This window comes from Elgaria multicarinata, chromosome 3 (genome assembly GCF_023053635.1).
Source record: "Elgaria multicarinata webbii isolate HBS135686 ecotype San Diego chromosome 3, rElgMul1.1.pri, whole genome shotgun sequence".
Lineage (NCBI taxonomy): Eukaryota > Metazoa > Chordata > Lepidosauria > Squamata > Anguidae > Elgaria > Elgaria multicarinata.
Genome location: NC_086173.1, coordinates 97,843,609 through 98,997,041, shown reverse-complemented (window position 1 = coordinate 98,997,041; position 1,153,433 = coordinate 97,843,609). Strand labels below are relative to the sequence as shown.

Here is a 1,153,433-nt window from a genome sequence, read left to right as displayed (position 1 = left end):
AAGCCGGCTCCTTCCTTCCGTTTCAAGATAGTCAACATAAATTCCTACAAATGTATTTCATTGGTGATGGCAATGATGAATTGAATGCACGCTGCGGAATTTATACCGGCATAAAAAGGTCCATCGTTTCAAAACTGCAACAGCTACTTCACGAAAAAAACAATTTAGTACATTTGTTCAAAACAGCAATTGACATGATGCCATCTGATACACACAAGATTGTTATTCATGCTGACAAAACGCCTGCTGGAGAACATGTGCGAAGATTCAATGCTCCAACTATAGACGAAGTGACAATTGTTATAGTCGGAGATCAATCTTGACAGGACCTTTCAAAGGTGAAGATGTCCTCATTCCTCGCATTCCTATGATTCCAACAGATATGCCATTTCAATTTAAGAGATTGCAATTCCCAGTTCGATTGGCATTTGCAATCACCATCAACAAAGCTCAGGGCCAATCTTTAGAATTGTGCGGTTTAGATCTAGACACAGATTGCTTCTCACATGGACAATTACATGTTGCGTGTTCTAGAGTCGGCAAATCAGACAATCTCTATATCTACACAGACAATGCAGAGCATTGTTTTGCCACGGGCAGCCAAATAGCTTGTGAGAGGCACATTTATTTCATGGGCCGGCCACATTGTTGGACAGGCTTTCTGACAGCTCTGTCTTGTGAGGTGGATCACACAGAGCTTGATGGGGAGATGATTATTTATTTATTTATTTATTTATTTATTTATTTATTTATTACATTTGTATACCGCTCCATAGCCAAAGCTTTCTGGGCAGTTTACGTAAGATTAAAACACTTAAAAACAATATACAAAATTTAAAACTTCAAAAACACACAACATACACGGAAACATACATTTAAAATAACTATAAACAGCTTTAAAAACAAATCTAAGATCAGTAAAGCTCATCACGTATTGCTAAATGCCTCAGAAAAGAGAAACATTTTAATGTGACACCAAAAAGATATCAATGTTGGCACCAGGTGGATCTCATTGGAGGGATCATTCCATAATCGGGGGGCCACCACAGAAAAGACCCTCTCCCTTGTTGCCATCTTCTGAGCTTCTCTCAGACTAAGCACCTGGAGAAGGATCTTAGATTTGGAATGTAGTGTGCAAGTAGGTTCCTGTCTGGAAAGGCGTTCCATCAGGTATTGTGGTCCCGAGCTATGTTTTAACACTCCCTGCTTTGTTAGGGAAAAAGAAATGCAGCTGCCTGTGTCCCATCTTTTCACTATCGCGTCTATGGCCAGGTCTACCCTACTGCTTTAGAGCGCTTTATAACAGTTTTGACAATGGTATATGGAGTGTATCCTGGGCCCAAGCAGTTGTCAAAACTGTTATAAAGTGCTTTAAAGAACTTTAAAGCAGTAGTGTAGATCCTGCCTAGAATTCTGCCCTCAAGTTATCTATCAGCTCTGCTTTCTGATAGCTGGGTCCCCTCAGGTATCAAATGGACTCAGTAATTTTTAAATCAACTATTGGCTTTATGCTTAAGTACAGATTCTTATGGAGCTGCCTCAGACAGTGGCCTTTCTCCTTCCAGGGCAAAGAAAGTGTGTCCCATACTATTAAACTGTTCCTTCTCCGCACTTTTTCTGTATTGTTATATGGTCAAAGCCTCTTACGATAGGTCTTTATTGCTGACGAAGGTTGGGGCATTTAAATATCCAGCCCTTCTTAGAATTTATGCCTTTGATTAAATTGGTTTATTAATACCTATGAAGCCAACATTCATTGAATAAGATGCAAAAATCTTCCTTTCCTAATGAACGTTGGCTTCAGACACCATCCTGTAACTGACTTCTTCAAACAGCCCAATTCAGCCTGTTTCCCACTATATGATGATATCAACACACAATGGGGTGTGTTTATTTTCAGCACTGATTATTCAGCAAGAATTCTAACCAACATCATGAGAGACCTACAGCCCAATCCCATGCAGAATCAGTTGTGCCAAAGCCCATTGAAATGAATGGGTTTATAGAGGTGCTCTTTAAGTCAGCATAGAATCAGGCAGTTCCATGTAGATTCAGACCAGTTGAAAAGCTGCAGTATTGCTTCTGGTGGCTGTCCTGGAAAAGTAGGCACCTCTCTACTCCAGGCCTGCTCAGAGGGAACAGGGCACTTCACTTAGAGCCAGCGGCAAGTTCCCCTCCTTAAGATAACAAGTTAATGATGCTGAAGAAACCCATTATGGCTTCCTGAGGGAGCCCGTGAAAGCTTTGGAGTGTGTCCTGTCTCTTTTAGCTGAAAAAAGCCAACCAGCAGCCTACTTGCTACCAGATGCAAAATCACAGCCATTGAGGAAAGGGGAAGGTGGAAAACACACACACACACACACACACACACACACACACACTAAGAAGGCACATAATCCAGCAATGAGAAGGAGGCTGACAATGCTGCTTTTGTATATCCCAAATTAAAAGTGAATTTGACTCTGGCTTTCCCCTGGGACAAATCCTGTTGGTGTTAATCTCTACATTTTCCACGTGCTACAGCTGTTGGTGTGGCATCTAACTATTATTATGTTGCAATTTCCAGGGCTGTTGTACCTGAGTGACTCTGGAATTCCCTCCCAAGATGGGTTTAATTTGTCCCCTCATTATTTTAGGCAGGTGTTTCGGTTTGTTGGTTTGTTGGTTTTGAATTCCTCTGGGCTCTTGACCTATTTAAATTACTGCCTGCTTGGGGATTTGTTTTTCTGGGCTTATTTCAATGCTCCCTGAGTGTCATAACTGCTCAAATGTTATTGTCATGTTTTAAGCCACCTTGGCGGAACATGGGTGGGTCGGTGGGTTAGGATTTAGAGGGCCAAAAGGCTATCATTGCTTTTATATATAAATAAAAGAAAATATCAAAGAAGGAGCAATAGGGACTTTTACCCACCCTGAACTACAATATGAAAAGGTTGCGTTGCCAGCAGTTTGGCTTTTATCCCAACTTGTATGTCTTAGCAAAGTATTTGATCCTTGAGGTTCAGCCAAAGGGCAACTTTTAAAAGCAGACCAGGAAGCAATTGATTAATTATAACCCTGTCTCTAAACTCTTAGCTTACATGTGATCTCCTACCTATTGAACTACCAAACATCCAACTACTTAGGAATTGTTGGAATGAGCAAATAGGAGTAACCTTGGTGTAACACAACCTTCCCCAACCTAGTGTTCTTTAGGTGTGTTGGATCACAACTCCCATGATTCCAACCCATCTGCGAGAGCAGAGCATATGCGTGAGTGAATATTTGGAGCCCATTGTTCACCTCAGGGCTTCGCTTCTCCTAGTGTGAAGCGCTTCACTAGGGCCAGATCTACACCAAGCAGGATATGACACTTTGAAAATGACTTGAAAACTGTTTATGGTGTGTGTCCTGGGCCCTAAGAGCTGTCACTACTGTTATAAACTATTCTAAAGCAGTGGTGTAGATCCTGCCTAGGGCAAGTAGCAATGGTGGCAAATGCTAGCCTGAATGGGATGTCCGTGCTCCAAGGCGGGCCCAAAGATCATGTCTTTTGCCTAGTCTCATCCATTTCTTTCCTTGGTGGTTAAAGACTGGTTCTTTCAGCTGCTCTGCTTGCTGATTGCTGAAAAGGCAGTTGGAGGAGGAGGAGGAGGAGGAAAAGGAAGCAGGTTGGAGTAGCCTTTTTTCTCTCTGAGGTTCTTTTTTTTAACCTCCTCCCCAGTAAACAGGTCAATGCTTACATGTAACAAATGGGATTTCAAGGAGATGTGCAATATGTTTCTTTTTAATTGCATGGCAATGGAAAAGGGAGTTTTGCTTTTAGATGGAGCTGTCTTGTTAAATTCCATTTTCTCTCTCTCTCGTGAAGGTAGAACAAGTAGATGGCTTGAGACTGCATTTGAAACATAAGAGTAAAATAAACCTCAAGAAGACTCACAAGAGCTTTTTGCCTCAAGGAAGTGGAATCCTGGTAAGGATGGGACAGGACAATCTAAGCAGGCAGTGGACAAGTGGTTCAAACCATTAAAATTTGTATCTCCTCCAGCTCTGATTCTACTTCTGCTCATTACAAGGACTCTTTGCTCCGAAGTTTGGTCAATAAGCACATTTGTTTAAATTTGATTGGTTTAATGAATTAAAATCCAGTTGATTAGTCAACTGTAGTATTTTTTAAAAAATGGTTTTATTTGAGTTTGAAGAGAACATTTATTTTTATCCTAGCTTAATGACTTCATTAGAGTTACACATAGACTCAACTATTAGTAAGAGTATCAATATAAAATTATTTACATTTGAAAAGAACAAAAACACCTGAATGTTCCAAGTACTGTTGTTATACCTGGCAGCACTTCTTCACAATGTCTAAAGCCACTGTGAGAACCAGTGTTGACTCAGCTTCTGTTGCCTATGCTGCACCAAGCCAAGTACCACGCATGAAGCTCCTTGGTTTCCAGGGAGTACCAGCTCCCTCCATTTTGTGTTCTCTCAGGGTTATCGTGGCTCAAAAGATTCCATTTTGTCTGGAAAAGAAGGCTGGAGAGTTCAAGCAAACCAGGACAAACTGTCCTTGAAGGTTTTCCATCCAAAACCTTCTGTTGAAATGGGCAAGATATCTTCCAGATCAGCAATGTTGAACCTCAAGTCCATGAGTAAATTAGATCACCCAGGCTATCAATCTAGTTCTTGATGGTTCCCCATGGCCTTGCCTCCTTCCCGTGGCCCTGCATGTTCTTGCACCTTGGAACCTCTACCACTAGAATGCTATTCCAGTGTTTGGGAGCCATGGGTACTGAAAACATGAAGTGGCCAGCAAGAAGGGAGGGGCTGTAACTCAGTGGTTAAAGCACATGCTTTGCATGCAGAAGGTCCCAGGTTCGGTCCCCAGTATCTCCAGGTAGGGCTGGGAAGGAATCCTGTCTGAATCCCTGGAAAGCCATTTCCAGTCAGTGTTGATGACAATACTGGGCTAGATAGACCTGTGGTCTCGCTCAATATAAGGCAGGTTCCTATGTTCTTATGTTCCTGTGAATGCATCAGGGCTAGTCCCAACCTCTTGATGATGACATGCACACCAGCCACACACCGTAGCTGATACATGATTGACATCAGTTTGAAATGGCCTGCTCTGACACCAACAAAGTTACCTCCAATGGGACAAGACCCCTGATTGACCTGGATGATCCCAGGATAAACCTTAGGTCTAGCTGTGGCCTCAGTCCCAGTTTTGAGTGCTCCCCCCTCCCACTTGATAAATCCTTGCTACAGCCAAAGACAGTATCCTCTTTTCCCCTACTTTTTGGATTTATCTGATGCTAAAGATCCCCACTTATCCTCCTTGTGTTTTAGACATAGCACAGGAAAGAAAGTTATAATTCATTCATTCTCATTCTCTCTCTCTCTCTCTCTCTCTCTCTCTCTCTCTCTCTCTCTCTCTCTCTCTCTCTTTCCAGTTCCCACTGCAGCTTCCCCCTCTCCTCTGTGTCCACCCCACAAGCCAAAGCAATCACTGTGCAGCCTCCCTGCCTGAAAACTCCATCACTCTTCATCCACCTCTCTGTCCTTCATTTCTGCCATGTACAATTAACTATTAAAAGTGTTTTATTCAACGTTCTTCATAAAACTCCATTTCTGATCTCATCTTTATTGCTCCTCAGAGTATCTTATGAGGGCACTCCACCATCTAGGTTTTTACCCAGACATATGTGTTTTGTGCTCTTCTGCATTTCAGTAAGAATGTTAGTTTGGGGACCAGCTCTATGAGACAGACAGCAGTCTGTCCTCCAACAGAATAGAGCTAGGGTTGCTGAAGGAAATCATTCCCTTAGCACAGCAGTGGGCAGAAAGCAGATTGAGATCTCCTGTCAATGATCTGCAGCAGATCAGTGAGGTTTCCCAACTCTGAACTGTTTAACAAGTGCTACAACAAAATGACTTTGTCCACCTAAATTGGGCTGCTGAAATGAAGGTAGTTTGATGTAACCTAGAGTGGACTTTTGTGTGAAAGCTCAGCTCATTTCTGGTACTGAAAAACAAAGTCTAGAGTCAGCATGTGCTCAGAGGCAGCCTTTTCTTTTATTCTAAGTGTCTGTCTTTTGCACCCAGCTCCACTTTGCAGATCTTGGGGTTCTAGTAAAACAGTAAAATAGATCTGATAAACCTGAAGTCTGCCCACCCCTGCCTTAGCATATTTGAGCTGAATCCCACTCCACTCCAGTCATTCCTGTCCCAGAAGGACTGATTCCCTGAACACATAGTGGTAGTTTGCAGGCGTGTACAGAGTCACGTATCCCAGCACATCTGGTTCTTCCAAGTCCTGATCAGTAATCTGGAAGAATGATCCTCACCCCCACCCCTCTTGGAAGCCTAATTCTGTTGCCATGGTAATGGCCATGATGTGGTGAGCAGATGCTTTGGTTTCAGATGGGAAGTAGCAACATCCAAACTCATAGAAACAAAAGCCCATCTTCATACAAATATATTAAAGACCAAGGCAATGCAAGACAGTGAAAGGAAGCAGCCAGTCATGAGAAAAAGTTCCCTCGGGACTAATGTTACCACTTAGGTAGCTCAGGCCTGGCCAATTTTAAATTCAAAAACCATCAAAAGGAAATTCAGTCCATTATATTGGTTGCACAGTCTGGGTGGTTTTTTGGGGTGGGGGATTATGTTGCAAGCAGCAGACCAAACTGATTAGATTTGTGGGTATGATGAGCTGTGGAAGGGATCATGCAAGAGTCCATATATCATAAGTAAACTGAAAATATGCAAGTCATTCTAGGAGTCTTTTTATTTTCTTCTAAAGAAAATGTCAGTCCGCTTAAGTTAAACTGTCCCTCATCGGTCCTTTGCTTCTGCTTGAACTCCCTCCTCTGTCCCATCTCGCTCTCTTGCAAGTCTGCTCTTGCTTCTCGAGGGCACTGTGGTGCCATGGCAGAATGTAGCTTTGCAGGTCTCCCTAAAACACTCACCTCCTCGTGCTGTGTGATGATTACATAACTTGATTGCGTTGTGTAACAAAAACAGCAGACGTTCAAGGAGTGGGTACAAAATCAATGTTATGAGACTCTCTTTCAGTTGCCTTCATCTCCACTCCCTGGAACCTGCCATCACTCCCTGGACCTCCCTCTCGATATCTGTGTTATGTGGAGTTGGTACAGGCCTGACCTCCTTATACGTGTGTAAATAAGGGGGGAGATCTGAAGTCTGCAATGCTAAAGTCCTTGGAACTTCGCACCCAACAATGTATCTGAACGTGTATATGTCAACGCTAAATGAGAGCACTGGGACCCACAATATGTAAGTCCACTGTAAAGATTCATAGCTGATTTATTTGTATGGAGGACAGACAGACAGACAGACAGACAACATCAGCACAAGGTCCAGACTTGAGTCTTCTTCCACTGTGATGCATCTTGGTTTTAACACAAGCCCCAGGGGCCAAAGGAAGTAACAGCCAAATACAAATACTACTGCACAGTGTTGGAGCAATATTATTCCCTTCCTGTCACAGTCCAGAGAGAGAGGCTTTTGTGAAACACTTGACTTGCTCACATCTGCCAGTACATTAGCAGCAACAGCTCACAGCTCACCCCTGCTGACACCCAGCAGCTGCTTTTTAAAACTTCATTTTGTACTCTGGCCTTCAAAATGCCACCTGCTGTGACAGATCCCCGCATTATAAATGTTTCACAAGCCACCTCTGGAGAGTGACAAGAAGGTGCGAACAATCAAGACATTCATGCAAAACAAAACACCTTCCTGAGCCTTTGATCTTCTTGATGCACATCCTGCAGGTTCCAATGAAATACTTCTGGTCTTTGAAGACATCCAGCGCTGATCATGAAGGGTATACTCTCCCGGCTTTGGAAGACCAGGGCAGGTTAAATATTGTACTGGTGGTGTTCCATCCTCCTGAGATGGTGTTGAGGACACTCAAGAGTTTTAGTCCTGAGCCACTTCTAATCAGTATATAGACCAGAAGTCCAGAACCTCTGGACTTCCAAATGTTGTTGGGCTACATCATCATCATCATCATCATCATCATCATCATCATCATCATCATCATCCCTGACCATTGCCCATGCTAGCAAGGGCATAGATAATACTGAGCAAGATGGACAAATGGTCTGACTCAATGGGGCTGTTCACATAACATGCTAACTGACATTCAGTGGTTGAGTGAGGGTTGTTGTTGAACTATGGATTGTTTGTTAAACTGTGGTTTAGTGTGTTGTCTGAACCCAGGACATTTTCTGGAGGGTGACTTGTTAACCATGCAGTGTAGCTTGTTAACTACCCTGAACAACCCACCAACAAACCATTGGTTCTCAAGGTGATTTGCTGGAGAAAAATAAGACACACTGCATGGTTAACAAGCCACCCTTTGAAAATGTCCTGGGTTCAGACAACATGGTTCAACAAATAACCTACTGTTGAACAACAACCCACACTCAACCACCAAGTGTGGGTTAGCATGTTGTGCAAACCTGGTCATTATAAGGCAGCTTCCTATGTTAACCTTGTGAAGCTTATTATATAAATATTTGCCATTTGATGTCTTTTATTTTTTTGATATCCAGCCAATTACAGTAGAATAAAATGTAAAGACTGAGAAGTTTAATCAAATATAATTATTAGTTAACTTTCAGGACATTACTGTTAACAGGAGAATATATTTATTGGTTAACACTGAATTAGATTCAGCACAGACTGGATTAGATAAAATATAGTGGCTCAGAATAAAATATAGTGGCTCCCACTGTGTTTTCCCCTCATTAAAGCCCACAAAAAGAAGTTATATGAATTAATGGGACTCTTGATGATTTCCAAAGGGGAAAAAATGAACTAGAGGTTTTCAAAGGAAAACCTGAGGGTCACCAAAAAAAATAATGTTGATATATGAAGCAATAGGGAAATAAGGCTTCCATTTCCAGACCATCCAATGGACCTGTCAAGGTGGAGTACTGAGCTAGATGAACCTTTTGTAAATACACCAGGAAAAAAATTGATGTGAAAGTAAATAAAAGAACATGCCTGACATGAGTTCACCCAGGCAAGCAAAAGCTGCTCTCCATGGTGCTGATGTGTTTAAAAGGGGATTAGACAAGTTTGTGAAGATAAGGCTATCACTGGCTACTAGTTATGAAGGCCGTATGCTACCTTCAGGATCAGAGGTATTATGCCTATGTACACCAGTTGCTATGGAACAATGGTGGAAGAGAACTATTGCCCTCATGTCCTGCTTGGGTGCTTCCCATAGGTTGGCCTCCAGCAGGGCTCTTCTGATGTTCTTCAACAGGCTGCAAATCCGAACCCCCAGTCATACCAAAGAACTTTGGCAGCCCTCTGAGAAGCCACTTCTTTTGCTCTCTTGACACATGAATGTTTAGAAAGATTTGGAGATTGAGCTGGAAGATCTGCTCTTAAGGGAACTCTTTTTTCTTTCTTTTTTGAAGCCCTGCAGAGATGGTACACATACATGATGCTGATTCACAGACCATACCATGACCCAGGTGGTAGTAAACCATTTATTTGGCAGTGACACTCCTGAGGATTCCCAGGCTGAATCTGTAATCACCCTTTTTCTGTATGCCATACATACTGCAGGGGTCTTTGCCTAAAAGTCGCGACTTGCTTAGAGCAGGTTTTATGATCCAACTATGTAGCATTCATGGAATACTCTAGGGCAAAGAAAGCACATAGTCTCTCCTTTTGTGTTTGAGCGCCACAAAGATATTGTCGTTTCTGAGCCACAAGAGACCAAGGAAGTCATCGTTTTTGTTCCTGGTGCCTTTAATGATTATATAAATCTTGCTGCATTTATTTATATGTTGCCCTTTTCTCTCTGCTTTGAGCTTTCTTTCTTTCTTTCTTTCTTTCTTTTTCTTTCTTTCTATCTATCTACCTCTCTCCTCTCTCTCTCTCCTTATTTTAAAGGGATTTAAAAGGCTTCCCTCCTTTTTTCTCAGTGTTTCTTCTATCTTTCCCACCTCCCTTCAGGAAAATGTGGAGTAATTAGCTTGGAGAAGCAGAAGGGGCTCCATAGGCCATTACTGGGTTAGGAAGAATTTTATTAGCATTTCTTAGCATGGAGATTTGTCGTTGTCCCCCCAGTGCCAGCTGTGATGCTATGGGATTTTCAATTAATGAGGAGCAAAGTTACACTGTGAAGACGTCTCCCAAGGATCCATCCACTCCACCATTCTGTTCACACAATGGCCCACGAGCTGCCCACGGGAAACCCACAAGCAGGACATGAGTGCAAGAGCACCCTCCCACCCATGTTCCCCAGCAATTGGTGTACTTAGGCTTACTGCCATTTTAATTCCTGCAATGCCTTTAGTTGATTGTACTTGACAGTTTGCTGCGATGCTGTTTTACATCTCCAGCTGTAGTGCAATCTTTTGGAAGTTACTTGGTGAGCCCTTTTCTGTACTCTCCTGTATGTCCCACCTCTTTTCCCATGCTACCTCCCTGCCTTCTCTCTCTCTGCCTGTTTTTGCAGATGATCAAGTCCTTGACCAGACACAAGTACACATATCATTGCAGTGTAGAGTGATCACAGTGTGAAGAATCCCACAGGCCACAAGAGTAAATTAGAATGATTAAAAAATGGGAACGAAAACTGATAGAGATGAACCTGTTGCTCAGTTCCCATTCCTTTCCATCTGGTATTCTAGCCTATTCTGATCCTTCTGTGGCAATCGGTAGTAACAAAAGGCACAATCCTGTGCATGTTTAGACAGAAAAAAGTCCTACAATTCCCAATATGCCCCTGCCATAGGATTATGATTGCTTGCTTGCTTGCTTGCTTGCTTGCTTGCTTGCTTGCTTGCATAGGTTGCACCTTAAATGTCTGAGTTAAAGCAATGCTTCTCTCAAGGCACCCCTGCTAATTCCTCCTCCTAAGGTACATAGATTCTCACTATCTGAAATTGGGCTACCTGTTGCCCCTTCCCCAAGGCACACTGAGACCATAGCTGCTAGGGCATCTACTCCAGAATGTGACTCACATCCCTCATGGACAACTCCTTTAGAGTTCTGGCTGGTTCTGACCAAAACTTGAAGATGGATTCACCAAAATCCCACTGAAATCAGAATTACCAGACTCCCACCACTGGTTTCATCTATGCACTGGACCACCCTATTGCCAAGATGTGGAAGAGTGTGATGGGATGAACTTCTATTGGAACAGACACACGAGCCTAATGATATCCAGGATTTATTGGGAGTAGGGTGTGTATGGCTACACTACCCAGGTACCGTAGAAGGTAGAAACAGCCTGGTGGTGTTTTATTTCTTTGTTTAATGTAAGCCACCTTGGGGATCCTTCAGGACCAAAGGGCAGGACAGAACTCAAATAAATGTTTCCCACATCCAAATGAACCAGGGTGTTATCAGATTCTAGTTAGACTCCTAATTCCCCATCACACACACACATATACCCCTCCTGATTTGTAGACTCTGTTCCTTCTCTGCAGCTTGTTGGCACATTGACAGCATTGTTTATACATAGAAATAACAGCTGTGCTTGTGAACAAGATGTTTTTGGAGGGATGGGTAGGCCTTAAAGGGGTACTGCTCCTCCCTTGAATTTCTGGGTGATCTCCTTGCCCAGCAACTCAGTCCTCCACTGTTCCTGATGTTGCTCCCCCTTAAACACCTTCTTTCTACTTGTTCTTGTTCTCACCCGCCCTCCCCTACTGAGGCAGGACCTCTTCCCTGCAGTAAGTATGTTTACCTGCTGAGAAGCTATTCTGGGTTATTCACATTGGGGATGGAGTTCTGTATGCTGCAGCTGGCTGCATTATTTCCACCAACCATTCCACAATATTGCCAAACTTAAATATTGTGAGGGGTGTGTGTGTGGGGTGTGTGTGTTAAAGCAATTAGCATTTAATCAGATTTTAAACTTGGGCTTAAATCCATATGATGTGGTAAGACCAGTAGACTGCCCAATTCTTTCTATTTGCTTCCTAGATTCTGAAAATGTGGTCTAATTAATTAATTAAGTAATTATCCATGGCACCATAAATGGGAAGGTGAGGCAAGGGTACCATGAGAAATAGTGGGTATGAAAAACAGATGAGGCAAAAGGCATTTCTGGGGAAGGAGTCAGCTCTGTTCCACATGTTAGGCTAGATCTACACTACTGTTTTATAGCACTATTGAAATGCACTGATCACTGTTGGGGCACATTACACATTCCATGAACTACTTCCATAGTGCTATTTCCTGCTTTTTATTCCACATTATCCAAAATACTGCAACAAATGTCATTATGTGTCCTCCTAGGAATAAATGTGCAAGAGGGATACAGCATTATCATGATGTGATCATAATGATTTGAGACAAGGTGTAGATCTAGCCTTAGACTTATGAAGGAGAAATAATGGTCTAATTTCAAATGAACCCATACCCTCCCCCCTATGGGGAGGGGCTGTCCCATGCTGTTGGTGGTCTCTTCTTGAGCTCCCTGCCAGGGCTTCTCAAATGTTTCCCCAACATCTGAGACAGGTCCCAGAGAGGAAGGCTCAGAGAAATGAGCACATGTGAGTCTTGTGCGGGGGGGGGGGGGTATTTATACACCTTCAAAGACCTGTGGTGGATGCAAATTGATGCTGTGTCAGTCATATGCAAAAGCAACAGCAACCCAGTGCCATCTAGGGAATCCACTCCCTAGATAGAAGCAAGGGCTTGGCAGAGTTATGGTAGCCACACTTTTGAAAGATATTCATTTCACTTACAAAAACTATTTAGATCAGCCTTCCCCATCTGAGGGCCGCCAGATGTGTTTGGACTACAAGTCCCATCATCCCAGGAAAATTACCCTGGCTGCTGTGGCTGATGGAAGTTGTAGTTCAAAACACCTGGGGGAGGGGAATTACCACATTTCTACTGACAGCAGGCTTTTGAAATATCCTCAAATTATGCAACTGGCTATTTATTAATTTATTTTTTTAAAAAAATGGCAATGGTGACTCCAGGCCAGGAAGCAAGTGGGTGAGGCCGAGCTTCAACATTTCCCTTTTTCTGTGGAAATTGTCAGCATGGAAGGAATCCAACATTTTATGCAGGGTCAAAGGCAGGAAGTGATCCTGGAACATCCCTGCTTTAATGCGCTTTTTTTCTTCCCGTCCCTACTCACCACAGTCCCTTTGCCAAGTCAAGCTCCTGGCTGTCTGTACTCTGGAGGTCACATCTTACGGAGTAACATTCACAGTCCTGCGTAAGGGGCTCAAATTCCTGGGACTGTTTTCCACTTGTTCCCCTCTGGGACCCTTTATTTGGCAGTCTATCGTCTTCCTCCTCCCAGCAGCTCCCGGCTTCATTTTCCACACTTCCAGCTTCTCCTGGTCACTTAGTGTTCTGCTTAACCTCACAAAATGTCCATTATTGGGCAATCTTTTTAAAAACAACTCTATGTTAGAAATAACTCCTTCTAGGGGTTCTGTGCACTTGTGTAAACAAATCCAGGGAACCCAGCTTCTGGATTTGCACACATACACAAAAAAAGAGAGAATCTGGCTCTCGAACAGTGTAGCTTGCCTTTACCACTAGGGGTCGTCCTAAGGCCTAGTATAGTCTTAGAAGCCATATTCTGTTTACTTGGGAATTATTGCCCAAATGTTCTGCTGTAACTGACTTCCTAGGTATCCAACATTTCCCTTTCGTACTTCTGGGTGCAGCAGCAAACCTATATCTGGGCAGTACCACTTCCAGACTGAAGGCAAAGAAAGGTTGCTCCCAAGATTTAATGTTCCTCCATACAAAGCATAATTCTCTTCAGAAAAGTATATATTAGGGAGAAGAGTTCTTCTAGAAGTTAACCCCCCAACATGCTAACTTTCTTTGTGCAGGGATATTTGGGAGGACCATTCAGTTGCATGAATCCCCCTCCACACACACACACACACCAATTGGCTATCTGACACAAGTTTAAAATCTCAGAGCATTATCACACGGGGGGAAATCGCGTTTCCTTACCATCGCTTCTCTGCCCGCACGTTTGTCCCTCATTACTTCCTCTTTCGAAAGAGGAAGTGAACAACGTGCACGTGGCCCATTTAGTGGGCCGTTTTGATCATGCTGCTTCTCCTGCACATGTCTATAAAAATAAGTTTGATTTACTGGAGTGGTTTTTTTGTGGCGCGAAGAAGGCTAGGAGTGGTGGGAGGCACGCAGGAGGTGAGAGAGACCTGCAAAAATCCTTGGGTGTCCAGCAATGAGCGTGCAATAAAATGCTCATCTGACAGAGCTCTCAGTGAAAACTGGGTCGACTTCTGGCTCTAAAGTTTAAAAACTCCCCCATACACCTCCACCCAGTTCTTGATCATCTGGACTGAAGCTCAAAGCAGCATTAATACTAACACAAAGTGTCCTGTTATTGTAGTCCTCAATATCTTCTCCAAACCACCTCTTTAGGACTACAAACAGAATAAGGTACTCTTGGAACGTTTTACTGCCTGAGGCAGAGCAGCAAATGGTGCCCCCTTTTACTATGCAAGTCAAAGTGCATAATAACCAAGGCCAGACACATTTATTTTGGCATCTGGGGCAGAAAATCTCACAAGCACCTCTCCCTGGCAGTAAAACACACACACAATAATCATCCATTAAATAACTATCCATTTGCTGTCCTTTCATTGCATCCCAAATCAGCTGCCTGAGACAGTGGCCTCACTCTGCTTAACAGTAGGGCTGTGTCCCATGCCTATCACACTTTCTCTTGCTTGCTAATAACCTGCCATGCTAGAACTGCAGCCTATAAACTAGTGGCTGAAGACAACAGGCAAAATCTCTCTGTGCTTCTCCATCCAAATGTTTCTTTGCACCATAGACTCTTTGAGAGGAGGAGCTAAGAGGAGCACCCTGATTGAAAAGCAGATAGGGAGCTTGGGGTGGGTGGGGAGGATGGGCTCTGGTGAACCCCAAACAATGCAGCTGAAAACGAAGGAGCTCCGAGAGGCCAGCTTTTTCAGAAGCAGAGAAGTGTTTTGGAACATGTTTTCCTTTCCCTTGCAAGGATGAACGTCCTTTGCCAACATCGAACAAAACAATGTGATTTCAGAGTGGGTTAAGCTGTCAAGGACTATTAGGGTTGCCGTAGCAACCTGTACCCAACCCTCGCACCACACATTCATTAAGTTCTGAATCAGAAATAGGAGGCAACTGCATGTATAGTTTCCTAGCAATGATTTCAAAATAATAGGGGGAGGGGGTGCAAAAAAAAAAAGAAAAAAAAGTGCAACATGGATGTGCAGAGCCGCCCTATGTGCAGGTGCTGTGCTCCAAAGAGGAAATGACACGGAAGAAGTCAAGTCTGTCAAGTTGGGGGATGAAGCCAGGTGGAAATGTTTTCGGAACTGCAGAGCACAGAAATGGGTAAAGATCTAGGAGGAGGAGGTGGAGGTAGGTTGAACTATCAGCGCAATGGGCTGGAGGCACATCAAAACAGGCAGCTTCAGCCCTGCCTCCTCAGTCCTTGTGGCTTTCTTGGCAGTTTCCACCAGAATGCCAGTGACCACCCAAATTAAAAAAAATAAAAAAGGTGGGGAACATGGATGTGGGTCATGCAGAACAGAGAGAGTTTTACAGATCAAACACAGTGCGAGCTTATCAAGGCATAATTAGTTACACTCAAATTTCACTGCAGATTTGATCATAGGCGGCATTTGCTCTGATTCATATCTGGGTGTGCTTGTTGCTCGTTTACTTGTATCCAGATCTTCCCCCCCCCCCCCCCCGTAAAGTAGCCAGGTTATTTGGACAGGTTTAAGTGGCAATGAGGGCCAAACTGAATCAGGTCTCTCCTGATCATCTAAATGCAGGGGGCATACACAATTTGGAAGATAGAAGCAAAGGGTAAGGTGGGGGGGGGGGTGAGAGAGGGAATGAAAGTGCTTTATTCTCCTGCCACTTCATCCCTTCAGTCCCACCCCCCAGTGGCTTTTCTCCCAGTGTAAGAAGCAGAGTGAGGAACCTCAGCATCAGACAGGCAGTGGGGGACAACCCAAACCTTATTACAATCTGCAAAAGGGACACACCTGAACTCATAATTTGGCATCCGGTGAGAGAACGGATTCAAATGTCAGATTTTTGAAAATCCAAGTTTTCATAAATAAATAAACAAACAAGAGTCAGGGTAAGTAAATTAGAAAAGGAGGTAGCTGTATGTGCTACAGCTCCCTTCCCCAATCTGGCACCCTCCAGATTTATTTATTTATTTATTTATTTATTTATTTATTTATTTATTTATTTTTGCATTTATATCCCACCTTTTTTTCCTCCAATGAACCCAAGGCAGTGTACATCCTCCTCCTCCTCTCCATTTTATCCTCCAACAACCCTGTGAGGTAGGTTGGGCTGAGAGTTTGTGACTGGCCAAAGTCACCCAGTGGGTTTCTATGGCTGAGTAGGGACTAGAACCTGGATCTCCTGACTCCCAGACCAACACCTTAGCCTCTACACCACACTGTGTTTGGACTACAGCTCCCATCATCTACATTCAGTATTAGAGGTTCAGATGATTAGGTAGAAACATAAAACAGCTACTCAGGGCCAGGAGGGACCTTTTACTTTTTCAAAGTCCCAGCTCAGCCCTTCCTCCCCAGGCTCATTTTGTTGCCTGTCAATGTTAAATAGGTCCTGTTCTTCCTTCTCCTCTGCTATTACACCCACCTGCAGTACCATCTTGAGTGAGCTGTTTGTTCCTTTTCTGCTGATGCTGAACATGTTTATGTTTTGACTCGTCCGAGTTGATCAAATCCTCCAAACTGCTGTTTCCCATTTGTGTGGAATTTGAGTGATTTCCTTACCTTACAAGGGAGCCAATTGTTATTAAGCCCTCTCTCCACTTACTTGAATGGTGAGAAGGCCAGACACGGTGCTGCAGCAGGCTTTTGTTTCCTTCGGATGAAAGCAAACACTGTTGGGGACTTTCGGGAATCTTTTTGGCATTTCTTTTAATTTTAATTATACAAGCAGAGCTTAGCAGAAGCAAACGGATTCCTAAAAGCAGGCAGCAAAATGTATCCTCCCTCAGATTCCCACAGAAGAACTGTGTAGAGCCCTGAATTTCTGAAAGCTGATCCCAGTCCAGATAATTCCAGCTACAAAATCTCTGTTTGCATCCAGATTTGAAGTAGAAACAGCTTTCTTTTCACACACACACAAACACATCATCATCATCATCATCATCAGTGTACTAGTCGCAAACAAAAAAATACCCATTCAGGAAAGACATCTCCTAGCCACTGAGGAAATATCCTGGGCTATTAGCAAAGAATGGTCATCCAGCCATCTTAATGGCTTTCTCCTTCATAGAAGAAGGTTGGATTCACAAATAGCTGATAGCTCATCCTGGCAAAAGAAGATAAATGGACAAGTTAACAAAATTAAAAACATGATGATGGTTATAATGGTTATTTGCATACTTACAAAGTTATTTCTCTCTCCTGGAATAAACTGTTTCCCCATCATCATTAAAAGGGATTTTCCCCCTCCAGTCAAAAGGGCATCACTATTAACAGAAGTAAAATACAATGTTTATTCTGCCACACAAAGCTATTCTCAGGTACGGGTTTGGTGACATGGAAAGAGGCATTTCTTCAGGTCCTCATGGAGCAATCTTATGCCTACTGAGACAGAAAGGTCTCCTTCAACTCCCAGCATGCCCCAGTTAGCCATGTTGGCTGGGGAATGCTGGGAGTTCTGACATTTTCCTGTCTAAACATACATAGGATTGTGCCCTTGCTATTCTTTCTTACTGCAGTCCTTAAGGACCACCAGCTCAACTCTGTCCTCCATTACTTCTGAATGGAGTTTCAGGGTAAGCTGAGGTCTAGACAGAGGCCCTTTCTACACCTAAGGATTATCCCAGGCAAATGGAGGGATCATCCCTGCCTGCTCCCAGGATCCCCTGTGTATCATTTGGATGCACAGGGATAATCCCGGGATGATTCCGGGATATAGGCATGGTGTAGACATGCCCTAAGAGAAATCCAGGAGTTTATCCAAGACAAGGGTTGGGGATCCTGTGGCCTGTCAGATGTTGTTGGACTTCCAATTTTACTTGCATCTGTTGAAAGATTGGGAGTCAGGAATATTTACTGCAAATCACTAGAGATCTACTAGAAGATCCTGATCAATCTCTTGCCCACTCCTGTTCTACAGTCCAGGCTTCTCAACTACGTTGTGGGCCGCCTCAGCTGGCACTGGATGGAGTCTCTGCAGCTTTGGCTTCTTGTAGCTGCTGATCAAATGAAGCTCTCACCTCCTTGTGTGCAGCCAGACCAGACTCTCCTTCATGGTTGCTTGAGGGTCCTTGTTGAGCTGCCACTGTAAAGCTCCCATTTGCTGCTGGTGGTGCCATGGTGAAGGCTCCATTTTCTGCAAGGTTTGCTATCAAAAAGATTTGATTTCTGTTAGGAGTGTTGCTGCCGCTGCCTCCATTCTGCCCATTCTGCCTCCACCACACCATCTTCCTTTGCTGGTACTGGTGATGCTTGATTGTTGCAGGCCCGGGCTGTCTGTCTGTCTTACCTAGGCAGGATTTACACTACTGCTTTATAATGGTTTATAACAATTTTGACAACTGTTCAGGCACAGCACACATTAAATACACTGTTTTCCAAATGTTTTCAAAGTGTTATGTCCTGCTTGAGGTAGATCTGGCCAGAAACCTCCTCCCCTTGTATCACAGACAGTGCCACTGGGAAAGGCCCCTGACCAAGTGAGCAAATACGAAGGCTGCTAGCCCTGGCCACACACTCCTGCAGGCCGGCACCAGACAGGCCGGCACCAGACAGGAGCGGTGAGCGATTGGTAGGAAGGTGTTGCAAGAGAGCTGTGGGTGCCACACATTATTATTATTATTATTATTATTTATTTATTTATTTATTTATTTATATAGCACCATCAATGTACATGGTGCTGTACAGAGTAAAACAGTAAATAGCAAGACCCTGCCGCATAGGCTTACATTCTAATAAAATCATAATAAAACAATAAGGAGGGGAAGAGAATGCACCAAACAGGCACAGGGTAGGGTAAAACTAGCAGTATAAAGTCAGAACAAAATCAAGTTTTAAAAGCTTTAGGAAAAAGAAAAGTTTTTAGCTGAGCTTTAAAAGCTGCGATTGAACTTGTAGTTCTCAAATGTTCTGGAAAAGCGTTCCAGGCGTAAGGGGCAGCAGAAGAAAATGGACGAAGCCGAGCGAGGGAAGTAGAGGCCCTTGGGCAGGTGAGAAACATGGCATCAGAGGAGCGAAGAGCACGAGCGGGGGAATAGTGTGAGATTAGAGAGGAAAGATAAGAAGGAGCTAGACAGTGAAAAGCTACCTTGCTGTCCTCAGGCACAGTGAAGGATGCTGTCCTTTCACCGTGTTGAAGTACAGTTCGAAGGCCATGTGGAATCAAGGCCAGAATAAATAGCCCCCTGGGAGAAGAGTGCCTTTGGTGACCCCTCCCCCCGTGGCCACCTTTGCCAGGCCACCCAGGAGGTTTGTGGGGCCTGGTGCAGGTGTGATGTGGCACCCCCCCATCTCAGCTTGGCCCCCTTCCTCTCTGCTTGGCACACCCTTAAGCTTTTCTGGGCGTCCCCCTCAGCTCAGCACCTCAGGTGACCGCCCAGTTCGCCCACCCCTAAGGCCGGCCCTGTGTGGAATAGAGAGGGAAGAGGACCTTGTTCCTTTGCTTCCGGCAGCAAAATTTGGTGAGCTGAGCCCATGGATTTGGCCAACTGTTAGCAAGCTTAAGAAAGGCTGTGGCACCCTGCAGCCATAACAGTGTGGAAGTCTTCCATCATGGCCACCCAGTGTCACTGAGCACTGTCGTCTGTGCTTACTTTGCCCATCCTGCTACTGGACAGTCAGAACAACTGTGCACCTAGAAGAAATAGACAGAAACAGGAACCTTGCCTGTGGCTGAAGACATCAGATTCTAGCCAGGCAGTGTTGCTTCCCTTGCTGATATCTCTAGCGGGTACAAAGTATCTGAACTCCTCTGGAGCCAAGGGGAGTCTTGTCAGATTGACTAGAGCTGGGAGCCGGGGCCGAGGTAGCTAACTGCGAAGTCTGCAATTGTCTGCTACCGAAGCTCAGGAGACTGCTTGTTGCCCTTTCTCCAAGGTTGGTAATAATAATCTGCTTAAATGACACAAAGATGGGTCTCTTTTGCTACCGGCACGCTACACATTTTGTTAATTGAGCTTTTGCCTGGCCTACTTTATAGTCAGAAAATAACAACTAAGAACCGCAACTCATTTGCTACAGTTCTCTAGGGGAGCTCATAGCCAGATGACTGTCTACCATTCATGAGCTGTTCATTTCTAATTTGACATTAATGTAGCAGTTACTGGTGAGCAAAGGTTTGGTGCCTCAGTGTAATTAAACAACCAGTACGTTTAAAAAATGTTTGTGTGCATCTGGGAGAATATTGAATTTAACCATTCAGAGGAGGATCCTAAAACTGGAGAATGAGGTTCTATCACCTGAAAATAGGGACTATGCTTTTTGAGGGTTGTGTTTCCTCCAGCCACTTGGGGGCTGTCTTCATGGGGGATTTCCTGTGGCTTGGGTGTGTTATGAGGTCCTTTGTGACACATGACGTCATGGCCAGTGCGCATGCCAACCAGCTGCTTCCGCCTCACAAATTTGCAGAGTTGTTTTACCACATTCTTTTTAGTTAAAACAGCTCCTGTGTGCTTGCTCTGCAATGTGCCCCCGTTCCCCTGCATTAAATCCTTGCTTGCCTATGACCTGGCTGTGATGTGGTCATGGGTGTGGCTGCCCCTTCTCCCCCATTACTCCTTTTCCTAGCCCGTTCTTCCCTACCCCACCCCCACCTGGAACCATGCTTTTCCTAGCATTGAAAAGCTGGGTTTTAGGGACAGCTGGCTCTGCCTTGTAACACTGAAGGAGTAGAGCCAATTGCCTAATACTTTGGAGAATAACGGCAATGCATTTTCCTCCCCTGCTTGTGATGATGGGGCCTAGGTAGTGCTACCAAATTTGGCTTCTGTTGGCTTTTTACCTCACAAAACAGAAGAGAAAAGAAGTTCTCAGGTGCCTGAACGAAATATTTTATTCTGTCCAATGGGTTTCGGAAGAAATTTCCTTCTTCAGGGCTTTCTTTAGATATATCAAAAAGAATCGTGCTTGAGTGTTTCAAGATAGAAGATACATAGAAAGAATATAGAGTCCCTGAAGATGAAAAGTTCTTCCAAAATGCATCGGGTAGAATAAAATATTTCGTTCAGGCACCTGAGAATTTCTTTTCTTGTCTGTTTTGTGATATATTGATGCCCTCCCCTCTTGCTATTTCTTTGATGCCTTTTTACCTCACACACCACCTAAAATTAACCTCCAGCTTTGCTAAGATAAAAAAATGTCATATTCCTCTGTTTCTCTATTCTCTGCATAACAAGGAGCCTGTAGTGCTGGCTTTAGGCTAGAGACGGGTAACTGATGGATTTTATAGTTTTCAACTATTTTTATTCCTACGTGGAGTCTGAAACCTGCATAGCACCTAGGAAAGCCTATCCTCTATGTGTCTACACAGAAGTAAGCCATGTTGAATTCAATGGGACTTATTCCAGGTAAGTGAGCATAGGCTTTCAGCCTAAGGCTGTCTCCTCCCACACTCCATCTAAACACCTGGCTTCTACAGGCACAGACTGCAGAACCTCCCCAGCAATAGTGAATATAGCTTGGCCCCAAGGGCTGCTTGATTACATCTTCTGTTTCTGCAGCCAGTTGTCTGTGAGGCTCTTGTTCTGTAATTTGTGGGGGGCCTCCTCTCCAGATTACCGCAAATAGGCATTAAATTAGCAAAACTACAGATTTGGAAATACTTTGGCCCAAACATTACAAGACGCTTTCCAGGTTTCAACATGACTTTATTGATAGAAAGGGAATGTACATTGCAACAGAGAAAGATGCACCTCTCTGCCCCTTGCTGGGTGTGCCGTTTTATTAGCAAGTTCTAGTCACGTAGACATAAAACAACTGAGCATGAGCAAAGTATGCTGTTGACTCAATAGGAAACTTAGGCCATGGCTAGACAACAGGGTTGGAGGGTGACGATCTCGTGATTTTATTATCGCGAGATTGTCGCTTTCATCTACATGTGGTGCACAACATCCCAGGAGGAAAAAGACATCGCACCTGCCTTTTTTTAAAAAAAGGAAAGGGCGCGCACGAGTGCTTGATCGCAAAACGTGAGGGTTTTTTTTAAAACAAAAAATTTCCCCACTCACCCCACCTCACGGCTCCTTGCGGTTACTCGCGAGGAGCCGGGACAACCCGCGACGCCCAGCCACACATTCCATGGTCTTGGAATCATCCCAAGACTGCAGAAAAAGTGGGCTAAAAGGGTAGGGCTATATCCCTGGCCAAGGCAGGGATCATCCCTTCCTGATCCCGGGATGCCCTATGCATCATGTGGATGCACAGGGATAATTTCGAGGTGATCACTGGGATATCACCTGGTCTAGCCATGGCTGTAGCCGACCACTAGTTCCTATAGTTTCTGTGGTTAGGCTAGCTCCTTCCTATCTGTCCTGTAAGAGGAACTTGCTTAACAGTGAGCCATTTCAAAGTTCACCCAGAGTGAATGTTATTTCTACACTGGGCACAAGATTTTTTTTTATGAACAGTTCAACTCCAGTACCAACATGGCTTCTCTTATGCCAAGATATTCCTATGGCCACCATTACAGCCAGCCAAAAGACTGCAAAAAATGTACAAGCTTTGAAGATCTCCAGACTTCTTTATCAGGCAAGAGGCAACAAAAAGGAGATTTGGGAATTTATTAATTAAAGATCTGCTTTGCGCTAACTCCAACCCCTCCAGGGTAGGTAACAATCTGTACTTTGAGGCAGCATAAGCTAAAAGGCTGCTTGCCTCAGAGCCCTTGCTGGAAAGTTTGGTGTAACTTGCAGTGACTTGTCTTATATAAAGAAAGTGTGGTAACAGAGCATTTGATATTGGAGGAAATAAACGCAGACTAGAGCTAGTTTAGAAGTGGTTCAAATCAGCTTGTTTCATTAGTGCTTTTATACACATCATTGAAGAAGGTTATCTAACACTGTTCAACTACAAGCATTCCCTAAATCTGGGTGCATACGTGTAAGTTAACAAAGGCATGAGATATAATTACTTGCTTCCCTCAGGCGGGGAGAGCACATGTTGCCTGATGCAGAGTCCAAGAAGAAGAGGAAGAGGAGGGAGTAAGAGAAAGGAACCAATCAAGTTACAGGACAACAAGAGGGATGAACAAGACAAGCAGCTGTTGATACAATATGTTCTTTATCGCCCCCTTTGTCGGAACATGCAGACTTGTTCCTATTATCCAGCACAAAATTTCTGCTGAAAACTCACGCGCTGGAATTTGTGCTAGGACTAATAGCGGGATTTCCAGTCCCATTTAAAGAATGAGGAGGTAGTCTTTCTGCCTAGGTGGTGAGGGTGAGGGGTGCAGAAGGAGGCATGCCACACTGCACAAAAAGGTCACAATCTCATGGTGGTGTTCATTTTTAAGTCAGAGACGAGTGCTGCAGTAGGAGAATTTTAAGTCAGTAGGTTGAGTGGAAAGAAACCCCCCATAAAACTAAAATATCCACCCCAAAGGACAAAAAGGGTGAGGAAATAGGAGGGCAGCATGGGAGCACTTAAAAACTAATCTAATGCCCTTTGTAGAGGGACAGGGGGACACACACCATAGGGGTGCTCTATTTTCCCACTGTTTGAAAAACCTAAAACAGTGCCTGGGGAACCTTTTCTCAGCCCAAGGGCTGAATTCCTTCCAGGTAAGCAGGGGCCCCATGACAGCAGTGGGTGCCAGGGGGAGGATTGGTAGCAACGGAGGCTTTTAAAAAGCTTGATTGCAGTCAAAGAGAGGTGCCCCCACACACCAGCTCAGCAATTAGTGTTTTTTTAAAACACCTCCTTTGGCACCAATGATTCCTGCAGGGATGGGTGCCATTTGAGGCACCTCTGCTGCTGCAAATGGCAAGGCCAGCCCTGCTCAGTATGTTCTTGGCCTTGAATCATGCTGCTCCTCCTAATCCTGGCATGAAAGACAAGAGAACAACTTAATTAAGCAATAAAAGTGATGGCCTCTGTAATGCAATCAAAGGCAAGTCATTAGCTTCATCTCCAGACCATTCAGCAGCACCCAGCTACAGCTGACCTCATTAGGCAAAGGCTACACTTTACTCGGCAGGCTACAAGGGTGGCGGAGCCAAGGGAGAGGAGGGCCCAGGAGACAGAGAACCACCGACATCAACAACATTTTATTAAGCAGTTCAGAGTTACACAGTTTCAAAGGAAAAACTCCCAACTTCCAAACAGATGGAATAGAAGCAGCAGCAAAACGGTGCACTTGGCTAGGAAATACGTACAAAGAAGAGAGTAGGGTGACCAACTGTCAGGATTTCCCTGGATTTGTCCTGGTTTTTGTTCTTTCCATAGTGTCAGGGGGGATTTTCTATAATTTTCAATAACGTCCCGGAATGACACACCTTCCCCTTTAAGGCTGCCATTAGCATGGCAGGAGGGAATGACATGCTTTCTTGAGGCACATCATTCCCCCACCGCGAGCTCTAGTTGAGGTCTTAAAGGGGAAAGTGGGTCATTCGTGGACATTATAGAAAAGGCCCCCATTGGAGTGGATGGTGGTGGTGCAGAATGAAATCCTTTCCCCTCCTCCACTCCAATCGGGTTCTTTAAGGTGGCGGGGGAATAACGTACTTTCTGCAGGACTCAGAAAGCTGCTTCCCCCCCACACACACTAGGTGTCCTCTTTTTTGGTTTCCTAAATATGGTCACCCTAGAAGAGAGTCATTCATCAAAGTCTAGTTCAGGGTCTCCAACCTCTTTGGGGTCCATGGGGCCATTTGCCTTTTTGAAAAAGTGCCCTGGGCACCACCGCAAATTGACCGCAGTAGGCGCTTGGGGGGCAATCGCAATCTTTATTTTCCTTCCTTGCTTGCTTCCTTCCATCTTTCTCTCTCTGGCTCACCTTCCTTCCTCTGGCTGTGTGTGTGAGTGTAAAGTCCAAGGGGCTTTGGCCAGGGGTGCACTTGTCCATCCATCCTCCCTGCCAATTTTCAGCAAGGGGGGCTTTTTTGCTCCCTATAAAAGCTGATGGAGTGATGTCCATTGTCTTCTATAGGGTGCAAGCTCCCCTGCCGAAAATCAGCTGGACAGGGGTATGCTTACCCCCCACCAAGGATCTGCTGCCTCAAGAATCTTTGGGAATGGAATTGCCCCCCCCCTCCAGCTGATTTTCATCCGGGGTCTTTTTTGCCACCTATACAAGCCAATGGAGGGGGGGGGGAATCGCAGAAAGAATTCAAACAGGAGTAAGTTGGAACAGACCTTCCAAGGTTAATACCTGGTCTTTCCAGCTCCCCTGTGCTATTTCGTTTTTAGCTGATAGTGCTGTAGTGTAAGGCTAAATGATAAGGCTAAATGATAAGTCATGGGAAGCAGTGGACAAGAGTCGGCCCAGGCAGAAGAAGTATATGTTTAAATCAAAACAAAAAAATTATTCCAAGGAAATCAGGGCAACATAAATATATTCCAGTGTTATATGGGTGGATGGAAGGAAGGCCTAGAACTAGTGGAGTTCATGGGGTCACACAGTGATCCCATTAATCAGACGGTTGTGCTGGCTCTCTCTCCCACTATGACAAACATGTTTAAGGTTTGTATTTTATGGTTTTAATTGTGAACTGCCTTGGCTCTTGGGCAGTATAAAAATGAAATTAATAAGTAAATAAATAAATAATATATATTTACTTTCTCCTCAGAAACCAGGATTAAAAGGACTGAGCTCAGTGAGCTATCAGACCATTTAGCTCTATCTAGAAACAGTGTTTATATAGCGTGCACAAAAAGGTCTTCAGGGGAGGCCTTGCTGGTCATTCCACAAGCATCAGAACGGCAATATGTAACACCTCAGAAGTGGGCTTCCTCAGTAGTGGTGCCTATTCCCTGAAACATCCTCCTCCATGCAGTTTGGAAAGCCGAAAATGTGGTATATATTAAATGCCTCCTCAAAACACAGTTGTTTAAGCAAGCTTTCTCTGGCTTGTAATTTATGATAACAAATCATGGTGCTGCTCTATTTTATTCTTTTTGCGTTGCTTTTATTGTTATCGTAGCTGAAATTGTTCTTAATAATGTATTTTAGGCTGTGATTTGTAATAGTGAAGCAGAAAACGTGGTATTTTTTAAACACCTCCTCAAAGCGCACTTGTTTAAGCCAGCTTTCTCTGGCTTGTAATTAATCATAATTAATCATGACGCTGCTCCATGTTATTGTTTCTGTATTGCTTTTATTGTTATCATAGCTGAAATGGTTCTTAATAGTGCATTTTAAGCCGTGGTTTTTAACAGAGTCTTTTCAGCTGTCATTTTAATATTGTTGTATGCAAACTGCTTAGGGATTTTATTATATTAAGCAGTATATAAATGTTACTAATAAGTAGATAAAAGATAAAGGAATCTTCCCATTTCTGAGTTCCAAAGAAGAATGAGGGATTAACAGCCTGTCTGGCTAATCGTAATGCTATCCTTAGAAAGTGTTGTGCGAAACTGATCTGAAGGTACAAATAGGGCAACAGAGTTGGGAGGGAATATGGAGACAAAGAGTGTTGAGAAACATGTCAGTGAGAATAAAAGAGAGTTAAAGCAATGGTATTCCCCGTAGTAACCTATGGCTGCGAGAGCTGGACCATAAGGAAAGCTGAGTGAAGGAAGATAGATGCTTTTGAACTGTGGTGTTGGAGGAAAATTCTGAGAGTGCCGTGGACTGCAAGAAGATCAAACCAGTCCATACTCCAGGAAATAAAGCCAGACTGCTCACTTGAGGGAATGGTACTAAAGGCAAAACTGAAGTACTTTGGCCACATAATGAGAAGACAGGATACCCTGGAGAAGAGGCTGATGCTAGGGAAAGTGGAAGGCAAAAGGAAGAGGGGCCAACCAAGGGCAAGATGGATGGATGATAGTCTGGAGCTGACAGGCTTGACCTTGGGGGAGCTAAGGGTGGCAACAGCCAACAGAAAGCTCTGGCGTGGGCTGGTCCATGAAGTCACGAAGAGTCGGAAGCGACTGAATGAATAAACAACAAAAATAAAATTATATGGAGGTGGTATCTAACCCCGGTGAGATTAAATAAAATGAACAAGCTGAACTGAGCAAATTGTTGGTGAGGATGTCAAAAAAAAGGAACGTATTTACATATGTGGTGGGAATGTGAATTTCTTCAAAAATTGTGGAAAATGGTGTTTAAAGAGATAAAATGGTGTTTAAAGAGATAAAATTCCAACAATCTCCATTGTTGGAATGGAGATTGAAGAGTCACCTATGGTGACATTGCTATCATTATATGGAGAATTAAAGTGTAATAAAGAAACAAAAGAACTGATAACGAATTTGCTGACAGCAGCAAAGTTGATCATATCTAGGAACTGGAAGGTACAAGGAGATTATCATGTCAAAAATTGGTATAAAGAGATTTGAGATATTGCTATAAATGATAAATTGACATGTAATATAAAAGTAAGAAGAGGGATAATAAAAATGAATGATTTTGAGGGAATTTGGAATCAGTTCCTAGAATATGCATTATCTTAGGGGAGTGGAAAACCACCTCCAGAAGAAACAATGAGATTTTGGAAACAGGAATAGATCCCGGGGTGGGGGGGGTGCACTTTATGTTATGAGATGATGTCAAAATATTAAACTAGAAATGTTATAAGGTTATGCAATTCTATGTATTATGTTTTTAATTTCTAAAATTTTGTTTTGTTTGTTACTGTATTGATGTATGTTTAAGTTTAATAAAAATATTTTTTTTAAAAAGAAAGTGTTGTGCAACTGAAGAGAATTAAAAACAAAAACCATACCACTGGCTCTCAACTTTTACGACATATAGATGGGAATTATAGACAAGAAAATGGCACCATTGTGGAATATGCCAGCTGGGCTGCTTCCAATCATGAAACGTTAGGTTAGTCCAGGCTAATAGTGCAAAGTGACTTCAGCAAGCAACTTGTCTCCTCCCACCTGCCTCTTTTAAAATGGATATTATATCCTATAATGGTTGGACACTGGTTTCAAAAGCAATATAAACAGCAGAGGGCCCCTTTCTCCATAATTTGTAGACATTTTTCTTCAACAAGCCAAATTTCTGCAACTTCCAGAAAGTATTATGGCTACTGGGAGCCTTAAAAATGGAATACTATGGGGTGTGCTAGATCAGTGATACCTCTGTGATAGAGGCCCTGCTTCACATGCAGAAGGTCCCAGGTTCAATCCCTGCCACTTCCAGGTAAGACTGGAAAAACTCTTACCTGAAACTCTGGATAGCCACTGCTGCCAGTCAGTGTTGACAATACTAGGCTAGATGGACCCATGGTCTGACTCAGGCCTTAGCTAGACGGGGCAAAATCCCAGGGCGATCCCTGGATCAGGGACTGTGGAACATGTGGGCGGGCATCACGGGTTGTCACGGTTCCTCATGAGGAGCCGGGACCCGCGCATGGGGGGCAGAGCTTCTGTGCCCCTGACCTGAAGTCATGCCATGGTTGTGCCCAGGTAGAAGGAGAACAGTGGCTGCTCTTTTAGGAACCGCCTGGCTGTGTAATGCAAATAGATGAACACGCTAAACTGCCACACGTATCTCTGCTCAGAACAATTCCACCAGCATGCTAAATGAACACAGTGAGCCTCAATAAAAACAGAACGAGTGATGACAGATATGAGAGTAATATAAGCAGCAACCTTGCCAAAATCAAATAACTTTTTGTGCAGCACCTAATTGTTTTAGGTTGTTGTAACAATCTCAGATATGCAGATGACACCACTTTGATGGCTGAAAGCGAGGAGGAGCTGAGGAGCCTTTTGACAAAGGTAAAAGAAGAAAGTGCAAAAGCTGGGTTGCAGTTAAACCTCAAAAAAACCAAGATTATGGCAACCAGCCTGATTGGAGGCAGTGACAGACTTTGTATTTCTGGGCGCAAAGATTACTGCAGACGCTGACTGCAGCCAGGAAATCAGAAGACGTTTACTTCTTGGGAGGATAGCAATGACAAATCTTGATAAAATAATTAAGAGCAGAGACACCACACTGACAACAAAGGTCCGCATAGTTAAAGCAATGGTATTCCCCGTAGTAACCTATGGCTGCGAGAGCTGGACCATAAGGAAAGCTGAGCGAAGGAAGATAGATGCTTTTGAACTGTGGTGTTGGAGGAAAATCCTGAGAGTGCCTTGGACTGCAAGAAGATCAAACCAGTTCTTACTCCAGGAAATAAAGCCAGACTGCTCACTTGAGGGAATGGTATTAAAGGCAAAACTGAAGTACTTTAGCCACATAATGAGAAGACAGGATACCCTGGAGAAGAGGCTGATGCTAGGGAAAGTGGAAGGCAAAAGGAAGAGGGGCCGACCAAGGGCAAGATGGATGGATGATAGTCTGGAGGTGACAGGCTTGACCTTGGGGGAGCTAAGGGTGGCAACAGCCAACAGAAAGCTCTGGCGTGGGCTGGTCCATGAAGTCACGAAGAGTCGGAAGCGACTGAATGAATAAACAACAAAAATAAAATTATATGAAGGTGGTATCTAACCCCGGTGAGATTAAATAAAATTCGTTCAGTCGGAGGCGACTGAACGAATAAACAACAAAACAACTATGGTTAGACAAGGGACTGTAGCTCGGTTATAAAGAGTATGCCTTACATTGCTCATGCCTTCACATTCCTTCGCATTGCTGTGAGTTGGGCTATGGGAAAACTCCTGAAATATTGAATAAGGCTGTGAGAATATCTGATTGTAAAACCTGTAGGAAGCTATACTGTGGCTCAATAGTCTTCAAGCTCCATCCGACGAGCGTTTTACTGCACGCTCGTTACTGGGCACTCCTGAATTACTTGCAAGATATCGTCTGCCTCTTCCGCCTCTTCTGGTCATTATTGTACTGCAAAAAAAAAAAAAAAAAAACCTCATTAAGTCCGCTTGCTGCTTTCTCCTACCGGACTGAATGGGGCTAATTACTTCCTGTTTTCAGGAAGCAACTTCGGAGCGGTGACAGAAGAAGCAACAGGAGCCACGCATTTGACTAGATGTGATGAAGCTTTTCCTGTAGGCATCATGCCTGAAACCCTTGATTCAACATTTCAGTCAAGTAAAGAACAGGAAATGTTGGCAGGACTAGGATGGAGGCCTCATCAATTTACCAGGAAAAGATTATAAAGATCCCAGTGGTATCACAGATACCATAGACAACAAAACTGACCCAAACAGGGGGTGGCTGGTGCAATCATTTCCTATGATTTATGTGTAACTTTATTTATGTAGCATTTTCTTTCCAGAGCAGTGTAACCATAGCCTTCTCCTCTTCCAAGCAAAGCAGAATGTTGTGGAGAAGAGAATGAGTTGTAAGCTAGCAAGTTCCTAGTTCAAATTTTAGCCTAATTAGCTAGATGGGGCGAAATCCCGGGGCTGTCCCCAGGATCATCCCTGTGCATTCACATGACGCACAAGGGATCCCAGGATCAGGGAGAGATGATCCCTCCCTTGCCCCGTTATCTCACCGTACCCTTTGAGCCCAGTTTTTCCATGGTCCCGGGCTGAGCCTGAGACCACAGAATGTGTGGCCAGGTGTCACTGTTTGTCCTAGTTCCTTGCGGTTCCTTGCGAGGAGCCAGGACCTGCGCATGGGGCAGCTCCTCAGGAGCACTGCACCCATCGAGGGTGGGAGCGGGGAAAATATTTAAAAAAACAACAACAACACCTTACTTTTTGTGCACGAGCACTTGTGCGCATCTTCTCCTTTCAGAAAAAAACACAAAATGGTGGGCACGATGCCTCTCCCTCTGAGGTTGTCGCGTGCCGTGTGTGAACAGAGGGGGAGATCACGTGATAAAAATATTGCGAGATCTTCACCCCTCTGTCCTGCCAGACCGGTAGGTCTAGCTAAGGCCTTGATCTCATATGTATGCTCACTAGGGAAGCTAAAGTCAATGGTGGTGCTAGGGAAGGCCTTTGGGGCAGACGCCCATGGCACCACTCAGCAAAATAAACTGGGCAGGCCTGAAATGCAGTAGGTGATTGAAATCATACTCGTCACTCTCGAAAGCAGGGGTGAGCAACTTGTGACCCTCCAGATGTTGTTGGAATCACTCAAGAGTCATCATCACAGCCATTGGACTTTTCTTTCTTCTGTCACAAGGGGGGAGTGACTTACTGGAAACACTATGTCTATTCTGTTTCTTCCTCTAGATATTTCAGCTTCTCTTACTGCTGCTAACCTTCCTTAAGTAATGCTTTTGTGTTTGAAGTACACAGGAACCTCATTCTGTTATTGTTCTAGTTAATTACCTCCAGGGGAACAATCTGTCTCTTAGATGGCTTCTGTTACTGTTGAAGGCAAGATCTATTATGTAGGGTTACAGATCCAGACAGTAAGTACCTTGTGGATAGAAGGGGGCTGAGGGAAGAGAGCAGACCGTAGACTTAATATGAAACCCAACTAAATCTAAGTTGTTCTTTAGCTAGGGACTCTGAGCCTCCAACTGGAAACCTCATGGACTAAGGCTGGGATTTCACCTATGAGCTACCTAGGAATAGGGATATGCAACATCAGCTCCTGTAATTTGAAGTCTCTGGATTGATCAGGCTGGTCAACAGAGCATTATCTTCTGCTTATTAAAGCTTGTTGCTGTTATTGCAACAGATGAACATGGCCACCCTTTTGGAAATAGTCTTATAACCTGTTATATATAGTAGGGATCCTGACCGAAACCTAGATCTGGATTTGAGCATGACTTCTCATGGCCCCAGGGCTGACCCTGTCAATAGGTAGAGTAAGGCTATAGCTAGACTGGGCGATATCCTGGAGTGATCCCCGGGATCACCCCTGTGCATTCACATGACACACAGGGAATCCCAGGAGCAGGGATCTCGCCCTGCCCTTTGAGCCCAGTTTTTCCGCGGTCCCAGGCTGATCCGAAGATCACAGAACATGTGGCCGGGCATCGCGGTTTGTCCTGGCTCCTCATGGTTACTTGCAAGGAGCCAGGAACCGCACATGGTCCGCAGAGGTCCACATCTTCTGTTTGTTTTTGTTTTTAAAAGAAAATGGCAGCCACAACGTCCTCTCTCTCCGAGGTCGTCGCACTTCACATTTAAACAGAGGGCGGATCTCACGATAAAAAATATCGCAAGATCTTCACCCCTCCGTCACGCAATACCAGGTTGGTCTAGCTGAGGCCTAAGATACCATCTCAAGCCGCAGATTGAGTTTCATGCAAGGTTTTTGGGTGGGACCTATTTAGCTATTTAATTTGTTGTTATTGTACTTTAGGGATGGGGGAGATGCTGGTGGGATTTTCTGCCTCAAATGCCAAAATAACATGGCTGGCTTAGGCTACTCTAAATGGGGGCACTATTTCCTGCTCATTCTCATGCATCAAAATGTCTTGGGCTAGTGCAGTATTTCCCTAGCCCAGCCCTGTCAGACAGGAAGGTTAGATAGAAGAGGCACTGATCTCATGTGCCACAGAACTAAATTGAAGATGGGGTGGACTCTGGGAACTTGAAGGATGTTGAATATAACTAATGAAGTGAGTGTTTGGATTTTAGGAATGAGGAAGGAGTGCTTGACGCACCAGATGTCCCTGGAAGTGGAAGTGTGGCTCCCCAGTTACAGACACCTGGTTGCTCAAGGCAGGCAGGGCCATTCAGGGTGCTGATTGCTGACTGCAAACAAATCCACTGGCATGAAGAACAATCCATTAGAACTGGAAAGCCTAGTTTGTCACTGTAGGATACAAGATCTACTAGCGTAGAAGCCGCGAAAGCATCTATTATGCATGTCTGTTGTGGCATCATTGCTTACCTAGCAAGAGCAATGTCAAACCCCACAGAGGCAATGCCAGGGAAGAGCATTTTGCAATGGCTTAGTCTAGAATGGAGAGTGCTATCCTTTTGCTACTACCTAGTAAAGAAGAGTAAGTATGCAAGTAAGCCATCACTGTTTATTATCAATATATGGCATCTGTGGGATGGATGAAGCTGAAAAATGTGTGTGGTTTGTTGGGAGTTTGCGGTTGCCACCCAATTTGGACTGGGTATTTCCTGGTTCTCAGGTTTCTCTGAGCCACACTCAGTCATGTCATGCAGGCTACTTACGAAGGCTTTTTCCAGGTTGTTCTCTGCATTATGGTGCTCCACCACACTTCACTCCCATCCCTAGAAGTTGATGTTGCCCACGTGACTTTAACATCTATCTCATTCTGTGGCCACTCACTGTGTGAACCATCTTCTGAGGCTAATTAGTTCTGGGTCTTTGATCTTTTCTGAGCTGGACAGAGGTGCTAGCCAAGGCATGTGTGATCTCTTTTAATGTTCATTTGCAGAGCATTAATCTGCTGGGTTCCTAATTATTTCAAGATGGATCAAGCAATTACGATGACGTGCATTATCAGCTCCTCTGCTTTTGACTTCCCTTTCTTTCCCCCCTGTAAATTTCGCTTGCAAAAAATGATGGATTTCATTCTAATATAAATTTATCGTGCCCTAATTACACTGGTAACGACACGAAGCAGGCAACCTAGATTTTAAAGCAATAGGCCAGCTATAATATGAAGTTCAATTTCTTGGTTATCTCATCTGCTGTCACATTTCTCCATGCTCAAGGCTGACATGGGGGAATTCCTTGACAGTGTGGCCTTACTTGGCATTTTACCTTGACAGGCAGCCACTTCTAGGGTAGCCTGCAGCACCTGGGTATCAGACAGCACATTGTGAGGTTGTGCAAGAAGAGATGGAGTGGGAAGAGCCTACAGGTGGGAACTTAAGCCATGTGAACTCATGGTTTTTCCCATTAGGATTCAGGTGTGCTCATCCAACCCTGTAAGATCACATCTGTGGCCCATCCTCCCACCTCTCTGCAGAACTGATGTGGAAAATTGGAGGGTGTGCATGCACATAACAGTCTACACAAGGAGGTGTTATTTATTCATTTAAGAGCATCAGGAGAGCTATGCTGCATGAGATCAAGGTTATTGAGTCCAGCATTCTGTGTACACCGTGGCCATTGAGGTGTCTGTGTGAAATCCAAAAGTAGGACATGACTTCAATAGCACACTCCTGCTTACGTTCCGCAGCAACTGTTGTTCATGTGCATACTGCCTCTGATGCAGGAAGTAGCGTATAACCATCAGGACTAGTAGCTGTTGACAGCCTTATCTGTCATGAATTTGCCTAATCCTTTTTTAAAACCATCCAAACTGGTGGCCATCCTGTCCTGTGGAAGTGAATTCCATAGTTTAACTATGTGTTTTGTGAAGAAGCACTTCCTTTTATGTGTCCTGAATCTCTCACCAAACCACTTCATGGGATGACCCCAGGTTCTAGTACTATGAGAGAGGGAGAAAAATGTCTCCCTATCTACATTCTTCCACATTATGCACAATTTTATACACCACGATCATGTTTCCCCTTACTCATCTTTTCTTTAAGCTAAACAGTTCCAGATGTTGTAACCTTTCTTCTTAGGGGAGTTGCTCCAGCCCCTTGATTGCTTTAGTTGCCCTATTCTGCACTCCCCCCCCCCAACTTTGCAATATCCTTTTCAGATGTGGTGAACAGAACTCTACACAGTATTCCAAATTTGGTCGCAGCATAAATTTTGTAGAAGGGCAGTATGATAGTTTAATCAATCAATTTATAGGTTGCTTGACTTACTATATCTAGCAATTTACAATACAAACTTAAAATACAAAACAGTTAATGTGTGATGTTGGTGAACCAAACCTAACTCCTCTGTCATTCAGGATTGATATTAAAGTATCAAACCAAGATTGTGGGCAGTGCCTATGTAGCATGACATTAGAGTAACCTACCACCACCTGGTGCTATCTAGAAGTTTTGGACTTCAACTCCCATCAGCCCCAGCAAGTGTGAACCATGGTCGGGAATGCTGGGATATGTAGTCCAAAACATCTGGGGGGCACCAGGTTGGGGAAGGGTGCCTTAGAGAGTAATCTGTCTTGAAGGCCATGTCTACACGGGGAATCTGGGAATGCTTCTGGTGCTACCAAAGCTCCACCTAGTCCAGCATCCTGTTTCTAACAGTGGCCAGCCAGATGCCTCTTGGTAGGTCACAAGTTGGATGTCAAGGAAGTAGAGACATTTCCAAAGCTAATAGTCCTTGCTCCCCCTTCAGCCAATACATGGAGTTTACTGGTACTTTCATGCCAGGTCTGAAGTCCAATAAGCAGTACTTGCTTGTGATAGGTTCAGCAGCCTTCTGTTTTTGTTTGAATTCCGGGGTTGGTTATGGCAGATGTTACTAAGGGGCATTTCCACAGAGACATCCTTTGTTTCCCCTGCCATGTGCGAGCTAATGGAAAAGCGATGTCGTTTAGTCAACCTTTTCAACTCTGCTTCAGCTTGGGCCACATCACACAGTTTTTCCAACAAGGATGTCACTTACATCTTAGGAACAGCATGTGCAACGAATATATACTGTATGAAGAATGTGCACATGTCTTCTGTGCATATATTGGGAACTTGCAGCCAATACCAACTTTCCATTCTGTGCCCCTGTAGTGAAATAGATGTAAGTGTGCTCTTCGCCTTTGGCAGCGCCCATCTGTTGAACATGCATTCCCTTACAAATAATTGACGTCATAGGAGGTATGTCATGTGGACCTTGGATGTCATACATATTACTTTTTTCATCACAGAGATCAATCCTTGTGTTGAAAACAGTGTGTATCCTCACAATGTGTGAAAGGCAATACAAATGAAGTTTGCGCAGAGCAACAAAAAGGATCAGGGAAAAACACTTGCACAGTCTTTCACACATTTCATTTCATTTATCTAGGGTGCAATCCTATGCATGGTTAGGCAGAAAAAGGTCCTGCTTCTCCTTCTCCCCCCCCCCATCTAAACATGCATAGGATTACACCCTTATCCACTTATTTTAGGGATTTCACAACCACACCTTCAACAGAAAGCTCCCAGGGCAGTTTATAAATCATGCACTTTTTGTTTGTTAGTCCTTTTGGTTCTATTTTTATATGATCGTGTTGTGTTTAATTGTTGAAAGCTGCCCTGAGCAATCCAAATTTATTTATTCATAATATCGCTCCACCTCTAAGTGAACCCTTGAGGTCATTTACAATAAAACCATGCAGCAATTTTAAAACGATGCTAACCATCAATAAAAACTTGGTGGAACTGCACAAGTTTTACCAGCCACCCAAAGGCCACTAATGAGGGAGCTAACCTAACCTCCCTGCATTGGAAAGTCAGGATATACGTTTTCATAAATAAAGCATACACACACACACACACACACACACACACACACACACACACACACACATACACACACACTACTAAGACTAATCTTCCAACTAAAAAAAATAATCTGTGAAACAACCATAACTTTCAGAGCTGAGGTTCTATAGTTCCATTCAGCAGTTGGAACTAAGTGGAAATCCCCACAAGGAATAATTGTCTTCCAAGCTTTTTAAATTAGGGCTGTGCTCCGCTCCGTTTCAGGTCGTAGAAGCGACATCGGAGCGGCCTGACTTGCCTCCATTAAAGGTGGAGGAGAAGCGAGTCAGGGGGTTAGCGAAGCATAATGAAGTGGAGTGCCCACAAGCAGAGTGCTCCGCTCATAGCAGAATGACCCACCTGCCATTTTGGAACTTTTTCCTCATAGGATTGCATTGCGCAAAATAAGCGCATATAAGTTTTTTGTTTTTCAAGCTACATCCTTGAAACTTACTGTGCTTAGAGAGTGATCATTGGGGGTCATTTGTGTCGATTTTCAGAATTTTTTGTCATGCGGTTTGCTTGCTATTAATTTTTATAGAATCGGTAAAAGCGGGAGGGGGTAACTTTTTTTGAAGTGATGAGAGGCAGATTCAACTCCCAGTCGTGATGAGAAGTGATCACCTCATGTGAAGCATCCTCCAATCCCAATGTTGGAGGGGGGGGACTAAGGCAGACCCACCAAGAGATACTTCTCCTTTCTCTCTCTTTGTGGGTTCAGAGTTCGTAGAGATAGGAATTAGTTAGTTCTGTGCTACAGCTGTGTTTGTTTGGAAGAGATAGGATTTAGCTTGGGGGGGTGTTTGTTTCTGACTGTTTGCTTAACTTTCATTTCCTCTGTGTTTTGCCTTAGTTTGGTTATATAAATTTATAATTGTTCATTTTTGGAGTGTTGGTTGGTTGGTTTCCCAACACACACACACACACACACACACCTTCCCCCTCTCTTTTAAACCCTGTGTTCTGTGACTGTGTTTCATTTTCCTTATTTCTTCTATACAAAAAAAGATAAAAATTACAAAAAGAAATTCTATCATCTCTTTCTCTCTCTCTTTCTCTCTCTTACTCTGTGTGTGTGTGTGTGTGTTTGTTGGGACTGTGAGTGGTTGTGTTACTGTGTTTGCTGTGCACTGCCTGTTAAGTGCAAAAAGCAAATAAAGTTTGACCATTCAAAGTTTGGGCAAAGCATACACACTTGTCCCATTTCCACAAATAATAAATACTTGCTCCCAGTGCTACAAGGGCATAGCCACCTGCTGCCTCTCCTCCTCTGTGCCTGCCTCACAGGGATGGTTTGTGCCTGTCTTGCTTTGACTCAGGGGATTAGTCCTCCCTGGTGATGAAAAGGCAGCTGCATTGCTGCTGTGCTCACCCTGTTGAAGTTCCAAGTTAATTTTTGAAGTGTTGAAGATTCTTATTTAGGTTTACCTTTAAATATTCCCCACAATTCATGGCATGTTGGGATGTCCTTTGAAATGGCCATGAATATTTAGGTCCATTTAGCTGCCTGCAGCTTACAAAATCTCTGAGATAGATGCATTTCTGAAACTAAGGTGGGGAATATTATTTTTAAATATTCCCCCAAAATCAGGGGATGATCAGATTTGCTTCAAAATGGGCATGAATAACTATCTAGGTGGAAGCTTTCATGGTGCCCACTTACAGGTCTGTATCTGGAAAAATCCCTGAGATAGTTGCATTTATGTAAATGGGGTGGGGGAATATTTTTTTAAATTCCCCAAAAATCAACAGGGCATGCTCGGATTTGCTTTAAACTTGGCATGAATCAGTATCTAGGTGGAAGCTGTGATGGTGCCCATTTTCAGGTTTCTATCTTGACAAATGATGGAGATATTTGCATTTCTGAAAATGGAGTGTTTTTTTTAAATATTCACCAAAAATCAGTGGATGCTCAGATTTTCTTCAAACTGGGCACAAATGTGGATACATTTAGAATCTCTCATGGTGTCAATTTTAATGTTTCTAACGTTAAAAGTGATGGAGATGTAGAAAGGTTTGTTAATTGGTGTTAGGGTTGAGAGTTAAAAAGTTTGAAAAATCGTTAAAACTCAGAGCATGTTTGGATTTGCTTCAAACTTGGCATGAATGTGGATCTAGGTGGAAGCTGTGATGGTGCCCATTTACAAGTTTCTATCTTGAAAAATGACAAAGATATTTGCATTTCTGAAAATGGGGTGAGGGATTTTTAAATATTCGCCAAAAATCAGTAGATGCTCAGATTTGCTTCAAACTGGGCATAAATGTGGATATATGTATAAACTCTCATGGTGCCAATTTTGAGGTTTCTAACGTTAAAAGTAAAAAAGTTATCAGCATTTGATTTTTAATACAAATCTATGGGAGAAACATGGAGCTCCGATCCAGATCCGGAGCCCCGCAGCGGAGCGGACCATAGGCAGAGCAACACGGGGTGGAGCAGATCCAATCCAGAAGTTGTGGATCAGGGGGTCCGTGCACAGCCCTATTTTAAATCACTTTTGTGTTCTAACACCATAGTACAACTATTTAGTGCAAAACTACAACCACTTGGCTTCAAAAGGCAGACCTTTGATATATGCAACAGCACCCATTGTTACAAGAACAATATTTTAATGCTATGAAAATATTTGATGGTGAAATTAGCTGAACTGATTCCTCTTGTCAAATGTGTATAAAAAAGTCTCCCAATCCCACACATACAGTCTTTAAGTTGTGGCTTTAGGGATGGAAGCTCAATGACCCTGATTCAGGCCCTAAAGCCAGCCCAGAATTCTGCAGACTCAGCAGAATGCAGCATACATCTAAGTGGCAACACTAAGACTCCCCCCTTTTTTTCCTATGTTATGTAGCCTGAAATCAGGGCCAGATCTACACCAAGCAGTCTATGACACTTTGAAAACAGTTTGAAAACTGTATATGGAGTGTGTCCTGGGCCCCAACAGTTGTCACTACTGTTATAAACCGTTTTAAAGCAGTAGTGTAGATCCTGCCCAGATCTAGACAAACGCTAGCCTTTATCTGGATTTGCACATTACCTCCTAGGATAACTCTCACTAAGACAAAATGAGAAGGGGCAAACGTTTATAATTCCATTGCCACTTAATGGAAAATAAATGGGCAAGAGATCAAAGATCACACCAAATCCAAAAGTCTAGTCCAAGATGAGAAAGAAGATATCCTATAAATACAAAAGGGAAACTTAGTAGATGCTGCCTCTTAGTTTACAAGGCAATGCTTGCTGTGCAGTTATGATGATTCTCATAAATCTCAGGGCAAAAGAAAGTCTTAAAGAAGGGTTTGCGGGAAGGTATAGAAATGACAGCTTACGTGTCAAGAGGGAATTTTAACCGTGCGTGAGGGCTGGCATTGTAGGGCATCAAAGGGTGCTCTCAGGAAAACTGGACTAATGGGCAATAAAGACTGGCGTGGTTGATGGCTTGGTGGCATATGAGAAGTGACAGGTAGCACAAAGACGGGCTCAGAAGACTCTTCAGAGTGACAGCTGACCATTTGTATATGATGTGCCCATGAGGCAGACGTGGTAAAAGCAACAAGCCCAACGTAGTGGCTTTTGCTGCAGTCTGTTTGAGCGGGGATGTCAGGCTGTGTCTTACAGCTTTCCCTTGGTTCTGGAAAAATCACAGCAGCCTCATACATCAACGTTAACACAGGCAGATTTGGGGAAATGCAAAAGTAGGAAAGGCAACAAATGGTTGGCATTTGAACTCCAAACGGCCACCCTGAACCTGCCTCCATTCTGACTCTATGACCAGTTCACAAGACTACTTTTTATATGACCTGCCTATCCTCATGGGACAAGAGTTAGGCTAGATCTATACTACTGCTTTATAGAGGTATTGAAGTGCACTGATAACTGTTGGGTCACAGTCCACATTCCATACACTGCTTTCATTGTGTTATTTCCTGGTTTTTAATCCACATTCATAACGTGGATTAGATCTGGCCTTAGATGCATATCCAGGCACAGAGGTGGGGGAAATCTCTTGCTCTGAAGCTATGCCAGTTTCACCAAGCAAGGGCATGAAATTGGTATAGATCTTCTTTAAAATTAAGAGGAGAGATGCTGCTGCAGAAGAAAGCCCAAGCACAGCCTGGTTCGGTGACCTTCCAAGAGGTCCCTTTACCTGCCACTCTCATTTCAATTCATTTCCTTCCTTCATTGACTTATAGCTTCATCACACCAGGGTTATACTGTGCAATCACTGCAAATTGCGTGCAAAGGATTCTGAAGTTTTCCAGTGTATAATCTGCTTTGACTGCGAAGTACTCCCATGCATCCTGCTTTAATTGTGCTATAAAGCCAAAAGAATCAACCTGTTTTGCTACCTGTTTAGGAGCGAATCATTTGTTGTTTTCCGAGCGGCCGCTGGGGGCGCAGGAGCCGGATTTGATATGTTTAAAGTAAAAATTAAACAAATGCTTACATCTGCGTAAGTTTTAAAGATAAAGACATCAAAATTGGCACAGTAATAGATATTAAGTAGAGTTTTAAGCATACCAAATTTGAATCAGATTGAGTCATCTGTTGATTTTTTATGATTTTTTACATTCCCCCCCCCTTAAACCCTTTTCCTGGTATGCAAAGGATCTTAGGAGCGCTGCTGCCCTAAGCTAGCAACAGCAACAACAGTTTTACACTGTAGGGGATAATTCGAGGGAAACAGGTACATGGAATGAAGCCTTTATATAGCAAGAAGGTCTAATATCAGTTATGGCAATGGGCCTTTTTGCTGTGTTGTCTATCGCTAACGCCGTTGACTGCCTGCCAACAAATCCACAAGTGTTACGTGATCCATTTGTAAGGGCTGATCCACAGCACATATAGCATCCCATCCCACACCCTTTTCTGAAGCAAGCCCTTTTACTCGCTGCTCTCATCGTTTGAGTTCTATCCCTCCTTAGGATGAAGGCCTGCCACTTTTACTCTGAAGGGTTTTTCTCTTCTCCTTAAAATGGATTTAATGGGATTATGAATATTTGACAGCAGCCTAAGCCCTTCATGGCGCTAGATCTTTGAAGCATATCCTTCTGGGAGCTGCCCAGGGAATTCCAGGCCTCTCTGGAGCTGAGAAAAGTACAGCCAATGAGGGAGATACAGGGCAAGGCAACAGAGAGTGAGGAGATTCTACTGCCATTGAGAATGGCCATGCTGGATCAAACCAGGGCCAGATCTACACCAAGCAGGATATATAACATTCTGAAAACAGTATATGGAGTGTGTCCTGGGTCCGAACAGTTGTCAAAACTGTTACAAACTATTAGTTGTAGTGTAGATCCTGCCCAGATCAATTTTGTACACCAGCAATGGCCAATAGATGACCTGGTGAAGCTTATAAGTGAGATGGGAGAGAGATGCCAGTACCTGCTCATTCTCAGCCTCTGGTAATCAAAGGTCGATTGTCCCTGAACACCAAAGTGTTGTCTGTAGCTATTATGGCTAACAGCCTCTGGTGGAATCCCTTTTAAGAGCTCACAGTGCTCATGGCCTTCACAACAACCTTGGCAATGGATTCCGTAAGTGAATTATGTGCCTTGTGAATGGGGAACTTTGGGATATTTGTCCTTGCACTCCCATCCATCATGTTAAATGACTCATAGCTCAGAGGTAGAGCACATGCTTGGCATAGAGGAGGTCCCAGGTTCAACCTTCACCATCTCCAAGGAGGGCTACAAAAATGCCTGCCTGAATCCCTGGAGAGCCATTGCTGCCAGTCAGTGTTGACAACACTGGGTTAGATGGACCCGTATAAGGCAGTTCCTGTGTTCCTAGGCTCATTTCTCTCGGTCTCTTTCTCTCTCGTCACTTCTAATACCATAATTTTACCATTCTTTACCATGCCCTCATCCGTTTTCATTTTTCTAAACTAAAATGCCCCATTCTGGAATGGAAGCCAGTGCACGTTGAAGGCTCTGCCCCTCGGCACCCGTTCCCCACTCCCCACCCCATACCACCTTGGTATTTGGTTTTCAGTGTCATGACACCAGGAGTGCTTCCAGCCAGAGGGCTCCTGGTCCGAGCCCTCACACTCAAAAGGCATTGTGAAGCTGTTCCACCTTTCCTTCCTTAGCAGATTTCCAGTGGCAAGAAAAGAAGATGGAAGTGGTGGGGGAAACCCCAGAGGATCCAAAGGCAAGTCATCTATGTCTGGAGCCGCTGCAAAATCCTGTGATGAGGCAGGACGCTTGCAGAATAAAATCCTCACCCAGAGGCATCCCAATATGGTTTTAGGAACAGACCCTATACAGTGTCAGAGCACCTGACTCAGTACTGTGTGTGTTGAAGTCCTCCAGGGTTTCAGACAGGAGTGTTTCTCCGCCCTACTTGGAGATGCCAGGAATTGCAGCAAAGACCTTCTGCAGGCAAAGTGTGTGCTCCGACCCTGAGCTACAGCCCATCTCAGAATGAAGAACCACAGTGGTAAAATTCAAAGTGCGGACCCTCATCATGACAGTCCCCCTAGCCATGCCCCTAAGGAGAGTCCAAAAATCCAGGCAGTCATGTGGATCCATACCAAGAAACCAGTTCTAGACGTTTCTATGCCCACTAGGATCAAGGATGTCAGAGACATTTGCAAACAATGCAAATGAGTTTGGAATTTGATGTATCCAACCTGCAGATTCTGCAATGGACCAGCTGTTTCTGAGTCAAGTGGCTCCCATGGACTTGCGGACTGGGCTTTTTACTTTATGGGGGGGGGGTTGCACAAATGCACACTTGAACTAATGCAAATGGAATACATTTCTTGTACATCCCTGGTATGCAAAATAAAAAAATCTGATTCTGTCAATGATCAGACAATGGGAATGAGAGACACCTGACGATCTGTGAAACACAGATGGGAGAGATTAATCAAATCTGTACATCCCTAGGCCAGGTCTACACTTAGTGTGAAATTATTATGATCCCATCAGGGTAATGCTATATCTCTTTTGCGCATTTATACCTTGTAAATATTTCTTGCAGCAAAATGCAGGAAATTATACTATGAAAGTATGAAATTATACTATTATGTGTAATGTGCCCCAATGGTTATCAGTGCACTTCAATGCCCCTATAAAGCAGTAGTGTAGATCTAGCCCAGGAAGAGGTCTTTTGTAAAGCGAATGGGGTTTTAATGGCCCATCCAAAACCAAGCCACCCAAATAAACTTTGCATCACAACAGGAAACAATATATTTTTTCTGGGAAGATCCGTTCCCCCATGCGTGAACTGGACGGTGAAAAGCAGAATCTAAATAAAATAAACATAAACTTTAAAAAGGTCTTCTGCTCAGCCAGTCTCCTGAAGAGCATCTCTTTTATGCAGTGGGCGGTAAATGTTTTACTTGGAGAAAGTACTGTGGTTAGAGAGGCTGAATTTTTAAACAACTAAGTGTTCCATAAACCATAATGGATCTCACCCACCAATCTCTGCAGCACTTAGTGCAGATAGGGGCAGACATGAAGCCTGCCGCAGTTTGGAATAAAGAATTCCAAGAACCCGAGGAGCCATCTCCTCTGACATGTTTCCTTGAGTCAGTCCAGCTGCCCAAACTCGGACTGCTACATGGGGATCTGAATTGGGGGATATATGCAGGACTGCACAAGTCACTTTGTTGCTGAAAGTGAGCCCCTCGCAGCAGCTTATAGCTCTGTTATGGCAGTTCCATGCAGAAATTGCTTTCACTGGGGGCTTGGGTCAAGGGTGTTCATATCATCCAGATTAACCATCACCAACGAAAGTTGGCCAAGAAGCATTGCCACATCACTCCCCAGATGCTGTCAGGACAGAAAGGAGCCAGGTTGATTCTGTGGCATTCCCCACACACACACCTCGGTCCCTTCTTCTACATATAAAATCCATGATCTACATCAGAATGAATGCAGGAACTATGATCCAGGAGTAAGGATCATGCAGGAAACCGATTTCCTGCTTGTGAATTTTCCTTGAAAATCCATGCAATCCTTATATTCCAAAGAAACATTTCTCATGGCCCATTCCTCTACATTAAGAGCAATCTTGGGTAGAGGGGAAACATTGTGTCAGAATTCACACTTTGGTGGATCCCTAACAGTCCCACAGATGCAGATCAGCACTGGCATCCATTAGGGCTGTGCACCACCTCGGGCTGAATCCCTGAATCTCTCTCTTGGGGGAGAGAGTGCCATGTTCTGCACCAGCCGAAGCCTCAAAAACATTGGCACAAAGAGCCTGGTGTACAGTAATGTAGTGTTATTATTATAAAGCCTGAATGACGACCGCCAGATCTGAATCTGAAATAAGGGGGCGTTCACCTTTTAACATGTGAGATGCCACGCGAAAACAGAAAAAAGTGATTTTTCTGCCAACATTACCTGAAGCTTCAGGTGCAATGATGCACTCAAAAGTACCCCAAAGCTGCACACCTGTGATACCACAGTAAGTGAAGCCCTATCAGTTGAGTTCTTTGTGGACATTCTTTAGAGCAAGAATCCAGTCTGTTTGCCATGGGGCTGCATTGCTCATGGCTTTCTGGAAGCGTTACAATGCAGCGGGCCAAATGAGAGGCAAACGGACCATTCTGGAAATGCTGTGGCATCACCAGTGCCAATACACTGTTTTTCTAACATGCCTCTGTAAAGACTTGGAATCCCTCCTCCATTTAGAGTGTAGAGAGGGGCAAACATTGTGGAAAACCCAAGCTGGGAGCCAAGTTTTGGAAATGGGAAGTGGAGAAAACCCAGCGCAAAGCTGCCTGAACAATTAAGCACTGGAGAGGATATGGGGAGGAGGTTACCAGGATTGGCCTAGAGGAGGAGAACTTGGCCCTTCTCTTTTGAGGACATTGTTGTTTTGGAGGACATCTCTGTGTCTTGCAAAAGGCCCTGCTGGCAGGTGCCAATGAAGACCACAAGCTGCATTAGGACCCAGAGTAAAGGCCAAAACAAACACTAGTGTGTCTAAGAGCTACATCTATTTTCATTTTTACTGTAGAATAGCAGCAGGGTCCCAGATCTGGATCAAGAGACTCTAGTCTGGAAGGTAAGGGGCTTTCAAAACTGCATCTATTCTAGAATAATAATAAAAAACAGATGGGGTTGGGGGAAAGGACATCACTGCTAGACACAGATTTAAGGTATGTCTGTTTTGCCCCTAAGAAGGACTCCAGGCACCCAAGGCCAGTACAAGACCAAGTGTTGTGTCCTCCAAGGCACTGCCTGTGGACCCACCAGAAACACCAGATTAAGATTTAATAATCATATAATGTGGCTGGTGACCAATTACTTCCCAGCTCTCAAACAATTTAACAGCAAAGAAGTGCTGTTAAAACTGTTCCTATGTAGGTGGCTTGCGTCCATGTTCTTCTGACCAAGAGAGATACTTCTCGCCTCAATCGTGGCTCAGTTCACAAAGGCAAAGACTTCAGCAGGATGTTTTTTGATAAAAGCACCTTCCTCCAACAGCTCTCTGTAGATTTGCATTTGTACATTTTTCTGAACTCTTCCCCCCCTCCCCATCTTCCCCTTTGCTTTATCAGAAAGCAGCTGCCTGGGACTAAATCTAAGGACACATTCACGGAGCAAATCCTTTGGTTTGCAGCTCTTGAGCGGGTGGGCACATGAAATACAATTGTGACTGGAATACTCGAATTGACCCAGTTTCACCTAAAGTAAAATCCCCCACTGAGCGAGGAGGGAAAAGCTGAATCAGACTCTTGTCAAATGGTTCCTATTAAAAGGTGCTAATTCAGCAGCACAGCAATGTAGCCAGTCCCCTGGAGACAGGCATTTTCAAAACACACACACACATGAGTGAGCTGCCCACAGGTGGGTGGGTGGGTGAGAGAGAGAGAGACATTCAAAGGAGGATCCATTTTGGGCCCTACTCAAGATCTTCTTGGAACAAAGATTAGCAGGGCCACCCATCTGAGAGCAGGAGGCCAGTGCAGGCACATTTTCAGACAATATTCTGAGAAAAAGGCAGCACCAGCACATGACAACCAAAGGAACATTGGAGACTTTGGTGTTTGTTTGCTTTTGAGGGTGGCTCTGGGCTCGCACTACAAGCTAAACCTAAGAACTGCCTACCCACACTAAAGCAACATCCCATCTTCCCTCACGGTCCTGATGGTGGCCAGCCCTGGACACATGGAGCATTTAGGAGTCCATCTCTTATAATCTACTCACACATGCACACACTACAAGTTTTACAGAGGACCATCGTCTATTTGAAGGACTGTCCTATCCAAGTGCAGTTTAAAGATAAGAAACCAGAAGAATTGTTGCCCATCACCAGTTAGTACCTGGACAGTGGACTGAGCAGATAGGCACATGGGTCACCTAGTCATGATCTTCCACACTATGATGAGACGTCTTCTTGTTCTATTAATGTTAAAATAATCATTTCTAATTTTGCATCTATACATATAAATTAGCATATGGAAATGTGTGTCTTCTTTTGTACTCTTATCTTTTGTGATGCATTTCCTCTCTTGGGGCGATTCACAAGGGGTCAACCCAGCTATGTTTGGCCATGCCTATAGCCTGAGCTTGGCAGATTTACAAGTAGCCATGGAAAGCCCTAACTTAAGCTCCAGCCCCTCTCCTTGTTTTGGTCCATGAACAGTCTGCTGTTCCCACCGAGAGAAGCTGTATAGGTCAATCATGCACTATATTAGGGGTGGGTGGGGGTGGAGCAAATTGTTTGTTTTAAAGTGAAGCTGTGCCCAATTTGAATCCGCAAAGGGGTCTTTGTCTTTTACGAACGTAAGAACATAAAAAAGAGCCATGCTGGATCAGACCGAGGGTCCATTTAGTCTAGGAGTCTGTTCACACAGTGGCCAACCAGCTGTCAACCAGTGACATAGTGCAACAACACCTTCCCACCCATCTTCCCTAGCAACCTGTGTACATAGGCTTACTGCCTCTGGTCCTAGAGGTAGCACATTGCCATCAGGACTAGTAGCCATTGATAGCCTTCTCCTCCAGGAATTTATCCAACCCCTTTTAAAGCCATCCAAATTGGTGGCCCTCACTACATATTGCGGTAGTGAGTTCCATAATTTAAATATACGCTGTGTGAAGAAATACTTCCTTTTATTTGTCCTGAATCTCCCACCAATCAGCTTCATGGGATGACCCCAATGGGTTCTAGTATTTTGGGAGAGGGAGAAAAATGTCTCCCTATCCACATTCTCCACACCATACATTATTTTGTACATCTCTATCATGTCTTCCCTTAGCCTCCTTTTTTCCAAGTTAAATGATCCCAGTTGTTGTAACCTTCCCTCATAGGGGAGATGCTCCAGCCCTTAATCATTCTAGTTGCCCTTTTCTGCACTTTTCCCAGCTCTGTAATATCCTTTTTTAGGTGCGGTGACCAAAACTGTACACAGTATTCTAAGTGTAGTCACACCACTGATTTGTATAAAGGCAGTATGACACTGGCAGTTTTATTCTCAATTTTTTTCTTATAATGCCTAACATGGAGTTTGCTTTCTTTACACTGGCCGCACACTGGGTTGACATTTTCATAAAGTTGTCCTTCACAACCCCAAGATCTCTTTCATGTTCGGTCACCGCTGAATGTCAGTGATGAGTCAGAAACCTAGGAAATGGCCTTATATCGGGTCAGACCATTGGTTCATCTTTCCCAGAATGGACTACTTTGACTACCAATGTCTCCCCTGGTGGAGATCTTCTTGCTCACCACCAACTACTTGCTCACCACTCGGGGGGCCTTCTGCACGCAAAGCCTACCATCTACCACTGAACAATGGTCCCCTCTCTCCAATGACTCATGGGAGCTTTGTAAGTGGGCCACCATGCTTCCAGCAGCAGGGTGTTGTAAAGGGTGATAGAAACTAGCCCCAGGGCAATGTGGCAATGGATAGTTATTGGGTTGGATCCTGACTTAGTCATGCTTAAGGTAGACCCATTGAAATCAGTGAGACTCTGCTTAGTCATACCTAACTTAGGTGCCATTGATTTGAATGGCTCTACTCTAGAACTGTGTGGACCCAATCCTTTGATTGTAATCTGTAGCAAGCACTGGTATAGATAATGATGCAATGCACAATGGCAAGTGAATTAAAAGCTCATCTCCCTCGGGTAGGCCAGGGAGCCTTCCTGAATCCATCTGAGTATCCAGTAGGGGTGCGGTTAGGGAGCAGTTTTAAAACCATCAGAAACCCATGGTGCGGTTAGAAGATCATTCAGAACCCTGAATGGATCCGTAGGTATCCCAAGGTGTTTTAGGCGACCTGAGAGCTTGTTTCATGTTGATGGACAACTAACTGAACACTTCCATATTAGGAAGACACTGTCGCTAAAGGGTGAGGGAAGGGTAGGTTTGAGATTGACATCTGTGGCTAACCAATAGCCACAGTCTCCTCCCTGTCCCCCCCTCCAATCACAGTTCTTAGGGGGAGGGATTGCAAATGATATAACCCATTCCCCCCCCCTGCCTTGGAACTCATTCATTTGCTAACCCGTGGAGTGAGAAAGAGTCCAAGTTCCACAAAAATCTAAGCCCACCCATGTGTGTCGACTTGGAACCATATACCATATTTTTAAATTATGGGAGCAGTGTTTGAACTAGAATGAAACTACAACCAATTTTCTTCACTTCTTGAAAAAAATATGTTGGCTGAAAGAAAGGATTTAGGAAAAATGACTCACATTATGCAAATAATGAAAACCATTCCATGTAAATGAATTGTCCCAGGAAGTGATGATGACTGGCAGGCAGTGTAGATCCATGCAGTCTCACAAGCCAATATTAGGATATGGAAAAGAATCTTGTGCCAAAGGCTGATCTGTGTACCGCAACTGTGGGCATAAAGTCAAGAGAACTCTATTTTTATAAACTGAAAATGCACAACTGTGCATCATCAAAATAAAGGATAAAAGGTCCTGTGCAGTTTCGGATGTGTGTGTATGGGAGGGAATGGTCGGGGGGGGGGGCAGATTTTAATAAATTCCTAAAATTTATCTCTTTATCTTTAAAAATGACAGCAGTTTTTTTAAAAAAATAATTTGAAAAACGTCAAACTTTTAAAAAAATTCCTAAAAATCAAGAGATAAAGGGATAAGCTTTAAACTTGGCGTAGCAAAATCCCTACTTAAGAGCTCTCACCATGCCAAGTTTCATCTCTTTAGCTTTAAAAATGACAGAGCTGTAAGCAGTTAGGCTTCCCATAAGCTATAATAGGGCATTTATCCGAAAACAAACGGTTTTCCGACGGGTAATCCGACAGGGTGGAGAGACAGAGCCACTCCAGAAATCGGAGCGGAGAATCACGTCATCAGAGCACCATTCCAATTTTAGGAGTGGAGCAGATCCGCTCTGCACACCCCTAGTATCCTGGAGGTTCGTATTGCTGACCTCAGCAGCTGCCAACATGCCTCTGATCCCAGGACTGCTGCCATGTGAGTGGTACCCATCTCCCAGAGAGTCTCTGCCAAGAGACCTCAGCTTCCGGCTCTGACTCCAGACAAGAATGGATGTTGATGGCTGATATCAAGCAACTGGGCTGAAGATACCAAAGCACTGAAGTACATGTGCAGGCAGACCTCCGTGTGGAGCCATCAATGTCATTGTCTTCAGCAATACCTGAGCATGGAACAAACTCTGCTCAAGGCTTTATACCTGGTTTAATACCTGACTCTAAACGACACAAGGAACAACCGCCGTACTCAGATGACCTGTTTCATCCTGATTTCCCACAACTCATCCTCCTTGTTCCTTTGTCTCTAGGCCAATTCCGTGCCTCTCCTAAAAAAACGTTAGAGCTCAGCTTCCAATAAGGAATAATTCAATTCAGCTGACTTGCACCAGACTGCATGGGTCACATGGCTTTCTATTGTTGCTGCAGCAATTGGGGGAGAAATAAGGGGAAGGCCTTTAGCTTACTGGTAGAGCACATGAGTTGCATGCAAAAAGTCCTAGGTTCAATCCTCAGCGTCTCCAATTAGGGCTGAGAGTTGGAAGGGCCCTGTCCAAAACCCCACAGAGTTCTAATGTGTCCTGCTTGTGGGTCCCTGGCTGACAGCTGGTTGGCCACTGTCTGAACAGAAAGCTGGACTAGATGGACCCTGGGTCTGATCCAGCAGGGCTCTTCTTAAGTTCTTATGCTGCCACTCCGTGTTGACAATACTGATAGAGGCCTAATCTATACCAAGCAGGATATTTCATTATGAAAGTGGTATGAACGCAGTATATAAAAGGCATGAGTCACACCAAACAGGGTATAGTGGTATGAAAGCGGTATATGGTATGCGTTAGGGGTGTGCACGGACCCCCCGATCCACCCCACGGGCCGATCAGAAAATTTCAGATCAGCCCGCTCCACTCCGCGCCGCTCCTCCCATAGTCCACTCCTCTTCGCCGCGGAGCTCCAGCTCCGAATCGGAGCTCCGCAGGTAGGGCCCCCCTCCCTCCTCTCCCTTACCTGCAGAGACCAAGGGGGAGGGGGGCCTTACCTCTGTCCGTCCGCGGTCCCTTGGCTTCTTCAATTGAGCCCGTGGCTCAACCAGGAAGTCTGGGCCACAAGTGCGGCCTAGATTTCCTGGTTGAGCCGCGAGCTCAATTGAAGAAGCTGAGGGACCGCAGACGGACACAGGTATTCTCCGTTCTTATTCTCCTTGATCTAACTGCAGCCTTTGACACGGTTGATCATGATCTTCTCTTAGATTCCCTTCATGACCTTGGATTTTGTGGCTCTGTCTATAACTGGTTTGCCTCCTATCTAGCGGGTCGCTCTTTCAGCGTGTTGACTAATGGCAGCTCGTCTTCCTCCTTTCCCCTTTCAGTAGGGGTTCCGCAAGGCTCGGTGCTTGGCCCGTTGTTGTTTTCCTTATACATGTTGCCCTTGGGCAAGCTTATTCAATCTCATGGTCTCCAATATCATCTGTACGCCGATGATACACAACTATATCTGTCATCTCCGGAACTTTCTCCTGATGTTCACGATCGTATCTCGGCATGTCTTTCAGATATCTCAGCTTGGCTGCTTCATCGTCGCTTGAAGCTTAACATGGCAAAGACTGAATTGCTTGTTTTTCCTCCTAAACCTTCTCCTCATCTCTCATTCTCTCTTACTGTCAATGATGTTACGCTTACTCCGGTCAAGGAAGCTCGTAGCCTTGGCTTTATCTTCGACTCCTCGCTCTCCTTTATTCCTCATATTGAGGCAGTAGCTAAATCTTGTCGATTTTTCCTGTATAATATTGCCAGGATTCGATCATTTTTGTCTGTCTCTTCTGCCAAGACGCTTGTTCATGCACTGGTTATTTCACGGTTGGACTACTGCAACCTTCTTCTCTCTGGCCTTCCTTCTTCTCACATCAGCCCGTTGGTTTCTGTTCACCACTCTGCCGCAAAGATCATCTTCTTAGCACGCCGCTCCGACCATGTTACTCCGCTTCTGAAATCTCTTCATTGGCTTCCAATTCACTTCAGAATCCAATATAAACTTCTCCTGTTAACCTTCAAAGCTTTTCACGGTCTAGCTCCTTCCTATCTCTCCTCTCTCATCTCACACTATTGCCCCGCTCGTGCTCTTCGCTCCTCTGATGCCATGTTTCTCGCCTGCCCAAGGGCCTCTACTTCCCTTGCTCGGCTTCGTCCATTTTCGTCTGCTGCCCCTTACGCCTGGAACGCTCTTCCAGAACATTTGAGAACTACAAGTTCAACCACAGCTTTTAAAGCTCAACTAAAAACTTTTCTTTTCCCTAAAGCTTTTAAAACTTGATGTTGTGCAGACTTCTACTGTTACTTTCTACTGTTAGTTTTTCCCTACCCTGTGCCTGCTTACCCTTCCCTGTACCTGTTGGCATTCTCTTCCCCTCCTTATTGTTTTACTATGATTTTATTAGATTGTAAGCCTATGCGGCAGGGTCTTGCTATTTACTGTTTTACTCTGTACAGCACCATGTACATTGATGGTGCTATATAAATAAATAAATAATAATAATAATAATAATAATAATAATAATAGTAAGGGAGAGGAGGGAGGGTGGGTTTACTGGGCCCTGACGCTGTCGCCGCCCATGCGGCGACGGCGGCAGAGCCCGGTAAGGGACCAAGGGGGAGGGGGGCCTTACCTGCGTCCGTCCGTGGTCCCTCAGCTTCTTCAATTGAGCCTGTGGCCGCGGGCTCAAATGAAGAAGCCAAGGGACCGCGAACGGACGCAGGTAAGGGAGAGGAGGGAGGGGGGTTTACCTGGCCCTGCCGCCGTCGCGGCAGGGCCAAGTAAACCCCACTTACCTTTTTGGCGGAGCTCCAGATCGAGGCGAAGTATCCGCCTTCACCTCGATCCGCTCCGCAACACTCCGCCAGCCACCCAATCCTCTTCGCCTCCGCCTTAAGGGTAGGCGAAGCCCCCCGCTCCGCTCCTGCTTCTCCGGTTCAAGGAGAAGCGGAGCACATCCCTAGTATGTGTCAATGGGCCCCAACAGTTGTCAGTGCACTTCAATACTGCTATAAAGCAGTAGTGTGGCTCCTGCCTTTTATATACTGCTTTCATACCACTTTCATAATGCAATACTCTGCTTGGTGTAGATTAGGTCTTAGAAGGACCAATAGTGTGACTTGGGATACAGCAGCTTGCTGCATCCTAATAATGTCTAAGCACCCTCATTCATTCTCATTCTCAGTGGAGGCTTGTGGCTCTGATTTCAGGGGGCTGTGAATCCACATTGGGCTTCAGTCAGAACTCTAAAGGAGCAATCCAAAGTGCTGAACTCATAAACTTCAGCATTTTGGATATCTCCTTTAGAGTTCTGGGTGGTTCTGACTAAAACCCAAAATGGATTCCTGGCCCCACCGAAATAGGAGCCACCAGCCTCTACTGGTATCACATTGAATATGAAACTTGCTGCATTTGTTTGGCTGGGTGTAGATTGGAAGAACTAGAAAGCAGACTGCAGGCTGCAGTTTGTTTCAGTGGAAAAGTAAAGACTTCTTCACAGTCTAACATCTTTCATGTAGGGGTGTACATATGGGTGTAAGAAAAAAAACCATGTACAATCCAGACATGGTAGAGCAGATGTAATGCATATCTAAGGAATGTGTCTGCACAATCAGGTCTTTTGGAATCAAATGTTGGAAACTGAAATTGCGAGAAAATATTCCATTTGATCATGGTAGAGTTTTAATTGCTCAATATTGGAAGGAAGTTGAGGTTCCATCAAGAAAACTATAGGAAGTGAAATGCTGAGCAGTAATGAGATGCTTATAATTAACACCTACATTATGCTATAGAGAGGGAAGAGTGAAATATCTGAGTAATATGAGATATTTAGAATGTGGGGGGGGGTTCAATATCGAGGAAGGAAGTATTGCCTGGGTAGAAGTTATAATGTATTGAGAGTAATTGTTGAATATGTGACATGTATAATGGAAATATTTAAAATGGTTGTGTACTGTTTGTGTTCAAGTTATCACTTTTGAATGAATTTTTGTGAACATGTGCTTCTATGCTAATTATGATAAATAGTGTATGATTGACTTTTATGTATTTTGTTACAACAATAACATTTGTTTTCTATTGTTTTTTTAATATAGCATCACAAACTCTTAGAATATACATATATTCCTTAACAATGTCTTAGAATTTTAAGTACCATAATTATACCAGAGCATATTTCAAGTATTTCCTTGTGTGTATCATAATAAAATGGATTTGTTTAAAAGGGGAGGGAGACACATGTGTAAACCATCATGAGTGAAAAATTACACCTCTCTTGTTACCACATTAACACCTTTAATGTTTTTGCTTCTGTCTCAGTTGAGGTTCAGTAGATAGGGCAAAATTACAGCAGTGGCTTGGATGCAGTTTGAATAAAAATTCAACTTCCCAATAATAATAATAATAATGATAAATTTATTTATTACCCGCCTCTTCCTTTGGATCGAGGCAGGGAACAACACTAAATAAAATATAATATAAATGAAAATTAAAAATATATAAAATAATATAATATTATAATATAATATAATATAATATAATATAATATAATATAATATAATATAAGATACTTCTCTGACTTGAGCAGGATCTACACCGGTGCTTTATAATGGCTTATAACATTATTGACAACTGTTGGGGCCCAGGACACATTCCATGTACCGTTTTCAAACCGCTTTCAAAGTGTTATATCCTGCTAGGTATAGATCTCTGTTTCAGCTTGCTGAGGAGAAAAGGGATGTGGAGATTTCTTCCTTTTTGTCTTGGCAAACTGCTGGGCAACAAGAGCAGGTTGCCAAGCCAAAAGGGGGGGGGAGTCCTGAAGTGCTTTCTACATTTCTTCTACTTGTTCCCCTACACTGCGCTATTTCATACAACAACATGCCTCTTTTCTTTGGCTTTTAATTACGTTTTAGTGCACTTGCTGCTGCAACATAACTGTACTGTATCATACTGTGAAGTAACTGGCTTATGTTTAAAATGTTTAAATTTAAGATGGTTTTATAATTTGTTGAAACTAAATTGTACTGTTTTATATTCTAAGCCATCTTGGGAAGATTATGATCTTAAAGGGTGTGTGGGTGTGGGTGTGATCGTCATCATCATTACCACCATCATTAATAGTGAACTGGCATAAAGAATATGGTTCCCTACAGAGGATGGCATCTGGTAAAGCAGTTAGATTATGAGATTGCTTCATCACAAACACATACTGAAAGAATAGAACTGTCCTCCATTTTTGTATTTAGTTTGATTTGGAGATATTACGAGGTTAAATCTTTTCTTGTGTGTGTGTGCTTGTCAGTTTCAGCCAAATGTTTAATAGGTTAGAGGTCAAAGGTTTAGCTAGAAGTCAGGATGTTTACTCAGGAAGAAGGTCAGAGGAAAGGAGAAAATAGTTTTCCCCATCCTTAGGAAATATAAACTTAGGGCTCATCTAACACCTGCAGCCCTTTGGGGAGTGAATGAATTAATGAATACCTCTATTGAATAAGTCCTCCTCACTCTTTGGGGAGTGAGGAGGGACAATCACGGAGTTTTCCACTTCCGTGATTGTCCCTCAGGGGCCAAACGCAGCGAGTTGTCCCGGAAGCGAAGTGGGTGCCATTTTTAAAAAAGAAGAAGAAGAAAGAAGCAATTGCGTGGGTGCTATCCTGCACAAAGGAGAGATTTTTAAAAACACACACACACACACACACACACACACACACACACACCCCAAACTCGGTGCTGGAAGACAGCAAGCGCCATCCCAAAAATGGCGAAAATGCTCTCCCCCTCACCCCCGATTCCCACGGACTACCACTGCACAGCTTTCTAACGGTTTCCTGAGCCCTGCTACTCGTGAGGAAGAGGGAGGACCCTGGGAGGGAGAGCCACACAGCCTGCAGAGCTCAGAATGGTCCTGAGACAGCAGGGGGGAAATGGGGGGTGGGGGTGGGAAGCAGTCCCAGTTATCCCAGGAGAAGTGAGTGTTTGTCCCTGGTTCACCCCAGGATCAGCTGTGCGTCATTTGGACACGCAGAGACAACCTCATGACCACCCCGGGATAAATGGCAGGTGTAGATTAGGCCATAGTTTGTAGATATGAACAAGAAACTACCCTCTTGATTGGTTGGAGTTGGGGAGGGGAAAAAACTAATTTTAAGAGATAAAGCCTAAGGCAAAAAGGCAAAGAGGTAAGAAAAAAGATGTAAAATCCTGGAAAAAAACAGCAGGGTTACAAGTGGAAGATGACATTATTGTCTGAACCCCCCCTAAAATCCTGTGAATGAAGCAGGGCAGGGGCATGCTAAAGCCTCATGTGGTAGTACCCTTGTGATTATATGGCAGAAGTTACATTTCATAGAATCATAGAATAGTAGGGATGGAAGGGGCCTATAAGGCCATTTGAAGCCTGGGCTTCCCAGTTCTTAGCCACCGTGCTACACTAACAAGCAGTGCAAACATTGAATTATCGCATACAAAACCTATGTGAATTGGTCCACAATTTTCTCATTCTTTTGCTTTGTAAACAAACTGTTCCTTAATATATATTTTTTTAAAAAAGCTGTAGGTGAGATCTGGATTACATCTGTATCCCACATGGAGGTGTTTGAACACTTTGCTGTGTGTTCCAGGAATAGATATTTCATTTTTCTATGAATTCAATTTGTTCTCATTTGCCTTAGACAAACTGTGACTGAACTGAGACTTTATGGCTTGAAGGATGGTGGAGTGGGGTGGGGGGAGTGATGGAGCAAATTTCAGAGTCATATGCATGAACAGAAATGACATTTTAAGTTCACACATCCTGATAATGCTAGCACACTCGCCCAACCAGAGAACAAGAGACAAACGTTTTGGCATCTCAAACCAGTCAAAGCAGAGAACACATTTCACACACAAGCAGTCAAGGTCCCTATGATTCAAAGGGTTATTCCCTGAATAAATGAGAGCAGGGGACAGATGTCAGGAAAATGTCACTGGCCATCAAAAGACACCAGGGGCAGAGATACACCAAGGAAGGTATTTCTGAAGCCTTCTTTTCTCTCTCAGTTGTGCATATCAACAAAGCACAAACAAAACACATCAGAAAGCTGCTATACCTACAGTGAGTAGTGCCCTTCATGGGTTGACACCACATTTTTCTTAGTTTTAGAATAATAAGATCAGTTGTGCTTTGTTTAAAGGAGTCCCTACATTTCATAACCTTGTAGGTGTAAAGCACAGAACAGAAACTGATCCATACACAAAATGCTATTAAGCTGGGCTGCATCATTTCAATGCTGACCATTAAACAGAATTCAGCAGCTCCATAGATTCCTCATTGAGTGGATGCCACCTTTCTATAAGGCCCAATTGAAGAAGGAGGAGGACAAGGAGGAGGAGGAGAAAGCAATGATGTGAATCAAAATGATGCACCCACACTTTTCCTCAGCCTTTCAGGCCCAAATCCAGATGGGGAGGATGGAGTGCCTGGGACCAGCAAAGATGCCCCACAATGTCTTGATCCTGTATTGCCTTGTGAAACATCTGAGCCTTACAATACTGGTAGCGGAACTCTCCTGTGAGTTGACCCAGGCCTGTTTCCTGTTGTAAGCAAGCACTATTTGTTCAACTTCAGGTCCTTGGGAGAAGTCCAGCCCCCGTGGGCCCCCATATGGCCCTTCTCGATTCTCCTAATAGTCCACAGCTTCCCCCTGCCCCCACCTCTTTCACCCAACCACCAATCATTTAGCATTGGGGGGGTATTACATCTCTCCCCGCATTCTAAAAGGTTGAAATGCCCTACCTAACCTTTACTTATTGGATGTAACAGCATTATGCTAAAATATGCGGGTATTGTTAGTAATTCTGGGATTCTTGGCCCCGTCCCCTTTGGCCCCACCCACCACTGGAATGCAGCTGTGGCGTTACACCCCACAAGTCAATTCCAAATGTATGTCTGCAGTTGGTAAGTCTGTGGTTTTTAGAATGTTGGCCTGAGTGGGCGGAGTTAGAATGTCTTGGGAGGGGGGAGGAGTGATATATAAGGGAATGACTGAGGGGATTGAGAGTTCTTGTTCTTGTTCTTTTCAGGAAACCTTTTCAGGGGGACTTGTTAGGTACTCTTAGAGTCTGTAGTGCTCTCTGTATTTATGGTACTTAAGTTCTGGGAAATTTGAGAGTCAGTGTAGTGAATGGTGTCTTTAGAGTGTGGTGTGCACGTAGTGGAAGTATATTAATCAATACTGATAATAAAGAAAGTTCAAGAGTGATTGTGTGAGAAAAAGGAAAGCGCGAATGTGAATGAGTGATCGGATTGTATGAAAGGTTTCAAAAAGGTTTTTAAATGTTGTTATTTGAAACAAAGGTTATGAACTTTTAAAAATAAATTTTGATTGTTTTGTTTTTAAACTACCACAAAAAGCCCATGTGTCTGTTTGGCATTTATCATCTTAAGTTTACACATTTAACACCCACTCTGACAATCATTCACCTAAGCAGATATAACTCACAGCGCATTATTATATATAATAAAATCCTTCTCCGTTTTAAACCCCTTTCTCCACATAGTTTGGAGGAAGGTGGGCTTTATCCCTTGCCTCAGGCGTATCAAGTGGTGGTGCTTGGCTTAAGCAGGGAGTAGCCTCGGCCGGGTCTGGTGTTCAGAGCCTGTGTCGCCCCATAAGAAGTGGTGGCAGACGTGAGGTCTGTTGTTCAGAGCCTGTGTCGTGGCAGCGGCCCAGAGAATTTCTCCAGAACTCAATTCGGTCCTGAATTGAGGCCTCAATTCGGCCTCAATTGGGCTGAAAAAGGTTCAACATCCCTGCTATAGTGGGTGTGGGTCAGGCTGAGATGGGAGTGGGAGGGATAGAAAGACTGGATACCACTGTGTAATCTGTACAGGTTGCTCCCCAAACTGGTTCCAATTCTGATCCCCTCCATTCCCATCTACTGAGGATGAAATGCCCTGAAATGTACCATGATCAAGCCTTGGTGTCTGCTGCTCATCTGGGTAACCTCTGACTAGCAAAAATAACAACTGGTAAGAGTTTGATCAACCACTAAGCATCAGAAGCACATGGCTGCCTGCTTCACAACAGACCTCCCAGGCTCACCCTCAGGCACTGGAATTAGGTGCATTAATGACAATGCTGGCAGAATGCAAGGAGAAGAGTGTCGCTTCTCTGCCAGTCAGAGGGAATTAAGCAGACATAGGGAGCACACATGCACACGCACACCAATTCCCTGTGGGCAGAAGAGGAAAGGCTAGAGAGAGTCATTCCGAGACCTCACCTATGCCTCAAGGAGCTGAACACAGAGACTGTGCCCTTGGGACAAGCATGAAGCCATATCCCTTAAACAGGGGATAATACTGTGGGGAATGGGACTATCCCAAGCCAAAGACCCAAGTCTTCCTCAGAGATTTCTGGGGGAAAGAGGGCAAATACAGCTGACATTTCAGCATGGAAGCACATACACAGCTCTGACTTCTGAAAGTTTCCCCTAGACGTGACCAGCAGGGGGGTTACAACAAGTAAAATCTGAGCTGGGAGTAAGGATGAATGGGATGCAGAGCACCAGAGAAGCTTCCTGACATTGCACTTGGGATGATGGACAGCTTAGTCTATTCTGGTCTCTGTCAGTTTTGTGCAGTGGAGGCTGGTGGCTCCAATGTCAATGGGGCGGTGAATCCGCTCTGGGTTTTGGTCAGAACCAGTCAGAACGTGGCAGCTTCTTTAAAGTTTTGATCAGTTCTGACTGAAACCTGGAGTGGATTCACTACCCCACTGACATTGGAGCCATCAGCCTATGCTGGTTTTGCATGTGTTTTATCATAAACCCGTTCCGTCCCATTTTCTGTGATACTTAAAAAAAAAAAAAAACAGGAACATTTGCATTTAGATTGTCCACATTTCTCCCCCTAAAATTTGCATTTTGAATGCATTCTCCCCACCCCCCACCCCCACTATGTTTTTGTACACATTTGTGAGCAGAAGACTGTGTTGCAACATTTGGGGAACTACGCAATCCGAAAGAGAGCTGCCTTCCGATCCGTGCTTTAGTCTGGGTAGTGCAAATTAGTTCTGGTCGGTTCACTTAAAAATGCAGACCAAACAAAATCCTCCAGTTGCACCAGAGACAACCCCGAACAGAACCACGTGACTTTCTGTGAAGAATTCATGCCCTAATAATTAGGGCCTAATTGGACTAATTGAACAATGTGACTCAGTCTTACAGGAATATAAATAGAAAATGATGGTTAGCCCAAACCAGCCTTCCCCAACCTGGCACCCTCAAGATTTGTTGGAACACTACTCCCATCATCCCCATCCAGCACATCCAATGTCTGTGCTGTCTGGGGGATGATGGAAGTTGTAGTCCAACATGCTTGGAGGGCACCAGGTTGGAAAAGGCTATCCCAGACCCTCAGTTGGTGACGCTCAATCCTCCACCCTACCACACATGACCTGTGATCCTCAAGAGGAATTGTATTCTAGGCAAAACAGTATGCTTTGCATCACTTTTACACCTCCCTGCACTAGCTAATGTGAAAGAATCATGTCCCATGCTGAGCAATCTGCTAGAAACTGTTGAGCCAGCAGCTTGGATGCGATGTGCATTTCTCCAGCTTGTAAAAGCATCTGTGCCCTGGACAGTCACGGCATTGAGAAAGTCTCTCTCTCTCTCTCTCTCTCTCTCTCACACACACACACACACACACACACACACACACACAGAGAGAGAGAGAGAGAGAGAGAGAGAGAGAGAGAGAGAGAGAGAGAGAGAGAGAGAGAGAGAGAGAGAGACTACATATGGTCATCTGCTGTGCACAAAAACATAACATTCTTGAGAAATGGCAGGGCGGGTGGCACAGAGGATCCAGGAGAAAGATCATTTATTTATTTATTTAATTTTATTTTGCAAGACAAGTTCAAGCAGAGATGGTGATAGCGCATTCTGGAATGCAGTGTTGTTATTGCTTCATGTCGCTTTGCTCAGCAGACACCTGTGCTTGTCGTACAGTGTTGCAGGCCTGCAAGATAGTTGTGCTGTGAGACAAGATGGCACCAGCCGTCTCTCACCTAAAATATGCACCCAAAGGGTCACATCCAAAACTCCAGGTGCAGAAAAGGCCCAACGAAAGCAGCTAGTACTAACTTGGCATTGAGAAGATCCTGGGCTGTATTGCCGGCTCTGCCACAAAATCTATAGGACCAGTGGATTTAACTTTGGGCCATGTTCATCTGGTTACAATGGATACTTTTCAATTCGTACAGCCCAAGGATGTGGGCAACATCATTTGATAGGTGAGGACTACCATTTGTATGCTGGACCCTTGCCCTTCCTGGCTTATAAAAGCAGCCAGTGGGGAAGGGGTTGACTTGGGTGGAGGGAGGAATGACTAGCTGAGTGGATAAAGGTATTGGTGAACATCTCTTTACGGCAAGGTGTGATTCTGTCTTGCCTAAAAAAGGTGGTAGTAAGACCCCCTGAAGCCCACTGTATTGGATAATTTCCAGCAAGTTTACCATATCCCATTCTTGGGCAAGGTGCTGGAGAGTGTGGTGAGTTCTCAGCTCCAGGCATTTCTGGATGAAGCAGATTATCTAAATCCATTTTAATATGCCTTCAAGCCTACTTATGGGACCGAGGCTCCTTTGGTCATCTTGGTGGATGACCTCTGCTGGGAACTGGACAGGGGGAGTGCATCCCTGTTAGTTCTGCTGGACCTCTCAGTGGCTTTTAATACCATGGACTATGTACCATCTGAGGCATCTGTCTGAGATGGGACTGGGAAACACAGTTCTACGGTGGCTGCAGTCCTTCTTGGAGGATCAATTTCACCACAGGCCATTAGCCTGTGGTGTCCCTCAGAGTTCCATCTTATCCCCCACCCCCATGCTATTTAACGTATACATGAAACTGCTGGGAGAATTTGCCGGGGGTCTGGGAGTTCGGTACCACCAGTAAGTACACTGATAGCACAATTTTAGGGCAAAAGTGTGAAGTGGGACGTAAGCCCCAACCCCAACATCCCTGTGCTAGCAGCCTTATCAGGGTTTCTGCTCACAGAATCTCTGTAACCATACTCAGTTGTATGTGCTTACAGAGCCCTTTACAGACCTTCATACTAAATGCATGAAGATCTAACGGACAGCCAGGACCATGGGGACATTGGGCGTGGGGCTTACACTTCTGCTCTACATATGAGCAGGTGAATTCCTACAGAAGGCTTGTTTTTCCATCTAAATCCAAGGAAGTTGTTCTAGTTCTAAATCGGTGTCTGGTGTTGGTGAACAAATTGAAGCTGAACCCAGAGAAGACAGAGGTTCTGAGTGGGGTTACATTCTCCCTGAAGACTCTGGCTCACAGGTTGTGTGTAGTCCTGAACTCAGCCCTGAACCTGGATGCTCAGGTTTTGGTGGTGGCCAGGAGGGCTTTTGTGCATCTGAGGGTTACATGCTCTGCGTCGGACTGCCTTTGAAAACTGTTTGGAAACTGCAGCTGGTCCATTTACAGGGATCACGTGACTCCCTCACTACAGCAGCTTCACTGGCTACAGGTCTGTTCCAGCACAATTCAAAGTGCTGGTTATAAACTATCAAGTCCTATATGGCTTGGGACCAATCTATGTGAAAAACCACCTTATATGAGCCTGTCTTGGTTTAAAGATCTTCAGAGGAGGCCCTTCTCCTAGTTCTGCTGCCTTCAAAGGAATGTTTAGTGATGACCCAACTGGGCCTTCTAGCAACTGGCTCCAGATTGTGGAACTCCCTACTGGGGGAGGCTAGATTGGCTCCCTCTCTGCTGTCCCAACCTCGGAGAGGCAGCTGGCCCCAATTTATTTATTTATTTATTTATTTATTTATTTATTTATTTATTACATTTTTATACTGCCCAATAGCCGAAGCCCAATCTTTCCACGTCAGAAGATTGGGAGGAGGAAACGGAGGGGGTTGGAGCTCTGATTCCCAGCTCTGCAGTTGAAGCAATGTCTCCAACCTCAGAACTGGGAATCGGACCTGTGCTGTCTAGGAGCCATAGGGTTATTCCCATAATATAATATATTGGTTTCCTTATTGTTTCAACCAATTTTTTTTAAAAAAAATATTTCCTATGATTACTTAGCTTTCTTGTGACTCATTTATTTCTTCCAGGAAGAGAAGACCACCTTCATCCATATCGGCTCGCTGGCCCTTTAAGCTCAGCAACAGAGGTCCATCTCACTTACCTACCATTGAGGACCATTAGGTAGGCAAGTACAAAAGAGAGGCCTTTTTCTGCAATGGCCCCACACCTCTGGAATGCTTTGCCATCAGAGAGCCATCAGGCTCTATCATTGCAGGTTTTCAGGAAGGCCCTGAAAACTACTTATTTACTCTAGCTTTCCCCTGACTACATTTTACTGGACTGTCCTGCTGTGTAGTTGCAAGTATTCTCTAGGGAGTTAGTAATGTTTTATTTCTTGTTTTATGAATGCTTCTTTATTATTGTATCATTTAAAAATTATTATTATTATTATTATTATTATTATTATTATTATTATTATTATTTGCCAGTTGCCTTGGTTGGACTTCTGCCCTGAAAGGCAGCCTAGAATTATTTTAAATAATTACATGAGAGTAGTGAATTCATCTCCCCTACCCTGTCCCTCAGCCTTAGAATGACAAAAGGATAAATCCACAGAAGACTAGAAGGTGTCCAGATAGCACAGTGATCACCAAGACTGTCATCATCCAGGGTTTGGAGGCTCAGCATCATCCAAAGAGGAATCCAAGCTCAGGATCCTGATCACCCCTCTCTAGGGAAGATCCTCATGGAACCTTGATGCATCCCCCAAACCCAAGGACTTGGCCCACCTATCAATCTCAGCCTCCAAGAATGGCTGTCCCACAGCCTCTTGGGTCCTCAGCTGAAGAGTAGCTTAAGGCTACAGAAAGGAGCATGAGCCCTGTAAGGCTGCAGTCAGAACCAAATGGGAGGTGGAGTTTCTGAGGCCCATGAGTTGACTGGCCTACTTGAGTCCTCAGTTACTGTTAGTCCCTTGCTGGAACAACAGCTTCTTCCATTGGGAACCACCACCACCCCAGTCTAGGAGATCCTTCAAAACAATGTCTGAGGCATTATTAGTCTTGTCTTGCTGTGCTCTTGTTTACCCAGCTTAGCTGCCAAGTGAACCCTTGCCTTGCCTGTCATAGCTTCCTTGCACCAGAGCCTATCCAAGCCCCCAAGCCAGGACAGGGACCATAAAAGTATCACAATAAGGCCTCATTCAGTTTCATTTCCACATCTATCTTAGAATGAGAACTTTCCCATCTTGTCCCTCCACTATTATGATGTCATTCTGCTCTGCCTGTGTCAGAGGCAGTTGCTATGGTAACTATGTACCTCCCTTCTATACCGTTACGATGACTCTTCCTTTTACTTAGACGGTCCTGGCCTGGTGTCTGGTCTTGTGACTGTGTCAGGGCGAAGCGAGAGAGCCTCTAAAAGATCTCACCACAATGAACTACCACAAGAAGCCCAAGAGCCCTGGTCCTGCAAGCCATAAACCAGGTTCAAGGGGCCCTGCCTCAGCCTCCACATCAGCCACATCAGAGAAATACAAGGACTATGCTGCTGTGGTAATAGACACGGGAACTGGCTACACCAAGAGTGGCCTTGCTGGGGACGAGAAGCCAAGATCCATTGTGCCAAGTGTCGTAGGTGTGCCCAGGTACAGGACAAAGGAAAGCCCTCTGTACTACATTGGGAAGAGCATCCCACAACGGCGTGCCGAGGTGAGCACACATGTGTTAATGACTCATGGCGTGGTAACAGATTGGGATGCCCTAGAGATGCTGTGGCATCATATCTTCTACACAGAGCTCAGCGTGTGCCCAGAAGAGCTGCCAGTGCTGGTCACAGATGCCCCCATGTCCCCAACCACCAACCGTGAGAAAATGGCTGAGCTGCTCTTTGAGAACTTCGAAGTCCCAGCCATGTTTGTAGCCCATCAGTCCCTTCTGTCAGTGTATTCCTATGGGCGTACGAGTGGGCTAGTGATTGGTTCTGGCTATGGGACATCCTACACAGCTCCTGTGCAAGATGGATATATCTTACCTCATGCGACCTACCGACTGGACATAGCAGGCAAAGCCCTGACAGACTACCTGGCCAAGCTGATGGGGGAATCTGGGAACCCTTTTCAAAATGAGGAAATGGAGGTGGTGTGTCAGATCAAGGAGAGGTGCTGTTATATCTCCGAGGAGTACGAATTGGAACTGAATGCAGATGAGAAGAAATACCTCATGGACTACACTCTTCCCGACAAGCAGGTCATCTCCATCGGCAGTGAGCGCTTTCGCTGCCCAGAGGTCCTCTTCAATCCAACCATGCTGGGCTTCCCAGAGGTGGGGCTTCATGTCCAAGCCATCAACAGTGTCAGGAAATGCAAGCCGGAGCAACAGGGGAAGTTGCTTTCCAACGTCCTGCTGGCCGGTGGCACCGCCATGCTTCGTGGTTTCTCAGAAAGGATTAAAAAGGAACTGCAGAAAATGGAGCCAACAAGAAAAGTGGACATCCTGGCATCTCCCAACCGCACCTTCTCTGCCTGGTTGGGGGGCTCCATTGTGGCCTCCCTGAATTCTTTCCAGAATGTGTGGATCAACCGGGAGGCCTACAACGAGAAGGGGCCTTTCATTGTCCACAGGCACTGCTTCTGACCTCAGTGGCCCCAGCCAAGCTTGGTGAGGCATGTTGAAGGAAGAAAAGGTGTCAATCTCCTCCACAACATGCTCATTTTGAGTGCTCAGCTTTTGAGTCAGTTTTGTCATAAATTCTGGAGATGGGCAAGAGCAAGGGGAGTCACTTAGGGATTTGCCCAAATCCCTTTTGCATGAAGGAAATGTTTAACAGGGGTCACAGCTATTAAAAACATGGTTGCTACTGGCAAAAACTATCTTTTCATTATAGTCCAAGGGTGTTAGACAGGGAGGGAGGGACCCCTGCATCTGATTCGTCAGACACCTGGTCGTGGTACAGCACCACTTGTGGTGCCGTACCAGCTTTTTTTGAGGCACGGCAAGCATCTGACATTGAGAGCCCATCCACTCTCATCCGGAGCTTCCACTATGCACAACGATGAAGGCTCTGAAAATTGTGTATTTCTTCTGTTGTGTAAATGAGGCCTTCACAACAGTTGCCACCCACTGTGGCTGAAAAAATGTAAATTCCAGAGCCTTCATTGTTGTGCACCTTGCAGGCCCCAGATGTGGGTGGATGGCTGCCAGACACTCTTGGGCCACTCAGATGCTCGAAGCGCAGGCCTGTGAATGTGCCGGGGGTGCCTGACTGGGTCCAGGGAGGGGTGAACACAGAGCAGTCCGTCAGACCCAGTCAGATGCCCATGACATCCCTAGTTTGATTTCTCACAGACACAAATGTGAAGACAGTCTCACACGTGCACTGACTCACCCAGTCAGAACCTATCTCCCACAGACTGCTTGTGCTCTGTTGTCTCTCATAGCAGTAGAACTCACCCATTCCCATTTGCGGTTCTCACTACATCTTTCCACTCAGTCAGGAGTGGGCAACCTCCAGACATTGTTGGACCTCAACTCCCATCATGCCTAGCAGCATGCCAATGGTGAGGCATGATAGGAGTTGCAGTCTAAGAACACTAGGAAGGCCACATGTTGCCCACCCCTCTCTTAAATCCATGACACATCCTCAACCCTGTTCTGAATATGTTCTGCCTCACCACTGCTTTTTCTCAATAGTCTTGCGCAAAGGCTATGGGGTCAGGGCCCTCTGGCTGAGGGGGTTTTCAGGGGAGTAACCATGCCAACTCTACCACAACAAAAGCAGCCAAGAGCCTTGTAGGGGGCTCTGCCAAGACTTGAAGGTTCTACGCAGCTCCTTTTTTCTCTTGGGCTGAGAAGAGTTTGACATCAAAGGTAGCAAAAGGTGTCAGGAGTGGATTTTGAATATGGAGAGAGAGAGAGAGAGATGAAAACAAAGCCATTGTGGACAGTATGCAGCTCCTATTGACCGAACATCACGACTACCTTACACAAACCCTGTGTATGAATGCCACTGAAGTGGATGTAAGAATAGGAGACTAAGGCATATACCAAGGTCAGCCCAAATTGGTGTATGAGCAAAGCACATGAATACAGAAACACCAACAACCATACACTTCTATGTGACAAAGGGTGGAATTCTCCCAGTATGTGCATATCAGCAAGTCATAGGAGGAGAGGCCACAGGGTTGGTGCCATGGTGGGGCAGAGAGAAGCGGAGGCCCACTCTCTACCCTTTATAACCCCCCCCTTTCAGGCATCCCTCTTCTTTATCCTTGCATGGCCTAAACACTGCTTAAGATGGGATGGTCCATCTATAGCCTCCTCATAACCAGAGACTCCGGCTGAGAGCATCCTTTTAGGGCTGGGGGTAACACAGTCTCTTCTCTCGTGTTCCTGGGGATGATAGCTAGGAACATCAGAGATGGTCTTTCTCCCCCAAAGAACTGGAAACTCATCCTGCTTCTTTTGCCCTGTCTCCATGACGATCTGTGTAATTACCGCTGGTGGACTATTTGTTGCCATGGCAAATTTAAATGCACACTGATCCTTGTGTGTTCTGCTATGAGTCACGGGCTGAGCTGCCAGTCAGCCAGCTGGGTCAGAGCCTACTCTCTTGTTTAGCTCCACGGGAAAGAGGCCGATCAGCTGCGGCTAATCACATGGGGCTGCCTTGTTCTAAAGGAGGGCCGGGCAACCTGGTGGCCTCCTGATGCTTTCGACTACAACTCCCAGCATTCCTGACCATTGGCCATGCTGGAGCTTATAGGAGTTGTAGTCCAAAACATCTGGAGAGCACCAAGTTGCCTAGCCCTGTTCTAATGTAATGTGGAGACACCTCAGTGCACTGAATCTCTTATACAGGGCCCTTCTAGAATGAGGCCATGTATCAGCTGACAGAGCTGCCACTACTAGGGTTGGGGGAGAAATTCATTTGGTTCACACCTAATTTTGCACTTTCAAACCAATTTGCAAAACAAAACCCAGTTACCTGTCAAAGTTCGCCCTTCTCCGAATTTTGTAACACACTGATATTGCACATGTGCAAAACCTTGCTCCCATGGAATGAGAGTTCGCTTTGAGGGAGAACACTTGTCTGAGCCTACATGGGTGAGTTCGTTAGTTTCTGAGTAAATAACGTACTCACTTGGAACATGTTCGCCCATCACTAGGTTTAAAAATGCATCACATTAAGAAATATATGTATATTAGGCAAAATTGAGTATTAAAATGCACATATTAGGACGCTTGCAAGCAGGAATGTATTTGGATTTTTACCCACATTTTTAACAAAAACTGTCAATGCTCAGGATAAATCAATCCTAATGTTGGAAAAATTCTTAAAGTTTGGGATGATCCAAATTTAAGTTTAGGGGAAAAAAATGAAGACCTTTGAGAAACAGAGATTGACAGATCTATCCATCCCTATCAGCCATTCTCTTGCCCACATCCCTGCCATGACAGTTCCTGGCAGTTCAAAAGGATCTACAGACTCATCCATTCCAGCCCTGAGAGGGGTGGACTAAGAAAAATTGCCCACCCATCCCTTTTCCCTTCGGTGGTAGATTCTAGCGAGTGTCAGAAAAGAATAGAAGTCCAAAAATGGATAGTTCATATCTGGCAGCAAAGGCACTGGGGAAGAAAGGCTGCCAGGAACACTCTGTCATGTCGGAAAGGAGGGATGGTTCTGGTGTCAAAAATGTTCCATAAAAAATCTCACTGCCCCTTCGGAAAGAAATCACGATTTCCAAACTGGAGCACAAGTGCATGAGAAAACTCCTGCCATGAAATCACCAATTCATTGCAGACACTCACACCCCTAAACTCCCATTTTCATACAGCAGCCCTGCTTCCTTTTCCAGCCCAGATGGGTAGAAGGGACAGGGCAGGAGGAAGAGACAGAGGGGAAACAGAGGCAGCGCCAGGCAGTAGTTATCCCAAGAGGAGTCTGTGTCCTGCTTGGTGCCTGCACGTTCTCAGCTCAAATGCCCAGAAGAGTATAAGTTGAGTTGTCTCTCATACCAATATCAGGGAGCAGCAGATGTGCCATTCTGTACATATGCCAAATAAATGCAACTCAGGGTACAATCCTATGCATGTTTAGAGAGAGAAAAGTCCTACAACTCCCAGGCTGGAGAATGCTGGGAGTTGTAGGACATTTTTCACACTACTAGTTGGGGGATGTTGGGAGTTGTAGGACGTTTTTCTAAACATGCATAGGATTGCACCCTTAGTTGATGTGTCTAGATATTATTATTTATTATAGTTTGGCTTATTGCTCAGAGTTAATCTTTGTAAATCTGTGGGCAATTTATAAAGATAAAAAGCTTTAATTTTAAAAGATTGAAACACACACAAAACGGACAATGGACACAGAGGCAACATACATCTAAAAACAACTTTGAGCAATCAGCCAAACCGTAAAAAAAATCTACAATCGATGAAAACTCATCACGTGCTGCCAAATGCCTGAGAGAAGATAAACGTCTTGACCTGGTGCCAAAAAGATAGCAATGTTGGCACGAGGCAGGCCTTGGAGAGGCCAAAGAATCTGAACCATTAACGTCTGTGTTGCATTATACTTTGCTGGAGGACCACGTGCTTGCTGGATTTCCCCACCCCCTCACACACACACAAAATCCTGTTCCCAATGGACCAGTGGCTGTCTTGAAAGTGGCCTGGAGTTCACATGAATTTCCTGGCTTCCCTTGATCCAGAGGGGCAAGGCCTGAGTCCACTTCTTCACACAGCACATAGTTCAACTATGGAATTCACTTCTACAAGAGGCCACCAATTTGGATGGCTTAAACAGGGAATTGGACAAATTCATGGGAGAGAAAGCTATGGATGGCTACTCGTCCTGATGGCTATATTCTACCTCCAGCGCCAGAGGCAGTAAGCCTATGTACACCAGTTGCTGGGGAACATGGGTGGGAGGGTGCTGATGCACTCGTGTCCTGCTTGTGAGGTTCCTGTGGGCAAGATGGTGAACAGAATGCTGGACTAGATGGACTCATGGTCTGGTCCAGCACAGCTTATCGTCATTTTCAGCTATACCAAAGTTGGCACACGTGCCACTTGTGTCCAGCATGCTCACAGCTATTTGGATACAATCAGATCTATGCAAGGGTTTTGGAACTCTTCCCAGGCCAGGGTTGAATTCTCTTTTAGAAAAGTTCTTGGGGAGGCACTGCAGTCCAGTGGTGGGTGGAGCCAAAAAGTCAAAAAATACCTGCCTATTTTTGCCTAAAGCCATTACTGCCAGTGACTGTGCCTGAGGAGAGGCATTTTTCAACCTTTTAGAATGGGGTGGGGTGGGGGGAGGTTGAACTGCACAAAAGCCAGGAGAATATCAAATGATCAGTGGTTAGAGGGGAAAGGGTGTGTATAGGGTGACCCTATGAAAAGGAGGACAGGGCTCCTGTATCTTTAATGGTTGTATTGAAAGGGGAATTTCAGCAGGTGCCATTCTATTCAGAAATGAGGAAAGCTGAATTGCATTACATGTGGCAGGAGTAGAGATGTGAAGGCCTGGGACAAAAGGGGGCTGGGTGGCAGGAAATTTAAGGGAAAATGTTTTCCCCAAAAAAACAGATGATGATGATGATGATGATGATGATGATGATGATGATGATGATATCATCATCTCTTTTCTCACTCGTGGTAGGTTTTTTAGACAGAAATGACAGGCTTTGCCAGGTCATTCTGTCTTTTACTGATTCAGGAACTTCCTGACTATTGAGCATGTTTTAAGTGTGGCCCTTTCTACACCTCCTGGCCTTCCGGGAGGGAGTGGGGAGGATCTCAGGATATCCTGTTTCCGAGATCCTCCCCCTGGGTCCACACGTGGCGCGTGACGTGCCAGGAGGAAAGAGGCACATCACAGTCACCATGAGTGGGGACCATCATGCAAGATCAAAGCACCGCTCCAGTGAAAAAGTAAGTGTGTGTGTGTGGGGGGGGAATACCCGACCATGCAACCCTTAACCCCCTTCCCTTGCCATCTCAGGGATGGCGGAATTGCTGTCACCCACTCCCCTGATGGGCATGGAGCCGCGCAGCATGGCTGGTGCCGTGCTTACTCACTCGAGTAAGCACGGGCACCTACACCTCCTGTGGTCTCAATGCGGTCCCGAGACCATGGGAAGAATCAAGTTTTCCCAGGTTTTCTTTATCTCCCCACCCCCTGCCCCCAGGAGTCCCTGTGGACTATCAGGCTGGTGTAGACATGACCTATGACTGTTTTCTGGATGTTGGTGTGGATATATTTTGGTAGGCCCGGTTTCTGAAGGTTTTCGGTCTAGTTTTTTGATGTAATGCCAATGATGATAATGATGATGATGATGATGATGATGATTAATCCCCTGCTCCCCATTTTTTCTGTTTTTATCCAGGTTTCCCCATCTCTAGGTGGGAGCATCATGTAGCCTAGTTCTTCTTTCGTCTGTTCTCTGGGAGAGTTCTGCGCTGGGCATTCTCAGAAACTGCAGAGACGGAGCAAACTGGGATTGTTTCAGGTGCTCAGGTTATATGTCGTGCGAGGGCCCCTCACAAACAGAACCATCACAAGAGGCAAGCAGATGGTCTGATGAATACAGTCCCAGGCTGAGCTCAGCTGACCCCCATCGCTACAGAAGTGATGCCCCTCTATAATCACATTAACTCTATAAATTAGACATCTTGTAAATATTGAGCCCTGTCTGCCTCCCGCTGATTAATTGGGAATTATACTTGAGGTTACTACACAGTGCAAAGATTAATAACTGTGTGCCTTGCTGTTTTCAGGCTGTATGATTAAACTCTTGATTAGAAGCCGAGTCTACAGCACAGCGCTAATTCCCCCATGCTCACCCAGCAGTTAATTACTGACGGAGGTGGTCGGCAGTCAGTGTGATCATAGCTCTCGCCTGCGCGGAGTGCAGCCCCTCTCAGCATTGGCTGAAATGCACCCAGCCATTTAGCCAGAGGAGTCTGGCACCCGTTTTGCTGTGTAGCAGAGCATAGGATCTGATGGCCTACTCTATCGAGGCAGTCTGGGGCCAGAACCTTCCCTGGGGAGCCACCCTAGATTTGGGTCTGCTCGGGCCTCGGGCCTCTCTTTCAGTGCAGGACAGAACTGACATGCGCACCACTGGCCCCTGCAACTGGAACACAGGAACATAAGAAGCAGCTTTATATCCAGTCAGACTCTTCGCTCATTTAGCCCAGCATTGCTGACACTGACTGGCAGCGGCTCTCCGGGTTTCAGGCTGGATTCCTTCCCAGCCCAACCTGGAGATGCCGGGGGTGGGATTGAACCTGGGACCTTCGGCATGCCAAGCAGCTGCTCTACCACTGAGCAATAGCTCCGCCCCATCAGTGAACACCCCAAAGCTGAGAATCTGATCCTTCAAGGGGAGGGCAAGCCCTATCTAGAACTGATTGGACGTCACCTTCTGCTCAATAACACCACCTCTGTCTTGTTAGGGTTTCTTGGCCTTCACCCAGTACATTCCTGAGTGCTTTATTATGCGCTACTTGTCTTTGATGACTTTCTTCTTGGAACTGGTATTAGTATTTAAAGCTTTAAGAAGTCTTCTTTGTGTCACAATCAAGAAAGCATATTATTCTAAATATCCCTCAAAAATCCATGTCAACACGTATAATTCAACATATCCAAACTGAGCAGAGAGGTGTGGGCTGTACCATGCCTATGAAATGGATCCCACTGACAGCAAATGTGCTAAAATGGGAGCAAAAGAAGACATGGTCCCGTCACGTTGCCAGGTTATGTCCAATGAACCTCCCACACTTTAGGTTTGATTGTCCCTGTATGCATTTCTCATTGCCCTCCACTCCTGATCCAACCACAGTTTGATCTGTAGAGCACAAGAACATTTCTGATGTCGCTCTCTTTTCCCCCAGGGTCAGGCAGAGTTTTTCCTTCCTGACTTTCCTGAGGTACCTTTTATGATCCTTGTTAGCCCAAGGAAAGTGGGTGGTGGTGTCATTCCCCACCCACCCCCACTGCCCTTGTTCTTCTGAATAAATGAAGTACTGGAGTAGAAAGCATCTTCGCCACCGTTCTTTGAGCATGATGGACACAGAGAGCCGGCTTCTGGGCTCGGAAATAGGGTTGCCATATTCTGAATCCACAAACCCAGGACAATTTTTGTGGAGGGAGGGCTAGGATTTTTTAAAAAACTGAACAATATGTAAAGATCTAGAGAAAGCCCAATTTTTCAATTAAAACATCAACTACTGTAAAACCAAACATCTTAAATTCACTGCAATTTACTTCCAAGTAACAGATTAGAGGCTTGCAACCCAAATCCAAGTAGGTGGATTTTTGAAGGGTGATTTTTTGGGGAGTGACTTTTCTTTCCTTTCCCCCCTCTCTCCTTTCCTCTCCTTCACCCCCTCGTCCCCCACTCGCTTGCTCCCTCCTGTCCCCCACAAAACTCTCTTCCTTCTCCCACAAATAACCCAGCAGCTCCGCCCCATGCTTACCAGCCAAGCTCACCAAACTCCTTTGCATTGTATGGGACTCAGGTAGCCTGAGAGCACGTGCGCCTTTCCTTGCTGTTGTTTCTCTTCTACGCAGCCGCAGACACAACAAGGTGAGTCTCAGTGAGTGACTCAGATGAGCCTGTGGAGGAGCGGTGATGCTCTAGAAAAAGCGCCAGATTGATGCGTCTTTTTCTCTGCTGCTGCCGCTTCGCTGAACAGGCTCAAGGCACCCTTTTGGAGGTCAGAATTTCTCCAGCCAGCTGGACCAGGAATCTGGAAATTCTTGCCCAGCCGGTCGGGACATTTCAGAATCTCCTGGAAATCGGGACATTCCCAGTTTTCTGTGATGTATGGCAACCCTACTTGGAAGGGGCCAGTTGGTTGTCCCCCTTGCTTCCTGTCTCTAGCCTGCCCCACAAATTGTCATCAAGAGGACAAGCCATGTCGTCTTTGCACAGGCAGCTACAAGGCAGGATCTGCTGAAGTGACATATTTATGCAGTGGGCTGCAGCAGCTCATATTATGGCTGATTCCAATCGAGCCATGCACTCATGGATAAAGGTAAGGTACCTCTTCTTCCTAAGTTACTAAAAAGCCACAAAAGGATCCATTCCCCCCTCCCATCACCTGCCTCCAAACTGTAGAGCAGGTGTTGGCAACCTGGTGGCCTCCAGAAGTGGTTGAACCTTAATTCCCATCAGCCCTTACCTTTGGCCATGCTGACTGGCCATTGGAGCTGTAGTCCCAAACATCTGCAGGCCAGCAATACAGCAGGGGTGGGGAATGTGTGGCCTTCCAGATGCTATTTGACTCCAACTCCCATTGGCCCCAGCCTTCTTGACCAATGATCTGGGATGTTGTCAGCAACATCTAGAACAGCCTTCCCCTACTTAGTCCTTTCCAGAGGCATTGGACTACAACTCCCATAATCCCCCAGCCAGCTATGCCAATGGTAAGGGTGATGATGGCTGGAAGATTATAGAAATTGGAGGACACCTTTGGAGGGCACCAGGTTGGGAAGGCTGCTCTAGAGGGCCCCAGGTTCTCCACCCCTGATTTAGAGAACCGAAGGATCTCAAGCACACTTCAGAAGAGAGCGACACAGTCTGAAATACCAGATCTTGACTACAGGAAGAGGGGTTCCAAACTAGGAATGCCTTTGGACCTTGGATCCTCATATGATCATAGGACTGGAGAGCAGTTCTACAGCTGTGCCACCTTCCCATGGTATTTGTTTGTCAGCTTCTGGCATTCTATGAAAACTTAAGTGCTTAGAAAGAGCCCTGCTGGATCAGACCAAAGGTCCATCTAGTCCAGCACTCTCTTCACACAGTGGCCAATCCGCTAGATCAGTTTCCCTCCTTCCTATGCCATTCTGCAGTGACTGCTGTCAGTCCAGAGAAGCCAGACTGTCAATAACCTTACAGGACGGATGCCAGAGAATTCAGGATGGGTTGAATTCCATCAGTCTGGCAAAATGAACTGATTCAGGAGGGGCAAGCATGATCAGTCCCTGAGGGGATCATACCACTTCATAGAGGTTAAGGCTATCAGTGCTTCTGGTGGTTCCACATAGACCAATGGACCAATTGGAGTCCATCCAGAGAAGAGTCTTCAGCATGGTGACCCCCTTTCTTTGGAACTCCCTGCCCCTGGAGATCAGGCAGACACCAACAAAATGTTGCTTCCAGCACCTGCTGAAAACAGCTCTATTCCAGGAAGTATTCCTTAACTGACCAGCCACCATTTTTATTGGCGTTGTTGTTCTTAAAAAAGAAACATTTTAATATGGCGTTTTAATCTTTTTCTTTTCTTTTTTTTTACTATTTTACCTCTTATGTTCACTGCTCCAGAATCTGTTTTAGATGTGGAGTGGCACAAAAATGTTGTAAATAAATAAATGGCTATTAGCCCTGATAGCTATATAATACCTCTAGCATTGGAAACAGTATGCCTCTCAATACCAGTTGCCGGGAAACACAAGCAGGTGCTCATGTCATGCTTGTGGGGTTCCATTGAGACATCTGGCTGGCCACTGTACACACTGAATGCTGGACTAGACAGGCCTTTGGTTCTGGCTCTTCTTATGTTCTTAGCCATCCCTTCACACCCTTCTTCCAGCCATCCCTTCACACTTGATCACACCCTCCCATGGCTGCTTCTCTTAAAATGCACGCAAGCATGCATGCACACACACACACACACACACCATCAGAAGATGTTTACATGTGTCTCCTTCTCCCATATAACACCTGTTTGGGGTCCATCAGATGGTGTTCAATAGTGAAACTTCCAGTTCTCAAAAATGCCTTAGAAGTCATGGCAGTTGTCTAAACTCTCATTTAAGTGGTTTGTCTTGATGAGTGGATTTCAAGTAATGTTCTGGGAAATCCTGAGATTTCTTGGAAGCTTATCAGGGGTTTCCAATAAGAAGATGGCAAAGAACCATAGTTTATTGCCAGAGCACACGTTTTGCATACACAAAGGCCCTTTCTACACCTAAGGATTATCCCAGGAAAATGGAGAGATCATCCCTGCCTGCTTCCCAGGATCCCCTGTGTGTCATTTGGATGCACAGGGATGATCCCAGGACGATCTCAGGGGAAAAGGCAATTATAGAAACAGCCAAAGTCTACAAGGTCCATGCCTTTATCCATATTCACTGACACTTGTTTTTTGAACCATCCAACTTTAGGGAACATCTTTGTGATCAATGCATCTGCCACAGAACTCCTGCGCTGTATAGAACACTCTAGGACATGTTCTAGCATGCATTCATAATTGACAGGACAATTGGGCCTGGCCATTGCCCTGCATGAACTGAGAATGTACGATTCATGAAAGGCACAGGTGCAAAATGGCTGGCATACCATTCTGCAGTTTGCTTGTCAGTACCTACTGAATACATCCCACTTTTTCTTGTGCTATTAACCATTGGTGTGGATTTCCCTTTGTCTTAGAGGGGATGAAGGGAGGTGTACCCACTATAATCTCCTTTCACCCTAACACTCTAAGGAACAATAGTGGTGAAAAATAATTGCACCGAAGCATTAAAAGTGAAATTACAGACCATGGATAAGCATAAGGCCTCCTGGTCAAAGGCCTGCATGGGGAGAGAGCTAAGTGGATCTGCCATTCACAGGCATGCACTCGCTTGCCTACATATTAAAACATATTATAATAAACAATATACATTATGGAACACATATTATGGGGACAGAACTATATTGGAGCAATACCTGTGGATCCAAACAAAGAGCCTGGAAACTTCCATTCATGTGACTTGCCCAACCAGCGAGACCACATACGAATCACTGAAAAAGAGGACAAAAGATGTCACCAATTTGCATAAAATCTGCATATGCTAATTTATACATATTGCTGCCCATTTAGAAATTATCATTATGATTTCAATAGAAATACACCACAGTGTGGAAGACTGTTGGACCAGGTGACCTGTGTGCCTTGCTTAGGATGCTGCCCAGGAGCTGACGATGGGCAACTCCATGGCCCATTGGCCCAGCTCTTCCTCCTGATGGTTCTTCCTCTTTAAACCAGCCTTGGGCTGGACCGTCCAAAGAGAAGCCACCTTCAAAATAGGCAACAGCCCTCCGGCTGCCCTTCAAACGGTGGATGTTCTTCTGCAAAAGAGGACACATGGCCACCATACGCCCAGCACATCTCCATGTTCTTCCTCTGCTGGCACCTTTCAGAAAATGCAAACACTAAAGGATGTGATCAGCCTTCCTTAGGAGCAAGCTCTAGAATAGACCATGGTTCACAGTATTTATTGCAGCCAAGCTAGCTCACTAGCTGAATTTTTTTTTTGGGGGGGGGGTCACAACTTAGCTATTCCAGCTCTCTTCTCTCTCTCTCTCTCTCTCTCTCTCTCTCTCTCTCTCTCTCTCTCTCTCTCTCTCCCCAAGTCAGAAAAAAGAAGCTCTGCACTTTACACCATCTCCAGCCTCCAGCAGACTCCTGAGTTGCTGGGACAGATTATTTTAATGAGCTGGGATGTCTGCTTCCCTGCTGCGGGCCCAGCCTGTCCCAGGCAGAGGGGATTGCCGCAGCAGCTATTGACCAGCCACACATGGGCAAACAAGGCTGTCAGTGGCAAACAAGCAGGGCTTGTTCGGGGAAGGCTTTCTGCAAACCACTTAATTTCCTGATTCCCCCTTTGAACCAGACAGTGATGCAAAAGGACCGCGCGGGGTGCCTTGGGCTCCCACCCTCCACAGCTTTGCTTTCCTAGGAAATAGGATAAATTTAGCAAGGCTAATTCGCATTGATCAAGGAAGTTGTGTCACACGCTGTGGAGGAACACAATGAAGAAGCATCACAGCAACCTGCTCATCAGACTGGGGGGACAGCAGACTTCCTGACCACAGTTTTCAAAGAATTACTTTTGATATATTACCAGCAGTACCAACAGAGGCAGTGCACCTCTCTGCTGGGGAATGCAACCGCAATGGTGCGACTGGACTCACGCCCTTCTTGTGGGGGGCCCACAGGCAGTTGGTTGGCCACTGCGGGAACAGAATGCTGGACCCAGGGAGGGCAGAGTAAGCTGCAAAAAGTGTCAAAGGAGTTCAGATTTCTATGCATCCGACCTGTGGATTCCGCAGCAGACCGGCTTTTCCTGGATCATGTGGGTTCCTTGGGCTTGCGCACCAGGTTTTGGTGTGGGGGGGTACTTTTCCTTTGGGGAGTGATTTGGGCAAATTAGCACAAGTGTAACTAAATTCTTACATATGCCTAAAAAAATCAAATTCCATCCATGAGCGGAAAGCAGAACGAAAGACGTCTGACAATCCCCGAAACACAGACAGAACAGATTTCACAAAATCTGTACATCCCTACCCAGACTTTTGGTCTGATCCAGCATGGCTTTTCTTATGTTCCTAATTGGCTGAGAATCATTCTCGTTTTTTAAAAAATAAAACCTTATAAAATCTGGTATCTGAAGACAATTAATGTTGGCTTCATTCTCTTTCACAAATCCAATTACATACAGGAGGCGCAAGGAATTACAAGTGAATATATTTGCCCTAGTCCTGCTTCAGGCCAGGGTGCCAAAGGTGTCCAGGGAGCCCTGACCATTGGCCATGCTGTCTAGGACTGATGGGAGTTAGAGTCCGACAATATCACCAAGGCCTCAGGTTCCCCACCCCTGCTACAGATCAGCCTTCCCCAACCTGGTTGCCCCCAGTGTTCCTGACCTTTGGCCATGCTGGTTGGGGGTAGCTAGGAGTTGAAGTCACAACATCTGGAGGGAGCCAGGCTGGAGAAGTCTGCTGAGGATGGTTAGAATGCTGGAGAGAAGGGTTATATCTTAACTTTCTCCCTGATGTGCTAGTTTTCTATGTGTAGGGAATGCTTCATGTGGGGGTTAGTCGGCAAAGCAATCCCACCCCTATCTTCTGAAGTGGTCCAAGTGGTTCAATTACAGGAGGGCTGTACCATGTGATTCTTCTAATTGTGTAGATCTAGCCTGACACAGCAACCCTCCTGTGATTCCAGTTTGCGCAGTACACTTCGATTGCTGTAAGGTGTTCTACTTCATCCTGCATGGCAGTCCAATTTTGCTATTAGCATAACGCTGGACCTTAATTAAATAGATTAAAGGTAAATTAATTATTACATCTCGAGATGTACTTGTTAATGAGGAAGTGTGTGTGTGTGTGTGTGTGTGTGTGTGTGTGTGTGTGTGTTTCTATCAGCATCCATCAGGGATCAGCTCTCAAATCCAGAGCTAATTATTATGTTTAACAGGGATCTGAAAGAAAAAGAAAGTCGCAGCACATAAAATGTCTATGGGATAAATATTGGTGGATGGTAGATAGCTATAAGGGCAAGTCATTGATGCTTGCAGAGCCCTCTGGTATAGTGGAAGTACTGACCATTTTGGTACTAGTAGGCTGTGTCTACACCTGCCATTTATCCCGGGGTCAGCTTGAGGTCATCCCTGTGCATCCAAATGGCACACAGCTGATCCCGGGGTCAACCAGGGACAACTTCTCTGTTGCCCCAGAATAAATGGCACTGCCCTTAACCTGATTTTTTCAGCGGTCCCAGGATAACCCTGAGGTCCGCAGACGGTGTGCTGCTTGCTCCCAGGTCCTCCCTCCTCCCTGCAAGTAGTGGGGCTGAGCAACCAGGCACAGAGCTCTGCAGGGGGAGTCCGTACCCATCAGGGGTGAGGGGGGAGCATTTTTGCCATCCCTGGGATGGTCTCTGGTGTTTTCAGGGTGTGTGGTGTGTGGTTTTTCTTTTTAAAAAAAAAAAAAAACACCTTACTTTTGGCGCAGGATTGCACCTGCGCAATTGTGCAACTTCTCTGGAACATCCCTCTTCAGTTCTGGGATGATGCATTGGCGTTTGGACCCTGGGGGATGATCCCAGAAGCTGGAAAGCCCAAGACCCTCCCCCCCCACCACTCATCCTGAAAGGCCTGCAGGTGTAGATTTAGCCCGAGTCTATAGATTTTGCTTTGTCTAATTTATCATTATTTATTTGTGGTATTTAAATACCACTAAATACCCAGGAGCATTGCTAAACGTGGCCAATAGGGCGTAGGGCCCAAATCTTTTTTTGACAGCACCAGATCTATTCCCCAGAGTCCTGAGTGTCTATTATTGCCAATGGAAGTTTTTTTCTCTCAGCTTAATTGCCATGCAGGGGCAATTTTCAAGGGGGATTGCAGCTGGAGAGAGAACAGTTAACCCCACATGCTGTAATTTCTGCCCCTATGCCACAGCATAGAAATTAAGATTTCAGGGGGAAACCTTCCATTGATGCCAATGGAAAGATTGAGCCCCAGGCTTTACATGCCTACAACACCTTTGTTCTGCCCACTCTGAACTCCTCCCAGTGCTTAAGAACATAAAAAGAGCCCCGCTGGATCAGACCGACCAGCAGTCGACCAGGGACCCACAAGCAGGCAACAGCACCCTCCCACCCATGTTCCCCAGCAACTAATGTATATAGGCTACTGCCGTGCTGGGTCCATCTAGACTGGTATCCTTTCCCCCCACAATGGTCAGATGCCTCCAGGAAGCCCAGAAGCAGAGTAGGAAAGCAATAGCACTTCTCCCAGCCACTAGTATTCAGTGACTCGCTGCCTGGGAACATGGAGATCCCACTGTGCTCCCATGGTGGATAGACCTATCTTCCCTAACCTCGTTGAATCCCCGTTTAATGCCGTCTGAGCCAAGGGTTATCACCAAATGTTCCAGCAGCGAATTCCAGGTGTTGTGTTAAGACATACTTCCCTTGGTCTGCTCTGAATTTATTGCCACTCAGTTTCATTGGATAACCTCCAAGATCTGGTATGGATGGAGAAGTGTGCATGGCTGTCAAGGACTGCATAGTCTCAATGGCCAATGTTTTGTGACAGTGGGCAGGGGGCTTCCATCAAAAGGAAGCCCATTTAATTTAGCAGATGCTCCTGGTGGTGTGCTATAGCAGAGGGCAGCAGGCCACCAAGCAAACCTCTCTAGCAGACAAGAGGTAATTATTAGTTTACTATGAGCATTTCCCAATATTACAATGAAGCTAAGCTGAATGTACCTACCATTTATGAATGGGTAAATCAGAGGTATTGAATCTCAGACCTGTGGGCTAAATCTGGCCTTCCCCAGATACAAAAGAGGGCAGGGCTCCTGCAGCTTTAACCATTGGGTTGAAGTGGGGATTTCTCCAGGTGCTGCATGCATACAAGTGACAGCTGCTGAAATCCCCTTTTCTATACAACTGTTAAAGCTACCGAAGCCCTGTCCTCCTTTTCATATGGTTACCCTAGTCACAGAACAGTGTGACAAAGGGAACCAAGGAGCCAAGTTTTCCGATTTGTGGCAACAACTCCTACAACATTTCCGTGCTTGATCTGCTAGACTGCAAAAGGGCAGAATCCGTATAGGCAGGGCCAGCGCTACCATTAGGCCGACTAGGCAGCCGACCAGGGCGCAGACCTCAGAGGGGGGCAGTACTGACCTTTAAGGGTCACAGTTTTATACAAATTAGTTGTTTTAAGAAAAAAACATAATAAATTTAGCAGTTTCAAGTTTTGTGCTTTTTATTTTTTCTACAAAACATCTGTTTTTAAAAAACCAAAGTTGGCAATTTTTTTTGGGGGGGGTGCAAGTAGCTTGCCTTGCTTAGGGCGCAAAATAGCCTGGCACCGGCTCTCCGTATAGGTGAATCAAGAGATCAAGGTGTCTGGAAGCATCCCCAGGCTCCTCCCTCTCCTGCTTCCCTGCCCCCGCCTTTCCCCTTGCACACTCACAGCGACACCGGCCAGCTGCAGGCTGACTCCTCTTTTCCTGCCTTTCACACCCCGGCTGCAGTTGCTTCCTGGCTCTTACAGAGAGTGTGATTTTCACAGCAGGGAGTTATCACCCAGTTATTTACAGAGTGCAAGACGTTACTGGCAGTTCCTCCTTTCCACTCGGCACTGCGCTGCTGCAAGTTGCAGCAAGCACAACTATTTATACCATGGGATCTGTGTGTGTGTGTGCGTGCGTGCGTGTGCGCGTGCGGAAAGGCAGAAGGGAGGCAGAAGGAAACCAGGGTAGAGGAGCAAAGGGGCTCCTTCGCTCATCCGCCCTTTGCTCAGAGAACAGCTGCACCCAGAGGCTTGGGGATGCTTCCAGAGAAGGCGCTGCTTGTGCATTCACCTTGCCTCATTTGCGGTGTTGTACGAGGGGGCGCAGGCATTGCCGTTGCCTTCCATTTGTAACCTCATTTTTTCTCCCACGGCTTATTCTGCCTTTGTCTTACAGGAGAGAGACAGAGAGAGATCTGTTGAAAATTTGGAACGGCTGCTCAGCGCCTTTTGATTGGCAGCTGTGGGAGCCCCCCATCTGGAAGCCCTCCTTAGTAAGGGGATGACCAACAGGCATCCTGTTCAGGAGGATGCCAAAGGTGTGGGCACCATCCTCTCCTTCCCAAGATGTCTTTATAAGCCACTTTGGTGCAGGATAAATAGAGAGAAACTTTCACTAGTGTTTGGCCCCCTTAGCATTCATCTTTTGCCCTTGTTTTCTCTTACTCGTAGAGCCCTTCTTATTATCTACCACACTTTAATACATAGGTCTTTCTTATTTCTTCAGGGTTTTTTGTACGTTTCCCTAACTAAAATGCACCATGGTAGTCCTGTTGACTTTGCTCATGACCTTCCTTCAGTTCCAGCAGCGGAAGCATACTTCTTAAGGTATTTCTTTGCAACCTTTGTTCTTTTCCAGAACGAAGATTCGTGGGAGTGGGAAGCAGACAATTCATGAACTCCTGAGAGGTATGTAATCTTCAGTGAGGCGAGGGTGGGTGGAAGCAACACCATCAATTAACTTCTGAAAAGGGGATGATCTACGCCAGCCTTCTCCAATTTGGGTCCTCCAAATGTGCTGGACTACAACTCCTATTATCCCTAGCTAGCATGTCAATTCATTCAGAGGTGTTGGACCACAGGGCCAATCATCCCCACTGAGCGTGGCCTGGCTGTGTTGGCTGGGGTTGATGGGAGTTGTAGTCCAACACATCTGGCAGAGCAGAGGGCTAGGGGAAGGTTGAAGCGTACCAACCACATTGGAGGTCATGATGCCAGCACACGCATTCTGTTCTCAGTGTCACCTTGCCTTGCTCCAGCTCTAGGGTCGTAGCTAGACCTAAGGTTTATCCCAGGATTGTCCTGGGGTCAAACCTGTTCATCTAAGTGCCACACAGGGCATCCAGTGCTCAGGCAGGGACGAACCCGGGATGATCCTGGGATAAACCTTAGGTCTAGCTATGGCCTAGCTGAATTAGTGCAAAGATGTGCTCTTAGGCCACAGAAATGAAGCAACAGCCGAGGATGTTGCGTGTGCTTTTGATTCATAGGCTTTGTCAAACCACTTGATCATCCCCTTGGGTCATAGGAATCATAAGAACATAAGAAGAGCTCTGCTGGATTAGACCGAGGGTCCATCTAATCCAGCACTCTGTTCACACAGTGGCCAGCCAACTGTTAACCAGAGACCCACAAGCAGGACACGATGCAACAACACACCCTCTCACCCATGTTCCCCAGCAGCTAATGTATACAAGCTTACTGTCTCTGATACTGGAGGTAGCACTTAGTCACTAGGGCTAGTAGCCATTGATAGCCTTCTCCTCCAGGAATTTATCCAACTGCCTTTTAAAGCCATCCAAATTGGTGGCCATCACTCCATCCTGTTTAGTGAACTCCATAGTTTAACTATGCGCTGGGCACTAATCAGATGCACTATTTCCAAAGAAGAAAACCTGAGTCTGCATTGAGCACAAACTCTTGACATAACCAGTGAAGGATATATTGGCACAGAGCAGGAGCTGGGGTCCAAGCCTTATCCTAGCGTAAGGCACTAGAATCGCAGTTTGGGGACTAACAGGGGATCTGGTGAAAGCAAAGGAGATGCGTCTCCACGGACAGGAAGTAGTCCCAACATGTTGGAGCAAGGCACATAACAAATTAAATTAATCACTTTCATAGAGGAGCAACCCATGGGAAATTGTTATTACATATTTTTCCCCACTGGCAACACTTGTGCACACTACTCATTTATGCATATTCCTTCAGCTGCTAATGTAACCTACACCACTGCACGACTTTGTCGCGAAGGAATTAAAGGAAGCCCTTGCAAACCTAAACGGAGAAGCAATAAAATGAAATTGAATGTTTGATCAATGCAACCTCATTCTAAAAGAAATTCCTCTCCTAAATAGTTGCTGGCAGTAACAGTTTTCAGCTAAATATGCTGGTATTTGGGGTATTTTGCCCCCGACCCTTTTGCTGTCCACCCCACCCACCACAGGAATGTGGCACCCAAGGGCTTCTCTGAAATGGAATTCCATCCTCAGGCTGAGAAGTTCTGTAATGATTGCAGCTTCCAGTCATGTCAGAGTGCTTGCATTCCGATGGAGCATTTTAAAGTGTTAAAAAAGAAATTACCTGTTTCCACTCAGGAGAAAGACTTTGACAGCAGTCCAAAAGGCAGGCCGTGTTAGAAACAATCAGGAATGGCATGGAACATAACGACAAAGATAACCTGCCTCTATGGCGATTTATGGTTGTGACCATATCTTGAGAGCTAAGGACTGTTTTCATCACCCGAATCTCAAAAGGGATACAATAAATGCAACAGGTGCAGAGAACAGCAGTAACCTTATCAGAGGGATTGAACGGCTTCCCTATAAAGATCAAACTACACATGATGGTGGAAGAACTAGGGGTGAACAAACAGTAGCTTGTACAATGGGTCATCTTTCCCTTCCCTACTCCATCTACCCCTGGAGCCGCCTATACTCCTTGAGAGAGAAAAAGCCTAGAAGGTGTAGTGTTTTTATAGGCCCATTCCTTGAGCCAGGCCAAGATTTCTGAATGCCCTGGACTAAGCATAGACAAGCTACTCATCTCCTAAGCCTTGTATGGAACCAGATTCTTACTTCCAAGAGTCCCAGGCCCCTGGGCACAACGTAGGGGGTGAGATACCAAACATTATGCTGTGTCTTATGGGGCTGCAGTGGGAGGAGCAATCACCTGAAATTAGGCAGAGGAAGCTTGCATCACACACACAAAGTTCCCTCTTTGGGCAATGGTCCCTTCCCACTGCAGCCCCATAAGAGACATCCCACTGTTTGGTCTGTCCCTGTTCTCTGAAGGAGGTTTGAGGGGAGTACAGGGAGCTACTGGGGGCGGGGGGAGGAAAGAACAATTGCATGAACTTGCCTTCCACTCACATAACATAGCATTTCACCCTATTTGTTTAAACTCGGGTCTGCCCCCAATTGTAGATGAATTTGGGCTGAACTGTTTTTAAGAAGAAAGAGACACATAGGGGGAGGGGAATCTTCCCACTCCAAATGGCTTCTCTCCCCACCATCCATCACCCAAACTCCTCCCCCAAGTCAAGCTCCGGAGGATCACGTCTGGGAGAGAGGATGCACAAGGGTGGAAGCTTCAGCACCCCTCCCCGGAGCACTCTTCTGCTCCTAAAATCACCCCCCAATCTCCCTTTATATGTGAATGGTCTCTGGGGCAGTGGGTTTCTGGTTCTGCCTGACACCATTCTGCCTCAGTTAACTCTTATGATGTCTGAAGCTCCCCATCCAAACATCTATGTGATACCATCTCTCTCTCTCTTCCCCATCAAATCCCCACCCCTCAAGCCAATTGTTCCCATGAAGCCTTTGGCCTAACCTCTTAGTCCTCTTCCTCAGTTGTAATCAGCCTTAAATCCATATAGTTACATTGCTCCCATGGGGAGCAGTCCAGTCTTTCCATCTCATTGTTGTCCTTGGTTCTCTTGTCCCGCCTCTCCACTCCCTCTGTTTTCTTCGTGCAGTGTCAACATTGATAGTTGCAGCCAATTATGTCCTTCTACCAGCAGAATGGACATTACTGGTGAATCAAATATCCCTCTCTACTGCAACCCCCTCTCCACCTCCATGCACATGTGCCGAAGAGAGCTTTGGCTATTGGGCGGTATAAAAATGTAATAAATAAATAAATAAATAAATAAAAATCAACTCCAGAGCAACCCGCCCACCCCCGGGAGCAGATTTGAGGGCCTTGTGGAGCGGCTGCAAAGGAGAAGAAGAAACAGAAGACCCTGTTAGGCTTGCCTAAGATTCAGTTAGCCCCCACTGAGATTATAACGTCTTTGGGGCCAGTGCCTGCCCTTTTGACTTATGTCACTTAGACGGGCACCACGGACATCGATGGCGCTGGCACTGGCACTCTAGATGCCATGCCACCAAGAACACAACAATTACCCCATTTCAAGGAGGAATCAGAAGTTAGCCATATGGAGGAATCAGAAGCTAGCCAGATTTATTTATTTGCACTTTTAAACTGCCCAATAGCCAGTAATGTACATACATTTTTTTTTTTTTAAAAAAAAACCAATAGAGTGCTGAATAAATATCAGGATTAATGCTTTTTTCTTTTTAATGTTGCAAACCCATCTTTCCAGGCAAGAGCCGTTCTCTGATGATTAGTGCTAAGGGAATGTTATTTTTAATCCTACACCTGCGCACTGTGTAGCTTTTCCCCCTTTCTCCCTAAGCCTTAGGGCAGAAGTCATCAGTGAGGAGTTCCCCTGCCCTTGCAGGTAGAAATTAAGAAAGTGGGGTGAGGGGGAGGGATTCGTGATGCATTGATGTTATGCTACAGTTTTTGTTCTACTTGCTGTTACTGGGGCTTTCAGCAGCCTTCTTCTGTCTTTAGATGGTTGTCAGACAAAGAAAACTGGGCTAGAATGTTCACGAATGGGTACTGATCCAGTCTTTTTCTAGGCCCACTTCACTTAAGAAAGAAAGAAAAAGATCACAAAAGAACAAGAGAGGTATCAAAGTAATCTGAGTCAGAAAGTATTTCATTCTTTGCCATTGGAAGCATACCAGAACCTTGTACTTTCACAGTCAAAAGAGCAGAGGGCGGGGGGGAGGGCGGGGACATGAAATAAAATGAATTGCCAAGCCTTTCCTTAGAGACGCCAATAAGAAGTGAGGAGATAGATATGGCTGGTTGCCAAGGTGATGTTTTCCTTTTAAAATGTAGTGGGGGCTCGCAGTTTATTTAAAACGAAAACTCACACATTGCGTGAAAAGCTTTCCAGATGTAAAGCCAGGGGAGGGAATTATAGGGGGGAAAGCATCCGAGCATAAATAAGAAACGGGGACCTCTGTGTATGAGATTCAGGGTTCATGAGCTTGCTGCCCCCCTCCTCCGCGTCACACTCCCAATGCATGTGTGATGATGTGTGCTGTTCTAACATACTCCAAGCCCCGGAGCATTTTGAGCTCTTCTGTTTATTTCAGGAAAAATTGTGTTGCACCTGTAGAGAAAACTGCAACATTGCCACCTTTGTAGTTATGTTTCATAATAATGTACCAAGTCTTCTTTCACTTCCTATCCTGAGGCACAGCCACCCAGGAAAGCAGTTAAGAGACATCACTGGTGCAAATATTTGTTTATGTTTTAGATTGCTAAACTAAAAAAATTAATTAATTAAAACTCACGCTTCTCTACACAACTAAGGAATTCAAGAGTGCTTCTGCCAAATGCCTTTATAGCAGAAATGCTGAACCACTTTCAGCCCAAGGACCATTTTGGAAAAGCACTCAAGGGCTACGTTCCAGTGGTGGGTGGGGCCAAGGGGTCGTGGCCAAATTCCAGCATCTCTTAGTTTAAAGCCATTAGTGCTAGTAGCTAAGCCTTAGGAGAGGCATTTCAACCTTTTTAGAACGGGGGCGGGGGAACGGCACAAAAGCTGAAAACCACCCAATCACCAGTGGTTGGGGTAAAGGGGGAGGGGCCAAGGAAAGAGGGCATGGCCATCTGGGGGGCTGGATGGTGACCCCAGGCTGGCTGGATTTGGCCCCCAAGCCCGAGCTTCTGCAACCCTGCTTTACAAGCTATCTTGAGATACCATCAATATTAATATGGTGCCTCCCTTATGCAGTGCCCCTGGAAAACTCATACCCATGTTGGTAGTCCTTGAAGGTTCTGCAGTATTACAGTGCTGAGCCCTCCATGGGCCCCTAGGCAAGTAGCACCTTCACACCAGTGCAGCTGCATATGTGTGGGCCACCTCATGGGCCAGGAACCTCTGAGGCTGATTTTTTATTATTATTTTATTTCATTTATTATTACAATTCTATCCGTTGTGGAACTCAGGGTGGCTACATGTGGTTCCCAGGTGGTCGCCCCTCCAAGTACTGGCTAGACACAGACCTGCAAGGTGGTTGCCTCACGTGCCTTCAGACCATGGCCTCATTCCATGTGCTGGGAAATCCTACATACATTTTCTTGGGAGTAAGCCCCATTGAACAGTGGGCCTGAGTAAAGATGCATAGGATAGCATTGTTAAACATGAAGGCAAATGCATGTTGTGATGCTACAGGACAGGGCTTTTGAGCACAACCATGTACAGAATGCATCATATTAAATCCGTAGTGGAAAGAGTATTTAATATGATGCATTCTGTACATGGTTGTGCTCAAAAGCCCTGTCCTGTAACCCTTATTCTACCTATTTTATATAAATATCTGGGTAGAACTGCAAAATTTTATATTTCCTTATTACTCTTGGATAAGATTCCTTATATTACTAATAAAGTAGCTAAATTTTGTGCAATTGCAATAACATGCCGTACCTTTTTAGCCCCTGAGTGTACTCTGTGATTTTAGATGGATTTGTTGATATAACTGTTATGAACTCTGACTCTCTAGAAGTTGGTAGTTTTAATGTGTTAACGTACTTTGTATAGAGTGTTTGTTAAATGTACTGTTGGTATTGGTCAATGACCATAATAAAATATATTCATTCATTCATTCATTTATCATATTAAATCTGTAGTGGAAAGAGTATTGGATTTGGACTGGGATGGCCTGGTTCCAAATCCCCATTTTCCAACGGTGTGCCCAGCCCTGATGTCTTAGGACTCTCATACAGCCTCTTCCCCACTGCCTTGTCAGAGGTGACCAAAGGCCTCTCTTCGTCAGGAGGCTTATGGCAATCAATGCAGCGGCCTTCAGCTCAGTTTGGTATCATGTGCTGGTTTAGATCTTGGGGCTCTGTTAGTTGTGATTGCTTTATCATTTTCATCTCCTTTATTGTAGATACTGTCCTTTAGCTTGTACATGAGAATGGTTTTATTTATGAACAGCAGTATAGAAATTCAATAAATAAAGAAATAAAAGAAATAAATGAGTCATATTTAGGGATTGATATGCCTGGGTAAATGATTGTATAAAGAGGTCCTTAAGAGTAAATTAACTTTAAAAAACTTCTAAGAAGCCAGTCATCAGCACACCCACCAGATTAAAGGTCTCACTGACGGTTGGTCTGCAACTTGAAAGGACTAGATCCCCTTTTGGTGAGTCATGTATAGAATTCTCTGGAAGGGTGCTGCTGTATTCATGAACATCTAACCTCAGTCTCTGATGGCGGGTCGATTTCTGCTTATCTGCTCAATGCCTTGGGGCACTCACTGCTTTGGTGTATCAGCTAAGGTGTATCAGCAAGCTGGGACTGCATGTTCTCTAATTTCAATTCATCCTTAAAGCTCCAACTAGAACACAACTATACAGACCTACTTTTGAAACTCCATGGAGCATTCCTTCACTCTCAAACTGGTGCCAATACTGATTTTATTTCGACACCAAGTAAAAAAATGGCTTTTTAACAAAGCCTTTGATGGTTAAATCCACCAAGATGGCACATTGTTTTAACTGTTTTAACTGCTTTTAAATTATATATTGTTTTAACTTGGTTCATGGTTTAATTTATTTTTAACTGTGCATATTTATTGTTTTATATTGTATGCTGTTATCTGGATGCCGCTCTGAGATCTTAATGATATAGGGTGGGATATAAATGTTTTAAACTAATAAATAAATGAATAATGCAAGCATATAATAGATAGATCCATTTTATTCTGATTATAGATCAGCATGCAAGCATGTGAATATATATTCTGGCCTATGGCAAGGGTTTGTGCCCATGGAAACATTGATATCTGAAACCAGGATGATAGTTTATAAGCACCGTAACATTGGTTCTTCTTCTACTATCCCATGTTTCTAATTATTAATTAGCTTCCATTCATGTCAGAGGCCTTAGCTAGACCTAAGGTTTATCCTGGGATGACCCAGGGTCATCCTTGCCTGCTCCCGGGATATCCTGTGTGTCATTTACATGAACAGGGATGACCCCGGGACAATCCCAGGATAAACCTTAGGTCTAGCTAAGGCCAGAATCTCAGTTTTGACACTGCTCATGTCCAGTGTTACCTTGAAGCACATTCCAACAGCCCTTCTAACATTTTAAAAATAATTTTTTTATCATGGAATGAGCTCATATTTATATCTAAAACTAAACCCCAAATCACTGTCGTCTTTCTTTCTCTTTTTACTGTTCATTAATTATCAGTAAATGAATGACAACGTTAACAGATGTGCTTGTTATTTAAAGCTATTTTCAAACATTGTAATCAGATCACTCGTTGACATTCATGCTGTGTTGGCTGACCTCAGAAACCGTTTGGGCTTTTAGCGTGTTCCATAGGAATGCTTCACCAGCCTGAATGGGTAAAGTTCAGCCCCACTTCCCTGAAAGTCCCCAGGCAACAACAACAAGCATTTCCTTAAGGGGGAGGGGGTAGCAAGTGGTAGGAGAGTCACTACCTCACAGGAGGGAACCTGAAAAGACTTTCCACATCTGGAGATTACTCATGGGTTGCAAGGAGCCTACCCTGAGTAGCTCAGGCCCCAACTCTGTCCCAAAGGAGGAGCTGACAGATCAGCTGGAACCAGCAACACTGACTGGAGGCTAACTTGCAGGAAGAAACCCGGGGGCTGTCTTCAGGAGGCCAAGTTAACGCTGCTCTGCCACCAAACCCCATGGTATAGTTGGTGCAGGATGGCAGCAAGTTATGTACATGGAGAGAGGCAGCATGGGCTTTCTGGTGGTCATTAGGCTTGCTTGCGGGGGGCTCCCCCTCCCCTGGCGACCAATGAGAGATTGCCTTCTGCTCGGGAATGCCCCCCCTTTCCCCAACACAATGGCCGAGCGAGGGCAGATGGGGAACAGCCACGCTGACCTTGTTTGGGCAGGAAAAAACAGGGTAAGTCCCCAACTTTTCTGCTGTGGTTCTTCAGTTCTTTGTCCCAGGGTGGCTCTGAAAGGGTGGCTGCATCATTTAACCAATGCAGTGCACATTCGGAGCTACCCAAGTGCTTCCAGACCATATTGACAGCCCTCCATGCACCAGTGGAAAAGAAAAGAGATGGCCGTTAACCCTCCTGCTCCTCACAGCCCCAAACAGGATTTCAATGTCACAATTCCAGACTCTCTAGACCCCTGAATTTGAGCTTTCCTGTTAGGGGCTGCTGGGGATATGCCACAACATTTTGTTGCTGACATCCACCTGTCTATACCTTGTTTCTAAACTGAATGGGTGGGCCAATGACGTAGCTGATGTTAGTGAGGGCCATTAATTCAAGGCTTGGTGGAGGAAATGCAGACCAGGAAATGGGGGAGCCACACAGCAGCTTTTATTATTATTATTATTATTATTATTATTATTATTATTATTATTATTATTTATTTATATAGCACCATCAATGTACATGGTGCTGTACAGAGCTTGAATGTAGAGAGGGTGGAGCCAGCTTCAGTGATTGGCTCAGTGGAGGCTGGTGGCACTGATGGCAGTGGGGCAATAAATCTGCTATGGGTTTCAGTCAGAACTCGAAAGGAGCTATCCAAGGTGCTATCCTGAGCTATTCAGCCCCTTGGACAAGTCAATTAGGCCCTTTCTACACCATACAGGTGTAGAGGGAGGGGAGGCGATCCCGAACTTACCTCCTTCCGGAAATGTGCCCCGTGTCCAAATGGCCAGCACAACATCCAGTACGGGAGGAGGAACATCGCACTAGTAGAGGCGGCCAATTTTTTTTAAAAAAGGTACAGGTGCTGGAGTGCCCTTGCGCTCCAGTAAAAGGTAAGTGGGGAAAAGAAAAAGAAAAAACGCTCCCCCACCTACCCCCAATTCCTCCCGGTCTGGCTCCTTCCCTCTACTGATCCCTGCTACTCGTGGGGAAGGGGGAAGAAGCCAGAATGGGCAGCTTCCCCCTGTAATTAATAGTTTGTGTGTACTCATTGTGGGTGACGTGGTTCGGGCCACCCATAGGTATGTTTGGGAACACCATCTTCTACATGGTGAACCGCCCAGAGAGCTTCGGCTATTGGGCGGTATAAAAATGTAATAAATAAATAAATAAATAAACAAAATACATTATTCTCATTGGGGCAAAAAGTCAGTTTAGGGGGCATAGTTAACCTTCCCCTTATCCGACCTGCCTCTAATTTTGCACATAGATAGCTATGTTAATTTGCTACCAGATTAGCTAGGTTTGGTGCCCAACAAAGCTTATTATAGGATGTTAAAGGGGGAAAGGATTCACCCCTCATGTAGGGCCACATGGGTGGACGTTAGCGTTGCCCTTTGAGATCCATGCGGAATTCTTCTAGTGCGTAGGCTATGCAGAACTTTTTCTTTGTGTGTGTGTGTGTGTGTGTGTGTGTGTGTGTGTGTGTGAAAATTCAAGAAAAAAGAGTGAAAAACCATGACCAACCACCTGTCTCGTGAAACATTTGCAAGGCTGGCAGAGAATGGGCCAACTAGCAGTGAGTTCGAAATCCAGCAAGATCAGTCAAAGATTGGGGGAGATATGAGCATCCCACCACACACACAAAAAACATAACCCATTGTTTGTATTGAGGGAAGTCAGCTGGAGGCTTCGGAATGTGTGTGCCAGGCTGTGTGGCATGCAACCAGAGGGGGAGGAATTGAAAGGGCCCTCTGGAGCCCATGGAAGAGCTGCTTGGTCCAGATCAATCAATCAAGGTTTAAGGCAGGGAGAAAGAATTAAAGGGGCTGTGCCCTGCCCCTGCACAAGGGCAGTTGGTTTGCACTTTTTGTTTACTGAAGTCAAACCGCATTGCTGGCTTTCCATCAGCTGTTTTCATTCAGGCATGAGAAGCCAACTCTGACTTCACATGCATAATATTTCCCAGGTCTGAGCACTCAGGCAGTCAGGTGTGCATCCCAATGGGCTCCTGCCCTTTGTCACTTGTTACCCATGTGCTGGTCCCTTTGCCCAAGGCACATTGTGGTTTGAAAGGGGACAGGCATTATGGTTAATTTCCCAGCTTTTGTGTGTTCAGTTCAACCATAACTCAAGAATCACAATTGGTTTTGCCACTGATATATATAAGCAGGGCAGCTGGGTGGTAAAGTATGGTATGCAATGTCTACAAAAAGTATATTTGAGAACATTCTTGGAATGATTTGCCTTGAACTGGTGGCTACAATTCAAAAATGATGTCAAAAAAAGAAAGAAAAAGAATGTAGGTAATTGATGTAGATCTATAAGACGTGCTCAAAGTGAGAGACCTGAGGCACTCTCTAATAAATCAGTTTATTAAAAGAAAAACTGAGTTAATACATAAAGTGCTGGGAAAATGGTTTGGGAGACTGATTTGAAGACACAAATAGGACAACAGAGGTGGGATGGACTATGGAGACAGAGAGTGTTGAGAAATATGTCAGTAAGAATAAAGGAGAATTACTATAAACTTGTATGGAGGTGGTATTTAACTCCGGTTAGATTAAATAAGATTAATAAACAGCTTTCAGCAGATTGTTGGAGGGGTTGTGGTGAAAAGGGAACGTATTTACATATGTGGTGGGATTGTATACATGTGCAAAAGTTGTGGAAGATGGTGTTTTATGAGATTGAACAGATTGTGGGATTTAAAGTAGAAGTTACACCAAGGATTGCATTACTCTCACTGCATGATGATCTTAAATGTAATAAAGAAATGAAAGAATTGATAACGAACCTGCTGACAGCTGCGAGGTTGATAGTAACTAGGAATTGGAAAATTACAGGAGATTATTGTATTGAAGAATGGTATAAAGAAGTGTGGGACATTGCTATAAACGATAAATTGACATGTAATATAAAAATGAAAAGAGGCATAGTAAAAACGAATGATTTTGAGAGTATATGGAAAAAGTTCCTGGAGTTTGTATTTTCTAAAGGAAGGGGAGATCCACCAACAGATGAAACTATGAGTTTTTGGAAACAAGAATGAGATCCCGAGGTGGGGGGAGCACTGTTATGTTTATTATATTATGTTTAATAGGTTAACATCGAATATATGATAGTAAGGTATTATAATGTTTTTGTATTAAGTGATTTTGATTTGTGTTTGTTGTTTCAATAATATATATTAAAAAAAACACATAAATATAGTACATCACAAAGAAGAACATCAGATTCATGTAAAAACATAGCATACATTAAAACATCCTAAAAACATCCTAAAAACATTCTAAAATTTCACTGGATAGGCCTGCTGGAATAGATCAGTCTTTATTGCTTTTTTAAATTCTAAAAGACCTTATAGGCCCCTTCCAACTCTACGATTCCATGATTCTATGAATTCCATCTTTTTTCCTTAATAAGTTTTCTGTAGTAAGAAAAAAAGATGGAAGAAGTGATAGGAAAAACATGGGAGGCCTGTGAGAGGAAGATGACGACATCTGGAACCCCAGGGAAATTCCATGGATAAAGAAAGGCGGTGGCATCATAAAAGCTTCATCTGGAACACCCCCTGAAAGGGTCTTTCCAACTCTTCTGAGCTCAGGGCCTCTGAATGGAAAAACAGAAGTACCTGGAAGATGGATCTTTTCCAATGCAGGGTCTGTGCAAAGAACAAAATGTAATCATAGGTCGGAGGGGCAATCTGAAGGCAACCCTCAAGGGCAGTCTATGCAAAGGAAGGGTTGCCAACCAAATTGTCTGGTCAGTTTTATTTTGTTTCATTTTGTTTTGTTCTTCACTTCTGGGCCAATTGCTAGGAAAGCAAGGGCAAGTCACTGGTGATGGATCACATGCCCCACAGCCATTTGTTTTGCTTTCTTTTGTAGCTGTACACTTGAATTGAATCAGGGTCAGCTCCAGGTTTGAGTGAGCATTGGGCAAAGCGCCCTCAGTTCACCCTCTTCTCTGCTGATAGGCAATGGTGAGCAGTGCAGAATGATACATTCTGAAGTGCTGACCCTGATAGTCCTCAGAGCCACGACCACCAAGATCCAAAAATTCAAGCAGCTCTGTTGATCTACAGAAACAAACCAGTTCTAGGAGTTTTAGGCTCCACTAGGAGGTCTTCTGTAAAGCTAATGGTAATGGGGTCTTCCTGGCCCATCCAAGACCAAGTGACCCCAAAAGACTTTGCTTTAGAGAACAATATATTGTTGCTGGCAAGATTCATTCCCCCACTCCTACCCCACATGCACACTGTGAGAATAGCAGCTCAGCTCAGACGAACAGGGGATTCTGGAGGGTAGGGGGTCGCAGATGATGTCAGAGTCCCTGCTAATAAAAAAAAGTGGGCGGTGCTGCATCCCCATGAACCCTGGCATCACTACACCACTGAAGAACTGAAACTTGTTCCTCAAACATCTGGCTGATCAATGTGGAAGGCGGGGGGGGGAAGACTGAGGGGAGACATATTTGCAGTGTTCAGGTACATCAAAGGGTGCCACAGGGAAGACAGTCAAGAGCTATTTTTCACTCCCACAGAAATTAGGACCCAAAATAATGGATATAAGTTACAGCTATCTAGATTTTGATTAAATATAAGGGGGGGAAATTCCTGACAGTAAGATCTACACAACAGTGGAACAGTCTACCCACGGAGGTTGTGGGATCTCCATCTCTGGAGGTTTTTAAGAAGAGGCTGGACAGCCACCTCTCGTGGATGGTTTAACTGGTTTTCCTGCACATTGCAGAGGGTTGAACTAGATGATCCTTGTGGTCCCCTCCAACTCCACAATTCTATGTTTTTATGGGGTTCATCAGACGAGCATTTTATAACATGCTCGCTATTGCCCACTCATGTTTTTGTGTGTGTCCTTTAGATGACGATGTCCGCCTCCCATGCACCTCCTGCTCCTTCTTGCCTTTTTTCTATCACAAAATGGAGCCCTTTTAATCCAACTTTTTTTTTAAGAAACGGAATGTACCACTATTTCCTGCTGCATGCAGGAAAAGTGGCATGATAAAAGCAGCCCCTGAATGGGCCATGTGGCCTTTGTTTACTTCCTTTTCCTTCTCCAGGAAGAAAGAGGAAGTAATGAGGGACAGGAGTGGGGGCGGAGAAGCAACAGTAAGGAACCGGATTTTCCCCCCATCTGTCTATGCTTTATGATTCTATGAGGCTGGACTAGATGGACCCTTGGATTGGTCCAGCAGAGCTCTTCTTCTCCACTTATTTATTATGTATGATTGCCAGGTTTCAATGAAATGAAATCTAATATATTGCCTGCAATTTTTTTCTTGTGGCTCTATTCCTTTTCTCTCTCTCTCTCTCTCTCTCTCTCTCTCTCTCTCGCTTTCTCTCTCCTTTTTTTACTATGTAAATTGGAAAACTGATGAATTGAACATAAAAACAGAACACACTGTGACCATTATTTATTTAATAAGCTCCCCTGAGCAGCAAGCATCAACAATAACAAGGCTACAGAGTGCAGAAAGTCTGCCATAGCATAGGAAGCTATAATGCAATTTCAAGGAAATGTCAGGCATGACATTTCCTTATTTTTAGGGGGGGGGGTATTTTTGCATTAGCAAGTGTATATGTATTCCTAGCAATTCAAGTTCAAAATTTTCTGCTCTGTGTCCATTCATTTCCGTGCTGTAGGCTTTCGGAGTCTATACCTTTCCTGCTGTGCACTGTTGACACTTTATCTGTTTGCATTTCATTATTGTATTTGCATTGCTCTGCAGAAAGGAAGAGTTGCATTTTTCCCCAAAGTGAATTTTGGAAGAGCTCAGATTTTATCACCGAAGCCAACCTTATTTCAAGTTTGAAGAAGACGAAAACGATGAAGTCATTGCAAATTATTATTATTTCAAAGCAAACCAGGCCTGGGTCATGTTTCTTTGCTGCCCTGGGCAAATTAAAATTTTGCCCTCCCCCACTCTGTTGTATCTTCCTCAACGCTGAGCAGCCTAGCCATAACATACAAAGTAGTTGGATGTTGACCAGGACGTTATTTTCTCATTTCATTTTTAATATCACGTAATTTCCTTCCCTTTACAAGTACACCTTGGGCAGCCAGTAAAATTCGAGAGGCTCATGATCACCTTCCCAGGACCAATGTCATGGCTAGGCATGGTTGGGCACTTGCTGAAGGCCTACAGCCCAACAGAGGCCCACTGACAAAAGCCCCCTGGAGTTGCCCCTCCTCTTCACCATTGCAATCTATTTGTTCCTCTCGCCCTTGCCCAGACTACGGTGATGTGGTAAGGAGGATCAGTCGGTGCCTGTTGCTCACTGATTCTCTTTCTGCCAAGCAAGCAAGTGATACCAGCCATGCCAAAAAGGATGAGGAGCAATAGCAGCTGGTGACCGTGGTGGTGAGATGGTAGACTCTCAGGGAGAGAGGCCCCTTGAGGGTGTCTTTCCCAAGGCCCCTCAAAAACCTGGAGCCAGGACTGCCTAGAATGTAAGCCAAGAGTGGGAAGAAACTAGATCTCCCAATGTTTTGGACTTCAACTCCCATAAGCCCCTGCCACCATGGCAAATACTCAGGATTGCTGGGTAATCTGGAGATCTACCTTCTGCGGCCCATCCCTGATGTAAGCAATAACAACCAGCTGATAAGTTGCTATGTATGGCACAGCCCTCAGAAGTGTAGGCAGTGGCTTCCTCCCTAAGTCATTTACATTTGTCAGCTGGAATTTTGACACCCAGGCACTTGCCTAGTTCGTCTCGGTGAGTTGTCCTGCCCGGATCAAACTTCCCCTTGTATTTCTAAACTGAAATGTTGTAGACGTTTGTGTATAATAGGGGTGGGCAACCTCCGACTGAGGGGGGCAAATCCAGACCTCATTGGATCCCAGTCTAGCTCCATTTGTTCTCCAGATGGCCCCACCCCCTTTCTCTCAACTACCAATTGTCTGGTGGTTTTCTGGCTTTAGTGCAGGTTTTTTTTAACCCATTCTAAAATGTTGAAATGCCTCTCCTAAGACTTAATTATGAAACACATTTGTGTGTATATTTGTGTATATATTCACACATACACATACTTAATTAACTGTGCAATTGTGTACTTATCTACTCTGAAGTAGGCTTCACGTCTACTCAAAACAATTTGAGTAGACATAGTCATATACAGTATTTATTCTATACCAACCTTCAGGTTGATCTCTTTAGCATAAGGAGAAAGACTAGTGGACTTGTAGGTATCTTACAATGCAGTCCTAGGCACATCTACTCAGAAATAAGTCCCACTGAGTTCAGTAAGACTTAGGATGCAATCATATGCATGTTTAAAAAGAAAAAAGTCCTACACTCACAGCAGGCCCAGTCAGCCATGCAGACTGCAGATGGTGGGAGCTGTAGGATTTTTTTCTGTCTAAACATGCATAGGATTGCATCCTTACTCCCAGGACTGGAGTCTTATTCTCTGTCATTTCACTTATGGCCTTTACCATCATCAGCAAATTGTATTTGAAGCATCTCCGCCACAAATGATAAGTCCTGCTTTAAATCATGAAGAAACCGTTTCCATGGCATATTCCAGTAATTTCATAAACCTTCCAAGCAGAAGGTTGGAAACTGAAGCATCAATTCTCTCTTCTAGTAAAACAAAGACTTACTTTGGAACATAATTCCCCACAATGAGGGAAGTGGAGAAATTAAAGAGGCATAAATTGAGGTATATTCCTTGTATGTGACAAACTCACTTTTTATGATCCATGTAGCTTTTTAAATAGCATAACTGAAGAAATCTGTCTGCTTGCAACATATGGAGCTAGATTTCAGCAGATACCATGGACTGTTAATTGACACAGAACTCAGAAAAGTAAGAGAGAGAGAGAGAGAGAAAGTGTGTGTGTGTGTGTGTGATCCTAATCTGGTTGTCTCCCTCCTGCCGCAATTAGGGAGCTCTAACAAACTAGGTCTTATGTTTGAAGGTAAATGTAACAGTAAGCCATTTTAGAGTAAGCCTAAACCTACGCCCGTGCATGACAATTGGCTCCCATATTATTAGTTGCAGGCACACTACAATATCCTGTTACATCTGATTTATGCAAATTTCAAGGAGAAGTATGTTCAAAAGATTTGCTGCAGCAATTTGTATGACCTTTCATAATTATAAATGGATTTATTTTTAACTGGGTCAGTATATTCTTATGTGCATTTAATTGAAGAAGAGGCTGTTGGAGCTAAAAAAAATTCATAGAGGAGGACCAATATCTTTGGTTATTAGGAATAATAAAAAAGTAACCACAAATCTTCTTCTTCACTTTTTACAATTAAATCTTGAATTAATTTTAAAAAATACCTACTGTGTGAACACTCCCCCCTACCTAAACCTAAAATAGTGATGCTTCAGAGTTGGGAAGTCTGAGTTTCTGTAGGGGCGAGATCATTAAAAGCTTCATCACACTGGGGTTAACACGCTCCCTACCTTTGCTTCTCCATCCGTGTTTTCGTTCCTTAGTTACTTCCTCTTTCAAAAGAGGAAGTACACAATGAGCACGAGGCCCATTGAGTCCACTGCTCTAATGGTGCTGCTTCTCCTGCACACAGCAGGAGAGAGTAGCAATTCCAAGTTTAATAAAACATCGGACTTAATTAGGGTTTTGTTTTGTCGCGCAAGGAAGGCCAGAAGGGGCGGAAGGCGCGCAGGAGGCAGACGACGTCATGTGAGAGACCTGAGCAAAACTCTGTGAGTGCCCAGTAGCGAGCGTGCAATAAAACACTTGTCGGGTGGAGCTTTATGTGGCAAAATAGGAAATGGTTCTGATGGTGCCACTTGCTGACAGAAAATGGCCACAAATAATGAACCAAAAAACCCTAAATTGGTGCCAGGTACAATTTGCTTGGCAAAAGGACTGTCAGTCAAGAACACTGACAGTCAGGAGCACCACCATACTTCTAAGAACACCATTTGTAAGCCTCCTCCCTCCTTTGCTGTCATTTAAACAATTTCTGTGGTTCAAACTTCTTTTGATACACCAATCTGAAGCTTAAATCCTTTTGAAAATGACAGTGTCTGACAGACAGAGACACTATTAGAATGTAAGCCTATGCGGCAGGGTCTTGCTATTTACTGTTTTACTCTGTACAGCACCATGTACATTGATGGTGCTATATAAATAAATAATAATAATAACTAGGCATTCCAGTGCTTTCTAACGGATACAGCACCAAGTCTAAGAACAAACAGAAATAAACCTTTCCTCTGGGAAGTACTAAACCGAAGGACACCGAATGGCCATTGAAATGCATTGTGTCATTCCGAACGGCCATAGGAAACCATTGTAGGAGTTTAGGGATCATCTACAAATTAAAATACTTAAAGGAGTTAAACATTTAGTTTTCATAGAAAACCATACAGAATCAAAATGCAAACTAACAAAGTGGTTTTGGGGAACAATTCCTATGACCCCCCAACACAGTGGTTTCTAGGGATCATCTCCAAACATAAAAAGAAAACAGAATACAATAAAGAGAAGGTGACTGCAGTTTCATGCAATGCTTCATAGGCACCAGTTCAAAAAGACCAAAATAAGTGGAGGAGGGGTTGCCAAAAACTGCCACACCCCTCCTCCACTTATTATGGTCTTTTTGAACTGGTGCCTTTGAAGCATTGCATGAAACTGCAGTCACCTTCTCTTTATTGTATTCTGTTTTCTTTTTATGTTTGGAGATGATCCCTAGAAACCACTGTGTTGGGGGTCATAGGAATTGTTCCCCAAAACCACTTTGTTAGTTTGTATTTTGATTCTGTCTGGTTTTCTATGAAAACTAAATGTTTCACTCCTTTAAGTATTTTAATTTGTAGATGATCCCTAAACTCCTACAATGGTTTCCTATTGCCATTCGGAATGACACAATGCATTTCAATGGCCATTCGGTGTCCTTCGCTTTAGTACGTCCCCTTTCTTCTGACAGCTTGTCTCCAACAGTTCATCTTGGAGAAGCGCTAACATGGCGGCAGGCTCAGCAGTTAAATTGTAGGCCCTTGTTCACTGTAGAAAAGCAGGCATCTTGATCATGGCATCAAACAATCCAGCCATTAGCTCAAGCACCTCTCTGGTACGAACCACCTATGCAAGTGTTTATGGATTAGTAGTTTTCATTTCTCCCAACTACAAAATGGCCACCTAGAAGGGATGGGATTTTTGTTTGTGTGTCCCCGCCCCACTCCCCTTCCAGACAACAGCGGGCCACAAAACTACTGTCTGCCTTACCCCAAATCCAGTTTCAAAGGCTGTCTCTGCAGCTAAGGTGGTTCCAACAGGACACAGAGCATCAAAGGAACAACCTTGCAGTCAGCAAGCTCTGTCTGTATCAGTTTGGAAAGCCGGGGGGGATCTACACTATTGCTTTTAAAGCGCTTTAAATAGGGTGACCATATAGAAAGGAGGACAGGACTCCTGTATCTTTAATAGTAGTACAGGAAAGGGCATTTCAGCAGGTGTCATTTGTATGCATCAGCACCTGGTGGAATTCCCTCTTCCTCACAACAGTTAAAGCTGCAGGAACCCTGCCCTCTTTTCTAGAGTGACCAGATACAAAATAGGGCAGGGCTCCTCCAGCTTTAACTGTTGTAATGAAGAGGGAATTTCACCAGGCGCTGCAGGCATACAAATGACACCTGCTGAAATGCCCTTTCCTGTACAACTATTAAAGATACAGGAGCCCTGTCCTCCTTTCCATATGGTCACCCTACTTTAAAGCACTTTGAAAACATTTTGAAACCTGTATTTGCAGTGTGGCCTGGGCCCCAACAGTTGTCAAAACTGTTATAAAGCGCTTTAAATCACTTTAAAGCAGTAGTGTAGATTCCAACCCCCCCAGGTTAAAATGTTTGTTCATTTTTTAAATGGAATATGGTGGATCTGGGAATGGATAGTTGGGAAGAAGTGTCTTTCTTGGATTCTGTAGAGTGAGTGGTCAGGGGCAGGGGGTTGGAAAGAGGACTCCTTTTGCAAATAATGTTGACCCTTTGATCATTCTTGGCCATGGCTAGACCAGGTGTATATCCTGGGATCATCCCGGGATCATCCCTGTGCATCCAAATGACACACAGGGGATCACTGGAGCAGGCAGGGACGACCCCTCCATTTGCCTAGATTAATCCTTACATCTAGCTAAGGTAGGGTGACCAACTGTCAGGATTTCCCCAGATTTGTCCTGGTTTTTGTTCTTTCCATGGTGTAAGAATTTACACCATGGGGGTGTAAATCCCAGGGGGGATTTTCTATAATTTTCAATAATGTCCTGGAATGACACACCTTCCTCTTTAAGGCTGCCATTAGCATGGCAGGAGGGAATGACATGCTTTCTTGAGGCACATCATTCCCCCACCCCGAGCTCCAATTGAGGTCTTAAAGGGGAAAGTGGGTCATTCGTGGACATTATAGAAAAGGCCCCAATTGGAGTGGATGGTGGTGGTGCAGAATGAAATCCTTTCCCCTCCACTCCAATCAGGTTCTTTAAGGTGGCAGGGGAATAACGTACTTTCTGCAGGACTCAGAAAGCTGCTTCCCCCCACACACATACTAGGTGTCCTCTTTTTTGGTTTCCCAAATATGGTCACCCTAAGCTAAGGCCCTTGTGTGAGATAAGGTTTTGGGTGTGCTGCAGATTAGAACTACCTAATTTTAAAACTACAGGTTTGCAATGAATATTAAATTGTGTAAAGCTGCCAGCCTATACATGCTTACCTGAGAGCAAGTCTCTTTGAACTTAGTGGGACTTACTTCTGAATACACATGCATAAGACTGCATGGTAAAACAAAAAACTTATCCAAAGGGAATGAAGGGCATGTATACATATAGGTGTATCACCATAGTTTTGCTTTAGTTTTGCCTAACAAACTTGATGAATGTTCAAGAGAAATAAGAGGGAGTAACTAGCTGTAGTTGTTGGACTAAATTGTTATGTTCGCATTAAGTCCATATTTTCTCTACTATCCCTAGCTGAATGAAAAGAGTGATTGGTTTGGGGAAACTGATTTAGGTTGCTTGTTCTTTTAGAGTCTGCATTCTTTCAATAGGGTCTGTTTGAATATTTGTAAATAAAATATTACAAATATACCTTAAGTTCTCTCATTTCAAGAAATTAAACCCTTTAGTGCTGTTCTTGGACTTGCCACAGGGGTGGGTCGGTGTGGGGGTGGGTGTATTCCCACATACATTTTTATTCTCCTGTTAAGTAACATTTAATATAGAATACAGGTGAAGAAATTCTCATTTAGATGTTAATAATTTGCACAACTCCAAGACAGACTTTACTTAAATACTCATTTGCTTGTATAACTTAAAAAAAAAAGAAGGAAGGAAGGAAGGAAGGAAGGAAGGAAGGAAGGAAAGAAAGAAAGAAAGAAAGAAAGAAAGAAAGAAAGAGGCAATAAATATTCTGCACCAAAATAACTGCTGTGTAATTTACTTGAAAATTGCACTTTTTGCAGCCCTAATGATTAATGGTTGTTGTTGTTTTGTTTAATGTAAAAAGGATCAGTATTCATCCATTCCAAATACAGTTCATTGATGAATGTATTTTAACTGAGAACTGGAGCACAAAACCTTTTGCAAATTTGGAGAGAGGTGTTTGTTATAAAGTGTGTGTGTGTGTGTGTGTGTGTGTTATTATGCATATTTAGAAAGAAAAGGTTGGATCCAGAAAGAGCTTTCCATGAGAGGAAGGGCTCCACACATGGAAGGTTCCTCTGTTCAATTTTTGGGGATCTCCCTCCCCATCCCACAGTTTACCCCATTCAGCAGTATCCCCTGACTTTCTGTGTAGCATTTTCAGGGAGCTGGAGGAATTGCCCTGGGAAGAAGAGGAGTTCCAACAGTGCAGTTTATCAGGCTTAAATCTGGATCTAACTCTTTGTATGTGTATGCATTCTGACCTTTATACACAGCTTCTCTCTATAATAGGAAAAAATGAAGTGATCGGTTATAAAGGATGTCACAGCACTCACTTATACTTTTCCTCATTGGTTTCTGTTTCCCTGGTTCTTTGTTCCTAACTTTACCTGCATAACCAATACAAACAATATTGATTGTATTTTCTATACAATTTCCTAACAATGCTGGACTTTGACACCTTAACCATAAGGCTCCAAAAGATATCCCTTCCTTGCCCTTTTTTTAAAAAATTAACATGTCTAGAGACAGTGGTGAAGGGAAAGGGTACCGAAAATATCTGTTTCATGCTGCTTCATGGCAAGGCCAGCCCTTTTCTCCACCTAATTCATCACACAGTAATTGTTTTGAATGTATATATAACAGAGCAGCTGGAATATAAGCACTCCCAATGTTCTGTGTGTTCCTTCTATGCCTGCTTTCAGCCTCTGATGTTGATCAACACTAGCACCAGCTCCTTCAGAGAATCACAGCATGAAGCCACCATGAGGGATCTGAAGATATCTGGCCTGTTGGTTTTCAACTTGTGTTCTGAGAAACCTTGAGGTTCCTCAAAAGCTTATATCCAGAGGGGGAAATACTAATGGCAGTGAAGCTTTCCTGAAAGATAGCCTACCAATCACCATCTTACGTTCCTCTTCAATGTTCAGGCACAGGAGAGTATTTTGTGGGTTCTACTGTAAGTCTCATTCTCCCTTCACCCCAATTCTTACAGGTAAAAATCATGAAGCTCAGAAGCTGCCTCCAGTCTTCTACAAAATGTCGGCGGTTCTGTGCATACTTGTAGAGGTTCCTCAGCAGCTCAGTTGATGTGGAATGGGTTCCTTGAGGACAAATAGTTTGACAATCACAGATGCCAGCAAATTAAGCACTGATTTTAAGTCTTGGCACTAGTTTGATATCTTCATCAGAACAGAATGGAAGAAAGCACACTTGGGCTCACCAGACAGGGCACGCAGCACTACACATCGCCCACCAAGCCAAATGCACCCCACCAGCCATGAATGGTAACCCACTAGGAGCTTGATGAGCCTCCAGTTTTTGCTGCCTGTCTGATATTACTTTTAAAAAGTGTCATATCGAATCATTTTTGCAGTACATGGCTGCTGATGAGGTGTGTTTGACTTGGAGGATTACACGTTGTACAGAAGGGAGGCAGTTTTGGTAAAACACGCCTTGATGCTAGAATGACACCCACCCCCACCAATTACAGCCTTAAAACATGGTGGAATGCTATATGTACTCTTCATAGGATTCTAGAATGACCCCCGCCCCCAATTACGGCCTTAAAAGATGGTGGAATGCTGTATGTACTCTTCATCCTTAAACACAGTGAACACTATTGTATTCACTGTAATAAATGAGAGGCTTCAAGGAGATTTATTATCCATTTATAATATTTTATTTATTTATTAATCCCCCCACTTGCCCTCTTTCCGTCGAGGGAGGAGGGGGAAAGGGGGTCTCTCTGTGCCATCCATCCAGCACCGCCGCTGCCTTTTTCGCTTCAGCCCTCCGCTGGGGCTCCTGCTCCTGCTCCTCAGGGCTCCTGAAAGGCAGAAACACACGTTAAGCAGGGTGCTCGGCTGGGTACTCCTCCTTGGGCCTACCACTCCCACAGTCCATCTACTTTGCCCCGACGAGCTGAGTGGCCGAGGCTCCGTCTGCCCCCTGACGGAATGTTGTGGCCATGAATGCCAAGGCATTCATGGCTTAGGCGTTAGCTAGCTTCGTTGTGGGGTTGGGTAGGCCAGGAGTTTCCCCCCACCCTGCTTAGCAAGTCGGACTAGAAAGTCAGACTTGCCTTCTAGCTGCAGCTGCCTCTGGACTCCCCAGCTGAAGTGAGCCCCAGGTGAGCCCCCAGCCCCATTTTATAGTTTGCCTGACTGACAGGTGGTCTATGACATCACAAAGCCCCCCTGGGGCAGCCCTCCCCACGTCACAAAGCCCCCCATCCCCCCATCCCTTGAATGGGGGGGGGGCTTTTGACTTCCATTTATTTATTTATTTATTTATTTATTGCATTTTTATACTGCCCAATAGCCGGAGCTATGTGCCTGGGCAAAGAGGAAGGTCTTGACCTGGCGCCAGAAAGATAGAAGTGTTCATTAGTACTGGTCTTGGAAAACTCCCCTCCCCCGCCCCGTGTCTCACTGGCTGTAGGGCTAGGATGCTTATTATGAAGTCTAAATGGTGCTGTCCATCTTGAAAAAGGCAATAGGTCATAGAATCATAGAATAGTAGAGTTGGAAGGGGCCTGTAAGGCCATCAAGTCCAACCCCTCGCTCAGTGCAGGAATCCACCCTAAACTGTATCTTTAACAGTTTTGGGGTAACAAATGGAGCTCCAAGCTACTGAACTGTTAGGAACACCTGAACTGTAAGGAACCTCTTTGGTTCTGCCAGTTTGTGAAGAGCAGGCAAAAAAACAATTTTAAAAAACAACAGAAGAAAACACCAACATTAGTAACAAAGTGTCCTCCATTGTCAAGACATAAAGCCCCCATTCCCATAAAAAGAAATGAGAAAAAGGGGGACACCAAGATTCAACGAACATGCATGACATTTAATCAGACTCATTTTCTGACCTATAGCTATCACTATTAGTTTTTGGTGGGCATGTTGGGGTGGCCATACACCCTTGAGGGCAGCCATATTGTCCTCCTTTTTGGTTTCCAAAATATGGTCACCCTACATTTAAGCAAACAATCATCTCCAGTCCTCAAAGAATGGGCCAACCAAGGTGGAAGGATCTAATGGGACCATTCCTTCCTGCTTCTAAACACAGCTATCAGGACTGTTGTATTGTCTGATACTGCAAGCAAAACCTTATTCATCAAAAAGAAAATATTCAAGGATTACCCTGATTGTTGGCTTGTCTGCAATGGTGGCCATCTTTGATGCTTCAAAAGCAATCAAAAATAGAACACAGCATCTTAGACTAGTGCTGACTCATCAAATTAAAGCACAACCTCAGGCAATATCTCTCACATTTATCCAGCTATGTTAAAGAGACAGGATGGATGAGTGGATGGATGTAGATGGATAGATAGATAGATAGATAGATAGATAGATAGATAGGATAGACTGATAGATAGAAAGTCAATGAATACTGTACAGTCGATACCTTAGAGAAAAGCTGTTCCCAGAGTGATGGTTCTTCTTTTGCCCCTCCATCTGTTGCACCTTCTTCTTTTGCATCTCACCTATCCCCTGGCACAGGTAAGATTATCATTCTTCCAAGCGCAAGCCATGATAGAGACTAGGGCTGTTTGCTGCCTACAACAGCCTTCCCCATAGAATCATAGAATAGCAGAGTTGGAAGGGGCCTACAAGGCCATCGAGTCCTACCACCTGCTCAATGCAGGAATGCCTCTAGTTTGGGAGAGCCCACAACCTCCCTAGGTAACTGGTTCCATTGTCGTACTGCTCTAACAGTCAGGAAGTTTTTCCTGATGTCCAGCCGGAATCTGGCTTCCTGTAACTTCAGCCCGTTATTCAGTGTCCTGCACTCTGGGAGGATCGAGAAGAGATCCTGGCCCTCCTCTGTGTGACAACCTTTTAAGTACTTGAAGAGTGCTATCATGTCTCCCCTCAATCTTTTCTTCTCCAGGCTAAACATGCCCAGTTGTTTCAGTCTCTCTTCATAGGACTTTGTTGCCAGACCCCTGATCATCCTGGTTGCCCTCCTCTGAACACGCTCCAGCTTGTCTGCGTCCTTCTTGAATTGTGGAGCCCAGAACTGGACGCAATACTCTAGATGAGGCCTAACCAGGGCTGAATAGAGAGGAACCAGTACTTCACGTGATTTGGAAGCTATACTTCTATTAAAGCAGCCCAAAATAGCATTGGCCTTTCTTGCAGCCATATCACACTGTTGGCTCATATTCAGCTTGTGATCTACAACAATTCCAAGATCCTTCTTGTTTGTAGTATTGCTGAGCCGAGTATCCCCCATCTTGTAACTGTGCCTTTGGTTTCTATTTCCTAAATGTAGAACTTGGCATTTATCCCTATTAAATTTCATCCTGTTGTTTTCAGCCCAGCACTCCAGCCTATCAAGATCACTTTGAAGTTTGTTTCTGTCTTCCAGGGTATTAGCTATCCCACCCAATTTTGTGTCATCTGCAAATTTGATAAGCGTTCCCTGCACCTCCTTGTCCAAATCATTAATAAAAATGTTGAAGAGCACTGGGCCCAGGACTGAACTCTGCGGTACCCCATTTGTTACCTCTCCCAGTTTGAGAAGGTTCCATTGATAAGCACTCTTTGAGTCCGATTCTGTAGCCAACTGTGAATCCACCTAAAAGCTTTGCTGAAGATCACTGCCTATAAAGGCCCCTTCCCCATCTTGGTACCCTCCATATGTTTTAGACTACACCACCCAGTATTCCTGGCCATTGGCCATGTTGGCTGGGGCTGATGGGAGTTGACATGCAAAACATCTGGAGAGGACCAGGATGGGAAAGGCTGATAAACAAAAGATGGACTTTTTTAAAAGGGGGGAGAGAAATACGTGTGCAACTCTTTTAAACTGCAGCCTGAGGAGCTGTGAGCCATCATCTTTTCAATGATTCTTAAACTAATTAGTTTCTCCTCTACATGTAAAAGAGCAAGAGAGATATTACCAAAATGTGGCACCTTATTTGGAGGAGGTGTTTTGGACTTATCCAAAGCAAATTTGCCCTCAGGCTCAGGGGCACAGATCACGAGAACAGTTGTTTCTGGAATGTGGCCAGCAGGGTGATAGCTGCAGTATTACTAACGTAGGCCATGGCTAGACGAGGGCTTATCCTGGGGGTAGGGAGGGATTATCCCTCCATTTCTCTAGGATTTTGCCCTTCCTTTTTTCAATGGTCCCGGGCTGATCCCGAGACCACAGAATGTGTGGCCAGGCATCACGGTTTGTCCGGCTCCATGCGAGTAACCGCGAGGAGCCGGAATGCGAGCATGGGGCACGGAGCTCCTTAGGAGCTCCGTGCCCATTGAAGGTAGGATGGGGAAGCGGGAAAGGGTTTTTTTTTTTAAGTTTGCGCAGGAGCGCTCCTGCACTCCTCTCCGATGGAAAAAATAAAACACAAAATGGCGGGCACAACATCCTCTTCCTCCTAGGACATCACGTGCCACGTGTAGATGAGGGGAGTGATCTCGCAATCATAAAATCACGAGATCATCGCCCTCAACTCCCCTCATGTAGCCGTGGCCGTAGATTTCCCCAACCTGGCCTGCTCCAGATGTTCTTGACTACAACTCCCATCACTTCCATTAGGATCTTGTAGTCTAGCACATCTGGAGCAGGCCAGGCTGGGAAAGGCTGTACAAATGGGATGTCTTTTATATGAATGGTGCCCCTCCCTCTCACTGTGAATGAATTCCTGAGTCAGATCATTAGTCCATCTAGCCCAATAATGTCGGCACTGCTTGGCAGCAACACTTCAGGATTTCAGGCAGGATTCTTTCCTAACCTTTCCTGGAGATCCCAGGGATTGAATCTGGGACTGTCTGCATGCAAAGCAGGTGCTCTATCACTGAGGCATGGCCATTATGACCAAACAGGCCATTCTGTGTTCGATGGCCAGTTAAATATTAGTAAAGCCATACCCCTTCCCAGTCTGGAGATGGAGCAATGGAGAAAACAACACTTGCTCTTCTGCTGTCTGTGACTGGCCAATAGCAGGTTCCCTTGTTTTACAGCTCTGTCTCTTGCATGGTGGTGATGATGGGTATTCAGTGCTCCATTCAGTGCATCAGTGTTCCTTTCCCAATGCACATGTACAGAAAATGGCAGCTATGGTAATGTTCAGAGTATGAAAGTGTTAATTTTACTGCTAATCAGATTTGGCCTTGGTGTCTTATTCCTAGGTCTCTTAACACAAATAGCTGAATGGATTGCTTAATGTGGATATAATGTCACAGCTATTGGTATTCAATATTATTAATTGACTTTCTGGTTTATGCTCATTTAAACTTTGGTTCTCCTTTAAATTAACTGTCAAATGTTGAACTGTCAATGTTATACTGTAGTTCATTATAATTTTATTAAGTATTGTGGCTATGGTTCTATGAGTGCATTTAAATGCACTATTTTCAGAGATCCACATTGAGCACAATGCATTTGTGGACAAATGTGGTGTATAAATAAATAGATTATGCCTAGGAAGCCTGCAGTCATTTGGTAGGATGCTCCATACATAGCAATGTTTGACATCATGATGCAAGTGAATGGCGCTCGCTCCCAGCCCTTTATGGCACTTAGCCCCATAATAAAGGAACATAGGAAGCTGCATTATGCTGAGCCAGATCCTTGGTCCATCTGGCCCAGTATTGTTAACAGTAGGGCTGTGCATGGACACACCCCCTCCCCGATTTGCTCCACACCCGATCCACAAATTCCAGATTGGGTCCGCTCCACCCCGCGTCGATCCACCTATGGTCTGCTCCGCTCCGCTGCAGAGCTCCGGATCCGAATTGGAGATCCGCAGCAGCGGCGGCAGCTGTGGCGGCAGTGGCAGGTAAGGCCCCCTCCCTCCTCCCCCCTTACCTGCATCCGTCATGGTCCAGCAGCTGCTTCAACTGAGCCCAAGGACTCAGAAAGGAAGACCAGTCTTCTGGTTTGAGTGCTTGGGTTCAGTTGAAGCCGCTGCCAGAACGTGACGGACTCAGGTAAGACCCTGCCCCACTGCCCCCTTACCTGGCTCCACCGCCATCGCTGCATGGACTGCGGTGGTGGCACTGGCACCAGGTAAGGCCCTCCCTCCCTCCTCCCCCCTTGCCTGCATCCATCGCATTCCAGCAGTGGCTTCACCTGAGCCCGAGGACTCAAAGCGTAAGGGCAGGCCACGTTTGCAGCCTGGTCTTTTGGTTTGAGTCCTCGGGCTCAGGTGAAGCCACTGCCAGAATGCAATGGACTCAGGTAAGACCCTTCCCCCCACCCCCTTACCTGGCTCTGCCACCATCACCACACGTACTGCAGCAGCACCAGGTAAGCCCCCACTTACCTTTTTTTTTTTGGAGCTTCGGATCAAGGTGAAGGATCCGCTTGGTCTCAATCCTCTTCGCCTCAATCCGCGGCCTACTTCCAACCCACTTCATCTCCGCCTTTGTCGGAGGCGAATCAGGCCATCTGGCTATTGCTTCTATGCTCCAAAGTGAAGCAGAGCACAGCCCTAGTTAACAGTGGCTCTCCAGGGTTTCAAGCAGGAGTTTTCCCAGCCCTACCTGGAGATGCTGGAGATTGTACCTGGGACCTTCTGCATGCAAAGCAGGGGCTCTGCCACTGAGCCAAGGCCCCACATCTCATTCAATGAGTGAGAGTAGTTGCATACAATGCTATAATAGCACATGGGGTAAGAAGCAGAAAAGACCGTGGCAGCACCTTCCCAAATCATAGTCATAAATATCAAGCATCATCCCTGACTACCAATGACACCCCACTTTTTTCCCCCAAGGAGGAGTGCTTTGATTGCCTTTATCATGCCAGTTCATAGTCCACACTACAAATAAAAGCTGTCCAAAATGCCCCTTGTAGAAAAGGATTCTGCTGTGACTAGCAACACAGAGCTGGAATCACTGTATATATTTTAATTTGCTGGGAATAGAAAATCTATTATACAGACAAGCATATTCCTTTGACAGACATCCATTTATGGTGTATGCAAGCAGGCCACATCTACCCAGTAAATCCCTGAGTGCTACTGAAGCAAACGTCTTAACAAAATGCCCTTTACTGAGAGTTGCAAGATGTGATTCCATGACAGCCCCTGATTTAAGAGCAAAGTAATAGTGTAATTTTGTAATTGGCTCACAAGCACTTCCAGATACCATTCCATCTCTGATCATAAATCAAAATTCTTAATATGATTCATGCCACCCTTTATGCCTTGACTTCCTCCTTTGAAATATATAGCTAACAGGGCTGCATCTTGTGGACTTTCTGCAATCATCTACTAAGGCCCTATTTCTAATGTTTCTTTTTCTTGTAATGCTCACTTTCCATTATAAAGCTGCTGCCTAGTCCCAGTCCTATAAACACATATAGTATAGCAATCCTAGGCATGAGCTGATGTCAGTGTGGTGAGTCATCAGAGCCATGCACAATAATAATACAAAATGTGTGCATCCCATATTAACAGGGTTGGGAAAAACTTAGTGACGTAAATGAAATAAAAAAAACCCAAAGAATGTGTAACCTGCACACACAAATGTGAGCAATCCCATAATATCCTATCTGGAAATACCTGCAAATGTCAGGGCTGTGAACTGATTGGCAGATAATGTCATCTCCCCAGGCTTGAAGGCTCAGTAGCATGGCAAGAACTCCTCAAGAGTCTGATGAGCCACTGGTCAGGATTTAGTCCTCCCCTCAGTCTCAGATTCTGAGCATCTCCTGTCCCTCAGCCATATAAGAGCATGAGGCTAAGGAATAACTGTGGGCACTTTTAGGGCTACCACTTGCATCCAGCCTTCCTATGGCCTCTGTTGCATGCTGCTACAACTCTCCCCGTGGGGAAATGCTCCAGTCAGTATTCCTGGTAGTATGCTGTCCAGGGTCCTGATAGTTCCTGACGTTGCTGTGTCTCTGCTTTACCAGACTTGACCCCTCTGTGCCAGACAATGAACCATCCCTGAGTGTATGTTCTATGGGCCCCGTCCCCTGGTCATCAAGCCAAGCCAGTGGGGATTTAATCAAGCAGCTCTCCAGGGTTTCAGAGAGGAGTTATTTCCAGCCCTACCTGGAGTTGCCAAGGAATAAACATGTGCTCTGCTCTACTACTGAGCTACAACCCTTTGACATATATAGTGAATCATGGCTTTATAGACAAACTTAGTATTTCAGGCCATGGCAATGTAGTGAATTTCATCATGTGTCCGCACATTCAGGATACTGACCATAGTACTGTTTACACAGGCAATGACTTCAAATGAGAGGAAAACTCCCGACTAGCGAGGAATCTCTTTTCCTTACCTTAGCCTCAAATTTACTCCTTGGTTATGTAAATACCTCAGCAATGGAAAAGAATTGATCTATTGTCAGAAATTAGGATACCCTTTGTAGGGCATGGTGTCGGGTGTGTGGCATGCTCACATTTCGCATGTTAATGGGCATCTTTCTCTTGGAACCTACCACATTTATTGTAGGTGACACAGGGAAGGGAAGGCTTTAGACAGCTGGCCACCTGCTTGTCTCCAGCACAAAGATTGACTCTCAGCAGGACAAATGTTATCTTTTCCTCCTTCCCTTGACTATACTATGTTTTATGATGATTTTAATTTTTGTGAACCGCCCAGAGAGCTTCGGCTATTGGGCGGTATAAAAATGTAATAAATAAATAAATAAAAATAAAATACTATGGCCTTGTTCACAGTAAGTCTATACTACATGTTTTCACAGTGGTGTTCAAGAAAAGGAGGAAGGAGATCTTCTACTTTTTCTTACTGGGCAAGAGGTGTTTTTCACATGATTCTTTTTCATATGAGTTGTAATTAGCCCCTCATGAAAGGGTTTTGGTTTTTTTAGTGTGTTCAGAAGTATTTTGGGTTATAAGTTGTTAATTGCTTATTTAAACTAACGTAGATATGACCACAGGTAGCACACCCAGGAGCCATGCAACAGAACTGTATGCTATTATAGCTCATAGTACTAAACATTAGCATCTTGTGTGGCGTTAGAGCAAATAGCAGGGAAATGACAAAGAACACTGAGAGTCTAGAAGCAGGCCCGACTAAGCCTGGGACAAATCAGGTTGGCCAGAAATATGATGTGGACCTTTTCCAGCGCTCCTTTTCCTTAAACCAGGTGGTGGTCTGCCTATCATATGTCCGGGAGATCTTTCTGTCCAGGACCTGGAAAAGGTAACCTGGGCAGGGCACCGGCATCAATTTTCAAAAGCAGTAGGCGGGGCTTAAAGTTTCCGGGTGACGTCAGTTGGTCGTGGCCCCACCCTTCCTGGGCGGGTCCTTGTCAGTTTCATCCTTCGTAACTTTCCCACTTGGAACTCAACTGAGATGCTCAACTTGAGAGGAACCGCGGAGCACCGAGCGCTCTCGCTTCCATTTTCCCTCGGCAGGATTCTACGGCGGATTCGGACGCCGCACCTCCCCTCGCAAGCCCGCAGCGCCCCTCGCAAGCCCGGGAGCAGCCGGGCGGGCTATTGAGGACTTCTGATCGCCGCTGGGGAGGGCTCCAGAGCCGGAGGGAGGGCGCCAAGGACCCGCGGCGAGCCATCCCGCGAGGAGAGCTCGGGACAAGAGCGCCCCGACGCTTGCAGCCCTCTGATCTCCTTCCAGCGGCCGGCGCATCTTGGCAGGTGAGTCCCTGGCGCGCCGCGGGGAGCACCTGCTTGCTGCAGCCAGGCGAGGCAGGGCAGGGCGGCGGGGCATCGGCCGGTGCGCCTCGGCCTCGGAAACGGTCTCTGTCGCTCAGAGAGAGCAGGCGGTGGCTGCTTATTCTGGGGTGGGGATGGCGGTTGGATTTCGCGAAGCAGCCGCCTGCTCCGCGGAGCCTTTGGAGAAAGTGGCGTTCCGGCTGCGATCCAACCGGTGGGTTGGCCGGCGTGTGCGTGTTTTCTCACTTGGCTTGGGGGTGCAACGGCTCGCCGCCGCGCGTGTTTCTCCGCTGCGTCCGCACTTTGGGAAAGTGAGCGGAAGAATCGCGAGTTATCACGCACACGCCGCTAATTAGGGATCCACGCGCGAAGGGAAAGCGGGTGTATGGGGGGCGCTCGCTTTTTCGGAGTGGAAGGAGGCTCCGAGGCGCACGGAGCGCGGCGAAGGGCGCCTGGGGGGGTCAGTTGGGCGGCGTGGAGTGAAGCGGGAGTGCCGGCTCGCCGGGCCCACGTGCGATCCCCCCCCCCGGCCGCCCTCTGCAGAAGAGACTGATCCTGGCACCTTGGCTGCGACGTGCGCGCAGAAATCCTAGGGAGGAGGGAGGACCCAGCCCCTTCTCTGGTCCAATTCGAGCGCCGGTCCGGCGACCAACATCTCGGGCAATTTGCCAAGGAGCGCCTCTCTTGGGCTGGGGCAGCGAGCGGCACGTTGCTCCCTGCTGGACGGTGGGAGGGGCGGGCGGGGCTGGGGGTCTCTCGGCTACGCCTCCTTGGGATGAGAGGTTTGTTTGTTCCCCTGGCGGCGCTGGGTTCCCAGCCTTGGGCAGAGAAAGATGCTGCGCGCTGGAGGGATTGGACTGGGGGGGGGGAGCTCCGATTGAGACCGCCTGGTGCTCCCATGGTAACATGGCCAGTGCTAGTGGGGTGGGGGCGCTCTCCAGCCCTCCCCACACCTTCCATTCAGGCATCTCCCCCCCCCGCCCCCCGCCCCGCTTGGCACGCCTTCAGGGCCCATCTAGCGTCCATCACCGCCCTCCACCCCGGCTCCAGCCCTAGCCCAGTGGCAAAGCAGAAGAAGCGTCCCCGGGCTCCACTTTTCCCACATCAAGGCGATGCATGCGCACACATCTCGCTGGCGCATGCAACGGACGGGCTGCACACCTACGCGCTTGCTTCCTAATATATTCGGCCCAGAAGGGAGCGGGGGAAGTTACCCGTGGCTGCTCCGGATGGGACGAGCGGTTGAGCCTCAACCAGCATTAGCAAGGGCGAACTATCCATGCACCCACAGTCAACTGTCTCGCCAGCTCCCCCCCCCCCCTCCACGCGCAGCAGCTCCAGCTATTTTGATTTCCTCCCCCCACCTCGCCCTTCAACTCGCACTCATTTCCATGACAACAACGAATGTCACAACTAAAGATTCTGTCTTAATTGCGGGTTTGGTGTGTGCGCGGGGGGGGGGGGAGGTGTTTGAGAACAGGAGGTTTTTTCATGCTTCAGTTCAGATCCAGCCTCAGGGTTCTGGATTTCACAGCCTGAGATGGAGCCCCACCCCTCCGCTCCACGCAAGTCAAGGTGCATCGTGCCCAAGGCTAGTCAAGGGATTTGGACACCAGGGGCAGAAAGTCCCGCACACTCATCTCCTCTTCCCTAAACATTTTGCTAACTAACCATTTGCTGCCCTTCCATGACATCCCAAATCGGCTGCCTGAGGCAGCTGCCTCACTCTCCCCAATGCTAGAGCTGGATCCAGGCTAAACACTTCCCTAAAGAGAGGGATGGCCACAGATGCTTTAGTAGCACTGGAGAAGGTGTGCGTGTGTGCAGTGGCGGCGGGGGAATTGTAAGTGTCCTGCTTGTGGGCTTCCTGTGGACAGCTGGTTGGCCACTGTGTGAACAGAGTGCTGGACTAGATGGACCCTTGGTCTGATCCAGCAGGACTCCTCTTATGTTCTTAAGTTTTGTCATGGTCCAGTACCTAGGTGGAGTAGCAATCCCGTTGCCTTGCCTTGTGGCTGCTGTTGGCCGTGTGGGTGGGAGCCTCAACCTGCACTTCCTTGCCATGTGTGTGTTCCTCCGCCTGCTGCTGCATGCACCTCTCCTGTCCCTGGTCACAGAGACTCCTGGGGATGAAGTGCGCCAGCACCACGAGCTCCACTGTGCCTAGCAAAAGAGCGCCTGCAGGGTTGCTTTAACAACTGGAACTCAGCTGCAAATGAGGGTTTTAATAACGCGCCTGGATCTTCTCTGTTTTCCGTAAATCATCTGATAAACTGAGATGAGAGAGGATGCTAGCTGAGCCCAGGCTAAAATATCTCAGGATCATCTGATCCAGTTAACACTCTTAAGATATGCACAGGACAGACATTCCATATTGGGTAGCCTTTAAAATATATATATATTCAGGCCATCTCCATAAATCTGCCCATTCCACAATAATAAATGTGGCTAGCCAAGACAAAATATCCTCCCCGCCCCACAATCCTCAGTGACATTAACTTTATTTAAAGATCAATTCAAAGTCAGGCAACCAACGTTTAAAAGGGACTTTAATTGGTTCGTGGGCCTACAGCCGACCTGGGCTTTTTGAGTACCTGTTGACATATGCTGAAATTATGCCCTTCTTCAATTCATGTATTACTTGCTATGGATACAATGCTGGGCCAGTGGAGAGGGGGGTTCAAAATTCCTATGAGATTAATTGGCGCATACAGAAGAAGTGGAATAGTGCCTATTAGCTCCCTGGAAGAGGAAATTATATTATCCGAAACAGAAAATTCCTTTCCTGTCTCCTACCAATTCATATTGGGTTCTTGCAGTAATGTTAGCATCTTTTGATCAGGATGGGGATGATGAGAGGGAAGAGAGAACTTCCTATGAAGAGGAATAAGTCCATCTGGGTGCCGCCCCCATATGCCCAAGAGTGCAGAACGTGTCGCCCTCCAAATGTTGGACTACAACTTTGTCACCCCTGACCATGGGTCATGCTGTCTGGAGCTGATGGGAGTTGGAGTCCAACAACATTTGGAGGGGCACAGGGGCACTTTTGCTATAAACTGATGTACGATCACTTCATTCGGGCTCACTTGGGCATCAGGACTTTGGATCTCAAGAGCTGCAAATGACAAATTTGCAGCTGCTCTCATTATCTGTAGAGCTGTGAACTGTTTTTGTTTTTTTAAAAAAAAAAAAGCTAGATTGATCATGTGCCTTTTTAATTAGCAGATTAATCAGTTAAATGTAAATACATTTGCATATTATCAAAACATTGTAATAGGTATATTTTTAGCGATCATTTCTTATTTAATAAGCAAAAGAGCTACTGCTCTTCCTTAAATGGAGAAGCCAGCTTTAATATTTGCTTTTCTATTCCCTGTTACAGTTGTACATTGTAACAGTTGACCAAAGTATTCTTTTTAAAACAAAAAACAAAAAAAAGTAGACATGTGTGCCCTTAACATTGACCCTTGCTGATTACAAGGGTCTCCTCAAAGCTTTAGTTGATTGATCTATTCATTACACTGGTTAAAGGACATGGCTCTTGTAGCCATATTTCGGTTTCCACAGAACTGAACACTGAGCCCATTGTTCATTGAAATGTTTTGGGTTTATTGCCTCCACTGTGACCATACCCCAAGAGATACTTCAGCCCAGCTCAGTATTCCTTAGACATTTTTCTCCCTCTCTCATAGTACTAGAACATGTGGCTGATTAGTGGGAGATTCAGGACAAATAAAAGAAAGTACTTCTTCACCAGGGCATAAAATTATGGAATTCTCTACCACAAGATGTAGTGATGACCACCTATTTGGATGGCTTAAAAAGGGGGTTGGATAAATTCCTGGAGGAGAAGGCTATCAATGGCTACTAGCCCTGATGCTTTTGTGCTACCTCCAGTATCTGTGGTAGTAAGCCTGAGTTGCTTGGGAACATGGGTGGGAGGGTGCTGTTGCACCATGTCATGCTTTGTTGGTCCATGGCCGACGGGTGGTTGGCCACTGTGTGAACAGAGTGCTGGACTAGATGGACTCTTGGTCTGATCCAGCACAGCACTTCTTATGTTCTTATGTTCAAAATGTGTTAAATGTTTTTTTAAAAAAATATGCATTTATTAAGGACCAAGCTTAGAAAATTAAAAATGGTTACACAGCAATGGCAAGTATATTGAAATATATTGTGCCCAATCCTAGGCATGCTTACTGAGAAGTTAATCTCATTGTGTTCAGTGAAATTGACTCCCAAATCAGTGTGACTAGGATTGCAGCCTCAAAATACTGACCTTGGAACATTAGCATGGGTGTGGATATGCTTCTGCAGTTAGAACTCTTGCTGAAGAACCTTTCTCATCACCACGCTCCCTATGAATCCCCCCTTTCATGGGCTTGATATTGGCAGTTCCTCCCCAAGGATGTCCCTTGTGGCTTATTACATTGCTAGAAATGATGGAAGGCTCCTGAGAACAAGCTCTTCTTTGGGACAGAAGTACATGACATCTGTTTCCTTTCCCTTACGTTGTGAAAGAGAAGAGGACTTACATTCATATCCAGGTTAATTAAAAGTTGGGTGCAAATGGACCCCAGACAGGCTGGGGTCAAATACAATGGCCTTGTGTCAGATGGAGTTCAATCACAACGAAAGTACAATGTTAGGTGTGATACCTTATGGTGAGAGGTGGTGAACCCTTGAGCCAGCGAATGCACTCACATCATATGCATGCGCACACACAGAGAGAGAGAGAGAGAGAGAGAGAGAGAGAGAGAGAGAGTCCGTTTCTACACCTGCCTTTTCCCCCCAGGATCGTCACTGGATCATTGCTGTGCATCCAAATGCCACACAGGGGATCCCGGGAGCAGGGAGGGATGATCCCTCCATTTTCCTGGGATAACCCTTAGGTGTAGAAAGGGCCAGAGTCACAAATATCCCTGGAACGCACTGCAGTGTGCTCAACCTTTTCCTTGGCCTCCTTCAACCAGCATCTTGAAGGAGGTAGAGAGGCCACAAATCCACCTCCAAGCCTAGGAGCTCCAATTCCAACATGCGTGAAAAAATAGGCTGGAATGCAAGTGGGAAAACATAACATTATATACTTCAAAATCCACATGAACTTTAAAGGAAAGAATCAAGATCAAGAATGGGCCATTCTCTTGGTTATGTGTCTTCCTTGAAAAAATCAAACAGATCCTTCAAGTGGTGTTAACATTAAACATTTCTTGAGGTTGGGGTGGGGGTGGGGGAGGGATATTACATTGGAATTGATCCTCAGCGAAACCATGTACAGTCTCCTTGGGCAGAATCAACTGGCCTAATAGAAGCATGGAGCGGGGGGGGGGAGGGGACAGTCACTGCCTGGGGGTACAGGTATAGAGTTTGTTTCTGTCCTTTTTGCACCAAATGAAAGGTGCATGAATCTATAATTTCAGCCTCATCTTTTTCCTAGACCAAACATCTCAAATGACCTCTAACATCAGTTTTTATTGGATTTGGCATCAGCATTGTTCAGCTGCACATTAATTTATGCCCACTGCCTTGAACCATCCCAGTATATTCCTTTGCTCCATCATCCTACATGGTGTCTAGGGATGAGCTGATCAATCTGTTTCTGATCTATGTCAATTCCTCATAAGTCTGTTCCATTTTTGCATCAGATTGTGATTATTTTTGTTTTTAAAAATAGCATGAACATCTACATTTAAACTGAATTTATATTTTCCCTAAAATATCCTTTTGAATGCATTTTTCCTAAAGTAAACATGTTTGGAGTCAAGAACTGCATCTCAACATTAGAGAAGTGCACTGTCCGAAGGAAAACTGCATCCCAATCTGTATCTTAGTCCAGGAACTGTGAAGCAGTTCAATTTAAAATGCGGACCAAATGAAATCCTGGAGCATCCTAACTGTAGGTGGCAATTGAGTTGCATTTGGGTAGCTGGATTGTGCCATCAGCACGTTAAGGACACAATCCTATGCATGCTTAGACAGAAAAAAGTATGAAAACTCCCAAACTCCCAGCAGGAATAGGACATTTTCTGGGTAAATGTGCATAGGAATGCGCCCTAAATGAAGCCACCTTGGCTTAAAGCATGCTTCCTGTGTGCAATGATCTTCTATTGCAGAGCCGGGGCAGAAGGGTGAGGGAGGGAGACTTGCTCTCCATCCCATTTCCTTTTAAAATTCAAATCTATACCTCAGCTTCACAAATCTTGATGTATTTTCCATGGTGCTGGGGCGTCTTCCCTCAAGGCACTTAAAGATAAATACTGCATGCGGGAGTCTTGACGCATCCACACAGTTCCTTGTTGTTACAGTTCAGGAGGAGTTTCTAGCTAGGAAACAGAAAATAGTCTTTTTCAGACCATTGAAAGTGGTTTGAAATAGAGATTTCTGCTTGTCATAAATACATCATTCTACTTCGGTTTTTGCTAAACAAGCTTTCAAGGTTCTTGCATTATTTCATAAACCTGCGCAACACATTTGACCTGAGAAGAGAGTGGCTCAGAAGCAATCTGCCTACAGTGTACACCAGAAGTAGGCAGGCTGATGCCCTCCATATCTTTTTGCCTACAACTCCCATAATCCCTGTCTGTTCGCCACATTGGCTGGGGCTTATGGGAGTTGTAGTCCAAAACATCTGGAGGGCACCAGCTTGCCTCCATGCCTGAAATAGACTATGGGTAGCAATGTCTCTCTAAAACCACTCTAAACTCTTGACAACCATTTCCTGTCTCCAGGCTCTGTCAGTGGGGGATTAGAAAGATCCTGTTTGGGGACAGTTTTTGGTATCCCTTGTGGGGAAGAGAGATGCTCCGTCAGGGAGAGACATTTTGTCTATGTAAAATGCCAACAGTTCAAGTTGTGGGGCATGGGGGGACAACCCTGGTCTCTATGCTCTTCTTAGAATCATAGAACAGAAGAGTTGGAAGGGGTCTATAAGACCATCGAGTCCAACCCCCTGCTCAATGCAGGGATCCACCTTAAAGAATTGTTCAGCTCCACATTGTTTTATGCCCACTGCCTTGAACATCCCAGTATATTTCCTTGCTCCATCATCCTACACGGAGTCTAAAGATGAGCAGATCAATCTGTTTCTGATCTATGTCAGTTTCTCATAAGTCTGTTCCATTTTTGCATAAGATTGTGATTATTTTTGTTTTTAAAAATAGCATGAACATTTACATTTAAATTGAATTTATATTTTCCCTAAAATATCCTTTTGAATGCATTTTTCCTAAAGTAAACATGTTTACTTTCTCATACATGTTTACTTCTCATAAGAGTCTGGGGAGGAATGTAAAACACTTTAAGATCAGAAGAAAGAAGCTGCATGGCATGAGCTAGGAAAGAAATAAAAATATTGATCCAGTGGTAGAAGTCATTCATTTCTAATGATAGTGGATAATTACACATCCATCGATGGAGGGGGAGCGGCTTTTGCTTCATACTAGCTCAAAACCTGGCTATTTGTGGCTCCCGATTTCAGGTGCCACAACCTTTCTTCATTAGCATCTACATTAGCAGCTGGACAAGCATCTGTCAGGGATGCTTTAGGGTGGATTCCTGCATTGAGCAGGGGGTTGGACTTGATAGCCTTGTAGGCCCCTTCCAACGCTGCTATTCTATGATTCTATGATTCTACATTTCCCTTGTGCTCTCACTCCTTTACATGTCCCATCCTCAGGCCAGTGACCACTTCATAAGTGTACCATTAGCTTTTGGGTGAGTCCTCACTTGGAAACTATGGTAAAAACTAGAAGTGTGCTTCAGACATATTTTCTACCTGGGGCCACCCCAACTATGAAGAGGCAAGTTGACACAGCTCACCAATTTGCGATGGGGTGGGGACTTTTAAAGAAAAGCAACAGGTCAATAATTTATTCTGGCCCTTTCTACACCTAAGGATTATCCCAGGAAAATGGAGGGATCGTCCCTGCCTGCACCCGGGATCCTGTGTGTCATTTGGATGCACAGGGACAATCTCGGGACAATCTTGGGGGGAAAGGCAGGTGTAGACATGCCCTCTGTTATATTTCTGAGCAACATTAGGAGATATCATTCGGATTTTCTGCTATGCAGAAGTCAGTCTTGAGCTTGTCGCTTCTTATGATGACTCACAGCCAGCTTGTGCAGGCGCTCCTTATGGAATTGTGGAATCATATACTTTTAGTATTGGAAGGGACCTTGGAGATAATCTTGGCCAAGACCAAAATTGGTTCATCACCTTGAATAGCTCCTTTAGAGTTCTGACTGGTTCTGACTGAAATCCACAGCAGATTCACAGCTCCACCAAAACTGGAGCAACCAACCTACACTGGCTCTTTCTCAGTGCAAGAATTTTGCAACTACAGCACCCTGACTTGGTGACTCCAAAGTGTGTAATCCTAAAATCTACATCACCCTTCCCCAGTCTGGCGCCCTCCAGATGCAACCCCATGCTGGCTGGGGATGATGGAAATAACTAGTCCAAACACATTTGAAGGGCACCAGGTTAGGGAAGGCTGGCTTACATGAAAGCCCCTGGGCTTTCTTGTAAGGGGGGGTGCCTTGTTCCCTCTAGATGACAATAAAACATTTTTGCGTAACACTCTCATCCATATCTTATAAAGGTGAAAAATGTTCTCTTTCAAAGGTTCCAGTGGAGACAGCTGTATTTGTCTGTTCTGACAAAATCAAACATAGCATACTAAATAATAATAAAAAACCAAAGTGTCACCATCTTTTTGGAGTGGATGTTTCTAGTTCAATAAGTAATCCACAAATCACGAGCATAATCCATGAATGGATTAGTTTCCCATGCATTCCAGGATGCAGATCAGAAAGCTTGTGGTAGTTCAAGACAGGAAAGCTCTGTTTGGTTGCTCACCACCCTGTAAAATATCATCATCTCTGCTACAGATTCCATGCTTATTTGGGACAGCTGCTGTTAAAGGGGTTCAAGGGAAGCTGCATTTGCAAATCTAAGGGTGAACTGCTGTTTTGGAAGAGAGACAGTCAAAGTTATAGTGACTTCCCTCTCAGGCACAGATATTGACCAACATTACTGAAGAGATCAAACATGCCAACCAGCATCTGATCTTAAAGAAAATATCCCGCTTTCATGAAGTACTCAGTTATTTAAATCAAAGACAATATATTGGCATAATGAGTGGTACAAATGAGTGGTACAAAGTATGGCAGACAGCTACAGTCCTGAAAGAAGTCTGTGCCAGAGGAGCAGGAAGTAGATAGGCACTACCTGTACACAATCGATCCAAAACCGTTTGCTGGCATCTGAATCCCTTGTGTGTGCACTTCAGGGAGGATGGCCTCTCTAATATATTCCATAGTGTTGCTTGCTTTACTGATATACTAAACTGATTCTTTGAAAACTGAGAATCAGATGTCTTTTAAGGTCTTTGATGTTTAAGCAATAAATGTCAATTACTCTCTTCAAACTCATTTATCCATCTGATGTACATGATCCAGATATGTCCTGCTACAGGAAATATGCTAGCTTGTCCACTGGCTGCCATTACTTGTTACTAATATTCTGCTCTGTGTAATACATTGATATATATTTTCCCATTATCTTGCTCTTCTATGAATATCTATGTTCAGTGTTACTGAGAGTCAGTATGAAGTAGTGGAAAGAGTGCTGGATTTGGAATTGGAAGATGAGGTTCAAATCCCTGATGAACTGTGAAGCTCACTGGCTGACCTAGAACTAATCACTGTGGCTGTAACTATAGCAGATAGTTATATCACTTTCACTATCATGGCTTTTTTTGAAAGAAATCTGGAAATTGTAGATTGAGGAGAGGATTATGAATTCTGTGTGCCACCTTGAGCTTCTTGGAGGGGAAAAGTGGAAGATAGATGTTCATTCTGAATCATTACTATTTATTTTATGTATTTTACTTTATTTTATTTTTGTTTATATCCTGCCTTTCCACCAAAAATGGTGCTCAAGGCAGCTAACAATAAAAACAATAAAAACAACAATAACAACAGAGAATTAAAATCAAAATCTTAATTAAAACGTAACATAAAACCGATAAATGCAAAATACAACAACAACAAGAAATAAAACTCCCTACCAATTAAAAAACCCTTTAGCAACAGACCAGCTTACATACCAAAGGCTTGTTTTAATAAAAGTGTATTTGCCTGCCAGCAAAAGGCAACATAGAGAGGGCCAATGTAGCCTCCCTCAGTAGAAAGTTCCAGAGTCTGGAAGTATCCACTGAGAAAGTCCTCTCTCTCATCCCCACCAAACGTGCCTCCAATTTTGGCAGGACTGAAAGAAGGACCTCCCTGCCACAAGATCTTAAGACCTGGGCACTAGGACATTTCCTGGATCTTCTGCCATTCAAATGCAGGGGTACCCCATTCAGGGTATAGGCTCGAGTGGAAGAACACGGACTAAATGTTACACTCACCTCATGAGGTTTGGAGTTCTTACATTGTTTCTTCGTTCATTTGCAATGTGTATCACATGTAGGTGAGATGTTGAGTCTCCTGCTTTCCATCTCAGCAATTCTATGAATTCATGGAATTCATCTAGAGTATTGCGTCCAGTTCTGGGCTCCGCAATTCAAGAAGGACGCAGACAAGCTGGAGCGTGTTCAGAGGAGGGCAACCAGGATGATCAGGGGTCTGGAAACAAAGCCCTATGAAGAGAGACTGAAAGAACTGGGCATGTTTAGCCTGGAGAAGAGAAGATTGAGGGGAGACATGATAGCACTCTTCAAATACTTAAAAGGTTGTCACACAGAGGAGGGCCAGGATCTCTTCTCGATCCTCCCAGAGTGCAGGACACGGAATAATGGGCTCAAGTTAAAGGAAGCCAGATTCCAGCTGGACATCAGGAAAAACTTCCTGACTGTTAGAGCAATGCGACAATGGAATCAGTTACCTAGAGAGGTTGTGGGCTCTCCCACACTAGAGGCCTTCAAGAGGCAGCTGGACAAGCATCTGTCGGGGATGCTTTAGGGTGGATTCCTGCATTGAGCAGGGGGTTGGACTCGATGGCCTTGTAGGCCCCTTCCAACTCTGCTATTCTATGATTCTATGATTCTATGGTGTGGAATTCTGTGTGGTAAGTGTAACATTTTCATTCATTTCACATGAGCCTCAGCAGAGGAGGAAGTTATTTGTCTGCCAGTGCAATTGGGGAGGTGGCTGGAGTGGTCAGTCTTGCAGAGATAGTCTAGGCCTCTTCTTAACTATGGTTATCAGTCAAAGCACTGCCATGAAGGGAGGAAGTCACTAACTGGCCTGAGCCAAGCGGCTCTAATAGTTATGGAAAACAAAAAGCAAAACTTCCATTTTAATACTATCTATACCTCCCGGGGTATGTTCCCACAACTCTGCGGGTTTTGGGGGAAGGTTTTACTGGGGAGGAGAAGTGCCACACTTCACACAAGACTCAGTTAGAGCAAATGCCACATGTGGCAACATTACATTTTACTTTCCACACCAGCACAACATGGTAGGTGTAACTTTTAAGCCTGGCTGAAGACAATTGAAAGAACATAGGCAGGGTATACATTTCTGTCTTGAACTTCCAACTGCTAGGCTTAGACTATGGAAATGCGACACTGAGGAGCCAGGGCTACTTCTTAACCAGTTGTTGCCGTGTGCATCGTTTTCCTAAACCTTGCATCATGGCAGTGATGGAGAAGGTGGTAGAAGGAAAGGGAAAGTCTGGAGAGACTTCTCCTAGAAACTGTGAGCTTATGAAGATGCTACCACCACCACGATTTGAGTTTAGAAATGGTATGAGACAGGGTCTGTGGCTATCAGTCATATACTGGGAGAAAATCTAACTCTGGTGAGGTTGCTAATTAGGGATGTATGAGAAATTCATTTCAGTTTGTTTTTAATGAGAATTTACCCAATTCACACTTCCCCAATGCAATCTGCAATCAAAGTGCGTACATTTCTGAGCTTGGGGTGAGATTCGTGGAATCAAAAGAAGCATTCAAGTGCATTCAATTTGAAATACGCACTGATCTTTCTCGCAGTGGGAGAAAAATGCATATATTTTAAAAACGTACCCAAACATGCACACAAATTTTCATGTGAAAAAGCAACAACCAAAGCTCACAATCTGATGAGGACACAAGTCAGGGTGGGCTTTGTTGAGGTGGAATTCTCAGAGCTGTGATGTGCTAATTCACACAACTCTACTGCTAATGCAATGCCTCCATGCAATGGAAAAGGGGGGCTCATTTTTGTCTACGATGTTGTGGTGGCAAAATAGCTTGAGCAGTGGTCCTCCTCCTCCTCCTCTTCTTCTTCGTCTTCTTCGTCTTCTTCTTCCTCCTGTATATAATCATCTTTACCCACATTGCTCTGATGAGTCTCAGAACTCCTGCTGCCTTTTCGCAGCCTGTTCTCTCGCTGCTAAGCCCAAGAGAACAGCAACTGAATGTAGTATTTGAAGTAAGAACAAGCTACTGATTTATGGAATAGCATCTTTTCTGTTATCTTTCTCTCTAATACTGCCCAGCATCCTGGTTCATTTTTCTGTTGATGCTGCTGTGATTGATGTTAGCAATGCCATTAGGTTCAGTACAGGCTATTTTGGAAGGGTTTGTGTGCCTTTTGCTGCTGTCTCTTGCTATTTTCCTCTGATCTCTCAAGAAAAGCAGAGTTAGCATCATGTGGATGGAAGACAATGACCAGCAAGGAGCATCTGTTCAAAGAGCACAGTGGGGAAATTGTAGTACAGGGCCTATGCTGATCCATACACTGAGCCTTGTGCTTCTCTCTTTCCCTCCGATTGATGTGCCAAACTCATGGCTTCTGTGCGTGCAAACAATGTACATCTTCCCATGTGAGCAGATTTGGGGGCAATAAAGTCACACTTCTTTCTCATTTCTTGCACACTGTCTGCATGTCTTCCCTCAATTAGCCACTCTCAGTCATATTTCATTTTCTCAGCGTTCAAGCAGTATTTTGGATCAGAAGGGAAAATGCAACCCTTTCCCCGGTAGAGCATTCATTGCTATTGCAATGGTTTTGCCGTAGGCACCTACTGGATATTTCTTACAATGTGGTTAGAGTTGAGCAGGAAAACCACTCTTCTTCCCCTGCCCCTCCGCATGCTGGTACATTTTTGTGAACTTTAGAAACTGTTCTAAGGTTCTTTTGAGACTGTGTGCGTCCCTTAGCAATTTAATAAGAGAATACGTCAACATTTTGTACACCCACTGTTTAATATAGCAATTCTTGTACACTATGTATACATGCACACATTGTACATCTTTCTTACACAGTTGTGCATTCTCCCATTCCTCTGGTGGAGCATATATCTAACCACTTTTGTGAGGAGATTAGTGGGAGGGCAATGTAATGAGCATGTGGGATCCCTCACTATTGGCATTAAAAAGAGACAGCCGGGAGAGTTGCCATATATACCCCTGTTCCCAGGGTGTGCTTTTCCCATTTGTTTTGGCAGTGGCAGATACTGGGTCTCATGGGGCCACCGGACAGGAGTGGAAGTGGGGCGGGGTCTGTGACCTGCAGCCTGCACTTTTTCCACCCCTGCCTTCGATGTTCTCTCTCAATCCTGCATAAGTGCCTTTCTTCCCAGTGGAGGCTGGTGGGCTCCGATTTTGATGGGGCTGTGAATCCATTCTGGGTTTCAGTCAGAACCAGACAAAACTTTAAAGGAGCTATCCATGCTGGACTTGTTTTGGGGGTAGGGTTCAGTACCTTGGTTAGCTCCTTGAGAGTTCTAGGTGGTTCTGGCTGAAACCCAGAATGGATTCACAGCCCCACTGAAATCAGAGCCACCAGCCTCCACTGTTTCCTCTTTTTCACCATTTCTCATGAGCCTGTGAACAATGTGTTCCACCTGCAACCCTCATACATTTTCCACAGCTTCTTTCCTCTTTTTTTTTCTTTCACATTTTTTTAAAAAGGGGGGATCTTAAAGGAAGAAAGATGGAATAGCTGCACAATGTCCTTTGAAATTAAACACCCCCAAAGCACTCTATAAATTGCTAGGAGCTGTGGTAAGCACAAAGTGGGCATAACAAGAGATTTACTGCTTGGTGTGCCTAGTGCGAATTACACTTAACGTTTTGCTCTTGTGTATTGTCATTGTCGTTGTTGTTATTATTATTATATGGACATGTTGCAATACAGAGTACAGGAGGCCTGAGGCATTTATGATCTCAAGTTTGCCACAAGAGAAACCAAGAAAGGAGAGGGAAATGGAAGCCATAGTAAAAGGGAAAAGAATATACCGTCATTTCAGTTGGATGCGCATAGGCTTGTAACTGACAAGGCTCAGGGCTTGTAGGCTCAAGGGCCATGGCTCAGTGGTAGAGCACCTGCTTTGCATGCAGAAGGTCCCAGGTTCAATCCCCAGCATCTCCAGGTAGAACTGGGAAAACCCCTGTCTGAAACCTTGGAGAGCCACTGCCAGTCAGTGTCGACATTGCTGGGCTACCTGGACCAAGGGTCTGTCTCAGTCTAAGGCAGCTTCTTGTGTTCCTCTGTATGTTCCTAGCCTTCATTATAATATGCCATGGGAACTAGCAGGTTATGCCAAAAGCTTCACAAAAATGGTGGATTTTGGAAGAGCGGAGAGGTGGCTCCCCACAAGTGTTCAGGAAGGCAGTTCCGGGCATATGGGGGCCACAAGGGTGAAAGACTTTGAGGGAGCAGGAGGAGACCTTCAAAAAGATGAGGGGGTGGAGGAGAAAAGGGGTGCTTATGGTCAGGGATGTGTCAGGATATAAGAGGTGGAAGGGGAAAAAGCCATGAAATCCTTTGAAGGTGGGGAGGGGGAGGGGTGGATCCAGATGCAGAGAGAAAGCCAAGATAGGGATGGGATCAGTGGAGGCTGATGGCTCTGATGTTAGTGGGGCAGTGAATCCGCTCCGGGCTTGAGTCAGAGTCAAGCAGAACTATTATTTGTTTGTTTGTTTGTTACCCGCCTCTCCCTCCAGATCAAGGCAGGGTACAACACAAATCCAAGTACCACAAAATACATATAATTAAAACATTCAAAATTAATACAGCATTAAAAGCAGCACATTATTAAAAGGCATCCTAAAATTCAACTGGGTAGGCCTGCCGGAAGAGATCAGCCTTTATAGCTTTCTTAAAATCTGGAAGACTGTTAAGTTGACGAATCTCTCCCAGCAGGTCATTCCATGATCTGGGAGTGGCAGAAGAAAAGGTCCTCTGGGTAGAATCATAGAACCATAGAATAGTAGAGTTGAAAGGGGCCTATAAGGCCATTGAGTCCAACCCCCTGCTCAATGCAGGAATCCACCCTAAAGCATACCTATAGAATCATAGAATAGTAGAGTTGGAAGGGGTAATAGTTGTCAGCCTTATTTTTATTGACTGGAGTAAATTCTTCCCAGAGCACCTGAGTGTGCGGGTTGGATTGTATGGGAGAAGGTGATCCCGTAGATAGCCTGGACCCAAACCCTGTAGGGCTTTAAAGGTGATAACCAATTATTATTATTATTATTATTATTATTATTATTATTTATTTATTTATATAGCACCATTAATGTACATGGTGCTGTACAGAGTAAAACAATAAATAGCAAGACCCTGCCGCATAGGCTTACATTCTAATAAAATCATAATAAAGCAATAAGGAGGGTAACCAACACTTTATACTTTGCCCAGAAACTAATTGGCAGCCAGTGAAGAGATTTTAAAACTGGTGTAATGTGGTCACCCCTAGGTGTACCGGTGACCAGCCTTGGATAGTTCCTTTAGAGTTCTGCTTGACTGTGACTGAAACCCGGAGCAGATTCACTGCCCCACTGACATCAGAGCCATCAGCCTCCACTGGATGGAATCCTATTCCCTGGGTATTCAGCCCCATGATACATCCCAGGCTACTGGTCAGGCTTCCAATGTACAAAGATTGAGATTAGATTTTCACCAACACAGATCATTTTTACTGCTCCGTCCCTTGATAGATCAGCGTCTTTCAGCTCAGGCGAGACTATAGCTCAGCTCAGCGCAGGATCCCTGGTGCAACAGCAGCCGTGCTGCGGACAGCGGGGCTGCGGCATCTCACATTCTTGGCGGAATGGTTCTGAGTTAGCGAAATTACACAGGCTGTTACTTTTTTCTTTTCCAGTCATTTTTCATCCTTGGAAATGCAAACAGGGGATTTTTTATTATTATTATTATTAAGAAAAGGATTCTAAGCAGTGTCGGGCAATTATTAGCACACCACCACTACCTGCAGGGTGTTGGGGGCATGACTGAAGCAGCAGAATTCAGGTTTCCAAAGAAAAATAAAACAGTGCTAACTGTATAAATTTCCCGCAAGCAACAGTTAAGGGCAGGCAAACTGACCTCTGTCTTGTGTGATCTACTTCTTCTTTTTTTACTGATACTTTATTATTTTTACTACTGGTCGACCATTTATTTTTAAATATTCACAGCAAGTGTGCATGCTCAGGATCTCTTAACAGTTAAGGCTTAACTCCGTTGTGTTGACTGCTCCAAAATATGCACTCTTGCTTAAGAATAAAGTATGTTGCTGGATCAGACCACCTGGCCTAGTGTTCTTTGCAAGATTCCCAGCAAGCACCAGTGGTCCAGCAGAAATTGACCATTCGCCCATTGCATGCCTGTGGATTTAGGATACTAATGTTAAAAGCTGACTTCAGAGTGTTAAACATTCTACCTTAGATTTGTTGATTTGTTGATATCCCCATGAGACTGTTTATGTAGAGCCAGAATCCCAGGCTGCGAACCGTCATAGCTCTGCATCATTCTTGCCAGGGATAACCATCTCTCCCATTTCTTTTGCCATTGTCTGCCCCACCTCCTCATGAAGACCGATGCTGCATGTGTGCATGCATGCACGTAGGCAGAGCAGCCCATCAAGGATGTCCAGAGCTTTTTATTCTGGCCCACTGTAGCAGCACTGCTACAGGGCTGGCGCTACCATTAAGGCCAACTGGGCGCAGACGTCAGAGGGGCGCAGACTGCCCCCTCTCCCCACTCCTGGGGTCGGAGGTTTTGCTTCTGTGGGCCCCCATGTGGCCAGCCTTTTCCTGCAGCTGCCATCAGAGGCCCCAGAGAGGCGCCACTCATTTCTGCTGTCCACGATGTGTGTGTGTACGGGAGGGCGTGTAGCTTGTTGCAAAACCCTCAGAGACGATGCGGAGGAGATGGAAGAGGAGCAGGCCAGGGGACAGCCGAAGGCTCTGTGGGCCAGGGAGGTGAGCGAGGAGGACACAGAGACAGGCAGCCCCCGTGGAGCAGCAGCAGGCCCCGTGGAGCAGCAGCAGCCCCAGTGTGCTGCATGACTGTTCAAATAAGCTTTCACTCCTGCTAGTCCTCGTACCTGGTCTCTTTGCCACTAGTGTGCCACTTATTCCTGCTTTCAGATACCTAATGATGATATTAATGAGGCTGGACCTAACCCTGATGACAAATACAGTTCCTTTTCTTTAGTCTGAAGGCATCAGTCGTAATCATTATCCTGTAACCTTGGGGCTGTCCTTGCAGGCACGTCTTGAGTTCAATGGAAACAGAAAGCATTAACCTCTCATCAGAAACTGTTCTAGATACCAGGCTGCATTTGGAGGAGACATTATCCAAGCCAAAAGAATCAAACCCTACAAAGAAAGCTCACTTTGGATGCGCTCAAAATGCTGTAGTAAAATTCTGGTCTATTACACCGTCTAGCTTCTACTTGGCCACTAATTCTGTAATTACAGAAAAATAAAAGCTGTCAAATTCCCCCGGCAAGATTTATTCCCGCTAATCCCCCTTGTGCTAGTTCTGGCTTAAGATTCCATTATCCTCTAACAGTTCAGAGCTCGTTTCTTGTCTCTGTATGTATTTGGTAGGGTTAATACATGAGATTTGCAGGGCAGTAATGGTCAAGGATCAGTGTCTATCCCTAGCTTGAAAATCAATACTGTACTTGCTTAGATCTGATCTTGTGATCCTTGAATAGCTCTTGCTGGGATAGAAAAAAATCCTGAAGAATACGTCAAAGCTATAATGCATATGATCAACTGTTTTACTCTTGGTACCCAGGTAGGTGCTAACATGTCACTGAGGTCAAGGGATGTCACTTTGAGTGTACACTCTGCTAGTGTCCTGGGTGGAGGAACAGGGAAATACCATTTGGTCACTTGTCTCTGGTGATTCATTTTAATATTGGCTAATGTAGGGGCTACCAGGACAAGAGCCAGGCATGCAGTGCACTGCCTTACCTATACTTGGATGCTGAAACCATTTAGGATCACTTCATTTATCATGCACTTTAAGTGCACACGTAAGAGGCTTTCAATGTACAATTAAAAAATTAAAGGTGTGAATGTGATAAATGTGTGTCTGCAAACTCATATAATTATGGGCACACTTGTGCTGTGTGCAGTGTGTGAAATGGTCATTACGCCAAGGGAATGTCTTCACAGGAACCCTTTCATTGCCGAGGCACTGCTGTGATGATACTTCTTCCGCTTGCAATTGCCGCCCTGTGGCCATGCTGTGTTTACAATGCGATCAAGTGCCGCACGCCAGTGCATCATGCTGTAATTGCAGAAGACAGAGGAGGAGTTTGAAAGGTCACTGATGCTTTATCACTTGTGCTTATGGGACTGGCACAGGCCACAGTAGGATGCTGCAACTGCAGCACAAGGGGAACGTCATGTGGCCATTTCAGAGACTGAAAGAACTGGGCATGTTTAGCCTGGAGAAGAGAAGATTGAGGGGAGACATGATAGCACTCTTCAAATACTTGAAAGGTTGTCACACAGAGGAGGGCCAGGATCTCTTCTCGATCATCCCACACTGCAGGACACGGAATAATAGGCTCAAGGAAGAAAGATTCCGACTGGACATCAGGAAAAACTTCCAGACTGTAAAAGCAGTATGACAATGGAACCAGTTACCTAGGGAAGTTGTGGGCTCTCCCACACTAGAGGCCTTCAAGAGGCAGCTGGACAACTAACTGTCAGGTATGCTTTAAGGTAGATTCCTGCATTGAGCGGGGGGGGGGGTGTTGGACTCAATGGCCTTAGAGGCCCATTCCAACTCTACTATTCTATGATTCTAAATTCATTTAAAACAAATGAAAGAAGTATGATAAATGCATAGAATCATAGAATAGCAGAGTTGAAAGGGACCTACAAAGCCATCGAGTCCAACCCCCTGCTCAATGCAGGAATCCACCCTAAAGCATCCATGACAGATGGTTGTCCAGCTGCCTCTTGAAGGCCTCTATTGTGGGAGAGTCCACAACCTTCCTAGGTAACTGATTCCATTGTTGTACTGCTCTAAAAGTCAGGAAGTTTTTCCTGATGTCCAGTTGGAATCTTTCTTCCTTTAACTTCAGCCCATTTTTCCATGTGCAGGGATGCAGGTTTTCAAAGAAAGAGCACAGCTGTGGGGGGGGGTGAATTTGAAAATTAGCCTCCCAAAAAGGGGGGGGGCTCACCAACTACCACTACCCCAGAACAACCATGAATTTCCTAGCCACAGATCCCTTGTCCCACCTGCCAAAATTGAAGATTAAGGAAAATGTTGCAAAACAGGCAATACGCCTCTATGCTACCTCCAGTATCAGAGGCAGTAAACCTATGTACACCAGTTGCTGGGGAACATGGGCAGGAGGGTGCTGTTGCACTCATGAACTGCTTGTGGGTCTCCTCTCAATAGCTGGTTGGCCACTGTAGGAACAGAATGCTGGACTAGATGGCCCCTTGCTCTGATCCACCACGGCTCTTCTTATGTTAATTGAAGCTGCCCCACTGGTTAGAGTTATAATGCCACTAGACTGGAACATAGCTCCTCAGTGGCACACAAAAATCGGAATCACTGGGGGGGGGGGGAGCGGTGAAAACATTGTCTGAGGAAAAACCGAATATGCAGGGAGAAATAACATCAGGACAACAGGTTGGGGAGAGTGCCAGGTGCCATATAAGTGAGCAAAACATTGCGGTACTGGGTTTTTTTGGGGGGGGGAGGAAACTTAGTATAGATTGAGCTTCAGTCTGCAGAAATCCTAAGCAATACTATTTCTCTGCTGTATATTGGAAATATTTAAGTCACCTTCATAACACCCACACAAATTGAGTGGGGTTCTTTCTATGAGATTTCAAACCAAACTGCCTTATTCATGGTCAAACATTCATATTTGTGCATTCTTAGAGAAATCAGATGAGTGAGGGATGCCACACCACCACCATGGAGGAAAGCTTGGGTGCATTTTCCCCATACATCGCCTGTTATGTATTCCTATGCAGAATCTCTTCCCTCTCTGGGTTTTCATTGTGATTTTAAAATTCTGAATGGGACTTTGGGGGAACATAGAATATTTCCTAGAGATCCAGGAACAAAAGTGACAGGTTCTGATCTAAAGAGTATGTCGTTCACCTTTCCCTACAGTAAAGATGACTTCAAAAAAACAAACAAACAAAAAAACCAATGTGTCTGAAACAGCTTGTGCATATGGCTTTTGTCCCCAATCTAGCAAAAGTTAGTTGTACCCAAGTTAGTTGTACCCAAGTTTTCTTTTCTTTCATTGAAAAAGGAATTTAAGAAAGTTGAATCAGACTTGTCCCTTTGATTTCAACAATTGCGCACAACTGACATTCTCTGGGATGGAGCCCACTTGCCAGCTTCTAGTAAACACAGGAAGTCTGAGAAATAATTACAATCAGAAAGCCTTTGTGTGTGCTCATGTATTCTAATATATGGATTCTTCTAGGTTTTGACTTGATGCAACTATTGTTTATACCCATGATTAAAGGTGTTGATGGGACCAAAGGTGATGAGCAGGGCTGGGCTTCCCATGAAGCACAGTGAGGCCTCCACTTCAGGCAGTGGAGGAAGGAGAGGCACATTGCCCCACTCTCCCCACCTCTACCAGAAGAGCCCACCACCACCTCCAGCAGGTGCTCTGAAGAGGCCTGCAAGGCCTACTATGGCATTTGTGCCATGAGAGAGCAGCTGCCCTCTACAGAACTGTGTTGGCCAAGGAAACAGCTGGCATGGCTCTTCAGGGAGCCTGCCCAGCCATAATACCTGGCTCTGAGGAGTGTCCCAGAAGGAAAGGGGAAGGGGTGGGGAGTGTGGTGTGGCGGGGAGGAGAACATGGAGGGGGATGTGGTAAAAGGAAGGGGTTTGGGGGGAGTCACAACATAGCAGCACAATGCTTTCTCACCTCAGGCAGCGGGAGAGCTTGCATCAGAATTGGTGCTGAGCAAGTGGAAAGTATGGTGTTCAAGGGCTTAATTTATGGATTGAACCTTCTTCAATCCAGCAGGGGTGCTTCCAGATGGAGAGATTTTAGCTTTACCAATCAAAAGGCACTGTGGAGCTATACTGTCTTTTCTGCCTTAATTGTTTTTTTCTGGTAAGAAAAAAAAGATGTAAGGAGCAGTGGGAAAACATGGGAAAGATGGAAGATGATACTTGGATGGACACAAACAGTAAAATTCTATGAATGAGGCGGGGCGATGGCATAATAAAAGCTCCATCTCGAAGCCCCCCCTTGTGCTTGGTCACGCTAGAGTGTAACAAAGAGATGGATCCCAAGGACTTTCTTGTATGTGATGATAGTCTAAGGCCATGTCTACACCAGCCCGAGAGTCCAGGCTGGTCACGGCTGAGTCCCTGTGCATCTAAATGATGCACAAGGACTCCCAGGGACAGGGGGGGATGGAGACAGGTTTTCCCAGGGATAACATAGGGTTGGGCCTTTTTTTAACTTACCTTTTGCTGGAGTGCAAGTGTTGTCCGGCTCCTTTTCCTTTTAAAAAAACAGCAGCCGCAACACACATGACGTCCCTCCTCCCTTCCAGGATGTTGCACTTCCATTTAGACACTATGGAACGATCCTGGAAGCGGGTAAGTCTGGGATCACCCCCCCTCCCTCCCTCCCTGTACACTGTATGGTGAAGAAAGGGCCTAAGTCTTCCCCTGGAGTGGAGGGTTACCTGGCCAGCTGAATACAAGCATCTTAGTTAGTTCAGCTGTAGTTATCATTTGGGCTGTAGTCACTGCTTGAGGTAATAAAGCTGCTGCAGGTGTGATCGGGCCCATGCGCTGTCTATTTTGACATCTCTTCTCTAAAAGCTCCAAACAAAGCCTGCAGTTTATTTTCGGTCTCCTCCCGAGACTAACATCCTTCCAGTTATTCTCGGGGATTCTTGATCTTTGAAAGGGATCTCTGGACCATTGTAATGTACAATGATGATTAAAAATCCTCCATGGTATTTTACTCATTCCCTTTTCTAGTAAATTCCATAGTCCATCAAACCTTCTGTTCTCACCGACCCATGTAACAGCCTCAGTGCTTTCTTCTAACATTAGCTTCTCTCTGCTGGAGATGCTGCCAGGGCTTTTGCTTGCTCCTTGCTCCTGACTCCCCATATCACCTTTTGGTGTCTCTTTCTAAGCCTGGCTGTATTCCCAGCCCCCCGTGGAACCATCCAAGCTGCCTGTCTTGGTTTTCCCCTTTGGAAGAACTTCAGAGAGCTGTGCCATAAAGAGGCTACTCCCTAGAATGAACAGACTGCCTTTTAGCACATCCTCCCACTGTTCTTTTTTATTCACACTGTCTCTTCCCAACACTTCCCCAAGTTCTGGCTCCCTTACCAAATTACTTTATGCCTGCCTTCCTTGACCCGCTGCCCTGCAGGTGCATTGGACTCCAACCCCATCATCCCCAGCCAGCACGATGCCATACTGGCTGGGGCTGATAGGCACTATAATCCAAGCCATCTGGAGGGCACCAGGTCAAGGACAGCTGCTGTATACAAAGCCCTCCAGCCCTGTGGGACCTCTGGAGAAGCTTCAAGTCAAGAGAAGAAACCCTTCCTCACCCCTCCCAATCATTGTCTCTTGCATCTTCTCTCCTCACCCCCCCACCCTCTCTCTCACACGCAGCCTGATCAATGAGCAAAAATAAAGAGATTCAATACAAATGTTAAAGCAGACCAGGGTTGGCCAGATGTGAAGCTGGTGAACAGGACTCCTGTACTATCCATAGTTGAATAGAAGAGGGGACTTTAGCAGGTACCACTTATCATGCAAGAGGGAGCAAAGTCATTGAAAAGTACCAGGTCTGCACAGCTAATGATGGTACAGGAGCCCTGTCCCCACTTTGCATCTGGCCCATCTACTATAGAATAAGAAAAAGCAAAACCGCCACCATATGGTTCACTTTCACCTGTTGACCAAGAGAGGCTCAGCTGGACCTTCTCAAGATATGGAGAGACAATGCCTGATGGTATCCTATAGGGTCATCAATACTTCTCATGAATTGTGTATGTTCTGGAAAAACAGCCTGCCTCATGCTGTGGTTCACATAATGTCACCTTCCCCAACCTGGGGTTCTCCCGATGTCTTGGACCACAACTTCCACAATCCCCAGCCACCATGGCCATTGGCACCAGGTTGAGGAAGGCTGTTCTAAAGCCTCTTTGCCCTTCGTACAGATCACCATTCTCTCCTTGCCTGCCACTGCTCTTCTCCTAATATCCAACACTGCTGCTAGTCTATGGTGCCACCCACTGGCCATTGCATCTTTGCACTCCTGCTTTCTGGCTGGCTGTCCTCTTCACAAACTGACTGGCATGCTAGCATCTTCCTGTCTTGTCCACGGGACACATGAATAAATCAGCAGGACTCTCCCCCCCCCCACCTCCTTGTGACCTCTAGCATTCTGTACTTTCTCTTGACTTCAGAGCTGCCAATAATACTCTGTTCTAGGTCACATCCTAGCAGTGGGCATTGCATCCCCAATATAAAAGTGAGACAGTTATTTTTGCTAGCAATTGAAGGCAGCAGGCAGAACCCCCCCCCAACTCTGTTTCTGAGGGCTAGAGAACCTGCTGTGCTTTCTTGTAGATTTTGGGCTAAGAAGCACACAGCAGAAACATGTGTGAGCTTCTCAGGCAGGAGAGATCTGTTGTTCTTGCTACACAGAGAATTTTCTGTACCCATCAATCAAGCAGGTTGGGTACCACAAGCCTCTTCCAAAATCCTAAGCACATGATCAGGGTTTCATATATTCGGTGCATGGACCACACATCACAATATTAAAACTCTCTCCCCAAGTTTCTAGTCTTTGTGGTTATAATGAACCCCCTTGGAAATGTATCTTCAAACTACTGAATGTGGGATGGGTCCAAGAACTGGTTTCCATGAGAGAAAGGGCTCTGATCATGGAAGGTCCCTCCATTCAATTTCAGGAGATTCCCACTCCCCTCCACCACCACCCCACACACACCACAGCTCACCCCATTCAGCAAGGTCTGCTGGCTCTCTGTGTAGCATTTTCAGGGGAGCGGCTTGGGAAGGAGAGGGTTTGGCCAACACTGCTGATCCAGCTTAAATCTTGATCCAACCCAATGTGTGTACTGTTTTATGGAAGCAAAGATGTAGAAATCAGCTGGAAGGGGCAATAATATGGGATAATAGGGCTTTTGAGCCAGACTTTACCAGGGCCGGTCTTCATTGCCAAGACTCATCCCCAAAATATGTGAACTAATAATCAAGAGAACAGAAGGATTTTTGAGCCATGCAGCATAACCCATGTGCCATAATCCTATCTAACCAGGGTATGGTTAAGATGGAGAGTCTGCCCTGGTTGCTGTTTATTGGGTGAGACCCACAGAGTTTGCACTTCGCCCATTTTTCAGCCCGAATCTGAGACTGGAAGTTAAGAACTGAGTGCCAAAGGCAATATGATGAAAACTATCACAAACAGCCCAACCCAGCTAGGAAAACATGAAACTCCTTTTTGTAGGCTAGGAAGTAAATCAAGGGAATCACAGTGCGAGGAAATATTGCTTGCAATTGTAGAATGGCCTTTTCTGACCTTTCAATTTATTATTCCTCAGCCTGGCTTTTACTTGATTTTTTTTTCTCCCCCAACAAACCATCTGTCTATAGTCAGTCAAATAGTAAAGACCCACCTTAATTAACAGGGCTGGGAGCATTTACCATAACTGGACATTTCAAAAGACAGGATCGTAAAGACCTTGGGCAGTATCCCAAGCTGTTAGTCCACCAGCAGTCCTGAGTTTGTGTTAGCAGGAATTACCGCTAGTGCTTCCTAGACCAACTCAGGAGATGAGCTGAAACTAGTGTTTCCAGAAAGGGACAGGTCAGTGGAGTTTCCTTTCCTTGGCTCCGGTGATTTGTTCCATTTTGGAAATGTTGGTTTAGCTGCTCTAGGAAGTGCTAGCTTCATTGCACTATGGGTCATTCCCGCTACTGCATGGGCAGCTTTAGAAGCTGCCCTATGTAACTCCTTTGTAAGTGGATCAAGAAAACAATCCAAAGCACACTTAGGAAGAAGCAAAGCCCAGCCTCCTATAAATACAGCAAAATCACATGGAAAGTCAAACCTGTCACGAAGCTCCATCACACCTTGGAAGAAACGCTGGCTAATGCTGGCTACCGTCGCTTCTCCGTGGACACTCAGTTACTTCCTGTTTTGAAACAGGAAGTAAACAAGGTGCACAAGGGCCATTCAGTCACTTGTTGGGAATACGATGCTTCTCCCACACACAGCAGGAGAGAGCAGCAACTTCGGTTTAAAACATATTTCGCAGTTTTTCTGGATTTTCTTGCAATGCAAGGAAGACCAGAAGGGGTGGAAGGCATGCGAGAGGCAAACGATGTCATGTGAGCTACCTCCGAGGAATCCATGAGTGCCCAGTAATGAGCATGCAATAAAACACTCGTCAGATGGAGCTTTTAGACTCTACCACTTCCGGCTGCAGGCGAGGAGTTGTACATTTGAAAACTCTCCTAGCACCCCACCCACCCAAATCTTGCATGTAGAAAAGTAGTGTGTCAGGGAGTGAAGCTCTCAGCCTAGCCTTCTCCCCAGCATGCTATTTTTCTATGTGCAGGGAGGATTTTTCACCTCCATAGGGCAACATTCTAACATGTTAACCCCAGCTGCAAGCCAAAGTGCTACAATCCAGAAAAACTTCACTATTTGTTTCTGCTGCATGAATTAAACCAGTGGTTCCCAAAGTGGGTGGTACTGCCCCCTTGGGGGCGGTGGGATTGCATAGGGGGGCATTAAGAGGCAAAGGGGCGGGCAAAGGGGGTGGCAAAGGGGGCGCTCAAGGTGGTCTTTTCCATACCAGGAGTTTTGGTTACAGGAGGAAATTTCTGGTCGCTATCCTGCACTATGGAGAGTGATTCAGAAGCTCCTGGTTGCATTTCCAACATCATATTTGGTGGAATGTGATTTTAGTGTGGTCTGCCTACTTCTCTCCAAGCAAAGAAATCGACTCCAGATTACTAAACGTGGTGATTTAAGACTCATGTTAAGTGACTTTAAACCAGACATTGGGAAACTGGTATCACTTCATCAAGCCCATCCATCACATTAAGAATTTACAGAATAGTGAGTTACTCTACCCTAGTTACTAAATGTGATATCTATTATTCTTGTTAAATGACTATCAGACTTTGAAAAGATGATATCACGGGGTCAAGTTCATCAATTATGTTTAATTGAATAAACTAAAAAAATGTAATTGAATTTTGAATAAATATTCAATTAATTGTTAGTTTTGAATTTTATTGTTATTGTCTTCCTTAGTGGGTCATTGAAAACCACTATTCTGAATAATGATTTTTATAGTGTAGGGTAGGGGGCACTGGGCATGAGTTTGTGGAACCAAGGGGGCAGTTACCTGAAAAAGTTTGGGAATCACTGAATTAAACTGAGCCTGAGTCACACTGAATTCAGTGAAGGAACATATGTAACAAAGCGCCTCCTCCATTAGCCTCTAGAAGAGAGAGCAGGCTTTCAACAACAACAACAATAATAAATTTATTTATATAGCGCTTTCTAATAAAGCACAGTACACGAAATAAAATTAATCAAGAGTTCAAAAAAAATGAATAAATACAATAATTCTAATAAAATACCTTAACTGGATTTAAAAATATATAACAATAAAACTTAAAAACCCATATAAAATGTGTTGTGGCCTCCACAAGAACCATCAGAATGCTCTATCTCAGGAACATTGTTGGTCAGCTTCTACAGGTGGAGAGGGCTGGGGAGCTCCCTGCCCAGCGACCCCTTTTCTCTTGTCCTGAATTCCTGGCAAGGCAAGGGTGTTGTTGTTGTTTTCATTCAAGTCTTGAAACCTGCAGATGAGCTGCTGTGGGGATTTATTTGCAGTCCCAGCAATTAGTGATTGGTAAGGAGGTAGCTGTGAATTTCTATGGCATATACACACCCCATCAGGACCCTGGACAGCAAACTGCGGGAGCTGGCAAAGAAGCTCACAAGAGATATGAAGTTCCCAATAGTGGGAGACGGCTGTTGCCCTTGAGTCCTGTTTATGGGCTTCTGGTATCAAAGTTAAGGATGTTTGGGCACCTACCAAGGGCCCACACCCCAGCAGGGGCCCACTGGCAAATGCCTCCTGGGCTTGCTCCTCCTCTTCATCCTTGCAACTTGCTTTTTCACCTGCCTCTCACTCTGGCCCAGACAATGGCGGTGGTGGGAAGGGGTTGCCAAAGCCTATTTGCTCACTGGTTCTCTGACTATCAAGCAAGCAAGTAGTAGCAATGCTGAGAAAGAAGATGAGGAGCAAAAGCAGCTGGTAGCAATGGTGTTGAGAAGGTAGACTCACAGAGGGAGAGGGCTCATTGGAGGTATCTTGCCCAAGGGCCCTCAAAAACCTGGAGCTGACACTGGGCTTCCCAGAGGCATGTAGCTGGCCCTGGGGAAAACAAGAAGCTGGACTCAAGGGGCCTTTGGTCAGATCCAGCAGGGCTCTTTGGATGTCCACAGTGGGGGGAGATGCTGCCCCTGGCAAAGAGAGTTGGGCTTGCAGTGAGTCTTCCCTGGCCACATGTCTCCTCGCCAGGAGCAAAGCAAGGGGGTGGCAAGAAAGTGCTCTCAGAAGGCTCACCAGCTCTATCAAGTGCTGGAATAAAGGCAATGTGTGAATCAATCCTCAATGTCCAGTGGTGGTGGCGGCATTGGGCCAAGGGCAGCGCTGCATCTGCTGATCCTGGAGACTGCATTCGAGAGGTGGAAGAAAGGCTGCTTGGCCAAACTATCAGTGGCAGGGTCTCAGAGCACGGTCTATTTGCTACAGTTCCCAGGTCAGCATGCCCAGCTGAGGAGCTAATTCTGGCTTGCTTGCCTCCTTCTTCGGCCCATAAACTAGCAGAGCATTTCATTAAGGGGATGCTAATGGCAGCCAACATACTTCAAGCTTATCATGCAACAGCACCTGTGGGATGCATAACAACCTGCCGTTGAAACGCAGAAATGCTCAGGCATCTGTCAGGAAACTCGAGGCTGGTCTAGTTCAACTAACACATTTCTCGCCTTCAGTAACAGCCTGGGGGTGACTTGGAACATGAGAGAATAAGGCATGGGACAGAAAACCATTCAAATGGGAATGGAAAGCAGTATGAGAGGCATAACTTCCCAGAGTGTGCTGTGGTCCTGTTGACTTTGGTCTAGCAGGTTTCAAAACTATACCCCCAAAACCTGCAAAACCTGTTAACTAAAGGGGGAGGGGAGGAATATGCTTGACACAAACAGTGAAGCTTCTTTCAAACAGCCTTCTGCTCACTGGGAGGAAAAAAGAAAAAGATGCAGATGGATCATTGCATTGTTCGTTCCAAACCACAACAATTGACCCATTCTCAGTACATTTGTCTGCCTTCATGACAACAAGTATTATTAACATGTTTTGGCATCACCACTTCTGGCTCAGATTCTGAAATTACTCATCATACATACATGGAGTTTTTCATCTCCAGTAAGATGCAATACTTCAGCAGCAGCACATGGAAGGCAGTAAATACATTCTAATCCACTGTTTTCAGCAATCCCCTTTCGATAACTAAATAGCACAAGAACTGGTCTGGTGCAGCATAGCAGCAAAGAAACTGAGCTAAGGAAAAGCCCAGCGTGAGTCTTGCATCTCCCACAAGCTGACAAGGGAGCCTTTGCCAAGTCACCGAAATATGGGGATAACCACTCTCTATCTACCCTCTATCGTATAGCATAGGAGCCTAGCATAGAAGAAATGGCTTGCTAGTAAGCAAATCCAGGGCAAAAGGGGTAGCCCTAAATTAAAAAAAACCATTTGTTCTTTTGGGAATACGAAGTAGAATATATCTACTTTCCGCTCGTGCTCTTCACTCCTCTAATGCCATGTTTCTCACCTGCCCAAGGGTCTCTACTTCCCTGGATTGGCTTCGTCCATTTTCTTCTGCTGCCCCTTACGCCTGGAACGCTCTTCCAGAACATTTGAGAACTACAAGTTCAATCGCAGTTTTTAAAGCTCAGCTAAAAACTTTTCTTTTTTCTAAAGCTTTTAAAACTTGATTTTGTTCTGACTTTTATACTGTTAGTTTTACTCTACCCTGTGCCTGTTTGGTGCATTCTCTTCCCCTTCTTATTGTTTTATTATGATTTTATTAGAATGTAAGCCTATGCGGCAGGGTTTTGCTATTTTATTGTTTTACTCTGTACAGCACCATGTACATTGGTGGTGCTATATAAATAATAATAATAATAATAATAATAATAATAATAATAATAATAATATGCAAGAAAACACAGTGCTAGTGCTAGTGCTGCCACTTTGACTTAGATGAAAAGAGAACATGCTATATTGGGGCACAGAGTTATGATTACATCCATCATCTAATTAAATAAATCTTTACCTGTTCATCAAACTAGTTGTAATTATCAAAGTTTGCATATGACTTTAACAGTTGTTTTGAACAAAAGAAGTGTACTTCTTTGTTTTTAGGTGGTAGGTGTATCTGTCACAGTGGCACTATTTCAGGAGAGGCATTCCCTCCTATTTGAAAGAGTGAAGGGAGAATGCCTCTAAGGCCTTAGTTAGACCTAAGGTTTATCCTGGGATCGTCTCGGGGTCATCCCTGCCTGCTCCTGGGATCCTCTGTGTATCATTTATATGAACAGGGATGACCCCGGGATGATTAAACCTTAGTCTAAGGCCCAAGATGGCATCTGTCATTTGCTGTTTTATAAGTACTTAGTTTTTAAATCATACCTTTTTTAAAAATGGTGCCTGGGTATTTGAAGATGCCCTTTAATCCAGTGGAGGGGGACCTGTGGTCCTCCAGATATTGTTTTTTATTTATTTATTTATTTATTTAATACTTCAACATACATCAATACAATAAAAAACAATACTACATAATACATAATTTGTTAGATAACATTTGATAACATATATTCTAACTTATTCTATTAACATAATCATACTTAACATAAAAGTGCACCCACCACCACGGGATCTTATTCCTGTTTCCAAAATCTCATTGTTTCTTCTGGAGGTGCTTTCCCACTCCCCTTAGATAAGACAAATTCTAGGAACTGTTTCCATATTCCCTCAAAATCATTTGTTTTTATCATTCCTCATCTAACTTTTATATTACATGTTAATTTGTCATTGATAGCAATGTCCCATATTTCTTTATACCAATCTTCTATATGATAATCCCCTTGAACCTTCCAATTCCTAGATATCATTAGCCTTGCTGCAGTTAACAAATTTGTTATCAATTCTTTTGTCTCTTTGCTACAATTTAATTCTCCATATAATGATAACAATGCCACTATAGGTGTCTCTTCAATCTCCATTCCTAAAATTTCTTTTATCTCATTAAATACCATTTTCCACAATTTTTGTACAAATTCACATTCCCACCACATATGTAAATACGTTCCTTTTTCTTTTTTTTTTTTTACAACCTCTCCAGCAATTTGCTAAGTTCAACTTATTTATTTTATTTAATCTCACCGGGGTTAGATACCACCTCCATATAATCTTATAATAATTTTCTTTTATCCTCACAGACATACTTCTCAACACTCTTTGTTTCCATATTCCTTCCCAGCTCTGTTGCCCTATTTGTTCCTTCAAGTCAGTTTCCCAAACCATCTTGCCAATACTTTGTCTCCCCCTTTTCAACTAATATTCTATATATTTCACTCGTTAACCCTTTTATTAATTTATTTTTCCCTTTCTCAATCTCTTTTTTTAAGATCAGCTCCTCAAATTTCATAGTCACTCTACACTCTCCATTATCCTTTATCCATTTCTTCGTCCATTGTTCTAATTGAAAATAATTTAACCACTTTAAGTTTCTCTCTTTTAATCTCTCCATTAGTTTTTCTTGAGTTCTCATCTTTCCTAGCCAATCTTTTAACTTCATTACTTTCCTCTCTATTAAACTTTTCCCCAACTTTTCTTTTAAGTTTCCTGGAAAATTCCGCAACATTATCACTGGTGATATTGAGGAAATAATTGGAAGTAGATCCCTTTTGTATACTCGCCATATTTCCCAGTGATTTTTTAAAAGGGGGTTCTTCCCCCCATTTCTTTGTATATTCTCTAAAAAATATATTTTCTAATTTCCAATCTGTATGTTCTCTCTTTCTATCTTCCAACCAACTTAAATCTCCTAATCCTATCATACTTTCAACCACATGTCTCAACCTATTAGCTACATAATATAATTTTAAGTTTGGGAGTCCTAGCCCTCCTTTTTTTTTTTGCGTTACATACCAACTTTTTTTATTTATTCTCGCTTTCCTGTCACCATTACAAAAATTATTTAATATACTTTGCCAACTTTTTAATTCTTTTTCTGATATTCTTATTGGTAACATTCTAAATAAAAAATTTACCTTTGGTAAAATCCTCATTTTTATTAGGGCTATTCTTCCAAACCAAGATAAATTTAGCCGTTTATATTTTTCTAGTTTGCTCATAACTTCTTTTTTCAAACTATCTAAATTTTCCTTTTCTAAATCCTCTAAATTCTTTGTAAGTTTAATTCCCAAATATTTCATTATTTCTTTAACTTTCATATTCTTCTCTTTACTTTCCCAATCTTTTTCCTCCTTTTTACTATAATTAAAAAGCATCATCTCTGATTATGTCCAATTTATTTTTAATCCCGTCACTTCCTCAAACTCCTTATCCGGCTTTGGAATTAATATAATTAGTGATTGTTCCCATGATGGTGGTATCCTATCTCCTTCTATTATCCCATTATACAATTCCATTAATTTCGGTACTATTATTTTTTAAAACGTTTTATAGTACTCCGATCCCAATCCATCTATACCGGGGGATTTTCCCCCTTTTAATTTATCTATAGCTTCTTCTATTTCACTTTGAGAAATATATCTTTCCATTAAATCTTTATCTTCCCCTATCAGACCTGTCTTTATATGTTTATCTATATAGCTTCCCATCCTTGTATTCAGTGTGTCCTTTTCCTTATATAATTCTTGATAAAATTCTTGAAAAATCTTTATTTTCCCTTTTATAATACTACATGGCTTTCCTAATTTGCGTTTAACTATCCCTATCAAATTCCTCCTTTCACGGGTGGTGGGGTTTGACTTATCTAACTTATTATCCATTACCATATTAAAATCTCCAGCCAATATAACATATCTTTTTTTTATTTCCTCCATTTCCCTAAATACTTCTCTATAAAACTCTCTTTGTCTCTCATTAGGGGCATAAATATTAATTAAAGTGTAATACTCGCCTGCCATTTGCCCCTGTATCATAACATATCTCCCTTTCCCATCTTTTTTACTCTTTAATACGCTAAATCCACTTTTCTTCGAAACAATTATAGCCACACCATTTTTTTTAGGCCCCCATGGACTTCTCATACAACACTGACCAATTTAAGCGTAACTCATTTATACCTTCTTTAGCTTGATGAGTTTCTTGTAGAAAGATAAAATCGGCCCCATCTTTATTTAACAATTGTTCAATCCTCTTCCTCTTAACAACTGCCCCCAACCCTTTGACATTGAGTGTTGAGATTCGTATTTTCTTATCCATAATGTTTTTGTTTTATTTTTTGTAGATCCCTTGTGCACACCCACATTATCACCAACACTACAAAATTAAACTTACAACAACTAACAATCACAATTTTTATTCCCAACCCTCAGCTTCTCCCCCCTAGTTCCCCTCCCTCCCCTCCCTTCTCCCCCCTCTTCTGTTCCCCCCTTTACTTCTCCGTTGGTGAAACACCCCGGTCATGGCTATTTAACCTTTAAGGGGGGGGAGATAGAACCCACAGTCCTGATGCAGCAAGCCTCTAACTCATTAATTATTATTTTTATCTCCTTCCACTTTTTTTGTCCTTTTAATTAAATCTTTAAGTCCCACTAGGGCCAGGACGTTCTTCATCTTCTCCTTCCGGCTGGGTTGATGACTCTTCCTCCATCCCTAGTTGTCTCAGCAATGACATTCCCTGTTCCAGAGATGGTATTCTATGTTGTCTTCCTTCACGCATAAATCTCAGGAACACCAGATATCCCCATGAATAAGCAATCCCCTCCCTCTTAAGCTTTGCTATAATTGGTCTAACACTTCTCCTCCATTCAATGGTTTGTGGACACAGATCATTGTAGATTTGAACTGGCATTTCTTGAAACTTCAACGTAGTTATTAGCCTTAATTTTTTCATAAACTGCTCCTTTTTATAATAATTTGCAAATCTAACCAAGATATCTCTGGGCATAGCCCTAGCTCTGTTACCAGCCATTCGATGAATTCTCTCAACAGGTCCTCCAGATATTGTTGTGCTACAAATCCCATCATCTCTGGCCACTGGACTTGCTGGCTAGGGCCAATAGGAATCAGAGTCCTACACATTCCCTGCTCCTGCTTTAATCCATTCAGACTACATCTGACTGATCAGTTAAAGATTGAAGCCCCTAGTTAGTGTAGGTCTTTAGGAAGCTACCATTCTACCTCAAATGCCAGCCCTGTCCACGTGCTCGCTTCCACCCATTCCCAGAATGCATGGAAGGCAAATCAGCAGCTGCCTCCCACATCCTCACTGGCTGTAAGCTCAGAACTTCAAGCATTGAGTGGAAGGGCTGAAAGGGACCTTTTGTGGGTTGAACTGAACATGCGTAGAAACCTTCACTCAGCTGGAAACCCCAATTGCTGAGGGTTCTGGATTGTGTGGCGCAATCCAATCCATGCAAATATTCCCCCTCCAGACTTCCTGCTGAATATGTGTAGGTTTGAGGCTGAAGCCAATGAGGATGGGGGTGTCAGATCTGAGCCAGTATGCACAGCCTGCTCCTCCCTGCATGCTTTCTGAGAACACCAGCCAGGGCTACCACCAAAGAGAAAAAACAAACTCCACTGCTGCATCTGGCAAGCTGCATTCCAAACTGGCATAATTCCACCTTGCTGTTCTCCAAGAAACAAACGACCCACTTTTACTGGAGAAAAGCTTCTCGTTTTAGAGCCAGGTGGCATTAAGCCAATCCAAGTGGTTGGGTGCTATCTCCAGTATTTGAGGCAGTCAGCCCGTGTGCATCAGTTGCTGGTGAACATGGGTGGGAGGGTGCTGTTGCACCATGTCCTGCTTTGTCGGTCCCTGGCCAATGACTGGTTCACCACTGTGTGAACAGAGTGCTGGACTAGATGGAGCCTTGGTCTGATCCAACATGTTCAAGTGGATTTTACTGCCCAATCCTCAGCAGGTTAACTCAGATGTTAGGTCCCATTTAGTTCAATGGGACTTGTTCCCAGGTAAGGATATATCAGGGCTGGACTGTGGGCATCTGGGACCCAGTAGCCATGGGACAAGCCAATTATTATTATTATTATTATTATTATTATTATTATTATTATTATTTATTTATATAGCACCATCAATGTACATGGTGCTGTACAGAGTAAAACAGTAAATAGCAAGACTCTGCCACATAGGCTTACAATCTAATAAAATCCTAGTAAAACAATAAGGAGGGGAAGAGAATGCAAACAGGCACAGGGTAGGGTAAGCAGGCACAGGGTAGGGTAAAACTAACAGTATAAAGTCTGCACAACATCAAGTTTTAAAAGCTTTAGGAAAAAGAAAAGTTTTTAGATGAGCTTTAAAAGCTGCGATTGAAGTTGTAGTTCTCAAATGTTCTGGAAGAGCGTTCCAGGCATAAGGGGCCGGGGCCAGGACCAAAGAGTGTACGGATGATTCAGGAGGCAGGAGCAAGCCCAAAGTCAGGCCCAAAGAACAACCAAGCATACATGAAGATACCAGAGCTGAAGAAGACGCTGTTGTTCAAGCAAGGCTCATTTGGAACAGGAAGCCCTCTTATATTACTTCCTATATAGGAGGAGTCAGTGGCCATCCTGGGTGTGCAGAATCAATCGAGGGCCTGCAGGTACTTCACTGAGAAGGTGCCACCTGCAGTTCACCACATGGAGAGGCCACACAGTGATCCAGCAGTTCCTGACAGGCTATAACATGATTAATGATGTTTCAATTGATGAATCTCATGAAGTTTAGTTGATTTAATCTATTAATTAAATTTGCCCATGGTATGCCATCTTATATAAGCATGTTTTTAAAAAAACAAAAAAAACACCTACTGTTTTATTAATTAGGAACACCTGTTTAGTTGAACTGATTAAAAAAATAGGCTACAATCCTCTCCACCCTTAACTCTGAGCAAGTCCATTGAACTCTACACTTCTGAGTAAGCATGTGTAGAGTGACACTGTAAATTGGCTAAATATTGCAGCCTTACTCCCATGGAACTGTGTCTAAAGTTGTGGGCTCAGTTGCATTTTAAATGGGACCCAAACCTAATTTACCATGTGACTTGATCCTAGCTGGGAGTCAGGCAAGTTAAAACAGGTGAAATCCACAAGATTCCCAGGGTTGTCTGTCTATAGCAGGGTCCGTGGCTCAGTGGCGGAGCAATAGAGCACCTGCTTTGCATGCAGAAGGTCCCAGGTTCAATCCCAGGCATCTCCAGGCAGGGCTGGGAAGGAGTGCTGCCTGCATCCCTGGAAAGCCACTGCCAGTCAGTGTCAACAATACTGGGCTAGATGGGCCAAGGGTCTGACTCTATAAGGTGGGTTCCTGTGATCCTATGTCCAAAAATAGAAAATTGAATCAAATTGTCATCAAAGGGGGTAGTTTGTATCTATCCATCCATCTATCATTCTAAAATATTCATACCCATCCTTCTTCCAATCCCCAACCCAGTTTACAGCATAAAACAGCAATAAATTCAGTGTTAACAGTAATGTAAAAAAAATCAAATATCTCTGTGAATAGCTCTCACCCACACATATTCCAGGGTGATTGTCTTCTTCTGGCAGCTTAACCTTTTACTATAAGAAGCTCAACGTTACTTGAAATCGCTGTTCTTGATTCATGAGAAATGCCGGAATCACTATACAGACCATCATGTGTCATATCTCCTTGACAGTCTAATTTTAGACTGAGCTTGTAAAAAAAAAAACTATTTAGTGTCTTATGATTTGCACCTAATTAGTTCATTCAAACTTACCTTAGCACCAGCCTAAGACAAGACACAGATTTATTTATTTTAATTTCTGTCATTTCATATATCACCATCAGTGTCCATGGCAGACTTGCCTGTAATGGCAAAGAGTAAGAAACATGGGGATCACAGTGTGTGTGATGGAGAAAACATGCATCCACACACACACACACACACACACACTCCCCACCCCACCCCACTTCCTTCGTGTATACTTAGTAGGAAAATCTGTACTGGCTACAATCCAATGCTCTCCAGCTCTTGATATTTGCTGGATGAGTCACTTTGAATGACAAATATGCTAACAGCATCTCTTAACCCTGCTTTCCAATCATCCTTCCATTGTCCAAAATAGAGCGTTGTATAGTCGCAGCAGCTGTGGCATCGTTTGTACTACACAAATCAATTGTAGATTAAGCTCTTCTCTAAAACATCATGGGTCCAAGCCAGAACACTCCCTGGAACAACGTTACTGTCCTGTCCTCACAACTTCCTTCCAATGCAGACTGCACACTTGCGCCTATGATAAATGATATTGAGCATCTTCAGAAGAACGTTTTATCACATGCTCGTGACTGGCCACTCATGGATCTCCGTGGTTCATTGTGACTTTACAGTGATTCTCCTGCTTCTTTTGTTTTTTTCTGCTACAAAATAAGACCCAGAAAATCCGTTTCTTCTTAGCCTTGACAATAATTGCCACCTTTCCTGCAGTGTGCAGGAGAAGCTGCTCTACAAAACTGGCCACTGAATGGGCCACATGGTTGCTACTTGCTTCCTCTTTCTTCCCCACATGAAGAAAGAGGAAGCTGATCATCCCTATTGTGGGAGAGAAGGAGGCAAATCGATGGTAAGGAAATGCAATTCCACCCCACCCAACCTCCATTTGAAAATGCTCTTTGTGAGAGGTGTTTTTGTCCCCACTGCCCCATCAAAGATGATCAATGCAGAGCTGTTTTATTTGTCCCAATTTCTTGGCTCTACTGCAAGCTTCCTTAACCTGGTGCCTTCCAGATGTTTTGAACCAATTCCCATGAGATCTAGACCGCAAGGCCAATGGTCAAGAATGTTGGGAGTTGTAGTCCAAAACATCTGGCAGGCACCAGGTTAAGGAGAGCTCTAGAATCTACAGGATGCTTTCTTATTTTATTTTTAGTGGCAAAGAGACCTTTCCCTAGACAGGTAACAGACTAAAGACTGAAATGCAGCACCAGTGGAATTGGCCAGAGCACAACTTTTGTAATAAGCAAGAAGGTAGATACTAGACTAGAGTGATGTATTGGTTTTCGAATGTGTCAGACTGCATAATCTCCAGGGTATATATCTGAGAGAAAGAAAATCTGGACTAAACTGATTAACCACGACAGACCTTGAATAAACACAAAGGCATCATTCCACTATAAGTTAATAGGGTCGGGCTCCTTGATCCAAATGGGAATATATGTAGTTATTGCACTACTGGTGTGAAAAAAAGAAGGGAAAGAAAGAAAGAAAAATGGCAGGGGGTGCATAATAACACACTACAGCCCCTCATCAACTGTGAGTCTCATGCTATTCACTGGGAGTGAAATGGCTGCAGAGTGTTTTGCAAATTCCTACCAGCCTCCCTTTTTTTCTTGCATAACAACTGTGAAGTGGAAGACTCTGCCATGTGGTAGAAGCCCATCAAAGGATATTTAGCACAAGCTTTTCTCACCCTGCTCCCCATCCTTTAGGGCCTAAGCAGCGTTAGTGTCTTTTTCAATTCCATTCTTTTATCTATCTCCTGCTACCAGAAATAAAAGATGCACTTTTTTCTAGATCAGGGTGAGGGGGAGTGAGCAACTTTTGGCCCTGCAGACATTTGGGGCTACAATTCTGATCTGCCCTTGCCAAAGATAGCCAATTGTGAGGAATGATGGGAGCCGCGCAACAATTAAAACTGCAAAAAAGAACAACCCACACAATATAAAACACAATATAAACATTTAAAGCAATGGTGTAAAATAAAATAAAAGCCAAAATAAAACCTAGCAGCAGTGAAAGAATAAAAATACAGTAAGATTTTAAACAACGGAAGCTGAAAGACTGAAATACGTGGGAAAGTAAGGTCTTTATCTGATGCTGAAAAGAATACAACACAAGGCTTAACTGGCAGTAAGAGCTTTAAGCTGAAACATCCTGGTATGTGCGGTATTTTAGTACCACCCCTTTTCCTCTAGCTCCACCCACCACAGGGAAAATGTCCCCTGACTGCTTCTTCAAAATTGAATTTGGCCCTCGGGCTGAAAGAGATTCAGCACCCCTGACCTAGGTAAACTGAAAGGGGGCAGTAGTCAGCAACATGAGAAAGACGTACAAAACAAACTAATTTCATGAGCTACAATGTGCCAGTAAGCTGTGGTCTTCTCCAGCTTACATTGCACTTCCAGTGCAGCTGCTTTATGCTAAATAAGTGACCCATTCTTAGGGTGACCATATGGAAAGGAGGACAGGGCCCCTGTATCTTTAAAAGTTGTATAGAAAGGAGAATTCCTGCGGGTACCTTTTTATGCATGCAGCACCTGATGAAACTCCCTCTTCATCACAACAGTTAAAGCCCTGCCTAGCATCACCAGATACAAAACAGGGCAGAGCTCCTGCAGCTTTAACTGTTGTAATGAAAAGGGAATTTTACCAGGTGCACAAGCTGAGTTTAGAAAAGGTAGAGGAACTAGAGACCAAATTGCCAATATCCGCTGGATAATGGAGAAAGCCAGGGAGTTCCAGAAAAACATCTATTTCTGTTTTATTGACTATTCTAAAGCCTTTGACTGTGTGGATCATAACAAACTGTGGCAAGTTCTTGGTGGTATGGGGATACCAAGTCATCTTGTCTGCCTCCTGAGGAATCTGTATAACGAACAAGTAGCAACGGTAAGAACAGACCACAGAACAACGGACTGGTTTAAGATTGGGAAAGGAGTACAGCAGGGTTGTATACTCTCACCTTACCTATTCAACTTGTATGCAGAACACATCATGCAACATGCTGGGCTTGACGAATCCAAGGCTGGAGTTAAAATCGCAGGAAGAAACATTAACAATCTCAGATATGCAGATGACACCACTTTGATGGCTGAAAGCGAGAAGGAGCTGAGGAGCCTTATGACAAAGGTGAAAGAAGAAAGTGCAAAAGCTGGGTTGCAGTTAAACCTCAAAAAAACCAAGATTATGGCAACCAGCTTGATTGATAACTGGCAAATAGAGGGAGAAAACGTTGAGGCAGTGACAGACTTTGTATTTCTGGGCGCAAAGATTACTGCAGACGCTGACTGCAGCCAGGAAATCAGACGACGTTTACTTCTTGGGAGGAGAGCAATGACAAATCTTGATAAAATAGTTAAGAGCAGAGACACCACACTGACAACAAAGGTCCGCATAGTTAAAGCAATGGTATTCCCCGTAGTAACCTATGGCTGCGAGAGCTGGACCATAAGGAAAGCTGAGCGAAGGAAGATAGATGCTTTTGAACTGTGGTGTTGGAGGAAAATTCTGAGAGTGCCGTGGACTGCAAGAAGATCAAACCAGTCCATACTCCAGGAAATAAAGCCAGACTGCTCACTTGAGGGAATGGTATTAAAGGCAAAACTGAAGTACTTTGGCTACATAATGAGAAGACAGGATACCCTGGAGAAGAGGCTGATGTTAGGGAAAGTGGAAGGCAAAAGGAAGAGGGGCCGACCAAGGGCAAGATGGATGGAGGATATTCTGGAGGTGACAGACTTGACCTTGGGGGAGCTAGGGGTGGCGACAGCCGACAGAAAGCTCTGGCGTGGGCTGGTCCATGAAGTCACGAAGAGTCGGAAGCGACTGAACGAATAAACAACAATACAATTGTAAAAGATACAGCAGCCCTGTCTTCCTTTTCATATAGTTACCCTTCCCACTGTTGCTCTACATTGCTAAAATTCAAACTTTTTCTAATGAAAAGATGTACAGTTGTTGACACAGGCCTGGCATTCATAGACTGTTAAAGCATGCAAGAAGCTGTTGGCTTTTATTTTTGCCTGCATTTCTGGCAGAACATTAACGTAAATTTCTTTGCTCCCCAAGCCTAAGCTGATGTGAATAGTCACCCTTTCCTACACAGCAACGCTATTTCCACAAGCTAGGAGGTTTGTCATCACGATGACATCTCATGGTTGGCTGCTTTTTAAAAAAGGCATTGCAGTAATAAAGCAATCGCCGAAAGGCACAAAAAATCTTTCATATGCCTGTTTAAATAGCTAGTTGGCTCTCAAGCCTGATTGCCACAGCAGGTGCAGAGACAGCCCCCTCCCCAGACAGTATGAGAAGCAGCAGGGAAAGAGAGAGTAAAAGCTTTAAACTCAGGGCCAGGCCAGAGTCAATGGCAGCCATAGAGGGCTGGCCCTACCATTAGGAAGTGTGAGGCATCCACGTCAGGGGGCAGATTTTTGGTGTCATGAAAAGGCAGCAAGTTGTTGGTTATTTCCGTTATTGCTATTTGGCTGGATCCAGACATGCTGATAGTTAGAAAAGACCCATTGAAATCAATGGAGCTTAAGTCATGACAAACTTAAGCCCTATTGATGTCCATTGATTTCAATGGGTCAACACATCCCAATCCAAGTGTGCATCCAATCCATTATATTTTTAGTGCCAAGGACAGGGAGAGGTGTTTGTGGAATGTTCTGCCTCAAGGGCCAAAATGGCTTGGGTGGCCTTGTGTTCTACACTGCATGCCATCTGCAGCTCCCCCTCAGGCTGCACAATATTTTGGGCTGGCCTACAGCCATACCTCAGAGTTGACCAGGATCAAGGGTGCTGAGGGCCCACATGCCAGTAGGGGCATACTGAAAACAACAACCCCTTGGACTTGCTCCTCCTCTTCACCATTGCAACTTATTTGTTCACCTGCCTCTTGCTCTGGCCCAGACAATGGTGTTGGTGGTGGTGATGGCGAGAAGGGGGAGCAGTAGATGCCACTGCCTGCTCGCTCATTGGCTCCATGCAGCCAAGCAAGCATGTGGTCATGATGATGCGAAAGAAGATGAGGAGCAATAGTAGTTAATGTCAATGGCAGTGAGACGGTAGGCTCATGGAGGGAGGGGGCCCATTGAGGGTGTCTTGCACAAGGGACCTCCAAAACCTGGACCTTGCATTGATGCTGACCATCTTAGATGGTGTGTTCTTCAACAGGATCCCTGGCACCAATGACTCAAGCTAGACCCTGGAAAAAATACCAGGAAGGAAGTACTTGTTTTGATCAGGAAAGAGCAGTACGTAAGAAAAAAGCAGAGCCCTGCTGGATAAAATTGAAGGCTGATCCAGCATTCTGTTCCCACAGAGGCCAACCAGATGCCCCAATGGGAAGCCCATAAGCAGGACATGAATGCAACAGCACCCTCCTGCTCATGTTCCCAGCAACTGACATAACACAGAAAAAGTCCATGGTAGCCCAAACATCTAGGACCCTGCTTCAGACTCTCAGGTTTCTGTTTTAAAACTATTTTGACAGGTATGCCGAAATAGGAGATCCCCATCCTGCACCAATACAGAAAAGTCATCAATCAATACCTCCCCCATAAAAGTACCATGCTGCACACGTTTTGGCAAAACCTCCCTCGGACTGTGCATGCCCCCCCCCATCTCCTTCTTCTCTGGCCCAACCACATTTATAGTTAATGATACACTAAATTCATTTCATCTTCAAAGTTCTCTGCAAACATTAGCTAATTAATCCTCACAACTTGTCTGTGAGTCACTATTATTCCTACATGCATTTCCAGCATCTGCCTGATTTGCTGTCCACTCTGAGCCTTCCCTGCAGTTCAGCTTCCCAGGGACTCTCTGTGGATTACTTCCTTCGCAGATATATTTGCTGCCAGCGCCAGTTGTCATCTTCTGCCAGCATTTCTCCATCCATATCCCTACGTCTAATTTCTCTGCGGTGGCTGAAGCTCACAGCTCCTTCCATTAAAGAAGTCTCCAGGGTGGAAGAGTTATTAGTCTTGGCAAAAATGGGGTGGGGAGAGAAGAAACCAAACATGAGGGGGGGGAGGGAATTTCCTATAGTGTTAATAAGCTCTCACTGGGATTTGAACTCAGGACCCTCAATATTACAACTCAGATCACATCAGCTTAAAGAGCACTTCCCTTAGCAGGCCTGAATAGTTCCAGTTCCTAAGTAACATTTTCTTTTTTTTAATTCCCCACTATGTTTGCTTCACCCTCCTTAACATCCCTGGGGCTGACAACTCCTACTTCAGTGAATTAGGCAAACTGACTCGGTTGACGTAAGGATTACTTCTGAGATACTTACATTATTCCCTTCTCGGAGTGATCTAAACTGAACTAGGCAGGACTAGCTTAGTCCTCAGAGGAAAATCAGTTCTTCTTAGCATACTATGATGCTTTTTCCTTAATACCAAACTTTTTAAAACTCTGTTGATATTCAGACATTATTATATGTACATGTTGAACACATTTGCCCTGGTACCATATCTGATATTTCCTCATCTGCCCTAGTCTTTTCATGAACTGAGCAGCTACAACAAAGCATAAGGCTTTACTAACATAATGTGCTTTCAACATGGGAGATGCTGCATACAAGTAGGAGGAAACAAGATTTTTAATTCCACCCTGCAAGTTATAATGCTGCTCTAGGATATAAAGCTAGAATTAACTGCATTGTCCCCATGAATGTGTAGCGCTTGTGGATGCCTTGAGAGATTCCCAATCCCAGCAATTTTATTTTGTTTTTAGTCCTCACTGGGTTAATGCATGCCTTGCAGATGCATTTAGATGGGACAAGAAACAACACAATCCAGGCACCCAGGGCTCATTTAGAGTAAAGTACATGTGTTTATCTCATTTTCTCACAATCAAGTTGCGAGGTAGGTTGATATGGGAGATAATGACTTGTCTATAGCTCCTCAGTAAGCTTCACAAATCTAGATTTCCCACCCACATCCAAATCCAACACTCTATGCATGGCATCATATGGGATTTCTCCCTAAGGCACACCAGGAACTTCTAGATCTACCATCCTCAAAGAGATGTTATTCCACTGTCTTGTTCAATCAGCCTTTAGAAAAATTCGTGGTGTACAATTGATAGCTTTTCAGAGAGTTGAAGTTGAGCATTGTAGGTCTCACACTTTCTTTCGTACAGCCCCTCCACAGTTTATGATCAGACTAAGTTGCACACTTTGATTAATACCCAAGAAAAAAACAATACTGAGTTTTTCTACATGAGGTATTGACTGTGCTCTCGTCATTCTTTACGCACAGCTGTTTATGGGTTCTTTAGAAGACATCGTGATCCTCCAGTTTCACGTCTGTTTTTTAAAGAGGGCTTTCCCAGGTGGTTGTTTTTAGAACAGGGGAAATGAAGTATTATTTCTGAAAGGAAAAGAAAGTGTATTTTCCTACACCTGTAATTGTGAATGTCTGCTATAGCACAGCGCCACCTAAAGGTTATGTAGTGGAAAAGCCAGGTGGAAAAAGCTCAGGTCTCAATTCTGCAACAAAAAACAAAAGTACACGCAGTGGATTAACAGCCTCCTGTAGAAAAGTTCACTATTTCTCAGCAGAGCAACTAGCACTGCTGCAATTAATGTGCATTCATTTTGGTATAACTGTTGCAGGCACGTCTTCAGCAGTGCCACGATGAGTAGTAGGCACTGCCCCATGTGTCTGGGGGAGTTTTAAAACAGCTTTTCTTTATTAAAAACACACAACATTTTTTAAAATGTACTCAAAAGGGTATACATTAAAGTACATAATTAAGTGCATAAAAGCATGAGCAGCAGTTTTCTCTCTCAGCAGTGCCCCAGAATTCGAGTTCTTTCCTTTTTACTTTGTCTAAAAAGTAAAATTGACTAAAACAATAGCTTGCTTGTGATCTGATCTAGTTAATTTCAACATTCCGTTGAATGTGGGAACATGGGGAAGCAGCTGCAATCAGGAATTAAGCTAAGAATTAGCAGGCTTCTTCCTTGCACAGTGGAGCTCTCATCCCAATTATTATGGGTTGGATCCAGGATCTGCCTTCCACAAGAAGAAGGGCTCTACTCACAAAAAGTCCCTTCAGCTGTTTTGGGCGGGATCCACACCCACCACAGCTCAACCGACTCAGCAGGGTCCTCTGTGTAGCATTTTCAGGGGGCTGGAGGGGGGGCTGCCCTGGGAAGGAGGAGCTGGAGAAATCCCCTTCCACCAATTCAGCTGGTCCAGATTAAATCTGGATCCAGCCCCATACTTGTACAGCATGTACATAGCCATACATATTTCACTTCAGTTGTGGTAAGAATGCAACCGCATGGTTACGGCTCCATGAGCATGCACATGCACACTCTCCCATGCAGGCGGGCTTTTGTGCTTTTGGCTGTCTCTATCACACCAACCTAATCCCTCTCATTGGCAGTCACTTGTGCCAACGTGGTTAAAATTGCATTCATACAAATTGCCTTGCCACATCGAGCTGCCTCTGTGCATTTGTTTCAAGTGGCTGCCCATGTGACCGCTTCCATGTACGAATCACTGCTACATTATTTAGTGGTCAGGGATAAGCAAGAGTTTAGTTTACTGGTGTATTTTTAAGATGTGAATTGTTGATTGAAATATTTCAGTCTCTTATATCCTTCATATCGAATTATTTTACAATATTTTACAATATTGTTAGGTGTGTTGGATATCTCACCAGTTTGTTTTTAATAATGGTCTGAGCATGTGACGGGCTGAGCTCTGAATAAGTCAGCATCCACAGCCATGATGCCTTCTGAACCCTTCATTCTGAAATTTATTTCCATTTTGCAGTGTGAACATGTGTGTGAAAGAGAGAGGGGGAGAAAGAAAGAGGGAGAGGGAAATCTCTAGGAGAAATTCTAAGTATAAAGCCAGAGATGTCTGACTCTCCAGCAAAATTCCATTTGACATGCTAGGAGGAAGCTAAACAGTAAAAAGTTAGGAATGTTGGAGACATCCATAACAGAATCAACTGAGTTCAAATTTCTATGTATTTGACCCACAGATTCCACAGGAGACTAAGGCCGTTTCTACACCTGCCTTTTTTCCCAGGATCGTCCCGGGATCATCCCTGTGCATGCAAATGACCAAAAAGGGGAGATCCCTCCATTTGCCTGGGATAATCCTTAGGTGTAGAAAGGGCCTGAGATGTAAGGACTTGCAGACCAGGGTTTTTTTTCCTGGAATTTTAACCAAATTTATTCATTAAAAGTATGTATAATAATAATAATTAATTAATTAATAATAAAAAACACCAGCTGAAAATGTGTATTTCTCACCCAAGGCTTAAAGCAAGAAAATACACATTTTGGCGAGGATTTGTGCGGGGGGGGGGGGGAGTTTGTGAATTTTCATGAGTGCAAATTTGCACAAATTCAGTACATTGAAAAAAAACCTGATTCTGCCAATGAGTGAACAATAGAATGAAAGACATTTGACAATCCATGAAGCACAAGTAGATTTTATAAAATCGTATATCTGTAGTTGCTGCTTCCAGAGCTTCCCCCAGAGGCCTCATGAAGTGCCTAGATACCAGAAGAGCCTTTAGAATCCATCAGAGGGTTGGCAACTTACTCTGCAATCCTCAAATGCAGCCCAAATTCCATTTCTATTTCAGGGGGAAAATACTCATCTGATATATATTTTTCCTCCTGGGGTATACACACTTAAAGGTGATGACTTTTGCCAAAGAACCCTGATAGAATGAAAATAAAATATACCATTTCCTTGATTTGTTCGTTCTCTCTCTCTCTCTCTCTCTCTCTCACACACACACACACACACACACACCAAATCAACTTGCATATTTTATCGCTCCCTATTACCTGCAGGATATCTTCCTTGGGGTCACAAAATGCACAATCATTCTTCCTTCTTCTCTGGCAGATACACAGGTGAGGAATCCCACCTGGACATTGTTGGGTAGAAAACTAGTTTGTATCAGAGAGAGTTCTCTGATCTCTGCCTCAAACTGAATAGAAAAAGCTTTTTGTTCGCAGCAACAACAGAAGACAGGTATTGCATTCATGCTCTTGTAGTCTTCCCAGGGGTACCTGATTGTAAGGTGTGGGATTGTGGGAACAGGATGCTGAAGTAGATGGACCTGTGTTCTGATTCAGCAGGGCTCTTACATTCTCTTCCAAGCCTTGGTTCAACAGACTTTGAGCTGTGCACACCAATGGCATTTGGGTAGCTAAGGTTGTGATTATTCATCAGGATACATTAGACATATTGGTGTGTTTTTATAGGGCTAGTTCACCAGAGAAGAAAAATGTTTTACCATATGGGTGGTAGATAGTAAATATTGTTCTATTATTAGGCCAACATTAGCATAATTTAAGCTTCTGCCAAGTCAATGAATAGTGATGAACTGCTGACAAATTGTTTTTGGATTGTAAGCACAGGTCCTTTCAAGCACAAATTATCAAAATAAAGATGAACGTGACTCAAAGTTTCGGTCGGATTCGTCTGTCCATGGATTTTCTAGTGATGTAAATAAGCAACACTAATGAAAGCTGCAATCCTATACACAATGTACCTGGGAGTAAGCCCAATTCAACTCAGTGGGGATTAACTTCTGAGTAGAGATACGCAGGATTGCACTGTTAGCTCTTATGCAGTTTTATATGTTCATTTAAATTGGGGTTGGCAACTTGTGTTGCTCCAGATGTATTGCCTACACTCCCATCAGCCCTTAGCCAGCATAGCCAAAGGTGAGGGATGATGGGAGTTGTAGGCCAAAACATCTGGAGAGACACAAGTTGCCCAACCTGATTTAAATATTTATAAACTGCCTTTCTGGACTATCCAAGGGGAACAAATGCAATAAAAAAGTTTTTTTTTTAAAGCTACGATAATATAATATTATAATACAAGAAGTGCCCCCCAAAAAGAGCAAAAGTAATAAAACTAATAAAACATATCAATTAAAAAACATTCAAAATAGGATTGCACTCACCCTAAAGGAGCAGGTTCGTAGCTTAGGGGTTCTTTTAGATCCATCATTGTCACTTGAGGCTCAGGTGACCTCAGTGGCATGGAGTGCCTTCTACAAACTCCAGTTGGTGGCCCAGCCAGTAAGTTAGATTACTGCTATGCACTTTACGTAGGGCTGCCTTTGAAGACGGTTCGGAAGCTGCAGCTCATGCAAAATGCAGCGGCCAGATTGATTTCGGGAACCAGAAGGTTTGACCATATAACACCTGCTCTGGTCCGCTTGCACTGGCTGCCTGTATGTTTCTGAGCCCAATTCAAGGTGCTGGTTTTGACCTATAAAGCCTTACACGGCTTGGGACCACAATACCTGACGGAATGCATCTCCCGATGTGAATATACCTGGTCGCTACGTTCAACATCTAAGGTCCTCCTCCGGGTGCCTACTCCAAGAGAGGCTCAGAGAGTGGCAATGAGGGACAGGGCCTTTTCGGTGGTAGCCCCCAGACTATGGAACGATCTCCCTGACGAGGCTTGCCTGGCACCAATGCTGCTATCTTTCCAGCACCAGGTTAAGACTTTCCTCTTTGCCCAGGCATATGGCGGCAAATCTTAATCACCCACATGTTTAGTTTTTTTAACAGTTTTTAATGCTTTATGTGTGAATGTTCTGTGTTTTAGAATTTTAAATTTTGTATACTCGTTTTTATCTCAATTTTATAATTTCTGTAAACCGCCCAGAAAGCCCTGGCTATGGGAGCGGTATATAAGTGCAATAAATAAATAAATAGGTGAGTTTTCAAAGCATTTTCAGCTGCCACAGCTGAGAGGGCCAACCATTCATCCCCTGGGAAATGTACTGTAGGGGCCACTATTGAGAAGGCCCTGTCCCTAGTTCCCGCCAATCTGACTGATCTTAAAGCAGAGATAGCTTCATGGGGGTGCAGACAGTCCTTTGAATAACCTGGCCCCAAACAGTTTGGATCTTTAAAGGCAAAAACATGCATTTTGAATTGGGTCCAGAAATGTACCAGTAAGCATTGCCATTGGTAAAAACATTATTTTTTAAAAAATAGCACAATGTGTTCTAACCATCTGGCCCCAATGCGCACTTGAGTGGGTGCATTCTGCACCATCTGACATTTCCTGGTCACATCTTCAAAGGCAGCCCAATGTAGATAGCATTACCGCAGTCTAGCACAGTGGTGTGTTTATCGTAAGCCGCCCAGAGAACTTAATGTTATGGGGCAGCATACAAATGTCATCAATAAATAATAGTGGATGCATAACCAAGGCTAGATCCTCTAGCTAGGGTCACAGACAGCTGGCATACCAACCTAAGCTGGTAAAATATATTCCTGGCCTCTGCTGCCACCTGTGCTTTCATCAGTCCTGCTGAATTCAGAACAACCCCCAAATTGTAAACCTGGTCCTTCAGGGGCAGTGCAACCTCATCCATAACTCGTTATATCCCTCTGCCCACATTAGCTGATTTCCTAGCCAGCTGATTTTCCTACCCACAGCACTTCCATCTTGTCTGGATTGAGCTTCAGTTTCTTCATCCTCATCCATCCCAAAATCACTTCCAGATACCTGCTCAACAGTTCCACAGCTTCTCGGTGGATTGGATGGTGGAAAACAAAGGTAAAGCTGTGTGTTATCAACATATCACTGAGATCACAGTCCAAACCTGTAGGTGACTTCCCACAGGGATTTTACATAGCCATTAAAAGCCATGGGAGACAAAATCAAGCCCTGCCGGGCACTCCATATGCCAAAGGGCATGGGGCAGAACAGAAGCCCCCCAACACCACCTTCTAAGACTACTCCTCCAGGAAAGAAAGCCCTCCTCCTGGATAGTGAGTTAGAATCGCTGCACAACATCATTGGCTTGGTAGTGCTAGGAGCTGTCCATCTGGAAGCACCCACCACTGGCCTTTTGGATGGCCCCAATTCAGGGGCCCAGTCCCAGTTATCTCGTATCTCCTTCTCAAATGCTCAGCGCTAATTTAGAACCCAGTAAACTGGAAGGCTAATTGAGCTTCAGTTTTTTTAAAAGTGTGCATCACTTTGCATTTACCAACCTTTAATTTCATCTGCCATTTCATTGCCCTTTCTCTTGACACCGCTAGATCCTTCTGTAAATCCTCACAGTCTGCTTGAGACTTAACTGTGTTGAATAATTTAGTCATCTGAAAATTTAGTCACTTCACTGTTCATTCCTTTATCCAGGTCATTAATACGGTTGCTGTAAACAACAAGGATCACACTGATTTGGGGGCACCCTCGTCATCTTTCGGTCTTTAAGCAGTTGCTAATGCCCAGAAAAGGATGCCATTGCTTATGAACCTCTAAGCTTACCTGATGCAATTTGGTTATCAATATATGTCTATTAATAAAGTCAAAGGCAGCTTTGCTTTAGGCCATTTTTGGGCCAACTAAATATGTCATGGGAGTTCTGTGCACGCACGCACACACATGTGGACGATTGCAGTGGGGAGTTCAGGAAGGGAAATTCGTGTTGCACGAGCAGATGTTGGGCTGAGTGCACTGTTTGTATGTGCATCACAAAAGACAGGATTGATCCACAATTCACCATTCTGGGAAGCATAGCTTTCTACCGCAGCATGGCTCCAATGAACGCCTTATGTCACTTTAGTACAGGGATGAGGAACCTCCAGCCTGGGGGATTGATAAGGCCTGCAAGGGTTTCCCATCTAGCCCAGCTGCTTCTTTCTCTAGTCCCAGCCCCTCTGCCACAGAGGGGAAAGCTAGTTAAACTATGAAATTTGCTTGCGTAGGATGTCGTGATGGCCACCAGCCTGGACGGCTTTAAAAGGGGACATGACAAAGTCCTGGAGAAGGCTGTGAATGGCTGCTAGTCCTGATGGCTATATTCTATCCAGTATCAGAGGCAGTAGAACAAGTTGTCCTGCTAGTGGGTTTCCTGTGGGCAGCTGCTTGGCCAGTGTGTGAAGAGGATGCTGGTCTAGATGGACCCTTGGTCTGATTTAGCACAGCTCTTCTTATGTTCTTAGTGCTTTCCCCTGCTTAGCACTGAAACGGGTTTCCTTTCTCAGTGCTTTACAGGGGAAAGCAAGTGTTGCCAAAAGGGCTTTCCCCCATAGGGTGCAGAGGCCAGAGCCAGAGGAGGAAGCTGCTGAGCGATTTAGCCCTGCTACTGTGTCTGAGCCTTGCCCTGCAGTGGCTTGTCCTGCTTACCTCTGAGGAGACATGCAGAGGCTTGGGGCTTTTCTACAGGAGGCTGTTAATCCACTGCATTTACTTTCAGTTTCATTGCTCAATTGAGAACCATGCACTACACAAGGAGGGCTTCCTTTTCATGCTTTCCCACTACATAACCTCTAGGCCGCACTGTGATATAGTGGATTCATGCAAATACTCAAGTAGAATAAGCATTTTCTTTCAGTTTCACAAATTCCACATTTCCCCTGCTCTAAAAAAAAACCTCACCCAAAAAAGAGAAGCAAAACTGGAGGATTACTATGACATCTAAAGAACCTGTAAACAACCGTGAGTAGGCAGTGCACAATAATTGCCTCATATATAAAAGCTTCCCAGCGTGTGGGCTGCTGTTTGAAAGACCTGCTGAGCGATTCAGTCTGGCTTACTTCTGAGTAGACATGCAAAGGCTTGCTCTGCTTGTTGCAAGTAGACTACTTAATCCAATTCTTTGTAGATATGTTTCCTCCTATAAATTGGTAACAATGAAATTTGCAGGGTGGTGGTGGGCTTTTTAGTCTACCCACCTTTGTCTGTGGCCCTACCCACTGCTGGAATGCAGCCTCTGAGAGAGCCTCCAAAAATTGAATCTGGCCATAGGGCTGAAAAAGGTCTTTGTAGAATCTTAATTTTGCCTCTTGTCTTCAAGAGATATCCAGTCTATGGCCATACTACCCTGAACACGCCCGATCTCGTCTGATCTCGGAAGCTAAGCAGGGGCAGGCCTGGTTAGTACTTCAACCTTAACTTTGCCTCTTGTCTACAAGAGATATCCAGTTCCATAAATCGAGCCCATATTCCCTGTTTTTGGAAGAGCAGGAAACTATATTATCTTAGACACAGTGGCTAAAGTGTTGGACTGGGAGTCGGGAGATCCAGGTTCTAGTACCCACTTGGCCATGGAAACCCACTGAATGACTTTGGGACAGTCATAGCTTTTCAGCCCAACATACCTCACAGGGTTGTTGTTGTGAGGGTAAAATGGAAAGGAGGAGGATTATGTACACCGCCTTGGGTTCCTTGGAGGAAAAAAGGTGGGATATAAATACAATAATAAAAATTTGCCAGTTCATTTTGCTCTCTTCCCTGCAGCTCATGTAACATCAACTTCCTTCTATCACCACTGTTTCTTTCTAGCCCCACCCCCATCAACCCCCTCATGAAGCCCATCTGATAAAACCACCAGTCAGATGTAGCAATGAAGTATCTGTAAGATGCTTCCAAGGACACATTTGGTGTTGGAATGTTGGCCATTTCCAAGCAATCTCTTCAGTTCCGTTTTTTAAAACATAAGGTAGTGCAGAACAACCTTGCCTCATGCAGCCCTCACAGCCCTTACTGGAACTGCTATAATTGTTTCATAACTTTCACTGGCATGTGACCAGCCTGGGCTTAGCTTAGGGATGCATGCTTCTCATCGCCAGAAAGTGCCCCCCTCAAATATGGAAGCACCCTAAGATTTGACTGGGAGTTGAATGGTAGAAAGAAAAGGAGATCAGAAAAAAGTGTTTACATGTTCCTGGTTGGTAGAATTTTGAAATCCTTTCCTCTGCATCTGGATAGTGTGACATAGTATCAGAAGAGGTCCCCAGGAGAGTCAGCAGGACTAGTAGGGGGCATAGCTTAGATGGAACAGACATGCCTACACCCACACAAACACAGACACACACAGAAAACAATGTCTTGGAACTGGTGCTGGGGTCTCTGCCCAGGACACAACCACTACTAGTTATGGCTACGGTAATCGCACAGTGAAGATGCTGGTCAAAACAGAATTTTGCAATGGAACTAGCTGGAAAAACAATGCTCAAAAATACCCAGAGTTTAAATTCAGCGTTACTGAAGAGCAGAAAAGACTCCATTTCCTGTCCTTCCGCAGAATGTGATACAAAAACCTAGTTTGTGAATTCTGCCTGTGAGTGTGTGAGTGTAGGCAGCATATAAATAAATATTTTTGACAAGCTGGAGCTTCAAATCTTTTGCAGAAAGCTGGCTTTTCCTCATATTGCACTGGAATATTTGTTTTGGGAGTTTGTTTTGTTGTTTTTTGCCGATGAATGCCATTGTGGTGCCCAGGATTGTCAGGACTAAAATATACATTCTTTGACTATTGCTTCCTGGGTTGTAAATGTTTCATTATTTTGGAGCTAATTTTCCTCTCCGTACAACTTTTTATGCTTAGTGTAATCGGAATAATGTCTCGTGTCCACGGCGATCCATTTGAAAGGCTTCTCACACTTCAGAAATCGTGGCTTATGCATATTAAAATCATTTTACATTCCAACTAATACTTCAGCATCTGGAATAATCTTTATCCTTCCCTTCTGTTGCTAGAGATGTAGCTTTATATAGTGTACAGAAACTGTTTTCTGCACTCCTATCGGAGTGGCCCATGTATCTCTGGGAGTGTTACATTAAAAGTGATTATTTCTATCCTTTTTGTCCTTACTGCCACAGCCCCCACAGTTCCCAAAGGTGGTCCCAGATGGTAATGGTTCTCATTTATTCCCTAGCCAGGCAGCACAAATCACACATACACACAACACACACACACAGCTAAGCCCTTTACAGTTGCTACTTGGTTTTCCAACCTGGCCAATAATTTGCATTGCAGCGCCCTCTGGTGTTCAAGGTCTCTCTTTGTTCCTGGGCTGTACCTGGAGTCACTATTCTACAGGCTAAACTAGAAATGATAAAGGGCTGCATGTAACTTTCCCTGGACATTATATTTTAGGGGGGGGGGGAATTCTAAAATAAGCTTTCAAGATAGAGAGGATGGGACTCTTTCACCATTTCCCCTCTGTCCATATTTCTTCTAAAAAAAAAACCTCTTCCTCCTTCCCCCCCCCCCCCCGTTTTTCATGTATCTTTTTCCTAATGGGTGGGAAAGCACCTGGGACGTGGAGAAATGGCAGGCAGAGCAAGGGTTACGTGCCTCCTCTCCATATGCCATTGCTAATTTTTATATTGGTTTTAAAATAAAATAAATAGTCCAGGGAAAGTTACACACCAACGCATGTAGTATGTAATTGGGCCCTTTGTCCTAGCAAATAATTGTCTGCTTAGCAACAGCCACAGATCTCACAAAGTGACTTGCCTGAGTCACAGTGACTATATGCCAATCTCCTTTGCTTTCATTTGATATTTATTTTATTTCAATGCTACTATTTATATGATAAAGGAAGGTATGGTAAAGGGGTTTGGGGATGAGTGTTTGAATACCATTTTAGCCAAAGCGGCACTTCAAAAGTTAAAATACGACAAACAATATAAAATGCTGCAGCATCCCTTATTAGCAAAGATCAGCTAAAGTCAATTATCATATCAAAAATAGAAAATACACAGAATCGGGGTGAGACTAACAAATTAAAAACTCATCAAAAGCTTGATCTTCACCATTTGTTGAAATGAGATGGGGAGGCAATTTATTTTATTTTATTCATTTATCTATTGCATTTATATACCACCCCATAGCCGAAGCTCTCTGGGCAGTTTAGAGGGAAAGAGGTCCCCAGGTGCCACAATCGAGAAGGCCCTGTCCCACATATTCACTGGCCTGACATCCGACAATGGTAGGCTTCTTAACAAAATGTGTAAACTTTCACCATCCTTGCAACAATCTTGTAAGACTGACTGGCACAATTCAAATCCTGGACATCCTTAGGCAAGAAGGAGATCTGAAACCACATCCTCCTTGTTCAAGCCCACGAATATCCATTTCTGTTTCAAAACATGTTCTTTCACAAGCCAGCGAAGATTAAAAAAAACACGTTTCAATGTGTTTTACATGGGGCTGCTTGTGAAGTTGGTCCAGAAGCTGCAGCTAGTGCAAAATGCTGCAGCTAGGTTGCAGAGTGGGACAGCCTACTGGGAAGGTATTACACCAATTCTGAAGGGGTTGCACTGGATGCCAGTCAGCTACCAAGCTACATTCAGGTGGCTTGTGCTGAAATATAAAGTCCTCCATGGCTTAGGGCCTGGATTCCTGATGGAGCTGGAACACCTGGGCAGGATCTACACTACTGCTTATAATGGTTTATAATGGCTTTGACAACTGTTCAGGCCCAGGACACATTACATATACAGTTTTCAAACTGTTTTTAAAATGTTGTATCCTGCTTAGTGTAGATCTGGCCCTGGATATTAACATCGAGTGAGGATGCTGTCTTGACGGTGCCGCATTTGCCTGGAATTTGATATGTGCAACCCGAGAGAGGGCTTTCTCCATACAGGCACCTAACTGTGGAACTCCCTGCCCACTCAAATATGGCTGGTACTGAGCCTTACATGATTTTTGGTACTAGCTAAAGACTGGTTTGTTTACCCAGGCTATTGAATTTGTTTTGCTGCATCACGGACACTCTTTTTTAAAATCTGTGTTACTGTTCTCCTGTTTGATTTTGCGGGGAGATCAAAATTGTATGATTTTAAAGTGTTTTGTTGGTTATAACCTGTTTTGGGATTATTTTATAATGCAAAGCGGGTAATAGATTTCATAAACAAATAAGCTAAGCCTTCACATTGGTCCTACTATGCATGATGGAGAGAGAATATCACCATCACCCAGGTCATTGGGCCAACACTTCCTGGCTACATTAGCTGCAATGTGAAACCATGGACTGTCATTAGAAACCCCTGCAATCCTCAGTCTTGGGTGCTCCCTTTTCTCCTTCGTTCACATGTGAGAGGAGATTAGATTTTTGCTTCTAATTGCAGCAAATGAAACTCATGATTTAGATTTTAAAAAAGAAAAAAATGCAGCAAATGCAGCAAATAATAGCTTGCAACGAAATCGGGATCACAAACCAGTTTGTTTCTGGTTTGGATCGTCATTTTTCTAATACTTACGTCCTTCCCTCTGGTATTGTGGGGAGGGCCTGCAAAGTTCAAAACCTACCTGGAGTCTCTTGGGAGTATTCTCCCCTATTTCCAGCTATACAGGGCTCTCTGCTTCGGCAAAGGAATGGTTAGAAATTAATCCCTCTCCTGTATACAACTAGCGTGGCTAAGGGTCTTTAGGAGGAGGGTTAGAATTGCCTTCCCCTATGGCAGGGTGTTTTATTACTTACCTTTGCTTAAACACATCATGTTGAGACATCTCTTCCCCAATAACCTCTTGCAGTGCACCAGTTCTCTAGCTGGTCCACATGGTCTTCTGGATTGGATTTTCTGATCTCTATGCCCATTCTCTGACTGAAGCTTTGCCAGCTGTTTAGGGATTGGCTCTAGTTTACAGCTGATGGGGCATAGAAGGCAACGTACTCTCAAAGACCTTGTGGCAAGTGAGAAGATCTGGAGGTGGAGCTCTGGGCACCCCCACTGTGCAGTCATTTTTGGTTTGGTTTGCAGTGTTTCAGTTGGTGATCCTGGGGACCGTGACATACTGCTGGCCAACAGCACTTCCATCACTTCCTTCCCTTTTTAGACCAATTGTGGGGAAAGTCGCAAGTCCAAATGTAGTATTTTAGGGTGTTTCCAAAGCGTTTATAGTGCCATCGGCTTGCCTTCTTCATGGAATTGACAGGGTGATCCAAACAAACATTGTTGTCCACTTGTAACCCTCCCCTGTTTTCCCACACGTTCTTCCATCTTTTTTCTTACTGCAGAGATTCAGATGAGAAAGAAAAGACTGAATAGGGGCATAATAGCTTCTGATGGTTAACACTAGGGCTCCTCCATCTGGAAGTACCCCCTCCCTCCCTCTAAGATTATTTCTAAGCCACCTTTAAGGGTAGAATCCATTCAGTCATGAGATTTTCTGCTTGCTTTGCTTTCCTTGGCTGAGTGTTGGACTTTTCAGCCTTTCTGTACTACTGGCCTAGAAAGGGTCTGCTTCTGGTGTCCTTTCAGAACTGAGAGCCTTATTATTATTATTATTATTATTATTATTATTTATTTATTTATTTATTTATTTATTTATTTATTTATATAGCACCATCAATGTACATGGTGCTGTACAGAGTAAAACAGTAAATAGCGAGACCCTGCCGCATAGGCTTACATTCTAATAAAACCATGATAAAACAATAAGGAGGGGAAGAGAATGCAAACAGGCACAGGGTAGGGTAAACAGGCACTGGGTAGGGTAAAACTAACAGTATAAAGTCAGAACAAAATCAAGTTTTAAAAGCTTTAGGAAAAAGAAAAATTTTTAGCTGAGCTTTAAAAGCTGCAGTTGAACTTGTAGTTCTCAAATGTTCTGGAAGAGCGTTCCAGGCATAAGGGGCAGCAGAAGAAAATGGACGAAGCCCAACATGGCAATCTAAAATTTGTGACAGAGGGGAGTATGATCACTGGCATTTCTGCCCTGAGTTTATGGCACTGCAGTTCAATGCACTTGCAGCTAATTACACTTGCTGGAAATGTGTTAATGATCTACCTGTCACTATCACTGTGTGACAACTGAGAATCAAGGAGCTGCACGATGAGTCATCGCAGCCTTGACCCGGGTCTATCATCCTGTGGTTAGTTGTTGTTTTTTGACAGACTAAATTTCAAAAATTCCTAGACTCATACCCAAGAATTGTCCTCCCACATCACTGGTGAGGAGAAAGAAAGCCTAGCAACTGTTGCTCCTCTACTGTGTGTAGGATGAGAAGTATCAAGTTGAGAAACATTTTTTCTCCAGGGCTGCTTCAAACAAGGCAAGCATAGGAAAGCCAATATAACGTATGTCAAAGATAAACACGTATATATGTATACAGATGGTGGGATACTGCCACTGGCAACAGTGTGTGCGTGCCTTGAGTTTTCCCCATTGTTATGACAAATGAGTGTACAGCCATTGTCATACTGAATCGCTACTTGGTTTTTGTTTTGTTTTTAATGGCTTCCCACATGAGAAATAAGGCCATACTTAGATCTGCAGATGTGTGATTACATATTTGCAAATATATAGATGAGCAAACAGGACACAATACTGGCATTCTGCTCTCTTCTCCTGTAGAGACTGTACGCATTGGACTGGATCCTGACTAACTTAGGCTGCAGTCTTTTACTTGGGCTGTGCAAGCCTTAGCCCCAGATTCATCACCACAAGACATGACACCGCAGTCCCTGGAGGGGTTGCCGCATGTTCCACAAGCGCCCTGCAGACGCCTGCTTCCCCCGACAGCCGCCCACTGGGCTACAGAAGTGGGCAGCTCTAGAGGGAAGCAGGCGGCTGTGGGGTGCTTGCAGAATGTGTGGAGACCCCTCCAGGGAGTGGGCCATCATGGATCGCGGCGGTGTCAGGACAATCACGGTGGCGGCTAGGCAATTGCAGTGGCAAGGCGAGTGCCTGCTATTCCTGGGTCCTGGTAAGGCCAGCTCTCCCAGGCAGTGCATGCTGGGAGTTGTATGCTGTTTCCCCATTACAGAGGCCTAGGGCTGTGCTTTAAAATGGCGGTTCCATCATAAAAGGGCCACCAAGGCCTCAGATTTTTGAATCCAAGGCTGAGGCTTGCACAACCCTATCTTTTACCCATTTATCTGGAAATAAATCCAACCTAGATTGGACCGCACACACTTATCTAAGAATAAAAAAGAGTCAGCTGCACACTGTATATTTAATGTCATGTAGTTTGCCCATTAGTTCCCATATCATAAAGTCATGTATAAATTGTCTCAGCTAAGTTCAATTAAGTTAGTCTAGATCCAGCCTATTAGGTTTGATTATCTAAAGCAAAGGTGGTGAGAAAGTAAATATCCAGATGTTTTGAACTTCAACTTCGAGCATTCCTGACTATTCACCAAAGCTGGCAGAGGCTTCTGAAAGTTGAAGTCCAAAACATCTGGAGATCTTCCTTCTACCCATACCTGATCTAAAGGACTATGAGCAGAAGGAAAGTAGTTGCTAGCCCAAGTGGCTGCCCTAAAGTTATATAGAACTGCAACTGCCATCATCCCTGCTGGGAATGATGGCCTTGCTGGGAGTTGTAGTACATACAATACAAGGGAACTAGGTTACAGAAGGCTGCTCTGGTGCGAGGTGTAAAAAAAACACCAGCCCTTCCGTGAGTGGGAGATTCCTTCTGCATGCAGAGTACTCCTAAAGTTTCTCTTAACAAATGATATATAGCATGTTCATGACTGGCCACTCACGGATGTTTGCGGGTCGATTTCATGACAGCGTCAACAGCCTGGACATCTCCTGCAGTTTTCTCCCAGTAATCCTGTTTTGTTTTGTTTTCCATAACAGAAATAATACAGTATCTATTTATGACAGGATTTACTCCACCACTAGATGGCAATGTTTCATTGCAACCTATTCTTTTCAATGGCATCCCATTTTCAATTCAAAATCACATAGTCACTGTTGGTCACTGTCTAAAGGAGCCTGTTTTTTTGAACGTAAGATCAGACACCTGGTATGGATGCTGGTGTGTGTCTAATGTAGAGAACCCCCTAAATACATGCCTGCAGTACTTTTGAGAACTGAGACTGATATTCTACCTGTAAAAGAGTAAGTACATCCATTATACATGTCAGGAAACATTTGTTTAATGGAGCAATGCCAATTTAGTTTGTCTGATCAACTATCATAGATGCAGACAGTCAGATGGTTGTGTCTGTCATATGGTTTCCCACAGGAATATTTTTCTGGCTCTTGGCCAGTCAAAGAAAAACTTAAATTTGCAAGAAGGGTAAGAGACATTCTTAGTTAGCAAAATATTCAGGAAATTTTTACTCCTTTTAGTGACTATTGGGCTGCTGTTGGTGTATGTTTAAGATTCAACACTGTCTAGTCCCCAGATAGCAATACTTTTTCAGAGTTCTATAGCCTTTAAACATACCTTTTTTGTGAAATTCTGGGGTGTGGTGCATATTTCTTTGTAATGGAAAGCTGCAGAATGTTAATTGTTGAACCATATCCCACTGCCAGGTAATATGGATTGCAGGACTCTGAAATGTAGTGATGAAAATCTTCTGAAACAGGTTAAGGCCTGTGAATTTCTAGAGCAGCCTCTCCCAATTTGGTGTCCTCCAGTTGGGGTGGATTCCAACTCCCATCACCCCAGCCAGCAAATCCCATTTGGGCTGGCTGGCTGGGGATGATGGGAGTTGGACCACCGCAGTTGAAAATCCTGTGCAATTCACTGCTCCTCCCACTCTGCAGCCTGAAGTAGCGCCTTACCCTGCTTCATGAGAGGGCCAGCCCTGAGAGTGAGTAGAAAATTCCAACGTTTAACACAGATTTTAGGAAACATCAAAATAAAATGTGTTTAATTTCAAACTACCTCACACTACCAAATGCTATTTTTAAGTAGAAAATCTGTTTCCATTTCTAGAAAATGCTTTGACATTTGACATCTTTTTAATGGAAAACTCATTTTAACGGACAGGGGAAAAGACACAGAACCACTCTTATGTTCTGATTTGTTTGTCTGTTGTTTGTTTGAACTTGGTTCATGAACGCACACCACTCCTTTCCCCAGATTTTGTGAAGATACAAAATGCAATTCCAGATTCATTTAGAGAGCAAATGACAAGAACCACATCACAGCCTTGAATCAAAACTGCTGAATGAATACTACATCAAAGAGAAGAGACTTCACTTACAGTAGAATCAGAGATGCCATAGCATAGAATGGGGGAATATTGTCTTCTAGCAATATCTCAGCGGCATCTCACCATTTTCCCAGGGAAATGCTTTTGATTTGGTCTTGAAAACAGCATGCCCCAAATGAACACTCCCAAATACACAAGGCCTCTGGCCCTGCTCTGACAGTCCCAACAAAAGGCATGCCATCTAAAGTGAGGTGCCAGAGCATTTACATGGGGCGGGGCACTACCACTTTTCCCCCTATCAGACCTCACGTTTCCTCTTTCTGTGCCACATGCCTCCAACCATTTCCCCCCAGTCCCGCATATATTTGAGGGTGGTTAACATCTTTCCTTTATCTGTATGTGTATACTTAGTTCATTTGCCGGGGGAAGGCACAGGAGGTTGCCAACGTCTTCAAAAGGACCCACAAACTTCTGTGAGTGATGCTTTTGATGAGCATCAGGTAATAACTCTAGGTAGTGCAACTAGGGCAAAGTAAACTGCAGTTCGGAGTTTAGCAGTTGATAGTACATGGGTTGTAGTCTGTTCCTGTCTGTTCCTGCTAACCTTCATCCTGATCAGTAGTCAATATGTCTGTCTAGATCCCTGATCAATATCCCACAGTACCTGTAGTAATTTGAGGGTGCTTCCAGATGGATGGTTCTTAGTGCTAGCAATCAAAAGACAGGGTGCACCTATTCTGTCCTTCCTTCCTTGGTGGTGGTGATTATTTTGGTGGAAAGGAAAAACATGGAAGGATCAGTGGAAAAATACGTATGAGCCCCTAGTAAAATTCCTTGGATGAGGCAGGGTGATTGCACAATCTAAGCCTAGTCTTGAAGTACCCTGAATCCCAGGGGCAATAACCTGGAGCCTTTTCTTCTCTTGCTTTTCAGTACCAGGTTTGGCAATGCCGTTTGGATGTGTTACCCTGGGAGATAAGAAGGACTATAACCAGCCATCTGAGGTGACTGACAGATATGACCTGGGGCAGGTCATCAAAACGTAAGTGTTCTGCTACTTCCTAACTACTTATTAAATTTGTCAAGCAGGAAGAGAGAGTTCCACCTATATGTTATGCCAGTACTGCCAAGTGGGTATTAGGGGGTGTCTTTACAACGCTGCATTGGAAGGTGATTCACTCAAAAGCCTGCAGCATTGCTGCTGCGAGGTGAAAACAAAACTGCGAGATGGTATCCGGCCAGGAGAAACTGCCGCACCGGCAGCTATTCCCTTGTCAAGCCTGCCCCCTGCCCTATGTAGCCAGGAAACAACATGGTGACCTCAGAGCAAAGGTAAAAACCATGGTAAATTGAGACTTTTAAAACATGCAGTTTCAGGGGAAAAGCCTGATGTGGCTGCAAGTTGGCGGCTGCGTCATATAAACAATGCAGCGCCACTGCACAGTCATTATGGGGTTAATAGAGCGTATGGACACCCCTAGGTCTTCTGCAGAAGGTATCCAAATGACAGCTTATGGCTGACATGGGGTGGCTGACAAAAATAGCTTTCCCAGCTATGCTTTCTCCTGTGCCCCAGTAAAGAGGGCTTTCCTTTAGTCATGCTGTGTGAGATCACTTTAGGCATGTCCCCACCCCCTGCTCCACATTTTTAGTTGCTGTTGGCGGGGAATTCACAACATGATGAGATCACATATTGAGTAAATGCAGCTTCCTGGCTCTTAACTCACACTCTCCACCCCACATGTGTGTGCGTGCGTGTGTGCGTGCATGCACGCACACGCGCACACACACACACACACACACACTCCACCCCCAGTCAATATTCTATATGACCAACTTTCACTGAGATAATATCTTTGGGAACTGAAAGCTCCCTCCACTGAAAATCAGTGGAAACAAAATGAGAAGAAGTGTTAACATTTTGGCCCAATTTCTCTATATCAGTATAGACTGAATGTTTTAAGATAAGACAATCGTTCCACCTCTGCTTTCTCCCAGGCCCCATTTCTCCAAGAGCGCTCCTGGTTCAGTGTGCTTGAACTTGGCAAGAATTCATTGGAGGAACGTATGATGTAAAGCAGGAATCAGGAACCTCAAGCCTGGGGGGCCAAATCCAGACCTTCAGGGTTCCCTAAATGGCTATGCCCCTTTCCCCTGGCCCCCATCCGTTTTCCCCAGCCACCAAACATTTGGTAGTTTCCTGCTTTTGTGCAGTTTTTCCCCTTTCTAAAAGATTGGAAAAATGCCTCTCCTGGGGCTTAATTCGTGGCAGTAGGGCTTTAAGCTAAAATATGGTGGTATTTTGGCCCCACCCCTTTTCCTTGTGGCCACAATGGAGTTCGGATGTTGAGTGAAAGACGTTCGACATCCCCGATGCAAAGGGATGTCTGCATGTCTGCATCTCTCTTGGGAGGGAGCAGTTGGGGGGGGGGGACTCACGAAGCGGAGTTATTCACAGTCTCAGCTGCACAGCTGGTCTCCTCCAGGCCTTGGACATGATCTGCTTAAATCTGAAAGCAGTTGCTGTTCTTTCCCCAGAGAGGAGTTCTGCGAGATATTCCGTGCCAAGGAGAAATCAACAGGGAAGCTGTATACGTGCAAGAAGTTTCTGAAAAGAGATGGGCGCAAAGTGCGGAAGGCAGCCAAGAATGAGATCATCATCCTGAAGATGTGAGTTGTGAACGGCTGCAAAGGCAAATCCCCCGGGCCCTGCTTCTTAAACTGCTCTACCTCTATCTTGGCCTTTTACCAAGAGTGGTACATAGTGCAGCCACATCTGCTGCACAAAGAAATGATCTGGACTTCCTCTAGTTATCCTGTTTCAATCTGGAATGACAAACTCCCACACTGAGCCAGACATTATCAACAACTAATGTAGGGCAACCCAGATGTGGCTATGCAGTTTGTGTATACAGTGAACATTTCTAGGCAGAATGAGCCTGTAGACTAGGGACTTTCAGAGTCAGCTTTAAATTACACAGAAGTAGGTTTAGGTTAGCAATTTCCTAATTTTAGAAGCAATAAAGGAAAGGAAGAAGTGACCCACAGTGACTTGACTGCCATTAGATGTTTTCCAGGAAAAGTTCGACAGACATTTGACAAAAAATACTTCTGGCTACAGGACTCTGTTTTAAGGAAGACATTTGGACTGGATGGGCCAGTTGGTCTCTCCCAGCTCTTAGCTCAGCTTTTCTCTTCCGTTCCTTTCTCTGCAGGGTGAAACACCCCAACATTCTGCAGCTGGTGGATGTCTACGTTACCCGGAAAGAGTACTTCCTCTTCTTGGAGCTGTAAGTAGGTGTTGCCCAGAACTCCTAAGTTGCCACATAGATTGTGAATTCTCCCCTTGGCACTGCCAGCACCCGGCGTTGCTCTGCCGAACCTGCTCAGCTGTGAATGAACTTGTTGCCACTTCACAGGATGCCCTTCCCAAATATTTATCAGAAGCTCCTTTGATCTTTATGACCTCCATCAAGAGAGCGCACATAAATATTTCTTTTCATTTCCTCTTCACACCATTCATGAATTTGTATTCTCTTGAGGGAAAGCTCAGGGCTCAGGGGTAGAGCACATGTTTTACAGCAAAAGTTCCAACCTACTACTGGCACCTTCAGGTAGGGCTGGGGAAAATAATAATAATAATAATAATAATAATAATAATAATAATAATAATTTGTTACCTGCAGAGTACAACACAAATGCAAACACCATAAAATACATATAATTGATTAAAACATATAAAACTAATACATTATTAAAAGCAGCACATTATTAAAAGGCATCTTAAAATTCAGCTGGATAGGCCTGCCGGATTCCTCTCTGAAGCCCTGGAGAGACAGTGTAAGTCAGTGCAGATCAGGATTCCCCAACCAGGCACCGTCCAGATGTGCTGGACAACAACTCCCATCATCCCCACCCAATGTAGAGAACCCCTATACTGACTGTGGGTGATCAGACTCAACTTCCAACACATCTGGAGGGTGCCAGGTTGAGGAAGGCTGCTGTACGTAACCCTGGGCTACATGGACCGATGGTCTAACACAGTAAAAGGTAGCTTCTTACATCCCACTTGATGCTCCATTTACCATTTGTGCTGATCTCTGACTAGCATGATAATGATGAAGAAGCTGCTTTTCTGCCGTTCCGCATGTGGCAGTGCTTCCATTGCAGGACCCGGGCGCCAGCGATGCAGTGTTGGATAATACTCAGTTTCCTTTCTTTCCCTTTGTTCCTTCGCTCCTCTGCAGGGCCACTGGTCGGGAGGTATTTGACTGGATCTTGGACCAGGGTTACTACTCTGAGCGTGACACCAGTAATGTCATCAGGCAGGTGCTGGAGGCTGTGGCATACCTGCATTCACTGAAGATTGTGCATAGGAACCTCAAGGCAAGTCGGTCGACACCTCTGCTAGGCTGGGCTGCACAAACACCTGAGCCAGTCACCTGCTACCCACCTCAGCCTCAGGCTTTCTTGTTTCTATTTAAAACCAGACAACAGCAACCTTCTTTCCCACTATGGTTCAAATAGAAATTCCATCCAGGTTTTTATCAACATGGGGAGGAAGGGAGGGAAGGAAAGGGGGTGCATCTTGCTCTGCCCAGAAGCATGACATATCTTTGTGGATGGAGAAAGTCATCTTCCCAGTCATCACTTTTCCTGGAGGACTGGGTTCCTCTCCCCTGCCTTCTTTCGTGCATATCTTACCTGCCCCCTTCTTTCCTGCTATGTTCCTGCAGCTAGAGAATTTAGTGTATTTCAACCGCCTGAAGAATTCCAAGATTGTGATCAGTGACTTTCACCTGGCCAAGCTGGAGAACGGGCTTATCAAAGAACCCTGTGGAACCCCTGAGTACTTAGGTGAGAAATGGCACAGTGAGCATAATCATGGTGATGTTTTAGGACACCAACAGGGTGGAAAGAGGAAATACTCATAAGACAAGCCCGCTGGATCAGACCAAAGGCCTATCTCAGGCAGCCTGTGGCTCTCCGGATGTTGTTGGACTGCACTTCCCATCATCTCTCATCACTGTCTGTACTGGCTAGTGTTAATGGGAAGTGCCGTCCATAAGTTCTCCATCCGTTTCAGCATCCAGTTTCCCATAGTGGCCAACCAGATGCCCCCAGGCAGCCCACCAGCAACAGGTGATGAGGGCAGCAGCCCTCTCTTGCTGTGCCTCCCCAATAACTCATGTATTATACACCGTCTTCCACCTTGCTTCTTGGCCATAGCTTTCCCACCTCAGACCCAATATCTTGTGCAGGTAGATGAAAAGCACTAGGCACTGCTTTCTGCAGGAAATCCCACAATGTTGGGCTCTGTTTGTGAGGTTTTGTGATGTAGAAGGCTGTACCAGGCACACTTTGGAACTCCAGCGCAAACCGTATTTTTGCTCTCCCCAGTTCGCACTCACCTGTACAGAGCCTTTGCTGCTGTTCCCACCCTCTTGTTAGCTACCCCACTCTTTTCCATTCTGTCTGATGAGGTACCCGGGGCAATTCTCTTTGGCTGTGGGGACAGGAAAGAAGAGCCAGCATGTTGGATTAAGGCTGGAGAGACAGGTTCAGATTCCGACATAGACATGGAGCTCACTGGGGTAGCCTTGGCCAAATCACTCTCTTAACCTAACCTCCCCCACAGGTTGACACAGCTTTTAGCTTCTCAGTGAAAAGGCATGATAAATATGTAATAAACAATACTCTGTAATTAACAATATTCTCAAAAGAGATGCTGGAGCACAGCTCGTGAAACTGAACACCCGGTTGCCTGGTATTATAGACAGCTGGTCAGCCCTGTATATACCAAATATAGGTCAATGCAGGTGACAGTTCCTACATGGGGAACAGGATTGTGCTCCCTGGCACCACCCAACCTCCACATATGCAAGGTCCCATTGGCACAGGTCCCTATGCATGCAATATGCCCCAACATGCGTAGGCTCTGAGAGGAGGCTCCAGTGAAGATGTCTCATAGCATGGGTGCTAAATGCTTCACCTCTGTATTACAAATCTAGCTCTGTCCCTCTTTCAAATTTCCTGCACATGGAAAACTAGTGTGCCAGGGAGAAAGGTTATAACCTAGTCCTTTTCCTGATTTGCTAGTTATCTGTTTGCAAGGAAATTATAAATATTCAAATATGTAAATTCTTACACCTGCCTTTGGAAGTGGCATAGTCCTAAAATGACTGCACCATGTGAGATTTCTGTCTAGCTATGGTCAAGGCAAACGTCTGAAATTGTAAGTGCTGGGATATTGTTGTTGTTGCTGCTGCTGCAATATATATATATTCAGGGGAACATAGCTTGTCCTTGGAATAGCACTCACCCTCTACTTTTGTCCTTGTAGCTCCTGAAGTTGTAGGGCGCCAGCGATATGGGCGGCCCGTCGACTGCTGGGCTATCGGTGTGATCATGTATATTCTGTAAGTAAGGAGGGACAAAGGCAAAGGCATCCTATCATATGTTGAAGACTGCGGGAGGAAGGGAGGAAGGTCAGAAAATGAAACAAAACCTACATGGGGAGAGTGATAGCAAGAGGAAAAGAACTAGAAGGTGATCCTAGGAGAAGGGCCAGCATAAGCCCTTGGAACTGAAAAGGGGAGCTGAAGGCTTCATCCAGTAGCAATAACCCACTGCTATCTCTTGCAGCTGAACTCCTTCCTATAGCTAATCTTCCCTCCTATCTCTGCACTACAGCTTGTCAGGGAACCCCCCCTTCTATGAGGAAATGGATGAGGATGATTATGAGAACCACGACAAGAACCTGTTCCGTAAGATCTTGGCTGGTGATTATGAGTTTGATCCTCCCTATTGGGATGACATCTCACAGGCAGGTAAGGCTCCATCAGTGGTCAGGGGGAACTGCATATTATGACTTGTAGGAAGCCCAGCCTCACATTAATAAGGGCAAATACAGCATCAGTGGTTCCCTTATCCAAGGGACAGGTTCCCACCTGGCAGCTGCCCCACAGCCATCAGCTCCCACTCGCTCATGGTGGTGATGGAAGCATAAACAGTAGCTGGTGCCATTCTCGGGCAGGCAACTTTGAGAAGCCTCTGCCATGACCAAGAACCTCCCTCATACAGGGACATGTGAGGTATTACACAAGAAACGCATTTAATCGTCTTCTAATAAAATAAATAAATAAATATCATGGGAAAGATACAGTGCTTGCCACTCATGAGTGAAACTGGCTCCCCATCCTTCATTTTGAGTTGAGAAAAGCCACAGGGGGTGCGGGGGGAGGTTAAGCAGCCGCTCTCCCTGCCATTCCTTAAGTCCAAGTTGCCGCCTCCCAGGGCTGCTTTTCATTTGAAGCAGCAGTGCAGGAGACTGTTACGCATGACTCCTGCAGATCTGGCCTGGCCCAAAGCAATCGCAACTAAATTGCCTCATTAGTAGGTAGGTAGCCCCTTCATATCCCCTATACTGCAGAGCCAGAATATCATTTGCTGTGACTAGGGATGGGAGAATGAGCAGTGGTCAAAATCCACAGGATTCTCTGAACATATTTTCACTGCTCATCTCATGCCTGATTCTGCTAGCTCCATGTGAAGGGGGAACTTGTACAAAGCGAGCAGCACGCGAACGAGCGATTTGCAACAGTTTCCTCCGTCGACAAAAGCAGGCCTACTTCAGTCCATGGAGGAAATTTGCACAAATTAGGACATTTGTGTGAATCAAACTGGGATTTACGAATATTTCTGGTGGATGCATGCTCTCCCTCAGAACTTCGAACAGGGGGTGCTCACATGTTTTGCAAACAAAACAAAATTCTCATATATCCCTAGCTGTGAACCTTATCTCCATCCCAGGTAATTGACAGTAGCTTTCCTTCTTTCTTTCTCCAGCCAAGGACCTGGTGGGCCGTCTGATGGAGGTGGACCAGGACCAGAGGATTACAGCAGAAGAGGCTATCTCCCATGAGTGGTAAGAGCTCTGTAGCTGCTTTTGATAAAGGATGAGCTTACAAACCTGGTAGAGCGGGATGAAGCACAGTAAAGATGAGAAAGGTCTTGTTTTACAGTAATTCCTCTTAATGCCAGAGGAAAGCCAGAGGACATCCTAGCATACAGAATGAAATGAGCAGGGGGGGAGATGGTGAAGGGGCAACAATCAAGGCTTTCCAAGCTTTATAGCAGCCTTCCCCAAGCTAGTGCTCTTCAGATGTTTTGGACTTCAACTCCCATCAGCCCCATCCAGCATAACCAATGATCAAGAATATTGGGAGTTGTAGTCCAAAACATCTGGAGGTCACCAGATTGGAGAAGACTTTTACAGCATTCAAAATATGCATTGGCTTGAGTGGAGGACAGAGCATCATGATCATTGCTAGCTGTGGCCTTCCCATTTAGGCCTCAACAGGCTGAGCCGCTGAACAAAGCTAAGAAACAAAGTGAGGCTGAGGAGGAGTTCTTGTCCAGTGGCCCGACTCATTGTCCTATTTTCTGTCCCCAGGATTTCTGGCAATGCAGCTTCAGACAAGAACATAAAGGATGGAGTATGTGCTCAGATTGAGAAAAACTTTGCCAGAGCAAAATGGAAGGTAATATGGTGCTGGCAAGGTCTTCCTTGCATTTGAGAAAGTTTGCGATAGCCCCCGGCTTCAGGAGACACATTCCAAACCTTCTCAGTCTTCCCTGCTCTCCCATCATCTGTCGGTGTTTTGTTTTATTCCTAGAAGGCTAAAAGGATACATTAGGCCTAGCTTCACTGCAAATGGGTAGGAGATGAAATTGCCATTGTCCATACTGCACAACACTTAAAGAACCTGGTCGATAGTGTGGAATATTGACTAGAGCAGCCTTCTCCAACCCGGTGTTGGAATGCAACTCCCATCATTCCCAGCCAGCATGTCCAATGGCACACCAGGTTGGGGAAGGCTGAACTAGCGTTGGGATTGGCTGGAGTGATTGCATATGGGAAACCCAAGCTCAAATCTACTCAGTCATGACACTTGCCAATTGCCCTTGAATGGGGTTGTGCACTACTTCATTTCCGGATCTGAATTCTGAAACAAAGCAGGATGATTTGGACCAATTAGTCTGAATCTAAATCAAGTCAGGATCAGTCTGAAGCAGGTCAGATCAATCTGTGTCACTTCGGATCACTTCAAACTTCTTCGGACTGCTATGAAAAATTCTGAAGCCCAGAAAGCCTGTCTGGGAAATGTAACAACTTGTTTAAGAGTAGGGAAGGGGAGAGGAGAAGTTCGGAGGGGGGAACAGAGCCTTGGCAAGTGACATCTCTAGGTGCCAAGAGGGCTGAACTTAAGAACATAAGAAATGCCATGCTGGATCAGACCAAGGGTCCATCTAGTCCAGCACTCTGTTCACACAGTGGCCAACCAGCCATTGGCTAGGGATGAACAAGCAGGACATGGTGCAACAGCACCCTCCCACCCATGTTCCCCAGCAACTGGTGCACACAGGCTTACTGCCTCGAATACTGGAGATAGCACACAACCATCAGGGCTAGTAGCCATTGATAGCCTTTGCCTCCAGGAATTTATCCAACCCCCTTTTAAAGCCATCTAAACTGGCGGCCATCACTACATCCTGTGGTAGTGAGTTCCATAATTTAACTATGTGCTGTGTGAAGAAGTACTTCCTTTTATTTGTCCTGGATCTCCCACCAATCAGCTTCCTGGGATGACCCTGGGTTGTAGTATTTTGAGAGAGGGAGAAAAATGTCTCCCTATCCACATTCTCCATACCATGCATAATTTTGTACACCTCTATCATGTCCCCCTTAGCCTCCTTTTTTCCAAGCTAAACTATCCCAGTTGATGTAACATTCCCTCATAGGGGAGATGCTCCAGCCCTTAATCATTCTAGTTGCCCTTTTCTGCACTTTTTCCAGTTCTATTCCTTTTTGAGGTGTGGTGACCAGAACTGTACATATAGTATTCTAAGTGTGGTTGCACCATAGATTTGTATAAGAGCAGTATGATACTGGCCGTTTTATTCTCAGTTCCTTTTCTTATAATACCTAACATGGAGTTTGCCTTCTTTACAGCAAACTTGCACACTGGGTGGACATTTTCATTGAGCTGTCCATCATAATCCCAAGATCTCTTTCTTGTTCGGTCACCACCTGCTCAGATCCCATTAGGTTATACTTGAAGTTGGGTTTTTTTGCCCCAATATGCATCACCTTACTCTTGCTTACACTGAACTGCATCTGCCATTTGGATGCCCTGCCCACTCTCCCAGCTTAGAGAGATCCCTTTGGAGCTCTGCACAATCCCTTTGTGTTTTAACAACCTTAAATAATTTGGTGTCATTGGCAAACTTGGCCACTTCACTTCTCACTCCTAATTCCAGATCACTTGTAACCCAGCAGTCTACCTTACTGGATAATTGATGCTATATTGCCATGCTGAGCTCCTTAGAGGAATGTTGGGAAATAATAAATAGAAAATAGAAAATTCCAGGTTTAAATGACAAAAGGGATGTATGTGAAAGGGGTTTTACTAGACAATTGGCTTGAAAAACTTGGAGTACTCTTCACTTAGTTAAATAAGTTTAAAAATACATTGTTAGATCTGGAAGGTCCTTATTGATAATATTGTTAAAATATTAATATTTATAGTAACTTTAATATTATATGTTTGGGCCACAATCCTAGACACACTTGCCTGGGAGTAACAGCCACTGAACTCAAAGAGGCTTACTTCTGAATACACTTGGATAGGGCTGGACTGTTAAAAAAAAATTATATTAAACTGTATGTCCCATGTTTCAATTTTATGTATTACTGTGCCTTAACTAATTTTATTAACTTTATAAATTCTACAACCTTCTATGAAATGTTGCCTTTAAACCCTCTATTAACATTTATTTTCTATCTTTTCTGCATCTATATTCCATATCTATATTCTATTGTTTTCTCCTTTTGTAAATTACTTCTTTAATAAAAATGTTAAAACAAAGGGGGAAATCCTTCCAGGATTGGGATGAAATAGATTCTGTGCAATCCCACTTGGTGTCATCTACTTGACAAAGGCTCAGTTTCCCACTGGCGATTCTGAGATTTACAGTCCAGTGGACAATGGGAAAAGATGCTCCAATGGGGACTGGGAGCGCCCACCACCTATGCCTTTCCCTGCCCAGGTAAGTTTTGGGGGCTTGGGCAGAGGAAAGCAAATTTCACAGCAGTTGATAGAATGCCTGCTCTGAAGCGTTGAACTGGAAAACTCAAAAAGCCTTGGTCCCCTTTGAGGCCATCCCTATGGAAAATCTAATCATAGCTTTCAATAAAAAATGGTGTCTTCCCTTGCCCCAATGTATGGTGTGTGTGTGTGTGGGTGTGTGTGTGTGTATGTGTGTGCTTTTCTTTTTTTTTCTTTTTTTGAGGCAGTAGAAGGGGAGAAGTGGGGTTCAAGCTATGCCCTTATAACAAGGGAGAATTGATCATCCCAAATTTGATACGAAAACATTGCAGATGCTCTGTCCAGCTAGCCATGAGCAGCAGCTTTTTGTTTATTAAAGTCTAATAAAGTGTTTCTTACAATTAACATAAGTTGTCCTTAATAGATGTTGCCCTCACAAGGGCACTTCAGGGCTTCAAAACATTCAAATATATTTAAATATAATTAACTGATTTTAAAAAGCCAGATGATTAAGTGACTTGAAACATCTAAATTGGCTGACAACCCCAGATTTCAGTTTTTGAAGGCTGTTGATCTTCAGTAATATGCTCCAGAATTCCTACAGTTGGATTAATCATCATGAGATGTAATATCACAATACATTTGGGGGGGGCAGGGGGGCTAGTTGCTAGCTTTCCAATGCCTTAGCCTTGAGGTTCTATTCTACACGGCCTCTTTTCTCAAGTGTTTCTCTGTAGTCACAAGCACTGAAAGCGCACTTAAAAATAAAGCTGCGATTCTCCAGTGCAAACACATCAAGGTAATTAAAACAAGGAAAATGCCAAAGAGATTTCGTAGGGTTCTGAGTTGGCCGTATCAGATTGTGGAGGAGGGAGAGGGAGCAGAATGGATGTGTCATGCTTATTCCTTGACCCCATAAAGAACCAGTGAACGGACATGAGATCTCTTTCTGATGAGCAACCACCTTTCTCTCGCCAACTTGCAGAAAGCCGTCCGAGTGACTACAATGATGAAGAGGCTCCGAGCACCAGAGCACACAGACGCGGCAAAGCCAACCACCACCGCCACAACAGATGGTGCAGCAGCCACGACAGAGACCACTGGCGCCCCGTCGGCTAAAGCAGAAGCGGACGGCACAGCTCCGGCAGCCCCCGAAGCAGCCCCAGCTACAGCAATGGCAGCCCCATCAACCGCAGCAGCAAACCCAGAGGAAACAACATCGACAGCTCCAGCAAGCGCTGCAGAAACTCCGGCTCCAACATCGGCAGCCCCAGCCACGTGCAACGGAGCAGAAACAGCCGCTCCTAGTGCCACCCCAGAGTCCTGGAATGAGGAGACTGGCTGAGCCCAAGGGGAGCAGAGGGAAAGGGCAGGGCAGGGCTGTGCTTCTCTTTGTTGTATCTCTCTTTGTAAATAGTCACTGGCATGGTACCCCCAAACTGTCCTGGCTTCCCAACCAACCCCTCTGCGTGTGGCTGTCGGTTTGTCTGACTCTATGTGTCTCCAGCTAGGTGCCAGCAGAGTTTCTATTTTTTATGTGACAGTCCAGAGTGACCCGGATGGGCTCAGGTAAACAGATGGCTGCAGAGGCCCAGCCCATGGCATGAAATTCTCTTTCTCTCTCTCTCTCTCTTCCCCCCTCCCCACTGCTTTTCCTCCCCACTGCTTTCCTTTTCTGAGTCTCATTTGATGATTTCCAGTGATTTATTTTCTTACTACCAGCTGCCCCCAAAGGCATCTTATTCATTTAATGCCTTTCTTAGCCACCTTTCAAGACTGCAGTCTTGCCAGGCATTCTCTCAGTCAATCATTCCCTTGCTTGCCACCCAGCATCTGGGCATGCATGGGAGAAGCTGAGCAACCAGATCAAGCACAGCAACCCTCCCCTTCCGCTGACCATACTGTGATCCCATGGAGGTACAGGGAACGGAAGAAAGGTTCAAATGAGGCTTTTGGGGTCTTATTATCCACTGCCACAGTGGAGCTAACAAATCAGACATACATGTATAGGATGTGTGTGGAATTCATACAGTCAGCTGCTGATGAAAACTTATGCAGCAGATTACCTCCATGTCCACCATTGGACTGTGTACGAATGAGGGTAATGCAAATCCACATGCAATATGTGTGTGTGAGAGAGAGACCTTTCCTAGAACTTTCAATATATTGACACAATGGGGGTGTGGATACAATCCTCCCTTTGGATAGAGGAAAGCTCTGTAAACTGGAAAGCAAGTCAGCTGTAAGCAGGATGGGCAAGGAAGATTAAAGGCAGGTGGGAGGCATTATTATTATCTCTCCTTTCTTGCTCGTTATTATTTTAGACTTACCACATTCTCCTAAAAACTCAGGACAGATATGGTGTTGTACAGCTGGGGTTTATGGAAGCCTGGAAGGATTTCCAGATTATCAGCAGTACTTGCTCGGAGACAATGCAGCAGAAGAGGCTAGTACATGGGTGCTTTCCAGATCAGCACTGCAGCATGGATAGGTGGCTCCTGTTGGTAGATTCTTCTGCTGTTTTACCAGTGAAGATCTGTACAAGCCTTGTTTGAACCATGGGAGGGTCAAATTTAGTTCCAGGTATTTGCAATCCTGTAGCTAGAAAAGTCTCTGTTGGGTAAGGTGACCAGATGCAAAGAAGGATGGGCTCCTGTATTTTTAATGCATAGAAGAGGGGATTTCTTCAGATACAGTTTTTCTCACCTCTATACCATCTGCACCTGCGCAAACTCCCTCTGGGACACAATGAAAAGGTATTCAATTGGGAGGAACCTGGCATTAGGTGGAAGAGATTTCAAAAGCTAGTAGCAGTGGAAAGAAAGGGGCTACAAAAGCAAACATCGGGGACAGGATCTGTAGAAAGAAAAGATTTGCAGAAGTCAATGGGTATAGGAAAGGGAGACACAATAGCTTTTTATAAAAAGAAGAGAAGCTTTATGCATTAACCCAGCTTCCCCTAGCTGCACTCCAGATGTGCTAGATTACAACTCCCATCACCCATAACTAGCGTGGCTTGGCTGGGGGTGGCGGGAATTGTAGTCAAACCCATATGGAGGGACAGGCTGGTTGGGACAAGCTGCACTAACCACTCGATCCCACATCTCCTCTAGAACTACAGTAGGCAAGGAACCATGTGCCAGTAGATGACAAGAACATAGTGTTCCCCTTCATCCTGGAAGAGGTACACTGTGTTTCAAAAGCTAGCGTTCTTCAGCCTGTGTAATAAACACTGCAATAATTATTTGTTATTATTCTGTATTGCTGTTTCCCCATCTATAAAATAGACATGAAGATGTGCCTCTGCCTCCAAAGAGATTGTGAAGATAGATGCACTTTACACATCAGGAAATGTAGTAGTTCTACATTTCTTGCAGGATTTGATAAACATGCTATAAAAGAGATATAGAGCCACATAGGAAAAGTTAATGAGTCATGTTTCAGAGCCTATGTCAGTGAAAGATATCCATCCAGTTTGTGAGCAAAGAGATAATCAAGAGCTGTGTCACAGCACATGTAATGGGAGACAAATAGTATAATCCTGGGCTTATTTGTTCATAACCAAGTACCATTGAGTTCAATAGTATTTACTTTCAAGAAAGCAACCCCCCTAGGAAAAACAACAGATAGATCTGGGAACTGGATCAATCTAAAACATCTGAAAAGCCATAGAGAGAGGATGTGATTTGGAGGAGAGACACTAAGGAGATGTGCTACCCTCTTCCCCAACTCATGGAGTCTGTACACTGGCCCCATCTCTGCTTCTACCAGCTGCAAATATCTTCTTGGGGACAGCCTGCCCAAATATGGTCTATGCATTTAAGATTTTATAAATGCTGACCTCATTCAGTAGGGCATTCCCCAAGTTGATGGTGAAGGCATTGCTGGTGGACCAACTCCACACATATGGCCAAACTGGGCCTTTCAAAATACCATCCATACTGGCCGTTTGATGGAAGAGACAAGATAGTGGCTGTGTTCAGGCAACATAATAGCCAATGATGAGTTAATAATCAACTCTACAGTTGATTATTGAGGGGGGTACTCCCCACACGACATGATTATAATCAACCGTGGTGTGGATTAAGGCCAGCATCAAGTTGACTATTAGTCAATGGTGTGTTTGATTGACACATCCCCTCCCTCAGTCCTCCTGTTGATATACCATTAGCCATTGTGAATTCTGCTGGCAAGACAAGAGCGGCAGCCACCTCTTTGGTTGCTCTTGCCAGAGGACTCTGTAGTCACTGAAAATAACCATGTTTGATGAAATAGTCAATGGTCCAGACACGCTACACAATAACCAAGTTGTTCAAATAACCAACTCTGCACAGTGTTGGTTATTTGCATCGGCTATTTCAGGCAAATAACCAATAGTGGTGTGAAAAAGTCCCAACAGACGTCACAATAACCCACCATTGACTGTTTAACCCACCGTTGGTTAGCGTGTTGTCCAAACCAGTAGCTCCTGTTGCATGGCAGAACTTGGCCAAGTCCTCATATTCCTTTTTGATGTGTCAGAAGTCACCATCTGACTTTACTATATCTATTTTGCACAGCAAATTTTGCTTGAATTTGCTCTTATGTGATAAGAGTAGGTATTAACCACAGCCAGGCAACTGAGGTTCCAGAGATTTCCTCTGCTGTAAGCTTTGGATGATTCACACATGTAGTAAGGGTGTGAGAAATGCCATCGCAATCCTTGTTGTTATTGTCACTAATGATCACATGGCAAATATAATCACCAAAACCAGGCCGGAAGACTCATGTCATGCAAGCCATTTGCTGCATGGAACACCTTCTGCAGGGTTGTTTTGACGCAGTAGCAGGCTCCTGATTGCACAACCCATGTGCTCCCTAGTTTCATCCAGTTCTCTACATTATATAGTGAAGAATATCTTTTATGTCAATTACTTTGGCTTTTGGGAGCCAGAGGCTCCAATCCCTACGAGTAAGAGAAATATTAGCACCCATATCTTATTCAAATGCTTAACTCCTGAGTGATATTCTTCATCACACTGCAGCCTCCTGTTGATACAGTTGAGTAACAAAAAAGGGCCTGCTGAGAACAGCAGGGGTCAATGTGATGGAAGGAAGAGCCTCAAGCAGAGATGTCTTGTTGGTTTCCATCTATTAAACTTTCCAGCTGTCATCGCCCAGCCTAATCGCCAAGGAGTGGAAACATTTGTTCCTGCTTCAAGTTGGTTCCTGAGCCACCTCTTGGGGGATGTTTTCTTTCCCCCTCCCCAGGAGAATGTGAGCCCCACAGATGTTGGTGTGAGCAGCTCAGTAATATAACACCGTTGCTGTGAGAAAGAAAATGTTGTGTGGAATGGATGCATTTCGTGTGGGTGTGATTCATGCAGTAAGCAGGTATGTGTGAGATTAATACGTCACCCCATGTATGTTTTGTGGTATATGTGCATGATAAACAGAAGGCAGTCTATGGATTGTAGTATGCGTACATGCTGCACGTCTTGGTCTGCACATCCATACCTTGCATTAAAGCTCAGGACAAGCACCAAGCTCTTGTGGTATTCACAGTTTGTTCTAAGATGGCTTGTTATGATTGGGTTGTTAGAAAGAGCAGCTGTGCGATGCTGTTGTGTGCACCTCTTGGTCCTTCAACAGGGTAGTCCAACAGTACCAGGCCTCCCAACCCTGGCCCGCTCTGGACACTAACGATCACAACCATCAGTACTGAGAACGGCACCTAACCAGACATGCTCTTAATTTGCCTTGTGTGTGGCCATTTTGAAGATTAAAATGGTGGAGTCAGATGTTTATTTCAGCTGCTGGTGAAACACAGACCTCCTTTTTTTAAGGTTAGAGTAAGTTTCTCTTCTTTTCTGACGCTTTACCATATGAGTGTTTTCCCCCCTCACTATAGTTTTGCACTGCCATTCAAGAAAATTCTAGATCACTCTCAAGGCTGAGAGTTAGATTTGTATGTATGTATATTTACTTTATTTTTTTAATTATTCAAAAATGTGTATCTATCTTAGTCATTATTTTTAAATGGCATCACAAAAATAGAACAAATAAGAATGCTCCAGACTGTGGCCTGGCCAGTACCTAGATTACCACAAGTGCATAGATTCATCTCTCAGACTGCAACACTATACTCATTTCCGTTAGAGTAAGGGCTGACTTACTCTACAAGGCTGGCTTCTGAAGACACATGTGCAGGATTGTACCTATCAACTACTAGGATTTTAGCTTTATTTTTTAAAACAGAAATTATGGCATCTGAGCAGGCTAGACTGAGCAGGTAGCTATTTCCTAGTATGTGCTTTGGCCATAAATTGGTTACTGTTCATTTCAGAACAGGGAACATGAGACAAGTGGCTGAACATCTTCAGAAGCATGAACAGCTATTAATTCTCATGATGGAAAGAGCTGTAAGCCCCCATATACACTCCTCCGCATAGCTTGGGGAAAGGGGCTCTCCTTAGCTATCTCAAAGGCCATATGTGACTCAGGTTGTCATTTCCTTTCCTGATAAAGGCCCAGAGCCTTTTAACAACAACTCAATACACAGAAATCCAAAAGATATATTTTCCTCATCTCAGAAGTGGTACCTCTTAAGTTCAACTGTCACACATTTCTTAAAGACAGAGCCTCTCTCAGGAAAATAGGTGGCAGCCCTCCGCATGAACCATAAACACCCTCTCTCCCCATCACTGGGTCTTGCTATCCTGGGCTTAGTCCCACACAAACTACATGAAAGGAAGCCTGGCTCTTGTGAACAGCCTACACAGCAAACCACCCGCCTGCCTCAGTTCCTGCCTCCAGCATTTCTTTCCCTTTCTCTTCCCTCACAAGCAGCTGCATGTTCGTAAGTTTGAGTTCAGTCTATGAAATTGTTTTATTTCAACTACAGCCACCCAGAAATTCCTGTGTAATTGCCGCACTGTACCACTGAAAAAATAAAGTCCCTTCTAAGGTTAAACTGAGAGAGCACCTGCTCTTGCATTGTCTGTCTCTGTCTGTATCTCTACTGTACTCATCACCCTCTTAAAGGCTGCCTTTTTCCAATTAATGCCAGGGCAGAGAACAGTGTTCATCAATATATATAATCTATCTATATGCACAGAGAGAGAGAGAGACAGAGAGAGAGAGATAAGATGAGATGAAAAGATCACATTTATACCTTCTGCCTTTAAGACTGGAAAGAAATCCTGTCAGTGAAACAGGTTTGAAGCCAAAACTCATTCTTTAGAGTTAACAAGTACTAATTGCCAAACACAACCCTTTTTTATTCCAATCTTGGTGTTCCCAAGATACAAAATTTAGGATTGGATCCAGATTTAAGCCGAAGAAAGTGGACTTCCCCACTCCCTCCTTCCTATGGCAGCCCATCCAGCTACCTGAAAATGCTACACAGTTTCAGGAGACCCTGCTGAGTGCAGCCCTTCCTCTTGGATCCAGTGCCCATGGCCACCTATATACATGTCCAGAGACTACACATTCCAATGGATCCCTCCTGTCATCCTCTATTGCTTTGTACAAGTCAGGAGTGCAGTTGAGTACATTTCTGGGGGAAAGACCAAGCACCCACTCAGTGGCAGCCCTCTCAACCAGAGTATTTGCTGTTCTTGCTTTACAATAGACTTCCTTGCTTCCATCATGATTTGTGGCACTACAAGAGGAACAAAAAGCTTTTCTACATGAGGCATTTATCATGCGCTCATCATTCCCTACTCACAGTTGTTTACAAGTTCTTTAGAAAATGTTGTGACCCTCCAGTTTCGCTTCTACTTGCAAACAGCAATTTCAGTGAATTTTTTTAGAGTGGGGAAGATGGGGTATTATTTCTGATGGCAGAAAGAAAACCGTTTCTACCAGTGTATTTGTGCTATTCTGCTATACCACAGTGCCATCTAGAGGTTATGAAATGGAAAAGCAGGAAATATAATGCTCTACCTGTAGAGCTCAGAACTCTCAATTCTGCGACAAAACCCAAGTAGATGCGGTGGATTAACAGGCTTGTGTAGAAAATTGCAGGGAGATGCAAATTCATGCCCCCAATAACAACTTGGGAGACTCTCTGCTATGAAATCCTGCTACAATGGATAGGAAGGAAACAACCTTCTAAATTAAGGAAAATAGGAACATTGAAGAGGGAACAAGCCAATTAGGGAAAGCAAAGGACAAGCTTTAATGATCACCTAGAACCCCCCCTCCCCGGTTCGGTTAATATACATCAAACTTCTAGCTTTTCCTGCATTCAATGTTACTACATTGACTAATGCAGAAGCCATTTCTCCATTTGCCTGTCCAAGATGCAGACCCACACAAGCCTGTGACCAGAAGTAATGCTATGACTCAGACATGATTGGCAACAGTCTGACTGTCTACCCTCCTTTCTATATTGATAAATCTGTTAGCCATTCTAGCTATATGGAACAACAGAGGGAATATGCTTCTGAATACCCATTGCTGGGGACAAAGAATAAAGGATTCCTTCTTGAGGGGTTCCTGGGATCATTTGCTTGGCTGCTGTGCAAAACAGAACACTAAACTAGATGGACCTTGTCTGATTCGGCAGGGCTCTTTTTAGTTCAAAGAAACACTTCTGATTCAGCAAGGTTAGTAAACAGTGACCCAAGATATGCTTCTATGCAAATAGGAGAGGTTCAAATATAAAACAGCCATTCCCAAATATTGAGTTGAGAACTAAAAAGACACTTCAGACAGAATGCATCTGTTTATAGGTGATACAGAAGATGCAAGGTTACAATGCAATTGCAAATCCACCATCAGGGCCATTAATCAATTTTCAAAATGTGATACAAGTGCATTTAAAACTACATTTCCGTCTTTCACAACAAGAGCAGGAGAGATGCTCAAAAGCAGAGTGGTACATCTGAAAACTGTCCAAGATTATATCAACCAATTTTACAACTGCGGGTCAGTTATGGAAGTGTGCTGCCAGACCCATCCTGTCATCCAGTTGTGAAGACTGGTAAATATTTTTACACTCACCTGCAAAGCTGTGCTAGTCTCTTTATTCTGCACATAACAGAAGGCTGGAAAGAATCCATTTACAGTGTCTGCATCTACCGCATTCAAATGTCACTACAAAAGTCTGTTTCTTTTCTAGGTTTCACACTCAAAATGCCAAACTTTACAGGCTTTTATGCAATTAGTGACAGTTTGCTACTGCATTTGATGAAGTGCAAAACATGTTGAATTCCCACAGGAATGACATGCGTTAGAGAGACTAGAGAACAATATTTCAGGAATAAAACCACTGCAATATTATATTATTATTAACCCCTTAAGGCGCAGAACACGTCCTGAGCAGAACAGCCACTTCAAATCAACCAAACTCGCCAGTCACACATAACTACAAGGGACTGATACATTCAGCCAGAAAATGTCCAAGAAACCACCCGTCTCAATACCCGTTCCAGATAACTATCGGTATTCAAGAAAAATGGCCCAGAACGGCAACTTTCAAGTGAGCCATTAATTCTTTTCAAGGGTTCCCGTCCTAAAACAGTGTTCTCAAGTGTCACTAACACGTGTCATAGTGTTTGACATGTTTTGTTTTCAAATAAAGGAGCCGTTTCGGCCTTTAAACTGTCCTTTATTTGTTTATGTGTTTATCTTAATATAATATAACGTAATATAAAAGCTCACTACCTATTCGCGAGCATTAAAAACTAACTTTTCCTAAGCAAAAAAGATATAATATTAAAAAGGCTATCCGGACCGCTCGCTCCCCTTCTCGTCTTTCTAATATGCACAGCAGTAGCCGGCTCGGCCAAAAAACAAATGGGGGACGCACGCACGATTAGGCTGCTTACGCCTCTGATTCCCATCAGCCGCGCCTCTAGTACCGCCCCTCTCGAAGTGGAAGCCTCCGCCCCCGCCCCCACCTCCGACCAATAAAAAGAAGGGCGAAAGCTTTCCTGTTTTTGCTTTTCATTAAGTTTCCGCGGCTTTCCTGGAAACGTCACTTCCGCTCCCTTCCGGAAAAAGCTGAGAAAGGGACCAAATTTGAATCCCGTAGCCTAGCGAGGCTGGATCTGGACGTCAACAGGTGAATTGTTCTTTCTGTTGGTGGACCTGACTCCAGCCGCGAAGCGGGCGGGGAGAAGTTTTGGGCAGGCGCGCGGGCTCTGTGTGTGGCGTCGAGGGGACTTTCCTCCTTCCCTTCCTACCTCCCTCGCTTTGTGGAGCCAGGCGAGTAGGCCCCTCTGTGGAATTCTCCTGACTCTTCCCCGCGCCCGCCACTGTCTTACAGACAGAGGCTGTGTGCTTTGGAGAGCTGCCTGACAGAGGGTGACCATATGAAAAGGAGGACAGGGCTCGTGTAGCTTTAACAGTTGTATTGAAAAGGGAATTTCAGCAGGTGTCATTTGTATACATGGAGAACCTGGTGAAATTTCCTCTTCATCACAACAGTTAAAGCTGCAGGAGCCCTGCCCTCTTTTAAATCTGGTCACTCTAGTATAGCCCCTGCAGCTTTAACTGCTGTTGTGAAGAGGGAATTTCACAAGGTTCTCCATATACAAATGACACCTGGTGAAATTCCTTTTCAATATAAATGTTAAAGATACAGGAGCCCTGTCCTCCTTTTCCTATGGTCACCCTAGCCTGACAGGCAAATATTTTATTGTGCTTCTGTTGCGTACTTCCTCCAAAGAGTCCAGGTGCGTTTTCCCACCGCCTCCCCCCACTTGCCTCTTTTCCGTGTATCCTTGTTAAGGACTGCCTGAGGGAGCCTTCGAGCCCAGCTCCCTCCGGTCTTAAGTCCAACACTCTCACCTCAACAACCCAATGGCTCTCGTCCTCCTGCTGATATGCTTGATGATGTACCCAGTCCTGGTGCTTAGTGAATACTTTGTGTGTCACGAGTATGCCAATGGCAGTGGTGGTCGTGTTATTGACTATCCCGTATTGTATACTGCATTTGGTGCTGCCCAGTTGGATGGTGACTGGCTGTGGCAGTGAAAGAGTGCCGAAGGGGAATGTGACTACCAGATTTTACTCCCTATTAGGGGCTTTCAAGCAAAATTAGAAATTCAGGAAACAAGTCTCTCTCCCCCGCCCCCCTTGGGGATTTGGTGAGAAGAGCTACCATGTTTTGGAAGGATTTGCATGGCTTTCTCCTCCTGGGGACTCTACCACCTCTTGGGTTTCTAGCCGCTTAGTCTGCTGCGCACTTGAAGATCAGCATGGGGTGTATTGTTTGCAGTTAGGGCTTGACCTTGCAGTCCAGAGGGCTTCTGAATTACCACCTAGAGAGCAGCAGGTGCTGAGGACTTCAGAAACAAGCTACCATTCTATTTCTATAGTCATGGCTGGTACTGTGATTTAAATGAGTTCAAAATGCAAAACTGCATGTGCTCAAGAGTTGTTTGCTTTATTTTAAATCAGGGTTGGCAAACAGTTTTGTTTCTTTTTTCTAACATAGGAATGTAGATGCACTTTGGAAGCATGGAATGGCAGTTGGAGGGCTGTGGGGGGGAGAAATGTTAACTGTGTGCTTCATAACTGAAGTAATTCACATGGCCATCTAAAGGGAGCCCCTTAAGCCAAATAAATCCAGGGTCTGAAATTACCTAGCTGCACGTTCATGAATACTGGATGTGCAAATTAGTACATCGGAGTATAGGTGGGAGAGGGAATCAGCGTATATATGACTTTGTAATTATGCTCTTATTGCATAGGACCTTTTAAGGTTGGTGTTTCCTTTTACAGAGAGTGGGTCCGTGCTTGAACCTTGGTGTCTTTTTCTTAATGATGCAGTTATAGAGAATGCCAATCCGTGCCCACTGTACCATCTGTTCTGACTTTTTTGACAATGAGAGGGATGTTGCAGCTATTCACTGTGGACACACGTTCCACTACTTGTGGTGAGTATAAATGAATGGTGAAAATAATGGAGGAAGGTTCTTGGAGAACCAGAGTAACTGTCTGTATTCTGTTCTCTTTCCCACCCATCCCCAGCATTTGTCTACATCTTATTTGTGAGATAATACTTGGCAGCATTTAAGTTTTTCAGCTCACTTGTCTTGTCCCATACAAATCTTGCTCTTTAGTAGAGCTGTAGTTACTGATGACATAAGACACATTTTCGGAGTAACTGATGTTTTGGGGCTTTAAGAGGGGAGATTGATAACTTGGCAAGTAATAATCAATAAAGTAAAGGTATAAAAACAAGGCTGTACCCTCTTAGGATTAGGACAAAAAGATCAGGGACATAGAGAAAAATGTTTGTGGGTTCCTGGTCAACAGCTCGTTGGCCACTGTTTGAACAGAATGCTGGACAAGCTGGATCCTTGGTCTAATCCAACATGGCTCTTCTTTTGTTCTTATCACCACTTTTCCATATTATAGTCATTGTCATTGCTTGATAATTGCCTTTTCTCTGCCAGGTTGTGACCTTTGTTTTTCCTTCTGCTGTCTCAGGGATGCTTATGTTGGCCCCGGTCAAGTTGTTTGAGACCCTGGCAGAACCAGTATCAAAGTGGTGCTGAGCCATTTCTAGGCTAATGCACTGATTGACACATTCATGAAAGATTTTTTAAATGCAAGCACTATTCCTAAGATATGTATATATCCTATTCATAGCTCATATCAAAATGTTGATTTTTTTAAAAAATTAAAAATCAGAAGCAAGACAAGCTAATGCTACCTCCATGGCAATGTTAGCACAGAGCACCAGCAATAATGTTAAAAATGGTCAGCATTGTGATGTTTTTTATGCTTTTAAATTTTGTATATCTGTTTTAATGTTCAGTGTTTTAATCTTTGTAAACTGCCCAGAGAGCTTCAGCATATAGCTTCAGTATATAAACATAATAAATAAATAATAATAATGCAAATTGAAAACTATGTGAAACCCTGCTTCTCTGTTCTGAATCACAGCTAAAATATGGTATGAAGTGCGTTATGGTGCATTTGTACGCATTCTTTATTTTAACTTAGTGGGACTTAACATGAAGGTCAATGCGTAGGATTGCAGTCCTATGTATTACATAATGAAGTTTGTCCTGTGGCTTAGTTAATCTTAAAAATGTGGCTGTCTCTGCAAACAAGGAATTGTATATTTGATGAATTTGCTTGCCTTTCCTACTCGATATTCCCTCTGTGGCTCGTGTTAAGATGCTCCAATAGTTTACAGCATCTATTTATTAACATTTACTGAGTCTGTTTTCCCCCTAGCCTCATTCAATGGTTTGACACAGCACCAAGTCGGACTTGTCCACAATGCAGAATCCAGGTAAGTTTACAGCCTGTACTAACCGAATGAATCTGTCACTGTCGTTGCTTTATGGCTTACAAATTATGTTACAGTCGTTCTCATGAGAGTGCTGCACTGCAGCTGCAGTGTTGTATTTCCAAAGTAGCTGAATGAGCTGGAACCATTGCTGATTCTGGGTATACATCCCACTTCAACCATGAATCCCCTGTGTGGCTTTGTGGAGCTAAAGCTGTAGCCTGTGTAAATATCTCTAGCGAAGGAGAACTCACCCACTTCCTAAGAGTGAGAGCTGTCCCACTGCTGAATAGCTGTCACTGTTCAGAAGTTTCTCCTAATGTTTCACTGAAATCTGTTTCCCTGTAATTTTACCCATTAGTTCTAGCCCTGCCTTCTGCAGCAACAGAGAACAGGTCTTCTCCACCTTGAAGAGCAGCCTTTTGATATTTGAAGACTATCATGTCTCCCCTTAGTCTTCTCTTCTTGTGTCCAGCTATTTCAAATGTCCCTCATAGGACCTGGTTTCCAGACTTCTCAGCATGTTGGTCACTTTTCTCTGGATGCACTCTAGTTTGTCAAAGTCCTTTATTGCTTTTACTCTGGCACAGCTTCAGTACCGTGAAATGTAGAGTTTAGCTTTAATTGACAGATAACCTTTGATTGCCAGGGCACAGAGAACCAAATCTGGCAAAAGTTTAAATCCCACTAAAATCAATAGAACAAGTTAGTTGTGACTAATTTTGTGTTCCGTTAGTTTCAATAGGACTTAGGCTGGCAAGCTTCCTTAGTATTTGGGCCAGAATTTTTTTAGAGCCCTGCCCCTATTGTCATGACCAAACTTAAACCCTCAATGCATCTTGGACATCAGCTGGAAATAAACAGTCCTACTGCACACACACAAGTCCTTAGTTACATCTGGATGAGCTCTTAGGATGGCAGCTATAGTGTGGTGTACCCAGTTACCGTGCTGGTAATTACCAGAGTCGGGGTCTTTGGTGTTGGTTCTGCAGTTTTATTTGCCATATAAAGTTTTGAGGGAACATCAGTTTGCAGGTGCCAAGCTGTGTGTGGCTGCCTTAATGTGTTTCTGTCTTTTTCAGCCCTTACCAGGTCTTGGACCTTTTTGCTCTTCTGACTTTTTGATTCCCTCTGTTCTTCACCGCCTCTTGCATCTCTGGGTTACCATGGAGCTATCACGAAATAACATCTTATGTAGCAGTAACTATGCAATTAGCTGGTGTCATGACTGAATATAATACTTAAAACACAAAGCTGTAGCGGCATGGGGGAGGTGGGGAGAGCTATCAAATTCAATTTCAGTGATTTTTTTTCCGTAAAGCAACAGCGCATACTTGGATTTGGCACAGCATGAGCTCAGCCTCAGCTGCTGAGCTGAAGCTGCCAGAGAACAAATTGCTCTCTGTTCCAAGGTGCTTGGATTATTTTGTCGAAATTCCAGAACTTTTTGCTGGAATGATGGCTGCAAATTTGGAAAGTCTGTTACTGGAATTATGAGCCAAAGGATTTCATAGTGACAGTAACCATGTGAAGTGTGTCATATGCTACCCTATGTCACTGCAACATGCTAGACAGGTCATCTTCTGCTGTGTCTAATCTCCAAAATGACCATTTTCCCTCCAAAGCAATTACTATAGTATCTGACTAGTAAATAATAATAATAAATTTATTTCTTACCCGCCTCTCCATTCTGATCGAGGTGAGGAACAACAGTAAATATAAAATACATAAAACTGAATTAAAACATAATATACGTTGTTAAAACATCCTAAAATCATTTTAAAACATCCTAAAATTACACTAGATAGGACTGCCAGAAGAGATCAGTCTTAATAGGTTTCTTAAATGCTGATAGACTGTTAAGTTGACGAGTCTCCTCCGGCAGGCCATTCCACAGTCTGGGAGCAGCAGAAGAGAAGGTCCTCTGGGTAACAGTTATCAATCTAGTTTTTGCTGACTGAAGTAGATTCTTCCCAGAGGACCTGAGTGTGCGGGGCAGATTGTACTGGAGAAGGAGATCCCGCAGGTAGCCTGGACCCAAACCATGTAGGGCTTTAAAGGTGATAACCAACACTTTATACTTCACCCGGAAACTAATTGGCAGCCAGTGAAGAGATATTAAGACTGTGATGTGGTCACCTCTAGGTGCAGTGGTGACCTGCCTGGCTGCCATATTTTGAACTAGTTGAAGTTTCCGGACTAGGCACAAAGGTAGCCCTATGTAGAGCGCATTGCATAAGTCAAGCCTTGAAGTTACCAGCACATGCACTACCGTCTTTAAGTCTTCTATCTCTAGGAAGGGGCGCAGCTGGCGTATCAGCCGAAGCTGATAGTAGGCACTCCTGGCCATCGCATCTACCTGGGCTATGATTTGGAGCGACAGATCCAAAAGCACCCCCAAGCTGCGAACACAGTCTTTCAGGGGGAGTGTAACCCCATCCAGAATTGGTTGACACACCTCCAAACCCAGGTTGTGGCCTTTGACAGTGAGCACCTCCGTCTTGTCTGGATTCAGCTTCAGATTGTTTTTCCTCATCCAGCCCATTACCGCCTCTAAGCATTCAGAGGAGACACACTATCCTTAGCTGACGCTGTTGTCGAAGGCATAGAGAAATATATTTGGGTGTCATCAGCTGTCATCAGCATACTGATAGCACCCTGCTTCATGCCTCTGGATGATCTCTCAATAGCATTGGGGAAAGGATGGCACCTTGTGTACGCCACACAGCAGATCCTTCTTTGAGGAGCAGCTATCCCCAAGCATCACCATCTGAACCTGCCCGAGAGGTAGGACCAGAACCACTGAAGCACAGTGCCAACGATTCCCAATCCCCTCAGGCAATCCAGAAAGATATCATGGTCGATGGTATCGAAAGCCACTGAGAGGTCCAAAAGCACCAGCAGGGACACACTCCCCCTGTCAATACTCAGGCGTAGATCAACCGCTAAGGCAACCATAGTGGTCTCAACAACGTATCCCGCTCTGAAGCCGGTTTGAAATGGGTCCAAAAAATCTGTGTCATCCAAAACTGCTTGGAGTTGGTTTGCAACCACCGTCTCGATCAACTTGCCCAAAAATGGGAGATTTGATATTGGTCTGTGGTTATTAAAGTCCAGGGGATCCAGGGAGGGCTTTTTTAGAAATGGCTGTACCACCGCTTCTTTTAAACATGATGGAAAACTCCTCTCCCTGAGAGATGCATTAATAATACATTGTAATTGTAATATAACTGCATCTCCTCCCTGGGTGAGGATCCTTTTTCAAGGTCTGGGTAAACGTTATTTTTGATCTTGTATTTTTTGAGACGTTAATATTTGCATTGTCTTACAATAAAATGAGAAATACTGTGTTAAATCCAACATCGTGCAAACAGACCTTCCTTTGCAGTCCCCTAAATCCTCTCTGGAGGAACCCTAGCCCTCCAGAGCATATTTGGAGAGGGGAGGCTGTAAGAGGAGGGAAAATCCATTGCACCACTGGTTTTTGGTTTACTGGTGGACAAGGAACATTGCTTCCAACCTACTACTTCAGCATCTATTTTTCCACAGTGCTACCCTTGTTCTTTCCCATGTTGCATGTAGGTTGGCAAAAGACACATCATCAGCAAACTGTTCTTTGATGTTGCCCTGGAGGAGCAGCCGACACTGGATGCAGAAAGTCTACAGGTATGCAAATTGGGCTTCTATGCAGCAGCTTGCACCCATTATCTGAGTTAATAAAAACATACTTCCTAGTAAATGCTTGATGTTATCTGTTGTAGGATCAAAGCTGATTCTGTTTCTGAATTTGTCTGTTTCTGTGGGCCCACCTCTGTTCAACCCTGTATGACCTGCTCCATGTTTTCAGTTTTTAAAATTCTTTCATTTTACAGGCATACTGAAATGTTAGAAATAGTATCCATTTCCTCCACATTCCAGACTCCGAGCAAAGAACATCGCCTTTTCCTTTGCAATTGCCATTGTCTTTTGAGCCTCTTCTTAATATCCTCAAATATTCGCATATCAGAGTAATTTAGCTATTAAATTCTGGTGGTTGAGAGAAATGACTGCTATTCAAGTTGTCTGTTGACATGTGCAAAGAGGAAGGTAATTCTCAGTCGTTGGAACCTGTTAAAGGAGTATTGTCAGATTATACTCTGCATTTGACATTTCTTGGCACATAGTTACGTTTTTACAGTTACTCAATATAATCAGTCTGCTTCCATTGTAGGCCCTTTTGCACCACACCAGGAGAAAGAAGCATTTAAAACACACACACACACACACTTGTTAGTACCATGGTGACAATGAGAAACTTTGAATGCAAAATGGTATTATAGCACTGCAATTTTATACAATAATTTAGCCCTAACAAAATTGTAATCATTAAAAAAAAAAACATTGACCTTGATATAATAGGATTCTTCTACCCTCTTGTGTTTAGAGTTAGCATGTGCAGTGGTCATCATAATTGTCATTGCCATGACAATAGGCAGATTGGGGGGGGGGGTGCATGCAAATATATGCTTAATTCCCTGATGTGGATAACAGTTCCATGAGAAATAAAGCTGTAATATTCACACAGAAGAGATTAAAAGCATTCTGCTATATGTGCTGAATAATCAAGGTAGCTGTATGGTTTCAAAAATAGCTTGAAGCACATAAAAGCTGCCTTTACATTTGTAAGGATTTGTGTAAGCATGCTGTTCCAGTAGGTGAACCACTCTGCAAAGGAAAGCTATTACAGATAAGGGTGCTTGAGAGTTAAATGTATACTTATTGCAGTAGCATCATGCCTTTGCTTCTCTTGCGTACCTTGCTAAAAATTGGGACAAAATGAGTACTGAAATGCTTTTTACAAGTGAATGGCTCATGCTAACTTGCCTACAGAGCCACAGAGTGTATTAATTGACATTGAACAAAGGCGCTGTAGGCTGCAAAGCATTGCTTTAACCTGTCAAACCTTGAAAAGCAAGTTTTTCTGAATAGGTGGCGTGAGGACTTATCAAAGCACTTTATGTGCTTTTGCAGGGTGGTAAAACATCATTCTTCTATGGCAGCAGCTAGTAATTTCCTTTTGCATATAGCACTACATTAATTTTATATTGTGGTAGCTACAAGTTGTCAGGGATGAGAGAAATCCAGTGTCTTGCCTCAGCATCAGCATTGGTAAGAAATTATTTTTAACAATTAAGTGTACATAGAAACATGCTTTTTATTAAGGCTCCTCCTACTAGCCCTGCATAACTGTGCGGCGTCAACATTGTGTTGGCAGAAGGGAGTTCCAGAAAACTTCCCCTACTAGCCTCAGGGGATCAGGGGACCAACCTGAATGGGGTTGGTTGAGGTGCAGGAGGCGGAGCGGGGGTGGGGGAATCCCTGAAAATAAGGTGACTCAACCCAATATGGCCAGAGCTTTTGTTCCTGTAAGGTGCTCCCACCCAATCTTTGGGGAACTTCCATACCCACCCACCCCAATTCAGAGGGAGTTCTCTGTCCCTTTGTGCAACATTTGGAGTAAGAACTTGGCTTTCTGGAACTCTCTTCTGCTAGTGTGACATTTGATGTTGTCCTGTGTTCCTTTGCTCCCTGTTCCCAAATATTCCCATGTAGCCTTCTTTCATATAGCTCCCAAATGTTTCCATTATAGCCGTCTTCCATTTTCCTATTATGCTTCCTGAACTCAAACAGAACCTTGGGCTGCCTCTGTTACTGCAGTGTCTGGATCTGGATTGACTTGGCAGAGACCTCATTCCCTCTCAGCTGTAGATTCAGACACTTTTACTTTTCCAGATTTTATTGTAGGATCAGCCCTTCCAATCCTCCCACTTCATTTATTTATATGCCCTTTTATATGCTGCCTTTTAGCATATAAGCACATACTAAATGCTTAAAATGTAAGATACACAGTAAAACACAAAATCGCACAAACAAATTCAACAAGGCAGGCATTTTTAAAAATCACATTACAAGGATGTAAATAATACAGTGATGTGATACTTGGAACAAATGGACACAAATGGAAGATAAGCACGAGCCTGCTTCAACTCTTTCCTGAGCATCCCTTACCATAAAAACAATGAGCTACATTGTTGGGATTCCTTTAAAGCCCATGTGAACTGCCCAGAGAGCTTCGGCTATTGGGTGGCATAAAAATGTAATAAATGTCTTCTTTCTTTCTCTTCAGTTGAAGGAAAACATAGGGTGTATCTACTTGGTATTGCTCTCAAATAAGGGAAGGGGGATCCAGGATGCCCCAGTGTGCACACAGAACCACTTTGCACAGCACTTTGGCTTCCTCCCTAGAGTATATATAAAACATGCACAAGCTGTGTCTATACAATCAAGTTTTCACTCTTTCTCGTTATGCATTCAGCTTGTATTCTTTATTGCCCATAAAACATCCCTGGTTTATTCATAAATATCATTTATTCAACTGAAATATTTATACTCTCCTTTCCTTGTATCGTTCAACACAGCTTACAAAAATGGTAAAATTAAATACAATTAAAAATATATAAAAGAAAAAAATAAGTCAACAATAAAACAGTTTAAAGGCAACTGCAGTATATCTTTATGGCAATAAGATTCCAGAAATCTCCACACTGCTCTAGGTTTCTCCGTGAATGACAGGCTATTAGCTCAGTGACATGATATCTTTGCACAAACAATTTCAATGATATGTTGGCTTTTTTCCTTCTTTTTTTGCTGTCACATTATATTTCAGCTAATGTCCAGCTTACTATCCGCTATCCCCTGCAGCCTTGATGATTTCCAGATTTTGGGGGTGGGGGAGATGCATCCATTAGATGCATCCATTTATTTATTTCATTTTTATACCGCCCAATAGCCGAAGCTCTCTGGGCAGTTCACAAAAATCCATTTGAAAAAATAAGAATATGGGCAGGAGAAATAAAAATATAGGCAGGAAATAGATCCATGTTAATGTCAAGTACTGTAGATTCTGATAGGCTGCTGTGTATTTCCTTTTTATGATATTAAATATTGGCAAAGATCCCTTAGAAGATCCCGTGACAGCTTCTGCCCAAACTGGGGCAAAGTGGTTCATTTTTGCCCTTTCATCTAGCTGCTGTTTTGTGTCGATATCAACATTTGAACGGGTATTAAACAAGGCTTTGATTCCCTATATCTCTGTCCAGATATGTTTGCAAATTGCTCATTGGACTTAATTCAAACACTAGTTTTGTATCACTGTTGTACTTCAATGTATTATGCACGGGTTACAAATATTAGCTAAAAATATTTGGTAATCAAATTCTGTCTGGCAGGATCTCTGTCTTATAGCCTTGTTAAGCTAAAATAGTGTGGAAATTATTCCTCTGTTTTTCCTGTGACACTTTTGAAGTTGTTCAACAAATGCAAAATGACAGTGTGAAAAACAGGCTGATAAGGGTAGACAAGACTGGGAGACTATTTTCTTTCTTGTAATCTCATTAGTTCTTGAAATTTTGTCAGATTTAAAGTAATACAATTATAGATTATGGATAATAAAGTTTTATAAATTGTGACTGCTTTCAGCCAGTCTGGTGTGAAGAATATTTGGATATGATAGCATAAAAGCATTTTATGATGCACCTTTTTAAACTGTGATGAAGGCTTGTACATTGTGCTGCAATGTAATCTGATTCTTTTATGGGCTATATTTCAGAATGAATTGGACAAGGTGAAAGCCCAATTATCCATGAAAGGTGAGTTGAAAATCTGAAGTGGACCGACTTTTAAATATAAGAGGAAAATACGGCTGACAAGATTTGCATGATGCTTCCTGGGCTTTAAGACTGTGTTTAAAACTGAGGAGTGACGTGACTTCTGTGACTAAAAGTATCTGAAACGCTTTGAGTCACTTGATGACCACGGTCAAAAGGTTATGCTTTCCTATAGAGATTTTGTGTGACAGACATGCACTTGATAAATGTCTTAGGCGAGATTATTCCATCTGCTTAGAATAAATGCCTCTTAGTTGGGAAGCTCATACCTGCTTATCTATAGTTCTGTAGTGAAAAATCTGAGAAGGCTTGCCTATAATCAAGATACCAAATAGAAGTAGTAAACTAGGGAAGAAGATTTAGTTAGCTCTCTGAATGATGACTACTCATGCACTTCCATTTTCCCACTGCTTTAAAGAGCATGATAACTTTAATTTTAGAAATGTTTTATGGAGATAGGTAAGTGAAAGCCCTAGAGACTTTGTTGATGGCTTTAAAGCATTGTCTGTAGGCAGCTGTGAATCATAGGCAGTGAAAGGAAAATGTCACTCAGTTTGAATGACAAGAAATCCTAAAACATGAGAGTGCAGTAAGTGAAAATATTTGAGAGGAGCAACCAGGGAGGGTTCTTCTGTTTCCAACTCTCTCTTCCGTTGGATGGTTTGCTTTCCCCTACATGTACAAATTAAGGAGCCAAAAATAAGCTAGATCTCTCTCCCTGGGACAGGTATGGGTTTGAACAACTTGCCCCATGGTTTTTATGCTGAGACGGTAGCAACTAAAGTATCGGATGTGAGGATGACGTGTAGCATTGTGGTTTGCAATACTGAGCAATGCTTTAAAGCTCTTGCTCTTTTTAGGTGGTTCTTAAAAGATTTAAAAGGCAACGTATCTGCAGATCTGTCTTTTCTCTGATATAAATTTACCTTTTATGAAGTCTTGATGGTAGTGTATGTTTTGCAGATATACGAGCTGGGAAGTATGTTTTTCCTGGAATTAAAGTATGTTTGGATTTCTTGCTAAACAGCACAAGCTGTGGTGAAAGTGAGTTTCAAAAATAGAAACATGACACTGCAGCAACATAATTGTTCTGTATGTCAGCCCTGTCTCACTGATCACAGCAGCACCTGACAATCTTATCTAAGCATGTACCCAGCACACAAGGATTCACACCGAGAGAACAATACAGCAACCCCCAAAGCTGAACATCAAAACTTCATGATTTTCTAAACGTTAGGTATCAGATACTGCTGACTCCCTGCACAGCACTTTCATTGTGCCTGAGCTTGTTAGAGGAAGAGGAGCTTGTGTATTGGTATTTGTACTGCTAACAGAACATGTTCTGAAGAAATCATATTTTTACCCTTGTTCTAAAGAGAGCTTTGCTTAGTAGAGATTGTAACAAGGATTATTCAATGGGGCAGGTATTTTCTAGCTCATCAGACTCAGTAGTGTCAATTCAATCACTTTGACAGATTTCTACGCAGTTTCTAGCCCAGGGCCAGGGAACCCTTTTCTTGTGGAAGGCGTTGAGCCATCCTAAAAGCAGTAGGGGGCTACAGCAGATGTTGGGCAACTCCCCTTCAGATGGTGGGTGATGCCAGCATCGAACATGGGTGGAATTTGCAACACTGTATAGCTTTCTATGTGTGCCATCCCAACCCCATCTCCATGTGCATAGTAAAAGGTGAAGCAGTTCCCAAAAAGAGGGTCAAAAAGAACAAAAGTGGCCCTGCAGTGTCCAGAGAGCTGGATGGTGCTAAAGCTCATAGGTTCCCCACCCCAATCTAGACCTTCTGCCTGCATTAGTGCAGAAATAAATCTAGAGGCCTTCAGAATTCAGACAGTTGGATTCTTAGTGCTAAAATAGTACTTTGTTTCAGAGAAGGAGAAAAGGGATTGCCAATCTATTGTGAATTCACTCAGGGAGACTTTGGATGTACGTAATGCCACCATTGAATCACTCCAGAAAGCTGCATCTGAAATGGAGATGTTGTGTTCTACTCTCAAGGTATGGTCAAAATGGTCTAGATTTGTACTTTGTACATATAAAGGTAATATTTCTTTATACCACTAGAGATGTTCTGTGATTTCCTTATCTCCAATTGAAAAAGTGAGATATGCTATGATTATTTATAAATTGGATAGATCCCGTGGTATGACTTTCAAGTTCAGTTGCACATCATCCAGAATCCTAGGGTAAAAGGCCTATTGAGGCATGGCAATGAAGACAAAGGATAAAAACATTGTAAACCAGGCAGTGATTCTTCTAACTTAAAATTATTGGATGACTCCAAAATACTGCATTTGCTCCCCTTTTACACACTTATTTGAAAAACCCAGGATATGAGCTGTATTACTGTCACAGTTTTTGCTAGGTACTCACTATTTCCAAAAAAAAGTCCCTTTGCAATGATATTGATGATTATCAAGGGGCTGGAATGGGATGAAAGTATGTGCCTCTCCAATGTTTTACATCATGCTCATGTAGCTGAAGTTACAACTCCCATCATCCCTGGCCATGCTGTCTGAGGCTGATGGAAGTTAACAGTCCATCACCATCAGGAGAGCCAGCAGATTCCCCACCCTGTTGCAGTGAGTTGGCTGTATTTTGACAATATATTCCATATTTCTTGAGAGAATCCTTTTGCATTGCATAGAAATATGACCCTTATGCCTGCTAAAGGCCAAGAGTGATGTCCTCCATTTAAACTTTTTTTAAAAAAATGGATAAATACTGATCACATCCACCCCATTCCCCTTAAAATTAACAGAAATGCCTAAATAAACTGAATTCAATCGTAACTCATATTTATTGGGGGGGGGGGGGAGGTTCCACACATGACCTGTGAATGAAAGGACTCCTTTGGTTCTCAGCTCTGATCCAGCATGGGCTCCCACTGGAAGAAGATGGGGAGGAGCAATTTTTCAGCAGTTTCTCCTGCAGCCCCCATGAAGCTGCTCCAGAGGGTTGTGAGACCTTCCAGAACGTTGTGAGATTTGGAGCAGGGGGCTACAGAAGGAATTGGCGAAAATTGCCTCCTCTGCCCATGCCTTCCTCCAGCGGAGCATTCTGTGAACGGGACTCTGCTCATAGGAAATCTGGGTCACATGCATCGTGTCAAATTGACCTTCTAGGGAAGCAAGCAATATGTCCACAGATAAAATCTTACTACTTAAACTGAGCTCAAAATATAATTTGACTATATGACAGTTGAAGACATTTAAGTGAAAACTTCCATGTCAAGATGCCTTTTTGGAAATGATTTAGATTGGTTGTAACTACTTGTTTCTGCTTTTTAGATCTGTTGTTATGAATGCTGTTTTATGAGTTGGCAAACTGTAGGGGTTTGTTTCTGTGATGGTGCTTGACAGATGTGGCATTTTAAGATGCATTTTAACATACATGTTCAGCGGGAAGCTGAAAGACTGAAATTATTCATGTTTTTTAAATAGTTTTTCCGTATTCTAAATTCTTCCAGGCTATTAGATATTGTAGTGAAACATACTTAATTGGTGTGTGTTTTTCTAATCAGGCAAACACTAGCTAAACTGCTTAATTATTTAATTTGAGACAGTTAAACACGCACACGTGTCGTCGTCGTCGTCGTCCCCCACCCGGCAAAAAAGCCTTTTTGGCTTATGACAGCTTTCAAGCTTTGTATGCATCTTCTGTCTTGAGCTTAAAATCCTGTCCCATGTCTGAAATGTAGAATTGCAATTCAAGCTGTCTCCAAAACTGTTGTTAATCTTGTGCATGTACCAGACAGAAATGGTTTTGTTTCTTGCCATGTTGTAACAAGCATGCCAAACAACAGCAGGAGTTAAATTCACTATGCCCAAGGATGGGGAACGTATGGCCCTCCAGATGTTGTTGGACTGCAGTTTTTATCATCCCACACCATTGGCTATGCTGGTTGGCGCTTATGAGAGTTTCAGTCTAACATCATCAAGATGACCCCTGCACTACACCCTTTCTGATCAGGCACTACATGTTTTGGGGATAAACGTAGCAGTTAGGTACTGCTGAGGTGTTTCTAGCTGCAAATCGCCCCTTGATATTAAGCAAGTACTAAAATAGAAACGTTGAAAAGCGCTGTATATGCTGGGCATGAAGAGAGTTGGGGAGCCGTCATTGCAAGGCAAAGCACACCCTCATCCATAAGGGCATTATTTTCAGGCATTCAGTTCTATAAGGAGATGAAGTGTTACGTTGGCAAATACATCTTAGAATACTTCACCTACTGCACAGCATAGAGCTTAATATCATCTTGTGGATATTCTAGTCTTTGACCAGTTTCTTTCTGAAGTCTGATCAAACAGCATTGCTCCTCTCCTAGTTTTCAGTACAGAGGGAAAGTAGGCAGGAGCCTTTGAAGTTTGTGCTAAGCTGACCAACCCAATCAAAGCCTAGAAATCACAAGTGTATTGAAGAGTTTTATCCCCCTTTTAAATCTGCTAAGTAAGCTCTCTAAACACACATTTCATTGATCTTGTGCAGGTCACTATTTAGTCAAGGAAATTGGATTTTTTTTAATATAAGCCTGGAAGCTGTTTGATAGAGAAAGGGTTTAGATTTTCAGTAGCAGTCTACTCATGTAAGCAGAGTAAAGTGGAAGGAACGAACTTGCGCAAGACATTTTCCTGATCACAAAAGAGGTGTCATATTGTATATTCAAGGATTTGCGGTACAATTGGAAATAGCAAGTGGTTTTTTCTACAGGTGGGGTGGTGGTGAAACGAAGTGCTTCTCTAAGATTTAGCTTGGGGGTTATTGAGATAGCAAGAACCCTGGAGATGGCTTCAGTTAAATCATGCTTCCATGGAGCTGTCTCCTTCACACTAATGACATTTCCCTTCTCAGAAACAAATGAAGTACCTGGAACAGGAACAAGAGGATGCAAAGAGTGCAAAAGAGGAGGCCCGAAGACTGAGAAATAAACTGAAAACTATGGAGAGGTTAGAGAATGTGTGTTCCCTCCAACCATATAGATAAATAGATAAATAGATAGATAGATGTAGTTACAAACACATCATTCATACATATTCTAGAAATGTAAGGTTGCAGTCCTCTGTATACTTATCTGGAGGTAAATTCTGTTGAATGTAATGGGATTCAGAACTTGCATAAGATGACTCCTTTAAACTGGTATTTGAATTTCCTGTGTCTGTAAACGTAAATGAAGATTGAAAATGGCTATGCCTCAGTATCTTGGAGGATTATTTAAGAAAGAGTCTTGTGAATCTCTTAACTAGGGTTTCATTGGCATACTAAGAACTTTACACTGACAACTAAGAGATGTTTTGTAATCTTATGCCTTTCTATACTAGTGTGAAGCCCATGTCGCCATAGGTGCTAGGAGCCTTGTTCCTTTCCCACTTTTTTGCCCCTTAGTCCCCTCACCAAAGGAACTAATAAATAATGTAAATATGACATGCTTAGTGAATTTCCCTCTCCAAACAGGCAGGGTAGCCCCACCCCCTCCCTCACATCCCCCGATTGGCCAGCTCCGTTCCATTCCCCCCTCCTCTGGCTGGCAATAGCCTAAAGGGCTGGGCCATCGCCTGCCTTCACACCATACTGATTGGCCAAGCAGACCTGTCTGTCATCCCTCTGGTGGAGGGGCTACCCTGCCTGTTTAGTGCAAAAGAAATTAATTGCTATTATAGCTCAAGCTTTGAACTTTTCAAAGTTTCAAATTTTTCTGCATGTCTATGTTACTCAAACTTCAGTTTAAAATAAAAAATGATCAAAATCAGTCTGGTAGATCTCAAGTAGAGCCTTACACTACTGTATTTTTTTATAAGATAATGGAATATTTATCTGTGTTATTGCCCCCACCAAAAGAGGGTCTAGTAGTTTAATAAAGCCTTCAGAGTTGCTAAAAAGGACATTGATCCTTTTATACATGGAACTCATTGATCTTTTTATACATGGAACTCAGCTCCTATTCAAACCTTCCTGGGACACCTTACATGGTTAGGTAGTAAAACTCAAAACTTAATTTGATAAAAAGAGGATAAGCAAGAAGACACTGGTGCAATTTAGAAAGCATTTCTAGAATGCTTTTGTGAAATCAGTCACCACTAAATGTCCTGCTTGATACTACCCAAACAATGGGAAAGGATATGTTTTGCATTAGGTGTCCTAGTCTCCTGGATAAATATTTAATCTAAGACTACATTTTAAAAGGCATGAAATACATTGACAAAGAACAAATATGAAATAAAAGATTGCAGCTTTCCCCACAAAATAGTAATGACAAAAGTGGTTCTTAGTCACTGCCATAGCACCTGAATTTGGTCTCCCCTTAAAGAATGCATTTAAAATCACTGTTATACCTGGAATTTTGAACCCAGCCCACTGAAGAACATATGAAGACCAAAATCAGGTTTAATTGATAACAACCTACCTTTCAGAGTGCTGGGCTGAAAACAACAGAATGAAATTTAATAGGGATAAATGCCAAGTTCTACATTTAGGAAATAGAAACCAAATGCAGTTACAAGATGGGGGATACTTGGCTCAGCAATACTACCAACGAGAAGGATCTTGGAATTGTTGTAGATCACAAGCTGAATATGAGCCAACAGTGCAATAAGGCTGCAAAAAAAGGCAAATGCTATTTTGGGCTGCATTAGTAGAAGTATAGCTTCCAAATCGTGTGAGGTACTGGTTCCTCTCTATTCGGCCCTGGTTAGGCCTCCTCTAGAGTATTGCATCCAGTTCTGGGCACCACACTTCAAGAAGGACGCAGACAAGTTAGAGCGTGTTCAGAGGAGGGCAACCAGGATAATCAGGGGTCTGGAAATAAAGCCCTATGAGGAGAGACTGGAAGAACTGGGCATGTTTAGCCTAGAGAAGAGAACATGGAGGGGAGACATGATAGCACTCTTCAAATACTTAAAAGGTTGCCACACAGATTACGGCCAGGATCTCTTCTCGATCATCCCAAAGTGCAGGCCGTGGAATAATGGGCTCAAGTTACAGGAAGTCAGATTCTGGCTGCACATCAGGAAAAACTTCCTTACTGTTAGAGCAGTATGACAATGGAACCAGTTACCTAGGGCGGTTGTGGGCTCTCCCACACTAGAGGCATTTAAGAGGAAGCTGGACAACCATCTGTCAGGGATGCTTTAGGATGGATTCCTGCATTGAGCAGGGGGTTGGATTTGATGGCCTTTTAAACCCCTTCCAACTCTACTTTTCGATGATTCTATGATCCTTAGGACCCACTGTCTGTCATAATTTTGTTCTTAATATAACCCCTAATGGACTCATGCATATCCAGTCCTTGCCCACACTAGGCATTTGAATACTTTCTTGATATGCAGGACCTTTTGTAGACAAAATAGAAAAATAAATCCAGATAACATCTCCATGCTATCAGGACCCCATTCTAAACTTCACCAATGAACCCTGGTCTGGGTCCAACTCTCTGGTCACTTAAAACAATTGTTCAAAAGCACTGCCCTCATATTTCCCCTGACATCACAATAGGGGCTTTATCTATTTATTGAAAACAATTTTACATACAAATAAAATATTGAAAAATCATAATTATCCTAACAGATTTAAATATTCATAAGTGGTTTTTGAAATAGAGTTCCAGATGTTCATAGCAAACTGGTTTCCAACTCTCTTACAGAGGTTCTTATAAGAATTTACATTCTAATCTGTCAAAAGCTTTTGCAGCTGCTAAAAAGATGAGAGCATTTGCTATTTTTGTTTTAACATATTCAAGGACGCTTACTGTCTTACAGATACTATGGGTAAGTGTTTGCTTAAGAATAAAGTCTTGTCTAATCCATATTAACATGTTTGGATATAATCTTGTTGCTAATATAATTGCCAGAATTGTATAGTTGTCTGTGGGAGAACACCGGTTTGCATGCAAGAAGTCCCATGTTCAGTCTTTGGCATTTCCAGTTAAAAAGATCGGGTAGCAGGTGATGTGAAGGATCTCTGCCTGAGGAGGTCCTGGAGTGCCACTACCAATCAGAGTGGACAATACTGGGCTAGATGAACAAATAGTCTGCCCTGGTAATTTTCCTAGCCTAGCAAGTACTTTGGTCAATTAATTTTTTTGTTTTCCTGGATCACTCGTTTACATCTCTCCAGGCACTGTACCTGTTTCCATTCATGAATACGCATGACTGCAAATGATCCAAATTAATGGAATAAGGCTGAGCCCTGGTGTGTCGCAGCCTTTGACATTTAACTCTGTCCTCAAACTGAACGTAAACCATTTCTGTACATAGAAAATGGCAAGCTAACTGTATTAGTTGTCCTAGATTCTCAACCCAATGCTGTAACCCTTTATGTAACCCTTTCTATCCTTTTCTTACAAAATAACTGTTCCTAAAATGTATCACAGTGGACCTTATTTCTTTCTCTTTGTTTGTGTGTGCGTGCGCGTGTTATAGGAAATGTAACTCAATATCTATACATTCTAATCATAGAATAGCAGAGTTGGAAGGGGCCTACAAGGCCATCAAGTACAAACCCCTGCTCAATGAAGGAATCCACCCTAAAGCATCCCTGACAGATGCTTGTCCAGCTGCCTCTTGAAGGCCTCTAGTATGGGAGAGCCCACAACCTCCCTAGGTAACTGATTCCATTGTCGCGTTGCTCTAACAGTCAGGAAGTTTTTCCTGATGTCCAGCTGGAATCTGGCTTCCATTATTCTGTGTCCTGCACTCTGGGAGGATCGAGAAGAGATCCTGGCCCTCCTCTGTGTGACAACCTTTTAAGTATTTGAAGAGTGCTATCATGTCTCCCCTCAATCTTCTCTTCTCCAGGCTAAACATGCCCAGTTCTTTCACTACTGTGCAACTATGTTGGCTTGGGGAGTGGGGCGGAATCCTTGCCAGTCCGAAATACAAGATGTCTCTCTCCCAGTATTAACTATTCCTGTGTTTGTGTAACATGACCTTGCTGTGCCACTAAACCAGGAAACCTCTAATCTTTCAGGATTGAGACATTGTTACATCGTCAGCGTCCCGAGGTGGAAGAGATGATCCGTGAAATGGGAGCAGGGCAGGCAGCAGTGGAACAACTTGCAGTCTACTGCATCTCACTGAAAAAGTAAGTGTGCTAAATAGGATAGTTTATTGACTTAGGTGCTGTATGTATACACATGGTACCCTATAAAGGAAACAGTTAATCATGTAGGTGCTCTGGCAGGATGCTAGGTACAACAGCGAGATTTGGTGATTATAATCGAGGTGGCATAGATGGAAGATTTCAGCACAGCAAGTATACTATTGTTGCATTAGTGACACATCCATTGCTATGGAAACAGCCTTCAGAGCTTTGCCAGAGTGCTTAGAAGGTGATAGTCTGATGGGAATGGAGGGGATGTCTGGTTGTCATGATTCTGAGCAGGGCAGCATGGCCCCTGAATATCTCCCCTGTGCAGAGCAGAGTACTCTATGCAGCTGCGGCAATAAATATGGTGTATTTGCCAGCCCCTACCGTGTGTGTTAGAGGTTTTTCTATTTATACCATGTATAATTCACAGCTTCTGCAGGGATCATTGGTTAGCAAATGGGTAATCACGACTTTTAATAATGAGCTACAGAATGCAGTACCTGTATTGTAATCAGTAACTTCAACACTGTTTTATAATAGCATTAAAATGCTTTTAGAACCTTAATCTTTTTAAAAAAACCTGTCACCTATCATTTCAGTAAGGTGGATATAAAGTGCTGCATATTACTAAAGCTTCTTAAATGCCATTCATATTCCTAATATGGCATACACTTTCCTGTCATTTTAGTGCCTGCCCCAAACCAAACAATGCTATTTCCTGAAAGCATGTTTTCTCACCTACTCTGTAGTGTCAGTGTTTTGACACTGTAGAAATTAATGTTGGCTTGCTCAGCACTTATTCTCTCAATGTGTCTGTGTATACAACAGAAACTTCTGCAACTCCTTGAGTTATAAATTTCCTATTTTTGGTCTAATTTTGATTGCTGGCTTGGAAGCGTATTCCACAGATTGACTAATTTGGGCCTTTTCCAGAGAATATGAGAATCTGAAGGAGTCTCGAAAAGCATCAAATGATACAAAGGAGAAGTTAAGAAAGGAGTTGTTTTCTGCTAATCACAAGGTAAAGGGCACATGGAAACAACTGCAGAAATATCTATGTACAACTGTTTCTCTGTACCACCAAAATTTCTATTGCTTGTCCATACAGTTGCAGAAGCCATGTTGGTGGCTACCTATTAACAGGGAGGTTCAGCTACAGCTTCCCTGAATTTACTTGTCTTCATAACATTCATCAGTCTTCTGACGTAGCCAAGTAATTCTCCTTATTCTGCCTTGAATCAAAATGCATGTCTTGAATATTCTTCTGCATTAGTATCAGGAAAGTGCTAAATTTATACTGTGAATACAGGAAACTTTAGGGTGTAGGAAGGAAGGGTGGGAAAGTTGCTTTTTAAAAGTTGATTGTACCCTTATAATTTTCTAAATGCTTACAAACACATTGAATTATTCTGGGTAAATGAATGCTGCAGAATCTCTTTTCATAGACATTTGTCTTTTCATAGACATTTGAAGAGAGAGCCACCTTGGAGCTCCCTCTGCCGGTGATTTGACAGAACAAGGAACGCTATAAAATCTTCACAAAGAAGCTATTCCCACCTTAAGATGCCTGCTACAGATTTATGTTAAAATGTGCAGAATTCTGAAGTGAAGTCTAAAAATATGCTTTTGTTAACATAGCCGTTGTAAATATTTGGGTGTTTTGTACTGAAATTCTGATGCATAGTTCTTAATCTATAGCTACAGAAAACTGTTCTGGAGTTGGAGAAAACAGTAGAGGAATTGAGAAGCACCCAGACAGACCTGAGAAATGCAGATAAAGAGATCATGGTGAGAACCTTCCTGTAACCTACAGTCAATACTATGTTGGTGACCCTAGAGCTATACTTCCTTGCCTTCGTAGTGTACAGTCCAGACTCCTTCCTAACCTATCACGTTGAAGGGAGGCTGGCATGCAGAGTGTAAACTTTCTTCCTGAGTGTGAGCAAATCTGTATCTATGAAAGTGGGGGTGTAGGAATCTTGGCTTTGATAGATTTTTTCTTGTAAACTTCTGCTCTTTCTTTTCAAAGAGTTTGAAAAAGAAGATAGGAGTCCTGCAAGATACCTTAAAAGTGCCATCATTAACGAGTGAAGCACTCAGCCGGCTTGTCTCTGAAAGGTTGGTTTTAAGGGAATTCACTGGAATTTGATACAACCAATAATGTACAAAGGCTGTGTACAATATAAGCAAACAACAGAAGAATGTTGAATGCACCTTCTTGATTTGTCCCAAAACACATAAGCTGCCTTTTTTTCAACCAGGTCAAACTACTTGTTCATCTAGCCCAGTACGGTCTGGCTTCCAGTGGCTCCCAGGCTCTTGGGCAGAGGCCTTCCCCATCACCTGCTTCCTAATCTATATCCACTGAACAACTGTAGTGCGAGATCTCAATTTTTGCTACTATCTTATAAAACAATAGTTTTCCATAAGAATGAATTTCCTATAGAAATGTGGGGCATCGTAAAGCAGGCCAATTTTACTAGAATACTAAGACTGGGTTATGAAAATCCCAAGCAGCCTGGCAGTCATTTCAGTAATCTAAATTCTCAACACATGTTAGATATTGGAGGGGGGGGTTCTCTCTGAATTTAATTTTATTCTGTCTGTTTATAAGGCTATCTTCTTCTACAATCAGTGCCACTATGGCACTGGAAACCGCATGCACCCCTTCGGGACGTTCTCAAAAGTGTTCTGATCCTCTGTTGTCACAAAATTTCCTCCCCCAGCAATCCAGATTGCTCCTTCATTGCTGGAAAGAGCAATTTGTGTTGGGATTGCTAAGGGATGTAGTGGAGAGAAGGCTCCTTTTGTATGTGGCTCCTGATCCCTCAGCCAACTTCATATGTGGCCCTCAGAGTTGGAAAAAGTTGTGCGTCCCTGCCCTACAGTATGTGGGATGGACTGGAAGGCACCTGTCCAACTATCCAACTGACAGAGTGAAACTTGTATAATTTGGCTTTGCAGCCCTGCTCCTCTGGAATTGCTGAACCCAAAGCTCCATCGGCCAGCTCACAGTGATGAAATAGACCTGAACGCTACCTTTGATGTGGAAACACCAAAGCATCAGCCTCATAAGACAGCCTTTGCTCCTGCCAAAAAAATCAAACTTGATAAAAAGTTGTAAGTCTTTTACTTTCATTGGCCTTGTGTGTGCTCCACTTCCACATATGCTGGAAGCAATTATCTAGTCATGTTATATTTTCTGCTTATTGCTTTAGACTAAAATGTCTCGTTTAGAAGCTTTTAATTGCTGTAGAAGGATGTCACAACAAATATACCCTCCTTGCTGTGGGTACAACTAGACCATCTCCAAGCAGGGTTGCTCATTTCATTGCCCATCATAGTAATCAAAATGCCTTATTTATAAAGGGCAATAAATTTCTAGTTCACATACAATTAAAGCAGCAATTCCTGACCTGCAAACTGGCTGATACGGTCAAAGGAGTGGACAGGGAAGACGAACCATAAATCCACACTGCCTAATTTGCATACTAAGTAAATGATGACTTGCAGATTTGATATGCTAAGTTTGCATACTCACTTGTGTTATTTGTAGCAAGTGTTTTATCTCTGTTCCAGCTGAACACCAGAAGAGGTAAAGGAGGGACTTTTCTACCCCATATTAAGGTCAGGGTTAGGGCTTCAACAAATGGATCAAGAGTTGCAGTGAAGCAAAAGAAATGAAAGCTCTGCTTCCTTTGCTTGTTGGTCAGACCAGAGGTTTTTCTCTTCCTGACGAACAGAATGTGGGAGGAGAGAATTCACATCCCACACGCTCATGGTTTCTCCACAACTAATGTTATTTTGAGTGAATCAGCTGCAGTGAGTTTATACCTTTATGTCTTCTTTGCTAAGTGTAAGCCACTCTGAGAGCCTTTTTTGGCTGAGGAGCGGGGTATTAATATGATAAATAATAATAATAAATATCTGAATTTTTATAAACTGGATCCATCACCAAAGGACAGATGGGGTGACTACTGTTTTGTGGTATGTGTTTTTCAGGGCACCTGTGACAAATGTATCAAGAGTTTTGAAAGAAGCAATGGAGGTATCATAACTGATAATCTGACTAGTATTTACAGCCTTTCTCAATCAGGTGTAGGCCACAGCGTATGAGTAGGCACCAATATGCCCCCATATATCTTCTTTAGTGCCCACAGAGACACTCTATTTCTCCTTATTTTTATTTTAAAATATTTATATATTTTCTTACTGGCAGCTGGATTTCTTCAAAGTCAAATGGAAGCTTTTAGCTGCTGCTATTTTCGTTTCCTTTGAACACCTCTGTGCAAGTTATTTGAGTTTGACTAGCCCTGCCCCACTCATGGAAGCCATTTTATAGTTGTGCCTAGGACAGTTTCTCAAATTTCCAAATGTGCCCATGGATCCAAAAGCTTGCCTACTCCTTCCTTAAAGTCCTTTCAATCTTTTTAGAAGCCATGTTGAAACTGACAGCTTTTCTCATCTTAACCAAATCCTGCGTTGTCAATGCAACAGATATTTCAGATATTCTGCTTAGGAAACCTTAATGCTATAAGCCCTGAAGGGGTAATTGGGAGACAACTTTCTCACTGTTGTATGTTCTGAATTCTTTGAAGTTTTCCATTGCTGTTCTCTATTGATCCACCTGCTAGTATCAGAGCCAATGACTTCTTGTTCTCCCTAGAAATGGCAAAAAAAAAAGTTGCATTTGCAGAATCTGCCTTTTCCTTTTGCACAAAAATGAATTTGGTGTATACCAGCAGGCTATTTTTGTGTTGCTTGTGTTTGGAAGTATGTAAATTTTAGTTCTAACTCTTCTATTTCTTTAAAAAAAAAATGGCCCAGAATGCAGGTGACACAGAGGATGAACATCTAGAAGACCTTTTACCTGCTTTCATCCGAAACTCAGTTCTGTCAAAGAGGCCACCTGTAAACGGCATGCTCATGCCACAGAGGAACTCAGGAATAGTAAGTGCAAGTGGAATATACAACAAAATGCTTTCGTTCAGTGTGCTAGGAAACCTATTTCCACTCCCCCATTCTTGTTTTTCTCTGTAAAAATTCTATTTAAAAAATACTGTTTTTCTCAAAAAAAACCCACATAGTTACAATTACATTGCATCATAAACATATGGAACCCACACTTAGCCATAAAAATGAAATCACCTACCAGATAAATATGGGCATTCATTTGAATTTTTCATCTCATGAAAATGGCTCTATCCAGGCTAAGAGTTCTTACTTCTTTCAAGTTCTGGACTTTCAGTTTCCCTGACTTAAAGTCGCATGTGCAAAAGACATACAGTAGGCTAGATAGAATTGTTGTATGGTGACTATGTGGTGGGCCGAACAAGGCAGAGGAGTTAGTTAAGACAGAAAGACATAGAGTATATAAAAATGTCTGCTTTAAAAAAAATGCCACCAAAATCTGGGATTTTGAACTTTACGTGAATGTTTATCAGCCGAGTAACTATCAACTGATAGGTCAAACTATTGCTTTGACCTATCAGTTATGGGCATTTTGTTTTTCTTTGCTACTTCATTTATTGTGAATGCAGGGCTGGACAAAGACAGAGTGACGCAACACTGGAAAGAAAAAGAAAACAGACAAAATATTTCAGTGTGCATCTCTTCCTGCTAACTTCAAACTGTTGTGGGTGATGGTGATGAGAATGACCCTATATGGAAAATACTTTAAAGACATACCATGTATAGATAAATAAAGGAAAACGTGCAGTATGCATACAGTAAGACAAAGATGCAAAATCTGCTTGTAAGAATGAAAAATGTAGTTGTAAATTTATTTATTTATTTATTTATACATTCATTTCATTTCTATGCCACCCAATAGCTGAAGCTCTCTGGATGGTTCACAAAAATTAAAACCATAAAGTACAGCTTAAAGTATAAAATATGGAAACTTAAACCACAATATAAAAGTAAGACCACAATAAAACCAAGCAGCAATGCAGAGATATAAGATTTAAACTACAGATTTAAAACAGCAGAGTTAAAAGACTAGGATGGTAAAATGCTAAGGGTGGGGGACTTCACCTGGCACCTGAAAAGAGTACAACTTAGGTACCAGGTGAACCTCTCTTGGGAGCTCATGCCACAGTTGGGGTGCCACAGCATGCCTTCTCCCTGCCCTCTCCTTTGGCAGGGGCTCCTGGACAAGAACCCCTGAAGATGATCTTAGGGTCCAGGCAGGTGCGTATAGGAGGAGGTGACCCTTCAGATAACCTGTCCCCAAGCCATTTAGGGCTTTCAGTGTTAATACCAGCACTTTGAATCGGGCCTGGGCATGGACTGGCAGCCAATGTGCTGGGAAAGTACCGGCAGAATGTATTGGTTTAGTAGTCAGATTTGCACCATTATTCAGGAAACGTATGAAAAAGATTCAGTGGGAAACATGATTGAAATCAACATTTTTCTTGTTGATCAACCCACCCTAATTTTTTAAGCTCTTACTGCCAGCAACTAAGCCTTAGAGAAATTTCAGCATGAGGTGGTTGGATCTGGGAAGCCACCAATCGATCAGTGGTTGGGGATAGGGGATGGGGACATGGTCATCTGAGGAATGCTGGAGGACTGGATTTGGCCCCCCGACTTGAAGCGCTGCACCCCTGCTCTAGTGATTTAATGTGTGTGCCTAAATCAGCCACTCGTGCACTCTAATTAATGTTCTCTTCCCTAATAAAAATAGAGGAAAATGCTTATGTATTAATAAATACTGAATTTTCTCTTATAGGTGAGAACTGGATATGATGGCTTAGGAGGCAGAACCAAGTTCATTCAGCCTGTATCCTTTTATAAATACTATTCCACTGAAGCTAACCTGATTTCCAGCTGCAGTTTTTAGAGTTGTTGAATCTAGGATCATCAATGAAACCAAAGGGAAAGGACAAATGGTAGCATCAGCATTCCAATTTGAGCAAAGTAGTCTTTCATTTGCAGTTAATTCAAAGTGAGGACCAAATGGAGAAATGAGTGTACTTGGGGAAATGATCCCTTAGAATACACCACTTCAGAACTGTTCTAATATGAGGTCCTGCTGCAAAGCTTCTGCCGTTTCTAGGAGAAGATTCAGTCCCAGGAAACTTGGATCACGATTCTTTCAAGTGTCGCTTATGAATCTATTGAGTTTTCTCCTACTGTGGAGATGGTTTGAAATGTACTGTTTTCATTAGGTAACTGTATCCATTTGTGTTTCCTGCTTGTTCGAAAACCTGCATAGGCTTCTGAAGCAAGTAGAATTGGAAGCAAATTCTGCAGCAGATTCTAAAAATTCCTCAGAGATTCATATGAGTGCAGGCACGCTTCAAGAGCAATGGTGATTCTAGCCAAGAATCAAATATTTGCTATCAAAAGCCTGTCTTCCCATAATGAGCTGTGTTGGCCATAACTATTTTAAAGCCCTGTGAAATTTGCAAGTGCAGTGTGACATTGAAATGTGACAATTGTTAGTGTATTGCCTCAGGCTTGTAGAAATAATGGTAGGAGAGGGACCTGCTCACTTGCATCTCTGTGAGCTTCTGGCTAGACAGTAGGAATGAGGAGTACTTGATTAGATGAGTGGCTGAAGCTTGACCTCTCTTCTCTGAACTGGGATGTTTGAACACATATTGAACTCGGTGGTGGGACTAGGGGGAAGACAGTCTGGCCAGCCCCCATATATTGATCATAGTTTGCACGTGTGAAATATCTTAGGGAAAACCAGATTACTTTTCTACATTGGCTTTTCCTTTAAATCAGAGTTGGGCAACTTGTGGCCCTCCAGATTTTGGACTATAACTCCCATTATCCCTCACTATTGGCTATGCTGGATAGGGCTGATGGGAGTTGCAATCCAGCAGCATCTTCAGGGCCACATGTTGGCCACCCCTGCTTTAAATACTTGGCCACCATTTTCCTTGACTTGCCTCATTTCAGAGTATCCTGGCAGAGATTCGACCCCTTGCTGTGAAGACCAAGAAAAGAAGTGCTTCTAAGCAAGCTATGACAACATCTTCTGCTTCTGGCATCAGTCAGACTAAACTAGACAACTTCCTTAAGTAAGCATAGATCTCTCAAGATTAGACACAAATCATTGGAGGCCTGAGATCATCTTGTACATCAGACAGATGACATGGTGACCCCCAAGGACATGTCCACAGTGGATGGCAGGGCTGCTGAGTTCCCTGTGGCTTTGTGTTCACCTGACTCTACATGGAGAACTGGCTTTACTGAGCTGCTAGCTTTTAAGGGCGGAAGGATTGAAAAGTATTGGTTCTAGAATACCTTCGGATTTTGCTTCATTGTAGGCTACTGCTCTGTATTCTAGGCATGATAAATTATGGGTGTCTCAGCTCCTGAAACTTCGGTAATAGCATGGGCTGAAAAGTAACACCATCTGAGGACCATGGATAGTTTGGAAATACCCTAGCACTAAAGTGCACCTGCAACTATTTTAGTATCCACTGACACTTCTATATTAGGAGAGTATTCTGTCTGCAACTCTCAGGTTGCGTTGGCCTGCATTTTCCATTTGATTCTTGTCCTAAATTATTCTTATCCTACATTTTTCTACCTAAAACTGTAGCTATAAGATAGGTTCCATTATCCCAGAATATTTTCTTTCTTGCCTTCAATAAGGGCTTATGGAGCATAAAGACAGACGTATTTCAGAGTGATTTAGGATTTCCTTAGAAAATAGAAACATTTCAGATATCATTCAGGAGTTGGAAGTATTAAGCTCTTAGTAGTCATTGCCATATCTTTGCTTAAACTTTGGGGCAAACTCACTTGTAAGCATAATGTTTGCAGTTAAATCTCTCCATAACATGCAGTTCTTTTCTATGTGAGGAAATACTGCTTATCTGAAGTAATTCTTAACTACTTAATTCTTCTTTGCATTAAGAGACTAGCATAAGAGTCTCTTAGCTTAGTTAGTCCAATATTTCAAATCTTAGGGAAATTTTGCACACACAAAAAAAGGATTTTGCTCAGCATGTCCCACCTTAACCCAAACTTAAATTGCAGGCCGAGCTGTGGCACAGACTTACCAGAACCATAAAGGAAAGGTTTAACAGAACTTGTGCTTGGAGCTCCTACCTGACCACGTGTACCTCATATTGAATAAATGTTGTATATACCTCATTCGTTAAACTAAAGTTACACACACTTAACAATTACAAGCCACTGTGTTGTTGTAATGACAGGCTATACAACTAAAAAATACTGGCTGTACATCAGAGAGTCACAACCTTTTCCCAAGAAATAGATTTCCTTTCCCTATTCCCCCCTTCACAGGCCCTGCTGTCCAGCATTACTGAATTTCCCATAAGCTTGGCTGTATTTAGCCCACAAACATACCAAGGCATTGAGTAAGCACCAAAACCAGCCTTACGTTTAAGCACTGGCCTCATGGCTGTAGGCAACAAAGGACTGCATGCAGTGTAGGCTGGTGGAGGAGGAGGTACCCAGCATAGAAACAAAGCAGGCTGCCAAAGAAGGGGAGCCCTGTCTGTGCCCAACACAGAAATCTAGCAGCCTGCTGTAGGAGTAGTAGAGTGCTTTGCCCCTTCTCTGCTAGACCCCCACAGGCTAGGAAAAATGATTTGCAGGCATGTAACCTTTGTGTGCTTATTTATAAGGCTAATCAAAACTGTAGGCCAGGTTCCTTGGAGAACAAGAGTACTGTATTATCAGCACATCAAACTATTTTTTCTTGCATCAACTGGCCTTGTATTTGCTCCCTCCTGGAACCTACAGGAGAGCGAATCTTGCAAAGAAGTCTACAAAAGTCAATTGATCACAAACGTTTACTAGTCTGTCTCCTCCATGCATAACACTTGTGGCACAGTGACAGCCTGAAGCAAAATAGAGCCAAGTCTCTTCCAGTTGACAATCTTCTTTACTGGCAGGTGACAAGATAATTCTTACCAACACAATGACTACATTTTATTGGATCCAGTTTTAGTCATACTTGAAGTAGCCCTATTGAAATCTAGGGCTGATTTCAATGGGGATATGCTTAAATATGATTGCATATCGAGCCAACCTATTAGCATTAATTTATCATATTTATACCCTACTCTTCCTCAGAAAACCTCAGAGCAGGTCACATAGACATTATCCCATAATTCCATATTGGGAAAGGAACTGAAAATAAATTTGCCAATACCATAATGCTTTCAAACAAATACATGGTGCAACCACACTTGGAAAAGTATGTTACAGTTTTGGTCACTGCACTTCAAAAAGGCATTATAGATCTGGAGAAGCTGCAGAAAAGGGCAAAATGAGCACCCCTATGGGGAAAACTGTACAACGTTTTTTTTTTGGGGGGGGGGTTGGCTTAGAAAAAAAGGGATGTGATAAAGGGGTGTACAAGTATGCATGATATGGAGAAAGATAGGAATAAGTATTATCCTTATCTCATAATACTAGAACATAAGGTCCAATCGAGGTAAATGGTGGAAGATCCAGGTCACACAAAAGGATGGTAAACTGGAATTCACATCCACAAGATGTAATGATGGCCACCAACATGGAAAGCCTTAAAAGGGAATTAGGCAAATTCAAGGAAGATGAAGCTATCAATAGTTCCTAGTCATGACAGCTACATAGCAGCCTTCCCCAACTTGATGCCCTCCAGATGTGCTGGAGTACAGCTCCCACCGTAATCCAGCATGGCCTTAGATAATGGGAACATAGGCTGCTACGTATTAGCTCCAGTATCAGAGGCAACACTTGCTTGTGAGCGTCCCAGAAGTTGGTCACTGTGGTCAGGAGGATGCTAGTTGAGGTAGGCCTTTGGTCGGATCAACTAATACCTTGTCCAAGCACCTAGGCTCTGTCTCCTGCAACCTGCTACCTTCCAAATGGTAGACTGCACCTCCCTTCATTGCCAGCCAGCAGTATTAGTTGTAGTCAAACATGTCTGAGGGCACCAGGTTGGACAAGATTGACCTAACTGTAGCAAAGCCATTGATAAGCAGCCTTCAAGGTCAGTGTGAATATCCTGAAGAATGTTCTAGATTTCAATTAATTATTATTATTATTATTATATTTATTTGTATCCCGCCTTTTGCCCAATGCTGGGCCTCAAGGCGGCCTTACAAAGTTTAAAATATACATGGGAGGGGGAAGGGAAACAAAACCATAAACAATTAAAAAATACACAACAAAATTATAAAACATTAACATAGATGGAGGGCTGGATTATTCTCCAAAGGCCTGCTTGAACAAAAAAGTTTTAGCCTGCTTCCGAAAGCCCATCAAGGAGGGAGCCAGCCTAGCTTCCCCAGGAAGAGAGTTCCAGAGCACCGGAGCAGCCATCGAGAAGGCCCTCTCCCATGTTCCCACCAAGCGTGCCTGTGAAGAAGGTGGGACTGAAAGAAGGGCCTCTCCAGAAGATCTCAAAGCACGGGCAGGCTCATAAGGGAGAATACGTTCTTTCAAATAACCTGGACTCGAACCATATAGAGCTTTATAGGTCATAACCAGCACTTGGAATTGTGCCCGGAAACAGACTGGAAGCCAGTGGAGCTGTTTTAACAGGGGAGTTGTATGCTCCCTGTAACCAGCCCCGGTCAACAATCTGGCTGCAGCCCTTTGAACCAGCTGGAGTTTCCGAACACTCTTCAAAGGCAGCCCCACGTAGAGCGCGTTACAGTAATCCAATCGGGATGTAACTAAGGCATGTGTCACCGTGGCCAGGTCCGACATCTCTAGGAACGGGTGCAGCTGGCGCACTAGCTTTAACTGTGCAAATGAACTCCTGGCCACCGCCGAAACCTGGGCATCCAGGCTCAGGGCTGAATCCAGAAGTACACCCAAGCTGCGGACCTGCGTCTTCAGGGGGAGTGTAACCCCATCCAACACAAGCTGAATCCCTATTCCCTGATCTGTCTTTCGACTGACCAGGAGCACCTCTGTCTTATCTGGATTAAGCTTCAATTTGTTCGCCCTCATCCAATCCATTACTGCCAACAAACAGCGGTTTAGCACAGAAACTGCTTCCTTGGAATTGGGTGGAAAGGAGTAGTAGAGTTGGGTGTCATCAGCGTACTGGTGGAACCGCAACCCACAACTCCGGATAACCTCTCCCAACGGTTTCATGTATATGTTAAATAGCATGGGAGACAAAACAGAGCCCTGAGGGACTCCACAGGCCAATGGCCAAGGAGTCGAACAGGAGTCCCCCAGTACCACCTTCTGGGTCCGTCCATCCAGGAAGGAATGGAGCCACTGTAAAACAGTGCCTCCAAGACCCATCCCAGCAAGGCGGCCCAGAAGGATACCATGGTCGATGGTATCGAACGCCGCTGAGAGGTCCAGCAGAACCAGCAGGGACACACTCCCCCTGTCCAGTTCCCGGCGAAGATCATCCACCAAGGCGACCAAAGCTGTTTCTGTCCCATAACCAGGCCTGAAGCCAGATTGAAATGGATCTAGATAATCCGTCTCATCCAGGAATCCCTGGAGTTGGGAGGCCACCACACGCTCCAATACCTTGCCCAAAAATGGGATGTTGGAGACTGGCCGGTAGTTATCCAATACAGTGGGGGCCAAGGAGGGATTTTTCAGTGTGGGTCTTACCACTGCCTCCTTCAAACAGGCTGGGACCCTTCCTTGGTGAAGGGAGGCATTGACCACTCCGCTTATTGAAATTAACTCCATGTATTTCCCCAAGGTAGATCAGAGCAGGCGCCAGTGCCTTCAGAAAGCATTGGTCTGGGCCTCTGGCCATAAGAATGGTGTGTGCATGTATGTGTTATGTATTAGAGCTGCTGAATTTTTCAATCTATTTTCGACCATATGTTGGGTGTGTGAAAAGAAATTGCACCTGAAAGTAGTGAGAATTTTGGAGAATGTTTTTCCAGCTGGAAGGCTTCAGTGCTTCCCTTAATGTATCATGGGGGGAGGGGGGAGGAGAGAGAGAGCATGCCTACTCTTCTTTTACCATTTTTAACCCACTCTGCCCTTTCAGCTTCTCCAGCTGATTGAGCTGGTGAAATCCTTTAGAGGACTTCTCAGAAAGCTCAAGCTGCCAGAGAGGCTGCAAGAACAGAACAGGATAAAAATTGCAAATAAAAATTGCACACAAACCCCTCAGCCACCTCCTTACAGTAAGGAAAACTCTGGAGCCCTGCACATTTCTCTGAAATTCTTAAAAGCCCTACAAAAGAGGCAGAAAAAAATGACCACCTCTTGCAGTGAAACGAAGTGGCTGTGAAAGGGCAGGTGGGGTTTTGGTGCAATACATCTATATGTATCATCTCTCAAGAATAACATCTGATTATCATATCGGTGATATATAGGCTTGTTGTTTTGACACCTCACTTCTCCAAAAGCTGTCTTCTGAATCTTAAATACTTCCCTGTTCTGGTTTTGTTTATTTTGTGCAATAACACTTGCCAGTTCAGGCCTGCCTGTTCAATAAACTATAGGCCACTTCCTCTTCCTTATAGTTCATGGCTGATGGCATAGGATTGCTTTTGGGAGGCGCCTTATCTCCACCTTGTTGATCATGCATATCAGCTGTAATGTTTCTTTTCTGCACACATCCCCCTGTTTTTCTCCAGCTGTTGGGCAGTAAGGAGGCATTGTACCATAAAGGTGAATTGAGATAAAACGATCATGAGTGAAATGGGATATTCAGAATGTGCTGCAGTTTCTTAAATCAATGACCAGAGGCATTTTCTATTGCAATGAAATTACTGAGACAAGGGCAGGCCCAGTTTTCACTTCCAATAAAATTTCATTACCCTTTTTTCCAAGGCTTGCATGTTTTTCTCTGTATTGACTCATCTCTCCTAAGGGGAAAACTGTCAACTCCCATTTGGCCTCAATGCTTAAGCTTTGTAAAAAATAATAATAAACCCAATTTTTACAAAGCTGAGAGAAATCATAGTTTGGGTGGGGGGGCACTAATGCTGTTTACCCAAGCATTTGCCTGTGGTGTTTGCAACTAAATCTTTGAGGCTTTAGAGGGCAAGAAGATAAAACTGATCAATTATTTTACCAAAACAAGATGAATTACATAGTTGCTAGGTACATCATTTTTACTTTTAGTTGTTAAGAGTAAATACAAAGTTCATAAAAAGTCAAGCTGACGTATTGCTTTACTGCAAGCTGCCCTTCATTTGGTACTTTCAAATATAACTACAAAAAATAACCTAGAGAGGTGAAGGCCTGGGGGATAAAATGTTATTTTTTGTTTTTTTCTGAAGCTTTTTTTTTCCTGAAAAATTGAAAAAAATGAAAAATGGAGTATGAGATGTTTTACTTTAACATGATGAATAAAATGTTTAAGACAAGGTGTTCAGATATTTACTTTTCCAAATGATTTCTAAAAACTATGTACAGTATCAGATTATCACAATTTCTGTGCATCGAGGACAAGCAAGTCCTAGGTTGCAAATTGAGACTACAACTCCCAAATGCAAGAGCAAGATCCATTTCTGCCTCTAGGGGGCACTGCCATGGAAGCAGAGACTGAAACTGATAGTGATAGCTATAGCTCAGAAAATGAGTCTGATTAAATTTCATGCATATTCATTGAATCTTTGTTCCATCTTTTTCTCAGTGCTTTATGGGAATGAGTGCTTTATGTCCACTTGACACTGTGGAGGACTAGCAGAGACATAATTTTCTTTGTTACTAATGTTGATGGTTTCCTCTGTTGTTGTTTTAAATTATTTTGCCTGCTCCTCAAAAACTGGCAAAACCAAAGAGGTTCCTTAAAGTTCAGGTGTTCCCAACAGTTCAGGAGCTTGTAGCTCCATTTGTTACCAAAAAAGTATATATATAAAAAAAGTAAATTCAGTTTGTAATAATTGTTTGAATACACTGTACTTTTAATATACCAAATGTAATAATTTTATGCCAAACCACCTTTGATATAATTACATTTTATGTTCCTAAAGTAACAAAGTGACTTTCAATCTGTAAAAAGTGCAAATACTGCATTATTTCAATTTTTCCAAAAATTTCGGCTTTCCCCCAGAAAAAAACAGGGGGAAACTTTTTTCCCCAAGGATTCAGAATTTCCAGAAATTTTATATCTCTAGTAGAACCCAAAAAATAATTTATCTGCATTTCTATATTGTGTTCCATATATCTTATGCATGAGCAACAGTTGGACTCGGCTATTCTATTATCTACCTGCCTTCTCTTGAATCTCTTCACTGGCCTACTTAAGAGTGGAAGTTAGAAAACTCATACAGAAAAATTAATATAGTAGTGTTCAGTTTCTGGTGACTTAGAGCTTTAGAGCAGCCTTTCCCAAAGCCTGGTGCCCTCCAGATGTGTTTGACTACAATTCCCATAATATCCAGACTTACTGGCTGAGGATCATGGGACCTGTAGCTCAACACATTTAGAGGTCATCAAACTGCTTTTGAGAGATTCCTTCAAATGTCTCCTGTCTCACCCCAATTCGCTGGACGTTCAAAGGTTAGTGCCCGTGTCTTTATTACCCCATGTATATTTTTATTGCCCTTTTAATCTTTACTACTCTGCACGGAGCACAGGGCAACATACCTGATCCTGGTTAGAGATCTTCCTATGAGGAAAGGTTAAAGAATTTGGGGTGGGGATTCATACAATTTGGGTTTATAGAATTATGAGAGGAATGAAGGCAGCAGAGAACCAAACAAAGGGAAATGATTTCAAAAAATAAATGTTTAGGGAACAGGCCATTGTAACTTAGTATACTTTTGCTAAAATTATGAAATGTAAAGTGACTTCCTGGGTTTTCAAGTCCAACCCTTTGGCAAAATCTAGAATCCTACTTAATATTATCTCTGTCAAAGAAAGGTTGTGATTGCACCATCATCTTAAAATGTGGGCACTATCAGATGTCCAGTAGAAGGTGACCTTAATTCTCCTGAATCCATCTGAATAATCCAGTTAAATTGCCTAATCCACTCTTTAAATACCTGAGGGAATCTCCACCCATACCAGCCTGCCCACGCATTAAGATCTTTAAATAATCCCCTTGGATTATTCACTAGGAGGGGTGTGTTCTGCATATATAAAGGAGAGGGACTTTTCTGTGTTGCTGCCCCAATTTTAAAACACCTTCCCCAATGAAGTTTGACTGGCACTAATATTACAATCCTTTTGGCACCTGGTTAAGATATTTTTATTTGCTTAGTTGTTTTAATTTGTTATGTAGCTTTATAGTTTTGTTGCCTCTGTTGTATTGTTTGTATGATATTTTTTCTTGAATTGTATTTATATAATTCAGAGGTAGGCAAACTGTGGCCCTCAAATTAATTTCATGCAGCCCTGGGCCTAGTTTCAAAAGTGCTTCTGCATGTGGTCAGTGTAGTATACTAGCAAAAGTGATTTGTATCTTTCCTGACCACCTGCTCCATGGGAAGGAAAGTGTGTGTGTGTGTGTGTGTGTGTGTGTGTGTGTGTGTGTGAGAGAGAGAGAGAGAGAGAGAGAGAGAGAGAGAGAGAGAGAGAGAGAGAAGCCACCTGCTTTTCGTCTGGCTCTGTCCACTATCTACATGTGACCCCTGGCAGATTACCCAGGAAGGAATGTGGCATTTGACAGAAAAAAGTTGCGCAAACTGATATATATTTTTATGTCTTTATACTCCGTCTTGGAATCTGTCTGAATCAAGCATGAATCAAACATTTGGGGTGGGGGGAAAATCTCCACTGATGTAAATGGATGAGGGGCCTTCCAGATAATGGCCTACAACTCCCATCTTCCTGATCATTGGCCATGCTGATGAGGGATGGAGTTCAATATCTGGAGGACCCCAGGTTCCCACCCCCTGTTCTACCACATCACTATGCAACCTATTTCTTTTCCTGGTGGCCAATAACTAAGAATAGACAGAGTCCTGCTGGATAAGACCAAGTTTCCATCTAGTTCAGCATCCAGTGTCCAAGAAACTCACAGAGGGCTTCAGAGCAGGGAGTGAATAGAAGGTAGTTCCTCCTTCTTGCCATCAGGTATTGAGAGTTGTGCCTCAGAACATGGTGATTCCTTACGATCTCCATGGTGAATAGCTATTGATAGACCTATCCTCCATTTATCTATCTAATTCCCTTTTATACCTATTTTAAGGTCATGCCCATCACTAAATCTTGTGTCAGTCAATTCCATAAGCTAACTGTGCACTGTGTGAAGAAGTATATTTGTCTTCTGAATATATCAATTTAACCAGGTGAACCATAGTGTGTTTGGAAGAGGGTGAAAAATTATCTGCCAATTCCCTCTATGCCAGAGCTCCTAGGTTTGTGATCCATCCATGGGTCCACTGAAAAGGTATACTTGTACTTAGCCCTGCTCTTGATTTCTGATAATGGGAGATAAAGCCAGTGTTGATGTGAGCCAGATTATCAAACAGCCTAACAAGGCCCTGATTTAGGGCCTGTGGTTTTCATAATACACCCCTGGAGCAGGCTAATTTTTCCTTTACAAATGACAGATTAAAGGGGCTCTTTCTAGAGGCTGTGATTTTTCATAATACAAAACTGATTTTATCTATGCCTTCACTGAAGAAAAACAGGTTTTTCTTAAGACTGGGTCTGTCCTGAAGTCCAAATACAAAAGCAGGACGAATACTGAGGCTAAAACTGGCAAACATTACTCCTGACTTCACAGAACTTGACTCACAAAAACAGAAACATCCATCATGTTAGGAAGGCACAAATGCAGTTATTAAAATAAAAGTATTTTATATGCTTTGATTGGCAGAATGAGTCAGCTGAGCTCTCTAGCAAGGTTCAAGCCGTTCATGAAAATAAAGTTTGAAAACTGCTACTCTACATCTTTCATAATTCTATAAACCCAAATTGCATGAAACTAAAGACCCCACCCCAATTCTTTAACCTTTCCTCATAGGAAGAGCTCTAACCATTTTGTTGCTGCCATTTACTGTACATTTCCTTTTTAAGATAGGATGATCAGAACTACTACAAATAAAGCTTATGGATCTACCCCTTATCTTCAGTCCCTTTCCCAATAATCCCTACTGGGGAATTTGTCTCTTGCACTGCAACTGCAAACCAAGTTGACATTTTCATAGGGCTCTCCACCATGATCTTAATACCTCAATCTGACATTGGCTTTCTATATACCTCTTGCTTGAATATTCCATACTTTGAATCTAACAGCTTTGGATCTGCATTACAGAACCAGAATATGCTTACTGTTTATTTGGTTGACGTCTGTATTTTATATCTGTGATGGACATGACCAGTGTCCTCATCCTGTGGCTAGCGGGTCCCATGAGGTCATCAAAAAGGCTCTGGAAAAGAGTCCTAAGAATGTCCTGAATGACAGAATGCCTGGCTTCCTTTCAATCATCCTTTTGGGGTGGGAGGAAGGAGATATTGCATGACAGATGGCTTTTTAACTGATGTATTGGTGCCATCCAGTGGCCTATTTAGGAAGTATATATCTAAATACTGTATAACAGATGTTCCCATGCGGGCAGTTAATAAGAATATTAGAAGAGCCACGCTGGGTCAGACCAAGGGTCAATCTAGTCCAGCACTCTGTTCACACATTGGCCAACAAGTTGTTGACCAGGGACCCACAAGCATGACACAGGTGCAACAGCATCCTCCCACCCATGTTCCCCAGCAACTAGTGTATACAAGCTTACCCAGGGGGTTGCTCGATGACCTTATAGGCCCCTTCCAACTCTACTATTCTATGATTCTATGATACTGGAGGTAGCACATAGCCATTATTATTATTATTATTATTATTTATTTATATAGCATAAGGGCTAGTCGCCATTATTATTTATTACATTTATATATTGCCCCATAGCCGAAACTCTCTGGTGGTTTACAGAAGTTAAAAATACAAACAAAAACAGACAATATCCATTTAAAAACAACTATTCTGGGGTCAGCTAAAAAACTCAGCATAAGCTGTTAAATGCCTGTGAGAAGAGAAAAGTCTTGACCTGGCGCTGAAAGAATAACAACGTTGGTGCCAGGCGAGCCTCGTCAGGGAGATCATTCCATAATTGAGGGGCCACCACTGAAAAGGCCCTCATTCTCCGAGCTTCCCTCAGGGTAGGCACCCGGAGGAGGACCTTAGATGTTGAGCATAGTGTACGGGTAGGTTCATGTCGGGAGAGGCGTTCCGTCAGGTATTGTGGTCCCAAGCCGTGTAAGGCTTTATAGGTTAAAACCAGCACCTTGAATTGGGCTCAGAAACATATAGGCAGCCAATGCAAGTGGGCCAGAGTCGGACTTATATGCTCGAACCTTCTGGTTCCAGTTATCAATCTGGCCACTGCATTTTGCACAAGCTGCAGCTTCCAAACCGTCTTCAAAGGCAGCCCCACGTAGAGGGCATTGCAGTAATCTAATTTGGAGGTTACCAGAGCATAGACAACTGAAGCTAGGTTATTCCTGTCCAGATAGGGGCATAGCTGGGCCACCAGCCGAAGCCGGCAGAAGGCTCTCCGTGCCACCAAGGCCACCTGGGCCTCAAGTGACGGAGATGGTTCTAGGAAAAAACCCAAGCTATGAACCTGCTCCTTCAGGGGGAGTGCAACCCCATCCAGAACAGGTTGAACACTCGCTGTCCGGTCAGAGGAACCACCTTCTCCAAGAATTTATCTAACTCCCTTTTTCAGCCATCCAAATTGGTGGCCATTACTAGGGGTGTGCACGGACCCCCCCACTCCGCCCCGCCCCACGGGCCGATCCAAAAATTTCGGATTGGCCCACTCCGCTCCGCCCATACTCCGCTCCTTTTCGCCACGGAGCTCCGCAGTGGAGGGGAGTGGTGCCAGGTAAGGCCAGGAGAGGAGGGCGGGAGGTTTACTGGGCCCTGCCGCCATCGCCGCCTGTGCGGTGACGGCGGCAGAGCCCGGTAAGGGACCAAGGGGGAGGGGGGCCTTACCTGCCTCCGTCCGCAGTCCGTCGGCGTCTTCAATTGAGCCCGCGGTTCAACCAGGAAGTCTGGGCCGCAAGCGGCCCAGACTTCCTGGTTGAACCATGGGCTCAATTGAAGATACCGACGGACCGCGGACGGAGGCAGGTAAGGGAGAGGAGGGCGGGGGGGGGGTTACCAGGCCCTGCCGCTGTGGCAGCATGGGCGACAGCAGCAGGGCCCGGTAAAACCCACTTACCTTTCCGGCAGAGCTCCGGATCGAGGCGAAGGATCCGCCTTCACCTCGATCCTCTTCGCCACGCTCTGCTGGACCCCTAATCCTCTTCGCCTCCGCCTTAAGGGCAGGCGAAGCCCCCCGCTCCACTTCTAATTCGCCAGTCCGATTAGAAGCGGAGCACATCCCTAGCCATTACCACATCTAGTCATGGTGAATTCCACAGTTTAACTATGCGCTGTGTGAAGAAGTATTTCCTTTTATCTGTCCTGAATCGCCCACCAATTAGTTTCATGGGATGACCCCGGGTTCTAATATTATGGGAGAGGGAGAAAAACGTCTCCCTATCCACATTCTCTACACCATGCATAATTTTGTAGACCTTTATCACGTCTCGTTAGCCTCCTTTTTTCCAAGCTGAACAAACCCAGCTGTTGTAACTTTCCCTCATAGGGAAGATGCTCAAGAGTGTGTCTATGGACTACAAGAACTACTTATGAAGAACATGGTATCAAAATACAAGAGCGCCAATGTCCTACCACCATTCTCCTTATACAAAATCTATGGTATGACCACATTTGGAATACTGTGTATAGTTCTGGTTGCTTTATTTTTAAAAGGATATTAGAGTTGGGAAAAGTGAAGAAAAGGGCAACTAAAATTATCAAGGGGTTGGAGCAAACTCCCTAATGAGGAAAGTTGACAAAGGCTGGGACAGCTTAGCTTAGAGAAAAAGTGAGTGAGGGGAGACATGGCAGAGGTGTACAAAATGTGGTGTGGAGAAAGTGATCACGGAACCATTTTTCTCCCTTTATCATAGTAGTAGAACATGTGGCCATCCCATGAAGCTCATTGGTAGGAGATTCAGGACAAAAGGAAGTACTTCTTCACACAACGCATAGTTAAACTACAGGATTCACTTCCACAAGATGTACTGATGTCCACCAATTAGGATGGCTTTAAAAGGGGATTAGACAGATTCGGGGGGGGGGAGGCTAAAAATGGATACTAGTCCCAGGATTGGGGAAAAGGTGGGATACAATCATCATCATCCTGATGGCTATATGCTACCTCCGATATTAGAGGCAGTATGCCTGTGAACAGCAGTTGTGGATGAATATGAGCAGGAAGGTGTTATTGCACTCATGTCCTACTTGTGGGTCCCAGCTTTTGTGTAATTTTTTTTCCCCCATTCTAAATGGTTGAAATGCCTCTTCTAAGGCTTAGGTACTAGGATCTAAAAAAAATGCTGGTATTTTGGCTCTGCCGCTTTTGCCTTCTCATCACTGGAATGCAGCCCCCCAGAGCATCTTCAAAATGGAATTTGACCCACAAGCTGATACCCCTGCCTTACAGCAATCCTGTTAAATGGATTATTACTGCCACCATACTGCAGCTGAGACACATACTGTTGATCATGCAGTAAAGTCACCCTAAAGCAACTTTGAATCATGTCAGTTTTAGGGCTGTGCTCTGCTTCGCTTAGGGTCGTAGAAGCAGCATCGGAGCAACCTGATTCGCCTCCGGTAAAGGCAGAGGAGAAGCAAGTCAGGGGGGCAGCGGAGCAACATGGGGGGGTCGCTGATTTGCAGAGCGCTCAGCTTGTTTTTGGTGCTCCGCCTGCCATTTTGGTTTTTTCTCAATAGGATTGCATTGGCCGAAAATACGACTATAACTTTTTTTTCAAGCCCTGAAACTTACTGTGCGTAGACATTGATGATTGGGGGTCATTTGTGTGGATTTTCAGAAGTTTTCATCATGCGGTTTGCTTGCTATAATTTTTATGGAATGGCTAAAACAGGAGGTTGGAAGCGCTTTTTTCCCACCTTGAGGATTGACAGATTCAACGCCCAACTGTGATAAGTGATCACCTGATGTGAAACATCCTCCAATCCCAATGTTGGAGGTGGGGGGGAATAAGCAAAACGGAATACTTAGTAACTTGGGATACTAGTAACTTTGATTTCTTTGTCTTTCGATCAGACTTTTTTCAGTGTTTTGAAGCAGTAGCCCAGTAAACTCACACACACAACCTTAAATCCAGGGCCGGAGCTACCATTAGGCCAACTAGGCAGCCACCTAGGGCACAGTACTGACCTTTAAGAGTCACCGTTTTATACAAATCAGCTGTTTTAAGAAAAACATAATAAAAGGAAGATATTATAGTTCAGAATCTCTTCTTGAACAGCTCAATCAAAGTTGGCAATTTGTGTGGGGGGGATGCAAGTAGCTCGCCTTGCCTAGGGCACAAAACAGTCTGGCACCAGCCCTGCTTAAATCATATACTAAGTAAAATAACAGATAGGCAACAAACCTCTGCAAGGTACCCACCATAACCTTGGAGAACAACTGAATAGATGTAGTGCAAGGGGATGATGTCCACATGGCATGTGGACGTGCCCAGTGCACACTGCCCTGCCTTGGGGGGTCATCAGAACCCTCCAAAGGTTAGCCAATGGAGAAGCCAATGACTTGCAAGAGCTGAAGTGTGATGTCGCTTCTCAAAGGCATGTACCTAGACAGGACCGGCCAAATGACTGGAATCCCGTCCTGCTGGGCATGTCCACTTTCCCCTTACTGGTAATAAAGTCAGACAAAGCCTTTTTTTTAATTCTTGATGTTATTATTCCTAGATTCAGCAACACTGCTGCTTTTAATTCCACCCTTCCTTTGTTTGTTTATTTATACCACCCCATGGCTAAAGCTCTCCTGGCTTTCCCTCTTCAGTGAAGTCAGGCAGGCTTTCATTGTGGTTCAAGTTCTTATGGTTGTTGTGATTATTATTAGTATTAATATTACTAGTACTGCTATTATTAACATTATTGCTGTTTACTAATGGCTGTGTGATTCACAGTGCAGTCAATCAACTCTCAAGCAAGGAAGACGAAGGTTTACTCTTATCCTCCTAGCCCCCTATTAGTTACAGGATGCAAAAGGCATCTCTCTGTGCTGTTCCCGCCTCACAGGGCTGGTTTGCATTATTGGCTTTGATGGCCTGGAAAGTGGAAACAATCCTTGGCTCACTTACTTGTGCCCCCAGTAATGTCTGCTGCATGCCCGCCTTCCCGCCTCTGCCTGGGTGCTGTTGTTGTGGGGTATTGGGATCTGCTGCCTGGGACTTACTTCCCCATAGATCTATGGGACATTGTGTGTGTGTAGCACCTCTCCGCCTTCCTCTCTGCCCTCCTGGTGCCTGGGAAATGTAGATAGGCTGTGTGTGTCAACCCCACAACCCTTTTGCATGCTTGCTCCCAGTGCTTCAGGGGCACAGCCACCTGCTGCCTCTCCTCCTCTGTGCCCGCCTCACAGGGCCGGTTTGTGCGTGTCTTGGTTTGACTCAGGGCATTAGTCCTTCCTGATGATGAAAAGGCAGCTGCATTGCTGCTGCGCTCACCCTGTTGAAGTTCCTTGTTAATTTTTGAAGTGTTGAAGATTCTTATTTAGGTTTACCTTTAAATATTCCCCACAATTCATGGCATGTTGGGATGTCCTTTCAAATGGCCAAGAATAGGGATCTATTTATTTAGAAACCCATTTAGCTGTCTGCAGCTTACAAAATCCCTGAGATAGATGCATTTCTGAAAATGGGGTGGAGAGATATTATTTTTAAATGTTCACCAAAAATCAGGGGATGCTCAGATTTCCTTCAAATTGGCCATGAATAACGATCTTGGTGGAAGCTCTGAGGGTGCCCACTTACAGGTCTGTATCTGGAAAAGTCCCTGAGATATTTGCATTTCTGTAAATGGGGTGGGGAAATATTTTTAAATATTCCTCAAAAAATCATCAGGACATGCCCGGATTTGCTTCAAACTTGGCATGAACGTGGATCTAGGTGGACGCTGGGATGGTGCCCATTTTCAAATTTGTATCTTGAAAAATGACAGAGATATTTGCATTTCTGAAAATGGGGTGGGGGATTTTTACATATTCGCCAAAAATCGCTAGATGCTCAGATTTGCTTCAAACTGGCCATGAATGAGGATACATGGATAAGCTCTCGTGGTGCCAATTTTGAGGGTTATAACATTAAAAGTGACAGATGTAGAAAGGTTTGTTAATTTGAGTTAGGGTTGAGGGTTAAAAAGTTTTTTAAATCACTAAAAATCAGGGCATGCTCGGATTTGCTTCAAACTTGGCATGAATGTGGATACATGGATACGCTCTCATGGTGCCGATTTTGAGGTTTCTAACATTAAAAGTAAAAAAGTTATAGGCATTTGATTTTCAATGCAAGTCTATGGGGGGAACACGGGGGGGGGGTCCGTGCACAACCCTAGTCAGTTTCATGTAGTGAATGTTTTATTCACTCATTTCCCATTTTTTCTTCACATGGTAAATATCAGTTTTTACCAAATTGTGCTCCCGAATGAAAAATGGGAAACTGATGTTGGAAAAACACTACATTGTCATATTATGAAGCAATAAAAGAATGTGAGAACTGGTATCACTATCCAGGTGCACTCTAGAACTATGTATGGGAGACTGCGGTTTTAGAAATCTGTGAGTTGTGGAGCATAGGAATTTCAGTTTCCCCCAGTGCCTCACACTGACAGAGTTTGGATGTTTCTACAGCCGCCTCTTTATATGGAAATCTGCAATGGATCTTCCTACCAGGGGACGCCAAGTTTGTTTCTTCTCTGTTGTCTTTCTGCCAGCAGGCAGATATTTCTATTTAAGGAGGCCTTTGGCATGCAAACTGCCCTGTGCTATTTTTATTCTTTTGTTGTTTTTTAAAATTGTATTTTTATGTATTTTTTATGGTTTAATTAAATTTATTTTAAAGGTTGGTTTTTATTCTTGTTAGTTGCCTTGAGCACCATTTCCTGGATAGAAAGGATGGTATAAAATAAATAAATCAGTATGTTAGTTGCCAAGAGTGTTTTCCACCAGTTTCTTTTCTGATTTGAACCTGGTGACAGTAGTGTAGGTTTAATATTGCACTACTGCCGTTAGGCAAGATATCCCAACTCTTTCATAATGTTATTTGCCTTTTTCCCCTCCTTACCTTTATTCTAGTATTGATCAAGGATACTTTTGCAAAGTCTGTGGATCTGAGTTGATGCCAGCAATTGCACCATATCATCCTGGTGGCTAAGGCCCATGATGAGGAAAACCTGGTGCAACCCTTTACCCAGTTTCTCTTCTAGTAAACCAGTAGCAACTTCTCCAACGCAGTTGTCTCTCACAGACAACTCTGCTTACCCAGTGCCACTGGGTGTCAGCATTTCATTTGAGAGCCTAAAATAGCCAGGAGCCCCTCTTTTCAATTCAGTTTTGGAAGCACTCCCCACAGTAACATCACTGGCCATGCATGTGTTAAAAGCAGGTCCTCTGTCATCTTGGGACAGTCTATCACCCAGCATTAATCACCAGTAGACAAGTAGCAGTCTTACATCACAAGCCCATCCTTTCTCTCCCCATTTCTACCACTAAGACAACTGTTGCTCTGTAATGTCTTGGAAGTCAGGAGTAGCAGATCACTCCCCAGTGCAAGTTACAGCAATGTCAATTTAACTCTTTTAAAATTACCCCAATATCTGTTGGGAGACAAATTCTGCCAAAAGTGGCCCTTCCAAGAAATTCCTGACAGGTATGGCTGATAACTTTCTCTTACAGAAAGTGGAGGAAGGAACTAGAGGATCAGCTATCCTTGACTTGATACTGACTAATAGGGATGTCTTAGTGGATAAAATGGCAATTATGGGAACTCTGGGGGAAAGTGACATACTTGAGTTCTTGATTTTAAAGGAAGCAAAAGCTGAGTGGAGCCATACGCATACTCTGGATTTTAGGAAAGCCAATTTTAATAAACCGAGAACTATAAGGTCCAATTTAAATTTGTAATTTTGCATTGCTGCTGTTTTTATCTGGTTGAGCTTTTATATTGTATTTTATAGTATGGTTTTATACTGTTGTTTTATACTTTGAATGGTTTTTAATTTTTGTGAACCGCCCAGAGAGCTCCGGCTATTGGGTGGTATAGAAATGTAATAAATAAATAAATAAATGGCAAGTGACCCTAATGAGAAAAGGAGTCCAAGATGGGTGGGAGATTTTAAAAAAGGAAATTTTAAAGGCACAATTACAAACAAATCAAGATAGAAGACAATAGAAGAAACTAATGTGGCTCCACAGAAATTACCTGAAAACAAAAAAGGACACAGATAGGAAGTGGAAGGAAGGCCAGGCTTCAAAAGAATACACAGGTAGCACAGCAGTGCAGGCATGGTATCAAGAATAATAAGGTTAAAGCTGAGAATGAACTGAGGCTAGTGAGGAAGGCTAAAAGCAACAAAAAAGCGATCTTCAGGTATGTGCATAGTAAAAGACAGAGGAAAGAAATGGTGGCAAATTGATAACAAATGACAAAGAAAAGGCCGAAATGCTGAATTCCTACTTTGGCTCAGTCTTCTCCCAAAAGCAGGTCTATGAACCCCCTGGCAAAAGTGAAGTACAAGCTGAAGGGGGAGGATTGTAGTTTGAGATTAATAAACAAATGGTCAAGGAACACCTAATTTCTTTGAACGAATTCAGATCTCCAGGGTCCAATGAACTGCATCCTAGTGTAATAAAAGAACTAGCAGAAGATCTCTCAGAACCAATGTCTATTATCTTTACAAAATCATGGAAGGTGGATGTAGTTCCAGACGACCGGAGGGCTAATGTTGTCCCGATCTTCAAAAATGAGGCACCTGAGAACTACAGACCAGTTAATCGGACATCAATCCCTGGGAAAATTTTGGAGCAGATTATAAAGAAGTCAATCTGTAAGCACCTTGAAAACAATGCAGTGATTACAGGAAGCCAGCATGGATTTGTCAAGAACAAATCCTGCCAGACTAATCTGATCTCATTCTTTGATCAGGTAACCTCCCTTGTGGACTATGGGAATGCTGTGGACATAATATATCTTGACTTCAGCAAAGCTTCTGACAAAGTACCACATGACATTCTGATCAGCAAGATCCTTAAAAGTGGGCTAGATGGAACAACTATTAGGTGAATCCACAGTTGGCCACAGAATTGGACTCAAGAGTGCTAATCAATGGTACCTTCTCAAACTGAGGGGAGGTAACAAGCAGGGTACCGCAGTGCTCAATCCTGGGCCCAATGCTCTTCAACATTTTTATTAATGACTTGGATGAGGAGGTGCAGGGAATGCTGTCAACTTTGCAGATGACACAAAATTGGGTGGGACAGAAACAAACTTCAAAGTGATTTTGATAGGCTGAAGCGCTGGGCTGAAAACAGAATGAAATTTAGTAGAGATAAATGCCAAGTTCTACACCTAGGAAAAAGAAACCAAATGCAGAGTTACAAGATGAGGTATACTTGGCTCAGCAATACTATAAACGAGAAGGATCTTGGAACTGTTGTAGATCACAAGCTGAATATGAGCCAACAGTGTGATGAAGCTGCAAAAAATGCCAATGCTATTTTGGGATGCATTAATAAAAGCATAGCTTTCAAATTGCGCAAGGTACTGGTACCCCTCTAGTCAGCACTGCTTAGGCTTCATCTTGAGTATTGTGTCCAGTTCTGGGCACCACACTTCAAGAAGGATGCAGACAAGCTGGAGCATGTTCAGAGAAGGGCAACGAGGATAATCAGGAGTCTGGAAACAAACCCCTATGAGGAGAGACTGAAAGAACTGGGCATGTTTAGCTTGGAGAAGAGAAGGCTGAGGTGAGACATGATAGCACTCTTCAAATACTTGAAAGGTTGCCACACAGAGGGCCAGGATCTCTTCTGGACAGCTATTTGTCAGGGATGCTTTAAGGTAGATTCCTGCATTGAGGAGGGGGTTGGACTTGATGGCCTTATAGGCACCTTCCAACTCTACTATTCCATGATTCTAAGTCAGGGGTAACAAGTTCAGGCCCTCCAGATGTTTTGGCCTACAGCTCTCATCCGCCCTAACCAGCATACCCAATAGTGAAGGTTGAAGGCAAAACATCTGAAGAGCCAAAAGTCACTCACCCCTGCTTTAAATAAGAGATGCCATGGGAGTCTGAGAATCCTTTAAATAGTTTTCAGACCCTTCAGAACTTTGAAAATCTGCAGGGAAGGCTGTTCTTCACATCCCAATGGGTGTAGGCATTGTTGGTCAGGAAAGGGTCTTCTCTGTGATTGCAGCGAGGCTACGGAATTCCCAGCAACAGGCTGACCAATTAGCATCCTATTTCTCTTGGATTTTCACCACTCAGACAAGACACTTTTATTCCAGCAACAGGCATTCAACTTGCAGGGTTAAATAGTTTGAATGATCTGATCTCCTAAGTTAGAAGTTGTTTTTACCTGTTACAAAATGTTTCCTATGCAAAGTGCTTTTAATAAATCAAGAAAACACACACCAATAGGATTTCTTCACTCTTATAAAATATTTCAAAATTGAGGGCATTGTTTTGCTATATTTTCTGACAAAGTAGGTTTTGTTAAAAGTCAACAACCAATTTTAGCTCCATATAATTATTTCTGGTTTCACCATTTAAAACTTATCTACTAATGACTCAAAATAAATAAAACATGACTTGACAGGAAAGTGCCAAATAGTGGTCACAGAGAGAGACGGGGTGGGGGGATCTAATTCCCATACCTAATCTTATTTTTATACACAAATCCTAACCAGCTTGGTCTCAAATGTTTTGTGCACAATAGTGCTGCAACCAAAACACACATATGCACAGAAAACATTTAATGGAATGTACAAAATATCCACAACCCACAGCTGATGTCAACATTCCTATGACACACATAAAACTTAGTTACAGATACCATATCCTGCTATATTTCTTTTATAGTAACCTTTAGTCCAGTAATGGGCACATGATAAATCATGTTTTGAACTTCAGTTCCAGAAGCCCTTGCCAGCAGGTAAATGGTCAGGAATACTGGGAACTGAATACTGGGAGTTGAAGTACATTTAGAGATCTACTTTCTGCCCTGCTGTCTGCTACCTAATAATTGTTTCCAGCAAATATTTTATAGATCTCAGCTTTGCAACCTATGTATACTCAACAGCAGTGTATCATTTTGGCATGAAATATTAGAGATGAAAGTATTCCAGTTTATAGGGTGGCTGAAAGAGATCTTAGAACACACCAGAGCTTAGTAGTAGACTACATACAAATCTGTAGTAGATATGGCTGGGAAGGACCACTATCTGAAATTCTGGAAAGCCACTATCAATCAGCATAGTAGATAATACTGAGCTAATGGGACTAATGGTTTGAGCTGGTATAAGGCATCTTCCTATGGCTTTGCCAGTGAGTTTGATGGAGTCTACTCAGTTGAACTCATTAAGGGTATTCGAGTGGCCCCTGACTGTGGCGTCTGTGGGGGTAGGGAGGAGTCGTAATTAGAAGACTACTACGCGGTTATTTTCTTGAGCTGAAGACAGGAGCGTTTTTTCCAAAGTCGGGGTGCGGGGAGATAATAGGATAGAGCCACCACCACTGCTTGTGATATGCATCAATTACTCAGTTTTATGTATTTTATATTTACTGTTGTGCCCCGCCTCGATCAAAATGGAGAGGCGGGTAAGAAATAAATATTATCATCGGTCAAATTCTTTTCTGGGCTTCTGCGGGGCTTAAGATCTGCTCGACTAGAAACGAGAAGGAAACAAGAGGCGGGCCAACAGGACGCACAACACCTTTAAGAAATATCTTCAACCTCCCACTGCGGCAGCAACAACCCGCTGCTTCTGCCCTGCCGGTAGACGTTGTAGAAAACGCAAGGACGGGATCTTGAAGGTAGCCATGGGCCCACCTGCCGACTCCTCGCTTCCTTTAGGCACAGCTGGCAGGTGCCTGGCCTACGCCCTGCCCCGTCCCACCCCGCAGCGTATTTTTCTTGAACATCTTCCCGCTTGAGCGGCTCAACCCAAACAAGGACTCCTCAGGACACATCAAGATCCGAGCCAACCCGGCCTTGACTCGTGCTTCGCCTCCGCCACACGTAAACATGCACACGCATACAAACACTCCACCCTTCCTCGCTTAGCACAACCGGGAAAGTTACACAGCCTGTTCACAAATAGACTGCGGGCTTTTATAGCGCCCTTTCCCGGCAGCCTCCGCGCCGCGGGCGCGGATTGGCTGCCCGGACGCGAGGGGCGGGGACGCGCACGTCGCGTTTTGTATGAGAGCGTGAACGCGCTTTCCTCTCAACCCGCCCCGCCGGTTTCCGTTCTTTAGCCGCTGCCGGAGTTTGGGCCCGTAGAAGGATAAGGAAGCAGCGCCGGGGAGACGCAGGGGAGCCCCTCAGGTAGCGCGCGGGAAGGGCCGCGGAGCTTCCCCCGTGCGGCGAGGGCGCGCTGGGGTGCGGCGGGGGAAGGCGGGACCCGGGAGCCCAGCAAGGCAGGATCTGGCCCTGTGCGGCCGCTCCCTGTGCGGCCTGCCCCACCCGCCAGCCAGTGGCCGCTGAGGGAGCGGGGACCCCGCCGCCCTTCCTGGTGAGGCTGGTGGAATAGGAAGTCCCGTCCCGTCCCCCACACGGCTGCACCCACACACACACACGCTCTTTGAGGTGGGGAGGGGCGTTCATAACCCCTAAGCAAAGGGAGGGAGAGCTGAGCCTTCCTCAGCCGCCGTTCTGTGTGTGAGTGGCGGGGCCCGGACAAGGGCTCTATTTTTTCTGCCCGGCGTGAGATGACTCTGCCACCGCCTTCCTACTTTGGGTGGAGTTCAGGAGCTTCCCCTTTAAGGTGAAGGCCGGTCTCCAGGTGGGCCCAAGGAGTGTCAGGGGTTGCTTTCTGTGGTAATCTTTTTTCATCTTCAAATATACTTTCCCCCCCTCCCCTTGAATTCGGGTGGTGGTTTCAACTCTTTGGTTGAGCTATCCTCCCTGCCCCTTTTCTTAATGTTTTTTTTTTTTTTTTTGGAAGACAAAATAAGTTTTAAAATCATATGGCGGTGCATGAGTGCTAGCTTCTAGATTTCACAAAACTCCTGGAGCTGAAAAGTGGTGCGTCCTCCATACTGAATCCCTGTACAACTTCCTTTTGGTTTTGGTTTGTGCCTAGTGTTTCAGGTAGATTGACCTGTTTTTGGGATTTTGGAAAGTGTCACATTCTCTATAGTCCCTGGAAGTAATAATTTGTTTTCTAGGCCCACAATAATGGAGGAAAAAACATATGGTTTGTGACTGAATGGTGTTATGTTCTATTAAGCCAGTTTTCCATAACCCAGTGTCCACAAGATGTGGTCAGCTACATGCATGACACATCTGGAGATCACCAAGTTGGAGGAGGTTGTACTAAGTAATATACTGCAGTCATACTGTTAACTTCCAAAATTACTACTGATTTAGATTTAATTTCAGCATTTTTTCATATAACTGGGTTTTTTTATAGAGATTTCTTTACATTAATAAGAGAATAATTGTCTTGAAATGAGGTCTGATGTATGTTCTGATGAAGTAGTCAGTTGAACTAAAAAGTGCGTGGAAGTCATTGTACTATCTAATGAAAACAGGTTGTCACTGAAGGCTTTCTGCAAGGTAACTGAAGTAAAAACATGAATAGGTAATGTATAGATGGATAGACCACAGGCTTATGAAGTCTACTTTGGTTTTTACTAGAACTGAATAGAGCTGGGGATGCTGCCAAAACCCTTGTTTCATTTTGGGTCAGTGAGATGAAACAGGCCATTGATATTTTCACTCCTGATTGCGCACCATAGTGCTGTTGCTGGAGAAGGCAATCAGCTATCATTCTCAACAGTGAAACAGGCTGGATGATGGCTAGAGCACAGGTGGCAGAAGTATGTTTGTGATGTCAACTGATCATGAGTAAGAGCACTTAATCATGCCTTCTGCATGGCAGTGAGGGCAGTGAAAAGGGCTTATTTCACTGCCTCCATCACATCCTTGAGTAGCCATCCAGTGAGACTTTTTAAGTTTGAGGCCAGCTAACATTGTTTCTGGTAAACGGAGCCCTAGCCCCTTTAGGATTTTGCTGTGATTGTTTTTCTAGGCACTTTGCTGCCAAGAAGGCCAATTTTATCCTCAATCTTGACACTGTGCTTACTGCAGTTTCAGCTGAGGCAACCAAGGCTACGTCTTGCCAAATGTTATGGTATCACTTTCAATTTTTATGACCTGAGAGTATAGACAGAGTGTTTGTATGTACATGGTCAACCACATGCTCTCTTGATCTTTGCCCTTCATAGCTGATTAAAGCTAACCAAGTAGGTTTGACCAGGTACATCTTGGGTGTGGTGAATGCATCCTTGAGAGAGGGGGTAGTACCTGCTGCCTTGAAAGAAGCACTGTTGCAACCACTCTTCAAGAAGTCCACTCTGGACTCTATGGTAATTGGCAACTACACCCCCCTCAGTCACAAATACTCCTTTTTGAGAAACGGTCTTAAGAGAGTTGTAGTGCGGCAATTGCAGACATACCAATTACCTTGACTCATTTCAATCTGGGTTCAGATCTGATTTGGGGACTGAATTGATCTTGGTCGTCTTAGTGGATCACCTTTACCCAGGAGAGGGATGAGGGGAGTGCTTCCCTATTGCTTTTACTTGATTGCTTATCTTTTAATACCATTGACCATGATATCCTCCTGAACTGACTTTATGAGATGGATGTTGGAAGCACCTGTCCTATCTACAGGGTCGTTCTCAGAGTAGTTTCAGTAGGGTGCTCACTGGCCCTCTGGCATTTTGGCTATGGGGTGCTGCAGGGTACTATTTTCTCCCTAATGCTATTTAATATTTACATGAAGGTCTTGGCAGTAGTCATTGGGGGATTTGAAGCAAGGTGCTATTGCTACACTGATGACACCTATCTCCATTTCTTTGTAATGTCTGAATCAGTGGAGGCTGTGCAAACCTTGGGCCGATGTCTGAATGCAGTGGTGGGCTGGATGAGGCCCAATAAACTGAGTCTGAATTTTGGCAAGGCAGAGGTTCTGTAGGTGGTTGGCTCCAGTGCCAAGGAACTCAGTCAGTTGCCTTCTCTAGAAGGGCTTACATTCCCACTGAAGGAGCAGTTGTGTAGTCTGGGAGTGCTTATTTATCCAGCACTTTGACTGTAGGCATAGGTATCTTCAATGGGTAGGAGTGCCTTTTGCCTACTCCAGTGTGTAAGACAGTTAAAGCCATTCCAGGACATAGATAGCCTGAACACTGTGGTCCATGCATTGATAATCTCAAAATTTGATTACTGCATTGTACTTTATGTGGCGGTGCCCTTAAACCTTTGTGTAAAAGCTGCAGTTAGTGCAGAATGCCACAGCCAGGCTGGTAATGAGAGCAGCTTATTATCACCAGTACATTGCACCTATGCTGAGGGAGCTGCCCAGGCTGTCTGTTGACTGCCAAGCCAGGTTTAAGGTGTTGGTATTACAAAGCCTAAACATTTCAGGACCAGGATACTTAAGGTATTGTCTGAGCCCCAATGGTCTTCACTTTGATGTGCTTATAAGCAAACACCCTCCTGGTTGTACCCATGATTCCAGAGGTCCAGAGCAAATACCCTCCTGGTTGTAACCATGATTCCAGAGATCCAGACCATCATGGCTTAGAATAGGGCCTTTTTTATTATAGTGTCCACTGTCTGGAATTCCTTACTACTACAAACTAGGCAGGTGACAACTCTTTGAAGCCTAGTGAAGAGTGTCTTCGAATAGTCACTAATCAGATCCATACAATCCTTCATAATTACATGTTTTGAAATACTTTCTTACCTGGGTACTTAAACATTCCTAGCGTATATCTTGAGTGGTTAAAAGACCGCATATACATTATTTGAGTAATCATTGCAATAGCACTGATCCTCAGATTGCAGATGGGGGCCTGAAGCTGAAAAAACAAACTTGCCTCAGGCCTCCTACTGAGCTTGTGGCTGAGGTGAGATCTGAATCTGTGACGTCTCAAATTCTCAGCTGCTTGTTTATTTTATATAGACCCAGTGTGGTATAAAGGACACAGTGTTGCACCCTGGGGAGTCCTGGGTTCAGTTTTCGCTGGATGACATATCTTTCAGTCCATAGGTTGTCTATGAGGAAAAAATGAGGGAACCTTATCTTGGAGGAAGGGTGGCATATAGATGTAATAAAATTATAATATCTGATTGTTAATTTAGTCTCTGAAAGTTCTAGGGAGTGATTTTACTGCAAAAAAGAGAAGTTAAACTGCATTTTAAATATATAGCTCTTTGGTCTAGTTGACTGTTTAACATTGTAACATATCCAGCAGGAATTTTGTATCTTACCTAGTGTAACATCTTTATCTTGAGTAATAAGACTGCTTGGTGGTGGGGCTTAGGTCCAAACCATAGAACACTCTAATGCTTTTGTGAGTAAATAACTGGGTAATAGCAGGAGGATGTAATGCTTTCTGTAGCCACACTTACTCTAGAACCAGCAGGCAATTACTGATAAACATTGGCGTATCAAGATAGCCCACTCAGCATCCAGTTAATGTCTGCTTAAAGTCAATAGGCTTTTCTTGATATCCACCTGTCAAATAATATCAAAGGGCTAGAAAGATACTGTTGTGACTGGGGTTGCTATGACAATGTTGTGTGTTTAACACTGCAGTAGGATGAGAGGGCTGTGTAATCATTGATTGGAAAAGGAAGCATTTATACAGTATTCTGCATTTAAATGTTTCAAAGGATAGGAAAGATAGAGAAGCCATTTTAAATAATCTGAAAATTTGCTTTTGTGTTTTGAGATGATCGCACTGACATAATCTGGAATTTCTGTCTGGTGGTTTGAAAATTAATGATTAGGCCTTTGCCCATCTTGTCTATTAATAACAAGTCAGTGTTGGGAGAATCGACTGAGCAAGGGGGACTATTTTGCTTGAAAATAGTCCCTTTTTGCCACTGTCTCACTGCCAAATTTCAGTGACACCACACTTTAGCCTTTTAAAAGCAGGGTATTTTTTTCCTCACTGATATTGCTGTGTCATCAGATTTTGCTGTGCCATCAGGTTCAGCAAAGTGACAGTGTGGGACTTCCAAAAGACCAGGGGGCTGCATGTGGCCCACCGCTGTTTCTTTGGGTTGTATCCGACTATGTTCATCTCCAAGTGGAACAGACACCACTGGTGGAACAGATTCCCCATTGCAAGCCTTCCAGATCTTTTCCAGAGGGTTGGGGGACCCTCCGAAGAAGATTTTAAGCACCTTGGTATCCACAAGGATGAATGCTTTTAATAAATAAGTGCAGTTACTCAGCAAATGTATCTTTTCATAAATATTATAATTGTGTGCTTTACATATGTGTGTGGTGCCATTTTTGAATTGATAAATGTTTTTAAGTATTTGTAATCAAAACAATAGTTGACAAAGACGTGCTCCTTGCACAGCAGCAGCACCAGTGAAAAAACTAGGACAAAGTATCCTCACTCTTTTATTACCACATTTTAATTCCCTGGGATTGAGTACTGCAGCCTTTCTACTTGACCTTTCCTATTTTCCTGAATAATAGCCAATAAGCCGATCTAATTGCTTTGACTTCAACACTTTTGCCCAAAGGTTCTCTTTATCACCCACACACCCCATTTCACATATAATATCCCTTTTATTTTTTATTATTCATGTGATCTTAAGGTTTTTGTTCTCCTGCACTGGATTTTTGGGCATATCTGTTTTTCACCCAACTTGGGCTTTAATCTAGAGTCCCGTGGTATTAACAATGCTTATCTTCATAAATTAGAGTAGCTGAGTAAAATCTTTGTTAGAATGGAAAATAACGTTGGTGCATTCTCTGAACATGTATTCTTCTCAGATGGTCAATCTTAAAGTCCTAGTGCACTCTAGGTCACTCTATCCACATTCTCCACACCATGCATAAATTTGTACACCTCAATCATGTCTCACCTTAACCTTCTTTTTTCCAAGCTAAACAATCCCAGCTGTTGTAAGCTTTCCTCATGGAAGAGATGCTCCAGCCCCTTAATCATTTTAGTTGCCCTTTTCTGCACCTTTTCCAGCTCTTTAATATCTTTTTTTTTTAGGTGTGGTGACCAGAACTGTACACTGTATTCTCTGTGTGGTTGCACCATAGATTTGTATAAAGGCAGTATGATACTGGTAATTTTATTCTCAATTCCTTTTCTTATAATGCCTAACATGGAGTTTGCCTTCTTTACAGCGGTCGCACACTGGGTTGACATTTTCATCAAGCTGTCCACTGCAGCCCCAAGATCTCTTTCTTCTTTAGTCGCTGCCAGCTCAGCTCCCATCAGGTTATACTTGAAGTTGGGTTTTTTTGCCCCAACGTGCATCACTTTACACTTGCTTACATAGTCTATAGTTATCATGGCTGGTAGCCATTGATAGCCTTATTCTCCATTAATTTGTCTAATCTCCTTATACAGCTTTCCAAATCACTGGCCACTGCTACATTTTTGTGGATCACATTCGTTTATTTAATTATGCACTGTGTGAAGAACATTTTCTTTTGTCTGTCCTGAATCTCCCACTGTTCAGTTTCACTGGATGACTCTAGATTCTAGTATTATATGAGAGGGAGAAATACTTAGCCCTGCCCATTTTCTCCACACCATGCATATTTTTATGTAGCTCTGTCATGACACCCCCACCCCATTGCTTGCCTTTTTATAAGCTAAAAAGCTCCAAATATGGTGACCTTTCTTCATAGGGAAGTTGCCCCTGTTCCTTGATTATTTAGTTGCCCTTTTCTACACCTTTTCCTGTTCAACAAAATCCCTTTTGAGCTATAACCAGAAAGCTATGCATTGTTGCAAGTGGATTTGCACCTGAGATTTATATAAAAGCGTTATGGTATTGACAGTTTTATTTTTCAATTATGCCTGAAATAGAATCTGCCTTTTTCACAGCAACTATACACTGGCTCAACATTTTAATTGCAATATCCACCACAACACCAAGATCCTTTCACTGGTTAGACACCATCAACATATCTGTGGAGTTGGAATGTTTTGCCCCACTGTGTATCACTTTACACTTGCTTCCACTGACCACATTTGCCAATTTAATATCCATTCCCCCAGCTTGGTGAGATTCTTTTGGAGATTTTCACAATCAGATTTTTTTTTAACCAGCCAAAATAATTTGGAGGCATTGGATTGAACAGTTCCAATTTGAAATAGTTGTCCTAGTGATACAGCTACAAAGCTGAAGGAAAAGAGAGTTAGAAAATGAAATAGTTCTCTGGGGGGGAAAGTCTGCAGGTGTGAAAGTAACTGTATTTTGCAAATTTCCTCCCTGATTGATCCATGTAGCACTCTACTGCTGGTTGCATTTCAGGCACAGCCAGAAAAGGCACATTACATTCAACATTGAAGGCTGTGATCTGGGACTTCTCCTCTCAGAGCCCACTTGTCCTACCTTCCATAGAAATATTCCTTGTCCAGTTAGTGAGTGAGAGGTCCCTTTTCTCATTTGTCATTTCAGATGTTTTGAGGTAATGTAAAACAATCCCTGCTGGAAACATCTTTATAAGGAAAGTATATTCTGTTGGAATTACCATAGAAATCTTCTCAAAGGTTAACTTTTCTGACCTGCCAAAACATGGGGTAGTTAGTGGTGTTATTAATTCCAAATCTGTATCAGTATTACCAGGCATTTAAAAGTAATATGCAGGACATCCTTGCTTTATATAATTCCTTGCCTCTTCCTATCAGCAAAACATATTATGCAAAATTGTATTTTACACAGAATACACTTTTCCTTGGCAAAGAATTTGGGTTACTATGCTGCAGCGTTCTTTTGAAGTGTAGAGTATACATAGCCTTGGGTATGTCCCTATCAGCGCGTCATTCTGGATAGCACTCACATACAAGTTTAACAGTGATCTTTGAAAACAGTAACCTGTTTTCTACACATTCCCCTTTCTTATGCTGCTTCCACCCACTCCAATTCATTTCTGATTCTTTAATCCATCTATTTCATTCAGCAACTCTACCTCACTTTCATGCAGATTTTTTCATCCTTGAATGTTAAGTCAGGAGTCATCAAATTCATGGATCTGTATATAAACTCTGCTGTGACTAGATTTGTGTATGGGTGAGAAAATGCGTTGCTTCTTAAATGATGAGGATACTGCTCTTTTTCCAGGAAGGCTGAAATGGTTACACATTACTCCAAACCACTTTAAAGTGGTTATCTTTATTAGTGTACCTTTCAGTGTGCCAGGACTGCCCCTATAAATTGGCAGATCTGTACAAGTAGTCAACAACATCTACACAGGTCCAAGACTGTGGGTAGGGAGAGTCTCGCATTCTCCAAACATTATTGTAGTGCCAGTGTTGTCCAACAAATGTGTTGGCTCTAGGAAACTTGGGTTTACTCCCTGCGATGGACTCATTGTTAAATTCCTGGTCTGTAACATCTGATATTTTTATTTTGGTTAATGGCAAGGCAGATATTTAAAGTTTCTAGATGCCTGAACAAGTTGGAAGTTAAGACATGTTTTTCATCTCTACATCATAATTATATTAAGTCCACAAAAACTGCTGATACAGATTTTTCCTCAAGTATTCCAGGAAAGTTTATCTGTAAATTAACCTTACTTCCACTTTAAGGAAAGCTAAGATTTTAATCTATGAGTGTTGAGGTGTGTCAAAGTTCCTTCCTGTAGCCTCTCTAGGACAGGGATAGGGAACCTCAGCCTATGTGCCAGTTTGGCCCACCAGGCTGACCCATTTGGCTTGAGGGGGCCCTCAAGTGATGTCCCACACTCAACCTATGAAGGTTAGTGGGGAGGGAAATCTCTGCTGTTGTCTTTGACAGTGATTGGAGATAATAGCAGCAGGTTTGATCTAATTGTGGCCTGCCGTAGTGTAGTGCTTCTGGGAGCAAGCAGAGAAATGAGTGGAAACAAGTTTCTTGAAGGGGCATGTTTTGCTGCTTTCTCCAGAAGTGCTCCATCATGGCTGCCACCACTGGTGGGATTGGGCATGCTGTGGAAGAGCACAGTTGGATATTGCCCAGGGATTCCCCTGCATGCCACTTCCTCTCCTAATAAATAGGGCAAGCGGTATGCAGAGATAACAGCAGGGATTCTTCTCTCCACTAGCTTTACTGGCCCAACATCCTCACCAGTGGGGAAGGCATGGGGCAGGCAAAGCTTCCTGACTGAGATGCCAGTTAGAGAAGCGCTCCTCCAGCCCACACCTCAGTTGGAACCAGGAGTCAATGTGTTCAAGCTTTCCCTGTCTGGCAAAATATGCACACAGCGAAACCATGTCCCTGGCAAAAGTACCAGCTGGAGGAGCTCCAACTAACCCAGCAAGGCTGCCCCCCCCTCACACAAAAACAATTCCCAACCTCTGTTCTAGGAGTAACATTGTAATAGATGGGGCTTTAAAAAGACCTATGGTACAAAAGCTTATTAGGAAGCATGTTTCCAACATAAAAATGTGATTCTCTGGTATCTGGTTCAGTCTATAAATCTGTGCAGTTTAGTATCTAGATTTGACATTTGCTGGCCATACAGTTCTAGCACTAGAACACAACGTTCTTTTAGAATGGTTTTGTGAATATCTGTAGACATTGAGGCAAATATAACTTAAAACAGCGTTCCCCAATGTGGTTCCCTCCACTCAGCATAACCAATGGTGATATTGATGTGAGTTGTAGCCAAAATATTTAAGGGAAGGCAGTCTTAAAGTCTGAATTGGTTTAATAAGGTAAATTGAACTCAGTGCTTTCATTGGCATTTTTACATTTTATAATTTGGATGTGGCACTGATGGAATAGATATGAACTAAATGGAAACTGAAGTAACAAACCTTAAAATGGTAAGGAAAAATATCTTTCATAAAATACATTGTTAAGCATGTTTTCACAAATCTGCTTGGTGGAGCATGAGGCTCTAAGTTCAGTGTGATTCAGGACCCTTCATCTTCTCTCCTGAGCAGAGTTCTATGTACTGAACTTTGAAGGAAGCAAATCATGATTGGCTAGTAAGCCAACTAAATATCAAAGATCTGAGACACTATCATCCAGTAACATTATTCTACAAATGTTATTATCCTTAAAATAAAAACCACAAAAATTATTTCATTGAAATTACTTGTATTATGGCCATTCAGTATATTATTTTTTAATTGGGCCACACCCATTTGCAGAATTGGTTTTGTTCTTTGCTGTTTTTCTTTTAATGTTTGCATTTTATGTTTTTAATGTAAAAACATAACTTTGGGCTTTTACAAGAAAAATAAATAAATAGTCCTAAATCTTTTCCAACATTTTTCCTTAAAACTTCATTAAGGCAATACTTAACTCGAAAATACTATGTTCATACCTTAGCAAGTTAGTTCAAACATGGCCTTTTCTTTTAGAATCAATATGGATTGATTTAAATAAACATATTTACTTCAGTGATACAAATCTGACCACTTATCCATGTTAACATACAAGTATTATTTACACTGTTCCATTCTTACAGCCAGGCCTTACAGCTGTCACACTGCATATATTTTGTATGCTTTCTTACTGATAGAGGGCAATATTTATAGGGTCAAGGGCACCTTTCCTTGGGAAAGTAGTTGGGGGGGCCACACTTGTGGTGATCAAGGACAAAAGTTGGTGGTTTCTGTCACTTTAATTTTTCCATCGTCCAGTCATTTCCCCATTCATTCTCTTGTGCACGCACTCGTATACATTGATTTACACACAAAAAACACAAGCATCCCAGTCCATCCGTCTTGGGGAGTTAGAGCAATATAGCCTCAAACACCATCACCTCTTCTTCCCCTGCCCAATTTGGTGGCGGCAGGTTTGGGTGCCAGCTATGAGATACACTGAAGGCTTCCAAAGGTTTCATGCAGCCTCCAGAGCCCTGGTGGGCCATCTCTGCATATAAGGTCTTTCTTAGGACTAGCAGCCATAACAGTTTATGAACTGGACAATTTTTTGGTTATCTTTCCAATGTTGTCCTTTCTGCTTCACTCTGCTTGGTTCAGCCTTACCCTCACAAAACAAAGTAGCAAACAAAAACAAAATGTTCACAATGGATGGGACGAAGCTAGGTCTGATAGTTATTGGGCAGATTAGAGCAGTTTATTTTCATTAGACAAGAGTTTGAAGAAATTATCAAATTAATTCTTCATTTACATAAAAAACTTTAATTCATTGTATCTAGTAATTCATTGAATTTAGAAATTAACATTCTTAAATTTGTGGTGTTTCATGTTAACCAAGTTATTTGCTTAGTATTTACACTTTTTTAGAAAACATTTTTTAAAACAGTTTTGTGGCTTACAAGAGCCACATTAGATGAAGGAGTTGTAGAACTGACAGCAGTATTTTAATAGCTATATTTATGAATTACATATGCAAAATACTTTAATGTGTTCTTGTTGGGAGTGTTAGTATATTGCTTGATCTGCACTTGTGCATGGAAAAATGATGCTGGTACAAAATTTGGTTGTCATCTTATATGTGTGTATGTGGAACATATTGAGCTGCATTGTGCCAAGTCAGACTATTGGTCTAACTTGGTTAGGATTGTCTAAACCTGGAGTAGGTAATCTACTAGATGTTTTGGACTACTCCTAGGGCAATGGTCAGAGATTAGTCAGTGCCTGCAAAAGATTCCAGTTCAAGGGAGTGGTGGTTGGTGTCTTGAATAACTGCAAGTCTCTCCTTCATAGCCTCTAATTACACTTCCCTTGCTGTGACATTCCTCAGTGTCTGTAAATCATTGACAAGGTTTTGCACTATCACCATGGCTTGAATGGGTTGTGGCATGTGCCAGGCAATTTTTTTAATTTTTTTAACCGTAAACTTGTATGGTGGTAGTCTTGCTGTTGGAGCCGGTATTAGGCCAAGCTATAACCTTGTAGTTAGTCTTCAACCCACCAGTTGAAGACCAATGGAATAATGAACTGGATGGATAAATAGACTGACCTGATTTTTTTAAAAAAATCATCATAGAGTTAGAGGGTTCAGGCTGGGGATTGCCAGCCTTCAACTCGAGCATTTTATTATTATATTGTGTGTGTCAAATCCTCTCCTACCTCCAGTTGTCTCCTCTCTACTGACTCAACATTCTGTAGCTCCTGTGAAGTTCTTTGGTCTTGCCAGTGTGCTTTGGGATTTTTTTAAAGCAATCCTGTTAACCTAAACACTTCTATAGTTCTTCACTTCCTTATTTTTGGGTAACCTTGTTTATGTAAAGAGGAGAACTTCCACTTTCCCTTAAAGCTCCTTTTCCATCTTCATACTGTTAACTTCTGTCTGTACACTGTTCGTATTCATAGTTTGTAGTTTCCATTTACAAAGCTAGTTTAAATGTATTCTGTCATTTCCCCCCTCTTAGTATCACCAGATGTTTAGTGTGGGGTATAATTCTCCTGTCTCTAATGCTTGTAAATTAATATTGTGTGGAAATATATTTTTGTCAAACATTAAAATGAATCTGCTTTATAGGAGGCATAACATAACTTTATAATTTAGGTACATTTACTGCACTTAAATAAAATGGCTTATGGTGGGGATTGTATTTGTGTTTTCATCTCCATTTCCTGGATCTTGTGTTCCTCCCCCCCCCCCCCCCACATACACCTAATGTATATGATCTATATCTAGGAAGCTTTTATTCAGACCAAACTGAAAGCCTGCAAGCAAGCTAAAGGGGGAGAAGCAATAAATGTACTTCCTTCCTTAAGTATAAACATCAAGCAAATGACTCATAGTCACAACAGCCTTTTGTTTGCTGTAGTGTTTTGTTCTTCTGCATCAGGGTGGTGAGAAGATAGATCTGGATCTACTAGAAGATCTCTGGGGAACTTGGAATAGCTAGGCAAGGATTCTTGACTCCTAATAGTTCAGCATTAGCAACAAAATGACACCCATGCCCTAAATTATATTGGTGAAATGATGGGAGTTAGAGATAACCAAGGTGGGATTTCTGTGTGGAAGGACTTTGATTTTAGTTCTTAATACTAAACAAAAAACAAAAAAGCTGAAAGATTAAAATTCTTTAATTTGTAAGTGTATGTCTTTTTGCACCAGGCTTCAGTTGGTGAATCTCAGGGCTGTAGTAAAAAATAAAGAAGAACATGGAAGCCTGAAGTCTGCCCTCTCCTGCTGTACACAAATTTTCTAAAGTCTACTTTTGCATGTAATTGCTTTGAGATATTCAACTGGGAGTAAAGCATGATTTATTGGAATTCAGTAGCCACAGTGCACTTCATGGTCTTTCTTCTGCTGCTCTGCAATTTGGCTCATGGTTCAGGAGAGATTGCTCCTTGTCTTATAGCCAGAAATCTTCCTTGGCTCTTCTGCTATGACAGCTACTGAGGTGTTCATAGCACCTACTCCACAAAGAACTCTGTCTCTTAGGTAGGTGGAAGTGGCAAGCTAGAACATATACCAGAATATGGGGTGTGTTTGTATATTTAGTCAATTTCTATGGCATCTTTAATATACATATTCTTAGGACTGCTCAGAACAATCAAGTGGAACTTTATATAGGTTATTCTTAGTGGATTCAGATGGCCTGCTTCTTGGCTCTTGTTAACATAGCTCAATGTAATATTTAAAGAAATGCAGATATATGAATTCTCACTCAAAACCAGTTAAGTCTACAGTGTTTGTGTTGAGTAAGTATTTTTTATAGAAATGCTGTTAAAAGATTTGCTTAGTTGTCAAATATGGAGTGAATTAGTCAGATTGGGTAAGAGGGAAAAGATGTGATTTATGTGGGGCTGGCCTTAGGGCTGGTTTGGGAGCTGCAATTAGTTCAGAATGCAGCAATGAAGTTATTGAGTTGTTTATCTTACTGCACACACATTACATCTGTGCTAAATGATCTACACTGGCTCCCAGTCTGCTACAAGCTAGGTTTAAAATGTTGGTATTAATGTATAAAGACCTGTACAACTCAGGGCCAAGATACCTCAAGTATCCCCCTGTAACAACCTCACAGGCCATTACAATCTTCAGTTGAACCCCTGTTATCTGTGCCACAGCCTACAGATTTCTGTTTGGTGATGACCTAGAGACAGGCCTTCTCTGCAGTGGTGCCCACTCTGTGGAATGATCTCTCCTTTAAAGTATGTCAGGCCTCAACACTGGCATGCGTTACACAGTTATTGAAAATCTATTTCTTTGTTTTGTTATTCCCCCAGCCTAGAGATGTAAAGGCCCAGAAAAAAAATGGGGAAATTCAGTTGGGGGGGGGTCTGTTTTTTCTGAAAAATTGAATAACTTTGGATTATGAAATATTTTAATTTCTTATTGAAATTATTGATTTAAAGTATATTTTACTGATAGGCATTTATGCTCAGTTTCCCAACATGTGTGTAAAGTTACCATTGTGCATTCTTGACAGTAAACGTGCATTCTTGACAGTTTGGGCTTGTGTTTCTGATGCGGTAGCAGTCATTTAATGTAGTTCTAATCTATTCAGACAATCATTACAACTTTAACAGAGTTTACTCTTAAAAGTTTTAAAATGTGATAATTTTATTATCTCGACATCAAAATCCATCAAACAATATTTCTTTTACAAGTAAACAAAGCTTGCAATACAATCTGGCTCTCTTTTCTATCTATCCCCCACCTTAGCGTAGGTAACAGTGAATTCATCTTCTGCAGAGCTGTTGCACTCTAAAATCCTAGTCAACATACATAGGAAGTATCCTTGCCTCCCATTTTGTCAAAATTAAAGCTGTTTATGCTGAAATTGAAACTGCTCAACACAAGAGTAGGAAATATAATTTACAGCACTAATTGCAGTGGAGTCCCAGTCCCTATTAAAGCAGCTTCTCAGTACATACACAGCCAAATAACCACTCAACTAGTTCTGCATGTCTAATGGGGTTTTGAACTTGAGGAGCCACCCTATGCTGAACAAAACTCTCAAAACTCATGGTATTCCTAAACACCATTTGTGTTGTGGCATGAGAGGCTGACCTTTCTTCTCTCTAGTCGTGTATGAACATGGATAGATTGACCCTGGTTATTGCTCCTATCAGATCATGTCCTAACCCCGCTGAAATCTTAACTGTTCTGGCTGTGTTGATGCAAATGCAAATTATCTTTCCTTTTCCGTGTAAATGTATTTTTCAAGGCTCAGATATTGAAATTGTGAACAATTATGAGATAATCAAACTATGGCAAATTTTTAACATAAGATTTTCCTAATTTTATAAAGTATTAAAACAGATTTGTTTAATTTACACAAGTGAGGAAAACAGTGACTTAGTTAAGGCTACAGAAACCATTTTAAAACAACTCTGATACATGATGCGCATATGGGCAGAATGTAAAGCTGCATTGGGTAGCTGTCATTAATGTCAGAGCTCTATACTTTGGTATTCAACTTGAAAAGAAGGAATGATTTATAAACTCTAAGTCACTGTATTCATTGTAATTGAAAATCTGACATAAGTCACCAAAATAACACACTGAAAGCAAGTTTTGTTCTGTCCTAAGTCTTTAATTTAGAAAGCTAACGTAGCATTTGGCAACTAGCAACAGCTTACCTCATGCACTTAATTTAACTGCAGGAAGCAGCTTTTAACTCTCACAAACCATCTCTTTTCGGGTTCATCATATCACCCAGTGGATAATAGAGACTGTATTCTGCAAAGCCAGCAGAATGTGAATATATATTATTTTAGACTGTTAATGTTAGTTTATTTGGCCCTGGTTTGCAAAATGCTACGAATCTTCTTGAAGCCTACCCTGTTTTTAAAGTCCTTAACAGATGCATTCAAAAGAAAAAAAAGAGAGAGCATTAATAGAATGAAATTAAGGGAAGAAGTTGAGCACATTCATACTTCCCTTGTATTGCCTGCATATAGGTGTATTTCTATTACATGCACCATGAATTCTCAGGAACCCCTTCATATAGCACGGCAAGCAAAATTGCGATATTTATTTTTGAAAGTGCCACTGTCAAATATGTAATCATATTTCATAATCTTATGTTCCAACTTGTATTTCTTTCTGCACATTCCTCTTAGGCCTAGAGATGTGAAAGTCTTAAGAAATCTGGGGGAAACGTTTGACTTCCAGTTTTTCCCACAGAATAATAGGAAATGTTGAGTAACATTGGAAAAAGGGCTATGAAATATTTCCTCTTTTGGAATGAGTGAGATGATTTTTAAGACAAGCTTTTAGTCACTCAGAGACTGGGTTCGGACGTCACAATAGTCAACGGTTGCTTAAATAGTCATCCATTGCTTAATAGTCAACCGTTGACTATTGTGTTGTCTGGTGAGCCTTTTCCACACCATGGTTGGTTATTTCCCAGAAATAACCAATGCAAATAATCAATGGTATACAGGGTTGACTATTTGCACAACTGCTGATTATTGTGTCATGTGGTGGGCTCCGTTGACTATTTCACACGCCTACAAAGCCGTGAGGCAAAAGTGGCAGAACCCCCTGCTGCTCTTGCTTAGTGGGGCTCCATAGACGTGTCAATGCAAGGGTATCGGTCCCTGGTGGCGAGCTGTAGCTGCAATCTGCCCCATTGCACAGCCGTGCTTCCCGGATGTGCAGCTGCCATCCCTTGGCGGGCCTCCACAATCTGCAGCTCCCCACATGTTTCCTGGGATGTGTACGTACCATCCCTGGGTGTGGCACCACAATCAGCGGCTCTCCACTTGCTTCCTGGGACGTACACATTCTGTCCCTGGGTGGGGCAGGACACTGCGATCAGTGAAAGCATTTCACCCATGGCTTGACTTTTAAACATCCACCCTGAATTCTCCTGCAGCTTGATGTTTAGAACTCAAGCCGCAGGAGAAATCCTTCCACTCACCCTGATTTCCCCCACAAGCTTGATGTTTAATAGTCAAGCAGTGGAAGTCCTCCCCCTCCCCCAATTTCCACAAATGGGCTTTAGACCAAGAAGCGCATGGGGAGCCGCTGATCATGGCCGCGCCACCCAGGGAAAGCATGTCCCTGGGAACACAGGAGCCGCCAATTGCAGTAGCAGAAGCGGCATTGGCTTTTTAAAACACTCTTGCCATGAAGCTCTAGCGCTGCACTTAGTTAACCATGTGAGCCTCACAGCCATTGCAGCATGTCATAATTGTGGTTACGCTTAGGAAAAACACCTGTCACACCCTAAGACACGCTAAGCCATTATGGTTATCTCAAAACGCTTAAGCATCATGGCTTAGCGTGTTGTCTGAACAGGGCCATAGTGTTTGGCTTCATATGTCAGAGAATAACCTCCAGTCGGGTAAATCAGAGGTTGCATATTCAAAATGGCAGTGGCATGCAACCCCAGCAAATCATGGGTTAATTAACCCACATTTTGCTGCCATTGCATCTGACCTGGGTCATAGAAGGATAGTACATTGGGATTGGATGGTAAGGTGTTCCTCTTTCCTCCATAAAAATCTTCACTTTTTAGGTGAAAAAAACTTAAATGTGCCCCCAGGACATTTTTAGGTGCAGTTCAGGCCTCCAAACTAGTTAAGTTTGACTCCTCTAACTTTAACAGTACTACAAGAGTTAACATTTAATAGCCTCAAGATAATTATTTCTCTTGCATCCTATTTTCATTGAATGTCTTTAGTAAAGAATTTGTGGTACATTTTAATAATTGATTTGTTTCTCTTCAGCAGCTATGGCAGCCATTCGGAAAAAGCTGGTTATAGTGGGTGATGGTGCCTGTGGCAAGACCTGTCTGCTCATTGTATTTAGTAAAGACCAATTCCCTGAAGTTTATGTTCCCACGGTATTTGAAAACTATGTAGCAGATATTGAAGTTGATGGAAAGCAGGTGAGTATCCATTTCTGCCACTACTACATTGCTTATTTTTGTTCTATGGACTGTGTAGATTAGCAGATATGAAACTAAAATAAGAGATGAATAGCTTGGGTTGGATCTAGGGATGTTGGAGGAATCTGTCCAGGGGTAGAGCTCACTGGCCCTTCATCAGATCAGCCCACCCGGACTTTGGCTTGCAAAGTTTTCTGGTTTTTAAAAATTTACTTAAATAGAAATGTGTGCAAATTGCTTGATTTATGCAAATTTTGGTCATAATTTGGGAAATGGCAGTTGCAATTTGCGCAAATTACTCAATTTACGGTTAAAATTGCATACATTGTGCAGACTGCAGCCAAAATGTCAATAAATCACACAAATGTCACTGCTCATTTTGCACACATTTTGGTTTCATTTTTTTAAAAAACAAACAAACAGAAAAAGTTCCCATATTTCAGGGAAAGACCAGTGGTTAGGCCAGCAAATGCGAGCCAAGTCAGGTGCTCAGTGGGAGTCCATTGAGCCCAAACAGTGTGGATTCCACAGTGACAAACATCCCTAGTTGGATTCAGAAAGTTCCTCTGCAAACGGAAAGGCTCCTTCTGTTTGCAGAAGGGACTAAGATCCATCAGAAGCTCCTATTGAAGAAAGTGGTAGGGAGAGGGAATTTTCACTGATTTCTCCTTGCCACTGCTGCCCTTTGTGTCACCTCCCATACTGTTCTGGAGGGTCCCCCAACCCTACAGAGCAGCTTTTCAGGGGGCTGCAGGAGAAGGAAGAATTAGCAGAAACCATCTCTCTACTCTTTCTCCAGATGGCGTGTCCTGTAAATGGAATTTCATTTTTGAAACTTGGTGTCCTTTTGGGTAGTTAACTGTAGAACGTCATACATACAGGAGGAGAACCTCATAAGCGCACATATAGGCTGCGTTCAGACAACACGATAGTCAACAGTGGGGTAATAATCAGTTTGACAGATGTTTATCTAGGAGGTGTTCCCCACACAACATGATAATCATCTGTGATGTGGATTAGGATCAGCGTTGAATTAACTGTTAGTCCACACTGAGTTGACTCACTCATCGCCTGCCCTCTCTTCCCTCTCAGTCTTCCCGCTAGTATCCCATCAGCCATTGCTGCCAAACATATATCTTGCCAGATAGACTAGAGCAGCAGCCACCGCTTTGAATGCATTTTCCTTGCGACTCTGCAGCTGACAAAATAACCAAGGGTGGCTGAGGAAATAACCAACAGTACCCTTCACACAACTGGCCTTTATCCACACCAAGGTTGATTATTTATTTATTTATTTAAAACATTTATATCCCTCCCTATATCATTAAGATCTCAGAGCAGTGTACAGATAAAAACATAAGTATAAAACAATAAATGTGCACAGTTAAAAACAAAGTAGACCATGATCCAAGTTAATCATAATCATATTGTGTGGGGAGTACCCTTTTGATAATCAACTGTGGATTTAATTTTTAACCTACCATTGACTATTATGTTGTCTGAACGTAGCCATAGAGTTAGCATCCCTTGAAACCAGTAGGACTGACATGAGAAAATGTATTTACATTTAGGAAATAATCCTCTGAAGTTTAAGTATGCAATCGGTGTGATGTTTCCAAGATGTATTCTTTATTGCTATGTTAAGGAGGTATGAATTATTCTACCCATTTCTAACAGATATAGCTGGAGCTTTGGTACACTCTTTTGGAACAGTGCTGCCAAATATAGTTTTGCATGAATACTGCTTTTGAGCAGAATTCTGCCCTTGGTTATATAACAGCAGCTTTTACAGACATTTTAAAAAGTAAATAAAAACAAAACTAGAATCTCTTTTATTCTTGAACAGTTAGAGGAGCTAGGGCTGCCTTTGCCAGCCCAGGTCCCATAAAATGTTTTGGACTACAGTTCTCATCACCCCTAGCAACTATGGGATGATGAGAGTTCTATGTCAAAACATCTGGAGGGACCTGGGTTGGGGAAGGCTGGGCTAGACATTGCTGTTCAGCATGGGATTTTTGGGGAATAACTCCCTTCCAAGCAGTATCCTGTTTCTGTTATTGATCTTCTACGTAGATAGAGAGATGCTAAAGATATACTAGAAACCAAGTTAAAATGTTAAAGTAAGGGAGCATTGCTTCACCAAAGCAGGAGAAATGCTTTAAAAGTACCCCTTGTATGTGTGCAGTTCTGTGATCTTATTTTTTTTTAAAAAAAATGAAATATCTCTTAAAAATGCAGATGACTAGTTTTTTCCCTACCGCACAGAAGTATCTGCAATAGTTGCACTCAAATTATCAGTTTTCCCTTTTGTACAATATTGTGCTCTTTTCTCTCCCTTCCCCACACAAATCTTGCCAAGTCTTTTCTTTCCCCCTGATTATACCCTGTATTTAAAATTTTTGTTAGTGGCAGTTTAATAAGAATGAGATCCCCCACAGCATTTTTTTAGTCTTTATGCTATTTCTCACTTGTTTGTACTTGAGTATGGATAGCTCAGTACAAAATATGCATGCCTCATGTCAGTTTGGAATGGCTTTTGTGTGAGTTAATTGCTGCCTTTCCCTGCAACATAACCCTTTCCGTTCATTGTGCTTTAGTATTTAACCTAAAGGGTTGTGCATGAACAACTGAAGCAGGGTGCATGTGTATTGTGGGGATCAAAATGTAAAATGAGGAGTGGCCCTTAGTTTAGTCTTGGTTATACTTCCTTGAAAAGTCCAGAGCTCTGAATTTTCAATTATATGCATCTGAATTGTTAAACAGATATTGGCCTTAAATACAACAGAGGTTCCTAAAGAACAGTTAAAACTAAATTTTTGGACAAGAAATTAAAACACTGGAAAACAATTGGCAAAGCCTGTGGTTCCTTTGTTACGATCATGTTTATAGTAATAGACAATGATATGGGGCAGAAAAATTTCCACTGCTTAATTTTTCTGTGGAAAATTTTCCATTTCAAAAGTGTATTAGTAACAGTGGATGGATCCAATTGCAAATACAATATTAGGCAAGCATGGCAGTTTCAGTTATAATGTTTTTCAGGTGATTATTCCTTGCAAATGTGGGAGAGAATATATATATGTTATTGAAATACATATATTCTCAATGTGACACCTGAAACATCAGGTGCCCCTACAGACTCAATGGAAGAGAGTTGAACTATCATAATAGATGAATGGTTGTCAGTATAACATGTGCAGTTCTTTAAGTTGCTAAAATGGTATTAGTTTATTGACAGTTTTCAGTTTCTTTGCTTATGTTCTTACATTACACAATGTAAGGGAGGTTTATGCTAATGTCTTGATACTTTTAAAAGCAGTATAATTAAAAAAAACACCTCTACATAATATAGCACTTAAATCACTTTAAGTGTGCTTTATTCTTCCCTTCAAATATTTGACATACTTGCAACATAGTGGGACAGTCTTAGCATAAGCAGCTTCAGGGACACATCATATAACAACCAAATTCAGTCATATTTAAAACTTCTATTCAATATTTAGCTAACAATTAAGCTCTAAAGCAACAAATTGAGCACTCAAACGGATTCCTTCTAAGAACAGAAAGCTTGAACAAAAAAATGGACCTTACATTTCTTTGAAACAGCTAATAAAGAAGAACTCTGAACTTCCTCTGAAGTCTGTTAAGGCCTCAGTACCAATACCTTCCTCCTCCCACAGCTGTTCTCACCACTGTTGAAGCTATATAGAATGGGGTGCTTTTTTCTTTTAATGAGTTGGGAGCTCATATGGAAAGAGGCGTGCTCTGAAATCTGGCCAAGATTCTTCAAAATACTTTGACAAAGTTTGTCTTCCATTCTTGGCTAAATGCCCTTGTTGTTCCTGTAGGTGGAGCTGGCCTTATGGGATACAGCAGGACAAGAAGACTATGACCGACTTAGGCCTCTTTCATACCCAGACACCGATGTTATACTTATGTGTTTTTCAATTGATAGTCCTGATAGTTTAGGTAAGTACATGAGACTGAAATTCATGCCATGTTCTCTAAATCATTGCATTGCCAGCGTAATGACTATACTATATACGTATAAACATAAAACTTTACAGAACTTGATTTTCAATACAATATTAGTTCCCTTTCAGGGACACAGGGAGGAATCTTAAGTTCCTAAAAGAATTATAGCTGTGAGCAAGATTTGTATTTAAAAAATCCTTCTTCTTTTTTTAAAAAAAGAAGTGGTGCTCACCCTCTACGCTAGGATGGCTGTTTACCAAGGAAAGCTGTGACTTCAAGAGGCCATTTCTGTTTTATCAACTAACCACACTTTTGAGAATATGTAAAACTGTCAAAAATACATTTTTTGTTGAAGGCAAGTACTTTTTTCAATGAAAAGGTATGCCTTTTGATGCTCTAAATTTTACTTCTGCTGCTGATAAATAGCAACTGTTTTGTTATATTTCAACTTTGATTATACATTTTGAATATAAATGGAAATGCCCAGACACTGATTCTTTGCTTAATAACGAAGTATTTAATTTGATTTGATTTGTTCTTGTTGAAGTACTGCTAGGTGTCTCTTAAATCAGACATTAATAGTAGGCTGAGAGTTGTATTCCATCTTATTAATAAACAGACTTGTAACAAAGTCTGTGCCTGCTTACCCTACCCTGTGCCTGTTGGCATTCCCTTCCCCTCCTTATTGTTTTACTATGATTTTATTAGATTGTAAGCCTATGCGGCAGGGCCTTGCTATTTACTGTTTTACTCTGTACAGCACAATGTACATTGATGGTGCTATATAAATAAATAATAATAATAAAGAAAGGGCAGCATCCGGTGGGGAGGCTGTTGTGGATTTGGTTTTAGTCAAATTATAGAATGTTAGAGGAGAAAAATATACACCATTCAAGTAAGCTTCTGTAGAGATGCTAAAATGAAACCTGGAATAAATTCGTGCAGAGGTCACACTGGAGGAATAATCCTAATTCTGCTTATGTGGCACAGGGCTCAGTGTTCCTCCTTTGTAAACCGCCCAGGGAGCTTTGGCTGTTGGGCAGAATAAAAATGCAATAAATAATAATAACAACAACAGCTGGGTTAGTGATTCTAAGAATGCTGTGAAAATCCCATGGACCTGTTGTTTGGGATGCTTTAAAAATAATGTTGGTGCCTAAGGATTTGAAATACTTTTCCAGCCCTGTCTTTGGGTTGCTTTCATGGCTGCTGGGTTAAATAGATCTTGGGGAGCTCAGCTGGTATGACAGTTGCTGTGTAGTGGTGAGAGGAAAGGGATTACTTGGTTGTGTCAATCCACTACAGCAATGCTTGCAGAAATCCCATTTTCATCCTTGTTCAAGTATCAAATCCAGTACTCTGATTCTGGTTCCACATCTCATTATAATTTCTTTAGACTAGGCGTTGTTTGCGCTTGTTGAGCTAGCTGTTTTTCTAGCACTTGCGCATCCACTAGTAGAACAATGCTACTGTTTGTGCGGTTTCCACTAGCCTAACACAGAATATAATCCGCTGATCCTGTAACTTGAATGAAGAAATCTGTTGTATGTTTGTCGGCTTAATTGTTTTTGAAGATTGGTCTCTGACACGGTTTTGTTTTGTTTCAGAAAACATTCCAGAGAAGTGGACCCCAGAGGTAAAACACTTCTGCCCCAATGTACCCATCATCTTGGTAGGAAATAAAAAGGATTTGAGGAATGATGAACACACAAGACGGGAGCTGGCCAAAATGAAGCAGGCAGGTGTTCTTTTTTGCCTTCTCTGTTCATGTTCTGTATGTTACTGAGGGATGAGGCTGGGATTAGAAATCTTCATTTATTAATGAAGGAGCAGATCTGGAAAATACTTATGGGGAAATGTGTAAAAAAAAACCTGAAAGATCTGTTTTTAAGAGCTTAAGTTCTTGTTAGCTATACATATGCCATCAAGAATATGTAAAGAGTTATTCTTACTAGCTACCTTGTTGTTCAATTCTTATCCCTTTCAGAATCCCAAGCCTACAGCCTTCAGGAAGGAACACATGCTTTCATTTCCACTGGGCAAATAGTGTAGTATAGGGTGGAGATTCAGTAAACCTGGTTTTAACAGTCTCAGATTTTAAGATAGGTGGGCTACAAATATGATAAATATGACAGGGTAAATAGCGTGCTTCGATATGCATGGCATAATAAAGGGGTATGTCATATATTGCTAGAACAATGTGAGTGCTAAAAAAGCAGGATCAGTACGTAGAGCAAGGATGGGGAACCTCTGACTGGTAAGGTTTCCCATCTGGCCCACCAGCTTCTTTCCCAGATCTCTCCCCGTCTTGCTTACTTCTGAGGCTTGGCCTGCTTACCTATGAGTAGACATGCGAAGTCTTGCCCTGTTACCAATGAATAGACATAATACCTTGCCCTGATTGCTATGAGTAGGCTTAAAATCACTAATCTTACTTTGGACTTGCCCACTTTGCCTTTTTCTGTGCCCTCTGATACAGTTTGGCCCTCAGGACCTTTTCCAGATTGGAATTAAACCATTGGGGTGAAAACCTTTCCCACCCCTGACATAGAGCTTCCCATGTTAGGACTGTGGCTTTCTGAGGCTTGTTTTGTGGGAGACTACATGCCGAACAGTGTCACCTAAACAGGGTATTAGCATAATATGTTAAAGTATCAGAACTGAAATGGCCGTGGTGAGCATTAAGCATTGCCTTCACTTCTATTCATAATTCTGGGCTCTTCTGGATGGGTCTATTCTTATTTGAAAAGATAGATAGATAGATATTGGTCTTAGTATGATCTAGAATAGGTATTTGCCAACTGACTTCTTGGCACTGAAACATCTGAAGGCTTCAGAATGAGTAAAGATGCTTACTCACCATGACAAAGTTCTATGTGGGGAAAATGCACAGTTATACAGAGCTCAGCGTCTGTCTGCCTGGCTCTTGGTAATGCCCTACAATATGGAAAAATCAGATTCATCATTGCACACAGTTGTCTTAAAATGTGACTTTATTCTTGATATCAAACAGTTTTCAGGACATCCAAAAATTGTGTTTAAGCACTTTATCTTGAATATAAACTTTTGGAAAGATACAGGAGATGTAAAGCAACAAATCACTAGTTTTCATAACAGCCACACAATAGCCTGAGCAGTATTTCAAACAAGTACATGCGACAGTAACTAGTTCCACTTGTTCTAGTATACATACTGAGGAATAATGCACCAAATGAAGAACATTATCATGATGATTTTTTCCAAGGTGGACACAGGAAGAGAATTTAGATTTTAAGGTTTCAACTCTTGATAGTAGTTTTACCTACACTGCTCTGCTGTCAAACCTACTGATACTGAAAAGTCCACAGAATATTTTTCTTAGGGAAAACAGCCTAAAGAAACAGGCTTCCCAAAATATACTTAGGAAACTAACTAAAGCAAGGGCAGAATTGGAAGCACTCAAAATCAAGAAAATCACCACTACCCTATTCTTAAATCACACATTTTATAAATTTGGCAACAAAGGCTCAAATTATTATTATTATTATTATTATTATCATCATCATCATCATCATCCTGCCTTTTGCCCAATACTGGGCCTCAAGGCGGTATTACAAAGTTTAAAGCATACATTTTAAAACATAGGAAAAGAAATGTTAAAAAAAAAGGTTAAAATACACAACAAAATTATAAGTTAGTAGGGGGAGAAAACAAGACAAACAAACAAGGGGACAGGCCCTCACCTTGGTGTTGTCCCCTTCAGTGGCAACCCCGCTGGTGGCGGACCCGCTCCCAAAGGAGCCTGCCTCTTAAGCTCCCAGTCTCAAAAAAGTTGTTGCAGCTGGGGGTGAGATGGGTCTTTGCTGGGAGCCTGAGTCTGCTAGGAGGCAGTTGGAAGGTTCCACAGACTAGGCAGGACAACAGCAGCCGCTGATTGGTCCCTTGCTCTGCAGGCCTTCCTCTCCTGGCTGGATCAGATGGAAAGTTTTCCAGGTAGCAGGAGCCTGCCTCTTAAGCTCCCAGTCCCAAAAAGATGTTACAGCTGGGGGTGAGATGGTTCTGTGCTGGGAGCCTGAGTCTGTTGGCTAATAGCTAAAATTGGCTAATAGTCTGCAAAAAAGGGCAATTAAGAATCAGATCCTTTCTCTGAAAAGTGCTATTCACTGCATCAGTACCCCTATACTTCAGACAAACAGCCCGTGAGCCACATTACCATTTGACTTGTTAAGAGTAGCCATAGATCAACAACAAATGAATACCACCAAGAGATACTTATTAGTAACTCAAGATGAAACTAAACCTTCCAGTGCCTTCATCAGCAAGTTCTATAAAAACTAATAATAATTGAAGACTTGCCAGTCCACAATTTTGCTGGGCGTGAGAGTAGCATCTTAGAAGTGAGGCCCATCCCAGAAATGGGACATGAGTCCAGAAGCTGTCGCATCTAAACTGGAGCAAAATTAAAAATTAAAATGCTTTAGACCCCTATCACTGTTGAACCAGCATATGAAGCTGTTAACAGCAACACTGGTGAACAGAATAAACAGGATTATTGGCATATATTAAACCAGATCAAGCTGTATTCATGTCACCTAGACAGCTCTCTGACTTGGTGCAAAGGTGGTGGACTGCACACTAAATCAGAAGTACTGTGAAAAAATAATTACTTTTGCAAAGTCATACAATAGTTTGTATAGTATTGTATCTAAGAACTATTTTACTATTTTTTAAAAAAAACCAAAATAGTAATAAAAAACATACTGGTACTGTACCACTTTGAAGTATTCAACTCAATTTTAGAAGGCCTCCTTTTGCTAGCAAATGCTGCTAAGAGCTTTTTCCATTTAAAAATAGTAGAATTCGCAGCATGTATCTGAATTGGAAGAATGAACAAATCAATACGTTTATTGCTCAATCCACAGATCATTGCAATACATACAAACTTGACATTTTGCTATACTATACAGGAAGAATGAACAAAGAAATTACCTGTTTGATTTCCTTTTCACCCATATTAACTAGCTGTTCTTGTGTTTGTGCAGGAACCAGTCAAACCTGAAGAGGGCAGGGATATGGCAAACCGCATTGGTGCTTTTGGATACATGGAGTGCAGTGCAAAGACCAAAGACGGTGTGAGGGAAGTGTTTGAAATGGCCACTAGAGCTGCTTTACAAGCCCGCCGTGGCAAGAAAAAATCTGGGTGCCGTCTCTTGTAAAGCACGGCCAGGGGAAGATGGCTGAAGCAGTGCCCTGCACTCGATGAATTTTTGAAGTGCTGTTTATTAATCTTAGTGTATGATTACCAGCCTTTTTCATTTATCTATAATTTACTTAAGAGATTTAAAATCAAGTCTTGCTACCAGTATTTAGAAGCCAACCATGATTTTTTTATAATGGTCTGCATCAACTACATCTGTGCACACAAGGGTTAACTTCAACATTCCTTTAACAAAACTTTCTCTGCACTTGCAGGGTATGCCAGGCGCTAATTGAAGACAATTCTCTAACTTCTTGCTTTTTTAGAAATGGGGAAAAAGCTGGTAACACTGAGAATTGGGCTGTAACTACTCCATAACTAACATGTTCTAGCCTCTTCAGGTACAACAGACATAGCTGCGGATGAGATTCTGAGTAATTTTAGTGTTTTCACATTGAGGGAAGTTCGGGGAGAGGTTTTTTTTCTGATCACCTACTCGAAGGCTCTGAAATATAAAATGATAGTGATTACCTTGAATTGACCAGAGTCTCACCCAGCAATGAAAAGTGACAGTTCCGTGGTTTCATGTTAGTTACCTTATAGTTACTGTGTAATTAGTGCCACTTAAATGTATGTTACCAAAAATAAATCTATATACCCCAGCCTAGATGTAGTATTTTTTGTATAATTGGATTTCCTAATACTGTTTTGCTTGTAACTTCTGCGTTAGGTGTTCTGGGTTTTTTTAAGAGTGTACTTGCAAATAAAGTCAAATGGAGAGTGATGCCCTTCCCCCCATTTGTAACTGTCCAACCCATTTGTATGACTTAAACATCCCCAGAAAGCTCATCTTTAATACCTCCTTCAGGAGCAAGGGAAAGGCAGCTGTTTTACAGTCAAGGTAACTGAATGTTTCAGAAGCTTTAAGTTAATCCCTGCTGGATCCAGTTCCAGTCTGAAAACACAAGTTCTTGCTTATCATCTGCTGGCCAAATTCCCATCCTGTGACCGTCTTGCTGTTCTGCAGCAAACTAAACTCTTCTGTATTTCTTGTTTCCAACAACTAATAGAATAAAGGCAGTTTTCTAAGCTCCCTGTACTCTGGTGTTTGTGTTCCTCGCTGTGTAGTTTTCTGAAAATATAAACCTGTTCTGAGGCTTGAATAATGTGAATTTTAAAAGAAATCAACACTTCTTTTTATTTCAGTGACCAACAGCACTGTCTACAGAACACAAAAGCCCTAGTCTAAATACAAAGTTGGATTTCTTGCTCTCTAATGTCTACTGGCTTTGCTCCTGGCTAAAGAAAAGTGCTAGCAACTTTAAAACAGTACTCTAGCAAGCTACTTTAGCAGGTATGAGTGGGTGGAGTAACAACATCTCTTTCCCTCAGGGAGGACCCATGCTTGCATTGCCATCGTAACACACATCTATACAAAAGAGGATATCTATACCACAAAGCTTTTGGGAAACAGTCGTATCAACATAATGCACCACGCAAAGTCACAACCATTCCATGGTTTGCCATACAATGGCCAACTGCACACAGTTCTGCATGTGAACAAGGGCTTCTAGACTATTCCTATAATAGAAAACTTGCTACTTAAGATGAATTTTAAGAAAACTGTGTGACAATAATGCCCAATAGCTGGGCAACGGACTTCAAATTGAGCTATCCCATCAGTGCATTGCAGCAAACCATCTGGACTGCTGAATGTTTAGGCTATGGATTACATTGCTATAAATGTTTATAAATCCTCCCCCTCTCCACAGCTTGCTTTTGTCAGCAAGTGATATGTTTACCTTCTAGTGAACCCCCTCTTTTTAATAGTTGTTCGATACCATGCTATACTTCAAAAGTTCAGTCTAACAACAGCTGCTTGCAGTGATCTGTTGCCAGCTCCTCAAAACAAGGCCTTCCAGTGAGCTAATTTGAAAGAACTATTGACGGGAGAGAGGGCAACATTACCAAACAAGCTCACCAAACAATATTTGATAATGGGATTTATGAACAGGTAGGAGTAAGTGCATGCAGCTGATGTATGCATTTCTGAAGAGATGCTGTATATATGAAAACTTCTGCATCATTTGTAGTCTCGACCTATAAAGTTGAAAGTACGTATGCAGGTTTGTATGTCCAGAAATGTTTACCCACTGCCAGATGAGTTAGAAACTTGAAATTTGGCATGCTGATAGGTCTGGCTGTACAATGTACCAGGAAAAAAAAATCTAAAAACGTGATTTTTCTGGTTTAAAGTATTTTTTAAAGAATTTAATAAGGATTACACCTACAACTCCCATCATACCAGGCCAGATTTACTGGCCATTGTGATTGCGTGGCCGGGTGCAACAAAGTCACCCTAACCTGATACTGCTGTTTTCTCAGAATCTGCCTCCAACCTGAAAGGAGAAGCATGCCTGGCCTGGGAGGGAGGGGAGGCACTCTGTGCATGCCCAGAAATGCCCCATCTGTGGCAGCACAGCATTTGAAAACGGCCCCGTGGTGCCCCTCCCCCTGTTTCCAAGGCAACTGGTGCTAGGTCTATGCTTCCAGCTGCATGTTGATGACCTCATCAGTCTGAGGGAGCGCACTGTGGAGAATGGGGGCTGGATAGGAGGCCAAGCAGCTGCAGCAGCGGGAGGCTGAGGGCAGCAAGGAGAATGAGCAGCAGGCGCACCGATGAGGGGTGGCTCAGTTGCTGAGATACTGCAGAGGGGTGCTCCGTGGCTCTTTCTCCCCCACCCAACCTCTCCTTAAAGATGAGTAAGTCGCAAAAATATTTATCAAATGTGATAAACATTCAGGGACTTGAGCAACACTGGGAATATCAGTTAGTCTGAGTATATAACTATGTTAAAGTCACAGCTTTGGACAGAGCCTTAGGGTCACAATTGCTTTGTACGTGCTTTTATTCACAGCTTCTTGTTCTTGAAGCCTTGTTGGCACCTGGTGATGGCTCTTCAAAGTGGAAAAATCAGTGCCATCACCAAGGGTATGAAAGAGGATAACCCAAGCTGAACAGATTTCTGTATGTGTAGAAGACTTAGTCAAGAATAGCCCATAGCAAAAGTGTCTTTCGGGGACAAAAGCAAGTTGCAGTTTGTCTTTGACAGAGGTTTATCTGGTAAGAACTGTCTTGGTTGTAGTATACACAAGTGCATGAAGAAGTTGTCTGACCAGTTGGACCACTCCTCTTTCCCCCTGATTCTTGGTGGGTAAGAAATACTTAAGTTTGATGTTTGGTGGTGAAGTAAATACTTGAGCTTTATAAGAGTTTTTTTTTTAATCCATATAAATCCATGTTTGTGTAGCTTTTAAAACTTCAGTGCAAAAAACAAAATACATAAGAACAAACTGATCAAATAGCTGATATTCAATGCATTATAAAATCAAAGGTTGCAAAAGCAACAGAAAGAATTTAAAAAAAAATACCTGGCAATTGGAGCAGTTACTGCAGTAACTCATTTGAAAAAGAAACCAAAAAAAGAGAGAGACCCAATAGCTTCACTTTCTGGACTTGCTGGAGACTCCAGAAAGTGCTGAATAGGAAGAGGACACAGTTCAGCACTTAAGAGTGAGAGGATTAATTTCCAAGTGGGAGATATTGTCTGTCTCTCCATCCCAGCCCCCTTTGGTGCACTTACTGCTCTTGCTTCCCCCCCCCCCAGTGCTTCTCAGTTGCACAAATGCATTCCTCCTCTCCCATAGAATTATTTTTCCCCACTCCTTGTCAAATGTGTGCAAATTAGCCTATCTTTAGTCTCACTTTGTCAATTTCCTTGTATGTTACCTACTCCACTTCCACATTCCCATTGAGAGCTGCAACTTACAAGGACATTGACAAGGCAAGACTATACATATAGGACAGGCAACAGTGCACTCTTGCAACAACAAAAAATGGGGGAAACATTTTTTTTAAAAAAACACATTTGTGTAATCCTGAAGCACCAAAAAAATATTTTTTATAAAGGTAGCAAACAGTCAGGACAGGAGACAGGGCAAGTTCTGCTGCAAAGGCACCTAGGAAAAGATGCCTGAGCTGGCTGGAGGAATGAAGAACTAGCCACAGCAAGCCCAATTTTCTGCTGGGCGTTCCGTGGGTTGTTCAGTGAACAATCAATCCACCATGCCTTATTTGCAGAGTGGCTTAGCATTACATGCCAACCCACCCATAAAGTTCTAGTTTACTTTTTATTTTTATTTTCTCAAGGAACTACTGGGTTCAGCCTGAATAGGTTGTGCCTCCTGGGAAGCACATAAGGGTAACACCCACTGCTTCTGGTTTGGGAAGAGACTGTCCACAGCCTGAAAGAATTCTGTAGGAAAGCCTCTTGTTTAAATTAGTTTATACATTTCTATAGTGTGCAATCCACCAACTTTGAAAGTGCAGCAGTCAGAGAATTAACGGACTGATTGCCACAAACACATGTAAGCACTTAAAAGTGTGTAAAAGCCTACCTGTCTGCTTCCAGGAGCAATTCAAGTTGCTGGTCTTGGCCTTTAAAGCTTTATACAGCTTCAAACGAGCAGCCACAGATCTTCTATATCTGGGGCGGGGAATCTCAGCCAGAGGGCTAAATAAAATCTTCGGGTTTCTCACTTATGGAGCTTCCTAATTCTACCTTTCTCCACACCATGTCATCTCATCAGTCGAATGCCACACAACACACTTTTCTCACAGCTAATTTAGCCTAAAGTGTGCACTGAATGTGCATTAAAAAGCAGTCAGTGAAGATTTAGTTAAGGCTGGTTTGCTTTAACTAAAGATGTTTTCAAATATCTATGTGGGTCCAAAGGTGCCTTAGGGCACATCCACACGTCGTACTCAGGGCGCTTCCATCCGCCCCAGTGCACCCCGAAAACGATCGTGTAGCTTGCCTGTAAAAGAGACGAGGAAGAGGCGTCCTTGCCGCCGCCACCCACCTACCTCCTCACCGGTCGGAGGCGAGGAGAGCTCGGCGGAAGAAGGCAGGGTGGAGAGCTTCCGCTCTCCACCCTGCCTTCTTCCGCTGAGCTCTCCTCGCCGACCGGCCCTGAGTACGATGTGTGGATGTGCCCTTAGATTGCTTTCTTGGACAGCAGCATTGCCTGTGCTGCACCCTGTGTGCTGCATAGCAAGGATTTTGAAATGGAAGGGAGCATCAAAATCAATTTAGAATAGCACAAGAATCTGCTTACTGCACTGCAGAAAGTTTTGATTATCAATACCACTGGGTGTGTCTATGCCCTTGGATATACTTAATGTTGCTCTTCAGATACTGGCTAATGTCTTTGCAGATTCTACAATTAGTATTTTGTAGGTATCCATGAAACACACTTAACTATTTACCAGTCTTTTGCAGACATGATCTCAGGACAGCACTGTGCCTCAACAGTGATGCCAAGGAAATGTACAACTTGATTATCCGTTGTGTAAGAAGGATTTCACACCTCTCCGTTTCAATGAATGACTCACTAATATCCCTCATTACTGCAATGGGGGTGTTTAAGGAAGATGGAAGGGTGATGCTCCATCATTTATATAGCACAGTCATTATTTCCCTCTTCATTTTGTGCATGGTGTATCTTGTCAGCTCTTAGTCATCCACTTCCATGTGAAACAATTTGTAGAATAAAAAGCACTGATTCAGCCTCTCCTGGGCTTTTACTCTGGAGGTTGTGTAATAATGGCAGTACCCTTCAGTGATACTGTGTACAGTATTCAAATTATGAAGTGTTGAATAGGAAGTATTGCACCATTTTTGTTCTCCAATTCTGAAAATGTTTCAATATACTTCTAACTATCACACCACTACAATAGGCAGGAATGGTCGTCTGGCAGCTTAAAGGCATTCTCCACCCCACAAGCTTATTTTGTATTCTCCCTCTGCCGAGTGCCAGTCTGCAGGGAAGGAGCAAGGAATTTATCATTTATTTGTAATATTTATATATTGCTGAATATAATAGAATCAGTGGTTCACAACATTAAAACACAATATTAAAAACACAGCATAAAAACACTTCCAACTACAGTAAAGAAGCAGTAAAATGGAGTGGCATAATTCTCTTGCTTACGGTCCAGGGAAAGCCAGGGTGAACAAGTGTCTTCAGGAGGCATTTAAAAGATGCTGCATTTTCTGCCTCCTGAAATACATGAAGGAGGGTTTTCGAAATGGTGGGTGATGCTACAGAGAATGGCCAGGCAATGCAAAGAGTCTGCATTATAGAAATGCAGATTGGTCCCATCTTAACCCCTGCATGTGTAACATGACCAAGGAGTGACTCAAGATGCAATCAGGGTCCCTTAATGCTGATTGTACCACAGCTGACTCTTGGAAGGGCTGTCTCCATTACTGGTATCCAAGTGAAAGCTACATGGACTAAAAATCATAAATCAAGTAACTGCTTCTATCGCTGGGTGATGTGCCTGCTTGGTTAGGATGCACACCTGCTTAGAACTGAGCTTCACTGAACTCAGAGGGGACTCCCTGCCCCTGCCCAACCAAATACAAATATTTAGTACTGAGCTGTATGAAACATCTTTGCCACAGCTACCTTTGTCCCCATTACATAGCACTGTACATGCCATGCCTTGGTAATAAAGAGGATCATTGAGCATCCACAAAGGTGAGGTGAAGCCCACTGAAGATAGTAAAGGGTTACATCCAATGTTAGCCTAACTTAAATTCCATTCATTTCAATGGATCTAACTGAAGTAGGACTAATACTGGATACAACCTAAGAATCATCTAAGAATCTATTGCCTGAGTTTGTTTTTCTTCTCCTTCCTCCTAATCCCCTTTCCTTCTGTGTCGTGTCTTTTAGTTGGTAAGCCTAGAGGCTTATCTTTGTAAGCCGCCTTGGGAACCTTGTTGGCTAAAGGGTGACATTAAAATGCTATAATTAAGAATAATAATTCCATCACCATAGTAGCCTGTTTGTTGTCTGTAATTTTGTACACCTCTCAGCTTGTAAAGGGAGGGACAAATATTTACAGTGCGTGTTCTACCATCACCACCCTCTCTAAGCCTGCTAGGAAATACTTTGTAGAATTACACCAGTGTTTTTTATCGGCTGGCCACGCATTCTTGTGCAATAATTTCAACAGTGGCTAAGCTGAGCCAAGATACATGCTTTGTGCTCCAAGGATACACATCTGAGGAAAAGGCTTTAGTAACAACAACTTTCTCAAACTAACAAGCATCACTACAAATTTATAGCAAAAAGTACCAAGAGCTTTTCTTTGTAGGACAAACAGAATTTTGGGGTGTGGAGTCAGACAACCTATGTGTAAGACATACCATGTGGATTATTTTGCATGGCTTAGACTTAAAGACTGTCACATTCCATGTGTATGCAACTATACACACATACACAAACTCCTCCTCTGAATGTACCCAGAATGGCATGTAACATAATGATAAAACTGTAAAATATATAATCCATAAAAGCATGAGTACAATTAACGAATAATTTCTGAAAGCAAATAATGGAATATAACCAAAACTTAAAAACAATACAAAAACATAACAGCAACCGTGGACAAAAGATGTTACATATTAAAACTCTCAGCAACAAAAGTGTTGGTTACACATTATAAACTGTTGAAAAGAGCTTAGGTTGCATTGAACTGCAACTGAGAGGAACTTCGCAAAGCTGCCTTATACTGAGTCAGATCATTGGTCTATCTAGCTCTATGGTTGGATTCAAATTCCCGTAATCTCAACCAGCATGGCTGGTTGTGATGATGGGAAATGTAGTCCAACACATATGGCACCAGGATGGGAGAGGCTGCTCCCTTTAAATATGCACACACAGCTAAGCTAGTGTCCATCTTCACATCTTGTGGCATCCAATTTCACATGAAAAATACACCCCACCCCTGCACACACATCACCTGCCTTGAGCCAAGCTTCATTGGGATTTTAATACTGTTACTTCTCACATCCGCAAATCATACGCCTGGATAATAAACATCCTTAGCAGCGCAGGAGACCACAAGGAAAGGCTAAGGTTCTTTCAGCTCTAGGAAGACATGCTGGAAGGTACAGGGTACCATGAACAAAGGAGGATCTCTAAGTTCCAGGGAGCACTCTTTGTTACCACCTTACTATTGCCAGGTGTGTCTTTCATTATTTGAAGGTAGTCCCCCTCCCCTCCCCATGCCAGGGCACTTGCACCTTGAATAGCTCCATGACATTCAATAGAGTAGTGCAGTAAGGGGGAAGTGGAACTTTCTGAAATTGTGTCTGTCATACAGCTGTTAAAACCACAGGAACATTTCCGGGGGGGGGGGGGAAGGTGGGAGACCTTGGCATGTAAGCAGAAGCTGGTATATAAGGCCACTCCCTGAGCTTGCAAAGGAAGTAACAGGAGGAACTAAGTACCTTTGTTTTGAGGCATGATAAACGTTACACCAGCATGCTGCTGGAGCGAGCAACATTAAAAGAGCCCTGTTGAACCAGACCCATGATCCATCTAGTTCAGCAGTCTGTTAACATAGTGGCCAACCAGCTGCCTACAGGAAACTCACAAGTAGGTCATGAGTGCAAGAGCACCCTCCTGGCGGTGTTCCCCAGCAACTGATGTATATAGGCATGCTGCCTCTGATATTTATTTGTTACATTTTATTCCACCTTTCTTCCAAGCAGCCCAAAACTGCATACATGATTCTCCTTCTCTCCAATTTATCCACACAACAACACAGCAAGGTAAGTTAAGCTGAGAGTCAGTGACTGACCAAAAGTCACCCAGTGATAGGGTGACCATATGGAAAGGAGGACAGGGCTCCTGTATATTTAACAGTTGTATTGAAAAGGGAAATTCAGCAAGTGTTGTATGCATGCAGCACCTGGTGAAAATCCTTCATGACAGTTAAAGCTGCAGGAGCCTTGTCCTTAGGGACTAGATACAAAAGAGGGCAGGGCTCCTACAGCTCTAACTGTTGTGATAAAGAGGGAATTTCACTAGGTGCTGCATGCATACAAATGACACTTGCTGAATTTCCCTTTTCAATACAACTATTAAAGATACAAGAGACCTGGTCACCCTATTTTACTATATTAAGCAATATGCAAGTGTTTATTACAGATTTTCATCACACATTTCCTCCAAGGAGCGGAAGGCACCATTTCCCACTCCCCAAGTCTTCCTCACAACAACCCTGTGAAGTAGGCCGGACTGGGAGGAGAGACAGCCTTGCGTAATGTTTTATGCATATATTATACATACATATTGTATTGGTATGTTTAACTGTGATTTTTAATATTTTTTGTATGCAAACCACTTAGAGATTTTACTCTATTAAGCAGGATACAAGAACTACCAAAAGTATTGTTTTGTTTTATTAGGGTGACCATATGAAAAGGAGGACCGGGCTCCTGTATCTTTAACAGTTGTATTGAAAAGGGAATTTCAGCAGGTGTCATTTGTATATATGGGGAACCTGGCGAAATTTCCTCTTCATCACAACAGTTAAAGCTGCAGGTGTCCTGCCCTCTTTTAAATCTGGTCACTCTAGTATAGCTTCTGCACCTTTAACTGTTGTGATGAAGAGGGAAATTCATCAGGTTCTCCATATATACAAATGACACCTGCTGAAATTCCCTTTTCTATGCAACTGTTAAAGATACAGGAGCCCTGTTCTCCTTTTCATATGGTCACCCTACCCAGTGAGCTTCATGGCAGAATGGGGATTAAAGCCCACTCTAATCCTTGTCCAACCCTCTAATCACTACACCACACTGGCTCTCTGATACTGGAGGTAGCACATAGCCATCAGGACTAGTAGCCATCAAAAGCCTTATCCTCCATAGATGTATCTAATCCCCTTTTAAAGACATCCAAATTGGGGGCCATCACCATATCTTGTGGTAATGAATTCCATACTGTGCACTGTGTGAAGAAGTGCCTCCTTTTATCTGTCCTGAATCTCCCACCAATCAGCTTCATGGGATGATGGCCACAGGTTCTAGTATTATCAGAGAGGGAGGAAAACCTCTCCCTGTCCATTTTCTCCTCACCATGCATAATTTTGTACACCTCTATTATGTCTTCTTCGTTACTTGTCCCCCCCCCCACGCTATACAGTCCCAGACATTGTAACCTTTCCTCATAGGGGAGTTGCTCCAGTTCTTTCATCAATGTAGTTCCCCTTTTCAACTCTACAATATCCTTTTTAGGTGCAGTTAGCTAGAACTGTAGATAGTATTCTATGTGTGGCTGCACCGTAGATTTGTATAAGGCCAATAAGATATTGGCAGTTTATTTTTGACACCTTTCCCAATTATGCCTAACAGAATTATGCCTTTTCGCCCTTGGCTGTCTTCTCCATCTCAGATCCAGCAGTGTATGCCCGAGATCACACCCACCCCAGTGTAATCTGCACTTGTTGTGCATCACTAACAAGGAAGAGACAACTGCAGTGTAGTGGTTAGAGTGCTGGACTAGGGCATAGTAGGGAAGACTCAGATTCAAATTCCCACTTAGCCATGAAGCTCACCAAGTAAACTTGGGCAGTCACTTTTCTCTTAGCCTAACCTACTTCACAGGGTTACTGTGAGAATAACATGGGGGAGGGGACTTGTATGTCTTCTTTGAACTCCTTGTAGGAAGGCAAACCTGAGATAAAAATGACCCCGACTGACCCACACACACACCATCCATTAAAAAGCACTGCAAAGCAAAGATGACAAAATGCCCCACAGCTGTTCAAACATTTCTTTTGCAATCAGACAGACAGCCCTGAAAGGAAACCTGTTTCAGGTGGGGCTAGGAACAGTGTCTATTGACACACTTTTCAAACCGTTGTCATCAATCATTTGTAGAGTTTGAGATCAGGTTGGTTGAAACAAATGACTTTCCAGGTAGACTTTCCCCTGCTTACGCTCCATCCCAATGACAGGTACCAAAACTTTTCTAGGGAAATGTTTTATTAACAGTGAAACACTTGAGAATGTTTTTTGTCAGCCTCAGTGCATACAACCCTGGCCTAGGAGCACAAGCTAATGCAGCTCTCAAAGTTTGTCAAAGGAAGTGGCTTTCCCCTTAGATGAATACAGCAAGCATTTCTGCCCTTTTAAGGCAAGGATCCCTTCCTCTATCTGGCTGCCTGTTTCTCAAATGAAGGTTGATACAAACATTATATCCACCATGCCTCCAGCCTGGGTTTTGTTGAAAAGCAGGCATGGACCAGGTCAAAATGAGGAAGTTACTGTATAATTAGATTTGCAGTCATAACAACATAAGAAGAGCCCTGCTGGATCACACCAGCTGCCTAATCACTTGATGCAGAAAAGTCCTTTGACAAAATCAGTTGGTATTACCTCCTCCATACCCTAAAAAGGGGATACCACAATCATTGATTCCCTATTATTATTTATTTATTACATTTATATATCGCCCCATAACTGAAGCTCTCTGGGCATTTTACAAAGCTTAGCCCATAGCTAGTGTACCATTTGCATTACACAGAGGTACAAACCACAGGGCTGCAACCCATTCTCTATTATCTAAAACTATAATTAACAGGCTTAAGTTACAGGAAGGCAGATTTCCATTGGATAGCAGGAAAAGCTTCCTAACTGGCAGCTCACACATACCATAACATTAAATTACAGCTATCACAGAAGGTGGTGTGGAATTACTATTTTACATAATTATCACAGATGAGTTACTTAATGCAGGCAATTAAAGAGGTGGGGAGGGAGAAGACAACTGCTGTCATCTTCTAAATGAAACAAGTATTATATCTATTGAAATGATGATCCATCCTGGAATCTGGCTTCAACTTTTTAGATATTTTATTTATGGCAATAGAAGTTGCAAAAACTTATCGAAAAAGTGGTGACTTCAATATAGTTACAGAGATAAATAAGATATTTATTTACTGCCTTTTATCCCACTTTTCCGACAATGTATCCCAAAACTGCTCATGTCATTCAAAAAGAGAGGCAGGCCCCGCCATTCAGCTTACAAAGTAAAATGACAAAGAACATCAAGGGAAAGGGAGTGGAGGAAAGAGGAAGGGAGAGGAGATCAGTCTTTCAAGGCCTGAACAAATTGATGAGCTATAAGCAGCCATTTAAATGCCCTTTGGGCCAGGCTGATCTGTTGTTCCTGCATGAAGAGCAATTGGTGACTCTTGTTCCTTTGGCTGATGGACAGGACCAGAGCATTCTTTCCCCCTTCCTTCTGCAGGGCCAGGGAGCAACTGTCAGTTGGGGCCAAGTGTTCTCCATGACGTTCGGGAATGGTGTGGTGGAAGAGAGCTCCTGCAACCACTCCTCCTCTGGATGACAGATGAGCCAGCTTGGCCTCCTCCTTGGCTCAGAGTGATTCCAGGGAAGCAGGGGGTACAGCCTCCCAGTCAGTGGCCCTGGGTCCCTTAAATGATGGTAGAAGCCAGAATGTCATCACTTCTGCTCTCCAGCCCCAGAGCAACAACATAACACAATCTGGTGTTCATATTAGAAGGGAAAGTCTTTATTTTGGAAAACAAAGCAAAACCTGGATTTCAGGAGGCACACAAACCCTTCAAAGATGTGATGATTAATGACTGCAACTTGCCCAAGCTTTGAAACACTGAAATCTAAACATTCTAAATCTTCCTTATCCTGCTAGGAAAAATGGCTGCACTTACATGATGCTATAGAAATGTATAGATTTTATTTTTAAAAAATCAGCTCTGTTGCTTGTGCAATCTCAGAGTTTCCACCAGCAGGCAGGGGAAGTGATGAAACTATTGCTATTTTCTGTTTGATAGCCTGGCCTCAGCAGCAGCAACAGCTGTTGACCAGCTGCTTTCCCTCAAAATCAAAGGACTGCATCCAGTTAGTCCTACATAGAGTAGACCTATTGAAATGAACAGGACCCTAAGTGGCAGTTGCTGGGGAGCATGGGCAAGAGGGTGCTGTTGCACTCATGTCCAACTTGTGGGTTTCCCCGGTTGGCCACTGTGTGAAAAAAAATGCTGGACTAGAGGGACCATTGGTCTGATCCAGCAGGCTTCTTCTTATGTTAAACATATGAACATAAGTCCCATTTATTTCAATGGGCCTACTTTAAGTAGGGCTAACAACCCATTGTGGGTTGTGTCGCTTAGGTAACGTGTACTTTGACCCTTAATAAAGCGATTCCATTCATTAAACCAAGCAAAGAACGCTGGTTGCAAGACTAGGAAACCGCCCCACGAAAGACAAAGGAGGATCAAAGGAAGCCTTTGTATTAACGGTTATTGCGCAGGCCTGGAATTCTCGCAGCAGGCTACGGCGGCTTCATCCACGCCAATCAAGGCCAAGGAAGCTGGGCGGGGCTTCTGCCCGGGCAGTTCGAGGTCTTAATTGGCGGGCGGTGCTCCTCGGTTTTTAAAAGGAAGGAGACGCGCAGGTTGCTTCCGCACTTGCTCTGGAGCGCGTTTGCTGCTGCTGCTGCTGCTGCTGCAATGGCTGGGAAATCGGTGTCTAGTCTGGCGGGGATAATGGCGAAACCGCTTGGGACGGCGGAACCTGTGGATCTGGGCTCGTTGGTGGGACGTGTCTTGCTGGTTTCCAACGTGGCTTCGCTTTGAGGCACGACGAGCCGGGACTTCACCCAGTTCCATGAGCTCCAGCGGCGCTTCGGGCCTCAGGGGTTCACCGTGCTCGCCTTCCCAAGCAACCAGTTCGGCCACCAGGTACTTTCCGTTACCGCTTAATTGCAGGCGCGCCGGGCGGAGAGTCTCCCGCCTTGGGGTAATTTGTTCCTCTGGTTACTGGAGCTGTACACACACACACACACACACACACGAGGTCCTGCCTTAGGCGAAGCCTAAGGCGCAACTGTGTGGACTCTCCCCAGTCCTAGGCTGGCTGGTGAATGCACTCTGCACATGGCTAGAACTTTTTTTCCCCGTAGGCATGGTGGAGCAAGTATGAATCCCCTGATGGAAAAACAGGGTCTCGGGTGGAGCTGAGCACGAAGTAAGCTCGCTCTTATCTTTGCTCCCATCCGCTCGGACCGCATCTGTAATGAGGGCCGCGCCCTCCGGGCGTTGCAACTTGAGACTTCGTTGCAGCCGCTCTTCCCGGCGAGGTTGCCTTGCCTTGGACCTACACTATTGCTTTTAAGCGCTTTATAACATTTTTATAGCACTTTAAAGCAGTTAAAGCGCTTTATAACTGTTATAAAGCACTTTAAAGCAGTAGTGTAGATCCGGGTCCTTGGGTATATGGGGGTGCTGTGACGAGTGAGGGATTACTGTTGGCTCTTTGCCTTGTGCCGAAGACATCGGGGCCTTGATAGGGAATAGGAAGGCAAACACGCATCAAGGAGCTCCTTCCAGAGCTCCTTTGGGCTCTCACGGAGAGAAATCCTGGCCCTGAGGAAACCCCTCTTACACCATTGCTCTACTTCTCACATCTGTAGCTTGTCAGAGGCTGTGGAGGGAGAGGAGGAGGTGAAGCTGGGTCTACCTTTCTTTACGCGGACGCTCCTCAGCAAGTCACATTCTTGCCATGTAGCTAATCCTTTGCAACTTGACCCATTTTTGGTCGCTGCTCAAGAGCTACTCTCATCCGACCCAGAAAAGGCTGGTAAAGCTCAGCATTTTCTTCCCTTCAAGTAGTGAGGCTAACATAGCCAGGTCTCTGACCTTCAGATATTTCAGCCTTCCCCAAATATTTCAGCCTTCCCTCCAAATGTGTTGGACTACAGCACCTATAATCCCCTGCCAGTATGAGTAATATGGAAGGGAAGGTATTCTTGACTTTATGAGACATGGATGTGGAGATTAAAAGAGACTACAATAAGTTAAAATATCTGGACTTGTTTTACTCACCTGATCTTAGGAACAAGGGGCTGGCTGCTTAGAGCAGCTTTTCCACTTGTTCTGGAACACACTGAGCAAGAAACAACCAAATGGGAATTGAAGGAGGCATCTCGGTTTTAAAACCTGTAATTTGGTTTAGAGCATGTGGATTGGAAGAGGACAAGCTTTCTAAGGCTTGGAAGTCTTAAAGTTTTCAAATAATTAGTACAATAAAAGGGATCACTTTACCTCTTGTATCTGTGAGACTAAAATGCCTGTACTCTGACATCATTCACTGACTAAAACATTATGGAAGACCCTATTGGGGGTCAGGGGTCTAAATGAGCTCTTAGCCTTTCACTGGGTAATGTCTTGAGCCAAAAGGGACCAAGAAGTCAAATCCTTGCAAAGTGGAGGTTTAAAGAATAGAACAAACTCATAAGTGTTCCTCTCTCCTGAGATCTTCTGGGGAGACCTTTCTCTCAGTCCCACCAACAGCCCAGGCACGCCTGATGGGTACACAAGAGAGGGCCTTCTCAGTGCCTGCTCCAAGGCTGTGGAACTCCCTTCCCAGGGAGGCTAGGCTGGCTCCCTCTGTGCTATACTTCTGGAGGCAGGCAAAACCCTTTTTGTTCTGGCAGACTTTTGGAACTACTCTGGACCTGTGTTAATGGCTGTGTGTTTTTAATCTGTTACTGGTTTTTAAAAAATTAAAATGTTTTTAATTTTGCTGCAGGTTTAATTCTATTAACTTTTGTAAATTTATATTTATGTGTTTTAATTGTACAAGTTTTAATCTTGTAAACCGCCTTCAGTCCCAGTACTAGGAAAAAGGCAGGAAATAATAATAGTAGTAGTAGTAGTTCTGGACTTGGTTTTGCATACCTGATGTTCTGGAGCTACTTTGGATAGATTTGTGTGGTTTGTTGCCACCTTGCCTATGCAAATGCCTGCTTAAACAACTGATGAAGGTTCCTTAGAACTTCATTTCCCAGCCACACCTTGCAGGCAGTGTATAGGGAGGATTTATTGCAGGGAAAGGATTATTATTATTTAATTTTATATACCGCCCCATAGCCAAAGATAAAAACAAATATACAAATTACATTCTGTTCCCCACCCCAGCAATATGAAAACATACTCCATGAGATAACATGATCTGAATTTTAAAGAAGTATGTATTTGAGTTTCCTAAGCTGCAGATAGCCAAGCTGGGATGGGGATTCCAACTTTGTGTATTCCAACTTTGATTTCAGAACTTAAAGCACAAAGTTCAATTTAAGTAACTGAAGGAACAATAGGGCAACATCAGAATCCCCTGGCTGGTGTCGTGTATGGGAATTTCAAAGTAAGGACTTAAATTAGAAAAATAGCAAAACTCAAAGGGCTTGCTTTTATTATTCCTCACCCAACTCCTTTGAAGCCCTTCTAGTGCTGTTCATCATGATGCAACACAGGACTTCTCTAAAATGCTTACCACCACTTGAGCAATATGATAGAGGGTAGCTAGTAACATCAGTTGACATGGAGGGAAATTACTTTGTACTATATATTACTTTTAATGAGGAACAGAAAATTTCAGGTCATGGTAGTTGTAGCTAATGCAACATAACAGCTTATAGAATTGGTAGAGACTTGCTTTCCCCATAGCTAAGCTAGATAACTACCATAATAAGTAGCAACTGAATTACATGCTAATTCAGTTTCTGCAAGAAAATATTCTTCGACTGTTTCAGCAAGCTGCTACTGACCCAAAGGATTTGTTAAGCAAAGGGCAAATGCTACAGTAAAGCAGAAATCAGTCTGTTGGTTGCTGCTGTGGTGACTGGCATGTGTACTTGAACATATATTATCTTCTCTCCCCTTCTTCAGGAGAATGCCACCAATGATGAGATCCTGAATTCACTTAAGCATGTCCGCCCAGGCAATGGGTACGAGCCCAACTTCCCTGTGTTTGAAAAATGTGAGGTCAATGGGGCAAATGCTCACCCACTCTTCCAATTCCTAAAAGAGTCGTTGCCTTACCCAGACGACGACCATGTGTCTCTGATGACCAACCCGCAGTTCATCATCTGGTCTCCTGTGTGCCGCTACGACATTGCATGGAACTTTGAAAAGTTCCTCATCGGTCGTGATGGAGTGCCTTTCAAGCGTTACAGCAGGCGATTCGAAACTATCAAGATCCAGGATGATATTGAGAAGCTGCTTAAGCAAGTCCCCTAGAATCAACCAGATTAAGTCATGCTGAAACTTCTCTCTACTTCTCGTCTTGAGTTAGGCTTCTTTGATATATGATGCTACCCTAGGTTAAGTGGAACACTTTCTGTGCTAGAGGAAAGTTGCTTATGTAATACTGCAAGAAAGCATCCCTGGAGTCTGCCTAGATGCTGTGATGTAAACTAAACCTGTACCACTTTCCATTGTATGCCTGCTAAAACTATTACACCTAAAGCACATAGTCATCAATCTTAATTTCATGTGCACTACATAAATATATGCCAATAAATTGTTGCCATTTATTGTTCCTGGCATATGTTTATATGGTGTACATGAGATATGTGCATACTTCATACATTCCAGTTTAGTGGATATTCAATGTGGATCTATAACATGCTTGGTAAAAATCATATCATGTGAAGCCCCAGACTTCGTGTCCTTTGTCTTCAGTGCCTCTTTTTCTATGGTTCATCTGTTTACTCTGACAGTAAATTTCTATTCTCCTTCAAAATTTTATTAATGATGGTGTTTCTTCTAAACCTTTGAAGAGCATTTGATGTACCTATAAAATTTTGTATGAAGTTGTAGTAAATTACACCAGGGGAAACAGTTTGCAATCCATTTTGATGTTAAAAACTACTATAGATGAATAAAATAATTGAAATAACAATATGTGTGTATGTAAAGCTGGATATCTTTGGATATTAACTACATTTTTCAGTCTCAACAGTTTATTCCTGTTCTTTAGATTATTCTACCTTGGGACAACTTACTGCTATGTAACATGTTGCGGAATGTTTGTATACCTTCAAATAGGTATTTTCACAAAATCAGTCTAATCAGTGGATAGTATACCACTATTTCATGTTGGTAAGGTAGGATTTCTTCATTATATTTGTTGACAGAGCTTCTCTAAAGTCATAGAATAGCAGCGTTGGAAGGGGCCTACAAGGCCATCGAGTCCAACCCCCTGCTCAATGCATACCTGTCAGAGCAGTTCATGTATTATTCCCAACTTGTGCTGAGGGGCAGACCCAGTTCTATACATAACCATAGAACTGATGTGCCTTCAAACTGTACGTGGTGTATAAGACAATTAAAACTGGTGTTGTAATAAGACAATATACTTTTAGACCTTTTGGATAACCAGTATAGTGTAATGGATAATTACATTTGGGTGTGGAAATCCAGGATCCCTTCTGGAACTGGTTACTTAACTTAGCCCACAGCAAGACCAGGAGAACAAAAGCTACATTTGTAACTTGGCACTTTGTCACCATGGCACCAAGTGTCTTAACTGGGCTCAATACACTAGCCTTAGAGTGATCCAATTCTTAAATTAAGCCTAGCAACTTATGTGGGTTTTTAGATCAAAGTAACTGCTGTTTTTACATAATTATAGCAATGACTAACAAATTGGAGCAGAAATGATAAGTTTATACATACCTTATTTAAAATGTGGCTTTCCAATCTCTGCTTAAATCCAAGTATTGTAGTGCTAGCTGGTTTAGGACTTAACTGCACTGGCAAGAACATTAGGTTAATTTAGGGCATTTATTTGATTATGGTATTTTTATGCTACACTAAGTTCTCTGGGAAGCTTACAATGAAAGTAAAACAATTACATATAAAATTAAACCTAAATACAGTGTAGAACTAGCTGCAGATAAAACATAACTCAGCTGCTCCAAAAAACTCTTAGAGCTCTATAAACAGGTTTTAATATTTAAAAGCCTGGGGAAATACAAAGTCTACCTGATAGCAAAAGGTCAAGAGTGAGCCTCTTTGAGCAGGGTTTCCCATAAATTGGACACAATTCTGAAAAACCGTCTTACTAGTAGTGAAATGTGATACCCAGAGAAGAGCTTCTAAAGAACTTAATGGTCAGGCAGGTAAGTATGGGAGGAGGTGATCCCCAAGGTTAAGGCCAGCAATTTGAATTAAACCTGGAAACTGGCTAGAAGTCTTTGCAGAGTGCTAATGAGGAAGTACAGGTGTAATACTGTGTCACACTGTCAGCTCCTGTTAACAATCTTGTTACCCTATTTTGGATCAATTGAAGTTTCCAAAGGCAGTCCCGCATACTATGCATTGCAGTGATCCAACGGAGTTTACCAAGGTGCTGATAACCATAGCAGGGCTGTCTGACCAGATAGGATTGCTGCTGGTATATCAGCAATGATAGAGCAAGAGAAGTGGAGTTGTGGTTTGCCAAATAAGGAGAGAAGAGGGTGTTACGGAAATTGCAAAATTGGCTTTGGGGGTCCTATGTTCAATAGGGTAATTTTTGAGTTTCAGTGGGCCATGTGAGGGGTAGAATAAATATATCAGGAGAAAGAAGTCTGAAAGAGCATATTTCTCTTGTTTCAGGAAAAGGGTAACAAAGTATTTCCTGGTTACTCACAATGAGCTCAGCCTTTGGGTCACACAATGGAGTAATCACATCATGTTCAGTCCCATCAGACCTAGTTAAAAATGAAGTCTTAAGGTAGTGTACAAACTGAAAAACGTACAAAGTTAACTGAATTGCAATACTTCTGAAAATGGAGATAAAGCTGAGAATTTTACTTATAACTTCCTTAAATATCTTCAAGGGAAAGACAGTGCTACTTTGGAGATGTGGGGATGGGAGGGGGGACTGGTACACCAAGATAATCTGAAAACTTGGAAAGATCCCATACCTAATTAAGGATGCACGCCTTTGCATATCTAGTATGGCTGGGAGTTGTATAACGTTATTCTGTCTAAACATATATAGGATTGCACCCTTAAATACTAAAGATTAAAATCTATAATTGCACAAATTATGTTAATATATCCTGTTGGCCTAATAAGTCAATTTCAAATGGCTACTGGTCATGATGGCTATATATTGCCTCCAATATACCTCTGTACAGCAGTTGCTGAAGCAAGAGGATGCTATTGCACTTATGTCCTACTTTTGGGCTTCCCATAGGCAGCTATTTGACCACTGAGTGAAAGAATGCTGGTCTGCAGTGGGCCTTTGGTCTGACTCAGCAGGGCTCTTTTTATGATCTGAAATACCTGCTTAGCTTGTTATTTATTAAATCACATCCAGGTCTATGTTCTCACAGAGCAACTGTGTATCTCTTCCAACCAATAGCACATAGCCCCATCTTCCCCTCGGCTTTGTGTGTATATAGGCTTTAAAAAACAAAACAAAACTTTTGAATTAATGTTCATAAATATTTCTTAACACTTCAACACCTGGTGAGTACATATATTTTATTCAAATGAAGAGATCTTGCGGGCAATTGCGACAGCCATTTTAAAGACTCCAGTCTGGTTTTGCCTCATTTTGTTGTTGCTGTTGAAGGTTTTTAAGATTAATTTTTGTAACAATATACAAACGTCCCAATACTGAACACTGCTAATACATTATAGTGGCTGCGAGGGGAATGCATTCAGAAAGAAATAAAGTAGGAAGTCAGAATGTACACTGAAATCCTAATCACATTAATTTGTGAGCTAAGTTTTATTGAAATCAACAGGATGTCTGAGCAATTGTTAGGTCTGGGCTGTAAGAACACAAAGGTAAAGGTGGTGTAAGGGTGGTAAAACTGCAGGATTAACTGAGGGTTTAACAGAACTGAACAGAAAAGGTTTGGGGCTGATTGTAGTCCGCAGGTTTTTCAAAAATATTTTAATTTAGCAGTGAGGCTGAAAACTGGAAATGCAACCAAGGATTTTCACTCAAGAATTGGATGAAGAGGCTATGGGAACTGGCCCTCATGGAATAACTCATTAAATGAGTTAAGCCCAACTAAAACAACTTACTACAGATGATTTGTACAATCCTTGGCATAAATTCATAGACTTTGCTACCATGATAAAGAGGACTTTCACCCACCATAAGGAAAAAGGTGGAGATAATTATTACAATTACTATAGACAATTACTATACTATTCTGTTTAAATCAAAACATGGTGAAACCTTAACATACATTTAACACACATTAAATACATTTAACACACATCACACATTTATTTATTTATAAATAATATTATTGTATTTTATATTATGGTTTTATACTGTTGTTTTATACTTTGAATGTTTTTAATTTTTGTGAACCGCCCAGAGAGCTCCCGCTATTGGGCGGTATAGAAATGTAATAAATAAATAAATAAATAATACACATGACAGGAATTGCTGTGAATGAGCTGCTTAGTTGTAAAGTAGTAATGTTTATTGCTTAGCTATACATTATTTTATTTTTGGAAATTATATAATTTCTAAATAAAATTAGAAGTTTGCTTGGCATGAACTGCAAAACGAAATGTGTAGATGTTCACTGTAATTTTTCTTTTATTTGACAATACCAGCCATGTCCCCTTCAAAGTTGCGCAGGGGTAATCTGGTTTTATGGAGAAGAAAGTGCTATGATGGAATAATAGGCAAAAAGCAAAAACCTGACAGCTGCAACTGCTTCACCATCAGAGAACAGCGAATCTTTACACTGCAGCATGTGCCAAAGTTGAATTCAGGGGTGCAGAACTTCAGGCACCAGGGTCAAATCTAGCCTTTCTGGGGTCTCAATTTAGCCCTTCAAGGTTCCCCAGATAGACACGCCCCTTCTTGCCCCAACCACCCATTGCTGGTTCTCCAGCTTCTGTGCAATTTTTTCTCCATTCTAAAAAGCCTCTCCCAAGGCTTTGCTACTGGCAGTGAGAGCTTTAAACTAAAAGATGCTGGATTTTTGAGGGGTAGTTTACTTCTGCCCACCACTGGAATGCAGCTTCTTAGAGTTTCATAGAATCATAGAATAGTAGAGTTATTATTATTTTTTATTATTATTATTATTATTATTATTATTTATATAGCGCCATCAATGTATATTGATGTTGGAAAGGGCCTATAAAATTGGAAGGGGCCTATAAAGCCATCGAGTCCAACCCCCAGTTCAATGCAGGAATCCACCCTAAAGCATACCTGACAGATGGTTGTCCAGTTCTCTAAAATGGAATTTGGTTCCTGGGCTGAAAGAAGTTCATGATTCCTGGTTTAATTCATCTCAGGGCACAACCCTATGGTTTCTGCCCTCAATGCTCATAAATCTCTACACTTGGAAGCTTTCTAGCATCCAGTGCAGAGCAGGAGTGACGGAGGCAACCATTGCCTCCGCCACTACTCTTGCTCTGCATTTTTGCTAAATGGGGGTGGGGTGTGTGTTGCCTGTCCAGCTGGGGCATTCCAGAGGGGGAGGGAAGGAGGCTGGAGAGATCTTGTGATAGATTGTATCCTAAGCCTGGCCTCTCTAGTCTCCCCTTCCCACCCAGTAAAATGCCCCTTTTACCCCCACCCCACCCCACCCCACCCCACCTGAGGTTGAGTTCCCAATCTCGAAGAGCTAGCCAGCATGGTTATTTCTGCACTGGCTGCAAGATGCAGGGTGCGTGAAGTGCAGATTTCCAGATCCCAGGAATCTGAAGTATCCTATGGTTCCCCGGACTCTTCCTTCAATGGCTTAAAATCCAGCTTAGTTCAAATCTTTTAACTGTTAATGACTGTCAGCCCTGGTAACTAAATGGAGCTTCAATATACAGAGGCAATACACCATTTAATCCCAGTTGCTGGGAAGGGGAGATAACAATAGGAGGAGGCTGTTGCCTCCATGCCCTGCTTGGAGGCTTTCAGGATGTCAAGTTAGAGCAGAAGTGGGGTATGTGTTGGCCCTCCAGATGTTTTTGAACTCCAGTTTCACTAGCCCCAACCAGCATAGCTCATGGTCAGGAATGGAGATGGGAGATGTAGTCCAACAACATCTGGAGGACCACAGGTTCCCTACACCTAGACTAGAAGTAGTGTGAGCTGCAGAATATTTCCCAGGCTAGCTCAAGATATTTTGCTCCCTCAGGCAAAGGACAAGATGCTTCCACCTGTAGAAGCAGACCAGACTGGCAGATGACTTTTATTTCAACATTGGCCACAAGGCAGTATCCCCCACCACACCTGAGAGAAGCAGGCTGGATTAGGGGGGGCAAGGCAGGCTGCATGGCACACACAGCTTGGTCCTCCAACTCCACCTGGCTCCTGGTTATTGACCATTGAAACCAATGCTGTGTGACGGCACCAGCAACGCATATACAGATGGACTGCCTGCTAGAGTGCATAGCCTGGGGTGCCTGCCTGCCTGCCTGCTCACAGGCCTTTCCTGACAGCTCTGTCTATAACATATTGAGGGAAAGCAACTAGACAAGACAGCAAGGTTGACAACATCCTATGGGATGTAGCTCATCCTCTCAATATCTGCCGCCTGAGACTGCCAGCTCATTCTGTCTAATGTTAGGGCAGCATCATGAGCCAGTGTGGTGTTATGGTTTAAGTGCTTCCTACTTGGCCATGAAACTCACATGGTAACCTTGGGCCAGTCACTGACTCTCAGCCTAGTCTACATCACAGGCTTGTTGTGAGGATAAAAAGGAGAGGAGGAGGATCATGTACACACCTTTGGCTTTTTGAAAGAAAAGGCAGCATGTAACAAATAAATAAATATAAATCAATGTCTGTAATGAATGAAGCAAGGATCTCTTTACAGCTGGGAACTGCGATCCAGTTTGAGCAGAAGGGTTGTAACCAATGTTAGCCTAACTTAAGTTTCATTTGTTTCAATTGTCTACTTCTACTTCTGTATGTCAAAGTTAGGCTGCCGGTGTTAAGTATATGAAAAGAAATACTTGCTTAGTCATTAAAATTGTGTGTGTATGGCTATCTCAGGGTTAAACAGAGAAAGACTATCTGTGGGCAATTACCTTGAGATAGAGGCTGTTCTGAGAACTTTGCTAAGATTCTAAGTTAGCCTCATCACAGCTGTATGTAATGTAGATAAGAATTGTATAAGATGTGTATATAGTTTCTCACTTGTGTAAAATAGAACTGATCACTGCTTACTGATCACTGCTCTATGATCACTGCTCTCTGTGCATGCTTCAGTGTGTTGATCTGAACTGAACTGCACAGAAGCCTGAAAGAAATAAACCAGCTCTGCTGTGTAAGACCTGCGTGATGTGTGTTTGTTTCTGAGCACAAACAGAGTTCCAGAGAGAGAAAAGTTCTGGCACAATAACCCAACAAAAGTTATGGGCCCAGCCTAACCCAGGAAAGCTACGCCAGCCTAATCCAGGCAGAAGAACCAGAACTTGGTGGGAACGGTGCAGTATCAGAACCAGGAGTCTGCTAAAACAGAAGACTGTTGATGGAAGAAAACATCAAGCTAAAGCCAGTGCTGCAAAGTGAGGAATAATCTCAGTCGGCTGACTCTGAGGAGGACTCTGAGCAGGAGGACGGTGAGATACCAATTCCTAAAGCAGAAGGAATGGCAGGAGCTAATATGTCTGGTTTGCATCAATTGTTGGAAAAGCTGAATGACTCTAACTATGCATTATGGTCTTACAAAATGCAAATGTATCTGATTCAGGCTGAACTGTGGTATGTAGTCACAGAGGATCCACCAGATAGAGCAGATCCACAGAATGCTAAATGGTTTAAGGACGATGCAAAAGCAATGGCAGTTATTGCATTAGCTGTAGAAGACTCTCAAATTTCCTTCATTCAGTTTTTGAATACATCAAAAGAGTGCTGGAATGCGCTACAAGCTGTATATCAAAGAGAAACAGCGGGCAGTAAAATAATTCTAACCCGGAAGCTGTATGGAATGAAGCTGAAACCAGGGGAGTCTATGTCAAACCATTTGAAAAGCATGAGAGAAATCTTCAATCAACTCAGAGCACGAAAGATGGAGTTTACAACTATACACCAAGTCTATGTGATTTTGTCAAGTCTTGATTCATCGTACGACGCGGTTGTCACCATGATGGAAAGTCAAGAAGAGAAAAATTTAACCCTTGAGTATGTAGCTAGAAAACTACTGGAAACCTATGAAAGAAGACAAGCTTCAAAACAACAGAGCCTTAAACTTCCTGTGGCTGAATTTCAACAAAGCCATAAATCTTCTGACGTGGTGGCTGCATTAAAGGCAAAGAAATGCTTTAACTGTGGTTCCACAGGACACTTAAGGCGAAATTGCAACAACAAGAAGAAAAAGCTGTTGACAGCAAAGTGGAGAGAAGAAAACAACATGAATAAAGCTGAATCAAAAAAGAAGTGTCTTCTAGCAAGAGTCAAAGAGACAATGAATCCTTGGTTTTTGGACTCTGGGGCTTCAATAAGTATGACAAAAGACAAACTTTCATTTGTAACCTTAGAAACTTCTACTTCAAAACAAAAGTGTGTTACCCTTGCAAATAGAACAAAAATCCAGATTTGTGGTGTAAGTAATGTATATTTTGATTGTCTGAGAGTTGAACTACAAAGTGTTTTATATGTACCAGAATTAGAAACAAACCTTCTAAGTGTGTTTCAGTTAACAGAAATGGGGTATGAGGTTTGTTTTACTGAAGAAAATTGTACTATAAAACAGAGAAACAAGGTGTGTGTGCAAAGAATAATGAAAGAATCTTTGTATGTGATTAATACTTGTACAAAAAATGAAGTTGTAGCTAGCAAAGTCACAACAAAAACAATAGCCAATTGCAAACCACACCAAGAGTGCATCCATTTAACTCATAAAAGGTTTGGTCATGCTAACTATAAAACAATTTCTAAGATTCCAGAATTGTGTGAAGGAGTGAAAATCAAACCATGTTCTAACTATGTAGAATGTAATGTATGCAGTGAAACCAAGTGTCATAAGTCAAACATTCCAAAACATAGTGAGAGAACAACAAAAAGAATTTTTGAATTAATTCATGCAGATCTTGCAGGTCCTTTTGAGACAAGTCAAAGAGGAAACAGATTTTTCTTGTCTATTGTTGATGATTACAGTAGATTTGGATTTGTATATGTGTTAAAACAGAAGAGTGAAACTTTTAGAAAGTTTAAAGCCTTTGTTAAATGGAATAAAAATAGATTTAAAGAACCTATAGTTAATCTAAGAACGGACCGGGGAGGTGAATTTCTTAGCAACCAATTTAAAAAATTCCTCAGTGATGAGAGTATACAACATGACCTTACTGCTCCATATTCACCATTTCAAAATAGAGTTGCAGAAAAGAAAAACAGAACCTTACAGAACATGTTAAGAGCTCTATTGAAAGAGTCAGGATTGTCTAACCTGTTCTGGGCAGAAGCTTTGTCCACCTCAAATTATTTGTTAAACAGGCTTTACCACTCTGTACATGAAAAAACCCCATATGAAATGTTTTACAAAAAAAAACCTAGAGTGTCACATGTAAGGGTTTTTAGAAGTAAATGTTTTGCTCATATTCAGAAAGAAAACAGACCAAGAAAGCTAGCTCAAAGAAGTTTGGAATGTAAACTGTTGGGATATGATACACAAACAAAAGGCTATCGTTTGTGGTCTCCATATCACAAAAGTGTAATTGTGAGCAGAGATGTAGTTTTTCATGAACAAATGCAAGAAACAAAACAGTATGTAAGTTTGCCTGTAGAACAGAAAGCTGTAGAAACAGAAGAAATTCCTGAACAATCTCAGCAAGAGAGGGAGGGGGAAGAAACTGTAAAAGAAGAAACTGTGCCTGTAACTATGCCAAAGCGACCAGAAAGAGAACGCAAAGCTCCAATTCGTTATTCAGATGAATACCAAAGCAAACAAGTTTCTCATAGAGCTTTACTAATAGCCTATGAACCTACTTCATTTAAAGAAATTCAAGAAATAGAACCTAAAGAAGCTCAGAGCTGGCATGAAGCAATGTCAGAAAAAATCAGAGCAATGAAAAAAATGAAACGTAAGAGCTAGTACCTTTACCTGAAAGCTGTAAAGCCATTACCTGTAAATAGGTATTCAAAATAAAACAAAATGAGAAAAGACAGGTGAAACGTTCAATGGTAAAACACAAAGAGATGCTTTTAAAGATGGGTCTCAGATTGTAACACAATTTAAACAACATGCGCAAGAGGAAGACTGTTAAGTATATGAAAAGAAATACTTGCTTAGTCATTAAAATTGTGTGTGTATGGCTATCTCAGGGTTAAACAGAGAAAGACTATCTGTGGGCAATTACCTTGAGATAGAGGCTGTTCTGAGAACCTTGCCAAGATTCTAAGTTAGCCTCATCACAGCTGTATGTAATGTAGATAAGAATTGTATAAGATGTGTATATAGTTTCTCACTTGTGTAAAATAGAACTGATCACTGCTTACTGATCACTGCTCTATGATCACTGCTCTCTGTGCATGCCTCAGTGTGCTGATCTGAACTGAACTGCACAGAAGCCTGAAAGAAATAAACCAGCTCTGCTGTGTAAGACCTGCGTGATGTGTGTTTGTTTCTGAGCACAAACAGAGTTCCAGAGAGAGAAAAGTTCTGGCACAATAACCCAACAGCCGGGTATTACCCAGAGGACCTTCTCTTCTGCTGCTCCCAGACTGTGGAAGGGCCTGCTGGAGGAGACTTGTCAACTTGGCAGTCTATTAGCATTCAAGAAAGCTATCAAGACTGATCTCTTCCGGCAGGCATATCCAGTGGAATTTTAGGATGTTTTTAGAATGTTTTTAAGATGTTTTAACAATGTATATTATGTTCTTAATTCAGTTTTATGTATTTTATATTTACTGTTGTTCCTCGCCTTGATCAAAATGGAAAGGCAGGAAAGAAATAATAACAGTAATAATAATTTATATGCTGATTTTCTACAGTAAAACATACTCAAAGCAGCGCACATAAGACAACACAGAAAAGAAAAATAATTAGCTATAGCAATAAAAATTAAATAAAAAGAAAACAATTCAGTACATATAAAATAAAACTCAATATTACAATGAAACAAGTCCAGTCTCCGTAGAACTAACATGGAATTGGATGCAGCCTGGCACACGGAAATCTCAAGCCCTCAGGGATACTTGGCAAGGCAGACAGCGCCCGTTTCCTGGAACGAAAGGCCCTGTCTTTTCCTCGCCGCTTGACGTTCGCAGCCGCGCGAACGGCGGAGGAAACCTCGCGCTTGCGCAGTGCCTCCTGAGCGTGCGACTGGGCGAGGAAGGATATCCGCAGTTGGGGAGGGCCGGCCGGTAGCGCGCATTACTGTCATGGCGGCCGCCGAAGTCGGGTTAGAGGGCGGTGGAGCCACTGCCGGCCTGAGGCCGGACGCCGGGACGCAGCGGGCCGAGCTTATGCCGCTGTTAGGGGCGGCTCTGCGGCCAGGGGAATCCTGGTGAGGACGGAGCGGGGCTGGCGGCGGTTGTGGGGCGAGCGCGGACGAGGCCGTGGCGGCTCGTTCCGCCTCTGGGTGACAGGGCCGGGCCGCGCGTGTCCCCTCCGCAGTCGGGCTCTTGGGCTTTGAATGCGGCCGCGCAGGAGGCGAGGGGGGATTGGGGCGCGCGGGCGGGCCAGCCGGAGCGTCCGGAGTCGGCTCCAGGAGGACATCTCGGTGCTGTTCGGTGCTGCTGAGTCACTCTTCTGCCCCGTCCGCTCCTGCAATGTTGTTCATCTTCTTCCCGGGCTGTTTCTTTTGTTTTGACGCGTCTTTCGTCCTGTTGTAGGTATCTGATTGACAGCCGGTGGTTCAAGCAGTGGAAGAAATACGTGGGCTTTGACAGCTGGGACCTCTACAACGTTGGCGAGCCCAATCTCTTCCCGGGACCGATTGATAATTCGGGGCTTTTCGCAGGTAAAAGTTTCAGGAAGAAGGGGTTCGGTTGTGTAGTAGAACCTGTTGTCATGGTTGTGGAAAAAGCTCAACAAGTGGGAGGAGGGCAAAAGCCATGTACCACTTCTGGAGCATGTTCTGAGGCTGCTAAAAAAAAAAAAAAAACCTTTCTAATTTCTTCCAAAAGTGTTTTCCTAACTCTTAAGCAGGGATTGAATCTCCTCTATAATAAATAGTTTGCTATGAAAAGTTATGATTGGTCTCTAGCATGATTATCACTTCAGCAGTTGCTGTAATCCTAGCTGGCATTGAAACAGAGCTCAGAGGTTCCACCCTTGAATTAGTTGCTCATCTGTGGCTTCTCACACCCTTCCTGTAGTTTTCCTCGCTTCCCATTCTTTTGCTCTACAGGAGCTTTGCCCGTGGCTGAAAATAGATTTCTTTTTTGTAAATAGAAACTTTAACAGAGCTAACCAGTATGTCTGCTTCTATCATTTGATTAGTTGGTCACAAACCATTATTAGCTTGTTATATAGTAGGCAATGGAACTCAAAAATCATTACATTTATGTTCTTTAGATGTTTGAACAAGTTTTTCCCTTCTCCCTCTGAACTCTAGTTCCATGTCAGTTTCTTTGGTTCAGTATAAAGCTCAGGTTTGCAACACAAGTTGACCTTGGTAAGGTGATAACTTAAAATCTAAAGATTTTAAACTCTTCATATGTTGTTCTGTTGTCATTCCAGAGACACTGGGACTTGGGATTTCATGTTCCTGTGCTGTACTACTCCTCTTGCTTCAGGGAACTTCCTTGTGGCAACAGGAGTAGGGCAAGAAAAGCGCAATCCTGAGGCCCCCTGTCACTCTGGTGGAAATACTTGAACAGTCCCTTAGCAGGTTTAAAGTGATACACATGGTAGAAAGGTGAAGCTATTTTGGATTTACCCACAAAATTAGTATGCTTTCACTAGGAAGTCAGTAAAGTCTGTATACCAGCTAGTAAGTCTGCTTTCCTTATGTAAATGCATTGAAAATTCTTAGTAGCATTTACCGGTTTTGCACTGTTCCTTTAGCAAATTTTAAATACTGTATAGTTTGTTGATTTAATTGAACAGCATTCAAAATATTTATTGTGAAAGGGGGTGCTTGAAATTAGTTGGCAGAATAATAGTCTCTCTGAGTAAAGACCTACTTTAATATTACTTGAATTGCCTGTAGAGATCTTCAAAAGATATGAGTTTGTCTGCCAATTTGAAATATGGCTCTGTGTATGTGTGTTGAGTTTTATTCATGCTTTTACATAAGAGTTGCTCATCTTCCTGTATGTTACTGTATTTCCTTCCCTTTTTAGATTCAGAAGCTCAGACTTTGAAAGAACACCTCATCGATGAGTTGGATTATGTGTTGGTTCCTACTGAAGCCTGGAATAAATTAATAAATTGGTATGGCTGTATAGAGGGGCAACAGCCAATTGTGAGAAAAGTAAGTGTTAATGATCCTTGTATGATTGCTTATCCAGAAATAAGTACCACTGAATCCAGAAGGGCCTAATCCCAGGTAGTCTGTTCCCTTGAAGTCACTCCTCATACCCACACAGAAGCCCTATGCATTTTCTCTTGAATTCTTCAGAGGAAATGCACTGTATAAATAACATCTAGGTGACATTTTAACTAGTGCATAGAAGAATACATATTAATATAATATATACATACAAAATATTAAATTAAAATCTAAATACCATAGCTTTCTCTTGCTCTCAAATGATCAGGCGTGTGACAATATAGATAGCGGGTGGGGAGGTGCAGGGGGGAGAAACAGGTGTTTTTCTACTGTTTGGATTCCACACCCTGAACATCTGAAGAAAGTGAGTTCCCCTGTTGCTGCACCAGCTCCTCTTATCTTCCTCTTATTCTTTTTTCAATTTTATCTGTGTTTCTTCAGCTAAATAGCTCAACTCTAACTATAAAACATTTGCTGCCCCAGTACAGTGCTCCTTCCTCCTCTCACTGCTCCTTTTGCTGTTCATTCAGCGCAGTATCTCAACTTTAACCTTGGAGCACTTTGCTTCTCCAGCATGGTGCCCTTGCATTAATCTGAGGACTGTGTCTGGCAAGGGTATTTTCAGTTTGCTTTTCCTGCCTTGTGCCAGGATGGTCTAGGTGGACTTAGCGATTGACATATTGTGTGTGCTAAGTTACCCACCTATGGCGTACAAGCTTCTGGCACTCAAGCTCAGTGCTGCCTGCCTGCCTTTTAGTGCAGTGTCTCAGCTCTGAAGTTGGAGTAAATGCTATGCTCCAACCTCCACAGTGAATTGTGGACTGTGTCTGGTAAAGTGTGCACCTTTGTCCTGTCTCTGCCTCTCTCTTGCTGTCTCTAGAAATGCCTACCCTCTCTCTGCCTGCCCCTTTGATTAGGTAACAGTACCTGCTGCTGATAAAGGTGGATGCCTTTTCTCTGCCTGCCTTACTCATCTGCCAGGACTGGAATGGAAGGACATAACATTGGGGCTTGCTTGGAATATTGGCCATTAAAGTCCTGCCTCTGCCACATGTCCACATCCGCTTCTGTCTTAATCAGCATTGCACTTTCTATGACTTTGTTGGCAATTGTTAGCACAAAACAAACTTCAAATACTGTATTTCTCTTTCACCATAACTCTGTAATCCCTGCAGCTATCCTTCTGAAATTTTGTAGGGAATTTACCTAGGGGCACCTCTACATTGTATGTAATGTTCATGCAAATTGCCCACTAAACACAGAAAAGGGAGGTGCCCCTCAGTAAGTTTTAAAGCAAACCTTAATGGCTTCTTGCAACCCCTTATGCTTATTTGTCTGAAGTTTTGCATGGTTTGTCCTATCACAAGGGGATACTATGTAAAAGTGGTCCAGTTCTGGTCTCAAATAAAAAAGTTATAATAAATTGGTAACTCAGCAAGGATTTTCCTACAAAGCCTCATAGATCGTTAATTCCACCAAAGTTGTTTTCCTTTGGCCATTCAAATGCATAATGAATTGTTGGTGGAGGGGCAGGTAAGAACAATAAAACAACTTTTTAACCTAGCAGAGAAGTATGGATTGGGGAAGAGTTTGTTTTCATTACACATTTGAATGGTCGGAAAACTCCATTGATGGAAAAATGTTATAACCATTTTTTAATTTCCCATTTTATAGTCAATGGGCAAAACATCTAAGCTCACAGGGAAGAGGCAAGTGCCCTCTTGGCACTCTTCTGGTTGGCTGGCTTTATACGATCTCTGAGCCTTATTTTGAACTTCTTTCTTTTGCATTCAAATGAAACATTCAATATTATTGTTAAAAGAAAATGTCAGGATTTAAAGAAATAAATGTCACTGATAAGAAGTTTTGAGTTGCAGGGTTAATATAATCAAACAAAGCTCCTGGCAGACTGACCCAGTTAGCATGATCACTGCATCCCCATCACTTACTTAATCCATGGTGGGTTGTGATGTGTGCCAGCAGCCATTGTGAATATTCAAGCTGCGGTGGGCACTCACTGCAGCTTATCATAGTGTTGAAATCCAGGCAGGATGGGTTGTTAGTGTGGTTAACAAACCACTTACAACCTATGAGCTATTTTAAGATTTTGTGTAGTTTGTTAACCAAGCCAACAACCCACCTTGCTCCAGGTTTGGATGTCATAATAAACCACCCTCCGTGACTTGAATGTTAAAAAAATGGCTGCCAGCACGCACTGCAGCCCATTCAGGCTTAAATATGTCATGGTGGCCTGTGGTGATCATATGAACTAGCCCAGTGATACAAGCTGCATTGGCAGTAGTTTGTTCTAGAGCGAGCACTATCATTTAGTTAATAAAAGTCATCTCCTTGAAAATCCTGTGTCGTCAACTTGAGTCATAGAGAAAGGTATTCAACAAGGAAAGTATTCTTTTTTCATTTTGAGTTAATTTATGTATGATGTAATGCAATTCATATTAAAGACATGATGCAGGGACATTAAATGGCATCAGAGATTATAGAATAGTAGAGTTAGAAGGGGCCTATAAGGCCACCCAGTCCAACCTCCTGCTCAGTGGAGGAATCCACCGACAGATGGCTGTTCAGCTGCCTCTTGAACGCCTCCAGTGTAGCATTCAAGAAATTGAAGCTAATGTTAGGTGTTATAAAAGCCCCTGGCAAAGTCAACCTGTTCTTGTACCCAATCTAGATGGGTGTGTCTTACTGCCTTCTGGTATCAACTTTGTTTATGAATTCCATAATCTTAGGTTTGCTTACTTGAAAGGAAGTGCCATTGAATCAGTGACACACTACACTCATACTTGTTGTCCTATTGTCCTATTTCTTCTACCACAGATCTCTGTTTCCAGTGGAACTCTGTGTGTGTGTGTGTGTGTGTGTGTGTGTGTGTGTGTCTACCTTTTTGTCTGTCTTTGCATTCTCAGAAATATGGCAGAACTCCAAATAATTGTAATCTCTGTATGCCACCCTGAGATCTTAATGATATAGGGCAGGTTACAAATGTTTTAAATAAATAAATAATAGCAAGTTCCTATGTGTGCTATATTTTGAATCAAGTGGGTAATTGAGATGAAGTGTTACCTGCTAATGCCCTCTGAAAGAATCTTAAATTTAATATGCAGAGTAGAAGTGTGAGATTCAGAAGAATACAAATGTCTCCATTCTCAAAATAAGAAAAGTGTTTAAACATTCCCATATTGCTATTAGAGCATGGTTTATTTCAAGTTTGTCTTAAAAAGTGTAAATGTAAAATAGGAAGATTTTTGCAATCATAAGCAAATGGGAGAAAGAATAGTCATGGGAGAAAGAATAGTCATTTGGTGCAAGTAGCCTTCATGGTACTTCATTGTATAACTAAACTACAAGCTTATAATGCAAGGAGATAAAAAAAGATGTTGCTACTTGCAAATAGTAATTGTTTTTACGTGTCCTAATCTTATGTAAACTGCCCAGAGAGCTTTGGCTATGGGGCAATATACAAATGCAATAAATAATAATAATATTAATCCTATGTTTTGAGCATTTACCTTTGCTGTGACATACATGTATATTTAGATCCATGAAAAAATGTGGGAGGTAGCATTTATGTTGCTTTATTATTGTTTTTTAAATGGACTGAATGTCATGTGGCACATATTATTTATTCATTTAATAGATTTATATTTCACAGCATATTTAAAAATATCTCTTAACAGTTTACACAAATATATTAATATAGAACATTTATAAGAACATTAAAATAAAAGGAGACTAAACGTGTAGTAGGATTTGGATTAGGCATCCACAGGTTACAGATAAACAGAGTAGAATTATTTTAGGTGTTTAAATTTCGAATGTCAGAATATAAATACCTTTAAGACCTGTTAGAAGATAATTTTCTAAATAAGCTGCACTGCTGTTTGTTTATGCTAGTGGCTATAGTCATTTTTGTGTGTGAAAGCTTCAGAGAATCCTATTTTGAGTTTTAAAAAATATCAGTTTGGATGTTCCCGTTCTGCACCAGAGCATCTCCCAACTTTACAACTTTATTAGGGTGGGGGCAGCTTGTGTAAAGAGGCTCATAGTTAACTTGGTTCTGTTCTGTTGTACCAGTTTTACAAGAATCTCTTTCTTCATAGGTTGTGGAGTATGGGCTTTTTGTGAAGCACTGTAAAGTCGAGGTTTATCTTTTGGAGCTGAAGCTATGTCAGAACAGTGATCCTCTTAGTCTTGTGAGCTCTTATTTCAGCAAAGCAGACACTGTTGGTGAGTAGTTATTTGCTAATACCGTAAGACATTTTAAAACACACCCACAATTACTATTCTGTAATCACTTGTTAGAGAACTAAACGGGACAAGTATATTTTGCCATTTTGGAGAAGCCCCTTCAAGTTGTTGTTGTTTTTTTGACACTCCACTGAAAGCAAAGACTGAAAATGTTTCTTCCTGTGAAATGCTGCTTTCCTGATATTTCTAGAGTATTGCTATTTCCTTCCAGTAGTTATCATTGCTTTTTTTGTATAAATAACCCTGTCTGCAGACTCTTCAGTAGTATGAGTTTATGCTGCTTTCACCTTAGTTGGATTTTTTTTTAAATGATGTGTTTGGGTTAAAGTGAGAATATTTGAATATTTCAGACTGTACAGTTGTAAGGCGGATATTAAATTTATGGAAAACCAGTGTGCATAGGTTTAGTCATGCCTCTTCTGGTATATTTTGCACTGGCAAATAAGCCATTTAGTGCCATCGTCACATAGAAATACAGCATCTAAGAATTTTATCTTCCTTATCAGCTACCATTGAAAAAGAAATGAGAAAACAGTTCAGTATTCCTGATGGAAAGGAAATTAGGCTGTGGAGCAGATACATGAGTAATACTTATGAGCAACTAAGCAAACTTGACAGCACTATACAAGATGCGGGGCTCTATCAGGGACAGGTAAGAAGTCTGCATACTTTGACAGTTTTCTGAAACATGTTGTTGTTATTATTATATTATTATTTTATTTCTATACCACCCAATAGCCAAAGCTCTCAGTTGTTGAAGCAGGCTGCAGTTTTTAAAGACTGGGCTGGATCCAGATTTAGTCATTCTTAGAGTATTATTATTATTATTATTATTATTTATTTATTTATTTATTTATTTATATAGCACCATCAATGTACATGGTGCTGTACAGAGTAAAACAGTAAATAGCGCCCTGCCGCATAGGCTTACAATCTAATAAAATCATAGTAAAACAATAAGGAGGGGAAGAGAATGCAAACAGGTACAGGGTAGGGTAAGCAGGCACAGGGTAGGGTAAAACTAACAGTAGAAAGTAACAGTAGAAGTCTGCACAACATCAAGTTTTAAAAGCTTTAGGAAAAAGAAAAGGAGAAAAGAGAACAAACAAAGAAAAGAGTAGATACATTGAAATCAATGGATACATTTCAATGGGTTTACTTGTAAGTATGACTAAATTTGGATATAGTATTATAAAACTTGAGCTGGTTCCTAGAGTATTGAGCCAAGTGCAGACAAACCCCAGCTGTCATGCAAGCGCTGCTAAGTTCACATCCCAGCCTTTTGTATGAGAATTAGCACCTGCACCTGAGGTCTTTTCATGCCACTGTGTGATTAGTACAATTATAATGGCCTGAAAAAGACTTGCAGCAAATCTCAAAAATCGCGCAACCTATATCCTGGTTGTGCTTTTATATTGTTTTACACTGTTGTTTGTTTTATACTTTGAATTGTTTTCATGGTTTTAATTTTTGTGAACCACCCAGAGAGCTTCAGCTATTGGGTGGTATAGAAATGCAATAAATAAATAAATATGCAATTGTTGGTTCCTTAAATCATCACTACTTGGAAGTGCTGCTGGGCTAGAGGCCGATCGGTGGCTCCTATATGTCCCTGAGATGTTTGCATGGGGGATTGGAGGTTGCTTGAATTGGGCCTTGGACAAAAGTTTGTATTTTTGTTAAAGGTGCCAAAGAAAGCACAGATCTAATAGGTATCACTGCCTCTGCCTAGTTCTATTCTTTTCCCTTTCCTCTCCAGATAGTATTAATAGAAGTGAAGAATGAAGATGGTTCATGGCCCAGACAATCTTCTCAGACAAAGTAAGCATTTATCCCTTCACGTTTCCTCCTCTCCGGTTTAGACATTCTAAAACCTGATCTCAGAACTACGGTTTTGTAATGTCTGAATTGGCACTGGGAGCTGATGCTACTGTTTAACCTGGCATGACATTGGCTTATTTTACCACCTTTCTCTGCTCTGTTTTTATTATGTTTTGTTGAATTGTAAGTGAGGCACTTTTTAAATTGAAGTAGCAACTCATTGACTTGAAAACTAGTACCGGGTGCTTTCCAGCTATATTCTCATTCATAAAGTCTTGAATGAATGAGTCTTATTTTTACTATATGGGAAAAAAAACATTTTTTCTTAAGAGGTACAATGTTTAGTTAGCTCAGTTTCTTTTAAATTCGAGAACTGTCTGTTCTAAGCACTACTTCATTCTTAAACTGAGTTTATTGTAAAGTTATTTACTACTAAAACAATGTAACTAAGTATTAAAACTTAGCGGAATAACCGCATTCACAGAACTGCAAAATGTTGGGGGAAATGTGTGATTCTAAATTATAGGTTCCTCTTAATGGATGGATCCAAACTTTGGTGTGTAAAGGGGCTGGCAGAAGCAGAGTTCCCCAGTTCCTCATCCTCCCCATGGCATCAAGGGACCCTAGTAAATTGTGTGGACTGTGCTGCAGGAGACTGAGGTGGAAGGGTGGAATCCATGAAAGTTGGGCGAAATTGTCAAGCAGAGCATTCCAGTCGCGGTGTTGAGAAATTCTGCTGTGAAACAGCATTTTCAGATGGTGCTGTGCTGCCACAGAGATAGCATAGCCAGCTGTGTTGTATAAATTGTGCAGCACAGAATTGGGCTGAGAGAGAGACAGGACAAAGCTGGCAGTGGCTGTCTTAACAGCATTTAGCCACTGTGCAACCTCCTATGTTCTTGCAATTTTATGTCTCTAATATGGAGTAATAAACTTCTTATAATAGGATTACAGCAAACAACCAGTAAGAGTTCTTGCATAACTACTGTCCATGGTTTACACAACCCATGGGCTGTGGGGGATGAGCAGGAAAGCACGGGCGCTTTTAATCAACAACCTTCAATAGGCTTGTTGGTACGTTGTTGAGCATGATGTGCATACTCAAATTGCTGGGGTGTTCAGGGACTAAACAACCCAGTGGTCCAGGTTCTCATGTCACACTCACAACCGTCAATCAGAGATTGTTCACAGAAAGTGGAAGCGGCTCACAGGCAATGCATATCCCTGCAAATTTTGGGTTAAATAACTCACTGTGGCTTACAAACTGAATCATAATGCTTGTGGTGGGTCTTCTAAGCTGATTTGACAACAAAAAGTGACTTTCTAAGAAATCATGGCTATTACTGCTGTTCATGAGATGCCATTTGTTCCTTATCTGTCCTTCAACATTGATTTTCCATGTTTATAATACTTCCCTTGTAGAAAATTGTTATTTCTCAACTTTCATCTTCAGTATATTTCTAAAATAATTACTCATTGCCCTGCCATTAGCCTTGACTGGCTGAGAAGATAATCTGAATAAAATGTATTGCCCAAAACTGGTTTAGATTCTTTAATCATGTCTTATTTACTAATTGTTTTCTTAGATAGATGCTGTCTTTGATTTAATTAATTTGTAAAATATATTTTTAATCTCCCCCAGTAATCAGCATTCTCTGGGTGGATTGCAAAGCTAAAATGCCATACAAACAGTTAAAAATATAAAATATGATACAAATTTTAAAACAATACAAACAATACAGGGGTAGATTAAAAAACTATAAAAATCTAGAACTCTGTCTCTAAAATGCCTGGGAGAAAAGGAAATCTTTGCCTGGCACTGAAAAGATAACAATGTAGGTGTCAGGCGAACCGCTTTGGGCAGGGTATTCCATAAGGGTGTGCCACAACTGAGAACATAAGAGGAGCCCTGCTGGATCAGATCAAGGGTCCATTTAGTCCAGCATTTTGTTCACACAGTGGCCAATCAACTGTTGACCAGGAACAAGATGTCATGGGGTGTGTTGTGTGTTTCCATGAGCTCACAGCCTCTTGGCTGCCACTGGCCTGCTCTAATGTCATCAGCCCCGAATAACATTGATACTGTTATCCATGTTTAAATGGATACTGTTGTTTTATATTTTTGATGGTTTTAAATTTTGTATACTTTTAATGTTCACTGTTTTTAACTTTTGTAAACCATCCAGAGAGCTTGGGCTATGGGGTGGTATATAAATGTAATAAATAAATAAATAAACCCACAAGCCGATAATAGCACTTTCCCAGGCATGTTCCCCAGCAACTGGTGTACATAGGCTTACTGCCTTTAGCACATGCTATTGAGCAATCCCTCTGTCTTATAGCCACCTGCCTAGCTTTCTTCGGCGAGGGCACCTAGAGAAGGGTCTCCGAAGATGACCTAAGAGTCCGAACAGTTACATTCAGGAGGAATCATTACTTTAGAATATTTAGGGCTTTAAAGGTCAATCAACCAATCATATTTATTAGGCAACCAAGTACAGGTTATAGCCAAGGGCTTTAAAGGTCAACACGAACACTTTGAATTGGCCTTGGAAACTGATTGGAAGCCAATGCAGTTCATGAAGCACGTTCATCACATAACATATTGGCCAATCCCAGTTAGTAACCTAGCAGCTCTGTTTTAAACTAACGGAAGTTTCCAAACTGTCTCCAAATGTAGCCCCACATACAGTATTGCAGTAATCCTACTGGGGGGTTAGCAGAGCACGGATAACTGTTGTCGGGCTAACTCTATCCAGATAGGGTTGGAGCTGATATATCAACCTAAGCTGATCAAAGGTGCTCCTGGCCACCAAGGCCTCAATAACAATGATGGATCCAGGACCACCCCCAAGCTGCTCACTTGCAACTCCTTCCAGGACAGGCTAAATACTACTAAATAGATGAACCACCCCTAATAGTATCTCCATTTTATACTACAAAAGAATTAAACAGATAGGGTGGCATTGACACCCAAATAGCTAGATAAATGAAACTTTTGCTGGAATAAAAATGTCTTAAGGAGGTCATGAAAATATCATAAAGAGGAAGCTAGCTAGATCTCTCAGGGCAGAGTGTTCCACAACCTAGGCATCACGTCAGAGAAGGCTCTCTCATGCATCCTTGCTAAATCTACCTCACCTTTACATACAGACAACCCCCCTTCCCATTGCTCTTAAAGGTGGGCAATATCATGCAGGTGGAGATGGTCCTTTAGACATTCTGGTCCTAAACCGTTTTAGGGTTTTAAAGGTAATAATAGGCACCTGGAATAAAGCCAGGAAATGGATCAACCAGTGCAGCCAGAGCAACAATTGAGTAAAATGCTCCACAAGACTAGCCCTAATCAGAACTTTCACTGCATCATTCTACACCAGCTGCAGTTTCTGGATGCTTTTCAAAGTTACCCCCTCTAGTGTATGTTATAGTCATCCAAAATGAGAGGCAACTAAGATGTACGTCACTGCCTTCTCTAGGTATGGGTGGGTTTTCACCAGCCTATGTCGGGCAAAAGTCCTCCATACCTACAGTTGCCACCTGAACATCAAGTAGGAAAGCTTGGGACAAGCAGCACCCCTAAAATGTCATCCTGTTTTTTCAGGTCAAGTGCAACCCCGATCCAAGACAGGCTGAAGCTCTGTTCCATGATTCACATTTTTGCTTACCTTATCTCTATCTTGCCCGCATTTGTCAGTCCATATTCAGTCCTTCACTGATCTCAGACATTGCTTCAGAATCCCCAGAGTCTCCCTGGAACAAAGATGGACAAAGTTTGGTGTCGTCGGTGTACAAATGACACCAACCCTAAATCCTTGGATGAGTTCCTCCTGCATTCAGGCAGGTGATATTCCATGTAACAGAAGCTGATTGGCTTTCTGCATTGTTTAAGCTGATTTGTGACAGCTAGAATAGTCCTTTTTGGCCTAGAACACATTAAGGTTCAACATACTCTGCTTTTTCTTCTGATCTGGTCTAATGTCCACAATATTGAGCTGACATAACCAGTTTCCTCAGAGCATGTTTTAATTCTATACCTACTGCACAGGAAAAAAATATATAATGAAGGAAAGAATGTACTGACAAATTGCAAGATATACTTTTTCTGGGAATAATTAGTGTACTACTCATTCTGAATATATTGTTGGTATTTGGGCTTGCTTTGAAAAAACACATTCTCCCTTTTAAGTTGAGAGATCTATGCAAAACAAAAACTTGCAGAAGTGTGTTTACAAGATCTACAAGAAATCTTTATTGAAATGCATAGATCTTGTTGGACCCTGAGAAGGTGAAGTAGTTAAACTGTACTTACAGTTGGATTATGCCAAGGTGTACCTATTATATCACACCAGTTTTGAGAACAATATATGTTCCAATAGATTAATTTTAGTTCTGAGAAAAGAGTTTTTATAGGATACCTTCTGTTCTCTAGGGACAAAAGTAAGCTTAAGTTACCCTATGCAAATATGGATTTGAAAGCTGCCTTGTACCAGGTTATATCAGTGGACTGTGTAGCTCAGCGTTATTTACCATGAACAACTGTGCATCAAACATTCTCAGGCATGGGTCTTTCCCAACAATGATTCAGAGACCTCTTAACAGAATTGGTATTTGAACTGGGTACTGTAGTCATAGGGTGTACTCTACCATGTTAGGAACTGGGTACTGGAGTTCAGACTGTCTATTTATTTAAGAGTGCAGAACTTCTGATTGGTGTTTGACAATAGGAAAATTTCATACAGAATGGCCTGGTTCACACAATCAAAATAAGCCACCATAGCCGTGGTGGCTTATTTAAATTGTGGCATGTGCCGGACAGGATTTCCATAATCACTGCCCTACCGCAGCTTGTCATGTCATCCAAACCCAGGCAGCATGACTTATTGGAGGGGGAAACAAACTTCCAATAAGCCATGGGCTGTTGTAGGATCATTAGAGAGTTGTTTAACTCTTTAACAAGCCATGTCACCAGGCTTCAGACAACACAACAAGCCATACGCAGGTGGCAATTATAGAAATAGTTCCCCCCACACACCGTGATTTAAATAAGCTGCTGTGGCTTATTTTGATCATGCGAAGCAGCCCAATGAGTAGAACTACAAAGCTAAAACTCATCCTACCTCATAAGCAATCTATCTCTTCAATCTGATTTATCAATTATTCCTTCTGTCCTACTGTATTGAAAACACAAAAATTCTTAACAGGTTTAAATAGTGAACTCTACTAAAAGATGAGCTCTAGAATCTCAGGACTTCTTAAAAACAAACAAACCCAGATAGTATTATTACTACTTCTTCTTTCTCCCAGATCAAGCACTGCAACTAGCAGAAATCTAGCTACCTCTTCAAAATCATCAGCAAGCTCTTGCTCCTCAGTAGTTGCCTCTTCAACCATTACAAATGGTGATAGCAATAACTCCTATGGTTTGAACTGCTCCAGCCTTGGCAAAGGGTAAGAGCAAGAATGTGTCTGCTGTACTTTATGTAACTTCCTCTCTCTTAATACCTTTATACATTCTCTCCTTTATTAAATAAGATTCTGCCCTGGAGGGAGTCCCAGCTCCACTGTTTGCAAGCTAGCTATATATCTCTTTGTCTATTTAGGCAGATATATAAACACACAGATGCACAGAATTTTGAACTGTTCTAGCTTCAGTTTCATGGTGCTGCTGGCATTCCTTTGCCTCTTATTATTCTGTTAAGACATACCTGTTCTGCTCTTTCTTCCATAATAGCCTTTTGTCATGCAACAGCTGATGGGACAACATTGCAGCATACTGTAGTTCACCAAGACCAGCATACACAGGGGTTGGGGGAATATAGTGGACTCTCTAATGTGCTTGTGCACTGATCTGGTTTATTGATTAGTTTTGGAGTTAGCATTGGTGGGATTTAACCCCAGTCTATCTTGGGATAAGTGCCTTATCAAATTCCACAGCTACAAAGTGGCAATGGTGGTATTCCTTGGTTGTAGTAAGAATGAATAATAGATAAAATGTAGTACTGAGTAATAAGAAAGACTAATAGAACTGAAAGGTAAAAGGGAATATAATAAATGGAGAAGACATTGTAGGTACTATATATTGAGGCCTAGTGTTGTATCCAATAATGTCCATCCACCAACAGATTGGCATCCATCAGTGGAACAGATTCCTCATTCCTCTGTGCCCCCCGTCCCATCTACTCCAGAGGTTTGGTGGACTCATGAACAGATTAACCAGGATGGGGATGTCAAGAGGGGAAGGGTCAGTTGCATGAGATGGAGGTCTGGTTTTGCAACATTGGATATTGCCCCTGATTCTTACAGATAGCAGATATGGGGTTAAACCTGTTTCTCAGTTTATACCACTTTAGGCTGCATGTGGAGGCTTCCAAGAGCCCTTTTCCCTGACATTCCATTTTTGTGTGCACATGGAATTTTTTAATGTGAGAGGAGTGTTTATATGGAGCATGTTGTTCAACTTAAGCTTGCTCGCCAGTGGCAGCTGCTCCCTGGAGAAAGAATAACCCAGCCACAATTGATCATCTCCCATTAACATTCAGATTAGACTATCATAATGTGCTCTACATGGAACTGCCTTTGAAAAGTGCCTCAAAAATGGTAGAAATACCTGCACTAAACATTTAATTGGAAAGTTTGCTTTGTCCTAAGTTGGTTTTTGAGAGTTAAAATGCTCACAATGTCTTGTGCCACTTCTTTTTCAGAGGCTCTAGCTACTCTTGCAACTCCTACAACAACAGGGAGAGCCCTCCTCAGTCACAACCTGGCCTATGTGGGCTCAGTAACTTAGGAAATACATGCTTCATGAACTCAGCATTACAGGTAAAGAGCTGGTAGAGTCTGCTTGAAAACTGAGCGTGGGAGACACTACTGCTTGGAGACTCTCTACTTCCATATCTTAACATGTACAATTTGGTTGGGTTTGCATACAGCTTGAAAAGCTGCATAACCATAACTGCTGGAGGAGAATATAGAAAGCTGCCTTATACTGAGTTGGACCATTGGTCCATTTAGTTCTGTATTGTCTATACTGGCTGGCAGGGTTTCACATGAAGATGTGAAACCCTGTCCTGCATGGAGATGCTGTGGATTAAACTTTGGATCATCTGCATGCATAGCATGTGGTCTACCCCTGAGGAATTGCCCCATTTCTCCCCCCCCCAACTAGAGGGGAAGCCTTAGTCTCACTCTTGGTGAGCATCAGAGGCAGAGCCTTTTCAGTGGTATCCCCATAACTTTGGTATTCCCTCCCCAGGAAGGCGTGTAAGGCCTTATTGTTGCTGGTTTTTACAAGAACCATGACACCTAGATACCTGAAACTTGGCATACATATGATGGCAGGTGTGGGGACTTATTTAAGGTGGGGGACTAAATTGCCACCCAATTGCCATCTGTGTGGGCAGAGGTGACATCACTGGGTGTGACCAGGCCTACTGATGTCATCACCGCACCCATTTTACCTTTCCCAGTGCTGAGAAAGGCACAGAGGTCTGTGTCATCCTCTCAGCACAGAGAAAAGGACTCAGCTGGTACTAGGAGGAGCGATTCCTCCTAGCTTTGGTCGAGTCCCCAGCTAAACACGCTGCCCATCTCACTTTTGTGTCTCTTCAGATATAACAGCTGGGATCCTCCTCCACACCAGAACCTCCAATTTTAAAAAAAACCATTCATTTATTTTTAATATATGTACATGGATGTATATATATCCATAGCAGTGAATACACACAAAATGCATATCTGTCAAAAAGGTTTTGAGAATCTACTTACTGCTCCCAAAAAGAAGCTACTACTGGCCATTGTGAAAACATATGTTTAAAAGAGGCATTAGCTGCATTGCATCATCAGCAATTAGCCAAATTAGACAATCCCTTTTTAAAGGGACATTGTGGTGGCCAATAGACACGAAACAAATGCTTTTGTTTAAGACGTAGCCTAAGATCCAGCGATGCAGCAGGTATAGACACCAAAGCAACAATCCACTGGTCCGGCAAAATGGGGCAATCCAGTTCCAGATTCCATTCCAGCTTAAACTGCTATGTATTATATTTATTCACTGATAACAAGTTTTTATAGACATGGATCATGGGTTACATTTTTCTGACCTGCCTCAATAAGCTTCCAGTTACTTGACTTTGAAATTTGAAGGGGGAGCAGCACACAGAGGAATTCCTGCTGTTACCTCTGTTCTGTGAACAGAGGACAAGCCCTGCCCCCCTGGAGGAATCCAAGGAATCTCCATGGGCTGGATGGGGAACCTCTGCAAGTCGAAGGTTCCCCCATCCTGCCTGTATTCAGGTGACCCTAGTGGGGGTGGGGGTGTACCTCAGGGTTATTATTGTAAAGCTTTAATTAATTTTAATTAAATTAAATGTGTTGTGTGTTGAAGCCTGGAATTGGCACTGGGGTAAAAGTTGGTTTTGGCAGGAATTTTCTTACACAGCTCTTGTCTCTGAATGACCTTCTAGTGTTTGAGTAACACCCCTCCACTGACTGACTATTTTTTGGAAGATGAGTATGAAGCTGAAATAAATCAGGAAAATCCTCTGGGAATGAGAGGAGAAATTGCAGAAGCATATGCTGAGCTCATCAAACAGATGTGGTCTGGAAGGCACTCTCACGTGGCCCCCCGTATGTTCAAAGTAAGTAGACTTCTTGTTGGTACAACAAAACAGGTAGAGAAAATAAAATTCTTGGTGTCATATTTACTGTGTGAAGTTTTAATGTCAATCCTTAGGGAAAACTTTCCTTATCTTAAACTTCCTAGCTAAAAAGCTAAGGTTGAACGTAAAATAATTCCAAGCATTATAAGGAATCCCAAATGCTAGTGCAGTCTTCCCTGTCCTGGTACCCTCCAAATGTTTTGGACTTCAGCTCCCATCGGCCCCCGTCAGTATGGCTAATCATCAGGAATGCTTGGAAGGCTGTGTTAGTACATTAATACGTCACTTGGTGTCTTGACATTAACGCTGTTGGTAGAACAGCGCTGTTGGTAGAAACAAAGTCGAATAGAGCCTCCTGCATTGAATTCTGCAGAACTGAGGCCACTGTTACTGCTTTTACTGCACACAGTTTACAAGCAGCTTTGCTAACTGCATTTTCCTCTTTATATTTTTAATTTTAGACCCAGGTTGGCCGATTTGCTCCTCAGTTTTCAGGGTACCAGCAACAAGATTCCCAAGAGCTCCTGGCCTTTCTTCTAGATGGTTTACACGAAGATCTAAACAGAGTAAAGAAGAAACCCTACTTGGAGCTGAAGGATGCTAATGGCAGGCCTGATTCGGTACAATCTAAATGCAGTCTTTTGCTTGGAGTTAAATTGTAGTAATAAAAGCATAAATGGAGAACAATCCTTTTTACCTGTCCTCTTACTGAGGATATACGTTTCTTCTTCCTTTTAGTAATCTAATCCATTTTCTCCTTAACACCATGTTCCACCCAGTCTCTCACTTATTAAGATTGAATGCATAGGGCTGGTTTGGGCGTAATGACCCTGTTCAGACGACAGGCTAAGCCATGGTAATTTAGCATTTCGAGCTAAACATTATGTCTGAGCATGTCATGTGAACCATGGCTTAGCGTGTTGTGTGAAACATCCCTAACCATGGCGGCTACATAACCATGGTTTAAACATGCTCACTAACCATTTGCTGTAAAAAGGGTTAGTGGCATAACCATGGCTTAGCATGTTGTCTGAACAAGCCCAATGTTGTTCAACCATGGTTTAGCATTATGTGCATGAGTCTTAACAAGCCTTGGGCTCACTTACTTCTCTCCCTCTCCTTGGAAGCATGTGTTTGTTATAAATTAACCAGAGTTCCTTTTTATGTCCTGACTTGGGGAACTCTTGGTAATTTAAAATAACTTGAGTTTGTTTGTATTAACAACTCATGATTGTAAACTACAGTTTGATCTTGACTTGTTTGAACAAAATAGTTTAAACTGCCTAGATTTCCCCAAATTTGGATATAATCAGGAATTCAGCTCAGTTTAAAAGCAAGCTGAAGTTTGCCATGGCTTGTGCACATAATAACTGGTTTCTGTCTGAATAGTTCCATAGATTCTTCTTCCTGTTATCTTGAAGTCTTTTGTTATCTCAGTTAAGGAATCAATAAAAGGTATACGCCAAACAGATTCATTTATTTGTTTAATTTCTATCAACAATTGTTAGAAATTGCAATAATACAATTACAATAAAGCATAGTAAAATACAAAAAATAAAAGACACATCAAGCATCAATAAAAACAACCAGTTACAACCAACATATTTACAAGTCAGCTTTTGGGCCAATGTCCTTTCTAAATAAAAAGGAGTTCCAGAGTCTTGGAGCAGCACTGAGAATGCCCTCCCCAGAACTCCTGCCAAATGTGCTTCAGATGTTGTGAGCTGTCCTGCTTTGGGTGGTTTAGGCTCTGTCCTGAGACAATCTAAGAGCAAATCTGTTTAGCAAAGTCAGTAGGCAAGCAACGATCAAAAGAACAGTATTGCCAGTCCAAAAGCAGAAGTCAGCAGCATGAGACTGGGAGCTTTCAGGGTACTGGGAGCTGAAATAAGGTTTTGTTCCAGCAAGCAGTAGGCCTCAACTGAGAGTTTATAAGCTGGAGCTTCCAGAGCCCCATCCAAGATTCAGCTGTAGCACATCAGAGGCACTTTGTGAGTTGCGTAGGGCTTTGTAGGCTTTCTGGCACCTGCCTCAGGTTGTTGCACCATACCCTTTTTAGTCTTCAAGACATTTTGTACTTCAGTAGCCTTCCCTTTATGACAAAGCTCTGCCTGCAGAACTTAAATATGATTTAGTTCAAATGTTTAACATACTGTCTGCTTCTCTGTAATCTGTTTTCCTTTTATAGGTGGTAGCAAAAGAAGCTTGGGAGAACCATCAGTTGCGTAACGACTCTATCATTGTAGATATTTTTCATGGTCTCTTCAAATCCACATTGGTCTGCCCCAAGTGTTCTAAAATTTCGGTGACTTTTGACCCGTTTTGCTACCTAACCCTTCCATTGCCCTTGAAGAAAGATCGACCCATGGAAGTGTTCTTCGTCTTTGCAGATCCTCAACGCAAACCTACTCAAGTAAGTAGAGATGTTTGGGTCAGTCTTTGCCAGTAACATAGTCTGCTTCAAGAGAGACTGGTTAGTCCACTAAAAGAGTTCCATCTTCATGAATCTCCCTTTAAAAGCAATGGTAAATATGCATGCAGAGCACTGGGATGATTTTCAAAAAAAATCAGTTGAAATCGGGGGGGGGGGGGTGGCTAGTAGTTTTCCCCTGCCTAGGGCCACAGACACATTTTAGGGAATACACTGGCCAATATCTTAATATCCCAGATAAAAAAATCCATATGGAGTTGGGTTTATATGTGTTTTGAAACAGAACAATGAAATTTTAGTTTTATGATTTCATTTGCAGGTAGTTATTCAATAATATTGAAAAGTGACTATCTATGGGATTGAGTGTTTTGTACTTTAAGGGTGCAATCATGTTTAGGGAGTGAAAATCCGTACAACTCTCAGCATTCACCAGCAAATGTGTATAGGTTTGCACCCTAAGGAACGGATTTTTGGGGTATACATTTTGTGTGTTTGTACATGCATATGTACATATTCTGCAGTTGCAAAATAGGTGGGGCAGTTTTCGCGTAACTTAGAATATTTTTGTGAAAGGGAAAAGAATGCAACACAAGCTTTTCTTGGTGGAAAATTCTACAGGTACTGGAGAAGAGGAGCAAGGAGATCTGTTGGGTAGAAATCCATTCTGTTCCCATTTTAAAGTGAACCAATGTAGTTTGCACTTCATAAACCAATACGCAAGCGGAAACAAAGTTGTACTGCAATATTTGCAGTTTTCCCAATTTTGTGATGCAGTTCTCTGAACAAAAAAAGTAGATGGTTATAAATGTAATGAAATAAAATAAATCACCTTGAGAACCATTTGATTGAAATGCAGAGCATAAATCTTCAATATTTAAAAACCTTGCACCAATGTGAAGATACCATCATAGCAGTGAATAAAACTAGGCTTACGTAAAATATTTATATCCTACCTTTTTATTGCATATAGCAGACCCCAAAAGCTTACAATCAACGTTATGTAAAATTTCAATAGAAACTACTAAACGAAAGCAACAATTTACATAGGAGTGCAGGAATCAGAAATCAAGCAAGCCCATAAGGCCACCAGAACATAATCATCTTTACCTGGCATTTAAATGACATAAGGGAGAGCACCAGCTTTGCATTCTGGGGTAAGAAGGGACAAAAACTGGGTACCACTGTGGAGGACGCCCTCTCCTGCATATCTACCAACTGAGCCTCTTAACAGTGGTGGGACACAGCCAGTTCCTCCCCCGATCATCTGAGTAGGTAAGCAGGACTGTGTGGGAGGCTGACTTTAAGTATCTTGATCCAAAGCCATTTAGAGCTATAAAGGTAATGACCAGCATTTCAAATTTGAAATGGACTGGGAGCCAGTGAAGCTTATGTATGACCCGAATAAGTGGCCCTGGTCAAAACCCAAACTGAGCCATTTTGTGTCAGCTGAGGACCTCACTGTCTCACCTACTCAGACTTGAGTGGCCCGAGCAGGAGTGAAGGGGTGGTTTCCCTCTAGCACACAAATGTGGCATAAGACTCCTGACTCCTGGATTGGCCGAGAGGCTTGCAGGCTAGTTGCCTGGAGACAGAGCGATTAGATTCCCACACTTTCAAGTGCAGATCCTGGGAGGGGTGAGTTACCCAATCTTAAATAAAAAGGCCCTAGTTTACCCAAGCTCTGGCGCATGAGATGTTATTTCCTCTCTTCTTCCTCTATCCGCAATTCTCTGCCCTTTCAGTATCAGAGCTGATTACTGGTGCAAATCCTTGTGTCTAGAATTGTGTTCCTTGGCTGATTTTATTTTGCCTAGTGAAACTTTAATGTTCTGTTTATTTCTAGTACCGGGTAGTGGTGCCAATGATGGGGGGTGTATCTGACCTGTGTGATGCACTCTCAAAACTCTCTGGGATCCCTGCAGAAAATGTAAGGATAAATAATGATGGCTGAAAAATAAAATTTTGTACAAAAATGTTATTAGGTAGAATTCGTGTTTTTAAAAACCCTTTAAGGAACATTTTAAGAAGTTGGCTTGACACTACGTAGCTTTCTTAGGAGAAAACAATTTTTCTCTAGATAATAGGTATGTTTTTTGTTTGTTTTTTACTAAATCAACTTCTAGTCAGCAAGGAGTATGAAAGCTTTGGCAGAACCTGCGTCACCACACAGAAAAATAAAGTAGCTTATTTTCTGCTGTATAAAGATAAAAGTAGGTTAAATGTTAGCATTTAGCAATTTTCTTAATATAATCGTATATATGTCTACATTAGACACATACAACATTGACTAGAAGAGGCTGCAGATCGTTTGAATTATTAAAGATCTTTCTTAAATCCTGTTGTTACTTTTATTTAATTATTTGATGTAATTTAACTTGCATTTCTTAGTCACTTTTTGGCCCAAATAGGATCTCCAAGGCAACTTACAGTTTTAAAACTTACATTAAGCGTTTTTTTTAAAAAAAAAATCACAGAGGAGAAAATCTTTAACAGAATGTGGTGTTAATATGCCACACTCTTTGCTGCTCGGAAGCCTCTGAACTCGGAGGCTGCCGAGATTCCTATGCCCTGCTGGGCTGAAGCTGGCGGAGTGGGAGGAGCAGCAGAGGCAATCTTTACATCCCCATCCACTGATCTTTGCTCTTTTTCCCTAGACAGACTTTTCAGCCTGTCTAGTGAGGGCCTTTTGAGGGGGAGGGAAGAAGGCTCAGGATCTCTCTGGCTTCCTCCCCTTCACACTCATCAGAACACCCCTTCCCCTCCTCCAATGTCTCTTCTCTGACCTTGGAGGGCAGCAGGCACAGTTCTTTCCACACCACCTGCAAGAGCAGAGAGAGGGGAGGTCAGATCTCTGACTCCCCCTCTTCCAAAGTTGGGGCGCTATTTCTGCCCTTAGGCAGGTATTTCCGAGCAATCCTTTAGTCCCTGGGACACTCTTTGAGGGACCATAGACTTGCCCTCTCCAAATACTAAAATGCCATGTGGAACAAAGGTGGAACAGCGTGCCTGTTCAGCAAGGCTAATGATTCTGAGCACAACTTCTAAAGGTTTGTAAAAGTTTCTGTTCAGGATATGTTGTGAGGGATCAGATTCTGGTTCCTGCATGTTAAAATGTTTGTCCATGCTGAAATGTAGATTATACCAACAGTCCATTTATCTTTTAATGCATATTTCAGGAGGTAGTGATAGTAACTGGGGTGAAAAATGTCTTGCAAAACTCAGGAGCTGTTGAGATTTTCTAGGAATGAAATTACAGTGGGAAGATAGAATCCTGTTCTTGTTTGCTTTGTCCCCACTTATTCCCTGCTACGTACCTCAGTCTTCGCTTGAGCTCTGCGAGCCAGGCTACACTGTAAGTGGTGGAGTAGCAGGAAAAAGAAGAAATTAGAAATTAAGGGAGGTAAGAGGAGGCTGTTCTGCTTAATTGGTCTTTTAAGCCGCTGGCAGAGAACTCCCTCAACATTGCACAGTACTGAAAATGCCTCGGAAATTATTTCTCACTTTACTTGAGCTGTAGTTGAGTTAGGCTTGTCATATTTTGATTATTAGTATGCTGTTCTAACTTCCTTCCCCAACTATTTGCTGTTTTAGATGGTGGTGACTGATGTTTATAATCACCGATTCCACAAAATTTTCCAAATGGATGAAGGCTTAAGTCATATTATGCCAAAGGACAACATCTTTGTGTGAGTAAACAGCTCTTTCAAAAGGATAGAAAATGGAAAAATGGGCTATGCTACACACATGTTTGGCCTTATAAAAGATTATAAGGGTTCCCAAAACTTATAAGGGTGATTCAAGAGTTTTTACATTGTGGTGTTTGCTGCCCTGATCAGATGAAATGTACCCCCTCCTACATACTGTTTACTTAGTGACTTTTGGAAGGTATATTTGTTGTCTTTTTTATGGGATCTTATTTTTGGGGGGATTTTTTTAATTGTCTAACTATGCTGACACCAATAGATTCCAGCAAACAGTTTCAGTCACATTGGGAAATTAGGCATGGAGAACATGTGACATCTGGAAGCTAAACCTAGTTAAAATATTAGCAGTAACCCCAGCTCACTTCTCCCATCCCCCTTTCTCCCAATATCCAATGTGTGTATAGGCATTAGTTGCTGAAAATGCGTCACATGCATAGCTCTGTAAAGGTCTGCATAATTGTAATGTTTGGGGATAAACTGTGTGTGACCACTACTTTGTACTTACCTTGTCTTCTGGAAACATGCTAATGAAGCTACTTCTGTAGTAATGACTTGGTTAGTTTGGAGCATGTTTGGTGCCACATTTTAGGCATTGTATTTAGGTGTCCTAACAGGCACAGCCTTTTTTACTGTAATGATAGCTGTGAGAGTGTGTGTGTGTAATAAAATCTTTAAGAAAGACTACCTGCATGAAACAAATTGCAACTGCTAAGTGTAAAAATGCATTCTAGGACTTTGAATGGGGCTTTGGTGCACAGATGCAAATTTCTCAGATTTTGTGTCTAGAAAAAGATAAGTAACAATGTATTAGTATAACTTTGGGGGTTGTATTGTGTATTTGGTATTGGAACTATGAGTACAATTAAGTTTCTAATAATTGCATGAGGGTACAAATACTTGAATCTCATAACTATATCTGCGTTCACCTGACCTTTGCTTCATACAAGTTTTTTTTTATATATATCTAGTTGGCCCACTGACTTTGTTAGATGTTCTTTAATGGATTATTGTTCTCCCTTTCTTCAATAGTAAACTTTAAATTGGGTAATCCTCAGTAGGATTGTGAAATGAAATTAGGGGATTTATTTGTGTGCGCGTATGGTGAAGTGATTATGCTATGCATTCAGTTCTTACAAAAAGTCTTGGCTGTAGATATCAGGACAAGGGTTTACTAGATAGACTTAGAACAATGTTATAGTGGCTTGTTTGTCAGGAAAAGGTCCAGATTCAGTCCTTGGCATCTCCAGGTAGAGGTGGGGCTCCTTTCTGAAACACTGAAGAGCTGCTGCCAATCAGTGTAGACGATACTGAGCTAGGTGGACCAGCGGTCTGACTCACTATAAGCCAGCATTCTGTGTTCCTATGGAATGACCTTTACATTCAAAAACAAAGTATGATACAGCTCCTGCAAGAAAGGAATGGCTCTTATTAATATTAAGTGCTTGAATAAATCTTGACATCTTGTTCCTGCACAGAATATTTGTATGATACTTATTTTAAAATATTTATGCAACTGTTCAAATACATTTCAAAGCAATGTACAACGTAAATATTTAAACTGCAACAATATTAAAACCAACCATTATAAATAAGAGTAGAAGCAGTATCAGTTCTGGTTTTGCATTCTGAAAGAGCAGATACCACTCAAGTAGTTTAGATTGTTCAGTAGATGGAAAGTTAGTAGCCAGAAGTTCCAAAGTACTTCATCAGAAATCCAAATTCTGTACAAATTTTATTTATTTATTTATTTGTTACATTTTTATACCGCCCAATAGCCGAAGCTCTCTGGGCGGTTCACAAAATTTTACTTGCTTTTTCAAATTCTTTTTATGAATATTAAAGGAGGATGAATAGGTTATATTTCACAGGATAATATATAGGGACTTCGTTTCGTGAAGAGATACTATGGAGAATGAGAAAGGTCCACCAAGATTATTGGCTTTCTGTCTGTGTAGCAGACTATATCTTCAAATTCAAGTTGCCCCACAACCATAAATGTTACTTAAAAACAACAACAACCCATGCTGTTCAAAAATAATTAAATTCAGGAGCAACTTCAAAGGGACACTTTCCTCTGTGGAATAATTCTTGGGGAAATACAATGGGAACACATTGCATTCAGACTGATAACCCATATAAGCGGGAACAAGTGGCAATCTAGTACCTTGCTTACAGATCATTTTTTTGCTTCGCCTTACGACTTTTAAAATGCTTGTTCCTATGGGATCCTTTCACATGTACTTCAAGATTTTCATATTCTGTAAGTTAGGTGCAGTTGTGGCCTAATAGATTTCTGGTACTCTGTTTGAATGTCATGACTTTACAGTTTTATCAGAAATGCAAGAATATGAGAGGTCTATAACAAATCTGAGCCTTCATATCCAACAAGAAAGGCAGAGCCAGAGTAAGATAAAAGTACAGAAACAATTTTTACTGGGGTGTTTTTTGTTTTTTGTTTTGGTGGTAACATACTTGTGAGGTTTGGCTGCACTAAAATAAATACTAGTACAGGGGTAGGCCACCCACAAGCACATTTGTCATTTTTTTCTGAGGCCTAACTTGTCATTTCTTTCATGGGAGTTTCTCTCTTTTTGCCCCCCCCCCCCCAATTTCCTGAATCCTCTCTTCTTGGCACCCTTTTGCCCAAACATGCATAATTTATGCAAATTTGCATAATTTATGCAAATTGTAAATGAAATTTGAATAACTGCACAAATCACAGCTGAAATTTGCGTAAATCACTCAAATTGCATGCCACAGTTTCTGGTATTTATTTATATAATTAAAAAAGAAAAGGAGAGAGACCATGAGATTGTCGAACTTAAAAGGGCCAGATTCCACAGCAATAGACATCTTTCAGCAGATATGACCCTCTCCCTGAACAAATCCTTTTAGACATCGTATTTCAAAGTAGCCAAATGGGAGATCAAATGGTCTGTGATGGATCAGGCCAACGGCTTATCTAGTCCTTTATTCTGTTCCCACAGCAGCAAACCAGATGCCTATGGGACATGAGAGTAATAGCACCCTTCTGCTTCTCTTCCCCAGCAGCTGGGATTAGGTAGCACCCTGCCTCCAATACGGGAAGTAAATAGTCATCTTGACTAGTAGCTTTTGACAGCCTTGATAGCCTTATCTATGAATTTGTCTAGCCCCTTTTAAAGCTATCTGAGTTGCTGCCCATTGTACATCTTGTGGTAGCGAATTCAATAGTTTATGAATTGTGTGAAGGAATACTTCCTATTACTGTTTTACTCTGTACAGCACCATGTACATTGATGGTGCTATATAAATAAATAATAATAATAATAATGTCCCACCACTGAACCTCATACACCACGTAGCTTTGTGAATGTGGAATTCTTTCAAGCCTTTTAAGTTCATTTACTATTCCAATTAACAAAGAGAGGTTAAAGGGGATGGGGGGGGGGAGGCCCACAGATGACCAACCCATGTATATGTGACTTAAAATGTAGGTGCCAGTATTTTTTTTTCCTTCTGTGGGTGCTTCTGGCTTCAGATTGGGAGTGATTTAGTTTTAGAAAATGGCAAAGGTGAAAGGGTTAACTTTCTCCCCCAGTGTCACTATAGTGATCAAAATTGGATCCTCCTCAGCAGCTCCTTTTCAATGAGAGGGGGAAAAATTGGGGAGCCAGTCGGTGATCTGCACCTTATCTGTTTGGGACTTTTGTTTCTTCTATCATGATGGTGGGGCCGGAGGGGATTGCTTTTGAATTGTGACACTTTGGATTGTGATACTACATTGCAAATGCTAGAAATAACTCTTTCCCCGTGTCTTGCAGCTCGCAGATACAAGACTGAAATCACCAACATTAATCTCCCCTTTGAATTCCTCTCTAGGTCTATCATGTAACTTAGTTGTTATTGGAGGGAGGGCTTCCTGAGTGCAAGGAGGATGTACAGTTTGAATTGAGAATGTACAAGACCGTTTAGCAGTGCTGCTGTCTGGAATCAGGAGTTCCAAGGGAAGATGCTTCTCCTGCTGAAAGTTCACTTGACAGATTGTAATAAAGGTGATCTGCAAATCAGTTTGACAAATTTGCATCAACATGGGCTGCTTGTGCTGAATTCCCTCAGGCTAAACTAAAAGGGGCATTCAGCACACAGTCCAGCCACTTACTATCTTTTCCCCTTAGGTCCCATGATGTCCAGCCCCCACTAGGCTCCTGCTCCGATGTAACGCCCCAGCATGCACCATGATGGTGATATCACATCACCCAGGATCCTGCTGGAGCATGGAGCCAGCCTACAAGGGGTCAGGTAAGTGACTCGTATCAAACTGCAATGCACAGTTTTTCTTGGGTTTTCCCCCCTCCCCCATTTGGTCTTGGGAGATGAGACCTAAGAGATGTAATAAATATGCTTGACTGCCTCTGTTCTCTTAGCCTGGATGATAGAGGCATTCAGCATATATACTGAATTGATGAAACTTTGCCAAAATGGTTTGCAGGTCATCTTTAGCTTACAGAAATGTGTGAAACTTCAGCATCGAATGCCATGTATTCTCATGTCAGCTGCTTTACTGTTGCTTACTTTGCACTGTGTTTTATTCAGAAGTACTTGGAACTGATAGAAGAAGGAATGGCTATGGAAATTTTGGATCTAGCTTCTGGAAAATGAGATTTATCTCACCCCTTCTTTGTTTCATCTCTAGAAATAGCCTGTGTTTGATTATGTTATTGGGGAAGTACAGCTATAAACTAGGATAGAATATAACCCTAGAAATGTCCCTTAAACTGATTCTGCTTCAAGATGTACATTCTGCCCTGTGCTTTAGAGGTAGCTCTGGAAAGGTTGTAGTGTCTTTTCATACATGCCCCGCCGCTGCCTAGGTGTTGTTCATTAATCTGCTTGGTGGAAAGATGGCTTATGTGGTATTTAAAATGTATGTAATAAAATGCTGACAGCAGGTGTTTCTAAGAAAAGCAGTTTGGGTGTGGTGGGGCTTCACAAGGGGAAGTGTGGAGAAGGGTATGTCCCCCTCCCTGGTTTTTTACTGCACTGCTACCCTGCCCCTCGTGCGGGGTTGCATTTGTATATTTTTCAGGTTAAGCACATCTTCTCTGCCACTCCTCCACAGTATAATGCCCAAAGGTGCTTTTCCTCAAAGAAACTGTCAGGATTTTATTACATGCATTTGCAAGTAATGTGTAATTCATTCTTGGAAGTCTGCAAGAAAGTGTTTATTCAACGTAATTCCTATTTAGGAAGGTGTGATTCCCCTGAACTATTCTTATGTCCACACTAATCTCAGATTGAAGCTGTTGAGTATGATATCAAAGAGCATAATGTTTTGATCAGGAAAAGGAAAGGAAAGGAACCTCTCGTGCAAGCACTGAGTCATTACTGACTCTTGGAGGGACGCCAGCTTTCGCTGACGTTTTCTTGGCAGGCCTTATAGCGGGGTGGTTTGCCGTTGCCTTCCCCGGCCATGATTACCTTTCCCCCAGCTAACTGGGTACTCATTTTACCGACCTTGGGAGGATGGAAGGCTGAGTCGACCCGAGCCGGCTGCCTGAAACCAGCTTCCGCTGGGATCGAACTCAGGCTGTGGGGAGAGTTTCAGCTGCAGAAACTGCTGCTTTACCGCTCTGCGCCACACGAGGCTCATTTGTTTTGATCAGAGTATTCCCTAAATTGAAACTTCTTTGGTTTAAACAGGTGGGGAAAATTAGTTGCATGACAGCTCTTGAATTTTGAATCCCTCTCCTTTCCTGGTTTAACAGTTGTTGCACTCCATCTAACCAGCTTGTCACATGAACAGTATTCTATTTAGGGCTGTCGCGGCAGTGGAGTTAACACTAGCAGGGAGTTGTAACATGCATATATGTAGAGGTGCAGTTGTTTTCTGATACAATATTAATAGGACTAGAAAAATCTGGCTGAATGCCCAGGCACCAAAATGTAGAGGTACAGTAAAAAGAATGCCTCCCTATTTACACACAGTGACTGTATACTTAGGGCTCCATCCAACAAGCGTTTTTTTGCACGCTCATTACTGGGCAGTCATGGATTTTTTGCAGGTCCCTCACATGACGTCGTCTGCCTCCTGCACGCATTCCTCCCTTTCTGGCCTTCCTTGCACCACAAGAAAAACCACAGAAGGTCCAAAATATTTTTAAAACCGGAAGTTGCTGCTCTCTCCTGCCGTGTGCAGGAGAAGCAGCTTGATTAGAACGCCCGACTGAATGGCCCTTGTGCTCGTTGTTTACTTCCTGTTTTGAAACAGGAAGTGACTGAGCAACGAAACCAGGACCGGAGAAGCGATGGTAGGGAGCGTGTTTTCCCACATGTGATGGAGCCCTTAGTTACATACAAGTGGTCTTTCACAGTGAGGGGTGAAGAGCTTTCTTTATAGTAGCCTTAGTAGCTACAATGCCTATGCTTTGCTAGTCAGAGAACTGGTGAAAGATCACTGCAAGACATCACTCTTGCTTAGGGTCATTGCTTATATATGGGATGTGATAGTAGATGGGATGCTTTTCACACAATGCACAATTTGCAGGGGGTGTTAAGGGAAGAAATGAGAAGAGAAAGTTTATTCTGTCCCCTTTAAAGCTGTGGCTGAGTGAACAATTTTCAATTCCTTCCCTTTCTGCCCCAGATGAGTCTTGCATGTCTTTTCCTTATCACCATGGCTCCTGTACTCTTCTCTAGGTTTCCTTCCTTCTCTGCCTTATTCTGACCCCACTCCTCACCCCCAGATCTTTATGCACCCTAAACAACTGGCTCTTCTTGGCTCCTCAAGCAGTCTTTCTTGTTTCAGTTCTAAATATTTTATCCAACTTAGTCCCATACTGAATAAAGGAGAATGTTCTGTATTAGCATGAGTGTGTGAAATCTTAGAAAAATCCCCAAAGCATCACAGCAGGCTGGCTAGATAAATCTCTTCATGGCTCTAGTTGTTTAGGGCTCTAGCAAATGCACAAGTTATTGTTTTAATTTAATATCTTTCCCCTGATCTTGCTCCTTTAAAAGATTAATCTTTCTTTCAAGCTTTTGAAGGCCTTTATGTTCCCATGGAATTGGGCTGGGATTTACTCAGGAGCAATAATACGAATATGTTTCCATAAAAGGATAATACACAGAGTATAGTAAAATGCTTATTTCACTAAGCACTCAATCTAGTCACCACAGGACTGATTGTATGCGCACAGCTATATCTTTTTAGATTGCAAACCAGCAGGCAGACCACCATCAACATAGTACTTTTTTTTTAATACTTCATGATACCCAGCTTGCTTAGCAAAGGAGGAAGTGAAGATTCTGCTCAGGCATGAGGTTAATATCTACTGCTTATGTAAGAACTGTGATGCCAAACGTTTGAGAACATTATCTCTGTAGAGTATATGACTTTCCTAAATGTGAGTGCTTAAGACTAGCATGATGCTCCTCCCAGCTCTGTAAAGGATTTTAATTGCTCACTTTCTCTCTCTCTCTCTCTCTCTCTCCTGCAGATATGAAGTTTGTAAGCCAACTGAGGATGGTGTTGAATGCGTCACTCTTTCAGTTTACTTCAGAGAAAAGAAAGCGAGACAATCCAGTGCTACTTCAGGGATTGTTCTGTATGGTCAACCACTACTCATAGCTATACCCAAACACAAGCTCACCCTAGAGTACTTATACAGTGTTATATTGGAGCGGATTGGGTGAGTACAGGTCTCCTCTAAGGCACAACAGTTCACTCATTTGTAAATGCAGTCATACTTATGTTTCCATGAAGAGAAGCTGTAGTTTGTTTTTGGGTTGTGAACTGTGGGTTGTTCGTGATTAACAAACCATGATTTGTTAGCACGGCTGGGTTCACACAACACAACAACCCATGGTTCAGCGACAACCCAACTCAACCCATATTGTGTTGTTTTCTAGATTGTATTGTTGCATCATTAACAGTGTTTCCCTTTTCCACATTTGTGGATTGGGCATTATTACCCCACTGGGTTCATTAAAGCTGTTGACTTTTTCACAACCCCTTCTGTATATTAATTTTAATATTAGGTCAGGGGTATATATTTATTTCATTGAACCATTTAGACACTGTTTCATCAAGGAAGATTTTATGTCACAGACACTCGTTTTTCTGGGGGATCCACTCCGACACTTGTTTTCTCAGTGAGAGTTCCTCTCTTTGTTTCTTACCACTTTTTAAAAAAGCCATCTAAGCTAGCAGTCCAGCATTCTGTTCGCACAGTGGCCAACCAACTGTTGACTAGGAACCCCCAAGCAGGACATAAGTACAACAGCACCTTCCCGCCCATGTGTCCCAGAAACCAGTGTACATAGGCTTACTGCCTCTGGTACTGGAGGTAGCACATAGTCATCTGGTAGCACATAGTTGTTGTAAACTGCCCAGAGAACTTCGGCTGTGGGGCGGTATATAAATGTAATAAAATAAATAAATAAAGATAAATCAGGGCTAGTAGCCATTCATAGCCTTCTCCACCAAGAATTTATCTAACCCCCTTTTAAAGCCATCCAAATTGGTGGCCATCACTATATCTTGTGGTAGCGAATTCCATAGTTTAGCTATGCACTATGTGAAAAAGAACTTTCTTTTACTTATCTGTCTTGATGTTTCCAGTGTGTGTGTGAGAGAATGTTAATTATACCGTACCACTCATTTTGTTATTCTTGTGTGAATAACATTAACAGTAAATCAATACAAAGCTATACCGATATGTGGTGACTCAAACTTTCAAATCCAGTCCCACAGCTTCTTGCTTTTGACTTATTGTAGCGTCTCAGTTTTCAAGAAAATGTGGGACTTAAGGGTACTTTTATTTCATACCTGTGTGTCAGTGGGTTGTTCTGTGAGCATCCCATACTGTGTAACTTGTTTGTCAGGGTGGGCTATTGTGTGAACTCACCCATTATTGTGAATGACTTTAAACCATTACTGACCTATGAATAAAAACAGTAAAACTTGTGCCACTCTTCAGAATGGATAGTGAATGAACATTATGGGGTTTCCCCCCTCCTAATTGTGTTTTGCTATTTTTCCTGACTCCCTAATAATGTACATCTGGTGTCAATGTTTAATCCAAAAACAATTTGTTTCAGCCGCTATGTAAAAATTCCTTTGAAGGAAGAATATTCTGATGAATGTCCAGACAGTGAGACTTGCAATGGCTCCAGCAGTGTGACTGAAGGTAAATTCTCCTAAGAGAGGTATTATTTAAAACAAAAAATGGGTTCAGTAAGTTTGGGGTTTTTTTGTAGACCCACAGGTAAATTCTTGTTGACCATTCAGGTATGGTACCCCACAGGGCTTTGGTCAAAGCTTGCAGGGCTTTAGATTATGGTCCTGATATGTGGCGAAATATAACTTCTTAAAAGTCAAGAAGGGATATTTTGAAGGAGCTGCTGCTGCTGCCTAAAAATTAGACACTAATCCTCCTTCCCATGCAACCTTTTGTTCTTTTCTAATGTTCTTCATAAAACATAGCATGTATATGAAATGTTGCAACTTAAAACTCTGTGGTCTCGATCTCAGACACAGGCTTCTTCCATTCCTTTCCTTAATGACCACAGTTCACTTTTCATTTTGCTTTTAAAAAATTAATTTAAGGTGTTTTGTTCTGGGTTTTATGGTATTTTATCTTGTACACCACTCCGAAATTTTGAATGGGGAGCGTTACACAAATATTGTAAATAAATAACCACATATCTCCCAATGTTGCAATTTTTAATCAGTTGCTCATCAGTTTTTCAGGCACAAGGTGTTGAATAGGCTAAAGGGGGCTAATTACGTTGAACAAAGAGAGTGGGAAGCAATATTTGAAATATATTCCAGGTGAGGTTGAAGAGATGGAGCATCAGAATGGAGAGGAAGAAAGCAAGGAAAAAATGTCAGAACCAGATCCCTGCCAGTCAGAAGACTTCATCCAGGATGAGCTGGGAAAAGAGGGCCACAGAAAGCGTCTCTTCACCTTCAGTCTTGTGAATTCCTATGGGACATCTGAAATAAACTCCCTTACCACAGAGGGGAAAATCCTCAAATTGAGTTGTAGGTATCACCTCTAAATCTCATTCCAAACATATCTCATCTGTGACAAATTTACAAGCTCCTATTCATTTTTTCCTTCTGTTTTTTCCAGCCCATGCTACTCTTGCTATTGACTGGGATTCTGACACTCGGAAGCTGCTTTTTGATGAGCAAGAGGCACAGGTGATCAGCTTTTTCTGTTTCCCTTTTAAAGGACAACACTGTGCTAATCTGGCTCCTTCTCATGCCTGTGAGATAGGCAGAATGACGTGATTTCTTTGGACTGTATATTTTTGGAATGCCACTGAACAAGTAAATATTGGCATCAAGTATTGAGAGTAGTTCACCTGAAATAAGAATTGGTGAAGGTGGTTTGTAGAATCAGTGTGCTTACCTAGAACACCTTCATTCAACTACTCTTTGGGCTGCTTCTCACGTGATTATTTCCTGCAGATATCATTCTTGTATAGAAAGCAACATGTACACAATAGCTTGAATTCACATGGGGAAATACCAAATTGTGTTTGTCATACATTAAGAAGAACTGCATCGGGCGTACACATTTTTTCCTCCAAGAAAGTAGCATCCATATAGGAAGACCATGTACGAAGTTGTCCTTTACTGAATTTATATAGGCATACCATGACTTCATACATGATCTTCCTATACGGATGCTACTTATTATTATTATTATTATTATTTATTTATATAGCACCATCAATGTACATGGTACTTCCTTGGAGGAAAAAAATGTGTTGGTTTCTCCTTGCCTTTGGTTATGGGAATTTAAGGCAGATCAGTTGCATGGGGGTGGGGGGGCATACTTCAGTGGTAGAACACATGGTTTGCATTAAGAAGGCCCTGGATCAGCCCAGGAATTTTCAGTTAAAAGATTTTTCAGCCGCAGAGCCGGGGAGGACCTTCCTGAGACCTTAGAGAACCACTGCCAATTGGATTAAACAAAACTGGACTAGATGGGTCAGTAGTCTGACTTGTTCTAAGGCTGTTTCATATGTTCATATTTGGGCTACATCTGTCTCATCCTTCCTCTTCCCAATTCAGAAAAATGAGAGCTGGCAGTGAAAGCTTTTGGATATATTCTGCTCTTGAGATATTTGAAGGGGGGCAAGGCGGGGTTCCCCTTTTACTTAAAATGTTCATTCTGACAATACTTGATAATTACTGTCCTAACGTACCTTGGTACTCTCAATCCAACTCCTTTTCTGTATATGTACAGATTGCATTGTTTCTGCAAACATTTCTGTTAGTTCTAAAACGAATGTGCTTCTCACATAGATGGTGGGATGTTTGAAGTCTCATCTCTCATCTCCTTGTTTATAGCAATAAACTATGTTTTAACGTTACATCTGAAATGGACCAATGTTACCATTCAAGTGGTAGCTCTTTAAAGAACTGCTTTTTCAGGGTAACCCAATTTTTTCAGAGTATGTAGAATCGCTTATTTCTGCAGAGCTTGTTAAATTGTTATGTTTACACACGTGGTTAGAGAGAAATTTCACTTATCCCAGAGATTTTTCCTGGAGCCTTGAATTCTCTTATTTGCATTTTAATTGTTTTAATTTTTTTCTTGCCACCTTAACCAATAATCTTTTTATGTATATTTTCATCACCACAACCTTTAGTATTATACTCTTGAACATTTCATTGTGCTGATTGTCCACCAGAATCATATTTTCTTACAAATGCAATTGATTATTTTGAATACTCATTAACTATTTGAAACTTTCTTAAGCCTTTAGGCTTAACAGTGATGATGTACTGAGAGATTTATACTTGCTTTTAGCAAGTATGATTAAAACAAAAGAAGGTTTACTAGCTTTTGTGAGAAAAGTGTAGGAAGCTGCTGCCAGACCTTTGAGGAGAAGGGCAGAGACCCAAGTTTCAGCTAAAGACTATTTGTACCAAATGGTCCTCCTGTGTGACATACTGATTTTTAGAAGGATTTAACATATTTACATTTGTTTTCAATAGGCATTTGAAAAACACAGCAGTATGTTGCAGACACAGAAGAAGAAAACTACTGTAGCTCTTAGAGATTGCATAGAACTCTTCACAACTATGGAAACGCTTGGTGAACATGATCCCTGGTAGGTTTATGGTATTATTGTAGTAACTACTTCTCTGCACTGTATTTAACAACTAGTGCTTGAATATTAGCTCTGCACTTTGCTCTCTAGGTCATGAAGAAAATGTAGTTTGAAGGGCGAATTGAGGTCTCTTGAAGGTGGTCTCGCAGAATGAATTGGTTGCGGTTGAGAGCTGCCAGATTAGCCTTGCAACATTTTGCCTACAAACAAAATCTTCAATATATGCTAGACAGAACAGACGTTGTGAATGTCAAGACCCACATCAATCAGTTGGGAAGAGGGCACCAGGTTGAAGCTTTATACAGGAAAAACTCTTGTTCTGTCCTAAGCAGAGGGCACAGCTTGTGTGTCTCCCAGTACTATATAACTTTGTGCTTTCTGTCCTTCACAGAGAGATTATACATGTAGTATTTTTAAAGAATGGGAAGGACAGTTTTCCCCCCAATAATATTTCTTTTCTGTTTTTTGTTGTATTTCTGTTTGTATTCTTTCAGGTACTGTCCTAATTGCAAGAAACATCAGCAAGCCACTAAGAAATTTGACCTGTGGTCACTCCCACGTATTTTGGTAGTTCATTTAAAACGTTTCTCGTACAACAGATACTGGAGGGATAAACTTGACACTGTGGTTGAATTCCCTATCAGGTAGGATTTCCAGTTATGTTGGTGGGCAGAACAAAACATACCTTTGATTTGGGCTCATTGGTCGGAGGCCTGGGTTAGAACTGAAATCCTGAACCCTAGGCTGGATTTAAACTTTCACGGCACAGTACTTGGGTTCGCACAACAAACCATGGCCAAGCCTGAATATGCATAATGACCATGCACATGCACTGCAGGTCTTACACAGTCCACTCCCCCCATAGGTGCACTAGGTGCAATTAAGGAAGATAAGCTGAAGAGTGAAGCAGTGTTGCATTGTTTCACCATCCCATTGATTTCCCTTGCCTTTCCTGGGCAGGGTAGCTGGCAGCAGGCAGCAGGAAGTGCTTTCTCTGCTGCCCTCTCAATATTTCCAATTCTCTTTGCCACAAAAAAGAAAAAGAAAAAACAAGTTCATAGCCACCCACACAGCCAGAGGGAGGGAACTGCTGTGGGGGCCACTCCAATGATGATATAATAGTCTCCCATTAAAAAAAAGATCTAAAGCTGTGTTTTCTTCCCCCTCCTGGTAGAACTACAAACCTGCTTATCTTCCAACACTTACTTAAGACTAGGTCACACAGTCAGTTTCATCTCCCATCACTATGGATCTGGGAATGCGTTTGTACAGATTGGATCTCATACGAGCCAGTCTTTCCACAGATGTGATTGTTGCTGCCTGTGGGGATTGCAGAAACTGAAAAATTGGCCACGACAGTTGTAGATGTTGTGACTGTATTGTGAAAATACTGGTTCAGTAAGACATTTGTGCAAATGCATCCTCTGGAATGCTTTGAGAGCGTTATGTGGAAACAACCTCACTGGTTCCCTTGCTGGGACTTAGCAGCTGAATATAAGGGATAGCTGGTACTAAAGTGGAGGTGTTGGGCACATATGCACTTTCTGTGAGCTCATTGTAGTCCCTTTGTTTGTCTGAGGGCTCAGTGTCACCATGCACTGTTGTTACGCATTGAGTGATTTACCTTTACTTTGTGACTCTTTCTTTTAGAGATCTGAACATGTCTGAGTTTGTTTGTGACCCAGCAGCAAGCCCATATGTATATGACCTTATTGCGGTTTCCAATCACTATGGAGGCATGGGTGTGGGCCACTGTGAGTAACTGCTTTGTTTTTTGGCTGTATAGTGGCAGCATTTCAAAATGTGTGGTATCACAGGCTTCTGTTTTTGTCTCTTTGTCAGGCCTGCCTGGCATAGCCTATAGGAGTGCTTTAACAGGAAAACTGAATTGTGAATTCTGTGGGCAGTGAAAAATAGCTGTGGTGCGTAAGATGCTCTGGTGGATAAGAGCTGCAGCTTTAGCAAAATACCCTCTGCATTAAAACTGTGATTTCACAAAGGAGGGGCAGTGTGGATCCAGGATTCAGTCTTTATAACCTACAGTGCTGTGGTTAGTCAATGCAACTGCTGCTGACATGGTGTCCCAGTAGTTGGGGCATGATATGACTGTGTTCCTGAACACCAAAAGCTATTTGTCTCTTCTCCATGCTTGTTGCCAACTAGCGGCCCAGAACACTGGACTGCTTTTGCTCCATCCATTGGATGGGATGCTCTTAAAGACAGTTAAGTTGGGGCTGTGCTCCCTCTATTTCAGTAACTTTCTCGCCTATAACTGGAATGCATTGCCACCTTAAACAAACCAATAGCCTTTCCTCTGCAGCAAGGCGACTGAAGCAAGGCTCTCCTTCTCCCCACCCACTGCCCCACTGTGCAGCCTGCTGTGCCCCCCAGTACATTTGTACTGCTGCAATTCCACTTCTGTTGCAGGATTAAGGCTAGCACCACTGTAGTAGTAACAGGGAGGTTGCCCCTACTGCACTAACAAGATTTCTGTATTAGTCACTAGACCCTGTGATTGAGCTGTAGCTGAGAGAAACGTAGAATCTGCAGTTGAACTATTTTAAGATTAACCACATATTGACATGAATAGAAGGACACATGTGTTTAAAACCCAAGGCAGAACATATTTTTTCCAACTCCTGCTATTAATGGCTTTCCACGATTAACACCCCTTCTGGTTTTTATGTGCCCAGCTGACATTGGCCCCCAAATGTAAAGTGGTTTGACTTTCCTGTATTTAGTGATGTATTATTAATTGTAGTGGAAAGGTAGCTGTTCCTTTAGGCTTTTGTTAGGTGGTATCTGAGACTGTCCATACTTGTAAATCTTGTGCCATACCTCTAAAGTAAGCCCATTTTCTCTTTGTCTCCCTTCTTCCACCCCACTACTTCCTTGGCAGATACTGCATATGCTAAAAATAAAGTCAATGGCAAATGGTATTATTTTGATGACAGCAGTGTGTCTCCAGCATCTGAAGAGCAAATAGTGGTAAGCATGTGAAATGAATCAAATGTACCTTAAGGAATGATGGGAGTTGCCGTCCAGTACATCTGGAGGGCACCAGCTTGGGGAAGACTGCCTTAAGGTATCCTCTAACTTAACACATGTGGCTTACTAATCAGCCAAATGGCAAGAAAAGAAGGGACATGAAGTCTGTTTCCTAAAGAAAATCCCCCTGTAAATCCACGAGGAAGATGAAACTGGCTGCAGCACTGTTCAGTTTGGTCATATTTTCTTGGCATCCTGTGCTTGCATCACTCTCAGGAATATGTGCTGGCTTATCCAGTTCTGTAGAAGTCCCTGGAAATTAAAGCCTTTTTGTTTCAAGCAGTGGAACTGAGCAGCCTTCAGCTATTGTCCAACAGTGCAGTCCCTCTTATAGTTCATTTTATTTTTTTAATTTACAATATTTATATTCCACTCCATATCTAAAATAGATTTTCATATTGACTTGATGACTGCAAATTAAGTATCTGTGTTTTGCTTTTTTTTAAATTGCTTCTTACCTGCTTTGGGCACGATTTTGCAGAAAGGCAGGTTTTACAGATTTCAAGTGTTGCAGGGTTAGGACCCTCCAAGTCCACAATGTCATTACAGAGCAGGGCATTGATATTGAAGTGGGCGAGACATATTTAGTCCTTTATTTATTTATTTATTTACAGCATTTGTATAGGCTGCCTTGGGCAGCTTGCAAAACTAAGATAATACAATACAATTAAAAATGGATAACTTGGAATGTATATTGTTGGCAAAGAGAGACAACCGGTTTTACATGGCTAAACATGTAATAGATCTTAGAGAATGAAAGTGTCTTCACCTAGCACCAAAATGATGAGAAAGGAGGCACCAGGTGAGCCTTTCTGAGGAGGGCTGTCCACCACTGAGGCCTTCTCCCAAGTGGCATCCATCTGTTGGTAAGGACACCCAGAGCAGGGCCTCTGAAGAGCATCTTAGGACTTAGATATATGTGGAAGAAGGTCCCTTGGTCCCAAGTTGTTAAGGGCTTTAAATTTGGAAACAAGCAAATTAGAATTTGGCCTGGAAATAGACTGCCTTGGAGGCAACTTTATCCCCATTATCTGTTTTTTATTCTTTATTGTATCTATCTATCTATCCATCCATCCATCCATCTATCCTTGTGTTGCAGACAAAAGCAGCATATGTACTATTCTATGAACGCAGAGATGGCAGGCTCAAGAGAAACCCATCTCCTTGCGCAAGCATTGAGCTGAAATCAGAAGAATGTGACGGCATGGATACTAACTGAGCCTGGGTTGAAACAGTCAAATTGCTCATCTGAAAACTCATCTGGGAAGTGATTTGTTCCATCTGTAAGACTCAAAAGTGAGAAGTCCAGTACAGGAGGGCTCAGTGAGCAGTAACAATGGATAGCACAGGGGAAGCAATAAGATGACAACACTCGGGCGTATCGTTGCCAAAGAGCTTTTAATCAAATTATATCTTAGTAATTCAATAAAGTGTTCTCTAAATCTGACCTTGTATTCTGGCAGAAACTGTGTGGATCCAGGGATTATGCTTTATGGTTGGAGCAACGCATGTTAAAAAAAAGATATGCCTGTGTTGAATTGCAAGAGGAAATGTAATAAGCAGGCTGTAAATAGACTAGAGCTGAGGAACAACGTCTGGCTTGAGCATTATGCATTGTAGAAGATGCATGAGACGCGAGGTGTTTGGAGTGCTGCAGAAGGGCACATCTGGCATGACCTTCCACCTTGCCTAGCACATGTTGCCACCACGCTGCGGTCAGTCCATGGCTGACCGGGCACAGTGAGCTAGTGTGTGCTTGAAATGTTTGCCTTAGCCCATTGTGACCCATGCAGGAGTCTGCTGACTAATCTGTAAGCTGTATCTCAAAATCCTCACATCTTCATGTTCTGTGCTAATAAAGCAATTCTTTAGGAATGAAACACACTCAATCCAAGCAGCAGTATTCATAAAGGCTTGTTCTTCAAATCAGTCCTGTGGGAGTTTTGTATGCTCTACATTTCTTCAACAGCCCCAGTCTTTTTGCTCCAGTACAGATTTTAACTGAGGTACTTTGCAATGGGAAGGAATGTTCTTTATTTATGTGTCCTGTTAGGGAGCTGAAACAATTTTACCTAGTAGTCTCATAGGTCCAGCCACAAACTTTTTTTCCTTGTTTCTGTAGAATGTTTTAGCAGCACCATGAAAGGGTCAGACCCTTTCACTCATTAAACTACACAGAAATAGATGTCTCCTTTTGGATATTCTCCAACCCACTATTTTTCTTTCTAGCCTTTTCATTCCCATTTCCTGGTGTAATACATGTCCTCCAGCTCCCCTCATAGCTCCGTTTTAGGCATTTCCATAGTTGTTAAGGATTCGCAAGAGCAAGTGTTCTTGCTCTCCTCTTACTATGCATATCCACTTCTCTATGCTCCTGTGGGCTGGAAGTATAATTTTACCCATCCACACAATATGGCAGATGAGGGCCTTCTCAGTGGAGGGAGCTTTCCGTAATGGCATGGAAAGTTCACATGTGCTTTGAAAAGCTTTCCATCGAACATCGTAGCTTTGAAGCCGTTTTGTTACCTATATAAGGTTGATTCACTTTGATGCTCTAAAGGTTCCCAAAGATTCCCTTCAGCAGACTGGGAAACATGATTTTTCCAGAGAAATTCTGGGAATTTGCTCTGCTCTACTGCAGGTAAGTGGTAAGTAACAGTGGCATAGCCAGCTGATACTGTTTTAGCAGAATGGGTTAAAAATGGCCAAGTGTTCTCTGTAGCTTTTAGCAGCGGGGTCCTCGTTGCTCTTAGCTGCATTCTGCTCACTGACAATCTTCCAGTGATTCTTAGACAGACCTGCAGAACAGTCGTTCAAAAGCACTGAAATTTTAGTTGTTTGGTTCAGTTGCTGATGCTTCTGGATTTTTTAATTGGTTTGGGGTTTTTTGCCTGAACTGGATTTTTTCCCTTGCACAATGGGGATGGTGGGCAGTTAGGGTTTAGAATTATTTAAAGGCTGTTCAAACTGTTACACAGCAGTTTTGTTTGGGGTTTTTTGTTTTCCCTTTTTCCTGTTTTATGTTTTCTTTGGGAATGTAACATTTGAACAGATAAGGAAACAAATATTTAAAAGCAAAGAGCAATTTAATGTAACCATATGTATTTCTGCTCCATACTGAAGCAGGAATATTTTCACTGCTCTTTGTATGGTGAGAGCACACATTTATGTTTGGGTGATTTTGGGCTCCTGAACTAAATTTCTTCTAAATGCTGTAAAGATGGTGTTAGGAACTTGGATTTGCCTCTGACCAGGCTGGATCCTAGCTGGTGTGTACATTCTGTATAGTGTCAAAATCTGTTTTTAGACTAGCACTTTGTAAGTGGCTGGCTTTACTGTATAAAGGATAATAAATAAAAAGGAGTGGATTGCACTGAGTGTGAGCTTTCTGCTATTTGCACACAGTGAATGGGGATTTGGCATATACTCTCAAACCTGCATCCGTTTGTTAAAAGATTGCCTCCATCGACAATGTTCCTGCAGGATATTTTTATTTTTGCAAAGGAGATTGTGTTGGGAAATCGTGGTGACCTGCAATCTTTGGCTATTGGGTGATAAAGAAATGCAATAAATAAATAAATCTTGGTGGATTTACTAGTCTACTAAGTCCATAGTGTTCACATGTTCATACCACCCATGTCTTATGGTATTACACTCTTGGCTTCTTGGAAATTCCTCTCTTTGCAGCAAGCTTCAGATAATGAAGGCTGCTGAGGTTGTGCCACAAAGTTTTTTTTAATTTGCAATTTGAACAAATGCCAATTTCTGTAAATTAAAAAAAAAATGGAATTCCAGGAAAAGGCAAGGCAAGGCTCACAAATGCAAGCTGAGTCGAGCATGCTGCAGAAGTCCAATGACCCCAAGAAGGGCCGAATTTCCTGGCTGCAGACGACTCTACAGATTCACCGCCTCCCTCTGTAGGTATTGCTTGCCCAACCTGTAGCCACCAAGACAAGTTCAGCCACAAGAAACTTAATAAGATGCCTGAAAAAAAAAAGGGGGGGGGGTTGTCAAGCAGCAGGTGAGCTATCCTAGCTTAGACTTGCTCTAAATTGACAAGGATATTTTATTTTATTTATTTAAAGCATTTTTATAGTGCCGCCTCACCATTTGTGGCATCGAGGCGCTTTACAATAACATATAAAACAATTCCATTAAAACCCTCTGGATATTAAAACTGGATGTGACCAGTGGGCAAGCCGTGGGGTTACCATGAAAGTTCTTTTCTAAAATAGCATTATGAATGAGAGACAGAGGAATTTTACAACTCAAGGCCATGCCACTCTGTTTCCAGCAGCCACAATTGCTCGCACATATCCTTTTCCCATTTGTCGTAGCATAGCATCAAATACGTCTCTCAGGATGACCTTATGAGCTAGGAATAAATAAAGAAATACAAGTAAATAAGAGTAAACATTCAAGATAAACGCCTGGATAGAGCAACCTAAAACAGGATGAGGCTGAACAAGAGAGTGAACATGCGCTCACATGAGCTTGGACAAATACACAGAGAGAGAGAGAGAGAAGATGAACTTGTAGGAGAGGTGAAAATATGAACTTTTCTCCAGAGAGCTCAAAGAAAACTGTTTGGACCTGTGCATGGTGGAAAAAGCTAAACCATTATATAATCTATGGTTTACATCAACCTTCCTCAGCCTGGTTCTCTCCAGATAAGATGGGCCACAATGTCCACTCCACTCCAAGTAAATATGTTTAGGATGTACCTGTGTGCTGATGGTTATGTTGCCAGATGCCTTCAAATTCAACTTAGCCTTGATTTTAAATCATATTCAGATAGCTACCCTACCTGCTTTGATGTAACGCTGACATCCCAAACCTTTGCTTGTGCCTCCTAGAGTTTCATCGACTCTTTCTATAATGAGTCATGGGTTTCATCCTAGAGCTTTTCAGCTGATACTCATATATTGGGCTGTTTTACAAGGTTACTGGGGAAATTATATTATGTTTCCCAGTTTATTATATTGTTTTTATAATAAAAGCAATGTAATAGTTATATATGCATTGTAAACTCTTATTTCCTTGATTGGAACTTTTAAAAGCCATTTATTTGTATTGTTACACCACTTAGTGAGGCTTGGTTTTTCCTAATATTTTTAAATGTAGAAGGATTCTTTCATATAATGAAAATATTCAGTAACTCAGATCCTTGATTTGGGAGTCTTTTCTCCTTAGAAACTGAAGAATCAGTGTTTAAAGGATCTATTTCTTTCCTACGTTGTGCATGGTAGTTGTCAACCTTGCTGTTTTGGTTGCTTTCTTAGATGAGCTTTGACTAGGGTAGCCACTTACGAATCGCCCAAAAGAGGAAATGCATCGCCAAAAGAGAGGGAAAAAGAGGATAGTGGTCTGCATAAAATTTGCATATGCTAACTTACATGTATAGATGCAAGTTTAGAAATAATTGTTTTAATGTTAATAGAAATAATGTACATCTCAGCCTAGCATGGAAGACTGACCAAATGACCTGTCTGCTTGGTGCTAAGTCATGATGGGCAAGAGTGCTTAGGGTTCTTTATCTTTAAACCAGAATTGGACAGGACAGCCCTTGGAATAGAGGATGCCTTAAACTAGAGGGTTGCCCTCTGTGAAAGAAGCTGCCTGGCCCCGCCTAATTTGAACTTAATGAGGTTTCAAACTGTCCATATGGAATGCAACAAGTCTACTTCTCTGCTAATTCTGTCGCAAGAAAGCGTGGAAGAAGACCAGACAAGGTAGGTAGCTTACTGTAATCCCTCAGACTGTTGTCTTGGAGAATGCAATAATTAACATCCAAAGCTCTTTTAGAATATTTAAAACTAAATAAAATTAGGGGAGGCAGTACTTGCAGCTCTACTCCAAGTATACCAGGAATATGGAGAATGTGTATTTCTACATCTTACTTTGCACAAATTCTTTCCCCACCATATATGGATAAAATACATTTGATGAAAATTAACTTACTTTGGCGATTGTGTCAGAAGTACATCTACCTGCTTTTATTATCTGATGATCCAGATTGCTGACGAGTATAAGGAATATGGTTCCCCAGCTTTTGTGAAAAATCATGCAGTGGGAGGGTTGTTTTGATAACATAGATCCTTAGGTATTTCTAGAATCCTTGCTTAGCCATGAATTTGCTATGTGGCTTTGGTTCAAACTCTCAGCGTCTGAATCCCATTATATGAAGTATCTATGAATTAGTCACTGTAGCAGGGTTTTGAAACCATGACTAAATATAAAACACTAAAAAGGCCATGAGAATAATAGCAAAACCTTTTTTGGTTGTGCAAAAAATAAGTGCAAGTGAGTAGTAGCTTAAGTAATGGGGAAAGAATAAGACAACAGAAGTCTGTAATAAAATAGGCTTCCATTTAAACCAGATTCCATTATATGGGATGTTCCAGAGGAGGAGTGGACAACCTTTTGTGGCCTGGGGGCACATTTGGCAATTTGATACTAGTCACAAAGGACAAATTATTTGTCCCAAACATTGAATACAAGTCAGAGGTGGGGGTCTGAACACACTAAACTTGTTTTAATCCAGTTTTTAGCACCAACAGAAACCCATTTTACAGAATGAAAATTCCTTATTTCTTCCCTGACCCCACTAGCCAACTCATTCCCTTCTCTTTTTCTCCCTCATTCTGGATCACCACCCATACACTCTCTCACACACATAGCAGCTCACTAGACATCAATATATATGATTTATCTATGTAGGCAAGTTAACTGAATCAATGGAGAAGGGATGTGTCCCATACAAACACTGCAAGGAGGTGATCTGCTGACAATAGATAATGTTTTGGCTTCTAAGTTGCATCTAGATCTCTGTGTGGGCTTCTCTGTGCTAGTGGCATGGAAAGATTGAAGCTACAGAAATGGAGATGGTTGTAAAATCACTACCTTAAGGACAGTTGGCTAAAAACATGGGCAGTTGGTTTTTTCTTCCTCATATTGAAACATGAAGAAACTGAAAATAAACTTGGAGGAAACCTGCATGAATCCTAATAGCAAGGCATAGAATGGATAAAGCTATCCAGATGTACCAAGGGGGAGAGAGCTGAGAGAAAAGGTTGCCTCTATGTGCCTGTTCAAACAATACACTAAGCCTTGGTTATGCCACTAACCCTTTTGCAATAAACGGTTAATGAGCATGTTTGAACCGTGGTTATTTAGCCACCATGGTTAGGAATGGTTCACATCACACGCTAAGTCATAGTTCACACAATACACTTTAGCTCAAAATGCTTAACCACTGTGGCCCTGTTCAGAAGACACCTTAAACCGTGGTTTTAACCATGGTGAATAAGGCTTTTTGCCTTATTCACCATGGTTACAGCCATGGTTTAAGGTGACTTCTGAACAGGGCTAGTGTCTTAGCATGTCGTCTGAATAGGATCTATGTGATCAGCAACAGATACCAAATGCCAAGAGGGTAATGTCAGACATGACGTAGCTCTGTTGGAGAAAGTTAGCTAATAGTTGTTTATGTAAAGGTAATTTTGAAAAGGATTTGACTCTTCCTGACGCTGTCAGGTAAAAGAAAGTTCTAGCAGGGGCAAAGGTTCCGTGACAGTTGAAACCTTCAACAGAGAGAGGAGGGGGAACCAGGCGGTTAACTAGCAGCCTTCAGGTCCAGCTGATGATTTCCATGCTAAGCAAACCAGTTTGGGCAATTATTCTTTTATCTTTTACCTGTCTTGCTTTTGGGGCACTTCAGTAAACAGGTGAACTGTTCAAATCTGATTTGTCTGGTGGGTTCCATGTTTAGTTTACAAGAGGATCACTTCATCTGAGTTAATTACCCCTTAACACTGGAACCGCTCAGCAATATAAGCGTAAGCAGGGTGCTTACTGCAAAAAAAAAGAATGAATGTTTATGTCTTATCGATAGATGAAGTGAGAGATTCTAATTTACTTTACTGGCTGCAAGTATAGAAGTGGGGCAGGGCAGGGCAGTTACTTTAGAGCAACTTTCCCCATTTTTATGCATTTATCCGTGTGGGCTGGGGCTGATGAAAGCTGTAGTCCAATATATCTGGAGGGCCTCAGATTGGGGAAGATTGCTCTACACTGAGTAAATTATTGGAGTTCAGCAGCATGAGCCACTGTGGTGGGGGCTTGAGAGCCCTCAGTTATGGCTGCATATAGTAGAAAAGCCTCATACAATTTAAATGGAAGTAAGTTTTATGACATAAAACTTGATATGAAGATAAGGTGGAAATAGACACTTAATATATTTTTTACAGCACACAGAAACTGTTAAGAGATTTTATAAGTGTTAAATAATAATATAACAACTGAGAGCCAGTCTAGTGTAGTAGTTACAGTGCTGGACTGGGGCTCAGGAGTTCTGAGTTCTAGTCCCCACTTGGCCAAGAAGTTTACTTTGGGCCAGTCACTGGGTTGGTTCATTTTATCAAAACAAGCTACTGCGTCTTAAATAAGTGATTTGCATAATCACCACCTGGGCATAGCTTATTGTGTTGTCCAAATCTGCCAGTATGTCTTGTTGGAGGGTTCAACAACCCTCAAATACCCTCCAACAGTCCATGGATTATTTGAAGGTTATCCCTCCAACAAGCCATGCCACGCAGGTTTAGATGACAAAATAAGCTGTAGCCGGGTAACAAATATGCAAATCATGCCTGGGATGCACTATGGCTCACAACAAGCCACAGTGGCTTGTTTTGAGCGTGCAAACTAGGTCAGTAACTCTCAACCCTAACCTACCTTATAGGGTTGTTGTGAGAATAAAATGGAGAGGATGACTATGTAAGCCGCCTGGGGGTCCTTGCAAGAGGAAAAAAAGCAGGATATAAATAACACCATTTCAAAGCCTTTTTTAAAATTACCAAGTAGAATAGCTGTTCTTTGTATCCAACATTTCCTCAAAGCTCAGGAAACCATATAGGGGTCTTTTCCCATTTTATCCTCACAACAATCTTGTAAGGTAGAATAGAAATAGAATGACAGATAACGACAGCCAACAAGTTTAATGGTTGAGTGGGGATGTGAGCCCATGTCTTCCTGGTTAAAGACTATCCACTCTGGCTTCACTGGCAAGAAATATTTCATAGTATATGAATGTCAAACTATAATGGTATTTTGGTAGCCCTGGTGAAAACTGCATTCATCTAAAGCTCAGTTCAGGAGTTATGTGTACAATTATTACTTGGCAGTATGAATATTTGAAAAATCACAGTGGGTTGGGTCCACGATCTGCCTTTCATGAGATGAAGGGATCTTGTGCGAGCGGAAGATCCCTCTGTCCCATTTAGTAGGTTCTGACTCTCTGGGTAGCATTTTCAGGGGGCTAGAGAGACTGCCATATGAAGGGGTGGGTGGGGAAATCCACTTCCAACTGTGCCATTGATCCAGCTTAAATCTGGGGCAAGCCCTGTGTCTGGGAGAGGGGGAATCCATGTGTGTGTGAGTTTTTAGACTAACTTATTAACATTCAGTGATGGATTTGCTTTAGAGACATTGTATGTTTGGAGATGAATGACAAACTCTAGGATTGGCTTACTACACCACCTCAGGAGGGACTGGCAGCTTGGTATTGCCTTTCGCTAGTTTGTATATTCCAAATGTATCTTTACTTAAGGCATCAGCCCTCCGAGCAATGAGGTACTTCTCCCTTTCAGGTGAGATGTCTGAAAAGCTAAGCAGATGCCGTAAGAAGCTAACTGCAGCTATTGACAGAGCAATGGAAGATCTCTCCATTCCTTTCCCCCCTTCCCCAGATTCCACGACTGACCAGAATTCTGACTTGCTGATAATACAGCCCTCTACGCCCCCCAGTGTAGATCTCTTTAATCCCAAGGGAGAGCCCATTCCTCCCAACGTGTGTTGCCCTCAGCCGTCTTTACCGGTCTCTAACGCTCCTGAAAAAGAGAATCCCCTTTTCAGGCCAAATCTCATTCCAGTGACTGTAGCCTCCAACATTCCATGTACAAAACGGGAACCATTGACAAGCAAGGAAAATACATGGCTACATCCTCCAATCTTTGTGGCTGACAGGCAGTTTTTTCTCAACCTGGAAGACAGCGAGAGATGGAAAAAAGGACATCTAATAAGGTATGCTTTGCCTGGTGCAGGCTTAATTTTTGTGTTCCCATGAATAGCACCTTGAGTGGCTGTTTGATGGCTGTTGATCTTTGTTCCTGCTGGTCTAAGAGGTTGGCACCTATAGTGCCCCAGTTTGGGGTGGGGGAGTGGGAGGAATAAGTATTTTGTACTTGGTAGCAATGCTTATGCTCACTCTGCTGAATGATAGAGCAAGGCTTGGCTTGGCTAGAAACTTAGCTTTATACTGTCCACCCACATTTTGCCTCTGTCTGTAAACATCAACTACCATGTGACTATCCCCTCTTCTGGTCTCTCTAAAAATGGTCACTCCTATGAGATGGGCAGGATTAGAACACTACAGGAAGCTCTTTGATACAGGCATAGGCTAGGAATGATACCATTGAAGCTTGGCTGTGATTATTAGGGAGGCAATATGCTCAACTGACTGGTGGCGGAGAGCAGGCCCAGTCAAATCACTGAAACTTTTTAATATCTCTTTCTAAAAAAAATGAGCCCCGGTAATTTCAGGCAAGTTGTAGGGCGAGCCTTGCATACTTTTAGGCAGATATTGCAGCAAAGTATAGACTCACAGCACAATCCTATACAGATCTTCTTGGAAGTAAGTTCCACTGAACTTGATGTGACTTACTCCCAGGTAAGTATATGAAACATTACAGCCTTAGTCACATTTTTTTTATAACTGTGGGGAGGAGGTGCTACTTGCAATTTTCTGGCTGAGGTACAAAAATTATTCAGCCATCTTATCTAGGGTGACCATATTTTGGAAACCAAAAAGGAGGACAACATGGTCAGCCCCCAAAGGGGGCCATGCCCACCCGAACATAGCCTTGGTCACATGTCTGATTTTACAGCACACATTTAAGACAAATCTGTTCTACAAAATAATTTTAAAACCTCAATTATTAAAAAATTCCTAAAAAGTCAATGGATGAACAGATCTGTTTCAAATTTGATATGGCTAAAGCTCTACCTAAAACCTATCATGGTGCAAAGTTTCATCTCTTTATCTTTAAAAATGACAATTTTAAAAATAGTAATTTTAAAACCTAAATTTTTAAAAAAATCCTAAAAAATCAATGGATGAACGGATCTGTTTCAAATTTGGTATGACTAAAGCCCTTCCTAAGAGCTACCATCGTGCCAAGTTTCATGTCTTTATCTTTAAAAATGATGGAGTTATAAGCATTTTTGTTAATTCCCATTAGAGCTGCTCTTTGGCCGGGGAAGATTGGAAAAATCCGGATTTCCCCTCCCCTCCTGGATTTGTCCCCCAAAACCCGGGCAAATCCGGTCATATGGTCACCCTATCTTATCTTGTATGTTGTCATGTTTGTCACCTTCATGTTAAAATCAGAAAAACACCCCATTGGCGGTGTGTTTGTTTTTGCATTAAACCACAGATCTCATGTCACCATCTTCAATATGCAGACTGCACAAGTCCTTGGTCCTGTTCAGAAGACACCTTAAACGATGACTTTAACCACAGTGAATAAGGCAAAAAGGCTTATTTGCTGTAGTTAAAGCCATGGTTAAAGGTGTCTTCTGAACAGGGTCCTTGTGTTGTAACAACCTTGGATATTCTTGTTTCCCCACTAATCTTTCCTCAAGAACAGTAAAGCAGAGATAGTTACAGATTCATTGCTAAAGATCCCACATAGCCTAGAAGCTATTAACATTTGTAGATCGTTTCACACATTGCTAGACACACAGGTGCAAGAGCACTTATTTCTTAACAGAATAGGAATAGCCACACCAATGTTCTAAACCACTGTTCCCATGATTCAGAAAGCTGCAGTTTCTATTGTTTACCGGGATAAATGATAGTACATCATAGAATGTATCTTGTCGAGAGTGTTTCCTGTACGAAGGAAATTGGCTTTGTGTTGTTCAAAGTGTTTTTGTGGTATTTAGCAAAACTGATGAAAGGTCCATGAAGTCAGAAACAAGTGCCAGCGATGTCCCTCCACAGAGTCCGAAAGGTCTTGCTGATATCAGCGGTAAGCAATGTCTGCCCAGCTCTATGGATGTGGCTGTCTTCTTTAACTGAGTCTGTGAAGGGCAGTGGTGTTACATGCCTATGAAAACAGGGGGAGCCTGTATATGTTTGATAGTATTTAGGGAGAGGTATCTGTATTATTTCCCTGCCGCATGGGGCATATGATGCTTGTTCAATCAGTAATATTTTAACAAATAGACGCTAGAATGAGTGCATTAGTGCAATGAGTACCATGGCAAATAAGTCCAACAGAAGACCATGGCCTGAAAAGCACAAAGAGCTAACCATGACAAATATGGCCTTAATACTTGGGGGACAGTTGCATATGATTGGGAAGGGGTGCTGTGTGCCAGTGGCCAGATTAGTACTCTTTAGTTAGAATTACCCCATTAACATTTTGCTAAGTACTTACCTTCAATCCATCAGTTTTTGACAAACATGCAGCTATTCAGAAGAACTTTCATCCACATTTGTGATGAGGTAATACAACTAGCTAGTACTTGCATCTACTTAACATGTTGGCCAAATAAAATATATCAATCTTGCTGTATTAGCTGGAAGTAATTTTAATTGCATTTTCTGACTTGAGTGACTGGGGTTGTTTATCTTGAAAATCACTCTATCATCTTCATCAGCCTAAGCAGATATTTGAAGCAAGAACTGATATGTTGTATTTTTGTTTTTACACTGAAGACAACTCAGCTGTTTGGCCAGCAGAAAGGCTGCAAAGAAAATCAGATTCTGTGAATGAACTAGAGCAAATCTCTAGGATCTCAGGTGAAATGTTTCCTCTAGATGAGTCCTCAGCCCTGGATTTGGATGTGAGGAGCAGTTTTAGAAAGGTCCTGGAGTACAGCCCAGAGGATGAAGCAATTATTGAAACATTGCTGGACATGGAAGAGGAATACAGACTGAACAGCTCCGCCTTACACCAGCTGCACTAGATAGGCTGGTATAAGGTGTGAGCTACTTCAGTTTTAAGACTTGATAAGCCTTCTGAACCATGGACACTTTGGCAAACAATCCTGTCAGTTGCAAGATGCACTATTAAAACAAGTGATTCACAACATTGTGTGAAGTTATAGTACTTTTGCCATAGGCCAACGAACAAACTTTATCTAGGAACAGAAAAAACCCACCAACTACTACCAATCAGACATTGTCCATTTGTCTTTCAAGATACAGCTTTTTTTCATAATGAGGGGAGGCACATGGGTTGGGATACAAAACAATTACTTAAGTCATGGTTCCATATGAAACATTTGTTGAACACTTGATATTTAGCTCTACATTGTCCATAGCATAGTAGCAGGAAAATAGCTTTGACCTGAGGGGCAGATTCCATGAATGAAGCTGTGGAGTCTGTGCACCTGATCAAACAGCCCACCATGGCTTGTTTAAAACGGTGTGTGCTGGTGGCCATTTTGAATAGTCAAGCTGAAACTGCAGCTTTTTGTGTTGTTCAAAGCTGGTTATGTGAGGGTTAAATAACCTTCGCAGAACCCAAGGCCTGCTTTAAGGTTATGCAAGGGTTGTTTTTTCAGGATAGTGCCTGTAGGTGGCGCAGCGTAAAGAACACTAACGAGCTATAGCAATCATGTGAACCCGGTCAATGTATAATCTATCAATATCAGTAAAAACTGAAGGGTTGTAGGCCCAGGCGGAGGTATTTTAGAACCAAAGATCCAGAGTTAATGCCAGGTTCTTGTGTCCCCACAATCCCAAGTTATGATAGTTGAAGACTATACGTAAAGGTTTTTGGTGAGGGAAGCCAGACATGTCTATGCTTTCACCTTGGACACAGAAAAGATCTTCAGAAGAATAGAAACTGGATAAATCCATCTTCAGTTCTAGATAACCTACTTTAAAACGCTAAAGCTAAGTTACTTAGGATTGGATGAAATGCTCAACTGTCTTTTGGCTGTCTCCTTGATTTACAAATGCTATTACTTCAACTGCTTTATGGGTAAAGCTCTGCTAATGACAATAGAAGGAAATGGTGTAAATACTTTTTCCTTTACAAATGTTTAGTGCTTAAGATTTTGTTGGTGGTGGGTCTCCTACAAACTGGTGCCAGCAAGTACTGGGTTCAGACAAGGGGTGAGTATGGGTTTAGTGTGGGTTGTTGTTGAACTGTGGGTTATTGTGTTTTCTGAATCCACCCATGCTAACAAACAATGGTTTGATAGCCACAAACAACCCATGAAGAGAACCCATTGTTTGTTGTTGAGTTATGAATTGTGGGTTGTTCAGGTTAATAAACCAGAATTTGTTAGTATGGCTGGGTTCAGACAACACAATTCCACAGTTCAATGACAACCCATACTCAACCCTTGAGAGTGGACCTTCATGTTGAGTTAACCCAGTCAATGACTTTGATCGGAGGACAGTGTCCCACAGTAAATGGATAAACTATGGCAAAAGGATCAAAATGGGTGTTTCTATAATGTTTCAAATGATGCAGACAAGGATTCTTGGCCTGGTTTTGCAACAAAATGAGACATACCATAAAAATGCCAGAATGTTTCACTTAGCCACTGTTCCCATTGAAATGACATCTTCAGTTCTCCATTACAACTAGGGCACGTTCAAAGCATGCCATTAATACTATTTAAGAGGCAAGATGGTACAAGTCCTATTAGCTACATCTGGGGTGGGAAATCTGCAACTCTCAGCCTAATTTTATGTGGAATGGTACACACAGAGGGATAGGGTGGCAAAGAGCCCTGTGCAATGCTGCAAACTTTGTCCAACATTGGCTATACACTCCCCACCCCACCCCCATAGGCTTTTCCTATAGATTGAAGAAAAAAAGGTTCCACACCAGTGATCTACATTAAGGCAAAATTGGGTTGCATTTGTTAAACTCATGCTGTTCTTACAAGCTATAAGAAAAACTAGTTTGCAGGGACAGTATGAGACACAATGAAACATTTTTAAAACTGAAGTTAATATATTCAATGAACAATCAAAGTAAATACGTAGAGCTGCTATTTTCTACCACCTGTCCCTGTAAAAAGCATCATTTGATAGAAAACTCCTTCATGCCTCACAATAGCAAGTTTATAATCCAGAACAGTAACTGCTGCTTCATATATAGCAAAGACAGAAAGATGTCCACTATCATTGTTGAAGAACAGCCCAAGACTTTGCCATAAACACAGAGGAGACCAGTGTCTGTACCCATGTCCCTCTACCCCAAGCATTTAGTGACGGAAGTATCTCTGCTGTTGCTTTTCAATTACGTTATGGTGGAAGCAATCTCTTGATGTGTAAAACCACTTTCCACACAAGTATAACAATGTGTGGAAGCAAGGTGCCTGACTCAGCAGTAGCAAATAAAATGCAAACATCTTGAAGTTTACTACTAAACAGTTTCTTTAATGCATTAAAGAGTAAGAGATGACATGAAGCTTGCATCACTAATCCTAAACACATCTGCCATGCTGCAGCAAGGAAGATCAATCCAGATCTGGGCCTCACGGACCTGGCCAGATGTAGCTCCCTTAAGCAGCCTTCCCCCAACTTGGGAGCTGAAAGCCAAAGTACCTGGAATGCACATTAGTCCCAACCAGTATGGGATGAGAACTGTAGCCTTAGGGCAATGGTGGGGAACCTCTGGCCTGTAGGTGGGTTCCGGCCTGGGAGGCCTCTCTGTCCAGCCAAGGCCCCTCCCATTCCCTGAAGGCTCAGCCCCCATATTGGGTACTTGGAGCATCCTGAATTGGTGATTCCCAAATATGCACTCCCCTCTTCCAGTGAACTGAGGAGCATTCATCTACTCCATGTTCTCCCCCTCCCCCCGAAACCAAGGTTGCTAAGCTTACTGGAAAACAGCTGAGGTACAGAGAAAAGGATGCTTCAGGATCCCATGGTTCAGCTTCCTTCTCACTGCAAGTTGTTTCTCATGTTGCTATGTGTGAGAACGGCCCTATTCAGACAACATGCTAAACCACGTTAAACCAGGTTAAGTGTTTTGAAGTAAATATTGTGGCTTAGCATGTTGTGTGAACTATTCCTAACCATGGTGGCTACACCACCATGGCTTAGTGTGTTGTCTGAACAGGCTCAATGAGAGCGTGAGGGAAATAGTGACTCTGCTTTATTTAGATCCCATCCACTGCTGGCAGGCAGGCAGCCAGCTCCCATTAGGTTTCCACTGGGGCAATGTAGGCTGAAAAAGATTCCCCACTCCTGCTAGGGGCACTAGCTGTTGCCTCAAGAGCTGGACTAGAGTTCAGTTCAATTGATTGTTTCTTAAAAATACAAGAGGGAGTCAACTGCATAAAAGCACAGGCTGTCACATGCATAAAAAGCATAGCTCATCACATATACACCAACACCCAAGTATTTCAAATGCTTGCATTCTGACCAGATAGTTAAGAAGAAAGAATACAGCTTCAACAGCCTTTTATCTATTGTACTATGTAACTATTACAGTATGATAACTGACCCATAGCCACTCTCTGGTTTTGGCTGATAAATAAACAAGAACCTTTTTTTCAGTCAATCTAGTTCTAGCATTATGAATGTTAGGAATGTGTATTGTCTTTTGATTATACATACAAAAAGCAATGGAACACAAATCACAAAGTATTTTAGCTCATACACACAGAGAGACTTTAGGTGCTTGTTCCTTAAGGTAGCAATAAGGGTAAGACCTCAAGCCAAAGACAAGAGCAATCTCTTAATAAAAAGGGAATTTCCCCTGGTTCCTCTTCATGTCTTACTAACATTCCAATCAAATTCTTAAGTGAAAGAAATCTATAGGGGCTGATGTCAGCTAATGTTGAAGTGTACCAAACTGTTTGCTTTTGAGATCAAAATCAGTATTGTTACCGGCGAAGCAGCCCAGCCCAGCCCAGCCACTGAAGAGGCAGGAGAAAGACTGGCTAGAGAGGAAGAGGAGGTGCCTCCTAGTGCAGCTCGTGGCCACTTGGTCTTCTCAACGGATTCTGCCTTGTAGACTCAGGAAAGGACTTCAGTGTCTGGACCGCTGAATGGCAACAAGCAGGGAGAACAATGTCTCTAGAAGCTCCCTCCACCTTAACTGAAGCCTTTAAGGACTGGTGGTAAGGCTGAACCCTGGTAATGAAAGAAGCTTCAGGGCAGAATCCTGTACCAATATTTTGAGAAATATTAAGAGACACTGAACAACACTTAAGATATTTCTAGACTAGCAGTTAGTTGATTTTAGAAAAACAGCAAGAACTCACTGTCAATTTCAAATGGTCCTGAGCTTACAAAAGCTTCTGCTAGGAAGTTTGGTTAATGGCTACATGTTTAGTAGTTACTCTGTCCTATCAGCAGCTGTCACACCAGAGTTCCAACATGACTCAAAAGACCTCAGATGAGACCTCAGAAGCAAGACTCTTGCCTGCAGCTACATAGCTCACAGAAATTTTGATCATGTTTATTCTGGCCATCCATAAAGATACACTGTAGGAATTAAACATAACTGATTTAATGCCAACCATATGAAGAATCTCAGAACATAGATGTCTGCAGCTCTTCCTTAAACATGCCTTCAAAGCGGAGGTCTTTAGCCATGAGTTCCTCTTCAACATCCTCCAGTGCCCACTGATGGTCAGTCAGTTCTAGAGCCTCCCATTCTGTCTGCAATGACAAAGAAAGAGCAGTGACAGGGCCAGCAGAAGTGCCCCACCTACCTACTTCCCTTCTTGGAACCCCATCTTGAGAGGCATTGCTCAGTGTTCTGCCTTAGTGAGGCTCTGAATCCCGCACCAGAACACTGTGAAGTTTGTGAATGAGGTTATGTGGGTATTTCTAGTTTAGGTACAGAAGAGTGATTAACTTCCTGCAACGGCTGGCTTGAGGAAGCATTAAGGCTTTGAAAACAATCTGGGCAGGTGGGTCTAGCTATATACCATATTACTTCAATTCTAAGATGCCATCAATTGTAAGACGCACACTAATTTCAGTACCACCAACAGAAAAAAAGCTTTGATTCTAAGAAATAATAAACGCACCCGCGATTCTAAGATGCACCCCGTTTTTAGAGATGTTTACATATGGGGGGAAAAGTGCATCTTAGAATCAAAGAAATACAGTACCATGCCTGTCCAGAGATGGTGGCTCACATGACTGAATGTTACCCTATACAAAAAGGGTTTTAGCAAAGGCTTCTCCTTGACGTATTAGTTTTCAATGTATCGGGGAATCTCTCCCATCCCACACCCTACCACTCAATCGTATCAACTTCCATCTGGAGTCTGCAGGGCACTGGCCAAGCCTGTTGTGGCTCACTGTTGCCCAGTGTTAACTGGGTGTGCAATATAACACATACACTCCCTGCAGCTGTGCATATCAGTAACTTGTCCACCATCACTCATCTTCTCACTGACAATAGCCCAATGAACTTCCAAAGAATCTCAGAACAGTTTGAGAATATTACAACAGTTTTTTCAATCTCCCTAGAAATGTTTTTAGCATGCGTGCCTAACCCATGCATTTAACAGTAACACATTTTGCAAGTATTTTTGCTTTTGAAGTATTTCCCCTTCACATTCAAGGAATAGAAACAATACTACATGGAACTTGAGGGGCTCATTCCTGCAGCTGGAAGAGAAGCCGCAAACCTTAAATGCTTTATTAGTATCCGCAGGCATGGCCATGGCTGCCCCTGTCATCTGCTCCTGCATTACTCTGGACTGATCTGCAGCTGCAAATAGGAAAGAAGAGTGGTTCATGTCACTCTATAAAACAGCCTTCCCTAATGTGGACTACAACACTCATCATCCCCACCCAGCATGTCCAATGGTTGCTAAGAAGGAGATATTTTCCAGAACATGATCAATATAGTGCTGTACCCAGTGGGTAGGTAGCCAAGTAACCCACCAGCATTCTGCAAAATTAGGCAGAAGGAAAAAGTAGGAAGCCAAGCAGTCAACAAGCTCAATTTTCTTTAGTCTTAACAGACAACAAGCCTTTTGTCTTGTTACCACTAAAGTACATTATAATTTGCATTAGGTAGATAGTGTTTCTTATGAGTCCTGACTCAGTTACCAATATTACTATCATTGTTTCAAACAGACAGGGCTACCAGAAGGAAAGGATTTCCTAGGCGAGAAAATCTATGGCAATTTAGTTACAAGTCTCAAGAAAAGTATGTTGAGATCATGCCTAACTAACTCTTGCCACCTAACTATTAGAATTAAGGCCACTGAACTGATCCACAGGCAAACAACCACTTGAACGGATATAGTTTCTGGTAATGGTAAGACTCACTCAAAATAAATTAACTCAGAACGCCTTCGTAGAGGAGCAGTCATTAGGTGTGGCCTGATGTCTCCACTGCCCCATTAATATGGCAAACAAACAGCAATAGCTTACCATTATCTTGGCCAAGGATGAGGGTATAAATGCTTCGAAGTCCAAATACATTTAGGAAATACCAAGAAGCAGAGCTTACCCTAACAAATCAAAGATATTAGGTGTCACTTAAATACATGAATGCCAAATTAACGGTTGTGCAGTAGCTTTCTCAGTTCTAACAATGTCGAACAATGAAGGGTTCTTACCAGGATGCATCCAAAGTAAGCAACTCAATACCCTGCTGTAGCATCGGTTTAAAACGCAGTGTCAAAGGAAAGGGGACTTTTGCTGAAAGAAAGAAAAAATCACAGAACAATTATTATTTAGCACTAATTTGCACAGTAATCGCCAAAGGAACATAAATGAAGATAGGTCTTTTCTACATGGAGCTTAGAACTGAAATGTCTATAGTTAAAAACAACAACAAAGAAGGCAGGGAGAGGGATCAGATAAACAAGAAACAAATGTGAACCCACCCCCTTAGGCTATTACTATTATTATTACTACATTTGTATTCCACCCTATATCACTAGAACCTCAGGGTGGCGTACCGATAAAATTATATACACATTATAAAACAAATATACACAACTAAAAACAAATTAAACCATTACTCAGCTAAAACCAGTATAGAATTTAAAAGCAGTAAAAACCAATTAAAACAGTGTGCAGGCTTGGTGAATTTAGCCATCAAAGGCTTTGTTAAAAAGCCATGTCTTTACATGGTGCTGAAATGAAGCCAGTGCTGCTGCCAGTCGGGCCTCCAAGGGAAGGGCATTCTACAGCTGGGATGCCACAACAGAGAAAGCCCTCTCCCATGTCCCACCATAGCATATGTCTCACAGTGGTGGGATACGGAGGAGGACTCTTCCAACACAACTCAAGTATCGGGCAGACATATATAGAGAGAGGCGCTCCCTCAAGTACCAAGGTCCCAAGCTGGTTAGGGCTTTAAATGTCATTACCAACACTTTGAATTCCAACTGGAAGCATATAGGCAGCCAGTGCAATTCCTTATATGGTCTTTGTGGGATGTATCGATCAGCCGACTAGCTGCTACATTTCGCACCAGCTGCGACTTCCGAGTCGTCTTCAAGAGCAGCCCCATGTAGAGTGCATTGCAGTAGTCTAATCGGGAAGTTACTAGTGCATGCATTACTGTGGCTAGGTTATCCTTGTCCAGGAAAGGCCATAGCTTGTGGATCAGCTGAAACTGGCCCCAAGTACTTCTGGTCATGGAGTCTACCTGGGCCTCCAGTGACAAGGATGGATCTAGGAGTACTCTCAAGCTATGCAACTGCTCCTTCAGAGGGAGTGCAACCCCATCCAGAACAGGTTGCCTACCCAATTCCCCAACTAATGGGTTGACAAGGGCTTGGATCCAGATTTATACTGCTCTTTCCCAGGGCAGCCCCTCCATCCTATCTACTACACAGAGGCAGGAGACCCTGAGAGATGGTGTGATCTATTGTGTGAGGGAGGGGATCCCCCAAAATTAATCTGAGGAACCTTGTGTGAGTGGAGCCCTTGTGTGAGAAGATCTCTCCCTTTTGCAGAAAGGAGATGCTAGATCCAACCCAAGAGCTTCACAGAAAAAATGAGTTGAAAGAGGCATTCTTCTGGGAGGTTGTTCTGGACCTAAGTGGCAGGGAGGAGTTTCTGCTGGATGCAGAAGGGGATGGGAAGTCAAGGATGGGACTGGATGAATGGTGTCATGTGGTTTGAGCAAGGCAGAGAAAGTATCTGTGGCAAAGTAGTTTTGAATATCGGTTTGAGGGACCGAGGTGTGACGAGGAGGGGCCAGAGAAAAGACGGTCAGCGGTGCAACAGAGTAAGACAAACCCTCGGAAGTAACAGTCATTTCATGTCTCTTGCATGAGATGTTCTCTTCCTGACAGAGTGCTTACCAAACGAGCAGAACATCAACACAGGTAAATATGTTTTACATGTAATACCCCCAAGATTTAACCCCTGGCATATCCAGGTAGAGCTAGAAAAGACTCCTAACTTAAATCCTGAAGACCTGCTATCTGTCAGAGAAGACAATACTGAGCTAGATGGACTAATGGTTTGATCTGGTATAAGGCAATTTCTGTATATATAATAGCCCTAAGGAGCAGTAAATCAATAATTTCAGAATTTCTCTCCTTTACTTCAACAATTTTAGAAGTGTTTTGAAATCACCTAAAAAGATTTTTTTTAAAAAATGAAGCTTCATCTGGTTTCAATTTATCCATATGAAAGTACAGTTGCCAATGGTAATGCATAAGCCACTGCTGTTACAGGGTATACGAATAGCTACTGAAAAACTGACTGGGTTCAGGATTTTAGCAGCATCTGCTGCTGCAATAAAGCAGATGGTACAATTTGATGTTTGACCCCCAGCCAACTTCAGTGAACACATTTACTATTTTAAGTGTGCTTCTCACTCACTGCTAGACAAACATTATTGCAACAATCTGCATACTAGGACTTTCCCTTCCCTGAATGAGAGGAGGTAATCTCACACTACAGTGTGTCTATACAAAGTAAATACTACAGCATGCTGCATGGGGAACAATTTGACATTCATTTCAAAATAAGGATGTTAAACTCTTTACTTTCTGCCTAAAGGGAATAGGAGGGCTGCAACTGGGTGATGGGGAGAATGCACAGCTCAGTGGTAGAGCACACACTTTGCTTGCAGAAGGTCCCAGGTTCAGCCACTGGTATATCCAGGTTGGGTAAGGATTAGAATCCCACTTGAAACTCTGGAGAGTCACTGCCAGTCAGTGCTGACATTACTGAAACTAGTTGGACCAATGGCCTGACTTGGTTTAAGGCAGCTTGTTATATTCCTATGTGTTTTTAGGGGAAGGGCCATAGATCAATAGTAGAGCACCTGCTTTCCATGCAAAAGTTTCCAGGTTCAATCCTCAGTATCTTCAGGTAGGGCTGGAAAAACGTCTACCTGAAACCTTGGAGAGCTGCTTCCAGTCAGTGTTGACAATACTTGGCAAGACAGTTCCATAGTCTAAACTCAATATAAGACAGATTCCTATGTTCCTATGGCAGAGGGTTGCCCTTAGAGATTAAGAGTCTGTATTAGATCCCTTGTTTGGTACACAATAAAAGCCTCCTGGATAAACCCCTGCATTACAATTTAGACTCAGCTGAGCTTGGCCCAAGCAGGCCAAGTTCATTCAAGAAAAACATATGTACAGGACTATTATGATGTCACTGTGACATCAAAGTGTGAAAGTTTAACATCAAGCTTCTCCTCCGACCTTTGCCATCCTTTATACACCAACTACAAGATGTCCAAAGAGAAAATACTAGTTCAAGCTGCCAGCCTGACTCACCTGGGAAACCACTGTGTAAAACAGTGCTGGTTTGATCCAGTAAGTCAATTCCATGTATTCTTATGTAATTGATGGCCTCAAGAAACCAGTCTGGCCCTGGCTTAACAGACTGATGACCTAATCTGAAACCTACATCACTGCATGTGAAGCAAAACAAATGCTATATGAATTACAAACTGGTTGGCCAAGACATTGCGGAATGATCGAATGTGGCTCAGTGGACAAGGATTATCCATTTCAATTAGTGACATTGATGGTAATTAATGATAGATGTTAATAGCATAAGAACATAAGAAGTTCCATGCTGGATCAGACCAAAGTTCCATCTAGTCCAGCGCTCTGTTCACACAGTGGTCAACCAGCCATCGGCCAGGGATGAACAAGCAGGACATGGTGCAATAGCACCCCCCATGTTCCCCAGCAACTGGTACACACAGGCTTACTGCCTTGAATACTGAAGAGCACACACAATGATCAGGGTTAGTAGCCATTGATAGCCTTCGCCTCCAGGAATTTATCCAACCCCCTTTTAAAACAATTAGACATAAACTGCAAAAACTTACATATTGGCCACTTTCATATGGAACAGTAGACTAGGATTCTGGCAAGGCTTGGCTTAATGTGACAAGCTGCATGCTGGTGCATGCAGCCCAGTCTCTCCCTCCTGGCTCCTCCCCTTAACAGCTACAGAAACCAGAAACTGTTTATTTCTCATGCAGCTATTGCCAGAATCCTGGCTTAGCATTCTATGCAAACATGGCCAGTGTTTTTAAGGTGGCCAGTGTTTCGTGAGTTTTTAAAGTGGCTGTGTGAAGTAAATCCCAAAGAGTTAGCTATATATGCTACAATCCTTTACAATGTATAGCATTACACACTTATTACAGAGTAAACCCTATTTACACAGTGGAACTTACTTTTGAGTAAACATGCAGAACATTGCACTGTAAATCAGTTGCAGCAAGCAAGGAATCTAATAGCATTTTAGCGATTCAATATATCATGGCATCTTTCATAGGTCAGAGCCCACTTCATCAGGGATGAATTAGTCACTTTAGTAGGTAAGTAAATACCTTAAGTACAGAGTGAAGGATCTTTTTTAAAAAAGATACATTAATACATGAGATAGCAATAGGTATGCCACATGACAATGTAGAGCATAAACAAAGACAAGATCCAATCAACATGGAAGTGACCCACACCTAAATACAGACCAATGGTTGTGAACAAAATTAATAGTGTAACACAACCGAAAGAGGGACAATTACTTTCAGAAGTGAGCTAGCCACTCCTAGTCTCTGTTATAGAGTCCGAGTTCCAAGCTAACACAATGGCCTCAAGGGGAGGCAAGTTATTATTTCCTTTTCACAGAGAGGAAACTGAAGCTGACAAATAGTGACTTGCTCAAGGCCACTATTTCTCAAACTTCACACAATGACCAAGCATAAAGACAAGTTCTCTGGGCAGGTGATCAGGATGCCAATGAGATCCAAGGCCTACAGACTGCCCGAGTTTAGATTCTTAGACTGAAACTCACTTGTGACAAAGCCTGAGAAGGTCATGTTGATCCAGCCACCAATTAGAATCATAGGCAACACATTTGTTACATTTCCTTTCATCATATCTGTCAGCATGGTAGGATCTGAAATGAAAACACAGTTCAGATGAACACATAATACACACTGTCTGATCCCTTGGATTTTTGAAAGTCTTGATGTACTCATGTAAACACAACCAAGAAAACCTCCTTGGCATGATTGAAGAGATCACCCTAGCCTGGTCTTCCTTTCAGTATTTAATTTTGCTATTGAAGAATGGTTGTGGCCTTTAGGCCTATTTGGGTTCCATCATTCTCCATGACATAGTAAATATCCATGGGTTCGTTCATTCTCAACAGATCCCAGGTTCTCCTCTCAGCTCTGCCTCATTTTAAGGACTGGAAGATGCCAGCAAACTCTTTATTCTTAAAACTAGAATTTGAAAATGCAGCTGCTAGTGCAGCTTGTTCTCAGCATCATGCCCACTGGTGAGCTTGCTGCATTAGTTTGCAATCATCTCAACATTGCCTTCAGCAGGATCCAAACACTTAGTGATTATACATTATAATTAATCCAAATGACATGAGTAAACAAGCAATTCACTCATCAAGAAGTATGTCGAAAGCATAAATGAGGCAGAAGTGAAAATTTATTGTGACATGCAAAAGATCTTGCTTGTTTGTTTTTCTGAAAATGCTAACTAGTATTCAAGACTGGTGGCTGTTTCTAAGAACAAAAACAAACTAGCTGTTCCTATTTTCACTCATGTTTTAGAAGATAACAAACTCGTCATAAAAGAGAAAGACCCTCTTAGGAAGGCTTCTTACATACCTGTCATTGGGGATGGTGGCACCACCTTCCTTTTAGTTTTCTTAAAGAAACCCTCATCAGGATTATTGAAGTAATACTTCCGCGTCAGAAAAGACTGAAAGAAAAAGACAAGTTCTAATGATGAAGAAAAGTGGACATTAGACTTCCAAGTTGAATACATTTTTATTCTCTGTAAAAGAGCTGATGTAATGGGTGACTGACATTTGCACTTCAAACTAATCCCTCTAAATTCCTAAGTGCTTACAGATTTCTAGGAAAACAACAATGGTGGTATCTAGACCTGAATCAATAGGATTAAAAGCCCCTTGTCCTCATCACATAAGTTCAATTTTCTTTTTCCTAGACGCACATGAAAGTTTAGACACACACGATTTATAAACTAGATGTAGCAAAACATATTTACAGATTGTATTACACATTTACCGTAACTTCAACAGCAATTCAAGTAGCTAATTTCCTTGTTCCAGTTTACCAGTAATAATGAAAAATAAAATAAAGTCAAGATACTGAAAGCCATATGATGCTCCCATTAACAGCTATGAAATCTGAGAGACTCTCCTGGGCACTACCACAAAACGGGGGTACTGCAGATGAAAGTATTGTTCTGCAGCCACATATCATCTTCAGTTCCCAAGAACATCTCTCAGCCCATGTAGCCCGGAAGCATCCATGAGAAAAGAAGATGGAAGCAACTAGAGGTTCTCCTTTCACACTTAAGCAATCCCACCTGCCAGTAAAAAATGTTATTAAAAAAGAAGAAGGGTAGGGCACCTCACCAGTTGTCAAGAAAGGTGTCCAAGAGTGCAACATTGCGTACCCCTATTGTAACCACTAACCCAATTTACTACCATGCCCCCAAACCTTTGCATCTCTGGGCACTTTCCCTAGAAATGGAAACAGGTAGCTAAAGAGACACATTTTATACCTGCAGGCATCACGTCTGACCACCCCATTGCCTTGGCAATGCATTGCTTCATGTTCATATTAATAGAAGGGCTCGAGTCTGCTGAACAAATGTGTTGACAATACGTATTCAAGATTGATGTCCCACAACTTGGAACAAAGTTTACCCTTCATATTTTTATTGATTTAAACACACACACACAACAAAAATGAATGTCACATGCAGGTATTATCACATATATGGAAGCATACCTGCTTTGGAATGTACTTTCCATTTTCTCTGAGAACTCTACTTCGAATCAGGACTTGGCTGGAAGAAAGAAAATAATTACTGGACAGGTGAGACAGGAAAATAAAAAAGGGGGAAGGTATACTCCTGCACAAGCACTACATGTTACATTGATGCAAAATATAAGAGATAGCCTTCTAACAAGTTATCAAAAAGTTATATAGCTTTCCATTTTCAGAGTAATATTAGGTTGCAGAGCTTAAGGACATGTATTGAGCAAGATTTTGGGATCAGTGATGGCTGATTTGGGAACTGATTCCTCCTCTCTTGCAAGATTTCAAACTGATTAATAGGCAACAGAATTTATTCTTTGCCATCATACTTGTATTTTCCGACACAGAAATTATCCCCATTTAGGAAAAGCATAAACTACTGAGCAATCACACGACATTCCAGAATCTGCTACAGAGTTTTAAAGCCTGATTCAGATTATCTTTGCAGGCTTTAATAACTGCTTTATTATTCCCTCCCGACAATTTAGGTTCCCTTGCTATCATCTTGTGATCAGTAACAATTTGGAGAAAAGGTAGTAAACATTTGCAAAATAAAAGTTTGAAAACATCAGAAAGACTCAACATAGAAGTCAAAATTCTATGATACCATTTAGATAGCTTGGTATTACAAATAATATCTTGCTATGGATTTTAGCATAAATGAGGATAATGCTGTGGATTTTGGTCAGTCCTGCTGGCAGGTTCCAGTGGCCAAAAAGTGAAGTTCTATTTTTTCTAGTCTGTGTTATAGTCTTTGCCAATATACAGAGGCTAGTAAAATGCCTCTACCCTCTCTTCTGTTCAGTAATCTCTACATCAGTAATATTTATATTCCACCCTAAGAATAGAAAACAAAGCTTAGGGTAACTTACAACAAAATAAATTATAAAATTAAACACCATGAGCTAATAAAAACAAAGATGGACATAGAATGTAGTAGTTAAACCAGGAGTTTTGAACAAAGGTTGCACTTTGGGTAAAAAGTATCAAACTTGCCATTGATCTGCAGTGATAATCATAGAATAGTAGAGTTGGAAGGGGCCTATAAGGCCATTGAGTCCAACCCCCTGCTCAATGCAGGAATCCACCGTAAAGCATACCTGACAGGTGGTTGTCCAGCTACCTATAGTGTGGGAGAACCCACAACCTCTCCCTAGGTAATTGGTTCCATTGTCGTACTGCTCTAACAGTTAGGAATTTTTTCCTGATGTCCAGGCGGAATCTCGCTTCCTGTAACTTGAGCCCGAAATGCCTAAACATTTCCCAATATGGATCCTCCCCACATCTACTCCTGTTTTGAAAAAGATGTTTTTTTTATACTTTTCCCTTATAAACAAATGTTCTCTACATTGAGAGAGCATTCTCAGTGGTGACTGTAAGGTTCCAATACAATTAGATGAGAAATTTAAATTGAATGTATGGATAAAAAAAATACCTCAATGAGTGTGCATGTTCACAATATAACATGAAATCCTAGAATATCTCCTTATAAAAAAAATGCAAGTGGTTCACTAGAAAATATTGTTAAACAGTAAGATACTGTCTCTGAAATCATTTATATCTATCACTGATAACTCCAAACATTAATAACTAAAAAACAAACAAACCCTTGCATACTTCTTGGTTATGTGTGCAGATTGATAATGTATGGGATATAAATTAGGTTACGGGACAGAAATATGAGCATTGTCATGTACTTATTTTATGGATAAACTCCCCTAAGATCTTAAGCAGTGGGCAGGCTTAGATGGCAAGCAAAGCAATGGCCCTTAAAGTATCCTGAGCAGAAATCATGTAGGGCTTTCAAGGTATTAACCACTACCTTGAATTGTGCCTGCAAACAAATTGGGAGCCAGTGCAGTTGTTGTAAAATAGGTGTTATGCACACAGAAGAGTGAGTACCCACCAAAACTGTGGTGGCTATTTTCTGGACCAGCAGAAGTGTCTGGAGATTCTTCAACAACCACCCAATGTAGAGAGCATTAGAGCGATCCAGCCTGGATGTAGCTAAAGTCTGCGTTATCATGGCTAGGCCTGACCTTCTGAGGAATAGGCAGAGCTGGCAACCCAGCCTAAACAAGGCAAAATAAGCCATGGCCACTACTAAGCATCCAGGATCAAATCTAGGTCCTTTAGTACTCTCAAACACCCACATATAAATGCATGCACACACCAAGAGCCAGAATGAAGCATAATATAGCTCATCTCTTGTAGTCCAGTACAACAACAATTAAAAACATTTGGGGGAATAATACAGCCACACTGTAACCAATCTCTAGAGCTTTTAATGATAATTATTAAAGAAAGAATAGTTAAGAATTCATCTGGAAGCATCTCTTACCTGTCAGACACTTGCTCCTGTGTGAGCTTTTTGTCACTCTGGAGCAAGATAGATACATAGTGACGAATCATCCCCACAAAGAAGGTTATGAATACTATGGGAAGCACCACCCATAGTCGAATATTGGAATCCAGCAACAGCTCTGGTTCACTCATTGTTCAAATATAATTCTGCTCATGCGTATCAGCTTCAGTCTGTAATATTGAGAACACAAAGAATGATGTAACAACTGATGAGTCTTATAGCCAAGAAAATAAGGGAATTAATTGTCCTTGACTTTCTAAAAGCATTAGACCAGCTGTTGCGGCCAAGCTCTCTATTTTAAAGCAGTCTTCCCCAATTCGAGGTGTTTTGGACTACAACTCCCAGCATGCCTGACTATTAGCCATGCTAGGTGGGGCTGATGGGCACTGAAGTCCAAAACATCTGAAGGGCACCAGGTTGAGGAAAGCTCTTTTAAAGGATGGTCCCTATTCAGACTGCCAAAGTTCTCCAAAACAGTGACCTTTTTAACTCCACAACATCAGACACTTCTTACACTACAGTGTTCCTTGTCTTTTAAAAAGACACCCACAACTTTCAGTACAAAAAGGCAAGATACTGGGAGCTATGCAAGCTTTGAACATTACTTGGCACTGCTCTCCAGGGAAGAGCAAGGCTGGAGAAGATACTACTCTCAGTGCTTAGTACAGACAGAAACAGGAGAGGCTGAGAGCGAGGAATAAGACAACTTGAAATACCTTTAGAAGTAAGGAGGGCTTGATATGAGCGACAGCTCAGCCTCAGAGCCTATTTTTAATGAGACAAAATTAATAATAAATACAGACGCTCGCTAAGCTTGTGGAGACTGTCCTCCCCTGGCCATGAAGCAATCACAGCCGGCCTTTAAGCACCTCGGATGAAGGCTTGACCCCCGACACCTCTCTTTTTCAAAATTAACCACAGGAAGAGGGAAGGAGTTTTATACCTCCACTTCAGCTGAAACCCAGCAGTGAGAGCCGCTCTTCCTCCTCTCGAGGAGAGCGAACTGGGGATGGGGCGGAGAGAGAAGACCAAGACTTCGCTCCTGGGGAAAAGCGAAACCCCCTCGCAACTTCTTACCTCACCGGCCTGCTACCCCTTCACCCTTCCGGGAGCGACGGTGACGCTTTTGCCAAGCGCCCGGCGGTAGCGGTGTCACGTGCTCGGTGAGGTCATCTCAGCGCGACCCCGTGTGTTGGTGCTTGGCGGGATAATTTGAGAAAAAGAGAAGGAAGAGAGCGAAGAGGCGCGCCAGGGCCGTCTCAGTTGCGTTCCGACGGTAAGAGGTTGGCAGGCAGGAGATGCACAACTGCCCTTATTGATAGCGGCGGGGTGGGCTGGGGATTTCATTCACCAGTAACGGCTGTCCTGGGAGCTTCGCCTGTCAAGTAGGGCTTGGTCAGGGTTTCAGTTTAACAGCGCCTGAGTTGGTTCTCAGTCCTGTCCTGGCTGTTGCGCATGTACAATCCTGCACTTCAGGGCTCGGCAACCTGGTACCCTGCAGATGTTTTTGGCTACAATTCTCGTAATCTCTGATAGTTGATCATGCTGGCTGGGGGTTATGGGTGTTGTAGCCCCAAACTCCTGGAGGGCACTAGATTGCCTACCACGGCTATACTTCCTTGCCAGTTCGAACGCCCCAGTTGAAACTAATACACGATCATGACACCTTCAATCTTCTTGGATGCCAGGACCCACCTCCAGCATGAGGTCCACTTAATTTTGACACATTTTTTATCTGATTCGTTAAACTCGTTTATCAACTGCCTTTCCCAGTCCTCAAGGGTGTTTACAACGACATACAACAAAAGAAAAGTGATTCAGCAACCAGCAAAAGCAGCGCTAATAAAAGCAAACAAAGCCAGCCAGCTGAACTGAAAGCTAACTGGGACAGAAGAGTTTTGCAGAGGAGAAATGGGTCCTTGAGTTTAGGATGAACAGAAACGAAAGAGAACAAAGCACTCTTGTATATTTTAATAGTTGTGCTAATTTTAATAGTTGTGCTAAGGAAGGATTTTTTCCCCCCTGAAACAGCTTTCCTCTTTTGGTCATAGGCTGCAGCTTCCATCTTTCTTCCTGCATAATTATTAAAGATTAAAGTGCTTTGCAGCTGGTCTTTCTTTAAAAACAAAGGGGTGGTGATGCTACACGCAAGACACACACACACCCAGTAGTAACCTGCAGATCTCAAGCCACCAGTTGAAGACCAATATTCTTCTGTGCGTGTTTATTTGAAGTCAAAGCTGACTGCATCCCGTGGGTTGTATGGCCAAGCAAGTGTGCTAAGGATTGCAACATAAGGTTGTCATCAAACAAAATGTGTTGGGCTTTTCATTGTTTTAGAAGGACTATCGCTATTGGATAAAAATTAACTTTTCAGTACAATTTTGAGGCTTTGCCTTATCTACTTGTTAAAATTTATATTTTTGAGAAACTTCCAGTGGTCAGAGTGGGCAAGAATGGACAATTATACAATAAGGGGAGTAGGCAGGAGAGGTGAAAGAATTTCTGAAAAATGTTGCACCCACGTTAATTGATTATAGCATCAGTATTGCATTTCAGGAGTTCTGGCAAATCACGGCTATTTTCACCACTGGTCACAGATTTAGGATCTAATCTTTACGGGGAAAGGGAGGGAACTCCAAAACCTCCCCAAAGAACTCAGTGGCATGGAATGTTTAGTGTGAGTAGGGGCAGGGGGGGAACTGACAATTGAGGAGGAGGGGGAACGGCTTGAAATGGAGGAAGGGAGATAGTTATAAAAAACATGTAGAATAACCCAACTCCTGGTCTAGGTAGGTCATTTTCTTGTTCAGATTGATAAACTTTTTCTGCTCCAAAGTACACAAGTGAGAGCTGCCCATAGAAATCAATAGAGACATGCAAGATTTTAATGTAACTGGGGCTGTGGGTCCACCTCAAACCGCAAATGGAGGCACGCTTCCTCAGAAAGCAATGGGGACTGAGCATGCTTGATGGACATGGAATGCTGACTGATGAAGTGAGAAAAAAGGAAAACAGGGAAGGAGGGAATGAATGGCTGGAACCCTGAACTGAAGTCCTGTACACTGCAACATTTTGTTGCACAATTAGTGTCAACTAATTGTGATCTTGCATCCATTGTGTTTGTGAAAATGTTTTCAAGTAACTCATATACCTGAAACAGCCATTTAAGCTGTTGATCTACTACTTGTTATCCCTTACCAATATGTTCTGCTGTGGTACATTGCCTTCTACTTCACTAGATTATTTTGGTGGCCCTTTTTGCCATTCATATATATGTTGTTTTTGGAGCATGGTTGTGTCCATAATTTATTTTTGTTGCCAAATTATTTGCAAAATCTTAAAATAAAAAAATCCTCCTTCAGCCAGCCTCTAATGTTTTTCCCCAATATTCCTGTAATAGGATACGCCACTGCCTATTGTCATGACTTCAAAACGGAAATTGTCCAAATCTGCTGCCTTTGGGGAAAATCTGATAGAAGAATTACCAAGTATGTAACAGAATAACCTTTTCTGTCATTTAGAATTCCTTTGGTCAAGGACATTAGGCAGAGAACCTGTTGTTTTTAGTAATGCTGATACAACAAGAGCAAGCAGAGAGTTGTTCTTTGTGTTTTTCCCCAGCCCTGAAATACCCTTTTCTCCATAGTTGTGAACACTGAATACATAAAACTAGCTGTGGGTTCATAGAGCAAATTTCCATAAGAGTAATGGCTCTATATCATAAATTTCAAATATTGTCCCTCAGGTATGGTAATCCTACTCTGAAGGATTGCGGGGATTTTGACTGGCTACCATGATGTATATAATAATCCACAATTTTAATGTGAGGGTTTCAGGGTAGAGTCATCCTTGAGAGATCCTAAAAGAATTGGCTGCGTTCAGACATTGTGATAGCCCACTATGGATTAATAAGCTACTCACAGTAGCTTATTTTTTAAATAGTCCATGATGCCCTGCCACACAAGTGGGCTAATAAGCTACTGTCAGTAGCTGTCCTGTACAGTCCTCTCACCTGAGCACTGGCTCACCTCTGAAGCACTGGAAATTTGCAGGATCAGGACAAAACATCATACATAGCCTCCCCCAGTCAGGAGGCACCTGATCCATCATCAAACCCCTGCAAGATAATTCACAAAGGAGGAAAAAACCCGAGTGCTCCCAAAAGGGGGAGATGCCTAAAAAAGCTGGGGGGGGGGGTGTTTGCAGGATTGGGTCCAAACGTCATAGCCAGCCTCCTCTACTAAGGAGGCACCTGATGCACTATGAAAACAGAGTCCTAACTCTGAAAGCAGCGAAAAGGGAAGATGCTTATAATGTCTTGGGATGTTGCAGGATCTGGACCAAACCTCATAGTCTGTCTCTTCTACGCTACTGGCTTCGTTCCTAACATGTTCCTAATCAGTAATGCAGCAAAGAGCAAAGCGGCAGCTGTTGACTGTTCTTGCTGCACGGCTCTGTAGCCAGCCAAAATAACCCACAGTGACCGCTACACAACATGATAACCCACGATGCATTAAATAACCCACGATGCAGACCATGGATTATCTGAATGGGTTATTTTGGCCAAATGAGCCATCCTGAGTTTAAAAAAAGTCCCATCAGATGACACGATAACCCATGATGGGTTAATTAGGCCATAGTGGCTTAATTAACCCATCATGGGTTATCGTGATGTACGAACCCTGTCATAGTGTAGTAACAACACAATTCAGCCAAAAAGTTAAGAACTTTTAAACTGTTGATTTCAGTTTCATTCTCTTCAATGTGTGGATCATTTCCAGTAACTAGGATTTGGATTTCAATCCACAAATCTCTCAAATGCTTAGAGGGTTTTACCTTTTATCCTTCTTCCTTTAGAATATTGGCTACTGACCACTCTGAGAGATTATCCTAGATATATAGTCCATTTGTTTCATTTTCCCAGGGACTTCAAATGTTGAGAGACTTTCTTGACATAAAAGTTAAATTTTCAATTCAGTTAATTGTATTAAAAATCATCACTCACATCTATAACATTCATTTATCTCATGCTATTAATTTTCCCATCTTAGAAACAAAGAAGCCTCGGGTCTCTAGTAAGAAAAAACCCATTCCCCAAAATGAAGTTGTGAGCAACAGTGTTTTTGGGCAACTCCTAAAGACAGCGGGGATTACACTGAAAGCTGGAGAAAGCCAGAATGAAATAGGTATAATTTCTTTTAATATCCTTTCTTGGCAGAGAATATTTATTTATTTATTATATTTCTGTACCACCCAATAGCCAAAGCTCTTTGGGCATATATATGTAACAGTTACGCTAAAATAATATTTAAGTGCAAATCGATACGTTCATATTTCATTAATGGTGATTGCATTCTGTCAACAATTCTGGAGAAGTGCTCCATTTATTGATTATTTAAGCTTTAATAAAGATTGTTATTGTGAGTCCCGACCAGCAGGGTTTTGTTTGTGTTAAGTGTGCCGCTAATGTTTGTGCAAGGAGGAGGAGCAGTCTACTGATGGGCCACAAGTTATGCAGGCCTGTTTTAATTTTCCTTGCTGATTTTGCTAATAAAAAGTGTGAGCTGTTAGTATTTGTAGCTAGTGGCAGAGAAGTAGAAAGAGTAGATTGCCTTGTATCTAAGACTGACCATTTATGTATGTTTGTCTAGGATGGAGTGTGCGTGTGTGTACTACTAAATTTTAGAAGTTCCATATCTTTTTTTTGTCCTCTTATTTCATCCAGGAGGAATGTGAACAGAAGTAGCAACTTCACTTATTTATTAACTGGACATTATACATTTTATGTTCTTGGTAATTGCAATAGCTGTAGGAATATTATAGTGTCATCACATTTTTACTGATAGAGATTCTGTATCTTTAACAGTTTTAGGACAGACAGACATCGAAGAGGTGTAGAGTTCTGCCAGAAATGTATTTATTTATTTTCACCTTCATACAGTTGCAGCCCTACTATCACTGTACCTCTAGACCTGGGGAAGCTTTGCCAATTGCATTTTTGCCAGTCATGCAGCAGATAAATAAAGTGGTGGCGGGGAGATGGAACATTCAGAATATTTTGATTTGAGCATGACAGTGTTTGGCTCTCTTGGTGCTTTACTACAGCTGTGGATGGAGCAATTTTCCAGAAGAAATTGAATCAAGCCTTGAGAAAGCACCCTTCTTATCCACAGGTATGAACTTGAAATCACAGGATGTTTCTGAATAACACATGAGGTCTCTGTCTCATGAGGTCAATAAATTCAATGGGCTTATATTGATTCTAACCCCCAAAGCTAGGAGGACGAGGAGAACAACAACTCTGTAGATGGAAAATGTTAAATTTTTAACTTCAAGTTCACCAGGTATACGTCTTCTAAGCCACGCAGTAGCTGCACAGTGGCGCTAGGTCAGTTAAATGATGCAGCTGCTGTGAGGCTTTTCATCAAAGCTGCGTGGTAAAAAAAGTCGGGAACTTACCTTTTTCTTCAAAGTGAGGTCACCATGGCCCTTCTGCCTTGTGACCTTGCTCTGGGGTCGAGCCGGGGGGTGGATGGCAACCCCTGATGGGTTGCTCGAAGCCAAGCAGAAGGCAGCGTTGTGTTAATTAACTCCTCTGATGCTGCGTTAGTTCACCCCAATTTATATCTGAAACTGCACATTTGTGGAGGGAGCTTTCATCCTTTACTTTGCTGATGCACAGCTGTGCATCTCCAGTTTATAAAAATAGAGATCTGCTGCATTTCCTGACCGGTTGTTCCAATGGGGCAAAATTGGGTTGGGGGTGCTCTCATAGGGAGAGCACCTTCCATTTCACCCCATTGATGCAAACGGTCAGGGAACAAAGCAGATCTCTATTTTTATAAACTGGAGATGCACAGCTGTGCATTAGCAAAGCAAAGGATAAAAGCTCCTTCCACAAATGCGCAGATTCTCCCGTCAGATCCTGCCCTGGATAACTTGGGATTTTTGCTTCTAAGAACAGTGGACATAATGGGAGGGAGGGGGGGGAGCTATTACTTCCACCTGCCCGCACCTGGAAGTATGTTTTTCTGGGTTTTAGGGACAGCTAGCTCTGCTGTAAAACACTGAAGGAGCAGAGCCAATTCCATCATACTGCGGAGAATAAGAGCAATGCACTTGCCTCCCATGCTCGTCAAGATGAAGGCCAGGTCACCCCATTTCCATGTTCAGATATCTTTTTGAATCCAATTTTTGCATCATTCACTTCAAGTGAGTGACCTAACATTTTAAATATATGAACTACAATCAAAATAGAACATGAGGAAAAGAGAAAGACCCTCAAGATCAGTGCAGAGTTATTCTCACAGGATGGACCACTGACAATTTCAGGAGTGTGTGGATTTTAAAGAAAGCATAACAATTTACAAATTACAATCCTCATATATTCCCTGTAAAGTTTGTTAACTGCCCAGAGAACTTCGGCTGTGGGGCGGTATGTAAATGTAATAAATAATAAATAAATAAATAAATAAATAATAATAAAGGACTCTAAGAGCAGGAATTGTGCAGAAAGCAGGCTTTCTCTGCCTCATTTGCATATTAGTGCACCCTAAACAGTGTTTTGTTTTGTTTTGTTTTACTGTCACGGTTATTGCTTGGTCTTCATTTTCTCTCTCTTCTTTTTTTTCCTATTAGATCATCGAAGAGTTAATCAGTGGTTTGGAATGCCACATCGAAAACAGAGATCAGTTCAGGAACTGTCTTCTCCCGTGCATACCTTTACAAACTCAGGACACAAGGTCAATGAAAATGTTTTCGTCAGAGGGTTTCATAATTGTATTTAGTTTCCATGTCAATGTAGGAAATAACCACTTGTGTACAACCCAATCTATTTTTGGACTGCAATTGTGTACTTTAATTTGGCAGGGGGAGGGGAGAGGAATAAAACTTTATTCCATTGGAAACAGATACACCTGTTAGAGGTCAAACCCTAAACAAATAAACAAAAGCTAGGGACTTGGACTGAAACTGTTAATTTATTTATTGTTAGTGAATGGACCTGACTTTGCATAGCTCTTAGTTTGATAGAGTGAACCCTTCAAGCAAACAGACACAGCTGTCAGAGTTGAACACATTGTGCCCACCCCGTGTCCACAGCCACTCCGAGAAATGGCCTCTGCCATGGTACACCCCTATAGCCCTTAGAGGGAGGGATCGGCCCATTCTAGTCTCCTCAGTCGGTCGTCCTACAGCTCTCTGTCCCTAGGTATATTCCTCCCTGGTTTCAAACTGTATTGACTGCAAAGCTATGTGCTGGTTAGGGAAGTCTGCCGCCTAGTGACTGAAAATGGTCCTGTGGGCTTCAGACACACTGACACTTTTAAATTAAATTAAGGTAATTAGGGAATAATCCAATCCGAACTTGGAGGCTTACTCATATCCATTACAGATTTCACCCGTCTAGAGGAAGCTTCGGGGAAGGGGAGGGAAGGAGGCTGGGGACTGCTGGGGACACCTTGTATCTCCACGTCACCAGTCTGCTCTCCTCCCCTCCCCCGGGAAAGTCACCTTTCGCCCCCTATGAGCGTCATAGCAGCAGTCAACGCGGTTCTCTCCACACTGGCTGTAAGGGAAGAGGCGGGGGAGTGTAATTTCCTGTCTTCAAGCTCAGAGCCCTATTTCTGAGTTTGGAGCAAGGAATCCGAAATATCCTGTGTCGCCCAGACACTGTCTAGGGGGCATAGGATTGCTCTCTCCATGTGTTCAAAAGAACAAATAACCCCGAGGTGCACACCCCTAGCATCCCCTCAGGATGCATGCCATGTTTTAGGTGTCTGGCATTCACAGTCTTGGTACTATGGGGTTGACCGACAGACATCCTCTTTTATTGTTATAGATTTATTTATGTCCATTCCTTTACTTAAAGAGCTCAAGTGTCTCTCTCCATTACAGTAATGCCATCCACTCATATTGCGAAAGCCTCATTAAGCTGCTCCTTGGAATTGAGATATTACAGGTAAGACTCCCTTGCCAAGTAGTCGTTCCCACCTTCTCTTGTTAGCCTGGTGTTCAACAGGTGTGGAAGAAAGGTAGAGATGTTGAATAGATTAAAAGAAAAGCCACAGACCAAAGCAGAGGTCCACAATTTTTTTGGCAGCTTATAAACCCTGTTATTTGTAATCGCTGTTGTGCCCCCCCGAGTACTTTGAATGTACAGAGAACATGGGTGCAAGATGGGGGTTTGCTTCACTTTGCACTGGGCTTCAGGCCTCATCTACACCAAGCAGGATATTGGTATGAAAGCGGTATATAAAAGGCAGGAGCCACACCAAGCAGGATATAGTAGTATGAAAGCAGGATATGGTATGTGTCAATGGGCTCCAACAGTTGTCAGTGCACTTCAATGCCGCTATAAAGCAGTAGTGTGGCTCCTGCCTTTTATATACCACTTTCATACCGCTTTCATAGTGCAATATCCTGCTTGGTGTAGATGAGGCCTCAGAGAGGAAAACAAGAAGCACAGATCCTTCTTCTTCCTGCTGCTTCTCAAAAGCCCAGCATGAAGTGAGAGACTGGTCTGTGTGTACCATGAATTAGCATACCAGGGAGGTTTTATTGCAGGACTTTTATGGGGATGATGGGGTTTGGATCTATAACGTTGTATACACAGTGTGCTGCCTCAGGGCAAATAAAATGTTCTCAAAACAATTTTATCCTTTCTTTTTGGAAGCCTGCTGTAATAAGACTATTATTTGAAAAACTCCCTGAATTTTTTCATGAAAGGTTAGTACTCTGCTATTTTAACTTTAAATGTTTACTGCATTTTCTAGCTGTTTTTTCTTAATTGCTTCTTGAAATCCAAGAAATTTGGTCTCATTGGCACACATGAAAGAAGAAAAAACACCAATCGAGTAGTATAAATACTTTGTCCAAGCTTCTGAGCCATATATGAATATGGAGGTTTGATGCTCAAGATTCTGCTATGCAAGGCAAGTCTTAGATGGCATAATAAATAAATGAGCCATGGTGAGCCGTTACCTACTTTGTTGTTGATGCTGAGACTAGATTTGTTACATGGCGAAAGACTTTAGTGTTTTACAATCTTATTGCACCTCCTACAGTACTGTATGACATTCATAGTATGATAGAAAACCTTTATCTCCAATAGAAATTGTTAAAGGAATGTTTCTTCTTGATCAGTCATATTTTATTTTTATTTATTTATTGCATTTATATACCGCCTATAGCTGAAGCTCTCTGGGCGGTTTACAAAAGTTACAAAGGGTAAACATTAAAACAAATATACAAAGTTTAAAAACATAAAAACACAGTATCCTTATTTTGGAATGCATTTAGGGAGGAATGAGCAGTGTGCATCACTGCCTGCTGCTTTGGTTTCTTTCAGAATCTTTTGTCAGTAATAAAAAAGAACTAGGACACTGTTTGATCTTTTCCTCCCCCTCTTTGCCCTTCTGATCTTTCAGTGTGGGCAGCGATGGACTCAATTTGCCCCGGCTCATTGTCAATCAGTTAAAATGGCTTGACAGGATAGTTGACAGCAAGGCAAGTACTACCCCTGCGATCAATCATTAGTTTGTTTCTCCTGAGATATTATTTAAGATTCAGTGAGCACTAGCAATATACTAGGTATATTCCTACAGTATTCCTACAATATTCCTACAGCAGATAACTTGTGGTGTGTTACCATTTTTCCTATGGGGAAGTCAAGCTATGTTCACTACAAGATGTAGTGATCTAGCTTCAGCTGTTGGGAAGTATAGCAATGAAATGAAATAACTAAAATAATGGCCACCAATTTGGACTGCTTTAAAGGGGGATTAGACAAATGCATGGAAGATAAGGGTGCCAATGTATACTAGGCACGATGGGTATATATTACCTCCAATATCAGAGACTGTATGCTTAGGCCAGGAGGCTGCTATTGCAATCGTGTCCTGCGTTTGGCTTCCCCTGGGGGCACCTGGTTGGCAAACAGAATGCTGGACTAGATAAGCCTTTGATCTTATCCAGCATGGCTCTTGCTACTTTCTGAAGTCTCAGTGGCACCCTTTTATGTTTGATTTAACACAGGAGTTCAAAACCAGTGACCCCTGGGCTTGAGGGGGCCCTCAAGCTTTGTCTGGCGGCCCCTCAAGCCCCCAGCTTGAGAAAAGGGGAATGGGAAAAGTGCTCTAAAACAGGCTCTGTGGTTCTTGTCATAGAAGCCTAGTTTCCAGATGGTCCCTGGAGCTTCCTAGGTTGTTGTACTTGCAGGTTCCTATCAAGTTTCTAGGTTGTTCTGGGGGTGTTCTAGAGGTGTTTTTTTTAAATATTGTTACAACACCAAGGTCTGTTGCTGCTGGGGTGTGGAGGTGGGATGAGTGTGCCCTTGTATGTGCATGCACACACATATACCTCCCCCACCTCCCAGCAAGCTCCCAATGTGGCCTTTGGGGCTGAAAAGGTTGTGCACCCCATAGCATGTAGTGCTTAATTCTGCCCATCAGTCAGAGTGCAGTGCATTTGTAATGGGCTGATCTGTGCAAGTTGAGTTATCCCGTTACAGACAAAGTCAGGCCTAGTTTCAGACATCCTTCACACTCCTTCATGTTTCTGCCCGTGTTCCTGCACAGAGCCTCAAGGTACAGCTGTTTGGTTATGTTTCCCCACATGTAGCTTCCCAGGGCTCTGATGAGAAAAGTACTGGACGTTTTTACACAGTGTTGTTGTTCCTGACTATCATATACTGCAGAGTTTAAATCTAAGAGTGTTCTGTCAGACATGCTTACAAACCCTATTCAAAATTAAATGTGCAAAGATATCAACATCATCCAGGTGTGCTGGGATGTTGGTGGTGACTTACGTGTGCACCCATGTCCTCTCCCCAGTTGAGGACCACTCCTGTTGCAAGCAAGTGCCTGCATAGGCCTACTTTATTTATTTATTGTATTGTATTCATATCCTGCCTTTTTTCCTTCAAGGAACCCAAGGCAGCATACATAATCCTCCTCTCCATTTTATCCTCACAACAACAACCCTGTGAGGTAGTTTGGGCTGAGAGTCTGTGACTGGCCCAAAGTCACCCAGTGAGCTTCCATGGCCGAGTGGAGACTAAAACCTAGGTTTCCTGATTGCCCATCCAACACTCTAACCACTACACCACACTGCCTCTCATACTGGATGTCATATAGTATATGATCCATATACTATATGACATCAATAATTACTGTATTAGAGTTACTGTGTACTTATTAGATGAGGAAGAGCAGACTCATTTGTGTAATCAAAGTGGATAGACTTTAAAGCCCTGTTTTACTGATGTCTTACTGCTCAGGCCAAGTCATACCCCTTCACAGGCTCAGTTCCCCACATTTAAAGTGACATGTTGTGGGGACAAGTGAGATAAGCATTTCATATGCTAAAATAATATATGCAATATATTTCTAATAAATAAACCAGTGAATTAGGTTCCATTTTACATGCATGTATAATATACATCTCCTGTCTTCTCTGTGAAAGCTGGATTTAAGATGCCAGTGTTAGGGAAATCTGCTTTTCCTGTGCTCCTGGGTATTCTAACGCTGCTGTCGTCTGCAGGATCTTGTATCAACAATCATGCAGATGATTTGTGTTTCTCCTCCACCAATCCAACATGACATTATCATAAGTTTGCCAGAAATCCTGGAAGATTCCCAACATAGTGAAATTGCCAGAGAGCTTGGGTAAGTTTTGAGCTGCTCTCCATGTAATTTTCTGTTAGCTCATACTGGTTCCCTAACTGCTCTGGCATAAAATGAACAGAGACAAACTAGAGTGCGTCCAAAGACGCTTGACCGGAATGGTGAAGTGTCTGGAAACCAAGTGTCATGTACCACATAGATTATGAGGAATGGTTGAGAGAACTGGGTATAGAGGAAACAAAATAGATGTCTTCATATATATGAAGGTCTGTCACGTGGGGGGGGGGGGAGTAGATATTCAGATGTTTTGGACTTCGATTCTCAGCATTCTTGACCATTAGCCATGGTAGGGACTTCTGGGAGTTGAAGTCCAAAACACCTGAAGATCTACCTTCTGCCTAACCCTAAAGTAGGAGATGAAACAGATTTGTTCTCTGTTACATCAGAGGGCAGGACTTGGACCACAGTGGAAATTGCAAGGAAGGAGATTTCAGCTGAACATTAGGAGAATCTTCCTATGGTAAGAACTGTCTGCCTTGGGAGGTAGTGGGCTCTCCCTCCATGGAGTTCTTTAGCCAGAGGCTGAACGGCCCTCTGTCAAGGATGCTGTAGTTGCAAGAATTTGGCAATGAGCAAGGGGTTGGACTAATCTATTTGGTTTTATGTTTTATGCATATTATATGGTAATGTTATATTGCTTGTATGTGGTGGGGGGTTAAATAAAGATATCTCTGCTTAAATTTAAATCTGTTTTGTCTTGGCATTCTAGAGACTTCATTCACACTTCTCAGAGATGTCTTCTTTACTCAGTTCATGATTTAAAAGTGCACATGTGATTTGAGTGTCAGAAGAGCCCTGGGTTCTACCTCTATATTGTCCTCTCTCTAGAGCCAACTTAGCTATACATTTAGAAGCTACATTTGCTGCTCAACTCAGAAGATTACTTCTGTTTTTATTACTGGTTGTAGTTAATCAGTGAAATTATTCCTACTATATGATACACTTCAACACAAGCTCACAGTAAATTTAATAATCTTTTGTAAGCTGGATGAGGTGTGTGAGTGTGTATACATACAAGGTCCAAAGTTTAGAAGCTTATGTATTGCTAGTGTGGCTTCTGTGTGCAATGCTAGTGTGCAAATGTTATATATTTGTTTTCATGTGGATGGTAGAACATTGGAATTGGCTTCTAGTCTCTTGCAGAAGAACTTTTAGCTTGATATGTGTTCGGATCAACTGACCTTATTTTATTAAAACTTTCTGCGTCTTTTAGATTTTGCTGCTCTCTGTGTCTTGAGTTGAAACCTTCCTTTGCAAGGCCTGTTTTATAGTCCTGTAAAGATTACTGGAATAATCTATGTAAAGTGCTTTGAACACTTGTGGATTTTATTATAGAACAGTTGTTGACTATAAATGGTTGATTTTGTAATTATTGCAGGCAAAAAAGCAATCAGGAAAACTGTTCTCTGCCTAGCAGTCCATTGAAATTTCTTCATGCAAATTGATATTGAATGGACTGCAGTTAATGCCTGCAGTTTGGGAAAGTTGTGAGATCTTAATGTAAAACGTATTTGCTTTTCTTGCGTTTTAGTTCCTTGCTAAAAGAGAAGACTGAGCTAACTGTTCCAATCCTGGATGCTCTTTCCAGTTTGAACCTTGACCTGGGACTTCTGTCTGAGGTAAGAAGACCAATGTTAAATGGATGGGCTCACAAGCATGCTTAAAGTCACGATACAAGTGTGTCTAAGCACTCTTTGCACGTAAATATGTATAAACCTGAGAGGAAGCAAAGCAGGGTTGGAAGAAAGAATGGGGCATGCGAGAAGCATAAATAAATGTGAATGAATTCTATGCCTCTTCTCATTCCTACAATTGAACAGTTTGCTCCTCTCCCACTAGGTGCGCCAGTCTGTCATGATAACAGTGGCTGCTGTGAAAGTGGAAGATTTGCCTGTAGTAGTTAAATTTATTCTCCGTTCCATCAAGGCCACTGATGCAGTAGAGGTAAGACACCTACCCTTGAAGCCACAGAGATTGAGTTATGCATATTCCTTGGAAATGCAAAGATGGCTATGCTAGTATAAGCACTCAAACATTCGCTTTCTCTCTGCATATGAGCAAACATGCAAACCAGCATATTTTCAGCTGTGAAACCATTGGCATAGTCGAGTGTTTTGATAGCTTTAAATCCTCTTTTCGTTCTGGTTAAAGAGGAAATGCCTTATAATTGTTAAAGGAGCATGACGTGATTCTAATAAACTATCTGGTTTGCATATTGCAATAGGAACTGAAAGGTGGCTGATAGAGCTGATCTTTTACTTACTGAAGATAAAATGTTCAGGTCAAACATTTCACTTAGAGCCCTGGAAAGAACATACATCTACCTTTTTCTTCTTCATTTTATTCTCATTTCCATAAAAAGACATAGAATCAGGATTTTCTTTTTTAAACCATCAAAAAATTCAGTAACTACATAAATACCCTCTACTGCCAGTCGAAAAAGTTTTACGTTCTTATGTAGAGAATTTGATCAGTTATAAAGCAACTAAAAAGTTTGTCTTGTAGTAGTCTTTGTCGGCTTTTTCTTTCACCTCTACCTCTTCCAACCTCTTTTTCCTCCATAATCACCATCTTGAAATATATGATTGGTAACATTTGGGTGTGTGTTTGTGAGTGCTTGCTGGAGAAACATCTGCACTGCTGTTCTGCAGGTAATTTCTGACCTTCGTAAGAAGTTGGACCTGGACTCGTGTGTTTCACTTCCACACATTCAGGCTTCTCAAAGCAAGCTCAGAAGTCAGCCTCAGGCAAGGTTTGTGTGTGCTATCTCTATCAGTTGACATTCAGCCCCATCCTAAGACTTGCTGTGCCAATACAGGAGCACTTAGCCAACAGCTACAGGAACACACTGCTGCTGTTTTTCTATTCCTGTGTCTCTGGTGACTTTATTTATTTATTCCCGTACTTACTTACAATATTTATATACCGCTCCCCATTCGAAATTTCCGAGTGGTGTACAAGATAAAATACAATAAAAACAGAATAAAACACCTTAAAATCGTTTTTTAAAAGCAAAATGAAAGGTGAACTGTGAACCGTGGCTGGTTGTTAAGGGAAGTCTTCCAGGAACAATGACTTTTTCAGGAGGGGCCAAAACAAATACAAAGTTAGCACCTTCCTCACCTTCAGAGGCAAGGAATTCTATAGGAGGGGGGTCTACCTCACTGAAGGTTCTTCCCCTGGTGGACTCCAATCAGAGGATGGGTCTATGTGGAACCACCAGGAGCATGCCCTTGGATGACCTCAGTGACTGGGCAGGCTGATAGGGGAGAAGGCAGTCTCTCAAGTATCCTGGTCCCAAGTTGTTTACGGCTTTGTACACAAGTACAAGAACCTACAACTTGGCACGGTAACGAATAGGCAGCCAGTGCAGTTCCCTCAGCAGAGGAGTTACATACTGGAAAGGGGCAGCTCTGGACAACAGCCGAGCTGCAGCATTCTGCACTAGCTCCAGCTTCCGAAACAGCTTTAAGGGCAGCCCCACCTAGAGTGCATTGCAGTAATCCAATCTTGAGGTTACCAATGCCTGTACCACTGTGGCCAAGCTATCCCTGTCCTGACTTTGCTGGCATAGAGGGCACTCCCAACATTTCACTGTACATTTTGCTTCTTTTATACTTCTATTTTAAAGTGTTTTATTCTGTTTTTATTTTATTTTATCTTGTACACCGCTCTGAAATTTTGAATGGGGAGCAGTCTATAAATATTGTAAATAAATAAATAATAAATAAACATTTCATTTCATTTTGATCTTGCTCACTGTTTAATTTTTCTCTTCTTTCCAGCCAAACCCGCACCACCATCACAGCTCTGTATTTGCTTATGTTCATCTTCTCTGGTTGTCTTTTGTGGCTCTCAGCCCCCATTAACCTTTCTATCTGATCCTTTGGGAGCACTTGACAGTATAGCTGTCCCAGAGACGTCTTCCTCTTAAAGGCCATAAGAGCTTGAGCCTTGTGAATTTTGGGGCTGGAGTACACATTACAGCCACCATGGAGGGTGGACCCACGTAGCAGAAGTAATGTGTAGAGAGGTTTGCCACATGACTTCTCCCCATCATGTGCAGAGTCTTCCCAACATTAGCAGTTGTAACTATCTGAAGGACATAAGCCAAGTCTTCACATAATGGGGTTGACTGACACAATGAGGGAACGTACAGCCTAGAGGTGCAGTGGGACAATCCCATTGTCTCTGCAATTGCCCTCTCTGCCTTCACTTTAGTAGGTCCCCAGTTCATCATTCCCTTCTAATGTTGCTCTGCTTTATCCCTGCCAATGCGTTCCTTTGTGGGTGGGAATTTAGCCGTTGAAGTTCATGTTGAATCGACCTTTGTCTATACCTATTTTCTTTATTGTTGTCAAGATGAGGGTGGATGAGCTCTTACCTCTCGTGCTTCTTTTCAGTCTGTCTGCAAGCCAAGTGAGCATTAACCAGGACTGTGTCAAGCTCCTTTTTGAAGTTATAAAGTCAGCTGTTAAATTCCAGAAGACCATTTTAGAAGGCTGGGTTAAGGTCAGACTTATGTTTTCCCTGTGTTGCATGTTGTCTTTTTACATGCAGTTTTGTAAAAACCATCTTGTACTTTAGACTTTATCCACATAACCTGCCAGAATCTATTTTCATGCCTGTGATAAAATTGTAGGTCAGATAAAGAATATTTAGGAAATGGTTTTGCAGTTGAATTTAGAATTTATGTATGTTCTGGAAAAGTTCCTATTTAGGAAAAGCCATGCTGTGGGCACAACAGGGGAGAAAAAACAAACTCAACAGAGCCATACACACCAAAGGACATGCGGAATGAAGATGAACAGGAAGAGGCATTAGTAGCCTAATGCTCTGCTGCTAACCCATCTGTCAAGCAAACCGTTCTGGGGAGGGGCAGCCTTGAACAAGGCAACTGCAGAGCCATTATTATTAGATGCCTTTTTAATAATGTGCTTCTTTTAATAATGTATTAGTTTTAAATGTTTTAATTAGTTATATGTATTTTATGGTGTTTGCGTTTGTGTTGTACCCCACCTCGATCCAGAGGGAGAGGCGAGTAATAAATAAATAAATAAATTATTATTATTATTATTATTATTATCATCATCATCATCCCTATTCAGTAGCATCCTTTGAATAGTATAATATCAATGTTGTGCTGTGAAGCCTTTCTGGGCCCCTGTTGTAAACGCAGTATTTCAGGCTGCCACCCAGTACCCGATTACATGGGAGTAAGACCACTGAACGGAGTGAGACTCACCCCTGAGTAGACATGCATAGGACTGCATTGCTAAGGAGGCTTCTTTATTTGTCCCCTCATCTCATGCCTGAGTTCCAACCTGGTTGTAACTTGTTTATTGATGATTTATTTATTATATTTTAAATCCACCCAATAACAAAAGTTCTCTGGGTGGGTTGCAAACAGTTAAAAGACTAAAATGCCATACAAGCAGTTAAAAATATAAAATACAGTGCAAACATTTAAAATAATAAAATACAATGCAAACAGCACAGAAATAACCCCTTGGGCAAAATAACAACTGAACCCCTGGAATGCAGAACGACCGAGAGTAAGTCCCTTCCCGGCCCTAAATAGCCAAAAGAAGATTGCAGCAATCTTGTAATAAAACGTAATAACAATTTACCCAGGGCAGGGAGGACAGGATATGTTTCTGCTGAAAGCCTGTGTCAGGCAATCCAGAAAAGATGCTTATATGCCTGAAATGGGGTGAAAGTCTCTTTCCAACAATCTTCCTCCTGCCAGCTCACCTGTTCGGGAGCCTGGCAGAGAATGAATTAGAGAAGGCAGTTCTACCTAGTGGACTCCATCCTCTGCAAACTCTTCAGACTCATGATGGAGATGCTGATAAGGTTCAGAAGCGTTCTGGCTCATACAGCAAAAGTGCTCAAATGTGCTTTTCCTCCCTGTCCCCATTCCATATAGACACAGCGCAGCCCCTATCCTAAGATAGTAGAAACTGTGGTAGGAGCATTCTTAAGTTCCAATAGGTTTTCACTAAGAACTATTCCATCCAGGTCAGATTTGTACAGGGTTTAATGTGAACTTGGCAATCAGCAGATGTGTTGCTGTTGGAGAGATGTGTGATGCTTTTTGTGTTGGGCAATTAAAGTACATCGTTCTACAATAGTGGCAACTGTTTCTTCTGCATTCCCTCCTTTTCTAGGCTATTGAGAACGTTTCATCTGCCTCTGACCATAAGGTATATATCCTATGGTATATTCTGAAGTGGCTATCTAAAGTAGAACCATCTTTTTTAGGCATGTTAATTGAAAAGAGGGGGATATTGGTTGCTTTCATGGCACCCTCTTTGAATATTTCAATACGACAACTTGGAATAAGGAGGAGTTGCCACTTGTGAAATAAGGGGACACCTTGAAACTGCCCTTTATCTTTCCCACTTTTCTCATAGGCCAGAGTTAAGCTTGTTCCTCATCCTTTACAACAAAACCATCTATATACTCAGAATCATTAGAAGTAAGGCAGGGGGAAGACCACAGCCTGTTCATCCCTCCCCTAAATCAGGGATAAGGAACCTCTGGCCTGTGGATTGGATGTGTCATCGTCGTTCCCCGGGTTCCCCACCTGTCATTAGCCCCACGCCATGCCCTTTGCCCCTTCTACTGCTGGAATGCAGCCCCTAAGACCCTTCCCAAATTGGAATTCGGCTCCTGGACTGAAAGAGTTCCCCACCCATGCACTGAATCATGGGATCCCTTCCCATATATTTGGGTACCTATGGCTGATATTTTCCTTATGCTCTGTGGCCAAGGGTCTAGGAGTCCATGTTAGAGATTTGTCAGGCACTTTATTCAAAATATGCATGCTTGTGTAGATTTGCTTTTCATACTTCTTATACTTGCCAAAAATGTTGCTGTGGGAGAAATCCCTAGGGATAGGAGGACAGGCTCTAGGAATGAATTTCTGCCCTAACCACTGAAAGCTTTTTAACCTATCGAAAATACTGGCTGTGTGCTTTTCATCTTTCTTCTAAATCATGAGCACTAGGAACTTGCTACTTTAAAGGCAAAATGACGGAGGTTTAGAATTCTGTGCAAAATATCTGTGTTGTGCGAGCCTATTCATTTTAGGCTCGTGTGCTTGGTGGTAACCTTTACATAACCTGCTTTGTGGTTTTATTTCCAAAAAAGGTTTTGGATCTGATAGTGCTGCTGATAATCTGTGCTACAAATGCCAAGAGCAAGAAACAAATTGAGAGAGTGCTGAAGAGCAAGATTCGGGCAGGGTATATGCGAGAGCAGTTGCTACGGAATGCCTTCCGATACCACTCACTGGTAAGTACTTGTGCTGCTGTGCAGTTCAGCATTCCAGCAGTCATTCCCTTTCCATCCTCCATCCTCAAATCTGCAAGACCAGTTCACATACACACCACACTTATTTTATCCATACAGCTGTGTAAGCAGGTACAGATCTGCATGGACAGACATGATTAAAACGGGCAATACGAGGAAGCCACTACAGCAATGCTTGTGATCGTGGTGGTTTCAATTGTAGAGATAGCTGTCGGCTGTCTCCACGTGGTGCCTGGCTCTCCTGAAGGAAATAGCAAGGCTGGCACATGTGACCTGGCTTCTAGAATGCCATGCTTCCTGTATTTCTGCAATGTGCTTCTTGAAAACTGGCAGCAGGAGAGACACTTTTAGGCAGATCTCTTAAGCATCTGGAGAACAATTTCCCCTTAATAGAACTAGACAGCATTAGTTTCTATCTCCTTCAAGATAGGAAGCCTCCTTAACCTCATTGCTTTTCTAGTCATTGCCTCCATCTAACAATAGTGTACACGTAACTAATTTTGGAAATTCAAGTTTACAAGTTTGTCTATATGAATCACTCTAGTATTTTTTTTAGCTCATCCATATGAGAGGTCGAATTGCTTGCTGTAATAAATGCTGATCTTATTATAGAATACCTGATCATGGAGTAAGGTGGAAACTTGACAAGGCAGTTGAGTTATGTATCTGAAGACTCTCTCTTTTGGTTCTGTCGGCATCCAGGTTATGAGAGACCTCTTTCCGGCCATCCTGTCACTGGCTGAGAGCTTTGTACACTCGGCAGATCCCAGTATTGTCTCTTTTGGCAGCTGTCTCTACAAGCAGGCATTCACAGCCTTTGATGCTTATTGCCAGCAGGTATAGTGACGCACCAGTCCCAGTCTCTGCTTGGTGATGTGTGCAAGGAATTCTTTAAAGGAAACAGTTGCCTGTGGCCATTGTCTGCTTCTGGTTCTAATGTAATGGGTGGTAGAAATGGTATAGATTGTTATTATTTATTTATTTATATAGCACCATCAATGTACATGGTGCTGTACATAGTAAAACAATACAACAACACCCTGCCGCATAGGCTTACGTTCTAATAAAATCATAAGAGAACAATAAGAAAGGGAAGGGAACACACCAAACAGGCACAGGGGACAATAAAACTAGCAGTGTAAAAGCAAGATCTTTGGGAAACCCAAAGATGTTTCTTATCCTTTAGAAGCCAACTAATGTGGTTGCAAGGGTGTGTGTTAACCAGTAGCTGGAAAACCAAGCACATGTATGAGGGCTTTCAATGGAGTCACACCTGCTCCTTCAGTACCAGGCCAGTGCAATTCTCTCTGTCACAAGAGATATGTTTTTCACTTTTCCTTTCCTGTTTCTTTTCCTTGCAGGAGATTGTAGGTGCTTTGGTTACTCATGCATGTGGTGGCAATGATATTGAAGTGGATGTCTCCCTGGATATGTTCAATGACCTGGTGTCTCTTCATACCTCATCCGTTGTTCCATATGCTGTCTTTCTGAAGGTAGGGAGCTTTGACTCTGGGATCTATTGCTTAACAATTAACCTCTCAGAGTCAGACAGTGGCAACCATGCGTGGGGTGGGTGGGTTGTGAGATGAGGAGGTAAAAGGAACACATTTTTTAAAAAACAGGAATTTAGATTGCACACCTATCCTTAATATCACACCTATCCTTAATTCTGCTTAGTTTGTGGTATCCCAAGAGCAACTAAGCACATGGTGTAGTGCAGGAATGGGATGGCTTCAATGTTCATTAAGTCTTGGATGATCTTTATAACCCTTCTAGCTCCCTGATTCTAGAAATTTGAGAACGTCCTTGTGAAGAACAGGATAGAGGTTAGAAGAAGACAGAGTGGGGGAATATGGAAGGGGGAGTTGTAGGTGTGAGATTCCATGAACAAGGACGGCCTATTTTTTCCTTTTATTAGAATCCTCATGGCCCACTAACATGTGCTTACCTTACAAAGCGAGAGTGCATATCAGTCAAAGCATGTCTAGTCTATGTCTTGAGCAATCCTGAGTGTGCACTCTTGCACAAAATCATGAGACGTGCTTTCCTGGTTCAGATCAAGGTCCACCTAGGCCAGCATTCTTTTGGAAGCATATCAGCACTAGGTGGTCCACTACAGATTGGCCAATGGTCCATCTTCCGCTCACCCTGGATACAGAAGCCAGTCTAGATGTTCCAGTTTTTCGTCTGTTATACTTGAAAATTCTGCTATAAGAATATTTCATGAAGGTATGAAGTACTTTGCCTGATTTGTTATCTTTCAGAGTATTTTAGACTATATGGATAATCTAAGTCCACAACAAATCCGGAAGCTATTCCACATTCTTAGCATGCTGGCATTCAGCCATGGGCACAAGAGCAGCCACATTCAGGTGAGTGGAAATGTAGTCTAGTCACTAAAAGCTGGAGACTATGGAGTCTGTCCTGTACCAAATTGCAGATGTCTAGATCCATAAAATTATTGTTTGTGTCAGCAGTGAAAGTTGAAAATTTGGTGAATGTTGCCAGTTCCTGTTTAATATAAACAGGTAATATTGTCTCAACTTTTCAGACGTAGTCCACTGAATGACAAACGATCATATTTATGTGACTGTTAATATTTCTCTGAGTTTTTGAAAATTCATTAAAAAAATTGTCTGGGATTCACATGTGAACGTTGACTAAATTCTCAGAAGTGTAACATACATAACTGGATACTAGATTGCCTGACATAGCTGAAAGGGTGGTCTTGCATCCATAACCTCTTGCTGTTTGGGAATTCTTGGGACACAATAAGTTTTTATATGTAAGCACTGGTCCCTGGGTCCTATTTTTTAAGAATTTAGCTGTCCATGATCATACTTTCTCTTTTTGTGTGTGGACCTGCTCTAGTTTCATCCCTCGACTTTGGAAATGATCTTTCTCAGTTTGTTGTGAGGAGGCATCCGGGAAAGGCAGGGATCACATGCTAGAAAACCTTGCATTAGGCTGACCTTCCCTGGCCCAGTCCCCAATCCTTCCCTGTGTCTTACCCAAGGCAGAGCTCTCTGTCTCCTTTCCTGAAGTTTCCTTTATATGGCTGATCTAAAATTGTCCTCAGTTCCTCTGTCTTAAGCTCGGCCCCACAATAGAACTGAGGGTGGAACCAAAGGGCAGTCAGCCTAATGCATGTTTTTCTAGCATGTCATCCCTACTTTTCCTGGGCAATAGAGTTAGCTAACCCATTCTTGGATGCCTCCTTCACACCAAGCAAGAAGACATCTTTACGGTAAGTGTCAAATGTTCCATTCCACCCAAAGCCTGAGAGGGCATGCGCCTCTTGCTTGTTTTGTGAGATATAGCAAGTTATTTGAACTCTAACCCCCAAACAGTGATGGGTTATTTAGCTGCGCCCCAAGGAAGATTTGGCACTAGAACACATCCCTCAAACAGGCCTTGAGAGGTTTGCAGAAGAGAAGTAGTGAGGATTATTATTCTTGCATGCATTGACATTTCTGTATTGCTTCGTCTGTAATTTGATTACATGAGATTTATCATGTGTACTTCTGGATGAGGTGTCTCCTTTCCTAACACTTTCTCCCCCCTCTTTCCCTGCAGGACGACATGCACATGGTCATTAGAAAGCAACTCTCCAGCACTATTCCCAAGTACAGGCGCATTGGGATTATTGGTGCCGTTACTGTGGTGGGCAGCATGGCAGCCAAGAGGTGAGCAAGCGGGGAAAGATGTGCAAACTATCATTTTACCCTGTTCTAAACTGGCCCTTGATAACTGCACCATATATGAAGTCAAGAGAATAAAGACATTTCCAAAAATCTGTTTCCTTTTCCAAATATATAGTCAATGTGTGCTTCCTACTGTATTCTAGCGCTGTTTCATCAAGGTTGATGCCAACAGTACATCTTTGAAAAAGTGGGCGGCAGGATCTGTGATGGTGTTACCTGTCCAGGGTAATGCACACAATTCACAGTGCAAGACAGGTGATGGGCCCACCCCTGGGTTAATTTTGCCAAAATGACATAGATGCACCTTAGTACGATCTACAGTGCACTTTACCTGTTATTCATTGGTGCCTTGTAAATGATGGAGGTGGAATTCTGCATTCTTGGGTGTGTTAAAGGGTCTATATAAAAATGCATCCTGCAGATTGGGGAGGGACTGCAACATACAGGGTTTTTTGTTTTCTTTAAATCTGTGAGATAATTATTGCATGGTCAAAAATTCAGTACAAACTATGGCGTTGTCAGGAAGAGGCCCAAGTCTTGACTTCATCAGACAATAGTGGGTGTTTCAGCTTTTTTTTTTAAAAAAAGGTAGGGAAGCCTTTAGAAGAATTGCAGACAATTCTGCTATCCCTCTGGCTTTAGAAGCCATCTTCTTACCGTACCGTACCCAGGAGCATTATCATAGAACCTTTACTAGTTATATATCATATGAGGGTGAATTGGGCAGTGATGATCAATGAGTTGCAAGGGTGAATGTAATGCATTTAAAGGCTTTTCTGCGTGTTAGTGTTTTAGGATCCTCAAAGCAGCATTGCTTCTTGGATTATTATCTGGCTCACAACAAGAAACCATATATGAAAGCATTCTACTATATCAGACAGCATTAATTAATAAATATCTAATTTCAGGAGTAAAGAAAATGGGCAGCTACTAGAACGGGCAGAGCTGAGCAAAGAGCAACGTAGACAGGCAAGTATATGGATGCTTGTGGGACACCTAGAGGATAAGTAGACTGGAGGGAAAGGGATGTGCCTCTTGAAAACTCGCAGGAGAGCTGAATGAGAGGGATTCACGAATTTGGAGTTTGGGAAGGTTTTCAGAGCAACATAGAAAATTTTAGCTACATTGAGGGATGGGGAAGGATTTGTATATCCTCTTATTTTTCCTCCCTTTTATCTTTATAGCACCAGGAATTGCTAGAGCCTTTCGATGCTCTTATTACTAAATTGTGGATTCTGTTTTGCTCATCATCACCCCACCCCACAAAGTAATTTCTCTGCTGTTTCTTTTTCTGCAGGTTATATCTTTGCTGGAGCTGGTGTGCTCCTGCTGTGGGCAGGTTCCCCAGGCCTTGGCTCTGTACTACGATGAACTTGCCAGCTTGATTCAGAAAAGAAACCTGGATTTGCAGATCCTGGTAGGATACAGAGCTAGTGGTCTGCATTGATTCAGTCATTAATAGTGCATAATCATAGCTGGGATGTTATTAGCTTAGCCATTGCCATCCTGAACCATTCAGTGTTTCTTTATTGTTGCAAACAATTCTCCGCCATTTTAACAATTTTATTATTTTCTACAGAAAGCAAAGCACAAAGGGAAAGGGGGAAATAATTTTCAATCCATTTGGATGCATTTAACGAAGTCTTTAGTAAACAGAATCTGACATTTCTGTGGTATGAGTGGTTAATTACATGTAACGTATAAATGGTTTTATTTGTGCTCCAATATGGTGTTTGTTTTTAAAGAAAAACCACTTCAGGAGGGAATAATTGAGAGCAGAGAAGCAAGAGAAGGGGGAAAGTCTACTTAACCCTTTCCCTGCTTACTATTGCCCCCCACCCCAGCTGCAATGTGTATTTTAAACCCTTTCAGGGGGAATGTTGCTTGGCATATTTTGAAGCCCCACTTGGTGGACTACGTCAGTTCACACAGCTGACCAGAACTGGTGCAGGAGGAGCTTGAGTTGAACCATGTACATTACTGGTACAACTTGAGTTGTACCATGTGCCTTTCCCTATAACACTTCTCTTTTTCTGAATTGAATGCCAGAGCATCAAACAAAGGATGGGGGACATGGGAGACTGCCCTCTCTAGACTGATAGCTATAGATACAGCTATTTAAAATATGTAGTTCAAGTGGTTGCTGGTGTGTTTCCTGTCTAGTGTGCTGTATTTGGGGGAATATATATATATATATATATATATATATATATATATATATATATACATACACACACACACACACACACACACATACACATATATACACACACACACACATGTTACTAAGTTTCTGTAAAATGCCTCAGTGTCCTGGATGAAATTGGCCTCTTGTATAGTAAAAGGCACGAAGGTAGTTTCTGCATCTTGATATCCCTGCAGTGAGTGTACCACAAGCAACCCTAATTAGGTCCGCATAATCTCTGCAAGCCCCTAGAGAAAAGTGTCCACACGCAGATAAGGTGGTGCAGACTTCCCCAAAAGAACACCGACAGAGTTTAGAGAACATTTTATTCTTGTTTTGGATTTCACTCTGAAATCCTCTTGTGGTTTGTCATCTGATTCTGACTGCTGACCACTTGCTCATCAGGAACTCACACACAAAGAGTAACACTCAAAGAGCATCTCTCCCAACATGACTTTTACTCTCCCTAAAACTATCAAAAGGAACACAGACAACTGGGCTGGTTCTTCTTCACGCTCGTTTATTTCTGTCCTGTTTGAGTCATCTTGAGACCTGATACTCCACTTCTGCTTTCTGCCTGGCGCTTGGAAAATAGTTTGTTGTTCTCTTTGTTGTTTCTTCTCCTATTTGGTAGTTACTCTTGAAACTGTATTGCAACCCTGTTCCTGTCAACTCTGTTGTAAGTTCCCTTAAATGGAGCTTAATTTCAGATAAGCAGCTATACGATTGCAGGCCATCAGTTGCATAAAGGAGGACCTAGCTTCAATTTTTTTAAAAGTATATTTTATTGGATTCTTGATATACACCTTTTCTTGCTAAACAATATGAAAATAAAGTAAATGATCTCATTATAGATCTTCAGAGAGAGAGAGCCTCTGTCCCCTGAAACATAATTTTTTTATTGCTGAGTTCTTCTGTGGAACTGTTGTTGTTTTTCTTCTCCTTAAGGAATGGATCTCGAACAGTGTGGAGAAGGACTTTGAGAGAGATTTTGTGACAGACCATACAGAGAATAGGTATTTCAGAAAAGCATGTCTGTCTTTAATCAGAATAATTACATTTGTTGTTATTGTGTTGCCTTTGAGTTGATGTTTGATTCCTCTGCAGTGCGTTCCTGTACAGTTTGGAAGATGAAAGTGAGGGAACAATTGCTATTAACTTGTTTCCAGTGCTGTCCCAGAGTTGTCTGAGCAAGAATGCGGATGACATAGCAGCTACAAGCAAGGACAAAAGGTCAGTGATGCTTCTCTGTTCTTGTTGAGATGAAGAGAAAATCTGCTAAGAATCTGATAGAATGGGCCTTCTAATGCAAAATCCTGTAACTGACATGGAATCATGGACATCCAGACTTTAATTCTTATTTTATTTTAAAGATCAAGTTTCTGGTCCATATGGGGAAGAAGACAACATCCAGGCAGTTCTGCTAAATGCTTAGAGACAAGGGGAGACTGTGGGGGGGGGGGAGCAATCACATAGTGTGCCTTCTCAACAAAGGTCCCAGTCACTTGCCCCAGCACACAGTCCCTCCCACTCTGTTTCTCTGGCTACCAACCCTCCTTTTCTGGGCCTTGAATATGGGAACAAGGATTCCGAATACATGGGCAAAACCAAAAGAAACATAAGCAAATGTTCAAATTGCTCAAATTTTACATGTTTGGAAGAACATTTAGGAACATAGGAAGCTGCCATATACTGAGTGGAACCACTGATCCATCTAGATTAGTACTGCTTGCACTGGTTTTGCAGCGACCCTCCAAGGGTTCAGGCAGGACTCTTTGCCAGCCTTCTGTTCAAGGCAGGGATTGAACCTGGGGTCCTCTGCATGCCAGGGAGGTGCTCTGCCACTGAGTTACTGAGCCTGTTTGGCCGATCGCGACGGGGAAAGAAGCCATTGTGGCTCCTCCCCCACTGTGCGTGTGACCTCCATTTGCATAATTGCCCATGCTGCATCACGGGTTTATGTGTCATCCAAACCCAGCTGGCTGGGGTGGCTTCGTACCCACCCTAAAGCCATTACTGCGCACCACAAGTTCAGACGACATGCCAACCTGGGCTGCAGCGCAGGGAATTCTGCGAATGGTGGTTGCCTGCACAGTGGAGGAGGAGCCACAATGGCGTCTTCCCTCCATGCAATTGTCTGAATCCAGTCACCACCTTTTCCTCTAACCTAATTCAATACTGGTGATAATCCTTTCAGTGCCCACCCAAGTTTCTCTTCCTCTCTCGCCAGGCTAGTGTCTCCCATGTGGTTGTCACCATTCTTCCGGCTGCTGAGGCTCTGTGTGTCAGAAATGAACGATGGGAATATGGAGGATATCGATGCCCTGTTAGGTACAGGAACTGCCTGTTTGACCCATTTAAAGTATGTTGCAGCTGGGATGTTGAAGCCGATCAGGACTATGAGCAGGCTATTCATTCTTGATCTAATTTGTTGTCTCTTAAGTTATTAAACAAAATAAAAAGGACAATAGTGATATCAATATAAACACATCTAGTGTAAGAGACCTACAAAATAGCAACAGGCCAATTAGTTGCCAAATTTATTATTATTATTATTATTTGTATACCACCCCGTAGCCGAAGCTCTCTGGGAGGTGTACATAAGATTAAAACACTTAAAAACAATACACAAAATTTTAAACTACAAAAACGTACAACATACACAGAAACATACATTTAAAACAACTATAAACAGTTTTAAAAACAAATCTAGGATCAGTAAAGCTCATCACATATTGCTAAATGCCTTGGAAAAGAGAAATGTTTTAACCTGGTGCCGTAAAGATATCAGTGTTGGTGCTAGGTGGGCCTCGTTGGGGAGATCATTCCACAATTGGGGAACCACCACAGAAAAGGCCCTCTCATTTGTTGCCATCCTCTGAGCTTCCCTTGGAGTAGGTACACAGAGAAGGACCTTAGATGTTGAATGTAGTGTATGAGTACGTTCAATAATAGAAATACTCACAAGCACAGTTGTGCCAATTGGTTTGTTTGTTTATTTATTTATTTATTACATTTCTATACCGCCCAATAGCAGGAGCTCTCTGGGCGGTTCACAAAAATTAAAACCATTCAAAGTATAAAACAACAGTATAAAACCATAATATAAAATACAATATAAAAGCTCAACCAGATAAAAACAGCAGCAATGCAAAATTACAAATTTAAAACCATGTTATTTAAAATTTATAGATTGTTAAAATGTTGGGAGAATAAAAAGGTCTTCACCTGGCGTCTAAAAGCCTATAATGTAGGTGCCAAGCGAACCTCCTTAGGGAGCTCATTCCACAGCCGGGGTGCCACAGCAGAGAAGGCCCTCCTCCTGGTAGCCACCTGCCTCACTTCCTTTGGTTTACATATGTACAACAATCCATCAGAGATACTGTTGTTTTTATACATCTGCTGTGGCAGCATTGGCTGTTTGGTGACTGGTCTGGAAAGTATATACATTTTGGGAAGGGTGAGCTGCAAAAATCAGGTAAACACTAACTGTAAATTCTGGGTAGGTTTTGAGCAGCAAAAGCTGGAGTGAGACCCAGTGTTATGAATGTGTTTGTTTTCTCTGTCATAAGGACTGCCTCGCCTTCAGCCAACTAATAAAGAAGGCTGTTTTGCTTTTATCAGGACCAGCACACTGTTAAAAATGGCCTCTGCAGGAAGTGTTATTTTCTGCAGTGTTATCAGTTATTGTCTTATTTAGGAAGTGTTGTTTTCTACAACATTACCAGTTATTGCAAAATGTTATTAAACTTGTGAGGTCTATAGGAAGACCTGAGGAAGACCTCATCTGATCGAAATGGAGATACACCGGGGTTTCATAGACAGAACTGCTGTGGTGGTTGTTGAAGAGATTAGATATAATTGTCAAAGTTGTTGTTAAATAGACCAGCGTAACTGATACGGTTGTTTTGAAACTCTGACGGATTGTGTACATATTTAAACTAATTGGCACAATTGTACTTGTGAACATTTCTATTATAAATTTGGCAACCAATTGGCCCAGTGCTATTTTGTATGTCTCTTACACTAGTGGGCTCTTAAGTTATACCATCCAGTCTCCTGTAACAGACTGAAATGTATTCTTTAATAAATTACCAGAAACCATTGGCCAATTATTGATGGGGCCCCTTATCTCCCAGGCAACCCAATCTCAGCTCTGTCTTTCTTTGGGAAGGAAAGGGTGCTAGTTACTGTATGCAAATAGACTAGGTGAGATAGGTTCTAGAGGTGGTGTGTGTGTGTGTGTCTCCATGTTGAACATATATGTGAATGGACTTAATTAAGAACCCTTTTCTTTTACCATATTCTGTTACAGGGTGTCCTTTATACCTGACCAATTTGGAAGTGGGAGGAAAGTTAGACTCCTTGTCGAAGCAAGAGCGTGAATTCCTTTGTTCACTCTTATTTTATGCACTTAACTGGTTCCGTGAGGTAAACAGTGCCGATAATGAGGAATTTCCCATCATACTGCCATTTTCCACCCACTCAGTGCTTGGCTAACAGGCCAGATATTTATTTATTTATTTATTTATTTATTTATTGCATTTCTATACATGCAATTATACATGCATTTTAACAGTATATAAATAAATTTTAACTTGGTTTTTTAAATTTGTAATTTTGCATTGCTGCTGCTGTTTTTATCTGGTTGAGCTTTTATATTGTATTTTATATTATGGTTTTATATTGTTGTTTTATACTTTGAATGGTTTTAATTTTTGTGAACCACCCAGAGAGCTCTGGCTATTGGGCGGTATAGAAATGTAATAAATAAATAAATAAATATACCACCCAATAGCTGAAGCTCTCTGGGCGGTTCACAAAAATTAAATCCATGAACTACAATTCAAAGTATAAAACAAGCAACAGTATAAAAACACAATATAAAAACAACCAGGATAAAACCGAGCAGCAGTGCAGAGATTTATACAAATTTAAAATAGCAAAGCAAAAAGACTAAGGTTATCTGAGATATGAGGAGCACCATCTCCCCTAAAGCATGATGGGACTTTTCCCTTACAGTGAAGAGCTTTCCCAGAAAGGGGATCTCAGAATGGCTGAGCGCAGCACTTTTTCCTACAATAGAGATTATCTATGTTGTGGGGGGGTGGGGGGGTGGAGCTCAAGCAAGTGATCTGTACATGTACGGAGATTTTTGCATCATATACACCTTTTTCCAATACATATATTAATGTTTGAATCAGAAAAAATAACATACAAAAGGATCCTCTGAGATTCTTATTTTTTAAAATATTTGGGAGTGTGTGTGGGGAGTGATTGCTTTGTTTCCGCTTCCTATTAGTTGTCAATACTGCTTTTGAAAATACTTGAAGCGTTTTTTCCAAGATCAACCATTTAGAAAAAAAGCATCATTAAGGCTGGAGGTTCTTAAGCCAGGGGGACAGGATTTGCAGATGCACTTACATAAGATGATTTTACAATGGTGGTTGGCAACTAATTTTTAACAGGCCACAGGATTGAGCAAAGGCTTGTAGTAAAGTGCACGGAGACGTCTCTCCGGTCTGCTCTGGTGAGATAGGTGAGATGTAAGTGCATTTTCTGGAAGGATCAGAAAAAGTGCAATGGATTTGGAGAGAAGGCATAGCAGCCACTCTGGATTTGCATATGTGGTTAAGGAATGAGAAGTCTTACAAATGCAATTTGCCCCTCAAGGTTGTGAATGCCTTCTGCCAAGAAAAACAGCCTGAGATAAAAGAAAGAGTTTTGCTTCGGTTACATAACATTACAGAGTTACAGGGTCTACTGGAAAAATGCCTAGCAGGTAAGCATGCACAAAATATACAGGTTTAAATGTGGGTGTGGGGAGAGATGACATCCAGGATCTGCAAGAAGTTTCTCTTTAGTTATAAGGAAAAATCTAGAAATTAATTGGAGTGTCATTAATAAATTTTCAGTTAAGCAAATGATCAGCTACATTACGCAGCAACAGCATCTTCTTGGCATAGTTGTTAAGGCTGTTGTTTCATTCATGTATGGATTTGTTTCAGTTTCTTGCATGATCCATCCTGAGGGGTTGGGCTGGATAACACGAAAAACAACAACTTAAGGGAACCAACAAAATAACATACGTTTTAAAATATAAAAAAACGAGCACACTGCATTAAATTAAAATTACAGTGTGCCTGCTCTACACAAGCTATCCCACTGTGAGCCATGGATTAGCCTGCAGCTAGATTGTAAAACATGCATACCATGCACAGAATGTGCGGACTTCGCAATTAATGGGGTGTGGTGGCGATGGTGGTGGGCATCACTCTGTGATACCATAGATATCACCACTATATCATAGTTAGCTTGGCCAAAAAGCCCCATATCAACAGAATCCTCCTTTATCTAGAGAAGAGGAGGAACTCTTAATTTGGTCTGAGAACTGCTAAGAATCACTATAGACAGTGATTTTGACTTTAGCTTCAGTAACAGGCTCCAGATTGCTATATAGACTCCCTCTTGCCGTATAGTTCCAGTAACGTAAAGAAATTGCTTTCTTGCAGCTCTGACTATTTTAAAGCTGATGGAATCAGTTTATAGCGCAGCATATCCGCAGGCATAGTGTGGCTGTAGTTTGGGGAAGACCAGGCTGTTTGAGATTCTATAGAGACTAGAGCCCTTAAAGCTCTGAAATGAAAATATAGTAGGAGATAAATAGGGCCTGTTTCATCATATATTTTTTCCAAACACGCTGGAGCGTGTTCAGAGGAGGGCAACCAGGATGACCAGGGGTCTGGAAACAAAGCCCTATGAAGAGAGACTGAAAGAACTGGGCATGTTTAGCCTGGAGAAGAGAAGACTGAGGGGAGACATGATAGCACTCTTCAAATACTTAAAAGGTTGTCACACAGAGGAGGGCCAGGATCTCTTCTCGATCCTCCCAGAGTGCAGGACACGGAATAATAGGCTCAAGGAAGAAAGATTCTGACTGGACATCAGGAAAAACTTCCTGACTGTTAGAGCAGTGCGACAATGGAATCAGTTACCTAGGGAGGTTGTGGGCTCTCCCACACTAGAGGCCTTCAAGAGGCAGCTGGACAAGCGTCTGTCGGGGATGCTTTAGGGTGGATTCCTGCATTGAGCAGGGGGTTGGACTCGATGGCCTTGTAGGCCCCTTCCAACTCTGCTATTCTATGGTTCTTTAGCTACTGTTCCAGTTTCCTTAGGGATGCTTCACACGTTACAAAATTAGATGTGCTGGAGAGCTGTGGCTAGTACTGGTTTCTGTGCATGATGATCATACATGATTGCCACATTAATTTCCACAGGACACTGCAGCTTGTCTAGGAACTTGGTGACATGTCCAGCTTGCTTTCTTCTAGTCAATTGAATTGCTTTCCCTTTGATTTTTCAGTAAGTCCGGGGTATGTTCCTCCTCTTGCTAATTTTGATTCTGAAGCACTGGAAGGAGTACCTATTATCCATAATGCTGCCACCAAAAAGAAGAGCAAAGGTAACATATGCAAGTCATTGAACTGATGTTTGTACAGTGAAGCCAGTATAGATGTATTGATGTCAATGGACCTAAGCTAGTTTAAGTGCAAATAAACATGGGAAGATGTTAAGTCAGGTCATTGTTCCATCTAGCTTGGTTCTGTCTGCTCTGACTGGCAGTATCTTTCCCACCCCTGCTACCTGAGATTCTTTTAATAGGAGATGCCAGAAGTTCTCCTAGGACCTTTTTCATGTGCAGTATCCCCCCATATAAGACAAGAAAAAAGGAGAAAAAGCACCACTAAGCGGTGTGAGAAGAGAGACTGTCTCTGGTGCTGTGAAGGATGATGAATCTTTAATGGTATTGTCAAATGATAAGACTTTTATTTAAAAAATCTCAAAAACCTCAACGTTTCGAATACCAGGATCCTACGTCAGGAGCAAAGGTTGACACTTTTTCTATGGAGCATCCTCGTCGAAAGCTGTGTTTTCTATCTAAGAAGCTGCTTGTCACAGCTTTTGACAAGGATCTTGGTATCCGAAACGTTGAGGTTTTTCAGTTTTTCTAAATAAAAGTCTTATCTTTCGACAATACCATTAAAGATTCATCATCCTTCACAGCACCAGAGCCAGTCTCTCATCTCACACCCCTCCCATATAAACCAGCTTTATCATAAGTATCGTCATGTGTGAAAAATATTCTTTTCTTTTTTTAATTTTTTTTCCTTGCAGTTGATCTCTTTTTGTTGTGATCAAGCAAAGAGCAGTAGTTTCCAGTCTTCCCTGTGCACTTATAACATTGTATATTTTTCATGTCCCTTTTCCCCCCAAGTTCCTCTGTATGCACCCCTCTAAACTTCCCGGTATACTTTCAAAATAACAATGACCATTTCCCCAAGTGAAATAATTAAGTGACATTGTTCACTGCATTTGTGACTTGGAGGAAGGGAGGGGTATCCAATGTTATCTTCTCAACACCCCTGTAAAATAAGTTAGAGTAAGAGTGAGGCCCAAAGTCAACTAGTGAGCTTCATTGCTAAGTGGGGATTTTATCCCGTATTTCCCTGGCCTTAGGCCCTCTATTCATGATACCACTCTGGCTCTTAAGAATAATAATTAATCATTGTAGAAGGTTTTTTGTGTTTTTTTAAATAGCCAGATAACGTTAATTGTATTTTTTAAAAAATCTATAGCATCTTTGCATATCTGAAGGCTTACAAAAAGACAAATAAAACACAGTATAAAACTACAAACAAAACAGTATCCTTCAGTGAAGCTAAAAATGCTAGCCAGCCAACCCAAAAGCTAAGTGAAAAAGATGTATCTTACAACCACTCTTAAAATTAACTAAAGAAGAGAAATTGCAAAGTTCTGAGCATAAACAAGTTGAATTTGTGTGTGTGTTTTTATTGTGAAGAGGACATGGAATGCATTTAATGCTCCAGTTTAAATCTAATATAAGATTTGTGTAGTACTTCACAGAAACTTTGCAGACAAAGAAATATATCCCCCTATACTTACATTTTACACTGTAACCAACTGCAAAACTGACTTAGCCTCTATTTGTGAAAACCCCTCTTCTTTTTTTAGGACAAAAAAAACAAAAATCTGAAGGCAGCAAGAATAGCTCTGCAGATAATTCACAGCTGGATGAAAACACAGACACCAATCAGCCTGAAGCAGACATCAGTCAGCCAGAAAAGGTTCTATATGTCCTACAATCTTTTGAGAAGTGCACAAAAGAGAAACTAAATTGGTATTAACCAATGTTTTCCTTTTCAGGATTGCCCTGAAAAAGAACCAGGAGCCCCTTTGATACAACTGCAGAGTTACAGTGCCTATTTCCGTGAATTAGACTTTGAGGTTTTTAACATCCTTCACAGTGGGCTGCTGATCAAATCTATTCTGGACACGGAAATGCAGACAAAGGCAAGTAGATTGAAGGAACTGTGTGAAGATGGTTGAAGGAGGATGGTGAAGGATTTGTTTATTTTCAATGCGTATGAGTGAAATAACTAATTCTAGGCAACAGCTGAGTTGACAGCTGGAGGCTTATGCAATAACAGGAGGCCATTCTCTGACATAGGAGGCATTCCATAAGCTAATGCTTACCAGTAGTGATGTCTTTACCTCCGTCACCCATCAATTGCCTGCTGGTTGTCAGGTCTGCCGCACTCAAACTTAAAAGGAGAAGGGAGGACAGTGGCAAGGGCTGTTACTAAGCAGCTTCCATTTGCCTGTATAGACCTGGCCCTTTAAGCAAAGCTAACTAGTAAAGGAGATGCAGCTCAGAATTACCTCCTTTCCAAAATCCCCCTGTTCCTTACTCTTTTCCATTGCTGGCTCTCGGATCTGACTTAAGTGCCTTCTGGTTCTTGTCCTGTCCTGGTCTTGACAGAGAGTCGAGGGCATGATGGTAAAAGGCGAGCCCCATCTGTGCAACTTGCTCTGATAAAGTCTTAGAGCAGACAGAGGACTACTCTATGCTGCCAGGAGCAGATCGCCCCTCCCAGGCTCCACCCCTTCCATGAAGAATGGAAGGGCCTTAAACGGGCAGTCTTTGGGCTTGGAGAATAACACCTCTCCTTCTCTCTTACAAGCCTCTCCATCTGTGTTGATGGGATGATTTGGGGATGCAAGTCCCTGGTGTCAAGGGGTTCAGTTCCTGGGGATGGGGTTGCAAGTCCTGAGTTGGAGGTCTCAGGCTCCTGACCCCCCCCCTCACAATCTGCTGGCCTCGGGCTGTGTCTCAGGCCTAGTTATAATTCTGGGGCCTGGGTTATCCTCCGGTGTCGCTGGAATGATGGATTAGGGTTGCCCTTCTGAGATGAATTTGGAGCCCCAGCTGCTGCACCAGGTGAGGATTCTAACATCTGCCTCACCTGCTGTTGAGCTGATGGGTCCAGCCAATTTGTCTGAGCCTAGCTTCTCTGGGCAGGAGTCCTGATGGGTTCTTTCATCACTACTTTGCCCACCGCTTCCTCTCCACTCTGCTCACATAACAGGCCTGTACCCTCACTGTAGGCCAAGATGGCAACACACCTTGCTTTTCAACATAAAAGTTGCATCAAGTGACTATACCACCCTCCAACTTTTAAGTCCAAGCTGAAAGACCAGTAGTAAGAGCTGTGGGAAGGGCACGCCAACAATAAGCTCCTTGAGTTGAAACCAGTACCTTGACTGTCATTCTTAGGAACCAAAGGAAGGAAACTGTCCTGACTCATAGGATTGGGCACGGAGCCCCTAACCATCAGTATCTATAGAGTGGGGAGGTCCCATCCATATGCATTCCTTAGAATCATAGAATAGTGGAGTTGGAAGGGGCTTATAAGGCCATTGAATCCAACCCCCTGCTCAATGCAGGAATCCAGGTTGTCCAGCTGCTTCTTGAATGCCTCTAGCGTGGGAGAGCCCACGACCTCCCTAGGTAATTGGTTCTACTGTCATCCTGATCTTACAGTCAGGAAGGTTTCCAGATGTCAGCCGGAATCTGGCTTCCTGTAACTTGAGCCTTGTAGAGTTCCGCTCACTGTTACACATATCCTGATGATATGTCCCCAATTATGCACCCAGTTCCCTGTTTCAAACTTAGCCTCAGTTCTGCGTGTTAATCTACAAGCTTTATCAGGATCTTGAGTTCTGTTGGCTGGCTAGCCTCTTTTGAAGACTGTTTGGCTTATTGGGAACAAGTATCTGATGAAAGAACTCATCTGCCTTTGCAACAAGACTAGTAAAGTGTGGTGCAATATCGCCAAGTTGTTGGCAGGCCGTAAACTTTAGTATGGTTGTTGCTGAGCCGTGAACTTTGATATACCTGCCTACCTCCATTGTAGCCAGCTGGTCCTATTTTTATAATAATACACAACAGCAGTCCCATTCTATCCCACTGTCCCTTGGACCAGCACTTTAGTCACTATGTCTGAACGTATGAAGATCCTATAATACTTCCTTTTATGAAGATTTGACTATTATGTTCTTCCTTTAAAATATTAGACCCGTGAGATAGTGCAAATAGGGCCAGCTGAGCTCCTGTTCCTTTTGGAAGATCTGTGCCGTAAACTGGAACACGTATTGATTCCAGCCCCTGCAAGAAGAGCCCCTTTCTTAAAGGTATGTACAAAAAAAGGGAGGGGGACAAGGCATTGTGTCTCTAAGTAGAGAGATGTTGAGAAGGATTCGTCTAAACAAGGAGCCTGTAGAAGGCAGAAGCAGGGGATTCTAGCAGCACGCAGCTTTGGTAAGGGCTTTCAAGCCCATAGCCAGCTTGGATCCTTGGGCAGTGTTAGGCTAAGGTCAATGGAAAGCACAGGATGACTCCTGGTGAAGCAACTTGTTCCTTGTCTATGATGCACACCGACTTCATCCTCTGTGACACTGATTGCCTTTGTCTATGGAATGTTTTTAAGTTGTTTGTGGCTACTTAGCATTGGAAAAACACAAATACCTTTAGTAAAACAAATGCAAAGGCCTGGTGGCATCTGAATTAGCTGGATATTTGATGGTTTAAATACATGGGACCTTTTTTTTTCATAGCATTCTGCTCTGTTTGGGAGACATTCGGGGCACTCAGTAATAATAAATAAAAAGCAGATTAAAATGAATGAGATATGGATAATGAGGGCTCTATTACATACCCTTTCCAGTGCAGCAACTTTTGCAGAACCTTTTCTGTTAGGAAGGATGGAGTCTGTAGCATTGTTTTGGTATTCTGCCCCACACTACTGAGTGGATGACTATTTACAGATCCAGTTTGCACATCGCAGTGGCAATTTCTGGGTTAAACAATGGGGATTGTGGGGATGAGTATCGCCCAAACTGGGGGCTTATCATTTCTGCTTCTAATTAACAACCAGTTCCTGGGTTGTTTTGTGACATTAAAACCCAGAAACTGGGTGGTGGTGGTATGGATTAAACAACCCAAAGTTAACCCAACAACAAATCATGGGCAATTCCGAAATTGTTAATTCAAAGCAGAAACAAAAAGCATGTGGCTCGCTCACTTTGTTCATCCCTGTGATTCCTGAGTTAAACAACCCAGGAATTGCCACTGGAATTGCAAACCGGATCACAATGTATTTTTGGTGCTCATATGGCCATTACTTGAAAAGATCCCATAAGAAAGTGTATGTTTGTGTGTGACAGCAATACGCATCTATCTATTATGTTGGGATCAATTATCCATGTAACCCCAGTTCCTTTACCAGTTCAAGACAAAGTCAAGAATTCAAGCACTTTAAGGAGGATCTTGTTATTCCCACCATCTTCTGGTTTTGACATCCATCTCAAAGTTGTATGAATAACAACACCTACCACAGTTTAGTTAATGTATAATGCAAAACCTCACGCACTCTCTCATCCCTATTCCTCCTCCCCTTGGGCAACTCTGATTCCCTCCACCATTTTCCTGGTTTGAACAAACCATAATTTGCCATTACATCTGGATTGGCTGACTACAATTTGATCAAACTGGGAATTCATGTTGGTAATTGCAGCACGCAAGAGGAGAGAGGGAGGGAGCCCACACCGTATTTTTCCAAGTTTGTGCTTTACGGAAAGCGACCCAGTGATGTGTGCAACTTTTTATTGGCATCAATCCTATCCTGTATCCAGTCTATATTTTAACCATTTTAATGATTGCTGAATATCCAATGTTGGAATGCCTTTTGCGTATGCTAAAGTACGGCTGCTACATAAAAGTAACTTTGAACTAGTAAGCATTTTGGGGGGAAACCCTGTGATTTCTTACAGGGAAAAGGAAACAAAAATGTTGGATTCTCACATCTTTGTCAAAGATCATCTCAAGAAGTGATTGAATGTGCCATTGATCTCTTAAAGCCGCTATGCAGCCACATGGAAAATATGCACAACTACTTCCAGGTTAGAAAGCAAATTAGTTCTCTACATCAGCTTGCAGTGTACCCTTTATGAATGCCAGGTGTTCGTTCTCATTATTCATGTTTGTAGAGTAGCAGGGCCATGATGTAACACATAGAAGCTTTTTACTTAATCACTTGTCCTTCACTTAAGGCAATGATTGCGGAAAACCATGGTGTGGTTGATGGGCCGGGGGTCAACATTCAGGAACACAAGCTAATGTCATCCTGTTACCAGCGGTTACTGCAAGTCTTTCATCTTCTGTTTGCTTGGTGAGTGTGCAGAATTACAAATACATGGGTGAGGGTAAAGCAACCATCTAAGGTCCTACTCCGGGTGCCTACTCCGAGGGAAGCTCGTAGGGTGGCAACAAGAGAGAGGGCCTTCTTTGTGGTGGCCCCCCAACTGTGGAACAATCTCCCTGACGAGGCCCGCCTGGTGCCGACATTGTCATCTTTTCAGCACCAGGTCAATTTTTTTCTCTTCTCCCAGGCATTTAGCAATATGCAATGAGCCTGGGTCTGTTTTTTTGGCTCATCGTTTCTAAAGTTGTTACAGTGGTTTTAAATGTATGTTTTGCATGTTTTTGTGGTTTTTAATTTTTGTATATTGTTTTTAAATGTTTTATCTTATGTGAACCACCCAGAGAGCTTTGGCTATGGGGCAGTATAAAATGCAATAAGTAAATAAATAAATAAACTCTCTTATAGGGTCTCATTTTCCCTTCCACCAAACCATCCATGGGCTGAGCTAAGCAATAGGCTGCTGTGATGGATCTTTGCCATAGAGCCATATCACAAGTATTTTGTGCTTTAGGGTCCCCAACCTTTTTGGGTCAGTGGGCCTATTTGGAATTTTGCTGTGGATGCGCTGACAAAATGACTGCCGGGGTGGGGTGGGGTGGCAGCAGTTGCCCATTCACAAACACTCATTTCCCAAAGGCAAACCCGTGATGCTAAAAGAAAAGTAACATGCCCAAGAAACTGAGGAACAAGGCAGAGGTGTGGTCTACGCTCCAAAACACAAAACCACTCTCCTGAACCTGCAGTTTTCTGCTTCGACGTTCACTTCCCAGGACACGAACTAATGAGGCTCATTACTAAACAAGTAACTTGGCCAAGAAACCAAGTACAAAGCAGAGGTGTTGCCTGGGCCCCAAGTGCCAAATCCCATATTTACCCCCAAAATACCCATTTCGCAGAAGGTGAAAACTGATGATGCTCAGAGAAAAACGCACAGGCACTCAAACACATGCAAAACACACACCACACCCAAGCAAGCAGGCCAGCTAAAACACACCACACCATCACCACGCCCCCCAGAATTAGGGGAAACACACACAGCATAGGCAAAATCCCTCCCTCCCTTCCATCCCCTCTAGCCCCCAAAGATGGTGCCCTACCCCCTAGCCTTCAAGAATGCTCCCCATCACCTTCAAGCCTTCTTTTTCTTTTTCTGTAAGGCTGGGCATGCTTCCAAATGAAGTACTTGGCTCCAGACATCCACCCTTTTTATTTTCTACGAATGTCTCCAGGACCCACATGTGGCCTAGAGTCAGTCTTAGAAATAAAGATGGTGCTTGAGCCCAACCCATGGCTTTGCAACGTGCCAGCCTCCTAGTTACAAAATCATCATCGTCATCCAAAAAAATCAGGAGGGGGCAAGGAGCCTAGAAGCTGCCATGGGAAGTGTCCGTTAATACATTGGAGGCACCATGTTGGGGACCCCAGTCTTAACCTGCCAAAGTAATCAACCTGTGGGCTAGCCACCTGTGCAACCAGAGCTTGTAGTCCTTCTGGTCCTTTAGAGATGAGCCCCAATGCTTCTGATGAGTTTTAGCTAGTGCTTTGCACGAAAGACACACAAAGCTTGCAGAACGCTCATCTTTGTCTTCCCCACACTAACTGGGCATTATAGCTGAAGGTGATTGTTGCCTTTTCTTTTCTCAGGAGTGGATTTTCTCAACATGAAAACCATTGCTTGCTGAAATCAGGTCTCTGTGTCCTTGCGCACAGACTGAAGCCAGGGGAGAGAGAGCTCCCTCTTGAGGAACTGCTCAGGTAGGATAAAAAAAAAAAGAGAGATACTCATGCTATATCGCTTAGTGGTTGTCTAGCCCGACTTTTCCTCTGGTTACATTTCTTCTGGCTAAAATGCCTGTTAGCCAAAATCATAAGCCCTTCCATTTCAGGCACTTTCCCCAAAGGGAATAAAAGCAAAAGGAGAGGTTCATAAACAGACTATGAGACTGGGCAGGAGAAACTGAACGTTATGTTTGTTATGCCTGCCAAAATATTAGCAATGCTGTTTTGACACACGCACCTTTCCTTTCCTTTGTATCTTACAGTCAGAGTTTCCAGTACTTGCTGAACTTTCAACAGAGTGTTCCCAATATTTACTGTGCATTGAGTCTCACACAGCTTCTGCTGGTCATTGCTGAAAAATCTGTGGTCAACCTGAAAAACAATGAAATAGGTAATGTATATAGATGTGCCTTTTTTGTATTGTTTAACTTTAATTTGCAAAGGATTTCTGCAGTTTTGAGAGTTCTGTAGCATTGCTATCAGCAAACGTCTTGAAGAAGGCAAACCATGCTTTCAAGAAACAGAAGATCAGAAGATTTAATTAATGTTGGGGGGGGGCGGGGGGGTGTTTCTCATCCTTTAGAATCACGGATTCCAGTGGAGAATGCACACTATTTTGCATGTCTTAGGCACAATCCTATGCATCTTTAGATAGAAACAAGTCCTACAACTCTATGCTGGCCCAGGGAATGCTGGGAGTGGTAGAACTTTTTTCTATCTAAACATGCACAGGATTGCGGCCTTCAAGGATGTTCTCTGAAAATAGGCAAGACTCAAGTTTTCTTAAAAGACGTGTCACAACATGACTTGGACCATTGAAAAGTAATTATAGCATTGTGAGTCTGCAACTGTTGTGGGCCCAGTCCCTCGTATATTTTGGGGCCCCTGCAGAATGCAAGAAATGTACATTGAAAGTTGACACAAAATTACATTGCATTTGGCATATGTAATCTATTCATACATTGAAAACAGATCATACTGGACAGTTATGTGCCCTGCATAATGAAAAACAACCACCACCATGTCTTCCTTCCTTCCTTGACAGCTTCTATCACAAAGCGTTTCCTCTGCCAATCTTGGGTGCAGCCCAGTGGAGCTCATCAGAAGGGCCCCCAGTTTAATGATGCTCTCCACACTCTCTTCTGGTAAGGATGGGCTTGTGCCTCTCTTCTTTTCAAAGTCATCCCCACTCCCACAAAAGGACCACTATACAGCTGCACAGTCATTTCATTTGAAAGTCTGCGTATTCTCCAGCACATTGGAAATTGCTCATTGCCAACCACTGAGATTGTTCTAAACTTGGAACTCCTCTATTCTGCACCATCATTCTACTAACCTTATTTCCTTACCCTCCATCCCAAACAGCATGGGAAATATGACAGAGGCCTCTTTATCTGGTAGTCTCATAATATATTTTTTAAGTTCCCTCTCTGTTACCAGAATCAAAAACAGGGGGAGAAAAGTACCCAAATCAAGTGAAAATAAGGGAGAAATAAATTCTCAGGATAATGAATTTTTTATTTATAGGTTGAAGAGCCCGACACGTTCCGGCCTGTATCTTTCCAAGGCCTTCTTCAGGGGGCTGTAAACATTTAAAATACATACTGTATTTCAAACAATTTATATATGTACATAGGCCCCTGTAGCAATATGTCAAGTTAATTTTACAGTAAGAATATATTTTTACTACATGTTCTCCCTACCAGGTTTTACAGTATGTATTTTAAATGTTTACATGCCCCTGAAGAAGGCCTTGGAAAGATACAGGCCGAAACGTGTCGGGCTCTTCAACCTACAAATAAAAAATTCAGCATCCTGAAAATTTGTTTCTCCCTTCTTTTCACCCTCTCTGTTCCCACCAACCAATACTGTGCATTTTCCAGCTCTTTACAAGTTCAATGGATGAGTGACATGTCTTTCTGAGCCCAATATTCATTAAAGAAATATTCCTTTTTCTGACTGGAATGTGAGTTTTGAAAATAAATTTGATTTCCTGAAGCCAGTGTATAGTTCAAATGCAGTGTCACCGGTAGTATCATTTTGTCCTCTTTTCTCACGCGTCACCCTGAACAAACACAACGGGAAATGTGGGAGGTCAGTGACAAACTATACACAGAGAAGTATTGAACAGAGAAGTGTCCAGAGAAGTATTGAACAGAGTCATGGTTTGTAATCAAGCTGAGATTGTAATTGAGCCACATGTTTAGAATTACAAATGTGGATGGAATCAGGAGGAAAACGTGACCTTTTATACTTTCCCAATATACCTTAAAATTGGCTTTCTAATGCCATATGGAACTCTGTAATTTTTGTGAACAATTTTCCACACAGCATCTATATGGAGCACACAGATAATGTATTGAAAGCTATAGAAGACATTTCCAGTATTGGGATACCAGAGTTGATTCACTCTTCTAAAGATGGATACTCTTCCACGTACCCTACATTGACCAGGTAATATCTTAGGTGCACACACTGGGCTTTTGAGATCCCTGACATTAGTCCTAGTTTCTGCAATAGCAAAACATGACTGCTAACGTACATCTTATAACTAGCTTCATGAATCTATAAAGGTGCAATCCTCTGCATGTTTAGACAGAAAAAAGGCCTACAACTCCCAGCATGCCCCAGGAGTTGTAGGCCTTTTTTCTGTCTAAACATGCAGAAGATTGCGCCCTAAATGGCTTATAAACCCAGTTCTTGTCCACAATATCTTACTGCAATTAAACACATGAAAGTGTGAGAATACTGGAAAATTCAGGCTGTTCTTGACAAGATTTCCACTGCTGGCTCTCAACACCCCATTGCATCAAGACCATTAGCTTCACAGTGATCAGTTGCAGCACAGAGAGTTTTGCTTCCATGTTTTTCACTCTTAGGCTTATTGTCCTCAGCTCTGAATCACAATACCAGACAGCTCGATTGTTACTTTGAGGATACCTTTGGATTTATTTATTTTTTACAATAGCCCCTTTGAGAGCTTTTTTCATTGAACCATAGTCCAGAAATAAATAATCTTGGGGAGGCAGATATTATACATACAGCACACATAAAGGCTTCAGAGAGGAATAATGCCACAAAAAACTGAGTATTAAACTGACAATAGGGTGAATTTAGCTTTTCTTTCCCCCCTCTCTTTTTCTCCAGGAAAACTTTTCCCGTTTTCTTTCGAGTGATGATGGCTCATCTAGAGAGCTCGGTCAGAAGCATTTCTGCTGGGAGACCATCAGATTCCAGCCAGGTGGGTTGGCAGAACATATCTGAGGTTTCTGGCAGGAAATTTGCATGCTGAGAGATGGCATGAAAATGCCACTGCTCAGGGAGAGTGTGTCCATCCTCATCAGGTGTTCAAGCTCATTCATGTCCTGAACTTTGGAGTTAATGTACAAAAGGCAGGGTCTTGCTATTTCATTGTTTTACTCTGTACAGCACCATGTACATTGATGGCGCTATATAAATAAATAATAATAATAATAATAATAATAATAATAATAATAATAATAATAACAAAGCTACCTGATTTTGAAGGGTAAGGTACGCATGTAACATCTGGGAATGGCACACATGTACATATCTTGTATTTAAATACAATAACATGAAAATAGCTATTGGGAGAAGATGAAGCCACAAACTGCAGCAAATAGTGGGCTAGTTAACCCATGAATTACCACCGTTATGTGCAAACTGGATCATTGTGTTCAGAATAAGCTCCAGTTGGAGGTTGCATACTCAAAATGGTGGCAGCACAATAATCCACAGTTTGCCGCTGTTACAAGCAAACAGTCCCTATCTCTGGAAATAGCAGAGCGATGCCCAAGTAAGGATTTTCTATTATCACTCCACAGGTCCAACTAGAGAAGTTACTCCACTGGAACATGGCTGTGCGGGATTTCCACATCCTTGTTAACCTAGTCAAGGTGAGTAGCCAATCCATTATTCTCTTTTTTATGGAAACTTGACGGGCTAATATTTGCAATAATTCTTACGCCATAGATTTAACTATGCTGGCTTTTGACACTTGTAAGCTGCCTCAGGAGCCTAGCATAATGTGTTGAAGGTTTCTTTCTGTTCTGAGTTCATTATTTTCCTATTACATTGAATTACATCATTTTCCTATTACAACATTTTTATTACATTCTATTACATTTCATCTTGTTTTTATGGGATTTGCCTTGTTTTGGAGTACTCTTTGGAGTACAAGATGCTTGATAGTATCCCAATCCTTTCACTTTTGAGAGACATTTTCTGGGAAATGGCTGTAGTAGCATTGCAGTTCAACATGTGGCCTTTAATGCGCTTGAGGAGAAACCTCAAAACTTTTGTAAGCAAGTTTTATAATTGCAGAAAATGTCTGAAATTGATGGGGGCCTTGGCGGGATTCTGGTGGTCCCACAGGATGGGATGCTATTGCATACCTTACCCTCTAGCATCTTCTTAAGACTTCCATTCCTGTTCCCTGCCCATATAAATCTCCTCTTTTTGCATTTTGATACAAACTAGAATTTTTTTTCTAGCCATTGTCTAACAAACATAAAGTAAAATGTGGTTTGTAGCCACAGAATTGGACTTTAACATGGCCTTTCAAATTCCTTTGTTGTAATTTAATTCTCATGTATGTCTTTTGCGATAAAATATTTTTTTCTGATGTTTTTGTCGCTTCAGTTTTTATAGCACTTCACCTGCCTAAAATAGACTTCCACTGCTATTATATGTTCAGTAGTGCAGCTTGTACCTTCTGTTTTGTATATAGCATTTCCAGATGAGTTAATTACCTTCAGAGCTGTGACAGTTTCCCCAAAAGCAGCCCAGCTAATGCCTAGAAGTGATATTCAAGGTCATTTTTGGCAGGTGGCCTCCAGCCACATCCTATTCAATGTACACCTGATCTGGCATGGGTGCCTTGCTTTAAACCTGCTGACGCCAATACAAGTAAAAAATAATAATATTGTGGCTGGCCTACTATGGGAGAAGAAAGCGGAGCTTTATGTGTCCCACAAAGGAAGATAACTGGGTAGCATAAAACATGTGATAACACTGTTAGCCTTCAACCCAAGAAGTTTAATCTCCTTGTCACTTCCATAGCACCAGGGTTCTCAGGAGGAGGATTATTTTAATTTAACCATTCTAGTGTTCCATCATTTGTGTACTGGACTTCTGCTCTTTCTCCCAACAGGTATTTGACAATAGGCCCGTGCTCATTGTTTGCTTGAAGGTGAGTGACGGTTGCATTATACAAGACAGGAAATTCAGAACATTCCTGCAGTGTAGATTTGTTTTTACTACTATTATACCAGCATCTGCACAATAGCCAGCAGCTGTGTGTATCTGATCCCTAAATGTATAACCATTCTCAGCTTGTCCATGCCTATGTAATTTCTGGGATATCTATTCACCATAGCATATTTCCCCAGGACAGAGCTGGAAATCGTAGCCTTGCAGTGGCAGCTGCTGTGCTGATTGCTGTGTGTTTTATTCATTTATATATCGTGTCAGAGATGGTCCAGGCTAAACTGCCGATGTTAAAAGTTGAAGGCAGTTCCAACATTTGCCTTCCCCAAAGATCATAGAATCATAGAAAAGTAGAGTTGGAAGGGGCCTACAAGGCCATCGAGTCCAACCCCCTGCTCAATGCAGGAAACCACCTTAAAGCATCCCTGACAGCTGGCTGTCCGGCTGTGTGTACCTGATGCTCCCGCTGATGCTCTCTTCCAGTGTCATCCACCCACCACCTCCAGCCATACTAGGATTTCCACAGGCTTCCACTCCATAGCTTCAGTCTGACTGGTTGTCGATAGCTATAATAGCAAGGCAGGGAGCACAGCACATACTTCAGTGTGAGATGCTAGTTAAGAATATAAGAAGAGCCATGCTGGATCATTCCAAGGGTCCATCTAATCCAACACTCTGTTCACACAGCTGTTGACCAGGGACTGGTTATGTAATAATGGGTGTATATACAAGGACCAAAAAATAAATGCTGAAAAGCACACAAGTGCCCCAAAATTGGGAATGGCAATAATTGTAATAAGTATCAGAAAGGGGTATAAGCAAACAAATACATTATCAAAAATAATGTAATGCAACCTCACAAATTATATACTAAGAAAACATAGTGTGCAACATGGTGGCTACAGAAGTATAGATAGAAACACATTGGTGTATATAAACAAGTTAACAACGAAACGTAGCTGATTTTAACAAAGATAGGATTACAGGAATCCTGTTTCAATCCCGTCTCACCATAAACAGGTTCTTGTCAGTGCCTGAAATTACTGTCAATTGGTTTAACCTACCCAAGCTGTCTGCCTTCTGCCCAAGAACTGGAACTACTGTAGACAAAGTTTGTGGCACAAAGATATTTTGATTAGATGTATTTGCTTCCAAGAGTAAAGCTAAAGATCTTTAACACACTTCTCAGTACTGGAATTACAGATTCCAATATTGTTTGCAGAGAACCATGGTAGTTAAAATTATTATTGTTATTATTTTGATACTTCCCCATAGCCGGAGTTCTCTGGGCAGTTTACAAGGATTAAACGATATGGAATGATGTAAATTTGTTTCACATTAACAAACAAATATCTTCTAAATTCTTAGTTCTTTTAAATATTTATTATTTATTTATTTATTTATTACATTTTTATACCGCCCAATAGCCGAAGCTCTCTGGGCGGTTCACAAAATAACCTCTAAATTCTAATTTCTATTCTGATAGAGCTGGATTTCTCAGAATAAACTGAATAAAAGGTGGGGCGTAAACAAATATAAACTCTTCTATAAGAAAGTATTGATTTGATCTTGTGAAATTTGAACTAACACCCTATGGGTGCTTGAACACTTTCAATCATGCCTCAGGGCTTGTTCAAAGGCCACACACTTATTGTTGTCAGAAATGGCCACATTTTCCACCTTTCTTTCTCCTTCGCAGTATGGTCGTCTGTTCATGGAAACCTTCCTGAAGCTTGGCATGCCCCTCCTGGACTGCAGCTTTAAAAAGCACAGGGTAAGAGATTAGGGACAGGGCTGTCTTTGGACTGAGGTGGGAATGAACTGTGGCTACTCTTTCTAGCATCAAGTACAGTAACTCCATATGCACGGAAGCACAGCTGAAATGGGGGGGGGGGGAAATATATACATATAAGATGTTTTAAGGTCTGCATATGGCCAATGTATGTATACTACTCATATACCTGTCAGAGAGCCAAGATTGGCTGCAACTCCTCCTTTAGTATGCACTTATTTCAGCGTGGTGTCATGTCACACGTGAAGCAGCCCTAGCTTTCAGTATATCCTACCGAGTGAAAAATAGAATCCTGAGTTACAGTAGCTCAATAGATGGCGGATTTGAACAGGTTTGTAAATGACCTTTGTTGGGTTTGCAGGAGGATGTGCAGAGCTTGTTGAAAACCTTGCAGCTGAGCACCAGACAACTTCACCACATGTGTGGCCACTCCAAGGTAACAAAGGCTACGAGCAGGGTGTTGTCTTTAGAATTAGTAAAATCTGGGTAATCTGCATTGGTTACAAATGGCCTGGTTTGCATGTAATGAGAAGCCACCTTAGGTGAATTTCCCTGATGGGTTTCTCATTGAGGTGACCACCATTTTTAATATTTGAGTTGTGGGCGGGGTTGCGCCATAGCTTGACATTAGGTGCAAACCTGGCAAGGATGGGTTCCGGATGGTTTGTCTAGCATCCTCAGTTGGTTCACACATAACAAGCTACAGCACCACCACCACCCGCCATGGCTCAAATATTCCAAATGGTGGCTACCAAGACACCCCAAAGGGAAATTCACCTAAGGTGGCTTCTTGTTATGTGAGAAACAGGCCTCTATTTCCATCAAGTTACTTCCCTCTTCCTGTTTCAGAGATTATTTGTAATCCCTAACTGTAATTCCAGTTAGGCTGGAAATGTCCAAATTCTCCTCCAGTCATTTTTACTATATCACTTCCTATCCATGCATAATAAGGGTCAGGCTAACAGTTTTATAGGCTAGTATATCGTGTTGTAAGGCTAAGCTATTGCCATCTGAGTTTTGCTGCATTATTATTATTATTATTATTATTATTCATTCAACCCTGATCAACTTAAGGCTGTAAGTATGATGGCATGGCAGTATCCAGAAACCAACCCTGCCCTCTGTCCCCCTTGACGGTCTCGACATTTCTCTTTTGCTTCTGGAGTTGGCAACGGGGTGAAATGGGGAGAAGGTATTCATCCGAGGAATGACCCAAATTTGTCCAAAGGCCACCAGTTACAATTGTAGCACTTTAAGTTTACGCATTAAAATCCTTATACTATTTAATTATCAGAACGACAATTCTGAAGTAGATCATTATTGCTATCATGTAGACTGGGGAGCAGAGACTAAGACACAAACAATTGCTGAAGGCCACTCGCTGCATGCATAAAATCGGATTTGAACCCAAATTTCCTATATCTGGGTCCAATACCCCTTACACTGAACAATACTGATGACATACAGTAAGGGGTGTAACAAAAGATCAATGGCAATCTAACTCTGTGCTTTTCTTTCACGTGTAGATTCATCAAGACACAGGACTCACAAGCCATGTGCCTCTACTAAAGAAGTCCCTTGAGCTATTTGTATACCGTGTGAAAGCAATGCTGGCTCTCAATCACTGTCAGGAAGCTTTCTGGTTGGGCGTCCTCAAAAATCGGGACCTGCAGGTAAGCATATGCCCATGGAAGGAACTGCTTTGTGTCTCATAAAGGGCTTATTGTCTGAGCTTGGTATAATCTTAATGGACATTACTGAGAGACTTGAAAACTAGCAGCCTGAACCCACGTAGGTTGGCTCAGAATTAAGCCTCACTGAATTCAGTGGGAGGTTTTTCCACATACATAATGTTTAAATGTGCGCAAGATTGCAGCTTTAATCAGACGCCATTTTTAAAAAACTGAATGAACGTCATGAGTGGACTCTGTGCAGTGAAGATGTGTCAAAGTTGAAATTGTTTGCACAAGATGACCAGTATGTTGTATTGATTTGGGCTCCTGCTGTTTCAGCCAGACTGCAGAGGATGTAATAGCCTTTTTCTTTGTTCTTCTCTAACTTGTTGATATGGTAAAAAGGTAGTAAAGTTGCTACTAACTAATTGAATAACTCAGATCATCTCCATGGAAACATGGGAAGTGCTTCTGTATTCCAGGAAATTACTTTCAATATTGGCTTTCAGAAGACAGTTTACTGATAACTTGAATAGTCCCTTCAGTGGAATTACAATGTTAACTAGTGAACAATTCACCCCCCACTCTCTCTGATGGCAGTAGAATTAAGCCCAAATCGTATTTATTTAAAAACATTTTTAAATCCCACCTCTCCAATAGAAGACTGCTCACAAGAGAGCATTAAAATGCAGTAAGAAAACAAATCAGTAATAAGTAGTAACAGCTTAAAAAAAATAAGTGTCAGAAGGTAAAATAGCCTTAAAATCAGAGATTCGTAAGCCGGAGAGCTAAAAGGAGCTGCTTGGCAGGCCAAATGCCTGTCTAAGAAGGAAGGTCTTCATGGAGCCATCAGAGAGGGAGAGAGATACTAAGTAAGGGGCGTTCCAGAGCCTGGGTGCAGCCAACGAAAAGTCCAAACGCATCTTAGATGTTGACAGGGTGGCCTCTGCAGAAAAGCTTAATACACAGATGGGTTGATATGGAAGAAGGCAGCCTGTCAAGTATCCTAACCCTACACTGCGTAGGGCTTTAACAGGGCAGTCCTACTTCCTGATTCAGAGTACTCTGACACTGGAATCTCTGACATATCCCAAGCACAGCTGGAGCAAGCCCATCAGGGCAGACGAGAGGAAGGACCTGGGGGTGGGAGGGGGACAAGTTTAAAAAAAGAATAGAAAAAGGGCAAGCAATGGCAGGGAAATTATTCGCTCCAGGACTAGGAGAGAAATTATTCACTCCAGAACTGGCATAAATTTACCCCTGTATATCAGGTTGCAATGAAGAGCAACTTGTGCTGAAGGTCTCTGTAAGTGGGATCACGAAACAGCTCCTCACACCACTGCGTATATGTATGGTGGGGACCTCCTGAGTTCCATTTCTGAGGTTTATTGTGTCCATTCTAGGGAGAAGAGATCCTTTCACAGGCATCCCAAACAAGCGAGATAGAGGAGGAGGAGGTTTCCTTGCTCCAAAGAGAGGATCCTATAGAGGTATTTATCCAAAAGCCTGTTGTTTTGGTGTTGTTGTTTTTACAATCTGTTATACTCTGCACTTGGACGAGGGCCGGCAAACGCAAAATTGGCTGCCTGACAAATGTAAAATTGTTAGATGGCTACTGAGGTTGGAATCTGAGCACTGCAAGATAGAACCAAAGGGCTGCTACTCTATTCTCGCTAACACCTTTTTCACAAAATGAAATGCAGCATCTAGGTGGATGTAGGCTAACAGATGGGCACAGGCAGGTGATTCCTTTCATGGAAAGGCAACACTTCTACCATTTTCTATTGGGTAGTAAGGAGTAACAAAGACCAAATTCCATCTCTTTCACCCTATTTTAAGAACCCCATTTATATAGAAATGGTACTCAAAGAGTAATTGACCCTGTTGCCTAGCAAAATTACAGTCTTGCTCTGTGTTTGGAATTTCTGGGTCTTGGCACGGCTTATTGATTCACTTTGATTTGGAAAAGGACCCAGCAAACAGATGGATAGGGAGGGAGAAGCAGTGTCTACTTAGACCACTGTTGCTTCTTACCTCACTCATTTGTGCATCTTACTTGCTAAAACACTTTCCCAGCTACAATTTAAATTAAAGTCAACAGCTTGGCCCAGCCAGTTTGTATGCTAATATTGCAGGAAACCTGATGGAGAAATTGACCTGATTTGCACGATCAAAATAATTTATTTAAAATGTGGTGCATGCCAGGCACAATTTCCATAATCACCACCTAGGCATGATTTGTCATGTTGTCCAAACCCAGGCAGCATGGCTTGTTGAAGGGGGAACTCGTCAAAATGAAGGAGGGGAAAAAACACTGTGCGAATCCAATGGAAAAGAATCCCCCCAAATCTTAACTGTTTAAATATGTTTTTCCCTCAGGAGGAGGAGGAAGATTCAGAGAGTGAAGGTCGGAAGGATCCCAAAGATAGTGATGAAGACAGCTCTGATTAGAATGGATTATATTGTTGGGTTAATGCTTCACGGAAGTTGCAAGATGATGCAAACAAAGTTGATGGGACTATACATGATGAAACTTTTGCGCCCAAATGGGTTTATAACTTGTGTCCAGGCAGTGCTAAAGGAAGGTGAATTCTAGCCTGAACTTTAAAAAATGTGGTTTGATCGTCCTTAAATATTCGACTCTTCATCTCTTAAGCCCTTGCCTCCAAGTGCATCTTCCTTTTCCTGTGTCACATGTTTAACTCCCTATCTACCCTTAACCTTTCTCCAGTACCCCATGATATCTAAAAGCAAAACTTTTTTTAAATTTGGGACAATAAGTTGTTTTTAAGAAATTTAGAGTACAGGGTTGCCAGAAGCTCTTTGCCCTTTAATTATGCTTAACAAAATATGATTTGTGTGAAGTACAGCTGCATTTAGGAATTTCTACAGCTCTCATCTTTACTGGGAAACGGTTTTATGATGGCCTTTTGTTGGCAGCAGAAAAACATCCCAACATGATATTTGAGAAACCGCTGTTCATACTTATTTGAGATCTCAAGTGAGTATCAGTTAAGTGCATGGTTTGCTGAACTGGGATAAATTTAAAGCTTAAAAACAAGCTTGAAGTTAAGGTGGTGTTAAAAGTATTGAACATATGTACTTTGGGATTGTTTGTCTGTATCCCCTTTTGGTAGGATTACAAGACTGGTTCTCAGAATGAAATCAATCCTTGATTTCTACCCCTAACACATTTCTACCCCTTTATGTTTCCATCAATGGCACTTTTATTTACTTTTTGATCACAATCCAAAACAGACTTGTGTGTTTAACCCTCTTGAAATCAATGGGCTTAAGTGTGACCAGCTCCATCCTGGATTGTGGTCTTTGAATTTATGCACTTTTAGGATGAAATGTCCTGCTTTAAAATATTCGTCTTTAAACCCTTTATTTGGGAACATGAGCTAAAAATGTTTATTTCTATTACCTATTTCTGTTCAATACAAGATTTCAGTGCTAGTTTGCACAAATATAGTGTAGTTTGGGGGTTTTACGCTACATGTAAGAATATGTATTCATAAGGGATGTTATTCACAAATTTACTAAATAAAGTGTGAAAGTCTTATCATTGCTGGTGTGCACTGTCAAATCTATATAGTTCTATGGGGTCACTAATGGAATATCTGCAAGATTTGTGCATCTTGGGGGTTTATTTCTTTTCCTCTACCACCCTCACCCCTCCATTGAAGACTGATATGGCATGCAGCCTATAAGCATTAAAACTTTGCATTATCATATCCATTGAGTTGTATAGCATCATCATGTCTACACACATTGAAAAAGGTACTTCTTTAATTGCCTGACTGCCCTTATTCTTTTTTTTAATGCTTTAAAAAATTTTTTGCCACGTTGCATCTTTAATACCACTGCAGTGACTGTGCATATGAGAGATAGGAGAAAAAACATGCCTTTGAAAAACTGACCAGCATTTCTCCCCCAACTTATTGATTTATCTCCCTATTTAATTACACACCCACCATCAATTAATTTGCAGAAACACAAGTATTCTGCATTTCATTTCTCCAGTCTTACAAATGCTGCTGTGAGCTCTGTTTTTTGCCAAATGCAAGTAGTTTTCCAGAGCTTGGGGAAAAAAAAGAAGAAGATGGGTAGGGCATCAACTCCCTCTCCCACAAAGTTCCTTATATTTGGGGGGGGGGACAAATGTTACCTCTCATTTTTAACACTTTCCAATATTGCAGAAGTTTCACTACAATATGTCTAAGTCTATGGAGGAGGAGTTATTTTAAATATGGGCAGGTCTACTCCCGTCTCAGTCAGTTCTATCTCCTAGAGACCCCTTGGCTCTTACCCAATCCTTCATTGCTTCAGCTTTTAGTGCTTCATGGCAGGTGGATGGAGCTTTCCTATATCACAATAGCTCAAAGAGAAAGGCTATGTACATCATAAGCTTTATTTAAGCCCAGAGAAGAATTAATCCCACAACGTAAAAATGGCATGAACCTGAAGTTGCATTGGCTTTTGCAGAGCTATGGAAAAGAAGAGCATTTGGACAGGCACAACATGAAGAAAATATTATAGCCAGAGAATTAAACAATATTAAGATGTGTCCTCAGCCCTTTTCTTAAATGATCAAGTTAAGAAGTGTGAATATATTTGAAACTGAATTGGGATTTAAAAAGCATAAAAATGAGTATAGAAACAGCATTTCTTTTGGACAATATTTCCCTCTTGCAGGCTTTGGGTAGTAGACCTGTCCATGCTTGTAGACATCCACAGCCCCTTAATCTAAAAGAGCTATTCACCAACAGGCCACATAACAAATACACAAACACAGACTGCAATGTGAAATTGCTGCATTAAAATTTACCAAGAAGTTTGATTCTTTTTACTTAGGCTTAAATATAGACAATGGTTTCCTCTCCACTTACAGCTGTTAAGAACAAAGCAGATAATTGTACTGTCACCATGTACTATTATGAATGTTCACTCAGTTTATCTTGCATACATTTAAACTTTACACACAACTTGCTCTGTGGGAAAGGAGGGAGGGAGGTAGAAGCAGGCAAAGGGAACATCAGTCCAGTTGGGCTCACCACCCTGCCAGTGATGAGAGAGAGAAAGTATTCAACCAGCCCTGCTGACAGCCTACTTAAGTTTTCCTTCTTCCCTCCCTTTTTCCTTTTGTGTTGTAAGCCTGCAGGCAGGGTCTGTCATCTTTGGATTGTTTGTAGGCTGCTCCAGGAATCTTTTTTGGGCTGAGGAGCAGAATAAAAATACTTCAGATAAACAAACATAGGCACAGACTCCTTTTGCATTACATGGCCATTTGGCTCCACCGTTTTCCATTCCCCCTATGCCTGTCTGTGTAACTTCAAAAATCTGATGAAGTGGGGTCTTTTTTATATACCATAATCAGTTGTCTTTAAGTTACAAGGCTTCTTTTAGCAGCAACTGATTAATACAACTACTGTGTTACTGTAATATAAGACCCACTCGATTAGCCTTTCCAAACTTTGTGTCCGCCAGATGTCTTAAGACTACAATGGCCATGCCAGCTGGGGGTGATGGGAACTGTAGTTTCAACACATCAGGTTAGGGAAGGCTGTATTCAATAAACACTGAATCTTTAAAAGCCATCTGTCGTTCGTTTGGAATTAAAGCAGTATTCCCTTTAAAAAAAAAATTAAAGGCGCAATCCTATGTTTAGATGGGGGGGGGAGTCCTACAACTCCCAGCATGCCCCATCCAGCCTGGCTGGGGTAAGCTGGGAGTTGTAGGACTTATTTTCCTATCTAAACAGACACAGGCTTTCGCCCTAAATCAATTGTCGCTGTCCATGAAGCTCCTCCGATCGCACGACGTCAGTGCTATGAGCCGCATCTAACCCGTCTCCGTCCCTCAAGCGAGCCAATCTCGGCGCTGCGCAGGCTCGTGAACGGAAGCGGAAAAGGCGCGCGCATGCGTGGTGCTCTCGATCTGCCAGCTAAGGGGGGGACACCCTGGGTGTGCGCAGGCGCGGCCATATACTGGTTGGGGGCTGCTCCCAGCTGGCGGTCATGTCGGTGCAAGAGGACCCGGTTCAGCGCGAGATCCACCAGGACTGGGCGAACCGCGAGTACATCGAAGTGATCACCAGCTCTATCAAGAAGATCGCCGACTTCCTCAATTCCTTCGGTACGGGCTGCCGGCGCCGCCCTGGTCTCCTTCCTCTTGTGGGGGCGAGGATGACGTCCGCCCGGGTGGGTTCGGGGGCTGGCCGGGGGGTCCTTCTGGCCCTTCACCTCTTTCTCCTTCTCTCCTCCCCTCGCAGATATGTCCTGCCGCTCCCGCCTGGCCACGCTCAACGAGAAGCTCACGGCGCTGGAGAGGCGGATCGAATACATCGAGGCCCGGGTGAGGCGCCTGCATCACGTTAGAGAGGCGGCAGCGGCTGCCGGGGGGCGGGCAGGAGGGACCCTCCCCTCCACTGCTCCGCTTGTGGGCAGCGCAGCACCCCTAGCTTTGCTCCGCGGGTTACTACTGCCGCAAGCCGGACGTCTTTGTCGGCTTCTTGAATCACGGAGGCACAGAATCAAATGCTAAAGCTTGGACTGTATCACTACTATATCACTTTAGGCTCCGCGGGGGGGGGAGGTATTGTGTGTTTGAATAGTTCCCCCTCCACACACACACCAGTGTGTGTATGGTATACATATGCATCTCTAGTTTTTAAAGCTCCCTGTACATAAAAACAAACAAACCACTAGCATGTCAAAGCTATATCGTCATTTAAAATTAATACAGATATTATGACACAAATTTTCATTTGCCAGAGCCCGATTCATTGAGCAAAGTGGGTTCTGGCCCAGAAAAGTGTACACTATGGTATGTTAAGCTTTAAGGCACTACAAGACTTTTTGATCTTTCACCATGTGTGCACACTGTATCACATAGTGATACTTATCCGGTGAATATCATGTCTCTGGTTTGCCATTTCTTTTAGAAGGTGGGCACATTCATAGAATAAACACCTCAGCTCAAATGCCCTTACCACAAAGTTGGATGTGTTCATCTTTACATCTCCTCTAGCCTTATACTGTTTATAGGTCAAGTCCTCCTAAAGGTTGAAATCTAAGAGATTACTCTGGATTTTCACCTTTGCAAGTTTTCACAAACTAGCTAGTTGAACAGTTTCCTGATAAGCTCAGGAAGAGAAATTGTGTCAGAATATTGTGGAATGTATTCCGTGTCACCACACAAAGAATAGCTCTAGATCCCGTAGTGAGCAATTTGTATCACGGCTGTGAAGCATTTGGAGTTGTAAGAAGGTTATTTTCCTGATCCTCTATTGAGACAATGATTGGCTTATGTTTACATCCTCTAAGGGCCAGTTGCTATTATGTATGTTCAGATAGATAGCTCACCCATTATAAACTCTTTTTTAAAAAATCACTTTAAATTGGTCCCAGCAGGGAAAGGGGGTCACTATGGGGCTAGGAGCTGCCAAGAATGCCCTTCTCACATATCTGGCTGCCAGGTTCTGGGATAAACATGGTCTCATTGAGAGGATTCACTGATAGTATTGAGATAAGCAGAGGAGGCACATTCTAACGCAGTGGTGGGCAGAAGGTAGGTCAGAATCTCTTTGTAGATCTCCAGCTGATTTGCAGTAACCAGCAAGGGGTTTTGACTCCCAATGGTTTAAATTTTGACTGCAAAAAGCTTTCCCCACCCCCTCCTAAACTGGACAAAAATGCTTGGGGGAAAACAGTAATACAAAAAGATTTCTGCGCAAGCTCAAATTCTGGTACTGAAAACAAATTGCTGGACTGAGCATATGCTTGGAGGCATCTTGTTCCGTAAATCTATGTCCAGCTTCCTAAGCCACTATTTTGAAGCTGGCCCTGGTTGGTTGGCCTTGAGGTTCTAGTGAAAAACAAAGCCCATCTCATAAGCCTCAAGTCTGGCCACCCCTTTATAAGGCCATATATAGCCCATGGTTGTCAGTAGAGATTTGAAACCAATACCTGAAATAGTCCTTGAAAAATGAGAGTCCATTCAGATGAGGAAATACTAGTGTAACCCATGGTATTGGGAGAACTTGTGTGTTCCTTCATAGGAGCCTTGCATCTGCATTCTTCAGTAGCTGAAGCTTCCAAACTCTCTTCATGAGTGGCCCATGCAAATCGCATTGTATTTTCTGAATTTTTTTAGGTGCGTTGGGTTATGCCTTTCTTAGCAACATCTGTAATGGTTTAAAGTAGTAGTGGGCAACTTGTGGCCCTTCAGATATTTTGTCTTACATCTTGCACCAGCCCTAATCAGTGTAGCCAATGTTTAGGATGATGGGATTGTAAGCCAGAACATCTGGAGGACCACAAGTTGCCCACCTTGAAAGTCTGTTGAGATGATGTATTAAATGAATTCTTTTGCCTAGACATGCCACATTTCACCCACAAGACATCATTGTGAATGGCTGATGTATCCTATGTATTAGAAGAGGTAGTTGGCCTCAAAAAAGCACACGTGCTCACTGCACACATTATATTATGGCCAGCAACAGAATGGAATAGGAATGGATACAGTTCCTCTCTCCAGGCATGCATGAAGCAGGATAAAAAATCCACCCACCTAGAGTGGCGGTTACCTGTTTGGAGTGAATAGCTTCCAGTGCAATCCTGCATATGCCTTCACAGAAGTAAGCCCTATTGTGTTTAATGGAACTTACTCACTGGTAAATGTGCATAGGATTGCTGTCTTAGGCAGGTGCACAGAAGTTACGGGAGGTTTGAATTCTGTTAAGAAAGTCTTTTCCAGCAGCACCCTTCAAGCAAGTTCTGCCTCATTCTCTGTGGCCAAGTCTTTTCTATTCCTGCACCCCTTTCCTTGGAAACTGTCATGGACCAGGTTTTGCCCATGTTTCCTGCGTTTCTTGCTTCCCAGTGGATACAGTGGCAGAGAGCCAGGAGCAGAAAAAGTACCCTTGGGAAAGGTCTAACCCAGCCCTAACAAGTCCTTAATGCAAATCCAGCCATGGGAGCTGCACAGCCCTTGCTTGGATCTGTGGTACAATCTTGTATCTCCCCCAAGTAACTCATGCAGATCTCCTCCCTTGCATGTTCTTCGACATCAGGTCTCTTCCCCCTCCCCAGAAGCCGTATTGCAAGGTAAGCAAGCTCTCTTCTTTCTCTTGGCAGGTAACGAAAGGTGAAACGCTGACATAGGTGTGCCGGAGGCTGGCGGGGAGCCAGCCTGGAAGAGAACTTGCAGCTGTTTACAGAGCTGACGATCAGACATCAAGTTTCTTCATTTCTTAATATGGATGAAAGTTATGCTTGTTTCCGCCCTTTGGGAAGCTGTGTCCCCCATTTGGAGCCTGTGACTTTGTGTGGGTGATTCCAGCTGAAACTGCTAAATTGTACACAAGCATGTTTAATTATGTGGTTTTATACAAGTATATTCATGCCCTCTTGAGCCTCTGTGCGCTTGCAAAGCAAGAGAATCTTTATGGAACCAAATCTTAGTTTCTGGGGACACAATTTCATTTTTAATTTTTTTTAAGGGTCTAAACAAATTAGGATGTTGGGACTGTGCATAGTGGGCAGCTCTAGTGGCAGTTTCAGTATACGTAGTAAGCATCCTGCGGCTGCTTTGTGTTGCTGGAAGGTACCAACTAGCCTATTTTGCTGCAGTTGCCCAGTGGAATAAATGTGCAGTATGTATGAGGGGGGAGGAGATCATGTGCCAAGGGAGGGGTGGCTCAGTTTTCTAAGTATTTTGTATTCTCTGATGTAACTTGGGGTGTCTTTTCCATTTGTGTTTCAACAATAAACCATCTCTGCTTAACATGTCTGGACAGCCTGCAGCTAGAATTTGGAGTGTGTGTTTGCAAGAACGATTGCCACAGAATGATGTGAGTGTGCAAGATGGCCTTGGTTGACCTCTGTAGTTACCCAAAATGTTCTAACCTTATGACTAGCACCTGAGAATTTTGTGGGCTCCTGGAGAGCACCTGCTTTTCCACACACACCAATGATTAAACAAAACTGGACCAGGAGGTATACGGTTATGATATAAGGGAAAAAACATGTCTCGATACTACAGATGTATCCTGCCTTAGGACTTCACTGGAGATACCACCACCACCACCTGGGCCTGTTCAGACAACATGCTAAACCATGGTTAGGCTAACCCTTTTGCAGCAAATGGTTAGTGTATTTAAACCATAGTTATGTAGCCACCATGGTTAGGAATGGTTCCACCATGGCTTAGCATGTCATCCGAACAGAGTCACTGCAGGTTATGAGCTTAAATTTGGAGATCATTTGACCTCCAGTTGCACAATGAGGAGTGATTACTTTGTTTAGTTAATCAAGGAAACTTGCTGAGCTGGTAGCTTCAAATGAGAGGGCTAAAGTAGAAGAGAAAGCTCCAGAAAGCCTTTGGATGCTGCAATCCTATACCCACTTACCTGGAAGTAAGCTTCATTGAACTCAGTGGGACTTAATTTTGAGTAAACAAGTACAGAATTCTGCTGTCAAGCTTTCAATATTTGTACAATTCAGCAGACAAAAGGCTCAAAGGATGAGATAAATTAGGTGATCTAGTAGCTCATCTGACACAAACACATGAAACTGTTGGGATGGACAGTCAATGAATATGAGCAAAATGTCTCTAATTATATTATTACTAATCCTGTTAAAGTACCTTTTGCTCCATTTTAACCTAAACAGAACTTGTGAAAATTAACCCAACCGTCATCTTACTTTATTTGGTGCATGCACATGCGTGCCAGCCTTGCCACCCCCACCACCCCGCACCTCAGCTGCTTCTATCTTGTGCAGCAGCTGTGGGGCACCTGCGAGTGGTTGGCCAAAGCGTCATGAGAGGGAAACACATTCCACAGAAAGGGACAGAAATAAAGCTGTACAAAGTGAAAAGGTCGAGGAGGTGCCCAAGCCAGAATTAATGTAAGTACATAGAGGTTCTGTACTGAAACAAAACCAACAAACTTCTTCCAAATGAGTCTGAGCGTTTCAAGCACGCATGAGACTTTTTCCTGTAACCAAGCTCCAGTATTCCTTACACCCGCTGCTCAACTGAAAGAATTCTGATGCTTCCATTATGGATTAGATCGAGAATGTTATGCCATCTGTAGTGTCAGCGAAAAGATGGGAAAGCAATTCCTACTAGAGCTGTTGGTAGGTTCTTAAAACATCCAGGGCATGGGCCCATAACACAATTTTGCATCTGCTTATCAAGTCGAGACGGGCACAATACACACCTCTAACATGTGTGCATGTGTAGATACATAAATACATGCATTAGATGTGTGCAGTGATGACACCCCCACATACATACACACACTTCAGCTGAGACCCCAATTTCACATGGAGCTTTTCTTGCCCTTGACACTCTGTCTTCCAAATGCCACTGCAAGCAAGAGCAGAAAAGTGTTTTTTTTGGGGGGGGGGGAGAGAAAGGACGGTGAACAGACTGTGGAAGGAGAGGCGGCAGTCTCCTCTCTAGATAACAGGCTGGTGCCTATGCACTGCACCCCCTAAGGGTCTGCAAAGGGAGCGAGGCCTAAGGCCTCCTGAACTCAGAGGGAAGAAACAAGTACGGAGCAAATCCCATAGATTGGCAAATCATGTAAGAAGGCAAATGGTAAAGCGCAGCACATACACATCCTATTAAATACGAGGTGGTAGAATTAAATTTCAAGCACACAGGTCAAAGCCAGCACAGTGAATTAGGCCCAGAACGCCACGGCTAACCACTGGTATGATGTGGTTACTACAAAAATTCACACACAAGACCAATTGAGTTCTGTATGAGTTGTCGTCTGCATGGGAACCACCATTTAGACCTTACAGAACTAGTTTAGTCATACAGACACTAAGGCATCATGACTGGAAAGATGTCCCCAATTTGGGGGAGGGAGGGATTTGGGTTCCCTTCATTTCACCCCCCTATGGTTTTGGGGTAATTTTGTATGAAAACACACAGGTCGCTCAAGGTGTCCCCCAGACAAGAAACCTGCAATGTTTCAGGAAGATAGGAGCGAGGACTAGGGAATGATGGCGCTTCAAATCCACTTTAAGGCTTTTTCATAATAAAGTGTGCTACCACTGGAAGAGTGGACATCTCTTGGCCCCATCTTTGCCCTTCCCCAAAGGACAGTAATGGGGGACTGTGGTAAAAATGTGACCTAGGATTAGAAGGTAGACCTGCCAGTCCTTGAACCACACTCCCTCCCATCTCCTGCAGCTCTTAGCAGAACTAAAGCAAAATGGGGGCTTTTGAAATGTAACGACTGCCCAATTTTGCTTGGGCTTCAGATTTAAGTCTGAATTCAATGCACCTATGCATGCAAATTTAGAAGAATAGAAATTGTTTATATTTCACCAATGTTAGAAGCAGGGGGACATGGGTGGGTGGGTGCGTGCTTTTCACATGTGAACACAAAATAAACTTTGGGTTTTATTTCATAATAGGAACAACAGTTTTCTAACAGAAACACGCACTGATTGGTGTTATGATACCTGAACTACGTATCAGTGTTTAATTCATTCATTCAGACTGCAAAACTGCATTTTGATACTGGGAGCTTCTTCAGACCAGCATTTTATAGCACGCTCATGATTGGCCACTCACAGACACATCTTCGCGGGTCATTTTGACGACGCAGTGATCCTCCTGTACATCTCCCAGCTTTAGCACTGAAAGGTAATCCACAGAAAAGCCGATTTTTTAAAACATAAGACTTATTTGACAGGATTTCCTGCCTTGTGCAGGAAAGTTGTGCTATAAAATGACCACTGGAGGGCGCTGTCCCCATTGATCTGTATGGGCCACATGGTCTCTGCTGTCTTTCCTCTTGTAATTTCAGCTCCTTCCCAATGCAGAAGGAAGCAAGAGCAACAGTATGCCACAGTAAGGAATCGTGACTTCACCCACATTTGAAGACTGGAAACCTTGTAGCCACCACGGGGGGATCTACACTGCTGCTTTTAAAGCGCTTTAAAGCGCTTTGAAAACGTTTTGAAACCTGTATATGCAGTGTGTCCTGGGCCCCAACAGTTGTCAAAACTGTTATAAAGCATTTTAAAGCAGTAGTGTAGATCCCCACTACTAGATCTGGCCAATTGTTGGACTTTTCTGTTTCTTCCCCCCATCCCCTGCTTTTTGTACCACCTAGCCTAATAAAGTTGTGGAGAATGTGAAAGCTTTCACGTTTTGTTGAATTTTGCTTGTTTCTGATAAAGGTATTGCCCAACTGTGGATCTTGGGGTGGGGGGAGGCATGGGCCAGCAGGTCTAGCATTGTTCCCCCACCCACCACATAGTGTGGAGAATGTGGATAGGTAGACATTTTCCTCCCCTCCTATGCTACTAGAATCCAGAGTCATCCCAGGAAGCTGATTGGTGGGAGATTCAGGACAGATAAAAGGAGGCACTTCTTCACACAGCACATAGTTAAACTATGGAATTCACTACCACAAGGTGTAGTGATGGCTACCAGTTTGGATGGCTTTAAAAGGGGGCTGGGCAAATTCCTGGAGAAGGCTATTAATGGCTACTAGTTCTGATGGCTATGTGCTACCTCCATGAGAGCCAGTAAGCCTATCTACACCAGTTGCTGGGGAGCATGGGTGGGAGAGTGCTGTTGCACCCATGTCCTGCTTGTGGGTCCCTGGTTGACAGCTGGTTGGCCGCTGTGTGAACAGAGTGCTGAACTAAGTGGACCCTGGGTCTGATCCAACGTGGCTCTTATGATCTTATGTTTTAATACAAGATGCCACGGATGGCGGAGCGCAACCTTACCATTTTCTCGCATCTTTGTTAAGGCTATGAGAGATCCTTTTCTGCAAGCTGTGCCTTCGGAGCGTTTTGCAGAACTGCATGGGGTGGGGGGTGCAGACGCACACTCCGAAGTGATCAGCATTTTGCCTTTATTTTTACAGGCTTTTAAGTCGATCGAGTCGTCTTAACACTGAAGGCAGCTGAAGTGCAGCTTTCCTTGAAGCAGGGATCAAAGAAAGCGCGGCTCCTTTGCAAACGCTCGTTTTCTGCCATAAGCGCGGATAATGCCGTTAGGCGACCGGGGCCAACAGCCGCTCACGATCCCTCCCATGATCAGACGGCTTTCGCTTTCCTTTCCTTCTTGGGCTGCGAGACTCTCTTGTGCTTGGCTGACTCCGGAAAGGTGATGATGGCCGCTGTTATTTCCATTGGCACGAGACCCCGCGCTCCCCATTTCGGCGCGCCAATGATGCGCCCAGCCGCCCGACGTCGGCAGGAGAAGCTGGTCTGTGGCGGCGGAGGCCCGCGCAGCCTGAACTCCGCTGCGGCCCAGACCGGCCGAATGCCGCCGCCTCCTTTGGCGGAAAATGGAGAGCGGTGTTTCGCGGAAGCGGCGTGGAGTTGGAGAGGGGGGTGCTGAGGAAGGGCGCCGCCGCCGCCGCCGCTGCTAACTGCTTGACGAACCCACGAAGTGTGGGCCGGCGTGGGGGAGAAAGTCGCTCTGTGTTCTCATGAGGGCCGCGGGGAAAGGCTTCTTGCTGTCGGGACAGAAGGGAAGGGGGAGTTTTGGAGGGAAGACATTTGGGGAAGCAGACATCTTGTGAGGGAGCAGCTGAGGGGCTCGCCGATGTCTGAAGCTCTGGAGAGCTGCCTGCTGCCAATCCGTGTAAAGTTACAAAATTGAGCTAAATGGACCCAGTGGTGTGACTCAGTATAAGGTCGCTTCCCATGTTCCTAATACCATATGAAAAGGAGGACAGGGCTCCTGTAGCTTTAACAGTTGCATAAAAAATGAAATTTCAGCAGGTGTCATTTGTATATATGGAGAACCTGGTGAAATTTCTTCTTCATCACAACAGTTAAAGCTGCAGGTGCCCTGTCCTCTTTTAAATCTGGTCACTCTAGTATAGCTCCTGCATTTTAACTATTGTGATGAAGAGGGAATTCCACCAGGTTCTATATATATATATATACAAATGACACCTGCTGAAATTCCCTTTTCTCTACAACTGTTAAAAATACAGGAGCCCTGTCCTCCTTTTCATATGGTCACCCTAGTTAAGACACATCACTTTAATTTGACCTTTTAAATTGGGAGTAGCATTTTTAATATATTAAGATGGCTTTATTACTTTTATGTATGGCTCTTATTTGAATTATTCTATACCAATTTGGTGATATTTGTGGAAAGATGGCATATAAATATAATTAATTAAGAGCAGGCCTTTGGAGCAAAAATGCAAAGACTGGGTGTGCCTCTAAAGATGGCTCAAAAGAAAATAAAGTCAAACTTGTTTTTTATTTGTGGGTTGGGACATTTCTTTCTGACCCAGTTAATGATATAACCTCCCAATTTCTGTTTAAAAAATTGAGATCCATTAGTGGAAAAATAGAGCAATTGAAGAATAACAATGGGGGGGGGGTGAATCAAGAAATTTGTTTACCTCTGCCCCCCCAAATCCATCACTGATTAGACGTGGCTGACTGGGGCATGCTGAAGTTGTAGGACTTTTTTCTGTCTAAACATGCATAAGATTGCACCCTAAATATTATTGGGAACAGTACAATTTAAACATTTATCCTACATTAAAAGATTGTCATAATACAATGCTCTTAACTCTGGAGCCTAAAGGATAGCAAAGCTGGACAACCATCTGTCAGGTATGCTTTAAGGTGGATTCCTGCACGGAGCAGGGGGTTTGACTCGATGGCCTTATAGGCCCCTTCCAACTATACTATTCCATGATTCTATGAAAGTAGGCTGTATGTGAAGGACGCAGCACCAGAGCAAGGAGAGATGCCGAAAGAGCCATGTTGACCTCGCTCCCACAGGAAAAGTCAGGGTAAATCTTTGCCTCTTTGCCCCATGGTGACTCTGAATTGGTGGCTGCGTCATATAACCAGCAGGGCAGAAATGACCTTTAGACAGCCCCCTGGAAGGTGCCAGTTTGGGGAAGGCTATCTGAGAATCTGTTGACTGCAATCTCAGGTCATGCTCCCACTTCTTATTGGCAGTTGTGACGTTCGTGAAGCAGTACTTAACATCTCCTGGAAGCTGAGAAGAAGCTGTAGCAGAAAGTGGCCAACTTCTGGCCCTCCAAATTTTTGGCCTACAACTCCCATCAACCCTCACTGCTGGCAGTGCTGGCAAGGGCTGTTGGGAGTTGTAGGCTAAAACATCTGGAAACATACAAGTTGTCTAGTCCTAAGCAATAGGATTGTGGTCAATACCTGTGATTTGGCACTCTTCCTTTCTCCCTCCCCTCCAAAGTGCTGAATAATCTCCTCCCAATGCGGATGTCTACATTTTTTCTTCTTGCACTTAGCTTCATTGATCCTGGATCTGTTTTTATAGTTGTTTATAATCATTTTTAGATACATTTTTCTGTGTATGTTATATGTTTTTGTGCTTTTAAATTTTGTATATTGTTTTTAATTGTTTTAATCTTATGCCAACCACCCAGAGCTTCGGCTATGGGGCAGTATAAAAATGTTAATAATAATGATAATGGTTCTCTATTTGCAGACTGGCTGCGACCTAACAATGGAGGCAAGAGCAGCAATGATGCAAGACTTGCTGCTTAATGCCTTAGAAGGACTTGGCGAAGATGACTTAAAGAAATTTAAGTTCAAGTTGCGTAACACAGAAACTCCCACAGGAAGGAATATTCCTATTGGTCGGCTGGAGGAAGCAGACCGGGAGCAGCTGGCACAACTTCTAGTAGAGTTCTATGAGGACAAGGCCTCTGCCCTGATGGCAACTATCTTTGAAGACATGGGTCTCAAGCTCAATGCTTCTGAGCACAGAAAGGGTATGGATTTGCTCATATGTAGACATAATATGCTATATAATTAATTATCGTTCAGTATTGGTAGTAATCATTTAGGGAACATGTGGCTCTTGAGATGTTTCTGAACTGCAACTCCCATCAGTCCTAGCTAGCATGGCTAATGGTGAAGGATGATGTCAGAGGACCACAGATTCCCCATCCCTGATTTAAGAGATAGCCCAGTTCTATTGACCCTCACCCCTATTGCTTTCACTCCTTTTCACCATCACTGCCTTTCCCCACACCTGCTTCATCTACTCTGCTTTTTCCACTACCATCACTGCCATGTGCTGCAGCCACATGTACCTTCAACTGAGTACCACCTTCATACTGGACGGGGTTGGCTGAATGCCCATGCAACCATGACATCCTTGCCCCCCCAACCCTCAAAGGGCTTCACTGGTTCTTGAGCTTTGCCTGCACTTAATTGTGCAGCTGGCTTTTCCTTCTCTATCTTGCCTTCCAGTAAAATTAGTTTTAGACCAGGACTGAAAGCCTTAAGAAATTAGATGCATTTAATCACACCTGTCTGACAAACCAGTTTATATGGGATGGTATTTGATTCCAAGTTATAGTTGATTTAAAGTTTTTGCTGTTTCAAAGCTGACGACAACTGAAATGTACATAAAAGGCCTTGGGTATATGATCAACCTTACTACTATGCCATCTACAGCATGACCCCTAGAGTTACAAACTTGCTATTCACAATACACGAATGCCTCATCAATTATTTTGTTTTTGTTTCAGCGGTTGGGAAGCGAGTTCAAGGTATGTAAGCACCTCATCATAAGCTATTGTAATGGTTACTTTAGAATTCAAGATAAGTGGGTCCCTTGACTTTATCTCTGAAAAGCAGCCAAAAGAGTTGAGAAGACATCTAGAGGCTCATTAATATGTAGAAGATGGGCTTCATCCAACATTATGTGAGTGAATTTGTATTAACATAATGGGAGTTACCTTTCCTCTCTTCCCCCACTGAGCCCCCTGTTTAAAGCTCAAATCTGTTCCAGAGGTTCCCCAATCTTCTGAAGCAGATTTGGGGGGCACACAGGGAAGGGGAAATTTGTTATGACAGCAGTGTCCATTCTGTTAATGGAAGGACATCGTAATATACAGCCCCATGACTGAAGGAGAAAACCAAACAAAACTGGAAAATCATAGGATTGAGAAGCATAACTGTGGACAGTGCCAAAATTAGATAAGCCTGGTCACTGGGAGATGTAAATATTTGCATCACTCCCTAGTTTAGTACTGCTCTGCTACAGTGAGAAAGAAAACAGACATTGAGTTATTCTTCCAGCATTTCTGATGAATAATGTGGGCTCTGTATAGGTGTATACACATCACATTTAAAATGAAAAGATAAAAGTATGACAGATTAGTCAGATGTCAGATTAGTCTTCTCCCCTATCTGTCTAAACAGTTCAGAAACTGGACGAGCAAACAGAGTTTCTGCTTCAGGATATTTGAATTTACTAGTCTATTTTCAAACATGGGCCTTGACAGTCTTAAGAAAAAGAAATATCTCTTTAGGTGACAGGGACCAGTGGTCTTTAGATGGAGAGAGAGCCAATGGGAGAGGGAGAATCCCTTGCATTAGGAAGTCATGTTGCAAACTGTACCCTCATAGGTGATGGACCTTTCTCTTTGTTATATGGCACTGTACTAGATTATAAAAAGAAGTATGCGGAGAATGTGAAAGAAGATTATGAGGTGATCGAAGACAAAAACTGTCGGCTCGGTGAGAACATCCCTTTGAATGAGCGCTATGTAGAGTTGCTTATTATCAGAAAGCATCGGTCTCAGAAGCAGAGAGAGCATGAACTAGTTGCTACTGGTAGGCTGCACATGGAGATCCTGGAAAGCAACAGTGCTGATTATGCATCAATTGATATTGAAAGCCTTTTTGAACCTGATGCATCAGGAAGAACCCCAAGAACAGTGGTATTGCAAGGACCTGCAGGGATTGGTAAAACAATGACTGTGCAGAAGATCATGCTGGGTTGGGCGGTTGGGCAACTCTATTCAGATGTGTTTGACTACGTGTTTTGCATTCGCTGCAGAGAATTGGTCCTTGCTAAAGAAGCCAATAGCCTGGCTGACCTTATTGCAGAATGGTATGGAGACAGTCAAGCCCCAGTGGAAGAAATCTTAGCCCACCCTGAAAAGCTGCTTTTCATCATTGATGGCTTTGATGAGCTTCATTGCTTTTTAGAGACTGGAGGAGATCATTGGTGCAATGATCCTTATTCAAAGGTGTCCATGGAAGGTATTCTAAGCAGCCTGCTGCGGAAGAAACTCTTACCAAAGTCTTACCTGTTAATCACCACAAGACCTGGATCTGTAGAGAGGCTGCAGGAATGCCTGAAGTTTCCCAGATTCAGTGAGATCCTTGGATTTTCCAAAAAAGGGCGCGAGGAATATTTTTCCAAGTTTTTTGAAGATCAGCGGAAAGCCAACATAGCACTGAGATTCATTGAAAATACCACTGCAGTGTCCACCATCTGCTTCATCCCCATGGTTTGCTGGATCATCTGTTCGGTCATTAAAAAGGAATTGGAAACTAAAGATGAGATTGTGGACATCATGGATACCACAACAAAAGTCTTTATTCAGTTTTCGCACAAACTCCTTGAGGAAGAGTCCAAGAAAAGGAAGATGTTCCCTCTGAATGAGTTCAGAAAGCTCTGTTCTTTGGCACGAGCCGGCATGCTGGAACAGAAAATCCTCTTTGAGGAGCAGGATCTCAAGGAACATAATTTGGATGTTTCTGCTCTTAGAGACCTGTTTTTAGACAGAAGAACATTCCAAAAGGTGATTGGCCAACACAACCTCTACAGTTTTCTCCACCTCTGCTTTCAGGAATTTTTTGCTGCCATGTGGTATTTTCTGCAGCAGGAGCCAACAGGAGAGCCAGCTAATACAGAAGATCTGAAAAGACTCTTAGTTGAGTGTGAGAAGCCGGGCAATGAGCATTTGACATTAACTATGTGCTTCTTATTTGGCCTGAGTAATGAAGATGTGCGCACCTTCCTTGAGCAAACATTGCAGTGCAGGACATCTGACCTTGTGAAGCCTCTCTTATTTCAGAAAGCAGTAGAAATAGCTGCTGAGAATCCTCCTCAAGAAGGCTATTCCCTACTGAAGTTTTTCCACTGTCTGTTTGAGAGCCAGGAAGCAGAATTTGCAAAGTGTGTGATGCATCATTTCCAGATTATTGACCTTTCTTCCAAGACACTCTCAGTGCTGGACTGCAGAGTGTTGGCGTTCTGCTTGCAGCATAGTACAATCAAAGATCACTCCCTTGATCTAACGTTTTGCAGGTTGAAATCTCATCACATCAAGGCTTTAGGGCCAGGAATAAAAAACTGTGCAACTTTAGAGTAAGTGACCCCATCCTGTTGTTTTTTCTAGGAATAGTAAATGCTAAGTATAATGGTTTGGCATTTCAGGATTCACGCCAAGAGCCTGTGGGTTAGACACTCATGCCCTAGTCCCTATATTACCAGGGTTATTTGCTGGAAGACAATAGACACCACAGACCAGAACTCTCCTGATCTTGGGAAGCATATGATCCAGCAAAGCCAGTTCTGCGCCACTACCTGATCTATAGTTCCAAGCCCTGCTGTACTTTCCCAGTCTGTACAATGTCCTACTGGGAGTCACTAATGAGATCAGTCCACATTTTGAAGTGAACTGATACCATTTGTACCTCCTGAACAAATGTCCGGATCAGAACACTTTTATACATCCTATTTTGCATGTCTCTGAATTTTGCAATGCAACTTTTGGCTTTAAAAACATACCATAATACTAATAAAAATGTGTACTTTACACAAACATTCCTATATAAATGCATATGTTATGCTAAAATGCCTATAAAAATGCAAGTGAATCTTCCCCTCCCAATGCAGAAAGAAGAATGGAAAAGACAACACAGGAAACTGACATGGACCAAAAATAGACTGAATTGTATAATAATCATAACAGGCAGTAGACTCTCTGCATGTCTAAATTAGACCTTTGCCTTCTTTCCCACTTCCTGCAAATGGTTAACAACCTTTTGTACATGTCCCCTAGTTGGCTCACTGCTCTGGTGTATATGGACAGAACCCTCAACTTATAAGTACAGCCTTAGTTCTGGCTTCCCATCTGGGCCATAGCAACTGTCTCTGCCCAGCTCCCTTGCACCCTTGCCTTGTGCTCAAGCTGGCTAGCTGAAGACTAGTAGTTTGGTGTTGTAGAGGGAGGAACTGGTGACCTCTCTCACCAGTGACAAGTCACCCAGGCTAAGAGAAGGCAGCAGATTGGTCAGTCGCACCGGATTGGTCCTTTCCAGGATTGCGGGCTCGTGTATGAATGTTGCAGAGTTGGAACAATGTTGCAGTTCAAAGCCCCAGCTGCATTTTGCAGCTGCATCTCCATAGAAGGCAAATGTGGATAGAGCAAAACTGAGGGGCAGAAGAGGAGAAGGACATGCTCTGACAGGCCTGTACTTACTCTAATCAGAGGTAGGTCAGCAAAAACAACACCCTGCCTCTGGAAATGGAAGTGTGGTGAAAGGGAGGAAGGCCATGTTATGCCAGGCTGCAAAAAAAGCTGCTGGAGTTCCATCTTAATTCTGCCTCCACTCAGATTAGACATGGGATAGGAGCGGCAGCTATTTTGTATCATTTCACTATAAAGCCTGGCTGGCAGGCATGGGCACACAGATAGTACTAAAGAGGGCTGCCGTTACCTCTGAAATAAGGTAAGGTGGGAAATAGGTCTGTTAACATTTGCCTGGCACAATCTAGCTGAATATGAATGCCTTGCCGGCAATAGCTTTGGTTCAAAATCCTGTGCAATCTCCTTGGTCCTCCTGTGCAGAATGGTATGCCCAGGAAAGCAAAATGCCTTACACTAGCAAAGTCAAGTGGCCCTAGCTAATCATTTAATGTATTCCAGATCACTGTCCTCTTTCTCAAGCTGAAGTTTGAGATAAGGATGCAATCCTATAAACTCTTACCTGGGAGTAAGTCCCAGTAACCTTGCTTCTGAGCACACATGCAGAGGATTACACTGAAAGTCTATTAATTTTTTGCACTTAATATATGTATGCCAATCTATTCCATAAAGTTATTGTATTGATCTATACAACTTAGAATAGTTGGCTCTGTAGCAAGAGATTTCTGTTCAGCAGATCTAGATTTTCACAAAACTCAAAACCTCTGTTTAGAAACCTCAATGTGGCCAGTCAAATTAAATGTTGTGGGTATAATAAATTCCACAATATATTACAGCTACAACTTTTTAGTTTTTGTAGAGAGTTTGTTGTCAGGGACTGTGGTAGTAGAAGAGAAAGAATTCACATGGGAGCGATAAGTATATAGTGACGGGTGGAAAAATAACACACTGCTGATAAAACCATTTTCTGATGTCTTTTAGCAAGTAACAACCACTTGTTTACAAACATCTGTATTGACTAGAAACTTAGGACTCATCTACACCAAGCCGGATATTCCACTATGAAAGCAGTATATAAAAGGCAGGAGCCACACTAAGCAGGATGTAGCAGTATGAAAGTGGTATATGGTATGTGTCAAAGGGCCTCAATAGTGGTCAGTGCACTTCAATACTGCTATAAAGCAGTAGTGTGGTTCCTGCCTTTTATATACTGCTTTCATAGTGGAATATCCTGCTTGGTGTAGATGAGCCCTTAGTCTTTTCCAAAGAGAAGCTGAGATTTTCAGAATTCTATGTGAGCCATTTGGTTTCTTCATTGCATACCATGATCCCAACCATGCAAATTGCACCTTTTATTTTTCTCTGATTTTGAAAGAATACTTCAGAGTCTGGATTTTTTTCTTCTTCCCCTCTGCAGGTTTGGAAGTAACAAACTTGGAAACTCAGGAGTGCATGTTCTCTGCACCTTTCTGAAGGAACTAGATTGTAATATGACCACTCTGAAGTGAGTAATAAGGGTCAGAGAGATGCATTAAATGTTGGGTTCATGTGCCACGTTTGAAGTCTTGATGTTCAAATTATCCTCTTCTTTAGTAGGACTTTGGGTGTAACCTTGATGGGCTAAGCTGGCAGCAAGGGGAGGACTAACAGTAGGCACTGGTAAGCAGAAGCAATGAGGAGCCTTAAACGTTCCTTGTCTCTTCAAGCTGCCTGCTTGGCCATTTAGAATCACTAGCTTAAATTTCAGAAACACCATTACAGCCTTCCCCAACCTAGTGCCCTCCAGATGTTTTGGACGACAACTCCAAGAATTCCTGACCATTGGTCAAGCTGGCTGGGGATGATGAGAATTGAAACCCCAAACTTCTGGAGGGCGCCAGGTTGGCACTATAGTGTCATTTTACGGGAGGAGGTTGTGGATCTTTCCTCATTCAAGAATTTTGGCCATGTGGTACCTCTGCATCTGTCTTGGGACAGGCCCCCAAGTCATGCCAGTCATAGTTGAGATGGACCCCTTTGCTGTACTAGAAAAGGGCCTCACTTAGCATTTTACCCGAAGTTCCTGGTGGAAAGTGTTCCCTACTCTTTCATCCATCATGCTCTAACACTGGCCTTAGTCCTAGCCTGTGGCAGGAAGTGGGGTGGGTGGGTCACAGTGATCCCTATAAGGATGGGGCTTGCTAAATACTGGGATAGACCAGGGGTGGGCAAAAAGCAATTCACGGACTTCATGTGGCCACTGGAGGCCTTTCCTTCAGTCTTCCACTGCCACTACTGAAATGCCACCAAATACCCCCTGCTTCACCGATGGCACCTAGTAGGTAAGCAGCCACAGGTGCTTCTCCATTCCTCCTTCTCTCCTAATATAGTCAGATAATAGAGGGAGGAGATGGGCCCATTCCTCCACCCCCAGCTCCCTGGAAGCAGATAGCAGCAGCCATAGTGGCTGATTGTGGTGTACCATGACTGAGTTCTTCAGCCAAGATGGAGGGAATGGCTCAGTGCTAATGTGGCCTGTTGCTGCTGCAGCCGCTGCTGGTGAGTGAGGCTGGAAAGCCTTCACAGAATCATAGAATAGTAGAGTTGGAAGGGGCCTATAAGGCCATCGATTCCAATCCCCTGCTCAATGCAGGAATCCACCTTAAAGCATACCTGACAGATGGCTGTCCAGCTGCCTCTTGAAGATCTCTAGTGTGGAAGAGCCCACAACCTCCCTAGTTAACTGGTTCCATTGTCGTACTGCTCTAAGAGTCAGGATTTTTTTCCTGATGTCCAACCGGAATCTGGCTTCCTGTAACTTGAGCCCTTTATTCCGTGTCCTGCACTCTGCGTTGATCGAGAAAAGATCCTGGCCCTCTTCTATGCGACAACCTTTTGTTGTTAAATAAATAAATTTTAACTTGGTGTTTTAAATTTGTAATTTTGCATTGCTGCTGTTTTTATCTGGTTGAGCTTTTATATTGTATTTTATATTATGGTTTTATACTGTTGTTTTATACTTTGAATGGTTTTAATTTTTGTGAACGCCCAGAGAGCTCCGGCTATTGGGCGGTATAGAAATGTAATAAATAAATAAATAAACCTTTTAAGTACAACCTTGATGGTGAGGGAAGGTGAGCCAAGAGAGCACTCCTTCCTTCCCTCCCTCTCTGGAAGCAGCGGCGGCGGCAGCCACAGTGACCATGGTGGCAGCTGCGGGCAGCAGCTAGTTCCCTCAGGCATGACAGTGGCAGCAGTAGCTGGAGGTGAGCAAGGGTGGAATTATTATTATTATTATTATTATTATTATTATTATTATTATTATTATTTACATTCATATACCTCCCCATAGCCGAAGCTCTCTGGGCAGTTTACAAAAGTTAAAAACAGTGAACTTTAAAAAGAAAATACAACATTTAAAACCATAAAATACAAAGAAAAACAGACAATATGCTGGGATGACAGGGAAGGAGCAGCCAGAAGAGTGGCAGCACTGCTCCTTCCCCCACCACTCCATCAGCAGAGCCATAGGAGAGGAAAACAGTTTCCCACATGGCGAGGGAGGGGTGGTGGGGCTGGTGTCAATCCAGCCAGAAGGGCCGTTCCAGTGGAAGTCCCAAGAGCAGGGTGAGGATAAAGATCAGGGTCCTCCTTGCTGTCACTGAATGGGAAACAAGGCTCTGTGTGGCAGCAATTCCAGCACAGGCATTAAATTAACAACAAAAGGAAAGGACAGAAACAACGATAGTAAAAATAAAGTAAAAAAATACAAAGTTAAATCCCCCCTTTGCTCTGGCCCCTGGCTTTATTGCTCTGGCCCCACCCTTTGATGTGCAGCCCCTGTTCCATTACCCAGTATCCAAAGTAGCCCTCGACCTGCCCTTGGTATAGACCATGGCAGGTATCTTTTAGTGGCTGCTTGGCTTTGAAGAGACCATAAATTAAATGGTGTTTTTAAAGAGATTAGTGGGTGTAGTACCAACACCACACAGTTGTCGCTTCAGTACACAGAAGGGATGGGGCGGATGTTGATTTGTCTGCTTGGTAACACTTGGGGAAACTATCTAAATTGCCAGTATCAAATGGTGCAGAGGACCATAAAACAAGCCAATGGGAACCCTATGACACCTCATATATCACCCCAGGGTGATAAAGGTATAATCGGTTAGGCTGGGAGTAGGTATAGTATTTTGTTTCCATCTATACAGTCCTTTTGATTCTGTTCTAACGAAAGCATTGAAGGAAGGATAATAGCTTAGAAATAGTATGTGATCTGGTCTGATGAAACCATGTTTTTTCCCATTTCCAGTCTTGCTGAAAATTACCTCACAGATGCCTGCGCCCAAGAACTTTGTACTACTCTGAGCACCAGCCAAGCACTCTACAGTCTACATCTTCACGATAATTCCTTCACAGCAGCATCTGTGTCCTTCATCCAACACCTCATAGAGACTTGCACAAGCCTGTCTATCATACAGTGAGTGTTGATAAGGGCAGGGGAGAGAGTTTACCTTGCCTTAAAGGAAAAGATTAGTATCATTCTGCTCTATTAGCTCCTGAGACCCAGGGAGTGAAGTGACTGGGTGGGTGGAGTTTTTGATTTATTGCTTAAGGTAAAAGAACTAGCGAATGGTTAAAAGCTGGTTTCTCAGAGCAAGCCTGACCTAACAACTTGTCATCAGAAGATGTTTTACAATTATAGAATTTTAGAGTTGGAGATGTCCCTGAAGGTCACACAGTCCTGCTCAACACTGGACATACAGTGCAGGATGCAATTAATGCGTTCTTGACAGAGAACCATCCTGTTCTGCTTAAATATCTCCAGCAAAGGGGAAACTGCCACCACCTCCTGAGGCAGTCTGTTTCGAATGTTGTACAGCTCCTGTCCTAAGGACATTTTTCCTAATATTAAGCCAACGTCTGCTTCCTTGCAGTTTCCATTCTTTGGTTCTAGCCCTGCCTTCTAGAGCAACAGAGAACAAGACTGCTCCACTTTCTCCAAGATATTTGAAGATAGCTATCACACCTCCCTGAAATGTGCTCTTTTCCAGACTAAACACACCCAGCTCTTTAAAATGTTCCTCATAGGTTTCTAGATCCCTGATTAAAAGCAGATACCAACAAAACCAATCACACACACTCATCCAGACACAGGGAGACACGCTAAAGCAGAAGACACATAGCTATTAAAAATTCAGATAGGAATAAAACAGTTTGATGCATACCACATAAAGTCAAAAACTAAAATTGCATGGTCAGTGAAACTTCCCATTCAATCAGTTGTTGTAACCAACTTCCTGTGCTTCCTCATTCTCATCCTGCTTTGATCTAGATCTAACCTAGAGACCATTTTGTAGACATCCAGTTCACTCCGCCAGATTTACTCCTGGCCAGTTGAAGGGATGGCATAGAGTTGCCAATTCCAATGAAAGCCATGAGAAGAGGACACATTTGGAATAAGATGGGGAGAAAACAAGCCTATGTGAATAGTTCAGCACGTGTACAGGCACTAACAAGGACAGTAAGAGTAGGGACTATTTGGGGAGGAGATGTGCCAGCCAGGGAGAAACATAGAAGAACTTCTGCCACAATTTAGTAATAGTATTCCTTAGAATACTTAGGCCATTTCTACACCTGCTTTTTTTCCAGGGATCATCCCGGGATCATCTCTGTGCATGCAAATGACACACAGGGGATCCCAGGAGCAGGCAGGGACGATCCCTCTATTTTCCTGGGATAATCCTTAGGTGTAGAAAGGGCCTAAGGTGTAGAAAGGGCCTCAGCAGAAGCTGAGCCAAGTGTGAGGTGAGAGTGTGTTTCAAGAGACACTTTAGGCCCTAGCACTTCTTTCCCCACCATTCCGTTACACGGCTCCCGCCAACAGGCTGTGTTCTCTGCTTGTAAGTTCCAGCATTTTCATAATATTTAACTAATGAGCTGAAGGTTAGGGATGTCCGGATTTTGTGACATCTGTCTCATGTGTGTTTTGTGAATTGTTCAGTGTTGTTCGTTCCGCTATCTATTCACAGATGGATTCAAATTTTTATGTGGAAAAATACGCAAATAATTCAGTAAGAAAGTTCACAACAATTTACATAATTTGTTAGTACGTAACATTTAGCATATTGTCCCCCATTCCATTTGACTTTTCCCCGTGTATATTTTCCAGCATGGCATATGTCTCAGCAGAAACTAGCATATTTTCCTGTGAATTAATTTGTGTAATTTTGGGGAAGGTTAAGGGAAAAAAGAAAAATCCGGAAGTTTGCAGACTTTGTGTGTGACCTGGGAAGGTCAGTTTGCAGCAGATTTCATAAATCAGATTCTTAGAAAACTGCATTTAGTCTGGCTCCCTACTGAGAAACATTATCCTCAGTTCATCGAAATTCATTGATACTTTATAGGTGGCAAAGAAATTAATGTATAAGCACGAACTCCCTGATTCATATCTCATATTTACCAGCTCCTCACCTGCAAACATCTGAAATGCAGAGGCATTAATATGCGCCTACCTTGCAAGGTTGCTAAGGATCCCTGGAAAGAACTGGCAAATATTATTATCCCCATATGTTGCAGGGTGAGCATGGTTGAAGCTGCCTAAAGTCATTCAGGGATTTTGTGACTAAACTAAATTTAAACAGTGATTTGTAGCTCACGGGTGTTGCTTTTTGCTGCTAAACTAAACCTCTGTGACACTGTTGAAGATGGAGTATAACATGTAAAGCCTATTGAGCATGTAGGGAAAAAACCTATTTAGATGCTGTTATTGTTTAACAAATCCATAGACTCCGCTCCAAGACACAGGAAGCAAAACTAACAGCCAGGATGGAATCAGTTGCATATGTGCAATGTAGATGAAGCCAGCTCAAAGTTAAGTTGGAAAGAGAAGCTAGGGAATTTGGCTGGATTAGAGTTTTACTTCATCTTTCCGAAGAAATATAAAAGTCAGACGAATGTGACCTTAACAGAGAAGAACATATGTGGGCAGGAAGGTGTCTTTGTGAAAAATCATTTACACGTGTTGCAGGCATAGATGGTTAGAGCAAGAATCAAGGCAATATGGGCAATATTGACCCTGAAATATAATTGCCCAATCTCATTTTATGTGCCCCTTGGTGTCCTGCCATTAATTTTGTAAATGTCTATAAATGCTACCTCCTTTTGATATGTACTATTGCTTATGTTTTGTAATCTAACAAAATAGTCTGAATATGCTAACAAGCAGTTGTACCATGCTATAATATGAAAAATAATAATAACAGAAAGCAAATCAACGATTTTCACAGATTCACACGTTTAAATTTCAGTGCCCAAATTCCTAAGTTGAAATAACAAAATTTACATATATCACCATCAGCTGAGAATAGGGCATATATGCAGCTGAGAAAGACTGGTCGATGTCCCTGTTTTTTATAGGGAGAACAAGCCCTTTACATGCCTGTGCACCATTAACTCATGGCATGGTATGTGTGCTTTGCCATTTAAACTCTGGCTGCCTTTATACCTTTACAAACTGATCCAAACAGGCAGTAGGTGATAAGGGCAAGATAGCTGTAGCCTTCTATTTCTGATGTGTTCAGCTACTGATGGTGTGACTACACTGAGAGATGGGTTTGTGCAGAAGTCTCCTCAAGGCTCCTGCCCTAATTCTGTTTGCATTTTCCAAAGGCTGTTTCACACCCAAAAAAATTCCTAGATGGAAATTACTTTCATGTTAGAAACATCATGCAACTTGTATGTAGAACATTGCATGTGACTAACTAGAGTAATTTTGCTACAAAATATAGGAATGATGATCTCAAATGACAATCTACTTGTACGTTGCATGTTTCCTACATCTTACATCTTTGTTATGAACCGCCCAGAGATCTTAGGCTATTGGGTGGTATAGAAAGATAACAAATAAATAAATAAATGACTTTTAGAGCATTCCCTAAAGCAGTTAGTTCCAAACTCCTTAGCTCTATAAGACACACTTATCCCTGCATTTCCTTTTTTGAAAACACGGACTTCACTTTATTCGCTTGCATGGATATTGTTAAATCATGTAATCTTTCCTCTCTATGTTGCTAACTGCCATAAAGGATAGAAATACTGAAGCTAGCATGGCAGCTCACCTATCACAAGTGCAGCTTCAGGAACTCACTTATATCTCATGGTTATCTTTCCTTTTCTTCCAGTTTGGGATCAAATTGTTTTGGTGACAAAGGAAGAAAATACCTGGAACAGCAAGGAAAAAAGTTAACTAAGTCAGGACGTCGTTTTTTATTTTGGATGTGATGACAGATTCTTGCCTATCTACTTTGGACCAAAAGCAGCCCTAGAACCAAAAGGTGATATGTTACTTGATCTGATGGACTTGTTAAAAAGAAGTCACACAGCTTCAAGGCGGCAAATGCAGAGATACTAATAGTAATCCCTCCCAATCAAAAAGATTGACATCCCCCTTTCTTTTCCCTCATTCTTTTGGGTTTCTCTCTCTCTGTCCCTCCCCCTCTCTTCTTCCCTCTCTCTCTTTTAATATAATACCATAATAGGCAAATTAGCAAATGTGAAAGTGATCATTGTGAATGATTTAATATGTACAACATGGAACTGAACACACATCAGTGAGTTGTATTAATTCAGCATTGAAAGGGTTAAATAATATTGCCAACTAGAGATTGAAGGGGTTACTTTGAGTTGGTTCTTATTGCCTGAAATTATACATTTTGGTCCTGAGATGGTTGCATAATTTGATTTAGGGAATCTTCTTTTTAAAAAAAATCCCTAAAAGACCCCAGATTTGTGTTTGAGAAGACACCTGACCCATGAGCAAGATACCCCAGCCTTGTGTTAATAAGCTGACAGCATCAAACAGCCCTGAACTGAAGGCTGTGACAATTAATTAAAAATTGGCACTAAAAGAAATAGCTTTGTACATTATGGCTGTGTTTTGAGGTCACAGCAAGCTGTTCTTTGATTTAAGGCCTGCCAGCTACTGATAAGGAATTGGGGAGAAACCTAACTTTGATTCATGCTCAGATGCTGGTTCTGAGCAAAAGACTGCTTGTGCTATGCACTTGCATAGATAAATTCTGGGAGCATCTTTACTTGAAGCCTGTTGGTTCAGAAGCCATAACAATGACATCAACAATGGCTGGGAGGAGGTGTAGATGGCAGAGATGACTGAACCATAACCATGAATTGAAAGAAGAATTATTGGAGGAATGTAGCAGTGAAGATAATGTGCCCAGATGGGGGAATTACAGGTAATTTAAAACTAGTCTATTTATGAGCATGCTGAAGACATCTGGTCATAAAACATGAGATAATTTTTTTTTGCAGGGTGGGGGAATAAGTGGACATCTCAGTTCTGATTGGTGAATGGGTGGTTTCACTACCCATGCACCTCAGTTTTGATTGGAAAATGGTTGTCCCTCATTGAGGCCATCAGCTATGACCAGAGAAAGTGTATAAATGTTACTTGCTACTACTTGCTTTTGCCTCTGCTCCAAAGGATTTAGGTAACTATGGACCTTATAATACTTAGGCTCTCAGAAAATTTTAACTCTTTGTTTTCTAGAGTTAGGTCTTAGAATAGTTCCTGAAGATGGGATTTAGCCTTATTTCAGAGGATGGATCTTGGAATTATTTCTAAACTGAAAGGTATTTTAGAATAAAAGTTGGTTAACTCTTTTAGTTTCAAATACAAATAATCTTTTTATTGTAATTGACTTTTAGGTTCTGAAACTGAATGTAAAGTTTAGATCTAAGGCCTTAGAATTGATGCAACAATTTTTTAGAATTGATGCAACAATTTTATAATTTTATAACCCTTAGGTCCTAGAAATGTTTTATTTAAACCACTTAATTTTCACATTTAGAATTTGCTTTTCTTTCTTTAGCATCTACATATAACCACATAGGTGCCAAATTTAATCCTCCATATGCCTAGAGGAATTTACCAATATTTTAAGATTAGCTTTTTAACATTAAAGTAGTGCGCAGTAGCAAGTCAAGGAGAAATTAGAAAATTTAACATGTTTTAGTTTAGCTTTAAAATGCAAGTAAAATACAGGAAGAAGTTACAGAGTAATCATATTATCCAAAAAGTGCTTGGAGCTCAATTTGCTAACTTGTTCACTATATTTGCAATGCCAGCTGTGCAATCTTTTAATCCTTTTACCTAATCTCAAATTCATATTATATTCCTTTTCACTGCTGACAATGCAATCACAAAGAAGCTTCCAAATTGTGCTCGTGTAACCACTCAGCTAATACTATTTTGTAATTTTCTTAAATAAAGCATTCAGTGCATTTCAATTTACTTCTGAGTCTTAATTGTGATCTTTGTCTGTTTGAACCTGACTTGGTCACATCCACAAGGGTGTCTCAATCCCAATTGGTACAGGACCAAATTAGCAACCTAAAGGGAAGGGTGGGGGAGGGAAACAAGGTAGAGGAGGGGTTATTGTTACATATCTTGCACTATCAGATATCATGCTTGTAGAATATGTCTTGCTGAAGAAGAATCAATGTGACTTCTGTGAGGGTGTAAGTTGTATCTCACTATCCTTTTAGAGTTCTTTCAACGCATCAATAAGCGGACAAGTCCTCTTATGGATTGGTAACTGGTTAAATAACAGAAAGCACAAAATAGGAATAAATGGACAGATCTCACAAGAAGGATGTAATAAGTGGGTTCCCTAAGGCTCTTTATTGGAACTGGTGTTTTTTAGCTTGTCCATAAAAGACCTAGCATTACGAGATGAGCAGTGAGGTGGCCAAGTTTGTGGATGACACCAAATTATTGAGGATGGTAAAACAAAAAGGGATTGCCAAAAGCTTCTGTGTAATTAAAAACGGGGCAATAAAATGGCAGATGTGGTTCAATATATGTAAGCATAAACTGATGCATATTGGGGCAAAAACTCTTAACACCACATCTATACTTATGGGGTCTTAGCTGGCAGTGACTAACAAGGAAAGGATCTTTGTTTTGTAGCTATTGAACATTTTGGCTGAAACAATTGACTGGAAAATTCTATACTAGGGATAATTAGAAACAAAAAATTAAACCTCCTTTTTATAATGCCTTTAAACAAATCTATGGTGCAACCACACATGGAATATTATCTACAGTTCTGGTTGCTGCAAAGTCGAAATGGATGTTGCAGATCTGGAAAAGAGAAACAAAATGATTGGGGCTGGAGAAACTCTCATATGAGGAAACGCCTTTGGGGGCTTTTTAATTTAGAAAAAAGTATTACATGATAGAGGTTTATTAAATTATTCATGATGTGGCAAAAGAGAAGGTTTCCCCCCTCCCGATTTCTTATCATGCTAGCACCCGGGGTAATCCAGTAAAGGTAAATGGTAAGAGATTAAGGGTGCAATCCCTATAGACTGCACCTTCCCCACCCAGAAGCTTCTGAAGCTGGGGTCTTCCAAAATTCCTATGCTCTGCCAGGCTGAAGGCAGGAGGAACAGTGGAGGCAATCTTCACCTGCCTGTCCTCCAATCTCCTATATTTTCACTAGAAAGGCTTTTCAGCCCATCTAACAAGGGTACTTCAGAAGGAAAGGGAAAGAGGCTGGAGGAGGCTCAAGGCAATTCATATCTTGGCCTCTCTAGTCTCCTCCCCTTCCTGCCCATTGGAGTGCCCCCTTTTCCCTCTCTCTGAGGTCAATTTTCTAACCTCAGAGAAGCAGCTAGGATGGTTATTTTGGCGCTGGCTGCGAGAGGGAGGAGTCTGGGGCTGATCTCTGATTCCCCCTTACAAGCTGGGACTTCAGAGGGGTTTCCCAAACCTTCCTGTGGTCCCTGGAAAATTCGCTCAGGGACCATAGGATTATTCTGTAAAATGGACAAAAGGAAGTACTTATTCATACAGCACATAAAGCTACAGAATTTGCTACCGACTTCAATGATATTAAAAGGGGATTAGTCAAATTCATGGCAGATAAAGCTATCCTTGGCTACTAGCCATGATGGCTACATACTACCTTGAGGATCAGAGGCACCATGTTTCTGAATATAAATAGCTGGAGAACAACTACAGGAGTCTCTTGTGCTCATGACCAGCTTGAGGCAACAGTGTGACATCTGTAGGAAACACAATGTGGATTTGATAGGCCAGCAGGGCTTCTCTTGTTTGGATTATTTTCTGTTTTGCTGATTATTTCCATTTTGCTTATTATTGTTCATTTGTTGAGAGCTTGTTTTTGTTGGTGTTGCTGTTGTTTATCTACTAAGATGTATTTTTCTGTGTATTTAACACTTATAGATTATTTTTAGGAGCAATATAATGGCTCAAGAAAATGCATAGGAAATAGAAGACATAAATATATAAAACTGGGCGGGGGGAGTATACAATTAGCATCAAGAATTACATCAAATGGTTTCCTTCAGCCAAAGTGAAGCACTTTAAGTGCCATTGATTTCAATGGGGGAGTTGAGCTCATGCTTTAATCCCTCCCACTTGAATCAATTGGACTTGCCAGTGCTTAACTTTAGCTGGGTTTTGGCTTGACTTCTTTTCCTATTTTCACTGACTCACAAAAAGAAGTGGGCACGGGGTTAGGAGAGAAAGGATTTTGCATTGTTACCAGAAAATACTATGCCTTGGGCTTAAATGGAAGAAAGTTCCATAGCCCTGAAAGCTACCATGGAGAGTACCTATCCATGTGCTCTTGATACAGATGGTGCCTCCAGAAGAGCATCCCTAGCAAATATTTGCATTCCTTCCAAAAGTATCAGGCAGAATGTGTTTTTTAAGCAGAAGCAGATGTGATAATTTATATGTTTTTCTTGGGATTCTGGTTTTCAAAAACTGTTAAGTCGTGGCAGCCGTTAAAAGCAAAATCAGTGAAATCATGGTATACGGAATTATATCAAACAGCCGTGGCAGAAGAATTGACCTACCGACTAAAATTAGCTAAAGGCAAAATTTTTAAAAATCTAATCTTTATAAAGCATGCCAGGATTTTATTCTATATACTGATCAGGGACATGCATAACAGTATATGTCAAAGCCTTTCCTCAGATTGTGGACAAGAGACTAAATATAAGTTTGATATTGAGAAGAATTCTAGAGAAAACTTCTCCACTTATATTTTGGTCTGTAAAACAAAGTGAAAAATATGAATAGAGGTTAAATGTACCACCCTCTGTGAATAAGTTGATTTAAATTCAATACAGTTCTTTTTAATTATTATTTACTTCTTTTCTTTTTCATTCTTTCAGTTGATTTTGTTTTGCAAAATCAAAATATTTATTTTAAAAAAGAGCAAATATCTGTTATAGAAGAAAGTGAACAAGCAGGTTTATAGAATGTTACAAAACTCTGCTCATGGGACTGTGGCATGACACAAAAACAACTTCAGATGACAGTTTTATTGTATGACTATTTGGTAGCCAAAATACACGAGTCCTTGTTTTCCATTGAGGTTGTGGCCTTAGGAAAGTTATTTCTGGTGTCCAACCATAGAGATAGCAGTAATACTTTCATATTAGTGTTTCTGGAAAATGAATTAGAAACTGTCTAGAGGACATCTTACATAGGAACTGCCCATTTGCTCAGCAGTAGAGCACATGCTGCACATGTAAAAATCCCAGGTTCAATCCCTAGCATCTGTAAAAGATCTCAGGTCACCAAGCTGAAGATCTACCTGAAACCTTGAAGTCAGAGTAGAATATTAGTGGGTAGAATGGACCAGTGGTATGACTGGGCTTTTTACAGAAATCTTCAATTGGTTCACAGCTCCACAACTCTACATTTTGGCCTTAACCTACAGTTTGTTCTTAGTTCTGATACATTCGTATCCATTCTTAAATCACTGCCCTATCTTGTGGCTTCGATCATGTCTCTAGAATTAGAGGGCTTTAGTTCTTTCAGAGGTAGAAGGTAACCTCAGTGTTGAGATGGAAAAGTCATTGTTTGGTTCCTTAAATGGTTACATCTATAATCCTATACATACTTCCTTCTGAGTAAATCCCATTGAACTCCATGGGGTTTACTTCCCAGTAGATGTGCATGGGATTGCGCTGTAAGAAATCAAAGTAGGCGATCATACTGATGAAGTCTCAAACAAGATGGGATTAAGATCCTCAAATGGGCCCAAGTTCCCCAGACTGGAATGGTCACGTCGGTGGCTAAGTTCAAGACTTCTGGAAAAGAACAAATGGATGGATGGATGGATGATGTTACTCAGAAGGGAACATTTTAACAATATGGACTTTGTGCATGTAGCCCACTAACTGTAGGAATGATATGGAAACACGGCCATAAAACTGGACTAGAGTTGAGTGTGTGAGCAAGTCCCAACTTCACCAGTTTCCAGTTGACTTCTCCCTATTTTCTCTTTTCTTCTTTTTTTATGCCCCTGAGCTGGTTGTCTCCAAATTCCCTTCCCTTCTCTCTTTCCCTACTTTATCTAAACCAAATTTCCTAGGCTGGATGTTTCTTTCACCCATTTTCCCTTTAGTCCCCTTGTGTCTTCCTCTTTTTTATCTCAGAACAATGTTCATAATCATGCACGTAGGTGTGAGCCTAGGAGGAGGAGGGAGTTGGATCCTCTAGCTGCTGCTTTTATCAAGGCAATCGTGTCTACATATGGTCAGTCTTGCTGTGTTTTTCTCCACTGCAATCATAAGTGGGGAGAGAAGTGTTTGTGGGGGGGGGGGCTTTCTCTAAAATTAAAGTAGCAGGTTTCCCATGCAGCGCTTATAACCTTCCTCTCTTACTCAGTTTTACAATTATGCCTCCCTCTCCCATCCAGGCAAATGAAGCATTTCAAGATGCATAGACTGACTCACAAACGTACAAAATTGTATATTTTTGGCGAAGAAATTTGAGTGGGGGGAACCTCTCACAAGATCAAACAAATTAATACTAATAAGTCACTCAGATATTATAACGACAATGTGATTTGCTTTAGTTCAGGAGTGCACAACCTTATTGGCTTTGAAGGCTGCATATGGAGCCATTCGGAGACCACATGTGCATCCCCACATATATCTCAGAAATCCTGATACAGATCACTCTTTCCTTGCTCTTAGCCGTGGCAGGAAGAGAAATCTGTATCAGGACCACTGGGGGAGTGAATGGAGAGAAGGCTAACCTCATGGGGATTTCAGTTAAGGCCTTGGTGGGGTCACAAGTCTAACATTAGGTATATGAGCATGAAAATTGTTTTCACAGCTGGTGAATTCTGCGACATTTGCTTCATCCTGTGTGGTGAAGGAGCTTGAGTAGAATTGAGCTGTCTTGAGTTTGACTTTATCATAGAAAGGTAGGATGTCAATGTCCCAATAAATAAACTTAAAAGAAAAAGAATCAGTCAAGCATGTCTTAAATTCTAATTGTTTAGATTGTCTAAAAAAAAAACAGTCACATGACTTAATATTTAACCATCCTTTTGGCAGGGTTATAGACAAATCACCGTGATTCCTTTGCCTTATCCATACATGTAGCAATTGTGTATTCATAGTCAATCTAACAATACTGGTGTGCCAATATACTCACCCACCATTGGTAAAACAACTCCAACTGTAAACTGTGGTTTTTCAGAGCGCCTTTTTTGGGGAAAACAAGCCACGCTGGGTGGGAAAAAACAGCTCATCGATGACAGTCTAGCCCATCATGGGTTGCTTCAGAAAGCAAAACCTCATTGATTGTCCTGCAAAACCAGCCTGTCTGACAATAAAAGAAATTGCACAGATGTTGTTTTTCAAAATCTCATACACATTAGAGAGAAAACAATCTATAAATCATGGTCAGATTTTGGCTTGAAGAAGGTCTCTGGGCAGCATATGGGTTGCAGTGGTCTGAAATTCTTTCTTACATTTGCCTTCTTCAGCTTGGCTGCAATAATTATACACAGCTCCAAACTTCATGCCATTCCAATTGGTTCCAGATTTATTCAATTTTCACCTTATATAAAGCGAGTAAGAGTCCTAGGAACTCCAGGCGGATGAGGAAGGCTGGATGTTTGCACAGATCACCTAACAAGGTGGGTACATGCTTCTTGCACTGAGCAGGGGGTTGGAGTTGATGGCCTTATTGGCCCCTTCTAACTCTACTATTTTATGATTCTATGATTGCTTCTACATGAATGCATGTAGAGCTTTAGCTTCTTTTATAGGGGGAAATGTGAGGCACAGCTCATGTATTTCTCTTGGTTTAAAAAAAATGTTCAGTTGCTTACAGTAAGAACAGGAACAGACATGGAATATAAAGGACAAAACATGACAAACTGAGGCAGACAGATATGTTGTGAGTAAAGATGCCATTTTCCACATTGGAGAAATAGTTTTCACTGAGTCTATGGGTGTTTCTACATTAAGCAAATCTCCCGCAAAAACCCGCATCCTTATCATAGCTTTCTGCTTTCAGATTCTTTGTGGTATTAGGATGGGCCTCTTTATATAACAGAAAAGTGGTTTGAATCAAGGGAGCACCTCCCTGGCATGTGTGCAAGGGAAGGTGGGGGGAATCTTGTTTTCATCACATAACTTGTGCTGTACTGTTTCCTTGCAGCCTCCAGGAAAGCCAGGACTTACGGCACAATCTTACATTTATTCAGAAGTAATTTTTGTAAACTGCCCAGAGAGTTTTGGCTATTGGGCGGTCTAAAAATGCAATAAATAAATAAATAAATAAATAAAATAAGTCTGCAACCCTAGGCAGACTCACTTGAGAGTAAGCCCCGTTGAACACAATGGGACTTACTTCTGAGTAGACATAAGATCATGCTGTAAGTCTGTAACCTTTGGCACACTTATTTGGGAGTAAACGCCATTGAAAGTAAAGGTGTGTTCTTGGTAGGTGGGGGATTAGATCTGTCTTCCTTTGTGCAGGGAGGCGTTTTACCCTCTTCTACCTCTGATCGCAGACACGGAAAGTCCTTCCTCGGCAAGTTCATCATGCAACACCAGCTTTATACACTGCTGATTTCGTGCCATTAAGGGTTTATTCCAGTTTATATCAATATTTTTGAAAACAGGATAATGGGGGGAAGGAACATTGATGATGTCATGTAATTGATTTGCAAACTTCTGTGAGTGGACAGTCAGGACCATTCTATAAATCGCTCATTTAGGGAAGACCGATGTCTGCCTCAACAATTTGTAATACTTTTAGGAACCTCTTTTGAGTAGGTAGGTGTTTGACAGGCAGATTATAAATATGTTCTATAAGTGAGGACCCACAAAAAAAAATTAAGTGTGTGTTTGTTGATTCCAGAGATGGCTCTATATTTGGGGCGAATAGAGATGTGGCTGTATGCCTCTCCTATACCCATTTGTGGCAGACATCTCTCCCCAGGTATACTTGCTCCAATGCATGGCATCAGCTGCTGATTGCCACACATGATCTTCTCCTGCCCTCCTCCAACAAACTCAGTAGAATATTGAGGATCTGTCCTGCCCCTCCGACTAATAAGTGCCAGCCGCCAGTGGCTGATTTGTACTGTAGGGGGTGAACTGGGCCCCAATGCAACCTACACACTTCATCCAATAGGAATTCCTTCACTGCAGCCTTTTAAACTACGAGGAGAAGCAGTTCCCTTTGCAGCTTAAGGGATCTTTGGGATTGGGAACTGGGTCCCTTAACAGAGGGAACTGAGGATGCATGTCCATATTTAAGGCCACTTCTCTCCCCCAGGAGGTACCTGGAGACTGTTTATTCAATAGAATATCAATAGTGCCCATGCATTTCGGACCCCAACTGAGTCCCTTCTTGAGGGCAATCTAAAAACAAAAGAATCCATAACAAAGACTTATATAATTAAGAAGAAAAGGAATAGGTACCTATTAAAAGGAATTATCCATATGCTAAATGTTTTAGAAATACTTATAGAAATGTGTATATTTACTCATAAGAGACATACACTGTGTTATATTCAGACTACAACCTATATAACTAGATATAAACAAATCAAAATACTAAGTACTAAAAAGAATATATCTATATACAAAATGTTTTTAAATTACTTGTAAAGCTCAGTTTATTAAAATATATGTGTATTTAACTCTTAATAAGACATACAATTAAAGAGAATTAAAAAAAAATACCCAAAATAAGATATATAAACAACTCAAGAATACAAGGATACAGAAGGGGGGAAAATCCTATTCTCTATATAAGCCAATGCACATGTACTTACTCAGAAAAAACAGTTAAGGATATTTGGTCTACTTTTCTTGAAACTTTTGTATAACTCTCCCCCCCCCCCTTTTTTTTTTTTTTTACAGTTTATATGATAGAAATTATGATAATTCTATATACACAATCTATGTTTATTTTTCTGTTTTCACGACGTATTTTCTGTTTTGTTTGTTGATATTCACAATAAAATTTTTAAAGAAGAAAAAGAAAAAACAGTTACAAATCTCTACTCCAAACACGGTTGATTCACTCTGAATTCTGAGGCATGGTAAGTACCTATTCATGTGCTCTTGGTAAGTAAAGCATATCAGTAACATCAAACGTGGAGTTGAGGGAGCACCCCTTGTTAACCATTGGAAAATCACCTTGCCTCAGAATGAGTCAACTGTGTTTGGAATAGAGATTTGTAACTGTTTTGTCTGAGTAAGTACGTGTGTATTGGCTTATATAGAGAATAGGATTTTTTCTTCTATATCCTTGAGTTGTTTATATATTTTGTTTTGGGTATAATATTTTTTTTAAAAAAAATGTCTTTAATTGTATGTCTTATTAAGAGTTAAATACACATATATTCTAATAACCTGAGTTTTACAAGTAATTTTAAAACACTTTGTATACGGATATATTCCTTTTAGTATTTAGTATTTTGATTTGATTATATCTAGTTATATAGGTTGTATCATAGAATCACAGAATAGCAGAGTTGGAAGGGGCCTACAAGGCCATCGAATATAACACAGTGTATGTCTCTTACGAGTAAATATACAGATTCCTATAAGTATTTCTAAAACATTTGGCATATGGATAATTTCTTTTAATTCTTTATCTTTTCTTGTTAATTATATAAGTCTTTGTTATGGATTCTTCTGTTTTTAGATTGCCCTGAAGAAGGACTCAGCTGGGGTCCGAAACATGTAGGCACTATTGATGTTCTATTGAATAAACAGTCTCCAAGTACCCCTTTGGTTCCGCCCCTTGCCTTCAGCTTTTTTCCCTTCACACCTCTACAGGGTTTCCTTTCTTTTCCTGGCACTTCTCTCCCCAAGCTGAAGGGAGGCAGGCTTTCTGCTTCAGTCTAACTCCCAGCCCTGGCCAGCTGAGCTAAGGCATCATCCAGTATACCAGGATGGTGCCCTCCAGATGTGTTGGACTGCAGCTCCCATAATTCCCAGCCAGCATGGCCATTAGTTGGGGGAAAGCTCCTGTACACTGTAATCTGTTATCAAACACACACACACCCCATTTATTTTGGGAGGAGAGATGTGGGTTATTTCAACCCTCCAATTTTTTTCTACAAAGAGATTCTTTATATTTGCTCTTCATATGTTTTGGTTCCCAGGAAGGCGAGTAGTATTCTCCAAGTCAGGGCCGACCCTATCCTTAGGGCGAGTGAGGCAGCTGCCTCAGGTAGCAGATTTTCGATGTTGTGAAAGGACAGACAGCTGTTAGTTGTTTAATTTTATTGTTATAAAATTTCCTATCAGGAATGGGGAGAGGTGCTTGTGAGAATTTCTGCCTCATATGCCAAAATAACCTTGGCTACTCTGCACCTTGACTTGGGCAGGTGGGGACACTGTCTCAGGTAGCAACATTTCTTGAGCCAGCCCTCTTCCAGTTATTATTTCCCCCAGCTCTGAGAGCTCAAGTTGCTTTAAAGGGGACATTTCCCTATTTTAATTCCACAGACATCTTTGTTTACTCATTATCTAGAACAGTCAAATGAGATTAAAATCAATGTAACCAATATCCTTACATAACCATTCTCTCTTCTGAAAGAAGTCAAAAAATGTGTTTTATCTAAAATTTTGACTGACTACGATGGTAATCTCAGCCTACTTTGAGGAATCAGGTGAATCTTCTTAGCAGTTAGCAATAATTGACAGTGTATAAAAGTGTAGTGGTTAAGAGAGTTCAACTAGGACTCGGGAGGTCTGGGTTCTAGTCCCCACTTGGCCATGAAGCTCACTGGATGACCTTGAGGCATTCACTGATACTTAGCCTAACCTACTGAACAGGGCTGTTGTGAGGATACAATGAAGAAGAGGAGGATCATGTATGCTGCCTTGGGTTCCTTGGAGAAAAACGTGGGATATAAATGTAGCAAATAAATAAATCACCATTGCTAAATGAATAAAAAGCTACTTTTTAAACAACTGGAGGGCCTTACAGTGCAATCCTATGTATGTGTACTCAGACATAAATCCTACTGTGTTCAAGGGGCTTACTCCCTAGGTTTGCAGTCATACATTGTGATTCTAGACATGTCTACTCAAAAGTAAGCCCCATTGACTGGGTTTAGATGATATGAGGGTGGTTAATAAGCCAGCTTGGCTTCTTAAGGACTCCTGAGCATGCTGGTTACATGCCAACTGATTTCCCTAATTACCCTCACTGGGTGCAGATTGTTATGATATCTGAACCTGACAGAGGAGGGTGGCTGGTTAATAACCCACCCAAACCCATAGTGTCTTGTAGGGGCGCTAGGTGGTTAGTTAACAACCAACCAACCCACCCTCACTGGTTCAATGTGGCTTATTTCCAGGTCAGTGCTTATAGGATTGCAGCATTACCCAAAATTTTGGCTGAGATCCTAAGGATAGCTATTAGAAAGTAGGTCTCAAGTTTGTGCTCAGTTAAATTTTCTCTAGGTCTGCCAGTCCCTGAGATGAACACATTTTGATACTGGGCATGGCCTGGGGGAAGGATCCAGAGTGGGTTTAGGGGTTAAAGCCAGAAACAAAGCAGGGTCTGGTAAGCTTGGGGATTGAGCCCGGAACAAACTCCATCTATTCACCCTGGGCAAGCCTCCTTGGCACAGTACAGTAGCCACTAGTAGGCCCCTCCTTTACCTACTCACCCCTCCCCTGCAGGTTTACCCAGTGGTGGCAACAGAGCTGGGTATCTCACAATACCCCCAATGTAGTGCCATTTGGGGGCATTGAGGTAGGTTCCTGGTTGCTCAGCACAAAGCTCTGGGTGGAAAAATTTAAAGGAAGCCCCATGGGAGGTGTCAGTAGTGGGCCCTGCTGGGGAGTCTGAAGATGCTGCTGGGCCTGTATTTACCAAGGTGTACAGGTTTTAAAACAGAGAGATGGGGAAGAAATGTAGCCTTGTTCCTTGTTTTTCTGGCAACTGGTTCAAAAGCAAAAAATAATAATAATATATTATTATTTTAAAAATTGCCAGAACAGGCTTTTTTTTCTTGGACTGCTGGCAGTACTATCTATTTCTGAGTAAACATGGTTAGGATTAGGATGACACTGTTTTTACTACCAGAGAGACTTGAAACTGGGAATTTATTTTCACCCTGTCACAAAGCCCTTTTTATTTGTACAATATGTTCATGCTGCCACATGTGCTTTTGTTCCAGTTTGTATTCTTCTTTTCTTTTCATGGCAGAGTGAATTTCCGCAGAGGAAAAGCTGCTATCCATTTTCTACCCCCTTTCAAAGATCCACAAGAGTCACCCAAAAGGTGAGCCTGAGTCTCCTCTTTCCAAACAAAGATGAATAAAATTATTGTTTATGAACATCCAGACTTGAATGGACTCAGAAAAGAATTTACTGCAGATGTTCCTGACCTACACAGTGTGGACTTTGGGGACTGCATCTCTTCCTTGAAAGTGATTGGGCAACCATGGCTGGTCTTCCGTGATACAAACTATAAAGGTCCATGCTATGCATATGAGGAAGGTGAACATAAGCATATCTTCTTAAACAATCAACCTTCCTCTCTCCAGCTAGTGACTGAAGACCTGGAATATCCTCAGATCACACTTTATGAATACACTAACTACGAAGGGGCAAGAAAAGTGATAACAGAAGAGACCAACCTGACATATGGGTATTTCAATGACAAAGCATCTTCCCATATTGTCCAGAAAGGTGCCTGGATCCTTTATGACGATGAAAATCGGGGAGGTTGGTTCTATATAGCGCGAGAAGGGACAAAAATTCCTAATTATGGACCAGAGTTTAAATTCCGTAGTAAGTGTTCCCATGTGTATCCCCTTAAAGGTGGCAAGCCTGTTATCACTGCCAAGATCTTATGGGACCACAAGAAAGTGGAGAGTGAGAGAGCAATAGTGATTGATGAGATAAATGGTATCAACACCACCGATTTTGAGCAGACATTCACCAGCATCAACAGCAGAGTCTATGAGGCAACCACTAGCCACAGCTTTCAATTCAAGGTCCTTAACTATCCAATAGATAAGAAGTTCAACTTAAGCATAGATCCAAGGACTAACCTCACAGTGGAAAAAGGAAGTCTAGACTCGACTGTTACCGTAGACAAAGTTGAGGTGACTGTGCCTGCCAGGATCCCACCACATTCCGAACTGATTGTCCAGGTGATCATGAAGCTGGTCACTGCCTCAGCGCCTGTGGAGCTGATCATTACCAAGAATGGGAAAGCAAAGACAGAGATTGGAGAGTATCGTAGCGTGTCAGGACGTCACATAAGCACTAAATATATCGTGAAACCAGTTGAGAAAAAAAATTAAACACAGATCCAGGAATCACTAAAGTCAAAATGATAATGCTAGCCAACACTTCACCTTCATTTGGAAATGAGCATCCAAAGCTGTAACTATACTAATATCTCTAAATGCTGTATTTATCCAGATCACGTACTTCCTGACCCCCAGAAACATGTACTCTTCTCTGAACATGCAATAATTTTACATCTTGAACTGTACAAAGTATAACTGTCTAGTGAAAAGTCCTACCGCACTAAGGACACATGAGTGGAGGCCCTGCTGAGCAGATAGTACTACATTTAATCACTCTTGGGGGAACAGACTTTTGTCAGTTTTGTATCATTCTTTTTGCTTTTGTTGATATCTGGATGTTTTCTTCCTAATAAAGTGGATTGAAAAATACTTCAATAGAACTGTTAATGATAAATTGTACTCTTTGGAAATGGCATGCTTGAATGCCATCATCACCCAAGGAGGGAATGGGGTGAGACAGGGCTGCTTCCTGCCACACACACTAACCCACAAAGGCTGAAAGGGCATCATCAAGAAGTTATGACTCAAAATTATCTGGTCCACATCTTCTTACTCTCTGTTCATTCAAATATTCAGGAAGAAGAAGTTACTATGAGTGAGTCAGGAAAGGAAAGGAACCTCTCATGCAGGCACTGAGTAATTACTGACTCTTGGAGGGACACCAGCTTTCGCTGACATTTTCTTGGCAGGCCTTATAGTGGGGTGGTTTGCCGTTTCCTTCCCTGGCCATTATTACCTTTCCCCCAGCTAACATGGTACTCATTTTACCAACCTTGGGAGGAGTGAGTCTAGAAGACAATAATATCAAAGGTAAAATCCTACTTAGAGTAGACCCATTGAAATGAATGAGAGTTAAGTAAGCCATGATGAACATAACTGCTATTCATTTCAATGGGTCTACTCTAAGTAGGGTGAATTGAATTTCTCCCAAGAGTATTTGTATGCATTTTACATTCTACTCATGATTCAGAAGGCTGCATTCTGACCACCAAAGAAGCCAATAATATCAAGTAGTAATTATCTTTTAGAATCTCTCTCCAAATGTATAGGTTTGTTGTACCTTTAAATTTGTGATTCTATAGATTAATTAAATTAGTAAGAATGACTGATATTCCTGCTAATGTTCTTTTGGTCACCTTGGAGGTAAGATCATCTAAGGCCTTACAGCTGTATCTTCTTTCCAGCACAGAGTGTGATGGATAAAAGAGAGAACACATTTCATTCTCTCCTTAGCTGAGATAGCATTAATTAATCCCTTCTTAATGTATAACGAAGCCTCGTGTGGCACAGAGCAGTAAAGCAGCAGTTTCTGCAGCCGAAACTCTCCCCACGGCCTGAGTTCGATCCCAGCGGAAGCTGGTTTCAGGCAGCCGGCTCGGGTCGACTCAGGCTTCCATCCTCCTGAGGTCCGTAAAATGAGTACCCAGCTAGCTGGGGGAAAGGTAATAATGGCCGGGGACGGCAACGGCAAACCACCCCGCTATAAAGCCTGCCAAGAAAACGTCAGCGAAACCTGGCGTCCCTCCAAGAGTCAGCAATGACTCTGTGCTTGCACGAGAGGTTCCTTTCCTAATGTATAGCAATGTAGTCTATTAGCAAAAAAAAAGGGAGATTGCCCTTAGTTTTCCAGTGGCCCCTGGAGATGTTGGTTCTACATGGGCAATTTTTTAAAAACTTGCCGGGTAGTATTTCCACCTAGCAAAAAGTGTGTGATTCACTTACTTATGTATTGGGATCATCATGTATTGGCAGGTGTAGGTGGATAGATTCAGTCAGCAAACACAGAAAAAGGCCTGTGGAGTGTCAAAACTAATACATTGCCAACTTCCTTCTCAAGGAAAATTAAAAGGAGTGTTTTGGAGAGGTACCACAAGACAACTCGCATGTGACAACCCTGTTCTCTGTACTTCCCATTAAGCAGTGAGATTAGCCCACTATTCAGTTTACCAATGATGCATCCAGCATGATGGTAGTAGTATTGGGGTCTCATCATATAAGAACAAAAGCCAAAGGCACTTGATGGCTTTTTCATAAATAAGGTAGTATAGAAACGTTAACAATTAATAAATAATAGACAAAACTCCAGAACAAAAACCCTAGAATAACTCAGCTGAGAATTCTAACACAATCTACTGCTGAAGCTCATTAGGCAATTTTATATTGTTCAACAATGCAATGCATGGATTTATTCTTGACAATAGCCTAGAATTTAGGATTCAAAAAGTGGCTATCCATTTAACAGAATGAGCCAAGATCTGCTCTGAAGAGGGATTACTCAATCAGCCCAGTTCTAACTACATTAAATCAGCAGTAAATATCACTTATTTCATTGCGTCCCACCCCCTTTATGTGTATGGTGGCATGCTTGTGCCTGCCTCTGCAATTTCTCCCATGACAGTCCTGGTATGTGTAAAGTTTTCTGCCCATCATCAGTAACCACATAGGCAACACTTAGCCTCTTAGGAGGTGCGCTCCTTACACAATGTCACAGGCACCCACTTGGACTTTACGCGTACCTAAACCAGCATCTAAGCAACTGTGGAGGTAGCAGGAAGCATGCCATGCCATACCAAAATGCATGTTTTACTTTGGATAAGTATGCTTACGATGGCCTGGCTTCGACTATGGGGCGGTATATAAATGAAATAAATAAATAAATAAATAAATAAGGAAGGATCACAAAGGCCAAGCACTGACAGACTAGAATATCCTCTTTGAAGATACCTGGGCAGATAAAAGGGAATACTTCTTCATATAGCGCATAATTAAGCTATGGAATTTGCTACCAGAGGACGTAGTGATGGCCAGCAACTTGGATGGCTTTAAAAGTGGTTGGATAAATTCCTGGAGGAGAAGGCCATCAAAAGCTACTAATCCTGATAGCTATGTGCTACTTTCAGTAGCAGAGGCAGTAAGCCTATGTACACCAGTTGCTGGGGAACATGAGTGGGAGGGGACTCTTGTCCTGATTGTGGGTTCCTGTTCAACAACTGATCGGGCACTGTCTGAAGGGAATGTTGGACTAGATGGACACTTGGTCTGACCCAGCATGGCTCCTCTTATGTTCTTACTGAGGTAGCCACCTCAAGCAGTAGATTTAGGGAGCTATGAAAGGGCAGCACATTTGTAGTTATTTAATTTTTTATTACTACAGTATTTTTTACTGCCAGGGATGTAGAGAGGCATTTTAGGGATTTTCTGCCTCAGAAATTAATAATAATAATAACAATAATATATTTTTCTTACCCGCCTCTCTGATTGGATCGAGGCGGGGAACAACAGCAAGCATAAAATACATAAAACACTGATTAAAAATATGGTATACACTGTTTAAAAGCATCCTAAAAGCATCCTAAAAACATACTAAAATATCCTAAAATTCTACTGGATAAAAAGAAAAGAAAAAAGTCTGGCTTTGGGTACAACGGACCTTGTGTGCATGGGTGCTATTTGCTGCTCTGCATCAGGCACCAAAATACCTTAGGAGTGCCCTGATAAAATCCTGTTAAAAAGAACAGGTTGCCTCTCTGCTAAATAGTTTGCTGCCTGTACCCCTAGAAGGCAGAAAGACAACTGTGCTGGCCTGGGACCCTAGCTGAGCCTTTCGATATTCTTTTGGAAAGTCTTCCCCCCCTGGCTGAGCAGGGAACAACACTCAAAAGAGAGAAGGCAATCTGGGTGTCAGGGATACAGAACTTCTTTTAGCCCAAAGGCTGAATTCCATCTCCAAGAAGCCCTATCAGTGCTGAAAATAATTGTTGGGAATCAGAAAATGTCATGGAAAGTAGGTTGGGAATTTAAGGAGATTTTCAATGTTAATGAGCAGTAATTAGACACTAGTACTGTAAAGTGAAAGGGAGTGAAAGGGTATCGCCACCAGAAAGGAAATATATGATGTCAATCAAAGTAGTGAATGTTCAATAACTTGTTAAGATTTCACTACAAAACTCTCTTGCTGAGACATGGCACATTAGTCCAATTTTACTCAAAATCAGGCACACGTTTATTATTCCCTGGATGTGTGTCTAAGGGCAGTCTCGCTAACAAAAGAGGAGGGCAGGGTGGTTCTCTGGTCAACTGTGAAGAGGGAGGGAGAGAGGTCCCATTTAACTCTATGTTCTTACTTCTGAATAGGCATTTTCAACTTAAAAGAAATGCAGAAAATGCACCCTCCTTGCCCCCTCATTTAAAAATGCTCCCTAATTTTTAAAGATAGAGATCAATATTGGCACAGTGATAGCTCTTAAGGAGGGCTTTAGACATCCCAAGATTGAATCAGATAAATGCATGTCTTGATTTTAAAGAATTTTTAGAATGGATTTTTTTTTTTAAAAAAAAATGCTTACATCTGCGTAAGTTTAAAAGATAAAGTGATCAAAACTGGCACAGTGATAGTTCTTAAGGAGGGTTTTAAGCATGCTAAGTTTGAATGAGATCAGTTCATCCCTTGATTTTTTAGGGGGGGAAATTATTCCCCCCCCTTAAACCCTTTCCTTTGATCATGCGAAGCTGTGCATCTTCAAGTTCATAAACAATGGTTCCCTTACTCAAGAGGAAATCTCATTGCTTTCAACTGCATTTACATCCAAGTCATACTAAAATCCAATGCATGCTTACCTTTGAGTAAACCCTATTGAACAGAGAGAGATTTAAACAGTTCCCTAAAATCAAGGAATGAAACAATCTGATTCAAACTTGGGGTGACTAAAGCCCTCCATAAGAGCTATCACCATGTCAAGTTTGAGCCTTTATCTTTAAAAATTAAGCAGATGTAAGCATTTTGGTTACCTTGGAGCAAAGGAGGGGACCTGACCACCTTTACAAAAGAAATTAGTTAAAATGGTTGTTCATCTGCCCACCCTTTGAAATGAGCAAAACAAACCTTCACTCCTCCTCCCCTGTAAACCTTTCCCAAGCCAAGGGCATCGCCAGTCTCGGCCCATGCGCTCCCTCCTGCTTTCTACAAGCGGCCTCCCTTCCTTGGAGTTTGTTTAATATGAGCTAAGGCGAAAGTACAGAGTGTTGGTTGCTGTACTATTGTGTTTTGCAGAAATAAAGATTATTTTTTTTAAAAAATAAAAATTAAAAATTAACTGCAGGGGAAAGGAGAGCATAGAGGGCGGGGTGGGAGAATTCTGGAGCCCCCAGATTGTGAAAGTTTTGGCTAGCGTATGTGTCGCGTTTGCATTAATAAAGCCCCTTGTGTCCGAGAAGGTGTGACAGGGAGGCGTAGTGGGGCCAAGGCGGAGACCCGCGGAGCAGCTGAACGGTGTCACTCCCCGCGTGGGGTGGGGTGGGGTGATCAATCAGAAATATTGCGGGAGAGGTGCGTGTATGGGGCGGGAGGTTAACTGGCTGGGAGCGGGATGCCGAAGCAGCTGCTGGGCGAAGCTCAGGCCGGCTCTCGGGGGCGGTGCCGGCAGAAGCGACGAGCGCTCCGCCCGCCCCAAGCCTGCCGCTGCGGCTGTCGCCGCCGCTTGGTGTGTCCCTGCCGGCGCTCCGTAGCAGGGCGGATGTTGTGAGTAGCCGCTGCCGGCGGGGCTGGGCGAGCGAGCGAGGCAGGCGGCGGTGAGTAGCGGACTCTTCCCCGGGGCTCTGCGTGAGGCGGGGGAGCCACCTGGCCGGCGGCTGCAGGTGGAGGCTTGGCTCGGGGGCCGTGACTAGGCCCAGCGCTGCGCGCCCACCGCCGCCTTCCTGCCCCTCTCCGTGTGCTTGTGCCCGCCGCCTTTAAACCCGCGTCCTAAGAGCCGCAGGTCGCCTTGCCAGCCCCACCCGGGCGGCTTAGGCCGACCCCCGGGTGGAGAAGGTGGCAGTGGGCAGCCTGAAAACCGTAGCCGCAGCGGCCCCGGTCACTGCCCTTGGCGTGAGTTTGCCGTGAATCTTTTTTCAGAGGGCGGCTTCTCCTTCTCTTTCCAAATCGTCCAGCCTATTCCCAGGTCTTTCCAGTTCCACAGCCCCCCTTTCCCTCTCTTCTACACGGTGTTGATACTACCCCGGAGCCCTGTTGCTCGCGGGAAAACGATGTGATTAATACTCCCGCAGCCACCACCCGCCGCCGCCAAAGGAACGTGGAGCGAGCAAAGCTGCTCAGGTATAACGTGTCGATCACGATTACGATGAGATTTTTAGTGCGATCATAACCATCCTTACTCGTCAGACGCAAACACCATTGAGTGCAGCGGGACTAAATGTGCACAGGCATTATAGCCGGATCCTCACGTGGCTTACTCTGAAACCAGCGCTGTTTCTTTCAATGGGATTTTATCGCTAGTAAGTGTGCCTAGGATCAAGCTGTCTGTCAAAGACGCTCCCCTCTATAGCTCCCAGTAGTAACAGAGATAGTGGTGGAGCTGGTCAGAAGTCCAAGGGCTGTAGCAGATGTTTCGGTGTAGGGCTGGTGATTGAAATGTTTCCTGTCACCATGGGAATACCAGAAGGATATCATCATCCCAAGCTTTGTGTGGAAGTAGCTCACAGCCTTTCACAACATAGGGAGACTAGAGTTATTGCAACATACTGTTGTGCAGAGGCTTGTATCACTGTTTCTGACTTCGGCTGGGACTCTGGCTCCTAGCCCCATGTGCCAAAGCCTAAATATAACAGGAGCCCTCCTCAGAAAGCATAAATCCATGGGAAGAGATTGTCTTGTGGGTTTTCAGCTAAATCTGTTGCTTGCAACCAAAACTGATATTTACATGGTTTCCTTTCTCCTGTTTATATGCCTTTTGCTAATGAATGGCTGGCATATTGTCACATAGTTAATCCAGCAATCAATACAATTATGGAATTAAAATTTGTACAAACTAATAGCCTACAGAAATTTACTTCTCCCCTTCAAATTGCCTTTTTGTATAACTCATGATGTGCTGAAGCTGTAGTCCTATGCACATTTCCCTGGGAGTAAGGCTACTGGAACTTAGTAGGCTTAAAAAGAGTCCTGCTGGATCAAACCAAAGACTTACCTAGTCCAGGATCCTGTTACACACTCCCCCCCCCCCCAATGCCTTTGGAAAATCTACAGGCAGCCCTCCTCTGCTTTTGTCCCCTAGCATTGGCATTCAGAAGCTTGGTGCCTCTGATCCTGGAGCTAGCATATGGCCATCATGACGAGTGGTAGCCCTTAATAGCCTTATCCTCCACAAATTTCTCTAATCTTCTTTCAAAGCCATCTTAATATGTGGCCATCACCACACCATCGGCTGAGTACACCTGTCTAGCATAGTGCTCTGAAGGACCTTGGTAACTAGCTTTTGCAGGTATATAAAGATACCCACCACTTTTTGTTATTTCTAGGGGAACAATAATCAGAGTCTGGGATTAGGAATGTTTCCACATATGCTTTTATTGTAAGAATTCTCAGCCTAGAGATATTTAGAAAAACTTGTAATACAATCTTGAAAACAGCTACTCACCTGGTTGGGGTGAATATGAATTGCTTTAGGTGATCAGGCATGGAAGGTTTAGAGATGTTGATTCATTTTTACTTTGAGGCCCCAAAAAGAAGAAAGGATTTTTGGGGAAGTTGACTAGAAATGTTTGGAATCTTATTTGTGAAGTTGCTGTGTTGTTTTTAACATCCTTAATGTAGGCTTAGCTATAGTGTCTGGATTTTTAGAGATAAATCCTCATGAAATTAAACAATTTCCAACAACATTTGGGGTTGGAGAGTATGGTCCACCCTAGCCTTGCACTGTAGTTCAAAGCAATACTGCCAGACATTACTTAATCTTCTAGACTACACTTCACCTAATAGGTGAACACACATTGGCTGATATTGCCAAGGTTACTTTTTGTGTTGTGTGAAGGACCACACTGAAATGTGTGGTCATGTTTTCATATAACTTAGAAGTAGGACATGTTTCATTTTTGTAATGTGGAGGTATGAGAAAGAGAGACATGATGGTCCAGCTAAGAGGTATTTGGGAATTTGCGATAGACTTGCTCTACATTATGAGGTTGAGACTGGCAGGATATTGTGTCACCCAGAATACACAATGTATATAGACTTGGTGTGGCAATGGTGACATACAATAGGTGAAGCTCCTTGATATCTGCTTCAGTTTTCTAGTATATGAAACAGGTTGTGTAGAAAACAAACCAAGTTGAAATGCAGATTGAAAAAAAGTTGATAATATGTTATGAGTAAGTCCATAATGGGAATGTAAGGGTTATATCATAGAATCATATGTCCAGCTGCCTCTTGGTGGCCTCTAGTGTGGGAGAGGCCACGACCCCCTAGGTAATTGGTTCCATTGTAGTACTGCTCTAACAGTCAGGAAGTTTTTCCTGATGTCCAGCCTGAATCTGGCTTCCTGTAACTTGAGCCCATTATTCCGTGTCCTGCACTCTGGGAGGATCGAGAAGAGATCCTGGCCCTCCACTGTGTGACAACCTTTTAAGTATTTGAAGAGTGCTGTCATGTCTCCCCTCAATCTTCTCTTCTCAAGACTAAACATGCCCAGTTGCTTCAGTCATTAATGGAGAACCTTAGGGACTGCTGCTGCCACAGTGGTTTTATTGTGTTCATGTATCTTCATTATAAATTGCATATCCGTTTTGAGGCTTTGCATTTTCACTTTCTTTTGTTCTGAACACCATGCTCTGTTTATATAGCAAACTTATATAACTGCTGTTAAAACTATTACTTTAAACTCTAGAGAGTAATTAGTATCTATTGACATAAGTCCCTTCCCCTCATAAAACAAATAATCATTCACATGATTCTCCTGTGGGTTGTTCAGATACATATGTATTAACTTTTTTGTAGTGATGGTATACACATGCATATTTGCATATACTTTGTTTTATATGAATGTGTTTGTCAATAGATACCTATTGCTCTCTGGAGTTAGTTATGTATTCTGTTAAAGGTGCATTCTCTCTTTCTGCTGCAGTTGATTATATGTGGGATAGCCCCTTTCTGCTTTCCCTTGTTTTTTAAAAACCCAAAAACATGACTTTGAACAGGCTCAAACTTATTTATTGGCTTATTTATTGTTGTTAGTCTTTAATGCATTTTTCTGCTCTTGTTTTTGCCAGTTTTTTTTAGTTCTGTTTTTCCTAGTCCTTTCTAACTTGTTCTCAAGGAAACAATCTTAAGTTATAGGATAGATATTTCAACGTATCTATTTAGTTTTCTCATTTAAGACAGCTTTAAAGACTAGCCTTTTCCAGCAGGCCTACCCAGATGAAGGTGAAATCAAGAATTTTTAAGATGTGTTGATTTGTTGTACTAATGTTGTTCCCTGCCTTGATCCAAAGGGAGAGGCGGGTAATAATAATAATAATAATAATAATATAAATTGCATTTAAGTCCAAATGCTCTCTAATACAGTCTGGAGACAGCAAGACGCCTTGGTTTTTTGTACTTGTCATTTTCCTGGCTGTTTTACAGCAGATTCTTAGAAACAGAGACTTTCATGCCAAGACTTGCATGTATTAGCCAGTGTAGTGTAGTGGCTAAGGTGTTGGACTGGGAGTCGGGAGATCTGGGTTCTAGTCCCCACTTGGCCATGAAACCCACTGGGTGATTTTGGGCCAGTCACAGACTCTCAACCCAACCCACCTCACAGGGTTGTTGTTGTGAGTATAACATGGAGAGGAGGAGGAGGAGGAGTATGTACACCGCCTGGGGTTCCTTGGAGGAAAAAAGGTGGGATATAAATGCAATAATAATAAATAAATAAATAAAAGCTGAGGAAATACAATATTATTTTTATTTTTATTTTGCTAATCCAGTTTTGTTAGGAACAGTAAAACTTTTGCATCCTTTCTTTCTTGCAAATGTTTTCATTTCCAGTAAATCCATTCCCCTACTGCTTTTTCCCCCCAGCTTTGAGGCTAGTGGCCATTCACACGGACCTGAATTATGACATCAAGAGGTTCTGGCACATCGTTTTCTCGGAAGAATTATAGAGTAAGCACAGAGCCTGAAAAGTCCAAGGTTGCAGGTAGGACCATATCCTGAATTGTGGAGAGCACGGGCGGTGGGAGTGGCTGTTTGAAAAAGTTGTGACAGGAACTTGTTAGAAGAACACAGTTTTTGAACTTGGCCATTTCTATTAGATCCTCTATGATTACTTGTCTTTTTAATAGCAAACTGTACGCTAAGTGTCTCTGTATGTAACTTTTGTTGGAATGTTCTATTGACTGCAATAAATTGTTGTTGTAGAAGAACACAGTGGTTGAGTTTGGACGACACGCTAATCAGTGGTTGTTTTCTGTTCTGTTCCTATTACCCCCTCAGTTGATTAGTGTGTCGTGAGGCTGAGTTCAGACAACACGCTTATCAACTGAGGGGTGTGTGTAATAGGAACAGAATGGGAAACAACTGTTGATTAGTGTGTCGTCCGGACTTAGCCTGAGGATCACTATTGTTGCAGCACTCTTAACAGTGCAAATAAAGTTGCCACCTGATTGAGTTTCCTACTTAGTCGGCAGATACCTTTTTGTTTTAGCCCAGCCATAAATGCCAGTTACCAAGGTACATCTGTTAATTGACATATATACCTGCAAGTAGGGTGGCCAAATGCAAACGAGGGCACTTTTTAACAGTTGTGTAGGAGAGGGAATTTCAGCAGCTGTAGCTTGCATGCCAGGTAGTATGAATGTAACCTTACTTTATGGATATTAGATGCATTGGTTTGCTTAGCGGATGAACAATGGGTCAGTCAGTGTGAATAATAGTTATATTGCACAAAGAGCTTCAGCAGTTGAATGCTTCACCTATCACAGTGCTGTGTACTTGTCTCTGCCACAGTGCTATTAACAGGGCAATCCTATCCATCTCTACTCAGAAGCAAGCCCTGTTGAATTCACTGGGACTTACTCTCAGGGAAGTGTGTATAGAATTAAAGCTTAAATGTCTGAAACAGCCTTTAAGGTAGGTTTTGGCAAACCTATTGGAACAGGTTTGCCTACTATCTAGCTTAAGCCAGTTTGCCCTGTGTGGGATAGTGGAAAGCACTGATGGGAATTTGCCTCAGTAATGTGTAAGATTAGAGAAGGGGTATGCATCTGTCTTGTTTTGCCTGTCAGTTTTTAATTCACACAGCTGCAGAAAAGTCTGTGGCTTTGGCTAAGTGGGCCTTCACTAGGCACAGCTGCAGATGTTTGTAAGCAGGACTCCAATTGAATTTAAAGGTAGAAAGGTTGATGAAATCCAAAGAGATGAAAGTTGAGTGTCCAATAGAAAGATGTTGTGGAGTTCATTTCATTGAAGAATAGATACTATGCGGGGGGAGGGGGGGAATATACAGGGTAAGGGTAAAATAACATGACCTTTCTCCACTGCAGTGTGACATTTTGTTCTTAGGTTTTCCTTGTGATTGAGATGCACTTGTGTCCTGGTCTTGTGTGTTGCTTAGTTGCATTCAAATTGCAACCCAGAATATGTTCAGCAGGCCTCAGAAATTGAGGCTGAACCTTCGGCTTGTTGTATGTATTGAATCATTCTCAAGATGAGGAGGCATGTGGCCCTCCACTACAAAGTAATTGCGGAATTCAACCCATGGTGGAAATACATTTATGTGAATCCACATTCTGTTGTGATCAACAAATATTTTAGCTTTGAAAGATTATTAGCGTAAAGAAATACTAAACATATGCATGCGTGGATCTGTGTTTTGCCACAAATTGAGATTCTTCTAATTTCAGATTAGTTGGGATTTCGTATGGAACTACTGCTTGGTATGGTAGTAAAAACAGGGGCAGTGGTGAAGCCCATGCTTACAGGTTGAATATTGAGTTGTAGCTGTTGAAAAGAGAATAACTTATCTGGCAGGCCTAGGGTGACCATATGAAAAGGAGGACAGGGCTCCTGTATCTTTAACAGTTGTATTGAAAAGGAAATTTCACCAGGTGTCATTTGTATATATGGAGAACCTGGTGAAATTTCCTCTTCATCACATCAGTTAAAGCTGCAGGTGCCCTGCCCTCTTTTAAAACGGTCACTCTAGTATAGCTCCTGCACCTTTAACTGTTGTAATGAAGAGGGAATTTTACCAGGTTCTCCATATATACAAATGACACCTGCTGAAATTCCCTTTTCTATGCAACTGTTAAAGATACAGGAGCCCTGTCCTCCTTTTCATATGGTCACCTAGTCTAGACTATGTTATGACAAACCTCCCTGTGCAGCTCTTTTACTTAATTTCTAATTTAGCTTGCCCCTTCTCTGTCATTGTCCCCATGGTGCTCTTGCATATTTGCAGTATGCATATGCAAAGAGTAGCAGAGGGACAAAGAGTGATAACAAGGACAGACTTAACTGATGTGCGATTTCAAGCAACATGCTGTAGCTCCTCCTGCCAAGTAACTTAAGTGAATGTGTAGACTCTCAAATAGCAGCACAGCAACCACAAGGGGCAGGATGTACATTAATGAGCTATTTGAATCTCTGGGAAGTGCCTTGCTGTATCTCCACTTGAGTTAATTAAATAACTTTTCCAGGAAGGAATCTGGAAGTGGAGTCTTAGCTAAGGGCAGCACTCATGATGAGGCATACTTGATCATCTGCTTGCTGCATATGATAATGCTAGGGCAAACTACATAGGGGTGGGTGGGGAAGGGTGCAGATGGACCTTTAGAGACAAGGGCTGCAGTCCTTTGCACATCTGGGAGCAAATCCAATTAGGGTGGCCTGCTGCAAAAGAGGAAAGGATTTATTTTTTTATTGTGACATGAACTTATTAAAATGGCTTTCTTATCTAGATAGACCTATATGGACTAGGGTATGGTCTGAAGGCACATGATGCAGCAACCTTACCGAAGCTAGGCAGGTCTACTCTGGTTAGTGTCAGGACCACCTGGGCTCCTCGTTTATTCTGCGTTGTTTGAGGGAGTGAAATTGGCATCTTGGCAGTTATACCTGAATGTTTATTGTTGGCCTTGTCTCTTTCTGTTTACCCAGGGATAGTGAATAGCAAGCTCCTGAATGACTATCTACACCGTATCTTTCCCAGTGCTGATGGAACTCAGCCTACTGCTGCATTCAGGTACCAGACTCTTAATTCATCACAGAGCAAGGAAAGCTGTATCTATGTTGATGCTGTTGCGGAGAACACCTTTAGCAGTCTTACTTAGAAACACGGTTAAGTCACAACGCTGACATCCATTGAAAGAAAACGTTCATTGTACTGCAGAGGTCTTTCTATGCTTTAATGTTTGTATGGCTCTTCAGACCATGGGACTTGCATGCCTTCATTTTGGAAGTGTCTGTGAGAGAGCCATAAAAAAGCACAGCAGTTGCTGACCTAATATATAATTTCTGTAAATTTGACTATGTATCACTTTAAAATGGCCAATAATGATGTAATTTGGAAATCTTTTAATATCTGTACAGCACTTAGAAAATTGTAGGCACTTTATAAAGTGTGTGATTATGATAATCTGACAAATTGTCATAATTAATTTAAATGAGTGTGACAATAAGTTCATCATAACCAATGTCCAGTATATCTTATAGAGTGGTAAAGTGCTTTTTGTTTTCTTTAATTGTGTCTTCCTCTTTTTTTCCGCCTGATTTTTGAAAATTGCTTTACACCTTTCCATTAGTAGTTGAGTATAGTCCTAGTGAACTCACTAGGAAATCACAGAACAAGGCCTTAAGCAAAGCCCTTTACTTTTCTATTACACACTGAAGTCTACTATATTTCCATGGCACAGAATAGTGAGTCCTAATATTATGTAGAAATCCTTTCATCCCTCCCCCCCAACCCGGAAGTATGTACAGGTTCAGGATGGTACCAGTACTGTTTGAGACACCTCATGTGAATGTTTCTCTGGATGAGTGCTTGTTGTGTGTTTGTATTTAAAGATCTGCTAGGGTCAAATTCCTCCTCATATATACTTAGCTTCTGAACTCACAACTGAGTTGTCAGTGCTGCTAAAAATAACTTTCATCCCTTTTTACTTCTGATGACCCAAGGTTACCAGGAGGAGGAAGAGGAATGGAGTGGTTTCATTTTGCTTTGCCCCATCTTTCCCAGATGGGGTATTCTTGGAGTATTCCATTCCAGGTTTTTTGTTTTGAATACCAAAACTTTCTGCACCTAGTTCCTTTGATTTGTTCCTTAAGATCATAGGGATGACTGGACTTGGAAGGAAGGCACTTAGCTTAATTCTCAGCTTTTATTGGATATAGGCCTTACTACAGGCCTATTCAAGTTGTGTTCCACTGAGCCCAATGTGGCCTGCCAGCCATATGTTGTGGCCTACCATGGGCTCAATAAACCTTCTCTTTTGCTGCCTGCATAGGACTGCAAAAACAGAGTAGTGTTAATTAGGTGGAAGGCCAGAGTAGATGGCTGGTGGGCCGTCCCACACAACTGTGCAGGTTTTATTTATTTATTAAAACATTTGTATTCCACCCTATTATCACTGGGATCTCAGGGCAGCGTACAGATAAAATCACAACAATATAAACATAAATAATTTACACAGGTAATTGTGAACCGCCCAGAGAACTCCGGCTATTGGGCGGCATAGAAATGTAATAAATAAATAAATAAATAAATGTTAAATCGTTAAATTAAAACCAACAGGATGTTTTTAAAAGCAATAAAACAATTTAAATCAATTAAAACTATGTGTATCCATGGGGAATTTAGCCCTTGAAGGCTTTGATAAAAAGCCATGTTTTAACGTGGTGCTGAAATGAAGCCAGTGTTGGCGCCAGTTGGGCCTCCAAGGGTAGGGTATTCCACAAGTGGGGTGCCACAACAGAGAAAGCCCTCTCCCATGTCCCACCATAATGTATGTCTTGTGTCGGTGAGATGCAGAGGAGGGCTCCTCCAACAGATCTCAAATCTCGGGCAAGCATATATAGGGAGAGGCACTCCCTAAAGTACTGAGGTCCCAAGCCATTTAAGGCTTTTAATGTCATTGCCAACACCTTGAATTCTAACCAGAAGCATATGGACATCCAATGCAATTCTTTTAAGACTGGTGTTATATGGTCTTTATAAGATGTTCTGGTGAGCAGTCTAGTTGCTGCATTTTGCACCAGCTGCAACTTCCAAGTTGTCTTTAAGGGCAGCCCCATGTAGAGTGCATTGCAGTAGCCTAATCAGGAAGTTACCAGCACATGGACTACTGTGGCTAGGTTGTCCCTGTCCAAGAAAGTCCGTAGCTGGCAGATCAGCTGACGCTGACCACAAGTACTCCAGGCCACGGACTCCACCTGGGCCTCCAGTGACAAGTTGTATGGGCCTGCCTTATTACATCTGTTCACTGGGAAGCCAGAAAGAACCATGGCAACAGGGGCTTAGATAATCAACATACTGTATACAAAATTCATCTAGTGAGCAGCATAGAGTATGTCTTAGAATTAGTGTGATTAGTTTCTATTCAGAAGCTGTTTTTATTTATCTTAATATTTAGTTTCTGACACAATTGTGCAGCTCTCTCTCTCTTGTAAATGAATCATGTCACATGGCTTTATTAAATGCTTAGGCTATGTAGGACAGTGTTGAAGTAGACAAAAAAACTTTAATTTACAATTTGTTCAAGTTCCTCTCCATAAAGAATCATATGAAACCTTCATTTTATTCCTAGAAAGCACCTTTCATTTCAAAACCTACAAGAACACTTAGAACGATTGCTGGTAGAGAATGCTGGCTCAGAAGATGGTCAAGGTAGGTGTACATAACTGTTTCTTCATTTTGAAATTGTCATGAGATAGGATAGCATATTATAAAAACTTTCCACTTTGTCTAGTTCCTCTCTTCATCCTGTGAAGAGCACTGATGTGCTAAACTGCAATAGATAAATACATACTTTTAGCAGTGACAGTTCCAGTGGAAACAAAAGGGCTGTTCCTTTGAAATGAATAAAAAATAATAATTAGGGACCACTTTGGGAAATATTTTGTTTTAGAAAAACTGTAGATTGCCCTTTTTTCCTGAGATCTGATATCAAGTGTATAGGGGAGTCCCTTGTGCAGCACAAACTGGTACCTATTTACTCAGAAGTACCACTGTGTTCAGTTGAGCTTGTTCCTTAGCAAGGGTTTTTAGAATTGTAACCTTTAATGTGTACGCCACAGTCTCCTTCATAGACTGCAATGTTCTCCTTTTAAGGAACTCATCTGATCACCGTCCCTTTGAAATTGCAGAAATGGCTCCTATGGCAAAGTACAGTCTCTAGATCCATTATCTGAATATTTTTGCTGTTGCTTAGTTTCACAGCCTGCCTTAACTCCATGCTGTATGTTTTGGATTTTATGAAACATATTAATGGGTGGCGAGACATGGATACATTTTTAGATACCTTGTGAGATTTCCATGTGAGATGAGGTTAACCATGGCTATGCTTTCATTGTTTCTCTGGGAAGTTTGCATTGAGTGTTCTTCTGTGTTCCATTTTTCCTGAACCACGTGTTACCTTGATCATGTTGGAAACTTTTGTTTCTCTTTCCTTACACCACACAGATGGGCAATCTCCAGCCCATGGGCCTAATCCAGCTCAGGGAAGTTCAGCCCATAGCTCCATCCAACTCTCTCCCTCTCGGCCCCTTCCAAGCCCCACTCCTTGAATGCTAGGGTTGGGGAGAGAGGAATCCCAACTGTGATCTCCGGTCAGTGTTTGAGAGATAACAGCAGGGATTCCCCTGCACCCCACTCTCCCTTCCAATAAGTAGCAAAGGAGTTTTCCATACAGAGAGAGGCATTGTCTGTGCCTTTCTCTGCATGGAGAATCTGTGCTATGTTGCCATGAGGTTGGGACTTTGGGGAGGGTCTGCACCCTGAGTCATCTGGCGGGTGAGCAATCTGATCCTTGCGGGGGGGGGGGGGGGGGGCTGAACGGTTCCCCACCCCTGCCTTACACTGTTGTTTTGCAAACCTTTCTCTTTGTCATTCCTGAACCTTTTATTTCAGATCAGGTAGCAGAGGGCAGACTTGGTCCTTCTACTGTGGTGTTGGATCATACTAGTGGCTTTGAGGGGCTCCTGCTGGTGGATGATGACCTACTTGGGGTGAGTGTGAGGGAAACACTGTGAATGTACTAGTCCTTGGGGACATAAAGAGCTGTTTAGAGCCTGTGCTGATGATGTTCTCTTACTGCTTTGTTTTTCTTTGTGTATCACCACTTCGTTTTTACTTTTGGGACTGGTGCAGAGGTTTCCAATTAATAATGGCTAATAAACTGTAAGCCAATCTTAGAAATGTGAATTTCCTTCCTCCGTCCACTCCTCTTCTTGGAGCAAATACTCCCTTCACCATTTACCAGCCCTGATGTGAACCATGATTAAAGTTAACTAGGACTTCTCTTTTCTAAGGAGCAGTTTGAAGTGGGTTCCAGACCCTAATTTAAGGGGAACATTCACTATGGTTACCATTGGTGACAACAAGCTATTTAAATGGCTCATGGAAAAATCTGCTGTGCAGGGAGATCAGGAGAGGATGTGGGGAGAGATTTCATGTTCAAGAGGCTTGTTCCTGATTTATTAACTGTGGTTAAGACAGGACTGGTGTTACACCTGCACTGACCCTTAGAGGTCATAGAAGGTGGGTTTTATCTAGAGATGCTGAGTAAGATCCACCCTCATAACAAATATAACACTCTGTCGAGTCTTCATTATGTTTTTATCTCAAAATTCAGCTTAATGTCATTGGAATGTCCTGTTCAATTCTACACCCACTGCATATTGTTTGTTGCCCTCCTTTTAAGTTGTCTTAAAAGATCTGCTTCTAGTTATTGCTGTCCTCCTTTTCCTATTCTGTCTCAGCCCCCTCCGAGAATAAGTTTCTGCTCATACGTTCTGCTGATAATATGTTTGTGTACTGGGAAGTAGAGGTTTACTTTGAGTACATCTCTCTCACTTCATCTCACTTGCTGCTACATCTCACTCACTGAGGACATAGCTAGACCTATGGTTTATCCTGGGATCATCCAGGTTTCGCCCCTGCCTGAGCACTGGATCCCCTGTGTGTCACCTAGATGAACAGGTTTGACCCCTGGACGATCCAGGGATAAACCTTAGGTCTAGCTATGACCTAAGTTCCAATCAGCCAAGGAAGGAAGAACAGAACCACCTTTGCGCTGAATATACCAGCAGCTGTTGTTACAACTGTTGTTTTTGATTACCAGTTCAGGCAATCAAATGCCCATAGTTGCATTGAAAACAGAGGATGGTATCGTTCTGTATTTACCAAGTGTCTTTTGCACTGTGAGTAATGCTGTCAGTTGTCATAGGTATTATGTGCTGAACCACTATATAGTCCCATCTGTCACCACCTGTTTTCTTGTTAGACTCCTTTCTCATTACTTCTGGCACTCTTACTCTTGGACTTGCTGTTTCTGGTGGATCTTTGGGTAGCACATTTCATGCAGCCCATCTGGTCCCTCCAGTTGGCATACTCCAGGCTCTTAGCTGATCCCCCGCCTATCCACATGGCCCATGTGGGTGGGGTTTGTGGAGCTGGCACAGTTGTGTGAACTCCAGTGCCAGTTTCCTGATATACTGGTTCTAGGTGTTTGTCCTGGGAGAAGGGGAAGTAGAAAGCCATTATGCTCTCTCTGTTGTACTTCCAGACCTCCTGATTTCTTTCTGTGTTACATTTTCTGATGTAAAATAGTAGGTGGGAGCAAGCCACTGGTGAAATTCTGTGAGACTTGAATCCTTGGAAGGTACCTGACATCTTCATCCCCCCCCCCACTAATGAAACCATAGAGATGGGGCAACCCTTATTTATGGTGTGTGACAATCTTCTTTCTTTGTGTCTCAAATCAGGTGATTGGACATAGTAACTTTGGCTCTATCAGGGCTACTACCTGTGTGTATAAAGGTAAGGATCAGAAAAATGATGAACCAACCATGACATTGGTCTAAGCAGCGAAAAAACATTTGTAGCAAGCGGATAACGGCTTGTGATGAGAGTTTATTAACAATGAGACTTAAATAAATTTGTGACTTTAATTTTTGGGCCATAGTTTGTTTATTTATTTATTATATTTATATACCACCCCATAGCCGAAGCTCTGGGCAATTTACAACAGTCAAAAACAGTAAACAATAAAAAGTATACAAAATTTTAAAAAACTCATCAGAAACATAAAAACAACAGTATAAAAACAACAGTATCCATTTAAAAACAACAATTCTGGAGTTGTATTTCTGTATTTTGTAGAAAATGTCTGGCACTGGATCGTTGCTGCCCAGATAACGTTTTCTTATAGGGTGGCCTATAGATAACATCAATCCATAAATGGGGAGTGTTGGAACAGGAAGAATGGATTCACCCTTTTAAACTCTTCTGGGTGGTATATTTTTTGGGCTGTTCAAGCTTCCTTTATTGTTTGATGAGCAGTTTCAGTACACAGCCTTTGGTAGAGACTTTGTCACCAGACACTTTTGTGCTCTTTTAGGAAAATGGATCTATGAGGTGCTGATTTCATCACAAGGCCTCATGCAGATTGGCTGGTGCACTCTTAACTGTCGGTTCAATCAAGAGGTAATGTAACAGCATGGCATAGTGCTGGACTACTTTCCAGAGTTCCCATGTATCTCATTGTGCAAGCCTGGGCAAGTTGTAATTTTCCTGTGAAAAGAATTTCTTTATAGACATTCTATTCTGATGCAGATGTGCACACTGCAAGGGCCATATTTGCATAGTTTTGCTAAAGGCTAGAATAGGGAGCTTGTAATTCCCTGAATTGGGGACCTGACCCAGAAGTCAGTCAGTCAGTCATAGCTGCACTAACCCAACTCACAAGGGGATAAAGCTGGTCAAATGAAATGCCGAGCTGGGGTGGTGGTGCAGAGGGCACTGCGAGAAGTGGCCAGGTTTTTCTTGGTCAGGTTATTTGCTGCTCTTGCTGCAACAAGCCATCCTGAACAACCAAACAGCAAGCCATGGGTTCTCAGGGAGGCTTGTTCATGAAAAATAAGCCATCCTGTGGAATTCACACTGGGTTGTTGTGTGAACCAGGTCTACCAAGGGAGGTTGTGGGCTCTCCCACAATAGAGGCATTCAAGAGGCAGCTGAACAACCATCTGTCAAGTATGCTGTAGGGTGGATTCCTGCATTGAGCAGGGGGTTGGACTCGATGGCCTTTTAGGCCCCTTCCAACTCTACTATTCTATGATTCTATCAGTTTCCCCATGGTTGTTAATATGATCCTGATAGTAGATTATGGAAAAAGGGAAGCAGTGCTCTATTGAAAAGCACAATTTTCAAATGGTATACTCTAGTTTTGAGTTGACTCTTGTACTGTAGAGATTCTGTGTTGGAAAATGGTAGGTACGTACTAACCTAAGGCCTGTTGTTCATTTATTTGAGAGTTGTTTCCCCCTCCCAGCGAGCCATGCCACCTGGGTTCAGATTCCAAGACAAGCCATGCCTGGGCAGGTAATTAGGCAGAATGTGAATTAAACAAGCCCTCAGTGATCATGTGAATCAGCTCATTAAGACACTGCCTAAAACTTATTCAAAACTCTCACCTCTCCCTGTGGAGTAATACTATGAGGAAGATCAGCTGGAAAGCTATGCCTTGGGATTGCAGAATTCTAAAAGTTGTTGAAGTAACTTCATTAAGGTGTGTTCTTGGCTCTTCTTTTATATAGGAGGGCGTTGGAGACACTCCAGATTCATATGCCTATGATGGGAATCGAGTACGCAAATGGAATGTGACCACAACCAACTATGGTAAAGTGAGTGTCTACCCCTAATTATTTTGTTGCTGTAGGAGCAAAATATCAGCATATAGTCTATTTTATTTATTTATTATTTATTTATTTAGAATATTTATATACCACTCCCCATTGGAAAATTTCGGAGCGGTGTCTAGGCATCTCTGTAGAAGTTACTTGGCTTGGTTCAAGAATTAGGGACATAGGAAGCTGCTTTACACTAAGTCAGACCATTGGTCAATCAATCTCAGTAGTGTCTACTCTGACTGGGAGTAACTCTCCAGGGTTTCAGGCAGGGGTCTTTCCCAGCTGTACCAGGAAAAACTGGGGATTGAATCTGTGACCTTCTGCATGCAAAGCAGGTCCTCTTGTCACTGAGCTATGGCCCTTCAACATTATGGTCTGATAAAACTCTTCTGACGTTCAAATTAGTAGTTGAAAATGAGTTTATATGGCATTAGAACATGTCAGGCCTTTACCATATTTAAAAAAAGGATTGAGAAGATTGTTGGAACATGATGTTGCTAAGAGTTCACTAGCAAATTTTACCTCAATATCTCCTGACTGGAATAAGATCTATACATGATTTTGTCACAACAGAAAATAATTGGCCCTATGTAGTCTTATATCCTTTATTCCATGTCGTGCAGATTGAATACTATTTCATATGAATTGGGTATGTCTGGGCCTTAGTAGCATTCATCTAGTCTCTTAATTTCCAGTAGAGCTGGACACTCCTAACTCTTATCGCATGATATATTAAACTGTTATCAGCATACATTTGTATTAGGTTCCAGTAAGTCATATCTGATTATGCTCTACAGGTGGGTTCCTGCATTGAGCAGGGGGTTTGACTTGATGGCCTTATAGGCCCCTTCCAACTCTACTATTCTATGATTGGGTTATATATTGTATTTTAGTCCTACTGTATAAAACTGTTTTTCTTCCACTAACTCTTATTGCTTGATATCAGTTTTATATATATAAAGATATGTATTCTATTGCAGCTACATAGCATATTACGCAGAATCAATAACAATAGTCAGTGGTTGCTTAAATAGTCCACCGTCGCTTAAATAGACCGTCGCTTAAATAGACAACTGTTGACTATTATGTCATCTGGCAACCCTTTTCCACACCACGGTTGATTATTTCCGTGAAATAACCAATGCAAGTAATCAATGGTGTACAGAGTTGACTATCTGCACATTATTGTGTCATGTGGCGGGCTCTGTTGACTATTTCACGTGCCTACAGAGTCATGAAGCAAAAGCGTCAGAAACTCCTGCCGCTTTTGCCCAGCAAGTCTCTGTAGGCATGTGTCAGGCGTCCTGGGAAGCACATGGGGAGACACTGATTCTGGCAGCCCCTGGGTGGGGCACTGTGATGGGCGGCACCCCACATGCTCTCAGGGACATGTACGTCCTGTCCCTAGGTGGGGCGCCGAGAACGGGAAGGGCAGGGCACGAGGATCTCTCCTGCAGCTGTCAAGATGCTTGTGCCCTGTCCTCCCCATTCTCAAGCTGCAGGAGAGATCTTTGCATCCCTCTCCCCATTCTCCCCAAAGTGGTGGAGAACGGGGGCCAGAAGGATATTTCCTGCAGCTTTCAAGCCTCAGGAGAGATCTTCGTATCCTCGTCCCCATTCTCCCCAAAGGAGAACCACTTCGGGGAGAACAGGGAGGGTGGGGTGCAAGCATCTTGACAGCCACAGGAGAGATGCTTGCACCCCGCCCTCCCCATTCTTGGCACCCCACCCACGAATGGGACATCCCATGAGAATCCCCCTTCACGCCAGGTCATAGTGGGGGGACCCAGCATGAAGACTGATTCTCATGGGAACCAGTGCTGCTATTCAGTGGGGACGACAGAGAGGGGGTTGAGGGTGAGCAATAGTCAACCATGTGTTAATAGTTAACTCCATGGATGACTGTTTAGGGGGTATTCCCAAGACAACATGATAATAGTCATCCGTGGAGTTGACTATTAGCACATGGTTGGCTATTGTGCTGTCTGAATGCAGCAATACGTTTCTCCATTTAAAAATAAATAAACCAATGAAGTAGAGTAATTGAGTAATCTTTGAAAGATATTACTAAAGAAAGGCATATCAGCTCTGACTTTGGTTGGGCTATTGGGTGGTATAGAAATGAATAAATAAATAAATTTTAGTGGGCCCTTTAGTCACTTCAGTGTGTTCATTAGCATATATGTGCACACTCGTATCACATGTACATTTGCATTCTGCACTCCTTACACATGTGTAAATGCAACACTTCTTACCATTTATGTATGTGCATGAGTATCCCAGGGACCAACTTTATCTTCCACATTTTGACTATATGCATTGTGAACACTCCAAAGACACTTATGGCCAGTACCCTCCCAGTCACCACCCTGTTTTATGGGTGCTTTCATAGTGTATTTTATGGATTTAAATCTTGTTTTGTGAACCACCTAGAGACCTTTGGCTATTGGGTGGTATAGAAATGTAATAAATAAATACTCATGTTAACACCGCAGATGTTCCTGCTATACCATCTTCCACGCCATGCCTACTGAATCACAGAGCTAGAATTCTTTATGCTGCAGTAAACAGCAGAAGGGGCAGAAAGTCAAACCTGTTCTCAGGTGGCAGCAGAAATCTTGACCCATAGATTTTTCATTGCGGGGATTTTAAAAAATGTATCATTTTAAAAACATATCCCTGTTTTAATTTTTTTCATCCCTACAGTATTGGGCAAAAGGCAGGATGCAAATAAATATACCAACAACAACAACAACACAGATTCAATTGCAATTAGAACAACAAAATTATATGCCCTTTCTCTCTGCACATTAACACTTGGGGGGCAGCAGTAGTTGCTTTTCAATAAATATGATAAGTAGAGGAAGGGCTTGTATTAGCATAGTAGAAGGGAAAGTGGATTGGTCTCTGGGGTGGGGTTTGCAGTAGAATGGCACTGTACTTCTGGAGGTCTTTGACCCACAGTCTGCTTGGCTGGCTTGTAAGCAATCTCTGTGCTTTTGACAATATCCTAGCAAAACTGGCTACATTCCCCACTTAATGCCTTTTTTCTTTTGTTTTTTCCGCAGTCCTGGGCAGCAGGAGATATCGTCAGCTGTTTGATAGACCTGGATGAGGGAAACATTTCTTTCTGCTTGTAAGAATCTTTATAGAGTTCTCATAGGTGTTGCTAGTTGACTGTATTCTGCCATCTCATCTCCTAAGTATTTTGTTGAGGGCTTATGTCAAGCTCCACCTAGGAGTAAATCTTCGCTCCATCCACAATAATCCTCTGCTAAAGTTGGATTCAATAAGGTACTTTGCCTCCCTGCTTCTGAATTGTTATATGGAGCTGAATGGATCATTTCTGAATGGGAATTTGTATGCTTATAGCAATATTCTCTAGGTACAGCACAGGAAAGATGGATTAAGGATAGACAATTAAGCCAGATCCACAGAAGCAGTAACCCACATAGGTGGTGGTTCATAAGATGACAACTTGGAGCTGTACTACCACATAGGAGGCTGTATATGTGAAGCAGGCTGTATTTGTTGCAGTTATCTGGACTCCTGTGGCATCTAGAGCTACATAGAACTCCTGTAGCTTCCTTTCAGCTATGCCTATCAACTCTTCATATTTAGTGATTCTTTCAAATGAATTGGTTCTTAAAATGTATTTTGCTCAAAAGAAAATTGATCAGCTATTTTTATTTATTTTGCAAAAAATGACTATTTTACTAACTTCATGCCCTCATAAGGCCTGCTCCCTGCAAGGCAGTGTGTTTCCCTGTACATTAATTTTCACTGATCAAACTGAGGACGAAAGTTCTATGCTAAGATGTCTGTCACCAGAAAAATGTTTCTGCAGCATTTGAACTTGCACAACAATTAAAAAGAATGACAGCCACTTCTAATGTGAATTTCCCAACTGTTAAGGTGGGGAGAAAACAGTGAAAATTAAACAGTGATCCCAAATAATTGCTTGCTCTGATAGTTGTTGAGCAAAACAAATTTCATTGGTAAACATGATGGAACTGTTCATTCTTTGGTCACACTGAGAGAATGAGGCAGCTTCGAGTTCCTGGGTATATTATTCTTAGCCTGAACAGAACATTGAGCAAAGTTGAAGAGATAACAATTAATATTTTCTTAGGTGTCTTGCAGGAGATGTTTTTGAAATGAAGATTAAGATACTGGGACATAGCGGTGGGTGAATTCTGTTCCTGGGATTCAGAATCTGGTTTCATTTTCATTGACATAGTGGAGAGGAGAAGCCACCACGATATGACTTCTTCTGGCTTTATGCTTCGTCAGATGCTTACATCTTTTTTTTTCTTTGTTTTTTTAGAATTCGCTGATAACGTGTATAAGCCTTTTAGGGATTTGTTTCTCTTTTTCTTCTTCAGGAATGGCGTGTCTCTGGGGACAGCTTTTGATAACATCTCGCGAGGCTCTGGCATGGCCTACTTCCCTGCCATCAGCTTGTCATTCAAGGAATCCGTCGCTTTTAACTTCGGCAGTCGCCCACTCCGATATCCTTTGACCATTATTTCAGCCAAACGGAGGAAAGATTGAAATTTTGTCATCTAAAATGTACCATTCTTTTTCCAGGCCCAGGGCCATCCTGTACCTTTCCAGTGATCAACTACTCTCGTTGACATAGTAATGCCTAGGGAAAGTGTTTTATAAATATTACATGCTTCACATACTTTATCTCTGGGATCTTAGCTACAACCCTATAAGGTGGGCTGATGGTGTTATCATAGGGTGAGTGACAGTGGCTCATCTAAGGCCATCTGTTGAGTTAAGAGTGGAGCTGAGGTTTGAATAGGGATCTTGAGCTCATAACTCATGCTCTTAGCCACTATATAACACCAGATCTCAGATTTAGTCTCTTCGGTGTGATGTGGTGGTTTGAGAAGGGAATAATGGCCACATAACCATGTTTAAGGGTCATGATGCCCAGCTACTCTTTTGGGTAATTTTACTGCTATTATGGATTTTGCATAATAGCAGTAATAGTTTAAGCCTCTGTAGTTGAAGTTCTTCTTGCCAGCCTAAAGGAATGTTTGATATACATTCTTTTTGATATTTCAAGCGTGTTGTACTCCTAGGACAAGATTTGAACACTGAAGCACAGCAGCAGATCCAACCTTCTTGAAAGATTGTTAAAGCACAGATTGGTAATTGGGGAAAAGGCAGAGGTTCTGCTGGTGTGAGCAGCAAGCACACTCCCTGAACTCTTTTTCTCTGGCCATTCCTTTATAGTGCAGGGTCTGCTTGGTTCATCCTGCTGCGTAACTGTGGTGCAGGAGCTGGAGGCATATGAAGGTTGGTGTGCTGGATGAAAGCAAGGCTTGGCAGAAGAGGAAGGCCTGGGGGCGTTTCTGGAAGCAGTTCCTTGAAGGGTGAAATTGCATTCTGATATATATTGTTTCTTAATAATTCCATACATATCCGGTTGAGGGATATCGGCCTTTACAGGACAAACCTGCTACAGATCTGGTGAAAGCTCACAAGCTGTTGGGATACCTGAAAAATGTAATTAATATTGGAGTAGATGTTTCGGTAAGATCACATTTTTGATATTAAGTTTATTTAGTCTTTCCCTGTCCAGAACTGACTGCACATGTAATGTCTCAGGTTTCTATAACCAGTATGAGGAGAGGCAGATTACAATCACTCCAGAGACCAACGAAATATGTAGTTAACAGAATTTACTTTAAGAAGATTTAAGAAATACTAACGTGAACAAAACAATTAACATCACTATAAATCAACTCTATTCAACTCTTTTCTTCAACCCACAGTTCTTTTTCAGGTGCCAGTGTCAGGTTTACTGGACCAGCAGCAGAGGTGTATCCCTATTCACTTGTCTGTCTTGCATAGGTGCAGTCTTAAGAAAACTGCAGCCTGTCACCTTCTTCTTCTCCTCCCAATGTTGTTAATTTCTCCTTCTTTACTTCCAGCTCTCCCTCTCTCCCAGCTCCACTGCCCTTTTTCAACAGACATTTTTGCTCTTCCCTCCCTCTATTCTTTGCCCTCCCACTTAATTCAGCCAACATTCCAAGGCCCTTGGACACAGGCATGGCACACATTGGATTTGTTAAATTAGGAGTATTTTACTTTATGTAGTGCATTTATTGGTTGCTCTTCAGACAAAGCTCTCAGATGTGTTTACAAAGAATAAAATAATAACACATGAATAACACACATCAAAACCACAGTAGCAATTAAATTCCTGCACAATAAATAAAAAATCCATCTAAACGTTTGGGACAAATAAAAAGGTTGGTGCTGAAAAGCAGGGGGGCAGGGAATTAGTGCCATGTGAAAATTGCTGGGGAAGAGGGTTCTGATATGTACATCTCTAGAAATGAATATTTAACAGAGCATTAGATTTGATTTTTCTCTGCAAACTGTGTTCACAGGTAACCAACTAGTCTTGTAAAAAGCAAAGTATAAACCAGCCTTCCCCAGCCTGGTGCCCTCCGGGTGTGTTGGATTGTAAATTCTATAATCCCCAGCCACCCTAGCTGGGGATTTATGGGAGTTGTAGTCCAACAAATCTGGAGTTCAGCAGGTTAGAGAAGGCTGGTATGAACAGTGAGATCTGTGTTTAAGAAAAAGGTTACGAAAAAGTACTCTTGTAAAATTAGCATCTGTTTAAAAATGTGTGTAATCCTGAATTTTGAATTTCAGGAAGGGAAGTTGGTAGAGAGAGATTCCTCCACCTGGCAACTCCAGGGGGAACCAACAGTACTCATCACCTTGGCCCACATTTTTAACCACTTTTCCCCCCTCATGGTGAGTTTCCTCAGTTTTTACCTTGTTTGCTTTAATTTCAGGATCTTTCATCTTCAGTAATGGAACATTATTTTCCTGGTTGCAGGAGGGCATAAATGTGTCTTTTGGCAGGGAATTCACAGCTTCCAGCAGTTAGTCCTCTAAAGCACTTGGAACTCAGCAAACAGCCCTCTGCTGAGGCAGACTTTTGCCTCATCTAGCTCAGTAATGTCTACTCTACACTGACTGGCCGTCACTCTCTAGGATTTCAGAGAAGGCTGTTTCCCAACCCTACCTGGAGGTGCTGCAAATTTAACCCAGGACCTTTCGTAGGCTTGAATTACAGGTGGAAAAAAGAGGTCCGGGCCTCCTTATCTTTTGTGCCATCCTTCATAGTTCCTGTTCTTTAGAAGGCTGCCTGGAGGGGGCAGGAAGCATAGGGCATGTTTCAGCTAAAATTGGGGGCGGGGGTGGTGTCAGGAGATTGGGCTTTTGGATTCAATTAACACCCCCCTTCCCCCCCCCCCCCCGCAAAATAATTTGAGCACTGATGCCAACCAATTTCTCTCTGGGTCAAGAAGCAACAAGCTTTTTGAGATTTGCCCCTCTTGTTCTAGTTTGTTTTGAGCTGCTGTTGTGAGTGTGCAGTTCATGGCATACAAAGAAGAGTACAGGATTGACTTGTGGGTAATTGCCTGCTGGTGGGGAAGGTCTCCAGCCTGCTGCTTCATTTGGCAAGCTGCAGCCTGTGCCTGCCCACCCACTAACGTATGAGGAATCTACCCCTCATGTATCAGTCTCCCCCACCCTGCATCTGCAGATTCATTCAGGTGGAAGGGCTGCAGTCTGGCATGTGCATCAGCCATTTCCATCCCTTCTTGTGAGTAGATCTACCAATAAAAATGGGAGCAGCGTCCTTCACAACCTAGACATCCTGGGAAGCATTGCAGGTGGAGCAAGTGTCTCTCTAATGAAGTGCATTCTCAGAAACAAACACATCCTTAATGAAGGACACTGTTGGGGTGGGAGGCAGACTGCATTTGCACTTAAGGCTATCCCAGGAAAAATGGCTGCTGTGGACACCCCCTGAGCTGCATAGTATGAATACTGTTGTTCTCATACTATGAATGGTCCTGATTGGCTCTGCTGCAGTGCGTTGACGAAACTGCTCTGTCGGTGTGCTGACCTGGGAATTTTCTTTCTGCAGTGCAAAGTGTACTTGGTTGAAGATGTTCTCATGAACTTCCTACTCAGCATCCTGGAAGGGGGAGGGGCTGTGGAAGCACACCCTCTTATTCAGCAGTTACTGGATCTCATGTGGCTTCTCATGGAGGTGAGCTGCTGTGACTTTCATGGTCATATAAACCCTCACGTCTTATAATTCTGTGCCTCGTCTTTCCTCTGTGGGGGCTTTCTGGCACAAGTATCTCCTAGACAGTGTTTCTTTCCTCCTCAGGATTATGAAGTACACGAATGCCTCAAGCAGCTGCTGATGTCCCTGCTCAGGGCTTACCGCTTCTCTCCCATCGTTCCCGATCTAGGCTTACAGGTAGGCATTGTTTTGTTGAGACACATCAACAGAAATTCACCGTCTGGCTGGTTATAGTTTCACAAATGTTGCAAAGGTGTTTTAAATAAGGCATCTTGAGAACTCTTGGTCGCAACTTATCTTGATGGCCCTTTTCATCTTTTTTCTGTCCAGATTCACTACCTCCGTCTCACTATTGCTGTCCTGAAGCATGAGAAATCCAGGAAGTACCTGCTCCACAATGTCCTGTATCCTTTTTTGTATCTAGTTTTTTCACATTCGTCCAGGCTTTTGATAGTGCAAACTCACTTAGACTGCCAAGAGTTTCAGGTGTGTTGCCACTGCTGAATCATCACATTGTTACAGGAAGTGGCCCCTTATAGGTGCACAAAGGGTATCTGAAAAGCAATTTCCAGGGCCCTGGTTGTTGCCATTTCTCACTGGAGCCTTGATTTCTATCCTTACATGCAAATGCACTTCAGATGCCCCTTTCTGAAATTAGCACAAATATTGGTGGGGCTAGGTTTGGAGTTATGATAAATGCCTACAGCCTCACAGTGAGGAGGTCCTCACACCCCTCTATTTGGCACTGGCTAGGCCTTATATTGAGTATTGCATCTAGTTCTGGGCTCCATACATCAAGAAGGATGCAGACAAGCTGCAGCGTGTTCAGAAGAGGGCAACAAGGATGATTAGGGGCCTGTAAACAAAGCCCTCTGAGGAGAGACTGAAGGGAGACATGATAGCACTCTTCAAATACTTGAAAGGTTGTCACACAGGCCAGGATCTTTTCTCGATCATCCCAGAGTGCAGGACACGAACTACTGGGCTCAAATTACAGGAAGCCAGTTTCTGGCTGGACATCAGGAAAAAACTTCCTGACTGTTAGAGCAGTACAGCAATGGAACCAATTACCCAGGGAGGTTGTGGGCTCTCCCACACTAGAGGCCTCCAAGAGGCAGCTGGACAGCCATCTGTCAGGTATGCTTTAAGGTAGATTCCTGCATCGAGCAGGGGGTTGGACTTGATGGCTTTATAGGACCCTTCTAACTCTACTATTCTGTGATTCTAAGGTCACATTTTGCTAATTATTGCCCGTCTCATCCTTGCTTTCCATACATGCAGATTCAGTTCCCTCTACTTTCAGTGAACACCAGTCTCACACCCTGTCATGGATATGTGGGGGTCTCGGAAAATATTTACTGCACTTCTTATCCCAGCATTGCTACAGCCCCTCTCTCCCTGGCCGCCACATACTAAATCAGTAGCTGCCATCATGTGATGAACTGTTTAGCCACCTCAGAACAACAGAACTTATAACAGTGCTGTCAGAGAGTAGTTACCTAGATCAAATCTTCGCCTTGATTATGGAGTTCTAACTCGTGTAATATAACTTTACTCTCTTCATAAGAGCGGCCGTGCTGGATCAGACCAACAGTCTGCCTAGTCCTGAATCCTCTTTCCTACAGTGGGCACTCAGATGGCTCTGAGAAGCCCACAAGCAGGACATGATAGCCCTCTCTGCTGTCATTCCCAGCAGCTGATTTTCAGAAGCATGTTGCCTCTGAACCTGGAGGTAGCATATAGCCATCATGATCAGCCATAGATTCCATGAATTTGTCTAATCCTCTTTCTAAATCAATTTAAGATTATGTCCCTCACTGTATCTTGTGGCAGCAAATTTCCTAAATTATCTGCTGTGTGAAGAGGGACCACCTTTTGTCTGTCCTAAATTCCCTGCCAGTTAGTCTCATTGGGTGACCCTGAGTCTTAGTATTATCAGACAGGGAGAGAAAAACTTCCTTCTACCCACTTTCTTCACACTGTGCATAATTTTTATAGACTTCTGTCATGTCCCCTGATCTAGTCCAAGGTGCTCCTGCTACCTAGTCATTTTGGTTGACCATTTTCTGCAACTTTTCCAGAAGTGTACATAGAATCCCAAGCTTGACCACATCATAGATTTGTATAATGGCATTATAATAGCTTAAGATTTCTGTTCCCTTTCTTAGTCCTCCTTAGCAGAGAATTTGGCCTTTTCGCTATGGCTGCACACAGCATCAACATTTTCATTGAGCTATCCACCATAGCTTCAGCTATTGGTCAGTATAGAAATGCAATAAAATAAATAAATAACCTTGAGATCTCACTCCTAGTTAGACTCCGCCAGCTCAGACCTCAGTAGCATAACTGTGTTTATTTATTTATTGCATTTCTATACTGCCCAATAGCTGAAGCTCTCTGGGCGGTTTACAAAGTTGGGAGTTATATATCCCTGAGTGCATAACTTTATGCACTCAGTTAAATTGAACCTAATTTGCCATTTTGCTGCCTATTCGCTCAACTTGGAGATACTCTTTTGGAGTGCCTAGCTTTTCACCACCCTGAATAGTTTAGACTCTTCTGTAAACGTAGCCATTTTACCTTTACCTGTAAATCCAGATCGTTTACGAATGTTAAATAGGATCAATCCCAAAACAGATCTTTGGGAGAATCGCACTTCTTACTTCCCTTTAATGTGAAACTGATTTACTACTCCTCCTCTCTGTTGTTTAACCAGGTTACAGCTCTGATGCTTAGTGGCACAGACAAACTGAATTATACCTGTAGGCAGATGAGGCCCTTCCTTTTATTGAAAACATTGTCTGGATGTTTGGAACAACGGGATTAAAATTGGTTGAAAGATGAACTTGGAAAATGTAGACAGTCTCTCTGTTAGGGCATGCCTGTACAATTTAACTCAACTTTGGAACAAGAAGTTAACAGCTTGTGATGGAGAAACACTTTTTTGCATGCATTTTACACTTAAAGCAATCTATTGCTTTAAAAGCAATAGCTGTGTAGGCTGACAACTGTTACCCAGAGGACCTTGTCTTCAGCTGCTCCCGGACTGTAGAATGGCTTGCTAGAGAAGATTCATCAACTTAACAGTCTTTGGGCATTTAAGAAAGCTGTAAAGACTGATCACTTCCGGCAGGCCTATCCAGTGGAATTTTAGGATGCTTTTAGGATGCTTTTAGGATGTTTTTAGGAAGTTTTAATGTATTTTGTGTTTTGATTAATTTTTTATGTATTTTATGCTTATTGTTGTTCCCCACCTCGATCGGGATGGAGAGGCGGGTTAGAAATATATGATGATGATGATGATGATGATGATGATGATGATGCCTTTTAACAGGTCAGGCTATCTGTCCCTCTATCCAAGTATTGTCTACTCTGCCTGGCAGCATTTCTCAGGCAGAGGTCTTTCACATCACTACTGCCTTTTAACTGGAGATGCCAGGGATTGAACCTGGAATCTTCTGCATGCAAAGTCTATGGTCTGCTACTAAGCTATGGCCCTTTCCTCTACATTCAAAGCCTCACCCCAATGTTCCTTGAGAGCAGGCTGCAGAGTCACCTTTTAGGAAACTGCCCAGGAGCCCAGAGGGATGTCTTGCTCCTATTTGCTCTCCCAGCGCTGTACCCATTCAACCTACCTGATATACATGCCCTGTTAAATGGCATCCATTAAAGAACATCTCGGTTTGGACAGATAATTAATCCATTATAAGCACAAACTCAGTAGTACTTTTGAGACATACAAGCTGGTCTCAACTTATGTGTCACACAGGGGGAAGTGGGGTGGATAGCTGCTTCAGTGCTTCCTTGAACTGGGTACTGCTGAAAATCAGCAAAAGTTTGCCAACGTTCCTTCACAGTCCTTCACCTCCTGTTTCATGTCTCCAAAATATCTTACTGGCTGCATGGTGCAATCATTGCCACTTCCGAGTGCCTTCTGGAGTTCACGATATCTAAGTTTCCACATGGTGTCATGTGTGGCGTTATTCTTAACTTATTAGAGGGTTGCTCTTTGTTACTCAAATCCCAGAGATACATACATCTGTCCACTCCCTTAACTCATTGCAGATTTGATGTGCTCCGCTCGGTTGTGTTTTTTTACATCAAGAGTCCCCTGCGTGTGGAGGAGGCTGGTTTACAAGAGCTGATTCCTACCACCTGGTGGCCAAACCGCTTCAACAAAGAGGTGAGGAACATGGGACTTGCAACTGGTAGATATAAGAGCTGTCATAGCATATCTGCTGTGATGTCTGGCTTGTTAAGGTGTATGCTACCCAGAATGAGTGATGGAAATATCCATTCATGTGGCATCTTTTGAAGGTTGCATTCTCTTATTAGCTACGTTGGCATTTATGGGTGTTTCCCAGCCCTGCTTGTCCATCCTTCTTGGCTTCTGCTAACAATTGTGTTCACATTCATCTTTCAACTCAGGGCAAAGAGAGTAAAGAGGTGAAGGAAGAGAGTGCTGAGGAAAGATTGAGGAGGCGAGCATATGAAAGAGGCTGCCAGCGACTCAAGAAACGCATTGAAGGTATGAGAGTAGTGTTTTGAAATCCAAAATCTCATAGGCATTGCAGAGATTGAAGCCATATTGGTCAGTGGTTATGTATTGGGGCTTGATGTTCTCCAAAGTCTGGAGGGGAAAGTGTGTACCACTCCCCGGGCATTGCCATCTTCTGATGCCCTTGGCACCCCTACGCTCACACTGGCAAACTCAGTCATCCCCCTTACAAACAGTGCTGAGCTTTCCACTGATCATGTTTGCACCTTGTGTCATTCTGAAGACTGTTTTGAGCAGACTGGTGGGACTGTCTCTTGGAACAGCTCATAAAAGTGGGGCGTGTAATAATCTGGGAAGGCTGGCTTCTTCCTGAGAGCTTCTGTGCAGTGCTTGAATGTGACCATAGTCTGTTTCTCTGCAGCGTTGTGGGTGCTGCCCGACGCAATGTGTATAATGGCTGTGTTGTTTATTCTTAGTGGTGGAGGAACTCCAAGTGCAGATACTGAAGTTGCTGTTAAACAATAAAGATCACGGAGGGGTAAGGACAACTGAAACACCTGCTACAGAATGTATGCGTTTAACTCTGAATATTACCTTGCTTTATGCAGTTGAAATGTTTCCTAAAAGCGCTGTGCCTGCATCTTTTCCATTGTATGGCCATGCAATACCAGGTTCATTGGTGATAGCCTGATATTTAATATACTGAGGCTCAAAATACTGTGCACTAGATACTGGCAGGCTTTACTGCTAGGACCTGCATTAGATTTCTCAAACACATCTAGCATATTACTTAATTTTGGGAGATACATCTTGCTAGCTCTTTGATCATCACTGAGCTAAGCTCTTGGTTTAGTATCTAGGTCTCTTGTTTGCTCTAAAGCAAGCGTCTCTTCATCCCTCATGGGTTGCTTAGGACTGATGCGAGTTGTGGCCAAAACATTCAGAGGGCCACAAACTGTTCACTCCTGTTCTAAAGCAGCCTTCCTAAATGTGGTGGTCTCCAGATGTTTTGGATTACAGCTCCCATCAGCCAGCTTGGCCAATGGTCAGTGATGATGGAAGTTGCAGTCTAAAACATCCGGAGAGCATCACCTTAGGAAAGGATTTTATATAGTACGTTGTAATAGTTAATCATGTCCAAAACACTGAACCTGTGAATCTGACGGGAGTAGATAGGCTAGAGCTAATAACTGCTACCTAATGCCCTATTGAACCGGTAATCTCATAAACTCTCTGGGAATTGATAACTGCTGAGAATATGAGTGGAATGAATGTTGTTAAGTGGGAGTCTTAATGAAGGCATTGGTAAACGATTCATAAAAATCTGCCTTGCGTTGGCATCCAAACGCTGCAGTGTGCAACTGAACATATGCTGCATGAGCTTCTGGGTTAGGGATCATGTGCTTCTGATGTTGTGTATGTTCAAGAAGTGACACAGCTGCTAAAGAGCTAGTGGTGGAGGTTAGCAAAGCATTCAGCTGGGGTGACTTATCTGGCGAGGGTCTACACAAAAGCAGCGTGCTGTGTAAGTTGTCTTAAGACTGATTTAATTCACGCATGTACAGTACATCATACTATCTCCTAATTAGATAACTTGTACCTTGTCGTGTGAACTGCCTCCATGGAAGAGGAAATATGTTTGAGGTGATGGATTTGATGTTCAACTTGATGTTGAAGCTGTTGAGGGATTTTATTTATTTATTTATTTTGATTTATATCCTGCCGACATTGCTAGTTGTGCCCTCAGGGCAGCTCACAGCAAAATCACAGCCAATCTAAAGCACAGTATCCCCAAACTTCCAATTAAAATCGGAGTCCAAATTATTTTAAACTACCATAATTTAAATCAGCAAAACAAAACATCATCAGTCAAAATGCTCTCAGCTTGACTTAAACTAGCAAGATATGAAAATACATGAATGAACTTGACTACAAGTGTCTTATCTGTAAGGGCAAATTGCATATTAAATGAGCAAAACTGAGAAATTCTGTAGTTCTAGGATATTCTTTCACCTTGATGAAACTCAGCTGACTTTAATCACTGGGTGTTTCTTCTTTCAGGGAGGAGCTTCCAGATACATCTTTCTAAATAAGTTTCGCAAGTTTCTTCAGGAAAATGCCAGTAACCGAGGAGTAAGTTAAAAATAGTGTTATAATGCCTTTGACCTACCTGCTAGAGAGGCTGAAGATGCCCTCCTTGTATTGGTGGATAAAGAACTTGATAATACATGTGTCAGCCCCAGGCATATTTGTACCAGGGATACATAATTGTGCCTTCATTAACTGGTTAACGTCTTAAACTCTGCACTGATGGATTCCACCCTAATGTGTATCCAGTGCAACCTCTTTTTTTCTGTTGCAGATTAGTGTGTTTGGACAATTTCCATACATTGATTGTTCACCAAGATGTCAATGGAGCTTAATAGCCTACTGCTGAAGTAGACTGAATTCATGGTGAACAATTTCTGTAGCAAGGCTCAACACAGGACTTGCTGATTCCACAGCTTGGTCTCATGCAGTAGGAAGATGCGTCACTCCTTTAATTGCATTCTGTTTGTTCTATTTTCTGACAGACTGTCAGTTCTCTCTGACACAGTCTGGTTTTCTTTCTATCCCTGCTCCTCTGACCCCAGTTGACTGCCTTCCTAGGACATTAGAGGCAAGGAAATGATGGGAATTTCCCAATACTTTTGGCAGAGAATAAAAACATTGCTTAAGATATTTGCAATGAAGTAGCTCCTGAGCATAACTTCATAAAAATAGCATCCATGGGGAATGTAGGTAGGTCTTGCATTGATGGCAGATTCTTCAACAGAAGACTTGGGTTTGGAAGTGTAGGTCTCCACAGTCCTTTTTTGTAGCAGTCGAACTGCCCAATGCAAAACTAGGTGAAATTGCAGAAGCCACAGGAGCTTGGGGGATCATGTGCCCGAGCAAGATTTCCAGTGGTTGGATTTCTAGTGGCTTCGTCATCCTGTATAATTTGTTACTACTCCCCATTACTAGCAGAAATGAGATATATTATGTACAGTAATCAAAGATACGCAAACTTACATATTTTGCATACTTTATTAAAGGTTACAGAGTTCAGCTTTTTTAGCACATAATTTTGATTCTTTCACAGCAGAGCACATGCAACAATGGCGTAAAGGTCTCTCAGTGGCTCTCTAGTGAAGGTGTCCGGTTAATGACACGTACTTCTTGTTCTTTCCTGGCCTGTAATGTTCTGTTGTTCAGAAACTCCTCTTTTGTGATAGTGTGGGAACTGTGCTTACTGACTCTTGCTGACATACCTTGAGGGTTCCAGGTTGGCCTGGCATCTCTTTCCTTGAAGTACAGTGCTGCTGTGCTTTGAAGAGAAGATGCCTGCTTGCTATTTCTTGTTGGGAAATGGGTGAGACTTCGTAATGAATATTGACTCAGTCAGCTACTGGAAATATTCTGTGCTGCCTGGGGAACACTATGACCAAGGATGTGCGCATCACACATGTCTGAGGGAATGGAGGAGTTTAGCACGGCTCCTGCAACTGCTCTGTTAACAGAAGAAGACTGTCATACTTTTTTTTGCCCTTAGAATTTGACCGTGTTGTGTCCACCAGAGTATATGGTATGCTTCTTACATCGACTCATCTCAGCCTTGAGACACTACTGGCATGAGTACAAGGTGAAGAACCCATCAGCACTGAGCAGTGAAGGTAAGGTGCCTTCAGGTTAGAAAAACATTTTCCAAAGATGTACAGGCATGGGGTTGGTTCCAGATTTAGTCCTGCTAAGAGCATACCCATTGAACTCAATGGGGCTTAAGATAATTATGACTGACTTACATCTCATTGAATTCAGTGGAACTACTCTTAAGTATGACTACATCTGGATCCAGCCCTTGAATATCTATCTTTGTATGTGATTGAGCTTTGAAGAGGGAATTCTGGAGTTGTACACAACCAAATGTTGTATTGCTTTACCCAAAACTACAAAATTGAACGTTGGGTGATATTTGGAGGAACCATCTGATGTTCAAGACAACTTAAAATGTTTCTGAGTATTGCCAAATTTAAAGGAGCTGACATTTTCCCTTCCCACAATGAAACCCCCCTGCTCCCAAGAATGGGCCTAGTCTGCATCGTTGTACAGATGTAATGCTGTCAAGAGAAGAAAGCCACCTTCATCACTATGCCTGCTATGATATAGTCTTCCAAATGGGTTTTATTGTGTGTTGTGTCAGCCTCAACAATGCAGTTTCAGCTTTTTGAGTTTAATATATATATTCAGTGCTCTTCTGTCTTATAACACACTTGGTAGAGCTCCTCTCCTTGTTATATCTGAGAATAGATGAGTTATGGTAGGAGGATATAAGACTAATAAAAATAAGATGGAGATACCATGGTAGGGAAGATGGCTGAACTCAGTGGTGGTCCCAAACATGTGGAACTCCCTCCCTGCTGAACTGCATATGGACCATAATGACAAACTTTTATATGGGCTTTTCAAACCTGTTTTAAAAACGAGTTTGTTCTTCTTTGACCATCTTCCTAATTATATTTCTGTCTGTCTGTCTTTTCCCCAGATGCATATGTTCCTCCTCAACTCTTCTACAATGGGAAGGTGGATTACTTTGACCTCCAGCGACTTGGGGGACTCCTGTCTCATCTTAAAAAGACTCTTAAAGGCAAGTGCTTGCTTTGACATTTGTTGCTTCCCATGGGCCATGTTTGGAAGTCACTTTAAGCTAGGAATTGTAGTTTAATAAATCATGATATGAATGAGCAGTGTACAACTCATTTGCTCCAGCTTGACCCCTCTTTTCATATGAGTGTTGTTAAGTTTGATCCCAAGATTAAGTGTACCCAAATAAACCAGAATTACAAGCCAGCTTTAAACCATGGTTTCTTGTTGGCTTACAAATTCTTTCTTGTTAGGATGCACTTAACTATATCCTGGGTCTGGATGCAATGCAAAACTATCTATTCCTCGTTTGTTTACCCCATGGATGGGGAACCTTCAGCCCACATGCCTAATTTGACCCACCAAGCCTCTGTATCCTTTTCTGAATTATTTTTCTTGTTTGTGGATTTAAATAGGTTAATTTTGGCCCTGCTCTCCTAGCCTTTGGCCCCACCCACTGTTTGAATGCACGCCCCAAGACCTTTCCCAGATTTGAATTTGTCTCTTTGGCTGAAAAAGGTTTCCCGCCCCTGATTGACCCACTTGTGCAAAGTGGAAGTGAATGGCGGGCTCATTCTCATCTTAGTTCATTAAGCCAGGATCCCTGGCTTAAAATAATGTCCAAACATGGCCATTACATCATGTGAAAGCAAATAGCCTTGAAATCCTGCCATAACAGCCTTCAGTATAAGGCATGGCTAATTGTTGAAGAGAATGTCAACAGAGTTAGCTTAGTAATTTTGAGGACCTTCCTGGGTGTATATGTTCTGGTTCTGCCGTTTGATTTGACTCAGGCCTAGAATCAGCAGCCTTCTAAGTGCTCATCCCCAGTGTGACAAAAGATCCCGTTATGTTTTCGTTTTGTTAATTAAAAGGAATTTGAGCTCAGAATGTCATTAATGGCTTTAACTGGTAGATGCTAACTTAGCATCTGAAGTGGCCTTCAGAAGCTTAGTTTTCTTTGCTTATGACCTTCCTTGTAGGTTACGTATTTTAACTTGAATATTAATTAGCTGCCATGACATAAGTGTGGTAATTTTTTTGACTTGTTAATTTACGTACAAATCCATTCCAACGATTTTAAATAGCCCAGCTCTTTTCAAGGATATGAGTATGGCCTCCGAGGCTAAAAACAAGAACGGCTCTCCTGAGACTTGAAAATAAAGTGGCAGCTGATGCCTCTTGGGTCTGTGAGATTCCAATTAGCTCTTGCCTTTCCCCTCTCTCATCCCAGGTGCACTTCAGACCAGCAGAGTCAGGCTATAGAGCACTGGGGCTGTTTAGCAATCTGTTTGGTACAGATAACAGAATGTGAAAACTGAGTACATTTGAAAGATGACATAGGACCCTTTAATAAATCATGCTTTTGCTCATCCAGGAGGAGAATCTTAAGATTCCCTGCCTACCTAAGATTTGTCCATTCCTCCAGGGTCTGAAGGCTCCAGTTCCTGTCTTGAGAGCAGCATGAAGGGCAAAATGTACAAGAGAGGAAAACTTTTACAAAGAGATATTGATCTGAAACAGTACAGTTTGCATGATGGAGCATTTTATTTGCTTGTTTTAATATTTCTGTATAATGCTTTTCAGTATCGGTTTCCAGGGTGGTTTACCGATAAAACATAACAAAGTATCTACACAGGGCTTCCTTCAGAAAGCATGCCTGATCCTCGCTGTCTGAGCCCATATAGAGTCAGTTCATAAGAAGAGCCCTGCTGGATCAGACCAAGGGTCCACCTAGTCCAGCACTCTGTTCACACAGTGGCCAAGCAGCTGTTGATCAGGAAACCGCAAGCAGGACATGGGTGCAACAGCATCCTCTTGTCCGTGTTCCACAGCAACTGGTGTGTATAGGCTTAATGGCTCTGATACTGGTGGTAGCACATAACCATCAGGACTAGTAGCCATTGATAGCCTTCTCCTCCAGGAATAGAGCCATCCAAATTGGTGGCTATCACTATGTTGTGTGGTAGCAAATTCCATAGTTTAACTATGCACTGTGTGAAGAAGTACTTCCTTTTATCTGTCCTGAATCTCCCACCAGTCAGCTTCATGGGATGACCCTGGGCTCTAGTATTATGAGAAAGGAAGAAAAATGTTTACCATGTTCATGTAAAAGGCAAAAAATGGCTTTAGTCAGTGAAATGGGCTGGGAATTCTGTTAACACTTTAAGTAGAACAAAGTTTATAGACCATGGTTTTAATCTTAAAGTTACAACTGACAGTGGTGTTCTAGGAGATTGCAAAGGACCAGGTGATGACTTTCTGATCTTTCTTTCTTTTTTTCCTTTTTTTCTACAATACTTAAACATACACCATTACAATTAAAAACACCAACATACTACATAAATGTTGAATAACATCAATATCATATCTATATAACATAATCAAACTTAACATATAAGTGCACCCCCCACCTCGGGATCTCATTCCTGATTCCAACATCTAATACTTTCTTCTGCTGGTGGTTTCCCACTTCCCTTAGAAAACACAAATATTAGGAACTGTTTCCAAATTCCTTCAAAATCATTTGTTTTAGCTATACCTCTTCTCCATTTAATATTACAAGTCAATTTATCATTAATAGCTATATCCCATACTTCTTTATACCATTCTTCAATACAATAATCCCCTTGAATCTTCCAGTTCCTAGCTACAATCAATCTTGCTGCAGTCAGCAAATTCGTTATCAATTCCTTAATTTCTTTTTTACATTTTAAATCTTCAAATAGTGACAGAAATGCAACTTTTGGTGTTTGTTCTTTCATTCCCACAATTTCTTCAATCTCCAAAAACACCATCTTCCACAATTTTTGTACATATTTGCATTCCCACCACATATGTAAATACGTTCCTTTTCCCCCACATCCTCTCCAACAATTTGCTGGGTGCTGATTATTTATCTTATTTAATCTAACCGGGGTTAGGTACCACCTCCATATAATTTTAAAGTAATTCTCTTTTATTCTTACTGACATATTTCTCAACGCTCTTTGTTTCCATAGTCCCTCCCAGCTCTGTTGTCCTATTTGTACATTCAAATCTGTCTCCCAAACCATTTTACCTGAACTATCCATCGACCCTTTCTCCAACAATATTCTATATATTTCACTCATTAACCCTTTTGACGCTGTTCTTTTTCCTTATCATTTTCTTTTTTAACTATTAATTCCTCAAACTTCGTCAATTCTCTACAATCTCCATTTTCTCTTACCCACTTTTGGGTCCACTGTTCTAATTGCCAATAATTTAACCAAGTTAATTTTTTATCTTTTAAAACCTCTTCCAAATCCTCTCTTGTATTCATTTCTCTTAACCATTCCCTTAATTTCATTTTATTTTTTTCTATTAAAACTTTACTTAATCTACTCTTTAATTCCTCCGGGAAATTCTTTAGCATTATTATCCTGTCCACCTCACAGTCCTTTATTTTCAGATCAGGCATCATGTCTTTAAACCACTGCAGAATTACTTTTCTCAAATCCTCTCCTGATACTTCAATAAAATTCTTAATTCGTAGTGTGGATCGTCGATTCTGGTCTTCTAATTGGATCAGCCTTATCTCTTGGTCCTGAAACTGTACGTTACAACTTTTTTTCAAAAACATCTTGCCTTTTCTCCAATAGATTTACTCCTTCTTCTAAAATCTTTATACTCCTGTCATTCTGAGCAATCTTGTCACCTAGCACATCCATTCGCTTGTCTGCCTTTTCAGCATGTTCATCCATCTTTTTAATGAAAGTTGTGTTGTTTTCTAATATGAAGCTCTTAATTTCATCCATAGTAGCTGGCACCTTGCCAGCTTTCCCCGCCATCTTGTCACTCTCACTCCCACTCTCACTGCTATTTACGTCTTCTTCCGAGGACACCTTTTCAAGATGGGGGAGATTATGATTAGATGGGCGTTTACGACGTTGCCAAATAACTTTTTCAGCTTTTTTTTTTTTTTGGTTTTCTAATGTTCGGCATAGGGCATAAATCAATTGCTTAATGTCCCCAATAACAATCAAAACAGTCTCTCATTCCATGCACGTAAACAGCTTTTCTCTCTCAGTACTTTCCGATGGTTAAATTTATTGCCAATTGCTCGCTCTACCCAGATAAGGAGTGATATATCACAGTAATTCAATTCAGCAGTCTCTGGAAGAGATCCAACAATAACAAAGTCTTTGGTTTCGATTTTAGACTCTCCGCTCCGAACTGACTGATTTGCAAGCCCAGAAACCGGGCTGATTTCCCCACTCCTTATACTGATTATACTTTCAAAAAAGTCATCATCAGCATCAGTTAAGGTCATAAGCATTTTCAGTTAATGTTCATTAGAGATTCATGCCTTTTTAAATAATTAGATTTTCGGCTATCCCGTCCTGGAGCCTCACAAGAAATCTTACCAGTTCATCGCCGTCAAGCTCCGCCCCCCGACTTTCTGTTCTTTCTAAGATGATATAGCATGCAGCATGACCTAGGAACAGTGTCAAGATTTAATCTAATTTCCTGCACCAAGTGCATAATCTTATATATCAAAATATACCCAGTAGAGGATTTGTTTTTAAGTATATTCCACCCATTCTGATAAAATAGAGGATGTTCTATTTCTAGGGAGCATTGTTTTCTGCTCCCCCCCCCTCTGCATCAGCCATGGCATTGGTGTTTTATTACTTAGTTAACTTCTATATAAATTGTATTGAATTCATTGGGACTTATTCCCAAGTAAATGTGCATAGGATTGCAGCCTTGGTGATGAACTAGTATTAATTATACTTCTGATTATGTTACTCTTTGAACTTCTTTTAGCAGTACTGCAAAAAAGCAAGTGGGAGATGGAATATGTATAGTAATATGTTTAGCTGGCAATGTCATTGCTGCTTTTATCAACACAGATGACCTGGCCTCAAAGGCAAATATTCTGATTGACCCTGCAGAACTTCAGGCAGTGACAATGGATGATCTCGATGAAGATGAAGAGTCAGCAGTGTCAACAGCGCAGGTGAGCCTAGCAATGCTGCATAAAATGGCCCAAAATTTAGCTGAAGTAGCTCTCAGCAAAGGAACCCCCCCTGATGAGGAAGGAGGAGAATTGTGCCTGGGCTTACTAAGAAATTACCCTTTGCAAATTGAGTGCTGAATTTAGTCTGATGGTACATAGCAAGGCGTGTATCAGAAGCCAGCCCAAAATTCAGGCACTAAGAGTGCATCCTCAGAGGGAATCTATTTCAGGAAACAGTTCTGAAAGCAACGAAATCTGAGGTGAGGCAGGAGGCTACTAAAGAGATGGCCTTCTCAATGATGGCACCCCATTTATGGATGGAATGGTCTCCCCAGAGAGATCCACCTGGTGCCTACTGTGTTGTTCGTTTTGCACGAATGCCCTTTTATTTCACAGAACACTTAATTTTAGCCCTCCTGAATCCAGTCCAGGCATGGAATTTTGCCATTGGATGGGGTGTTCTCTGCGTAGCCAGATCTGGTGATAATGCAAAGTCCCAGCAAACTCTGCATTCCGCATGAGTCAGAAGTGCTGCACTCGTAGTCTGGGAATGCAAAGAATGTTGGCTGGAGGCTTGTTGCTGTTGGTGACTGTGTCGGGTTGGGCTCGCTGGCTGTTCGCTGATCATAGTTTCCTTGAGTTTAGAAGTTCTAATAAAAAACAAATGGAGGGAATATAGGATTTGCCTTTATACAATGGCCCATACATTTTGGCTTGGCTTAACAATCAGCTATTATTTATGGTTGCCACCAATCCTTTCCCCAGATCTTCTGTCATGCAAAGAAGGGGCAGGATCTGTTGCCATTTCACTTTGAGATTTGTAGAAGCAGTGAACAAGAGTAACACTGCTGTGTACCTTCTACAAAAGCCCTGCAGGAAGTGTTCCATGTTTTAGAAAAGGAAAGAAACCGTGAGAGGCCCTCTTGTTGCCACCTCCTTGCTCATTAAGTGAGAGAAGATCCCTCCATCGCACGAGGTGATATGGAAGGAAAAAGCACCCTTCTCGCCTTCGGCCTGCAATTTGCAGAAAGCTCGGGGGAAAGATCTTTATGCTGTCTGCCTGTGAAGGGGGCAGACAGGAGCAGCTACCACAGTGACCAAATTTGTAGGGCATTGCCTTTAGAGTTCCTGGAAGCCGAAAAAGCAGCGGTGTCTAACAGCATGTAGCACAGATTGGGGAAAGTTCTTGGGGGTGCTCTTCCAGGAAAAGACCAGGAAAAGTGCAGTGGAAATAGCAAGACCAGCTACTACTGCATTTTCTTCTTGTAAGAGGGGCCAGGGATTTTTCTGTTGTTTTGTTAATCTCGGAGTTGTAACTATGTCTTGCTGCAAAGCCTGATGTGAGGGAATTCAAGTCTTCCATTAAAATAGTTCCAGACATGTTAATAACCCCATATAAGGAGAAAATAATGATGGTGGTGGTGGGTGTTCTGTTTTACTTGGCTTCCATCCTGTTCTTTATCTTCACATCTTAGACTTAGATTGCTTTGCGCCTTGCCTTGCTTCCCTCTTCAGGCACATTGATACTGGAGAAGAGAAAATTTAAGGCTGTGATAGCCTTCTTCAAATATCAGAAGGGTTTTCACACAGAAGATAGAGCAGATCTGTTCTCCACTGGTTCTGAGGGCAGGACTAGAAACAGTGGGTTGAAATTACAGGGAAGCACATATTGGCTAAACCTAGGAGATGGTTCTTATCAGTACAGCTGTTCCTACAGTGAAGAAGGCTTTCTCATGAGGTGGTTGGCTCTCATTCATTGGAGGTATTTAGGAAGAGGCGAGATGGCCATTCTGTCAGGGCTGCTTTAATTGAATTCTGCGTAGAGCAGGGGGTCGGACTAAATGCCTTCCAAAGTCCATTCCAACTCTCAAATTCTATGAGAGAATCCACAAGCTAAGGCGCAGTCTTCTTGGGACTCTTGAGGGAAAGGTTATAAGTGGCCACAAGTTTACTACTCTTAAGAATATGCAAGAATACCTTAGGCCTAGGGAACTTGCTTGTTGCTTTTCTGTAACTTCACAGGGAAAGTCACTGTGGGAGCAGAATTTCTGTATCTGTGTCTCCACCCTATGATGCGGCAGAGCTGTGAAGTTAATTGTCTCTCTTAAATCTGGAACTATACAGCATTGCCTCTGGCTCAATGCTAATTCCACCATGCTACCTGCTGTTTGGAGCCTAGAAGGACCAGTTCCACATTAGCTGATTTACAGCGCAGTTTGTGCAAACTTGGTTGTATGTCTTTTCTATCAAATACAAAATTACCCTAAGGAAATTTACCCAGTGAGGATACAACTTGGACTTCCTCGTAAAAGTTTCGCTGAATCTCTGTCTTTGTATGAGATCTGCCCATACATTTTCTAGATTATGACATGTGAAATGGGAATGTTTCAGAAATATATTCTATGAATGGGCATATCTATGGTTCACTGCTTGATCTAGGCAAGACAGAGAAGTTTTGTGCATGGTTCAAACCAGCTTTGTTTTTTCTTTAGAGGAACAAATGTCGTAGCTGAACAAATATTACTGCATATTTCTAATTCTCTCTCTCTCTCTCTTTCAGCGTCCAGCTGCTGCATTGGCAATCGGTGGTGCCTTGGCCAGGCCAAGCTGGCTCAGTTCACCCACCCTGGGGCGAGCTAACCGATTCCTCAGTACTGCAGCTGTCAGCCTTATGACCCCAAGGCGCTCACTGGGTGCCCTGGAAAAGGTTAAAGTCCGTGCACTGAACATGGAACAACGGACAGAGGAAGACAGTGAGTAGTATCTTTACTGCATTCTGTCTAAGCCAATCTTGAAAGAGGCTGCAAGTATGTAGCAAAACAACAACAATCCAACAGTGAGAAATAATATAGTAGAGCTAATCTAGTAAGCAAGGTTTCACAACCACTACCTGATTCTACTCCAGAGTTCAGTCTTTCTGGTTGAAGTTTCTACTTCATTCTAGCCCATGCCTGGACTTCTTGAAAGGGACCAGGATTGGAGTTCATGCTAAATGCTTCCTGCCTGCATGGTGGAGGGCAGCGTAGCCAATGAAGACAATTTGGAAGTAGCCAGTAGAGGGTAGTAAATAAGTGTGATTTAATTATCCTAATAAATAAACCTGCAGGAGGGAGAGGCAAGGCAGGGGAAATGTAGGGTCAAAGGGAATGAGGGAGAAAACATGTCTAGAACCAAAACCAGATCCATCTAGAAGTCTGCTGACCGGAGGTGGCTTTTCCTTCAGATATGGCTTTGGAACAGACAACATGACGGATCTTCAGAATTAAAACACACACAACACAAATGTTAAAATTGATATTCAGAACTGCCTGGGTCCATTTTCTAGGCTAGGCTTAGGCCACACTGTCAGCAGTGGCTTGCTCAGAAACCCTTGTCTGTTTTTATGACAGTTGAAGGCAGCCATGGAAATGAGGGTCTTTTATTGGGGAAGCCTACAGAAGAGCCAGAAGAGCCAATAACTGAGAACTCTCTTTTGGAGATCTTGGACGGAATAGTCATGATGTACAACCTCAGCGTGCATCAGCAGCTTGGTAAGGTGAGCAGGATTCATTTCAGGGTAGTTTCCGGTCCTGTCCCATTCTCACAACTGGGATTAGAATTTGCACTAGCAAAGGACCCCCTGGGAGAGGGTGCTAAGCTAGGCTCTAAGATTGGAAATTAGCTGGGGAGCAGGGTCTTGCGGGAGTTGGGAATGGCTTTGGGGAAGAAAGGTTGCAGGCGGGAAAGTGGCAGGCGGAGGAAGGGTTGCCTCTTCTCTGCTGGGGCTGTAGCTCAAAGGTAGAGAACCTGCTTTGAATGCCGAAAGTACCAGACTCAATCTCCGTTATCTCCAGGTAGGCTAGGAAAGGACCCTTCTTGAGACCCTGGAGAGCCGCTACCACTCAGCCCTGGGAATAATGGAACAGATGGATTGATAATCCGACAAGGCAGCTTCCTAGATTTCTAAATGGCCCTCCATCCTGCTGCTTTCCAGCTGTTTTGCAATGACCCACATTCACGCTTGGTTCGCATGTAATGACAATCCATGGTTTGTTTAATCCGTGAATCATCAGGGCTGTGCAGCACCGCTTCTGCTTCGCATCCACTTTCATCAGCAGTTGCTTCGAGATTTTTATATAGTACAAGGTATAGAAGCATTTTAATAAAATAAATCCTGTGGTGTTTGATGTGATGCGCGAACCCGGAACATCCCAATGGTGAGTTGTTGATTTCAAACCATGGGTTGTCTGTCCCTCAACAACCCAGAGTTCCAGGTTCACACGTCACATCAAACAACTCAGGAAGCGGGTTGTTGAAGAAAACGCATGCAAAGCAGAAGCAGTTCACTTGTTTGCTCTGGCATAACCCTGCCAATTTATGAGATCAATAACACTTGAATTGGTGTTACGCGTGAAAAATATTGGTGGGAGGGACTTACTATAGTGTTAGGCTCCGCAGCATGTTGATGCAACCATAGACATGTTAATTTTTTCTCACTCCTGGCAAATAATCCAATATGTGCTAAAACCGATGTAGAAAAGCTCTAGCTGGTGTGACTGACTCCTAGTTGTATTTCAGATGGTAGGTGTTTCCGATGATGTGAATGAGTATGCTATGGCACTGAAAGACACCGAAGAAAAGATTAGCCGATGCCCAAGGAGGGTAAGAAGTTCTCTTCAGAGCTGCCTTTCCAGCTTGTTCTGTGGGAATGTTTCATGTTCATGTGGCTTCCATGGGAGGAATAATAGTAGCCATTTTTCAGGGTTATCAGGGTTCCAAGAGAGAAATCTAGAATTATTTTATGGAGGAATCCTGAAATACACGTATATTATACATGTGACATGGGGATTTTTATTGTTGACCTCCTTTAAAGTAGGCCTACATTGCCCACATGCTGTTTTCCTCCTTGAGAAGCATTCAGGTACTGTTCTCCTCCTTGAGAAACATTACACACATGCCACGCGGATTGTTATATTCAATCTCCTTTAAAGTAGGCTTGTTTTGCCCACACACTGTTCTCCTTGAGAATTATTCAGGTGCTGATTAGCACTCTATTGCTACCCCTAATTCCAATTTCCTGAACGCTGGCTCAAACCAAGAAATAATGATGGTTTATTCTTCATTTGGGTAGAATAGGACGGTTATATCATGCGGTGCTTCTACAGTGATTAAAAAAAACTCAGTTATGCCTCCTCTTTTGGTTTCTTTGTTACCTCGTTCTTATTTAAGTGATGCTGTGGAGAACTCATGCTGCTAAAATAACAGCTTACAAATTGCAAAAGGTCTCAAAGAACTGAGCCAAGCTATCTCTACCTGTAATTGTAAAAATGTACTTCCTTTTAAAAGCTTAATTATAGTTCCAGATTTGTAGGCCCTTTTCAGTTCCTGCGGTGTAAAACCTGTAAACCTAAGTCTGTTAGGTCCTGATTATACCTCAGAGAATAATGTGGTAAATGCTCACACAAGTGATCTTCTCCTGTGAGTGGTATTAACATGGCAGCCACAAACGTATGGAAGATCATGGCTCCCTTTCTATGAAAACATGATTTCTACTTTCATAGAAGATGAGTCACCATCTTGTGTAAGTTCTTGTCTCCCATGTTACGCAGCTCTGGCAAGCAGACGTACGATCAGTTGGCCTCCAGTGTGTCGCTGGAACCAATTCTCAATTTCTGCATTTGTGGATTGTTCTGTGGTTTACTTCCTCCTATCTTGGATGCTGGTGGGTGTGAAAGGTTGTGTATTTTGTAGCTAACCAAATTTTGTGTGTCGTTCCATAGTTTTCCTGGTCCTCCCTAATCTTAATGTGAAGATTACTCTCTTGGGAGGCAGACTATGGCAGTTGGCAGCTCCTGATTTGTCCTCAATAATAATAGAAAACCCTACGAATACTTGTGGATAGGCTTTTATGAAATTTACAGGGCCTGCTGCGTACTTATTTCTGAATGCAAGGATAATTATGCATCATTGCTTCTCATGCCTTTCTGTTCCCAATTCAGAGAAGAGATATCCATGAAGAACTGGTGAAGAGTCAGAAAGTTTTCTCTGAGAAGCTTAATCACCTCAGTCGCCGGCTTGCTTGGATCAATGTTACTATTTATTCAAAGGTGAGAGGGAAAGTGATAAGCATAACATCAGTGAGGTGCCTTGCTTAAAATATTCCAGCACTAATCTAACCAAAGTTGAATGGAGCCATAGTATTGCCTCCTGTGTCTTGTATGCTCTACTTCTGCTAATGTATCTTCGTAAAAGTTCATCTTTATTACTGAAGAATCCTGCATTTTAGCACTGAAGGTATCTGTGTTTTTCTTTAGGTTTTTCACAAAGTTTGATATTGGGCAACATCCGTTATACTCTTTTCTTTAATGCCCACATTAATATTTACTTGGATCCATCCTTGTAAATAAGCGTAGAAAAGTTATTTGCCAGCAAAATCTTTTACTAGCCTCCTCATAGGTTAGTAGCCTACATTTCTATGCTGACTGCAGAGCCCCCTCTTAGTAGGCTAGCAAAAATAAAAGTCAAAAAGAACTTCAATCGAACAGAGTGGCCGAGGAGGGCCCAGATCACCCCTCCACCCCCCACGCATTTCCATGCTGGTTATGGAGGAAGCGTGTTTAGTTCCTCCTCCACCCGCCCACTCATTTGCCTGCGTGGAATTCCTAGTCACTTGTGGCTATCAGGCAAGTTATAAAACACAAAGCTATTCTATTCCTTTTCTGCCACTTGAAACACGAACTGACTAGGGATTGCCCCTCTACAGGAGAAGATGCAAGACATATACTGGCTGCTACGGGTGTGCATCCGCACTATTGAACATGGGGACCGGATTGGCTCACTCTTTGCATTTATGCCTGAATTTTATCTGAGTGTGGCTATGAACAGCTACAGTGCCCTGAAGAACTACTTCAGTCCTGTGAACAGCATGGAGGAGCTTCCAGGTAAGGAAGAGGGAACAGGAGAGGGCCTTTAAGCAGAGCGTTCTGTAATTTTTGCATGTAGAATCCAATTCACAAGAGAATAGGATGAGAACTCAACACAGAATCTTGTCCCCTAGAGCAGAATTTAAATTGCCAACAACCTTGGCTTCCACTTTAAAAAAAGGCAGAAGTGGGGAATGGTTCATCTGACCTCATGGTTGTAGACGTATGGTTTGAAAGTGTGCAGGACACATAGTAAAACATTCATGTGTTTTGGACGCAGAGTACCTTATGTAAGTTTATCTTCTGCTCCTCCAGTGGCTGGTCACCAGGTAGGATAAATTTATGTTAGAAGTAAAGTGTAAATACTGGCCAGCATAGATGGATAACTATTGCAAATGAATGTTTTTTTATTCAGTGATTTACATCACAATCCAGTACATCTCAGGGTATATCTCACTAAGAGACATCTCAAGAAACGGGTGTGCAGACCCTCTCTCAAAATATTTTATTTTGTGTGCTGCTGTGTTTATCGTATAATCCTAAATGCTCAATTCTAGAGCAGTAAGGCAGGCTGGCAGCTGGCTTCAACAACTCCCATCAGCTGCTGTTTGGTGAATGTCTCTCAAAGCCCAGGGAGAGGCACAGGTCCCTTGACCTCACACAGTTACAAAATGTCAGCATATATCAGTCTGGAGGGTATTATGTCTCTCTCCTGTTTGTTTCTAGGTTTGTTATGCAGCTTCATGGCTCTGATTACTTCACTATTGCATTATTTTTCTCTATTAAGAACTGCTAAAATCATACAGGCAAAATAAGACTTCCTACACATCTACTTTTTTGTATTTGTTCACTATCCCTGTGGTAGATGGTGCCATGTTTTCTGCTCTCCACTTGCAGTTATGTTGTTTTGGAAATTTATTTATTTATATTTATGCAGAATCTGCTTTCCTCTTTCCAAGGAGGATGCGGTGGGTGAGAAAAATACTGTCCCCACAACAGAGCAGGTGTAAAACTTCGTCTTCAGCCTGGCCCTGGAGATGCAATTATAAAAGTTGGCTTGGCTGAGCTGTTTTAGATTTCATCAGTTTGTTCCAGTTTGAATATTTGTGTTCAAACCTCTCTGCCAGAGTGTTCCTTTGAGCTGCAAGCTCTTTGGAAGCAGTCCTGTATTTCAGTACACTTACAGAGAGCCAGCTACAGAGAACCACACTCTCTCACTCTTGGACCGAAACTAGATGCGATTGGATCTCCAAAGGTTTTTTCCAAAGGCAAACACTCAGAGCAGTGGTGAAGTTTGGGTCAGAGCTGGGGCCCTGGAGGAATCTGAATGACCTGCCCTCCCCAAAGCTGCTATTTGTTCCTCTATAACCTAGTTTAGTATTGCTATGTTAGCTTTTATTTCTGTAGCTGAACTGTCAACTCGGGTGCTAGGAGTGCCTAAACCATGGCCATGTGATGCTGGCATTAGCCCTCTGTGATGTCCCTTCCTCCTTTACCCAGGCTTTCTGCTATTATCCCTGAACATCTAGGATCATAAGCCCAAGGAGTGGGACGTCACTGCCAAGTCAGCTGCACACACTGGCCTGGCCCACCTTCCACATATCCCCAATCAACATCAAGTTTGTCAAATTTATCACTGTTACTATAATTTCTAGTTTGGGGAAGTGGGTGCTGGCTATTAAGGGCTAATGTATGTGGTAGCATAAATGAAGACCAAGCTGGCATTCAGATTTAACCCCATAAGACAAAATAAAAGTTTATGATATACAAGATCTTGTTTCAGTGCTATTCATGTCATTATTTACATGGATGACTATCTATTAGTCTAAGCCTGCTTCACTACCCCTCTAAATCCTCTCTCAAAAGTAAGACGATGCTTCACCAAATTCCAAACGTTAAGTCCCCTCAAAACTGACTGACAAAACGGAAAAAGTCTCCCTCTCTCCCCGCAGATAGAACCAAACCAGCCAGTCACTTCCTTGAATATGCAGTTCCTGAAAAACTAAAAATATAATCAAATAGGCTAACCGCAGAAGCAAGTGATTATGTCACACCCTCATAGAGAGAGACTATAGGATTTCTTTGTATGAGTTGAAAGTTAATTCTAGAACTTTGTTCTATTGCAATTGCTGAATTGTGTAGCCATGGGGTTTTTCTGTATGTTTGTGATTTTAATACTTAGAATTTCTTCTTTTCAGGCTATGAAGAGACATTGACACACCTTGCTGCCATTTTAGCCAAGCACTTTGCTGACTCAAGGATTGTGGGCACTGGTAAGGCCGCTCCTCTCCTCCAAATGTTATGTTTTACTGTTCATGCTTTTGTGTTTGTGTACGTGTGGTGTCAGAATGAACAGATTAAACTCATGTGTGTTGATTTTGCAGTTGACACTTCTGGGTTGGTAAAGGGCTCTTGCGTCTAATTTTTCAAATGCTGCAGCTCAGTGCAGATGGAAACGATAATGTCAGGGTTTGACAGCTGTCTTGTTTATATCTTGTGCTGTGTCTTTAGCTTGGCTACTTGTCTGCCTCCCATTACTGTAGTAAACAAATGCATCACAATCTCGAGTGTATTTTTCTGGAAATCAATGTTACTGTCATATCTGCTGATTCATAAAAGCTCTCTCTCTCATTTCCATATTCAGACATCAGAGACTCTCTAATGCAGGCGTTGGCCAGCTATGTTTGCTACCCCCACTCACTCCGTGCCGTAGAGAGAATTCCAGAAGATCAGTAAGTTCTTGGTTCTTTCTTCCCTGAATAATAACATTTGTCCTGGAAGCAGCTGTCCTCTCTTTTCTTACCTGCACCAGGCATGACTCTTATACTTCTTCCTTTCAGAGTGCATAGGGAAACTACGTCCCTCTTGTTTCTTCATATTGCACTTCTAATTCTTCTGTCTCAAGTAATCATCCTGCTTTGGACTCCCCTCTCCTAGTCAACCTTGGCTTCTTCTCCTCTCATGGTGGCTGATCTGTTTGTTTTATCCTGGTAGGCGAGTATCCATGATGAGGAACCTGCTGGCCCCCTATGAGCAAAGACCCTGGGCCCAGACCAACTGGATTCTTGTACGACTGTGGCGAGTAAGGACAGATTCTCTCCCTGCCTTCCCATTTTGCTTGGGATTTCCAGTTTGACTTTAAATCCAGTGGTTGCCATCTGCATGAATTCTCCCTTGCCTTGGCTGCCTGAATCCTTGTTAGCTACTTCTGGCGAGAGAGCCTCCGTGTTCCTGCGGGAGATAACGTGAGGTCTTCTTCTAAGCATCGGGTTTTTCTTTTTCTCCCCTTCCTACAGGGCTGTGGATTTGGATACAGGTACACACGGCTTCCTCATCTGCTGAAAACCAAGCCAGAGGATGCCAATCTCCCCAGTTTACAGAGTGAGTGAGTGGAAAGGTGTTGCTTTGCCATTTCATCTCATGGGTACATGCAACCCAGTAATTGAGCTTCCCCAAAACCTGATCAGTGATTAGCTCTGGTATCGGAAGGAATGGATCCTGTGGCGTGATGCTGTCACACTGATGCTGGCCCCAGGCACATTAACTGCTACCACTGGATGCTGCTGCCTGTGTCAGTGCTGAGATCAGCATGCTTGGCAGCTAAAAAGGACACTTGACGCCAAGCGGTATGGATAAGTTGTTCTCAGTCCTGGACTGACTGTGTGGCAAACGGGAGGTGCAGCGTTAGTTTTTATCCTGCTGACCCTCCCCGGTTCTTTTCTACTTTGAGCCCACCTTCAATAGAATTGCCATCACTCCAGTTGTTTTCAGTAGCTCATTGGATACCTCTTAAGATTCCCATGTAAAGATAACCCAAATAATCCCAGGGTTTATGGGAGACAGACGTTTGCTCCAGCGTATGGCCAGAGCAAGCATGAGTAGGCAATGTGTGAAAGGATCCCCAAAGATACGGGATTGTAATGTAAAAAGTAAATCCACCTTCTTAATTTTTTTATTTCTAATACTTTTATACCGCTTAATATACTAAAATCCTTAAGTGATTCACATTAAAATGCAATAAAGCAATATAAAAAGGAGGTAAAAAAATGAAAACATTACAACAAAATAACAATAAAGCAGGGCAGTAACATAATCCTTTACTGGGCAGGGAAAGCCGGTGTGAATAAATAAGTTCTCAAGAGGTGTTTAAAGCTTGCTGCTGTTTCTGCCCCTCAATACCCGGGGGAGCACATTCCAAAGGAGGAGGGCCACCACTGTGTTTCCAGGTGTGGAAGGAAATCAGATTCCTTTTGGGGGGAACCTGCATTGGTGAGTCCAGCAGGCTCTGGCTCTCGTGAGATGACAGCCTCTGTCCTGAGTGCGTCTCGTGTGTCTTCAGCAGCGGGTTGCCACTCTGTGCTAGTTCCCTTCTCTTCTCTGCCTTGTGGTTCTGAGGCACTTTGTCACTCACTGCAGTAGCCGTGCTTGAGAAACCAGGCTGGTTTCCCAGCTTTACCACAGTCCTCAGAATGTCTTGATCCTGCATGGCGCAGAGCTCTGAGAGACTCCACTTACAAGCTGTAGGGGGAGCTTTGTCCTCTCCTCTGGAGCTGGCCAGAGAGGTGATAGCAAGAGCCATTCTACATCACTGAGAGAGAATAGGGGGACTTCAGAAATCTTGTTCCATGCTCTCAGGAATCCCTAGTTAAGTGCTTCGGATCTCTGGATCCTGGGCTGCTGACTTTGCTGATGTTGAGCGGAAACGCTCTGGAGATGCAGGCAGACACACATGTTTGGGCTCTGGGCAAGAGCTTTTGAATTAGTGAAAAGAGTAATGGCCTCTTTCGTGTAAACTCTGGTCTTCTATATTATTGAGTGGATGGCAAGCTAGCAGTCGGTCCCATGACTTGTCAGAGCGATCATGTAATACAGGGGCAAAATGGCTCATCTCACAGCCTGGCAGAGGGTGGCGGGACTAACACCCGGTCAACCCTTCTAAGATCAATTGCGCTTGTGTTTAATGTTTCTCTGTTTGTTTCTTTATTTCTTGGGCCCAGGAGATCTCTCTGTTGCTAGTTTCCAGAGTAAGTTTCCTGTCATCTTCCCTTTGTATCTTAGTGGAATAGTTCTTTAGCCCTGTGGCAGAGTCCCTTCCCCTCCCATCCTTGGTGTGCAGGCAGGTCCTGTTCTGTCTTTTGTACCATAAGTGGGCCTCAGCCTTTGGAAACAGTGGAGTAGGAAGATAAAGGGGAGTGGATTTGGGGGAACCTAAGAGGCACCCAAATGTTTGTGACGATGACCTGCCACGTGAGCCTCGGGGTGGGTGGGTGGAGATATATATGTATGTATGTATCTGCCTTTAGTTGGATGGCAGCAAACGTGTTGTTGCTGTTCATGTGTTCTCTGTTCCAGTTTCCCCCTGTGGCTGTGGTGTCTACTGTCCTTTTCCTCTTTGCCTTTCTCCATCCTACCTTTTCTTAAACATCTCCTTCAGCAAAGATGGGACAGAACAGGGGAGCAGAAAAAGTTAGCTGATGCATCTTCTCCCCCACAAAGCCTCCCCCAGTCCTGACACAGACAAGCAGCCTAGTGAGTTGGTTGGCTTTGCCAAGGCTATCGTGAAGCTCCATCCCTGTGGTGTGTGTGTGTAGCCCTACAGTGACCTTGGGACACCTCGTGGGCAGTGTGGTGGTGTTTTACTTTTCTAGGTGTCTGTCATGCCTACCAATTATTTCTGCAGCCGGCTCCGAAAGGTCTAAGGAAGAGCACAGGATCCTCTGGGTAGTGATCCTGGTCTCTGCTATTTTGAGGTGTACGTGAATGAATAATTAATACCAAGTTAATCGAAAGGAGCTTGTCTACTAGCTGTCCTTGGGACATTGCCCAAGAAGGGCTGAGCCCCTCCTCCTCCCAAGTCTTTGTTGTGCTGCAGGGAGGGAGTGGGGCACAGGCACAGGCAGAAGGATCAGGTGTTCTCTGGCTCTTGCCTTGGTGTAGAATTTCTGAATTTGAAAACCTGCCCACCCGTCTGCCTGTTAGGATTCCTCACCTTTTATGCCTGACGCACTCTGTTGCTTGTCTGAAACATTCTGCCAACAAGACCTTTTCTTGAGACTTCAGTGTTTAGAAATCATCTTCTGACAGGGCAGTTTATGTGTGTTTCCTGTCCAGGGCCCTCTGTAGTTACTTTTAATTGATGGCAATGCTGTGGCTGGCTCACAAGTGAGCAGAATACACAGGAGACCTGCTTGCAAAGTGCACACACAACTCTCTCTGACCTATGTCCTTCCTGGCATGGAAGCAGCTGCAAGTTCTTCTGGCCTGGGCACAAGTAATGCTGTTAGAACTCTTAAAGCCTTCTGCTTGTGCCCCCCCTCCCTTGCAAGCAAGCAGTGATATTGGATACCAACAACTACAAGAGCCCTCATGTCCTGCCTGCTTCCAGCGGGAGCTTTAGAAGTAAGAAGGAAAGTGGGGGATTAAATGTCCCTTCTTTAGATTGTGGTGAGGGTGACTGTTTTGGCGAGAGCTAGCAAGTTGCCCAAAGATAACCTCCCCCCGTCCCAGTTATTTGTGAAGGATGCCTTTTACAAATACCACTGCTGACTTCAAATACACAGTGGTCGTGGGGTTCATGCACTGGCTGGATTAATATTTTACCCTTCCTCTCCTCTACATTTCTCACCCACTGTCGTTCCTGATCAGAGCTGGGCAGACAAGTGTGAAAATGTGTCATGCTGGCAGAGAGGAGTGGGGATGGCTGCCTTGGTGCCGATTCCCCGCTGGGGAGCTGTTGTGGTGCTGCTTTCGGGAGAGATTAGCACTGAGCTGACCTGGGGCCTTGTGGAGATGAGCAGAGGGATGCTTGGCTGGAGCTCTGCTGTAGGGTACAACTTCTTATTTGCAGGGAGACAGCAAATCCACATGACCACATCCCAGCTAATTCATGCCGGCATTATGGCAAAGTGCTTCAGGCCTCGGAGATGGGACAGGCTCAGAATAGTCCGTCAGAGAGCTGGCCTTGGAAGGCACCTGCCATCTCTGCTTATTGTAAAGAGGACCTCTGTGGGAGGAGGCTTAAATAATTCCTTGTGGTTTTAAGTCACAAAATGGTGCTACACAGACTGAAAGGGCCATAATCTGTATGGAACAAAAGATATTTAAACTACTTCCCATTTTTATGTGGTTGCAGTAAAGCAGGCTGGGCCCCGGCGACAGCTGTCTGGCACCTTCTAGCAATGTGGCCTTTTTAGAAACTGCTACTGTTTTATTCCAGAGCCTTGTCCATCCACCTTGCTGCAGCGACACATGGCGGACCTGCTGCGCAGTGACCGTGAAATGGCACCCAGTTTCCTCAACAGCGTCCTTAACCAACTAAACTGGGCCTTCTCAGAGTTCATTGGCATGATTCAGGAGGTGAGAATTTGGATCCAGAATAAATCTGCTTGGAAGGGACAAGCCTCTCCCTGATGACATACTGGAGTGCTAATACATTCTTCCCTTGCTAGGTGTCAATAGTGGTTGAAATACAGGTTCTTGGGGAATGCTGGGATTGAAAGCTCCATCCGACGAGCATTTTACTGCACGCTCGTTCCTGGGCACTCATGGAGTTTGCTTAGGTCCCTCATATGACGTCATCTGCCTCCCGCCCCTTCTGGCCTTTGACAGAAAAGGCCCTCATTAAGTCCGATGTATTTTTAAACACGGAATTGCTGCTCTCTCCTGCTGTGTGCAGGAGAAGCACCGCCATTAGAACAGCGGACTCAATGGGCCTCGTGCTCGTTGGGTACTTCCTCTTCTTGAAAGAGGAAGTAACTTGAGGAAGGAAAACGGGTGGAGAAGCGAGGTAGAGATTGTGTTAACCCCTGGTGTGATGGAGCTCAGAGTCAGTGTGTGTGTGTGTGAGAGAGAGAGAGAGAGAGAGAGCTGAAAAAAGCAGGGAGAGGCTTGGGACGAGTGTGAAGAGACTAGCTGGTGCTTCTTGCTGTTTTCTATGTTGAGCTGCATCTTTTTGTCTGGATAGATCCAGCAAGCTGCAGAGCGCCTGGAAAGAAACTTTGTAGACAGTCGTCAGTTGAAGGTGTGTGCGACATGCTTTGATCTGTCAGTGAGCCTGCTCAGAGTCTTGGAAATGACTGTCACTTTGGCTCCTGAGATCTTCCTAGACTGGAATCGCCCTTCATCGGAGCTGTTACTCAGGAGACTTGCGCAGGTACTCATTTTTCTGCAGGAAAGCGTTAAGCTGGGTACGTGGCAGGGACAAAGGTTGCTTAGCTGACAATGGGGGTGCTGCCATTTGGCAGAACTGCACCACTCACAGATTCCAGTGTGAGCTACATTTCTTCCAAAACGTGGTGTAGTAGGACACCAGCAAGTCTGAGAACAGAAGACTTGTCCTCCACCCCCGCCATCCCACACCTTCAGTGAGATTTGCACAAATTCGTTAAAGCGCAATAGCAACATTTTTGTGCAATTTTTTTTGCAAATCTTCCCAAAAGTTTTTTAAAAATAAAATATTTGTACAAATCTCTCCAAAGGTGAAAAAAACACTTTAATATGCACAAATCTTCTCAAGGTGGAAAAAATTACGTTAAATTTGTGCAAAATTGGAATTGAAGAGTAAATTGACTAGTGTCATTTAAAGATGTAATAGAAACAGGATGTCATTAGCAAGATCATGAGGAGCAGCAGAACTTTTTGCTGGTCTTGTCAGGTGGCTCTGGCTCTGTAGCCCTTTCCAACAAGCCATCATGCCGGGTTTGCACATCACTCCAAGTCACTCAGAAAACAAGCCACTCTGAACAACCCAATTTTGCCCAGTTCACACAACACAAGGGTGGTTAATAACCCATAGTGGTGCATTAACTACCCCTGTGTGTGCTAGACGTGTGCCACAGCTTGTCATTATGTACGAACCCAGCAAGGCTGGGGGGCTGGGATGGCTAGCAAAGCACCCAGAACCCATGCTCTGTTATAGGGTTGCTGGGGGATTTGCTAACCACCCCAGCCACCTACCCTTGCTGGGTTTGCATGTACCAACAAGCTGTGCCCAGATAGGGTAATTAAGGAAATTGTGTGGCATGTACCCTGCACATGTGGGGATGGTTAATAAGCCACCATGGCTTATTAACCACCTGTGTATGTGCAAGCCTGGCCATAAATTCACCATGGGTTCTCAGGGTGGTTTGTGCATGGTTAACAAACCACACTGAGGAAACTGTGGTAGGTTCAGACATCACGACAAGCCACCCTAAAGCAAACAAGGCTGACAACCCATTGTGGGTTATCTTGTGAGCCAGGTTGTTGTCATATCAATACATCAGCCTTCCAAGGACTGATAGAAAAATAGACTTGCAAGTGGTAAGTGCCTTATATTCATGGGGTCTGCTCTCTATGGTCATGTAGAAACCTCAGTTGTTGCAGCACAATGTTGTTGACAATCAGGCATGCTCAGCTTTTATTTCCTTTAGAAAATGCTGTAAACCCTTTCTGAGATTTTTGTCCCTAGCCTTGGACTTGTTCTGACTGCATTTTTTGCAGTTTCCATATAAGGGCTGGCTTCTGTGTAAGGAGCAACAAGCAAAGGAGGCATTTGTAAAGCATTCTAGTCTACACTGTGTACTAATTATTTTGGATGGTAGTGGCAGAAGAAACTGCAGCAGCCCCCACAAAAGGCCAGATAGTTTTTGAGTGGATGTTCTGGAAATTGTTTTAATCAAAGACTTGCATGACTTGCAGGTGAGTGGAGCTGTGAATGCTGAAGCCATCAGCTTGTTTGGTGGGTAACAAGGGGAAACGTGGAATTTATAGATGGAGACACTAATGCTTAAAGATTGGGAGGGAAAGGCAGCATGCATTTGAGCTTGGCCCATGCTTGCACAGCGCTCCTGTAAAAGATGCGTTTGGAAACCAATTTTGAATTGGTGTAAGATGACTGGTTACGCAAATAATTTTGCCACACCCCTGAAGACCTGTGAGCAGCTGTATGCAAATAAAGTGATCCGCTTATACTATAAACGTATTACACGACTGTTTGTTACTGTACAAGGTTCGAAAAGAGAGACTCAAAACAGTAAACCTGCCTTTTGCAATAACCTCTCTGAAAGTTTGTTTTGAATTGGTTCTTATAGCAGTGCAGCCCTTGACTCCCCCTCCTGTGTCAACGTGCTGAATGTTTTCTAGGTGCCACTTTCAGCATTCTGCCAAGTTCTGTATGAAGCGTCAGATTCCGCTCTGGAGCAATGAGTCATTCTTGGCTATTTCCTCATCTTACCCCGCAGCCTTAAAGCAAATATCTCTGCACATCCTTGCATGTGGTCAGGTTCAATATAGGCACACTGAAACTTGGCTTTTTTGAGAAAAAATCCTGCGGAGTCCTGCCGTCTGCTGTCCCAGGAGCACATCAAGCCAAGGAATTCCCTTCTGAGAGCTTTTTCGGTGGAAGTGTCCACAATCTGGGATGTGAACTGATGCAGTCTGTTCAACATTTTCAGCCCGTTTACTGCTGGCACTTTGTCTACTGTCACTGGCTTAGTGGGAGCCCCCTCGCATATTTTCTGAGCAGCCCTGCTGATGGCTATCTGATATGCCATGTGCAGGCCACACACAGCATTACAATGCATCCAGCCACTGCTTCACCATTTGTTTTCAGGATGTGTCCTTTAAAGAGCTTTCTGTGCTATTTTGGGGCTGAAAGATAGAATGTTCCAGGCCACAAGGGAAAAAACAATCTTCTAAGTGCCCGTTCATGTCCTCTTCTGGATCCCAATACACCTTGTCATAGCACTGTGCCCAATAAGTGGGGGATTTGGCTCATTCAAGCCCTACAGTTCAGACTACAAGGAGTAGGAAGCTATGTGTGCATCTCCGCAAATGTACAGAGAGAACGTACTCTGCTTTAAGTATCCTTCCATCTTATCTCCTTTTCCTACAGCTGTTAAATCAGGTGCTAAATCGCGTGACAGCTGAGCGGAACCTGTTTGACAGAGTGGTCAATCTTCGGTTGCCAGGTGAGTTCTCCCCTTTCCCCTCCCTTTGGGGAGGAGCCCTAGTTCCATGATGGAGCACATGCAGAAGGCCCCAGGTTCAATATCTGGTGTCCCCAATTTAAAAAATCAGGTTGCAGGTGATGGAAAATGACTCTATCTGAGATTGTAGATTTACCTCCCCCAACTTGGTGCCCTCCAAATGGTTTAGACTGCAACACCCATCATCCTTGACAATTAGCCATGCTGGCTGGGATTGACAGGTAATGAACTACAAAATATCTAGGCGGTACTAGGTTGGGGAAGATTGCCCTAGAGAGTCATGTGAGTTGCTGTTAGAGACGACAATGCTAAATCCTCCCATTGTTCCTTGGAGATATTCGTCTCTGCTTTCTTATAAACTTGCAGGGCTGTTTCTAAAGTTCCTGGGCATTTCTGGTGTCTGTGCAGGATCTTCTCCCAGTGGTAGTCCCTTAGAAAAGAAGGTAGGAAATACCTGTGGGGACAATCCTGTGCCAAACTTTTACTTTGGATTGTACAGCGAATCCAGCTTGTGCTTGTCCCAATTGCTACCCCCCCTCCCCGCTCTTCAGATAGGCAGTAGACCAAGAGGGTGGACATGAGAATGAAGGAGTGCATCCAGTCCCCAAAGAGAGCCCCATGCAGTCTTGTCCTTTGTTGATTATCGAAAGGCATAAGATCTGTGGCCAGAGCTATGAGGTCTCTTAGCAATGAACAACGATTGATCATTAAGTGATGACCATGTGCCTGGCCCACTCAAGGCCAAGGAATCTATTCTCATGCAGAGCTTGTTAAAATGTGAAGTAATTTATATAGGGAAATAAAGCGTCCTGCTTATGCAGTAAAAAGTTGATAGAGAGAGATACCAGTGAATAGGCAGAAGCTGCATTTCAATGCCAAATTGCTGAGTGTGTTCCATTTATACTAAAGTTCCATTATCTTGAGCCCATCCTTTTGGCTGGTTATCCTGGTGTCTCATGACAGAGAAAGGACAGCATGTTTTATCAGTACTCTCTCTCTGCCTCTGCGTCTGCCTCTGCAGAGCAAGGGCCCTCTTTCTCCACGCAGCATTATCAAATAACTGCTATGGCACATCCCGCACATTAATAGGGCACACTGCAGCAGATCTGTGACGTCCTGATCAGCAACTGGAAATAAGCAGTATTGCTGAGTCAGTGTATCTTTGCTTTCCTTCCTGTGGAACAAGGGCTCAGCCCTTCACCTAAAAAATGCAGGTTGTGAATGGAGAGAGCTTAAAAAGACTCACTCATGTCCAAACTTTGTCATTCTTTGAGGGTTTCATTCATCTCCCCGTAGAAAGTTTGACCCCTGTAGGGCATAGCAAGTGAGACAGCAAGAATGTTCTAGAATCTACAGATATATCCTCCTGAAGGAAGTTTTCCCTGAAGGAATTTGATTCCTTCTAATTTTAAATTTTTGAGAATATTGAACATTTAAAGATTGTTTTAAGTTATGCCCCCATAGTCTCAACTCAGTACCTCTGATGTAATGGAGACATGGAGCATACTGACCTGTGGAACCCTCAAATTAAGTGAACTTAGTTCTTTCCACATCTCAAAGCATCTTCTATCTTAATGCTTACCTAGAAGAGGGAGAAAACCGTTCATTTGGCATTTTGATGGCTTGCCTTCCAGTGTCCTTCTGAAGGTCATATTGCAGAGAAGCTCTGTGTTTTTGGACAATTGAGGGGTAGGATATATGCTGGTTGGAAGCAGAAAGAATGCTATGGCAGAACTGAAATACTGAGCACTATTCATAATTTTTGTATAATTCTTTCAGGTACCATTGTAATACAAGATACCGGTGTTCTCTCTAGTGTTTGTTGCTTACCTATAGGAGTTTTTGTTGTGGCAGTGCACATCCCTTTTGTCCAGAGTTTCCCAAATAGGACAAGGGAGGTGGAAGATTAATTTGAGCCTTTGATGTTCTAGTAAAGTCCTGATGAAGCTGTTGGATGAGGCAATAAAAATCCTTAGGTGGGTTAAAACAAACATTAATCGCTTCCTAGTTCCTGTGCTGGTGTCCCTCAGTACAGAGCAGTGTCAATTTGTGTTCATCTAGGGCTCTCTTTGGAGAAGTTGCCACCCTAGAATTTCTAATAATAGCAACATACGAAGCTACTTTATACTGATTCAGACCATTGGTCAATCTAGCCCAGTACTGTTGACACTGACTGGCAGCAGCTCCCCAGGGTTTCAGGCAGGAGTTTTTCCAACCCTACCTAGAGATGCCAGAGATCAAACCTGGGACTTCCTATACATAAAGCATGTACTCTGTCACTCTGAGCTACCCTAATTGATGATTGTGACACTGAGTCTCTGCTTTCTTCTCCAGGACTGGAGAGCGTAGACCACTATCCAATCCTTGTGGCTGTGACAGGAATTCTGGTCCGGCTCCTTGTCGATACTGACTTCCAAGGGTAAGTGCACTCTGCTGCCACTCCATGGGCTAGGGAATTCACTGCTGGTGTTCTAGTTTGCCCACCCAATTACTCTTCTGTCTGACTGAAATGGGTTGCCCTGTGGCATTGTGTGTTGAATACTGATGCAGTCTTTGACTTTGACCACTGTTTCATAATAGCTTCCTTAGGAATTTCTGTGCTGTAAGTTGGTCTCCAAATATTTTTCTGGAGAGGCAGCTAGAAGAGATGGTCTTAGGTTACACTCTATTTCTATGAGACATTTCAAGCGTCATCACATGGAGGAAAATCACGTTTGCTTACCGTTGCTTCTTCACTTGCGCATTTCTCCCTCATTACTTCCTCTTTTGAAAGAGGAAGTAAACAATGTGCACATGGGCCATTCAGTGGGCCATTTTGATCCCACTGCTTCTCCTGCACACAGCAGGAGTTAGCGGCAACTTCTGTCTTTAAAAATAAGTCGGACTTACTGGGGTGTTTCTGTCGCAAGAAGAAGGCTAGAAGGGGCGGGAGGTGCGCAGGACGCAGACGAAATGAGGAAAGAAGGAAGGAACCTCTTGTGCAAGCACTTGAGTCATTACTGACTCCTAGAGGGACGCCTGCTTTCGCTGACATTTTCTTGGCAGACTTTGTAGCGGGGTGGTTTGCCATTGCCTTCCCCAGTCGCAGTTACCTTTCCCCAGCTAGCTGGGTACTCATTTTACCGCGGAAGGATGGAAGGCTGAGTCGGCCTGAGCCCGGCTGCCTGAGAACCAGCTTCTGCTGGGATCGAACTCAGGCCGTGGGGAGAGTTTCGGCTGCAGTAACTGCCGCTTACCACTCTGCGCCACATGAGGCTGATGTCATGAGAGGGACCCACAAAAAATGTTCATCTGATGGAGCTGTCTGTCTTACTTCTGCACTTCTTCCATCATCTCCTAGTTCTTTTCTTTCTGAAGAGAACAATCTGGGGGGTTATATCCGGGAACGGCTGTAGCAATAACACTGCTTCTGTATCTCCTAAGCGTCTTTCTACTTTCCTTCCTAAGCTGAGCAGTGTTAGCAGTAGATTTGTTAGATGAACAAAATTGTAAAGGCAGGCGATGTTTGGTGGTGTTAAGCAGTCAACGTGTCTGGAAGCAGTAGCCTATTACCAGGAAAAAATAAACAAAGTCCCGAGGGAAGGTGGCTGCTGCTATGTGTCTCCAGACCCTCTGCAGTGTGGCTGGTGGCTTTTTCTTTTTCCTTCATTGCCCTTGTCATGTGCTCAAAGTCACAGAGCTGATAGACAGGTCCATGTCACAGTTCTCAGGACTTTCAGAGAGAGTAATCATTGTTTTCCTTTTCTGTTTTTTTAACAACAGCCTTTCTGTAAGCTACAGTTAAAAATGGGGTAACATTAGCAGTTATTTTGATTTCTGTACAATCCAACCTGGAGAATATTACCTAGCTGCTGGGAAGGAGTCAGGAGGGCTGATTGCTTTTTGGGTTGGGTAGATTTCCTTGGGTGGTGGTGGTGGAAATCACTTTCCTGGTCTCTCCAGCAGGAGGATGAAACTGGATTGTCAGGCATACTAAAATGGACCTGGATAGTATTGAGGTATGTTTATTAGGCAGCTGAGAAGAAGGGAGCACTCACTTCCCTATAAAACACATGCAAATTCCCATCCAGATCCTGGAGGAACATGTGCATAGCTTTCTAATAAAATATCTTAATAACATTTAGAGCTGGAGTTAAGCATTTGACTGGTCAAAAGTATTTTGTCAATTTGATCAGTCAGACTTTGTTAGAAAAACAATAAAAAGAGAATGTGATCATCAACTGGTTAGATACTTACGCTAGTTACAAAAACAAATTAACTGTTACTATGAAACATTAAGTTTTTGCATCATTGAAATTAATTATATCTATTTTTAATGGCATTAGGTAAGCTTTCTATAAATCTGAATCATTTACTGAATAGTTCTTATCTTCAGCTTTTATCCGGGAATGCCACAGTTAGCGTACAGTTGATTTTTTAAAAAAAAGAAATTAAAATGGATATAAAACAAATGAACAGCAACTATTAAAAAACAAAATGTGCTTGTGCTAAGTAGTTATCAGGCATCAGCATCATGGCTTCTTGGAATATCTGTGAAATTAAATACATGGTCAGTTGTCCAGTATGCCATCCTTATTCAGATCCCTTTTAGCTTGCCTGGTGTGCCAGTGTTATCCTTCTCACCAAAGTGTAAGAAACCTTAATTTTACATTTACATTTCTTATTTGGCTTGTTTTGTTTTTCTCAATGTGGTCCTTGCTTGGCAGACAGCTGAGCCCCATTTGGCTAGGCATTTTAGCTCTGTGACCAGGCTATTTCTGATCCTCTCCACCCCCACCCCCCGCCAAGGCCTTCCAGATAGGAACAAATCAACCTAATTATATCCTCCCTCCTGTGGTCAGAGCCATGCAGCCGTAAGCATAAGGGTGCCAAGAGTTTCATGGTCTTTCCTGTATTACAACTACATTTTTGTTTTAAGCACCACACACATTTAACCAAAAGCAAAAGAAGACAGCTCTTGCACCTTTAATAGCTGTACAGAACAGGGAATTTCAGCAGGTGTAGCTTTCACATATTTCCCAAATTATTTTTATTTTTAATCTGGATGTGGAAACCCCTAGCAAGGCTATTAAGGGCACTGCCATCCCCAGAAATAAGGAAACAAGAGCTTGGTTTACATTTATATCCAAGGAGCCCAAGGTAGTGTACATGGTCTTCCTCCTCCTCCATTTTATCCTCACTACATCCCCAACGAGATAGGTTAGGCTGAGAGTTAGTGATTAGCCCAAAGTCACGCAGGGAGCTTCATGGCTGAGTGGGGACTTGAACCCAGGTCTCCCCCGTCCCTATTTACCTATGAATCATGGTGTGTGTGTGTGTGTGTGTGTGTGTGTGTGTGTGTGTGTGTGTTGGGTCTACTACTCCCTTATTTTTTTCAGCAACCTCTAGTCTGGTTACTGTCCAGACAAAACTTTCATCATTGGCTCTGTGCCCCTTCCACCTCCTGCACTAGGTGACAGCCAGATGTTTATAAGTTGACAGTCAGATGCAGTTGTTGCAGACCTCCCTGCTGTCCCTGTTTTTTCTAAAAAAAATATGGATTCCAGTTCTATGAGAAAGACTAGCTGTCTCTTCTTTCTGGCCCATGTTGGTCCTCATCAGAAGTGTTTTCAGTAATGATTTATTGCCTATTGTGAAATGTTTTATTGTACCTTTTGTTGGTGTGAATAGGCTAATGATAATCCATTGCAATGAGGTATGCAGCGAATTATAAGATAAATGCATTTTACGGGGATAAATCAACAGCCTCAGGATAGAGTGGGCTCCTTTTTCAAGAGAAAAATAGCACATTGCTTAATAACCACCAACAGAGACTTGATTTGTAATTATAGTGAATTATGGCCCTCCTTTCGGTGGTCTGTCTTGCAGCTCATTATATAGGCCTCCTTGGACCATGGTTGTTATCAATTGACTTCTAAATTGTTTCTGGGAATGGAGACGGATGAGAGTGGGACTAATTACCAGCTCTGTGATCTCTAGCTACTTCATGCTGCTGGCTCTCAGCTATGAGAAATCAGGTTTTGTTCCGCTGAAAGGTTATGGAGCTCATGGCCCTTTGCTCTTCTGCCTTTAATTTGATGGGGAAAGCTGAACAGGAAATCTTCTGCATTTCAAATCTGACCTAACATGGATGGAAAGCTAAGTTTGGTCTCAGCATGATCATTCCTAAAAATGCAACTTCGCAACAACGTTACTTCTTTTCTTTTTTAACAGTTCATATGATGGAAACGATGATAATTCTATATACACAATTAATGTTTTTTCCCCTCCGTTTTCACAATGTATTTTCTGTTTTGTTTGTTGATATTCACAATAAAAAGGGAGGATTTCTTAGCACTATATAGTGATAGCTATGAGTTCAGTAAAAGGAGAAGAAAGGATTTGCAAAGATCATGGCTTAGGGCAATTAGCAGAGCCCAGGAAGATAAATGTCAGATGAGAAGAGTGGAGGGTGGACAGGATTTGCAGCCTTTGGTAGTTCTGTGGAATAACCTTTTTATCATTAACTTATTTATTTATTTTTAGTTATGATTGCATTTATATTCCACCTTTTTTCCTCTAAGGAACCCAAGGAGGTGGTCATAATCCTCCTTCTCCCCTCTATATTATCCTCACAACAACAACCCTGTGAGGTTGGTTGGGCTGAGAGTCTGTGACTGGCCCAAAGTCACCCAGTGAGTTTCCATGGCCAAGTGGAACCTGGATCTCCCGACTCCCAGTCCAACACTTTAGCCACTACACCACACTGGCTCAACTTGCATCACATTTATAACTCACATGATATCTCTTAGCTTTACTTATTGAAGATATTCAGTGTAGGCCAGTACATTGCAATGCACTTCAGCATAGGTCAGTAATTGCAATGCACTAATGCTACGTGTGGTTAGAGAAATCCCATTACTGTCCACGGAATTTCACTCCCATTAGATTCGAACATAGAAGTGTGAGTGAAGGAAGTAGAAATACCCTGATGTTTATCTATAAAATGGCAGTAGCTGTTCCTTTGCAATGCCAGGCATGGTGCCAGCTAGTTATTTCCCTACACTGAGTAGAGCTGCTTTCATTTGGATGGAATAAAGCTGGCTGGCATCAGCAACTCCAGTTGCTGATACACTGCAAAAACAGAAGGGAGCACTATGAACATTGAGTCTAACCTACATTAAGAAATCAATTTAAGCAGTTAAAGGATATCCAGTGGAGCCAAACTGTACATTCTGATCTTAAAAAGCTTGGGGCACATGTACACAACAAACTGAGACTAGTTTCAAACCAGTTTAACAGTCGTGTCTTCAACTTCCCCCCCAAAGAACTCGGGTATTGTCATTTTGTTGAACATTATTTCAGAATCTATTTTGGAGGCATGTCTGCCCAAATGGGAAGCACTATTTCAGTAATGGTGTCCCTGTTTCCAGAATACAAAGACGAAAATCACCTCTGCAGTTTAGCTTTTCAAGCTGGATGGATGGAGTGCAGGAAGGTGCACTGGGCGAGTTCTTGGGCCACAGATGGAACAGTCACTGGCTCACTGAACAATATACATCTCAGGAGAAACTGAGCAGGTCTTTCGTTATTGAGGAAGCTGGAAGACTTAGGTGGTGACAGGGGCCTTGGCTGCAATTGCATACTGTTCTGTTAATAAGCTTGGTTTTATCTCTGTGGTTTCATGTCCATGACAACTTCACAGAAAGTATCTGTGAAAGTATCCAGCGTTAGCAGCGTGGAATTGAGAAGTGGGATTTTCCATGTAGGAGTTTAAAACAGGGATCTCCAAATTTTGGTTTGGCTTAGTACCCAACCAAAAATATGTAGCTGCGGCTAACTCCTCTCTGCAGGGTAGCTTCTCTCCCTTGCCAGCCCCCTTCAAAAGCCTAGTGAGAAGGGAGAGAAGCCACCATAACATCTTCCCCCCACATTCTCCATGGAGGAAAAAAGGACTGTTTCATATCTCTCTCCTATGATGAGCTTTGACTGGAGCTACCAGTGCCATTGCACCTCTGCTGCCTCTTGCAAAAGCCCATTTAGAAAAGGGAACCTTTGTACTGGGCATATGAGACAGAGCCAAGGGAACTCACCAGAGTGGGGAAAGATCACTTCCACCCATGAGCAGTGAGTGGATTAATGGAACCCTGGTGTTTCTATATGATCCAAAGTGCTAGTCTGGACAAGCTCCAAGGCCAGAGTATGATTGCCCTTCAGGAATTTTGACTTTCTACCACTTTGGACAACAGAGCAGAACACATGTTGCTTTTGAAACTCCTCTTGGCTTCAAAAGCAGTTTGTCATGTAGTACAGAGGGTTGCCAATGGAGAGAGATGCACAAGCTCAAAGCCCCTTGGTGTACAGAGCAAGTTGCATGGTTCTCTGGAACCTGGGTAAACACAGCAAGGCAAGCACGTGCCAAATACAGATTCTATTACAATATCTGTCCTGTAAATCGTTACTCAGGAACACTTTACCTACCACCAGGGAAAAACTGATGTTGTGTGTGAGGGGTTGTTGTTGTTGCTGCTGCTGCATTTGTGTTTTTTCCTCCTTTTGTTAGCCGCCTTGAACTTTTTGGGGAAAGTAGGATATAAATGTTATAGATAGAGAGACTGATGCTAGTAGGAGTACTAATGCTGGAAATAGTTTGCAACTTTTTGTGTAAAGGCACTGAAAAGAGACCCAACTTAGGGTAAGATTAGGATTCTTACATGGCTGCATGTGAAGACCTTCCATTATCACAGATCGGCAAGTAATCTGATAGTGTATATATGAAATCCAGGACTGGGCTCCTGGAATTCTGGTAGCCCTTAATGCTTCCCCAGTTTGTTGACCTCTCTTTGCAAATGCCCATTGTCCTAGTTTTAAGAAGGGTAAGGGCAGAGCTTTGAGTCAGGTAAATAAGATGGTCCTTCCCTATTCCTATCCACTATTTCAGGGGTAACTTGAAAGGGTTTAGATCATGTGATCTGCAAAAGAAGGGCATTTGTAACTCCACCGTAGCTCCATCGTTTTAATCTGCTTCTGTTGACATTCAGGGAAGTCCCATGGGTCTTCCATTCAGTCTCAGATAGTAGTTGTGGAAACTGACACCATCCATATTCCCAATTTTGTCCGTCATGAGCTGCACTTGACAGTTGTCCTGTCTCACTGGTAAATTGCTGGCAGATTGTGCTCTTCAAGAAAAGATAGCTGTGTCTGAGTGATTGCAGATTACTTGCCGATTACTTGCAGATTACTACAGCTTTGATCAGTCCTCTGCTATTGAATTCTTGTCTTAATTGTCCCGTGTTGTTGTCAGTGCGCCTCCCCACCCTCAATCCAGTGTGACTGCAAAGCTGCAAAAGCAGTGAAATAGATCCTGAAATGAGCCCAATATAGCTCCCAATTCACTTCATACATCTGATGTTGCAAAAAAGAGTTGTCATCGAACAGATGGAAATCATGATTAGGCTTTCCCAATTTAATTAGGAGTGTTCAGTAATGGGTGGAATTGTAAATTATACAAAGAGAAGAGCTTTATTATGGGAGGGAAGGAGATGAGCTGCTTCCTGCTGTTGGGAGAGTGAGGAATAAGCCTGGATTCATGCCAAATGAAGCCAAGTTATGACGATCTCTATAATGCCTCCTTCAGGCAAAAGTCAGAAAAAACAGTTTGCATCAACTTAGAGGCTCGTGATGGGAGATTTTCAGCTCCTTTTAGCCTTATAACTGTCAAACGATCTTTAAAAGTAGCGATGGGTGAACTCGCCCCAATGGAAATAGTAATTTGCTATTTCCATTGGAAAGAGTAATTTGCTATTTCCAAGTTCCTTGGTCTGATCTCCGAAGAAAGTTCCCCATTATTTTGAGATCTGATAGTGTATATATGGATTGCTGTGTGCATGCGTATGTCAACGAAGTGCTTCTTGGGAGCTGTCTTATGGCATCATACTATGTGCCATGATGTCATTCCTCAACTACATTATGTTCCTCTCTCTGATAGGCAGTTTTCACGTGCCCGATTGCTTACCCTAAAGTCAGTATGGGGCTGCTGGGGCTGGAGATGGCAACTGCAACATGACATGCTGTGGTGTGCGTAGGAGTTGCAGAAGCCCAGATCTCCTCCTCGCTTGTCAGCTGCTCTGGGCTGTGCCACTCCCCTTCCAACCTCTTCCTCCTTGGCTTCCCTTTCCAGTGAGGAGATACTAGAGAGAAATGGATTTGGTTGACTAGCTGGATACAGAAAGGAAACCAAGCCAGGAGTGAGAAAGAAATGTTGAACAAGGGGTGGAAACTTACCTATCTGTTTGTTTTTTCAAACATAATTGGTTTGTTAAAGGATTTCCATTTCAAACATTTATATTGATTGATTTGGAAAACTGTAACAAAAGCAGGGATGGACAACTTTAAGATATCAGGGGTGGGCATTTCCCCCCCCCCCCGCCCCCCCGGGAGCCTCTTCACAGGACATACACCCCTGTGAATGCCTTAAGCAGGGGAAAAATAGAAACAAAATGGCATCTGGAGCTGCTACAGCACTCATTACTGTAAGATCATTCAGGCACTACCAAGTTGATCTTTGGCTGAGCTGTGAACCTGACACTTCTAGAAAGGGAGTTATTAATTAATTTTATCAGTTGAGAGCAAAAGGAGAACTACCAAATGCAAATGTAGAATAAAGTTTTTAACAAATTAGTATAGTAATATTTTACCTAATTAGCGTTTTGAGAAAGCTTTACATCTTCAAAGGGTGTATGAATATTCATTAACTACCAGCACCAGGAGAGAAATAGTGCTCCTGTGATCACAAAATCACCCCAGTGCAGAAAAAAGGGCACCCTCATTTTTATGAGAACAGCCCATGCACAGAGACTGTAAACACCCCAATGCTGGAAGCAGACTAGTTTTAAATAGGGCTGTTGCTAAAAGTCAAAATTAGGCAGTTTATTGATAGAACCTGTTGTTTTTGTAACGACCATTTAATGCCCATATGTCTGTTGAGCCTGGGTGGCTATCTAATGAATTCTGGTATTTTAGTTATTGAAACCGAGATTGATTACAAGTTGATGGCTGCGTGGTTTGCATGACTAATCATCTAAACTCCACTATTTCTGTGCATATCCTGATTTAATAAGTTTTAACTTTTTGAAGGAAATGTAAATATCTCATAAAGTCTCACGTGTGGGCTGCCCTCAAATCCTGCTTGGCCACTGTGGGAAACAGGATGCTGGATGAAACTGGCCTTTGGTCTGATCCAGCAGGGCTCTTCTTAATTTTTTTATGAACTGGACTTCTCCTATTCTCACCCCTATTGTACATCCTCAGTTATGAGAGAGACGGGCTCTCTGATTGGAGTGAAGACTATGCTGCCATGCAGCTGGCAGGCTATGATCTCCTGCCCTTGACAGCATGGAGTGATTGCCAAACCATTGTGCCCGGAGAAAGACTCAAGGGAACACAGATATTCTGTTGAGGGGTCACTCTGAGTAGTTGACAACATCAGCTCCTGCTGAGTTTCATGAGAAATTACTAGGAATGCTGGTAGCTCCCAGTTGAGCTGTAGAGCTGGTAGCTCACGGTGTAGCTAAGATTAGAAATGGCAGCCTCCCCATAAGATGTAGTGTCCAATTCCCATGCTCTGTAACACTCTGATTTATGTCCTTGCCTAAAATAAGTTTATTTCCTCTTCTGTTGTGACTTGCTAAATGTGTAGCAATTGCAGAAGATGGAACCATCAGCTTTTATTCTGTAGGAATAGCCTTTCTACAAACTATCTACTTTACTGCTGAGTAGGGAAGGCCAGAATGACTCGGTTTCTTCTTGTTTTCTTTTGGTAAAAAATATAAGTGGTCTTATGCTGACCCATTAACTTGATGTACAGGCAGTTTAGAAATGCCAGACTTGGCAGTGGTGTGGGTTCTTGATTGCTGTTGTGTTTGCTCAGAGAAGGGATGATGCATTCCTAAGGGATGGTCATTAAACTTTGAAAGTCCTGTTCATCAGAGAAGCTGTCTTTCTTTACTAATGCAATCCCAGGGGTTTTTTGTGTGTGTTTTTAAATCAAAAGTATTTTTTTAAAAATATAAGCTTTTTGGTCTCTGAAACTTTGCCTCTTAAGTGCAGCTGCTGGTAATGAGGCTGCTGGGGTTGTTATTGCAAAACACCTGACATTTTTGATGTCAAACAGTTCTTTCACCTGCCAGGACTGACGGAGATATAGCAACGTCATGACTGTTCCACTCCATGTTGTGCCGCTTTCTCCAGACCCATCTTTATTGTTTTTACTTGTGGATTTGAATATTTGTTGGAGACCGCCTAAACGGAGAACTTGAACTGAACTGTAGAAAATTGGACAGCAGACCTGTTTGATTTGTGCACTGTCCCTATCTTAAGGGTGTAGGGCAGGAAATGGTTGATGCTAGTCCTACCATGGGCTGGGTTTAGATCACTGTGATTAGTGATAGGACAAATGTGCCCTCCTGTGGAGAATGAGGGGCATAAACCAGAGGAGAGCAGACTTCAGCCTTGCTGGATCTACTTGTTTTTTCCCCTTAAACACCAAGAACCACCAACCGGAGCCTGGTGCAAAAGGCTTAGAATTAAAGCAATCCAAGCCTAGGAACTTGTCTTGAGTGCCAGAACTGAACTGCGCTCACATCCTTCCACACAAAAATCCATCCCTGGGTGTGGTGTCTCCCATCTCTGTAGGGGAAGGAGGAAGTCTGAATTGTAGGATAAACCTAGTGTAGAGCTACAGACCTTGCATTAAAAAAAAAGCACACCCTCTCAAGCTTTCTTTATTTCAGCAGTATAATTGTTGCTACTGTTAAATAGTTAGGAGACAGAATTCCTTGCCTATCTACTTCAAATCACCAAGAGATCTACCTTCTGCCTAACCCTGGTATAAATCATGGGTTTCATGAACTGAAATTTTGTGGTTTCACAACATTGACGATTCATTATTACACACACCTTAACAAGAATGGTGTGACTGGAGAAGACCCATCAAAATGAAAGTGTAGATTAAGTTAAACTGTTAGGGATAAACCCCATCTCAGTGCTCATTGTTACAAGGGCTTGCTGTTCTGTGCTTTCATCTGTCCACGGAGCAAATCAGAATTCAGCAAAGGTTCTCTCTTAAAGATATTTCCTAGCACTCCAGAAACGAAACAAACGACCACAAGTAGCACATCAAGTTTATATTTTTTATAAGATTTAAATATAATAATAATAATAAATTTATTATTTATTATTATTTTTGTGAACCGCCCAGAGAGCTCCGGCTATAGAAATGTAATAAATAAATAAATAAATAAATAATATTTCTTACCCGCCTCTCCATTTTTATCAAGGTGGGGAACAACAGTAAATATAAAATACATAAACTGAATTAAGAACATAATATACATTGTTAAAACAACCTAAAATTCCCCTGGATATGCCTGCCGGAAGAGATCAGTTTTGACAGCTTTCTTGAATGCTACTAGACTGTCAAGTTGATGAGTCTCCTCCAGCAGGCCCTTCCACAGTCTGGGAGCAGCAGAAGAGAAGGTCCTCTGGGGAATACCCGGCAGCCTAATTTTGGCTGGCTGAAGGAAGTTCTTCCCAGCGGAGCTGAGTGTGTGAGGCGGATTGTACGGGAGAAGGCGATCCCGCAGGTAGCCTGGACCCAAACCATGTAGGGCTTTAAAGGTGATAACCAACACTTTATACTTCGTCTGGATGCACTAAACTGGATGCATTACTGATTGTTGTTTGTTTCATTTTTGGAGTGCTATATCCTGTGCAGTGCAGCACCTGCATATCGGTTCTTTCCTAGCAGCTCAAAGCCAGGAAAGTTCAGCAGCACTGTCAGTCTTATGGTTTCAGAATCAGGCTTGGAAAATTGGCCTTGGCCCATCTTTCCTCTTGTCTGTTTTTGTGTTTATACAAGGGTGCTCTTCTCCCTGAACTGAAAATGGCTCTGTCAGAACTTGTGCAGATTCCTACAATGAGTTGGTTTGTGTTCATTTCCCCTTCAGAAGGCACCAAAGACCTGCAGTGGAGATGGGTGGCTTTTAGACAATGTGCAGATGGTGGAATGTGGTCATAGACACATTTATGCTTTTTGCATGTTTGCTTTTGTCTGTCATTTAGATGGAAAGCAAACATTGCCGTGTGTCTTAGACAGGAGTAAAAGTAAAGCAGATGGGAATGAAGTATGGTCTTTTGGAGACCTCATTATCTTAGTTTTGTTTTTTACGATTCTAGAAATTGCTCTCAAATTGCTCTTTGTTTTGTTTAGTTTTTTGTTACTTTGATACAGTCCCCCCCCCCCCCCGGCATATTATTTGTCTATAAAGAACAGAACTCATGGCATTGTGCTTTTGGGGCAGACATTCTGAGTCATTGCAGAACAAATGAGACTGGAGTTTTGCAAGATCAATTCAAACAAAGGAGGAGGCCTGGAAAACCCCTTTTTTCCCTCCAGCCCATCTTGGCAACCCTATGTAGGGCCGGGTTCACAAGGGATGGCCTGCAAGTCAGATCTCCTCTTTCCACTACAGTGCTGGGTGGGATTACACCATGTTGCTTTGTGTGGATGCCTTCCACCGTCTTTCAGCTCAAAATGTCTATTCAGGGTGATCTTCACTGCATGTCAATCCTTCACACAGTGGGCCAGTTCGGTCGACACAGCAACCTATTGTGGGTTAAAGCATTGCGGTGCCTCAGTGCGTGTTATGAATATGCAACCCCTGACTGAGATTGCCATAGCTTGTCATGTCATGTGAACCCAGCCACAGAGGGTTATTTGAGTATTAAACAACCATCACATAACTCTAGAACAGGCTGTGGTTTAACTGAGGGTTTTTTAACCCTTGAATAACCCTGCCCAGTCGGGTTATCACGGACAATAAGCCATGGCAACTCTTGGCTGGGGGCTTAATATTCATAATGGTAGATGGCAGGTGCCATGATGCTCCAAGGGTTAATTAACCCATGATGGGTTGTCGTGTCAGCCAAACCAGTTCAATACATAGTAGGGATGGGTACACCATCCAGAACAGTAGAGTGCATTTGTCCCTCCATTTAGTCTAGCCGATCAAAGTCTGCCAAGAGCTGGTAGACCAAGTTGCAGATCAAACCATTCTCTCACTCTCGTCTCAGTGATTCTTACTGAGACAGTCCACCTCCTCTTTCACAAATTGCAAGGGAGCTACGATATCCCATGTCAACCCAGCCTTCACTTCCATTTCCATTGGGAGTTGTTTGATTCAGTTTGCCAGGACCTGTTGTCAAGTAACATTAGATACTCAGATCTGGAAGAGAATGTCTTAGGATTATGTCCTGAAGTTTGATAGGTTCCAGAGGGACACGTTTTTGACATTACAAAGCAAGAATGTACAATTTTATCATTGTTTGTTCATCATATAATTAGATCACAAATTGTGATCTATCTTGCAAACACTTGAAATGTTTTTTTTCCCTTTTTCTTCTTTGAGACTCTAATATGTTTGATGGTGAGTATGCATTCTTGCACTTCCTCTTGGGAATTGCTGGGAATGGGAAGGTAGCACATTGCTGAGGCAAGCATACGGCACTGTTTTTCATTCTGTGTTTACGTAATGCCAGGAGAAATGATTCATTGGTGAGAATCTTCTCTCCCCACCCACCCCCACTAGTCATTGCTTCCCAGTGGCTTTACTCTTTCTCCCAACTAGCCAAGGTGTTTGGTTTGGCCAGGAGGGTGAGGTCAGCACTGCCTAGATGACTGAAGGAGTGCATCATCATGCTAGTCTAAAATTTCTGGGCAAGGAACTCCCACAGGGCATTCCCGGAAAAGAGCAGTTGTCCCCTTGGTAGCTTTCTGGAATTGTGCTTATCTTGAAGAAATAGTAGAGAGGTCATGTTCATGAGACATGATAAGATTGACATTGTCATGTGAAGAGGCTGCTTTAATGGATGCAGAGAGAGCATAGCCCATTTGAAATGGAGCTGCTTTTCTACATCCTGGTAGGTAGACTGCTCTAAGGCCATTATGTGGTAAAACAGGCATTTTTAACTTAATCTGTAAATGTCCTTCCTAGTGGACTTAAGGCAGTATGGCCCACCATCTTCTTTCTGTAGGAACATAGGAAGCTGCCTTATACTGAGTCAGACCATTGGTCCATCTTGCACTGTATTGTCTACACTGCCTGGCAACAACTCTCCAGGGTTTCAGATAGGATTCTTCTTTCCCAGTTCTACTTGAACATACCAGGGACTGAACCTGGGGCCTTCTGCATGCAGAACATGTTGCCTGCCACTGAAATATGCCCCTTTCCCTTAGCATCATCACATGGAGGAAAATCACATTTGCTTACTGTTGCTTCTCCGCCTGTGAGTTTGTCCCTCATTACTTCCTCTTTTGAAAGAGGAAGTAAACAATGTGCATATAGCCCATTCAGTGGGCTGTTTTGATCTCACTGCTTCTCCTGCACACAGCAGGAGATAACTGCCATCTTTAAAATAAATCGGACTTACTGGGGGGTGGGGGTTTGTTGCGCGAAGAAGGCTAGAAGGGGTGAGAGGCACACGGAACGCAAACATTGTTGTGAGAGGGACCTACGAAAATCTGTGAGTGCCCAGTAATGAGCATGCAATAAAACACTCATCTGGTGGAGCTCTCTGCCTCTCTCTGTTGTCTGAATTAGGGGGTTGGATGACATTGGAAAGCCTTGGGTCACCATCCCTCTGCCATGTCCTCTTATTTATCTTCTCTAATCTTAGTTGCATGTTTGGTTAATGTATTGACTACTTTGTGTTATGAAATGAATGATTTCTGGAGTCAGGCACAATCTAGGGTGACCCTATGAAAAGGAGGACAGGGCTCCTGTATCTCTAACAGTTGCATAGAAAAGGGAATTTCAGCAGGTGTCATTTGTATATATGGAGAACCTGATGAAATTCCCTCTTCATCACAACAGTTAAAGGTGCAGTTAAATCTAGAGTGAACAATTTAAAAGAGGGCAGGGCACCTGCAGCTTTAACTGTTGTGATGAAGAGGGGATTTCCCCAGGTTCTCCATATATACAAATGTCACCTGCTGAAATTCCCTTTTCTATGCAACTGTTAAAGATACAGGAGCCCTGTCCTCCTTTTCATAGGGTCAGCCTAGCACAATCTGGATATATCCATTTTCTTGGATTATGTTTTATATACTACCTTTCAGCCCTTAAAAAGTGAGTTCAGAACAATTAAAATCTCTTTACAATTGTAGGATTGGCCCCCACTTTCTTTCCCTTTAGAGAGGCATGAACACACATCTTTTTAATTTAGCCTTTTAAAATATGTAGTTTAAATGTTTTTAACATTTCTTACTGTTGTGTTATGGTTCTATTGTTTCATTGTTATGCAGTGCCTTTATGGCTTTCTTTTTTTGTAGCAAAGGAGGTGGTTAATTTATGATATGCAAAGTTTGTTCGTTTGTATTGGCTGGGTGATTTTAATGCCTGCTATGTAACTAGTTTTCATTTTCTTGCATATATTGTGATGATTTCCACTTAGTATCAGTATCTGCTTTTTAAGGAATCCTGAGCAGGTTTTCTTTTTTAACTTGCTGAACTGAACAAGTGAATGCTAGATTTTTCCACTATACCCCCCCTTCTGATTTCTCTCCTTCTTTTGCTATAGTACACGAACTATAGGAACTGTAGCCTTTACCTTTTCCAGTTTGAGACTATCCCTGCAAGCAACCATGGGGAGAGTAATATGAGCACAAGTCCTCCCTTGCTTTTTCTCCTGGTGGGATTAGCAGTAACTAAGACTGCAATCCTATACCAATTTACCCAGGACTAAGCCCCATTGAACTTAGAAAGGCTTTCTTCTGAGAAGACATGTAAAGGATTGTGCTGTTAAGATTTCTTCCCTGAAGCTCAATATGTTGTGATTTGTTAGGCAGCAGATCTGTCGCAGAATCTTTTTCTGCTGGGTAAAAGATTCACATCTCTGGCCCATCCCATTGCATCCCAAAACTAACTACCATACATTTACACCAATACATTTACAAATTATTTTTTAAGGCTGGGTGTCATTAAGGAGCTAATAGTGCTCAAAATTTGTATACATAAGAAAATAGGCCTATATTTGCATGGAATGACTTATTAGCATTTTGTTGTGGTACAAGATAATACCAGCTCTGACTCTGGCCATACGTTATGGAAGATGATCCAAAGCCCCAATTCTAGACATCTTGGCCTAGCTACTCTGGCATTTTCCCATATGGTGCTTTGACCCTGTTGTTTACGGGCCTCACCATAAGAATTCAGTAAAACTAATGGTCATTAGTAGATCTCCAGATTTTGAATATGAGGATGTAAGTGGCTAGTTATGTGTTCTTCAGAAGAAGCAAGCAAAAGATGCTAATAGACTAAAGTAATTCCTGATTATTTTTCTTAGCTGATCCTTATGTTTCTGAGCTGACATCCTGATCATCTTGATGATATTTGTCAATATTAATACCTCCCATGTTGTTTTCTAACCTTAATGTGATTTTTGTGAAACACTCCGAGAGCTTTGGAAATTGGGTGGTATGGAAATGAAATAATAAATAAATAGCAGTATTTTGTGGCTGTAAAAGGTATAAGATTGTGATGGTCCTTGGCAGCAGAGTGCATTCCAGTGCATCTTTCGCTCTGTAACCAGAGGACGTGCTCCTGGTGGTTCCACATGAAACTGTGACTTGATTGGAGTCCACCTGCCTTCGGCGTGGTGGCCCCCTTTCTTTGGAACTCCCTGCCCCTGGAGGTCAGGCACGCACCAACACTGTGTTGCTTTTAGTACCTCCTGAAAACAGTTCTATTCCAGGAAGCATTCCTTAACTGACAATCATGGTTTTTATTGGCATTCTGTTTTTAAAAAGCATAATTTTAATACGGTGTTTCAATCTTCTTTCCTTTTACTGTTTTACTTCTTATGCTCAACTCACTGGAATCTGTTTTAGACATGGAGGGTATACAAATGTTGTCAAATATTCATGTTGATGTCAGTACCTCTAGCCAAGTTCTCTGTTCATTCTTCAAGCAGGCCTGTTGGGCTGAGATATTGCTAGCCTTTAATGAGATAAGACAGTGCAGTAACTACTGGCCATGGGGAGCAGAGGTTAAAGCCAGATGTTGTTCTGGATTCTGGAAGAGTATCTTTGGGAGATGCTGGGTCTGTATGTGTGCACAATAAGCAAATGAAAATGTTAAGTCATGCATCTCCTGCTCTCTTAGCTCTCTTAACCCTTCATAGAACCATAGAATAGTAGAGTTGGAAGGGGTCTATAAGGCCATCGAGTCCAACCCCCTGCTCAGTGCAGGAATCCACCCTAAAGCATCCCTGACAGATGCTTGTCCAGCTGCCTCTTGAAGGCCTCTAGTGTGGGAGAGCCCACAAGCTCCCTAGGTAACTGGTTCCATTGTCGTACTGTTCTAAGAGTCAGGAAGTTTTTCCTGATGTCCAGCTGGAATCTGGCTTCCTTTAACTTGAGCCCGTTATTCCATGTCCTGCACTCTGGGAGGATCGAGAAGAGATCCTGGCCCTCCTCTGTGTGACAACCTTTTAAGTTTGCTATTTACTGTTTTACTCTGTACAGCACCATGTACATTGATGGTGCTATATAAATAAATAATAATAATAATAATAATAATAATAATAATAATAATAATAATAATAATAAGTATTTGAAGAGTGCTCTCATGTCTCCCCTCAATCTTCTCTTCTCCAGGCTAAACATGCCCAGTTCTTTCAGTCTCTCTTCATAGGGCTTTGTTTCTAGACACCTGATCATCCTCGTTGCCCTCCTCTGAACACGCTTATCTATATCCTTCTTGAAGTGTGGTGCCCAGAACTGGACGCAATACTCTAGATGAGGCCTAACCAGGGCCAAATAGAGGGGAAATGTAAGCAAACCTCATGTAATTTGGAAGCTATACTTCTATTAATGCAACCCATTGGTTCTTTCTCACCATTCTGGAAATAAAACTTTTTAATGGAATCTCAGATTCCTGGCAATTCTGGGGTAGAAACTGCCTCCTTTCTCCCTTTTTCAGTTTCAGCCCTATAGTCCCTTTAAAAAATGATTGAGGGGTAGAATATTCCATTGCAATTCCTATTTTCCCTTACAGCAGTATAATAAGGATTCCCAGCTACCCACTGAGGCTTGTGCCAACCATCTATTTTTATTTCCTGGGGAGTGCAGCTTTGACTTGGGTACTGCTCATGGGTACCAAGGATCAACTCCTTTTGGCAGAAGGATCTGTGCTGATGGTTTCAGTAGTTCAGCACTGTGAAGATCACCACAACCTTGCTAGAATGTATTTAGCATGGCAAATGCAGGAATAGCAACTGCAAGTAGTACAGTTATTCCTTTCCTCTATGCCCGACACACTGGTCCCATTTACAAACACATGAAAGGGGCCCATTAACACACCCAAGTAATGAAATAAACTTTGGCAACGGACCTGCCCATTGCTAACATGAAATTAGGGTTGCTTGGGAGTTGAGAAGGACATATTCTGCTGAGACGGCCTGACCTAATCCCGTTGGTTATATGCTCAGCAGGTACCTTAGAGTTCCAGTCACAGCTGAACTGGAGCGCTGACACTGTTGTGCTGTCCCTGGCAAATGTGGCCCAAAGCCATATGAGAACAGTCCAGCATTGCTGCAGCCTTCAAGGGTTCAGTAAGTCAAGATTGAAATAGAGGCACTGATCTAGTGTCTTGTCCATAGTCTTGAGCCCTGCCAACTGTTTGAGTAACTGAGAGGGCTAAGCAGAACATCAGTCATGTGGGCATAAAGCTGAAAGCCCTGTCTAGGAAGAGTTAACATACTGTAGGGTCACACATATGGAACAAAGCTGCACAAAGCTTCAGCAGACCACATCTTCTCAGTTTGCCTTTCTTGACCTGTAGATGATTGATTGTGGTTTTTAATCAGGGAAAGCTATTCATCATACAGTAGAAATATGAATTCTCAAAATAAAAACTTAAAAATTATTTGCAGAATTTATTTAATTTCTGGAAACAATTCTGCTGATCTGAATATTTCAGGAATGACTCATGGCCTGGCATAACAGTAAATAGATAGAGATGTAGTAGGAATTGTTCATTCTGGAATTTCTGTTCAAAATCACTCCTCCCTCTTGGTTTCTGATCCTTCAGCAGGCATTGCCTGCTTATTTTCACAAAAGAATGCTACAAATCTTAGGAAATCAAATCCAACTTCAGATTCCACATCAAAATCTAAAAATGCAGAATGTTATCGTCTCTTCTCCTGTCCCTGTAAGTCAGATCCCTTGACGAGGGATCTTCTGATCTGCAGAATTAGTAACTGTGGCCATAGAAACTGCAACCAAATCCAAAGAAACCCTGGAAATGCTCTGTACTGAGCTTGTCCTAGAAAGTTTTGCTTTCTTTCCTGAAGGGAATGCAAGTGCGCACCACCTCCGGCAGGAAACTGAACAAACTGGGAGTGCGCTGGATCTTTGAACATTGGCTCTGCATCACTTGAATGGGAGAGGAGCTTCCATGTCTTCTGTTCAGCTCTTTCTTTCTGTCCCTGTCTTATGTTTTTGATCAAATGTAAGCAAGATGTGCTATTCTCAACCATTTACACTGGCTGCAAAACAAGGGCCAGGACTGATTGTCTGTGTCTGCCCGTGTCCCAGAGGGCCTGGTGAAAGTTCATCTCCACCACTACCCTTCCAATCCATGCAGTCAGCTGAGAGCAACCTGTAAGACTAGGAAACTTCCAGACATGATGCAAGTGACCTTTATTCAGTCAAGCTTTGTGGCCAGGGATGAATGGGAGATCCATTAGTGGGTGTTGAAAAGAGAATCAAGGATGTGATTACTAAGTGTTACTCTGATGTTTTAGGGATAAGGTGGACTAAAATGCAAATAAATAATAAAATAAATGGAGCTTGGGGGCAGGACAAGGAGGACACACGGATTACCAACTGGAGCCCATGGGCCAAATTTTGCTCTATCTGAACCCCCAGCGAGAACTCTAGAAGTGAAAACGGTGAAGAAGAAGTGGTGTTTATGGCAACAGAATTTGCCAGGAGGCCACTTTTTTTTGGGGGGGGGAGGGATTGTACTATTAGCCCCCAAGCCCTCACTCCCTTCTTCAAGTGACCCTCTAGGAGAATGGGTTGCTGACCAGGGACTACCTTTAACATTGGGCCTGAATTCTGGAGAATCCAGGGGGTTGTCTTATCTCTATCATTTCATGTAAATGTATATCCAAGGTTATGCAAAAATAATCACACTGTACCAAAGTGCTAAGCTGTCATTCATCAGCTCTACCTTTGGTATGAATGTGTTGCTTAAATGCCATGTTACTTTACCGCAGTGTGTGTTGGCATGTGGTGGTCTCTGGGCCATTCATTGTCCAGGTAATCACCACCACCATTGCATATTTATATTGTGCTTACAAGCAATGAAGCATTTTTATACACATACAAAATAATGACAAGTTTCTTCTCACAGACTCACAATTGCTTTTACACTAGTCTCTGTGTTCCATTCATTTCTTTACACCTTCCAATCGTGGCTACCCTGTTAAATTTAAATGGTGTTATAACTTAGATTTGCTAACAGAAACTATATCATTTAAGGTGCTAGGCTGCCTGTGTTCGTATTGGTATAGAACTGAGCTCTTTTTGATTCAGGCAGATTAATGTTGGATGATCTGGAGCTTTGTGTGTGGCGTTTTACCTGGTCATAGACAAGGTACAAACCAGATCTGTCCCACAATGTTACGAGACAAAGACACTTTCAAATAACATTTTAAAAAAATAGGCATTTTTATTTAAATGTAACTTGAGAGGACATCTAGCCCCAAGTTCCAATTTCTCATTACGTGGATTAGAGTACTACCAAAATAGCTATCTGCTTAGTTCTCCCAAGCAAATCTGTACTTCTCAAGAAGAAAGTAGTCAGGAAGATTGTTCATATAAGACTTGGATTACATGGTAAATGCTGACTGGTTCGTGGTTGGGTCACTGGAATTACACTAAGTGCATGAATGATCTATACATTCCTGGATGTAATTATTTACAGCTGTTTTGGGGGAGCAATGGAAGGAATGACAAGAAAATTCTAGCATTGAATTGCCATGTTTAGAGTGTGTGTTCATGTATGTGTGTATCTGTACATGCACACATATACATATATAGATGCACACACACAATTTCCCCCGTGTAAAAACTTACACAAATCAGGGGCTGCACTTATATCTTATCTAATCTAGCTAAATAACTGGGGCAGCTGTAGGTTAATCGTACATTAAAAACCCCAAACAAAAGAACATCATCACCGTGTCTAGAATAGCATCCTTTTCAACCTTGTCTGAATACCCATCCTTTTGGACCCCACATTTCCCTCTGTTGTAGTGACAGCAAGGGGAGTAATTTCCTTCCTCAAGTCAAGCACAAGGATAATTTTCTGGCGTGCTTTCCTAGATTCCTGAGCTAGTAAAAATTGATTATAGCTATGATACTGCTTGACTGCCATTTGGGAATGCAACATCAAGAGAAGTTGCTCACTAAAAGAGAAGCCCAGGGAACTTTTAAGGGACACGTTCAGTGCATCCAGTGGAATAAAGCAGTTAAGTTGGTTCAAGCACAAGATCAACTCGTATAGTTCCTGACACTTACGTGGCTGGCCGCATATATCCAAGAGTGTGAGGCCGTCATCTGGAGCAGGGTTTGTGGCCTCCCTAATCTTCCATTTTTAACCATGCAGCCTGGAAGTTGGGAAGAATGGGCTGAGGAATTTATTTTCAAAATCACTATTAGAAGCAGTAGCTGGCTAAAGCAGTTAAAAGGTAAGAAAGCCACCCACCCACCCACTGCGCTTGAGTAGCAAGGGCAGGGCACTCTTCCTTCTCCTGAAATGAAAATATAGGCTTGTTACATAGCAAATGTTTATTCTCTGACGATCAAAGCCATAACACAAGCTTGTATTCCATAGCGGTTTCCTAAGGGTACTCTCTGCTACGACGTTGTATTGTCTCTTCTACCAAGCAGGCTGCAGTCATTTGGGATATGTAAAGAGCACTCAGTTTCTTCTTTGATAAAAGGCTGTTGCTTCTCTTGTGCATAATAAGTTGATTCTGGGGCCTGTGGACTGGAATTATTGGAAGAGAAGACATCACCCTTCTGGGGGAAATGATGGAAAATAAGAGTGAGCCACAATCTTCCATCCAGGGGAGAGCAAAATAAAAAAATAATCACCTTTGTACGTTTTGGTGAGGAAATGTATCTTGTTTCTTCTTTCTCTCCCATGAAGAAAATGGATTTTAACCCTATTCCAGATCCCCACCCCACCCCAGCCCCCACAATTCTTCCTGGGGATTGCTTGCTATGCATCTGCCGGCGACTGTACTCGTGCCTCATAAGATATGATGGGAGGGTCAGAAAAGACTGAACTGATGGATTCGGTGTCCAGCTTAAGCTGCAGGAGCTTGGGTTTTTTGGCGTCAGGAAAGTCCTCACTGACAGCCAGCTTGACCTTGCCATTCTGGGCCTCCTTGATGGGCTCCAGGAAAACAACATGCCTGTTTGCGCTGCTCTTGCGATTTGGCCCATCTGTGGCCGGTGGGGTGGTACTGAGGATAGACGATTGGGCGCTGCAGTCTTGGGGAGGACTTGCAGGCTTCTTGCAGCACTTGGAACAGCGACATGGCGTGAGGTACAAGTACATAAGGACTAATACCAAGCTTACAACACACCCTAAGAGGGTTGTGAGGGCAGTATTGAAAGGCTCAACTAATTTGGGGTACTGGACTGTGACATTGACTTCATGTGTCTGGCTGATATTTTGGAGTGCGCTGATCGCTATGCACACATAAACACCAGAATGCGAAAGGTTGGTGTTTGTGATCTTTAAGCTTCCATTTTCGAAAGGTTGATGTGTCTTATCACTATGCTCAGGATACCTGAATAATTCATGGCGGGGAGAGACCCACCTATAGGTGGTTGTACTGTCATCATGGAGGCTTGTGTTGCAGTCCATTATTAAGGATTCTCCCACTAGGCAGCGCATCTTTTGAATGCCTAGATTGTTTTGGCTCCAGGAACAATCTCCAAAATACTTGGTGTACTTGAAAGTGTTGATCAAGGAGAGAGGCACATTGGCATAGGCTTTGCAAATGTGCTCTTCTTTGAAATCCTGGACGGAACTGAATCCTCGATGCTTCCAGTCCTGGAGCATGAGATGGAGAGAGCAGTCACATCTCACAGGATTGTTGTGGAGATATAGGCCATTCCGAATGTACACAGGCAAGGCTGATACTACTTGAACAGGAATGCTGCTTAGGTTGTTGGCAGAAAGATCCAGGGTCCTCAGATAAGGATATTCAAGTCTTTGAATGGATTCAAATGGAAATTTAGTTAGCCTGTTCCAACTTAGATAGACCTTTCGCAAACTGGTTAGCTGGACAAAAGCATTTTCATCTACTTGTACAATTTTGTTATTGTACAGCAAGAGCTCTTTCAAGTTCACAAGGCCTTCAAAGTAGTACTCTTCCACAGTGTGCAGCCAGTTGGAGGAAATGTCCAGGTGTACAAGGGAACTGGCATTGTAGAACGCTTGTCGGGTGATGTTGCTGATCTGGTTGTGGCTGATCTGAAGGGTTTGGAGGCGTGGCAAGGCAGTCAGCCAGTGGTCGTCAAGCTGAACAATGGCGTTGTGGCTGAGATCCAAGGTGGTGGCTGTGGGAGGCAGTGTGACAGGGACTTGCTGAAGATTCTTCTTGGCACAACTCAAGAGATCAGCAGTACAAATGCAAACCTCAGGGCATCTCATGAGAGTGGAGAAATGGTTTAAGGTGCTACCTTGAACACACAGTTCAAAGAATACAAGCAGCTGCCCGAGGAGTTTCCAAATAAATGTAGCCAGTGTCAGCACGTTCATCATGTAATGGTGGAGTTCACCCTGTATTGCCAGCAGCATGGAACCAAGCTGCCAAAGTAATATTCACGCTCAACGATAACCCTGCTGCAGAACACGGTAGCATGAATCGCTAAAATCAGTCGATGCCTGCAGAGAGTTCAAGTTTTGCTCCTGAAAAGATAGGGTGCCTTGCTCAAAATAAGCCGGTGCTGCCTAGGTGACACACTGCAGCTGGATGCTGGCATGTCACTGCTGCTCAGCATGCCACTTTGGGAAGTTGTACAGACTGGCAGGAGTCTGTGTACAGTTGTGGCCCCCAATAATTTCAAAGACAAGGTGTGACTGTATAGATCCTCTGGAACCCTACTTCAGAAGCCCTGAATGTGTTTATTGGATTTGCCTCTCTCTCCAAATAACCTAACCTTGCATCCATTAGAGGCTGTCATTTCAATAACTTGGGTGCATGAAGAAATCAGATCCATTTTCTGCTTTGCTGATCCAAGCATCCTTAGAGCCCAAAGTTTCCATTAGTGGATCCTCATCCTGTGGTTAGGCAACTCCTGTACAGATCCATCATACAGGAGGCTCAGGTAGGAGCACATCCCTTCACCTCTGTAATCCCAAATGTAAATGTCAAAAAAAGCAGCTCTTACCCTGAAACCTTTCTTTCTGGGTTATATTGAGCAGCATCAGTCCTTCCTGTCGCTTGTATCATCTTTCAGCCAAGCTCAGTGTATGCAAACACTTTCCCCCCTCTTCTGCTCCTATTTGCAAGCTGCCTGAACAGTGAAGGGTAAGCCTTGTGGACAAAGGAGCAATTCCATTGGTTTGTGTTAAGAGGGAGTGGTGATAGAAGGGGGAGGAGAGAAGAAACCCAATAGTGAAGGGTTTTTTTTTTTTTTTGAATGGCATGTAGTTTCTTTGCTATGCCATGTGAGGGCGGAACAGTCCTGGACAGCTATTCTGAGACTGGCATCAGAGCGGCACACAAGAATTGCAGCAGCTTGTGCTAGCAGTATGATTGCAAGGGGAGATGAGGAAGCAGACTTGGTTAAAGGAGGAAGGTCGTGATCCTGTTGAGCAGCCTGGGCTCCTTGCTCTTTGAGGTGCCTCAGCGTGTGTCTATAAGGCTCCTCAGTTTAGTCATTCTTGGATCCTGGCTGTGTTTGAGGTTGCAGGGGAGCATGGCCTCGCAGCAGTGAAGGAGGACACAACCAAGGTTGTGACGCCAGGAATTAAATATTTCACAAAGTAGGCTACATTCTTTATCCCCAAGATGGTATAATCACAGTTTCTTTGCGACCTTCACAATAACAATTCACGGAAGCTTCTGTGATTAACTCTGTTAAGGTGTTGTTGTTTTTTAAAAAAACTGTAACTATATCAGTTTCAATTAACACAAACCTTCACAGACTTCCATAATGTGGACTGCTTGAAAGCTTGTAGTTAGGTACCCAAACCAGAGCATAATGTGTAAATACACATACGTAGTAAAATGTAGGAAAGGACACTGAAGGCAACAAAAAAGACAGCACACTGACCACTTGAAGATCACAAAGATAATCGCAAAAGGTAAAGTAGGTTTTATGGATTTTGGTCTGGTAACTTGTTGGCACAGTGTTGCACCTCTGGAATTTTAAATACCTTCATTTGCAGGTGGATAAAAACTAAGGCAGGCATGATTTCACATTCTGTTTGTAATTCAGGACCAGATGCCAAATGGTTCCTAACGCTAGAGACTGTGCCCTCCCCAACACAAAGCCCACAAGCAAAGCAAGCCGAGACTTCTTTGATATCTAGCACTTCAGGCTTCTGTTTTCATTGTGGCCTTTCATCCTTTTGAAGTTGATCAGTCGCTCCCTTGGCACTCGTCTCAAGCTCCCCACTGGGGTCCTCACCATGAAGTGATGTGCTGAGGGACAGCTCATGGCTAGAGGCAGTGACATCCTTGTTGTTGCTATGCTGACTTATCACCACACACATGATCCATTCCTCCAATCTTCTCCCTTCGCTGCTATCTTAGTTTAGCATTTTAGTACTGTGATAGGAGGAGCATGCAACATCATAGAATCATAGAATAGTAGACTTGGAAGGGGCCTAGACCTCATACCACTGCAAAATTCCCAGCAGTGGAACACACAAGGTGTTTGACTCTTGAATTAGATTGCTGCCGGCTTTAGCTTACTATAGTCATGCATAATTATTTGCCCTGCCATGCTGGACCAGACAGACTTGTCCAGTACTCATTGTAATTCTCCTGCTCCATTTTGCGGTTTATCTGTAAAACAAAAACAAAAAAACACACAACCTAAAATAAACCCTGGGTATAGTTCTTGAGAAACATGACCAAGGCAATGAGGCCAACATTCAGGAAAGTTGCCTCTCCTTCCCTCTTAAATGTTGTCCTTTTTTCTTCATGTTCTGTGCATCACAAATATGGGTTCTGTGCCTGCACAGAGCCTTGCTCGGAACATCCTAGAGCTGAGACGTTTAGGCAGAAAGCGCCAACCCAACTTACTGTGTATGCATCTTGCCCATTAATGCTCTTCTTACATGCATTGGTGCAATGATTATTGGCTTGTTGTGTGGATGATCTTCCTAAGGTGTTGCCTGTAGTGCTATCCCTGTTGAAGAAGTATGTGTGAGAATGGGAAGGAGAGAATTCTCATGGGTAGGTAAATAGATTTTGACAGGTGGATGAAGCCAGCTGTAACCATTGTCCTTTTTAAGTCTCTGCTGCATAGCCACATCTAGTTGTTTGGAGATTAGCTTCATGGTTGGCCTGTCTTTGTTTCCAGTTATATCTATGAAATTTCTTGAGTTTTTAGACTTTTGGTATCAGTATACCCTGCCCTCCTGCTTCTCTTCACCCCAAGTCTCTCTGCGGTTGATCCAGTATTGTGGCTTCAGTAGTCCAGTGAGACTATTGAGAAAGGTCAAAATGCAACAAGCACCCTCTAGTCAATGTAATAAAACAAAGGGAAACAGAACTGCCTGGGTTCGACTAGTAATTTTCTGTCTGTAGAAAGCCATTCTTGCTCTGCAGGAGGGGAAAACACACACAGAGAGAGACTGCATGCTATTGACTTACCCTTTGCCCCCTGCACTGTTTAAGCAGGTTAGAAAGTTGACCAGACATGCCTGTAGAATAATTGCTGGGGCAGAAAGAGCAGCAGCTGGAGTGTAATTTCCAGTGAGACCCAGGCTACTTTATTTGAGGGAAGTGAAAATCAAAGCTGAGTAATTGGTTTCCATTAGGGCAGCAAATGACTAATTTGGCTGCTGCAGCTGCTGAATGTGATGGGCACTTAACCCTCTGTTTTCCAGCTGGAGAGGAGATGGTCTGGAATAGATTATTGCCAGATGCTTTCTTATGCAAAGCTGCTTTTAAATGTGCAATCTAAAATACAGTATTGCACCTTCTTGCTGAGTAGCTCCTCTCCCTCTCATTTATTCCTCCATCTCTTCCAGAGAGATGATCCATTTGAATAATATAGACCCTGGGGCTGTCTATATGTGTTCAAAGCCCCACAGCATCTGTGAATCGGCATTGTGTCAGTTATATGATGCAGCCACAGATTCACAGCCACCGTGGGGCTTTTCTGCAAAGCTGCACTGTTAAAAAGTCAGGGACTTACCCCGACTTTTTCATTGTGAGCAAGGTCATCCGGGCTCTTCCGTTCTCTGACCTCGTTCTGTGGCAATTGGTCGCCAGAAGCCAGGGAGAAGGCGGAGTGGGGGGCTCCAATACCCAGATGACTGCTGGAAACCTTGTGCTCCATTCTGGTGTGGGGATTACCCAACGCCACCCTGCAGGAGTGAAACCGCACGGTTTAGGAGCAACACGGTGCCAACTCGGCATGTGAAGGCAAGGCCCCTGTCTCTTGAGTGAGAACTTGCAGGTACGAGCCAGACTTGCAGCTACGAGCCAGAACTCTTTGATTAGAGGCTGTTCAGCAGAACGCTCAGAAGGGAAAAGGGCTCCAGAGAATATTCAAAATATAAGAATAAGGTTTCCAGTGTCAGAACGCAGGAAAATATAATATGGCTACTGCGGATTTAAACGGCATAACCTTTCACATCAACACCAAGATTTCAACTATCAAAAAGTCACTTCAGTTGAGAAAGATAGACGAGGAACCCTCTTTGAAGACAGTGCTCAGTAAGATCGTCCACGAAATGTTTCTCTTAAACAACTTCCTGAATCAGCTGGAGTTGGAATGCCACCATCAGGAGAGGCAGCAGAATCAACTCAAGGAGCTCGAAGAATCTCTGGAGAAGGACTATAATGAAGCCCAGCATCTCATGGAAAATATACCCATCCACCTGCCCAAAGCAATTCTGAACAGCGCTGTGGGCTTAACAGTGAAGAATGAGGAGCAGCATAGAGATGTGGAGGCTGACCGTGCAAAGAAGCCGGCCAAAGAAGCCAAGTGCATTAAAGAGGCGCCCTTTATCACGGCAGAGGAATTTGAGGCTGTCCCTGCGTACATGCGAGGCCGCCTAACCTATAACCAAGTGAATGCAGTGATTCAAGAAATCAACAAGGCAGTGGTTAGCAAGTACAAGATCATGCGCCAGCCTGCTAAATCCATGTCTAGCGCTGCCAGGAACCTCTACTTCAGATTCCAGGCAGAAGAAACCAAGGATACGAAAGGCGAGTTCTTTATCATGGAGGCTGATATTGAAGAGTTCAGGCAACTGAAGGCGGACAAACGTTTCCACAGCGTCCTGACCATCCTACGGCACTGCCAGAGACTGCGAGAGATCCGCAGCTCGTATCTTGTTCGCTTTGCCGTCTGCTGAGGTGCTGTGAGAGCGCCCGGGACTTGGGGTGGGCCGTCTTCAAGAACTGTGAAGAGAACAGAATCCTAGACGCTCACTTCGTTAGTGCCTTTGCACCACCTTCTTCCTGTCCTTATTAATTATTGTGAAGAGAAGATAGGTTTCTGTTTGTAAAATACAATATTTGTAATGTGATGATGGTTTTCTGATTTTCTAAAGAGATACATATGTTTGTCCAGCAAAAATGTGTTTTCTCCCTCATTTCGGCATTTCTACCTGTTCAGCTTAAATCACTTTCTGTGGCAAAATTGGGGACAAAAATGGGTTGAAACTTGACTTAACCCAACCTTTTGAAGTTTGAGCTTCATTGGCATTACTGAAATGCCAATAAAGAGGTTTAAACAGCGGGTAAGTCAGAATCCTTGCAACCTTCCATTGACTTTCAGATGCTTCCAGTGGAGAGATCTAAATCGTTGCATTCCAAAGAATTTGCAGATGAACTGCCTGTGTGACGTGTGTGTCATTGAGCCAGAAGTGTGTGTGCATATGTGAGAGAGAGTGAGGGAGTGTAAAGTATGAATGTCTGTTTGTAGAGGCATCAGATGAGGATTCATCTGTTGTCTCCTCAAATGGCTTGCGGGGAAAACTGTTTCACTTGCACTGGTTGAATCTGGGAGTTACAATCTCAACATTACTCAAAAAATTAACGAATTCTGCCTAGCAGGAAAATAGACCCAACATCGAAGACTGGGGGTTACAATTTGCATGTATTGGGGCCCAATGAAGGACCTTGTTGCCAGGGGAAAAGGCACCCAGATATTGTGGCACTCGGCTGACAGTTGTCAATCTGGATACTGTTTTTATATTTTTGATGGTTTTAAATTTTGTATACTTTTTTAAATGTTCACTGTTTTTAACTTTTGTAAACCGCCCAGAGAGCATCAGCTATGGGGAGGTATATAAATTTAATAAATAAATAAATAAATAAACTTCTAGCTGGGTTTAGAGAACTGTTACTCTTTTGTGGAGCCCTACATTCTAGTATACGTACCGTCCCTTAGAATTTCTGTATTTTCTCAAGCTGTACCAACTGAAACTCATCCAAGACAATTGGACACAGCTGTGCTCTGGATATCTCACCTGGTTTGTCTGTTGTAATACTGAGTCCCAGCAGATGCAAGAGATTTTATCTTGGAAGTGCCTTGCAAACATTACACAGTGGGGCTCTGATGGATAGATACACTGCATTCTTAGGTCCAGCGTGTAATAAGCTCCGAACAGCCCTGAAAAGCTCTGCTGGGCAGCACATAGAGGATTCAATAGAGGCAGAGATATACTGATTCCTTGCTGCCCTCACTGCCCGTGAATATCTCCAACCATAAGCAGACACAACTGTTCAGTTGCATCCAATAGGACCTCTTCATCTGCATTCAAACATCTCCTATTTTGTTTTCATCGCTCTCAGCTCTGGGGTATACCATGGAGCCGTACAATCTCTACTCCTGAGAAGGCACTTAGCATCAAACATGTTAACTGCCCAGGTCATTTCTGCATTCCACAGATCAACGAGGTTTTCGACAGGAGAGTCAACCAACTCAGAACACACACACACACACCTGAGCCCTCTGGAAACCATTCGGATCCATTTACCTACAGGTACTAATAGGTCCCCCCACCCCTGCAGAGGGGAAAAGCTTGCAAGTCTGACCCTCAACAGATGAATCAGTCCCATTATCATGATCATATCAAAGTCCTCCACCTTCAGATCATCATCTCCATGGCCAGCTAAAAAAAGAAAAGTACTGTGGAGAATGCCCCGCTACATGTGTTGAGCTGATGACGAGTTGGGACAGTTCCATAGTTGTCATGGAGGCCATGAAATCCTTTGCCACCCTGGACAAGGGGCAACTCAGGACTTTCAAAAGAAAAAAAGGAAGTGGTCTTTTGGCATGGCTGGTAAAAATCTCATCACCCTCTGAAGTGGTTTCTTCTGGTCCTTCCTACTAGATGGCAGGACTAACAGTTGGAGAATAACCACTTATTCTCGTGTGGGGAAATACACAGTAAATTGACTAGATCCAAATAAATACTGTAAACCTTCTGTTCATTGCCAAGTGCGTTTGATTATTTTATTTATTTATTTATTTATTACATTTTTATACCACCCAATAGCCGAAGCTCTCTGGGCGGTTCACAAAAATTAAAACCATCATAAAACAACCAACAGGTTAAAAACACAAATACAAAATACAGTATAAAAAGCACAACCAGGATAAAACCACGCAGCAAAATTGATATAAGGTTAAAATACAGAGTTAAAACAGTATAATTTAAATTTAAGTTAAAATTAAGTGTTAAAATACTGAGTGAATAAAAAGGTCTTCAGCTGGCGACGAAAGGAGTACAGTGTAGGTGCCAGGCGGACCTCTCTGGGGAGCTCATTCCACAACCGGGGTGCCACAGCGGAGAAAGCCCTCCTCCTAATACCAGGCTATGAGCATACAGTTATTCATAGCTCAGCTGTGTTCTCATCGAATCAAAATCTTATGACTTTCCTATGCTTGTTTGTATATGGGATTGTCATTTAATAGCCAGCTTTTTGCACATTCAGTGAGCTCTAACAGTGATTGCCTCATTTTCATAGGATGCAGTAGTCAGTCCCGGATAGGTGCAGTAAGCATTGCCTTTTCATTGTTTAAAATATATTGTGAGAACAACTAGTCTGAGTGTTTGTTTGAAAACCAAGGCACCAGCTGGCTCTTTGGGCCTCCGCTGTGATTTTTACATCTGGAATTTTGTATACAAAAATATTTAATCCTTTGATTACCACCCTAATGTGAAACTCTTAGATTGGAATGAATCGTGCTAAGGAGATAGTGATATAAATGTTCTTCATTTGGATACTTTATTTTCTCACTTGATTTAGTATGGATGTTATATTTTTGTGTGTTCTGATTTGTTGTTACCATGTTGTAATAAACAGAAATCTGGGGGAAACAAGAGTTACACGACAATGTATGATGGGAAATGGCCACCCTCATAGATTTTCTTGATATGTTCTGTGGTGATATTTTCTTGTGAATGTATCTTCCTTGTGAATGCTGCCAGATGACACTCCCTGAGAAGGAAAAGCTCTTGTCTCCAATGAGATAAGAACCTTTTACTGCTGGCAGAGGGGGTCTGGAGAAGAAGCTAGAGGGCCAGTTAGAGAGCTTCTTGTGGGCCAGGGGATCCCCAAGCCTGCCCTAGATCCAACTCAACAGACCTGGGCTGAATCCCACTGGTCATCTGGTTCAAGCAGTATACCTTCTACTGTTGGCCTTCAACTCTTGAGCTGCAACTTGGTCTGACATAAGTGTGAGGATTGCACTAGTAGTACCACTCCTATTTCCCCCTTGTAATGGTGATTTTTAAGAGCGAAAAAGACTGACAGAGACTTTATATGAAGGGTGCACAAACTGGCGCATGGGTACCCTGAACCCCCCACCAAATTCTGCCCCCTCCCACACACCTATTTCCCCCTTCTCGTACTGTTGTATTTGTGGTAGCTGCCACTCCCTGTACTGCCAACTGCTAACAGAAAGGAAAGAGTAATCTGTATCAGGATCCCTGAAGCAGAGGATGGACTGAAGGCTTTCCACTGCCTCCTTCAGAGATCCTCCTACAATTGCTCTTTCCATGTTGCTACTAGCAGTAAGGAAAGAGCTATCTGTATCAGAAGTGTGTGCCTATGTTTGTGTGCATACACCTGACCCAGCATCATATGCAGCCCTTGGGACCAGAAAGATTGTACACCCCTGCTGTGTATGTTGTTGTTTTAAGGGAGGCATTTTTAGGTTGAGAAGTGTCCTGAGTCTTAAAAGGGTGAAGACAGAATATCAGTGGCAGATGCTTGTTGAGACTTTCTATGAAAATGTGAAATGATCAAGATTTTCAACTTAACTAAGCAGGGTTAGGACAAATCCCCAAATGTTTATTTCAAACAACAGCCTTCCTATAATTTAAAGTTCTTCGTGTTCAGCCCTCAGTAGATATGGCAAACCAGTGTTCTTCTTCAGGAGAACCTTTCAAATATCTATCATTTAAAAATTCTCTACCTCCTCCTCCTACCTATTTTTTTGTTTGTTTGCAAAACATAGCAATTGCCTTCCAATTTTCCTTGTGTTGAATTGTCTTCAAGACCTTTGAGTGTTGCCATAGCCCCTCCTTTTCCCATTTGTTGATGTCTTCTTTAAACTCTTGTATGGCCTGATGGCTTGCAAAACCATGGCTGCCTGCAAAGGCTTCTGGGTGAATGGCTTTCTGCCTTTAAACTAGCAAACTGTTATTTTGCTTCTGTACCAGTCAGCAACATTTCTTTGTTATGGGAAGGATGAGTCAAAAGTACATCCACAGTGAGCTCATGAGAGAAACTCAGGTGTCTTATCTCGAGACCCTAACGAGCTAACATCCCAAGCTTGGTTCAGTCGAAAGGCTGATCATAGCCTGAGAAACCCAATTAGTGGTCTTGCCCATGCCAAAGGACTGCCAAGTAATGCCTTGTTTATTGCAACCTGTAACCAAATGCTGTAGATTCTTATGATGTGAATAGCTGCTTTGTTATGAATCCCCATGTATGGTTGATCACTCTCTGAATGGCAGCAATGCCAAGTTCAGTTATACTATAACTGCCCCTGCTGCCCAAGGAGGGTTGGTCTAGATTTCGCTGAAAGGTATTTTGTGTAGAAAGCTTTCACAGCCTTTTTGTTGTTTATTCGTTCAGTCGTTTCCGACTCTTCGTGACTTCATGGACCAGCCCACGCCAGAGCTTTCTGTCGGCTGTCGCCACCCCTAGCTCCCCCAAGGTCAAGTCTGTCACCTCCAGAATATCCTCCATCCATCTTGCCCTCGGTCGGCCCCTCTTCCTTTTGCCTTCCACTTTCCCTAGCATCAGCCTCTTCTCCAGGGTATCCTGTCTTCTCATTATGTGGCCAAAGTACTTCAGTTTTGCCTTTAATACCATTCCCTCAAGTGAGCAGTCTGGCTTTATTTCCTGGAGTATGGACTGGTTTGATCTTCTTGCAGTCCAAGGCACTCTCAGAATTTTCCTCCAGCACCACAGTTCAAACCACCTTTATGTAGAATATGCCTGATGTGCTGAAAACTATTCTAATAAAGTAGTCTCCTTGTAAGTAAACGTCTGTGTCTGGCTTTCTTGTCTCCTTGGAAACCCTGAAAGAACCTGGAAACTCATGGCGGGTGTTTGAAGGCTTGTAACAACTGTAACTCCAGAATAGAACACAGAGCATCCTCTGTGTGACATTTGCCCTAAAGCAAGCAGTAAATGAATTACGTTGCCCTCTCTGATCTTGACGTATATTTTATAGGAAAGTGAAACTATTGCTGAAGGCTAGTGTCAGACATGCTTCTTCACAAAATGAATGACACAGCACAACTTTGCAAAACAGGCCTGTTCAATCCGTAATCTATATATTCAACAACATGCAAGGCCTCACCTGGCTAGATCTGTGAGCCTGCTGTTTCCCACAAAACACAATAAGGTGGGCATGAATGTCATCGGGCCAAAATCTGCTGCTGAGATGAAATAAACAATTCTAGGCTATGCCCATTCAGAGAACAAATGTGGATTTACACAATTTACTGTTCTTCCCTAGAAAAGAATTGTGTGTGTGGAAAAGTAGCATGTTAGGAAGAATGTCTAGCCTTCTTCCTGATATGCTCACTTTCCATGTGCAGGAGAGCATTCCATTATGCAACCCCTCAAATGTGCTGTGAAGTGATACTTGCAAAACTTATGTTTACCACCTTACTGAGAATTAAGCCTCTGCTATGTGCAAACTGAGCTGGAAGAGTAATTCAATTAATTTCAATTAGTTTTAGCCAACAGGAAGAGATGTCTGGGTTGTAATTCCATTAGGCCTAACATGCCTAAATTGGACTTTCCTCCTACAATTTTTCAAGTTATACCAAGCCTTTCAGTCACAGCAAATGGAGAAAATAACACAACCCCTATTAGTAAAATACAGTGGGCCCATTAAAGCATCAAATGGTTTTTGGAATGATATAAGATTCCTCAACAGAAAGGCTCAAATTCGACACAAAATATCTGTTGTTCAAGAGGGCTGTGATTAGCTCACTTTTCCAATTATTTGAGGGCTGTGTGCATATCTGTTTCTGCACATGTGTATTGTTTCATATGCATGATTTTACCCAACAGTAGAAGTACCACAGATAGTCCTTTACACAGCCAGTTTATTTTTGCATGTCCCCTTGTAAAAACATATACAAGTCCTGGACACCTTGGAGTCGCTATATATTTGAGGCTTTGAGCAGTTAAGCACAAATACCATCCTAGATGTCACTTGCATGTATAACCTCCTTTGGAGATGAGCAATCCCCCTATAACATTCCCTCGTCTTCGGGACATAGTTTGGGGGCTGTTGCATATTTCTCTTAATCTGCAGCATCATGGCGGTCGTAAGTTGGCACTATGCAGGTTGAAGCAAGAAGCCTTTGCCATGTCTGTGCTTTTGGACAGATAAAAGGAGAAGATGTGATTTGCCTGTCTCTTGCCACAGTTTAAAGCAGTTTTCCCTGAGATCGGGAGACCTTTTCTTTGTCTTCCAGGAAGTGGTCTTTTGGCAGTACCCTGGTTGTATGTTAATCCCCCTCTCGAATGTGGGAGATGCTTTCCTCGCTTGTAAGGAGGGAGTCTAATATTGCTCGGTAGACAGCTCACTCTCTGCCTCCCTACACTGTTTGCTGAACCACTTAGCGCACTTAATAATTTTGCCCTTGACAAAATACTCAAGAAGACCATTGCTGAATGTTGACATTGCCTTGTTTTGCCTGGAGGAAAGGGGTGCCAGACAGTAGTTGTCCCCACGGTTACCTCTGTACAACCATAAAGCAAAGCATGGGTTCCATTGGATTTGTCCCAGTAGGCAGGCACATGGTTTGTTACAAGAACTGAAAGTGCTATTTTCCATCATAGCAGGAACTATCAGTACATTGTCTGAAATGTACTGGCCTGAATCTCGAACAGCCTTCCCCAACCTGGTGCCCTCCAGGAGTATTGGACTACAACCCCCCCATCAGCCCCAGCTGGCTGGTGATGGTGAGAGTTGCAGTCCAACACTTCTGGAGGGCACCATTTTGGGGGAGGTGGCTCTAGAGGGCTGATGCAAGAGCTGCTGGCTGACCTTTGATCCCCGTCGTGGGATGTACAATGATAGCTTTGACCATTTTGCCCAGTGCTTTTCTTCAGTTCTACCATTGTATCCGAGTAGCCCATACTTTTTAGGTCAACTTTCAATAGCATGACAAGTGAAAATGTTTCAATAACATGAAAAGTATTGACAAGGAGAAAGATACTCCTTCTAGAATGCTGTTGGAAAGGTGGCGTGTTCTCATGGCCCTGGGTCCTGAGGCTTCCTGACCTGCATCTCCTGGGGTTTTCCTTCTGCGAAAGAATATAGTCCTACTTGTGGCCTTCCCAGAGGCATCTGGTTGGCCAAGGTGTAAATCAAATGCTGGACTAGGCAGGCCTCTGGTCTGATCCAGCACAGCTTTACTTATTTTCTTCACGTAGATAAACAGACGAAGCAGCCTGATGTCTTAGTGACATTTCAGTGAACCTCATTTAAAGTGATGTATTGCAGAGCTAGCTAATGAATGTTTTTCATGTTCGTTGCACCAATTTATATCCTCGTTTGGCCCGCACAAGTCAGCTTGCAAGTTACATATTAAAATTACATACATTTGAATGTGCACAGAACATACAGCTCAAAGAACAATAATTAGCAAACTAACATTAAGCAGCAAATTAAAAAGCCTAAACCAGCTTTTTGCTTGTCAGAGTACTTCAGGATGTAGTGCTCAGCCCTTTAACTAGCTGAAGCACTACATCCAGCACAATGGAACCAGTTAGCCAGGGAGGTGGTGGGCTCTCCCACACTGGAGGCCTTCAAGAGGCAGCTGGACAAGCATCTGTCAGGGATGCTTTAGGGTGGATTCCTGCATTGAGCAGGGGGTTGGGCTCGATGGCCTTGTAGGCCCCTTCCAACGCTGCTATTCTATGAAATAATAGTTTTAGAAGAACAGTCTAGTTTCATGCTTTCTTTCCCCAGGTATATCTTTTGATCAGTGCAGGATCTAAGGAGAGCTTTTTACTAGATTATTCTCTTTAGGAAACAGTAATTCCAACTAGATCCTGGGTGCCTGAAGTTTGAATCTTCAGCCTTTTTAAAATAGTCTTATATTAGCTTTTAAATGAGACCTAGGACATCCAGCTTAGTCAAGCAGTCAAATATACCCTATTTCTTCGATTCTAAGACACACTTTCCCCCCCATATAAACATCTCTAAAAATGGGGTGCGTCTTAGAATCGCGGGTGTGTCTTAGGTTTTTTTTTTCCTGTTGGTGCTACTGAAATTAGTGTGCGTCTTACAATCGATGGCGTCTTACAATCGAAGAAATACGGTAGTATGCATATACTTGTGATGGGACGAGATCCTTCTGGATGAAACTCAGATCAACTACATTCACGTTTTCCTATCCTGTACAAGTTGCATATGGTTCAGTGAATCTTTCCTCCTAATTTTTCATTGAGAAGACACCCATAATCTGAAAGTTTACAGGATTATCTTGCTTTACACTTCTACTACTTTTGGACCTGGGAGCACACATTTTTTTCTATGGTTGTCCTGTGAGTCAGCAGTTCCGGGTTCTAGTCCCCACATCCATGGAAGCTCACTGGGTGGGTGACTTTGGGCCAATCACAGACTCACAGCCCAACCTACCTCATAGGGTTGTTGTGAAAATAAAATGGAGAGAAAGAGGAGGATTTTGCACGCCACCTTGAGTTCCTTGGACGAAAAAAGGCGGGCTATAAATATAATAATAAATTAATAATCTTATTCTCTCCTCTGGCACACAGACTGCAAAGTCCATACTCAAAATTTTGAATTAACTTAGGTCATTTCACATGTGCTCCATGCGTACACTAGACATGGGTGGGGGTGGGGAGGCAGGACAGGACCTGGCCCTTCTGGCTCTTCCCCTAATGTTGTCACATCTCCAACATCCCACTGTTCTTCACAGCATCTGAAAAGGAGGGCATACTGTTGTATGCAAGTAGATGCTCCATACAATTGGGAGCCCTGCATAATTGGAGCATCCTGATCGCATGTTACACCTCCACATGCACAACTGAGCATGCAGACATCTCTTTGCAGACATCACACTCAATCTGCAGGTGTCAGGGACACAGCATAAGACCTTAAGAAGAGCCCTGATGCTGGATCAGGCCAAGGGTCCATCTAGTCCAGCACTCTGTTTGCACAGTAGCCCACCAGCACTATGCCCTCCATGCATTTCATTACACACAGAGGCATAAATGAAGAGGGCAACTGTACCTTCTTATTGTGGTCACACACACTCTGTTTGAGAATCCACTTTGTTTCTACATTTCACTCTTGTTTGGTTTTCAGCTATTTGAATAGATAAAATCAAATTCCTCTGCTCAGTTCTTTGTCCTAATAGGACAAAGAACTTTGTCTTGCTTTGAGCTTTCGTCTTGCTGGTGGTGGAAGCATATAGCTCTGTATGATGAGATCTTTTGTAATGCTTTGTAATGAAATAAGGTTTGTTCTCATTTAGGGTTCATGAGAAGTTGAGCTTTTTGTGGGGTGGGGGGGTATGGTAAAAGTAGCTGGAGAAGTACCTCCTGTTGTAAATGTTCCCATGTTCTTGGTGAAACTTGAACGTATAAGGATCCTGTGGGGAAGGGGTTTATCCCACTTACTGGGAACCTGTGAAGGCTGTATGGCCTAACCACATATCAGCTACTTTGAACGGAAATGGTTGGAGGAAGTAGCAAAAGTTTTAGATAGATTATATTATTAAGATGCAACTCTACGCAGATTTACTAAGTGGTAAATCACATTACGTATAACATATTCCTGACTAAATGTTCTGGGATTGTTACTGTGCTGGATTCCTAAATAGCTGAATCGTTATATAGCTTTAATTACTGATCTTGAATTTCTGGGTATATTAATTATGAGGGCTGTGTGCCACATAATTTAGGGTGTGCTTCTCTGTAATAGGCCTTTGATAAGAAGCCATGATTTCAGGTTCTCCCCAACCCCTGTTATGAACAAGGTCAGCTTATTGCACTGGCTTTCCGATACTTTCAAGTCTCCTGTAGGTGATAGTAGGACCAGGGCAACAGATGCGAGTCATTTATTGAACCTGAGCCACATAGAGATGCTGCAGATACTACAGAGCCTGGTGACTGTTCTAAAAAGGCTGGTTGGCCATTAGTAAGCGTGCTCATGGTGTTGTTGTTGTTGTTGTTGTTGTTGTTATAGGATTTTTATGCCGCCATTCAGCCAAAAAAGGCTCTCACAGCGGCTTACAAAAGTATTTCTTGACAGTCCCTGCCCACAGGCTTACAATCTAGAAGACATGACACAAAAGGAAAGGGGATTGGGAGGGAGGAGGAGGAGGGGGGAAAGGAAAGCAAATTCAGGCACTACAATCTTAGTTGTTAGAGAGGGCATCCTCGTTGGCTTTTTTGTTTTGTATGTTATATTTTATGTATGTATTCACTTTATTTATCGGATGGGTGGGTATGTTGTTGACTTCCTTTGCACCATTTGTACAGCTTTCCATTCTTAAAATTTGGCTCCTCTCTTTCCACACCCATTTTGGACACTGTGCATAGCCTGTATGAGAATGAGTCTGGGAGAAAGTTTTTTGGGTTTCTTTTTAATCCCTACGGTGTAGCTTGAAGCCATTTAAAGTTAACTTTCAATCATTTTGCCCCTTCGGAACAGTCATCCTCTCTCTTTCATCTCACCTTTTGTATATAAATAAATAACAGTGTCTGCTAGTCATGAGGCAGGTCACTCTGCACAGGGGAAGGATGGGCAATGCAAAGCAGAGAGACACACCTAATTATCCAGGTCCAGCCCCGCCCCAACCTCTGCTCTCTGTCCAGGCCCATTCACACACGCTCCTGTTGTTGTTTGTTTATTTATTTATTTATTTAGCACCAACAATGTACTTGATGGTGTACAAAATATACAAATAGAACAGCAATATCCTGCCTAGAGGCTTACAATCTAAAATCACATTAAAACATATGAAGGGGGGGAAGGGGTTCACAAAGCAGAAATAAGAGAAAAATCATGGTAATAAGAACAGTAAATCAAGCTAAAATACTGCAGTGCTTTTTCCGGGCTGTGACAAAACATTCTTAATTGCACACAGGGGTTGTTGAGGGCCATGAAATGCGCTGCTATTCCAAGGCAAGACATTAAAAAAAAAGTGTGTCTGTCTTTCCAGGGCTGAACGGGCAACAGCTGTGCTGCTGGCTGATCCCTGTTTCCAGCTCCGTTCTATTCAGTACTTGTTGGGTCACACGGAGCCTTTAGTACTGGGAATGGCATCGCCTTCTGCTGACAAGAAACATTTCTCCCTGCAGAGTTGTAAGTATTTCCTTGATTTGTTGTGCTTACTTATGCTGCTTGCTCCTGCATGGCTATTTGTCTCTTGCCAGTTTGGCAGTTGTGTAATTCCTAGATATCCTCTGTGGCCACTGTTATCTCTGCTGTAGAGCCTGTAAATGGAACTGTCTTCTTCTTGTTGTTGTTGTTCGTTGTTGAAGGGTTTTTCCTGTTCTCCTTTCCTTGCATCCTGATTCCCAAACAGCAACCCAGGACCTACCTGCAACAAGTTTCCTATCCTATGAGAAGGATCAGCCAAGAATTCCAGCTAAAGAACAGTTTTTAATATATATTTATTTATACATGAGCTGTTTAGCTTCTCTTCTGAGACACTTTCAAAACTACCTTTATAGCAAAGGCACATGAGAAAACTAAAGCCACAATTAAAATGTATCCAGTATAGGATAGCAACACAATAAAAGAAGATAAGGTAAAATCACAGGTTAGGGCTTTGTAGTGTGAGATAACGGTTTTTAGCATAGAGCAGGTGCAGCTTTATACTGGAGCAGGTTAGTAAAGCTATGCAGACTTGTGGGACAGGGCAGAGCATCCATGCAAACAGATGCTCTGCCACTGAGCTGTGACCTGCCCCACAAGGTCCCAGAGTCAATCCCTGGCATCTCTAGTTAAAAGGATCAGGTTGCAGCTGATGGGGAAAAACTCTGCCTGAGACTCTGGAGAGCTGCTGCCGGTCTTAGCTGTCAATACAGAATGGAACAGGCTGTGCCTTTGAAGACTATACAGTTTTTGGTGTGTCGTGCTGCTGTGTGAGAGTCTGCAGAAGTTGGTATCTGCTGACCTTTTCATCTCCCTGAAGTCAGTATAAGTGGGGCTTTCCTACCTGGCCGCTGTGGGTTTCCTTTCCTGCTGATAGTGTGAAGACGTGTGCTAGAAGGGAGACTACAGAGAACACCACAGGCAGATTCTCTTCTGTTTTCCGTAATGTTATCTCTTAAAGTGGCACTCTTAATTGTTTCCCAGAATGGACCTTGCCGAAACCTCCCATCTATCTGCCCTCTCCTACATTTAGGCCCCACTGCCTGGCTGTGAATTCCCCTACCCTGCAGCAAAGTGCTTGTGTTCCCATCCGATTTCTGTACTGCAGAGGGAGAGTTCCTACCCCACCCATCAGAGAGTGCCTGCCCTCTAATAGCCCGATTCCAAAGAGCATCCTTGTACAACTGCCAGCAGCCCCAGCATTTCATGATACGAGCTGGCCCAGGAGCTGATATACTCTCACATAGGCACTCATTTGCTGGCACTGCAAATATTAGATGGGCTTATAGGATTATTGTCAAAGTTACCCTGAGCCTTCTCTGAATAACCGTCTTTTCAGGTGGACCCAATAAGAAAAAGTTACGCTAGTTCTGGCTGGTTCTTCACTTCATGGAATCTTAATGGGCTAAGAAGGCTGTCCCAGAACAGCACACAGTATAGCGATGTAATGTATGTCAGGTCTGCGGGTGGGGTTAGCAGGGAGGGATATACATATACACATGCATGCATGCTGGAACATGGTTCATAAGATTTTTCTCATACAGAACAGGGGGAGCCCCCAACCTGAATGCCTTTGATTATGCTTGCTGTATCATAGGAGGGAGACGTGTTTCTTTCATTAGCTTCTCATATGTTAGGCCCCGTTGTTCCCTCGTGACATCTGAGAGCTTTCACCCCTTTCATGGATAGACCAAATGCCTCGCCACTCTGGATGTCATGTTCATTTCATTTCATTATATTTCTATACCGCCCCAGAGGCAAAGCTCTCTGAGGTGGTTCACAAAAATTAAAAACCATTAAAATATGTTATACAAAGTACAAAAACCATTTACATCAACACATATAAACTGACAACATACATCTAAAATGATTTTAAACAATCAGCAAAGACAATCCAGGATCTGATTAAAAACTCATTCTGTGCTGTAAAAATGCTTAAGTGGCGAGGGCACTTTTAACCTGGAGCTGAAAAGTTAACAGTGTTGGTGCCAGGCAGGCCTCATCGGGAAGATAATTCCATAATTGGGGCGGGGGACACCACCAAGGAGGCTCTCTCCCTTGTTACCTCCTCCAAGCCTCCCTTAGAGGAGGAACCTGAAGGAGGGCCTTGGATGCTGAACATTGTGTATGAGTCGGTTCATGTCCCCTTAACATCCATTTCCTTGCCATTATCATCAGGACACAGTTCCGTTGGTCACAGCCAGAGTATCTCATGAACGAGGATAAAATGGAGAGGAGGAGGATTATATATGCTTCCTTGAGTCCCTTAAAGGAAAAAAGCTGGAATATGAATGCAATAAATAGGAGGGCTGCAGCCACCATGGATTCGCAGCTTTCAAATAAAAAGAAAATAGCGAGCCTCTAACCCTTACAGAACCCTGTGATACAAGACAAAATGTTCAGGTGCTATTCTGTCCAATTGTTTTGTGAGAAACAAGCCTGCTACTGTTTTTCAGCATCTTTAGTCAATTGCTGAAGTCACAGCTATGATTAACATCCAGATAAGTACAGAGCAGGGGTAGGCAACTGTAGGAGATCCAGGGGGCATTTTTGCCCCCTGAATCCCCTCCTCCACCATGAGATGTATTCTGTAGGGTGCCCTGAAATTTAAAAACAAAATGGTGGTTTCCCGACAAAATTTCTTTCAATTGCTGACCATGTAGAACATGGAAGCATAGGGGTGGAGCAAATGAAATGCAAGATGATTCACACACACACACACAAAATTTTGAATTTTGAGTAGTAAGAGTTGGTGGTGTCAGTATTGAGGATGTAGCTCTCTCCTCAGGGCCTCTAAGAGTTCCAGTGTCCAAGTGGATTCCTTCTGTTTGTTGTATATGCCTGTAAATGCACATAATAAGAAGCCAATGCAATGCACTGCTGGCCATTTTTCATTATAGGGAGCCTTATTTTCAACAGTGAATAACAGAATGTACGACAATTATCTCTTTCTAGAATATCTTTCTTTTTGTTTTTTTGTTCATTTTATTTGCATCACAATGATAACAGGCCAACCGCCACCCCCACCCCCCAAAATCATATCATGAAAATACTAATATACAGTCACCATTAAGCTCTCCCTTGATATAGAGAACAGTAGGGGGGTTACTTCTGTATACGCTTACATTTCTTGTGTCTGTGTGCTGTAAAAGGGGAAATGGCAAATAGGAGCTTTGTTTGTATTTAAGTCCTCTACCATGGATGAAGTATTAGTATTTTGTTTCTAGAAAAGCACAGATTTCCACTATACTTATTTTGTTTGTTTTATTTGTACCCAGGCTTTCTACCAAAAATGGCATTCAAGGTGACTTACTGAAACCATTAAAATTATTGAAACAGTAAAACAAGACATTAAAATACAATAAAAACATAACAATTACAGAAGAAGAAGAAAACCCAGCACCCAACCCAACAGGCCCACATACAGGCCAAAGGCCTGCTTGAATAAACCGGTCTTTGCCTGCCAGTGGAAGGACAACAGAGGGGCAGCAGACCTAGCCTCCCTTGGGAGTGAGTTCCATACCCTGGGAACAGCCAACAAAAAAGACATAGTCACTGGAATGTGCAAAGCTTAAATACTTTAAAACCTGTGACCATACAAGTACTTATCTTAAGGGGTTATATCCAGCCTATCAAGAGTTGTGGTTACAATAGACCCTGAGAAGATACCCCTGCCTAAGCGTTTTTGTGCATGCTGTTATCTGGCAGTTTGCAAAAACTCTACACTTGCCCTCCCAACATCTTCATAAGTCAGTGCTGGACACAGCAGCGCTTTGCTAATGTTGAGCTCAAGCTGGCCTTCTCTCCATGCCTCATGCTGGGCTATGCCACCGTGTGGCTCACTGCCTTCACTGCAGCATCAGTTTAGTCGCTGCTGTGGGAGGGAGGGAAGCAGGGGGCTGAAAAAAGGAACATGTAACAGGCCCCCTCCTCTTCCTCCTCCTCCACCCTGAGCCATAATGTTAGAACCTGCACCCACCCCCATCCCCTTTCCATGACCATCGCTCTTTGCTTCTCTTTGCAGACACTGATTACATCAGCCAGGATGAGCTAGCCAAGGTAGAGCAAATGCTAGGCCACCTCAGTGAAGAGTCCAAGCAGGCTGCAGCTTCCACCTTGGTAAGTGCCCCAGGGGTCTGAACAAGTGGGGCCTCTTGCCCTTGGCATCCTGCAGGGCTCTCGCCATGGCACTAGCATTCCCAGGGCCGGGCAGACAGAAGAAGTGCGACTGACTTTGCTTGCCAACATAGTGTCCCTGTAAATACTCTGGGCAACTGGACTGGCTCAGGCATGTAAAGCCATGCAAGGTTGAGGGACCAAGTTCTGTGGCAAAGGTTGAAGTCCGGGTCCCCATGTGCCAGGGCCAATTCTAAGCCTTCTGTGACGACAATCATACTATCTTTGGGAACAAAACACTTTGGGAAACGTGATTTGGGGTTGAGTGCAACACTGTGCCTTGTGATCAGCATGAACAGTAAACTAACAAAAGCCTTAACTCTGCAGAGCAGCATGAAACGTGTCTGGGAGCCAGGATTCCTCTGCTGCACAGCACGTACATACGACCCATAAAACATGCTTGTGAGATGCAGAGGAAAGGAGGCGTGTCATGCTCGGTGTGTTTGTCTCCCTTTGGGATCTACAAGCACCCAGTGAGCAAATGAATGTCCCAGGAGGATGGCATTCCGCTATCTACAGTGAAATGAGGCCTGTCTTGTATCACATATCTCTATTACTAGGGTGACCCTATGGAAAGGAGGACAGGGCTCCTGTAACTTTAACAGTTGAATAGAAAAGGAAATTTCAGCAGGTGTTATTTGTATGCATGCAACACCTAGTGAAATTCCCCCTTCATCACAACAGTTAAAGCTGCAGGAGCTGCACTAGAGTGACCAGATACAAAAGAGGGCAGGGCTCCTGCAGCTTTAACTGTTGTGATTTCACTAGGTGCTGCAGGCATACAAATGACACCTGCTGAAATTCCCTTTTCTGTTCTATTGTTACCTCCTTTTCATAGGGTCACCCTATCTATTACACCTTCCCAGTCCTTGTCAAAACAAAAGTTCTTTGAAAACCTAAATCATTGAAGCAGAACAAACTGTAAAATAAGCAGATAGAACATAGGCAGGTTTGATGGATTGCATAATTGAAGTCACATAATTGGGTTTTTTAATGGAGAATTTTGGAGTAGAGGATGAAGAAGAAAATATACCTAGGAGGAAGGTCAGCACAAGAGGCTGCTCAGATTGATTCTGGCTGCTGAATTACCCCACCCCGCCTGTGTTTCTATGTCTGGGTGACCTCCGAGGAGAAGCAGTGATCCGGCCCGGAACGTGATATCTGCCAGGGGCTGGATTTGAATTATTAATGTGGCTGCTCACCTTCCAGCTGCAGTTTGGTGCTGCAGTAGGAGGGAGAGGCGAGCAAGCGGGATGGATGTGATGGCTCCTTAAAAACTTAGGGTCTTAGTCCAGGCTAGTCCTAGGGCAGGAAGTGAACCTTTACTAAAAGCTTGAAGCTGAGCTGCACTCAGTGCATTCTCTGAGAATGCAGAGATGGGAGCCTAGCCGAGTATCTCGTGCATCGGTCTTGCGTTGCCCCAAAGGCATACTGAAAGACAGCTATCTATCTATCTGCACACGGGGTAGACTGCAGTCTTCTCTAGAAGCAGATCTCATGTCTCTGCTCCAAGGGTGAGATGATGAGGCTGAGTTTTGTACCTTTACTAATGATTTAAAATGTTACTTTCTCCCCCTAGTGGCAGCAGGACAGTCTGCTCAATGGGATTTCCTCCTCTTGAACAGAGACAGGGACCCTCCATTCAGTTCAGACATCATTGAATTATGACATCCTTCAGGACCAGGCATTCCCATATAACCAGCCCAGCCCCTGTCTCAGCTACACACAGCAGAGGTTTTGTGGAACTCCCATTAAAGGAGCTACATTTAAAAAAGAAATAGAATTATAGGTTGTTGCTTTTCCTTCCTGTCACAGCAAGGACACAATGAAGACTGCAGGTCAGGCCTTCTCTCCTTCCCATGGAGGTAGGCAATAGGCCCAACTGCTAACGTTTCCTTAGCATTTTGCACCAAAACCTGGGAAGAGACTTATCATATTCTGTCTCTCTATGGCTGGAGCCTATTCAGAGCAGCCATGTTGCACCTAAGCCCAGTCTCTCTTTTTAGTGGCAGGGGCAATCCTCTATACACCAACCTCTGGTCACTTTGGCAGGAAGCTCAACCCCGAAGTAGAAGCGGGCATGGGAGACCAGCCAGCCAGCCAGCCTCATTATCACATCCAAGATGGCTCTGATGTTCCCAAGAGAGGGAATAAGTGACCCCACAGAAGCATGAAAGGAATCCGTCTTCCCTCTCTACATGGGAGGAATACCCCCCTCCACACATGAGGGGGTGAGGAGGCTTAAAAGGAAATGCACACCGCACAGGACTCAAAGCTGCTCCCACTTCAGCTCCAAAGACTGAAATAAGGGAAGGTTTTGATCCCACAGTTGTTCTGAGGCAGAAAAGGAAGGGTAAGACCTGTCAATCTAGTTCCCATGACAGGGGCTGAACAAGAAACTCCTTGAACATGGGAGATGGGATTCTAAGGCTTCCTCCTGTTCTCTCCCCACCAGCAAGCTCTTCTCCAGCAACCACCTGAGTCTAATGATGAGAGAGGCAGGTCTCCCCAAATCCCAAGTGGGAGAAGATGGTTTGCTGTCCAACTCCAAAAGGCCCCAGAGATGAGACCCATTGCCCCCTTCAGAATACCATGATGCTGATTCAAAAGCTCCTTCCTCCTTGCTAAAAACGGAGGAAGAAGAGCAGACAACGATGCAGGGCATTTGGCGCAGACTACTTTTTCTACATTACTGGCTAAAACAGGGAGGACGCCAGCAAATTCCATCCCCCAGAGACCCTGAGCCCTAGCCTAGGCAGAACCTCATCTCAAGAAATCAGTTAAATTCTCCCTCACACCTTCTCTAAAAGCCCAGAGGTGCCCTTCCTAGAATTCTTTTGATAGGGTCATCCTGGCCAAGCCAGTTTGATGCCGGAGGCATAGCATCGTCAGTCATTGCAGGTTGAAACATCCGGTTGGGAGCCTGGGGTGTTGGTTCTAACTTCCATACTAGACTGACAAACAAGCCCTTCTCAGGGGCAAGTTATTTGGCAATAATTGAACCATGTTCTCATTGAAACCAAAGACAAAAGAGGTCTTGCAAATGGCGTTCCTAGAAAACACACTCTCTAGTCAGTCCTACTTAAGCATTTTGTCCCTCCAAGCAAGTTAACTGAGCCAAGAATTCCAAGGGATCCAAATCCAAAAAGCCATCCTCTTGTTGCAGCAGGTCCTCTTTAAGGCAATTCACTTTAGATTCTAGTTCCTTCAGGAGAGCCAAGAAGTCCCATCGCATGATGCCAATCTGTCTTGCACCTCCATACCTGTTGCGAGTTTCCTGATCACTTGGCAGGACCTATAATCAGAAGCATCAGTTCTGGAAGCAAAACAATTTTAGGATTATGCTCTGGAGTTTGAGAGATTCCCAAGGGATAAATTTCTGGCATTACCAAGATCCAAAATATCTTGGATGTTAACGGCAATTCAACACTTTCTGCACATCAGGTCCACTGAACCAGTTGCTGCCTCCCAGAGATATATTTGATCTTCTTTAATATGTCAGAGGAAGAATTGGGATTATAACCTTTTGGGATTTAAAATGGTTGAACAAGTACATAAAGAAGAAACAATCCTGGATGGAAAAGTCTTTGCTTCGTTATGGCAAGCGCCCAGACATGCTGGCATTGGTTGATCTGTCTGAAGCCTCTCTCCAATTAGTCACCAGCAATTGCTTTGATTTTTCCCAGGGTTTCTGGAGAGGATTATGATTTATTTACTCTTCAGGGATGTTCTTTGGGGGTTTATTCAGGGACAGCCCTGGTTGAATAGGCAGGGCCAACTTCTTGCTGTGTCTTCTCCAAGGAGAGGGATGTCATTGTTCTCCAGGCTGGCCTATTGGCAGTACAACAAGTCTTTGATGAGCTCTGCCCTCAACACATTTTGCAAATTTTTAAAGGGAATTCCCTTTCTTTCTTTTCTTCTCTTTTCCCCCACCCCACCCCCAAATAGAATAGCAAGAGATGCAGCCCTACGTGGGGCTGGGGAAGGAAAAGTAAAACAAGCTGATACAGCTACACCCCTCCCTCAGTCGGGGCCAATAGAGCTGCAGCATGGCGTCACACTTTTTTCACACATCACCAACCTCATCGCTGCCCACTCAGGAAGTCTGCAGCATGCTGGAGATCCATAGGTGCAACAGCTACTTTTAAAGAGATGAAAAAACATTCTTCCTTATGCCAGTCAGGCTGGGCTCCATAGGATGACTCCACTTCTCCACTTTGTCCACAAGTGGGTGAAGACCACCTCGGATGCATGGACCCTAGTGTCAGCCCCACCCCAGAAACAAATTTATGACCTCTCCCAGGTCCAGGAAACTAGCAAAACATTATGTTCAACACCTTCCAGAAGTTCAGGCTATCAAACCTGTCTCTCAGGACCAGAAAAAAAATGGGGGTCTATTCTCCCCCCCCCCCAGTATCCAAAACAAATGGGCAACTAAGATGAAACACTTCAGACAAGAGGCATACATGTTTGTTTCGTTCAAGAAAATATCTTGTGAAAGTTACGAGTACCATGTTCTCTGGAATGGCTAAAGGAGTGCATCGTGCTACTGTATAAAATCTCTGGGCGGGAAACCCCTAAGGGTATCAATGATACATTCCCAAAGGCAACCTTTCTGTGGTCATTCTCCAGTTGACAATATTTGTAGAGCAGCCACGTAGATTTCGGGTCACATGTCCACAAGGCACCGTAAGAATCATTCTTGGTCTTTTGTGGAAGCTGTCTTTGGGAAACAGGTCTTGCGGAGTGGTAGATTAACATAGAAAGGGCAATCCCATCCTGGATGGGACTGCTTCTGTACATCCTAATAAGACTGCCATATGGTCACTGGGAGGAGAAGATGGGACATTTACAAGTAAGTGTTTTGTACGAGTCTGGTCAAGAAAGCAGAGCTACCCCTTCCAGGTCGTGTTGCCCTCCTTGGAGACTAGAGACCTCATACTTGACAGTGGAGCTGTTTTCCATGGAACGGTACCACATTTACCCCATTGGTAGCAGGCTCAGAGCTGCAGAATAGATGGAATTGAAGGACATGTGACTTTGATCTTATGTGATTTTTTTTTAACCTTGACATGAGCCTACAAAGCAGCCAGCATTGTCAAGGCTCCAGTGTAGAACTTCGTACTGTAAAAAGCTGTTGTTCCAGTCCTGAGCGATTTGTCTTCTGTTGCAGCCCACCAGTGAGGAGGACCTGTGCCCTATCTGCTATGCACATCCAATCTCTGCTGTATTCAAGCCATGCTCCCACAAGTCGTGCAAGTGAGTGGTCCCCTGGGGGAGTGGGGTTCTCTCTACTTTTGCCTGCTGATTGGATAGCAGACATGCTGGAATGCATCACAGACACACTTACCTGAACTGATCTGGTTATAGCCATGTGAATGCCCTGAAGCATCTGAGCTGAAATCCCCTTTCATTGGTTGCCCTGACTGGAAGACATTCAAGCCAACCCCCCACACCCCCATCATCCGGATTCTAGTTCTCCCATAAAGGGCCGTAAATTCTATGATTGCACTGTACAACCATGGAATTTTAACATCGGATGCAGAATTCAGCATCCTGGAAATCAACTGTCTTATTTTTTGCATGTGACGTTTTAAACTCTTCGAGTGGGTAACTCCCAGTGAACTCTCATAAGGCCAGATGGGCTGAGCAGGCTTCCCAGTGGTTTGGGGAAGGCTTCAGTGCCCTCTATTTCTCTATGACCATCAGAAGCAAACATGACTCTACACTATTACTACAAACACAAAAAAGTGAATGTCAGAAAATGTGGTTAATTTGAATCAGATAGACCGGTTCCAGAATTTCATTTTTAAGAGCAGAGTAAGCACAGTCATGCATGCTTTAGTGCGGTAAGAAACACTTGCACTCACTTGTAGCCATCAAGGGACTTTTGAGGTAGTATATACTGGTGCGAAGGCCAAAGTTTGCCTTGTAGCTGTGAACAGATATGTAAGGGCTTCTACTCTTGTCTTTCCAGAGCCTGCATCAACCAACACCTGATGAACAACAAGGACTGCTTCTTCTGCAAAGCCACCATCACGGGTGTGGACGATTACATTAAGCCAGCCACCTCCTAGTGCCTGGACCCTGCAGGGCAGGGCCGCATGCCTGGGCAGCTTCTCCACATGGTGGGCTCTCCCTGCTCCGAGAGCACCTCTGTCAAAGGTGGCTGCTGTTCAGCACAGCTGAGCTCAGTTTTATTTATAACATCTCTTGCAGGCCAAGCACATGCATCACCCAGGCCACACTATACCTTTCAGTCCCCCTAAATTTAGGTACACTTCCTGTTGTGGTCATTGACTCCAAACCAACAGGCATTGAGCTTTCTCCATGGGGTATGTACAAGGGGGCTGAACGTTCTCAGGTTCTCTACCTCAGCCTGATTCTGTAGCTCCTTTCCTGCATCTGCCCCAGGAAAGCCTGTGTTATACTGTAGCTGGGTCACATCCTCTTTGGTGTGGTGCTCTCATTGATGGGCTAAAAGCTGTTCCCACAGCCAGTATCTCTCCTGTGAGTCCAGCTGCTCGCCAGCCAAGTGTTTTTGCCACTGCAGCACTTTGCCGTTTGACTGTGCATGTGAGGTTTCGAGTTGGTTCAAACATTTATGCGGGCAGACCATACAATAGTCCATCTGCCTGTGCCATTTGATGTATTAGCTTTGGGGATGGAAGGAGATGGTGGTGCAGGTGAGGGAAGGACTGTACCATCTGTCTGCCTAAACATTTGAATCTGCTCTTAGTGAATCTGGCTCCTTTCCTTTAAAGGCCAGGACAGCTAGGTAAGCATAGCAAAAACACTAGGCCATGCAACAAAGGGCACACTACGCTGTAACACGTGCAGGGATGACGCCCACCAGAGGAATGTCTGAACAAACTCCTTAGCTTCTTCAAGGAAAAAGATCAGATCTATAGTAGGGGCCAGGATTTCGTTCATACATTGTGTAGTGGTTGGGAGAAGTACAAACTAGGCTGGTTTTATGGGCTACAGCAGGGGTGATCCTGGCTGCACTGCTATCTTCTACCAGCAGAAGGTGCCTGTGGCACTAGCCCTTCACTGTGTGACCAGGCTGCCTGTACTGTCCAGGAGCAGACAAGGGTGTTTTTTTTAATTTACTAACTGTGTGTGACTTGTAACCAGAAGTGTCGGGGAGGGCTGCAAGCACTATGCTTGGAGCAAGGAGTTTTAACTTATGTGCATCTTTGATTGTCTCTCTCCCCCAAACCCCTCCAACTGGAAGGGGTGTTACTTCCATAAAATGGAATATTATTAAATTATTATTCCTTAAAGCTGTGGCATGTGCATTCTTCACCATTATGGAACGCTCTTCTCGAGTTTTAAGCTGCAGCTGGTAAAATGCAAACCACTGGCCCTGGAGCTGCAGGAATACTTTCAACAGTAAAGATGAGCAGCTTCAGGACTATCGCCATCTTCTTTAGATCCTCTTATGGGACAGACAACATATGAGACATGGCCCCCATTCATTACAATATAATATAATTTCATTTGTTTTCATTACGTAACAGAGTTCTTGAATAATACAGTGGTTGATTATTGGCCATATGGAAGGAAGGGAGTCAGTTTCTGTAAGGCAGTCAAGTTCCATAGGAGAGCACTGTATTCTGTGTTCCCCGTGTGCTATATGGGAGCAGCAAACACCACCCTGAAATAACAGCACAACATGCTGTGCATTCCCCTCCCCAGGCGTACCTGGGCTTGTTCTTTTAGAGCAGCCGAATTACAGCAGAACCTCAGAGTTTATAGCACGAGCCGATCATTTCTCCGTTGCAAATTGTGGACACTTTCCAAACCAGGGCACTGGCCTGTGCAGCAGGACAAAGCTGGAGCCTTCACCAGGTCGTCCTATCCTACCCCTGTCCCAAAGCACGATTCTGGTCCAGTTACCATATGCATGTCTTTGTCTTGCTGCTCTCCTACGATGCCAGCAAAGGGCTAGAGGTGAGCAGTAGGGGCAAAGTAAGTGTTTTAATTCAGAGAAAACTTGAGTTGAAAATTCAGCAACCAGCTCCTGCTGCCAAGGCACACAGGGTGGGGATACCCCAAGGAGAGGGCAAGGCAGGGATGGCCCTATTAGTTGGCCCAGCACTCAACACCCAGAACTGCTACATGATGATGCGTGGCTCTGGAACTGACTCTGCAATGGATTTGTGAGGCAGCACATTGGCACCATTGAGGTAGAGCTCATCATTCACAATGACATCTTCACCCAGTACTGTCACATTCTCCATCCGCACCTGAGAGAAGAGCATGACATACAGTTACAGTCTGTGTTGCACTAGGAAAAAGGTACTTTTATGTGATGGACTTGGGCTAGGAGGTTACTTGCCTCCACGATACAGTCACATAGCTACCTGGGTCTTTGCTGTCTCTCCTCCTCTAGGGCTGCTCGTGAAAGCAAAGAGCAGCCTGGGTGCCAGTGCCAGTTTAGTGCCTGCACAGCTTGCTCAAACCCATTCCTTGCCTAAGCAACTCAGTTCAGCCTCAAGAAGGAAGAAATTGACATTTCTGGACTGAGCAACATTGAAAGGATATGCTATATTAAGAATGTAAGGGGCAAGCTTCATTGTTACAATACGGGCTCTCAAAATAACGGTACTGAGCATAATCATATACACCCTAAAGGTAGGAATTCAACATTTGAGAGTGAGTGTGTGCACGCATGCAGGCATGGGAAGAAGCCTTGGTTTGCCCAAAGGAGGAAAACCCCAATTTGGTAACCGACCACGTCCATACATTTAAGTACACTGCATCCTACAGCTCATTCTCCAGAGAGCACAGCCTTGCTAAACCATGTCTTTGACTAAGTTAACTACAGTTGCCACTCACCCACTGGCCAACAGAGGAGCTCCAGCCCACAATACAAGACTCCAGCCAGGAATGGGAACGGATGCGCGACCCCTTCAGAACCGTGCAACGCTTGATCCGAACCCCATCCTCTACCACCACTCCTGCTCCAATGGTGACATTGGGTCCAATACTGCAGTTTGATCCAATCTTGGCACTTGGATCCTGAAATTGGAGGGAAACTGGCATGAAAGGGAATCGCGCAGTCTTCCCCGACAGGCTTCCAGCTCCCCAAGCTGGGAGGTAGCTTCCTCCTCCAAGGAAACCAGGTGGTAGACAACATTCCCACACAGCTTTAGACCCCAAGATAGTAGGTCTAATATCAGGAGTTGCAGTTTTCATGCCCAATTCATATATCACCAGTTCTAAACTGATCCCTTCTGATGCAACTCACTATTCTCACATAAAATAAATACAAGAGTGGACTTACCACTAGTACGTTCCCCATGAAGCCTGGTCCTGAGTACAGCCGCTCGGGCTGTTTCAGCCGCAGAGATTGCAGATACATGCACATGCCAGTCAGGAAGTCTTTGGGCTGCCCAATGTCCATCCAGAACCCTGCGAAGACAAAATCTGCATGAATAAGGCATCAACGTTCTTTGACGGAACTTCTACTAGGGTCACCAACATGAGCTGTGTAAGTGGGAGGAGTTCTGCATCTTGTAGCAGATGAGCAATAAGACTCCAGGCCTGGCAAACGTGGAAGAGTTGAATATTTCTTTTGTCTCCTTCTCTTTGAACATAAGAGCAGCTCTGCTGGATCCAACCAAAAGCCTATCTAATGTAGCATCTTGTTTTCCCACATGACAACAATAGCCCACCCCCAACATTGTTCCACAGCAACTGGTAACAGCACGTGATGTTGTGTGCAGCAAAATTTTGTTAAACTCTTAAGTCAAACATTCTAGAGGAAAAAAAATAGGTTATCAATCTGTAATGCTGTTAAGAGCTTGCATATGAAACATTATCATATGCAAGATGTAGTGATGGCCACCAATCTGGATGGCTTTAAAAGGGGGTTGGATAAATTCCTGGAGGCAAAGGCTATCAATGGCTACTAGCCCTGATGCTTGTGTGCTATCTCCAGTATTCAAGGCACCAGTTGCTGGGGAACATGGGTGGGAGGGTGCTGTTGCACCATGTCCTGCTTGTTCATCCCTGGCCGATGGCTGGTTGGCCACTGTGTGAACGGAGTGCTGGACTGGATGGACCCTTGGTCTGATCCAGCATCAGGGCATTTCTTAGGTTCTTAACTGCATCTCTATCTTCCAGAGGCCCATTACTGCACTGTTGTCTAATACGACCTCTTGTAAATCACTACCTTTAGTTTTGAGAGCACTTTAGGGTAACAGCATCATTTTGAATCCTCTCTATATGCACAGAGCCCTTACCCTGTAGTTCCATGGCATAGAGTTGCCCTTGCTCTGCCATCACTGGGAAGATCTCCTTCTCAATCGAGGTAGGCCGCAGCTAGGGGAAGGCAAGAGTTCAGTCACTTGGTCATTCCTACTGCAGGAGTTTTAAAGATGCACGATTCCCATGGACATCATAAATAAATACTTAATCTTTCAACCAGATCAGAAGGAGATGCCCAACCAGAACCACAGCCCCAGGCACCTCAGCCAGTCTGCCCTATGCAAAATCTTTTCCACCCTTCCTGCCTCATACCTGGATCCGCTCTAGCACACTCGGGTTTAAGATGTACATGCCGGCGTTGATCTTGTTGGAGACAAAAACTTGAGGTTTCTCCACAAAGCGGTGTATCCGCCCAGTATCTGCATCACACACCACTACACCATATTTGGAGGGCTCCTCCACTTTTGTCACCTGCAAGGCAAAGTCAGCATTAGACCCAGTCGTGGCAAAATAGTTTTAGTTTTCCTTTGCTCAGGCAACTACAATTTTCACTAAGGACTCAGAACTGGTGGAAACGATGGAGCTAGGCTGCCATTCTCAAATTTCTAATAGCTTTTAGGAACAAGATTCTTTGATAGTCCAAAGCAATAAAGCATTACAAGCATGCATCAGATCCACTTACCACAATGGTGCCCTCTTTCCCATGATGCCTGTGGAAGTGCATCATGTCTGTGAAGGGGAAGTCACAGATCACATCGCTGTTGAGAACAAAAAAGGGTTCTGAATTCTCAGTCAACAGCTCCCGCGCTAGTGCCAGGGGGCCAGCTGTAGAGGAAACAGGAGTAGTCAGTGTTCACTTATTCACAAGCCTTTCAGCAACCGTAACCAACATGCACAGTTCAACCAAGCTCAGGAAGTTCCATCAGATATAGCTGCAGCTACCAGGAATTAGCCATCTCATCTATGGATAGCCACAGGCTGCCACAAGTTTAGATTCTGATCCCAGTTGACTCCCCCTAAATCCACAACTCCACAAGCCCACTGATCAGGAACTGGCTGTATCATTACCTGTACCCAGTGGTTCCTTCTCATGTGATAGGGAAATGTGAATGCCCAACTGGAAAACAAAGCAGAATTTAGAAAATAACATTAAAAGAAGAGCACTATCAAATGAGTGTGTGTGCATCTACAGCTTGATGCCCTCCAGATGTTTAGGACCATAATTTCCATAAACCCAAGCCAGCACAGACTATGGTAAGGGATTGTGGGAGCTAGAGTCCAAAATATCTGGGGAGCATCAGCTTGCCTACCCCTGCAATTGCTGTAGGATCCCCATCCCATCCCTCCTTAACAGACTTTCAAAAGCCCTCTTTAAATAGAACAAGATAATCATATCGATATTATTGAATGACTAATTTTTGGCAACCTGCAGATTGTAGAGTGGTCTGTAGTCAAAGTGTGCCAATACCTGTTCTAGTAAAGCTGCTAATGAACAATGTAATTAGAGATGACTGAACTCTGCCCCCTTACAAAACCACTGTAATACATCCTCCACACTTGTATCATCACTTTAACATCCTAATCTTAAGCATACTTATTTGGAAGCAAGTCCATGAAATTCAACAGAACTTACTTTAAATTAGGTTTCTTAGGATCTCAGCAGTCATTACAATCCCTAACTGTAAAGACGATCCTACGATAAGTTAACTTAACAAAGTTCATGGAAGGATAGTTTCCCATTCCCTACCCTACCCAAAAGCCCCCTGCACCCCAAATCAGAAGGGGCCCCCAACCCTCTGGACAGGCTTTTTAGGTGTGCAGGTACCTGTAGAGAGAAAGAGGGAATAGAAAACTTCAATGAATTTCCTTAAGTTGACTTGCCTTATGAACTAAGCCAATAGCTGTAAGGCACATTTGAAGCTCCCAAAAGAAGAGATTGTGTAGTCAGTGAGCAAGTTCGGACAATCACAGTGAGGGAAGCAAACACTGTGGCTGCTCCCTGCACGTGCCATACATGTGACCACTATATGCATTATTCCCTGCACTGCGACTGAAGCCAGCACACAGTGAGGGGGAGAATCACGCCACCCTATAACCTCTACTGCACGTCATATGTTGCAGGATGGGTATGACCTCCACCACATTTGGATAACACGCCAACCTGCACTGTAATGTGGGGAATAACGCAAATGCCGGTTGTGCACAGCACATATGGGGGGAACAGCCACGACAATGTAGCTTCCCTCACTGCAATCGTTCAAGCCCATTTAGTATAATAACTTTATATTAGGATATACCTTAAATAGCTGCAGACCACAGATATTGTCTCTATGAAAAATAGGAAAAATTGTGGCCAACAATCTGCCAGAAGCAAACCATATCAAATCAAAAAAATGGGGTGGTGGTGAAAGATTGTACCATTATGGTTGGATTCTTTACTCTGTCTTGCCCTTTACCAACACTTTTGTAGGTGATATGTTTATCAGTTAAAATGAATCCATAAACCCTCAGTTACAGGAAGCTACAGAAAAGCACCAAGAAAAGATCACACTCTCACACAGAGAAAATGCCAGCAAAGACTCAGCAAAGTCTAATATAGATCCTTTTCCTTGCAAGGCTATTGAGCTCCTAGCTTTGTTAAGAAGCTCATCCACATTAAGAGAGAGAACTAACAAATGTAGATGCTGTAAGTTGACTCCACTTAGATAGCCACCTATCTGTAGTATCCTATACTAATAGGTTCTTGTAAGCAGTGTAGGAATCGCTCACCACGGAACACTTACCCTTTGCTCTTGTTCTTTCATTTCCTTCTCCAGCAATTCAGACATATAGCTGACAGCAAGGATCACATGGTTTACACCTGCCTGTCAGGGAGGAGAAAATTGACATTCAGTAGAAACTCCAAGACACAGGATCTATTCACAACTGTTTCAGGGGTTTAGAAGCCAGAAGCTACTATTCCAGAGGCAGGTGGACAAAAGATGACTCCACTGCCAGTTGAGATCACAATTACTCTAGGAGGTGGTTATGCAGAACTTACACAGGGCAGCAGCTACAATTCATATATTCCCATCCTAAATTGGAAAAAGGATAATTGCTTGAACTTAAAAATCAGTCTGTGACCCATTGTGCAATTTTTCCAGCTACACCCCAAGATGTCAGACATGTACACCTGTCTCCATTTTGCTGTCCATTTCTCTGTATAGCATGGCAGTTTATTTTACAGTTTATTTTACATTTTTTGTTCCAGCAGGCTTTTGGAGAATAATCTGGCCCTCCATCTATGTTAATGTCTTATCATTTTGTTGTGTATTTTAAATGTTTATGGTTTTGTTACCCCACCACCACCAGTGTATGTTTTAATCTTTGTAAGGCCGCCTTGAGGCCCAGCATTGGGCAAAAGGCAGGATACAAATAATAATAATAATAATAATAATAATAATAATAATAATAATAATAATATATTCAATATATTAGGAAAGAGTAGGGAAAATGCCTACAGATGGACAGACTAAGTGTGTGTTCACATAGCAGAGGATGTAACGCAGCAGGCTGTACATTCCCAAGTATAGGTGTGTGTCCCTCCACCCCCACATTTGCCTAACAAAGGTTCTGTGCCTTTAGTAATTTGTACAAGCAGTAATTCAATAGGTGAAGATTTCCCACACATGGCAATACTGCAATGGGGTGAAAGGCTTCATCTATTGAGTTTCAACATGTCATGAAGCTCTTCAAGGCACAGAGCAATGAGATAATCATCACCCTGCACCAGCCTCACCTTCACCCACGCAGCCACACCTGGGGTTGGTACTGAATCCTACCTTCACCAAGGCCTCCACCTGGTGCAACAGGATGGGCTTGTTACAGAATTCGACCAGCGGCTTGGGGGTGCTGAGGGTCAGGGGCCGCAGCCGCGTGCCATAGCCCCCCACCAGGATCAGCGCCTTCATCCTTGCCTAAGGAGAGCAGGGGTGGGGGGAGAGAAAAGGATGCAGCGTCAGATCCAGCCTTAGAGGCTCCAAGATATCCCAGGCCATCGAGCCCCTTCCCCACTAGCCCTGCTTACAGCCAAGACAAGCCAAAACCTACCTGCCTTCCCTCCCTATCCGGCCCAACCAAGCAAGACTGGAACCCAGAGCCCTTGGTATTCTGTGAGGTCCGCCAAAGGCACCAGGCTCAAACAACGGCGGGAGTCTTACGAACGTAAACTCGGCAAGAACCTTCCACCCATCTCCCGGAATCCTCACCTGCCGCTCCCGGCCCAGCCCAAAAGCTCTTCCCCGTCCGCGGTAGACAGAACGAGCCACCACGACATCCCCGTCAAGCTCCGGTTCGAACCACTTGACCAATCAATGCACCCGACGTGTCCTAGCATCCCAGCCATCCAATCTCGACCAAGAACAGTCGGAGTTTCCGGCCAATCAGACTGGAAGCTACCTCGTTGCCATAACAACATGGAAACGATAAAAATGCGACCGAATTGCGTCATCTCAGGGCGCCGCTGGACACGTCGCCCGAAGGCTGGGCAGCTTCTATCTGGAACCCCACCCCTCAGCCGACTTGGCCGTCTCCGAACGGGAATGAAACGTCATCAATGGGCGCGACTTGACGCGAGCCTTAGCAACGAAGGCTCCACCTTCAGAAGCCTCTCGGTAGCAGTAGCAACGTTCGTGACGTGCGATACTGCCATGTTTGTAGTGCCGTTGCGCCTGCTAGCAGGTGTGAAGAGACGCCGCGTCCCTCTGTTCCCAGTCCTGGCTTAAAGCGTGAGGTCGACCCGGCAGGAGGAAGAGGGACGGTTGCGGGGCGTCTGCATTCAGGCTGCCCGGGGCAGGCGAGTTGTCGTCGTTGTGTCCCAGGGATGCCCTGGAGTTCACAATGCAATTGGGTGGGCTAAGGAAAGGCCGGGATGGACTCGGAGGACGGAGCCGAGCCGTTGCTTGCGTGTATGGGGGAAGCCTTCACGTTGCCAGCCAGTAGCCCTGGGCTCAGCCGGGTGGAGTGGGCCTCCTGTTAGGGGTTGCGCTGGCTTTGCCGGTAATGGAACCGAGCACTATTGTTGATCATAAGGAAACCAATGGGGAGAGGACATCATCATCAACATCGTTATGTGCTGGATCCAGACTTGGTCACACTTGGAGTAGACCCATTGAAATCAATGGAACTTAAGTTAGTCTTAACTAGCCTAAGTCCGATTGAAGTATGGGTTTCAACCCATTAGTGGCAAATTTATATTGGTTTATATAATTTCAAAATATATTTATTCTGTTTTGGATAACACCCTTATCAATAGCTGTAAAGTTCCTAAATGCAGTAAGAGACCCGACTCCATGCTTGTTTACTTACAGGTGTGCACCGTTCAGTTCAATGTGGCTTACTTCCAATTAAGAGTGCATAGGATTGCAGCCTAGTTGGGCTATTGAAGCATGAGTTTTTCTTAGGTGGAAGCATCAAATACCTGAAACAGAGCCACCGTGCTTCCAGGCTGATCTGCAGAATGCGGTATGTTGATGGTATATGAGTCCCTGGCACTTGTAGAGTGGGAGTCTATATGTTGTTATGATCATTGGAAGGGTGGAGGTGGTGGTGCTTGTGAATTTTTGTGTGCCACAACTGAACTGAGTCGTTCTCTTCCAGCATGGGGACCATGGCTCATGAGCCTGCACCATGTACTGTCAAGAGCCCAGTAACACTCCAAGTGGGAGATATGAGGACTGAGCTAGGACGGTCTGGTGTTGTGGTGATTGACGTTGTACTCCCACACTCGCAAGCTGTTGATGTAAGTGTGAAAAAAGAGCAAATGTTGGGGGGTGGGGGTGGCTGGCTGACAATTTACAGATCATAACCCTATAGAAACTGTGCAGAAACTAAGAAGGTGAGCTAGAAAGTCCTTGCTTCAAAACTCACCTTTGGCATTAATTTGCTGTAGGCAAGCTTTTCTATTTTCGCTCCTATCTGTAATACAGAGACAATAAGATCAGCCTGCTTTTAAAGGGTTGCGGTAGAGATTTCTGAGCAAGAGATGCCTGGTGTGGAGAATGTGGATAGGGAGGCACTTTTCTCCCTCTCTCATAATACTTGAACCCAGGGTCATCCCATGAAGCTGATTGGTGGGGAGATTCAGGACAGATAAAAGGAAGTACTTCTTATTTATTTATTTATTTAGAATATTTATATACCGCTCCCCATTGAAAAATTTCGGAGCAGTGTACAATGTAAAATGAAAATAAAAACTGTTAAAACAAAATTTAAAAGAAGCAATAACAGTAATCCAAGGCTGCATGTTAGAGAAAGGCTTCTTGGAATAAAGATGTTTTCAGGAGGCGCCGAAAGGAGTACAAGGTTGGCGCCTGCCTGATCTCCAGAGGCAGGGAGTTCCACAGGAGGGGCGCCACCACGCTGAAGGCTCTTCCCCTGGTGGATTCCAATCGGAGGATGGATCTAGGTGGAACCACCAGGAGCAGGCCCTCGGATGACCTCAGTGACCGGGCAGGTTGGTAAGGGAGAAGGCGCTCTCTCAGGTATCCTGGTCCCAAGTTGTTTAGGGCTTTGTACACAAGTACAAGAACCTTAAACCTGGCCCGGTAGCGAATAGGCAGCCAGTGCAGTTCCCTCAGCAGAGGAGTTACATGCTGGAAAGGGGCAGCTCCAGACAACAGCCGAGCTGCAGCATTCTGCACTAGCTCCAGCTTCCGGAGCAGCTTCAAGGGCAGCCCCACATAGAGCGCGTTGCAGTAATCCACTCTTGAGGTTACCAATGCCTGTACCATCGTGGTCAAGCTATCCCTGTCCAGGAGAGGCCGTAGTTGGCGAACCAACCGAAGATGGTAAAAGGCACTCCGAGCCGTGGCGGCTACTTGAGCCTCCAATGACAGAAATGGGTCTAAGAGTACCCCCAAACTACGAACCTGTTCTTTCAGAGGCAGTGCAACCCCATCCAGGACAGGCAACGAGCCTATCTCCCGGACTCGGGAACCACTCACCCACAGGGCTTCCGTCTTGCCAGGATTCAGTCTCAGTTTATTGGCCCTCATCCAGCCCATTACTGAGTCTAGGCATTGGTCCAGGAACACTGCACAGCCTCACTTCTTCACACAGTGCATAGTTTAACTATGGAATTCTCTATTACAAGATGTAGTGAAGGCCACCAATTTGGATAACTTTAAAAGGGGGTTGGATAAATTCCTGGAGAAGGCAATCAATGGCTACTAGACCTGATGGTTATGTGCTACCTCCTATGTATACCAGTTGCTGGGGAACATGGGTAGGATGGTACTGTTGCATCCATGTCCTGCTTGTGGGTCCCTGGTCAACAGCTGGTGTGCCACTGTGTGAACAGAGTGTGGGACTAGATGGACCCTTGGTCTGATCCAGCAGGGCTCTTCTTATGTTCTTAAGGAGGCATCCATTGGGGTTTTCGCTCTCACCCTCTTGAGAGTGTTACGTATTGCTTGCTGTGGCTTCAAACAACTTGCTTATTTCTTATTTCAGTTGCAGGAGATTGTATTCAAGAACTACTACACAGCCTTTTTGACTCTGCGAGTGCAGCGCCGAAGCCCTGCAGATGGTGGGAATGAGAGCCCTTCCAAATGGGTTACCTGCCTGCGGAATTTCTGCCTGATGCCCAACCCACATACAGAGGAAGGCTCCCAGGAGTACTTCTCTCTCTCCAGACATCAGGTCAGAATTTCTGCTTCTGTTGGCATTGCACATAATTGATTAGATCTTTTTGCTAATTCGAATTGTTTCCTGTGTGACATGGCAACCTATACTCTGCACAGCATCCCAGTTTTTCCTGTTGCAGTAGAGACCTCACTCAGGAATTCTTTGAAAATATATCATAAAAGTGATGAGCAAGGACTGTGTATGCTTGCCGTAGCAGAATAACAAGGCTACCACTCTGGATTTTGTCAGTAAATCTTTAGTTTCCGTAACCCTAACCCTATACTCGCTTACCTGGGACCTAGTCCCAGTAAACTCAGTACAGCTTATTTAGGAATAGACATGCCGAGGATTGCACTATTAATGTCTCATAGTGTATCTTTCAGCTGTGACCATTACTGACAGTTTTGACCAGGCTGTTGTGAGGCTCATTAGGCGTGCATAGCCAAGTCCTCTTGTACTTCAACTGCTAATCGCCTGGCGCTCTCCAGAAAAGCAAAATATTAATGAAGGGAATCCTAGCCAAATTTCTTTTCAGTAGTGTTAGCCTAAACACTAACTCTTGAAGTTTGTTGAGTTTTATTACTCCTCCTTAGATAAAGGTTTACTGATAGGTACTTTTAGAGACAGGATTGACTAATCTTTTTTTCTTATTTAAAACATTTTCTATCCTCCCCCTTTTCTCCAAAGAGCTCAAGGCAACCATCAATAAAAATGAAACCATAAATTACCCTTAAAACGTAACAATAAAACATTGCAACAGTACCAGAAAATAAAAGATAGCAGCAGCAATTAAAAATATTCAAAATCCAGACACACTTAAAAACCCAATACAGTAAGACAACAGTTCACAGCCCAAATGCCATCCTAAAAAGGAAGGTTTTAGCCTTTCACAAGTTGGCAATTAGAAAGAAGGTAGGCTTTCCTCAGAAAGAAGTTCCAAAGTCTAAATGCAGCCACTGAAAAAGGCCTCTCTGTAATCCCAGCTAAGCAAATTTCTGGGGATTTTGGTTCACCCAGGAGGGACTCTGGAAATGATACTAATAGCTGGACAGGCTTGTAAGAGAAAATGGAGTCCTTCAAAGATCCTGGTCCCAGGCCATTCAGGTTTTTATACGGCAGCACCAGCATGTTCAATTATGCCTGGAAACAAATAAGAAGCAGCTGTTTCAACAAGGGAGTCACCTACTCCTTATATGTGGCCCGTATTAACAATAGGATTACGTTCTGGACTGGGTGTAGGTTGTGGGTACTCTTCAAAAGCAGTGCTATGTAGAACACATCGTAGAGTAACCCAAATATGATGTAATTAAGGCATATTTCACTATGGCCAGATCTGCAATCTCCGTGAACGGTCATAATTGGCATAGCAGTCTTAGCTTGGCAGAGGCACTCCTGACCACAGCTCTGACCTGGGCATCCAGGGTCAAGGCCATGTCCAGAAGAAGACCCAAACTACAAACCTGTGTTTTCAAGGAGAATAGTAGTCCATTCAACACTGGCTGAACCCCAATTACTTCATTAGCTGTACTGTCTTTGCCTTGTTTAGATTGAACTCCCATTTGTTTGCCCACATCTAATCCATTGTTTGTACTTGTACAAAGCACTTGAATCATTACTGACTCCTAGAGGGATGCCTGCTTTTGCTGACGTTTTCTTGGCAGACTTTGTAGCGGGGTGGTTTGCCATTGCCTTCCCCAGTCGCAGTTACCTTTCCCCCAGCTAACTGGGTACTCATTTTACTGCGGAAGGATGGAAGGTTGAGTTCACCTGAGCCGGCTGCCTGAGAACCAGCTTCCGCTGGGATTGAACTCAGACCGCGGGGAGAGTTTCGGCTGCAGTAACTGCCGCTTACCACTCTGCGCCAAATGAGGCTCTTAATCCATTGTTGCCTCCAGGCAAATAGTTTAGGACTTACCAACTCACTTAAACATGCTGGAATGGAATCTTCTCAGAACAAGACATTTATCACTCTCACAACAATTCTGCCAACCCACCTCTGGCTCCCACCTATTAACCAGAACAGGCAAGGGTCAAGTAAACATGAAGTTCTCCTCACCTCTCCCAAGAATCTTGTCCACATCCTCTGGTTGCCCAAATGGAAATGCATCCAATCTAAATGGATAAGCAGGTGCCAAAGGTACATCTAGTGGCACTGCTGTAACTGAAGCATCAAAGTCAGAACAGATATGAGAAGTGACTTTATTTGCAAAGGGTCTAGCAATTTAGTCACAGCAAGCTACCAAGCACTTCCCTCCATCTTGTGGACTAAGATGTAAAAACCCTTTTACTATTCCAAACGGCTCCGCCAGCCAACTCTGAACAGATGCAACAGTGATGGCAAAAAAGAAATCTTACTTTCCCACGATCATCATGATAATCATCACCACCACCATGTAGGCTCTAGTATGATCTCTAGCCTATGTTTGATTGGATTCATTGCTAGTCTTCTGCCACAGTTGCTCTAGTCGTCTTTCATTGCCATCAGCTTCTCAGATCATGAAGGAGATAACTTGACTTTGCATCCAGAGAGAGGATTCTCAGGAGCAACTGCCCGGGCCACTTCCCCATTCCAGAGTTTGACCTCAGCCTCAGTAGAATCACCAGCCTGTGTGATTGTTGGAAGGTAGACTGTAAGGCAGACTAACCAGTAAACAGTCAGACAAATGTAACAATTATGCAATCCCAAAATAATAGGTGAAATAAGTTTCAATTATTGTAGTAATTTCTGTAGTACTTTTTAATATGTAAAAAAGGACTTTTACAGCCTTTTCCTTCTTTCAACTTTGCAATAAGTCCTGTGAAATGTGTCCTTGCATTTGGTATTTTAACTATGCTATGGCCACCCAGTTAATCCTCAACTGAGCCAAGATTTAACTAGATCTCCTAGGTGCAAGGCTCTGAGAATTGAGTTGTTCTGCCTACTGACCACAGTAGTATTCTGACTTGGCCATCATCCCTAGAACTACTGATAGTGTCTTCTAATCCATTTGGAATCCTTCTGTATAGTTTGTGTCCTGAAGCTCTCTTGGTAATGCTAAGTGGTAGGGGATGTTGCTGTTTTCTGACGCTGGCACCCTGATATCAAGAATGGTAGTTCCAGTGTTCATGGGTGGTGGTCTTTCAACAGAGAAATTATTGGAAAAGTTCATAGAAGAGTTTCTTGAAAAGTTGTTGATTGACTCTAGAGGGGATCTGCTGCCCCACAATGATCTTTATTTTTTGCACTAATCTATCACGGTGTACTGCCCTAGTACCAGGCAAGGCTGATGACTGCACCTCCATCCCATAACTGTACTGTAGTGGCCCCTGCACCCTTCCACTTTCTGTGACCATCTAGCACAGCCTTCCTCAACCTGATGTCCTCTGGATTTGTTGGACTACAACTTGGCTGGCTGAGGGATCTTGGAAGTTGTAGTCTAGGACTTTTGGAGTGCACCAGGTTGGAGAAGGCTGATCTAATGTTTTAGTCTCATTACCAGTTTCTTCTTGCTGCAGCTGCCGATGTTTCAGTAATGCCTTGTCTCCCTCCTCTTGCCAGATGCTTTGCGATGTGGACCGGGTGGCTGCCCTGCGTTTCATCCTGCGACAACCATCTCCCGTATGGCTGCATTTCACCATTGAGGAGCTCCAACTTTTCCCTGGGGGTCAGAAGGTGCGTGCTCAACCTTTCCTAAAAGCACCTTTCCCTTCCATAGGCACTGTTCAGATCCTCCCTGGTTTTTATAAAGGCTTGCTGATCTGTGCTAAGAGGTTGGGTGAAGCCCACTTCTGGAGGAGGTCCAGTGTCTGATAGTTAGATGATCTTAGGTTTTCTCTGCTCTGCTCTCTTTTCCTCCCAAGAGGATATGAGGCCACCCAGCTGAATTGGAGAAGATGCTGCAATTAGATCACTTCCTTTGATTCAAAGTTGCTCAGCCAACTTCAGTTCTCATCACTGAAGGAGGTAGCTTGCCAGAGTAGTTAAAATCTAGCCTTCGGCTTCTGTGGAACCAATTCTGCCCATCCTCTTCAGCTGTATGGCCTGAGTATTCTTTCCCTGTGTGATTCAGTTGCTGACGTTGTCTTCTTTCTGCTCTCCATTCAATTCATGTCTCTCTTGTCAGCCATGGAACAAGTGCACTATTGGGTTCTTTCCTTTAGACTCATTCTAACATCAGTGCAATAGGATTCACATCCTGGGTGTGGCTCCTGAATACAATGCCCCTCTGTTAGCATAAGACTCAGTTTTATTCCATGGTATTCTCTTCAATTGCCAAATACTCTTCTTCTAGAGTCCTCAGAAAGGCTTTCCAGCTTGGCTTTCTCACCCATCTCCTCAGGAGCGGCCAGCAAACCTACATGATGTAAGTATCATCCCTTGAGACTGGGGCCTGCCTTCTAGCAAGGTCATGTCCCTGAGTGAAGAGCCACACAATGGAGAGGAGATGCCAATTTGAGCATAACTCTCCTTTGTTTTCAGGAACTCCCAGATGCTGACAAAGTGTCTTCTGAAGTGCAGCAAATGTGGGTTCTAACCGAGATGCTCCAAGCCAGCCAGCCAGCAGCACGGATTGGACGCTTTGACGTTAGTTTCCTGTTACTTCTGCTGATAATAATGCGAGTGTTTCCTTCATTGCAGTCTAGTCGGAACCCAAACCCTGCAAGAATGGTTCAAAGTGGTTTCCCCCCATCTTGAAGATTCCTTCAATCTGTATGCCCAGACTCTGCTGTTGCTCGCAGTGCTTTCATCATAACATGAGAAGGGCCCTGCTGTATCAGACCAATTCTTTCCCGAGTTTCCCACAGTGGCTGGCCAGATGCAGTGACTCGCAAAAGCCCTGATGAAGGGTTTTTCCAGCTGGTGTGAAATTTCCATGTGTCTTATATCCTTCTTCCCCCAAGGAGCTTAGGATGGCTTACAGAAATTTTCTCATTTTAATTTGAGACACATTGGGCCAAAATACAGTGACTGGCCTGAAGTCAGTGTGTAGGCTGAGTGGGAATTTGACTCTGGTTTCCCATAGAACAGTGGTGGGGAACTGGCATCACTCCAAATGATGTTGGATTACAACTCCCATACAACAACTGGCTGGGTGGGGCTTATGGGAATTGGCATCCAACAACATCGGGGGCACCAGGATCCCACAACTGTCTTAGCCCAAATCCAGCACTCTGCTGACTACACTGGCTCTCCCAATACTGGAGAGAGAACAGGATCTGTGGCGGAACATACATCCCATGAGGGTCCCAATTTGTCGAACAGTTGCTAAAAATAATTCCCTATGTCTTTTTTCAGGTGGATGGCTCCTATGATCTCAATCTCCTTTCTTATACTTGAGTTCTGCTGGGGCTGGAAGCGGACAAGGCTCCTAAGAGCTGGACTCGCTGGTTTGCGAGGATTGGCCTGAGGCAGGAAGAAATGATGGACTAAGTCTGTTGCCTTTATGTTCCAATCCTTCCCCTATCTGCTGTTCGGAGGTGGCCTTTTTGGAGGTTCTCCAGTTACACTCTGCCTGGTCTTATGTGGAGAACGTTCTCACAACCTTGCATTCTGCACTGGGCTATGGAAGGTTGGATTCCCTGAACTGAAGGTGCTTTACCTGGGCTCTTCATCTCCTCCTCTGCTTTTCCAAACACTGCTCCTTGGCACGTGCTTCCTTTGAGTGTAAAATCGAGCATCCTCTTCAAGAATCCTGTTCTGTGTGAGGGATGGGTGGGCAGATAGGCCCTTCGTTTTGGCAAGGGAATGTCATGAGGTCACTTGAAAATGACTAGACTGGGGGAATTTTGTTTCCAAATCCAGGTTTGGGACTTCTAGATAAATGAAAGTTCAGTTATGGATTCCTCTGTTGTGGCTACCTCACTTGCAATCAAAGTGTAGGCCTTTTTTAATGCTTAGGTGGCAGTAAGGGAATCTTCTTGAAGACTTGTTAAGTCCCCTATTCTCCCTAAAGCAGGAATGAGGGACCTGTCGCCCTCTAGATGTTGTTGGACCATTTCCCATCAGCCCCAGCCAGCATTGCCAGTGGGCCAGAATGATGGAAGTTGTAGTACAGCAACATTTGGAGGACCACAAGTCTATCCCTGTAAATAGCTTAGCTGATTGTAGAAAACTAGCCCTGACATCATTTAAGTTGGCAATGGCTGTTGCTGCAATACTGTAAGTTGTGATCAGAGAGAAATAGTGTAGAATGGAAGTGCTGCTCTGCACTGTGTGTTGATTTTTCAGTTGAGGCCTGGAGCACCAGGCCGCTTCTAGCAGCTGCAACCATCGAGATTTCAAGAAATAAGCCTTGCATCATGCTAGAAAGCTTGAGCGCTAATGTTCTGGGAAATCTACCTTCTTGAAAATTGAGTTGCTTTACGATTTGCTGTCCCTTATGTATTCTTAAACACTTACTTATTACTCTTCCATTCCAACTCCTCAGCTAACCATTGCATGGTTGTAGATAATCCTTTCCTCTCATTGAATTGGTATGCTCAGGCACCAAGTGTTGAGAGCTGGGGTGAAGAGACGTTTGTGGGAGAGGTCTGTCTGTGTTCAGGTGTCTGCTGTGTTAAGAATCTGTTAGCTGCCTTTGAAAAATGACTTTCAAGTTTCCATTGGTAAAGTGAGTCTGAAACTGCCTCTCAAAGGGCTGCTGTGATGGTTACAAGGAGAATATTTGAGCACCTTCCCTGTTCCCATACTACCTGTTTGAGTAGAATAGTGCCACATGGCTTCTAGATAGAGAGACACTTCCTGCAGTATATGCATGATTTGTAGTCATCTGATGGACCAAGTTGTAGAACAAAATGAATTGCTACAGTAAGATGTGTAGCTCCTTTTTTTTTATGCTGGACATTAGATCTCAGGAGCAACCTTCTACTGTTACCTATATCTGTGAAGTTTCCTTTCTGTTATTTATTATGGACTATTGATGTTATTTATATCTGTAAAGTACTGCAATGATCTTCTACTCCACTGTACTGAATCAGGGTTAATGTATCTAAGTTTTTCCTAGTGGATGCTTATCCAGCATAAAGAGATCATAAATAAATGATCATCCGTGTATTACGTTCATTGTGTATTTTGTAAAGCGAATGGGGCACAGCCAAGACCAGGCTCCACCAAAATACTTTGCATTACGACAGGAATCAATATATTGCTGCGAAAACATATTTCCCCCATGTACTGTGAGGATTGCAGCTAAACTCAGAAGGAGCAGGGGATTATGACAGGGATGGCAGATGATGTCAGTGACCTTGCTCATAAAAAGGTGCAGAGGCTGTGTGTCCTTGTCCACCACACACCAGTTTGGAGGGGGGTGGTATCTGGTTTTTCTGCACCTTGGTAGCAGGGAGAGCAGGGCTCGCCCCTCCACCCCTGGGCTATGGCCTCATCTACATCAAGCAGGATATTGCACAATGAAAGTGGTATATAAAAGGCAGGAGCCACACCAAGCAGGATATAGTGGTTGAAAGTGGTATATCGCATGGGTCAAAGGGCCCCAACAGTTGTCAGTGCACTTCAATACTGCTATAAAGCAGTAGTGTGGCTCCAGCCTTTTATATACTGCTTTCATAGTGCAGTATCCTGCTTGGTGTAGATGAGGCCAAAGTCAACCCTTGTCTATTTTGTCAAGCCAAGACACCTCTCTTAAGAACACAAGAGTCCTTATGGATCAGACCAAGGCTCCATCAGCATTCTAGTCACACAGTGGCCAACCAGCTGCCAACCAACAAAAAGGACATGAGTGCAACAACACCCTCCTGCCCATATTCCCCATCAACTGGTGTGCTCCCCTGTTACTGGAAGTAGCATATAACATGTATTACCCATCTTGGCACTCAGTGGCTTTCTTTCGTGCCTTTAAGAGCAACAGAGTCAAAGCTTCTCTAAACGAGGAAGTGACCGGCCACTCATGGAGGTTTGCGGGTCCATTACAAAACATCAACAACAGCCAGGACATCTCGTGCGGATTTCCCCAGTACCGTCTTAGGAAAATACAGAGATAATGCAGTACCTAATTTATGATGGGATTATTCCACTACTCGATGGTGCTATTTTATTTAAAAGAATAGCCTGCAATAGCATTCTCTTTTCAATTCAAAATCACGCGGTCACTGTTGGTTGTCTGAGGGAGCCCATTTTGAACGTGAAAAGACCCAAGACCTGGTGATGCAGGTTGATGTGTTTTTTTTAATGTAGAAACACTCTTCAGCTCTAGCTAGACAAATCTTTGTGTATTCAGCCTGTAAGTTAGCATAAGTATTTGCAAGTGAAGGAACTGCTTGTTAAATCCCTGTTCAACTCCCTCTTCTGTTTCCATTATTTCCTCTCTATGGGAGTTTACACTGATAGCTCTTTTGGGCAGGCATTTGTCCTCTTGTAGTCCTTCAATAATCATGCACAGAGTGGTGGTGGTGATGAGTATGATTTTTTAATATATATATATATATATATATATATATATATATATATATATGTTTTGCTTTTGGAACCATGCTATAGACTCACATGCCATAAACAATCAGTACAGAAATGTACATCAGGGAGACAATCATGGTAGGTTTTTGTCCTGAGTTGAAGTTGCAGAAATAGGACAGACCTGTGTTAGGCACACAAACACTTGTATTTGGAAGAGTGTATTTCATGCCCTCAGAAGAGTTTCACTTTTGCGGGCATTTAACCTGCTAAAAACGTTCTGTGGCTGACAGTAGCCAGTCCTGAATGCATCTGATGGAACCCGTTTTGAATGGGGAAAGACATGAGACCTAATAAGAAAGCAAGGAGGTAGGTGTGTGTTTTTTCCTTACTTTTTTTCTTTTTAATGTAGAGACGCTCTTATGACTGGATTATTCTGTGAGTCAATGGCGCTGTTTCACTGAAAAGAATAGGCTGCAGTAGTATTCCATTTTCAATTCAAAATCACACGGTCGCTGTTGATCGCTGTCTGATGAAACCCACTTTGAACAGGGAAAGACCTGTTTTTCTTTTTAATGTAGAGACGCTCTTAGGCTCTAGCTGTTCAAGTCTTCATGGGTTCAGCCTGTAAGTCAGCCTAAGTGTTTGCAATTGAAAGAACTGCTTGTGTCTTTCCTGTTCTCCCCCTCCCCTCTCTCCATTGTCTCCTCTCTATGGGATTTTACACTGGTAGTTTTACACTGGTCCTCCTCTAAGTGCCTGCTCCGAGGGAAGCTTGGAGGATGGCAACAAGGGAGAGGGCCTTTTCCGTGCTGGCCCCCCAATTATGGAATGATGCCAACATTGTTGGACTCGATGGCCTAATAGGCCCCTTCCAACTCTATGATTCTATGATCTTTTCGGTGCCAGGTTAAGACCTTTCTCTTCTCCCAGGCATTTAACAGCATTTAACAACATATGCTGACTTTGTTTGTTTTTAATGGACCCCAGAATAGCTGTTTTTATACGGATACTGTGTTTTTATGCTTTTAATGTTTTTAAACTTTGTACATTTGTTTTAATGTTTACTGTTTTTAACTTTTGTAAACCACCCAGAGAGTTTCAGCTATGGGGCGGTATATAAATGCAATAAATAAATAGTTCCTTGGGGCATGCATTGCCCTCTTGTAGTCCTTCAACAATCACACAGAGTGGGGTTGATGGTTTTTTTTAAATATATATATATATGTTTTGCTTTTGGAACCATATTATACATACTCATGAGTACCATAAACAATCAATATAGAAATGTACGCCAAGGAGACCATCATGGTAGGGGTTAAAGGTCCTGCTTTTATGTTGCAGAAATGAGGGCTGACCAGTGTTAGGTACAGAAATACTTGTATCTGGAAGAATGCCATTCTATTTCATGCGCTCAGAACCATTTCACCTTTTGGGACATTTAACCTGCTGCAAATGTTCCACTCACTCCTCTTCCCACTGGCTTTTGAAAGGAGGTTGCCAGTTTCTTTTCATTGGCACCCATTCCTTGAACCAATTCACCAAGCCAGGGGCTCTGATAGATTGACACCCTCCTCCTCCCCAAGATAATGAAACCCCCAAATCAGTGGGCTGGCTCATCTACCCACCCACCCCAAATCTGTTTATTGGAAAGAAAGATTGAATGGACGCTTCAATAAGGCTCTCAAGATTTATTAGTATATTTATTGATTGATTGATTGATTGATTAAGTCCATTTGCCATAGTTCAATCAGGGAATCCAAAACGCTGCATGTGGCTGTCCCAGGTGGTCTCCCATCCAGGCGTTGAGCTGATCAACACCGACTTCCTTTCAGCCAGATGGCAACCTCCGTGGCTCTCAGACGACACCTTGGGAGGAGGGATGAGCTGGGCCCTCATGATGCCAACAATGCCTTAAACTCAGGGCCTTTTTCATACTTTGTTGGCCTTAGGGCATTGGTGTAGTACAAGGGCAGGGAAACATAAAGGAATCCAATGGCACCATCTCCACCTTTGACTCAGAGAAAGCATTTCATAGTACTGGTCTTGGAAGACATTTTTCCAGTGTCTCAGTGTCTGTATGGCTAGACTCATATTGTGAAGTCTAAATGGTGCTGCCCGACAACTCATACAGAAGGCCTCCACTCACCTGGTCTCGCTTGTAGCAATCACATTATACCAGTGGTTTGCTGTGGCGTTCTGGGGCTAATTCACTGTGCTGACTTTGACCTGTGTGCTTGAAATATAATTCCACCACCTCGTATTTAATAGGACGTGGATGTCCTCCTGTGCTGGCCCATTTGCCTTCTTACATGATTTGCCAATCTATAGGATTTGCCCCACACTTGTTTCTTCCCTCTGAACTCAGTAGCTTTGCCGTTGCTAAGGAGGCCTCAGGCCTCACTCCCTTTGCAGACCCTTAGGGTGTGCAGTGCATAGGCACTAGCCTGTTGAACTAGAGGGGAGCCTGACGCCTTTCCTTCCACAGTCTGCTCACTGTCCTTTCTCTCTCCCTCAACTTTTCTGCTCTTACGTGCCCACTGTTGGGAGCTTGCTTGCAATGACATTTGGAAGCGGCAGTGGCGAGGGCAGGAAGAGTTCCATGTGGAACACTGGCATTTCACACAGCATTGGATTTTGCTGCCCCAAACAGGAATCGTTGACTTCTGCAGAAGTTTATTTTTTTGCTTCAGCACAGCAAAGGATTCAGTCAGTCAGCTTCCACAGACTTCTTTCTCCCCCTCCACTTTAATTTCTCCTAAGTAGCTGCAGGCCTCAGAGTATTCCAAGAGGAGAGTTATGGGGTATGTAACATCATGGTCGAGGAAGTGCTAGGGCATAGGGCTGATGGTTTTCAAAAAGGAAGAAAAAGCCCTCACCACCTCACCTCATGAAGTTAATTTCAGTATGTGCAGTAATCCTTTCAAACCCTCCACAGCTTCCTAAATTCCTCTGAAGTGCTACCTTTCTGAATGGAGCTGCTTGGCTTGGGGAATTCTCCCTCTCTCCCTCTGCCCCACCCTTCATTACCAATCATCTTTCCTTCTTGTTCCCTCCCTTATGCTGGGTCTTTCTTTCTCTTCTTTATTCCACCCAAAGCGTTGAGCTCGAGTGGACCAACTCCAAATTGCCTGAGCAGGATGTTTTCCGAACTGCTGAATCAGGGTCTCAGTTGAAGGGGTGTGGGTTGGTCATCTGTGGACAGTCTAATGTATGTATATATGTTTGTATGTCTGTACAATAGGTATCTATGCACCCCACACACCCACTTGCACATGTGTACACACATGAGAGGGGTGTCTGTGTGTGTGCTTTGACTTGATGAAAATTTGTGTTACAGGCCTGTGCCCCAGACCTTTTTAGAACCTAGCAACAGCCCTGCCCCTGCATATAACAATCAGGCCTAGTAGCCATTGGTAGCTGTATCCTCCAAGGAATTTCCCCATCCCGCTTTAATGCCATCCGAAGTGGAAGTGAACTGTCTGAGAGTGCCTATTTCTATTGCTTTAAACATAGAGCTGCTTCTCTGTTCATGATGCTGATAAGAGTTGAGCTTTCCTCATCCTGCCTTCACGGTGCTGATACATCTGCAACAGCCAGCGCGATGCATCTGCTGAAGTGGACAGCGGCCACGAAAGCTTATGCCAGAGGAATATTTATTCATCTTTAAGGTGCCACCAGACGCTTGGTTGATTTTGCTGCCACAGATTCACACGGCTGCTCCTCCGGAAAGCAACATGCATGCGTGTGGCTTAGCTTAGCGGCTTCTCCTTTGAACAGCTGCTACTCCCCTTTCCTCCTCGTCCGCGTAGTAGGCCAGGGCGAGCGAGCCCTTTGGGGGGATCGCTGGGAATGGGACTACATTTCCCAGGCTCCTCGTGGGAATTTAGGCCTCTGGGGTTGGGCGGGGCTGTAAGGTATTATCCGGCCCGTTCGTAGGGCGCCCGGGGGCTGGGAAAATGCTGCGGGCAGGTGCTGGCGCTGCTGCGCGGCTTGCTGCGTCTCCCTGCTTGGGGTCCTCCTCCGGGGCTGTTGCATGCGGGAACCGGGGCTATTCCTCTGGCCAGGTGAGCCGGTGATCTCGAGGGGTGCAGGGCTGCGCCAGGGGACAAGCGGGCGAGATTTGCGCGGACTTCGAACTGTAGGAGAGCGGCTTTCCTTCTGCTCCTCCTGCCATCCAGCAGGCGATGAAGCGACCCTCCCTTTGTGCTGGAGGAAAGGAGCCAGGTGGGGGAATTTGGGCTGGGAAAAGTTGGCACAAGTCTGTATCTTCGAAAGTTTTCCTACGCATCGGGATTCAGTCGTCGAAGTTACATTTTAAAAGTCCGGCCTCGCCTTGGGATACCTGAATTAATTAAAAAAAAAGAGGAGCCCCAGAGCATGTGCAGAATGCATCTTTCACACTGAGCAACCGCACTCAGCCGGCGGGTTTAAGGGCTTAGGCATTCGGGGACATTGCTTGCTTTTTCCGGACAGGTTTAATTCTTGGCATTTGTCTCATTAAAAATTAAGCTCTGATTTTGGCCTCGTTTTGTGGGAGTTTGTGTTGAACATGTCAAGGGCACTGGGAACGAGTTAAATCTTCTAGGATGTGAAGTGTGAAGGTTGCAACTCCCCCCCCCCCCAATAGCATAACTCCCCCTTTTCTTTCAGCTGAGTCCCGGGAGACATTGCAATGGTGTGGAGAGAGGAGAGGGGATTATAGTTTATTTAATTAATTTCTAATTAATCATTAATTAATTTATAATTTATTTAATAATCAGACAATAAACTATAAATCCCTTCTTCTCTCTCCACACCATTGCAATTAATTAATTAATTAATTCTGTCTTGTCGATTGTGCTGTGTCCCTTGCCTCCTTGAACAAAGTTCTTACAGACTTTGACTCAAATAGTGAACAAAGGAGGACACCTTCCAGGTGTTGGCCCAAGCAGAGACTTCTTGAGTCTGCTGGCAACTTATAATAGCAGTTCCTCTACTGATCCCATCAGTCAATTACTGGGGGGATGACACATACCGTATTTTCCATTGCTAAATGTGTTAATAAAAAGGGGGATAGAAAAGAAGCAAATAAGTTATTTGCATTGTGTGCTTTGGCTGTTGTCAGAGGTTGGCATTGTCAGGTGGCTGCCAGTGCCCCAGCCCCTTGTAGAGTGGGGGTGGGACACTGGTGCAGACCGCCAAATAGCTACTGTTGAGATGTTGTGGCCGTAACTGCTGGCAGTGAAATCTGGGCCCCTTGAGAGGTGTGGGCCCACTGCTCTGGGAGGTAAAGTGATGAGGATTGGATCCACTGGGAGCAAGAGGGAAGACAGGGAGCCCACAAGAGGAATGCTTGCCAAGGGCCCCCTAAAACTTGCCACCGGTCTTGTGTGATTAGACACTGTGTGGAAGCACCAACCTGCGTTACCCACTCCTCCAGCTGCCAGTCGTTTCTCCCCAGTGGCTGGTTTTGCCATAAGCAATGTTGGCCATAGTCACTCTCACTAGTTACTGCAAACCGCAAAATATTAAAGAGCCAATGTGGGATTTCTCTTAAGATAATTAGGCTTATCTCTTGGCCATGCACAAGACCTTAAGCAGGTGGGGAAGGGGCAGAGGAGACTTGCAGGCCTGCAGGTCCAAAGGGCAAGCAGGTGTGTTTTCCTCTTGACGTTGGACTTGTGATAAAGCACTAAGCAAACAAGGCTAATGACAAAGGTCAGAGGTGGCTTAGAGACAGGAGTTGCCTCTTGCTCCCACAGGAGAAGGTTGGATCTGGCCAGAGGAGGCTCCCAGTTTTTGTGACACCCACACTGGGTCCCCTCCCTCAGCGAGCCTAGCTTCTCACTGCCATTGCCACCAGCTGCTCTTGCTCCTCCTCTTTCCCCCGCATTATTGCTACCACTTGGTTGCTTGGCAGGCAGAGAGCCAGTGAGCAAGTAGGCAGGGGCATCTACTTCTCCTACTTCTCACCACCATTGTCTGGACCAGAGCAAGAAACAGGTGAACAAACAGGTTGTAATAATGGAGGGGAGGAGCAAAGCCAGGGGACTCTTGTCAATGGCCCCCTGCTGGGGCAAGTGCCCAACTGTGCCTACCCTTGATGCCAGCCCTGGACCTAGCTCTAGTGTAAGGCTGAATTAAGAGGGCAGGTGTACTCTCTCCCGGACAGCTGAGGCTGCTGCCAATGTAACAGCGCCAGTGTCTCGCTGGTGGGGGAAATCTGAAGCCTCCCAAAGGGGTTCATCAGCTCTTAATGGAAGCAGAGTAGTTGTGAATTGGGGTATGGCTAGAGTAGGGAATGGCTTCAATGGGACTGACCAGGAGTGCTGGCCTTTGGATGAACTCCTGTGGCAATAGCCAATTGGAATCCCCCTTGCCGTCCTCTGCAGGAGAGCCTGAAGCAGACACCCCTCTATGACTTCCACCGGCACCATGGCGGGAAGATGGTGGCCTTTGCAGGCTGGAGCCTCCCGGTGCAGTATACACACAGCCACCTGGAGTCCCATCTGCACACGCGCCAGCACTGCTCACTCTTTGATGTGTCTCACATGCTTCAGGTAACGATGGAGGGAGCCAAAGGCCAAACAGAGGACCCAGCTTGACTCTGGTATCTCCAGATTTATTGGGTTCATGCAACACTTGCTGCTAATGCTTTTCAGGTTGCTCAGATGCCTTTTCTTGGAGCAGCGCTTGTGTTGTTAGATGCCACATTTTTCCCCAGCACTTGGGAGTTACTGTATAAAATTCCCTGGCCAGTTGATGAAAGTCACTTTACATTAACATTTCTTCTCATTGTTAATAAGTGTTCATTTTCTAGTTCTGATGGACCATCTTTGCCAATACCAGTCTGACCAATCGCTGAGGTCATAAATGAAGGCTCCCCTCCAATTGCCCCCACCTTCTGAGTTAAGGGAAGTAATGACTGGGAGCAGGGCCTTCTTGGTCATGGCACCCCCACCTTTGAAATGTAGTCCCAGGGAGGCTTGCCTGCCCTGATGTGTTGTCCACTCTGATATCATTTCCATTCTATATGACAGATATATTTTTATTTCCCCAGGCCCTTTAGAACCTTTTTAGCAACTTTGGGAGATGTTTTATATACTGTTTTACTGTATTGTGTTACTGGTTTGATTTTATAGTTGATTTTGTTGTTTTTATCTTTTTACTGTTAAGCTGCACTGGCAGCACATATGTACAGGATGGGTGAACAGACAGACAAATATCCTTTTTGGCCTTACAGTCTGGCTGAGAGATGAAGCTAGCTGAATTTGACCAGCACCATGGCAGTGCTGGTCAAATACGATCTAACTGCACTAAGTGGTTGTTTGGCATCACATGGGACCAGTGATGTGAGGTCCCTCTTCCTTTTACAGACAAAAGTGTTTGGCAGAGACCGGATAAAATTCATAGAAAGCCTAGTGGTTGGGGACATTGCAGAGCTGAAGCCTAATCAGGTATGTTGGCGCCCCAGTGAGCTATGCACAGGTGAAACCTATTTGATAGCATGCTGGGTTTGGATCTGGGACACCCAGGTTCAGATCCATGCTCAGTTGTGTGATCTTGGACATATCACTGCTTGCTCAGCCTGTCACTGCATACAGTGGTTTGGGTGAAGGAGGGGAGTTAAGGATATACTATAAACCTCCCTGAGCCTTTTAGAAAGGGCAGGAAAGAAACCGAAGTCAAAATAGCACTCTGGGGCTTTTCCATCATCAAATGAAGTGTTTCTTGAGCACATTTCATTCTTTCATCCAGCACCATTAATACAAATATTCTGCTATAATGACTGAGAAGGTGGGAAGGGGTGGGGGAAATCTTGTTTCTAGAGGGCAGCTGATTAAAACTCAAAAGTCACACATAGGATGGGGGAGACGTGGCTTGGCAGCTGTACGTGTGAAAAGGACTTAGGTGTCTTAGTGGATCACAGGCGGGGTATGAGGCAGAAGTGTGATGTGTCAGCTAAAAAAGTGAATGTAATCCCAGGCTGCAATCACAGAAGCATAGTGTCCAGATCATGGGAAGTTGTAATTGTCTTCATTTGTTTTCCCAAACATGTGAGGGCTAAAATGGGGGGGAGGGATGCACATTAGCCCCACCCCTAACATTCCCATGTGTGCTGCCCCCTTAAATTCTCTTGCAGTCTTGAGCAGTATGGTCTGTAGGGAGTTCTACTCCCATTTGCTTGAATGCAGGTAGAACTCTGTGAAATCAGGGACCCTGTTTGATCAGAGGATAAAAAGAGGATGTCTAACGCAGTGGTTGAATATCCAGCATCCAAAACCAAATGCTAAAAGCCTCTTAAAAGGGCAGGACATTTGAATAGACTTGGTGTTCTTTATCTCTTTTTTTAAAAATGAGAGACAGCTGGTAGTTTTCTAAAAATAGAGGAGTGCACGAACATTGCAGAACACTCCCTTCTAAAAAAAAAAGGGGGGGTGTGGAGGAGCGGGTAGAACTGTGTTGCTTGTCACTAATAAGGTCACAGACAGTATCCAATATGGGCCTGAATGTTTTAGCACAGGTACCCAGGTTCACAAAGGATGGAATAGCCTTTGATTTGATATAGCAAAGGCTTCAAGAAAATGTACACAGCTGTCAGAATTTGGCACGTTGTGCCTGCCCTGTCTGATTGAAGCCAGGCCTGCTGGCATCCCTAGGCATGGCCCTACCATGATGTACCCTTACAGCCTCCAGAGGGAGAGGGCTGGCCTATAAATGTCCCTTGGCCTACTAATTCCCCCTGACTTTAAACTGTATAGACTGCAAAGTTAATTGCTGGATGGGGAAGTCTGCCCCTAGTGGCCAAAGGTGTTATTGCAGGCAAATTTAAACAAATTTAAATGAATTCATGCATTTAAAAACAAAACAAAACAACCTTGTGGTGCACATCCCAAGGTTCCTCTTATTTTGCATGCCAAGTTTCAAGTGTCAATCCAGCCAGAACCATCCTTCTCTTGGTTGGTAGCTGCTCTCAGAGATGAGTGGTTTCGGAGTTGGACTGAGCTGAGCTTTACTTTCAGGGCACTCTGTCTCTGTTCACAAACGAAAAAGGCGGCATCATAGATGACTTGATTGTGACCAGCACCTCTGAGGAGCATCTCTACGTGGTCTCTAATGCAGGTTGCATGGATAAGGATTTCGCACTCATGCAGGTATGTGTCTCCACAGCCAATCCCACAGGGGTTCACCATGAAGACGATGAGTCAAGAGTGAAAATGGAGCAGAGAAGTGTGTCGCTCCCTTCCTCTGGGGGACTCTTATCTTTCCCTCCAGTGCAGCAGACGCGGATCCTCTTAGATCGGACAGATGAGAAGAAGAAGCTCTTCTGCCTTGCTCCTTCGCAGTGTGTTTCATAGCCTTGCTGTTATCTCTTGCTTGCTCTCACAGAATAAGGCGAAGGAAATGAAGGTAGATGGCTGTGATGTGGGCTTGGAGGTTTCTGACAACGCTTTGCTTGCTCTGCAAGGTAAGTATTGTCTCTGCAGAGGTTGCCCATCCCAATCAGAACTACAGCTCCCATCATCCTCAGCCAGTGTCACCAATGGCCATGCTGATTAGGGATAGTGGAAGGTAGAGCCCAACACATCTGGAAAGCACCAGGTTGGAGAAGGCTGCCGTATGCCTATACTATGCACTGAACCGGCAGAGTACCCATCGCTCTTGATGCAGTAGCATCTCCCAACCCAATCCATCGCTTCTCTGTTTATCTTCCTGGGACAGGTGAGAGTTGTTTCCATCACCCAACTGTCCTGAAGACAAGGACGTCATTAGGCTAAATCAGGAGTGGGCAACCTGGTCCAACAGAGTCTATTGTTTTGCTTTGCTAAGCTCATTTGGGTACAGCAAGGCCGGTGATACAGTAGCAACTTGCCTTGGGCCTTCGAAGTTGACCTGCCCACTTTGTAGTGTGCTTCTAGCCCATAATTCTGCTTTGACCAGTGGCCAACTCAGTATTTCTAAGAAGCTCACAAATGGGGTGTGATGGCAATTGCTTTCCTTTGTTCTTTGACCCAAGCATCTGATATTCAGAGGAGGAGTGTGTTCACTAAATATGACGGCCCTATTTAACTTTTGTGGCTAACAGATACTGATATATCTGTTCGGCATGAAATTCAGATCCTTTTTTAGAAGCTGTCTGAACTAATGGCCATTACAGAAAGATGTAGTCATGAATTCTATACCCAAATGCCCTGACACCCAAGGCATGTTTAGGCTAAATCGGGGATAGGTAACTGGAACTGCAACTCCCATAATCCCCAGCCAGCATGGATAATCAACACGGATTTGGGGTATTGTGGTCCATAACACCATGTTACCTAGCTCTGGATGAAATCCCCATGTTTTATATCCTTCAGCTGCAACGCTTGATTCCTTCCTCTGTCATTTAAGTGGGACTAATGGAGACACCTTGGAGGTGCCTGCAGAACTAACACCTACTCAAGCTTGGTGCTGGCCTTTCAGCTTCCGTTGTTCTGGTTCCTCCTTCCCTTCTTTCCTCTACCAGGACCTGCTGTGGCCCGAGTGCTGCAGGCCGGGGTGTCAGACAATCTGGCTAAGCTGCCCTTCATGAGCAGTGCAGTGATGGGTGTGTTTGGCGTGCAAGGCTGCAGGGTGACCCGCTGTGGCTACACAGGCGAGGATGGCGTGGAGGTACTACATGGGGCACTCCCAGTTCAGCTGTGCCAAAAGGATGAGAGGTTGTGGGGAAGTAAAACAGGCAGTAGCACTGATGTCGTGGGATGGTTTCTGATTTTGGGGTAAGCGATTTCATGTTGGGAGGACAGTCTGTTGTTGGTCCAAAAGGATTCATTGACCTCAGGCTGTCTGGAGGGAGACAAGGGTGTCAGTCACGCCCAGAGGTAACATTGGCTTGATTTTGAGTGCAGGATTGGGCAAGGTGAGCAAGAGACTAAAACTGGGTGTGGGAAGGGGGGGCTGCAAAAATTACTCTGACCAAATTGCAATGCTTTTCCATGCCCAGATCTCTGTCCCTGCAAGCCGAGTGGTGGAGCTGGCTGAGCTGCTGCTTAGGGACCCCACTGTGTGGCTGGCTGGACTCGCTGCCCGGGATAGTTTGCGCTTGGAAGCGGGGTTGTGCCTTTATGGGAATGACATTGATGAGAGCACAACTCCGGTGGAAGCCAGCCTGATATGGACCCTGGGTAGGTTTCTGTCTCTCCCGCCCCACCTCCACCTTCCTGGCCACTGTCAGCTGATGCAGAACTTCACCTCACTGCCCCCAAGGCCACCCAGATCCCTTACTATGCCTCAGAGTAGCTCAGACACGGGACACAAAGGTTTTCCAGCATTCTGGCTCACATAGACAGCCTCTATGGATAGAGGAGGCTTCCTCTCTAGACAGTTACCCTGCACGAGTTGGGGGTGACAGATGTGACAAAGGAAAGAAGTAGAGCTGGAGAACTGCCTCTCATCGCATATTTGCCCTATTCAGGCACAGAATGCCTGAATAGGGGTAAGATGTATTGGTAGTGGAAGAGAAGCTGTACTGGGGGATAGGAGGCCACATAGCACAGAGCGCTAAACCTCAGGATTGGGGACCAAAATCTGCTTTAGGGTGGATTCCTGCATTGAGCAGGGGGTTGGACTCGATGGCCTTGTAGGTCCCTTCCAACTCTGCTATTCTATGATTCTATGACCATCCAGGGTTTCCCAGAGGGCCTCATCCTGCCCCCTTTCTCCAAACACAAACCATCTGGTGGTTTCCTTGCTTTTGTGTAGTCCTTTCTACCACCATTCTAAAAGTTTGAAATGTCTATCTTAAGTCTTAGGTACTGGCAGTGAGAGCTTTAAGCTAAAAAACACTGGTATCTTTGCCTCCCCCACCCCAAGAATGTGGCCCCCGAGAGCACTCCGAAACAGAATTCATCTCTCAGATTCTGCACCCCTAGCATCGCAAGTAGTTGCCCATGACCTGAGCATAGTTTCAACCACAGTTGGTGGGGTGGGGAGTTCTTGCTGTTGCCAATAGCATATTTTTCTCTCTCTTGCTGCCTCCCAGGGAAACGCCGCCGCGTTGCCATGGATTTCCCCGGTGCAGCCATCGTTCTTACTCAAATCAAAGAGAAACCCAAAAGGAAGCGTGTGGGGCTGACATCCACGGGGCCTCCCATCCGGCAGCACACACCCATTCTCAGCCCAGAGGGCAAGGCCATTGGTAGGTGGAGGTAGTGGTCCTAAAAGCTTCTTCCATCGCTGTCTAGTACAGGGCTAGGCAACCTGGTGTTCTCTGGATGTTTTGGATTATGATTTCAATAAGCCCCTCATATAACATCTGGATGGCACCAGGTTGCCTACACCTGATGTAGTAGAAATATGGGCAGGAGTACCGAAAATACAAGGTGACATTGTAACCCCCTCGTACTGTAGGTGTCCCATCCTCACAGCAGGGAGCATTAGATGTTTTGTCTTGCTGTAGGAAAGGAATGTAGGTACATCACTTTGGAAAGCAACAAGCTTGTCCATATTATTTATTTATTTAATTAATTTCATTATTTGCTCCTTGCACTAAGTCACTGGCCCAGTTCACATGATACATGGGTAGTTATAAGCAAGGCCGGTCTTACGCAAAGTTAGGGCCCCAGGGGCGGGGGGGGGTATTAGAATATGCAGCACCTTGAAGGAATTGGGTAGAGGGTACATGTTTCTTCTTAACAAATAATCTACCTGTTCCTCCGTGCACTAGGTGAGGTTACCAGTGGCTGCCCCTCTCCCTGCCTGCAGAAGAACATTGCCATGGGCTACGTGGAGAGTGAACACAGCAAACTGAGCACAGCCCTCACGGTAGAGGTGAGGAAGAAGAACTGCCCAGCTCTAGTGACCAAGATGCCCTTTGTACCCACCCATTACTACACAGTGAAATAAGCTGCAGCCAGTGCAGGCTTCCTGTTTTATATCCAGACTGTATTAAAAGGAAAGGACTCCCGTGACTCCATTAGGACTCTGCCTGAATGACAGATACTGAAGATAAGTCAGCCCTGGAAAGAAGAAAACTACTGCAGACGGCTTAGAAAGTATGGAGAAACAGGAGACTGAGCAGACGTGAGGAGCGCTTGCTTTGGTCCCACATGCATTGGGTTTAGTACAAACATCATAAAGGTACCAGTAACTTGAGGACTCCAGATCCTCCGCACACTCGCTTCTGCGTCCCACTTTGCATTTGTCCCAAATATTAAAAAGCCCTTAATTTCTTTCCTACAGCCATCTCCTACTCCTTTTCCTGCAGTGATCTGATGTGTGCATAGCTGAAAGTAGGGAAGAGACCTTCTACCATTACTGCAGACAACCGCCCCTGCAATCATAAAGAGCAAGCTCATTCCTTCCAATAGAGCAAAGGGCTTCCCCAATCCATGTATGTTGAAAAGTTTGTCTCAACTAGTATTTTTTACCAGGCTTTATCCTCTTGGGTAAAGGGAGTAAACATACTCCCTGCAATATTGGGGACTGTGTCTTTACTACTACCTCTGGGAAAGGGCAGACATGCTTATTAAAGTGTGAGCAGACACACCCACCCAGGTTTTAGTCGGCTCCCTCAAGGAAGTATCGGTATAAAACACATCAGCTAGCACTTGTGCTTCTAGTCACAGGAGAAACACTTAATGTAAAAGCTCTGGGATGGTGGTAGGTTTCGCTTCACCAGTTTGCTCTTGGCTACTTCCACAGGCTGCTTCTTTCTAATCATGCACATATATACAGGTAGGTCAAAATGCATACAAAGATGTGTCTTCAACCATTTTCCAAAAACATTTGACAGTGGTTCTAGAATTTAGAACAGGCTGTATCCTGACCAGTGTGATGGCTTGGGCAGTTTCTCTGTTTCCTTACCTCTATTTGGGCTAGAAGATTTTGAGCTGCAACACTTGGAGACACCATCTTATAATGAAGGCGCAAACCACTTGAGAGTACCTGTAAACTGTACCAATACGAACACAGAGCCAAATGCCATTTTATGCTGGGGTGGGTGGAGAGGAGGATATCACTACCATTATATTCCCACCCACCCCATAGGACTAACAATAGTTTAATGGGGCAGCAGCTTAAATTGGGAAAATGCAGAGAAGGGGGGAAGAGTCACATACCTTGCTTTCAGTGCCAGTGCTCTGATCAAATTCAAAGCCTCCCCCTTGCTTTAAAGCAGGGGTGCACAACATTTTTGCCCCAGACAGCCACACTGGCATGGGGCCACTCCTATGCACATACTTGCAGACACAGTCACTGGAGTTGGTGGGGAAGGCTTTAGCTTCCTCCCCGCAACCCTGATGGGCATTGCTACTTACCTGCCACCATTAGCAACATGAAACCAGCGATGCTCACAGGCTGCACGTGGTCCCTGCTTTAAGGAAGAACAAAAAGGCTAGGGGATCTATCTTTTGTACAATGTGTAGTTTGGCTCTCAGCTAATGCAGTATAGCACACAAGTACCAACATACAGCGGCTACTGGAATAAGACCCAGACTGCATTTGTTTTTCCCATCACTTCTTTATAATCCATATATTACACACAACGAGCCAAGAGAATAGGAGGCAGCCGGCTGGTGGAATAAGGTGTGTGCGCACACACTCAGTGTCACCTCAGTATCTCTGGTACTACACAGCTGCAAAGAGAACTTTACCATACCCCTCCAGAGCATGAACACCATGAGCCTATAGTTTGGAGACAGAACTATTTTATAAAACTAGCAAGCTTAAAGATAGTCATTGGCACAGACCACGAAGCCTGACTCAGATAGGACGCCATCAAGGGTCTGATGAGTTGGACAAACCTCTACAGCTTTCCAATACAAGAATGGATGTTAGCAAAACACAGTTTAAGCTCAACTGGAGAAATTATTTTTTCATCCATCACGTGTGTGTGTGTGTGCATCTGCCTCCCTCTGAGGAGAGGCTGATTCAAGGCAAGGGGAATTCAAGCACTGCTGCAGAAAGAAATGGGGTCCACACCACAAGGAGTTGTGACAGTGGAAAGAGGCAGGCTCAATGGATTTGTGGCACAGTGAGAGAAAGCTTCATGGAGACAGCAGCCTCTTCCCCAACCTGAGTAGAGCAATCCTGAGACTCAGTGCCTGGTAAGTGGACGGAGAGGAGCAGTCCTCAGCACCAGTGTTTGCCATCAGCCAGGCCACAGGATGGGAAAAAGGGCGACTATGGCTGCAATTTCCTCAGTACTGAAAGAGCAAGGCCTCTGGGCGGGCGGCAGGCAGGCAGGCATCAGCATACTCTATGCTCCTGGAGGAGCTGGGAGCAACAGGAGCCTGGTATGGTCACCTCTTGTCATCACTCCCGGTGTGTTTTCAAAGTCTCATTGCTTGAGCTCTCCCTGAGTAAAAAGCAAAATAAACAGACCCAAAACTTTAGTACATCAGGGATGATAGGGAGACCACAGCCTGGATTCCTCTGGCATTGTATTCCCAAAGTGAGCATGGATTCCATCACCTGAAGGGGCTGAAAGCCAGGAGACATGAAACTACTCACCACATTGAGAAGTGGGAGGATCCGTCTGGTGTCCCTCCATTTTGTCCTCCAGGGCCTGAAAAGGAAGGAGGGGAGAATATCAGGGAGACGTCCCTGCTGGTACTTTTCTACTCTGGGAAGAACCTCTGTGTTTCTCCTTTGGGTTGCAAAACGTTTACTGGAGTGGGACCAGGGAAGATGAAAGTGAAATTTCCTCTCCTTGGGGTCTCCCCAGCTAGGGAAGGGCAGCTGCCCCTATTTATCTTCCTGTACATGGCTATGAACAAGATTTGGCAGAAGATCAAAATTTCTGTCTTCTGAATACACCTTTTTAAGATCCTAAGTACAGAAGAGCACCCTGCTGAATCTGACCAAGGTCCCATTTAACCTACATTCTTGTTTCCTACAGTGACCAACCAGATGCCTCTGAAAAGCCTATAGCAGACTTGGAGGAAATAGTCCCTACTCTTGCCCCCACACCACAAGCTACTGGTATTCAATGGTGCACCGCATTTGAGCTCTGCATAGCCAGCAGTACCATGTTTAATAGCCATTCATACTTATCCTCCATGCATTTGTTTAATCTTCTAAAGGGATCTAAGCTAGTGGCAAGTTGGCTGCCACATCTTGCGGCAGCAGACTTCATAAATGAATTGTGTTGTGTGAAACAGACCGTACTCCCTTCTCTGCCCTGTATCTACTGCCAAGCAATTTCATTTGGTGAGCCCAATTTCTAGCTCTATGAGACAGGCAAAGAGTTCAATGAGTAGGTAGAAGATCACAGCCTCACACTTCTCCTTACCTAATCAGTAGTAAGTTAAAGTTTACACACACTAACCTGGGAGTAAGTCCCATTAAACACAATTGAGCAGGCATGCATGAAATTGCACTGCATGGTTCTTTGGATACAGAGAACACTGGACACTAATAATAATAATAATAATAATAATAATAATAATAATAATTTATTTATTTGTTACCAGCCTTTCCCTCCATTTATTTACAGATGTACAGCTAAGCAGGTATTATGGAGTGAAAAAGCAAGCACTGGCAATAGTCATTCCCCAGCAGAATGAGGGCTTACCCCTGCAAAATGCAAAACAGCTTGTAATGTAATACAGTTTCATCTACTATTATTTCAATGTCCCAATAGCATAAACTGCCCAGGCAATATTGGCTGGAAACTTTCACCACTTAAGGGATGTGGGTCCGACCTCCTACATTTTGTCTTAAGCGAAGCATCTGATGTCCCACATCAATGAAGCTGAGAAAGAGGGTCATCTTCCATTTTGAATAACCCACAGTATATGGTTTAAAGTACTAAGTTTATTCAATTAAAGAAGTCTTAGGATGCAAACTTATACATTTATAAGATTGTGCCTTTAGTTGATTAAACTTATCAGACAAGTTTAATCAATAATATATTTGCATAGTAATGCAATTATTTCTGAAGGAAGAAAACATACTTTTTCTATGTGTGTTGCAGCAAGCATTATATTAAAAGAGGTGTTCCTGGTTCACTCACTTTTTTGTAAATACTTTTATTAGAAGTAACTTCAGTATTTTAAAAATCATTTCTCCTCTTCATTAGGGGACCTTTTTAATTAAGACATTTTTACTTGATTAATAAGGCTGCAATCCTATACACACTTACCTGGGAGTAAAGCCCATTCAACTCAACTTATTTCTGACTGGACATGCACAGGACTGTACTGTAAATCAACAAAACATTGCAGCTTCAGTAAATAGGAGTTGCAATATGTAGCACAAGCAGCCCATTCTGATTTTGATTCTACCGAAATGCTAGGATAGCCTTCACCAATTTGGTGTCAATGGCTATCCTTGCTGGGAATGATGGGAATTATAGTTCAACAGATCTGAAGGCACCAGACTAGGGAAGACTGTCCTGGAATGTTTCACACATTTAAATCATGTGTTGCTACAAGACAAGTAAGCTAGGAATAGGCTGGAGTGTTGCTGTGTGTGTGTGTGTTGTGTAGAGGTGGGGTGGTTCTGTAAAACGTTGAGGGGAATGACATTTTAAGGAAGTGTTCAAGGCTTCTTTCAGTCCTGATCCGGGCTGCAATTTTGGAATCAGATGATATATGGCATCTCATAAGAAACATAACAGTGGGCCTGTCCAGAAAACATGCTAAGCCATGGTTGGCCACTAATCCCTTTGCACCAAGTGTTTAGTGAGTGTGTTTAAACTGTGGTTATGTAGCCGCCATGGTTAGGAGTGGTTCAGACAATACACTACGTCATGGTTCACCTGACATGGTAAGCCATAATGTATAGCTCAAAATGCTTAACTACCATGGCTTAGCATGTCGTCTGAACAGGTTCAGTATTTCTAGAGATTTAAGAAGAGCTTCCTAGATGACTAGGCAACATAACAAAACTATTTTGCTTTTTAAAAAGAGCCCCTTAACCTGGTTAAGTGGGGAAAAGGTAGCAGAAACTGGAAAATAATAATGCCAACAATGAGAATTACATGATAAATTAGAACTTAAGATGTCAAAGGAGGATAAGCTAGCAACATCAGAGAGTGTTGCTCAGATCTAAGAACAAGAAAGGATTGTTAAAAAGAATTTTATAGCCGATAGTGGCTGCCACTACCTAAGGAACCATATCCACTATTGCAGATGCAATGTCTGCAATGCTATTTAATGAATAGTTCTGCATTCACAAACAAGGCAATTAATTGCAGTATACTTGCTATTCTAATTACAGATCAGTTTAAGGAAAAATAAGTTTTAGACATTAGCAGGCCTAGTTGGCTTGCAGCAAAGGCCTCGAAAAGAATTAGCTAAAGAGACATCTCACTTTCTAGGTTTTGTTTTTAGTTTAAATAGAAGAGGAAGGGCTTTGTGGTAGAACATGTGCTTTGCATGAAGAATAACCCACATTCAACCTCCTGACATCTACAGGTAGGGCTGAGAAAGACCCCTACCTGAGACCTTGAAGAACCACTGCCAGTCAAGACTACAATAAGCTAGATAGACCAATGGTCTGACTCAGTATAAGACAGCTTCCCAAGTTTCAAGGGACATACAATTTAATCCTGGTAATTAACCAGGTAATTTGTTTGTAAGGTGTGATCAAAGACGATTTTTTAAAAAGTGACCTATGGAAGTAAAAATTAGCAAAGTCAGAGTTATTCTAAAATGTCTTATCAAACCAACCTCAGCTTTTGAGAAGAGAAAAAGTTGGATGGTAAAGATCATTTTTGGTAAGATATGTTTTTAGTCTAATTCACACAAACTGACTTAAACTAAAGCAATTAGATTTAAGATTGTTTCTTTAAAGTCAGTAGAATAAATTGGCTTAAATCCAAATACTGGTTAAACCAGTTAGTAAACTGCAGTCATAAGCTTCTAGGACATTTGTCTGTAACACATGACTTTAAATGGTGTGCTGGTTTAAAGTGAACAGCATCATAGTATTAAACCATGCTGTATTAAGGACAATCTGTCCAATATATGTAAATTAGTGTGTTCTGGATTGCTAAATTCTGTCCCTAGATGTACATCAGGTCATTATCAATTCCCCTTCCTATTTTAGGATCTAGGGTACAGAGGTAGTCCATAATCACTCCCACCTACAGGATACTCTGCTACAGTACTGAGCAAAATAACAAAAGGGAACAAACCTTCAGGAAGTACCTGTACTTCAGAAACATCCCTTGTCCTCTGGGGACTTATTATAGGCATGGCTGGCACAAGATATTTTGCTGCTGGCAACTGAATCTCATTTCAACACCTGGAATGGGACAGTGTCCTCCACCTCACTTGAAGGCAGCAGGCTAGCTACAGGGTGCAAGGCCGGCTGTATGGAACACACAGCCCTGATTTACAGGGAAGCAATTTCACAGAGGAAGCAGAAGGTGAAGAGGACGTATTTTATTCTTCAAGCAATAATCTCAAAACCCAGATTAAAGGAGCAAGTGTCTAGGTCAGTATCTGAGGATGTTAGGATTTAAAGTTCTTAACACAATATGACTCTGGTGACAACCGCTGATGCAACAACACATGAAATATTTCCAGACCTTAGGAATTAGCATCAAATATTGAGAAATCTGATGAAGTATACTCTTGACCACAGAAGCTCATGCCAAAGTAAATGTTAGTCTTTCGGATGCCACAGAACTCTGCCCTTTCTGCATCCTTAGGCATCAAGCTGGCACACGGCTGGATAAATCTTTCCAATTCATAGGTGCCAGCATCAGATCTCCAAAGTTTTAGAAAACTAGATATCCAGGGAATGAGAATTTTCGCCATTACAGGCTTGCCTCTTTACATTCTGTTGCAACGGCAAGAGATGCTGCCACCCACCCCTCTACAAACACAGTTATGTAAAATGCAGGAGCTCTGAACCATGTGAAATCTGGTAATTCTAGGCACCATTCATACACACAACAATTTTAGCCATGTGTTATCAGAGGAAAGGGAGTCTTTTTGGAGATATAATCGCAAACTAGCCTCTGAAGTCAGGTGAGAGAAACTGAGTCCACTGCAGAATCTGGGTAGTCTGTTCCTCCCTGCTAATGGAAAACAGGTCTTCAAAGATTCCTTGTTATCAGAGGAGCTTGATCTTAAACAGATGTCATCTCAGCAGGGGCAGTTTAGAAACTAAATGGTCCAGACACAATGAACAGAGCAAGACCAGAGAGGAGAGAGAGGAATAATGCCATGTCCTCCTGACAGTGCAAACCAGTGTGCGTGGACAAGCAGGGCTACTAAACAGAACCAACAGAGTCTGATAACAGAAATGTGCAACAGCTAGTTTTAGGAAGAGGGGAGCCACCCCTCATGGCATATCTGGCCCCCTGTGGAGTGTTACCTCAGCGCAAAAGAGGCGTTTGGTGGCTGCTGGGGCAACAAGACTTGGTGCCCATTTTGGCAGATGGGAAGAACACCAAGCCTTCTTGGTGTCACACACATTAAATCCATACACCTGTCTTGCTAGTAGGTTGACCACGGTCAGTCTTCAAGGGCCCAGATTTGGTTTGGGGCTCAGGCGCTGATTCCTAGGAGGGTCTGAGTTTGGCACCCATAATAGGCTGGCGGGCAGTGAGGCTAGGAGACCTTGCCTAGGTAAGAGCAGGAGAAAAGCAGGGGTAAAGATGGAGGGGGTGGAGGGGAAGAGAAACAATGCTACAGAGGCGGCTACCCGGGGTGGGGGGAGGAAGATGCAGGAGGGCTTGCCGAGGTGGGCGCAGAGGCAACCTCCGGGAGGGGTGGGGGGTAGGAGAGGCTTGGGCGGAGTGGGTCGTGCGAGGCAAAGGCGGCGGCAGCGGCGCAAGCAGCAGCAGCGCGTCCAACAGGGAAGGAGTCCTACCTTGCCGGTAGTAGAGGCCGGTGACGGTGTTCCCGTAGACGCGCCAGGCCACCTGGATGCCGAGCAAGCTCACCAGCAGCCACAGCAAAAGCAGCTGGAAGAGGGCGGCCCGCAAGTCCTGGGCCTCCCAGTCTGACATGAACTCCTGCCCGAGCCACGTGAGAGCCCGCAGCACTCGCGTAGGGGCCTCCCACTCACCAGACCCAGACCCAGTCGCAGCAGCAGCAGCCGCCGCCGCCGCGGCTACAGCTTCCTCCGCCGCCGCCATTCGTCCTCCCTCGCCGGCGCCCGCGCAATGGCAAGGGCGCTGCGAAGGAGACGCGCTGCGCCACAAGCCCGGAGAAAACTGTCACCCGAGGAGCACTGCGCAGGCGCCCAAGGGCCTTGCAGGCCCCGCCCCACTTTGCCGTCATTTCTTGCAACAGGGGGCCAATGTGTGTTTTTAGTCCCATTGAGCTCAATGAGACCTTCCCTCTGGTTCGCGTGTTTAGGAGCAGGGGCGTAGACTTCTCGATTTTTCGTGGGGGTGGGGAGATAGGGCTAAACTAAGAAATGTGGGGTGGTGGTAGGCCTTTTCGTTTACATTTATATTATATATTTCTATTTCTGGAAACCATCCTTCATCAACAATGGATCCCAGAGTGTAGTACTCAACAAAAATATTACATTTTAATTACTATATTATGATAGTTTACACACTACCCCTCCATACACAGTCCTATACAATATACCAGTGTTCTTCAAACTTTTCTCCCCATGAACCAGTGCAATAATACCGCATACCCTCAAGGCCCTCTTCCTGTGCTTAGTCTGAAAATGTATGATATGTAATATGCTTTTGACTTATTAGTCAAGACATACTGTGTTAATTTAATGAAATTCTTTATAAGTATGTAAGTGAGCTGTTCACCACAAGTCCAAGATTTCTTTCTTGTTTGGTCACCACTAGCTCAAATCCCATCAGGTTATACTTGAAGTTGGGTTTTTTTGCCCCAACATGCATCACCTTACACTTGCTTACATTGAACCGCATCTGCCATTTGGATGCCCTGCCCACTCTCTCAGCTTGGAGAGATCCTTTTGGAGCTCTTCACAATCTCTTTGTGTTCTAACAACCTTCAATAATTTGGTGTCATCATCAAACTTGACCACTTCACTGCTCATTCTTAATTACAGATCATTTATGAACAAGTTGAAAAGAATTGGTCCCAATACTGATCCCTGTGGGACCCCACTGTTTACTTCCCTCCATCAGGAGAACTGACCATTTATTCTTACTCTCTGCTTTCTGTTCTTTAACCAGTTATTGATCCAGAGGACCTCTCTTCTTATTCCATGACTGCTAAATTTATTCAGGAGTCTTTGGTAAAGGACTTTATCAAAAGCCTTTTGGAAGTCCAAGTAAACAATGTCCAGCGCATTAACTGTCTTTTGTTGACCCGCCCAAAGAATTCTAGAAGATTAATGAGACAGGACTTGCCTTTGCTGAAGCTGTGTTGATTCTTCTTTAGCAGGACCTGCCCTTCTATATCCTTACTAATTTTGTCTTTAATAATGCTTTCAACCAATTTACCTGGAACAGATGGCAAGCTAACCGGCCTGTAATTTTTAAGTAAACATGCATAAGTTTAGATAGCTAAAAGTGTTTAATAGTAGCTGGATTGTGCCACTATGTGTCTGTTGCTGTTGTTTGTTTATTTATATAGCACCATCAATGCACATGGTGCTGTACATAGTAAAGCAATACATTATAAACTTACTGTTAGAGCAGTGCAACAATGGAATCAGTTACCTAGGGAGGTTGTGGGCTCTCCCACACTAGAGGCATTCAGGGGCAGCTGGACAAGCATCTGTCAGGGATGCTTTAGGGTGGATTCCTGTATTGAGCAGGGGGTTGGACTCAATGGCCTTGTAGGCCCCTTCCAACTCTGCTATTCTATGATTCTCTATATATATTGTATATATTTGTTCAGACATATTTAAAAGGCACCCCCCCACACACATACACACATGTCATTCCTAAATGGGCAACCTTTTGACCTACAAGGCCTGAGGTGGTAGGAGGAAATGAATCTGGGGAAGGCTGAACCTGACACAAAAGGAGAGTGGCTTTTGTCTTGCAAAGATTTGGGCAGCTGAGGAGGAAGCAGGTATCCCTGGAGGTAATTTAGACTGACCCCAAACACATAACAACTGGAGACTGACTAAGGAATCTGCCAGCCAGGCTGTAAGCCTGTACTGATGTTACCTGGTTGCTCATTGTCCCCTCTGAGAAATCCCGGTGGGGGCTTGACCCCCCCTGTTAGTGCATCCCTTTTAGCGCTCTATCCTAGCCAGGGTGCCTGGAAAGGAAGCCCTACTGATTTCACAGAAACACCTATATAAAATGTGCGGAGGATTGGGTTGCACAACCTCCCTGAGGCTTGTTATTATTTACGACATTTGAATGTCATCATATTGATTCAGCCCGTGTTTGTAGGATTTTTGTCGTCGTCTATTAGAGGCGTTTTTCCCTTCAAACATCCAGCATGAAGAAGAATCCTGTGTAACTTTTGAGAGTTTGTTCTACAGCACCATATACATTGATGGTGCTACATAAATAAAATAAATAAATAATAATAATACATCTTAGGGCTCAATCCGTCCGCATCAAAATAGGAGAAACTAGTCAACTCGTCCTTTCGCTCCCTCGTATTTTAATTACAAATTAATAAAGTAAGCTAATAGGCACTCCGTCCCCACCCAGCCACCCCCAACACGACTACCACCTCTTAAAATATCGGTGCTACTGCTGCTGAATCTGTTTCTAGAAGCTTTTTTTTTTTTTTTTGCTTTCCCAGGCACCGCTTGATCTTTTAAGGGCTGCAACTGCTAATACTAATACGCTAAAGAAGTCCGGCGGGTGGAGAGAAAAAACGAACCCCAAAACACCGCCTTCAGCACTCTAAAAGTCCGCTACTCGTTCAAAGGCGCTACGAAGGAACCGAAAAGGTTCCTCCCCCAACGCCCGGAAAGCCCTTGTTTTTCACTTTCAGTTTCGTTTAGCGCCTGAAGACAGAGCGAAAGCCAGGCGTTGATGGGTTGGCGGAGGCGCTCCTCTGCAGCAGTGTGATCTGAACCAGTGACGCGCGGTGGGAGCCCTACCATCAGGTAAGGTTTTTAATCCCCCCCTCCCCGAAAATAGCATTGCAGTGTACGCGTTGCTGCCGCTGGTAATGCAATTCCAAGTGTGGAACCCAGAAAGCAAGCAGCATAAATGCAAAAATAAATAATAATAGTGCAGGATCTTACTCCTGCTTCGCTGTGCTTGGTGCTCGCACTAATTAACTAGGGGGGGATCTACACTACTGCTTTAAAGCGCTTTATAACAGTTTTGACAACTGTTGGGGCCCAGGACACACTGCATATACAGGTTTCAAAACGTTTTCAAAGCGCTTTAAAGCGCTTTAAAAGCAGTAGTGTAGATCCCCCCTAGGATAGTTGTCCCCAACCTGATGCCCTCCAGAGGCTTTCGACTACATCTCCCATAACCCTTGACCATGCTGGCTGGGGCTGATATGACCTGTAGTCAAAAACAGTAGGTGTAGTTTCTTAGGGGCACCCTCTTGTTGGGGAGTCCAGTTTGGGCTAAGCTAAAATTAAGAACATAAGAAAAGCCCTGCTGGATCAGACCAAGGGTCCATCTAGTCCAGCATTTTGTTCACACAGTGCCCACCAGCACATGCAGACAGGGTGCAACAGCACCCTCCTATCCCATGTTCCCCAGCAACTGGTGTATATAGGCTTACTGCCTATATAGTAGGCAGTGTAATCTGCAGTGCAGTGGACACAAAAGGGATTCGAAACAGGAAGGGTTGTATCCAATGTTCGAGTAGACCATTGACGTGAATGGGACTTAAGTTAGGCTAACATTGGATACATCGAAATTCAAGCTGCAGTCCTGTACACACTTCGTTTAGAGTCTCATTTAATATGAATTGCTTCTAAGTAGACTTGCATAGAATTGTACTGTCACATCCGAGATCCCAAATGGCTCCTCTCTAGTTGCAAACCTTTGTTTTAAGTCATGCTCCATGCTCAGCCCAAGTGGTTTCCATCTGATGGGTCAGGGACTTAAAGAGGGCCAACCTAGGGTGGGTCATGACAACCACCATTTAGCTTTGTATTTTCTTACCAAAAAGATGGGGAAGGAAGAATGAACAGAAGAAATTGAGGTTCAGAGAGAGAGAGAGAGAGAGAAGCAGAAAGGTGGGCATGGATATGTGAAACTCTCTTGCCACCTATAGGGTGTCCTTTCCACCCCACTGCTACCCCACAGCTAATTTAACAGATTTGGAAGCCTGTGTGGTAGGTTTGGCTGAGAGTCAGTGATGGCCCAAAGCCCACCCAGTGAGCTTCATGACTGAGTGGGGACTAGAACCTGATCTCCTGAGTCCCAGTCCAGCACTTAAGCCACAACACTGCATGGGCTCTCTCTTATAGCCTGCCTTTCAGGGTACACTGCTAAAACAAGACAGTTTGAATTTATTTTATTATTATTATTTATCATACTTATACCCCGCTCCTCAGCCAAAAAAGGCTCTCGGAGCGGCTTACACTTAGCAAAAAAGACAGGTTTTTAAACACACACACAACAATTACAATGCAACCAGCAATGTAAGAACATTACTTTAGAACCAGCAGCAGGCAAACTTTTCCAAGTGCAAAATTTAAACAGATTGGAATAACCAGAGAGCTCCGGCTATTGGGCGGTATAGAAATGTAATAAATAAAATATAAATAAATAAAAGTATCTTCAGAATTTTCCAAGAATGTGGGGCCACCACACCAGAAAGCAGGCCCTCAGATGCTGATCTCAATGCTTAGGTGGGTAGGCTCATACAGGTGCAGGCAGCCATTCATATAACCTGGTTCCACTCCTCCACCTTTTGTTTCTGATGGGCAGGAGCAGAATGAGTGCCTTGAAGAGCTTTCCTGAGATTGACGAAGAATTGTACTCTCGCCAGCTGTGAGTCTTGCAATACACAATATGTAGGCGGGAGGCGTTGTAGCTGAGCTCCCAAGGGATGTTGACTGGATTGGGTCACTGTTCAATGGTCAGGGTGCGAGGCAAGCAGGGTTATGATTTTGATGAAGAGCTGTTGCGGCGGGAGAGAGGAAGGCAGCCTAAGGAGTATAATAGGGGCTGAGATGGGTGGAGGACAGGACCCAATGCTTGGCAGGGAACAGAGTAACTTGGCAGAGTAACAGGGAATGGGGGAGTTCAGAGAGAGCAGGCTGAAGGGAGTGACCATGTGCAGGCTTTGCTTACTTGCCATGTTCCTAACACAGCAGTGTGCTTCTTTCTAGCTATGTGCTGGGCCATGAGGCCATGCAGAGGATGGCTACAACTGACGTGCTGGTCTCTGGAATGAAGGGCCTGGGAGTGGAGATTGCCAAGAACATTATTCTTGCAGGAGTGAAATCTGTCACTGTCCATGACCAGAATGATGCTCAATGGAATGACCTTTCCTCACAGGTATGCTGCTTAGAGCCCCTGTCTAGCAAACATGGGAGCACAAGGCAGAGAGTGGAGCCCTCTCTTCCCCTGTTGCCACTGTTCACACATCCTGTGGGATTTTACTCTGTGGCTGTTGTTGCCTTTCTCAGGGCCGTATGCATATCATAACTGCCTTTGACTTCCATTGTGTATCTGTAGATATATAGATGTGTGTTGGGTCCAGTTTAATACTTCGAGTAAACCCAGTTAAATCAATGGGACTTGAATTAGTCAAGACTAACTTAGATACCAGTGATTTCAATGGGTCTACTCTAAGTATGACAAAGTCTGGATCCAACCCATATATATGTAGCATTGGCTCTGAATTCCCAAAATAGGTATTTTGGGCCTAAGTAAGATGCTCCAGGATGATGTTCACATATAATATATTTCTCTAACCTCACGTTGTCTTCCTGTTCTTTTCCTCTGCAAACCCATACACACTACTTCCTTGTGATAACTCTGGGCAGAGGTCACTAACTGTCTAAAAATAAATAAATAAATAAATAAAGATTTTGTATGAAGGAAGGCTGAATTCTGTAAATGCACTCCAGTCGCTTTTAATGTCCCAACATCACAAGTTATATTGTAAGTTATTTGAACTTTAACTGGTCCCAGGTTATAGCTCACTTAATAACTACAATTAGATCATTGTAGGTAGTTCAACTGCTTTCATGGCTTACAGTGTCATCTAGTCATGAGATTCAAAGAAGGTTGCACAATTTGGGAAGTCTGATGAGTCAGTTGTCATTACTCTTATTAAGAGCAGTCAGAACAAAACATGCTGTCACATTAGGCTCTGAATGTCATAATAGGTCTTTTGAAACTCATCATTTGGTACCTGATGTTCCACATCTTCAGTTTATCTGACTGCAGACATCAGAGTAGTATCTTTGCAACACTGGTATAACAACATGCCCACACTGTGTCAAAAATAACAACACCAACAAAAATGGTCCTGTCTCCCCCACCATTAAAAAAGTAGAATCTGCTGACCTATATAAACTACTACATTTTGCATAATTTTGTTTCTTACAGCTGTAAGAAGGGATAAAGGCAATGTCAGACAGTACTACTTGACCATTGCAAGCCCTATCAAATGTCACTTTGGCTCTCAGGATTTCACTAGGTATTACCCACATATTTTAATGCTAGTTTTTGCATTCTATTTGTCTTCTTTTTATAACATTGGGTACACCACTGTGGGATCCCTTGTGGATGCTGAGTAGGGATGGATGAGAATGTTGCTTCCATTTGTTAAGCACGCTTTAAAAATGTGCACTTTTCCCATTTGAAAAACAATCAGGAACTGGAATGAGGCAAACTGAACTTTGATGTGGAAACTGGAAAGCCAGTGTGTTGGTGTAGTGGCTAAAGTGTTGGATTGGGAGTCAGGAGAGCCAGGTTCTAGTCCTCTCTTGGCCATGGAAACCTACTAGGTGACTTTGGGCCAGTCACAGACTCTCAGCCCAATCCACCTCACAGGGTTGTTGTTGTGAGGATAAAATGGAGAGGAGGAGGATTATGTATGCCGTCTTGGATTCCTTGGAGGGAAAAAAGGCGGGATATAAATACAATAATAAATAAATAAATACATAATAAAAACTTTGATGAGGTCAAGCCTTGCTGATTCTCTCATCCCTAAGAGTTGTGCTTTTTATATTGTATTTTGTATTTGTGTTTTTAACTTGTTGGTTGTTTTTATGATGGTTTTAATTTCTGTGAACCGCCCAGAGAGCTTCGGCTATTGGGCGGTATAAAAATGTAATAAATAAATAAATAAATAATTCTGCCACATAGTCAAGGTGGGACAGGAATGTCCCAGGGGACATTGCGAAGGGGGGCGGAAACAAGGGAGGGAGTGGTGGACAGGGATTAGTTAAAGGCAATGGAATACGTGACAGGAAGGTCCCAGGATTCATTACTAAGGGAATCATGTGATAATGGAGTTTTGCAAGGTCAACAGGGCCTCTCCCCATCTGGGCATGTCAAGAAAACAGGGAGGAGAATCAGCTGTGACGATTTGAGCTAGCAACCAATTATTTGTGTACAATGTTTCCCCTCTGTATAAAATGAAATGTAAACTTCTGTTCCGGGCCTTTTCCTTTACATTGGCAAGGGAAAGGGACCTTTGTACAAAGAGATTTTTGGTACCTGAGGTGGAAAATAAACTTTCCTTTCAAAACTGCATCCGGATGCCTTTTTATTTGATTTAATTGGGTTGTAATCCACAATTTTTCTAAAACCCTCCCACTCTTAGCCTTGCTGTAGGTAAAATTGCTTAGCCTTGCTGTGTCTCTGCAGTTCTATCTGTCAGAAGATGATGTGGGGAAAAACCGAGCTGAGGTCTCCCAGCGCCATCTTGCAAAGTTGAACCACTATGTCCGTGTGATAGCCAATACCAATGGGCTGACTGAATGCTTCTTGTCTAATTTTCAGGTAAGGTCAAAGTTGTGTGTCTCAAGCCCCCAAAGTGAGAGAGGAAGTCATGCTAGAAATAAATCATCGTACCTGGTGTCTATGTAGGTCAGGCATTCAAGACCTCTTTCAGTCTAAGGGCCGAATTCCATTTGGAAAAGCTTTTGGGGTTCACATTCCAACAGTGGGTGGAAGCTAAGGTAAAGGGGTGGGTGACAGCATATTTTAGTTTAGAGCTCTTGCTTACTGCCAGAAACAAAGCTTTTTAGGATGGGGGGTGGGAATGTTCAAAGACTGGAAAACCATGAAGCTATCAATGGTTGGGGAAGAGAGGGTGTGGCCATCTGAAGAACCCCGGTGGGGCTGGAGTGGGACCCTAGGAGGATTGGATTTGTTACCTGAGCCTAAAGTTCTGTACCCCTGATGTAGGATCTAATCCAGGGGTCGGCAAGATGGTGCCCTCTCATAATCCCTGACGTTTGGCCATGCTGACCTGGACTCATGGGAGTTATAGTCCAAAACATCTGGATGGCACCCCATTGCCTACCACTGATCTAATCTAAATAAAGCCAGTGAGAGAGCAGGAGGGAATCTACACGTCGTACTGAAGGTGCATGCATGCACCCCCAGTACGCCCCCAAACAATGGTGTAGATTCTGTCTACATGCAGCCCAGAAGAGACGGAGGAGGAGGCGGCTGGGGAACCGGCCGCGTCCTTGCCGCCGCCGCCTCCCCGCCGGCCTCCTGCTGCCGGGGTAAGAGCGACCCGGGTCGGAGAGCTCGGCTTCTGCTTCCGCCGAGCTCTCCAACCCGGGTGGCTCTTTCGCTGGCAGCAGGAGGCCGGCGGGGAGGCGGCGGCGGCAAGGACGCGGCTGGATTCCCCAGCCGCCGCCTCCTCCGTCTCTTCTGGGCTGCAGGTAGGCAGAATCTACACCATCGTTTGGGGGGCGTACTGGGGGCGCATGCATGCGTCTTCAGTACGACGTGTAGATTCCCTCCAGGTGTTCTTTCCCCTACGATAGCAACAAGCCTGCCCTGCAAACTGATGCCCAGTTGTTTCTGATAGTGGTAAATTGTTGGTGTATTATCCACAAGTAACTGTTTTGTTCTAAAGCTATACTTGAAACACTAGATGGACATATGGATGCTAAACTGTCATGGATGTGGTGGGCTGGGATGGATAGCTATTCTGGGCTGCCTGACACTGAATGCATACAGAGCCCCTGTTTGAAAAGTGTCTCCTCCGTTGTGATGTTTCTTATCCCTTACATGGGCAGACAGCACTTACACAGTTTACACCTGAACCCATCCAGCAGTAACTCTCAACATTCACTACAGGTTGTGGTCCTGACCGACTCACCCTTGGAGGAACAGCTGCGCATTAACGATTTCTGCCACGCCAATAGCATCTGCTTTGTCCTCGCTGACACAAAGGGCCTGACAGGGTATGTCCTGCTAAGTGGTTTCTGTCGTGCCGAGAGGTGGTCGTTGTCGTGGTGACTGTATGGCAGTGACTGCGGGCGGAATGAAAGGGGAGCTTAAAGCTTAGAAAATTAGAATTTCTGTAAACCGCCCAGAGAGCCCTGGCTATGGGAGCGGTATATAAGTTTAATAAAATAAATAAATAAATAAATAAATAAAAATACCGACTTCCGGCATGGTAACAGGGGCACTGCAGGGTGGAGGTCCTCTGGGCATGGCGGTTCTGTGGATGGAAGTGATGTGGGCACTTCTGAGGGAGGGACAGGGGGTTGAGTGTACAATATGGGAAAGCAGATGGATTAGACGCGTAACCTCTTCTGCTTACTTTTGCTGGCTTCAGACAGCTTTTCTGTGACTTTGGAGAACACTTCACAGTGTACCAACCTTCGGAGGCTGAACCTGTCTCTGCTGCTATTCACCACATCACTCAGGTAGTTTCCTTCACCGTTACGCAGTGTCTCTTCACCAGAACTCTGCCACATGCATTGCTCCTGCTCTGCTCATTTCCCCCTTCCTGGGTCCACTTCCTTCACACCCTGGATGCAGCTGGTCTCGTCCCAAGGCAGCCCCAGCCTAGGTATTCCTGAGCCAGGACTACTTACTGTCCCATATCTCTATTCTTCCTACAGGGTAACCCAGGAGTATTGACAGTGGCCTGTGATGATAAACAGGGACAGTGCCACAAATTTGAAAATGGCGACTGGGTGACATTCTCAGAGGTTGAGGGGATGACTCAGCTAAATGGTTCTGAGGCCGGCCCAATCCGTGAGAAAGGTAATGGGCCCTCTGTTTCCTTCCCCTCATGGGTCTTTCCAGGTGGAGGGCTTCCAGCGCTACGGATATGAAGGCATTGTGCAGCTATTCCACATTTTTCTCTTTAATGGGTTTTCTGTGTTAAGAAAAAAAAATGGACAAAGTGGTGGGAAAACCAGGAGGGATATGAGTGAAAGATGACATCATCTGCACTCCTTTCTCCCTGGTAAAATTTTGCGAATGTGACAGTACAATGGTGCAATAAAAGCCTCAACTGGAAGCACAGATAGCTCCTGTGTGCCATTTCTGCTTGCTCACAGAAAATATCCAGAGGGGAATAGGGGGATTGATATGGGAGACACATCAAGAAGATGAACTGGCAAAATTCCAGAGAGAGGAATTTGACAGAAGGGTGGTGTGGTGCAATGTTGGAGGGGAAAGGATATATTGTGACACTTGCAACAGCGAAATGTTGCAAGACTGCAGGACATTAAAGTGCCTAGTTGAGCAAGGCAACTCCAGAGGAAATGCGGAGCCCTCTCCTGTGGAAGCAACATTGGAAGCAAGTGGGTGAATACACTTTAATCTCAGCACAGTCAAATCAGCTTGCTCAAAAACAAGGGGCTTGTCTAGACGGGTGCTTTTCCCCGCAGTAGCTTCAGAGTGGCGGCAGGTGATCTACATGATGCAGCCCCCACTCTGAAGCAATCCAAGGGCAAAGCCCCAAAGCTCCACGCTAAAAAACTAGGGCACTTGCCCCAACTTTTTCTAGCTTGGAGCCAGGCTCCATACCTCTGCGGAGCCTTGTTAAAAAAAAAAGGAAAGAAAAAGAAAACATTAAAAGGGGGGTTGGATATTTTGTGATGGAGCACCCCATTCTTCCCCCCTTGTTTCCCCCATTTAGCTGTAAATGTGATCCTTTACATTTACAGGTTAAAAAAAGAAAAAAATGGAACAATTTTAGAATAAACAAACTTGTGGAAGAGGGGGCACAGATGCTCCTAGGTGCCCCAGATTGCTGCATCTGTGCTCGGGTGGGCAGGTGCAACGGCGCCACCCGGAAAGCACACCTTGGCGCTCCTTCCACTGTAGATGGTCAGAAGGAGCGTCAAGGCAGCGTTGCGCTGCCTCGCACTGCTCCGTGCTGCAGACCCGATGTCATGAAGATGAGGGCTAGGACAGTCCTAGAGCATCATCACACAGAGGAAAATTGCGTTTCCTTGCTGTCGCTTCTCCGCCCATGCATTTGTCCCTCATTACTTTTACTGGGGTCTTTTTTTGTCGTGTGAAGGCCAGAAGGGGCAAGAGGAGCATGGGACGCAGATGACGACGTTTATAGGACCCGCAAAAATCCGTGAGTGCCCAGTAACGAGCATGCAATAAAATGCTCATCTGGTGATGCCCCTAATCTTTGTGTTCTCTGTGCAGAAAAATACAGCTTGGAAGTTGGAGACACGTCTTCCTTTTCTCCATACAAGTGTGGTGGGATCATCACTCAAGTCATGAAGCCTCAAAATCATTCCTATGTAGGTACTCATCTCTGGGCTAGGTAGATCTCAGGAATGGGAATACAAGGTCCTACCTTTCAAGTTATTTCACAGTGGTTGACAGACCCTTGAGCAATTTTACATTGTCATGGCTGAGGATTTTAACTAGAGGAGGCATGGTACTACTTACTAGGAAAGAGACATCAGTACTGTGGTCCTCTAACATGCAGGAGTCCAGGCAGGCAGCTAGGATGAGGTGATAACTCACTGGTAGTGCATATGCTTTGCATGCAGAAGGTTCCAGGTTCATCCATAACATCTTCAGGTGGAACTGGGAAAGGCCCATGTCTGAGACCCCAGAGATCCACTACCAGCCAGTATAGACTAAGAGTGGAAACCTTGGTAGGAGCTTTAAGTTACAAAATGCTGGTGTTTTTGCCCCACCCCCTTTACCTTTGGCCCTGCCCACCATTGGAATGCAGCCCCACCCCCTGTAAGAAAAGAAAAACTTCCTGACTGTTAGAGCAGTACAACAATGAAACCAATTACCTAAGGAGGTCATGAGCTCTCCTACCCTAGAAACATTAAAGAGGCAGCTGGACAACCATCTGCCAGGGATGCTTTGATGTGAATTCCTGCACTGAGCAGGAGGTTAGACTCGATGGCCTTATAGGCCCCTTCCAACTCTACTATTCTATGGTTCTAAGAATGTCTTTGGAATTGAAATCAGCCCTTGGGCTGAAACAAGTTCCCCACCCCTGGGGAGCTAAATGGACCAAGGGTCTGATTCAGCCAGCTCCATAGGTTCCCCCGGCAATGGGAGCGGAGGAGTTCTTGAGATATGGTGCCTTAAAGGGAAGGGCTTGAAGTGGGTACTCCTGCTCCTTTATGCTGATCTCTCTGTGTTCCCAGAAGTCCCTGCGTGCCTCCAGGGCTGATCCGAAGATCAAGACACCATGTGGTGCTAAACTACCTCGCTTTCACACTCTCCACGCAGCCTTCTGTGCACTGCATGTCTTCCGGAGTGAGTTGTGGCGACTTCCTAGGCCCAGAGATGAGGCAAGTTGCTGCAGGCTTCTTACCTTCTTGCCGCCTTGCAAGTCCTGCCCTTCTAAAAGCTGCCCGATGTTCCCAACCCTTCTTTCTGCAGAGATTAGGACATTTTGACTCTTCTTGCAAGGGGCTGTTATGGCAGGGGTGCAAACCCTCAGGCCCAGGGACCACATCTCGCCCTCCTAAGGCTCCAATGCCCACTTCCCCTGGCCCCAAGCCCTTTCCCTCAGTCAAGCTGAAATGCCTCTCCAATGGCTCAGTAACTGGAAGTCTGAGTTTTAAGCTAAAGTATGCTGGTGTTTTGCCACCACCCCTTTTGCCTGCGCCCCTGCTCACTACTGGGATGTGGCCCCTGAGAGCTTCTCGGGAATGGATTTTGGCCCTCGAGCTAAAAGATGTTCTTCACATAGCACAGAATTAAACTATGGAATTTGCGACCACAAGATGCTGGGGCAGCCACCAATTTGGATGACTTTAAAAAGACTTTAGACAAATTCCTGGAGGAGAAGGCTATCAATGACTACTAGTCCTGCTGGCTACGTGCTATCTCCAGTAGCAGAGGCAGTATGCTTATGTACTCTAGTTACTGGGGAACATGGGTGGGAGGGTGCTGTTGCACTCATGTCCTGTTTGTGGGTTCCTGGTCAACGGCTGGTTGGTCACTGTGTGAACAGTGTGGTGGACTAGATGGACCCTCAGGGAAAGGACCTGCATTGTGGCAGGTCCTTTCCCCAGCCTAATCCATCATCATTCCTGGGCAGGCAGACGCAGACAAGATGGTGGAGCTGGCGCAGACCCTCTACGTGGGTCGGGAGGCACTTCAAGAGGATCTGGTACGGACATTTGCTTATGGATGTGCTGGTGACCTGAGCCCTATCAATTCCTTCATTGGAGGCGTAGCTGCCCAAGAGGTGCTGAAGGTGAGTGACGGGCCCTTGTGAGGGCAGGGCAGGTTTTGAGCTAGTTGGAGGACGCTTCCCATGATGCATCGATGCTCCAAGGAGGGCTGCAGGCATGGGCCGGGGTGAAATATTAGTGTCTAACCCTTTCCTCAGCGCCATTGACCATTTGCTAGACCAAACTACAGTAGTGTAGTGGCCAATGGACTGAGGTATAAACCAGGAAGTCTCCAGTTCACATCTCACCTCTGCCAGGAATTGACTAGGTGACAAGCAGCTCTCCTTCAGCCCCCACCCCCATCTGCAAGGGGGAGAGGAAATACTGATACTGACTTACCTTGCAGGGTTGTTGTGAGGATTAATGCATGCAAAGCTCTGTTGAAAGTACAACAATAATAATATAATAATACAATTATTGTTGCTGCTAAGTAGGAAACAGCCTGAAGCTGCTTAAAGACAGGCTTCCCATCAGTTAGAATTGAATCACCCAAACACGGCCCGGCTGAGCCGAGGAATGGCAGTTTGGGTTTCCTATTCAGAACGGCGGGTGCCCCGTTCCTGTCATCCTGCCTTTCTGAATAGGGAACCCAAATTGTCATTTTTGGGTCATGTTCGGGTGACCCAGTGGCAACTGCTGGGAAGCCTGTCTTTAGGCAGGCTTTGCCTCTCTCCATCACTGTTACAGTTCAAGTTGCCGCCTGCCCTCTTTAAACCAATTGAGCTGGTTTTGTTCTGGATTTGCCAGTTAAGCTCAGTTGTCAACTGATTATGCTTATTTTATTTTTTAAAAAAATAGATTCACGATTAGGTGATTTGAAATGAGTGCAGCAGATATGAGTCAATTAACCTACAGTTTTGCAATGGCTACTTCTAGGAACCTCTTCGTAGAAAGGAAGACAAGCTGGCATTAGTTTTAGCGCTAACTTGGGAATGGTCAGGCATTGTGACCATTCGCAATGGATGAGTGTATGGATAAGTTCCCAGAAACACCCAGAGCTTTTGCCCCATTTACACAGTATTTGCATGAAGTGGGCATTGTCACGTAGTTACAGAGATGCGGGGATGTGCTACCCCTGGCCTCGCCTGCCCCCGGCATCGCGCACACTTCCTGGCCATGCGCACGTATGTTCATCAGTTCCTCTGCTGGGGAGATGTCTACACGCAAACAGCTGCAGCCACATAGACGTCTTTCTTGCAGAAGGCCATTTTAACGTCCATAGTTGAAGGAGTCCAGGCAGCACACTTGATGGCACTCCTCAGTAACTGCGTGATGCGTGCAAGGCGTAGTGCCTGAACAGGACTTTTGTCAGACACAGATCTGAGACTGCCATCCTGTGCACACGTGTGGATTAATCCAATAAAAACACAATACTCAAGATGTCTGCAACCTGATGCTCTCCAGATGTTTTGGACTTGGACCATAAGATCAGAGCTGGGGGTGGGGTGGAGCTTCCTGGCATCTCTCATCAAAAGAGCCCATGGAACAGGGCTGGGAAAGAAAGACCCTCTGCCTCTGAGTCCCAGGACAGCTGCTGCCTGTCGGAGTAAACCGTATTGGTCTAGGCCAGCCTTCCCCAACCTGGTGCTCACCAGATGTTTTGGACTTCAACTCCCATCAGTTCCAGCCAGCATGGCCAATGGTCAGGAATTCTGGGAGTTGTAGTCCAAAACATTTGGAGGGCACCAGGTTTATTTATTTCTTTGTTTATTTATTACATTTATATTCCACCTTTTTTCCTCCAAGGAACCCAAAGCAGCATATGTAATCCTCTCCATTTTATCCTCATAACAACAACCCTGTGAGGTAGGTTGAGCTGAGAGTCTGTGACTGGCCCAAAGTCACCCAGTGGGCTTCATGGCTGAGTGGGGACTCTAGAACCCGGATCTCCCGACTCCCAGTCCAACAATCTAACCCCTACACCACACTGGCTGTTTAGGTTGGAGAAGGCTGCCCTCGTGTAACATCTGGAGGGGAGATATACACCTTTAGATGAGAGGTGCACAAGCTGTAGCCCTGGGGCGCATGCAGCCCTTGGCCATTCCACTGTGCATCCCCCCAAAGTTAGCAGGACTATGCTCACTTCCCCCCCCCCACCCCCAAAACATGGCTGTTCCCTTTCATGTGGGATTACTGTCACCTGCTGCTAATCGTGGCAGAGAAACAACCATCTCAGTAGAGATCACTGGCGGGTGGGAGAGGCTTTCACCTTCACACCCCCACACCTGTCCCTAGATTTCGGTGGGTAAAGAGGAGAAGTTTAAACCTCTCATCTCTGCACACTGAGGTCTGCATGTGGAAGGAATGAAGTGCGTCTCTGTGTGTGCTTGTGTACACATGTGGAGCCCCAAGCCGATACTTTCATCCTTGGGGATGAAAAGGTTGTGCACCCCTGCTTCAGATTTACATTGTGGCTTGTGAATCTCCTTTGTGCATGCTCCTCTTCAGATTTTACACCAATAGTGCGAGAAGATGTTTATGCATCCATTTCAAATAATATTACTCCTACAGATTTTTGAACTGCTTTCCAACATCATGCATTTTCAAATTGTGAGCAGGGAAATCGAATTTCAGACCCCTGCATAGTTTTTGCTTTAACTCCAGTTTTGTTCATCTATCAAGTTGGCTCAATTATTCCCCTCTGATGAATGTAGCGTTTTTCTGCAGTCTTATAAAATCCCCACCAGGTGGCAGCTTAAGCTTTGGGACTGTTTTTTGGAGGCCAAATTCTCTCAAGCTTATTCCCTTTTCTCTGTTCAGTCAACCAACAAGAACAGAAAGGTAAATTCCCTCCTGGAATCCACTGTTTAGGTAGGATGACCAGTTATCCATTGCCAAGAAAAAAGTTCAACCGCAGCTTTTAAAGCTCAGCTAAAAACTTTTCTTTTTCCTAAAGCTTTTAAAACTTGATGTTGTGCAGACTTTATACTGTTAGTTTTACCCTACCCTGTGCCTGTTTACCCTACCCAGTGCCTGTTTGCATTCTCTTCCCCTCCTTATTGCTTTACTATGATTTTATTAGAATGTAAGCCTATGCGGCAGGGTCTTGCTATTTACTGTTTTACTCTGTACAGCACCATGTACATTGATGGTGCTATATAAATAAATAAATAAATAATAATAATAATAATAATAATAATAATAATAATAATAATAAACGTGCTACCGAAACGAGGGCAGAGATTTACATCAAATGTGCATAAGCTAATTGATGCTAATTTGTATGTATGGCTGCACATTTAGAAATAACTATGTAATTAAATACACAAAAAGGCAAAGTTAGCCATGCTGGTCCATGAGAGAAACAATATTAAAAAAAATCCACAGTTGGGCAATACCTTTATAAGAACCATCCAAAACAGTTCCACAAAAAAGTGCACATTTTTGAATTCTCCAGAATGCTTCACCAGACTAAATGATGAGAAAAGCAAAAAGTGGGGGGAAGTAACAGAAAAGCCCCCAAATTTGGCCAGGCATGGTGGCCCTGAGGACTGCAATTTTGATAGGCCTAGTCTCAAAATGGAAATGGCAGAACAAATGAATTAGTCAATGGTAGGTGATGCAGCTATCAGATTACGCCTAGCACTGTATCTTGGGAGAGAGGATGAGTAATTATCAATTCTATTTTTTTATTTTTTTATTTAAAGTGTTACAGAAAAAGAATGGGTGCAGACAATCCCCTAACAAATAATATCAAACCAACAGTTATATAGATATGTATGATATACAAAGAAAAGCGGGTTGATGGTTGATACAACAACTAGGGGAAGGAAAGCTTAATCGAAATAGGAAGAAAAATTAAAAAACAAAAAAGACAAAAGGAAAAGAAAATAAAGAAAAAAGAAGAAAATTATAAATGTGCTGTATTCCTTTATTTGTTGTTACAATGTCCATATACTCAGAGCTGAAGCAGACATACATTGTTGTACATCCGGTTGTGATGCACATTGAACGAATTCTAAATATGTAGTTTCTCTCTACTGATCCAGACCCTTGTGTGTTTCTCTCAAGGCAAGAGGCACCGTATAGTCTGATGAAGTGTTCTGGAGAACACAAAAGCTTTCACATTTTTCATGGGATTTTGATTGATCCTAATAAAGGTTTTGCCCAATTGTGGCTTCATAATTAAACCGCAATACAACACGGGAAGATGGTGACCTGGACAGCAGCTCAGTCTGCTGTCCAGGGGTTAACTGTGGATAGGCAATCTGCTGCTCTCCTTTCTTATGGTTCTTTATCTTTAAACCAGATTTGGGCTGGACAGCCCTTAAAACAGGAGTGTCCTCTGTAAAGTGGCAGGACACCCAGGGAAGGCTTTTGTAGAGAAGACCAGAGCAACTTTTCTCTTTTGTTATGTCTGCAGGCTGCCTCAGGGAAGTTCACCCCGCTGGACCAGTGGCTGTACTTTGATGCCTTTGAGTGCCTGCCTGAAGAGGAGCAGCTGACGGCAGAAGACTGTGCTCCGGTGCGTGATACCCTTCTGCAGATAGTACTTTCCCAATACAGATAGGACAGGGACGTGCTCCCTCCAGCTTGGACAGAGTTATGACAGTGTGTCTACACCCGCTCCCTCACGCTGATCCCTCTTTATTGGAGAAGGTGAAGACAGTCTGTATCTGCTCTACACTTCGGCATTGCCCCATGGGAGAACATGGCCACCTTCAATCCCTATAGGCTGCCAGGGGCACATCTTCCTCCTCTCCATTCCTCCCCCTGCTTGTAGACTGAACATCCACATAGAGCCCAAATTCTGAACCCTTTAGAACAGGTACTGGCCTGTCCCATGGAAATAGTATTGATCTCAGTTTGTCCTTTGCTTGGGACGTTCCTGCTGGCTCTCTAATGCCTGCCATCTCTCCCCTCCGACAGCATGGCAGCCGCTACGATGGGCAGATTGCCGTCTTTGGAGCTGACTTCCAGGAACGGCTGGGGAAGCAGAAATACTTCGTGGTGAGTAGGGGGCAGGCTGGATATGGGGGTCATGAAGAATCAGACAAAGCAAAGTTCTTACCATATTATGCCTAAGTTTTTTTTTAATGCCACCTTCCTGGTGCCCTCCAAATGGGGTGGATGATAACTCCCGTCACCCCCAGCCAGCATGGGACAAAGAATTTATGGGATTCTCTGCCACATGACGTGGTGCCCATCCAACATGGTGGTGTAATAGTTTTAAGGTGCAAGTCAGTCTTTCTGGTGGCCTACCAGTATTCCATGTTTTACAGACAGGGTGTTACTGATGTAGCTCAGGGGTGGGCAATTCTGGGAGCAAACCGCTACCGTGTGCTAAAAACATGAAGAGCTAAATTTGATCCTTTTAGCACTCCATTGTGATAAAACAGACAGGTTTTTTTCCTGCCACCACTGAATTTGGCAATACAGAGGCCGCACAGGATTCCATGTGCATCAAAGTGAAACTGTAGAAATTACAGGAAATGAGGAGAAGAAAATCAGGATGTGAAGGATTTGACAAAAGCCTAAGGGGCATCCCCTTCTCTAATCCAGCTCCGTTTTCTCTTCCAGCCTATTGCTGCTGCCCTACTGGTAGGATGCAGCATAACAGAGTGCCCCTGTACCTTCTCCTTTCCCCATGTTACGATCCTTTTCCCCCCCCCCCCCTTCATACTGATTTTAATTTGAAAGTTTTCTACACTGGATTGGAAAGTATCCGTCCATTTTCCTTCTGTCACTTTGGTTGCAGAATCTCTCACCTTTGTCTGGACTATGTTTTGCACTTCCGGTTCTCTTTCTTGCCGTCGGTGGTGGTCACTGCATAGCTTAGCCTTAACAGCTATGCTGGCTGGGGGTAATGGGAATTGTAGTGCAAGGCATCTGGAGGACACCAGGTTAGGAAAGGGTGTCATATTTCACGATGATGTATCTGCAACTGTCCTTCATTGGCTTGATAGTTAAAACTGCATTTGGATTAGATTATTTGCTTTGCTGATCGGGGCACTGATGTCATGAGAGTGGAGTGACTTTTTCACTTAACCGTAGGGCCTCCTCTTCCAGTGCTTTACAGCAGAGGGAGTGTTGACTGCTTAAAAAGAGGCATCCGAAGAAAAAGAAGAATGACTTTTGTATCATGAGTAACTGACTGAGATCTCTTCTGCAGCTGTTACTGAAGTTTCTTTGTAAATAAATATAACATTTGGTAGCACAAGTGCCAGACTAAGGACCTCAAAGGATTTCATCCTGGTTAGCATAGTCAATTGTTAAAGGCGGATTCCAGGATTTTCCCATCACTACCCATGGATAGCGATAGCTATGATCAGTAGAGATTGCCTCCAGGGGTGTCAGCTTCTGCAGGCCAGAATGCATAGAACAGGGTACGTAATCTGGTACCTTCCAGATGGTTGGGGCTACAATTCCCACAACCCCTGACCACTGGCCATGCTGAGTTGGGCTGATGGGAGTTGCGGTCCAAAATATCTGGAGGGTCCCAAGTTACCTGCCGTGTGCCATAGAATGAATGGAAAATGTGGTGTGGAAACTGAGCTCTCTCAAGGAAGAAGGAAAGGAAAGGGGAAGGAAAAGGGAAGATAAGGAAAAGGAAGGAAGGAAAGAAAGAAAGAGGGGTCTACCCTCTGCGGTTCGGGGTATATTTGAAAATGGGCAGGCAGGAACTGTAAAAAGTTCCAATGTTTCGATGATGAAGCTTCTCTGACTTACATCTCTCTCTCTCTCTCTGTGTGTGTCTCAGCTCAAATATTGGGGGTAAGAATAAGCAATGCTGATTACCTGCATTTATAAAATAGATTTAAATTTGCATAATGTTTCTTGATTTGCATGATTTATTTTTAGCATAGAATCGGAATCTTCTGGGTGCAGAATTTGGACATTTTGGCACAGATATGAACTGTTCCCATTCTGTGCATAAACCTAATTTGACCAACATTCTCTGTCCCTCCCCCCTACAATGCCTTCCCTAAAGTTTCAGGATACAGTCATTATTATTCTATATATAGCTTACACTTATGAACTGTATCTTTGTATTCTGATTTATTTAGTGCTTCTCCTTGGAAAGTGGTGGGATTTTTTTTCTGTCTACTCCGTGATAAGTTCATCTGTATGTGCAACACATGTATTGCAAAACCTCTCTAGAGTTCAAACCTCTCAGTCGTTCATTTTGGTAGAGGTGAGAGCATGGTGAGGTCACCAGTACATAACAGGCAGTCGGTTGCTGAGTCATATACTGGTAATCCTGGACTTCACAACAGTTTCAAAAAGAGTTGGTAGATAGTTGATTTATAAGATAAAAGAGGGCTGGGCTGATGTTACATCCTGGTTTTACTCCTTTTTCTTGTTTGAAGGCCTTGTGTCGTTCTTTATGTGTTACACACATTTGATCAATTGGCACATGGATCCAATGAGCTTGTAGGTTTTCCTTCCAGTGCTTATTTTGTAGCAAAAACTAACGCTTAGTCAAGAGCGCCAGACGGAATCGAAACATACTGAAGTCAAATATTTCCCCCTCGTATATACATGTTTTGGCTAACGACCATCTGTAATATAAAATATGGCCAGCAGTTCGCTTTCCATGAAGGAAGATCGTTCAGTTTGTCAAAGATGATTTCCGCCACCTCCACCCGGAATTGCATTATTAAACTATTGAGGCTTCTACAGCAATTATTTTGATGCTGTTCCTAATGCATACACCAGCCTCTCCGTTGAAAACTGCAGACATCGCTCCATCTGCCTCTGGACCCCTTGGAACATTTTTCTGCCATGTGGAGGAATAATATACACAGAGAACATGTCAGAAGTGAAAACCATTACAGATTTTCTAAGAAAAAAGGCTATCAAATTCCTGTATCTCAGCCTTCCCTAGCCTTGCATCCTCCGTATGTGTTAGACTATTGATCCCATTGTCCCCTGCCACTGCTGGCTGGGGGTAATGGGAGTTGTAGCCCAACATCTCTAGAGGCTGCTGTATCCAGTCTTTGAAACATCTATGTGTATTTTCCAGTTGTGAACAGCTGGTAGCTCCATGTCTTCCTGTGTGGAAATCAGTCTGACAGCATTCCCATGGAACAAAACCTTATATTATCAGAACCAGCCACATATCATTGAGGGAGGTCACCTTGACATTTCTCCTTGCCACATGGCTTCTGAGATCAACCTGGCTCAAGGCCACATTCAGAATATGATGGGTCTTCAACCAATTTTATGTTGACTTTCTCAGGTGGGAGCCGGTGCCATTGGCTGTGAGCTCTTGAAGAATTTTGCAATGATTGGCTTAGCTGCTGGTCAGGGTGGGAACATCACCGTGACAGACATGGACACCATCGAAAAATCCAACCTCAACAGGCAGTTCCTCTTTCGACCGCGCGATGTGTCTGTAAGTCTTCCACGGATCATGGCGGGGGAAAGGTTGAAGGTGCGGGGAATGGAGAGAGGGAAGAGGGTGTGTGGGCATCACAGGAAGACAGTTTGGCCCGAATCTGGAGGGCAGAATCTTAGCAAGCCCATTCCTTCATCCAAGAGAGTCTAGGGCAGCCTTTCTCAACCTGGGGCGCTCCAGATGTGTTGGACTACAACTCCCAGAATGCCCCAGCCAGCTCTGGCTGGGGCATTCTGGGAGATGCAGTCCAACACATCTGGAGCGCCCCAGGTTGAGAACCACTGGTCTAGGGTCTGGCTGGCCTCCCCTTCTAGTGCACTGGGCAATAACCCAAATGGACTGAGGCTTTGTCTCCCTGTCCCAGACCCACCTAATAATCTCTCCTTTATCCCTGTAGCAGCCGAAGTCAGAGGTGGCAACAACTGCCATAAAACTCATGAACCCCAACATCAATGTGACAGCTCAGCAGCAGCATGTTGGGCCAGACACGGAGCGCGTCTATGGGGATGACTTCTTCCTTGGCTTGGATGGGGTAGTCAGTGCCCTGGACAACTGGCAGGCCAGTGAGTGCTTCAGACAGAAGGGCTGGGCTTCTCCCAGTACACGGAAGCTGCAGAACCAAGTCTTTATAACAACTCTGCTGTGCCCAGAATGAATTATGTTAAGCAGACATCTTTGCCGAATAAACAGAAAAGTAATTAGCACTTAGGTAGACCTTTCGAGTATTCAGAGCACCTCACAGACATCACACAGTTGCAGTGCTTGCTTTCCACAACCTTGCAAGGTAAGCCTATCATTACCATCCCCATTTTGCAGGTGGAAGACTGAGGCTGAGATAGCAGAACTTGCCTAAGGTCATGTTGTGAGTTCGTCGCAGAGATGAATTTATACCAGAGAACCTGATTCGCAGGGCAGTCCTAGACATTCAGCGGTTAGTCTTGCCATATTCAGTGGGGCTTACTCCCAGGTATATGTGCATCGGATTGCGCTGTCATTTTTTCCCAGTGCAACCGTCTGCACAGCTATTCAAAAGTAAGTCCCACTGAGTGCAGCGTTAGCCACTGTCCTACAGGAATGCTCTCCATGTTTTCCCACTGAATAAGGTTGATGTACGCAATGATTTTGCTAATGGTGTTTTTCACGGTGTCGTGGACATTTTTGGTGGCTTGGCTAGAGCGGTGGCCGGTGGAGCAGAATGGAGGATGGGACGCTGCAAGGAAGAGCAGAGTATGGGCAGGGCAGACGCGCAGGAGCTGGAGGTCATGGCCAGGGCAAAGGCCAGGAAGTGGCATAAGTACCTTTTGACTCTTGGGTGCTTTGCCCATGTGCCCATTTGAATCATGAACAGAAAAGGATTCCTGCATTTAGCAGGGGGTTGGACTCAATGGCCTTATAGGCTCCTTCCAACTCTACTATTCTATGATTCTAGGATGCACAAGCTTCCCACCTATGCTGTTGTGAACGGAAAATCTGTTTTTTAAAGGAACCGATATGGAGAGGTGCTCAGGAGCATCAGGGGTTGGCCTTTAACTGGATCCGTGCTAGATGGACTGCTGTGGTGGGCCAGCAGCCACATGGTCCTGCTTATATAAAAAGTTGATGTCACACAGATCTATATGGTTGGTGGAATTGTGTATTTTGCTGATAGATATTAAAGGCAGACGTGTGCACGTGAGAAGGGAGGGCCAAGGAAGCTCTACTTCCTGGGGCAAGAAGGGCTGCATAAACAGGACTGCTCCCATTTCAGAGGCCTCCCAGTCCAAATTAAAAGTCCAGAGCCTTAGATGTCTCTTGCAAAAGGAATCCACAGAATAGAAAGAGCTGATAAGCAGGACAGTACACTTATTATGTAGACTCTTCATCAGCCTTTCCCAACCTGGTGCCCGCCAGATGTTTTGTACTACAACTCCCAGCATTACTGGCTACTGGCCATGTTGGCTGGGGCTGAAGGGAGTTGAAGCCAAAAACAACTGAAGGGCACCAGCTTGGGGAAGGCAGCTCTGCATAATGTGTGTTGTCCTGTTTATTAGCACTGTGCATTCTGTGGGTCTACATCTGCATGAGTGGGAAAGTCCTCCGGTCAAAACTCTACTCAGCCATGAAATCCCCAGATAGCCGGAGGCAAGCCATGGTCTCTCTGCTTCTGCCCCCTCCCCTGTACTGTGAAGATAATAACATTGGCCTACCCTACAGGGTTGTTGTAAGGATGTGTGAAATACTGTACATGCTTTGAACACTTCTGAAACAGAGCTATATAACTACCAAATATTACTGTTAGCAGGTAATAGCCAGTGTATGCTGCTGAGGCACAAGCCAGAGAGAGCCAAATACATACTGAGCAAGAGTTGTGAACCCACATCTCTGGCTTTTCACATCTGTTTTAAAAATGAAACCTAGCCTTTGTGTGTGCTGATGACAAAAAGGCTGGGTAAAGGGAGCCACTGGTCCCTGCAAACAGCACAGTGTCTTTTATCTATATGACTGTTGTCGCTCTTTCCCAATTCTCCCTATCTTCCCAAAAGTACACAGTTTGATACCCAATAAGCCCAACCTACTTCTGTCCTGAGCACTCCATCATCCAGTATGGAGAATGGAAGAGGAAAGTGATTTCAGAAAGCCTAATTGGAACGCCTGCAGTCCCCTCCCACATTCCATCATAAGATTGTAACCAAATGCAGACTCCGTGATGTGAACATCAGCTGCTTTTGTCCTCTCCCTCCTTCCCTCTCCCCCCCCCCCCCGACCCCACCTTTTGCTTTATTTACCATCTTGCCTGATGAAGACTTCTGGAGAAGTTGAAAGCTTGCACACTGTTTTGTGTCCTTTGCATTCATAAAGATATTGCCCAAATATTGCATTAATAAAGGTATTCCTATTAAAGATATTGCCCAAATATGGATTGTGGAATCTTGCTAGAGCTGCATCCCGCTCTTCTCTTTTGCCATCCGCCCAAGGCAATTTCTGCCATAAGGATCAGATCGCCAGGGAGGAGGCAGCACTGAACGTAGAAACCACCAAGGAGTAGAGTAGTGCTTTGTGCCTAGGAATGGGCAAATCTGTCATGATCAATTTCACACAGGCTCTCATTTTTCCACCACTTAAGTTCATTCTGTTCCATTTTTGGATCACATTGTGTCATTTTTAAAATTTTGTCCCAAAATTAAAACGTATTTTTCTGTCCAATTTTTTAAATATACGTATTGTACGCTTTTTTCAAATGGATGCATTTTTGTGCACACTCCCCCCCTACCAAACATATACATTTTGGGTCAGCTATTTTTCCATTGCGTAAAGGGTTTTTCTGTGCATTATTCCAAATATATGTATTGGTATGCACTGTTTCAAACGTACACAGTTTTGTGAGCATTCTCCCCCACAAATATACACCTTTTCCCACCCCGCCCCACTCAAACTGCAGCACAAACTTTGGGAAAGTACGTCTTGACTGCGTTCTGTTTCATGTTCGGAAAGTGGGACTGTACTAAATCCTGGCAGAAATGCGAACTGAACTGATTTCTTACCCCTCCCTGTGCCCTCACTTTCTCCTTTGCCTGCAGGAGAGTATGTCGACCAGAGGTGTGTGCAGTGCCTCAAGCCTCTGCTTGATTCTGGAACGGAGGGCACCATAGGGCACGTCCAGGTCTGTGTGCCCTTTCTGACGGATGCGTATGGCCCAGCTCAGGATGAGGATGAGAAGTACGCTTTTTGCACCTTGCGCCATTTCCCCAGCGCCATCCAGCACACGATACAGGTATGGCGGTGGGCTGGGGTGGGGCGGGGTGGGGCGGGCTGGTCTTCTCCACGCTGCCCTGGATTCTCTCAGCCACAGGTCGGCTGTGCTGCGCCTGCCCCAAATGCCCGTCTCCTCCTCCTGCCTCTCTCTCCAGCTGGTCCAGGGGAAACTTGCTTCATTCTCAGCTGCCAAGCGGTCCCCCTCTGAGCTCCTTGCCTGGCCCCTTGCCTTCATTTACTCTTTCCAGGCAGCTGCGCCAGGGCTGGGGCTGTCAACAATGTTGACGGCAGGATATGGGGTCCAGCTGTTTCGCCCAGAAGCCAGGCCAACATCTTTCGCCTTCGCCCTCGGCAGAACGTCAGCTGCTGCTTTCTCTTTCTGTGGCAGGGGCAGGAATGGGCCAGTGGGCTTCAGCTTATCTCGCAGCCGTGGGGTCTTTTCATGGCCCTGCTGCTCCCTCCACGCCAAGAGGATGCTGCTGATGGGGGGCTCTGGCCTCCTGAGCCCATTACGTAGTGCCGGGATCTGGGGAGGGCGGCAGCAGAAGTAGGTGCTCGGTTTTAGGGAACTGCCTTATGGGCACAGCTGGAAACACAGGTACTCTGGGGCTACAATCCAGTGGAGTAAACCCCATTGAACCCAATGGGGCTTGCTTCTGAGTAAATGCATAAGATTGCACAGAATGGATCGGTTTGCAAATAACCGCCAACAAAGTTCCCTCCCTCTCTCTTGCAGTGGGCCAGAGATAAGTTTGAGGGGCTTTTCAAAACGACAGCAGAGAATGTCAACAAATTCCTGGCGTGAGTACGGGGCAGGAACTTGACGGAGGTGGAATTGAAAGTTAAAAAACAAACCAACCAGGGGAGCCAGGAAGGGGCTGTATTGGGAGTAGATTTGAGTGCCCTTCCCCAGCCATGGCTATGCTCGCTGGGGACGGTGAGAGTTGTGGTCCTATATATCTTGAGGACCACTACAATGGGGAGGGGTAGAAGCTTGCTGGTTATTTTGTATCCACTGAGTTATAGGGAGAGCTGCAGCTTGTTCTTAGATGGAGTCCCCCCTGGGATAGGAGGCGGGAATTGCCTGGAGGCAGGTTCCACTCCGAGATCCACGTGTATAAGATGACTGGTGGTCATAGGCCTGCGCAGCACATTTCGCTGGTGTGTGCAGTCATGGAATTCGTTTTTTAAAAGGTGAACTTTTATTGAATACTCAATCATAAAGGAGATTATTTTTTATTCATTTATTTATTAAACACTGCAGACACTGATGGCCTGCTCTGCGTTCAGCTTCCCTGACCATGGGAGGGCCGTTGCAGGTGAGGTGGAGGGAGGAATGAGGAGATGCTCCTCAAGCCCCAGCATTGGTGGGGCTTTGTAGTGACGCTGGCCAGAGGAGGGGCTTAAGAGGCGATATTACCCTTCAAGGCCCTTCCTCCTGGTCTCTTTGAAGTGTGGCTCCCAGCAGAGCAATTCTTTTTTGCTCTTGCCAGGAGTGATGGCATACTGTTGGGAGCAGCAGAGCAGCCAGAGGGCAGCTGAAGGACTGTTCCTGCTGTATCTGGATCCCTACTCAATGGCCCCCCATTTGGTGCTTAATGCTTGAGACATTAGGGTGTTCCTGGGTATACCCGGCACACCCCTTGTGTACATCCATGCTAGTGGTGCGTTCGATCATAAGTAAGTTTTTTTTGCAGGCCCTTAAAACTAATTATTAATCATAGTCTACATCCAGTGATGTCCACAGAAGATCTGTCATCTTCCCAGCTCTATTGCTTTATGAAGTACACCAGTGTGATATCACAGTTAAAATGTCATTTGTATGCAGTACCTCAGCCAGTTTGCCTTCTGGGAAATTTATTTATTTATTTATTTATTTATTTATTACATTTTTATACCACCCAATAGCCGAAGCTCTCTGGGCGGTTCACAAAAATTAAAACCATCATAAAACAACCAACAAGTTAAAAACACAAATACAAAATACAATATAAAAAGCACAACCAGGATAAAACCACGCAGCAAAATTGATATAAGGTTAAAATACAGAGTTAAAACAGTATAATTTAAATTTAAGTTAAAATTAAGTGTTAAAATACTGAGTGAATAAAAAGTCTGGCGACGAAAGGAGTACAGTGTAGGCGCCAGGCGGACCTCTCTGGGGAGCTCATTCCACAACCGGGGTGCCACAGCGGAGAAATGGGTGTTTTGTGACTAGACATGCTCATGATGTCCGCCATTACGTGAATGGGCAAGCCCTCCCCCATGGCAGCCATTTTCTGAGAGTGCCTACAACACTGTCAAACTTCCAGATGTGCCCACTGACTAAAAAAGTTTGGGACCCCTGACCTGAGTCAACTCTGACATTCACTGGGTGGCCAGTCCCTTGTCCCTCAACCTAGTCAGAGAGAAATATATGGGATAACCCCCATATAAGCTGCTCCTTAGAGGATGGATGGGATGCACATCCTCCAAAGATGCATTTGGAGGATGTATTCTCAGTACACTTAACATACAGATAGTTCTACCTATGTCTGGCTCTGGCTCTTGCCCTCTACTTTGCTTGATTCCAAAAGGCACTTGGCCTCTTCTTTCATATCCTGATTACTTTCAGCTTTTGATGGAAAGCCACAAGTATCCTAGGAGAAGCCCCACCCTTAGGCTCTATGATTCTTGGTTGGAATTCTGATACATCTTGAGGGAGAAACAGCAGGGCATTTACTGTGGTTACCCCAAGACTGTGGAGCCATCAACCACATGAGGCCTGGTTGCACTCCTGTGTCCTGGTTTCCCTTTCCCCAAGTAAGAAAAGTAAAACCTATTTACATGGGTTAGCTTTTGGAGGAGAGGCTGATAATGCAGATCTCACAGGCCGTAGGAATGCATCGTGAGAATGAAGCTCTCTAAGATTTGGATGGTTAGTTGTGGTTTTAAACAATTTATTTGTTGCCTCAGGCGTTTGGGAAGGCAGCATAGACACTTTAAAAATAAAGGTGATACAAACTGCTTCCTAGGAAGAAGCAGAACAGCAAGGTTCTTTCTTAAGTTGTACCACCGACAAATTACACTGTTGTCCACAGGGATCCCAGCTTCCTAGAGACCCAAGAAATGGAGGCTTTGGAGATGCTGGAGCTTGTGAAAATCAGCCTTCAGGAGAAGCCGCACAGCTGGGAAGACTGTGTGGCCTGGGCCTGGAGACTTTGGGAGCGCCTTTTCTCCCATGATATCCAGCAGCTGCTGCACAACTTCCCACCTGAACACGTGAGATACAGCTCCAGCCTTTGGCATAGACCCTGTCTTTCCCCCCAGCCATTTCCTGGTTCTTTGTCCACTGTTTTTCTCTGCACACATTGCCTTTCAGTTACAGCACTGGCCTTGAGAGTTGGAATTCCAATGCCTGGAACCAAAGGCAGCAAACCTTGTTGGCAGCTGCTTAATGTGGTGTATTAAGACCACGTGGTGGCCTTCCCACTGTCTATCTGCACTTCGTTGGGGTTGACTTCCACCCACTAGTAACATCCAGCCTCACAGCACATCCCAGACTTGCTCAGGACACGGGTGGCAACTTTGGGGGGTCTGGAGGCCACTTTCCACCCTCTCTGCTGGCCACATTCCTGTGTCACCAAAAAGACCCTGGTGAACTTCAGCAGCAAATCATTACAGAGGCTTAAAAAGGACAAACTTCACTTGTTTTCATGCTAAATGCTAATTATTTTTCTGCCGTTCTGCCAAGTTTCAGCAGTGGAGTGGTGGTGAGGGCACACCAAAAGTCTGGGGCGCATGCGATTCATGGACCACATGTTGCCCATCCCTGCCTTAGGAATTGTCCATTCATCCTTACCCTGCTACTTCTCACTCTGGGTTCTTTCTGAGTGGAATTGTACCACCACTTATAGGACACGGTCATAAAATGTCTCCTCTGTTGGCTCTCTAATTGCTTGAAAACCACTTGTTTAGAGCATTTGGCGATGCAGCAAGCTACAGGAGGGTCAGGACCCAGTGGGCAAGTGGCATGTTCACGTCCAAAAGCCGAGAGTCTGAAGGACGAGAGGCAGTCAGTGTGTTCCAGCAGAGGCAAGGCTGTGTCGGGTTGCTCAGAATGCTGGGAGCCACACTTAGGACAGTTTTTATATCAGGCCAGCTGCAGGGCAGAGCCCCTGTTGGCTCTCAAGGTCACATGATTTCTCTGAGCTGACTAGATTTCTCTGAGCTCCCATTGGTGCAGAGGGTAAGGTGCCTCCATCTTTGGTTGTACCTTGGCCAACTTCTCTCCTTCCTCTCTTCTGGCAGGCTTCTGGACAGGCATGTCCTCCTCCTGTCTTTCTGCTGCTGACTGTAACGCTTTACAGCCCCAGCTCTCCAATTGCCCATGCACCCCATAGTTCTTCGCACTCACCCTGAACTGTGAACTTTGCAGCTGGGTTTGCCAGGTCAGCTTTAAACGCTTGCAGGGGCTAAACAGGCAAAGTGCTCAGCTCACCCCCTCATGTGGGGATCCCAGCCTCAAAATATAAGAAGAGCTTGCTAGATCAGACAAGAGTCCATCTCATCCAGTATTCTGTTCACACAGTGGCCAACCAGCTGCCCACAACCCCCCCCCCCCAAATTCCCAGAAGCAGGGTATGAGTGCAACTGCACTCTCCCATCCATGTTCCCCAGCAACTGGTGTACATAGGCATACTGCCTATGATACTGGAGGTAGGACCTTCATCAGCTGCATGTGCGAGGCTTCCATAGGACCTTCAACATTTTTCTAAGGACTTCACAAAACTGTTGCCTCTGCTAAAACATCAGCTACATCTGCTCCAGTGTTGCTATATCTCCTTCCACCTGTTCGTTCACAGTTCCTCCTTCAGGAAACAAAATCCAACTTCTCTCACTAGTGTTACGCATGTGCACCCCACTTCCGAGCAGTGAGAAATATTAGGGGTCCCAGACAGTGCTTAGCCGGCATTCAGCTGCCTTAGTGGGAGATTGCTGGAAACCTACGGCGTTTCTGTGATATAAACTGTATTTACACACGGTGGTGCAGGTAGGGCTGGACCTTGGGACCAAAGTCTTTAGCCCCACAGCCCAGCACACACCCACACCCAAATGACCTCCCACAACATAGCAGGTGATGGAGGCATCAGGACAGCAGGCACAAGGTCCATGGTGAATCGAAGTGAGTTTCAAATGGAAAGCTGCACATGCTGAAAAGTTTTTTTTATATATATCAGGGATGGGAAATGGTTTTGTTGATGTTCTAATGCATCAAAATGTAGATGCAGTTTAACTCATGGAATGGTGGTTTAATGGAGGTAGAGAAAATGTTTTGTTGGTGTGCTTCATAAGTGAAGTAATACACCAGTGCATCTAAAGGGGACCCCCCCATAAAACCATTACATCTAGGGCAGCGGTTCCCAAAGTGGGCGGTACTGCCCCCTTGGGGGCGGTGGGACTGCATGGGGGGGCGCTAAGAGGCAAGGGGGCGGCAGGGGGGCGCTCGAGGTGGTCTTTTCTGTACCAGGAGTTTTGGTTACAGGAGGAAATTTCTGATCGCTATCCTGCACTATGGAGAGTGGTTCAGAAGCTCCTGGTTGCATTTCCAGCATCGTATTTGGTGGAATGTGGTTTTAGTGTGGTCTCCCTACTTCTCTCCAAGCAAAGAAATCGACTCCAGATCAATAAATGTGGTGATTTAAGACTCATGTTAAGTGACTTTAGGGAGGATTCCTGCATTGAGCAGGGGGTTGGACTCGATGGCCTTGTAGGCCCCTTCCAACTCTGCTATTCTATGATTCTATGACTTTAGACCAGACTTTGGGAAACTGGTGTCACTTCATCAAGCCCATCCATCACATTAAGAATTTACAGAATAGTGAGGTACTCTACCCTAGTTAATATCCTTGCTAAATGATTATCAGACTTTGAAAAGAGGATATCACTGGATCAAGTTCATCAACTACGTTTAATTGAATAAACTAAAAAAATATAACTGGATTTTGAATAAATATTCAATTAATTGTTACTGTTTTGAATTTTATTATTATCTTCCTTAGTGGGTCGTTGAAAACCGCTATTCTGAATAATGATTTTTATAGGGTAGGGTAGGGTAGGGGGCGCTGGGCACGAGTTTGTGGAACCAAGGGGGCGGTGACCTGAAAAAGTTTGGGAACCCCTGATCTAGGGTCTAAAATTCCCTACCAGTACTGCTGTGTGTGTGTGTGTATACACACACACATACAGTGTGAGCATCAGGATTAAGGTTCACAGCATTAACAGGTCCGCAGAGTCCTGTTCTCCATCAGAATTCAAGGGGAATCCATAGCACCATAGAATTTCCTGGGCCGGATCTACACTACTGCTTTAAAGCGGTTTATAACAGTTATAAAGCGCTTTAACTGCTTTAAAGCGCTATAAAACTGTTATAAAGCGCTTTAAAGCAATAGTGTAGATCCGGCCCAGCAGAGAGCCAGCCCGCCCTTTCAGTCTCTGCTGTACATATACAGACCTCTCACCTTGTCTAGGGAAGGAGGAAAGAAAGACGAGTCTTCGCCCATCACCTAGGCCTTCTTGGACCATCCTAACACCCATTGAAAAACATCCCCAGAACATTACCAGCTATCAACCGACATTTGTGTAGGGTTGCCATATTCTGAATCCACAAAACCGGGACAATTTTTTTTTGGAAGTGGGGGCTAGGATTTTTTAAAAAGCTGAGCAATATGTAAAGGTCTAGGGAAAGCCCAATTTTTCAGTTAAAACATCTACTGTAAAACCAGACATCTTAAATTCACTGCAACTTACTTCCAAGTAACAGATTTGAGGTTTGCAACCCAAATCCAAGGAGATAATTTTTGAAGGGCAATTTTTGGGGGAGTGACTTTTCTTTTCTTTCTCCCCTCTCTCCTTTCCTCTCCTTCACCCCCTCATCCCCCACTCGCTTCCTCCCTCCTGTCCCTACAAAACTCTCTTTTCCCCTCTACAAATAACCCAGCAGCTCCGCCCCACGCTTAACCTAAAGATCTGACCACAACCTGCCAAGCTCACCAAACTCCTTTGCATTGCCTGGGACTCAGGTAGCCTGAGGAGAGCACGTGCACCTTTCCTTGCTGTTGTTTCTCTTCTATGCAGCCGCAGGTGCAATAAGGTGAGTCTCAGTGAATGACTCAGATAAGCCTGTGAAGGAACGGTGATGCTCTGGAAAAAGCACCAGATTGATGCATCTTTTTCTCTGCTGCTGCCGCTTCGCTGAACAGGCTCAAGGCACCATTTTGGAGGTTAGAATTTCTCCAGCCAGCTGGACCAGGAAACCAGGATTCTTGCCCAGCCAGTCGGAACATTTCAGAATCTCCTGGAAATCGGGACATTCCCAGTTTTCCTGGATGTATGGCAACCCTACATTTGTGAGGTCTTAAGAGTTATTATTCCAAGGCGTCTGCACTGATAGCTCTACTTAAAGAAATCCTAGAGTCAAGAATTACAGAATTAGAAGGCATCCTGAATCTGTTTGGAAGTAGAGACACTGGGCTGTAAGAGATCCCTGAAAGACTATTTAGACTAAACCCAAACCCATCACACAAACTATTGCATCAATTTGTTGTCATAGGTACTTGACATGGCATTTGGAATAATAACAACTCATTGATTGATACAAGAAAGGATGGGCTTGGGTCACTCATTTCCAGTTCTTCCTGTTTCCCCCTGTTTGTACAAGCAGACCTTTGATGATCCCTTGGCCCCAGCTGAAAATCCCATGGCACTGTAGCTAGAGTCAAATTCCCTTCCCTTTCATCACTGTGCCTGTGTCCTCATTGATAGTGATACCGCTGTGGGTTCTAGCGCACATCCTCTGGTTGCTGAGGTTGTTATTGCCTCCATCCTTTGGCCCTTACACATAACATAGACTACTGAGCGGCCTGCTATCATCACAGTGTTTGGCAGAAATAGACTGACAATTGGCTGTAAATTTGGTGGGAGGCCAATGCATTTTGCCACAAGTCTCCCACAAGAGCAGAATTATATGGTTTCAGAACATGAGTGATACAATGTTAGTGTTCACAAAAGGTGCCTGAACTCTGGAAAACTATCTACATATCCTCTTTCTTGGCCTTTAACTTGTACAGCACACTCTCCCTCCTGTTCCCAGCACTGGAGATTTCTGAAACGGCTGGCCCTATTTCAACCCTTGGCCAGTGGAGTTTCCTTCCTTGCACTCTTTTCCCCATCCCATGCTGCTTCCTGACTGATCCCATCTGGCTTTGTACCCCCCAGGAGACAAGCCCTGGACAACCTTTCTGGTCGAATCTCAAGCGATGCCCACACCAGCTGGATTTTGACTGCAAAAATGTGAGTGGGGAGCTCAGCTTGGGAACAGGGGCTTCGAGGACATGGGACAGAGATTGCAGCCTCAGTTACAGGGGCAGGCAACCTGGTGCCCTCCAGAGTTGTGCCCTCCACAACTCCCACTATCAGTTATTGGTCTTCCAGATGTTTGGGGCTACTACTCCCACAATGTGTTACCATCTGCAAGGAACGCCAAGTAGAGGTCAGGGCATTTACTAAATTGGGTAGTCTTAGTGTTAAACAAAAGGTTAACTTCTGGCTAGCCTTAATGTTAAACAAAAGGACTTGCGTACATTTGCAACAACATCAACAACAACAACTATAAGTTCAATGAATGGAAAACAGTGACAGTTTTTGTGATTGTTGCCTGCGATTCAGGGCAACCCCTTATCCGCTTTCCAGTTATTTATTGTGGAAAATAGCACAAAGGTGCTCCAAAAAACCCTTACTGACAGGAGAGGCTTTCGTTCCAAGTTCTCATTTCACTTTTGCCCTCTTAAAAGGCTGAGCTGACTGTGAACTGGGCCCATCTAATCGCTCTTTAAAAGGGCAGGTAGCAACTACTCCAAAATTCATTGAACACATTTTGTAGGCAGGGCCCCGGAATCCCTTGTTCCTGGCAATGCGATTCCTGATCTGGTGGCAGGCTTCACAAGGTGGCGTGTCGCGTTGACTGTGTCGGAGGGGAGGTTTAGCAGGGCTGGGAAGAAGTCTACATTTCTGAAGGGGCAGTCAGCATTGTCTGTTCCTGGTGGTGGGGAGCAAGAAGCAGAGGCTGCAGTGGGGAAAGAGAACAGGTTTGGTGCTATCCTTGCTGAATCTACCTTCTGTGTTTTTTTACAGACCACCCACACGACCTTCATTTTGGCTGCCAGTCGCCTCTTTGCCCAAACGCACAAGCTGCGTGTGAAGGAGGATGAAGAGCTTGCCCGCCAAATCCTCCTCGATTTGCATCTAACACCTTTCCAGCCATGCCAAGGAGTGCATATTCCCGTCAATGACCAAGAGGTGGAGAAGCCATGGGGCGCTCGTGGTAAGACGTCCAGGAGATCTGCTGAAGGGCAGATATCCCAATTGTTCCCATCAGACCTTAGAGCAGCCTTCCCCAACCCTCCAGATGTGTTGGAGGACAACTCCCAGGATTCCCCAGATGTGAGAAGGCTGCCCTAGAGCACTCTGCCAGCCCCTGCCCAAATTGTGAATGGGTACTAACAGGTGCAACTGGGTTGCACAAAAGGCCCAAACAAGTGGATAATGTGTTTCACCCTGCATCGCTCAGACGATCTCACACTCCATCTGGGCCCTCTCTTCTCCAAATGGTGTCTTTTAGATCAGATGAGGCTGGCTGCACTGAGGGAGGAATTGACAGAGCAAAGGCAAGAGCTGGGAAAACGCAGTGCCCTCGTCTCTGGTCAGATGGAGCCCATTCACTTTGATAAGGTACCAACATGTCTCTGTCTTGCTTTGCATTTCCCTTTGCACTCCAGTATTCCAAAGAAGGATGAAAGTGACCCTTCCTGGAAGCAGGATTTTGCTATTCCAACCATGACCTCCCCTCCGGCAGCTCTGCCAGGACTTCTTAATCCTGGATTAGTTAATTTTGACTGTACTGTCTTGAAATGACTCACAAACAAATTTCCCCAGTGTTCCAGTATCTGTAAAGGGCAAGTATAGACAAGAGCCACAAAATATTTTGTATTCAGGGTTCAATTACATGAGATACAAAAGTTTCCATATCATGGCTAAGAGGCTGAGCTACAAATCAGGGCGCTTCCTGTTTTGAATCTCACCTCTGCCATGAACTCACTAGATTTTATTTATTTATTTATTTATTTATTTATTTACTACATTTCTATGCTGTCCCCTAGCCAAAGGTCTCTGGGCAGTTCACAACAGATAAAACCCTCAAAATACAACCTGATGAAATATAAAACCTTTCAAAAATTTAAACCAGAGTAAAAAAACAGAGTACAAGCCAGCATCAGTGTAAAGATCTGAAATCACAATTAAGGCAAGCCATTCTCAGAGCCAGCCCTCCATCTGCAAGATGGGAAGAATAATAACTGGCCTATCTTGCAGGGTGGGCTGCAGAGATTCTTAAATTGCGCTGATTGTGGGCGAGTAATGGAGGGTTAGCATTCTTCTTCTTGTTCTGTTCAAAACATTCTGCAGGGGAGAGAATAAGATTTTAAAAGGGCAAGCACCAAGGATTTGCATCTCCCTGCCCACCCTCAAAACTGCAGCCATGAAATTATATGCCAGCTTTCACTTTTGCCTGTGACTTGATCATTGCTCTTTTAAATCCCTGTTCTGCAAACTTGGACATTTCCTTGTTTGGTTCATTTCCACCACTGGAGAGAGGATAGTTTTGCCAGTATATGTTGCGCTATTAAAAACAGCAACAGCAACACACTCATTAGATTAAAAAAAATTCTCTGCCAAAGTAATGCCTGCCCTGGGACAAGAGAAGCTGAATGCTGTGAGTGTGTAAATCAGGGATGCAGAACCTCAGGCCCAGGGCCAAATCTGGACCTCCAGGGATTGCAATCTAGACCTCCATCATTCCCCCAAAGGCCCTACCCCTTCCCTTGGCCCCACCCCTTCCCCCCAACCACCAGTCTCGGTTTCCTGGCTTTTGTGCAGTTCCTCCTCCCCTTTTCTAAAAGATTGAAATGCCTCTCCAAAGGCTCAATCACTGGCAGTAAGAGTTTGGGATTTGTTTTTGGCCCCGCCCCTTTTGTCTCTGGCCACACCCACCACTGGAATGTGCCCCCCCCCCCCCCCGAAAGCATCACCAGAATGGAATTCAGTCCTCAGGTTGAAAGGTGATTCTGCAGCCTTGCTCTAGGGCTATGTGAAATGGGGCACTTTGCATGCATGATTTGGTTACTGTCCATGTTCTTTTCTGCTTCTCCTAATCATGAAATGGGGCAAAGAATTATTTGGAGCACAGAAGGCTCTTCCTCTTGGCTGCTGGGGCTCCTACTTAGTTCATCTTCCCAGCTTCTGAGGCTTCACCAGGCCATCATTGCCTCCATACTTCCCAGTCTCTCCTCACAAGTGCTTGAATGGGTTGGGGGAGTAGAGCTGAGATTCTCAGAGCTGAGATTCTTAGGGTGCTAAACTATGTGCTCGTTCAGGACAAATGCACCCTTGCTTTTTTCCAGATAACAATGATCTGTAGGAGTAGATTGGGGTGCAATTCAATTTAGCTTGAGCGGTTGATCTTCTGAATATATGAAGCTGCCTTGTATTGAGGCAGACAGTTGCTCCATCTAGCCCAACGTTCTCCAACCTGTCATCCTCTAGGTGTATTAGACTACAACTCCCATGATCCCCAGCCAGCATGGACTAATGTCTACACCAGTGGTAGGCAACCTGGTGCCCTCTGAATGTTTTGGACTACAACTCCCATGATCTCTGACCACTGGATATGCTGTGTGGGGCTTATGGGAGTAGTAGTCCAAAACATCTGGCAGTCACCAGGCTGCCCACAGAGTTAAACCTGTGCAAAGCGTGTGCTCTTGCTCTGAGCTGAGGCCTCTCCCCTATCTGCTTGCATATTGTAGCAGAGAGACTAACTTGATTCAGCTGAAATGACACTAGTAGCTGAATAATATTTTGTATGTGCTGAATAGGGTTGGGAACTGGCTCACTTCTGCTCCACAGCTGCTGCTAGCTGAAGTTTTGCATACAGGGAACACTTGTCTGCAGATGTAATGTGGGAATCTTATGGGGATTATATCCCAATATGTCATCAGCTGCCAGGATTGGGGCCCAGATTTTTGTTATTTTCCATATATTGGAGTTTCAGCTGAAAGTTGCTGTCAAACAGTCCTAATAGAAGTCTGGTCTGTAGGAAATGTTTTGTTGCTTTGACCTTTCACTGTTCTTCAAGTAGATGTGTCTGAAGTTTTGAGTTGCATTTTCTTTGGGCTATTTATGTACTGTCACAGGTTTCTTGAATGTATGAATTTCTTTGTTTGAAAAGATTGGGCATGATCCTGCCCAAGTTAAGTGTCTAAGGGCCTAACTAGATCTGATGCTGTTCACACAATTAGCAATTGCATAAATGGCTTTTAAATGTAAATTGCAAGCATCCCTGCTCCCCAATCATGATTCAGATTGCAATAGTGGGGAAGGCTAGAGCCCCATTAACCCTACATTAGGTTCCTGATTCACATCAAGGGTCCCTGCTTGCACTTTACTTTTAAAAAGTCATTCACTCAATCCCCACTGAGGGCTTGTCTTGTTGAGAGATTTGCTCCGGGGTGGATCCAGAGTGACGGCAGGTCATCTATATGATGCAGCCGCCATCCCAAAACCATCCGGGGCAAACCCCCAAAGGTCCACTTTTTAAATGTTCGGCACTTATCCCAACTTTTTTCTCTTGGAGCAGCTTTGGAAGTGGGTCTGGGCAGATGGCAAACCCTGGTTGGTCGCCATCTGCTTAGACGGGGGGGAGGGGGTGGGCCAGTGGGCTGAATGACTGCTGGCCCTCCTCCGTGCTTCTCTGGAATGGAGAGAAGCCCCATAAAGGTAAACAAACTACAAATGGGGCAGCCTGTGCACGGGCTCGGCGCCTCCTCCAAAGTAAAGGGGGATGTGAGGAGGTGCTCCTCCTTGCATGCAAACCCCCATGCTAGCTTCTTTGCGTGTGGATAATGCGAAAGAGCGCAAAAGTGGGTTTGGGGGCTCATGGCGCAAAAACACCGTTATCTAGATAAAGCCTGAGTCTAGTTTAGTCCTTAGGCACTTAACTTGGGCAGAAACAGTCTTTTCAAGCAATGAAATTCATACATTCAGACATATAACAGTCCTTCAGTCCTAAATACCAACCCGAATAAAGTATAACTCAAAACTTCAGACACACCTGTCAGCATTGCTAATTGTGTGAACGTAGTTGAGTCTGCTTTGGCCCTGTGCGCCATTGATTTCAGTAGAGATTGAAGCATGTGCTTGAAACTGCTTCACTTTGGCTGGAAGATGCCCATTGTCCTTTGTTTTGCTCGTTTGTTTTTTGATAATCATCTGGTCATACATACTACAATCTTCTTGATTACTAAGAATCAGCCCGCCATTTATCCCAGCCTTGAAACCTTCCCTGTCATCACCTCATGTGATTCCTGGTTATCACATCACTATGTCAATATGGAAACTAGGGCCTAGATGGGTAAGACTTTACATTCTGAGGTACGTGGATGTAGCAGCCAAAGAATTGTTTGTATTTGACACTGCTGTAAGAGGCAGCCCCTGTGCCCAGATTTTGGAAGTGCCAGCATGCCAGGAACAGTTGCGCAGGGTGTGGGGGTCTTGTCTCCCCCACATGCGTGCCTGTGTACTACCCGGACTGCTGCACTTCCATCCACAGCCTTGTTCCTGGACATTGCATTACATGAGCCACCCCACAGGCTGTGATCTTCTCTGAGTGCAAAGTGAACAGGTCCAGAAGGCTCAGAAGATTCTGTTCCTCATCTACAAAATGGCAGCTGTTAGCAGGTGGTGGAGACCTTCATCCAGGAACTATGTGCTTTGGTCACTTTCACCTTATCTCTTTAGACAGGATCTTCCCTGATTTTCTTATATAGGAAGCTGTCCTGTCACAGGTCAGATTACTGGTCGGGCTCACTCAGTGTTGTCTGCTTTGACTGAGAGCAGCTCTCCAGGGTCTGAGGCAGAGGTCTTTTTCATCACCTGCAATCTGATCCTTTTAACCATAGATGCCATGGATTGAACCTGGGACTTCCTGTACACAAAGCATGAGCTCTGCCACTGAGCTATCCTCATGCACTGGGAACAGCTCACATTGTACCATGGTTACCCAGGTTCTGTGCTTGGAAACGCTGGACCCTGTGATCTCTGTAAATGATATGCATTTCTGCATGCTTACTTTTTCTTCTGCTAGTCATGGGGAAGCGCAAGAAGCTATGCTGGTAATTGAAACCCACCTTCAAGCCTTTAGACCCAATGCATATGCAATATAAACTTAGCCTTTAAATAATATTAGCCATTAGTAGCAGATTACAGGATTGTGCACTCCCCCCCCCTTTCCTCCTTCATCCTCCTAGTTCAGGAGAACTCCCAAAACTAGGTTTGGAGAGTCACCAGTGTTGTGTTCATATCAGTCCGAAATAACATGGAACCCTCTATTGAAAGAGTAGAATTGTCAGGTGAGAGGAAAGAGGCTGAGGAGGGGTGGGTGGGAACAGAGCGCACAGTCCTGGGTCCTGATCCCGGCTGTCAACCATAGTCAAAGCCAACATTACGTTACATCTCTACTGACCATAGAACTCTTATTCAGCTACATTCTTTGTTTTCTGAGATTTCGCTAAGCGCTGCATTCAGCTTCTCAAATCTTTTTTCACAGCCATAAGGGCTAGGGACTAGCTTTTATTAAATATGAAAGCTAGTAGGACACCAACAGCTATATCCAGTGTTAGTCTAACTTAAGTCCCATTCATTTCAATAAGTCTACTCTAAGTAGGACTAACACTGGATATAGCCCCAAGTTGTACACATAGTCCCAAATTCTACGTCTTTTCTATGTTTATGTGAAATCGCATCATAATACACCCTTGCCCCCGTTAACTTTTGTTCGTTTGTCTGTCTGCCATTACCCTTTGTAAGTCCTGCAGCCATTTTGGCCTCTTTCCCATTGAGAGCCTTTCTCTGTTCCTCCATTGTTGCCACCCCTTAGTGGCTAGGAATGATTTTGAAATTGTTGGGTCCTCAGGATGACGACTCCCACTTGGACTTCGTCATGACTGCAGCCAATCTACGAGCTGACAACTATGGCATCCGTCCTGCTGATAAACTCCAGGTGAGGAAAAGAGGTGGGGTTTGTAGAGTCATTTCTCCCATTGCCAGCCAGCTCCAGGAAATAAAATGGAGCAGGGGGTCTATATCGGCATGCACTCTCCCTTTCCAACAGGTTTCAGGAGATGGCATTCCCTCACAAATTGACTCGAGGAGAGGGAAAGGGAACAGATCTTATGCAGGGATTCCTTCCCCTTTTGTGCAAGTGGGCACATTTGGAATTTTGAGAGTATCATGGGCACTCTCACAAAATGGCTGCCACAGAGAGGTTGCCCATTCATAAAATGGCTGGCAAGATGGGTGTGGCCAATTGCAAAGGACCCACTTCCCAGAAGGCAAACTGGTGAAGCTGACAGAGACCTGTCTAAGAACTTAAGTACAAAACAGAGGTGGAGTCTGTGCTCCAAAACATAATGATCCTGTTCAGACAGCTCACTAAGCCATGGTGGTTAAGCATTTTGAGCTAAACATTATGACTTAGCGTGTTGTGTGATCCATGACTTAGTTTGTCAGGTGAACCATTCCTAACCAAGGTGGCTACATAACCAGAGTTTAAACATGCTCACTAACCATTTGCTGCAACAGGGTTAGGGGCCTAACCATGGCTTAGCGTGTTGTAAAACCATTTTTGTGAACCCACCATTTTCTGCTCCAACAGCCATTTCAGAGAAGGCAAACTGGTTAGGTTCAGAAAAACACACTGAAAAAGGCAAAACACCCATCCACACCCAAACAAATGAACAAGCCAGCTAATACCACACACACACACACACACACACACACACACACACACACACACACACTCAGTAAACACACACAGAGGACAAATGCAAAGCCTACAGATCCCTAGCCCCCCAAAACACTCTTTCCTTTTCCTTTTTTCTGGGCAGTGGGATATGCTCCAAAATGAAGTGCAGAATTGCAGGCACCTGCCATTTTTATTTTCTAAGAATGCCTTTGGGGCCCATGTGGGGCCTTGAGGCATTTTTGGAAATAAAGATGGCACTGAAGGCTGGCACTCTGGTTTGCAGCACACCAACCTTCCCCCACAAAATATATTTTTTTAAAAAATATATCAGGAGGAGCAGGGAGCCTGGCAGGTGCCAATGGAGGTGTCTGCAGGCCCACTGGGGTCCCAGGCTTATAGTGTCACCTGTGCGAGAATGAAGATGGCTGAGCCTGACATCTCTTTTGCCGTGTCTTCCAGCAACACTCTCCCCTGCCATTCCTGGCCCAATGTGGCTGTCACAGCACCCCCTGCCTACAAACATCCATTATTCTTTCCCCCTAATGACTATCCAGATTCATTTCAACAGGCCAAGAAGATCGTGGGCAGGATCGTGCCTGCCATTGCCACGACGACAGCAGCTGTAGCTGGCCTGGTGTGCCTGGAACTTTACAAGCTGGTGTGGCCACACAGGCATCTCAGTTGCTATCGCTGGAGCAACCTGCAGCTCTGGGAGCCCTTGCTCTCTCGCTTCCAGCCGAGGTCGCCTAAAACAGCATACAAGGTGAGGCCTGTGGTGGTCTGGCTTTGGGTTCTGTGTTCATCTTGCCTTGAAGGCAGAAGGAGCTCAGAGGAGGCTGCTTTCCCTTGCAGGCCAAGGGTGGGCAGGAGGGAGAGAGGCATGCTCTGTGCATCCAGATGGGCTTTCCCATCAGAGGTTAACTCTAATGAAGCTCTAGAATAGCCTTTCCCAATCTGGTGCCCTCCAGATCTTTTGGACTACAGTTCCCAGCATGCCCCAGCCACCATTATGGGAGATGGCTGGGGAAGGCTCCAACAGAAAGTGGAGGAACGGACTGCTGCTGTGCAGGGAGTAAGAGTCATTCAGGAGTGGAAATCTTCCCCAGGATGAGTGATGTACCCCATGTTGAATTAGGGGTTCTGTGCATGTCATTTCTGTGTGAGCATGGATGTTGGACCAGGGCAGCATCTCAGTTCAAAATGAACTCTTTTTAAAATTATTATTCCTTGTCATCCAGTTCATTAAAAGAAAAAAGGAACACTAACAGCTATGGCTTGCTCTTGCCACATGCTTCAGAGTGGCTTTGGACATTACAGCACCGGTGGCCACCTGGATGTGTGAGTGCCTCACACCTCTGATTCTTGACCTGCCACTGACAAACCGGCATGGACAGATTTTCATGTCCTGCCTGCACGCCTTTCCTGCACCAAGATCCCCTTCCGACAGGACAGCTTTTGCAGTGCAAGAACCAGAAGTGTGAAGCACCTGAGCCTCTGGGCTGGGTGGTGGTGGTGCTGCTGCTGCTACTGCTGCTGCTGTCTGCAATGGCTGCAGTCCACACCCACAGTAGCCGGCCAGAACTTTGCGCCTGGAAGAGAACCATGCAGCCGGGAGAACCAGCGGCAGCAGCAGCAGCCACTCTGGGTTGCCTTGTCAGTAAGAAGTGCCAGAATGGCCGCCTGGCCACTTTTAGCACAAGGATGTGAGCGACTTCCAGGCTGTGCGCAGGGAGCCTTCCCATCCCATCCCCTCCTGTCTGGGTGCTGGGTACTGAGCTGCTTGCCAAGACCCGGTGTGTGTGTGTGTGTGTGTGTTGTGGAGGGAGGGAGGGAGGGAGGGAGGGAGGGTGGGTGGCTGCTCCTGCTCAGCTGCTGACCCTGCCTTTCCTGAGCCCCTTCTGGCAGACAGACGGTGAAGGAGATCTAGTTTCAGGAGCTGGAGCCTGGAGTGTGTATCAGGCTAGCGGCAGCGCAGAAAGAGAGGCACGGACAAGGCTGCCTGTGAGCTGTCAGACACAGGAAATGGTCTTTAACCTGCAGCTGACATGCACAGCTGGTGCCAAGCTGCACACCGAGGTGGAGCTCTGGCTCTTTTTGCCCCAGCCCAACCACACCACTCTTCTTCCTCCTCCATCCCTAAGGCCCATACCGGATCTCTCTAAGTCTTTCTTTCATTCCTCACATTTATATCCCGCTTTTCTTTCCAGGAGCCCAAGGTGGCATATATGATCCACTTCTCTGTTTTATCCACACAACGACCCTCGGAGTAGCTTAGACTTAGTGACTGGCCCAAGTCACCCAGTCAGCTTTATGGCTGAGTGGGGACTAGAACCCGTATCTCCTGAGTCCTAGTCCAATACTCTAACCACTTCCCCAACCGTCTTTCAAAAATAGATTTAGAATATTATTAGGATATTATTAGTATTCGTATTATTACAATAATATTGGAATAAGTACACGCTGGATATTCTGAATGGCCTTGACTGGAGTGTTCCTCAGAGCTGAACATCTAGCAGGCTAAGATGAATCCAGGCCTAAGCAAAGCCTTGACTACAAGGTAGGGTGACCATAGGGAAAGGTACATTTAACTGTTGTATAGAAAAGGGAATTTCAGCAGGTGTCATTTGTATGCCTGCAGCACCTGGTGAAATCCCCTCTTCATCACAACAGTTAAAAGCTGCAGGAGCTCAGCCTCTTGACCAGGTACAAAAGAGAACAGGGCTCCTGGAGCTTTAACTGTTGTGATGAAGAGGGAATTTCACCAGGTGCTGCAGGCATAACAATGACGCCTGCTGAAATTCCATTTTCAATACAACTGTTAAAGATACAAGAGCCCTGTCTTCCTTTCCTTAGGGTCACCCTACTACAAGGCCACAAGAGGCATTACAAGGCTGTGAATGTTTGTTTTGCTTGTGCCTTGTAGGCATAGAGTAGATGTCTGGCAGGCATCTTGAGGGTGGCATAAGAACTTCTGGAAGACTCCCCCTATCCCTGTTATACCACCTTCAGCTGACGGATAAATTGTTGCTTGTGAATCATAATGGCGGGAGTGGCCATTTGACTCTCAAAGGAAACTCCTAGCACCAGGGTGACTTGCAGAGAAACAGTGAGTGGGGCTGTGTGTTGACAGTTGTGGAGAGTATCATCCCATTAATCTACGGCTGTTTGTAACACCTTATCTGGCTTTGGATGCAACACACTTTATGTATCCCATGATTCTGCCACTTCTCTAGGAAAGGATTCAACAAGAGACTGTCATTTACGCAAGAGGTTGTTTGTTTATTACATTTACATCCCATTCTTCCTCCAGTGAGCTCTGAGTAGCATTAATGGGATTCCCAGGCAGTCTCTCACCCATCTACTAGCTAGGCCCAGACCGCCTTATCTTGGAGATGGAATTACACTGGCCAATTTCTGACCATTTCTTAAGACCTTCCTTCCTTCCCTCCTTGTTATGCAGGCTGCCCTGCCCATAATGCCACTAACTCTTCTGCAGCTCGGCTTCTACCTAGCAGCCTCTTCTTAAGGCACTGTGCCATTCTTTTATCTGGGATGACTGGGGGAGGGAGCTGTATTTTTAGTACTGAAAGATACATGTGTGTGTATATGCATGCATGCATATACACACACACAGACGGATTTGGAGGTTGCTTCGTCTTTCGACCCACCTCCGATGTACCATCTCCAAGACTTTGCATTAGTCCTAGATTCTTGGGGCCGGGACCAGTCTTGGCTTCCTTGCAAAAACTCCCTTTTCTGGAGAGAGAAACCAGAGCTGGAATGGTGGGGGGAAGCAGGGGGAGCAAGAAGCTAAATTAAGAGCGTCTGTTTGAATAGAAGCCTTTTTGTCTTGAGTTTATGGAGTGCGAGGCTGGGGCTTCCTGCTACACAGGAAGCACAGATTGGAACCAGATTGGTGGGAGCAGGGTGTGGGGGGGTGGTAGGCAGGAAAGGGGGGAGGGCGGCTCTTCCATCTCCAGTGATTTCCACGGCTTTGGCTCTCGGCGCCTCTGTTCCTCCTCCCTCCCAGTTCAGATCATGCAGCATGGCCCGAGGGCTTGCTTAGCACATACACTCCACCTCCTATTGCCAAATGTCCTGTATTTTTAAAGGCTATCTCGGATTTCTGAACAGCATGCCGCTGTAGAAGGTCCCTATAACCAAAACTTCAAAGCTCCCATAGTGAAGGGGGGCTGGGGGATGTCTGATTTTTGTGAAATTTAGAATCTGACCACCCATTTCTATAGAGTGAGCTCTCCAAACTGGGAAGGCGAATCCTGTTTGCACTGAAGAAGCAGGATGCCAAGTGGGCTGAGACCTACGCTGCGATTCAGGAGTGGGCAGAAGGTAGATTTTGATCCACTGGATCCATATCTCTTTAAAAAAGCAAGAAGAAAAAGGCTCCCCCACCCTCCAGATTAGTTCTAGACTGGAAGACAAATTCTTAGAGGGAACATGTGATCAGATGTGCTGTCTTCCTGAACATTAAACATGACTACTCCTTCCACCCCAGTCACTATTGGTGACTTGCCTCCTATTGGTGGATCTCAGGATTCTTTTTTGAAGAAGGGCCATAGCTCAGTGGTAGAGCCTATACTTGGCATGTAGAAGGTTTGATCCCTGGCATAGAATCATAGAATCGTAGAGTTGGAAGGGGCCTATAAGGCCATCAAGTCTAACCCCTGCTCAATGCAGGAATCCACCTTAAAGCATGCAGGAATCCACCCTAAATCCAGGTAGCTCCTGCATGAAACCTTTGAGAGCCAGTGCCAGACTAAGTGTTTGAGAATACTGGGATAAATGGACCAATGTTCTGAAACAGAACAAGGCAGCTTCCTATGTCCCTATTAAAAAAAAACCACAAAGTAGATCCCACAAGCCTGAAATCTGCCCACCCTTTCTATAGCTAGAGTTGCAGTAAACAAGCAATCAAACTACACAGGGCAGTGAGTCCTAGGTTCTGCATTGCATTCGCAGGGCCACTTGGATCCAGCTCAGCTTGCTTCTCTTTTCAGCAGTGAACCCATGGGGTTAATCCATTCCTGAAGCTGCAAATGTGAAATTGAGGGGGGGGGGACCAGAAGAGAGAGGGGCTCACAGAGTGAACTAGAAAGCCAAGTCAGGGAAGGGAAGGGCAGGAAGTCGCATCAGGAGACAGGAAAGGGGGCTGATTTGCAAATGGGAATAAAGAGCTGTGTTGGATCCAGGAACTTGTGGAGTTGATTAAGCAGCATATGGGAGTCATTAGTTAGTAAGGGCTGGAGGTTGGGGGGAAGGGCGTTCTTACCCTGGCGCCAAAGGATTCCCTACACCCACCCCAAATGAATTCATTGGACCTTTGCTCTCAGTGCTGGAGCAGATTTTGGGGTGGGGGGGTAGGCTGGGAATCATAAGGTTTCAGGGGACTGCGAAGGGCAGGCTTGAGTGAAGGAAAAAAACAGGCAGAGAGAGGCAACAGCATAGCATTGTGAGAGAATGTGTGCGCATGCTGTGGGCATTGCTGAGAATAGAACCCCAGTATTCTGTCTTCCCCACTCTCTGCATTCATTGTGGCCCAACGCCCTGCCCTACCTCAGTGTACAGCCCTGTGCCTCGGAGCGATGATCTTGTTGCAGCAGGCACAAAGACGGCTGGTAGAAATAAACCCCAGAACACCTTCCTTTGCTATGGACGCAGCCTGATCAGTTTCCACATCACCACCACCACCACCACTGTCCCTGTTAGCCCCCTGGCTGTGGAACAACATAGGCAGAGAGGTGGGCAGGATTAAGGAGCGGTGAAGAGGAGGGGCTGAGAAAGAGGTGCAAATGTGTCCTTCCAGGTGCGAAAGGCCAAACCAGCCATATGGCACTTGGGAAAGATGGGATCACTCTTCCCTCTGTCCAGACAAATGGGATGGGCCATATGGCCCCAAATGGTCAAGACAGGAAAAAACGTTGGCTCTGAGCTCCAACTGCCCCCCCCCCCCGCAAAAAAGGGACAGGAGTTGACAGCAGGTTATATAGTTGGGACTGCTCATGTTTCAATTGTAAGCACATCCTAAGAGCTAGGTGCTCTTCTGTTTATCGTGATTTGATCTGGCTTGCACGCACATTCTTACCGAGCTGCTGGGAATTTCTCTCTGGCTGTGCCAGCTAGCTGAAGACCTGAGCTCCTGTTTCCTCCCTTCTCTCGCTTTTGTCATTTGCTTTCCATTCTTAAGGAAACAGGCAAACGCTTCTCAGGGCTTGCAGGAAGCATGAGTGAGTTGGGGCTCCTGCTTTCCATTGTCCTCCATCCACTCCCTCCTTCCCAGGGGATCCACCGAACCTTAGCATCAGTTTGAATCAAACTGGGAGAGAATGTTTGGCTCCCGGGTTGTAGGCTAGGAAACAGCATCCCAACGAAGTGAAAGGCAAGATCCCTGTTCTTGTGGAAAGAGGGGCCCTGTTCAGGCTTTCTCTCTGAATGCATAGTGTGTGTGTGTGTGTGCGGGGGGAGTAGGATGAGTCTATTAACAGCATGTCTAACCTCCATGTGTTCAGCAGGAGGTCTGTGGGTGCTTCCAGATTGCGCATGGGGGCGGGGGCTCCTAGTGCTACCACTCAGGAGAGGCACCGTGCGTCATTTTTTCCTTAACGGGTTTTTGGCTGTAAGAAAAATGGTGGAAGAAGCAGTGGGAAAACACAGGTGGTTTATGATGGAAAACGGACGGCCTCTCCCTGCTGCCTTCTCCCCCCATGTTAAATTCTGTGAATGAGGCAGGGTGGTGGTGTCATAAAAGCCTCACCTAGAAGCACTCTATGAGAGATGACACAGGACTGCTTCTACTGATCTGTTCTGTACGTTCCTGAATGACTTGGCACTGAGATAATCTAAGGTAGCCTTCGCCAACCTGGTGCTCTCCAGATGTGTTCATTTACAACTCTCAGCACACACACCCAGCCAGCATGGCTGGCTGGGAAACCTGGGGAATTGTAGTCCAATATATCTGGATGGCACCAAGTTGAGGAATGCTGATTAAAAGGTTTATTGGATAGCAATGATCCCTTGAGGGTTGCTCAAAGAAGGTTCTGAACAACCATGTGCAATCTTCTTCCTCCCCCTTCCATGGCTTCCTACTATGGCTGGTGTAGATGAAATGAGACCAACGGAGGCCCGTGCCCTTAAAGCTGTGCTAGTATTAAACAAAACAAAACCCAGTAGTCTAAATTAGTGTACTTCTTGCGGGGCGGAGGCAGGTGGGAACTGTCTCCATCCTGCTGAAAGAGGAGTTAGGAGAACAGTGCATTTGGGATACAGCCTTGCAAGTGGTAGCGTAGAGAAGTGTTTCCTTTTTCTTCCATAAGGGCTCTGAGCTGGGGTGTGGTATGGCAGCCCTCTCTAGCAACTGCCTATGTGCCCCGATTTAGAGCGGGGTGCGTGTCCTGTTTCTGTCATTCCTTGACAACCAGGCAGATTGGTTCTGGAGGCATAAGGAAATGCTGCCATCCAGACCAGCTCCTCCCTTGCTGGCCAGCGAGTTTGCCCAGGAGCACAGTAGCCCTTTGTGTGCCTGACCCCAACGAAGTTCTCTCCGGTCAGGGCACTTCCTGCAATGAGCTAGTAACTAGCCCCAAAGGGACCCTTGTTAGATGACTGGATGCTTCTTGTCCTCCCTTTTCTTGCCCAGGGCCCAAACAGGGCAGGGTCAACAACACAGGGGGCCACGAGGCTGGACAATGTTCTGAGCATTGTTCTGAAGAAAAGGATGATTGTGTGCAGGCGAAAGGCACCAACTCAATGTGCCTTTGTCCGAGAGCGAGCTGTGGAGCCCTACAGAAGCTCCTCCGTTAGGCCCTTTGCCAATTTCTGCATTCAAAGATGTCAAGATGGGAAAGGGCCGATGAGATCGTCCAAGTTTGACTTCCTATGCAAAATGCAGGAGGAATGACTTCCTCCAGTTCATATTATGTCATGGGATTTCTGTTGTGTTTGACTACATTAAAACCTCTTTTCAGGAGGAGGACTGGTCTTCATCGGAAGCCTGCAGCTTTTGTTTATTTATTAAAAGTGTACTCTGCCCTTCCTCCACAATGCAGTATTTTAGCCTCCCAAGAACTCTGCGAGGGAAGTTAAGCTGAAAAGAGAGTGAGCTCCATGGCTGATTTGAATCTGCCTTTCCCTCATCCAAATCCAACGTGCTCTTGGCCACTGCATCCCGTGGGCTTTGGAGAACCTGCCCAATCCCTTGGTCTTTGGTGTTGCAATGGTTAATTGCCCTTGCTGTTTGAAATGCTGGGCCTGATTAGAATTTGTCTAGTTTTATCTTTTATTTTTATTGGCTGTTCTTCTGTTCTCCTTGGCTAGATTAAAGGGCCGCCCTTTGGTACCTAAAACTTTCTTCCCTGTGAAGGTACAGTACAATCAGTTCACCTCTTAACCTTCATTCTGATAAGATGAACAGACTTGAGTTTCTGAGATCCTTTGCTGGAAGATTTCTTTTTTAACAAACTCCTCTGTTTTTGAAATCTGACAAGTAAATGGGACAGTGAAGTCTAACTTGGACATGGTATCCATGATCTAGCAATTGTTACTTCTCTATTAAAGATATTAAGAGACTTGCTTTACTAAAATAATCCCAGCAAGTCTAGTAATTCAAATTATTTTGTGCTAAGATGCTGTGGTCATTGATTACCATTCCACCAATCCTATGCCTATTTACTCAGAAGTAAGTCCCACTGTGTTCAATAGGGCTTACACTCTAGTAAATGCATTTGGGATTGTAGCCCTGGGTCTAAGCCCCGCTGGAACTTCTTTCTAAGTTAGCATACAGAAGTTCAGGAACCTGCCTTATATGGAGTCAGAATGTTAGTCCATGTTCCCCAGTATTGTCAACATTGAATCTGGCAGTGGCACACCAAGGTTTCAGGTAGAAGATTTTCCAGCCCTACCCAGAGATGCCGGTGATTGAACCTGGGACCTTCTGAACCCAAAGCAGGTGCTCTGCCACTGAACTATGGCCCCTCAAGCAAGATCTGGGTTGCAAGACAGTTTAAAATGTGCAAGTCTGAAGCTTGACCCACTCTGCTTTACAGAAAGTGGCATTTTTCTGGCCTATCAGGCCCACACTACAAGGAGTGTACCTGCTGGGGTGGTGTGGTGCATTTAAAAAAAACACTTTAGAATTGACCTTCTTTGAGTGCCTGCTCTATTCTCTTACATCTGGTGAAATGGTGTCTAGCCCACAAAAGCTTATGCCATAATAAATGTGTTAAGGCTTGAAGGTGCCACAAGACCCTGGAGTTGCGTCTGCCACAGCAGACCCCCTCACCCCTCAAATTTGCTGTGTTCTCAGTATCACAAGAAGACATGGAGCTGCTGGGATAGAATTGAGGTGCCAGGTTTGGATGCCGATGGAGAGGAGATCACCCTGAGGGACCTCTGTGATCATATCCAGGTGAAGAAGATGGCCAACTATAAGGTTTTATGGATAGATTCTGGCAAGAACCCAGAGTGCCTATGCTGGGATGGCCCATTCCACTACTGCATGCTCTCACCATAATCTCATAGTGGTCTTTTCCTCCATTCCCATGCATGCCCAGGTGGCAACAAGGGACCTCTGCTATGTCAGTTGAGCAAACAGTGCAACCTCTGAGGTTCGTGTGGGGCTGGTGGGCACAGCACCTTGAATGTGCACATTGTACCTTCCAGTATTATCTCTGGTCTCCTCTGTGAACAAACACAAAGGTACCTTGCGTCAAGTACCCCTACACACACCAGTCCCAATGGGATGCCCATGTTCTATCCCAGTATCCCTGTTGCCTTGATTGCCCCATATCCAATTCAGGATGCTCCTTTCCTGGTTGTCCCATTTCTGTGATGCTGAATCCTGCCTGTTTTTCACAGAGGGAGCACTGCCTGGTGCCAAGGATGCTACTCTATGGGAAAGCTATTCTCTATGCTGGATATGAGAAAGAAGAGTTAAGAGAGCAGCAGCTTTCCTCCAGGTAGGAGAATTACAGAGAAATATCCTTGACAGTTGGGAGGTTATCACCTCCTTAAACTTTTCCTGAAAAGTTAATGATAGGGGCACACCTAAGATGACAGTGCTGTGATGATAGCTTTTCACACTATCAGCATTTCAGCAAGGATCCTGTGACACAAGTAGAAATGGGGGCAGGGCCGTAGTCTTGAGAGCTCAGCCCCTGTCCTAATCTCACAGAGTACCTCTGGCCCCTGTGGCAACTGGATGTGCCTGGGCCTTTCTAACCAAGCCTGAACACCCTACCAAGGCCCAAGCATGGTTTGGGAAGAGTGGGGCTTGTGAAACCTCACAGCTAAAGCAGCAAAGTGGACTTCTGACAGAGGAGACTTCCCATTTTGAGGTTCATCCTCAAAATCTGTCCCCATCTGCACACCTTCCTATTCTTTCTTAGCCTACCTCCTGCTTCAGCCTCCTCCTCTTTCTTCTCCTCTATGTATTTATTAAAAACATTTATAATAGTGCCTTTTGCATCTCCTCCTCCAAAAGGCCCCCAAGTTGGTTTGCAACTACTTTAAAATCTTAGCGAAGAGCATTAAAGGAAACTGAGACAAAACATCTTAAAAATGAGTCCCAGACAGGCAAGATTAAGACCATAGAAGGTGTCCAGGCTGTCAAGGATGGATTCTATTGTTTCTCATGAGATTTGACAAGGACTGAAGAGGGCTGGTGGGGTTAGGTGGGTGGGTGAGGCCCAGTTAGGCACCTTCTCAGTGAGCCCTTCCATTTCTGCTCCTTGTGTCTGCAATTGGGCTCGAATCTACCTTTGTTCCATTTTTGCCTCTGCTTGCCCAGTTCTAGCAGCTGGGGAGCAGCAGACCTGGTGACTCGGCTAGTGACTTAGGAAGATGGCAGAGGGAAGCTCTGGAGTGAGGGGTAGGGAGGGCCATGGCTGCCCCATTTCTGGGCCCCTACGAGTAGAGCTTGGGTACTGTAGCTGCGGCAGCTGCAAAGTCTCTGCGTCCTGTCCCCTTCCATGCTGGGTAAACATCCTGCTGTCAGCACCTCCTCCGCTGTTTCCTGGGGCAGGCGAGCAGGCCTAGCTCGTCCCAGCCTCAAAGCAGCCATCCTGGGCCTCTGCCATCCACATGCATCCAGAGGCAGCTCTAGTCCCCTTACTCCACAGTCTTTCCAGATGCCTTGGCAGCCTCTCCTGCTCCTTGCCCACTCCCTCTCCCTCACCCCACCCTAAACCAGGCAGCAGGCTCAGGCAGACAGTTTCACTTTAGCTGTGAGTGCCGTTTCTTAGGGAGAGCAAGGGAGCGTGTGCTTGGCTTCCTTCGCTATGGCCAACCCTCGGACAGAAGGCTAGGGAGGAGGCATGGAGTGCAAACATCCCTCCTAGGAGAGGCAGAATTAATTTTCACCTCCGTTTCTGGACCACTCTTCAGGCTGCACACACAGTAAGGAGAACAACAAACAGGGGAAGGGAAGCAGCATCAACAGGGAAAAGGCAAACAGGGAAAAGTGCAGTCAAGGAAAGGGAAGCAGCATGGAAGGCTGGCAATTTAGTTGTTGGGAATCAACGGCGGGAGAGGGCTCTTGGCCTCATGTCGTGCTTGTGTGGTTTCCCAGAGACATCTGGTTAGCCGCTGTGGGAAACAAGTTGTCAGACTAGCTGGGCCTTTGGTCTGATCCAGCAGGGCTCTTCTGATGGGCATATATGCCTCTTCCTTGGCATATGCCAAAATGGCCTTGTAAATAGAAGTTCCCATGGAATGTCAGCCAGTTGGTATTGGCAATGGTTATGGCTACTGGATTTTTTCAAGTGTGGCTCTACAGTGTTTTCACATGGGGAAGGAAGTGTGTCCAACGTCTGGCAGGGCAATGACAGGGACCATCCCTGCTGCCTGCCTTCTCTGTCCTTCATCCAGCACCTAAGTCACCCTTTGTTTTCACTTTCTCAGGCTGACAGAACAGATTCGCATAACCACGGGAGAGTCAGTGTCTGAGAAGCACCAGTTCTTGGTGTTGTCAATGGTCTGTGAAGATGAAGACAATAATTTACCACCTGTTCATGTCTGGCTCCAACCAATGAATTGTGAAAAATGAGGTGTGTGGTTGGTGTGCATGTGTGTGTGAGAGAGAAATATAAAATGGATAATACTAACCCTAAACCAGACCCAAATTGAATGTGGCAGGCCCAACTCTATTCGAAGCAGGAATTCACTCTGCTTTGATGAAGGCAGTGATGCCACACACTGGACCAGTTTGTATTATCGCTCTGGGTTAAACAAGCCATGGTGTCTTGTTTAAGCCGTGGCACATGCTGGGCACCGAACCTGGGTGGGTTTGAACCTGAGTGACATGGTTTTTTGGAGGGGGAAACAACCCTAAAATAACCCATGGGAAGTTATTGGGTTATTTGAATGTTGCTCTCAACCCCCCACCCCACAACAAGCCATGTTGCCCAGATTCTGACGGTACAACAAGCTGCACCTGGGCAGGTGATTAGGCAAATGGTGCCCAGCATGTACTGTGGTTTAAACCCCATGGCTTGTTTAACCCAAGACGATAGTGTGAACCAGGTCCATGCTATAAAGTGCTACATGGAATCATACAGTTGAAAGATACCTTAGAGGTTATCTAGTCCAACTCCCTGCTCAGTGCAAGATCTGTAATTCAGAATGCAGCTACAGACTCTGCTTAGACACCTGCAGCAAAGGAGAGCCCATCACCTCCTGAGGCAGTCTGTCCAACTGCTGCACTCCTCTTACCTTTAGGAAGTTTCTCCTAATGTTTGGCTAAAATCTGCTGCCCTGCAATTTCCACCCCTGCTTCTAGTCTTCAGGCCCTTGGAAACCATAGATAACAAGTCTGCTCCATCTTCTGCATCACAGTCCTTCATATCCTTCTGTGAACGACCCAGAGAGCTTCAGCTATTGGGCGGTATAAAAATGCAATCAGTCAATATCTTTGAAGACAAGTTATCATGTCTCCCCTTAATCTTTTCTTCTCCAGGCTAAACACACCCCACTCTTTCCACCATTCCTCATAAGACTTGGTTTTCAGACCTTTCAACGCTCTGGTTGTAATAAACATACATTTGTCCCTAGTGCTGTGTGTTGTTCTTTTATATGCTTATATTAAGACTATGCAGCTGCTGTTAGCATGAATAACATGTCTGACAATTCCATGTTTGTGGTTTGATTTTAAAGAAAAGGTTGGTCTTACACATAACTGCAAATCTTTCCTCAAGCAGCAACACTGATAACATCACATATAGGGAAGTGAACGACCGGCTGGCCTTGCTTTTTTCACATCTAATTTAACTGCAATAACTACTGGTTTACATTAAATTCGGAGCACTCCGACGGATTGCATCTCCTGTTTACAGTAAACCTCTAGCAACACATTAGAGTAATGAGATGGGCTTGATGTTGAAATGAAGCTTCTTCTCATTTCAGCTGTGACCCTGCTTTTAGGAAAGCTGTCTTTGGATCCCAGATTGGACAGAGTGTGCTTCTGCTCTTCCAGCTTATCTCTCAAGTTCTCCTGCAAATTGGACATTGCAAAACACAACAGAAAAATCAAGATCTGCTCCCCTCTCCCCTCCCCATGACATTTCCTGTTCCCTTGGTTGGTTTGAATGATCCAAAGCACAGATCCTAAAGAAGTTTATAGGCCTGTCAGTTCCAGTTGGTTGCCACCATAGACACACCATGAATTAAATCCAGGATTTGTCTTCTGCAAAAGGAAGAGGACCGTCCTGCGCTTGTTTTTTGGAGACTCTCCCCATGTTACAGCTCACTGCATTCAACAGGGTTTCCTACCTCTGTGTAACATTTTCAGGAGGCTGGAGGAGCTGCCATGGGAAGGAGAGAGCGGAGAAGTCTACCAGCATAATTGATCCACCTTAAACCTGGATCCAATCCAGAGCTCCATCACAATGTTTTAGCGCACTGTTGTCCGGCCTTGTTTACCGTTTTGTCCTGTGACCTTCACATGATGTCCCTGTCTTGCAGTCATCTTGCCTCTTCCCCTCCATTCTCTGTTTTGTTCTAGGGCAGGGAAAGTACTGTTTTTTCCCCTCCATGCAGGATAAAACATCCCTTCCGTTCCCATGTATTGCCTTCCTCGCTCTTTGTGGCAGAGCATCCCTTCTTGGGGGCATGTGCGTGGTCAGTCTTGCTGATGAAAGAGGAGGGCAGGGCAGTTCTCCAGTCGAATGGATTTTCACTGCTCCAACCAAACTCTCATTGCTCTATCATCCACCCATTTCAACTTCCCTCTTTTTTTAGCCCACTGTATGAGGTGCCCAGCCGATGAAACGCTTTACTTTAGACAGCAAAACCAGAGCGAGGGGAAGGGAAGGCGCTCATGTCCATCAGAATGTCCATCAGCCATAAGAACCAATAAACTTGAGTGGGAAGGAGAAGGGGTGGGGTGGGGTGGCAATACCAGGAAGTGCAAGCCAGCATAGGTAAACAAGGTGAAATAGCGCAACAATGCACACGTGTGAAAGAGACCAGCACTTGACACACTTATGAAACGGAGGTGGAAATTATAGATGCATACCAGGGGAAAAAAGTAGGTGTGATGGAACTCCCAGTGTAAATAGCTCTAGAGTGTCCGAAATGCCATTTTACAGTGTTCAAATATAGTTTATTTGTGTAGTAGAAGCCATTACATTTTTTTTAAAAAAAACCAAAACAGAACACATACCATTTTAGAATGACACATAGAATCATAGAATAGCAGAGTTGGAAGGGGCCTACAAGGCCATCGAGTCCAACCCCCTGCTCAATGCAGGAATCCACCCTAAAGCATCCCTGACAGAGGGTTGTCCAGCTGCCTCTTGAAGGCTTCTAGTGTGGGAGAGCCCACAACCTCCCTAGGTAACTGATTCCTAGGTAACATAAGTGAGTTGTATCCTAGTCTGCCTTAGTTTTGTTCCATTTAAGAACTTTAGGACTGCAATCGTATGCACACTTCCCTGGGAGGAAACCCATTCTCAATGGGGCTTACTTCTGATTAGATATATATAGCATTGCACTCTAGGTGGTACAATATTTTTAGTGATGCTCTTTTAATCCCTATTACTGAAATGTTTATGTCAATATTGTTTGCTGTTTTAATTCTGTGATCATTATTGTAGTTTGGCCATTTATGGTTTGTAGCACTGATATTGGGCTGTAGGTAAATTAGTAATACAGCCACATAATTTCTAGTGATAGCTGTTCCTTGGATAGTAATACCATTCCATTGCTCAATGTGTTATGCTGGTACATTTATGATTACAAATGCAGTTGTCCAATACCACAGATTTTGGGTTGGATCTGTAACAGAAAGGGGCTCCAGTCACAGTCCCTCTGCCCAATTTTGGGGATTCCCCTTTCCCTGTCCACATACCACAGTTCATCCCATTCAACAGGGTCTACTACCTCTCTGTTCAGCATTTGCTGGGAGCTGAGGAGGCTGCCAGGCGAAAGGGGCGTTGAGGAAGTCCATTTCCACCAGCATAGTTAATCCAACATAGCTCTGAATCAACCCTTCAATTCTGTGCCTCTGCTACAGCTGTTGTGTTCTATCAAAAATAAATTTTCTGGCATAGCAGTTTATGGGATTGTTGGGCAGTACTGGAGTTGCATTGCTCCAGGTCTACCGATAAATGAAAAAACCCTCTGCTAAATGCTTCCTGTACTCCATCCCTCTTCAGGGCCCTTCTTATTGTGCTGCCCTTTGCTTCACTTTTAATGCCAAAGTCCTGGAACATTCATTCTGGATCCAACCTAAGATCTGTGGTATTGGACAACTGCATTTGAGAAGTGCTCTTCTCAACAGTATTGACTGGATACCACATTGGAGGGAGGCTGTGCATTTTCACCCTTAGGTGATGGTGAGTTGGCTACCAATACAGTTCTGGTAAGGAACTGGTAGGTTAATGTAAGGCAGCCTTCTCCAACCTGACGCCCTCCCAGTGTGCTGGAATACAACTCCATCATCCTCACCCAGCATGGAGTTGTAGTCCAACACGTCTGAAAGCCGCCAGGTTGGGGAAGGCTTTTTATTATTATTTTATCAACAAACAAGACAACATGAAACACATCTGACACCAAGCATGAAATAACTTAGCAACAATGACCCATATACAGATGTATAAAGCTGTAGGATTAAACTTCCTCTTGAAGGTCCACCGATCTAGATTTATCTAGGGAGTGTCTTTCCAGATGGTTGCATGTGATTGTGGAGGTTTCAAGTCAGTTGGGGAAGGCTTGATGTGAGGAAAGCCACCCTTAAAGTGAGAGACAGAAGGCTGCTGTCTGCTAAACCCAATCTGTTTAGCTTATGCAAAAGATAAAGCCAGAACAGAATACCTGATCAAGTTTGCTATTTTCAAAGGTGCTATTTTTAACAGGGTGAGCGATTAACCGTCAAGAAACGCCCAATAAAGGTGTTGAGTTGATTTCCCATTCATGAGGCGTCACATCATGACTGTAAAGGCCAATAACTTCCACGAGGGCAGTGTGGTGACGGTGGAAATAGTGGTATATAACACCCAATAACGTGCATTTGGCTGTTGTAAATAGCAGGAGAAAAATCCCCACAGCTTGTGTTACACCGAAGGCCGGTTTTTGTGAACCTTCAGATCAACTGAGTCAAGGTAGAGGCGTGTGATAACTAGAAGATGGCTTACCTTTGGAGCTCTTTCATTGGCTCGTGACGCAACTTCCAGAGCAGTGTGAGCAGGGTGATGGCTCATAAACCAATTGTTTTAGGGCTCATTCACATAACTGTGCTAAGAGGGACAATACTCCTGATAAAGAAGTCCCTTTATCCCTTAGTAGCTCCCTGGTGAAAGAAATGCAGTTCAAAAGGCAAGAGTGCGTTCGGAAACCAACTATGCAAACTGGAGTGTTTGCCATATTACTGGGGAGTGTCACAACATCATGTGGTTTTCTTATCATGAGGGATGTGACCCTCCTCACACTACAAGAACAATGTGATACATACTGTGCATGATAGTAAAGGAACAAATTAAAAACAATCTCTCAGGATATGTACATATCTCTACACACAAACGTGTTCATCTCCAGAGGGCTCTTATTTCTTACAAAAGCATACACTCTCACTGGATTCATTATTGACCCCACCCTGCCCTGCCCTGAGTAAGTATGCGAAATTTTAATATAATAAAGAGATTGCAAAGTAAATTATTCTAGGGCAGCCTTCTCCAACTGGGTGCCCTCCAGATGTTTTGAACTACAACTCCCAGCATCCCTGAGCACTGGCCATACTGGCTCGGGCTGATGGGAGTTGAAGCCCAAAACACTTGAAGGGAATCAGGTTGGGGAAGAGTGCCCCATGGGTAGGGGAAAGAGACAGAACTAGTTCCTCATAACTATGGGCACTGTAAGAACTCACATCATAAATAACAGCCTTTCCCAGCCTGATGCCCTCATGATGTGTTGGACTACAACTCCCATTATCCATCAGGCAACATGGCCTGAGTATGACTGAGGTTTTATGAACAGTGCAGAGATAATAGAGCTTGGGGGTTACAGTTACACAATGAAGTTGATTTGCACTAGGCTCAGGTCAGAATTTTTTTTTTTCCATACAGTACAACGTTCTCTTAAGGAAGTCATGGCCTTGAAGTGTGATCATGGCTGCTACGTTAGATGAGTGTTTTGAAGAACTGGGCAACATCCTCCAGGTGTTGTTGGCCAATGATCAAGAACATAAGAAGAGCCATGTCGGATCAGACCAAGGGTCCATCTAGTTTAGCATTTTGTTTACACAATGGCCAACCAGATGTTGACCAGAAACCCACAAGCAGGGCATGAGTGCAACAGCACCCTCGAAGGATGATTTGAGTTGTAGCCCAACAACATCTGGAAGGGTACAGATTCTCCACTCCTGTAGAGGATAGGTCTACCAACACTTATTAGTAACCGCCATGTCCAAAGGCAATAAACCATTGAATATAGTATGGGGAAGAAATAACAGGGCAATGCTCTCACCTTCCTGCCCTGCTTGTAATCTTCAGTGGATAACCCAGCTGGCCACTTTTAGAAATGAAATGCTGGACTAGGTGGACCTTGGTCTGAGACAGCAAAGCAATTGCTATGTTCTTCTGTTTTCCTGAAACCAGCCTGGCTTGCTGTAGGCAGATGGTGCAACACAATGTAATGGAAAAACAAGGGAAGGCCATCATGAGCATGAACTAGACCAGGTTTGGGGAACTCATATCCCTTCATATGTTGTTGGATTGCAACTCCCATCACCCCACCATTGGCTATGCTAGCTAGGGCTGATGGGAATTGTCCACCAACAGCTGGAGGGCTACAAGTTCCCCATCCCTGAACTAAAGCATCTGAGCCATATTGCAAATCTGGAGAGCCATTCTATCCTACCCCTTGATGCACCCTAAAGACCCAGATTGAGCTGTAAGGCCACTACTATTCACTATGTGTGGAATGGGTTCATTTTATCCCCAGAAGTGGAAAAGTCACCTTTAATTAAGTTTTAATAATTATCTTTTTCTTGGACATGTGATAGTAGAGATGAGACTGAAAAGTCTGGGGCAGCCGCCAGCAGAATATTTTAAATAGGGCTTCTGTTTGCAAGAGCATTGGAAAGCCAGATTCCAGCTGGCCATCAGGAAAAACTTCCTGACTGTTAGAGCAGTATGACAATGGAACCAGTTACCTAGGAAGGTTGTGGGCTCTCCCACAATAGAAGCATTCAAGAGGCAGCTGGACAACCATCTGTCAGGGATGCTTTAGGGTGGATTCCTGCATTGAGCAGGGGGCTGGACTCGATGGCCTTGTAGGCCCCTTCCAACTTTGCTATTCTATGATTTTATTATTAATTTGCCTAAGTTTCACCTTACAAATCCATGTTAAATAATCACAACATGTGGTATCTGTCACGCCACATAGTTTGGCATTATTTATGTAGCTGATTTTTGTATTTAAAAAAAAAATAGCTGTGATAGTGCTAGGGTGCTGGAGCTGAGCCATGGCATAGGAGGAGATACTTGTGGGGGGGGGGACTTTAACACATTGCCCCCTGCCACAGTCCAGATCAGAACCCCTCCTATGCCTTTCCTGCTATTCACAGTGGGAGGAAAGCTCAAAGCAATTGTTGAGACAATTGCAAACAAACTCATGCAAATTAAGGACACTAATTAAAGGTGCATTATATATCCACATTCTCTGACATATTTGCATGATTACTTTATGCAATTCACTATCATAAGCTCTGGCCTTGTCCTTCAGCTTACAATGGTGGCTCTCAAATTATTGTTATTTTTTGTGAACCACTTAAAAATCCCTGGGGCTCTTGGCAGACCATCTGAATATACTTTTTTGTGCATGCTACAAATCAAAGCACACACTCACATAGAGAGAGCCCTTACAGGTATGCAGCTGAAAAACTGTAACCAGGGAAAACAATACATGTAGGTTAGCTCAACTGTGTCCAGTAAAAACAACATACACAAAATCAGACCAATCAATGGAATATATGTAGAGTAGTGGGGTAATATGAAATTAAAAAATAACCACAACCACTATTTCTTCTCTGTATTATATGTGAAGAGAAAAATATTTTCCCTCCCTCTCTTCAGTGCTGGCATTGTCAAAGTTGATGATAATTATCATATTATGAAAATCATACGCCCTAGAGAAAAATTTAGCCCTTTGAGAAAAGTTTAGTAGTATTATGCTGTTTTATGTAGCCGTATTGCCATATGATGAAAATCATGGGTCCTATGCCAGAGGTTTGTTAGCCTGTTTGATAATCCGGCCTTGGCCAAAATGGTCTCAATCTCCATCACCCCCAATAAATTAATTAATGGGAGGGCCAAGTACAGATATTCTTGACTATTCTGCTACATTTCAGTGAATCGCCTGAATGAAGCTCACAGACCAATTTGAGAACCTTTGACTTTGAAGGATTTCTTAAAAATTGATAGACCTAACATGCAGGATAGACTTATCTATGGCTGCCAGCCATGTTCCCTAAATGGAACTTAAAAGTTCTGACCAGCTTCCAAGGACCAGGGATACCTCTTTGTAGGTTTCCAGAAGCATCTAGCTGGCTACTTTTGGAAACAAAATGCTGGACTAGATGCAATCTTGCCTGATTTAACAAGGCAATTCTTACAGGTGTTTTGCAGATTTTATAAAGCTTATTTCCTATGTGCATCAAAACTTGTTCATGCCCCTTAATTTTCATCTATTCCCTTCCTGTCCACAGCATATTGTATTTCAGATTGCACCTTGAAATGCTGTACTGTGAGAATATCTTTGGCTTTTATACCTGGATTGGATTCTGATTCAGGCAAGTACAATTGAGTGGGATGAAGCAACCAAAACCATCTAATTCTCCCCACAGCATCCCTTCCAGCCCCCTGAAAACACTACACAAAGGGTCTGGGGATCTTGCTGAATGGGGTAAGCTATGGTACAGGCAAGGATGGGGGGAATCCCCCAAAATCGGCCAGGGGAACCTTTTGTGAGCATCCACAGAAGGCAGATCCTGGATCCAACCCCCTGTAATTTGGTTTATTGTGTGTCGTGTGTGTGTTATCTGTTTCATCATTCCATGGGATGGGTGGGAGTAACGACCTTGGGTCTGGCAGCTTTCACTTAATCTGGAAACATACGTAAAACCCTTGACATCTGTTGGTCCTCTATGGTCATTGTTATCCATTCTTCAGCAATATTTGAAGCTGCTGATGGGATTAATCAACACTGTTAGGTGTGACTACAGGTTTAGTCTGTATTTTACCATTAAACATAATTGCTAAAGCTAAAATAAACAAATTTGTCCATCTGATCTAGCTATTATTAATATCCTGTGAATACGTGTGCAGCATTTGAAAGCCTCGTTGAACATCGGTTTCGAGTAACTGATTCTGGCTGCAATGCTAACCCAGTAGGACTTATTTTGAGTAAACATTGTTAGGCTGCAATTCTATACCAACTTACCTGAGAGTAAACCTCACTGAACTCAATGAGACTTGTTTCTGAGTAGATATGTATAGTAATAACATCAACAAAACATAACAGAAAATACATAGTGAGCAATAGATAGCCTAAGAAACGTGGTTTAGCAACATTTTGAGAACTTTATAGACAGAAATCGTTTTGGTTTTTTTAAACAGGAACACTACTTTCCACATTGACCACAATAGAACTTTGCTTTGAATATCCATTTCGCCATGTGTATGGGGGCACCAGAGCTGTGTTCTGCTCTACAAATTCCAGCTGGATGTCTCCAACACGGTACCCACTGTTCTTGCTGATGTATGCCAGGATGTAAGCAAGTCTTGCCATCATTTATAGTTCCTATCTCAGCCTTTTTGAAATCCCCATTGTTGGAAGCCCAGAGCGATTCGCCTTCTGGCTACTTCCCAAACTTTGTACTAAAATTCAAGCACATGATGTTCCAATGTGGTTTATCAACCTAATTAACTCCTTCCAGTTTCAATATCTCATGATACTAAACTTACCAAAAAACAAAAAGCACTCAATTTTAATTGGGCCCATGATGGAAAGAATTATATTTTCACATTCTTTAGGCACCAAACACAGCAACAATTTTCTATATCAAATTCCCAGGACTTCCAACGGCCGAGTCTCCCGTACTTCAAATTTCACTTCCATTAGTAATAGAAAGGAATTATATTGATATCTGCCAAACTGATTCAGGCTTATAGCTTAGCTCAGCTTTCTCCAGCCTAGTGCTCTCCAGATGGTTTAGACCTCAACTCTCATCAGTACCAGACAGCATGACCAGTTGTCAGGAATGCTGGGAGTTGTAGTCCAAAACATCTGGAGGGCACTAGGTTGGGGAAGCCCAATCTACATCAAGGAAGCAGAACATGACATATACTATATCCCTGGAAAGATACTTTAGGCTGAAAATTCATTGTTTTTTGCCTTTCTTCCCCCTCCATCCCACCCCCCTCATGTTCTTACAACAGTACTTCATGATGCTTTGGATATGGCTGGGAATGGATGGATTTACTTAACCTAGGGTTGAATCAAATGGAACATAGCTAAAAGTAGTGGTGTAATGGTAAGTGTAGAAATGTAGGCACTCATCATGACAGGGCCCAAAACCATGTCCCTAACGGGAGCCCAAAAATTCAGGAGGCTGGGCGGATCCAATCAACAAACCAGTTCTAGAAGGTTTTTTTGTTATCTCCACCAGGAGGGGGCCTTCTGAAAACCTCAAGGGTCTTAGTTGCCAATTTAGCCCAGGTCACTCCAAAATGCTTTCCATGACAACAAGGAACAAAATATTATTGCTGGGCAAATTCATTGCCCTCCAGCTACTATGAGAATTGCAGCTACACTGAGAAGGAGCAGAAAATTTGACAGGGATGTCAGTGACCCTGCTAATAAAAAAGTGCTGGTGCTGTGTCCCTGTGAGCCCTGGCTTCATTACACCACAGGCTAAAAACAGTGTCACTTTACATGTACACACACACACACACACACACACACACACACACACCAGACAGCCTTAATGTAGTAAAAAAAACCATTTATTTACAGACAACTGTAAAAAATATAGATCTGTTTAGAAAAAGAGCATTAAAAAAAGTCAAGGCTAGATGTAGCCAATCACGTCATTGCAAATGATGGGCTGCCGACTTCGGCAGTTCATGAGGGCAGCAAAGCTGCTGCAGTCTGTGGACAGCTCACTGATGTTGGCGTGGGACTGGTGGAAGTAGGGGAAGGAGGGCCGTCCGTCCAGGCCTGCAGGGCAAGAGAAACGCTTGGTGCCATCCGGGTCCTGCTTGGCACGCTCTGCACGCGAGATGCCAGCCAGCCTGCGGCGCACGTTGCCTGAGAGGTTCAGCAGGAAGCCGTGGGGTTTGGCCAGCCAGCGTTGCAGCCGGCCGCGCTCCCCGCTCTCTTCGGGCAAATCCATCCAGTTCTCAACCAAATCGGCAAAGCAGTTGTCCCCCAGCACCAGCGGCTGCCGGTTGCGGCTCTGTGACAAAAGGGACACGGTCCAGTCGCTCGCATCCGCTGGTTCGACGTCCCGCCACCGCTCCAAGCAGGCGTCGGAAGCAGACTTGGGCCGGGGCCTCCTGGTGGGCACTCGGCGGCGCAGAAAGCCCCCCGAGGAAAGCTTACTGGCTCGCAGGGGTGGGGGTCCCTCTTCATCTCGCCAGCTGCTCCCAGACACCTCAGAGTAGCCCGAATCAAACTCCAGGCTCCGCTCACTGCTGGGGGGAGAAAAGGCAGGCTCCTCCTCCACGGCCCCCTCCAGGCAGCAGGCAGAGTCTGCTTCTGAAATCGCTGAGACCCGGGGGCTGGTGCACTGCTTTGCGGAAGGCACGGCACAGGGTGGCCGCAGCTCTTGGGGCTCCAGGCGGAACTCTCGGTCTTGCGCCCTCTTCAGATCATGCAGCGTCCGCATCATGCACTGCATTTGGCCCCGCAGCACTTCGCTCGACTCCTTCATGCACAGCTGCAGGGGAGAAGACGGACATTGTCAGACCTCCCTCTGGCATGCACCCCAACAACACGTCCCAGTTTGGGTCTCAGCGGAAGCCTGGGACACACTGGGAAAATTGGAGGATGAAGCATGAAATGACATCTAGACTGGAGCCTTCCCCTTAACCCCAACCTAAGTCCAAATATGCTTATCCAGAATTAATCCTTCCAGCGTAATGCTACACATCTAGTGACAGCCACCTCACAAGCCCAGACAATGGAAATGACAGCAAACAAGAGGATCATTGAGTTCATAGAAAGGAGCTCCTGGCCCCATGTGACCCTGGCCCCCTTAGGCAGAATCGCTGGCTGAAAATAAAGCCGCCTGCTTTCACCAGCCACACTTCTCCTCTGGCACCCTGAGCTATTAATGCGGCCCGTTCTTTGCGCTACACACACACACACACACACACAGAGAGAGAGAGAGCTTACCCTGCCCAGGTGTCCCAGCATCTAAGGAGTCCGGCGCATGCAAGGCCTGCCAAGGCCTGCTGCAGGCCACACGGCTCCCTTAGGATTTTAGCCCAGCTGCCTTGATTTGTGAGGGGCACGGATCTGCCTTTGCCGACTCAGGTGTGGAGTTGGGAGCCAGAGCCGCACGCGCGAGCCCTTGCCCTGTCTCGTCTCGGCAGGCCCCCAGCCCCCAGGCAGAGCTTTTCGGCAGCATCTGCACGTTCCAAGCCCATCCCTGGCCAAGCAAGCAGCAGCTTGTTGCAGTGAGCGAGCCACCCCGCCCGGCAGAAGATGACACAGAGGGTGTGTGAGAGTCTCCGGGAATTACACAAGCAGTCCCCAGCCGTGCAGGGAGAAATAAATAAATAAAGCAGGAGATAAAACTACACAGTCATTGAGGTGAGGGGGAGGGAGGTGTCTGGTGCAGAGGGGGTGGAATGACTCTGCAGCAGCATAGACAAGGGCTATGATCACTTGAGAGCTCCTGAGCGTTAAGATCCTGCACCCCTTTCACTCGGACAACCCTGGCTGTGCTCTCCTGGTTTTCTGTTGCACCAGAGGGAGCGCAGGATGTTTGAGACAGCCAGAATGATGCAAACTACCCTTTCTTGTCAGAAATCCCTGTGTGCAGCTGGGAAGCGGTGCAACATGCCCAATTCCCAGAATCAGACCAACTGGCAAGGAGTCAGGGGAGGGACACACCCTTCCCAGGTGCTAAAGAAAATACAGGTCAGTGTGCTGAGGAGACCCTGCCCTGGTAGGAACAAAGGAAAAGAGGGAGCATGAAAGAAAGGGTCAATCGTTACTACACAGGGTGTGTGTATGTGTGGGGCAGGATATGCGTGAGGCAGTTTGGTATAGTGATCAGAGTGTTGGACTGGGAGTCGGGAGATCCGGGTTCTACTCCCCACTCGGCCATGGAAGCTCACTGGATGACTTTGGGCCAGTCACAGACTCTCAGCCCAACCTACCTCACAGGGTTGTTGTTAGGATAACATGGAGAGGAGGTGGATTATGTATGCCACTTTGGGTTCCTTGGAGGAAAAAGGGTGGGATATAAATGCAATCAATCAATCAATCAATCAATCAATAAAATAACTTTAGAAAGCGTTCCTTAGTCCTAGTCAAGAGATTTCTCGCAAGCCCACAAACGAACTTGGCCCTTCCTCACCACTGAAACTGCACAGGTCTAGTCAGAAGTCAAACACCAAGACCCCAAACATCTCGTATCATATTCCTTCTTCCATTGTGTCCCTCGAGGTCCACTTCCTGTTGCTTTCTAAAGCCTCTGCAGTTCAACCCACAGATGTTCCATAAAGTCCACTGCTCCTTCAGGCAGCCTTCTGGACACCAGGACCAGATGTGACTCATTTAACTGGCCTGGTGACACAGCTCACACTAGTCCCTCCATGGCTGGCTGAAAACCTGGACACCCTCAAATGGCTGCTGTGGCTTATGCTTCACTCGCAATTCCAGGGTTCACCCCAGCAGCTCTAAAAGAATAAAGTCTGTAGATCCGCAAAACAGAGTCTCTTCCCTACTCCAGTCCACCCCATGTAGAGCACTTCCGGTCAAGGAAAAAACCCAAGCTCCTTTCCTGAGCACAGCATCAGATAAACTCAATTTACACCGCAAGAGTGAGTCAGCCCTTGATGGGATTTTAAAAGAGAACAACCCCCCATCTGAGCATCGCACAGGTTAGGAAACAGACTGTTGCTTCAGCGCAGAGTCAGAGCCCAGCAGCTGTGAAGAGGTGGAATTCTCCTAGCCCAATATCACACAAGCGGATGGCATATGACTCAATTACCCTCCCCCAAGACTTGAATCCCAGGTGTTGGTTTCCCCTCCTAAAAGATCATGGTGTAACAAGCCGGATGGTGGACAGATCCCAAGGCCAGTGGGAGGTTCATTTGCTGGCCTGTGATCAGGCCCATCCATTCCAAGCCTTGACAGGACCAACTCTGTTCTCCATTCTCCATCCTACTCAGCTATGCTTGGCGAGTCTTCTTTCTTCCCACCATACTTTTCTCCTTTACCTTAGCAGCTGCCCTTGCCTGTCCTGATAGGAGGTGAGTGGAGACTGTGCATTTCAGCTGCCTAGCAACCACGTGACTTCTACTTCTTCTGGGCCCAACTGAATGACAAACTGAGGGTAACAGGAGTGATGATGGCAGCAGGGACATACACCATCCGGGTACCCTTGCAAGGATGACATCCATTTTATTTATTTATTTAACATTCTTTTTTAGTCCCCTTTAAGGGGAAAATCCACATTAAATGTCAGATTGCCCTTGGAGGACAAATTTGGGGAGTAAACGAAAGGGAGGAAGAACAAAGCAAGGTGGCCACATGAGCAGTTAAGACTGAGAAAACCTGGAGACGCGCATGTACTGACAGCACAGACAACTTCCCATGCCAGAAGAACTCAAGAAATGGATCCCTGAGCTTAAAACAGCCTTCCTCAACCAGGTGCGCTCCAAATGTGTTGGAGTACAATTCCCACCATTCTCAGTTGTGAAACAGCCAAGCTGGCTGAGGCTTGTGGGAGTTGTAGTCTAACATATTTGATAGTCTAAGACACCAGGCTGGAGAAGGCTGGGCTAGAACAGCCAAATGGGGCACCCTCAAGCTCTACACCAATTGGCTCCCCTGGATCTCATGATGTCACTAGACCATCCCCAAGCAACCAGCTGTTCATAATTGACTCAAAATCAAGTTTAAAACAGAATCCTGTAAAACATTCCTTTCCTGTGGCAGCAGCTCCGGAAGACACAGGATTTCCAAGCTCAGTCTTAGCCATTTCAGTCTGCATGATGACTTATTTATTTGTAATACCTACACGGCACTATCCTATAAGCTCAAACCAGTTGACAATAATAAAACAATATAGACGAAAAGCAAAATCAAGCCCCAGAGAACAGCCCGCTAACTAATCAAATAAGCCAAACACCCGCTAAAAAAGAGAGAAAGATTTGGGTTGCCTTTCTCCGACAACCCAACAAAGATGTAAATTTAGGCAGAGCGTATGACAGGTTAGGAGCAATTGCCATGAAAGTCCTGCTTCCAGCCACCGGTCTTCAATGACGGAGCCACAAGCAGTACTTGTGGGCTCATATAGAGAACAGTGGTCCTTAAGGTATGGGGGTCTCAGGCTGTGGAGGTCTTTAAAAAACTGCACCTTGGACTGGACTCAGATGCAAACAGGAAACCAATCCCCTGTACTCATTCTTCACAGACTAGAACACTGACAGTCATTCAACTGAGTGAGAATGTATTTAAGAGGAAATTGCTACTCCGCTATAAGCAGGCAGCACACAAGAAAAAGCGTCAATACTGTGCACACAACCTCCCTGTGCCACACAGAATGTCTTTTAATGGTGCATGCTGGGAGAACACGCACAGCCTACAAGCTACCACTGAACAGAAGTGGAGTGAGTGTATGCGTGCATGCATGCGTGTGTACTCTCACACATGCCCAGTGGGCCTGTTTTCAAAAGAAAACAGTGCTGCCGCATACCTCCCAAAGGTTTTGGCAAGGCAGCCACTAGGCCCCTTTTAGTGACCCCATTCATGGTGACTGAGAGAATTTTGCAACATATATAAATACAAAGCAGGGGCTGAACTAGCCTTTCGGGGGATTTTTTGTCTTTCACAACATCTGCCAGCCTTCTGGTTTTCACCCATGAGAGAGTTCAACATCTGAACAGCTCCTTCCCCCATTACATAACTTCCTGTAGGATAACATCCCATGTCTCGCTTTGTTATGCTAAACCATCTGCTCCTTTGTATTTTCATGGCCACTAGGAAGGTCCAAATGGACTCTCTGCCTTTTGGCATTTCAGGAGCCCGGCACTTTGGAAAACAGAGAGTCCGATCCAAACACGGTATCTCTAAATTGCTGTATTTCTTTCAGGATTGTGAAGGAGATGGCACAGTTTAGGGACATCCTGCGTCCTGGCAGGAGAATTGTCCACAGTGCCTTCCATGGGCCTTCAGTTGTGCAATATGTGAAACTGACTTCCTAGTATGATGAGCCCTAAGAGAGAGTGCAGCAATATTTATGACTTATTTGTTTGTGGTTCTCAAGGTGGCTAAACGTGACCAGGGTAAAATCCAAAATCAACACCCAGCTTCCTTGGGCAGCTGCTGGGCTCCCAGCAAGGCCCATGGGTGTTGTTACCTATCCTGAGCCAGGTGGCTGGGTCTGGGAGCCATCATTTTAATTTCCCACAATGCCCCACTGCAACACTATGTCAAGGTCCTTGTGGGAAATTTTAAATGGCATCTCAGAGATGCCTACTACTGTCACTAGGACAAGCCCATCAACATAGGAGATGATCCACCAGAGGCCACTAAGATGAGGAATTCTTCAAATCTGGTGCAGGCTCTGGCACACTCACATCACTGGAGGATCCCATAAAGCTATTCTAACCTGGCATAAGATTCTTCATCACAGGGCTCAGTTAGCATCTATGCGGCCACCTCAGAATACCCAGAAATCAGGGCAGCCTTCCCCAATCTGGTGGTCTTCAGATTTTTTGGACTACAAATCCCAGCATTCCTGGCTATTGGCCATGCTGGCTAAAGCTGATGGAAGTTGAAGTCCAAAACATCTAGAGAGCACCAGGTTGGGGATGGCTAGCATAGGAACTCTAAACCATCTTTTTTTTTTAGAGACAGACAACAAATTCAGAAAACGTCAAGATCTGTAGAGTAATGCTATCCTCCCTAGGGCTAGGCCATGTTCACAGTCTGCAGTACCCTCACTGAACATTAGAGGGCAAGCCTATGTGGGAGATGGACCTTCACTGTACCCAACTGGAGATGGGAGAAGTGAAACTAAAGTTCTCCCCTAAGGGCTGATTTTAGGGTGCCCAAAAGGGAGAGCTCTGGGCCCTTCTTTGCAGCAGCTCAAATTAAAGGACACTATGAAACTGAGCTAGGCTACTAAAATGAGAAACATATATGGAACATCCCCAGTCCCCAATATCCATAGGGGAGCCCCACAGTTCTATGTGGGCTTTGGCAACATAAGAATTTGGAAGTCTACTGGAACAAAGGAAGCTGTACTGAGTCAGGGTCTTGGTCCATCTAGGTCAGTATGGTCTACAATGCCTGGCAGCGATAGCTCTCCAGGGTTTCAGGCAGGATTTTTCCTAGCTCTACCGGGAGTTGCTGGGGATTGAACCTAGGACCTACTGCATGCAAAACATGTGCTCTACCATTGAGCTATGTTTTAGAGATACATTGTCATAGGGAGTGGTAGAGATGACAGGAACAAGTTGCGAGCCTCCTGAAAGGCACTCCATATTGAGTGGGAGTGGAGAGGAAATTGACTGCCCTCTAATCCTCCTATAGTTACACTTCCAGGAGCAGAGCACTCTCTAGCAACCAGGAATCTAGAACGGGGTTCTGGGAAGAGGCAGCCCTGAGCCCAGCATGGGGGGTTCTGACTTCATGTCTCTCTCCATCCTATTCCAACTCTCTCCCCGGAAGAAACGGCCTAGGCAGGGCTCTTCCCTGGCTGATGCCATTTCCCGCCTATTCCTTTCATCATCATCATCATCATCATCATCATCATCATCGTCGTCATCCTGCTTGATCTGATCCAAGCTGAGCCAGGGCTTGCCCACCCCCCACCCCCAGCCTCGATTTTGAAGGACAAGGTTCAGCCCTGGGCAGCACACCCAAGCATGTACTGAATGCATTTCCTTTGCTACTACGCTCCCAGAACATTACCCACTGCCCCTTGGATTAGGGGGCAAACACTCTGAGGCATCACTTCTGCAGAGTGATCCTCCTAAGCATCTTTTTAGAAGTATCGGAAATAATAAGTGAGAAGTCCAGAAAGAGTCAACCCCACGGATTTCAGCAGAGCTCACACTTTCCGGTAAGCGTGCACATGGTCGCAGCGATGCCACACGATGCATGTTTACTCAGGAATAAATCGTCTGGGGTGCAATAAGGCTTGCTCCCTAGTACGCGTGCCTAGGATTGCAGCCCCCCCCCCCCCCAGCGCAATCTTGAGACCCCTGCCTCTTCCGCAGCCAGGCTTTCACGCCGGGGCACCTCAAGGGTCAGGCTTGCGAATGACATCGGCGCCGGGCTACGGCGACCCACCTCGTCAGCCAGAGTTTGTGGGGCGGAACAGCCCTGTCTGTCTGGCTCAAGAAAGAGGAAAAGCGGGGCTGACAGCTCCTCAGCTTGCCTGGGCGGAACGCACACAACACACAGACTTCACTCATCTCGGGCACAGAAGCCGCAAGCCCCGTCTTGCTGTCCGGGTTAATCTGGCGCAGGGCGCTGCTGTTCCCAGAGAACAGCAGTCACAAGGTCGGCGCGATCAAAGGCATCGCCTCGCCTCTCTAGAACGGATTCTTGGTGCAGCAGCCCCGGCCGGGATTGGGTCGCCACCTACGGAACACCCTAACGGCACGTCCCCTTGCCCCTCGCAGCACCCCCCTCCGATCATCCCCCCAGCAATTTGGTTTATAGATGCAGCACCAAATCCGGCCTCTCTAATCGACTGACCCTCCGTGCACGCGCCCCCTTGAACCCCGGAACGAGAGAACACCCCAACCCCGATCGGCCCTCCAGCATTTACCACTTCTGCGCGGAGGTGGCTCACGAAGGCGTCGAGGCGGGCACTGTGCATGCCAGAGCCGGGGCGCTCAGCTGCCAGCCGAAGAAGGCGACGCTCGGAAGACAAGACGGCAGAGGAGGCGCGCGGGCCGGGGAGCGGGGGGAGTGAGCGCGAGCAATCCCGACACTCTGGCACGAGCAGGAGGCGCTAAGAAAGTTTTCTCGCGGCCCGGGCACGGCGCCCACTTTCCCCTCGGCTCTGTCGCGAGCCAGCAGAGCGCCTCGTTTGGTTCAGCCCGAGCCCCGCCCCTCTCCCCTGGTCGGCCCAATCAGATCTCCAGGCCTCGCCCCCTCTGCCAATGAGCGGGCAAAGTGACTGTCTGAAACCTGAACTCCTTGGATCGGTTGTAATTTAATTAGAGCCCATATTAGGAGCCAAAAGGTGCCACAGACGGAGAGAGAGGAAAGGGGTCGCGGCGGGGGGGATTGGGGGGTGCGGGTGCCGCAGCAAACGGGCCGCTCAGGGGTCGGCAGCCCTTTGGGCACAGAGCAATTACACGGTTAGGCTAAGCTGTGCTATCTCCCATCTCCGGGCGGGGGAATTGCAAGCGCTCACAGTAGCGCTCTGCGGCCCGGGCTGGTGATAAAAAGAGACGATTCTAGGAGCTTTTCTACAGAAGGCATTTATTGTGCGCTGGTGATTCCTTACTCACGGTTGTTTACGCGTTCTTTAGACGCCCTGGCCCTCCCATTGCGCTCCTGCTTTTTAAGAGCACTTTCCCGGGCTTTTTAAGAGCGGGAATATGTTTTATTGGACTTTATTACACGAGGCCGTTGATCGCACTATCTACTTTCGGTTTGAGGCATAATTTAAATCCGACCTCTACACAAAGAGCTTTTTCTTTCCTGCTTTCCCACTAGCATAACCTCTAGATGGTGCTGTGCTATAGTGGAATATCGCTATTACGCAAGTAGGAAAATTCCTTTTCTTTAGATTTCAGAAATAATACTCCATTTTGGAGCCTTTCTTCAGGAGGCATTTATTGTGCGCTTGTGATTCCTCCCTCACCGTAGTTTGTGGGTGCTTTATATGATGTGCTCATCCTCCAGGGCTCCCTCCATGCTTTACAACCATTCTAGCTGTTGTTGTTTTCTAGCAAGGAAAGTTTGTGAATCGCACTATAAAAATCTCCTTTATTTCCTTAGTTCCATTATACTACACCCCCACCTAGTGATTGTGTAATGGAACAATATAGAAAAGAAGAAAAACACACACCAAAAAACCAAAACAAAAAACACACACACATGTGAAGGAGCTGATCTTAATCCCACAAAATACCAGGAAGCAGAAGAAGTGGTAAAGTGGCCAGTTAAATGCCTCATGTAGAAAAGCCCTTTCCCCTCTAAATAAAACCCAGGAAAGTACACTTTGAAGCAAAATTGGGGGGGCTCATGATGTTGTCCAAAGAACCCATAAACAACCCTGGACTCATGAGCACACAATAAATGCCTCCTGTAGAAAAGTTTGGGGAAATGCAGTATTATTTAAAGAAAGTGAAAGAAAACACTATTTCCACTTGTGTATTTGCACTATTCCGTTATACCACAGCCCCACCTAGAGGTTTGTTCTTGGGTTATAACTCTGGGTTATTTCTCCCTTGATAACCCAGAGTTCCAGGTTGGGACATCACAGAGACTTCACAGTTTGTTGTTCAGAGCACCGGAAGTGGATGAGTGGTTGGAAGCCAGCATGCTTGCTCTCACCTCACAATCTCAAACAACCCACGGTTAACAAACCCTGGGTTCTTTTGTCGTGTGGACTTTGTCAATGTTGTTTAGATCCCCCATAAAATTTCATGATTGAGACAGGGCAGTTGCATGATAAAAGTCTTGTCCAGAGGCACCCTTTGACAAATATCAGACACTTTGAAAGGGAGACATGGGCTTTGGTACTGGAAATTGGATCCAGTGCTGTAGCAGAGGTAAACTGCTGGTCCAAAGCAGGAAAGTGTTGCTATTGGCTATGGTCATATTAGTGCCATCGCATCTAATGAGTTATCCCTTGTAGATGCCATTACTCGTTCTTCTTTGTGTGTTATTGGAGGGATGATTCTATTACAAAGTATATGAGATAGAATGTATAGAGAGCAGCTCCTTTGTGGGAGTAACCTATGAGGCCGGGTGAAGCAATGCCAGCCAAAGCAGGAGGACTGAGGGGCTTCCCTTGCATCTTCCCTGGCCTTTTCCTGTCATGTCCCAGTCAAGTGAAGGCTGGTGGCTCTGATGTCAGTGGGGCAGTGAGCCTGCTTCAGGTTTCAGTCAGAACCAGCCAGAACTCTAAAGGAAGTGTCCAAGGTGCTGGAACTATTTTGGGTTTGGGGCTCAACACCTTGGATAGCTCCCTTAGAGTTCTGTCTGAAACCCGAAGCTGATTCAGCCTCCATTGGTCCCAGCCCTCCCACCACTATCCAAAACTCCACTGTCAAAATAACCAACCTCTCCTGTCACTCAGCCAGTGTGACACAGGGCTCCTCAGTCCCCATCACTTGGGCTTCTGGGCCTATTTCATATCCAGAACACACTCCTCCTTGCCCTCAAAGTTTCTCCTGCCCTTAAAGTTCTTGGCCTTGTTTTCTATTAAAGCCCCCTTCCCTTTGCCTTTCCAACTTCACCATCTCCATTCTGAAGGTCTCTTGCTCTTTAACATGACTCCTCCACCCCATTCTTCCTCGCTACCCTCTATCCATGAGACTCCCTCCCTGAACATGTACGTATCACCATCTCTCTCTCTCTCTCTCTCTTGTCTCGCTCCCTTCACATGTCTCTTCAAATCCCACCTTTTGGGTGAAGACTTTGTCGTTACCCCTTTATCTTCATTCCTGACAATAGCCAAGTGTAAGTATGCCAGAACTGCATTTGCTCACATCACACGTTGGTAGTCTTCCCACTCTTTGTTATCTTCTCTATTGTCTATTTTAGATTGTAAGCTCCTTGCAGGCAGGGACCTGTTTTTACTTATGAACCCTCTAAAGCACCATGAATACTTAAGGCACTGTATGTGTGTATGTACGTATCTATAGCTAAATATCCAGCAGAACAATTTAGCAGCAATGGCATTCAGTCACTGTATAGTTGCCATCATATGCCAGAGGCAGAAGGCAAGCTCAGTAATTTTCTCTAGACTTGCAGCTGGAGTACTCTGATGCCACCAGGCAGGCTAGACGGCCAGACGGCATCCTTGTTTCCCATCAGGGTTCCTAGAGGTAATTCCCTTGGATTCCACAGACTTTCCTTCCCATACACCTAGATTGTTCCACCTTTCCGGTAGCAGCCACTAACTCATTTACCTGTACATCCCTCCCTGTAATCTTGACCACTCAAGCTAGGAATTTCCCAGCTTCAACCTGGTTATTTGAAGAAGATTAAAACTTGACCTCAGTTACTAGACACTGAGTGAAACTATGGACAGAGCTGCTGTTTTGCATTGCCGGTATTATGAAAATATTTAGAAAGGCAACAACTTGGATATATGGCTAATATCAACTTAAAATCCTATTTAAAAGAAATGTGTAAATATCATAATATCAGAAGGCATTTCTTTCAGCATTTGTGGGGACTCCTTTGTCATCTGCAAAGTCCATTTTTTCACACCCTGCCTGTTGTGAAGAGGGTATTGTCTAATGTACATTGATGGTGCTATATAAATAATAATAATAATAATAATAATAATAATAATAATAATAATAATAATAATTAAAATCATGACCACTTCAGTCCACTTCTGAGAAATCTATTAAGGTCTTCAGATTTAACCTGACAAAAGACATCACACCCTTATTTATTTATTTACATACCGCCCCATAGGCGAAGCTCTCTGGTCAGTTTACAAAAGTTAAAACAGTGAACATTAAAAAGTATACAAATTTAAAACCATCAAAAATATAAAAACAACAGTGTAAAAAAACAGTATCCATTTTAAACAACCACAGTTCTGGGGTCCATTAAAAAACAAACAAACTTAGCATATGTATTTATTTATGTCTTTCACCCTCAGGGAGAAATTAATAATTATGAATGCAATCAGGCTTACTTCTGAGTAGACATGTGCAGGATTGCACTGTATGTTTGCCACAGAGTAGGATCCCCATTAAAAGTGGGGCTCTTCTTCGATATAATTTGCTGCCGTATGGGAACTGGGTTTATCTTGTCACTTCTAGGGGACCTCTTTTGAAAATCATTGCTGGTGTGTCCTGATCTCACGTCTTGAGAGCACTGGCGATGTCTGCAACTGTGACGCGGGGAAATCTAAATGTTGGCGCCTTAGCTACTGATTACCCCCCAAAACCGCAGCATCCAGTCAGAAAAATTCACAGTGCTGTTGTCACACGGCAGTAATGGGAAGCAAATATTGAGTGACTGCAAACCTCCAAAACCATGTTTTTGTTTTGTTTTCTGGCAACTCTGCGCAACATCTGCACAGCTATAGTTCATTGAATTTATGCGTTATACATAATTGACCTTATTTGCATTCCAGAATGAGACTTTAAAGTTGCTATGGTGTCCAGTACTAAACACTCACCTGGAGCCTGCCCCCTGCTCTGTTTTTTCATGCCTACCCTGCACTGGGATCCTCCCCCTACTTATGCCCACTCTCTTAATCTGAACTGAAGCCACCACTGACACATGCACAAACAACCATGGTGACATTGGAGCAAAGTAAAAACTCATGATAAAACAACACATTGAAAATGCACACCTTCAAGGGGAATAACACGATGTGGCTGAGAGTTGGTGGCTGCATCATATAAACAATGGAGCACAACTGCACAGCCATGACGCAGTATATACAGCATATAGACAAGACCCAGATGTGTTGGACTACAACTCCCAGCATGTAGTCTAGGCTGACTGGGAGTTGTAATCCAACACAGCTGAAAGGCATCAGGTTGGGGAAGGCTTAGATATATAACATATAGATAATAGAATTCATCATAATCCAGCATCGTTTACCTTTCGAGGCCAACATGGCAATACATGTATACTATATACTATTCCTTTAGCACGTGGCATGGCTTGCTTGCTCGAGCCATGTGGGCTTGTATTACTAAACTCAATCCTGATCCTATCTCTGACACATTCTATTTTGCTTGGTTCTGTGCTTTGCTTGTGGAACACCGCAAGACCAGTGTAGCTCAGAATAGAAGTTCCCACTTTAATTTCTTCCAGTCACATTTATATTAACTATGACAGTATCCCTCTGAATTCCAGTTGCTGAAGATATACAATAGTTTGTATGTGTGTGTTGGGGGGGGGAGCATTGCCTTTATGCCCCAGGCGAGGCTTTTATGGTGTCATCCCCCTGCTTGATGCACAGAATTTTATGTGGGGTCCAGATTATTATTATTATTATTATTATTATTATTATTATTATTATTATTATTTATTTATATAGCACCATCAATGTACATGGTGCTGTACAGATAACACAGTAAATAGCAAGACCCTGCCGCATAGGCTTACAATCTAATAAGTTGTAGTAAACAATAAAGAGGGAAGGAGAATGCAAACAGGCACAGGGAAGTGTAAACAGGCACCGGGTAGGGTGAAGCTAACAGTATAGAGTCAGAACAAACTCAATATTTGAAGGCTATAGGGAAAAGAAAAGTTTTTAGCTGAGTTTTAAAAGCAGTGATTGAGTTTGTAGTTCTCAAGTGTTCTGGAAGAGCGTTCCAGGCGTAAGGGGCGGCAGAAGAAAAAGGACGAAGCCGAGTAAGGGAAGTGGAGGTCCTTGGGCAGGCGAGAAGCATGGCATCAGAGGAGCGGAGAGCACGAGCGGGGTGATAGTGTGAGATGAGAGAGGAGAGATAGGCAGGAGCTAGACTGTGAAGAGCTTTGAAGGTCAGCAGGAGAAGTTTATATTGGATTCTGGAGTGAATTGGAAGCCAATGAAGAGATTTCAGAAGTGGAGTGACATGGTCAGAGCGGTGGGCCAAGAAGATGATCTTAGCGGCAGAGTGGTGGACAGAGACCAGCGGACTGAAGTGAGACGAAGGAAGGCCAGAGAGAAGAAGGTTGCAGTAGTCCAACCGAGAGATAACCAGTGCGTGAACGAGAGTCTTGGCAGAAGAGACAGACAAAAATGGTCGAATCCTGGCAATATTATACAGGAAGAAACGACAGGATTTAGCTACTGCCTCCTGTGTTTTCCCACCACATCTTCCTCACTGCAGAAAATCTGCTAAGGAGAAAAAGATGAAATAGCTGCACAATGCCTTCTGTTCGTGTTAGGACTCTCTGTTTGGAAGCCCCCTGTCTGTGAGCTTCCTCCTGGAGACATCTGTCTGATGGTAGTGCTGGGTTTAGATGGGCCATTGGCCTGATCCAGCAGGGCTCTTCTAATTTTTATGTAGTTAGCTTTTTGCTAAATTAGAGGCACATTGGCAATTAGCTCTGTTAAGAAGAAAGCCTGTGGATTAAGTGTTACAAAGAGCTCATGAATGTTTATTCCTACATACGTAGGCTCTGTCTTGACTGACCTCACCTACAGCAGTAAAACCAAGGGAATTTCCAGGCAATGCAGATATTTTTTACTTAAAGATGATCTACCACTAGTGGTTTCATCATGCCTAAGGTGTCATAGCATTAGGAGTGTAGCTGATACAACAGCATCTGATCTGAGCAATGATGACCAGCTGGGCTGTACCTTTTATTTATATATCAATTCATGAGTCACATTTCAGCCCAAACAGGACTCCAAAATCAACTTACAGTGAAAACCTTAAAACAATGTTAAAACTTTAAAACATTATTTAAGAGCAGGAGAAATACTTGAAAACAAAGTGCAGGATGCATACATGTGGAACAAACAAGTTTGAATGGACCACCTAAAACTGAGCAAAGAAGGGGCCAGACCAACATCTTTCAGGATAGAGTTCGACAGGCAGGGTGATGCCATAGAGAAGGGCCTGCCTCTGTTCAACCATGCACTCCATCACACCAGCAATTTATCACACTCTTGCCATGCCTGGTACGTGGTTTTGCAGTGTGGTACTCATATGACTTTGTCCCTGCCCTGCGCTCATCTGACCTCTTCCCCTCCCTTTTCTATCTTATTTTGGAGCAGGGATAATCTGATTTCCCCCCTCCATGTGAAATAAATGCACTCCTCCCTCCCATGTATTGCTGTCCTTGAGCTCTATCAGACCATCCTGTTCTTTGGTGTGTGTGTGTGTGTGTATCAAAGAGCAGTCTCTCTGACAAAAGAAGAGGGCAAGGTGGTTCTCCGCTGAACTGTGAAGAGGGCGGGCGGGCGGGCGCCCAAACACCCCATGGAGAAGGTGAGTGAGCCCGTCACTCCCCAGTGCCTGGGACTAGGTCCCATTCAACTCTATGGTTCTTATTCCTGAGTAGGCATGTCTAGGTTTCCTGACCAGAACAATGCCGACTTATATTGTTTAATATGATCTTAGGGGAAAGCATCGTGTGTTGTTCTACCATAATTGCACAGTTTCAGGCTACCGTACTATGGTATTTTTGCAATATATATATATATATATAGAGAGAGAGAGAGAGAGAGAGAGAGAGAGAGAGAGAGCAAGGGGAAGGAAAACATAGGGGGCGGGGTGGGAGATTTAGCTGGCACAGTAATGATACAGGTGAAAAGATACATGAGCTGAATTAGTGCAACAACGCAGATGTGAAAGTGCCCAGTGCGCGACTCGCTAAGGAAACGGAGGAGGAAACCATGGACTCAAAGCGCAGGGGTGGGTGGGAATAGTAGGTGTGATGGAGCTCCTAGCCTCTCTTGGATCCTTTAACCCACTCTGGCTGGCAGCATTGGAATCAGATCCCAACTCTGCTGCTGGTTCCTCTCCGGAGCTTGAATTCACAGCCCTGGCCAAATGCACTTTTTGCACCGTCAAAGGTAGGTGGTGCTTGGGTGTTGGGTTAGCCTATCACAAAGGAAGAGCACTTCTCCAAATCCAGCTGGCACAAGTTCGACTCTCGACCAGGCTCCTTGCAGCACTGAGGGCAACCCCACCCAGTCTGCAGACTCTTCCTTCTCCTTTCAGCCTACTCATTCCTGAGGGCTCAGGCTGTCAGGTGCAAGCCACAGCAGCTCCCTCGTACACACCCACCAAGAGACTGAGGGCAACCGGGCTTAGGCCGTTTATTTCTATAGCAGGAAGTCAGGCCTTTTCCTCACAAATCTGTGAGTGGGGTGGAGTGCGTGGGAGAAGGGCGTGAACGGCATTGTGGGTAAGAACCTGTCCACTTCTGACTATAGAATGGATTGTTTGGCTTTCCCTAATGGAACTATTTTGGGACAGGCTTAACCTTATATTCAACACTGCAATTGTTTGCCTGGATAATGGGTAGTAGGATTCCAGCTCTTGAATTCAGTCTTTCTGCTCTTGATTCCAGATATCACGCTGGTACCTACTTGACTGTTTAACACTTAATGTGTCTCACAGAAACCTTATATCATAGGTGGCAACTTCCTGGGGTCTGGGACGGGGCACCCCGCCAATGCTTCATTCACTAAAGTGGCCAAAATCACTGCATTTTTTGCATGGAAATAAGGCATGTGGGGGAGCACATGCCTTTTTCCCAAGCAGCATTGCTCTTCTAGGAGCGCAATGCTGCTTGCAGATAAGATACATGCTCCCCATTCATCTTGTTTCCCTGCTAAATCCCAGCAATTTTTGCTGGTGGTGCAGTTTTGGCAGCAGTAATGAGGGCCACCCCCCACAAAAAAAGGCCAGGCCGGGGGGGGGTGGCTCATGGGCTCATGCAGCATGCTGCCCACCCCTGTCTTGCATAGATTTTGGACTAAAGGCACAATCCTATGCAGGTTTAGATAGGAAAAAGGCCTACAACTCCTAAAAGGGAGCTTCGGCTATTGGGTGGTATAAAAATGCAATAAATAAATAAATAAATAAATAAAAACTGGATGGAGTGTGCTGGGAGTTATAGGTCTTTTTTCTGTGTGAACTTGCATAGGATTGTGCCTCATTGCAGAATGGAGTTTGGACACAGAGCTGTTGCCTTGGCCAATGCCTTCAGGCAACATTTCTTTGGTCGGATGGTTTGCAAGCAAACCCCTTGAACTCTATAGCTGTAATGAAGATGACTTCAAACATGGTCTCTGGGGGAAAATATAATAATTCATAGTTGTCAACTTTTCAAATGGTCTCTGTAATTGTGCCTTCAATAGCAGCTGGACGTGCAGACATTAGCAACCAGCAGTGCTTATCTGCATGCTGTGAAGGAGCGGATTTCTGCACATCAGCCTGCTGTTAAAAGGCACGAGAGCAGGGTCGGCCAGTTTCTCCCTGGGTAATCCTAAAAATAACACACTTGGGTAATGTGAGGATTGGATTCCAGGAATTCTCTCCCGAGTGTGTGGGCAACCTTAGAAAATCACCAAATCGACTGATTGATTTCAAAATATTTATAAACCGCTTTTGGGAACTATGCTATGCCCTCACAAAGCAACATACACAAAATAAAATGATACAGATACAATAGATATGTTGGCACACCGGAAAGACATATGCCACTAAAGAAAGCTCCTCCAACTAAGGCAAAAGGCAGTTCCACACTTCATTTGGCAAACACTCTTTTTTATTTATTTATTTATTACTACATAAAATACAAACCAACATAACAATTAACATTCAAATACCTAACAATTGCTTGAATATATAATTATTAACATATAATGCTTTATCATAATATAATCCAACATAATTCAACATAATAACAAGTGCTCCCCCTTCCCTTCGGGATCTCCTGTTTCCAAAATCTTAACACCTCTTCTGCTGGTGGTTTCCCACTTCCCTTAGAAAACACAAATATTAGGAACTGCTTCCAAATTTCCTCGAAATCATTCGTTTTTGCTATACCTCTTCTCACTTTTATGTTACATGTTAATTTATCATTAACAGCAGTCTCCCATACTTCTTTATACCACCCTTCAATATAATAATCACCTTGAATCTTCCAGTTCCTAGCTACAATCAACCTTGCTGCAGTCAGCAAATTCGTTATCAGTTCCTTAATTTCTTTACTGCATTTTAAATCTTCATGTAGTGCGAGTAATGCGACTCTTGGTGTTTCTTCTATCTTCATTCCAACAATTTCTTCAATCTCAGAAAACACCATCTTCCATGGCAAACACTCTTGCTGTGCGCACATCCTCAGTGTTTCATGCAGCAAAAACATACATGTGGATGACATTTATACTTCTTTAGACACCTGAGTATAGACATCTGGGAACCCTGGCCAAGCAAGGTTTCCACATGCACATACACAGATGGTTAAATTTATTTATTTATTACATTTTTATTCTGCCCAATAGCCGAAGCTCTCTGGGCGGTTAAAGATACATCTGTGTTGTCCACATGTTACATAATTGCTGGGGAAAACACTGATGCACATGTAGTGTTTGCCATGTGACGTGAGGAGCTGCCCAAAGTATTCCTGGGTTATGGCTGGGAGATATAGGCTAAGGACCTGCCCCCCTCCCAAAGCCTTGCAGCCTCTGATTTCCATGTATTCAGGGATCCACTTTTCTCCAACTTCTCTGGGGCGGCTGAGATTCTGTTTTCTCTCTCCAAAGTTTCCCAACTTGCTAAGCCAATTCTTCCTCCCAGACCTTGGACAGGCTGTGGTGAGTCTACGTATCTCGTGCGCTGAGCCCTTCCGTCGCTGCAGAAACGGATACACACTCAGCTTTCCCACCCCCACTCCTTGGCAGTTTTCTTCCTGTACAAAATCCTCTCAAGCGGCAGGCTCCCCTCCACCCCCCACCCCCCACATGGGGCCTCCAGCCAAGGCCACGAGAACTTCCTCCTTCTGCTGTAACTTCACATGTGCAAAGGACAAATTAATCCTTAAGGAACACAGAAGCTGGGGGAGAAAAAACACTCACTCACGACCCAACTCGCAGACTCTTCACACTGATTTGCAACTTAAGCCCCTAAGTAGCTTGGCAGCAGCACCCCTCAATTGTGGGCTTCTGCTCTCTCACCTCCTCACTATTTCAAGCCTCTTCTATTCCCATTCCCTGCCAGTGTCGTATTATTTCAGCCCACTGCTATACCAGCATTGCAGTCCCCTCGCCTCACCCTACTAGTCATGATTTTTATTTATTATTACATTTATATCTTGCCTTATTTCTCGTTGCAAGGAACCCAAGGCAGCTTACATAGTGGCCTTCCTCTCCATTTCATTCTCACAACAACCCTGTGAGATAGGTCATGCTAAGAGCCTATGACCAACCCAAAGTCACCCAGTGAGCTTCCATGGCTGGGTAGGGACTAGAACCCAGATCTTCCAAGTCACAGTCCAACACTAACCATTATACCACACTGGGGAAGGATCTACACTACTGCTTTAAAGCACTTTATAACAGTCTTGAGAACTGCTGGGGCCCAGGACACACTCCATATACCGTTTTCAAAACTGTTATAAAGCGCTTTAAAGCAGTAGTGTAGATCTGGCCTGGCTCTATATTGCTCCAGTGTCCAAGTCAGTATACCATTCAGCTGGGGGCCATGAGTGGAAAGGCCTTATAATGGTGGTCATCTCCTGCTTGTGGGGTTTCCATTGGGGTATATGGTTGGCCACTGTGGGAACAGAATTCCGGACTACGCAGGCATTTGGTTTGATCCAGCAGGGCTCTTTTTTATGTTCTCTCAAGATGCCTCCTTGTATCCCAGCAGGGGTGAGAAACCTCAGGCCTGAGGGCCAAATCCGGCCCTCCAGGATTTCCCAGAAGGCCACTCCCCCTTTCTCCTTTTCTCCAGCCACCAGTCATTGGGTGGGTTTCCTGGCTTTTCTGCACTTTCTTCTCCATTCTAAAAGGTTGAAATGTCTCTGCCAATGCTTAGTTACTGGCAGTAAGAGGCTTAAGCTACAATTTGCAAGCGGTGGGGTGAGGGAGAGTGTTGGCTATTTCTGTCCCACCTCTTTTGCCTTTGGCTAACTGAAATGCAGTCCCCTGGGAGCTTCTTCATGACTTAATTTTGCCTTTGGCTGAAAGAGTTTCCTCACCCCATGTGTATTCCATTGTAATGCCCTTCTATATTCATGCTATCAAACCTCTGCTGGTACCTCTGAATCCTTCTCTACAAGGAGTGATGGAGAGTGGATTTAAAAAACTCCATTAATGTATGTGGATGAAATGTTTTTCTAGAGCTCACTCCATAATGGGGTTATTGGGGGGTGGGTGAAACCCTGTTTCTGTCCACTTTCACCACTGCCTGATGCTTATAGGGCACCTTTCTCTGCGTTTCTGGGATTCTAGACATTGAGGTTTGATGGTGCTTGTTGACCTTGGCTTACTCATGTGAGCGTGTCTGCGCCACTACTGTGATGCTTTGAAACGCATCACAGACTTGCAACTATCTCTAATTGCGTTTACCACAAAGTCAAGAAACTCAAGAGCACAATCTAGGGGGAAAATAATAATAATAATAATAATAATAATAATAATAATAATAATAATAATAATAATAATAATAATTAACCCCAGTATATAAATAAGAACCAAAAAATCTTAAGATGCTCGTCAAAGCAAAGTGGTGGTTCTTAAAAACAAGATCAAATCATACTTTGGACTGTCGTCTGGCTCACTGAATAATCCCCTCTTGACCCTGAATGTGCCTGCAACAACAATAAGAAGCTGGATAATTTAACCATAAATGGAAGAAGAGTTTATGCCCAAATATGCAGACACCAAAGCGCCTCTCTGTCCTCAGCTCTCCTGGCAGCATTCTTTAGGTCTTCACTGTATCCAGGCCAGACCCTTAAAGTTCCCTTCCCCCTGTTCTTAGGGTGCTTCCAGGCATCCCATTCATGGGATTTTACAGGGGATGGAGGGGCCCAGGCATTGTTGTCGTTGTCATTTTCCATTTGTAATTTTCCATTTGTAACCATCACATGTTTTCCCATCAGTTCTTCCATCTCTTTCTCTTACTGGAAAAAAAATCTATTAAGGAGAAAGAGACAGAAGAGCAGCCTGAAGCACCCATCCACTCAAATCTGCCTTTAGATTCCTTTATACTCCCAGTTCCTCAGAAGGGAGATGGCATCCCCTGGACTTCCTTAAAGCAACTCTTAGACACAATCCTATGCAAGTTTACATAGAAAAAAAAAGCCCTACAACTCCCAACATGCTGGTTGGGATATGCAGGGTGTTGTAGGCCTTTTTCCTGTCTAACCTTGCATAGGATTGTGTCCTTAAAGGAGTAGAAACTGCTGATAGTGCTGAATTATTCTAGTCTCTGCCCCTTTTCAGAAAGCCTCTGTATACTTTAGGAGGGACGGGTAGCTACTATCGACCTTCTAGTGCAGGAATGAAGATGGTGCTGGTTTGCAGCTCTAGAGGCAGAAAGGCGCCATCTAGCAGCCAGCCGGAGCCACTGCAGGTATCAATAGCACCCGGCTAGCAGCTCTTTAGGGGATAAATCAAATCAGGAGCGAAAACGATTAATTACGGTGGCTTTAATTATTTATTTTTATTTATTTATTTATTTATTTATTACATTTTTATACCGCCCAATAGCCGAAGCTCTCTGGGCAGTTCACAAAAATTAAAACCATCATAAAACAATCAACAGGTTAAAAGCACAAATACAAAATACAGTATAAAAAGCACAACCAGGATAAAACCACGCAGCAAAATTGATATAAAATTAAAATACAGAGTTAAAACAGTAAAATTTAAATTTAAGTTAAAATTAAGTGTTAAAATACTGAGTGAATAAAAAGGTCTTCAGCTGGCGACGAAAGGAGTACAGTGTAGGCGCCAGGCGGACCTCTCTGGGGAGCTCATTCCACAACCGGGGTGCCACAGCGGAGAAAGCCCTCCTCTTAGAAGCCACCTGCCTCACTTCCTTTGGCAGGGGCTCACGGAGAAGGGCCCCTGTAGATGATCTTAAGGTCCGGGTAGGTACATATGGGAGGAGGCGTTCCTTCAAATAACCTGGCCCCAAACCGTTTAGGGCTTTAAATGTCAATACCAGCACTTTGAATCGGGCCCGGACCTGGACTGGCAGCCAATGAAGTTGTAAAAGGACTGGCGTAAGACTTCCTTCATATTAGACTCTGGCTTACGATCCTCTTGGGCGATATGGGATGGATTGGGAAGAAGCAGCGGGCTGTGCAGGCGAACTCTGCTGACGGCTGAGTTGTTCCAGGTCACGCCTGGGGCTTTCCCCAAGAGCCCCACAAGCCTTGGCATTGGCTCATCGTCGCGGTGCGCTGGGGAATGGTCAGCGTGGAGTGAAGTTAAGGCATCACGTTAGGGCTCTCCCACACTAGAGGCATTCAGGAGGCAGCTGGACAACCATCTGTCAGGGATGCTTTAGGGTGGATTCCTGCATTGAGCAGGGGGTTGGACTCGATGGCCTTGTAGGCCCCTTCCAGCTCTGCTATTCTATGATTCTATGAATGGACGGGAAGGAAGGTCTTTCCACATAGCGCAGAACCGGTGAGCCTGCCTCGCTGGCGGCTGCCGTGACACAAGAGCGCACCCTTGTGGCCATTGTATCAATAAGCGTTGTATATTCATAAGCCCTGTTATCAGAATATTAATAAACCGTGTGTATTGATACACTTTGTGAGAGATAAACCTTGTTAAAGATAAAGCTTTATAGATAAACTTGTTAGTACTCACTCGTTATTTGAACATTAATAAACCTTGGGTAGCGAAAAACCTTGCGGCGATTGTACGGAAATGTCTGAGTGGTAGAGCAAATCCGGAGCGCAGCGCAGCAGGCGGGGCCAAGCTCCACATACACACTGCCAGCCCGAAGGAAGGATGTGCGTTCACAATTCCCCTCCGAAAGGGCAGCAAAAGGTTATTTAAGGCGCAATCCAATCCAATGCATATTTAGATCTAGTAGAGTCTAGGATCCCGCTGTCTGGAAGCACCCTCAGGATATCTAAGTAATTTTGGCACCTGCGTCTGAAAATCCCATAAGCCCCTCTCCCTGGGAGTAAAAAAATGCTACAATAATAAATTAAATATGCGATTCTATGCAAGTTTAGACAGGGGAAAAGGCCTACAATTCTTAGCATTCCCCATCCATCTGAGCGTCATCACACGGGGAGAAATCGCTTTACCTTACTGCGGCTTCTCTGCCTGCAAGTCTGTCCCTCATTACTTCCTCTTTCGAAAGAGGAAGTAAACAACGCGCACGTGGCCCAGTGGGCCATTTTGATAACGCTTCTTCTCCTGCGCACAGCAGGAGATAGCAGCAAGTTCCATCTTTAAAAATAAGTTGGACTGAACTTGGGTGGTTTTTTCGTGGCGCGAAGAAGGCTAGAAGGGGTAGGAGGCGCATGGGAGGCAGATGACATCATGAGAGGGACCCCTGAAAACCCGTGAGTGCCCCCCAACAGTGTGCAGTAAAACGCTCGTCTGATGACGCCCTATGAATGAGCTCTTCCAACTTTTTCTCCTCCTTGAATTGCCTCTTCTAAACAAACACACACAAACCATGGGTACCTTACAAGCATTTGTTTATAATGTGTAGATTGCCCTTCAACGGAGGCATAGTATTCGAAAAGACACCCCCCCACACACACACACTGATTCATGCATATTATGAACCATGAAGTTTTATGTTGTTTTTATTTTATTTCGTACTTTTAAAACTTGCTCTCTCTAGTGCTGGAAGATATTTTCACCCTGATTTGTTTTGTGTTTTTAACAGCTCAATGTTATGTCCCAGTATTGGGGAAAAGGCATTTATTATTATTATTATTGTTATTGTTATTGTTATTATTATTAGATTACTGGGAGGTATGTCCTGTGCAGTTCAGTGGTTCTCTTACTCTCAATCTCTTACGCTCTTACTCTCAGCACATGTGATGGCAGCCTAACGGGGCAAAAACAGCACATCTATCCCCCTCCTTTCAGCCAATCTACAGCCCCACGTCAGTTCATTATTTGTGAACTGGAGGGTATTGTCTTGCCTCTGTATGGAAACTTTGGGGTTAGAGCTAATGGCGAAGCAACCACTACCACACGTGGCTGGAGCATTTCACTAATCATCTGCTTTGGAACTTCAGGTTAGAGATTGACATGGATTCCAAACACAGGTGAGTTCCAGCTGACTGGCAGCCTGGAGTACAATGAGCAGTTATGTAACAATTTAAAAGAATACTAGATTCGGCCTGGATGGGGTGTGCTTCCTGGGAGGAGCTGGGAAGTAGTGCAGGCAACACCCACAACTTCTTCCCTGGGGAGATAGATGCTACATCCTGAGACAGACAGACAACTCTGTGGGAGCTTTTGTATACATAAAGTATGGAGGTTTTGTTTAGAAAGTGTTTGGTTCTTTGGCGTGCAATCCATCAGTTTTGAAACATTTCTGAAAAAGAGGAAATGCATCACCAAAAAAGAAGACAAAGGGAATACTAATTTGCATATGTTGATACATATATAAATGCAAATTTAGACATTATTATAATAATAGAAATACAGCAACTCTCATGGTAGAGTGGAAAACTGACCAGATGCTTGCCCATTCAGTCTGTTCTCCAGGTGCTTATTAGTGATGGGTAATCGTTCTTCTGTTTCTTTATCTTTAATTGGACAGGCACCCCTTGAAAAGGAGGATGCCTTCAAACGGAGGACTATCCTCTGCAAAAGAGGACACATGGCCACTCTGGAGGTTTTTGATATTTCTCACCATGGGTTGGATCTAAGCTTAGTCATGTTTAGAGCAGACTCACTGAAATCAAGAGGATTTTAGTTAGTCATGAGAAACTAGTCCTGTTGATTTCAATGGGTGTCCTCTAAGCAGGACTAAGTCTGGATCCAATCCAATTTGTTAGGGAGGGCTGGGCAGCTCTCAAAACTGAAGCCTGCCTTTCCTTGCCCTGCCCTGCCCAGTGTCATTAGCAACCCATCCTGACAACATAAGGAGGCAAAGGCACAGAGCTCTGGCTGCAGGCGCAGTGTCTTTGCATCATGGGATCGGGGTGGCTCTTGTTCCTCTTGCTGTTCCTCACTATCTGTGCTATAGGTAAGAGCTGTGTGTGTATGGGAGTGGGTCAGCCTCAATATCTTAGAGTGTGAAGACCCTGCCTCATATCCATTCAGTGGAGGATTCCCAACCCACCCTCCACCCCTAATTAGATTTCTTTGTTAGGGCAGGGGAAGAAGTATCCCAGCGAGTTCAAGTCATAGATCAGACAACATACACTGGGCAACCTTTGGCCAGCCAGAGCCAAGCCAGATGGGACCTGAGAGATTTATTTATTTATTTGTGGCATTTATATATTGCTGGATATAATAAAGTCTCCCCATGGTCAGGAATATTTACAGACAGAATACTTTCCCCCTGATTAATCAAATTTTTTGGAAAGACAATGTGTCCCTAGACCCATTAAAATATGATGCGGCTCCATCACATTTTATTCTCACCTATTAGGTATTCTCACCTAACTAAGGATGGGTGAGAATGTTGTTTCAGTTTGTTTTTGATACACGTCTACCAAAATATACACATTTATTTATATTTGGGAAGTAAAGAATTTGAGATTTAAAAAATCTGAATGTGGAAGAATCCTAAATTCACAGATTTGACCATCTGTACCCAGTGCTTTGAGTGCTTAGCCTGCATTTGAATCCCTGTCTATTCAACCATATTAGTGATTCTAAATTAGGGTTAATCCTTGTCTACTCAACCATGTTAGTGATGCTGAATAAGGGTTAATCCTTGTCTATTCCACGTTCATGTTGCTGAATTAGGGTTAATCCTTGTCCGCTCAACCTTGCTAGTGACACTGTTTAAGGGTTAATCCCTGCCTCTTCAACCATGTTTGTAATGCTGAACTAGGGCTACCAGTTCTTTTTTTCTAACAGCCTCTTTACCTTTAACAGGTATAAGGCATGGTCCTCTCTGTGCTGGGATTAGCTGTACTTACTGAATTTGTTGAGCGCACATAAGAATTAATTTCATTTTGTTTTTGATAAGAATTTCCCAAAATTTGCAAATGTCTTCATATTCCAGACAGAAAGAACTTGAGGTTTAAACAATCTGAATGTGGGAAAAAGCAAAATTATCAGATTTGTTTATACTGAGCTCCACTCCCTGGACTTTATTCCCTGACCTAGATATCTGTTATTGTTGTTGTTGTTGTTTCAAGAGATTCTTTAAATGAGCAATTTATTCCTGTCCCCAGTTATCAGCTTTGTTTTGCTTTTATTTCAAGAGATTCTTTAAATGAGCGATTTATAGCACTCTTGTGACTGGCCAATTTGTGGGTCATTTTGATGACGCCATGAGCCTCTTGCACATCGTCCGCTCCTTCCCCTGGTTATTATGTTATAAAAAAAACCCTTGGATATCCTGATTCTTCTGAAATATCTCCGGATTTCTTGCCATGTGTAGCCAAAGTTGTGCTACAAAACACCCACTAGAGAGCACTGTCCCATTCAAGTATATGAGGAGGGAAGTTTTTAATTTCTCCTCCCCTGTAATTCAGCTCATTTACAATTGCAGAAGAGTAACAGGGAGAGAAGGAAATGTGAATTTCCTTTAATCTAAAGAAGCCCCAAGAGTAGAAAGTCTCAGGTGCTATAAAGATCCTATTCCTTAAAGGGGGCTCCCTGGATTCTCTCAGTGATGAAAGGACAAAACAGAATCATAGAATAGTAGAGTTGGAAGGGGCCTATAAGGCCATTGAGTCCAACCCCCTGCATATGATTTTCCTATCTGTTTCCTTGAGAGGATTGGTACAATGTTAGCACGTTTGGCTGTGCTCTCACAGATATAGAGGGAGGGATGTCTTACCAGAGGCAAAGGAGAGCAAGTAGAATTTTGCTTTTCAGTGGCTGCCTCTTTTCCTCACCCCAACATGAGCTGCATCTGTCCCCATTCCCTCTTCTATGTAAATCAGGAGTGCAAAATGAGCAGCCTGCAGGTCATAGGCAGCCCACCAAACCCTGCCTGGCAGGACTAAGACACCATTAAATAGGGTGATCATATAGAAAGGAGGACAGGGCTCCTGTATCTTTAACATTTGTATAGAAAAGGGAATTTCCACAGGTGTCATTTGTATACATGCAGCACCTGGTGAAATTCCCTCTTCATCTCAACAGTTAAAGCTCCAGGAGCCCTGTCTTCTTTTGTATCTGGTCAAGAGAGCAGGGCTCCAGCAGCTTTAACTGTTGTGATGAAGAGGGAATTCCACCAGGTGCTGCATGCATACAAATGACACCTGCTGAAATTCCCTTTTCTATACAAATGTTAAATATACAGGAGCCCTGTCCTCCTTTCTATATGGTCAGCCTACATTAAACGTAAGCATTAAAGGTCTGGAACTTCGGCCCACCTTTGCTTCTGGTTTGGTTGTATGTTTGCTTATTAATTGTGCCAATGGTAGGTAGACCATAACCATTTATTCTCTTGTGTCCCCCTCTCTCCCAGCTCCAGTCAACGGAACTATAGGTAAGGAAACCTTCATACTTAGGGACTCATTATTAGTGCAGGGGAAAGGAAGATCACCATCTGTAGTGCAAGAATAGGCTTTGATGCCACAACAGCTGAGAAAACAAATCCGGCTGTCCTTAATGTAGACAAACATGGGCTGTAGCCAAGCATGTGTATGTGAGCACATATGCCTCCTGCTGGGTATCCAGGCCCCTGTGTGCTTAACAGCTCTGTGATGATGTCCTGTTTTGTTGGTCCCTGGCCGACGGCTGGTTGGCCACTGTGTGATCAGAGTGCTGGACTAGATGGATCCTTGGTCTGATCCAGCGTTGCTGTTCTTATGTCTTTATGTTCTTATAATACACAGTGAAGGCTGCCTGTGACCAGGATTTTGCAAGGCATTCACTGCTCCGCAAAAATAATATTCTTGCACCCTAGGAAGCCTTTTACCTGGGCCTGCTGTGATGCAACCAGGTCTTTATTATGGACGAGAAGTGGTGGATTGCAACTTGGAGTCTAATACATATGAAAATATTTCTCTAATGCATTTAAAATGGGTAACAAAACCAACTGACAAGGAATAACCATTAGAAAACAACAATACATGAATAACCCAATCTCAAATCACTGTTGCTGACATGGCGTGGTGTCAGTTAACTGATCCTTGCTGCAGTTCAATATCAGTTCTGTCAGTATCTGTTCCTGTGGCTTGTGTTCATGCTTCCCTTCCTTTCCCATGTCCTGATAATCTGCTTTCTTCTCTCTTCTTCTACTCTTTGAGGATCTTCCCTCAGCTTCTCTTGTTCGTTTATTTGGTTGTTTATTAAGAAAATATGGGGCCCCTCCCTATCGTCTTAGCTCTCAGAACAGTTTATGGTCAAATTAAAAATTATAAAAACAATCACAAAACAAATGATAAAACTCAAATAGCAGCAGCATAGTTAAACAATCAGATCAAAACAGCAAACAACAAATGTAATAAAACACCCATGATAAAGAATACAATCCCCAGCTGGCTGGGGATTCTGGGAGATGTAGTCTAACACATCTGGAGGGCACCAGGCTGGGTAAGTTTAGTAATTTTGACACAGTTGCCAAAGAGCAGAGCAGTTGCTTTAGTTTAGTTTTACTTCCTTGTCTGTTTTTTAGTTGTCGTGATGCCCAAGCAGGAACCAGGAGAAACTTTTTCTTGGCTCTAACAAACTTCTCTCAGCTACTTTTGTCATGGTTGTTTGTGGAACTGTTACAAAAAAGAATACAAGAAAACTTGTCTAACATTTCAACTTTTCTCCATTCTCTCTCAGCTTCTCCAGCTATCACCAGCTGACCCACTCCCTGCCTGCTCTTTCCCCACATGTGAAGGTCCACCTTCACCTGTGGCAGAATTCAGGAGATGAAAGGCTCTGTAGGGAAATTGTGGAGGGAGGAATACAATTTCCCCATCCTCCAGACCCAAGGGTAACTGAGTCTGGGGCAAGGGGAGGCTTGCAACCTCAGTGTGGTTTTTCCAATGCGCCCCCTTTCACAAGAAAACAAAGGGCAGAAGTGTTGTAATTCAGTAAGCCCTAGAGGGGGTGGGACATAGAGTGTCATCAGACGAGCATTTTATAGCACACTCATTACTGGCCACTCATGGATTTTTGGGGGTCTTTTTCATGATGCCGTCCGCTTCCCCTGGGTCTATTGCTCCTTTGTTTTCCTGCCTCAAAAAAAGACCCAGAAAATCCTGCCTTTTTTGGCTGTAGCAAAAGGTGCCACCATTTCCTGCTGTGCGCAGGAGAAGGAGCAGGATAAAAATGACCACTGGATGGGCCATGTGGTTGTTGCTGCTTCCTCTTTCTTCCCCGTGTGAAGAAAGAGGAAGCTGCCATTCCTATTGTGGGACAGAAAAGTGACGCTAGGGAAAGGCGATTCCCCCCATCCCTGTCTGATGACCTTCATAACTTCTCCTTACCCCCAACCGGGACAACCATGGTTTGAGGCATGTATGTTCCACCCTGTGTTTTTTCTTTCTTTCTGGAGACCATTCCTCTCATTACATTCACTTATGGTGCAGTGGGGGAAATAATAGAGACGAGAACGCAAGAATAAATTCTTGCCAGCCCAGCTTGGCATGGCTTCCCTTTCCTAGTCTCAGCTTGCTTGTTCATTGACATTGGTGCAGCTAGGCCTGGACCTTGGGACCAAAGTCCAGGGCCCTGCAGCCCAGCCCAGCTCCACTCCCTCAATGAGAACGGCAGGTGCTGAAGGCAACGGAAACAAACTCCATTTTATTCCTGGAGCCACAATGGTGCTATAGTTTAAGAGAGTTTACAATGCGGAACTGCACATCCTCAGACTATTTATTTTTGTCAGGGTTGGCAAACAGTTTTATTGTTTTAACGTATTGGGACTGTAGAAGCAGGTGTAAAGCATGGAGGGGTGTGTGTGTGTGTGTGTGTGTGTGTGTGTGTGTGTGTGTGGAGAGAGCGAGAGCAGAAATGTTAGTTATGTGCTTTGCGTTCTGAAATACTACACATGGCCATCTAAAGGGCCTTCCCAATAAGAGTATGGTCGAAAATTACCTAGCTGCAGCACTGTTCATTGACTTATTATTATTATCTCTCTTTTCTTGCTCATGGCTATTATTATTATTATTATTATTATTATTATTATTATTATTATTATTATTTCAATTTATACATCTCCTATGTACAAAATAACCTAGGTGGCATTCAAAGTTAAAACCATTTAAACAAGATAAAAACAATCAATAAAACCATACAGCATAAAAACAACATATAACAGCCCCCTCTAAGACTCTAAAAAGGGAACGCCTGCAGGAATAAAAGAGTCTTTAATGCCTGCTTAAAGACATTCAAAGAAGGCAGCAGGCACATTTCAACCAGCAGGTCATTCCACATACTCAACATCTACACAACACAACCCAGATATTTAATGCAAATCTAGTAGGTTTGTGCTGGATCTGTGTGTAGCTCCATCCCCCATGCCATGCTGGACAACCATCTGTCAGGGATGCTTTAGGGTGGATTCCTGCATTGAGCAGGGGGTTGGACTCGATGGCCTTGTAGGCCCCTTCCAACTCTGCTATTCTATGATTCTATGTGGTAAACCATTGAATTGCAGGTGGAAAGCTTCCCTGCTACTCAGGCTGATCACTGCATCCTCCTGGGCAGGAAGAAGTCTGAGGCCCAGTTCGCACTATCACATGACTGAAACAAACCACCATGGCTTGTTGCAGCTGCCATGTGTGCTGACTGGTTTCATTAACTTTCCTCGCCAGCCGTGGGTTGTTATGACATCTGAACCCTGCGAGGATGGGTGGCTGCCGTGGTTGACAAACCACCCAGCAACCCTGCAACAGACCATGGGTTCTGGGTGTTTTGTTAAGCACTGCAGCCAGCCACCCTCACTGGCTTGGGACATCACAGCAAGTTTATTAGTGAAATCAGCCAGCATATAACCAGCACACGCAGAGTGGTGATGGTAACAAGCCACCATGGCTTATTGACTCCTTGTGTCGTGCAAACCTGGTCTAAGAAGGCTTTAATTAGCATTGTATACTCGTTGGGCTTGCCCTTATGGAGAAGGATTTCATATCAAAAAGGACTTTACCATAGTAAATGGTACACTACCAAAACACTCTCAATGATGTCTCTGCAGAGTTCACTGGCATTCCAGCCACTGTGAAGTTGGAAGACAGCACAGCTCCAGGCACTATTGTTACAAACTTCACTGTTGAATGTGTAAACTCCAGCGATACGCTCAGTGTAACCTTAGAGCCGAACGTCAGTCCTGCAGCCTCTTTTTTCAATCCTCTGAACATCTTATCCCCTGGCTCCTACCAGGTATGAGGGGGCTGTGGATTTGTGTCACATCGGTATAATACCTCTGAACGCCCTCAAGAGGGAAGCATTTCTAGCTATGGAGACACACAAGAGAACAGGGACACTTCCTTTCTGTGTCTTCCTGTTTAAACATCTCAGGGGAAATTTTGGTCTGGGCCTAGTGAGTAGACAATGCTGCTATTCTGCTTGACTGCAGGATAGAAGTTTGCATCCAATTGAGATGGAAACCTCTTGTGGGACTAGAATATTTAATAAATTATATCAATTAAACTTATCTAGAAGAACTGGAAGGATGAAATAGAATTATTGTTCATCAGTCTGGTGCCATGGAACACAGGTTTTGTTTAGCAAATTCTCAGGTTTACTACAAATAGCAGGAGATCCCCTTGATAGTTTCTTTCCTCTTAAAGCCTTTTAGAGGCAGCTTCCAATTACTGAATCTCATGTTTTGGACTTCCATCAGCTCCAGCCACCATGGCCAGTGATCAGGGTTGCTGAGAGTTGTCGTCCAGAATATCTAAGGGCATCAGGTTGAGGAAGGGTGGTCTAGACATACTGAGCCAGTCCAGCCTGCCTGATGCTTTCATTGTCTCTGTGGGATGGGCATTCAGAAGGCAGTTCAAAAGTTGTAGTAGTCACATGGAAGGCAGTGGCTGGTGGGCCGTACTTCCTGATGGTTGCTTAGGAAACTATGCTGAGGTACTTTCTTTTGGCTACCAGGTGAGCCTTAGTCCCAGTGCTGCCCTGGATGCCAAGCAGGTGAATCAGTACACCTTGACATACACTGCCCATTGTGGAACAGAAGTGGCTATGAGTGAACTCTTCATTCACGTAATCCCAGCAGACAGATTAGAGTGCAGCCGCAGACTTGGTGACATAGGTAAGCCTGTCTCAATTACCTCGATCCAGTTAGGGTTCTGGCATGTCCAGCCTAAGATAAAAGTGCCTTGGTGAGGAGAGTATACAGGACTGTGGGTGGAGTGGGGCAGGAGTGGAAGACGACCACCAGGCCCAGAGTGGCAGTGAATTCTCCACTGGCCTGGAGCACGTCCTCCATGACACAGGAAGGTCTCCTTTGGGCAAGAATAGCCAGGTAGACTACAATGGTGACTACAGAATTGCCATTAAGCCACTCAGCATGCTGGGACAGGGGTGGCCACTTATGGCCTGCAACTCACATCAGCTCTAAATGTTTTGGCCTAAACTCCCATCAGCCCTAGCAGTTGTGAGGGATGATGGGAGTTCTAGGTCAAAACATATAGAGAGCCACAGGTCCCTCTAGCACAACCATGTGCTAGAGGGAAGAGACTCTGGGGCTGCTTAACCTAGTGGGGATCTCAGTCAACGAAGGGCTCCGGTACTCAACGACTAGAGTTTAGCTGCATTCATTCCTCTCCTTGCTGCAGGACTGGTCCCATTAAAAGTTCCAGAAAATTTTAGTCCTGGAGGTTTTATCTACCACACTGTCCTGAGGGAGCCGCGCACAGGCAGCTTGAACGTAAGCACCATGGTTGTGAGGGGAAAGCAGGAATATGCTCAGGGAAGGATTTATTACCACAAGGGAAGGGTTACTGGCAACAGGTGGAGAGTGTGTTCTGGGAAAAGGAATTTTCTAATGGTGTCCCAGGCAGAGGGAGGAGACCGGCATTGGGGGATGGGGTGGTCTCGTTTAACATCTTCCCCAGCTGACTTTACCTTCTCCCCCCTCCGCAACAGTACACCATTGAGAATAATGATCTGTCTTTGACAATCAATTCTGTTGGAGCCGTGCAGGCACCTGCCACAGGTTTCAGTCGTGAGCATGCTGGAAAGGTGCGTACACCCATGTTTACCTTACCCATACTTGCGCTTGGCCAACGCTTCCTTGCCGTCCTATTGCAGTGAATGTTGTTCCGTTCCCAGGCATGTCCCTCCCCACCTCTGTGTCTCCTATCAGAAGTGTTCACAGGAGGAACTGCTGCTTGCCTGTGTGAAACAACTCTTGGGCCGCTAGGCTTCTGACCTCACCCCCACTTTTGTGCTGAGGGCTTTAGGCTTTTCCAGCCACATCTTCCTAATGCTCCTCATTTCAGGGATAGGAACTGCCCTTTCCTGTTCGTGGAGCTTCAGTCTTCCCCATTCAGGTCTCCCTTGGACCCAGCAATGTACTGAAAGGCTGCTTTAGATTAGCCCCATCTGGCTGCTGGCAGATTCGTCGTACATTATTTCCCCTGCAGACCTTCTCAATGAAAATTGTGGTCAAGGACAGCGGTGGGAGAAGCTGCCGCATACCTCTGTCAGTCGAGGTGCTGCCTGTTTATCATAACCAAGTCAACTTCACGTGAGTTGGGAGAAGGGAGGGCGGAGGGCGACCCAAAGTCTCTTGGACTCCGATTTCCCTTTTCCATAGACCTGGAGTCTAGGCTGCCAGCAGGTGGGACTGGACCAAGATATTTTGACCCACTTGGAGACTGCACTGCATCATAGGAAAGGCAGGCTCCAGAATCCCTTGCAACAGGGGTGTTGAACTTCTTTTGGCCCGAGGGCTGAATTCCATTTTGGAGAAGCTCTCAGGAGCCACATTCTGGTGGAAGGTGGAGCCAAAATCAAAAGGACTTGCCCAGTCCAGAGCGCATGCAGAGCCCATCCATTTCCTGCACTCCCTCCTGCCCCCACCATGAACTTGAGCCATGCCCTGGTGAGAGGGGAAGCCCTGACAACCTTTAGAGAAGCCAAGGCAGAACCAAGAAGCAGCCTGCTGGGAACCCCAGCAATGTCACTTTTTCTACTCACATCCCTTCAACTGGTGTGCCAGATAGGCTGCTGCTCACCAGTGGCTGCCAATGCCTGGAGCAGGGACAAGCCAAGAGATCTGGACTTTTCAGCTGAAACCAAATGAGCAGAGATGATTCACCTACAATAAGGAATGTGCAGGACCTCATCTAGTGTCAGGTCAGGCTTACTGCCTGTTCTGCCTTGTGGGCCTTGGAACACACAGACTGAGCAGTGCAGAGGGTGGTCCTCTCTGAAACACTGCCAACCACTGCTTGGACCATCACACCCAACTTCAAGCTCTCTGAAGAAGGCATGGAGCTAGGAAGGCCGCTGGAGGCCTCCTTTTCAGGCCATGCATACTGCTAGAGTATGCATTGGGCAGCCAAGACGCAAGCTCCCATCTCTCAAGATGGCTCCTTGCTGGCCTGTTTATGCTCCTACCTTATCCTAGTGTAATGACCTGGAACCAGGAGTTGACAGAGTGGGCAATGGTGCTTGGCAGACTCCTGACTCAAGCGGGAAGGATTTATGCTGTTTCCTTCATGATTCAGGGCATCATCGGTAGCAGTATCTGTACTGGAAAATACGGGGCCTCTCAAGGAAATTATAAAAGTCCAAGCCACTGGGAAAAATGTGCTGTACCAGATCATCTCTGGAGACACAACCTATTTCACCATTGATTCAGGTAAGGGGAAGTCCCGGAGGGTGGCATAGTAGGCACACAGTGCCTGGAAGGACTGGGACTTCTGGGGTGGTCAGCAACAACTGCCTTCAAGCTAACTCAGCCTTCTGGCCCTCAAGGGGCTGACTGATCCCAGCCTCTCTTGCCTGCCTGCAGAGATGGGCGTCATCAAGAACACGTACAACCTCAATCTGAAACGCAATCCAGGCTTAGCCCAGACCCTTCTGTTGGTGAGGGCCTATGACATGTCCCATCCCATGATCAGTGCCAACATCATGGTTAACATCACTGTAAAGCCGCACAACCTGCAAGGACCCTTGTGCAGCCCTGCTATATATGTGTAAGTCTCCGCAGAACAACAGTGTGTCTTGCAGCAGCTTGAGCTTAAAAAAGTATAGTTACAGTGCCAGACAAGGGTCTCTCCCTACCTACAGAGGGCTGTGTGTATGTGTGTGTCATTTAGTAGTTACAGCAGTATTCAGGGTGTTAGGAGGATCCATGGGTAGTAACTCACAGTCTCAAAAGTGTTTCCAGATTAGGCTTTTATTTCACAATCAACCCGTCTCATGGTCAAAACAGGCATTGCTTTAAAGACGTATGTAGCAGCTGTGTTCCCCCCTTTTTAATCTAGAATAGGCACAAGGGTCCTGATCTGTATTGGTTCCCTAGCATGGGAAATGGGAGACTTTAACCTCCTCCCACTATGGCCCTGATTTCATTGGGGAGCCCATGCCTGCAATATCTATTGCAAAATAAAGATCTATTTGCTTTATGGGTCACAATTTTTTCAACAGAGATTGCAGGCTCCTCCCTATCCAGATGTGACTCATAGCGGGAGGAGGGTTAAAGCCCCTATCCTCCATACTAGAGGCTCAATGCAGATCAGCCCCCTTGCGCTTACTCTAGAGTAAAAATGCTTTAAAGGCCCCTACCCCCCTCCAATCAGGGACCTCATCTGGATCAAGCCCCCTGTATCTACAATGCAAATGGGGGAGACGTGGCTGGTAACTACAGCTTTAAAGTAATGTCTGTTTTGGCCCTCATTCATGGAATTTTAGGGGAGGTCCAGATGACCCCTTCAATTTGTAGCTCTCTTGTGCTTTTCCATTGCATGTTTTTTCTTACCAGAAGAAAACCCACAGATGAAAAAAAGATGGAATAGCTGCACAATGCCGTTTGATTGTCAGCATTAGGAGCCCTCTGTCTGGAAGCACTCCTAGTTGGGCCTAGGGGGTTGTCTTCAAGGTGCCAGGTTGGCGCCACCTCCCTCGGAAACCCTGCTCTCCCTCTCCCGGGATGGCATCGGATAATGTCGATGCCGGGGCAGGGAGCATGGGGTTTCTGGGCGGCCAGCCAGGTACTGGAGCCACCTCCGCCTTCTTCCTGGTGGAAAGCGACCAATCTCTGCTCGCCTTCCACCAGGCACCACCCCCGGATTGCCCCAGAGGAACATCAGACACAGGAAACACCATGGTGACATCAGGGTGAATCCCAACTTCTTCAAAACGCAGCTTCACAGGAAATCCCCGTGGTGGCTTTGAAGCTGCGCCTGTCTTGTCTAACTGATGTAGCGCAGATGCGTAGCCATAGCATGGCTTTCCCTGAATATAGACAGCCCTTAGGAGTTATACAAGTGGTTGGGAGGGAAAACAGAGCTGCCTGAATAGCTAATGTGTTAAAGCCATCAGAGCACAAGGACGGGGCCTTCTTTCAATTACCCTCAAAGCAAATTAATACCAGTGCCCCCATTGCGAAGACTTGATATGCCAGTGTCAACAGCAGTCTGATCTAAGAGTCACAACAGGGTGAATGATGGAAGGGAGAGACATTTTCCCCATTCACCTTTTCTCTCCTTCTGTATCCTCTACAAACACACACTCTTGTGGCTTTGATGACTGCTTCACCCCAGGGCTACAATTCCAGAGACGACCCCCAACGGGACAACCCTGCCGCCACTGGGTCTGTCTTGTGTTGGTGCAGCAAATGGCAACCGTAGCCTTCACTACAAAATAGTCAACCAGAGTCCACCCTACAGCTTCCGAATGGAGGGCGCAGATCTGAAGGTGAGCCCTTGGGATGGGTTGCCATCTCCAGCCTTGGATTCAGGAATCCAAACTATCCTGTCCTTCCGCCTGATACTATCTAGGGGTGATAGGGTTGTTCTTTTAATGGGCTTACGGGGTTGGGGTGGGCTTTAGATGGCCATGTGTATTCCTTCAGTTGTGAAGCACGTAGCCAATATTTCTCTCCTCTCCTTCCACACTGCTCCCACTACCGTTCTGTACTTTACAGCTGCTTTTGCATTCCTGATACGTTACAGAAAAACCAAACCCCTCTTCACCAGCCCGGATAAAAAGAAATACTCTAGGCATGTGCAGTTTTGCATCTTAAACTCACTTAAATTATAGCACCATCATGATGACAGGGATATTATTTTATTTATTTCACTCTTTTTCTCTACCGCCGAATAACCAAAGCTTTCTGAGTGATTTGTAACAAAAATGGAGTGCCTTGATGCTAAAAACATTACTTGAGAATAAGCACCATTTTTTTTGTAGAAAGAGATCATATAGTACCTGTAACCATGTATATATCTGGCCTCCTACCTCCACCCCTTATAATTAAAAGAAAAAGAATAAAGGATGCTGTGGGTGAGGGCATCAGCCCTATGGTGCCCTAATATGCCCATGTCAGCTCAGGTGCTGACACTGGGGTCTGTCTAAATGCTCGGAAAGCCCTCATCTATTATACGACGTAGCTGCAATCGCGCACCCACCCTGGGGCTTTCTGCTGAAGCTGCAGAGGAAAAAGTTGGGGACTTAACCTGACTTTTTTCTCCAGAGTGAGGAGAGGATGTACAAGATGACATCAAGACAGCCCAAAAGACTCGCTCTGGAGTTGCAACAGAGGTGTGGCTGGGCAGTGCATGGTGGAAGGTCACTTGTGATTGGTCGCTTTCCACCAGGAAAAGGGCGGGGGCAGTTCTGGTCTCTGGATGGTGACCCAGAAACTCCACGCTCCCTCCTTGGCATCAGGATTACCCGATGCCACCCCGGGGGAGGGAAAATGCGGGGTTTCCAAGGGAGGTGGCGCCAACCTGGTGCCGTGAAGACACGGGTCTGTGCCACTGCTCTCTGGGTGGTCATTTGGGGCATAGGGGTGTGCAGCACATTTCATTAGGATATGTACCCAGGGAATTTTATTTTTTTTAATCGTAAAGGACATTTTTATTCATGTATTTATTAAAAATTGTATACACTGATGCCTTACTATGCATTTGGCTTGCCAGACTGTGGGAGGGCCATTGCTGATGAGGGGAGGATTGAAGAGATGCTTATTGCTTGAGGCATTAGGGTGTGCCTGGGCACACCCCTTGCACACACCTATGATTTGGAGGGCTGGGCTGCAGCCCTCCACATGTTAGCCCCAAGGTCCAGCCCAGGTTGCACCACAGAGCTTGTCATATTTCCAGACTGAAGCATCTTTCTTTGGTACAGGATGCCATTCGCTTCAGTTGTGTCATTGGGCTTTAGTGCCTGTGGATTAATGGCCAAAGTGTTCTGACCTTTCTGTGTTTGGTCCATGCCAGGTGAACTCCACTTTGGACTGTGACTCTGTAACCATGGCCAGCCTTAAATTCCAGTACCGAGCCACCATCCTGGTGATGGACGATGGAAGTCCCCCACGAACCAGTGAGTACCACCCTGTCCAACAAGCAGTGTTTGGGCTTGGCCTTTCCTTGACGCTGAACATAGGAGGTCATGGACAAGTGGGATTTCTGCGGAGTCTCCAAAAGAGCAGCTTGCTGTACATTAAGGCAGGATTCAGAGAGGAGAGGTGATCTCCCTCGTGGTAGGAGTCCAGCTGAACAAAATATCCATTGGAGCTCTGCTGGCAAAAATAAAACAGTTGTGCTAACTATGGCTGTTGTCTGAACTTGGGGAGAAATTAGTTCTAGTATCCAGTGAAGTGCACGTTTGAGGCAGGGGTATACGCTGTGTTTCTTCTTTTAAATTAATTCCAATTCTGCATCAAGATTGCTGAAATTCTAGGCCCCACATTTTCTCCCTGTTTATTTTTGCCCTGACCAAGGGGATTGTCTACAAAATATATTAGGCATCCACAGTATTTGAAAGAGCTTGTTTTCGATATGTTTCATAAGTAGTTGAGTTTTGGTTTATAGTAGAAGATGGTTCTATCTATTGATTTACACACACACACACACACACTCCGTTTCAGGTTCAGGGAGTTTTACTAGACACTTTCAAGCCTATCTTTGGAGCCCAAAGGACCAGAACCTTGGGTGTTTTTTTTTTTTTTTTTTTGAGAGAGAGAGAGAGATGCATGCAGCTCCTGCCAAAAATCCCTCTTCACCCCAACAGTTAAAGCTGCAGGAGCCCTGCTCTCTTTTGTATCTGGTCATACCAGGCAGGGATCCTGCAGCTTTACTGTTGTGATGAAAAGGGAATTTCGCCAGGTGCTGCATGCATAAAAATGACACCTGCTGAACTTCCCTTTTCAATACAACTGTTAAAGGTACAGGAGCCCTGTCTTCCTTTCCATATGGTCACCCTAGGACTAGGACCATCTCTCTTCATAAGGGCCAGCAATTAGGAATGGCTGGGCTTGCAAACAGTCCCTTCCTTTCAGGCTGTTGGTCACAGAGGGAATGTATTTGTGCTAAATTGCAATCCATATTCCTCTTCTGCACAAACCTGAAGAGGCAACAGGGCGCGGTCGACATTGACCTCCCATCTTCTAGCAGACAGAATAGCAAATACTGATGGAGTGACCAATCCTTCTGTTGCATTTTTCATGTGCCTTGAAGGGTTTCATTCCAAAAGCATTTCAATGAGGAAAACTGTTGTGTCAGAAGAGGCCCCCTCCAGGCTGAACATTTTAGTTGCCTGATCATGCACACTGACTAATGAATGATCAATAGATAAGCTGGCTGCAAACTGATGAAGGAATTGCTCGACACTGAGCTTGGCTTTTCTAGAGCGAGGGTGGGCAGAAAGTAGATCTCCAGATGTTTTGGTCTCCCAGCATTCCCCATGCTGGCAGGGGTTTCTGGGAGTTCAAGTCCCAAACATCTGGAGATCTACTTTCTGCCCACTCCTGTTCTAGAGCAACTTTCACCAAACTGGTGCGCTCCAGATGTGTTGGACTGCAACCCTCACCTTTGGCCATTCTGGCTGGGAATGAAGGGAATTGCAGTCTAACACATCTGGAGGGCACCAAATTGAGGGAGGCTGTTCTAGAAATGTTAACAGAATGGGTTATGACTCAACCAAGGGTGTAAAGACCTAACTAGAAAGAAGTACTTTTAAGTTTAGTAGATTTCAACGGAAGTTATTTAAACACCTGCTTAACTCATCAATTGAAATCAACTTGGGGGCTGTCTATACGTGGGGAAAGCCCCAGGGTGGCTCTCCAGTGGCGCTGTGTTGTTTATATGACGCAGAAGCCACTGTGGAGCCATCCCAGAGCTTTCTCCCGAATCTCTGCAATAAAAAAGTCAGGGACTTACCCCGATTTTTTTCTCTGGAGCAAGGCGATGATCTGCCATCTGTCACCGCTACAGAGTCGCAGTGAAGGTATGGCTGGGCAGTTGGTGACCCCTGATTGGTCGCCATCTGCCCAGACAGGGTGCTGGGGGCAGGCCAGCAAGCTGAATGGCTGCTGGAACACCTACATGCTTTCTCCAGGGTGGGGAGAAGGAAACACTTGGCAGGGAAAGGCCCACAAGGTAAGGTGTTGGGGGGAAACGGGGAGGGATGCACGGACACACAGCACTGTTCATGCTGTGCCATGCGGTGGCGCAGCAGAGCATAGGGCGACAGTGCATGGGGCGGCGGCAGCTCCTCCTTCGATTGATGGATGCAAATCTTGCGCTCGCTCCGTGCCATGGGGACAACCCCACAAGAGCACAAGCCCGGGGTTTTGGGAGCTCGCGGCGCCATTGCATTGTCGTCAAGACAGCCCCAGAGTTTCTGCTTACTTTTGATTGGTTTGCAGCCCAGGGAGCAAACAACCACCAACTATTATATAGCATAAATGCTGTCGTTAAGCAATGAAGAAAATATCTGAAGAGGCTGTGGAAATTCTATAAATCACCTATCTTTTAGTCATGGCTGATTGGCAAATGATTGGGCTTTTATCAGTAGCATCAGGAAGAAGAAAAAAGTCTGAATTATTTGTCACAGAACCAGTTACCAGAGCATTGACAGCTAATGACAGAGAATGTTTTAAAATGTTCTCTTGACAGAGAACATTTCAAGCAAAACAATCAAAGAGCAGGCTGTTGGCTGATGCTGATTTGACCTTAGAACATGCCGCACAGACTGGTACGTGAAGGGAGATATTTACTAAGCAAATTTGCCATGGACAAGCAACAACTGCCTGTGATCTGTGCCAAAAAAATAAACAGGAGATCAAACAGAAAGCCCAGATTAGACCACCCTCAAAGGGGACACATACTTCACACTGCAAACAACAACTGATTTCAGGGCAAACCCTGTCATGATGGAAATAATAAAAATATGCAAACATGGGAATTGTACCAAGAATTGGCTTGATTTTTTATGATCCATTTAACATGAATGCGCGGGGGAAATTGAGCAATTTGCAGAAATCTGTTCCCAGTGGGTTTATGTCCAGCGAATATGACTTATAATTGCAAACGTTACGTATGTACAGCAACTGGGCAGATTGAAGGGCATCATAGCAGCAAGTAAGACCAGAGCAGTGAGCTCTTTGATTTGGTTGTTGCCAGAATCTGGCCCATCCCCAAAGGTATACTGGCTCAAACTCCATGTGATGGTGACTACCTGTTTCCTTAAGCCTGAGGCTATCCCGATCACATACCAAGCAGTGTTTAGGTGGCCCATTTTTTGAGCAAAAGGTGTGTGTGTGTGTGTGTGTGTGTGTTGAACTCCTCCTCACATGGCTTACTTCCTTGCAGCCTCTCTCACAATTTCATTTTTCCCCAGTTGGAGGGAGATGCTACAGCAGAGTATAGAATTTCAGGCCCAGTCGAAGAATCCCAGTCTGCCCATCAGGGTTCCTCAGAAGCCATGCCCCTTTTCCCTGGCCTCACCCTTTCCCCCCAACTACTAATTGTTTGATAGTTTCCCGGCTTTTGTGCAGTTTCCTCCTATTTTAAGGGAGTCTTTACATTAAGGGGAAATTGCATTACTTACCCGGGGTGTTTGTGCTTCCTGCTTTTTGACGTAGTTGTTATGAGCTGCATTACATGGGTGGAGAGGGGCGACCACATGGTTCAAATTGAATACTTCTCTGTTCAGTTCCACTGAGACAGTGCCATCTAGTGGTGGGAGATCCTGCTTTTTTCAGAATGTTACCACTTTACAAGTGGTTCTTTTCATGGCGGAATTTCCAACGGATACCTCCGGAGATGTCCTGGTCATTGACGACGTCATGTGAAAGACCCACAAACTTTCTTGAGTGCCTAGGAAATGCCTAGGAATTAGTTCCTGACAATAAGAGCTTTATGCTAAAATATGCTGGTATGTTTAGTTCTTTTGGCTCCACTCCTTTTACCAACAGCCTCGCCCACCACTGGAATGTGATCCTTGGGCTCTTCTCTGAAATGGAATTTGGCCCTCAGGCTGAAAGAGGTTCTGCACCCCTGTGCTACAGAGAAGAAAGCATTAAAACTGGGGAGCCCCCCTTTCACCCACACATCCTGTTTGCTCTAAAAATCAGACTGCACTTCCTCACCTCACTTTATAGGTAGGCCTGGATTTAAACCTACAGGTCTGCAGCAGCTGTCTTGTACATTTTGAGTCTGGCCTGCGACGTATGATGATGTAGGCTGGCTGCTCAGTTACTAACCAATAGTTAGCCGGTGCCTGCTGAAACTTCAGCCACCCTGGCTTCTTGGCCCTCTCTCTGCGTGTTTTGCAGCCAGCGTGCCTGTGCTGGTGACAGTGACCCCAGTGAATGAGTACCCCCCGGAATGCTCGCCACAGATCTTTAGCATTGCAGAAAACGTTGGCTTTGGAAGCTTCGTTGGAAGGGTCAACGCCACCGACCGAGACTATCCTTTCAACTACACTGAATACAGCATCCCGGATGCAGGTGCTCTCTCCCCTTTCTACATTGGACGTCGCTCAGGTAAAGAATGGACATCTCTGCGTGTGCTCCCCACTGGTATGGCCTCCTCATAGCTCCATCCCCAGCCTTTCCTTTCCCACTTGTCTCTAGGTCAGCCTTCCCCAACCTGATGCCCTACAGTTGTTTTGGACTACAACTCCCAGCATTACAGACCCTTGGCCATGCTACTTGAGGCTGATGGGAATTGAAGTCTAAAACATCTGGAGGGCAGCAGAAGGCTCTCTTGGGTCATTCTTCACCCCTTGATTCATCTAGACTTTGCCTCTAAGGGCGCAGTCCTACTGGATCTGCCCTGGAACTCATAAGCCTCTGAACTCGGAGGTTTACAAGACTCCAATGCAGAGTGGGAGGCGCAAGGCACTTCCCACTCTGCATTTTAGCGAGACAGGCATTTTCGCCTATCTAGTGGAGGCATTGGAGAGAGGGGGTGGGGCAGGCTGAGGATGGCTGGGGGAGGCTTGGATACCTGCATCCCCAGTCTCCTCCGCTCCCTTCCCCTCTTTGCCCACCGACATGCCCCCTTTCACCCTTCTGCAAGCTTGCTTTTCTGAACACGTAGAAGTAGACGGTGTGGTCCTTTCCACAGCAGCTGCGAAAGGGTTGGGAGCAGGGAGCTCGGATCCCTGAGTCTGAGGTCGTAACGGTGGCTACAGCCTCAGGTCCAGGAATCTGAAATGTCCCATGTCCCCCAGACGCTGTCTAGGGCCCATAGGATTGCTCCGTCCCAGTAATTCCAGAAGAGATTTTATTGCGCCATTGGCCTGCCTCATTCACAGGGCCCGCATGAAGGGTAGGTGTGGAGAGGCACTTGCCAAGGGCCCACACCCCAGCAGGGGTCCCTGGACTTGCTCCTCCACCATTACAACCTGCTTGTTCTCCTGCTTCTCGTTCTGGCCCAGACAATGGTGGTGATGGGAAGGAGGAGCGGTAGATGCCAGTGGCTACCTGCCCTCTGGCTGGCTGCCCTCAAGAAAACGGGTGATAGCAATGATGAAAAAGAGGAGAAGGAGCAATGACAGGTGGTGAGAAGGTAGATGTACTGGGAAAGGGGGCTTATTGAGTGTATCTTGACCACGGCCCCTCAAAAACTTGGAGCTGGCACTGCTCATTCATAGAATTTTAGGGTGTGGGTGTGGGTGTCCAGATGTCATCCTCTTTGAATTTTACCCACCCATGTTTTCCTACCACTTTTCCATCTCTTTTCTCGCCACAAAAAATCTGTTAAGGAGAAAAAAACGGAAGAGCTACACACTTATTTATTTATTTATTTATTTATTACATTTTTATACCGCCCAATATCCAAAGCTCTCTGGGCGGTTCACACTGTTCACACTGTCTTCCAAATGATAGCGCTAGGAACTCTCCACCCCAAAGCACCCTAGTTTGGCCTCAAGCTGGTGGCTCCTTCCCCGCTCACAGCCAGGCTTGCGTTGTTTATAAGCATCATCAAACGGGGTGGGGGGGAATCGCGTTTCCCCACCGTTGCTTTTCTGTCCCACAATAGGGACGGTCAGCTTCCTCTTTTTTCTCATGTGGGAAAAAAGAGGAAGCAGCTACAACCACGTGGCCCATTCAGTGGGCGTTTTTATCCTGCTGCTTCTCCTGCCCACAGCAGGAAATGGTGACACGTTTTGCTACAGACGAAAAAGTTGGATTTTCCGGGTCTTTTTTTTTTTTTTTTTTACGGGAGAATGAGCAGAAAGGGCAGGAGACACACAGGAGGCAGACGGCGTCATGAAAAAGACCCATGAAAATCCGTGGGCGCCCAGCAACAAACACTCATCTGATGACGCTCTTAATACTGCAGCCGCCAACTCGTAGCCACTTCTGGGTTTTAACTTCGAAACGGAGCTTTCTTGCGGTGTGCTTTTACCGCCACTTTCCCATTTGCCCCGATGGCACCACGTTGTTTCTCCCTTTTGTCAGTGGTGGCTTCGGTTCGGGGGCGTTCCTAGGGGTGGAACTCAGTGCAAGGTAAGCCCAGGAACGCAGGGCGTTGGGCAGGGGGCAAGATTGACAAGCAGGATGGCCACCTGCTAACCCATGCTTCCTCGGGCTATTTAGATTTAGCATTCCTGACCCTCAGCAGTGATGCTGCAGGGTTTTGGGGGGAAGCAACTGCAAAGCAGTGGGGTATAGACACCCCCTTGGATTGTGTCCTGAGCCCCGGGCTTTGCCCAGGGCCAATCCAATAGGACTGCGCCCTTAGAGGCAAAGTCCAGATGAATCAAGGGGTGAAGGATGACCCAAGAGAGCCTTCCGCTGCCCTCAGATGGCTCTCCTTCTCTCCTCTGGGCCCCAGACTCCAGATCATTTCAGGGGTGGTTATTGGACACTCTTGAACTATCCTGCCCACATTCACTTCAAGGAGCTTGAAGAACAGGAGTGGGGATTCTAATCAGCATTGGCAGCCCTGAATATGGGAGTTGGAAGTATTTGTTATAACCAAGCAGTTTCCAGGAAGTGCAGAGGCACAAGTGAAAGTATGTTTCACAGGGGAGCTGTATGTATCGGGGCCACTGGACCATGAAAGAATGCCGTCGTATCGTCTGATCGTCCACCTAAAGGACCTGGATAATGATGCACCTCCTTCAGTGCCGCGCACTGGACAGTGTGTCATCACCATTAATGTGCAGGTAACTGGAATTGGGTGGGGAATGTGCAGTGATGCATAGTTCTGAAGGCCACTAGGGCACAGAACATAGCGTATGGCAGCCTTCCCTAAGCTTGTGTCCTCTAGATGTGTTGGACTACAACACCCATTATTCCCAGCCAGCATGTGTGCAGGATCCTGAACATGATCCAAACTGCTTTGTGCGAGCAGGGGTGTGTGGTAACCATTTTCTCCTGGGTTGTGGTCTTGACAAAAATTCAACTCCCACCCCGAAAAAGCTGCCTTTAGCCCCAGGAGTGGAGCTTCCAATGGTGCCCATGGATAGTTTTATGGGCAATAAAAAGGATCAACTCCCTTGAAGCCCCGTGTGTTAACACATCCTCATTCACTGGCTTCGGGTGGAGTTTCACGCGGCGTCTGGTAAATGACCGATGCAGATAGTGATCTATCTGCCAAGTACTGTGTTCTGCAAACATCTGCTCTACTCTGTGCCATCCTTTGGTTCTTGTTTGGTTCCTGCAGCATGCTGTGCTCACAGGAGATATAATGGCTTATTTCCCATTTGGGGCAGCATGAGAAGCCCAGTGCCAGATGAAGACCCTGCCTGGGATCTTGCTTTTTGAGAATATTAGTGATAATTGCAAGTAGGAGAAGGGAGTTTGGGAATAGTCCATTCCAGAACCTCCATGCAGGTGTGCTGAGAAAGATGACCTATTTCCTTATCCGCAGAACGTGAATGACAACCCTCCTGAGTGTAAACCACCCTTTGAGCTGCATCACATTTATTCCACACGGGCTAGAACGATGAGCATCACAGCGCTGAAATGCACGGATAAGGATGAACTAAGTGAACTGATCTACACCATTGTTGGTGGTATGGAATGGATGAGGCAGAGCTCTAGGGAACAGATTTGGGCCAACGGAGAGCGCTTTTTCTTTTCTTTTTAGCCCCCGCATGGGTGTATGTGTGTGAGTTTAGAGGGGGAAGCAGCTGGGTGGGAAGGTTTAACCCCTCCACTGCTGCACCGTAATTCTGGTCCAGATTGGGGCCCTGCCCACTTGCACTAAAGTAAAGAAAGAAGTTAGGGTCAGAGACACACTACCCATTTAACGTAGAGTGTAGCGTAGCCTGAGAGGCTCAAATCAGTGGTCTTTGGTTCTGTGAAACTGCTGGAGGACAAAGGCGGATTTGGTCGGCATGGGCTGTGGTTATGGCAAGATGGCAGTGGTGAAGGGGCATCTCTGTGTGTGTGTGTGTGTGTGTTGATAATGGCAGCTCAGTGGGATGGTAAAGCTGGAGTCTCAAGTCAGGATTGAAGTAGCACAAGCCTCTGCAAAAGAAAGGACAACTACGGGTTGTGTATGTGACGAGAAACCCTGAGCACTTGAGGTGCTGTAATCACCGTTCCTTCTCTCCAGGGAACCCTGAGAACTTCATTTGGGTGAAGCTGGCTAGGGGTCTCTAATGTAATTCCCTCCACACCGTTCCCAGGAATCCTTGGGGGAAGCCACGGCAAATTAAACTGGCATAAAGCTGATACAGGTTTGCAGTGCAGAGGTGCCCCTTTTTGTCTTCCCCCCTCAGGCAACACAAATGGACGCTTTCGCATGGAACGTAATAATCTTTTCCATAACACCTTCTCTTACAACCATGATGGCATTTTTGACCCCCTCACCTTTGAGCTCCTGGTAGAAGTGACAGACAGCCGTAGTGCACCTCGCTTGAGCACCACGGCCACCATTATTGTTTATGTGACTCCTTGGACCACAACGGTGCCTACTACCACCATCACGACTACGGTGAGGGGACAGATACGGTCAGGAATCAATCTGCTTCCCTGGAGTTTCCACACTGTTAACTGGTGCTCCTGTGACAATGGAGCAACATCCGTTCCAGTGCCAACTCTTAAGGCAGACCACTGGGAATGTGTCCTTTAGTTTTTCTTAGGCAGCCACCACACATTTTCAGTCTCAAAGCTTCTCCCAATGAAAAGCGTCTTTACTCAGATGTAAGGGGTGGGTGGGGCTGCCAGCCCAAGCTCCCTTTCTCCAAGTAGTCAAGCCTCAGCCTGTCCTCTCCTTTTTTACTTCTCTTTAGCTTAAGGCCCGGTAATGTGACTCAAGCAGTCTAAGAAGACAGAAGGAGTACTCTCCTTCCAAATTGAGAGATGTGTATTTTTAAAGTATTATAATAAGGGGGACAAAGGAAAACAGGCAGATAACTTGTTGGTTGTTTTATGATGGTTTTAATTTTTGTGAACCGCCCAGAGAGCTTCGGCTATTGGGCGGTATAAAAGTGTAATAAATAAATAAATAAATAAATAAATAAGATACTTTGAAAATAAAAGAAACAGTTTAAAATTTGCTAGCCTACAGTAAGCACTTAGAGTAGGGGTGGGCAACTTGTGTCTCTCCAGGTGTTGTTAGACTGCAACTCCCATCATAGAATCATAGAATAGCAGAGTTGGAAGGGGCCTACAAGGCCATCTAGTCCAACCCCCTGCTCAATGCAGGAATCCACCCTAAAGCATCCCTGACAGATGGTTGTCCAAGGATGGTTGTCCAAGGATCAGCCCTAGGCAGCAAAGCCAATGGTGAGGGAGTTGGTGTCAATGGGAGTCTTTACATTAAGGGGAAATCGCGTTGCTTTCCCAGGGAGTTTGTGCTTCCTGCTTTTGGGTGCAATTGTTATGGGCTGCATTACGCGGGCTGAGAGGGGTGACTACATGGCTTGAATTGAATACTTCCTTTAAGACTGTGCCATCTAGTCGTGGAAGTTCCTGCTTTTTTCAGGATAGTGGTTCTTTTAAAGGGAGACATCCTGGTTGTTGATGACGTCTTGTAAAAGACCCACAAACTTTCTTCAGTAGCCAATCACGCTATTGAGTAGTGTGCAATAAATCCCTTGTTTAGAGAAGGCCAAAAGCTACTGAATGGTCCCAAAGTACTAACAGTGTCCCTATTGGCAGTTAAATGGCTGAGCAATTGGTTGAGCCATGGTTGAGCAGCTGATGGTTTAGCCACAGCCTGTACACAGTTATATGTCAAAAAAGGGAGAAGAGACTGAAACTGAATTCTGGCAAAGGCAGAATTAGAGAAATGTATAGTAGGCTTGAGGCTTAGCTGGAACCTAACAACTCAATTACTTCAAAGACTTTGTGAGCGTTCACGACTAGAACTTGGCTAGGCTGGCCTGGCATCTAAAAGGGCTGTGTAGTTCTGAATGCTTGAATTGCATTGTTGTGATTTCAGACAGTGCCCAAGAAGCCCATCATTCTGTACGGCACTGAGAGATACTGGGCACCAGATCCCTGGTTCGTGGTGGTTCTTATGCTCACTGGAGTGCTCCTCCTTTCTGCTCTGGGTTTGCTGATCTGGCGGCTCTGCTGGAGGTGAGTTTCCTGAAAAACCTGCCCATACATTTTTTAATTCCATCCCAACGACGGACTCAGCTTGGAAACCAGCAGGAGCACCGGCACATTCTGGGGCAGATCTGAAAAGTGACTTGGCTGCAATCAAAGATGAGCAATGCTCCACTAGAAAGAGCCTGATCTGGCCCCATAGAAGATGCTATCATGTCTCCCTCCCTGCTACCTTGAAAAACCTGAATGTTTGCAACCTACTGCATGCCCCCAAACCTTTCCCCCCTCCCGCCTTTCTGGGCTCAAGGAACATTGTGGCTCATTCCATACCCTCTCAGAACTCCCGGTATTTGGGCGTGGGGGCAGGTCTCTCCCCTTAAAATCTCACCCTTCTACTGTTCTTTGGATTCCAGGAAGGCACCAGGAGAGATGTCTCAGTCCCTACTGCAGAACAAGTAAGCGCCCCGGTTCTAAGCAGGACCCAGTGGATGTCAGTGCCATGAAGGGAGGGGGCTTTCCTCTGTTCAGACATTGTTTGCCCAGCATGGAGCAGGAGTGTGATGTCTCTGGAGGGAGCTTACATGAGGGCAGTATGTATGCGCTAAATTACAGCCTTCCCCAAGAGCTCCATCACACCAGTGATGTATCGCACACTCGCCATGCCTGGTGGTATGCGGTTTTGCAGCCTGGTACTCACATGACGTTGTCCCTGTCCTGCGCTCATCTCACCTCTTCCTCTCCATGTTTTGTTTCTTTTTGGAGCAGGGAAAGTCTGTTTTTCCCCCCTCCATGCGAAATAAATGTGCTCCTCCCTCCTGTGTATTGCTGTCATTGCATTCTATCCGACCATCCTGTTCTTTGTTGGGGTGTGTATGTCTAAGGGCGATCCCGCTAACAAAAGAGGAAGGCGGGGCAGTTCTCCACTCAACTGTGGAGGGGGAGGGAGAGAAGTCCCATTTAACTCTATGTTCTTACTCCTAAGTAGGCATGACTAGGGTTACATTTTCACCTTAAGAGAAATGTGGGAAATGCAACCTCCTTGCCCGCAGCTCCCTCATTTTTAAAGATATAGAGTTGAAAATTGGGACCTTGAGAGCCCTTAAGCAGAGCTTTCAGCTTGCCAACTTTGAATCAGATCAGTTCATACTTTGATTTTTTTAAAGGAATTCTTGTAATTCCCCCCCCTAAAACCCATTTCCTGATAGTCCACCAGTGCGAAAGTCCACCTGTTTGCATTTGTGAAGGATCAATTTTCCTTTCCTTTGATTTTATTTATTATTTATTTGCAGTATTTATATACCGCCCCCCATTAAAAATTTTGGAACAGTATACAAGATAAAATAAAATAAAAACAGAATAAAACATCTTAGAATAGATTTTTAAAAGAAGCAAAATGAAACAAGCAAATCAAACCTTCCCTCCCCACCCCCCACCCCGTAAACCTTTCTCAAGCCAAAAGGCAGCAACAGTCTCGGCCCATGTGCTCCCTCCTGCTTCCTACAAACGGCCTCCCTTCCTTGGAGTTTGTTTAATATGATCTTAGTGGAAAGTATAGTGTGTTGTTTTACCATAATTGCACAGTTTCAGGCTGCTGTACTATTGTACTTGGCAGAAATAAAGAAATGTTTTTTTTAAAAAATAATTAACTGCAGGAGAAAGGAGAATGTAGGGGGCGGGGCGGTAGATGTCAACGGCATAGTCGTGCTCCAGGTGAAAAGATACATGAGCTGAAAGAGCACAACAACACAGAGACGTGAAAGTGCCCAGCACTCGACTTGCTAAGGAAACAGAGGGGGAAACTGCAGATGAAAACCGGATAAAAAAAGGAGGTGTGATGGAGCTTTAAGCTGGTGTGCTCCAGAATGTTTTGGCCTGCAGCTCCCATCATCCCTGACTACTTACCATGCTGTCTGGGGCGGATAGAAGTTGTACTCTAAAATATACAAGGGCACAAGAATGGGCCTGCCTCAGCTGTCCAAAGCCTTTGCGGGCTAAACCTTGTCATCACACCCTAGTCCTCCTTGTAATTGGACTGGCGTACTGGTTAATAAGATATAGATCTTCCAGGCCATAATTTTTGTCTTTTGTTGGGCCTGGCAGACTCCCAGCAGAATGCTAATCGAGGACCCAGTTGTGATCCATGTCTTACATTCCACAGGGGCGACGGACTAGAAAGAAATTACATCGCGATCGAAGAGCCAAGCAAGGAGAAAGGGAAAGGTTCCGCTGAGGTGCTGAGCCTGGTATGGCAGGACCCGATTTGAATTTCCCCATCAGATTGTGCTTACAGTGCTACTGCATGCTGTTAATCTAGGGGTGGGGAACGGCTTTCAGCCCAAGAGTTAAATACCGTTTCAAAGTTCTTGGGCGTGGGTGGGTGGAGCCAAAGGGGCAGAGCCAAAAATAAAAAAATAAAATTTTAAAAAATGCCAGCATTTTGTTTTAACTAAACGCTCTTACTGCCATTAACTAAGCCTTTAGAAAGGCATTTCAAACTTTTAGAATGACCCCGTTCAGACGACATGAAAGCCACAGTGGTTAAGTATTTTGAACTTAAACTTAGTGTGTCGTGTGAACCATTCCTAGCCATGGTGGCTACATAACCACAGTTTAAACACGTTCATTAACCATTTGATGCAAAAGGTTTAACGGTCTAACCATGGCTTAGTGTGTTGTCTGAACAGGCCCAATGGGGAAAGAATGTGCAGAAGTGGTTGATGGTCAAGGGAAAGGGGGGAATGGTCACCTGGGGAACCCTGGAGGGCTGCATTTGAACCCCAGGAGGGCCAGATTTGGCCCATCGACCTGAGGTTCCCCACCATTGTGAGAATCAATTGGCCTTATCTTGTCTTGATTTTATACTCCTGTGCGTAGGGCATGTCTGGTGCCCATTTAGACTGCCTGCTTGGTGAAATAAGAACCCCAGACATGCTTGCCTGCCTCCATTTTGTACCCCCTTTTGATAGTTACAGTGCCTCCTGCTGGCAGAGATTAGAACAGAGTAACTAGAGCTTCTGGGTCCCCTTTTAGAAAACCATCAAACGGCAGAAGCTCTCACATGTTCTCTCATCCTTCCCAGCATGATAATCATGTGACACTGTCTCTTTTTCTCCTTCTTTCATTGTAGCAACATGACTTCGATGGCCGTGCTCAGGACCCTGGTCAGTTCAGTCTCCAGTTTGTTTTTTATATATTCATTTAACTCATTCTAAGGCGCGTCACTATTTTAACATCTAACCATAACATCAGCTGGGCACAATACATGCTATTTGTCTTACATTATTCGTCACATATGCTAGTAGATATAGGAGAGTTTGAGAGGAGACTGATGAATGTAAAAGAACTTTCACTAGCTATCGCTACTAATGTTCCTGTTTAAATTAATAGTCTTCCCGGCTATTATATTTCCCACCCAGAAATATGACTATTTGATGAATCCTGGTCTGTGGAGCATGTACTGACAAAAGTTATACAGGGAAGCCATGTTTTCATGAACCCGTCCATTTTAATAGCTTCTTTAAGCAGCCTCAAGCTGTATGGAGAAAGCATAGCAATTTGATCGATCAGTCTCTCAATGCATGCCCATGTCAATGTTTATCCCTCATCTAGAGCTGCATTCATTAGCAGGAATCTGAGAGATGCATTTGCTGTCACTTGTAATGTGCTCCTGCAGAGATGACATGTCATAGCGAGCAGCAGAGTCATAATATGTAACTGGCCTTCCTACACAGAGGGCAGCCTAATTTCCAGAAACCCTGATGGACTAACGCTGTTGTCATGCAGTGTAGATGCCTTCAAGATGCAATGGCTCCTGGGTGGAACTGCGGGCATGGATCACGGGAGGGGCCCTCAGGAGCATCCTGCTCTGCAAAATGACACAGAGCCAGGCCACATGGACCTCCATGTTTATAACTGAGATCACTGTCTATCTTGCCAGGTTCTCTAGAGCAGCCTTAACAGCCCAGTTCTCTCTAGATGCGTTGCACTTTAACAACTATCATCCCCAGCCAACACAGCCACTGTGTGGGGGCTGCATATGATGGGGGTTGTAGTATAACACATCTTGAGGGTGCCAGATTAGGCAAGGCTGCTCTACAATCAAAGATGCAGCTTTTCTCAACAGATGTTTTATGTAACCACATTGCATTCTCTAATCCAAGACCAACTGACCTGGGGTAGGCCTCCCTGGCAGCGTGGGCGTGTATAGTGAGGTTCTTGGTGGGCAGATGGAGAACTGGGGTTGGGCTGGAGAGTGGCTTAATGCTGTCCGTTGCTTTATGTCTCTAGTCACAGGCCAATATTACCTGTTTGACAGCAGCACTGGGGCACGACGTTGGGTGTGAGCATGGCCTGTTCCACCCTAAGGACAGCAGCACACAGACATGATGGAGAAGGAAGTGAAGAGCAAGCTTTCTGTACATCACCAATACTATAAGAATACAGAATTTCTGTAAACCGCCCAGAGAGCCTTGGCTATGGGAGCGGTATATAAGTGCAATAAATAAAATAAATAAATAAAATATAACACTATAATACCATAACATGCACGGTTATAACCAGGGTCTGCTGTATATGTTGCAATGGAGACTTAGGATGCTTTCAGGTGGCGGTGCTACGGCTCAGAAGGCATTGTGCAGCTATTCAGTCTTTTTCTCCTGAACGGATTTCCTGCAATAAGAAAAAAGAGGGAAGAAGGGGTGAGAAGGGTTATGAGTGGAAGATGTCTGAACCCTGCTTAAAATTCTGTAAATGAGGCTTGTCTGGAACATTTCCATCAGTTATATCTGTTTATGCATTTATATCTGTTTATTGCATTTAAGAGCCTCCCCTCTGGCACGTTGTTTTTCCCTAGCCAGTGTCCATTTGATTAGCATCAAGGATTGACAATTCAGGTTGTCATTTCAGTTTCCTGCCCTTCATTTGGGCCTTTAACATAGGCAGGTGAAATGCTTTCTCTACAATTTAATCCCACCCACCCCTGCGTGCAGGGATTGGCATGGAGCTTCCTGCTTCTACATGTAGGTATGAACTGGGCTTTACAGGAAAAACTATGCTGCAGGCATATTGCTGGTTCACATATAACATTAAGCCTGGGGAATGTTGGTACAGGTTGCCCAATTGCTCCTGCTGCAAGCAGCAGCTCAACAAACCACAAATCTTCCATCTGTGGTTTGCTTACCACGATGCACAAACCAGGACAAGCCAGAATCATAAGCAAGTAATAAACTATGACTTACAACTTTATTTTTTTGTTGGCATCATGACAAGCTCTGACAGTTTTCTCTTGCACTGCTGTCATGCCCCTGCCAGAGGAATCCTCAGAGGAGGAAGCAGAGCCCCAGAAACCAGGGAGACACATCAAGTACTGGTACCAGACCAGGAGGCGCCTGGGCCTTTGGGGGAGATGGCTCCAGCTCCTCCCCTGACAGGGAGAGGGGACTCTGACTCTGGAGCAGAGGCTGAGCAACCCCCTAACCCTTAGGAGCATCGTTGCCTCAAGCAATAAGCCAGTAGGCCTCCTGTAAGAAGGAGTGCTCGGTTGCAGAAATGGTCTCCTCAGGAGAAAGCAACTTCTCCTGAGTAGGGTGCTACTCAGAGAGCTCTGATATACAGCAGCTGAGTGTGGGTGGGGTTCAGCAGCCTTTGTGAATAAAAGCCAGCAGTGAGAGCTTGCTGGTTGCTGGAAACAATATCTTGCCAGCTTCTGTTGCTTTGAATCCTGACTGTGTCTTGTTCCTGAGTGTCTGTGCTTTGATCTTGGACCTCTGCTTGACTCTGCTACAGGATTATGTATGTATTGGACTGCCTCACTGTGTTTGACCCTTTGTCTGTTTGACCACTCCTGCTTTGCCTGACTCTCTGTATTGGACTGATTGACTGTGCCTTGACCCTGTGCCTGTTATCTGGGCGATTTCTGCATTTGTCTGAACTTAAAGCTTGTCTGCTGGAACATTGGTCTGGGATATTACTTGGCCTTGTGGTCAGCTGTATGATCAAGAATTCTACATCCAATGCTGGACAACTGCATACATATGTTTGCTTTTTAAATTCACCTATATTTTCTGTAACTGGATTGTATGTTCCTTGTTGGTGTTTATTAATGACTGAACAATTGAGAAAATAATAGTAAAATGTAGCATCAACTAGTATTCCAGATTCCTGTATTGGGATGGGTGTGCCAAACCAATCATTAAAAAATAAAGGGACATTGAAGAGTTGTGAGGTTTGTTCTGTGTAGCATCGATCACATGTTCTGAAACATAAGCAGGGTGTAATTTTTGCAAAGGATTAGCCAAAACCTCCTCTCTGTTACAATAGTGCCATAATATTTATTTATTTCATTTCTATACTGCCCAATAGCCAAAATTCCTAAGTAATGTGGAGGTGGGCTAACCATCTTAAAATAAGTCAACCCCTTAAGTCTCAGCCATGATCTGCTGCTTGTTGGAGTGACAGATTGTTAAACTTGGCTAGTTTCCATTCCCAGCACTATTTGGAGTTCTCTGTGATGCTGTCATAGTCGTGTTCCAGCCTCCCTGGGAAACCTGGCTTGCCCAAGGTGTTGTAGAAAATCTGATCCATAGTGTTCAGCCTGTAACCTAGGCCTCACCAGTATCCAATGAGGCTACATCCACGCCACAATAAAGGCAGAACAGAACACCCACTGCCTGTCCTGAGAGCCTCCTGGTCTTGCTGCTCTGCCTCTTTGCTGTTGCATCCTGCTCACCTGCCTTCTGTGAGTATGCAAGCAGTAGCAAGAGCGAGGAGATGGAGCAGCACCCTCCATTTGCCTTTACCCTTGGGTGGTTGTGGGAAATAGGGCCCAGAGGAGGAAAGCAAGTAAATGGGGAGCAGTGACACTAGTGAGGAGGAAGTGGGCCCACTTAGGAAGGGGGTCCACTGAGGGCATGTTGCGTAAAAGCCCTCCCCCAAAAAGATGTAGCCAGCAGTGCACCTTGCCACTAACATCTACCTAAACCTAGGTTCTGAACAAAATGCCCCTAGTGGGCAACTCTGATACTGACTGCATCATATTGTGTTATTTTATACATCCTGCTGTTCCTTGAATGTTGATGATGCCTCTGACCATGAAACCACACTCTCCACCCTTTTGGTGTATGATAGAACACATTTTGATGCCCAAGTACCCCTCTGCTGGAGTCTCCCAACTGAAAATGTTCATCATTTGGGGCACAATCCTATGCATGTTTCAATAGGAAAAAAAATCCTACAACTCCCAATATGACCCAGACAGGATGGGGCATGCTGGGAGTTGTAGGAGATCTTTTGTTGAAACATGCATAGGCTTGCACCCTTAATATTTTAACTGAGGACAATATATTTGGAGTGTGAAAGGGTGATCAGTGCTGCCCAGTAAACTTGGTAAACAAGGAGCGAAATACAAGTTAATCAACTAAGGTTTTGACAGACCTATTTCAGCAATGTTTCTACAGCTTCAGGATGCCCCATTTGTCTGTTTTTCTTCCTTCTTGGTTGAGATAAGGTGAGCTAAGGCATAAGAACAACAGGTATGGTCTTTGGCTCTCCCACAATGACAGAGAGCTTCAATAAAGAAACGAGAGCTGAAAGAGGAACTTTTAGTTCCAGTGAGTTTCAAAAAGTCCCCTTTGTTTCTCCATTAGCTATGCAGAGCAACACACTTGTCTCCCACAGACATAAGGGCAGTGCAATGGCACAAGAAGCGAAGGGCTGAAATTTTCTGCTGACTGGAGGCCACCTGGCTTGGTTTAGCCTCTGCATTTCTCTTGTGCTGTCCCTTTCCTAAGTTGCCAAGTGCAAGATTCCCAGCTGGCTAGAAAGTTTTGTGTCACGCCGAGCTTTTGAAAGGGGATTGGATTAATATCTAACTCCTGAAGTCTATGTACTGATCTGCCCTCCTTGCCTCAAATCGTAGGTGAGAGCAATTTGCAGAATGGGCACCGGCGGTGCAGCCTGAGCACCTGAAAGTGCGAAGTAGGTGTGCTTCCAGATGGAGGGCTCCTAGCACTAGCAATCAGAAGGCACTGAGCAGCAATTCTGTCCTTTTCTCCTTAATGGAAGAAGTGGTGGGAAAACACAGAGGGGAGGGCTACGAGTGGAAGATGATGACGCCTGGGCTCTCTTATAAAATTCTGTGAGTAAGGCAGGGTAGTGGCATTGTCAAAGCCTCGCCTGGAAGCACACTAGGGGCAGGAGTCCCCATAGACAAAAGGTACCCGCGCTCAACAACACTCCCAGTTTTGTGTTTGGTGGTTGCAGTCAGGGTTCTGTGGACTGTTTCCACTTCTAGTTGGTATGAGATTATGGCTCCTGGTTTTCTTCCTGAGCTGGTCATATCATCCTTTATGGTTTCTCCACCAATCCTTAAATGAAGATAAGTGCTTAAAGCTTGTGGAACAGGAGCAGTTTGAGGTTAAAATATTGTGAAAGAGTACATGGGTTAGTTGGACATGAGAAGTTTAAAACACCAGAAGAGTAAAGATGCTGCAATAATACCGAGTGCTTGCTTGTACTGCTGAAAACATACATTCCAGAGAGACAGTTGTAAAAAGGGAGTAACGGAGGATGTGATAGAGGTGTATAAGGTTATGCATGGTGTGGAGAAAGTGGATGGAGTGAAGTGTAATTCTGGTAAGTGGCTCATCCCATGAAATTGAATGGTAGGAAATTCAGGACAGACAGAAGGAAGTACTTTTTGAGGCAGTGTATAGTTGAACTTTAGAATTCTCTACCACAAGATGTGGTGATGGCCACCAACGTAGCTTTAAAGGGGAATTAGACAAATGTATGGATGACAAGGCTATGAGTGGCTATTAGTCATGATGGCTATGTATTACCGCCAGTATCAGAGGCAGTTCCATTTGCTAGGGAACATGAGTGGGAGGTTGCTATTGCCTTTATGTCCCGGTTGTGGGCTTCTCAGAGGCATCTAGCCGGCCACTGTGGGAATATAATGCTGGACTAGAGAGGCCTTTGGTCTGATCCGATAGGGCTCATTACATTCTTATATTTATCTAAAAGTCTCTGGCACTCACCTGAAAGTAAGTGCCATTGAAAACAGTGGGGCTTCTGAGTAGTGATGTACAGAATTGCACTGTAAAAGTGCTTCAGGCAAGACCTTTATTGTGCAATCGCCCTGCCCCATCCACAGAATTTTACGGTTGGTCCAAATTATGTTGCCTTCCATTTGTTACCCACCTGTTTTCCTTCACAGCTTCTTCTGTCTTATTTCTTTTCACAGAGAAACCATTAAGGAAGGAAAGATGGAATAGTTTTACCGTGTCTTTCAATTTATTGTGCTAGGAGCTGTCAATCTGGAAGCACCCTAATATATAGTGGCATAAAGCTTTTGTGAGCTAGAGCCCACTTTGTCAGGTTTATGAAAAACACTTGCTGGGTGAACATGCAGTAGATGTGACCTCACTGTGGATTTCAGTAAAGATCCCTCCAATTTCAGAACAATATTTCAACTGGACTGGGAGTTCATACTTTGATTCAAATTGTGGCATTGATGAAACTTGGTGGTGACCCCAACTGCTACTTTCACCATATCTCTTGTTACTGCTAAGATCAGAAATAATGCCACCTCAACCTTCTTTGATAGGATATCTAGAGCAGTGATAAACTGAAGTAGTATCTTCTGGTTTCCCCCCATATTAGGATACTGGAGCAGAGAGCACATCTTGGGACCATTCTGCATAATCAAAGAAAATATGCCCCACAGATATTTTGTTGTACTCCATCATATCCTGATCAAGTGCCAATAGTGTAATATCTTTTTTTTTAACACTTGGGGATTACCCTTGCTGTTGCTTGTACACCCTATCTTTTAAAAATGTGAATGGATATGTGCAACAACACAAATAATATAACTTGTACTAGCAATTCATAAAATTGAAGAGTATGAGCCAACATGTTACTGAAGCTTACCTTCTTATTGATTTAGCAACAGCCAATGGATGAAAAGATGGATGATGTTACTCTGGAACTATTGGTCAAAGAGATTACATTTTCCAGTGTTGCAGCAAGACAGTTTTTAACTGAGCTGAAAGAGGTTTGAGAGAGGCATTACTTCCCTTAAAGATCCATATATTTCTTTTGCCTCTTCTTTCACCTTTAGTCCAACAGGATTTGCAGATTTTTCAAACAATACAAAAGCTTGCAAAAGCTTTTACCAGGGGCATGAAGACACCATGGATGCTTTTATCATGCCCATCACCCTGCCTCATTCACAAAATTTTATGTGGGTGGTGGTGGTTTCCAGTAAACAATGTCTTCCACTCATAACCCTCCTGTGTTTACATGCCACTTCTTCTCTCTATTCTCTTACCTCATAAAATCTATTAAGTAAAAAAAGCAATGGAATAGCAGCACTGATTAGTAGCACTAGGAGCTCTCCATCTGAAAAACACACACACACACACACACCTTTTTCAAAAGATCATGTTTCCATCACCCCAAATTATTCAAAGCTTGAATGGAAATTTGTAAGAGAACAACCTTATAAAGGATTTGTAAGAGAACAAATTTGTAGGAGAACAATCCTATAAATTCTCAAAATTAAGCGTACAACTTTTTTCTCCTTTTGTATAGATGTTAGTGATTTGTGAGAGCATGGGATGTGTGAGAAGAAGATCCAAAATAAGCAAAATATAAGATGGTAACAAACTTAAAGCAATCTTTCTGGCAAGGTCAGAGGGAAGCCTGGATAAGAAGAATCAGAGCCTGGATAAGAACAGACTTTGTAGGACAGCCAGACTGCGTTTTAAGAGATAATGATGGAATGAGAACTATCCCAGTGGCTGGGGTCAGAAGCTAAGTTATGGAAAGGTAATCTAAGAACCACTTTCCACGGAAGGATCAGAGGTCAGGTCTTAAAAGGGCCTCAAGGTGGAGGTAGAGATTAGCAGTGAAAGCCTTCTATGATTGGTTAGTGGGCCATGACTTGTTAACCAATAGACAATCACCCCCACAACAGGTTGGTTGCGTCACGTTTGCGCAGCGTGCGTCGGAAAACTGAAGGCGGGGTTCCTGCCGAAGGGGGCGTAGAGAATTTGGAGGAGCGATGCTTATATTGTCCAATAAAAATAAAAAGCAATAGAAAGCCAGGAATTCATCTGGAGGCGATTGGTTCCTCTTCCTGGGAGGCGGACCCTAGACAACACGGTTGCTATGACGGCAGAATGCCCACCTTCCCGGCGCCGCCATCTTGTTGTTGATTCGAACCGTAGGGAGCGGGTGAGGGAAGTATTGAAGCCGGCCTGGGGGGACCAAGCAGCAGCGCCCCCCGGCCGGGCAGGGGGAAGTTTCTCTCGGTAAGTGTCGGCCTCCTTCTCTTCATGGGAAGGGATTTGCGCTGGAGGGCGACTCCGTCTCTCTTCTCCGGGCTTGGCTCTGGGAGAGCGCCTGGTGAGTGAATGAGTGCGGGGAGGGGAAGGGAAGGCCGGACTGGTGGGGGGATAAGCGAAGCAGGTTGGTTCATTGAGGGGAGAGAGCGGGGTGGGAGAGGGAGATGAGGGGCCCCAGTGGGTGGATTTGGGCGGCCTTCTTGACCCTACCCGAGGTGTCTGTAGGGGGTAACTGGCCGGGAGGTCTTGGTGGTTCCCCTGCTAAGCAGCCTGAGCCGTTTCCTCAACGGATTTCTCGACTCCCATGTTCAGCAGGCTCATTTTTCTGACGGAGACTGGTGGCCAGGTGAGCTTGTTGCCGTGGTTCACTAGCCCCCTTGCTTTGGACGGGGACTCCTGATGAATGGACGGGGCATCATGAGGCTGTTCTTGGAGCTAGCCCGTTTAAAAGGAACCGGGGATGCATTCACCTCGAGAAAATGGGAAGGTGGGTTTTGCGAAAATGAACTGCCGTCCCCCTTCCATGTCTGGGAAGAGCCTTAGTGCCAGCTAGGGGTGACAAGTTGAGTCTAAAAGGTGATTGTGTCCATAGGGAAATGATATTGGCTTTCAACAGGAGACTGCTGGCCAGCACTCCAATCCTTACTAAGTACACTGGCCCCAGTTCAGAGAACTGTGGGTGTAGCAGGAGGTTTGGCCCTGGAGACAGTACTTTGTAATTGAGTTAGATTGGTTCCAGTTTATTCTGTAGAACTGCATGGAAGAAATTCTAGTACCAAGTTGTGCTGGAATTACGCTTGTAATAACTTCATTTTGCCTTTTCATATTGGAAGCTTCCTTTCTTCCTATTGCTGAAAACTTGTTTTTAATATTCGCTTAGTTGCTCTAACGTTTGTCGTTTGTATTTACCTAGTAGAAGAAGCCATCATTCAAAATCTTATGCAGGGAAACTTATGTAGTGTAGATGACTCTTCAGTAAAACAGTATTGCATGGATATTCTGACTCTTATGTATACTCTTAGCATTAACTTACCAGTTTTCTTACAGAGGACGAGTCAATTTGCCTGAAATCAGCTGATAAATTTTGTAATACAAGCAAAAACGTGCCCAGAGCACAGCCTATTTATAACGTATGTTAAATTTGCAGAGATGCATACAGTCAGTCAATGATCATGTCAGGAATCTCTGTCCAGGTTAATATGATGGGTGTCCTTTTTTTAAGGGAATATACTAGCAATAAAAAAATACTAATGCTGCTAGAAAGCTGACTGCATCATTTCTTTTAAGGTGACTTTTGTAGCCCAAGTGCCACTACATTAACAACACTTTTTAATGTAGCAGGTGTCCTTCAAATCTTATATAATGTATCCTCTGGGCAACTGTCTGTCAACTAGGTTAGGTTGATAACTTGCAAAGAAATGTAGGTTTCAGCTGTGTGAGTGCTTTTCACCAAACAACAACAATTCACTTTGCATGGAATATTCAGGTTTTTTAAACCTAATTTGGGTGGTGTGGAATGCTGGAAACATTTTATATTAGTGCTTCTCCATCTGCAGTATTGTTTTACAGGTACGATTGAAGGTTTTGTTACTGGTCTAAAACATCCTAAATGGCTAGGACTCAACATGCCAAATTGACTGCATTCACATCTATATCCTATCACAGTTCTGACTGGTGGGTCTTGTCTTGATCATATTATACTCATTCTAAAAGAGCTTCACTGGTTGCAAGTCTTAAACTGCTTGGGGCCAAGTACCTGAAGGAGTACCCACCCTATATCAACCTGCCCATACTTTAAGACATTAAGAACCTTTTTGTCCCCAATGTCCTCATTGGGTGATGCCAGAGGGGTGCATGAACACCCACTGGGGTTTCTCTTGCTAGTGCTTGTAAGGGAATCCTTTCCTTATCCCTGATCTCTCATCCCTTGCTAACACTAGAGTGGGACATCCCAGGCAGTGCCTCAGCAGAAGGGTCTGGTGATCTGCACTTTTTGCACCCCTGCTTTAAGATCTACTGCTGAAGTCTTTCTTTGTGTGCTTCTCCCATCAGAGGTGAGGCTAACATTGATGGCTTTTTCAATTTGTGGTGTGCAAATTATGGAATGCCCTCTCCAAAGAGTTTCACCTGGTTCCAATGCTACATTACCTTAGGCGACAGACATTTTTTTTTACCCATGCATTTTAATGTTACTTCATGTTGAGGTTTTATCTGTTGCTCTTATCTTTGGTCTGCGTTTTGAATTTCATTTTTGTGGTTTATTCGCTGCTGTGAAACCGAATAAGATGAAGATGATACAAAAATGTTTTAAATAAGTGTAAATGGTGAAGGTGCATAATCATGATGGCTATATATTACCTCCAGAATTGATGGTAGTATGCTTCTCAATAACCTGGTTCGCATGTCACACCATTTACTGGATTGTTTAACCCAGGAATTGGTGGGGCAGCAAGTGTGCACGCTGCTGTCCACATGCTTGTCACTTCCAATTTCAATTATCAGTAATCAAAAATCCAGGGTTGTTGTGACATCCAGACCTGGAACTCTTTGTTGATTATAGTTGATGGAAAGTGGAAGTGACAGTTGCACTGGAGACAACGGGCTCACTTACTGCTATGCAGCCTCACTAATTTTTGCATTAAACATTCCAGGAATTGACATGATGTGCAGACTGGGTCAATAACAGTAGGAACACAAGAAGAGCCATGCTGGATCAGACCAAGGGTTTCATCTAGTCCAGCACTCCATTCACACAGTGGCCAACCAGCTGTCAACAGGAACCCACAAGCAGGACATGAGTGCAACAGCAGCCTCCCACCCATGTTCCCCACGAACTGGTATATATAGGCTTACCGCCTCTGATACTGGAGGTAGCAGATAGCCATCAGGACTAGTAGCTATTAATAGCCTTCTCCAGAAATTTATCCAACCCCATTTTAAAGCCATCTAAACTGCTGGCCATCACTACACCTTGTAGCGAATTCCATAGCTTAACTATGCGCTGTGTGAAGTTCTTCCTTTTAGCTGTCCTGAATCTCTCACCGATCAGCTTCATGGGATGATCCCGGGTTCTAGTATTATGAGGGAGAATAATGTTGCCCTATTCACATTCTCCACATCATGCATAATTTTGTGCACCTCTACCCTTAGCTTCCTTTTTTCCAAGCTAAACAATCCCAACTGTTGTAACCTTCCCTATCCCATAATAGTAGAATCAAGGGTTGTTGAGAAACATGAGCAGGAGGGTGCTGGTCCCCTTCAGACCTCTTTGTGGTTGGCCACTTTAGGAGCAGAATTCTGGACTAGAGTGGCCTTTGGTTTGTTTTAGTGCATCTGCTTTTATACTCATATAGGTGTTTGCAGTAAAACCCATTGAATACAGTGGGACCTATGTCTGAGTAAATATGCTCTTGGATTGAGGTGAGTATTGCTCTGATAGCCTCTTCTAGATGAATACTTATAAGATGATGCCATTTCTTGAAAAACAAATATTCTAATATAAGGCTTTCTCAAAAGATTTTTATTGAGCTCCTCTACAGAAAGATCTAAGGTTTCCACTGTCACTCCAAAAGGTAGAAGCAGAATTTATGCCAAGAGTATTGTTTGGACTTTAAGGATCTCCTGAAGATTATTTGCAGTAATATAGGTTAAAGCCTTCTGTGCTCACAAAAGATCACAGAGCTTCTGCACTTCTTTGCTGTTTTCTCTCTTCCATTGCTTCTATAACATTACTTTGGCACAGTATATTTCAATGCATTATGTAACAAAGACATTTTATAAAAAGTAAATAATGCATATAGTTTTCAGTCTCTCTATTCACATTTCTGAAGAGCAGCATAAATACGTTTCATTTCCTGTTAGATATTATGCCAAATCGCTAGCGTGTCCCTTTGGCAAAATTTGGGTGTTTCCACGCACTTGTTTTGCTATGTAATGGCTCCAAGGCTGTTGCATCATAGCCTTTCGTTTATACAATGTGACTATCATAAGGACAGCTTCTGCTCATGCTTCCAAATTCTCTCCGAGGTGTGGGTGGGAAGTCTCTGAAATAATCTTGATTCTTGGCCAGTTTAAGAGAAAGGAGATAAAGATGTGTATTTGTATGAGGGGAGTGTATCAAAAGAAGGAACCTCAGAGCACAGAAATCCTCAGAATCTGTGAAAGAAAACTTAAGAATTGGATTTGGTCCCCAGAATTGGAATCAGATCTCATAAGAGGAAATGAAGGTTTTGATTTGAGCAGGTTCTGGGCTAATAACATTTTTTGTCTGCATCTCTGATGTGATTTGAGAGACGACCTATGTCTTTTCTTCTAAAATCACCTATAATGCAAGTGTAAAGTAAGGATGGCTTACAGTAAGTCCAGTAAGAGAGATACAGTAGATCGGGATAGACAAACTGATACCCTCTTGATGTTTTGGGCTACAACTCCCATAAGCTCCAGTGAGCATGGCCAACGTTTTGTTTTATGGCTAACACACATCTGGAGGGTACCAGGTTGCTGACTTCTACAATAGATAGTACTCTTTCTGAATCACATATGGCATGACCTTTTAAGGGCAAAGGGAGGTAGAAAGCCATACACATGATTGAGATGCCAGTATTTTTCCAGCTTGGAAACTGCAACAGGAACTTGGCTTTCTGTAACTGAGAACAGGTCCTCGTGTAATATGTGGACCAGTGAGGCTGCAGTTGCAATTTGCCTTTTGTCTGTTTGCCTTTGGCAAGCAAGGGAGTGTCAAATTGCATGGCTATACTGTGTGGTCATTAGTATTAACTCTCTGAATGGAGCGTAAGTCTTGGGAATGTTTCAGTTTATAATTATTGGCTTTTCACTGCTAGTAATTTTAATAAAGTTTTAACCAACGTTACAGGTAGTTGAAGAGCACCAGGTTCCTGCTGCCGTCTACCTGCACACACATTTCACTACATTGTTGATATGGTGCAGCGACAACATACTTCCCCAGTAGGGGAAGAGCAGCATTGTGGCAGCCATGCATGTACTTGTATGTGTTTTTGTACCTTGAAAGGGCCAAAGGATCGGATACTGCAGCACTAAGAATGCACATGATCGCTGGTGCTTTAAGATCAGGAGAGATAGTGCTACCCTGTTTCCCTGAAAATAAGACAGTGTCTTATATTAATTTTTGCTCCCAAATATGCGCTAGGTCTTATTTTCAGGGGATGTCTTATTTTTCCATGACGAAGAATACCTTACATTACAGCGAGGGGCAAAACTGGAAGTAGGTCTTATTTTCGGGGGGATGCCTTATATTACAGCGAGGGGCAAAACTGGAAGTAGGTCTTATTTTCGGGGGATGTCTTACTTTCGGAGAAACAAGGTATGCTGCCCATTCCCCCTGCTGAAAAATGCAGGCAGGCTGGGTCAGGCAGCACAGAAAGCACTGTAGGATGAGTGGGGACAAGGGGGAATCTGCCTGCCAGGGGCAGGTGGTGGGGAGAGATTGATTTTTGCCCCAGGCAATCAGGAGAGTTGCAAATTGAAACGTCTGTTAATGTGGTAGTAAGAAGACTGTATTATCTATCTTCATGTGCTTGTTTCCACAATGTAGTTTGATTCAAAGTTCTAGCAAGCTGCACGCTTGAGAAGAATGCTTCCTTACTCCTGTAAATTACTAACTGCAAGGCTGAGTCACAAGTAGCATCTTTAATTATCATCTGTTATATGCAACAGGATCTTAATAGTGTGTGTCAGCCATAGTTAATCTCTCCCCCCAACCCCATACAGAAAACTAAAGTATGAAGCTTTGCTGTAGTAGAACTGTATTGTGCTTTTGGTGGTGAAGCTTCTGGTGCTGATTGGCCAATCTGATGTAGTGGTATAGAATGTTTGTTGCTCAGGGAACTAAAGAGTTTGCAGCCTGGCTTCTTTGAGTGAGTTGTCAGTTTGGCTGGGATTGAAATCTCACAAAGGAGAGGTTTTCTTGTGATGTAGGGAAAATAAGGTACAAGGAGCACAGAAGTAAGGCTGGCGAAGGAAGGATTCAGAGCAAAGAATGGGCTGAGAAAGAGGAACCTGAAGAAAGGGCACATCAGCACTAGGGAGGCTGATCAAGAGAGAGGGTTGCTCAAGAAGTGGTTGCAGGCTCTTGAGTATAAACTCTGGCAAGGGAATTATGTCAGTTACGGTTTCTTTTAACACCTCAGTATTGTGACAAGAGTGGGCAAGATATTCTTAAAAGTGGTGTTTGAAGGTGGTTGTGGGGATAAATTCACATTGATGTGAACTAACTAGCCAGTTTGAACTGTGGGTTGTTCATAGATTGCTTCACTAGGCTACAGAGGTGGTGGACAGGAGTGGTAAAAACAACAACAGCAACCAGCTACTCTACATGCTGCTGCTACTACTTTTGGAATAAAGGAAGGAGGCAGAAGAAGGAGAAGGGAAACAAACAGCCCAGAGTTTGAGAAAACAAACCACAGTTTGTTCAGATGTCTGCCGGACAAGCCCTGGGCAGGCAACAAACCATGGGTTAAATATACCATCATTTAGCATTATGAGCAAACCAGGCCATGCTGTCTACCATATCTTATGCTATAAAGAGGTAGCCAGTGACTGCAGAAAAATGCTAGCAAGGCAGATAGCGTAAGATGTTACACAAATGAGACATGTCATACAATAAAGAGGAAAGCAATGCAAACATACTGTCAATACCATTAATACCTAGGAGAGATTCTTTCCTGATCCCAAACATGGTAATCAGAAGCATGAGCAAAATCCATCCACTATATCATGCTGAGAAACATTTAATGTGGGTTCTCATCACACTTCTGGTCGTGGTTATATTGGTGCCTCCCATTGAGGCTTCAGAAACTATCACATGCAAGGGAACGAGGCCACAACTAAGAAATCAGTTATTAATCGCATAATAGATTAACTCACTCCAAGGATCCACACATTTGGGCTGGTCATGTTAGCCAACCATGGCTTCTAGTAGCTGGGTTGAAGCTCAACTATCTTGCTTCTTGCTCCTCAGAGGCAAACTATGTTGAGTGTAGTAAAATTGTTTATCTGACAACATGTTCCATAGTATTATTGCAGAATGCTTACACCCAAATAGTTAAACTTTTTGTCTCATTTCTAACTTGTAATGTATTGTCCAGTTTGTAGCCACTGATTATTTTGCCACCTATTGCCTTTAGCTAAAATATATTTTGTGGAGGCACCTGATGCTGCAACATGATTGAAGCTAAGTGGGAAATCTTTTAAAAAAGCTTTCCTTCACCTTCTGCATTACCCTTTTATTTTAAAGATTGAATTTATCCTCATTCATCATGGGCAGTCAAACTTGGTAGAGTGTTCAAAATGTAACCTCAATAGTAGCACAGGGATATCAGTATCTTCCTAGTTGCACTAAGCACCTTGTCTCATAAATGGAAATTGGTTCTTTTTGCAGTTGCATCATGCTGGTAGCTCTCGGTCACCCTGTGGTACAGTTAATCCCGCAAGATCTTTCTTATTTACTTGTTTCCGGCACTTTGTACTGTTGAATTTAATTTCTATTATTCAAGTTCTTGAAGCCATCCAGTTCATCCTACGTATTTTCCCTGACCCTTTTCTATATTAATATTGCCTGCTACCTTAGTGTTAATAAAGTTCATTATTACACTTGTATCCTGCATCACCAGAAACATCATTGTGGCTCTAACCCAGCTCAGATTACACAAATGGAAAGACCCAGGAGAAAGTGTGCATTTCTGACAGTTATGAAAGTCATGTGAAATCAACCTTAAATCTTGTGTTTTCCATAAACTGCTTTTCATATCAGTCTACCTCTTGCTTATTTTTCTTCCTGAGAACGGTGGATTGATTGCTATAGCTAGTTCATAAACAGGGTTTCCATCACATTGAAGGTGTCAGAATTGTATGCACAGAACTCTTCCTGCAAAGTGTCTATATCCATATAGTGTGTTAAGTATTTTGCCAGTTCTGTGTGTGTGCGCACGCGCAAACACACACAAAAGGTATTTATGTATATGTGTAGCATTAGGCTATGATTTTAGCAGTCAAACTGATTTCAGAAATTATGATGTGCCTAAATGTAATCAAATAATCATGTGCTTTTTCAACAGGACTTGTATCCAAATCCCTTGTGGATTTGGATGGGGCTTCCTTCCAAATGTGCATTTTTAGGTTTGCAGTCAGGCAGTCCAATCCTATGCATGTCTGCATAGAGGAAAATAACATGGAGTTCAATGGGACACAGTCCCTAACTCCTTAAAAATTGTGCGTCAGATTGCATGTTATGTGTGTTTGGACAAATGTAGTTCAGCAATATAGTATGTGAAACTATACTATTAGTGTTTATTAATGAAACCCATTTTCTTTTGTAAACACAAGAAGGTCCCATTGTTTGGCAAGCTTCCTTCATAATGAACCATCTGATCCATTGAGATAAAGAAAACGAAGACACCAAAATCTGTTTATTTTCTGATCTCCTGCAACCAAAACTTGATTGCCACAAAACATGACTACACTTTTCAGGCAATAGTGGTAGACCAGAAATAAAATACTATCCCAAAAGTCTTTATAGCTGCTATTCATTTGAAATAACAAGAAAAATAGAGCACAGCATAATTACTTAAGTGGGAAATTGCACAGTCATTTCTGCTGCTAGGTTTTCCATATTTGGCCTTGGATGGGCAGATGTATAAATTGCAATACTTCTTGATACAGCCATGGTTACAAAGATTGTTGTGTAGAGTATATCCATGTACTATCAGTTCACGTGGCATCATGTATATGTAGGGTCTGTCTTAGAGAAAACACAGCTTAAAATAGCTGTGTAAACTAATTTGGAGTAATGGTGTTCTTCCCACAAATAAGATGATGATTACATTTGGGGGTTCTGATTCCTCTACAGGACTTAACTAACTGAAAGATGAGATGCTGGCTGTTCCACTTCCTCTCTTTAGGCAGAACATCCAAGTTTTTCCTTTTATCTTCCAGAAGAGCATGTTCTGTATTTCAGATTGCATTAGGGGTGGGCCACTGCTCTCTTCCAGCTTGCAGCTCTCTATTTTCTGCCTAGCAACTGATTGCACTCAAAGCCTGACCCTACCTTAACCCTTCCTATTATTATTATTATTATTATTATTATTATTATTATTATTATTATTATTATTATATTAATTATTTATTTATATAGCACCATCAATGTACAATTCCTCCTGGATTGCGCTCTGCAACTTCTCCAAGTGTGAGACACCATCTCGGTTGGGTAGCAGTAGTTGCTTAGTGTTGTCATTTTGCCTCGTTTGCATCCTTGCCAGTGTATGCTGTCTATGAAATTTTGTCCCACTCCTGCAGACTTCCATGGAGTTATAGCTGCCACCCCCCTTTTGGTGAAAAGGTGGTTTTGCTTGCATGGAAAAATGCTAATCAGCACACAACTGCTAAAATATTAAATGATATCAAAGCAACTGGGGTGGTAAACAAACATTTTATATAAATTTATCGTAAGTGAACAAATGTTTTCTATAACAATCAAGCGTAACTGAACAAATTGTTAACAGTACCAAACTCAAATAGTTTACAATAACAGTGATAACTGAATGGTTAAGGTACAGGCCTCCGGTTTTATTTCTACCTGTTTCGCAACTGCTTCGTTGGGATCAGAATAGCACAACAACTTAATGTTGCTTATGGTTGGGGAAAGGAGAATTTGTTGAGTTTTATTCATCATGTTTCAAAAAAGCTTTTAAGTCCTCCAAAAAAGGATTGATTTGGATCCCCAGCCAAAAAGATGCGGATCTTTAGGAGCGGTGAGTTCTTGCACCGCCCCCTTTTTGGTGCACTCAGGGTTTTCGCTCCTTTGTGTGTAATCACGCAGGGTTTTGTTGGAGCACAGGGTGCCTCCCAATTAGGGGAGACTATATGAAATTTGCTCCCAATCCTGCATACTTCCAGTGCTTTAGAGCCACCACCTTCTTCTCAGGGTGATGCTGGTAGTGCTGAATTAAGCTCTCCTTTTTCATTCTGATATTGTGGAAGGTTAAAACAGGCTGCTGTGATGTTGTCAATGGGTGAAACAGTGCCACTGTTGGGGTGGGAGGACTGCAGCAGGACAGGAGGTGGGGGGATGACTCAGATTGTGCACAGTAGTTTATTTGTCATGTGGGGGATAACAGGAGCTTATTTTCAAAATATTCAGTTGCATCTTGCACTAATAGTGTTTTTCTCCGGTAACAGGGCTTTGAGCTGTGCTCTATGATATTTATTTATTTATTTTATTTACAATATTTGTATAGCACTCCACATCCAAGATTTCAGAGTGGTAAACAGCAGCTAGGATAAAGGAATAAAAGCACTATTTTAAAATAATTACTATTTTTTTAAAAAAAGAAACACAATTCTGATAAAACTACAGCTGGTCTCTCAAGGAAGGCTTTCTGGAAAATGTTGAATTGGAAAATTTAGGTTCACTTCCATATTGCCATTTGCATCTGGAAAACTTTCAGTTTGCACTGGGAAGTTTGCTGATGACCTAGAAGGTGAAGAAGTTTAGCAAGTGTATTTTATTTAGTAAATAAAACTAAACAAGTACGCCATTTTTTTTTTGCCACAATACACCACATGTATTTGACCTGAAGTATTTGAGAGGGAAAATAAAACATGCTTAATGTGATTTAAATGTCATATTTAGTAGAAAGTTTTACTGGAATACATGTAAAAAATTGAATTCAGTATCATGTTCTTCCCTTACATTGTTTAAATTTAAGAAACAACAAAGGTACGGAAAACTGTTGACACACTAATTAGTTTTAGCAACCCAAAGACTGTACATGATATGCTGACAGCCACTCATCTATTTCAACAGAGTTCAGCTCTTTCACGAAGGTTTTTGGGACACCTTCAGTTTTGCTGTCACTACTTATTAACTCCATTTCACACGGAGACATATGTATTTCAGTTACGTATATTCGTTCTCTCATATACTTGCTAAGGATAATCACCTGAAAAACATTAATAACAACTTTATAATTGTCAAGCTTGCCTAACATTGTATTTGCAATTGGCATCCATTCATTGTTATTAGTGAACTTATAAAATGGGAAAAAAATCCATGGAAAAATAAAGCACCTGAAACATTTCCCCTCCACATTACTGTGAGGTTTGTGGTTTTTGAAACTAGTTTGCGATATTCTTTTGCTTTCAATTAAATAGCCAATATTTGGCTACTGCAAAAACAAGAAGGGAAGTATTGATATGTTCAGAGGAACCCCAAGCTTTTCAGAAGTAGAAACAAAATATTTAAGGCAGGGAGGGAAATCTCAAACAGCCCAGGAAGGAGTGAGCCATGCTCTGTGGCCACAGAATATGAGGTGTCTTTGTGAGGATGGCCAGGACACTCGGGGGAATGGAATCAAGTATCCTGAAATAAGGCATGGATGGTTGGCTGCAATACTGAACAGGAGCAGCCCACATTGCCACATTTTGCTGCTGGTCAGACTTGTTGCATTCTTACTTACATAGCACCTATAACTTAGTGCAGTGCAAAAAGAATTTAAAAAATGACTGGCCCTGACTACAGGATCACAGTCTATAAAGGCAGACAAAGGGCAAGAAGATACTAGAGGGAACAGTACTAGAGGGGGAGAAATCATATAGGAAAGTGTTGAGGAAAATGTAGTTTTAGAGCATTTTTTAAATATAGAATGTTCAACATGTCTGTGCTCCTGCAATTTTGACCCTTTTACAATAGCATTTTGCCATGCATCGTCTATGAGAACTCGGGAGGAAATTATCTTTCTGCTTTAAGAAAACTGCCTGTTGGACAGCCTCACTCCATCTGTCAACAGCTTTTCCTCCCCACCCCCCACCCCCTAGTCAGACATTCTCCCTCCTCTCAGATTTACCACTTCTCTGTGCTGGAAGTCTTTAGTCCACCTCCTCCTTGTCTCTGGTCTTACAGTGCACCATTAACATCTCATGTCTCTTCAGTTATGTCTAACGGAATGGGCTGTCAGCAGTTACCAATTATTTGTTGACAGCCTTATGATCCACTAAAGTAGAATTTGATCTCCTGTGACACATAAATACTCTTAAACTGTTCTGCAGTAGTTGAAGACAGCATATGGTGTCTGAAAATAAAGGGAGAGGTGTGGGAGTGGCCAGCATGTAGTTGTATGATGTTTTTAAGCCCTTTCAGGGGTGGGGTGGGGGGTGTGTGAGGGAGAGAGTTTTAAGTTTCTCAAATGAAAAGGCTACGATTTCCCATGATCAAGGTTTGTGTTAGTTAAATGTGGCTGGAGAGAGCCTCACATTCCAAATGTGGTATGTGTCTGCTTTTTTAATCTTGAAAATATTTAGGATGCAAAGAATGTTTTTAATGTTCCTTTTAAGTCAGGCAGAACAGTGGTGCTGGTGTGAGAGCTTATTGTGTCACAAATAGTTTCCAAAATGCAGGGGATTCATTACTTTCAGTAAGACTTACTTCTCTCTCATTCCATTTCTAATATTACTTCTAAAACTAGCAGAAAAGTTAATAGCCAGATTCCTGCTCTTAAAGTATATATTGTAAACCTGCAATTTAGGGTGCACTCCTAAACATAGCATTGCACCTATATTTCTATGTTCCTTTCCCTTTTTAGGAAACCATCTAAACTTCTGAGCCAAGATCAAACATGTTTGTTATGTTAGTGTTTTAGTTAGCAAACCAAAAACTGGGAACTGTCTGGTTTAAGCTTAAGATTCTAAATTCATTACTGAAATCGAACATCTTATAAGGTAGCTTTGAAGAATATAATAATTTGTAACCGCATTATATTAGTCTACATTATCTGTCTACTTATATTCCACAACAATTTCAGTTTAAGAATAGCAGATGGATATGTTTAATGTTGATGTATTTTAACAGCTTTTCTGCACTATTGAAGAAAATTAAGCAAACCAGATGGTATCTCAAGCCTTAAATGCTCTCCCCTTCAAATCTCAAATACCAGTGTTTTTTTTTTTTTTAAAAAACTACTAGTAACACTGTCAGCTTCTCAGAAAGTCTGCCTGGCTTATAAACATTTGATTTGAAACTCTACTTGCTGCATTTTCCAAACCAAAATATATGGTGTATTTCCTACTTATAAAGAAGATGAAAATTTTGGCCCAACTGCATCAGCTGCGTACTTGCTATATATGTGTTTGGTGGAATCCTGCTGGCCTACAACCAAGGCCACATAATAAAGGATCTGGCTGTGAACCCTCCTAGTGTGATGTTACCACATCATGCAACGTACAAATAAAATGAATAAAAAATAAATTAAACTCCATTAAAAGACTGAAGCAAAAAAAGATCCCTCATTATTATCGTCTTATCGCAGGCATTTGATATGGGCATTTATGTCAGCTGTTTGAACAGTATTTTATTGAAATTGTTTTTAGCTGTTTAAATTGCTTTAAACTTTGTATATTTACTTTTTTGTGCTGTATTTTATGTTGTGAATAGTTCACTTCCCAAAGAGCTTTGACTATTGGGTGGTATAGAAATGAAAATAATAACAACAACAATAAAAGCAGAGAGCGACATTAACCCACTAAAACCTCAGTGGAACAATGATGCCTTCATTGGCCATCTGAAGGACAATCACGAAACAGCTAACCCTGGCCTCCATGGATTCCACAACCACTGCTGCCATCAAAAGGCCGCTTTTCAAGTAATCATCCTCACCTCTCTTGGTGGTCTAGCAGGGCCTGAGGTGATGAATGCAAATTATGGGCAGGTTCATATAGTGCAGCAGATGCCACTTACAAAATGGCGAGTGCTGATTAGGTGCTGCTTATTGGGCTCCTCTCATCTGTCCCCCTTGACCTCTTGTTGTCATCTCCCAGCTCAAATTCCTGCTTGGACTGGCCCAGAGTTCCTTACTGTTGGTGTGCAATGAAATGCTTTTTTTTTTTACTGTTTTTGCAAAAATTGAAACACTAACCAGACAGATTAGTGTTTTCAGTAGCTTGTAGGCTTTTAGTAAAGTTTTTTCATATAAGCGGAAGACTATAAGAGCATAAACATATCCACTAGGACTGGATTTGAGAATTGAAGGACTAAAGGATTTTTTTTAATGTTTATTTTCAATGCAATGTATTGTCTGGGAGCCAAAACCTGGTTGCCAAACAGTGACCATTCAAAACCTATTTCTGCACTTCATGAGCTATTATGTCAGATGCAAACTGCATATGTAAGGTACTGAGTCTATTAAATCTAGACTCCTGTAAATCTAAATGTGAATTTGTTGGCTTATGTCTGTGTGGATTTAATGTCCACGGTATAAAAATTCAGTTGGCTGTGGGGATGGTGGTGGGGGCAAAAAAGAGATTGATTATCTATGCAGCTTTGTAGATCTCATAAGATGTAATAATTTAAGATCCATCTCTCTTATGCAATAATTGGCATAAGGACTGCACTTTTTTCTCCTTAAGCTCATTGCTTTTTCTCATAGCTTCCACAGACTGTTCTGGCACTCGTGTTGTACATTATTTCCCGTTAAGCATTTCCCTCTCAGAATTCAATTAGTATTTGAAGTAAGAAGATGTTTGCTGTTCTGAAGTTAAGGTTCAGTGGCAATCTCAGTTACATAACACGAGCTCTTCCTGAGCTGCTATTATACATCCTCCACTGGCACAGTTTTGGTGTACTTTGGCTCATGCTTTAGTGTGTCAGTAGCTCCGCATGGCAATTATTTGGTGTCAGTGTCGCCTAATATGTTAAATTGCTGTAGTCTCAACAGGGCAGAAGTTTGTCCATTGGTTTTTATGTGTTGGCTGTAATGTAACAATCAGCCCTCAGGTACATGTAGGCAGCTTGTATCCCAAAGCGTAAAATGTATAAGATTGAGTATGTTATTATGGCCAAATGTGTCAGGATCCAAAGTAGCAGGAACTGCTTAAAATTATTTGTGTTAATATGTCTTTTATTTTAAATCAGGACATCTTTAGACCACAGCTGGCTGAAATACCTATTGAGTTGTATGTTGTGGATTAGAGCAGCATCTTAACTTCTGAGCTCTGTGAGTTGACATTAGCAAGTAATAGCAAAGGTTAAAGTGCCCAGTAGATCAGTTTCCTAAAGCTCCTTAAAAGGCAAGTGTATGACTTGATAAAAGAAGTGTTTGAGCAGTTGCCTGTGGTTGTAGTGAAGTGTACATTATTATTATTATTATTATTATTTATTTATATAGCACCATCGATGTACATGGTGCTGTACAGATAACACAGTAAATAGCAAGACCCTGCCGCATAGGCTTACAATCAGGCTGTCCCCTTTTCCCTAGTCTCATTTACCGGGCAAAAGTGCTTACTAACTGGCTGATTCACTAACTACTGTGTCAAATGTGTTAGGGCTTTCCCCCAATAATTAAAAAACTGAAAACTGCTACACCTCATATTCCATAACCTTTTGATAGGGAAATGTGGAAACGGGACACTAACTTCCCTTTTGCTGAACATGGGATGTAAAGCCTACCTCCTAACATTGGCCAACAGTCATGCAAGTGAGAGTTTTGCCTTTGCACACTTGAATCAGCCTCATCCTGGGAAAGGCAGCATTTAAGTTGAACCCAGGTATTAATGTCTGAAAATGGGACGGGAATTACATGTGTGGAACTTCCTCCTTCACATGTTTTAACAAATTTATTTATTTATTAAATTTATATACCGCCCCACAGCCAAAGCTCTCTGGGCGGTTTACAAAAAAGCGCCAAATTACCTGAGCGAGGGATTTCTCATGGCAACGAAAGATTTATTTGTGCTTGCAGAATGTAATTTTTGTCCAGTTGCTTAACATAAGCTATAGATAAACAGAACAGTCATCACAAGCATATCATCACCTGAGCCTGTGAGACTTTTCCCAAGTTTAACTAGCTTAACACAGGGTCCTTGACCAAATTAGAGCGCTACACTAGCTACCTATCAGTTTGGCAGTTAGACTAGACTGAAATAATTTTTGTCTGGTTCAGTCATCGTTTATTTTGGCCTGTTGTTGAGATATGAGAGGCACGTCCTTACTGTGAAAAGGGGAGATAAAGCACGTAGTTCATAGGGAAATTTTGGTGCATTGGTTCCATCTATTTTGTGAAAAACAGGAAACTATAGCATTAGAAAGTTAAATGGGAAGATAATAAAAAGGTCCACATGAAGTGCCTAGCTGTGTGTGTTAATGCTTTCCTTGCTAGTAGCAAACAGTATCCCCAAAAGATTGTCCATCTTTGTGGTTAATTCACATTTCGCTTCAGTGAACACACAACACGTGACATTTTAGGGAAGTGACTGCTTTACCTTGCATTATTTTAAAATGCTTTTCTGTTCAGTTATTCAAGTACATGCCTTATAAAATTGAGTTCAACGTCCACATGGATTGAAGGATGCTTTATTGGGGGCAAATGCACAGGCTGCTCAAATGGAAGGCATGGGATGTTGTACTAATTCTTCACCTCTATTTAGCAGTTTAATGCTTTAAGTAAAGGATGGACTTAACTTATTAAAAGATCCAGACTGCTCTGAATAGCAGATAGGTCATCACTCTTTCCTGCTTTCTTTCACAAGCTTCATGAGAAATTATTGTCTTGTCAGATCATTGATAAAATACAGAAGGGTGCGCTAATTTCTTTTATCCTCCAGTGATGTTTTCTACAGTTCAAAGCAGACTTCTTGCTTCTGCCATCATGTTACCAACAGCAGTGGAGATTCCATGAGTCTCCATTCTTTTCACTGTGTCATTGCTTTAATGACAGCATATTTTATTTGATTCCTGTGTGGCTATGTTCCTGCTGAATCTTGCACATTCTACTGAATGATTATTATTATTATTTATTTATTTATTTATATAGCACCATCAGTGTACATGGTGCTGTACAGAGTAAAACAGTAAATAGCAAGACCCTGTCGCATAGGCTTACAATCTGATGATGGTGCCTCAGCCACTTTTGATCTAGAGACAGGCCTGATGTTTCCTGTATGAGGCAGAAGGGGAAACAGTGACTGTACTGCACATGCCTTGTAAATAGCAACCTGTTTTTCTGGACTAGGAAGAAGAGACTGTTGATAAAAAGTGAAATCTTACCAAGGTAGTTGGTGCACCTCTAGGACAGCTGTGATTTGCAGGTCCTCTTGGTGTACCTGTCACAGAGTTCCATGCTTGAACATGATGATATGTTTGTAAGAGAAGAATATTAAACCTTTTCTAGTCACTGTTAATGCTATTAGAGGTAGAGATAATATAACTATCAAAAGACAGATGTGAGTAAGCCAAAGGGGGACAGGAAGAGGCCCCAATACTTGTAACCAGTTTTCTGGAATGTAGTATGAACGTACTGCATGTGTGTATGTAACTACTTAGTAGACATTGTTTGGGGTCTGGCGTAGATGGCCATTATTGGCCAAGCTTCATGGCATCTCCTCTGTTTTGCAGATTGTCGGCACATGTTCACTTGCCGGGATAACTGAGTGGTGGTGATTTTGCTCCTTAAGAAACTGCTCCTTCCACCCCATGCAGCTCTCCCCATGCCCCAAGTGTGTGACTGGTGCCCTACGCAATGTGTGTTTGTCAAACCATGGAGGTGGGGAAGCATGGGAAGAACACAACCCACACAGGAGCCCGAGGGGTCCTGCTGGAACCTTTCATCCATCAGGTGGGCGGCCACAGCAGCATGATGCGCTACGATGACCACACTGTATGCAAGCCTCTCATCACCAGAGAACAGCGCTTCTATGAGTCCCTGCCTCCAGAAATGAAGGAATTTACACCCGAGTACAAAGGTGAGCGTCCCAACGTCTTTGGAGAGTCTCATTGAAAACCAGGGCATCTCTGCCTTTCTAGTGTTGGCTGGGGGGGGAAACTTCTATATACAAGTGTTACAAGTGTGGTATGAGTGTGTAGACATGAAATCTCCCCATGTATTTTCAGAGAATGCACTGATAAGAATAATTACTTCATGTCCTGCAGCAACTGGGGTGTTTTATTTATTTTACATTTTATTTCATGGATGGTGTTGCTACTTATGTCTATGGAACTAACATCCCAGTAACCATGCTCAGGATTGCAATCTTACGCCTGACTTATAGACACTAAATTTCCTCACAATGAGCAGTGCCATGGCCACAGTCCTGGAGAAAATAATATGTGATGCATTGAGAACATGTAGCTACCTAATGGCAGTTTATGCAAGTGTGTGCAATTTTTATTTTTATTTTTTAAAAGTGGTTCTGAGCTTATGTGCATTGCCACCCCAGAATGTTACTTCCTGCATGGCACTGTGGCTACAAGACTGCTCTGAATGGAGGATTCTGGTGTGTATTAACTGGGCCTTAGTTGTCCACTATTAAATGAGTGCAAGTGGATGTTTTTTCTTACTTCATATCTCCCCTTTTGCCGTCTACTGCAGGAGATGTCATTTTTTAAAAAGTACTATTCCACCTTGGTGAGTACCTTTATAGGAACCAGGTGGAGTTTAGGTCTTTCTGCCTGTGCAGAGTTTCTTACACAGTGTAGGAGTTGTGCTCACTTTCTTTAGCTAGTCCAGTCTCTGAAGCTACTTGACAAGACCTCTCTTGACCTGAGAGAGTCAAACATGAGGTTGGCGAAGTGGAGAGGAGTGCCATAGTGTGTTTGTGTTATTTGGTAAGGTTCTGAGGACTTGAAAATGGAGTATGAGCAAGCACAGTAGCCAACTGCTGTATGTTTTATGCAGAGACTATGAAGCTGCTAATGTTGCTTTTATTTAGCAGTAGTTTTGATTTAAGTTTTTAAGAAAACTCTGATAGGAAAAATGAACTTGCAAACTCAAACAGAGGGAAGATGGAACACCACGAATGGGCACTGCATTCTTTATAGATGAGGATGTGCAACATATCACAGAAGAAAACAATGTGCTCCATATTACAGCAAAGAAGGATGACTCTTCTCTAATACATCCATTACTATTGAATGGATCAAAACATTATTAGAAAAATGTATAAGGCCAAACCAGGCCTATTTTTCCAATTTTGGTTCAGCATGTAACAGAGTTCTGTTATTGTTGAAGCAGGAGAAAATAGGTTGCATCTCAACCTGGAGTCATTACAATTAATATTAAGATTGGTATGCAAAATGTTATGATTGTGTCAGCAAATTGACAAGAGAGACTTATGAACACATGGAAAGCATTCTCTGGGCACAAACACTGTGTATAATAGCTAGAGCTGAACCTTTACTAGATGTACTGAAATATTCATTGTACTTTCCTAGGACAGAGTCTTGACTCCAAAGTTCTTGAGTGTCATTGGAATGTTGATTGCTATCTTGTATTTTCCCATTATTAAACTGAGATGGTTTGAAATGGGCACCTTTGGCAGTCTGGAATTTAAAGTTTAGTGATTTAAAAATATTCAATCAAGCCCATTCCACTTACCTGTGTAATAAGGTTATAGTTACAGGGGCTGTTGCTATTGTATCAGCTAGACCAAAGATGGCCAACTTGTATTTTTGAGGATCACTTTGTTTGCTTGATAGTAATCCTTGGACTAGAAGTGTGTCTTACCCTACGAATTGATAGTCTCAAAAGTACTCAGGATCCATTATAAAATTGATACCTTCTAGCAGTAGGGGTTTCGCAGTTGTGGAATGTATATGCTATGGCATAGCATCTCCTATAAATATGTACATTTGCTAATTGCATACATTTCGCACACAATTCAAAAGAATTGTATCATTAAAGTGTGGAATATGTGCCAAAGTGAAGAATAATTTTCTTTTAACGCCTCCAAATGCAGCTGGCCAATTTCCTCCTAATAACTCAGTAATTGGTACATCTTCAAGTTAGACCACTGTTGGGTGAACTGTTTACACAATTCATTGTAAATATTGAGTAATTACTGAAAAGCAATTGGTCTTTTTGTCAAATATAATACTCCTTCCTCTAAGTATGTTGTGTTGTGACTTCTTTCTTCCCCATTAGACACACATCTTTTTTGGAATCAGAATATATATCCAAAACTCTATTGCTGCTCTCAGAAATACTCAAGTTGGAGAGATTGCAGACCCCATGGGTACACCTGTACATACACACTCTCTCTCTCTCTCAATGCAAACCCTTCCCCCCAACCCTCCCTTTTCGCCCCTTGTGGCAAGCCATCTCATGTTCCCCGCCCCCAATCCAGTCCTTGGCAGGAGCTTCTAACAGTGCTAGTTTCGTAGCTGTTAACTGCCTATGAAGAAGTCTCATGTAAGGAATGCCACCTATGGCTTGTTTCTGGCAGGAGTGGTGTCTGTCTGTTTTGAAGGAGACAGTGATGGCTACATTAACCTGGTAGCATACCCCTACGTGGAGAGTGAATCCTTGGAGCAGGATGATACACCAGAGAGGGATCAACCACGTCGCAAACACTCTCGCAGGAGCCTCAACAGGTCCGGCAGTGGCAGTGAGCACAAAGAGGAGAAAGCAGGGTTGGCCGCTGACACCTCAGAAAGGTACTTCGTATTTCTGTTGCTTTTTCTTCATTTCAGACATAGCTATTCAGAACTTGTTCCCCTTAAGCAGCTTCTTGCTTCTTTTTTTGACGAAATGTTCCCCAATAAGAGATTGGCTTATGCAAAAAGCCATCCAATATGTGAAGAGTGCAGAATGCCCCACTCTCCTATATAATTACATAGGGAAAGCAACTAAGTATAGCAACCCAAGCATTAATCTCTGTTCTAATCTGTTTCCTGTCTATGACAGCAAAGTTCTTGTACGTGAGTCATATCATATTTTGCCAACAGCATACAGGACACGAAGAGCCTCAAGAGTTTCCATTCAGATGTTCCATTTCAGATGCTAGATGCAAACAGTAGCGTGAGTTCTGAAAAGATTACCTTTAATCCATGGAGTCTGCGTTGTCACAAGCAGCAGTTGAGCCGCATGCGCTCCGAGTCCAAGGACCGAAAGCTCTACAGTATCCTCCAATTGGTAGAATTTAGTGTAATTTGGGGTATATTATTATTATTATTACTTATTTATATAGCACCATCAATGTACTATGTGATCCCTTTTATGATCAGGCTTTAGTGGGCATTAACAAGTTTGGCTGCCATATCTTTGCTCAGAGCATTTCCCCTTTAGCTCAGAAGAGACCTCTCCTGTCCTGTGGCTAAGTTGCATGGACCCGGCATGACTGTGCTATTTCCCCATGACCACCAGCCACTTCTTTCTTTCTGGCCATCTCTTGTAGCCAAAATGTCTGTTCTGGAGAGGAAGGTTGGCTCTTGCTTTTAAGGATGAGGGTTTGTTCTTTTCTTCTTATAGTGCCAAATAGGCTCTCTTCCCTGAATAGTCATCTCTCTCTGAAGATGAAATGCTTATTCCCCCCCCCCCCCCAGCCCCAACTTTTATCATCTAAGGATGTGTTGTGTATGTTTTGTTACTTTCCTGGCATCCTTTCTCTGTCAGAACTAATGCTCTTTGCTAGAGCATTCCCTAGAAGACAAGAGAAAGGCCCTAGGGTTTCTGTTGGAACCAAGCAAGGCCATAGAAATGTAGAGCTTCAAGAAACTAATTCTCCTTGACCAGTTCCTCAGAATTCCTTTTATTGGAGAACGTGGTACACCATTTCAAACTTCCCTGTGTGCTTGACCTGAAAATGGGGACCAGACAGCATGGGGATGATGCATCTGAGGAGAAAGCTGCTCGACAGATGAAGAAGTGCGCACAGAGCACCTCAGCCACACTAGGCGTACGGGTTTGTGGGATGCAGGTACTGTAGGAGTTTCTAGCAAAATGTGACTGCTGTTGCAGGATTTATAGACAAGATGAGTATTCTCCTGTGCATACGGCACATGACAGAGTTTGACAACTGAGAATCTCTTGCTTCTTCTGTGTGTGTGTTGGATCTATGGGCTGTATCCAGCTATGGCATCCCACAAATGGAATGGCTTCTGTCAGCGTGACAGATTCCATCTCCCTCCTGCAGCCTGCCACACTTCCACGAATTTGCCTCATAGTGTTGGGGAGACCCTCCAGGGTCGATTTATTGAAGGGGGACTGCAGGGGAGAGGAAAGGATGGGGAAATTCTGTTGTGTGAGTGGAAGTCTGCTCATGCAGTGTTGGATTTAACCCTTTAATATTGCACTTTCTAACACATTCACATATTTCCAGTCCTCCTAGAGTTTCTTGAAAGCATGCCGGCAGTGACTGCAAAAGGCTTCAGGATCTGTTCTTTTTGTCCAAGTGCAACATTTCAGCACTGAAATCCCCCATGATTTAAAAGCCAAAGTCAAGGAAACATTTGAAACAGTTGAACAGTGTTCAGATGTGACAGGTATTAGTTAGCATCAGGTAACTTAGGCACTAATCCTTTGTGCACTTAACTAAGAGTAAGCTCCCTTGAACACACTGGGATCTACTTCCAAGTAAACACGGGATCATGCTTTTGAGTGGGGCTGGTGAGTTGATGCAGAATACTACCAACTTTCTTACAGCAAAGGTTCCCAAAATGTCATGGCGATCTTCTCCAGCTGAGGGAAGATGAGTTCAGTCCTCTTGAAGTGTAGTTAGGCTAAGTGTATGCATCTCAATTGGTAGTGTTCATGCTCCAGTAAAGGGAATGGGGCTCCATGAGGTGGCACAAATACTCTTAAGAAGCCCTTCCCAAACCTGGCACTGTCAGCTGTGTTAAACTACAACTCCCATAATTCTCAGCTGGCCTGGCCATTGGGCATGTTGGTTTAGGATTGTGAAAATTGTAGTTCAACACAGCTGGAAGAAAGCTGTTTTAAGAGTATTTGTGCCACCCCATGGAGCCCCATTTCCTTTCAGTGTGGTACAATGGATAGTAGGTTTGGATGTGAGAAAATGGTGGTGTTCTCATTCTCTCTCTCTCTGAGATACATACATACATACATATATATCCATATCATGAAACTATTTTGGGGGGCTTTACTGTTCAGAGTAGATGGGGACACTTTGCACTCAAAATACAGAAAATGTAGCTTGCAGGGAGCTACTCCAGGTAGGTCTATCTCTTGCTTTTGAGTATCAGTGACACTCTCCTGCTAGACTTACCTTCACAACTTGCATGCTGGTGCCCTCTGCTGGATGATCATCTTTTGAAGTATCTTGGTTGTTGTAGAGCTTCCTACTGGTTTTGCTGACAGCCATGATTGGGCATTTCCAAGCTGATGTGTTTGGAGGTCGTCCCCCCCCTTTTTTTTTTTTTTAAGGAACTTGATTCTGTGACTTCTGCTTGGGTGTTAGAAATTGTGGCTTGTTTTATTTGACTACAAGGCTGTCCTGAGCTGCTGTTGTTTAACAAGGCATTTAGCTGGCTAGTTAGCAATTTTCTTTTGCATATTTAAAGAATCCAGCAGGGTATTGTGTGGTAGGCTAGGTCAGTTGCACTGTACCATATTTATGAAGAAGGTTGAAGATGCCCTTGCATGGGAATACTGAAGCTTGCACCCATTTTCAAAACCATGCTAGCATTATGTATAGTCCTTCATACTTCCTTTGCTGAAGGATCCTATGTTTGAGTCTTGTCCCACTTAGTTGATTCTGGCTCTACAATATTTCCTAACCTAAAGGAGAACAGAGTCTTTATGAATGTTTAAAATTGGCATAGCAAGGCATTTCCCTCTCATGACTTCCCACACGCTGTGCTTTAAAGAACTAGTTGGATGCTTCTGTTTTTTGGGCCAGGTTTCATGAATATTGGCATCTCGACAGTGCAAAGGCTTCCTTGAGCTGCTGCAGAACATTATAGCTGAACAGTACTTCTTTGTAGATCCTTAAAGTATTGAATCTTGGCTGTATTTCTAAACTATTGTATGATTTCTCTCTGTGTTCCAGGTATATCAGCTTGATACGGGGCATTATTTGTGCAGGAATAAATACTATGGCAGAGGTCTTTCGATCGAGGGCTTTCGCAATGCTCTCTATCAGTATTTGCACAATGGTGTAGAGTTACGAAAGGACCTCTTTGAGCCCATCCTTAGCAAATTGCAAAGCCTGAAGGCCGTGTTGGAGAGGCAAGCCTCTTACCGTTTCTACTCCAGCTCCTTGCTCATCATCTACGATGGGAAGGACACCCGGTCTGAGACATACATGGAGCGCAGAGCAGAGATGTGCCTGAAGCAAGTGGATCTGTCTCTACCAGAGAGCCTTCAGGATGCCGGCAGCACAGAGTCCATCACCTTCCAGCCTAAGGTGGATGTACGTATGATTGACTTTGCACACAGCACATTCAAAGGCTTTCGAGATGATCCCACTGTACATGACGGCCCTGATATGGGATATGTGTTTGGACTAGAGAGCCTTATCAACATAATGGGACAGATGCGGCATGAGAACCAGTAGCCTTGAGCTAGATTCCTTCATTTTTCCCCTGACGATAGGAACAGACAGGACCACCACCCCTATAGAGAAACCAGACTCTGCTGCTTTGAAAATATTCTGTTGCTCCAGTGTGTTTAACCTCAACAAAGGACACGATACCCTGGATCATCCTGGCAAAATGGCTTTGACTATCCTGGCCTGGACTCTTTGCAGGAGAGATGCATCCCATGGACGACCCCAGCATTGGGCATTTCGTATCTGGGGCTTAACATTTGATATGTCCACTCCTGTGATCTTGTCTGCTAGGAATGTGGAGACTGACCCCCATGGGAAAGAAGAGGGGTGATGGTCTAGGGGTGTTGATTTTGGGATTCCAGTGTCCTCCTTCTTTGTCAACCTTCCATTGAGGCACGATGGTTTGAACCTCTCTTCCTTTGTTCAAAAAGGGCATTCAGATACAAGCTAACATTACTTATGGGGCTGATTGAGGCACATGATTTGCACACACTCCACTCTGCTGTTGCTGCCCCTGAGCAGATGTGAGAGACTCTTCTAGAGGGTATAGATGATACTTCATTTATCTTCTCCAATCTGGGCGTTATCAGATCATCCCAACTGGGGAAATAAATGACCAAAGGAAAATCAGTGCAGTGCTTTCATGGTTTTGCTTTGCATCTTGCTGATGACGCTTGCCTACCTCCCCATACCACTTCTTGAGGTTGTTGGATACTCCAAATTCCAGAAAGGCTTTGTCAGGGGTCTGCAACATTGCCCTGGTCTCTAACTTCATGGGACAGTTTGGATGGCTAAGGATAGTGTTCAGAGCACACTCAGTTAGTCCCTTGTGGTTGTTTTTCTGGGACTTAAGATGTTTATCAGGTGCCAACCCTGCCCATGCCCCTTTCGATCTTGTAAATACAATAGTTTCTTTTTCAACCTCATTCACATCCAAGCACCATTGTAGTTCCCCTTTTCCCTGCCTTTCCAAGCAGGCTTCCTACCAAAATGATACACTTCCATACATGTCCCATCCACAGCAATGAAAGACACATGAGGTAGTTCACTTTCAGAACTTGTCCCCATTGTGGAGGAAAGCATCTGCCTAGCTTTGAATGGTGGCGTTCTAGTTGAATGTGCTGCCACCTGTAGCTTGTTTTCACCTCAGGGAGTTGGTATTTGCTGGCCTTGTTCCTATGATTAGGGGCGGGCTGGGCCACGTTCTGGCCCCGCATATGTATATGGGATTCTTTTGTGTGGGGTGAGGTGTCAGTCGTTTGTAGTGTTAATCTTGACAGCATTAGTTCACTGTGTGGGTAGGCACAATTAATTTGCTACTCTTTGTGACAATGACAGCCTGAAGAGCTGTCCTATGGAACTGCTCTGGTTAGGGCTGGGCATAGTATAGATAAATGCACTAGACCTCTTGGAAATGCACTTTGTGAAGAAGGACTTACCACCATGGGGAAATTGCGTCAAGGCATTATATTTGAGGATAGGTGCTTTTAAGGGTTAGTGTTTGCCCTAAAGCTCCTGTATGCTGTGCTGAACCTGTGCTTCTCTTCTGGGTGTGTATGGCCTTCATAAGTTTGTATTGAAAGTATTATTGGCTCTCTTTCATCAAGGATCTGCTGGTGGGACTCTCTCTAGTGTTGATATGTAACTGCAGAAGCAGTGCTTGCTGACTCCATTCTGCATGTTCTGAAGGGGGAGGTAGGGAGCCACCTCTGTGCTTTGGCCAATTCAGCACTAGTCTTAGATCTTCCTTTTCCCCCTGGGGAAGCCTCTATAACAAGTGACATGTTACATTAGGAAGACAGTAATGCTATTTTCCAGCATTGCTTTAGTTTCTCATATCTTAAGGGAGAGGCCTGGCTTTGTTCTGAGCCCTGGTTTTGAAGTCTTCATACTGAGTTTGAGCTATCACAATTTTTGTGTTGTCCCTGTTTTGGTTAAACAGCATTTTACAAGTCTGAAACTTGTAAATAATTCTTTATCCTACAGTCAGCTACTTCAATAACAGAGAAAATAATAAAGGAAACTACTCTACCAAGTTTCCTTCCTGTTCTAGTGATCACTTCATTTTAAAACCTCTTCTTGTTTTTTAAAGATATATTTTTAAAAAAATCTCTGGACCAGTTCACATCTTCACACTGCAAGTTCCAGAGTTTGTAAATAGTATTTTTCCTTCCTGTTGTCAGATTTTGTTTTTATAAAGTAATTTTTTTTGCTCCAGAAGGAATGAAAAATATTGAAGGGCATGGTTTTCTCAGTATATCAGCATTGTGGTTAGTTTCAGACAGCTTAAGTGCGAAGCACAGTCTTGTTCAATAGCAATAAGGTTTCCAAGTTCATGTTCTTTCAAGTTAAACAAAGGGACATGGTTGTGACTGTTCTTTGAACAAGTACTTTTCATGTCTGAAGGGATTTGCCTTCAGGTCTGCTTGCATCCTGACTGAGAGTACAAAAAGAACTAGTTGTCTAATTCGAGTCCCTACTAGTCACATGCCTATATGTGGCCTCATGCATTTCTGCATGTGTCTGTACACGCACATGTGCTTGTGTGCAGCCTGTCAGTACAGAAGTAGCTAGAACTGAGACATACTGGCAAAGCTGTGCAAAGGAACATCTACAGGGCTTGTTGGGAAAGTACCCATACTGTCAGAGCTGATGAATTCAAATGGATTTCATCATAAGAGTTCTTTCTAAGCCAACCCTTTGGGCATGTAGCAAAATCAGTTTCTGCAGCTTGACATTTGCTTTGGATTGAAAGCAAATCTGCAGAGTAAAAGTGCCTTCTAAAAGGCACTGACAGACATGGACAGACCCGAAGGTATGAAGCTGGGGGATTTTCCTTCAGCAGCTCTATCCCCAGTTGAAGGACCTGGTTAACTATTAGTTCACACTTGCATGTTTCAAACAAGTGGAACACGTTGGATTTATTGCAGTAACTATGTGAGGCTCAACCAGTAAAGAATATATGGAAGTCTTGCCAAGCAGAGGGCATAGTTTGCTGCTCCTAGGTTTTACTGTTTATTTGGGCTATAGGGGAAGTTTGTTTGTAGGCCAGAGAAAAGTTCATCCAAGAGTCTGAGGCAAGTAAATTAGAGATGTTTGAAAACACCCCTTTGGCCCTTTTTTGCCTTGCAACAAAAGGAAATGAATCTACTCAATACAGGTTAGCTTGCCGTGTGGCTTTTGTACAATATTCCATCCCACTCTGTTCGTTAAATGAATGGGACAATGCATTTCTAAAGAGAGGAAGCAGCATTTGTTGTTACACTGCAGCCAATCTCCAAACTATCAAGGCAGCTCCAACTATCAAGGCAGCTCTCTGGTCACATTTATGGAAATTTGCAACTGCCCTCTTGGTTCTACCTCATTAGCTAAAGTAAAATCCTTGAAGACAATAATTGGACTGTTTTCTGCCATTTAGTGGTCTTGCCACAGTACTGGAAGCTATATTGCAGGTGTTGTGTAAATACCTAGAGTAACTTTGCAAATCAAAATAGCTCAAGATGACATTTGTTTGGCTTTGAACAATGAAACGTAAAGGGAATTTGCTTTTTAATGCAATTTCTAGCTCATCAGAAGACAGTGTAAGCAGTCCTATATTGAAATGCATAGAGGAGCCATGATGAGAGTTAGAGCATACTTCAATAAAGGGGGTGCTGAACTGGACAGACGAAGCCATTTTGCATGCATTTATATACATTCAGGTCCTCTTCTGGAGGCTCGTGTAAATAATCCCTTCCAGTCTGTTCTCACTGGAACAGCACAGTTTGTTTGTTGCCCTTTACAGCTTGCTGACACTTTTTTGTCCAATAGTGTTGACTCCTGTAGCAGGACTTTGCACGTACTGTGTAGTTGCCTTCATGTAGATGATAAATCAGCTTTTCAGCCTTCTGGAATACATAGCCAGCTATCTCTCTAGCAATACATAGGAACTGCTAGCACTGGTGTATGAACAACATGAGGGGTTCCCTTATCTTACAAGTAAGGGCCAAACGAGAGTTCTTCAGATAAGTACACTCTTTCTTTTGTATTGGTGGCAGCTGCTGCCTTGGAAGTGTCTCTTCCTTTCCTCAGCTAGAGGTTACTAGTGCACTGTGCTTTTTGTCAATAATTGATCTTGCCCTTTCAGTTGGAACAGGAGCCACCTTCCCTTTACTAGCACTTTTGTAGCCTGGACCAGCTGCATGATCTTTCTGAAATATCGGTTCATATATTTCCCTGTGAGTGGTGGAGAGTTGCACTTTGGATAACGTTCAGTCTAGATGACTCCAAAGAAGGCCCTCCCATGGGGAAAGTATTGCTCTATACATTTGATCCTCTTTTCCCATGATCTGTTTCTGCACCTGAAGGAAGTTCAAGTAAGAAAACGTAACCTGGCTTCTGTTGAGCACTGGTGAAGAGACTGAATGTCACTTCTGATTTCTGTAGCCTTACCCACCTGCCTGCAGCTGTTTCCATGTATATCCTGTCCCTCTACAGAGGACCAAACCACAAATCAGATCAGAGCCCAATTGCCTGCCTGCTTCTCCCAGGTTGGGTTAGATGGTGTAGTTTTAGAAGGCCAACAAGAATAGTTCCTGCTGGGGAAGGGTGCTTTAGCTAGCCAATCTCTCATTTGAGAGCCACACCAGCAACTTGCCATGAGCCCTTGGAGCGCACCTTGACTACACATTCTGCTGCTATTGGTTTATAACGTGAAGGTGCAATCTGTGGGCATATGCTGCTCTACACCAATGCAAGGGAGCCTGCTTTATTGCTTGCTGTAAAAGGGCCTCCACAGTCCATAACCTTTTGGGTTTAAAAGAAGAGGCAAGTTTTGTTGGTTTCGTGGACTACTTTTTGATCTTCTGGGGTGGGGCGGGGGGGGAGAGAAGGGGGGCCTCTAGGCCTATGTATTTTGCTTGTTTTACAGTAACTCTGGAAAGAATAATCCAAGTCAGGTTCAGGCTTTGGTTGTATTTGTACTATTATTGCATGCTTATCTCAGGAGCAAAATATTGTTTTTTATACTTTGAAAAGTCTAGGTGCAGAATGGTCTCTATGAGAACTGCTTGAAAAGGGAAGAAATGTTACTGTGAGAGCAGGGAGCAGAACTGCACCCTACAGGAGTGATCCCCATCTGTCCCTTTTGACTTGTCTGGGAGGGATGCAGCATCACATTACAAATTTCTTGTATTTTTTTCATAGTCTGTTTCAGTGCCACTTTACTGGGCCAAGTTGAGCTTTCAGGCATGAGAAATAACAGTATCTGTATTCCATACACTGCACCCCTGGCTCTCCTGTTGTGTATAAAGTCATATGTGTATATAAATAAACTGCTAGACATTTAGTTGAGGGGCATGTGTCTTTCTATGGGTATCTTCTGCTCTACCAAGCTTAAAACCTAGTTCACACAAAGTGCATGCACACCCTGATCTGCTAGAATGAGCTTATTGAATGAGTTTACACCTAGTTCACAGAACACTCTGGGTTTAATTAGAAATGGTTCTCAAATCTTAATTGCTTAATATATTTGTCGGTCCAACTCAAAGCATACTCATTAAATTGAAATAAGAGTAGAACCTATCACTATCCCAAAACAGATTCAGATTAACCTTGTAAAATGTTCAGTGAAAACAAGCTTAAAGTATCTTAAATTTATTTATTTAACAACTCTGACCACTAATTTTCCTAATATTGTGGCTGTACTCTTCAAATTAGATGGGAAAAATGGAGTTTAGAAAGATGTGACGAGCCTACGGCCATACTACCTTGAACACGCCCGATCTCGTCTGATCTCGGAAGCTAAGCAGGGTCAGGCCTGGTTAGTACCTGGATGGGAGACCGCCTGGGAATACCGGGTGCTGTAGGCTAAAAAAAGAAAAGAAAAGAAAGATGTGACGAAACTCTGATTAAAGGATGTAGGAAGTGGGATAAATAGGTTTGACACATCTTTCTGTCATAGTGAGATACTTTGTGGAGCTGCAAAGGCACACCCGGAAGAGTAATTAGAATATAGATAAAACTCCAGAACAAAACATTCTTAGTACAGAAAAGAAGGAATTTATCCTCCTGGCTCTGCAACTTACCATGCAGCAGTGCAAATAATGAGATTCTTCTGATCCACAGGCTTAAATGGGAAATGACCCAATATGAAAGATACCTGGAGCATCTTGAACCAATCTGCAGAAAACTGCTGTTTGCAGCAAAATGTGACTGCTGGACATTCTCCCTTTTCCTACGTGTGTCCCCCCTTTACAATAATGCCTGATCCTTTTTTTTTTTTTTTTTTTACAAAAAAAGCTGTGAATGTAAGCCCAGCAAATATCAGAACTGAGAACTTCCATTCCATTAATGCCTGCTGTGCTGGTGGTGTAAATAGAAGTAATTTACAACTGACATCAAAGGGTCTGATTTGACCAGCTGGCTGGCTGGCTTGGAAACTCTTAGCACTCATATTTTACTGGACTTCAGAAAACTCTTGGTTACCATTGGGATATCTCTGAAGGGAAGAGCTCTTTGTTGACAAAGGCAGGCAATTCTCCCCTACCTTGTTCAACTAACACTCCAGCTGTCCACGTCTCTCCCCCTTAGTGTCGTGATTCTCTGAGAGCGCTGTGTGGGCAATATTGGATGTAATATTTGGCTTCCTGATTTGTGTTTAAAGAACAAATTTCTAGTTCTTATGGCTGTGAAGACATACTTGTAAGTGTGTGGGCACTGCTTGTCGAAATCCCAGAATTCACAGAAGAAGTGGTTTTCAAAAATGCAGAAAAAATAACCAAAAAATGCATAATTTATATTGTTTATAGAAAGCACCTTCTTGAGGTGAACTTTAGTTCAGGTGTGATACATTCAGTTCTGCATCCCATCCAGGCCAATGACGGTCATGTACTAACAGGTCAGCTTAAGATACACAGTCTGATGTTAAGAAACCTGTTTTTTGGGGACAACATACTCTTATAAGATATCACACAGTCAAGAATAGCTCCCACTCCAGGAGATAGAGAACATTTTCCTCTACTTTTTAATGTTTCTACTCTACCTTTCTGTCCCAGAAACATGACAAGAAAAACATGCCAGGGCCATCTACACTGAGTTAAAAGACAAGTATGGGGAAAAGCTGCTCCCAGTAGATCAACAGAAGCACTCCATGTCATCCTTGATGGAAGGGGAACTCAAAAGGACTCCTACCAAGACCCACTTTGACTTACAAAGCAGGTTGCCTGCTTGGGAAAGGGGTTTCTAGGCATGTGCTAAACAAAGCTTGAACCAGTTTGTCTAATTTTTGCCCCAAAAGTGACTGAGGGCAGCTTTGGATGTTAGTTTTGCACATCAGGGTCTACAGGATTCCATGCAGACAAGTGCAAACCTCCAAATGCATTTTCTTGTCTTTCACAAAGATATAAAAATGGTATTGCTAGGACTCTGATGTAGCCACTTGGTGTTCTTAATGCCCCTGCAAGTCTTACCTATTGCCATAAGACATAGGGAAGATCAGACTTACAGTTCTGAGGAAAAGGTACTTTAAGCCAATGATGGTGCACACAACTCCTGCCCACCTAGGGCAGAGCTGCAGCTCCTCTCTTGAAGTGTAGCCACACAGGAGAAGGCTGATGCAGAATTGGCTGCATGCCATCAATGGGCCCACACAGCTAAGCATCTACCAGAAACAATGGATGTGGTAACAAGTCAAATGTGTGCAACTAATTGCTGGTAAGCATGTAACAAGGTCAGTATACTTAATCACAGGAAGTAGGTGCAGGAGTTACTATTGTTCAATAATGGGACTGAGATACACAAATAAGATTTGACTGGGCCACCAGACCAGTGTATGATCATAGGAGTTGGGTAAGGAATCACACAGCCTAGTGTTATGGCTGATGAGTGACATTCCACATTTACTTAATGGACAGTATCCCCATCAGGAATAGAGTTGGAAAACCTTTGCAATGGAATAACTATTTGCTGTAAATGATACCTTAAGCATTCCTTCAATAGTTTTTCCATTTAAAGCAGGGGAGAGCAACTTGCGGTCCTCCAGGTGTTTTGGCCTACAACTCCTATCAACTCAGCATAGCCAATGGTGAAGCTGGTTTTTGGTTTGTTTAGACAAAAGAGGGAATGGCATGCTCAGAAAGAGGTAATACTATGGATCCCAAGTGCAGTCTAGTGTTTTCGTTGCCTCGAATGCAATGTGTGTCCAGAGACTTGTTTAGGTTCTTGGAAGTTTCCTTGTACTTTATCCCTGCAACGGCTTCGGAAGTGCTTTATTGCGAGAGGAAGAGTGTGACTAGAGATGTTATGAGATTCGCTTGCATGTTGTTGTAAACTGCTGCTGCTGGGATGGGAGTGGTGGTACTTTTGTTAGGACCACCTAGCTAATTTTTCAAGCAGCTCCCCCCTGCCCCATTCCTGTGAGTAAAATACGCAATATATTTTAAAAAAAGCAGAAGCAGAATCAGTAACCAACTATGGAAAGGTGAATGGCAGGACTGTTTGGAAGAGGTCTTCTTCTGTAAACTCAGTTCCACTTGGCCAACAGTAGTGGAAGCTCTGGCAGCAGGCTTAGCGCAGACCCCCCCACCCCACCCCCAGTTTCACCCTCCTCTCACTCTCCAGTCACTCTAAGCATTCCACAAATAGGATTTGTACCTTAGATCTAAATAGTGGGGAGGGAAAGGAAGGAAAGGAACCTCTTGTGCAAGCACTTGAGTCATTGCTGACTCCTAGAGGGATGCCTGCTTTCGCTGACGTTTTCTTGGCAGACTTCGTAGCGGGGTGGTTTGCCATTGCCTTCCCCAGTCGCAGTTACCTTTCCTCCAGCTAGCTGGGTACTCATTTTACCGACCTCGGAAGGATAGAAAGCTGAGCCAACCTGAGCCCGCTGCCTTAGAACCAGCTTCCGCTGGGATTGAACTCAGAACGTGGGGAGAGTTTCAGCTGCAGTAACTGCCGCTTACCACTCTGCACCACACAAGGGAGGGAGGATGCACAATAAGCAGTATGAGAACACAAACTCAAATGGTTAAGGACAGCACACTATTGAAGTGATTTAAGGAAAAAATGCCTTTTTGATTCGTATCACTTGCACTGGTGATTGTTCAACTGCAATGGCACCATTTGATTCCTCCTCTTCTTTTTTTGAGCTAGATAAAACCGAGGTCAAGCTTTGTTGTGCATAAGTTGTGGTGTCATACGAAAAAATCAATCCAATTGCAGCTACAACTTGCAATTGCACCGGCAGTACTCTGCCAGCACACTGTGGGGATGGTACTTGTCTCCAGTAGTGCTTTGCTGATCAAATCAAGCTGCTGTTTTTCAACAGGGTGTTAATTCTACCTTAGGAATGGAGGAACTGGATGGGTCTTGTGCAACTCACCATGCCTCTCAGCATCAATTCTACAACTAAAGGAGTAACGACAGGAATCAATTTCACAGGCTTGTTAGGAAAATAAGTAACCAGGCAGCAAGGCCTATGGGAAGGGGCAGATGCTTGTTGAGGCCTGCTGCGCAGTGACACCTAGAGCATTCCCAATTAATCCACTGTGCAAGAAGTGTACAACCAGGACTCCCTTGAGGCGATGGCTCTGCATGTTAATCCTGGCACTCTACCATTACAAATTTGTCACTGGGAAAATGCTATTTGCCCTCTTTCTATTAGGTCTATTTCGACAGTGCTGCAGGTGGACTGTGCTGTAACTTGGCTGTGGTGAGTGCTACCACTCCCCTTCCCCATTTTGTGTGGCAATAGTAATGTGTTCCCACTTTTAAAATACATTACTGGCTGCTTTCGGCAGCATCATTCAGTTGCTGAGTAGCTCTTGAAGGCTGCAGTCCGCACACGCCTGGAAATCTCGCTGGACGTGGTGAGTTGGGCTTACGCGCGATTAGGCGTCAGAACAGCTTCCCCTCTCTCCTCGCAGCAAGAGGTCTTCCCTTCCCGCTGGTGTGTTATTTAAATGGGGCGGGGTAGGGGGACTAAGAGGAGGAGGGGGGCGCCGCTCAGCTGCAGCTTTGCGCGCAGAAGGCCCCGGGCCCGTTCCATCTCCACTCCAAAACGATTTCAGGCCCCCCTGCCCTACAAGGCCTTGGGAGTTTGGGAAGTCGCTGCCAGTTGTAGTAATGAATGCAATGGACAAATAAGGCCGCCGCTTCCTAGGATTCCAATTCTGGCACAGCACCCATCACACGCCTTTGACGCTGCACTGAGCAGCCTCGCGTGCCACGCTCCCGTGACAGCAGCGCAGCAGTTGCCTGCGATAGAGCCCCGCCTCCGTCCTCTTTTGCCTCCCGTCTGTTCCTCAGCTGCCACTACCAACATGGCGGCAGCGGGCACGCCACCTGCCCAGCCCATTGCCACTCTGGGGCGGACTTCCCAGGCCGGCGATTGCACTGGGAGCGCCCTGGTCGAGACTTGGCCAAGGGCACGGAGGCGTTCAGAGTCTCTATGGAAACAGTGGGGGGCGGGAACGTTGTTCGTGAGCAGATCGTAGGCCGGGGTGGCTATTTGAGTGGACGGGGAATGCTCACGCGCATATCAGGATAAAGTCTCGGGGTAGACATGATGGGATAGTCTGGTGCATCCCGCCAGATGCATCGGACTACAACTCCCACAATCCCTGGCCATAGGCCTAGCTGGCTGGGGCTGATGGGAATTGTAGTCCAAAGCGTCTGGACGGCACCAGGTTGCCTAAAGTAGCCGCTGCAATCAGTTGCTCGGGAGTAAGTCTCCTTGAACACGGTGCGGACTACGCCTGAGTAAACATGCATAAAATTGGGCGGTAAAAAACAACTCTCCCCCCTTAAAAAACATTCCACGGGGAAGTGACGTCTTAACAGTCTTAACAAAGTTGCACGCATGCTCCCGTCGCACGCATCTGCTCTGGAGAAATGAGAGAATGGATTAGTTCCCACGCTTGGCGCGTTTAAAAATTACGAGTATCCCTGGCTGGCTGGGAAACGGGCGCTTCGTTGAGCTTATTCAGCCCAGCGTGGCAGTCAGGGCTGCGGCAGCTTTTTAAAGCGGGAACCAGTGGAAGCTGGTAGCTCAGACTTTGGTGGGGCTGTGAATCCACGCTGGGTTTTAGTAAGAGCCAGCCAGAACTCCAAAGGAGCTAACCAAGGTGCTGAACCTATTTTGGGAGTCGGGTTCAACACCTTGGATAGCTCCTACGGGCTGGTTCTGACTGAAACCAAGAATGGATTTACAGCCCCACTGAAATCGGAGCCACCAGCCTCCACTGGCTGGAATGCCACCGACCAAAGATTCGGAAGGAGCACGGACAGGATTTATTTCCTTTTTCCACATAAAACAACTTCGCAGAAATGGCAGCTTTTTCATTTTTATGGTTTGGATTAGAGCCTTTTGTTAAAACTGCTTAAAACACGCCGACTGCATGGTCTGGTTTGCATAGCTACTGGTTTAAAAATGTTGCAGCACACTCGAATCCTTTCTCCATAGAGGCTGTGAAGGAAGAGGGAGAGCAGCAGCCGTTGTTTGTTCCCTCTGGATAACATGAATCGCTCGTTGGTCTGTGATAGCTGCGTGCAATACCAGGCTTTCTCAAAAGATGTCACCCTTTGCTCAAAGATGTCATTGCAGGAGGGAATGCCACGGGGCCAGTCCTGTTGATCTGTGGTTGCAGCAAAAGGACCAGAGTTTTGTGGCCCTGTAAAAGCTACCCAACGTATTGCGGCAAAAGGTTTCCCGAGCCATAGCCCACCTCATCAGATGGAAGAGATAACCTCAGTGGGTGAGCACAAAGTGAAGCGGGGAGGGAGGTTATTACGAAGTTCGAACATGTAAGCCACCTTGGGTTCATCGCAAGAGGGGGAAAAGGGAAATATAAATGTAATATTAAATAAATAAATTACAAATGGTATATAAATCTATTAAATATGTATCAGTTATGCAGCGCACTCTCCCAGTTGGCACTGAATAACCAAAGCATTATCATTATCATATATGCACAAGTGTTAACAATTTCTTCCTGTGGTGAACTAAACAATTCCCATTCATGTACTAGGAAAGCTTATTCACAGAAAGACTCTCCTATGCCCCAGTCCTTGAGGCTGATGGCAGAGCAGGGCATCTCTTTATTTCTCTTCCAGGTGCAAACCTCTTCCTGTATGAAATGAACAGACATGACTCTATCTTTATTTCTTTACAGTTTGCTGTTTTTATTGATTTTTTTTAGAGCCATGTTTTAGTCTCCCAAATTGGTGGCTCCCATTTACCTTTATTATTATCTGTTCCCTGGGTAGGCTGCCAGGTGCCCTCCAGATGTTTTGGACTACAACTCTCATTCCTGATCATTGGTCATGATGGCTGGGGCTTGGAGAATTGTAGTCCAAAATGTCTGGGGGGTGTTACATTGCCTACCACTATATTTGCTTAAGATGCAGCCAGCACTGTTGCTTTCCTTGCTGTTGTTCCATTGGAACAACTTTTTAAAATCCTATGCTTGAATAAAGAGCCAGCATGTGTATCACCTGATTGCTTAACACATGTTGACTCACCTGATTGCTTAGCACTTGTTGCTGTCAACTTCCCCCATTGTAAAGCATTGTAAATCTGCTGGGTTAGATCCAGATTTAAGCACATGCAACTGGGCTGGTGAAAGCGGACATTCCCCCATCCCCTCTAGAATCAGCCATCCAAGTAAGAGCAGAACCACTGCAATACAGTGCCTTCACATCTCAACTCAGACATCCAGAAGGACACCGTGGTCAATTGTACTGAAAGCCGCTGAGTTACGTGTCTCTTCTATGGGCATCGGTAGGGCCTAAACATTGGGCTGTATGTTAGTTCCGGGGTAGAATGCATATGAAGAGGAGACTGGTGTCTTGGCTGAGTTGCTGGGAATTGGCACTGGATTCCAACAGCTGTTAGGTAGGACTTTGGCCTGGTTTTGCTGAGAGCGCTTAGGGGAAAGACATACTTGTTAGGAAGCACTTGCTTCTCTTTCCAAGCCCATTCCTTGGAGCAGTGCTTGCAACAAATGTTGGGTGCTTAATGCCAGAGGGTAATCCTTTCCCACCAAGCTCAGGGCTTCTCAGAGATGGATCCCAGACACAGCTCAATTGTCAGCGTTCAGCTGGACAACAGCTGCGCCAGTGGAACAATCTTCTCACTGTGGGTAGTTGACAGCAGGCTGAAAGGGCAAACCCAGAATAAGGTTCACCCTAGAAAACCTGGCCAGTTTTCTTTAACACCTTGCCATCTCCAGTCCGATTTGCCACCCTGCAAAATGTCCCGTGCAATATTGCACTTCCTAATCCCTCCCAAAGCATATTTCCTAACCATCCAGACCCAGATCATTTTTTCAAGCCTCTCTACTGTACCGTTAAATCAAGTTGAAAGGGCAGCTATGCATCCATCGTTCCCATGGACCACTCTCTTGCTCTTTCTGTACATTTTGTCTTGCTCCTCCACGGATGCCTTTGTCAATTATGCCTTGCACCTATCAGCTCTTCAGGGACAACATAAGGTGATGTGACCTTGGGTAGCAGGTTCTATATTCCATCAGCTAAATGCTTGTACAATAAAGCTAATGCCATCCTTAGGATGAGTTTAGCAAGGCACACTGTAGCTGTATCTCAAAATAGTCTGAGAAACCTTGACACTAAAGTATTCAGAAATGGATTTTTTTTAAAAAATTACAAATTGTGGGGTGGCAGGAATTTCCTTTCAAACTTTGTTTCTCCAAAGGAAGGGTGGGAGGAAGTATCATCAGGAGGGAATTTAATCCTGATAGCAGGTTGCTATTCACCCTGGTTGATGACAAAGAGAGCATAGATCCAAGGGAGAGGTGCTATTGTGTAGATGATTAAAGGAAACACACATCTTTTTTAAAGAATGAGGATTCTATTTGAACAATATAAGCAGGGGGATAGTATTTAGTAGTAATGTATAAATGTGAAGGACTCCCTAGGAATTTCACTCTAATATGATCACACATAGCTCTGGCAGATGCTTAGATTTTGAGAGAAACATTTCTGCCCAGCATTATGGCTTAAGGTTGCAATCCTGTAAGCACTTCCCAGGGGGTAAGTCCCATTGAACTCAGTTGGGCTTACCTCTAAGTGCACAAGCATAGGATTGCACAGTAATTAAAATGTCATGATCATACAGAGCTCCATCAGACGAGCATTTTATTGCATGCTTGTTACTGGGCACTCACAGATTTTCATGGGGCCCTCTCATGACATCATCTGCCTCCACCCCTTCTAGCCTTCATGTGACAAAAAAAAGGCCCCCAGTAAGTCCGTATTATTTTTAAAGACGGAAGTTGCCACTATCTCTTATGTGCAGGAGAAGCGGCACGATAAAGATGCCCCTTGAATGGGCTGCGTGCAATTTTTTACTTACACTTTCCTCTCCCTGAGTGAAAGAGGAAGTATCAAGCAACAAAAGTGGGGGTGGAGAAGCCATGGTAGGCAAGCATGATTTCCTCCCGTCTGATGGAGCGCATAGATTTCTTTCTGACTTTAAGGCAGTGCCTGTGTACACAGTTACTTGAGAGTTCAGTCCCACTGATATCAGTGAGATTTACTGCCATGTAAATGCTCATAAAATTGGGCCACATGTGGCATGGTTGATTGACAGTAGCTCTAGAGAAGCCAGCTTCACTGCTTGACTCCTGTAAAAGATAAGAAAGGTTCTCTTAACAAGGTGCTATTTAGTCCAGCACACTTAGCTTCAGTGGTACTCCTGGGAAAGAGACAAGCAGGCCATGATAGAGATAACTATCCCTTGTAGTACAGCCCCAGTGTCTGGTAGTCAACAATATGCTGCTTTTGAATATGGAAGATTTTAGCTTTTAGGACTAAGAGACGTGGATGGTGGGACAGGCCTACTGCTATGAATACGCCTAATACTTACACACACACACAAACACACACACACACTGTTCTTGAGTAAGCAGTTTGAGAATAGCAGCAGAAGTCTAATCCATTAAGTCTGCTCCTTTGTGCTGCCAGCAGTTTGGTGCTTCTCATCCTTCCTAAGCTTCCACTTTAACTGTTGGCATCATGGGGCCCTCCCTGCCCAACTTGGCTTGTACCTGCCTTTTCCAGGGCTGGTTACCTTCTATCAGGGCTCCACTTGGCAAACGGCTGACTGGCTTGTGCCTTTTTAGTTATAGACTAAAAGAGCAAGGAAGCCAGGAACAGTAGGGAAAGGAGGCTTGGCTGCGCTTCGGCTCTGTGGTTCAAAGACAATTCTTTCTGTTGGGCAGGGGAAGGCGCTTCTGCTCTTGAAGAAAGCCGAGATGGAAAACAGGAGAAACTGATGCTTTAGCAGCTCGGGAGCATTCACGGCTGAGCCGCTCAAGGTGGTCTGCGGTGCCCTTGTTGTCATTGCAGCAGACTGGAGTTTTTAAAGCTTTGCCGTTGAACTTGAGAGGATCAGGCTGAAGCTAAATAGGACAGGCCTAGCTAAGAATGACGGTGATGGGTACGTAGAGGCATTGAGATGCCATCCGCTAATCCTGCAGAAAGATCCTGAAAGCGATGGTGATGCTATTCGTTTCCCTACTGCCCGCCCACCCCACTTGCCTGATCATGAGAGACAGGTACAGCACAAGCTGACTGTACTCCCAGTATTCAAAGAGTAATCATGTCAAGGAAGTAGGTTAGTAGAAGCTGTCATCAGCTGCAAAGACACAATTTGGGAATGATAAGTACACAGTGGCAGATGCTGCAGGGAAGTGAACAGAGAGACACAACAGCAGCAGCACACGGGAGGAGGTCGAGATTGCCTCTCAGGTCACAGAAGAGGGATCCTCGTTCGACAGCAGCTCAGGGCTAAGCCCTCTGGAAAGACTTCCCAGGGTCCTGCGTGAACTTCCTGCGAGGCGATCATCCGAAGCAAAAACAACACTCAGCCCTACATGCTTTGCCCTTGAACGACAGCAAGAACTCCCAGAGTCAGGTTACAAAATAGAACATTTGCTCCACCCACAGAGGCTAAAAATGGCTTGTTTGTTCCCAGCCGTTTGGGGCAGGGTGGATGTTGGGGGCCCTCGGGCAAAATAAGGGCTCCAAAGTCAGTTTCTCTTTAAATGTAGCTCTTCCGGAGGAGGGAAGGGCCCTGCAAGGATGGCAAACTTGTGCTGTAAGAGAGCCATAAATAGGGAAGGTCCCTCTTCTGGCAGGGTTTTAAATAGATGGGCTGGGCTTAATGACTGCTTGTAAGGCTGCCAACGCGAGGCCGGGAGCAAAAGCGTTGGAGGAGCAACAGGGACTGTGAAGGCACAGCCTTGCTGTGCAGTGCCTGCATTGCTCTTCTGCAGCAAAGGCTCGCAAAGTGGGGCTGGGGATTCTTATCAGCCGTGCCATGCGCTCTCTCATGCACAATGCCAGCACATCACAGAGCCACCCAAAGAGGAAAGCAGGGAGCTGCTCTGACGTCTGGCAGCTGAATGTACACAGGCCCACCACTCGGCCTCTTCCGAGGAGAGGCTCAAAAAGCTTTTAAGCGTCCATTTTCTCATTCTTGCCACACTCTCCCTTTGAATGCAGCCTGATTAACACACGGCTGAACAATCCAATTCATAGCCTTCGGGGTGCAACAGGAGCAATGCACCAAAAATAGTCGCAGAAAAGAGTCAAAACTTGCAGTGGCTGAATGCAGGAGGCAGCTGCTGGGTTGCGTGGCGCTGCCAATTACCCACCTTTGCAGAGGACATGCTTGCCTTGGGGAGAAGCACAGGCTCAATCCCTCCTTACTTCTGCCAGCTCCTGAGTAGGCGCTGCTCCTTGTTACATAGGATCTGTGAGAACATGCTGGAGTTAAAACAATGTTTAGGCCAACTTAAAGATTAGTAGAAGTATTATGGCATCAACTTTCATGGACCCACTTCTTCAGAAACATGAAGTGTTGCCCTCAGTCAGCAGGTAGATGGGCATAGAGGGGGAGAAATGAGAAACAATGGGGCCAAATGATTATGGGATTCAAGATGTCTTCTGTGACCATTCCATGTAAAGCTTAAATTATACAAGAAAAGCACAGTGACCATTCACAATAGCATTATTAACACGATCTTCCTGGTTTACTATGCTATTAAAACCTGTAGTTTGTGAAGAAACTATTGTCTCAATTGAAGCTTAAACAAATAGAATCAAATTTACTTATACATTTCAGTTCCACAATTTCATGCTGGAGTCTCTGTCTGAAGCATTCATTGAAGAATGACTTTAATGCCAGTGGGAGAGTGCCTAGGAGATTGAAATAGTCAATCACCAAATTATTACAGATTGTACCTTTTTAGATATGATGTAGTCACTCAACCTCACTGCTTCCCCCCTCTATACTTATTAGTGTGGCCATCTAATTGCCAATGGGATTAATGCTTTATCCATTTGACAAACGGGTTCCAGTCTACAAAGGCTTAAGCCACAATAAATCTGTTAGTCTTTAGGGTACCATCTCTCTATATAAAATGCTAAGGCAATTTGTGGCAATGCGTATCATGAAGATTCTGAGCTATGACATGCTGGAGGTTCCGAGCTATGAGAAGAACTTTGTATGCTGACAGTTCCGAGCTATGAGAAGAACAAAAAGAAATATGCACACCCTCTATGCACACCCTGCCTGTTATAATGGTAGGCATTTTGCTAGTTAATATGCATGGCTCAAAGAACTGAGTGTTAAAATGCACACATTTTAGGAGATGTTAACAAAATAAGCACAGTAGTTGAAAGCTATGCTAAGGATATATATATAAAGCAAATAACCAAAGGTAAGTCAGAAGGACAAGGAATTTTGAACCATCCTGTGTATGAAAGCAGTTCAGTTTGGCAGGGATTATTATACGCAGGGCCTTGCAATAGAACAGAACAGTTGGCCTCTGCCCTATATTAGTTCAACCCAGCACCCAAGGGATCTAAGTCACGGCAATTACCAGACGAGTGTTTAAAAGCAAGCAAGAATTGCCATTTGATGCATTTTATCTATTCGTGAGTGCGGGTCCATACTACAACAGATATGTACAAATCAGCTCAGCTTTTTATTTTACATCCATCTGAGCATTTGAAATTTGAGCTACAAGCGGAGTTCTGGTCACATGGTATTGTTTCAGGTTCCTATGAGGGTGAGCAATGTTTAAACCAATATGAATTTAACATTTCTGAGCAAGTGAATGACAACTGCTGCCAACTGGATTAAATGTCACCAAGAGATTTGTAGAAACTGATGTTACCTTGCACTTGTGTACCAACCAATGATGAAAATTGATCACTCCCTTAAATCTTGTGCTGGTCTTCTGAAGCACATTGATTAAAGTGGGGAAAATATTTAGGCGGTAGTTCGTACATGGCCAATTCTGCGAGTTTTTGCCACAGGTTTAGAAATGATACAAAATATGACAAGTATTTTGGCCCAAAGGAGATGGAGTACATTATACAAGATGCCTTGAGATGCTACTAGTGCCTTTTAAAATAATAATAGTAGGAGTTAGTGAAACATGTGATGTGCATGATCTTTTTATAAGTGGTAAGTTGAATGACTGATATTTAAATGCCGATCGCACAGACACACCTCCACAATTAGTTAATTTCTGGGGTCATTCATACGATCTCTCTAGCAGGAGTGCCCTATGACATCATTTCAATGCCTTACGGGTTCTCCAGGTCAGCAAGGTTCAGTGGTTAGGGTGGGTTCTTTGAGCACAGGGGTTATCTCTTGATCACTTGTCCCACTGTGGTTGGATATTTTCCAACTGTGGGGATCCTGAGGTATCACTCATGATCAAACTACATGTTACATTAAACACAAAGAATGCTTGTTTTCCTACTTTAAATAGCAGTTGTGGGGGTGGGAGATCAGGACCACAGTGCACAGGGAGTTCTAACACACACCCCACACCATGATCTGGAAGTCATGAAACCCCCCTCCCCCAACAATGGCACAGGAGGAAAGTTGCCATTGGCACCCATCCCATGGTCCTGATCCTAATTTCCTCCCAGGGCTATTTAAAGGGGGGAAACAAACATGCAACAATTTTGCTTTCATTATAATGTGGGGTTTGGCTCTCATACAACGACAGAACTAAAACCATGGATTTCAGTGGGATCAGTCACTTTGGGTGCAATCAACAGCCCATTTGCTCCAGATCATTCTCATTTACTTGAATTGAATAACTCCAGCATACATGAATTGCACATTGTAACCTTACATTCTGATGCGTGTTTACTCAGAAATAAATTCCAGCAAGTTAGCTGGGATTTGCTTCCTTGTAAACCAGCACAGAATTGTAGCCATTCAGCCTATGCATATTTACATTCTATGGCAGCCTCCCCAAACCTGGTGCTCTCCAGATGTTTGGCATTTTCAACTCCAGTCAGCATGGCCTCTGGTCAGGAATGCTGGGAGTTGTAAATCCAAACACCTGGAAGTACCAGATCAGGAAAGGTTCTTCTAGGGGGACTTATGTCTTAATAAACAAGATTAGGACTGCAGCCATACAGTGCAAACATATTCTTGTTTACTCAGAAATAAGTCCCACTATGTTGCGTTGGACGTTCTCCCTCAATAAGTGTGTACAGAAGTGCAGCCTGAGCCTTCAGATAAATATGCAACATACAGATGATGGCTGACTATGCATACATGGGAAACTCCACTTTCCTATAGGCCTGAAACTGTGGAGGATTACTCCCAATTAAGGTCTCATATTATTCATACTTATAGCCTAGCCCAAGGATTTAGAGTGTGTAACAGCATTTCAGATATTAAAGAAATGGATTAAGGGACTAAGAAGTTTCAGTCTGGGTATAGGGAAATTTAGAACCTTGAATCAAAAGAGAGATCATTTAACGTGCACTACGTACAAATATTAATATAAAATGGTCACTATTCCCTCCCATATGCAGCATTTTCCAAAACTCAACTAAGGCCGTGTCGCTAGTCACAGGCAGTGAGAAGCCTCTACTCATGAGAAAGCAGAAAGCCACTGAAAGTATGAGAATTTAGGCAACAAACAGCCAATATTGTTTTACGCAGGTATAGTTGTTCTTGAATGAATAAGGATTCTCACTGTGGAGCTAGTGTGATGAACACTAGCCAAAGGGATGTGTATTTAAATACATGCTCAGGCTTAATTATGTCACCATGCCTCCCTTCCCCTCCGTGAAAAGGGGGCCAAGTGACCTACCTTATGGGGATGTTATGAGGAGGAATAATGATTTTGAGGCACTTTGTGTATGACAAGGGATATAGAGATTATAAACAAAACAACCTATCCGATGTTTTTAAGCTGTAACGAGAATGGCACCGTAAGTCTTCGAAGACCGATGTTGCAACACCATGTTATTCGTGCTACACTTTAATGAAATTCTTTGCAGTAATGCAAGCTTTGTACTCTTCGTCAACTTAAAAAAAGAAATTTTCTCCTGTTCACTGGGGAGGATTTAAGGCAGATAGCATTGCTGCGCATGCTTTGTTTCTCACATCTCCAAAGTTGCAAAATCTTTAAGCTCACATTGAACACATCTCCTAGAATACTACTACCAAGAAGAATAGAATGTACCTTCTGAGCAGCTGTCCCTGCTCAACAGATCAGTCCTGGATTATCCTGCTGCATTTTCTACAGCTTCTTTCTTAGGCGCTTCCTATGTCGTGGGGAGCACTGTGTATTGGGAACCCAGAGGAGTCTAATGGAAGAGCTCACTAGCCTCTGCATTTGTAGTAAAGTACACTGGTTTATTTAGTTGATATGTTTCTTTACAGAATGCAGAAAACACATTTTTAAAATAATTATATAAGGACATAAAAACACATCAGTGGTTGGTGAACACTTTTAATACAAGATTCTCTCCCACCATTACAGTGTCTAGTGGCATAAACAAACAGCACTGGTGCTTTGGGGGAAGGCGGCTGATGAGAATGCCATTGTTATTATTCCGTTCACTGCCCCTTCGCCTCCAGTTTCTATGGTGACAGGTAGGCCCAGGCCTGAAACCGTTTGCGCTTGCGCATGACCAGTATAAAGTGGTATCAGTTGCTAGGGACAACGGCACTGTTTGGAAGGCCCTTCTAACTTGCAGCATTTGGGCTTAGGAGGCTCTGTGTGTTGATAACTTGGAGACATCTGAAATGCAGGCCTGCCAGTATAGATTTTTGGCACTGTGCTGCCATGGTTGGTAGCTAGGCGGAGGTGGGGGATTCTAACCTATTTCTAGCATCTGTTCAAAAGCAGCGTGCCCTATGTGGCGCCACTTCAACCCCCTCCCCTCAACCAGCTCTCCTGTGTGAGAAGTAGAATCCACTGCCACTCCTCATGTCAGACACACGCCAACTTTCAAGCACTGGGAGGGAGGGAGGGAGGGAGGGAGGGAGGGAGTGGGGGAAGAGACTTTGCAGGGCAAATCTATACTTGTCAAACGAGACAAAGGCAAAACCGGAAGCATTCTTTACAGTCATCCTCACTTCAACACATATTCCTCTTGCCCACCTCAGGGGGCAGTAGCAGAGTGCAGAACTATATGGGGCAATAGCCAAATTAACATTGGTTTTGATAGGCAAAATCCTGTTCAAGTAGTTAAAAAAAAGGCTTGATGGGAAATGCCACCCTAGCAAGTTCAGAGGTGAAGGTCATTTTAGCCATTCATCCACTAGTGTGTTAACTGGCCATGTCAGCACACAAACATACTTTGCAAAACAGTCAATATGGCTTAAAAGTGTCTGCTTTGTGTGCAAAGTCAGCCAGAGGCGGCCCAGCCCCCAGCGAGGGGATGGACTCATTATTGCAAAGGGTTTTTCCTCCCTCTAATGTACCAAAAATAGTCTCAAATGGACAAGAAAAAAAAATCCATGCGTAAAACTATTTTATCTAAAGAAAAAGAGGCATGGGAGTTGACCTTGAGGGTCACTCCAACTTCCCAGGAGAACTGCGTGGAAGTTCACTTAAAAAAAAAAAAAAAGGCAAGAAATCTGGACGTGGCTCTAATATTTAAAACAATGACTATGAGAGACCAAAAAGGAAACAAAAAAATTCAAAATGAGCAAAGCAGTCAGTCCCATTGAATTGATACTAAGAAGCTAAGCTCATACAAACTGCTGGCAGCGTTACCATTTTTAATTATTTTTTAATAAAACAATTTGAGGCTGTATCAAAAATTTAGTAAAAAATTAGAGCTGAGCGTTCACTGATTTTTACTATGAACTATTTCTTTTGACAGCCGCCAGACAGCTACTCTTGCGTCTGTGTGCGCGCAGAGGAGAGCGGTGGGGGTGGGCTGGGACAGCCAGAAGGAACGGGGGAAGAGGGGCTGTTCCAATACGGTGGTCCGGGAGGATTCTGATGTGAGGAAACTGCAGTACACTACATAAAAATATTGCATCTTCACCAAAATATCTCAGGAGTGTTTCAAAAGCCAGAGTATGCCTTCCAGAAGAAAAATCTCAATGCAGCACCATGACTTTTGCAGCCTGCAGATACCACTGTGGGGCCTCTCATTTCCAAAAGGCAGCAATGCGGCTGTGTAACGCTGCTTTTTTGTAATTGTAAAGAGCTCTCAAAACTCCATTCTTAAAGAAACCTGTGGCATCTGTCCAGCAACGGCAGGCTAGAGCAACAAGGGCTCACTCGACAGTTTGCAAAAAGGACCCCAGCTGATGACTGAACTGTATAATGTGTGAAAAAATAGGATTCCTTTGATAAAAAAAGACGGTCCCTCAGCCTGATGGGCCTTGGAAACACCCCTCGAGCTTATTTGTAGTAAAGCCTTTCCCCTCCCCTTCCCAAGATCTATACATACAATTTCAGATAACAGCAATTAAATGTAAAAACTTAATGTTGACCTCAGAAACTCCTCTGAATTTAATTTTTAGGCTACGTTTCATGTTACGCCCTGTAGCTAGACACACGTGAATAGAAAAAACAGTACAGTTAGTTTTAAAGGCAAACAGCAGAGACCCAGCGTGCCACCCCTAGTGCTGCCTGCATGTCCAGCCAGTCTCCCTTTGCACAAGATGCTTCGAGACGCCTGCTGTCAGAAATACTTTTTGAGCCAAGAAGATTTTTTTCCCTCTATGAATAAACAAAACATAAGCTGTTAGGCAAAAATAAAATCAGTGTCCCGAGCGTTCCACAAGCACTCTGGTGTAGCAAACGCATTCGGAGAGGGCCTGCTGGGACCAGGCAATGTTTGAGATTCTGTACGTTGGTTTTCTAGTTGGTAACGGGCTTGCAGGCCACTGATCCCTACAGACAACACTGGTGTGGAACTATAGGCCCCATCTCCGCCAGCGCCTCTGGTTCGTTAAGGGGGGACATAGGGAGGTGGAGACCTGTATGGGGTCATGTTCTTCGGACGGGAGCCCTTACCCTCCATGGGTGCCGTGAAGGGAGGGGGAGGCTGATAGGGAGGAGCGTTGGGGTCTTCATCCCGGAGCGGTGTGTACTCTCCTATGGTGTCTTGGTTGAGTGGGGTGGTTTCTGGCATATTCTGATTTGGATACTCAGGAGGTGGGAGAGGAGCTTTCTCTTCCTGTAGAATCAGTGGCATGCTCGAGGAAGGGGGAGGCTTGGAGTCATCAAGCTCATCTGCAAAGATGATTGGTACGCCCTTCTTGATAAAGGTGGCTTGGTCTTCTATGGTGAGTTTGCCTTTTCTCTTCTTGCGGTAGCATATCATAGCAATAATTCCAGCAATAAGCAGAATGGCTGCGACCACGACTGCAGGGATTACTGTGTGCAGGTACACATCATCTTCACTTGTCTTTTCTGGGTCCCGTGGAAGCACAACTGTGGGTGGTGCAGTTACAGGGAGGCCATCTCTAACCTTAGGAATAAACTGAATGTGCCTGCAGCTACCAGCACCCACTACAGAAATGCTGACGGGCTTAAACTCTGGCTCTAAGTGATTAAGGAAAGCTGCACTTGGAGCACCAGAATCATTAGAAATTGTTCTGCTCAGGGTGCGAATCTTCTCTTTTGGGCATGGATCCAAAGGTAGGGTATTGTTTGTCCACTCAACTACAATGGAGCCATTGGTGATGTTCTTGATGGTAATAGTACTACTGTTTCTTTCTCCAAAGGCTAAAGCCAAATTCTTTACCAACCTAATTTTCTTATTAATGTCATTGACAACTGTATTATGATCACCATGGAATTTGGCCTTAAATTTAACTGGAGGCACCTCATCATCTCGAAGAGCATGGACAAATATTTCAAAAGCATCCACAGCTGAAAGGCCACCTTTGTCTGTGGCGTGCATGAAAAACTCATGCCTGCCTGCATGGGTTTGATTTGGTAGTCCATACATTAGCTGACTAGTGGTATTGAACAGCACCCAAGAGTTTTCTTCCAATGGCTTCTCCTTTTCTAGTTTCATGGTCAGTTGCAGTTTATCAGTGGTGGTATCTTCCGTGTCACAGAAAGTATCTGAAGGTATTTTGAGTTCAAAGTATGTGCCCACCCATGCATCTACCCTGTCGATGTGGTTTTTCAGCTTTGGTGGATCATTGGGTATACGAGGAGGTCCAACTGTAGTGGTGCGAATGCGAGTTGGTGGTGAAACTGTTTTCTGTTCAACAAGGGTTGGTTTAGTAGTCCGAGGAGGCTTTGGAGGTCGAGAAGTTTTGGTAGGTCTTGGTCTTCGTGTTGTACTTGTATCAGTGGTTGATGGTGTGGATGGTTTTGGTGTGGTTCCTTTGGGTTTCTTTGTTGTGGGTGGTGTAACTACTGCAGTAGCTTCTACTGGCCCAACCACTGTCGGTCGAATCTGGCCAGGAGTACTAGAAGTTGCTTCTACCATTCTGGTTGGCTGAATTGGTCCAAGGGTTGGTGTCTGAACAATAGCGCCTCTTGTTCTGATAGTAACTGTGGGCTTCTTAGGCAAAGGTACAGGCTCTCTCACTGGAGGAGCTGTTGTTTCGGTGGGAGGTGCAATGGCAGGGGAAGTGGGCGTTGGAACAATTCTAATTGGTGGTTCTTGAAGGGCAGTTGTCGGAGGTCCAACAGCCGTCACAGGTGTTGGTGTAGTATGGATCTGCCGCCTTATTCTCTTTGGAACATTAGGTTTTTTGTTAGCAATGTGCCAGCCAACTACAGGGTAGCCAAGATGAGCAGACATTGTGCCTTCTTTAGCAGGAGATTCAACATTGCTAATGTTTGGGACGCTATTTTGACTCAAAGAACAGCCCAGCTTCCATGATAGTAAGGCTCCATTTTCCACCACCTTCTTTGCATTCCCTGGTCCAGCCATAAATGCTGACATGTCAAAGAGTCTATTATTTACAACAGGAACTAATTTCATGTTATAAAGTTCCACTTCCGAGAAGGTTTTCATTCGGTTCAAAAGTTCAATCCTCTGCTTTGGTGTCATTTTTGTTAAGTCAGCATCCAAAATTACAGTCAAGATAGTGACTGGTTCCTCTGCAGTACACACAAATGGTGCTGCTTCATTCACATCTTGTGAAGCCACCCGTACTGACTGTGGTTCATTATGGTCTTCAGGATGGACCTCAATGGAAAAGACATTGGTGGTTTGGGGCACGTAGCTTCCATTAGATACCAGGTGCATTGCATTCACTGAGATATAATGAATGCCTTTATCTGTATCAAGTGGGAGACCTTCCAAGGTACTACTCTCTGGTTCCCAATGCAACCAAGAAGGCAAGGATTCTTTCCCAGCTTCGGCAATCTATTAAAGAGAAAAGAAAAAAGTCATAGGTATCCTTTAGAAAGCAGTAAGATAATAATTCTGTTCTTTAAAGTTTAGGCAACAGACATTTAAGAACCCCTCTAGCAAGCAGGTGTCAAAGGTAAATCTTGAGCAGCATACTAAGAGCTCAACTTGATGGGACAAAGAGACTGAAGATCGCTGCAAGCTAATCAGTTAAAACAGGCATTCACTTGGCTCCCTGCGATGAGATGACTAGGGAGAAATGGGAGATTATTTCCCTTTTTTAATGAGCCACAAATTATAAAAATATGGGCATGTATGTGCATGGGGCAGGCTAATAGTTTTTGTAGATCCGTAACTTTCACAGATTTATTTGGAACACTGGGTGCCTGGCCCTCTAGCAATGCAAGGACCCTGGTGCAGTAGCAGTAATAGGGTTAGGGGAATTTGGCAACTGCCTGGCTTTCTTGCTGCACTACTATCATAGCTGAAAATATGTAGGCATGCAGGGAAAACATGATAGGAGGGTAATCAGATAGCCTGAATAGACCTATGGTTGTGTAGCACAGAATATAACAAGATTGGGAATCCTATGCCAAGACAAGGTGTGTGCCTTTTCTGGCATCCTAGCACTATCCTAGCACTATTTCAATAAAACATCCCTACTCCAAGGGAATTTCGGTAAGTTCCCAGTTTTGTCTCATCTATAGAGACCAATAATTTCTTTTTGGGATGTACTGCATACTTGAGATGCCAATAACAAAAGAATAAGTAGGTGCTGTGATAAGAGCACCGGCCTTGCATGCAGAAGATCCCAGGTTCAATCCCTGGCACCTCCAGGTAAGGTTGGGAAGGGATCCTGCTTGAAACCTTGGGAGAGCTGCCGCCAGTCAGTGTACGCCACCATGGCTTTCATATAAAGCTGCACTAGCAACAACATGCTAACCCACACTCAGTGTTTGAGTGTCGGTTGTTGTTGAACTGTGGGGTTGAACCTTGGGTTAGCATATTGTCTGAACATCCCCAGGGTGGTTTGTTATGCAGTGTGGTTTATTTTCTCGAACAAACCACCTCGAGAACCCATGGCTTGCTGTTGAGTTGTTTAGGGCAGTTAACAAGTCACACTGCATGGTTAACAAGCCAGCCTGCGGACGCTCAGAAAACATGCTAACCCACACTTCAACAACAACCCGCACTCAACCACTGAGTGTGGGTTAGCAAATTGTCTGAATGACTCAGTGAGTCAAATCATTGGTCTATCTAGCACTGTATTGTTGACACTGGGCTGATTCACATAATCAAAATATGCCACAGTGGCTTATTTAAATTGTGTAGCATGCCAGGCACCATTTCCATAATCATTGCCAGGGCGCAGTCCAAATCCAGATGGCATGGCTTGCTGGAAGGGGAAACAACCCTCCAATAACCCATGGGCTGTTGTAATGACATGTGCCGATTTAAATAAGCCATAATGGCTTAGTTTGATCGTGTGAACCGGCCCAGTGTTGACAAAGGGTTAGATAGATAAATGGTTAGATTCAGTATAAGCGTCCTATATTTCTAATATGTAACCCTTGAACTACTGTCTTTAGAAAGCACACCAAAACAATCTTTTAAGGGCTCGCAAATTTATTGCTTGCCATTTATGCTAATAAAAACAAAACAAAACACTGAAACTGCTCAACTATTAATTTAAAATGACCAAACTGGTCTTTTCAAGTCATGCACTCAGTTTTTCCAGTGTGTTCCAGGGCAGATAGAGTCCTCAGATTTTGCATAGCCACTTTACAACAGGCCTAGCCATTTTCAGCAGGGGAAGATAAACAAAGAACACAAAGTTCTACAAGTCAAGCAGAAAGCTATATACTGTGCAAGAATGCCAGGATCAGAGATCAAAAAGAACAGACAGGGGTGCATATAACCAGTGTTGCACCAAAGGTATAATATTAAAACATCCCTGGGAAAACAAAACAGAACATTTGATTATATGCTTTCCTAGAAGTAACTATCTTACATGACATGTGGCAATAGTTAGTTCAAAGAGGCCAATGACTAATACGAATATGTACTCAAAATACTGTGGCCTAACTTAGAGTGTGGAAACTTAATGTAAGCAAAAATAGCACTTCCATATGTCAAGAAGGATCTGATTAGAGGTCACGGCACCTAGTTCCTCCTTTTCAATTCCTGTTCCTTTCTTCCATTTTCTCCAGCCAGAGCCCCGAATTATATAGCATTTAATTGTAGTCCTGTATGTTTTGGGCATGGGAAGGAAGGGAGAGAGACATGGCCAGAGATCATTTCCTATGGATTCCTGAACAGTTTTGTTTGTCCTGTGAGAAGCCCCAGTGCTCCGAAATGTCAGCCAGCAGATTGCATATCTGTATATTTGCCAATCAGTTCTTGTAACGAGGACTTTGCTTTCTCCACAGACATTTGTTATTAGAGCAACTGACAGCCTGAAAGCATGCCAAGGTGCACTGCCCCCTCCCCAATATAGATCGGGGATGGGTGGGTTGCAGAAGGAAACCCTCACAAAAGTGATATATTCAAACAATATTTGCAACCATCGTTTATGTAGAGCACCTTGCACAAATCAACTATCACAGGCACAGTAGTAGTATATTAACCTAGTATCAAATCAATAAGAACCAAGCTGGAATGTGGTGACATCACCAGCTGATCTCCTATTTTCACTTGGCCACATGAACTGAAACACAGTTGCGAGAGAGCTCTGCTCAAGTCCACTCACATTCCAGAGGTCTTTTTGGTTTTAAGCAGGTTAAAATGTGATGAAGGTATGTTACCGGACACATCCGCTTAACCCCATCCCTGCACAACAGACCACCGGCCTTTTGATTTTGAAACCATTCTAGTAAAATCTGTTTGGCAGTTGCTTAGGGTTGTATCCAACCCTCACTGTCTGCCAGAGGAACAGAAACCATTGGCAGAATGGTTGCCTCCTCCCCGCTGCAGCCCTCCAAATCTGCTTCGGAGGATTGAAGGACAGAGCAGAATCAGAAGGCACACAGTGGTACGCAATATGGAGGAAAGCAAGCAGAAATCCAATCGTATGACATTGGATTTAAGCCTTAGATAAGTAGTTTAACTGGTATAAAATTAAGACTAACAATCCTCAGAGTATGGGTCAGCGTGAGTTGCAATTTTTATTTATTTTATTTTTATTTAAAGTATTGCTTGGCCTCCTTTCAGGGCAGAAGCCCTCCCAAGGCGGCATACAAGTTCTCGAAAATGCAGAATACAAGGAGGAACATGAAAGTTCTTTCTTTAGCCACACTGTAAAGCTTTATTTCAACCACACAAAAAATGAGAACATCTAGCAATCCCATTGCGCTTTACTTGGATACCCAGTTTCATTTGGGTGATCGGAGCATTATAAACTGCATTCTTCTCGAGGATGATTTTTTGTGAAAGTTCACAGACATCATAGAATGAAAGACTGTGCAACTAACGGTATGCTAGATATTAGTCATAAAGCTGAATCCAAGAAGATCCAAGCACAGGAGGTGTGCTTAAATCCCACTGATTTCAATGGGACGTGCATATGCCTGTCTCTGGATTGTGCTTTAAGAGTTCAAGATGCTGCAGCAAAACTCCACAATGGGATGGATTATAAAGATGCTGCAGGGACAAGACCCTCTTGAACTCTGAAAACTTGGCTTCATCCCACACTGAGCTCCATAACCCACGTCTTCTTTAGCGGCACAATATTAAATTCAATTAAAGCCAAAAAAGAAAGCACCATGACTTAAGTGTATCTGGCTGCTGGATGCATTTCCAGCACCTCTGGCGAAAGACAGAGTGTCCCACAGAAGTCATCCTTCCCTGCTGCATTTTTTAGTTACTTTCAGATGTAATGTTTCTTGTAATGCATACAATTCTGGTAGCATCTCGGGCTTCCTTCTCATCCTACCTCTCTCTCCCCCACCCCCAACTCTGCAAATTTTACCATCTTCTCCTGTGGGAGATCCCCACTTGCTCTAGCTGAATCTACTGTGTGCTACTATTAGTTAACTCAGCTTTACTCTCAACTCTTGTTACTCTTTTACGTGCTCGCCCTTTTTCTTCACCTTTGCCCTGTCTGTTGCTTTACATCAGCTTCCCCAACCTTGTGCCCTCCAGCTATTTTGGACTTCAACTCCCATCAGCCCCAGCTAGCATAGTCAAAGGTCAGGAATGCTGAGAAGTGTAGTCAAAAACATTTGGATGGCACCAGGTCGGAAAAGGCTTACTGAGTTGGTCAGAGTAATAAGGCTGGCCCTGCGATGTAGCACGGTGAAGCAATCTGCCTGTAGTGGTACCATGAGTGGGGGATTGATGAAGTCAAGAACTAATGTCTGAATGGTGCAGTAAGGTTTTAAGTGTTGGCTCTAGCTCCACTTCAGGCAGCAAAACTGGCTGATCTGTACAGCATTTGGTACACCTTTGACATTAAATGAACTTTTAAAAACTAATAATATTGATGGTTGGATACAGTTTTGATAACCAATCAGAAGAGAATGGGAACAGCTTATATTTAATTTTTATTTTATTGCATTCCCAGCACATAAGTGAAAACTGGGTCTTTCTAGGTATAGGTCCAAATGAGCTTGCTGCAGTCTAGTGCACAGCTGTGATTAAGCTCTTTTCAAAAGGACATTTTCATTCCTCTGAAGCTCTGTAGAGCTCATATATATTTCATGACTTGCCTAAACAACGCGTTTCTACAAGGCAGTCATAACAAAGATGAATGCGTTTCAAGTATGCACATATGTTTTGACACCCACCCTCCAAAGGGTGATGCCACCAACACCTGAAGTAAGGGGAAAACGACAGAACGGAAAACATGACTCCCAAATGACAGATATTCCAATACCAGCATATTTCAGGCTGCATGGTCCTTTCTTTGTCAGGGCAATATTTAATGTCAATAATAGCTACCCAGTAGGTGTATCTGCCTTAAACTTAGATGGGTCACGTTAACTAGTGATACATGTAATCTGTGGCTAAATTATGAGAATCTTCTGTCATTTTCCAAATTGCAAGTATTGTTTAGGTCTTAGAATAGCTAGGGCTGACTTTTTTTTTACATTTTATCAATTACAAAGTAAAACATTGCAAGATGCAAATTCTATTGGAAAAAACTACGTTCAGCACATATTGTACAAAAGGAGCAATTACATAATATTGCAATGAAGAGAAAATTCTGTACTCAGGACACATTGCATAATTTACAACAGGTAAAAATGGATTTGAACAAATTTAGACTGATCACTGTGACCCTCATATTTGTTTTTAATTCTCTTGATGAGTAATGGGCTAGCAGTAGTCAAGGTAAAAATAAAGATGAAGCCACGTATGTACAAGTGGAAGCCTGCAAACAATGGTAGAAACATTTATTCTGAATGTAGACTTTACCAATAGCGTATCTACAAGTTGTGAAGTGCTCTCCTGAAGACAAACTAAGTTGCGCTTTCTTAGGTCCTTTATTCTGGAATTTTGCTCCGGAGTAGTTAACTTATTTGTGAATATTCTGTGATATCATAGCAGTTAGTTAATAGCAGGAGGATCATTTCAATGCACAGAAAGCAGAGCCCTGGCAGATGTTGACAGTCAGACTTCTTCAATATCACAACTCCGGCAGTGTCAAGGGAGGACTCGCACCTAGGCAGCCTGTCAAGTGTTTTATTTCAGGTTTTGTTCTTTTAAAGTTCCCATATGTGTATACATTTGCAAATTGGCAAAACTGCTATTGTTTACCAACTACCGTCTTCTTTATTTGATATCTAATTACCAGTTGTTGGTTATTAACATTTTAATTAATATAACTGAAGGATGGCAAAAAATACTTAGCAAAAATGCATGATATAAATAAAATAGCATCCAAAATGTGTGTGAGGATTGATGATAGAATCTGATATACAGATAATTAAGGGAATCTAGGAGCAATTAAGGAGCATGTACTCGTACAAGGGACAGAAGTTTGACTCTGTTAATACATTGGCGCCTTTGCAATCAATACCTTAAAGTTTTGAAACAGTTTCTGATGAAGGCTAAACATGTGACTTTAATACCGCACAGCAGAAAGCTATCTGCTCTGCTTTCCACTAATAGATCCTACAGCAACACAGTATTCAGTATACAGGCTGCTTAATGAATATCCACGAATATTCGTCAACTAAAACCTTTCTTCATATATATTCAACAAAGGAAATCCCTCTCTCTGACCCCTAAAAACTCTTCCTATTTGTGACATTAGAGTGTATGGGCTGTTACTCCAAGAGGATAGCTTGAGTTAAACACTAAAGTAAAAACAGGGCAGCCTGAAATTATATGATAGAGTTTTTTACATGAAATATACTGAAAACATTTTCAATTGAGGGGTGGGGTGGGGAGTATGTTTTTGCTGCTACCATTGTATTATACTAATCCTTATGAGCATTCAGTACATTGAATAAATAGAATTTCACTATGCTAGGGAATACAAGAAAAAAAACCTGTTTAATTTCTCATACGTGGTCCCAACATCTCCAGGTTGTGGCTGCCATACTAATTATCTCAGGAAGTTCCATTGTTTCATGTCATGGAGGTGAGGGGCAGAGGAGAGGAATATGGTGGCCTGGAGGGAGAGGCGGGTAACTATTATTGTTGTTGTTGTTGTTGTCGTCTATTTCACAGCAAAGATTCATGTTGACAAAATCTCCTTAAGCCTTTTGAGAAAAAGTGCATCTTCTCTGCAAAGCGGACACACGTAATATCCTGAAGTTAACATGCATGCCTTAAGATGTGTGCTATTTAAAAGGTAAGAAAATTCCTTGACTCACTATAAATACCATTCTTTCTAAAATTTGTAATTCATTTAACACATTTGTATCTTGCATCTCCTGTACTCAAGGAGCAAAGACCCCCCTCAAATTTTTTTTTAGAAGATTAGGTCTTAAGAAACATTTTTTAAAAATAAAACCACCTTGTTTTGCTGCTTTAAAGAGCAGCACTTCTGCATGAACAAATCTGCTCAAGGCAGACACCCCTGGCTTGCTATTTCAAGCAGTAGACTGGGGTATTCCTTTGTAAGTAATTCCTATGCTGTTCTCGAAGCATGAAGACACACAGCCTAAGTGTCTGGCTTTGTTCATAGTGGTTCACAACTAAACTGAACCTTAGGAGGGCCCTGAAATATAATCCAGAAGAATAATCCAAAACATTTGGCTATACAGTCACTGTGGGTCTTTGTGGTGTGCACCAACTGTCATTTTAAATATGCAAGCTGTGGCTTGTCATGTCAAGTGAACCTGGATGGTATGGGTTATGTGGGAGTTAAACAACCCTTGGATAACCCTAGAATAACTCATGGTGGCTTAGTGTTAAGTGCAAACCAGATCAATGTCTCTACTTAGAGTGAAAGGCCAGATTTTTGTTTGGGTCTTTATGCAAAGAAAATAAGCAAGATCAGTTACTTGAAGGGTAAGACTGCAATCCTACACACACTTCTTTGGAAGAAAGCCCCACTAAACAAAGCAGGACTGAACAAAGCAGTAAACATGAAAACAATCAGTATGAAACAAGTCTTTGAAATTTTCCAGAAGCAAGAGATGGGAGCTACCAGGGAACACAATGTTTCTCCAAGAGATGGAAAATAAATACAGCTTGGTTGGTAAAGTAAAAAAAACAAACTCATAATGACCCCAGTAAGACAACATGCTAAGCCACGGTGGTTAAGCCTTTTGAGCGAAACATTATGGCTTAGCATGTTGTGTGAACCATTCCTAATCATGGTAGCTACATAACCATGGTTTAAACATGCTCACTAAACATTTGATGCAAAAGGGTTGAACAGCCTAACCATGGTTTAGTGTGTCATCTGAACAGGCCCAATGTGAGAACTGATGGAATTGAAGGGCATAAGATACAAATGTAAGATCATCCATATGGGCTCAGTGGATTATCTTGGTAATGTACATCATAGCATATCCTGGATCTTAGTATGCATGATGGCTTTAGGTCCTGTATGAAGCCATCATTTGTACTGCTTAAATTCATCAGGTACTTTCCTCCCTGATGCTAGTATAAATGGAAAAGTGACCTTTGATAGATGGTGCTTATATAGTTTTAAGAGATAAATGGCAGCTCTAACATGTTTGTATTCCGTTCAGAGTCACATTGTGTCTTAAAACAGGTTATTTTTTTAGAATTCTTTAATAACTACTTTATACCCAATTTAAAAATTAAAAACTATTTAAAGGATCTTTTTAAAGTATTCGTAGAATAAATGTTATCCCAGTCCCAGAAATGGGCAAAACCATGTGCTTTCCTCTTGTCCACTGCAGTAATTGAAACAATGCAGCAGTTTGAAAAAGGAGAGGTTGCCACGTAGAACTGTCCAAATTATTCCACCTTAAAAATTCTTCAGCAAGAGTATCTCCATCTGGATTGGACAATAGCAAACACAGCAGCTGTTAAGACAGTTTGAGCAATACTCCATATTTGAGCATTACACCACATTTAAGACTCTTAGGGGACTATCTATGAGTGTTTAGATGTAAAAAAAAGTCCTACCGCTCCCAGCATTCCCCAGCCAGCATGCTGGTTGGGGAATTCTGGGAGTTGTAGGACTTTTTTATGTCTAAATATGTATAGGACTGTGCCCTTATAGTGTCAACCCAGAAGGTACAGAAGCTCATATGAAGAAGAGTTAGTAGAACTCTTAGTTAGTAGAGTTACATTTCTTTAATGGCCATTTTAAACCTTGCTGAGATGGTATGGATCTCCTACTCAAGACACACAGTGCTGCAGAGATTATAAATGGCTATCATTATTCTGGAAGCTAGATGGAAAGGCAAAAGAAAATGGATTTGATAAGCCTGGTTCACAAGCAAGCATGTAGTTTAAGTCTCCAGGTGGTACTGCACAGATTTAATACTTAGCATTTTTATAGCACTGTAGAGTATTTAAAGTGCTCACATACCTTATTTCAATAGCCTTTTCAATGGGCTTTCGAAGTAGGTCAGTACCACTAGTCCTATAAAGGGGTTGAGGCCAAGAGACAATGGCTTGCCTAAGGTCAAAGAGAGGGCTCATAGATGAGTGTTCAACTTTGACACATGAGGGGTACAAATGTTGTTGGGGCAAGCTCTTTGGAATTTGCCCAACACTACACTAAACCAAGGGGGGCAAGGGAAAGGGGAAATTGACACAGGGTAGGGAAGAAGAGAGACTGTCACCTCTGAGGCTGGGTCTGGATTTGCAAACTACAGCTTTCAGGTATCCAGAGTGACATGTGCACTGGACCTTAGCCAAACCACATCAACCCTCAATTTCCCTTCTTGGTGAAATGAACTATTCTCACTACACTATATAATAGGAATGTCATTGCCCCACCCCTGTACATTTTGCCTCTGTTAGCACGGGCAGGGGGACTCAACCACTGCTGGGATGGGCAGTTCTTCCAATGCTGGCTGAACAACTGGCTTCAAGCAGCACTTACCTGCCACTCATCATAAGCATCCCTGCCAATATTTCCCATCAGAGGTAAGAGCAGAGCTTCCTCCAGGGGAGAAACCAAAAGGAGGCACTCCAGGTTGGATTAGGCCTGTGGGCCAGAGGCTCTGAACCCCTGATCTAATGTATCTTTTACTGATTAGATATTTAGGGATGCTCAAAGTCATGCTCAGTTTCCCAATTAGACACAGAGTCAGCCTGCACATAGCAGCAACTTCTGGGTTGTTTAACCCAGGATTTGCTGGGGATAAGTGGTGCAAGTGAGCCATTTCAGATTTCAACTAATAACCCAAGAACACCCCCATGACATCTGAACCTGGAAACCGAAATGTTTAGGGAATAAACCTAGCTAATACAATAATTGTCTATGGTTTGTTGTTGGGTTTTTTAACTGATAAACAACCCAGAGTTTGATGCCATGAAACAACTCCGGAATAGCAGTTTCTGGGTTGATAATTGGAAATGCCTCATGCTCTGCTTTTCCCCAGCAATTCCTGAGTTAAAGAACCCAGGAATCGCTGCCATGACTTGTGTGATCCAGGTGCATGCATGAAGAAAAGGTGCATGCATGAGAATTTGAGTTTTGGATAGAGTCCTATGTTTCTGGGCTTGTTCTGGTTAGATGTTGTAGCAGTCAATGAATGTAGTTGCAAAACTCACACATGAGAGGAACATTATAAGTTATCCCGCCACTGCCTCCATTTGTGATGAAACAATGTGTGGGTTACCCCATCTATGTATCTTTTTCTTTTGAGGTTTAGGTCTATGGAATACACTGCCACTGTTTCTAATAAAGTTCTAAATTAAACCTCACCATATGTCAACTCGGCTATAAAATCTGTAAGCACTGCCACCAAAATAAGCCCTCTATACATAGAAGAAAAACTCAGTAGTCTATGGCATAAGCATGGGTTTTACACCACCACCAGAGCTCCACTTTTCAAAATGAACACAAATTAAGGTGTTTATGAAGGGAATTATTTACAAAAGGAAGTAATAGGTTGAGATTGCTTAAAGGTTCTTAAACATGCTTGCTTACCATTTCTAATAAGAGTGTCTTTCCCAGAAAAATTCCTTCAGACCAAATTTTCCTAAATTTCACCCTTAATCAATTTATCACAAATAGGAACAGATGCTATACACCAGCTTTCCTCTGCCTCCAGTTTTCCTTGCTTCTTCTGACTTCTAGGATAACTGAGATGATTTAGGGACTACTTGCTTTAGTTCCCTCTAGTCAGACATAAAACAGGACTCTATGATGTGTTATGTATATCATGCTTTGCTCATAAAATTATAGGTTTGGATATATTAAATTTAAAAGTATGGTTTATTCAGACAATAATTACAAATTTACTAACTAGATTTACTTTTAGCTGTTTGATTTTAGTGATAATTTAATGAGCATACAAGTTATACATAATACTTTTATGTTCCTGAAGTAACAAAGTGACTTTAGATCTACAAAGAGTGCTAAAAAAAGAGATTACATGTTTTTCGAGTTCTCCCCAAAAGGTTTTTTTTCTGGGACCCTCCCAGATCCCCCAGGGGAAAAAAACATTTCCCATGGCTTCAAAATTTCCAGAAATTTTACATGTCTACATATACTGGCCATACATAGTGGGATCTAGACAAAATTCCAAGAGTATTTTCATTTCACCTTGTACAGACAATTAGCTTTACAAATTAGGAGGAAGACATACTTGTGTTTCTGATTGTGTCCAGGATGCCATCTTAGACTAGAAAGATAGATAGATGAGCCTAAGATGGATAGAGATGGATACATGAAAGGAGGCAGAAAAGACAAAGCAGCTCAAATGGAGAAGTCAAGTCACTAAAACTAGGCTGAATATGAGATTCCTAGAGATTACCACATGCATTAGTTTATACAGCTTCTTACCTTTAAGAATTCATTTTAAAAGCTCTCCTTATCGCTTTGAAAAATTATACCTCTGAGTGCAAGCCATTAAGGATTTTAAGGATTGTTTTTCCAAAATAACAATATGAACTCTTGGAGAAGTTTTGAACCAACTCTTTATTTACATATTTAGAAGGCATAGAAGAATAATTAAAAAAAAAAAAAAAGCTGGCAGTGCTCACCCTGCAAGAGAATCAGTCTAATTAGTCGCACGTGAGAGCCAAGCATTTTTGGCCCTTTCAATTATCCTTCTTTTGTCTCCTCAGTTGTCTAGTGAAGTCACCAAGTCTACATCTTCCTTCCCGGTCATCGGGCTCAGCCTCCGAAATCCTACTACAAGAAAGGCAGATGGTAACCAGAGATGGGGCCTTTTCAGTTGTTGCACTCTGTTTATGGAACTCCTTCCCAGAGAGTTTGGTCTTATTTTTGGTGTCAGGGGCAAACTTTAAAAGATCTGAGCAAATAATATTGCATGTTTAATTTAAAAAAAAAATCCTTTAGATCTTTGCTTTAATGTTTCTCTGTCAGTTTGATTATTTGGCTTGTAACGTTTTATTGATTGCTATTTTTATTGATTTAGATTGGTTTCCTATAAGCCACTTTAGGAGTCCCACCAGCTGTAGAGCAGGGTGCACACCACAAAATACTCAGTTCACTTAGTTCCTCCTTCAATGTGTGTGGAGAAAGACAAAGTGCATGCGGGGGGAAAGGGGGGAATATGCAAACTCACGGCGGCTCTGCCACGCTGTCCACACACTGGGGGCTTGTCTGTAAAAGGGTAGCGTGTTGAATGTGTGTAGATTTTCCCTGTGGTTGGGAGCCTTGCATGACCGGAGTTCTCAATAACGGGGAGAGCCTCCACACGTTCAGCAGGCTACCCCTTTACAGGTAAGCCTCCAATGCCTCCATGGTGCAATGATGGGTTGCCAAGGGAAGTGACTGCAGGGGAGAAGCCGTGCACAGGGCCCTGCTCTGTCTCGACATGATTTCATGTAGAGGGAATAATGCTTGAATAGGCCTCTAGCTACTTACTCTTGTAAAGGAGGAGGAGGAGGAGGACTCTCAAACAATATCATGTCACCCTAAACACCGGGATTACTACTGACTGGCCAATTTTAATGCTATCCCAGTGATTCTTAGAGTGCCTGATTTTCTTGAAAAATGGTAGAATAGTATGTCTATTACTGCATGCTTTTTGCTCCCAGTCCCTAAGCAACACTTTCCTGCTGCTGAAGTTTGTGAAGTGGTTCCAAAAAGCCCAGAGAAGTCTTGCCTGATGTACTGCCAAAGTTCCATCTCATTCTAAACATGCTCTTGCATGTCAAGAGTGCAAGAGACAGCAGGGTTTCAGGGAGGTTCCTATTCCCAGACCCTAACAACAGATCTCATTGCAAAGCAGAATGTGGACATGGTGGGGAGTGGACTGGCAAAACAAGGTGCTAGGTGAAACCCATAGCAGTAAAGTCATTGTACAGATGCAGCAGCAGGAATGATACATATAATTCAGATTGCTTGGATTGAACGATGTGCACAGCAAGTGAAGTATCCCTCCCCACCACCACCCAGTTTTCACACATTAATGCTTTACTGATTTTAAAACCTTGAATCACTTCAATTTGAGAAGCAGTTAAGTTCAATGTTTCCTACCCACTATCACCACCAAGTCTCTGAACTCTGCCATTTCATGGTAGACAGAAATATCTCCTCAAATGCTAAGAGAAAGGATTCTTTTGTTTCCAATTATCTTGGTACGATTACAAATAAGCGTATCTCAAGAAGCTTTCACAGAACATGATGGCGTTCCTGTGACTCATGGCAGAAAAAGTAATCTGCACTCAGATTTCAATGACTCTAAATTTGGATTTATAGAGTTGCCATAAAGCCATTATTTATTATATTTACGTCCCGCCTTTTTTCCTCCAAGGAACCCAAGGTGGCGTACATAATCCTCCTTCTCTCCATGTTATCCTCACAACAACCCTGTGAGGTAGGTTGGGCTGAGAGTATGTGACTGGCCCAAAGTCACCCGGTGGGTTTCCATGGCCGAGAGGGGGCTAGAACCTGGATCTCCCGACTCCCAGTCCAACATTTAGGCTCATTTAGGAGGCATAGGTTGTCAATAAGTGTCTGAAAGTGTCCCCCCTTCCACTGCAAAGCGTCTTGTTCACCCTACAAATCGGCTTCAGAGATTTGAAGACTGTACGGATGGTTGCAGTAGCAGGGTGGGGGAGGGAAGGATACAGAAATAACAGCAATATCCTTCCACGCACAGGGGAACAATTCTGGATCCAACCCATGATTTAAAAAATTTATATCCCGCCCTATATCATTAAGATCTCAGGGCATTAATGCTAATGCCAAAGAATTTCTTTAAGTAGATGCAAGGGCTGGTGAGCATCCACTATGGCTCCTCCCTCTTCCCCTCCCCACCTTTGGACAGCACTCCTCATTACTTGGGAATGGCTGTCAAACAAGAAGTGGAACAGGACAGAGTAGGAGATTTCACTGAATGTGTAGAGCTAAGTGCATGATTCCTTGGATCCTGGCCTAAATGGTGTAATGGCAATACAATCTATCAGCATTGCTTCAGTTTAATGCAACATGTTCTATATGTATTCTGCAGGCAACAGTCTTTGTAAGCAAGACCTGTAGTGCAGAAAGCATGTCAAACCTAAACACTTTACTATTCACATGCTTAGAAAACAAGGCACTGGAGCCCTCAGTAATCACTACAAGTGAAAACTGCGTATTTATTTACATATACCTGTCTTTAGCTTATAACAGTGTATGTGAGGATGATTCTATTCTACGTGATGTCAGTGTTGCCTGTCTCTGTTGCAAAAAGAGAAGTCTGCCTTAATTACAGGTCTGTTTGTCTGGTAGAGATAGAATCTGTTTCCCCCTATGATCTTATGCCTACCAATCCCCAAAGCTCTTACTAAATCAAGGCCAGCTATTATACACCATCATGTCCCAGGACGTAGTGGTCAGCCTCCCCACTATGCTCTATTGATCCCTCAACAAATGATGATTAAGCAAAAAAAGTTCACTTTAGCATGGAGAAAATGTTTCAATAAAGAGTGTCTTCCTGCACTTAAAGTGCAAACCAATTATGGCTAAGGTTGGCACCAAAGTTTATTTTTATTACTACCGCATTCAAAGTAATATTTTCTTCTGACTGACCCATAACACAAAGAAACGTGTAGAAAAATGGCAAGATGCTGTGATCCTTGCTAGAGCCTAGTGGAAGAAACAGCGGAATCAACATTATAATGAATCTGCAGAACATATCATAATCTGAAAAGGGCTTAGCACTGTTCCAAAGCAATGGGCCCAACTAGATATTCTATAGACCCACCTTCCCCAACTTGCTACCTTCAGATGTGTTGGACTACAACCCCCATAATTCCCAGCCAGAATGCAGTCCAACACATCTGTAGGGAAGCAGGTTGTGGAAAGGTGGTCTACAGAATATCCAGCTGAACACACTGCTTTGGAACATGGCAAGAATGAAAAGGAAGCCTTCCTAGGTGTACCAAAACACTCTGATTTGAAAATACAATCTCTATTCAATGAAGTTGCAGAGCAGTTGCGTGTAATGTTAAAATAAATCATGGTTTAACTCAACAGGAATGAGCCTAAATGAGCATTGGGCTGCGCACCTCCCATCCCAATCAGAGATGAACTATTCTGAATATAGAGGTTCTAATATTGAGAAAGCTACTCTCCAGGAGTTTATCTATCTACCCTCTTTTTAACTAGTAGCCCTATCATTTTGTAGCAAAGAATTCCACCAATTCATTATGCTTCGAATTAGAATTCCCCTGCATCTGTCCAAGACTAAAACCAATGCACTGCAGAGCCATCTGGGACCCATTAGTCACAGTTGGACTTTATTGATTGTGGGTTTTAACAGAGCCAAATTCAAAGGTCAGAAATTTAACAGGAAAAGATGCAGTATGGATTATTATCACGGAAAATAAGGGCAGAAGGTGCATAAAACCAGACACTGATCTCGAGAAAACTAATTTTGATATGCACTGAAAATACCCACATGTAAAATGATGATCCTCTGCTCTCTGGTTTGTCTTCTTTTGGGACCACCCAAGAACACCAGTTAGTCATCCAAAGTTGCAACCACTAGAGGGAGCTATGATGACCAATCAGGAATGCTGATTACGTAGCACCTACAACTAAGTGGGCTGGAAGTGAATGAAAAAATATCAAAGGAGCCTGCCTGAATGCTTACAGTATCAAAATAGTATAATACTCTCAAATGTTGAATTTAACACACAAGTTTTTGGTTTCTTCTTTCTAATCAACATCATTAATATATTTATCTGGGGCTGTGAGAGCATGGAAACACATAATAGTGGGAATTTGGAATATCTCCACCACATACACCACATCTAGGCCAGGCCCATTTTAAAGATGTGGAATTGACCCATATTTTAAGAGATGCTTGTCTTTGGTGTCTATTATAAACAACTTCTTTATGAGACAGCATTGTTCATATTTCAGCAAAGGTTTGAGCAGATGTTCCAGCTAATACCATTCTACCACTCCCACTACAACGCCTTCATTTCCAGATGGACCACATTTATTATAAAGGAACTATTTAGAGGACAAAGATTTCCTCTCTTGTACAGCAAGAGGGCATGCCAGTAATTTCACTGAGTGGTCACTGCAAAACATTGACTGTCCCATGAAATGTTTCTTTCATTTGGAAATGCTGCCAGTCTGAAAACAATTCATTTAGTCTGTTCTAGCTGGATGTTGTGTGCATGGACAAGGGACTGAGACCTGTTGCCTGTACCCTGTTCTCCATTTTGTTGCTAAGAGCCCAGGGCAGGGTGTCAAACTCTGAAAGAGACCTTTTCAAAAGGCAAAGGCCAAAGGGAAAATAATTGGGCAATATTTGTACCAGATGCTAGGTGCTTATAGACTCCCTACCAATCACCACTTGCTGCTATTTCCTATGGTCAGCAGATACCCCAGTGTCTCAATTGGCAGCAGGATTAAAACTTCAGCTAGTGACCTTCATCTGGGCCATGCACAAATGTATACTATTACTCACTTATTACCTTCTCATCCTTTAAAATGCAATGCTACAAAAAGCCATTCAAGAGCAGCAGTGTTGAGACAAGGAGTTGCTAGTCTCAGAAACTGGATTGCAATTAGACTGAGTCGTATCTTCCAAGTCTGGAACCCACTGCTGGAAGTTAAAAGGCCAAAAATCCCTCACAATTGAAGGCATATATGAGCATGCCAGTGAAAAACTGGACAAAGTCTTCTCTTGAGTTCCTTAGCAGGGACCTCTGTGACCAGATCCCGTTATATCCCAGGAACCCACAGGTGTTGCTGAAACACTACAGCATGTGACAAGCAGCATCAGGTTCCCACAGACCCAGGCATGCATAATTCTAAACCCATTAGTTAGGCGGCAACCTGCCAACTGTTCCCACTGCATTAGCTTGAAGCTTTCACAGAAAGTGCTCTTTGCAACACGTTGACCCTAATCTTGAGTTCATGTTCAGATAGAAATCTATGTGTTAATCTCCTTAACAGAAGGCCAGAAGAGAAAAACTCAACATAAATGGCAACTCCTCGCCACATCTGAATGCTCCAGAAGAATGCCTCTCACAGTGCTGTTCTTGCATTAATCGGGACAGACTGGAGTCATGCACATGTGACCACACTCACAGCTGATAATCAGCCTGTTTGGTTTCTACAAACAAAACTCCTCAGATCCTGTTTGTGGGATGAAATCGCCTTAATATCCGATAAGAATAAACCTGTTAAATAAAAGCCTCGCCAGCAGATGGTGATAGTTATCAGACTTGTGAAAAAGAAGGCTCCTGTTTGACGAGGCAAAGCAGCTTTCCTCAGATTTATCATCAACTGGTCCATCAGTCACCGAAAACACCATTTAAATGGAGTCATCAAGTAAGTGAACCTATTAAATGAATGGGATTTTGTTTTACCCCAGTCAATTCATTGATACAGTACCATCTGTGCATCAGTTATGTGTATGGTCAAGCACCTTTGACCTGCACATTACAGAAAGGTTGAAAAGAATGTTAATGGACTAGGAATGTAGCTTTGATGGAAAATATATATATCCATACTCCATTTTATTACACGCCTGATAGCCTTCTAAAGGACCGCTAAGTCTGAATGTAGCTTCTAAGGCATATCCAAACCAGAGGAAACCAGAAAAAAATGGGGTGTGGTGGGGAGTTTCCCCTCTAAATTTTCCAAAAATCCCTTGAAAAATAGGGTGGGTTGTTCCTTTGTTTTTTTGGTTTTTTTTACATTTTTGTGGTTCCTTCCACCCACCCCAGCCCACACACTTTTCTAGGCTTTTTTCCAGGCCTTCACATCTCTAATGTAGACTAGTCCATCATTTCAATCCTGTAGAAATGCCTGTTACCAAAGGGTTTATTCCTCAGTACAAATTTCAAAATAACAGATTGTTTGAGTGTTAAATAAAAGCCATTACCATCAACATACCCACTATTTCTTCTTCTGTTTACTGGGAACAGACTTCTCCCCTTGTTGAAGTAAGGCTAGATCTGGGAATTTATCAGGATATTTTTTTGCTCTGCAGAATAATCACTGTGAGGTTTTAATCAACAGTGTGACAAGAGAGGAAGGTAAAGTAATTATTTGCTAGATTATTGTTGGTCCCTTAAGTATTACACAGCACCCTATTGGCAGAAAGGCCAATGCAGCCCGTAAAAGCACATGCAGGGGAGAAGAAGCCATTTTAAAGTGGCACTCTGAGTCTGGTGCCAAAACAATGCAGGTGTGTGTTTCTCAAAATCTCCTACCTTCTAGGGAGACAATAACTCCTGCTAAGTAATCCACAAAGCTTTATTTAAGCAAACAACATCTCTTCCCACCTGAAAAGAGTTTAATCTCTAGGAACTTTCCTCTAGGCAAAACTATGCAAACTAAGCAAGACAATTGTCCTTTCAAGAAGAATGGAAAGCTTTTTCCCAAGACTAACTTCAGAGAGACTAGTTCTGGAGCAGCTTCTGACAAGATGCAAGCTGGGCCAACTTCATCTCGCCTTCCTTTCACTCTGCCAGTTTTAGTCGGTGGCATATTCTAAGATCAGCTAACCTGTCCATGCGCTCTCCTTCGGAAGAATGTTGGCTTCCAACTGACTGTGTATTATTTGCCCTTGATGAGATAAGTTCTGGAGAGAGTTCACCACCAACTGGTGAAGAGCTTGTGAGAGCTTTCTCTCACACTGGCACAGGCTGGCCTGTTTCTTGGGCCCGACTCCTCTACTTCAGAGTTTGAGTCTGATTGATCACCTAAAACACCTTCTTCCAACCCAGGGGGAGCAGAGCTAGACATGACACAAGGCTTAAAAGTAGCCATTCACTTGGGCAATTGCAGTAAGTAAGGATCAGCTAGAGGTGATCAGGAAAGATTTGTAAAACAGACATTTTGGGTATTTTCTCTTCCTTTCATGCCACTGATGTAATCCAAATTTGTAACAGGTGTCTGGGGGAAAATAGGCTACTACAAATCATAGAATCATAGAATAGCAGAGTTGGAAGGGGCCTACAAGGCCATCGAGTCCAACCCCCTGCTCAATGCAGTGTTTATGGGCTAATAATTTCTGGGAATTATTCTAATACTTGCACTTCAAAATACTTCCATTCTAATACTTGCACTTCAAAAAAACACTCAGAAAATACCACTAAAGAGAAATGTGAAGAGCTCAACATGGCAGAACTTCAAAAAAGGTTAGGATGTCACATGAGTGTAGAGATTAAACACATTCATAGCTTCAAAGCAGTTGATAATAAAGAGTGAATTTAACAGAGGCACATATCAAGTCATAGATGCCACAAATAAGAATCTACAATAAGGCATAAACTTGGGAATGAAGCTGATCAACTAGCTCAAGATAGTGGCAGATCTGCTATACCTTGGTCTTCAAAGTGAAAGCTGTGTTTAAAAACATGCTTTTGTTAGAAAAAAATACAGTAGACTGAACTAATCACAAATACAAGTACTGAATAAGATCCAGTGGCCAGTTATATGCATACAGTTCATAATTGTTTCTAAAGTCCTCCTTCCTTAAAAATCCTATGACTGCTCAATAAAGCAAGTTGAATAAAATGCTTCCATATAGGTAATTAGTACAAAGTACTATTTACTTCTTTTGAGAAGAGGTTTACCCAGAAATCAAGCTTATGTGTAAAGCTTCTTAGGCTGTTCTTGTTCTACATCAAAATTTAGTCTTTAGTCCTGTAGATCTTGGGAATCTTCTGAGGTTGCCACAATTAACACCTCTTCCACTTGACTGTAATTCATTCCATCTGAAGATCTCAGAGCATCTTAGTGAGTAAATCTAAGCAGCCTAAAAAGGAAGGAGAAATGCCACTTCTTTTACAGCTGGGGAACCACTTAACAGATTACAAGCAGATTCTTGCCTGCTACTGGTAGTTATCAGTACCTATCACTTTCTCTTGACCTTCAAGCTGTAAGGCAACACCCATCTGGCTTTCTATGAACATACTATATGGACAATGTTGCTAGCAAAGCAACAGTCTGTACACAGCATGCTGAACCAAATCTTGCACAAAAATTGAAGCTTCAAATACGTAAGAAAGACGTATTTTAAGATTCAAAAGGATGAGAGTGGGTAAAAATGAGATCTCCTGCTGCCAGCTTGCATTGAGGAATAGAAACCAGACAGTTGACTCAACCCTCTGGCTGTTAGTACTGTTAGTGCAAATAGCTATTTGTCCCAACAGTTCAGGGAGAGTGCAATACACCCAGGTGAGCTGGCTAGTAGCAGAACCTCTTTTTTAGGCCACTGCAACATTTTCCTGCACAACAGAAAGTGTCACAACATCACTACAGCTGCCTGTCCTAATGGACAGCTAGTATATTCAGGCTGAGACATTTAGCCCATGTAGAAATCTGGTACACATGTCAGGGTCAAAAACTCCATCACTGCTGCCTGCTCCTTCCTGAAATGGTCAGGGGAGACATCCAAAATGCTAGGCCTTGGAAAAGTAGTTGGGATGGAGCATGTTTGTTACCAGTTTCCTTCCCCCAGTGTCAAGTCAGCCCCAATTTCATAACAGGCTCATATTACATACTTTCTCTGATCACAGTGTTACTAAGCACCACTACTATGAAGTGAGGTGTAGAGAGACTGGTATGACAGAAGTAAGACATGGCATGAGGTATTAGGGCCCCAAGTTCTCACCTGGATAACTTCTCCATTGGAAGCTATTAGGTCTGTTGGGATGGTGACTCGGAAGGAGCGACCCACTACAGCAGAACTGTCTGGAATCCCCACCACCGCTGGCACACTTTCTCGGAGATCCGAAAGCACCGAATGCATGGAGGCCTCTAACTGGTTTTCCCAGTCCCGTACAACTTCTGAGGCCTCACTGGGCCAATGGCATTTAACAGAAGAAGTCACCATCAGCATCAGCAAAGTCCTCCCCAGTATTGGGGACAGTTGTAAAAATCCAAGAGTCATTCTCTCTGCATGCACCAAGTACGCTGTTCTAACAGAAAGGGAGATCCAGGGCCCAGCAAGCTATACAGAGCCGTGTAGTCACAACTTCTTCACACCACCTTCATCGTTGCCAGTCTTGGTATCTGAAAGGGGAACACACACAAGTCAATGAGCAAGTGAGGGCAAACTTCATTATGACCTTTTCTCTGATTAACATTAGTCAGCAAGCTTAGTGCATGAAGCCTTTCAGCAGCTGAAGCTGGACTGCCCAAGCCCTGGGTCTCTGCTTTTTAAATTCTGCAGCTTTTGTCCCAGCCCAGATGGATGTTCTCATCTAGGATATAGATGACTCTTTTCCACCCACAATGTTCTTATAAACTTACATCTTGCTCTTACATGGAGTCCCAGTGAGTCCCCTATTTAGATCGCTGATCCAGTCTACATCACCTTAGCTTCAGCAGAGCTGCAGTGTCAGATGTTTCCATGCTATTCATTGCCCCCGCCCCTATGTCCTTGCTTAAATCACAATGGTATACGAACAAAGGAAGAAATACTATAACAATTTATCATGGAACCAGGAGAGCTTTCAAGAAAACAGTAGTATACTTGTACAAGGAAATTACATGTTAGGTATCAGAATGACTGAAAAAACATTAATGGAAGAAGATGGACAGACATTACCCCCACTGCTTAGCTCTCTGCACACAACAATTTGTTCTAGCTTGTAAGTGTGACTGTTTTCTATAACTATCTATAATCTTTATATATAAGGCCTTATTTCCAACATGGGCACTGCTATGAAGGAAATTCCACATACCGATTGTCTTGTTTGGGTGAGACATGTACATATTTATTTTGACAGGTGTGCATGGTGCAGGAACCCTCTGCCAAAACAGAGGCTTCCTGCTGCATGTACGTACAACAAAACTGACAAGCCTGCACACATCTAGCAGCATTGAACTTCCTGCACAAGGGTGATAGAATTTCAGCTAGTGTAAAGCAGCCCCAAGACATTCACTCTGCATTCTATAGTTATCAGATGTATGTGCATAAATCTCTACTGAGTACCCTCTAATTGAGAGCCCCCCTTAAGGCAGACCACCCCCATGCCTCACTGTTGTATTGAAGCAATTTCAAATACACTTTCAAAATAAATGGGGTCCTTGATCTTTACTAGACCCCATATATATTTACATGAATGAAGTCATATTCTAATATTCAGATCCTCTTACAGCAAACAACCAGGTCACGCAACTCTCTAAGATTTTCAGAAGTGGCTTTAAGAAAGAAGTTCTTGTTCCTCAAAATGTGATAGCTTTGGTGTCTTTTTAAAAAGTTTTACATATGAAGCAAACTTGTCTCTTTCACTAAATGAAAAATATTTACATTATTTATTTAACTACACTGGCCCATGCACACTTGTTAAAACACAGGCTTCAGAACAGCTTAGACCATAAGTAAATCATAAACTAGATTAACATTTGTTCTATAAACTATTAAAAGCAAGACTTCTGATGCCAACAAGTCACAGAGGCTTCCTTGAATCATAGCAGTGGTGAGGTCACTACTTCTTCACAAGAACTCCTACTAAGGTACACTTCTCTAGTGAACTTGCAGAAGTTGGTCAAACTGACTTCTCAAAATCCATGTGCTTAGGATGTCAGAACAGGCTCTGACACAACATGGAAGAAGATACAGCTAAGATTTCATAGGTACATTCCAATACACAAGGCAGTGTCTGAACAGTGGCTTATGGTATTGACTATTTTGGTCTTATATTATATATTTTTAATTGTTATTTTATTTTGTAAAGTGCCTTGAGGGGCTCTGCCCAGAAAGGTGGTATATAAATAAAATACTGAAAACATGGAAAGTATCTCATACCTTTTAACTAGCTTTTGAGCAATAGCAGTTACTGTGCGAAGTTTGGTTGGTGTGTGTGAAATGCATAGAGGAGCATCACAGGGAAACAAAGTCTAGGTAAGCCTACAAGGTATCTGCTGTGGTCCGAGCAAGAATGGGCATGCAGTTTTGTACCAATGCAAAAACCACTGTCCTTTGCTTTGGATAAAATCCCCACCACATTACATGGTGGTACAGGAAGATTCTCCTCACCTTTGGATACCATTTGGCAGCTACCCAACCCCCTTGTCCAAACGACCAGCATTTTTAGTCACAGGTGAAGGGAGAAAGTGGATGTACAGTCGTATGAAAAAGGAAGTACACCCTCTTGGAATTGTATGATTTTACATATCAGGACATAATAACAATTATCTGTTCCTTAACAGGTCTAAAAATTAGGTAAATACAACCTCAAATGAACAACAACACATGACATATTACACTGTGTCATGATTTATTTAACAGAAATAAAGCCAAAATGGAGAAGCCATGTGTGAAAAAGTAAGTACACCCTTACTGATTCCATAGGAATTAAGATGCTAAGTAGCAGACAGGTGCTGCTAATCAAATGCCCGTGATTAATTGATCATCAGCAAGTATGACCACCTCTATAAAAGCCAAAGTTTTTTCAGTTTGCTGGTCTAGAGCATCCAGGTGTGTGTTAACACAATGCAAAGGAGGAAAGACATCAGCAATGATCTTAGAGAAGCAATTGCTGCTGCCCATCAATCTGGGAAGAGTTATAAGGCCATTTCCAAACAATTTAAAGTCTATCATTCTACAGTGAGAAAGATTATTCAAAAGTGGAAAACATTCAAGACTGTTGCCAATCTTCCCAGGAGAGGACGTCCCAGCAAAATCACCCCAAGGTCAGACCGTGCAATGCTCAGAGAAATTGCAAAAAACCCAAGAGTTACATCTCAGACTCTACAGGCCTCAGTGAGCATGTTAAATGTTAAAGTTCATGACAGTACAATTAGAAAAAGACTGAACAAGTATGGTTTGTTTGGAAGGGTTGCCAGGAGAAAGCCTCTTCTCTCTAAAAAGAACGTGGCAGCATGGCTTAGGTTTGCAAAGTTGCATCTGAACAAACCACAAGACTTCTGGAACAATGTCCTTTGGACAGACAAGACCAAAGTGGAGATGTTTGGCCATAATGCACAGCGCCACGTTTGGCAAAAACCAAATACAGCATATCAGCACAAACATCTCATACCAACTATCAAGCACGGTGGTGGAAGGATGACGATTTGGACTTGTTTTGCAGCCACAGGACCTGGGAACTTTGCAGTCATTGAGTCGACCATGAACTCCTCTGTATACCAAAGTATTCTAGAGTCAAATGTGAGGCCGTCTGTCCGACAGCTAAAGCTTGGCTGAAATTGGGTCATGCAACAGGACAATGATCCCAAGCACACCAGCAAATGTACAACAGAATGGCTGAAAAAGAAAAGAATCAAGGTGTTGCAATGGCCCAGTCAAAGTCCAGACCTCAACCCGATAGAAATGCTGTGGTGGGACCTTAAGAGAGCTGTGCATAAACAAATGCCGTCAAACCTCAATGAACTGAAGCAACGTTGTAAAGAAGAGTGGGCCAAAATTCCTCCACAACGATGTGAGAGACTGATAAAGTCATACAGAAAACTATTACTTCAAGTTATTGCTGCTAAAGGTGGTTCTACAAGCTATTGAATCATAAGGTGTACTTATTTTTTCACACATGGCTTCTCCATTTTGGCTTTATTTCTGTTATATAACTCATGACACGGTGTAATATGTCATGTGTTGTTGTTCATCTGAGGTTGTATTTACCTAATTTTTAGACCTGCTAAGGAACAGATGATTGTTATTATGTCCTGATATGTAAAATCATACAATTCCAAGAGGGTGTACTTTCTTTTTCACACAACTGTATTTTCCCCATTTGTGACTTTGAATATATATATCGTGGGGGGTGGGAATAGGCAACACTATGCTCATTGAAGTTAAGCAGGCCTGGTGTTGTAATCTGCCTGGATGGAAAATCTGGGAACCATCCAAGTAAGCCACTCTGAGTTCCTCTGAGAAAGAGTGAGGTAGAAGTGTGAAAAACAAATTCTTGCAGAATTAGATTCCCTTTGACTGAATTTATCTCGGTGGCCAGCTTAATTATTAATAATCATGACTCCGTGCTTATTGCAGGGAGCAGCAGCATGCAAGACTTTGAAGATACCTTTGGCATTTGGGAATAGCTAATCATCTCCATCTCCCTTAAATATTACTTTTCAGGAGGGGGTGAAAACCAACCCTTTTCTTACAGGAAGGCAGGCAGGATGTAAACATTCATCCTAGAAATACAGGGAAGCCTTGGATCCCAAAGATACATTGTGAAGATGAAGCTTGACTCATGAGGTCTGTTACTATGGTCACTTATCTGGAAATAAGCCCTACTGAACACAATGGAATTTACTTCAGAGTAAACATGCATAGGACTGCATCAAAAGGGAAGGCAGATCCTGGCAACCAGAAATTTTGGCTTGGCTGCTGAGGGCAGCCAAAATTTATGGGCCACTACTGAAGCATTATAAAGCTTGCACAAAAGCTATCTCAATTTATGGAGTTCTAAACAGCCCAATAGAAAGGTAACTCCCACTCTGCTAATGAGGCAGTATTTGTAGCGAGTAGAAGACTGGTTCTTGGTCTTTATGCCATCAAATACATAATTGAACAAGTTTTTAAAAGTTTTGTTCTGTCAGTAGTGTAACAGCAATAGAGGCAGATTCAAGCATGAAGTTTTCTACCGGCTTGCATTCCAGTTCCTATTGCTATTCTTTAAATGAGGATCATGTATTGAAACCATACCGCAGTAGTAACAGACTATTTATGTTTAGATTAAGTTGCAAAGTACTCAGCTGCAGAATTCTGTGTCTTCAAACACATGTGACTGAAAACAAATTCCACAGCTTCATCAGGCAAGCTTTGATTGGTCTTTGACATAATAGCATCATACACTTACAGACCACTGCTAGGCACAGCCTATAGCAGCCTTCTCCAACCTGGCACCCTCCAGATGTCTTTGACTACAACTTCCATTATCTCCAGTCAGTGTGGCCAATGCTATGCTGGCTGGGGTTGGTGGGAATTGTAGTCCAACACATCTAGAAGGTACCAGATTGGGGAAGGGCAATCTATGATGAGCCAACACAAGCTTGTTGCATTCACATTTTCATTGTTTGTTAACAACACCTTTTGTTAAGTCCACACACTAGCCATTGATCTGAGAATAGCAAGGAAGTCTGGATACAACATTAAAACGTCTGCATTAGGTTATTCAGAGGCAACATAGAGCAGGAGGTAAACAATGGGATTCAAAATATATTCCTTGTACATATATTTTTATATAACCAGAACTGCCTCCTCTTCCTCAATATAATATAAATACAAAGCTGTATCTTAAGACTGTTTAGTTTGCATCCCTCCAGTACAGAATCAGAGCTGCTTCCCAGCTAGATTGGCTCTATAGTGCTGACATGTTTTTAAAAACTATTATTGAGTTAGCAGATATATGCAGTAACAAGGTGCCTTTCTCACAATCACTTCCCTGATCAAATCTTTCTGTACTCATTCCACCCTGACAGTCTCTAGAACATCTATTACCAACAATAGGAAAATCTGGCCCCTGGGAGCAATCCAGAAAGAAAGATAGCCATAACTGCTTAAAACCGTGCGCCCCAGAAAAGGAAACAGGCAGTTATTTCAAATCCTGCTATTTATTGTGAACCTCAACTGCCAACTCTAAATCACTATGTATTCCCCTTACCTAACATTCTGCATAGATTGCTCTAGCAGACAGCAACTTCAAAATTGATGGGAGAAAGTGGTAAGACTTAAAAGTCTTACCCAAAAAGGAACTAACCCAAAAAGGAACTAACACTTCTAATTGTTTTTAAATCGATATTGTTTTTATGCTTTTAAATTTTTGTATATCTGTTTTTAATGTTCATTGTTTTTAACTTTTGTAAACTGCACAAAGAGCTTCGGCTATGGGGCGGTATATAAATGTAATAAAATAAATAATAGGGTGTTGTACCGCACCAGTGATTTTGGCTCAGGTATTTATGGGTTGGCCACCATATATCACTGAACAGCTGCTTCTTTTACACTCTCATGCTAACAGAAGCATGGATGGGTCATTATGCCCCAAGTATAGCTAAAGTTTGGAAGAACTATGAACACTCCCATCAGCCCCAGGGGGCAATATGGGAGTTGTATTCCAAAATATCTGGAAGGCACCAGGTTAATCTGCATTGGGGAACTGTTGGGGGCAAGAGGGGTAGTGCTTTATTGCAGATGGTCAGAACTGCATTAACAGCACATAACATTAGCCTATATGAGCAAACACACCAACTGCAAACCGTACTACTGACAGAACAGATCCATCTTAAGGGAAAACTGAATACAGCTACAGAAAAAAGCATTGGCCCCAACACCAAACAATTTAAAGGGAAGCCTTTAAAGCATCTCCTTCCAAAATTTAGTAAAACACTCCACCTTCCTAGGTCCAGATAATACATATTACACACAACCTATCAATCCCACAGCAATCAGGTCATCTTAGCACCTTCACAGAAAACCTTCTCTAAACCACAACAAACACATTCCTTACCCAAATAAGCTTTAGTACAAATTTTCCAAGATGGATACAGATGAAACAAACCCAGGTACCTCTCTGTGCAAAACTCTCATCTATGAGCCTAACACTCCTTGACAAACTGGACCGTCCTGAACATGTTTCTGAATTCATATATTTACAGAACTCAGTTTGTCATAGAGATTGAGAGCTAGACTTGTAAAGTCCTTTCATCCCAAATCCCTCCTTAATCTAAGTGTTTTTCCTCCACACTCTAACACAAAAGTATGCAAGACCTTCAGGCTAAAGTTCTACAAACTGGAAGTTTTATACTGTGGCTCCCTGGGATGTTTTACGGCCAAGGTTACTATGCAAATATTAGTCTTGCTAATCACATTTCTAGGTATGTAATCAAGTAGACTAAAGGGAAGGACACAAGATAATGAATGTTCTGAAGTGAAAAACATGCAATACTTCAGACATTTCTCATATAACAAAGATTGTACAAAGAGGTAAAGCCGCAACATTGTTCAAGGTTTTGTACTTAAGCCTCCCTAAAAATAGAAAAAAGAGTAAAGAAATCTCCAAACAGAAGGGCTGTTTTGTAGCTGGCCAAGTGGATTTGACTTGTATATAGTATAACCATTTCAAAATTCCTCAACTCTTGAAACTAAGGCATCTCTTGAAAGTAAGTTGGGAGCACATTTTTATAGGCTCTCTGCCAATTCATTTATTCTTAGGCCATGGCTAGACAAGAGGTTAGCAGGGCGACGATCTTGCGATTTTATGGTTGCGAGATTGACGCCGTGGATACACGGAGCGCAACATCGCGGCTGCCATTTGGTTGTGTGTGTGTTTTTAAAGGACAATGAGTGCAGGAGCGCTCAAACGAGAGGTAAGTTGTTGTTGTTTTTAAAAAAACCACTTTGCCCTCCCCCACCCCACCCGTGCCCCATGCCCGGGTCCAACCCACGACACCCGGCCACATGTTCTGCAGTCTCTGGATCATCCCGAGACTGCAGAAAAAGCGGGAATAAAGGGCCTGGCGATATCCCGAGCTAAGGGAGGGATCATCCCTCCCTGCTCCCGGGATCCCCTCTGCGTCATGTGGACACACAGGGATGATCCTGGGATGATCCCGGGATATAGGGCAGGTCTAGCCATGGTCTTAGTGACCTATTTGTTAGTCTTTAAAGTGCTACAAAACTTTCTTGTTTTGACTGCAATAGACTAACATGGCTACATTTCTGGAAATTAAAATAAACAAAGCAATTTATTTAAATAAAGTTCTTTATACTACCTTCCACGAGAGCTCCACTGTACTGTCAAATAACGATTGCTTCTAAATGTGCACACATGAAAAAAAACTACTGTCAGTATGTGAATCTACTGATTTTCAAGGAAGGAAAATAATAAACAAGTACTTCCTATCCGGTACAAAATAGGGTTTGTACACCATTTAGCAAGAAACATTCAGGATTTCTACAGTATCCTAAAATGAAGCACATGTTTTCCCTTAGATGTCATTAGGGTGCAATTAAATCCAAGGAGGATAGATTTAAACACATAATTTAAAATGAATGAATTCCAGTTTTAATGTTGTGATTTCTACTGTTTAGTGATTTCTCTTTAGGATTTCTCTTGTTATTAGTGGTAGGGCCATAGCTCTGTAGCAGAGCACCTCATTTGCACAAAGAAGGTCCCGAGTTTGATCCCTGGCATTTCCAGGTAGGGATGGAAAAACTCCTGCCAGAAACCCTGGAGAGCTGCTACCAGTCAGTGACATGGTTTGGACAACATAAAAACCCACTGTGGGTTAACTCACCCTAAACAGAAGCCTAGAACAGAGGGTTTAACCCTCAAATAACCTCCACTTACTGGGTTTGGGCGATCTGGCAACCCCCAACCACCAGGGCTTACATATTTATAATAGAGCCCAGCACAACCTGCAGCTCCTTGTGAATAAATTAACCTATGATGGGTTGTAGAGTCATGCAAATGGTAGAATGACTCAGTTTACATATCATTAACAACCCAGTTAACAAACCATGGCGGAAATGTTCAAGTGTGCTGGTTCCTGCACCCCTGCACGCTCTAATAAGTAACACAGGAACGCCTCATTCCTGGATTGTTTATTGTGATGGCCGAACCTGAAACACTGCGGGGACAAACAACTCAAGAGTATGAACCCATGAAGTGTTTAGCAGGTGAGAGCAGGTGGACACACAGAAACCAGCACACACACACACCCTTCTTCGTTTCCAACGATCCACAGTTTAACAATGTGCAAACCTGGTTAATATTAACAGTACTGGACTAGATGGACCAATGGCCTGCAGCTTCCTATATCCCTATGCCTGTCCTTCAAAGTGAGTTCTTCAAACTTACTCAGGGTCCTGCAGAAGAGCTGAAGCATGGGTAAGTTCTTTCTCCAAACAACTCTTAGACTGGTTTTGCTCACAGCTATGGGAGTGCTATAAGACAGTGACAAGGCCTCATATGAAGAGAATTGTGAATAAGCTGAGCAATGACATAAAGACAAGCAGAAGTTTCTTCAAATAGCTCAATTTTCTATTTATAAGACTACTAGGAGTTTTCCTATTCTCAGAAGATTTAAATAACCTCAGGAAGGGGATAGGACTAATGAAACCAGTGCTAACTACTCTTCCAAGCTGTGCTGCAGGAGACTGCTTATACAACTTAAGACAAAGCTGCTAGTAATCCTTTGTGCAGAGCACCATGCTGCTGCTTTGGCAAGTAAAATGCATCTAAAAAGCTGGGTGCCGATGCGGAATAGGTGTTAAGTTTTCAGGAATGTCTCTGTTTTGCAAGTAATGCAGGCTATGAGCCACACATGGAAGTCATTTTGGAGTTTGGCCTCTTTCTCAGAGTAAGCTTGCATGCACTACAAATATGAACTAAAAGGTAGTTTGATTTTAAAAAATATCAAAACATATGCAGAACTGCTTCACCATGGATCTCGTGCAAATGTGAAGACAGAAAAGGAAGAATGGGGGTGGGGAAGGGCTTACACTCATTAACACAGAGTTTCCTGGAACCAAAAAGTCCGGGTTTTTATTTTCCAGGTTACATGTAATGCAAATGTTTACATCAAGCTGACTTCAAGCTACTTCAGCTTTATGTTGGCCGGGGGTACAAACATTTTTGGTGTCCACTGAAGTGACCCAACTTCCCCATTTTGTTTTTTAATAAATACATTTTCTTACCTGCAGCAGGGATCATTGAGGGCCTTCACTTGGGGCCATCTTCATTTCCCATGAATGCCTCTGGGCTACATAAATGTAGAACTCAGAGACATTCTGAGGAATAAATATGGCGGGTAGCTGTAGGGTGATGCTTTCCTCCGCAGTACCCAGCCCCTAAGAAAAAAGGGGAAACTAAAAAGGACTCCTGTCACTTCTGCATGGGGCGGGGGAGGCGTGACTAAGGAGAGCAGCAGGGTGAAGGGAGAGGAGTGTTGGGGCTCAGACTCTACTTTTGACTTGTTCTCAAGTTTATTGGGCAGGTTAATTGTCCTTTGTGGTTACCCATGCCTCCCATGGCAGCCAATTTGTGGTGGTGCCCACATGTTTCTCAACTTTCCAGATGTGCTCATGGATGAAAAAGGTGTGGGTGAAAGCATGTACCTGTGCTATGGGTAAGTCAAACAGTACTTACCCTTTATGCAATCAATAGGAAAGCTTGGATTTCTGTGTTATCAGTGAAATCCGGAAATGACCACAATACTATGAGACACAGTAGGACAATGCTAGGGAGCAGAAACAGAGCCCTGGGTGCATACAAAACAGGGGAGACTGAAGTCTTGTCCCATCACCTCCCGCCTCCACTTGACTTTTTGCTGTAGTTGTACTATATGCCTGAATTTGTTAGCCATTGATACTTCAGGTTTAGTCAGAGCCGTAGTAGTGCATGGCTACATATATTTCCACTCTGCAGCTACCCTGAATTTAAGAAGACAATCTTATGGTCATACTATGCAATAGTGGTTGGTACTAAAGCTGTGCTCTGCTCCATTATGGATCCCTGGATCTGAAGCAGAGTGGGCTGATCCGGACCTCCGAAGCCCGGTTCCAGAGCGGATCGGGGGAGGTCCGGATCAGAACAATCTGAAGCTCCGGAACCAGATATGTGGGGGGGAGGGCTTACCTGGCACTGTCGCCGCCTCAGTCCATGTAAGGACTGCAGCGGAGCCAGGTAAGGGGGCAGGGGGGCTTACCTGGCTCCGTTGCAGTCTGGGTGGCGGCTTCAACTGAGGCCCAGGCCGCAGCCTGCTTCCGGCTTGAGGCCTGGGCCTCAGTTGAAGCTATTGCCTGGACCGCGACAGAGCCAGGTAAGTGGGGGGGGAGGGGGCTTACCTGGAGGGCAGCAGTGCAGTCCCTGCAGCGACAGCGATGGAGCCAAGTAAGTGGGCAGGGGGAAGGGAGGTGAGCCAGGTGAGGGGGGGAGGACCTGGCTCCGTTGCGGTCCAGGCAGCGGCTTCAACTGAGTTAAGTGGGGGGGGGGGAGGGCTTACCTGGCTCCACCACCGCCACGGTCTGTGTGGCGGCGGACAGCGGAGCCAGGTAAGAGGGGAGGGGGGCTTATTCGGGGCCCATTTTGTCCCCCCTTCCCCACTTACCTGCCTCCGCCATCCGCTGCAGAGGCAAGTAAATGGGGAAGGGGGGCAAAATGAGGTCCAAATATCAATCCGGGCCTCCGGATCCAGAGCGGATTGGGGGAGGTCCAGATCGACCCGAACCGGTTCGGGCCCAATCTGGAAGGTCTGGATTGGGATCCGAATCGGTTCGGGGAGGGGGTGCACAGCCCTAGTTGGTACTTCTAGATTCTTGTGGGGTCTTGCTCCCTAACTCAAAATCTTGTTTTTCCATACCATGAAATTTGCATGTGGACAGATTGAGGAATAAATTTGCATGTACATTTTAATGTAATAGACTTTACTAGTTTAATAGTAAACTTTGTTACTAAATTAATGTACAGTACTCATTACCTTTCAGGAAACCTATTTTAAATTTGACATAAATATATATTATTCTGGTTTCAGTGCCTTGTATTCAAGTATTGGCTCTCATCAGATTTCAGGAGATAAATATCTGGCTTCTACATTTGCTGGTATGCGAGGGCAAGATTAAAATGTCTGTTCCATGGTGCATTGCTCATTATTTTACTAACATGCAACATACTTAATGCTAAGGGGATACCTGTTCCCTGAATGCAGCACCGAGCTCCTTGTCTCATTCCTCTTGCCATCACCTCTGTACCTAAATCAAGTTTTGTATTCTTTCCTTACCTTTCTCCAGATCTTGCAAAACAAAAACAAAAGTCTACTTCTTAAAAATCTGAACCTTCAATCATACAAATATAAAAAAGCAAATAGTGTAGTGTATTTGCATGATGCTCCTGCAAAATATGAAACAGTACATATAACCATGACATTAGTCCACACAACTGGAGTTTTATTTCCAGCTGCTAAGCACGAGCATGAAATTTGAAGTGCCTGATCTGCATAGGGCTGAATATTTCAAATTCCTGGTGCTAGTAAAGTAATAGATATCTAAGTGATCAATCACTACAGTTTTTTACAATCCTGTTAAGTGATATGAATGAACTTTACTTACTTTACCTACATTTTGTTGTTTATTCGTTCAGTTACCTCAATCTTATTCCAAAGAGTCAAAGCAACATGTATAAAGCTACTCAACCTACACATGGCAAAGGGGTGGAGGGGTGACGGGAGGGAAGAAATCACTGAGTATAATTCTAATATGTCTTAAATCAGTGAAAGAGACATTCGTAGGCCTTACATAAAAACACAAAAGTCAGCTGGCTAGAACATGATTTCTGCTAAACCAAACCCAAGAAGTACGAGGCCTTTGCTTTAGAGGTCAAAGCTAATTTGGCATTGCACTCAGTAACTCACTGGGAACCAATATGGTCTATGGAACATACTGCAGTATAATATCCAGCCCTGTAAATAGCACAGCTTATCGGACATTTCACTCACCAGATGAAACTAAAAAAAATATACTGCTAGGCTTTCTTATAAGATTAGCCTAGTATTCTTGGTTGAAACATGTTGTGGTCGCCTTTTTGCTACTGCGATGCTGAAAAATAAGCAGTTTGCTTATAGTTAATGGACATTCTTTGTTCTGGTTAAAAAATCTGGAGAACAGAATCAAGGAAAACTGGAGAGCAAGAGCAGGGTTGGTTTTATACATAGAATTTAGCAGAAACAGAATTGCAGCAAGATGCCCTCCCCCTGCCAAAAACAAATCTTGCTTCCTGGTTTCTACTCTTTATAATTTGTAGCACCTTTAAGAAGGATGAAGTTTGCAAGCTATAACTGATCTAGCTCTTGATTTGTCTTTCTATTCCTGCCTTTCCATCTCCCAAACCTTCACCTCCAATGACTTTATGGAAAAGCTTCCTTTCTATTCCTGCCTTTCCATCTCCCAAACCTTCACCTCCAATGACTTTATGGAAAAGCTTCCTTTCTATTCCTGCCTTTCCGTGTCCCAACCTCCACCTCCAGTGACTTCCTGCAAAAGTTTTCTTGCAAACCACAATGACCTCTTTCCCTGTATTTCAATCTTTCACTTATTTTCTCCCAACTACCACATCTAAATAGGCAGATGTTACTGCTACATCTTACAGAATCTATCTATACTGTATCTGAAGACAAGAGCCTGTAACAGCTAGAGACACAAAACAATTCAAGAAATTCAGCACACTGTTGTAAGGAGGGGTGTCATTGGCCAGAGAATGCATACTGGGCCGGATCTACACTACTACTTTAAAGCACTTTATAACAGTTTTATAGCGCTTTAAAGCAGTTAAAGCACTTTATAACTGTTATAAAGCACTTTAAAGCAGTAGTGTAGATCCAGCCCTGGTATTGCTTGGAACATTCTAATCTAAATTACTCCACTACATCTTCCCTAGTTTAAACTACACTAGGACTAGGTAGACAAAACAGGCTGGTGATTAACATAGATTTTCCATTGCTCCTTCTTGGCTAATAATGTTTACACAATCCTCAAGTTCTCAGTCTCTTCAGGATAAAAAACCTCACATATTTTAATCCAAAATCTACAGTAAGACCATATATTGTTAGGACCAAATAAAATTGGCTGATCCTAGTAAAAGTATTGCCTAACTGTGAATTTGGGAAGGGGGTCCTCATTTTTTTGTTTTTTCAGATATTTTAAATTGTTGACTACAAACACATTTTTAGGCATCAAGATTCACCTCCAGTTTGTTGTGAACTTCTTTGTAATTGAAGTGTATAGAAATGAACAAAGTATTTTAAGCATGGTCCATTCAGAAACCAAACTCAATACTGCCCAAGCATCACCTTGTGTCCATTAAGTACAAGCACAAACATGGGTACAATTATATTATATACAGACGAGCAAGCATATATGTGCATGCCCACACAAACCAGATTTATAGCTTTACCACCTCCCCATCACCCGTGGTTGTTTTATCTGCTTTTTCATTTTTTAAAATATTATGCAGATAATATTGATTTGCACTTTCCAGAAAGCGGAAGAACCTAAAACTCCCTTTTCCAAAGGATTCACACAATTCCTAGCAGAATCCTCCAAAAAAACATAATTCACTATATTGTTTCCCAATTGGGCCCAAGCAATATGCTTACAGCCAAATTCATTTAAACTATTGTTTGTGTGAGGCAGCACAATACATCTGGTGCTATTTTAAAAGATGCAATGTGGGTGATAGATGCAAACAAACATTAATAGTCTAACAGTGCATGGATGAACAAGTAGTGACACTCCAGGTGCTCAGAGAGCCACAGGGAAAAGCCACCCACAAATTGGGAGAGGAAAACAGAAGGGTGGAGGAGTGACTGTGTGGGAATGCAACAATGTTTATCCTACTTGCTTCTAAACTCCCTTCACACAGGCGAAGCTCTACAGCCTATTACACTGGGACTCGGTTCTTACTTAAAGTGTTGGAAAAATAGGAGAAGTTACAATTAGATCCCCAATTGTAATGAAATGTCCTTGTTATTCTTATATTTATTTGTATCCCGCCTTCTGCCCAATACTTTTTCAGAGTGATATGAGGGTGTTGCCACAGTGCAGCTTTATAGGTACAGGTTTAAAAAACCAATGCCACAGGAAAGTTAACATTCTTTCCAAAACAAAGGCTTACGAGATAAGCCACTTCTAGCCCCCGGGTGTGGGACAACAGAGTCTATATGTCCCCACTGGTAGCTCTATGTTACACGTTAACTAGCATAGGCAGATCATGCCATAAATCCGGTCACTACCATTTTTCCTACTTGTCCTTGGTACTTCAGGTGTAACAGCATCAGACTGAAACTGCAAGATGTTAATAATCCCAATTGCACCTCCACAGGGGAATGTGTAAATGCAGTGCATTACATTGCATTATTGTTTCCAGAATAGGTCAGCATGTATAGAGAAGGGGACAGTGTGCCTGTTCAGTCTTAGGAGAGCAAGACTTGAATGCCCGCTCACTCATGAAACTCAATGGGTAGCCTTGGGCAACTCCATAAACTACCTCAGCAGGCTGGGACGGTAAAGCAAAAACAATAACACCTGTACTCTAAAATAGAACAGACAACTGAGTAGCAGCTTTCAGGTAGTTGTGCATTCAGGAACTAGGAACAAATGAGCTCTGGTTGGGCAGCACATAGATATGCATTCTAATTGCCTTCCATCAAGATCAGCATTCTGTTTTCAGGAGTGTCTATCCATGTGCCTCTGGAAGCTGACAAACTCAGGGATAGTCATAATGGGCATTCTGTTTGTCCCCAATATCTGGTACCCAGAGCTATACTGCCTTGAAAATGGAAATTCCACTCAGCTAATAGCAGAAACTTTTACTCCTTTGCCCTGGTAGCAAAAGTGGAAAACTAAGGATAGTTTCAGTAATGCTTCCCAGCCTTCTTGCCATGCTGCTGTCAAAGGACTTGTTGTACAAGTCATGCTGCTGTCAAAGGACTTGTTGTACAAGTCAGTTTCCTTTTAATTTTACCAAGTTTTATAAGCTATGGATACATCACACCATACATTCTATTCTAAAGCCCTTGATCTGTAAACATTTAACCACATTTTGCCAGCATCTTGAAGAAGAATCAATTTCAAAGTAGGTGACAGCTTTGCAAAATATTTTCAGTGCAGACTCTCTCTGTGTTCTCAAATTTGCTTCACATCTGAATTGCATTCCTTCTCCTCCACTCCCTGGAAGAACCTTTCCCATAACCTACATCCACTATCAGCAGTTTTATTTTCTTTCCAGTAAACATACTGATGATACCAGCCAGATGTGAATTAGAAGGTCTACAGAACATAGGCAGTCAAAGTTTCAAGAACAATATGCCACCTCCTCACTTTCATTAGGTATTTTTAAATGTGGTATTCAATACAGAACTGGACTAGATTACAGCCAGAGTAATGAGCAATAGCTGGACCTTGAAAGCCAAATCCAGTATAAAGGAAGCCTGCAGTGAATCCTATAGCAAGGGAGATGCACATCTTCTAGGTCTGAATCTGCTGTACAGTGAGAAAGGATGTAGAATTAGTTATACAAAACAGGTCAGAGATTTAAAGAAATAAACCACTCTCAGTTAAATGTGTTATGACTGATAAGCACATCTGCCTGTCCCCACCTGCTGCCTACATTCCATACATTCCGCAGAAACTTCAGCTGTAGCAGCTGATAAGCAATCTTCCCTCTGACAGAGGAAGAAAAAACAAAAGGAAGAAACAAAAGGCACCAAGGCCGTTTCCACACCTGCCTTTTTTCCAGGGATCGTCCCAGGATCATCTCTGTGCAGGCAGGGACGATCCCTCCATTTTCCTGGGATAATTCTTAGGTGTAGAAATGGCCCAAAACACACTGCTCCAAGGTTTGGAACAGGCCAATGGATAGTAGTGGACAACCAATATAGTACAGTAGCCAAGAGACTGAGCAAAAAAATCAGGAAATCTCTTCTCTGTCATGAACTCAACAGGTGAGCAACACACGCTCAGCCTTTGTTCCCTCCACATCTACAATACAGTGGAATCAGACTGATTATTTTACATGGTTGTGCTAAAGATTACAAGTGGAAGCACTCTGAACTTCAAGGAATGGTACAAAAAAGTTATTATTGGTTTTCAACAGGATGGAGATGCTGCTCAATTGTTTTATTCCAATTTCTTTGGAGGTTCTTGAACATGGGACCAATGTAAAATTTACGAAGTCCCAGCCAGGAAATGAGTTGTGCTTTTATGGCTTCTCACTACATATACCTTTGTATAGATCCTTTTAACAGAGTGGAACAGGTCTATGGAGTGCACTAATAACTCTCCAACTGTTACAGAGAAGCCTTGCCTATGTTGTTCAGCCACACCAAAAACAAATGGATCTAATTGGCAGAAGGCACTCACCACTATGAGGGCATGAGGTCTTCACCTCTCTCTACAGGAACAGACTCCATTAGCTGTGCAGACAGCTGAGAGAACAGACGGAGGAACAGCTGCGAACTTCTTGAATAGCCTTGTCCTATTTCTACAGAGATCATCAGCTATATAAACTATATAAACAGTGATAGTTGTCCTGTAAAGTCACATTGATTTTAGCAAAGTATGCTTAGAAGTACAGTCCTAAACCCTAAAGCTATTGCCAATATAAGAAGTATCCAAAAGTATGGTCCTGGCATCCACTAAGATGCATCTGATGCTTCATGGAAAGGAGCAAAATGGAAAACAAACCATCACTTAATCCCCTTACTTCCTGGTTTTAAGATGCTCTCACAAACATGACAACAGATGTCCTTCTTTTTGCCAATCTTCTCCAAAGAAAACAATAAAAACTTTGAAGTTGAATAATAAAAGAGCAGGTAATGGCCTCTTTCTGCAGTGTGCAGCTTGAATCATTTGTTTGAGTAATCTGGAGCACTTTTCTGCAGTACACCTAGCTACTTTTTAATATGAAGCACACTGTGGTCTGGACTGAATAGGCCAATCTGTGACGAGCTGGACTTGCCTTAAGGGAGAGAGTGGGACTTCATTTTGGACTCTTCCAGACTTATGATTCCATAAAATATAACTCTAGAAGTGTTGTGACAAGTAGTTTCAGAATAAGTAATCATTTTTAATAAAGCTTCATGTCAGCTTTATACATATTGGAAAACACAGTTTGGAAAGTTGGCTGGCACTGTAAACTATGCCTTTCATGCTTACACTACTAAATAATGCTTAAATGGGCAAGCAGGAAGCAACCATTCAAAGAGTCATTCTGCCAAAGATTATCTTCATGGAGTTTTCAATTGTAAACCAGGAAATCAACTACAGACTGCTCACTTTAATAACCTTAAGAATTATGGAATTCTCATTTTGGAAGCTAGAAGGGAGAAGTTCAAATATATTAGCAAGCTCAAAAGGCAGGTCTGTCCTGAACGACAAAGAGCTGTTTCATTCAGACTTTATGAAGTCTGTTTTAATAATACATATGAGACAATACTCTTCTGATAAGCTCTCAATTACACCAACATTCAGACAATATTCCCACAGGAACACACACATTCTGTACTGTTCACTTAACAGATTAGCTAGGTAATGAGGCTGTATTTTGACTATCAGTTCTGATGAATTTCCTTGTGCATTCTCACATTATGTGCTAGAACTAATACAAAGTGTTTTTCCTAAAAAGGAAAAAACATGCTCAGGACTTTAAAAAAGCAACTACTCCAAATATTGTGTGCATGGACCAATTTATTCTCCTTTCATCAGCTCTCAAGTTGACATGAATTTTAACATAACTAAAAATGTAGAGTAACATTGCCACACACTGGGATGGGTGGGGAGAGAAGGCACTTGGCCTACTACCAAATGTGTTCCTTATTAGCAGATTGATCCGATATCTAACCCAACATGCATGTATTGCGGGCAATGTGGGAAACATGACCTGTAAACTCTCATCAATGAAGCAAGTATTTCAAAATTTGTGTTTCCTGAACTTGGGAAGCTGCCTCCAATTCTCTTTGCACTTACATTTAAGCAACTAACTCTAACTTACCAGATATGTTTTCACAGCAATGCATATTTATTCACTCAGCACTTTCTAAACATGAGCACTCTGTAACAGTAAGAGATAAGTGGGTTTCACAAAAATGTGCAAGCCTTGACAGAAATTGAGAAAGTAGAACTTGCGTTTTAAAAGGAAAAGAACTTACTTTTTAACAGAAGCAGTTTGACAAAGGGATCTCCAGTGAGCAGGCCAGTATATTATTGTGAATGCTCCACTTAACTTGATTGTGCAAACTTGCATCCCAGGGATAGCACAAGGCACAGCAAGTATTACAAATGCTCTCTGTGTGTATGTGCAAGGTACGCTATCCCACAATTTCATCCTTTTGTGAGCCCCTACTTTGGATCCAGAACAAGACAGGCATTAGGCATTCTGATCCCACAATGATCTGTATTAGGACCAGGTAGCAAAGTTTGCATGACATCAAATTTATTATGATTAAACCAAGAAGGGATTGGAAAGAGCTTTCTAAACTGGGAGAATGGGCATCAAAATGGCAAATGCAGTTTAATGTAAGCAAGTAAAAACTGATGTACATTGAAGCAAAGAATCCCAACTGCGCATATATGCTAATGGGAACTGAACTAACAGTAAGTGGCCATGAAAGAGATCTTGGTTGTGTTGGACAGCTCAATGAAAATGTCAAGCCAGTATGCAGTTGCTATGAAAAAGGCAAATTCTACTTTAGGCAAGGGATTGAAAATAAAATTGCCAATCTCATAATGCCCTTATACAAATCTATTGTGCAACCACACTTAGAATATTGTGTACAGTTCTGGAATATGGTCGAGTTGGAAAAACCTAATATGATGTAGGGGTTGGATCAACTCCACTATGAGGAAAGATTTCAATGACCCAGTTTGCACATCTCAGCAGCAATTTTTGGGTTAACACAGAAATTGTGGGTACGAGTGGAGTGTGAAAGCTGCACACTTATTATTTTCTCTTTTAATTAACAACCTGGAATAAACTGCATTTAATCATCGGGTTTACCATGTATTACTTCTAGTATCAGGGGCAATATACCCTATGTATACCAGTTGCTGGGGGACACACCCAGGAGGGTGCTATTGAATTCATTTTGTACTTGTGAATTTCCCATAGGCAGCTGACTGGCCACTGTGTGAATGGTATGCTGGACTAGATGGACCCTTGTCTGATCCAACATGACTCTTACCTTATCCCAGCCGCAGCCTACTGCATCTACAAAATGGATCACCAATATCTACAAACCAGGTATTAAAGTAGGCATGCCTTATTAGGCATGCCAACTTTCATACCTGGTTTGTAGATATTACGCTATGTTCACTATGCACTATTATCCACCTCTTCACACTAACTGCAGAGTGACTGACCTGATCTTGTCCAGAATCTTCTAGTCCCTTCCTTCAATGTTTTCCATAATAAGATCATTGTAACAGAATGTAAGAATAGAAAAGCCACAGAGAGAGGCCAGACTGACTCCAGAAATCTAAAATAGCTATGCCAAATTGTTTATGTGACAGTAAAAATAGTTTTGCTCTCCCTTCATTCCTAAGACCTTAACTTTGCAAGAAACAGCTACATATAATAAGCCTAAATGCTGAGCCTAAAAGGTGAGGTGCCTTAGAACATTTATCTAAAGATTTATCTGAGGAAAGGCTAGCAAGTCAGAATGCTGCCTCTTAAAATTATCTGTTCTGGGCAAAATTCCAAAGAGTGTCAGTTACCCTGCTAATTTAAGAGAGTATATCCTTATTTTAGACAACTAAGCATCAGGAGAGATTCTCCCTCCAGCCCATGAACTGCTCACATCTACATCACTGTTCACATCTACAGCCACAAAGAGCAAGCAGCAAACCAATTAACCACAGCACAGAAAATTCTCATATTCCAAGGAAGCACAAGCAGCAATACTGCTTAGCACATAAATGCCAGCAGGTCAAAACTAACTCCCCATTAAAAATTACCAAGTGATTTATGTCCCAGAAAGAATTTCTGAACTGAAAAATGAATGCATGCAATAAAAATAACATATTTTCAGTGGTGGTTATCATATAGTTTAAGTCACATAATTATGTTTGAAGAGATTTAGAAACAATCATCCAGACCACCATAGTTGCATTTTCTCACTAAGTGCACTAATTTCACATGGTAGCACCATAAGCCCTCTTATTTGTCATGCCTTGCTATGAAGGCCAACTTTCCTGACTCTAGCATTCCTGAGATTCCTATGTTGAAGTCCAGCTTCAGAGAATCAAGGCACCATTATTTTAAAGGAATATTGATTAAGGCTACAATCCAATAGCCCATAAGATTATTATTATTATTATTATTATTATTATTTATTTATATAGCACCATCAATGTACATGGTGCTGTACAGAGTAAAACAGTAAATAGCAAGACCCTGCCACATAGGCTTACATTCTAATAAAATCATAATAAAACAATAAGGAGGGGAAGAGAATGCAAACGGGCACAGGGTAGGGTAAACAGGCACTGGGTAGGGTAAAACTAACAGTATAAAGTCAGAACAAAATCAAGTTTTAAAAGCTTTAGGAATAAGAAAAGTTTTTAGCTGAGCTTTAAAAGCTGCGGTTGAACTTGTAAGGAGCTCCACTTGTGTGCTGGATCTTACACCCCCAGAGGAACCCCCAGTACGCTGGCAGAAAGCTCCACTGGTGTAGATTTACTAGAGGTAAAGCGGGAAGAGCATTCAAAACATGTCAGGGAAGATTGGGGTGGGGGGAGCTTAGATATACATGATTCAAATCATTCCCAACTACATACCATACAAGGGAGAACTACACCAAACTTGGAGCTGCTGTAGTGATTCTCTCTCCCTTTGGTGTCAAACAGGAGGGGGGAAACGTAAAAAAAATGGGGTGGAAAAACTTGTCCCTCCACTCAACCTCTGACCCAGCTGGCACAAGTCAGAAGGGCTTAGAGGTTGTAGAGGTTTCTCCACCATGGATGACCTGCCTGCCCCTCATTACCATGGAATTTGCTCTACCCACCAGTACAAGGATCATGTGCTACACTTATATTTATATATTCATTCATGATATTATGTAAAGAACCTCTTCATATAGGGCAAGATTGCATCAGCACCAATTCAGGATATGTCCTCAAATGCACATCGGATCGTTCATGTCTGTGCCCCCACTGGATAAAAGCCAATATATATTACACGGGTGGATTTTCTCCCTTTCACACCTTAGCAATGAGATTTAATTTCAGATATTTAATTAAATGTTAACACAGGATCCTAAGAAACCCAACACAGAAAAGATGACTGGTTCACAAACAAAGGGTTCTGACTCGCCACTTCAACTTGGACTAGGAACAAATATGGTGGGAAGATTTGTGCCACTCTGAAATCGACAGCAGTGTATTCCCTTGTGATTTCAAAGATTTTTTCCAGAAATTCCTTCAACAGATTTCCTTGGGCATCTTCTAAAGACATTCTTCTATTTACAGAGGATGCAGGCCAGGCCGACTGGGCTTTACTAGAATCCTGTGTGCAGAAAGTATATCTTAAAACATTACTGATATTCTCACTGAAGAACCTCAACATTCCATGAATGCAGCTCTAAAAAACCTGCTTTATAGCATTGAAGTCATCAGTTAAGGAATTGTTTGTTGCTCAGCCTCTCATTCCATACCACCCAAAAAAGGCATCTGGCACCTGATATAGTCCAGAACTGGTTCTGTGTTTGAAATACAGCATTCTACAACAGTTATTCTGCTTCAGAAGTTCTCTAATACCATCTTACTTTTCCTGAGAAGCTACAACTGAAATGCAGAAAATACCAACACATAATAGGGGAAACAAATTCTAATTTATATTGTACACCACCCAAAAAACTTGCATTACCGGTCACTTTACAAGTGTGAAAACTAAAATGATAGCATCCACCATGGTATCCAATGATGAGCTGGGGGTTCTGTGTTGCAGTGGTTCGGCTCCTCCTTGGATGACCAATTCAAAAAGGTGGTGCTCTGTGCCTAGGCAGTTATGTTACGTGGTTCCACAAAGCTCGATTTTATCTCCCATGCTGTTCAACATCTACGTGAAACGTCTAGTGGAGGTCATCTGGAGATGCAGGCTGAAGTGCCACCAATATGCAGATAATACCAAGGTTTATCTCTCCTTTTTATCAAATCCAAGAGAGGCAATAGGTGTTCAAAATCAGTACCTGAGTGCAGTAATGGACTGGATGAAAACCAATAAAAGATACAATCCAGAGAGTGGAGAATTGTTAATGAGCAGTTTGCCTGGCTGGCTAAGAAGTGTTCAACCTGCTCTGGAGGCCCCCCTAAAGGTTCACGTTCATAGTTGAGGAAACTCTTGAATCCAGTATTGTCACTGGATTGTCACCAAGGCACAGGGGGGCTTGGTGTTACCGAGCACCTTTTATCAGCTTAAGATGATAAATCAACTACTGCTCTATCTGAACAGAAATACTGTAGCTACAGTTATCCATGCTCTAATTTAGTAGAATTGATTAAGAATTTACTCTTTTTGTAGGTGTGAGTAGTTCTGTATGTATGTGTTGTGAGATAATTGAGTAATGGAAAATATGTTCTTGGAAATGGAGAAAGATTGCCACAAATGGGTCGGTCAAGTGCTAGAAGCAGCATGTAGCTTAATTTAGCAGGGATACCTTCACCTGGGTGTTACTGCTATATAGGTGCCGAGCAAACCTCTCTAGGGAGCTCATTCCACAGCAGAAAAGGCCCTCCACCTGGTAGTCACCCACCTCACTTCCTTTGGCAGAGGCTCCCGGAGAAGGAACCCTGAAGATGATCTTAGAATTCGGGCAGGTAATATGGGAAGTGATCCTTCAGATAATCTGGCCCCAAGCCATTTAGGGCTTTGAATGTTAATACCAGCACTTTGAATTGGGCACGGACATGGATTTACAGTACCATATACCAAACATAAAGACCAAGATCATGGAAAGCCAAACCATCTACTCAACAATCTGGCCTGGGCTCAGGAGCCACAGTATTACAGTGGTTCCGGTTCTTCCTCGATAGTTAGTGCCAAAAGGTAGTGATGATTCTTCTTCTGCCTTAATTTTAAAAAGTAAAAGAAAAGAAAAGAAAACTCTGAATGCAATCAGTAAGCCTGATAGTCTGTTGGGTTCACCATGGGTTATCCCAATGACAACCCACACTGCATAGCTTTTTCGCAGGGTGGGTTGTCGTGTGAACTCAGCCATTGAAGATAAGCCACCCATTACTAAACAACAGTCTTGTGCAAAAAGCCAAGAGGATCTGGGACCACCATGAACTGATTAGGTCCCCCAAATCCCTGTAAGTGAGCAGTAAAGGAACCCTAAGATAAAGTTGCTCCTAAGGTAACTGTCTCAGATTTAAAGGACTCCCAATTAACAGACATCTTCAGATTTAAAGTACAGAAAACGGAAGAAGTCTTGAGATGAACTGTGTGGCTTCACCTTTTATGAAAGGGCTTATAGTGCCATTTAAGTCAATATGATCAGATCATATGACAGTTTCTTACACAGAGAGCTTTGGGCAGGAGGAGTAGGGTGGCTCCTTTTCTGCATGTTGCATGATCTTATGGGGGTGTGTGGAGAAAACCTCACCCTTTTCTTGTCCCATTATCTGAAGAGAAAAGTTCAGGTGGGGTAATAACTCTTTCCTGCCTACTGCATCTCCCCTGGCCCCACGTTGTTCAGCAGAGTTTCCTAGGCATATATGCCAGAACTGAGGGGGTGTTTGGGTGTGTGACATACTCCATCATTGACTTTTCCCCACTAGGTTGTGCCCCATTTCCGTTACTTTTTAGCTATTTGGCAGTAATCCTAGCTGCCAAGTCAAAGTCTGTTGCTAAGCATGTGGTTCAGTCCAGAAGGGCACACAATGGGTGGATCACTATATTGGTGCCTAATGTGGACAAACCCACAAAAGTGTTCACTATGGTGGCCACCCCTTCACTCCTCTCTGGCAGGAGAGAATGAGACAATGAGGTCAGGCAGACTTTAGAGTTTATTATTGCTTGGATTATTAGTACAAATTATAAAAGGGTGAAGATTGAGGAAGCCCATCTTTGAAAGTGGTTAGGGATCAGGAAGGACATGCCTAGCTGAGCTTTTGCTCTGCCTGTACTGTGACTTAAATTTTTTGGAAGGGAGGGTAAATAACCGGGCCCTGACTCATGTTTTTCTTCCTTTTTTTGAGTTCTTAGCTCAAACTAGCAGTTTAAAGCTATAGAACAGAGCAAGCATTTAAGTGGTAACGTTTCTTTGTAAAATCATCTTCATTAGAAATACAAATATTGCATTACAACTAGCAGGAAAGCCTTTGTTAAACAAATGCTCGGCATGTTTTATAGGGTGAGCCTATGCATGCGTACTTCCAAGTCCTTCTGAGTTCAATGGCGTTTATTCCCAGGTAAGCATGTTCAGGATTACAGTCTTAGAAAAATGCAAGAATTTGTATTTTGAGTTCATAAATGCAAATCCACTCATGCAATGGAGAATTGTCATGCAATGGAGACTTTTCTAGCCAGCTGTGCTCCTTGAAAAGTCCCTGGGGGTTACAGGACCATCAGAAAGGCCTGAGATGTGGCACTGGGTGGCTGAAGGGGGGGGGGAGAAAATAGCAAAAACCAGGTGCAGGCAGCTTGCACAAACTGGGATGTGGCATGCAAGAGGATGCAGTGGATGGGAGGAGCCAAGAAACCCCATTGTGGAAGTGGAACCTCTGCTCACATAACCCAGGACATCACCCAAGACATGTATGGGGGAAAGAAAAAATACAAATTGGAGAAATGGCCAAAAGCCGCAACATAAAGCAGATTTTTTAAAAAATAAAGCATGCCAAGTGTTTATTTACCTAGGTAAAGCTCAAATTAAATGCAGAAATTTATTCAGTTTGATTAATCAGTTTTTTAAAAATGTATATATTTTTGCAATGCCCCAGACAGTGCAGTATGAATCTATGCAGAATAACATCCAGGAGGCATTTTGTATATGAAGAGAATGTGAGCTATACAGCTCTGGTTTGGGATCCTTTTGTTTTGAGGCTACACTGTTGGAAGTATTTGCATCTTCAAGAAGAACCCCTCTCATTTTGTTCTGACTGGATCCTTTACAGATTTACAAGATACTTTTTCCATGGAGGAAAACTACCATTTCCAGAACAGTGGACATATTTCACTCTGAGGAAGAACTCAGAATACACGCATGTCAGAATGAGAGACAATTTGAAATGGGAAGTGATTTAACTAGAGAATGGATGGTGATGGATAACAATGTCCTAAAGATCCACTACACCAGCATTACTTTGTTCAAACTTACTGTGCAGTAGCAGCTACATTCTTCCTGGAAACAATATATTTTCTATCAAGAACAGGGCAAACCGTATCACAAAAACATGGGGATTTTATAATCTGCTAAGGGTGTTGCAGTTTTGCCAGCTGCTGCTCGGCTAGTTCAAAACCACGATAACTAAAATGACAAGCTGACAGGATACCAGAAGAACAAAAAGTTCTGTAAGAAGAAAATGAAAACAGAAGTTTGTAGCATCTTAAAAAGCTAGTGAGGACTTCTGACAGACAAGGGATAAAATGGAGAAACAACCAAAGCCATTACTAAATATAAAAGAAAATGGCTATTCTCTTGGTCTATTTCTTGGGGCTTGTTTCTGTATTAGTGTGCCAAAACACTAATACAGCAGCTTTCTATGAGCATATACATACTATAATTGCCTGTTATTCATACTGAAAAGATGTGCAAAAAGTTCTCCATGCAGAACCTCCCTAGCAGCTACAGAGATGGAAGGGAACCACCACAACCTGAGCATTCTGCAGATGTGCATTTCGTAAACTAGATCTTGTCTGATCCCTACCCCCGCCCCCAATCCCAACATGCAGCTACGTCCCAAGTTGAAAATATTAGGATTGTTTTTATTTAATTTGTTGTACATCACCTTGCTGACTCTTAAAAATACTTAAGAATTATAAAATTAAAAACCTGAACCTTCAGCTGCCATATACCCCAAACAAGCTTTTTTTTATTGTAAACTCCTTGGGGGCACAAACTTATACTCTTGTACTCTGAAAAGCACCATGCACACTGATGGCACTATTAGTATTATTAGTTGTAACTACAACGTATTTTCCACCTAAATTATTTTTGCATTTTGTAAGTCAGCCTAAAACATATTTCCACAAGAGTTAATGGTAAATGTTTACCACATTGTCTGTCCACACAACCAGTTGAACTATTTATTGAACATCAGACACCTACAAGAATGAATTACCCCTCTTCCATTTTATAAAAAGCTTTCCTGCCTAGTAATACAGGGAGGACTCTAGGCTGTTTACAAGCCTGATATAAATGCATTTTCAATCATATTTATCCCTATCCAAAGCTGTCTTCTCCAATTTGGAAGAAATTTGGCAAAAAGGTTCCAGGACTGGAAGCTGAGTTATCACATGATGTGTTTCTTTTCTTCATCCTTGTAAACAAGATAAAATGCTTACTTAGAAGAGGAAATTTTAATTGACATTCGTTGTCACAAGGTTGAACGAATGAAGGGCTGGGAAATGATGCATAAAAAGCAAGCATAGAGAAGAATTGGTCTAACTAGGCCATTTCACCTGATATGGGCTGGGCTATAATATGAACTGCCAGACAATACTCATTAGTAAATTCAAATGTTAAAGTATTCAGTTTACAGTTTACAGACTGAATGCTATATTATCAAAAAGACAATCAAGTGCCAAGAAATATTGTCCAAGTTATCAAGGCAGGAGCACACTAACCTTTCACAAGGTGACAGGACTGAACACTTTTCTATATTTTTCTCCAAAATTAGAAATTGCAAAGAATTTCAGAAATATATTATTGAAAATTATGAATCAAATCACCACCAGATCGTGATTTCTTGAGCAGTAGAAGTGCCTGGACAAAGAACAAACTTTGTCAAGCCCTTCAGAGTTTCTCAGCAGGTCTACAAAAAAAGTTTCAGTCTAACAAGCAATAAGGCTAATTCCTTTCCAGTGAGTGGGTGCAGAGGGAAGGGAAGGGAATGTAAATGGAACAATTGTTTGCCTATGAATGTACTTTGCAAATCATTTCAGCCTTCACATTGCTTCAAAGCCACATTAGCCCGATTGTAAATACTTTGATCTAAACCTCACCCTCTCCCAAGTTTTCATCACCTCAATTAGGACATGGTGCCCCAAGACAGAGTCCTTTTATTGACCAATGGGGCCTTCCTTAACTATATATAAGGCATTACAATGTAAAGTTGCTATTGTGCATTCCAATCTCTTAATGTGCCTGGGCTGAGCCCCAAAGAACTGAGCTACCAACTGATGAAGCTAATAAGACTTAAGGGCCATTATTTAAGGAGCTACTTGAGCAGTGTCGTCTTTCCAGGAAAGATCGAACCACCGAAGCACAGCTAGCCCAATTATCTATTCAGCACTAAGAGAATATCATCTATTTGTCTTTATTACATAGATAGGTTTCACATTTACACCCTGCTCTTCCTCCTTGAAGCTCAAAATGATGCTATATTTTACTTCACTATTCTCACAATCATGTGAGGTAGGTTAGTCTGAGACTTATCCAAGACCTCCAAGTAAGCTTTGTGGCTGAGCAAAGATTTGAATCTGGATCTTCCAAGTACAAGACCAGAACACCATTTACCCTAACTAAGCTCACATTTAGAAGGAAGTCTAAAGGACAAGGCAAAAGGAAGTCAACACAAATCTGTGAAGCAAGTTTAGGTCTAGCTTTTGAAATTCTTCCTTCTGATCACATAGCATTCCTTTCCATACAGAATGCAAGAGATCCTTTGTCAAGCCCTTCAAACAGTGAAGTAATCACTTAGATCTAGTAGCCATTGATTTTCCATGGTGAGAAGCATGAGCCATCTATCAACCCAAGACACAAATTAGAGTCATGAGTTTTGCACACACACAAAAATTAGAGCTTAATATTCATTCTTGGCAGGGTGCTTCCTTAGTGAGATAATCAGGCATCTGGGACTAAAAGTTTTGCTATGAGCTGAAAAGAGACAGGAGAGAAGATTTAGGGAGCCTGGCTATTGAGTCAAGTCATCTAGAGAAGGCAGTGTCCGAGATAGTAAATGCAATGTTTAGACATTCTATTTGACATATCTAGAATGAATAAAAACAGCATAGCCTAATAAGAGTACTGTACAAAATTTCATCATACGTGTTCAGAAGGGCAGATTCTAAATGAAATAAATGCAAAATATCAGCCATTACGATTATGGCACGAATGAAAAAAGTTATCTTGTAGAGAGGCTAAAAGAATAGTTAATTAAGTTTAGGCTAACAACTGTATACTTACACATGTATATTAGATGGATTTAAAAGCAGAGAGATTTTTCTTTAAAGCCACAGTATTCATTTCTGCTCCTTGCTTCTTGCACACTAAATTAGAAGACTCGAGTCCCCTGTACATTACAGGGAGGCTATTAACTGATAAGTTACAATATTCTTTTTCAGTATGCAGCCAGTAGCCAAGTACTTATGCACTCCAACTTGTAAGCCCAGATTTAGCCTTTCCGAGAAGTGTATCATTTCAGAATGCATGAGGAGGGGAGCAAATCTAAATGCGCCCTCATATGAAATAAAAGTTAAGTAGAAAGATACACTAAAAGTCTTCTCCTTGCCCAGTCCAGATGATTTTTTTATGAAGCCATGGATGAGCATTAGGGCTGAGCTCTCCTCCCTCCTTTATAATCTTTTTTTTTTTTTTTAAAGAAAATTTGCTATCAGGAACCAGTGACTTAGTGGTTAAACATCTCAGTCTATTAAAAGAAACTATTAAATATCATGGAAGACTACCTTTCCCAATTCAAACATACGGTACCAGTGAAGAGAATAGAAAATGTGAGACATCCAATATTAGTCTAAGCCAGGCCCACTGCAACTTGTCACATTCCATTCCATTCAAAGTACAGTCATTAGGAAGCAGGTATATTTCCCCTATATTTATTTATTAAAACATTTGCATCCTGCCCTATATCACTGGGATCTCAGGGTGGTTTAGGATATTATTATATTTGTATCTCGCCTTTTGTCCAATGCTGGGCCTGGCTTACAACAACCTTACTTCTACAAAGAAACTACTGATCTATATAAAGTCTTGACTTAAATTTCTAAGAGACGAGAATTTAAGGCAGGAGAGAGAAAAGATCAGTTGTAAACAGCAGAACTCTAGAGGCAAGGAAGGGATTAAACCAACCTTTGACTTTCCAGTTTCAAGATGTCTACTTGAAATATCTTCCTATCTAAACAAAGCCCCAAATAGGAAAGCATACTAGAATCACAGAGTAAAAGTTAAGAGCCCATGGGCAGGAACAGTTGATGAATTTAGCACTGTAGAATCTAAACTATTCTATGCATGTGACTCAGTAACAACGATAGTGGGTAAAAACCAAGATAAAAGAAAAAGGTTTTATCTTAAAGTCCAACAAGATATAACTAAAATAAAGACAAGCAAATATTGTGCCCATCCTTGAAAGCTTTTCAGGTGCTTTATGCCAAGAGCACAGAAATTCAACTATTATCCATTTTGTTTCTTCCAATCCAAGTTCCAAAGTCTCATCCCTCCCTAGTGTAGAAGCTTAGAGCCAGGTGGAACAAGCAATTTTACTTCCAGCTATATATTACAGATGGAAGTTGTAGACATATGGAAGTTTGCAAACAGCCCAGGAGACAACTCGTACAGCCCAGGTGGAGCATTAAATCCTATAAGTGTTTAATCTGAATGCAATAGGATTGTCTTATAATGAAGACCCAAACTTCTGCACAGCTAGACCAATTCTATCATTAATCACATCATTTTAACAGATATATATATGGCACTGGAGACATCCGCTCAATGATGCAGCTAGGACTGAAGCGCAGGGCCCCACAGCTCAGAGAGCCCTCTAAAGACCACCTATAGAACAGCAGGGGATGGGGACAGCCGGGGCATGCATGAGTATGCCAGGGCGAATGCTGCTTGCCACAGCAATCTTCCTTTCTTCTTATTTTAAATAACATTTTATAATCAGTGCATGGCCAGGTGGATGGCTATGCACAATTTATTATTTTTCTTTCAATATGTTAGCGTTCTCTACAACAAAATCATCCTTTTAAGTAAACACATTTACTTATTCCCAAGTAAATGTGTTTAGCATCAGGGGAAGCAGAAGCAAACTCCATTTTATTCATTTAGTCATGATGGTGCTATGGTTTAACTGAGTTTAAAATGTGAAACTGCACATGATTAAAGAATTTGTGGATTTCTTTTAATTTGAGTTAGCAAGCAGTTTTGGGTTTTTTTTGCTTTCACTTATTATGAGATTCGAATAAATGCAACATCATAAAAACATTTAAAATTAATCAAATATAATACAATTCCCTAAAAATAATTAAAACTGGCAGCAGAAACCAGAACACTCAAGTACAGGAACCAAATATTATGCCCCAAAAGTTGTTTCCACCAGTCACCTAAAAATCTCAGTAGAATAGGCCTGGCAGATTTCCCTTGGAAGGATGTTCCATAGCACAGGGGGCATGAATGGCCCAGTAAAGCCCCCTTACTCACAGCAAAGGCTATACCAATGACAGTGGTGGCACCTGAAGAATATTAAATACATTTGATATTTAATTCGTGGGGAAGGCAAACATGTTCCCCTAAGATAAGCTGGTTTAAGTCCATTTAAGGGTTTTAAAAATCAACACCAGAATCGTGTTTGCCTTGGAAACAAAATGGTGCAAGACCTGGAATTATGTGCTTTGCAACTTACCCCGAATACCAATTGGGCCACTACATTCTAAACAACTTGAAATTCCTGAACTGTTGAGGGGAGCCCTGTATACATACACATAAATGCACACTACCATCCAAACCCTTAGGATATTAAACTTTGGCTATTTCGATTATAATTACTTACTCTATCTCCATCAAAGTCAACACAGTAAGCCCTTGTAGTTCTTCTCAAAAGAAAAAAACTAAAAACAAACTAGCAGCATTCCAGATATTTCAACTTTTGAGCAGGGCTTTCCAAACTGGCATGCTAACCTATATTTAGGATACTGCAGTAGAACAACCAATATTAAGAGTAATCAATTCAGCATGTTTGTACTAGTATGACTATGTCCACAGTATGCACCAAATTAGAGATCAGCAGACTGGAGATAGAAGGAAATTTATGAATGTAGAAGAAACACTAGATTTAAGTAGACAAATGGAGTACACAATAAAAGATTCCAGCCAGAGGTTACAATGTTACAAGGAATTCTTGTAGTATGGGTTTCTACTAGAAGAATGAACAAGTGACAGAACCTAGGAATTGGGGGACAGCCTTAGGGCATGTCTACACCATCTGGTGTAGAGGGAGAGAGGTGGGAAGATCCTGGACTTACCTGCTTCCGGGATTGTCCCAGGGTGTCTACACGTGGCACGCAATGTCCCGGGAGGAAGAGGATGTCACGCCCGCCATTTTGTTTTGTTTAATCAAAAACGCACAGGAGCGCTTCATTGCAAAAGTGACCTCACCCCACCCGCCATGGGCACGGAGCTCCTGAGGAGCTCTGCACCCCATGCCCAGTTCCTGGCTCCTCATGGTTACTCGCGAGGTGCCGGGACGAAACTAGGACAGCCCCATGGTCTCGGGATCACCGAGACCGCAGGAAAAGTCAGGATTAAAGGATTGGGCGATATCCCAGGGAAAGGGAGGGATCATCTCTCCCTTCTCCTGGGATCCCCTGTGCATCATGTGGATGCACAGGGATGATCCCCGGGATATTGCCCCGTCTAGACATGCCCTTAAGGTCACTCCTTTTCCATTCATGGAGCTGAACAAATAGGGAAATCTGGCAACAAGGTGCAAGGTAGGAGAGGCCTGGCCTATACCAGCTTTCACGTGAAAAAGGAGGGGATCAGCTCACCAAGACTGTTGAGGGAGGGGCTAACTCTTGTTACCCCACCCACCACCACGTGCTATGTTTATTCTTCATGTTCAGGGTCTCCCTCTGTAAGTTGTGGGGTGGAAAATCTGGACTGCATTCTATGCCTGTCAAAATAGGATGTATATCTTCCCAAAGTACAAATTAGCCAGACTGAACTTTTCCCTGATCCCCTCAAAAAACAAAAAACAGCCATCAATCACTGCCTCTTCCCCAATGCTGAATAAGGAAGCCCGTTTTTATGGTTTTCTAACTTGTCAATTTCTATCTTAGGAACCAACAAAGTGTACTATTGACCTATTACATTCACTGCCTTCCCCCCCCCCCACCTTTGCACCATGCCATCACCACTCAAAGTAACCAGCACTAAGCAATTTGGGTCTTGATTTAAGATGACCCACTGTGTTGCAATGTGAGAAGCCCTGTTTTATGACAACAGTAGTCCCACATATTCCCAGGCATGCAGAATGAGGACATATATAAAATGGTCAGTTGTATGGAGTACATAAAAACAAACACACACATTCAAGTCTGTGTGCATGTATGACACAGACTTAAATGTACTCTGAGGATAGCAAAAGTCCTACATCTGTCAACTAGCAGTTTGCTGCCAGTACTTATAAATTCACAGTTCTATACAGGGTTGGCATGTACACATTTTCTTCTAGTCCTAAATAATTCATGCTGTCCCTGAGCGGATTGTAAATTTAGTAGTTAAGACTAAACACCACTGCATTAAGTGACACTGGGAGGTGGGGGTGGGGGAACTCTGAAAGCCATACCAACAGGGGGGAAATACCGCCCCCCCAACACACATACAGAATGAAATATGTTGACTGAAAGAAGATTGGGGTTTTCCATACAAATATTCTTTTATTTTTGGCGGGGGAAATTTTGAACACAGAAATTAATTTTCATAAACAAGGTTTTAGATGTTATGACTTTGACATCTTAAATATTGACTTAGAAGCAGCTCCACCTATAATTAACATTACCAGTTTCACATACTTTTGTTATGACACTCCATTACTAAACTGTAATGAAAAACTGCAGGTAATCTTTGTAATCGCTTTCATAGAATTCTGACTGATTAATTACATCTTTTCACTCTATTGCCACACACAGAATGCTCTGGCTACAGATTCTGTTTTCCAGTTCCTAGTCACAAAGAAGCTAGTAGTTCATTCCTTCTTTAAAAAAAGCAAGTTGTGTTACTTCTTCGTTTGTGACAGTGCACTGGTGCTAAAGCTAATAGCAAGGTTAATGAAGGTGTTTTGAAAATCCTTTCTACAAACACTTGCACATGTGAAAAACACAACCTATGTAAAGCTTCTTGTACAACAATTCTGTATGAATAGTTATCTACTTTAGTCACAGGGTGAAAATATGTGGTTTAATAGATATATGAAGATCTACATGATCGAGTTTGTACATATGAAAATCCAGTGTAATATTTTCTCCTGACACAAATGTTTCAGAGCCTTTAAAGAACTGTTGTCACCAGAGGCAGGATACTGAACCAGAGTAACCATTACTCAGAGTTGAACTGGTAATTCACTGCTCATAATGTTAATCCTGATCTATAGAATTTGACTGAGTTATATTTATTTATATTAACAAAGCATTGAGGAGCAGGTCTGCATTCTGAACCAGTGTCAAGAGTGCCCAAATGAGTGAGGGAGAGGTTAAAACTGAATCCAGACAATGCTATACAGCATGGTGGTGGTTTGGAGGGGATGAGCCTGCCAGTGATCAATGGGGTTTCTGTAACTTGATGTGGTTAAGAGCTTAAAGGTACTCCTAAAAGTGGTTTATTTTGGGAAGCAGGCCTAAGTAGTCACTCCAAAGCTCTCCTACTAGAGATGGCTAGGACAGCTACTTCTCTGTTTTGTTTTTTCATAGGGCTGCAAGACCTATTCTGTAAGGCTGGCATTTATTTATTTATTACATTTTTATACGGCCCCATAGCCGAAGCTCTCTGGGTGGTTTACAAAAGTTGATGTCGGATTAAATTTTAGTTGAAATCTGATTAGATTTTGTCCATATTTATTTGTATTTTTGACTGGTCATAAACTGCTTTGGGCAAGCATGAAACTATTGTATACATATACATATTGTATACATATTTTAATAATAAAATGGCAGTTCCATTCAGTGATGTGGATTTTCCAAGAAATTTTGAACTGGAAAATTTTCCAGTGCAAATTAAGTTAATTTGCAGATGATCATTTGAATTGGAAAATTTTCAGTTTGCATTTGAAACTCACTAGAGAGTGATTTAATTTAGCATGCTTACTAAATGTGAGTAAAATAAAGCAAAAAAGTTCCAATGCACCACAGGTATTTGACCTAAAATATTTGAGGAAAAACATTAAAGCACACTTAATGAGATTTAAATGTTACATTATGTAGACATTTATATTTGAATACTTTTAAAAATTTAACAGCAATCACATGTACTTCCCGGATATTGTTTAAATCATGGGTGGGCCCTCCAGATATTTTGGCCTACAACTCCTTCGGCTTTTAGCAGCAGAGCCAATAGTGAGGGATGATGGAAATTTAAGGCCAAAACTCAGGCGGGCCACAAGTTGCCCATGCCTGATTTAAATTCAAAGAAAGAAAGAAAGGTACTGAAAACTGCTGACACACTAGTTCAGCCTCCCCCAACCTGGTGTCTTCCAGATATTCTAGATTAAAACTCCCAATTCCTTCAGCCAGCTTGGCTGGCTGGGGATATTGGGAGTTGTATTACCAGTTGTTAATTACCATGCATGATATACTGACAACCATTCATCTATTTCAACAGAGTTCAGCTCTTTCCACTACAGTTATTGGAGCACCTTTAGTTTAGTTGTGACTAGTTATTAGTTCTATTTCACACTGAGATATATTTCTGTGATATAAGTATTCTCTTACATTCTTACTAGGGATAATCACCTGAAAAACAGTAATTATAACCTTGAAACTGCCCAGATTGCCTAATATTTTATTTGCATTTAGCATCTATTCATTTTCACTAATGAACTTATGAAACGGGGGGGGGGGGGGGGAGAGAATCCAGGTAAGCACTGGAATTTTTTCCACCCAACACTACTAGTGCCATTCCCAGCTTTTTTTTTTAATCCAAAACAAATTCTTTAATAATTATGTATTGAGTAAAGAAGTACGTTCTCCTGAATTTTATTAAGCAATTTTGAGCTCTGTTATGAAGGTAGGGGAAAATGGTCCTTTTCCTCTACCCCATGCATTATTTTATAAACTGCTACTATGTTCTCCAAAGCCCCAAATGCCTTAGCATTTTTGTGTACATTAGATACTCCAATCCTTTGTTCATTTGGGTTATCCTTTTCAGCACCTTTCCCAGCTCTCTCTTTTATGATTGGGAATTAGAACTGACCTATTATTTAGCTAGTTTAGAGAGATCCTTCTGGATTTCTTCAGACTGTTTTGGATGTCACAGTTTTCAACAATTCAGTGTCATGCAACAACTAGCTCTTTGCTAAACTCTTATTCTATATGAGCCTCTGCCACCTTGGGGAACCTTGATGCTTACTTCCTTATATTATGAAGTCTGTCCATGTATTCCTATATTTTGGTTCTTATTGTTTAAATGCTTACTGATCCATAAGAGGAGCAGTTCTCTTATCCCATAAACTGAATTTACTTAGGAACCTTTGGTGAGTGGCTGTTAAACGTTTTGGAAGTGCCAAGTGCATAATGCGTACTGGATTCTGCCTATCTACATGCTTGCTGACATTTACTGAGAACTCCAAAACGTACCTGGAGGCAAGATTTCCTTTTACAGATGTCATGTTGACTAGTTTTCACTAAGGTTTGTTCTTCTATAGGTTTAACAATTCAAGCTTTAATAATGCTTTCCACCAGTTTATCTGAGACTGGTATTAAGCTAATGAGCCAGAGTGTCATGGTTTCCTGCTGGATTCCTTGAATTAAAAAAAGCTGTTAAGCCACTCGGTTAAGAGACATTTTTTGTAGCAAATGGCTTTTTAAAAATCTAGTTCTATATTCAAATTCTTTAAGAAATCTTGGTGTATGCGAACCCAACCAAGTGAGATAATAACATAAAAGCCATTCTGGATCAGGGCTATCTAGTGCAGCATTCTGTTCACACAGAGGTCAAGCAGCCCAAAAGAAGAATACAAGTGCAATAGCACCCTACCACTCTTGTTAACCAGCAACTAGTACACAAAATCATACTGCCTCTTATACTGGAGGTAATATATAGCCATCATGACTAGTAGCAACTGACAGTGTTATCCTCCACAAATTTGCCCCCCAAAAATCATCAACTCGGAATTCTGGCTGCTGCATTTATGCCACCATTCTTTCAATACAATCAGCTGTTTCACTTAAACGCATGTTCAATTTTAATTTGTCAATTTGCCCTAGAATTTCCTATCTTGTCACCACTGTCGAACCTCTACTTCACTTAGTTCTGACACTCTTCCCAAAGATTCAACATTTTATTTTACTTCTTAAAAATTAGGATTAACATAAATGTTACAGTCCAAGACAACTAGACAGCTTTAGGTCTCTGTATATTCATGTGAATAATATGAAAAACAAAACGTCAACATTCAGAAATTGTATTCTTACATTTGAGTACTGCAGTAATTTCACCAAATGTTGGTATTGCAATTATTTCCAAAATTACACCGCTTTTGTCTTATTACTGACTTATTACTTTTTAACTCTCCCATTGGGGAAGAAGTGTTATGGTTAAAAGTTTGTTAGAATGAAATCTTGAACTGAATTTAGCAATCCTAATAATTGTAATGGGAGCCTGCAAAGAACTAGCAATGATATTCAAAATACACATGAACCTCCCTGTCTTGGAGGGCATGGGAAAAGTAAAAATGCAAGGCCTCATATGTACTGATGTTTAAACTCAATGATGTGTCAATCAAGTTCACATTTAATAAGACTTGTGTGCACTAAGGCTTCTCTCCCACATTAAGGTTACTGAAACAAGGCCAGAGTATTTAGAGTCAAGAACGCATTCCTGGTTCTTCACACAGATGCCAGAACTTCCACAGCACTTTAGACAAAGAACAATGACAGGAATGAAGTATAAGAATGAGATGGAATTGAAGCAAAACATCTAAAGTTATAATCTCTATATAAGTGACAACTGGGAAACAGTAACGAAGGGCATAGCATTTCCCAAAACAGAAAATGTTCCAGTATTTGGTTCTTCTGTGGAAAAACTTCAATTTCATAGGTTCATTAGTAAAAAAGAATGTATGCTAATTGAAAATACAGTATTAGGCAAGCCTGGCAGTTTCAGAGTTGTAATTAATGTTTTTCAGGTGATTATCCCTAGCATATGTCATTGAAATACATATATGTTTCATTGAAATGGAACTATTACATAGTGACAGAGAAACTGTAGGTGCTCCACAGGCCTCAGTGGGAGAGAGGTGAACTCGGATGAAATAGCGGAGTGGGTGTCAGCATATCATGCACAGTTCTTTGGCTTCTTAAAATTAATTAGTGTGTTAACAGTTTTAAGCGTGTTCCCCCCTTAAATTTAATCAGTGTAAGGGAAGTACAGGCTATTGGCTTTAAATTTTTACAAATATTCCAATAAAAATTCTACGTAATATAACATGTAAATCATTTTAAGTGTGCTTTAATTTCCCCCTTCAAATATGTCAGCACACTAAAGTACTTTTGTGTATTTGGGGGGATTAAAATGGGGTTTCAGAAAATTTGCCAAAGCAAATTACCCTATACAAATTACCCTAATTTGCATAAGAAATTTTGCCAGAAAAAAAATCAATTCAAAATTTGCCAAAAAACAACTATATCACTGCTGTCAGTCTAGATCAGGGATGTTGAACCTCAGGCTTGGTGATAAGTGCAACCCCTCTGGTGCCAAACCCTGCCCTCTGGGATTCTCCAGATGGCCATGGCCCCTTCTCTTCCCCCCCCCCCCGCTTTTCCACTGACCACTGATTGTTTGATGCTTTCCCAGTTTCTGCTCAGTTTTTCCCTATTCTAAATGGTTGGAATGCCTCTTCTAAGGCTTAGCTAGTAGCAAAAAGAATTTTAAGCTAAAATATACTTGTATTTTGGCTCCACCACCACCACCTCTTTCCTTTGGCCTTGCCCACCACTGGAATGTAATCCCTCGAACATCTCTGAAATTTAATTCTTGGGCTGAAAGTTTCAACACCCCCGGTATAGATGGATTAGCACAATTTCCCCAAACTTCTGAAAAAATGTGTACTTTTCTCTTGAAGTAGAACTGGAGTTATTGCAAGCCTTACACTCGAAGTGATTTACTTTTAGAAGGTGTACAAGAATTGTCTACTCACACAGTCACACCCTCCATTTCTGCATAAATCAGCATTCAGGGAATTCCTCCTTATTGCATAAAACAGGCAGCCTTCTCTGAAGGCGGGTAATCCTGCTGCACCCTCTGAGCTAGGAGAAACGGCATGCTCCAATTACAACTAATGCTGAGACAGCAGAGAATGTCCTGCTTCCAGCAGAGGGTGACTTGAGAGAGTTAAGAGCAGATAATCATGCAGAGATACAGCAGGCAGCCTCCACTTTGATGGTGACTACTTTAGGTTCACAGGAGCCTTTATGTAACTAACTTTTTATGGCACACTTCCAGCATTCTAATGTGCACTGCCACACTGTTTGGGAATTAGTGAACCTCAACCATCTATGTGTGGATAAGAGCCACTATACTATCACACATCTTTTTTTAAGAGGTACTATTTCTCTGTTTGATACTACCTGTGTAACTGGAACATCACTCTCAATGAGCAAGTCAACATCTTGCAAGCCACCGATACAAACCTGCCCACACTCTGAGATCAGCATCAGAGACCCTTACTGGTGTGTCTGCCTGTAAGAACAACAAGTAGGTGGGAACAAAAGTTAAGGTCTTCTCAGTATTGGCCCCTGACCTGTGGAATTCTGTTCCAATTGAAGTCCATCAGACCCCATCATTACAGGCCTTCTAGTGAGCCCTAAAGACTCACCTCTTCACTTTGGCCTATAAATGAGTTAGGACTCTACTGGTGCCATTGTGTATATGGCCCTATTTGGTTTTCATTGTTAATTTTGATACTCTGTCTTCGTCATTATTTTATTAAGTTGTGTAGTTTTAAATGTACTGTCATACGTCACCTTGGGAGGGTTTACCCTAAAAGATGGCTTACAATCTTTTAAATAAATAAAGTAAGGGGAGCCCCACTTAACTAGCAACACTTGGGGGGTGGACCCTTCTTAGAGAACACAGGGATCCCCAACAGGGCTACATCGTACATTAGTATTACTGCATCCACTCCTTGATGCACTCCTAAGGAAGCTTTGCTTTGTTCCAGAAGAGGGAGAACACCCTTCCACAAATAAAATTCCTCCAAAATCCCTTATCAGTCTCAAATCTATAGAATAAGTTGCTAGCAAAGTCCTTACTCTTCAACCAACAGTGGGGAACTAAAACATATTCTTCACACACTTTGAATGCTAAGGGACTACAAGTCCACAACAGCTTATAGAATAATAAACCTTACAGTAGCACAAGACTATTGATTTTGCTGCAACAGACTAGCATAGCTCCCCCTCTAGAAGAGATCATTTAGAATTAAGCTTTTACAGGACTTCCCATTGATATTTTAATAGAACTGAACACAAACTTCATTGTAAGAGGCTCTATTGAAGAGACATGACATGCTCTAGCATCTCCAGTTTGTCATCTACACAATTCCCAAAAAGTTGTCCCAGAAAGCGTTGAGCACTCATTTCTGTTTTATTCCAAGTTAGTGTCCGGCATAAGCCATATAGACATAAATGCATTCAAAGGATTCAAACATCTTAAGAGTTCATCCACTTTCTCATATTCCTGTCTGAAAATCTGCAAGTGTCATATGAATTGATGTGAAAGTTGTTTACAATGTAACTTCCCACTGTGAACTATTAATGGAGAGAAAGACCACAACAGGATACAGTAATGCTTCTCTCTGAGGGCCAAGACCAACTTTTAAAAGCTCCAGTGCACCACCACAAGTCAGAACACAAAGCATGTTGGAGAGGAGGCTATTCCAGATTCTCAAAAACGCAGATGCTTTGTTAGAAAAAAGCAAGCTTTAATTATATTTTTGTTCATACTACTTTCTTACACAATTGAGCATTCAAGGCAGAATATATTTCTTGCTGCAAAATATGGGCATAACACTTTTATGGTTAGGAAAATAGCATAACTACAGCAGCATTATGAATTCTCTTCTAGGGAACTCCTGTCTGGCCTTAATTGGAACTGCCTCAGAACAGCTGATCAATCTTCCTAAACAATCATTTTTAAAGGAGTGTCCTTGTCCTCCATCCTGCTATACTACTTCTATAGTACTTACAACAATAATACAGTGTTTCTCAAACATATAAATTTTATTATTATATGCAACTCAACAAAAAAGTACAGTTCAATATACTGGGAATTATTTCCCCAGAACTCCAATCCATAAGGTGCACTTAAGGCCCAAGTGGATATGTCTATTTAGAGGATCCAATATACTAATTCAGTACATCCAGTTCATGCAGTGAGTAAATTCAGGGTGGTTCAGTGCACATTAGTCCCTGACTATCCACACAGCCACAACAAATTATTGCAGAACCAGTGTGGTGTAAGGAAAAAGTACTTGCTTTTTCCAGTGCCACTGCTACATTTCCTGTTGTGCACTACAACACGAGATCATGAAAACCGCTGTTTGAACACATCTTTACACGTTACTTCTAAATATACAGCTTTTAAAATTGTATAGAATGCCTGTACTGGATTAGGTTTTTGGAATGCAGTGCTCATTCTGCATGTGGTGGAACAGCCAGCAATTACTGGTATCATGACGGCATTACCTACAAGAATAATGGTTCCAGGGCATTACTTTACAAGTCAATAGAACCTCTGGTGAATAAATTGATTTTTAACAAACTTGCATTTGACCTGTTCAGCATCAATGATTCCTGCAGGCCTAGCTCTCCAGGACACAGACACTAAAGTAACGCTAACATGTAAACATGTGTCTACAGGGGAGCAACAGGGGAACAATGTCTCCTACCTAAGCAGTTATAAAGTTTCTAGTATTTCTAACTATAGATATTGGCTGGAGATACAAATCAAGACAATTAACAGCAAAAGATTACAATTAGTGCCCTACCTGACAAGTCTGTTGCAAGGATCACCCAGAATATATGCAGAACACTTTAATCTAAAGCACCAGTTATTGGCATAACTATTATTACCATAGTATAACTATTATTACCTCAACCTATTCTATCAACTATCACTTACTTCTTACGTGGATTTAGGGCCTTGGAAACCGACATTACTCTGTTTCGCAGATATAGCAGAATCATTCACAGACTTCTGAAGATCTTTCTAAGACTCAAACTCTCAATATGAAAACGTAAAATATCCAAGAACTCCTGGCCTAAGCCTAAAACGTCTTGTTCTTCCAACCCTAGAAAATTCAAAACGTTCATTCCTCAACATGGCAGGCAACCGCAGAGAGTTTTATGAGAAGGGGCCTGCAACACTCCCAAAATGGCAAAGCCACAACAGCAGCCTTCTACAAGAGGACACTGATTTCTCTACATGCTACAGACCAACCTCAAACACATAACGGGTGTCCCAAGGAAGCCAGTTTCTTCCATTCAGCAACCCACGGACCCTTCAACTGCACCCTAGTAGCACCGATCCTGCCTGCCTGCCGTACACTTCGGTGCCACACATACACCCCAATGCTCTAAGCGCCACCACAGCCAATTGCACCTGCTGAGCCTGTATCACCCGTCCACCTGCCTTCTAGCAGGAACCCAAGGCCCACCACCACCGCCCCACACTCCACTGCCTTACCATCACACGCCCCTTCGGGAAGGGAGAACAGTGGTCCAGGCCCAAGGTGAGATGCCCCCCTCCACACACACACGATGGCTGTGGGGAGAAGGCGAGAAGGAAGAAGATTCGCGACGCGAAGAGCACGAGAGAGGGGAGGTATCGGTGTGGGGGAGGGAGAGTCCCAAAACCGCTCAAACCCGAGCGCTGCGAAGGCCTCGGGGCTCCCCGAATTCCCGGCCTGTGAGGGCCCCGCGTTAGTCCCGACTAGCAGCAGCAGCAGCAGCGCCCCCCCCCCCAACCCCAAAGCGTCAGGGTTTACCTACTGCGGCGCGCGCGCGCGCACTCCTCCACCCGCCAGCCCCCGCGAAGCCCGGCCCGCCCGCGAGGAGGCCGCTCCCTCCCGGGACTCGCCGCCGGCACAGTGACCGACCGACCAAGCGACCGACCAAGCGCGACGGCGCGCGACACGTACCTGGGGGAGGGGCGGCGCACAGGAGCCTAGCAACCGCCGGCACGAGCGCGCCGCAACCAATCACAAAGCCTTCCCCGGCCCGAGCCGCAGCGCAGCGCAGCACGGCAGCGTCTGCCCGTTTGGCTGGCGGCAGCCCGACCCAACCCGCCGGGCTCCGCCTCACGCGCACCGACTCCCCCTACCCAACCGCAGGACACGCCCTCTCTTGGAACGAAACCACGCCCCCTCCGGCGCACGTTCCCCTGGCCACACCCTCGGGGCGCTGGATATGACGGCCCCCCAAATCAAGGGCTCCAGAGCACGCCCATCGTTACACTTCTTATTGGGCAGAAGGAAGAAAATGTTCGCTCCTCGTTTCCTGATTGGTCCGTCGTGAAAATTCTTATGGGAGGGAAAACGCTCAGGCAGCATGCCTTGCCCCACCTGCAAACTCCGCCCAGCGCTTTTCAGGGACAAAGACCAAAAAAGAGTGCAGAGTGTGGTTCTTCATCCTCCTAAACTCATGACCAACCTAACGCTTGTTTATCAAATAAGCAAGTCTCGTGGTCGGGCTAAGATCCCTTTAAAATCACTCTAGATCTCGGAATTATCGGCTGTGGTTATTCGGTGGAGAGGAGTGTCCTCTGCATACTTTCAGCTGCAGTTGTAGAAAAAAAGAAGCTCGGAACAAGGGCGTAATAAAAGCAATAAATAAAGTATTTAGCATCTTGATTATACCTAAACTTACTTGATTTAAATGTATATTTTTAGGAATTAAGCACACCTACTGGCTGAGTTCGGACGGCACGCTAATCAACGGTTGTTTCCCGTTCTGTTCCTATTACCCCCCACCCCCCAGTTGATAAAGCCTGTCCTCCGAACTCAGCCACTAACACAGGTAGATCTGCAACAAACGTTCTATCCTCTTAAAGCGATAGTTACAAAATGTACTGAACGTCTTTATCATCCTTGGTCCCTATTGAATCCCAGATAAACACAATCATATTTCCTTATTATCTCTTTGTCACCCTCATATTCCAAGCAAGCTCCTGACTTCAATGTCTTTAGAACTGGCACCCTGAGGTCAATGATGATTCAAGGAGGTTAAAGTGTCTGTTACTGATGTTCTTATGCTTGATGTCCAATTTGTGCCCATTTAATCTTTGAATCAAAGACAAATGCATGTATTAAATGCTTAATGCAACCTATCCTGAAGGCTCTGTTGTGCCTGCAAGTAACAGAAAGCCAGTCCAAGATGGTTTTATGGATTATAGACTTTATTACTAAACAGACCTAATAACTTTTTGAGGGGATAACAAGATCGACAGAAGTGACTCTGCACATACAGAGTTCTTCAAGGTTATAAATAAATAAATAAATAAATATAAATATAAAACCTTGAAGTCAGGTATAAAATTATATATCAAACAACAACAGCAGATGCAGAATACAGTGTGCCCTGGGAAGATGCAATTCAGATAGAATTTGAGCATCAACTTAGATGAGGCAATCTGGAATTCTATGTACATTTAAAAAAAAAAAACATTTCTTGGCCACCTTTCAGGGCAGAGGCCCTCACAAGGCAACGATAAAATACACAAAATATTAAAAACATGTTCACAATAAAACAGCAATTAAAACAATAAAACCATAAAAACCAGCAAGAATGGTATCAGCAATAAATTGTATACATCATGGAAAGGCCATGGTAAAATAAAATGTTTTTAAGGCCTTCTTGAAAGCCTGCAAGGATGATGCATGACAGGCCTCTGATTGAAGTTTGTTCCAGAGGTTTGGGGACACCACAGAGAAGGCCCTTTCCCATGTGGATACCCACCTAATTGCTCTCACAGGTGGACAAATGAGAAGGGCCTCTCTTTCTGATCTTAAATTGCAGGCAGGCTAATTTGGGCTTTAAAGGTCCAAACCAGCACTTTGAATTGGGCTTGGAAACACACTGGTAACCAGTGCAGCTTTGGTGAGAGGGGCTGTTGAACTCAGTGGTATGTGCTTTTGTGTATACATACACACACAAGGCACGAGAGCAACACTTGGAACATAAGTTGTCAGTATTATAGTGCCTGTGTATTGTTTTATCATTTTTGTAAGAGGTCTCTATAACAGTTCATTTCTAAGCTTATTGCATGATCAAGGCTTAGCCAATGAAATTGAAATGAATGGAAGTTAAGACCCATTGAAATAAATGGGACTTAAGTTAGTTATGGCTAATTTAAATCCCATTTATTTAATGGATTTACTCAGCAGCCCTGTTCAGAAGACACCTTAAATGACGGCTTTAACCATGGTGAATAAGGCTTTTTGCCTTATTCACCATGATTAAAAACATGGTTTAAGGTGTCTTCTGAACAGGGCCTACATGTGATTAAGTCTGCAGTGGATCCAACAATATTAGAATAGCTAATATGCCTTGAAAAAAATACATTCTGCCATCACAACTGCTTCCTACCTCATTTATCAATGTTATTGCATAGTTATACTTACTATAATAAATCCCCCTAGATACCTGCCCCACTTTCAATTTCCCCCAGCTCTCTTCCCTTTCCCCATTCCACCTACTCAGTATTTTCTGTTGTTTTGATCCTCTTATAACTTTGACTTTTCAGATTTTGCCACAGATTGATTGGTAAAGCTACATTTTAAAAATCCCATAAGAAATTTGTTGGTACATTTTTGTCCTTGTTTTTAATGAAGTTTGATGATACTTTGAACAGACAAGCAAAGCATGCTACACTGACGTACAGAATTGATAAGCATGAGAAGTGTTACTAATGTGTTACTGGTATATAAAGTTCATTTTGAGCAGCTCCATTTCAGAAAAGTTGTTGAAAGTTGCCTGCATGGCTGAAAAGCTACTAACACATTTAAAAAAATAAACGAATAAAACCTACGCATGGTTGCTGCAAAACTGTTCATATACTTTCTCTAGTTCCACATGACCAGAAAAAATGCCGTTTAATAAGCAAGAATTAGTGCAGACGCTGACTGCAGCCAGGAAATCAGAAGACGTTGACTTCTTGAGAGGAGAGCAATGACAAATCTCGATAAAATAGTTAAGAGCAGAGACACCACACTGACAACAAAGGTCCGCATAGTTAAAGCAATGGTATTCCTCGTAGTAACCTATGGCTGCGAGAGCTGGACCATAAGGAAAGCTGAGCGAAGGAAGATAGATGCTTTTGAACTGTGGTGTTGGAGGAAAATTCTGAGAGTGCCTTGGACTGCAAGAAGATCAAACCAGTCCATACTCCAGGAAATAAAGCCAGACTGCTCACTTGAGGGAATGGTATTAAAGGCAAAACTGAAGTACTTTGGCCACATAATGAGAAGACAGGATACCCTGGAGAAGAGGCTGATGCTAGGGAAAGTGGAAGGCAAAAGGAAGAGGGGCCGACCAAGGGCAAGATGGATGGATGATATTCTGGAGGTGACAGACTTGACCTTGGGGGAGCTAGGGGTGGCAACGGCTGACAGAAAGCTCTGGCATGGGCTGGTCCATGAAGTCACGAAGAGTCGGAAGCAACTGAATGAATAAGTCACGAAGAGTCGGAAGCGACTGAACGAATAAACAACAAAAAAGTAGGTAATGCTGGCCTGCCATCAAGATAAAACACTGGCACCTGCAAATATCTGAAGGTGAAGGTGCAGGAACAGGGGCTCGTTATTATTTGGGGGGCAATTCTAACTTCTTTGAACAAAACATTAGAAAGGATATTGTGATGATCTGTGAATCATTACAACGAGTTACATCCTGTTGAATGCTTTAGGATCAAGCCACTAGTCAGCTAAGTTTGTTCCTCTTGTCCCAAATCCCTTTATGTTTCCACATCTTGAACATGTGTAGATATTTTACTGCTATTAATAATGATGTATTCTTGGGCACCATGCATCCCATGTATGTTCAGCATACTTTCTGTCTTTTCTTAACAAACATTAATCCTAGGATTTACTAACGCTTTTTCTGGCAGAGTTCCTTGGCCTTTTACATCTCTGTGACAAGCAGAAATTCAGCAGGTGAAATTTTCTAAGTATGATACCCTAATTCATCCTGTTATCACTTCAGAAGAGGAACAATGTATGTAGCCTGACCAACAGTCACCTTAGCTCAATCTTCCCTAAACTTCTGCCCTCCAGATGTGTTGAACTACAACTCCCATGAGATGATGATGAGAGCTGTAATTCAACACATCTGGAGGGCAGCAGGTTAGGCAAGGCTGCCTTCTTTGTTTTGCTGGAGTACAGCTTGCCATAGACAGCATTGCAATATGTCCTTGGGTTCACCAACAAAGCTGACTGAAGGTTAGTTTAGCCATTATCTGAGAAACAGCTGCCTTGCAGCTGTGTCCAGACATAAATTAGCATCCTGATAACAGCAGTGCAAATTGACACTGACTTGACTATAAGCAATATTGGGACCACTGAAGCTGTGTAATAGAGGGCCCTTTGGTCCTGCTTCTAGGAGGAAGGCAACAAGGCCAAGGGCATTCTCTACACTTTTCTTTGAAGTCTGTTTACCTTCAAACATGTTGCTGAGATCCTGGCAGCTAGCTGTTTACCCTTTGGGCACATTGCTTTCATGTGAACCTTTCTCAAAGAGCTTCCAAAATATAGCCATTAGTAACAAGATTTTAAGCAAAAGGTCTTGAACTTAAAAAAATCTGGAAGAAGGCAAGTTGGGCAACCATGATTTTGAAATCTGTATTAGGTCAAAACCTTTATTAGGTCAACTTAAAGGTGATAAAAAATGTGCAAAGTTTTGTGATCTTCAGTTCTCCTCTTATTCAGGCAAGATGTTACAAAATAAAGGTCCGATGATATTGAAGTCATGAATAAGTCGATCCAAAGGGAGAGGCGGGTAAGAAATAAAATGATGATGATTATGATGATGAAGTCAGCATGGTCAGATGAAATGTGGGAGGAGGTTGCTTACATTTGAATGAAGCTCTACCAGGTGCTGTGATTATTCCTCCTAGGACGGCTGCAATAAACAAACAGTTGATTGCACCACCACAAGGGAGAGGGCCTTTTCAGTGGTGGCCCCCCATTATGGAATAATCTCCCCGATGAGGCTCACCTGGTGCCAACATTGTTATCTTTTTGGTGCCAGGTCAAGACCTTTCTCTTCTCCCAGGCATTTAACAGCATTTAACAATATATGCTAAGTGTTGTTGTATTTTAATGGACCCCAGAACTGTTGTTGTTTAAAAATGGATACTGTTTTATACTGTTGCTTTTATATTTTTGATGGTTTTAAATTTTGTATACTTTTTAATGTTCACTGTTTTTAACTTTTGTAAACCGCCCAGAGAGCTTCGGTTACGGGGCTGTATATAAATTAAATAAATAAATAAATAAATAATCCTGGTGCTCAGAACTGTCTCTATCCTTAGGTAAAATATACAGGTTCTTTGGGAAACAGGAGAGAGAAATTAAAAAGGTTTTATATATTTTTAAAAGTTGGAAATACTTTTAGTTGGTGTACTCAGTTAAAAAAGAAGTCCATAGAAGACAACTTGAATAGTTTAATCTAGTAGTTGGAGGGAGAACATTTGAGGACATCATGCAAAGTTGGTGTTGGATTGTTGTTGTTTGGGATAATTGATATATCCTTCAATGTGCTAGTAGGGAGCCTTCCGCTTTAGTTGCCGTTGGCCAAAGTGATCAAATGTCATAGATAGGTTAGGGAGGATAACAGGCCTGGTATCAGCATGTGGTAACCTTGGGCAGCTGCCAGTTTTCCATTGCCCCCACAAATCCTGTTGTTGACACCTGCCCCCCTCAACTTTCCCCTTAATATTCTGATCAGCTCTGAGTGGCTTGGTCTAGGAGCCACCATTTAATTTCCCACAATGCCACAGCTCCAAAACCAGCCAGCCATTGCTGATTTGGAGTGCTGCCATCTGTAGCAGCTAGAAAAGCTTATGGGTGAGGGTGTTACTGATATAGGAGGACCAGAGGACATTTTCCTGAAAGTCTGAGCCAGCCCTGAACAGAAAGAAGCATCTCACGATAGAGGAGAGAGGCCTGAAGCAGCAGTGGGCCCAAGAAATGAGGGGCAGAGGAAGTGCGGGACTTGGGGAAAAGAAGAAGCAGGGTCAAAGGAATGTGGCCACTCAGAGAAGGGATGGAGATTGGGGCAGTAGAAACAGAATGAGTGAGAAGGAAAGTGGGCAAAGGAGTGGTGGCTTGAGAGGAACAATAGGAAGAACAAACAGAGTGGTGTTTGAAGGAGGATGGGAAACAGAGAATAGGTGGGTGCGGCAGTCAGAGGAGAAGCAGGGTGGGAGGCACAGCAGTTCCATCCTGTCTCAGTGCCGTGGGCCTTGAAAGACTTGGCCACCATCTCTGGGTGAAGACAGCTTATGATCAGTGGCCAATCTGCAGAAGTCTGTTCCTCGTCCCACCGGGGGTTGAGCGATTCTTTCTATGCACATCGTTCACATTCTTGATTAAAAACACAGGCACTCACTTTCCTGAAGAGCTGCCAGAGCCTTGCCTCTGAATGGTGCCTACGCATTAAAAAAAAAAAAAAGCTCTGAGGCACTGAGACAGGGGCGCTAGTGCAGCTGAGGCCCCAGCCCTTTTCCTCCACCAGTTGCCTGCCCTTACCTACTGCGGGGCAAAAGTGGTCCTGCCAACCACAGCAAGTGGGAGAGGTGAGGGCAGGGACCATTGTGGGAATGGAGGGGGGGACGCTGGTTCCATCCCGCCTCAGTGGCCACTAGAGTGATATAACTGGCAAATGCTCGAGGAAAGGAGCCGAGGGAACACGGAGCATGGAAGCTGAGAAGACCTTCAAGAAGAAAGGACAAGGGGCAGAGCTGAATGGGACTGGGTGCTGCAGGAGCCCCTGGATCAAGGGGAGTGGGTAGAAGGTCGTGACCCCTAGGGTGCTGGAGGGGGGGTGGGCTCAATGTGCACTGCAGAATATGTTTATCTCTGTGGGTGCTGCATGAGGATCTTGGGCGCATTCTTGAAATGTCCCCTAGTCAATGCTGCCATTGTCCTACTGTGCATGCAAGCGCAGGCCCGGCTCCTGCTGCCCCCGGCCAAAGGAATGCAGTACGCTTCATTCTGCCCTTTCTCAGTGCTGACTCTAGGATTCTCCAGGCATTAAGACTCACTGTTGCTTGTCAGGCTAATCCCATTGCAGCAGGAATGAGAGAGCCCTGGTAAATATTGCTGGGAATAAGAGAACCCACCACTCGCTTTTTTACAGAGGAGTAAGGGTGGACTGCCTGGAAATCTATAACTGGGGGAACTGGCTGGTGGTGAAGCTGTCCTTGGCAGCGTTTTCTCATACCAACACGATAAGGAACGGAGCTGTCGTAGCAGCCATTCTTGGAGGGCAACTCCTCTCTCTTGGTGTTTTGCCTCCAGCAGGCACAACAGCAAAAAAGAGAGAAGCTGGCCTCCAGGAATCCCGCACCCCACTCACCCATGGACAGGGCAAGAATTCAGAAACTTATTTTTCCCGAAGTAGAAAAGCATCTACAGGCTTCATCTCTAGGGTTTACAGATTCATCCAGTCATGCTGATGTCAGAGGCACAAGACAAGAGCCTTGCTAGGAAAAGAATTGGCATCTCTCATAATAGGTTAAGAAGTGCTCCTGTCACACACTGAGTAGGGACAGAGTCTCGCCACCACCTGTTTTGACACTGCTACATTCTTTCTCCACAGAAACAAATTATTTTCCTCTGCGAGCAGCTGAGCAAACACTCACTGCTTTCCCAGGCTGTATCCAGCAGAGCAGAGTGGGAAACATCAGCAGTAGGTTCCTGTCAAGCCCCACAAGGCCGAAGCAGCACTGACATTTTTCAGAGTCGCATCTTTGGTCTGGTACCCTCTATCTTGAGCAGGAGCACACCTGTGTGAAGCTAGGGCAGTTTTGTCCAACCTGCTGCCCTTTGGATGGTTTGGACTTCAAATCCCATCAGCCCCAGCCAACATGGCCAATGGTCAGGAATGCTGGGGGTTGTAGTCCAAAGCAGCTGAGCCAGGGCATCAGGGAGCAGGTTGGTCCATGGCAAAAGAGGACCTTTCATTTCAGAAGGTGTATCATGCATGACAAACTACATTTGGTGGGGATCTACACTATTCATTACACCGGTGTTTAAGTGCATTGTTGCGTCCTTCCTTGTTACGTTACAAAATGCAACTTGAGCCCAGTCAGCTGAAATTACCTTTTCTCCACAACCATTAAAGGTGTAGGAGTCTGGTCACAACCAAAATAGATGGTGTGGGACTCTGGACTAGGCTCTGAGGGACCAAGGGAAGTATGGCAGAGAGGCCTGGTACTCAGCAGAACACTCCAATTTCTCACACCAAAGTGCTCAGGCTAAAGAGTTTAGGGGGACTGGGAGTTGGATAGGGAAGAATGGTGTAACACTGGAACTAGTGAATTGCCTTATATTTATTGACACACTGTCTGCTAGCTTCTAGCAGGAGGCCCTGAAGCTCTCTGCTCTCACTCCTGGTGGTGCAGGAAAGACTGACTAGGCCCCTGGTTTCCAGAAACCAGGGTTTGGGACCCACATTACCAGACTGTCTTCATCCGGCAACCACTTTCTTTTCACCATAATCTTTCTTCTGGGAAAGATGGCCATGGAGCTCTTGAAGATGGTACTCTAGTGAAAAAGAAAAAGAAAGGAGGGGGTGGGAGAGGAAAAAAGCTGCATACTGTGAGACATAACATTGCAATAGGTGACTTTGGAAGACGGCATATACTGAACTGCAGTGCATTTATCAGGCAAACATGATTAGAAAGGGCACAGTGCAAGGCATCTCTCTACACCTGTTGGTGGTGGGCTATGTGGATTGAGCAGGGTGGCCTCTCTGCGTAATAGGAAAGCTAGTCTGTAATCATGGCTGTCAGGCAGTGTTTTGGGTTTTGCATTGGACTTCAGCTACAGCAGGCATATTTATTAGTCCCACCAAATCAGGGTATGTATCAGCGGGAAATAGCTCAAGTTGAACCGGATGGCTCAGCAGTGATCTCGTGAGTGTCTTTCTCTGCCCTTCTCTTGAGTGTTCTCTGCACATCTCCTTGTGTGTTGCTCCTCAGGGGTATTTTTAGCTGCTCTCCCCCACCCCTTCCGTAGGTCTCCTGCACGCCTCTTGTCTGACTCAGTGGCACCAAAATCCCAGTCCCTGGAATTGGACTGAGCTCATCTTACAGCTCTGTTTCGTTGTGTGTGAGACGTGCCAAACTCTAGGGCTGCAGCAGGCAGGACAACCAGCAGCGGTGGGAGAGCAGGAGCAGAACTATGCTGGGAGGGGGGGCACCGTAGATGGGGGAGTGGGAGCTACACATGACGACGGGATGTCCAGTGTTGAGCTCCAACTGTGCTCTATCCACTGCAGCTGCACTCTGAAAGGGAAAGGCTTGGGTGCTTTTGCCCTGAGTCACTAAGGGAGCGGTTGGTTATGTATGTGCCATGTCTCCCTAAATAGAGTTGCCATCTGAGTGCTACATATTTGCCTAATAAGCCCCCTCAGCCTCACTTGCAGAGTCTCACTCTCGTTCATGCAAAACAACAAAACAACTTGGGGAAGCCAGCCTGTTAGCAGCCCTCAGAAGGTGGCAAACTAAACTCTCATGCAGTTTTGGAGGGTTCTTCAACTCTGGGGACATAGTAGGTGAGAGTGGCCATTTTCCTAGATCAACTGTCGTAAAAAAAAGAATGAAACAGCAGCGCAGGGAGCTGAAAAACAAAAGCACGCCATCAATCAAAAATCGCTTTTAAATTAATTCTATTTTTAAGTCAATGTTATGGTGAGAAGTTATTATACATGCAGCTGCCCAGGGATATTAACTATGTGCACACTGAACCCAGCATTGAAGAGCAAACTCAGATTCGCGGAAAAGGACGGAAATGGAAATTTATCTAAATTTAAGGTTTCCAGGTGTTCCATGGTTACTCAGTCCACAGCAGTAGAAAAAAGAATGGTCACTGTAATCATTTTTATATCAGGAGAGGGCAACCTCACCATTGGCTATTCTGGCTAGGGCTCATCGGCGTTGCAGGCCCAAACATCTGGACGGCCACAAATTCCCCAGCCCTGCTTTCCATAAAATGAACATTGCACTGATATATGATTATGTGACCATAGCATGCATTGGCAGCCCCACCAAGCCATGTATTGATTGTGGACATAAGTGGGCACCATCCTACATGAACACAAAAAAAGAGATGGATAAATTGGCCACAGTGTGTCTTGCTAGCACTGAACCATCTCAATCACAGCTTTCAAAACTCAGCTAAAAACCTTTCTGTTCCCTATAGCTTTTAAATATTGAGTTTGTTCTGACTCTATACTGTTTAGCTTCACCCTACCCAGTGCCTGTTTACACTTCCCTGTGCCTGTTTGCATTCTCTTTCCCTCCTTATTGTTTACTACAACTGTATTAGATTGTAAGCCTATGCGGCAGGGTCTTGCTATTTACTGTGTAATCTGTACAGCACCATGTACATTGATGGTGCTATATAAATAAATAATAATAATAATAATAAGTGACAGGAACTTGAAAAGCATCTGCTGCTCAGTTTCGGGGATACTTATAATGCATTTACGGTTCATGGTTTGTTTTGGTTTTAAATGTATTATTATTATTATTATTATTATTTATTTATTTATTTATATAGCATCATCAATGTACATGGTGCTGTATGAAATGTATGAAATGGGTCTGTGCATTTTCAGTGGCACTGCGCATGTTAACAGTCTTTCTGAATTTAAAAAAGCTATAAAGACTGATCTCTTCCGGCAGGCCTACCCAGCTGAATTTTAAGATGTCTGGCTATTATTTTAATAACTATTAGTTTTATATGTTTTATATGTTTTATATGCTATTAGTTTTATATGTTTTATATGTTTTATATGCTATTAGTTTTATATGTTTTTAATCAGTTTTATGTATTTTATATTATTTTTGTATTCAATGTTATTCCCTGTCTTGATCCAGAGGGAAAGGCGAGTAAGAAATATTGTTATTATTATTATTATTAATAATAATAATAACAATAATAATTCCAAGTGTAATTGCTTGATATGCACAGTTGAAATGGGCTTACATTTCTGGTTCACCTTTGTCTCATGTTGTCTCCATTAATCATACCTGGAATTCAGGTAGAGTTCTGATTCAAAACTTCAGGGTCTGGATTTCAGCGGCTGGGCAAATGGCTAACACCCAAAGAAGGCTGTATACTCACTGGTGTAGTGATAAATTCTGAAGTGCAGGCACTCATCATTAGGGCTGTGCACGGTTCCCCCAATTTGCCTTGGAGGCCGGTTTGGAGCCCCCAAAACAGCCCCAATTTGACTCAGGGTGCTTCAGGGATTGCCCGCCTTGCCTCGGTGCCAAAGCTGAGGTGAGATTTGGCCCCCCTGAGGTGACTCAGCCTTGCAAGTCCCTGGGTACCAGCTGCGCAGCCATCACTCAGGAAAGCCAGTAGCAAGGCTGGCCATGAGTCCATTGGACTCACTTCCCTCTCCCCGCTCACCTGCTACCATTGCTGCATTGCTGCCACCATCACTGCTGCATCACTCCTGTCGCCATCGCTGCCCGCCGCCATCGCCCGCTGTGACTAAGAAACGTGGCACTCCTGAGAACCAGGCTGTGATTTCAGGATATCGTGGGGGCTCTGATTAGTACCTCTATGGCCACCGTAGTTTGTGGCGGGCGGCAATGCAGCAGGCAGCGATGGCAGCAAGAGTGATACGGTGGTGGTGAAGGTGGCAGGTGAGCAGGAAATGCAGGGAGAGGGAGGGGAGTTCAAAGGACTCATGGCCGGCCTTGCACTGGCTTTCCTGGGACGGTGGGAGGGAGCAACTAGTGATGCTCTGAAGTGGCCCGCGGTGCCCCAAAGCTTCGCTGCCGATCGGCTTTGGGGTGCCTTGGGGTGACCCAGAACCAACTCGGAACTGAGGCGAGGCAGGCCTTGTCTCGTTTCGAGGATTCAACCCGAGGTGGTGCACAGCCCTACTCATCATGACAGTCCACATACCCATGCCTCCCCCCCAGGAGAATCCAATAACACACTCAGCAACTAACCAATTCTAGTAGCTTTCATCTTTTCCAAGATTAGGACCCATGCAAGACCAAACCACTCCAAAATACTTTGCCTTACAACTGGGAATAATATGTTGTTGCTGGGAAAATTCATTCCCTCCCCTCCAAGCTACGTTGAGGAATGCAGCTAAACTCAGAGGGAGCAGTGAATTCTGGGAACTGGGGCAGGGGGGATAATGTCAGCATCTCTTCTAATCAAAAAGTGCTGGTGCTGCATCTCTATGAATCCTGAGTCCACTACGCTAGGGTGACCATATTTTGGAAACCAAAAAGGAGGACAATATGGCTGCCCTCAAGGGTGTGTGGCCACCCCAACATGCCCACCTAAAACTAATAGTGATAGCTATAGGTCAGAAAATGAGTCTGATTAAATGTCATGCATGTTCGTTGAATCTTGGTCCCCCCCCCTTTTTCTCAGTTCTTTTTATGGGAATGGGGGCTTTATGTCTTGACACTGGGGGACACTTTGTTAGCAATGTTGGTGTTTTCTTCTGTTTATTTATTTATTTATTTATTTATTTATTTATTTGCCTGCTCTTCATAAACTGGCAGAACCAAAGAGGTTCCTTACAGTTCAGGTGTTCCTAACAGTTCAGTAGCTTGGAGCTACATTTGTTACCCAAAAACTGTTAAAGATACAGTTTAGGGTGGATTCCTGCACTGAGCGAGGGGTTTGACTTGATGGCCTTACAGACCCCTTCCAACTCTACTATTCTATGACCCATTGCCTTTTTCAAGATGGACAGCACTATTTAGACTTCATAATAAGAGTCCTAGCCCTAGAGCCAGTGAGACATGGGGTGGGGGGAGTTTTCCAAGACCAGTACTATGAACACTTCTATCTTTCTGGCGCCAGGTCAAGACCTTCCTCTTTGCCCAGGCATATAGCTCTGGCTATTGGGAGGTATAAAAATGCAATAAATAAATAAATAAATAAATGGAAGTCAAAAGCCCCCCCCATATATTCAAGGGATGGGGGGCTTTGTGACGTGGGGAGGGCTGCCCCAGGGGGGCTTTGTGACGTCATAGACCACCTGTCAGTCAGGCAAAGTATAAAATGGGGCTGGGAGCTCACCTGGGGCTCACTTCAGCCTGGGAGTCCAGAGGCAGCTGCAGCTAGAAGGCAAGTCTGACTTTCTAGTCCGACTTGCTAAGCAGGGTGGGGGGAAACTCCTGGCCTACCCAACCCCACAACGAAGCTAGCTAACGCCTAAGCCATGAATGCCTTGGCATTCATGGCCACAACATTCCGTCAGGGGGCAGATGGAGCCTCGGCCACTGTAAGCTGTGGCTGCTTAATTCTAACTTGCTCCCACCCACCCCACCCCTCTATAGCCATCAGCTTGCCATTGTGTATGACTGTCCCAGTAAGTGTTACCCTACCGTGGGGATCTCTCCCAATTCCCCAAGCCTTTAAGTCTGAGATTTCTCAACATATAAAAGTGAGCCATACTTTAGCTGGAATGCAGAGAATAACAGCAATTGAAAGCATACCAAAACACACACACACACAAACACACACACACACAAACCAACTAAAGGCAGGCAGGTGTGTTGGCCATAATAAATATTTCAAAATCCATATCGTGCCGTACCTTGATTAAGCCAACTCAAAGATCACAAAAGATGTGCAAGCTTTTGGAGATCTCTTTTGTGACATCTTGCTAACAAAAAAAGATCCAGAGCTCTTGAAAGCTTGCACATTTGTGGGTGTTCTTTGAGCTGGCCTAATAAAGGTATTACACTATATGGATTTTGGAGTTTGAAAGGATTGCTTCCTCTCTCCAAACACCTGACTAACTCCAAGGAAGCCAGCAGTTAAACTGCCTTGTGTTTTAAAATCGCTGTTATCGCTGGAAGGCACTGAGACACGTTTTGTAGCCAGGTTGTGTTTCCTTTTAACATGTAATTGGGCCTTTGAACTCTCACACAACAGCCCAGCCATGGACTGGCCCAACCAGTTTATACTCAGAGGGTCATTGTTCTGAGTCATTAAGAGACATCTCCGGGCCTTGGCTCCCTACCCACCCACATCCTGCAATACAAAAGCAGGACAGAATGTTAACAAAGACTCCCTAGTAATGGAACAATTGTGTGCCATTAAAGAGTCTAACGTTCCAAGCAATATACCTGCTGCCTCCGGTCACAAAGGTGAAATGCAAGAGTCTGGCCACATACAGCTTTTGCAATATGTGCATATTTATAGGATGAGTTCGGCTTCTGAAATCTGGAGCAGAGCTGGGGTATAAGAATCCACATACAATTCCTGCGTATGATGCTGACAAGCTCTGCTAAACAACCCCCACCTCTACCAGAGAAATAAGTAAGCAGGCAGGCTTGAAAGGGTAGAAAAACAAACCCATACTTCATCTCATTATTTGCGTGTGTGATCTGTCCTTCATAGGTTTATCATATGATGCTGCTGTTGCCGTTGGTCTATCACAGGGGTACATTAAACCTCTTTCAGCCCAAGGGCCAAATTCCATTTCACAGAAGCCCATGAGGTGGGATGGGGTGGGGCACATTCCAGTGGTAGGCGGAGCTAAAGGCAAAGGGGTGGGGCTAAAATGTCAAGATAGTCTAGTTTAAATCTCTTGCTGCCAGTAAATAGCCCTGAAAAGAGGAATCCACCCTTTGGAATGGAGAAAATGCACAGCGCTGGGAAACCACCAAACAGTCGGTGGTTGAGGTTGGGGGAAGGGTTCATGGCCATCTGGGGAACCCTGGAGGGCCAGATTGGCATCCCAGAAGGGCCAAATTTGATGAGCAGCAGTAGTCAAAGATCTTTAGAGGGAGGTCTGTGCCAGCCATGCTATGTCAGATTCGTTTGATGGGAGATGTCAGGGACTGAGGCCCAGGCCTTTGGCAAGCAAAGTATGTGCTCTGCTACTATGCCATAGTTCCTGTGATATGTGGATGTATATACCTTTAAGAGGCCTGTAGCTGCTAGTCTCCAGGTCCTCATCGAAGGCCTGGGCGGAGCCTCTGTTTCTGTCAGTTGGTGTTGTGGGCCTTGCTGAGGGAGTTTGGTGTCACTGTTCTAAGAAGTTTTAGTAATAAAAGAATCCAGCAATGAAAAGACTCTGATGTTATTGCCTGGTAGTCTAAAGGCAAGTGGCAGGCTGAGCAGGCAAGCTCACCCGTATGGTCCCTATGCCTGAGGGATACTACATGGTGTCAGAAGTGGACTCTCCCCTTCAGAAATCCACTTGAAGAGGTGACCATGTACCATTTGCGAGCCAGGTTATGAGACAATTTGCAACTGAGTGGGGGATCACCTTGACACATTCGAGCCCAGCTTACCCCCAGTCCAACGGGCAAGCAGAACGTACTATACAAACCATCAAGCACATGCTATCGAAAACTCTACAAGATGGCGCTGATCCATATCTGGCTCTGTTGAACCTGCGTAATACTCCAGTAACAGGTTTAGATTTTGCTCCTGCCCAATTGCTCATGGGACGTTTACTACGGAGCACACTGCCAGCTATTACATCTGCCCTGAAGCCCAGGGTGCCACGTTGAGCGCACCCTAGATTACGAGATCGACAGAGGCAGCAGAAAGCATATTATGACAAGCACACAGCACCTCTTCCACCTTTGCAAGTAGGAGACAGGGTCAGGTTGAAAACAACTTTAGGTTGGATGCCAGCATCAGTAGCTCAGAAAAGAAGAGAGCCACGCTCATATGTAGTGGAGACTCCCCAAGGTCAAACTTATAGAAGGAACAGGGGGCACCTCAGGAGGGATTGCTTTTCCCCTGTGAGTGCAACCAATGTGGATCTAGGGGTTGCAGAGGAGCTGGCATCCCCTGAGGCAGTGGTCTTGCCAGAAGGACCTCAAGGTGAGCTGGAGCTATCATCAAATGTAACAGCAGATGGAATCGAACAGACACGGAGTGGGCGAGAAGTGAGACTACCAGCAAAGTTTAAGGACTATGTTATGGGATAGTGGTGAAGAGCTGAGATTGACAAGTTAAGATTTAATTGAACAAAAGTTATTGTTTTTATGGAGAAGGGGGGATGTGATATGTGGATGTATATACCTTTAAGAGGCCTGTAGCTGCTAGTCTCCAGGTCCTCATCGAAGGCCTGGGCGGAGCCTCTGTTTCTGTCAGTTGGTGTTGTGGGCCTTGCTGAGGGAGTTTGGTGTCACTGTTCTAAGAAGTTTTAGTAATAAAAGAATCCAGCAATGAAAAGACTCTGATGTTATTGCCTGGTAGTCTAAAGGCAAGTGGCAGGCTGAGCAGGCAAGCTCACCCGTATGGTCCCTATGCCTGAGAGATACTACAGTTCCCTCCCCATTGGAGCTAAAGCAGGTTCATATAACTTTTCCCCATAGCATGCACCATGATGCATAGCCAATGCATTCCCTTGAAGCGTCTATCTGGGACTCTTCTTTCAGTCTATGTCAACCTCAATCCCATCATTATTATCAACAACTTCATCATCTTCTCTGTTCTGCCCATCCCTGCAATTACTATCACCTCAAGCAGGACAATAATAATCCTGCAAGAGACTCCACAAAATTCCCCCTGACTTGGAGGAAGGGAGTGCACAAGAACAGTTTACAAAGGTGGGGGTGGGGAGTCACAGTATGTGTTGCCCGTATGATCTTGAATCCCCAGGCTGGGTTCCAGATCATGTTCTATTTAAGTGCATGTCAGGACTAGGAGGCAGCGGCTGCCTGCCGGCATAATTAAATGAAAGCAATATAAAATAAAAATGTAAGTCAAAAGCAGATCAGACACAATTCTGTGACCTCTGCAACCTCAGTCTTCCTAATAAGGAATGTTTCAGAGGAGATTAACAAACCCACAGGCCATAAAACTATGCATCTGGAGTAACATTTGAAGCTACTAAAATTGTGCATTCAGGAGACTGGAGACTAAGGACAAATGGACAGCTAATGAACTGAAATCCTTATGCCTACTCTGGGTTTATTCTGCAGAGTTTTCTTAAAATTGTTTCCATCTATGCAAACACCTGGTGAAGACAAAGGGCTTTAAGCCACAGAAAATTAGTCATGACTGAGTCCAGTTACACCCAATAGAATAAGACAGCCATGACTAAAGTATGTTTTTAATGATACTCAGGGACAAACCAGACCATGAGTGTGTGTGACTAGACAGGTACTTGCTGGTTTAGCTAAAAAGTGATGGGGAAAGTCTAGTCTTATCACTAAATTGAATTGAATTATTATAGTTAGAAGTGTTCTTAATGCTGTGTTTAATGTTGTGCTTTAATTTTTATATTTAAATGTATTTTAATATTTATTGTGAACCACTGAGGGATTTTATTATATTCAGTGGTATACAAGTGTCACAAATAAATAAATAAATAAATGAGCTGGGGTGTGGAACCTCAGGCCCAGGGGACCAAATTCAGATCTCCTGGGGTTCTAATCGGGAAGAGGGAAAGAGAGGAAAGGGGTTGGCAGAAGGAGAAACAGGGTGACCGGCCCACTTTTGGCAGTGAACCCTGACAGAGTACCCACAAGGGAATAAAGCTCTCAACAGAAGAAAGATCGTTTAACTGCTGCTCACAATCACATTGTGTGTTTTGGCTCAGTATTATGCTGCTTGTATCTTCAGGTTTAATAGTAAAATGGGACTCATCTGAGGCAAACAGTAGCAATTTTGTGGGTACCAAACCATGAGTTGTATTCTATTTGTTTGATGCTTCCTAGAGTTGGAAAATCTATATCCAATTGACTGGCACCTGCCATTATTTCCCTATGTCATTAGGATTCTTGAATGTAGGCTGCTGCTTCAGCTACAGTATATGGGAGTTATACTAAAATGGCTGGTTATGTAATTAATAGTACAACCCTCTACATGTCTGCTCTCAGGATGCATAGGATTGCAGCCTAAACTAGTCAATTGTTTCTAAACCAGCAAGTTCACCTTACAAGGCTAGAACTGCAAGGCAAACTATGGCATTTTTATACATATCAAAGTAATATGATTCATGGTAGCTACTGTGTACTAGTTTATCACAGTGATGGAAATAGGATTGCATTCAGGCCAACTGAGAGAATGTGTGAGAGGCCGTTTTCACATGTTTCAACAATTTAGGATGTACACTTTTACCTTCTAACCAGACTTTTCTTCCTGCTCCCCCCCTCCCCATTTGGCTTAACATCCAGCCTGAAGCAGAGTTACAGAGTACCTGGAAGCTTGCTTACTATTTTGTGACACTTACGTTGGTCCTAGGAAAGAGATACTTTCCCAATCTGGCACCTCCAGATGTGTTGGACTACAACTCCCATAATTCCCAGTGAGCATAGTGGATCAACACTATGTGCTGGTTTGCATGATCACCTTAGTTTATTTAAGCCATGGTGGGGTGGAGAACATGCTGGTGACCATTTTGAATATTTATCCCCTAGTGAGGGGTTGTCATCGTTTGTTGAGTCATCTGAACCAGGTGACAGGGGTTGTTTGAGAATTAAACTACCCTCAAATAACATGACTGCAGACCAACCGCAAACAACCCCCTGCTGCCTAGGTTTGAACAGCATGACAAACCACAGCAACTGCTTGCCAGAGGCTGAATATTCAAAATGGATCACCGACACACCCCACAACCCGTCATGGCTTAAATAAGCCATGATTACTGCGATGATCATCAAAATTGGCATCATCTGATGCACATATGTATTTCTTCCTTGCCTTCAAACCCTATGGAAATACATCAGGGCAATTTGCCAAGGCCTTTGCATCCTCTAAACTGCACCACTTTTAGTAGGTATGCAACAAAAGTCTAAAATGTGTACCCATGAAAATCATAACAGGTAAAGGAGCCCCCTGAGAGGGGGTGGAAGAAAGAGACAGAGAGAAGGGCAAAGTAGAGGAGGCTGTAACTTTCACTGGAGTAACCCAGCCTTCCCCAGATGTTCTACTCCCACCAGCCCCAGCCAGCATGGCCAGTGGTCAAGAATGCTAAAAGCTGTAGTCCCACACATCTGGAAGGCACCAGTTCAGGGAAAGCCTAGAAAGCTGAAATGCTTGCATAGTTTCCAGTAACACCCTCTATGCTTATCTCACCTATTTTCAATTCTCTCATTCCCTAGGGTCAGCCCAGCAACAAGGCAAATGCCCTCCACTCCCCACCAAGGGTTTTGTCCGCAGGTGTGACACCTAGGATGGGATTGGAGGGTGGATCACCTGGGTCTGTCATTCCTCTCCATTCCTGCTCTTCTTGTGATTCAAATGGCTTTATCTGGGGGAACAGATGAATGGCTCAGAAGGAATGTTTATGGGTGAGGGGAGATAAGCAACTGCATTCTCCAACCTTGCCCAGACCTGCTGAGAACTAGTGGCCAAATCCTCTCTCACCTGCCAGCAACTCAGTAATGCTTCCAGTGCTAATAGCTCAGCCTTTTAGTGGGAGCAGTGAAGGAATGTATTATGCTAGCAGCACAGGTATTACAACAGAGGCTTCTGCTACACCTTTTCCTCCTGGTGTAAGCATCTTGCCTTTGCACCCCACACTGAATCCATACTACTTCCAAGCTAAGACGCATATAGGCTCACTTTCCTCACTTAAGTGTCAGGCAGCCATTCACTTATTGAAGACAAAGACCTAGTAAAGTCCATCCTCCATGTCTGATACCAATTTAATATATGCTTCTTCAAGCACTTTTGAACCTTGCTCCAACTGTATGAAAAAATTAAAAATGCAGTTTCAAATGTGTGTTTATCAAGTTTTTAAATCGATTGATGGTGTTGTGGGGAGGTGGATTGCCAACAGCATTTTGATATTGCTGCATTTTAAAAAAATGTCCCTGCCAAACAGTTCTATCTCCCAAGTATTTTTAGTCCTCCAACTACCTCCCCATCCCCAGTACAGTTGTGCAAATTTGGGAATGGCTTTGTCACATTTAACTTCTTTCCCCCCTGTGTGGAAGTATCACAAAGTGATCTTGATAGGCTGGAGTGCTGGGCTGAGAACAACAGAATGGAATTTAATAGGGATAAATGCCAAGTTCTACATCTAGGAAATAGAAACCAAATACACAGTTACAAGATGGGGGATACTTGGCTCAGCAACACTACAAACGAGAAGGATCTTGGAATTGTTGTAGATTGCAAGCTGAATATGAGCCAACAGTGCGATACGGCTGCAAGAAAGGCAAATGTTATTTTGGGCTGCATTAATAGAAGTATAGCTTCCAAATCACATGAGGTACTGGTCTCATCTAGAGTATTGCGTCCAGTTCTGGGCTCCACAATTCAAGAAGAACACAGACAAGCTGAAGCGTGTTCAGAGGAGGGCAACCAGGATGATCAGAGGTCTAGAAACAAAGCCCTATGAAGAGAGACTGAAACAACTGGGCATGTTTAGCCTGGAGAAGAGAAGATTGAGGGAAGACATGATAGCACTCTTCAAATATTTAAAAGGTTGTCCCACAGAGGAGGGCCAGGATCTCTTCTTGATCATCCCAGAGTGCAGGACACGGAATAACAGGCTGAAGTTACAGGGAGCCAGATTCCGACTAGACATCAGGAAAAACTTCCTGACTGTTAGAGCAGTACAACAATGGAACCAGTTACCTAGGGAGGTTGTGGGCTCTCCCACACTAGAGGCCTTCAAGAGGCAGCTGGACAACCATCTGTCGGGGATGCTTTAGGGTGGATTCCTGCATTGAGCAGGGGTTGGACTCGATGGCCTTGTAGGCCCCTTCCAACGCTGCTATTCTATGATTCTATGATTCTATCACTCTCTTGACTGTGAATAGGAGTGTCATGGTTGTACTTCCTCCTCCTTTTTCATTGTTGTGATAATTGGCAGCGTTATTTGTTCCTTCACCACCAGTTCCAGTGAAACTGTCGCGGTCATGGGCAAAGCTGTATACATTGTTCTGATGGTGAAACTGTCAAGACTCTTTCTCCATCCTTGTCACTGTCTCCAAGATGGGAGGTGGGGTGGTGAAGGAAATGGCAATGAGATGGGAAGGATGCAGAAAGGAGAGGTGGGATTCGCTCTGCCAGCAGTCACATTCTGATAGACTGTATATAGGTCTAGTCACAGGGCTACTTACTATTTAGGGTTGGCAGATGGAAAGTGTCAACTCCTGGACTACCTGGAACAGGTTTGGTGGCACTTAAAGAAGGGAAAGCATAATGTGAGTCATGGTAAAGCACATTAATTGAGGCAGGGCAAGATTCTCATGTGATCAAAGCACTTGAATATGGACATGTGGTTTCAGTTTAATCCATTCCAGGGGCATTGGGCACATAATCCAGTGAAGTGCTAAGGCTTGGGTGCTGTTCAAATCTCTGCTCAAACTGTGGCCTTGGCTATGACATATGTCAAAGTGTCTCAGCCTAATCAACCTCACTGAATCTCCTGGTCCTTTTAAACCCAATTTAGGTGTGTGTGTGTCTGCCAGTTTTATCAGCCTAGCAACATTTGTGGAAAGAATGTTTAACTCTCCCCCCCCCCGAACCACTCTCCTGATTGAAATCCCCACCCCCACCCCCCCAGGCTGCTGTTGGCCTACAAGGGAAAAAAACTCAGGGTCAACTGAATCTCAAAACTAGCTTTACAGGCAGGTTCAGGAATTCAGATCTGGATTGGCCCAATGTTTATCCTGCCCAGTGGCTGCATGCACACTGGTGCACCACTATTTTTATTTTTAAAATGGCTTAGATTGCAGGACATGCCACACACTTTTGCCCTAAAAGAGTTCTAAGTAGAGGACTGATAAAAAAAAACAACCAGGTCACCAAAGTTAACACAAACGAATACATCCAAATCTATCAGCAACCTGTTGCTGAGAAGCCATCAGTTCCCCCCACCCCCATTCCAAAGATCACAGGGGTCTTGGTGCTGAACTATATTCTGCGGCTTCATATATGGTTCCCTGACCTATTAGCTATCCTCTGCCAGCATTTGCCTGGTAAGCTGAGCATTACTACAAAGACCCAGGTAGTTGCTGCCTTTCCCTTTCTGAAATGTGCAAGGCAATGTTGCCATCTGACCAGTTTTTCCGCCTCCTCATCTGTTTTATTCCTAGCTCAGCCTTGCTGTTAGGTAATGGGCAAGTTTCAGTTAAAATACATGGAAATAGATGTGTGCATGGCAAAGGAGCAGCAGCACTCAGCCCCATTTTCATCCACTTACCCAGCCTTGGAAAGTGTGGCAGCGGTATTGATCTGTGCTGAAGTCTATGCAGCATTGTTCTGTAACAAGCTACAGGTTTAGAACATGTCTTGTAACATCTCTAATCCGCTCCACCCACCGCAACATGATTCTGCTGTCATCAGTGTTGTGGTGGACCAGGGCTTGGAGGGATGTAGTTAATAGGGGTTTGGGTTAATAGGGACGCTGGCATCATCTCCCACCTCGCTCAGGGTGCTCTTGCACTCATGTCCTGCTTGTGGGTTTCTCATGGGAAGGCGGTTGGCCTCTCTGTGAAGAGAACACTGGACCCTTGGTCTCATCCAGCACGGCTGTTTTTAAGTTATGATGTTCAGGCTTCTCTATTCCCTCCTGAGGATAGTTGCATGAATTTCCCCAGCAACTAGATAACTATGAGCCAGCCCTGTTGTAATGCAAAGTATTTTGGTGCGGCTTGGTCTTGAATAGGAAGTTAAGACTCCCTAGCTTTATAAAACACCTGGTCCTGCTGAAGAGGAGAGCTGCTAGAACTGGTTCGTTGATATGGATCAGTACAGCTGTCTGCATTTTTTTGGCCTCTCTTTGGGAACTTGGCTATGGGGACTGTCATGCTGACCACCTGGACTTCACCATTTAGAACTACATCATTTCCTGTCACATGATGAGGAAATGGTTAGCACCACACTGTGGGGACTTCTGGAACAGTTTTGCTCAACCTACCATAACCTAGTGTCCCCCTCAGATGTGTTGGACCTCAATTCCCAGCAGCCCTAGCATAGGCAGTAGTGAGGGATCATGGGATTTGTAGGCCAAAACCTTTGGAGGGTGACAAGGAGTCCACCACTGCCCTGAGTGGTCAGCTGGAGAGATACTGTGAGCCCAGCAGAGATAATTTGTCCAGAGGAATGTGAAATTGTTTGATTTGTAGATATTCATACAGGTAAGTGGAAAATAATATATCCTCATTAACCAATCCAACTGAATTTAAACCCACTATGTCATGTTCACTTAAATCAGTTTATGGAAAGGAGAGAGAGAGAGAGAGAGAGAGAGAGAGAGAGAGAGAGAGAGAGAGAGAGAGAATGAATGTATGAGAACGTTGAGGCCCAAGAGAGAGAGAATGCATGAGAATATGCACACTAAATATTCATAAGTGTCAAACCTGTTATTCACATTTAAATGATGGCACTATATTTTGCAGACTTTCAGGCTCCAGATACGGCTTCACACTTCCAGTCTTCTCACCAGGAGTTTCAAGTATACCTGCAGAATTTAAAGGAACATGAAAACATAGCAGCTTTTCCATAACAGATGAACACCCAGTCAGCTGCAGAACTGTGTGAGTGAGTGAGAATGCACACACACACACACACACCATAGAAAATGTATGCCCTATCAACCAATTTATTGAATAAACTTACATTTCAAATTAATAAAAAGATTAGAAAAAAACACAAATATCAATTCAATCAAAACATTTAACCCATATACCCCTTTCCTATTTTAACTCTCCCCTTTTATTTTATGTTTTGTTTTAATGTTACTGTACTTGTGTTGTTCATAAGCATTGTAATAAACATTCTTCAGTTAAAGAAAAAAATAGCAACATCAGTTCAAATGAGGGAAATAGGAAAATCAGCATAAAAACAACTGGCATTAAAATCTCATCAGACGTTTAAAAACCTGGGAAAATAAAAAGGCCTTCACCTTATTTATTTATTGCATTTCTATACCACCCAATAGCTGAAGCTCTCTGGGCGGTTTACAAAATTAAGACAATTCAAAACAAAACAACAGTATAAAATCATAATATAAGATACAATATAAAAGCACAACCAAGATAAAAACAGCAGCAATGCAAAAATACAAACTTAAAATACAAAGTTAAAATGCCAAAAATGCCAAAAAGACAGTTCTGTAGTCAGGGTGCCACGACTGGGAAGATCCTCTTAATTTGACAGGGACACCCTGAGAATCGGAAGGATGTTATCGGGGAAGATGTTTCTGACAGTACCCATATCCCTAGCTTTTTAGGGCTTTAAAAGCAAGCATTAGCACTTCCAAGGCCAAATCGTAACAATATGTTTCCTTAATGTGCACATTGAAATTTACTTATCCAGCGGCTTTCAATGTTCTGACACAGTTCTTGAATCAAAAATGTAGCAAAATAATTTAGAAATGTGTATTTTGAGAGAAAATACATTCTAAAATATGAATTTAAATGCAAACTTTCATGTGGAATTTATAGAGAGGTGGGGGAGAGGAAGAGAGATTAATGTAGAAACAGGATGCAGTAGATTTAGGAGTGAATGCATGTGATAGTGAAAGTGACACAGACTGGAAATTGACTGAATCATCCATCTGTAACTATAGATTACGCCCCTTCCTGGAGTTGGAAGACCAAAAGACAGTAGTGCACGCACTGGTAACTTTGAGGCTCAACCTCTGTAATGCGTTGTACATAGGGCTACCTTTGTGTCTAGTCCGGAAACTTCAATTACCCTATTTCTTCGATTCTAAGACGCACTTTTCCCCCCATATAAACATCTCTAAAAATGGGGTGCATCTTAGAATCGCGGGTGTGTCTTAGGTTTTTTTTTCTGTTGGTGGTACTGAAATTAGTGTGTGTCTTACAATCGATGGCGTCTTACAATTGAAGAAATACGGTAGTTCCAAATATGGCAGCCAGGTTGGTCATCGGTACACCTAGCGGTGACCATATTACATCAGCTTTAAAATCACTTCACTGGCTGCCAATTAGTTTCCGGGCAAAGTATAAAGTGTTGGTTATTACCTTTAAAGCCCTACATGGTTTGGGTCCAGTTACCTGTGGGATCGACTTCTTCTGTACAATCCATCCCGCACACTCAGGTTCTCTGGGAAGAATTTACTCCAGTCAACAAAAACTAGGCTGACAACCATTACCCAGGGGACCATCTCTTCTGCCACTCCCAGGCTGTGGAATGGCCTGCCGGGAGAGATTTGTCAACTTAACAGTCTTCTGAAATTTAAGAAAGCCATAAAGACTGAACTCTTCTGGCAGGCCTACCCAGTTGAATTTTAAGATACCTTTTAATAATGTATTAGTTTATATGTTTTTAATCAGTTATATGTATTTTATGATGTTTTGTATTTGGTGTTGCACCCTGCCTCAATCCAGAGGGAGAGGCGGGTAAGAAATAAATCTGTTGTTGTTATTACCACCATATCGCCAGATGTTTTGGACTACAACTCCCAGCAGCCCCAGCCATGTCAGGGATTTATTTTTTTATTTATTACATTTATATACCGCCCCATAGTCCAAAACATCTGGAGGATGCTGAGATTGGAACCTCATACAGAGTAGGATGATTTCCCCACCAACTGTCCCTCAGTCTTATCAGGACTGAGTTTTAGTTTGTTGGTCCTCATCCGGTCCATTACTTTCCCCAGACACCAAGTCAAAATATGCATCTCTGACTGCTCCGCAACTTTTGCTGAAAGGTCTTGTGTTCCCCTGGAAAATAGCAAGATCAGGCATGGAAATATGCATACCTGGGCAATTTGCCAAGGGTTTTTTTGAGCACAATGTAGAGTCTACATGATTACAGATGTAGTGGCTAGCATGACCAGATACAAAAGAGGGCAGGGCTCCTGTAGCTTTAACTGTTGTGATGAAGAGGGAATTTCACCAGGTGCTGCATGCATACAAATGACACCTGCTGAAATTCCCTTTTCTCTACAACTGTTAAAGATACAGAAGCCTTGTCCTCCTTTTCATATGGTCACCCTAATTTTGACTAATATCATAGAACTATAGAATAGTAGAGTTGGAAGGGGCCTACAAGGCCATCGAGTCCAACCCCCTGCTCATTGCAGGAATCTACCTCAAAGCATACCTGACAGATGGCTGTCCAGCTGCTTCTTGGAGGCCAAGACCTCCCTAGGTAATTGGTTCCATTGTGATACTGCTCTAACAGTCAGGACGTTTTTTCTGATGTCCAGCTGGAATTTGGCTTCCTGTAACTTGAGCCCATTATTCCCTGTCCATATATGGACACCCACCACCTTGCTCTTTGTGATAGTAGTGTTGTCATCCCAAGGGTGTCTGCAAGCAATTCACACAGAGTTATACAGACCATCCAATTAAGCTGGAGTATCTGTACTTCTGAATTAGACTCCCAGCTCCTCTCCACCATCACTATCTCTTTTTTGGCCCTCCGGCAAAAGAGATAGTGCAAGTACTGACTCCAGCCAAGAGTCTGTTGGCTGCAGGTGACCCAGGTTCCTGTCTCTTATCTGTTGAAACTGGAACGATGACCAAAGGCCAGATTTCGCAATCCTGTAACTTGAAGCCTCGCACCCATAAAGAAAGCAGAGTAGGAGATCTTCTAAATGCAAAAGGCCCCAAGAGTCCTTTAAGGAGGCGTCTGATGCTCTCTTATCTCCTCTCCTGTCTCTGGGGATCAAGGTGAGGCAGGGATGATATGTCTGCAGTGTGAGGTTTAAAATGTAACGTGACCCTGTGGCATCTGACAATCTCCGCCATCCATCCAAGCTGCTGGATCAGCCTTAGCTCGCCCTGTCAGATTAAGGCCATCCTGAGCCACATGTTCGGAGGGTCTTTTTAGACAGTTTGTTGTGATTTTGCCTGGTGAATGTGCGTCTGGGTTACACCTTTGTTTTGCAAGCAAGATCCCTAAGAAAGCACATCTGTTGAAGGGACAGTTTCCCAGGCATCAAACCATACTTTCCCCCTGCCTGCCAGGGAGAACAGTCGGGTCCAACAGACACTTTCTGCCTGTGGAATCCATGGCTCAAGGATATTTGTTTCAACCCAAGTCTCTAGTCCACAGGAAGCCATGCACTACCTCCATCTGTCAACGCCTTCAAGGTTGGAGGCATTTAAGCAGAAGCTGGACAGCCCTTCCAGTGAAGCTGTAGTTGCATTTTGCATTGCAAATCCTGCAATGAGCAGGGAGTTGTACTAAATGATCTCTGAGGTGCCTTCCAATTCAATAATACTATTCTAAGGCCTTCACAAGATTGCTATGATACAGAATTTTTTTAAAAATGTAGATACATCTATATACCTTTTAGCTGCTTCCTTTATTCTGCATATTTTAAGAGATCATGCTCTTTTTAAATGCATAAATAACCTAGACCACTGGGCAAGGTATATATATATATACACACACACACATGAATACTATTATTCCTGCTTACATTGGCTTTGAATTAAGAAATTGCTGGTGCTTCCTTTAATTGTAGATAGCTGTGATCATAAGTGGGAAGAGGGAAGGGAGAAATGCCATTCTAACCATCTATCTTTTCTTCAGGTTTTTTAAAAAAACTTTCTGATCTGAATTATAAATCAAAAGTGCCCCCTTCTCTCCCCCCCAACACACACACACACTTACACAACTTCTCTAGTATGGTGATATCCAAAGAGTTAGAATCATAGAATAGTAGAGTTAGAAGGGGCCTATAAGGCCATGAGTCCAACCCCCTGCTCAATGCAGGAATGCACCCTAAAGCATACCTGATGCATGGTTGTCCAGCTGCCTCTTGAATGCCTCAAAGGCATGTCAACCCAAGGCTAGCCAATGAAAAGGAGAGAGAGAACACCACTCCCTCTGAATGGGAATTTGAGGGAATTACACAATATTACTGCTACAGCCCAACCACAGAAGAAAGAGGTTTGCTCAAAAATTTTGTGGGAGGATGCAAACTTCAGCACTGATAGGAAATGTGTATGAGAGCTAGTATCCAGCTTTTAAAAATACAAGTGAAGAAGGATGAGTAGAAATACAACCCCCACAGAAGTACTTACAAGGAAAGTGGCATTGCTGAACGTAGGGTGACCATATGAAAAGGAGGACAGGGCTCCTGTATCTTTAACAGTTGCATAGAAAAGGGAATTTCAGCAGGTGTCATTTGTATATATGGAGAACCTGGTGAAATTCCCTCTTCATCACAAAAGTTAAAATGCAGGAGCTATACTACAGTGACCAGATTTAAAAGAGGTCAGGGCACCTGCAGCTTTAACTGTTGTGATGAAGAGGGGATTTCACCAGGTTCCCCATATCTACAAATGACACCTGCTGAAATTCCCTTTTCAATGCAACTGTTAAAGATACAGGAACCCTGTCCTCCTTTTCATATGGTCACCCTACTGAACGTGAAATGATCAGAGAAATGATCACCCAAACAACAGAGAGAAAGATGGTAAATAAAAACAAGGTCTCAAAATTAATATAATTGAAAGCATAGTCTTTAGAAGAGGTAGCTATTAGGTAAATAGATTCATTACCAGTCACAAATCGCATCATTTTTTACTATGTTTTTTGAAGACCACTGGCATAGGTATTTTTCTATTCAGATTTGAATTCTGTCCTATTGCAAGCAAATGGGCTGGGACGTGGCGACATCATGTGGTCACTTTGGGTAATGTACAAAGTCTTCTTTGGGCGTTCCTTTCAAGATCCCTCTCGACTTGTTGGCTGTGTTAGGGTGACCAAATGGAAAGGAGGATAGGGCTTCTATATCTTTAACGGTTGTGTAGAAAAGGGAATTTCAGCAGATGTCATTTGTATGCCTGCAGCACCTGGTGAAATTCCCTCTTCATCACAACAGTTAAAGCTGCAGGAACTATACTAGAGTGACCAGATTTAAAAGAGGGCTAGGCACCTGCAGTTTTAACTGGTGTGACGAAGAGGAAATTTCACCAGGTTCCCCATATATACAAATGACACCTGCTGAAATTCCTTTTCAATACAACTGTTAAAGATACAGGAGCCCTGTCCTCCTTTCCATATGGTCACCCTAACTTAAGGTATAATACCTCTGAAAATGGAGAGACTAGCTTACAATGAATAATCGCCACTAAGGGGCAATCCTGTGCATGTTTAGACAGGGAAAAACGCCTAGCTGGGGCATGCTGGCAGTTGTTGGACTTTTTTCTGTCTAAAGATGCATAGGATTGTGCTCTTTCGCATTTTTTATTTTTAGAGGGCAAATTTCTCCGACATTGTTGAGGAGAGGAGGTTCTGCCATCAGTGGTATTACAGGCACTATGCAAGAACCCAGAACCTACCCACTGTGGGATGCAGCACACACCAGAAACACACAACAGTGTTACTAATAGAAACATCCGTTAACGGAGATGTATCATGAACTCACAAGAGCTGCAATTCCATAAACTGCAAACAGGGATAGGGGAATTATGGTTCTCCAGATGTCATTGAATCACATCACCCTCAGCATTGGGCATGCTTGCTGGGGCTATTGGGAATTGCAGTCTGAGCCCACCAACATCTGGAGGACCATGCCTTCCCCATCCCTGCTCTAAAGAGAAAGCATTTGTTTTCATAACTTTAACACTTACTTTTCTTCCAATGAGCTCATAATGACATACATGGACCTTTCTGTGCCCCTGTTATATCCTCACAACAACCTTGTGAGGTAGGTTAGGGTGAAAGACAGTAATTGGACCAAGGAAGCTTCATGGCTGAGCAGGGATTTGAACCCAGTCTTAGTTTGATGCTCTAACCACTATACCACATTAACTCTTCCAACAGTTAATGGCTCCTCCGAGATCTAATTCCCCTGATTTGTGCAATTACACAGTTAGAGGACTAAGAGAAAATCCACACTGTTCAGTTTTGAATAGGAATATGCGCCAACTATTAAGCCTTCATAATTAAGGTATGTATATGTGTCTGTGTTAGGATGGTCACTGAGGGCCAAACCAGCCTTTACTTTAAATCAGTATCTAGTAGCAATGTCCCCGCCCCCATTTTTACTCTAGAGTAGATGCAGGGCATACAATACAGATCTTTAGACCTCCTACTCCCCATGCTGGGGTTCTGATCTGGATTGAACCCCTGCACCTACTCTAGAGGGAAATTATTTTAAAAAGTTGTCACTGCTTGATACAGCTTTAACCATTAAGAATGTTTGTGGCTCTCCTTCCCCACAAGTGCCTAGGGACCTTCTTCAGGGCCAGACCTATCATGAGGTAGAGCAATGTGGTCACATCAGATGGCAAGTACTGGGAGGCAGCAGCCAGGGTGTTGGAGGAGAGAGAACTGTGGACCATGCTACAACATGTCCTGTATATCCTAACCTAGTCTGATGCTTTCAGGTGTAGTGGAGGATGAGAAACTGGACAGGGAGACATCTCTCTCTCTCTCATAATACTAATAATACTAGAACCCAGGGCCATCCCTGTTGTTTAATCAATTGTATATGTTACTCTGGAAGCCTTTTTTGGCTGAGGAGCATCATAAAATACTTAAAATAACTAAATAATGAAGCTGATTGGTGGGAAATTCAAGGTAGATGAAAGGAAGTACTTCCTCACACAGCATATAGTTAAATTATAGTGTTTGCTACATAAGATGTAGTGATAGCAACCAATTTGGATATCTTTAGAAGGAGACTGGGGCCGTAGCTAGACCTAAGGTTTATCCCAGGATCATCCCGGGTTCGTCCCTCCCTGAGTGCTGGATGCCCTGTGTGGCACTTAGATGAACAGGTTTGACCCCAGGATAATCCTGGGATAAACCTTAGGTCTAGCTATGGCCTGGATCAATTTGTGAAAGATAAGGCTATCAATGGCTACTAGCTGGCTATATGCTACTTCCTGTATCAGTGGTGGTATGCCTATCTATATACACCATTGCTAGGGAAGGTGTGATTGCACTCAAGTCCAGCCGGACAGATTTGTCAACTTAATGTCTTCCGGAATTGAAGAAAGTCATAAAGACTGATCTCTTCCAGCAGGCCTACCCAGTTGAATTTTAAGATGCCTTTTAATAATGTGCTGCCTTTTAATAATGTATTAGTTTTATACGTTTTAAATTAATTATATGTATTTTATGGTGTTTTGCATTTGTGTTGTACCCTGCCTCGATCCAGAGGGAGAAGTGGGTAAGAAATACAACAACAACAACAATAGTCTTGCTTGTGGGTTCCCTGTGGGCAGCCACTGTGTGAACAGAATGCTGGACTAAATGTACCCTTGGTGTGATCCAGCATGACTCTTATGTTCTTATGACACTGTTCCATTGTCAGTCTTGAAGGAAGACCCAACTTCCAGTTCACTTGGCTCTTGTGCCATCTTGTTACCCTTCACCTCAAGAAGCAAAATGTCTTGGGACGGCCTTGGCCTTCCTCCTCACAATCCATCTCACTCTATGGCTAGCTGAGCCCTAATGGGACTTCCACCTACCATTCCCATAGGCAAGCCAGCCAGGAAATATGTCCTTCTTGGGGACATGTCCCTCTCAATGCATCTGAGTAAGCCCTGCCTCTGGTAGGCCGTTGCCACTCCACACCCTCCTCAGAGATCCAGCTGTGGCCATCTGGGCCCCCTGGCCACCTCTTGCTGCTGCTACTAGCAATCCTGACCTAATGCCTGGTCCCTCCTTTCCCATAGGATTGGTACTGTGGCAAAGCACAAAGCTTGCTGAGTACAGGGAAATGAGACAACTGAATGCTAGAAAGCACTGGTGCAGCTTGGCTTGGACCTTGGGGCCAAAGTCCATGGCCCTGCAGCCCAAGCCCCCCAGCCCCCTCCCCCAATGAGCACCCAGAGAGTGGCAGGTGATGATGGCAGCAGAAGCAAACCATTCACCACCCCCACCCCGTAACCACAATGGTACTATTATTTAACAGAGTTTATAATGCGAAACTGCACATGCTCAGAGTATTCATTTATTTTTACCAGGGCTCATAAACAGTTTTGTTGTTCTAATGTATCAGGAATGTAGAAACAATTAGAAAGCATGAAATGGAGGGGGTGTGTGTGTGTGTGAGTGAGTGAGTGGGTGAGAGAGAGAGAGAGAGAGAGAGAGAGAGAGAGAGAGAGAGAGAAGAGAACAGAAATGTTAGTTCATGTAATACATGTGGCCGTCTAAAGCCCCCCTGCCCCCAAAACCCATAGGTCCAGGATCCAAAATTACATAGCTGTCCCATTGTAGAAAGCAATGGAAAAACACGGTAGGCTTGGAAGTAATTGTAAAAGGTGTAAGGTGAAAACAACTGCTATAAAACAAACCTATTTTTAACATGGACCTATTCTCCTTGAGAAAGTATGACAATAGGATGGAAAGAGACAACTTGACTGATCACAAATCATCTTCTTTCTCCTAATTTGATCCTTGCTTCTTTTTCAAGGAGTGGTAAAGAGATGATATACACCCTATGGGTGCAATCCTGTGCATGTTTAGACAGAAAAAAGCCCTACCATTCCCAGCGTTCCCTAGCCAGTATGTTCTGTCTAAACAGGCACAGAATTGCACTCTAATATGTTTATTAGAACCAAGCAAAATGCCCCCAAAGAATGTCACAATCTTTTGTGGTGTTTTGGTTGATTGTAATAAAGGTGTTGCTTAACTGGATTTTGGATGTGTTATTAATGGACCAGCCCAAATATATTTGTTTTGTATACACTAATATTTGTCGTTTTAGATGTAACTGTTATTTCAGCGGAAACCATAAGAGGGCACTGCAAGCAAGGAAATTCCGTCTCAGACAGAATTTCCGGCCCATTCTCTGGAAATCGGAATTTGCCTAAGTATGTCCTGCTTTCGAGTCGAAAAGTACAATGTTTTCATACATTTTTTTAAAGGTCCCCCTTTAAACCTATACGCGTCAAACCCCTTTGAGCCAAAGGATCGAATTCATTTTCGGAGAAGTGCTGCATTCCAGTGGTAGGCGTGGCTGAATGCAAAAAGGGGCAGGGTCAAAATGCCATTATATTTTAGCTTAAAGCTCTTACTGCTATTTACTACGCTTTAGGAGAGGCATTCCAGCCTTGGGTCCTGCAAGGTTGGCGGCGGGGGCTGTTCCTCTGCCTGGCTCTCTCTCACCTGGCCTGGAAGCACCCCAACTGATGTCAGCTGTAAAGGCTGCTGCTGCCGCCTAGAGAATATCAGGGAGGGTCTTGTTTATGCTTTGCAGCTAGAGCAATCTTTAGCTGCAGATGAGATAAATTATTTTTATTCCTATTGATTCCCCCCCCCCATTTCACTCGTTATTAGTGGATTATTTAATTTTTGTATATATTTACTGTGAGGTCTTTAGGCTATTTGTATGATTATTAAATTTTGTTATGATTTGTCATTGTTAATTATCTGGAAATGTTGCTGTATTTGATATATTTTCCTTGAGGATGTTGCTGAAAGCCGCTTTGAGCATTGTTTTACCATGGAAAGGCGGCATTCAAATAAAATGATGAGGTGCAGGGGGATTTCAATGTTTTAGACATACAAAAGCTGGAAAATCACCAACTGATCTACTGCCAGGAGGTGGGGTGGGGGAAATGGGAACCATCCAGTGAGGTGGGGAAGAGGGTATGGCCAGCTGGGGAACCCCAGAGGGCTGGATTAGGATCCCAGGCAGGCCTGCTCTGGCCCACAAGCCAGCTCTGGTTTCAGGGTGGGTACAAGACCTCCTGCCACATGAGGCAGGTGGACGTGCTACTGGAAGCACCCAGCATCGCCATAGGTGAAAGGTATGTAAGCCACCACTGTGTGCTGCTGCAAGGGGTGGGGTGGAAACATGCAGAGACAAGAGTGGAGCCACTCAAAAGGTTAAAGGTGTTGTAAATGCATGTAAAAAACAAAAGGGGGGACAAACTATATAGGCAGCAGTTATGGGGATAGGCTAAGAGGACACATCATCTTAGGGTTCAGTGACTGGTTCAAGAATAGGATGGAGAAGGCAGTGGATAGTTTTCACAAGAGGGAGAAGTTGGCCTTTTAAGGATCTGTATTGGGAGTAATGTTATTTTACTCATAAACTAGTGAACGGGCCCAGTTTCACAAACCCTTCGTTTGATACAGCAAAGCTTTCAAGAGAACTTACAAAGCAGTCAGAATTAGACACATCATGCCCACCCTAAGTGAAGCCATGCTCACTAGTACCTTTGGGCACATCCCTACCCTATAGTACAATGAGTGAAGGGGTCAGTCCACTTCATTCCCCTGAGGAAGCAGGGCTACCCCAAAGCAGCAGGGAGAAGGCAGGCATATAACCGTCCCTCGACCTACTAATTTTGCCTGCCCTCAAACTGCATGGACTGCAAAGCCAAGTGACTATGAAACCCCTAGCAGCTGAAGAGGTTACTGCAGGCTTTAATGACATGGACACATTTAAACAAATCAAAATTAATTAATTATTTTAAGAAACAAAACAATGTCAAGGTGCACACCCATAAGATTCCCTTAGTATGCATGCCAAGTTTCAGTTGTCTAGGTTTCATGGGTCTTGGCACTATGGCACAGATGGATGGACAGACAAGCATCCCCTTTTATTATTATAGATAATCTGGAATCAAGGGTGAGATGACAAAATTTGCAGATGGCACCAAGTTAAAAGGATGGTAAACCCCACCAGACGGTGAAGAGTTCCAAGATGATCTTCCCACACTGGATGAATGGATGAAAAATGGGTGAATGAGGTTCCGTGTAAGGTGGGACCTGAACTGGCTATGAAACCCCAGGTAAGAGATCATAGAGCCGTAATGAACAACACTGAACATTTTGTGCAGTGCCAGTGAAAAAGACACTCAATGGGTTGGACCCAGATTTAGATGCATGCAACTTCTGGGCTAGCTGAAGCCAACTTCCCCACTCCTTCCTCCCCATGGTAGCCCCTTCCAGCCTCCTGAAGGTGCTACATAGAGGGCTGGGGAATGCTGCCAAATAGTGTGAACTGTATGGGTGCAAGGGGGATCCCCCAAATCAGGCAGAGGCACCATCCATGATCTGAACTCTTCCATTCATGGAAGGCAGATCTTGGATTTATTAAGGAATTGGGCTGAAAATAAAACCACCAGTATCATAATGCTTGTAAATACATTTATGGTGCAGCTCGCTTTGAAATATTGTATGTGGGTCTGGTCATCCCACTTCAAAAACAATATAATTGATCCGGGAAAGTGCAGAAAGCAGAGACCAAAATGATCAGGGGGCTGGGAGCAGCTCCCCTACAAGGATCTCCCCTACAACATTTAGGCCTTTTTAGTTTTGAAAGAGAGGCAAGTAGGGTGTGTGTGTAAACTTTTGAAAAATATGAATTGATTTTTTTTTGTGTGAGAGAGAGACGGTGGGTGGAAGGCAGGGAGTGAGGGAGCGAGCGAGAGTGTCTGTACACACACATCCCAAGTAGACCCCTTCTGGGAACCATACAAAATAGTTTGCCATTGCCCTAGGCATATTAATTTATCTGCCCTCAGGCTACTCTTTCATTGTTCATATTGAAAAGGTTTATTCTCGTTTCATTTTATCTATATTTCAGATATCCTGGTCTTCAAACAGGATGTGGGGTGAGGGTTATAGATGTGTGAAACCAAAGTCACTGGTTTCATTGGCTTCTTTTACACTGTTGCCCTAAGTGCCACTCAGCAGGATTCTAATCTGGGGTGAATTCTAATCTGGGGTGGTTTTCTGGCTATTTTCCTTTCGCCTAGGCTTTCATATTGTACTTTTATATACTCCTCATCTAAACACCCAAGTTAAAAATAAACATAACCATCTCTCTCCACCCCATTTCTGTCTTCTATACTCATAAATAAGCTGGTATTAGTCATCTGTTTAATTGCACCAATGGAATGCATCTCTTGAGGGAATTCATAGATGTAGAGAAATAGTCCTGTAGCTCTGAGTATACTACTGAGTCTAAAGCTAAGCATATATATGTAGGTTTTAGAACCGACTTGAGTTTTCATATGAAGAAAATTGCCAATCTCATGACCAACGAAGATCTTAACATTTTTAGCTTCCACCAACCACAACTAAAATCTCATCACCAGTTGTGATTATCTCTAATGCCTCACAAGAAAAAGAAAATTAATCTTACAAGATAAAAATGGTTACGCGCACACCCCAATTCTCTGAGCAGGAGTACAATTTTACCTGAGTTCAGTTTTCTTTGGGAGGAATTCACTGGAGGAATACTAGTATTTTCTAAGATTTGTATTTATTTACAAATATACAGGTTGAGCATAGGTGAAGATAAAATATTAAACCAATAGATGTCTCAAAATCCAGATTACGAAAGCGGGGGGGGGGGGGAGCTAAAGATGTTTTCAGAGCCAACTCAACTCTGTCTGTTCTCTGACTGCCTTTCTTCAAACTGCAGTTTCTTCACAAACACACACACACACACACACACGTTAATGACATCATCCCCAGCCAGAGGAGGGAAAAGAAACACATGCCCCCTTCTCCAAAATGGCTCTTCTCTTCCAGAACAGTCTCTGGCTATTTCTTTAGGCATAGTTACTACTAGCTATTGAAAGCTGTCAGCTAATCCCCTTGCCAGGACTTTCAACAAGCAAGGCTCTGACCAGGGATGCCTCAGGCTACTAACAGTAATAGAAAACTTATCCGCAGTAATCTTAAGAGTCAAGAATCAATGGGCTGGTTCCCAAGATCAAACAGCCTGCCTAAGAATCCATGGGCTGTTTTAGACCAGGTTGCGCCTTGCCTAATTACCATTAGTAATTGCCCTCACCAGGTGTGGCTTGTCATGTCATTTGAACCTGGCAAGGGTGGGTGGTGGAATTAATTTACAAACCACCATAGAACCCATTGCTTGATCTAGGGATTGCAGGGTGGTTTGTAAACCACCCTCACTACTCACCCTTGCTGTGTTTGGACGTCATGACAAGCCATGGCCAGTAATGGTAATTATGGTGATTAGGTGGCACACAATGGGCATGTGTGGGGCAGGAAAATAAGCCACAGTGACTTATTGTCCCTCCTCGATCATGCAAATCCATCCTTAGGGTTGTGGATAGCTTGTTAACCACACCAACAACCCAGCCTTGCTGGATTCAAATGACATAACAAGCCACAATCATGGCTTGCATATTCCAAAGTCACCTGGCATGCACTGCCACTCATGATGGCTTCAGTAAGTCACAGTAGGCTGCGGTGATCATGCAAGCTGAGTTGGAAGGAACCCTGGGACACCAACCAGCCCAGTATCCTTCATAAGATCAATTAACCACTAATCAAGTATTTTATTGCAACTGATCAGACAATCTAGTCTGGCTACCAGTCCCGATGACTATGTGCTACCTCCAGTATGAAAGGCAGAACGCTTATACATACCAGTTGTTGGGAGGGTGCTTTTGCACCCATGTCCTGCTTGTTGGTCTCTGGTCAACAGCTGGTTGGCCACTGCATGAACAGAATGTTGTACTAGATGGACCCTCGGGTCTGATCCATCATGTCTAGAACTCTGTTCTCTCAGCACACACCCTCTTTCCAGCTTCACAATAGCTTCCCCACTAAGCACAGTTTCAGCCAATGCCCAACTTGCATTGGGGAAGACACCGTAACATAGAGCCCCCTTATCTCCATGTCAGGTGACTCTTTGCATGTGCATCCACAGGTATTAGGCTTGCTATGTATCGTCCATTCACTAGTGAAATATCTCCCTTGTTCCAGATCACCATTTCCCCACAACAGATGGCCCTTATTTCAGAATCACCCAGGTCCAGAGCTAGACACTCTGAAGGTTCCTATTGTCTTAATTTTAAAGTTTTTATCTAACAAATCTACCATCTGAAATTGCAATAAGGCATCTTTCCAAATGCCCCGGGTTCAAAAGAACTAGGAGTGGTAAGCATGCATGGCATTTTCTTCCCTTTGGAGCCCATTCTGGCAACAGAAAGAAAACAAAAAACAAAGAAGCATGTCTTCACATGACTGTTGCATAAGGAAGAGGAGCCAGACTTTCTCCCAACCTCTTGATGACTACCACTTTCTCTCTGGGTGTTAACTTACATAGAGGGAGAAAGAAGTACATCTCTCCTTCTCATTTGGGATTTGCCACAGAGCATTTTACCTATGATTGAGAAAGCCAACCCAGAGTTATTAGTTTCTAACATCTGCACATACACTTCATTATTTAAAAGCGAGTTTTAACAAGACCATCACGAGTCATTCAGGTTTACATGCCAAACCCAGAATTTTAACAACAAAGCCTTTGGAACAACTACCATCCCTCCTGGCACCACCTGACATGAAACCTGCAAAGTCAAGTCTTCAGTTTCTCTTTTCACACCAGTTTCTGGCTTGCTGCTTCCCGTTGAATCTCATATATCTGCCCAGTGTTTGCAATATATTAACAATCCCTGAGGAAATAAGAGATATTGATGGAACCTTCAACTTTGGTCAGCTTCAGTCACTGTTGAACCTTAACAGAATCTGGCCAAAACAAACACAGATGGAATTCTCCCTGCCTCTTACACAATACTGCTCTTGGCCCTCCTGAAGCAGGGATGTTTTACGTGAGAGCTGCTTTCTGGAGCTCTGCAAGCAGTAATTCAAATAATGGACATTGTCATTTCTGGCAACCAAAAACCACCTTTATACCTTTGAATAAAGCTAAGCTTTGTTTGTCAAGCCAGTTACTTTGGAGCAATCCTACTGAAGCATATTGGATATTAATAATTGAATGCTCTCACATGCATATGTTATGCCCTCCCCCTTTAGTAAATGGAGAGCCTAGGGTGCAGTAAGGGGTGTCATAATATGAAAATTTATCTCTTTAAACGTGTTCACTGCACATCAATGGCATAATGACAGTTAAAAGTATGTTGGTTGATGGCTGCAATCTTGAATAAACTTGCATGGCTGCAGGTTTCGATGAGCATGTGCTAATAGTCTAATTCAAATGGATTTCCTCAAGTATCATGCAGAGACTAGAGGCTGTGAAATTTTAGCAATCTACATTGTTGATGCCAGGAAAGACAGTGATTATCCTGAGGTAAAATAGGGTTGCCACCTTTTTTCAAACTGGGCTCCTCCTATACCTTCAAGAGCTGTGTTATAGGCAGAAATTCTTTTCCCAGCAGAGACATGCAGAAATAGTAAAGGTTTGACTGCTTGAACTTTGCCATACATACATACATTACAGGGATTGGCAACTAGAAGCCTCTCAGACGTTTTGCCCTACAACTCCCATTCCTCACCACTGACAAAGCTAGAAGTTGTAGGCCAGAATGTTTGGAGGGCCACAACCTGCCCAACTCTGTCAGTTAAAAGTACCAAAGCCCTCACACACACAAAAACCACCCTGGAGGGAAAACGAGTTTATTCCAGGATGCCACAGGTGGGAATGTGCAGAGTGGGAGCATTAATACTCGAGAGGGAGTAAAAAGGGTTTCACAGAGGAAAATATTGGAAATATGTGTTCTTTAGTAGAAGGACACAGAAGAGAGGCATAACTTTTCAGAAGCGAAGAAATGGGTCCTATATTCCCACAGCATTAGTTGTCCTAAGAACTGCTGTACCCCTCTGGATAAAGCAGGGCTTTTATTTTTTATGGTTTTTCAACGGGCTCGAGGCGGCCTTTTTCACCAGCAAATCTTTACTGGCCTCCAGAGTCGGGCCCATAAAGCACTCTTGGCTGGCAGGCCAAGCCCGTTCACCTCGCCTCTCTTTCCCTTCCTCCTCCTCCTCCTCCTCCCTCCGATTGTTTCTCAGCTCTCCAGCCGCTGGGCTAGGCCAGGCCGCGAGCCAGCAGCCAAGGGAAGGAAGCGCCTTTTATGGCGCAAGGAAGGGCCATATATGGCGCGGAGGAAGCCCCATGTATGGGCAAGGCAGTTCCTGCGTGGAACCAAACGAGGGCTGCTTCCGCTCAGCCTTGGCTCGGCTGCTGGGATCAGATGACTGGGACCGCTCGGCTGCTGGCAAAACTCGGCCTGACCGACGGAGGAGGCTTCCCAGGGAGCGCCTCTCCCGCGCCTTGGGGCCAAGGTGGAGGCAGCTCCCTCTAGGCGGGCGTACTGGAGCCTGGTCTCCTCGGGAGCGGCTGGGCTACCCGACAGGGAGGCTGCCGGAAGGGGGCTCTGGCTACTCCGGTCCGGCGTGCCCCCTTCCCGCGCCTGGGCCGGCTCCAGGAGTGACGCAAGGCTTTTCCTGTCACTTCATGGTCAGCTCTGAAAGCCGGGCTTTAAATTACAAACAGCTGCTGCCTTGCCGGGCCAAAACAGATTCTCTCCCACTGACTGGTCCGTCGGGAGAGCTCTTCGCTCGGCTTCCAGGGCGCGCACGAATCCGGCGTCCTTGCTGCAGCGAAAGCCGTGTGAACCAAGCAGGGCGGCCAGGCTCCGGATCCTCTTTCCTGCTGCAGACAGACCGAGTCAGCACCTTCATCCGCTCCCGCTGCGGCGGCCATCTAATAAAGCTCTCTGCTTGGCAGCGTTGAGTCCAGCGCTTGCCAAGCAAGTGGGGGATTCCCAGAGTCCGCTTCACTAGAAACCAACGTGAAGTCGGGTGCATTTTAAAGGGCTCGCGCCCCTTTAAAACGCCGGATTAAGATGGAGCGGCCTGGGCTCTGCTCTTGTTCTGACCGAGATCAGGCGAGAAGCTTACCCGTCAATACAAGGGTCACCGCACTTGCATCGAAGAGTTCTTGAGCATGAACTAAGTCCACCCTTCAACACACTTCCAACTGATTATTTAATTATTTCTCCGTTGCACACAATCCGGGTCCTGTATTTGGGGTGGCGTGGAGTGGGGGTGGCGACTTTCTCACTTATCGTTTCGGTGCATGTTTGAGTGGTGGTTATAATCCTAGTGAGTTGTTATGATTCAAAGGGTAGATGGGGTTTCTGAGGAACTAACCCGGCATAGGTGAGCTGATGGATGCGTCATTCCACGTTCCTATTAGCAGCTCTGCCGCATGTTTGCAGATTCAGACAGAACCTCATTGCGATCTCCAAAATCCTCGTTTGCTAGCACAATATGGAAACAAGGGTGTTCATATTGCCCTCCACAGACCCTCATCTAGAAGCGTTCCCAACATCAGGAAGCAAACGGACTGACAAGGACTTTATAGGGATTTCTTCCCCCTTCTCACTCGTGTAGTATATGTAGTTACCAACGACTACTGCTGCCCAGGAACTCGATTGTGTGAGAGAAAGACATTCTACGCATGCTTAGAGGCACTCTCCCTTTATTATTCCCCAGGGCTGATCTATGGGTCCCGTTAAGACCTGGTGCAGCAGTCTAGAGGCAGGAAGGAATACATGACTGGGTGTTGCACAAGATAGTATCCTCCACTGAAGTGCAAGGGAGTCCCAGGAAAGATACAGAATTGCCGTCAGATCACTTGATTTCCTTTCCAGGTCATAGCGGAAGGGCCTCCATATGTCCTTGGACTCCAATTCCCACCAGCAGCTAACGACATGATCAGGGATGATGGGAACTGTCCTCCCAAATATCTGAAAGGCAGGGGCTCCCCACCTCTGGCATGGAGGGAGAACCACCTTCGCAAAGAGAGATTTCTGGGCCTGAGAGAGAAGAGCGGGAAAGGCGGAAGATGGAGAGGGAAACGGACCCTGAGAACTCAGGCGCTGAGCCCCATGATAGATGGTTGATTTCCTTTAGTTCCAAATGGGAGATTTTGTTCAGAAAATCTGCTGTAAATTAAGGAAAGAAAGAAAGAAAGAAAGAAAGAAAGAAAGAAAGAAAGAAAGAAAGGGAAAACAAGCTTGGCGGAGAGAGGCTGCTCTTCTTATGGAAACCTCTGCTGTGCATCGCCCTGATTTTTCTCTCTCACTCCTTCCTTATTCCTAGTGCCAGAAATGGGCTTTTCTCGAGGACACGTCACCCGCCGCCGCCGCCCCCCGCCCTCGGCCCCGCCGCTCCTGCTGGGAGAACTGAAGCAGCCAAGAACTGGTGATAGCAGGGTTTTGGGTTTTTTCAGACGGCTGCGATCCTATGCACTACTTATTTGGGAATAAGTCCCATCGAATAGGATGGGATCGGACTGCATGCTAGAAACACGCAGCCCATTTATTGCTTAAAACCCCATTCCATGCATTAAACTACTTTAAGCTTTCCCTTGGCTGAATGTTCTCTCGTTTTCTCCCTCTCTCTTTCACGTGCACACACACATACATAGAGCCTCGCTTCCTAGTGTGCTTAAGGGCGCAATCCTATGCATGTCTAGACAGAAAAAAGCCCTACACTTCCCAGCATTCCCCAGCCAGCATGACGAGAAGACCACCCACCCCCATGTGCTTGCCAATGCCTTTGATCCCAATCCAGCAGCTTGGCCAGCAGGGGGTGCAGCTGAAGACGTTGGCATTGGCTACCAAGCGATGGTGACTGGCTGACGGAGGCTCCCAAGGCCCCTTTGAACCAAGGGCTCTCTCTGGGAATCGCGGAGAAGTCCTTCGAAAGCGAAAGTGCACAAGTCAAGCATCCCAAACAGAACAGAGCAGAACAAAGGCGCCATGGCCGAGGTGTACAGGCTTGCACTGTAAGAGGATGTGTCATGTGTCAGTCAGCCCCTGGTTCAAATCTCCACTCAGAGAAGCCTCAGCTCCTCAACGCCCCACTCACCCCACTGACCAACCTTACAGGGCTCTTTTAAGGGTGGCTGACTTAATTCGTTCTATCTAGCCTATTTGACAGGTAGAACATTAGTCGACTGAATGGCAGATCTCATTTGACACAGCCGTCTCCCTAAGGACGGAGGACAGGGGACAAGGCAAGAAGACCAGGGAATAACAGGAAGGCGGTGTCAGGCTCAGACGGGCCCAATATGACCACGAGCCCCCTGCGACCAGAGCAGTTCAGCTTCAACAAGCAGCCCTCCTAGAAAAGGTCGGGCAGGACAGGCGTGGCGAAGGTGCAGGAGACACCCTTAGGACCAAGAGCTAGATTCCTTGCAAGCTCTCCATACTCTTTAAAGCCTGTGGGGGAGGCTGGGATGGCTCCTTTTCTAAGCCCCCTGGCGCAGGTCCGAGAGGGAATTCACCAGAGGCAGCTTTTCCATGGTGCTATATATAAATAAATAAATAAATAAATAATAATAATAATAATAATCAAGCGGTAGGAAAAGCATCACCTGTCCTGCAGCTGGGAAAATGGGCTAGAGGAAAAATGGCAAGGCTCGCCACGAGAGCAGGAGCGGGGGTTCTGGGGAGGGGAGACGGCTCTCCCGCAATGCTTAACACGCACACGCACACAGCGAGAGAGAGCTAACGGGCCCTATACGTCTCCTGGCCACGTCCGGTAACGTTGTCTGGCACTGGCACACACAGCGGTGCAGCGAGGAGCCACAGCCCAGGCTCCAACATGACCCAGCTGCAACACTGAGCCATAGGAATGACTCACTGAACTCCCATTGATTTCAACGGGTCTATTCTAAGCAGGACTAACTCTGGATCCAACCCATCCTGCACACACACACACACACACGCTCTGTATGCAACACATGCGCACTCGCAGAGTACTTGTCAGTATCCAAAATGCCCCTTCGTCCTCACAGCACGCTTGTGAGGAATGATGGGTGCTTACTCCTGTGCGCAGACGAAGACCTGAGCTTGGCACCACGGTCTTCCTGATCACCCCACGCTAGGAGGGTTCCTGTAACTGACTTCGGAGTGCGTTTTGCTGCAACTTGAAATGTCTCTTTCTTCTCGACCCCCCCCTGCATAAATCCGGTTGTGTTTTGTTGGGTGGGGGCGTTGGAGGCGGCGGCAGGTCTCTTGCAGAAATCCACACGCGCACACAAAAAAGTCTAGCTAAGCGTCACCCCCATCCCTGTATCCCTCATGCAAGGCGAAGGTTGTCCCGTTGCATTTCTGTTTGTGTTTGAAGGTGCACGCACCCCGCTAGGGGGGTGGAGACAATGCTAAGGTACAAACCGAGGCTTCAAAATCGCCTCTCCCCACACCCCCAGCCCACACCCCGCGCTCCGCAGGATCCAAGCAGCGCAATGCCCGCCTTCCAGATGGGAGCCCTCACCGTTAGGACAAGCCCGTTTCGAATGGCAGAATCGTAGACTCCCCTCCCACCCATCTCGGAAGAGAAAGTCGCAGGCGTGTCAAGTCGGTCAACAGAGGTTTGCTTGGGGGAAGAGGGGAGTGGGAAAGAGTTCTAAATTTGGGATCCTGGGGGATCAACACCGGCCAGATCAAAGTTTCCAAAAGAACGGAGTGGGGCTGACTTTTGCGCCTCTGGCGCAGCGGTGAAAAGCAACGTCCCTTCTCTTCGAAGGCGCGCACCGCATCTCCGCGCCTTTTCAAGCCGATGCTTCGCCAAGGAGCTCCCCGCGACTTCTACGGACAGGTGGAGGGCCGGGCCGTCTGAGGCTCCCTGCCCCATCCCATGTGAATTTCCCTGTCTTTCTGCGCGGGCATCCAGAGCCCAGCACAAGACCCGGTTGCACACCCAACCACCGGGCAAGCGAGCCTCGGAGCAACGAGCCAGCCCCCTCTTCCGCGCAGCACTTTTTCCGGGGTCCAGAACAGACAAAGAGGCATCTGGGGAAGCTTTCCCATCGCTGTTTATCTCCAGGACTAGGGGTGGGGGACGGGACACTGCACCATGAAATGTCTGCCTGTCCTGTACAGGAACAAATACTTGGCCACCCCAGAGACCGACTATTCTCTCTCTCTAGAGAGCGAAAGTATTTTGGGAGCGGGGAAGGAGTTGTTTCTCCGGTCGTAAAACCTAAAAGAAGCAGGTGGATCGTCTCCCCAGACGTCTGGAAGAAGATTCGGCTAGGAAGAACCCTCCCAGGAACTTCGGGTCCCGCCCCAGCCAGTGTGTAACTTGGGACAAGTCCTTCTTTTCCAGCCTCAGTTCCTCATCTGTAAAATGGGAGCAATCCTGACCAACTGCTTCATAGGATCGTTTTGCCGGGACGTGCACCTGCCAGGCAGCAGTCCTGCCTCATGCACGTTAACCGCAGAGGAGGAAGCACCCTACAGAGTAGAGATTACTCCTGAGTAAACATGCATAGGTTTGCAATCTAAGGCTGCAGTCCTATGCCTCTTTACCAGGGAATAAGTCCCACTGAACGCAGTGGGACTTACCAGTGGAGGCTGGTGGCTCTGATTTCGGTGGGGCTGTGAATCCATTTTGGGTTTCAATCAGAACCAGCCGGAACTTCAAAGGACCTATCCAAGGTGCTGACCCCGAGCCCCAAAATAGGTTCAGCACTTTGGATAGGTCCTTTAGAGTTCTGACTGAAACCCAGAATGGATTCACAGCCTCATCAAAATCGGATCCCCCAGTGGGACTTACTTGTGAGTAATGAAGGGCAGAATGGAGTAGGGGCCCCCTGGGGACGTGAGGATGTAAAGCGGCTCTTTGCAGAACCACCAGGGCAGCGTCCAGATTCAGCACCACCCTCCGTATTGCTCCTCAGCCGTTTGAACGAAGAGATATACACCTAACGATCAAAGGGAATGAATCAATTCTCAGCCCCGATTCTCCGTCGGGCTCTCTGTGCCACCGCTCCTCACTTTTGGAAAGTGTTTCGAGTGTGCAAAAAAGAAAAAGAAAAAAAAAAAGGGGGGGAGAAAAGAACAGCTAGCGAGCAAGTGGGCCTTGTTGGTTCCATTTTATGGGCAGCTCATTGAGACTGAGTGAATCCCTTGAGGAGCTGGGATTTGCACTGTGTTCTCCCCGTGCCGCCATCGAATAACCTCCCCCACCCCTCCGATAAAGGAATCAGTCATCAAATCCTAAAGCAGCAATTCGATTCTTACAGCTCGCTTTGTTCTGGCCATGGGATTTGCAGAGAACACCACCACTAGCCTGGGAAGAGTGGGGAAGGTGGCGTAATCCCATCGCCACTACCGGCAGCAGACTGATCTCCTGCATGACCGCCTCCCCCAACCTGGCGCCCTCCATGGCTGGCGGGTGAATGCTGGGAAACGTTGTCCAATATAGAAAGCACGAGATGGCGAGAGGCTGCAGCCTGGGATGCAGGAGTAAGGAGAGCAATGTTACCCAGAACCATAGGGCCGTCACCCACGATCGGACAGAGTCCAAGCTCCAGTGACGCCCCCCTCCCCATGCCCGGGGCCCTGGACCCCCGAAGCAGAGTGCACCCCCTCCCACGGAATGCCTCCAAAACCGATCTCCCTTGGACGCAGCATCCTTTCCCAGGTTGTCTGGGCGTCCGATTCCCCTCCCCCCCCCCCACCACCACTCGCAATCCTGGTCCTTGAACCTCGTCCAGCATTTCCACCAGAATCAAGAGATGGCAGATTGAGCTGCTAGCGGAGGGGGAGGGGGTTAGGAAGTGGGGGGGAGAGACAGCCAGAGGAATCAAATTAGCTCCAAGTCTGCTCTTAGCCACATTAGATACGTGCGTAGACTCCAGAGGCTGGAGCGGGCATCGCCGCCACACTAGGCAGAGCTCCCTTCCCCGTCCTGTTCTGCTTGGGACCTGCCCCGAGGTCACTGCTTGGGCAAGGGGGGACAAGCTGGGGGTCTGCGCCTGGCGCAAAGAGGTAATGCTGCAAGGATAGGGGATCCTGTAGTTCCCCCCCCCGGATGTTGTTGGACTCCAATTCCCATCAGCTTCAGCTAGCATGGCCCATGGACTAGGATGATAGGAGCTGTGGTCCAACACCCTCACGGTTTTGAACAAATGTCTGCTTTGCACAAAGGGGAAATGAATACACGACCCACATACCTAAGCAAGGCAGCTGTGTCAGGGAGAGCCCGCATTCCCCCCCCCTCCCCAAAACTTCTAAAAAGGAACCCGCAGTGCGGGGGTAATTCAGCGGTCAGTTGTTCGGGAGCAGCTTTCCCCAACCTGGTGCCCTTCAGATATGTGGGAACTGCAACTCCTAAGATTCAAGGGCTATGAAGGCTCGGTGTGATGGGTGGGATCTGGAGGGCACCGGGTTGGGGGTGGCGGGTAGGGCTTCCCTTTGGAGGCCTTGGGATCCGTGCGGGTTAAATGGGGGCGAAGAAGAGATGTCAGGCTGCTCCGGGCGCGCTCCCGCGCAGCAAGGACCAGAAGGTGTCACTCAATCGGGCGGCTCCTGCTGCTGCCAGCCCAGCACATCAACCCGGGAAGGAGGAAGGGATGGTGGGGAAAAACGGGACTGCTTCTCTCTCTCGAGATTTTTTTTTTCTTTATTGACTTATCCAGAGGGTATATTGTACACCAAATATCCCATTGGCAGTAAAGCGCATTCAATGTGTTTATAAGCCAAACAGTCACTTTTGTTTAAACAAACACAAGTACAAAGTCAAAAATAAAACCACAAAAATAATGAACAGCATGTTCATAACATACAAAAAATTGCTGCCTACTCAGTAGGTAACTACAACATTCCAACTGCTGAATTTATTTATAAATTTTTACACTTCTGTAACAAAAATAGACTTTTGAGAAGTTCGGGGTGTTCGTTTTGTTTGTTTTTTTGCTTACATTCCGGCTCCTTCCCCTCTTTGTTTATGAGCCTCGGTCCCCTTTCCCACTTTCCCTTTCACCTTTAAGGCTAGATGCAAAGCATCCAATCACACGAATGCATGACGTCAGCAGAGCTTCACAACAAGGCACCAAGACTTGGGACTTAAAAACCAAAAACCAAACAAAAACTTTTTTTTTTTTTTTGCCACGTGAGAGTGTTTCATCTTCAAGGTGATATTTACAAAGAACATCACACACTCTTTTGACATGCTCAAATACATAGTTAAGTGCTGCTTTCCCCCCTCCCCTCCCCCAAAACAAGTTGTAAAACCCATTACAGCTTCGCCATCACTAAAAGAGCAAAAATTACCATTTACAAAAAATAAAATAAAAAAAAAATAGAGAGGGAAGAAGATGGCCCTTTGTACTCCAAATAATGCGATATGAATATGCAAAGAGATTTTTCACGTCAAGAAGAACCCAGAAGGAAAGCAAAGCCATGGCACATATACAATATTATATTGTCTATGCATGGAGTCCAAAGTCTCTTGCTTCCTAATGAATCGCGGCTTTGTGGAAAGAGGGGGGCGAAAATGATCATGAAGTAAGATATCTATATCGTCCATGCAGATTAAGCTCTTGCACAGAAGTGGAGGGACTGCGATGCCCTGGAGTTTGTGGTGTTATCTTTCAGGCAGTTGAAGTTGAAAGAAAAGTCCAGGGATCCCGAAAAGTTGGGGCTGGCCTGGCCAGGGGTCAGCTCTCCCCCCAGGCCCACACCGAGGCCCTGGGAAGATTCATCATCCTGCCCCCACCCCGCCCCTGGAGTGCGTGACTTTTCTTTCTTTCTTCTTTTCTTTCTTTTGTGTGGTTGCTAATTGGTCCCAGCTTCCTCCTCTCAACAGATCTCAATGGTCCGTGGCGAGAAAGTGGAGGCCAGGTCGGAAAGTGCGGAAGTCACTTGGGAGCTGAAGGGGCTGGACATGCCCCCGGGGGAGGGGAAAGGGGTGACCGACGCCTGGCTCTGGAAGGAGGACGAGGCGATGGAAGCGTAGCTGGTGGCCACCGAGGGCGATGGGAAGGAGGGGAAGGGTGACGTCACGGGGGAAGAGTACGACGTCACGGGGGAAGAGTACGACGTCACGGGAGAAGAGTACGAGCTCACGGGCGAGGAGTAGGAAGCAGGCACGGGCGAGGGGAACGACGTGGCGGCGGGAGAGGGGTAGGAGGCCGTCCCCGGGGAGGCGGAGTAGGGGGCCAGCGGGGAGGCGGCGGCAGGCGGCGGGGGTGGTGGTGGGGCCGTGGCCGGGCCCTTGTCAGCCTTCTTGTCCTTCTGCCGGAGGTGGATCTTGGTGTGGCGCTTCCTCTCGTCGCTGCGGGCGAACTTGCGGCCACAGATGTCGCAGGCGAAGGGCTTCTCGCCGGTGTGCGTGCGGATGTGCGTGGTGAGATGGTCGCTCCGGCTGAAGTTGCGCATGCAGATGCGGCACTGGAAGGGCTTCTGGCCCGTGTGGATGCGGATGTGGCGCGTGAGCTCGTCGGAGCGCGAGAAGCGCCGGTCGCACGACTCGACGGGGCAGGCGTAGGGCCGCTCGTGCGGCGGCGTCTTGCTGGGCCGGTTGGGGTATTTCCTCATGCGGCTCGGTTTGACCAGCTGCGACGGGTACGTGCCACCGCCGCCCGGGAGGCTCTTGGGCTCCTGCTGGCCGCCGCCGCCGCCGCCGCTGCTCTGCGTGGCGAAGGCTTTGATAGTGGAGAGCGGCGTGAGGGACGGCTGCGGGCTCGAGAAAGGCTTCTGGTCCGCGGAGCCCAGGCCGTGCTCGCCCTGCTGCGGCGGCTGCTGCGGGAACAAGTAGTCCGGGATGATTGGTAGCTGGAAGCCGCCCTTGGCCGCCGGGTAAGCGGGCGGAGGGAACTGCAGCGCGCCCCCCGACGGGCTGGGGAAGGCCTGGCCCGACGGCTCCGGGAAGATCTCGCCGGCGCCGGGGCTCGGGAAGGTGGGCGCCGCCGAGTAGATGGGGCCGGTGTCGCTGGCCTGCACCGAGCAGCTCAGGGCCGGGCTGGCCGAGGCGGACGACGAGATGGGCGGCGAAGCGGACGACGCCTGGGTCGACGGCGCGCTGGACGTGGCCATGCCCACCAGGCCGCTCACCAGGCTGAACAGGGGCTCCGGCCACAGCGGGTTGCTGCCGCCTCCGCTCGACGCCGGCTCCAGGGAGAAGCGGCCGGTGTAGGTGATGGGCGGCAGGCGGGTGGTCTGGCTCGGGTAGCTCGTCTCCACCAGGGACTTCTCGCCGTTCAGAGAGATCTCGGGGAAAGTGTCTGCCGGGAGAAGAGCGGCCCCAGGTGAGTCCCGGGACGGCCAGCCCAGTCCAGCCCCGAAGGCATCGCCGGCCTCGGCCCATGCGCTGCCGCCGCCTGTCCAACTGCGGGGCGGTGTGTGCCCAGCTCTCGCCCCCCGGGCCCCCTTACGCCCTACTCCGCATCTGCCAGCGCCCACCCCCCCCATCTTCCCTCAGTCCCAGCGCGGCCGCCACCAGCGCGACTGAATACCCGAGCGCAACCTATTGCAGCGCCTGGCGGGGCTCCAGCTGCAAGAGCCCAGGGCCCGGAGAGGGTGACGCACATCGGAGAGTCCCCCCTTCCCGCTCGGGACAGCGGAATCCCCTGGCCAAGGGCGGATGGCGCCGTCACCTGTTCCTCCCCTCCCCTCCCTTCTCCTCCCCCGGGATGCGCCTCTGCCTACCTGCGGCGAGGTGCTCGAAGGACTGTTCTCCGCCTTCACCGGAGGGGTTGAAGCCGCCGCCGCCGCTCTCTGTGCCGCCGGCGGAGCTGAGGAACTGCGGTCCCCCTCCGGCCAGCAGCATGATCTCCTCCAGCTTGGGGTAGTTGGTGTCCATGGTGGGGGGCGAGTGCGGGAAGGAGCCGAAGGGATCGGCCATCTGCAGCGAGGGCAGCAGCTGCATCTCGGCCTTGGCCGCGGCCATGGGGGCGCGCCGGGGGAAGCGGGCTTTGCTTGCCGGGGCTACTACACGTCGACGGCGGCTGGGCTGCTGCTGCCGCCACTGAGGGGCGAGAGGCGTGGGCGGCCGACGGGGTGGGCGCTGGCTCCGCGGCCGGCCTGGGGTTCCCCCTGGCTCTGCCCGCTGGAGGCGCTCGGCTCGGCTGCGCTCCCCCACCCTCCCGGCCCGGGGCTCCCCCTGGCTCTATTCGCTGGAAGCTCTCGGCTCCCCGCCCGCCCCTAGCAGCCTCTATATATCGGATCTCATCGGCCGCGGCCCGCCCCTTTCCTGACGTACATGTCCATATATGGGAGGCAGGAAGCCCTTATTTGGCGGCCGGGCGAGAGGACCCCGCCTGGCGTCAGAGCCCGACGCTGGGGGAAGCCGGCCCGCGCCAGGCAAAGAAAGCGCGTTCCGCGGGGGGGGCGGGGGCAGGCAGGCAACGACCGACGCCCAGCTGGGCGCTGGAGCCCCGGGACCTGCTTGGCCCCTCCGCGGCCCTCGGCGCGAGCTCCCGAGCCAGGCCCTTCCCGGCTCCCCCCTCGGGGTCCCCCCTTGACAGCCTCAGCCGCGCTTGCCGGAAGCTCCCGGACGCGGAGGCCAAATAAGGCCAGGCCCTTATAAGGCCTTCTTCCGGCGCGAGCCTTCCTGCTCCTTATATGGCCGTTCCGGCAGGGGCGGGAGGGGAGAGGCGAGGGGAGAGCGGCTGGAAGAGAAGGGAGGAGGGGCGGAGGGAGGGAGGGAGGAAGAGAGGAAGAGCCGCCGCCGTTGCAGAGCAGCAGCCGCCCTCGGTCTCCCTGCTGCTCTGTGGGGCCAAGGCACTGCGGGACCGCCCCCCCCCCCGCTCGCCACTGTCGGGCGCTCATAAAAGCGGCGGGGCCCGAGCGGAGGAGGCTTCCCTCCGTCCCTCCCGGGTTGGGGGAAAAGGAGGCAACGGCGCGGCACGCAGGGCAAGGGCCGCCACCAGACCCAAACAACGTGCAATAAACAGGCCCGCCGCCAGAGGGCGAGGCACGAACTTCCCCGCCCGCCTAGGTTCCCACGCTTGGGAGACACGTTCGAGACCGTCTCTAAAGCGGATTCGCCGCACTTTTCGACAACAGTCAGGGCAAGATGGATTTCCTCCTCGGTGGGAGAAGGTTTCGCTAAACTTGGCGAGCGCCTGTTTGAATTCGGGACCACGGAGTGGCTCTTATTCTAAATTAGCTAACGGATATGATTTCGTATAAGCAGGTTAAATGGCTCGGAGGTGCCATTTAACCTGCTTATTTAATCCGCTCCGTCCCCGCCAGTTTGCCTCTCCGCAAGCTGTTCCCAAGCCTTTGGGCTTCGTGTTATGATTTGTTGCTGTAGCATTTCATTACAAGTCTAGTGACCATGTACATTTTTCACTGTACATTTTGCTTCTTTTAAAATCTATTTTAAAGTGTTTTATTCTGTTTTTATTTTATTTTGTCTTGTACACCGCTCCGAAATTTTGAATGGGGAGCGATATATAAATATTGTAAATAAATAAATGTGTTGCTATTGATAACTCAGGAAGGTTGTTGCGCATGGGCATTGCGTGGCCAAGGCAAGGATCACCTCTAAGACCCCTTAGCATGGTTCCGCCTCGCTCCTGCTGACATGCAGGTGGGCATAGCAGAGGCACTTTGCAGATTCCTATCCCCATTCTCACCCCACCCGACAATCGCTTCAATGGAGCTTAAATGAGAGTCTGATCCCTCAACGCCTTTACGCTTTTGAGCCTGTTTTCCCACCCCCACCCCAATTTCTACATCGACTGTAAGGGCTGGCTTTTACGTCGTCGTCCTCTCTCCCCACTGCCTCGGACTCGAGGCTGCAAAGCCTTTATGATCTTTGCACATTTGGGGAGCAAAATATTCTCTTGGGCCAGTTTTGGTTTTCTCTTGGGCCGGTTTTGGGTTGTGTGTTTTTTCATGTCCTCTTTGCTCCCACTACCCAGCGCTTTGACATTTTCGACCCCTCCCCGATCTTGCCTACCAGCAGCAAGCGTGGCAATTTGCCCGGCTAGATTGGGGGTAGGAGGCTGGGAGGAAAGAGCAAAGTAGGCAGCGTGCCACTGCCAAGCACACTGGGCGCACACACTGCAGAAGGCTGCAGAGGCATCTCGTCAAAGGGAATTTCCTGATGATGCGAAATGCAGGGAATCTCGGGGAGTTGCGGCTCAGTGCTGCCCCCTGGTGGCCAGGGCCAGCTGCGAGCGACCAAGCGTCGCATCTGCAGCTGGCCGGCCCTGCAGATCAGGCTGGCTGGCAGGCAGGCAGGCAGGCAGCAGGTGGGGCTCGCCCCACTCCCCAGCGCAGCCCAGGGATTCCTCGGTGCCAAGGAGAAGCCCCTGCTGCCGCTTCCCAGGCTTCCGCTTTTTGGACCTCTCTCTCGTTCTCTCTCCCCCACCCTCCGTTCCACTTTCTTGGCTTCTGCCCAAGCGAGAACCTGAGACGCAGTGAGATCTCACTGAGCCTGCGCGGCCGCCTCTGCAAGTGCTTCCCCCGCAGTCCTCCGAGACTCGGCTCGTAGCTCTGAGCTACAGAGGCTCCTCCGCTGCTGGAATTAGGCTAGTACTGCAGAGCGCGCGCCGCGGCATCGGCAGGCCAGCCCGACACGGCGCGCCGCCCCCGCCGCCCCCCTGCGCGTGGGGGCTGAGGAATCCCTGCCACTGAAGGGAAATCCTCGGAAGCAGCTGCCAGAGCGGGCGGAGGCAGTAGCTGCTAGCTAGGCCCATGCAGACACCTGCCAGGCCCTGGGTTCTCTCTCCCTCTCTCCTACCCCCGCTATAGAGGCAACCCCTTCGAACGCGGCGGAGGGCAGAGGAGCCGGAAGCCCCCTCCCTCAATTCGCCAAGTTTGGGCTTTTAATCAATGCCTCTGTGATGCTAGTTCCCCCTTCCCCCCCAGACACCCCAACACAAGCTTATCCTGGAACTCAGATGGGGCAAGGCTTATTGGGAGGGGGGGCGATCCCCTCTCTCCACACTCTTTTTACTGGCTCTGGTCAATTTCCAGCCAGCCTGCATGTGGTAACCTGAGCGATGGCTCGAGGTACCCGTGGTTGGAATGAGATGCTGGTCAAGTCCGAGCATCCCCGTCCTCAGTGCGCATGCTCGGGAGATCCTGTGTGTCGTCGTCTTTCGTGTGGTCTCCTGGCCACGTCACTCTGCGGGCTCCGGAGGCTCCCTCTGCCTTGCTGCGGGTGAATCCCCCCCACCCCCACCCCCACCCCACCCTCCGCGTTCCATGATGGAAGAGCGCTGCGAAAATCTCCTTTCCCATGATTTATAAAGCGGCCGCTCGCATTAAGCAGCAAACGGCTCGGTTGGAACGCCTCGCCGAGCAAAAGCTTGAAGAAAAAGGCAGAAAGCGCCGGGCAAACCATAAAAATGGAGATCAGAAGGCTCGGAGGATCCCTTGCTCACAGAATGAGTCTGCCAGAATGGGCAACCATTCATTCCATGTGTAGGTACAAACATCCAGCCAAATAAGCACGTGGATGTCCCCAGTGGAGGCTGGTGGCTCCGGTTTTGGTGGGGCTGTGAATTCATTCTGGATTTCTGTCAGACCCAGCCAGAACTCCAAAGGACCTAACGGTGCTGAACCCATTTCGGGCCGGGCGGGCGGGCTCGGAGCCAGTACCTTGGACAGCTCCTTTAGAGTTCTGGCTGGTTCTGACTGAAACCAAGAATGGATTTATAGCCCCACTGAAATCGGAGTCACCAGCCTCCGCTGGATGTCCCCATGGCTATATAAACAGAGAAGTGAGACAAGATGTTATAGCGTATGCTCACCTCTTATCAGGGCTGCACTGCCACTGGTGCAGGGTTCTAGCCAACCTGCTAGGAGAATCCATTTCATCGCCACTATCCCATCCCCCTCAACTGACATCAACATTCCACAGCTACTGAACATGTTGAGTCTTTATTGGGATTTTTTGAGGGAAGAAGGCTCCTTAGCACTCCGGGTTTTTTTAAAGGGCTTTTTTTAGTCATTCAGAGATCCCTCAAGCATGCTGATATCACCCTCTGGTTTCTCGGGGGTGGGGGCATTTTGGCTACATAGCCGTGGTCACCACTCACCACCTGAGTTCGCTATTAGAACGAGTGATAGATTTTTCTTATTTATTTATTTATTTATTTATTTATTCATAACATGTTTATACCCTTCTCCATCATGTCAGATTTCAGCGCAGTGTACAGCATAAATCAAACACACAAAAACAAGAAAACAGCAGATTTTTTTAAAAAAACAGACATAGGCTGGGAGACATTTGACACATATAGATTATCAGGAATGTATGTGGATATTCTTTGCCTCCTCCAGGGGAGGGTAGGAGAATGGCAAGAAGGGAGAGAACCTTCTCTGTGGTGCCACCCCCTCCCCAATTACAGAAGGTTCTCGCCAGTGAAACCTGCCTGGCACTACCATTGTCATCTTTTTGGTGCCAGGTTAAAACTTTCCTCTACTCCCAGGCATTTGACAACAAATGTGTGTGTGTTATGTGTTTGTATGTTGGTTTTATGTTATATTATTATATTTTTAGGGTTTTAATCTTTGTAAACCACCCAGAGAGCTTTGGTTGTTGTTATGTGCCTTCAAGTCAGTTTTGACTCATGGCGACCCTATGAAATGCAATAAATGAAATGAAATTGAAAATCACCAGTAACATAAGATTATAGTTCTTCAGCCGCTGGATCTTCAGTATAGGACTGCACCCTACACCAATTTAAAACAATGGAAGTTTCCCATGTTGGCACTCCCTATTCCATTTCAGGCATGCCCTTCTAGCACAATGCAATTTATCTAAGAAATTATGAATGATCGAAGAATATACAGAATAATTCTAATGAGTTCCACTCTATTTTGGCTTCATATCCTGATTTATATTGGGGAAACTTTGACTCCATATGATCAATCAGAATTCCCTAGTGACTTCACAAGAAGCTGCAGGCCTCAAAACATTTCTTCTGTAGTAGTCTTACTGAAATTAAATGGGAATTTCCAGGTTAATTAAGGCACACAAAGTTGGCAACTTATTTTTTTTCCCTGGCAAGGCCTGTAGTAGTTACATGCCATCTGCATGCTGGAAGAAATTCACCTGCTAAATTTTTGCTTGTTACACAGCTATTTAAGGCTCAGGAGTTCTGCCAGAAAAAGAAGTTGGCTAGATTAGAATCCTTAGCATCTGTTGAAGTGGAAGAGCAGGTCAAGCCTTAGATTTTGCACTCATACCAAGGAGAAAAGAAAGAAAGAAAGAAAGAAAGAAAGAAAGAAAGAAAGAAAGGGAATTAAGTATCAGTATTGTGCATATAGTTCATTCTCTTGATGAATTTAATGTGGACAGTGCATTTTTTGCTGCCTTGTAAACAAAACAAAACAAAACAAAACAAAACATGGCAATGCAATTAAATAGCTTAAGGCTGCAGTTCTATACTCATACACCTGAACAGTGAGATATTCTGAGTAAACATGTATAGGACTGTACAGTATATTTCATTGAAATTGATGGGAGTTAAGTACCCCAGTCAGCTGCAGAATTATAGCTTTGATTATTGTTTGCTTTACAGCAAATCCTACTTTTAAAAATAATTGCCATCGGACAGGGGAACGAGGGCCCATGGGAGACTGCACCCCTGGTTCCTAGGAATAATAGTGAGCCAAGGAAGAGGGGCAGTGCAGAAGCTGTCTTTCCCCATGCCTGCCAGGGAGAATACCCAGCCCCAACCAACAGATGCCCTTCGGCCCTGGGACTGCAGAAGGAAGGCGAAAGAACGCTATGGCCCCATCCATTGACCAAAGGAACTAGAGCCACCAATTGCTCTCCAAGCAGGAACACCAGCAAGGGAAGATCAGCCTGGCCCAAAGGGCCTCCTTATAGCTCACCAATTTGTTCTGGCCTTGAAAAACCCAACTCCTTCCTCTTCCCTCCACTCCCTTTCTTTTGTGCATCTTTGTCATTTTAGTTTGTAAGCCTGATGGCAGGGCCTGTTTCTCTTGTTGATTGATGTGAGCTGCTTTGGGAGACAATAATTCTCTGAAAACTGGGATAAAAATATAAAAATGGAGGATATAATAACTCAATTTCATTATTATTATTATTATTTATTTATTTATTTATTTATATAGCACCATCAATGTACATGGTGCTGTACAGAGTAAAACAATAAATAGCAATAGGCTTACATTCTAATAAAATCATAATAAAACAATAAGGAGGGGAAGAGAATGCACCAAACAGGCAGTATAAAAGTCAGAGCAAAATCAAGTTTTAAAAGCTTTAGGAAAAAGAAAAGTTTTTAGCTGAGCTTTAAAAGCTGCGATTGAACTTGCAGTTCTCAAATGTTCTGGAAGAGCGTTCCAGGCGTAAGGGGCAGCAGAAGAAAATGGACGAAGCCGAGCAAGGGAAGTAGAGATATATTACTCATTTGTATTAGCACTGGTCAGACTTAACTTTCATTAGGACTTTTTACAGTGGTTCACAATTGGAAGTACTTGGGGTCTCTTGAATATTTCCATGGCACAGCCTAGGAACTGTGCAGTCAGTGCACAACAGTGCAATTTAGCGTGTTTAGGACAAAAGCCCCAAGGGCTAGTACATGACCTGACCAAACTGGTAAATGTGGATCGAGCACATCTGGATTAAGTTTTATTTGTGGTAAAGTGGTCACATGGTAGCTTCACCACAAACACAACTTGCAACACACAATTTTTTAAAAACCTGGCTGTCATTTCAGTGCCCTGTTGGGAAGCTGGGATTGATGGAATGCTGTTTTTGTCTGCTGGTGCTTTGAATATGTAATCCATCATAATTACGGCAAAGCATGTGAACTTATTCCTGAATAAGTTCAAATGTGGATACAGAAAATTGCAATTACTGGATAGGTATAGAGTTCAGCTTCTCACAGCTCACATACAAGAACCCAAGAAATTGAGCTGGTTCCTTTGCATTGATGCAGCATGAACAACTTAATCTCAGGTTTATTTACATTTGATAAAACAGCTACTGTGGGGTGGGTTGCTTTTGCCACTGAGGTCCTCAATGCCATGATGGATAGTGGGTCAGGGGCTGCACCTGACCATGTACACATATGCACATGTGTGCTAACACACACACACTTCCATTACACAGAGATGGGTGGTTAAACCTCCCTGTGCCTCCCCATGTGAATCAGCTGGGGAGTGGGGAGGAGCACAATTTAAATGGAGAAGACTATCTGGGGATGACTCTTGCCATGTGGCATCTTCCCCATTTAAATTATATTGTTTGGCAGGCTGTCAGGGGTGCAGTTTAAATGAAGAAGAGGCCATGCAGGGAGAGGAAATTCAGTGCTGGTGGTGGCGGCGGCGGCAGTGTTGCAGGCACCCATGGCTAGGGTGACCGTATGAAAAGGAGGACAGGGCTCCTGTATCTTTAACAGTTGACTAGAAAAGGGAATTTCAGCAGGTGTCATTTGTATGCATGCAGCATCTGGTGAAATCCCCCCTTCATCACAACAGTTAAAGATGCAAGAGCTATACTAGAATGTCCAGATACAAAAGAGGGCAGGGCTCCTGCAGTTTTAACTGTTGTGATAAAGGGGGGATTTCACTAGGTGCTGCATGCATACAAATGACACTTGCTGAAATTCCCTTTTCTAGTCCACAGTAAAAGATACAGGAGCCCTCTCCTCCTTTTCATATGGTCACCCTAGCCATGGCAGGCCACATAGGTGGCCTGCATGTTGCTCATATGTGTTCTACAGTCTTGCAGTCATGCTCCCTTTGAGCTGCGTTCACTTAGGGCTGGCATCAGGGGTTGCCATTATATGGCTCATGCCAAGGCCCATGCTCAGGAGGGACCCCACAGTCAGCCGCCAAAGCTCCCTGGCCCTGCTGCCACTGCTCTCTCCCTCTGGCCTGTTGGTAGGATGCAAGTGACTGACAGGAGAAAGGAGGAGTAGGAGCAGATGTTCCTGCTGCTGGCCTGGTCATCCGCTTGCTCTTTTCCCTAGACAGCAGTGGGACTCAGGCCCTTAAGCAGTGGGAGAGTGGGTGGGCGATGGTGTGTAGGGCTAGTCCATCACATTTTGCTACCTGAGGCAAAGGGCAAGATGAAACCCTCCTCCATTCCACATCCAGAAGCCAACAAGACTTGCAAAGGTAATGTGTCCTTCACCACAATTGAGGATAGCAGGCTAGTTTAGGGTGTGTGGGATAGACTGTGTGTGGCATAGCCTTATCCTCTAAGAGAGGGGAGTGACCTAGGGGATTCAGGAGGAATGGCTTAGGGGTTGTCAATGATGCCCCCCAGCATTTACTGCCTAATGGTAGGGCCAGCCATCTTGGCAGGGAGGAGGGTGGCCCATTGAGATCACTTTGCCTAAGGGCCCCCAAAACCTACAGCAAGGACTGACACTGATAGGGCATTTCCCTTCCTCTCCCCCCCCCCCCGCATGCCCCCCAATTCTCTCCAGAGGATCCTTCAACCCTTTGGGATAGATTTTGGGCATTCATAGCAGGCTTGGAGGGGGAGGGGCAATTGGATCTAGTTTGAAACTAGCAGAAGGGCACAATTAGATGCAACCCATTATTCTGACTGGAATCATTTGTACATAGTCAGTTACCTGAGGTAACAACAGAATGTAAAGGAAAAGCCCCCAATTATCCACAAACTCTGCCTTCCTTTCATTTTTAGGTTTAACTGCAAGACTTAGTAACAAATACAAGGTTAAAATGAATGGTGTTCCCCAAGAATACCTGACCACATACACCAACCCATTTTGAGATACAGAGGATTGCATTTGGACTTTCGAAAGTATCATGGCATCGTCTAGCTACTTTTAGAGGTGATTAAGGGTGCAATCCTTTGCATGCTTAGACAGAAAAAAAGCCCTAAAACTCCCAGAATGCCCCTGTCAGCCATGCTGGCTGAGGAACGCTGGGTGATGTAGGTCTTCTTTCTGTCTAAACATGCATAGGATTGCAACCTGAAGCTATTGTAGCCTTTCCCCTCACAGTCAGGTTCAGGTTATCCCAAATGTTAAGCTTTATAAGGATGTGGGAAATATGAAGGTGTATATGCTGGAGTTTGTCTTTATATGGAATTAAAACTTTGTCAAAACAATATATGATCAAGAAATATTTCTACTGATTTAGATTATTCTGCTGCTTATCCAAAAAGTATGCCAGATTATTCATCCACACTTTTGCATTAGTTAGTAAGACAAAATTGTTGTAATAAATTGCCAAGTATTGTATTAATTTAATAGCTCATAAACCACAAAGCAAAAAGGGGGGGGGGAAGGGCGCGGGGGAGAGAAGCAGAATAAATCTGTTACATGTTGTGATACCATCCAACCACAAGAGGGCGTTCGTCTCTGTGATTGTAGGACGGGCGGGGTGGTGGTGGGGAAACAATGTGCAAAACTACACTTAGCTTGGTATTGCTGTATTCACACACATGCATAGCTGAGGTTTCATTTGTTGTTCTAGCAATCAGAGACAAAGGTCAAGAGGGCATAGCATGACCATGATGCTGCAACCTGATGCTGCAGCTGATAGGACATTTTAAGTCAGGCAAGCAAGCCACAAGATGAAGGATGGAAACCTCATGACAAAGAGGAAGGTCTGAAGGCCGATGATGTCATTGCTGAGCAGATCCGATGGCCCTGTGAACTACTTCCATGGGAGAGTGCCTGGAAGCCAGATGAATGTTGGTCTTTTGAGACAGAACAGAATATCAAGTGAAGTAAGTATATAAGCCCAAGATATTAAGTGAAATAAATAAATAAACAAACAAATAAATAAATAAATAATAAGCTCACAAACCACTAATATCAATGGCAAATTTGCCATTGGTACCACTAGATGTGGTGTTACATACAACATACAAAGACAGACCACTCACATTATGGAAGGAAAGAAGGGGAGGAAGGAAGAGAAAAAGAAATGCAAGAAGGGTAGGGACTACAAATGGCTTTTGTATTGGGTATTTGCAAAACAGGGTTGCAACTCCTGTTGCCCTTGGGGTGAGGGCCATGACAGTTAACACAAGGAGAGGGGAATGCAACTTCGTGGCAATAGGTTGTTTTTCTACCCTTTGGCTGCAAAGATGTCCGGGTAAGCTTTCCCTCCATAGCAACCATCTGAACATCTCTCCAGAGGGATCGAAAGAAATCTTCATCCACCAACATTGTAAAATCTATCAGAGGATCCTCTCCCCCAAACTGAGAAGTCCATGTCTTTTGCCCTGCACAGAAAATAAAACAGATTAAAAATGAGGCCGAGTATTCTTTGGACTAACTCAGAGCACTTCCCCAAATATGTGTGAAAAGGAAACACATTAAGACATTTCATATTACCATATTTACAAGCAGCCCGGCAGCCTTTATTGTTTTTCTCTGTAATTTCTAATACATTTGCACATTATCTAATTTGTTGATAATTTTAATTAATAAGCACAGAATGGAGATCTTAACAACAACACAGACTAAGAGTAAATTCTGGGATAGGAAGTTCCCAGTTTAAATCTCATATTGGCAACAAATTCATGAGGAGGCCTTACGCAGACTACCATAATTCATCCTATCCTCTGTAATATATGAATTATTTTCTTGCCTTATCTTTTTTAATTGTATATGTATCTATTTGTTTGTTTGTTTACTTATGGTACTTATTACTTTGCTCTTCAGCTCCCAAGGACTCCTAGAGCAGCATTTTTCACCAAGGACCAATCACCGCCTCCACCCCAACTCTGTACCAAGCAAACCTCCTTGGCAGTGGTGCGATGAGGGCAGGACTCTGGGGCAGACATCCAGGGTTCTCCTCAACAGAATGAGCAAGAGAGTCCCAAAACACAATAAGGGCTGGCTTACCATGCTTTGAAGGAAGTGATGTAAAACACATTGTTGTCTAAAGAGGGGCCCTCCATTAACTCCACAGTCTAAAATTACTGGACTGCCCCACTGCTCCCTGGAGAGCAGGTTCTAGAGGTGGTCCTGTCTCCTGCAGTCTCTACCTGCCTCATCTCCAGTAGTGGATGGACTCAGAGAAGGGCCTCTGATGATGATTGTAATACCCGGGCAGGTTTAAAGTCGAGACTTAAGTCCTTAAGATCCTCTGGTCCCAAGCCATCTAGGATTTTAAAGGATTTGTGCCCAAAACCAGACTGGGAGCCAGTAGAGTTGTTTCAAAACTACAGAGAGAATCTCCATATGTGCATTCTGTTTGTCATCTAGCCATTGTATTTGAACCAAGTACTGCAGTTTCCATACAGTCTTCAAAGGCTGCACAGTGGATTGCAGTAGTCCCAACAGGATGTTATCAGAGCAAGGGTAGTTTTGGCCAGGCCTAAACTGGTGAAAGATCCCTTCGTAGTATCAGCATAGAAGGCATTTGAACCTCCAAAGAAAAGGCCAGGCCACCGACTGCGAAACACATTCAGATCAGGTTGAAAGCCACCTCCCTGATCCGATTATCTTCCACCGACAGCACCTCTGCCTTGTCTGAATTGAACTTCAGGGTATTGGCCCCTATCCAGTCCATTAGTGATTCCAGGCACCAGTCCAGTAATTCCACATTTTCACCTGGATCTGATGAAAAGGAGAAGCAGAGTTGGGTGTCATCAGCATACCAATCACCCTTCATTCTGAATCCTCAGACGACCTTACTCCACGGATTCCTGTAGATCAGAGGAGGGCAACCACTTTTGGTCCTGGGGCTGGATTACCTTCCTGGATCTAGCCTGTAGGGCGAAAGACATCAAGAGGCAGACCCTTTCCTTCCCACACCATGACATTATCTACCCCTGCCCCGGCCACTTATTTCCCCCCCGTGTGCTCCATGCTTTTCTCTGCACAGAGGAAGGGACTCAGCTGAGGCTTACAAGAGCTGACTCCTTCCAACGCCACACATATCTTAATCGGGGCGCAAGTGGTGTCAGAAGTATTGCAGGGAAATCTCTGATAAGAGATAAGAAAGGGATTCTTATTTGTGCTGCCTGCTCTCAGGGGGATGGGCTTGGAGAGGGCAGGGGCCCATGACCCACAGAGGGTGCACAACCCTCTCCAGGCCAGACAGGGCCCCAGCATAGGCAGCGGTTGCTCTCTCCTGATGTAGATGTTAAACAGCACGGAAAAACCACAGCTGCTTCCACGTGAAGTGTTGTTAGTGCTGCCAATCAAAGTCATTGTGCAGTATTTTCCCCCCATAATGGATTTCTGTTGGGGAAAAAACAGGAGGATTACAAATAGAAGGCAATGATGACTAGACCCCCAGTAAAATTCTATGAATGAGGCAGGGTGATGATGCTGTAAAAGTCTCACCTAGAGGCACGCCCCTTCACAAATGCCATGGGGCAAAGTAATTATGTCCCAGCACCATGTTCTGAAAATGGCCATCCAAGTCTGAATGAACACGCTACTCCTCAATCTCCACTTCTGACAGACAGCCCATGCGGATGCAATGTTGATGGGACTGAAAGCCATGGAGGGTGCTTCCAGATGAGGCATTTATGGTGCAATCGCCCTGCTTCACTCATGGAATTTTACAGGGGAGTGATGGTTTCCAAATGTCATTGTTTTCTTCTTGTAACCCCCTCATGTTTTCTCACCATTTCTTCCCTTTTTTTCTTATCACGAAAAACCTGTTAGGTTAAAAAAAGAAAGAAAGACACAATAGCTACACAACACTTTCTGGTTGTTAGTATTAGCATCCCTCTGCCTGGAAGTAACCTGAGAAATTCAAGAGAGTATATCTTTTCCTTCCTGGTGCCCAGCAACAAAACAAAGCACACTTTTCTTCTCAAAATTCATCTGAGGAGCAGAGCAACAGACTGAAAGCACCTTCATAACTTTTTATGCAAGGATTAGTAGGAGCCAGCACGGATTTGTCAAGATTAAATCCAGACAGACTAAACTGGTCTCTTCTTTTGATCATGTTACTAAATTATGGATTGTGGGAAGGCTGTGGACATAATTTATCTTGATTTCAGCAAAGCATTAGACAAAATTCCTCATGATATTTTGGTTAGGAAATTGGTTATGTACAGGGTAGTTAATAATATCATTGGATGAATTCACAGGTGTTTGAAAAACTGCATTCACAAAGCTTATCAAAAACTGCATTCACAATGCTCATCGAGCAGGATACCACAGGGCTCTCTTCTGGACCTCAAATTCGCCAAAAATTTTTTTATCAGTGAATTAGATCATTGAGTTAGATCATAGAATTAGTCCAACCTGGTGCCTTCCAAATGTTTTGGACTACAACTTCCACAATTCCTGTCAGTTGGCCAAAATTACTGAGCGGAGGTTCTCCCTTGCTGGAGATCTTCAAGCAGAGGCTGAAGAGCATCTTTTGAGAGTGGAGGGATGCCCTGGTGCTGGATTTCCTGCATGAAGTAGGGGATTGGACTCTGAGGCTTCCAAGGCCTCCCCCTTCTTTTTCTTTTTTTTTTTTAATTTTTTATTTTTTATTAAACAATATATAACAACAACAAGACATCAAATAAAAAAATCACTTGTTACATATACATAAAATTACCTTAATATATATTCAAATTTTGCCTATTAAACATATTTATACTAAACATAACAGTGCTCCCCCCACCTCGGGATCTCATTCCTGTTTCCAAAAATTCATAGTTTCTTCTGTTGGTGGTTTCCCACTTCCTTTAGAAAATACAAACTCCAGGAACTTTTTCCATATACCCTCAAAATCATTTGTTTTTACTATACCTTTTTTCATTTTAATATTACATGTCAATTTATCATTTATAGCAATGTCCCACACTTCTTTATACCATTCTTCAATACAATAGTCTCCTTGCATCTTCCAAGGCCTCCCCCTTCTCTATGATTTTATAACAGGCTCACTCCAACTAGACTTCATCCATAACTTTCTGGGATTACGAACAGACTAGCTTTGCTCATATGTGATAAAATACTCATTGCTCTTCATAAGTCATCAACAGACAACACACCCACTTCCTCCATCAAGCATTCCTAGCCTGCCAGAAACTCCCTTTGTTGTGCTGTCAGTTTCCCCGATCCAACACTCTCTACTTTCCAGTCCACTGCCATTCTCTCTCTTCACTTTTGTCCTGTCCTTAGGCTGCTTATGGTCGTAGATTCTGTAGTTTCCCTTAGATGTAACTGCCCTGGGCAGCCAGTTGTGAATTCCCTGCAGCAGCAGTGATCAATATTGCACCCATGATCAAGGCATGTGTTTTGGCACACAAAGGGGTTGTACCAGTAGCCAACATGATACTCAATACTGCAAGGCCCTCAGTGATAGTAGCAGGGAACGTTGGGAGGATATCCCACCAGTATCATTAGAAAACCTTTCCTCTCCTTTCTGATATTAAAAAAGAAGGGGGGGAGCCCTTTGGCTGGGTGGGTGGTAACTCCTCAGGTGAGAAGTGTTAAATTATCCAGGCTCCTCCTGTCCACCTTCCCCCCATGGAGTAATCAGTTGTAACTGGTGACTTCATTTCCATGAAAGCGGTATGAACTCTGATACTACAGTTGAGTTTGACCCTGCAAGTCTTGTTAGTCTTCTCTTTATGCTGCATTGCAGGAGTACTTCAAAGCTCTTCTGGCCTCTAAAAGACTGTGTACAGTTTGATGTCTGCCATGCTGCCCACTGCTGCCATGAAATTACATTTGTAAGTGACAGCTTGAGGCACCTGTTCCTTTATCTCAAAGATGGGATTGCAACATACTATTTATATGGCAAAGGAAAGAAATGAGGCTGACACATTGAATGCTTTGTCTGTACAAGGGACAACACGCCCTGTTCCGCCAGGCTGTAAATGTTTCCACTCGAGATTATCGTAAATAGTTTTGGTCTTTAAAAAGAAGAGGAAGGAGGATGCTTCTGTAACACATTTGTTTCCAGACTGCAGCATTACTACCAGAAATAAGCATTGTGGTTTTTCGTTGCAGCTCAGTCACTCTGACACAGGAAATGCTGTTCTCTGCTTCGGTCACATTTTCCACAAGTCTGAGAAAAATCAAGATTCAATGTGATCAGCTCAAGGAGAGAGAAAACAAAAGGAAAGCGTTGCACATGACTGGCATACCAAAAAATGTCCTTCCCATTGCCAGCCCCCTAAGTCACGGCTGGCCAAAGATCTGCATTTGCATCTTGGGTCTGATTTCTCAACCAGATTACATTTTCTCTTGTGCCATGTAGACTTCTCTCCACTCCTGGGTCACAGCAAATACTGTTACCACCAGGAACTAGTGATAATAGTTGTTTTTCAATGGCATCACTGAATGGCAGTCACATTTAGATGTAGTCAGGAGCAGATGGTACAAAACACTACGGTGCAGACGGGCATCACTGCCAAGAGTTTTGCTACTCTTCTGCAAATTATGTAATGTGCCAATTGTAATCAAACTGGGAAGAGACAGAAAATTTGTTCTGCCAGCTCTGATCTGTGTGACCTTAGAGCTGCTCAACTTTTGACAGCTGTGCCATGGGCTGATAGATGTCTGTGATTTATTAATTATTTGTTCACTTCGTAGCCCATCCTATCCCAAGAGCTCAGGTTGAGAAGCAACATAAGCAACCAAAAGATGGCCTCTTCCTATCAGCACAATCTAATGGTATATCTGTACTACAAGTTAGTCAGTGACTTAATTCAAAGCCATCCCATGAGGTTCATGACCACATGGGGGTTCGGATCCAGTCTCTCCTTTCCAAGTTCATTACTTTATTCACTACTCCACACTGGCTTTCTAGCCATTTGCCTGGAACCATTGCTAGGCAAAGACAGCTTCTGTGAAACATTGTCATAGAATTGTTCAGTGCTATGAAAAACAGAGATTCCAGCTTTATGCCTTATTGCATCTCAACACCTGCTTTACATGTAGAAGGTCTAAGGTCTAGTTCCTGATATCTTAAAATCATAGAATAATAAAGTTGGAAGGGGCCTATAAAGACATTGAGTCCAACCCCCCCACTCAGTGCAGGAATCCACCCTAAACCATACCTGAATAGATGGTTGTCCATATGGGCTATGAAAGAATCCTACCTGAATCCTACCTGGAGAGCCATTCCTGTCATTAAGTGACTGGGTTTGGATGGCATGATAACCAATGGTGGGTTAAATAGTCAATGGTGGGTTAAATAGTCAATGGTGGGTTAAATAGTCAATGGATAGTTATTGTGTTGTCTGTTTGGACTTTTTCACACCATGGTTGCTTATTTGGCTGAAATAACCAATGCAAATAACCAACACTGTGCAGAGTTTATTATTTGAGCAACCATTGGTTATCCTGTTGTGTGGCAGGCACCACTGACTATTTTGTTGCATAATTGGTTACTTTCAGTGACTAGAGTCCCAGGGAAAAGAGTGACCAAAGCAGCTGCTGCTGCTCTAGTCCAGCCAGCAGAACTCGCAATGGCTGATGGGATACCAGCGGGAGGACTGAGGGTGGTAGAGGGGGGATGCATCAACCAAACACACCATCGACTAATACTCGGTGCTGGCCTTAATCCCCACCACAGTCGATTATAATCATATTGTGTAGGGAGTATCCCCTCGATAATCAACCATGGAGTTGACTAACTCACCATTGACTACTGTGTTGTCTGAATGCAGCCAGTGTTGACAATACTAGGCTAGATGAACCAAGGGTCTGACAGGAAGGCAAGTTCCTATATTACTTTAAACTGGTAACTCAGTTCTACAGAGCATACATGAATTTTCACTCTCTCTCTCTCTCTCTCTCTCTCTCTCTCTCTCTCTCTCTCTCACACACACACACACACACACACACCCACACACACACACACACACACACACCCCACATTGAAAGGTTAGGACTTAATCTCCCTCCTCAGTATATGTCCTGTCATTTCCCCAACCAACCAGGTTGAAGGAGTGAAATATGCACATTTCCCCAAATATGCCGTTTCTAGCATTTAAAAAAGCTCAACAAACTGTGAGTATTAAGAACTCCCTTGTGACCAGCCAAAGTAAATTTTAGACAGTCACTATAGCAACAACCTTAGGATGATTCTGGCCTGTCACTATAGTCATATGTTATCCTCTTTATTAGTAGGCCCAAATATTTCTCAACTGTTCTGAAGCATTTCTATCTCCCATGACTTTCTTTCAAAAGTAACCGTTCTACATGGATACACTAAGGATGTGCTCACTACAGACCAGTTCTTAGCATGTTTCATTTCATTTTCGTACCTTTATTCATGTGTGTTTACTGGTGATGTACATGGTTTTCCCCATGATTTTATTGTGCATTTAAGTTTAATTTTCTCCCTGTAGCACAAATTCAGTTGCACAAAATCTTCATCCACTTTAGTCAGTATCACTAAGGGTACAATCCTCTGCATGATTAGGCAGAAAAAAAGTCTTACAACTCCCAGCATTCCCCAGCCAGCCACGATAGATGGGAATGCTGGGAGTTGTAGTACTTTTTTCTGTCTAAATTTGCACAGGATTGCTTCCTAAGGCTTCAATAATATGCACACTTACTTCAGCCCCACTGAACGCAATGGGACTTACTTCTTTTAAGTCATTATGAATGGGTTGGATTGCAAATTGTGAATGAATATTATTAAATATTTTCAGTGTCAGATGTGAAAAATTGGTTTTCCAGGCCAGGGTCTGCAATCAGGGTCAGCCGTACTATTAGGCAGACTGAGATGACTGCCTCAGGCGGCACATGTTGAGCGGGAAGCCGTGGCAGTCTCCCTTTAGTTCCCCTCTACTGGAGGACAGAGCAGTGTATGCTGCACAACTTGTCTTGGACCCACTAAACTAGCCTGCTGCCTCAGGTGTGGTGAAGGATGTCATCCCATCACCAGTTTTGAAGTAAGATTCAACTTGTCAGTCCAATCAGCTTCTGTATGTGGACTTGGGAGAAGGCTGCCATCTTATCCTTTATCTCTGTCAGCAAAATGTCTTGAGCCAACTTTGTCTGCAGTCCAGCAGGCAGTGCTATGCTGGTTAGGGAGGAAAGAAGGCCAGGCTCCTAATATTTATACTAGGCCTGGCCAATCGAGAAGCTTTATACTGCCTGCCAATCATACAGACCAAAGCTATAGACTCTATTTTCCCTTAGATATTTGAAAAGTCCCAGGAAGCTCAACCAGGGTAAATCTGTAGCCAGAGTCTTTGGTTTGAGACCCAGAGTCTTTCATGCCTTCAACTTGGGTCTAAACTTTTAATGGAGCCAAGAACTGTTTTGTTGTCTTTTTCAAGATTAACTGAAGCCTTTCTTAATGGACTGCTCAGGTAAGTTCAGCTGCTGCTTTACTTTCTGTTCCCTTCCCTTCCTTCCTTTTGTTAAGGTAAGGATTGACTTATTTCCCCCACTTTTTAAAATGTCTGTCAAGTACCCTGAGATCTTGGTATAAACAAATTAATTAAGCCTTACAACACCCTGACATGGCTGAGTCTAATTACTCGGCATTCATTTTCAACCAAACATCTTTCGACTTGTCAAAGACATTTGATCGCTTTAATTTCAATAACTCATCTGAGGTTTGAAATATCTCCTTTTTATATTGGCTTTAAAAATATGTCTGACTTGCATTATTTAAAAATAAACAAATCTACCACATGTTGTTGTTTAAAAAAGAATAAGCTTGCTCTAAGAAAATGCCAGGCATTTCAGAGATTGAACACAACAAAGAGAGCTTGATTTTATATAGACTTTTATTTTATGTCGCTCAGAACTGGAGCAACGGCCACAGCCAATGATTAAATAAAATCATTAAAAAGAATCACAATAAAGTTTTATAGCAACTCACCTGTAGCAAAATTGGAAATGGTCAAAAGAGCAATTCCTCTGCCAGGCTCCCCTCCTTCTAGCGAATGTACATCTGAAATATCCCTGAGAAGTAATCAGCACCTAACTTGGTATCTGAGGCCTTAGCTAGACCTAAGGTTTATCCCGGGATCGTCCCGGGGTCATCCCTGTTCATGTAAATGACAAGCAGGATATCCCAGGAGCAGGCAGGGACGACCCCAGGACGATCCCGGGATAAACCTTAGGTCTAGCTAAGGCCTGAGTCATGGTTTGAGAATGCGAATGGAGATGGATTAGCAGTTCTAGGCATTTTTCAAATTGGAAGTACAAACAAAAATAAGAGGTCAGAACAAAACTGTTGTCTTCGCCATCATCTTGTGGACTTGGGCACTGCATCACGCCATTACTAGGAAATGGAGGTCTAGACCACCCTCCATTAAGACAGCCACCCCCAACCTGGGGCCCTCCAGATATTTTGGATGACAACTCCCAGCATTCCTGATCATTGGCCGTGGCTGATCGGAGATGAAGTCCAAAACATCTGAATGGCACCAGGTTGGAGAAGACTGCTTTAAGTAATGGGAACTCTAAGCTCATGTTTTTTCATTGATTGCATAAGAAGGGCTGGATGGGGAAATGAGAGATATACACAGACCTCCCTCCTGTTCCCATAATGGCCTGGCATGTGTGCCAAGCAGGGAGAGGGGGAAATAGGGCTCTGTCATGCCCTGGGAGGATCACTTTGTACTGTGCCTGCGTGGGGAAGTATCGTGCGCTTGATATTTAAGTATACTTATTGCTATGCATGGATCCTTGCCTTGTCTCTGTATGCCTCTCCTTATCTGTGCACTGAATGTAAAGCACCGGCCGGAATAACAGAACACGATGGCCTGGAATTTCCAAAAATCTAGCTAGCAGTACAGAAATGAAACTACAAGAGGAAGGTGAACTTCCTGGTTTTTGAGAATGAATTGCACGTTGCAGCTTTTAAAAAAATGAAAGTTCATGGCTGGTGTTTCTTTCCACAGTGGAAAAATGATTGAGAAATTCTATAACAGGGCCCTGTCTACTGAGACTGCACTGTCCTACATTCAGTGAGTCAGGCCATCCTGATAAAGAGAGGTTTTCTGATCAAAAACAGGTAAGAAGGGAAATTTAAATTCTAGGTAGGTCTCATTATAATAAAGTGTCTAGGAAGAACTGTGCAGTATTAGATGTCAAATATAAAACATATTTATACTAGGGTCAACTCCCTTTGGAGAAATCCACCACCAATTCTATTTTCTCAGATCCAAAAAATGAATTTCTGTAGGATACTGTTCTCTTCATGCTCTTTGAAGTCTTTTTTTTTTTGTGGGTAGAGAGGATCAGTGTAGGACCTAGATAGTGTCTTTTATCCATTTTTACCTGCTTGTCATGGTAATTATAGAACTTTGTGTAAAGATTAGCCACTCTGTGCAATCTGCTGCTGCTATTTCTGCAAGGAGGGCCAGGAGCATGGTATATGAAAGATGGCCTCCTCTCAAATGAACCTGCCCTGAGCCTTTGTTCTTCATCTGAGGGCCCATAGGTTGTTGAGTGAGCAGTTGAAAAAAGAAAATAAACTATAATAGACAGTCCAAGAGGCTTAAGCAGAAGATACACATCTCAGAGACATCTGGGGAGGGACTCTGCATATGCCAATGCTAGAAGCCTTCATGCCATAATACTAGAACTCAGGTCAACCCATGAAATGGATTGGTGGGACGTTTAGGACAGATAAAAGTACTTCTTCACAATGTGCATAGTCAAACTATGGAATTTGCTACCACAAGATGTAGTGATGGCACCAAACTGAATGGTTTTAAAAGGGATTAGAAAAAATCACGGAAGATAAGGCTATCAATGACTATATGCTACCTTCAGTATCCCTTTGTACACCAGTTGCTGAGGAACATGAGCAGAAGGAAGGGTGCTATTGAACAGGTATCTTACTTGTCACAGTACTTTCCCACAGTCAGGTGGTTGGTCACTATGTGAACAGACTGCTGGATTAGATGGATCTTTGGTCTGACCCAGCATGGCTCTTCATATATTCTTATGAAATGAATGGACTTCACCTCCTTACCAATCCAGCTCACACAATATAACCCATGGGGCACTAATTAGCTAACAATGAGAATACAATCTTTTAAGCCACCAAAATGATTGTATGGATCCCCTGTAAATTGGGCTCTTTATTACTAAATAGCAGTTGTTAAGAAAATTATAAGCCGGGGAAAGCTTCCTTGTACTAGTACAAAGTCTAATGTGAACAATGGAAGTAAAGATGACTAACCCAGGAAGGGAATTTATATATCTGTCTATAGATTTGATCTTGATGTCAAGTTTTCCTAATCTGAATCTAATAGCCAGGGGTGACCATAATGATAGTTAGGGTGAGACAGCTACCTCAGACAGCAAATGATGGGGATGGGGTGGGGAACTGAAAAGCAATAACAAGGTGTTGGAAATCAGAGTTGTGTGCGCCATGCAGCCTGCCCAACGCCCCCTAATCTAATTTATGTATAGTAGATGCTGCCTTGTTGGGAGTGTTGAAATGAGATATCACTGCCAGTCGGATTGGCTTCTCCATGTTGAATGGGGTGGGGATGCGGAGAAAGAGAAATGTGCCTTCTCATCCTTTGGCCCAGGAAGCAAAATGTCTAAATCTTGCCCTGCTAATAGCAGATAGCTCAGCACCAGGAGGATTCCATATCTGCTGCCTCCTTTCTGTCAAAAATCAGTGTTAATTTTTCTCAACATTTTTTGATGATATGATTGTAGTAATGGAAAATGAGAGGGTTAAACTTTTAGTCTTCGCTATATTGGGTTGGAGCAAAAGACTCTACCCACAAACTGTTCTTATGTTTTACTTTCTTTTTCCTGTTCAGTTCTGTTTGCTCATTCTTCAATAAGCAGCTTATGACTTGGGCCTACAAAATGTGAGTACATTCTGCCTTTCTAAAACTGAGGAATATAACAGTGCAGACATGAAAAATCTTATTATGCAATACTATGAGAAAATTGAGGAATTTAATCCAAAGATAGAGGACTGGCAGCAATATGTGGAGAGGACTGGCAGCGACACAGATGCCCTTTTGAGAAGTTTGTTACAGCTACAAAAGCTAGAGCTGGCAGAATTGCAGAATATCTTGTCTAATCACTGTACTTCAAAACCAAGAATAATCGTGGTACGTTTCAAATTCCATAACAGAAGGCTGATCTCAAAAAACTCACTGAAGGCTGTTCGTTTGGGAATGTTTTAGAGGATGTGTTGAGAGAGATATTTATTTGTGGAATTGGGAATGTTAACATCCAAAAGAAATTACTGGCAGATGGGGACCTGACCTAGGACAGAAACTGTAAAGGTAGCAGCAGTGAAAAATGTACAGGATTTACAGCTAGACAAAAAGAAAAAGAAAGAAAGAAACTCAGTGTGAGCCCACAAGTTTAACTGCGAAGTCCACATCAGGTTTAGTGGCTTAGTCGCTGTGGAATAATGCATTCAGCCAGTTTGTAGCCAGTGCCATAAATGCTTGACACTTGGCAAGAAATTGCAGTTGTGGGCGGAGTGTGTGGGGGGCACTGTCAGGCTTCACAAACAGGTCAGGCCAAACAAAAGGCAAGAAAGCAAAACCTTATCATTTACAGGAGGAAGAGGAGAAGAGTCAGATGAATAGGTCCACACTCTATACCGTAATGGAAGAAAACGTGGAGCCTTATAAAGTACAGTTCAACCATCAACCTGTAGATATGGAAATTGATACAGGAGCTTCTGTTACACTGGTCGTCAATGAAATACTTACCGAAGGTGTAAATCAGGCCTGAGTCCATTGCCCAAGATAAGAGAGAAATTAAAGACTTACACTGGGGAAAAACATCCCAATAATAGAATTAGTAAGTGTCCCTGTTACATATAAAGCACAACAGAAAACCTTAAAAGCCTCAGTAGTAAAATTAGAGTGACCAAATGACAGTAAAAAAAACCAGATTTGTTAGTATTTTTGCTAATAAATCCGGGAGGGGAGGATTTGTGAAATTTGAAGAAAATTCCAGATTTTTTCACCTTCCCCACCCAAAGGGCCTATGAAGTTAAGATCATGGCGGTTCTCAATTTTTCCTATATCTATGGCCGCAGACTACAGTGGCCATAAAGAGGAATGGGCCTTTACGGCTGCTGTAGTTACAGCCATAGATATAGTAAAAAATAAGTTGCCGTGACCTTAACTTCATAGGCCTGGGGAAACAAGGCTGCTGCTGCTGAAGCTGCTTGTGCCTGTGCATACAGACACTCACCTCCCCCACCCCATCTTAAGGGCTTTCTGTAAGGGCAGGGGGTAAGTGGGTGCTTCTTGGGGGAGCGGAGGAAGAGGAGACCGACGCCTAATGCATTTTGAGACTGGGCTGGCCTGACTGACCTTAGGCTTAACAAAAAGAGGAGGAGGGGAGTCTGAGGAGCAAGGAAAATGGTAGGAAAGAGACCTGGGCTGAGTGAGGTGGGTAGCGGAGACAGAGACTTACAGGGGAATGTGCCCCTCCTTCTCAGCCTCCTTCACCTGGTGCTGTATTAAGTGAATAATTGGGAAAGGCCAAATTTGTTTCATCAAACATGGCTGAAAGAATTCAGACTAGATTAAGACGAAATATGTGACGTGCCAGTCTGGCAAGAAATTCTGAGGGCCTATCCTGAAATGTTCCAAGAGGGATTAGGCACACTGAAGGGGTTTTTATGCAAGAGAGCAACCAGCCCAAGTATTTTAAAGCCCAAGCAGTTCCAGTTCTCTTGCAGGGCAGTTCCACTGCCCTGCAAGAGAAAAGCAAAACAGAACTGGAGAGATTAGAACATAAAGGCATCATCTCCCCTGTGCAGTTTTCTAAATTGGCAACAACCATAAGTACCTGTGGCTAAACCTGATGGAACCATCTGCATCTGTGGGGACTAAAAAGTTACAATCAGTCAAGTTGGATATCTACCCCCATTCTATGGACTTTAAGTTGGATAACTATCCCATTCCACAGACTGAGAACTTGTAAGCAGTGCCGAAAAGAAGCTGACATTTTATCAAGATGGATTTATTTATTTATTTATTACATTTCTATACCGCCCAATAGCCGGAGCTCTCTGGGCGGTTCACAAAAATTAAAACCATTCAAAGTATAAAACAACAGTATAAAAACCAAAATATAAAATACAATATAAAAGCTCAACCAGATAAAAACAGCAGCAATGGAAAAATACAAATTTAAAACACCATGTTAAAATGTATTTATAGACTGTTAAAATGCTGGGAGAATAAAAAGGTCTTCACCTGGCGTCTAAAAGCATATAATGTAGGTGCCAAGCGAACCTCCTTAGGGAGCTCATTCCACAGCCGGGGTGCCACAGCAGAGAAGGCCCTAGAAGATGGATATCTCCTAGGCTTACCAACAGATGGAACTCAAGGAAGACTGTAAAAGATTCACCATCATAAACACCAGCAAGGATTGTACCAATATAACAAGATGATGGGACTTGTAGTCCAACACAGTTCGAGAGCACTAGGTTGGGAAAAGATTTCCTAATGCTATATTTTTTTAGCAAGTTCTCCTTCCCAGCAACCCATGACTATGCCTCTTTGAAGGAACAGAGAAGAAAGCATTGTGAATTTAAAACAATCGTAATGGAAGGAGCCATAGCAGTAGCTGTTCTAGAGTGTATTGCAGAGGCTTCTGCTGGTTTGGTAGCCATGGAAACTCAATCTCCAAGATTGCTGCTAGAAATAATAGGCAATTTCTACCTTTCTAGCTCAAAGAATCTTTCCTGAAATCAATTTATATCCCTCTTTGGTTGCCACCACCATTTCCCCCAGCAGAGCTCCTGTTACTCTAACAGGCAGCAATTCAATAGGTACAGAATTTACCACTATTGGGGATTCAGTGAGGGAAAAAAGGTTCACCTTTTGAACATATTTCATAAAAAATGTGGCCTCTCTAGTCCAATGAAATACCTGAGAATGGGCTGTGGAGGAATGCACTGAGCGTTGCAGTATAGTTTCTCTCTTATCTTTCAGGGTATCTTTGGACATTATTAATATATATGCAAACACAGAAAGCATAAACCACATTTTCTGTATTTATGTATATCATTAACATCTAAAGCCACCCTCAGTTTTAGTCTAAAAGCAAATGTGCATTTTAAAGCACTAACTGGGAATCTTCCCCTGATTCAGTCCATGCTCATTTATATCTTAGTGCTACCAATCAAAATACATTGTGCAGCTACTCTGTCTATGTGTTCGTAACGGATTTTTGTAGTGGTAAGAAAAAATATTGAAGAAGTGGTGGGAAAATGGAGAGTTTATAGGGATGAGAAAACCAGAGACGCTTGAGCTCGCCAGAATTCTCAGAACCTCACTTCAAAGCTTTGTTTGGCTTGCTCCCGTTATCATTTATTACTTGTTTTTTTCTGGCTTGTTTGAATGGGAAACGTGCACATAATGGCGAAAGCATGGAAATGTGAATTTTAAAGTGTGCATTAAAAAAAAAGCACGTTTAAAAATGCACACTTAAAATGCGCTATTTACTGTGCATTTTTTAAAAAACACATTTTTCAAAAAAAGTGCACACAAAAGCAAATAAAAGTTCAGGAATTTGTGAACCTTTTTGGAGAATGTACACTCCATTGGTGTTTGTGTTCAGTGTTGCAAATGGGACATTTTCAAGTGATTTGTGAACTGAAGTGAATTTCTTGTAAATCCCTTACAAATGGAAGATGATCTGGACCCACTGTAAAATTCCATGTCTGACAGGGTGATTTTACAACAAAGGCCTAGTCTAGAAATACCCTTTTTTCAGGTTGATGGCTGCTAGGAAGTCATCAGATATTGAAGCAGGCAAACCTACTAGGCTCAGCTGGGAACCTCTTCTCTCAGGGTTTCTCTCCTCATGCTATCAGGCTGATTGGCTTCTATCTTGTCTTAATTCTCCTGTTGCTGTGCTACAACTGTGGCCAGCTAGCTGCCTCTCCTACCTCACATGTAATGCTCCTCAACCCATGCATTCTACACACAGTTTTGCCAGGATTATAGCCTTTTAAAGCTCCAAGGCACCAAGAAACAGTGTAGATGTGCATAGATACAGTCCAGAGGGAGACACAACCACTGCATTCTCTCTGAACATCTCAGAGCATTTAAAGGAATAGGTATCATCTCCATGTGAAGACCTGGCAACCGTAGTTGGACTCAGCACAGCTCCCTTGTAATATACAAGCAAGTGAACCCGGCTCTGCACGGATTGGAATAGCCCTGAATTTGATACAGCAAAGCCTTCAGCAAACTTACACAGCTGTCAGAGATGGACACAATAATGTGCCTGATTCATTTGAGTGAAGCCTTGTCCATTGGTAACTCTAGGCACAGCCCCTGTCATGGTGCACCTCTATAGCGTGCTGAGAGAAGAGCTCTGTCCATGTCATTCCCCTGAGAGGGGCTGCCCCACTGCAAGGGGAGAGGCAGGCATAATACTCTGTCCATTGGCCTGCTAATCTCCCATAGCTTCAAACTGTATGGACAACAAAGTTATGTGTTGGTTAGGAAAGACTGCCCCTAGTGGCTAACAGTGTTACTGCAAGCTTCAACCACATGGACACATTTAAATGAATTTTAATTCTTTAAAAAAAAAATCTTCAAGGTTTATTTATTTATTTATTTATTTATTTATTACATTTATATACCACCCCATAGCCAAAGCTCTCTGGGCCATTTACAAAAGTTAATTACATTTATATACCGCCTCATAGCCCTAAGGTGTCCTTTGTATGCATGTCAAAATTCAATGTCCAGGTTAGACGAATAGACAGATGGAAAGACGCATCCTATTTTATAGAAAAATCACCCATTGATTTTTACATTTGTTTTACAATCCTGCAGTACTCCAGTTTATACAAAATTATTGTCATTCCCATGATTTTATTTGCTGATTTATACTGGGAAGAACACAACTAAGTAATGAGTATTATACGCACTCTATTTTTTCTAGTCCATCTGAAAGCCCCGTCACATCTAGGTCAAACGCGCGGCTGCTGTCACTTCTCTGTGGCCACTCTGTGGACATCGCTTCCTGAAAAACAGGAAGTAATTAGCACCATTCAGTCCAGCAGGAGAGAGCAGCCACCGGACTTTCTCTGAGGGGTTTTTGCGGTGCAACAAAGGTCAGAAGGGGCGGAAGACGCACGAGAGGCAGACGATGGCATGTGAGTAATCCGTGAGTGCCCAGTAACGAGCGTGCAGTAAAAGGCTCGTCGGATGGAGCTTCTTGAGAAGAGCCCCATGCACCTCTTCTCAATGGAATGGCCTTACAAATCTGCATGCACTCCCATGTCTGTTTCTGAACGAAGGCCATCTTGAGCTTTCCTTTTCTTCTTCTTTCTGCTTAGTTATTGTTTTCTCCAGTCCTCATTTTCCTCAGTACCTGGAGCTTTACTCTGAACAGCTGGTTCTTCTGTAACCATGACAACCCCATGATGACATCTGCAAAAGGTTCCACCATTACACTGTGGAGTCAGATTTCATTAATGCCTGTGATCCCTTTTAAACTGTAGTTTAATCATTCCTTTACAGACCAGGGAAATTCTTTCTGCAGACCGAGGCTTCCCTCTGCTCTGATATAGCATGTGCTTGATAATGCATGTGCATGGTGGCTGACAGTGTTTTCTCACATGACCCTTGTAATGGTTTTGCGCTTTGCACGTGCTATTTGGAATAATGTATGAGATGGGAGCAAAAGTGGAAGCAGCTAACTTCAAACTGAAATGTACATTTCTAGCCCTTTTCTAAGTCGTTCATTTGCTTTATAAATGCAGCACAGGGGTGGGATAGAGTAGGGGGAGATAATTTTTTTAAAAATCATGTATTATTTATTTATTTATTTATTTAGCACCATCAGTGTACATGGTGCTGTACAGAGTAAAACAATAAAATAGCAAAACCCTGCCGCATAGGCTCACATTCTAATAGAATCATAATAAAACAATAAGAAGGGGAAGAGAATGCACCAAAAAGGCACAGGGTAGAGTAAAACTAACAGTATAAAAGTAAGATCAAAATCAAGTTTTAAAAGCTTTAGAAAAAAGAAAAGTGATAGCTAACATACTGTGGATGCTTAAGTCTACATACTGACAGTTTTCAGAACAGAAGGAGGAGCATTTATGGGTGCATCTTTTTAAAGAGGCGTGATTTGCCAGATCTGTCTATGTGTATGTGTGAACCTATTGCTATGCTTCTACTTTGGAACACACTGACATACTTTTATCAGTGTTTCTTTTTAATTTAATTTTTAATTTATGTTAGAATTCCATTTTACTTATAATTTAAGAAACGTTATTGAAATATTCACACAATAGCCCTTAAAAGAAAACATTTTTAATGGAGATTTAAAAGCTGATTAAAAACACACACATGCTGTAGCAGCATTTTAGCTGTGTGTGTGTGTGTGTGTGTGTGTGTATGTGCTTATTGGGTCATTTTTTATTAGTGCTAAACCACTTGTTAGTCTTCCTTTGAAAAACATTAGTAAAGGCAACATGCAATAATGCCCAAATAAAAAGTGTTTTAGCCCCAATTAAATGAGCTGTTTTTAGAAAATGATAGAAAAAATGGCATGCTTAGAATTGTCATTTCCCTGCCTATGATGCCCACTAATGTGGGCAGATGTACAGCCATAAAAAGCACTGTCTCCCCGAAGTATGGAAAGCCAACTGCAATTCCACATGTAGTTGATGTTGGAAGAGTAATAATTGGGTAGCGCTAGGAGCTGTCAATATGGAAACAGTCGTACTAAATACGAAAATACCCACACAGGTGCAGTTAGGCAGTTTTAGAACCTGGACTTAAAGGTCTTGCAGGGTGGGGCCCTTTCAGTGGTACCGTGTATGGCTTCACTTAAGTCAAATTGTTGTATGGGGCAATTTATATGGTAATGTGCATTACTTCACTCCAAAATGTGGTAAGGCAGCTCTCCTTCGCTTGGGGGCCCACCTGCACATTCTGCTGAGTGGGGCCAGTGTCCTGCTCTGACAGCACCGTTGCACTGGTATTTTCCTTAGTTTACCTACAGAGCTCTAGCCAGTTATACATGAACATCTGACAGAACATGGGAAAATAGATAGAAAGAGGAAAACAGAGCCAAGAGGTGCAGCTTTTCTTCTCAGATATATGGGCATCCATGCAAAGCAATCTGGTAGAACATTCCTGCAAAGTGATTTGGTAGAAATTCCTTCCTCGTGAACACTGATAGAATCATAGAATAGTAGAGCTGGAAGGGGCCTACAAGGCCATCAAGTCTAACCCCTTGCTCATTGCAGGAATCTATCTTAAAGCATCCCTGACAGATGGCTGTCCAGCTTGTGTCCTGAGGTTCTTACTAGTGCCTTGTGGCTCCCTTTTTATTCCCCTGTACTAAAGACATTAGCATGACTATAACATTTTGTTTTTCTGTATTAGCTCTTTTCTTGGCAATAAGAGAATGAGCTCAAATATGTCTAGAAAATGATGCCATGCATCATAATGAAGCCAGGAACTGCAGTGGGAGGTTTACTGTTCTGTAATTATTTGTGTCCGTTTCTTGTTTGTCACAGCTCTTATCCTTTCTCTGGTGTTAACAAGCCATTTCCAAATTTCAAACAATATAATTGGATTAAAAAACAAACCATGAGGCAAATGAGACCAGTAGTTAGAAATATCAACCATATTAGTCAAATTGGTCAAGGCATGCTTGCATCTTCTGTTTGTGGTGTCTGTACACCTTAGGAAGCTCTGAGTTGGTGGAGAATATTCCATTACTAGCTTGGCAGTCATACTCTTTCTTTGCAGCATCTGATGCTGCCTATGATCAGAGACAAGATATTGGGCATTAGATTCATCCACTAAGGTTGTCAGTCCCTTCCCTCTGCTGCATGACACATTCCTGAGGTCCCGATTCAGGGTCAGCTGGGCAGGAACCACAAGAAATGGTAGCACATGGAGATGGGACCAGCATAAGATAATGCCTCCATAAGTTAAAGAAAAAGGAAGTGGGGAGATACAGCATCCCAAAGTGCAGAGCAGACTTAATAGGAGGCATTAAAGGACCCCTCCACAGCTCTGTGAAAGGAATGAGCAAAGCTCTGGTGCTTTGACTGAAGGACAGGCACTGCCTCCTAATGCACACTTACGCAGGGACAAATCTTGTTTAACTCAGAGGAGCATGTTTCTGAGTAAACATGCTTCACTTGTGCAGCTGTCTGCCTTTGCCTAGTCAGAGAGGATAAATGCTTTTGGGATCTCCTTATCAATATCCTTGCCATGCACTTCCGGCCACCCCTTAAAAGCCAGCACACCAGGATTGCAGCTTCATGTGTTCCCTTCGTTCCCACCTCTGCAGTATTAGATGTGCTCGGCCGTGCAGCTTTCACCCTCCTAGCCAAGGAGCTTCCTCTAGTGACACAAATGTCCATTTGCAACTTAAGAATGACAATAAAGGCACATGCCCCTTGTCAGTTCCAAGTAAATAAATAAATGCATAAATGCCCTTTCAGTTTCAAGAACACACTTCAGTCCTCCTTCAGCTTCAACACACACACATACTGATGCAATTTATTTCTGCCCCATACATATTAATACATTCTCCTTGGCAATTTCTTACTGCTGTGTTCAATAAAACCACGCAGAGGCTGTTATTAAAAGCAGTCAGAGCAGTAGGGTTCTCAGGGAGCACGGATGCGTCGACTTCCCTCTGACGTCAGAGTCTGGAAATCCCATTTTAATCAGGTTTGTTGATTTTATGTGTCCCTTCTGAAGAACAGAACGAGAGTGAAAGCTTGTCTAATTGCTCTGGGGGAGCAGCTTCATTTTAACTATACAATCACTGCAGATTTCTGCTTGTACTTTCGGAGCTGGTGATGAGTTGCAATAGCAGGCATCAGAAAGGGTTGCACATGCTTGCGAAAAATCGAGCAACGCATTTCGAAAGTTTCAGGACACCAGAGGTTTCTGCAAACAAATCATCCCCTGCCTGTTTTCTTTTTCTAAAAGCCATGGCCCCTATATATTCCCAAATAATACTGATATTGTTGAATACCAGTGTAGCTATATTGCCATGTATGCCCACTGATTAGAACTGGAGCAATGTTAATAACTGTGATCAGGTAAGAGTGCTTTCTCCCTTCTGAGTGCTTTGGAAAAGAACAGATCAATGGTGATGCATGACTAAAAAATTGTATAGCTGAAGAAAGAAACACTCTCTAATAGGAGTTCTAACAGCAGCACTGTTCCTTTCGTGTTGTCACTCTTGACTATATAAAAGTCTACAGTGCTCTTCCAGAGGTGCTAAATTTTGTCCTTTTAAAACATCACACTTTAGATTGTCCCTAGCAAGAGCACCTCTGTGTTACTCAATCATTTTATGGAAACTCTTTGAAGGATTTACTCCAAGATAGCAATCTGTCTGGTAATAAGCATATTTACACAGAAGCAAGCCCCATTGAATTCAATAATACTGCAAATGATTAGGACCTCAACCTAACTATGCCAAATTTGATGACACTGTAGGCATTGTACTACCTCGACGGTACATTTTTTTCTTTGCAGTACATTTTTTTTCATCTAGACACCTCTGTTGTTGTTTTTTTGTTTTTTTTGTTTTGTTTGACAAATATAGTTTTCAGCAATTTGTCTGGTGGATCATGTTATTTATGTTTAGTCGATGTTTGCATTTTGCAACTGGCAGCAATGTTGCTGATTCTGCATCTAATTCCCAAAGAGAGCAATTCCTTGGACCCCCCAGCTACTTCCATTCCATATAAAGGGGTGGTATCCAATGTTAGTCTAACTTGAGTCCTATTCATTTCAATAGGTCTACTCTCAATGGGACTAACATTGGATAGAATCCAAACTCAGCTCTTTCTCTGCCACACTCTTTCCATTCATACTGTTTCTCTGCCCCTTCCACTCGTTCTGATTAGTGTCACATTCTGAAGGCCTATGAGAGAGATTCCCAGGCCATTAAGGAAAATAGCCTCAGTCATTAAGGAACATTAATGTTCTTTTGTCAAGTCTTCTACTACCCATTGGTCTGTCAGCCGAAACCATAGTGATAAGCCTATTCATGCTAATCAAGACAGCAAAACCCTAACTGTGTTATGGTACCTTGCTGCAGTCTAAGGGATATTTTGAGTTCTTTAATGAAAAGACGCTTCACTTGCAACAGAAGCATAGACCCATCAGTTTGCATGAGAGAAAACATTTTGAAGTTTTGCGCCTGAATGTTGGGAGGTACAGATATTGTTTACAGCAGCCTTGGCCAACCTGGTGCCCTCCACTTGGTTTGGATGACAACGCCCAGAATTCTTGATCATTGGTCATGCTGGCTGGGGCTGATGGGAGCTGAAGTCCAAAACACCAAGTTGGGGAAGGCTAGTTTACAGAAATGCTACCAACACTGAGTAAAGTCCTACAAAGATTTGTATCTGCAGTGTTCACCAACCTTTTCCACAGCACTTAAAAATAGGGCCATAACAGAACACAAGCATTGCATCCAGAAGGTCCTTTGTTAATGGGAAAGACCTCTGGCTGAAAGACCGTGGGTCATATGTTCTTATGGAATTTGCTGTTTTTCTGGCAATGATCTCTCTAATAGCAAAATGTCATATGGCCTTAAGCATGCCTAGCATTCCAACCATAATGCATAGCCATGAGGACATTACCTTTCATGACAATGTTGTTGACAATCAATGTCATCAAATAAAAATATACAGAATAACTAACTTGATGCCACCAAACAGCCGAGACATCTTATATTTCAATGAAAGAGTGTTTTAGTGCTATAACCTTATAATGTACTATATCAGGGGTGTTGAACCTTGGGACTGCAGGCCAAATCCTGCCCAGTTCCCCCCTTTCCCCCCCCCCAACCACTTGGTGGTTTCCTGGCTTTTGTGCAGTTCCCCCTTTCTTAATGGTTGAAATGCCTCTCTTAAGCCTTAATTGTTGGCAGTGAAAGATTTAAGCTAAAATATGCTGGTGTTTGGGGGTATTGGGGGCATTTTTGTCTGACCCCCTTTTGCCTTTGGCCCCCACCAACCACTGGGATGTCACTTCCAAGAGCTTATGCAAAAATGAATTTGGTGCTTGGGCTGGAAGAGGTTTGACACCCCCCAATACATAATGATGGGGAAAGAGCCTTTCCAGACACTACCATTTTAGTATATTGCTTCTGTTCTATTTTGTTGATGTAGTTGTCTTAAGTTTCACATGGTGATTTTAATTACTGTAAGCTGTTCTGCGCAATGCATATACATTAAAAGGACAGGGTATCAATCTTTATAGAAATAAACAAGGTAATATAATCAAGGAAGCTAATGATAGGTTTTTTTAAAAAAAAATCATAGTAACACAATCCACAAACACATAATTAAAATTAATATAAATACTACACAGTAAAAAAAGTCAAGAAACAATGGCAAAACAATCAAAACAGCAGTGAAGAGATATCTCATTGATAAGCAATATCTAAAAATGCCTAATGGGATAAAATTATGTTTGCTGCCCACTGAAAAATGAGCAGTGATGAGGCCAGTTAGACCTCCTTCTGGGGCTCTTTCAGGTTGTAGGTGCCACAGGAGAAAAAGCCTTGCCTCTCATATTCATCTCTGTCACAGGCCTCCATCACACCAGCGTTTTATTGCACTTTCGTCCTGTCTTGTGGGGAAAAACGTTTTTTGCCCCAGGATCCTCATAAGATGATGTCCCTGTCTTGCAGTCATCTCACCTCTTACCCGCCATTTTCTGTGTTTTTCTGGGGCAGGGAAAATACGGTATTTTTCTCCAAGCGAGATAAAACCGCCCTTCCATCCCTGTGTATTGCTGTTCTCGTGCGATGTCACAGACTGTCCCTTCTTGGGAGCGTGTGCATTGTTGACAAAAGGAGGGTGGGGGAGGTTCTCCTCCAGTGTGCCGAGTCGGTTGAACAGACTTTCACTGTTCCAACCCCACTCTCATTGCTCTGTCATCTACCCATTTCAACTTCCCTCTTTTTTTTGCCCATTGTCTGAGGTGCCCAGCTGATGAAACACTAATTCACTGGCACGATGAAAAGGTAAACAAGGTGAAATTGTGCGCTAATGAAACGGAGGCGGAAATCGTAGATGCATACCAGGAAATTAAAGTAGGTGTGATGGAGCTCATAGTTGCGATAGCAGGAGGACTCAGAGAGGGCCTCAGAATTCAGAACTAGGGCAGCTTCAAATGTTTCCTAGTCAGATATCAGGACTTCATAAGGAAGAAAATGATCAGGCCTGATCTGGGGACATGGAACAAAGTGATATTAATAGTCAGTAATTAAAACAGTGGCAGGTCCACATGTTTTGTGCACTCAGCAAATGGAGAAATTGCACCTTTGCAGCATTGTTCTGATAATTTCAGTCCTTCATGTGTCACTGATTTTATTTTTAGATTGCCAGGGTCTTGCTTAGGACAATCAATAAGTGGGAAACAACAATCACAGTTTCAGCAAATCAAAAAAGCAGGACACTGGGTCACCATGGAAATAAATGACTAAGAACACTGAAATCACAAATGTCAAAGACAACCGACTTGTTTTTCAAAGGGTCTAGAAGCTATCTTCAGCCACTGTTGCTTTGGATCTGCTCTTGGCCACTGATTTTGCAAGGAAAGACTCAGTCCTCATCCCCTTTTTTCCTCCATCATGCTTATGTTTCCTCCAAAGGTGAAATTATTTTAATATTTTAAAACAAAATGACTGGTTCAGCTCCCCCAACACCTCCACTTTGTGACAGAAATACATTAATGCAGTTAGCTTAAGTGATGTTATCCCACAGCAACAATGTTCAGATTCACCGTCAGTTTTTGGAAATAGTGGAGTGACAATTATGGCAAAATGAATGCAATGTCCATCTGTGAGCAGCTGGAAGATGTGCTGGGATGACTAGATGCAATTTTTCTTTTTGCGATGTGCAACAAAATCAGCTTTCAGTGCACCAAATCTGTACCATGTACAAAGAGGTCAACTTGAATCTCTACGGCTTACTATTACACTAACAGACCCATTCAGTAAACAAAGTAATTCACACTACTGGTTTCAATATAAATATACTTACATGCATTGAAGAGATATGGGCAGAGGTGGGGAACCTCTTTCAGCCAAATTCAATTTTGGAGAAGCTCTTGGGGGCTGCATTCCAGTGGTGGGTTTGGCCAAAGGCAAAGGAGGTGGGGCCAAAAATAGCCTAGTTTAGCTTAAAGTTTACTACCATTGACTAAGGCCTAATCCACACCAAGGAGGATATTGTGGTATGAAAGCGGTATTTAAAAGGCAGGAGCCACACTACTGCTTTATAGTGGTATTGAAGTGCACTGACAACTGTTGGGGGCCATTGACACATACCATATACCACTTTCATACTGATTTCATAGTGCAATCCTGCACAGTGTAGATTAGGTCTGCACCTTAGGAGAGGCATATAACCTTTTAGAATGGGAAAAATTGGCACAAAAGCCAGGAATCCACCAAATAATTGGCAGAAAGGGAGTGGGACCAAGAGATGCAATGTAGTTATCTGGGAAACCCCAGAGGGCTGAACTTGGACCCCAAGAGGGTCAAATTTGGCCCCTGGGGCTGCATTTCCCCACCCCTGGATTAGAGGATCCAGAGAACCCCTTGCATGAGAAGAAGGTACTTGAACTTGCGGAAAGGAAGATCTCCAATTTCCACCAGATTCTCTCTCCAGCTGCTGGAGCTCCCTGCCCCATAGCCATAGCATTCCAATGGGTCCTTTGACCCTCAGCAGTTACTTTGGGGGTCACGAGGGGCTGCTGTAGGAGTGAGGAGATACAGAGGTTCTCTAGATCCTACTCATAAAGCTCCACCATACCAGGTGGAAACATGCTCCCTACCGTCACTTCTCCGCCTGTGTTTTTGTTCCTCAGTTACTTCCTCTTTCAAAAGAGGAAGTACAGAACGAGCAAGAGCCCCATTGAGTCCGCTGTTCTAATGGCGCTGCTTCTCCTGCACACAGCAGGATTGAGCAGCAATTCCATGTTTAAAAATACATTGGACTTATCCAGGGTTTATTTTGTTGTGCAAGGAAGGCCAGAAGGGGTGGAAGGCGCGCGGGAGGCAGACAACGTCATGTGAGGGACCTGAGCAAACTCCATGAGTGCGAGTGCCCAGTAATGAGCGTGCAATAAAATGCTCGTCAGATGGAGCTTATAGTCTTTACAAATAGCAGACCATGAAGTAAAATTGTTCCTAGAGAGCCAGTGGGATAATGTATATTGAAATGTTGCATCAAATTTAAAAGACCCTCTCTCCACTTTTGTATGTGCAAAAGGGGATGGTTTGTAGCCCAGCCTTTTCCTTGACATGCCAGTTTCCTATGCAGCTACATTGTGGTTGTGGTTGTTTTTTAAATGAAAATAATTCAAGGATCATTCGAATGTATGTCCCAACTTCAACCTATACCTTGAAGTTGTACATTCCAAAACAGAACACAACCAAATTGAAATAAAAGGGGCTTTTATACATTCAACTGTCCAAGTCTGTAGAAGTTGCGTAGTCTGCCTATTCACTACCAAGTCACTTTTAAGGTTTTCTTGTTGACATATAAGGTCCTGAACCGCTTGGGTTGAGGCTATCTGAATAGACCAGCCTGTTCACTGATGATGTTGGAGGAGGGCCACCTAGCTGTGCCTCCTTTGGTAAAGATACATTTTATGGTGGTTTAAAAGAGGACTTTTTCTGTAGTGGCTCTCATATTGGAATGACCTCCCCTTAGAAATTTGGTAGGCACCTAAGGTGTTCCACCAGTTTGGGTAAACATACCTATTCATATGGGCATCCCTGGCACTGATTTTTAGTACCAAGTTTATTGAATTCTGAATATTTTGTTGTATTTTTTACTGTTGGTTTATTGTATCAGATTTAATATGTAAATCACCTTGTTAGCTTTTGTGATAATAAGAGGTCTATAATACGTTTAATAAGTTCATATACGTCTAGGGAACAAAACATTTAGCCATTATTTTAAAAAGATCAGCTCTAATTGTAAAACAAGGAAATGGAAATTTAGGTTTCACATCATTCCTGTGAAATTTTAAAATACATTTTGCTACTAAGTCAGAACAGTCAGGATGTATTTTTTCTGATGTATTGAAAGTGGACAGCTCTTCTCTGTGACCACACCTAAATTGTAGAACTGTTTGCCCTAATATTTACAGACCAGACTCCCACACACCCCTGGCCAAAGATTTATCATACAAACAAGTATTCATTTATTATAGTTTTTAGTTGCCTCATAACATAAATTGTGACATCTTGTTTAGAATTATAGCTCACACTTATATATTGTTGTTCGGAAAATTCATCCCCCTCAGTCCCACTACTGTTAGGATTGCAGCTAAGCTCAGAGGGAACAGGGAAGCCTGAGTGGGGTGGCACATAACATCAGGGCACATTACACATTCCGTATACTGTTTTCGTAATATTATTTACTGCTTTTTATTCAGTGTTATCCGAAATACCACAACAGATGCCATTGTGTGCACTATGAGGTATAAATGCTCAAGAGAGATACAGCGTCATCATTATGGGAATGTATCGATATGACATGAGGTGTAGATCTGGTCAATATTGTCTTCCCTTTGTAACCTTCCCATGTTTTCCCACCACTACTTCCAACTTTTTTTCTGACCGCGGATAATCTGTTAAGGAAGAAAAGACAGAATAGTTGCACAATGCCTTCTAAGTAATAGTGCTCGGACCCCTCAGTCTGGAAGCACTCCCACATACACAAACCCAAGCAAAGATTTTTTTAAAAAGCAAACAAAAAGGTTACCCAGCATCTCCTGCAGTCTCTGTGAGGAAATTCTGTTTCTTCTACCTTGTCCATTGCCACTGGAGAAAAACAGGCAGCTATCAGTCTGATTCTACATACATTGAGGTACACCCGTGCCCTTTAATTTCAGTGGGCTTAAGTGCAGCTGACACTGCATAGGACAGGGCAGTTGTTAAATAATTGGCTGCATGACATCCCCGCTGGACCAGCACCCACCTACTAGAGATCATGTTCTGTGCATGAAAAGATGGAGGCAAGTTGCAAATGCTAGGTAGCACATGTCTCTCTAACAGAAGATAGAAGCTGATTGCTCAACTAAGTAGAGACGTGAGTGAAAAAATGGGAGCTCCCCGCTGCTTCCTGATTAATATGCTAGGAGGCCTGTGTGACATTTCTATAGAATGTCTCTATGCTCCTGGGATTTGATGATTCAGTGCAAGCTGCCTGGAATTTCTGCAGAGCTTCAACCTTCCACATCATCTCCAGCGCCTTTTATCAGCCTGTCAAACAGGACTATTCCTGCCCGCCCACCACTCCTTTGGACGCAAAAGGGAGAATGGACATTTCACAGCTATGTTTGTGTAGTAACTGATTCAAAGGGTGAGTGGGGAGAAGTAAATCTACATTTTAAATCAGGCTGAACTACAACTGCCACATCCCTTTGATCTGGAAAATAATAATCTAAGATTGACACAAGACTGTGAGTTTTACATCTGTGCCCTGCAAGCAATTGGAAACAGAACACTCATATATTACTTGATTTCAGCCTCACTCTTAGATTATGGGTGAGTTCACATGTCACTTTAAGCCATGGTGGTTATAAGCTACTCACAGTAGCTTATTTTGAAAATAAGCTACTGTGATCCCTCACACAATCAGACAATTAAGTTACGCAGCATGATTTATTCCCACCCCTCTCCCCTCTCTATAGTCCTCTCAGTCAGTCAAGATGGTATCCCAGCTTCCTTTGCACTGGGTGCCACGGCCCTCACACAGAAGCTACATCATGTTCCTCTCTCTCTCTTTTTTATCGGTTCTACAGTGTTTTTCCCTCATAATTTTGATGACCTCTCTCTGATTGGTCAGATGCATGCTAGGGAGTGACTCTGCCTTATCACCGCCGATCTCACCCCGACTTTGCTTTTTCATGGAAAAGTCAGCTGAAACAAACTGTTTCCTCTCCTTCATTTCTGTCACTTTGCCACTTCTTATTCCTATCCCGCACCCCAAAAGTCCAAGCCTTTCCCCTTTTGTCAACAGCAAACAAACAACACAGAAATAAGGGAAGCTGTTTATTGGCATACAAAGTGTCTTATTTGGCTTCCTTAAAACTGGCTTTCCTTCATACTGCTTTGAATCTATTAAGGCACTTTGCACCCAAAACAGGGTGGCAGCTCAAAACACTTAAAGATTTGCAAGTTTGGAGCCCAATTTCATGCACAGGTGCCCCTCATGGGGCTGCACCTGATGCACAATGATAACTCTTGCTGCTATGTCTCTGCATCAAAAGGGGGTGTCACAGCTGTAAACCCTTGAATGTTTGCAGGACTGTGACAAAATTTCACACACAGTTCTGCCTTGGAGGCACCCGAGATAGAACTAAAACCCTGCGGGGCTATGGCTCTCTGTAGGAAACAATGTTTGTGTGTTTTTTACATTTTGGAGTGTACCGCTGAGGTACACTCCAAAGTGTACTGCTGAGGGAGAAGTGAGCGCAATCTGTTGCTAGGCAGATCTTGGAAACAGCCCTCTCTCTAAAGCAGCAGAGTGGCAGCAGTGGTTTTGACTGCTCTTGCCAACTGACTCTGTAGGCAATGTGTTTAAACCACTCTGGAGCGCCAGTGATGGCTTAAAGAAACCTCACTGCGGATCGTGGCTTAGCTGGGTGGTTTATTTTGGCTAAATAAGCCACTGTGGTTGAGAAAAACAGTGTGCAGATGAAATGATAAAGCTATCATGCTTAATTCAGAAAAATAAACCATCATGGCTTAATGTGTTATCTGAACCCAGTGTATGTCACAGGATCATAGGGCAGCATTGCTCAGTAGGAAAATATTGAGTGGGGCAGGTTGCAGAAGTTGGATATACCAGCCAAACCCGAAGACTGATTTTTTTTTTCTGAACAAGATCATAATAATGCTGAATAGTGTTGGGCTGGTACTCGGCAGACCTGGGTTCAAGTCCCCACTCAGTTGTGAAGCTCACTGGGTGAGATAAGCCCTCTTTCAGGATCATGTTAACCTGGATGGAGAAGACTAGCTGGGTGGCATCTGATTTTAGTCTGCATGGGTGTTGATGATATGATCACAAAGAGGTTCTGTAGTATTTTTATTTTGGTTTCAGGCACAAGGCAATAGCCAGAACATGCCATCAAAGATGGGATGAATCATCACTGCTCTAGCACTAAAAATGAGATAACAGAAGGCGTTTCTCTGGTGTTCTGCTAGATTATCCCAAATGAGCCTATTCATTCCACCTTACTCCAAGTAGAATGTTTTATGGCCTCTTTTAAAGGTTTGAATGTGGGAGGAGAGAAGTCAAGGCGATCTAGTATACCTCAATTATAATCAATCTTTTTTGCAGCATTTCAGAGAAATTGTATTAACTCCAAATGTACTAGGGCTGCTTTCAGACAAAGCATTTATTGGCTGATCACCCAGACTCATTCACAGAATTTTACAAGTGGTCCAGACATGGTCTTCCTCTAGTGACCCTCCTGTGTTTTCCTGTTGAAGGAAGAAAAGATGGAATAGTTGCACCATCTGTTTTGACTGGGGGGTATAGCCACCCTCCATCAGGAAGCGGCCTAGGACAAGATTCATTCAGCTGGAGGAAAGGCCATTCATGTGAGGAAATCTAGGGATTGAACTATGAATCACAAGGGGTGTCGATATGATGCTGTGTTGGAAGGGGATCAACTCAAAAAACCGCAGCATCACTGCTGCAAGACTAAATTGATAAAGCTAAACACGGCAGGAGAGATGTGGGCTTTCCGGCTGGAAAAAACACAGCACTGGCAGGCATTCCATTGTCAAGCCTGCCCCCTGCCCTGCATTCCTGCACTTACCCAAGCTACAGTCACTGGATAACCTGGAGCAAAGGTAAAAGTCACAGTAAATTGAGAGTTTGAAAACGCACAGTTTGGGGTGGGAAATCCCAATGTGGCTGTGAGTTGGCGGCTACGTTATTTAAACAATGCAGTGCCACTGCGTAGCCAGTACGGGGTTAATAGGATGTAGAGAAACCCTCTCAGACTCTTTAGCCTAATAAGCTACTCAGGATTCTGTATACTCAGGCCTCACAGGCCTCTTCAGGTATAGTTGGGACTTGAAATGCCAACACCAGGCCCTGCAAATGGTCCTTTGGATTGGCATAAATACCAAGAGCCTGCCTGCTGTATTCAAGACCTCAGCTCATACCCAGGCTTCTAAGAGTCTCACTGCTGTGATCCTAGGCTAGACATCATGATTCATTGCAGAGCCAGTCTCCATATAATGTCTCCCATGGTCCAATCCTGTTCCTGACAATTAAAGGTGAATGTGAATGCAGCAAAGGTGTTGTGCTCAGAGTAAATTCATACCTCATATTGCCTTTACTGTAGTGCCTAAAAAAAAAAGACTAGAAATTCGCTAGGAATTCAATTAACAGACCATGATTTAAATATATATTAGACATGCTACTAAATTGTGTGTGTATGTAAGTGTGTGTGAGCACAGAAAAGAAAAGAAAATGGTAGGACAAAACCCTGCTTCTTAACCGTGGCTGAATTCTTCCTGATTTTAGGATTTGCCCTTAAAATACATTAGAGAGTTTTAGGGAATAAACAGGGGAGGAAATATGCTGCTATCTGGGGTATTAGCAAAATAATCTCATTGTGACACACTCGGGAAGGGAAGGCTAAGAGATGGTGATGTCAAGAGGCCAGGAGACCAAAATAGAAACCACTTACAAACTCAACTTTGCATCAGTGCTGTACGTGGAGCATGAAACAGACAGCTCATGTGACAGATCAACCTACAAAACACCATAGTGCATTCATCTCTGGGTCAGGGTGTCATTGTACTGATAACTAAACTGAGAATTCAAAAGAGGGAACAAGAGGAATGAAGCAAACACATTTCATGACCATTGCTTGCTTTCCCCTTCAAAGAATTGCAATGCTGGTGAGGAATATATTGGAGAATTATACTGGAGCAACTGCCTTGATCCTTCAAGTCTGAGACGTCCAACGGATGTATCAATACAATCTCGACAATATGAAAAGCCATCTTGTGCAGGGGTAAATAGCCTTGTTGGCCCAAGGGGCCAAATTGGGTATGGGCAAGCATATTGGAAGCAGCATGTCAGCAGTGGGAGGGGTCAGGGGTCAGAGTGAGATCTCATGAGAGTTCAAGCAAACTTTCAGGAAACAGTTGAACTCTTGCAAGAACCCCACAGTCAGGAAGGGGTGCAAGGCAAGGCATGGTCTTGATTCAGGTGGCAAGATAGACTGGGTTGGGGTTGCCCTAAGGCTCCATGTGTACTGCCTGTGTTGGGAAGCTGCAATTGTTTGCTGCTTACTTCTCAACCTGTGCATACTGAATATACGTGCTGCAAAAAAATCTGTTTCTGTGATTAACATGGGCAATCTACATGGATTTTTTTTTACACTAATTCTTTCACTGAAGGTATTCTGTGAACTCCTTAACATGAAAAATATACTTACAGTATTTATTTAAGTGATTCACATGCATCATTTCTACAACCCATGCTTGCATAAGAACATAAGAGTCATGTTGGATCAGACCAAGAGTCCATCTAGTCCAGCACTCTGTTCGCACAGTGGCCAACCAGCTGCCCACAAGAAACCCACAAGCAGGACATGGGTGCAACAGCACCCTCCCACCCATGTTCCTCAGCAACTAGTGTATGTAGGTGTAATAACCTCTGATACTGGAGGTAGCCATAGCCATCAGGACTAGTAGCCATTGATAGCTTTCGCCTCCAGGAATTTACCCAACCCCCTTTTAACGCCATCCAAATTGGTGGATATCACTCCCATCTTGTGGCAGCAAATTCCATAGTTTAACTATGCACTGTGTGAAAAGGTATTTTCCTTTTATCTGTCCTGAACCTCCCACCCATCAGCTTCATGGGATAACCCTGGGTTCTAGTATTATGGGAGAGGGAGAAAAATGTCTCCCCATCCATACCATGTATAATTTTGCACACCTCTATCAGGTCTCCCCTTATCCTCCTTTTTCCAAGCTAAACAATCCCAACTGTTGTAACCTTCCCTCATAGGGGAGATGGTTCATCATTTTAGTTGCCCTTTTCTGCACTCACCTGGGCCGTAGCTAGACCTAAGGTTTAATCCTGGATCATCCAGGGGTCAAACCTGTTCACCTAGGTTCCACACATGGGATCCAGTGCTCAGGCAGGGGCGAACCCTGGATGATCCCAGGATAAACCTTAGGTCTAGCTGTGGCCCTGGTTTCCTTTGGTGAGAAACTTTTCCAAGCAACCAGGCAGGACACTTTTTAGGCCACATAAGTTTAGCATAGATATACCTGCCAGCAAATTTAAGAACTTATTTGCAAGGCTGCAGAAATCAATACAACCACTCTGCAAGGTAGACTAGTACATTACAAATGGTGGGCTGAAGCTGACAGACAGTGGGTAGTGTGAGGTAGGATTTAAACTGGGCCCTTGCTATTTCCGGCTATTGGGCAGTATAGAAATGCAATCAATCAATCAATCAATCAATCAATCAATCAATCAATGTTCTTTACCACTATGCTGGTTCTGAAGTAGCCTGAGCTAATGTTGGCTTGATTGCTCGTTGCATGGAAAAGCATACCAGGGCCTCAGCAAGTGCGGCACACATTCACTCAAGAAAATGGATTCCTATTTGGAAATATATATCACAGGTGCAGGCCCCCTGATCTGGAACGGGACCATGATAGGGAGGACAGGGTTAAAGCCCTTAAACCCCCCCTCCCCAGATACACTAGGGTTCTGATCCAGGTTGGGTTCCCTGTGCTTACTCTAAAGTAAAAGAAAAAAAGGGGGAAACGTTGCTGCTTTAAAGTAAACATGTGCTTCGTCCCTCAACATGGCAATGTTAACGAGCTCTCATTCTCTTCATGAAGAGGCCTTCACAGGCCTTTTGGGGCATGTCCGTTCCTAGAAACGCTGAGCTGCAGGGCCCGCTTCCTTTCAGAAGAGGATACCTCTTCACCAGAACTATTTTCCTCCCCACATCGTCATTGTTCCCCTTTATGACATGTATTTTCTGTTCAGATTAATTAAGACTGTAGCTGCCTGGCCTGAAAGCTTCCTGCACAAGCAATGCTCACAGGCTGCTTGTCCTATGATGGCAAAATCACCATAGCAACGGGGAGTTTGCCGCCTGCATTCCTAATAGGAGTGACGTTGCTCCCACACTCACCTATCAGGGAAATTGATTTGAAATTGAATCTATAAATATTGCAGTTACTTAGCTTGCCTGCTAAACAGCTTTCTGTGGTTAACAGAATGATGGTTAATTAAAGAATTCAGCCAGCCTGTCATTTTGGGGGTGAGGTGGGGGCTGTACTAGCTTCATAACCATTTCCACAGGAGCTGGCAGGAATAGTTTTCCTCCTAAGGAAACTGTTGCTTTCCCTCAGCAGAAAGATTTACAGTCAACTTACCTGAGGATGAAGAACAGCGGATTATGTTACATACAAGCTCCCCTCTGATTTGTTCTTCCATTCCTTATGCTGTATCCTTGCTTCACCCTGAAGACATGTCCCCTGATGCGTACAATCTCTGTGTGCACGGTTACATTGGCCTCTGTGGCAGGCAGGCAGGCAGGCAGGCAGGCACATGAGAATACAAGAGCATCCATTTCGGACTGACAGGCTACTTTCTCAAAGTGTTTTTAAAAAAAGGCGGCTGGTTCCACATGGGCTTTAGAGAGCAAGAAGAGGAACTGAATATTCCGTCACTATGATTTGCCTCTGAGATTTCTCTCATAGTAACCATAGAACAGAGGGGACCTGGATTCAGGTGTGTTAGACAGAACTTTATTCCAACCATCCTCTGGAGCAGTATGGCCATGCTAGCGGGGAATGATGGGAACTGCACTCCAACGCATCAGGTTGAGAAAGGCTGCTGGTCTGAATCGGCCCTTGAAGACAGAGCTGTGTGCAATGCCATGTGCATGTGTGTGGGGCGGGGTGGGCAGTGACGAATGCATTCACTGTTACCCAACAGTCCTTAAGAGACCAACAAGCACAGTCTTTGGGGAAATATTCCTCCAATTTAAAACCAAGAACCAAAAGCAGCTTTGGAAGGGGGCAAATGATGGCAGAGGAGTGGTTCGTTGCTGTGGGGTGTGGATGCTTAACCCTTTGCCCACCCGCCATTCTCTCAGTCAAAATCAGTCTTGCGATTGTCCTCCACCCCCTAACCTGGCAGACATCCAACTGCAAGCAAATAGCTCTATAGTTGAGCTCCCAAGAAAGCAAACTTTGGCTGTGTATGGATGGTGTTTCTGCTGCAAGGCACAGTCTGCTTCATGAATCTTTGTTCTCTCATGGATGCCTCTTGAATGCTGTCCTTTTTGTCCTTTCCTCCATGCTTCAGGCAGGTTGTCCCCGTTATGTCATCTTACATGTTATCCAAGTGCCTTATTTATTTTACACTTTTTACACATGGAAACGGCTCCAGGAAGGTGGTGGCTGCTTCGTGTTTGACACAAGGACCAGCCAATCATTATTGTGCAAATCCAGCTTTTGTTGAAACCAAATGAACAGGCTTTGCCCTGGGCTTGATCTAGGGGAGAAGGCTGTATGCGTGCTCAAAAGGCAGTGTGTATGCTTCCGTAGTGGGCTCACCACACAAATTATATGCTTCTGTATGCACCCTTCATCTTCTGTGCAGCTTTGCTAAGGAGAAGAAAGACTTGCTGCCATTTGTGGAATAGGGAAAGTTAAAATCTGATGCCTTTTCCTACCAAATAAGTGACAGCAGAGGAATAAATGCAATAGAACAAGGGTCTTCAAACTCTTTGAATCTGTGGGCACATTTGGGAATTTGAGAGACTGCTATGGACACCACCACAAAACAGCTACCACAGGGGCCTGGCTAGCCAAAAGTGTGGAGGTGGGGAGAGAAATACTGAGGCTAGAGGCTGGAAAGGGCGTGGGAGGCAATGCAAATGGGTAGAGAAAGAGCAAGGCTAGAGGCCAGGCAGGGAGAGAAAAGACTATTCTAACATTTTCAAGTTTTTCTTTTTTATAAGAAGGGTACTTTTTATTTTGAAGCAGCAGGGAGTGGAGAGCTTTATGGGCACTGTTGGAGGGCCCCATGGATGCCGCATTGGGGACCCCTGCAGCAGAAAGTGCCAATGTCTCGTGCCAATAGGTCTGATATAAATGGTAGCTGTATTAGAAGCAGGAGCAATTTTAGTCAGAGAATATAAAAAGGGAACCAGAAAAGAAGCACTCACTAGGCTTGTGACAATAGCTAGAATTGCTTATATAATATACTCATTCACCCACCCACAGACATGCAAATGTTCTTTGAATATAGACGTATGTCATAATGTCCTGATGAAGTGTGCCTAGAACATTGTAACTGGAAAGTGCCTGCCTTAAGGAAGGGAACCCTAACCTGACACCTTCATTAGGGAACCATCATGTGCAGCAGCAGCACACCCACTAGCTCCTCCTTCACCACCCTGGAGTCCTCCCAGAGTTTTGACTAGAAATCCCATCATACACAACCAGTTTTCAGAACAGATTCAGAACCCTACAGACTTAATTTAATGCAGCAGCGACATGAAATCCCGTGACAATTCTACAAGGTTGTTAGAGTTGGGTGAGAGAAATGGCATTCTTCTAGTTCTTTATGTTATTTCTCAGGGGCTGTTCTTTACATTCCTGAGAGTGTCCCTGTATCTTTTATGTTTCACAGACATTTCGTTACAGGAAGCCTGCAAATGTGTATATGTACAAAATGGGAATGCTTTTAGCTTGTGTACATGCATAGAACGTGCACATATGTGCCATGCATTAAATGCATCCACTTGCCCCCATGCTCAGACAGAGAAAATGCACAAGGTACAGGCCAAACCCTTCAGACAGTTTGTATATCAGCTGGGCTGTGAAGGATGGTGTGGGTTGTTTTTTTTGCAGCGGCACACCTGCCTCCTTACAGTGAGGACATCTGTGGAGGCGGAGAGCTGGCACATCTAGCACTAATAACGCTGGGCAAGAGTCAGTGTCAGAGAAGAGGGAGTAGAGAATGGGTTTCCACCTCCAAATGAGCCTCTAGGGGAAGCCAAGCTCATAAAGAACAGTCTGGGCTGAATTTCAAAGCCAAGGGATCCCAGTTCAATCAAAAGCAAGAGCCCAATATGGCTTGAAGTCAAAACCATCTGCTGACCATAGTGTATCAGCCCAGCATGCAATCTCATACAAAAGACTTTGAGAGAACCATATGCTATGGACAATGAAGGGAAGCAGCTTAAATGATCTCTCTGCTATCTTGTTCCTCTTCCAAATCCCTCCCAAATACTAAGGACCTTCACAGGGAGTCAAAGTCATCAAAATTCCTCTTCAGACTTACAGATGAGATATGGGAGATGTGGACCAGGACTTTGCTTGCCAAACTAGTATCTCCCTCCTTGGGAATCTCTAATACAGCCTTCCCTAACCTGGTGCTCTCAAGATGTTTTGGACCTCAAATCCCATCAGCCACAATCAACATGGCCAATGATCAAGAATGCAGGAAGTTGTAGTTCAAAACATCTGGAGGGCACCAGGTTGGGCAAGGCTGCTCTTATACATATCCACTTACTGGTAACCTCATGATTAGACAACTGCAAGGTGTTCAATGAGGTGCAGCCATTGTGCATGGTTCAGAACCTGCAGCTAGTACAGAACGCAGCAGCTAGGATGCTCACTGGGACACCTAGCTATACTCATGTTAAAAGAACTTCACTGGTTGCCAGTAAGCCTTTCCAGTCATTCCAAAAAGAATGGAATGTCACCATGTGGTACAACGATGGCAGGCCTTCTCAGTAGTGGCACCCACCCTTTGGAAAACCCTCTCTCATTTAGTTTAAGCAGAAAATGGGTTATCTTTTAAATGCATCCTGAAAACATCTGTTCACTCAGGCTTTCCCTGGGTTGTAATTAAATCAATCATACTGTTCCACTTTACTGTTCCTAAATTGTTTTTTTGTATTGTAGTTGGAAGTGTTTTTAATGTTCTGTTTTTAATACTGCATTTTAAATATAATTTTAATATTTATTGTAAAGTGCTAAGGGATTTTATTTCATTCAGCCTAGATAAATAATAATTAAAATATATGCTAGGAATAATGTGCATTGAATGTTGGTTGATGCACATAGCAACTGGTCATTGTGAGCATTCACCATGCCTCATGGAGAATGCACACACAATCTGTCCATGAAGGGGGAATTGTGCACATTTTCCAGACAATATCCTTATTCCTCAAGAAATCTTGAGGAATATGCATATCTCAACATAAGGTCCGGAGCAAATATTCACTGGAGAAATAGGTTTGTACTCAAAGCATTTTGTTGCAATTTCAAAAAACAAAAGGGCATCTTCTAGCAATGGCTTAGGCTACATACTAGGAACTCAGCCATCTTAAAGATCTAGTTCTGGATCAAGATACACCCATGCACACATTTTCAAGCAAATTCCAAGTTCAGTCATGTAACAGAAGATTTCCCCACCCCCACCCCATCTGAGGAAAAGACAGTTTGCTTACCTGAAACTGTAGCTCTCCAAGTGATAATTTGTACATTCACACATATGGGCTCTCTGTCTGTGTGAAGTCCTGTTCAAGAAACTTCTCTAGTTGAGGAATTTTTGGGAGGAACTTGCCCCCACCATCCCAGTGTGTATGTCCCCAGTGGATTCCTGCCCATTCTCTCCATTCCTGAAGACTGCCCATTGAAGCTTCAGAACCAAGCAGCTTTGGTACCAACATTGACATCGACACCAAAGTGAGGATGGTGGGTGGGTTGTGTAAATGCATAGATTACCAAAGAGCTACATTTACAGGTAAACAACCTGGCCTTCTTCTTCACAGTCTCTGCGCATCACACATATGGGTGAACAGCTGACCTACTGGTGGTGGTTCAGTGTCCTATTGCAAGACAGGAGTCAGAACTGTGTGGTTGAAAAAGTCGTCTTCTCTGGCTCACACATCATGTTGGTTATGGCTGATGAAGGTCGACAGTTTCAACCAGGTGGCCACACTGCAGAGCTCAGGGGGACCCCTTTCCCAAACGCCACCAGCATGGCCATGGCATGAGTTGAATGAGCTCAAATTGGACCAGAAAGATTGGGGCCAGCCAGTTCATATATGCCAACTTAATAGCGTGGACCACCCAGGTCGACAGTCTTTGTGATAATAGTCCTTGCTGCTTGCCACAAATAAGCAAGGGGACTGATGAAAGGGCTCAGTCCTTGATTTACAGAAAGCTGCCCTTCAAATATCCAGGATATGATGAGTAGTTTCAATCAGCATATAAGTGAAAGAAAGCAGGGAGTACAACAGCCTGATTAAGTGGAACTCAGAGGGAATCTACACGTCGTACTGAAGGCGCTTCCATACGCCCCCAGTACGCCCCCAAAACGATGGTGTGTTCCTGCCTACCTGCAGCCCAGAAGAGACGGAGGAGGCGGCGGCTGGGGAATCCGGCCGCGTCCTTGCCGCCTCCTCCTCCTCCTCCTCCCCGCCGGCCTCCTGCTGCTGGGGTAAGAGCGACCCGGGTCGGAGAGCTCGGCTTCCGCTTCCGCCGAGCTCTCCGACCCGGGTCACTCTTACCCCGGCAGCAGGAGGCCGGCGGGGAGGGGGAGGAGGAGAAGGAGGAGGCCGGATTCCCCAGCCGCCTCCTCCTCTGTCTCTTCTGGACTGCAGGTAGGCAGGAACACATCATCGTTTTGGGGGCGTACTGGGAGCGCATGGAAGCGCCTTCAGTACGACATGTAGATTCCCTCTCAGACACCACCTGGACAGTCAGGTGACATTGGGACCACCTTATCAAGATGGAAAGTCATATAAGGTGTGTCCACACACAATGTACAGAGTTTGCTGGACCGGAGAGCTGTTTTAATAGTCACTAGAAAGACAGTTTTCCAAGATACAAAGAGCTCCATCACACCAGCAATTTAGTGCACTCTTGCCATGCCTGGTGTGCGTATTTGCAGCATGGTACTCACATGATGCCGTGCCTGTCCTGCTGACACCCCACCTCTTCCCCAGCCTTTCCCGTCTTTTCCTAGAATGCCTAAAGTCTGGATTATTTCCCCTAAGCACATTTTCCTTTGTTGGGGCCATGTACTGTGACGGGAGCCTTGCTGTTGGCTTGAATAGATTGCATCAGGTCCTGGCAGGGAAAAGTGATTCCTCCCAGCAGCTGGCTCCAAGCCTCAATATAAAACCCAAACCTTGCTTCCCAGACTCGAAAGCATTTTTAAAAATTGTACAATGCCCAAATCTCTGCAGAGACTGGATTGTACTCCCTTGATGCTCCCAAAGGTCAGACTAAAGGATCGTTCCATTTTTGTTGGGAAGAAAGGTGGTCTGGTTGAAGTACTCATCTGACCAGACCTGTCTTGTTAAAAGCGGGGGGGGGGAAGGAGCAACCAATGAACTTGAGGGAGAAAGAGAAAGGGTTAGGGTGGAGTTGAAGAGCAAACGAGTGAAATAACATTTAGGGTAAAAAACAACCACACGGAGACAAAGCAGGGGGGAAATTATGTGTGATGGAGCGCAAAGAGTGCTGGTCAGTGGGAGGCAATTTACTGCCACAACAGACACACCTCCAAAATGGGCCCCTCACAGCCATATGCCTGTGGGTGATTGCGGAGATTGTGAACACAAAATAAACAAATAAATTCCAAAACAGTAATGGGAAGAAAAAGCAAGAGCTCAGAAATATAACGTAGAAGACAGCACCTCAGCAGTTGTACTACAAAGTGCTCTCTGAGGCTACCACAATGGTGGTCAAAAAAGAACTGAGGGAATAGGTGAACCGTGCATGTGCACTGGGACAGTTACTGCCAAAAATTCCTCAGCTACAGAAATTTCCCCAACAGGGCTCCATGCAGGCACAGAGCCCATATGCCTGATACACAGAGACCACGAAGAAAAACACAGAAATAGAAGCAGTTTCAGTTCAGAACAGTCCTTGAGTTCACATCTCAGCATTCCCACTCAGTGAAGAGGTGCATTTGTGACTATTTGCGGGCTTCTCTCCTACGTTGTGCTTTTCAATATATAAAAGGAAAAAAGTAACAGCAGAAGCAACCATAAGGTACATCACATCAAAGATCCTGTTGGAGGTTTGTAGTAAGACATTCTGATAAACTGTCCTAGAAATGTGAAATCATCTGATGCCTATATTAGAAATGAGACAAGAGGGCAAATTCCTAAAATGCAGCCACTCTGATATTTGTTCCCTAGCACTCAGCCCTCCTTAGAAATAGATTGTCATTAACACAAGTCATGGGCAGACTCCAATCCTGCCCATCAATGCATGGATCTCACCACCACTTCTGTTCTGCACACAGCCAGCCTTGGCAAATTGGTTGCACAAGCGGATCCACCACTTCTGCAATGGTGAATTAGTGCTTTCGGGTGCAAGTCCTGAAATGAGTGGAAATGCTCATTTGTGTAAGGGGGAAGCTTAGCTGAACTTTGCCCCCTTCCAGGAACTGGTGTTCCACTCATTTTGGGTTGCCCCTCAAAAGCACTAATTCACCATTGCTCAAGTGGTGGGTGTGCAACGGAATTGGCAAGGTGCAAAAGAAACGGGTGGTGGTACAGGAAATGGTAACAAATGTTCTAGCTGCATCTCTTAACTATGTTTTGGGATTTTTGTTTTCTCAATAAATATCTAGGTCAAAAGTGGAAGCAGCAACAATGCAGTTATCTCATTAGAGAATTTAAGTTGTATCCTGCTTCCTTTCTATTGCTTGGTCCTTGCAATGAGAATTTCAGGCTCTGAAATCTCTGTGTGTGTTTAAATGTCAACACCAAGGCTGAGAGGCAATAGCGAGCATTTGTTCCAAGAGGAGAAATCTCTTTTCAGGCAACACCAGAGCAAGCACCCCTGCCATCGCACACCAAGACACTAATTTAAAGTCACCTTATCACAGCCTCTCTGTCTCGATGCACAAGAATGCATCTCTTGCATCTACAGGATTAATACAAAATATTTTCTCCAGAAAATTTTCTGCACAGTTAATTGGCTATATCTTCTAATTTAAAAAAAACTGTCCTCCATCAGATCACAAAGCTAGCATTTAGTTACCATGGTCACCTATTACCCTGGAAACCATTAAATACTTCTATATTTTTAGATTTCACAATTGGTTCTTTTTTCCCCATGAGAGACGGATCCATTTGAAAATATTACCCACCCACCCTATCCCAGGGGAGCACACTGGCATTCAGAGGGGTGGGGGAAATAAAGACAGCACAGCTACAAGTACAAACAATGGTTACAGTAGGCTTACAAACAAACACATCCATGCGTGGAGCCCCTCCCTGTAGAGATGGCATTCTACAGGCTGATTGGATACTGCAGGAATGAAAAATGTAGAATAATGGGAATGAAAACTCTTAAGCATACTTAACGGGCGGGTCTTTCATTAACACTACCAATAAGCTGGGAAGGCTTTTGTAACCAAGGCTAAAACTAACTTCATCCTAGGGTCCCCTCTGTGACTTTAAACGGACTGTAAAATTAGTAGTTTTACACATAAAGGTACAGTTTTTACATAAAAGCTATTTCAGATTCTCAGCCTGTATCATTATCTAAATCACTCTCATCTACTACCTACCGGTTGTGCACTTGAGCAAAGTTTCAGCAGGTGTGATACTTACTCCCTCTGGTGGACAAGAAAATCCAGTGTTTTCATATTTGGGTTTAGGTGAATGATGCTCAAGCCATAACGACTGTTGAGATATGCTGAAGAGATTTACAGTACCTTAATTTCCCAATATCAACATAAATAACCAAATATTTATCTATCCCATAAATAGATGGAATATCCCATATTCAAGCAGTAGGGATTCACTTAATTTCAAAACTGCTCGAAAGACAGTGTTTCTTTTCTTTTGCTCCAGTTCTTGCCCTTCTCAGGTTTTACGAGGACCACCGTTCATGGTTTCAGCTCGTCAGCATCGGACATAAACTTGATCATGCCAAGAGATGGATGATTTTGGGCCAAGTGCTCTGTACAGCATATTTGTATTGATGCTCAATAAATGATGCTAAAACTGCAGCATTTAGCCAATTGACCAGTTACTTGATTAAAAGCATAATAATAGACTAAATAGGTGCTCTCCCTTAATTAGTCAGAAGATTAAATAATTATTTTGAATACAAGTAGTTAGAGAAATGGCTCCTGCATGACCCTGCCTGCCTGTTCAGATCTGTGTAGGAAGCTCTGCTTCATGATCCACCTCCACCTCAGATTAAATTTGTGGGTACATTAGACAAGGTGTTCCCTGGAATTCCCTTCCTCGTTTGACCTTCTTTCTCTCAACTTCTTAAAGGACTGTTGTTAAATTAACATGGGATTTTTATCATTTCCCTGTTTTGATGATTCTAATGGTTTTAATGTCGTCTTATGGATATTGTGTAATGCTTATTTTTTATACTTGATTATGTTATTACTGTTTTTATTATACTATTTTTATCAGTTGGCCATGGGTGGAAGGAAAGCGGTGTCTAAAAGCAGTAAATAAATAATAAAAACTACAAGTGGCAAGGGCCATCTTAAAAAACAATTCCCGCCCCCTGCCCCCATGCATGAGAGAATGGGAAATGCCTCTTCTAAGACCTTGTCTGCTGCTGCAACACATTTGTGCATCAACTAAAAACATTTTTTTTCTTTACAACTATTTTTCTCTTTTGCAAATTTATGCAGATTTAATCAATTGACAACTCATACAATTAATCAGTTCTTTAATTGTGTGACAGCCTTTACAAATATATTTAGTATGATTATTACTATACTTCAGTGGTGATACTGCTAAACGAAATAATAATAATAATAATAGTAATAATAATAATAATAATAATAATAATAATAATAATAATAACTCATTCAAAATGCCACCTCTGATTTCATTGAACAACTTCCCAAAACGTTTAAAGCCACTTCTCCAAGCTGTTATTTTCTTCTATGCTAATAAAAGCTCTGTGATCTGTTGCCAGGAAACAACTACTTTTCTCACAGATGATACCTTTTATCTTAAATGTGAGATTGACTGACCCTTAATCATTTACATTTATGTTCAAATCCATAATCCTGCATTTTATATTAGGGCAGTGTCATTCACCCTATCAAACATATTTATTTTGTACACACACATAAAATATTTTGAGGCTCCTAATTATCTCAAATTCTCCCCATCTGGGCCAGGTTTCCAAGTCCCTTTTTGAGAAGGGGTAATCATCAGGTCACTATTAATATGAACACCCCTTGTTCCTATAAGTAAATCAGAACTTTTCAAATATTGGTCCAGAATTTAGCCATTTCAAGCTGTTTTAAGAGTACTGTGGAACGCAGAACTGTTCATTTTTAGGCCTAATTCAAGGTGCTAGGTTTGACCTTTTAGGATCTGCTATACTGGTTTTAGCTTAATTTGTTTTTAGCTGTATGCATATTTATTGGTTTATATGGTTTGTATGATTTTATCTGTACACCACCCTGACATCCTAATATATATAGAGTGGGATACAAATGTATAAATAAATAAATAAATAAATCTTCATGGCTTGGGACCCGAGTACCTGAATGACTGCCTCTTTCTACATCGGGGTGCAGAACTTCAAGCCCAGGGTCAAATCTGGTCCACTAGCATCCCTCAAATGGTCACACTCCTTTCCCTCAACCACTGGATCCTTTCCCATTCTAAAAGGTTGAAATGCCTCTCCTAAGGCTTAGGCAACGGCACTGACAGTTTTAAGTTAAAAATATGCTGGCATTTTGGCCCCACCTCTTTGCCTTCAGCCCTGCCCACCACTGGAATGCAGCCCCTGAGAGCTTCTCTGAAATGGAATTTGGCCCTCAAGCTGAAATGGTTGTGCACCCCTGATCTACAGATAACTAGTGGATCTTGAGATCTTTTGCAGTGGCTCTTCTCTGAGTGCCCTGCCAAGTCAGGTGGCAGCTACAGGGGACAGGAGAGTTGTCTATATGCTCAATTTACCCCAAGGTGGCTGCGCAGTGGCGCTGTATTGATTATACAACAAGCAGCCAAGTCACAGCCACCACTAGGCTTTCCCCCAAAACTACACATTTGAAAAGGCACAGACTTACAATTTCCCCTTTTGCTCTGAGGTCCATACTGCATTTCCACTGTCTGTTGGTGGTGACCTTGCATCGGTTTGAGGCTGGGGGCGTTCTGGGGGCATATCAAGGCCCGCAGTAAGTTGCTTGGAGCATGGGAAGGCAGGGCAGAGAGCAGGGGGAGTGCTCCACGAGCTGAATGGCTGCCGGAAAGCCAGCACTCCCTCCAGCCATGGGGATTAACTGGTCCCACCCCGTAGCTGTGATGCCGCAAGTTTTTTAAGGGACGAGCAGGCAAAGTGCCACTGTAAAGACACCCGGAACCCCAGTTATGAAATGCTCACCCCAGAGAGGCTCATCTGGCACCAGCTTAGGTGTTATGTCACATAAATACCTTTTTATTTTCCCAGTTCATCTTTCTGTTTTAAGTTTAAGCTGGTTTTATTTTCTGCAACTTGTGTTTTTATGCTATACTTTTGCTTTCTTTTTGTTAATGAATTTTAAATAATTTTAATACTTGCTGTAAAATGTCCTGAGAATGTTGTTATAGGGTAGCCTAGATATAGCCTTTGGTGAGGCTTTTTTCAATAGTGTTCAGGTCTTTTCCCCTTAAGTGTTATGGCTATCTTAAATACACAATAAAAATCAAGTCCTGTATTTGGACTATTCGACTAACCAGAGTTGTACTTGTCAGAATATTTGGTATTTGCATTACAGGCATTGGCTTAGCATGGAATGACACTTTGGCCCCCAATTGAGAGGGTGGGGGGATACAAGGGAAAATGACAGCACTCAGGCACTAGGTTGCTGCAAACCTTTTGCATGCATGAATAGCACCACTCAAATCTCAATCAGAGGTACAAAAATCCTGACTTTCCAAACAGGGAAAGTGTATTTGTAAAAAGCCATGATGCAACGTGTAAAACCTTTCACAATATAGGAAGAACAGTTGTATATATTACCTATTGATGTTCTGTTGAAATGAAAGGCAGCGGAGACCAGAAGTTTAAAAAAATCATGCTATGGCTAAAGCTTCCCTTTTTATTAGTGTAGGATCTATAAATGTGGGAGGTGGTATTTCCCAATGGTGGTTTGTTTATTTATTACATTTCTATATTGCCTAATAGCCGAAGCTCTCTGGGTGGCTGCATCAGAGATTGGCTTGAAATCTTAAAGAAGGCTCTAGGGACAGCTTTAGCCTATTCAGATGTTCCTCCTCTATGTACTTAGAATCACATGAAGGGAAGAATGGAGATGTTGGTCCTGCCCCCTGCATCGTATCCTTGTTGCTCATCCTTGCAACATTCCACAAATTGGAGGGCTAACTTATGCAGCAGGAAGACTTCTCTACTGGTTGTGGGCTGCCTATGAAATTTAGGACCCTGATTTCCCACACTGCTCAGAGAGCACAGAGTACAGAGCCCACTACAGACATTCAGGGCTGCCGGGACAGGTCACATGGACGTGGAGAAATAGAGCCAACAGGCTTGCCCCCACTCTCCCCTTCAAGTGGTTATAATGGCACAGGGGGTGGGTGAACTTCTGAAGAGGGCTTTTATCTATAGGGTGCAAGGGAGATTTGGCCTGAACTGGCTGCACATGTACCCTTACTTTCAGTGTAAAAGAGCAGCCTCTTTCCTAGATCAATGTTGGTTACTTGTTTTCAATGAAAACATATACTTGTTGGTATATTTGTGGAAAGGAGAGGAGAGGTCCAAATTCTGAAATCACAATTGTAAGCAATCCAGTTGGTGGAAGAATGCAAGTTATGATCAGTAGTACAGATGCATGTTTACAGTACTTACAATATTGAAGAGACAGAGGCCATATATATTTTGTCTACATTCCATATTATTTCTGATTCCAACTTATCATTGCAAACAGACAGTTAGCAGCTTTGATACTGGACTTTGCTACAAAACACTTGTTCAAATAACCGTCATCCTCAGAGATTCAAAGTTCTAATGTCAAAGTTCATCATTCTGGCCCAGAGTGTTTCCAGGAAAGGTTGACTTCAGTCTCAGGTGGCAGCTGTAAACGTTTTTCTCCTCCTCTGGAATCCCACTACACATTTGGTTCCACTGGTCCCAATACTTTGGTCCCAGACTGCAACCTCTCCACAATTGTAATACTCTGTTGAGGAAGGGGGAAATTCAGCCACCATTGTTCCGAAGTGACAAGTATTTAAATAAAATAAATTCAAGATCTGTTCGGGGTATTGAACAGGAAGAGAGATGGAATCTAGTTGTGATCTATCTACTGAGATGCAATGCAGAAGCTGTGCCAGAGGTTGATTGATAGACTGATTGAAGTACATTCTGTGGCCTTCAAACAAACAATGTAGTACATTTGTTGTGGCCCCACCCCCACCCCGGTGATATGATTTTAGTCAGTATGTAAAGTATAAAAGCACTCAAGTAATCATGCAAACTAACTGTACTCAAATATATTTTTTTCTTATTGGGTCACAGCTTTATAAAGGGCTCAGGTAACAAAATGATAAATAACTTGTTAGCCAGATAAAACACCACTAAAGGTTCAAAATTAATACTGATAAGTGCATGTGCACAGAGGCTCTGGGGTACTTACACTGGTAGTAGATAAAGTAACCCGGACTCTGGGAGACTGATATATGTTCTCAATGTGTGAGCACAGATTCCAGAGCATTTGCACACAGCTACAATATGCTTTTAACATTTCCTCTGCTATCCACACCATATTTTCAAAATAAGTCAGATGTCACATAAGATACATATTGCCACTTAGAAGTGAACAGGGATGAGAAGGTAGTTTACCAAAGACTTTTTTCCTACAATGCACCACTTCCATATACAGTAATAAAAGAGAACTGTGTGTTCTCTCCATAGGAGACTAATGACTTCTTTCCTGCAAAGCAACAGGACATATGCTTTCTTAGGGACTGAGGTACAAAACCTCCTTCTCAGGTGTCCATGGTTGTGAACATCCCCTCCATCTGCAGGCGGAGGGGAAGATGCATGTTCCAGGAGAAATTCCAGGGAGAGTGAGTGGGAGTTCCTGGAGAAGGAAGAGATCCTGGGAAAATCCTTCCTAGGATAGTAATGTAATTCCTGCTGGACACAGCAATGCCCCAAGGAGCTCACTGCAAGATGAAAGACAAAGACCCAAAGCACCAGCTGTCAATGCAGCAGGTACAAAGAATGCTATACATTCAAGGGTAATTTGTTTTCTAAAATCTGATTTCAGCAGGCAGGGTCAGCAGGGCTAGTATACATACATAAGAACTTGATCAATGAAATATGGTGGGAAAGCTTGCTTAGAGGAGCTTCTCATCACCCATTCAGCAGAGAAGATTGGATGTTCAGCAGCTGGGCTATGTTGGCAAAGTGGCTGGGAATGTCTCTCTCAACAAGAGTAGGAAATGGCTTCACTCAGGCTGCCTATTTCTCTGTTTCTATTAGTTCATGTAGCTGACTCATCCTCCGAGTCTAAACAAATCCTGAGAATAACTGGTTGCTATCCCATCTCCTTGGAAATCCCCTTTCCTTGGCTCAGTTTAGTCACATCTACCCTGTGGGAGGGCTTCCTCGAATCACTTGTTTAACAAGTTACAGCTCCCTGACCTGTCCTGTCCTGTTCAGCAGTTAAGGCATTCTTCCCCTTCCCACCAGCTCAGACAGTTGTTGTGTACAGGCAATTATTTATTTGGAGCAATGCAAGCAGCTTCCCCTTCACTGCGACTGTGAACCTAGCCCCAGTCGAATGCTAGTAGCTTGATAACTGTACAAAACAGAATGTGGGCCCTGCTGAGGAGGAGGAAGTCTGTTTATTTTATTCCCAGTCTAACTCCTAATAGCAACAGCTTCCCGTAGTCCCACAGAAGTCAAGGTAGGGGTAAACTTAATTAGACCAGAACATTAGCAATTGCTGTCTAGTCCATTTCACTCCCGAGGAAAAAATATTTTTAAAGAATGAAAAAAATGTTCTTGAATGGTGGGGCATTGCTGAGAGGGAGAGGTAGCCTTACATTCACATTCTCTTTTCTAAAGAGCTATATATGTGGATAAACATTCATCCTTCCACAACTGAAAAACAGAAAACCTTTAACACTATTTCCATAACTACACGATGCATGATTGAGAGTTACTTCTGATGAAGACGGTCCATAATAGTCACATCAAAATAGGCATGCCTACTGCATCAGTGTTGCTTATGCTGAGCACTTGCTTTGACTCCTCCGAACCCTAGACTGCTTGAAATGCTACAAAATCTGAAAAATCAGTTTGGCCAGAGATCATGGCAGTGCAGGGAGGTGGAAATCAAGTGTACGACTCCATAATATTCTTTCCAGTTCTTGGAAAATCTATTGTCTGTAGTCAGCCAGTATCTTTGCTGAGAACCTGACACTGGCCAATGAAACACTGAATGAACAGCTGAAGACATCAGCTCCAACTGAACAAAAACAGGGCAGAGGCCTGACTGATCAGCCAATAGGGCTAAGACTTTTTAAAACTAGTTTGCTTCACCCAGTGGTACTTATTTCTTGCTGCTTCTCTAGCAAGCAACGGGGAATCTATGGCTGCTGTATACTGTCCTCGTCACTTCTGCCTGTTCCAGCAAATAAGGAAAATGGCTGGTAATCAACATAATGAGACTCCATTCTTGGTTCTGTTCCTGATCTGCCATGCAAATCCAAACAAGGCATTTTGAATGTTTGCAAAAGGATGGCAGTAGCACTGTCCCTTTTTACACAGCAGAGATCTGGAAATACAAGCACTAAAGTTAATTTGGATCCCGATAATCCTAGCTAAAGGAGCCAGAGGAAACACAGATGGTTGCTTGCTGGGGAGCCCTGGATCTACGTAAAAGCAGTGGAAGAGGAATGACTTGGCAGTAAGCCAGCTGCTCCCAAATGCAGGGTTCTGTGAAATTTCTATGATTGTGTTTGCTTATATCAATAGAAGTTGGTTCAGAGATAATACCTTATCCATTTTCATTCCATTAGATATTACGATATGAAGATTACACTGGTTGTTACCCTGGTGCAACAACAATAGCCCCATGAGGTCCCAATGCTACATCCAGCATGGTCATAACTCAAGAAAAGGAAAGCAAAAGGCAGAAAAATGAGGGGCTATCCCTGCAATAGTAACAAAGTCCTCACTCTAGAAGTCTAAGAAATGTTAGAAGACACTCTTTTGCCTGGAATCGAGAAGACCATATAGATTTTGGGAGGAAATGGTTTTTTTGTTTTACATGCTGCTCTCCCTAAAGAAGAGCAGCACTGGCTTAAAACATGTAGGGCATCTATATCTATATAAACATGTAGGGCATCTATATCTATATTTCTATCTCACAATACCTGGCTATAACACCATTGTAACATTAATCTTCTGCTAGTTGTGTGTGTTCTCTCGCTGAGCCTTCTAATCCTACTGTCCCAAAACAACAATGGAGTAAGGCTGTGGTATGCATGCAGGAAGAGTAGGATATTATTGCCGCTGTGTGTGCCTTCCAGATGTTTTGGACTACAGTGCCCATTAACCCTAACCAGCATGACCAAAGGTCAGGGATTATGAGAGTTATAATCCAAAACATCTGGAGGATACCAGGTTGCCAACCCTGCTTTGTGGAATGGAAGGTTCTCTGCACTTCAGTGAAGCTGCCTGAGATTATCCAGTAGTGTTTCCACTATGTAACTGGAGCTAGCTGACTAAAAGCAAATTTTGAATTCTTCCACCATAAACCTCCATGCAAATCAGAGGTCCAGACAGAGAGCTTAACATTCAATGAAATCAGGTCGCCATTTATATAGTATTGCAGTTCTCCCTTGATAATCTCATTGTCAGAAGTTTTCAGCCCAAAGTGACTAATGGTGAAATCTTTTACTTTGAAGTAACTTCTACTTATTCCCAAGTAAGTGTGCACAGGATTGTAGGCTAGTTATAATAAAGTTTCTTAAGGTAGCAACAGTCAACGGTGAAAAAACCTCTTCATTTAAGGAGATCTTAACATTTTTGTGAGTAGACTGTTAAAAAGGTTATCTGAGGCCAAACTACATGTGATGTTAATCATGTGTGTAAATAGCACCTGCTGGAATGAAGGACTGATCGGGACCACAGTGCATGACTATGGGATTCACCCTTTCTCAAAAGCCATGGTGCTCACCCTGCAATGGAGTAATTGTAAATTTTGAAGTGTAGGCACTCATTATCAGGATGGTCCCGACAGCCATGCCCCCAAGGAGAGTCCAACATGCAGGCAGTTGTGTTGAGCCATATTTATATATGTGGGTGGGTGGGTGGTATATGTACACATAGGTTTATTGCTGGATACACACACACACACACACACACACACACACACACACACACACACACACACACAATTCCCCAACCCCACCCAGCTACTGTGAGAATTGCAGCTAAGCTCAGAGGGAACAAGGAAATCTGAGTGGAGTGGTAGATGGTGTCATCATCCCTGCTAATCAAAAAGTCCCACACTTCAACCCTGTGAGCCCCGGCTCCATTATACTATTGGTCATTACAGTGTTCCATCTTAAGCTCCCATTAGTGCCTTGGGAGCTTCCTTCTCATACTGAATAGCAGGGTGGATTTTTGTTGGGACAGCAGTGTATGAGGAAAGAGTTAAATATTCTTCCTCATTCCACATCCCAAACCTTATTAGCTCCCCTCATCCATCAGCTGCTATTTACCATTAAACCACATATTTAATGTCTCATGTGCTTTGGCCTGAGTCCACCTCAAATGAATTAACTTCAAAGAGCATTTCAATGCTGGTAATCCTGCTCACTCCACACTATCATGCTAAACTGGTCTTCCAAACACAGAGAAGGACAGCTATGTGAAACATCTTATAAGTTACTAAAGTTTTTCCCATGTGGCACAGAACAGTAAAGACCCTATGAAGAACAACTGACCCTATGAAGAACAACAGTAAAAACCCTATGAAGAACAACTGAGAAGGTAAGGAGATGTGACATCCACTAATACAGAGGAGCATGACATAAGCTATGAAGCCCAATGAAACCTAGCAGCCATATATTAGGGTTTGCCAGGTGCTTGACAATCTCACCCTCCATTTTTCAGCATTGAGCAGGCAGCAAAAATGGGAGATTTATTGAGCTTCTCATGGGTTGCTCTACTTGCAACCATCACGCTGAATGTGGCCCAGCCCTAAGATAATGATGCTCTTAAAAGAAAACAGATAAGAAGTCTGAAAAGTAAAGGGATACAAATATATAAACGCTAAGTAGGACATTTAAAAGAAACAAAAAATGCTATTGAATTACTATTCGTCTCATGAAGTATGTGGTGGGAAGATGAACCCACTTGTGACAAGCACATCCAGTGGGCTAATTCAAAAAAGTAAAAGTTGTCTCGGGACCTAAGTGAAGTCATTCAGTGCTATAACTTTTGTAAACCGCCCAGAGAGCTTCGGCTATGGGGCAGTATATAAATTTAATAAATAAAAATAAAATAAATATGCCGACTTTAGGGCCTTGCACCTCCCTAAAAGCACAGCTGATGGTCACTGCTAAAATACCTTGTATTCATCTAAGAAAGTATTGCTAACCATGATCCTCGCTCATCAATTTCTATGCAAAATGACTGCCTCACACAGGACTCTTGGAAGACTCTAATATACGTGCTGTGAAAAACGCAAGGCATATGTACAAACAAAAGCCACAATGTGTTGTTAAACATAAACAGCAATTTGATAAAGTAGTGCTACTTTCACTATGGAGCAGAATGTCCTCCCTATTCTAATATGGCAGAATATAAAGGCCTCACTTACAGCCAAGCCAGCATCCAAATGCACTCCCCCCCCACAATCATCTTCTAAATATAAGTGGAGCTGTTCTGTATGTAACTGCCAATTCAAACAAAACCACTTCAGAAAAATTGCACAGTACTAGGAAAAAGTGATCAGCTGTGTAAAACGTACAATGTGTTTATACATTCTCACACTCAGCAAACGAAAGTCATCTTCCAACTACTAAAAGGCTAATCTGAGATTTAGGGTTGCATGCCTGACAAATTATGAAATGTCTTCTGTCATTTGCCAAGTCTTTGGCATTAAACAGCTGCTGCTGCAAAATAAAAAGAATGGCAAAAATGAGAATCATTCCTTCTCTTTGTTCTTGCAGAGGCTGAACTGCCAGGTGTCTAAGATAGAAGTGCAACACACAATTGCAAATGTGTAACTGATTTGTAAGAGAATGAACAGAAATGCCAATGTAATCTTAATGATAGGTCCTCCCTACTCTGTAACTATACGAAGTAAGAGAGTTAGCTTAAAGGAAGTCCTGCTGAACTCAGAAGAGCTTTACTTCTGAGCAAATATTTTTAGGAAGCAGTAAATGTCAGCCCATGCTGGGGGGAAATGATTTAAACCACACAGTGAAGCAGTTGCAAGACCTTTTGTCGCACACCCAAACTCAGCTCACACTGCCACCCACTTCCACAGTCTTGTGAATAAACCTAAAGCAAGTGAGGGTTACTGAAACCTGGTTTCTATAGTGTTGAAATCTCATATATTTGCTCCACCTTTTAAAAGGCTGGCGGCTTTGGCACATATTCAGAAAAGAATTAATCTTAAGGGCTAGCCTAGAAAATAGCAAGTTTGATCAATATATTAGTTGCTTCAATATTCCTGCACTATAGTCCTAGATGAAGATACTCATATCTAGCTATGTTAAAGCTGGAACAGAAAAGTTTGGAACAGAAAAGTTTTTCAGGATTCATTCATTCATTTGATTGGAGTACTGCACAAAAGCCTGCTCTGATTTTCACAAAACACTAGGTGGCCTCATATACCACATGTTATTGCCTCTAAAAAGTAACCAGAGTTAGCAGTGTGTGTGTGGAAGATAGCAGTGGTACAAATGGGTAGTTCCTGAGTGTTACATAACCTCATCCATTGTCCACCCACAGAATCATTAGGAATGTCCCTATCACTTCCCTACTTATAAGACTCCACTCAGAAAAGCTACAAAAAGGGTTGCTATTTTTGCCTACCCACCAGACTACACTGATCAAGCTCCAGCCTTATATTCTCAGTGCAAATAAAGCATAGTTTACACAGCAGAAACTTGGGTACCATCCAGCTATCTACCCTCCAACTTCTTCCACGCACATGCCTTTCTGGAAAAGTTCTTACAGAAAACAGACTGACCTGTAAAATCTAAAATATAAAGGCAACTCTGAAATAGGGGCCAAAAGGCTTGGTTGCTAAACAGTGACTATTCAGGATTCCAACTCTTTGGAAAGATACTGACTGATAAGTGCTCAGGCATCCGCACACAGCCTGCCCTGCCCCCAACATATGGCTTTCCTAGCCATTCATCTACATTTGCATCTCACTCCCTGACTTTAATTCTACTTGGGAAAAACCCCACATGCAAACATTTCTACCTTCCCAACACCTACCACCAGCAGAGTCACAACACTTCCACTCAAGCAAAAGAGGCTGCTTAGAAACAGGAACCAGATACTGGTAAAGAAGCCAGCCACTTGCTTTCTTGCCTTCAGCCCCTCCCCAAAACATCTGTAACCCCCCCCCCCGGAAAAAAATACCTTACCCAATCCCACTGTCATCACAAGTGTCCCATTGCCCATGTTGCAAAGCACCAAACAAACCATCACTTCTGTCTCTTTCTCCTGCCAATACAAGTTTGGATGACCCAGTTTCCAGTACCAGTCACTTCGCTTCAGGCACTTCCTAACAATTTCCCACAGCAGCTACAGCATGACATCCAGTGAAATGCTGAAATATTATGGGAAGATCCCCACCTCCAATTAGAATATCAGTGGCACCAGTCTTGATTTTTTTTTCCAGCCTCTCTGCCAAAGACGGCTCTAACCCTGATTAAAGAGTTGTTCCAGCAAGGAGTTTCCCTATTAGGGTTACACACAGAGAGGGAATCCCAAAGCAACAGGCTATGTACAAACAGATTAGCATTATCTCCATCACAGTGATGAAGAGTAAATAATTCCTGAGGATGGCCATCCTCTGATCTTTGTGCCAAATTTCAGTCACCCTCGCCTTGGAATGAGCTCTACAAAGCAGTAGCTGTTATGTACATGATCTCAGCTCCCTTTCCTTGGAGAGCGCCCCTCAAAATGACAGAAGAGCCCTGGGACAGACAGGCTGGGGTGTCCTTAGGCTGACTCGCCAGCAGTACTAGAGGGTGTAACTTTCTTCTTAGGGCGGGCTTTCACAGTTTTTTGTGGGGGCTGCAAAGCAAGAGAAAGAGGTGACATTAAATTAGTTGCAGGACAAGAAGAATTTTTTTAAAAACCTGAAATGGCTTTGTAAGGTTCTTCGCTGAGCTACTGCTTCTGGAACTAAGGGGACACTGTTGAAAATGTTGATCAATTGCTACCTGATTCTTAAACCCTCTTAATGCTATTAATACTATTGCTGCATCAGCTCAGTTAGTGAATTCAGACTGAACAAGTCAGCTATACAGTAGCAGTAACAGAAAACTTCCAATAAAATAAAAATATAACTACAAAAGAACCTTCACTTGGAGAAAATATGGCATTGAGGTTTTCAGCCAATTTCTCCCCTTTATACCAATTTCCTCCTTTTTTAACCAGCTCTTCAAACTTATTTTTCCAGAAATAAACCTTGGAAAATCTTGAATGCATGGCAATATTTTAAAGCCACTAGATTTAACAAAAATACAATTTCAACTCCTCCAGAGGACATGTCCAGATGTGGAGAAAATGTCCCAAGTAGAAAGTTGGGTACCTCTGATCTGCAGACACTCCCAACAATCCCTGCAGGAAGCCAGCCACAGCACACTTTTGTCACCCAATGATATGCATTATTAGCAGGGGACCAGGGCAGGCAGCAAAAGCACTCTGCACAAACTGACCAAATGTGCTGAATGGGGCCACAAAGGAGACCACCTCCGCATTTAAATCCATACCAGTTATGAGGAACCTTGCATCTCTTTAACATGGTAATAGGTTTTGCACTGGAAAAATCAGGAAGGAGAGCTCAAACAGTGACAGCTCAGAGCACATGTGCTGACTATGCCCCCTCCTTGTGCAAGTATTATCAGTAGATCATGCTAAAACTGCTAGTCTGGATACTTCCTGAAGGACAAACAAGACACAACAGTGGCAGCCACGTTTGCTTGTCCATGCATGTACTCTGTTCATGTATAAAGCAAGGGAGTGCAATTTTAACATCAAAAGGGCACATGGGAGAAGGCAGCTAAATCTCCCCTTCCTTTTCTTTCCTTCATATGATCCATCACCCCGAGCACTTTTCTCACAGTTCAGCTCACTTCCAGTATCAGCGCTGGTCTGGGGTGGGTGGGTGGTGGAATTCAGTCAATGAAGCATGGGGCAGGGGATGAGAAAGGGCTCAGCTTCGCTCACCAGCCCCCTACCTGATGCTAAAATTAGGCACCAGCCCCACCTCTTGCTGGATACACGAATGGAGTAGACACAGTGACAATCAAATGGCTGCTGACATCCCATCACATTCACCCTTAGTAATGCTACTTCTTAGATCGCACTAAAGCAGAAGTTATAAGTACTTCTTTACCAAATGGTGTGCACATGCCTTTAATTGCTGACAGTACTTCAGTACAGCAAAAGGTTAACTTAGGCTGACTTGCAGGCACAGGCACTTACTGGTGCCTCTGTGTGTGTGTGTGTGTGTGTGTGTGCGCACGCGCAAGGGAGGGGAAGCAGCTATTAAAAAGGATTGAGTGTGCCAGACCAAAGAACACAGGTAGCATAAGAGGCAATGCAAGAACTGCAGTGTTTCTCCCTGTGTTTTAAGGAGGAGCAAGCTACACCCACAGGATCCAATTGTCAGATTCGCAAACAATTACACACAAGCTCACCTCAGTCTTTGTCACTTTCTTAGGAGCTTTAAGACTCTGGGTCCTTTTAGGAACTTTGTCTCCTGTATCATCATCTGATGGGTCTGTTCTGGCATCAGACTGGGCTCCATTATGTCTCTGAGTTAGTGTCATCTCCTCTGATGAAGAATAGCAAGACGCACCTGTGAAGAAAACCAATAGTAGGGCTGCCTCTTATTTTCATATGCAAATTGTTGTCCTTGATGATGAGGCTTTTGGAGGTGAGGAGGAGAGAAAAGAGAGCCTTGTCTCTACACAAACAGTAGAGTTAAACTCTCAGGGTCAAACAAGATCTGAAGTCAAACACCTCTTTGAATCCCATGCTTGGGATTTTCTTCCCCAATCCCCCTGCCCCACCCCCAATCTAGGCTGGAACCAGGGCACGGGAAGGGGGATTTAAACCTGGGTGGTGAGGTGTAATTAAAGTGTAAAAGGGAATTCTTTCCCTAAGCAATGTGTCCATCCCAACTGAGAATAATACATGAATTCTACATGGAATGTGGTTGTGAGAGTATGAGCTACTAGCTCAATGAATGCAACATTTCTAGCAATAAAGACACGTTCTCCCTAGTTTGTGCCATTTTTGGGGGAGGGGGTGGAATATTAAGATATACAAAGCCCTACTGTGAAACAGCAACATAGCTATCCTCCACTAATGCTAAACATTTAGGGTGCATGTAGATGAGGCTTTTATTGCAAAATTGGCCCTGTCTCACTCATGGATTTTTATGAAGAATTCAGATACGACCACCTTCTGTTTGTAGCCCTCTCATATTTCCCCACTGCTTATTCCATCCTTTTTATTACCAGGAAAACAACATTAAGGAGGAAAAGACAGAACAACTGCACAATGCCTTTTGATTGTTAGCACTAGAGCCCTCTATCTGGAAGCACCCTTAAACTTCTACCGCCAAGGCTTCAACTCTTCGTTATCTGCACTCAAGGAGCAATATGAATTGGCTGCTGTCACCTGAATCTTCAACAGTTTCAAGAAGGCCGGCAGCAGAGGTACGCGTACGTGGCTCAGGGCTCCGCAAATGCACGGTGTCATCGTCTCGAATCAAAGTCAAGTCCTGCATGCTGAAGCTCCGTAGTTTTTCAGATAAAACGCCTTGGCCCTTTAAGACACAATAGCTAGTTACAATGATCCATATGCATTGCATCATTCAGAATGCATTAAGAGCTTTGAACAGAAAAGAAGGTATGATGGCAGGAAGAAGGCATAAGAGAGACATCTGTGGCCAGACAAGAGAATGATGACACGACATCCCACAGTGGGTTCATTTATCCATGGGAGCTGTCATATTGTGCCAGGTGCCTGCTGGTGCCATTTTTGTCTGGCTTGCTGTGGGTTGTTGTGTCATGCAAAACCAGGTGGGTTGTTTTAGGGTTATTTGAGGGTTGCCTAAGCCTCAAACAATCCCTGCTGCCTGGGTTCACGCAACGCAACAACCCTGGCACCATGCAACAGCCCACCATGGGTAAATTAAGCCACAGTGGGTTGTTGTGTCATGTAAACCAGCTCAACGAGTCATGTAAACCTGAAGGAGTAAAATAAACACCGAGTAGCCAACGGAGGAAGAGGGTGAGTGGCGTAGAGGTATGACGCCAAAAGTCACTCCAACAGAAAGAAACAGGATAGACATTGCATATAGGTAATTAGGAGTTACCTTTGCAGCTGCAGTAACTGCTGCATTTGCTGCCAAATTTAATCCTCGTTTGCCAACTCGCATCATAGTTTCATAACTCTTGTCACGGGCCTGGCTGATATACTCGTCAATTTCCTAGGATTTAATTGGGGGGAAAGACCACATTTAAGTATTAAAACATTAAAACTACAGCCTTATTGCATCAGATGCATTCATATAAAAGCCTTTAAGCCTTCTAGAGTGCACAACGTCTATAGGGTTGAACACCAAAACAGAATAGACGTTCTCAGATTTGCCATAGTAAGCCACCCTGTGTCAAAAATAAAACCATTCAAACCTTTTCAAATTTCTTAATAAATTCTTCCTGTTCTGTGATTACAAACTATCCTTGGATAGTTTGTATGCTGGAATGGGAAAAAGAGCCACCCACAGAGTGTCCATATATATGTGAAACAATATAAAAACCCGCATGAAAAACAATGACCTCTACTGCCTTTTGGCTCTGCCAACAAACACAAGAATTCAGCAAAAAGTGGTCATGGAGAAACCTACTCTTCCAACTTTGAGATTCATGATATATAGCAGCCCTGTTAGCAAGCAATGAAAGACTTGGGAGAAAACATGTTTAAACAGTTGTTCACACGGAAGGAATAGATATATTTAAGCAACCCTAGGATAAAGCCAAGACTTGTTTTCATGGAAACAAGAGGATTTCACAGACTAATTCTGGTATCAGTAATACTAAAAGCCAAATTCAAGGAAGCATGATGTAAAAGTAGAAGTTGACTTCAATTACGTCAGAAGCTGGGCTAAAAGGCCATTTGGATTACACATCTGGTGAAAATGTCCCTGCTTGATGTGCTTTTTGCTCCATCTAACCTGGAGAAGATGATACCCTGATAAACTCCAACTATATGCTAACTAATGCACAAGATGGCTGCCGTTTTGTGGTCAGTTGGCTTTCTGGTAACTTGACTATCAATATGAACTTTGGAACTCACTATTCAACTTCAGTATTTAAGTGATTTTCAGTTAGCTACAGGACACAAATTGTCTTATACAGGTGCATCAAATTAATTTAAGCTATTGGCATTTGGCCCATAGCAGATGAAAGACTAAGGGCTAAACTAGATGTGATATAGACACCATGTTTGATTTTAACATGGCAGCCCCATTCATGGATAAAATGTGGTGGGAGTGGAAGAAGTCCAATTTAACATCAAGACAGGTTCACAAATGAGGAGAACTGAAGTCTCCTTCCCCTTATCTCCCTGTAACCTGTCACTCCAGGCACCTTTCTCCCAGTTTGCCTCTGACATTAGAAGTGAGCCAGGTTGGGAGAAAAGTGCCTGAAGTTATTGATAGAGCACAGGAAGGTAAGCGGAGGGCAGTCTCAAGTGCCCTCACTTACATGCCGTTTTCAGTGTTAAAATCAACACACACACATGCCATCCTCACCCCATTTTATACATAGATAGAGCAGACAGGTAATTATAAACAAACATGTCTGCACTAGTCATGTCTAATTTGGCCTTAAAACACACAAATTTTAAATGAGAAATTAACCCATTAATTGACAGATTAATTTCAGGACTACAATTCTTAGCACTGATTATGATTTTAACAATCAGACAAAGATTATAATCTCTTCCAAGACTAAGAGGATTTATGGATGAGCACGATAGTTCATTCAGTACAAGACAAAGAAATATTAGTAATTATTTTATTAAGTCTTGCTCTCAGTGCCTCAAAGGGGTAAAATGGTGGCATGTTCAAAATATTTTAATGACCACATAATTGATGGTGCAGTTGATGCTTTCACAATCATTTGTTAGAAGTACTGAGACAGTGAGCTCTCCTGTTCATCAGAAATCTGTGGTACATGTGATCACTTGGATCTTACTCTGGCAGAGAAGTTAACCCATCCCTTTGATTTTTTCACTATTTTATATCCAGGCAACTAAGGACTCGTACATCAAGCAGCTGGAAACAATTCAAGACTGAAATAATGTAGAAGTATCCAGTGAGAACCTGAGTGGTCTGCCACTCCATCAGCTGAAGGGACATGAGATCTTTGCAGCAAAAGAATCCATCACGGGAGTGCTTAGCAGGGAGAACTAACAACAAGGGGCTGAACGTATCCACCTGCCTCACCCCATCCCACCACTTTGGAGCCTGATAGAGCCTGGTGTCTTGAAGAGAGCATTTGAAAGGACCAACCTACACTTTTCCTCCAGTGGGGAGCTATAGAATTTCTGCCCCTATCCTAGTGAGAATTCCTCTAAGCCCTTTCTCACCCCCAAACAGAAACCACTTTCTCCCATACCCACTGGGTTTCATTGCTACCTGGACATTTAAGGCTCAGGCCCAACTCTTACTCAGTCCTCTTTCTGTGAGGACACACAGACTTTATGCTTTAACCTTATATTCTCCCTTTATTACCTCCCCCTTACACAGCCACGAGCAGGAGATGTAGGATTTTATAAACAAAGAAAGCTTCATTAATTATAATAATAAGTTATTGAATAATAAACAAGTAACTCTTAATTGGCTCTATCAACAGAGGTCCCATTGTACATAATACAAAACCACTCTCAAAAAATCCTTGCACAATCATCACAGACCTCTTTCTCTCAATCCTAACATCCTATCTCTGATGTAAACCCAATTTCATCTTGTTCCTCTCCCATCCTATTTTGATCTAAACCACCTCGCAACAAATCCCTTTCCCTCTCTCCCAGTGGCATAGCACCCAGTTTATATAGCACACACATACACTTTACCCCCTCCTTCTCACTCTCTCATCCAATCAACTTTCACATGCAAATCCACCATTCTCGCCCTAAATATACTTACCAAACTACAAATCTATAACAAGAATACACCATTATAAACATTAACCCAGTATGGGCAGATGTGTAATGTCACAGGAGCCTCCACTGGATCTTGGTTCCCTCTATTCACAGAAGCTGGGTTCACACAATATCACAACCCACACTCAAGGCTGAGTATGGGGTGAGTGTGGGTTGTCATGTTGTGCAAACCCAGCTGAGTCAACTCTTAACATTATAGTTATTTCTAATGATTTCTATTCTGTGTTTGAATTATTATTTATTGCTGTTCATTTTAAATATTGTGAGCCACTGTGGACACAATCTTTTAAGAAAGCAGCATATAAATAAACAGGCAATGATTATGAAATCAGATCCCCAAAAGAAAACATATCAGGTAAGTATTTTTGGTGCTTGAATAAAAAATGAACACCAAGTTTTCTTGGTTTATGCAAGTACTATGAATATTACATTTGCGGTGCCAAATTTAATCTTCCTCAAAATTAACAGCTTTAATGAGAATAGAAAGAACACATTTACCAAAACTTGGCCACAGAAAATAGAAGTAATTCCTAGGGATGGTTTTCTTAAGCCTCTTCTGCTATAAGACCTCTAATACTACAGAAATATGTGGCAAAAAGATCCACTCATGGCATTCCATGTTGAGCAACTGAATCCCTTAATGACTTTGTGTACCACAATTGAGATGATCTACCAAGACAACTGTCAAAGTAATTCTTGACTCCAGCAGGTGGAGAGCAACTGCATATTATTTAGTGGGAAATTCACCATATCTCTTTATTCCAGTGACTGCTGGGGACTGTCTTAGTGAGCTCCCCTGCTCAGCACAAAGCTGTCATATAGTTAAAAACTTTAACATCACAACAGGAATCCCTGCTGAGTTCATGTCCTGTGTCTCTCCAGTAGTTCTGAAGTATAATATCGGCAAGGAATCTTCCGCACTGTGCGAAAGCAACATCAGTCTGGGAAGCCAGTTAATATTTGAGAGTGCTTAAGTGGCTCCATGCATAGATAATAATGCGATTGTTAAACATCAACTCATGTGCCCCAGAAAAAGTAAGGATTGTCCAGTGCTTTTTCAGCGAGTTTAGATTCAGAGAATAATCTGTATTACCTTGTGAATCCAGCATGATTCCTATGAAATACATTGAAAAGTAGGAGATCAATACTTTTCCAATGGTCAGATCTATGCATTTTGCCAAGAAAAGATGTTCTTTAAACATATTTGTGCCATCCACGATTGAGGGAAGGCAGGTGGATGGCACATGTCCAAAACACTGATCTGTACCCTAGCAGCCCTCAGGCAGAGATGGACAGCCTTTGGCCTGTGAATTCATGTGGCCTGCCAGAGTTTTTCTTGCATCCCAAGATATCACCAGAGAAAACATTAAGTATACAAAGATATTTAAAGTTGGGTATGGAGCATATTTTGTGGGCTACCATATTCCTATTTTCTAGTATTATGACAATATAGCCAACATATTTTTAAAAAACTCTCCTGACACTTTCTGCATAAAATCCTAACCTCTCCTTGAACTATGACACCATACATGTTGGACTGCCTAAAGCCCAGAAATCCAGGAAATCAAGACAGATTAGATGACACAGCAAAATGGATCTTTCAAAGGAAGTGATCTGAGCCTCCCAATATGTTGCCAAGCACTGACATAGTAGTTTAAAGAAGGAGACTCCATATTCTAGTGGCTACTACTTCAGAGGCTCAAAAGCTGCTCTCCTCTAGCATGAAGATGCATTAGCCACTTAAAAGCAGGAGGGAGTGGCTTTCACCACATAATTCCTGTCATCTGGTGATGACTATCATCCTTTTTCGACTATCTGCAGGCTTACACCATTTGGACAGGTGTGCCTATCGTTTGTCATGTGCTAGAATTGCATGAGATGATGGAGAATAATTGCATAACTACACACCTTCCAGCAAAATAAGTAAAAAATCAACTGATGAAATAACGAATGCTGAAGCTCTTGGCCAGCATCCAAATTGCACCACACATGAGTGGAAAGCACCTCTGCACATACACAGAAGCTGTTTCTGGTTTTCCTTCTATTTGCACCCCTCTACATTGCATCAATTGCTGGTCCAGAGAATCCTCCAACCCTCAAGTATAGCTTTTAGGGGGACTCAAGGAATTACAACAGGAAAGGAGATAAAGTCCTGGTGTGTGCATGAAGCACCATGCATAGGCCTTTGGATCACAGCTAAGAACTGTGAGCTCCAAATCAACCTTATTCAAGTTAGAGCTAACATATTTTAATCAGGCCGCAAATTAGGGATTCACCCTTGCTCTGAATGCAAAAGAGAAAAAGAGAAAAAAATCAGTTGCCATACATTCATCATGAGCAGGCCCAGGCATAACTAAGTTCAAAATCTTTTCTGTATCCTAATTGGATCTGATGTCACTCAACTTTCAGGACTGATAAATAGGGCAATCTGAAGGAAGTACCTTCTCCTTATTGGAGAGCGTTGGGTGAACAAACTTCCTGTAGAGGACGCTGGAGCCCTTGGTGTAAGGGGAGAGCAGCCAGATCACAAATGCGATTTTCAACTCGAAATAAAAGGGAAACCTGAGAGAAATGGAAAAGCTGGAATCAAGCTCAGGTTAGAGACAGACAAAGACTGACAGTCCAGAGAGCAGCACAGATGAGATAAGCAAAAGAAGAGAGAACTACAGATGGAACAGAATCAACATGACAAAGCCAGGCTATAGAAGAGGCCACACATAACCTTTCTGGGATATACCTTCCTGAAGTTTCATTTTAAGTCTCCTCCATAGCCTTGATAAATCCATAGTCAGGGTTATTTCTCAACCCTGTAAACACAGAGTTATGGCCGAGTCGTTTCACTATTTAATAATTTGCCAGAGAGCCATAAATTTGAGGAATTAGATCACGGCTTATCCTCTTTGCCTGAAAATCACTGACATCCCCAATCCAGTCCTTGCTCTGCTCACTTCAGTCTTCTGAACAAGTTCAGAGCTAGGGGTTTTAAACACAGCTACTGAACATTTAATGTAGTTATCACTGCCAGATCAAGACATCTGTAATACCTAGCCAAAATAAATCTGTCTGTGTAATACAGATCAATATTCTCCAAACGTTTATATGTTGTTAAGAACTTACCAAGAGAGAATGATGTCTGTCAGTGTCTCTGCCGTGGTGAAGAAGGCAAATACAATCCAGTACATCATCCACTTCACCTGCAAGACAGCCAGAGCCATTAGAATTCAGTTGAGCACTGGAAACTACCTTACAACAAATTCTTGATTGATACCAAATCCAGTCATTCTGAAGCAATTCAGTAGATTGTTATACCCAGGCCCAAATTTCAGCATTTCAAGCAAAGAGCTGGTGTTTCTCAGGCCTCTCTTTTTAACAATGGCTGGTAGGTAGTACAGACCTCAGAGGAAAGTCCCCAAAGCGGAAATACTGTCTTGAGTGTCTTCCCTCAAAAAACATTCTTTGTCTTTAGACAGTTCTTCTCGCTTTAGTTTTATCATTAGTCACATGTATAGCTTTTTGTTAAGTCAGGTGACCTGACCCTTAGTAAACAACTTGTGTAGATCAAAGACATTTTTATTTATTTATTTATTTATTTATTTATTTTATTACATTTTTATACCGCTCAATAGCCGAAGCTCTCTGGGCGGTTCACAAAAATTAAAACCAAAATAAAACAACCAACAGGTTAAAAGCACAAATACAAAATACAGCATAAAAAGCACAACCAGGATAAAACCACGCAGCAAAATTGATATAAGATTAAAATACAGAGTTAGAAAAGTAAAATTTAAATTTAAGTTTAATTAAGTGTTAAAATACTGAGAGAATAAAAAGGTCTTCAGCTGGCGACAAAAGGAGTACAGTGTAGGCGCCAGGCGGACCTCTCTGGGGAGCTCATTCCACAACCGGGGTGCCACAGCGGAGAAAGCCCTCCTCCTAGTAGCCACCTGCCTCGCTTCCTTTGGCAGGGGCTCACGGAGAAGGGCCCCTGTAGATGATCTTAAGGTACAGGCAGGTACATAATGCACATCTCAACTGCCTTCTTTACACTATAATGCACATTTCACTTGTAACACGTGCACTTGCTGCATCAAGGAACCTGGGCAGTTGCAACTGTCTCTCTTTACCACATTGCACTAATACCCCGTGTGATGGTTGCACATCTCATTTAACAACTGATGCTTGGACAAGCAAAGCCAGTCATGTTCTGCTTTTTTTCCTACCTTCCTCAGATTCTCCTTGTTTCAAAACATTGTTTGGACAGTTTTGCTGCTTTCGTTATGCTGTGCACAATTGTGATATATACTAGGCTAACCATTGATGACAGTCACAGGAAATAAAGGTAAGTCAACAAGAAGATTCTGGGGATGACTGAAACCAAACCATGTCTACACTTCCCTAAAGACTGCACTGTTCCTCTGGATTAATCCAACAAGTGTAGATACAAGATGTGCTACTAATGTCAGAGCAGATCACCTGATAAAAAGGCAGTATAAACAATGTGATTCAACAGTACATCAAAAAGGACACATCACTACATGTTATCTTGCTGTGCTAAGTTTAATAGAAATACAAATATTTATATAAATGAAGTTATATCCTCATCTTTTTTCTGTATAATTTAACAAGTCCACTGTGTACAAGAAAGAGGCTAGCTCCCCCTGCTGCCCAGTAAGTGCCAGTCAAAAATCTTGCCTTTGAAGCAGAGTGTTGCCTTTCAACATATGCCCAAAAGCTGTTGAAAATCAGCTTCTTCCCAAACAGCCACTTCAAACCTGCAGTTCCCACCTCAGCGACTCTTCCTTATAATATGATGAAATCTGAACATGTCCATTTTTAACCACTTCGCTGAGGATTTCTTAATATAGTTAAGAATGATATTTCTACTTTTATACTGCATACCTTTTATTGACTTTTTTTTAAAAAAAGTATCAGTAATAAGGAATGTGACTGGCAATAAAATGCTGAGGTGTAGAGTGGTCCCTGTCCGGGATTCCACTCACTCCACTCTATTTCCCCAATAGTCAGTCAGCATTCTGTGGTGACTGAGCTATTTTTCGGAGCAGCAACAAGGAAAAGCATTTGAATAAAAAACAAAAGGCAGCAAAGAAGGGGGCCACAGAATGTTATAGTCTCAATACAAGAAACATTCATATGCATTTTAAAAACGAACTGATTCATTGTGGCATAAGTCTGGGACCTACTTCTGCAAAAGCATAACATTTTTAGAGAGATAGGGAATAGTAGGGCCAACGTGGAAGAGCTTCTTGTTCACAAAGGTTTATGCCATAATAAATCTGTTAAGTTGCCACAAAATCTGGATCCTAACTAATGCTACACAAAGGGAATAGCTCCTCCCGTCCACAGAAAGGACTCTGATCCTGTGGAAGTTTTCATTGGAGGAAGAGAAGGAGAAAACAATTTTCAATTAATCCCTCTCCATCTGTTCCAGAAGGTCCCCAATTCTCTGGAGCAGGACCTCAATGAGTTGCAAGGGAGAGGGAGAATCAATGGAGGAAAATCATAATGAGCATCCCATGAGCAGAACTCCACTGAGAGGACACTCCTGATGGAACATTAGTTAGGATCCAAGCCAATTCCCCCACCTCCCCACTACTGCAGACTAAGGCCACAGCTAGACCTAAGGTTTATCCTGGGATCAATCCAGGGTTCACCCCTGCCTGAGCACTGGATCCCCTGTGTGTCACCTAGATGAACAGGTTTGACCCCTGGACGATCCAGGGATAAATCTTAGGTCTAGATATGGCCTAACGCAGCTACTTTTCTGGAATGTATAGTCTCAGAAGAATCATTTTACTTTATTTTAAATGAAATTCTTGTCTTCTTCCCTATTCCCTTCCACAATTTCAACAAGGCTATTTATTCAAGTGTTATAATTACAGAATTGGCTGTTAACTTGCAAGGGAGTTTCACACTGTGTTATAAGCTTTATCTTGACTCAAGAGAAGACTGACTCAAAAGATATATTTTACCCATTAACATTATACAGGCAGATGTCCAATGCTCACATAAATATAAGCATATACAGTCCGCCCCGCACACTCAGGTCCTCTGGGGAGAACTTACTTCAGTCAGCCAAAACTAGGCTGACATCAGTTACCCAGAGGACCTTTTCTTCTGTCGCCTCCAGATTGTGGAACGGCCTGCCGGAGGAGATTTGTACAATTAACTCTCTCTGTGATTTTAAGACAGCTTTGAAGTCTTTTCTGGCAGGCCTACCCAGATCAATCTAAAATCAAGAATTTTTAAAATGTGTTGATTCTTATACTAATGTTGTTCCCTGCCTCGATTCAAAGGGAGAGGCGGGTAATATTATTATTATAGCATTCTGCAGGGGTTATTCAGGAAGAAGGGCCTTAACATTATGTCACTGACACATACCCTATTTCTTCGATTCTAAGACACACTTCCCCCCCCCCCCATATAAACATCTCTAAAAATGGGGTGCATCTTAGTATCACGGGTGTGTCTTAGGTTTTTTTTTTTCTGTTGGTGGTACTGAAATTAGTGTGCGTCTTACAATTGATGGCAACTTACAATCGAAGAAATACGGTATCTTAAGAATTCAACCTGTATTGGCTGATGCAGTACTCCCCTTGAACTTAGAGGTTTGTAGTTTGGGAGTGCTTCTGGACCCAGTCTTGTCCCTGGATGCCCAGTTGACAGCAATGAACAGGTGCTTTTGCTCAGTTTAGACTGGTGCATTGACTAAGATCTGGAGAAGGCATATCTGGCCTTGGTGACACAAGCCTTAGTTGCATCATGTCTGGACTACTGCAATGTGTGCCATATGGAGCTACCTTTGAATAACGTCTGAAAACTTCGACTTCAAAATGCAATGGCTAGGTTATTAACTGGAGCAGCTTATTAGGAGCAAGTTACACCATTGCAGAAACAGCTGCATTTCGCTGGTTCCCAAGCCCAGCTCAAAGTGCTAGCTATAACCTTTAAAGTTGTAAACAGTTTGGGATCAGGATATTTGAATGGCTACCTTCTCCAATATGAGCTTACCCAAGTATTAAGATAATTACCAGAGATCCTTTTATGTATTCTGGCATTATGATTGACTGGAACCAGAGACAGGGCCTTTTCAGTGGCTGTACCCCAGCTTTGAAATTCCCTCCCCAAATATCCACCTCACCCCATCCCTGTTGTCTTTCCACCACAGTATGAAAACCTTCCTTTCTCAGAAGGCCTTGCTTGACAGGGTGTATCTGTATCATCATCATCATCATTGTGTTTTTATGATTTTGTCTTTCTGGAGTTTTGCTGTTTTATGTCCTCTTAAGTGATGAAGTTTTAGGTAAAATTCAACATGTCCTACTTAGAATAAACGTATTGAAATGAATTGGACTTAAGCTATTCATGACTAACTTAAGTCCCATACATTTCATTGGGTCTCCTCCAAGTAGGACTTATGTTGGATTTTACCCTTAGGGAGCAATCCTATGCATGTTTAGACAGACAAAAAGTCCTACATGTCCCACCATGCCCCAGCTGGCATGGCTGGCTAGGGAATGTCGGGAGTTGTAGGGCTTTTTTCTGTCTAAACATGCATAGAATTGTATTTTTAATATTTTATTGCACTTCTATCTATCTATTGTGTTCCCCTCCCCATTTTTAGTCATCTTGAAATTTTGGAAAGCTAGAATACAGATGTTTTAAATAAATTAATTAAAAATGTATCTCCATTATACAGAGGAGGAGGCAAAGAAGTTGACAATGATGTGAGAGTAACAAGTGAGTCTTGGGAAAGGTGGACATCTCTTTGTGGGCTTTTCTGTCTTCTGATCCACCTCCCAACCTACAGTTCCCAAAGAACTGGCCACCAAATTAGGGATAGCAAAGAGTTTCAAAAGCAACACTCTAAACTGAGAGAATGGGCATTAAAGGGGCGAAAGCATATCAGTGTTAAGTGTAATGCACACTTGAGCAAAGCAAATCTAAACTTCCAAGCTGGGAGTGACTGACCAGAAAATGAATCTTAGGGTTATGGTGGACAGCTTGATGAAAACATCCACCCAGTGTGTAGTTAATGTGAAAAGGGTAAATTCCATTTTGGGGATCATTAGGAAAGGAATCAAAACTAAACTGCCAATATCATAATGTCTTTATACAAATCTATTGTGCAACCGCATCTGAAATACAGCACACCTGCATTCACCACACCTCAAAAAGGATACAAAGCTGGGAAAAGGGCAGAAAAGGGTAAACCAAAGTGATGAAGGGGCTGGAGCAAATCCCCTATCAGAGAAAGTTAAATGTTTGGAGCTCTTTAGAAAAAAGGAGAGCAGGTGTATGCATACAACTATGGATGTCATGGAATAATATTAGGACTCAAGGTAATCCAATGAAACTGATAAGTGATTCAGGACAGATAAAAGGGAGTATTTCTTCACACACCATGTAGACTATGGAATATGCTACTCATGCTGGCCATGAACTTGAATAGCTTTAAAAGGAGATTAGAGACATTAATGGAGGATAAAGCTATCAATGGCTGATAGTCATCGTGGCTATGTATTTCCTCTAGTATCAGAGGCAGTATGCCTCTGAATACGAGTTTCTGGAGAACACAAGCAGGAGATTGCTATTTCACACGTTTGCTTTTGGGCTTCCCATAAGCATCTGGCTGGCCACTGTGGGAACAGAATGGTATAGGCCTATGGTCTGATTCAGCATGACTCTGCTTATGTTCTTTACTCTGTCACCCACCCACTGAATCTTTTTCTGCTCCTTTTTAATGCCCGGTTTATTTTCAAGGAAACAGCTGTTTTCCGCAATTTAATAATGGAGGAAGAGGCCTACCTGATGTGTACTACGGGGACCTGGCTGGACAGGAATCCAGTCCTGGCCAGATACTTCCCACTGGGTTCTCTATTGACGAAAGACACAGGGACAGTGGACATTGGATGAGGTTGCAATGTCCATGGGGATTATATCTCCCTCACCAGGTTAGCTGTCTGAGGGTTAAACTAGACATGACATGTATGTTTTTGCATTTAATGTGCACATTTTAAAAAACAGAAATAGCATCAGCTGGGACAACTGATAACAAAAGAGATTACAGCAGGTATGTAGATGGAAATTTAACCTTTTGGTCCCCTGTAATAGCTCTGGGGAAAATCCTTCCTTCTGAAGCGTCTATTTGAATTAGGAGGAAATCCCCCATTCGGGCCAAGGGGTAGTAAACTCATTGGGTTAATCTGTCCTGAAAGACTAATAAGTCCAGATAGTTCCAAACTCCCTTAGTGGATTATTTTACTGATTTGGCCAGTTAGTCTGTTGAACCCCTAGGGTCCTGGAACAGGAAGTTTACTCAGATGGTTGACATGATAGCTCAAAGGCATCCTCCTCTTGCCAGACCACAGATATCCCAATTGTTTCTGGGAGCTTCCAGACAGTTGGAATAACCACAGGAGCACAGGTGGAACAACAAATGGAACAGGCCATTGAATGAGAAAGGAGAAGAGACTTCTTGTGGCTGTTTGCCCTTCTGGTTTTCGATACAGCTGACTATTGCTATATTGGTGACCCATCAGGTAGAACAAATGCTACTGAATGCTAGGATAGTGACTGAGAAGACCATCCTGATACAGGATTTAATCCTGGATAAGCAAGGCATGTGTGCCCAAAATTTAGCTGGGCAAAGATGGGGGGCATTAATTTGACTCAACTAAAACCATTGCATTTTTGAGTTTAGCAGGAGGCATGATCTGATGGGTGGGGAGGTAGAGTCACAAACAGTGATCAGAGTTCATTCCCCTATTAAGGTATACTGACTGGCAATCTCTTGGATTTGAGCATGTGTATTTGGTAGTAGGATATTTTATAGGGTATTTAACTGCTCCAGACCTGTGACCCACTTCGGACTCCCAACCTGTAACATGGGACCCTTTTCTCAATTTTCTCCATGCCCAACATAGCGGCAACAGCTTTGATATGACCTATCTGGACTAATCTTGCAACCCCCTTTTGGGTCACGACCCACCAGTTGAAGACCACTGCTATAAAATATTCAGGATTGGGATTCCGTTGGTGCACCTCATACACTGCTACCCAACTGTCAGAGGTGGCATTGGTCTCCCTCAAAATAATTCTGTTGCAGGATTTCCATGTACATGCTGAGGCTCCCTCATCTGGAGCAGCTCAGGATTACATGGCAATTATGGGCTTATCCCAATTGATATCTACTGGATTCAGAAAGATTCCTGAATGCTTTGGGAGAGTTTCCTGTTACTAGAGCTGGTGATTCTGTTGAAGCTCTGGATGATCTGTTGAATGGGGAAAGAAGACCTAGGATAAAATGTGTTGTGGTTAGGTTTTTACCCACAGAAGGAAAAGGACTCTAAAGAGTTAAAAAGATGTCCTTGGCCAGATTGTCTCTGCCAGGAGAAGTCCAGTATGAAGCAGATTCTTCCCTGGCCTACGTGCGGTACGAGATGTACAAGATGAAGAGACTATTGGTTAATTGGGCCAAGGAGAAAAGTGTATTTAAGAAGTCCATGTTGTATGGCTTCTTACTGCTGGAACTTACTGCTGGAACTTACTGCTGGAACTTACTGCTGGAACTTACTGCTGATGTTATACTGCTACGTTGTTACTGTACTGTTGGTGAAAGGACTGTATATATGACCATTTATTCTGTAAGTAATTTATTTAGTGTCAGTAAAGCTTCTTACTGACCAAAGACCGTGAGTGCTTCTTTTTGTTCCTAAATTCAAGCTGAAACCATTTCCAGACTCTACGCTGCTGCTATTTCGCACTCTGCTATATTTTGGGTAAGCAATTACCCCGATAGGTTATGGGCCCAGAGAAAGTCTGGAAGGCATAATTTTTGGTTGCTGGAAAGCTTGAGAGCAAAGGAACGCTGGAGGGAAAGACGGAGTCGAGCTCAGGCAGTTCATCGAGCTCAGACGGGTCTGTATCCAGTGTGAGTCGCGCTCCAGCCCAGCCGGTGAGGATGGCCCAGGTTCAGATGGCATCCAGTATTCCGGTGGAACGGCTGAATGAGAGAAATTACTTAACGTGGTCATTCAAGATGGAAATGTTTTTGAAGCGGGACAGATGTTGGAACGTCGTGAGTGTCCCGAGGCCGGTTGGTCAGACTGCTCAAGAAGCACAAGTGTGGGAAGAGCAGAATGAAAGGGCCAAAGCAAACATTGTCTTGAGTATGGAGGACTCGCAAATTGTCCATATCAACAGAGATGAGACGGCAAGAGACAGCTGGAATGCGCTGAGACAGATTTATGTGCGTGCGTCGGCAAGCACACGGCTGAGCCTCACCAGAGAGCTGTATCGGTTAAAGTTGGAGGAGGCTGGAAGTTTGGCAAATCATCTCCAACAGGTGAGATCTCTATTTGTCCAGTTGCAGGAGGTCGGAATCGTTTTTACGGAAGAGCATAAGTGCTACCTGATTTTGGGGTCGTTGCCTCAAAGCTGGGACGTTCTGACAACCAGTCTGGAAAGTATGAAGACTGATGAACTCACTCTTCATTATTTGACGGGTCGTTTGCTCCAAGAAGAGAAACGGCGTCTTTCCAGGAAGGAGGAAAACTGCCAGGAAAGGGTTAAGCAGTCAGCCCTTGGCAGCAGAGAAAGAATGCAGAAAGATAAGTGTTTCCAAGGCAACAGTGTGGAGAGAACCGCAGTTGCAGTAAGAAAGTGTTATTTTTGCAAACAGCCGGGTCATATCAAACGCTTCTGTAAAAAGAGGAAGAAGAGAGTTACACAGGCTGGAGAGGAGAAGGAATGCTCGAATGCATTTGTTTCAGCCACAGTGAGGTGTAACGAGGCCCAAGAGGTTTGGCTGATTGATTCTGCGTCGTCCAGAACAATTTCTAATAATCCAGAGGCGTTTCGGAAGTTGGAACCAAGCAAGGTGAAGTCAATCACGCTTGCAGATGGACGAACGTCGAGGGTGGAAGGAATTGGCTGTTGCTACGTTCCATGTCTGCAAAAGGAGTGTGAACAGGTTCTGTATGTTCCAGATTTAGATTTTTGTCTCCTTTCTGTTAGTGCTCTAACGTCTGAAGGATACGTTGTTACGTTTCAGAAGGATGAGTGCCAAGTGATTAAGGATGGACAAAATGTGGCACTGGGACATGTTAAAAATGGACTGTTTTACATGGGTGCAGGTAAAGAAAGGGTGGCACAAACTGGTAACGTGCCAGACCATAAAAATTGTGTTCATGAGTTGCACAGGCGTTTAGGTCATGCAAGTTTTAAAGTGTTAAGTCACATGCCTCAAGTGTGTACAGGGTTAAGCTTGCGAAACTGTAAAAATTTCTTGGATTGTTCAATCTGTCATCAGACCAAATCCCGGGTGCAGAACATCTGCAGGAAAAGTGACAGGGTGTCACAAAAGCCTTTTGAACTGGTGTTTATTGACTTGGTAGGGCCATTCACGCCTACACAAGGGGGATCCAGTTACGTGCTTGTAATTCTGGATGATTACACACGCTTTAGTTGGTGTTATTTACTGAAGCGAAAATCAGAAGCTTTTGAAACTTTTAGGGATTGGAAAACTTGGGCGGAAAAGTTCTTTAACAAGCCCATTATTTCTGTGCAGTCGGACCGTGGGGGTGAGTTTGTTTCTGGAAGGTTCTGTGAGTGGTTTAGGAAGACAGGAATCACACACAGGTTAATAGATCCCCAAACTCCTTTTCAAAATGGGTCAATTGAGAGAAGAATTGGAGTACTTCAAATGAAGAAAGATTCTCTAATGGCTGATGCAAACGCTGAGCAAGATTTGTGGGGAGAAGCATTTTTAACCGCAAACTATCTGTGTAATAGAACCTGGAGCAGGGTTACAGGCAGTTCGCCTTACTGTTTACTTTTTGGTTCAAAGCCAGATTTGTCTCACTTGAGAACATGGGGGTCTTGGGCATACGTGCATATCCCAAAGTCCAAAAGATCTAAAGGTGAAACCAAGTCTGTGAAATTACGTTTTGTGGGTTATTCTGGCATGCAATCCAAATCTTGGCGTTTTTCCCTAAGTCATGGGAAGGTGGTTGTTTCTAGGTCTGCTACTTTTCAGGAGGCAGGTTGGGACAGGATTCAAGGTTCCCAAGTTCTGTTAGAAACCGTGAACAACCAGGAGAAAACAGTAACTCAGGGGTTAACTTCTCAGAGCCCTCACATCTCTGAGAAGAGTGTTTCCACTCCCAAAAGTGGAAGGGAGGAGGGAAATGAAAGGGAGGAAGAAATTGCCAGTGTACCTCGTCGTTCACAAAGAAAAAACAAAGGAATTCCACCTTTAAAGTATTCAGATGAATTCAGTGTGTGTTATGTGAAGTCTGAACCTGAATGTTACAATGGTGTGTTGAAATTGTCTGAACAAGAGCAAGAAAAGTGTTTTCAGGCAGCGAAAACTGAAAGGGGGTGTTTTCAAACACACGTGTCTGTATGCAAAGGGGCAAGCAAAAGAGTACATGATTGTGGAGCTAGTGGTTCGTCTACTGGTGGCAGGGAGTTCCCAAGACCACATTCAAGAAAACTCAGCCCAAAGCTGCAGGAAGGGTTGAAACTGAAGTCTCTGGGGAAAGTTAGGTGTTACCTTGGTGTAGAGGTAGAAAAGTTTCCAAAGGAAATTACCTAAAAAGCCAGAAGCAGAAAGTTTTAAAATTGCTGGAAGATTGCAAAGTAATTCAACGCCCCAAAGCACAAAGTTTTTTCAACAGTGCTTGGAAGAAGAAGAAAAGAAAAGCTTACATATAAATAAGTCTCTGGGAAATGTAACACACAGAGAAATGTACACAATGTTGGGATTGTTGTAAACATGTAAAGTTGATTTCTTACAGGTGAAATGTAATGAAATGTAAATTGTATTTTTTCTGTAGTTAAAAATGAAAGGGTGTTGTGGTTAGGTTTTTACCCACAGAAGGAAAAGGACTCTAAAGAGTTAAAAAGATGTCCTTGGCCAGATTGTCTCTGCCAGGAGAAGTCCAGTATGAAGCAGATTCTTCCCTGGCCTACGTGCGGTACGAGATGTACAAGATGAAGAGACTATTGGTTAATTGGGCCAAGGAGAAAAGTGTATTTAAGAAGTCCATGTTGTATGGCTTCTTACTGCTGGAACTTACTGCTGGAACTTACTGCTGGAACTTACTGCTGGAACTTACTGCTGATGTTATACTGCTACGTTGTTACTGTACTGTTGGTGAAAGGACTGTATATATGACCATTTATTCTGTAAGTAATTTATTTAGTGTCAGTAAAGCTTCTTACTGACCAAAGACCGTGAGTGCTTCTTTTTGTTCCTAAATTCAAGCTGAAACCATTTCCAGACTCTACGCTGCTGCTATTTCGCACTCTGCTATATTTTGGGTAAATCACTCCCAGGCACGCTCTCTCATTGTGGTGATCTCAGGTGCCTCAGTTTTCTGAAGAGCTAAGGCCAATGAAACACTTAGGGAGATGGCTAGAGCAATGGTGGAGGAAGATGTAAGATCGATCAAACCAAACATTGGTTAGAGCGCATGTTAAGGGCTATTCTGTGGCAGTGGTGGCAGTAAAGAGACTGTATTTCTCTGCCACCATTACATCAGTGCACTATGATCCAACTGAGTTGTTTCAAGGGGTCAAGGGTGTATTATATTCTTGTCCCGAGCAGTGAAGGGGAACCCTAAGTAGCTCACAGTGATGAGTTTTCAAAACATTTTGCTGATAAAAATCACTCATATCCACTCTAATTTGAACTCTACTTTGAGAGCAGGCATTATGGTGTTAGCAGAACCACCTCCATTTTTAACAGGAAACTGTAAAATCTCCATTGCACTCCAAGCAAAATGTCAAAATGCCCTGTATGAGAATGTCTCCTTGTGTGCGTCCTTGCATCCTTGATTACTAATATAAACAAGAGTCCTGGCTCCAGCTGTCTGTGTTGAAGTTAACTCTCTGTAACTTACTGTCAGGCCAAAGGTATTGTTTACAGGACTGTTTAGCATAATTAGCTATGCCTCAGTGTTATGTTCTGATTGGTTAATGCTGCTACTGGGCCCTGCCCCTTGAAAGCTTTAATACTGTACCATATTCCCTATGTCTTTTGTCTGATTGCTCCCTTTGAAGAGACCAGGCCTTGATTACTAATCAATAAAGCGCTTTTGAACCCTCTGTCGTTGGAATGGTGGAGTCGTGCTTAAGGGCTGTTTGGATCTCGTCCTTGGGTGAAAAGAACATTGATCTAACAAATGGCGCCTGACTCGGATCTACCCCAAGACGGATTCATGCCTGCCAGTGGAGCCTAGATTGAGAAGCGATCGCCAAGAGAGATTTCTCTTGCCTCAAGTAGGTTAACATGCACTGTGCAGACATGGAGACCGAATTGACGGGACCATTCGAGCCAAGGTTACAAAATCGACTCCACCCGACAGATGGAAGGGAACAGGCAACAACAATTTGCAATCAGACGTGATTAGAAAGGGCGAAGACGGGAGACGGCTATTTGGTGAGTGAAACCTTTAATCCCATGGACCCTGACGGGAAATGGAGGGAGTGGGTGTTCACAATTGACCTCAGAAATGGGAAGCTTATAGTCAGTATTGGAAAAGAGTCCCCGAGCCCATTGGGGTTGTTGTCTTTGGGAAAGCTTTCATTGAAATTGAAATTGAGATTTTGAAACTGTAACAGTGTAACAATGAGTTAAAAATGTTTGTGACTGTGAATGAATGTCTTTTTTATGTTAGATTGTGGATTTTTTGAACTTGATCCAAAGTTAATTTCAGCTGTGTCATTGGAATCAATTTGCAAACATAGAAATGTAATTGAGTAAATGTACCTCTCAAAGGATCGCCCTTTAGTGTTGGAATGTGAATTACAGAAAAGTTGGTGTTGTGTTAAAATGAAGGGAAAAAAATTGTCAGTTTGTGTTTTCCACCCGGCCCAAGTGAAAGAAATTTGAAGTTTTTGTTTTCCTTCTCCTCCCTAGTGTTTTTTTGCTTCTCCTATGCTTAGCAGCTAGAGATAAGCAGTTTTGTTCAGTGAAAGTTTTTGTTTTAGATTTTGAAGACTTTGTGTATTTTGTCTTTCACAAACCTCAGATAATTAGAAAATGTAGAACCCCATTTTCACGGAAGATATAGTCTTCCATAGCTTTGAAGATTCACTGCCTGAGTTGAAAAGCTCAAGTCCTTGTTGCCAACCGTTTTGCCAAGATGAGAGAAAGAAAAAGTATGTTGTTAAAAGTGGATAAGAGAAATGTCTGAAAAAGAGAGAGAGAGAGAGAGAGAGAAAAGGCTGTGCAGAAGAGATAGTTTGAAAAAAGGTTGTTTTGGTTGTTTTGAAAAGAAGTTGATTTGAAGTGAAGTTGATTTGAAGAAGAGTAAAGTATGTGAATAGCAGAGGTGAAGAAGAGGAGAAGTTGAAATGTAGTGAAAAAGGAAAGTGTTTGAAGGTCAGTGTACGTGGCATGGTTTTTGACCAGAAGGAAAAGGGGGGTGAAGAAGCCCTGCCTTGAAAAAGTTAGTGAATGGACAATCTTGCATCCTCTGCTGATGAAGATTGGAAATACTGAATTGCTATATTTTTGTGTGTGTTTTGAACGTTGTGTTCTGAAAATTGCCCAGTGGTTCTTTTTTTGGGGGCAGAGATATTCTAACTTTGGCCTAATAGAACTTTTGAAATGCTTTGAGCCCTGAGCCTGAGCCCTAAATGCAGCTACAATTGAAGCCTAAAAGCACCCCTGTGTTCTTGCATCAGTATCCTTTGAAATTAGAAGCCAGAAGAAGAATACAGCTATTGCTTTTTAAAAATGGACTTGTGAAATGATTAAAGCAATTAAAAACTCCAGCTTGCATCACTGTGTTTGCCCTACCAGCCTCAAGTGTGCTGTGCCAAAAACGTGGCACAGACCAGTGGAGTACAGTGGCAGAAGCTAACACCTGAACCCTGCCTGCCAGTCCAGATGTGAGATCAACCTCCTCGTGGACCCAAGGCTTGCCTCATTGAATCCTGCCACGTTGATACCTGAACTACAAAGAAAAGATGTTCCAGAGCATGAATGCCTTGAAGTCTTGCAACTTGGCACCAAACCTCGCCCAGACCTATACGATGACCTCGAGTTGTTTACTGATGGATCCAGCTACAATTGTACAACAAGCAGCTGAACTCGTAGTATGCACAGAAGCCCTGATGCTTGTTTCAGGCAAAGGACTATATTTACTGATTCAAAATATCACATGGACAGATTTGGAAAGAAAGAAGATTTGTGACTGCCCATGGAGCAGTGACCCATGGAGAATTAACAGTTGATCTGTTAAAAGCCCTGATGTTGCCAAAAGAATTGGCTAATTTGTCTACAAGCGAGCTGCCATAATTGGAGCTAGCCCATTTCTCAGTATTTGAATCCACCTTATGAAAAAGAAGACTTGGAATTAGCACAATAACTCTAAGTTTTCGAGAACCCAGAAAGATGGGATTTGTTACCCCTGATGTGCCAAGAATCATCATGACCTCCCTGTCATGACCTCCCTGAATCAGCCAAAGAATATAAATGCACAGTGAATTGTTTTTACTGGCTTCATTTGTAAATGCATCAAAAGAGAGGCCTCTGCAGACATGGACTTGTTATCTTTTTTAAGAATCCAATTGACTTTGTTGAAATGTAAAAGTTTTTTTTGAACACCTACTTGTTTTTGTTCAGGTTTTCTTGCCTGAAACCATAGAATCAGATCTAGAAAGCTATTTTACTTCTTAAGTAGTGTAGAACATGGCACTTTTGTCCTAAAAATAGGCTGGCATCTCATGAAGATTCCAGTCTGGTAGGCAGATAGAGTTAATAGGACCCTGAAAAGAGACCCTAGCAAATTAGAAATTTCCTTGAAATGGGTGGATGTATTTCCAATTGCATTGTTAAAATCAGAAAAAGGTCTTAAATTGTTTCATTTTGAGCTAATGTTTGGCTTTTCCTCTCAGTTTTTAGTGGGGGAACAAGAAAGAATTAAATAGGAATTGGGAAATGTTTTATTCCAAGAATATGTAATTGCCCTGCAGTTTTCTCTTTTCCAGCTCCATCGTTACCTGCACCTTTCCAGAGATTGTCGTTAGAAGAACCCTGCTTGTTCCAGCCTACCTGCTTAAAAGTAGGACCCCAGGATTGAGAAAGCCCTTGCTGCTTTGTACTTGTAAGTTGTAAGTGAAATTATTATAGACAGATAAATGGACACATTGTTCTAAAATAAAGCCTCCCCTGTGCCAGAAGGACACAGGCAAAGCAAAGTTCATCTGCCTTCTGGTGCACCGGAAGCCACCAGCAACATAGGCGAAGAAACCAGCACGGAGCAACCTAGGTACTCAACCCAACATTTAAAAGACACTAAAGTTATCTTACATGTGTGTGAAGATTGTGTAGTTGTAATTTTGATAATTGTTACTTTAGTAGTTCTAAGTGTTTCTTTAATTGCCATAGCAAATGTTTTTAAGAAAGGATTTGTGCCTTTTTCCACTCATAAGTAACTTGGCTTCGTTCCACAATTGCCAAATGTTCTTTGCAAACGCTTATCTTCCTTGCAAAAGCTTGTGATCACCACACAAGCCAAAATATAAGATAATTAAAGAATTGTGTACACATATTATGATTCTACCCAAGGACTTTTAGAGCCCTACGTTAGTTGTAAATGAAAGTTAACAAAGAATCATAGAATAGCAGAGTTGGAAAGGGCCTACAAGACCATCAAGTCCAACCCCCTGCTCAGTGCAGGAATCCACCCTAAAGCATCCCTGAAAGTTAGTTGTCCAGCTGCCTCTTGAATGCCTCTAGTGTGGGAGAGCCCACAACCTCCCTAGGTAACTGATTCCACTGTCGCACTGCTCTAACAGTTAGGAAGTTTTTCCTGATGTCCAGCCGGAATCTGGCTTCCTTTAACTTGAGTCCGTTATTCCGTGTCTTGCATTCTGAGAAGAAATCCTGGCCCTCCTCTGTGTGACAACCTTTTAAGTATTTGAAGAGTGCTATCATGTCTCCCCTCAATCTTCTCTTCTCCAGGCTAAACATGCCCAGTTCTTTCAGTCTCTCTTCATAGGACTTTGTTTCTAGACCTCTGATCATCCTGGTTGCCCTCTTCTGAACACGCTCCAGCTTGTTTGCGTCCTTCTTGAATTGTGGAGCCCAGAACTAGACACAATACTCTAGGTGAGGCCTAACCAGGACTGAATAGAGAAGAACCAGTACCTCACGTGATTTGGAAGCTATACTTCTCTTAATGCAGCCCAAAATAGCATTTGCCTTTCTTGCAGCCATATTGTGCTATTGGCTCATATTCAGCTTGTGATCTACAACAATTCTCGTTTGTAGTATTGCTGAGCCAAGTGTCCCCCATCTTGTAACTGTGCATTTAGTTTCTATTCCCTAAATGTAGAACTTGGCATTTATTCCTATTAAGTTTCATTCTGTTGTTTTCAGCCCAGCACTCCAGCCTCTCAAGATCACTTTGAAGTTTGTTTCTGTCTTCCAGAGTATTAGTTATCCAATATAGAGTAGTTAAAAGAGGGATTTCTTGCATTGTATTTTGTTCCATTGTAATGATTTTTGTTTATCCTCGCTTTTTGCCTTCCCTGTATTTTGTCTTTTATGAAAAATCTTGCAAAGTCTGTAATCCACCAGCAAATGTATTTGTATTGTGAAGCCTAAGCCACAGATGATCTAAAAGAAGCTAGCAAGCTTGAGTTTTGAATTGCTTTAAAAGGGGGGAAAATGTTAGCAGAACCACCTCCATTTTTAACAGGAAACTGTAAAATCTCCATTGCACTCCAAGCAAAATGTCAAAATGCCCTGTATGAGAATGTCTCCTTGTGTGCGTCCTTGCATCCTTGATTACTAATATAAACAAGAGTCCTGGCTCCAGCTGTCTGTGTTGAAGTTAACTCTCTGTAACTTACTGTCAGGCCAAAGGTATTGTTTACAGGACTGTTTAGCATAATTAGCTATGCCTCAGTGTTATGTTCTGATTGGTTAATGCTGCTACTGGGCCCTGCCCCTTGAAAGCTTTAATACTGTACCATATTCCCTATGTCTTTTGTCTGATTGCTCCCTTTGAAGAGACCAGGCCTTGATTACTAATCAATAAAGCGCTTTTGAACCCTCTGTCGTTGGAATGGTGGAGTCGTGCTTAAGGGCTGTTTGGATCTCGTCCTTGGGTGAAAAGAACATTGATCTAACAATGGAAGACAACTGTTGATTCAATTTCAATGAATGAGTTTAACTGTTGGATCCTTGCCCATCCTAATTGGTTAAAACTGCCAGAGGCACTCACCAATCGGGTGGTGGTGGTGGTGAATGCTTCCTTAAATGCATTGTTACCATTTCCCTAAAGGAGGCAGTAGTAAGATCATTATTAAAGCAGTCCACACTAGATCCCATCATCCTTGATAATTATTGGCCAATCTTTATTTTTTTGTGGGAGGTACCAGAGCAGGTGGGGTGGCAACACAACTCCACATTTTCTTGGAGAAAACTGATTATTTGGATCCTTTCCTGACTGTATTCAGGCTTTGGGAATGAATCAGCCTTGGTGGATGATCTACAACAGAAACTAGACAGAGAGTGCACTCCTGTTGGTTCTGCCAGGCTTTTCAGTAGCATTCAATATTATCTACCACGGTATCCTTCTGGGATGGTTGGATAGTTTGGGTATTGGAGGGATCACATTGCTGTGAGTCCAGTCCTGTCTGGTTGAATGCTCATGAAGGAAGATTATAGCTTGGCCTATGTAGTGCCTCAGGGCTCTATTTTATCCCCTTTGGGATGAAAGCATGAAGCTGCTAGGAGAGATCATTCAGGGGCTGGAGTTAGGTCTCATCATTATGTACTACATCTTTTTTTTCAACTGATGGCAAGGAGGCTGTGGAAAACTTGGATCAGTCTCTGGATTGGATATAGGCAAACACAACAAGACTCGATCCTTTCAAGACAGAGGTGTTGTTGGTCAGTAGACTCCTGATGGGGTAACACTCCTCGTGAAGGATCAGGTACCCAGTTTGGGGGTATTTCTGGACCCAGTTTTACTCCTGGATGCCCAGGTGGCAGCACTGGCAAGAAGTACTTCTTCTCAGTTTTTGGCTGGAGTACCAATTGCACCCTTCCTAGCCACAATGGACAACCTTTAGCCACTTCCTGTTTAGGCTACTGCATTGCACTTTATGTGGGGCTGCCTTTGAAGAGTGTTCGAAAACATCAATTGGTGTAAAATGTTGCAGCCAGACCGTCACCTGGTGTAAATTTTACAGACCATATTATTAGATTGTAAGCCTATGCGGCAGGGTCTTGCTATTTACTGTGTAATCTGTACAGCACCATGTACATTGATGGTGCTATATAAATAAATAAATAAATAAATAAATAAATAATAATAATAATAATAATAATAATAATACATCAGTCCTACAGCAGTTGCACTACCAATCTATTTCCTGGTCCAATTCAATCTTACCTGTAAAGATAAGCTTGGGGCCAGGATATTTGAAAGACTGTCTACTCCTACATGTATACTTGCATTTCATATCTTCATCTAAGGCCCTGCCTTATGTCCCACCACCAAAAAAGGTTAGGTTACTTCTTATATCTTTGTGTCCCACCACCAAAACAAGTTAGGTTGCTAAGAACAGGGGTGCCATAATCCCAAAGTCCAGCAGTGACCTGAACATAGACTCAGAGGCTGAGGAGACAGTGGTGCTAACAGAGGAGGACCATTGTGGAAACAGAGACCCCTGAGCTTGAGATGCCAGAGACCCTCAAGCCTAGACCAACAACTGTGGTCCCTGAGTCTAGCTCCAGCATATCCATATCCAAGAGCGTTGCAATCCATGGAGATGTTGCACCAACTTTAGCAGGGCACCTAGCATAAGCTGTTGGAGAGATGGAGGAGTGCTAGGCTCTAAGCCAGAGGTCTGTCCCTTTAAGGCTTTCCACATTTTAGGAAGGGCTGGAGACTGGTAAGGGAGAAGTTGTGAACTGAAGTGTAAAAGGCTTCAGTCTGGTCTCAGACTGCTGGAACACATAGCTCATCAGGAGCTCTCCTAGGTGCTGCAAGATCTAGGCTGACTTGGTGCACTGAGACCTATGGGCTCCTGCTTCAGGCCAGAATACAACACTGGGACAGGCCTTTTCTATGGTAGCACCCTGATTGTGGAACTCCCTTCCTAGGGAAATTAAACTAGCCCCTTCATTGTTTGCTTTCTGGCAGGCAGTTAAAACCCTTTTCAGTTTTGCTCAGTGTTTAATGATATTGAAGAGATTGTTATTTTTTAAAAAATAAAATGTTTGTACTGTACACCATCTTGAAAACCTGTGGGCTGAAAAGCGGTCTAAAGTATTTCAATAAATAAATGGATTTGCAACAAGCACTATCAAATATAGCAGAGAATCCATATGAAGGTCTATTTTATGGTGGTGATGGGAAAGAAAATAACTTACATCAGTACCACCATTGTATCACAGTCTCATCCAGTTATGCTTTTTCAAGAGAGTAAAGGGATTTTACAATCTGGCCCCTTTCCAATGGGAATTAAAATTTGGAGTTGCTTATTTTGACAGTTCTTCAAAAGCTTTTTGTGGATAAAATTACTTGCATTGATTCTGACTAGGACACTGTTGAAACCAGGTTTACAGGAGAGGTATCCAGGTCCTGCTGTCATATGATTTTGTTGAATAAACTTAAATCGTTCATACCCAAGGATGAATATACAGTCCATGTTACCACTTCCCCTTTGTTGTGGATTATGTGGATCCATTTTAATCTAGCAGACTGGGACACAGGACTGAAACTGTCTTAATTGCTCTAATGACAATCTATACTAGAAGGGTGGGGGAGCATGACCCTGTTGATCCTCTAGGACCTCTCTTTATTTTATTTTGTTTTATTATGGTTTTAATTTTTGTGACCCGCCCAGAGAGCTTTGGCTATTGGGTGGTATAAAACTGTAATAAATAAATAAATAAATAAATAAAATACAGCTTTCAGTATCATTAGCTGTAGTATCTTTCTGGACAGATTGTATGTACTGGGTATCAGATTCACTTAAGAAATACATAAAATCCTCCCCCAGAGGTACCTCAAGTGTTCTGCAAACTGAAACCCAATTCTAAAGAGCTCATTTCCTCAAGCTGCTTCAGAAGCATTCCTAGTCAAAGTTTTAAAATGTAGCCAGTATGTTAATTTCCCCCACAACTAAACTCTATGAACATTTGTAAAAATCCTAGTTACAGAAGTTTTGATGAGGTTAGCCTGCAAGATCATGTAAGGAAGGCATATGCCTTATTTTGTATGGTGAAGCACAGAGCAACAAAATAAAGAGCCAGGGAAGTAAAGGAAGATGCATTGCTCCTCAGATTCATGCCCTCTCATGGTTCCAGTTCTTCATATAGCTCTCCCAATTAGCCACCACACATACACACACCCCTTTTGCTTAAACTGCACTGTATCCTAAACTCATGCTGTTCACATTTTCACAAGTGATGGCTTATGAAAGGGCTGAACATTTGCCACATTTTAAAATCTAACAAAAAAGATACATTGGATTTTAAAATGGCTCTCTGTTACTTTTAATTCACAATAACTTTCAGAAGTGGCATATCAGATAATAAAAGCTATTCTTAGTATCACCTGTGAAAATGCCACAGTATTACACAGTAGATGACAACAGTAGAGTAACTGGAGCCACGTTTTCACAAATGACACCAAATACACAGTTCAGCCTGTCATACTTTGTGCAAACATCTGAGTGACACAAATGCAAATTTTAATATGCAAAAATCCAATATCTAAATTGACTGAAGGCTGTGCAAGAAGGTGGTTCTTGTGATTTATATAATCAAGCAGAAGCACACTATTGATGTTCCAAATGAGTTGTAATCTTTACAGCAGAAAAAAAAAGCAAGAGATAACAGAAATCAGCTGGAGCAGTGGCAAAGTGGCATCATCAAGGATATACCTATATTTCTTCGATTGTAAGACGCACACTAATTTCAGTTCCACCAACAGAGAAAAAAACCCTAAGACACACCCGCGATTCTAAGACGCACCCCATTTTTAGAGATGTTTATATGGGAAAAAAGTGCGTCTTAGAATCAAAGAAATAGTATATGTGTAAAGAAAGACTTAAAGTCAATGATGAAAGCAGACTAAAGGCCAATCCTATGCATATTTAGACACACACACCCCTCAAAAGTCCTACAACTCCCAGCATTCTCCACCCATGCTGGGAATTGTAAAGCTTTTTTTTTTTTTGGTCTAAACATAGAAAGGATTGCACCTTAAGGAACTCAGGAATTTTCATATGTAATGCTTAGATTACTTGGTGCATAAATAGATCTAAAATGCCATTTTAATTCATAGTTGACTAGAATGAGCATTTCAGTTCTATTCCACATACACAGATGCATATGCTTTTTAGCATCATGTAAAAGAGGTTAATAAACCACAGCACTGTTTTGAAGCACAATCCCAATTTCCTGCCTATACACGCTACATAGCTTCCATCATAGCAGGGGTGGTGGCAAGCTATGATACTTAGGGGAAACAGGGCAGTCTTTAAAGCAAGGATATGATAATAGCCTCACACTTACATATTCCTTCACATTTTTCGTCTTCACAGCTTTATAAGAAGAATATGCAGGGTACAGGGTGCCAAAAACTAGCCTGGAAGAGAAGATTAAAAAAGAAAAAGAAGAAAGAGAGAAACCCTATGAGTTTTTTTCTTTGATTTATTCAAGCTTGGGTTCCAGACTCGCCCAGGCCTGGCCACGTCTAGCCCTGCCAATCTGTCCCTTCTGTTGCCAGCCCAAAGCAGGCCCAGCAGCTACTTGCTCACCGGCAGAGCAGCGCAGGTACTTTGCTCTCTACCTGCAGCAGCCACAATTCTCGCCCTCGCCCTCAGGGTCCAGCCCAGGCCGGTGCAGCACAGTTAAGGGGGGCGAGGGAGGGGGTCTGAGCAGTCAGGCAACGCCCCTGGGCGTCTCGGGCGGCCGTCTCTCAGGGTCAGGGCTAAGCTGGGCTAGGCGGGCGTGTGTGGGGGCGGGGGCGTGTTCGCCTCCCACCTAGAAGCCGCCGAGGGGAAGGAGCCGAGCTCTCAGAGGCCGCTCAAGCCCAGGAGTCGTCTCAGCGTGGCGAACACTTCGGGGGTGATGGGACACTTTTGGGGGGAGGGAGGGAGGGAGGGAGGGAGCGCGCCGCCCGGCCAAAATCCCCCGTCCCCATCGCCATCCCGTTGCCTAGCAACCGCAAGGGAAAGGCCTCTTGCCTCCCTCCCTCCCTCCGCCACCTCCACCGCGCGCGCTTACACCACCAGCCGGGAGATGATCCAGGACACCATGGCGAGGCCGAAGCTCCTCCGGTGGGTCGGCGGGGACTGGGGAGCTAGCTTTCAGCACCGTCCGCAGCGAGGAAAGGGAGAGCGCTCTTAAAGGGCAGGTTGCTGCAGCAAGCGCGGCCCCGCCCCGGTTCCTTAAAGGGGAGGAGCCGCCGGCTAGTCGGAGGGAAAAGGGCCGCGGACCGCATCACAACGGTCTCGCCAGGGCGGACGGTGGGTATTTGCATAGGCGCACGTCTCGGCCCTCCCCCTGGCAACCCCCACCCCGCGTCGCGTCAAGTGGCAGACGCCTTGCTGCCAATAGACGGGGGTCTGTCTCCGGAGCGAGAGCGAGCCCAGCACGAACACGCCCCAGCTCGGCGACTGAGGAGACCTGCGGAGCAGCTCACGGGCTCAACCTGCGGTACGACCATAAGGCCCCGCTAAGCCACACACCGGGGTCAGTGCATCTCTTTCCAATAACCTGCGCAAGCAGAGATTTATTACCGTAGCAATGCGTAGGGCCCATGCAGGGGAGGAAGCTGAAAGGCTCTCTCCCCTAAAGACTTGACAGTCAGGGTATACACCCAAGAAACAGCCTTCCCCAACCCGAGGCCCTCCAGATGCGTTGGACTACAACTCCTATTGTAGTCCAACACATCCCAGCCAGCTATGGGAGTTGTAGTCCAACACAGTTGGAGGGCATCATGTTGGGGGATGGATGCCCCTCAATTCTAGTTTTTTGTTCCTACTAGAGGCGGGGCGGAGGGGGGACTCCAGTCTTAGCTCCCCCCTCTCAAACAGCGACGCCAGGCTTATTAATGCCCCCTTTAGATTAAGGTAGTTTAACGGGCCTGTAGGGCTTTCCCCTTCTCTGCTCTTCCAGAAACAAGAACAGAACCTTCAGTCATTTCCATTCCCTCAGCAGCAACGGTGCCCGTTATACAAATGAATAAACTGAGGCACCCCTCTGAACACAGACATACACACACACTGTTGCTGCTAGGAGAGGGAGGGCATTCATGATCAGAATTCTCTGTAGCCCACATGGTTGCGCCATGGGGGCTACCCCATGGTGGTGGTGAGAGGGAGGGAAACTCTCCCTACATCACATTTTGCCACTCATACTCTTGCATGAGACCCGTCTAGCCGTGCAAAGAACTGTTTCTGTGCTGCTATACCAGTAGATGTGCAAAGAAATTAGGCAGATTGTAGCTTTAGTAGCCCCAGTGATTGATATATTTACACATACTACATGATAGTTTTCACCTGCCCTGCTCTAATAGTAAGCTGATCTAGACATTCAATAAGTAAAATAACGTTTTTATAAAGCTAGTAAAACAGATCAATAAATGTTAAGAGGAATATACAAAAGTCCAGCCAACAGACTTTACAAAGGAAATCAAGGCTGAAAAGAAAAATCACAATGGGATATTAATAGGCTCCATGCCAGATCTGGGCACATTTCTCTTGCAGCAGTCTCCCTATGCCTTCTCCAGTGTGGATTTCTCGCATTCTGCAATGCTCTGCTCCCTCATTTCAGCAGACCAAAAGGGTCCACAGTACATCCCTCAGAGAGATGTCAAGCCTTGTTTCTCCCAGATTGTTTCATCTCACTTTCTGCTACACCCACATGCGTGATTCCTCTAAGAACATTGATATCTTTACATTTCCCCCCACCACCAATAATGCCCTTATATTGCATTCCCCTACTTAAGCCAGGTATCATACAAATTGGGCAGTAGCCAATGGGTGCTTGTGCCCCTGCCAATTCTTTTGCACCTTATTCCCTTCTACAAGCAGCTGTCACCACTTGCGGAATGGAGATTTAGTGCTTCCGGGGGCAACCCAAATTGAGTGGAAACACTCATTTCTGGAACAGGGCAACTCAGTTGGAAGAAGCAGTAAATTCCTGTTGCATAAGTGGAGGGTCCTATTTGCACAACAGGACCCATTTGGGCACAACAGAATCAGCGGGTATGTAAGCACCCCGTTGAATACTGCCCATTGTCCACAATGATCTTCTAGATCTATTTTTGCCTTCCCAGTATGCCTTGTTACATGCCCCACATCATGGATGAGCAGAATTCATGCTTGCAAGATCTATTTTGTTGTGTTTTTTAAACTAGACCCCTGAGATCCACCAACTGGAACCATAGTGACTCAGTGGAACAGACATACAAAGAAGTGTAGGGATTGTTTTTAGTATCAGAACAGAGTTCTGTGTCTTTGCTTTTTCATACAAAAATTTACTCCTGATTCCCCCCTCCCCCATTCCTCCCAAGTTTTCTTTGTTTCAGGGACCTAATTTAGAGAGTATGACAGCTCTCTAATGTAAATGAAGCTGCATTTGTTTTAGTTGCTGCTGTTATTAAACAGCTGGAAGTCAGCTAGACTTGCTAAGTTATGTACCCAAAGATCTACCAGCACACCCTGATCAACCTTTTGCCCACCCCTGCCCCACACCATGGCACTCAGCAACAACACTCCTGCAGTTTATGGTCTCTCAGCTCGTAGTCTTGGCTTTATATTTGATTCCTCGCTCTCCTTTATTCCTCATATCGAGGCAGTAGCTAAATCCTGTCGTTTCTTCCTGTATAATATTGCCAGGATTCGACCATTTTTGTCTGTCTCTTCTGCCAAGACTCTTGTTCACGCACTGGTTATCTCTCGGTTGGACTACTGCAACCTTCTTCTCTCTGGCCTTCCTTCGTCTCACATCAGTCCGCTGGTCTCTGTCCACCACTCTGCCGCTAAGATCATCTTCTTGGCCCGCCGCTCTGACCATGTCACTCCACTTCTTAAATCTCTTCATTGGCTCCCAATTCACTCCAGAATCCAATATAAACTTCTCCTGTTGACCTTCAAAGCTTTTCACGGTCTAGCTCCTGCCTATCTCTCCTCTCTCATCTCACACTATTGCCCCGCTCGTGCTCTCCGCTCCTCTGATGCCATGCTTCTCGCCTGCCCAAGGACCTCCACTTCCCTTACTCAGCTTCGTCCTTTTTCTTCTGCTGCCCCTTACGCCTGGAACGCTCTTCCAGAACACTTGAGAACTACCAACTCAATCACAGCTTTTAAAACTCAGCTAAAAACTTTTCTTTTCCCTATAGCTTTTAAATATTGAGTTTGTTCTGACTCTATACTGTTAGCTTCACCCTACCCAGTACCTGTTTACACTTCCCTGTGCCTGTTTGCATTCTCTTTCCCTCCTTATTGTTTACTGCAACTTTATTAGATTGTAAGCCTATGCAGCAGGGTCTTGCTATTTACTCTGTACAGCACCATGTACATTGATGGTGCTATATAAATAAATAATAATAATAATAATAATACTGTGTATAATCTGTACAGTACCATGTACATTGATGGTGCTATATAAATAAATAATAATAATAATAATAACAAAATTAGAAGGCCTGTACTAGTTAACAAGGAAAAGCAGGCTATCCACAAGGACTTTTAAATGGATCATTTCACCTGCCTGTACAACAGTTCAAAATGAAACAATGCTACAGGACTCATTTGGCAATGTTGAACAGCAGCCAACACAGTCTTCACTTTGTTATCTGCAGCCTTTAAGTTATTGGAGAGAGTGAAGAAACATTTGAGAAGGCATTTGAAGATGACCTTAGCTTTTAGGCAACTGAAAGATGTATATGGATCAAGACCTTTGTCTATTCAATGCAGTACCTGGCAAAGTTCAACAAAACGGGATATTACTGAATGCCTGTAGTCAATGTGCTATTTCTTTAAAGATACGCACATACCTATTCAGGAGTTGAGAATTTGGTGCCTTTCAGCTTTGTTCCCTTTGTGAATACATTATTTCTTATATATATTAGAATATAGATTAATATAATAAATTAATGTAATAAATTAGAATGTAGTGCCTTTCATTCCAACACTGCATGTGTGCATTGGAGTTACTGACCTTTTTTGTTGGGGTTTGTTGCTCACATGTGTGTTTTATGCAAAGGAACATTTAATCATTTATTTTATTACAAATATTTATATTCCACCTTCCGGTGTGTTTGCAGCATGCAAGATGGCTTACAAAGTTAAAACACACACACACAAATCCAACAGAAACAAATCAATAACAAAAATAAACAGCAGTTTAAACAGGTGCAGCATATAAATCAAATCTTGAAAATAAATAAAAGGGTTACCAGAAAAGTATCCTCAACACAAAATCCCTGCCAGAATAGAAACGTCATGGTTAGGCAATGAAAAGCAAGGAGAGAGGAGCTAAATGGAGGAGACAAATATCCCCATCATAAGCCACTTAGGGCTTCTAATATCAGAGGCAGTAAGCCTATATACACCAGTTGCAGGTGAACATGGCTGGGAGGGTGCTGTTGCACTTGTATCCTGGTAGTTGCACTTGTTCCTGGTAGACAGCTGGTTGACCACTAAGCAAACAGAGTGCTGGACTAAATGGACCCTTGGTCTGATCCAACATAAGAAAAGAAGAAGTGCCCTGATGCTGGATCAGACCAAGGGTCCTTCTAGTTCAGCACTCTGTTCACACAGTGGCCCACCAGCCATCGGCCAGGGATGAACAAGCAGGACATGGTGCAAGAGCACCCTCCCACCCATGTTCCCCAGCAACTGGTGCACACAGACTGCCTCGAATACGGGAGGTAGCACACAACCATCAGGGCTATGACAATCTATAAGTATGAACCAACTAATAAAGTACTAGAATTTTTTAAAGATACCAGAAGAACTCTGCTTACAGTTCAGAGTTTTTAAGAGAACCCTATCAAATTTATCACCCTTTTTCATTGTATTAGGGAATTCTATTTTCCAAAATTCGAGATAATAAAGTTGAAATGTGTTTGTATTGCCATTAGCCTGATGGTTTTTTGTTTTTAATGTATTGAGTATTTTAGATTTACTGGTTGATTGCTCTAAGCAGAAAAAATGGGAAAGGCTCTCTAGTGTCTTAACCATTTTGGAATTTTTTTTAGCACCACAGATTTAAAATTTTAGCAGATATTTCTAGATATCTGTCTTACCACAAGTTGTAAAATATTGAGAACTTTTTAAATACCATCAATCAGTAAGCATTTTGTAGTTGGGGGGGGAGAGCAGGAAAGCATCTGTCAAGAGGTGTAGAGAAACAGTTAATTGGAAAGTGCCTGTTGGCTCTCTTAAAACGCTTCAATGGAAAAGAATGGGGATGCAAAAGGAGCATTGAAGGCCACGCTATTTGGATGCGCTCACATCACTAAGCGATTATCTCCATTGCTGGCCTGCTTAATGCCCCTGAATGGATTATTCAGCAAAAAATGTAATTGCCAGCAGACTGAGCCAGAGAATGACAGCAACTCAATGAATCCAGGAAGAACAATGGAAGAGGACAAAGGTTTAAAAGGGCTTGAGGAAAATAATCTTCATGTTGACAACTTTTATTTCAGTTTGCTTATAATAAAAATAGAAACTTCTGTAAAGAATTTCTTTATTTTTACTTGCACAGTAGACTGTACAACAACCTACCTCTTAGAGAAAAGTCCCATTATTCTTTGGAGTAGGCCCTTTTTGGAAGGTCAGGGGCAATTGTTTCAGGCCTCACACATAGAGACCACATCAAGCAAACGTACTCTCGTATAAACCTGCTTAATGCGAGCAAGTAGTTATGAAAAATCCTTTCTGTGCTTCAAAATTATTTATCACCAATATGAAGTTGAGCATTAAATGAAGAAATTCCTTACAATTATCTATTCTCGAGACAAGACGAAATAAATAAATGGAGGCGGAGGGAGAGATCAGTCGACAATGCTTTCAAGCAAGATCTCTCTCTTTCCCCACTGCTTCAAGAGTCTATTCTTTAGTGAAAGAAACAAGGCTCAAATATGCCCACAATGCATATTTGTGGAGAACTGGTATCATGTAACAGCAATCCAGGCTTAACCCACAAATTGCCAAAATCTAGTGTGAGTGAGCAAACAGGCGTGCTGCCTCCAGGTGTTGGGTTACCTCTGGGTCCCTCAAACAACCCAGATTGTCCAGATTCAGATGTCATACCAGCAACTTATGAAGGTGGTGACTGTAGGTTGTTAATTGAAAGTGGAAGTGACAAGCACGCAAAAGTCAATGTGCTCACTCCTGCTACATTTTGGCAATGTGTGGATTAATTAACCCACAATTGCCATTACTTGAGAACCAAGTGTGAATGCAGGGTATGTGGCAGGGAGAAAAAGCCTTTTTTACAGGTTACATAGGTGTTTGTTTGAGAAAAGGCCACATCCATTTTCTTTTTCTAAGGGATTTTGTGGCAGTGGTGGAGAAACTTCTGTTCTTATTGTCTAGACTGTTTGTCCTATTGGGGTAGTTCTGAACATTCAAAAGGCTGGGAAAATTAAGAGAAGCAGTAGCATAGCATTTTCACAGGCCACCTCCCGGGAGGAAAGGGAGCAATCACTTTGGCAAGAACTAGATCATATGGGGTCTAGGGATAAGGCGGGAGTAGAATTGGCCATGTAGCTAGGCTAAGATGCTGAGGGGCAGGGTGGCCACAGCAACTAGCAGCAGACTTGAAGGACTAATTGGAGGTTCCATGCAAACAATACTGAGCCAGTTTGTTCATTAAAATTAAAAACAGTTTTGGGAGAGCAGAAATTTGGAGTTAATGTTTAGCAAGCTCATAATGTTTGCTAATGGTTAATTGAAAACATTTCTTTTAATTTTATTCCATGGGCATAGGGCAGACTACCCTGCTACGAATAATGTTATCTATTCATAAAGGACTATTACTTTTAATATCTAAAAATGTGACCATGACAGCCAACATTTATTTTGAATTTTTGTCTTCAAATTGGGGTGTATGTCCAAATGTCACAGTGGGACAAAACATGGTTCATGCTGAGCATTTTAAGTCTTGTCAGTACAACGTAGGATGCAATCTACCAGGAAATTCTCCTGCACTACTCCTAATTTCAGTAGTGCTCCCACAGCAGAAATTCCTGAATTGTGCTCAGTAATCCTTGTGCCCTAGCTATGCAAGTGCTACGGACATTTGAAAAGGAGCTAAGAAACAAAATTGTACCATTGCTGCTGGATATCTATTCTTTTGTTAAGCTAATATAGGGTGGCCTTCTGGGGTTTCGGCAATGGGAGATAAGGATAGGAATTGGTCTCCTGATAGCTGAAAATCTCCAGGGAGGGAGGGAGGGAAAGAAGTTTGCAGTTTTTGAAGGCACCAAGGCCAAGAGACCCATGAGTTGGCTTAATGTGCCACACTTTGGGGTGCAGGCTAAGGCAGTGGTGGACAGAAGCTAGAACTCCAGATGTTTTGGACTTCAACTGCCATAAGCACTTGCCAGTATGACTAATAATCAGGAATCCTGGGAACTGAAGGTTGAAACATCTGGAGATGAACCTTCTGCATACCCTGCTCTAAGAAATAAGGAATAATGGTGTAGTTGTTGGGAGTGTCTCAACATGTATTTGTAAATAAAGCAATTATTACAAAGGTATCATAAGTCTCCAGTGCTCCCATCCAAAGGAAACTAAATGCATGAGTGCTGCCCCCTAGAATTTCTCTCATTTCTGGTGGAATTGGGGAGCCCATGAAACACTAATACTCCACACGGGGTTGGGGAGGTCCGTGTGCTCACAGGATAGACATTTCCAACATAATGCTCTTCCTGAGCACTAAAAGGATATTCTGGTTTATCAAATAGGTTTCTAGTGAAATTGTATTAAAAAGGTATAAAGACATCATAGTATCAACCCCCCATCAGTTGAATGGCATTTGAAAGCTTGGAAAATGTCTGAATGATTTAGAGTTAGTGAGGACAGGCAACTAACAGTTTGGTTCATTGAAAGATGGAGTTTGTTTATAATTTATAATGTTTTGGAATGATAAGGTTCAAGATGAAGTTCAGCCATATACATTGTTATGAGTAATATGGCTGTTTCCCTCATTTCCTTTTTGGTAACTTGTATTAAGGATGGATATTATGAAATATTGTCTTTGGGAAATGCAACAGTATGTTACACCAGGGTTTCACTAACAAAGAAATACCTAGGGTGCAATCCTATGTATATTTAGATGGGAAAAAAGCCCGAGAGGGGCCCCTCCAGTACTGGCACTATAGGTTTCTAGATGATGCTAATCCTCCTTAAGAGTAGACCCACTGAAATGGATGACACACACATTAGGCTAACATTGGATGCAACCCTATGTTTCAGAAATAATTGTGACTTAGACCAATACTTATCATACTATACACCACGGGTTGGCAACCTGGCTCCCTCCAATGTTTTGGGCTATAACCCTCACTATCCCTGACCATTGGCCATGCCGACTGGAGCTGATGGGAGTTGTAGTCCAAAACATCTGGAGGGCATCAGGTTGCCTAACCCTGCTATGCACTTTGAGGTTTATTCTTTTCCAGTTGCTCAGAATCAAAGCGAAAGCCAAGATTTCCCTTGAAAAATCTTAAGTAGCTACACCAGCCTTCCTTAATGGCCCTGCTTGTGGGGAAAGGTGGGGACTGCAGGTCGACAGATCTGGAGGGCATCAGGGTTAGGAAAGGCACAACTACATAAGAAGCAACCTTTTTTTAGTGCTTAGTTGCTGGAACACAATGGAGGAAAGCTGAAATCCAGGACAGCTTGAAACCACCACAAATAAAATATGGTTTGCAATTCACACACTGCTGCTGTGTTTTCCACTAGCATTTTTCAGCCCCAAAGCTTCAATGCTTGACAGCTCTTGTTTAAATCACTTTCCAGAGAAGACAGCTCAAGAGTTGCTGGAGGAGAGAGAACAAAACAAGGAAGGGGTGGGGGAGCTGAAAGGAAGTCCAGAAATGCCAAGTGAGAAGAAAAAGGAAATCATACAAGAGGAAACCCAAAACAGAAATGGACAAGAATGGGGGAAATAAACGTCATGGAACTTTAGAGAGGAAGAAGTGAGGGAATTCTTTATGGACAAATTTTCTATTAAAACAGACATTGTCAATCAAGCCAATTGTTGAATTATCCATTACCTGCCCAAGCTGGCACACAATTGCAGCCCAGGATTTCAGTCCAAAACTACAAAATAATTAAAGCCTTGGAAGTACAAGTGAAGTCAAATCTCAGTTAAAAGGTCTCATTTGCAAATAGAAGTCTACAAAGTTTATGTTGGAAAAGGTTAATAAAAGTGCCAGTCGAACTCTTCCAGAACTCTGTGGCAAGGTTCTCAGGATGTCAGCGTATCAGATTGATTTTCTGCTGGTCCCTTAGTCCTGCATTGGGCACTCCTGCTTACCATCTGCTTTGTACATCTCCAGACATCAGTTGGGGAGCCACAACTGGCTGCAACTCCCTGGAACACATCTTCCTTTTAAAATGTATTTGGTCTCCATTATGTATAGTTAACAGTTAAGTGTAACTATAACAAACATGCCTGTTGACTCAGAGTGCAATTCAGCTCTTACAGAAGTAGCCATGTTAGAATTAAGGCAGTGTTTCTAAAACTGTTGAAGTTGGGTCCCTATGTTGTGCCACCGAGATTCAGATGTACAGTTCCACACAGCCTAGTACACTGCACAAAGATCTGTGGATTGGGGTACTAATGTACTGACATTTGAATGCAAAGGTTTCTCCTTTTTTTTGGTAGAAAAGATATAAAAGAAATGAGAATTTTTTATATATGCACTCTTCTGTTCCCATCCTCAAACCACACATGGGAAATTATCAGTGGAACGAAGCAGTTGCTCTTCCTAAGCTCCCTTCTTCCTAAATCAGGTTTGGACAATGGGGCAGTGGGGATGAATTCTCCCCCCACAAGTCCAAAGGGGCCCTCTGCCAGAGGGCAATCAAGCCACTCAAATCCATGGCTGCTGGGGTGGGAAAGAATGCTCCATAGGCTTGTAGCTGCTCTCTCTGTGAAACTCCCTGTATCTAACAGGGTTCTGTACTGTGTGGTACCGACAATTGTCATCCAGATGTCTTTTAGGAACTCCAGAGCTGAGTGTGAAGGCAGCACCACATTTATTTCAAGAACCTGGAATTAAGAGGTCTACTGCTTCTGAACATCGAAGTTCCATTTTCCTAAACAGGTCTGCCCAGCTCTTACATTTCCTAATTGTGTCTGCCCAACTCTGCCTTCCTCTGAATCCGTACCTCCTCCTGATGCTAGGCAGACATTGCTGGAGAGGGCTCTCAGTTGTGGTTTCCTGTGCATGAAATGCCTTCCTCGGGGATGCTTGCCTCATGTCAAATCTAATGTCCTTCACATGCCGGCCTTTTTACATACCAAGCCTTCCAGCATGTGATCAAATTTATGACTTTTGGGGGGGCACTACTGTTCTTGCTTGCTTTACTGTGTCTCTTGGTTTTGTTTTAACACTGAGTTTTGTTCTTATGGCCTGTGAGCCCGGGATTCTCTTAAACTGATGGGCAGGTCAAGTAGTTTTAAATGCAGAAATAAATTAACAGAGCAATCTCATGTGTTTACTCAGAGGCCAAGGCCAAATCCCACTATGTTCAATGGCACTTACTCTCAGGTAAGAAGTGGGCATAGAATTTCAGTGTTAGCATAGCTAATAACCATTGCCATACCTTAGGCCAAGGTGTCAAACCTTTCATCCCTAGGGCTGAATTAAATTTCGGAGATGCTCCCAGAGGCCACATTCCAGTGGCCGGCAGGACTGAAGGCAAAAGGGATGGGCCCCAAATACAAAACACCCAGCCTATTGCAACTTAAAGCTCTCACTGCCAGTAATTAAGCCTGAGGAGACACATTTCAACCCCCAAATGATCACTGGTCAGGAGCAGGAGGCAAGGACATCTGAGGAACCTGAGGGGCTGGAGTCAGACTGCAGCTAGGCCAGATTTGGCTCACAGACTTAAGTTCAAGTCTTACCTTATCTTTTAAACAGCCACCTAACATATACCATCACCAAAACCTTGTGGTGACAGTAAGTTCTACAAAGATCACTGGGTTAAATATGGCATACAGTTCCAGTACCCTTTACTAGTGTGCATTGTTTTCCTACCTATGTAGAACCATGACTGAAGTGGCTACAGAAAAAAACTGTAGCTGTTAGGCACCATCAATCACAGTGAATATGGCCTCCTGCTAACAATAACTGCAGTTATTGTTAGCAGTTTATTTGCAGTTGTTTGCAAGGAAGTGGCATCTTCACTGAAGAATTTTGGTGCAAAATTCACATTTGAATAGGGTTCCATGCTGGCACACAGCCTACATCTATGATGTAGGGAAAATATCATTAGTATCAACAGAAAAGGCAATGCCACAAGAACACCCACCAAAACTAGCATAGTAACATTTGGCAGATGAGATGGATCTAAAATGAAACCCTGTGGCAAAGTCTGGAATTGATAGAGGAAACTCAGCAACTGTGCTCTGGTCCACTAATTCTGAGGAACAGCTGGAATTGGTGGGGAAAAGGTGTTTACATGAAGAGGAGGGAGCAGAGCTCTGGACATAGCTATTTCACCTCCCAAACAGCAACCTAATGGGTGTGGAGAGCTGTGACCAGAGCTGTGTACCAGCAGGTCATGGCAATGGTCTAGGCCTTGCACCAACCCAGTTCCACCAGTAGAGGAACACAAATGATCTCTCTGCTCGAGCTGGGCCAAACTTGGAAACAGTAGATGAGCCACTCCTAGCATTTTTCAATCCAAAATCTCAAAATAAAGCATTTACAGAAGTACACAAGGTGGGTTGTTGTTGATTTTGCATGCTACCACAATTATTGCAGGAAATCACAGCTCAACAGTTCTTACATTTAATGACTGTTCATGTGCTAGAATAATGTTCAGACTAAGTGCTGAAATCTTAAGTCACCTAGATTTTAAAGTTCCCACTTTAAGGGATATATTATTCTGAAACTACTTGAAATAGGCTCATGGAGTTTCAGCTACCATTTAAATAGAATTATCTGGGGCACAAGACAAGGAGAAGGGAATGGTGAAGTTACGGGCTGCATGTGTACAAGAGAAATTGCTAAGTGGCTGCCGGGGTTTTTTGCTAGTGGTTGTAGGCAAAACAAAAGGGATTTTGAAAGGGATAAATTGTGGAGAGAAAGCATACAAGGTATGCATGGTTAAGTGCTATGAATGGATGGTTTCTGGGGGGAAGGGGAAAGAGGGAGCAGGAGTTCAGAAGCAAAGGCAAATGGACTTCCCTTTCTTCAGCTGCCCTCCCCACCAGTCCTCTTGCACAGATACAGTGTAAGGTTAAGAAGATTCTACAGTAAATGACTTTTATTTTTTAAAAAATGAAATAACCATGAACATATTAACAGGCCTGCAGGTGGCACTACAGTACAGCTGGATAGAAGGTAGATATAGTCCCAATGAACAGTCAAACAATGGAATCCATCAGTTCAATGGTGACAACTCTGAATACAACTCTATCAAGCAGGAACATTTTACTGAAAATATTTCTGGACAAAGCTGATATTGAAAATTAGTTCTGGGAAGTAGTAGTCCCAATCTAAAACTGACAACTGGTGAACTATTGCCTCGTTTACCAGTTTAGGGAGAGATGTACAACATCTCCAAAACATAAAAGTTCTTTTCCCCCCTTTACTTCTTTCTTTGTGGGAACTGGTGTTGGAAGTCAATTTCTTTTAGCTCTCCTCTGGCCAATTGTGCTATTCTGGATTTATTTCTAAGAATAATTTCTTGAAAGGAAGACTAAACGCGATGTGCCTTTCCTTGTAATCTAGGAACAGTTGTGGTATTTCAAATTCTAAAAATATCTACTTTCATGAAATACTGTTTCACTACAAACCTAGTTTTTCACTAAATACACAATTTTTAATCCTGGAGCCATCTGGGAAAAACAGTGGTTTCTCTCTGTGTTTCTGCATTTCTACAGTGTATAGAGAACTGTTAAAAGGGAGCATGAAGAACAATTTATCTTTTTTCCTTGGCCTGTGTCAGACTCTGGAGGACTCATGTCCATATTTCTGTAGCTGGGCTCCTGGTGGTCACACTCATTCAGAGCTAGCTACTGAAGTCTGCAATAGAATGTCCACATCATTCTTTCTAACTTCTTGGAAAGACTAACTAGGCATGAAAAAGGTTCACACTTTCTATTCATAATATGCTGGAACACCACATGGTTTCCATACGATTTCAATTTGCAAAAGGCCACAGGAAAATGACACAGCACCTCTCATTAATCAGGAATTCTGTATGTTATTGTGACCTTCCTTCAGATGTTGTGTTGAGGCAGCATAGAAGACAGTGGCTGGAGAGTGTAATGAACGCCATGACCTCTCTTAGCAAGTGGCCTCTGGCACCTACAGAGGCAGGCATGTGCACTCCCCTTCTATACTGTGAGCAAAAAAATGACTCCAGAGGGGGGTTTGGAATCACCAATTCCTAAGACCTAGCCAGTTTGGATTCATGAGCTTTCAGTGTGCCAACAGCATCCTTAACTGCATGGTAGATAATATTCTTCACCTGTAAATAGAAGAAAATGAACACACTGAAAATTAAAACCTGAACAGTGATCTCCATCTGCTACATTAATACATAAATCAGAGTTCCTTAAACATTCATTCATTGTACTCGAGACTGAACATATACAACGAAAGAATATGGGAAGGTGTCTGAGCCATTACTACTTCTTAAAATTTACATACTGATGAGTAGCTCTTCTAACTATTACTATTATTATTATTATTTATTTATATAGCACCATCAATGTACATGGTGCTGTACAGAGTAAAACAGTAACTATTAATAAAATTATGTAATCTGAATGAGCATTTTTGGTAAAACTCTGCAACTACTAGTATTTAATATGAGTATCTTCTCTGTAACAGAAATCTATCACTTCCATTCCTATGTGCACACTAATTTATGCTACATTCAAACCAAAGTGAGGAAAACAACATAATTGCAATTTTGTAAAACCCATATGCATTCTGAATAGCTAGCTTGCCGGGGAAATGTTTTTGCTTTAACTAAAGTTTCTTAGCTACATGTTAAACCTTTAATATAACCAACTCAGATATCTTTGCCAGCAGAAAGATGCTTCTGTTTCCACAAGGCAGCTTCCCTGAACTCTGGAAATTTCACTGTATCCCATAACACACTGTTCCAGAGCTTTTTGGAGGTGCAGGAGACAAGAAAGCCCTATTATGCCAGTAGAGTTCTGCTCAGGTCTCTTTGGGTCAAACACACTGAATAAACTATTCTGAAACAAATCTGAAAGAAAGGCTGTAAAAATGTCTAAGGATTCATTTAGTTAAGTTGACCACAGGCTACTTTCCCTTTACTATTAGATTATCCTTTAGTCAAAATTCAACCATAAGTATCTTTGCAAGTACTATCCTCCAAATTTGAAATGCCTCAGAAATTATCCCACAAGACTGATAAAGGCTTACCTGCAGCTTATCCTCATGGTTTGTGTGAGTGTTAGACAGGTGCCTGAACTCCTGGGTCAAGCGGAAGCAGTGTTTAACGTGTTCTGGAGATACAAAATCTTCTGCAACTTTAATGCAGCTATACAAATTATGAACCTGAAACAATAAGCAGTAGAACTGAGTGCCAAATAAATACAAAGTTGAACAAATCAACATATTACTTGCTTTTTTTTTTACAATATAAAGCAGTAGGTAAATGCTATTCCCACATTTGACAGAAAGACATCAGATATTCCAAGTATGCTTCCAGACAGATGGCTTCAGAAGAAAGGCAGTGAGCAGCTATTCAGCCCTTTTCTCTTAATAGATTTTCCATAATAAGAAAAAGGATGAAAGAAACAGCGGGAAAAGGGGGGACACAAGTAGAAGATATCATCATCTGAAAAACAAACAAACAACTGCCCTCTATTAAAGTAACTCCCACTGATAATTGGTACCAAAGGTTTGGCAGAGTGCCCTTTTTAAAAAATAGACCCAAAAATTGAGGAAAGAGTGAGGGCAACTAAGCGCAGACAAATTTGAGGGGGTATGGAGGAAATTTATTGAATTTGCGAATGAAGAAGATGGGAGAATGCCTCCATCAGCATGTTTGCATTCTCTTCCCCTCCTTATTGTTTTATTATGGTTTTATTAGAATGTAAGCCTATGCGGCAGGGTCTTGCTATTTACTGTTTTACTCTGTACAGCACCATGTACATTGATGGTGCTATATAAATAAATAATAATAATAGATATGGGTAAAGAAACCAATTTGCGGGGTACCCTTAAATTAATTAATGTTAAATAACATTAAACACAGGCGGGAACATGTATTTGTATTGAAACTGAATGTATATATATGATGTAATATTGAACCTATGTAACCAGAACTATAAATTACAAAAATAAAATATTATTTTTAAAAATAATAATAAACTAAAATAGAGTAACTCCCACTGTGAGTCAAATAGTGGTTTCTGAAATACAGACCAGACTGGATGGGAAATTCACAATTATATTCTCTAGGCTCATTTAAAGTTTTAATAAATGATGAGGCTTCAAGTTAATTCATTTAAAAAAGGGATGGAGAACTCCAACATCTGAAGGTCCCTCCCACTTAGGGTCCCCAAGTTGCACCCCTTGGAGGCTTAAGGGAGGGGAAGGGAGAAGAATCCATGTTTATCTCCATGGCAGGTAGAAAGGGGGCTGCTTTGTTCCATGCAGGCTTTCCCTGCATGAATAGCGCAAAGCTGAGCTGACTCACATCCCTTCTTCACTCCTTCAAAAGAGGAGCAAAGGGGACTGAGTCGGCACGGCTTCACCCTCCTTCCCCGATGGGAGGGGAAAGCTAGTGTACAGTGTTCCCGCCCTGACCTAAAGGTAGACCAAGATGAGAGTGTTAACCAAGATTGAGAAAACTTAGGTAATAAGGGAGCTGGAGAAAAAAGGTTCACAGAGAGAATACAGGTCATCCAAATTGTGCTGGACACTGACTTGGGTAAAAGCTTGATTGTGTTGAACATATTGGAAAGGCAAAATGTAAGCCAGGATAAAAAGAATAAATCAAAATTTAAGTGTCAAATCATTGAATTAATTCTGAAAGAACATGAAAATCCCATTTTTCACTGGCCCTAAAAATTGCATATTAAATAAAATGCATAGTAAGATGTTAGCAATACATACTGAAGTCATTCATACAGACATAACTTAACCCCTATCAGGTGCAACTCACAATTCACCAATAAATATACATGTCAGTACAAATACATAAGAGTTCTCTCAGTGCTTCTGTCAGGTTCTGAAACTTCACCGAGCACTGTCCATTTGTTTTCAGTGTTCTAAACTTTCTTTTTCAATAATTACATAAAGCTCTGGATAACCTGCCTATCCAATTGTGCATTTGGGGGTGGGGGTGGGGAGGGAAACCAGTTAGCAGTCATGATCTACAGGTGTGTGCTCCTTTGGACACACTACATTTTTAACGTGTTTCCTATAATGACTTTATGCTTTAGCACTACGCTTTAGGGCCCTGGCACTCCACACTCACCTGGTGAGGGGCCCCTGCAGGAATAAATACAGCATCTCCCAGGAACTGCACTATTGCCCAGCCTTGCACTCCATATTCCTCATACAGACGCTTACGTAGGGTCTGGTCCAGGTACCAGCTTTGGTCATGGATTGGGTCATGATCTGGAGGATTTTCTTGCCCTTGTTCTTCACCAACCTAATGAGAAGATATTAGAGTTTAGTTCTGTCTATGTAATTTCTTCTGAATCTGTCTCTGTTCAGCAAACAAATCCCAGCCAAGTTATTTCATTATGAGACTCTTAGGCTCGCTTAAGCGAGTTTTGTGGTGATAGCAAGTTATGAAAGAAAAAGCCAAATCTCGCAGCTTGAATTACCAAATATATGATCAGGTGCCGAATCCCATTGCCAGAACATTTATTTTTTAATTTATGAATTTATGGTATGTATATCCCATTCCCAAACATGGTTCTCAGGGCAATCCAATGAGAATATTGGAACATTTAAATTTTAAGATGATCAGCAACTGCAGAATTCTATGAAAAATCCTAATAAACTTTCATTGCTAAAATATTCCCATCATCATACCTTCCGAAGAAGCTCCCTGATTTTCTCAGCATCTTTAGCAGCATAAATGTGCCAGAGTGCCCCTGGTTTCTCTTTTGCTTCATGGATTCGCTGCTTTGTAACATCATCAGCATCTCCCTCATCGATGGTTTTCAGCACCTCTGAAATTCACACCATTAAATTGCATAGCTTTTTAGTGTAAAGTGCAAGAAGCAACAAACTTTGGCCTAAGACATCATCTTAAGAAACGTTCTGGAAAAAGCAGTAACTGGATGCACATAGTTCAAATGTACAAGGCAGCTATATTTATACCTAAAGGTCAAAAAATATATTTGCATTATTTGATTCGCACAAATATATATCCCAGAAAATACTTCAAAAAGCTGGTGCAGTTTGCACTTTGTGCATCTGCAATTAGGACTCGTAAGTAATTCTGTTCTGGGACAGTTAATATTGCAAAGACATGCTCTGCTTTTCATAATGTTCCTCATGATGCCTGGGCAGATTTCATAAGGGACATTGTTTCAAGACAAGCTGATACACCTACCCATGAGTAAATTCACTTGTGACTAGGCATTCCAGCTTGCAGCTTGAACTGGCTCATTTGTCCCTCTCATTGCTCCTCTGATGATTTTTGTTCATGTGTACTACAAGTGGAAAGAGCAACACAGGAACGAAGAACAAATGAAAACGAAAATAAATGAAATGGTGCTGGCCTAATCTAAGTGATCTTTCACATAGGTACGGGAGAGGCAAAAGTTATTCCCAGAAAAATTGTCTTGGAAGAAAGCTTACCATCATCATGAGCACCTTCCCCAACGGGGATTCCAACGTACACCATAACATTAACTGCATCAGACACATCTAAATGCAGATTGGTTGTACCAACTCTTCTGTCTTCTGCAGTTATCAGCCCTACAAAAAAGCAGCAAAGAAAAGAGAGCATTACATTAAATTTGACTTTACTGGTGTGTAGGGGGCGCTTTCTATTACACTGCTATTTTCAATCATCATGTCTGGCATACTCACCCTTTAACATAACAATGCCAACAATAAAAAATAAACTTTTGATATAGTTTTGCAACAATGGCAATTGATTTTACTGCAAGAAAAGCTGATTCAGCAGAAAATCAAATTAAGCAGCATATTTATATAAAATAATTCACTGAAGATATTTTTCTTACAAGTCACCCCAGAAAGAAAATGCTTATCTTTTTTTTACAACTTTTCAAACCTAACTCACTTGACCTATATGTTCCTAACTCAAAAAGAAAAAAAAAGCCAGACATAAGGAACAAGTTCTAGATCTCTTTGTAACTGCAGAGCAACTGATAACATGGCTTGCTGCTTCAAATAAACAAAAGGAATTTATTGCATCTTTATATCACATTCAATACCAAACTTGAAATGGCATACAGTTTTATATATCAGAGGTATCTTTCTTATATACTTTGCCTGCCTGCATTCTTAGTGGATCCAAAGCCTCCTAGTTGCTTTGCTGTTTTGTTTCTCTCTCTCTCTCTCTCTCTCTCTCTCTCTCTCTCTCTCTCTCTCACACACACACACACACACACACACACACACACTCCAAAAACTAACATTAAAAATCACTGAAGATAGGTGTCCTAAAACTGCAAGAAGAAAAATCCACCTTCAATCAGCCAATTACAAAGACCTTTTTAAAAAGCCAGGTTTTAGCAAGCCAACCGAACACCAATAAAGAGGCAGCTAAACATAAGAACAGCCATGCTGGATCAGACCAAGGGTCCATTTAGTCCAGCACTCTGTTCACACAACAGCACCCTCTCACCCATGTTCCCCAGCAACTGGTGCACATAGGCTTACTGCCACAGATACTGGAGGTAGCACACACAACCACCAGGGCTAGTAGCCATGGATGGCCTTCGCCTTCAGGAATTTATCCAACCCCCTTTTAAAGCTATCCAAATTGGTAACCATCACTACATCTTGCGGTTTCGAGTTCCACAATTTAACTATGTGTTGTGTGAAGAAGTACTTCTTTTTATTTGTCCTGGATCTCCCACAAGTCAACTTCATGGGATGACCCCGGGTTTTAGTATTTTGAGAGAGGGAGAAAAATGTCTCCCTTTCCACATTCTCCATACCATGCATAATTTTGTACACCTCTATCATGTCTTCCCTTAGCCTCCTTTTTTCCAAGCTAAACAATCTCAGTTGATGTAACTTTCCCTCATAGGGGAGATGCTCCAGCCCCTTAATTATTTTAGTTGCCCTTTTCTGCACTTTTTCCAGCTCTATAATATCCTCTTTTAGGGGTGGTGACCAGAACTGTACACAGTATTCTAAGTGTGGTTGCACCATAGATATATATAATAGCAGTAAGATACCAGCAGTTTTATTCTCAATTCCTTTTCTTATAATGCCTAACATGGAGTTTGCCTTCTTTACAGCGGCTGCACACTGGGTGGACATTTTCATCAAACTGTCCACCACAATCCCAAGATCTCTTTCTTGTTTGGTCACTGCCAGCTCAGAACCCATTAGGTTATACTTGAAGTTGGTTTTTTTTTCCTCCAACATGCATCACCTTACACTTGCTTACGTTGAACCACATCTGCCATTTGGATGCAGATGTGGTTCTGCAGCTTGGAGAGATCCCTTTGGAGCTCTTCACAATCTCTTTGCGTTTTAACAACCTTAAATAATTTGGCGTTGTCAGCAAACTTGGCCATGTTTCCAGTGGGAATACATTGGAAGGTCTGAACACCACCACAGGTTCCACTTCCCTGAAAGCCAGAACATGAAGCAGTGCTTTCCAATTATATGAGGTAGAACATTTTCCAGCACTATATGTGATTTTGTAAAATTAGTTACATAATGAATACAATATCCACTGAAGTGGGCAGATTCAAAGTTACAATTAACTTTTTTCTGGTGACTATTCCCAGTAAACTTGAATAGATATCTCATTCACAACCCTTTGGATACGTTAAAATTAATATGTTAAGAGTTTTCAGTGGTGTCATGCTTTTCCTCATCATTTAAACAATGTAAAGCAAGTGTATGTCATGTCTTAAAATATTAACAAGTACTCCAACAAAAATAATTGCGAAGAAAAGCTTTGAATTTGTTTCAACAGAACGTTTAAACCACTTTAAACATGTTTAAATCACTTTCTTGAACAAATATTTCAGTTCAATTGTTTGAAAAAACTTGTGAAACATTTATACACAAATAAAATAAATACAGTGGACTTTTAAAGCTTTGTTTACTAAAGAATAAGTCAAATAGGCTAAATAAGATCTCAATTGCTTTAATACAGTTGCATGCAACCTGATATCTTCCAGATGTTTGGGACTACAACTGCCATCAGCTGCAGCCAGTATGGTCAACGGTCAAGATTATGACAACTGTAGTCCAAACCGTCTGGCGGACACCAGGTTTCCTACCCCTACTATAGAGAACCAGAAGGTTTGCCAATTCAATTCTTTCCTGGAGAATATGCATCACTTTGCCTTCTCTGAAGGTATGGAGAAGAACATATAGAAAATGGTTGTCCCAAGAGTATGCAGGCCCTAGACCACAAAGAGCTTTAAAAGTTAATAATTTGGGCTCTGAAACACACATGCACCGAGTGTAGCTGGGTTAGAGCAGGTGTGATATGTTCCTTACAGCCCATCTGTCAAAGGCATATTTGACCTAGGACAAGTCAATTTCACCAGCAAAGATGCACAAAGGTTGAGGGAGCAGTTAGTGAATCTTTGACCTCCAAGGGTCCTATCCACTTGCTTGGACAACGATAGTTGAAACTTAAGCGTTACAATTGGACAAGCAAATGCTTCTGGATACCTTTTCTAGATTTTCAGAGGAGTCAAAGCTGGAAGAGATGTGATTTTATTCACAAGGTATCAGAATGAGTCTCAGAAGCAGTTTTCCTGCTGGAATAAGTAGATGAAACAGGCCTTTTGCTAGCGGACCGTTGGCTAACACTGCATGGAAGATATCTGGCAGTAAAGTAGCGCACAAACTCACCTGCTCTTCAGTTTGAAGAACATGAGTCCTTCACACATTTCTCTTACCTGATATGCACAGCATAAGTTTTCAATCTTTAAAGAAATTACACTTTTATCTTCAAAAGGAAATGAAATACACAAAGAAGTAAATGTACTTTTTAGGCTAACGTAACTAATAATCCACTCCAACACAGTCACCCCTCACTCCAAATACTTTCATGCCAGAGAAACTATGAGCAGGTACAAAATCATGCTCTAGAGGCTACATACCATATGCGTTGTACATTTTGGGACCCAGATCAGGTCGCACAAAGTAGCTTGGCAATCTCGATGCCAGATTCAGTCTTCCATCCCTCTTAGTGTACTCTGGGAGAGGAAGGTTTTCCATTAGATCCTCAAACCTGGAAAATGCACATACCATGTTAAGATACTGGATAAGGGGATAACAATACAATGACAGAACACGAACAATTCTTGCCAAGTCACAAACCCAATGAAACAAGGGATCTTACCTTGTAGGCATCATGTCTCTAAAATCCTCTCCTGGAGGCCAGTCTTTTAACTTCAGTACCATAGGCTGCCCATCATCTGCTCTCAGGCGCTCTGAAGAGAAATAGTTTCACTTGGCTTATATGCTGTTCTCTATCACTTTGCCTCTCCTAGATCTACAGGGTGTTTTTTTGTTGTTGGGGAAGGGAGATGACAAAATCTAGTCTAAAATGGATACTTGGTGTGGCATAGCAAACCAGGGAGATCAGGGTTTAAATCTCCCACTCAGCTATAACATTCAGAGGATGGCCTTGGACAACCTAAACTACTTCACAGGGCTGCCAGGTCATTTTTACACTGCACGAAAAAGAAGGGCAAAATATAACTGAAAAAATGTTTAAAACAAATGTGTTTTTACAGGAATATTTCCTTATGGCTGTTTCATTTAGCATAACCACCAATTTTATAAGCACGGTTAAGTTCATGTAAGGGAACCTAATAATTTTAATGAAAGCAATACACTTTAAGGTACAATCCTGAATATGCATAGGATTGCACCCTTAATGAAAGAAATGCACGTTTCGTATTAGAGTCTATGGCAGGAGAATAGGAAAAATAGCAGTCAAATTAGGTCTCATAATTCCAGGGAAACCAAATGTTTTCCCTAACTTAGTGGCCTGTTTCCCATGTTACATCAATCCAGGTTATTTTTTAAAATCCTAGGTTGTCGTGAACGCAGCATGTTTTTTATGCATGCTGTCTTATTACTCCCACTGTGAAGAGGAGCAGTTGAATAACCCAGGGGTGTTTGTTTGCCATGATGTATGAACCAGAAACTCTGGCTTGTCTCTCCCCCAACAAGCCAGAGTAGGAAATCAGGGTTAAAATGTGGGTAGAGGAGAAAGGTATTAATATGAAGGAACAGATAAGAAGACATAAAGCGCTGATCCTAATTGCCAGCAGTTTACAAACCTTCCTGGTCTAGTAACATTAAATTGCTTGGGAGGATGCCAATGCTATAATGATTTGTTCTTTGGCAGTGCAATTAAGTATTGCTTGCTCAAAAACAAACAAAACAATAACAAAAAAACCAGCTGCACTGATGTGATCAATGTTCACAAGTAATATCAACTATTGCACTTACTAGAAATGACCTCAAAGCCATCCCAGAAGTCGCGCACTTTAACATCTGAGATTATGGCACAGTTCCTACAATTGACCAGATCTACATCTTGATCTCCAAATTCCAGGCTAAATGCCTCTGGCTTCCAGAGTTCAGGCTTCAGCTTCTTATGAACACCAGAAACCAGAACAGGCTGTGGGAACATAAATAAGGGGTTATTCCAATATAACCATTCTCAGAAGGCATCAAAAGGTGAATCCATCCCCCAATTCATGTAAGCTACATAAGACACAGATAAAAAGAAACCACAAAAGGACCGCTAGGTAAAGAATAGATTTTATTAGCATAACTGCAGCATATTTCTGTTCATAGCCCAAAGTGAGAGAGCTGTATATATATGCACAGAATTGCATATGTCACGCCCTGTAGCATTCTTTCTTTAACTCCTGAACATTGCAATACTGTAGCGTAATGCACACTGTGCTATGCAGAAAACTCTTAACTTCAGCAGCTATTTTCTCAGCCTGTACACTGATGCAAATAAAACAAATGTGCATATATTTATCTGTTTTACATAATTTATTCTACTACTTCTAGTAATGGTAAGGGTAAAGAGATTCCCACCTCCTGATCACAAGAAATCCCTGCCCAACCTGCCTGAATTCGGAAAGTTCTTTAGGCATAGTCCAATTTCACCACTGAAAGAGCTAGAAACTGTTTGAACTCAAATGAATTTTGGGATACAGGTTTCTGCTCCTAATATGAATTTCTGTGCTTATATAACACACAGACCAATGCATAGTCAACTATGTTTTCATCCTGTTTCACATATTAAATAAATAGCAAAGCCCGCACCAGAGCAGCTAGCTTAAGGACAATATAAATATTGTCACAGATACAAAAGATGACTGGGTTGACTTCTTGATTTACCTGGCCCTGTTTCCAACACTCTCTGAAGATCTTCCAGTTATTTTTGTTGCTGGGGTCATGAAGACACAGAAGCCTTCCATCACAGAGCCAAGAATGGGAGGTGTGTGGATCCAGCACATTTAATCCCATTACCATTTCTTTCACTTCTTTATGTGTGTCAGCCAAATTGCTTGCTCGCTTGGTAGCATCAGACATCTTCTTATTTTCCACCACAGAAGCAATAATGTGATCAAGGAAGTTGGGCAAACTGGCTTTGCTCTTGGCCCCCTAGAATATATAAATCCACATAGCAACCTAAGTCTTGTGGTACATTGGGAAAATATGACGCCTTTGCCAGAGATTTGATCTTTCAGCCAACTGGACACTTACTAAAAAACTGAACATCCAAAGTTGGCTAAAAAATACAAAAGAGGTGACAAGAAATCTTACATCATCATCGTTATTATATTTATTTATATCCCGCCTTTTGCCCAATGCTGGGCCTCAAGACGGCATCCTTGAACAAGCTCAGCATATGCTCTGCTACTGCAGTCAACAGATTGCATTTACTGCTGTTATTGTTATATATACTTTTTAAAAAAAACAAACCACATTCAGCACCTACTAGTTTGAGATGTAATATATTCATACTGCTGTGTGCCAAGCTCATGAAACTATAATGTTACTCCTTTAAATATGAATACTCAATGAGTTGGAGCCTAACTTGCCTTTCCATTTGTGGAAGAGACTGATATCCACTGGAGGCTCCGGCTTGGTGGAAGCAGGGAGATAATTTTTGTCAATTTCCTTTCCCTCTGCAGCCTTCAAGGACACCTCCCATGCTGTTCCAGAGAATAGTTTGGCTCCAACCCATTACCTTTCTTTCATGGCAATAAAGTGCATTTATATTCATGGATCTTTTTCTTCCTATGCCTTCTTTTCTTTCATAGCATTCCCCTTTGCCCCCAACAGGAGTCCATATCCTCTAGTTTATTACCATATACTTCTCTGACAGCCACAGTGGATCAGCAACTTTTTTGTGGGGGGAAGTGGGAAACCAGTATGTCAAAAATGCCACTTAACTTTAATAAGAGTAAAATCTAAATTTAAATATTTCCCAATACCAACTAAGGCAAGCTACTGACAGCCAGCTCAAATAAAAATGGTCCTTTAGTACTATTAGATGTACAAGTTTGGACTCCAGGAGATCTGTGATAGGGATGAGGAGCTGTTCTATATGGAGGGCTGTTGACCGATGGGAAAAGTGAGTCAGGCGCCACAGCTGACGGTGGGCAGATTCAGAGTGGACAGTGGGTGAAGTTAGCCATTCTCTCTCTCTTTCTCTGCACCTGCTAGACAGCTGGAGCCCCAACTGCCTGGAAGACACAGAGACAAATCTCCATACCTCCACCATTCACACAGCTGTCATGGAGGTTCATCTCTGCGCTTGGTGGGCAGCTGAAGCTCCAACTGCCCAGTAGGACCACAGGCAAAAAAAAAGCAATTTTGGGGAGCAGTGTCCAATGCTTCTCTCACTCAGACTTCCCTGAAGGAAAGACCAGGTGGAGGGAAGAGTGTGCTACTGGTTACCACTTCCCACACAAAGGCACACAGACTGCCAGCAGCCAGCAGCATGTAACACTCCCACTGGATGCTGTGGGCCACTTGCAGCCTGTGGGTTCTATAGTACTGCTCGATAGAACAGGGTGGGCCAGTAAGGCTGATATTCTCTCCATGCCTGAAGAAGAGAAGATTATGATATTGTTATCCTAATGGAGAAACCCATCATCCACTAGTTAAACATGTGCTTAAGAACTATCCATCCTTGCCTCCAGAACAGTAGATTTCTTTCTCCTACCTCAGAGATTCATGACTACTGACTGAACAGGTGATGGGGAAGAGACTTGCAAGAAAATCTTTGCTATTTTAACTTTTAATCTGCTGGAATTGAAGATCCTCAGTCAGGGTTGCATCCAAAATTGAACTTACTCTGCTGGTGCAAGATTTCTCCACCCGATTCTGGGTGATTCTCCCTTCCCCACTGCAGCTCCCTAAGACAAAGCCCACAATGTTTAGTGGATCCTCCTGACTCTCTGGTGAATCATTTTTGGGGGTACAGGGGGCCATGGTGAGCTGCAGCACAGGTGGCCATATGGAATATTCAAGCCATGACTGCAGCTTGTTATGTTGTCCAAAACCAGCAAGGGTGGACTGTGCAAGGGTTAAACAACCCTCACATAATCCATGGGTTGTTTTAGAGTTATGCAAGGGTTAACCATTGCACAACTCACCCCTGTGAATTTGGACAACATTACAAGCCACAGTCTACATTACAAGCCACAGTCATGGTCTTGAATATTTAGAAGTCAACCCACATTGAGCTGCAGTGATCATGTGAATCAGGTCAATGGTTATCTGTACTTTTACAAGGAAAAAAAAAAGGGAAACCATCTTTCTTCCCAATTTCACCACTGGCTTATTCACCAAGAACCATGAGACAGGTACTGATAAACATTGTAATACGTGATCTTCCATGCAGCATTGCCTACTTGTACGTATGTGAGAGGTTACAGAAAACATTCCTAAACATTTCAGCAAACCAAACTACTTCCTGAAAGATGTGCTACTTACAGGAACAGAGATTAAATATGAAAACAAAGTCAGACGATGTAAAGTGATAACATATGAGTTTCCTCATCAGTGCCATATTTTACAGTTAATATACAAATTCTATCACTTCCAACAGAAAATGCATTGTCAATGCCAATTAATTCAAATCACTTGAACCGCTGCTTTTTAAAAAGGAGAAATAGTCAGTCATCCATTCATATCAAAGAAAGAAGTATTACTTACAGTGGAAGCTCCAGAAAAGACAGGAGGAAAAGGGATCCCTGTATCAGGGGAAGCCTGAGGCAGCTTTCCAGGCCCAGAGTTAAGCAAATCACGAAGACTGGAACCTTCTGTCTTGTTACTTGAGGCAACTGGGCCCAACAAGAGGCTATTAAAAAGCTTTGGAGTTAAAGGGGAGGCCTTTGCACCGGAGTTGAAGGAATCCAATCCAAAAGGTGACTGAGATTCTTTACTGAGCACTGACCTCAGTGAACCTGCTTCTGCAAAATAGGCAACACAGGACCCAAAGAAGGAAAAGGATATTTTAAAAAACAACATGGTAATGGACATATTACTTCGACAGTCGTACAGAGTTTTAAGGCTATAATTATTTATAACAAGATCTTTCATAATCTCAGCACCTATGATAAAAGAACCACTGCTACAAGATTTATAAAAGTACAGATAAACAAGTCAAATTAGCAGTATGAGATAAAGGAAAAACAAAGCAAAGGTTGCAGAAGTAATAATATATATACTTGATCAATCTTCAGCTGTAGCTATCATTCTTGCAGCCACAGCAAAACATATTAGGATAGTTCTTCCATTCAGCCTGGAATGGAATGCCAGAGAATGTCAAAGGGCCAGCCTTGCATGTGACCTTCAAGAGCTTAGCTATGCTTCAGCTGGCATTGGTTTAAATTGGACAGGACACAAATCTTCCAGAATATACAGAATTTCCAGCCGATGCCCAGGTATGAGCTATACAGCTAATCACTAAATACATAATAGAAAAAGAAAAGCTGTAGGGAGGAAGACGGCAATCCAAAAACCGCACCTTCACACAAGTGTTAAACCAGTTTAATACATTTTAATCTACTTACAGCAAAGACTTGTGCTGGAAGTACCTAACTAGTCAGAAGTAGGCCCCATTTAGTTCAATGGGCCTTATTCCCAGATAAATGTGTACAGGATTGCAGCCTTAAGAGAAGGGTTTGAGGTGGGTTAAGAAACTTTTAAAACCTAAGTACATAAAACTATGTATGAATACAAGTTATCTACCAGTTGAGCAGGGGCAAAAAAGGTTTGGACAGTCCTGCATCAGCCATATTACATTAAATGAAGGTGCAGTACTGTTTGGATAGTTGCCAAATTTTCAGCAGGTATGGAATTCTGGCTGGCTGTTATTTTAATAATGTATTAGTTTTTATATGTTTTAATCAGTTTTATGTATTTTATAATGTTTTACATTTTATGTTGTTCCCCACCTCAATCCGGAGGGAGAGGCGGGTAATAATAATAATAATAATAATAATAATAATAATAATAATAATAATTCAATGTTATAAATTTATATTGAGAAATGTGGAGACAAGGATACATCAAGGTTGTGAATTTATAAATAAAAAAATATGTAAGAAAAGGTAACTACTTTTCAATTCTGTCCCAATGTGTATAAAAGTCACATTGTTCATGTGGCCCAGTTGCCATGTCGCAACAACCCACAGGTTGCTGGGGCCACACGAGCGAGCTGCCTCCTGCATGCTTGCCACTTTTGTTTTGCATCTGGTTTCTCAAACAACTCAGGAACGCTCCTTTCCTGGGTTGTCTGATGAGGTTTGAACTCTGGATTTGTTGTTGGGTTAAAACTCTGGGTTGTTTGCCCCTCAGCAACCCAACATTCTGGGTTTAGACATTGCATCAAACAACCCAGGAAAGGAGCATTCTTGGGTTGTTTGAGAAATGAGATGGAAAGTGGAAGCAACGAGTGGGCAGGAGATAGTGTGCTTGTTCCCAGGCAGACCCAAAAAATTATGGTTTAAACTACCCACGGCTTGTTATGTCTGAACCAGGCCTGTTGTGTTTTATTAGTGCGGTATCCTTTTAAACATCTCTGAACTGTTATGACCCTGAAATTAATTCAATGTAAGAGAGGCTATGTGAGGCAGGGGTTAATAGAGAATGCCATTTCTTCTGGCTAACGTTTTATTGTTTTGGTGTAGAGATGAGTAGGATCTTGGCAAGAAGATTTGTAACCCCAGATACCCGAGCCAGAGGGGGAGACCAGAACAGTTCACGGCTAGTGGCGCCAGCTCAGAGTTCTTATCTTGATTCAAAGCCATAAACCATCTTGGCCTGCCAAAGGGTTAGCCCAGATGGAAAGTGTGAAAATGCCATCTCATCATCCTTGGAACTGGGGAGTTGGGTGGGAAATAGTATAAAACAGACATAGTCTCCATCTTTTGTCCTTTGGTTTCATCCAGTCTGGGTGGAAAGGTTTCGTGTGCTGGCCAAAGTCAAAGGATCCTACTTCAGTGTGTAAGTAGCTAGGCCAGGTAGGGTTTCTAAGCATTGAAATGGTTCTTGGGTATTTCCTATATTGTACTCTATTACTCTTCCTATTCCCTTACCCCTACTTTGAAAATATTTTTTTTCCTCAACCTTTGATGCTGCTATTTATTCCTCTCAATGGGTCAGTGCTAAATTCAGTGGGCTACTGTTCCACCCAAGTGGTTGGGAATACTGAGAAGATGCCTCTGGAGCTCTGGTAAAGGGAGGACTGAAGAGGTGGTGGCAGCAGGAAAGGTTGGCTGGGTAAGCCACACCCACGTATAATTTCATAAAATGATTAGGAAAGCAATTATTATTTCCACTGCCATTTGAAAAGTATGTAAAAAAATTAAAAGATACATTACACAGCAATCTAATTTGATTTGAAGTAGGTTTGGGTTATACAGCAATTCGCTTATTTTCAGATTATTCTTAAAAGGTGCTTTTTTTTTCCAAAAAAGAAGACTCCACGCAAACTGGTTCAGACTCTGAGCCATGTATATTCCCCACCCCCCAGAGCAAGCTGGGCAGAAACCTACACAGCTGACTTATTATTGCTGCTGTCATGCTAAATGAGAAAACCACAATAAGAACAAAGGCTGTAGACTATAGATGCTGCTTTAGACTATACTACCACCTCTGTCAACCCTGCTAGTTCTCCATTTGGATGGATCTGCGGTGTCCCTATGTGGCTCATGAATATCAAGAATATTAAAACAGTGTGCCTTGACATTCAAAATGCGGTCATCTGGAAGTACCCTTGGTTTGTTCTGCCTTCCACACCCCACATCCTTGAAAATGTCCTTTTCTTTCTCTCTCCACAGTGACAACCTGGTCTCTAGTAAAAAAAAACTTTCAGCTCCAACAGCTTACCTTTTGTTTCTTCTTTTGCTTTTTGTGTTGCTAAATCTGCAAGCCAGTGCAATGCTGATGAGGGACTTGTTTCTGAACATAGTGACTTGTTAGGCTTTGCCTCACCACTGTTGCTGGTTGCTGGAGTGCTAGTGGCTGGAGCCTCCGTCTTTATAGGCTCCTCAACCTTGCCCTCTGTAGTTTCAGACTTAGGCACAACATTTGTGTCTGGCTGCCCACCTTCTGTTGTTCCTGTGCCACCAGAGAATGGGGTTTCATTTCCAGAAGCTGATACACCAGGATTCAGACTGGGCAGCTGCTGAAACAGGATCACACACAACACAGTAAAATAAATGGTATTTGAATTTATTTATTTTAAATCGAAATGAGACAACTGGTTGTTTTTTTAAAGCTTACAATATTACAATACTAAGGCTGGCTGTAAGGAGAAGAACTCCAAATATTTGGAAAATATCATGCTTATTATTTTTTCATTAGCACCATGTTTACAAAGATCCTTGCAACAATCTGACAGTGTAGCTAAACGAACTAGATCCATATTTCAATACGGTTAATAAATGAGAATGTTCAAAGGATTACCAGTTTCGGCAAGAACTATAACGGATGATTAAAGAATGGGCAGGAACAGGGAAGGTTTAAGAGTGAACAAACTGGTAAGGGCAGAGGGACAGTAAGAACAAACAGGAGACCATTAAATAATTGCTGGACCATCCCCTGCATTCTGAGCCTACCCACAATATCCATGGTTGTTGATTGGAAACAAGAGCTTTTCAATCAACCAGAGGGGCTAAGGAAGAAGCTATCAAGCCAGATGGGCAAACCCCACAGATTATATCTGGCCCACAGGTCAGAGGTTCCCCATGCTGGCTCTAGAATGATGGGCACCAACAATGGGCAGGAGGTACTGGATAGGACGCTACAATGCGGAGACACACACACACACACACACACACACACACACACACACACGCTGTTTGGTGGGAAAGATGGGTCAGACTTGGGCATGGCTGTGGAAAGCAGGAAGACCTTTGTTATTTGAACACTGCTGTCTTAAGCATACGTTCTTTGTCATAACATATGACTATGGGGGTAGAATTACTACATATAAGCTGAACTGAGAAAAATTTATCCTCTCCATTAAAAAAAACCCAGCTTGAAACCAACAATAGGGCCATGTATATTTAGACCTCAGAAAAATATGAATATCCCATTGGTAGAAGCCTTCTAAATAGAGCAAAACAAGTATATTGGATGGTATATCATCCAATTAGTAAAGGTTATTTATTTATATTCTGCCTTTTTGTTAATATGCTAGCCAACTCCAATTGCTCAAAGCAATTACAATTATTCCAACATACATGAAGCCCATCACTGGAAGACAGCAGCCCTAATTAAGATGACTGTAGTAAGTGGAGAGGTTCTATCAGGATCATATAACCACACATTCAGGGCAGATTAAAAGTTCACATACCTGTGAAATTCCATTGGTGACAGCAGGTCGCAACACAGATTTGTTCTGCCGGTTAATACATGGACAGTTAGCTTTAATTCCCCATTTGCCACGTGCTGCATGAACCATGTCTCCAATATTGTATAGTGCTGGAAAGTTAGAAATTTTGCTATCAAACTCCATAACAATCTGAAAGTCTCAAAATGCAAGCATCAGTATATTTCTACTTACAGCAGAAATGTAATAAAACATTCTAGGCTTTTACAAACAAGAAGCCTGTCCTCAGAGGGCTGATAGCGTTTACACATAACTGGCTTTTAAACTAGGTAAGAGGACTCTCTCTGCCTGGATAGTAAAGTTTTCCTTTGTTGTAACAATATCTCAACATTTGTCATAAGTAGCTTTAGAAGGCTAATAAAAATAATCATAACTGATGTGGAGTCTACAACTGCTATGTTCCTGCCACACAGGAATGTATTCAAAGCAGAATGAAGAGAATCCAGATAGGGCATAGAAAACATGAATGATTCTTGAAGTATCACCTGTGCCAGGGATGATCTGTGTTGGCATGAGATTCTCTGGTTCATGTGACTGTCCCTTTGCACACTTCAGCCATGAAAAAACCTCTTCATCACCAATCTCCTCCGTCTCTGAAATAGAAAGATAGTCAGATCTTTTAGCTTTCCAAATGCTTGCATGTTACAGTACTACAATGGCTTCAGTAAAAATTCAAAAGTGCCAAGCTTCAGTTTTGGTGTGCAGTCTTTTCATATTAAGAGAAAACCTTGCCCTAAATTCACAACATGTAACAGATGTTGTGGTGCTTAATGTGCTACTGAAAAGTGCCCTGAAAGAAGTTAGATGTTCAAGTTTAAAACCTGGAGGAACATTAAACTCATTTCCCTACTGGAAAAAGCAACTCCAAATGAAACTCTTCATGACACGTTTTTAGTCATATAATTGATTATCCAGTATTCTCAATAATGTGCATGTGTACGTCCACATGCCTGCACCTTAGCTAGTTTTCCATATTACTACTTACACGTGGAATGTTCTGCTTGAAATAGTATTTTAAGTTGCTTTCGCTTTAAAGAGATGGTAGGTTTAGAATGTTCCTGAGACAAAATACAATAATCAGACAGAAGTCCCACATCCCACTTAGGTCAGCACATAATTCCTATTTTATCTTCCCTGTACTGAAAGGGCTTGTGTCCACAAAGCAAAAGTTATTGTGTGTGTGCATGTGTGTGTGCGTGTATCAATTCTGGTGGCAAAAGCACCTATTACAGAGCTATAGTACAGAGTACTATACTGGATCAGTTCATAAGGCCTTCTGAGATCCTGTTCAGAAGTTACTTTCCTTCAGGACTAACTCATGGGAAAGAGTGGGTACAACAGACTGAGAGGTTAATACAGACTCAAAATTGGCTAGATTCAACACAAAATTAAACTTTCTGCTCTCAATGTTGCCTTGGAAAAAAAGAAGGAAGAGCGAAGAGAATAGAAGAAGGAAGAGCACCTCTTCACTCCAATAACATACTAAAGCAGCAGCCAATTAACCCAGAGGCAGGCAGATTTCAGCCCAGGAAATTGTTTTCTGTTCCAGAATTGAGCTCACAGTCCAGTCACACAAAAATCCACTCCTGATTCCCCCAACCCCAGCTTTCTTCCACCTCAACAGTCTAATTTAGAAGAGGGAGGAGAAGAGAAGTCTCCTGCTGCTGCTGTTAAACAACTGGGAGTCAGAAATCTTTGATGGTCTCCTGCAAATCACCCAAACTATATCAGCAGATTCTGACCTTCTCACAAGACACCCATCCCCCCAGCATTCTTGAAGACAAATGCAAAGTACTCACCACTGCGTGGACGGTTTTTCCTGAGACGGTAACAGTCCAGACACACCCCAAAGCCACATTTGCGACAAACCCAATGAATATTGAATAATGTCGTTTCACATACATCACACATTTCCCTCACACCCCGTACAGCTCTCTTCCAGGCCACTTTCTCTACAAAAAACAATAACACAATGATGCACAAGTGAACAGATTATACATAACAACTTTTTTTGAAAAAGTACAAATTGTCCTTTAAGATACTTTCAGAAAATGTACCTGCAATGCAGAGAAGTGACATGTGAAAAATAATGTATAAATTTCCACAGTTCATACGTTAGACAAAACTATTCTGAGAGAAAGAGGGGATCCCTCCCAAGGACATCATCATTAAATTATTCAACACATTTAAAGAAATTAAAGTAAACCATTAGAGTAATGATGTGAGTAAACTTTTCCTTCAGTAACTCAAGTTTCAGCGGACTAAACACATAGATGAAAAAGAAAGCAGCTACTTACGGTGTGGTTCCACCATCATCATTGCCTCCTTTTCAGACATAACCAGTTGACAGAACTGGTCCCCAACATTTGCCAGGATGTATTTTGAAGTCTCCAGATCAATCCCCTCTGCAGGGGATGACGATGGGATCCACAAGCTCATAGCATCACAGTCACTCTGTTGGGGGTTCAAGAATCCCTCCACTCGTAGTATACCCTTCCGAGTAAATATCAGTCTGAAATAGAACAGAAATGCATATGGAGGATTTTTTTGTTCAAAAAAGGCTGAAAATCATCCTTAACATAGATTATCACTACAAGCCTCAGCAATATAAACGAGAGAGCCCAAACAAGAGTTGAGTCTCTGGGTCAAGAGGGCAAACATTTTTATGTCAACCCCTTCCTCCATGCTAACTTACCTGTGTAGTACTTCTGTTTAAAACCTAGATAATGGCAGTTTGCTCCCAATCATAAGAATGGGTAGCAGTTAAAGGAATCCTGCAAAAATTGTTTGGGGTTCATCATTTTGGTCCTTCAGAAATTTTTTATTATTGGATTTTATGGTAGTTTCTAACAATGGCCCATTTCCTTTTAGTTACTGTTGCAGCAGATCTTCAGGAATCAATCAGTCAAATGTGCTCGTTTTAGAGGACAGCCATAAAAGTAGCTTTTCTCTCATTCTCGTTTTGAAGAGCAGATGATGGCTCTTTAACAAATTAATTTCTTGTCAATGGGTTTGGAAGTGTGTCCTCCTTACAAACAACCAATTACTACATTCGAGGACAACTACCACCCTTTTTCATAGTAAGAGAGACTATGAAGTTGCCTTACATTGACCCTGTTCAGATGACATGCTAAGCCATGGTGTTTAAGCCTTTTGAGCTAAACATTATGGCTTAGTGTATCACGTGAACTATTCCTAACCATTGTGGCTACATAACCACGGTTTAAACACAATCACTAACCATTTTGCTGCAAAAGGGTTAGTGGCCTAACCATGGCTTAGCATGTTGTCTGAACAGGTCCACTGAGTTAGAACACTGGTTCACTTCTAACCTAGTATTGTCCATTCTAACTGTCAGTTAGCAACATTTACCTGAATGCTTTTAGAAATTAAAAATCCATATTTGGTTTTTTTTGCTTTGAAATCTTTTTATTCATCTTGTTATTTGGCTGCAAGTTCACAGGTCGGCTTCCCCATGATGTGTGAAGCAGACCTCAGAAGCTATAGTAGGAAATGCAGTTGCTATTGCAGAAAGTATATACAACCCTAAAGAGATGAAATCACTTACAAATTTATGTTGCTGTCAAAAGTTTAAAGAGGCAAGCTAGACCTTAGCCATCAGCAAACAGTTATACAAAGATAAGCTCAGAGAGCTTCATTACCTGCGGAAGTGAAAGAAGCGGCAGGCCACAGTAGAGTCATCCTGCTCTTGTTCCTTGAACTTCCGGTAGCGTTCCAAACGGCACTCACGGCACTTGTGCAGATGAGGGGCTACGTTGATGCAGGAGCCATCCTGGAGGAACGGTTCTCCTGACTGCTTCAGCTTCCTCACCTTACTCATGTCTTTCAGTACAGACTGGCCGACTACGAAACAAAGCAACAGTTAAGAGTACTTAAATCAACCTACGGAGGTTTTTTTAAAAAATTTTCCTTCTGCGATATGGGTATTTTGTTGTGCATTGTGGGAGCAAATATGTGCTTCGCCATTTACGGCAATGGTCCGAACTTTGTCTTATACTCAGTTTCTTGGGCAAGTTACTTCTCTGCAAGCCTCATCACTTTGCCTTCTGTGAAATGGAAGTTGGAACAGAAAACGGAGGGTTCAAGAGAGTAGTTTTGTAACTCAGACCCCACTCCTCTTGACTTGTACTTGTTCTTCTCCAATGAAATGAGCTATATTAAACATGTAAACATCTCTTATTGGATAAACTCTAGTGTTAAACCCAGTAACACCATCCTTAACTATGTTGTTTCTGAATTATTTATGCTGAAGCGCCTATGACTACAAAGGATCTACAGAGCCTCCTACAACTACTCAATATTTCTTTATGTGCACTGCCAATCTCATTGTCCTTTTTATGCTGACGCCCAGACTACCTTTTCTGTCGCTATGCAATGTTGCCCTTCAGTTCCCTGTAAATTCCCCCCTTTTGCTAGCCCTGGCAAAAAATTCCCACTTATAAAACTGGAATGAATTACAATAGTTTGAGCACAACAAAGAACATTCACTATTATTAAAAACTTTTTGCCCTATTCTTCACCCAAAGGACTCCTAGAGCAGCTTACAGAGGACAGATTCACAGAAGGGTGATCACGTCACATGGTTGACCATACAGAAAATATGCAAACACAACCCATCCGCAGCCTTCCCCAGGTAACTAAACACTGCCTTTAAAGCCTTCACCTTTCAGGGGGGCAGTGCGAGGCCTCCCCTTTGGGGTTTGTTTCCCTTTTGCCTTGCCCATTAGTAGTTCAGCATTCCGCTCGCAGTTGGGACCCAGTTTCCCAATCAGATGCTCTGGGATTCCCTTCAGACAAGCTTTGGTGTGCAGCTGCTCCTCAGAGTCACTCATATCAGAGAGGTCGCTATTGGTGCTAGAATCAGAATCCTGCTTAGATGGCATGCTCCGCTCATCTAGAGAGAACCTTTTCACAGTTTCAAAGGGGGCTTTGTTCTCCAATGCTTGCTCTGCCTGCGAAGAGAAGAAGCCAGGCGGATGTCTGCCAAACACATTAGAAAAAGTTTTCATAAGAGGATTGTCCTGTTGCCCAGGCCCAACAGATGGCTTTTCTTCTGTTGGACTGGAGGAGAGCGTGGGCATTTCAATAGGTTGTGTCAGGCTGCCGATAGGCGAGCTGGAACGGCCATTCCCCAAAGTAGATGAGCTCTGAACACCAGCAAAGAGAGTCGAACTAGGTGCACTGGACAAGATCTTGGAGGAATCCGTCGTTATAAACAAGCTTTTCTTTTTTGCTAAAGAGTCAGTTGAGGTGTGCAAATCTGGCCAGCCAGAAGTTGTCTTGGAACCAAGAACTGAAGAGGGAGTAGAAGATACTCCTGGCTGAGATGAGGATGCAAAGCTACTGAAAGGACTGAGTTCTGATTTTTCTGCAAATGCCAGGAAAGGGTTTGAGGGTTCCTCCCGTGACAGTTTTGGGGGTTGCAAAAAGAGATTCTCGTGATTATCTGGAGGTCGAGTACTCAAGAGGTTTCGTGGAAAAGCTGGAGTAAGGGTGGGCATAGACTCCACTGGCAGCTTCCGGTCTACAGAACTGCCCAACTGAGTTGCAGGTTTAGCTTCTCCTGCAACACCTTTACTTTTACAGCTGCCCAAACTCAGGCTCTCCGTACTTTTTTTCAATGAGTCCTGACTAGCGGGCTCTTCAGCTAGATTCTCTGACAAGGCTGTGAAGTAGTTGCTGGTGGGAAGATTCTGGGACATGCACTGAAAAAACAAGTTCTTTGATAAATCAGAATCTTTCTGGACCTCCTGACCAGTGTTACTACCAAATGGAAACCCAGCAGGCTTCTTCTCTGGAGCTAGCACTCCATTGGATTGGCTTCGCCCACTGTCAAACCCTAAAGGCTGGGAGGCACTCGAGGGTGCAGCTCCAAATCCTGGAGAAGCCAGCAATGAATCTGGGGAATTCTGAAATGAAATGAGACATAAGCTAATTATAAACCTCTCTCAAGAGTCAAAATTCAAAACACTTTCTCCATGCCTGTCAAAATTTTCCCCAATATATTGACTTTTTAGCAGCTCTTAGCAGTTTACTCCATATCAAAAATATACTTTGTTGTGCAACAAATACTGGTAGACTGCCTAATTTCATTTGGGCTGACTAGTCTTAAATTTCCAAATCTGCAGATTGGTTTATTGCATCTTTGCAAATATGACTTTAAAAAACTAAAAAGAACACATATCATGGAAAAGTAAAATATACTGAGTTGTATCAAACATCAGTCCTATTTAAGAGTAGACCCATTGAAATTAATAAGGCTAAAGATAGGCTTAACAGTGAATACAATCCCTTAAATTCAATAATTTTAAATCAATTTCTGAAATGATACTCTAAAATGTCAACATGTATACTGAAGTAACCATTCTGAAATAGTTTATAAAATGATTTCATCTAAACAAAAATTTATTATATAAAAAATCAATCTCTCTTGGAAGTGTATATTGCCATATGTCCCCCCTGTAATTGTATACATCACTTTTTCAGGGAAAAAGGATTATTTTTTTAAAAAAATGACTTGTAGCTTTATTATAAATAAATCCTTCTCCTAAGGTAGGATATGGAACATGCGGTCCTCCAAATGTTTTTGACTCCAACTCCCATCAGCCCCAGCCAGTATGGCCAGGGATGATGGGAATTCCATCCAACATCTAGGTTTCCCATTCGTGTTCTAAGGTATGAAGACAGAGAGTAATGCACTGCCCACTTAAAACACATACAAGATCCTAACAGTTCACAAGTCAGCATTCTTACTATTTCACTGTAACAGGCAAATATCTCAAGAGTCCTACTGCATCTCGTTGTAATTTTCTACTTATCCTTAATGGGGTTATTATAAGTATTTATTTATTTAAAGTATTTCTAGGCCACCTTTATTTTTACAGCAATAAAACAGACTGATACAATTTCATAAGAACATCTAAACAACAACAACAACAACAAAAACGCATAATCAGGGGAAGGCCAGAGTAAACTAGTAGGTTTTCACAGCCTTCCTAAAAACCTGCAACGGTGGGGCCTAATGAACTTTCAATGGTAACACATTCTAGAGGTGTGGGGCCATTGTAGAAAAGGCCTCTCTCAAACACTTGCCCACTTAACTGCCTTCAAATGTGGGTAGGGCTTTTGTTGCTATTCTTAAAAGTGCAGGCAAGCTGATATGAGTGAAGGCGGTCCTTCAATTAATTTGATCCCAATATGTAAAGGATTTAAAGATCAAAAACCACTTTAAATTGGGATCAGAAACACACTGGTAACCAGTACAACTGATGCAGTACAGGCTATATATGATCTGACTGCCTTGCAGCCACCCACACTCGGGTGACAGCATTCTGCACCAGCTGAAGTTTCTGAGCCATCTTCAAAGGCAGCTCCTCAGACACTGCATTGCAGTAGTCTATCTTGGGCATAATTGAGGCAAGCTAGGGCCATAGCTTGTATAGCAGACTAAGCTGGTAAAATGCACTCCTGGACACTGCAGCCACCTGAGCTTCCAGACTATGCACTTGGCCTTTTAGCAAGGACTGCAACCCCATCTAAGACCACTTGTAAACCTCCATCCAAAAGAGTTTGTTTTCCAACTCATTATGCCTTGGTCTTGTCTGAATTTAGGCTCAGCTTGTTCACCCTCATTCGTCCCAAAACAGCCTCCAGTCACTGGTTCAAGAGTTTCACAGTCTCCCTGGGATGTATAGATCAAAACAAGAGGTAGAGCTGAGTATCTTTCACATACTGATGATACTTCAGCCCAAACCTCCTGATGACATCCCCCAGAGGTTTCATGTAGATGTTAAAAAGCACAGGGGACAAGATGGAACCTTGGGGCAACTGTCGGGCTAATGGCCATGGGTAGAACAAAAGTCCCCAGCACCACCTTCTAAGACCATTGCAACAAAACAATGCATGCAAAGTGTTTTGAACATGCCAAAGTGCTATATGAATACTAGTTACTACTACTATGATAGTTATAAATGACTTACCTCTCCCTGGGCCTGTGAACGGCCCGCTTTCTGTTTTTCTTGTCCAGTAACTGCAGGCAGGCCAGTATCAGAACTCCGCACAGTAGTTGGTGTTGGCCCAGCTGTAGTAATTACTACAGGGGCAGTCACTGGACTTTGATTGGCCTGTTCCAAGGATTTTGCCACCTCTTGATTCCCAGCTCCACTCAGCAGTGCTTGGGCAGCAGCTGAAGAAAAAGAAGTAAAGGGCATAGGTGTGTCATCACCCACTTGTTCATCCTGGACTACAAGAGTCCGGCCATTCTCCTTTGTGTACGTGGCAAAACGAATACTACGATTAATTTGAGGAACAAATGGGGGAAGCTGTTTGGCCTTTGGATCCGGAGACACGTCACTGCTGATGCTTCCTTTCCAAGCTCCCCTGTTTGCTTCGTTTCCATCATTTCCATTACTATCCACTTCGCCCCTCTCCTTTAACTTCTTCATAGCATGATCACACCCAGCATCAGAAGCATTTTTTCTCCGTCGGCCATCTTTCCCTTCGACATTTTCTCTCTTCTTTTTCCCTTTTGAGGATTTAGCTCCCTTTAGAGATCCTCCCTATAACAAATAAAAATCACAAATCACTTACGAAGAACCAGCCAAAGTAAACGTCAACTTCATCTACTTGATTTTAAGAAACCTACACATCCAACTAATATTATGCTGGTTTAAACACCACATTGAAATGTCATAATTCAGCAGTATAATAGGCTGTCCAAATCTAATTCTGACTCATTCATTTACAACACAATCATATGCATGTCTACTTAGAAATAAATCTCACTGGGTTCTGTAGTCAGTGTGTACAGGACTGCAGCCCTATTTGGCAGGTGAAACTATTAAAGACTTTAAAAGCCACAAATTTCCCCGGGGGGTGGGGGTGGCATTTCAGTTATCACAATAGGTTAAACACTTTCTTTGACATCAGACCATTTAGACCAATATAATATTTATCTCATATCCCAGTAAAACACAGTACCTCATTCAGAGGAGAAGTGTCCATCACTACATGAATCAGTCGGGGGTCCACTGACTTGATTTCACCAGTCTGATTTTTTTTATTGTGATGAACGGCAGGGATCAGGAGTGAGAGAAAAGATAAAGTCGATAATTAGAGTAGTGATATACTGAACATAAAGCAGCTTTTGGTTCCTCCAATTTTCCCCTTCACTTGTTTTCCTACAAACTGTATCAACCTTTGCTTTCACATCTCACACTTTACTCCCATTCCCCCATTCTTTATCATATTTAGTGTTATATACATGGCCCAATAAATGTCACTATGCCACTTCACTTTTCCAGAAGGGAGGTATTAAATTAATACATTCTTCAAAGTACACCAGATAATACACATACCTGGTCTGTGGCAGACTGAAGCTATCTCATTTGCCTACGTAAAAGAATTTTACTTAGAATTCTTAGTATTCTATATATTTCCTCTAAAGCCACCTGTGATTCCACAGAAGCTAATACACTTGAGCCATGGTTTAGCATTATGTGCATGAGCTGCAGTGAGCCTTGGACTTGTGCCCCCCTCCTCCCCCTTTGGTATGAATCAAGAAGAAAATGAGATCAGAAGCATCTACTCCCAGTTTTAAACCAGAGTGTCCCCTTACATTCTAAGTCACATAACTCTGGCTACTTTACGTTAAACTTTAGTTAAGTAACAAGCCAGGATCATAAACCAGATTGATCCTGGTTTATTTGAACTAACTACAGTTTGAACATAATGGTGAACTTTGGTTAGTTTAAAATGGAAAGTGCATGCAAAAGAGAAGGAGGGGGGCACCAGCCTAGACCCATCATGATTAATGTACATAACACTAAACTAGGCTTCAGCATTATACCTAAACTTGCCCATTGTGTTAATAATCCAAAGGAATGTCTGAAAAACAAGGAACAAGAACATAACAGTAAATGTCATGAACCACAAGGATTTGTGGTTAAGGAAACAAGTGAAGGAACAAGAGACATACTTCTGAAAAATGTCACCTTATGGAAGGAAAATATACACCATTCACACCCTTAAGCTTCTTGCAATAGTCCTCAAATCAGAAAGAAACCAAGGGATTTTTCATTCCAACTGGGTTCACACAACAGAGTAAGTCATGATGGGTTACAAGCCTTGTCAGTGTAGGCATGACTTATTGTAATGTCCAAGTGTGGGCAATTCAACATGGGTTGTTTTGCTTGAACAAGTCACCCTGAGAACCTATGGCTTGCAGTAGGGTTAAGGAAAGTTTGTTCTCAGGACGGCTTGCCTTGACATCCAAACCCAGCAGTGTGGCTTGTCCCAAGTGGCTACAGAGATGCTTCACAAGAGAGATAAAAAGCCTATGCTGCTCTTTGCGATCTTGGCAGCCAGTGACTGCCCCTCCACCAATGCCCGAATGGTACTTTGGAATGTCCATTTCTCATTTGCCACCTTTAAAAGAAAATCGGTGCTTTGGGAAATTCTTGGTCTTTCACAGGTGTGCAGAACCATCTGTCTGCTATGTGTATGCTTGCCTTGTCAATTTCCTTGTATTTTTCAGCTATCAAAGGAAGCTATGAAGTGGAATAGGTAATGTACTAGGAAACTGACATGGTGAGACTACACAGAGGCTAAACTGCACATACTTACAAAAGACCAGGGAAAAAATTATACTAAGAGAAAGTACGATACCATTTGCGCAATTCAGAAGCACTGAAAAAGAGGGAAATGTGAGAGAAGTTCCCTGAAAAGGAGCACCATATTCATCCTCTCCCTATTAAGCCTTGAACTAACACTTGTCTGTGTCCTCACCCCTTTTGGCATTTCCCAGGGTCCCAATGAAGTCCACAAATGGGAGTTATTGGCTCCCCTCACCCCTACAACTTTTAGCGGTTCCTTTTCAGAACAGATACTGCTAGGGTGACTGCTTCAGCACATTTGCGCAAATCTCCCTGGTAGTTTTTTTTAAAAAAAACCTTAAAAGGCAGTTGCACAGAACAAAGCCACATAAGGATTTATTTAAAAACTGTCAGGGAAATTTGCGCAAATTAAATGGAGGAGAAAGCGGAATTAGTGAAAATCTCTTCAGCTCACTCTTCTGTGAGTGAGAGCCTTCCATTCACAGAATGGCTAGCCTGGATCCGAGCCCTACTCTGTGCCTCTATGGATACGTGATCTACAGGCCACTAAATTTGGATTTAATGGAGAGTAGTATTGTGAGGAAATATAGAATTCTGTCGCCAAAATACCATATTCTGCAGCCTTATCTGTAACTGAAATTATGCAAGTTTTCCATAATTGTCAAGGTTCTGTTTAAACTGAGCATGCCTGTATTGAATACCACAGCCCACACAATGCAACTCAGACCATGTAATGACAGCCTCCAGTAAGTCCTATGAGGAATGGCAGAAAGAGTCCAGGCATTTAAACTGGTGGACATGATTTTTTAATTGTATTTGCTGCCCTTTCTTGGTTTTATTATGTTGATGCTTTGTGGGTTTTATGGTATGTCACATGACCTTTTCAGAATACTCTTATACACTGCCCTGATATCCACAAGGATGAAGGACAGATTAAAAACAATTTTAAAGAAATAACATGAAAGAGTTGGATATGTTTAGCCTGAAAAGTTTATGGGGAGAAATTATAGCCGTCTTCAAATATCTGAAGGGCAGTCATGCAGAAGATGGGAGTAGATTTGTTCTTTTTTGCATGGCAATAATAGAACCAATGGGCGGAAATTGCAGGAAAGCAGATTTCAGCAAAACATTAGGAGAAACTTCCTAATGGTACAAGCTGTTTGACAGTGGAACAGTCTGCCTCAGGAGGTGGTGGGATTTTCTTTCACTGGAGGTAAGCAGAGGATGGACAGTGATCTCTCAGGGATGCTACAGTTGCATCCTCCGTTGTGGATCAGGGGTGAACAACTTGTGGCCCTCAACTCCCATCAGTCCTAGCTAGCACAGCCAATGAATGGTGAGGGATAGATGGGAGTTGCAGTCCAACAACATCTGGAAAGACACAAGTTCTCCACCCCAGTTGTGGATCCTGCACTGAGTAGGGGTTTGACTAGGTGACCATTATCTCTTCCAACTCTAAAATTCTGATTCCATGAAGTGAAGTGAAGAAATCAGACATTAGAACCCCACATGAAAAGCTTCATACCTCTGTCAAAACCACCTCCATGAGACGAGTGATAGGATCTTGACAGCTCACAACAGCAGAGACCCAACTGTTTTCCTCCTCTGGCTGATACACCTTCACTCTTTGACCCTGGATGCTATAAGGACCTGGGAAAGAGTTCCACATGAGAATACCTTCAGTCAAAACTTTGTCATTGCACCAAGAATTCTCTACCAGACAGAAGAGTATAGATTGAAAGCCCTCATCTCTTATATGCAGTACACAAATCAGATTCTGATTAGGATTTTTTGTGGAACATAAGGTAACATCCTTTATATTTATTTAAATTTATTTATTTATTAAATTTATATACCGCCCCATAGCCAAAGCTCTCTGAGCGGTTTACAAAAGTTTATATATATTCTACTTTGAGAAGTAACCACCCAAGGCAGATGGTTAACAATGGATACAATTACAATAGCATATTCAAAACATAAAAAGAGCAGATAAAGACAGATACAAATAAAACAGCTAGCTAAACTAAAAACCATCACCTGGAGCAGCAAACAGGCCATAGGTTCAAACAGGTCAGAACAAGGCCTTCACTTGCTGGCAAAATTCATCGAAATGGGGGCTAGATAACCTTCCTAAAGAAGGGAGTCTGAGAGCCTGGTTCAGCCACTGAGACAGCCCTTTCTTGGATCCCCACCTAAGACTCCTCTAATATTGTTGGGACACAAAGAAGATTTTAATGCCCAGACAGGTTCATAGTAGAAAAATGGTCCTTTACATAATTTGGCCTCAAGACATTTAGGACTTTGCTGGTGATTAATTTTATTTTGAACTGCAAATATAAACAAACTGGAAACCAGCAGAGCTGTTGTAAGAAGCGAGATAACCTCCCAAATCATCTCTCTACAGCATTCTCGACCAACAGAAGGTTCCAAACAGTTTTCAAAGAGAACCACACTCACCATACAGCCTATAACAGTAACCCAAGAAGGTGTAACTAGGGCATATGTCAGTACAACCAGATTTGATGTTTCAAGGAATGGGTGCAGCTGGCACAGCAGCCTTAGCTGTGGGAAAGCACTATGGCCAATGTCAACACTCCGACATCCAGGCTCAAAACTGTATCTAGGGGTACACCCAAGCTATAAACCCAAGTCTTCAAGGGGAGAGCTGCCCCAATTCCAAGACAGGCTGAAACCCCATATTCTAATCTGCCCAGATTAAGCTTCTTTTTTATCCTTAACCAGTTCATTGCTAGTATCAGGCAAATAAAACAAGAAGTGCAAGTGCTGCAACAAAACCATGGTTGCAACCCATTTCCTAAACAATAGCAACCTGCTCTAAGACTCAATTAATCCCTGTTTTCAGTTTGAGGAGTTTGAAACATATGACTGAACATATCACTGAAAGAGCAGGAATGGCGTCTTGAGCAGCAGCTACAAGCAAAATCTAATTGCCATGAGATCCATGTTGTTGTTTTAATTAAAGCCAGCTGGTCTTACCTCTGCTAAATATCTCCTGAAGCTTCTGATCACCGATCAATGCATTGACAGCTTCCCTCAGTAAAGGCTGTTGTTGGAGCATTTGGTTCTGACTTTCTGTTGCCATCTGCTAAAAAATGTTTTAATATGAAAAAAGCTGTTTAGGAAATAGACAAGAATGTAATTGTATTGCCTAGATATTATTATTTCTTTGTCTCCTGTTTCTTGACATTCTTCCTCCATAGTGACAGGAGTAAGAGTTTCAGAACTACTTCTAAAGTAATCTCACCCAAATGCTCCCTATGCATTTTCTGCCAATCATAATGTTGACATCTTCACTCAGGGATTAGTTTATGAGGTAAACAGAGTATACTGAGGCTCTTTTTTCACAACACATACCCCTGCATTGTAATGTGAAACCATGCACCTGGAAGCCAAAAGAACTGTGGTCTATGATGCAGGATTTTAAAGCCAGCTAATTTTACCTCTGAAATTTTATGACTTCCACAGTGAAAGGCAGCTTGCCCAAAGCCACGTAAAACAGAATATAGAGTGACCATATGAAAAGGAAGACAGGGCTCCTGTATCTTTAACAGTTGTTTTGAAAAGGGAATTTCAGCAGGTGCCATTTGTATGCAGGCAGCACCTGGTGAGATTCCCCCTTCATCACAACAGTTAAAGCTGCAGAAGCCCTGCCCTCTTTTGTATCTGGCCACTCTACTATAGCTAGTGTAGCTTTAACTGTTGTGATGAAGAGGGAATTTCACCTTCTTCAAATGACACCTGCTGAAATTCCCTTTTCTACATTACTGTTAAAGATACAGGAGCCCTGTCCTCCTTTTCATATGGTCACCCTACAGAATAGGCTTTTCCAGAACAAGAGAATGTGAGAAGCAGTCTCACATTTCAGTTATCGGAACATAATTTATGAAGCCCCCACATAATTAAGTTTTGTGTATTTAATTGCTTTTTAGCTGACTACAACAGTACTAAAGTGCTTTAAATTAAACTCAATTAATTTTTTTAACTTGTTTTCTTTGTAGATTCCATGCAGCATTATCAACCACTTTTGAAATTTCCCCCAGTTTCAAAAGCAGTTTGCCATGTTGGCTGCTCTTTGAGAAACATATACCTGCAATCCTCTTGGGCAAATAGAATTCGTTCTACACTTCTGTGGATCCTAGCCAGTAAATATATTGCTTACTTACTACCTTTTTTCTTTACTGCAAATAGCATGGGGAAGGTAAGCGAAAGGGGAAATACATTCAAATACCTGGATCACATTGTCCTATTACAGAATAAATATAGTGAATAATAATAATTTACCTGGAAAAGACGTAATCCACTGGCATCAGATAGGAACCTCAAGTCTCGGTCAACAAGAGATTCTACTGGAACCACAGAGCCTAAACCCAGCTTATCTACTAAAGGAGTGAAAGTCTGTGGATGAGATTAGAACAAAAATGAAGACAGGTAGTAGCACACATATTTGTAATGAGATGTTCTCAGAGGTTTCAGACTCCCAAATTAATAGTCTATCTTTTAAAAGTGATCGGTATTATAAGAATATCCTCCTTCCTTTTACCCTCCCTAGAGGGTTCCTGGAGAACAAATGATAATGAAACAGACTATCTCAATCATCTGCTGAAGAGAATAAAAATAAAAAAATCTGGAAAAATCAAGACAACATAGCTCAGACTAGATGTACTATGCAAGCATTTGTCTCATCCAAACTGCTTTGTGCTTATTCTATAACTTGAAGGTTAATCTAGATACAACTGCAATTCCAAATAACTCTTCCAAATTAAAAAGGGTTTATTTCCATTTTATACAATTAGATAAATACCTGTAGTTTAATTTTACAGATCTGAATTCATTAGACAATATTCCACAATAACTTATTTCTAGATTTAAAGTAAAGAAGAACTTTGGACAAATAGCTTTTAGGACTTTTAATCACACAGTAATAAATATCTGGTATGATGTAGCCTGCTCCTGAGTAAGGAAAAAAAACTCAGTGAAGATACTCACCAGTCCTGGCCAATGTTCAACAGACACTCTAGTTCCTTGAAGCAGAAATGTTTCATTTCGAGGGACCCAAACCAGAGATCCTTCCAACATCAAAACTATCACTTCTTCTGCATGAACTTTCACCCAAGCATGCTGTTTCCAACTGCACCGGTCAAATTCCACAAATATCTGCAAGAGATTCCAGAATGGGTTCTTTCAAAAGCAAATATGAGCAAAGTCACAACAGTCAGGCAGTCAAAGAGGGTCTACAAATATCAATTTGGCTTACCATCCAAGCCTCCTTCCAATTCTATACCTCTCCCTCTGGCATGTACAGAGGGATTCTGGAAGTGGCTGCAGTTTCTTCAGATTACACTATGTTGCGACAAAGATAAGAAAAACAGAAGTCTCTCTGCTGTTTTTCTATTTAGTATTTTCTGTGAGAGGGACAAGACTCCACCTCTCCCCCATGTCCTCTGCTAAGCACATAGGCCTTGAGAGAGAGACAGAATCTTGTCTATACAGAGGTGTGGATCCGATAAGAAACAGCTGGGGAAATGCCTGCTGTTTCTTTTCTTATGCAAACAAATCACAGTGTGAGAAAAATCCTCCCTTTCTTCCAAGACCTCAGTGATTGCTAGAGGAAGAGACAAAAACCTTCCTGACTTGTGAGAAATTGAACAATCACAGAAAAAAGAAAAAGAAAAAATGGAGTACTGCCTGTTGTTTCTGACTTTCCCCAAAACTTCGTGCAAGTCAGAAATATTTTGACTGGATTCAAAGGATTGCAGGGGTGAAAGAAGCCACTGTGGCTTCTTTCCCCACCCATGCCCACGATTTACATAATTACCCACAATTATGTGTCATCCGAACCTGGCAGAGTGTGTGGCAGGGGTGGGTCCTTACCCACACCAAAACTAATAGCTTGTAGTATGGATTGTGGCATTGGTAAGCAGCCACTCTTGCAGTGCACTGTGCCGGGTTCAGACAACATGGCAACCCGTGCTGCATTGCAGGTAGTTATGCAAATTGCGGTCATGTGCACAACATGCATGGGGCAGGTGAAGAAGCCATCATGGCTTCTTTCACCCCTGCAATTGTCTGAACACAACCTTTGACTCTCCCCTCATCCCTCTAGCATACATAGAAAGCTAGGTATAGAGGCAGGGACTTCTGCAGAATGCTTTGGTAAAGTATTAAAACAGAATGATCAGGGGTCTAGAAACAAAGCCCTATGAAGAGAGACTGAAAGAACTGGGCATGTTTAGCCTGGAGAAGAGAAGATTGAGGGGAGACATGATAGCACTCTTCAAATACTTAAAAGGTTGTCACACAGAGGAGGGCCAGGATCTCTTCTCAATCCTCCCAGAGTGCAGGACACGGAATAACGGGCTCAAGTTAAAGGAAGCCAGATTCCGGCTGGACATCAGGAAAAACTTCCTGACTGTTAGAGCAGTGCGACGGTGGAATCAGTTACCTAGGGAGGTTGTGGGCTCTCCCACACTAGAGGCATTCAAGAGGCAGCTGGACAACCATCTGTCAGGGATGCTTTAGGGTGGATTCCTGCATTGAGCAGGGGGTTGGACTCGATGGCCTTGTAGGCCCCTTCCAACTCTGCTATTCTATGATTCTATGAAATCTGTTTCTCTGAAAGCTGTCCTACAAAAGAAAAACCTGTAGTCTATGCTTACTAGAGGGCTCAAGGAAGAGGTGAGGTTGTCTCTTGCAGAAAGCTTTCATGAAGGACAGAAAACAGCAAGAAAAATGCCTGCTGTTTCCTGTGTTATTTAGATTGCTGCACTAGTGAGAGCCTCTCTTGCCAGGAGGCAAGGGACACTCATCCCTAGAACGTGAGTGACACTGTTGATGCCTGGTTCTGAAACAATACCTTTTACAGAATAAAGTCTACACACAATATCCCAGAACCACTATTTAAAGTTGTCTGATGTGATCACAGAAATGAAGCGTCATCTGCCCAATCTCAGATCACACTGACTAGTGCGATACATTTCCTTGCAAATGTAGTCATGCGCAAGCTACATGAATATTTATTCACTGTTTCTCTACCTTTGAAGCTCATTCTGTGAGGTTCTACTCTCCTTTGGATCTGTGTTGTTTTCTGTGTAATTTTGTGCTGAGGAGGGTTTTTAATATCAGCCCCCTCCAATGAAATGATCCGGGAACAGAGAGGATCTGGGAGCAGACAGGTAGTCAGTGTAGGAATTTAAAGACATGTGTCACATAAATGACTTTGGCAGCAGAGTGCTGGAGAAATGCGAGGGGACCACAGTGAGAAAACAGGAGAAGATTACAGTAGCCTAAGTGACAGATGACAAGAGCATGGACCAGAGTTTTTTGCTGAGAGGTTGTAAAGGGAAGGTTGTGAAGGGAAAAGTGACACCACTCGACAATGAACTGAGTATGGGCAAGAAAGGAGTCAACAAGAAAGCCAAGGCTATATTCCTGTTCAATGAGTGGATGGTAACATCATCAGTGAATTAGGAAAGTGTAAGAGAAAAGGAAGTCTTGAGTAGGAAAATTAAAAGCTCAGTCTGGACACACTGAGTTTAAAACTATGATGAAGCATCCAAACAGAAATATCAAGACAGACTTGAATATGGAAGTGTAGGCAGCAGCTCATAGTTAGAAGGAAAAAGCTCAGTGTCATCTGCGTACGGGAGATACTGATATACAGGTGGTATTTAAATGTACCTCTAATGTTGCACTGCATATCTAATAAAAACAATGAGCTTTGAATTATTTGAATATATGCTTTAGCCAACTTAAGTGGGTTTGAGGGTTGAGCAGGGGTATATCCTTGGAATACAGAACTGCATCCTAAATTCTTACCTCACCTTTCATTCTGAGAGGCATATTGCAATGCATTGTTTTAAACATCTTCCTTTATCCCCCATGAAAGCTGGTGTGAGTGCTGAGCTGTTGTATATGATGTTTTATTCCAATGGCCTGGTTCAGATGACATGATAAGCCAGGTCTTTTAAAACCCTGAGTTATCAAGAATGCAGCAGTGCTGGTGTACACTGCCTGATTACTTCCATTGCAAGCAGGTGTAGTTATTTAGCATTGTGTATAAACCAAGGACTCTGGCTTATGGAGGGAGACACTCTAGGTTCCAACAAGCCAGAGTTCCTAGTTTGCACACAACATTAAACAACCCAGGAATGGAAAATCCCTGGGTTGGTTAGTCACTCCTACTTGCAGTGGAAGCAATCAGGCAACATACACAATCACGCTTGCTCACAACCCAGGGTTTTAAAAAATCCTAGGTTGTCATGATGTCCTAATTGGGCCAATCTCCCAATGTTCAACTATATTACTGTACTATCAATTTACAAAAAATGCTCAAGGGTTCAGTTAAACCAAAGGCCTCACTTTGCTTGACCAATATAAATTAACTGTAGTGATAGCACTTCAGTTTTATATTTCAGAAGTTCTGAAAAGCAGTATTTCAGTTAGTGTAATCAAATAACACCATGCCATATTTGTCAACAGAACTGCTGCACTTATACCTCCATTTTCTAAATACCTGATGTCCCCATTTTCTCCCACTCCATCTCTCAAAGCAATTACCAACAAGAAATTTGGTCAGTTCTAAAAGATGTGAATTAAATAATTTCAGCTTATACAACTACTCTAAACCACCCTGCTAAAATATTTGTATACTATTACTCCATACAAGGCTGTGTTTTTATTTACTGCAACATAAAAAATCATAAAGATACCTGATGTAGACCAAACAGGTCCTAAAACACAGTGATAAATAAGCTGGGGAAGAGAAACCTTGCTTTCCTTTTAAAAAAAGAAAGAAAAAGAACAGAAAAGAAAAGAAGAAAAACTTTAGATCTGAAGGAAGTTAAATTCTCACCAGAAAAAATATACTTGGCTAAAGTTCTGAGTGAAATCTCTCAGTAAGCTGTATATTCATATTAAGACTTTGGAAATGTTTATGATACTTCAGCATTCGATAGCAATATCTACTATTCAAGGTGGGTAAGGTAAAGACAGATAGCTTACATGTACAAATGATAAAGTGAGCTTTAAAAAAAGAAAAGACAAATATGGAAAGGCATGACAGGCTAAGCCACGGTGGTTAAGCATTTTGAGTTAAACATTATGGCTTAGCGTTAGCGTGTCATGTGAACCATGACTTAGCACATCATGTGAGCCATTCCTAACCATGGTGGCCACATAACCACAGCTTAAACATGCTCATTAACCACTTGTTGCAAAAGGGTTAGCAGCCTAACCACGGCTTAGCATGTTGTCTGAACAGGCCTGAAGTTTTGTAACAAGGAATTTTCTGAAGAGTTTTTGACTAATATCAGTAGGATAGGATAAGATAACCTCTTTGGTGAATACTAACATTCTTCAAATATTAAACAGCTTGAATTAGTAACTGGCACATAATTATCCCTAAAAACATCTACACATGTTTGATAATACCAATCTTTATCTTAAAGATAGTCTTCAAGAAACAATGAGGAAACTATCATGAATTATGTTATTAGTCAAAAAAAACAGTAGGATAGAAATACATTAAGTAATTTCTTCTGCAGTGGAAGAAATGCCTTTATTGGAATTGCCATTTTAAAGCTTATCAACATTTGTGGATAAGAATGAGCCTCCAAAAATACCTTACCCAATGGCTCTTACGAGATAGCTATGGCACCAAGAAAGTACTGACTGCCATAACCCACAGAAGGAAGAGTTCACAAAGGTGAAGTCTATTGCGAAGTACAAAAATGAAGTGTATTGGGAAAATACACTTTAATTCTAAGGTTTAGAACTTTTCAGGTTAAGAAAGATATAAATAAGCAAGAATCCACTAAGAATAACTTGGAAACATTAGTAGAAAACAGTTGTTTTATCTGATGCACATTGCAAAAAATTAAAAGAACCTAATGTATGCTTCAGAAAGCAAAATAAGATTGAACTGTGATGCCAATAAATAGCACTAAAGGGACTAGACGAATCAGATTATCAACAAAATTAAGTGATTATGTCTTCATGGTCAAGAGTTATCTTTCAATTTACAGAAAACTAGATTATCTATTATTCTTCAGTACTCCTACCTCCTGAAGACCTCCTGCAAGCTACTGGAGTAGAAAGTAATTGGTCTTATCCAACAAAGCACTCAAAGTACTCCCTCAACAAAATATCAGAATTTCAACTGGCTCATGAACTCTCTTCAAAATACACATACCAACAGACACACAAAAAAAAACCTCACCAAAATCAATGCATCAATTCTGGCTACCTATGATCAAGTAACAGAACACCTTGTGCCCCCATTACAAATATGCTAGATTCTCTCCAAGCAACATCTACTGTTTTGATTCATAACAGGACAAGTCAAAGTGGGGAAGAAAACTATTCATAGGCATGCCAAGTGTTACTCTCTCTATTTACTGGTTACCAGAAGTAAAAATGGTGTCAACAAGAATTGGCATATTGAGACAAAGCAATGCTTGTTCTAGCTTTCCAATTGTCATCTGACAGGAGCAGACCAAACCCTAAAAGTTAATTCACCAACGGGGGAGGGGGGGAGGGGGGGGGAGTGTAGTACTACATCCTAAATCTGCTGCCTATCAATTTCAGTGAACAACCCCAGCGTTCTTGTGTCTTGTTCTTTAAATTAAAGTATTTTCCTTACTTGGTTTCTCCACACTACACATGATTTTATGAACTTCTATCATGTCTCCTTCAGCAGTCATTTTTCTAATTTAAGTTAGGATTTAAGGGATATCTTTATGATCAAGAGTTATCTTTCATTTTACAGAAAACTAATTTCTCCATTGTTATTCAGTACTCCTGTCTATTGAAGACCTCCTGGAGTTGGTCTTATCTAACAAAGAATAGTTTTTCTACCTCAGCAAAATATTAATATACCTCAGCAAAATATTAGAATTTCCACTGGCTCATGAACTATCTTCAAAATACAAATGCAACGCTAAAAAACAACAAACCTTCAATCCACGTGATCTTTTTAGAACCCCTCTACTACAAAGTATGTTAGATACTTCTATGATTCCTAAACATCTGTGTTTACATTTTCAACAAACACAGCACATCAAAGAAGTGTTCAGATGTCAATGTGTCCTCTCCCATAACCAATTTAGCTCTATACCAGTGGTTTTCAACCTTCCTAATGCTGCGACCCTTTAATACAGTTCCTTATGTTGTGGTGACCCCCAACCATAAAATTATTTTCGTTGCTACTTCATAACTGTAATTTTGCTACTGTTATGTAGCAAAATTATGTAGCTCAGTTCCTAAGACCATCGGAAATACGTGTTTTCCGATGGTCTTAGGCGACCCCTGTGAAAGGGTCGTTTGACCCCCAAAGGGGTCGCGACCCACAGGTTGAGAACCGCTGCTCTGTACAGCTAAATCAGAAAAGAGCTGGTGGGGGTACTTTCAATTGGGAAGTACTAACTTTCACAAGAGTAACAGTCAACATGAATGTTAACACAATCCTCATGCAGTTTGTCCAATTCAAACTTGCTAAGCCTACGTACATGGCATTCAAACACCTTCAAGTTGACATTTTCAGAAAACTTTCCATGAATTTCTAAGATCTTTCTTGTGTAGTTATTTTTCTGATTTTCTATATTAACAGAATAATTTATTCCAAAGCATATTGCATGCACTTATTAACTCGGAATCCAATTTGTCATTCTGTTGCTCTATCACTCAGACTGGGAAAATTCTTCTCCAACTTTTCAGTATCTTTTGTTTTTGACTACTTTGAACAGTGTCCACCTTAAAATGTATATCTCCAGAAAAATTATGTATGTTAGAAAGCACCAGCCCAGGCAAACTATATTAGTCCACTTGCTCCTTTCCCTCCTCTCTCTTATTCCCATCATGAAAATTGTCAACTGTATTCATTTTATTTCTTCCCTAGAAGTTCCCAATCCATAAGAGCTTAGTCTCTTTGTCATAGAGATATGATTTGCCACTCACTTCAATAGATGGCTGTTCTCACATGAGTAACCAACTGGCAAATCACACCTGTCCATCTCTCCATCATCCACCACAAAGCCCAACTGACTCTGCTAGCCCTTTAAAATCAGGATGATCAAGCAAAATAACTTTTAAGCTCTGGAGAGACAATCTCAACTGCCTATCCTGAATTAAGTGCCAGGACAGGCAGCTGGCATAGTATGGTAGTGGCAATGACAATAAGTATGAAGGAAGGCAATGACAACAAGTATTGAGGGGAGACATGATAGCACTCTTCAAATACTTAAAAGGTTGTCACACAGATGAGGGCCAGGATCTCTTCTCGATCCTCCCAGAGTGCAGGACACGGAATAATGGGCTCAAGTTAAAGGAAGCCAGATTCCGGCTGGACATCAGGAAAAACTTCCTGGCTGTTAGAGCAGTACGACAATGGAATCAGTTGCCTGGTGAGGTTGTGGGCTCTCCCACACTAGAGGGCTTCAAGAGGCAGCTGGACAACCATCTGTCAGGGATGCTTTAGGATGGATTCTTGCATTGAGCAGGGGGTTGGACTTGATGGCCTTGTAGGCCCCTTCCAACTCTGCTATTCTATGATTCTATGACACAAAGAGTGATGAATAAGTTGCTACATAGCTATTTGCAACACTAGTTTTTAGTCTGTCTGGTTCCTACAGGTGCCCTGACACTCCCACCAAAGCCTCCTGCCCACCTGAGTTTTCATGTTTTACTCATTTTAATGCATTTTTAAACCTTTGAGAGTGAAGCTATCCAGCCACCATTCTTTCATTTCTCAGAAAGGCTTGAGACATTGTTAGAAAAAAGAAAGAATATGAGGCAGCTGAAGTTGGTGCTTTGTTCTCTAGTGCACCCAAAGTTCTTGTAAAAAGGAGAGGAGGAATGGGCCCACCACTACTGAGGAAGGCAGTGGGAAGCAGCCTGAGGCGGGTTTGAGTTACTTGTCTCAGCCTCTTCAATTTGTCTTCTTTGTTTTCATTCTGATAAATGTTGTTGTGCAAATATGTGATTTTGGCATTTGAGACTGAAATCCATTTTCGGCCTTGTACTCAATTTCTTTGGCATGTTTGTGAGTAGCCAAGCCCCATGGTAGCCATTCTGTGGTGGTGGCCCCAGTTTTTTCCTTCAAATTTCAATACATATGGGCTCAAAAAGGTTGGGGAGCCCAAGTCTATACCTACTGCCCCATATAGAAAATTGAACAATGGGTTATGAAGGACTTTGAAAATCAGGAACTAAGTGATGTGGGTACAGGGTTTCATAAAAACACTGATTGCTGTGAAGTACTGACAACAGTGGTGTTATCACCTAGCAACAGCACTTAACTAGAACCCAGGATGTACGTTAGTTTCAGATCAAACCCAAATGTAGTACACACCCCATGAAAAATCTGCTTGTAATTATGAAATGAATACACAACCTTATTATGGTAAAACACTTGACAGCTGTAGACCAGAAACTTTTGTTGAAACATTTTAGAAGTTTAGAGGAAAATATATATAAAACACAGCATAGCAAATCAGCTTTCAAAACTGTGTTTCCATAATTCTGCTGGAGACTTCTATATTAAGGCAAAATACCCCTAGCTAACAAACAACTTAAGAACGATAGTTCTGAAGTAGAAAATGCAAAATCTTTTAAGCGATCTCACACTCCAAACGCACCTCACCTACAGAGGTGTTACTACAGTATAATAGGTTTGCAGCCCCATCAACCAAACTGCCCTAAACATTCTTTAACAAGAGCCTACGGCTTGTTTCTCCTCTCCACCCCCACATCCTTCGAAGCAAATGGGCTCGGCCACTCGACACATTGTTTCACAACAGGAAAAACAAGGACCGCCATAAATGCGGCACCTGAAACCCGAGATCACCCGCAGCCATAGAGCCTACAGGAGCGGCCGTCGTCACCAGATAAGGAAGAGAAGGCGCAGGGAGAAGAGTCCGAGGTATCTCGGCCAGAGAAGGGAAAGCAGATAAACCCCTCCTCCTCCTCCTCCTCTGGAGTCCAAGCAGAAGCAGCTCAGCAACCCCCACCTCCGTGCAGACATGTACACACACACGCACACACAGAGACGCGGGCCACAAGGACGGCAAGCCAGCGAGCCGGCCGGCCGGCCGCCAAGCGCCAGAGGGGGCTCACCGCTAAGTCCTGGGGTACGGCCCCACTCATGGCCCGCACGGTTCCGCTCCTCCAGGCCCGGGAGGGCAGTGCAGGCCCAGGCTCCGTCCCCGTCGCCTCACTCTCGCCCGTCCCCGCTACCAGCAACAGCAGGAGCCGCTTCCCCACCGGGGAGGCCGCCGCGTCCGCCATCCCCGCCGGGCAGGAGCCGCCTCCGCCGCGTCCTCGAGCCCAACAGCCGCCACAGACACCGACCGAGCCAGCGACAGCCCTACGTTGGGCCCCCCGAACGCAGCCCGCCCTGGTCCCGGCGTGCCCCGCGCCAGCCTCTTCTCCGATCCCGGCGTGCCCCGCGCCAGCCACCCCTCCCGTTTTGTGTTCCCAGCATGCACCACACAAGCTTTTATTTATTTACTTCTGCGCTCCCGGCATGCACTGCAGCCATTACATTCTTGCCCTGTACGTCCATCAACTGGCTTTCTCTGTAGGGGGCAGTGTGTGGGCTCCTGTCGTATGCTGCAGGAGACGCCTCGGAGGATAAGAACACAAGAGCAGCTGTGCTGGAAGAGACGCAAGGCCTATGTAGGCCAGCATTCTTTCCCCCACATTGGCCAAGCAGATGCTTATAAAGTCCAAGACACAGGCCATGCCTACCTTTAGTACCCTTCTGCTCACGGACCCCAGCAACTGGGGGTAATATATAGTCAGGTCATCATGACTAATAGCCACTGATATTCTTACCCTTCATGAAAGAGCATCCATAGCATAGTTTCCAACTTCCCCTCAAAAGGCCCACTTCACACAGATAAGGAACATGGTGGGCAAACTTTGGAGGAAGAATGAGGCACAAAAGGACTGGCTTTTTTCCATTTGGTCTTTTCTTAACAAGCAGCCACTGCAGTTATTTCAGTATAGTAAGACAGAGCTCTGTTTTCACAGGAAGCATTGTTGACAAGGCTGCAAACAACCTACAACCATAATCGTAATAGAGGAGGGAGCTTTTGCCATTTGAAATTGCAAATCATCTAAGTGTTCTCCAAATAGTGCACATGTGTTTTAAAGTAATTTTATTTCAGACAATATACGAATACTGTACTGCAAAAAAAAAAAAAAGGAAAAAAAGCAGCACCTATTTCCTGGTTAAAGAGGGCTACTACTCTACTATTTTTGAAACGGAGTTTGAAGGCAGTCTACTACAAACAGGCATTTTTACCCTACCTTTTACACTATGTCCACCACGATTTCTGTAGATGCTTTTGTTGCTGTTCTCAGAATATTATCAATTGACTAGCGTAACTGGATGTATGCCGAATTTCAGTAGTTACAGAGTACTCAATTCCCTTGTGGTCATTTATATCGTACAATAGATTTAGGGTTTTGGACATCCTAAATAAGAAAATGTTAAGATCACTACCTAGATTAATTTTGCTGCCTCCAACCTGCCCCCTTAGGCTTACCAGATTTGCACACATAGGGACAAAAGTTTAAGACAACAGTTAGCAACACTAGACTCAATCAATAACAGTCAAATACACCAACATAATAAAATGAGAAAACCCATGTGACCATAAAGGAAATATTTATTAAAATATATTCAAGAAACTGTCAAACTTCTAACAAAAGCCAGGAGAAAGTTGAAGGGAGAAACATCTGTACAGGAAACATTGTTGGAAATGCTTTTACATGCTTTATTGTTTAAGTTTCACAGTTTAGTTATTGTCTACAAAAATATATTTCTGAAACTCTGAGTCCTCTATAAAAAAAGCTGGTCAGCAACAGCAAACCTGACAAGCAGAATATACCTTAGGACAGAGTGAGCTCCTCCTGCAGATAAGCTTGGCATGACCCAGGGCACTCCTGCCTCAATATTAGGAAAAGACGTTCTTTGGGATTAAGCTCCACATTAATTCTGAAGGAAGGCAATTTAAAAATGAGTTTTTATTTCTCTCATTTCCTTCTTCCCCCACCATGTGTAAAACTTGGAGCCAGGAGTTGCACATCCTTACACATGAGAAAGGGGTCACTGAACCAATGTTTGGCGTCAGGCGAGAAACTCTGCTTTAGCATTTATACTCAAGATTCACCCTGTTCTTGTGGGAACTGCTAGTTCTAGCCAACAGTATAACATGATGTGCAACTGGAGCACTTTCTTCAGCACCTGACCAGTCCTGCCTTCTGGAACAGAAGCTTGATTATAGCTAAATTCTCAAACCTGATCTGGACCCTCAAGTAATGCCACTCTGGTAATTTCAAAGTCATTTTAATTCCCAAATGTAGGTCTGAGTAATACTGGTTATTTTTGAGGGCTTAAGGCTTAAACCATGTTCCATCAGCATTCAGACAGATGCAACCCTACCGTTAAGAATGTATTTCTAGAATGCTAACCAGCATGGTTTCTAGACAAAACAAGAGGCTCAGTGCTAGCCAGCTGGGATCTTCCCAAATTCTCTCCTTATGGAGGTTTTACCTGATAAGTCTTTAGAGGTATTCATGTGTAAAAATATCTTGCTTACTAATATACGGCTGCCACCTTTAATTAAGTGTACCTTGCACTACTCCCTGAAACAGGCAAGATGAATAAACTCTGTGCAATTCCACAGCTGGGGACCTTGATCAGAAATCTTATCAACAGAAGATAGTAGAAAGGGGGAAAGCTGCTGATGTACTCTGTTTGTAATACAATATGACACTGGGGTAATGAGCTTCCTGATTCTCTAAAGTAGGAACGCTCAATCCATGGGATGCCAGAACTTAAGTGGCAGTTATAAAGCCACAGTGATAGTAGTTGGGTTGCAACAGGCCTGTGAAATACACCAGTATCTCCTAGTAGGGCAAGAACCATGGAGAGTAGCGAGGCTTATTTCCTCATATCCAGGGTAGTATGTATTCGGCACCATGCAAGTAGAGGCTCTGTAATCAAACTTGATATCTTATTCATTATGTATCAGGTTTTAGGGTTCAGTATGATGGGCAGTTGGCAAAGGATACACACAGCCCTGAATTACCCTCTCGAGTAGCACCTGATGTTGTGATTGAGGTGCATCAAAAATATATTAACATTAGTAGATTAGGGTTTTCCCCTCAACAAATGGATTGTGAAGGGTAATACATGCAGCCCACTTACAACTGGCTAGTTTAACCAGTAGAGAGCATACATTTTCAAGGGCTGGTGCAGACATAAAACAATGCTGGCCCTTGACTAGGGTTAACAGATCCACAGCAGGCCATGGGATCACTTGTTGTGTTTCTTCTCACAGGCACATTCCTTTTGCCTTCTTTACTCTGATTCAGTTTGGTTTGACCAGTGTTAATGCTATTAACACAGATCTGGGGGCACCCTGAACCAAGATTTTGAAACCGAGATAAGAGGGCAAAGGCAATTCACACACAAGGAGAGGGGATGGGATTGAGGGACTGTGCTGTCCCAGAAGCCACTCCCAATTCTTTAACCTTCGCTAAGGGCCAGAATATGTTCTGCCTGGAATAGCACAAATGTTACCTAATTCCAGTTTTTCGGTTGGTTAGGGCAGATTAGTACACAGATTAAATAACAAGATGAAGCTGTTGCTTTTGCCCCAAACTAATGCTCTTCAGAGCTGGAGGCTTCACTCAAAGGCTCCCCACATTTACTGCCACACATTTAGCACTAACATCTGTTAGTATGCACTCCCCATGCATGTAGTGCTAAAAACCCTGAGCAACCCAAGAGGTATGTGAATTTTAAACACGTAGTCATAATCATCCAAGAGATTATAAAGCTATTGCGCCTCCCCCACTATCAGAGCCTACACTACACCAAGCACTTCCAACTCACATTCTAACAAAGCACACACTATCAGGGAACCATATATCATCTCAGGGAAAGAACCAAATCTGGACAATGCAAAAATTACATTTCCATCTTCCTCAACTCCTGCCTCACTTTAAAGGGACCACCCACATGCCTGTTAGTTAGCATTTGGCATTGAAAAAAATCCTGCAACATTTGCAAGGCAGTCTGGAGAACAATGGAAAGCTTGGGAATGTGCTCCCTTATTAACTTTCAGTTGTAAGCAAAGGTCTAAGTTGGTGTTTCTTCTGTATGTAATTTCAGGGTTTCCTGGCTGGTTTTTTTGTTTGGAAAAGGGAAAGATGGATTCTAAGCAGAATAAAGAATTCCCATTCTGTTCCCAAAATCCCCCTCTGCACTGCTAATTTAGGCAGGTTAGTTAAAAGCCCTATTTTTTTCATGGTCAAAGAGTACTGTGAAGTCCAAGCAACATGACAAGACTACCTTCCAACAATAATAAATATTTTGTTTCATGATGAAGTATGCACGGTTTGCACAATGTGCCAGGGAATAAGCAATATCCACCCATAAAAGACAATTTACAACCCTAGTTCTGCCTTTAAATAGGGCTTAAATGCCTCCTTTAAAACACATCCAAGTTACAAACTTGCCATATAATAGACCAACTTAAGTTTTTCAGAAATGATCTGCGTAGCTATCTGCAGGCTCCAAAAATGAATTTTGTTGGGTTTTGTTTCTTGCAAGACAAGGACTCAATTCAGAGAAAAGAGCTGAAGTAAAGAACATGAAGATTCAGCACACACCTGGGACAATTCGCACTAGACAAAATCTGAGGGAACAATCCTAGCTTGGCCTTTGATGTGTGTTAAAAGACAGGTCAAAGAGACTTAGGTCCTAAGTTAAGTTCTAGGATTTCAGCATTATCATCATCTTGTAGTAAAGTCGCACTATTAGCGTGCAAAGAACAGGCATTTACATAACCTGAAGCTTTGAGTTCTGAAATTCTTCCTATCTCCCTATGTGGAGCTGAGTCCTCATTCCCTGAGCTGGGACCAAATCTCAGTTGAACCTTCCTTCCTGCAACTTCATAAGCATCTTGGCCATCAAGACAATTCAACTGCTTCTCTGCAAATTTTGAACACAAATCAGATTCCAGGCAGAATTTCAAATTCACTCTGGCTTTTGTAATTACTTACCCTCAGCCCCCTGGGAGCAAATCACCCACCAATCACATCAGGTAACAGCATGCAGGCAGGATCAAAGCAGTAAGTGCCCACCACTGAGCAAGGGCTCCCTATCTTCCTACCAAGCGATCCATATGCACAGCCTCCCCCATTCCTCATTACAGTGTTCTTTGTCATTTGTACCTGAGACTTAGCTTCAAACTAAGAAACCACCTTAAAAATTACACACCAGCCTTGGAATCACCGGAATTCTCAGTGTTCAGCCAGATACTGTTCTCCTGTATATCGCACAGTGGAGGCAGGTACATGAGGACTTGCATGTTAAAACTAAACATTACCAAGAGGATGAAAAAGTCACTGCTTCATTGCCCCAGACAAGGAAAGAGATTCACCAAGAGATTTAAACTAAATCTGTTATAAAATACCTGTTTAAAGGCAAGAGATTGAATTTGCCAACAATGAAATGCATTCTCCTGTCCTGTGTGAACAGGAAACAGTCCATGGGGATCACAATATGTCCTAAAAACAGGAGACCTCCCCTGTTTTCTTATGAGGGATGAAAAGGACAACAGAGATGCTACTGGTCAGTGGAGATTTCTCTGTCTGGCTCCAATTTGCTTGACTCTCCTGGAGAAGGGGTATGTGGTGCAGAATGAGACACAGAAGGAATGCCGTGAGCTACAATCCCCTCTACTGCTGGCTCTGGCAGCCCAGAGGTTACTACTCCTGGAGGAAACCTGTTACAAAAAAGAAAACATATGTGTGAAGAAACTGAGATAAAAACTTAACTCTTTCAACCACTGAGGCTCTGAATGAGTTAACAATAAAAGAAAAATATGTGATTTTTACTGGAGGCTTCTGCCTGAGCAGTGTTACATTGTATGTATTTATTTATTACATATTTATACTGCCCAACAGCGAAGGCTCTCTGGGCAGTTCACAATTAAAACCATAATATACAAAGGTAAATTTAAAACTTAAAATTTTTTTAAAATATCTTATAAAACCAGAAAAAGTTATACTCCATGGAAAGCTTGTCTAAAAAGATGTGTTTTCAGGAGGCATTTGAAAGATGTTATATTCTCTGCCTCCCGAACCACACGAGGGAGGGTTTTCCAGAGGGTGGGTGCCGCTACGGAGAAGGCCCGCCATCGAGGTTCTTCACAACGACACTCTGTTCATCTTGGAATGACGAGCAGGACCTCCTCTCACAATTGTAAATGTCATCTGGGTATGTATAAGGGAAGGCTAGGTATCCTGGTCCCAAGTTGTCTAGGGCTTTATAGGATAATACCATAACCTTGTATATAGCTCGGTAGCTAACAGGCAGCCAGTACAATTCTTTTAGCACAAGTTTTATGTGGGCAGAGCTAGGTGTCCCGGTGAGCACCCTAGCTGCTGCATTCTGCACAAGCTGCACACATGGGTAGCCCCACATACAATGCGTTACAGTAGTCTAATTGTGAGTTTACCAGTGCATGAATGACTGTGGCTAGGCTATCCCTATCCAGGAATGGATGTAGCTGGCGTACCAACCAAAGTTCATAATGGGCGCTCCGGGCCTTTCCCGATTCAGATGTTAAAGAGAAATAGAGCTGGGTGTCATCAGCATATTGGTGACACCTTACCCCAAATCTCCTGATGACTGCTCCCAACAGCTTCATATAGATATTGAATAACATTAGGGACAGGATGGTGCCCTGTGGCACGCCACAGTTCAGCTGCCATGAGGCTGAAGTGCAGTCACCCAATGCTGTTCTCTGGAACCGACCCCGCAAGTAGGAATTGAACCACTGTAGAACAGGGCCTCCAGCTCACAAAGGCAGTCCAGGAGGATACCAAAGTCAACAGTATCGAAAGCCACTGAAAGATCGAGAAGAAGTACAGGGTCGCACTTCCCCGTCTCTCTCCTGAAGAAGGTCATCATCAGAGCGAACAAGGCCGATTCCGCCCCGAAACCAGGCCTGAACCCAGACTGGAAAGCTGTACTGGCAGTTATTGTTGCCACTAGGAGATGAAAATGCAGCCAGGTTTCTGTCTTATTTATATGGGAAGGTAGGACTGGAATTGGTACCATCTGGTTGGGGAATAACTGAACATTCTAAAGATGTCCATTGGTCCAAAGCTTACACAAAGATGGGGTGATGGAATGTTGGCTGCCCTAAACCTGACTGGCTAGAGGGTTCTGCCTGGAGCAAAATATGTGGAGCTGTGAAGAAGCACCTGAGGGAGTCTCACAGGAGAGTTTGCCTGAGGAAGAGAGGCTGGATTAGGTCTCGCAAAGTCAGATAAAAGGGCTGAATTTGGAAAATGTATAAGTGAACCATGCAAAAAGTTGTTGGTAAGAATACACATATGTCTCACCTGTAAGCTGCAGCTCCATTAAGCTCTGGATGTACAGCTGCAGGATCAATACTGGACCACTGAGCCGCTAAAAGCAAGTACTCCTTATTGACACAGTTCCTCAAAGAATCAGGTATGTGACCTATGGCAACATTAAGAAATGCAGAGGTAGGTGATGCCAGTGCCAAAGCTTATTTACATCCCTAAAAGGCATAGGGAAAGGTTTCTAATGGCCTCCCTACTTTTCACACAGGACTGAAGGATTAAGAAAAATCCAACAGCAAAAATACATATGAACAATCCGAGTTATGCAGTACAACAAATTATTGCTCGTTTCCTCACCCATGTGAGGTTCATGAAGGGATTCCTTCAACTGCAGTCTCTAGGTGCCCAATGACATTAGGCCCAAAGGCACGCAAGGAAATCCTCCAGAGCTTCACTTGATAAAGAGACAGCATCAAATATACCACGCATACTAGGCTGGGAGAACTAATAGGCTAAATAAGTGGTGGATTAGTACTAGCCTATGAGCCAGATATGGCTTTTGGGGTGCTCCATCTGGCCTGTGACCTTCCCTCTTTACCACCACCCCCACAAGCAGTTAGACCTCTTATTTTAAAAGCTTCCACTGGAGGGGTTGCAGCAGGGGAGGAAAGGGTTCATCCTTCCCTTCCTATGCACTGGTACTCATTCTGAAAATACCACTCCCATGCAGTAATTAGCCATCACCCTCACCTTCCTGCCCAGCAATTAGGCTTGAAATCGCCTCCCACAGATTCAAAGGGAAGGCTTTATTTCACGCTTAACTGCTGCACAGGGATGTGTGTGCATGCAACAGAGAGAGAGTCTGAAGACTATATACTGTGTGTGTGTGTGTGTGTAGAGAGAGAGAGAATGGATGGATGCAACATATGTAGAGTCCGCTGCCCACTTTTTGCTTTGGTCCCGCAGACCGCTGGCATGTGGTTCCAAGCAAATGAGACACTGGAGAATGCAGCCCTTTGGCTGAAAAAGGTTCCCCTCTCTTTGTCTACTCTAAATGGTCTAAAAAGCTAAAGAACTAATCCAGTGACTTTCAATCCACCTCTGCTGATTCCCCAAGGAGTTCTATCACAACAGCTCTTAACTTTAAGAAATTCAGGCAGAAATTTCTGCCGTATAAAACTGTCCCAGTGAAACAATCTTGGAAGCCACTGTGGAGCTGTCTTTTCAATTACCTGTGATGGCTCTTCTGATCTCCTTAGCCGCATCCTCTCTAGACTCAATGGAAGCCTGTTCACTATACCAGGCTGTGTGAGGAGTACAGATCACATTGGGTGCATCTTTTAGGGGCCCATTTGCAAAGCTGTAATATAGAGAAACACACATATCTTTGATTATGAACTCCAGCAGCCCCAAGACCCAGAGAGAGAAGAGTCCTGTTGAAAAGTGCTACAGGGTGGTAGCATGAGAGGCAATTCAGTAGTTACCTGAAAGGCTCTGACTCATGCACATCCAGTGCTGCCCCTCTAATCCTCCCCTCCTTTAGAGCTTGAGCCAGGGCTTTCTCTTCAACCAGCCCTCCACGAGCAGTATTCACCAGAAAACAGCCTTGACGCATCTGTAGAGAAATATGTAGAGGGGATTACTGAGCTTTAATCATTTTGCTTGAGTTGCAATGGTAGCCTGGGAATGACTGCTTCGAAAGTTAAAATGGTGCACCGATTAATGGTGATTATGCCAGCTAGGAAACTGCTATGCATTACTCCTCCAAGTTCCCTTGCCTGTCTCTTAGGGACCAGAAATATAATACGAGGACCAGAGATGCAGATGCCCTGCGGCACCCTCAATTTGGGAAAAAGTGCAGCAATGGCAATGATGGATGGAGATAGTTGAGGGAACAGAAGGATATAAATGCTATACTCCAGGAGGGATGGCTAATAGAAAAGCACACCTTGGTCCAAGGACAGCTAGAATATAGGGGCGGAGGTGGAGGAATAAGTGAGGCTTATATCGAGAGAAGATAAAATCTGGAAAGAGACCTGCTACAACAAAACCCCAGCAGCCAGATTCTCAAACTTTAGGTGGTGCCTCCAAGACTATGTCATGATTATAGCCAGCACTAATACTGTTCAGGGACCCATCAGCACAATCTCAAGTATAACCTGCCATTCTACAGGCATTGGTGAAGGATCATGGGAGTTGTAGGCCAAAACATCTAGAAAAGCTGCATGTTGCCTACCCCTGCTAAGGCAAAGAGTGAGGATCCCCCAAACATGATGGCCTGCTAGAGGTTTTGTAAAGAGGATTGCAGGGAGGGCTCTCCTAAATCTGAGACATTGCCATGCTTTTACCCTGAGGTGGTTAGGGTTAGGGCAGTACTTCGGATCAGCTTCTGCTCCTTATGAAACTGTGATGGCATAAAAGAGCAATCAAGCTGTGCCACAACAATACTCTTGCTATATGTACAAGATTTATCCTGCCTGCAGCATAGGCTTTTCTTCACTATCTTCAGTGTGCAGGGAGGGAAATGAAGTCACAGTCCCTGCTTTCATAAAACCCTCACAGAACGAACTTGTATTCCCAAACACAATGCAAGGTTGCACCTGTTTAATGGTGAAGTCATTGATGAGGTGATGATTATGCTCATTTAGGCTGCAGTGCAATGTGATGCAGTCACTCTGCATTAGCAGATCTTGCAGGGTGGCCATCCGTTGCAATCCCAGAGAACGCTCCACTCCGTCAGGCAGATATGGATCATAGAAAACCACATTGAAGCCAAAAGGTTTTGCACGTAGGGCAACTGCTTGCCCAACTCGACCTGAAAGAAAGAAAATGTGTTCATCTTAACATAACACATTCTTATCAGGAAGGTAATTACTTGAAGGAGACTTGGAACTATCCAAGAGGCACAGTATACTAAAAAGTCCTATAATCTCTTTTAGGAATAGGAAGCTGGAGTGGGACGTTCCAGTGTCCAGCTGAGGGCCCCAAGGCAGCACAGGAGACTACGTCTGGCAACCTTGTTTGCTTGAGCTCATTCTGGTGGAAGGGGGTGGAGAATGTGATACCTCTAAATATGTTAGGGGAGGAGTTAATAGCTCACTGGAAGCATGCATGCTTTGCATGGAGAAAGTCCCTTGTATCTTCAGCTAAAGGAGCTCAGCTGGTACGAACCTCAGCCGGAAACCTCCAAGAACCACTACCAGTCAGAATTCACAATGCTCTACAGAAAGAACTACTAGTCTGACTCATAAGGCAACTGCTTAAAGCTTTCCCAACCACTGTCAATGGGAACCAGTAGGACCAATGCTGAACCAGCATTAGAGAAAAAGTCTCAAAAATGTTTTCTTGATTTTCTTTAAATGTTCTTTTGGGGACCCTTTTTAAGTCTAAAAAGAAAGAAATATAAATGTATGTATGTATTAATTTAACGAATCAATTTATAGATCGTTTGAGTATATATAAAAAGACATTCCAAATCAGTTTACAACTTCAATATAATAAAATGAGAAAAAATAAATCTTAGGAGCCAGCACATATAGTTTTCTCCAGCTCTGCTCACATCTAACTGCACACTGCCACATATGTACCTAAAAGAGGGGAAAGCAGGTTATTTTGGAAAAATATTGTTAACTGAGCTTAGTAGCAGCAATTTCTTACCAAGACCGATGATGCCCAAGGTCTCACCACGGATACGCACTGCCCCTCCAGCCACCTCTCTGATCTGCTCCATACTTGAGGCTCTGTTTCCTTCTCGCATGGCCTGGTGGAGCCAAGTAACCCGACGATAAAGATTCAGGATGTGGCAGAGGGTAGAATCAGCTGTCTCTTCCACAGAAGAAGAAGGGATGTTGCACACCGCAATGCCTAAGGGAAAAAGGGAAAGAGACTAGTAAAATTCCCAAACACTCCTAATTGCAAACCAAGAAAAGGACAGAGAACCCAACACTTCAAAGCGGTGAACACAATTGCACTGATTCCTGCACATTATCCAGGATTTTTATACCAGCCCAACCACATACTAGACTTTCATAAAGACCAGGGTGGGAAAACATTTTCTATTGATAGCCACATTTCCTCAGAGGTAATGTGTTGAGGCCACATGCCACTGACAGATGGGCCCAAAGCCAAAAGTGGATGGGCTCACTCTTTGTCACCTCCTTTTATTTCTCTTTCTAACATGTTCTTTTCTCCCCATGTCCCCCCTTTTCCTCCCCACCCATCAGAATGCCAGGGGAGGGATGGATCACTCTTGCCAGATTCCTGAACAGATCACGTGCAGAGGGCTTGTGAAGGTACATTACACAGAGATAATTGATCTACCCGAGATACAAGCAAAAGCTGTCCACAGTCTGAGGCAGATGTCTTCTCCAGCCTTGCTATCTAAGACAGGGAACGAGCCTGGGAAGACCTTCTACATGCAAGGCATGAACTCTACCACAGTCTAACAATATGCATTTTGTCATTAAATTGCCTAGATTCCAACACTTCAAGGGTACAAAGCTGGAGGAGAACAAAAACCAAAGAGGATTTAGCTAATTCAGTTCAACACTGAGCTGACTAGGGACTGCAGAATCTAAGGATTCAGGAAACTTGTTTAGACTAATTTCTTACAGATATTTTGACAAGCAGGTAAAATGCTTACTGCTTTTAAGTTATACGTACACTTATAGTCTACACATATGTTTATTTAATTATGTATACTTGGCTTAGTTACTATGTACACTTACACCTATATGGTTGAGCCAAAACATGCTTGTGTGAAAATGAAATCAATAAGAGCTAGCTCCAAATAAACAGGTTTAGGACCAGAGAGATAGGCTATCATTTTCTAAGCCAACACAACAAGATATTTGTGACTTTTAGAAACTGCTCATAGAGGGCACACATTCTGTTTGTTGTGACTTGTGCTAAATTGCATGTATTACAACCCACCTCCCCGTGTGATCTTAGACAAATAAGTATTCTCAGCTTCAATTCTATATTTCTACAGTAAAAATACTGACCCAAATCCACACAGGTTCTTAGAACAATGCTATCATATATAAAGTGGAGTGCTTTGCAAATTTATCTGTCTTAATAGTAAGCATTCCACTTGTTTTCCAGGAACATATGTTTTTAACTGACTTCCAATTTAGACCCAGCAAACGGAACACAAAGAGGCAGTGCGTGTGTGTTTTTCACTCTAAGTATTCACTTACTCTTTAAAACAAACATACTGGGATCACCATACCTAATTCTGCAGCTGACTTGATATCCACATTGTCATAGCCACTGCCAATTCGCACAATGACCCGGAGAGCTTTGAACTTCTCCAGGTCCTGGCGCGACAAGGTAATGGTGTGGTACATCAGAGCCCCAACAGCTTCATTTAGCACCTATGGGAAGACAGAACAACAGAATAACGCTTGCTCCACAGCATTAGAACTAGTCACATCAGGATTCTGCAAACCCGCTCGCTTGCTCCCTAGCAGCAAATACCCCTCCCGCTTCTGGTGAGTGGCCCTGTCCCATCCCACATGCCCAGCATAAAGATCCATCCATGGAGTTCTCCAAACTGCAGAGAACTCGGAGAAGGGTGGTTTCTTCTCGCCTCCTGCAGGACTTTTGCACAAGGCACAAATAGCACCTCACTATTTCTACAAAAGCAAAGAAACCATCCCTCCTTTCCTCCAAGTTCTCTTGAGTTGTTTCTCTCCCTTCCCACTGGACTTTTACAGAAGGCAGAAACAGTGAGGTGTAGTGTGTGCCTTCTGCAAAAGCTTGATGTTAAGAAAAGACCACCTCCTCTTCCAAATTCTCTGCAATTCACACTGGGCTTCCATAGAATTTGGAGGAGGTTGGAAGCAACTACAAATAATGGCTGGCTATTAAAGCAAAATCAAAATTGGTAAACTCCAGAATCAGATTCCCAGTTCTTCACTGGAAAGGGAGATCTCCATTTGTTTTAGTGCATTTACCTTTTCATGAATTTCCTGAGTTGACTGTGCATCACAGAAAGCCACCGTGGCAACATCCTTCAGGATAGGCATCTCTACAGTGCAATCCCTGCCATCAAGGAGGGCAACCAGTGGACGAGCTGACATCGGGCCATTACCAATAGGAGGCCTTATACCTACATATGAAGAAAAACCTTATATCAACTGCAAATGTGAGCAAGAAGGCATGCTTTTATCAGTCCTAAGCCAGTATCACTAAGAATCGATAATTCTTGTAAGAGTAATTCATTATAAGAGCTCAGAGGAATTCAGGGAAAGGCCATAGTTCAGTGGTAGAGCATACGTGTTGCCTGCAGAAGGTCTCAGATTCAATCCCTGGTGAGTCCAGGTAGGTTAGGGAAAGAATCCTGTTTTATATATAAAGTAATACAATATGGGAACACATTACACAGTCAGTATGCGATAAGAGTACTTTCGGGTACTATTGTTCTTGGAAAAATCCCATCACCAACTTCTTGTAAGTTTGTCTTTTAACTCAAAATGCCTTTCTATAATGTTCTGTGAGTTTTTGGTGGTCTTAGTTATATATTGTTCTTAATGAAATAAAAGGATAAAATACTTCAAAGAAATTATCTGATTCTTGAGTTTTCATGGTACTCTCAAATTTGTTTCATCAATTTTTCGGAGTGGAATATGTGGAATGCCCCTCTTGTGGTTTTCCAGCATTTTGCAATTTTCAGTCATGCTGCTACCATCATAAAAGCAACTGGTTCTTTGTGTAGCAGATGTTCATTATCATTGTCAAATATATAGAGAAGAGTCACCTTAGAATTCAAGGGTAGTTACTGTCCAATTATTTTATAGATTCCTGCCTATAACCCACAAGAGCTGCTGTCAATCAGTGTACTAAGCCAATATACCAATGGTCTGACTTGGTATAAAGCTTTTAAATTTATACTTTTCAGATACACAAAGACTCCCATTAACTGCTCATGTCTATACCTGCATGGAAACTTCATCTGAAGTAATGATGCATGCAAGCTACATAAACATTTCTGATGTCTGGCAGTTCACAGATCTTCCATAAAATCAGTATCACATATTAGATACTGAGAAATCATTCATACAAGCATGCAGTTCAAGAGTTATATGTGGCAAATTAAATTAGAATAAGTGCTCTATAACCTCAAGTTTCCTTATATAAAGGAAACAGGCCTAAAAGCAATACGAAAGGAGGGGCAAGAGAGGCAGCGAGGTAATTTGTAATGAGTCATAACTCCCTAATGTCCAGGGGCTGGGATAGTGGTGGCAACCCATGAAAATCTTTTCTTTATCAACCTGACATTACTTGCTGTGCCTATAACAATAACCAAGGATAACAGGAAACGGTCTGATTCCAGAGGGAAACCTGAGAAATGGCTGCTACATCAAAGGGAAATAATATGAGCACAAATTACCGCCTCCTGACTCAGGAAGTAATGATGAAACATCCTAATAGATAACTCTTTCAATATCATGAGAGGTCTTCACAGTATTGTCGATTTACTGGTACTGAAAAGGGAAGATGGACACCCGGATAGAGCAGATATCCCAAAATTATTGCAAAGGTATACAGAGCAGGGATTCCTAAACCTTGCCATCATGAGCCTCCCTAAATCAAGGTGAAAAACATGAACCCCAGTTCAACAAATGATGCACGCTTAAGTTCACTTACAGAGGAGCAAAGGACAATTATTATTTTTTTGCCTTGCCTTGTTGGACAACCAAAAATATGTTGCTCTAGGACCCGCCACCCCAAGGGCCAGGGACTTGTCTATGGCACAAGGCCTGGGGAAAACAAGCTACTCTCTACAACTCTAAGCTTGGAGCTGCCAGGGGAGAAAACAAGCCCGTGCCTCCAAACTGGAGGAAGCTCAGAAGCAAGCCCATGTGCCTGTGCTTCCTATCTAGATGGGGATGGGAAATGAAGGTGCTTCAGCTTGTTCTTCTTCTGTGCCAGATGGACACTCTGAGCTCAGAGCATCTGGCTGGCACAGAGGCAAGCCCACTTGTTTCTTCCTCTTGGCTCTGGTTTGGAGCTGCAGACAGGAGGTGGAGATGCATCGGGTTGCTCCTATGAGAGAAGGAAGCCTTGTACTCATCTCATTCACCAGAGCCTGGTTCCCTCTCTCCATGGCAAAGAAGGTGAGATTATCGACCCCTGCATAAATCCCACTGTATTCAGCAGGATTTACTGCCAAACAAGCATGTACAAGATGATGCTACAATACAAAACAAGGACAGCTTGTGTGATAGCCATCAATCTTCTTCCAGCATGGGTGCAACTAGATGAAAGGAAAATGTGTTTTGAGGGAGGATACTAGAGAAGCAAAAAGCTTCTGAAAAATTGCCCCGTTTCAGACTTGCCAGTTAATACTGGGGCCAGGAGTGAGGACAGTACAGTTTAGTCAGTACAGCTCTAGTCAGCACAAAGCCCAGTTGACTATAAAGGAGCAAGTGGCTAGGCATTCTGTTTCTTTGATTAATCACAACACACTGTAAAGAAGGGAGCACGCAGGCATCTGCATCAGCAATTTCCTATGTTTCTGTCAGAAGGAAAATAGGTCTGGGATTATTTGTGCAGTTGTGTCTTAGGCCACATGGCACCGTACTCATGGCACCCCCTTAAAGTCCCACCTCATATTTGAACATCCTAATAAGAATCAAGCCACTGTAGGCAATTGAAGGAATTAGTCAGATGGTGGGGCAACCACTCTGTGAGAACTAAGAAAACATAATGCTGAAGAACAGCTGAGTTAACCACACAGCTCTTTCCTTCATAATACTTTCCACTTGCTCTTGAACACACTTGCTTTTGAACATTTAAAGCTGCCTCCTCTCTTTTCCATCGTTACTTTGAAAATGTCTAGAATAGCTTTGCAGGTAGCCACTTGGCTCACAGAAAGAGACAGTGCCAATCTGGAGAATTTGGGGCTGGGGGGAGTTGCCCTAGGGGCACCATAACATCGACAAACAGTGCACACCAGGCAAGAAAGAAAATTGTCAGAGAGTACAGTGAGAAGGAAAGGAGCCTCTTCAAATGCCCTTTCAGCCCCAAACCTTTTGGAATCTTAAGAAGGGTCAGCAGATGATGTTCTGTACTTTTCAGTAAGACTGACACATACCAGACAACTCAGGAAGCACCTGCCAGAAGCATCAACAACATTCTCTGAAGGCGTCCATGACCATGGCTCTGAAAGTGTGAAATGGGACTCCCCTAGGAGGCACAAGTCAGCTAATAAGGCTTTTAATGTCCCCTCCCTCCCCCGAACAGGTTTTGTACACATCCGGACTCTATCAAGATGCAAACTGCCAACCTCTCCTGCCCCGCCTTGCAATATTGGACACACCCACCCCTTTCTCCCATACCTTTGAATCTACTTTAGTCCTAGATCCATGCACCTTGAGGAAGGGGCGCGTGGGTAGCGTTGTTATTCGGATCAGACTATAGAGACCGAACTCACTAGGAGGCCTTAACGAAGCCATATTCCTGGCGTTAACTCCCCTCCCGCCGCCGCCGCCGCAATAATGCCGTCCGACGGTATCGGGGTGTGGTGCACGTGAAGCCCTTTGGCCCTCTGCATGACTGAAAAGAAGGCGGCAGCTCGCCGCTTTCAGAAGCCAGGGCGGGATCAGCACTGAAGCCGACTAGGCTGCACAGTTTTGGGACGGCGCTGGCAATAAGCTCCAGAGTCCAAGTTTTCAGAGCGAGGCATTGCTCCGGCGCCGCGCGGAACGGAGAGAGGGGCGGGGGCGACACCCTTCACCAGCCACCTTCTGTCAAGGCAGCGCCGCGCCGAGGGAAGCTCGCGGCACGAGGTCCGGATCCTGCCGTAGCCTTCCATGGAAGCGGGAGGGACACTCGCCGCCGCCGCCGCCGCCGCCGCCCAGCGATCCCTCCCTCCCTCACCCCAGGGCGTTACCTTCGCAAATGCGGTCCAGCCTCTGGCGCTTCACTTTGTGCCTGTCCATGAGACACACCGAGACGGGCCCGCGAGGCTTCTGAGCGGGGCGAGGGGCGGAGAGGAAGCGGCGGCGGAGGGCGCGACGAAGGCACAACCCCGGATCGGCGAGCGGAGCAGGCGGACTCGCCCCCGCCCAAGGACTCCGGGCGGCCGAGCGGGACTCGGAGCGCCTAGTCGCCGGCCTGTTCCCTCGGGAGGCAGGGCGGGAGGGCGAAGATTAGGCCGGCCCGGCGGATGCACTACGGAACCTGTCCTCCCGCTGTCTCTTCCCTGTCGCGGCCCTCCCCGCCGCCACCGGCCTCCAAAAAGGAAGCGGAAGGGCTGGGCTGAGTCCGCGGAGGACGAGGTTCCCGACAAACCCGGAGCGCAGCGGGCCGCTCAACGATAGAGCAGCCCCTAGAGCGCCCCCCCGCCCGAAACCTCCGACCATGGCCGGGCTCCCCTTGCAATGCTTCTCCAGCGGCACTGGCCGTTTCCTGTTGCGCTTTGTAGAACGCTTATAGAATGCTTCCATGTGCGAAGGAAGTACACGGGGATCTAGGATTTAAGTAAAAATAGGCACCAGTAGAGGCTCCCGTCTGGTGCAGCGCCTCCTATTAACCTCCTCCTCACAAAGCAGCAGCAGCGCGAGAATGGCTCCCCCACCCCGCGCCCCTTCCTTCTTGGCACCCCAAGCAGAGATTCCACCGATAGAGCAAGGAGAAAGAAAACCACCAGGAGAAACCTTACCTGTTTCAGCTTCGAAGGCACACAGCGGTTTACAGCCTCCTTTAACACCTCATTAGACTTTTCTATTAGTGTGCTAACAAGCTATATATACTGTTCAGAGACATTAATAGAAAAATTCCTATAAAGAACAAATACAGTCCTGTTACCAACATACTGTGGAGGATTGCACGTGTTGGATTTCTGCCTCTTATGCAGCCTTTTAAAAGCAGTTTTTCCCTATTGAACCCTAACACTATATGTAATGTATTTTGATTAGCTTAAACCTTCACTATCAAGCACACATCTAATCCCTTATCTGACCAACAGTTGCATTTGCCTTTTCTCACCAAGTACATATTTCTCTTTTTGATACAACTTCCCAGTTGCCCACTTACAATCTCTTTTCTGTCTCTTTGGCAAAACACAGGGAGTGTTTTTACGCAGGGAGAGAAATAGAGTTTTACATTCTGACATTATTCAAATTGAGAAAAGGTGAAGATTATTCTTTTTGTAACATTTATAAAATTAAATAAAACCCATGGAAAAAATATATTGGGGTTTTTAAGTTTGCTGTTGTGCTCTTCCAACACAGATACAGCCTAGAGTTCAATTCTAACAAGTCACAAGGAAGCACGTTCACTCAATGAGCAAAAGGATTTGGTAGGTGGGTGAAAGGACATGATTATTTTAAAGCACAGCAACAAAAAGCAACCAACCCTGCCCATTTCATTTATTTATTTTAATCTAAGGTATCTATCACTTCACACCAATATTGCCCCCGTATGTAGGATTTTAACTGGAATGTGAAGGCTTTGTAGAACTCTTTTCTCTTAGAGGGAAAAGACTTCTGAGCTTTGCAGCCGCGGGGGAGAGGGGGTGCAAAGCACTTGCTAAGATAGGCAAGAATGGAGTCAGGGTTACTAGCAAAGCTGGAGTAAGAGGAAAGTTTTCATTTCCCCACCTGGCAGGGCTCGGTCACCCCATCCGAGAGACACACAACTTTCACTGCACATTTTTTCTTTTCTTTCTTTTTTTTTAATACAAAAGAAACAAGCAGACAAAACCCCGTTGGTCCCACCGCCACTTACCCTCAACACCCACCCCACTCCCCCTGCTCTCATCCAGGAGTGCAGTCTCCCCCTACTGCAGACCCCAGTCAGTTTTTCAAGGAGACATCTAACCCCTAGTTCTCCTCAATCAAAGTTAAATCCAGATCACTAAAGTCTGGTTGGAAGAGTGTCCTTTTGCTTGCTAAATTCCAATTTAATCGCCTTGCTGCTTGTTCTGGTGCTTCCTCTTCCTCCTCCTCTTCACTTTCACTAAGCACCTGGATGCAATTGCTGATGGGACTGCATGGAGCTGAGGGTGCCTGTGGGCTACAGGCCAAGAGCCATGATGGATAGCCACCTTCCTCAGATTTGTCTAACTGACAGACACCTCCTGCAAATGGTTTCTGTAAAAAGCAAAAACAGACATTTAAATGCCAACATCTTTTATTCTTAGCTTTATTTTTCAGGTTTACTGAGAGTTCACAACCATATTCATGACTGGTTGCAGTACAACCCTTTTAGGTTTAGCTTGGTGTCATGGCTTTCTCTCCTCCTGGAGAGAAATTCACTGGGTTCAGACATCATGGGTTGTCATGTTATTTTGGCTAGCTACAGATCTCTGCGGCAAGAGTGGTCAGAACAGCTACTGCTCTGCTCTTCGCTGGCTTACTGCTTAGGAACACATTAAAGTGACCAAGTCAACTGTGTAAATGAGGCAGCGAATGAGGCTTAGTCTCAATCCTGGAAACTCCCGAAGTGTTACAGGCATCTCCTGCTCTTTGGTGCACCTGGGATTTTCAGTGCTTTCATAGTTAGGGTGCAGGGTTTCCATATTGCATCGTGTGCCTCCGTAATAGAGGAGACTGGCTATAAGGTTTGGTCCCAATCCTATGAACTTCCAGTGCTTCAGAGGTGAAACAGCACCACTGCTTGGGCAGGAAGACTGCAGCAGGACAGGGGCGGTAGGGGAAGGAGAGTCAAATTACATACAATAGCTTAATAAGCTACTCATAGTGATAGGGATCATAGGCTATTTTAAAAAAATAAGCTACTCTGAGTACCTTATTAACCCATCATGGGCTATCATGATGTCTGAACGCAGCTACTGATTGCAGCTTCTGAAGACTCATTGAGCTGAATTTTTAAAAACTGCTTTAATTACAGGCCTAAATTGCCAGGTGTGGGGCCTAATTCAGGAAGACTTCTAGTGAGCCTTCATGAAACATTCTAGGTTTATGTAACCTGCTCATCCAAAGGCATCTTATTTTCTCCATTATATCTACACTAATTTAATCCATGGCCTCTCTAACCATGTATTCAGTCATTCATTCACATCAGCCTTCTCAAACACTAGTCTAGCCTCACCAACTTCAGCATTTTTGTACAGTTCATGCTGTACTTTAATAAGAATTAAACTACCTCTTGAGTCCTATTTCCTTCACCCCATGCAGAGAAGAAAAACAGGAACCATAACTGAATACCTTACACTGAGCATGGAGGATGCTGTCTTTGGAATGGGCGCTCTACCCAGCCATTTCTGTCCTAATTTGCTCCAGTGCAGATCCAGGAGTCTTGAAATTATTGCTGGAAGATCCAGCAGTCATTTAATACCAAACTACTGCTGATCAAGCATGAACATACAGTTAATAAGAACTTCAGCTATTAGGCAGTATAGAAATGTAATAAATGAAGTGAATACAAAGCAGTAGCTTCAACTGTAAACTGGTAATGCACGTGTACAAGTCCTTGGGGCAGATCTATGACCTCTATGTTTTGTGCAGCATCTGACCCAGTGTGGTATCATAAAGAAAAATTAAAGTGGCTCCCAATTTTCCATCAGTGTATTTCAATGCTCTTGAGCCGTCTCATTGGAGCACATTACTGGCAGTAGTTAAGGATATGGTCGAGAGAACCAAGTTTTTCACTACATAGGTCAGTCTTTTGCTGTAATTCAGTCACTGGCCATTTTTCTCTCCCCCCTCCACTTCCCCCTTTTTTATGACCTTAAATGCAGGCTTTCATCAATTTTTGCCCACTTGTTCTCTGAAGCCAAGCAGATGAGCATTGCATCCACTTCCTTCCCTACCTGATTCATCTTGTAGAAATCAAGCGAAGGCCTATGCCACCTCACATCCTCATCATGGCGCCGCTTGAGACCACTTTTCCTGGTGTCCAAGTCGCAGGGTTGCGAGCGGCTACGAGGAAGGCTGTGCTGGTGTCGGTGCAGCTCTGGCGTGGAGGTGGTAGAGCTTTGCGGGGAGGGAAGGAATCTGACAGGCGAGAGGGAGAAACGTCGCTGCAGAGGGTAGGGCTGCAAAGTCTCTCCAGTCTCCCATGGTACACTGGCTGGCGATTCTCGGGAGAGGGCCAGACTGAAGAAAGGTGGGCTCCTGCCACCACCAGCACCATCTTGAACACACTGATGAGAGGCACTGGGGGCAGGGTTGAAGCAAAGTCTGTTGGCACCCTGGGCCAGGTTCTGGGGCTGAACTGCCAAAGTGTCCCCTCCACTGTTGTCCCGACGTTTGATGTGTGTCCACACTTTGGAGCCCAGGGGCCTCCAGACAGCTTGCCAACGGGAGAGGTCTTCGGGCACTGAGAGTGAACGGCAGTGTCTTTTGGTGGGGGGCACAGAAGCCTTTTCTGAGACTTGTGGGTTGGCAGCCAGTGTTTGGGCTGCAAGGCTGTTCTGAGGGCTGTTGTCTGGGCTGCAGGGGGGCAGGGGAAGGCTCAAGCTGGAGTGTTGGTAAAGACCTGTGTTGTCCTGAAGATGGATCTTTGGACAGGGAACCAGGTCCCTCCATGAAGCTCCCTCTGCAAAAAATATCACAAGACGAAAACTATAAGATGAGGCCTCCAGTTACACCACTCCAATCCACATCCCAGATACACTCAATTACATCCTTTGGCATGTGTGGAATCAGCACTTCCAGGTGCCTTCTTTTTACTAAATAGCATCAACCTTGGAGTCCCATTACCCCATTCCCTCATTTCTAGTACCTTCTACAACTGCAGTTGTAGTATGAAAAACCCTTGCACACAATGGTTCTACCTAGTTCATTAGTTCAGAAATGATCCCAATTATGACACTTTTCTCACTGACCATTATGATTTATGGTTTGATTATTATGCATCAAAAATCACGATGACAAGAATTGGGAGATGTTCTTCAGGACAATATTCACCATTTGCTGCATTTAGTCCCCTAATTATGATAACCTCCCCATTTCTTCCCATGATGCAGAAGAGGTCTCTGCATTCAAAAAGTAGTTACATTATTATGCTAGAAAAGAGGCATCTGTGGATCAGAAAAAGGGAATAAACTTTGAGGGGACAATAAAATTTTGTTTTATAATTACACCCCAATTACAGTTGGGACAGGCTGGGGGAAGGAGGATTAAGCCATAGTGCCGAAGGTTTCCTCCTACTGGAGGAAATGAACAATGGGAACAGTTGACTAAACAACTGAGAGCACAAATTAAAGAGAGATCCAATGAAACTGGAAGTATTAAGATGTCCTGCTTCTTTCAAATGTTTCCACATTTAATAGCACAGGAGATTTATGCCTGGTGTGTGTGTGTGTTTTACCTACATATATTCTTATGGCAACTAGCTTGATTGATAACTGGCAAATAGAGGGAGAAAACGTGGAGGCAGTGACAGACTTTGTATTTCTGGGTGCAAAGATTACTGCAGACGCTGACTGCAGCCAGGAAATCAGAAGACGTTTACTTCTTGGGAGGAGAGCAATGACAAATCTTGATAAAATAGTTAAGAGCAGAGACACCACACTGACAACAAAGGTCCGCATAGTTAAAGCAATGGTATTCCCCGTAGTAACCTATGGCTGCGAGAGCTGGACCATAAGGAAAGCTGAGCGAAGGAAGATAGATGCTTTTGAACTGTGGTGCTGGAGGAAAATTCTGAGAGTGCCGTGGACTGCACGAAGATCAAACCAGTCCATACTCCAGGAAATAAAGCCAGACTGCTCACTTGAGGGAATGGTATTAAAGGCAAAACTGAAGTACTTTGGCCACATAATGAGAAGACAGGATACCCTGGAGAAGAGGCTGATGCTAGGGAAAGTGGAAGGCAAAAGGAAGAGGGGCCGACCAAGGGCAAGATGGATGGATGATATTCGGGAGGTGACAGACTTGACCTTGGGGGAGCTAGGGGTGGCGACAGCCGACAGAAAGCTCTGGCGTGGGCTGGTCCATGAAGTCACGAAGAGTCGGAAACGACTGAACGAATAAACAACAAATTCTTGATACAGAGATAATGAAATCTCTGGAAGATGTAAGGGTGAAATCCATTATGTTAGCAGAAGTCTGTTTACGTGATGGGACTTTCTCATCTTTTCTTCCCCGTGCAGCCTCATAGGCCCCAAGGTCTGCTCTGGTGCCCACCCACCCCTTCCTGGAGCACATTTTGAGGATGCATGAGGGGCTATGGGGGGATTGTCCCTCTCCCTGCTCCATTGATGGAAACAGTTCTGTAAGATGGACTTAACTGGACTCCACCCTACATCTTTATAACCAGAAAATAGTAAGATCTTCCAGCCACTTCCCTTCCCAATGATGTCTGAAGATTAATGCAAGAAACAACTCTGTGCTTCAACATTGCTGTTCTTCCAAAAGGGCTGTTTTAATTTAATGGCACGGTTCTTCAAAGACTCTTTTGCCCACCATTCTGGATAGCTGCCGAAGCAGCCAAAGCTACTGATGACAATCATCAAATGAGTAAAGCACCCAGCCAAAATACATGTAGCCCTGAAGTAAATCCAAAGAAGAAGCCCTAAACTTGACTCGTGTTGACTGTGCTTAACTGGTGTATCGCAGAGCTTTTTACATATGACAAAGAGCTAATTTGGATAATTTCATTCAAAAACAAGATTATCAGTCTCAGACTTGCAAAAAGAAATAAAAGGACCAATGCAAAAGCTAGAAACAAACATGCCACACCAAAAGGGAAAAGAGCAGACACAGGACAGTAACCTAGTAAAACACAAACCATGCTTTCAGACAAGACAGAAGGGAGTAATTTCATTATCCTGCAAAACTCACAAGACAACACTACACAGCCAATTTGAGCTCCAGAAGCACAGCAATATTAGTTGCAAAAACGACCTGTGGAACCTTGAAGACTAACAAATGTACTGTGGCATACCGTTTTAGGCTAGAGCCCACTGAATTAACGTGTACAATGTATTCCTTTAGCTTTTAAACTTACCTTGTAAACACAGATGCCTTTGCATACACATATATCCCTTCACTGTCCACTTTATGCATCTGATCAAGTCAGTTAATGCCAAAACATTTGTATCAATCCTGTGGCACCCAAAAGACTATTTATCCTCTTTGAACACTCTACTGGAGCAGTATTATGCAGAGGAAAAAGCCCCTTGAACTAAAGCTATCCAGTTCAAAACCCAAACAGGCTAATAATGTCCCATACTAAACAGGGATAAGCTTACGAGCTTAAAGCCAAGGGGACTGTAGAATAGAAAGTTCTGTAATAAATCAATAAATAAGATGACCCATCTTGCTACGGGATGAAGTTTAACCAAAAAAACACTTTCCACTCCTCACCCCCAGGCACATACAAGCTAGTAAATGGAAACATTCTAATTTGCAATCTACAGAGCATAAAGGAGTCATAGGTTGCTATACAACTTATGTCTTTAACACAAGTGACCAGAACAGTTACAAGTATGACTCACTTTGGGAGAGAATATGTGTTTTCTTTTTTTCTTGTACAAAAATGTGCCTAAAGAAGAGAATCAGCTGCAAATGAAGATGTGACTTTAAAAGAAGTGACTAGAATCTATTCTACTTAAGGCTCTGGAACACCCTGCATTGCTTTATTTCTTTAAGAGTTGCTAAGGATTCTAGGAACACGTTTGTAAGCTTAAGTTTTTATGACATATAACTGAGATGAATTATGTTCCAATATTCTATTTGAGCCAATAACCGTATAAGAGCACTGTTGAGGAAGGCAACTACTAATTTTTAAAATTAAGACAATAGGCCTCCTATCTACCTGGCATCCATTCTGTCTCCATGCATAATCAATCACATCCATAATTCAAGTGCTAATATCAAGTTATTTATCATAGTGGTATCCCACCAGTGTAACTCTTCTTGCTACAGCATATTTTTACCAAGAGCTAATTATTAGTAATATCTATCCTGAAGTGTCTACATGACCAGAATATCAGTTGAGGTACTTAGCCACATATGTAACATTTTAATACAGGCAACACCTGCTATGGATTCTGCAACATTACAATGCCTTAGATAAAATACTGATGGTCGCCAATACAAAAGTGGATACAGGGGGGGAAAAAGAACATTAACAAGACTCATTTGAAAAACTACTACACAGATCAAGGCTTCTATCTTTTATAGGCAATTTTTCCTTCATTCCTCAGAAGGGTAAACAAAAATTAATTACTGAAAATACCCACTCACATTACTTACTGGGACACTCTCCCTGCTTGTAACCCTGGGGAATGCTCCTTTTAAAAATGAACCCAAAGTTGGCCCTATATTTGCTCCAAGATTTTATTTAAGTGTGAAGATGATATAGCAAAGTACATGGCCTCCAGAAGGAGACCTGGAAAGCAGGCGAATCTTATTAGCAATGAGCTTCATATAGAGAACATAAGATAAAAAGAACAGACAGGAGAGAAATGGATGTAGGCACAAAAGGTGGAAGTCCAGCCAGACGCTCTTACCAGGCGCTATCTGGAAGGGGCTGCCACAGCTGGCCACATCAGCATGATCAGGCAAAGGCTAGGGAGGGAAACACAAGGAGTCACCACATCACAGCAAGGACCAGCATCTCATAAGCACCTCCGGTTCTGTAATTCCCACCATATGGTACGCCAATATCAGCTATAGCTTATCATAGTATGCCAATATCAGCTATGGGATTCTATCAACATTCAGATTTCATGCCCTATCTGAATTACCCAGTTCCTCTAACACCCCACCAACACCCCTCAGTGGCAAGCCTTCAAGCTCAGGCCGAAGGAAGTTTCCAAAACTTGTTTTAATCTGAATGCTGGAAAGGGCAAAGTAACCAGATAGAAACTCTGATTTGCTCAAGCTTGACTACTAGTCCTTTACATTATGCTGATCTTATACCCATCCACAAACCATTATCTGTGTGGGCGCTACACATCTTTAAACCATCCCTTTTGTGCCATGCCCACAGTAGATTCCCTATTATAAAATTACAGTTCTAGATTATGGCCATGGAACCAGTCTAAATTTGTACTGACCCCCCCACTTCTTTTCATTATACTCCTTCACTGCTCTTTGGCGCCAGGAAGCTCTTTCAAGTAGGGACCATGTACTATTATTTTATCTATATGTCAGCTTTCTTAATATGCAGAAGGAGAGGCAAACATTAGATACGGTGAGCCATACTAAGACCCACCACTATTACCTAAAACAATTCCAATTTCCCCAATACCTTGTTTGATAGTAACAGACAGAAATGCACCTAACTAAAATCTCAGGGCCACATAAAGAGTTTCAGGAAGGGCTCATTCTTGCCATTTTTACCCCCCACCCCTACCCCAGTAACAATGCTTTGTTTCAAAATGCTGACAGAACAACATGCCTCTACGCTTTATCCAGAGGGTTAAAACACATGAGGCTGAAGGGAAGCCCCTTTCCATTCCAAATAATTGGCTCTCTGCTGCAGAACTTCATCTGCTCAAACAACATTATGCTCTTGATTGTACCTTCCCTGCAAAAGCTTCATTAGGCCACATCCCATTCTTGGAAGTCTACACCTCAGTGTTCAAACTTCTGTATGGAAAAGATGAGTTCTGTTCCTGGCTGCACCTGCAGTGACTTTGTGCTGTTTTAACTTATTAATTTTCAGGCACGTTCACCATGGACTCCAGACCTAAAAAGAATCAGGAAGCACACGCTTCATATTCCACTGCATCACTCCCTTTTTAATTAAATTTTGACATAGGAGCACATTGTCTTTGGTTTTCCAAGTCAGGCCACCTCTCCTTAGGTTACAGGGATAGTTTGTAGAGGGGATTTCTTTGTACAGCTGATTCTGTCCCTATTAAGAAAAAATATGGAGAAAGTACAGACCCAGAAATGCTTTAGATTTAAATAATATAGGATTGGGTTGATTAGGAAACAAGGCAGATAAAACACATGCACACAAGCTAGAAATTGGTGGGAGAACTGGAAAAGTGCAGGCCAGTTTTCCTTGTGAAGGGTGCTCCAGAGTCCTCACACAAGGAACATGGTAATACAACAAGGAAAAGTATCTAGGATTTGGAAGCAACAGATGGGCAAGTGAAGCCTTCCACTGCAGCACGGCCATTTCTACTGCAGTAGAAAGCTTGAATGAAATTCTAGAAAGCAAGGAAAGACATCAGCATCTGGAGCCCCCACCCCACCCCCATATTCGTTCTCTTTCCATCACTTTGACTAGAGAGGTTATTCGTTTGAACACAGTAATTCAAGGGCAAAAGGTCCTTTGACCTTTGCCTGATTAGAACAGCAGCAGATATAATGCTAACTTGGGCTATATCTGTAGTCATAGGAATAATTTCAGACCATATTTGTCCCTCACTTGTCTTTGTTTGTCCACACTGCAGACAGGACCAGCATGGTAAAAAGAGAAAAAAACACATTATTTCTTGACCCATGGGAGGGAAAATAAAGTGTGTGGGTAGTCCTTGATAAACACCTTGAAATCAGAAACAGTATTGGGCAGAGCTACCTACCCAAGTAGTAGTGTTTAGGACAAGATGTCTTCAGCTAACAAAGACTCCAGTTCCCCTCTATGGGTCTAAATCTGTTCCTCCATCTCTAAATTATTGCCTCATTTTCCTGCACAACCCAAATTGCTTCCCCTGATCTGTGACAACACCCACATCCCACCAAAGTTTTCCAAGTTCTGCCCCAAAACTCCCAAACATGTTGAGAATTACAACAATGCTGCAAATTTAGAACATCAGTCAAATAATTTTGTCAGTTCTCTGCAGCAAGGTGAATACCCAAGGTGTGAACTTGCAAACTCTCCTCACTACCACCCATCTCTTTTCCTTTTGTGTCAGGTCATTTAGATTGTAAATCATTGTCTTTGTATGCTGCTCTGAGAGCCTTTTTGGCTGAAGGCAGGGTAACGACTCTTTAAATAAAGTAAATTCATAATAAACTGCCTCTGTTGCAATGATATAGCTGGGTGAACAGCTAACAAGTCACTGGGCTGTATCTAGCACTGAACTGCACAATGGGACAGCATATCTCTTACTCTTCTAGCATTAGACCTTTCATCATTTAGAACACAAAAAGGATATACAATCTCTGGCTCTACTATAAAGAATGCACACTTTTAGCACTGAAGGGCTACTGGCATCAACTCTGGAAGAGTGGCATAGATGCGCAGATTGCCAAGCTATGGAGGCTACACATCCGGGGCTCTAATAACAACACTAGAAGATGGAAAGGTGGGGAGGAAATGGGGAGGCACTAGCACCAACAAGCGTAAGGAGGAGGGGAGACATAGCAGGAGGTGATCAGCCTCCCCTAGAGTAATTATTTACATGACTGAAGTAAATGTATGCAGGTTTTTCCTAATTTGTCTAATTTATTCCAATCACGAACTCTGGATTTTCTGGTAGCAGAACAGGATAATCCAAACTGCTGCCTCAGGCTGAACACCTGCTAATATCACAGGCTGTTTATGTGATCCGAGTAAACTAAGACCCATTTCTACTTATCATCTGAAGCTTTCCTTCTGCAAATACCATAGTCTCAAGTACTGATAGCTGTTGTCAGCCATCAACACTCCTTTTCCCTTTCTATTATTTTACTAAATTCAGACTGTTTCCTCCACTACGGCAATTTAAGAATGGCCATGTTAAGACACAGCAGTGATGCATCTGGTTCAGATCTTTTCTTTCAATAGCTGCTAGCCAGAATACACAAGGAACTTCAGGCCATGATGTCAACATCATTCCCCTGTAGTTCTTTAGCATCTGGTAGTCAAGTACCATATCTCTAATTATGGAAATTTCACTTCTGCCTATTGTGACTATTAGCCAAATATAAGCCTATCCAGTTACCCTGGAAGACATTATCATGTGGCAACAAGTTCCATAGGTTAATTACATGTATTGTGTAAAGTGGCATCTCTCTTCTTAGGCACTGTATAAACAATAATTTCTAAGGCGAAAAAGGGCCTACTTCACACTATGGCACTAGCCTCAACCCAGATTCAGTAGCTTGATAACTATACAAATGTAAGGGAAGAAAACAATGATGCTTATTTGCACTGTTTTCCCAACTCTAACATTACAGTCCATTTCCATAATCCCAAACATGCAATGCAATGTGAAACTGACTTGGAGATCAGAAGCGGCTTCTGCTCAACTCGGTTTCACTCTTGAGGAAAAGAAAATGTCCTTGAATGGCAGGGCATTGCTGACTGGGACAGGTTACGGTACCTGTCATTCAACACCCCCCCGCCCCTTTGCATTTTAAAGAGTTCCCTGAACACAGAGATACTCACCCATCCTTGCACATGCTAACAAACTTTTCCAAATCTCCTCTGACTATGGGGACGCAAGGGGGGAAAATGCAAGCTATTTCATGGATACTGACCAACTCTTGCCCATCACACCAGAAGTTCTACTCATATCTATAATTAAAGTGGTGCAAGAGGTGTTTCTGAGGGCTAATTTAGCTTCTCCAGGGCATGAAGCACAGAAAAATCTGTAAAAGTGATTGGTAGTCGGACCCAACAAAACACATGTAGCACATGCAGTGATAGCTCCACAATATATCCCCTTCTTCTTACAGAACCCAGCATGCTATAGATTCTCAATTAGCATAAAATGGTAGGCTGGGATCCAAAGAACTGTTTTGGCTCATGCAAGAGGCTTGTGCTAGCCCAGTGGATTAAAAAAAGAGAGATTTATATTTGAACAGTAGGTCCCCATGCCATATCATAAGTGGTTTTTGAACCTCCCCTCAGTTTCAAAAGCAGCTTACCGTGCAGTATGAGCAGCAGGCTGTTCAAGGGGTGGGAGTGGGGAGTCTGAAGACTCTTGGAGACTCTTAGCTTCGTGGTTCTTTGGATCCTGCCATAGTCAGTACATAGTACCAGTCTTTCCACCCTTTCATCAACTAAATTGAGACTACACCTCAAGATAAAAACAAAAGATACTTCTAACCCTGACCTAACTTTCAAGGCCAAGAAAAGGCAGGTCAAATCTTACCAGGCTGATGCTGAAGGATGTGCATTTCAGTTCCTCCAAGCTCTGTTTCTGTAGCTGCTCAGTTATCAAGGTGATCATGGCTTCTTATGGAGGCCTGGCACCAGAACCCTTGAGAGACTCCAGCTCCTTCCTCCTGCCACCCTTCTGCCTCCCTCAGCAAGTCCAGCCGTGTTCAGTCATCATCATCAGTAGCAGCAGCAGCTACCACACCTGCTAAGTTGTTGTCTTCATCATAAGCTAGCCATACTTCATGTCCTCCTCAGAGACCCTGCAAGAGACAAGCATATTAATATGTGGCATAAACATACAACCCTGGATATTGCTAACTGACCATCTGGTATGTTTTGCTCTTATTTACATTTTGATATGTTTTAAATGAACTGTAATTGAGTTTATGTTGTACTGTAATGTGTTATAATTATGGCTATTATATTTGTTTGTTTTGTGAACTACTTTGAGCACAATGTATCATGGAAAATGTGATATGCAATTAACTTATGACTACACCCTACCTGTTCTCTCCAGATCTCTTGCTTAAAAACCATAAACATAGTGTTTCTTCCTTGTATTATCCCTATGGAATATGCAGGGACTAGGCAAGTCTGAGAAGCAAAAACAGATTAAAATAAACTATATTCTTTCCCTTGTCCCTTGAAAGAAAACCTCCCAGGGTACATGCATGTGGTAGAAATGAGTTAAATACTCTTAAGCCAGTAATGTTCATAAGGCTCTCAGCCATATCCATCATCACGTTCTTTCCTTCAGAGTTTTACAATCCAAGATGCCTTTTACAAACTGACCTGAATTACAATCTAACCCAAAGTGTCTTTTTAAAAAGTATTTATTATTAAACCTTTTATCCTATTTTAGCTCTCAGGAGCATGAGACAGCATTCATGGCTGTCCCTCTTTTATCCTCATAACCAACTTGTAGTTAGCCCATGGTCAGCCAGTGAGCTTCTTAGTCATTTGGGGATTCAGGTCTCCTTTATTGAGTCCAATCTACAATACCACACTGGCTCCCAATTTTCATTTTCTACTTCTTTATTTCAGCAGTCCCTCCATGCCCCAACCGGGCTATGTCTTATTTTTGTGGTACAATCGTAAAAATGAAGATTCCATTCCCAGCTTTGCATTCCAATTTCTTGAATAAGTTGGGATCACTTCCTCCTTGCTTTATTCTTCAAATTTCCCTACAAAATACATATCAACTGCACTTTTAATATGTATTATGGTAAAATATACAACGCTCTATGATAAGAAAACAAAACTTAGTATTTTGAGCAAAAGTCTGAATCAGATCCATAGCCCATCTAACTTGATCGCTCATTATCACCACTGCTCAGCACTTAACACAGTAGAAGTTATACAACACACTATGAAGTATGCTCAATTATTTGCTATTGCCATCTTTTTCCTAGTTTGAAGTCTCCTACTCAAAAGTGATAACCAATCCCTTATGTTGAACTTTGCTAAATTCTCCACTTCATTATTGTATTCCAAAGGCTTATTAGAATAGCTTATTAGAAATTGTTAATTCATCCTTTTTTAAAACATTCATGAACATAACTTGCTTTGTACACGTTAGTGAGCAAGCCTGCTATACTGCCTTTCCTGTCAGGGGTTTTCAAACAATATCACAGTGGCTGTGTTCAGAAGACACCTTAAACCATGGCTTTAACCACGGTGGTTAAGCCACAAAGCAGGGGGAAGACACTTGTATGTTTTTAAACCAAGAATAACCTTTAAGCCAGGGGTAGAGAACGTCAGACCTTGAGCAAAATATGGCCCTCTGGCTCCACCTTCTTTCCCCGAACCATCAGTTGTTTGATGGTTTATTTATTTATTTACAATATTTATATACCGTTCCCCATTGAAAATTTCAGAAATTCTTTGGTTTCCTGGCATTTCTGCAGTTTTTCCCCATTCTAAAAGGATGAAATACCCCTATTGCTTAGTTACTGCCAGGGAGAGCTTTAAAATAAAATACAGTGGTATTTTTGTCCCCACCCCTTTTGCTTTCGGCCCCACTCACCACTGGAAGGCAGCCCCAACCCCTTAAGCCAAGTTTCTTCAAAACTGAATTTGGCCCTCTGGATGAAAGAGATTCAACACTCCTGCTGTAAGCTGTATCAAAGTAAACAAAGGCACAGCCGAGGCAAGCTACTAATGGTGTTCACTCTTAGGCAAATTAATATGCATACTCATTTATATAGCAGTTTCAGCATGCTAATGCTGCAATCCTACACCCACGTACCTGAAAGTAAGCCCCATTCAATGGCACTTACTTCTGAGTAGATACGCATAGGATTGCATTGTAAGTCATTTACAATCCATTCAATGCAGGCCTCAGAAGCGAATCCCACTTATTTCAATGGGGCTTACTCTGAAGTGGGTATAATACTGAAATCTTAGAGCATATTTATATATGTGAACACACAGGAATGACTTTTTTTTTGCAGAATGTAGCAGGAGAACTAGCTCTAAATCCACAGGGGAAAGAGGGATCAGGAGATGCCTGTGAAAATGGTTAGTTCAACAAGGTGGGATGAGGGTGAAGACAGGAGAAGAGACAGCTCACAAAGACCCATGTTATATTTATTTCAGGTGAAAGGAGTTGGCAGTGCACCCAACTCCTAGCTTGATCAAGAAGTGAGTACTAAGTTGGGAAAGGTCAGGTCGCTTGCTTCCTTGAAACCATGGCTACATGCCAATTTTTCTAAAATATTACATTCCTTCTTTATTACCTCAAAATACAAGGGTTTAAGACTGCATGCTTCTTGTGTTCCCTATGTCCCTCTTATTGCATCTTTAATTTGCCTTCAATAATATCATTTTTAAAAATCATACATTAAACATAAAATAAAATTTACTGTCACTGGAGATGGGACAAGGGCTAGGCTCCATGGATGAAATAGCGTTATCATTTTTTTTAAAGTAAAAGATCCTCAAATATTTCAGTGATGAAAGGCAAGGTAAGGTTCGAAAGACAGTAATAATGTACAAAGGAGGTAAGTCGTTTATTCAGAATCTTGTAATAAGCTTATGTAGATTTGTTCATATTCATCACTTTCTAACTCTCTCTAGCCCTCCCCACCATTTTATTCCCACCCCCCATGATCTACATTAGATTGTGAGTTCCTTAGGGGCAGAGCCCTGTCTAATTTTTGCTCATGAAACTGAGCCAAGTACAATATACACTGGTGGTGTATATACACTGGTGGTACGGAAAGCAAAATAGAAATATTCTTTGCAATTAATTCCAACTTTTAAAAACTTCTTACTCTATAGCTCTTTATATAGCTATCCACAAGGATGAACAGCTGCTTTCCCTAAATTCCTAATACAAATCTAGGAAGGGTGCAACCCTACACCCAACTACTAGGGAGCAATGGGACTTCTAGTTGAAAATGTATAGATTGTCCTGCACATTTAGGAAGAGCAACTTTGTCACAATTAATCTTTTGCTTGGCATATAGTACATGCCTAAGGTTCCTCATAAATTTCCTTGGACAAAATACTTCTTAGACTCTGGTCTAGAGTTTTTCTGCCATCAGCAATCTACCAAGAGCCTTAATCCTGGTTAATTTAGCATCTGATAGCAAGTACTATATTTGCATCTGAAAGACAAAAGTTCAAACCCCTGCTCAGTCTTAGAACCTACTGGGTGGCCTTGGATAAGTCAGTATCTCTCCACAACAACCTTAGTAGCAGGACTATTGTGGGAATAAAGTAAGATAAAAGATGTACTGTAACCCACCCTGGGCCCCAAGGATAGGGTGGGAAAGAAATATGCAAGAATAATCAACACCAAGCCTTGTACAAGATGCCAAGCACGCCATGGTTATTTTTCTACTGTTGTTTGCTAAAATTAGTATTGTCCTTCATTGGCAATTAATTATACTTTGGATTTTCCTCCATTTCTTGTTTTAATAGCTTCAGGCCACAGGCCTTCAGAAAGCTCGATACATCGAGCCTGTTTACCAACACCTTTAAAATTAGTTCAGTGAATTTGAATGGCTTAGCAAAGTATCTCTTTTTTCCTCGTTGCAGTTGGTTTAACATCCTGTCCTACATGATTTCACCAACACTCAGTTCCTTCTACATGCATAGTTACCGGTTTATTAAGATCCAAAACACAGGCAGGCCTTAAGCGACCTCCAGCCTCTGTGATGGGGAGACCCTGGGTTAGACTCCATGACAGGATTGTGCCATGCAGTGTGATTAAACTGTGTTTTTAAGAATGGGTCCCATCAACCTAGTTTTAGAAATGCATCCACAGGGGACGCAATATCTAACAAAGCAGAACCATCCCACCCTCCTCTGAGGAAGCCACTTCTCCCCCCCCCCCCGCCCCGCTTTTCCAGCAAGGCCCTCCATTCCACCCCAAATTCCCATACAGATTCACGCACTCACAAACAGCACCAAAGCCCACATTCTCTCGTCAAACACCAATATTACCCCCACCCCCCGCGCGCACATACTATCAACCCAATGGATCAACCTCATAAAAAAACAAAACAGAACCACCTCAGCCTCAGTTTCCTTTATGACAACAGCAGGTGTTTATAAACCAGATAATATCTCACAAAGACAACCCCGCCGGAGATTCCAGGATTCCCCACCCCCCTCCCCAAATACACATACTCACACCTGGAGCCACAATTCCTAATACACCCCCACATATTTCAACGTTACACGCGCACACCCCAGCGCCGCAGCCCCCTTCCTCGCGCACCACCTTCCCTGGTACCCACCGCGCCAGCTGGAGGAGGAGGCGGCGGCGGCGGCGGCTCCAGCACCTCCTCACGGGGCCGCAGCCAGAGCAGTTGTGCGCCCCCAATAGTCTTGCGCCCCCCCCCCCCGATACTAAACAGCACCGGGACCAACCATCCGTCAAGGGGAGGCTTTCGCTCCTGGACTCCCCGAGCACCAGCACCCACCCACCGACCCTCCGCCGTCCAAGTGCCGCCCCCACCCGGCGGCCCGGGCTCCCAGCCCCCGCTAGGAGCCTCCGCTCCCCCTTCGGTTCGGGAGTGGATCGACCTGCTCGGGCTAAACCACCCCCACAGAAAACGGGGAGGCCAAATTTCGCAGGAGCGATCTACAAAGCCATTTCAAAAAGGGACTCGCGTATTCACCACCGGCCACCAAAATCTTTCCTATCCCTGCACCGCAGGCGCCCCCGTTTTCTGCTGTTTCTGCCCCAACACAAGCTCCTTCTTCTCTTCCCCCCTCTACGGACCGTACCAAATAGTAAAGCATGACGGGAGGTGTAGTTCGATACGAGGCTCCGAGAGAATAGGATTTTACCCCCACCTTTTGGCCCATTCATTCCATGGCTGAAAGGCATTTTCCACCTCCCCAGAGCACTTAATTGGAGCCAGGCTCAGCTACAGACTATATCTTTCATTGACAGAGCTTAACCTATTAATATTTTGCTAAAAATATACCCAAAGCATGTTAAGAGCACCTTTCCTTCTCAACAAGAGCTCACATTAATTAGCCACAATATCTGAAATTGAGAGTCAAGGCTATTTTCTTTCAGCACTGGCCCCTCCCTTTTCATAGAACAAGCAGCATTTGTTGACCTGCCTGGACCAAAGTAAATATGAGCAACGGTTAGCAAGGCTACATTAAAGCTTGATGAATTGTAAATGCAGGAAGAGTAACTAAACCCATAATCTGCCAGTTTCTCTCTACTGCCCACCCTCACCAGCTCCAAACAGTCCCATATAGAGATTAGCATATACCATAACTGCCAACATGAGGTTCATAATTATAGCCTTAAGGCTCGGCTTATACTGTATTTTGTATTTGTGTTTTTAGATTGTTGGTTGTTTTATTATGTTCTTCATGGTTTTAATTTTTGTGAACTGCCCAGAGAGGTTCGGCTATTGGGCAGTATAAAAATGTAATAAATAAAATAATTAAAATAAAGTGGCTTTAGTAATACTCCAAGCTAAAGTGAAGAGTCAAAGTCATAACCCCCTCTACAGCCTTTATATCAGGGGTTGACAACTTGTGGCTTACATCTCCAAACAGCACTAGCCAAAAATGAGAGATATGGGTGCTTTAGACCAAAGTATGTACAGGACCACAGATTGCCCACACTGCTTTACATGATCCACATCGTGCACCGTGATTCAGTTTTGCTTTTAACAGAAAGGAACCAAAGCACTTTCCTTTGAGAGAAGACACACAAACTTCATTCAGAATAAGCCTTATGCTTATGAATGCGATACCTCACATCCAAGTTATAGGAATGACTTTCTCAGCCAAGCTAGTGAAGGCTCTTGACTGAGGAACCAATATGAAAAAGGCTTTTAGCACACCACTGTGCTTGCATCCAGCAGATCTGAACTAGACGAGTCAATGTGGAGCCTAGTATAAGCTAATCTAGGCATAGACATTACAGTTTTGGTTCTCAACTCCTACTCTTCCATCAACCCTACAATGTAAGGAACTGTAGGCATGTAATCCACTTTTGTAGTATTCAACACACACACTTTACTTTCTATACCCACCCATCCTACAACCACAGAAAAATGACAACAGAGATTCCTCAAGTAGATAAAGGAGTAGTAATGAGCGCTCTGCATGAATGAAGACTACATAAAGTAAACCACAACATAAGTATAGAAATGGGAACAATCCAGTACAAAATGGTGGATATTACAGCAAGCAAAGGGGGCACATGTGGATCACAGGGGTGAAAGATTTGCCTCTTCTAGGGCATCAGCTGCTGCGCGGTGCCAGGAGAACAAATTGATAGCCAAGAACAGAATGGACAGTCTTCTACATCTTCCCGGAAATTCTCCCAGTTGGATGGAGCATTCTGAAACAGCTGAGAAGAAAAGTGACCAGAAGGTGACAATCCAGAAAACTAAGAGAATAGAAGAAATAGTGTGAAAGGACTCTTCTAAATAAGTGACTTCTCTTAGTAACTAACTGTAGGGAAAAGGGGGGTGTATTTTCCCTTCCATCTATAATAGCAATCCCATGCTTGGGATCATGTGTCTCTTCAAGATCTAGAACTCAACAAATCACCAAGCAAAATTCTATGGTTTTGATCATATAGGCCAAAATCCTCTGCTCATTTAGCTATTCCAAAATAAAGCCATAGGTTGCATAGCTGAATAAAGCCCCAATACCTGTCCTCCCAGGACTCCTTTGCTCATGCTTCCCGGGGTCCCTTGAGCACCAATCCATTCATTTGAGATATTAGACAAAGGATCTTCCATTTTAGTCACCAGCTCCTGCCTTGCAAACAAACAGCAGCTTCATTTACACTGAACCAGGCAGCTGATAGCATTAGACATTCTTAGACCTAGATCAGAAGAGGCAGCTTGAAGCAATGGGCCTAAGTTTAAAAGTCTTCTGCGAGCAATCTGTTCAGACTCTGGCAAGAATATTCTGACCCTCCCGGCAGGTTGATTGGTAGGGAGATAGAAGGGGATGGCCCCAAAGAAAGAGGGGATGCAGTGTGGACTCTGGCCCCATCCACCACCAGTGTACAGCCCCCGTAAGATTACACCTGAAGGAATGTAGCCCTTGCCAAAAGAAAGTTCCCCACCACTGCTCTAGTATGAAACCAAGGAAACATATTTCCTTGCGCCATCCCGTTATACCCACATTGGAAAAGAAGTGTAAGGGATCTCTTTTTATCATAGATAGTAGTTGAACACCAGTGACTGAATGCTTCCCCCCATTTCTTCTCTAAAGAACTGACTAGCTGCCAAAATACAGGCAATCACTCAGATTATACGAATATATTCCATTCCTATGGCACACCTTCATTTCTTCCTCCTTTCCATTTCCATGTGACCACCTCACCTTGGGTATCCACGTGAACACAGTACTAAATATTCACAGGCTCTGACGGCACAAGAACCATTTGCTCTCATTGAGGAGCACGACAGTTCTGTTGACAATTAACTCTGTCTCCATGGTGATAAGGAATACCAGGGAGAATGCATATATAGACGAGGCCTGCGATTCCTGAATAGTGTGTGAGGATTACTTTATAAATGGGTCACCAGGCTGCTGGCAATGAATGTTGCACAATAAAGGTAGCTGGTTCCTAATATGGAATCAAGATTAAACGAGAGTCCGTCAAATTTGAAATTCCATTAGTAAGTTCTCCATAGAAAAATGTTTGGGTGGGAAAACTGTGTGTGTGTGTGTACTTATTTTATCTCAGAAAATTCTCCCCCAAATTGGTCAGAAAGAACCCCAAAGGCCAAGCAGGTACTTCCCTCTCAAGTCTATGGGCATTCAGTCCAGATGGGTCCCAGCCATGCAGTGCCCGTCGCCACAGCTTGATCTGCATGTCCCACGAGCGGCGACTGTACTTCTTATATTTATTTGGTGTACATGGGTGAACACCAGACTGCCGAGCAGCCCTGGAACGAAGCATGAACATTTATTAGGTTCTCTCACTATTAGCCACATGAAGACCTCTCCCAAAGCAGGAACACAGAAGGCAGGGCCAGTGTCAAGGGCCAGCATGGTTGGGCACTTGTCAAGGGCCCACTCTTTAGCAGGGGGCCACTAAGAAGAGCCTCCTCTTCACCACTGCAACCTGCTTGATCACCTTGCCTGGACAACCATGGCAATGAGAAGGAGCATTAGTAATGCCACTGTTTGCTTACTCACTGGCTCTATGCCTGGCAAGCAAACAGATGATAACAATGATGAGGGAGAGGAGGAGGAAAGGGAGCTGGTTGAGTTTTAACTGACCCAGAATAGTTGTTTTAAATGGATATTATCTAATCTGTTTTTATGCTTTTTACATTTTTAAATTTTGTATATCTGTTTTAATGTTCAGTGTTTCAATCTTTGTAAACCACCCAGAGAGCTTTGGCTATGGGGCGGTATATAAATAATAATAATAATAATAATAATAATAATAATAATAATAATAATGTGGTAGAACCATTAAGGGAGGGGGATCATTAAAAATGTCTTCCCCAAGGACCCCCCAAAACCTGGAACTGACACTGACAGAACGTTTCCAGAGGTTCAAGAGTGAATGCCAAAATGAACATGCCAAATGCCAAGAACTTGGGGTGGGGTTAGAGAAAAAGTTTCAGTATGGAAAGAAAAACATTAGACTCCAAGCCTCTATGTGAAGAACTTGAAGATCAGCAACAAGCACTGCTCACTTAGGAACCTGCTGGACAAAGTGCTGGTAACCAATGGTGTTTTTCCCATAGTTTATCTGCTTCTGCCTCCTTCGCAAGACAACCTCATCTGTCTCCACATCAGACCTGCAGAGGATAGAGGACAATGCTAGAGGGAACAGAAACAACTCCTGTTCCTGATAAGCAATAGCAGCGCCGCTAATAAAACTCACCTGGATCCTGGGCTGGATTCTCTTGTACCCACACCCACACTCACCATCTTCACTCCAGAATAGAAGAACTGGGATGAAGGCCTGTCCCTAGAAAATAAGGCTGTGATTACTCCATGTGCAAAATAAGTTAAAGCAGGCTGCAGTTATGACAAGCTCTTACAATCCCCAGTCTAGCACAGTCACTATTTTTAAGGCATTCACAGGTTAGGACAGGCCTCTGAAATCAGCAGTGCCTTATCTCTACATAAAAAGCGAAAAATATATGCGTGTCATATTGTCCCAAAATGTTTACCTGCCACTTCCACATATGGTACTGCCTTATTACTGTTCACCCAGACAGGTCTTTGTATACATGTATCAGAAAAAAAACTAAAAACATGCATTTTGGGGTTTTACGTACTTTTAAAGGATTTAATTTAAAAAACTAGGTTTACGCCTACAATTCCCAGCATGCCTTGGGCAGAACTCCCAGCATGCCTTGGGCAGGAAGCCAGACTGACTGGCTTTTGGCGGCCATTGTGATTCCTAAGCTCAGTCTCAAGCAGTCAACCCAATTCCTCAAAAAGGGAAACCCACATAAATGGGTTGCATCCATTTGTGGTGCCTCCTCCAACCTGCCATGTCTGGTTTTAAAATCATAACTAGATACAACAGCATGTCTTTGAGAGGCCAAACTCTGGACATGCTCAAAGGCACCCTGTCCTGATATCATTTTGCAAAAACTGAGGGAAGCCCATGTGCAGCCTTCACCCTTGGGAGGGAGGAAAGGGAAGCACTCTGTGCATGCCCAGAAACAGGCTTGACAAAGGGGGGCAAGTGCCCGGCCCAGTCCCTGCCCTTCTGTACAGGCTCCTGATGAAGCACTTCGTGGGTGAGAAGTGTGGTCTGAGGTAATCTCAGCAGGACTTGGCCCCATCAGGAGCAGAAGGGAAGGAGGTCACAGCTCCAGGCAAAAGACATGCCGGGAGTTGTAGTTTTTGTTTTCTGTGGGAACAAGGATAATCATGACGACAGCTTCAAGGCAGCGCTGGCCAGGCGTTGAGGGGGAGAGGAAGAGAGAAGAAACTAATTTAATTTGTTTTAAAGTTAACTCACAGGCCTAGGACAGGCCTACCTTCCAGGGTTGTCATGAGGGTAAGAGAGGGGGCAAATGAATTTAATTTGTTTAAAGGTTAACTCACAGGCCTAGCACCGGCATGCTACTTTAAGATGGTGGATCTGCTTCCCTACTATATGTTATTCAGATATCCGGGCAATGCCGGATATATTTTGAAAACGTATTTTTAGGTTTGCATCTTTTTTAGCTGGTAGAAACGGTGTTGTGTGTCCTGGTTGTTTTTAAAGTTTAGACGGCTGCTTCGGCCAAGACATGACGGAAGGTGTAGGCTTTTCAGGTAAAACAAAAAATGTGGTTTATCACAAAGCTCTAATTTAAAATACAGTTCTTAACACAATTATTCATTTATTCTAACAAAAGAATTTACTAACTCAACCAAACTAAAAAAACCAACCGAAAGATGAATAAATTGCATAGAAATTTATTATATATCAAATAAATGTTATAAACATTATTCACAGACCCAAGCATCGCCATATCAGCTACTATAGCATTTGATATTGGGCCACTTGAGACCAGTGCAAAACCCCTGTGGACTTTAATTATGCAGACTCATTATGTAGGACAAAGAAGTTGGAGATGAAGCGGCAAGGTCAGTATTTGCATTGTTCCATTTTGTATCTCATTGCAAGTACAACTTATTTGCTAGCATTAATTGCCTGATGATACTCCTTGCTATGGCCAGGGCCCTTCATGCCAAACTGGAAGTCCCAAACTCAAGCATCGCATTCAGATCAAGGTATGTCCCTTTTGAGTTTCCACACAATCAATCTGCTAATTCTAATAATTACCAAGTCACTGAGCAATCTCTTTAGGGGATAGTCTCCCAAGAGAAGTTGTGGATAAACCTCAAGTATCGTGTATGATTGTCCAACTTATGCAACATTAGAACAATATACTCTCTACCACTACAGACTATACAAATGCTGATCCAGGTGTTGCAAATTTCTTCAGCATCTTCTAAGCTACGAAAATATAGCTACCTTAGATAGGGAGAGAAGGAACAGGATTTTAAGAATATGGGTTCATCTACACCTTGAAGCCACACTGTTTTGAAATGTAGTCTCTAATTTGTCTTTAATCTGTTCCAGTAGTGTGAGGTGGGAAATTTTCCAAAATGGAAATTTTTCCAGTGCGTCATTTTTCCCAGAGAAATTTTCCATTTCATAATTTTATTATCAACAGTTTTTTCCTTAAATTTAAAAAATATAAGGAAAGTACATGCTATTATCATTACATATTTACAAGTATTTTAATAAAGATATACATTGTGTTTATTATTTTCCTAAAATATTTCAGATCAAGTACTTATGGGGTATTCGGACAAAAACAAACCTTTTTTTTATTTTAACCAAAGAAAGGTAAAATAAACATAGCGGTCTCTAAGGCAGCCTTCCCCAACCTGGTGCCCTCCAGGTATTTTGGACTACAACTCCCACAATTGTTCACCATTGGCTATGGTAGCTGGGCTGATGGGAGTTGTGGGCTAAAACATCTGGAGGGCAACAGGATGGGGAAGACTGGTCTAGAGCACAGATGGGCAGCTTGTGGCACTTCAGATATTTTGGCCTTCAGCTCACAGCATGATGGGCAAGAGGATTTGTAGACAAAACTGCTCAGCTCACAGCATAGCCAATGGTGATGGGCAAGAGGGTTTGTAGATAAAACTGCTCAAGGGCATCAGAACATTTCCCAGTGCAAGCTGAAAAGGTTCCTATGCAAATGACCCTATGGAAATGAACATCATTTGCATTGGAAAGTTTTCCAGAAAGTGGCCCTGTTCAGAAGACACCTTAAACCACAGCTTTAAGCATGGTGAATAAGGCAAAAAAACTTATTCACTATGGTAAAGCCATGGTTTAAGGTGTCTTCTGAACAGGGCCAGTAAGATGTCCACTTTGAACATGAACTGGGATATGAAGATGGGAGCAGCTTGTACCTCCTCTAGCAATTACTGTCCCTTGGGCCAGCCACTCTGTGTTGACTGAATATTTTTTTAAAGAAGTGGTTTTTTAAAACTGTGCATGGAAACCATGTAAGCCACCCTGAACTACCTCAAAGAAGTCCAAGACAGAAATTAAATAAACATATTTACTATCCCCCATAAAAGTGAATGGCCTTTATTGACTTTTATATGACAATGTAAAAGGGCTGCAATAAGAGATGTGGATGAAATAGGAGCAAAATTTACACCCTTACTTAGATGGTGGTAACTGTCTGTGGCATGAGTTAAGTACTTGTCTCCACTTCAACTATCTTCCAAAATGCAGCCTTACCCAATTTCTCTAATACATGTCAATGGGGTCCCAATCTGGCATCCTCCAGATATGTTGGACTGCAATTCCCATAATTCCCAGCCAGCATGAGGTCCTCAACTGCTCCTCACATTTCTCACCTGGCATGATTTTCATTGTTTGGACTTGAGCAAGGTTTCACCTGCTTTAAGGCTTTACCTTTTATCTTGGCTTTTGTATATTTCATTGTATGCCATACCTCACTGTGAAGTCTAATATGAAGGACAGTACATAAATATTTTAATAAATCTTGTATGATTGGCACTACGTTAGTATTTTAGTAAATCAATATTAGAACCTGGATGCTTAAAACAACTTCTGGTTCATTCCATTCAAGGTTACATTCATCATTTCTCCCAAACAGTTCTAAAGCATCAAATGCTTCCAGAAACCAAACAAATAATCTTCAGCAAAGGCATTTCTTACACAAGTTCATATCAGGGATTGGGAAAGTTTGATCTAGAATGAGGAGCACCATGAGAGACTGCAAGCATTTAATAAAGAACAAAATAGTGAACATTCCCCAAGCCACCGAAAACTGTTCAAGCCTTTCCCAGTATGAGTGTACCTTTTGCTATCCACTGCCCCTTTTATAATTCTGAGTACGTCCTTTCTGGGAGTAATTTGCTACCACTGAGCAGAGGAGAAACACAGTGGATTACAACGCCCAACATCCCCAGTTTATAGGAGGAGAAATTCATCATGGGCAGGGTTAATTTGAGTCTAGGAAAGACTTCAAGAGATTGGACCGCCCAGTTTAGAAAAAGAGCGCTACAATAACGTTCTGTAACTCATTTTATTCTGTGCCTCTACAGCATCCATCCCGCCAGTTTTAGAGCCTGACATTCAGGTGGAAAGAAAACGGAGCAGAGAAGAATAACCAGCCACAGAAAACTGTCCTTCGGCCACTCTAAAAGTCCACCCCGCACATCGAAACCCGCGGGCTGATACCTTCTGGCCACGGGAGCCCAGGCGTCCGGCGCAGCACTCCCAAATGACATCGCTTGCACCAAAACAACAACAACGCGGGTGTGAAGAAGCACATCACTGCCTTGCCATCGTTTAAATCTCCCTCCAATAGACGGAAAGGGCGGGGCTTGTGGCACATCTCCAGCCTGTCGTGTAAGGGGGATTAGAAAGAAGGCGGGCCTTTGCGAAGTGATTGGCTGCGCAGAAAGCACAAAGGAGGGCGGAAACCTCTTGAGCAGTCGTCGAACAATAATAAGCATGGTTAATAAAGTTCCGCCTACCACGCCCTCTCCCAATAGACGTTCCGTGGCCCCACTGACGTAAGTGCAAATGTTCGCCAATTAAAAAGCCGTTAAGCCCGTAGCCGGCCCTTTTTCTCCCTTGTGCTTCAGTGGTTGGCTGACGAAGAGAGGGGCTTGGGGATTGGTTGATGCTAGGGCGGTAGGGTTAAGTTCTCAGAATTCCGTTTAATTTCAAGCTTGTCGGGAATACTACGGGTCGCTCGGTGCAGGGTCCTCGAGCGAGCGAAAGGATTTTCTTACTGGGGTACGCGTGAGTTCGGTTGCCTATGCCTTAGGCTGCAAATTGGGCTGCCCTTGAAATACTGTCCAAGAGGATCTGTAGTCAGTGACCTACGTTTGTAAACTCGATCCGTTGATTTTGCTTAGCGTTAAGATTTGAAGACGCTTCTATTTCGGTGGGTTTTTAACGTGCAAAATGACTCAGTATTATTGCTGTCACCTCGTTGCTGCCAGAATGTAAAGTTTTAGCATTGAAGCTATAACTTAAATTTTAGCCTCATTGCTGCCAAAATCTAGTTACATGCTTTCATATTATTATTGTTATTATCATCATCATCATTATCATCAATTTCATGCCTGGCTGTATTTTTTATGACCATATTGTATTGTTTTGCTCTGGCTACAATAATAAAAAAGCAGGCTTTAAATAATAAGTTGCTGTTTTGTCCACAGTTGTCTCAGTGGAGATTGTGTGTGCCGTCATGTCTGAGAACTCTCCCTGCACAGAGGCCGATGTCCCTTGTTCACGCCTTGGCTTCCGATCTAGCTGCAGGATGGTGCTGAATATATTCCGGGATCCTGAGATCTCAGTACCTGTTACTCCAGAGCAACCTCTTACACCAATCTTGAACCTAACTCAGGATTTCAGGAACCTCAGCACGTTGGCAGTGTAAATCTCTGTGTTTGTGGTAGTGTCATGGGATTGAAAAGTTTCTCTTTTTCTAAATGGGATGTCTCATAACGTTAGTTTAGTAATAGAATACATTAATACAATGCCAATCAGAATAGACAACATGCACGCATATATAAAGTGGAACTGCAGATGGGACAAGAGAGGTTAAGGTGCCAAATATGGGCTGGAGGTTAATGAGCCAGATAGCGGCTGGCACGTTCCTTTGTTAGTTAAACTACAGGTAACATGTTGTCCTAGGCGTTAAGATGACCTGAGAAGACTAAGTGATGGTCAAAAGAGATGACTCATTTGGAATCTTCCCCACCCACCCACTCTAAACAGGGGTAGGGGGGGATGTCTCTGTGTGAAAAAGAAGCTCCTCTACCTTTAAAAATATGGCCCTCTCAACTTGTGCGTCGTCCCTCCTCCTATCCTAGATGTTGTGCTGGCCATTCTGGATGATCCCGGAAGAAGGCAAGTCCGGGATTGCACCCCCTCCGTCTACACTCGTATGGTGTAGAAAGGACCTTCGCGTGTCATGTGAACCATTCCTAACCATGGGGCTATACATAACCACAGTTTAAACATACTTACTAACCATTTGCTGCAAAATGGTTAATGGCGTAACCATGGCTTAGCATGTTGTCTAAACTGGCCCATTAAATACACTTTATTTTTATTTAATATTTAATTTTTTTCCTAATTAAATATTTCGGTTTAACTACTTTGGGCTGTTAGGTAAATGTTTGAGATATTTCTCTAGCTCATAAAATTAAAAAGATTTGTTTTTGTATTTCTTTAGTCAACCTCTGTGCCACCCTTCAATATACATAGTCCCAGGTTGACTTTCACAAATAAGGAAAAAAGAATTTTAAAAAATAGCAATAACAAAAACATAAAAAATGTGGATGGAGGCATCTAGTTTAGTAATAAAGATAAATGTCAAATGTGATAATCCCAATCAATTTAGGGCTTTATAAATTTTCCAAAAAAATCTTCTGGGAAGCTTTCTAATTCAAAATTTTCCAGAAAATCAGTACTACTGGTTCAGGATAAAGTTTCCATGTCTTTAGTATACAGTGTCCATGTCTTTAGTACATCCTGCTTCTACCAAAATTGGAGACCGAATCTAGATGTAGGAATATACCCTTGGTTGATACGTAATATGTAGCACAAATGAAATGTAATTGCTCTGCTCAGAACTTGCAGCCAAAAGCATTTTTCTGAAGGCTGCAGTAATGGCTCCTGAACATCAGAATAAATGTTAAGGCCATCTCTTAATTGGTTGCATTTTACCAAGTTTTTGTTCAACTCTGCCAGCCAATTTTAGAGTGTTGTGTTAGAATCCTTGGTCTTTGGTAACTCACATGGAGATTTTTATATATCCCAGTGTATGATTCATGGGGTGCAGTAGATAATTGACACCACCTCTAAGCCATCATCTTATCTTTGGTTGTTATATTTGGTGCTCTATTAAAGAAAACGCCAAAATAGATCCTGCAAGCCTGAAGTCTGACCACCCCTGCATTAAAGAACTATAGCAATATTATCACGATGGGTCAGATTTCACCCATGCTTTGTTCTTGCAGGGATACACCAAGACGTTGCCTAGATCTGTCCAATCTCAGTAATAGTGAAGAAGAAACTGCCTTCAATTTCAGCCCAATGCCAGGGACACTGGAAACTGGTAATAATTCCTTCCAGTGATACAGCTCTGATCATCTCCCACTGCTGTTCTTTAATCATTTGAACAACAAATCTTCGGGCCTTTCAACCAGTTTATGCTTTCCCTTCCTTTATATAAACTCCAGTATCTAAACTAGTTAATCAGGAATCTTGCACTGAGATGGATTTGGATCCTGTTTATCTTTAATGGAAATTAATTCATCTTAAATCCAAGTGATTTGTCTTGTCTGTTTTACAGAACAAGCTCTTTGCATTAGGCTGGTACCTGGGAATTTGGGTGTGGAAGCTCTGGTGCTATGTGCTGTTATAAAATAGGTGCTGGATGGTCCATGTCCTTCCCTAATGGCCTCCTAGTTTTGGATTATGAAATGAAACAAATAATGAACAGTAAATGGCATTGAGAGCCGGTATGGTGTATTGGTTAGAGCATTTGACTGAGACTCGAGAGATCCGGATTATAGTCCCCACTCAGCCATGAAGCTCGCTGGGTGACTCTCAGCCTAATATGCCTTGCATGGTTATTGTAATGATAAAATGGAGAGGAGGCAAATCATGTAAACTGCCTCGGGTTCCATGGAGGAAAAATGATGGGACATAAATAAATAACATAGACCCAGCATGGGGAACCTCCAGCCAAAATACAGATTACAGGGGTTCCCCATCTGACCCACCAAATTTCTACCCCAGCCCACAATCCTTTCTTCTGACCCAGCACTGAGAGATGGGGAAGGACTTATTTCCAATCTCCAACAGATGAGGAATAAACTCTTTGCCCCTTTGCAGCACTGGGGCTGGGGAAAAGACTTCTCTCTGCACTGTGTGTATCTCCGATCCACTGCAGATCAAAGACAAACACTTTCACCTGACCCAGTGCTCCTCTCTCAGGAGGAGCAAGGCTCCTCTCTCAGCACTGGGGCAAGGAAATTGCCTCTCTCTCAGCTGATCTGTGTAGATTAGTTAAACCGGGCCTTAGAAGAGTGTGTGTCTGTGTGTGTGATTAAAAAGTGAGGTGGAAGAATGTGGGCTCCACCCACATTGGGCAGTGACTCCACTCACTGTGGCCCAAGGCCCCACCCACTGCTAGCATGCGGATCCCTTCCAGGACTAGTTTGGCCTAGGGCTGATAATAGTTCCCTAGCCCTGGCAAAGACCCTTAAATAGGCTTGGCTCCCATGCTGCCTCAATTTTGTATTCCAAGAATTTGTTGTTGCTCATACTTCTACCAGGTCTCCCAGTACTGGTCTCTGAGCACTGGGCTGCCTGGTAAGAAAGCCCCCCAAAGAGAGGCTCAGGAGCCACCTTACATCCAGACAGGGAAAGGCTCTTGCCCACCTTGAACTTGAGCCGTGCAATCTGCACAGTGCGATTCACTGAGCTACTGCAGGAGTAAAGAAGTTTCCTGCTCCTTCCATTTCTTGCATTTAAGGTTTAATGACACTAAAGCATCAGAAGCTCCCGTGCAGGCAAACCCTCAGTATATGGGTTCATGTATCCTTATGCCCTATCCAGTCACGGAGATGTGGTTTTCTCATGCAAACTAGAGCTATGGCAAGCTTAGCTTTCCTGCATTTTGTGCCTAACATAATCTTAAACAGCACTTGGATACATTTTGAAAGTATAGCACATCCATCAGTAAAGAGTCTGCTGAACTATCTGAAACATCTAGACCATTCTAGCTTGGTCTTCTGTACCATCAGTAGGTTTTCTTGGTGTTCAGCCTTGTTGTCTTTTTCCTGGTTTGTCTATCACCTTAGGGGTTTTTGCAGGTAAGATCTTCAGGCTTTTGTCCCATCAATTATATATTAAACCTGAGCCCCCTTTTTTCTCTTTCTGACTTCTTTCTTTGTCCTGTTGCAGATCAGAAAGGCTCAACCGAACTCCAGGATAGGCTGTAAGTTCTGCCTATGTATATATTATTAGCTTAACAATATTTAGCTTTATTTTAATTGATATTTACAATGTTTATCTGCTTTCAAAGCTGAGAGTAACAGGGGATTTAGGGGGGATCTTTTTTGAGTTTAATTTTCTAGGAAATACTGTGAAATTGAGCAAAATATGTATATGAGTTATTTGCCAATGTTTCCAAGACCTCTGCTGGTGAACTCTTCCATAGCTTCAAGAATGTCCTATTGGAAATACTGTGACCTAAAATGAATGGTACATTTTGCTATCTGGAGGTGTAGGAATGTAATAATAATAATTATAATAAATTTAAAATATTCTCTGCTGAATTTTTCTTTGCTGGTTATAGATTTTTAAAAGTGTAGGGGCACTTTTTCTTTTTTAAAAATTCAATTAAGTAGTAAATAGAATAATACAGTTATTTAACTGTACCATATATAAACCATGCCATATCTATGTATTTTTTCCAATCTGTCCTGAAAGTATCTCTTTTCTTTATTCCTCTAGGTACTCTTAACTTCTGTGTCAGCATTTCTTTTATTGCTATATCCCAAATTTGCTTTTTCCACATAGATTCGCATCTGTGAGATTCACCCCAAGTGTAAGGAAATACAGTCAGCTTGTTCAGCCTTAACAGCCCATTGAATCACTCACATGATGCACTAGTGCGATTAGTCATACAGGGAAAGTATGCCTGGCTCTCTCCGTCTAGCCCTGCGTGCATCTCTCCATTGGAAAATTTCAACCCAAGTGGTAGATGTCTGGCCCATTGCCAGATCCACATCACTAAGTTTTTGTCCCTTAGTCAGTGTTGATTCCATAGATGCCACTCTGATGATCTTTTGCTCATCAGAATTTTTTGACAGAAGACCATGCAGAAGCACTTGCACACTACAATCATTTCCCCCTTTTGCTTGCCAAGGTACATGCAATGCTATCCTGTTAAGAATTTGGTCTTCGTTAGGCATGTGAGAATAAAAAGAGTATTGGATTTGGTATTAATGCATCTTCTTAAGGTAGATCCCAGATATTGGAAATATGAACAGTGAGTTCGTAGCTTGAGTTTACAGCCAGTTTGCAAAAGATGAGCTGTCCGTTTAATAAACTAGGGGGGCATCCCCATGCTCCCTGACTAGCTAGGTCTTTCTTCTTGCAGAGGCTCAAGGAGGCAGTGTGTGCAGTTGCTCCAGGTGAGTATATCTTCTCTGCTGGAAATGGAATTCTTTCGCCATCTGGGATGAACAGATGCCAGAGAGGCTGTGAGATGAATTGGAAAACATGGGGGCTTCAATTGCTGCTACTCTAAAACTCATGATCAGTATTATTTGCAGAAAACATTTTGAGTTTCCCCGCAATCCCCCCCCCCCCCTTGGCATTTCAGCCCCAGGTGCTGTGCAGCACACCGGGAACCCCAAACTGCATCCGCCAAATTAACAGGGAGATCAGCAGCCCTTTCATGAACAAGGAGAATGTGAGTACCTGTTGCAGTAGGTGGGTTTTTCTCTTAAGTGTTTATAAGATGAGGGCTGGGATTACAGGCAGGCAGACTGAGGTCTCTGCTCTGCAGAGCCAAAAGGGTACAGAATCTAGGCATTCCTTCCCCTTTTATGGCAGAGATGTTGCCCTGGTCTTTTGGAAACTACTCTGTGTTCTTGATTCTAAAGATACTGTCAATTCTACCTCCCCTCCTTATCTCCTCATAGGAGGGCAGCCTGTTTAAGCACCCAGGATGGCACATGCCTAGGTCTCTGCTGTTCCGGAAGAGACTACCAGACACACAGCTGACCTGCTATACTGCAATGCTGGTGAGTTAATACTGATTACTAGCTAATCTAATATAGATAGGTTTGGAAACATTGGCCAGGCCTGGGTATGGATACTAGGTATCTTTCGGATGTAGGTGTTTTACCACATGTAAATGTTGAAGTATCTGATTTATCACAAGTCCAGTATCATCTACACCAGCCTTCCCTATCTTAGAGCTCTCCAGATCTTTTGGACTTCAGTTCCCATCAGCCCCAGCCAGCATGGCTGGGAGTTGTGATTCGAAACAGCTGGAGGTCATCAGGTTGGGAAAGGCTGATCTACGCTGATAATAGGGGAATCTGTGTCTCAGGGGACTACAAATCTCCCCACTTCTACAAAAAAAAATCTTTCCTTATGAAGCACTTGACTAGTGGGTAAATGGTCAGTTCAGGTGAGTCATTGACACTCAGTGATGCAGGTACTTCTCCATAGAATGGAGATGAAGCATCTGGTCAGAGAGTTCAGAATTGCTTGTATCCCAAGCTTAATGTTCCAGCAGAAATGCAAGTAATGGTGGTGAATGCTACAAGCCAATTCCTCCATGCATTGTTAGGTTTAAGGTGCTGGCCCTCATTGTGAGGAGCATCATAGGAAGCTGCTTTCTACTAAGTCAGACCCTTGATCCAGTTACTCCAGTACTGTCGACACTGACTAGCAGGGGCTCTCCAGGGTTCTAGGCAGAAGTTTTTCCTGCCCTCTCTGGAGATTCTGGGGATCAAACCTGGGACCTTCTGCATGCAGAGCAGGTGCGCTGCCATTGAGCCTTGGCCCATCATCTGTCCTTTGTGACTAGAGAGGTGTGGCTCATGGAAGGAATCTGTTCATGTGCTGTTGAATATGGGTGCAGTTTGAATGGCCTTAAGGAAGAAAAAGAGCAGGTGCTCTTACAGGAACCTCAGAGTCTCAAGACAGAAAAAGCAAGTGAATGTATACAGATTGCTCAGAATAATCCAGTCAAATCTCTAACAGTGCTGAGAGCTAATACAGGAGGCTAATTACCCATATAGTCACCACAGTTCTAAGAGAAATTAAGTGTCTATGGCCATGAGCCGTAATGAGTATTTTCACGCTTGAGAAGCGGTACACGACACCTGTGAGCCTCTTCTCCTGACAGGATGTAGGGGGTCTAGAGGAGTGTGAGATGAAGGATCTTGGCAGCTCAATTGGTGCAGCGGGACCACCAAGGATTCCACACGGCTTTCCAGAGCTTTGCCCTGATGAGCAGGAAGAGACCGAGGTGAGAAGGGTGTGATCAGGACCCTGTGGCTGATCAGGAAACTGGAAAAAGTGGGAAGGGAGGTCTTGCCAGCCATGGATGGTGTGGGATCCTAAAAGTGAGTGAGGTTTTTCCTCTTAATCACCATACCAATTCTTTTAACACTTATTTAGATGGAATATATGTGTGCCAGTCACCCAGGAATACTAATGTATGGGTAACATGTGCTGAAAACTATTTGGCAAAGGCAGCCCCTTGTGCAAAAGTTGGGAACATCTTGATATGCTCTATTAAGGTATTTCCCATCGTCGTAATATGCTCTATAAACACTTGCAATTCATTGTTTTCCCAGTTTCACATGGAGTGAACTATTTGTCCCTGGTTCAATAAGTGAATCTCATTTTCCTGTCCATACCTTTTTATTAAAAGGCAATGGTGCCGTGACACAGCACTGTTTGTTTTGTTTATAATGGTTCTATACTGCTTAATGTATTAAAATCCCATGGTGGTTCATATTAAAATGCAACATGACAACATAGAATCAAGATAAAAAAATAATTGAAAACATGAACAACATTTTAAAATATTCCAACATAATGACAAAATAGGGTGTTAACAGAGTCCCTCGCAGGGCAGCATAACACCAACAGCAGTACAACTGCATCAGCGGAGCTTTCTGCCAGCGTGGCAGGACCTGGAGAGCAGACTTCCACAACATCCTGCAGCCCATTGGAGGCCAGCTGACAGACTGTAGCATAGTAGGCTAAACCTTACGTACGTCAGTGGAATTAAAGGGGAGGTTGTGCTGTGTTCTTAGGAACAAAAATTAGCTCTACGTTATGCTCCCCAGTCTTCATACTCGGTGCAATGAAATACTCTTTGGGTTTAAATTGGCCAAGTGGGCAGGGCTCCGGAACCTTTAACAGTTGTATAGAAAGGGCCATTTCAGCAGTCACTTGTCAAGCATCATACACCTGCTGAAATGGCCCTTTCTATAGGTGCCGTGCTCTCTCTTGTACCTGGACACCCTCCTTGGGTTCTGTATTTATTTTTCCTATGTTTCTTCCTTAGAAGCCAGTTGCTGGGCACCTCTCCAGCATGGCTAACTTGCTGTCCAGACCCCTCCTTACACAGGACATCAATGTCAGTGAGGTGAGTATGAACTTTAATTTACTATAGAGAGAGCTCAGCCTTTTGCTTGGTTGCCTCTGGCAAGCAAGTTCTCCTCTCGGTGACCCAGTAGAGAATTGTCCCTTTTTAACACACACACACACACACACACACACACACTCAATCATTTTAGGATACAAATAGCTAGCATAACTACATGTGGGCTAGTAAAACCTTTTGTGTAATAACCCTGGAGGAGGAGGAGGAGGTGGTGTGTTAAGACCATCTGAGATGAAAGAATTCAGTTAACTCAGTGCAAAGAAACACCTGTCTAGTAATGACCAAAAACTAAAGTCCTGATAATGAGGCTGGTGCTGTTCACCATCCACCTATAGGAGCTCTGAAGCTTCCTTAATGAGGTCAAGAACTTGTGAGGGTTTCCCCACCCACTTCCTTAATTGATCTGTTTTGCCTTCCGACCCATCCACCCCCGACTCTCTTTGCTTTCCTGTTTGCCTGCGGCTCTGAGCAGGTCTCCATGAACAAAAGCCGCCTGTTCTGCTCTCCGTCACTGCCAGAGAAACTGAACAAGCCTGGGGTGAAGAAGGCAGCGAAGGGCCAAGATGATGGAACTCTCACCAAGGTGAAACAGAGACGCAGCCCGATCCAAGAGGAGCCACATGGGGTAAGATCCTGCTTGATTCCAAGGCCTGTTGCCTGAACCCTTGGGCCTTAGTGGCAAGGGGAGAATGCCATGCTGTGCCATGTGTAAGAGCTGTCAGTCAATCCCAGTGTCACACTTGTGTAAACAGAGACACAATCAAGGGTGCTGACCAGCAATGCATTTGGTTTACATGTTGCTGATGACTCTGCATGCTTGTTTCTAGGTCATGCTTTTGAAGAAAACTGCCTCCCTTTCTGACATCGAGATTGTCAGAGCACTTGATCAGGACTACTGCTTCAGGCAGCTGATTGGAGATTTCTCCAGTGTAGGTATCTTCTAGCTTCTTTGTTGTGGATTGTGGGAAGGGGGAGAAAGAATGGTGTTCGTTTTTTGTTTTGTCTTTCAGTAGTACTGGGAGATGTGGACTCCCTGCATGTTTAAACACCTGCTGTTTACAATGCCTCCTGCTTGGGGGCCGGTGCCAACCAATATGGAAACTTTGGGTGTGTTGACAGACAACACTTACTGTGTCTATGACCTGTTTGAGAGACCACTTGTAATGCAACTGTGTAGGTGAAGCACCAACTAATAATTGGTTTGCGTGAGCAGCTCCTCACATGGTTAAGGCAGATCTTAACCACATCAGTACAGCCCATCCCACCCGTTTTGGGTGTTCATACTGACATGGGGACTCTGGAGCTATTATGAAGTCAGAAATGGAATGTAGTTGTGTCTCTGTAGGTGTATTCGCTGCCAACAGTAGCAGGAAGGCAGGAGGAGCTGCGATTCATCACCGCAGAGACTGTAAGCCATCACCACTGCTTGGGTGTGGGTCCATGTCCATCCTTTGTTTGTTCTGTCACCTTCACATCAGCTGAACCCTGGCTTTGCATGCACGCACACACCTTTCCTTTGCTCTCCATTGGTTCTGTAAAAGCCCCAGAGCCTGTGAAGGAAGGCTGGGTTCAACCCAACTTCCCTGCGAGGTAGGCCCCTAGACCAAACGTCTAGATTCCCAGGCAAACCCCTCCCTAGCCCTGACCTTAGTCAGGAAGAGCCAGCCCTTCAAGGAATAAAACCACACACATGCTTTAATGACCAAAGCAGGTTTATTTACACAAACTAGAATCAAACTCGTAAGGCTCTGGTCAGGCAGCAAAAGCTGAAGGGAAGAAAGGAAGGAAGGGGGGGGGGAATTGAGGTAAAATGTTGAGGAAAGGTTTAGCAGCAAGCAAACACCCCATAAAACCATTAACCCCTTTCTTAAAACTGCCGCAGCAGCCAGCCTCCCCTAAGATATCCAGACACTTTAAACATAAAAACCCTATCTAAACCCGAGCTCCATCCCAGCTCGGAACTGATCTTCTACTTTATGCACGTGTAACCTCCAGGAAGATGAAAGGCCCTGGCTACTTGCTTCTTTATCCCCTTGCCAGTCGACAGGCCCCGTGACCTGCCTCCACGAATCCTATGCTCTAGCCGGGCCCCTGGTACCCCCTCCCTCAGGAGTGAGGCCTCTTCCACAAGTATGTTCTTTCCCACAGCTGGAACAAATCAACATCCCAATTAGCCCTGATAAACTCACAGGTGCTGGGGTAGGAGCCGGGAGTGCTGGGCACAGCCAATTACCCAGCTATGAGATCGACCTTGAAAAGTATTCTCCGACTCACTCACTCTGGCCCAGAGGCCTGAGCCAAGTTAAACACAATTATCCAGACAAGACTTAGCTGAACAAGACCACAGCCATTTTGGACTGTCCTTCCCAGAGCCTACTCTGGGCATCTAGCGGTCTGTCTTTAATATCCTTTCGTGCACCATCTAAATTTTCCTAGCTGTATCACAGTCTGCCTTTTAGTGGTGCCAGCTAGATCTGTCCTCTGCCTTAGGAGCTGCTAGGCAACCCTAAACTGGTGGGAAAGGGAGGAACCTCTATTGTTTTTATCCCATTCTCCCTCCAAGGAGCTCAGGGTGGTCCATGGTTCTCTCCCTTCCTAATTATACACACATTTTATCCATAACCCAGAGGGACCATTATTCAGTGAAAGAGCACATGCTGTGCATGCAGGAAGGTTCTAGGTTTGATCCTCAGGTAGGGCTATGAAAAACTCCTGCCTAAAACCTTGGAGAGCCCCTGCCAGTCAGTGTTGACAATGCTGGACTGGATGGTCTGACTCGGTACAAGGTCCTATATTCATATCCTCACAAGACCCCTGCGAAGTAGGTAAAGCTGAGAGATGGTGCTTTGTTGACCTGGAGTACTGTTCTGCTGTTCTTCTTAGATGGCTGCTCTGCTCCATGATCAGTTCCAGAGCCTTATAGAAAAGTTCTGCATCATTGACTGTCGCTACCCCTATGAATATCGTGGAGGGCACATCAAGGTGAACGATTTGTAAAGCTGCATGAACCCTGTTCAGGGAAGGAACTGACTCTTGGGAGATGCATGAGGGCTGTTGTCCCTATATATTGCTGAGTGTTTCTCTCTGTTTCCCACCACAAGGGGGCTTTAAATATTCACAGGCAGGATGATCTATTTGAATTCTTCCTGAAGAAGCCCCTTCTCCCGTCAACACCACAGAAGCGCCTCATCCTCGTGTTCCACTGTGAATATTCTTCTGAAAGAGGCCCCAAGATGTGAGTGTGGGGCCCAATCAGGCAGGGGGCTCCTGTGAGCAGAAAAATAGCTGGTTCTGGAGGCCCTTGCCAAATGGAATGACCTCCCCTAGCTTTTCTGCTTACTGTACTCATCTTGCTGGTGCTTAAAGGTGTCGCTATCTGAGGAAAGAAGACCGAGCCATGAACGAGTATCCCGCACTCCACTACCCTGAACTTTATGTCCTTCAGGGTGGCTACAAGGGCTTCTTCCTAGAATACAAGGTAACAGCACAACTGTTGACTTAAGGCAGGCATGGGTGGCTCTAGATGTTCTGGACTATAGCTCCCATCATCCCTGGATATTGGTTATGTTGGCCAAGGCTGAAATATGGAGGGCCGCAAGTTTCAAACCTGTGATTTAAGGGCATGGAATGTTACTACATGGGAACCTATCATATCATCCTAAGGTTTGGGTGCTTCTAGCACATAGAAAGATGGTGGTGCTGATGTTGCAGAGTAGTTTTACCCTGTCTCAAAACATTTACAAGACAGTTTACAATAATGACTAAAAACAAATTAAAAAGCATAAGTATAAAATGTATCAAGGCCCCACGACCCTATCAAGTATTAATTACTGTTAAATTTAAATGTTTGGGCAAATTAGTCTGGTATCTAAAATTCATCAATGTATGTACCAGGCAAACCTCCCTTGGAAGGGAGTAGAGTATACCACAGCTAGGGCATCATCATAGAGAAGTTTCAGTTTCCTTCCTAGTTACCTCTGAATAAGGAAAACCATAGAAGGGCCTCTGAAGCATGACTGTAACAAACATTCAGGTTTGGGGCAGGAGGGCAGTCCAGCCTTGAGATACCTTGACCCAAGCAGATAGGGATGTATTAGTTGAAACCGATACCTTGAATTGTAACTTGAAACCCCACGGGAAGCCAGTGAAGATGTTTTAAAACTGGTGAGAAACATTCCAAATTTTATTTATTGATTTATTACATTTTTATACCGCCCAATAGCCAAAGCTCTCTGGGCAGTTCACAAAAATTCATTAAGAACGTAATAAAACTTCCAACAATCTAAAAACCCAAATACAAAATACAATATAAAAAGCACAACAAGGATAAAACCACACAGTAGAAATTGATATAGGATTAAAATACAGAATTAAAACAGCAAAGTTTAAATTTAGGTGTTAAAATACTGAGAAATATTCCCAGTCAATCTAGCTGCAGTATTTTGAACCAACTGAAATTCCCAAGTCATCATCACAGACAAGCCCCTATGTACAACACACTCCATAGTCTAATCCGGAAGATTGGTGTTCTTCGCTGTGGTGTCTGTGCTACAGGCAGACTGAGGCAGTAGCTAAATCCTGTCGTTTTTTCCTGTATAATATTGCCAGGATTCGATCATTTTTGTCTGTCTCTTCTGCCAAGACTCTTGTTCATGCATTGGTTATTTCTCGGTTGGACTACTGCAACCTTCTTCTCACTGGCCTTCCTTCTTCTCACATCAGTCTGTTGGTTTCTGTTCACCACTCTGCTGCTAAGATCATCTTCTTGGCTCGCCGCTCTGACCATGTTACTCCACTGCTGAAATCTCTTCATTGGCTTCCAATTCACTTCAGAATCCAATATAAACTTCTCCTGTTGACCTACAAAGCTTTTCACTGTCTAGCTCCTTCCTATCTTTCCTCTCTCATCTCACACTATTGCCCCGCTCGTGCTCTTCGCTCCTCTGATGCCATGTCTCTCACCTGCCCAAGGGTCTCTACTTCCCTTGCTCAGCTTCGTCCATTTTCTTCTGCTGCCCCTTACGCCTGGAACACTCTTCCAGAACATTTGAGAACTACAAGTTCAATCGCAGCTTTTAAAGCTCAGCTAAAAACTTTTCTTTTTCCTAAAGCTTTTAAAACTTGATTTTGTTCTGACTTTTATACTGCCTGTTTGGTGCATTCTCTTCCCCTCCTTATTGTTTTATTATGACTTTATTAGAATGTAAGCCTATGCGGCAGGGTCTTGCTATTTATTGTTTTACTCTGTACAGCACCATGTACATTGATGGTGCTATATAAATAAATATTAATAATAATGTTCTTTCTCTTACTAAACCATGTAGATTTTTTAAAAAGTCTTCCTCATTATGATTATGCTAGTCCTCATCACTGAAGACATAGCTGGATAAAACTCTGGTTGAGTACCATGTAGGACTCAAAGCTGTGAGACCAGGAAAATCTATATTGCACACCATAAATAATAAAGGGTGGGTGGGATGGAAATATATTAAGCTTGCAGAAAACTTGCATGTTCTTTCCTTACATGTGCTGAGAGCCATGTCAAATTCCCATTTCACCATGAAATTCAGTGGGTGACTTTGGGCTAGTTACTCTCAACCTAATCTACCTCACAGGGTTGTTGAGAAGTAAATTTAAAAAAAGTAGGGGAGGAGAAACAATGTATTTCGCCTTCAAGTCCTTGGAGAAAGCGTGGGATATAAATGTAACACCACTCTTTTGTAGAATTGTGAATGCTTTGGACCAAATTAGGGAAAGATTACACCTATAGAACTATGCAATTGGAACGTAAGAGCAGGAGAGACAGGAACACAAGGGAAGATGTATAGTGGGGGCGGGGGATGTGTGGCCCTCCAGATCTTGTTGGACTGCAGTGTCCATCAGCCCTAGCCAGTACAGCCAATGGTGAGAGATGATGGGAGCTGCAGTCCAACAACATCTGGAGGGCCACATGTTCCCTGTCCCAGATGTTTGGATGCAGAATTCTTCCTCTATCTATTCAAGTCTCATTTACACCTCCTGTTTTCTGAGCCTTTAGCAGAAATGGTCCATAAGGTTCAGGTCCCCCCCCCCACATCTACACCCCTAAGAACCAAAAATCTATGGGGTGTGTGGGTTATCTACAGTTTAATACTTTTGTGTTGAATTCACTAGACCTTATGCTATTTTTTTTTTAAAAAAACACCAGTCTGTCTATTCTGATGCATCTCCCTTTCCCTTAGGAGCTGTGTGAGCCCCAGAGCTACTGTCCCATGCATCACCACGACTTCAAGGCAGAGATGCTCAAATTCCATACCAAAAGCAAGACATGGGCAGGGGAACAGAGGCGGAGGGATCAAATTGCTCGTCTCATGAAGCTATGAGATGAAAAGGCAGGAGCCAAGCAGGGTGCTGCTCTAAGAGGACTTCCCTGGTAAAGGGGAAAGCCTGCATATCTATAATAGCTTATGCTGCACAGAATCTAGGAAGGTGAGCATGCCCAGGATCAAGTGGACCTGGCCGTTGTTACAATAAGGAGAGCTCAGAAGTGTTAAGTCTCTTGCTTCAGTAAGCTTCATTTGGGTGAGATTATGCCCAAGTACAAAGCTTCATAATAGAAGAGGCGTTGGCCAGCATCCATGCTGTCTCCTAGGTGTTGTCGAAAGGTAGCAGGCAAAGCTACCACCTGGAGACTTTATTACTTTTTAAAGTTACTTTAGGTGTTTGCATTTAAGTGTCTAATATTGTTGGAAGAATAAACTGTTCTGGATGTTAATGGCTTTCTCATTTGTGTGTGCAAAGTAGCACCCAATATATTAGTTTTAGAAAAATAACATTAAATATCCTGGACTAAAATGCGTGGAGGACAAAATCTTCCAGTGGGAGTGGGGGGAGGTGGAAAAGGAATGGGACCATTGGGGAAGTTATTTCATAATTGTCTACTAGGGATCGTGCAGTTTTTCCCTGGATCTCCTGGAAGTAGCAGGAGGTGCATGTGTGTGATCGGCTATAGAATCACAATAAGGTACCACATCCTGTAATCTCACTGCTAATGAACTGCTTTTGTCCAGAGCAATCAAGAAGAAGCTTGTGCCCTTCTAAACAATGGGGCACATGTGCAATTGAGCATACACAGCAATTATTAAAGAAGAGGCACAAGAAATATACCCCTCAGCAAAAGTGAAATTAAATTGGCCAGAGTGCTGCTCTCTGTGCACCCTTAGAAAAGTTAAATGAGTTGACTGTTAAACTTCCTCTAGCAATTGCTATTCTGGTGTTTTACTGAATTTTCTTAGTGTACATTTCACCCCAATCTTCCTCCAGTGGCACACATGGTCCTATCCTGCACCCCACCCTCTTTAAGCTTCATAACAGCCTAGTAAGATAGGTTAGGTCCGAGACTGGTGCACAGTCAGAAATTCAATGCTTGGTATCATGTACCAAGGAGTAACATCAGTGTTTGAGAATGATGGGAGGGAGAAAAGTTTTTTAGCTCAAATACTGCAGATAGTAAGTTCTGGAGCACACGTCAACAACTGATGCGTTTCCATGCAAACCTGAGAGATGGAAGATAGGGTTTAAGGTACAAGTATAACAAGATAGTGGGTTTAAGGCAGAAAGGTCTTAAACAGGAGTTAGATGGTGGGGAACGCCCTAAAAGTCTGAGACAATTTGAGGTTTGAGAAAGGTATTGATGCAAAATTAAAATTTGCCACGAGATGGCGCAACTGCAACACTCAAGCCATAGGACAAGGAAACCTTTTGCTTTCGCTCAGCTCAGAAAAGAATGAGGTGATAACAGCCGAAGCACACATGGTCCAGGTAACAGGGTAGAGATATGCAGGACAGGGTGGCTTCTCTAGTGCCATTGTGTGCGGTACAGCAGACAAGTAATTCAATTTCAGTTCAGTTTTATTTCTTTGACAGGCCACCTCACAGCAAAAGTTACGCATAAAAGGATTAGGTAGACAAAGTGAGTGGGGACCTGTTTCTCTTCTCCCACAGTCATGCAATGTGGTTTCTGGGTACCTTCTTAAACAAGATAATGATGTGTTCACTTCTGGAGCAGAAAGAACTTCCAGAGGACCACCTGTGTTGGTTTGTAACAGCAAAATCAACAAAAGAGAATTGTAGCACCTTAAAACTATTATGGCATCAGCTTTTGTAGGCCAGAATCCATCTCATCAGCATCTGATGAAGTGAACTCTAGTCTATGAAAGCTTGTGCTACGCTGACGGTGTTCAGATGACACACTAAACCACGGTGGTTAAGCATTTTGAGCTAAATATTATGGCTTAGTGTGCCATGTCTTACCGTGTGAACTATTCCAAACACACTAACCATTTGCTGCAAAAGCTAACCATGGCTTAGCGTGCTGTCTGAACAGGCCTGGTAAATTTGTTAGTCCTTTAAGGTGCCACAAGACTCCGTTCGTGGAGCAGAAAGGCATATTTTTCCTCTCCTTGCTGCCTTTGACCACACATTTGCTCATCACTAGCAACTATAATGTGTCTGCTTTGTAAAGTGTGAAGCAAAATGAATATCAAACATAATTTAAGTCAAAATCAGATGGCGCCACAGATACCAATTACCTTTTCCCCCCTGTCCTACTTTTTTCTTATATGAGTTTAAAGAACATATGGATGAGCTATTCAAAAGGAGCTCGTATGTTCAGATAATCACTGATGCATTGTTATTCAGGCAAAAAAGCTCCTTCAACAGCTGGGAGCAACCTGCAGGAATTCCAATAACAAGCAAGTGCCTCCACAGGCTCTTTGAACTGATAGTGCAGAAACAAAGCCTTAGAAGCTACGTCAGCATTTCTCAAAGATGGCATAGTTTCATAGCGAATCCTGCCACAGTACTGGGATTCATAACAGAACTCAGAGTCAGTGGAAACGTGAAGCGAATGCGCTGCAGCAGTGGGAAAAGGCAAATTCCATACTAAGGCTTGATAGGAAAAAGGACTGAAAATAAAGCTCCCATTGTCCCAATTCCTTTACGTAAAATCTGTAGCAGAACCTCATTTGAAATACTGTGTATTTTTTGGGCAGCCCATTTCCAAAACGGTATATCAGTGCTGGGAAAAGTGTCGATAACTGAAACTTATCACAGTTGGAACACATTCCCTATTAAGGAATTTTAAGCATGTGGGGCTATTTACATGGGGGGTGGGGAGAGAGAGAGAAATGTGTCAGGTTTTTAAAATGGAGGGAGCTTTTCCTCCCTCTCATAATACAACTGTTATAATATTGCTCTTCCTCGTCGGTCGCAGAGCCCCGCTGGTGTTGCTGCCAGCCCACGCCTCCAACTTTTTTCGCTTCAGGCCCACAGAGGTCACATGTAAAGTTGTTGACCGCTCGTAGAACGTTGCCACCGCTGTCTCTGCAGGAGAGCTGCAGAGGGGAGCAGGCCACACTTTTGCCCTTTGCTCCTTGCTCCTTCCTTCCCTTGAGGAGCAGCAGAGCCCAAAGACACTGTTCGTCTGGCACTTTGTGGGGAGGCGGTATGGAAGCCCTTTCTTTCTGCGATGAGCTATTTCTCTTGGGGCTCCATCACACCAACGTTATAGCCCGCTATTCAAGGTGGGTCATGTGCAAAGGACTCAGATGCTGTCATCAATGTTCTGTCCTGACCTCGCTTCCCCTCCCGCCCTTAGTGCTGTTTGGGGGGGGGGGGCGGGAAAATCTGGTTCTTCCGGTAAATCAAAAGGACAACGCACTACCCTCAATGTGTATTTTCATTCATCGTTCTGTGGGCGTCTATACAAAGGGTGGAGAGGTGCATGCCTTTTCTCCAGCGGGCATTTTCACCTTAAAAGAAATGTGGAAAATGCACCCTCCTTGCCAGCAGTGTCCACATTTTTAAAGATCGAAATTGGCACAGTGATAGCTCTTAAGAAGGGCTTTCAGCATACCCAATTTGAATCAGATTCGGCCATCCCTTGATTTTTTAATGATTTTTTAAATTCCTCCCTTAAACCCTTTTCCTCATAGTCCACCAATGCAAAGGATCAAAGGATTGATCTTCCATTGCTTTGATCATGCAAAGCTGTGCATCTTCAAGTTCATAAACTACAGGTCTGCTGATTCCCTTGCTCAAAAGAAAATCCTATTGATTTCAACTGCATTTACATCCGACTTATACTAATGCATGTTTACCTTTGACTAAACTCCATTGAATAGAGACTTACTTCTGAGTAAACACATATAGAACTGACTTTTAATAGTGTGGTCACTCAGAAGCTTTCTTTTTTAAGTCTTAAAGCAGCAAACTGGAAAGAAGTACTCTACAACCCTATGCTTCTGAGGTCTTACGTCTGTTTACTCAGAAGTAAGTCTCTCTGTTCAGTGGGGTTTACTCAAAGGTAAGCCTGCATCTGATTTTACTATGTTCACGCGTCAAAGCCTCCAGGAAAGGTGAGGGGAATGGGCGTAGCCCAGGCAACAGGGAGTAACAACGTAGGGAGGGAGAGCGCGGTGTCCATCTACCACTGACCAATGAACTGTAGGTGGAGGTACAAAGGAGATCTGAGGGGGATGAGCTTCTCAACAGAAGAACAGTGATAGGATGGTGCACAGGACAGGAGAGGTGTAAAGATTAATGAAACGTAAAAGCGCAAAGGTGTAAGTTGATCAGGCTTTCACACACTGGAAATGAGGGTGGATAATTCGAGGGTAAATGTGCAGGTGTGATGGAGCTCTTGGGCTGGTTGCTCTCTGCATGTGGCCAGGTTTTGGATTCTACACAGTAAACAGTATACCACTATTTTTGCCTTGCTATATCATAGAATAGCAGAGTTGGAAGGGACCTACAAGGCCATTCCTGCTCAATGCAGGAATCCACCCTAAAGCATCCCTGACAGGTGGTTGTCCAGCTGCCTCTTCAATGCCTCTAGTGTGGGAGAGCCCACAACCTCCCTAGCTAACTGGTTCCATTGTCGTACTGCTCTAACAGTCAGGAAGTTTTTCCTGATGTACAGCTGGAATCTGGCTTCCTTTAACTTGAGCCCATTATTCCATATCCTGCACTCTGGATGTGTTCCTAATTATCTTCTATTTGGAAAATAGAAATATGAAATTGCAAACAAAGCTTCATTTATCGCTTTCAGCTCTGCCATGGAAAAGAAAAAGTATATGATGATGTACCAGAATACAAAGCCCAATTAAGTCTCTCAGAAAATTATACTGCATCAATTAAGAATGCAAGAATTGGTGATGAAATTTGTATGCATGTTTGTGGCAGAGGGTGCTAAAGAGGCCACAATAGTCAAGGTGCTCACACAGCCATCACAACTTGAAATTATAAGTCAAGCAAAGTTTCTAGAAACAGTGCAGCTAAAAAACTTGGGGAATGTATTGCAAAAGATGGTTATCCAGACAGAAACCTCACATGGTTGAAAAATAGAGTTTTGCAACCTGTTGAAGGAGCTGTTGTGATAAATGAACGAACAAACAAATGTGGATAAAGCCACTGTGACTCTTTACCGTGACATCTTCTCTAGACTATAGCCCAACAAAGGATGATACGAATGCACAGTTCACCTGCACAGTGACATATTTTGGGCCAATCGGATAAGAAACAAAGAGCTCCATCACACCTACATGTTTGCCCTCGAATTATCCGCCTTCATTTCCATAACGTATGAAATCCTGAGCACTTACACGTTTCATTCATCTTTACACCTCTCCTGCACACCAGCGTATCACTTTTGTTCCGTTGAGATGCGCTCTCAGATATCCTTTGTACCTCCCCCTACAGTCCATTGGTTGATGGTAATTGGACACATCGCCCTCCCTAGTAATCAACATGGGGCACTCCTGGTCTTGTACTGCTTTTTCCTAGGAAGTAGCTTCTCTTGTTAATGAACTCACTTCAGGGCGAAAAAATCTGTCTCTCACTCCTACATACTTTTGTGGTTAAGTTCCCCTCACCCTGCCTGGAGGCTTTGGAGCATGAACTGGAGAGGGTTGCAGGATTGTGTAAATCCCATTGATTTCAACTGCATTTACATCCAATTCATACTAAATTCCCATGAATGCTTACCTTTGAGTAAACCCCATTGAACAGAGACAGACTTACTAAAATGGGGTTTACTTAAAGGTAAGCATGCATGGGATTTTAGTATGAATTGGATGTAAATGCAGTTGAAATCAATGGAATTTACTCCTGAGTAAGAGAACCAGCAGATTGCTATTTTATAAACTTGGAAATGCACAGCTTAGCATGTTCAAAGGATCGATCCTTCGCACTTGTGGACTACCAGGAAAAGGGTTTAAGGGCGGAATTTCAAAAATCCTAAAAAATCAAGGGATGGGCATGCTGAAAATTCTACTTAAGAGCTATCACTGTGCCAATTTTTATCTCTTTATCTTTTAAAAATGAGGGAGATGTGGGAAAGGAGGATGCATTAAAAGGAGAATAGACAGATTTATGAAGGAGGAAGGGTGTCTGTCCTTGCCTAAGTCATGATGTCTATATAGAATCTCCAATTGAATACCAGTTGCTAGGTGTGGAGACAGTAGCTGAGGGAGGGCTCTTGCCTTTAATTCCTCTTATGGTCACTGTTGGAAGTGAATTCCTGAAGTAGAAGGACATTCAGGCTGGTCCAGCAAGGCTCCTCCTCAGTAGAAAAACCACTAATGTCCTTTTCTGCCATAATATACAATGGCGGACTGTTTCTGGGCAAGAGAGAGGTAGAGAGAGATTACTGTTTTGTTAGCTCAGGAGCTGTCTATTCTCCAAATATAATGATATTGCTATGAAACAAAGTTTCACACAACTTTAGCAATGGCAATCCTTCTGTATATTGCAGCTGCTGAACCTGCTTGCACAACTTCCTGGAAGACCATATAGGTCAGTGTGGGGTTGGGGAGAATGGAGGGCAGCACCAAATGAGCAAAGGAAGAGGCAGGCTTCAAGCTGGCATTGAAAGATAGCTATTTGTTTCATGGCAATGGCTTAATATGTTTTGGCCAAAGGTTTTCCTCATGGCACACAAGATAAAATACTGAAATATTTCCTTGGAACTGTTTCCAAATGAAGGACTAAGACTGGACGTCTCTTGATGCTGGCAACAAGGCAGCAGTTTGCTCCATTATTAATGGAGTTCAGTGAAGCAATTTGCTTTAGGCAGCACCGGAGGTGGGGGAAGAAGATGAAGGTAAGAATCTGTGTTTACATGGTGCAGCAAGACTTCTGAAGATTTGGCCTTAGCTTGGAGGGCCAAGACTTTTGAACTTCCCTTCAAGCACAAAATGCCTTGGGCTGGCACTGGGCATATGCCTGTGCTGCAGCCACACTGTCAGAACAAGGGTCATGGCTGCTGTATATATCCTGAGGCATTACTGGCGGCCACTACTTATAAAGCAGTTTGAGAAGGATTGCTCTAACAAGCCTTCCCCCTCCCACCTATAACTTGTCTTACAGGGATAGGTACCTTGCAGATGTTTTGGACTACATCTCCCATTATCCCCAACAAGCATGTCCAAATGGGCTGTGATATTAGAGTAGTAGTCCAAAATACCTGGAGAGCAGTATGTAGCCTACCCGTTACCTTACCATGTGCTCCATCAGACGGGGGGTGGGGAGAATCACATTTCCTTACCTTTGTTTCTCCGCCCCCACTTTCATTGTTTGATACTTCCTCTTTCAAAAGAGGAAGTAAACAACATGCACATGGCCCATTCAGTGAGCTGTTCTTATGGCGCTGCTTCTCCTGCACACAGCAGGAGATAGCAGCAGCTTCCATTTTTAAAAATATATTGGACTTTCTGGGGGGTTTTGTGGCGGGAGGAAGGCCAGAAGGGGCGGGAGGCAGATGCCGTCGTGAAAATCCGTGGGTGCCAGCAACAAACATGCAATAAAGCACTCATCTGATGGAGCTCACTATCTCAGTGTTGTGTCTGGCGGCCTAGCCATCTCTGCTTGTTTCTTTCCTCCTTTTCCTCTCTGCTTGCCTCCCAGGTCAGTTTTTAATCCTGGCACGCAATCTCCCCCGGCACGAAGAAATAACCATTTCCTCTCTCTAAATCTCTGTTTCCAGAAGCTCAGCAGCAATAACCCAAGGCACAAAGTGAGGGTGCACTTCTTACAGGAGCCTCCCAAGCTTCCAACCTGTATCTATTTCCACATTATATTTGGGTGGTGGCTGTGATGTCCCCATGTGTCTTGGCTCAGTACATATGGTACTCCTGAACTGTCTTTGGAATCTAGTATCTTCTTGGGCACATATCTAGTGGTTTTATTAAAGAAATGAAGTAAAAGTGTCCCTCCGTTGCTACTGAGGGTAGTGGTGGGGTTCCGCTTTAGAAGTAATGGCAGCCTTGTCTGCACAGTAGTTCCTCTGTCAGTTCAAAGCCCTGTTGCAAGGGAAGGCCTGTAATCTTCTTCTCTACAGGTAAAGTCACTGCAGTATCAGACTATTCTGATAAAGAAATTGGCAAACACCTGCTGCTAGGCTGCTGCCTCTCCAGGTGTCCATGCTGATTATAACTGAAACGGGAAGACAAGGACAGGATCCTCCTATGGCCAGCCAAAAGTAGGACTATTGTCATGTGATATATGTGTGTGTGAGAGAGAGAGATTTAGCTAAGTGTCACCTGCTCTTGACATTTCTCCCTGAGTTTGCATGGAACAGTGATCATGAACAGATGCCAGATTTTTACCAGGGAAGCCATTTATGGCACTCTGTGCTATAATGCTCCTAAAATGTCATTGGCTCCGAAGGCTTTCTGTTCCTAGCTTTCTGCTCATTATCATAGGCTAGTCCTCGGAGCAGCTGCAGCCTTGAGGCATTGGCCCATCTCTTTAGCTCTGCCAGTGCACACTCATTCAGTATTGCCTTGGGCGAAGAGAGGCTCACCACCACTAAAACTGCAGCACATCTGCAAGCTGTGAGATAAGGAGAGGAAAGGGAAAACGAGGGGAGAGAATGTCTTGAAACAACACAAAGTGTGGGCTCTATCTTATATGAAGGGTGTTCTTGTTCAAATTCTTCTAATGCTGCACTTTAAGGGTGTGCCTATCTCAGGCATGGAGGGGAATGGGTTCAGTTTGCATTTTAATGCAAACCTACCTAATTCACACTTCTCAAACTGAAACGTGAACCAAAATGCAATTATCCCTCAGTATTTACACTTATCCAAATTTGGAATGCCATCCTTCAATTAAAATATGTGCAAAAAAATGTCAGCTATTATTCAATTTGCCATTTTTAAAAATGAATACTGTCTGTCCTGATGTTTAGATATCATCCATGGGCTAGCTAAATGAGGGGATGGGGGCAGATCTGCCACACAATAGCCCTTTGCCCACATGTGATAACTCTTTAAGTAGTGTGGGCTTAAATAAAATGTCTTTTGACAGATTTAAGAAACTGCTGGTTTTTACAGTGCTTCCTGGCATTTGATGGAGACACATATGTGAATCATTGTGCAAATGTCTTTAAAAAATAAAATAAAAACCTACCTCACCTCAGACCATCCTTCTTTACTTCTGGGACAACTCGCAGGCGTATGGCCCCTGAGGGACGATCCTGGAAGTGGAAAACTCTGTGACCGTCCCTCACCATTCCCGAAAAGCCTGCAGGTATACAGTAGATGTGCCTCCAGAGATGCAGTGCCTCTGGACTGGAATATCCTGGGATAATATACTTCCAGTTTTCCATCTGGGGAAAAAAGCAAAAGGATTTCAAGGCACATATGCTAAGTCTCACTCTCAACTACTTGCACCAAATTCTAGAGTGTGCTTTATGAGGCATATAATGAACAGATGTTAAGAAACAACAATGCTTGTGTTTGTGTCCTTCGAATGCTGACATTTGCTTTTGCTGGGCTGTTTGCTGGTGGTTAATTATTCTGTGTGGCACAGGTGCTAATACATGTTCTGGCTGCATGGGGTGTGTGTGTCACTGAACCTGTAATAATAGGATCATGTTATTCTAAATATTAACCCAGGCAGAGAGATATTTGCACAGCTTCCTGCCGCCTGGACTTTGGTGTCCTCGTCCTGACTGAATGGTCCAAGCGCCACAGTCACAGCCAGAGTCCCATCCTTCTCATTCAAAAGCAGAGAATGCCTTTTTCATTGGGGTGGTCTCCAAGTGCCATCGTGTCACTCATGATGCAGTCAGAGCTTCCATAAAGCATCACATGAAGTTTAGAGAACACAGTGTAGTTAGTTACAACCACCAGCTTCTAACATGATGCGGGATCTAGCTTTTTCTTTAACAGCAGCCTGAAACATCATCTCTCAGCATGATACAGAGTCTTTAGAATTAGTTAATGCTGAAAGGCAATGGTGGTGTTGATAGTGGGTGTTTTTTTTTAAAAAAAAAAAGACTTAAGAACTGTCTAAAGGAAGGTCCCTGAAGTTATAAACAGAACAGCTAAAAGGTTTAGATGGTGGGTAGCCCTCCTAAAAGTCTGGTAAAATCCCATATATGCTAGCTTTGAGGTAGGCAATGTTTTTGGGCCCATGGACACCTTTGGCAATTTGATAAACTGTCCTGGGCACCACCACAAAATGGCTGCCAATGGAAATCTATTTCCCAGAAGGCATTTTTCCTTTCCCTCCTTCTCTCTCTTTAGCCCCCCCCCCCCAATTACCAAACAGAAGTGATAGGAATCCCTTCTTTTTTCTTAGTGGCTGAATGAGCTGCAAAAGAAAGCATCAGCCTCCAGCTACGTGCCATCTTCATTTCCTCAGAATGTCCAGAGGCATTATATCAGAAATTAAGATGGCAGCAGCTGGAGGCCATCACCTTACCTTGAAATGATTCCTGTTGCTAGTATTACTTTTTTAAATTTGGGGGGCTGCTGTGATAAGCAAAACCCTGTGCTTTTGCTGCTTCGTCGTGGTTTCTTCTAATCTGGGGTTACCATCTACCCGGTCATGCCTCCACCGCAACTCTGGAGTGAGGATAGACAGCAGATGTGCCATATTCACCTCACTCTGGAAAAAAAAAAAGTTGGGGTAAATCCCCGACTTTTTTTTTTTGTGTAGCTTCACAAGAAAGCCCCACAATGGCTGTGAGGTGGCTGTTGCATCATATGATGCAGCACCACCACACACACCCTGGGGCTTTCCATGCATATAGACAGCCTCTGGAGGGTAGAGCACTGTAGCGGACACCACAAAAGGTGTCTGGGAACACATTTGTGCCTGTGGGCACCATGTTGCCTACCCCCATTCAAGCTTGTCTTGGAATCCTGTGTCCTTGAGAGCGGAATTCATGTTCATTGGCAGCAGATGCCTGGAATTCTGTATTTTCCCACTGTCTTTCTTCCAAGATTATTATTGTTTACTACAAGCAAGCGTTTGACCCTAACTGCACTTCAGCTAAATAAGCTGTGAAGAAACAACCAGTGGTGTTATGCAAGTCTTCTTGTGAAATGTTTGATGGATTCTCAAAGTACGTCCTCACACACATCAAATGGGTGGGTGGCTAATGTACTCTTGCCAAGATATTTTGTTCTCTTACTTTTGTTCTGCTTAAAGGTCATATGGAGTATATGCAATCTAGGGAGTTAAAACCGGATTCACTTCTGGAAATTTCTTCAGAAGTGCTCTGGGTTGATCCAAGAAAGGACTTGAGCCAAATGGTGGATTAACTTCTCCACAAGCTGCTGGCCAAATGCCGGATAGAAAGGATGGTAATATTCTGTTCCTTGTAGTCCAGCTAAACAAAGGAGTATGCTAAACAGGATTAGTAAATTGCACATGCCCTGTCTAAAGTTATTTCTTTCTCAAAGATAATATTTGAGTTGCCAAAATATAAAGATCCAGAATCATTAATAATTAAAAAAGAAGACTGGAAACGCAAGGAAGTAGCTGGACTGAGCTCCAAGTTTCCTTCAGAAGTTGTTATATCACCTCTTAAGACTAGTGGAGCCTGGATGTTGCTTGCACAGTCACTAAACAGCACTTAGTTTTCTTTGGCTGTAACATGAGCCAAGTTAACACACTTTCCTCTAGAGCTTAATTTGTGCCAGGACCCAGTCCCAGGAAATGTGTTCAAGCACAAGGCTGGGCCCTAGAATATGCAAAGTATAGACAAAGAAAGGTGCCTGCTAGCATACATAAAATGCCTTTGCCTCACTACTTATAACAATTTCCAGAGGGGGTAGCCATGTTAGCCTGTGGTGCAGCCAAAACATGAAAGGCTCTTGCGGCCCGTTAAAGACTAACAAATATATGTGTCTATGAAAGCTTGTGCTGTAATAATTTTTATTTTTTAGTCTTTAAGAGGCCTCAACTCTTTTTTCCTCAAAAGTAATTGAAGCCTGCCCTCATACACTTCAAATTAAGAGACAGGATGGAAGCGATACTGAGCAGCTTGAAAACTCGACCCCCTCTACTCAGATTTCCATTTTAAAAAATCCTTAAAATCAAGGGATAAACCAATCTGATTCAAATTTAGGGTGGCTAAAGCCCTCCTTAAGAGCTATCACTGTGCCAATTTTGATCTCTCGATCTTTAAAAATGAGGGAGCTGTGGGCAAGGAGGGTGCATTTTCCACATTTTTTAAGGTGAAAATGCCTACCCAGGAGTAAAATCATAAAGTTAAATGGGACCTCTCTCCCTCCTCCTTCATGGGTGAGTGGAGAACCGACCCACCCTCCTCTTTTGCTAGGGAGACCACCCTTAGACACACGCCACCAACAAAGAACGGGATGGTCGGACAGAACACAATGATATCAATACACAGGAGTGAGGAGCACATTTATTTTGCATGGAGGGAAAATAATCCAGACTTTCCCCGCTCCAAAAAGAAACCAAACATGGAGGAGAAGAGGCGAAATAAGTGCAGGACATGGACAATATCATGTGAGTACGGGGCTGAAAAACTGCATACCTGGCATGGCAAGTGTGCGATAAATTGTTGATGTGATGGAGCTCTAAGACAGAGTTTGGCCCTTGGCACCAGAAGGGAACTCTGGTAATCTAATCTGATATTGGCAGCGCCATCTAGTGGCTGTATAATAGAATTTACAGAGAGAAGGAAGTCTTTGATTCAAAAAACATGGCTGCCTGTGTAAAGGAGCTGATCTATCCCACAAAGACTCCAGAAGCAAAAACCCCAATGAATTGCAAGATAAAAGTGAAGCCCTTAATCATGAAAGACTTTCAAGATAAAGTTAGCAACATAAGGATTAGAATTACAAGGAGTTGAATGAATTAGATTTGTGAACAAGAACAATGAATCATTTCTAAAAAATAAACTTATTACAGTATGAATACGGTATGTAGCTGAACTGATCTCAGACTCTCTATGTCTTCATCTCTCATTCTGTTGTCCAGTCACAAAATTCTGAGATATCCTTTTGGAGATCCTCTTCAGTTTACTTGGGATTTCACATCCTGAATTGGGCTTCAATGCATGGCAATATAAGTAACACCTGCCCAATACAAATGGTTGAGGAATTCTACTGTTTACTGTTCTCTATAGTGAAAATTGTTTTCTTCCAAGGAACTTTTTGGCCCAAATGTTCTGAAAATCCACCAGATTTGTCCATATTGTAATGACAAAGATATGTCTGCATTGTAATGATAAAGAGATGCCCAGAACAGAATGTGACCTAATAATTTGTTGATAATTACTTGACACTTTACTGGCAAGCTTCCTTGACCTTGCTCTTCACCAGCACAAAGCCAGTCCAATGCCTGAGAGATGGTAGCTCTCAGGCTTAAGTAGGGTGGAGCAATAACTCGGTGGTAGTAGAGCACAAGCTTTACATGAAAATAATCCCAGGTACAATCCTTTGCCACATTTCCAAATGGCCCAGGTACAATTCTTTGGCGCATTTCCAAAAGGTCCCAGGTATAGTTCCTCACCACATTTCCAAACAGGGCTGGTTATGAACCCTGTCTGAAATGCTGGAGAGCCACTGGCAGTCGACATAGACCAGACTTTCTACACCTGGACTATCAAGATGATGTTGGGATACAACTCTGTCAGATGTAAGTTTGGTACAGTGAACTGAAGGAGGATTAGCTAAAATTAGTGTTTGTTTTAAACACACACACGCCCACACCTCTTCCAGTGGAGACTGGCAGCTCCAATTTTGGTGGGACTGTGAATCTGTTCTGGGTTTCAGTGAGAACCAGCCAGATCTCTGAAGGAGCTATCCAAGGTGCTGATCCCTTGCCCCAAAATAGGTTCAGCACCTTGGAGAACTTCAGAGTTCTGGCTGAAACCCAGAATGGATTCCCAGGCCCACCGAAATCGGAGCCACCAACCTCCACTGGACTCTCCCTATAAGCAATATTTGCAAAGCTTGGTTTTTGGTTTTAAACCCGTTTGTTTGCATCCTTCACCGTCCCAAAAGGAAAACGTGAGCGGAATACAGCGCGTGTGTGGAGAGCTGCTTGAGCACCGACAGAGACGAATCCCGCGCGCCTGCCTGCCCTGCCCTGCCCTGGCGTTGCTATCGGGCCTCCTGCTGACAGAGACCACCAGCCTGTCGCACCTACAAACTTAAGTTCACAATTTCAAAGCCAGAGGAGAGACGCTCCTATTGGGGTACGTCCCCCACGCCACGCCCACCACGAGGCCAACCCGGAGCCGAAAGCGGTACGGGCAGGTCCATAGTTGCCAACACAGAGCGCCGCGCGCTCTGCTGCACACAAGCTTCCCGCAGGCAGGCAATTACGGCCGCGCTCCACCAGGGTGCCGCCGCTACCGCGCCCCTCCCTTGCGCTCGCGCGCTGGTCGCGAGTTCCCGCCTCCCGCTTGGTCTCCGCGCGCGCACCTCCCAAGCCCGTGCTGAGGAAGCGAGTCCCCGCGAAGACGGGACGAAGGAAGGCAGCTGGCAGGCGGGCAAGCGGAGCTGCCCACTCAGTCAGCCTTCCTTCCTTCCTTCTCCCCGAGACCAGTTTGGAACGCAGCGACCCGCGCGGCGCCGACTCTCCCTCCCTCCCTCCGCCATGGGGCTCCCTCTGCTGCTGGGGCTGCTGCTCTCCCGAGCCGGTAATGGGGAGATGTGGGCATGGAGGGCGGGCGGGCTGTCACTTGGCGCCGCGGAGAGCGGGTCCGGCGTGCTTCATGTCATGCATGGTCCCTCGAAAGACACCCCCCCCCCAATCCCCATGGGGTTTGCTTCCACCCTGGTGCGAAGGCTCCTGGGTGCGGACGAAGCGAATTCGGCGCTCTGCGTCCACGCCCCAAGTGCCGCCCTGTAACTGTGCTTGGTGCGGCTAAAGGAACAAGTTGTGTGTGTCCGGCCGCGGCTTTTGGCTTGGTGAACTGCGCGTCTCTCTAACTGGACTCGCCAAAATGTCCTACTGTTGATTTGTTGTTTGTTTGTTTGTTTGTTTTGCTTTCTAACGGGGCTGCTTTCGCTTTTCCTAATAGACGTGGGTCGTCCTTCCTTTTCTGTTTTCTCTTTCCAAAAGCAAAGAATGTTTTTTGGCTACGAACCTAGGGCACAACTTGCTGGGAGAGGAGGCATCCGCGTAAGCATGCTTAGGATCCGGCTGCCTCTCCGTGGGGCGGTGATTGTACGAGTCGTCCCCATTTCTGTTCCAGAGCGCGCTCTGTTGTCTCGGATTTGCAGGCGGCGACGCGAAAGACTGTCTGACCCTTTTCTCATTTGCTAGTCACTTCGGATGTGTTCAGGCCAGGCGGATCTCTGGTAGCATTATTGATGGGTGCTGGAAGGGAAGGGAAAGGGATGTGCTGAACGCACGGTTGGTTGTGGGAGGACAGCGTAGCCTCCAATTCTTCTGTTTATTATTATTATTATTATTATTATTTATTTATTTATTTATTTATTTATTTATTTATATAGCACCATCAATGTACATGGTGCATTAACGGAGGTGGAAAGTGATTGCAATTTACGAGTTTTAGGACGAAAGATCTAGTAGTAGCAGATTTCCTTTCCAGGTAGCAGGCAAAGATGTCCCATCGGAAAAACTTTCCTTAGGTGCCTGCTAAGCAATTTCCAGGCGAGAGAAGGGCAGTGATCCCTTCTTCAACCAAAGAATTAGAGCCATTCAGTAGCATGTTGTAAAAGTAGCTTGCAAGGTGCAACTCTCTTGCTCCATCATTAGTAAGGCATTCTCATAAGAGATGCTAAATTAGATTTTAATATTTAGTATGGAATCCGGATGGAAGGGACTTTTCACAGATGAGGCTTGTTTGTTTGTTTTACATCTGCTTGTAATCTGTGTACCTGGGAGAGAATGCATATTTGATTTAAAATTGCTTCTCTTCCTGTGATTTCACACTTTTCTGTGAAGCAAAAGCTCCAGGGCATAGCTATCTCTATCTTGCTCTGTTTGTGAGCTTCTCCAGGGAAATCTGTTGGATACAGAGTACTATATTAGATGAACCCTTGGTCTGATCTAACGTAGGTGGTACTTACGTTGCTAATGCAGGATAGAAAGCAGAAGAGGACCATTTTAAAATTTCATGCACTTTGCATCTAATATGGCTTCTAATATCACATAATAAACCAGAGAAATACCAAAAATGCTATTAGTATCAAGACTGAAAAGTGCTTTTTGTGTTTTCTATACCGATAATGGAAATACAAAATGCACATTGGTGAGAATAGCTGTTTTCAGCAGACTTTCTTGTGTTAACAACACTGACACATAAATAGATTGCACCAGAGAAGATCAGAGTGCTTTGTCAAGTGTGAAAGCACTAGTCTGTTCTCTATCCTGCATTAACATTCACAAGTGACTCACTCAAAGCAATGAGAACTTCCATTATATTTGGGGGGAAATATGTGTTTTTGTTTCTAGGGTACATTGTACTAGGGTACATTTAAGGAAAGGAAAGACACAAATTTAAGGCAGCAATCCTATGGACTTGGCGCTAAGCTCCACAGAACACATTGGGTTGGATCCATGCAACCAGACTGGTAGAAGCAGACTTCCAAGTCCTGCTTCCCCACAACAGCCTCTCCAGCCCTCTGAAAATTCTACACAGGGGAAACACTGCTGAATAGGCTAGGCTGTGGTGCTGGAAAGAATGGGGGTCCCCTGAAAACTGGGTGGAAGCACCTTCTGGGATTTTTGAGGATCTCCAATAGTATTAAATAGCATCTGCCAGCCTTCATGCCCCCATAGGTACTAAGCAGGGAGTCGCAGTTCTAGACGACCCTTTATCCCTTCCTCCTCCATTCTAGTAAATAGTACAATAGTTCGTGGCATTTAACTTTCTTATCTCTCTGTGTTGTACTTTTGCTGTGGGAGGTAATTATTATCTTCAGAGAAACCTTGCCATTTCTCTGAAATATTCTCATCTTATTTTTCATGGTTACAACTATGTGGTGAGTTATAAATAAATATATACTTTTGTGGCCATAGCCAGTCAATGTAAAAACACACACCATGATGATAGATTAGTGGTTTTAACCATACATGTGAATGAACTCTCTCTAATGCATGCTTGAGCAAGCCCTGGGTGATTGCTTATGATGAGTCTTTTAAATAGTTAATTCAAAATAATAATAAAAATACCTGAGTAGAAAGCTGTTACATTTTCTGAACTCAGTTTAAATATGTTTTAACTGAGCAATCCTATTCACCAATTATGCCTGGGAAGAGTTATTCCACTCCACTGCTATGCTGGTGCAGCAGTCACCAAATCCTATACCTGCCCAGCCCAGAAGGGGGGAGCACAAGTCTAAATATGCACAACAGAGAAAAATTGACAGATACATCCCCAGTAACCATAGCAACAGCACTACTGCCCACCTATCACAGGCTGTAGTGGTGATAACACCTCCCTGCGACTCAGACATAGAAAGATCATATCCACACAGGCTGATGCAGAGACATCTCTGCAATGTGGCCATGCCCTCAACAGAGATGGAAGCTGGTGGACAACACAGTGACTCCAGCCAACAGAGTTCTGTGGCACAGTCTGCAAAAGCACACACACAAGCACAGAAAACATTCCCAAGCGGCTTTTTCTTCTTGCTCCTGTGCCCCTTCCACACAGGTTGTTGGAAAGGCCATCACAGCAGCACAAAAAATAAGAAAGAAAGAAAGAAAGAAAGAAAGAAAGACCACATATGGCTCAAGTAACAGCAGGCCTGGCTACGTAACACAGACAACTCCTTCAGCCCTCGGGCTGTTTCTTTGCCACAAGCACCCAAGCAAGGGGAAAGTGAGCAGGAAAAGCAGCAGCAGTCCACATCGTCACTGTATCCAATGTGAACAGTGGCAATGACACCCCCCTGGACAACCTGAGGGTGCTTACAGTGATGCTAGGTCCACTTCTCTAGGGCAGGGTGAGAGCTGCAGAGGCACACTGCTCATCCAGGTTAAGTTTCTGTTGGAGGGAGTTCAGTGGAGGTGCCTGGCATTTTCATAAAATCCTTGCATTGTCCTATAAGTCTGCACGTTGAGCTTGGATGCAGGCACAGAACTAACTCCAACTGGCGACCGATTCCACGCCCCGTATCAGGTCTTCAGACGGAGACATTCAGCCCCCAGATTGCTTCCCCAGCTCATAGAATCCTGAATTTGACTCTCCCTCTGCAGCTCTCTCAGGGAATGGGTTCCCACCCCCCAATATGCTTCTGTTGTCGTCGTCGTTTCCACCCCACCCCCAAACAGACAGACATATGTATCTTATTTCTTCCATCTTTGGCTGGCTAGGAAAAATTGTGCCCCATCCAGTGCTCAGCATGTGCTGACCTGGCATAGTTGCCCAGCCCATTTTTTGTATTGCACTGACCCCTCCCTTGTCTGGATACAGTGGCATGTGCGGAGAAGAGAGGAGCATTTGCCATCATTCCAAGCTATGGTGGAAGGTGCAAGCATCTTGTTACTGCTGCCCACTTTCCTTTGCTCCTGTCTGGGGAACAAGGGCTGAAAAGAGAATTTGCAAGTTTTCTGTAAGTCAGGTTTAGAAAGAAAGCATGCAGTGCTTGCCAAAGTTGGGAAGGGTCTGGCCACTGGCAGGGAGTTTCCCCAAGTCCTGGTCCCATTCCAGGACCTCACACACATTTCCTTGCCATTCAGATATTATCCACTGGCCATTGGGCCAGAGGTCTTACCTATGAAAGAACAGTACGAATGGACTTGGCCAGCAGCCTCACCAAACTTTGACCAGTCTTTCTGTCCCCTCTTCTGTCTGGCCCCCTCAACCTCAGAACATGGCAATAGCTGGCAACAAGAGAGGGTCGATTAACAAAAGCAGAGGTGGAGAAGCGACTGTAAGGAACGGTGATTTCCCCCGTATGATGGAGCTGGTGGTTAACTTGTTTTCAACCAAGTTTGCATTTTCTTCATTGGGCCAGTGCTTTGCCTGTGGCTGTACTTGCATAACCCCAGATTATTGGCTTCTCATGGGGGAGGGGGTGAAATTGGTGGTGGGTGATGCTTTTCCCTGAAAGGGGCAGGGCTAGCAGTGATAGAGCACTTCTGTTGGCCTGGCTGCTCCATGACTTCCATGGTTGAGCAGTTGCTTGCAACTGCAACTCTTTGTTACCAGCTAGCTGTTCCCCTCCCACCCTGGCTTGCTGTGCTGCTCCTTTCCATGTTGTCTGTCCCTATGCTCTCTCTCTCTCTCTCTCTTTGGAAGCCCCATGTGCTGACACCTAGCAAATGGAGAAACTGTATGTGTGGCCTAGTTATAACCTTTATGGAACTGGATCCTGACAGTAAAGAGAGATGTCTGAGGTTGCCAACCAGTCACTCCAGCAAGGCTCCTGTACCTGTGACAGAGACACTGTCACTTGTTGCATCCCAATGACATCAATGGAAATTCAGCCCACCCAGTGTAGCTCGCAGTGTCTGAATTGTGGACTCCCTGGCTGCTCTGGAGTTTTGAGGCCATGAGGGAGATGATTCGGGTTGTTGGGTGTTACTGTCTGATGTCCTGAAGCAGGGTAATGAAATTCTAGGAAAAGGAATGTTAGCAATGTGCTTAAGATCCTAGTAGGGTTCTAGGCTGTGTGCAAAGCTCTCTTTCTCTGTGTTTCCAGTAACCACAGTTCCCCTTGTGCGCTCTAAGTCTGCACAGCATAAGGCTAGAATGATGTAGCTCCATGCTGCCCACACCATGATGAGACTTTTGAGTTCTATGATTGGGGTTTAGATATAAGTATTGGTGTGCTCTGACTAGGTACTGAGTTCCACCATATTGTATACTCTGTCACGGTGATATGGGCTGGGCAGCTGGCAGTGCAGGGTCAGTGATTTTTTCTTTGGTTTTTCTCTCTCTATAGAATTCAGTTGGAAGGAACTTCCTTGATCCTCCATCATTGGCAGAGTCAAATCAGAAGGAGTATTGGATTTGGTGCAAATTTGCACCCACACGCACACACATATCTGCCCCGTTTCAGATGTACTGATAGTGTAGCTCTGCTAGTAGAAAGGCTACACCAACAGAGTGTTGCACCAGCGTAGCCAACCAGTTCTGCCCTTGTATCTTTTGCGGAGGTGGTGTTCCTCCCGCTTAGCAGGGCTCCTGCCATATTCTACACTACTGCACCTCAGCCAAGTGTAAAGGATAGGGTTGCACCCTTAAGTGATCTGAATTTTAGAGCAGCTCTTTTAAGTGTGTAATAAGAATGTTTAGTGGGTTTTTACTAAGCCATAATAGAGGAAGAGAATCAATATGCAAAGGCAAGCTCGAAATGTAAATCAAGAGCACAGTGAAAAGATGAGAAATGGTAGGCAGGAACATGGACACCCAAGAATGGGGCCAAGGTTGTATGTGATAGAAATTCATGAGTTTTATCTCTGGAACTGCTGTTTCCCAAGAACAAGTTAGAATGACTGACCTTCAAGGATGGTTCAGTTTGCTCCCTTCCTCCTTTTGGCTCACATTTAAATACAGAGACCACTGTAGTAACTTGAGGCTTTACCTGACATAAATTCACATTTTGGGGGCTATTGTGAGGTGCCAAATATGAGACCAGGAATTCTGTTTGCAATTGTCATTGCAGGCACAGCACAAGGATATGACTTTAGAGCAAACACAAATGGATTTATATTCCCCACCCCTCTTCTGCCAGGGGTTGTATCCATATATACCAAGAAGTTGATTCCATCTGAATTCAACACCAAATCATAATTCTACCTCAATTAGATGCTACTGATTTTAAAAAGACTTTAGACATTCTAGTTCATGACAGCAGTGTGGTTAAAAATGTGAGCATTCCAAAAAGCATTTAATGCAACGAGTGGTGATCTGGACTAGCTAGGAATTATGACTGCAAGATGTAGATAAATGCGGAGCTCTAAAAACTCTCCCATAAAATATATTAGAATAGTAAAATAAAATTCACACTGACAATTTTATCACCCAGATCACAGGGTTTTACACGTGAACTAGTCCACATTAAAGGTTTTAAGAATGCTTTTGAAATTGATGGATGGTACTTTTAATTCACATTAGTAGACTGTGACAGTGACCTGGTTTGCACAGCACAGCTATTCATTTAACCCACAATGAGCTGTGATGCCCCCAAGTGCTATTTTACATATCCATCCCCTGCTCAGGGATTGTTGTGTCATGCAGACCCAGCGAGCATGGGCTATGTGAGGGTTGTTTTACCCTCATATAACCCATGGAGTGTTCTAACCCACACTTAACGAGTTCACACAATATGACAACCCCCGAGCGGGCGTTGGATATACATAAGGGCAGTTGCATGAGCTGCAGCCCCATTACTGATTAAACAAGATCCAGTGTGCTGCCGTGTCATGTCAACTGTCAAGGCACTGTCAATATTCCAAATCAATTCACTGACAATACTGGTCTTTCCAGATTAGTCTTTTATCATGTGCCTTGTTTACAAAATATTGTGGGGGAGGGGGTCTAGGTGTTGTCATCTTCCACTCATAACCCTCTTGCATTTTCCAACTGCTTCTGTCTTTTCTCATACTACAGAAAGTCTATTAAGAAGAAAAAGATGGAATAGCTGCACAATGTCTTCTAATTAATAGCAGTAGGAGCCCTCTGCCTGGAAGCACCCTAAAAGTGCATGAGTCTCTGAATGCTCCTTTGGAAATCTGCATTAGGAGATGAGAAAGTGACTGTAGTATGAATTTGTGAAATGCTAACACGCTTTCTCTATTTGAACAGGAGGCCTCCTTGTTCTGCCCCTTGAACAGTCAAACAACTGCATAACAGCTGAGAACCTTTGTGTGGCTGACCCTGCCTGCAATGCCACTTATCAGACCCTGCAAAACTGTTCTCTGTCCCTTGCTAAGAGTAGTTCCTTACTTCTACACCATGAACTGAGAAACAGATGCCGAGAGGCAGAAACAATTATTAGAAACAGTTATTTTCGGGAATGCAAGTGTCACCGACGTGAACGAAAGCAGAAACGGTGCCTGCGTATCTACTGGACTGTTCATCGTACTTCAGTGCAAGGTATGATTGGTCACTTTTCATATTGCTATATATCTGTTGGAGGTGGGCGAAGATGGGAATAGTAATTTTGAGGGGGAGCTCAGTCCTGGGAGTAGAGAATCATTGAGTCTGATAGCAAAAAGAACTACTGTCTAATCTACACAGACTAGCAGCAGCTGCCTAAGAGGTCAGTCAGTGGTCTCTCTTAGCCTTGCTTCTTGAGACTGTCTTAACTAGAAATGCTGAGGATTGAACCAAATTTCAAGAAGGATGCAGACAAGCTGGAGCGTGTTCAGAGGAGGGCAATGAAGATGATCAGGGGTCTGGAAACAAAGCCCTATGAGGAGAGACTGCAAGAACTAGGCATGTTTAGCCTGGATAAGAGAAGGCTGAGGGGAGACATGACAGCACTCTTCAAATACTTAAAAGGTTGTCACACAGAGGAGGTCCAGGATCTCTTCTCGATCATCCCAGAGTGCAGGACACGGAATAATGGGCTCAAGTTACAGGAAGCCAGGTTCCGGCTGGACATCAGGAAAAACTTCCTGACTGTTAGAGCAGTACGACAATGGAACCAGTTACCTAGGGAGGTTGTGGGCTCTCCCACACTAGAGGCATTCAAGAGGCAGCTGGCCAGCCATCTGTCAGGGATGCTTTAAGGTGGATTCCTGCATGGTGCAGGGGTTGGACTCGATGGCCTTATAGGCTCCTTCCAACTCTACTATTCTATGATTCTATGAACCTAGGATCTTATGCACATAAAGCACTGAGCTATGGCTTCTCCCATAGATGAGAGGCCTACAGTACATTTGACAGAAGTAACAGAAAAGCTTTGGGAACCCATTGACCTGGTTTGAACCTAACGGCAGTTGTGGGTTAATTAAAATCTAGCAGGAGCGAGTAAGCGTGCTGCCTCTGGCACACTTGTTGCTTACGCTTTCAATTAACAACCTACGATTGCCCCATTCTAGGTTGTTAGCATGATGTCTGAACCTGGTGTTAACTCAACCACAAAACATGGGGCTTGTCATTGCAAGCCCAATGCACCAGGTTTGGCCGCATAAGCTCAAAATACCAAAAAATAATCAGGGAGGCAGTTGGCCCCTCCCTCCACACCCTGACAAATAGCCACAGCCTCAAACCATCAGGACTGTCCCAGTAGCCAAAATTAGTGTATGCGGAGGGTTCAAGTGGATTAGGTTGTAGAGGGAGGAGCTGGTTTGCCAGTCATTTAGTCTCCCAGTTAAAACCCTTGTACTTGAGGCCATGGTTGGTTGCATCTGACCTAGGGTGACCATATGGAAAGGAGGACAGGGCTCCTGTATCTTTAACAGTTGCATAGAAAAGGGAATTTCAGCAGGTGTCATTTGTATGCAAGCAGCACCTGGTGAAATTCCCTCTTCGTCACAACAGTTAAAGCTTCAGGAGCCCTGCCCTCAGCATCTGTTGAGTCCTTCTGTCTTCTACCTCTTTGGTATTGGTGGGCAAAAGAATCAGTTGCTGCCTGAGGTAAGCAGACTTTCAGCAGTCTGTTTGCAGTGTTCTGCTCTACAGTGATCTGCTACTGCCACGAGTCTGCTGCATCCCACAATGTCTTTATGCTGAGAAGCTCTACATCAGGAGTGGGCAACTCTAGCAGGCCCAGGGGGCATTTTTGCATTTTGCAGGGGACATTATTGCCCCCCAGATCTCTTCACCCAGTGGGCCATACTCTTCCCCAAAATCTTTATGGTTATTTGTTGTGCTCTTTATATAAATATTGGAGAGCAGTATATAAACGTTGTAAATAAATAAATACAGGGCTTATGTTTCACTTGTTTGCAAAAGTTTGACCCTTTTAGCATTCTGTAGTGCTAAATTTACCATTTTGGGAGTGGCTAAAAATTTTTTTTAGCCATCACAAAATTAGGTAAGGGGCAGTGAGGGATGCATATGTATGGGGGTGTTGTCCGCTCCTGCTCTTAAGGAAACACTGTGCTTCTGTATGCAGTCTCTATGTTGCTGTTTGGCAAATAGATTAGGTGATAAGCTACACCTGCTGAAATTCCCTCTTCTACACAACTGTGAAAGGAGCCTTGTCCTCTTTTTCATCTGCCTCTACTAAGATGGATCCACTAAGCTAAAAAGAGAAGTGGCAGGTGGAAGAGGGGGCAAATGGAAGTAGGGTGACCATATGAAAAGGGGGACAGGGCTTCTGTATCTTTAACAGTTGTATTGAAAAGGGAATTTGTATATATGGAGAACCTGGTGAAATTTCCTCTTCATCACAACAGTTAAAGCTGCAGGAGCTATACTAGAGTGACCAGATTTAAAAGAGGGCAGGGCACCTGCAGCTTTAACTTGTGTTGAAGAGGAAATTTCATGAGGTTCTCCATATATACAAATGACACCTGCTGAAATTCCCTTTTCAATACAACTATTAAAGATACAGGAGCCCTGTCCTCCTTTTCATATGGTCACCCTATACCTGCCCATATGGGATCCCACAGGAAAGATGATTTTTTATCAGGTTTTGATAGTTCAGAAAAGGGAGGTGTAGGCTTTTCTCCTAAGACATAGTGTCTGTCTCAAGATGAGTGATTTATTGCATGCTCAAGATTGGCCACTCACAGAAGCTTGTGGGTCCATTACACAATATCATCAACCCATTCTAAAAACAATCTTGGATATCCCAATTCTTCTGAAATATCATGGGATTTCCTAACGAGTGTAGCCAAAGTTGCACTACAAAACAGACACTAGAGGGTACTGTCCTATTCAGTATATGAGCATCAAGAGGAGGGGAAGGATCCAATTACAAACCATGTGGTTGCCCCTCTTCACCTGTGTAATGCAGCCCATTACAATTGTGCAAAAGAAGCAAGAAGCACAAAGCCCCAGCAAGGCAATGCAATTTCCCCTTAATGTAGAGATTCCCAGTAACCACACGTGCTCTGCTTACTGTTTTGACCCATAATTGAAGAAAGCCAGGATCTATACTTATATTTGCATTGATATTATTCCCAAAAGTTTGTTAAGATAGAGAATATTAACATGCTTCATACTGTTCAGTTTTAGACTGAACCGTAGATTGAAACATGATTCTGTGCTCTCTGTAAATGATTGTCGAGGCATCTCCCGCTTAGTTGTTGGCATACCTCCTCCCCACCCCCAAAAATGTAAGGAACTAAGAGTTAATTAAGAAACTTTGTTAAAACTGTACTGTTATATTGCTCAAGTTTAGCAAAGTGTCTTGATTAATTTGCAGACCAGTTGAGCTGTTGCAAAGTTTGCCAAAAAAGTGAGCTCTCTTGGAAACACTTCACTACGATCTAACAAGCTCAGCTTCTAGAAATCCTACCTTTGACCATAATATTGTTTTGGAATATTCAGTTAAGGTTAACCTCAGGAGAGCACAGGTGAAGTTGAGGATCAGCAAAAGGAAGAAAATAAGCTATCCCTAAAACCCAGTTCATCTTGGTCAAAGTAGGAGAGTAGGAGAGTTAGCAAGTCTAGGAAGATATTTGAGCAAATGGGAGCTAATATCAGACTAATAAATTCCTCTCCCCTCCCTCTCCACAGTCACTTCTATAACACTGGATGAGACGTTTTACGGGAATGAGAGAAAACAATTTAGTCCTTAAAGTTGTTCTCTGTCTTGGGCACCTGGGAACAGCTAGATACACACACAGAAGACGATAATGTATTATTTTTATCTTGCACAGCTGACTTTTCTTTGGCGACGTCTCCATATGAAGATATAGCAAATGAAGAGCTTTCAGAGACCAAGTATGACAAGATGTACAACAAGTACCAAGTTTCAGGTAGAGCTTATGCCAGGGGTGGGAGATGTGTAGCCCTCCAGGTGTTTGTGGACTGCAGCTCCCATCAGCCATAGGCCAGCATAGCCAATGGTCAGGGTTTATGGGAGATGCAGCATAGCAACATATGGAACGCCACACATTCCCCATCCCTGGTTATACCATTGTATGTTTGGCTTCTTTCTTTTTCCTTAGGAGCTGCATGCTAGGGTAAATTTTGGTGGGGGTGGAAGCATTTTACAGGCAATGTAATGTTTAGGCTAACTGAAACACACCTGAAACACACCATAAAGCAGCTTTATGGAACAGAGAAAGGTGTGAGTGTGTCAGCATGAGAGCCAGCAGAATGTTCCCCATTGTTCATGTAGGAAATGAATAAACTAGGTTATAGAATTAAAGGGCCAGAATTAAAGGCGCTGTGATAGCGGAAAAGTAAGAGTTATTTGACGCCATCACAACCACAGAATAAGATCGCAAATGGATTCTTACCTGTGTTTGATCGTATTCATCATTTCATTGCCTTCAGCACTTCGGAATACCAAGGAGCTGACACAGTTCTATGGCTAAGTTGAGGACATTTGGGAGCAATCATATCAGCCCCTCATTCCAAGAAGTGACCAGAACCTCGGCAGGACTGCCAGTAAGATGATGATAGATCAAATGGAGTAACAGTCCACCATTTAGCATAAAGTTAACCAGTTTTAGTGAAGAACATGGCAGTTTTAAGTTATTAGGGTACAATACATTTTCATACACTGCTAAGGACTAACAGACGTTGCTGAACCTGTTTTCTTCTATTATACACCCAACAAATATTACAGATTTGGGGTGAAATCATTTCAAATATTCCTTTCTATTCTGTTTTCTTGATTTTGTTATTTATACAGAGTACAAGAGAATAAGTCTCTGCCCCAAAGAGCTTAGCATCTAAAATTGGATATATTTAAACAAAAAAGAAAGGGGAAGTAAAGGGGAAGGAAGGAATCTCTTGAGTTATGGAGTGATGTTGGGGATGTCTTGATTGTCTTCTATGAGCGTTTAATCCTCCTCTGGGATATTGTCTCTGGAGTTGGCCATTTTCTCCTTGTGTTTCTCTGGCTTTGTAGGCTCACAAATAGCTGCAGATAGCACAAATCCCTGCCTGCAAGCCACTAACATTTGCCAGCTGGACCACAAGTGCATGCGTTTGCGCTCACGTTATGCCAAGATCTGCAGTGCAGAGTACCCCTGTGATCAGCGCAAATGCCACCAAGGACTGAGGCTCTTCTTTGAGAGGGTCAGTTTGGGTTTCACCAAGAGGCTCCTCTTCTGCCCTTGTCAAGATGAGGTTTGTGGAGAGCGACGCTGGAACACCATTGTCCCGGAATGCTCTTTCCAGAGCAGCAGCAAACCAAACTGCCTCCTCCTGCTGAACTCATGCCTGAAGGACAATATTTGCAAGTAAGTCTGGCACCAAGGGCATCGGGGATGACTATCATAGTGCATTTTATGGCACACGGGTAGCTGTAACATACACTTGATGAAGCCTAAAGGGTACCCATACACTTGGTGAAGTAAGAAAAGTAGCAAATAAAGCTTAAAGCTGTGCAGAGGAATGACTAACAATTTATGTATTGCTGTACATAAGATGCAACCTGTAGATATTTTTTTTAAAAGAGCAAATCAGTATCAGTAGAAGCATTACCTAAATCAGAAACTGACAATTGGGAGCCATGGGGAGGCATAGTTGGGAGCCATTTTATCTTCCAGACAGTTCTCTGCAGGCCAGGAGTGCTCAGCTCCATAACACAGTTGGGCACTGCTTTATTATGGAGTGCATATACTCAGTATGCATATTTACATTTTACATACATGAGAGATGTAACTATAAATTGTGTCACATCTATTTTGTACAAGTTGAATGCATGTTTGGGTAGGGCCAACAAGGCCATGTAACATTCCTTTGGGGACCATGTCCAAGCCACGGATTATCAGTTTCCATTGCTAACATAGGTATTACTTTATGATCTTTTTGTTTGGCTTTGGTTTACCCTATTAAATTCAGGGCAAATGAGTAAAGCATACTCTGAGGTGAGAAAAGGAGGCCCACATTCTGATAGTTGTTGTCTTCCTCCAGATCCCGGCTGGCTGACTTCCAAGAACAATGCAAGCCTTCAGCAGCGTCCTTAGATGGCTGCTCTCAGCACAACCATGCTGCATGCTTGGAGGCTTACTTGGGGATGATTGGTACGTGTTGGGCCCTTGGAGGTTTGTTATGGGGCATGCCATTAGCCCTGCCAAAGGGGGAAGTTATCAGATGTCATTCTTTTTAAATAAGGTATATGGAATAAAGAAAGGGAAGGGAATGCAAACTACTCTTATTGTGGCCTTCAGTCATATTGCAAGAAACACAAAGTGTGTGTGTGTTTCAAAGTAAGTTCACCTATTTTAATGGGCTTACCCCAGATCAGTATGCATAGGATTGCAGTCTTAGGCCTTAGCTAGACTTAAGGTTTATCCCGGGATTGTCCCGGAGTCGTCCCTGCCTGCTCCCGGGATATCCTGTGTGTCATTTACATGAACAGGGATGAACCCGGGCAATCCTGGGATAAACCTTAGGTCTAGCTAAGGTCTTAGTTTTACATATCTAGAATTTCCCTTTTTTTATTGCAAATCTTCATTACGACAAATCTAAATTGTGCTTGCACCTACATTGTGTTTGGGGAGAGTCCATAAATGGGACTGTTTAAGCATACTAATCAAGCCTAGCCTGTTTTCTTCCCAGGAAAGTTCAGAGTAAAGCATTTAGCTACACAGTGTCTGCCGTATGTGTAGAATGAACTTGTTTCTTAAGGCCTGACAAAAGGCTCTGCAGAACCAGTGGAGGGACAGAGTATGAAACTGATAGCATGGTGTGATGAATGCAGGGTTAATGTGTAGATCCATATTCATTCCGTGCAAAGAAACCCTTTTGCAGACAGAATAAATAATACAAATAAAGTATATTTATTCAAAATTAAGCATGTGCATACAACTTATTTTGCTTGCAGTATTCAGGTTTTCAATCATTATGAACATTTTAGCATGGAATGGGTGATGGGGAATGAAGCAGATCGTAACGATCATTTAAGTAGATTTTAAAGTTGTACTGTAATTCTGACAAACGTCCAACTTCCATGAATTTTCTTTGAAGTTGAATAGATTAATAGAGATAATCATTGTGTAATCCTAATCTATAAGATGTGCAAAGTTTTCATTGGGCATGATAAGATTTATATAGAACATAACATAAAGAACTGCAGTGGCTGCCTATTAGCTATGTTATAGGTTATAGTATTATCCTATAAAGCCCTAAACAACTTGGAACCAGGATACCTAGCAGACTGCCTTCCCTTGTATACACCCAGATGAAATTTATGATCGTTAGAGAAGGTCCTGCTCGTCATTCCAAGACAAATAATGCCGTCATGACGAACCTCGACAGCGGGCCTTCTCTGTAGCTGCACCCACCCTCTGGAAAACCCTTCCTCATGCAGTTCAGGAGGTGGGAAATGTAATATCCTTCAAACGCCTCCTGAAAACATATCTTTTTAGACAACCTTCCCCTGGTTTGTAACTTTTTCTGGTTTTACATGATATTTTTAAAGTTTAAATCTTGATTTTTGTATACTATGGTTTTAATTGTAAACTGCCCAGAGAGCCTTGGTTGTTGGGCAGTATAAATATGATGATGATGATGATGATGATGATGATAATAATAATAGCTAGGATTTTTAGGGTGTTTTCCTCACTAAACATGAGAGACAGAAACTTGTTTGTTAAACTTTTTTTAAAGAAGATTGAGATTGACAGGATACTGAATGATGTACCACCTAGCAGATACTGGTTTTGTTCTGTATGTAGTCTCGTTGGAATTCTATATGAGCACATTCTTGACTTTGTCTTTTTGGAACTTGAAATAGGTACACTCATGACCCCCAATTTCATCAGCAATTCCAGTGCTGAAATCACGCTGTGGTGCTCCTGCAAGAACAGTGGCAATCAGAAGGAGGAATGTGACCAAATTCTCAGCTCCTTTGCCAACAACAGATGCCTCAGTAAGTGCCTATGACCATTGATCCATCCAGTCCAGCCTTCAGATGTTTTGGGCTACAACTCCCTTAACCCCTGACCACTGGCCATGGTGACTCAGGCTGATAGGAATTGTAGTCCAGAAATATCTGGATGGCACCAAGTTGGGGAATGATGATTTAGCCCAATTTTTCTCACTTTGCCATAGTACTAGAACTTCGTTTCCCAATGAAATTGATTGGCAGTAGATTCAATACAGACTAAGGGTGCATTCCTATGCATATTTAGACAGAAAAAAAATCCTTCAACTGTACAAGGTGTAATTAACTTATGAAATTCACCTCTGGACTTTTTTTTTTTTAACTAATCCCAGCTACTAGTCTTTATATATGTATAACATTTATATTCTACCTTTCCTCCAAGGAGGTCAAGGTGGCAATAGTGATAGTCACTGATTATGGGTTTTTAAAAGAAATGGAAAAACTTGACAAATCTATCAACTGCTCTTTGTCATGACAGCTAAATGGAACTTCCATGTTTACATTCTGTATACCAGACATAAGGGGAACTAACAAAAAAAAAGCATTAAGCTGTTGCTTTCATGCCCTCTTGTGAATTTTCAAGGGGCATATAGCTGGCCTCTTTTGAAAGCAAAATGCTGAACTAGGTTGACCTTTTATTCTGATCCAGCCAGTTGTTTATTGTATTTTTTGTTATTAATTAATTTCTCCAGCTTTCCTATTTTTAATTGTTCAAACTAGTCCAATAGAATATAGTCCAATAGAATATAGCTTCTTGATCCTTCTGATTAAAAGAGAATAAAATCAGCTGTGGCCTACAACTAAAAACATACATTTTTAAACAAGCCTTCCCTGGACTGTAATTTATTCTGATTTTATGTGATTTCAAAGTTTTAATCGGGACTTTATGGTTTTAGTTTCAGTATAAATATGTAATAAATAATAATAATAATAATAATAATAATAATAATAATAATAATAATCTGTGTCCAAGACTTCATCTCTTTGGGGAAAAAGTGGAGAGCAAAGCTCTGGTGCTTTGAATTTTTATTTTCAATTTCAAATCAGTTCTTCAATCTACTCACTCTACGCATTTCGGACAGTGTCCTTTGTCAGGAGCTACATATGAAATAAGTAAAACTGCCAATTAGACACACATTGACTTGAAAATGAAACATAAAACTGTTCAAGGTTGAATGTGTAAAACAAGTCTAACTGACAGTTAAATACATAATTAAAACATTTTAAAAAGGAAACGTTGTATAGTTTAAGAATAAACGATGCCCAACACCCATATGAAACGGTAAATCGTCCTGATACAAAACCTTAGTTGACATCTGACATTAGAAACAAAACATTTGCCCATTAGCCTGAGAACACAACAAATGACCTGACCTGAAGAAGGAAATAGAGGAGAGAAACATTAAACAGTAGTTCCGCGGGTCAAAGTCAAATAGCCCAAATGATAATAAAAAATGATAAGACTTAATTATAAAAGACTTAATTATAAAAGAAACTCTTGGCTTGTACGCCAAGCATCTGTTGCTTCTCAAAAAATCTCCTCCTTCTGTTCTGCACCAAGGTCAGGTGGAAGCAATTGTTGGAGAATAGAAAAGCTAATCCTTCTAAAAAGCTTACAGCAAAACACATTGAAAATAACACAAGATTACGTTAAAAATGACGAGGTGTGATTACAACTGAGTGTTGGCAGGATCAACCAACAACAAGACAATTGGGGTTGCTGAGTTTTTGAAAACTAACTTAAATTGCTGATTTAAGACCATAAAGACTGATCTCTTTCGGCAGGGCTACCCAGTTAAATTTTAAGATGCCTTTTAATAATGTGCTGCGTTTTAATAATGAATTAGTTTTATATGTTTTAATTAATTTTATGGTGTTTTGCATTTGTGTTGAACCCCTCCTTGATCCAGAGGGAGAGGCGGGTAATAAATAGGATGATGATGATGATGATGATGATGATGATGTTTTATTAAGATTTAGATATTTTATGGGGGCTGTCTATATGTGACTTTGCCCCAGGGTGGCTCTGAACCCATGCTACATTGGTTATATGATGCACCCACCAATTTAGAGCCCCCCGGGGGCAAAGAGCCAAAGATCTGCAAATGAAAGGTTGGGGACTTACCCCGACTTTTCCTGTCTGAGCAAAGTCAGCATGGCCTTTCCGCCATCTATCTTTACTCCAGCGTTGCACCAGGGGTGTTCCTGGGTGGAAGATGACCTCCCATTGGTTGCTGTAAACTGCAGGAGGGGGAGGCGGTGGACCCATCAAACCTAATGGCTGCCAGAAAGCCCATGCTGCCTTCCTCAGTGGGGATTATTCGCCACCACCCTACAGCAGTGATACTGCAGGGTTAAAGCTGTAGGAGCTATACTAGAGTGTCCAGATACAAAAGAGGGCAGGGTCCTGCTGCTTTAACTGTTAGGAAGAGGGAATTTCACCAGGCGCTGCATGCGTACAAATGACACCTACTGAAATTCCCTTTTCTATACAACTGTTAAAGATACAGGAGCCCTGTCCTCCTTTCCATATGGTCACCCTAGGAGAGGTGAACATTTGGTCAGAGCTTAGGCAACCAAACACTCTTCTTCCCTATGGTTTTCCTTACCCCTGTGAACATTGGATGGTCTACACTGCACATTCTGCCACTGCATGGAAACCCACCCACCCCAGCTTGCTTTGGTAAAACCTGAAGTCTGAAGTGCATTGTCAGATTACCACTACCTCTTGTTGATCTGCAGAAGATTAATTGCCAATATGTTCCAGCAACAGAGCACTTTGCAAAGACCAAACAAACTGTAGTTGTCTGTACAACCATAGCAGAAAAGAAAATAACCTGCTACTCACTGCTCTGAGCATTTTCAGGGACCAGAGCTGGAATATCTTAAGATAATTTATCTAGTTTAGCACATTTGCAGGCCAAAGGCCACAGCACTCACTCCATGGCTCAGAATTTGTACCATGATTGTATGTATAGATTCAGATCCTCACAAAGACTTCTCCTGTATATTCTTTACAGAAAGTGCAATCCAGTCTCAGACGAGTCTGAACCAGATGATCACAGAGGGTCAGGAGCAACTGCAATATACATCTTCTGTAAACATCCAGGGAGATGGCACCAGCACAATTCTTACTGCAAATGTGCATTGGGTATGAACAAGTGTGCCCGTTCGACACATAGCCAGAGATAATGTTATTTGTCTTAAAAAAAAAAACCCAAATTGTTTGCATGATAAGTTTTTCAGTTAAGTGTATTGTATTGTGAGGGCTCCATCACACCAGCGTTTTATCGCACTTTCGCCCTGCCCTGTTTACCATTTTGCCCCACAACCCTCACATGACGTCATCCCTATCCTGCAGTTATCTCGCTTCTTCCCCTCCATTTTCTGTGTTTTTCTAGGGCAGGGAAAATGCAGTATTTTTCCTCCCCACAGGATAAAATTGCTCTTTCGTCCCCGTGTATTACCATCCCATCTTCACACTATGTCGGAACTCCTGCTTGTGTGGGGGCATGTTTGTTGAAGGGCGGTCTTGCTGATGAAAGAGGGGGGGCAGTTCTCCTCCAGGGTGCCAGAAACATGCTGAGTCGGTCAAACAAATGGACTTGTGCTGAGTCAGTCGAACGGACTTTCGCTGCTCCAACCCCACTCTTATTGCTCTTTCATCCACCTGCTTCAACTTCCCAGCCAATAAAACCCTAAATCGCTAAAACGCTAAACAAAACCAAAGCGAGGGGGGTACACACATCCATCATAATGTCCATCAACCACAGGAACCAATGAACTGGAGGGGGAAGGAGAAGAGGCAGGGTGGGGCCAGCACAATAGCAGGAGAGTGGAAATGTGAGCTGGTGCAGATGAAAAGATAAGTCAAAATAGCGCAACAACGCATGCATGTGAAAGTGACCAGCTCTTGATGTGCTCGTGAAATGGAGGTGGAAATCGCAGCTGCATACCATGGGGGGAAAGTAAGTGTTTTGGAGCCCTGAGAGAAGGTTGAGCAAGAAAGCTGTGTCACCGTTGACCCAAGGGAGGTGCCCAGAAAAAGCTCAGAAGGACGGATATCCTGCAGCTAGAGGGGACTCTGATTTATGTGATCATAAATTCACTTCTCTCTCTTTCTAGGAAACTGAAGAGAAGACACAACCAGAGGTTCTTATGCACAATCAAGTATCAGTTGCAAATTCTGTATATTCTGGAGCTCAGCTTTCCTCGCTCACTTTGGCCTTGACACTGCTCCTTCTATTACTCAGTCCACCTTAACTTAATATGACTGGCCTTGTGCTTTTCATTTATTTCCATGAGAAGGGAAATTGGATTGCTTCATGCTACAGAGGAAGCACTGATGACTGCAAGCCTCTCCCCAATGTGCACCCTTCTGCCAAGAACTCTCATCTGTTTCACTCGCTTTTCTATACAACATAGCCCTTGGAGGCTGGTTCTCTTTTCAGTGCCCCAAGAGTCGGGGACAGGCAGTCAGATTGGAGTTTTTAGGGAGCTATTTTTAAAAACTGAAATCAGAGTAAATGTTTTTAGTGTGATGCAAGATGACTTGGTTTTGAAAGGAGAGGAGTCTGATAATCTGTAGTATAGCAAGTGAAATGCTATTTCTGGCTTCAGATTGCCACAAAATCTGGATCATCTGCTTTCCAATGGCTTTCAAGACCCTGTTGTACAATTGTCTGGTTCTTTAAACATACAAAACAAAGGTGGCCTGAAGTAAGGACCTGAAGGAAGTGATGCGGAAATGTAGCCTCTGAACTTGGTCTCTTTCTGCCCAAACTATCTGCATCTGTTACTGCTCATGAGAAATTTAAGACATCTAGACTGGGCTTCCGTATTCATCTCAGTGACATAAATTGTTCTTGTCCAATATTGTATGAACCTTCCAGACCTTCCTGAGAATCAGCCTGTAGGCTTGCTGAGACTTTACACACTACAGTTCCCTGAGAACATCAAATCTTGTTTGCCCAAAGCCACAGAGCAAAGACCTTCCCCATGTGGGATAATCTAGTGTCCCTTCATGTGTCTTTCTGTACATTCTGTGGTACAAGATACTTATCCATAAACTAATAACTTTCGATGTACAGATTTGTGTGGCATTAACTGCTGTTCTTTTGTGCTGCAGTGGTACGTTGTTAATTCTAGGTACAGATAGAGATGTGAAGGCTTGGGGGAACAGAAATTTCAGGAGGAAAACATTTTTCCGATTCTTTCTGTCGTCGTCCGCCACCCATTTTTCTTGTTTTTTCCCCAGCCTTCACATCTCCAGGTTCAGATAAATAATTCACAGCCATTTCATGTGACCACTATCTTGTTGGCTGGCTTTGGAAGAGGTAGCAACCTAACCCTAGCAACTCCTCTGTGTTTGGTGGCTGTAGAAGATGCAATATGTATTGCATCCCTTTTCTTGCCCATTCCCCCAAAGGATATGATGATGTGTTTGCCAAAGTTGACTGTCATGTGTTCAAGGCCCAGGGCTCCATCACATTCAGTAGTGACAGTAATCCCTCTGTGAATTCTAGCATGGTTTGCATTTTTCTCATCTCGGCATGGGCTTCTTCTAACTCTTGCCCAGTGAAGGGGGACTTTATACTGCCCAACAGTAAACTCTGATCTTATTTCTATGTGGATTTAGTGCTGACTTGGTATCAACCAGTAAAGTATGATTTGCTTAGACCTGCCAATCCATTCTACAATAGTAACAGTGTTTATTATTCCACCTCCTTAATGAAGGCAATTACGAAAGGATTTGCTTGTTGCATTTAAATGTTCTGTCTGTAGTTGTTGTGACTGTACAAATAAGTCTGGAAGCATGGCTTCTTAAAATATAAAAGTCAAGGAATATTAAAATGTTACAGTAAAAGCTCCTGGACATTTTTTAAAAAATAATTGGGTTTGGCAAGATAGTATTAGCACAGAATATGGATTGGCCCCAGGCATTGGAAGTGTTGTGGAAATTCAGACTTTTGGAGAGGCTTAGAATCCATGGAGCATGTCCTGCAACGTTCCCTAGGGTAGGCAAGTCTGAAATGGAAAAATCATGGGAAGTTAAACTCTGTGGGTAAGTGCATTATTAAAGGATTTTTTAAAAAAATTCTCAACTCTTGTTTTCCATGCTAGTTCAGTTATATCCCTTTTATGCAGACACTGCACTCAATGTGGATTCACCACAGATGTAAATAAAATAGAATAATAACAGAGGCCATAGCTAGATGGGGTGAAATCCCAGAGTGATCCCTGGGATCGTCCCTGTGCATCCACGTGACGCACAGGGGATCCCGGGATCAGGGAGGTATGATCCCTCCCATGCCCCAGATCTCGCCCTATCCTTTAGGCCCAGTGTGGCTGAGTGCTGCAGTTTGTCCCGGCTCCTCGTGGTTACTCATGAGGAGCCGGAGCCACTCACAGGGCACAGAGCTCCTCAGGAGCTCTGCACCCATCGGGGGTGGGGTGGGGTGAGCAGGGAAAGTAATTGGTTTTTTAAAAAAATCACTTACCTTTTGTGCACGAGTGTTCATGCGCTGCTGTCCCTTCAACACAAAAAAATGGCGGGTGCAACACCTCTCCATCTGAGGTCACGCATGCTGCGTGTGAACAGAGGGGGAGATCTCACGATTAAAAAATCGTGAGATCTTCAGCCCTCCTGCCCGCTAGACTGGTAGGTCTAGCTAAGGCCTAAGTTAAATTACTAAGGGCTTATCTACACCAAGCAGGATATTCCACTATGAAAGCGATATATAAAAGGCAGGAGCCACACTACTGCTTTATAGCGGTATTGAAGTTCACTGACAACTGTTAGGGCACATTGACACATACCATATACTGCTTTCATACTACTATATGCTGCTTGGTGTGGCTCCTGCCTTTTATATACCACTTTCATAGTGGAATATCCTGCTTGGTGTAGATGAGCCCAAAGTTAAAGTTCAGCAGTTGTAGAGTTCAGAAGCATGCTCACTTAAGATTTCACTGGCACAATCCACTTCATGGCAGGTTCTGCATCCATGTACAGAAGGAGAGACCTTATTACACCTTTGTTTTCTTCCCCTTCCCCTGTTAGGATGGATGGGTGCCTCCTTAGGTCCATTCATCCTCATCCAGGTCTCTTTCTGTCATCCCAATACAAATGACTTGTGTTCCACAGCACAAGTTACTTGCACGGGGATGGGTGTTGAATGGAAATAGGGAGGTATGCATAGACACACTTCCTTCACTCCGGTGGCCCCTTGCACTGCCTATGTTCATGTGTAGGTGGAGCAAATAGTGTTCACTGCACCTGCAGCAGACTGGATCATGTCCCAAATGTCTCTGTTTCTAGTACATCCCACTGAAATTGTGTTTCCAGTAGCTGGAAACTTCTGTAGCTGAAGTGTTGAGTCTCTGCCAACTTGTTTCAATGTTGTGGCACTATTTCATACTGCTGACATAATTATTACAATTGTATTTCATATATATTGAGTACATCAGCAACTCCCATGCCTCTGCTGAAAAAGAAACTGCAGGCCAATAGAAATACCTAAAATATTATCAAGTGTCTTCAATATACAATCTAGGTTTCTTGGCAAACAGAGGAAGTGGGAGTATTCAGAGCTGCTGTAATGTAAATTCCAATACCTTACAAATGTGATTCAGCCCATAATATCCAAAATAAAGTTTACATTGTAACTCTGGGAGTCTCTTTCCTTTGCATTCAGCAAGTGATGCATTGAGTGTCAAGTTCTGCCCAGTGTGATGCAATGCAAGCAAGTCGTGTAAAAGATATGAAAATGGAACTGAGCCGAAGAGATTTGTTGTGTTCTCTTCTGGCAGCCTACATTGTTAGATTTCAGTTGTGTTTTTATGACTAGACACAGGAAGCATTATCCTTCAGCTATGCTGTACGTGAACTGTTAATCTGATTGTACAGGTGAGGGATCAGCCGGTCACTTGCCCAAGGCCATGTAGTAAAAAGAATGCTGTTTGTAGCATTGCAAAAATTAAGGGGTAACCTGTTACCTGTAGAGCTTCCATCTTTTATGGCCAGCTAAACCCTCAGCCACTCTAATACCTTAGTGGACAACTAAATGCAATCAATCAAATGTGTTCCATAGAAAGTTGTTATTCCATAGAGTCTCTATCCCTCTATGGGGTTGTAGGAACAGTTAGGCTGGCTGATGGATCTTCATGGTTTCCTGACAGCCTCAGGGAATTTCCAATTGTTTTGGC

At 43.4% G+C, this 1,153,433-nt stretch overlaps 32 protein-coding genes, 1 long non-coding RNA gene, 1 other non-coding gene and 1 pseudogene across 60 annotated transcripts; 22 read left to right on the top strand and 13 right to left on the bottom strand.

The window, feature by feature from the left end:
• The first annotated feature begins 64,272 nt into the window (after positions 1–64,272).
• On the top strand, positions 64,273–65,472 carry LOC134395411 (actin-3-like). Its single transcript, XM_063121573.1, has one exon. The coding sequence runs from the start codon at positions 64,273–64,275 to the stop codon at positions 65,470–65,472; it is 1,200 nt and encodes a 399-aa protein (XP_062977643.1).
• Positions 65,473–175,141: 109,669 nt separating this feature from the next.
• CAMKV (CaM kinase like vesicle associated) lies at positions 175,142–186,651 on the top strand. Its single transcript, XM_063123363.1, has 10 exons — positions 175,142–175,236; positions 176,733–176,864; positions 177,410–177,484; positions 178,442–178,584; positions 178,935–179,051; positions 180,538–180,613; positions 180,888–181,024; positions 182,043–182,121; positions 182,650–182,737; positions 186,291–186,651. Exons 1-10 carry the CDS (start codon positions 175,142–175,144, stop codon positions 186,648–186,650), a joined length of 1,302 nt encoding a protein of 433 aa, XP_062979433.1. The 3' UTR covers position 186,651.
• Positions 186,652–195,278: 8,627 nt separating this feature from the next.
• Positions 195,279–224,445, top strand: TRAIP (TRAF interacting protein). The gene is made up of 16 exons (XM_063123362.1): positions 195,279–195,356; positions 197,069–197,175; positions 198,488–198,545; positions 202,125–202,208; positions 206,191–206,230; positions 208,132–208,259; positions 211,113–211,207; positions 215,223–215,336; positions 216,276–216,363; positions 217,041–217,130; positions 217,372–217,460; positions 218,307–218,462; positions 219,345–219,390; positions 220,170–220,292; positions 222,076–222,126; positions 223,257–224,445. Exons 2-16 carry the CDS (start codon positions 197,078–197,080, stop codon positions 223,380–223,382), a joined length of 1,386 nt encoding a protein of 461 aa, XP_062979432.1. The 5' UTR covers positions 195,279–195,356; positions 197,069–197,077; the 3' UTR covers positions 223,383–224,445.
• Positions 224,446–245,549: 21,104 nt separating this feature from the next.
• On the top strand, positions 245,550–273,361 carry RHOA (ras homolog family member A). 2 transcript variants are annotated; one of them, XM_063121066.1, is made up of 5 exons: positions 245,550–245,683; positions 262,957–263,117; positions 266,966–267,086; positions 268,700–268,830; positions 272,114–273,361. In XM_063121066.1, exons 2-5 carry the CDS (start codon positions 262,962–262,964, stop codon positions 272,285–272,287), a joined length of 582 nt encoding a protein of 193 aa, XP_062977136.1. In that variant the 5' UTR covers positions 245,550–245,683; positions 262,957–262,961; the 3' UTR covers positions 272,288–273,361. The 2 variants fall into 2 exon arrangements, with proteins under 2 accessions (XP_062977136.1, XP_062977135.1); XM_063121065.1 differs by having other exon boundaries at positions 245,551–245,683; positions 262,960–263,117.
• A 12,292-nt stretch (positions 273,362–285,653) lies between these two features.
• GPX1 (glutathione peroxidase 1) lies at positions 285,654–289,919 on the top strand. The gene is made up of 2 exons (XM_063123361.1): positions 285,654–285,919; positions 288,905–289,919. The coding sequence occupies exons 1-2, from the start codon at positions 285,689–285,691 to the stop codon at positions 289,253–289,255; spliced, it is 582 nt and encodes a 193-aa protein (XP_062979431.1). The 5' UTR covers positions 285,654–285,688; the 3' UTR covers positions 289,256–289,919.
• A 10,369-nt stretch (positions 289,920–300,288) lies between these two features.
• Positions 300,289–341,785, top strand: USP4 (ubiquitin specific peptidase 4). Of its 4 annotated transcripts, none has more exons than XM_063121061.1 (22): positions 300,289–300,439; positions 300,768–300,895; positions 302,223–302,353; positions 306,490–306,616; positions 307,144–307,289; positions 308,397–308,458; positions 313,763–313,906; positions 315,169–315,277; positions 316,921–317,094; positions 317,577–317,735; positions 319,304–319,528; positions 321,390–321,473; positions 323,138–323,232; positions 330,729–330,920; positions 332,332–332,420; positions 333,065–333,277; positions 333,369–333,439; positions 335,249–335,364; positions 335,859–336,008; positions 337,015–337,118; positions 338,264–338,352; positions 339,512–341,785. In XM_063121061.1, the coding sequence occupies exons 1-22, from the start codon at positions 300,315–300,317 to the stop codon at positions 339,629–339,631; spliced, it is 2,853 nt and encodes a 950-aa protein (XP_062977131.1). In that variant the 5' UTR covers positions 300,289–300,314; the 3' UTR covers positions 339,632–341,785. The 4 variants fall into 4 exon arrangements, with proteins under 4 accessions (XP_062977131.1, XP_062977130.1, XP_062977133.1 ...); XM_063121060.1 differs by having other exon boundaries at positions 315,160–315,277; XM_063121063.1 differs by lacking the exon at positions 313,763–313,906.
• A 6,174-nt stretch (positions 341,786–347,959) lies between these two features.
• On the top strand, positions 347,960–351,508 carry C3H3orf62 (chromosome 3 C3orf62 homolog). Its single transcript, XM_063121064.1, has 3 exons — positions 347,960–348,492; positions 350,416–350,501; positions 351,194–351,508. Exons 1-3 carry the CDS (start codon positions 348,038–348,040, stop codon positions 351,442–351,444), a joined length of 792 nt encoding a protein of 263 aa, XP_062977134.1. The 5' UTR covers positions 347,960–348,037; the 3' UTR covers positions 351,445–351,508.
• Positions 351,509–355,892: 4,384 nt separating this feature from the next.
• On the bottom strand, positions 355,893–368,205 carry EMC3 (ER membrane protein complex subunit 3). 3 transcript variants are annotated; one of them, XM_063121056.1, is made up of 10 exons: positions 368,170–368,205; positions 367,809–367,857; positions 367,069–367,262; positions 364,698–364,755; positions 363,543–363,636; positions 362,711–362,815; positions 358,042–358,123; positions 357,854–357,933; positions 357,100–357,182; positions 355,893–356,116 (listed from the first exon to the last, which is right to left on the bottom strand). In XM_063121056.1, the coding sequence occupies exons 3-10, from the start codon at positions 367,221–367,223 to the stop codon at positions 355,988–355,990; spliced, it is 786 nt and encodes a 261-aa protein (XP_062977126.1). In that variant the 5' UTR covers positions 367,224–367,262; positions 367,809–367,857; positions 368,170–368,205; the 3' UTR covers positions 355,893–355,987. The 3 variants fall into 3 exon arrangements, with proteins under 3 accessions (XP_062977126.1, XP_062977128.1, XP_062977129.1); XM_063121058.1 differs by lacking the exon at positions 367,809–367,857 and having other exon boundaries at positions 368,170–368,191; XM_063121059.1 differs by lacking the exons at positions 367,809–367,857; positions 368,170–368,205 and adding an exon at positions 368,036–368,058.
• An 85-nt stretch (positions 368,206–368,290) lies between these two features.
• Positions 368,291–420,194, top strand: FANCD2 (FA complementation group D2). Its single transcript, XM_063121067.1, has 44 exons — positions 368,291–368,368; positions 370,496–370,583; positions 372,147–372,281; positions 373,201–373,268; positions 374,734–374,837; positions 375,991–376,054; positions 376,769–376,821; positions 377,523–377,601; positions 379,636–379,760; positions 381,310–381,397; positions 381,618–381,722; positions 382,430–382,530; positions 384,182–384,290; positions 385,949–385,984; positions 386,934–387,077; positions 387,798–387,932; positions 388,457–388,588; positions 389,360–389,467; positions 390,672–390,781; positions 391,708–391,768; positions 392,097–392,216; positions 393,933–394,000; positions 394,092–394,217; positions 395,215–395,315; positions 397,300–397,415; positions 398,658–398,766; positions 400,348–400,446; positions 402,018–402,130; positions 402,210–402,356; positions 404,421–404,537; positions 406,176–406,304; positions 406,455–406,573; positions 408,251–408,361; positions 408,649–408,776; positions 409,431–409,530; positions 410,717–410,839; positions 411,533–411,626; positions 412,231–412,302; positions 413,559–413,597; positions 415,314–415,388; positions 415,768–415,842; positions 416,933–417,079; positions 418,483–418,569; positions 419,459–420,194. The coding sequence occupies exons 2-44, from the start codon at positions 370,517–370,519 to the stop codon at positions 419,528–419,530; spliced, it is 4,311 nt and encodes a 1,436-aa protein (XP_062977137.1). The 5' UTR covers positions 368,291–368,368; positions 370,496–370,516; the 3' UTR covers positions 419,531–420,194.
• Positions 420,195–423,024: 2,830 nt separating this feature from the next.
• Positions 423,025–426,868, top strand: BRK1 (BRICK1 subunit of SCAR/WAVE actin nucleating complex). Its single transcript, XM_063123360.1, has 3 exons — positions 423,025–423,217; positions 423,354–423,436; positions 426,220–426,868. The coding sequence occupies exons 1-3, from the start codon at positions 423,100–423,102 to the stop codon at positions 426,244–426,246; spliced, it is 228 nt and encodes a 75-aa protein (XP_062979430.1). The 5' UTR covers positions 423,025–423,099; the 3' UTR covers positions 426,247–426,868.
• Positions 426,869–429,552: 2,684 nt separating this feature from the next.
• LOC134395068 (uncharacterized) lies at positions 429,553–431,171 on the bottom strand. Its single transcript, XR_010025220.1, has 2 exons — positions 430,849–431,171; positions 429,553–429,744 (listed from the first exon to the last, which is right to left on the bottom strand). It is a non-coding gene; the product is annotated as an uncharacterized LOC134395068 (long non-coding RNA).
• On the top strand, positions 431,117–448,611 carry LOC134395067 (NACHT, LRR and PYD domains-containing protein 3-like). 3 transcript variants are annotated; one of them, XM_063121055.1, is made up of 7 exons: positions 431,117–431,230; positions 433,574–433,859; positions 434,625–434,645; positions 435,547–437,260; positions 439,741–439,827; positions 442,612–442,779; positions 446,483–448,611. In XM_063121055.1, the coding sequence occupies exons 2-7, from the start codon at positions 433,592–433,594 to the stop codon at positions 446,580–446,582; spliced, it is 2,358 nt and encodes a 785-aa protein (XP_062977125.1). In that variant the 5' UTR covers positions 431,117–431,230; positions 433,574–433,591; the 3' UTR covers positions 446,583–448,611. The 3 variants fall into 3 exon arrangements, 2 of the variants coding, with proteins under 2 accessions (XP_062977125.1, XP_062977124.1); XR_010025219.1 differs by lacking the exon at positions 431,117–431,230 and having other exon boundaries at positions 433,182–433,859; positions 446,483–446,635; positions 447,868–448,611; XM_063121054.1 differs by lacking the exon at positions 431,117–431,230 and having other exon boundaries at positions 433,182–433,859.
• Positions 448,612–454,131: 5,520 nt separating this feature from the next.
• LOC134395065 (epidermal differentiation-specific protein-like) lies at positions 454,132–461,350 on the top strand. The gene is made up of 2 exons (XM_063121053.1): positions 454,132–454,297; positions 459,853–461,350. The coding sequence occupies exon 2, from the start codon at positions 459,959–459,961 to the stop codon at positions 460,955–460,957; it is 999 nt and encodes a 332-aa protein (XP_062977123.1). The 5' UTR covers positions 454,132–454,297; positions 459,853–459,958; the 3' UTR covers positions 460,958–461,350.
• Positions 461,351–467,039: 5,689 nt separating this feature from the next.
• On the top strand, positions 467,040–575,397 carry RNF123 (ring finger protein 123). 2 transcript variants are annotated; one of them, XM_063121051.1, is made up of 40 exons: positions 467,040–467,057; positions 470,799–470,916; positions 473,877–473,961; positions 476,522–476,601; positions 477,844–477,941; positions 479,700–479,754; positions 480,335–480,420; positions 481,533–481,619; positions 484,694–484,761; positions 486,011–486,142; positions 487,064–487,172; positions 488,307–488,411; positions 489,598–489,723; positions 489,847–489,939; positions 490,093–490,166; positions 493,828–493,945; positions 494,191–494,290; positions 494,737–494,798; positions 496,322–496,393; positions 497,835–497,955; positions 498,825–498,926; positions 503,800–503,906; positions 506,467–506,659; positions 507,296–507,441; positions 508,464–508,547; positions 509,885–509,992; positions 510,649–510,826; positions 513,007–513,081; positions 513,453–513,540; positions 513,803–513,890; positions 514,105–514,189; positions 518,025–518,164; positions 518,772–518,960; positions 521,682–521,757; positions 524,110–524,194; positions 538,270–538,335; positions 563,778–563,920; positions 567,960–568,054; positions 573,285–573,370; positions 574,089–575,397. In XM_063121051.1, the coding sequence occupies exons 2-40, from the start codon at positions 470,835–470,837 to the stop codon at positions 574,186–574,188; spliced, it is 3,987 nt and encodes a 1,328-aa protein (XP_062977121.1). In that variant the 5' UTR covers positions 467,040–467,057; positions 470,799–470,834; the 3' UTR covers positions 574,189–575,397. The 2 variants fall into 2 exon arrangements, with proteins under 2 accessions (XP_062977121.1, XP_062977122.1); XM_063121052.1 differs by lacking the exons at positions 467,040–467,057; positions 538,270–538,335.
• Positions 545,252–551,422, bottom strand: AMIGO3 (adhesion molecule with Ig like domain 3). Its single transcript, XM_063123557.1, has 3 exons — positions 551,279–551,422; positions 549,873–549,918; positions 545,252–547,723 (listed from the first exon to the last, which is right to left on the bottom strand). Exons 1-3 carry the CDS (start codon positions 551,420–551,422, stop codon positions 546,108–546,110), a joined length of 1,806 nt encoding a protein of 601 aa, XP_062979627.1. The 3' UTR covers positions 545,252–546,107.
• Positions 551,673–552,446, top strand: LOC134396786 (spindle and kinetochore-associated protein 1-like). The gene has a single exon (XM_063123359.1). It carries the CDS (start codon positions 551,685–551,687, stop codon positions 552,444–552,446), a length of 762 nt encoding a protein of 253 aa, XP_062979429.1. The 5' UTR covers positions 551,673–551,684.
• Positions 575,398–575,588: 191 nt separating the features above from the next.
• Positions 575,589–582,661, bottom strand: GMPPB (GDP-mannose pyrophosphorylase B). Of its 2 annotated transcripts, none has more exons than XM_063121049.1 (10): positions 582,577–582,661; positions 582,151–582,285; positions 581,113–581,193; positions 579,398–579,446; positions 579,012–579,154; positions 578,642–578,800; positions 578,365–578,443; positions 577,404–577,531; positions 576,956–577,138; positions 575,589–576,363 (listed from the first exon to the last, which is right to left on the bottom strand). In XM_063121049.1, exons 2-10 carry the CDS (start codon positions 582,277–582,279, stop codon positions 576,232–576,234), a joined length of 1,083 nt encoding a protein of 360 aa, XP_062977119.1. In that variant the 5' UTR covers positions 582,280–582,285; positions 582,577–582,661; the 3' UTR covers positions 575,589–576,231. The 2 variants fall into 2 exon arrangements, with proteins under 2 accessions (XP_062977119.1, XP_062977120.1); XM_063121050.1 differs by lacking the exon at positions 582,577–582,661 and adding an exon at positions 582,419–582,525.
• Positions 582,662–583,646: 985 nt separating this feature from the next.
• NICN1 (nicolin 1, tubulin polyglutamylase complex subunit) lies at positions 583,647–593,012 on the top strand. Its single transcript, XM_063123357.1, has 7 exons — positions 583,647–583,831; positions 583,967–584,108; positions 585,821–586,009; positions 589,533–589,646; positions 590,266–590,337; positions 590,454–590,558; positions 591,270–593,012. The coding sequence occupies exons 1-7, from the start codon at positions 583,827–583,829 to the stop codon at positions 591,309–591,311; spliced, it is 669 nt and encodes a 222-aa protein (XP_062979427.1). The 5' UTR covers positions 583,647–583,826; the 3' UTR covers positions 591,312–593,012.
• A 5,308-nt stretch (positions 593,013–598,320) lies between these two features.
• On the top strand, positions 598,321–799,198 carry AMT (aminomethyltransferase). Of its 4 annotated transcripts, none has more exons than XR_010025218.1 (10): positions 598,321–598,447; positions 600,755–600,922; positions 601,739–601,819; positions 603,386–603,517; positions 603,753–603,831; positions 604,870–605,015; positions 605,347–605,527; positions 606,385–606,540; positions 607,069–607,303; positions 799,188–799,198. XR_010025218.1 is itself a non-coding variant. In XM_063121042.1 (9 exons), exons 1-9 carry the CDS (start codon positions 598,340–598,342, stop codon positions 607,245–607,247), a joined length of 1,230 nt encoding a protein of 409 aa, XP_062977112.1. In that variant the 5' UTR covers positions 598,321–598,339; the 3' UTR covers positions 607,248–607,588. The 4 variants fall into 4 exon arrangements, 2 of the variants coding, with proteins under 2 accessions (XP_062977112.1, XP_062977113.1); XR_010025217.1 differs by lacking the exon at positions 799,188–799,198 and adding an exon at positions 607,584–607,656 and having other exon boundaries at positions 607,069–607,481; XM_063121042.1 differs by lacking the exon at positions 799,188–799,198 and having other exon boundaries at positions 607,069–607,588.
• TCTA (T cell leukemia translocation altered) lies at positions 608,843–615,516 on the bottom strand. Its single transcript, XM_063121030.1, has 3 exons — positions 615,174–615,516; positions 609,855–609,909; positions 608,843–609,699 (listed from the first exon to the last, which is right to left on the bottom strand). The coding sequence occupies exons 1-3, from the start codon at positions 615,439–615,441 to the stop codon at positions 609,657–609,659; spliced, it is 366 nt and encodes a 121-aa protein (XP_062977100.1). The 5' UTR covers positions 615,442–615,516; the 3' UTR covers positions 608,843–609,656.
• UBA7 (ubiquitin like modifier activating enzyme 7) lies at positions 618,249–669,825 on the top strand. Its single transcript, XM_063121037.1, has 25 exons — positions 618,249–618,323; positions 620,119–620,181; positions 620,523–620,691; positions 623,017–623,151; positions 624,469–624,575; positions 624,953–625,043; positions 625,242–625,386; positions 626,794–626,891; positions 627,765–627,915; positions 628,671–628,825; positions 633,166–633,267; positions 633,672–633,752; positions 636,985–637,140; positions 637,541–637,706; positions 640,701–640,894; positions 641,612–641,676; positions 643,956–644,136; positions 649,132–649,206; positions 650,047–650,236; positions 650,534–650,643; positions 655,937–656,023; positions 657,336–657,530; positions 666,084–666,185; positions 666,635–666,735; positions 668,678–669,825. The coding sequence occupies exons 2-25, from the start codon at positions 620,126–620,128 to the stop codon at positions 668,820–668,822; spliced, it is 3,057 nt and encodes a 1,018-aa protein (XP_062977107.1). The 5' UTR covers positions 618,249–618,323; positions 620,119–620,125; the 3' UTR covers positions 668,823–669,825.
• INKA1 (inka box actin regulator 1) lies at positions 679,311–687,366 on the bottom strand. 2 transcript variants are annotated; one of them, XM_063123355.1, is made up of 2 exons: positions 687,294–687,366; positions 679,311–680,210 (listed from the first exon to the last, which is right to left on the bottom strand). In XM_063123355.1, the coding sequence occupies exons 1-2, from the start codon at positions 687,342–687,344 to the stop codon at positions 679,341–679,343; spliced, it is 921 nt and encodes a 306-aa protein (XP_062979425.1). In that variant the 5' UTR covers positions 687,345–687,366; the 3' UTR covers positions 679,311–679,340. The 2 variants fall into 2 exon arrangements, with proteins under 2 accessions (XP_062979425.1, XP_062979426.1); XM_063123356.1 differs by lacking the exon at positions 687,294–687,366 and adding an exon at positions 680,669–680,824.
• On the top strand, positions 710,352–732,470 carry CDHR4 (cadherin related family member 4). The gene is made up of 18 exons (XM_063121572.1): positions 710,352–710,576; positions 711,297–711,456; positions 711,983–712,074; positions 712,293–712,388; positions 712,793–712,896; positions 713,882–714,015; positions 714,169–714,352; positions 715,922–716,075; positions 717,602–717,704; positions 721,942–722,151; positions 724,648–724,787; positions 725,495–725,639; positions 726,351–726,565; positions 728,018–728,157; positions 728,541–728,582; positions 730,286–730,370; positions 731,255–731,288; positions 732,415–732,470. The coding sequence occupies exons 1-18, from the start codon at positions 710,352–710,354 to the stop codon at positions 732,468–732,470; spliced, it is 2,319 nt and encodes a 772-aa protein (XP_062977642.1).
• Positions 739,335–764,411, top strand: IP6K1 (inositol hexakisphosphate kinase 1). Of its 4 annotated transcripts, none has more exons than XM_063121027.1 (7): positions 739,335–739,442; positions 739,788–739,962; positions 756,895–757,241; positions 759,720–759,930; positions 760,222–760,394; positions 761,017–761,192; positions 763,284–764,411. In XM_063121027.1, exons 3-7 carry the CDS (start codon positions 757,019–757,021, stop codon positions 763,788–763,790), a joined length of 1,290 nt encoding a protein of 429 aa, XP_062977097.1. In that variant the 5' UTR covers positions 739,335–739,442; positions 739,788–739,962; positions 756,895–757,018; the 3' UTR covers positions 763,791–764,411. The 4 variants fall into 4 exon arrangements, with proteins under 4 accessions (XP_062977097.1, XP_062977096.1, XP_062977099.1 ...); XM_063121028.1 differs by lacking the exon at positions 739,335–739,442 and adding an exon at positions 739,475–739,536; XM_063121026.1 differs by lacking the exon at positions 739,788–739,962.
• On the top strand, positions 769,515–769,633 carry LOC134397051 (5S ribosomal RNA). The gene has a single exon (XR_010025332.1). It is a non-coding gene; the product is annotated as a 5S ribosomal RNA (ribosomal RNA).
• On the bottom strand, positions 784,444–853,327 carry DAG1 (dystroglycan 1). Of its 3 annotated transcripts, none has more exons than XM_063121038.1 (3): positions 853,202–853,327; positions 810,047–810,447; positions 784,444–789,410 (listed from the first exon to the last, which is right to left on the bottom strand). In XM_063121038.1, the coding sequence occupies exons 2-3, from the start codon at positions 810,323–810,325 to the stop codon at positions 787,026–787,028; spliced, it is 2,664 nt and encodes an 887-aa protein (XP_062977108.1). In that variant the 5' UTR covers positions 810,326–810,447; positions 853,202–853,327; the 3' UTR covers positions 784,444–787,025. The 3 variants fall into 3 exon arrangements, with proteins under 3 accessions (XP_062977108.1, XP_062977109.1, XP_062977110.1); XM_063121039.1 differs by lacking the exon at positions 853,202–853,327 and adding an exon at positions 852,748–852,792; XM_063121040.1 differs by lacking the exons at positions 810,047–810,447; positions 853,202–853,327 and adding an exon at positions 800,591–800,640.
• Positions 853,328–900,286: 46,959 nt separating this feature from the next.
• On the bottom strand, positions 900,287–903,753 carry EGR1 (early growth response 1). The gene is made up of 2 exons (XM_063121025.1): positions 903,328–903,753; positions 900,287–902,903 (listed from the first exon to the last, which is right to left on the bottom strand). The coding sequence occupies exons 1-2, from the start codon at positions 903,566–903,568 to the stop codon at positions 901,480–901,482; spliced, it is 1,665 nt and encodes a 554-aa protein (XP_062977095.1). The 5' UTR covers positions 903,569–903,753; the 3' UTR covers positions 900,287–901,479.
• A 62,300-nt stretch (positions 903,754–966,053) lies between these two features.
• On the bottom strand, positions 966,054–1,000,360 carry REEP2 (receptor accessory protein 2). Its single transcript, XM_063121024.1, has 8 exons — positions 1,000,264–1,000,360; positions 999,550–999,622; positions 978,090–978,166; positions 977,414–977,534; positions 972,121–972,234; positions 971,421–971,568; positions 970,433–970,593; positions 966,054–968,801 (listed from the first exon to the last, which is right to left on the bottom strand). Exons 1-8 carry the CDS (start codon positions 1,000,293–1,000,295, stop codon positions 968,727–968,729), a joined length of 801 nt encoding a protein of 266 aa, XP_062977094.1. The 5' UTR covers positions 1,000,296–1,000,360; the 3' UTR covers positions 966,054–968,726.
• A 12,127-nt stretch (positions 1,000,361–1,012,487) lies between these two features.
• On the bottom strand, positions 1,012,488–1,056,366 carry KDM3B (lysine demethylase 3B). 5 transcript variants are annotated; one of them, XM_063121031.1, is made up of 24 exons: positions 1,056,074–1,056,364; positions 1,046,951–1,047,118; positions 1,046,246–1,046,359; positions 1,044,941–1,045,049; positions 1,043,469–1,043,593; positions 1,040,310–1,040,378; positions 1,039,310–1,039,888; positions 1,035,994–1,037,239; positions 1,034,972–1,035,173; positions 1,033,607–1,033,821; positions 1,033,109–1,033,261; positions 1,031,795–1,031,902; positions 1,031,274–1,031,401; positions 1,029,803–1,030,100; positions 1,026,623–1,026,879; positions 1,023,791–1,024,057; positions 1,022,882–1,023,053; positions 1,021,761–1,021,851; positions 1,021,519–1,021,649; positions 1,018,049–1,018,168; positions 1,017,275–1,017,414; positions 1,016,709–1,016,885; positions 1,014,644–1,014,778; positions 1,012,488–1,013,714 (listed from the first exon to the last, which is right to left on the bottom strand). In XM_063121031.1, the coding sequence occupies exons 1-24, from the start codon at positions 1,056,242–1,056,244 to the stop codon at positions 1,013,634–1,013,636; spliced, it is 5,256 nt and encodes a 1,751-aa protein (XP_062977101.1). In that variant the 5' UTR covers positions 1,056,245–1,056,364; the 3' UTR covers positions 1,012,488–1,013,633. The 5 variants fall into 5 exon arrangements, with proteins under 5 accessions (XP_062977101.1, XP_062977104.1, XP_062977102.1 ...); XM_063121034.1 differs by having other exon boundaries at positions 1,029,803–1,030,097; XM_063121032.1 differs by having other exon boundaries at positions 1,044,941–1,045,046; positions 1,056,074–1,056,363.
• Positions 1,056,367–1,057,614: 1,248 nt separating this feature from the next.
• LOC134395048 (C-terminal-binding protein 2-like) lies at positions 1,057,615–1,073,462 on the bottom strand. Its single transcript, XM_063121023.1, has 9 exons — positions 1,073,253–1,073,462; positions 1,069,312–1,069,466; positions 1,068,585–1,068,729; positions 1,067,012–1,067,218; positions 1,065,955–1,066,169; positions 1,064,839–1,064,969; positions 1,064,587–1,064,714; positions 1,063,391–1,063,511; positions 1,057,615–1,061,763 (listed from the first exon to the last, which is right to left on the bottom strand). The coding sequence occupies exons 1-9, from the start codon at positions 1,073,299–1,073,301 to the stop codon at positions 1,061,604–1,061,606; spliced, it is 1,311 nt and encodes a 436-aa protein (XP_062977093.1). The 5' UTR covers positions 1,073,302–1,073,462; the 3' UTR covers positions 1,057,615–1,061,603.
• Positions 1,073,463–1,075,056: 1,594 nt separating this feature from the next.
• Positions 1,075,057–1,091,142, bottom strand: FAM53C (family with sequence similarity 53 member C). Of its 4 annotated transcripts, none has more exons than XM_063121018.1 (5): positions 1,091,071–1,091,142; positions 1,086,315–1,086,582; positions 1,081,788–1,081,845; positions 1,077,138–1,077,865; positions 1,075,057–1,075,455 (listed from the first exon to the last, which is right to left on the bottom strand). In XM_063121018.1, the coding sequence occupies exons 2-5, from the start codon at positions 1,086,390–1,086,392 to the stop codon at positions 1,075,186–1,075,188; spliced, it is 1,134 nt and encodes a 377-aa protein (XP_062977088.1). In that variant the 5' UTR covers positions 1,086,393–1,086,582; positions 1,091,071–1,091,142; the 3' UTR covers positions 1,075,057–1,075,185. The 4 variants fall into 4 exon arrangements, with proteins under 4 accessions (XP_062977088.1, XP_062977089.1, XP_062977091.1 ...); XM_063121019.1 differs by lacking the exon at positions 1,091,071–1,091,142 and adding an exon at positions 1,086,827–1,086,897; XM_063121021.1 differs by lacking the exons at positions 1,086,315–1,086,582; positions 1,091,071–1,091,142 and adding an exon at positions 1,082,805–1,082,939.
• Positions 1,091,143–1,092,896: 1,754 nt separating this feature from the next.
• On the bottom strand, positions 1,092,897–1,100,083 carry LOC134396943 (oocyte-specific histone RNA stem-loop-binding protein 2-like). The gene is made up of 6 exons (XM_063123554.1): positions 1,100,034–1,100,083; positions 1,095,672–1,095,758; positions 1,095,481–1,095,585; positions 1,094,568–1,094,718; positions 1,093,468–1,093,572; positions 1,092,897–1,093,160 (listed from the first exon to the last, which is right to left on the bottom strand). The coding sequence occupies exons 1-6, from the start codon at positions 1,100,081–1,100,083 to the stop codon at positions 1,093,044–1,093,046; spliced, it is 615 nt and encodes a 204-aa protein (XP_062979624.1). The 3' UTR covers positions 1,092,897–1,093,043.
• A 971-nt stretch (positions 1,100,084–1,101,054) lies between these two features.
• On the top strand, positions 1,101,055–1,115,618 carry CDC25C (cell division cycle 25C). The gene is made up of 15 exons (XM_063123544.1): positions 1,101,055–1,101,242; positions 1,102,835–1,102,932; positions 1,104,789–1,104,822; positions 1,105,990–1,106,023; positions 1,106,215–1,106,304; positions 1,106,537–1,106,642; positions 1,107,761–1,107,876; positions 1,108,927–1,109,007; positions 1,109,498–1,109,650; positions 1,109,853–1,109,954; positions 1,110,371–1,110,478; positions 1,111,909–1,112,007; positions 1,112,127–1,112,260; positions 1,112,392–1,112,503; positions 1,115,247–1,115,618. Exons 1-15 carry the CDS (start codon positions 1,101,055–1,101,057, stop codon positions 1,115,385–1,115,387), a joined length of 1,596 nt encoding a protein of 531 aa, XP_062979614.1. The 3' UTR covers positions 1,115,388–1,115,618.
• A 4,443-nt stretch (positions 1,115,619–1,120,061) lies between these two features.
• LOC134396919 (CD166 antigen-like) lies at positions 1,120,062–1,123,065 on the top strand (annotated as a pseudogene).
• Positions 1,123,066–1,129,785: 6,720 nt separating this feature from the next.
• GFRA3 (GDNF family receptor alpha 3) lies at positions 1,129,786–1,152,893 on the top strand. Its single transcript, XM_063121041.1, has 8 exons — positions 1,129,786–1,129,975; positions 1,137,065–1,137,355; positions 1,141,039–1,141,137; positions 1,142,241–1,142,574; positions 1,143,251–1,143,360; positions 1,145,076–1,145,210; positions 1,148,246–1,148,376; positions 1,149,351–1,152,893. The coding sequence occupies exons 1-8, from the start codon at positions 1,129,933–1,129,935 to the stop codon at positions 1,149,486–1,149,488; spliced, it is 1,281 nt and encodes a 426-aa protein (XP_062977111.1). The 5' UTR covers positions 1,129,786–1,129,932; the 3' UTR covers positions 1,149,489–1,152,893.
• Positions 1,152,894–1,153,433: the final 540 nt, after the last annotated feature.

Coding starts and splice junctions, on each gene's coding strand:
- LOC134395411 (XM_063121573.1), top strand. CDS start 64,273: ATGAACTACCACAAGAAGCCCAAGAGCCCTGGTCCTGCAAGCCATAAA.
- CAMKV (XM_063123363.1), top strand. CDS start 175,142: ATGCCGTTTGGATGTGTTACCCTGGGAGATAAGAAGGACTATAACCAG. Junction 179,052..180,537: donor TGGAACCCCTGAGTACTTAG/GTGAGAAATGGC, acceptor TTGTCCTTGTAG/CTCCTGAAGTTGTAGGGCGC. Junction 182,122..182,649: donor GAGGCTATCTCCCATGAGTG/GTAAGAGCTCTG, acceptor TTCTGTCCCCAG/GATTTCTGGCAATGCAGCTT.
- TRAIP (XM_063123362.1), top strand. CDS start 197,078: ATGCCAATCCGTGCCCACTGTACCATCTGTTCTGACTTTTTTGACAAT. Junction 198,546..202,124: donor GTCCACAATGCAGAATCCAG/GTAAGTTTACAG, acceptor TGTTGCATGTAG/GTTGGCAAAAGACACATCAT. Junction 211,208..215,222: donor AAACTGAAAACTATGGAGAG/GTTAGAGAATGT, acceptor CTAATCTTTCAG/GATTGAGACATTGTTACATC.
- RHOA (XM_063121066.1), top strand. CDS start 262,962: ATGGCAGCCATTCGGAAAAAGCTGGTTATAGTGGGTGATGGTGCCTGT. Junction 263,118..266,965: donor TTGAAGTTGATGGAAAGCAG/GTGAGTATCCAT, acceptor TTGTTCCTGTAG/GTGGAGCTGGCCTTATGGGA. Junction 268,831..272,113: donor AGCTGGCCAAAATGAAGCAG/GCAGGTGTTCTT, acceptor GTGTTTGTGCAG/GAACCAGTCAAACCTGAAGA.
- USP4 (XM_063121060.1), top strand. CDS start 300,315: ATGGCGGCCGCCGAAGTCGGGTTAGAGGGCGGTGGAGCCACTGCCGGC. Junction 315,278..316,920: donor TCATGAACTCAGCATTACAG/GTAAAGAGCTGG, acceptor ATGACCTTCTAG/TGTTTGAGTAACACCCCTCC. Junction 319,529..321,389: donor CTCAACGCAAACCTACTCAA/GTAAGTAGAGAT, acceptor GTTTATTTCTAG/TACCGGGTAGTGGTGCCAAT.
- C3H3orf62 (XM_063121064.1), top strand. CDS start 348,038: ATGAGGTACTTCTCCCTTTCAGGTGAGATGTCTGAAAAGCTAAGCAGA. Junction 348,493..350,415: donor AAAAAAGGACATCTAATAAG/GTATGCTTTGCC, acceptor TGTGGTATTTAG/CAAAACTGATGAAAGGTCCA. Junction 350,502..351,193: donor AGGTCTTGCTGATATCAGCG/GTAAGCAATGTC, acceptor TTTACACTGAAG/ACAACTCAGCTGTTTGGCCA.
- EMC3 (XM_063121056.1), bottom strand. CDS start 367,223: ATGAGTGAACCAGAGCTGTTGCTGGATTCCAATATTCGACTATGGGTG. Junction 362,816..363,542: donor GCCACCATCCCCAATGACAG/GTATGTAAGAAG, acceptor TTTTCATTTCAG/ATCCTACCATGCTGACAGAT. Junction 356,117..357,099: donor ATACTAATAAAGCATTTAAG/GTTTGCGGCTTC, acceptor TTGTCATTGCAG/ACAGAATGGGAGGCTCTAGA.
- FANCD2 (XM_063121067.1), top strand. CDS start 370,517: ATGACTTCAAAACGGAAATTGTCCAAATCTGCTGCCTTTGGGGAAAAT. Junction 391,769..392,096: donor GCAAAGAGCAACGTAGACAG/GCAAGTATATGG, acceptor CTTTTTCTGCAG/GTTATATCTTTGCTGGAGCT. Junction 413,598..415,313: donor TGCTCATTGTTTGCTTGAAG/GTGAGTGACGGT, acceptor TCTCCTTCGCAG/TATGGTCGTCTGTTCATGGA.
- BRK1 (XM_063123360.1), top strand. CDS start 423,100: ATGTCGGTGCAAGAGGACCCGGTTCAGCGCGAGATCCACCAGGACTGG. Junction 423,218..423,353: donor CGACTTCCTCAATTCCTTCG/GTACGGGCTGCC, acceptor CTCCCCTCGCAG/ATATGTCCTGCCGCTCCCGC. Junction 423,437..426,219: donor TCGAATACATCGAGGCCCGG/GTGAGGCGCCTG, acceptor TTCTCTTGGCAG/GTAACGAAAGGTGAAACGCT.
- LOC134395067 (XM_063121054.1), top strand. CDS start 433,538: ATGTTAATAATAATGATAATGGTTCTCTATTTGCAGACTGGCTGCGAC. Junction 433,860..434,624: donor TGCTTCTGAGCACAGAAAGG/GTATGGATTTGC, acceptor TTTTTGTTTCAG/CGGTTGGGAAGCGAGTTCAA. Junction 437,261..439,740: donor AAAAACTGTGCAACTTTAGA/GTAAGTGACCCC, acceptor TCCCCTCTGCAG/GTTTGGAAGTAACAAACTTG.
- LOC134395065 (XM_063121053.1), top strand. CDS start 459,959: ATGAATAAAATTATTGTTTATGAACATCCAGACTTGAATGGACTCAGA.
- RNF123 (XM_063121051.1), top strand. CDS start 470,835: ATGACATCAAGAGGTTCTGGCACATCGTTTTCTCGGAAGAATTATAGA. Junction 476,602..477,843: donor TGGCTCAGAAGATGGTCAAG/GTAGGTGTACAT, acceptor CTTTTATTTCAG/ATCAGGTAGCAGAGGGCAGA. Junction 484,762..486,010: donor GGAAACATTTCTTTCTGCTT/GTAAGAATCTTT, acceptor TTTCTTCTTCAG/GAATGGCGTGTCTCTGGGGA.
- AMIGO3 (XM_063123557.1), bottom strand. CDS start 551,422: ATGGAGCACAAGGTTTCCAGCAGTCATCTGGGTATTGGAGCCCCCCAC. Junction 549,919..551,278: donor CTCACAATGAAAAAGTCGGG/GTAAGTCCCTGA, acceptor TTTGTTTTACAG/ATAAACCGCAAAATGGAGCA. Junction 547,724..549,872: donor TTACAATGAGTACTGGACAA/GTCTGTCTGGTC, acceptor GTTGAGCGTGAA/TATTACTTTGGCAGCTTGGT.
- LOC134396786 (XM_063123359.1), top strand. CDS start 551,685: ATGGCTACTGCGGATTTAAACGGCATAACCTTTCACATCAACACCAAG.
- GMPPB (XM_063121049.1), bottom strand. CDS start 582,279: ATGAAGGCGCTGATCCTGGTGGGGGGCTATGGCACGCGGCTGCGGCCC. Junction 579,155..579,397: donor GAAGGAACCACTGGGTACAG/GTAATGATACAG, acceptor TTTCCTCTACAG/CTGGCCCCCTGGCACTAGCG. Junction 577,532..578,364: donor CTATGCCATGGAACTACAGG/GTAAGGGCTCTG, acceptor TTGTCTTCGCAG/GGTTCTGGATGGACATTGGG.
- NICN1 (XM_063123357.1), top strand. Junction 589,647..590,265: donor TTTTCCCTGGGGGTCAGAAG/GTGCGTGCTCAA, acceptor CTCTTCTTCTAG/AGTCCTCAGAAAGGCTTTCC. Junction 590,559..591,269: donor CACGGATTGGACGCTTTGAC/GTTAGTTTCCTG, acceptor GTCTTTTTTCAG/GTGGATGGCTCCTATGATCT.
- AMT (XM_063121042.1), top strand. CDS start 598,340: ATGCTGCGGGCAGGTGCTGGCGCTGCTGCGCGGCTTGCTGCGTCTCCC. Junction 600,923..601,738: donor ATGTGTCTCACATGCTTCAG/GTAACGATGGAG, acceptor TTCCTTTTACAG/ACAAAAGTGTTTGGCAGAGA. Junction 605,528..606,384: donor CAGCCTGATATGGACCCTGG/GTAGGTTTCTGT, acceptor GCTGCCTCCCAG/GGAAACGCCGCCGCGTTGCC.
- TCTA (XM_063121030.1), bottom strand. CDS start 615,441: ATGGCGGCGGCGGAGGAAGCTGTAGCCGCGGCGGCGGCGGCTGCTGCT. Junction 609,910..615,173: donor CGGCCTCTACTACCGGCAAG/GTAGGACTCCTT, acceptor CTTCCTTTTCAG/GCCCTGGAGGACAAAATGGA. Junction 609,700..609,854: donor TCCTCCCACTTCTCAATGTG/GTGAGTAGTTTC, acceptor CTTTTTACTCAG/GGAGAGCTCAAGCAATGAGA.
- UBA7 (XM_063121037.1), top strand. CDS start 620,126: ATGAGTGCCTTGAAGAGCTTTCCTGAGATTGACGAAGAATTGTACTCT. Junction 628,826..633,165: donor CTGCCCAAGAGGTGCTGAAG/GTGAGTGACGGG, acceptor TTATGTCTGCAG/GCTGCCTCAGGGAAGTTCAC. Junction 666,736..668,677: donor GAGCAGCAGCTTTCCTCCAG/GTAGGAGAATTA, acceptor TCACTTTCTCAG/GCTGACAGAACAGATTCGCA.
- INKA1 (XM_063123355.1), bottom strand. CDS start 687,344: ATGCACAGTGCCCGCCTCGACGCCTTCGTGAGCCACCTCCGCGCAGAA. Junction 680,211..687,293: donor GCCACCTCCGCGCAGAAGTG/GTAAATGCTGGA, acceptor TCTCCCCTGCAG/CTGTGCATGAAGGAGTCGAG.
- CDHR4 (XM_063121572.1), top strand. CDS start 710,352: ATGGTACACTACCAAAACACTCTCAATGATGTCTCTGCAGAGTTCACT. Junction 714,016..714,168: donor CTATTTCACCATTGATTCAG/GTAAGGGGAAGT, acceptor GCCTGCCTGCAG/AGATGGGCGTCATCAAGAAC. Junction 725,640..726,350: donor GATCTACACCATTGTTGGTG/GTATGGAATGGA, acceptor TTCCCCCCTCAG/GCAACACAAATGGACGCTTT.
- IP6K1 (XM_063121026.1), top strand. CDS start 757,019: ATGTGTGTTTGTCAAACCATGGAGGTGGGGAAGCATGGGAAGAACACA. Junction 760,395..761,016: donor CAAGGACCGAAAGCTCTACA/GTATCCTCCAAT, acceptor CCAGTTCCTCAG/AATTCCTTTTATTGGAGAAC. Junction 761,193..763,283: donor TACGGGTTTGTGGGATGCAG/GTACTGTAGGAG, acceptor TCTGTGTTCCAG/GTATATCAGCTTGATACGGG.
- DAG1 (XM_063121038.1), bottom strand. CDS start 810,325: ATGACTCTTGGATTTTTACAACTGTCCCCAATACTGGGGAGGACTTTG. Junction 789,411..810,046: donor CCAATGGAGAAGTTATCCAG/GTGAGAACTTGG, acceptor TCTCTTTAATAG/ATTGCCGAAGCTGGGAAAGA.
- EGR1 (XM_063121025.1), bottom strand. CDS start 903,568: ATGGCCGCGGCCAAGGCCGAGATGCAGCTGCTGCCCTCGCTGCAGATG. Junction 902,904..903,327: donor CTTCGAGCACCTCGCCGCAG/GTAGGCAGAGGC, acceptor TTCTCCCGGCAG/ACACTTTCCCCGAGATCTCT.
- REEP2 (XM_063121024.1), bottom strand. CDS start 1,000,295: ATGGTGTCCTGGATCATCTCCCGGCTGGTGGT. Junction 971,569..972,120: donor CAGTTACTGCAGCTGCAAAG/GTAACTCCTAAT, acceptor TGTGTCTTAAAG/GGCCAAGGCGTTTTATCTGA. Junction 970,594..971,420: donor TGAAACTGTTGAAGATTCAG/GTGACAGCAGCC, acceptor TTTTCTTCACAG/GTGCGTCTTGCTATTCTTCA.
- KDM3B (XM_063121031.1), bottom strand. CDS start 1,056,244: ATGGCGGACGCGGCGGCCTCCCCGGTGGGGAAGCGGCTCCTGCTGTTG. Junction 1,035,174..1,035,993: donor TCGCACTGCCCCCCTGAAAG/GTGAAGGCTTTA, acceptor TTTGTTTCGTAG/TCGGCCAGTCTGTACTGAAA. Junction 1,023,054..1,023,790: donor AGTGTTGGAAACAGGGCCAG/GTAAATCAAGAA, acceptor ATGTTCCCACAG/CCTGTTCTGGTTTCTGGTGT.
- LOC134395048 (XM_063121023.1), bottom strand. CDS start 1,073,301: ATGGACAGGCACAAAGTGAAGCGCCAGAGGCTGGACCGCATTTGCGAA. Junction 1,066,170..1,067,011: donor CTTGGGCATCATCGGTCTTG/GTAAGAAATTGC, acceptor TCTTTCTTTCAG/GTCGAGTTGGGCAAGCAGTT. Junction 1,061,764..1,063,390: donor AATGGAGCTGCAGCTTACAG/GTGAGACATATG, acceptor TTTTTGTAACAG/GTTTCCTCCAGGAGTAGTAA.
- FAM53C (XM_063121018.1), bottom strand. CDS start 1,086,392: ATGATCACCTTGATAACTGAGCAGCTACAGAAACAGAGCTTGGAGGAA. Junction 1,077,866..1,081,787: donor CCCCTTCCAGATAGCGCCTG/GTAAGAGCGTCT, acceptor TATTTTTTGCAG/AGGGAGCTTCATGGAGGGAC. Junction 1,075,456..1,077,137: donor ATTTCTACAAGATGAATCAG/GTAGGGAAGGAA, acceptor TGCTTTTTACAG/AAACCATTTGCAGGAGGTGT.
- LOC134396943 (XM_063123554.1), bottom strand. CDS start 1,100,083: ATGTCATTTGGGAGTGCTGCGCCGGACGCCTGGGCTCCCGTGGCCAGA. Junction 1,095,759..1,100,033: donor TGGGCTCCCGTGGCCAGAAG/GTATCAGCCCGC, acceptor CTTATTTTCTAG/GGACAGGCCTTCATCCCAGT. Junction 1,093,161..1,093,467: donor AAGGAGTCCTGGGAGGACAG/GTATTGGGGCTT, acceptor TTTTCTTCTCAG/CTGTTTCAGAATGCTCCATC.
- CDC25C (XM_063123544.1), top strand. CDS start 1,101,055: ATGTCTGAGAACTCTCCCTGCACAGAGGCCGATGTCCCTTGTTCACGC. Junction 1,106,305..1,106,536: donor CTTTCATGAACAAGGAGAAT/GTGAGTACCTGT, acceptor ATCTCCTCATAG/GAGGGCAGCCTGTTTAAGCA. Junction 1,112,261..1,112,391: donor TCTGAAAGAGGCCCCAAGAT/GTGAGTGTGGGG, acceptor TGGTGCTTAAAG/GTGTCGCTATCTGAGGAAAG.
- GFRA3 (XM_063121041.1), top strand. CDS start 1,129,933: ATGGGGCTCCCTCTGCTGCTGGGGCTGCTGCTCTCCCGAGCCG. Junction 1,137,356..1,141,038: donor TCATCGTACTTCAGTGCAAG/GTATGATTGGTC, acceptor TATCTTGCACAG/CTGACTTTTCTTTGGCGACG. Junction 1,145,211..1,148,245: donor TGCCAACAACAGATGCCTCA/GTAAGTGCCTAT, acceptor TATTCTTTACAG/AAAGTGCAATCCAGTCTCAG.